Source organism: Bos javanicus, chromosome 2 (assembly GCF_032452875.1).
Source record: "Bos javanicus breed banteng chromosome 2, ARS-OSU_banteng_1.0, whole genome shotgun sequence".
NCBI classification, from domain to species: Eukaryota; Metazoa; Chordata; class Mammalia; order Artiodactyla; family Bovidae; genus Bos; species Bos javanicus.
This window is the reverse complement of record NC_083869.1, coordinates 23,298,716-24,452,148: the sequence shown is the minus strand read 5'-3', so window position 1 is coordinate 24,452,148 and position 1,153,433 is coordinate 23,298,716. Positions and strand designations below refer to the sequence as shown.

At 41.8% G+C, this 1,153,433-nt stretch overlaps 7 protein-coding genes, 2 long non-coding RNA genes, 6 other non-coding genes and 1 pseudogene across 27 annotated transcripts; 11 read left to right on the top strand and 5 right to left on the bottom strand.

Moving 5' to 3' along the window:
• Positions 1-40,521: 40,521 nt before the first annotated feature.
• Positions 40,522-49,397, top strand: LOC133235502 (uncharacterized). Its single transcript, XR_009732566.1, has 2 exons — positions 40,522-41,123; positions 49,098-49,397. It is a non-coding gene; the product is annotated as an uncharacterized LOC133235502 (long non-coding RNA).
• A 164,190-nt stretch (positions 49,398-213,587) lies between these two features.
• Positions 213,588-301,535, top strand: ITGA6 (integrin subunit alpha 6). Of its 2 annotated transcripts, none has more exons than XM_061435270.1 (25): positions 213,588-213,973; positions 254,860-254,984; positions 256,351-256,430; positions 258,286-258,541; positions 260,161-260,292; positions 263,375-263,585; positions 264,287-264,480; positions 264,623-264,711; positions 265,416-265,534; positions 270,968-271,066; positions 271,320-271,381; positions 277,099-277,259; positions 277,433-277,576; positions 279,943-280,058; positions 280,187-280,376; positions 280,471-280,554; positions 280,651-280,730; positions 280,885-280,962; positions 281,050-281,152; positions 282,546-282,719; positions 284,333-284,431; positions 284,529-284,639; positions 284,739-284,837; positions 294,508-294,633; positions 299,371-301,535. In XM_061435270.1, the coding sequence occupies exons 1-25, from the start codon at positions 213,792-213,794 to the stop codon at positions 299,530-299,532; spliced, it is 3,276 nt and encodes a 1,091-aa protein (XP_061291254.1). In that variant the 5' UTR covers positions 213,588-213,791; the 3' UTR covers positions 299,533-301,535. The 2 variants fall into 2 exon arrangements, with proteins under 2 accessions (XP_061291254.1, XP_061291263.1); XM_061435279.1 differs by lacking the exon at positions 299,371-301,535 and adding an exon at positions 297,052-297,181 and having other exon boundaries at positions 213,662-213,973.
• A 10,749-nt stretch (positions 301,536-312,284) lies between these two features.
• Positions 312,285-312,391, bottom strand: LOC133236423 (U6 spliceosomal RNA). The gene has a single exon (XR_009732886.1). It is a non-coding gene; the product is annotated as a U6 spliceosomal RNA (small nuclear RNA).
• Positions 312,392-324,153: 11,762 nt separating this feature from the next.
• PDK1 (pyruvate dehydrogenase kinase 1) lies at positions 324,154-366,549 on the top strand. 3 transcript variants are annotated; one of them, XM_061435242.1, is made up of 11 exons: positions 324,159-324,539; positions 326,291-326,432; positions 329,760-329,831; positions 334,277-334,461; positions 334,763-334,858; positions 335,892-335,969; positions 337,689-337,765; positions 339,582-339,680; positions 357,961-358,071; positions 361,192-361,305; positions 363,870-366,549. In XM_061435242.1, the coding sequence occupies exons 1-11, from the start codon at positions 324,338-324,340 to the stop codon at positions 364,008-364,010; spliced, it is 1,317 nt and encodes a 438-aa protein (XP_061291226.1). In that variant the 5' UTR covers positions 324,159-324,337; the 3' UTR covers positions 364,011-366,549. The 3 variants fall into 3 exon arrangements, 2 of the variants coding, with proteins under 2 accessions (XP_061291234.1, XP_061291226.1); XR_009740077.1 differs by lacking the exons at positions 361,192-361,305; positions 363,870-366,549 and adding an exon at positions 353,055-353,260 and having other exon boundaries at positions 324,154-324,539; positions 357,961-358,048; XM_061435250.1 differs by lacking the exon at positions 335,892-335,969 and having other exon boundaries at positions 324,158-324,539.
• A 15,118-nt stretch (positions 366,550-381,667) lies between these two features.
• Positions 381,668-381,740, bottom strand: TRNAG-UCC (transfer RNA glycine (anticodon UCC)). Its single transcript has one exon. It is a non-coding gene; the product is annotated as a tRNA-Gly (tRNA).
• A 23,748-nt stretch (positions 381,741-405,488) lies between these two features.
• Positions 405,489-405,595, top strand: LOC133236441 (U6 spliceosomal RNA). The gene has a single exon (XR_009732892.1). It is a non-coding gene; the product is annotated as a U6 spliceosomal RNA (small nuclear RNA).
• A 47,936-nt stretch (positions 405,596-453,531) lies between these two features.
• Positions 453,532-787,576, top strand: RAPGEF4 (Rap guanine nucleotide exchange factor 4). 3 transcript variants are annotated; one of them, XM_061435208.1, is made up of 31 exons: positions 453,532-453,695; positions 515,127-515,269; positions 518,115-518,203; positions 535,470-535,616; positions 633,606-633,678; positions 637,719-637,738; positions 689,526-689,579; positions 689,895-690,001; positions 694,069-694,190; positions 695,692-695,875; positions 715,892-715,976; positions 718,679-718,739; positions 721,113-721,189; positions 721,608-721,754; positions 723,516-723,631; positions 729,169-729,257; positions 732,712-732,790; positions 748,889-749,039; positions 750,770-750,858; positions 751,570-751,600; positions 751,818-751,896; positions 753,050-753,196; positions 755,261-755,358; positions 761,457-761,582; positions 761,998-762,176; positions 765,371-765,461; positions 769,554-769,604; positions 770,387-770,474; positions 770,892-770,956; positions 783,278-783,332; positions 786,198-787,576. In XM_061435208.1, exons 1-31 carry the CDS (start codon positions 453,631-453,633, stop codon positions 786,323-786,325), a joined length of 3,036 nt encoding a protein of 1,011 aa, XP_061291192.1. In that variant the 5' UTR covers positions 453,532-453,630; the 3' UTR covers positions 786,326-787,576. The 3 variants fall into 3 exon arrangements, with proteins under 3 accessions (XP_061291192.1, XP_061291199.1, XP_061291207.1); XM_061435215.1 differs by lacking the exon at positions 689,526-689,579; XM_061435223.1 differs by lacking the exons at positions 453,532-453,695; positions 515,127-515,269; positions 518,115-518,203; positions 535,470-535,616 and adding an exon at positions 542,496-542,866.
• LOC133235492 (cytochrome c oxidase subunit 5B, mitochondrial) lies at positions 656,187-656,666 on the top strand. The gene has a single exon (XM_061397049.1). The coding sequence runs from the start codon at positions 656,192-656,194 to the stop codon at positions 656,579-656,581; it is 390 nt and encodes a 129-aa protein (XP_061253033.1). The 5' UTR covers positions 656,187-656,191; the 3' UTR covers positions 656,582-656,666.
• On the bottom strand, positions 675,673-675,745 carry TRNAW-CCA (transfer RNA tryptophan (anticodon CCA)). The gene has a single exon. It is a non-coding gene; the product is annotated as a tRNA-Trp (tRNA).
• Positions 764,315-773,068, bottom strand: LOC133258539 (uncharacterized). The gene is made up of 2 exons (XR_009740074.1): positions 772,823-773,068; positions 764,315-765,837 (listed from the first exon to the last, which is right to left on the bottom strand). It is a non-coding gene; the product is annotated as an uncharacterized LOC133258539 (long non-coding RNA).
• A 20,678-nt stretch (positions 787,577-808,254) lies between the features above and the next one.
• Positions 808,255-813,747, top strand: LOC133235984 (ferritin light chain-like; annotated as a pseudogene).
• LOC133236495 (U6 spliceosomal RNA) lies at positions 811,896-812,002 on the top strand. Its single transcript, XR_009732911.1, has one exon. It is a non-coding gene; the product is annotated as a U6 spliceosomal RNA (small nuclear RNA).
• A 9,981-nt stretch (positions 813,748-823,728) lies between the features above and the next one.
• Positions 823,729-989,642, top strand: MAP3K20 (mitogen-activated protein kinase kinase kinase 20). Of its 4 annotated transcripts, none has more exons than XM_061435194.1 (20): positions 823,729-823,802; positions 836,975-837,167; positions 899,806-899,893; positions 905,204-905,305; positions 909,290-909,355; positions 912,827-912,855; positions 912,972-913,109; positions 920,882-920,968; positions 927,025-927,099; positions 933,109-933,215; positions 940,988-941,123; positions 953,561-953,605; positions 955,355-955,385; positions 955,483-955,622; positions 959,243-959,305; positions 960,538-960,630; positions 977,797-977,913; positions 980,801-980,875; positions 983,650-983,800; positions 987,573-989,642. In XM_061435194.1, exons 2-20 carry the CDS (start codon positions 837,009-837,011, stop codon positions 988,271-988,273), a joined length of 2,403 nt encoding a protein of 800 aa, XP_061291178.1. In that variant the 5' UTR covers positions 823,729-823,802; positions 836,975-837,008; the 3' UTR covers positions 988,274-989,642. The 4 variants fall into 4 exon arrangements, with proteins under 4 accessions (XP_061291178.1, XP_061291170.1, XP_061291185.1 ...); XM_061435186.1 differs by lacking the exon at positions 823,729-823,802 and adding an exon at positions 823,904-823,988; XM_061435189.1 differs by lacking the exon at positions 823,729-823,802 and adding an exon at positions 836,334-836,804.
• A 27,017-nt stretch (positions 989,643-1,016,659) lies between these two features.
• On the top strand, positions 1,016,660-1,054,450 carry CDCA7 (cell division cycle associated 7). 5 transcript variants are annotated; one of them, XM_061435133.1, is made up of 11 exons: positions 1,041,279-1,041,395; positions 1,042,101-1,042,196; positions 1,044,607-1,044,732; positions 1,045,152-1,045,388; positions 1,048,066-1,048,302; positions 1,048,597-1,048,674; positions 1,049,541-1,049,747; positions 1,050,303-1,050,440; positions 1,051,368-1,051,517; positions 1,051,909-1,052,045; positions 1,053,167-1,054,450. In XM_061435133.1, the coding sequence occupies exons 1-11, from the start codon at positions 1,041,375-1,041,377 to the stop codon at positions 1,053,195-1,053,197; spliced, it is 1,458 nt and encodes a 485-aa protein (XP_061291117.1). In that variant the 5' UTR covers positions 1,041,279-1,041,374; the 3' UTR covers positions 1,053,198-1,054,450. The 5 variants fall into 5 exon arrangements, with proteins under 5 accessions (XP_061291136.1, XP_061291154.1, XP_061291117.1 ...); XM_061435152.1 differs by lacking the exons at positions 1,041,279-1,041,395; positions 1,042,101-1,042,196 and adding an exon at positions 1,016,660-1,016,850; XM_061435141.1 differs by lacking the exon at positions 1,042,101-1,042,196.
• On the bottom strand, positions 1,019,240-1,019,312 carry TRNAE-CUC (transfer RNA glutamic acid (anticodon CUC)). The gene has a single exon. It is a non-coding gene; the product is annotated as a tRNA-Glu (tRNA).
• A 76,937-nt stretch (positions 1,054,451-1,131,387) lies between the features above and the next one.
• On the top strand, positions 1,131,388-1,131,838 carry LOC133235484 (ubiquitin-like protein 5). Its single transcript, XM_061397037.1, has one exon. The coding sequence runs from the start codon at positions 1,131,492-1,131,494 to the stop codon at positions 1,131,711-1,131,713; it is 222 nt and encodes a 73-aa protein (XP_061253021.1). The 5' UTR covers positions 1,131,388-1,131,491; the 3' UTR covers positions 1,131,714-1,131,838.
• Positions 1,131,839-1,153,433: the final 21,595 nt, after the last annotated feature.

Below are 1,153,433 nucleotides of genomic sequence, written 5' to 3'. Positions count from 1 at the left end.
AAGTCCAACTGACTTCCAGTATAGGAACCAATAAATCAATTTTATTGTTTTTAATCAGTTTGAGTTTATTTTATTTTTACCATGAAATGGATTCTAAATGATATAGAGGAGTATTGGATACATACTAGTTACCGTTCTCTCCTCTTAACTCTGTGATCCAGCACGAGTGTCTCTTGACCTGCTTCCTTATTTCTGCACCTTTAAGGGATGCTTTATGGGGCTGATCTTCCTAAAGTATCCCACACTTTTGCTTCAAGTAAAAGCATAGCTCTCTCCTGGACCTTGTTCTATGCACACTGAAAAATTTCTCTCCCATCAATTACTTTTACATTTTAGAACCATTTGCTTTCTGTTTGCTCCATGCATTAAAGCTGCTGCTACTGCTGCTAAGTCACTTCAGTCGTGTCCGACTCTGTGCAACCCCATAGACGGCAGCCCACCAGGCTCCCCAGTCCCTGGGATTCTCCAGGCAAGAACACTGGAGTGGGTTGCCATTTCCTTCTCCAATGCAGGAAAGTGAAAAGTGAAAGTGAAGTCGCTCAGTCGTGTCCAACTCTTATCGACCCCATGGACTGCAGCCTACCAGGCTCCTCTGCCCATGGAATTTTCCGGCAAGAGAATGGAATGGGTTGCCGTTGCCTTCTCCATGAATTAAGGCTACTCTACCCTTAATTTGATATGTAACACTTGTTATAACATTTTCAAATGTCTACCTTTTTTTTCAATAATATCACTCTCACTAAAGAACCTCTGTATAGAGGAGGGGTGTCCTGATTGGAGCATGCAAGTGTCAAATCCTAAGAAAGGTTTTACTCAGTTTAATTCAGTAAATTACCTCTTAATTAAAAACCAGTGTTGACAGAGTTTGGATAAAATGAATAGCTCTCCTTGGGTCTAACTACCTATGGCTAAACCAACTTCCAGCTCTGGAACAATCCCCCGGTCTGTGAAATCCAGCCAAGATGGTAAAAGAGACCTTAGTCTTATTCAGGCTAAACTTCCTCCTTAACTTATGTGGCTTCCTGTCTCCAGGGATTTTGAAGGGGGCTTCCCAGGTGGCTCAGTGGTAAAGAATCCGCCTGCCAGTGCAGGAGACGCAGGAGGATCTCCTCCAGGGGATCTTCCCTGGGGTTGATTGGGAAAATCCCCTGAAGGAAGAAATGGCAACTTGCTCCAATATTCTTGCCTGGAGAGTCCCATGGACAGAGGCATCTGATGGGCTACAGTCCATGGGGTTGCAAAGAGTTGGACACAACTGAGCGACTGAGCATGACTGCACATCCTTCTGTTCTCAATCATAACTCAAATTGTGTAGCGGTCTGGGTCTCCTGAAATAAAATAAATATCAGGTCCAAACAAGTTGGAATTACTAACCTAGAATAGATATTGTCTTAGGGCTCTGAGAAGTATTGCAATTGTCATCCTTTTTAGCTCTACCTGGAGGGATAGAAGCCTTGAGTTTCTCATAGTCACTGGCTCTGTGAAGGTTTGGGATGTCAATGACATGGTTAGGAAGTTCTAGTTTAGAAACATAAACCTCACATGTGAGGATGTCAGCCTGCGGCATACACATTCATTCCCATCCTGCAGGAGTTCTTCTGTATTCTACCCTCACGTTAAGGGAGTCAGAATTACACCTTTGGCATTTGACTCCTGGTAATACATTCCAGCCCAGTCTCAGAGCATTCAGGAGCAGGAGACTTGAGTTCTAGGATGTCTTTGAATTTATTAGACCTTTGTCTTGGGAAAGTCATTAGAAGACACAGTTTGTATGCATGTAAAATAATTGCCACCTCAGGGCTAGGAGATGAGACTAACAAGGCTATGAAACAGCACTTTGAAAACTGTGAAGCCCTTGTCTGTGCATCTAGCCCTCTTTGTTCTCTGTATTCTCTCACAGGTAAGCATATTTCCGACGGAATGCTTGAAACTATCAGAAGTGAATACTGCTTACAGCAAAAGCCAGGGTTGGAACATTGTAAATAAATCCTGTAAATCATAGGCCTAGGTGGCCTCACTTCTTCTATTAGCCCAGGTAAGTTTGGGAGGGGAAAGGATGGAAGGGTAAATGGTGAGATATGGAAGAAAGAGACGGAGCAAATGGAGAAGCCCCAGTGGACGCTTTGCAGCTTGTCTGCACATCATGTTGGAGACTTGGCAATTATTTGGTTAATTTGATCGTTGTAGACAGACATCAGATAATTACAAGGAGAAACATTAGCTTTGGGACATGATTTGCCCAGATTGACTGTCTAGAATGATTTAATTATCGAGCTCACCAGCAAATCTTCATTTTACTTGAGGCTTTAGTGAGTTATAGCTAGTTTTATATCATTGGGAGCAATGCTTAGAAATATTATTTCTAGTTTAGTGCTGGTAGAGATTTTTTGAAGAGTTTTGCTTAGGGAGTTGTATTTAGAACAAACCCTTACATCAGATTTCCAGTCCCTCATCATGTTTCCATCTGACGTATATTTTCGATGTTGCCCATGCATTTAGTTATGGGTTATTTAACACTACCACATATTTTAAACTCCCCCTTCCCCTTATTTCATTAATGAAGAGAAGAAGATTACAGCCTACAAGCACAGACTTCATAAAATGGAAAAAGGAAATTGGTTGGTTCTTCTCTTATTTATTCATCTTCTCCAACTTCCTAAGTTCCCCAAATTACCTTCTGGGTTGTGAGCCACCAGGGTGGTTAGCGTGCTATTGATGTGGGAGTCCATTTCCTGCTCACTGGCCTTCTAACTGGAGTGCCACGTTGCTTTTTAAAAATTAAACCCCTTAGAGCAGTTCAGCTAAGAGTTGGGCTAATAGTGCTCACATGCCTGACTTACATTACACTTAGATTCTCAGCAGCCACAGTGTGGCCTCTGATGTTAAAATGGCAGACTATTATCCTCAGGGCTGAAGAAAGCACCGAGGAAGGCAGCGACGGAAAGTAACTCTGCAGTGTATTGTTCTCAGGGCAAAAGGGTTTCAAAACTAACAGCACAACAAAAGAGTGGAGAGAAAGTGCTTTTTGTCACCCTGGAGAATTCTTTGCCAAAATTCCCGTCTACTTGGAGAGGATGAAGAGCTTTTACAAGGTTGGGAACAAAGCAAGGAAACATGGCTCCATTCCCATATTGGGACCTGCTATTTCTTGGTAGGTACAGAAGGGCGCTTGTGCAAGTTCACTCAATTATAGCAAAGGAGCATTTATGAGCAAAAGTGTGGCATGCTTGGCAAAGGCTTATAGCCTTTCTTTCCCCACCAAACATAAAATGACTGTTTGATAGAGGGGGATTTTGTTCATTTTGACAGGACAATAGCAGCGGTGTTCTAATTTCCATTGTCTTCTTGCTTGAAATTACCCTCCCTTAATAGTAAAAGCCTTCCTAGTACAGTGAGTGCTGAATAAAATAGGTGTTAGAAAGACTGTAGATTTCAGACTGTGGGGCGACCTGGGATTTAAATTCAAATTCATGTTATTAGAAAAATGACCAATAATATGTGCTATGTTCCACTGGAATCAGTTGGTTTTTGCGTGTGTGTGTGTTTTTCTAGCACAGTGGTTTTCAGACATTACCTACATCAGAATCATCTGGAGGGCTTGTTAAGCACACATTGCTGAGCCCCACCCTCCTTGATTTCCGTCTTTTAGTAGGCTGGGTGAGACTTGAACATTTGTATTTCCAAGTTCATAGGTGATGCTGACGCTGATGCTGCTGGTTTGGGAAGCATAGTTTGAGAACCACAGGTAGAGCTGTGCTGTGCTTGGTCACTCAGTTGTGTTCGACTCTGTGCAACCCTATGGACTATCACCCACCAGGCTCCTCTGTCCATGGGGATTCTCCAGGCAAGAACACTGGAGTGGATTGCCCTCCTCCAGGGGATCTTCCAAACCCAGGGATCGAACCCAGGTCTCCCACATTGCAGGTGAATTCCTTACCATCTGAGCCACCAGGGAAGCCCACAGGTAGAATGGGTTAATTGTTAACCCATTAATTGTTAATTGTTAAATGGCTAAAATTGTGACCTGACTTGTATCAGTCTGGTACAAAGCAAATAGTTGAGTTTTTAACCAATTGCTTTCTAGTTGGACTTAACAAGTAGTCTGGTATGGGCTGGACAAGCTGATGGACTCAGTTCACATCTGGGTTTTAACTGTTAAAGGCAGTATCAGAGGAATAATTTTTTTTATACACCCTGGAGAAGGAATATGACGGAAAAATGTACAAGGGTTTTGAGGATGGTGAAGATATGAATTTGCAGAAAAGTCTCAGTATAGGCCTTGTGCCATAGAATCATTTTTATTGCCCTAAATTTCCCTTCTTAATTCTGAATTATTTTAATCTATAGATCTAAAATTTATTTATAAGGAAGGTTGGATTTGAGAATATTATGCTCTGTGCTGCTCCTGGGATAAGCCTTGGGGTCTTTTGTTCTTCAATGCCTGTCCTATAACAGGAAACCTTTCTTGGCACCAGGACCCAAGACTTTGGGGACTTTTACTTCTGGTGAAATGTAATACAGGCAGGTTGGGAAGGTGCCACAACCCAGCCTTACAAAATGGAAATCACTGTAGTGTCAAATGATAAAACTAAAACAATTTAGTGGTGAGTTTTCTGTCCTTCATACAAGGGGAATCAGTCAATGGACTGGGGGAGTCCAGTGCCTCATGGCGGAGAAGGCAGTGGCACCCCACTCCAGTACTCTTGCCTGGAGAATCCCAGGGACGGGGGAGCCTGGTGGGCTGCTGTCTATGGGGTCGTGAAGAGTCGGACAAGACTGAGCGACTTCACTTTCACTTTTCACTTTCATGCACTGGAGAGGAAAATGGCAACCCACTCCAGTGTTCTTGCCTGGAGAATCCCAGAGATGGGGGAGCCTGGTGGGCTGCTGTCTATGGGGTCGCACAGAGTCAGACACGACTGAAGTGACTTAGCAGCAGCAGTGCCTCATGGGCAGTGGAGCACTCTTCTGGAGGACTTCTGTGCAAGAGCGAGTCTTAGAGTGTATTAGAAGAGGCAACATGGAAACAGCACATGATTGGCTGGGAGGCTGGGAACTTTCCTATAGGGCTCAGTTCAGTTCATTTCAGTCACTCAGTCGTGTCCCGCCAGCAGGTCCTATTTTCTAGGTAAGGTGAGCTCACTAAAGCTGAGTTGAGGATTGTTATTGGGGTTAGACAAGGTTCCTTGACAGAGGTTTCCCCTAAGTGCATGCTGACTTAGGTTTATACTTGTCGTGTGTGCTGGGCTGTGGGGGTGACCTCCATTTTGTGAGGCCCCTTATAGGAGTTGTGGTAGTTGCTCAGTCGAGTTTGACTTTTGCAACCCTGTGGACTGTAGCCCACCAGGCTCCTCTGTCCATGGGATTCTCCAGGCAAGAAAACTGGAGTGGGTTGCCATTTCCTCCTCCAGGGGATTCCCAAACCAGGGAGTGAACCTGAGTTTCCCTCATTTTCGTTACCGTTTGAGCAACTAGGGAAGCCCTCAGATGATAAAGAATCTACCTGCAATGAGGGCCTTTTTTTAAAAAAATAGGAATTGACTTTATTAGGAATGTTGTAGGATGGGGTAGAAGGGGACTTTGAGGTCATCTCTTTCACTCTCCTGGTCAGCAGACCTCTCCAGGGTGTTTGAAGGAGATAACTCTGTGGCAAAGTGCACAAGCTTGCATGGCCCCTGGTGATGGGTCTGCCAAGGGAGATCTTCAGGATCAAAGGCCAGCACATTCTCTTGTCTTGCTTGTGTTGGCACCACGCTTGATGTGTGGCCATGCCTCTGTGAGCTGGTGTGTGGAGGCAGGGGACTCCAGCTCTGGGAAGAGGAGGACGTCATTGGCTTTGGCAGCCAAACTTGACACCACCATCCCTCGGATTTCATAGAGTCTGTAGTTTCATTGGGAGGCTAGCCAACTTGCTGTCTGCTGTTGAGTGTGGGTGAGGAAGTGGGAGGAAAGAACTGGGTGATGAGAAAGTAGGAGGACAAAGAGAAACCATAAGGAGTGGAAAATCTGTTGAAGGGAGTGAAGAAGAGGCGGGTGAGACACAACAGCCCCAATCTAAAATATACAACTTAAAGGACTCTGCCGCATAGAGCAGACCAGGGGACTTTATGAGTGGTGTCACTTAAGCCTTGCAGCCCTGTGCTGGCTCTGCAGCCCTGGGCCCTCAGATGGAGCCCCTGCTCTGCGCCTCAGGACAGCCAACTCTAGGGTGTGTTTGCCAGGTGGCATCTGGATGGTGTGTCCAGTGGAAGGCGTTGGTAGGACTGAAAGGTGGGGGGATGGGAGAAGCCAGGGAGGTCCCCTCTCCTACCCCACCTCTGCCTTGGGAGGCTGCTCCGGCTGCAGCTGCAGACGAGCACTCAGAGACCTAGCTTCCTCAGCTGACCCGGGACTTCCATAACTTCATCTCCTCTCTTTGTCTTCCACTCCAGGGTCAGCAGCAGCTTCCTGCCTTGTCTCAGCTTCCCCTTCATCGGTGGAAATAATTCCCTGCATTGAGCTCTTTCTATTGCAAATGCTTAGAAGTAGTTTCTATTTTATTGGTTAGATCCTGAGACAGGTTAGATTCTTATTCCTTGTGAACAAAAGAGCAAACGGAGGCGTACATATGATAAATAACGTGTCCAAGGTCATCACAACTAGCCAATGATGAGATTGGTATTCACAATGTAAGACTGCAGCACTCACACTCTTGATACAGTAACATGTGGCCTCTCAGAATGAGCTTGAAGGAATTAAGAAAAAGGAAGAAAAATCTCTTCATGTATGAAATGGTAATGGTGTGAAAACATTGCTTTGACCTTAAGAAATTCGGTAATCTCTGCAGTAGAGTGTGTGTGCCCAGTGTTTCATAGTCCTAAATCTTGGTGAATTAATTCTACTCAGGCACTGGTGCTCCTCTTTCATTATTCTTCGTTTTCTTGGTTGATCATAAGGGGTTGCTTATTTCCACTCATCTATTCCATTTCAATTTGTGGAAATGTGACCTGAGCCTTGCTTTGGAACTCAGGTTGCTATGGAAACCTTTGACTGGAGGTGGATGGATCATGGAAGTTTATTAATGAGAATTTCCTCCTTCTACCTCTGGCCTCTGTTTGTGTGAAAATCCATGAAAGGCTCATTAATTTTTGTGTTAGGGTTCTCCAGAGAAACAGGCCCAATAGGATGTATACAGATAGAGAAAGAAGTTTATTTTAAGGAATTGGCTCGTATGATGAGGGAGGCTGACATGTCAGCAAGCTGGAGACCCAGGAGAGAGATGTGGTTCCAGTCTGAATGCTGGCAGGCTTGAGGCCCAGAAAGACTGGATGTTTCTGCCTTTCTTCCAAAGGCAGGAAGAAAAAGGATGTCCCAGCAGAAGGCAGTCAGGCAGTTCTTTTTAACTCGTGGGAAGGTGAGCCTGTTTGTTCTCTTCAGGCCTTCAACTGATTGGATGAGGCCCACCCACGTTAGGAAGAGCAATCTGTTTTAATCAGTTTACTGATTTGAATGTTAATTAATATCATCCAAAAACACCCTCAAAGACACACCCAGAATAATGCTGGACCCTGTAATATGTGGGCATCCTGTGGCCCAGTTAAATTGCACATAAATTAACTCTCATGGTTCTCACTACTGAAGGCTGACTTTTCAGCCTCTTTGGTGATCAAAGCTGATGATTTTTCCAAGGATCCAAATGAAAAATGGTCACTTGAAAAAGTTTTAACATCTACCGCAAATTTGGGCCAAACTGTATTGTTTGTGATGTTACTTGGTGGCCTTTACATAAAGAAATGCATGGTAATTCTTTTCTTTAGAATTTAGTAACAGGAAGACATTTATTTCTAGATAAAGTTATGTGCTTCCTTTTTATTTTGGAGTAGAAAATATGTTTCTGTTTTCACTTGTTTTGCTAGGAAGCTCAGAGCTGAAATTCATGACCGTCTCATATCTTTCCCTTTCTTTTTCAAATAGTAAACTTTTTTCCTAAATGTCTATTTTATTAGCTGTCTTATAGCATGTTTTTTCCCCTAAACTACATATTTTGGCCAGGCAATTAGGAGATAAATTATAAATAAATGAAGATATTATCATCTTTTTCAAATGCAATTCTTACAGCAATGTTATAACTTATTTTCAAATTTTACAGATCATTCTACCATGTTCATGCATCATAACTACATCATGAACTTAAGAGATAAAATTGGTGCAACATGAGTAAGGGGTGAAGAAGTGGGTGGAGGCCTCTCTTACTTTAAGAATAGATGCTTTGGTAATTACATGATACTCTCAACTTACACTTTTGTGGGAGGGTAGTGTGGTAATCATATCACAAGTCTCAAAATTATGTACACTGTTAGACTCAAAATTGAACGTCTGGCTTTTTTTCTAAGAAAATAATTTAGGAAATGGGCAAAGATGAATAGTTATGTAATATCAAATGCATTTTAAACTCATGGTCAGTGCTTTATATGTATTATCTCATTTAAAAGACAGGCACCACTATTACCCTCACTTAACAGATGGGGAATCTGGGGCCTAGAGAGTTTACATGACTTGCCCACGGTCACTCTCAGCTAATGCAGGCCGTGTCTGGGACTCAAACCAAAGCAAGCCTACTCTAAAGCCCAGACTTTTAATTACTATTCCCAGGCCAGCCGTGACAGCAAAATCTGGAAACAATAAAAGTATTCAACAATAGGAATATATTAAATGAATTAAACCATACATTGTAATATCTTGCTATCACTTAAAGTATTATAAAATTGGTTTATTGACATGGGTATCTATTCACTAAATATTGCTGAGTGAAAAAAAGCATGCTAGGTATGATGTAAATGTGTGTGTTTGTGTGTATGGTTCTGTGTGTGTGAGGCGATTGACACTCTGAAAAGGGCCTAGAGCAGTGGTTCCCAGATTTTCTGGAGGCTCAGAATCTCTGGAGGTAACTTTGAAAAATAGTGATGCTGGGGACTTCACTGGTGGTCCAGCAGTTAAGACGCCACGCTCCCAATGCAGGGGGCCAGGGTTTGATCCCTCGTCAGGGAACCAGAGCCTGCATGTCCCAACTGAAGATCCCACATATCCTAACACATATGGCAACTAAGACCTGGCACTGCAGAAAAAAACCAAACTGATGCCAGACCCATAAAATCAGACGAGACCAATGAAGTCAGAATCTCTGGGGGCTATGTCCATGCTTCACTATTTAACAAAAGCTTCCCAGGTTACTTTAATATGTTGTCAAGGTTAAGGACCATGTATAGAGCAGAAAGTCCATCTAAGTGTGTAAGAGTGGTTATACTTGAATAGGGCTTCCCAGGTGGCGCTAATGGTAAAGAACCTGCCTACCGATGTAGGAGATACAAAAGGCATGAGTTCGATCCCTGGGTGGAGGAGGGCATGGCAACCCACTCCAGTATTCATGCTGGGAGAATCCCACAGACAGCCTGGCAGGCTACAGTCCATAGGGTCGCAAAGAGTTGGACATGACTGAAGCGACTTAGCACACACCACATACTTGAATAGAATGGGAGTCGGCTCTTTTATTTTTTTCTCTTTTCTGTATACTTTTTTATAATGAGGATATTACTTATAATTAGAAAAAATTTTTAATCAAAATAAGTATGATTCAGAGCCTAGGGAATGAAATGCTTTATTCCTTTCGTTTTCCCTTACTTTTATAAACATTGTAACTTACTCTTTTATTTTCTAGCATGTAAATATAAAATGCTTACAGCAGAGATATATAGTGTGTATATGTGTGTGTGTGTCTGTGCATCTTGAGTTCTCCATGGTACCTGCCAGGGAAGGAAGGGGTACTGGGTAGAGTGTACAGCTTCAGGGAGCCTCGCCATGGCATACATGCTTGGGGGACCAAGCCAGGAACAACAGTCCCAGTTCTCTGACAGCCTGGGGTGGTGCAGCCGTAACCTGCTCAGTCTCCACCAGGACCCACTCCTGCAGTTTCCTCTGTGCCTGCTAGGGTGACCTGTCTTCCCAGTTTCCCTGCAACTCTTCTGCCTTTAGCACTGAGGGTCTCGAGTATTGAGAAGAACCTCAGTCTTGGGCAAACAGGACAGTTGGTCACCCTGTCCCTGCTCTGCTGGGCACTGTCCTCATTTACTCCCAATCTCTCTTTGAGCCTCAGCACTGACACCCCTACAGGTGGCAGCTGTTCGTAACCACCTGATACAACATATGAAGGCAGGGATGAAGCAAGCTACATTGGCACTGGCTCCAGGGCTACAGTACAAATAAAAAAATGTATTTTCCTTTTCTCATTTTTTTTTTAAGGAAGATATATCTAAGCCTAACAGTACCAAGATTTGCTCTCTTTTATTTTGCTCTGGGCTGTCCTTAATGGCCTTGAACATGCTCAAATTTCTAATCTATAGGAGAGCTACGGTATTCTTGCTGAATAGTACATTTTAAAAATATTCCTGAATCATAATACATTTCTCTAGGGTATGTTAGAGGCTTGCCAGCCAGCCCTTCATTGTGACTTGCCTTAGGTAGGTTTTTGTAAAAAGCTGGCCTGGATTTTGCTTAGATGACTGTAGAAATGCAATCAAAACAATCTATTTCTCCCTCTTTCTCTTCCTATATTGCTGTTTGAGCTTGTCATTTTCTGCTAAATCTTAGCATCTGTTTCAAAATGCACATCACTCTTTACATGGTTTGACTGACATAACAAACCTTCCCTGAAATTCACACAGTATGTCAAACCTTTTTGATTACTTACAATATTTGCAGTATAACGGCACTGCATATATATCATTCTTTTTCTTGGTGCATCAAAAATTTCCGCATTTATTTGCACTATATCATTTTTACCCATCAATTCCCACTGAATAATGGCTCATAACTGACCCAAAGCAGTTAAATTGAAGTGTTTCTGATTTATTGAAAAGTTATAAGAACCAAAGCTCTATTCCCAAGCTGCAGTAAGGTCTAACTTGTCAGAACTAGATTTGAGGACAAGGTTGTATTAGGGGTGGTAAGGTTGTGTGATCTATTTACAAACATGGAGACCGAACTGGTTATTGGCCAGAAGTGGGTAAAGCATTTACCCCTCCTTTTGCTGTAGTTGCTCACTTAGGAAAAGCTGATTTCATTGGGCAAAATTTCCCCCAGACTCTTTACTTAATTTAGATACCTTTGCTGCTGCTGCTAAGTTGCTTCAGTCGTGTCCGACTCTGTGCAACCCCATAGACGGCAGCCCACCAGGCTCCCCGTCCCTGGGATTCTCCAGGCAAGAACACTGGAGTGGGTTGCCATTTCCTTCTCCAATGCATGAAAGTGAAAAGTGAAAGTGAAGTCGCTCAGTTGGGTCTGACTCTTCACGACCCCATGGACTGAAGCCCACCAGGCTCCTCTGTCCATAGGATTTTCCAGACAAGAGTACTGGAGTGGGGTGCCATTGCCTTCTCCAAGATACCTTTGGTACATTACAAAATTACTCTTTCTACAAGAGACAAAATAACCAATTCTTCTCTAACAATTATAACATTTCCTTCAAAATGTTAATGGAAGATAACCCTGCCATTTATTGAGCTAGCATATTGGTACGCATAGGGGAATGACTTTTCTCTGTTTCTGTAAACACCTGGCTGGTTATAGACAAATAGGAAGAAAGCTGAGTAAACAGGACTTTCCCCATCCATCTGGTCATGGCAGGGGTCCTTCTACTGTGAAGACACATTTTCCCGAAGGTTTGTGGGTAGAGGAGCTGGTATTGGTGGCTCTCTTTTAGGAACCTTTGGACTTTGGCTACTTTGCACATTTTTCTTCTGTGTCCTTAAGAAACACTTCTCTTCTGTCTCCATCTCTTTTTAGTGAAATGTCATGTTTTAATACTAATAATTCAGCAGATGCCAGTTTCCTTCCTAAGTTATGGGTGCTTTTATTCCTTTTAATTTTGAACATTGTCTTCCCCTAACCCCCCATGGCAGGGATGGATATATTTAGAGGAAACAGTGGGCTCTTTCTAAATATATAAGATAGATTGCACTTTTAAAACCCTCACTGGTGGAGGACCAGTTACTGAGACCGAGGCAATCTGACCTAACTCCCTCTTCCTAGCCATTTCAACATCTCTGTGTTTTCACCCATCCTTTCTTCCTTCCTCATATTGCAAAAGCAGAAGTGCCCATAGTTAATACTTTCCTGCTGCATCTTGTATCCCATCCCCTCCTGCCTTTTCTTCTCCTTTTCTTTTGTGTCATTTGTCTGGTTTTCATTCTGATCTTTCCACTGAACCCTTCTCAGCCTCCAAACATGTTCTAGCTTCCTCCTAAAAAAAGTAACCTGCTCTAGTTTCACTGCCCTACTCCCTTCCTCTTCACTGCTGAGCTTCTCCCTGCCTTATCTCAAAAATACAAAACTTCTCTTCATTCAGGACCCTGCTCAAACACTTGATAACCTCCAAGGTCCTCCAAGCAAGGACCTTATGCCCCTGCCCTCTGCTCCCCAGAGTTGCCTCCTTCCACAGGAAATACCCTCATTCTCAGGATAGCCTTCCTCTGTCCTCTGGCTTCCACCGCAGTGTGCTAAACCACAGGGCTGAGATTCAAGATCAAGTTTTCCCTTAGTATAAACCACCATTTGGAGCAGTATTTAGCTTGATCCCTGCATTAGTTGACCTGTTAAACTTAAGTATCCTCCAAGCAGACAATCAATGGGGAAGAAGGTGGTGAATAATTAAGTAGAAATCTCTTTAAGAAAAGAAATATTTCCTCCTTTAGCAAGAGGCCTAGTCCTGTTTTGGGAGGTTGCTACCTGCTATATGTTAGTTGCTCAGTCATGTCCAACTCTTTGAAACCCTATGGACTGTAGCCCGCCAGGCTTCTCTGTCCATGGAATTCTCCAGGCAAGAATACTGGAGTGGGTTGCCATTTCCTTCTGCAGGGGATCTTCCCAACCCAGGGATCGAACCCAAGTCTACCGCGTTGCAGGCAGATTCTTTACCATCTGAGCCACCAGGGATGTCCTTGGGAAGTTACTGGGCTTCTGTTATTATGTGACTTAGCATTACTTTCTATCCATTTAGTTTCTTTGCTTGATGGGTGGGAATCTATCACTGTAAAAGAGGAGCCATGTCAGTTTTTAATGGATCTTTTGTTATGCAAAGAAGGGCGCTAGCATTCCATCAAATTTTAATGCTCTTTCTGTTTCATTTAGTTTAGTATTTCTCAGCAAGGGTCCTTTGCATATTTCATCCAGGACATTTATTCTTTGACTACTATATGGTGTATATGAAGCAAGCATCCTTGCTTCCTCCCATGTTCTAATCTCCCCGAGGTGGGGCGGGGAACCACTGTCAACAATGGTTGAAAACACAGTATTTTTACATAAATGCATGCATACTGTGGCAGGTAGAATTCTAAGATGACCCCCAGTGACCCGCACAATTATCTAGTCTCCTCTCCTTGAATGTGAATCAAAGAGAACCTGTGACTAGGATGAGGTGCCATGGACTTGACCTAATCCAGTGGGCCCTTTAAAAGCACAGTGTTTTCTCTGACTGGTTCCCAGGAGAAAGTCAGAGATTCAAAGCAAAATGATTCTATTGATAGGTGCCATTGCTGGCTTGAAGGTGGAGGCCATGTGGCAAGAGAGGGAGGTGGTGTCTAGGAGCTGATAGCAGCCTGGCTGACAGTCATGGAGGAGATGGGGATCTCAGTCTTATAACTGCAAGGAAGAGAATTCTGCCTACAACTCGAATGAGTTTGGAAGAGGATACCGAGCCCCAGCTGAGAAGCTCTGACCATCTTGATTTCGACCCTGTGAGATCTGAACAGAGAACCCAGCCACTCTGTGCCTAGACCTCTAACCTACAAGACTGTGAGAGAATCAGCTTGTGGTAATTTGCTAACATAGCAATAGAAAAACAATACACATGTATTTGTCTTTAAAAAGTATATAGCTTTCCCCAATGAATTCTAATGCTCTCAATTACAGGATTGGCACCCGATACATCTTGGGTTTATCACCATGCCAGTGATGCCTCATCATTGCAGAGCTCAATTAATGCCTGTCTAGTGAATGAATGACCCCTTAAGAGTCATCCTAAGGAGGGGGATAGGGAGAAAGAAGCAATCATTGCTTATAAAGTTGTCCCACTTTCAGAACAACATCGCTTTAGAACTTGCTGTGTCAAGGCACAAATCAAGTGCTGTGACATACTGATTTCTTTCAGTGGCTGAAGATATTCAGCCAAACTTGATTTTTGCCTGGACTTCCCTAAAGATTTTCTTCCTTGGCAAGAATTTAAAAAGCAGGAGCCAGGTCTACATATGATTTTATTAGTTTTATCCTACAGACACTCTGCAGCATGTGTATGGTAGGCTGTTGGAAATGACACATATAACTGATTTTATAGTTGTTTTTCCTGATTCTCAGTGTAGTCTCAGGTCCCTGCAGCAGGAGAGAGAGCCAGTGGTGTCTGAGGCAATGGCTAAACATGAGCTGGTCCTTGAATATGGTATGGAGTGATGGTGAGGGTTTACTTTGACAAGGCGTGGGGATTCAGTCCCTCACTGGGACAGGTCTTTGTCTCTACTTGGCTGAGGAGCCAAGGGGCATGGGGGGATGATGATGGTACTGCCTTATGGGATGGCTGGGGAGTAAACCAAATAATGCCTGTAAAATGCTCAGCATGGTGCCTGGTGTTAGGCAGCTCTCAAATATTAGCTATTATTGTTACTACAAAATGTGAAACATTGATCCCTGTAAATGTTTGCCCTTTCTTTTCTATAGTTTGTGTTGCAAAAATAATCAAGTTTTCCAGTATAAAATGGCATGCTACTAATTTTGCTTTTTTGAATAAAATATCCTCCTGGAGATTCTTGTTCCTATCTTCCTGGATAGGCTCCTCCTTAGGGGCAGGCTTGCTGCCCCCTCAGGAACCACCAACCCTAGACCCAGAGAAAAATAACTGAAACTGCTTTAGGGTTGGTGAAGGTCACAGGTCACCCTGGTCTTGCCCCAGGCCTGGAGCTCAGATGCACTGAACCAGGCTATTAGGAAGCTGGAAGGGACTGCCTGGCACAGATGTGGGTAGCCTGGGGCGAGGGGGCTTGGGCTTGTCCAGAGGAAGACAGGTTTAGGTTGTTGGTCCTAAGTTCTTGCAAAGCCAGGTGTTGCCTTTTGTGGGTGTGTGGTCCAGATAATTTAGTGGTAAGAGCCAGGTTGGAGAGGCCATGCAGAAAACAGAATTTCAAAACCATGACAGGAACTTGGGGAAGCTGCTCTCCTGGTTGGTTGGGCGTTGGATTTCTCAGGGAGAATAGAACAGGCTTTCCATAGAAGGTGATGGAGACACTGAAGTTTGTTTTGCTGTAGAGCAGCAAAGAAGGAAAGAATTCCGGGCTACTGAAACCCCCTTGCTGCTCTTTCAGAATCTCATTTTGAAATGGCATCTAGATTTCAACAACATGCTTGCACTTGAAAATGAAAACATTGGACAGAACTGGTGGTTACGAGTGTGAACTTGCTCTGGCATCCAGGGTAATTTTTTTTGGCTGTGTAACTGCCATTCTTCCCATCTGTTCCTCCAAGCAGATCTTTGTGAAAGAGGAGTTTCAGCTGGTGAGATCTTAGCTGCTTTGTTAAAAATGTGCTAGTGTGGGAGATGGAAGGGGTTTTCCTGACTCTAGCAAAGGAGAATGTACATGGACACTTACCCTCAACAGGAAAGGAGAAAGGAACTGTGTATTTACATCCAAAGAGCTCAACGTAGTACTGACTCATCTGCTTCTTTTCGGGTGCTTAGGGGTTCCAACTGCTTAGCTTAGGCCTTTCCTGGTCGGAAGATACGCTCATCAGGCCCCAAGGGAGGGCTCTGTGTGTGGGTACGGTCAGGATGCTCTGGGACTTAATTCAGGGCCTACCTGCCTTGGTTATGTTCCAGTCACCATCTGTGTGATAGTTTTTGACCTTTATTAGCACCCTTATTTTTTTGAAGAGAGTAGTGCTGTGTGAAATACAAGGTAAAATACAAGACCTTGGTTACATTTGAATTTCAGATAAGCAACAAATAATTTTTTAAGAAAAAAGTATGCACAAATATGGCATGGGACATACACTAAAAAATACCTGAGCTGGAGTGAGGTAGCAAATACCAGGAAGATAGTGGGGTTCATTTCCTGGAGATTTTTCCGTGGTGGCTTGTGATGAGAAAGTGACACCAAAGAGTTCCCTCCCCAACAAGTCTGCTAAGTAACAGGAAGCTGTATGGAACCAGAAAGGCGCAGACCCCTGATTAAGGGTGCTTCTGCACCCTCTCCTCAGTGGGCAGTGAAAATCTTCCCTTCTCAAACTGGCCTCTCCTTCTCAGAGGACAGCCTCCACTGGCTGCGGCCAGCTCTCTGATGGCCTGGCACTGCATCATCTGTTGGTGCAGTGAGCTGTTATTCTCATTCCTAAGCTGGGAAATGATGCTCGCGCTTCCTGCGGAGGGATGGCACCGAAACATCTTGTTGTCGTTGTAACAAGCGGGGAGTGAAATCGGAAATTAGCATGAAGATAACGTACTTGGGAGATTCAGAAGGCGGCAGCAACAGGGGAAATTTACAGTCAGGTAGAACCGGGTTCAGAGCCTGGGACCACTGCTTGCTCATTGTTGGATCTTGGGACTGGGGCTCAGTTTCCTCACCTCTAAAATGGAGTGGGGAGTCATACTTAACTTCACAAGGTTGGGGTGTGGGTTCAATGAGACAGTATGCTGCTGCTGCTGCTGCTAAGTCACTTCAGTCGTGTCCTACTCTTCTCGACCCCATGGACTGCAGCCTACCAGGCTCCTCCATCCGTGGGATTTTCCGGGCAACAGTACTGGAGTGGGGTGCCATTGCCTTCTCCCATGAGACAGTATAGTCGAGGCTATCTAGATAGTGTGTACGATTTGGTAGATGCTAAGTTAATGGCAGGGCTTATTGCCACAGCCACACAATGGTTTAGTCTGCCCTGGGCCACCATGTTTGTCAGAATGATCTTCTTACTTAAATCTTGCCATGCGCCAGGGAAATGGGCTGTCTTTGTGATAGCAAAAAGCTGGTCGACTGGCCTCTGAAGCTACTTCTAGAAGGACTCTGGGGTATCTTGGCATCATAATCAATGGCTGTACTTGGGCTGTCAAGCTGCAGCTTCAAGGTGGGGATGGGGTTTTAGGGCTCCTCATGATTTCATGAGCTCTAACTCTAAACGTCTCCATTGTTGTTCAGTCACTAGGTCATGACTGACTCTTTGCGACCCCATGGACTGCAACACGCCAGGCTTCCCTGTCCTTCACTATCTTCTGGAGTTTGCTCAAACTCATGTCCATTGAGTCAATGATGCCATTCAGCCATCTTGTCCTCTGTCACCCCCTTCTCCTCTTGCTCTCAATCTTTCCCAGCATAATAGGGTCACAAAGAGTCAGACATGACTGAAGTGACTTAGCATACATGCATAGAGGAAACATGGGTAGATTAAAGGGAGGCTTTAGTGGGACGGACAGGCTTTTAGAAAGGGCCTTAAGAGAAAGTTCCTGTGGTGTTTTAGTTGATTACACATAACAATGGGAGAGGCTTTTATGGGGATCTGGAGCATAGATTGTGGGCTTGGAGGCTGAGGCTGCCTGGGGATTTGGGCTCCAGGAGAGGGCAGAACCAATGCAGTGGCTTATTCTCCTGGAACTGGCAGCTGGGGCCAGCCTTGCTGCTCGGCCCTCCAAGGCCCCCGGAGAGTCAGCTGGCTGGTGGGTTGGCTGACGGGGCTGGTGTGTGCTGAATCCTTTTCCAAGGAGGAGGAGGAGATGCCAGTTATTCCGTACATCATCCTCTCCACCTGCCAAGGAGGCGAGATACTGCTGTGGAGAAAACAGCTTTTACTCATTCCTTTGTATGTGGGGCTGAATAAGAGCCAGAAGCAGTAGGGTTTGTTCCATAAATCAGATGCAAGTCATGTAGATGGGAGTGCTATAGTCTGGAACATCAGGATGGGGAACGTGTGATTGAGTGTTGAGAATCTGAGGGTGTTATCCTCCCTAACGTTCCACTTTTGGAGCTGCAATCATGTCGTCGTGGCTGGTGTGAGCAGCCAGCTGTGACAGGGAGGGACAGGCAAGGGTCAGGGTGGCAGACGTCTATAATGTGATCACTATGGGGTTAGATGAGAGCAAGCTGTTGCCCTGCTTCCTGAGTAGTGAAGACGGAGGGTAGAGACATTTTGCTTTATGTCCAAAGAAAAAAGAGCAGACCCAGGTGCTACCCCCAAACACAATCAGATGTGTTTAGGTTGTGTTTCCTTTGGTGTTATCACTCATGATGGCCAAATTAGATACCATTTACAGAGAAAGGAGCCACCATGTTCAATGGAAATGCTTTTAGGGCTGAAGACACTGTGCTTTGGCACTGTTTTTTCTCCATCTGGCTGTGGTGTGTCTTGCTACTCAGCTCTCACTTTGGCTCAGGTCTGAGTTTCATGCTGTTGCTCTCAACCATCCCTTCCAGAGATCCTGTTATACTCCGCAAAGCTGCTCCCAGTTAGTAGTATGCAGTGCTACTGGGACTTGGTTTCATCAGTGAGTTCGGGGTTGTGGGGGAGGTTGGTGCTTTGCTGAACTCAGATCTCCCCATGGCAGAATGTTCATGAAGAAGTGTGCACAAGTTATCAGAATGTTATTTGCTAGTTTACATGAGTCACGTTCATGAAAATAGGGGCTATCACTTTTCCACTAACTATTGTCCACATGCCTTTCATCTCCCACCTTGGCCCAAAACACACCTGTACCCTTCATTGGCCCCCTTCTTCCCTCTTGTGATCACTAGTAAGTTTATGAGTAAATTATACTTGAAAAGGGCTTCCCTGGAGGCTCAGATGGTAAAGAATCTGCCTGCAATTCAGGAGACCCAGGTTTAATCCCTGGGTCAGGAAGATCCCCTGGAGAAGGAAATGGTAACCCACTCTAGTATTCTTGCCTGGAGAATCCTATGGACAGAGGAGCCTGGTGGACTATTGTCCATGGGGTCACAAAGAATCTGACATGACTGAGTGCCACTAAAACACATACTTGAAAAGGCCTCAGTATTTTTCTTAGGCCATGGTGGTGAGCTAGCTTCTCCCCACTGCCTGGCTTCCTGAGTCATTGCCCAGCCCAGCTGCCAGTGAGAGTTAGCAGGAGGAGGGAAGGGTGACTAATAACAGAGGAGAATCTGTAGCCTGGAGAGTGATTTCCCTGCTTTCTTTACATCAAGCCATTGTGTGAAAGGAGTGTGTGCGTGTGTGTGTGTGTGTGCATGCGTGTGTGTGTGGTCATGCCAGAGCCTTGTCCAAAACCAAGTGCCTTCTCAGCATTACCTGGGGCCTTGCTGTGGGAAGGTGGTCTGACGTCATGCTCCTTTTCTTCTTGCACTCAAACTTGCAGTCCAACATTAGCTTTGTTGTTCCCGCCAGATGAGGAAATAGGCCCTGTGGAACTCATTTTTAAAATCATGTTCAATGAATGTTCTTGAGTTTCCTTGGATAGATCAAGGGTGAGCAACCCTTACATTGTTTTTTTTTTTTATCTCCCCTTCTTTCAAATTTCTGTTTTTCCAAAACTGTGAAAATGAGCATATGCTCCTTCAAATGGAAGTCGCTCCATAAACAACTCTATCAAAAAAAGGAAATTAAATCCTTCAGCAAACTCTTTGCTTCCTGGGCCCCCAGCGAAGGGATTGGTTTGGGAGATGGGTATCATGTACTCAAACATTATGCCTCCATGCACCCTGAAAAGAGGGTCCGTGCCTTTATTTATAATGTATTTACCCAGTGCGGCAGCCATTGAAGAAGTCTGTTTAATGAAATGTTGGACTTGTATGTAGATGGGCCTGTTGGAAATCATTATGAGTAAACATGTGTAGAGATTTATTTTCCTCCCCCCAGAGGTCTCTTGGAGGTCCCCAAAGATAAATATTTGCCCAGTTTGTATTTCCACAGTCTTAATGTGGTGCTGAGCCAAGTGGATTGCCTTCTTCCACAGAGCTTGTTAACATGCACAGAACTGCTCTCCTCCCCGGGCGGCTGTGACATCTTAAGCCTGCCCTGGAGACAGTGTCTGGGTGCCAGCCACTTATCCAGCCTAGAACATTGGTGCAGGCACAGGCTTGCTGCTGTTTGAAGCAACCACTGCTCAGCGAGGACTGGACCACTTTGAATCACTTGAATTTCACCTTTGTTCAGCAGGTCCCACTCCCTACCCTGTGTGAATCTACTTTGTTGCCTCTGTTATGGAATTCAAGGGCAGTAGACAAAATTCTAGAGCCTTTCCAAATGGAAACCTCTCGAATTTTAATGTTCTCTCTGGGAAGCTGATTTCAACTTTCTTTCAAAAATTTTCCTTTTCCTTCAGACCCTTAAAAATCCAGAACAAACCAGGATATGTTATCTAAGATCAGGATTAAAAAATTTCTTTTTGATTGGCCTTTGTCTCTTGGGTAAAAGTGAAGGAAGAAGGAATTATATTTTATGCGTCTAACATACATTTAAAAAATTTAACTGCAAATTAGGTAACTAGGCTTAAGGTTACTCTGTAAAGGACATGACTGGTCATTTTAGAGTGCATTTCCATTAGCATAAAATGTGGTTAAGAAGAGGTCCAGGACTATTCAACTTATTTTATAGCTCTATTCTTGAGAATTACAGAGCTCTTAGAAATTGGTATCTGAAGAAATTTAGGAAATATTTTCAGCTCAGACTCAAAATATTCTTTACTATAAGATATCTATAGTACCATAACCTAAGAAATGCTATACGCTCATGGCTGAAATCTTGAAATGGGTACACAGATGTATGGACAGGCTTTCGGAACACTGGAGTCACCTGTCAGGGACTTGGAAAAGGCTAGTCAGTTTGAATTTAGCTTAGCTTGTAAAATATGTCAATCTAAGTATATATTGTCCAGCAAGCATGGCAGCTGCATCCTGCAAGAATCAGCAATTGATGTTTTTAAGACTGTTGTTGAAATTTCAGGACTGAAAGCTATTTACGAAATCCTGCTCCTTGTGGAGCCAGCCATGCAGTCCATGTGAATTGTCCTGTCATGAGAAAGCGGAGTGCTGGAGGCCAGTGAACTTTCTTGAGAAACTGGCAGCCCAGCAGACACGCTGACGCCAGCAGGACAGCAGCGGGAACTGAAGGTCTTTGTACCAGGAAGAAAACAGTGCTTCTTCCCTGAAGGAGAGGGAGCCCTGACACTGGAGGGCCCTTGGTAGAAACTGGGTAGTGAAGTCTGGGGGAAGGGCCTGGGGATGGAGAGTGACTGTGTATACAGTAGGGAGAGAGGAGTTTGGCGCTCTCAGAGTGGAAACATAAGGGATGTCGCCATGGGAAGAGGGTGGGGAGAATGGTTGAGAGTGTCCTTGGAGAAGTGACCCTTCTTCTTGTGGAAAGCCCCCTCCTTGTTTTCAGTGAAACCTCTCAGGAACTGCTTCACGCCAGCAGATTTATTTTGGGAACCAGTGGAAGGGCACTTGGCTTTAGGGTAGGTGGAGGAACTAAAGCATGGCCGCAGATTCCGGCAGCAGGAGGACCTCAGACCCCAGAGGAATTAGCAGGACTCTAGGGGAGAGGTCTTTGGACTGTCCTGGACTGTAGAATTGGTGGGTTCAAGACAATTTCGTCCAGATGTTACAGGGCAAAGGGACCTGCCCTAACTTTGGGTCACATCTTTAAAATCAATGCCCAAATAAAGATTTGTTCTTTAAACTCGTGTTCTATCAGGCTGGCTGAACAACTCCACCCATGGATTCGGTTTTCGTGCCCCCATGATGAGTACAGAATGGGAAAGGGAGGTCCCCAGGAGGGAGCTTTGGAAACTGGGCCAGCCCGGAGGAAGGCCGAGACCACGGCCAGGCTGCCGGGCGCGCATTGCCGGGCGGGTGGAGCGGCTCCGCGCCCCGGGCCTCCGGGCACCTCGCACCGGCGGCGGCGGTGGGCGGCCGGCGGCGGCGCGGGGAGGGCCGGGGGTGCTGTCAGCGGTGGGCGGCGCGGGGCGCAGCGCGCTCCGGGACAGCTGGAGGCTCCGCGGCAGCGCGGCGAACAGTGACAGGTTCCGCAAATAACAGCTGCGGCGCAGTCTTTCTGTTTGGACAACGTGGGAAGGGCCATTGTTCACAAATTGGTCTCTTCAACAACACCTGCACGCACAGATAATAATCCAACTGTCGGTCTCGGGGCTTTCAAAGACAAAAAGACAGCCGTGGAGGGAGGAGCGAACAGTTCCTGGAGGTAGCGGGACAACTTTTGAACCGCGGAGAGTGCAAACGAGGACTCCATGTTCTGTTCCCGCGTCCGGCGGGGCTTGTTATTCACGGTGGGGCTCGCTTTCCTTTGCCGGTAGTGAGCGCCAGAGCGTTTATCCCCCCAGGCCGCCGCCGCCGCGCCACCATCATTTCCTATGCAGAGCGCGCTCCCCTGCAAACCAGCGATCAATACTGGTAGAGTGGCCCTAGGAGAGGGAAGGTCACGCGTGTGTATGTAAATCGAAAGGTTATTGCGGCGCAGGTGGCTTGCATTCCTCGGAAATTGCAGTATTAGCATGTCAAAGCTAGGCCAGAATCAAGGTATACACGCAGTCTCTTCCTGTGGCTCCAGTAAGGCCTGAGCTTACCCTCTTGATCCTGCAGTTGAACATCCCTTGGTGGCCCCAGATGCGGCCACCATATTGTTAACGCACCCAGCACCTTCCGTTTGCACACTGCTCTGCAGCTTAAGGTTAGTCTTCCTACTTGTATTTCTCATTTTAGCCTCAAGGACAGTGCGAGGTCTAAAGTGAGTAAAAGCCAAATTTTAACAGAAGAGAAACCCTGAGGACCACGTCTGGTGTTCTGTCCACTCTGCCATTTGGCACAGCTACAGTGAACATTTGGTTATTTCCTTTTTTCCTTTTTCTATCTTTATTGAAGAGCTACTACCAGGTCTGAGATGAGTTAACAGGCACACAGAGACATAGGAAATTCACTCCTTACCCTGGATGTCCAATACGTGCCACTAACCACAGGTGGCTGTTAAAATGTATATCCTAATTAATTAAAATTAAATAAAATGTAAAATTCAGTTCCTCATTTGTACCACCCCATTTAAAGAGCTTAATAGCCATATACACCTAATGGCTACTGTATCAGACAGAGCAGAAAGTTCTACTGGTCCGCACTGTGTGCAGAGGTAACAATCAGTTTGGGAAAGAATTCCTCTTTTCTGTCCTATTTGCTATGTCCTTGAAGTTCATTTGTTTCTTGGTTCATACATGCTTCTTGCTTTCTGAAAGCCTGAGCAGTTTCAGTTTCTCAATAAAGAGGTATAATGTACATACAAGAGATGCATTCGTTTTGATGCTCAATTTAGTGAGTTTTGACTAATGTAAATAGCATTGTGTTGTTGTTCCATCTCTAACTCGTCTCCCACTCTTTGTGACCCCATGGATTGCATTACTTTAGGCTTCCCTGTCCTTTACTATCTCCCGGAGCTTGCGCAAATCCTTGTCCATGGAGTTGGTGATGCTATCTAGCCATCTCATCTTCTGCTGCCCTCTTCTTCTTTAGCCTTTAATCTTTCTCAGCATCAGGGTCTTTTCCAATGAGTTGGTTCTACATATCAGGTGGCTAAAGTACTGGAGCATCAACTTCAGCTTCAGTCCTTCCAATGAATATTCAGGGTTGATTTCCTTTAGGATTGACTGGTTTGATCTCCTTGCTGTCCAAGGGACTCTCAAGAGTCTTCTATAGTAAGAGTCTTCTCAAAAGCATCAACTCCGAGCATCTTGCTCAGCCTTCTTTATGGTCTGACTCTCACATCAATACATGACTACTGGAAAAACCATAGCTTTGACTATTGCTGATCTTTGTCAGCAAAGGGATGTCTCTGCTTTTTAATATGCTATCTAGGTTTGTCATAGCTTTCCTTCCATGGAGCAAATGTCTTTTAATTTCGTGGATGCAGTCACCGTCCACAGTGATTTTCGAGCCCAAGAGAATAAAATCTGTCACTTCTTCTCCTTGGACCTAACATTCCAGGTTCCTATGCAGTACTGTTCTTTACAGCATCGGACTTTACTTTCACCACCAGCCACAACTGAGTGTCATTTTTGCTTTGGCCCAGCAGTTCTGGAGCTATTAGTAAATGCCCTGTTGTCTTCCCCAGTAGCATATTGGACACCTTCCAACCTGGAGGGCTCATCTTTTGGAGTCATATCTTTTTACCTTTTCATACTGTTCATGGGGTTCTTGCAGCAAGAACACTGGAGTGGTCTCACATTCCCTCCTCCAGTGGGCCGAAATTTGTCAGAACTCTCCACTATGATCCCTCCGTCTTGGGTGGCCCTCCATGGCATGGCTCATAGCTTTGTTGAGTTACACAAGCCCCTTTGCCATGACAAAGCTGTGATCCACGAAGGGGAAGTAGCATTGTAGTCATCACCATTGAGACACAGAACTTTTGAATCTTTCCAAAATGTTCCCTTATGCCCCTTCCCAGTTATTCTTACTGTTAACCCTTGGTCTAGGCAAACACTGATCTACTTCCTGTCATTATATATTTGTAGTTCCCAGAGTTTTATATAAATGGAATCACATAATATTCTTTTGTCTGCCTCCTTTTGTGGACAATTTTCAAATTCATCCATGAGATTCATCCATGTTGCTGCGTGTATTGCTAGTTGATTCCTTTTTATCACTGCAGCAGCAGTGTTCTTTCGAGGAGAAGGCAATGGCGACCCACTCCAATGCTCTTGCCTGGAAAATCCCACGGACGGAGGAGCCTGGTAGGCTGCAGTCCATGGGGTCGCTAAGAGTCGGACACGACTGAGTGACTTCACTTTCACTTTTCACTTTCATGCATTGGAGAAGGCAATAGCAACCCACTCCAGTGTTCTTGCCTGGAGAATCCCAGGGACGGGGGAGCCTGATGGGCTGCTGTCTATGGGGTCACACAGAGTCAGACACGACTGAAGTGACTTAGCAGCTGCAGCAGCAGCAGTGTTCTTTCGTAGGGAAATATCACAATTTGTTTATCTACGCACCTGTTGATGGATATTTGGGTTGTTTCTAGTTTTGTTTGTTATGAACATTTGCATACCCATTTTTGTGAAGACATGTTTCCATTTCTTTAAAGTGAAACTTCTAGGTCATATGGTAAGTGTATGTTTAACTCTATAAGAAACTGCCAAACTGTTTCCAACATGACTATATCATTTTGCATCCTATTTAGCAAGGTTGCAGGGTACAAGCTCAACATATAAAAAACACCTGTATTTCTATATGATAGCTATATACAATTAGACTGAAACTTTAAACTGTAAATAACAGCATAAAGTATGAAATTCTTAGGGTTAAATTTAGCATATGGCCTGAGCATTGAAAATAACAAAATACTGCTGAAATTTTAAAAGACCTAAGTAAATGGAGAGAAATATCCTTTGTGCATGGATTAGAAACATGATTTTGTTAAGATGTCGTTTCTCCCCAGATTTATTTTGGTAGGAACTGACAAACGTAAAATGGAAATCTAAAGTGTCTAGAATAGTCAAAGCAATACTGAAAAGAAAAACAAAGTTGGAAGCTTTACATGACTTAATTTCAGGACTTATTTTAAAGTTAAAATAATTAGGATGGCATGGTTCTGTTATAAAGGGAGTCTGGATAGAAGATCCTGAAATACTGACTGGAGCAGGGAAGGATTTAGGAAAAGCTTTATGGGAAGGGGTCAAAATAAATTTGCAGTTTTGAGTTCATAAGGAGAGGCTTATAAAGAGGAGTTTGTGCAGAGAACAGAAAAATCAAATGGGGATTTTATTTTTACTGTCTGACATATGATATAATTCTTCCTCCGTGACAACCTTAAATCTTAAGTTAAGTTCTTAAGCTCCTAAGATGCTTGGTTTAAGGCAAATTTTTGTAGTGATCCACAGAGGGTGGAAGCAAGATGGCAGACTCAGATGCAGAAGAGGAGTTGAGGGGCATGAAATATCCAGGGGATGTAGTATGATCCAGAAGTAAGTAGGATACACTCTGTAAATGTCTGAAGTAAGATCAAGCATTTTTATAAAAGTATGGGGAAGGCTTTAGAATGTTCCCGAGCTGTAGAAGCCTAGAAGCCGGGTTCAGATCATAGTCAGTCATATTCTCTGTGTCCAGGTAAAGACTTTTCTTATGTAAAGAAAATTCCTGAATCCAGTGCTGATTTAATGTACAACTCCAGGGGGCACTGTTTTCATGTTATCTGAATTCTCAATGAAAGTTGGTCCTGGGGTTGTGCAAGCCAACTCAGCAGCCCTCATCAACTGAGTCTAAAAGTCAGCATTTTAAAAAAGGCCCTGGGAGTGTGAGGTTTGCAAAATACTTTTCAATATTATATATTACCCCCTTTTGTATTCCTCACCTGTGTGCCTAAAAAATTTTACTTTCCTAACTTCTCAGATAAAGACTCAGTAGCAAAGACAGGCAAGGGACACAGTGAAGCCACTGTTATCAAATGATACCAAAAGGAATTTTTGTTTTTTTCTACCTTTAATGTTCTCTGATTTAGGGAGTCAGAAAAAAGGAAGGAAATCTCTTATTCACACAGCCTGGACTAAACTTTGTATCAGTTCTATCTAGGTTTTAATTTCATACTTCATATCCTTTCTTTTTGGACATTCCAAATACTTAGGCGTGTCTGTAACAGAAAATAAAACACTTCTACTGCTTTTTAACATCAGACATCCATTTCCCTTTCTGTAGTAGTGGTATCCTGCTTTCCCTCTGGGGAATCTCCCTCACCCTTGCTCTGGGTAGAGTTGATCCTTTTCCAAGTACAGAGCCACTCTGCTCAAGACAAGGAGGGCTTTTATTATTGGTTCTCAGGTGGGGCACGTGACTTAAGTTGGACCAATCAAAGTGAGGCTCATAACTTGTGGAAAAGACTTCCTTCTAAGCTATACTGAAAGTTGAAAGTGTTATCAGTAACTCCTTTATCTCCCTTTAAAAGTTAGTTTAGCTCAGGTTTAATAGTATCTCAAAGCAAAAGAACCCTAAATGAAACATTGAATTTATTATCTCACCCTCTAAGCCCATCTTGACTTGCTGTATTTGTTGTTAAAATGGCATGACTGTTGTTTTCGTCTCAGGATAAGTTAATAGAGGTAACAAATGATGCCAGCATGTCAGTGGCTTACCACAATGAGCCATGTGAAACCCAGGTGGTGCTTCTGTTTGGCAGACAGACTTTCAAGTAGGCCTCCTTCAGTCTTGTGGATCTGACCTCCCCTTTAGCCTTAGAGCCCTCTCCATTTATCAGGAGGATGGGAAGGAGAGTGGAGAAACACAGGTGGGAGATTTTTATGGACCAGACCTGGCCGGGGGACACATTACATCTGTTCACAGTCTTTCCTCTGTGGTATACTCAGCTGCAAGGGAGGCTGGGAAAGAGGGCTACTGGTGGCTCCAAAAGAAGCAGCTACTCTCAAGGTTCAGGATTAAAAAGTGTGGTTAGTATTTATTCTTCTCTTTGAGTTACGTTAGGCCTTCCCTAGTGACTCTGACGCTTTTGAACTGTGGTGTTGGAGAAGACTCTTGAGAGTCCCTTGGACTGCAAGGAGATCCAACCAGTCCATTCTAAAGGAGATCAGTCCTGGGTGTTCATTGGAAGGACTGATGCTAAAGCTGAAATGCCAGTACTTTGGCCACCTCATGCGAAGAGTTGACTCATTGGAAAAGACTCTGATGCTGGGAGGGATTGGGGGCAGGAGGAGAAGGGGACGACAGAGGATGAGATGGCTGGATGGCATCACCGACTCGATGGATGTGAGTTTGAGTGAACTCTGGGAGTTGGTGATGGACAGGGAAGCCTGGCGTGCTGTGATTCATGGGGTCGCAAAGAGTCGGACACGACTGAGCGACTGAACTGAACTGAATTGAAGTGGCTCTGATGGTAAAGGACCTGCCTGCATTGCAGGAGGCCTGGGTTTGATCCCTGGGTTGGGAAGGTTTCCTGGAGAAGGAAATGGTATAACCCACTCCAATATTCTGGCCTGAAGAATTCCATGGACAGAGGAGCCTGAAAGGCTGCAGTCCATGGGATCACAGAGTTGGACACAACTGAGCAACTAACACTTTCACTTTCTTCAAGTCACATTATTCAGCCAGCCACCAAGTCCTGTTTATGTTTACTTTGCAGTGTCTCTCATCTCTTCCTCTTTCCCCCTTTCACTGCCCTAGTTTTTCTTCCTTAACCCAGCTCCAACTCTTGCTCTCCGCTGTTCAACCCATTCTGCATTCCCCTCTGCCAGGCTCCTCAAGGGCAGCCGCTGTCTTCTCCAGCTTTGTATTCTCAGTGTCCGCAGACGCCTCATAAGCATCAAGAAATGTTTGCCCCTTGAAACCTTGACAGACTAATCTTTCTTCTACCAATTTCAGCATGTCATTCCCTTGCTCAGAAATCTTCGGGAGATCTTACAAAGTAATCCAAAGTTGACTTTGTCAGCCTTGTATTTACTGCTTCCCTTCAAGCACGCATGCGCTTCTTTCTGTCCCACTCCATAGCCTTTTCCTCTGCTCCCAGGCCAAGCTCCAGCCCAAGTGCGCCTGTCTTTGGAGGACTTGAACATACCACTATGCCTTCCCTGAAACGCGCTCTTTGTTCACCTCTGTCCTCTGTCTTTCCAAGTATAGGTCTTCCTTGACTTTTGATGGGATCACATCCTGATAAGCCCATAGGATGTTGAAAATATTGTTAGTTGAAAATGCACTAAGAATACAAATACTTAACCTACCAAGCATCATAGCTTAGCGTAGCCTACGTTAAATGTGCTCAGAACACACACATTAGCCTACAATGGCAAAATCACCTAACACAAAGCCTATTTTATAATAAAGTGTTAAATATCTCATGTAACTTATTGAGTACTGTATTAACGGTGAAAAATAGAATGGTTGTCTGGGTACAGAGTGACCATAGATATATTGGTTGTTTACTCTTGTGACTGCATGGCTGACTGGGAGCTGTAGCTTGCTGCCACAAATTGCTACCCAGGAAAAGATAAAAATTCCACATTTGAAGTATGAGTTCTACTGAATGCATAGCACTTTTGCACCACTGTAAAGTCAAAATATTGTAAGCTGAACTGTTGTAGGTTGGAAACCCTCTGTACCATCTTCCTTCAAGGACCATCCAAACCCTGGCTCCTCCATGACCCTTTCCCATTCTTCTCCTGCCCTCCTTGAACTCCCCCTTTTCTGAACCCTGGCGGCTTATACTGTTGATAATCAGAGTGACCCTATGTCCTTGCTTTTCTGAGAGAACCCTGAATGCACATGATCTGTCTTGTTGTCTGACACATCGGCATAAAAAGTAGACAAAGATGGAGCTGCTCTGATTGCAGGAAGGTGGGTAGACATCACACCTCCTGTCCCAGCATATCCTTGCAGACTTTTGAGGAATAGAGCTTAAAACTATTGATCCAGTACAATCCCTTCATTTTGCAGGTGAGGAAAGTGAAGCAACCAGAGAGGTAGACTTGCCTAAGATCATAGCTGATTGAATAATCAGAACCCACAGCTCCTGACTCCTCATGCTGGCATTCTTTCCTAGTAGCTAGCTGTCTCCGTAGCCTGTCTTGCTTTTGTCTCTGGTACACCTATGTCAGAGATTCTAAACTCCATAGGGCAACAGTAGCCTGGTAGCCTTCCCATGGCTGAGATTTAAGTAATGATAAATGCTCAATTCATACTTATCTACTTGAATTTCATTTCATATTTGAAATCTGATGAAACTAGGCAGGATCTGTGACTAAAACTATGAACCCATTTTATATACATGTGACAAAGATTAGAGGGGAACTCATAAAAATAAGAATAATTTAATTTGTAGGATTATGGGTGAGTTTCTTCTATTTGTGCGAGATGTGAGGATGACAATTTAATAAAATTAACTGGTCTAGATAACTTCAATGTTCCTTTCAATGCAGCTGAAAACAGTCTTATTTTTCCTCTCTTTTTTTCTTATTTCAAAGCTTACTAATTCCAGTGTTCTCTCTTCTTTGAAGTTCTCTCTAATCTCTTTTTCATTCAAAACCACCCTAGGCATTTCAGAGTGTAATAAATAAAATTTACAGAAATTTATTATTAATAATATCAGTGAAATGAATCCTGTAATTATTTATACCATAATTTTAAACATGGAGGAGCACTTGCAGAGGCATGGACCTTGCCTGAAAGGTTCTACTGTGCACACTGCATGTCGATATGTGGCATGAATAAATCTGTTTAGATAAGATGACTATTGGATCTCAAGGATAGAGAATTCTCAATTCGGTTCAATAATAATATAAATCAATTGTTCCTAAGGAGACTATTCCCAAAGAACAGAGAACAAAGGCAGGAAGGAAGCTGCTTTGAAGAAAGTCTTGAAAGAGACATGGGTTGGGCATGGCGTGTGGCTGGGAGCTGGCCAGGTTACAGCCACAGAATGTGAAGTTACTGGTATCTCAGAGCTGCCATCCTTTGAAAGGCAAGATTCTGTGGCCTTTTTTCACTAGAATCAGGGACAAGGATCAAGAACTGCATGTGTATGAGCATGGTGTTTTTATTTCTCAGCTGTTAAGAGCTGGGGTCCAGTTTTGAAGGGCCATTATTAGCAAAATCTGTCAGACTACAATCTGGTACAAAGGGAAGAAATAAAATACTGCTTTAAAATACTTTAAATCACAAGTTGAAGAGTCATCTGTAAGTATCTCTTATGGGCCTTGTTAGGAATCTTATTATGAAGATCTTGCTGAATGGGGGCCGGGGCTGCCCCCCATAAGCTTGAGCAATGTTGGAGTACTGCACAAAGACCCAGGTTAAGGTGATGAATCGATATTGACTCTACTTATCGAGCTCTGACTGGTACAAAGCTGTCTTAACCCAAAGGAAGGGTACTTTTTTCTAACTTACCCAAAGCTGCTTGCCAAGCCAAGTGCTCAGAGGGTGTGCACTTTTCTAACTTGCACAAAGACACTGACTAGGTTCATAGTGGCCCGGGAAAGGATGTAAGGGAGGCTGAAAAGAGAGAGGGTGGGACTTCCCTGGGGTCCAGTGGTTAAGACTCCACACTTCCACAAACCAGGGGCACTTGGGGAACTAAGATTCCACATGCGACAGGCATGCTCCCCGCTCCCCCCCTCCCCCATAAAAGGAGCTGCTAAGTCGCTTCAGTCGTGTCCAACTCTGTGCGACCCCATGGACTGCAGCCTACCAGGCTTCTCTGTCCATGGGATTCTCCAGGCAAGAACACTGGAGTGGGTTGCCATTTCCTTCTCCAATGCATGAAAGTGGAAAGTGAAAGTGAAGTCACTCAGTCGTGTCTGACTCTTAGCGACCCCATGGACTGCAGCCCACCAGACTCCTCCATCCATGGGATTTTCCAGGCAACAGTACTGGAGTGGGGGGCTATTGCCTTCAGGGAGCAGTTAACAGTAGAGGAAGAAGATAACATGGAGAATTTAATTGAGTTGGGAAGAGAAATCTTCAGAAAATATTACAAGATCCCATATAATCTATTGTGCCATTCCTGCCAGGATTCCATTTTCCTGTTTCTTCTACTCTGCTCCCTGCCTTCTATCCTCATTGATTTTCTCCAGGCCCATGGTGTTACCATCCATGTAGATGCATAAGACTCCCAAATTCCTATCTCTGGCTCTGACTTCTCTCTTTAACTTTAGGACCATCTGTCCAAAAACTTCCCTGGTGGCTCAGTGGTAAAGAATCCGCTTGCAATGCAGAAGACAGGGGTTCCATCCCTGGGTTGGAAAGATCCCTTAGAGGAGGGCATGGAAACCCACTCCAGTATTCTTGCCTGGAGAATCCCATGGACAGAGGAGCTTGGCAGGGTACTGTCCATAGGGTCACAAACAGTCAGGCATGACTGAGTGACTAAACCATCACCAGTTCCAAAAACTTATATTGGAAATATCTACCTGGGTAGCCCTGCTGCATCTTACACTTAATATGTACCAAACTGTATTCATTATCTCCCCCTACCGTAAACTTGTTCTACATTCTTGACCTTGCAAATCCACGCTCTTCTCTTTATTTCCACTGCCAATGCCTCAGTTCAAGTCTAATAGCATCATAACTGATCTGCCTGCCTCTAACCTCTCCTCAGTTTACTATGCAAGCAGATTCTTTATTGTCTGAGCCACCAGGGAAGCCCACTGTGTCCTCCACATTTTGCCAAAGTAATTTTCTTAAAAGAAAATTCTTTTTTACCTCTCTCTTCCTTGAAACTCTACTGGTTCTTTTTTGAGATATAAGATCTCCATGATCTGATCTCTGTATACCTCTCTCCATTCTTAATTTCTACTTCTGCTGTCTTTACAACAGCTCTGACCTGGAGCATCCTACACTTCACCTCTTCATGCCTTTCTTCTTGAGGATCCCTCTGCCTGTGGTGTCTTGCCTTCCTTGTCTACCAGTTAAACGTGTTATTCACAACTTTCCTTCTACCAGGAAGCTTTCTCTTAGAGAATTACCCATTCTTTCTTCTGTGCTACCCAATGTCTTGTACTGTTTTAGAACACATTTTTTTTAAATGTCAGTCTTTCCTGCGAGATGGGGCTCTTGTTGTTCAGTCACTAAGTCATGTCTGACCCTTCGACTTCATGGACTGCAACAGGCCAGGTTTCCGTGTCCTTTACTATCTCCCGGTATTTTCTCAGATTCATGTCCATTGAGTTGACAGTGCCATTCAACTGTCTCATTCTCTGTCACCCCCTTCTCCTCCTGCCCTCAGTCTTCCCAGCATCAGGGTCTTTTTCAATGAATCAGCTCTTTGCATCAGGTGGCCAAAGTACTGGAGCGTCAGCTTTATCATCAATCCTGCCAATGAATATTCAGGGTTGATTTCCTTTGGGATTCACTGCTTTGATCTTCTTGCTGTCTAGGGGACTCTCAAGAGTCTTCTCCAGCATCACAATTCAAAAACATCAATTCTTCTACTCTCAGCCTTCTTTATGTTCCAACTCTCACATCCATACATGACTACTGGAAAAACAATAGCTTTGACTATATGGACTTTTGTTGGCAAAGTGGTGTCTCTGCTTTTTATTATGCTGCCTAGGTTTGTCACCGGAGAAGGCAATGGCACCCCACTCTAGTACTCTTGCCTGGAAAATCCCATGGACGGAGGAGCCTGGTAGGCTGCAGTCCATGGGGTCGCGAAGAGTTGGACATGACTGAGCGACTTCACTTTCACTTTTCACTTTCATGCATTGGAGAAGGAAATGGCAACCCACTCCAGTGTTCTTGCCTGGAGAATCCCAGGGACTGGGGAGCCTGGTGGGCTGCCGACTCTGGGGTCGCACAGAGTCGCACACGACTGAAGTGACTTAGCAGCAGCGGCAGCAAGTTTGTCACAGTTTCTCTTCCAAGGAGCAAGCGTCTTTTCATTTCATGGCTGCAGTCTCTATGATGGCTAATTTTATGTCACCTTGACTGGGCTAAGGGATGTCCACTTATCTTATAAAATATCATTTTTTGAATAGGTATCATTCTTGGAAGGTATTTTCTGAAGAGACTAGCATTAGCATTTGGATCAGCAAACTGGTAATGACAATCACTGTCACCAGTGTGGGTGGATATTGTCCAGTCCACTGAAGGCCTGGATGGAACAAAAAAGCAGAGAAAGGGCAAATCTACTCTGTTTGAACTGGGGCATCGCTCTTCTCCTGCCCTTGGACATTGGCACTTCTGCTTCTTGGGTCTTTAGATTCAGATTAGGCCTTACTCCCTTGGCTCCCCTAGTTCTCAGGCTTTTGTAGTAGGACTGAGTTACATCACAAGCTATCCTGGTTCTCCAGCTTGGAGATGCCAGTTCATGGGACTTCTTGGCCTCCATAATCCTGTGAACCAATTCCCCTAAATCTTCTCTTATATACATTTGTATCTATATATATCCTATTGGTTCTGTGTCCCTGGAGAACCCTGACTAATAGGCTCCATGACATCAAGAGTGAAGTCTTGGTCATCTATGTGTAACCCATGCCTGTAAGTTGCAGGCCTCATCAGCCTGTGCCTATTCCTGAAATTCATGAAATGTGTGTCATACCCAAATGGTAATGGCACAAGTCTTCTCCCATCTACTTGCTAGAAATGGGGCTTCTAGGTTATGCCCACTGTGGTTTTGGAATGAAGAGGACTCATGTAGACCCTAGCCTACAACTGCTACCAGAAATAACCATCTCTAGAACTTAAAGGTCACACATAAACTGGCTGTACCATGGCTCAGGATCAGATCCTGTGACATCCTTGTCTCTTCCCTTATCTCTCATTTCTTCTTCGTGTCCCCCTTCCCCCCAGCCCAGAGAATTAGGTTGAATAGTTCTCTGTTCTCTCCACCTCAACAGCAGGGACCTGATTAACACTTGTTGAATTATACCAGGTGAATTTAAAAAAGAGAAAGAGCATGTAAGTTGCTGTGGTCAAGCAAGGCTTCCTGGAAGAACTAGGGCTTTGGTTGGAGAAGGGTAGAGGGAGTGATATTCCAGGCCTGAGACAGAGCACAGTGCATAATCCCAGGTCGTGCCAAGGAAAAGGCTGGTTAGAAAGCAGTGACTTGTAGTTGTGTGGGGATGCTGAAGGCGGGAGAGTCCTCACATGGTTTTTCAGGCTGCCAACAGCCCTCCCTTCAATTTCTCCAAGTCATCATTTGAATTAGTCTGACCCCAAAAACTTGGGAAAGACAAAGAATGACTATTAAAGAAATCATACTATGCCGTGGAAGATGGAAAGGTAAAATTGTGCTGTAATAATCCCGTAGACAGAATAAATGTCGTAGTGGATTATTATGTTGTCTAAAGACAGTCTTTGTGGATGGTGAATGACACTTGTGAAATTTGCAGCTATTTGCTTTGCAGTGCTTCCATCTCCATTCCTTTTGGAGTGATGGTTTCTCTTTTCCCATGCCTCCCCCCTTCCCTTCATCCTGGCAGTGGGAGATAACCTGACAAGGTGCTTTCAGGAACTCTCTCAAGTGCTCCAAAATTCAGAAAAGTTCTTCTTTCAATATGTTAATATGTGTGTGTGTGTGTGTGTGTGTGTGTGTGAGAGAGAGAGAGAGAGAGAGAGAACTACAAAAAAAGAAGACGCAGCACTGGCCAGCTGCCGTGGAGACAGACATCTGTGAAGAGGTATCTGTGCAGAAACAGTCCAAGGGTTGGGGAAATCTTTCAAGATAAAGCAAAACCCTTTACCATGCTGGAGCTTTGTGCACAAACCTAAATGTGGTTTATGCACACTTCTAAACCTAAAATTTTCTAGCACTTTAATGTTTAATATTTAATTGGTCTTAGAAACTAGGCAGTACATTCATGTAGAATATTTAATATTTGCATGAAAATTTATAATGAAAATCAAATCTCTTCCCTTTCCTATGCCCCAGTCTAACAGGATCTTTGTTTGGAGACACTTTTTTTTTTTTTTTTTAAATATGACTTTCAAGACAGTCCATGCATCAACCAGCACAGGATATATATCATTTTCTTCTCCTTTTAAATGCAAATGACAGCAAACTATGCATACTGTTTTATACTTAAATTTTTCATTACTTAGTATGTATCTTAGGGCTTCCCTGGTGGGTCAGTGATAAAGAATTCACCTGCCAATACAGTAGATTCAGGCTCTATCCCTGGGTCAGGAAGATCCCCTGGAGAAGGGAATGGCAACCCACTCTAGTATTCTTGCCTGGAGAATTCCATGGATGGAGGAGCCTGGCAGGCTACAGTTTATGGGGTCACAAAAGAGTCAGACATGACTTAGCGACTAGACAACAACAACCACTGTATATATCTTGGGGACGATTCCAGGACATAGAATTTTAGGATTTAGGTGCTGCCTTATTTTTTAATGGCTCTATGGCATTTATTCTACTGTATAAATGTGCCATCACTTGTTTAACAGGCTTTCTCTTGTTAGCGGTATTGACTGAACTGTGTTCCCTCAAGATCCACAAGTTGCAGTCCTGACCCCCAGACATATGAAATGTGATTGCATGTAGAGAGAGGGTTTTTAAACAGGTGTGTGCGTGCCCAGTTGCTTCAGTCGTGTCTGACTGTTTGCGACTCCATGGACAGAGGAGCCTGGCGGGCTAGTAGCTAGAGCTCCTCTGTCCATGGGATTCTCCAGGCAAGAATACTGGAGTGGGCTGCCATGCCCTCCTTCAGGGGATCTTCCTGACCCAGTGATCGAGCCCGCGGCTCATGTGTCTCCTGCATTGACATGCAAATTCTTTACCACTGAACCACCGGGGAAGCCCTTTGATACATATATATATATGTGTGTGTGTGTGTGTGTGTGTGTATGCTGAAGCCCTATTTAGTTAAAAAAAAAAAAACCCAAAACCAGGGCATAAGGGAAAAAGAGATTATTTTAGATTATATAATGTTAAAATGGAGAGACCTGTAAAATGCCTCTGGCTTTAATCTCCTTGTTAGGCATATGAGGAAACTGCTCAGACAGGGTGAACATGAGCGGGGTGGACCACACCACAGCACACCATACCACACCACACCACACCATAACACAGCACACCATACCACAACACACCACACCACACCATAACACACCACACCACACCATACCACACCACACCATAACACACCACACCATAACACACCACACCACACCATAACACACCACACCACACCATAACACACCACACCATAACACACCACACCACACCATAACACCCCACACCACACCATAACACACCACACCACAATACAATACACCTGGGTCTCCAGGTATCCTGTTGACATCATTTTTCACTATAACCTGGCATTTATTTGGGGAAAATAAAGGGTGATTTTACTATGGGAAGATGGTTAAAGTATCGATATTACCATGGAGCCATTCTAAAATTAAGTAATGAAACCTCTCCCAAGAGGTTGTTTACAGATCTGAATTTCAAATATCAGTGTTTAAAATATGTAGTATTGTTCATCAAACTCCAAAGCCAAATTTCTAGGAGCAGCTATAACTGCTCATCACTTTGACAATAAGCATTAGAGCTACTACTTTTCACGTGCCTGCTCTGTCAAACAACACCAGGTCCTTAAATACACTTTTTCTTTATCTAATTATCACTTAAACTTTTGTCTTTGGTTGCTTCATCTGTAAGCAGAAGACAGAAAGAGTGCCTACCTCCTACACAAGTTGGCTGTTAGGATGAAATGAGGTAATCCATGCATAGTACTTAGCAATGTGCCTCACAGCATGTGATGCTTCATACGTGTTAGCTGTTATTGTTAGTATCTCATTTATTTCTCAAAAGAATACAGTGAGATACGTATTTTTGTCCTTATTATGGAGATGAGTAAACAAACTCATAAAGTTAAGTAACTTGCTGTTATATTGTTTATAATTTATTTTTATAACTTCATTGTAGACAGTGTGATGCATCTGTGCATGTGAGATACACTTAATTACCCCCAGTGGTGGTTCGTTAACATCTAAAGCTCTCCCTCAGAAACCCACTCTCTGAAAATGGACTTTAAATATCATTATCTATATTCTCATCAGAGCATCTGTTGATTAGCGTAAGAGATATTAGAAATAGGTTTTCATTGATGAAATGAGTGGCAGCAAGAGATATGTAGGCTAGGAAGACTGCTTAGCCATTTCTGCCCTTGTAGGAACAAAGTACAGAGCTGACTTGGCGAAGCCAGTGGCCCAGCACTTACTTCTGGGACCCTCACATTAACGGAAGGTTCTGTCCCTGGATCCATAAGAAGACTGGCTGATCCTGACTTCAGAACATGGTTGAGTTTGCCTTGATGCAAAAATCCTACAGGGGCACCAAGGGACCCCATCCACCTTCAGAAACACTCTGTGACTGTGTCTGTCCAGGTTGCTGGGAATGTCTGTGTGTCTGTCTGAGAGTTGCTTTCATTGAAGCATAACCTGAGTAGCAGGTTATTGTGGGAGGAAACATAAAGCTCCCACCCACCTGTAGGAGTGGAGCCACTGGTACCCAGGGTGATGTTGGGTTGAATGGCCCGATTGTTGTGGATCATTTTACATCACTTTCTTGAAGCCGCACAGCATGTGGCAGAATTGAAAGTTCAGCCTGCTTGACTCTCAAGTGTGTGTCCTTAGCCGTCTCATCTCACCACCTGTTAATAGAAATGACCCAGGATACTTCTAATTACTCAATTCAGGGTATTTCCATATAAAATGGTGAAAAAGTATTGTAAAATATTGATAGTTTCCCTGAGACAGCAGTTTCTCCACTTGGGCATCATGCATCTTGAAGGTTCTATGATGAGCTTCAGGGTTCCAAGAATCACTGCAAGTTGTATGAACATTTTCGAGATATGTGAATATGCAGAGTTATTTTTTCATGATCAGAGTCCTAAGTTTCCTGCAGACTCTCAAAAGGGTCTGTCTATGACTTCACCCCTAGAAACATTTAGTTCTGCTTAAGAAAACCAGTTATGAACCTATCATCTGCCCTCTGAAGACATTTTCCCAGACATCAGCCCATGAATTTTCCTGAACAGTTTACAGTTAGAGGTAAATGGAAGGTGTCATTGTCCTCATTTTGCTTGGCAGGGAACGGAAGTGCCAAGGTTAAGCTGACTCAGCCCCAGGAGTCCTGATGCCCGGGCAGGCTCCGAAGCTGCTTTGGAGGAAGTCCTTTGCTACGTCCCTTATCTCTCTCTTGCAGCTCCTTGGTTGTGTGACTATCTGCTGGCCAGGCCCCTAACTTTCCTGGAAGTGCCTCCCATCTTTCTGCCTTGGTGCTTTCCTCTCATGCTGCTGGCTTTGCCTGGAAGCTTTCTGGTTCTTCCCACCCTGCATGGCCCAGCCAGAGCTCACCTGCTCAAAGCAGCTTCCCTGGCCAGCTTGCTAAAAGGGGCTCTTCTCTTATTCTGTATGAACCAAGCTTAAGTCTATGGAAGTCAGCAAAGCATTAGCCGTGGACTGCGTGGGTGGTATCTCATATTGGCTCATCTTAAACCATTACCTGCATGGTGTGTTTGTTGTCTGCATTTGCCAGGCCACAGCCATTGGTAGCCATCAGTATTGTGTGTCCCAGGCTCTGTCCTCACCTCCTGAGGCAGGTCCTTCAGCCTTCCTTGAGGTCACCTTTGTTTCCGAGGGTCCCCAGGGTGGCCATGTATGGTCTGAATCCCCTCCCTCCTGCACTGACTCTGGCCAGTGGTGAGGGCTCCTGCTGTGGCCCTGATCTCACAGAGCTCCAAGAACTTGCTGCTGCTGCCCGCTAAAGCCGCATTGCCCCAGGCTGCCCTGAATGGATGCTGCTCTGCATCTCTGTTCACACGTGGGGGCCTCTCAGTGACCGACCTGAACTGGCCTCCCAGATGAGTTCCAGGGTATCCTTTATCTCACCTCCGAGTTGTTCTTCGCTGCGTGGATCTAGAGCAGTGGGGCTTTGCTCCCAATGACTTATGAATTTTAAGCTCAGTAGCTGTTTCCTGTTTTATTTGCTGTCCCTTTTTCCTAGAATTCATCTGGGAGTCCTTGGGGACTGTGCTTTCTGATTCTAGAGTCCCACCCCTGGTCTAAAGTATATTTGCTTCTGTCTTTCTCCTGGGGAGGGTTTTCCAGGAGACCATAGATAGCTACTGGATACAGTCTTTGCCTCATTCCTTCATAGAACCCTTGCAATGACCTTTTCTCCCTTTTTTTAAAAAATTACTTTTTAATTAAAATATAGTTGATTTACAATATTGTGTTGATTTATAATATTGTGTTAATTTCTGCTGTACAGAAAGTGACTCAGTCATACACATATATACATTCTTTTTTATATTATTCTCCATTATGGTTTATCTGTGGATATTGAATACAGTTAGTTTTCTGTGACAATAACCTTTGGAAGCCAATACTTTCCTGTGTCTGGGTGAAGTTAAAGCCCAGGGGGGATGAAATAACTTGCTAAGGTTGCCCAGAAAAGTAGTGGTAGAACCAGGCTCCCTGATTCTTAGCCTAGTGCTTCTTTCTCAGATGGCCTTCCAGCTCTCTCTCTCTTTTTAAACCCCAAATATCTCTTTTTTTCAAATGAAATTGTTCAAGAAGTGCAACATGTGAAACAAATATGGCTGGACCTTCCCTAGATGAAAACAGGATGAATGTGGGGCTTTCTACAGCTCAGCTGCCCCTTCCTCAAGGGCAGCTTGGCCCCAAGCTTTGTCTGAGGAAGTATTCCCAAAACACTGCTGCCAGGGTACCCAGTATTACCAAGAACACTGACGTGCTGTCTATTCCATCAAAAAAGGACATTTCCCACCCTGAAGGGACGCACAGTCATTTTCATACAGGCCAGTCAGGAACACAGTTTTATCTGGTGCTGATTTATTCTTTCTCTTCCCTGCCCCTCCCCACCCCCCACCTCTACTTCTCCTGAGTCACATCTCCAGCGCTCTGTGTTTAATCTCTCAGTTATCACTTCTACCCTGCTAGCTCCTTGAGCTGAGATGCTTTCATCCTGGCAGGTGATCACCACAAGCCTTAAGGAGTGGTAAAATGAGATGGACAAGTCATCGGAGGCCCTAAGGCTGCTTTAGGTGACATTCGTTCAATTTCACTGGCTCTCCTGCTGAGCTTTAGGCTTTCCATTCAGGCTCATGAATGCCACGCCTGGGGCATTCCAGCTGAGCTGTCTGAAGCTGAGCCAGGGTTTGTAGATGGCTGGAGAAACTATGTGCTGAAGCAGCAAGACCCCTGTGCTGTCATCCTGTTGGATGACACCCCAGGAGCCTCAGCCAGGCCTTGTATGACCAGGTGCTGCGATGGTCTGCCCTGGGTGGTGAAAAATGTGAGGGGAGTGAGCAGCAGCCCGAAGCCCTCTCCCTCCCCGCCTGAGCTGGGAGTGACTGCAGGATGAGCAGGCATCAAGGGTTCAGGGTAGACTTGCCAGAGTGAGAGAGGTATGTATGAGCCACTGAGAATGACTCATGGGCTTTCCACCTGATTCTGGAATGTTGGCCCTTCCTGGTTACGCTCTAGGAGATGTTCAATTCTAGTAAAACCTCCCCAGGAGCCACACGCTGCCAACTCCACACTGTTCCTGTTTTCCAGATAGGCAGAAATAAGGCTGTAGAAGGGAAGCTGGATTCCAAAGTGAAACTTAGGGACACTTCCGTGTTTCTGGTGAGGATTCTGGTTTAAAATGGCTATTGACACAGGGGATACTATGTCAAGAGTGTGAGTCTTCCTGAAACAGCACATTTTGTGACTGATGGCTATTCCCATGGCCCCTTTCCAGAAGGCAGCTCTGCTTTGTGATGAGTAACCATAACTCACATTTCCATAGCAGTTTATAGTTCCAGAAGCTCTTTCCAATATATATCAAACAGGGTCCAGGGCAGGTAACAATAACCACTTTAGAAGTTTAGGCAGAAAGAGATTTAGTATAGAGAATCCGGGGCTTAGAAGAAACAGTCTTCAGGCTGGTCTTCCACGAATGACTACCAGAGCTGGATCCCAGAAATGGCTCTACCCAGGGAGCGTCTACTTCCGCCACCATCAGGAAGCCAGTCCAAGAAATTTTGGCTCTAAGAATATAATTCATTGTAAGTTGGAGATCAGAACTCTTGGCTCTAGTTCCAGTTTTGCTCTGTGCTAGCAGAATGTGTACCTCATGCCTTCTTAAGTTTCTAAATCCAAGTCGTTTGAAAATGGAGTCTGGAAACTAGGTTTTTATCTTTCCAGCCTCTGTGATAGAGAAAGGCACACTAGAAAACTGGATTGATGCGTCGACTCTGTATCTGCCATCCCATACTACTTCTCAGTATTCACGGGAAATCTGAACGTGACAGAAGAAGTGATAGTCTCATTTATTTAGCACATAAAGAAAGAGGGTGTGGTGGTGAGGCTAGAAGGAGAAAAACAGGGAGATGCAAGGGTCAGGAACTGTTGAAGTGAGGTTTGTGTTGAGCAAATGAAGTTTGTGTTGAGCTCTAGAGAATGCAAGGGCTAGAATGCATCAACTAGATGAAGGGTTGAGCAGGAACTGCATTCCGGGCAGGAATAGCAGGCTTGTGTTCTGAGTCTAGAGGGAGTGTGAGACAAGTGCAGAATTGAAAGCACATACCTGTGGGGCAGGGAGAAGGACGCAGAATGAGGCTGGAGAAGCACCAGGGACAGGCAGGCAAGCCCCGTACGCCCCATTGAGAAATTTGCCTTTGTCCTGAGAGCAGCGGGAGGGAGATGTTGGAAGGGTGTGTGGGACCTGATTGTGTTTAATTTTGAAAAGGTGACTGACTGCAATGAGTGTCCTTATACCACACCCAGATTCACTTAACAATTTGCCGCCAAACTATCACTCTTACTTAGTACTAAAGGGGTTTATTTTCGTACCATCCTCATTCTTTCATTCCAAGCAACAGGAGAAAAACAAGAAGAGGTCTACAAATCTGGGATGGTATTTATAGGGGTTTTACATTTGTGTAAATAAAAGCCTCTGGGAGAAACCATTAATTTCCTTTGTAGCTGCTTTAGGATGTTGGGAGTGGGGGCAGGACTCGGTGTGTGCTGTTGACACGTTTCTACATATTGTTCTGTAGGTGGAGCTCGACAAGGTGTGGAAATGAATCAGCAGGCGAGGTCTCTGACGGTGCCTCTGATCCTGTAGAAATGGGCAGTGCTGGGCCGCCTCGGCTTCCCTCAGGGAGAGCTTGGTGGAGGGTGGGTCTCCTCTCACTGACCAGCCACTCATGGGCTTGGTAGCTAATGGTCAGGGCCTGTTTCAAAGAGATTAAAGATCAGAAATTTAAAAAACAGACTGATTGTACACCAAAAAGGCCACATGTTTTAACAGAATTGGCCCCTGAGAGTTCCAGGACTCAACTTCCTCCAGAACCCTTCCTTCCCAATGGAACTCAGCTCTGTTAGCACCTTCCTCCAAGGAGGGTTTGGCAGACTCACCTCCATGGAGACTGAGTCTCCTCACCAGGTTCGAGCTTCTTGAAGGAAGAGATTATACCTTTCACAAGTGTTTGTATTCCCTACAATGTTGGTTGTGGTTGGTTTATGGTCTGAGCTGAAAGTATTCACAGATCCTGAGATTCTTGACCTTCTTTGGGTCATGGGGCCATGGGATAGGATGCTCATGAACCCAAGTTGGAAACCTTTGCTTAGAGGAAACCTTCCGCAGAACATCTCGGTAGTGAACCACTTGCTGGTTCTCTCGAGCCTGTACACTGAGGGGTTGTCCACACTGGCCCAAGACCGATGGCGGGGTGCAGGAGATATGCTTGGTGAGGTTCCCCTGGAAGAAGCTGCAGTCCTTGTGGGCACCACCTCCCCTTCCTGCAGAGGCGTGCAGAGCCAGAGCTGGTCTGCAGATGCGTTACACGACAGAGTGTTAACAACCATTCAACTGTGTGAACCAAAGACACCGATGCTCATTGCTTGCTCTGCGTTTCTTTTATGGGTTTCCCAGAGAAATTGCTAAGGTGGGGAGCCCTGTGTGGCTCATGTGCTGATGTGGCTCACACATCAGCTGGCTGCCTTCCAAAGCCACGGTTGCCTACCCAGGGAAAGCACTGGATTGTGGCATTTGGGGGTCTCTGTATGAGCAGCTAGAGTGTGTTGGGCTTGGTGCTCTGAAGCTCACTTCCGTGTTCATTTGGAGCCCCCTCTGGCCTTCTCTACTTCTCCATCTATAGCTACCCAGTAGAAATAGAAACTCAGGAGAATCATTTCTGTTTATATTTAGGGAGTTCTTAAAGAAATAAATACCAAGAATTCAAAGCATTACCCATTTTTTCCATTAAAAATGATAATGATGAAGTGATAAATGATGCATGAAATAAAGCACAATGGGCAGATAGTGTCTTCAAATTCATAGAGACAGAAGGGAAATCGGTGGTTACTAGTGCTGGGTGGGAATGGAGAAAGGAGAGCTTTGTTTTTGAGTACAGAGGTCCACTTTGGGGAGATGAAAAGTTCTGGGGATGGGTGTGGATGCTCTTCATGCCACTGAACGATACACTTAAAAATGGTTAGAATGGTAAGTTTTATGTAATGTATATTTTGCCACAATAGAAAACAGCCACTGTGAACAGAATTGCCTCAGTAAGAGACCCGAAACTTGTCGAGTTTTAGCTTGGGGCTGTGTGTGTATTTATATTAAAAGTAACCAGTTTCCTGAAAACATACAACCTGCTCCTGGCCCCAAGGCTCTTTTCCTGTGCTTTTGTGCATCCTGAAGCTGTCTCCACCGTGTGTTGGTCAGGAAGTGGGTGACTCATGGGGTGTTTATGACAGATCTCTGAGTCACACACATACACACACACACTCACACTCTCTCTCACACACACAAACACACGCACAAGTCACCTCTCCCAGAGGCTTCAAAGACACGCAGGGATTTGGACGCTGCCGGAGAAATTGCCTGGGGCAGGCAGGAGGTGGCCAGCTGCCTGTTGCCAGGTGCATTCCTGAGCGACCTCTCCTGTGCCTTAGTAGTAAACGGAGGCTGTGGCCGCAGCTCCCAGCCCCAGGCCCAGTGTTGCTCCTCTTGGGGTCTCTCTCTTAAGGTCAGCCTGAATGGTGGCAGCAGTGAAAGCAGCTGGGACTGGAAGCGCCTGGCGCTGCTGGCTGCCATGGGCCGCGCCTGTTTTGTGGGCCTCTGCACATTGCAGTGAGTGATGCTGGGTGGAGACTCACAAGATGGCAGGTGTGGCATGGGTGCCATGGTCAGGGTAATCACAGGGCTGGTCCGACATCTTCCTGGTGCTCCTGAATTGGTTTGGGAGCTACTCAGCTTCATACAGAAGTGGAGGAGTGAGCGGGACATTAGCAGACCTGGGCTTAGACTAGACTCTTCCTAGCTCCTCTAGTTACCATGGTAAACCACTTAAGTGTTCCAGCCTCGGTTTCCTCCTAGATCGGGACTGCCTGGCACACATCTCCCAAGCCACCTATCCTCCTGCATCCACAGCAGACCCCACTCACTGCTCACACACTCTCCCCAAGCCTAGATGCCCTCTCATGGTCCTTCCCACACAGCCCTCTTGCACCTCTTTCAGTGAATTGGAGTTAGCATTTCAGATGACACCTTTTTGCTTCATGAGGTTGGCTCTCGATTCTGACTTAGAATCACTGAAGGGCATTTACAAAATACGGATGTCTGAACCCTACCTGTATGGGTTCTGATTTAATTGGTCTGGGACAATCCCCAGGCGTTAATGTATTTTAAAGCTCCCCACGTGATTCTGTTGTGTAGCCAGGATTGAGGGGCACTGGTTCGATGGTCACTGAGAGCTCATATCCAAGCCTCTATGTACAAATGTTGGCATTAAGATGGCAATGTAACTAGGCCAGTTAGGCCACACTCTGGTGGCAAGAATATAAGGTTGAGATCCAGGAGATTGGATTCTTGTTTATAGTGTTCACTCATCATTCACTGTGATCTTGACTGAATTACTTATTCTTTTTGAGCTTTAGATTCCACACGTATAAACTGGGAGTAATAATCTCTTGAGCTTCCTATGTCACCATATTTTAGGATGATGTTATGGTAAAAGACAAATGAGAAAAGTACGACATCAAGTGTTACATAAATTATTCCCTTCTAATAACCCCAAGTGCCCCCGATACTGTTTTACAATCTTGAAATAAAAAATTGAATCTATGTTTTAAGAGGATTTTGTGAAGATCGAGTGAGATAAAATACACAACAGCACCCAGTGTGACGCCTGGCAGGTGTGCAATAAACGCTCGTTTAGAAATTTTGGTGGAGATTAGTGCAACACTACATCACACATGGAGTTTTATGTGCCTTAGAAGAAGGATAAGCTCGTTTCTGTGGTTGCTTTGTTAGAACTGGTTCTCTGATTTTAAGATAACAAATTATGAACGTTAATTCCTGAAATAATTGCCTTGTAAAATATGCAAATGATACAGAAGTAAAAAGAGCAAAATCTGAAAGTTTTGCTTATCTTGCCCACTCTACTACTCCCTCCCTGTCCAGAAGTAATAGCCAACAGTGATTCAAGTGTATTTGTCCAGTTAGGCGTCTTTCTGTACATTTACATCACACATACCCACGAAGGCATATATTAAATTTTTTTCGACTCTATAGTGCAATGTGCTTAATTAACAATGTGTTTTAGGGATCATTCCCTACTTCTGATAAGTTATTTAACTCTTAATGCCTTAGTTTCCTTCTTTGTAAATGGGGACAATAATAAGGTCATTATAAGGTTTGAATTAGTTCATATTTGTGGAGTGCTGAAAATAGTGTCTAGCACTTTTCTATGGTTAAGCTCACAATCTTATAGAAATAGAGATTTCTCTAAATGTTTATTATATAACAGTCTAAAAATAAAAAAAAAAAATTATCTTCATTTGTGCTAAACTTTGGGCTAGTTGTAAAAGATACCCATCGCCCTGCAAGTTAAGAGGCTGTTTTGAAAGCATGTATATCCCTTACCAACTGTTCATGCTTCACACAGGGAGTGATGGGCACTGGGGCCCAAGCTTGGGGACTTCGATGATTTTATCCTAATGGATATCCTGATGTCAGCCTTTTCTTTCCAGTTTTGTATCTCAATTTCTGTACTGAAAAGCGAGGTACAGTATTATCCACAAGACAAGGGGTGCCCAGAAGAAATGGACTCAAAGTGGTTATAGCTCATGTTAGCTCACGACATTCCAAAGTGTTCACCAGCATGGCTGAGGAGCAGTGGGTCATGACCTTGCCTTTAACTTCTCTTTAGATTTTGTTAGGGAAGGTACGAGGCAGAAGGTATTGGCATTTTGCCCCAGGAAGAATTTTGATCAAGGATAAACATATTCCAAGATGCTGTGAAGTCGAAGTCTCATGAATGCTAAGTGATTTCTTGGCATCAGAAATCAATCTTTCATGTCAGTCCTAAAAAAAATAAACACTTTTACTTTCTTCAGTACCGGGAATAGCCAGGTTGGCTTCAGCTATTACAGCAAAAGCTTTTAAAATAATTACTTCTAGAATATGATAATATTAATGATTAGCTTTGTGTTAAAATTGAAGAGATAAGTAGTTAAATACTAGGAATAATAAACCTTGGAAGTGTCATTGTGTAATAAGTTTGCCCTTTACAAGTATCATTTTTCAATGATTTTGCTCATAGTAAATTGTTCAGGAAAAATTGAACCCCTCACTAAGTAACTCTCTTTCTACAATTTAGGTGACTGCTTAAAAAATGATCTTTGATTTTCATACCTTAGAGTCAGACCCTTCAAAACAACAGATTTTTAAAGAAGCAATTACACTCTCATTTAAGGAGTATTTTCTATGTGCTGGGCACATGCATGCACAATCTAATTAGCTCTGCAAAATAGCCCCATAGAGTGATAGTGATTATTATCATCCCATTTTAGAGATGGAAAAATCGAGGCTTGGAGAGGTTAAGTAACTGGTCAAATGAACACAGCATGTGAATAGCACGTGCACTGCATTTGTTGTAAGGTCTCTTTAGCTTCCTTTCATCTGGAACAGTTCCTCAACATCCCCCTACCCTGGCCCCGGCTTCTTTATGTCACTGACATTTTTGAAATGCTCAAAAAATGCAAAAGTTGTTTTGCGGAATATCTCTCAGTTTGGATTCAACTATTTTCTAATGGTTAAATTTATAAGACCCAGTTTATAGAGTCAAGTGACTCAGCTGATATTTTTAATATTATATTTATATGTTACCTATATTTATATGCAGATATAAATATAGATGCATTTCTGTTACAGAAGTTACATAATGACACGATTGGAGAATTTAAATGGCTTTAGAAAATACACAATAACAAATGAAGTTTTCCTGGCCCAGGCCCTTTCCCTAACCTGATTCTGTTGACAAGTTTCTGTTTCTATCCTGAAAAGACATTTGTGTGTCCACTGCTAGATACATGTCCATGCTTACAGATGCCATTTTGTTTACCCAGAAGGTATCACTTAAGCAAAGACTCAGATCCTTGAACTACCTTCGTGTTGCAGAGAAGGAAAATTGCCGGGGTGAAACGAATCTCTGGGCCTTTCTCTGGTTTGAAGGAAAGCTCCATGTGCTGCTCTGCATCTCACCTGTGTGAGAGTCGGGAGGGCAGGGGGCAGGAGGGCTTGCACTGAGACAGCAGCATTCTGATGACTAGGACAGACCAAGGTCAGTGTGCACCGAAGCTCTGTGGCGTTGGCTTTCCTAATCAAATCGTTTCCTTATGGGGCTGGTTGGGAAAAACTGGTGGTTGGTTAACCCAGGAAAACTTTTAACAAGGCTGAACTCAAGGGTATGAAGGCCTCCACTAAAGATGATGGTTCTATACATTTTTTCATTGTTTTTCCAGTATGGTTTATTATAGGATATTGAATGTAGTTCCCTCTGCTATACAGTAGGATCTTGTTGTTTATCCATTCTCTATATAGAACAGTTTGCATCTGCTAATCCCAAACTCCCAGTCCATCCCTCCCTACTCAATCTCCACACCCCGCCCCCCCCCAATCACAAGTCTGTTCTCTGAGTCTGTTTTTGTTTCATGAAAATTCATTCATGCCATATTTTAGATTCCACATATAAATGATATCATATGATATGTGTCTTCCTCTGTCTGATTTGCTTCACTTAGTGTGATAATCTCTAGGTCCATTCATGTTATTGCAAATGGTATTATGTCATTCTTTTTTATGACTGAGTAATATTCCACATTACTTTATCCATCTTCTTTGGCTAAAGTAATCTTCTTTATCCATTCCTCTGTCAGTGGACATTTAGGTTGCTTCCATATCTTGGTTATAGTAAATACTGCTGCTGTGAATGTAGGGGTGCATGTATCTTTTTCAATTACAGTTTTGTCCAGATATATTGATGGCCAATTTTTAAATGTCACTGCAAAAGTTGGATTGAAGAGGCCCTTCTTGCATGGGACTTTTAAAAATTGTAAAAACCATACAATTTTTTGTATGGTTTAATATGCCAAACAAATTGAGTTTAATATGCCAAATAAATTGTTTTAAAATGATCAGGTTCCAGCCAACTAACGGCTGATAATCTCTGAAAGGTAAAAGCTAGAAGGATTTCTTGACTGGAAATAGAGCCTCTAAGGTTTGTGACACAGTACTTGCTTTTTTCCCTACCAACCCTTTTCTTGCAGCTCCTCCTAGATGACAGGCCACAGGCCCTCCAAACTACTCAAATAATTGCCCCGTTCATGAGTCAGATGGAACAGAACAGTCGTTCCTCACAGGGTGGTTTAATGATGCGGCGGCCACAGTACCAGTTGATGCCAGCTCCCTAGTCACCATCAGCAACTGCTTCCCTTGCTTCTTGTCTGCTCAACACAAGAAAAATCCCAGGAAACATCCTTGCCTTTGAACAAAAGATTTTAGAATTTCTACTGTCAATAATTTCTACTGTCAATACAGCCTGCTGGTTGCTCCAACCAGAATCTATACTGATTTTGTCTGTGTGTGTTTGTCTAGTATCACCTAGGCAGGGATTAGCAAGAAACTCCGTAGGAATTCATTTGATGGCTAATATGGAAAATCCCAGAATTTTAAAAGTCCAGAAAAAAAAAAAAGCCTGATGTGCTTTCCAGACAGTTGTAAAAGTTCTACCTTCCCTATAATTACAATCTTGAGACTCACAGAGGGCAGGGAGAGAAGGAAGCACAGGCCTTGAAAGCAGGAAGAAAACATTCAGCTGCTGACCCCTTGGTGGCACTGAGCATTGTTTTAAGAGGTGAGATCTGCTGAGGAATAGCCGATTTCCCCTGTCCCCCTCCAACTTCTCTTAGTCTTTTTCATACTTAACATTTTAAAGGCTTCAGCGACAAAGGGCATCCTGCAAGGAGCACACGCACATCCTGAGGGTAGGCTCCAAGGTCTGCCTTCCGTATTTCCTGTGGCGTAGGTCCTGCCACTCCACAGAGGTTGTTTCTCTGCCCCCGAGCCAGCTGAGGCCTCCTCAGGTACTCCAGTTTCTCTTTTCCATCAATCCTCCCTTATTTTCTCTTTGAGTCCCTCTCAGAATGCTGCCAGTCACACCCTCCCTGGCCAAGGTGTTGCATCAGAAGGGCAGGCTTGCTTTCTCCGTGGACCATGGCTGCCCACGGCCCACCGAAATACCACGTCCCACAACTGACATCCTTCCAGGGCCTCTGTGCGTGGTCAGCTAGTGCAGCAGGAGGGGTTTATTTTTTTGATCATGTAACTTCGGCTTGGAACTTCAAAACAAACAGAACAGGCTTTCCGACAGCATGTTTTTGAGATCCACTTGGGAATTTGGGTGGGGCTGGAAGAAACCAAGTGTCTGGCCTATCCCAGGGGATATTAGTCACCCAAATTATGTTTTAGGACTTTAAAAATGTTAGACAAGTTCGTACATGGTAGTAACTGTCAGACTGGCCCCTCCTTCTTGAAGCTTGAGGTTTTGGAATTCTCATCTGCCTTCTTGAAGAATGTGTTTTTCAAAAGTGAAAAAAAAAGCCAATGGAGAAGGATTCTGGGTACTTCTGGAATATAATTTCCTTACAAGGTGTATTAACAGTTAAAAAAATAAAGAAGGAAGAGGGACACAAAAAAGGTAGGCATGATTGAAACAGGTGCCAACCCCCAAGGTGGTCTGTGCACTACACATGTGCCATGTGCAGTGGTACTTCAGGGCCGCCCTGGGCCCTGCCCAGCAGGAGAGAGGCTGAGGACAGCTGCAGAGGGAGGCAGACCCCGAGACCGAGGGGCTTCAGGGTGCACAAGCAGCTGCCCTGTTGCCACCTGTGGTTCTCGGAAGAGTGGGCTCTTCACGGAACAGCCGAAAGGCCCCATCAGAGGGCTGTGGAGCGAGTCAGAGATAACCCAGTGGCCCAGGAAGGGCTGACAGGCTCTTATTTACCAAATTCCAAAGACTCCAACAAGGAAGCCCTCATGGGACTAGCTTCAGCCAGGGACGATTGAAAAATAGTTTCTGCATAAGAGACTCCTAAAATGTAAAGGAATTATCCCCAACAATTTTCAGGTTGAAAATGGAAGACATCCAAACCATGGAGGATGGATTTCCATCCTCTGAAGATGAGAATGTAAGGAAAAGTGGCTGTTATTTAAAAATCAAAAGAAAGCTTGCATCCTCTGAAGTTAGCAGTGAGAGGTGATTTTGAGTATTGACACTCCCTGCAGCTAACCTTTATATTCCTCTAGAGACATCCAGTATGGAAGCCACTGGCCACATGTGGCTACTGAGCACTTGAAATTTATATTTATCAATTATTCGTCAAGGGAGTTTAACAAAAAGATGCAGGTAGTTCAGATTAAGATGTATGTAAAATATATGCTGGAATTCAAAGACAGCATGAAAAAAGAATTTAAAATAACTCATCAATAATTTTTTCATATGGATACTTTAAGGTGATAATGTTTTAGGTGTATTGGGCTAAATGAAATATATTAACATTAACTTCACCTCTTATTTATTTTTAACATGGCTACTAGAAAATGTAAACATTATGTATGTGGCTTATACCTGTGGCTCACATTCTGTTTTTGTTGGGGAGTGTTGCTTTTGAGGGCTTTACTAGTAATCATGGCTGTGATCAAGCTTAATAGGGATGCTCCTTCTTTGTTCACACTGGCCTGTGGCATGGCTGGAATGTCCAAAAGTCAGTGTACCGAAGGTCAGGGGCATGCCACCAGGGCAGGAACACAGAGAGTCTTGTCGATGAAAGGAGGTTTTTAAACTTGCCCTTCTGAAGCTGCTTTAATTGGGACCTGACCTGAGGGCTTCTGATAATCATAGGTATCTAATAGTAGTGTTTGGTTCATTTGCTTAAGGCACTTAGAATAGTTTCCATAGAAAATGCTTGAAAACATTTGTTATTACTCACCCTTTTCTTGAGTGAAAATGAACCTCTTTAAATGAATGGGTTTCCCTGACATTAATAACATTCCTCTGTTTTCCTCCCAGTTTTTAGTGTGGGGAATCGTGGCCCCTGTTTGCCCATGTACCAGTTATTATGGGATGCCATTAATTGGGCCTGTCCAAATGGAGCTTGAACCAGCGGTGGACTGCAGACTGTCTTTCTAGTTCCTAAGTTTTGGACGTGGTCTGTGGTTCCCTAAGCCACTCTCTTGGTGTCTGGGGTGGATTTTATTTCTGGGGCATTTACTTAAGTACTCAATGTCGTTTTCCTGCCTTCCTTCCCTCGTGACCTGCCTGGACTCCATGTCCTTTTTTGCTTTGGTCATAGTGTCATTAGCTGAAAGTGGCCCCACCCCGCCATATGGTCCCTACTCAATTAGTGTGGTTACAGTTAATGATGATTACTTACAAATGATAAGGAAATTTGGTTTTGAGCTAGCTACTAGTAACAGATAATGTGGATCTCAAGTTGGTCAGCTACTGTTAAGATCATCCGGATCAGTGGCTCTGAACAAGGAGGAAACATCAAGATTTCTTGAGAGCATTTTCAAAGGACACATTTTTGGGGCCCATTCTCAGAAATCCTGATTTAGTGGGTTTGAGGTGTGACCTTGACATTCGTGCTTCTAAAAAGTTCCCAAAGCGATTCAGTTGAATACACTTAATTGAGACCTAATAGCCAGACAGTAATCATTTAAAACATTTTCCTACTATCAGTTTGGTTGTTAAGCAACTAATTTATTTGATATCAAGGTTAGATGGTTAATGTTTTAGTTCAAATTTCATAGCTATCTGTTTATAGACAGACACATGTGTGAGTGCGTGGGTTTGCCTTTTGCACTGAACATTCTCAGCATAACTGTCTGGCACATAGCAAGCTCTGACTAAATGATTACTGAATTGATGACTATGTATATTGACTGCACATATTTGATGTACGTATATACATAATTGATGACTATACATATTTGTAGTGAAAGTACCATTAAAATGCATTTCATGAAATTTTTTGAGATACCTTTAAAATATCTTTTAAAAAGTCTTGAAGGTTCCTATCGAATTTCATGTGTTTTAAATAAATGAGAAATGTCCTTTGGAAGAGTCTGGCAGGTGGCCATTTGGGGAAGGCCGGCTTCAGGGCTATCTCCGCACAGAAGTGGAAGGAGTAGCTTGTTTGTTTCTGAACATGCAGGAGGGGTGCAGCCGCAGGAGTGGCCTTTGTAGACGCCCAGCTCTGCTCTGCGGCAGTTACTGCTTCCTCTCTGAATGGAGGAAGATTGTCTGCTGTTTGCACCCCCATGGGCAGCGTTGAAGGTGGTGGAGATTTAAGCAAGGAAAGCCAGGGACCAGTTGGCCAGTGGCAGCCTGGTATGTGCTGTTAGCTCCAGGAATGATGCTTACAGGTCAGCTGATCCCACAGGGCTGCCCTGGGTAGGGCCGCACCTGTGGCTGCAAATACAGCTGTTGGCCTCTTCCCCCGCTTACCTCCCCTGCCCTGAGGACCTCCAAGCCCAGATGTTCCTTGGTGGTTAGGTCTGATGTTTCCACAGGCCTCTCTGTGCTACTCCTGCACCCCACCCAGCCTTCCATCTCTTAGAGAAGAAGCAACCCACAAACCTATCTAGAAACAACTCAACCGGTGCGGAATTCTAAAAATGACTGAAGAATAACATTTACGGGGTCTGAGCCTGTATCCAAAGCAGGACTTCCAAGGGCCCTGTGGGAAATCCACGCCCACATGGCTTGGCTAGTTTCATCTTTTCACCCACATTAGATGGTGATTTTAGTTTGGTTTTAATTTAACAAGAATTTGTCCAGTGACATTCCACTTTCACCAGCCCTTTGTCAGAGGAGGAGGAAGGGTTCTGTCCTCACATTGTCAGGCCCTTTCACTCTTTGATAAAATTCCTGTTGTCCTGCTCCTTCTTCCCAGCCCAGGTGTGATCCCCACCTCTGACTCCCCAATCCCCTAGGAGCCTTTGTAACAGTGCAGAAAGGAAGAACTCAAATTAGTTTGAGTGCAAGGGCGGCACAGGCAGAAGACAGAGGAACTGGAGTGCACAGGCTTTCCACAGGAGACGCTGCAAGATCTGAGCTGCACCTCGCACGCCAGCCCCCCAGCCCCACCCCGCCCAGGCCTCACTGTCCACGAGGGCAGGTCAGGCAAACAATCCAAGAAACCACGGGCTGCCCCAGGGGCTGTTGACACCTCTGGCGCAACAGAAGTGTGTCTCTGCTGGGAATGGACCATCCCTAAGCGTGGGTGAACACAGCTGGTCTGAGATTCGGAATTTGAGGAGCAACAAGCAAGGAAATCTTCACAGATACAAAACATTGGGAACCTGAACGTATGGTTGGGATATCGGGGCTTTCTTCCTAGTTAGTGCTGGGAGTTTTCACTTTGTAGGGACAAGTGTTCAGTCAACACGTATTAATTGGCATCTTCTATGTGTCGGGCATGATGCTGGCTGCTGGGGATACAGTGGTGAGCAAGAGTCCTACTTTCACAGAGCTGAGAGGAGCGGTCTCCAAATTTTAGTCATTGCAAGTCCCTGTAGGAAAAAAGGGGTAAAGAACCTGCCTGCCAATACAGGAGACATAAGAGACACAGGTTTGATCCCTGGGTTAGGAAGATTCCCTGGAGGAGGGCATGGTAACCCACTCCAGTATTCTTGCCTGGAGAATCCCCATGGGCAGAGGATCCTGGTGGGCTGCAGTCCAAGGGGTCTGCACATTCAGTCACGACAAGTGACTGAACATGCACGCAGGAAAATAATTGAGCCTATCTATGCTGTTTTTATTTAGTTATAGATTATGTAATGTATTACTTATTATGTACATCATAAAATATATGCATTATAAAATCAACATACAAAATAAAATAATTAGGATGAAATAAATAAATATATACATATATATAGAGAGAGATACATTCTAATATATTTTTCCCACCCTCCAATGGCTTACCTTGTACAACTTCTGGGGAGGCAGACACCCACATGTGGAGCCCACAGATGGGATTAAGAGTGTTATCTGGAGTCAGACTTTGCGGCCTCAGATTCTCCATTTCTAAATTGGGTGTTATAATAATACCTTCCCCAGAGTTGCAGTAAGATTAAATGAGATAATCCATGTGAAGTGCTTAAAAGACTTCCCAATATGTGGAGAGCGCTCAATAAATGTTTGTTATTGTAATTTATACAGTCTGTTTTGGAAGAAAAACACTAATTAACCAACTAAGTACTTAATTTCAATTGTGATAGGTACCATGAAGGGCAAGTACAGGATGTTGGGAGGCCGTTTGTGAGGGGGATGTAAACTTGTCACTTACGAGCTGTGTTTTGCGTTTCGGGGGAATCAGGGTCAGAGCAGAGTGAAGCATTCTTGGCTGAGGGGACGGCTGGCCTGGAGGCCTGAGGCAGGAAAGAACGTGGCCCACTGGAGGAAGGGACGGAGGCCCTGTGAGGAGGGGAGCTCTGCCAGATGCCATGGGAGAAGCAGGCTACCTGGAGAGCATGTAGAGCTCCACGGGCATTATATCTCTCAAGATCTTCGTTACTAACAACAGAACCCACTCACCATAGTTGAAGCAGAAAAGGTCTTTACTGAAAGATATTAAGACACTGAAAATCCCTACAGCTGAGTCAGAGAGTCAGGCTTGGAGGTCAGGAAGTCAAAACAGTGCTTAGAACAGCCACACCTTTGGTTGAATCAGCAGAGGGCCTCTGCTGCTGCCTCCAGGTCTAGACTCCACAGCACAGCTCACGCCACTGTTGCCTGTGAGTGCTGGACACCCACCACCACCTTTTTCTAGGAAATGGATTTGGCACAGTTGACTTCCTCCTGTGGCTACTTCTGAATGGAGCTTTGTGTAAGAACATTTGACTGGCGGAGTTTAAATCATGTGGATGAGGCCTTAGCTGCAAGAGAAGCATGCAAAGTGAGTTTTTCGGTATCTGCTGAGAGGAGGTGAGCACTGCTAAGGTGGAACATTCCCCAGGTATAAGAACAATGTCAAGGATTTGGGGTTTACCCGCTCTCACGATGGGCTTCCCAGGTGGCTCAGTGGTAAAGAATCTGCCTGCCAATGCAGGAGATGCAGAAGATGCGTCTAGATGACCTAGATCTTTAGGTCAGGAAGATCCCCTGGAGGAGGAAATGGCGACCCACTCCAGTATTCTTGCCTGGGAAATCCTGTGGTGAGAGGAGCCTGGTGGGCTTCAGTCCATGAGGTCACAAAGAGTCAGACATGACTTAGGAACTAAGCATGTATGCACACTCTCACAACACCAGATGTTTTCTTTGCTGTGGTTAGTAGGATTGGAGAGGAACAGAGAGATTCAGTGTTCTTCTTTGCAGAAATGGAAGAGAAAAAACAAGCCCCAAACAACCAAACTTCAAAACCAAGATTTAAGAAATGAAAAAAGTGCTAGCCCCTGAAAATGTTGTCCCTTTATTTGCAGTAAGTTTAGCAAACCGTTTTCAGGGGGTGGTGGTAAAGGAGATAATGTGTGAGTTTGGATGTATGGGCAACCAACGCTGAACAAGCATCCATGTTTGAAGGGTATGTCATTCCAGATTACAGTTTTTCTCAAACCAGTTGTAGATCTTTTCTCTCAAAGTAACAAACTAGAAAGTCCTGATTCAGAATCCAAAATTAGGTTTTCCTGTGATGTGATGGGACAAGGATTGGAAGGCCCTGCAGGGACAGAAATATGAGATGACAGCATTTTGTATGTCAGAGAAAGATGGTTGTCTTATTCAAAGGTTGAACAAGAAAAGCTACTTTCTTAAGAAAAGCAGCTTTCTTTTTTCAAAGTAACCTTAATGATACCATGATTTTTGTTGATTCAGAAAGCTGGTTGAGTTGGCAGAGCTTTTTTGTATTAACAGAAACAAATTACTGCTTTAGTTCAAGTAATAAATGATGCATTTCTAAACATGGAACAAATATATTTAAAAGATAGCTGCAGAGAATAAGGTCAAAATGAAACTGTGGTAGGGTGATTTCTATGCAGCCTGATATTTTCTGTTTAGTAGTCTGACTTATGGCCCAAAATAGAATCCTTGCTAAGTTGTATTATTCAAAATAAAATGGTCCAGTACTTTAAAGGGCTTCCCTGGTGGCTCAGCTGGTAAAGAATCTGCCTGCAATGCAGGAGACCTGGGTTCAATCCCTGGGTTGGGAAGATCCCCTGCAGAAGGGAAAGGCTACCCACTCCAATGTTCTGGCCTGGAGAATTCCATGGACTGTGGTCGCAAAGAGTCGGACAGTCTGATCGACTTTCACTTTCACAACATTTGTATTTGTGTTGTACTTTAAAAGTGGAAAGTTTATAGCTCCTCTAGTATTATAATGCAAACCCTTTTAGAGAAGTAAATCTTAAGTTTTCATTCTAATGCTTAAATAATATGACAAGTTCTTAACTGATTATTTAAAAGTTTAAAAAATTTGCAAACCAGTGTAACATAATAAACCTTTTCTTCATCACATAGCATACACATACTTCTTCTTTTTTTTAAAAAAGAGTGTTGTGGTTTAAAAAACAGTTTGACTAAGTTTTTGGTGGAGAATCTCCCTGAGACCTGTACTATCTGTTGTTTTGTGCCTTTTCTCCTAAAACAGCAGTTCTTAATTTTTTGGCAGGTGGGATCCTAGATCCCTTTAGTCTCTGATGAAAGCTATGGGCTATTTCCCTGAAGAAATGTAGTCTCGCCTTACTCCTGCAGCAGCTTGCTGTGTGATTTCAAGAAGGCTCACTGCTGCTCCTGCTAAGTCGATTCAGTCGTGTCTGACTCTGTGTGACCCCATAGACCGCAGCCCACCAGGCTCCATCCCTGGGATTCTCCAGGCAAGAACACTGGAGTGGGTTGCCATTTCCTTCTCCAATGCATGAAAGTGAAAAGTGAAAGTGAAGTCACTCAGTCATGTCCGACTCTTCATGATCCCATGGACTGCAGCCTACCAGGCTCCTCCATCCATGGGATTTTCCAGGCAAGAGTACTGGAGTGGGGTGCCATTGCCTTCTCCCAAGGAGGCTCAAGGACCCCACGTTAAATTCCTGCTTTAAACCTTCGCTTTCTTCCCATACATCATGGGGAAGGGAGACAGGAAGCTCAGGCTGGTGGTCCTTGACGGTGGACAGTCCCAAATGTGACAGTGTCAGTAGGGCTTCTTGTATGTTGTCCTCTGAAGTCCTGGGCTTGGTGCTGCGGCTTAATGACCAAGAGGCGCTTTGCACCAGAAACTAATCAATCGGTTTTATTAACTGCAACAGGCTAGGTAGAATGGAAATGAAAATGCCCACAGCACTGATGCCCCTGGCTATTCAGGACTTCACCTTCATAAACAAAGTCTGCCAGGATCAACACTCTGTCTTCCTCTCAGGAATCCTGAGGTGTTAGTGTTTTGAATCATATGTTCTTGTTAAAGAGAATAGCTTGCTGGTTGAGTTTCTACTTCTGGGTAGACATGTGCATTTTGAAAGGAAGGGGATTTTAATGTTTTAGCCCAAAGGTGGTGTCTTCTCTGGAAGGTCAGGTTATGGGAACAGAGGTTAGGAGTGGAATTTGGGACAAGTCCTCTGTTGATTTTCTAAAACTTCTGAACAGAAGATAAAGACTTTTAATTGCATGATTACACATAAGGGTGAAATGAAATATGTCTTTGGATGGGTAGCAGGAAATATAAATTTCTATGAGGAAGTGACTGATAGCAGTTCTTTTCCAAAGAGGCTGTGGTGCAGTGTGGTGTCAAGACTTTGGGATTTAGAGTGAAAAATCTTCTTCTAATCCTGCCTCTGCCTCTTACTGACTCCGTGGGGATAGGTGAGCTTTGAGGCTCCTCAAAAAGTGACATAGGCCTCACTTTGTGGCTTCAAGGTTTGAACATCGCTGGTGAAACTATGACAACAGAATTAACCCTGCTTGCTGCTGCTGCTGCCAAGTCGCTTTAGTCACGTCCGACTCTGTGTGACCCCATAGACAGCAGCCCACCAGGCTCCGCCATCCCTAGGATTCTCCAGGCAAGAACACTGGAGTGGGTTGCCATTTCCTTCTCCAAAGCATGAAAGTGAAAAGTGAAAGTGAAGTCACTCAGTCGTGTCTGACTCTTAGCGACCCCATGGACTGCAGCCTACCAGGCTCCTCCGTCCATGGGATTTTCCAGGCAAGAGTCCTGGAGTGGGGTGCCATTGCCTTCTCCATAACCCTGCTTAGTTTTATGCAAATTTCTCGACTTTGTGAGCCCAGTTTCCACATTTGTGAAGTGAATGTGGTAATACCTACCTCACAGTTTTGTTATGTGGAGTTAAATGAAATAATACACATTTATTTCATCAGTTCTAAGACATATTTCTCCCCTTCTCAAATTAAAAGCTTCTCTGAAATTGGGATAGTATCTAGGAGTAGAACCAGGTTTTATTGGGCTGAAACTTATTTGGGGAACTTAGAAAAAGGAGAATGTAGGGACTTCCCTCATGGTCCAGTGGCTAAGACTCCAAGCTGCCATTGCAAAGGGCCTATGTTTGATCCCTGGTCAGGGAACTAGATCCCATATACTGCAGCTAAAGATCCCACATGAGGCAACAGAGATCGAAGATCTTGCATGCCACAACTAAGACTCAGAACAGCCACATAAATAAATCAATAAATAATTTAAAAGAGAATGTAAAATGATGACTGCAAAATTAGCTAAAAATGTGAATATTTGGTTTAGATGAGAAAGGAATCACAACAAATTATAAGTTTTTAAAAGCTGTCATAAATCAGAAACACCATAAAATCGATAAAACACCATAACATTTATTAATTAACTGTCTGGCACACCTCTGTAATACCTCTTTGTCCTAATTTTTTGTCATGTCATTTTCTATAGAGAGAATAGGCAGGCAATTCAGTATTCCTTCTCTGTGGTTGATGGAGAATTGTTTTTTACTTCAGATAATTTAGAGAGGTATTTTCCAGTTTCACTACTTATTTTAGGTAATGTCAAGTAAATTTTTAGGATTGTCAAATCTGGGGAAACCTTTAAGAAGTTTCTTTCATATGGGAGTCATAAGATTTGGAAGAATTTTCCATGGGATAATTTTTGGCTTCGTATACTTCAGACCTTGTTTTTTTTCCACTACTCACACTGTATACCTCTGGTCAGCATAGTGGGACATGTAGATATTCGATATAATCTGAAGCCCTGCACCAGAGGGTCTCACTCAGGAGAGCTGGCGGAGTGGAGGGTGGAAGAGGTGGATGCCATCACTGTGCCAAAATGACTAACCATCACTTGACTGCACGAATGTGACTGTGACCCACTGAACCCAGACTAAATGTAGCCCCAATTCAGCTTCCCCTTTAAGAAGATCCCCAAATTGCCCATGACCACTCCAGTGCCACCCAACATAGGGGGAAGTGGGACAGACTGGAAGTCAGAGTGCAAAGAGACAGTGGTCTGATTGCAACTAAAATATCTTTTGCAAATTTTACAGAAAATATGGGCATGTGAACACACTGCTGGGGCCCCTCTGGGAACCTTGGGAGGATCTGTGGAAGTGCAGGGCCTTGAGGCTTATTGTTTACCTAGCTTCACAATGAATACCCCTTGGGTGTCATCCTTCAATTCATTGATAGTGGTTTTGCTTTTCTGGTGGTGCATAAAATAAGGGATATGTTACAGTTGGTGGCAATTTAGATTCCATGATACATGTAAAGCATTTCACACAGTGCCTAGCACATACCAGGGGCTCAGTAAGTATTCCTTTCTTCCTCCTCTTAGCGAAAGCCCCCCAAACAGGGCTCCATCAATGGAGGGGACTATGCCCTTCAAGTGCGTTATTGAAGAATCAGCTTTGTATACGTTGATATACCATTTGCCTATAAAATTTTAAATTGCAGTTTTTAAATTCATGGATCTTAGTATAGAGTCAATAAAAAGTGATTGATGGGTAACCAGTGCGTGCCCAGGGACAGAAGATGTCCTGTTGCGTTGTCAATGGTCGATAATAGTGTACTCACCTCCAGCCAATCACTTACGAGGAAAGCCCATTGCTAAGAAACAGGAAAAAAAATGGCTACAGTGTGTTAAAGACACCTGACTTGAGCGGAGTAAAGCAGAAAGTGCTGCACTCAATATGCCAGCAAATTTGGAAAACTCATTCTGAGGCTGCCTACACGTTTCGCGTGCGACTGTGTGTTAATACACCCAGCTTGCCCCACAGCATGGGCCAAGCGATGTTTCAGAGTTGGTATAATTATGATGGCGTTATTTCATGAACTATAACGACTGTGCATAATCAAGATTCCTTCTAGAAAGAGCAAGGAATTTACCGGAATAAAGGGATGTAATAAAAAAGCAAGACTCTTTCCATTTCTAACAAGGAGCTTGGTGTGTCTGTAATCTGATTTTGTAACAATTGTTTCCCTTTGGATGCTACATTAGTTCTAATTATTATGATTTCCTGTTTAGAACCCAGATACCTTCTTGATACATCCCCCACAGTGTATTTCTGGAAATGACTTCAACCAATTACATTAGTTCTTATTCCCTTGGTTTCAGTGTGGTTCACCAGACAGGAACCAGGCTGCTTGAGTGTGCAGCCCAGATAGTGCGAGGCAGTGGGTAGAAATTTAAAATTACCCGAAGGTACTGTGAGGTCTGAAGGGAGCCTAAGTGGAGGAATGAACACAGCTGATGGGTGGGGCTGGGGCTGTTTTGATATCTGAAATGTCTGACCAGCTGTTATTTTAGGGATGATGTTGGTGACTGTTTCATCTGGTACCAAGTCTACTTTCAGTGTTTGATTAAGGAGGGTGACAGTGATGACAGCAATAATGAAATTTACCTTCAAAAAATTTCCCTTTAAATGTTGTAGAGGTAGCAGCTTAGGACAAATCAGAGAAAAGTCCTTACAGTCTTCTTAATGTTACTGCTTTTATGAATAATAATTCTTTGTCATTTACAAAGACCTTTCCATATCACATGGCAGATAACATTGCCCCCACTTTACAGGTGTTTAAACCGAGGTGCAGAGAGGTCCAGGCATGTGTTCAATGTTGCTTAGAGTAAGCAGCAGAGATGGGACCTGAACCCCAGTTGCCTGTTCTCACTGCTCCCCTAGCGATGTCTTCCCCATGCCCAGTGGTGGCAGAGGTTCACTGAAGCTGACAGGGGTCTTCAGCCCCCTCTGGATACCCTATGCACTCTGTAAACCTGCCAGGGGAACAAAACACTCCAAGACTGTCCTTATGGGATATGTGCCTTCTCCCTGTACATGTACTGGCTGTCAGAGGACTAAGGAATTCTACGTAAGAGGGATTTTTATAGGATCTGCATTGACCTGATCAAACGTCCAGAAGCATCATCCAGCTGCACAGGACTAGCTAGGATTTAAGGCATTTAGCTATTATCCAGAAAAAGAGGGCAGACTTACCTTGGGCCAAACGAAGGTGTTTGTGTATGCATGGGTTTCTCCTTTTCCCCTGTGAAGTCACATTTCATGGCACATTTGGCAGGTTCCCACTGAAGAGCTAAAGGCAAAGACAGAAACTGAAAACAGTTGATGGTATTCTGTGCTGTCCTGTCCTCCTAATACTCTGAAAAAATACACAGAAGAAAGGCTCAGTGGGGTTCTTGCAAAAACATTCAACCTACCGGAGCGACTGAGAAGGAGACACTCAGAAAGCAGAGACCTCCAAACCTCATTTGGTAAAACCAGTGCTTCAGCCACTCCTCTACCGTCACTCAGGAGCACAAGACCTGGGAGAAACAGACAAGGGGCCGACAGGCTTCATTTCCCCTCAGGTTTATAAGAGCATGTAACTTGAGACTGGTTTAATGAAATAACTCTTGGATTTCAGTGGCTGATGACTCTGGGCCAGAAAGCCCAGAACCGCCATAGTTACTAAGGATGTGGTGGACAGGGGGCTGTGAGCCCACAGGCTGCGGTAATTATGGGTCAAAGCAGGCCTTTAAAAATGATCCCCCAGTCGTGCTGTTAGGCTTGAGAGTGTGGAGGCCTTTGAGAAGGTCAGTGGGGGCCCCCCTGGGTCACAGGTGTGTCTGAGGCTGTGCTCTGCTCTGAATCCCGTCTACCTGGACTGTGGGTGGCTTGCCATGAATTGTGCAGTGGTGTTGCCCTGTGCCAGGGCTGCTGGGGAAGCAGGCGGAGTCCTTTGGAATTTGAACAGTTTGGGGTTAGGTGTGCCTGAACGGTCTCTGGACACAGTCAAGTCCGAGGTGTCCATGTGTGGGGGAGAAGTTGGCACTCCTGATGAGCAGAACTCGTGCTGTGTCCCTCTCTTGCTTTTCCTGGCAGGCACGAAGGGTCGTTGACACAATGCGCCGATGGTGGAGGGTAAGGCCACGGAGTTTGGAGTCGGATCTACCCATTTTCAAATCCTGCCACCACCTCTGCCCCTTATTCTGTGACCTCAGCAAATTAACTGTTTTTGAACTATCATTTCTTCAGCTAGAAAATGGCAATAATAATAACAAACCTTGTAGAATGGATGGGAAGATGAAATGAAATAGGTATACCACGTTCCCATCTCCTACATGGCCAAAGGTAGGCACTTGGCCATTTTGGCCATGGGAAAGTACTACTAGCTCAGCTAGCTGAAGTTTCCCAGAAAACACCTGGTATATTAACCTTTGTGAGAGAAAATCAGGGCACAGAGTGTCAATTTCAAATTTTTCATCAATTCAGTTCATCAGAGCAGAGACATTACTTTGCCAACAAAGGTCTGTCTAGTCAAGGCTATGGTTTTTCCTGTGGTCATGTATGGATGAGAGAGTTGGACTGTGAAGAAAGCTGAGTGCCCAAGAATTGATGCTTTTGAACTGTGGTGTTGGAGAAGACTCTTGAGAGTCCCTTGGACTGCAAGGAGATCCAACCAGTCCATCCTAAAGGAGATCAGTCCTGGGATTTCTTTGGAATGAATGATGCTAAAGCTGATACTCCAGTACTTTGGCCACCTCATGCGAAGAGTTGACTCATTAGAAAAGACTCTGATGCTGGGAGGGATTGGGGGCAGGAGGAGAAGGGGACGACAGTGGATGAGATGGCTGGATGGCATCACTGACTTGATGGACGTGAGTCTGAGTGAACTCCGGGAGTTGGTGATGGACAGGGAGGCCTGGTGTGCTGTGATTCATGGGGTCGCAAAGAGTCGGACACAACTGAGTGACTGAACTGAACTGAACTGAACTAAACATATACTTAAAGTGTCTTATATACCAGGCACTGAGGACCCAGAAATGAACAGAGCAGAGCTCTGCCCTTAGAAAAAGTACCTTCTGGTGCAGTGGGTTTCAAGCCTTTTGACTATGACCCGTGGTAGGAAGTAATCACCACGCAGCACACACTCACAGCACAGTATTTATACAAAAATTGGAACGAAAGTTTCTTGAAATAATACTTGCCTTTGCATGCAAGGCACTCTATTTTAATGCTATTTTATTTCATTTAAAAAATGCTGATGGTGACTCACTAAATTGATTTTACCTTGCTAATGGATCACAACCTTCACTTTGAAAAATACTAACTCTGACCTTCAGCATGACCAAGGCTGACACGAGCCTTTGTGAAAACTGTGTGGGAGCCTAGGGAGATAGGCTCACATGGGGCAGGAATGGGTCTGGGTCTTGATTATTCTAAGCCAGTCCTGAATTCTGTCCCCTTTACCTTGGGTTACTAGTTTAGAGATAGACACGTGACGCAATTCTTGTCACAGTGTGACAAGGGAGACAATGAGACAAGGGAGGACGTCTTCAGTGGGGCTCCTGGGACTGGTTCTCTCTGTTCTAAGAAAGGGGCCAGGGGAAGGGACGTTTCTTTTCCTGCCCTGGACACAGTGTCTGCCTGTGCTGCCTGGGCCTGGGGCAGGACCGTAGTTAAACAACAGTGTTATAATACACGAGCCCCAAACCTGGTCATTACAGAGTATGATGGAAAGGAAGAGCCTGGGTTCCTGGTAACATTTTGGAGCCACTGAATTAATCAACTTTGGAACTGCCCTACTTCTGGACTAGTTATGTGAGATAATACATGTTTCTTATTGTTTAAGCTTCTTTTAGTTGGAGAGTTGTGTTAGTCACTCACTTGTGTCCAACTCTTTGCGACCCCATGGACTATAACCCACCAGGCTCCTCTGTCCATGGAATTCTCCAGGCAAGAATACTGGACTGCATTGCCATGCCCTTCTCCAGGGGATCTTCCCGACTCAGGGATCGAACCCAAGTCTCCCTCATTGCAGGCAGATTCTTTATTGTTTAAACTACCTAGAAAGCCTGCTTTAGTTGGGGCTTCTCTGTTATTTGTGGGCTTCCCAGGTGGGCTCAGTGGTGAAGAATTCACCTGCCAGACAACAGATGTAGGTTCAATCCCTGATTCAGAAAGATCCCCCAGAGAAGGACATGGGAACCCACTTCAGTGTTCAGTGTTCTTGCCTGGAAAATCCCATGGACAGCGGAACCTGGGGAGTTACAGTCCATGGGAGTGCAAAGAGTCAGACATTACTTAGCGACTAAATAGCAAACAGCAGCTATTATTTATATCCCAAATAATTGACTGGTTTACCTCTCTTTTTTTTTAATTGAGGTATAGTTGCTTTACAATATTATATAAGTTTCAGGTGTACAACATAGTAATTCACAATCTTTAAAGTTTATACTCCATTTATAATTATTATAAAATATTGGCTGTAGTCTCTGTGCTGTGCAATATGTCCTTGTAGCTTATTTATTTTCTACATCATAGTTTATATCTCTTAATCTCCTATCCCTGTCTTGCCCTTCCCCCTTCTCTCTCCCCGCTGGTAGCCACTCGTTTGTTCTTTATAGCTGTGAGTCTGTTTCTTTTTAGAATTATATTCAATAGTTAGTCTTATGTTTTAGATTCTACATCATGCAGTATTTGTATGATTTATTTCACTAAGCATAATACCCTCTAAGTCCATCCACGTTGTTGCAAATGGCAAAATTTCACTCTTTTTCATGACTGAGTAGTATTCCATTGCAAGTATACTCCACATCTTCTTTATCCGTTCATCTATTGATGGACACTTAGGTTACTTCTATACCTATGTATCTTTTCCAGTTAGTGTTTTTATTTTATTCAGATGTATACCCAGGGGTAAAATTGCTGGATCATATGGTAGTTGTTTTTCCTGTTTCTTGAGGAATTTCCATACTGTTTTCCACAGTGGCCACACCAATTCGCATTCCCACCAAGACTGTAGGAGGGGTCCCTTTTCTCTACGTCCTTGACAACACTTGTTTATGTGTGGTCTTTTTGATGATAACCATTCTGACAGGTGTGAGGTGATATCTCATTGTGGTTTGGATTTGCATTTTTCTGATGATTAATGACGTCAAGCATTTTTTCACGTACCTGTTGGCCATCTGTGTGTCTTCTTTGAAAAAGAAATCTGTTTGGGTCTTCCTGTCATTTTTTAATTGGGTTGTTTGTTTTTTGATATTGAGTTGTGTGAGCTGTTTATATATTTTGGATATTAAGCCCTTATCAGTCATATCATTTGCAGATAGTTTCTCTCACTCAGTAAATTGTTGATGGTTTCATTTACTAAGCAAAAGCAGGCAATGGCACCCCACTCCAGTATTCCTGGAAAATCCCATGGACAGAGGAGCCTGGTAGGCTGCAGTCCATGGGGTCGCTGAGGGTCGGACACAACTGAGCGACTTCACTTTCACTTTTCACTTTCATGCATTGGAGAAGGAAATGGCAACCCACTCCAGTGTTCTTGCCTGGAGAATCCCAGGGATGGGGGAGCCTGGTGGGCTGCCATCTATGGGGTCGCACAGAGTTGGACACGACTGAAGCGACTTAGCAGCAGGTCTCATTTGTTCATTTTTGCTTTTGTTTACATTGCCTTAGGAGACAGGTCCAAAAAAAATACTGCTATGATTTATGTCAAAGAATTTTCCACCTATGTTTTCTTCTAGGAGTTTTATGGTTTCCAGTCTTATATTTTGTTTTTGGACAGGGAGTTGGGCATGCTGCAGGCCATGGAGTCACAAAGAGTCGGACATGACTGAGCGACTGAACTGAACTGAGTCTTATATTTAGGTCTGCCATTTAAAATTTTATTTTTGTATATGGTGTTAGAAAATGCTCTAATTTTATTCTTTTACATGTAACTATCCAGTTTTTCCCAGCTACCTGTCTTTGGCATCTGGAGCATGTGCTATGAATCTTTAACTTTGAATCACTTGAGAACCAGTAGAATCAGATTAAGGCCACCTAATTGCCCACTTAAATATGGTGTTTAATTAAGGTCACATTATGTAAATGGACACTTTCTAATTATAACCTGTGGAATGAGTGAATTGATTTTAAAATTTTAACCAGTACAAATCATTCAGCTGTGTGATTTGGGGCAAATTACCTAAAATCTCTGTGCCTTAATTTCTTCATCTGTTTATAAAAAAAGAACACTGGACTGGGGAGTATTTTCATATCTAAGATTTTGTGATGCTCTAGAATAATGCTAAATGAGTAATAGATTTAAGGGCCTAGATCTGATAGATAGAGTGCCTGATGAACTATGGAATGAGGTTTGTGACATTGTACAGGAGACAGGGATCAAGACCATTCCCATAGAAAAGAAATGCAAAAAAGCAAAATGGCTGTCTGGGGAGGCCTTACAAATAGCTGTGAAAAGAAGAGAAGCGAAAAGCAAAGGAGAAAAGGAAAGATATAAACATCTGAATGCAGAGTTCCAAAGAATAGCAAGAAGAGATAAGAAAGCCTTCTTCAGCGATCAATGCAAAGAAATAGAGGAAAACAACAGAATGGGAAAGACTAGAGATCTCTTCAAGAAAATCAGAGATACCAAAGGAACATTTCATGCAAAGATGAGCTCGATAAAGGACAGAAATGGTATGGACCTAACAGAAGCAGAAGATATTAAGAAGAGATGGCAAGAATACACAGAAGAACTGTACAAAAAAGAGCTTCACGACCCAGATAATCACGATGGTGTGATCATGGACCTAGAGCCAGACATCCTGGAATGTGAAGTCAAACGGGCCTTAGAAAGCATCACTACGAACAAAGCTAGTGGAGGTGATGGAATTCCAGTTGAGCTATTCCAAATCCTGAAAGATGATGCTGTGAAAGTGCTGCTCTCAATATGCCAGCAAATTTGGAAAACTCAGCAGTGGCCACAGGACTGGAAAAGGTCAGTTTTCATTCCAATCCCAAAGAAAGGCAATGCCAAAGAATGCTCAAACTACCGCACAATTGCACTCATCTCACACGCTAGTAAAGTAATGCTCAAAAATTCTCCAAGCCAGGCTTCAGCAATATGTGAACCGTGAACTTCCTGATGTTCAAGCTGGCTTTAGAAAAGGCAGAGGAACCAGAGATCAAATTGCCAACATCCACTGGATCATGGAAAAAGCAAGAGAGTTCCAGAAAAACATCTATTTCTGCTTTATTGACTATGCCAAAGCCTTTGACTGTGTGGATCACAATAAACTGTGGAAAATTCTTCAAGAGATGGGAATACCAGACAACCTGATCTGCCTCTTGAGAAATCTGTATGCAGGTCAGGAAGCAACAGTTAGAACTGGACATGGAACAACAGACTGGTTCCAAATAGGAAAAGGAGTACGTCAAGGCTGTATATTGTCACCCTGTTTATTTAACTTATATGCAGAGTACATCATAAGAAACACTGGACTGGAAGAAACACAAACTGGAATCAAGATTGCTGGGATAAATATCAATAACCTCAGATATGCAGATGACACCACCCTTATGGCAGAAAGTGAAGAGAAACTCAAAAGCCTCTTGATGAAAGTGAAAGTGGAGAGTGAAAAAGTTGGCTTAAAGCTCAACATTCAGAAAACGAAGATCATGGCATCCGGTCCCACCACTTCATGGGAAATAGATGGGGAAACAGTGGAAACAGTGTCAGACTTTATTTTTCTGGGCTCCAAAATCACTATAGATGGTGACTGCAGCCATGGAATTAAAAGACACTTACTCCTTGGAAGGAAGGTTATGACCAACCTAGACAGCATATTGAAAAGCAGAGACATTACTTTGCCAACAAAGGTTCGTCTAGTCAAGGCTATGGTTTTTCCTGTGGTCATGTATGGATGTGAGAGTTGGACTGTGAAGAAGGCTGAGCACTGAAAAATTGATGCTTTTGAACTGTGGTGTTGGAGAAGACTCTTGAGAGTCCCTTGGACTGCAAGGAGATCTAACCAGTCCATTCTGAAGGAGATCAGCCCTGGGATTTCTTTGGAAGGAATGATGCTAAAGCTGAAACTCCAATACTCATGCGAAGAGTTGACTCATTGGAAAAGACTCTGATGCTGGGAGGGATTGGGGGCAGGAGGAGAAGGGGACGACAGAGGATGAGATGGCAGGATGGCATCACTGACTCAATGGACGTGAGTCTGAGTGAACTCCGGGAGTTGGTGATGGACAGGGAGGGCTGGTGTGCTGCGATTCATGGGGTCGCAAAGAGTCAGACACGACTGAGTGACTGATCTGATCTGATCTGAGAATAATGTTCAGTGAAATTCCACAGAGAAAGGAGTCTGCTTTATGTGGATGTCATGACTACTCGTAGGGCCTTTATGTTTGAACAGAAAGTTTCATTTTGGAAGTTGGGGATGGTGGTCGTGATGTCTTGAGGTTTTTATAGGACAGGGTTAGCAATCTGAGGCTCTAGATTTAGATCCTGGCTCTATTGTTTGGTGGCTGTAAAAACCTCATAGGTTACATCATTCCCTGTTTACAAAGCTGCCTTGGATACTCTACGGGCATCTGTTGCCCCTTCCATAAAATAGAGATAGCAGTCCGTACCTTATCTGTTGACTTTTCAAAGGGGTGTGAGAATCAAATGAATGAATATAGATAAAAGCAAAGCACTTGGCCAACCAGTAATGTGTCACGCAGAATATGTTGCTGTCTTGGTGATGTCTGTTCATTTAGCTTGTGAGATTCTGTGCTGTGTCTGTAACAAACACTCAGAAAACACTTAGATCCCAGTTTTATATCAGAGAAATAACCATGCTCCTTGGCTGTGCCCTCAGGCTCTGCCTTTATTCCCTTCCTAGTTTCTAAAGAACTAACTGTTCATGGCTTAATAGTGGGCACAGTCCCCTGGTTTTATTCCGTGACTTTTCGCACTTGCTAATAAATAACTTCCACTGTTTATAAAATAAGAGAACTGAGTAAATGACTTGAAGGGTGCAGAGGTGAGTTTTGAGTTGAATATAGATCTGCCTGGAGTTGACTTTCTCTTAGAAAAAAACCACATTTTTATTCAAATACAGAATTGGCTTAGAAATTAGAACACCTAATAGTCCTTGGTAGGCAAGTCGATGAGTTAAGCATAAATAAACAAACATGTTGATCTGTTGTCCCCTGACAATGTGTTCTGGTTTTAAAAAAGAAAAGGAATAGTTAATATTCCAAACTAAATGTGAGGAGTCAGGCTTTTCCTGCCTTTTTCTCTCCAATCTGAAATTGTATGGGTCTTACTCATTTTCATTGGTGATCTAATCTGAGTACCAGGAGGTTAAATGATTTCCCTAACTAGTGAGTGTCTCTTGCAAAATCCGGCATTGGAGCTGGGGCCCAGTGCCTGGGCTCTGTGCTGCTGATGACCATCCCATATGTCTCTATAAATAGACCGTTATCAAATGCTTTTTTATCAGGCTTGGATTGGACAACAACCATGACTTTTAATGTCCCTTCCTTCCCTCGCATCTGATTTTAAATTATCTCTGACAGTCAGGATGTGATAAGTCTGCTGTGTTCAGAGTTCAGAGTTCTGAACAAAATTTTCCAACATAAGGCAGGCTCGAAATACATATTTTAGACAAAACATGGAAATCCTACCAATTGGTGGTAAATTCCCTCTGAGTTGCTCTCTTCCCTCTCAGGAAATGTGGCTTGGGTCTCCTGTCCTTGTTAACACCAGCTCCTCCTGTCTAGCGCTAAATCATCACCTTGGCAACACCACTTCCCACAATCTGCAAAGCTTTGGATAGCCAGTCTTTGTTTTGCCTTTGTCTCCCATTCTTTGGCCAGTAGGGTATAGGAGCTCATGACCTTGCTCATCCCAGCTTTGTTTTGTCCGAACTCTTTTGTGCAAAGGGGAAAACCAGGATTTTGAAGCATGGTCTGGACTGGCACGGTGCACTGCAGAATAAATCACAGCTCCTGTATTTCACAGCAGCTGGATATTAGCACTTTTGATGGACAGGAGAGTCTGGCCAAAACAGGACTGGGATGAACAGGGTCATCCTTTCAGAATGCTGATTCTGGGCGGAGAATGCCTCTTCCCTGTTTTCATATGTCATGAGCCTCCTTCCCTTCCAGGCAGCTACTGAGATGAAAGAGTTCCTGCAGCAAGCGTAGTACTCACAAGCACATGCTGACCGTACAGGCTGGGCACAGTCCGTATCTTTCACATCCGCCTGCACACAAGTCACTAGCCCTGCAAAAGTCAGGAGAGGAGGTTCAGTTTAATAAAATGAGTTAAAATGTAAACACGGCACAAGTTTATAGCCAACAGTTTCATCTTTAGCCTTTACAAGGCTATACCAAGTTGTTGCAATGGGAAAAAGGACTAACATTTACTGAGAGCTCACTATCTACTAAAATTAAATTAAATTCTCACAACGACCTGATGAAGCAGATACTATTTTGGCTTCATCCACCCCCTTTGGAGGTTATGCCAAGTGGTGCTGGTGGTGGTGGTGGCTGTTGACACTGGCAAGCAGCAGGAAAGGGGTTTCAAAGGCAGTGCCTAAGCTGCATGCCTTTAATTGTCCTGGGAGCATCCCTGGATAAGTAAATAGATCCGACAGGACTTTAATTGGCAAAGGTTCCAGCATGATCCATAAGCACTTGGGGAAGCATACTATATCACCCCATCAGATTATGTTGAACTGAACCGCATGCCTCGATTGTGGAATAAGGTTGATTCAGTCTCCCATGTCTTATCCCCAGTAATTTTTAAGACTGTGTCTCAGTTTGGGCTGCTATAACAGAGTATCATAAACTGGTGGCTTAAGCCACAGACATTTATTTCTCCTGGTTCTGTAGGCTGGGAAGTCCGAGAATAAGGTGGTAGCAAATCCAGTATCCATGAGGACACTCTTCTTGGTTTGCAGAGGAGCATCTTCTTATTATACCCTCACATGGCCAAGAGAAAAATCATCTCTCGTGTTTTTTTTCTTATAATGGTATAAGCCCATTCAGGAGGGCTTCATCTCTCAAGGCCCCGCCTCATAATACCCTCACATGGGGGTTAGAATTTCAACATATGAATTTGGGGGAACTCAAAATTTAATTCATGACAGTGTGGTTTCAATGTCTCTGAGGGTATCAGATTCATCATAGGGGCTTAAAATTTAAAATATATGTTTATTTTTTTACTTGGTTGCACTGGGTCTTAATTGCAGCATGCAGGATCTTTAGTTGCAGAACATGGCCTCTTTTTAGTTGCAGCATTTGAACTCTTAGTTGTGGCATGCAAACCCTTAGTTGCAGCGTGTGAGATCTTGTTCCCTGACCAGGGAGCAAGGTTCCCAGAGACCAGGTTCAAACCAGGGCCCCCTGCATTGGGAGTGTGGAGTCCTGGCCACTGGACAGCAGGGAGTCCCCATCAAAGGGGCTTGAGCACTTGAGTATGGATGCGCCTGTATGGTCTGACTTTTCATGCGGTCTAGCTAGTAGCAGCTTAGGGGTAGGGGTAGGAGAGGGAATCTTGAAGTTCTGCACCCAAGAGGCGGTAGGGTATAGAGTCTGAATTTAGAGTGACTTTTATCATCCAAATTCTTCTATTTGTTTCATGTGTGACATTAGACAAGTGACTGAACCTCTCCATGCCTCAGTTTCCTCATCTATCACATAGAAATGATAAACATGATCTTACCTCCAGAAGCTGTGAAGATTGAATGAGTCAACGTGCGTCACGTTGAAAGCAGTGCCTGGCATTTAACAACCCCTGTGCAAGTGTTTGCTGGTATTGCTGTTATGGTGCTTGTATTTGTTTGTCAGGGTGCCATAACAAGATACCACAGGCTGGTTGGCTCAAACAATAGAAATCTATTTTCTCACAGTTCTGGAGGCTAGAAGGCCAAGATCAAATTTGGATATCTTCTAAGGGCCTTGAGGGCAGGATCTGTTCCCGGCCTCTCTCCTTGGCTTGTAGATGGCCATCTTCTCTGTGTTTGCAGACAGTCTTCCTTCTGTGTGTGTCTGTATCCAGATTTCCTTTTCTCATAAGAACTTCAGCCATACTGGATTTGGGCCCACCCTAATGACCTTATTTTAACTTGCTTCCTTAAATACTCTATTTTCAAATAAGGTCATATTCTGAGGGATTTGTAATTCAACATACTAATTTTCATTTTACCATATGATTTTTTTTTTCAAATGCACAAGTCCACAAGAGTGCCTAAACAAAGTTCTTGTTGAAAATCACTTGCAGAGTAAATTTTATTTATACAAAGTTGACTGTTTTTTCTTTTCTTTTCTTTTTTTTTGTTTTTTTGAGTAATTAGTGCAAATTTTCTTCCTTTCTCATTTCCTACTTTCAGACTATTTAAAAAAATTCACATTAAGTATCTTGGTCCAAGTTCTGTGAGTGCTAGACAGGATGGATTCCATCATCCCCTCTCCCAAGGGAAAAATCCTTAGAATTGTAAATCAAGTAATAACTCAGTATCTAAACTTAGGATAGAATATACATTATTGTATATGTAATTCATTATAACACACTTGAGTTTTGGGGGATGCACTCAGCTTTATCATTTTCTTATTGATAACTAACTATGAACAATCACTTTTTTCAACAGATTATTATTTAGGAAATACCAGATCAGTCAATCCCAAAATGCTGGTGGCTGGCATGAAGAGACAGCTCTGAGTGTGAGCTGGGGCTGCTCTGGTGTGGCTGAGCACGAGTGGAATTCACTGGGGTTTTACTGTCTACATATGGTCGTTCTCACACAGGCTGGGCATGATAATAAGATTCTTTGGGTGACAAATGTCAGAAACCAAGTCTAGCTAGCTTAAGCAGAAAAAATGCTCTACTGGGAGGAAACTGGAAAAATTCAGCAAGTCCCAGAAATCACCGATTTCCCAGATCTCAAGGGGAAGGGAGACCAGGGCAGGAGTTCTCTAGACCTGTGCTAGGTCATTCCCATTTGCCTCTCCAGTTGGCTTTCTACCCTTCCCACTCTGTCCTCTGCTTCTGTGAACTATGATGGGCTTTAGCGACTGTATAAATGGGTTCCTGTTCTCTTGATTTCCGGTTGGGTTTGGTCCATGGTGTATCCTACCAGGAAATCAGAGGAAGAAAGGAGAATGAGATCAGTATGCTTCTTCCCCGGGCTCCTAACTTGGGAAATGCCTTGGGTTGGCCAGTCTCTTGGCCAGCAATCACAGGTTATCTTAAGTTTACCTTCTCAGCATGACTCTCTGCTTCCAAGTTCTAGCAGCCCCTCTTGCCTTTCATCTCTTCGAACTCCGCTGTGGTAACAACTCTATTTTGACCATCCCCAGGGAACTGCAGCCCCTTGTGGTTTCCCTGCTCCGTGACTCTTGCTGTGGACAAGATGATGTGGCTGAGCACCTGCCAGGGGCCCATCCCCCAAAATGGAGATTGGGGATTTCCAGAGAAGAGAACGTGCGCCCAGAGTGATATTCTGTATTTTACTTATGCTTTAGTTGTTCAGAGTAAACACCCAACCATATCCCGTTCAGTGAATTCTGCTGATTAAGTGCTTTCAAAGGCAAAAATGGCAAAAATGAGGGCAACTTGGAATGATTCTTTATGTAAGCTGTGTGTGAGAAGGGAGTCAGGATGTGTTTACGAGCCGCAGGCTGGTGCTCCACAGTTCCTCTAAGACACAGATCTGTGATGAACTAGTTTGAGGTTGATGGTCTAACACACCTCTTGCTCATCTGAAATCTAGGCTGAGGATGGCAAACGTAGGAACCCATGATTTTTCTCTTGCCAGACCCATGGCAATGCTAGTACACTGCAGAATTTCTTACTGCTGAGCTTCAGAATCCTTCTCGACACAGCTCTCCAGGAAACTGGTACTAAGTAAGCAGGTGGCACATGAAGAACAACCGTTTGTCATTCCTGCCCAGGAAGCTTTCTGGGTAACTTATTGTGGAGCTTCCTTGAGCGACTGGAGCCAGCGTTTTGGTGGCATGTGTGACTGTTTGGATGGAGATTGCTATTCTGAGCAGATTAGGGGCAGGGGGCTCTCAAGTCATCACGGTCACGCCATCCTCTGTGGTCTTGCTACAGACCCAAGGAAACCAGACTGAGTCCTGTCTCTGAGGAGCATCAAACAGACCAAGATTGCCTTGTTAAGTTTAAGGCAGGCAAGGGATTCTGTGGGTCAGAGTTGGGAAGATGAGTGAGTGAGCATTCATAGGCCTCTGGCATCAGACAGCCCAGAAGGGGACTCTTTAGAGCACCTGGGGAGTATTTCTTCCTGGGTCCAGGGCAGGGGCCAGCCGAGGAAGAGATATCAAAAAAGCCCACTTCCTTCATGACCTGTATCTCAGGCCTCTGTCCACAGCAGCAGTTGATGGACCTGGCAGGCTTCCAGACACAAACACCGCACAGTCCATTATGAAGCCAACCCTGATCTCCTTATTCATCCTCTCCTCCCGCAACCCCCTGTTTCCTGGTAGTTAAGTAAATAATCAAATGTAGAGTGATTTTGTTTGAATGAAAGCCTCAGAATTAAATGTTTAGCTCCCCTCAGGACATTCATGTTTCCTATTATTTAGGGATCACCTTGTGACTTGATTCATCCTGTCTCAGCCACTCCTTAGCTTTGAGAAAGGCTTTGCAGCACATGGACGTGAGGAGGCTTGGGCTGCCTCTTTCAGGCTGGGTGTTCTGTTCAATAGCCTCTGCCTCTCTGGGTCTCAGTCATCCCATTTTTATTTATTTATTTATTTTCATCCCATTTTTAAACTTTGGGGCCTGGTTGGTGACTGAGTTCCTTGTCAAGTTAGCTCTGAGCTATCATTCTAAGCTCTGTCTCTCTCAATCAGTAAATAATAATAACAAACAATTATTGAGACTTATACATGCTTGGAATTGTGCTAATAATTTTATGCACATTCTCTCATTTAGTTCTCACACACACGGGGTGAGGTAGTTGCTAATCTTATCCTTGTATCAGTTAATATTAAGTTCAGCTGCTTATGCAGAAATATCCTAAACAGTAATGGCTTAAATAAGATAGAAGTTAATTTTTCTCCCATTTAAAAAAAATAATAAAATACTTAGAAGTAGGCCGGGCTGCTACTGATATGGTGGCTCCATGGTCTCATGAGAGAGCTCGATCTTTCTGTTCCACCATATGGAGCTTATAGTTACATGTTTTCCTCAGTAGCTCCAATCATCACATCTCTGTTTCAGGCAGCAAGAAGCAGGAGAGGAGGGTGAAGGGGCCACCTTTTCTTATTCTTAGAAATCCAAACAATACTTTTGCTTACATTTCATTGGTTAGAATTTAGTTACATGTTTATATCTAGCTGCAAAGGAGGCTGAGAAATCTAATCTTAATGTTTCACAGTCAGCAATGTAAATACTTGAGTTCTAAGGAAGAAATGGCAGCCCACCAGGCTTCCCCGTCCCTGGGATTCTCCAGGCAAGAACACTGGAGTGGGTTGCCATTTCCTTCTCCAGTGCATGAAAGTGAAAAGTGAAAGTGAAGTCACTCAGTCATGTCTGACTCTTAGCGACCCCATGGACTGCAGCCCACCAGGCTCCTCCATCCATGGGATTTTCCAGGCAAGAGTACTGGAGTGAGGTGCCATTGCCTTCTCCGAAGGAAGAAGATGGGAGTGGATATTGGAGTAAATTCTTAATTTCTTCCCATCTTGTTTGACCAGCAAGGAAGCAAAGCCCTAAGACAGATAGTTGGTGGGTGACTGGGGCAGGATTTGAACCCAGCCCACCTGGATCCAGGGCCTGTGTTCTTAAGTGCACAGATCCTTCCTCCCCCTGAAGTCCCCTGCTGCTTCTTTCTCCTTCTTAGAAGCTTCGTGCAGGCTCCAGCTCTAAGCTTTGGTTCTCTTTCTGTATCAGGAAAACCCCTTATTGAAGCTACATGTGCAGGAAAGTTGGGCAGGACTGTAAGCCCAAGGCCAACCTGCCTTTCATCAGGATCCTCCGTCACTGGTGGAAGGCACGGTACACCTGTGGCATCTCCTCTGGTCCCCAGGTCCAGCCTTCCTTCCATCATTCCTGGTCCCTCCCCATTTCTGCATCCCTTAGCTCCCCTCCTGGTGTCCCCAGCACCCCATAGTACCCTTAGTGCCTGTCCTCACCAAAACCTGGAATAAATTGATATCTCTCTTCATCTATATTAAGAAGATGAAGGAAGAACTTACTTGGGGTGGTTTTTCCCCCTCTTCTGGAGATGGAAGGTCATTACCAAGCAGAGCCCTTGAAATATGCTACAAAGGCACCACCTCTGATGACTCCTAGTCAGATTGGTTTGTCACCAAAGCCGCTGCTCTTATCCATTCACTGAGGTATAAGAGGTAGATTCTCAATCTGAGCAGGGGACCAGCAGTAGGAATTATTAGAGGTGTAGGACCTCAGCCCCACCCCAGACCTACAGAGTCAGAATCAGATTTAACAAAGCCCAGAGACTCCTTCCAGTATTCTTGCTTGGAGAATCCCCATGGACAGAGGAGCCTGGCGGGCTATAGTCTATGCAGTCGCAAAGAGTCGGACATGACTGAGAGACTAAGCACAGCACAGCACAGAGAATCCCTGTATACCCCACAGGCTTCTGACTCAATGACCTAGGACAGCTAAAACCTAGGCTTTCTAATGAGTGACTATAAATGCAAGAAATTCACCTAAGAGTTTGCTTATTAAATGTACTGCTTGTTTTAGAAGAAACTGGACTGAGAAAAAGAGAGCAAATAAAAGTCAGGTACTGACATAAATAATTGCTGTTTTGGGGCACAACCATAGACCTCATATCTACCCAGTGCACCATGCGAATATCAACCGTTCATTAACTAATTGATGTATTAGAATAGGGAGCCAGACAAGAGCAGATAAAAAGTCTCGTGCTTAGATTTCTTCTTCAGATTCCCTTGAAAAGCTACTCATATCAGTGCACTTAAGTCTCCAAATGGCTTTTGCAAACCAGATAAGCTTAGTGTTTTGGGTTCACATAATTGGCCAGCTTTGCTAAGAGACTGCCAAAAACATCGATGTCGTCTAAACAACTGTTATTTTAGTTTAAGGATACAATCTAGGTTTAAAAGCCAACATGTAACTCACTTTAATACCGTTAAAAGCTCAGAGGAGAGAGCTGCTGTACTCCCAATCTCCTTTTTAAATGCTACAGTAGTTCAGACACCTGGAAGAATAACAGCGCTGTTTCTTTCTGTGAGTTTAGGCTTAAATTGTGGAGAGCCTCCAAGAGTTTCATGTTTGGTACTTTTAGAATGTTTTCCCCTCACTCTGGGTTCTTTGTGAACAGAGAAATTCATGAAGAGATTTTTCCTTAAGGAGGCAGCATGGGGATTTCCCTGGTGGTCCAGTGGCTAAGACTCTGCATTCCCAACGCAGGGAGCCTGGGTTCAATCCCTGGTCAGGGAACTAGAGCCCACATGCCACAGCTAAGACCCGGCACAACCAAATAAATACATGAATATTTGTAAGAAAGGAGGCAGCATGATGTAATAGTTTAAAATGTGGGTTGTAGCTCCTGGGCATATACCTGGAGAAAAACATGGTCTGAAAGGATGCAAGCATCCCAGTGTTCATTGTAGCACTGTTTCCAAGAGTCAAGACACAGAAATAACCTCGATGTCCTCTGACAGAAGAATGGATAAAGAAGATGTGATGTCTATGTACAATGGAATAGTAGTCATTAAAAAGAATGAGATAATGCCATTTGCAGCAACATGCTATTATTGAGCGAAGTGTCAGATAAAGAAAGAGAAATATCAAATGTGGAATCTAAAAAAAATAATACAAATGAACTTATTTACAAAATAGAAACAAATTCGCAGTCTTAAAGAAAGAACTTATGGTTACCAGAGGGGAAGGGTTGGGGGAAAGGTTAGGAGTTTGGGATTGACATGTATACACTGCTGTATTTAAAATAGATAATCAACAAGGACCTACTGTACAGCACAGGGAACTCTGCCCGATATTCTGTAACAACATAGTTGGGAAAAGAATTTAAAAATGAATCAGTTCAGTTCAGTTGCTCAGTCATGTCCGACTCTTTACGACACCATGGACTGCAGCATGGCAGGCTTCCCTGTCCATTACCAACTCCCGGAGCTTGCTCAAACTCATGTCCATCAAGTTGGTGAAGCCATCCAACCATCTCACTTCTGCCATCCCCTTCTCCTCCTGCCTTCAATCTTTCCCAGCATTAGGGTCTTTTCCAGTGAATCAGTTCTCCGCATCAGGTGGCCAAAGTATTGGCGCTTCAGTTTCAGCATCAGTCCTTCCAATGAATGTTCAGGACTGATTTCCTTTAGGAATAGATACACGTATACGTATAACTGAATCACTCCGTCTACAGTTGAAATTAACACAACGTCGTTCGTCAGCTTTACTCCAATATACAAAAAAAGTTTCTTAAAAAAGTGTGGGCTGTAGGACCTGACCACCTGGCTTCAGACATAACCATTACCACCTCTGAAAGGTGGGGAAAATAACCTCTTACCTTTATGGGCTGCCATGATCGTGGAGTTAATAGGAGTGAAGGCGTAGAAGAATGGCTGGCATGCCCTAAGTGCTGGATGGGCACAGGTGATTGCTGTGCACATGTGGCGCTGTCTACAGTACCTAGACATTGGGCTCACCTTCTTAATCTTACAAATGAGAACATGGGGCCCTAGAGAGGTTCAGGATCTGTCTGCTGCATGTCCTGAGCTGGGGAGCCTTCCTTGTCCTCCTGGGGGCAGCTCTGTGCTGGGTCAGGCCCCACATGCTCCATTTCACACAGATACGCTCCGGGGCTCAGGTGGGGGTCAATGGTGAGAAGAGAATCAGAGAGTGATTCAGGTCTCTGTACATTAGTGTCTCCCCTCACTCCTGCTCCCAAAGTTATTTTCACCTTTTCACCCCTGACCAGGCACATATAGTCTAGAGTGTTGCTGAAAAGTGAGACAGTCTGTGACATCTGAGAGACCAGAGCCCCTGCCTCAGCTGCTGTTCTCAGCAGAACAGTTTGAAGTGACTGCAGTTGCAGCTACTCCTTCCCCAGGGTTTTGGTAATTCCTCCTGCCAATTATAGCACTTTGCTAAGATTAACTAATTAATCCTCACCATATACCCGAGAGACAAAATTAAAGCTCATTCTTTCACACGTGTAAAGTACCTTTCATCTGAGGATTACTAACACTGATGCATTTGTCTCCCATGGCGACATTGCAAGTTTCAGGGATGAAAAGGAAAATCATTACCATTTTAAGGACTGGGAACAAAGAAAATTCCCCCGCCAGGACCCAGAGGAGGAGGGAGGGTCACTGAACAGGTCTGTGGTAGCAGGGTAAGCATTGGAGGACACCTGTGTTCCTGGGGGGTCCGAAAGGGAACTCCTAGGTGGGGCTATGACCCCATCTGGTCACCGCTCTTCACGGTTCTTTATTGTTCTCAGTTCCCCAGGGATCATGTCTGAGATGAGGGATGAGAGAAGATTCCACGAGGCTGTTCAAGGCTGCGTTTGGCTTTCTAAGCAACCTCCCACTTCTCCCCATCCTGTCTGCAAAACGCTGGTTCCTCCTCACCTCTATTTGCCAACATTCTGTTTGTGATTGAGAAGAAATGGAGCCAGTGAGGAGAGAACCAGAAAAAAAAATTTACAAATCGAGGACCTCAAAGGGGACGGGGGAGTTAGGCGAGTGGGAGAGAGAGGTCCGTCAGTTTGCCAGGGCTCTGGAAACAGCATTTGGAGTAAAAGGGAAAAAGCAGTCTGCACCACGTGACCTGATGAAAGGTTTGCTACCATTTCTTTGTAACTCCTTTGGCAGTTTTTTCACTTGCCTTGGCGGCACAGCCTGAGCTGCAGGCAGAGCTGGAAACCGTATCATCCTGCCCAACACTGCAGGTACTCCCTGCAGGGGAGGGTCTCAGAGATGATGAGGGAGACACAAGTGGTCACTTTAGAGACACCCTGCCCATAAAGGCCGAGCAGTTGCATTTCTTCTAAACCTCAGATTATTGGTTCAGACAACTCTTCTGGAAGCCATTGACTGGTTTCCCTGCCTGATGACAGCTGTGACTGGGGCTCATAGCTCTGGGCCTGCAGGATCTAGTGCCCCCGAGGTTGCTGTAGCTCCTTTCAGGCCTCTGAGGGGCATGGGTATCAGAAGGAAAGGCTCTTGCTTCTACATCCAAGAAGAGGCGATGAACAAGAACTTACGATTTGCAGAGATTTAAAGGCAACTCTGATAGGTGCATGACCTGTGAGCATATAAGGCTATACAGTGAGTGGATAGCTCTTGCTGGCCAGCCCAGCATCCCTTTCTCTAGGAAACTGACTTTTCCTTAATCATTGCATTCTGGTGGGGCTGTCAGTCACAACACTGCCCCATCTTTCCAATCCCTTTCATCCCTCACCGCCAGGGGTTGGGCATATAGCCTCTAGCTAGCCTCTGGACTCTTTATGCTGGACGGTTGAATCTCTTGGGGAGACTCCCTGGGGGAGGAAGATGTTGAAACCATGTAAAGAGAAGGGTGGTGGCTTCTTGTTACCTGATCCCCAGGATGGCTCAAAGCTTGGCTGTTCAGCTCTTCTTTCCATCCTGTGAGCTATTTTGGGTTCCTTTCAGTAAAGTTGTCTTTATGTTAGCTGGAGTCTACAAAAGAAGCCTAAATTATAGCCTCCCCCTGCTCAGGTCTTCTCACTCCAGGTCAGCGACTTTTCATCATACCAAGTAAATGCAAAATTGCAAAGCACCTTTAAGGAGAGACAGTGAACTGAGAAGGAGCATTGCTGGCAGTTAAGCATTTCTGTAAGCCCAGCAGGCTGTGCTTCTTTCCCCATAGTGTCCCATCAGGATCCATCCATGGGGATGCACTTCACATTTAACTGCAGTCACGGAGCTGGCACATACCTGCTTTCGCCCACAACCAGCCTCTTTCAAATTTTGTTCTTGTTCTGTTTTTGTGGGATGTGTCTTTGCTGGTAGGCTGATTCTTAAGTGTATTTGGCGATGGGTCAGTCTTTGTGTGTTTTCTAAACCCTACTGATCTGCCTAATGATCAGAAGTGGCTGATGTGGTTCAGACAGAGAAGTAAAAATGTAGTAGCTAGTAAATTTGTGGCAAGTGGAAGAAATCTTTTCAGGGGAATATGTATGCTAAAACATATAATCCAGCATTTTACTACTTCATAGAAACTACAATCCCAGAATCTATACTTATGGAAACATATGTGCTATGCTGTGCCAAGTCGCTTCAGTAGTGTCTAACTCTTTTCGACCCTATGGACTATAGCCTGCCAGGCTCCTATGTCCATGGGATTCTCCAGGCAAGGATACTGGAGTGGGTAGCCATTTCCTTCTTTAGGAGATCTTCCTGACCCAGGGATTGAACCTGCATCTCTTAAGTCTCCTGCACTGGCAGGCAGATTCTTTACCACTGAGCCTCCTGGGATGCCCCTTGGAAACATATAACCCCATGTTAAAGCACAAGACCCTCTCCCTCTGGAGACTCTTCTTGTGCTTTCTACAATGGCATTAAAGTAAGGGTTGGGGATCTCTTTCATGCACTGAATCTCTTCTAGGTAAAACTAAAAATTACTAAATCTGAATTATTAACTCTTTGGAATGTTTCTAGCCCAGGACTGGATCCCCACAGGAGTTAGAAGTGATCCTAAGGCTTTTGAAGTTTCTTCTACACAGTAGTTGAGTGATTGAGTGATTGGATGAATGGAGTTAGGGGTGGGAGGAATCCAAGAAGCCTAGATCTGAAGGAACCTGGTGCTCACTCAATACAACCCCGCAGTAGTTATCTATGACTGCATAACAGATCACCCCAAACCATAGTGCTTGAATACAAGAATCATTTATTTCTTCCCATAGTTTCTGTGAGTATGGAGTGCAGAGCAGCCTGGCTGGGTGCTCCTGGCTCCAGGTTTCTCATACAGCTGCAGTCAGATGTCACCTGGGCTGCAGTCCTTGACTGAGGCCGGAAGATCGGACTCCCAGGTGGCTCAAACACGTGGCTGGCAAGTTGGTGCAAGTTGCTGGTGGGAAGTTCTTCTCCCTGTGTGCCTCTTCACAGAGCTACATGGGTATCTTCTAACGTGGCAGATGGCTTACCTAGAGTAGGTGATGCAAGAGAACAAGGCAGGAGCTCCAACGTCTGTTACAACCTAGTATCAGAAGACACACATCATCACTTAAAGGAGGTCACTGCACCAGACGTGAACACCAGGAGGCCAGGGCCATGGGACTGTCTTGTGTCCTGATGCTACTAATCCCTTCTCTTAAAACACGATGTAAAAATTTATTGTGAAATATTTTTAGACATACAAAAAGGATTAAAAAAAGGATTAAACGTAAAAAAAAGGATTAAAATATACTTGTGTACCTACCTACCTCCCTTTTCAAGAAATAAACTACAATCAATTCAACTGATACCCCCCAAGCACTTTCCTTGCCTGCCTCTTCCTCCTTCCCTGCCCCACTGTCTTTTGCTGTTGTTTCCTCACTCAGTTTTTGCAACTTCATGGACTGTAGCCCACCAGGCTCCTCTGTCCATGGATTTTCCAGGCAAGAATACTGGAGTGGGTTGCCATTTCCTCCTCCAGGGGATCTTCCCAAGCCAGGGATCGAACCCACATCTCCTGCATTAGCAGGCGGATTCTTGGCCAATGAGCCACCAAGAAAAGAAAGCCCTTTCCCACTGCCCTTAGGAAACTAGCATTCTGAATTTTGTGTTCATCCTTCTGGGCATTCTTTTCTGTTTCCACCACAAATTTATGTATCCCTAAACAAAATATCAGGAGAAGGCAATGGCAACCCACTCCAGTACTCTTGCCTGGAAAATCCCATGGACGGAGGAGCCTGGTAGGCTGCAGTCCATGGGGTCGCAAAGAGTCGGACATGAATGAGCGACTTCCCTTTCACTTTTCACTTTCATGCATTGGAGAAGGAAATGGCAACCCACTCCAGTGTTCTTGCCTGGAGAATCCCAGGGACGGCGGAGCCTGGTGGGCTGCCGTCTCTGGGGTCGCACAGTTCGGACACGACTGAAGTGACTTAGCAGCAGCAGCAAACAAAATATGGAGTTGTTGGAGGTATTCTCAAGCTTTATGTGTAGCATCGTCCTGTGTGATTCTTTTGCAACCTTCTCTTTTTGTTCAGAGTTATATTCGTGAGATCCATCTATATTAATCTGCATGGCTCTAATTATTTTTAGTGACTATAAAGCGTTCCACTGTGTTAACACATCACAGTTTGTTTATTCTTTTTCCAGTTTATGAACATTCAGGTTGCTTGTAATATTTTTGTTTGCTACTGCACACAGTGTTGTTAGAATGTCCTTGCACAGCGTCCTTGTGCCCAGGTGCAAGAGTTTTTCCAGGAAACCAGTCTAAAGGTGGAATGGTTAGGTCATATGATATGTACACTTTGACTTTTCTCAAGAGCATCAAATTCTCTAAAACAGCTGCACTAATTTATACAACTTCCAACGGTGATTGAGTTCCCTTGCTCTGTATTCTAGTGTTGCAGATTAAAAATTTCATGCAAAGCTGATGGATGTGAAATGGTGTCTATGGTTTTAATTTGCCTTTCCCTAATTACTGATGCTCTCGAATTGTGCTGGAGAAGACTCTTGAGAGTCCCTTGGACAGCAAGGAGATCAAATCAGTCAGTCCTAAAGGAAATCAACCCTAAATATTCATTGGAGGAACTGATGCTGAAGCTGAAGCTCCAATATTTTGGCCACCTATTGTGAATAGCTGACTCACTGGAAAAGACCCTAATGCTGGGAAAGATGAAGGCAGGAGGAGAAGTGAAGTGAAGTGAAGTGAAGTGAAGCCGCTCAGTCGTGTCTGACTCTGCGATCCCATGGACTGTAGCCCACCATGCTCCTCCGTCCCTGGGATTCTCCAGGCAGGACTACTGGAGTGGGTTGCCATTTCCTTCTCCAGGAGATCTTCCCAACCCAGGGATGGAAACTGGGTCTCCTGTATTGCAGGCAGACGCTTTACCATCTGAGCCACCAGGGAAGTTCCAAGGGTGTGACAAAGGATAAGATGGTTGGATGGCATCATCAATTCAATGGACATGAGTTTGAACAAACTCCAAGAGATAGTGAAGGACAGGGAAGCCTGGTGTGCTGCCGTTGATGGAGTCACAAAGAGTTGGATAGGACTTAGTGAATAAACAACAACGATAATTATTCACAAGGCTGATTATTTTTTCTCACATGTGTATTGGTCACTTGGGTTTCCTCTGAGGACTGCTTGTTTACATCTTTTGCCTACTTTTCTGTTGTTTTTTCTCTTTTTCTTATTGATTTGAAAGAATTCATAGATTCTAGATACTAATTTTTGTCAACTATATATGTTGCTAACATTTTCCTCCTGTCTGATGCTTACCTTTTTAACCTTTTTGTTGTCTTTGTTGAATAGAATTTTTAAGTTAATGTAGTTAAATGTTATCATTCATTTCCTTTATAGTTTGTTTATGTGGCAGAGACTGCTAGCTGTCCACTAGCATCTGCATCTTTCTTTTCTAGCAAGAGAGCTGTGGATGGCTGTGCTGTGGAGTGTGTCTAGAAGGGATATACGCAACATTGACTTCACTCACTTCAAAGGAAATCTTTGTCTCCAGATGTCCACTCTTCCCCCCTGCAGCAGACTGGGGTATTGTTATTATCCCATTTTTACCTACGAGGAAACCAGTGTTACACTGCCAAGGTGAGCCCATTGTCTCCATGCCCCGGCTCCTCCTTTTGTGCCCTTTTGCTCTGTTTTCATGCCCCGAGAGAGATAATTCAGTCTAATAAAATCCAACGGATGTGTATTAAGCCCCTCCCACATGCTAAGCTTTGCACTAAGAGCACTAGGATGAATTAGACACAGAGACACAGCCTCTGGTCTGAGGAGCTTACAGTCTGGTTGGGAACAAAGAGACTCTCTTAAGCGTCCAGGTGTATGTACGTGAATACTTTCTACTCAGGGGATCAAAAAATCCTCATGATATTTGAAATTCCATCAGACAACCTGGGGAAGGGCTTTCTAGGGGCAGGGACAATTTGAACAAAAGCCCACAGTCTGAAAATCAAAAGATGTGTTTAGGACACAACCAGAAGTTGAGTTTGATTGGAGCAGGGTCAGGTGAGAGGCTGTGGGAGATGAGGCTGATCCACAGCCCAGCTGTTTGAATGAAAGAACAGCAGCGGCCACCAGAGGTGTGGGGGGAGGGACTGCTGGGGGACGGGAGGGGGGTACTCTTGGAGGTCAGTTAAAATCATTCTTGTTTTGTGTGTGTGTGTTCAGTCACTCAGTCGCGTCTGACTCTTTGTGACCTCGTGGACTGTAGCTCACCAGGTTCCTCGGTCCAAGGGATTTCCCAGGCAAGAATACTGGAGTATCCTGCTCTAGGGGATCTTCCTGACCCAGGGATCAAACCCGCATCTCTGGCATCTCCTGCTTAGCCGGTGGATTCTTTACCATTGCACCACCTGGGCAGCCAGCTTTAAACTGTTAGAGCAGAGTCTGTATCACTGCATTCTGGTAGGTCTCTAAACTTTGTAGACCCTCATATGAAAGGCAAGAAAGGAGGGTATAGAAACAAGTTATCGTCCTAGGGTTTCTTTTCCAGAGCCACCTCTACGCTTGTGGAGTTGGCATAGGGTGCACCTGTTTACAGACCCTGAGAGGGCTGGGTATGGGTCTCTGACTTGATATCAACTACTCAGAGCAGAATTTCTTCACTCTCTCTGAGTTTCTTCACCAGCTCACGCTTATATACTACTTAATGTGACCAGTCTTCTCCAAACAAACTTCAGGGATGGAACCCCTGCCTTGTTCATTGTTATGTCTCTAAAGCCTGGCCCCATGCTGGGCTCAGGGCAGGTGCTCTACACACATTTGGGAGCTAAGTAAGCAAATGCTGGGAGGGAATGAGAGAATGAATTCCCCAAACCTGTGCACAGGGGCTGTTGCAGCATCACTGTGCCCCGGACAGCCACGACACGCGACTTCACAGGTGGCCAGAAAGTGTTCCTGAAATTCTATAGTAATTAAGATACAATTCCAGTTGCTGTCACAGGGAGCCAGCTTAGACACAATAGAGGAGTATTTCTTTTCCATGTAAAAGCCGTAGGCAGCATGTGCTTAGTGCTATAGAGACCCAGTCAGAGACCCAGGGTTTTTCTGCTCTTTGCTCTCCCATCCCCAGAGTGCTGCCTTACCCACACATCCACATTCTAAGCAGGAGGAAGGGAAGAGGAGGAAAAGAAGGCATGCTCCTTCTGTTTAAGTGCGTGATTGGGAAGCTGCACGTTCCCCTCTGCTCACATCCCTTTAGCCAGAACCTAGTACCTTGGTCATCAGATCAGATCAGATCAGATCAGTCACTCAGTCGTGTCCGACTCTTTGCGACCCCATGAATTGCAGCACGCCAGGCCTCCCTGTCCATCACCAACTCCTGGAGTTCACTGAGACTCACGTCCATCGAGTCAGTGATGCCATCCAGCCATCTCATCCTCTGTCGTCCCCTTCTCCTCCTGCCCTCAATCCCTCCCAGCATCAGTCTTTTCCAATGAGTCAACTCTTCGCATGAGGTGGCCAAAGTACTGGAGTTTCAGCTTCAGCATCATTCCTTCCAAAGAAATCCGAGGGCTGATCTCCTTTAGAATACGTAGCTGCAAAGGAAGATGGGAAGTGTGCAGTCTTGTTCTGATGGCCAGTACCAGGTTAATTATCATCTGATAATTAGGAAGGGAGACTAGATATTGGTGAACAACAGGCCATTCCTGCCACAAGCCATTTTCCCATTGGGTGGCGTAGATGGGAGGCACAGTGGCAGACAGACGAACCTGGTTGTCCACCAAGAGAAAGATTTATCTTGAATAAACGTGTCAGTGTTGATGTTAAAAGCTATAGCCTGCAATTATGTGAGTACAGGACCAAAGGTGGCCATGTCTTCAAATGCAGAGAACAGTGGCATGTTCTCATGAGTTTGGTTTGGTCATTATAAATCTTCCATCTGCCTCTGAGTGGAGAGGAAGTAGTCAAATATGCCACTGCATTGCAATTGTAAAAGTGACAGTGATGTGTCGGATGGGATGGAGGCTGGGGACAAAGTGCACCAGACCTGCTCATTGTGCAGTTGGACACATCCCTTTTAATTAATCAGCCTCTTTTGTCCCAACTTCTTCTTGAGGGGGCACATCATGGCTGGTATTGGTAGCTGTCCATCATATCTGTCTTCCCCTTCTTCCTGGGTATGTGAAGTGAAGTGAAAGTTTCTCAGTCGTGTCCAACTCTTTGCAACCCCATGGGCTGTAGCACATCAGGCTCTTCTGTCCATGGAATTCTCCAGGCCAGAATACTGGAGTGGGTAGCCATTTCCTTCTCCAGGGGATCTTCCCAACCCAGGGATTGAACTCAGGTCTTCTGCATTGCAAGCAGCTTCTTTACCATCTGAGCCACCACAGAAGCCAAGAATACTGGAGTTGGTAGCCTATTCCTTCTCCAGGGGATCTTCCTGACCCAAGAATCAAACCAGGGTCTCCTGTATTGCAGGTGGATTCTTTAGCCGCTGAGCTACCAGGGAAGTCCCATGCTTTTCCTACCAAACATCAAAATTACCAAAATGCTACAATATATAAATCAATCTGATATTATTTCAAGAGAAGACTTACACATTAATGGATATAAGATAGAAAATCTGATATTTGTGTAAGCTTTCACACACATATATATGAATTTTGTACATTATAAATGTATGCTTTATATTTATGAGGAAAGGGTTACACTGCTCAATTCATAGTCATAGGATGATAATTGGTTGGCTAAGATCAAATTGCTAACATCCACTGGATCATCAAAAAAGTGAGAGAGTTCCAGAAAAACATCTATTTCTGCTTTATTGACTATGCCAAAGCCTTTGACTGTGTGGATCACAATAAACTGGAAAATTCTAAAAGAGATGGAAATACCAGACCACCTGACCTGCCTCTTGAGAAACCTATATGCAGGTCAGGAGGCAACAGTTAGAACTGGACACGGAACAACAGACTGGTTCCAAATAGGAAAAGGAGGACGTCAAGGCTGTATATTATCACCCTGCTTATTTAACTTCTATGCAGAGTACATCGTGAGAAATGTTGGGCTGGAAGAAGCACAAGCTGGAATCAAGATTGCCGGGAGAAATATCAATCACCTCAGATATGCAGATGACACCACCCTTATGGCAGAAAGTGAAGAGGAACTAAAAAGCCTCTTGATGAAAGTGAAAGTGGAGAGTGAAAAAGTTGGCTTAAAGCTCAACATTCAGAAAACAAAGATCATGGCATCTGGTCCCATCACTTCATGGGAAATAGATGGGGAAACAGTGGAAACAGTGTCAGACTTTATTTTTGGGGGCTCTAAAATCACTGCAGATGGTGATTGCAGCCATGAAATTAAAAGACGCTTACTCCTTGGAAGGAAAGTTATGACCAACCTAGATAGCATACTGAAAAGCAGAGACGTTGCTTTGCCAACAAAGGTCCATCTAGTCAAGGCTATGGTTTTTCCAGTGGTCATGTATGGATGTGAGAGTTGGACTGTGAAGAAAGCTGAGCGCCGAAGAATTGATGCTTTTTAACTGTGGTGTTGGAGAAGACTCTTGAGAGTCCCTTGGACTGCAAGGAGATCCAACCAGTCCATTCTAAAGGAGATCAGTTCTGAGTGTTCATTGGAAGGACTGATGCTGAAGCTGAAACTCCAGTACTTTGGCCACCTCATGCGAAGAGTTGACTCATTGGAAAAAACTCTGATGCTGAGAGGGATTGGGGGCAGGAGGAGAAGGGGATGACAGAGGATGAGATGGCTGGATGGCATCACAGACTCGATGGACTTGAGTCTGAGTGAACTCCGGGAGTTGGTGATGGACAGGGAGGCCTGGCGTGCTGCAATTCATGGGGTCGCAAAGAGTCGGACATGACTGAGCGACTGAACTGAACTGAAGTAGAAAAAAGTTATGTATTTATCACATAAACAATAGGATTGATAGGATTGAATTTTTTAAAGGAAATTATTTTGAAGATAACGAAAATATAGGTAAACACTTAGCAGTCTTGCAGTGAGAAAGCAAAAGATGAAATTATAAAAGAAGCACTGATAGATTAGATTCCCTAAGAATTTTTAAATTTAAGTAAAAAGACCATTCATGTGTGTGTGTTAAGTCGCTACAGTCGTGTCCAACTCTTTGTGACCCTATGAACTATAACCTGCCAGGTTTCTCTGTCCATGGGATTCTTCAGGCAAGAATACTGGAATAGGTTACTGTGCCCTCCTCCAGGGGACCTTCCAGACCCAGGAATTGAACCTGCATCTCTTAGGTTTGTCTCCTGCATTGGTAGCAGGTTCTTTACCACCAGTGCCACCTGGGAAGCCCCGAAAGACCATAAGCAAATATAAAAGATAATTAAGAACTGAGAAAGACACTCCAACAAATAAGAACCTTTATATACAAGAACTTTTCAAATCAATAAAAAAAAAACAGTAAAAAATACATTAAAGACCTGATCAGACAACTTGAGATAAACATGTGAAAACTTCAACTTCAGTAATGATCAAGTAAATGATCATTAAAGTAACAATGTCATACAGGTCTTCATTTATCAAATTGCCAAAGATTTTAAAAAGGTATCATATGCAGCAGTGAAATGGAAATTCTTACACATAGAATTATAGCTTATCAGACCCTTTCTGGGAAAATTTGGAAATGCGTACACAAAATCTTTTACATATTTGTATTCTTTAACTAATTACACTTCCAGGAATTTATCGTATGAACTTGATCAAAGGTCTCCCAGGTTTACGTGTTAATCGTCATACTATTAGTAAGAGATAAAAATAATCAAAATAACCACAAAATATGTCATTTGAATACATTATGGTTGTCCACATGGTGTGATTTTATTGTCATTACAGAGTTATGTTTTTGAAGGAAATCTGAAGTTGGGGAATTCACCTACTATCACAATTCATGTGTGCTTTGTCACTCCGCTGTGTCTGACTCTTTGCGACAACATGGACTGTGGCCTGCCAGGCTCCTCTGTCCATGGAATTCCCCAGGCGAGAACACTGGAGAGGGTTGCCAAGCCCTCCTCCAGGGGATCACCAACCCAGGGATTGAACCCAGGTCTTCTGCATTGCAGGCGGATTCTTTACTGTATGAGCCACTAGGGAAGCCCACTATCACAATAAGTGAGACAAAATGGGATATACAGTGACCTGTAGGCTTTCCATACGCTGACTCCCCCCAACTCCACTCCTGTTCTGACCCTGTCCGCTCCACCTGCCCCGACTCTGCCCCACTACCCCGGCTCATGCCTGTTATCCCAGCGTGTCCAGTGTTTGTGGCCCTAGGACTTTGCACTTGCTCTTCGCTCTGCCTGAAACACTGGCACAGCTGCTTCTTCACTTTCTTCAGCCTCTGGTTGACGCTCACCTTGTCAGCCACATCATCCCTGGCTACTCCATATAAAATAGTACCCACTTTTCAGCCCACCCGTTGCCACCCCATCCTTTCTATCCCCTCTCCTGACTTATGTTTCTCTGTGGCACTTACTGCTTCCTGGTACCTGGAGTATTTTCATATTTATTTATTGTCTGTTTTTCCATGAGAAGTGTCAGCACAATGAGGATCAGGAACTTGTCTATTTGCTCATCATTGAATCCCTTAGCACACAATAAACCATCAATAAGTATTTGTGAGAGAAAAATATATGTATACCAATGATATTTTATGACTTTTATACAAAAATCTTAGGTGATAGGCAGATATAGTTCAAAAGGATAAGGAGGTGGTACATCAAATGTTAGCCATGGTTATTCTTGGGTGGCCAGCTTTCTGATGGTTTTGATAATTTCTTTATGCTTTTCTGTGTTTTTGCAGCTTTTGCCGTAAGCATATATCATAATAAGAGAGAAGCCAATGTATTATTATTTTAAATTCCTGTGATTTGCAAAAATCACCCAATACCTGAACTGACCAAATATTTCAAAGTGTAAATGATTCTGTTTTATAGATTTTCTCACTTTTTCCATTTTATACATGTGGTGGCTCTGCCACAAGGCTCTCTCCTGTCAGCTGTAGGTTGACAGGATGCCCTACCTCCTGGTAGGGCCTTACTCTGCCTTTCCCACTTCAACAAGCACTCCATGGTGCGGAATTTCTTTGAGGGCACTTCTCAGTAAGCGAAAGGGATGACTACTCTCTACAGCCACTGTCCTCAGCCCAGAGCCAGCTCAGGAGGTGCCAAGACTTCCTCCTCCTCCTTCTCTTCTTCTGCCTCCTGCTTTTCCTCCTCCTCCCAGCCCAGCCTCTTCCTTGAGTTCCTTCCTGGGACCGGCTTTGCCAGGTGCTTGGAGGCCTGGGAGAGAGGCCTTTCACAGGCTCCTAGCCTCCAAGGGGAGAGGAAGGTCACTTGAAGGTAATTACTGAAAACTGAGGAGCCTGACTGGGATGATTGACTTGTGATCCTCTTAAGAGACCTCCAGCCAGCATCTGCCTTCAGAGTCCCGCCTGTAGGGGTGGGCAGTCCCCTCTGAGAAGGCCGTGCCCAGCAGCCATGCTGACTAGCTGCAGCCTGCGCTGTAAGATTCTTTCCTTAGAAGGAGGGCGACTCAGTCCCAAACCTGAGAGCTCTCTTGATCTGTACTCTGCTGCATCTTTCTGGCCTGGAGAATCTAGCTGCATAATCTAGGTGAATGAGAGGCTCTCACCTACCATGAGCAGGCACTATTGTCTCACTTCTCACTGCTCCTCACTTACTTAAAAATAATTATCCAAGTGCAAGGTGTGGCCACCCCTCGAAAACTGGGCGCACACCCAGGATGACTAGTGGGCTCACGGGCCTGGGCTTGAGGAAGGGAGTCATCAGAGCATGACAGGACGGAGCTTCTCCCCAGGACCCTGGAGGTGGTGCGCATTTTTAAGGTGACTTGGATGACGTTCAGGTATAATTTGCAGACTCCAGGCGGGGAGGGCTTGTGGGCTGCAGAGAAGCCGTCAGCAGTAGGACAGCGTGGGCTTTGTTTGAGCAAAGATGACTATGCTGGTGGTGGGAGGGAGCGCCCCACCCTGGGGCTCCATGCTGGCCGTGGAGCCCAGGCCCCTGTCCGGGGGGAGGGCCGTTTCTTGCTGGCACCTTAAATGTGGGTTATAAGCATGGTAGTGTCACCTTCTTAGAATGTGCAGCAATGTGCTTAGCAGTCTTTGGTATTTCTGAACCACAGCTGCCCTGGAAAGAACCTAAAAATGCATCCATTTTCCAAGGTCAGTCTCTACGGTCATTTAAAAAATCCCCAGCGCCTCCAATTGGTCCCCTCCTCTGTACTTTCTGAGCATGCTAGGCTTGCCTCCGCATAGCACTTCTATACATAAATTCTCTATTCATGTGTTTGTTCCCCCTTCTAGACACCATGTCTTCTTGTACGTGTTGTTCCAGTATCTGGCACAAGGGAGGTGCTCGGTCAGTATTTCACGGATCTATTTTTGGAATCTCTTTGAAAATTCATTTAAAAATATTCCACAAAATGCTGATTCCTTGGAAATTTTTTTTATTTGTGGCAAGACACATGGGGTTACTCCTTGGATTGCCTATTTCTGAATCATCAAATGCTGAATAGGGAGAGGTCTTTAGGGCATCAGGGGCACAGTGCTTTAAATGGGATTTGTTTCTTTGATTTGATAGAACGATTGTAACAGTAAAAATGTCTTATGTGTGTCTGACATGCCACCCTGGAAAGCCCTTTCAATTTTCTTACCTTATTATGATGTTCTGATTTCTAAGGCATGATCTAAGGCATATGTTAAAATCTTATGAAAATCAGATACCCTTTGTGATTTATCTGAAAGTTATTTTTAGAATCAAGCACCATTTTTCGTTCATCTGACACATGTTTACTGCATATCCATTATGTTCCAGACACTGTAGAAGGCTCTGAAGATACAGAGATGGAAAGTCAAAATTCCTGCTCAGATTAGAGGCATTGATACAAAGTGATGAGGACTGTCATCAAGGTGTCAGTAAAGACTGTGGGAGTAATGGGCAGGAGTGCTTGATTCTGCCTGGAGAGAAGTTGGGGGAGGTATCAGACCAAGATGATGGTGATGCTGATGGTGATGAAGAGGAGTATGATGACAATGATACTATCAGTAATATCCAGTGTTTGCCATGTGCCAGGCATTGTTCTAGGCGCTTTGCACACGTTAAGTCTCTTAATCCTCACAACCACCATATGAGGTCGGGGCTCTTATTATTCCCATTTTACAGATGAGAAAATTGAGGCACACAGAGATTGGATAAATTGCTCAAGATTGGACCAGTAAGTAAGTGGTGGAGATTATCTGCTGTTTCTTGAGTTTCTGGACCAAATAGCAACGATAATACTGGCCAAGGACAGTCTTCTGCTACTGCCAAAACCCGCTTTCATTGGCCCCCCTCCTGAGGTCAGCCCACGTATTTCTTGAGCCAGCCTTTGAGCTTGGCAGTACATCGAGGGCTTTCCTGTCCAGATGGTGAGCCTGCTTTGTGGCCATGGCCCCAGGCAGTACCAGCCCATGATGGATAAAGAGTTCTGGTTAAGATGTGGGATTTCCAACTGGACAGCCTTGGACTAGACCTCTGATCTTGTTAGTCCTCAGCTATTGACCTCTGAGCCTCAGGCTTCCACCTCTAAAATGGGGAGAACTACTGTATCCATGCCTCTGTGGTCTCACATTGGCTACTTCTGACTCATCTCCACCCCTAGACACAAGATGAGGCCCCCAAACCACACAGATGCTGAAAACCAGCCAACTTGGAAGCCTGTGGAGTTCCCTGGCTTAACTGGAGCCATTGTTCTGCTGCCGTGGGTGGGGTGAGGGTGGGCCCTCTGGCAGGGAGGGGCCTAGGGCTTCAGGGCCTTCAGCAGACGTCTGCCTCGAGATTTCCCCCCGCCTTGCTGTAAGCTTTCCCTTCAGACTCTGAAGCAAATGGAGTTGAAAGCAACAACTTTATGGGACAACAGTTGTGATGGGCTGAGGGCCGGCAGGAAGATTGAAAGTGGGCTTCGCCTGGGGCTGCGTCCCTGGAGAAACCTTGGGGCCAGCGGCGTGCTCTCTGTTTACTCAGGGGTTTCCTCCCTGAACCCGCTGAGGAAACAGCTTTGTAAGGAAAGGGAAAACATGATTTCGGCAAGGGGCTCATTGGCCCTGATGGAGTTCAAGTGGCTGTCTACAAATTGGCTCCCACTGCAGTGCCAAGGAGGGCACAGGCTATACCCACGTTCCTGCCCTGCCTGGACTCGGGGCCAGCTGTGGGCTCCACCTCTCGGAGGGCCGCCTCCTGGTACACCTGGTGCCATTAGGGAATGCCATTAACTCTTTCAGGCATCGAAAGTAATTTCTCAGAGGAAGAAATTTGCTTTTTTACGGCAAAACCGTCTGTTTCTTCACTCACTTTATTGCACCTCACCCCATCCTTGGTGGAAGGGGTTTTTAAAGCAAAAAATACATCAGAATTATACTATGCAAGGTTTTTAATAGTAGCAAGAGGGAAGTTTACCTAAGGAAGGCTCCATTTGGAAAAAGAATTCATGCTTTGTTTTTTTTTCAGAATGAAGGGCAGGGTCCAGAGGCTTCATAGCTCCAGGCTCTGGGGAGGCTAGTGGTGGGGGCAGAGGGGCGGGCGGGCAGAGGCAGGGGTGGAAGGAAGGAGGGAGGGACCCTGAGGAAGCAGGAACTTACTCACCATCAGAGCGCAACTCCGTGGGCCTGCGAGGTGAAACTTAGTCACAGTCAGAGTAGGACTCTTTGGGGCCTGCAAGGTGACTCGATTGACGGTAAATAGAGGATTTTATCACCCTTTAGACTCTCAGCTGCAAGAAACCTCAGATTCTTTCCAGAATTGGATGGTGGGGAGATGAAATAGCATGGCCTGATTCCATGGCCGAGTGTCTCCGGTGCGTCCCTGCACCACACTGCCTGCTGCGGGGAGACCTGTGGGTGTCCAGTGGGGACTCTTGCTGAGCAGACAGTTCCTGCAGTGATGATTATGGACAGCAGGGATTGACTGGAGATTGAGTGAGATCCTCTTGTGGGTGGGGGTCAAGCGGGAGCATCACGGAGGAGGCAGGGCTTCCCATCCTTGCATCCTTGAGAAAGTGCCGGACAGGAATAGGGGATGGGACTGGGAGTGGGGCCAGGGACATGGCATTCCAGACCTGGCTTTTCAACCTGGCTGCAGTAAGGGCTTTGAGGGAAAAACCTTTCCCTGCCTAGAGATCTTCCTTCCTACCAGGGGCCTACTGGCTCCTGCTTAGTCAGTACCCAGGGCTCCAGGCTACACTGAAGGGCCTGGCCAGTGTGGGTTTGAGGGCTCAGGGAATTCTCTGGACTCTGGGCTCCTTGGCATCCTGGCAAAGATGCACCAATTATATGCCTACACTGGGAAATAAGAGAAACCAAGGTAGACTCAGACTTTTTTGCTGGAGAGAGTTCCCACTGAGCGGAGAGCAGGTGGCTGTAGAGCATACAAGTGCTGGGCAGGGTTCAAGCATGTGGCCCTGCTCCGAGGGGCGCAGTGGGTGCTCATGTGGCTTCGAAGCACCTGGTGAACCGCTTTAGCTGTGATGTTCAGGTCCGCAAACTTCCTGGTTCCTCCTCCAGGGACTTTCACCAGATACAGCACTATATGACCTGGACTGTTCTACCCAGGACTAACCCCTCACCACACCCTACCTTGTCTATCTGACCCTCTTTCCCATGGGCACGTTCAACCTCCAAAAAATATGTTTGCTTTCTTCTCCCCCACCTTTGCAACTATTTCAAAAATGTTCTCCTTTTTGTTTTCTCCTTCAGGAATTTTGTAGGGAAGAAAGATCGCAGGACGGTTGGTTCAGACAGTGAGAAAAGCAGGACTGGGTGGGTAGCTACAGTGTCAGGGGATTTGGACTAAGAAATACTTCTTTTCCCTTGTCACTGCACCCAGTGGAGAAATAATTTTAGCCATTCTGAGACATGTGAGCAACACAGAGGGTTTTATGGGCCTTGGTTGCAAAGTGCATTCATATGCAGTTATATTCATGAGAAGATTTTAAACATAATCAAGAATTTTTTAACAGTCATTCTGAAGCCGGGGAAAGATGTCAGGGGTTGACCTGAGACCACTGCCAGCGTTTGCTGCAGGGCCTACGGTGTACAAAGGATCTGGGTGTCAGCTGAGTGCTCTCCTGTCTACCACCTCCAAGGGGCGGACCCAGAGAGGAGAGGTTTTTCTAGAGTGGAACAGCAGTCCTTAGGATTCAGCGCTTTATTCTGCTTGAATGAGACCAGTATTGTCATATTGTCTCACACTGCAGACTGTTAAACATTTACAGAATGTGCTTTTCGAGCGTTATTTAACGTGTGCTCTGATGACACATTATTCCGTCTCTAGGTTTGTTTGTTTTTGAGATCTGAGTGTGTTTGACCCAAATTCTCAATGTAGAGTCTGTGTTAAGGTGTTTGGTTGTTGTTGGCTAGTCACTAAGTCATGTCAAACTCTTTGTGAGCCCATGAACTGTAGCCTGCCAGGCTCCTCTGTTCATGGATTTTCTATGCAAGAATACTGGAATGGGTTCCCATGCCCTCCTCCAGGGGATCTTCCCAACCCAGGGATCAAACCCACGTCTCCGGCATTAACAGGAAAGTCCTTTACCAGTGAGTCGCCAGGGAAGCACATAAGGTCTTTGGTACTTAGCTTATTTATTATTTCCAACTGGAAAAGTTTTAATAATAGAATCTTTTCCTTTCCTTCCCTTCCCATTCTTTCCCTTACTCCTTCCTCCCTCTTTCCCTCCCTTACTTCTTTTTTCCTTCTTTTCTATATTCTTTTTGTCAAAACAAAGTCTTCTCCGTGTGAAATTTTCAGCACAATGTTACATTTTCCACTGCCACATTGTCCTGGAAGACACATACCTTAATCCTGCTCCTATTTTCAAACACCCTTGGCAGTTCTCATGGCTCAAGTCCTTATCATCTCTTCTTTTTATTACTGTAATTATGTAACTGCTTTTCTTATCTCACTCTTATTCCCCTTCCTATCCATTAACCACACGGTTGTCAAACTGAACTTTGTTAAGTACAGATCTAAGAAAGCGGACAACACACAGGCCAGTATATGTGGAAATGAGCCATCTCAGAGATGCTGTGGGTGTGAATGGGTGCCCCTTTGAGGGGCAATATGGTCATGTCTATCAGAGTTATAAGAACAGACACCCTTCGATTCAATTCTTCCAGGAATTTATTCTATAGATACCCTTGTACATGCAAAGATATATGTGTGAGGATGTCAATTGTGGCATTGCTTACAATGGCAAGATACTAGAAACAAGTTGAAGAACCATTGGTAAGAGCTATCGAAATGAATGATGGTAACTGGATGATGGACTTTGTGAGGACCATTTGCTGGTTTATTCTAAAATCCATTCCCTTTTGTCCCTTCTAATGATTGCTTGATGTTGATCCCTGTCCCATCTCTAGGGGTAGACCCAGTTGGTGGAAGCCAGTCAGTCCATCATGTTTCCCTGGCCTCAGAACTGTTTCATGGAAAACAAAATCTTATCCAATCAGGATGAATATGAGGCTTGGAGCAGCTGCAGTTGGGGGAAAGCCTGGAGCTCCCACAAGACCTGAAGCCAGACCCTGAGGCAGGAGCTAAGCCAAGGAAGTGTGGCTGGAGAATGGAGCCTACTGAAGTCCAGCTGGTGATGTGCTGAAGCTGGGTGAGTGCCCTTTGCCTTCTGGTTCTTATTTCAGCTGCTTTGAGGTAAGCATTCATTTGCTACCATAAGGATGCTAGGCACTAAAGAATGCTCAGAGCCTACTTTTGTCCAGGTGGATTTCTCTCTGTGGTGCTCTGTAAATGACGGTGTTGTTGTTCAGTGGCCCAGTCATGTCCGACTCTTTGCGACCACATGGACTGCAGCACACCAGGCCTCTCTGTCCCTCACCATCTCCCGGAGTTTGCCCAAGTTCATGTCCGTTGCACTGGTGATGCCATCCAGCCATCTCATCCTCTGACACCCTCTTCTCCTGCCCTCAATCTTTCCCAGCATCAGGGACTTTTCCAGTGAGTCAGCTGTTAGCATCAGGTGGCCAAAATACCAAAAGGAAGATATTACACAATGAATATAGAATACGGTTCCTTCTACATAAATAAAAGATGTAAGAATGAGTGAGTGCCTATGTGTGTGTGTGTGTTTATCACATGTATAAACAGTCTTGGTCAGCCCATGCAACCTTTAACAAGTTAGGAATAGATGCCCCCTCTGGTATATCCAGCCCATGCAAGGCAGCAACTTGGCAGGCAAGTGTGTAGTGGACTCGTCCCCTGGGCTGAGTGGATTGGTGCCAACAATACCCTCTAATCCTTTATGAATATACTTGTGTATGATATTTCTATATAAGATATACACAGAACTAGAGAGAGAGGTTGCTCATGGGTTATGAAGACTCAGAGTTTGGTGGTAGTGGGTAGAAAGGAGGTTTGCCTTCTGTACGGCTCTTGGAAGAGTTTGAATTTTGCTGACATGTGCACAAATTACTTTTTAAAACTAGTTCATTTAAATGAGCAAGTAAGAAAGCAAAGAACATTGGTTTGATCTTAGTTACTTCCTTGCTTAAAAAGCAAAAATGAAAACCTTCAAGGAATCCTCCCGGAGAAATTCCAGATCCTTTAGCACATAATGCAGAGGCACGACCAGCCTCAGTGGCCTGCTCGTCTTGTCCCCAGCCACTCCCTTCCTTCACCCTGCACTTCAGCAGGCAGGCATGGCCATGCGTTGTCTTACCTGGCGATGTGAGCTCAGTGCACCTTGGCCTTTGCACGTGCTCCTCTCTTGGCTCTTCCCCATGCTCCACTCAGGGCACTGTTGACACCCTCTGGCGCCTTCTTTCTTGGGCGCCCACAGTGCTTGGTGGTGCCTCTCTCTTTCTTGCTATCCACCACATTTTCTTGTAAGTATGTGTTTATACCTACACCACTCTCTCTTCTGTGAGTGAGCTCTTTGAGGGACCTGGGTCTCCCTGGACCTTGGACAATCAATGCTTGTGACATGATGGGAAGAGGCACCTCATAACTGTCCCCTGAACAAAAAGAGGTAGGTTCAGATTCCAGCTGTCTTTTTACTAAACTCTTCAGTCATTTTCAGATGTCTTTTCTCTCTAGGCTGCAAATGCTTACCTGTCCTTTGCCCAGTAGCGATTAGCCAGGTGGTAGCAGAGCTAGAGTTCCCAGCCCAGCCCAGATTGCATTTCTTCACTGTTAGCAGCTGGAGGGAGTCCTCTTTCACTTCACCCAAGGTTGCATCTGAGATTCACAGCACGTCCAGTGACCTGCTCTTTGTCTGCCTTGATAGGCATAGGGTGTCATAAAGTATTCATCCAGTTCAGAAAATTTTAAAAGTTGGGGGAGAATTGAAGAGTGAAAAGAGAATTTGTAGAAATATAGTCGGTCACTTGGGCGTCCATCCCATTCAGCAGCCCGCTCCCTTGGAAAGCCAGGTAACCTGGATATGTGTACAGGAGCCATTCCCACGGAGCCGTCATTCCTATTTAGTAACCACCAAGCCCAGGAGAAATCTGTCATCTGCAGATGAAATCAGTGAGGCAGAGCCCTTCCAGGAGAGAGACACAGTGAGGTGATAGTGCAGTCCTCATTCATGCAGAGACGCTGGTGGGGATCGCTCAGGGAGGTGCTGACCCACTGCCCGGCCTGACACTGCTGCAGCATCCTCAGGGCCCAGGAAGGACCTCGCTGCTGTTGGCTGGCTAGTGATGCACAAGGAAAGTGATGAGCTGTCAATCCCACTTCTGGTTTCCACCTTCAAGAGCAATGACAGGTTGAGGTTGTTAGCTGTTGGGGTCTGAGGAAGATGCAGTGTCCAAGACATTGGACAACAGATTTGGAGCTGCCACTAGCCTATATTGTATTTTTGCCACAAATCAGGAGAAAATATACCCACTCTGGGCTGACCCAGCTGCACTCTAGGGCAGAGGGCTTGCATTTGGAGATGCCTCTATCCAAAGAGGACTTCCCTGGTGGCTCAGACAGTAAAACATCTGTCTACAATGTGAGAGACCTGGGTTCGATCCCTGGGTTGGGAAGATTTCCTGGAGAAGGAAATGGCAACCCACTCCAGTACTCTTGCCTTGAAAATCCCATGGATGAAGGAGCTTGGTGCAGGCTACTATTCATGGGGTTGCAAAGAGTCAGGCACGACTGAGCGACTTCACTTCACTTCACTCTGTCCAAAGAAGGGCTTCTCAGGTGGCACTAGTGGTAAAGAACCTGCCTGCCAGTGCAGGAGATATGAGAAGTGGTTTTGATCCCTGGGTCAGGAAGATTCCCTGAAGAAGGAAATACTCCACTCCAGTATTCTTGCTTGGAGAATCCCACGTACAGAGGAGCCTGGCGGGCTACAGTTCTTGGGGTCGCAAAGAATCAGATGCGACTGAAGTAACTTGGCATGCACGCTATCCAAAGAAAGAGTGCTTGTTCCTTTGGGTGGGCACAGCCCCATGCCAGGCACCTGGATCTCAATGCCCTCTTGCCTTCTCAGCTGGGAGCTGTTAGGTAGTGTGGGAACCACATGGCTATTCTTGTCTCCTAGAAGGTACAACTTTCAGGGTGTTTAGAAAAGAGAGGTGAGAGAAAAGTGAATTGATTATTCAGGGTTGTTTTTCTCAAAGTGTGGAACTCCCAATCAGAATTTCCTAAGGTACTTGGTAAGAATGCGTATTTCCTGGGACCCAATACAGAACAACTGAATGAAACTCTCTGAAGGGTGACAGCCAGCAATCTGGTTATTTAACCAGTCCCCTAAAGGATTCCAAAGAATAACAAGAAGAGATAAGAAAGCCTTCCTCAGCGATCAATGCAAATAAATAGAGGAAAACAACAGAATGGGAAAGACTAGAGATCTCTTCAAGAAAATTAGAGATAACAAGGGAACATTTCATGCAAAGATATCTTTCACTCTTTCTTTGGGCTTGATGGACCTAACAGAAATGGTATGGACCTAACAGAAGCAGAAGATATTAAGAAGAGATGGCAAGAATACACAGAAGAACTGTACAAAAAAGATCTTCACGACCCAGATAATCATGATGGTGTGATCACTGACCTAGAGCCAGACATCCTGGAATGTGAAGTCAAGTGGGCCTTAGAAAGAATCACTATGAACACAGCTAGTGGAGGTGATGGAATTCCAGTTGAGCTATTTCAAATCCTGAAAGATGATGCTGTGAAAGTGCTGCACTCAATATGCCAGCAAATTTGGAAAACTCAGCAGTGGCCACAGCACTGGAAAAGGTCAGTTTTCATTCCAATCCCAAAGAAAGGCAATGCCAAAGAATGCTCAAACTACCACACAATTGCACTCATCTCACACACTAGTAAAGTAATGCTCAAAATTCTCCAAGCCAGGCTTCAGCAATACGTGAACCGTGAAATTCCAGTTGTTCAAGCTGGTTTTAGAAAAGGCAGAGGAACCAGAGATCAAATTGCCAACATCTGCTGGATCATGGAAAAACAAGAGAGTTCCAGAAAAACATCTATTTCTGCTTTATTGACTATGCCAAAGCCTTTGACTGTGTGGATCACAATAAACTGTGGAAAATTCTGAAAGAGATGGGAATCCCAGATCACCTGATCTGCCTCTTGAGAAATTTGTATGCAGGTCAGGAAGCAACAGTTAGAACTGGACATGGAACAACAGACTGGTTCCAAATAGGAAAAGGAGTATGTCAAGGCTGTATATTGTCACCCTGCTTATTTAACTTCTATGCAGAGTACATCATGAGAAACGCTGGGCTGAAAGAAGCACAAGCTGGCATCAAGATTGCCGGGAGAAATATCAATAATGCCGGATATGCAGATGACACCACCCTTATGGCAGAAAGTGAAGAGGAACTCAAAAGCCTCTTGATGAAAGTGAAAGTGGAGAGTGAAAAAGTTGGCTTAAAGCTCAACATTCAGAAAACAAAGATCATGGCATCCGGTCCCATCACTTCATGGGAAATAGATGGGGAAACAGTGGAAACAGTGTCAGACTTTATTTTTTTGGGCTCCAAAATCACTGCAGATGGTGACTGCAGCCATGAAATTAAAAGATGCTTACTCCTTGGAAGGAAAGTTATGACCAACCTAGATAGCATACTGAAAAGCAGAGACGTTGCTTTGCCAACAAAGGTCCATCTAGTCAAGGCTATGGTTTTTCCTGTGGTCATGTATGGATGTGCGAGTTGGACTGTGAAGAAGGCTGAGCGCTGAAGAATTGATGCTTTTGAACTGTGGTGTTGGAGAAGACTCTTGAGAGTCCCTTGGACTGGAAGGAGATCCAACCAGTCCATCCTAAAGGAGATCAGTTCTGGGTGTTCATTGGAAGGACTGATGCTAAAGCTGAAACTCCAATACTTTGGCCACCTCATGCGAAGAGCTGACTCACTGGAAAAGACCCTGATGCTGGGAGGGATTGGGGGCAGGAGAAGGGGACGACAGAGGATGAGATGGCTGGATGGCATCACTGACTCGATGGATGTGAGTCTGAGTGAACTCCAGGAGTTGGTGATGGACAGGGAGGCCTGGTGTGCTGCGATTCATGGGGTCGCAGAGTCAGACACGACTGAGCGACTGAACTGAACCAAACTGAACTGAAAGGATTCTAATCTTGCCCGCCCAATTTAAGAACTGCGGGTTTAGCAGCTGTTGTGTCAGGAGTCCTGAGCTAAGTCTAGTCATGTCTGACTCCTTGTGACCCCATGGACTGTAGTCCGCCAGGCTTCTCTGTCCATGGGATTTTCCAGGCAAGAATGCTGGAGTGGGTTGCCATTTCCTCCTCCAGGGGGGATCTTCCCAACCCAGGGACTGAACCAGAGTCTCTTAGTTCTCCCGCATTGGCAGGCGGGTTCTTTACCAGTAGCGCCACCTGGGAAGCCCCTGGCATGCGTGTATTCAGGAATCTAGAACTATCTGTGTGGGCAGAGCAGAGACAGACCACACATCCTCAGCTGGGCAGTGTCACCTCCTCACGCGTCCTTGAGGTCTTCCTAAAGGCTGCTTCTCTAGGGTTTGGGGCTGATGTCATTGTTTTTCCTGGCACCAGTGCTTTGCTGTTTCCAAAAAGCACTTTTAAAAGTATCAGCTTTTAGAATAAAAACTCTAGGAATCTGGAAACAAAGAGTGGGTAGGACCCAGATGATTTCACACTTGTCCGTCCTCCTCAGCCTCGGGCTTCTTTCCTGTCTCCTGCTCCCATGGCAGACAATGTTTCTGGCTGAGCCATTTCAAGGAAGTCTCCTGGAGATGCTGTGTTTCCATTTTGGTTTCAATCCTACAGGAAGGTTAAATTATATTGCCCTAAATTCCAAGGGGCTGATTAGTTTGCTTTGTTGAACCTGTATTTCTGTCATTTGAGTAAGGCTTGAAACTTGATGTGATCAGCCCATAATCTGGCCGCTTTTCTTTTATTAGGGGAGTTTCACCAGAACAGAATTTTGACTAAGCCCCCATGTGCTAGGGCTTCCCTTGTGGCTGAGCTGGTAAAGAATCTTCCTGCAATGCAGGAGACCTGGGTTTGATTCCTGGATTGGGAAGATCCCCTGGAGAAGGAACTGGCAACCCACTCCAGTATTCTAGCCTGGAGAATCCCATTGACAGAGAAGCCTGGTAGGTTCCCAGTCCATGGGGTCGCAAGAGTCAGACACGACTTAGCAACTAAACCAACCACGTGCTAACTTGCACCTTATATTATAGACACCTGTTGCTCTGGGCCACAGGGAGGCACTCATACAACCAGCCTCCCTTCTTGGGGGATGAAGTCATTCACAGACACTGTTCACTGTGATCAATGGAATGTTTGTGTCCCTGAGAATTCATATGTTAAACCCTATCCCCCAATGTGATGGTATCAGGAGGTGGGACTTTTGGGGAGGTAATTAGGTCATGAGGGTAGAGCCCTCCTGAATTGGATAAAAGATACCCCAGAGAACTTCTTTATCCCTTCTGCCGTGTGAGGATACAGTAAAAAGATGGCCAACTTTGAATCAGGAATGGCCAGCTATGAACCAGGAATCAGGTTGTCACCAGACACTGAATCTGCCGGTGTCTTGATCTTAGACTTCTCAGCTTCCAGAAGTCTGAGAAATAAATATTTGTTGTTTAAACCACCAGTCTGTGGAATTTCTATTGGAGCAGACCGAATGGATGAGGACATCACATTGCTGACCGTGTGCTGAGCACGGTGCAAGACATTAAGAGTGTAAGGGGTTGAGACTCTGGCCTGCCTCCCAGGAGTTTAAGTTAGACCCCCACTGTCCCGTGTGGTAGCCACCAGCCTCAGGTGGCTATCGAGCACTTGAAATGCCCAAATGGAGATGTGCTGTAAAATACACACCAGTCAGCAAAGCTTTGTAAGAAAAGAAGTGCCTATAAAATATCTCAACTATTGTTTTATACTTGCTACATGTGAAAAATCATATTATTTTTGATATATTAGGTTAAATAAAATGTGTTATTAAATTATTTTCACCTATTTTAATTTTTTTAATGAGGCTGCTAGAAAATTTTCATTACGTGTATAGCTGGCATTATGACTATTGGACAATGTTCTCTAGAGGACGAGAAAAACAAGTAATTGATGATCATAAGGTAATATGATTAGTGTTGGGATAAGGAGAGGGACAGGGTGAGCTAGGAACAGACTGAAAGAGCCCTTATTCAGCCTTGGGAGCTAGCAGAAGGCTTCCAGGAGGAGGTGCTATCTAATTAAGACTCAGAAGCTGAGTAGGAGTGAGGTGTGGAGATGGTGAGGGCTGTGGGAGGTGATGGGTGTGGTGCATTCCTGGAACTGTGAGTGGTTCAGCAAGGCTGAGTGTGGGTGGGGAATGGAGAGAGACAGGCTGAAGAGAGAGGGTGGATCAGGATGTGGGGAGGGGGCACTCTGCTTCTTTCTGTACTGTAGAGCTATGACTTCCTTGTCCTGGAAATGGGACTGGAGGTGTTAGAGATGAAAAGGTATTTGATTTCCTTTCCAGCTGTGGTGAGCACTGGAGTGAGGGGAGACCCTCAGCAATATTGGTGGTTAGGAGAAAGTACTTAAATTTTTGCCCATTTGCCAAGCGTGGGACTGATGAGTTAAAATAACTCTTATCAATGAGATTACATATATGAAAAGGCTTTGTCTGTGTAATGCCCAGTACATACATTAGCTTATTTGTTCTGTTTAATTAGACCTTGATCAGAATATTGAAATTATAAATTTTATCTTTGGTAAAGTTGGAATATTTGCTTCAGATTTTAGACTGTTTTGTTTTTAGAGGAGGTGAGTCTCAACAACTATCTTAATAAGAATAATAATAATGATAATCCTTTTTAAAGCAAAAGAATCTTAAGAGACTGACAGTTCTGACACAGAGAGTTCAGAATTTTGTAAGAATGAAACAGCTCAGCTCATAAACCAAGGACACTGTACCATTTCCCCTTCTGTCAGGATGCCATGCCTGCAGAAGTGAAAGGCAGAAGATTTATACCTAAAAGCATCGTCAGAATCCCCTGTTCTTGCACAGTGCGCCTTTACCCAGATGCCTAGTATTGTCATCAAAATTCCAGCAGGGCAGTCAACTAATGCTTGGTGGGGGATGTTCAGGAAGTTTCACTTCTGTGTGTGGCTTGGCTTTGCTCTTCAGTTCAGTTCAGTCGCTCAGTCCTGTCCGACCCTTTGCAACCCCATGGACTGCAGCACGCCAGGCTTCCCTGTCCATCACCAACTCCAGGAGCTTGCTCAAACTCATGTCCCTCAAGTTGGTGATGCCATCCAACCACCTCATCCTCTGCTTTGCTTTTAACAGGCAGTAAAATTGTTAGCATCTGAGAGTACACTTATCATGAAGTGGTTAGTTTGCACGTTGCTTTCTTTGCCTTGGGCTTTCTCTAGGCTTGGAGGAAAGGCAGAATTTGTCCAGTTTTCCACACATAAATGTCCCTTGGCCCCTAGATGGTTCAGAATTGGATTATATCCTCCTAAGCAAAAAGATTCTCCAAGGAAAAAGGATGATTTTGGACATCTGCTCATTCATTCTTTCCACTTACTGGCACCTACTATGTGCCAGGAGCTGTACTAATCACTCACAGAGAAAAGATGAATGCAAAAGGAGCCCTTACTTGGATTGAGCTCATAATCAGAGGGGTGGACTTGTAATCAGTGAATCAGCTCCAATGTGGTTCACTGTTACGCTAGGGGTAGGTACATACAGCTATGAAGGACTATGAAGGGAGGCAGGCAGTCGAGTTCTGTGTGGATGTGGGTAGAAAATGTAGGAGAGCCCCCACCTAGGAGATGACATTGGAGCTGGCCTGAACATGAGCAGCAAGTTAAAGGCTATTTGGGGGGCTATGAAAGTGCATGGGCTGCTCACGGAGTGGGGGCTGGTGAGTGAGGCATCTGAAGGAGAGAATGTTGAGAAGGGACAGGTGGGTCCAGGAAGAACCAGGTATGGCACAGAGGGTGTGCACTTCTTCCAGGAGAGTGTCCAGTTGGAGAGAGAGAAACTCTAGTCTGTGGTGGAAAGATCACCAGCAGTGGTAAAACCTGGATTGGCGGAGTCTGGACCGGGCAGCAGCCTGGAGGCCGGCACATTGGAGAACTGCAGCTGTCTGCAGTTCCTTTCTTTCTCTCTGGACGATGTCCAGGTGGCCTGACGGCCCCCCAGCTAAAGGCAACCTTGTCTTAAAGCAGAAGAAGCCTCGGGCTTCTTACACAGGGTGCTCACACACGTATGTCGTGGGGATCCAGACAGACCGCCCCTTGCCTGCTCCTGGTGGATTTCCCCCTTGGCCCACACTCCTGGCTTAGAAAGAACCTTAGTCACCAGGTGGGGATGGCTGAGTCTCAGGGCTCGGCCTCCAGTGGCAGGGGTTGGCTGGCTGGCAGTTTGAGGGCCTGGCTCTGGCCTGGTGCCTGTGTCTCCAGGGCTGGCTGGGAGGCTGGACTCTCTCCACTGGGTGATGCTGGGTCTGCAGGACCACTGCAGAGTGGCAGGAACCTTGGTGAAATGCGAAATTTCCGCTGGCCGCCTGCCACTGTTCCCACTGCATACTGACACTCCACCCAGAGGCAGGATGCCCTGCCCTGTGGAGCGGTTGGGAGTGATAAATACATTTGTTTTTGAATTAGAACCTTTCCTGGCACTGGGGGGAAATGCAGCTGCAGCCGCCTGGACTCGCTGCTCCCCAAGACTCGATGCAGTCTGGCCCCCCGGCACAATCTGGAGCTGAAGGTGATTACCCTGGTTTGCCTGAGTCCAAACTTCCAAGGACAGGCGCTGAGATGAAGGGCCGTGGGCGGATTATCAACATCAAAGGTACCGTAATCACACCACTGCAGGTAATCAAAGCCCAGCACAGCCTTTCCTGTCATTTCCCTTGTTATGGCAATGCACTCTGCTTGCCTCACCCCTGAGAGTGGAGGTCAGATTGCCCGGGTTACCTTAAGGAAGGAGTTGGCACTTACCCAGGTGGTGAAGCAGTCTTTATTTCACTCTTCACCCGCTCAGCAAAGTTGAGCAATTTTAAATTTTAAAAAATGCTCCAGAGGCTTCTGTCAACTCCAAATCCCAGAGGCAGCCCTGATAGTAGAAGTGCCCTTGGCAGGAGCACGCTGGCCAGCAGAGACGTGCCAGGAGAAATAGGGGTGGGGCTCCCTGGGCTGCTCCCCGGACAGCTGGCCCCTGCATTGTGAACATCCCTGTGCAACACACCCATAGGTGGATTTTCCCTGCTGGGCGCCTGTGTGTGCCAAGTGCTGTGCTGTTCATGTGAGCCCAAAAGGGCAATTTTCATTTAAGCTGCAGTGTGTAATAATAACCAGGAATTCATCTGGATAGCCAATTCTCCTTGGTTAATATGTTTTGGCTAATTTATTAGGAGAGAGAAGTTAAGGCATTGGAAATCATTTTGCTCTTCATTGTCCCAAGCTGGTTAAAATATCTCTTGATAAAAAACAAAACTCAGAAGTCAACACTTCATTTTCTAAGTCAGGGCTCTTCTGTTTAAGTATAACTTCAGGAGGGCCTGAGGGCCATAGACTTGCTGAATTAACAAACAGTACAACATTGTGAGGCACAGCTACTTGGTCAGATTCTCCCAGAGCTGTGTGCTGCTGCTGCTACTGCTGCTAAGTCGCTTCAGTCGTGTCAGACTCTGTGCGACCCCATAGACGGCAGCCCACCAGGCTCCCCCATCCCTGGGATTGTCCAGGCAAGAACACTGGAGTGTGTTGCCATTTCCTTCTCCAATGCATGAAAGTGAAAAGTGAAAGTGAAGTTGCTCAGTCGTGTCCGACTCTTAGCGACCTCATGGACTTCAGCCTATCAGGCTCCTCCGTCCATGGGATTTTCCAGGCAAGAGTACTGGAGTGGGTTGCCATTGCCTTCTCTGCAAAGCTGTGTAATCCCAGGCAATTACAGTTACCCTGTCTAAGTTCAATTTCTTCACGCATAAAAGGGAGACAAATATTACCTACTTCATAAGGTCATTGTGAAGATTAAAAGGACACCCAGGTAAAGGTACTGAATAAGTATTCAGTAAATTGGAATCAAGATTGCTGGGAGAAATATAAATAATCTCAGAAATGCAGATGATACCACCCTTATGGCAGAAAGTAAAGAGGAACTAAAGAGCCTCTTGATGAAGGTGAAAGAGGAGAGTGAAAAAGCTGGCTTAAAACTCAACATTCAAAATACCAAGATCATGGCATCTGGTCCCATCACTTCTTGACAAATAGATGGGGAAACAATGGAAACAGTGAAGACTTTATTTTCTTGGGCTCCAAAATCACTGCAGATGGTGACTGCAACCATGAAATTAAAAGACGCTTACTCCTTGGAAGAAAAGTTATGACCAACCTAGACAGAATATTAAAAAGCAGAGATTACTTTGCCAACAAAGGCCCATCTAATCAAGGCTATGGTTTTTCCAGTAGTCATGTATGGATGTGAGCATTGGACCGTAAAGAAGGCTGAGCACCAAAGAATTGATGCTTTTGATCTGTGGTGTTGGAGAAGACTCTTGAGAATCGCTTGGATTGCAGGGAGATCAAACTAGTCAATCCTAAAGGAAATCAGTCTTTCATTGGAGGAACTGGTGCTGAAGCTGAAGCTCAAGCTCCAATACTTGGGCCACCTGATATGAAAAGCTGACTCATTAGAAAAGACCCTGATGCTGGGAAAGATTGAAGGCAAGAGGAGAAGGGGATGACAGAAGATGAGATAGTTGGATGGCATTACTGACTTGATGGACATGAGTTTGAGCAAGCTCTGGGAGATGATGAAGGATGGGGAAGCCTGGCATGCTGCAGTCCATGGGGTCGCAAAGAGTCGGACATGACTGAGTGACTGAACAACAATAAAATATTGTCAAGTGCCTACTCTGTCCCAGGAGAGTGGAGCATAAATACTCATATTCTAGATGAGTGGAATATGGTCCTTATCCATAGGAATTTCAGAACTAGTATGGAAAGCAGATATTGGCACATATACCAAACTTGGAAATATAGGCAGGTACAAAGTACCACTGAACTCAGGAGTATCCACTGGGTAACCAGGAAAGACTTCACAGAAGAGGCAACCTTTAGCTGAGTATTGAAGGATGACTAGGAGTTCACCAGGTAGACAAAGCTGGGGAAAAGTATTCTGAACAGTGTCAGCAGTTTGTACAAAGGGAGGCAGGAAAGAGTGTGGCCCAATCAGAGAACCCTAGGAGTTCTTAAAAGATAAAAAATTTAAAAGGATAAAATTTGACTCATAGATTTATAAATTGAGCACCTGTCAAAGGTTTAATTGAACTCATTAATTAATGAGAAAATCAATATGATGTTATAAATGGTTCAAAGGAGAATTCAAGCAACATTCATCTATAAATGATCAGGAATGATGAAAAGATGTTAAGAATAGATGCAAAACGGTTCAATACCATGGGGTGATAATCTATTGCATCTCCAGGGATACAATTTGCACTTCCATGGCCAAGAATCATTTACATCACTTTCACTAGCGTACAACTTACAGAAATAAAACATAAAATAGTCTACAACTCAACAGAAATAAAATAGCTCAAAACCAGAAAAGATAATGATAACCCAGTAGGCTGCACCAGACAGAACATCCAGTAATCTATTTTTGACCTGTTTCAAAATTTTTCACATTTTTCCTGGCAGAGTGGGTTAGTTTTATTGGAGAGCCATAGGGGAGGGTGGGGCATGGATAAGGGGGAGATGAGGCCTGAAGTGCAGACAGGGACCAGATTGCAAAGAGCCTAGACCATCATGCAAGGAAGTCTGAATTTTACTGCTCAGCCTGCAGGGTGCAGGATGGACTGTGGGAGACCAAGCCTGGAAGACTGAATCTGATGGGGTGGCTGCAGGGAGAAGCAAGGAGGTCCCGAAACAAGGTGACGAGAAGAGAAATGGAGATACGGGATTGACAGAGTACAGGACGAAGGGACATCCGGTGACTCAGGTGTCAGGAGGACAGAGGGACGGGACAAGATGATCAGAGGAGGCTTTGAGGGAAGTCTTCTGCATGTGCACCCAGGGAGATGTTTTCTCTGGGGGCCTTTATTTTTCCTGTTGAAATGTGAACCTTCGACTCTGATCTGCCTTTTCAGTTAAAGAGAAGACACTTTCAAATGGGGATCTTTCTTGGGAGAGAATGCACACCTTAATTTTCTCTGGATTTTCTAAATGCACAGATTCCTAAGTTATAGTTTGGAGAATTCTTATAAATCAACTTCTTTCTGTAACCCATTTGGATCCCTTGATTCTGTCAGGTACATGGGTGTTCATTTTGCTGGTTTCCCTCTGTTCGCCTCGGTATCTGCTGGCCTACCCCTTCTTCTTTCTCCCACTTTCTCGGCCCTGTCCTGAGGAATGGCTGATTTCCCCAAACTGTATCACCTGGGCCCCCGTCCTCTGCCTTCTGATTGGCTTTGGTGCCTGGAGGGTGGGATGAGAGAGGAGGCAGAACATTTCCTTCTCAGGCCCCTTCCTGCTGTGGCAGTTTCAGGCCCTGTTGTGTCACTTGTGACAGCAGCATTCCTGAGCTTCAGCTTTCGACCAGGGTCTCCCACATCTCTCCTTCTCTGCCTCTCCGGGCCTAGGACGGTGTTAGGGGTGGACTTGTGTCCCTCCAAAATTTCTGTTGACATCCTAATCCCCAGAAGCTCAGAAAGTGACCTTACTCGGAGTGGGGATTATTGGCAAATGTAATGAGTTAAGATGAAGTCATCCTAATCCAATATGGCCAGTGTCCTTATAAAAAGGAGAAATTTGGATACACACATGCACACGTGGAGAATGCCATGTGAAGACTAAACCTCCGCTGCCACACACCAAGGAACAACCCAATCTAGGTGAGGCGCTTGAACAGATTTTTTGCTAGAATCTTCAAAGGGAGCAACTCTGTTAACACCTTGATGTTAGTCATCTGGACTCCAGAGCTGTGAGATGATAAATTGCAGTTGTTTAAACCACCCAGTTTGAGGTAACCTGTGCTAGCAGCTCTAGCAAGTGAGTACAGGGTGGTGACAGTTTTCTTCTGTGGCTTGTTCCTTATCCCCACTCTTCATTGGGCTTCCCTGGTGGCTCAGTGGTAAAGAATCTGCTGCTAATGCAAAAGAAACTGACTCTATCCCTGGGTCCAGAGGATCCCCTGAAGAAGGAAATGGCGACCCACTCCAGTACCCTTGCCTGGAAAATCCCATGGACGGAGGAGCCTGGAAGGCTGCAGTCCATGGGGTCGTGAAGAGTCGGACATGACTGAGCAACTTCACTTTCACTTTTCACTTTCATGCATTGGAGAAGGAAATGGCAACCCACTCCAGTGTTCTCGCCTGGAGAATCCCAGGGACAGGGGAACCTGGTGGGCTGCCGTCTATGGGGTCACACAGAGTCGGACACGACTGAAGTGACTTAGCAGCAGCAGCAGCTAGTACTCTTGCCTGGAGAATCCCATGGACAGAGGAGCCTGGTGGGCTACAGTCCATGGGGTCGCAAAGAGTCGGACACGACTAAGCGACTAAACAGCAACAATATCCCTCGGTTAAAAAGTCTCTTCAGGAGTTCCTGGTTGAGTGAACCGTCTATTTCTGGCCACCACATCACTGTCACTATAGATTCACTATTATGTGACAGTGTTACTCGTCTTTCCCTTATAAGAAATGTTATATTCCCCATCTTTTGTACTCTTCTGAGTTGCTATGCACTGGAGTCATGGTTTGCAGTTAACCTGAGGTTATTACTGTGGAGAGCAGCCTGCATTTGCTTGGCCCGCTATCCCTGCAAAGGGCAGCATGCAGAGGAAAAGCTGGTAGCAGGAGACACGCACAGCTCTCATGGTTTTTCTCACGATGGCCGAACTCTTAAAAGTTCATGCCAAGCTGGGTGACTGGCTTGGCAGTCTAGGCCCTCATACCTCCATTTCCATATTGGGATCGCATCCATGGAGGGGTCTTCACCTTCAACTTCAGGAAAGGCAATATTAGACCCAAATAGACACACTTGTTTGCATCAAGCCTCAGCGCCGTAGAGGCTCGCTCTGTGCTGGGGAGTGCGGCTCCCCGCCTGCCCCCGCATGCTGCAAACACAAGTGTCTCTTTATCCCAGCAGCCCTTTCCCCTCTTCTTCATGCGAGTCTCTGAACAAAGGTTAGCCTGTGTTCTTTGGCTGGGTGTCCAGATTTCTCCTCTTACCAGCACAATGAAAAGATCTCTTCTTGGCCCAGTCGTCTTATTTATTTTCTCCAGTCAAGACAAGATACATCACCAGTTATTATCAGGGGTGATAAAGTGACACTTAAGCAAGGTCATACAGATGGCAGATGTCCGCACTGTTAATTTTCTCAGACTTGAAATGCCAGCATCTGTTCTTTTAAACGTGAGTGGCACTTAAGTATTTAAAAGCTAATTCGATTTATCCCATTCTGGAATTTTCTGTCCACAGAATGTTGTGCCAAACAGGTGGTTCTGTGGTGGTCTGAGAATCCTCACAGCAGTGCAGTAATAAAGTTTATAATAATAAACTTCTTTCGTATTGTTATTTAATATTTTCCAGGTGCTTTCAAAGCAGTTCTATTCACAAAAGTTATCTGAGTAGAGTTGATCTGAGTATCTGAGTATCTATCAGAATAGTGTTGATTCTGCTTCAATTTACCAATCACCTTCTCCCTGAAATGTAGACAGTAAACAGGTAAATATTTACATTTTAGTACTTTTACTTTTTATTCTTGGCAGGTGATTCTAGCTTTTCATTTTAGGGAGTGTTATAAAACTGCTTTTCAAAAAACAAGTGATATGTAGATTTGGCAAACATTTTTGAAGGTGGAATGAGCCAAAATATAGGAAATGCTGGTTCTTGGAAATGCAAGATTCCTCACCCAGCAAATAGATCTAGTTCCCCACAGACTAGAAGGAGAATAGAAAGAAAAGTCAGAGGCTTCTCCCCTCGCCCAGCCCTAATGGATCTTGTGACCTGAACATGTGGCCCAGTCCTCATGGTTGCGGCTGAGCCGCTCAGGCTGAGCCCCGCATCTCACAGGTGCCTTCAGAGATGCCCCTCGGCCCCAGGGTGGCCTCTGCAGACCCAGGAGCATGCCTGGGGAGGATCTTGCTCCGTCTGTAAAGACGGTACCTCCATGGGAAGCTGAGGCTGTGCCCCCGACCTCACTTGTGCGGGGATGCAGAGAGCACCAGCTCACACCGGGCTCCCTGTAGGGCCTCACGTATTCACATGAGGCGTTAGGCCCCCAGAGCTGCTGTAACAAATCACCACACTCTTGGTGCCTCAAAAATGACAGATATTGATTCTCTCACCATTCTGGAGGCCACAAGTCTGAAATCCAGGTGTTGGCAGGGCTGGTTCCTTCCGGGAGTTGTGAGGGAAAAACCTCCCTGGGCATCTCTCATGGCCTCTGGTGTTGCTGGCAGTCCTTGGCTTCCTTGGCTTGTAGATGTATTGCTCCAGTCTCTGCCTCTGCCTTCACATGGCCTTTAACCCTGTGTGTTCATCCAAATTTCCCTCTTCTTATAAGGACAGCAGTCATTGGATTAGGACCTACTCTAATCTGGTGTGACCTCACCTTAACTTGATTTCATCTGCCAAGACCTTGTTTCCAGATGAGGTCACACACACCAGTACTGAGGTTAAGACTCCAGCATGTATTTTTCAGGGGATGAGGGGGAGAGGGGAACACAGCTCTACCCCTACACGTGGTGCCTGGAAGCTACGACATTTTAGAATTGGAGGATGATGCTCAGGCATTGCCGATGTGGCTGAGACTGAAATCCTGGCTCTCCACTGACCCGTGTTAGGTGCTGAGGGTGTTCAGTCTTCATTTCCTTATCTGCAGGCTGGGAGGAGAACAGCACTGCCCACCCCTGGAGCCTGTGTGAGGATTAAGTGGGATAATTCATGTGCAACACAGCGCCCGGCACAGAGAAAGCCCCAATAAATCTACAACACTTTGTGTAGCCTCCACGTATGTCCAGTCAGCCTCCCATAAACTAGCAAGCATCAGAAAGGATCCTTGACAATAAATAATGACAGTTTCTGGTCTGGAAAGTACAAATAAGCTTTGGGGAATCAGGCATCAGTGCTTATGTGTGGTTACATTTTGATTTGAAAGAATGACCCTTTTGATGGTTATACAACACTGTGGTTTCTTATATAAACTGTCAGCATAATGTCTTCTGTTTGAACAAGGCTTCTAAGTTTTCAAAGTGTTTTCATTTGATTTTCACACAAACCCTAAGAAACGGGAAGGGTAGATATTGATAATCCTGTTTTATAGATAAGGAAACTGAGACAGTGAAAGTGAAGTTGTGTCCGACTCTCTGCGACCCTGTGGACTGTAGCCTACCAGGCTCCTCTGTCCATGTGATTCTCTAGGCAAGAATACAGGAGTGGGTTGCCATTTCCTCCTCCAGTTTGCTTTAGATCAGTGAGTGCAGCAGAGGGGGCTGCCTGCCCAGCCAATTTGTCTTCCCTCCTTTTCCTTGGTAATGAGACCCCTGTATTGTTCAGATAGGGATGTGCTAAGTCGCTTCAGTCGTGTCTAACTCTTTGCGACACTACCGACTATCACCCCCTAGGTTCCTCTGTCCATGGGATTCTCCAGGTATGGAGTGGGTTGCCATGCCCTCCTCCGGGAGATCTTCCTGACCCAGGGATCGAACGTGTGTCTGCCTCTTATGTCTCTTGCATTGGCAGGAGGGTTCTTTACTGCCAGTGCCACATGGGAAGCCCTATGGATGGCGATATGTCCAGTTAACCAAGAGCATTTCCAGACTCTTTGGCTAACAGGACTGGCCAGTGACATGTAAGAAGCAGTGGGGCATGGGGGAGCTTCCAAGACAACCGTTTAGAGGAGGCCAGTTCATCTGGCAGGGGCCCTTACTGCAAACACTGCAGTGTGTGTATTCATTGATTTTCATCTAAATCCAGGGTTGGCTGGTTCACATTTGATGTCCCTAGTCAGGAATCCACACTCCAGAGCATGCTAGGCACATTTGGAGGGTCCTGGTCAGAAGTCTATTCTCCAAAGGTGGCAGAAGACAACCCCCTGGAACTTGAGGGTCTGTTAATGAGCAGGAGGACTCGCATGGGTGAACAGTGGGTTGGCCAGAAAGAGTATAAAGGCCCCTGTGCCCTGGCATTAGCGTGGTGTTAGAGTGAGTCCGCCTGACGATGCCCCTCCCCCAGCTCGGAGAAGCGCTGGGAAGGGGGTTTCGTGGAGTTCTGCGCACTGCTGTGTCCCCGAGGCTTCAGCCACTGATGCAGCTGGGAGCTGAGCTGGTGCTGCCGTTGGAGTGCTGTCACCTCTCCCTGCCTTGAGTGAGTCCCCATGTGAGCTGTTGTCTGTTGCTCTCAGTACTTCTCTGAGTGTCCAGGAACCACTGGTCTGCTGTTCTGTGCTTGCTTCCGGGCATGTACACAAATAGTGTGGTGGTATTCTGCCTGAGACCTGCCTTCATTCTGACACCCTCTGCACAGGCAGGTGGTTGGGGAGGAGAACTACAGCACTCACACACCTCTAACCAGCGGGGTCGGGGTTACCACTGGCTACTGAAAAGAACCCCATGAATGTGATTTAGGACAAACCGCCTGAGGTCACAGTAAACGCCCGGGCAGCTGTTTGAACAAGTGGTTGTCTCACTGGTTGTGGTTGCTTAGAGTCGACGGAGACACTGGCCAGAGCAGTGCCGATCTTTCCTGCAACGTTGGAATTGAGATTGGTCCCCGGCTCTATTTATTGCTGAAACTGAGGTAATGTAAATCCAGGCATGCTGGGGAGGCCGTGTGGAGGATGGGGAAGGAGGTCTGCTAAGAGAAGAGGAGGGGTACACACACAGAGACAGGGCTGGAAGACCACGTGGCAGTGTGGCGTGAGCGTGGGAGACGGCAGGACCCCGGGGAGCCTCCTGGGTTCCCACTGACCTGCTAGTTCTAGATTTTGGCTCCTTGAGGATGTCTGACAGATTTCTTGCCCTGAGGTTCCAGGAGCTACCTCTGTAGCTTTGTAATAAATTACTCTGCTTAAGTGTTTGAAGTGCTTTCTGTTACTTCAACCAAAAAAGCCTGATGCAATTCAATATCACACTGGAATGTATATAAATACCTTCTTAAAAGGTTTGTATATCTGTAGGCTCTATTAATACCCATTCCTCCCACCCCATTAACATCATCTTGATAAAAGACACACACATATGCACTATACTCCCGTTTAGTTCAACCGCCAGGTTACAGCTTCCCCTCATGCCTCGATGTCTTAGCCACACATGCATTTTTCAGACTCCATAATTCATTTGACTGGGTTTTAAGCAGACCGAATAAACCGATGAATAGAAAAAAATATCGCTAAACTTTTCTTTGAGGTGCATCCCCCTTCTTAGAAATAAATTCAAGGACAAATTTGCCGCAGACCGCACAGCACAGCTCTCGGGTTGACTCCAGTCCTTCCCCACACATAGCGCAAGAAGGGCCGTGTGCCAGTCGTCCCTGCGCTCTGCAGGCGGGTTGCCTTTCCTGCGCTGCCCCGGATGACGGGAATGCAAAGGAGTGTGAGGTTCAGCCCCGAGGGGAATCATCCTGGCAGCAATTTCCCAACTCTGAAGTGCTGCCTTCTCGCCTCAGTTATCTTTTCTGGCTACCCAGTTTTCCCAGTCTCACGCCACTGTTACAGATTCTGTACCTCAGGTTCTCAGCCTTTCTTTCTAGAAGCTTCCTTTTCTTGTTTCTTTCTGGAATCAGGGAATGACAACTCTCTTTTCCTTAGGAGTCTTTTACCAAATATGTCACCCATTCTCAAATGGATTGGACGAACTCTCTCCTGGGGACCTTCATACTGACTGTTCCCTCTGCTGGGAATCACCCCCCTCCCCTCCCGCCACCCCTCTCTCTCCCCGCCACCACCCCCACCCCAGACATCTCCTGGGCACATTCCCTCACCACCATCAAGTCTTTGTGCCAGCGTCACCTTGCCCGACCACCTGCCTCAGGACTCCCACCCCCCTTTACCCCACATCACTTCCCACAATCCAACATGGCACTTCTCACAATCCACCATACTGTATAATTTACTTTTTTTGTTTTTAATGCTTATCGTTGTTAGACTGTAAGCACCTCAGATGCAGAGGCTTTGTTTTGCCCATGTTGTGTCCCAAGGGCCTGGCATTTGGTAGGCCTGCAGTGAACCTCTGCTGAGGGCTGGAGTGTCCACTGCCCTCCTCTTGTTTGTAGAAAAGCCTGCCTTGAGTCACAAAAGCCTGACTCCAGAATTGATGATTAAGAGGAAATGAACATGTGACAAGGATGGCAGTCAGGCCTGGAGAGCTGGTGACAGTTTGAACAGTGAATCAGCCATGTGGCAGCCACAGAATCTTTAGTTCCCTCCCTGGGGGACATAGATAACAGTGTCTGAGGCACTTTTGTGAGTTGTTTTGTACTCAAATCACCTCCAGAAAGAAAAAGCTAACTGCATGATGAGCAAACTGTAGCTATGACATAAGCTGCTCCATCTTGCAGTCACAAGAACTGGCTTCAGTGAAATGGGAACACACCTACCCTGGAACTGAAGATTAGCTGCTTAAAGTAATCTATCCAAGGTGATGCTGAGCAGACCACCGCATGACCCATTTCAAGATGACTGTTGGAGCTGACTGTACTGCTCCTCATGTAGCCCTCCACCTGAAACTCCCCTTTAAAGCCTTTTGTCCTCTAACTGACACCTGGGAGATGGTTTTGGAATGCTAGTCTGCCATCTTCCCAGGTTGGTGACTTCCTGAATAAAACATTTTCCTTTTTCCACCAACCCTTGGCTCTCGAACATTGATTTTTCAGAGATGAGCAGTTGAACCTGAGTTTGGTTCTCGCTCCAGCCAGTAACAGTCATACGGGGCAAGTCCATTTGGGTGAGACTCAAAAGCAAACGATCAGAATCTCCTGCAGTCAGGTGTTCGAATCTAAACTCACTCAGGTGACCCTAGCGAAGGCAGCACTCAACGAGCATAGAGGTTAGTTGGGGCTAGTTTTGTCAAGTTAAAAAAAGACTCTGTTAGGTGCACAAAGCTGTCTGCCTCCAGGGGCATAAAATGTGCAGACCTGTGACACCCTTTATGACAGCATCAGTCACTCAGTTCAGATCAGTCACTCAGTCGTGTCTGACTCTTTGCGACCCCATGAATCGCAGCACACCAGGCCTCCCTGTCCATCACCAACTCCCGGAGTTCACTCAAACTCACGTCCATCGAGTCGGTGATGCCATCCAGCCATCTCATCCTCTGTCGTCCCGTTTTCCTCCTGCCCCAATCCCTCCCAGCATCAGGGTCTTTTCCAATGATAGAAATATTGATGGAGAGTCTTGTTGATTGTGTGTTATATGTGGGTAGGTGGTTATTCATCCAATATCTTATGTCCTAGCTTTCTTTCCTTTAGATGTAATTAACTGTTCAGTTTATGTTAAGTATTATTGTTGTTAAAACAATTGCATTTAAAAAGAAAAGAGAAAGTTGGGCTATGATGGGGAGGACACGGATGAATAGGTCATGATGTAGACATGAGATACTTCTGAACACCTGTTCTGGGCTGCATGGAAGAATGGAGGGTGCCAATTCTGAGTTGAAAGGTACAGGTCAAGTTTTTGCTTAACCTCTTCCTCAGAATCTTGGGTAAATAATTTCATCTTGTTTGGGCTTACTTAGATCATCTGTAAAAGAAGATTAGACCAAATAAACTTAAGATCTTTTGCAGCTCCTAAGGGTTGTGATATGGAATGTGCTGGGCATTGTGTTATCTTCTGTGGCCCTTAGAACAGTGGAGACGATCCTAAGCCCTTATGGGGGGGGTCAATGTTCAGCAGGTGAAATATGCATCAAATCTTAGTTTACAAAGGGGCAAAATATTATAGGAAAACATTGCACTTTTTTTGTGGGGAGTGATTATTGACTTTAGAATGCATCAGGAAGCATAAGTCTATTTTAAGTTGGGAAGTGAGAAGTTGATCATCTAAGAATGACCATCTAAAGTAAAGGTAGGGTAAGGACACAAAGGGAACTAGAATGTCTCTTCCTGCCATGGACTGAATGGTTGTGTCCCCCAGAATCATATGTTAAATTCTAACCCCCAATATAATGGTATTTGGAGGTGGGGCCTTGGGAAGGTGCTTGGGTTGTAAGAGTGGAGCCCTCATAAATGGAATTAGTATCCTTATAAAAGAGACCCCAGAGAACCGAGTGGCTGCAGAGAAAAGACCTGCAAAGAATGCCATTTGGGATCCCACCCTGAAAAGGGCTCAGGAATCCCACCACCTGGTCCCCATCAGTGAAATCTGCCATCCGACAAGCCCTGCTCACACACCTCAGAGTAAACCCATGAATCAGATTTTTGGATCTTCAATGTAGATGGACATGGAGAATTCACCTGATTCTGGAGGAAAGCCTCCAAGATGAAAGAGTCCAGAATGATTCCAGCAGGGAAAAGATTTAGGAGGAAACCCAAACAATGCAGGGGAGAAGGATAAAACTTCGCCAACATGCACAACATATATTTACTATTTTGGGGGAGATAAGAAGTGGTGTGGCACCCACTAATCAGAAGCAGGATCTTTAATCCAGGAATGAGCAAAGCATAAGGAAGAGAATCTCTCAGAAATTAAAAATAGAAGAGCTAAAAAAAAGGAACACTTAGCAGATACAGTGGAATGATCTCCCAGAAAGATGAATCAAAAGACAAAAATGCCCAGGAAGGAAAAAATGATAAGAATAAATAAAGGAATTGGTCTCAGAAAGCCAACTGTAATCCAATAGGAATTCCAGAAAAAGAGGAGGAAAAGAACAAGGTGAAAGAATTGGCAAAGAAACGATACCAGAAAATTTCCCTGTGAATTTGAAAAGATCCATGCCGTGTTACACCACTTTGAAATCTCAGAAACTGTGGATAAACACCCTAGAGGTATAAAAACAGGTTCTGTTCAGAAGAACAGGAATTGCAATGGCCCAGGACTTCTCAATGCCAGAAAACCAAGGAAATCAAACTTCAGTTCATTTCTCTCCTCAATGGCAACAATCTCTAATAATGTACATGTGAACTGTTGATAAAAATCAGAATTTATCTATATTGGAAGAATAGGGGAAGGCAAAATAGGGAGACTGATGTAATTCTTCTAACACAGCAGGAAGCCAATATGTCATGTCCCAAATGGATAAATCAATAGCAGTATAAGCTTATATCCAGGGGAAAATATAAGAAATAGCTGAAAAGGACAGGTGGGGGAAGGGAGAAGGAGACTGTCTTTTTCATTGTTAAGACTTGTGTTATTAAACTTTGTAAACTACTTGTATGCACGAGATGCTAAAATCCATGGGAGGACCTTGAAAAAACAGATCCTTTCCTCTTTTTCATGCCCTGATATGGTTGCTTTGCTTTCTCTGAGGTGGTACTCAACCCTGGCCATCTTGTAAGCCCTTCAGTGTTAGGAGATCTGGGTCTCCTTTTTTTGAGGTACAGAGGCTTATCTCAAGGACCAGTCCTAAATAATGTAGGAAAAAAGAAACTTCCAATATGGCTTTATGCCATGGACATAAAATACATGAACATTGTTCTTCATCTTCCTGGCAATATTTTGTGAAGTTGTTTTCCCTTTTGGTGTTTAGGGAGCTTGTCAGGCCCGGAATGGACTCAGGTGGTGAAGAAAGCCTGAGTCCCCTTGTTCCTCCTGGCGACCCCACCCTCAGTGGCTTCCTGAGCCTGTCTGTTGACTAATGGGATAAAGTCAGCCCTGGTTTTAGGTATCCTACAGGTTGGAAGAGTTTTTTTTTTTCCTGGCATTAATATAAATTTGGGTTTACCAAAATCATCACAGAACAAATATGTCAAATATGTCATAAAACCTTGAAAAAAGTTGGGGTAAGGAAGAGATTGAGATTAGGCAACACCCCTCACCGTTCTGTCCTTTTGGATTTTAATAAATCTTTTAGAAGTACTACAGATCAGGGGGGGAAAGGAGCTAAAATATATGCTGTAGGTCCTTATCTCTTTGGGGTTTGTGTTTTTACACCTAGGGGTGTCTTCTTCCTATAAACCACAAATTCCTTACAAATTTTGTAAGCGCCTTACAAAAGGGGCCACGTCCCTGGACCTTTTGTTGGAGGGAGGGGAAGGTTGGACCAGCAGTAGCAGGCACCACTTGGGGGAGGAAAGGAGGATGCTGCCAGAGCTCAGTGATCCTCAGGAATACGCAGTGAGGCACAGACCTCCTAGTGGCAGAGCAGGGGGCGGGGCCTGGGCCAGCACACAGTGCTTCCTGCCCCGAAGGGTCTCCTTTGCCCTTCAGGGTCTTCCGGTTCATTTTCCCGTTACTGCTCAAAGGAGCCCACACAGGTGAACCCCAGGAAGGCACTGTCTGGAAATGGTCCATCTCCACTCACTGTTCTCCTTTTTCCATTCTCTTTCCATCTTTCTCTGATTTCCTTTTTCTTAAAGGATCTGATAATTTTTCAGCTAACTGCTGAATCTTTTGGGCCAAGTAGACACATGCATGCTACTCTGAGTTTGTTGAGATTAAGGGAGGTGGGGGAATTTATATTTCCTAAATTCGGTTATTTACAATTCTCCTGGTGATTTAAAAGATGAAACACCAGGCCTGCCCTTGGATGAGATCCGGGCTGAGTTTAATCCAGCACATGCCAGTCTAGCTCAGCCCCAAACTAGGGTGTATGGGAGTGGAAGGCTTGATGAGACCCACGTTATCTGATTAAGAGCACTCATTAACATTTGAAAAGCAGGTCTTGCCTCTGCTCTGTTTCTTCTTGCCTGATTTCTAGAAGCTTGTCCAGGCTCTGATTTTCTCCTCCAGAAGATTCCTCCCATGATTCAGCTTCTGTACCAGCCGATGAAATCAGTCATCCTCATCTCTATAAGACCAATTGTTTAGACGATTCTAGAAGTTGTTGGTATTTTTTGCCATGTATACCAGAAACAAAAGGCAGATGCTTTCAGTGGCTCTCCAGCTAGAGACGGTTAGGCAGTAGGTTGCAACATTTCCATCCTGAATTACTCACCACCCTCCCTCCCTGGGGCTTGCAAGTCTTCCAGGAGTAGTCTCAGTTCCCCAAGTCAAGGATAGCACTTTACTGGCCCTTCCGGTGGAATAAGTTTGCTTCCTTAAGAGAAAAGGGAAAGGGAGGCCCTACTTTCTTATCTAAAGGGAAAAGAATCAGTTTACAGTTCGTGTAAAACTATAAACTGGTGTGGTATTTAAAAGAAATCTTACACAGGTTTATATTTCTACAGTATTTTCCACAGAATGCAAACATTCCTTTGTTCTTTATTTTATGCAATGAAACCAAAAGTATGAGAAGTTTAATTTCATTCTGTTCGTATGATAATGTTTCTGAAACATAATTGGCATTGGGATAACCTGGGGAACAGATATAATACAGATTAGCAGGTACCCAGGCATCCTGACTCTATGGGACTTCATTTTGAGAAGCCCTGACCTTTAGACTTAAAGGATGAGTAGGAGTTCATCAGATAGAGAAGAGGTCTGGTGGATCACTGCAGTGTCACAGGACTTGGCAGTGGACTGTATATAAGGGTGGTGAGGAAGGCAGGGGTAGGATAAAATCAGAGAGAAGGAAGGACTTAAGGGTATTGGTTAGAATGAGGACTGGGAGGAAGCAGAGAATGGGGAGGCTCAGAGAGGTTGCCATTTCCTCCTTGGGGAGATCTTCCCGACGCAGGAATCAAACCCTTGTCTCCTGGATCGGCAGGCAGATTGCTTACCACTAGCCCCACAAAATTGGACAGGGCCTTAAAGCTCCTAAATTTCAACCCTTCCATTGACAGAGACATTCTCCCAGGCTCCTAAAGCTCACAATGCTCCCATGTCAGAGGCAGAATCAGGCATGGATCTTGGTTCTGCACTCTCTGACGACCCCATCCTACGCAGTAACTTCAGTGATCCTGTGGCCTCATATATTTCCTGCTCTCTCCCTCTCTGAGCCTCCCCATTTCCTGCTTCCTCCCAGTCCTCATTCTAACCAACATCTTTAAGTCCTTCCTTCTCTCTGATTTTATCCTACCCCTGCCTTCCTCACCACCCTGATTTACAGTCTACTGCCAAGTTCTGTCAGAGAAGGCAATGGCACCCACTCCAGTACTCTTGCCTGGAAAATCCCATGGACGGAGGAGCCTGGTAGGCTGCAGTCCATGGGGTCACTAAGAGTCGGACATGACTGAGCTGCTTCACTTTCACTTTTCACTTTCATGCATTGGAGAAGGAGATGGCAATCCACTCTGGTGTTCTTGCCTGGAGAATCCCAGGGATGGGAGCCTGGTGGGCTGCCGTCTATGGGGTCACACAGAGTCGGACACGACTGAAGCGACTTAGCAGCAGCAGCAGCAGCCAAGTTCTGTAACACTGCAGTGATCCACCAGACCTCTTGCTCTATCTGATGAACTCCTATTCATCCTTTAAGACCTAAGCCAGCTTTTGTTTTCTTCAAGTCCTTCTGAGTCTCCATTATACTCAGATAATGTTTCCCATCTCTTAAAATTTTATATAGGAATGGTATTTATATAGAAAGTCCTCATTATATGGTATTTAACTAGTTTTTGTTGACTTGCTTACCTTCTCCACTAGTGTATGAGGTTCTTGAAAGCAAGTACCCTACGTGATAGATCTCTTCCTTTGCATCCTCTGTACCCAGCTATTCTGGTTAACTATTGGAAAAATACTCCAAAACTTAGAAGGCTAAAACAACACAAAAGATTTCATTTGCTCACACATTCACAGCATGGACATGATTCAGGAGACAGCTTGTCCTTGCTCATGCAGTTCAGCTAGGGTAGCTCCACTGGGTCTCCACTGAAGTGGTGACTTCCACTGGAGTGTCCTCTTCCAGTGCAGCTCACTCACGTGGCTGACAAGTTGGTGAAAACTGTCAGTTCCTTTCCCTATGGGCTTCTTCACAGGGCAGCTGGGGCTTCCTCACATAATGATATCTAGATTCCAAAAATGAGCATCCCAAGAGAGCCTGATGGAAGAAGTTGTATTACCTTTTATGACCTGGCCCTTGGGAAGTCACATAAATGATGTCACTTCTGCTGTGGTCACAAGTCGGGCAGGGAACATAGATGCACCTCCCTATGGAAGGGTTGTCAGAATCATACCGTGAAAAGAGCTGTGGGATGGACAAGGTTGGAAATACAATATGTCACCCTAGCACAGGGCCTGGGACTCAGTAAAGGATTGGTAGATGAATGAATGAATGTATGAATAAGTAAATGGCTAAGTAAAGCCAAAAGTCTCAAACCTTTGCAGCACCAGAAAGAGCAGTGGCTTCTGAGGGGTTCTGATAGGTATTAGGTTTCTTGGATTTTTTCTTTTGGGAAGATATAATTTTCACAATTGTTTTGGATATATGAAAGTTTTCCTGTAACTGAGAAAGAAAATGAATTCGGAGAATCTCAAGATACATTCCTTTTTGAACTTTAAGTTCTCATTCTGAGACTTAGGGTGTCTAGGGCATAGTGATGGGAGAAAGACCTATTTTTAGCTCTATCCTTTTTTTTACACTTTGGATTTTGAACCATATACAAGTATTTATTTTTATAGTGTTTAAATTCTAAAACAAAATTTAAAATTAAAACATATTATAATGGGAAAGGGGCTTCCCAGGTGGCTCAGCAGTAAAGGATCCGCCTGCCAGTGCAGGAGACACAAGAGCCATAGGTTCGATCTCTGGGTTGGGAAGATCCCCTGGAGAAGTAAATGGCAACCCACTCTGGCATTCTTGCCTGGAAGAGTCCATGGACAGAGGAGCCTGGCAGGCTATAGTCCATAGAGTCCAAAGAGTTGGACCCAACTGAACAACTGAGCACATAACAGAAAACATTGTAGGAATCATCACCAACTTACCCTCAAATGATTCAGAAAAAAAAAAAAAATGTATATGAAGATGGAGAGAGATTTCGAGAGAGAGAAACAATGATAAAGCAAATGGGCAAAATGTTGACAATAGGTGAGTCTGGGTAAAGAGTATATGAGTGTTCTTAGTATTATTATTCTTTGTGCTTACAACTTTCCTATAAATTTAACATTTTCTAAGTGCAAAATTTTTGAAAATTATGATGGAGTGAACATGGGTTGCAGCGACTGGACTACCAGCAAAATGGCTTAGTATTTGAGAGGAAGAGTCCCCCTCCTCTCCTCCTCCTCCTAATTGAAGTATAGTTGATGTATAATATTATATAAATCACAGGGGTACAATCAAGGTTTACTCTACTTACAGTTGCTGTAAAATGTTGCCTACGTTTCCCATGTTGTACAATATATCCTTTAAGCTTATTGTACACTAGCAGTTTGTAACTCCTCATTCCCTCCATTATATTACCCCTCATCACTTCCCTGGGAGGAACACTCTTTTCAGCTGTTTTCTTTGTTGCTTGCCTAGTGCAAATTTAGGTTTTCATTCATACCCCTTCTTCTGTTTCCTGGACTAAATCCTTTGGTGAGTTTAACAGTAACACAAATTAGAGAGAAAATCAGTGAAAGTTACTGTAAAAATGAGTTCTCTCAAAATAGGTGGCATCGAGTTTAGCAGGTGACATAACAGAATGACACGTCTGTAAGCTTCCAGTGTGTTGAACCTTGTGTCTCTAATATTTACATTGAAAATTCCACAAGAGAGAAAGGGAAACGAGAAGAGGAAGGGAACTCACAGTTATTTAGCACTTCCTGAGACAGATCCTGTGCAAGAAGTGGTAAATGCATTATCTCATTTACTGCCCTCAAAACCCGAGAAGGCAGATTGTACTCTTCTTCTTCTGGAGCTGAGGAAACTGAGACTCAGCTCAGTGGTTGTGTCCATAATGATGCCCTTGACTTCAAGTAAGGAAACTTCTACTTCACTGGCTGGAACAACAGGGACATTTATTATCTCACATGCTGAGAGCCAGGAAGCAAGAAGAAAAGACTGATAATATGTCAGTGACTCTGCTAGCTCTGACAATACGAAGATGAGAAAGCTTAGCTGCTGCCCGTGGGGAACTCACAGTAGGAGTAACACTGAAAAGGCAGACCCAAAGGCTGTGGACTTGTTCAGTGTTTGCCATCAGCGAGTAATCTGTCTTTATCTTTGTAGGCACATGTGATTATTATTAAATGAACACATGGCTTACAGATAGCTTTTAAATAATCATTGCTTTTAAAGAGGAATACTTGTGCCCCAAATTAATGATGTATTTTCTCATCAGGACTAGTATCATTTCTGTGTATTTACATATAATTTTATTGGCTTACATTTTCTGTACTCTTACATCATTTTGCTTCTTGGCCTTATTTGCAAAGAGGATAGTTATCAGGTCTTAAGAATCACTTTCATGGTAAGTCAAAAAGAGTTTGAGTCATTGTAACATTTCATTATTAAAAATATAAAAATAAGAATTACATTAATTTTCTTGTGGGCACATCTTTCCTTTGCATGAAAATATTATTAGTGTTATGAAAAATAGATCTATTTTGAATCAGCACTACAACACTTCACTGACATTCTTCAAAAGGTTGCATCCCATTAAAATCTTTGATTTTTTTTACCTCACAGTCTTCTGCAAGTCTCTCTTTATTAGACTGTGGTTTCAGTTTCTCCCTAGTCCAGTTTTCTGAAACTTACGTTGTGAAAAGCACATTGCACTAGCACCACAGAGACATCAATACTAGTTTCAGTTTAGTTACTAATTGTTCTGCACTTGGGCCTCAGTTTTATAAAATAAGGTGGCTAACTTGGGTCAGACATGCAAGATAGAGATTATCTTAAGGCCTGACTCTGTTAGCGGCTGTCTGAATCACCGTGAAATCGATTGGCCATGTCTGCCGTGGCTGAGAGGATGGTGGTAACTCTACCATGTATCTTTTTTCAGGCTAGATAATATGTGTGTATTTTATTGGTTCTCTTGATTTAAAAAAAAAAAGCTTTATTGAAGTATAAATGATATGCACTAAACTAAAAATTAAAGTATAATTTGATGTTTTCCTTATGTATTGTATTAGTCATATTCTCCAGCAACAGAACCAATTATATATTTTCTCATTATCTTTTCTTTTTCTTTCTTCCTTCCTTTCTTTTTAGAAATTGATGTGGAGGCTGAGAAGTCCCATGATCTGTCATCTGCAAGCTGGAGACCGAGGAAACCCAGTGGTGTAATTCAATCTGAAGACTTGAAAACAAGGGAAACCGATGGTACTGAGTCCCCTGATTCAAATGCTAATCTTACCTAGAAATGTCCTCAGAGATACCCAGAAATAATGTTTAATCTAGGAACCCTGTGACCTAGTCAAGTTGACACATAAAATTAGCCATTAAGAGTATATACGTATGAAATCATCACAACATTAAGACAAATATGCATCCCCCCCATATTTCTTCATGCCCCTTGGCAATCCCTCCCTTCAGCCCATCCTGATGGGGATGTTAGCATTGAATCTGTAGATCAGTTTGGGGGAAACTGGCATATTAATAATTTTGAGACTTCTGATCCATGAACATGTTATCTTTCCATTTATTTTGGTCTTTCATAATTACTGTCAGCAACATTTTGTAACTTTTAAAAATAAATAACTTACACTAATTTTGTCATACTTATCTCTAAGTATTAATTTTAATGCTATTATAAATGACATTTTATAATATAATTTAAAAGCACTAGAATGCTTTTAAAATTTCAGTTTCCAGTTTTTCTTGCTAGGATGTGGAAGTACAAATGATCACTTTTAGTTCTAATAGCTCTTTTGTAGAGTCCACAGGATTTTCTACATAGATGACCATGTCATCTGGGGATAAAGTTTTACTTCTTCCTTTCCAATATGGATAAGTTTAAATTCTTTGTCTTGCCTTATTGCACTAGCTAGAACCTCTGATACGATGTTCAATTGAAATGGTCAGAGCAGGCATCCTTGCTGTTTTCTTGATCTTAGAGGAAAAGCACTTGGTCTTTGCTGTTAACTGTGATGATAGTGGTAGGTTTTATTTGTTAGTTTTGGGTTTTTTGAGATGCCCTTTCACACCACTTCCTAGTTTTTGAGAGTATTTATCAGGAACGGAAACTGGATTTTATCAGTGTTTTTTCTGTATCTGTTGAGATGGTCACATGGTTTTCCTTTCTTAGTCTATTAATACGGTGAGTTACACAGACTGATTTTTGAATGCTGGAACCAGGTTTGCTTCCCTAGGACAAAACCTATTCAGTCAGAATGTATTATCCATCTTATACATTGTTGGATCAATTTGCTAAAATTTTGTTGAGAATTCTTGCATCTTTGTATAAAGACTATAGGTCCACAGTTGTTTTTTTTTATATATATAATATCTTTGTCTGAGTTTTGTTATCAGACTAATACTGGCTGTATAGAATCTTGGAAAGTATTTTCCCTTTAATTTTCTGCAAGAGTTTGTATACCACTGGTATTATTTCTTCTTTAAATATTTGGTAAAATTCTCATATGAAGGCATTTGAACCTGGTGTTGACTTTGTGGGAAGGTTTTAAACTACAAATCCAATTTCTTTAATTGGCTATTCAGGTTATCTGTCTCTTTCTGAGTAAGCTTTGTTAAACTGAGGCAGTGTTTAGTCTAGGGTTAATTTTTCCTACTACCAAGTTAAGACCTGTCTGAGTCATCTGCCTCACGCCCTGTGAGCTGTCAGGCTTTTCACTCTGGCTGGTGGGAACGGCACTATCCCCAGCCGGCTGTGAGCTCTCTGCTCCTGTCCTCTCTAACCCCTTCAGGTAGTCTTTTCTCCGCCCCCAGCCAGTTTACTCTCAGGCAGGCACTGAAAGATACACAGCTGAGTGAGTAGTCAGGAGGATCCTCCGCCTGTCTCGGAGTCCTCTCTCTGTGCATCCCTTCCTTTTCCACTCTGGATTCGAGCCACCAAGCCCTTCCCTGTTTCCTCTTTTCAGGGAGACAACCAGACTCCATCTGGGTTCCCCCTTCTTGTGTTGTGTGCTGGAAATTCTCTCAATGCCAAAAGCCGGGGCAGTCTTAGGGCTCAGCTCATTCATGTCTTGTCTCTCAGGGATCACTGCCTTTCATTGTCTGGTGTCCATTGTGTTGAGAACTATCTTCATATATTTTGTCTGGCTTTTTAGTTGTTTTGGGTGGGAAAATAAATCCAGTTTTTGTTTTCCGTCTAGGGCCATGGTCGAAGTTGCCAGGTTTACAGATTTATTTAATGTAATTCTAGATCTCCAACATCACCTTCTTAAGGTGTGCTTTGGAACAGAGTTTGACTGCTTAAATTCATATTTTTAAAAAAAAATGTACTTGGCTGCACTAGATGTTAGTTGCAGCACTTGGGATCTTTAGTTGAGGGATATGAACTCTTCATTATATGTGGGCTCTAGTTCCCTGACCAGGGATGGAACCCAGGCCCCCTGCTTTGGGAGCACAGAGTCTTAGCCACTGAACTACCAGGGAAGCCCTGCTTAAATTCATATTATGTTTGACAGTTTCTTCATTCTAATATACTGCATCTTATAGACAGGTTTTACCATTCTGCTTGGGCAGAATAAGTATACTTCTGAAGGAATAATAGGAAGTTTCCGACCCACTGATTCCTAAAATTTCACCATTAGCCAGCCATTTCTTTGGGTAAAGCAATTCTCTTCTAAGCTTCTCTTTCACAATCCACATATCTAGGAGAAAAATAATATCTTAACTCCTTAACATTCTGATATTAATTAATGCTATTTTTTCCTCTGATGAATAATATAAAGAGATGAGATCCCTAATGTCAGAAAATATGGCATGAAAGGTGAGGGAAAGGGTACAGAAATGGAGTTTCCTGTGGTTCAGCTTAATTTGCAGACTGAATGCCAGGAGATTAAGATGTCATGAATACTCCAAAAGATAATTTCATGTGAAGAGTGTAGCTCAGTTATCTGACCCAAGGATCAGTCACCTTAATTAATTACTAGAATTCTGCTTTTACTTAAGTGCTCTACCTTGGACAAATCACACATTCCTTTGGCCACAGAAGGATTATTTATGAAGCAGGGTGGATAACTGCCTTCCTCCATGACAAAGCACACACAGAAGTGGTTTGCTTCTTTAGAAGCAAGATGCAAACACAAAATACGTGTAGATGCGCTGTCAGCTTTTTGCTCCTGGTTGTAAGAAGGCCGCAGACCTACTGTTGTCACCTCTCCGACAACAGACGAACAGCCATCTTCGGCACAAGAATAAGATCTCATTTAGTTATCTTGGTATTTTAGCCAGCAGTAGGGAGTGGTGCCTTCTGTACTCCTGCAGGCTTTTTAAAAAATAAAGCTGAAATGAGTTCTCAGAATCGTCATGTTATATTGTTTTCTAAACAGGTAGAATAGAAGTCAGTGGCTCCAGGCAACTTTGCTACACAAAAAAGAAATACCGTAGATTTGTGCCCCCAAATGGCCATCAAACTTTGAAATGGATCTCGGGGATTGGGGGTGGGGACTAAATGTTCTATGTGGAGCGAGGGATGGAAGGTGGTTAAGGTATCCTCCGTGGGCGATTATCCGACCATAGGGGCTTGATAAGGTGAAGTCCAAGAGAAATAGACATCTGCCTCCAAGAAATCATAATCTTAGTCATTAGTTCACATTTTCAAAGCTCTTTATACATTTTTTTCCCCCCACAGAAAAGACCTGTGGAAAGAAAAGACTTGGAGAACTTAGGGAAGGAAGCGACCCAATACTGCTAGAGGTAACGAGTCAGACCCAGTGGGTCAAGCAGGTCTTATCACTTTAGTGCACATCACATTCACTGGGGAGATGGTTAAGCAACCTGATTTCCAGCTCCTGCCCTGAGAGATTCTAAGTCAGAAAGCCTAGGATGGGGCGCGATGGCCTTCATTTTTAACAAGCAATGGCACCCCACTCCAGTACTCTTACCTGGAAAATCCCATGGATGGAGGAGCCTGGTAGGCTGCAGTCCATGGGGTTGCTAAGAGTCGGACACGACTGAGCGACTTGACTTTCACTTTTCACTTTCATGCATTGGAGAAGGAAATGGCAACCCACTGCAGTGTTCTTGCCTGGAGAATCCCAGGGATGGGGGAGCCTGGTGGGCTGCCGTCTATGGGGTCACACAGAGTTGGACACGACTGAAGCGACTTAGCAGCAGCAGCAGCAGCAGCGTTTCTGCCTCAAACCTCACTTAGAAACATTGGCCTAGATTTCTTAAGCTAGTCAGTAATTTTACTGGCTGCTTCAAGTGTTTCCCAGGACAGAAGCTTTTCAGGATATGGGAGAACTATAACAATGGTGGCACAAGAGAATAATTTAAAAGAGCCAACTGGCAGGGAAATGCAGAGGGTGATTGTGGAAAGAGGAGCCTGGCGCTGTGACTCTGGACCCAGCCTCTCCCTCTACCTTGTGCCCAAGCCTCAGGCCTGGGCCACCCTAGGCACTGGGTGACTACGTGTCAAGGCAGTGCAGGTTTCACAGTCGGAGCAGGGATGCCTGTGTGGCAGCTGTGGGATCTGGAACTTGACCGTGCTTATCAACCAAACAAAGGCAGGACCTGTGACTGAACACACCAGCAGCCAAGCTGGTACAGTTGGCCCACAAAGAGAGGTGGCAGCGGGGCCAGCCAGAAAGTCATGGGAGAACCCTGCAGGCAGATAATGAGCCAGAGTGGGGCCTGAGCTTGGCAACCTCTCTGCTGGACATTTATGAGGCCTGTTGGCAAAAACTCACGTGCGAGGCCTGGGAGTGGGGCCAGGTTGGCCTGTCCTAGGAGATTGGGAAGCAAAGAATAGCCTGGCCAAGCCTAGGGGGTCTTTGGACTAAGGCCATTTTTGTGATAACCACACCCAGCCTTTGTATCATCTGGAAATTGAAGGAGCTGTATTGGAAGGGGGCTCCCTGAGGTCTGTTCAGGTCACCTCGTTTTGTGATTGAATGAAGTCATCTCCATGACCAAGTCCATGTAAACTGGAAGCTGTTCCTCATGGACATGTCTCTAAGGTCTCAGACATGATCCTTGGTCTCTGTGGTATTTAATGGGACCATAAACTACTTAAGATGTACGTGTTGAGTAGTGATGAAGGGAACTCTGGGAACATGTGGTAGAATATGCGATGCTGTGTGTGTGTATGTGAAAAAGAGTGTGTACATGAGTGTTTATAACCTAATATTACTCGTCAGGGAGCTGCCAAGATGAAGAGGAAAGGACTATTTTGCCATGAGGAAAGCTTGGGTTAAACAAAGAAATCTCTCTTAATGCAATTGGTGGACTCTCTTTCTTGGGATAGGGGGCCTAGCAGGCTTTGTAACCACAAGGCCAGTGTTCCTGCCACCCCTACATGCTGCTGCACCTGTTCTCCTGGGCCAAATGAACATTCAGGCTGTCTGAAATAGTCTTCCTTCCTGCGATGGTTTTTGTTCCTATGGATCCTTCTTCAGGTTCCTTTGTACTTGGCTCTTCCATCAAAGTTTCTGAGCCACACTGGAAACCCTCACTGGCCAGGAAGTCAGCCACAAGGGTCTTCTTTTGCATGTCTTTTAGGCATTATTTGTTTTATAAATTATCTGAGATGTGATGGTAAACTTTTTCTAAAACGAATCCAGTGGTTTTCCTTGCCTCCTCCCTCATTTTTTTCAGGCAGCCATCTGTTCCGCTTGATACTTTCAGAAAGGGCCTTTCGAGGTACCTCCCAACATGTGAGGTCCTCGGCTGGTCATAATGGTGGCAGCTATGGGTCTGTGGGTCAGATGGGTAGGAGGGGCGGGGAAGGGGTGATGCCTCCTCGTCCTGTGAGGGCCAGAAAGCAGAGGAGAGCAGAGCCCAGAGCAGGACAAAGGAAATGCACAGGCTTTGCTGGACTCTGCCAAGCAGGTTTGCATTGCTGTGGGCTTGTATTTTGATTCAAGGTGTTATGAATTTCAGCAGTTTAAACATACTCATTCCATAATGTCCTGCAGGGCTGAAATGGCTTTTGGACTTTTGGCTGTTATGGATTATCTGTGTCTCTTTTATATGAGGAGGGGTATGTTAGTGATCAAGGTCTAGTCAAGGTAGCTTTGAATGTAAGCAACAGCAGCCAGCTCAAGGAGAAAGGGGAAAGTTTGATAGGAAATATGCAAGTTTCAGGAAGATAGGCATGCCAGTGAGGCCCTATGGGGGCCGGGTACCAGAAAAGACAAAGCTATTAGCGACCAAGGCAGCCAGCTGTCTTCTCAGTCTCTGCGTCTGGGAGCACACAGGGGCTTGGGCTGCTCCTCTCTGCTCTCTTTTGTCTTCCTTCCTCTTCTGAGGTATAGCTACCCTAAAATGTCCGGGTTTACAGGTGCTCCGAATCACGATTTCAACTCCCCAGGTCAGAGAATTTGGTTCAGCTTGGTCAGGTGTCCGCCAGCCATGGACAGCTGGTCCAATCAGCCATGGCTGAGACAGTGGTGAGTGATGGTGTATGAACATGGCTATGGACGAGGTTTCTGGGGGAGGAGGCCCTTCTCAGGAAACGCTGGGTCACTGTGTACTGGAAGGATGTCCCGATGTGTCCACTGTGGCTACTTATATTTTGTGTGTAAGCTATGCATCCTTTTCCTTTCTCTCTTAATATCTATTGTAGTTATTGTTTCTCCTCTATGTTGTAAGTTCTTGGAGCCTTGGAGACTAGGGAAATAGTCTTCCCAGTTCTATAAATCAGCAGGTTGCCTTATACAATGTCCTGCATCTTATGAGGGTTGCAATCGAGAATGTAAATGGGATATTTAACACTTTCTCAAACTTTTCCTTTGCCAAGTTTGGGTACACTTTGTTCTGTTTGAGGGCTTAGAATAAATAAGATTTTAAGAGGCTTGTGATGAACAGAATGAGACTTGTCCCTAATCCAAAGGTAAAAAATATTAAGAAAGTTATTTTATTAATTTAATACACTAAAGAGGATTCCTTTGATATTAACTGGGGGTGGGAAGGGGCAGCTATTACTAGAAAGGACTTCTCAAGATTCCTTCTGGTGGCCAGATTCATGGACCCAAATAAGAACTTATACGTGAAGAAATTAAGTCCTGGAGTAGTTAAGAGACATGCTTTGGGGGCAGTCCTTGGCAGAGCTGAGATAAAAAAGACTCCTCTGTTCAGATCCCTGGCTTCAGCCTTTGGTCTGCCCCTAGTGAGCTGAGCTGATGGTGGACATGTGAGTGTGTTCCTGGTAGACACAGTGCCCTCATAGGTAAGAAAATGACCTTTAGGGCTGCTGACCCTTGCACATTTTGTGACCTTTCCAATTCCATACAGCCAGCAAGTAAGTAGAACTCCATTTTTTAAAAAATGAGACAATGCAAATTCTTGCAGCTTTTTTTACTGGGCTGTTTTGTGCTTGGTGATAGCAATATTATATCACTAAGATTTACAGAAATTATTTGACCTTTCAATATGTGTTCCCTAAACCCACTTAAAAGAGCAAGATCCTGAAGGGATGAGCTAATAAGGTATGTAATTGAGAATAAACTGGTGATGTTGCTAAAGGCTATTTGTGTGTGTGTGTGTGTGTGTGTGTGTGTGTCATTGAGTGGTCTTCTTGTAAGTTGGTTGCATCTTAAAAAACTTGGTTTTGAATCATAGGCTTGGCATATTGACCCTGTTGAAGAGTATGAATACTTCCATGATTCCATGGGAAGTAAATTTAGACTCATTTAGTCTTAGGTCACAGAGAAGGCGATGACACCCCACTCCAGTACTCTTGCCTGGAAAATCCCATGGGTGGAGGAGCCTGGTAGGCTGCAGTCCATGGGGTCGCTGAGGGTCGGACACGACTGAGCGACTTCACTTTCACTTTTCACTTTCACACATTGGAGAAGGAAATGGCAACCCACTCCAGTGTTCTTGCCTGGAGAATCCCAGGGACAGGGGGGCCTGGTGGGCTGCCGTCTATTGAGTGGCACAGAGTTGGACATGACTGAAGCGACTTAGCAGCAGCAGCAGTCTTAGGTCAAATCACATCTCCTGAAGCATAACTATATATAGCAAAGGCTGACATCGAATCCTTTGCTGATAAGGCAGGTGTCTGTCCTGTCCCCCAACACCACTCCCATGTCTGTGACCCTTTGCACAAAACGCTTGGGAACTGACACTTCTCACTCCTTGCATTACCCAGATCACCTGCATGACCCTGGTGGTGTTTGCTGAGCAGTCACCATGAAGATACCTGCCCCTGCCTGTCCCTGTGGCAGGCCAGGAAGCCACAGATAGGCTTCAAAGCAGCAAGAGACAGCAGAGGAGCATCACTGCAAGGCTGTCATCAGCTCTTAGTGATTTAGGCTCTCTCCATCCTTGCTCCACTGGTCCAGGCTTAGGTCGCTCACACCAATTATCATATTTGGCCCCATTGATAAGAGCCAGAGGTGTTGCTGTCTTCTGGTAATTTTAAAGCCTGTAAAGAGTGATTCAGGCTATTCTCCTTGACAGGAGATAGTGAGAGAGATGGTATGGCCTTGGGTGGGGTGTTGTGTGGGGTGCTGACCTTGGGGATATCCAGAGTAGGAATGTTGCACAGCCTGTGGTCTCGGGCAGCAGAATGGGAAGGTGGAACAGAGACAGGCACAGGGGTTCTCCCTGGCCACATCTGCTTCTCTTTTATACTCTATTATGTGCATCTCAAGGAGTTGAGAAAGGGTCTGAAATGTCAAAAAGTCTAGTGACCACCCACCCCCATGCTGTGTCTTATCTCTTTCATCCCTGTGATGGAATATTTCAAGAAATGGGTACGTCATTGCTTTCCAAGCCTCACCCTTCTGTTTCTGGAGATGACGGCTAAAATTTTCTATTAATATTAAAGGAGATAACCCCCATGTCCAAGAGTAGAGAAATGGTTGAATGTGGACTAGCATAAGGATATTATACAACTGCTGAAAATTACATTTTCAGAGAATTTCAAAATATTATAGAAAAGTTCTCAAAATGTTAAGTAATAAACTGGAAACAAAACTGTTTGCAGTACACCTATGTGAGTATAGGGGTTTCCTTGGTGACTTAGACGGTAAAGAATCTGCCTGCAATGCAGCAGACCCAGGTTCAATCCCTGGGTATTCTTGTCTGGAGAATTCTATGGACAGAGGCTACAGTCCATGGGATCACAAAGAGTCGGACACGACTGAGCAACTAACATTTTCACCTTTCACTTTCATTTTCTATGTGAGTATATGTGTTTATTTAGACATATTTGCATTAAAAACACTAAGATAACCTACAGGTAGTTGATTTACACTTGAGGTTTATCGTGGCAGATACTACTGAGGGCTACTAAACGTCATTCCCTTCCCCCTTGCCAGCCTCCCACTATATAGGCGGGAAAAGCTGCTGCTGCTGCTGCTAAGTCGCTTCAGTCGTGTGCGACTCTGTGCGACTCCATAGACGGCAGCCCACCAGGCTCCCCCGTCCCTGGGATTCTCCAGGCAAGAACACTGGAGTGGGTTGCCATTTCCTTCTCCAATGCCTGAAAGTGAAAAGTCAAAGTGGAGTCACTCAGTCGTGTCCGACTCTTCGAGACCCCATGGATTGCAGCCTACCAGGCTCCTGTGTCCACGGGATTTTCCAGGCAAGAGTACTGGAGTGGGTTGCCACTGCCTTCTCCCCTGGAAAAGCTAGGTATTCCTTTTCCAATTTTCCTTGTGGATAGAGTTGACTGTATAACCCAGTATGGCCAATGAGATACATATATGAGAAATTGTTTCCCTTTCTGAAAAAGGGCAGCACCATTAAAGAAAAGATCCTCTGTGCTACATTGGTTGCCCCCTTATTATCGAACCCCTCCATTGCTTTGAATGCTGATTTGTGTTGTTAGAGCTTCAGCAGCCATCCTGGGACCTTGAGGCAACAGTTGGAGGATGAAACCAGAACTCTGAAGTTGGTGGCAGAAAAGATTAGAAAAATCTTGAGGCTTTAACCACGGTCTACTTCTAGGCCTTTTTTATTTTAAAAATGAATAAAATTGTTATTTATTTTCGGCGGTGCTGGGTCTTCACTGCTGCTTGTGGGCTCTCCCCAGGTGCAGAGAGTGGAGGCCACTCGAGTTGTGGTACACTGGCTTCTCACTGCAGTGGCCTCTCCTGTCATGGAGCGTGGGTTCTAGGGCATGCAGTCTTCAGGGGTTGCTGCACCTGGGCTCAATAGCTTCTCCAGCTACACAGCTCTGTTCCTGCCTTATGTGGTTTGGGGTTCTCTGATCACTCTGGTTTTCATTTTTTGTGCATTCTTCAGTTTGCTTCCTTCTTAATGTACGGCAGGCAGACCTGAAATTGACATTCCAGGGGTCCAACCAGAAAGGAACTGATAGCCTGCGCCCTCCTCTGTGTACTTCTTTTCTCCTTGAGGTTTCTTCTTTTCTGCCTGCTTTTGGGGTACCCTCATCTAAGTCAAACCCCTGACTCTTTTCCAAGTGCTTTGTACCAATAGGTTTTCATCTTCTATCTATCATCTCAAGTGTAGGACATTCCCTTCATTCTTATTAAGTTTCCTCTTATTAAGTTCAGGGTGGTATTCCAGCTTGTTGAGACTTGTGGGTTCTAATTATGTATTTGCTGTTCCTTTCAGCTTCCTGTCCTCTACAAATTTGATAAGCATGACTCCCGTGTCTTCATTTCAACTCCTTGATAACAAGTGTAACCCAGATGTCAGTTGACGTCACCACGTCCTCTGAGATAGAAATAAAATTAGCTCAAGCCCTCATCACACATCCTGTGGGAAGTCGGACACCCTCCCAAAGATCTTTGCAGACTCCCAGCACTTTGATGGCCATTTGCGGTTCCACTTTCCTCCTCCTGCTGACCTCGGGTTCACCCACATCCCACCCCTGTGGCTGCTCTGTCCTCTCGGGTTCATACGGACCAGGTCCTTTCTGTGATTTCTTTAAAGAAACAAGATATTTAGAGGTGTGGTGGATTCTGCTCAAGACTTGCAGCGATGGTGTGTGTGTGCACGCACATGTGTGTAGAGGGTGGTCCATGTATGGAACAGGTAGTCAAACAGATTTAATAGAGCTCTTCTTTCTGTTCTTGAGAGTCCCTTGGCAACACTACCACTGGGACCTTCTTCCTGGTCTCCTTTCACCATGTGCTTCTCAAACTACTGAGAGAATCAAGAGTCTAGAATTTCATTGACAGCCCTTGTTCTGGCCAGGGTTGATGGAGGACAGTATGGCATGGGGAGACAAAGGCAGACCCTGGGCAAATCTGTGAGGAGTCGAAGTTTGTCCTAGTTGTTCCCCACACTTCCTCTTAAATTAAATTTTTGGACTATATTTTATTTAACCCAAAGCAACCAAAATATTATTTCATCATATATTATGGGCTGAATTGTGTTCCCCCAAATTCATGTTGAAACCCTAACCTCAGAATTGACTGTATTTGGAGATAGGGTCTTTATAGAGGTAATCAAGGTAAAATGAGGTCATCAAAGTGGGCCTAATTATCAAGGTGGGTGATCAAGGACACCTGACTGTTGTCCTTATGAAAAGAAGGGATTTGCACACCCAACAGAGATGTCAGGAGTTGTATGTGCACAGAGAAAAGATCATGTGTAGAGTTGGCAAGAGGGCAGCCATCTGTGAACCAAAGCGAGAAGCCTCAGAGGAAACAAACTCTCTGTTGGAACTTTGATCCTCAACCTCTAGCCTCCAGAACTATAAGAAAATAAATCTCTGTTGTTTAAGCCACCTGCTGCTGCTGCTGCTACTAAGTCGCCTCAGTCGTGTCTGACTCTGTACTACCCCAGAGATGGCAGCCCACCAGGCTCCCCCATCCCTGGGATTCTCCAGGCAAGAACGCTGGAGTGGGTTGCCTGCCATTTCCTTCTCCAATGCATGAAAGTGAAAAGTGAAAGTGAAGTTGCTCAGTTGTGACTCTTAGCGACCCCATGGACTGCAGCCTACCAGGCTCCTCTGTCCATGGGATTTTCCAGGCAAGAGTACTGGAGTGGGTTGCCATTGCCTTCTCTGTTAAGCCACCTAGTCTGTGATATTTTCTTGTGGCAGCCCTAGCAAATTAATGCACCATGTTACTAATGTAAAAATGAAGGAGTGTAGTGGGTTGTAAGGTGGTTACCCAAAAGTTCGGTTCACATCCTAATCCTTGGGACCCGTGGATGTGACCTTATCTGGAAAAAGGATCTTTGCAGATGTAATTAAATCAAGGATCTTGAAATAGCATCATTTAAAATGTCTGGGTGGGCCCTTAATCTAATGACAAATGTCCTACAGAGGAGGAGAAAACACAGCCACAGAGGAGAAAGCTGTGGACTCCAGAAGCAGAGATCAGGGGTGGAGCCACAAGCCAAGGAATGCTTGAGCCTTCTAAGGGAGTGTGGCTCTGTGAATACCTAGATTTCAGATTTCTGGCTCCAGAGCTGTGAGAGAGTAAGTTTATGTTGTTTTAATCCACCAAATCTGTGGTAATTTGTTACAGTGGTACTAGGAAACAAATATGAGAAGGTACTTTATGTTCTTTTTTCAAACTTTGAAATGTGGTGCTGTTTTTATATGTATAACACAGCTCAACTAAGAGCAGCTAAGTTCATGCTAGCTTATTTGGAAAGTGACTCCAGATAGAGTGAGGGATGGGGGGAAGCACAAGGAAGGGGGCAAGACGCATCCTCATGCTGGCCACCCCTACCAGTACCCTTCTTTCTGTATCTGGTATCTGTATTCTAGTGCCCATAATGTTCAGCATTTTCCTGGTAGAAGCTGACTTCCAGGGCCGCTTATACTGGAGTCTGCTTCCAGGGCAGTGACTCTTTCATTTACCTGGAAACTCCAAACTCTCAATGAGCTAATGCTCAAAGCTGGATGGAGTGACTGGTATACTGTGAAGTTTCTTTAGTGATGTTCTCATTAGCCAGGAGCCCACATCCACACTTCCCCATAATTCCTTCCCTCATGTGTTGGCTTGTTTCCATAACAAATTACCACAGACTGAGTGGTTTAAACAACAGAAATTTTATTGTCTCAAATCTGAAATCATGGTGTTCACAGGGTCAGTTTCTCCCATGGGCTGTGAAAGAAGGATTAGTTCCAGGTTTCTTTCTTTGCCTTTTAGATGGTTGTCATTTTATATGTCTACTCTCTATGAGTATTTGTCTCTGACCAGTTTTTTCCTTTTCATAAGGACACCAGTCATATTGGGTTAGGGCTACCTTAATGATCTCGCTTTAACTTGATTACCTTTGTAAAGACCCTATCTCCGAAATAAGGTACTTGAGGTTAAGACTTCCACGTATCTCTTTTTGGTGGGGACACGAATCAGTTCATAACACCTCCTTTGATGTTTCACCTCATTATCAAACCCAGTGTCCCTTGATTTTACCTAACATGTATGGGTTGTTTTATTTCTATAAATCTAAATTTATTTTCCTCATTTCTAAAATGAGAATAATTTTTATGTATAAATTGGTAATTGGTTTATTTTTTGCTATGAGTTTTAGTCGGGGTTGTATTGGAAACTACAATCTGGGAAACAGCCTCTGCATAGCTCTGAGAGAACTATTCAAAAGAGGGAGGTGAGAAGCCAGTTTATATGTGGATTTTTTTTTTTGGCTAGGGAGTATGTGCAGTCAAGCATAGCTCATGGTTAAAGATTACTGCTAGTCACAAGGATATCTCAAGTTAATGATTTTAGTTTCTTTCTATGTATGGGAAGAGGCAAGAATCTAGGTTCACTAAAATTCTTCCTGAAGTATACATCTAACTATCTGAGAGGCCTGCTTGCCCAAAGCACAGAGCATACTATTAATGTCTTCTTCTTCTTGTTTCCTATTTTTTAAGTTACTTGTTTTTCTTCCATGTATATCTTTATACAGTTTTTAAAGGTTACATTCCATTTCAGTTATTACAAAATATTGGCAATATTCCTTGTGTTGTATAATACATCCTTATAGTCAAACTTAATAGTTTGAACATTTCACTCCCCCACCTTTATATTGCTTCCATCCTGCCACTGGTAATTACTAGTTTATTCTCTGTATCTATGAATCTGTTTCTTTTTGTTATATTCACCAGTTTGTTGCATTTTTTAGGATTCTACATATCCAGGATATCATAGAATATTTGTCTTTGTCTGACTTATTTCACTTAGCATTCAGTTCAGTTCAGTTCAGTCACTCAGTCGTGTCCGACTCTTTGTGACCCCATGAATCGTAGCACGCCAGGACTCCCTGTCCATCACCAACTCCTGGAGTTCACTCAGACTCATGTCCATTGAGTCAGTGATACCATCCAGCCATCTCATCCTCTATCATCCCCTTCTCCTCCTGCCCCCAATCCCTCCCAGCATTAGAGTCTTTTCCAATGAGTCAACTCTTCACATGAGGTGGCCAAAGTACTGGAGTTTCAGCTTTAGCATCATTCCTTTTAAAGAAATCCCAGGGCTGATCTCCTTCAGCATAGCCTTCAAATCCATTCATGTTGCTGCAGATGGCAAAATTTTGTTCTTTTCTATGACTGAGTAGTATTCCATTGCATATGTGTGTGTATTTAATATATCTTCTTTATCCATTCATCTGTTGATGGACACTTAGTTTGGTTGCTTCCATACCTTGGCAATTGTAAATAATGCTGCTATGAATGTTGGGGTGCATATATCTTTTTGAATTAGTGTTTATGGTTTTTTTTGGTATATAACGTAGAGTAGAATTACTGGGTCATGTGGCACCCCACTCCAGTACTCTTGCCTGGAAAATCCCATGGATGGAGGAGCATGGTAGGCTACAGTCCACGGGGTCGCAAAGAGTCGGACACGACTGAGTGACTTCACTTCACATGGTAGTTCTATTTTTAGTTTTCTAAGAAACCTCTATTCTGTTTTCCTTAGTGGCTGTACCAATGTACATTCCCACCAACAGTGTGCAAGGGTTCCCTTTTCTCCACATCCTTGGCAACATTTGTTATTTGTGTTCTTTCTGATAATAGCCATTCTGAAGGTGTGAGGTGATGTCTCATGTGGTTTTGATTTCAATTTTCCTGATAATTAGTGATGTTGAGCATCTTTTCATGCACCTGTTGACCATCTGCCTCTTTGGAAAAATATCTGTTCAGCTCTTCTTCCCATTTTTAAATTGGATTGTTTGACTTTTTGATGTTGAGTTGTATGAGCTGTTTATATATGTTGGATAAGAAAACAATAATATTTGTTTTAAAGTGTTGTAGGGTTAAATGTGATAACATATGGGAACGTGCTATACAATCTGAGCTGGTGTTATTAGCACTTTTCACTACCACCTGTGCCCTTCATACATTCCGATCAAGGAATGGAACAGTGCCAGCTGCTCTGTGGAATCTGTCACCAGCAGTAAAATAGCCAAAGGTAGGCAGTATGACATAAATCTGAGACAAACATTAAAAATTTTCAGAAGAAACTTTTTAAGGAGCAAAATAAGATAAAGCAAAACACAAAATCATAGAAACAGATGAGTGTGTAGAATACCTATTGTGATTTTAATATAGGAAGGCTGCCCCTAAACTGGTTTGGCTGAGGTGTGGCTTAGTGGCCCATTCCAGACCTTTCTCTCACTACCTCACCCATCATGGTGGGAGCCCTTGGCTGAGCTGATGGCTCAAGATAAGCCCAGTTCTCCAATCCTGAGGCTCGATTCATGGCTTCTTCACAGAAGGGACTTATCCTAGTGTGGACTGGCTCATTCCTCACTTCCTTTCCTAGATCTGGGCAAATCCCTTAGAGCCTCATGGTCCAGCCCAAGGGGGTTTCAATAGAGCCTACTCTGTGTAGACATCCTCTGTCTAGGATACTTTCTTGGGTGAATGGGAGAAACAAAATCTTATTTTCTTAGTCACTGGGAAGTCTCAGCTCACCAGTTTTGTTGAGACTATGGTTTCATAAATTAAAATCTTGAGTGGGGAGACAAGAGACAGGGTTGAGTACTAGAGATGTTTGGTGAACAAGTATTGGGGAACTGACTGCCATGATTTTATTTAGTTATTTTTATTGAGATGCAGTTCATATAACATAAAATTAACCATATTAAATTGAACAATTCAAGAGTACTTAGTGCATTCACAGTGTTGTACAGCTACCACCTCTATCTAGTTCCAACACACTTTCACCTTAAAAGGAGGACTCCTATTTATTAAGTGATCATTCCCCTCTTCCCTCAGCTGCTGGCAACCACCAATCCTCTTTCTGTCTCTATGGATCTACCTATTCTGTATATTCTATATTAGTGGAACCATACCATTGGTGGACTTTCATGTCTGTTTGTTTTTTTTTTTTTCCACTCAGCATAATGTTTTCAAGATTTATCCATGTTGTAGTATGTATCAGTATTTCATTCTTTTTTTAATGACTGAGTAATATTTCATCATATGACTATATCACTGTGAGTTTATTTTGCTAAGTGGAATATGCAAACAGAGTATCAGAACTGATTTCCTCTGGAGAAGCTATATTGGGAAAGAGAAAGTGAAAGGAAAGTGAACTGATGACTTATTGAGAGAATTTTTGAGAAAAATTATAATTGTTTAAAAAAGACTTTCATGAAGGTTTCAGTGTGTGGTATAAGATGGAAATCTTTTTTTGTCTTCTTGTGAAATCTTCATTGAAATATTGATGTCACTAATGTTTGTGGCCTTGGATCTATTTTTTCTGACATGACAAATTGCTGAGTGCAACCTCAAGGTATGATCAGGGCAAGAGTTGAAGCTACTTAAGCCAGTCCCAGGTGATCTGGTTACCTGAATTCAACAGTTTGGAGTTAGAATCTGACTTTCCTCTGGAAGGTGACTAAAGGTTTAGCATCTCAGTAGAGTCAATGGCACCCCACTCCAGTACTCTTGCCTGGAAAATCCCATGGACGGAGGAGCCTGGTAGGCTGCAGTCCATGGGGTCGCTAAGAGTCAGACACGACTGAGTGACTTCACTTTCACTTTTCACTTTCATGCATTGGAGAAGGAAATGGTAATCCACTCCAGTGTTCTTGCCTGGAGAATCCCAAGGACGGCAGAGCCTGGTGGGCTGCCGTCTATGGGGTTGCACAGAGTCGGACATGACTGAAGCAACTTAGCAGCCGCAGAGTCAGTATAGATGGTGATTCTGCTGCAGTCTGCATCCAGCCTGCTTGAGAACTGAGCCCAGCTTTGGCTTAACAAAATATAATTTTGCTGCTAAACAGCAACAACAACAAAATTTGACCATGAGTCAGCTGATCTCTAAAGTGGATTTTCATTTTAAGCCTCTGTAATTTCCCCTTTTCTCCCTACTCTCAGCCCCAGTATAAAAGACATCTGATAAGACCTCATATGAGGAAGGACCTTCCTGAAAGCCTTGGGCTGCTTCACCTCATTCCCTGAGATAAGTTAGACAAGAAAGAATGGACTTTCTCATTTAGATTCGATCATGGGTAAATTCAGCATATCAGAAAAGCACAAACTTTTGGCCAGCATGAAGGTTTTCTTAAGCTGATTAGGTGCTTGGCATTCAGAGTCATTTAGTGCCTATTGTACAAAATGAATAAGAACGTGCTGAACTTCAGCTGCTTACTAGAACAAATAAAATTATAAATTACTAGGTAAATAGCATCACAAGAAATAAGGCTATTTCCCTAGGGGAACCTAGAAATCTGTGATTCACAGTGCTGAGCCCAGAGACTCATTCAAATCTGAAGAACCCGTAACAACAGATTACAAACAGGTCAGAATCCAGAAAATAGAGCCGCCCATCCCTAGCTTCTCCCTCTTGTCTACCACATCTGGAACACACCAGTTCTGACAGTGTGTTTTCTTAGGACTGACTTGAAAGGCAATAACCTTACAGCATTTGACTTTTACTAGCCAAGCTAGTCCATCTAGAACATATAAAAAGACATGGGACACTGCATCCAACTCCACCTTCCCAACCCTAATTTCCTTCTGTCTATTCAGTTAATAGATCTCAAGAGATTACTTGAAGACAGTATGTTCAGAAGCTCTCAACTTTGTGCATTCTGTTTAAAACTTTTCCCTTCCCTAATCCAAAGTATCACTTTTCCACCCAAAAGCAACAATTAAAGGTTGGCTGTGGCTTTTCTTTAAAAAGAAAGAGGGATTATATCTCAACAGAAAAGAAAAAAAAGCCCAGTCACTTCTGCAGTTGTTCGGCTCAGTTCACATGGGACTCTTTTTCCTGTTGTGATAGTATATTAGTAATTAAAATCTGTCCTTGATGCTTAAAACAAAAAAAGAGGAATGAGATGGAAGCAAGAGTGGGGCAGAGAGGGGCACACGGGGTTGGAACTTGGTGAAGACACGTGTGGCCAGTATGAACCTAGAGACAGCAGGGTGAGATCTACCCCACACATTCCAGTCTCTGCCTTCCAGGACTATCTGCCTCTGAGCATGGAGAAGAGACATGAATGTCTGTCACAGAGTTTGTGAGGGTGCTGTGGTGGTTTAGTCGCTAAGTCGTGTCCAACTCTTGTGACCCCGTCAACTGTAGCCTGCCAAGCTCCTCTGTCCGTGGGATTTCCCAGACAAGAATACTGGAGTGGGTTGTCATTTCCTTCTCCAGGGGATCTTTCTGACCCAGGGACCGAGCCCGCATCTCCTGCATTGCATGTGGATCCTTTACTGCTGAACCACCAGGGAAGTTTGTGAGATTCACACCTAAAGGGTCATCTTGGACTTGATTAAATATTGATGTTGATTTTCCAGACTCTTTCTTTGAGATGCTCTCTCCCAGCTGCTATATGTTTGTTCCATCATGTTCTTAGGTCTTTGTTCAAATGTCATTGCCACAGAGAGTTCCATACTTCCTAACTCCCTGGCACCTCCATTTCAAAAAAAAATTGTAGTTGATTTACAATATTAGTTTCAGGTGTACAGCATTGTGATTTAGTATTTTTACGTTATACTCCACTGAAAGTTACTATAAGATAATGGCTATAATTCCTTGTGCTCTACAGTATTTCCTTGTTGCTTGTATTTTACACATAGTAGACTGTATCTCTTAATCCTATACTCGTAATTTTGCTTCTCCTCCATTCCCTCTTCCTTTGATAACCAGATATCTGAATCTGTGTGTTTTGCATATACATTCATTTGTATTGTTTTTTAGATTCCACAAATAACTGACACTATTCAGAATTTGTCTTTATCTGACTTATTTCACTAAGCACAATATTCTCTAGTTGCAGAGACTTTAACAGCACCACCTAGATGGTGGCATTTAAAAAAAAATGATTCTTAAAATTCTATAGGACTTTATAATTTTCAACAGTTTCATACAACATGATTTCATTTAACTCCATAATAACCTGTTTTCCCTCTACTCCTATATTGCCCCAACCACCCCTCTCCCCACTGGTAAGCTCTGATCTGTTCTCTATATCTGTGAATCTGTTTTTTTGTTGTTGTTATATTCACTAGTTTGCTGTATTTTTTAGATTCTACATATCAGAGACATCATATCTTATTTGTCTTTCTCTGACTTGTTTCACTTAGCATAATCTCTTCCAAGTCCATCTACGATGCCACAAATGGCAAAATTGCATTTTCAATGGCTAAATATAGTATTCTGTTGTTTATATGTACCTCATCTTCTTTATCCATTCATCTGTTGATGGACACTTACATTTCTTCTGTGTCTTGGCTATTGTAAATAATGCCACTATGAACATTGGGGTGCACGTACCTTTTTGAGTTAGTAGGGGCTTTTGGGATGTATACCCAGGAGTGGATTTATTGGGTCATGTGGTAGTTCTAGAGACCCAGGTTCAATCCCTGGGTCAGGAAGAGCCCCTAGAGAAGGGATTGGCTACCCACTCCAGAATTCTTGCCTGGGGAATTCCATGGACAGAGAGCCTGGCAGGCTATAGTCCATGGGGCTACAAAAAGTCGGACATGACTGAGCGACTAACACTTTCGCTTCACTTTCATGGTAGTTCTGTCTTTAGTTTTCTGAGAAACCTCTGTGCTGTTTTCCACAGTGGATGCACCGATTATCCCCCTCCCAGTGTATGAGGGTTCCCTCTTCTCCACATTGTCACCAACATTTGTTATTTGTTGGCACCTTCATTTTCTCTGCACTTTTACTTATTTGTTTATTATCTCTTTCTCCCCTAGAATATAGGCTCCCTGAGGGCAGAGGTTTTTGTCTTTTTTGTTCACTGCTGTATTCTCCTCACTTAATTGGTCCCTGAAACACAGTACATACTAAATAATCATTTGTACAATGACTGAATGAAGGAATGTCCTCCTAAAGCTACTTTCCTTGGAAGGAAGGACATATCTTCATTTCATCAGCATGTTTTAAGGAGTTTCTCATCTAGGGCCTGTAAGTTACTTTTGTTATTTTTTATAACGATCTCAGGCAATGTTTTTAAGACATATTTATTTTCTGGATGAAACTAACAGGACTATGGGAGACTCACTTGATCATTTAGCACTCTTTCACTGAACAATTACTTGATTTTGTTTTCTATCCTGACAGATCTTTATGATTCTCTATCATCGTGCTTAGTCATGTCTGACTCTTTGTGACCCCACAGACTGTAGCCCACCACGTTTCTCTGTCCATGGAATTTTTCTGACAAGGATACTGGAGTGGGTTGCCATTCCCTTCTTCAGGGGATCTTCCCAACCCAGGGGTCAAACCAGGGTCTCCTACATTGCAGGCAGATTCTTTAGCACTGAGCCACCAGGGAAGCCCTCTTTATGATTCTAACAGAAAATTAGAACTGAGGCTTCAGTTTTACAAGTCATAAGAGTTAATGGTGGGCACTTTCTCCATTCTGATGTTCCCCCTAGGAACCTGGAAGTGGATATGTGCTTCCACTCTGGGAAGCATGTAGATATTTCTCCCCAGCTCTGTAGCTCCTGTTGTGATGCAGAAACTAGATGATACTGAAAGAATATCCCTAAACTAAGAAATGGGGGTTATAATTTTCAACACCTTAATTCTTGGGCAGTAGAAACATATTACACCCTGTTGAAAAGGGACTCGTTGTATGGGAATCATGTCCCAAATAGCTGGATGGACTGACGCTCTATTCCATTGCCCAGGTAAACAGTCCCGTCTCCTGGTAAGTCTAATAGTATGGGCTTTCTCTGTTTTGGACTCTCTCTGCTTGCTCTCTCTCCCAGGCCTGGCTAGTGGAAGCTGGAGTCCCTATTTTAGGTGGCTTCCTGATCTTTATTCCTTTTAAGTGTTCTCCAGGGGAGAGAGTTTTATAGGGAGATGAAATCTATGTGGCGTCAGCAGAATCCAGTCCCAGATGACCCTACACTGAAAGAATTGGATCAGGCAGGTGTTGGATGTGTCTGCTTCACTTAATGTCTGGTAAATCAGGTGTCTCACATCTGAAACCATCAGCAGGAAGTCCAGATGCGATCTTCACTTGGGATTCCTGAACTCATCTTCTCGAAATCTTATAAAACTACCCAACCTTCAGTACACTAAGCCAGCCAAAGTAAGTAAACAGGGAAAATCTCCTTATATAGCACTTATAAGGAAAAGCTCCTTATAAGTGCTTTGGGCTTCCCTGGTAGCTCCGCTGGTAAAGAATCCACCTGCAGTGCAGGAGACCCCGGTTTGATTCCTGGGTCAGGAGGATCCCCTGGAGAAGGGATAGGTGACCCACTCCAGTATGCTTGGGCTTCCCTGGTGGCTCAGACAGTAAAGAATCTGCCTGCAATGTGGGAGACCTGGGTTCTATCCCTGAGTTGGGAAGATCCCCTGGAGAAGGAAACGGCAACCCACTCAAGTATACTTGTCTGGAGAATTCCATGGACAGAGGAACCTGGCGGGCTACAGTCCATGTGGTCACAGAGTTGGACATGGCTGAGCGACCTTCACACTCACACTTCACATAAGCACATTATTTTCTACGTAAAAGTTCACACTTCATGTGAATTTTCTGTAAAGCTTCCCCCGTGACATAATATGCTTGGCAGCTAAGCCAGGAAGATAGGTAGAAAAACATGCTCTCTCTCAATGCATCCTCTAAGCATTTGGAAGAAATTCTCAGAACCCAGCTTTCAGACAGCGCTACCAGCTGGTTCCCCTCTGACAGCTCTGCAGCTCCTGAGGGAACAGAACAAAGCGGGCGGGCTTCTTGGGGGCTGATGTTGCTGTACTTCTGTTCTTGCAAGTCCCAGGGAGGGAGGCCCACTGGTCTAGTCTAAGTCCTACACTCCCTGGAAGGAGAACAGATGCTGCATAGGTAAAATCAAAGCATGTCCGCCACAGGATGCTCTGTAGTAGTGAAGAAGTTTAAAATTAAGGCTATGAAAATTCTTTGAAATACTACCATGTAGATACTACCAGCTTGTAACATTTTTGTTGGTCTGTATTTTTACAATTTCTTAACCCTCATGTGAAATTTTACACAAATGGTCATCCCTTGCGCCCACCTCGCTCTCTTAATCTCAACCTCTCTCTTATCCAGAATTTCACAAATGCTGCTTACGTCTCTGAAGTCTTTTCTCATCGCTTCCTTGAACACAGTGTTCCTCCAAGATCCATAAGGAAAAGCCAGGTGGTTTTTAGCTTTGTTTCTTTAAATTTCCAATCTGTCCTGACTGATATTTTAAATAAAATACAATAAAATTAATTACCAGGAAAACAAATTTTTAGAACAAAGTACACTCCCCAATTTTTAATAATTAGATTCAACAGACATAAAATGACTTTTCCCAAATGTTATAAAAGTTTCTAAATGTTTACTTCTCAATTTCTGTAACTACTCAGGGAAGACTGTTAACATATAGACTTAGCAGATACTTTGAGTAGCTTTGTTCTAGATGACTCTGACCCTCTCTTTCATTCTCAGCAAAGATATCACTTCTCCCACAAAGTCTTCCTGACAGCTTTCCTCCAACCCCCATTCAGCTAGATGGTCTCACAGAGTTCTGTGTGTCTTCTTCTTAAAGCACCCACCAGTCAAACTCTGTCCTAAATGAATCTGTGCTAGTGGATAAGGGGTGCTTCTGGTTATCTCTGAATGTCAACCTCTTACAGAAGTTCAAGGTTCCAAAGCCAGCAGGGCCACCACAATCCCTTCAGCAAGCCATTCACTGGAAGGAGTTAAGTCTATGTAGATCTATCTGTATAAGCAAAAAAAGAAATGCTGTGTCAGTAAATTTAAGATGCCATGAATTATAAGATGCATACCTACTTCAGTGATGTGAAAATAAGAATTGTAAGACACATCCAGATTTCAGAAATGTTAAAATGTGGATGAATAAGTGTCTGAACCAATGAAATGAAGTTGTTAAAATCTCAGCCTTCTGTCTTTTGAGTAATGAAAATCTTAATTGTCTCTGTGGAGAGAAAGGTTTGTAGAAAGGGTGAATACTCATATGAGGCATATTTACATTTCTGATTGTGTATAACCCTGACGGAAGAGGTTACTGTGGCTTCTTTTAATCTTTTGTCATAGTGTCACTAGTCTCTCCTTCATTCTTTCAAATTATGTATGTACTTGGTATTCTCATTTCCCCAACCTCATTCTGTATCTCAGGTAAGTGGAGCCCAGGGTGGTTGAGTAAGTTACTCAAGATGCTGTGCTAAGTGACTCAGTGGGAAATGGAATTTCTGTTCTCCTTACCTCCAGGTTATATTGCCTAGAGCTCTGCTGGGAAGGTTACCCTGTGAGGCAATTCAGGACTTACTTAACTGGGCAGGCCTGGTCCTGACTTCATTGCTTTCTTTTTTATAGGGATGACTGATGAGTAAGGACTGTGACTGAGGTATTGCTTGGTCTGGGAAAAAATTTATTATAAAACCTCATAAATTGACCTATGACTATTATCAATATTCCAGGACTGAAATAAAGCTGTAGCTATAGACTCTAGTGATGCATAAACATGAGTCTATGTTCATTTGAATATCAAAGGATCCAGAAATCTCCCTGTGGCCAAATTTTATGTATTTTTGCTCACTTATGACAACTGATCTTATAACTTCTTTTACCTACTGGAGATCATTGTGAGGTAATTAAAGTGTATTTTTTGGATATTAAAATGTCTGTTAACTAGAATGATTTGAGATTTATCCAACTTGATCCAAAATCAAGTTTGGCCGGGGCATGGGTAATCCATTCATACTGGGGATATATACATGTGTATACTCAGTCGCTTAGTCATGTCTGACTCTTTTGCAACCCCATGGAGCCCGCCAGGCTCCTCTGTCCATGAGATTCTCCAGGCAGGAATACTGGAGTGGGTTGCCATTTTCTTCTCTGAATCTAAAGGTATACATATTTCCATAGTGTATCAACTCTGTTTTTTATTTGTCAAGCAAGAGAAACAAATTTGGACTAAGAAACAGAAAAGGCATTTATGTGATGACTGTGGAGTAACTCCCAGAACAGAAAGGAAAGTTAAAAAAGTAGACTTGGAACATGCAGAAATTATGAAGTTAGAGCAGAAGCGTGCCCCAAGCAGCAGAACTGATGGCTGCTATCTTAGTAGGAGAAAGCAACTCTAGCGTCATTTTGTCACTTTGTTCAAAAGTCAGATTCCGGAGAGAAAACATATAAATAACCCAGCTTGAGTGAGAGACCTGTCCGTGGCTGGGGGTGAGCAAGGCACCTTGATTGACCGAGGACAGACGGTAGTTCACTAGGGTAAAAACAGGGTACTGTTTCCAGAAGGATGCATGGACACTGGCCAGGAGTCTCACTCCCTGTACTCCGAATACCAGCCTCCTTGAGCAGCCAGGCCGGGGTGTGCCCTTGGGCTCAGTCCCTTACTCTCTACTTTTCACAGCCTCTACCCCTTCTGTGTTAGACCCCACGCTTCCTAAGAGATCTAAATCAGTTCACACCACAGCTCCTGCAGTAATAGCAGCTCATTAAAGGGCCTGGTCAGCCAGCCCTGCCCAGTGTCCTCAGTTCTCAGCATGTTCAGGTCATCAAAGTCTGCCGCGGTCCTGGGAGCACAGGGTGATGGGCCCATGCGGTTGGCAGGTGCGGCGCTCTTCACTTAGGTCCTCTGGCCAGTGTTCCAGTTAAAATAAGAAAACTGGGACTAAGTCCAGTGACATCCCCGCTGCCCCTTAAAACCTTTTTGTGTTCTTCATTTGTGACTGTCAAGTGTCTGGCTTCTTAGAATATAGAGAAACCCTTGCTTTACCCAAGGTGGCCTTCCTGGCAGGTGACTCTCAGAATTATTCATTTAAACAATGTCTAATTAACGCCGAACGGCAGGAACAGCACCACAGGTTAATATTTAACCAGTTGGAATGGTAACTGTGTGTACGAGGTTTAGTAACAGATCTGCTGAGCGGCTTGACTAGGTCTCCGCCTCGTCAGGGTCCCTGGAGTCTCCCTGTCTCCTAGGCTGCATTCTCTGCTTTCCTCCCCACCCCCACTCTCAAACGAAGAACCTGAGGGGAATCATGGGAGGCAAAGTCTCAAGCCCTGACCTGCTAACCAAAGGCGTAGCTGAATTTAAGTTTAATATTTACTCAGCCAGGAAATGCTCTAATTAAGACTAGCTCTCTAAATCTTAAAGCCCCACCCTGAAAGGGCAGAAAAAGATTACTCATCCCTCAGGGCAGAGCCCTCTGGGAAAGCACTTTTCTGCCCTACACCCAGATGTCTCAGAGACGGACTTAGGCCGACCTTCCTGTCAAGCTCAAGCAAGAGCATAACAGGGTTGGTGGACTGAATTTTCGTGGAATGTCCATTGGCTTTCAGAATAAAAGCTGGCTGTGTAGATCTCTGATACCAGATAACAAAAAAGGGAATGGCCAAATATCTGGAGCAGAAAGGAGATTTTCCATCTAGGTGAGCAGTTTAGTAAGAGCAGGAGTCTGATGGCCTGGGTCAAATCCTGGTTTCACCATCCTTTCTTGGGTAAACTTTCTTGGGTGACTCAATCCTCTAAGTTTTCATTTCCTCAGGGTTAAATTGTAATAGTAGCATCTACTTCATGGGATTGGTGCTTAGAGAATGTCTGATTTGATCATTAATTTGATCATTTATGCAATAATTCATTCAAATAATATGCCAAACATCCAAAATGTACCAAATAAAGTGCAATGTAATGATGATAAAGGAAACTGTTCCCTTCCTGAAGGAGCACACAACTTAGTAGGGAAATGTATAAATTATTCCTCTTTGTTGTAATAATTGCAATCATAAACATGTGAACTCAAGTATTATTAATGTGCAGAAAGGAAGCTCTTTCCATGGAAAATTTTAGGAAAGTTTCATGATGACACCTAAACTGAGTATTTTTTTTTCAAGAAGAGAAAAGAGGAAAAGTTATCCCGGAAACTTTTGAACATTATGAACAGGAGAACATCAATGAGAAAAAGCCTGGTGTGTTTGGAAAACAACAGAAAATTTGGCTAGAGTATGGGGTCGGCATGATAGGTAATGAGGCAAGGATGTCATGGGCCATATCAAGACATTTAGATTTATATGTTGCATGGTTAAATTTCCATTTAGGATGATAGTTCCTATAGTAATACAAAAGGGAATGAATAAAGAAGACATCAGAACCCAGAAGAACAGAGAGAAGACTATGACTACAGTCTGGGCAGGAAATAAAGAGGAGTCAACTCAAGGTCATGGCAAATGATGGGAAGGAGATGAAGGCAGAATTAAGAGATATTTAGATGGGTACTCTTATCTAGTCTCTGCATAAAATCACTATGAACAAGTCACTTCTTCTGCTCCTGCTTCCTTACATGCAAAACTTGCGTTAAGAAAGGATTTATGAAAAAATATCTGGAAAGGTTGAGTGTTTCAGAAGAATATTTCTAATGATTTTTGGAGGGGTAAGGATTCATAAAGATTTAGTCGCAAATATATTGCCAAGAGGGCTTCCTCGGTGACTCAGCAGTAAAGAATCCGCCTGCAATGCAGGAGCCACAGGAACTGCAGGTTTGATCCCTGAATTGGGAAGATTCCCCTGGAGGAGCGCATGGCAACCCACTCCAGTATTCTTGCTTGGAGAATCCCATGGACAGAGGAGCCTGGTGGACCACAGTCCAGGGTCGAAAAGAGTTGAACACGACTGAAAAACTTAGAATGCAAGCAGCACATACTACTGAGAATCTGTTAGGCAGATCTTCCAACTACCTCCCACACATGAATATTTTATTTAAATTTGATTCTCCCTTATTTATCTTTTTGTTGTTTTCCCCCTTCTTTCCTCTTTCCTTTCCTTCCTTTCTCCTTTCCTTCCTTCCTTCTATCCATCCTCAATCTCAGTAATTTTAAATAGAGGGTTTCTTGGCCTGTTCCAGTCTCTTTATTAGTTGCAACTTCCTGGTTGCAAGTGACAGAAACCAACCAGCATAAGTAAGAAGGATGAGGAAGAGGCAGGAAAGAAATTGACTAGCTTGTGTAGCTGGGACTGAGAAGACCAGGGACTAAGCTAGTCTCAGCTAGATTCAGAAAGTCAAACACAGATGCCATGGACCAACTATTGTTCCCAAAGTGATGGAATACTCTAACATGGCAGACCGGGGTCATAAACCCATGTCTGTGGTCAGGAGAACTGGATCAGTTGCCAAAGCAAGGGTGTATGTGAAGGTTTTACAACAACAACAAAAATATGTGACTGTAGTCCACGACATGAAAGAACCAGCCAATGAGAGTGACAGCAGCCCTTGTTCTGTGCTCTTTGATACACAAAAGGATATTTACAGAAATACATTTTCTTTGCTAAAAATCCAGATACTGTAAAGATAAACAGTGTTCTATGAGTAATTAGTTGAAAAGTTTGTACTAAAATCCTGTGCTGTGAGGTGACATCAGCCGAAGTGAACCCATATTTTCATTTTTGGCTTGCCATTAATGTCACCCAAACTCTTGGGGAGTCTACAGTTCACACTCTGGCTAATAAATACTCAAAAGTCTGTTACTTCCTGATTATATATTATATCTGTGTCAAGTGACAGTGAAGTTCTGGGGACCTACAGAGTGAGCCATCTCCACATGGAATTATCCAGACAAGAACACTAGAGTGGGTTGCCATTTCCTCTTCCAGAGAATCTTCCTGATCCAGGGATCGAACTCTCATCTCCAGACCCCCATTCTTGCCAGGAAAATCCCATGGACAGAGGAGCTTGGCAGGGTACAGTCCTTAGGGCCACAAAGAGTCGGACATGACTGAGCACACACACACACACACACACACACACACACACGGTATCTGAGTGCTGGGAATATTATATAACAGTGTGCTACTGTGCTCTTCCCTACCATGTTCAGTGAAGTCTTACTGGGACCTTGAAATCAGCTGTGGTGGGAGTATTTACATCATAGAAATTGGCAAATGCTACACACTAGGGCTTTTTATTTTTATTTCAGAGGGTTGGTTGTTAAACATTTACCAGCATACTAGTGTGCACATGCGTGCACACACATACATACACACACACCCTCCCCAGTGTGGACTTTTCGTATGCTTTTTAGCACAGATAACATCTCCTGTGTCTCAGCATCAAGTGTCAAGAAAAACTTTGTCATGCATCAAGATATTGTGGCATATGCATCATTCACAATTGAAGTTTCTTATCAAGATACTTACCAGCTTACTGAGGCAAGTAGAGAAAATACTAGACATCAGTGTGTAGATTTCTCCCTCAACTCCCTTTTAGGGATTCCATTGAGAGGTTTAGTAGCTCAGCCATTTCTGACTCTTTGTGACCCCATGGACTGTAGCCCGCCAGGCTTCTCTGTCCATGGAATCCTCCAGGCAAGAATACTGAAGTGGGTTGCCATGCTCTCCTCCAGGGGATCTTCCTAACCCAGTGATCGAACCCAGGTCTTCCACATTGCAGGCGGATTCTTTACCATCTGAGCCACTAGGGAAGCCCTCCATTGAGAGAGACCTCACCCAAATAAGATTCCTGCATCTACTCTCTTAAGTGTAGCATTTTTTTTTCTGTTATAAAACCACATTTAAGAACATTGCTGGCACAGAACCAGAAGTCTTGCCAATTTCCCAAGTCCTTGAAAGAGCAATCACTCAGTAGCCGAGGGTAAATTTACATTGGATGACTTTTTTGGCCTTTCTTGCTAACAGAAATGTATTTATGAATTCAGTACCTTCACTGTCCTATTATTTCCTTGCTTTGTAAAATTAAGCCAAGCATCAGCTCAAAATAGAACCAAATCCTGAATAAGTACTGTTTTAAGGCTGACGTAATTTCTTGCTTTTTTTGCAAGCTGCAGTTGAACGTACATATCTAACAAGCCAGCTCTATACAGGAGGCTAGCCAATGCTTTAGACTTTTAATCTACTTAATGGGATAAAGGTTAGGCATAATTAAATATCTTTGCCATTGAATCTCTCAATGCAATAAGCAAATGACTGAATTAAATCCATCAAGGGGATAAAATAAAAATATTTATCAAAGTAGTGATTTTGAGGGAATAGCTCTCCTTCCAGTCAAACTCAAAATGGCTTGGTGCTTTGGCCAAATGCCTGAAAAATACATAACAATTTTAGTGTATTCTTAGTAACAGCAGTCACAAAGAGTAAATGGAAAGATGAATTCCCTCATCTCAGTCTTCTGTGAGCCCCAGGATTTTCCTTTTTTGCAAAATTTCCATATTGTCCTGTGAGCTTTCTGGAAGAATGATGGGAGCCCTGAAGCAGTACGTATCTTAGAACAGCAAGGGTCAAGCACTCTAACTTTGACACACTGAAGATTTTCCTACATCTGATAAACTAAAAGCAGCACCGAGAACAAAGATTATTTGCTCCCAGAAGAAGAAAGTGCTCAGCTCCAGATGACAGGGGTCCCCGTGGTCAGTGAAAGAGTTCTGCTGCCTTAAATCCTATCCAGAGCCTCTACTCCGATGTCCTGGTTCCAGTTCAACACAGGATTTTCAGTGTTGGTGATGGCTTACATCCCCTTTTGCTCTTTACCTGGAAAGACAGGTGGGAACAGCTGCTTGGGCAAACATACCTTTGCATCCGGGCTCACTGCTGTTCTCTTCTGCCTGTTGACCAGAAAATAATTCATCTACCTGCTATCCAGTACAATAAACCAGACTGACAGGATTCCATGCAGATAATTCCCTAAGATAGTCCGTACTACGTCTGAGATCAGGGACATGAAACCGAAAGGAAGGGAGTGAGTGAAGGCACAGGAGCGGAAAGGGGCTGGTAACCAGAGCCCTGTGTAAGGTGAATCACATGGTGTCATGAGATATGAAAAGCAATTCCCATTAGCTGCTCTGATGCCCTGATTCCAATGTCCCAGAGATTTCCTCTAACCTAAAACTTTAGTCCTAAGGGCAAATTTGTTTGCTGCTTAGAAATAGGAAATGGAAGTAAGAATGGTGGTCAAGAGATCTTTCCTCATGTCCACCACTCTCTCTTTATACATATAAATGTATGTGTGTGTGTTCACATGTATGTGTGTACCTATAAACACACATGCATGTATACAAATACACATGTACACACAAACCTACACTTGTATGTCTATATGTGTAAGTCCTGATATCAGCGTGTTTCTAACCATGTTTTGCTTTTAACAGACATTTTTCTGGATCTCTGCTTTCAGAACATTGTATTGTGTGTTTCAGTTGTGACCTATGTTTTGTGATCTTTCACCTCCATGTCTATTTTGAAGCATTAATCCTTGGCATTAAGTTTTAGATATTCTACATGTTAAATTCCATCAGTATGTTCCATGTAACAGAACTTGTTTGGGTCCAATATCCATAAAGACAGCGTTTGCTTAAGAATGGATTCTGTCTCTTTGTTGACTCACTTTGAGGCCTGGAAAGTGGAATGTCTTGCTCTCAGAAGCTCCCTGATAAGCATCAGAGTTGCCCTGTTTGACTAGGAGGATGGGGAGTAGACACAGGAAGATTCCAGTACTTAAGCTGTGATGACCAAGTCAAGCCCTTTCCTTGGCTCAAACTAAGAGACAGTCCTCTGTGAGAAAATGCAAGCGAAGAAATTTTCCCTGAGACCAAGAGGAAGAGGAGGCAAGTCCGTGAACCATAAATGCTAGGGAAGGCCAGGCAGAACTGCAGTTTGAAGGAGCTGGGCCTGAGACCACGGGCTTCTTGGGTGGGAGCCAGTGGAAGTCTGTGTGGCTGACACGGGCCCGGAGGGTCTCCTTGGCTATGAGCTCCTTTGTCTAGACCAGTGGACATCGCTGCACCTTTCCTGAGTCCTGAGATGCTCATGAACTCCAAATGGGTGGGCCTGTAAGAGACAGATCTGGGGGCTGAGCTGCTTAGGAGAATACAGACACCACAATGAGCACAGACCCTGAGTCTGTTAAGAGCCTGTGAGGTAAAAGCTACTCATTCCCAGCTACAACTTTCCCATATCCACTGACCTTGAAAAAATAGCAGATGGAACACGAACAGCTGGGCTCTTTCATGCCACAGCCCCCAAAACCCGTGAAAGCCTTCCGTGCAGTTTTCTCCACTGGCGGGTTTTGTGCCTAGAGGTGATGCCCCTGAGCTTGCATCATCTGTGATTTCTATTTAAAGGCAAATCCCAGACAGAGAAATGTTTGTCGTAAATTATTACAGCAATGTGACACACGGCTTTTCGGACACTGAGGTCACTCTGCCATAGGCCTCTAGCTTCCTCCTCAATTGCTCTTCATTCCAGGAGGCTTCCTCAATTTCAGCAATTCCTGTGCACAACTGCCCGCCCAGCCATTTATCACTGGTAACAGCCCAGAGAGCTGTGATCTTTTACATCTCCACACAATGGTCTGAGTCTTGGAAGCCTTCCTAAACTCCCCGACCCCCTCTGCCTGGCCAGGGCCTCTCTTCCTTTCCGAGTGCCACAGATCCCTCTGCTAGAATCCTGAGGTTGACCATCCAACAGATTCATTAACATAGCAATCGCAGGAAAGAAAAGAAGGCTGAGTCGTCCTGGTGAATGCTGAGCCTTGTTCCAAATCCTCACAGAGAATCTTTTTTTGTTTGTCTGTTTTTACCATTGCAATTTATTTATTTACTTATTTTGAAATATAGTTGATTTACATGTTGTGTTCGTTTCCGGTGTACAGTGAAGTATATGTAAGTAAAATGCATATACTTCTTCAGATTCTTTTCCCATTTGGGTTATTATAACATATTGAGAATAGTTGCCTATGCTATACTGTAGGTCCTTGTCGATTATCTATTTTGTTTATGATAATGTATATATGTTACTCTCAAATTCCTAATTTATCCCTCTCCCCCTCCTTTCCCCTTTGGGACCATAGGTTTGTTTTCTATGTTTGTGAGTCCGTTTCTGTTTTGTAAATAAGTTCATTTGTATTATTTTTTAAGATTCCACATGTAAGTGATATCATATCATATTGGTCTTTCTCTGTCTGACTTATTCCACTTAGTATGATCGTCTCACATAGAACCTTGATAGACCCATGAGCAAGAGATTTGAGATACTGTTTTGCAAAAGAATTTCAGAAAGTCAGAAGCACGGAAGGGAACCATCTGGACAGCAAGGCATGCATTGCAAAGCTCTACTAGAATAAGCTCCGCTCTGGGGAGAGGTCTTAACTGAAAAAAATAGCACACAGCTGTCAGTCATTCCAGCTCCATTCCAGCTGGTGAAAGCATTTGAAGATTTTGAATGGGACGTCCCTGGTGGTCCAGTGGCTAAGACTGTGCTCCCAATGCAAGGTGCTGGGGTTCGATCCCCAGTCAGGGAACTAGATCCCACATGCCACAACTAAGACCTAGGGCATCCAAATAAATAAATAAAAGTAAATATTTAAAAAATAAATAAAAAATAAAAATTTTGAATGAAGGCAAGAAATCTTTTTCTCCCTGTCTGTGGCACCCATTACTTATTCTCTTAGGACTCAAAACTTTTCTTTAGATCTAACTTTCGGAGCCAGAGGATCCTCTTGCATCTTGTAGACATTTCCCTAGTTTTTGATGGACCCACCCTGGATTTGAGGGTGGGAAGCAGGGTGTGTTAGTTAAATACAAAGTCTCAGGGGATGCATTTCTTGAGGAAACAGGCCTGCATGTGCCTGCCTCTATCCCAGTTTTTTCCATGGATGCGTCCCGCCTGTGAGTGGCCCTCCAGGCCGGCACCCCCGCCAGCTTGCACGATGGCCTGTGAGGTGTTGCTGGCCAGAGCCAGGACTCTACGGGAGTCCACAGCAAACAGAAAGATCTGAGCATGTGGGATCTGGACAATGGACCGTCCTGAACTTAAAATTATGTGTTGGGAACAAAAACTATATTATATAGAGATTTAAGGAATTCAGTATTAAGATAAAAGACTATGAGGGGAAAGCTGATTTTTGCCCCACCTACTTTTTTGGGCCACAAATTCCAGAAAACTTCTGGAATTGCTTATTCTAAAAATCTAAATCAGAAAAAAATCTAAAACACATTTCCCTTTCCCAACTACTTACAAGTACTGGATTTGGAACATAAAACCCAATAAACCAATTGCCTCTTCCTCCTTTGCGACTACACAAATCAAACACACTAATAAGGTGCATTTTTGCTTCACACAGTGCAGTCATAAGAGTTTCTTTCTCTTTACAATTTATTTTGGTAATGAGTTGCTGCAGAGAAATTTAGTGATAGATGTGCTTGCTCTGCACTGATCTTCCTCCTTTAGCACCCCAGTTTCTTCTGATCAGAGAGCAAAACAGGTGCCTACATAGGAGAGGAGCACCTGAGTAGCTGCCCCTGCCCCCTCCTGAGATCACAGGCTCCTTACTCAGAGGGAGGAAGAGTTGCCATTTCTTAGCGGTCAAAAGTCATGGTCAACTCATGCTATTGGTCTGGGTCCCTCACATCACAGTAACAGGGGTTGTCATGGGAGCAGACTCACTGGAAAAGACCCTGATGCTGGTTAAGATAGAGGGCAGGAGGAGAAGGGGGCGACAGAGAATGAGATGGATGGATGGCATCACCAACTCAATGGATATGAGTTCAAGCAAACTCCAGGAGAGAGTGAAGGACAGGAAAACTTGGTGTGCTGCAATCCATGGGGTCTTGAAGAGTCAACATGACTTAGTGGCTGAAAAACAACCACAATGTGGGAGCAGGGAAAGGGGGACTGAGCCAGGTGACTTTGGGGTTTGAAAGTTGGAGGCACAATGAGATAGCACATGTTGGAGGGTCAGGGATGGGGAGGGGTGGGCTCAGGGTCTGCAGATGCCGAGGGAACCAGCTTTCCTACTTCTGGCCCCTAAAGTGCTACCAGGCGGGGCTGACCTGTACAATTCTGGGGGCCCCATTCACCCTGGCTCCTGGGTCTGTGTCTTCCCAGCCTTGCTGCCTGAGGGGAAGAGGTGCTGAGGACTGGGCAGATCTATGACTCTGCCCCGACTCCACCTGCTGTTCCAGTGTGCTTCCATTCAGAGTTGTGTGGCAGATTGTGCCAGAGTCCATCTCTGAATGCCCCATGTGGGCGAGAGTCTCTTTCTGGTTTGGAGATGCTCTCAGGCTGCCCCAAGTAATGGGGGATTTTGTAAGGACACACCAGCGATGCAGAGATGGGGGTCCTGCAGGAGCCCAGGCTAGAGGACAGAGGGTCCTCATGGAAGAGGGAGTAGAGTTCGGGAACTGGAAACAGCTAAGATTTCTCTGGGGTCTGTCTTGTTGCTCCCTCAGGATGACATTTCGAATCCACAAGGAATCGCAGTGGTGGCGCTCTTCCCGTCTTTCCTTGGATTTTCCCAGCGTCTACCTACCTCCTGTATCATCTTCCATCCTCTACATCTTTTTTCTACCTTAGGGACTTCAGTTCAGTTCAGTTGCTCAGTCATGTCTGACTCTTTGCGACCCCATGAATCGCAGCACGCCAGGCCTCCCTGTCCATCACCAACTCCCGGAGTTTACTCAGACTCACGTCCATCGAGTTGGTGATGCCATCCAGCCATCTCATCCTCTGTCGTTCCCTTCTCCTCCTGCTCCCAATCCCTCCCAGCGTGAGTCTTTTCCAATGAGTCACCTCTTAGGGATTTCTGCTAGTCCCAATTCAGGGGTACTCGTGACTTCAGTTAACCCCTAACTTTGCTTAGCTTGTGGACTCTCACTGCCCACTGCCAATCAGCGCTCTTACGTCTCATTGTCAAGATGCTCCAAGAGACAGACTCTAACTGGCCCCGGGTGTGTCACCAACAATCCTTTGGGCAGAAGCTTTGATGCTGGGCCATGCAATGAACCTTCTGTGACTTGCCTGTTCCTTAGCAAGGAGGGGTGGGGGTGAGGAGGGGATGTCAGTGAGGGATTCCCAGTGAAAGACTGGCTTGCAGTACTTGACAGTTCCCTCCAGAATGTAGGACAAAATGTGAAAAGGCTGAAAATGAGATTTTCTCTGATTCCAAAACAACTCGAAAGTCCCCCTGATACTGAGGCATTGTGGGAGCCTGCTCTTAGCAGAGAGGTTCCCAGAACATCTCTGGCATTTCTGCCAACAGCAGAGCCTGTAGATTGCTGGCCTGAAAGCAGCTCTCCGTTTTCTAAAAGCAAAAGAAAAAAAACCCAAAAACCAAACAAAAACGCCCTCCCAAACCTTTGCTCAAGGCTATGAATACTAAAATTTGCCAAAGGAAGTGGTGGCAACTGCATTACTTAAATCCTTTCAAAATTGCCTGAATAAAGCACTTCACTCAGACATAAGGAGAATAGACTGGCACTAACCCTGCAGGGCATCCATAAGATGACCTCAGAGGGTTTTTCTTTTTCTTTTTTTCCTGTGTCTGGTTTCTATGAAGGAGAAAGAGTGGAGCTGAACCAATGAAACAAAGAAGTAAGTTCATACCCCATCCCGCCCCCAAGCCCTTTAATCTTCAGTTGGGTTCTGATTCCAGATTGTCTTCACCAAAGAAGTTTTAAAAGCGTCCACACATCATGTCATCCTAAAATATTGTAAGATCATCCTTTCCACTTTGAAGAGAGAATTCATTTCCAAAAGCTGTTCGTGTTTCCATTGCTCCTTCCATAATTACTTCAAATGTAATGGTGAGTGGACTCTGAATAATGCTTCAGATTCCCTCTGGTGCCTCAACAGGCCCTCCAGCTTACAGCCGCCAAATGGAGCAAAATGCGCCTTGCACGGCTTTACTTCATCTGTTATGAAATAATGGTGGTTTGCTCTTTGAGATCCAAATGATCACAGGGCAGCATCTCAGGCAACAGCTAGAATTCTGAAAAGGAAAAGTAGAAGGAAATAGGCATATTTTGCAGAAAATGTGGCTTTGCTTTCTTTTCTTCTTCTTTCATTCATTCTTCAGTTAGAAAGCAGATAAGGAGGTATTGTTTATTGAGAAGGAAGTGTATGTATTTGCTACCATGGTAACTTATGTTACTGTTGGCACTATCCAGGCCAATTAAGAGCCTTTTATAATGCTCATTTTCTTTCTAGGGGCTGGAAAGCCACTCAAGTCAAGATAGATAAGTATCTTACAAGCCCTGAACATCAGGCTTCGAATGTCCCTCTGGTGACTTTGCTGAAAATCTTACTGTGCACATGGGAGTCCAGTTTACTCCCAGCCTGTGCCCTGGATGGCACCCAGCTCTGGGGCTGGGCAGGGAGACAGCATTTAGCAGGGGTCAGTCTTACCATCATACCCTTCTGCAGCTGCTGCCCAGCACTCTGCAGTTAGATTTTAAGCCTCACTTTTTTGATTCTGTGAGATTTTCCTTTCCTGGCTCTTTGCCCTCGGTCCCTGGGTCAGACTTCTTTGGTGCTAAAACTGCTGGTCTGATGAAAACTGAGTTTATCCATCTGCTCATCTACACAGTCACCTACCCATCCATCTGTCCATTTATTGCCTTCCTACTACACACCACATGCTATATTTGGTGCCACAGATACGGAGGTGAATAGGACATAGTTTCTGCCTTCAAGGGACTCATCGTTTCATGGACCTGGCAGACAAATGAAAAGGCCAGTGATTTTATATGTGGAGGTCTGCCCTGGTGGCTCAGAGGTTAAAGCGTCTGCCTGCAATGCAGGAGACCTGGGTTCGATCCCTGGGTCCGGAAGATCCCCTGGAGAAGGAAATGGCAACCCACTCCAGTACTCTTGCCTGGAGAATCCCATGGATGGATGAGCCTGGTGGGCTACAGTCCACAGGGTCACAAAGAGTTGGACACGACTGAGCAACTTCATTTCACATCACTTTTATATGTGGACATACAAAAGTCACATTATATGAAGGATTTACAGTGAAACATTTCATGCCCACTCCTGCAGTGCAGAGCCTCAGTTCCCTTCCCCACTAACTTCAACCAATTTGTTAACATGCTTCCAGGGATACTGTGCACACCCAGGTGTCATGGTGAGGCGGGCATATGGTGGATGCCTTCTGGACTTGGGGCCTCTGGCTGAAGCAGTTAGTGTACAGTCACATTAGCAGGGCCCACGGGGCTCTATCCCACTCCTGGCACACTGGCAAACACACTCATTCTTTCAACTCTCATTCTTACAGCTGTGGGTTATTCCTCCCAGGCTACTATATTGTGTGTGATGTTCGCCAGTCCCTAACTATCTGCTCATCTGGATACTTCCTTGTTTCCACAACCACTTCTTTGGAGGTGACATGAGGCGCCCTGAAACTTGCATTTCAGATCCTATGTGCATCATTCCCGTTGCCTCTTGGGAGGCCCAACTCCTTCATTTCATACTTCATTATCCATGAGGGGTGTTCACCATCATGCAAAATGATGGGCAGGAAGGAAGGTCACACAATCAGGTTAAAAAGTGATTGTTTAGCTCAGGGGAGTATAGCTGAGTGCTCGTGATTCATAGTCTGGAGAGCAGACACACTAATGGAGGATTTCTAGTGGAAGGATTTTATAAGTGTTCAGTGCTTACATTCATCTAGTATGCAGTGGGACAGCTATATGTTGGCTAATAGCTGGTATATTTCTGATTAGCTGGTGTCCATGCCATACAAATTGGAACCATTTCAGTGATTAATAGTGTTAATATAAATAAGTACTTCACTGGATAGTTTTAAATGAATAATGCATGTATTTTATGTATAATCAATGGTATAAATTAGTTCTGGGATTTGAAAAGCATTTTCTGAATCCCTTTAGCTTTCCCTTGGAAATTTCTCAGGGTGACCTCCTTGAGTAAGCAGTGGGGCCAGGCAGGCAGGCCTTGGGTCTCCCTCCTTCTCCTGCCTCCACTTCCTCAGACATCTGCTCTGAGGTTTTGCCTTCGGTTCTGAGTTAAGATTTCTTTTGAAGAAATTAGAAATAAGTTTGAAACCCTTTGAGACATACAATCCCTATCCTCTGGTGGTATTTCTAAGAGGGCCATAGGAGTGCATGGGGAAGGACTCCTAATCCAGTCTTAGGGTATGACATGGATCAGGGAAGGCTTTCCATGAAAAGTGATTCCTGAGTGTGTGTAGGGTGTGATCAGGTGATTATGTATCTTCTGGGCAGAGGTAGCAACACATGTGAAGTCCCAGAGTGAGGCAAAGAAAGTTCAGGTTCTTCAGAAAAGTTGCAAGGTGTTCAGTGTGGCTGGAGCATTTGGTTTAAGATGAGAGTGAAGGGCTGCCTCCTGCCTACTCCTCCTTGACAGTTTCACATCCTCAACCAGTGCTCTGGCCATGGGCAGTGCCTCCCAAACTCTGAACTTCAAGCCTGTGAGAGCACCAACTATCCCCACCTGTCTTCTCAGCACTGCTGAACTTTGACCCAACCACATTCTCAGAACCTGCATCCGACCTGACTCAGTCTGAAAGACCAGACATTGAATCCAGTTAGCTCACCTGTGCATTTGCTTTTTTTGGAAGTCTGTGTACACTCATCAACTTTGCCGATTCCTGAGCCCTGGCACTTGATTTGTTTAAATTGAGTGCTGAACATCCACTGGCCATGACCTAATTTTCTGACTCTCATTTGGTTTCTTAGTTGAGTCTTTGGACAAGAATGTTGCAATGGACTAATGCAGCAATCTTTTAAATGCTCAGCACCTTACAGCAAGAAGGGGCAGCCTGCTTAGGAAGATAGCTTTCGGTTTCAGTCTGAAGTGAAGTGAAGTGAAGTGAAGTGAAGTTGCTCAGTCATGTCCGACTCTTTGCAACCCCGTGAACTGTAGCCTGTCAGGCTCCTCTGTCCATGGGATTTTCCAGGCAAGAATACTGAAGTGGGTTGCCATTTCCTTCTCCAGGGGATCTTCCCAACCCAGGGATCAAACCTGGGTCTCCCGCATTGCAGGCAGACTCCTTACTGGCTGAGCTACAAGAGAAGTCTAGCCAACCCTTAACAATTATGGTGCTTACTTTTGAATAACCAACAATTCAAATAAGAAATAAAAAAAGAAATAAAAATATGCATAGAAATGAATGAAAATGAAAACACAACAACCCAAAACCTATGGGATTCAGTAAAAGCAGTGCTAAGGGGAAGGTTCATAGCAATTCAAGCTTACCTCAAGAAACAAGAGAAAAATCAAATAAATAAACTAACCTTACACTTAAAGCAACTAGAAAAAGAAGAAGAACCCCAGGGTTAGAAGGAAAAGGTTAGAAGGAAAGAAATCATAAAAATTAGGGCAGAAATAAGTGAAAAAGAAACAAAGGAGACCATAGCAAAAATCAACAAAGCTAAAAGCTGGTTCTTTGAGAAGATAAATAAAATAGATAAACCATTAGCCAGACTCATCAAGAAAAAAAGGGAGAAGAATCAAATCAACAAAATTAGAAATGAAAATGGAGAAATCACAACAGACAACACAGAAATACAAAGGATCATAAGAGACTACTATCAGCAATTATATGCCAATAAAATGGACAACTTGGAAAAAATGGACAAATTCTTAGAAAAGTATAACTTTCCAAAACTGTACCAGGAAGAAATAGAAAATCTTAACAGACCCCTCACAAGATGGAAATCAAAACTGTAATCAGAAATCTTCTAGCAAACAAAAGCCCAGGACCAGATGGCTTCACAGCTGAATTCTACCAAAAATTTAGAGAAGAGCTAACACCTATCCTACTCAAACTCTTCCAGAAAATTGCAGAGGAAGGTAAACTTCCAAACTCATTCTATGAGGCCACCATCACCCTAATACCAAAAACAGACAAAGATGCCACAAAAAAAGAAATCTACAGGCCAATATCACTGATGAACATAGATGCAAAAATCCTTAACAAAATTCTAGCAAACAGAATCCAACAACATATTAAAAAGATCATATATAATGACCAAATGGGCTTTATCCCAGGGATGCAAGGATTCTTCAATATTCGCAAATCAATCAATGTGATACACCACATTAACAAATTGAAAGATAAAAACCATATGCTTATCTCAATAGATGCAGAGTAAGCCTTTGACAAAATTCAACATCCATTTATGATAAAAACCCTCCAGAAAGTAGGCACAGAAGGAACATACCTCAACATAATAAAAGCCATATATGATAAACCCACAGCAAACATTATCCTCAATGGTGAAAAATTGAAAGCATTTCCCCTAAAGTCAGGAACAAGACAAGGGTGCCCACTCTCACCACTACTATTCAACATAGTTTTGGAAGTTTTAGCCACAGCAATCAGAGAAGAAAAAGAAATAAAAGGAATCCAGATTGGAAAAGAGGAAGTAAAACTCTCACTGTTTGCAGATGACATGATCCTCTACATAGAAAACCCTAAAGACTCCACCAGAAAATTACTAGAGCTGTCAATGACTATAGTAAAGTTGCAGGATATAAAATTAACACACAGAAATTCCTTGAATTCCTATACACTAACAATTCAGACTTAAACTGAAGGAAGTAGGAAAAACCACTAGACCATTCAGGTATGACCTAAATCAAATCCCTTATGATTATACAGTGGAAGTGAAAAATAGATTTAAGGGCCTAGATCTGATAGATAGAGTGCCTGATGAACTATGGAATGAGGTTCGTGACATTGTACAGGAGACAGGGATCAAGACCATCCCCATGGAAAAGAAATGCAAAAAGCAAAATGGCTGTCTGGGGAGGCCTTACAAATAGCTGTGAAAAGAAGAAAAGTGAAAAGCAAAGGAGAAAAGGAAAGATATAAACATCTGAATGCAGAGTTCCAAAGAATAGCAAGAAGAGATAAGAAAGCCTTCCTCAGCAATCAATGCAAAGAAATAGAGGAAAACAACAGAATGGGAAAGACTAGAGACCTCTTCAAGAAAATCAGAGATACCAAAGGAAACTTTCATGCAAAGATGAGCTCGATAAAGGACAGAAATGGTATGGACCTAACAGAAGCAGAAGGTATCAAGAAGAGGTGGCAAGAACACACAGAAGAACTGTACAAAAAAGATCATCACGACCCAGATAATCATGATGGTGTGATCACTGACCTAGAGCCAGACATCCTGGAATGTGAAGTCAAGTGGGCCTTAGAAAGCATCACTACGAACAAAGCTAGAAGAGGTGATGGAATTCCAGTTGAGCTATTCCAAATCCTGAAAGATGATGCTGTGAAAGTGCTGCACTCAATATGCCAGCAAATTTGGAAAACTCAGCAGTGGCCACAGGACTGGAAAAGGTCAGTTTTCATTCCAATCCCAAAGAAAGGCAATGCCAAAGAATGCTCAAACTACCGCACAATTGCACTCATCTCACACGCTAGTAAAGTAATGCTCAAAATTCTCCAAGCCAGGCTTCAGCAATATGTGAACCGTGAACTTCCTGATGTTCAAGCTGGTTTTAGAAAAGACAGAGGAACCAGAGATCAAATTGCCAACATCCGCTGGATCACGGAAAAAGCAAGAGGGTTCCAGAAAAGCATCTATTTCTGCTTTATTGACTATGCCAAAGCCTTTGTGTGGATCACAATAAACTGTGGGAAATTCTGAAAGAGATGGGAATACTAGACCACCTGATCTGCCTCTTGAGAAATTTGTATGCAGGTCAGGAAGCAACCGTTAAAACTGGAAATGGAACAACAGACTGGTTCCAAATAGGAAAAGGAGTTCGTCAAGGCTGTATATTGTCACCCTGTTTATTTAACTTATATGCAGAGTACATCATAAGAAACGCTGGACTGGAAGAAACACAAGCTGGCATCAAGATTGCCGGGAGAAATATCAATCACCTCAGATATGCAGATGACACCACCCTTATGGCAGAAAGTGAAGAGGAACTAAAAAGCCTCTTGATGAAAGTGAGAGTGGAGAGTGCAAAAGTTGACTTAAAGCTCAACATTCAGAAAACGAAGATCATGCCATCCGGTCCCATCACTTCATGGGAACAGTGTCAGACTTTATTTTTCTGGGCTCCAAAATCACTACAGATGGTGACTGCAGCCATGAAATTAAAAGACGCTTACTCCTTGGAAGGAAAGTTATGACCAACCTAGATAGCATATTGAAAAGCACAGACATTACCTTGCCAACAAAGTTTCGTCTAGTCAAGGCTGTGGTTTTTCCTGTGGTCATGTATGCATGTGAGAGTTGGACTGTGAAGAAGGTTGAGCGCCGAAGAATTAATGCTTTTGAACTGTGGTGTTGGAGAAGACTCTTGAGAGTCCCTTGGACTGCAAGGAGATCCAACCAGTCCATTCTAAAAGAGATCAGCCCTGAGATTTCTTTGGAAGGAATGATGCTAAAGCTGAAACTCCAGTACTTTGGCCACCTCATGCGAAGAGTTGGCTCATTGGAAAAGACTCTGATGCTGGGAGGGATTGGGGGCAGGAGGAGAAGGGGACGACTGAGGATGAGATGGCTGGATGGCATCACTGACTCGATGGACGTGAGTCTCAGTGAACTCCAGGATTTGGTGATGGACAGGGAGGCCTGGCGTGCTGTGATTCATGGGGTTGCAAAGAGTCGGACATGACTGAGCAACTGATCTGATCTGAACAATGAGAAAACAGAAAGAGAAATTAAAGAAACAATTCTATTCACCATTGCAGTGAAAAGAATAAAATACTTAGGAGTAAATCTATCTAAAGAAACAAAAGACCTATATATATAGAAAACTATAAAACACTGATGAAAGAAATCAAAGATGACACAAATAGGATGAAATATACCACGTTCATGGATCAGAAGAATCAATACAGTGAAAATGAGTATACTACTCAAAGCAATCTATAGATTCAATGCAATCCCTATCAAGCTACCAATGGTATTTTTCAGAGAACTAGAACAAATAATTTCACAATTTGTTTGGAAATACAAAAAACCTCGAATAGCCAAAGCAATCTTAAGAAGAATGAAACTGGAGGAATCAACCTGCCTGACTTCAGACTAAACTACAAAGCTACAGTCATTCAGACAGTATGGTACGGGCACAAAGACAGAAATATAGATCAATGGAACAAAATAGAAAGCCCAGAGATAAATCCACGCACCTATGGACACCTTATCTTTTACAAAGGAGGTAATAATATACAGTGGAGAAAAGACAATCTCTTCGACAAGTGGTGCTGGGAAAACTGGTCAACCACTTGTAAAAGAATGAAACTAGAACACTTTCTAACACCACACACAAAAATAAACTCAAAATGGATTAAAGATCTAAATATAAGACCAGAAACTATAAAACTCCTAGAGGAAAACATAGGCAAAACATTCTCTGACATAAATCACGGCAGGATCCTCTGTGACCCACCTCCCAGAGTGGGACCTAATTAAACTTAGAAGCTTTTGCACAACAAAGGAAACTATAAGCAAGGTGAAAAGACAGCCTTCAGAATGGGAGAAAATAATAGAAAACTAAGCAACTGACAAAGAATTAATCTCAAAAATATACAAGCAGCTCATGCAGCTTAATTCCAGAAAAATAAACAACCCAATCAAAAAATGGGCCAAAGAACTAGACAGACATTTCTCCAAAGAAGACATACAGATGGCTAACAAACACATGAAAAGATGCTCAATATCACTCATGATAAGAGAAATGCAAATCAAAACCACAATGAGGTACCATGTCATGCTGGTCAGAATGGCTGCTATCAAAAAATCTACAAACAATAAATGCTGGAGAGGCTGCGGAGAAAAGGGAACCCTCTTACACTGTTGGTGGGAATGCAAACTAGTACAGCCACTATGGAGAACAGTGTGGAGATTCCTTAAAAAAACTGGAAATACAACTGCCATGCAACCCAGCAATCCCACTGCTGTGCATACACATCGAGGAAACCAGAATTGAAAGAGACATGTGTACCCCAATGTTCATTGCAGCACTGTTTGTAATAGCCAGGACATGGAAGCAACCTAGATGTACATCGGCAGATGAATGGATAAGAAAGCCTGGGTACAGATACACAATGCAATATTACTCAGCTATTAAAAAGAGTGCATTTGAATCTGTTCTAATGAGGTGGATGAAACTGGAGCCTATTACACAGAGTGAAGTAAGTCAGAAAGAAAAACACCAATACAGTATATTAACGCATATATATGGAATTTAGAAAGATGGTAAAGATGATCCTATATGCAAGACAGCAAAAGAGACACAGATGTAAAGAACGGTTTTTTGGACTCTGTGGGAGAAGGCTAGGGTGAGATGATTTGAGAGAATAGCATTGAAACATGTATATTATCATATGTGAAATAGATCGCCAGTCCAGGTTCGATGCATGAGACAGGGTGTTCAGGGCTGGTGCACTGGGATGACCCTGAGGGATGGGATGGGGAGGGAGGTGGGAGGGGGGTTCAGGATGGGGAACACATGAACACATGTACACCCATGGCTGATTTATGTCAATGTATGGCAAAAACCACCACAATATCATAAAGTAATTAGCCTCCAATTAAAATAAATAAGTAAATTAAAAAAAAAAAAAACCAGTTATGGTGCTCTCTCTCCAGTTTGCTAAGATGTCTTTGGTAAAATTGTAGTCCAGCCTATGACATTTTAGGTTAAAGTCTAGTCTTTCATTTGTAGGAAACGTTCTATTCTTTTTTCTTCACATCGAACATAGTCAAAGGGGATCTCCAGGTTATGAGAATTCACAAATGCCAGCAATGTCTTCCCTTTGTGCGGTGTTGAGCATCATGGTGGGTGCCAGGAAGGGAACTTTGGGCTTGTCAAGATCAGAGAGCTCAGTTCAGAGTCTTTCAGGAGCACTTTCTAATGAAGAAACCATCAGGTCCTACACTGCTTATTATGGTCTCCAAATTGTTGATTGTGACAAAGCAAGTTTTGTGTACCGGAAACAACCGCTTCCCTTCTCCCTTAGGAGAACCTAAAAAAATTTGATCTTAGATAAGAAGCCATAAATAATTAGATAAACAATTACTCAGCCTTTGCCTTTTTTCTTTTAATCCTATAATGGTACTTTAGCAAAAACATCAAATACCGCTCTTCCTCTTCAGTTTTCACAGTGGATAAAAATAGGAAGAGAATTCAAATATTGTAAGTCCTTGGTCTTTAAGACTTCATTAATTGTGAGAAGACGCTGTTACGGATGCATTGCTGACTCCTGACATGCTAACCCTGCATGACTGCACAACTGAATGCAAATTTTCCCTAAGCAGAGAATAAGACCATTTTTACAGTATGCCATTGGGAACATAAATTTCCAAATATATGAAGTGCTTAGATCAAAATGATGCTTTTTGATCTAAACCCTAGCTCTGATATTTAGTGTTAATTATCTAAACTTTAACTTCTCCCAAGCCATGAAGAAGTTAAAAGCCAGGTCACTCTCTAAACAGAGGTTGGGCTTTCTAATATACTGTAATCTTTAATGGGAAGAAAAGTATTGGCAAGGCTCCATACATGTTAAGCTGAATTATCCTATATAGCTTTCTAGGGGAAGTCAGGAATAAAAATATGACCTGTCAATGTGGACAATAAATATTTGCCATGTACTTAGTGATAGATTAGGCATTTACTATTTGGAAACATTCTTGAAAAGAAAGTAGAAGTCATTTGACCATGGAGAATATGACTATCCATTAACAAGTGAAAAGAATTTCCAGGATTTGAAGTTACTTGAAACAATTGACTTAATATTTAACATTGTATTGTATATACAATGTATTGTATATATTTTAATATTTTATAGCCATGAGAATACCTGCTTGTGATTTGAATGGTTAAATACTGGATAATGTGCTGTGCCTAGTAAAGCCTATTTCATGAAAAGTATCAAGTGGGAAGCTTCATTTAATGCCCTAAAGTAGTTGTGTAACTGTCCCTTTTATTTTATTAAGCCTGCTGGTGGTAGTAGAGTTGATTGCACAAACACCCTCCTCTGTGCCTTCCTGTGGTGCTTTTGTCATTCATTTATTCACTCTATTTAAGTCATTCATTATTCATTCATTCTACTTAACACCTGTTGAGCACCTAGAGCTGCCAAGCTACTCAGTAGGTGCAAGGACACAAAGTGAGGAGGCCTGCGTCTTCACTCTCCAGGAATAAAAAACAACTGGAACCAGAGTGTTTGACCTGCTCTGACTCAAGTGTGAACAGAGTGCAGAGGAACAGTGGGTCTTGGGTCTTGACAGGGGCCTGGTCTACATAGTCCTACTTGATGCAGGATTTACCACGAAATGCAGACGAGAGGGTATCATGAAAAAGTCCTGCCCTGGGCATTAGGAAACTTAGGTCTGCTGGCTCCATGTCCAGCTACTTAACTAGATTTGTGACCTTGAGCAATTCATTTCAACTCCCAGAGTTTTCCAACCTGCAAAACAGAAACAATAATAGTGCTTCACTCATCACACAGAATGGTGGTTTAAAGGCTCAAATGAGCTAATGCATATAATTGTATTATATAATATTATTTGCATTATATATACATATATAATATTATTTACATTGCATAATTATATATACTTACCGAGGGCCGAAGAATTGATGCTTTTGAACTGTGGTGTTGGAGAAGACTCTTGAGAGTCCCTTGGACTGCAAGGAGATCCAACCAGTCCATCCTAAAGGAGATCAGTCCTGGGTGTTCATTGGAAGGACTGATGTTGAAGCTGAACCTCCAATACTTGGGCCACCTGATGCGAAGAGCTGACTCATTTGAAAAGACCCTGATGCTGGGAAAAATTGAGGGCAGGAGGAGAAGGGGACAACAGAGGATGAGATGATTGGATGGCATCACCAACTCAATGAACGTGGGTTTGGGTGGACTCCGGGAGTTGGTGATGGACAGGGAGGCCTGGTGTGCTGCGATTCATGGGGTCGCAGAGTCAGACATGACTGAGCGACTGAACTGAACTGAACACACACATATATATATACACACACATATCTTTCCTACATGGGGACTACATATTATTATAACCACTTCTCTTCCATAATAAAAAAGGGGGATAAAGAATTTGAAGAGGACTCAGAAGAGGTGGATAAGAAGGTAAAAAGAGAATAAAATGGGAAACTTGAGACAATTGTGCAGTAAACACAGGAGGGGCTCCAGGTGTTTCCTATATTTACCAAGGCCAAACAAGAAGAAATGGATTTAAACTCAGCGTGAGGGGTTTAGGTTAGGAATAAGGATGATTTGATTTTCTCTAAAGAGCTGTTAAAATACTAAAATGGCCGGTGAAAGAAGGTTCTGCTGCTTCTCCTCTGGGAGTTTTTAGAAATAGAAAGAAGAGAGCCATCTTACATTGGGTCAGTAGTCAGTGCAGAGGATCCAAGCAGAGTTCAGGTGCAAGGAATGTCCAGGTGATGCTTGGAACATGTGCAGCTTTATAGTATTCCTCTGGAGGAGAACCAGAACGTGGAGAAGTGCATCAGGGCCCAGTTACCTTCTGGACGAAGTGGATGGAAAAGAGACACTTTCTCTTCTGCAGACCTGTTTCTGTTATTCTTTTTTCCTTACTTGGTGTAATTTCAGATGTTTCACACCTATACAGCCTGAGGGCCATGAAAGATTTGCTTTAGGACCAACCAAACACACAGCTGGTTTCTCTGAAGCACTTGAGTGGATCCTCACTTTTTGGTGGGATTCTCTATTTTCATCCTAATGCTGCGTGGAGTGCTGCACAGGCCTAGCGGACACTGGGTTAAGCTAAGTCACCAAATTATAGCTCTCACCTTACTGGAGTGTATTTCAGGGACTCCTGGTATGTGGCTGGCAGGAAACCAGGTACACTGGGACCTAAAGACCCTACTTAACTTGGCTATTTTCCAGGCTCTATAAAGTGACTAAAATGAAACAGAACCTTTAAAACAGCTAGGTACAGACCTAGACCAGGCAGAAAGCAAAAGACAGTCCGTATAACCAGCCCCAATGTACTTCAGAGAAGCCAACTGTCCTGTTGGAGATCTTCTGAAATGTTCTTGAACCCAAACTTGGCTTTCATCCCCCAAAGAAATGAGAGCCTGCAAACGAGCTGTGGCCTATGTTAGGTTTGTCCTCCGGCTGTGGGTTTGTCTTGCCGTTCCTTCCTTGGCTATGGGAGGGAGGGTTCAGCACCAGATGATGACCCAGTGGGCCCTCTATTCTCCAGGTATGTTATTTGTCATTCCTGAAATGGCACTGTTCTTTCTAAAACTTATTTTCACTCAGATTATACCATAGCTTAGAGCTATAGTGATACTTTTTTCTACCTCTCATGGCTAGAGTCTGCCTCCGTATTTGTGTAGCCAACAGGGAAGATGGCAGAAGTCAGAGGGAGTTTCTGTTGTAACTGTCTATTTTTAGTGGCTCATAAACTTCCCAATATTCCTTTGGCCTGAAGCTGCACATGCTTGGTGTCAGCCCAAAGGGAAGTTATCTTGGAAAGTTTGAGCAAAGTTCTCTCCATTGCTGCTTAGGCTGGGTAAGGGAGAGAGAGAGAGAAAAAAAAAAAAAAAGAGCTTTTGCAACATCAGATCAGTAACTTTGGGGCTGGTGTGGAACTAGCCACTGGAATTCTGCATGGTCCATCCTCCCCCAGCCCCCCATTAGAGGTGAAGCTGCTGGACTGAACACTTGGGGGGCCCGTTCATAGGCTGCTTCTTGTCAGAGGAAAGTGGCCACACCATTGCCCCTGAGTTAAGGGCAAATACTAGGGCAGTCAATAGGCTGCACTGTGGAATTAAAGAAAAAACTAGATCAGAACTCAGGAGACTCCCAGTTTGCCTTTTACTGTGAATAGCTGTGGGATCTTGGACACATCCAGTCCCTCCCTGAAGTTCAGTTGCCTCCTCTATAAGATGAAGTAGTTAGGCCATCTCTCAGCTCTCAGCGCTAAGTGTGCTCTGGAATAAGTGGATAGAAATGTATTTCTGCTTGGGATGAAAGTACTCAAATAATTGTGGGGAAATTATCTTCATCCTTTAGGGGCATTGCTTGTAAGAAACCATTGAGACCAAAGGTAGGCTTTTCCTGTAAGGAGAATAAACATTTGAGGCTCCAGAATACAAATATATAGAGGATTTCTTGTTTTTGGAGGGTGGAGATGTAGGAAAGATATTAACAAAAGTGAAGTGAAGATATTTTTATATGGTCATTCTATGTAGTTTCCCAGAAGTAAAGCTATTTATCCGTCAAAGCAGATGAAAGCCGAGGTCAACTTTCTTTGCTCAAAAAATATGAAAACGTTCTTTTGTTTATTTATTCATCTATTTATTTCTTCAACTAATATTTATTGAATGCCCACTAATTTTTACCCTTTCCTCTTGGTAGTGGGAAAGGAAATGGATAGGGGGGAAAATCTGGCTGAGCTTCAAGTCACAGAAGGTGGGCTTGAGGCCTCTGGAGTGCCCTGAACATGAGAATGGTGTCCTCCAGGGGGGCTTAAAGCATCACTGAGCAAACAGAGTGACCAAGTGCCTGAACTGTATGTTTGTGCTTCCTACGGGCTTCCGGGTTTCAGAGGCAAATCCCCCTTGCTGACTGGCCGAGACGATGCTGAGGCTTTGCACTCAGAAGCAATGGGCAGGATGCCATCACACCTACATCAACCTTCTCGCTTCCTTGCTCTGTCATCCATTCCCATGGGAAGCTCTGAGTTCCCACGTGTCCTCGGCCAGGAAGGTCAGCGTGGACACATCTGTGTGTGTCGTGGGGTGGGACTGATAAGCGCCAGCTGCTGGATCCTATTTGGCCCAGAGTGCCACATCCTCTTCCATATCAGCTATGGCAACAAAACCAGAGATCCCAGTCTGCTGATCAGAGCTGGCTTTTAAGAAGGAGAAAGAGGCATAGTGCCAGGAGCTTGATTGATTTTCTTACCAACTGGGTAGGACCAGGTGTTGGGACTGCTGCTGGCAGGAGCCACAGAGGGGAAATGGTGACATCTTTTTTCTGAGGCTTTGACATAAAACCAAGAGAAAGGAATACCTATACTCTCACTAATCTGAGAAACTGATAGCAGAGCATAGAGAAGTCCTTCTCAAGCTTTAACGTGCATACAAGTCACCTGGGGATCTTGCTAGAAGGTAGGTTCCAAGTCAGCAGGTCTGAGATGGGGCCTGAGAATTTGCATGAGTAAATTTGGCTGGTCCATGGACTACACTTTGAGCAGCAAGGCTTTATTTTAGTCTCCCCAGTACTCCTCCTCAGAGGAAGCTACATGAACATGAACCAAGCTAGACCAATGATAATATCTCAACACAGGTCAAGGGGTAGCACATGAGCCAGAGTTTTGCCTTTTTTAAAAAAATCGAAGTTTGGGGATTCAATATAGACCCAAGGAAAGGAAGCCCTATCCTATTTGCTAAAGCATGAGCTGGAGCTACTACTGGCGATGAGTCCCACCTCGCAGAGGCAGTGCCCTGAGAAGATGCAGCAGACAGGTGGGAAAGTGAGCAGGGAGCAGAAATCTGTGTTCAGTGTCCTGGTTCCAATTGTGCCTATGGGCAGCTCCTCTGGGCCTTTCCTTCGGTTTCCTCAGTGAGCCTGCAAATTACCCTCTGTCTCTTAAACCAGCAGTTCTCCAGCTGGCTGCACGTTGGAATCTGATGTTGGGTCCCTCACCTGGGATGGAACTTGGGCAAAGGTCGTTTCTAAAGGTCCCCACGGAGAAGGCAATGGCACCCCACTCCAGTGTTCTTGCCTGGAAAATCCATGGACAGAGGAGCCTGGTGGGCTGCAGTCCATGGGGTTGCTAAGAGTCGGACATGACTGAGCGACTTCACTTTCACTTTTTACTTTCATGCATTGGAGAAGGAAGTGGCAACCCGCTCCAGTGTTCTTGCCTGGAGAATCCCAGGGACGGCGGAGCCTGGTGGGTGGCCGTCTATGGGGTCGCACAGAGTCGGAGATGACTGAAGCGACTTAGCAAAGGTCCCCAAGTGATTCTGATGTGCAGCCAGGATGGAGACCCAGTGTTTTTTTTTTAAATTTTTTAAAGTTAAAGTGTAGTTGATTTATATTATTGTGTTAATTTATGCTGTACAACAAAGTGATTCAGTGATACATATACATTCTTCATGTATGTTTGTATACACATCAGTTTAGTCGCTCAGTCGTGTCCGACTCTTTGTGACCCCATGAACCGCAGCATGCCAGGCCTCCCTGTCCATCACCAACTCCCAGAGTTTACCCAAACTCATGTCCATTGAGTCGGTGATGCCATCCAACCATCTCATCCTCTGTACACACACACACACACATATACGTATATATTCTTTTCCATTATGGTTTATCACATATTGAGTATAGTTCTCTGTGTTGTACAATAGGACCTCATTGTTATCCACTCTGGATATAATAGTTTGCATCTGTTAGCCCCAAACTCCCACTCCCTCCTTCTGCTTTCCCCACATCTCCCTTGACAGCCACAAATATGTTCTCTATGACCCACTCTCTTAATACTCTTTCAAGTTGTGTACGTGTCAGTAGCACCTGAGAGAGTCCTAAACTGGGTTCTGAGGAATCACTGAAGCCAGAGAGTCAGACTGAGCAAGAGGGTTGGCATAGACTCCTGGGAGAACAGCATCTACAGAGGGCCTGAAGAAAGGGAGACTTAGGACCGCTTTCCATCCTCCGGTGATTTCTCTGCTTCCTAAGCTCTCTGAGTGCCATGGGATACCATCTCTGAATTATGTGTACTACTGAGTCTTATTTTGGTCTTTAAATCCAAGGGGTTAGCCCTCATTCCAGATTGTATGCTCCTCTAGGGCAAGGGTTGCATCTTATGCCTCCTTCGTTTCTTTCAAGACACCAGTCACTGTACATGTACTTGCTAACATTCCCAGATACAAGGTGATAAACGGATATCCAAGCACGTGCCATAAATGGCTGGCCACATCTTTCAAACCCAAGTCTCACTGACTTCCTCCTTGATTGTGAAGAATTCCTAAGGCAGTTCACCATGTTCTCAGCATGTGTTTTGGAGGCGGGCAGGGGAAGTGCTTATTTTATAGTCCAGACCCACATCTTAGCCCAGAGTGGCTGGAACGTGCCAGAAGTGGGAGATCAAGGGGTTGGCGAACTCTCTTGCCACTTCAGATTCAACAACTTGTTCTCTTGAAATAGAAAGAGCCGCTCGTTTTGTGGGTTGTTGTTTTTTTTCCCCCCTAAGTCCATATACTTTTCTCAGAAATGCAGTTGCCTGTGGAAAACTGACACTCCCTAATGAGCCCTTAACAGCTGTTAGCCCCACAGCAATAGTAATTATTCTGCAGGCTTCTTGCTAAACTCCAGCGATGGTCTCTGCCAGAACCGGGGTGCACATGCGCACTGGAGGTGGCGGGAGATCCCTGAGCTCTTCAGGAGGGATCCTCTCCCTTCCCTGGGGAGGATTTGGCCTGGGCGGCTTCCAGGCAAACCTTCTGTAATGGAGGTGAGGAGACCAGGGAGTGCATGCAAGATTCTCAGGCTGCGCCTTAAGGCTGTTCTCCCAGAGTCAAAGAACCTGAGGCACAGTCAGAGACTGAGCAGATGACCCCAGCCTTGCCAAGAAAAAAAAAAAAAAAAGGTACATGAAACCTGTCAATATATAGAAAACCTTTCACAAATTAAACTCTATGATTCTTTCTCCTTCAGTATTTTGTACCTTTTGACCGAAGCCCTCGGTGAGGAGTCCAGCTCTAGGCTGTGGTCTTCTAGGCCTTCTACCACCAACTTCCTGTGTGACAATTCAGCTGGTTGGCCCAGGCCTCCGATTTCTTACATCTGGATACCCACCTGTTCTAGCAACAAGAGTTTTACAATTAGGCAGAGTGTTCACTGGAGAAGGCATGGACGGTCAACAGTCCTCAAATCATGTGTGGGAAAATAATTACAATTATTGGCAAGAATCAGTTCCGTTCAGTCGTTCAGTCGTGTCTGACTCTTTGCGACCCCATGAATCGCAGCACACCAGACCTCCCTGTCCATCACCAGCTCCCAGAGTTCACTCAAACTCACATCCATCGAGTCAGTGATGCCATCCAGCCATCTCATCCTCTGTCGTCCCCTTCTCCTCCTGCCCCCAAATCCCTCCCAGCATCAGAGTCTTTTCCAATGAGTCAACTCTTCACATGAAGTGGCCAAAAGATTGGAATTTCAGCTTTAGCATCAGTCCTTCCAATGAACACCCAGGACTGATCTCCTTTAGAATGGACTGGTTGGATCTCCTTGCAGTCCAAGGGACTCTCAAGAGTCTTCTCCAGCACCACAGTTCAAAAACATCACTTGTTCGGTGCTCAGCTTTCTTCACAGTCCAACTCTCACGGAAGGGGCTATTTCCAAGTGACTTGAATTGTTTGGGTGTCAGTTATTTATTTTGAGGAGCCAAGGCCAAAATAAAGGGCTAAATGGGGAGGACTTGTAGCTCCCTGGTTGTTGCCTTAGTGTTTTAAATGGATGCTCTGTGGCTTAGTGAGCTAGAGAGTTCATTTTTCTAACTCATCTGAGAGTTTCCTCTGGGCTCTGTTTCTGTCTCCCTTCTCCTTTCCCCAGTTTTTACCAGAACACCTGGGAAAGGCACGGGGGCGGGGATGTCCTGGATGGGTCAGCTGCTGCCCACAGCACATGCCGTAAGGGCTTTAAGCAACAGGGCAGGATGCCTATCCAGGGGGCTGCCCCTCCCAGGCCATTCCATAGAGCTGGAGTCCAGCCAGTTCTTTTCAGCTGGCTCCGAAATCCGATGCTTCAGTGATTGATCTCACCATCTGACTCCAAAAGCCCTGCATGCTGGGGTGAGAGGGACATCTCTCAAGAGTGTGTTAATCCACACTTCCTGAGGAGGTTTCCAAACACCAACTTCAGTTTTTTTCTCATTTGGTTGTAGATCTTTCTCTTGATCATCTGAAAACATCATTCGGTGTTACAAAGTGAATTTTGTACTCTTTTCCCCTAGAATGTGAAGAATTCAGAATCTGTGGTTTTCATGCCCATTCCTCTCTGTTGCCACATATCAGAAGGAGTTGTAATTGTGGTGGTGGTGTTTAGTTCTAAGATGTGTCCGACTCTTTTGCCACCTGCCAGGCTCCTCTGTTCATGGGATTTCCCAGGCAAGAATACTGGAGCAGGTTGCCATTTCCTTCTCCAGGGGATCTTCCTGACTCAGGGATCCAACCTGCGTCTCCTGCATTGGCAGACGGATTCTTTACCACTGAGCCACCTGGGAAGCCCAGTTGTTGTGTGTGTCTTCATTTAACAATGATCTCTTCCTAGACGACGGAGAAGGCAATGGCGCCCCACTCCAGTACTCTTGCCTAGAAAATCCCGTGGACGGAGGAGCCTGGTAGGCTGCAGTCCATGGGGTCTCTAGAGTGGACACGACTGAGCGACTTCACTTTCACTTTTCACCTTCATGCATTGGAGAAGGAAATGGCAACCCACTCCAGTGTTCTTGCCTGGAGAATCCCAGGGACGGGGGAGCCTGGTGGGCTGCCGTCTATGGGGTCACACAGAGTCGGACACGACTGAAGCAACTTAGCAGCAGCAGCAGTAGCTTCATAGACAAAAGCTGGGCTATATTTATTCTCGTTGATTCAGCACCTAGCAACAGTTGGTGTTAACAGTAGGTGTTAACCAAATGTTTTTGAATGGCTGCTTTGCACAAACTACAAGAGGGCATTATGATGATTTCCAGGAAGAGTGGAGACCATCAAAAGTCAAAAGTCAAAATGTAAAAAAACTGCATGGGGTTTTAAGGTATCAGTAGGGGAAAGAACATTTGACTCCAATTCAGAACCTGAGATAACTTTTGATGTCAGTATAATCCAACTATTGGTTAAATTGTTTTTTTCATAAATGACTCCAAAATCTTTTAAGATAACATGAAATCCCATGAGGCCTTAAACATGTAGATGTAAAGAGACTATCTTCATTTACCCATTCATAAGTTTTTGTCAAATGAATGAATCTCTTAATAAACAGAAGATACATAAATTCCCTTTAATTTTCTTTGAACTCCATTATTAAAAAAAAACCCTACCTTTAAATGAGGTAATATACACAAACCTACTATGATGTGTGGCACATAAATGTTATCTATTTTGGTTATTTTATTGTGGATAATGAAGTGTCATTCTTCCCCATTCAGTACAAATCACAGCTAATGCCAAGAACTTCCCCACCCTTATGTTTTATTAAAAGCAAGTTAAAAATAACTTTTGGAAAATTCTGTAGCTAAATATACAGAATAATTTCTTATATCTGAAGCACTTTCTGTTTTGTAGCCCTTTTTTCTTTAGAAACACTTTGATATAGCAAGGCAACAAATATCACCTTCAATTTGTAGATGAAAACAAAAATGGATAGTTTAGGAGAAGAATTTGGCTAGATCTCAGGTCCCCGTCTCTCTCCAGGGACCTCTGAGTTGGTAGCTTATTGTTGTTATTCAGCCGCTAAGTCACATCTGACTCTTTGTGATCCCATGAACTGTAGCACACCAGGCTTCACTATATCACAAAGTTTGCTCAAATTCATGTTCATTGAGTCAGTGATGCCATCCAACCATCTCATCCTCTGTTCTGTGTCATTCCCTTTGCTTTGCATGGAACCAGGTGAGGACAATTCTGTTCATGGCGTTCTTGGCCCCAAAGGCTCCTAGAGAATGGGGCTGGAGTAAAGGACTGAGGAGAGAGGAGAAATGGAGGGAATTGGGGAATTTCATTACTTACTGGTGTCTTCAAAACTCCTGAGAGGTTTTGGCTAATCCCATCAGGGAACTAGAGAGGGTCATCACTGCTCAAGAGGGTCTAGTGTTGTTTTTTACTTATTTAAAAAAAAAAATTTATTTATTTATTTGGCTGCATCAGGCCTTAGTTGCAGCGCACTGGGTCTTTATTGGGTCATGCAGGAATCCTTCATTGTGGCACCAGGGCTTACTTATCCCAAGGCATGTGAGAGTCCCTGGTGGCTCAGATGGTAAAGACTCTGCCTGCAATGCAGGAGACCTGGGTTCAATTCTTGGGTCAGAAAGATCCCCTGGAGAAGGAAATAGCAAACCAGTCCAGTACTCTTGCCTGGAGAATTCCATGGAGAGGGGAGCCTGGCAGGCTACAGTCCACAGGGTCGCAAAGAGTTGGACCTGACTGAGAGACTCACACACACACACACACACACACACACACGGGATCCCAGGTTCCTGACCAGGTATGGAACCCATGTCCCCTGCATTGCAAGGCAGATTCCCAACCACTGGACCACCAGGGAAGTCCCTGGTGTTGTTTTTAATAATCCTGGTGAGCGAGGTCTTCTCACAGGACACACAGTCTCCTCACCCTCCACCCAAGCCTTCTCCATATCTCAGTAGTGAGACTGGGCTCCACCCCTGTGCCAGCCCCCATGGATGCAGGGGGGATCTCCCTTCTTTCCTCCCTCTCTCCATAGGAGGCACGGGAGGCAGTTTCTGACTTCACACGATCCTGTTGTCCCCAAATATGGGCACATGAGTCACACCCATTTTAAGGACAATTTTGCTATTTGGGACAGGAAGACAGACAGGAGATGACGAAGCTTACAAGATCCACAGAACCCCCATCTCCGGAGCAAGGCTGGAGTTAAGAGGGAGGTGAGCGAGGGTGAGTCATTCAAGTGCAGGGTCTGATCTCATCTTTATTTAAAAATGTGGATATTTTGTTTATTCTGGATTTTTTTTTTTGCATTAAAATTGCCTTGATTACTGGCTTCTTTACCCCCCACCCTCCTTACATTTTGACTGAGTCAGTAGTATTTAAATCACCAGGACTGTCAGACTGGTTAGCTGTTTTTTCTTGAAGATCTCAGAGCATGTCAAGGCCCTGGTACTTCCATCATGTCACAGAGCACCTTGTCACCTGAGTTAACACAGAGGCGTAACCATGCCCGGCGCGGGGTGGGAACTTGACAGGTACAGCTTCCCCTTCTTCCACTTGAGTGTGGAAGCGTCTCAAAGCCTGAGCCATAACTAACACGCTTCAAGTGAATGTGGTGGTTGAGCATGTCTGGGATCTATTCTCCACTGAAACGGAAGGGCTGTCCTTACTTCGGAGGGAAGGAAGCTGTTTGCTTCTTCCTTTGAGCTCCCACAGCACTTTGTTTTCCCTAAATGACAGCTCTGACTGCTCGTGTTCACATGTCTGTCTCTCTAGACTGTGCTTCTCTCTGTGTGTGGATGCTGTTTCCTCCCAGGACCCAGCACAGTGCTGGCCCTGGACCTGCTCAGTAAGTGTTTGTGGACTGAAGGCATCAGCTGGCCGTGTTTCTGTATTTGTATTATTGTTCTCCAGTTTGCAGGTCACCTACCCGACAGGTATAGGATTTTATTTTATCATGATTGTGTCCCTCCTACTGTCCCTCTGCAGCTTCTTTGCCTTTGGACGTGTGATACCTTTTTTTGGTGGGTTCCAGTGTTCATGGCACCCCACTCCAGTGTTCTTGCCTGGAGAATCCCAGGGACGGGGGAGCCTGGTGGGCTGCCGTCTATGGGGTCGCACAGAGTCGGACCCGACTGAAGCGACTTAGCAGCAGCAGCAGCAGTGTTCTCCTGTTAATGGTCGTTCAACAGCTAGTTGCAATTTTGGTGCTCTTGCAGGAGGAGATGAGTGCACATCCTTCTACTCTGCCATCCTGAACTGGAAAAAAAAAATTTAGGCCATGTTTCTGACTCAGAAGTTTTTAAGTAAATTTTGTATAAATTTTTGGTTCCAGAAATTCTATAATAAATCAGAACTTAGTGCTTTCTGTGAATGTTCTCTCTGGCTCTCACTTTCAGTATTGCCATTTGGGAGAGTTCAGTATATGCAGGATCTAGCCATTTAGGGATGTTATTAGGAACTGTCCACAATGCCTGTCACTGAGGATCATTATTTTAGCGACTAAAAATTTTTTTGAGTTAATCAGGAACTTTTCAGTTGCAAGCAACAGACTCCAGTTGAAATTAGCTAAAATGGGAATTAGTACAAATAACAGCGGTGCAGGGTCTGAAATGATGTAATTAAAACCCCATCTCTCACTGATGAAGATGGTTTTCAGCATCTCAAGGTTCACATGCAACCTGCTTTCAACTTCCAATGAGGAAGAGCTCCTTCCCTTGAGCTCCACCAGGAAAGTGCTGGCAGAGACTCAGCCAGGCAGTCTCTGCCATGCTGAGATCACATGCTCACGATCACATGCTCACCAGAGAACCGATCCCTGGAGCCCGAGGGATGGGCTACCCTGGACAGACTTGGGTCATATTCCCACACCTGTGGCTAAGGGCGGGCCAGGCAATCGGGTCCACTTGAACTGCATGGCCTGGGAGGCAATGGGGATGGGTTTGAGCTGGCAGAAGCAACAGATGCTTGCTACACTTGTTACACTGGGTATACTCATTTTCCATGTTTGCATTCAGTCTTATTATCTTATCTTTATTTAAGTTGTGAATTCAATTATAATTGGATCCTTTTTATGGTTCGGTTTTTACCTTTTTTTTTCCCCCTTTGGTAAACGTTTTCAGGCCTTTCCTGAGGTAGCCTGCTTTCTTGTTTCCCACTCTCCATCCTTGGTCTGCTTCCCTTTATTTACCAATATCTCCCTCATTTTAGTCCTCAGCTCAGGGTTGGTCTTCGTTATCCAGGGTGTATCTTGGGCTTCTGGTTGTAAACAGCAGTACCGTGTGTGTGTATTTTGTTTCCAGTCCTGATTATCTTCAGATGTCAGTTCTGATGTCTTATAGACGGCTTCTGTCTCATTTCACAGAGCCTGCTTCTGATAAGCCCCTCGGGATGCTCCCCGAGCCTGTGTGGTGAAGTTACGCCCCTTTGCCTGGATGTGCAGCGTGCACTCACTCTACCAAGCATTGGTGCTGTCATCTCTGTCTGAAATGACCTTGCCTGGCTAATTTCTACTTGTCCTTCAAGTGTCTAAGCAGGCATCACTTCCTTCGGGGAGCCCCCTGTCCATCCAGACTGGGCTAGAGACAAAGTTCTCTCCTCATCAGCTGGTATAGTCATTGACGGAGCCAATAGTTTATGGTTGGAGTCAGTTTGGATTGGTCAGTTATATATCTTGAATCCCCCTATTATGTTGTGTATTATGCTGTTCTGTATTCATCTGTTTATCTTGCTCTCCTGGTAGACAGTGTGCAACTTGAAAACCAGGACTATCTTTTAACTCTATTCCTAGTGTTGGGAACAACTAGGCCCTTGGATAAATTTCTGGAGAATGACCTAACCCCTCCACCTAAGCTCTGCCTTAGGTCCCCACTGTCCTCAGGGCTCACACTTGTTATAGCATTACTGCTATTTGTTTACGCATCTCATTTCCGCTGAGACATTGTAAAGTTCCTGGGCTAACCAACTATGTCTTCATTCAAATTTGTTATCTGCCACTGAGTCAGCCACCTGCCATGTATATAATAGGTGCTGAAAAAGTGTAGCAAAAATATTTTAAACTCTAAAAAGTTTCCAAGTGGCAGTTTATTACATATCCTTTCCTTTTTATATCTACTGAAGTGCTTGGCTAGTTTCACATGAGGTGAACCATGTGCTTTTTGTCAGCACTTGGTTTGGATGTTCCTTAGATGCTCTCAGATGCCAGACTGTGGAGTAGCATGACTAGACTTCGGTTCCTCTTGATATTATGATGACAACAAACTCTGAGAGACAGTGAGCACAGACTGGACATTCTGTGCATCCCATGTCCTGAAATGTGTCTTTATCAGGCATCTTGCAGATGGGACTTCAGTCTTTGAACTGGATTCCAAGACCTCAGGCTGGTACTGGATGTAAACGGACTGGAATTTGTATCCAAAGCTGAAGGTGGGGTGGGATCAAGTACACGTGGGTAGAAGGAGAACAAGAACTGGTTTGCAAGTAGAAGATCCAACGGGAGCCGAAGCTAGAGAGACCCCGAAAGGAAGTACTGGAAAGACTTCAGAGGCAATGAAATGCAGCAAGGACCTTCTCTCTGCAAACCTACAGTTGGGTCTCTGGGTGGAGAGGGATTGTTTGGGGGCCATGGGTGAGCTCTGAAAGAGCCAGAAGAAGTTGACCTCTTGGCTTTATGCAGCAGCACGCTTGAGGGCCACCACAAACATACCATGTATGTCAAAGGACATGGTACAGACGGAATGATGAGTTTCCCTGAATTGGTCTTAGCCTGGGGGCCTTTGGGGCGCGATGCAGTAGAGGAAAGATGGGTTTGTTGTTCTCTTCGGTGTTCTGAGCAGCCCAGTCTCTGACAGCCAAAAACTCTTCCTTGTCCCAGAATGAGGCTGAACTAGCTTACATAAATATGATAAATAATGTGTCAGAAGGGTCCAGATAAAGGAGCTCAGACCCAGCACTGGTTACCCAGCCTGTGATTCACACTGGCTCAGTAGCTGTGGGCTCACAGTCTGTGCTGGATAAATGAAGGGAGACTGGGATGAAACTCCAGGGAAGTGAAGATGGGAAACCTTGATTCCGCATTTTTATAATACCCATCATGGGGAGCAGGATTAGATATGGAGAAAACAGACTCGATCCACTTTCCTCTCGGGAAGGAGACACTTTATTTCTTAGCCAGCTTACGTCAGAGTAAAAGAAGAGAATTTGATAAAAACAATGTCTTTATTTCCTATGTATATTTCTTTGTTCCAAAAAGAGCTCTAACGTGTTTTCATGTTAGGTTCAAAGAAGAGATTGTCCTGGAAAATCTCAGCTTTTTTGGAAGGGCAACTGGGATGTGAAAGCCCTGCTGCTAAATCTTCACCCTGTTAAGCTGAGTTCTCTGGCTCAGGTGGTTTTTAATTAAAGCAATTTATATTCAAAGAATGTGCACGCATGCAAGCTCACACAAAATCAATGAAGTCAAGAGAGGAAAAACAACTGATGTAACCAAGAAGTACTTACAAAGAAGGGCAAAAGAAATTTTTTTTGGTTTAATTTCTGTTTAAAGTATTTGTACACATTGCTTTATTTCAGCCAAAATCCCAAGTGTGTTGCACACTGTTTACTATTCTCCCCCTCCCTCACTGTTCTCCTTACAATGTAAGGCTGAGTTCATCCTGGATTCTGCATGGCTTCTTGTTTTTCTTACATTTAAGAAAGCACACAGTGTGGGTGCTTAGCACATGGAATCATTTGCTGCCGCTCTCCTTCCACCAGCTCAATGGCAGTGAGGTATTAATGAGTGTCCCCTTAAACAAGCTGCACAGTTTTGTCATTTCCATGAGGTTTGCTGGCATATGAATATATCCCCACATTCTTTTATGAAATACATAAGTGTAATCAAATAGTTGCTTTGGTTCTTTTCTGGAGGCAGAAGGAGAAAAATGTCAAACTCTCATTGTTCAGTGTTTCTAACAGACCCCTTTTGTATAACTGCTGACTTTGCAGCACAAAGTTCCAAACTGCAGATAATAGCTTAAAAGGCTATCTGAACCCATTCTGTTATGTAGATGAAAGGAAGTCTTTACAATTAATCTATGGCATCTCTGAATAAAAAAGAAGGGCACTCATCCAAGTCATTTCCTTGGGCCAAGGCAGTGAGTGAACAGAACGAAAATGCCAAATTTTGCTGCTTGAAACCAGAGTTTGACATCGCACAGGGGCAGCCGATAGCAACCAGATTTTTGCTTCTGACCTGTCACTGTTTGGAAATCTGAAACAATGTGTTATTATTCAATGTTATCGGTAAATTTAATATAAGGCATCTGACTAAAGAAAGTGTAGCATAAATATTTAGAACCTGTTACACTGCCGGTTTACAATAAAATATCTTACGAGACTTACATATTTAAAAGGAGATGAAATAATTCTAATTAAAAAATTAGAAGATTATCTTAGAAGTTCCCTGGTGGGCCAGTGGTTAGGACTCAGCACTTCACTTCTATGGCTCAGGTTCAGTCCCTGGTCAGGGAACTAAGATCCTGTAAGCTGCATGGCATGGCCAATATAAATAATTCAGAAGACTGTCTAAAAAGCAAGGGAAGCAACTGAAAACCTATGTTTGTCAAATTGGAATGAACATACTGGGAAATATGAAGGACATGTCATCCTAGAAGATAAATCTTATAATAAAATTGTGTCTCCAAATTGTATATTACAACAAATACAATATCAAGGAATCAAATGAAAGTGATGATAGAATAAGAAATTAAAAAAAAATTTCAGTTAATAACATCAGTTAAAATGGTATCTGCCATTCAGGGCATTTGGGTGAAATGATTTAGGATTACTCAATTATCAGAACTAATAAGCATTTAGGGGGATCAGCTATAAATAATTATGCAGATCAATACTGTTCTGTATGCAGGCAATTAATGGAAAATGTAATAAAAAAACAGATCCCATTCACAATAAGACAGACATACACAAAATATATAATACATGAGAATAGAAATATTCTAGCCCTATATTTAGGAAAAAAACCTATTTCCTTTTGATATACAGGAAGGAGGATTTGAATACATGGAGAAACATGTTCTAGATTTCTACCACTAAAGACACAATATTATTAATAAGTCAGTCTCCTCAGTTAAGCTTTGATTACTGCTGCTGCTGCTCCTGCTAAGTCGCTTCAGTTGTGTCCGACTCTGTGACCCCATAGACGGCAGCCCACCAGGCTCCCCTGTCCCTGGGATTCTCCAGGCAAGAACACTGGAGTAGGTTGCCATTTCCTTCTCCAATGCATGAAAGTGAAAAGTGAAAGTGAAGTCGCTCAGTCGTGCCCAACTCTTAGCGACCCCATGGACTGCAGCCTACCAGCCTCCTCCATCCATGGGATTTTCCAGGCAAGAGTACTGGAGTGGGGTGCCATTGCCTTCTCTGTAAGCTTTGATTACTAACACATTCCTAATGAAAAATGCCAATGAAATTTTAGGGAGAACTTGACAAAAAATGTTCTTTTTAGTTTTTACGATTGGGATCCCATCCATTGGTCCTTATATTGGCTGTCCAATCAGTGTGGCACATTGCCTTGTATACAATGTGTGCACAGTGTTGTATATAGCTCTGTTCAGTGCTGGGTCTCTTGGAGGCACAAATGCAGGTGTTGAACTCTAGACAGTATTTGGTTACAAGGTGGTCATCCCAATAGTGCAGAACATTCTTATATTATTTTTCTTAGATCATAATCTTAAGAAAAACCCCAAATCAAAAAATTCTTTCAGAACTTGTGAATCTCAGTTTGAGAAATATTGCCCAAACGTATTTCAAGTTGTAACTGATTTTTTTTTTTTAATTCAGGATAACAGAAGGCATTGGGCAATCTTTTGTGATTGCCGAAATGAGATTCTGTGACCATTGATCCATATTTTCGACACCCATCTTGGGCTTGAACCAGCTGTTCCTCCTTTGGAGATGGGCACTGAGAACCCTCTTCTGCAGATGAAGAAAGTCAGGCAGCGAACAGCACTGCAAGGCCACAGAGACCATCGTGGGGAAATTTAGATTAGAGGTCAGAGTTGTGTCCAACTGAGAGGAAAAATGAAGGGTAATCACACAAATTGCTCAACCTTGGTAGGCGCTGATAGTCACTTAAGCTGTACCCATCTCCTTCTGCCTAGAAAGGACTCATTGGTATCTTAAACCACAGTGCACAGAGCCTCATCTAGTGCTTGTGCTAAATACACACTCCCTGGGTCTCGTGCCCTTGTGTCCTATTCAGTTACAAGGGACTGAATGAAAGCTAATTGCTTTCTGAGACCTAGTTACAGGTCCCGAGTTTAACAGGAGCTACTAGTCCTTCCCAAGTACAGACGTTCCTTCTTGAGCAGCTGCCAGGAGCTCAGCGGCTTGGGAGCCCTTCAGATAAATAGCACCTGAGGTTATGTTGCGTCAATCACAGCGTGTATGGGCACAACCCTCAGGTATTTGGGCTTGGACTTGCCTTACAGTCAGACTGGAGAGAATGTTTCTTCAAATCAGACCAAGTTATAACCACCTCTCCAGATATCAGGGTAACATCACCCTAGCCATGCGTGCTAAAATTTTGCCCATTTGCTTTAGCATTGCTTCTCTCTCTCGAAATCTCTCTCTCCATCTTTGTATATATATATATATTTTTTTTTTCTGAATCATTTGAGGGTAAGTTGGTGATGATTCCCATAATGTTTATTGTGTGTCCTTGGTTACTCAGTCATGTCCGACTCTTTGCAACCCCATGAACTGTAGCCTGCCAGGTTCCTCTGTTCATGGGATTCTCCAGGCAAGAATCCTGGAGGGGGTTGCCCTCCTCCAGGGGATTTTCCCGACCCAGGGATTGAGCCCACGTCTCTTACATCTCCTGCATTGGCAGGTGGGTTCTTCTTGACCATTCTCGCCACTTGGGAAGTCACCCTAGCCATAGATACTCTTTTAACCAAAAGAAATCAGCAGAGAACATAGAACATCAGAGAGACTGTGCCAAGTAGATTCCCAATGAGTGTTAAAGAAGATACCATTTAGTATAAAATAGAGCTTTCTTCTGTAGAAACCTATCTGTAATTCAGCAGAATAGTATTAGAAAATAATTTCAGTTCCACAGTTCTTATTCTTAATTCTAATAAGAGCTGGAGTCCTATTTTTCAATTACCAGATTTGACTTATTTTTATGTTTGGGGTATCCTTCTGAAGCTTGTCACAGCGAGGCAAGAAGGTTACCCTCTTCCATATTATGTTATTTTGTTTGTGTTTAGTATCCCCACAGTAGGCTTAATACATTAATTAGAGGGATTTGACCTATGGTCTTTAATAGGGAGCTTCTTAAGTTAGTCAAAGCTTGAAAGACAAATATTTATAAACATGTTCCTACATGTTTAAAAGGGAGGATGTAAACCAAACTGCTAACAATGAATGTCTCAGGGGAGTGGTATTGGACAGGGTGGAAAATGTCACTTTCTGTTTCTTACATTTCTATTGTCCAAATGTCTTTGTTTGATAATGACTCATATTTTAACTTTTTAAAAACATTGTTTTTATTTAGCATAACTTCTTCATTCAGTTGTGAAAAATTAAACTGGCTTCACACTCATGCCAGGAACAAGTATGATTCGAGGCGTATTGGAGTAAGTTGATCTGAATCGACTGACTTTAGGAGGAACTGATGTATCCCAGGGTAGAGTCTCTGCTGTGAACAGGAGGGTTGCTGTCACTCAGTGTTTTTCTCATCTAAACCTCTGGATTAGAAGTATATGAAACCAGAAAGACTGCAAGCCTGTGTGTGGATCCTGGTGGCAGTGACTGGTGGGCACCATGTTGGGTTGAAAGTAGACAGGACCCAGCCCCAGTGGAACATGATGTCAGGACACAGTCACAGAATCTCCTCAGCCTCTACCACTTTAGGATTTCTGGGCAAACAGAACCTCCATGGTTGTGTTCTACTACACAGCCCTCTGAATTCTAGTATGTTGGGTTGTTTTTGAGAAAAAGAACGTGTCACTGATCTGGTCTGCTGGGAAAAATACTTGGTGAGATTTGGGGGGCTCTTGATCCCATCCTCTGCTGCCCCTAATCCTTTATGGGCCTCAGTTTTCTCAGCTCCACACACATGAGAAGATTGAATTTTACATGCTGCCCAAGGTCTATTTTTGCATAAAAACTTTATGGCCTCCATAGTGGCCCATAAACCAAGAATTCTGAGTAGTGAGTACCACATAGTTCCTCTCTCATCCTTTTTTATTTTAAGCCCATCTTTTTTTTTTTTTTTATTTGCTGTGTTGGGTCTTTGTTGCCGTGCAGGCTTTTCTCTAGTTGTAGCAAGCAGGGGCTTCTCTTCATTGTTGTGTGGATTCTCATTATGGTGGCTTCTGTTGTTGCAGAGTACAGGTTTTAGGCACATGGGCTCAGTAGTTGTGGCTCGTGGGCTCTAGGGCATGAGGGCTCAGCAGTTGTACTGCATTGGCTTAGTTGCTCCACAGCATGTGTGATCGTCTGGGATTAGGAGTTGAACCCGTGTCTCCTGCATTGGCAGGCGCATTCCTAACCACTGGACCACCAGGGAAGTCCCTAAACCCAACTTTGACAAAACACAGAAACTCAGTCAGATATGTCTGTTATGTGTCCTGTGTAGGATGTCATGTCAGTCAGAGGAAAGTCAGTCTAATCTGCTTTGTAGGAATGGCAGTGGGAGAACCGAGAGTAGTAGTGTGCTCAAGGTTTCTCATGCAATACACACGGATTTGAGATTAGGATGTAGCCCTTCATACTCCAGCCTGAAGACAAGGCTGCCTTCAAGTCTGTCTTCAACAGCACAGTTTCTTAGAAATAGGGACCACATCTCCCATTTTCCTTCAAGCTCCAAGAATAGGGATGTATGTAGCACAGTCAGGGCAAGGTGGCGCCATAATTGATATTCTTCTGGCCAAGGCATTCCCACCCTGGTGGGGGCCACTCTCAGATGGGTTCCTGAAGTGAGTTGGTGAATCAGTCTTGGCCGGTCCCTTGTGGTGTTTGAGCTGTCCCCAAGGAGCTCTTGTGGAGAGTAGGGGAGCGATACTGCATTCAGAGTGAGTGCCTGAAACTCTTGGCTATTCTGTTTGTCATGCTCAACTTGGGTCACTTCTAAACAAGCATGGCATTTGATGATGACAACTCTATTACACTCTATATTGTACAAAATAACAGAGGTCACAGTGACCTTCAGAAGTATCTGATAGGTGAATGCTAACTTGACCACTTCCTCAGATGTACATTCATATTTATTTCTTCTTCTTCCTCTGTTTTTCTTCTATAGTCTTTATATTTCTTCCTTCTTATCTGACTCACGGCTTCCCATGGTACTCATGGATAGGCATTGTGTGTTTCTGTTGGCAGCTCAGATTCAAAGATGCTACTGAGCTCTATTTGTCAACCATCCATGACTTCCAGGTATTTTCTAAATTTCTTATTGAACATCTCTAGGACTAGACAGTCCTTGGCTTTCTTCTGTAACTGGCCAACAGACTCTTCTCTTGTGTTCATTACAAAAGCTTTGACTGAAGGTCATTTCTGTTTCTATGAGTACAAGACATAACTGACTGAAAACCTTCCATATTCCTTACAACAATAAAAAGTCACTCTTAGCTCTCTTTTCTCTAAGCCAAATATCCCCAATTTATTGCTACTTCTCTTGTAAGTCTTACTTTAATAATTTTAATTATTTTTGGAACCCATGCTAGGATCTCTGTATCTCTTTTCTTAAAGGGTGCTAAAATGACCATGTATATGAAGAAAAATTTGATTAAAATAAAGCAAAAAGTTTTTTTTTAAACCTACCTCTTTAAAAATCACAATTTATATAATACATTCCTTTTCATTTACACCTAATCATTGGATTTTTAAACAATGGTTCCACAGAGGTAAATTATACTTAATTATGCATAATTTTTCTTATCAATATTTCCATAATCTAGTTTAAAGTAGAAGGATTTTGTCTAAAAGCAAACTACTTTTCACCTGTATGCTTTTCAGATTAGGTTCCTTCTGTTTGCAAGGAACAAAGACTGTCTTGAAGAACTGTACAAAAAAGATCTTCACGACCCAGATAATCACAATGGTGTGATCACTGACCTAGAGCCAGACATCCTGGAATGTGAAGTCAAGTGGGCTTTAGAAAGCATCACTATGAACAAAGCTAGTGGAGGTGATGAGAATTCCAGTTGAGCTATTCCAAATCCTGAAAGATGATGCTGTGAAAGTGCTGCACTCAATATGCCAGCAAATTTGGAAAACTCAGCAGTGGCCACAGGACTGGAAAAGGTCAGCTTTCATTCCAATCCCAAAGAAAGGCAATGCCAAAGAATGCTCAAACTACCGCACAATTGCACTCAGCTCACACGCTAGTAAAGTAATGCTCAAAATTCTCCAAGCCAGGCTTCAGCAATACATGAACCGTGAACTTCCTGATGTTCAAGCTGGTTTTAGAAAAGGCAGAAGAACCAGAGATCAGATTGCCAACATCCGCTGGATCATGGAAAAACCAAGAGAGTTCCAGAAAAACATCTATTTCTGCTTTATTGACTATGCCAAAGCCTTTGACTGTGTGGATCACAAGAAACTGTGGGAAATTCTGAAAGAGATGGGAATACCAGACCACCTGATCTGCCTCTTGAGAAATTTGTATGCAGGTCAGGAAACAACAGTTAGAACTGGACATGGAACAACAGACTGGTTCCAAATAGGAAAAGGAGTTCGTCAAGGCTGATTATTGTCATCCTGTTTATTTAACTTCTATGCAGAGTACATCATGAGAAACGCTGGACTGGAAGAAACACAAACTGGAATCAAGATTTCTGGGAGAAATATCAATAACCTCAGATATGCAGATGACACCACCCTTATGGCAGAAAGTGAAGAGAAACTCAAAAGCCTCTTGATGAAAGTGAAAGTGGAGAGTGAAAAAGTTGGCTTAAAGCTCAACATTCAGAAAACTAAGATCATGGCATCTGGTCCCACCACTTCATGGGAAATAGATGGGGAAACAGTGGAAACAGTGTTAGACTTTATTTTTCTGGTCTCCAAAATCACTACAGATGGTGACTGCAGCCATGAAATTAAAAGATGCTTACTCCTCACAAGGAAAGTTATGACCAACCTAGATAGCATATTCAAAAGCAGAGACATTATTTTGCCAACAAAGGTCCGTCTAGTCAAGGCTATGGTTTTTCCTGTGGTCATGTATGCATGTGAGAGTTGGACTGTGAAGAAGGCTGAGTGCTGAAGAATTGATGCTTTTGAACTGTGGTGTTGGAGAAGACTCTTGAGAGTCCCTTGGACTGCAAGGAGATCCAACCAGTCCATTCTGAAGGAGATCAGCCCTGGGATTTCTTTGGAAGGAATGATGCTGAAGCTGAAACTCCAGTACTTTGGCCACCTCATGCGAAGAGTTGACTCATTGCAAAAGATTCTGATGCTGGGAAGGATTGGGGGCAGGAGGAGAAGGGGACGACAGAGGATGAGATGGCTGGATGGCATCATTGACTCGATGGACGTGTCTCAGTGAACTGAGTTGGTGATGGACAGGGAGGCCTGGCGTGCTGCAATTCATGGGGTTGCAAAGAGTCGGACATGACTGAGGGACTGATCTGATCTGATCTGAGTTATGTAAGTCTGTGGTGTGTGTCCAAGTCCCTGCAGACCACAATGGAGCCTGAGAGCCACCAGCCAGCACAGCCACTGTCTTGTTTGCTTCTCATGTTCACCCATGTACACATCCGCTCTCCCTTTTATTTCTGCCTCATTCTCCCCTCTAAACTGACTGCCTTGCCGTGCTCACTCAGAGTCTGCTTCCATGTGCAAGTAGCTGTGACTTGCCCATGACACGGCCACAGTGGTCCTTTCTTTCCCTACATCACAACTTTTCACCTTGACTTACTGTTGCCACTGGGTCATTCTGTATTCCAAAGCAAATTCCCAGGAGTGGGAATCTGATAAGCCCAGCTCATCTTTTCACTCCAGCCTGTGGACTCACTGTGACCCAAGGGTGACCTGACACCCTGGATCAGGTACCCACCCATGTCTAGTCATCTGTGCTGGGTGTGGGAGCTGGTAATTCAAGGAGCACAGTGGGGAGCAGATGATTTGGCAATGTGATTGATAAACATCTGGCACATCTAAACTGAATGATTCTTATAGAACTACTTCCCCCATTTTCTGAGAGTTAGTTTGAATTTCTTTTGTTTTCCCTGATATTAATTTCACTAAAGTCATTATCATATAAAAATTGAGGGCATATATTCTAACTTTTTTCTACCAAATACTGATATCCAATGAAATAGATTCTAAGAATGAACCCCGTGAGACTTTCTCCACACCACCACAGATGGACACTGTTCCGCTGAACACTACTACCTTCTGAGTTCAATCTGTAAGCCCCTACTCTAACTCAGACCAAAATAAAATCAGAAGATAGCACTTTTTCTTGATTGATAAATAGTCATGTTACTGGTCGAGCATGTAGGTCATGCATGCTGGCTTTGGAGCCAGCCCACCTGGGATCTAAATCTGGCTCCAACTCTTCTGATTTATGTAACCTGGGGGACTTATGTGACCCTGCTGCTCATGACTTTTCTCATGTATTAAACGGGATTACTGAGGATATTAATGATACATGTTTTTGCAAAGATTAAATGAATGAATCAATGAAAATGTTTGCTGGAAATGGTACCTACTACAGGGCAAACATCCCATGAAGGTTAGTTATTATTGTCACAACTAGTTCCATAAACTTTGTTGAATACTAATTGTGTAGCTTAAGCTAGTTTCAGGTGGGAGTTTGTGAATTTTACAACTCTGATGGTCTTAAGAAAATGTACATAGACTTCTTGTCACTTTCTACTAGTTTATGAGCCTGCAATTTTATTATAGAAAGAAATTAGACTGATCGGTTATGCAAAGCTTTTTACAGAATCATCTGTCATCTTCATACATATTATTTCATGAATTTTCTGTTATGAATCTTTTCAAATGCCTGGGATCAAATTGAGAGCAACTGCATGATTTTTTGTTGCCTTCAAGAATAGTAGGTATGTAATTTATTCCAATTTAAATTTCCTTATTTTAATATGAAGTGTGTTTTACAAAACTAATTCTTTGAATCCTATAGAGACACTGCTTTTTGCATCACCTCCCCCCAGCCCCCCGACCCCCGCTGCCCCGCCCCGCCTCGTATTACCTCTGGGTATAGTAACTTGAAGCTGAGAGTATATTGGTGTGAAAGTCTACACAGAAACAGACACAAGAGTCACTCTTGAATCAAAGTTCATGAACTGTGAGAAGCCTAATAAGCAAAGAAATGCCGTATTGCGCGTGTTAATCTTGAGCTAAGCTGCACAAGTTCTGCTCCAAGGTTCTGTCACAGTGAATACACTCATCTTGTTAAATACACATCCCAGGTTCCCTGCCTCTAAACAGGGAGGCTCTTCTAACCTCATGGTAAACATTTTGATTAGTGAGAAGTGTTTTCACATCTGCTTGTTTCAAGCATAAGTGTTTTTCTCCTTCTCACAGAAAAATGGGGATAAGGCAATTTCCCCCATTCATTTCCATTGCAGTTTCAGCTAGTATGTAAATACAAGGCTTGGAGGATCAGAAAATGTCTTAAATTAACACAGTGCTTCAACTGCATTGCCCAGCGCTGGGGAGTGATGGGAAATTGGCATTCCTGATGGAGCTGTGGTGAATATTCATTTTTCCATCTGGAAACGAAGCACATGCCATTTAGCAGATTGAAAACTGGTGTGACTTCGGCCCTGTAACTACATAAACTTTACAATCGTGAGAATGTAATGCACATTACAAAACGAATGTGTTGCTGTAAAAGTATACAGACGAGAAATAGAACTGAATTGGTTGCTGACACTAATTAAGTCCATTTTTCAGAGGTAACCACCGCATTAAGAACACTCATGGATGGGGATTCAGGACTCCACTTTGATCACTATTCTGAGGGGCCAGAGGAACTTGGAAACTTTCTCTGCTCATTTCTCCACAGGATTCCAGTTTCTATAAGAATTGCCAGGATCTTCTTAGAAATATAGAATATTGAGGAAATGGAAAGAAATTCAGTCAGTCAAAGACATACCTTATGCCATAAATAAAATCCTGTAGTTAGACCTTGGATTGAAAACCTCCTGGGGACTGACAGCTCGTTCCTCTGTTAGAACTGCTCTCTGGAAATTAATGGGCTTGGCTTTGTATCTCCAACTGTTCTGCACAAATGAACCAAACTGGGAATCAGTTGGAGTCACTGAAGCTTAACACAACTCCAGCTATTGTTTACATGCTCCCATGAAACCCCCGATGCCAAACTGATTAGATTTACAGTCCATTCGATAAGCTTGTCTGCTCATGGCACATAAGGCAGTGAACCTTTTCACAAAATGAAACTAGAGCTGGAGAGAGAGAAAAAACAAAGCCTTTAATGAAGAGGGAGGCTGAGAGACTTTGGTGGGAGAACTTCTAAGTTTCTAGGAGGCCTCTGTGCTGAGACTGTTCTACTTGGTGTTGGAATGACACTCTGCAATTTGCCCTCCTGCTTAACAGATAGTCTCTGCTGCCATTTGCAAATTCATTGCGATGATGGATATGTATAATGCTTATGGGAACTGTAAAAGACTCTTTAAGATGAAGTGGGTCAGGGAGCATCATGTGGATCAGTGGAAGCCATCTCCAACCACACAATGGCAGACAGAGCTGCTTTTTGTTCTTCGCTTCTCCCCATACTAGAGGCTGTGAGAACCATAGAAAGCCCACTGTATTTGCAAATGCTTTGGACCTATTATTGAGTGATTGGGAATTAGTCATGGAGCCATGAAATCATCACTCCCAAATTCTTTCTAATCACCTTTTCAGCAAGTATTACTGATCTCATTTCTTTAAGCGCATGACTCAATAGGTTAGTCAACCACATCCTGGCACTGTGGACTTGCTTCCACTGAGAAAGATGGCAGAGGACGGGTCAGCTGAGTGGAAGTTAACTCCCACCCTCAGAGGAATCCCACAGAGGAACTTTATACTACATCTCTTTAGATTATCTATTGCTTTGTCACAAACCACCCTGAAACATAGTGGTCTGAAACAATCATCACTTTATTAATATCTATGGGTCTGGAACTCAGGTAGGGCTTAGATGGGTGATTCTTCTGTTTCATATGGTCACAGTAGGGATTACTTGGTTTCTAGCTGGTGGCTGGATAGGTTTGTAGGGCCAAAGATAGTTGTAGGGCCCACTCCCATACCTGGCACTTTGGCACAGATGGGTAAAAAGCTGAGCTCAATCAGCCACCCCTCCTCTGCCCTGCTCCATGTTCTCTTGTGGCTGTCCCATCATAGAAGGTGGATTTCTTACATGGTAGTTCAGGGTCCAAGAATGAGTGTTTCAAGAATCCCAGGAATGAATGAGCTATATGGTTCATTATGCTTTAGCCTGGAAAGTCCCAGAATGTCATATCTTCTTTCTTGACCAATTTTTATTGGTCAAAAAAGTAACCGAGGCCAATTCAGATTCAAATGTAAGTGAAGTAGACCCCACCTGTCAATGAGAGGAATGTAAAAAATTTCTATGGTCATCTCAAATTTGCCTCAAACACTTTCTTGTGATGGTATAGAAAGAATTCAGTATTATAAGTCATTTCTCAAATCTTTTACTCAAAAAGGGGGAAAAAGTAAAGGAAAATTCTTAAGAAACTCTTACACACATACTGAGTGTGCACTGAGTGCTTACTATTTAGTCAACCCTCATATTCACTGAGTGCTTAATAATATTCAGTAACAATGGAGAGATCTGTACGGTGAAATATATGACTGAGAGCAACTGCATGGATTTCAAGCAGATAGCACTTGGCTGACAATTTTACTATCAACCTTGAATAAATCACAGAGAACTGATAAAACAGTATAGTCTGTATGTATTAAACTGGGACTTACACACTGGATGCCTTTTCCTCTTGTTTGCCTTGTAGTCTTTTATCTTATTGCTATAACCGTATTCCCTCAGGCACTGCCCATGTCTCCAGAGTTCTACGTAAGCTATAATTGTGCCTTGAAACCATATCATATCACCTCTACAGATGCAAACAGAAATCCATTTCCTTCAGTGTTTTAATTTTCATCACAGTAAAAAGTATCACATCTGTAGCATTGCTTCAAGTTCAGAAACCTCAGCTCTGTCTGCTAGGATACTCCATGCACGCTTGTCTCAGAAACCTTTCCCTGAGAAGGCCTAGCTGGGATTAAGCATCCTCCCATGTAGGCATGTACAGGTGTCATGGGCAGAGGGCAGGGGGCAGAGCTGGCCCAGTTATGTACTGTTGTATACTATTGGGGGGTCAGGTGGTGGAGAGGGAGGTTACAGAAAGCTGCCACCTGAATTTTTCCTACTTCGTGCCGCCATGTCCTTCCTTTGTTTGGTGACTAAAGGACAAGGTAGACTGAAGGCGATAACATTGGTAGCATTTGGGGACAGTAAACCAAGGAGTGAAACAAACGGAGTTTCCAGTTTGGGGAACCTAGCCTTTTTAGAACCTGGCTGCTTTCTTTGTTCAAAGGAGTTCTGGATTTGCAGCCATCATGCTCTCCTCTCTAATCCACCCTCCTCCCCTCCCCACTCCCTCCAGCCTCCCCCAAATCTTTTGCTCAGAATGTTCACTCCAGATTAGGCAATCCACTTTCACTTTTTCTAGCTATCTTCGAATTGTTGGCAGGATTATAGTATTAAAGAGCTTGAGTCTAAAATGGCACCTTGTTAAGTGGCTGACTTGATGCAGGGGTTTTCTATTTCCATGAGAATTACTGATCTTTAGAGGAATCTGGGTGGAAAGGATATGCCCTTTGAATAATGTGCATTATTGGCTATGCTCTTTTCTAAGTTCCTAATACAAGTATGACACACTTTCTTTAAAACCTCTCCAACTTTAAAGAAGTCTTCTGGCATAAAGGTTATGATTGGTAAAAACCCTTAGGTACCCTGGTGGTGGTTTAGTCGCTAAGTCATTTCCGATTTTTGCGACCCCATGGACTGTAGCCTGCCTGGCTCCATTGTCCATGGGATTCTCCAGGCAAGAATACTGGACTGGGTTGCCATTTTCTTCTCCAGGGGATCTTGAATTGAACCCAGGTCTCCTGCATTGTAGGCAGATTCTTTACCACTGAGTTATAAGTCAGTCATTTTTTAGTAGCTTCCATGTTCCAGGCTTAGTTATTGGTACTGAGGATACAAAGATGAATAAAGCATGGAACCTACTGTGAAGGAACTAACAGTTTAACAGATAGTTGTATAAGCAGATAAATCATAATATTACTCAATATGAAGTAGAAGAGAGGTATATGCTGAGTGTTGACAGAGTCTGAAAAGGGAATGCCTGGGCCGATGGATAGGTTATCCACTTAATGCAACTATTCTCTTTGAATATTTATCCTAAGTGGCTGATGACTGGAGTGTGTGTGTGTGTGTATATATATATATATGTAATTTTCAATTAACATTTGAAAATATTTCAATTTTGGAATATATTTTAAAAATACACATAACCCTGAAACTATTTTTCCTGCATTTGAATCATTAAAAAAATACAGATTGAAAACTGTTTATAACCCCTAAAGACATTGCTAGATGACTACGGTCAACACATAAAGAAAGTCTCAGAGAAATAGATGTATGAATTTTGGTTATTTACAGAGTGTAAATTAGGAAATTCTAATAGGCCTTCAAAATCAAAGAGCTGACTGTCTCCCATACTCTCTTAGCTCCTTCTCAACCAATGTGGCATTTACCTGAAGGTTTCTGTAACCAACAGCAACTAGGGTTGGGTTGGCTACTTGGGGAAAGTAAACTCTTTCTGGAGCAATGGGGTGGAGACTATTTCCTACTAGGATCCAAGGCTGAAAAATTCACTGTGGCTCATTGCACTTGGTAGAGCATGAATCCCCCTGGTTAGCCTTTCTATACTTCCGTCCTCCTATGAGCAACAGGAATAAGAAGCATGTGTTCATGTATGGACACCCCAACCTATCTGATAAAGTGTGACTGCTAGTCTTTTCCTGCCAGAGAACAGCTTAGATTGAGATTATGTTTCATGAGCTGCTACAATTCCTTGTTTGGGAGGCAGGAAATTTGGTCTCGGTGGACTATTCGTCAGCCAAGGCTGAAAAAAGGTATGAAGGTGTGGTCTCAGTTATGAAGTCAGAAGTCGGGATATCCTGAATTTGGTGGAGATCCTGACATTCTCTCTTACGAAAAGTTCCTGCTTAGATGCCTCCAGACGTGAAATAGAACAATGCCTTTTGTTTTGTGGAGATGCATTGATCTTCTACAGGTTTTGAAAGTGAAATGTGGTGTAAATATCAGTGAGTCCACTTTTCTGTCTTTCACCAGGGAGTATCTGGAAATAGCTCGTATAATGCAGGACTGGTTAGCCTCTTAGTTTGGATCATGTGATCTGGGACAGCAAAGTTATTATAGAAACATTCTTGGCTGTTAGGTGGTCCGAATTTCTGCATGCTTTTTTCTCATTTCCTTGTTATGTGCTCTTTATAGTAATTATTTTTTTGTATTTGTTCTTTATTCTTAGGGCAGAATGTATTACATTGCCTTCATATGTGTTGTTGAATGTAGTAAGTACTAAATTATTTGTGTGCAAATGGCTTGCTTTCCAGATTTAAACATTTTGAAGAAATTTTGAAGTTCAGGATCTGATTTCCCTATGAAGTGTCTGATGATTCATTTTAAGTGGTAGAAGCTGCTTTAATATAAGCAGCAAGATATGTTTGATAAGATAAAGCTAAAACAAAATAACAATGATTTTTATGTTGGCTATGACTTTTGATAATCCTTAGTACTAACTTCCCCTGGTCAATCAGATTGTAGAAATAAGAAGATAAGGATATGTTTGGAAATGTCCAGCTTTCATCTCTTTGTACTACCGGGATTCCTGGCTGGCTAGAGAAAAAGTCCTCTGAACTTTTTCTCTTTCAAACTTATGATATTAAGTTTAGAACCCACTGTTGCTCCTGCGAAGACTGGTAGGAAATGGAAGTGGTCCAGAGTCAGGGTTAAGCACAAATTTGCTTCCATCCAAACCTCAGGCACTGAGAAACTATGATATGACAGAGATTATTTGCCAAACTATAAGAAGGAATGGCTTATCCTGACCATTTACATCAAGTGAATGTGGGGTGCAGGTGACCTCATTCACATGCCTCCTCTTCCTATTTCTCTCTGACCTGGAGCCCTCTCTTTTTTTATATTCTAGTATATTTTCTTCTTCATTTTCACAGCTACTATTCTGTTCAGCCCATATTTAATAGCAGACATTGTGTTCTCACAATGTCTCACACAAGTAATCTCATTTAATTCTTACCACAATCTAGTGAAATAATATTTCTGGCCATTTTACAGATTAGAAAATTGAGTCCTAGTGAAGTAGAGGGACCTGCTCCAGGCCCTCTCCTGGGAAGTGGGTGAGGCTAAGCTGCTTCTCTTGAGTGCTTGCTTTGACCTGAATTAATACACTCCAGAGAACACTGGGTTAAGTTCTAATTCAGAATCAGCTTGTCTTTTTTTTTTCCGTCCCCCCGCCCCTGTGAAGATATTTTTATAGAAAGCAAGAAAAAAATTTTAAAAATGTCTCCTCTAAGTTCAGCCTGTCAAGACTGCATTTGTGTGGCATGAGATACACACAGCTTCATGCTTGTTTCTGAAGATGGTAGGGATGGAAAGCCAAATTTTCCAGTGGGGGTTTCACCTCAGCTTTGGGAGCTCAATTTTAAATTTAACTTGATTCATTTAAAGTCTGAGTTTATTTCTGGCTGGCTAGCAAAATGTGGCTTCTTGGCTTAGAAAAATTCCCTCAAAACAAATTTCAAAAAAGAATCCCACCTAAAGTGGCAATGTGAAATACTGTATAACATTTAATGAGTTAATAATAAGGGAATGAGAAGCATTCAACTTAAATTTACTTTAAAATAGATCTGGTGAACTTAAGGGTCTATTGATGGACGAATGGGTAAAGAAAATGTGATATATATTCTATCTATCTATCTATATATATATAGATATCACAATGGAATATTAACCAGTTATAAAAAAGAAAGAAATGCTGCTGTTTGAGACAACATGGATGGACTTTGAAGGCATTGTGCTAAGTGAAATAAATCAAAGACAAATATTGTAGGATGTCACTTATACATGGAACCTGAAAAAAAAAAAAAAACACAAAAAACCTCAGAGAAACCAAGAACAGATTGAAGATTACCAGAGGTGGGTGATGAGGGAAACAGGTGAAAGCGGTCAAAAGAAACAAACTTTCAGTTCATAAGATAAATATGTTGTGAGGTTGTAATGCACAGCCTGGTGACAATAGTTAACTATACTGTACTGGATATCTGAAAGTTGCTAAGATAATAAATCTTTAAGCTCTCCTCACAAGGAAAAAAACTGTAACTCTGTAAGGTGATGCATGTTAACTAAACCTATTGTGATCATTTCATAATATATACATATACTAAGTCATTATATTGTATACCTTAAATGTATACAATGTTCTATGCCAATTGATGCAAAGAAATAGAGGAAAACAACAGAATGGGAAAGACTAGAGATCTCTTCAAGAAAATTAGAGATAACAAGAGAACATTTCATGCAAAGATGGGCACAATAAAGGACAGAAATGGTATGGACCTAACAGAAGCAGAAGATATTAAGAGATGGCAAGAATACACAGAAGAACTGTACAATAAAGATCTTCATGACCCAGATAATCACGATGATGTGATCACTCACCTAGAGCCAGACATCCTGGAGTGTGAAGTCAAGTGGGCTTTAGAAAGCATCACTACGAACAAAGCTAGTGGGGTGATGGAATTCTAGTTGAGCTATTTTAAATCCTGAAAGATGATGCTGTGAAAGTGCTGCACTCAATATGCCACAAAATTTGGAAAACTCAGGAGGACTGGAAAAGGTCAGTTTTTTCATTCCAATCCCAAAGAAAGGCAATGCTAAAGAATGCTCAAACTACTGCACAATTGCACTCATCTCACATGCTAGCAAAGTAATGCTCAAAATTCTCCAAGCCAGGCTCAGCAATATGTGAACCGTGAACTTCCAGATGTTCAAGCTGGTTTTAGAAAAGGCAGAAGAACCAGAGATCAAATTGCCAACATCCACTGGATCATCAAAAAGGCAAGAGTTCAGAAAAATATCTATTTCTGCTTTATTGACTATGCCAAAGCCTTTGACTGTGTGGATCACAATAAACTGTAGAAAATTCTGAAAGAGATGGGAATACCAGACCACCTGACCTGCCTCTTGAGAAACCTATATGCAGGTCAGGAAGCAACCATTAGAACTGGAAATGGAACAACAGACTGGTCCCAAATAGGAAAAGGAGTACATCAAGGCTGTATACCGTCACCCTGTTTATTTAACTTCTATGCAGAGTACATCATGAGAAACGCTGGGCTGGAAGAAGCACAAGCTGGAATCAAGATTGCCGGGAGAAATATCAATAACCTCAGATATGCAGATGACACCACCCTTATGGCAGAAAGTGAAGAGGAACTAAAAAGCCTCTTGATGAAAGTGAAAGAGGAAAGTGAAAAAGTTGGCTTAAAGCTCAACATTCAGAAAACTAAGATCATGGCATCTGGTCCCATCACTTCATGGGAAATAGATGGGGAAACAGTGGAAACAGTGTCTGACTTTATTTTTCTGGGCTCCAAAATCACTGCAGATGGTGACTGCAGCCATGAAATTGAAAGATGCTTACTCCTTGGAAGGAAAGTTATGACCAAACTAGATAGCATATTGAAAAGCAGAGATATTACTTTGCCAACAAAGGTTTGTCTAGTCAAGGCTATGGTTTTTCCTGTGGTCATGTATGGATGTGCGAGTTGGACTGTGAAGAAAGCTGACCACCGAAGAATGGATGCTTTTGAACTGTGGTGTTGGAGAAGACTCTTGAGAGTCCCTTGGGCTGTAAGGAGATCCAACCAGTCCATTCTAAAGGAGATCAGTCCTGGGTGTTCATTGGAAGGACTGATGTTAAAGCTGAAACTCCAGTACTTTGGCCACCTTATGTGAAGAGTTGACTCATTGGAAAAGACTCTGATGCTGAGAGGGATTGGGGGCAGGAGGAGAAGGGGACGACAGAGGATGAGATGGCTGGATGGCATCACCGACTTGATGGACGTGAGTCTGAGTGAACTCCAGGAGTTGGTGATGGACAGGGAGGCCTGGCGTGCTGCGATTCACGGGGTCACAAAGAGTCAGACACGACTCAGCGACTGAACTGAACAGAAAACTGGAAAAATGAATAAAATGGATCTGGGTGTTAAAATAAAGTAGAGCTGGCAATTTGGATTCTCTTTATCCCAACCAAAGGCAGATTGGTTCCTATAAAATGTGCTGTGACTTAGAACAACAAAAAAAAAAGAAGCGAAAATGAAAAGCATTAAGGTTCAGTGTAGAAGGAAAACCCCTAAACACAAATATAGAGACAAAGCAACCGAGGAAAAACTTTTTTTTTTTTCTGAAACAAAAAATAATCTACCACTGAACAGTTTAAATCCAAGTTTGGAACAGTTCACAATATATATATATTTATATTTATAAATATAATTTATATTTTAAATAAATATAAAGTATATATTTATATAAAATGAATAATATATAAACACATTTATTTTCATATATAATATACAAAATATATTACTATGTTTATAAATATATAATAAATGCACATTTATTATATTTATATATAAATAAATATAAGTTATATATTAAATATAAACTAGTTTTCAAAAGTAAAGGTATATCACGGGTCAGCGCCTAACTTGTAAAAGCCAAATTTTTAAAGCTCGTACACAGGTGCAAGTTCTGGTTTGGACACAACACTCTTTTTCTAATATTTATTTTTATTTATTTATTTGGCTGCACTGGATCTTGTGGCATGCTAACTTTATTCATCCCCAAGGCAAGGCAGTACTTTACCAACAAAAGTCTGTCTAGTCAAAGCTATGGTTTTTCCAGTAGTCAGGTACAGATGTGAGAGTTGGACTATAAAGAAAGCTGAACGCTGAAGAATTGATGCTTTTGAACTGTGGTGTTGGAGGAGACTCTTGAGAGTTCCTTGGACTGCAAGGAGATCCAACCAGTCCATCCTAAAGGAGATCAGTCCCTGAATAAATATTCATTGGAAGGACTGATGCTGAAGCTGAAACTCCAATACTTTGACCACCTGATGCGAAGAACTGACTCATTTGAAAAGATCCTGATGCTGGGAAAGATTGAGGGCAGGAGGAGAAGGGGACGGCAGAGGATGAGATGGTTGGATGGCATCACCAACGTGATGGACATGAGTTTGAGTGAACTCTGGGAGTTGGTGATGGACAGGGAGGCCTGGCGTGCTGCGATTCATGGGGTCACAAAGAGTCGGACACAACTGAGCAACTAATCTGAACTGAAGGCGAGGTGACTGTGTCGGGGGAGGGATGCTATCATCTCTACTTCGTAGCTGGGGAAGCTGAAGTGGAGAGAGATTCAGTGATTTGTTTAAGGTCACCTGACTGGTGTGGAGCAGAGATGGGATTTGAAGGGCTTGGGTTCTACAGGCCACGTGCTAATCACTCTGACAAATGGCCTTCAATAAAGGGCTGCAGGGAATATGTGAAGCTGTTGATATAGAACATAACCACAGAAGAAAAAAGAGATATTTTAATAGTTTCCATGTTGCCTAAATGCAGCAAATATGATATCCTTGCTGTTGGTAATGATGAAGTCAATAGACCAGGGAACCTGAGAGCAAAACTGATTAAAGTAGGTCCCAGGAAATTGAAAATATATCAGGCATGATGCGAGTTCCTCAGAATCTACAAGGTAACCCATAGTTTAAAATTATTGCAAGCTCCTCTACCAAAAGTGGGATATAGAACAACAAAATTTATTTTGTAAAGTGTATTGGTAAAATACAAGAATTCAAAAGCTGTCAGCTGAGCAAATGCCTCTGTTCATTGCTTTCACTGTTTTTTTATTTAAAGTTTTCAGTTTGTAAAATTTCTTCCATGGTATCATCACAAAAGGCCTATGACACAATTTTGTCATAACTGGATTTGTGCCCTTTAGATTTCTTATCCATAAGTGTGTGTGTGTGTGTGTGTGTGCACGCGTACACACACACATATACACATGCCATCTGATGGTCAGCATACCTTTATTATCAAGCTATCTTTCTCCCTTTGGTCCCAGACAAGTTTCCTCTTTTTCCAGATTCTTTTTCCTTATAACTATGTACCTCCCTCCTCAGATCTTCCCTTCATAGTTTCTAGATTTCTTGATTCTTTCATTTCTTTGGCCCTATAGGCTGACAGTGTCCTCAGCAGATCCTGAAGGACTTCTAAGTCTCCCTTTTCTAAGACACTTATTTCACTCTTACATCTGTTTACCACAGAATTGACAACTAATTCACAAAACACGATTGTTAATCAAGAAGAGGGGACAATCTTCAAAGGGATTATTATTTAGAGCCCAAGTTTGACTCAACTTCAAGTATGTTTGGCATCACAGCCCGAGGTAGGTGGAAGGCAGGAGCAAAAGTCACATGTGACGGGCATGTGGCACACTCCAGAACAAGACTCTCATCCGTGTTTTCCTTTATCCCTCACTTCTCCTACACAAGTGTTATTCATTAGTAGCACTATATTTTTGGCTTCCCAGGTGGCTCAGTGGTAAAGAATCGCCTGCAGTGCAGGAGATGCAGGAGATGTGGGTTTGATCTCTAGGTCAAGAAGATCCTCTGGAGAAGGGAAGGGCAACCCACTCCAGTATTCTTGCCTGGAACACTCCATGGACAGAGGAGCCTGGAGGGCTGCAATCCATGGATCACAGAATCAGACATGACTGAGCAACCGAGCACACAGCACTATATTTAAATTTAACATTATATAAAATTTCAGTTGGTGCTCAGTTGATATTTGCAATCAACTAGCTAACTCTGGCTATTCAAACATCATCCACTAAATGTATCTTGGGGAGGAAGCAAGATTACTCTTGGAAGCAGGGTGTGATATTTGGTATAGTTAACAGCTGTTATGACATGGGCACACCCAATTAGAAGATGCCCTTGCAGTGCCAGGCAGGGCTTAAGGGCTCAAACCTATTAGTTGCTGAATTGTGGGAAAGTTGGCAGGTCACAGCAAAGTGGCCAGGGTGGGGCCGATTGAATTTGGGGAGCTCAGGGCATAGCTTTTATCTACCATTTTAGGAGTATTTCAGTAACCATTACAGCCCCATCAGTGCTCCTGCTGAGTACCAGCCTACACTGAGGTTGTGCTCTAGCTATAATAGCTGGGCCCTGTCCCTCTGGAATAGTATGTGTTTAACATGAAAAAGAAAGGTTAATTTGAATGAAAAATCACATTGCAGGTGTTTCTTAGCTTGCTAAATTATAATCTACAATAGTTTCTCAATCTTATCACGATTACCACATACAAGTTAAAACAGTATGACCTTCAAGACTGTCTACTGAACTTGACTATACTTGACTGAAGGTATTGATTGGAAGAATTGATGCTTTTGAATCGTGGTGCTGGAGAAGACTCTTGAGAGTCCCTTGGACTGCAAGGAGATCAAACTGGTCGATCCTAAAGGAAATCAACCATAAATATTCATTAGAAGGATTGTAGCTGAAGCTCCAATGCTTTGGCCATCTGATGCAAAGAGCTGACTCATTGGAAAAGACCCTAATGCTGGGAAAGATTGAGGGCAGGAGAAGAAGTGGGCAGAACAGGATGGGATGGTTAGATAGCATCACTGACTCAATGAACATGAATCTGAGCAAACTCTGGGAAATAGTGGAGGACAGAGGAGCCTGGTGTGCTCTTGTCCATGGGGTCCCAAAGAGTTGGACACAACTTACCAACCAAACAACAACAAGTGATGGGGAGAGAAGTGGGACATACCCCACTTCTAGCAGCTGTTACCACCTGTGAACCCTTGTCATGTTCAGGTGCCTTCTCTGTGTGGTACAGGCTGCTCCCTTGGTACAAATACCCCTTGAGGCCACATGGCACGTGACTCTGCCTCCTTCTCCCCACACGCATATTCAGAGCTCCAGCTTTTCCCTGGTACTCACTCAGCTTCTATTTCCAAAATAGGGATGTAAGATCAAGGCAGGCATTCCAAGGAATCTTTGAGCTAACACTTTGCGCAGACTGCTGAAGGCCATGGACCCCTTTACAGATCAAGGCTTTTAAATAAAACAGGAATATAAAGGAAACCAATGCTAAATATTAGGAAGGAAATACTAAATATTAGTTAAAGGATTAGGGAAAATAAAAATGTAAATTTTGTTGTCATCCAAATTCAGAGTAACCTGAATTCTCTCTCTTCCTAGGTTAAGAACCCCTGCAGGATAAAGTCACCCCAGGGGTCAACACCTCACTAGAGGCCCCACCCCTTGTGCTGGAGGCTGGAGCCTTTAGGCCACCCACGCTGATCTCGGAGTAGTCTCTAGGCAGGGAAATTCTCCTCCCAACTAATTCTGGGAATTTGGGGCAGGAAGGAAGGTCTCCTGAACGCCTGGGTGCCACTTTAAATAACTCTTCCTTCACTAATGAGGACCTTCACAGCCTGGGAATACCTGGAAATCAAGTTTTAAGTTGCCTACACTAGCGTGACTTTTCCCACAAACTCTCCTTTCCACCTGGACGCAGTTCCCTGGAGACACTGGGGCAAGGCTGAGCTTCAGTTTTCTCATCTGCAAAAAGAAAATACCCACCTCATAGGATTGTTAGGAGCATGAAATGAGATAATAGCTGTGCGTTTGCAATTGCACAGCCCTCTTAAAATCTGTGCTGTTATCGTTTTTGACGTTAGGTCTTGAGGACCGAGGACAATTTTTACAACTCCAGTCCCCAAGTACCGGGCCCGCGTTAAGCGCTCCCTAAACACTTGTGGAATGAATGAACGCAGCCTTTGCACGTGGGTCGGCGAGCACCAGGGGCTCCCGGCCATTAGGGCCGGCGCATCACCACCACTTGTTTTTAGAACAGGTAGTAAACGCTTTTCCGGCTCTGTGCGGAACGGCAACCACAATTCAAGCGCTTTGCTCCAGGAGGACTCGCAGGCTGGGACTGCCCGGCCCGCAACTCGCCTGCGGGTCTCCCCAGCGGCTTCCCCACCAGGTGTGGGGGTGGCGGGGGAGGCGCAGAGGGGCAGCGCTGGGTCGCACCGCAGCCGGGCGGCCGCAAAGGTGCCGGCGGCGGGCGCGCGAGGAGGGGCCAAGGGGTGGGGAGGGCCGGGGCGGGGCCGGCGTCCTCGTCACTTGATAAAACGCCTGCGAGTCTCCAGAGAACAACGGGCTCATTCAGTGGTCGGGAGCTGCCCGCGAGGGGGAGCGGCCGGGCGGAGAGCGCGACTCGTCCCGGGGGTGGGGCCGGGCGCGGCGGCGAGAGGAGACCGAGGTGGCCGCGGCGGCAGCGGCGCTGTAGCCCGGAATCCGGCCCGAAGCGCGGGGCGGCCGCGCAGTTTCCCGCTCCCCTCCCGGTGCGCCGGCCCATGGCGGCCGCGGGGCGGCTGTGGCTGCTTTACCTGTCAGTGGGGCTCCTGCCGCGGCTCGGCACCGCCTTCAACTTGGACACCCGCGAGGACAATGTGATCGAGAAAACTGGGGACTCCGGGAGCCTCTTCGGCTTCTCGCTGGCGATGCACTGGCAGCTGCAGCCTGAGGACAAGCGGCTGTGAGTTCCCGACTTTGTCCACCCCACCCGGGCCCCGGCCCACGCGCGAACCAGGTCGAAGGCTCTCCGCGTTCCCGCCGGCCGGCCCTGCCGGTCCGGCACTCCGCAGGCTCCGGGGGGAGCGGGGCCCGGCGCTCCGCGCGCTCCCCTCCGGCCCCGCCTGGCGCGGCGCCTTCCCCAGTTCAGCCCCGGAAAGAGAACCCGGGGGCCGACTCTGCACACCGCGGCCCCGGTGCCAGGCGGGGCTGTCCTCGGACCCGGGAGAGTTTACTTTTTTTTTTTTTTTTAAACAAAGTGCTTTCCGGCGATCCTTCCCTCCGGGCATGTTTGCTGGGAACCCGGCAGGTGGCACGCTTTGCTGAGCTTCACGTGTGTATTGAGCTGGCCGGGTAGGGGTGACTTGGGGTGGAGGAGGGTCGCTGTTTTCGCTGCGGTGAGATGACTGAGAGGGTCGTTAGGGAGATCCAGGCCTTTCCCAAACTCACAGAGAACACCCGGCTCCCCAGCAGACTCGCGCGCCTCGCAGAAGTTGGAAAGCCACCTTTCATCATGTCCTGGGGGGCTTTCCTCGAAGGGCGGCTTCCCCGGTAGGCGAGACTTTTACACGCCTCCCCCGCTTTTAAAAAGATAGAACCAACCAAGCACCTGTTCCGCAGAACTAGATCAGCTGAGAAAACAAGACCCTGTTAGTGGTGTGGCCGACCCCCCACCCCCACCCCGCACAAGCCACAAAGCGTCCGGCGCCACCCGAGACCCGGTGGGCCCCAGCCCTGGGAGGCCCTGCCCGAGGGGTTAAAACAAAATGTCCGATCTAAGTTGGGGGCTTTGCAAATGAAGTCTGGAAGTGTCAACCCCCGACCCCCCTAACACCATGGCTCAGCGGTGCTCCTCCAGGGAGAAAGTGGAGACCGGCACTGGTAGCTTCTTTTCTTTCTTAGACAGTGTTTGGTTCCCACATGATCAAACTGTTTAGGCAGGAGAGGGTATTTGGGAGCTTAGTGGCTTTAATCGCTGTGGGGCTGCATTCTTGATCTGGGCTACCGAAAAATAAACTCACAAAAGGTCCCGCACCCCCCACCCCCAGCCCTTTGGTTGAGCTGAGGTCCTTCCAGGACCAACAGACCGAAGAATGCAAAGTACAGCTACAGAGGAGAGGACTTTATGAGAGGGGAATGGGGTTTTAGGGCCACAGGGAAAATCTTGATTTCAGTAATTAAGAACTTCGGAATTGGTGAAGGTTGTAGGTGCCTGAATCTTAAAGTCAGATTTTTCTAATAACACCTACCAGTGAAGCAAAGAAATTAGTATGGGGCGGGAAGGCGGGGGGGTGGTCTGCAGGCCTGAGCAGCTGCTTATACTCTATTTTTTCTCAGCAGAAATAATTGTGATGCTATAAATTTGAAATGAAAGGTGGTTTCTGTTAACTCAGTTAATGGATGATGTATGGTGTCTCTGAGTACTTGAATGTGTAGATGAGCATTCACCCACATGGAGAATGAACTTGTTAGTGCAGAAATGACCACGGGCCAGCAGAGGGAATATATTCTCCTTGGCATTCTCTGCACCAGTCCTCTACTGAAGCTGGTGGTTTCCTTGAAATACTTGTTCAAGCGAACATTGTGAAGGGGAAGTAGTAGGGCGGAAAGTTATCTGTGGGGGTGGAGACTTGCAAAAGGTAGTTTCAGCCAGGATCTCTGTTGTCACCAAGGTTAGCGGTGTGCTTGCTCAAACTTGTTCTTGCTGGTGGGCTTCTCTGCTGTTAGACCTGCTGCAGGTATGTAAGAAGGAGCCTGTGTTTGGGGGCTGATACCTTCTAGAAATGCTCTTCTTAGGGACTGATAGAGAGGAGTGGCCCACTTTAAGGGAACTGTATCTTTCTCTGGACCTGGGAGTGTGGCAATAGCCCACTCTAGGGGGCTGTGATTTATGTCAGGTGCCACGCCCCCACCTTCTTTTGGTAAAGTAATCTGGCAGCACTGGCCTCACCCAGGAGAACCCGTACACACAGGCCATACCCATGGTAGTTATCACCTTTGTCAGTAAAGGATGTGGGTGTAAAGCAACAGCCAGTGAGGTTGAGACCCCACAGTTTATGGGCCAGCTTCCTAAACTCTGCACTTATTGGGAGTTTTTCAGGGCACTGGTGAGAGAGACCTAAGCTCAAAATTCTTTCTTGGTATTTTGCAGCTGTTACTTTGAGCCTTGGTGTTTTTATCTGTAAAATGGAGCTATTACTGCTCAGTAGGCTTGTGAGGATTAAGAGATAACATGCAAAGTGCCTAATTCCTGACTGGCATGGGTATTTGCTGACTAAATGGTAGTTGTTAATGGTGATGCATTTAGAAGCAGTAACTGAACTCCTCCTGTGTGCCTGTGACTCTGCAGGTGTTAAACATCCTGTGAGTCTCACTCTGCCAGAGTAGAGTCGAAGGTTTATTGGCATTGGGTAAGTTAAACTTAATCACTTTTATGAACCCCATTTTCAAAGCATTTTAACTTTAATCAATCTTAGATTTACAGCAAAAGTAAATGTCTCAAGAGACTTCATTGAGGCAGAAGAAGTAAAATATCAAAGATGTGTGAGCATATCAGATGAATGCAGTGTTGTGGGAACAAACCATAGAATTTTGTGGGTTAAACTTTCTACAATGCTATTTAAATATTTCATATCTTAAACTCTAAGATTTTATAACAGAATAATATTGTATCTGAGAGCCTTAAAACAGTAACTAAAAGAGCCTTAAAACAGTTTGTTGTTTAGTTACTAAGTCGTATCTGACTCTTTCTCTTTCCTTAAGATTTTCTAGGCAAGAATACTGGAGTGGGTTGCCATTTCCTTCTCCAGGGGATCTTCCTCACCCAGGGATCAAACCCATGTCTCCTGCTTGGCAGGCAGATTCTTTATGTCTGAGCCACTGGCTATTCCTAAAACTTTGGGGACTGTAAAACTGAAATAGTGATCATAAAACTTCACTGGGCTTTTTAGGCTAGATATTAAAGAAGTTTGGCTGAGTTACTGAGGTCAGGATCTAAGGTTGAGTCACCCCCAATGAGGTAGAAAGTATGGGATGGTATCTGTGGGTATGTCCATCCTGTGAGTCAGCCCTTTTTACTCTTCTGGGAGGAGCTGAGTCTGTGTGATTGCAGGACAGAATCCAGAAGGAACAGATCTTTAAGTTATATCTGCGATGCTGGGAGTGATGCTGGGCTTATCCCAATTGACACTTTCTTTTTGGGAACTTCCTGATCTCCAGCCCCACTGGCGCTTCTGTTTTGACTCTATAATGTTTACTCTTGGTTTTTCTCACACTTGTGATGCTCTTGCTCTTAAAATCAATTTTACTGAACTAGAGATCGTCTAGTCCAGCTAGATGAAGAAACTTTATAGATGAAGAAACTAAATCTGAAAGTTAAAGAAATGTCTATAGTCTCATGAGTGCTTAAGCAGAATCTTAACAGAATCTGGATTTGAACTTGGCATTTCTGACTCATGCTCATTTCACCTCTAAAAGGAAAAGTCAAACGTGTCCTTCAGACCTGGAGAAAATGAGTTTTGGAAATGTACTATGTTAGGTTGATTTATTAAACCACTCCCCACGTGGGTCAGGGCTGTCTATTTAAATATCTGTGCCTGGACTCTCCTCCTATGGACACTTATTCCACCTGGCCTTGGATCAGCTTCTGGGTCCTTCCTTCTTTGCCTGTCATTCCTTCCCCTTCTGAAAAAGCCCAGTGAGGAGCCAGCTGGGGATCAGAACTACGTCCAGGATGTGTACCTAAGCACTCACTTCCTTGCATTCATTCAGAGTGCCCTGTGGCCCAGGGCCATCATCCAGGGACTGACTCGGTCACCTTGAGTCCTGAGAGTGGAGAAAGAGCCAAAATGGGCTGGGAGACTTAGAGGAGATCTTAGGACTCTGCAAGAAAGCAGAAATAGACAAGTTTAATTTTAACACAGGCTGGTCTCGTGAGTCCATCCAAGTCATGACTTAGGGTTTACAAAAAAAAGTCAGTATTTTTGTGATACGAATAATAATATCAGGAAAGTCAGGTGAAATGCTCATGTAAAAAAGCTTTACATTATTTTAAAGAATCAGTTACTATGTTCTTAGTTGTATAATTCCCTATTTTAGCATAACAATATTGTTGTTGTTGTTCAATGGCTCTAAGTCTTATCAACTCTGTGACTCTATGCACTACAGCACGCCAGGCTCCTCTGTTCTAAACTATTGGAATTTGCTCAAATTCATGTCCATTGAGTTGGTGGTGCTATCAGTAATATCAGGATTTAAGCTTTGTCACCAAGTAGTACTGGAACTGTGATGCATGGATTCCCTTAGACCTTGACTCAGCCTAAGGACAGAGTGACAGGTGAATGCAATGCCCTGGCACTTTCAAGATAGATACTGGAGGCATAATAGAACATACTATCCTGTGCTTAGATGACAGGGTCAGTTTTCCCTGGAACGCTGGTTAATTCCAAGTCAGTCCATCCTGAAGAACATCATCATGTTGTAAGAACCAGTTTGCCTTTCTCCATGAAAGCCTTTTGAGCCCAATCCATACTACGTCACGTCCTCTTCCTTTGAGTGTCTGTAGTCCTTACTGTCGTGTGCCTGACAGCTCTGATGGTTTTGTATTATTTAATTATGTAATATGTAACTGTTGTCTGCCATTTTCAGAGTATGGTCTAATCCCGCCTAGGTGGATAATAGGTTATGTGAGGGCAGGGGTCTTATGTTCATTTCTTTGCCTGATAGCACCTTGAATATGCCTTGCAAATAAAATGGAGTTAGAGCTATCTGCTCTGTTTAACTTGTGCAATCAACTTCTCTGGCTCAGGGTAGAGAGGGAGAAATCCCTTTATTTAATGGTCTGCGCTTCTGGAACTTAGCGTATACATTGCTCTCTGCTGCCTCCAGGGAAAGGGGAGCTATAGTGGTAATGCAAAGAGACATCAAAGAGGTTCAGTTCAGTTTAGTCGCTCAGTCGTATCTGACCCTTTGCTCAAAAAGGTTAACTCTTGGTTTTTTGAGTTCTCAAGGGCCCAAGGCCCTGCTAAGGGCTTTTTATGAGTGATTTTTAATTACACTTGACTTTTGCCTTAAAGGCACACTTTATAACTTAACCCCAGAAATACAGGCTGACCTATACTGCACTGGGTACGGAGATCTGCTAGTTGTTAAATCAAGACTACATAGAGAAGGGTGGCTGTAGACTAAGGTCCTGAAGCTACTTGACAAGGGTGTGGGGCTCAAATGGAAGTAAGCATGTGAGGGCACGTGTGAATTGATGGCTAAGTATTGGTTACTCATGGTCAGTAAGGGAGTCTTGGATACATTTAGCTCTTTAAGTGCAGTGGTGGGGTAGCTGCCAACCTCCTCCAGTGAGAGCTTTATGTAGAATGGTGATCCAGGTGGCCCACGGGTCAGAATCAGAGTTCTAACGGCCTTTTGAGAGAGTGGTCAAGGTTGAGCCCCCACAGTAATGGGCCCTGGGAGCAGGGCCAGCCCCCTCCTGTGTTTGGGTACAAGTTTAGAATCAAATGATTTTGTCTACAAGGAACTTTCTGGGTTCTCAAACCTGGCTGGTCATCAAGGTAACTTGGAGAATCTCTTTGTAAAAATATAATTCGAGGCTTACTAAGTCGTGTCCAACTCTTGTGACCCCATGGACTGAGCCTTTCAGGCTCCTCTGTCCATGGGATTCTCCAGGCAAGAATACTGGAGTGGGAAAAAAAAAAAAAAAGAATACTGGAGTGGGTTGCCATTTTCCTTCTCCAAGTTTGAGCTCAGGCCAGATCTATTATACCAGTTTCTATAGGTGTGATCTGAGAATCTGTTCATAACATTCTCTAAGTTTGAGCTAGATGAGCTTTCCATTTTTACCCAGAAGGAACATAATATAATGCATCAGAACAGATTCTAGAGCTGGAGTCTGGATCCCAGTGGATGAGATCAAGTCCTTCTCTACCATTTCCTGCTGTACATTATGCAGAATACTTAACATTCTGCTCCCCATGCCACTGTGTAGGGGTTTTCCCCACACACCATCGAACCATCCTCAGATACCAGTCAGCTCAGTTCTGTCAGTCTCCCTGGAGATAGCAACAGATCCCGCAGATTAAGGGCTCAGTGCTACATGACTGCCTCCCCCACTTCAGATGCCCACGCCAAGTCCAAGTTGTCCCCTGGGCTTCTGACAGACTGGCTATACATTGGAATTTCCCACGATCCCTGCCTTACTGCTACTGCCAAGTCGCTTCAGTCGTGTCTGACTCTGTGCGACCCCATAGACGGCAGCCCACCAGGCTCCCCTGTCCCTGGGATTCTCCAGGCAAGAACACTGGAGTGTGTTGCCATTTCCTTCTCCAATGCTTGAAAATGAAAAGTCAAAGTGAAGTCACTCAGTCGTGTCCGACTCAGCGACCCCATGGACCGAAGCCTACCAGCCTCCTCCGTCCATGGGATTTTCCAGGCAAGAGTACTGGAGTGGGTTGCCATTGCCTTTTCCTACCTTGGGTTTGATTAATTTGCTGTAGTGGCTCACAGAACTTGGAGAAGCTTTTTTTTTTTTTTTTTTTACTAGATTACCAGTGTATTATACAACGATATAACTCAGGAACAGCCAGGTGGAAGAGATGCTTAGGGCAAGGAATGGAGGAAGGGTTTAGAGTTTGCATGCTCTGTTCCAGCATGCCCCGCCCCCCCAAATCTCCATGTGGTTTCCAACCCCAAAGTTCTCCAAACTCCATCCTTTTGAGTTTTTATGGAGGCTTTGATAAATCAATTAGGCACAATTGATTAAAACATTAGCCATTGCGGAGTGAACTCAACCTCCAGCCCTTCCTCCTCCCTGGAGGTCAGGAGGGGGTGGCTGAAAGTTCCAACCCCCTAATAAAGTGCCCCCGCTCCTTAGGTGCAGGCGGAGCCACCTCATTAACATAACAAAGACACCTTTGTCGCTCTCCTTGCTTGGCAAATTCCAAGGGTTTTAGGAGCTCTGTGACGGGAACAGTAGATGAAAACCAAACGTGTATTATTATAAATCACAATACCTCATCCCCCTAGGTCTCTTTCCTCAGCTGTAAAATGAGGATAATTGTACCTTAGACTAGTCCTGACTCAGAGTAAGCACTTTGTGCATGTTAAATAAATGTGGAAAGCAAGACAGTCAGAGGTGAAGTGCCCATGACATGTTGGGCGAGTTGGTTCTCAGTCCACAGCCTCCACGCTGCCTGGTTTGTGTGGGTGTACTGTCTCTTTGGGGCATCGATTGTGATGATATTCAAGTGTCCATCCTCTGCCTCCATTCTACAGGGACCATGTTGGGAAAGTACATCTCAGGAGAACCATCGCTTGTGGTCTTTTGGTAGCCGTGGCGTTAGATGAACACCAGCAGAGTTTCCACAAGCAGTGGAGGCGAATGGGCAGACTGGTGCAGGAATGACGGGCAGGGACTTTGGGCGTAGAGAACCTACAGAGGGTGGCTTGTGCACATTCAGGCTGGAGTTATTCATAAGGAATACCAAATGTCTGGTTTCCAGATCTTCTCAGACCTCTTGACTTGGAAAGTCACACCCCTCTACTCCCATTCCTGGCAGGCCGGGTAGTGTACACTCCGCCCAGGGCTGGGCTGGTGATGATTTATTTTTCTTAGTCCTTTTTTTGGCATTAATGTATGATAGGAAGGAGCCTGTGCAAAGCTGGATCTGATTTGTCAATAATGAAGCTGCCTAAAGTTGAGAGATGCATGGACAACGTGTGGAAGTCATGTTTTAGCAAATTTTTGTTTATTAAGCTGGTATTTAGAATTGCACACAGATTTCTTGGAACTAAATTAAGAGGCTAATTGTTAACTAGTTGCGAACTTCACCAGTGCTGGTCCCTGTTAGTCTAGTAACAGGGTGGAATGATCACCATCTAAATGGATGCTGTCTGGCTTATCTATTTCACTCAACAGGGCGAGACAATTCTGAATCAGCTCACCTGTTGCATGGTTGGTGTGTTGGCAGAATGATGCCTTCCTTAGGCCACAGTGTAGCCGCTGCCCTTCCCCACACCACACACCCACGTCTACATGTGCTGGATTCTACTGTTGGGTACTGCTGTCACTTCATCTAATCCCAAATTGGCGAAAAAACTGTAGGAAACTTTTAAGTCTAGAAAACCAATTAAGTGGTAAGGACAACTGTTCTGAATTAGCTGGAATGGGGAAAGTACCATGAAAGAAAGTGCAGAAGGCAAAAACAAGGGACATGAAGCCATGGTTGTCTGCTCGTATGTTTATTTGCCAACCAGCTGGATATGTTTTGCATGTCATACAATCCGAAGATTACTGTTTTTGAAAAGCCTTTCAGATATGAGAAAAACCTTTTAGAGAAACAGGCTTTATAAGCTTGGGAGTATAGAAATAAAAATAAACCTTGGTATAATTTGCAAGGGGCATACTGGTGATACATAGAATAAACAGACCAAGGGTGATGCCTCTTTACCCTTGGTCTGCGCTTGCTCTGCTTGGGGATATCAGTGTTGCTCCAGTTTCTACATTTTGAAAAGGACATTCATTTGTATGGAGGTTATTTTAATCATGTGTGTGTGTCTAAAAGAGAGAGAGATATACACATGATAATAAATGTTTCAGACCCAGAGAGTAGAATGTCACTGAACTGTACGTCGTCTCCTGAACGAAATAACCTCTTCTGTTTGCAGAATCAGAGTCCTTGTCTTCAGGGTATACTGCCATTGATCAAGGGGTCAGTCTTCTGTGGTCTTGATAAAGCAACATGATGTAAAGTTAACTGGAGGATCCCATCCATGGGAGCTGTGGTATATGTGTGGAATGATAGTTCCTTAGTGTGAATGGCCCACTGGGTAGCACAGGGAATTTGAAGTTTTGTATTCCCTCTCTGCTGAGGAAAGTGAAAAAAAAATTTTTTTTCTTGGGTTCCCTTCCCACTGATATGACCCCTCCCTTCCATCCCACTTCCTGACAATGTAGTTCCATCTGTCCCTCGAGTACAAAGGGAAATGGAAATGTTTAGAATTCTACAAGGCCCAGAGAGATTGGAGATAGAGAGGAGAAGATATTTAAAATACTTGGAGGAGATGTGCAGTGTTGAAAACCTGTTGTTTGGGCTTCAGGAATCCAGAGGCCTTGGGGTGCCTAGTGAGAGTAGGCCCACAGGCCAACTTAGAACAGTACTCAGGAAAGTTGAGAGCTGGCTTTCACTGGTGATAAAGAGTCTTATGGAAACCCGCAAGTGCAAAAGGAGGTGGATATGGACTCTGTTGGATCTTCTAGAGCCTCAAGGATAGAGTCCTGGGGAGAACTGAAGGAGAAGCCCCTGAATTAGATGGTCCAAACCTCAAGGGAGGACTTCGGGGGCCAGCTGGAGAAGTGTTTGACTGCCCAGCACATAGTAAAGTCTTTTCAGATTCCATATCAGATCAGCCAGTTGAGAAAGAAAAGTACTTTCTAAGCCTTGTATCAGAAAGGGCCCAAGGCTGTAATAGGGCCCAAGGCTGAGAAAGGGTTTGGGGAGTGTGGAGGGGCATCCGTGGGACCCTTGCTCACAGGATAACCCTATGAGATGAGCCCTGAGACACGAGGATCCCCTCAGCTTAGCTGGAGTAGGAAATGGTTGGCTGTCAGGTAGCCAGGAAGACTTCATGGAGCAGGCACAAGCCATGTCAGTACTGGGGGAAAAGTATTTCTGGCAGTGAGAACAGCAGGTGCAAAGGCCCTGGGCAGAAGCATGTTCAGGAGCAGCAAAGAAGCCTGTAGTCTCCTTGGAGCCAGATTATGGAGAGCCTTATAGGTCATTGGAAGGCTAGTTTTTACTCTTGAATGAGATGGGAAGCCATTGGAGGATGCTGAGAAGAGTGTGACATGTTCTGACTTAGATTGTGCATGGATTTGCTAGCTACTGTTGCTAAGTCACTTCAGTCCTGTCTGACTCTTTGTGACCCCATGGACTATGCCCCACCAGGCTCGTCTGTCCATGGCATTTTCCAGGCAAGAATACTGGAGTGGGTTGTCCTGCCCTTCTCTAGCTACTACATTATTGGGAACACTCAAGTACAGATGTAGTGATCTTAATGATGAAAGTCCTTTTAAATAATAGGTAAGAGATGATAGTGGTTTGGCCCAAGGTAGTAGGAAGATAGTGAGAAGTGGATGCATTCTGGATATGTTTTGAAAGTAGAGTGAATAGGATTTCCTATGGACCAGTTAAAGAGAGAAAAGCTAGAAGGATAAAGTTATCATACAGTGGTTTAGAGTGGACTATAAAAATAGAGTTGAGGAGGAGAGCATGAGTTTAATTTTGGAGATCATAGTTTTGAGATGTCCAGATATCAAGTGGAGTTGTTGAGTAGGCAGTTGAATGAGTGTGAAGTTTGGATGGAAAGGTTTGGATTGGAGATACAGACGGTGGAGCCATAGTTCTAGGTTGTATTCGGAGCTGTGGACCAAATGAATGAGATCACCAAGGAGGAGAGGCTAGAGACTAAGGACAGACCTGCAGGGTATTCTCTCATAGAGAGTGGAGATGTGGGACCCAGTACCAGGCATGAAGAGGAATGGCCAGCAAAGTAGGGAACTAGGCAACGTGCTGTCCTGGAAGCCACATGATGAAGGTGGTTTAGAGAGGGAGTGATCAATCAGTTGTGTCAAATAGCACTGAGATTTGATCCCTGGCACAGCAATATGGAGGCCATGGGTGACCTGATCAGAGCTCTTGTGGAGTGGAGCAGGAGCCGTGCCTGGTGTGGGCTGGTGAGAGACTCAGTTCAGTTCAGTTGCTCAGTCGTGTCCGATTCTTTGTGACGCCATGGACTGCAGCATGCCGGGCCTCCCTGTCCATCACCAACTCCCAGAGTTTACTCAAACTCATGTCCATCACGTTGGTGATACCATCCAACCATCTCATCCTCTGTCATCCCCTTCTCCTCCTGCCCCCAATCTTTCCCAGCATCAAAGTCTTTTCCGATGAGTCCGTTCTTCACATCAGGTTGCCAAAGTATTTGAGTTTCAGCTTCAGCATCAGTCCTTCCAGTGAATATTCAGGACTAATTTCCTTTAGGATGGACTGGTTGGATCCCCTTGCAGTCCAAGGGACTCTCAAGAGTCTTCTCCAACACCAGGTGAGAGACTAGAAGATGAATTGGAGGTCCTGGAGAGGGGAGCAGAGCAAGAGCTGGAGGAATCAAGAGGGAATTTTATTTTATAATTGGAGGAAGTGACAGTGAGGGGGTTTGTTGATAAGGAGAGTTCAACAGAAAGGGAGAGGTGAACACAGGAGTCGGGAGACTTGATGGTGTGATGTCTGTGCGTGGGTGAGAGGGACACATTGTGGGGAAGGTTACCTGGTTACTGGAGAACCGGAAACTCATCAACCGCAGAGTAAAGGGGTGCACATGCAGGTCGGTGGGTAGTTATCATGGTGGGAGACTGTGAGTGTTTTTTTGGTTGCTTTTAATTTCTCAGTAAATAATAATATATCATTACAGTGGCTCAATGATTAAGAATCCACCTGCAATGTGGGAGACTTGAATTCGATCCCTGGGTTGGGAAGATCCCCTGGAGGAGGGCACGGCAACCTACTCTAGTATTCTTGCCTAGAAAATCCCATGGACAGAGGAGTCTGGCAGGCTACAGTCCGTGGGGTTGCAGAAGAGTCGGAGATGACTTAGTGACTCAACAACAAACATAAGTTACTCAGCATCTGTAGAGACATTTGCCTTATAGGAGTAAGAACTTTGTTCTACAGGCAAAGGAATGTAGGGTTTGAATCTCAGCTGCTTCACACTCTGTTGATTTGATCTTGGGCGAGTTGCTTGTCCTCATCAGTGAAATTGAGGCAGTAATGAAAACTGCCTCATAGAATTGTCAAGATGAAACGTAGTTAGTAGGAAGCCCTGAGCATCATGCCCATTACTTCCAATAAACACCAGCCTTTACTGTCGCAGGTGCCTTAAAGTAAAGTAGTAGTCAGGATCCCCTCACATGGGGGAGTTCTATAGCTGTTTTTACAGTCTGGCAGACAGCGGAATTTACCCTTTAGGGGTCAGATCAAAGGTTAAGTTGCCCCCAGAGGTGGGGGAAGTTCACAGATGGATGGGGACTATCACATTGCCTTAAAGAGGGGCGCTTGGAAGAAGTAAGAGGACATGACAACAAAGGTAAACTCTGTAAGGATTTCCAGTTTCTTAGGCCATATTTGAGCTCCAGAGAACCACAGCTGCTTATTGGGTTGGCCAAAAATTTCATTTGGGTTTTTTGTCAGATGTTATAGGAAAACCTAAGCAAACTTTCTGGCCAACTGGATATTTTGTTAGCCTCTTACAAAACTCACTTTATGTGTTGGATGGAGGTCTCTCATATGGGAGTATCTGCAGCTCCCACACCTAGTTCCGTCTCAGACAGCATGGCATCCATGTGTCCTGCGTGCCAGGTGGACACACAGGGCGCCAGGGCGTGGCTTCCGGTTCCCTACTCCCTGCCCGATCAATGGTCTTCCTGATCATCCTCAATAAGCACAGCGTTCACCGTGTGCGTTGAACAAGGATGATGTGTGGCCTTGTTGAGTTGTAAGGGAGAAAACTGAATGGCACCGGGGATTCTAAAGTACTGGCAATTTTCAGTCTTCTTTCAAGATTAGTGGTATTGGCTAAAAAGGTGACGAGGTAATTCTGAATCTGAAAGGAAAGACAGTATCTCTGCAGTTACACAAGAGTGTGACTCACAGGACCTTCGAACCCTTGTCCTGGTGTGTGCCACAGATTCATTAGGGAACATCTTCTGGAGGTGGTGTGGTGGTGAGTTACTTAAAATAAAAAAGTTGTCTCAGTGTAGTGCAGGTTGAAATATGAGTAAGTTTTTAAATATAAAGCATAAGACTTTTAATGACAGTTCAAGCTTTTGGTGGTCACCTTGGGCTGTGCTCCCAAACTCGGTCATCTCCTCCCTCATTCAGGACTTCCGTGAAAATGATTGACGGGCTGACTGGCTCAACGCTTTATCTACAGAGGTGCAACTGATCCCCAGGAAAGTTGAGTGACAGCTGGGTAGTGGCAGTGTGAGTCCTGAAACCTACCTGCTCCATGCCCAGTCCACTCAGTGCTATGCCATACACGTGAACATCTTGGTAGCCAATTCCTGGAACTAAATCTGTACTGGCTGATCTTGCTCTTAACGGAACAGTATCTGACAGTTTGAAATGTTCTTCTCCCATAGTGGCCTGGTATAGCGATAGCAAATACACAGCCACTGTTGCCCTTCCACCTGCTAACTGGGGACACTCCACACAACCACAGCACTTCTTCCAGCTGAGTCTCCGAATTCTCCAGGCCAGCGTTAGTTAGCTGATGTAGATGTGGGTGTTTGCACGTAAGACAGCATAGCATCTTAGTTGCTCTCATGGCCTGGCCAAATTCTGTACGTGTGGAAGATACTCTCTTCATGTCTGTTGGAGGGACATTATCCCTCCTGGTTTGTGAGCTTATGAGGAAGGCCGATGGCTTGTCCATTTCTGGTTCCAATCTAATAGAAATGGCACCCAAAAGGCATTTGTTAAGTTCTTTGAAAGTACATGGAAGTACATGGAAGCCTTGTGGAAAATAGTAAGATGACAGTTTCTTTAGAATGATCCTTTATATCCTGGTACTAGTACTAATACTACTACTACTTAAAAAAATAAAAAAACTGGTGAAATACACATGAGATCTATCATCTTAACCATTTTAAAGTGTCCAGTAGTTAAATATATCCACATGGTTGCGAAATCCTAGCACCCCATAGACTACTAGAGTACTCAGAAATCAGGATGGCCCTGTTATGAGACCATCAAATATTGATAAACCAAACTTACTTAAACATAGAATTGTGCTTAATTATATCATCTGATGTGATATTCTAACAAAGGTTAGTGGCAATGGAATTAAAAGTTTAACAAATTTATGGTGTTAAAAATTCCATCTCCTAGCTTAGTATGTGTTTTCCAATCTGGTAAAGGATGCCTCCTGATTGATTTCAACCATTGTGCCCCTTGCTCCATTTGTGGAGCAAGCAATCTGATCTGATCTGATTTAAAAAAAACAAAAAAAACCCCAAACCTGGCTGTTCCTTTTGTCTTGCTACTTTTCCTAACTACCTCTTCAATTCAGTTCAGTTCAGTTGCTCAGTCGTGTCCGACTCTTTGCGACCCCATGAATTGCAGCACGCCAGGCCTCCCTGTCCATCACCAACTCCCGGAGTTCACTCAAACTCACGTCCATCGAGTCAGTGATGCCATCCAGCCATCTCATCCTCTGTCGTCCCCTTTTCCTCCTGCCCCCAATCCCTCCCAGCATCAGAATCTTTTCCAATGAGTCAACTCTTCACATGAGGTGGCCAAAGTACTGGAGTTTCAGCTTTAGCATCTTTCCTTCCAAAGAACACCCAGGACTGATCTCCTTTAGAATGGACTGGTTGGATCTCCTTGCAGTTCAAAGGACTCTCAAGAGTCTCCAACACCACAGTTCAAAAGCATCAATTCTTTGGTGCTCAGCTTTCTTCACAGTCCAGCTCTCTCGCATCCATGCGTGACCATTGGAAAAACCATAGCCTTGACTAGACAGACCTTTGTTGGCAAAGTAATGTCTCTGCTTTTGAATGTGCTATCTAGGTTTGTCATAACTTTCCTTCCAAGGAGTAAGCGTCTTTTAATTTCATGGCTGCAGTCACCATCTGCAGTGATTTTGGAGCCCAAAGAAATAAAGTCTGACACTGTTTCCACTGTTTCCCCATCTATTTCACATGAAGTGATGGCACCAGATGCCATGATCTTAGTTTTCTGAATGCTGAGCTTTAAGCCAACTTTTTCACGCTTCTCTTTCACTTTCATCAAGAGGCTTTTGAGTTCCTCTTCACTTTCTGCCATAAGGGTGGTGTCATCTGCGTATCTGAGGTTATTGCTATTTCTCCCGGCAATCTTGATTCCAGCTCTTGCTTCTTCCAGTCCAGTATTTCTCATGATGTACTCTGCATAAAAGTTAAATAAGCAGGGTGACAGTATACAGCCTTGACGTACTCCTTTTCCTATTTGGGACCAGTCTGTTGTTCTATGTCCAGTTCTAACTGTTGCTTCCTGACCTGCATATAGGTTTCTCAAGAGGCAAGTCAGGTGGTCTGGTATTCCCATCTCTTTCAGAATTTCCCACAGTTTATTGTGATCCACACAGTCAAAGGCTTTGGCATAGTCAATAAAGCAGAAATAGATGTTTTTCTGGAGCTCTCTTGGCTTTTCAATGATCCAGTGGATGTTGGCAATTTGATCTCTGGTTCCTCTGCCTTTTCTAAAACCAGCTTGAACATCTGGATGTTCATGGTTCACGTATTGCTGAAGCCTGGCTTGGAGAATTTTGAGCATTACTTTACTAGCAAGTGAAATGAGTGCAATCTTGCTGCTGCTGCTGCTGCTAAGTCGCTTCAGTCGTGTCTGACTCTGTGCGACCCCATAGATGACAGCCACCAGGCTCCCCCGTCCCTGGGATTCTCCAGGGAAGAACACTGGAATGGGTTGCCATTTCCTTCTCCAATGCATGAAAGGAAAAGTGAAAGTGAAGTCGCTCAGTCATGTCTACTCTTAGCGACCCCATGGACTACAGCCTACCAGGCTCCTTTGTCCATGGGATTTTCCAGGCGAGAGTACTGGAGTGGATTGCCATTGCCTTCTCCAAGTGCAATCTTAGTAGCTTTAAAATGAATCCAATTTTAGTGGCACACCAACTTCAGATGGAGCAGAGGTTTGGTGTGTCAGTAGCACATTTGTGGTTGATGCTCAGGAGGAAGTGTGTGTTCAGGATGTCAGAGTAGACTGACAACTGACCCTGTTGGTCGGGCCAACTTTGGCTTGTCCTGCACTTTTCATTATTCATACCACCCTCCCACCTCCACCCACTTCCTCTGTTGCTGCTGCTGCTGCTAAGTCATTTCAGTCATGTCCGACTCTGTGGGACCCCATAGACCGCAGCCCACCAGGCTCCCCCGTCCCTGGGCTTCTCCAGGCAAGAACTCTGGAGTGGGTTGCCATTTCCTTCTCCAATGCATGAAAGTGAAAAGTGAAAGTGAAGTCGCTCAGTCATGTCCAACTCTTCGAGATCCCATGGATTCCAGCCTAGCAGGCTCCTCTGTTCATGGGATTTTCCAGGCAAGAGTACTGGAGTGGGGTGCCATCGCCTTCTCTGACCCACTTCCTCTAGAGCCCTGTTATCTAATACCTGGGAACAGCTTTATCTTTTTTCTCTTTGGTTTTATAATGATTAATTTCTCTATTGCCTGTTGAATTTAATAGGCTTTCTTTGTTCTTAATGATATTTTCATTATGAAATTTCTGGTAAGCTCTTTGGGAGCTGTCAAAATAGGAGTTTACTGACTGTTCTGAATTGTGGGCCCTCTGAAGGTGGCTTGGGTCTGATTTATCTGTTTGCTTAGAGCTTTAATGTGGAGCCTGACGTGTCATTTGTCAAAAATAAAACAAGAATGTGCTTTAAAAAGAAATCTGACCTCCACACGCAAACCCATAGGTGTTTTCAGCTGTACAGAGAGTAGTCACATAACCCAGCAATGCTTTTGCGGATTTCTTTACCACTGAAATGACTTACCACCTGCAGAAGTTAGAAAGGAACCCAGGGAGTGATCTAGAAAGGTAGCCCACGTCTTTTTTTTTTATAGATGGAGAATTGGAGGCCTAGGATTTGTCATCGGTCACACAGCCAGCTCCTAAGAGAGCTGCCCCTCCACCCCTCTTCTGCCTGTGTCCAGAGGTCTCTCCTGACTTGAACCCCTGTCTTCTGCTTCTCCTGCCCAGCCCAGCAGGGATCCATCTAGCCAGTATGTCTGTTTTTATAAAACTGTCACTGGAAAGAAGCTTCAGCTGTTCAAGTTCTACCAAATTTCTTTGAGAATCTGTACTTATCAAAAAGAGTTGCCACCCTGAGTTCCTGAGATGGCCCTGTCTCTGTGAGGAGCCCAGCCTGGGCTTGCGGCTGAACATGCAGAAGTGATTGTGTGTTCTCCCAGTGGATCCCCACCCCCTCGCTTTAAATGAAAGGTGAGGTGCTGACTCAGGCTGTGACTCACCCCCGCTCCTCCCTGAGACAGGTGACTGCTGCGGGCGGGGTCGGGCAGTGTCCACAGCATCTAAGACAAAGCCTTTTACTGGACCCTGCAGCTATTTATAAAAGGTGCTCACCGCACTTAAGCCTTGTGTATGAGATGCCCCTGAATGGGGCACATTCATTCCGTTCTAACCAAAGATGTGAGGGGTTAGCGTTTTGTATTGTTGCTTCATAGCTGAGACTTCTCCCTGAATGTGTCAGTTTCCTGGACTTTTACAGCCAAGGCGGGAGTTCCCCTCTCTGATGTCATTGCATTTTATTCTGTACCTCACTTGACCGCGGTGGAAAGCTTATCCAGCCTCTCAGCTGGTTGGATTTCTTCTCTTCAGTATTATTTCTTTTTCTTCTTTTTTTGGAGGAGTAGAAAGGGGTAGCTTTATTACTTTGCTCGGCAGAAAGGGAGACACTGTGGGCTCCTGCCTCGAAAAACTGTGTGTCCCTCCTCGGTATATTTCCACCTCTGTCCATTACAATAAATTTGCACTGTATTGAAACGCCCAGATGGCCGCACGGTGCCTGGTACACAGTAGGTCTGGGTCTATATGCTTCTCTATTGATGTGTTGTCATGCCTCTGGAATGGGCCGTGAAAGTCAGTCTCTGACTCTTGCTTGCCTGCAGCTGCCTACAGAAAGACAGCACGTGTGAGCTTGTCTTATGCAATTATGAGGTTTGCCTTTTCGTGATTTCTGGGCACTGATTTTTGACTTCCATGATCATCTATCTCTGTCATTTTCTCTGCAAGACTTTTAATGACCCATTGTCCATCAACCAACATCATTTTTAAAATTACATTTTAAATTGATCTTTGAATAGTAATACAGTCACGTGGTACAAAGATAAGAAAACTAAAACAATCACCCTTGCACTTCTGGTTTCTAGTCGTCCTGCTCTTCTTGGAGGCAACTGTTGTTTTGCCAGCTTATTGTATATGTTTGTATTTGTTTATAAATTTGCAGACAGCTGTGAAAGGATTTATATTTTTTTACATGTGATAGCATGCCACATGTATTTTTCTGAATCTTCTTTTTTTCTTGGCGTGTTTTAGAGCTTGTTTGATGTAAGTAAAGAATTTCTTCAGTAGTTTTAATGTCTACATGGTGTTCATTTTTAAGGATGAGCCATGAGTCACTGAACCAATCTGGATATTCCAGTATATTCTAATCTTTTGCTCTTAAAAGCAGTGCTGCTGTTAAGAATTTTATACCTTCCTCTTTTCACCTAGGTAGCGGATCAGTTCCTACGGCAGTGGCTTACCCAGCCCTGTTTCAGTGATCAGGGCTAATTCTGGAGGTGTGACTGCTCTCCATGACTTTCTATCACAAACTATATCCTACCATCTGATATTATAGGCTTCTCAGCTGGTTGGTTTGCTGGAATCTTTTCAACAGCTAGAGCTGACCCTCTTAAGCCCGAGCTGTTGGATTCCTGATGGCTTCAGCATTTGTGCCCCACCTGGACCTATGCTTGTTAAAAAGTGCTTGTTAAAATTAGAATGGCTTGTTGGAATGTGTGTTGACCGGATACTGATAAGAGCACATGCAGTGCTTCATCACTGCATTAGAGTTTAAAAGGTTATGTAACATTTCATTTGATCCTTGCAACACCGTATGAGAAATCTTAAGAGCATTTCACAGATAACCCATACGGATGACACCCAGCTAATAGGCGATACAGCCAGGACTTGAACCCACTAGGTCTTCTTGGAACTCCCTCACATTTCCGATTATGGTTTTGACTTAACAGTGTGTTACCGGGCAGGCAAGGCCTGGGCTAGCTGGAGGTATCTGCTATAAGCATGTACTATATTTTCCTGATAATAACAGGTCAAGCAGGACGGATGTTCAGCTAGTGGATGTGGTGCTGGTGGTTTAGTTGCTAAGTCGTGTCTGATTCTTGCAACCCCATGGACTGTAGCCCACTAGGCTCCTCTGTCCATGGGATTCTCCAGGCAGGGATACCGGAGTGGGTTGCCATTTCCCTCTTCAGGGGATCTTCTCCACCCAGGGATCAAACCCAGCTCTGCTGCATTGCAGCAGATTCTTTACCGACTGAGCTGTCATGAAGTAGGGCTAGTTGTTAAACTATCAAAACACTTCTGGTTGGTTAAAAAAAAAGCTTCCCCGCCGTCCCCTGAGTGTCCCTTGGCACTGCCTTGGCCAGTCTTCCCATAGGACACCCTTCTCCCGTGTTTCACCACAATTCAGCAACTAATGGGGAAATGCCCTAATATGATAGGCAGTCTGGGATGTTGCTCCAGGGCTACAGTACCATCTGTGCTGCTAATTGGTTTCCACACCATACTGATTGCTAAATATTTTTAAATGCCATGTTTAAATGCAGGAGTAGGTGGCAAACAATGTAAATGTTTTAGCAGTGTAACTTGTCTTCTATAAATATATGTGTACACTTTTTTTTGCCTTTTACAACTTTATTTCAGCATAACTGTGCTCACAGAAATACACTCATATGGGTTAATAGAATGCAGTTTAACTCATCTTAACACAATTTGTACCAAAAACCTGGTACATGGTTTGCTTAAAAAGAATAAAGAATTTGCAGTCTGGTTTTCCATCTATTAAAAGTGTATGTAAAAGATCCTCCATAAAATGCCGCTAAAATGAACAGCAAGAACCTTGAGAAATAAACCTTTTGTTTGTCTCTGAAAAACAATGTGTATTGCACTGTAAAAGTTTGTAAAACTGGCACAACAGAACATTGTTGTAATGTTTCAATGCCATTTTACCAAGTTTAATAACTAATGGATGTTGACAAGGGTGGAGAAAGCCTGTGTATACACGTGAAAATATAGAAGCTATCTGATCTAGTTAATATTACATGTAGATCCCAAATCTACTCAAACCAAGATTCAGATGATTTCTTAAATCTGAATTAACACTTATCAGTCCAATTCATCTGCTGAAGTCAACAAGGAAAAACTCTGCACAATAGCTTGTGTTTTTTTTTTTTGTACAAAAAAGAAAATGGAGTCTCTTCCCCAACTTTTTAGTCTAAAACTACAGCAAAGTATTTCTTCCATTATCATGGGGTGAGAAGCAATGAGGTTACTCAAGCTTTAATCTGAATTAGCACTCAGACACCAGAGTCCCCAGGGTTAAAGACCCTGTGATTTTAGAAGTGACTCTGAAAATAAAATGGCCCTTCTTGGAGGACTAGAGCAAAACATCCGGCAATAGTTAAAAGAAGTCTTACCAAAAAAAATATAGCCCTTTATGAATTACACCTCAGTTTTTTTGAAAAGCCTCAAAGAAGCAGCTCTGAAAAGAGGAAAAAAACATAACTTAAAATATCTTGAAAAGCAATGTGAACGTAGGTTCAGAAGATAGAGATGTATTTTACAAAGTTGCCTAGGATTAGGCTTATAATGTGTTCGAAGTATTTCAACTTTCACTCTAATACTAAACATCAATTTATAAACAATGTATTTACTTTTTATTCCTTTATGAAAAGGGGAAAGTCTAGCTTCAGTCCTATCCAGTGGAAGGGAAACTGAGGGGGGCAGAAAAAAGATTCCAATAGCCCCATGCAAATAGCACATTTTTAAATGGAAGAACTCCCAACTAGACCAGAAGTTCATATCACTAATGCACTTTTCAATGAAATGATTTTTTAATAAGAACAAATACATAGCATTAGCCTGACAATCAAGTCCTTGTTTTCTGGAGGAAAGGCCTCAAGTTCTTTCAATGTCCAGTAACAATGTTTTCATAGATCACTTTAATAAGGAGTTTTAATTTCTTTCGTATTTTTGTTTTTGGCATTCTAGTCTTAAAATCTAGATAAGAAAATTAGTCCAATTCTCCTGAAGTCAATTTTTTTTCTTTTGAAGTATCAAAGAATCTTGACTGATTCCCAGTCTCCAGTTGTACTTAATATGAATATTTTCATATGTAATATGGAAAAGGTAGCGTTTTAATATAAGATGTCTTCATGAACATTAAATCTAGTTGTTAGAAAGGTTTAACTAGCTTTATAATTTCATTTTAAAACATATTTACAGCTTGATCTGTTTGTCAGATTGTCAGAACTGAGGATTCACCTAGAATTCAACGTCATTTACAAATACCCGCTATGTATAAAAAATGCACTGCAATAATATACAACCTATTCATGTCTTGAGAGAAATATGCTTTTTTTTTTTAATCTGCTTTAAATCTTTGGCCACCTAGTCAATTCCAGGTTCAAATATCTTTTACCTTAAATTTCACTCTTCAGATTAACTAGCTTTCCACCCACGCTTTAATACTTTTTCCTAATCTTTCTTGTTGCATTGCCAAACCCTGAAACCTGCCTTAGAGATCACCAGAAAAAACAAATAAACAAATATAAAGCGATTACTTCAGAATAGAACATGGGGGATAAGAATCAAGATTCCCTTATGGAATCATACTTTATTGTGCTGTAATGAATAACTTACCGGCATATGTGTACACTTTAAATGGTGTTTTTGTTGTGGTTCCCAGCATCTTGTTTCTAAATCCTCTTGTCACCTGAAAAATTTATTTTGGTTTTGCTTTTGTGTAGTTTTTGTTGTTGCTCCTGGATATGAAAGTCTGGGTGGCTGGTCTGAGGTGTCAGGGACCCCAGGACTCATTCTCCTTGCTGCCCCACCAGGCCTCAAGCTCATAGTCCACGATGGTAGCCTCTGCACTCTAGGCAGGATGGACCGAGGGACAAAGAAGAGAGCTGAGGCCCATATGTCCGCACTTTCAGAGACGGCTCCTGGAGGCAGTGGTGTGCCACTAGGTCAGAGTCCTGGTCAGCAGCACCGAATTACACGGCACGGCCAGCAGGGAAGGGAGGCTGGGCTGAGTAGTCTTTCTTCAGGGTGGCCTTATGCCCAGCTACAAATTCTTTTACTATGGAAAAAGGCGAAAACCGGCCCTGGGTACCAGCCAATGGTCTCTGGCACAGCAACTAAGCCTGTTGCTTTAGTTATCTCATTTAAAAAATAAACTATGTGATCATACTCGTTTCCTTTTCAAAACATTGAAAAATCTGGATTTCCTAAGCTATTGAAACATTCAAATGGATATGCTGACCTACCAGGTGTGTGCTTGTTAAATGTACCTTTTCTTGGTTTTTATTAAAAGTATTTGACTGAAACTTGGTAGAAATGGAAATGTCGCTTTTTCCTTCACAAATGAGCTATTTGGTAACAGCCTTTAAGAAATGAATCTTTTTTTTTTTGAGTTAGCACTGACTATACACTTAGTCTACTGGCATAGAAAAACTGTATAGTAACAACATACTTGCATTTAAAATCATGAAATGCAATGATAATGATAAAATTTCATTTACCAGAAATTCACTAAATGCCTATGTACCGAGTACTGTGTGAAGGTCAAGGATAGAAGGGTGCGCTCACGGTCCAGTTCAGACAGGTCCTTGGACTTGGTTTCTTGAAAGGACAATTCACTAGAAGGACAAACGTGATTTGATTTGGCAACTGGAAAGTCAGGTATCTGACAATTCAGAAGCACAGAAAGTGAGCAAGTGGCACTTTGGACAAGCAGCTGCTTTGTGAAACTGAAAGAACAGGATTGCTGGGAGATTTTCGTTCTTCCTGTTCTTACTACAGCAGATAAAAGCATTTTATCAAAAGCATTTTTATCATAACTTCTTGAGTGATGTCTTACTGGTAATGAGTTGCTTGGTCAGCTTAAAAAACTGCTTTGCATCTGATGATTTAATTTTTAAAAATAACCTGGTTATATGTTTATACTTTTATCATTTTCTGTTGAAGTGGAATTCTTGGCCATTCTCCATATAGGCTAGTATCTGTTATGATTTTGTCTTATTGAGTGCTAATTATATTCTTTTTCCTTGAGATTATTTCAATCTTTGTTGTTGGGAGAGTAGAAGCAAGTGTTGAACCAAGGTTGTTCCAAAAATTGATGCCAGGGCTGGAACCAGAATTCCTTCCCCATCCCCTTCTCCATGTTGCTATCTGACTGCTGTTGTTGGCATTCCAGTTAAATAGTTGAAATTGGTGCTAGGATTTCACATTTTCCACCCCTGGTTGATAGTGGAGGTTTCTGAGCCAGAAGAGGAGTTGCATGTTGTGGGTGATAAAAACATGTTCTGCTTTGGGTGTTTCTTTATTGCATGAGTGCTCTTGTTCTTGGTCAGTGACACACCTGTTTAAAACCTACCAAGTCAGGTAAGAACTAGACCCTCAGGCTCAGGCGTTGCAGGAGTTTCATAGTCACTGGAGACTGAATTTAGTAACAGCATGTTTCTCCAAGGAGACAGGAAGAAAGTCTCAAGAAATGTTGGGAAGGCCAAGAAAGGATGACTGGTTTCAAGATCCACATAATGGCTGCAGTATTCTTTGGGCCCCTGTGGCGTGGATCTCAAAGCACTTTCTAGACTTTAATTATAACTCTTGTAAAATACTTTAAAAAAAAAAAAAAAAGATGGATCGATCAAAGTGCTTTTGTGAGGTTAGCCAATGAAGCAGAAAGGAGATTTTCGGTGTAGTGGTGTAGAGCAAGTTTAGGGAGTGTGGGACACAACCCCAGTTTGATCATGTACCAGCTGTGTGGCATCGGACAAGTTACTTGTCCTCTCTGAACCTGCATCCGCATTTGTAAAAGGGGTGGTAGTCACAGTGTCTACTTAAAGAACTCGGGGTGCCTAATGCATTGTAAACAGCATGAGAGATAATAGCTCCAGTGTATAATAGTGTGTGTGTGCGTGCTCAGTCATGTCAGAATCTTTGTGGCCCTGTGGACTGTAGCCCACCAGGCTGCTCTGTCCATGGGATTTCCCAGGCAAGAATCCTGGAGTGGATTGCCATTTCCTTCTCCAGGGGATCTTCCTGATCTAGGGATCAAACCCACGTCATCTGCATTGGCAGGTGGATTCTTTACCCACTGAGCCACCAGAGAAGCCCCCAGTATATTATTAATAATCGCTTATTTGCCCTGATTTGTAGTAGAGTATGTATTTCTCATGAGATTTCTTAGCAGGTTATTAGAAATCTAAGTCTTTTGAAAGTGAGATTGTAGATCATAGAGAAAAAGGAGCCTTGGCCTTTAAATCACCTTTCTGTGTAAATGTGAAAACCCAAAACTAGGAGGTGAACAGATTTGTTCTGTGAATTTTGGCTCATGCTTGCCCTACTGGATCAGCCAGATAATATAGTTAAATAGGGTTTTGGTGTTTCTTGGTCAAACATCCCTCGAGGTTATGATTATGATTATGATTATGACTATTTTAATGGCACCAGATTCTTGCCCTCAAGGAATAGTCTACTTGAATGACGTTGGGAGAAATCCTTGTCCAGGCAAGTTTACTTTGGAGAGGTGAAACTTGAGGCAGTCTTGATGCATAAAGCCTAGAGCTGGAATTGGAAGTAGTTGTTGAGGATGATTTGGTGAATTGGGGGCGGGATGGTGTGAGCCAAGCCACCAAGACTTGTGTGTGCTGGGCAAGTGAGGGGCACAGGGGCAGCTGGGGCAGGCGGCTGGTGTGGGGCCAGACGGCAGGGGCTGGCTGCCACTGCAGTGAGAAGGTAACTGGGCTTGAAGCCTCAGCCGTGTCAGGTTGCATCTGAGCCTCAGTGTCTTCACCTCCGCGATGCAGACACCTACCTCCCAATTGCTGAGACGTAGTTGAATCAAGGGAACTTCCTTGGTGGTCCAGGGGTTAAGACTCTGCACTCCCAGTACAGGGAGCACGGATTTGAGCCCTGATCGGGGAGTTAAGATCCCACATGCTACACGGTGTGACCTAAAATAAATAAATAAGACCATAGATATTTCATTAAAAAAAAATGCTTATGTTAAGGACTTTGTAATTAGAGAGTTCGTACAAAGGTGAGTAGTTTGCTCCCTACTCAGACGTGCGGTCTCTTTGCTAAGACAAATCTTGGGATGTGTGAGCAGTATCGACCTGCCAGGTACTGCTCTAGGTGCGAGTTCGGGGAGTGAGAGAAGAGCCCCTGCATCCTTGGAGCCAATAGCATTCCAGTGCGAGGAAGACAAGCAGTTGACACAAAGCGCCGAACATCTTTTTCGGTACTGCTGAGGGCTGCGACAGTCTTTACACAGGGCGAATCTGTAGAGAGTGACTTAGGGGAGAGCTCTTGCTAGTAAGGAGGGTGAGTTGAGAAGGTGACTTTTCAGTTGAGCCCTAAGGGATATAAAGGGTGCAATCCGCAAAGGTCTGCGGCAAGAGTGTTCTCAGCTGAAGGAAGCGGCTGCAGAGACCCTGAGATGGAAACCAGGTGGGTGTGTTCAAATGACAGGAGCCAGGCCAGTGTGGCAGGAGTATTCACCTGGCTGAAGCCGCAGGTAAAGGGCGGTTCTGTAGGGCCTTGTGGAACATGGTGGGTGGTTGAATTCCATGCCAGTGGCCATGGGAACCAAGAGAGGGCTAAGAAGAGGGGTGATGTGATGTGACTTAAGACGTAGAAAGAGCAGAGATTGCTTTGTGGAGATGGGCTTGGGTAGGACGAGAGTGGAAGCAGGTGGACCAGTCAGAAGGGTACTACTCTTGTCCAGGTGCAACCAGATGGAGGCTCATGTCCTGATAGCAAAGTAGCCACTGAGAAGTGGGTGAGGGTAGAATAGAGTCGGAAGGGAGAGCATGCCCTGATGCCTTGGATGTGAGAGGTGAGGGAAAGTGAGGAGTCCAGGGTGACACCTGGGTTTCTGGCCAGAGCAGAAACTTGGGTGGACAGTATTTATTTATCAAGAGAGGAAAGACTTGTGGGGAGCGTAGTTGGGCGGAAGGAAGCTGAGTTCAGTGTTAAACAGTAATTGTGAGGTGCTAGGTGTAGACACCCAGTAGACAGCTGGGTGTTGGGGTGTGGTTCTTAGTGGAGAGGCCTGGACAGAAAACAGATGTTCTGAGAGTCACCTGTTAATTGAAGGTGTTTCTAGCCCCAGGACAAGAGTATAGCCAGAGACGTGGAAAGACTCCCAAGATCTGTTGGAGCTCCTGGCGAGGCAGGAAGATAAACCTGGCAAGTATCAGCAGGCTCACACAGGCCTCCTGCCCTCTCCTCCAGCTGCCCTGTCTAGTTCCTGGTTAGACAAGACAGAGGGTCAGCATGAAACTAGACATGGGGTCTCTGAGACTTTGGGGTCCCTCTGTTTCTCCATAAGGGAAGTGAGCCCACAGTTCAAAGCTCTGCATGTGGTGCCCCCCCTCCCCTAGAATTATCACATAAAGTCTAACAGTGAAGCTCCAATACTTTGGCCACCTGATGCGAAGAGCTGCCTTGTTAGAAAAGACGCTTATGCTCAGAAAGATTGAAGGCAGGAGGAGAAGGGGACAACAGAGGGTGAGATGGTTGGATGGCATCACCGACTCAGTGGCATGAGTTTGAGCAAGCTAAGGGAGACGGTGAAGGACAGGGAAGCCTGGCATGCTGCAGTCTATGGGGTCACAAAGAATCGGACATGACTGAGCAACTGAACAATGACAAAGTCTTAACAGAGAAGAGGAGCCCCTAGCGCTCAATCTTAGATTGAGGTAAGATTGTGGAGGAATTTGATATTCTGGGGATTCCTCTCAGTGAAAGAAATACGGTTTCAGAATTTGATTAAGAAAGAGGTGGAATGTAGTCCGTTTCCTTGTCCAGTTTCCCTTGATCTTCTAGTTCCTTTTTCCAGGTGATTACTTGTCTTGACTATTAAGGTCTGAAATATAGGCTGCATAATTGACCAGGGGACCTGGACAGGTCCTCTTTGACCCTTGATTCCTGTTCCCCTAAAATTAGGAGCTCAGATGAGACCAAGCTGGGATCTGTGAGCTCCTCCAGGAACCCGGGGCCTGGTAGGGTTGGTAGGCAGGGGATCTGCCCAAAGGGATACCAGCGCTCAGCTTTGGTCCACCTGTGGCCACCAGCACCTGAGGAGGCAGAGAGGGCTGGATGTCACCAATGGAGATGATGCTGGAGTCAAGTGGGAGTGTAGGGAGGAGTTGGGAATGGGACATATGTTCTGCAGGGAGTGGACAGTGTGGAAGCATGAGCCAAGAGCCTGGCGGAAAGGATGCTTTCCGATGGTAGGTCTGGTTGGAGTCTTGGTGGGGCGTGGAGGGGAAGTGATGTGGTAACACTGTGGCAATGTCACAGGACTAGACATGGTGACTCCCTGTATAGGAACAGGGCAGTTCTGTATTTTCTCAACTGTAAGTAATCCTGCTGAGAATCCAGTGTGGGTCAAGTAAAGGCATTCACAAACGTTAGGTCTATAGATTCTATGTGTTTAAAACCAGGAGCAAAATTCAAGCTTCATTTGATAAGTGATGTTTCTAACACTTTCTCTCATAACCCACTGAATGGGCTCATTTTGGTGTGTGTTGTTGCAGCTGAGTCATGGGTAAGAGCATGGATATAAAGCTACCTTTGAAACCCCCCAGCCCCTCTTTTGGTTCCCAGATGCAGTGTGGGCCGTGGAGGCCAAGTGCTGTCTATGTAAGGTGTTGCTGAGCATTCCATGAGGGGAGACTAGTTTCCTTTAAGTCTCCTGGGAATGTGTTCATTGGTAGGAATCCTGGAAATTGGAACCACTGATGCCTCCCAATAGGTAACTGCGGTAGGGAGTTGTGTAGGCAGAGTGGTCCTGAAGTTGGGGCGTGGAGATACTTCCTGAAAATGAACAGGTGGATGACTGAAAGGTCGTGTCCTCAAACTGGCTGCCTGCATTTCACCATCATTTATTCAAATTCGTTGGCAAAAATGTTTTAAAACAACGGTACATTATGCTTTATAATTCTAGCTGTGACATACAGTTTAGACATCACCGTACAAAACAAAATACAGACTTTTTTTGAAAACCAACTTGAGCCCTCTAGGAATGTCTGACTTGCTGGAATTTGGCCAAGGGGTGGGGAGTGTGGTGATGGTAGGCAGTGCTGTTTCCCCATTTTCCTCTCCTTTCCCAGGGCCGCTTATATGCCGGTGCCAGCCGGCAAGGTCGATCAGATCCAGAGAATGTGCACGGCGCGGCTGAGAAGGAAAACTACAGCAAAAGAATTCTACAACAAAGATGGGGTCGAGAGGTTCAGACACGTCTCCACAGAGGGAAGCGGTCTGACCACGACTTTATTCAGCATCTTATATTTATACAGGAGAGTGTGAGAAAGACAAGACAGTTAACTTTTTCTTGGTTGACCTATACATCTTACAAAAAGTCACAAGAAATCTTGAGAGCATGGGAATGGCACCCTGTTATTATTTCTTACACCAGATAACATTTCCCTGTGTGTGAGAAGTTTGTCCAGAACTCCAGGTGTCTGTGGTAAATAATCGCCTAATCTTTGGGGTGGCGGGACAGAGAGCTATGTTTGCAAGCAAACCCTTAAGGACTGAGGCAGCTCCCAGAGCTGTGTCTTTTAGACAAAGGACCCCGTTCTCACGGGCAGCTCCCCGCACTTACAGAAACAATGGTGGGGTTCTCTGCTGCTGCTTCTGCTAAGTCGCTTCAGTCGTGTCCAACTCTGTGCGACCCCATAGACGGCAGCCCACCAGGCTCCCCCGTCCCTGGGATTCTCCAGGCAAGAACACTGGAGTGGGTTGCCATTTCCTTCTCCAGTGCATGAAAGTGAAAAGTGAAAGTGAAGTCACTCAGTCGTATCCAACTCTTTGCAACCCCATGGACTGCAGCCTACCAGACTCCTCCGTCCATGGGATTTTTACAGGCAGGAGTACTGGAGTGGGGTGCCATTGCCTTTCCGGGTGGGGTTCTCAGTTTAGTTTAAATCTGCTGTGTTGAAATTATTAAAAGTGAACTTTGCTTTTGCGTGTATTACTGAGATGAACTCGGTTCATTTGAAATACTTGTTGAGTGTCCTTTAAGTGCTGTGCCCTAAGCTGGACACTAGGGGGGGCCCAGCATGAGCTGAGCAGATGTGCCACCGGCCCCATGGGGCCGACCTTCTGGTGGGGCAGGTGGTTGGTGCGCCTCTCACGTTAGGATTGCTGACGTGGTCGTGCTGTGGAGGGCAAGTAAAGGAGGACTTCCAAGAGGTGGGACCTGACCTAGACTGGAAGGTGCAGTAAGGTTTTTAAGCAGTGACCTGAAGAGAGTGGGAGGATTCCAGGGGGTGGGAGAGGAGCGTGCTGAGCCAGGAGAGCATAGTAGTTGAGGGGTTTGTAAGAAGCCTAGTGTAAACGGGTTGAAAGTGAGGGAGAAGGTGACCCCCGAGTGTGCTCTTCGCATAGATGTAGCCTCAGCAAAAGCATTTTAGGATGCTGTTCCAAAGTCAAGTTCTTGGTGTGTGTGTACAATTCAGTATGAAAGAGACTGTTTAGATTTCCTGCTCTGATAGGCAGAATAATGCCTACAGAGTCTGTGTCCTCAACACCACCCCCCGCCACCACCACCACCCCAACCTGTGACTGCGTTAAATGGCAAAGGGGAATTCAAGTTGCAGATGGATTAAAGTTGCTAATCAGCTGATTTAAGATCAGCGAGATTGTTCTGGATTATCCAGGCGGGCCCAGTGTGATCACAGGGATCCTTACAGATGTGGAAGAGGGAGGGAGGCAGGAAAGGGATCTGAAGGTGCTTTGCTGCTAACCTCCCAGATGGAAGAAGGAGCTGCGAGCCAAGGAGTACAGGCAACCTTAGAAGCTGGCGGGGCAAGGAAATCTCATCTTCAGAAAGTTGTCAACACCTTGATTTTTTTTTTTTTTTTAAGTCCAATGACACCCATTCTAGACTCCTAAACTATGGGAACTGTAAGATAAGAAATCTGTTTCAAGCCACTTAAGTTGGTGGTAACTTGTTATAGCAGCCACAGAAAACTAACAAACCTCAACTCAAGGTCTTGTGATAGATGGCTGTTGCCACCAGGTTGCTTAGTAGTAATGACCTCTGATACTTTCTTTGCCATCAGGGCAGTGGAGAGTGGCTCTTACACTTTCACCTGGAGGGGGTTGGACTGTGGTCCTTCTTCAGTGAGTACTTGTGCACCCCCCATGTGCCAGCACCTGCTCCAGGAGCTTGGGATGGGTCTCTGGGTCAAAAACAGCAAGATTTGTGCCCTCATCGAGATGCATTCTAGGTGCCTCATGCCCCTGACCTATGTGAGGGCAGAGACTTCGTGTCCAGACACTCAGCCAGGCAGAGGGTCACTGCTACATGATTGTGAATAGCAGTGACTTCCCTGGAAAAAGACCGGTTTGTTTCCTATTTGACTACTTCTTGGAAGGCTAGAGTTTTAGCCAACATACTTATACTTAGTTTTCAGGTTGTTTGGAAATGATTCTTTAGGACTAATAGTACATGTTTAATACAATAATATTTGCTAGTGCACAGCTGACTGCTGCTGGATGTCAATTCTTGTGAGTGCAGAGTTCTCGCATATATTTTTAGATCTCCAAATAACCAGTCATCACAAAAAGAATAGTTTGTTTTATGACTTTAATAACATATATGATATACACTTTGTTTGGAAAGCCTAACAAGGGGGTTAGTCTGATGATTGACTGATTCTCTAGTTGAGACTGATTGATTCCAAAAGAGAGAGAAGCAGGCCCTCTCTCCTCTGAAGGAATTCGTTTCAGAGGCAGAGTTTAGATTAAAGCACAAGTAAGACTCAGTGCTTCCTGTTCTCTTCACCTGGTGGAGAAGGAAGGAGGGGAGGAACGGATAAAACTCTAGCAGTCTGGGCAGATTACCAGGTTTGATCATGGTGGCCAGGGATGATGAGTGGGGTGTGGACATTCCCTGTTTATCACCGGTCCTTGGCAGAGGAGGGACAGTGCTTCTGTTGGGGGACACCTGGAGATTGAGTCTGGCCAGAAGAGGGGCTCTCAGAAGGCCAGTGGAGCTTTGGTGACCAGACAAGCTGTTCTCGGGTAGCCTGGTCACGTGGGGATTGACTGTAGGGCCTCCCAGGCCAAAATAAACTCCCCGGTAGCTGTGTGACTGTGGCCAAACCCAGCCACACAGTTAGACTGTCAGGGATAGCATTATTAAATTCAGGCTGTTGCATCAGTCAGGTTCCATTGCTCTCCTTGTATCTGAGGCTGGGAGGACTGTATAATTTGTCTACCAAACTGGGACATTTTTGAGAATAAAAGGGGCCCAGGTCCCCAGGTGTGAGTCAGGCGTGTGCTGGGGAAACCTGCACCTTGTCAGCCCAGCTAAGGGCAGGAAGCTTTAACCACTTTGTGGACACGCTGACCAAAAATGACTCACTACAGTGTGGCCTCTGTGTGGAAGGGCCTAGACCTTTCAGAGGAGGAGAAGGTATGACCTGGGGCCTTTTGTAAGATGCCTGTCTGCCACAGAGAGCTCTCCAACTTGGGGGTTTTAGAGCTGTTCTCTGTATATCCTTAAATATAAGGCAAAATCTATTTTTTATCCCCAAATTATGCCACCTTATATTTGAGCCCTTATAAAATCATTCTCTTATGAGAGCTGCACTCTTGATTACTTTACTTGAGCGACAAATTTTTGTTTGCCGAAAACACAGTAGCCCAAAGGGACCGCAATCAGTTATAATTGTGGGTGCTGATAGAGGTTAATTTTTTTTAATATTTAAGTAAAATATGTTGATTTCAAAAGGCAAAGAAGTTTAGCTCACATTTAGTAATAATTCTCAGGATTTGACACCATAATTGCAAGTCTTAGATGTGGTTATAAACTTGAAAATGTCCTAGAAATGCTTTGAAAAAACTGGTTAGACAGTGCCTTCAGAAAGTAATGTCAAAGCAGCTTTTGGAGTTTGAATACAATTAATTGCTTCATGAAATAAAACTATTAAATGAATATTAAATAAAATGTTATTCAAAACCTTTGTATAAATGATCAGATGTCAGTGGACTGTTTCATCTACATTCATAAAGACATAAATATACAAACTGATTAAAAAAGGATTCCCCCCCCCCCATGCATGGAGTCTTATGAGGCATCCTTGGTATTTGAGGTGTGGCGGTTATAATAGAGATGGTGTGGTAATAGCTGGGAGAAGGACATTCATCTTCTAATTGCAAGGACTCTAGGCTGGGTGAAAAATCTGATTCCTTCAGATCCCTTCAAAAATGATTGGATTTTGATTTATGGTTTCAGATGGCTGACTAGGTGTGCAGGTTCCCCTGCAGGCTCCTCAAGGCTCCGTGATGGCTGCAAGATTATTACTAAAGGCAGAAAGCAGATTGGGATCTGACTTATGACTTCACAAGGGAGGGAGCCACACTCACGGGTGTATCCTGCAGGGGCCACCCTGTGTCCACCCTGAGACCCCTCAGCTGCGGCAGGGACTGGGAGTGAGGGGTGGATCTGGAGGTGAAGGTCTGAAGGCTGGACCGCAGGTGCCAGGTAACACCTTCATTCCCGTCTCTCTTGAGTGTGGAATGCTGGCAGTTAACACTCTGGCAAAACAAAACATAGTACTTTTTTTGAGGGGGAAAGGGGATGGAAATGCTGACAGGTACATGTTTTACAAAGCTTAAATGATTATGTCTCAGAGATAAGAATGGACTCTTGTAAACATAAGTGACACAGTTATGGTATTTGAAAAACAGCTAAGGAAAGCTAGGTTTCCTTAGTGTGAATGCTGGCACCCTAGGAATTCAGCCTTCTTCCTCTGGCTTTGGGGCTTCCCAGGTGGCACTAGTGGTAAAGAACTTGCCTGCCAATGCAGGAGACACGTGCTCCATCCCTGGGTTGGGAAGACCCCATGGAGGAGGGCATGGCAACCCACTCCAGTACTCTTGCCTGGAGAATCCCATGAACAGAGGAGCCTAGCAGGCTACAGTCCATAGGGGTGCAAAGAGTCGGACACAACTTAAGCGACTTAGCACACCTCTAGCATTGAAGATGGGTTTTCAGTCATGACAGCAGGTCCCTACTCACTCAGCCTAAAGTGACTCCTCTGTCAGCAGGCCCCACCCAGAACTCCCTTTCAGAATTCCTGATCGAGGTGAGACGGAGCCAAAAACTGACCTTTTTTAGACAAGAGCAGAGCAAGGGAAACAAGGATTATCAGACATGTGATGAGAGCTGGCAGCATAAAAGGGAATGCCTGAAGTAAACCAGAAGGAAAATTGGAAGAAAATCCAGAAGCAGAAAGAACAGAGGGGGAAAAACCCTTCTAGGTAAAATGTTTAGAATTTTGAGGATATGTTAATTCACAAAATAAGAATAGGGTGCATTGTTATGTGAAAGGCACAATCCATCAAAGAGCTTTTGGACACTACAAATTTAATTGCTGAAACTTAAAAATTAGAAATACTAGAAAATTAAATCTCAGAACTATAAAGAGGGAAGGAAAAGGTAAAGATTAATCCAGGAGGTCCGACACCTGACTAGCTAACAGAGGTTCCAGAGAGAATAGAAAATGGAATGAGTGACATGATGGATGCACCATGAGAATTCTCTGGAACTTGACGTCCTAGCTCTGTAGATTGAAAGAAGCCACACAGCACATGGTGAGTAAGTAATGGTTCAACATAGGTACTGTTGTTGTGCTGTTTGGAATGCCTCGGATAAAATGCAGAGCCTAAAAGTCGCCTTTAAGAAATGAAAATAGGACTTAACGTCAGAATTTTCATTGACAACACTGGATTCTAGAATAAATTAGAGCACTAATGTCAAGGTTCTGAAGAATGTGTTGTCCAACCTAGATCCTACACCCAAGCTCTCAGTCAAGAGCAGAGCAAAATAACATTTCTGAATATGCAGCGACTCAGTTTACCCATCATGTACTGTTCTTTAGGATGACATTTAAGAAAATCAAATAAGAGGAAAACATGAGCTCCTAGGTCAAAGGAGACCAACTTGAGAGGGCAATGAAAGGAAGGGCTAGGATGACCCCGTATAATAGCCAGAGATGACTCTGACCTTGCTTCTAGAAGAACACTCAGGAGCTCCAAGGGCCCTGAGGAGGACATCTGAGCAAAGACAGCTCCTGACTTCCACCCAAGGTATGACTGGGAGCTTAGAAACCATAGAGGTTGGAATGGAAGCAAACAACGGAAGGGGAAATAAAGGTCATGAGAACGCCAAGGAAAGCAGAAGTCGGGGTCCAAATGTCAGGCACACCAAACAATTGATAGAATGTAAGGAAAGCAAGTCTGCGTGACCTTGATGCTAGGAACAATACCCTTGGGGGCCAAGAGCTTTTCTCAAATTTTATTTATATTTTCCTTTGGCTGCACAGACACTTTGTTGCAGCAGCACAGGCTTCTCTGGTTGTGTGTGTTCTAGGGCGTAGGTTCAAGAGCTGTGGAGTCTTATCCACTGGACCGCCAGGGACATCCCCAAGAGCTTCTGATAGTCGTGCCTGATAGAGAGTAATTTCAACGCTGTTTGGTTCAGCACTGAATAACATTTACCTGGCTATAGAAAAGAACAGGTGACCAAACTGGTTACAACACAAAATGTAAATGGGAATGGTTCTGATAATAGTGTAAAAATAGGATTTAGAGAAACCAAGAGGAAAGTTGGGGAAACAGTGCAGATAGCATCATATTCTTAACTGGGGAATGGAAAATTTTTTTTTGTCAAAAGTTGATGAAGGGTAAACAAAAGTTAAAATACATTACTTGAAACATAAAGGGTAGCAAATAGAAGAAATAATGTAGTTATTAAACATAGGAGGGAAAGTAGCTCATAGTTTAAGCTCTCTCTTTTTCCTATTGTGGCATCAACAGTTAATTGCCTAAAACTGATAAATTGAGAAATAAATGTATCAGCATAATATCTAGAGTTACAGAGTTTTTTAAAAAATCCAGAATTAAAAAGGAGTTTGCCCGGAGAGTAGGGTCTTGGGATGAATGTGGAATCTGTTGCTCTCTACTGTAAATTCTTTCATTTTTATTTCTTGCCATTTGTCATTATTACTGTTAAAAATTAAGGACTGAACTCGAAGATGGGCTAAATGTAGAGGTGACAGTTGAATTCTTAATGTCATCTTCTAATTTAAGGCTTAATTTAGACAAACTAAGAAGGCTGTGTTTTAAGTTAAGCAATACAATAATAGTGTCCTTGTTCTAATGAAGCAGTATTTCACATTTCCTGGGACAAAGTTGCATAGCTAGAGACAGAATCTTTAATCCTTGAGGAAATGAATTAGTGCCAAAAACAATGAAGCAAAGCTGCTATTGTCCTTAGAGTTTTAAAAGTACCCCAGTGTTGAGAACTTTTGATTGCTTTATTAATAGTTATGCAAAAGTATACTGACTCTATTTGGGAGAGAACTTGACTATAGGAAACAGGAGTAAGGCTTATTTGAAGTTTGAAATAATTTTGTGATTAGCATGATAGGGTCCTGGATCTTTGTGCCAAGAATTTTGATCTAGACTCCAAAGACCTGAATTTATGTTACTGCCACAGTTGTGTAGTTTGACATTGTATTTCAGTATTTCAAATTTTATTTCTCATCTTTAAAGATGATGTGGCTTTGCACATTTTGAGTTTTGTATCTTACAGGTAGGTTTCCAATATGTTAGAATCCCAAGGCGGTTTTTATGTCAGTACAGCTTGAAAATAGTGGAGGTGATCATCTACTGGCCCTGTGGAAAGCAATTTGGGAAGTAATTTTTCTTGTTCATTTTGGTGTCTAAAACAATCTAAGTTCAAACTCAGACTCTTGCCCTTCCTTGATTACAGTTTTTCTTTTGACCTGATAAGGGAATAGGTTTCTTGGACCGTGTTCTGTTAATTTCCACCATTTCCCTTTGAAGGCCATAACTTTTAGGTCCCTTGATCCCTGTCACTCTGAATGTGAGTTGCTACCGTACTTCTGAATTCTTCTACTCATCCTGGGTGGGTCAGTAAGAAGAGCAGCCACTGCTGCTGCTGCTGCTGCTTAAAGGAAAATGAACGGCCTGGCAGCTGCTGCCTGGGTCCTAGGAGTTGCTGTGGGGCATCCAGGCAATGCCCAGACTGCCTGCTGCTCACTAAAACCAGCTTCACAGGGGGCAAAAAAGTAGGATTTGAGCAGAAAGTGGATTTGGATGCGGCCCGAGTCTTCCCCCCAGATTCAAGCTGCCCCTCCTAGAGCTGCACTTGCTGTGCTATCCCAGGAGCTGGCTGGTTCTGATTGGCTTAGGCCAGTGCCCAGGTCCTAAAAGACTTAATTAGGAAGTAGAGGGGTCGCACCAGGCCAATGTCATTGACTGGGTACATACAGCTCTGTTTTCATTTCTTTGTCCTTGCCAGGCATAGCCTTAGCGAATGGGTTGTGATCTTTTGTGACGAAGGCTGGTTCTAAGCAGAAATCAGAATTTGCTTAGTTCCTGAACAAACAAGGGCAACTTTACCTTGAGGATTAAGACACCTGTCTGTTGTTGACTTTGATGCGGGGGAGGGGGGGTACCAGGTTCTTCCATCAAAGTGCTTCCTTACCTTTTCTAGGACTCTGATATTATCTGACTGAGCTCCACCTGCCCTCCCCTTTGTTTTCCTGATTTTCCTCTAAGTGTGGGTTTCACGGAATGGGGTGCAGTTAGAGCAGGGACCTGGGAGAAAGGACAGGGCTGGGAACACAGGAGACAATGTGACAACTGTTTTCCAGAGGCACGTTTCTCTTGTTGTGTCAAGTTCTCTTTTCCTTCCGTGTTGTCCCCCCACCCCAAAATCTTCTATAGGAGCTTGGCATTTATAGCACAAGGGAAATTTTTGCTGCCACAGCTCCTATAACCAGCCAGCAAACTGGAGTTGAAGGGCCAGTCTGTCATGCTTGTGTGTTAGAGGGTCAGGGAAACTGGAAATCTGCAGGTACCTAGAGGCAGAAGTCCTCCCAGGTAGCTGGGGGGTGGGGGTGGGGTCGTGGCCGGAAGGAGCTGGAGGGAGCAGCTTGATCTGAAGGATTGTCTGTGTAAATGGAACAATCTCCGCAGCATTGTCAACAACAGGAAACCCGGAAGCACCTGTTGGGCTAAAGGGTTGGCGGAAGCCAGCCTGCTCGGCAGGTGCGCCTCTGTGGCCCTTTGCACCAGAACCTGGAGCTCTACAGACCAGGATGCCCATCCCCTTCTTGTTGCATTGCCGATTCTTATGCCTCCATTAACTCTGGCTCCTTCCCTGTCAGCCTTTGCACGTGCTATGCCCCTCACCGGGCCACCTCCAGCTCCTGACATCTCTAGGTGACACTTCCTTGGGGCAGATTTAGCACCCTCTGGACCAGGCACAGCACTCTGCCCCACCGTGGCATGGCTTCTACCTCCCTGCAATTTAAAGATAATGGATCTGGCTTCCGCAGGGCCAGGGTTGGGCAAGGACAGGGGGCAATTCTTACTCATCCTAGGAGGCTCTTAAATGTTTGTGGAATGAATAAACGAAGGAATGAGCAAGGCCGGTCAACTGGAAATAACAAGCCCAATACCTGCCTTTGGGGTAGCTTGCCAGGCTCTTTGGGCGGGGATGAGGAGAGGAAGTGGTCAGAGAAGATACACTGTAATAACCTTGGAACTCCTGGCCTGCTCTTTCCCGCCTTTCCCTTGGAGTCATCATTACCTTTATAGGAAATCTCCTCCGGACCTTCACCCCACCCAGCTGCAAAAATGTTCCGCCTTCCCTCACACTTTCTGAATTGGTCTTAAATCTGTCAGGAAAGGAAACCGGTTTTGTTTCAGTGTTTCACTTGTGTAGGTTTTGCCCCTCCAGCTGGACTGTAAACACCTGAAAAATCCTGGGTTTTATTTCCTAGGAAGCAATTTAAAGGAATGGAGAGAACATGGCTCCAAAGTAGTTTTTTCCCTGACTCTCAGCTACCTAGGAGACCTTAGGGGAGAGTACTTGCCCTCCTCCCAAAAGCCTCTGTTCTCATCTGTAGAGTTAGAGGGCTGAACACATTCTCCAGTGCTTCCAGTGCCCACATGCTGTGCTTCTGACCCCAGCAGTTTGCTTATCCCTCCCAGTACCTGGACAGGGTTCCGTCTTCACCCTTGCTGAGTCACTGAACTTGTTCACTCACAGGGTCTAGGCTAGTTGACCTTGCAGCTCTTGGTCTCAATCCCTGGGATCAAGCAAGGATGATGTTAACGAAATAGGTGTGGGATAGCAGCCCTTGGCCTTGCTCTGCCCAGAAGTCCTGCCCAGTGTCTCTTCCAGTTCTGTACCTTGGAGTGTGCCACTTCATCCTGTAAATGCTGGACAGATTGGAGGTAGAGGCTGATGGTGCTGCCATCCGAGGGGCTGGGGGGGAGGATGGTGCTAGGGCTCCGGGTTCACATGTGAGTGAGTCTGCCAGTGTTCTGTAAGGTCTGCTTCACTGGCTCTCCCTGGCAGAGTTTGGCAGCCCTCTCTGTTTTCTCAGTGCATTTTTATTCCTTGTACCTACTGCACTGCATTGGTTTTAAAAGAAAGTATGTTAAATCCTTTATTGGGATCATAGCAAAGACAAAAGCAATAAGGCCTGTCTGTCATTGAGCTGGGAGAGGGTGGTATAATTATTTGTCTCAGTTTTTGTTATTTGCATCTGAGAGTTACGAGTTTCTTGAAGGCCAGGATTGGCTTTTCTGTTTTGGGAGTTGGCTGTTGGTTTACATTTGTGTTCCCAGCTGTTTTTCCCAGATCTAGCCTGGTTGCTCTTTCAGCTCTGTTTCTCTCTGTCCAGTGTCTGGTGTATATCCTTTTCTCTTTATTTCTTTTCCTTGTTGTCAGTTAGCCAGACCCCAAAGACTGTAAAACTGATGGTAATTAAGATATTAGCAACCGAAAGACCTAAACAGATGTTTCTACAAAGAAGACATATAGATGGCCAATCTCAACATTGGTCATTACTAGAGAAATGCAAATCAAAACCACAATGAGATGTCACCTCACACTTGTCGGAATGGCCATCATTAAAAAGTCTACAAACAATAAATGCTAGAGAGGGTGTGGAGAAAAGGAAACCACTCTTGCACTGTTGGTGGGAATGTAAATTGATATAGTCCCTATGGAAAATGGTATGGAGATTCCTTAAAAAACTAGGAATAAAACCAGCATATGACCCAGCAATCCCACTTCTAGGCATAAACCCTGCGGAAACCAGGGCTGAAAAAGGCACATGTATCCCATTGTTCATTTGTTCATTGTAGCACTATTTACAAAAGCTAGAACATGGAAGCAACCTAGATGCCCATTGACACGTGAATGGATAAAGAAGTTGTGGTACATATACACAATGGAATATTACTTAGCTATAAAAAGGAACACATTTGAGTCAGTTCTGATGAGGTGGATGAACCTAGAACCTATCATACAAAGTGAAGTGAGTCAGAAAGAGAAAGATAAACATCGTATTCTAATGCACATATACGAAATCTAGAAAAATGGTACTGAAGAATTTATTTACAGGACAGCAGTGGAGAAACAGACACAGAGAATAGACTATGGACATGGGGAGAGGGGAGGAGAGAGTGAGATGTATGGAAAGAGTAACATGGAAACTTACGTTACCATATGTAAAATAGGTAGCCAACAGAATTTGCTGTATGGCTCAGGAAACTCAAAAGCAGCTCTCTATCAACCTAGAGGGGTGGGATGGGGAGGGAGATGGGAGGGGGGTTCAACAGGGAGGGGATATATGTATACCCATGGCTGATTCATGTTGAGGTTTGACAGAAAACAACAAAATTCTGTAAAGCAATTATCCTTCAATTAAAAAAATAAAGGCATTAGCAAAAGAACACAGCAGAAAGATAGTGGATCTTTAAAGATCCCATTGGCTGAGAAGCAGTCAGCTTTTAAGGATTGTGGGTTTAGCTTAGAATCCTGTCTTACTGGAGGTGGCAAGAACCGTGAGGTGGGAGGGGAGAGGGAACATTGTGGTGCCTACTGCATAGAAGGTACTCTCAGACCATCCCTGAATCCTTGGTGGAGACTGATTGGATGATAGAAGAGCTTGTCAAGATGACCAAGTACCAGAAAGTGAGAATTGATGCAGAAAGAGGCTACAAAACAGTAATTCAGTCGAGTTGTGTCTCGGGCAAAGATTTGGTTCCAAATCTAAATTGTTAAAAGGTAAACTGAGGCATATTAAAAACTTGACAAGTTTATTTGAGCAGAAATCAGTGCAAACCTAGCAGTGTCGAACCAGCAGGAGCAGGGAAAGACACAGAAAGTAAGGACAGTAAGGAAGCAAAGCGAGGAAATGATTCGATTGGCTTACCGTCTGGGTGCGCCTGTTTGTGATCGGTTGCCCTTGGGTTTGGTTTTGTAACCTTGAGACATTTACAGGCTGGGATTTCAGTTTGCATCCATAGGCTGCCATAGCCTTAGACCCACCTCAGTCCAGTGGCCACCTGGTTTAATCAACTAAACAGTATATAAACTGGAAACCTGGGGGATATTCAAAAATTACCTTTGAACCCCGCGCCCCCACCCTAAGAAGACACTGTTAGAAACAGACGTATTATCATTTCAGTTTAATGTGACCATTTTTCTCCCCCAGTGAGGGAGTGTTTGTTTTGTCTGAGTTCCTTGTGATGTCCTTGGCTTAGGTGTAGGGGGCAAGCTCTGTGGAAAGTGTCTTCTAAAACACCAGACTCGTGCCCGGCAGCGAGCTGCTGACACTGTGAGAGACGGGCGTATCTTTCACCTGTTTCAACAACCCCTCTTCTTGTGCTTTACTTGCATCTTTGTTTGTGTGCCACGGGCTCTGCCTTTGTTCTCTCTCACCACCTAAACTGGCAGAGAATTAGGCGGCTTTTTGACAAGAGAATAATTCCAGTATCTCTTGGCTCTGTCTCTAAATGTTAAATGCATATTCAGCTCAAATCTCCAAATTCTCTGTTTCGTCAACAGATTGCTCGTGGGGGCTCCCCGTGCAGTGGCCCTTCCACTGCAGAAGGCCAACAGAACAGGAGGCTTGTACAGCTGCGACATCACCTCCCGGGGGCCGTGCACGCGAATTGAATTTGATAACGACGGTGTGTTCTGTGCTTGCTCAGTGTTCCTTTGGCCAACCCACTTGGCCTTTCCAAGAGGAAGGAAAGAGGGGGACAAGCATTTATTCTTGGAGAGGAGGCCTCTCTTAATTGCATGGGCCTTGACTGTTTCTTGCTTGCCCTGAAAACATTTACTTTTTAAGTCACTTTGGCTGCCCTGTTTTTGCTGTCTCCCCAACCCTGGTTTCCAAACTGGTATGGTGTATTGATATTGCCACCTAGTGATGTGTTGAGGTTCTACAGGAGACTGTTGAAAAATGGTTCAGAAAATTGAATGTGTATCCTGTACTCAGCAGCCAAAAGTTCTCATTTGCTGTTAAAATATTAGGGAGAAAGGCTGTTAAATATAAGATCTCTCTAAAATGAGAGCTGGACGACATGGATAAAATTTCCCTACTGTCTCAGATAGAGGCTTGTTTTGTATAGACTGTGTGGTAGGCAGAGCAATTGGTGTCCTGAGAAGCTGCAGCCAAGCCTAACTTGGCATTCTTGGTCGACGCAGATTTGCAGCTTCATGTTTATGTTCTTCTCTTGTTTGTTTTTTTTTTTTTTTTAATCTTTTTAGCAACAATTTTTTTAACTGATTGGAAAATAATATATGTTAATTGTGAGAAATCTGTAAATAACATTGAACTATAAAGAAAGAAACCCAAACCCACAGATAATGTAGAGATAATCCCTATTTATTTAACATTTTGGCATTTTTCCTTCTGCCTACCTAAAGTTGTTTAATTTTGATCTTTTCGTAATGATTCAAAATTGAAAATCATGCCTGCCTTCTCATTAAGGAAGGCAAAATTTTGGATGTAGGGTTATACAGTAGGCTCAAACTGATGCTGAAGAGCACATGATGAGATTTTTGGTTTCCCTCTCTCCTTTTTGGAAGGAGGAGGTAAAAATAAATATATCACTTTACTTTTTTTCATCAATAGATAGAAAGTGGATCTGAGGCCTTGTTTTCCCATCTCCAGTAAAGAAAAGCAAAGTTCATGCTATTAGGTAACACATTTGAGGGTATGTAGAGAAGTAACTCCCTTTTTGTTAGTTTGGAGGGTCTTTTCTGTACTTGGGACTCTGGATGTCAGAAGGTGAGGGGCCACCAGGTAGAATTATATATTTTATGTAAAGAATTTGGTGAAACATTCATACCAATAACCACTCACCTGTTTTCTTAAGATGGAAAGTAATTTTTATGGATTGAGTAACTGCACTTACTAAGTACTTAGACTTAGAATCAAGGCAGTTTAGAAGCTGTTTCTTACATTTTTGCTCATTAATTGGTTCATGGCCTGTTGCAGTAGCTTTGAAGTCCTAGCTGTGTGTGTGACCTATGTTGCTTTCTCCACAGCTGACCCTTCATCGGAAAGCAAGGAAGATCAGTGGATGGGAGTCACTGTCCAAAGCCAGGGTCCAGGCGGCAAAGTTGTGGTAAGTATAGAGAGATGTGTCCATTCCGCGCTGAGTGCCTGTTGTGTGCTAGTGCTGGGCTTATAGCAGTGAACAGAGCAGACAGCTTCCGCCTGCCTAGAGTGTACATTCTAGAAAACTGACTGCTATACAGCAGGAATTGATGTCAAGACGAAATCAAACCATTACTTTTTCTGGGATTCCTGATTTACTTTGAAATGGCTCTACAAGCTGCTTTTCCTTATAACGTTTAGATCCAAAAACCTTACTTAAAAGCCTTTACTGAATGTCCCTGCAACTTTAGGTGGTCTTGAAAAAGCAAAGCAAAACCGTACATGGTTTTTGTCCTAGGAACTATGCAGCTATTATAGATGAGTTACAAAAATATGGGACTGGCCATGCAAAGTAAGGATCAGATCATCCGTACATGGTTTTTGTCCTAGGAACTATGCAGCTATTATAGATGAGTTACAAAAATATGGGACTGGCCATGCAAAGTAAGGATCAGATCATCCGTACATGGTTTTTGTCCTAGGAACTATGCAGCTATTATAGATGAGTTACAAAAATATGGGACTGGCCATGCAAAGTAAGGATCAGATCATTTTAAACTCTTTATTTTCTGGGCTACTTCAGATAGAAGTGGTAGCCGAGAAAAAAGGGTTGTTCGATGGAATGTGTTAGGTGGCCTTGGAGGTGCCAGACTGGATCACGATGAAATTTCTGTCTCTTTCAAAATCTGGTTGCTGTAACAAATTTGTGTAGAATTTTGAGAAAAATGAGAATTTTACCAAGTATTGAATTTTTACATCTGAGAAGATGCATTATAGGATATTGACTTGGACATTGTAAAGTATTTTCAGCCTGTGTTATATGGAGGGTGGCCATGAATACCCATATGTGAAAATTAGAGTTTATTTAGTCTCTCCCGGCAGTATGATTTTTCTCTGCCTTTTTAAAAGGCTTCTCTCTGCCTTTGAAAATAAACTTAATCTCAGAGTTTAAAGAATAAGTTAAGATAGGATTGATTATGAGGAAATAGTATGGATAAAAGGAAAATGCCTTTGTTTTAGCCCAATTCCTGTGAAAATATGTCCATAATTTCTCTCCCCTGGAACATGTTCCTTCTTTTCATGAATACACACAAGGTTTATGTAGCCACTAAAAGCCAATTAAATTGAGAAGATGAAATAAGGTGTTTCCCATTGTTTATGTGACAAGTAAATTTACACATAAATTGCCTGTGAATTGCAGACTGTTGTCGTTTAAACACTGAGTCGTATGTGTGCATGTGTGCTAAGTTGCTTCAGTCGTGTGCGACTCTGTGGACTGTAGCCCGCCAGGCTCCTCTGTCCATGGGATTCTCCAGGCAAGAATACTAGACTGGGTTGCCATGCCCTCCAGGGAATCCTCCTGACCCAGGGATCAAACCTGCGTCTCTCATGTTTCCTGCATTAGCAGGCAGGTTCTTTACCACTAGCGCCACCTGGGAAGTCCCACGAAGTCATATCCAACTCTTTTGCGTCCGCGTGGACTGTGTAGCCTGCTAGGCTCCTCTGTCCATGGCATTTCCCAGGCAAGAGTACTGGAGTGGGTTACCATTTCCTTCTCCAGGGGATTACAGATTGGCCTTCAGTATTTAGATTGCAGCATTATTCTCTGGGTGACGGTAAGACAGAAGTCCTGTGCTAGATAATGGTCTCCTTCTGGCAACTTTGGGGAATATTTGCTGGTTTTCTGACCTGGTCTCAGGATGAGGGCACATTTAACATCCCATTTAGAATTAACCTCTTGATTGTTGACAATTTCATTGGTTTGTAGTGAAAAACGTCAGGTTTGCCAACACATGTGAGCTACTTTATTCATCTGCTTGCAGACATGTGCTCATCGATATGAAAAAAGACAACATGTTAATACGAAGCAGGAATCCCGAGACATCTTTGGAAGGTGCTACGTCCTAAGTCAGAATCTCAGGATTGAAGATGATATGGATGGAGGAGACTGGAGTTTTTGTGATGGCCGGTTGAGAGGTCATGAAAAATTTGGTTCTTGCCAGCAAGGTGTAGCAGCTACTTTTACTAAAGACTTCCATTACATTGCGTTTGGAGCCCCAGGCACTTACAACTGGAAAGGTATGCTGGATATTTATAGAAATGGAGATGAGAATGACTGCGTAATTTCTGCCTATGCACCATGATTTAGTACATTTAAAATTAAAACAGAATATATCATAAGGCATTTTTTATATTATAGAAGTAGAGTAGGATTACTAACATATCTTAATTCTGATTTTTAAAAACAATCGTCACATGTATGTTCTAAGATTTTTTTCCTTCTGCCAGCAATTTACATTCATATAACTAATTAACTTCCTTTGGTAAAAATATAGTTAGCATTAGGTTTTGCTGTTTTGTATTTGCTTATCTCATGAAAGTTTTAATTTTCACGTAGGGATCTGAAAACAGAAGAATTGAGTGGTGTTGTATACAAATAATATTGTATTGATACAGACATTTCTTTAGTCATGTGTTACTTGGGCTACGTTTTGCTAATAAAGCAGGGTAGTTAGAAAGACAGATGAGAAATTAGGAAAATTTGAGATGATCGCAGATAACTTGTGGAAAGGTTATTGAATGGTATTGTTTAAATAATCTCGAGATGTAGGTGAAGGGCGCAACATTACATTTTTTGCCTGGAGGAACATGGTCAGTGCCCCTGTAATAAAAGTTCAACTTCTGAAGAAATTAAGCAGGTTTAGAAAACCGCTCTATTATAAAGGACAATTTACCTAATTCTAATTCATAGCGAAGAGAAATACATCTGATTCAGAAATAAGATTTTTGGGGGAGAAATTTATTATAATAAATTCTGTGTTCTAACATTTTCTATAGTCAGAAAAATCTTGGGAAAAATTTTCATTGCTCATTCAAAAATTTCGGAGTTTTGATTTCTATTAGGAATGGTCCTTGTACACCTTCCTGGGTATGTTCATTCATAGCAACCTGTGGGAATAATTTCCTTAGGCTACCACCCTCAGCTGAATCTTCCACATAGCAGCATTTGTTGGGTTATCTTGACCTAATAACACACTGAATTTAGAAACAGTTTTATTTTGGCAAGAGATGCCATACATAGTAAAACAAAATAAAAACACCCACCAATTATGTATGTTTTAATTTATGGGAAATACCTCTTGCCTGCTTTGTAAATGCTGACTTTAAAACGTTACCACTTAAAAAAATGATATAGTGGACTTATTATGTGAGATCTTCTCTTTTCAATGATTAGGTCTGAAAAATTTTTGAAAATTTAAAATCTCTGGTTAAAAATGATTGGAAGAAAATATCAAAATACTAATCTCGCTTTCACACCATAGTAAAGAAGGTAAATTGATTTAGGATTACAGAAAATGTAAAATATATCAGGTTCATATAATTAAAGAGTTTTCTGTAGGTTTAGTTAATTAAACATTCCAGTTTCCATCTATAATTCCATTTTCATGGCATTATAAAGATAATTCATGAAAACACGTGGGCATTTTTTTATTACTAGAACAATTTTGTTTGATGTAAAAATCTACACAAACAGGATTTTTTAACTTTAATAACCTCAAAAATCATCTTCTGCCTTTTGTTCCTCCAAACTTTTCTTTCTGAACTTAATGATAACATCAGGAATGTTTATTAGAACCATCTATTTTATTTTGTTTCATCTTCATTTTTTTTTCTTTTTTACCATTTCATTCTTTTAGGGATTGTTCGTGTAGAGCAAAAGAATAACACTTTTTTTGACATGAACATCTTTGAAGATGGGCCTTATGAAGTTGGTGGAGAGACTGACCATGATGAAAGTCTAGTTCCTGTTCCTGCTAACAGTTATTTAGGTAGGAACGAGAGTAGATGACATGCCTATCTCCTCAGATGCCTCTGTGTGACACTGCTGTCACAGGACCCTGGACTGTGAGGCTGAGAAAAGGCCAGATTGGGGCTGGGGGCCTGTGGCTGCATTTAGTGGAATTTAAAGCTTGGTGATCCCTGAGGTATTCTGACTGATTCTTGGGGTATCTGACCTGAGCTGCCTCAAAGCAGGAGGAAACCTACCGTCTCCTAAAGTCTTCTGTCCTGCGTGGAGGTCTGTTTCCCGAGCTAATGTCCGCTTCTGTAACCCGCACCAGGCGGTCCATGCAGCCATGACACCACGCGTGGTTGTAAGCAAGAGGCCGAGTTGTCTTCCCTCTCCGTTCAGAGTCTCTTTTTGGAGAGCTACTCTTGAAGAGCTACATTTATGAAGTTACTCGTAAGTGGCAGGTCAAGACCTCCAGGTCCATCCTTTGTGACTGCCCTTCTCCAGGGGTTGGCCTCGCTTCTGGATTGTCAGAAGGCCCCTGGCAGGTGGCATGGGGGCTTTCCAGCCGAGCCAGAGCCGCACTGCTAAAGCAGCTCTGAGGACACCCAGATTGTGGTCTAAGTGCCAATTCCTTAACTCCTAACGCTTGTTTGCGTTACTAATGGGTGTCCTAAATTATTCATGTGCATTATGGTAATTACACAAAGGCTTTTAAAAGCTTTAATTCTTGGTATGAGTTGACATAAAGAATAATTACTGTGTAATTCTTGGAAAAAAATGTAAAAAATCTACTAAATCTAAATAGTATCCTGTTCTTTTTAAAAAATAGATAAGTACCATATGCTGGAGATCTTACTAGAACAATGGAAGGTTAAAAAGGGGAAAAAAATGGGTGTAGATCTAAAAATAATTCTAAATAAGGTATTAATAAACATATTCTTTAAAAATGGTTCTAATTATATAGATATGTATAAACATACTGTTAATTAAAAAAAACTTTTCAGAAACTCCCCCACCCCTAAATTAAGAATTTGATGTGAAGACATAGAATGGAGAAAACTTATACTTACCACTTGTTAAGCACCTACTGTATGCTATAAATCACACACTATTACTACTTTATAGGTCTTATTTGTTCTTTCCAACTATATTATAAAATAAATATTATTTTCCTTTTGCTGATGGGGGAAAAAGTGCCTGTCACTGAGGGAAATGAATTTCCTAGTCCAAGGTCACACAATTAATACTCCCCCAGCCAAGGGAAGACATGCTCATGAAAATGATTGGGACAGGATGGGAAGCAGCTGGGTATGTGAATGCTTTCAGTGGCTTTGCAGGACAGGAGGGGAACACAGGGCTGAGTGGTTTGCAGTCTCAATTATTAAATAGGATTTTCCAGGGCAAAATTCTTTTCAAGGTAAATATTAATACTCTCAGTAAACCAATATTTTAATTGAATAAATTTTAACAGTCTCTTCAAATGAGTTACTTAATTTATGCCATTTCAATTTAATGGCTCTGGTCAAGAAGCCAACACTTTGGTTCATAAGATAGATGCCCATGGATTTTATCTTAGTGTCTACTGGAACATGTGAAACTATTAAACTTTTTTTTATTAAACACATTTGCCACTTTCAGAATGGATTTCCTCAAAAGCGGGTACTGGGTCGGGGTGGGGAGAATAGTGTCACATTTGTACTGTTACATTTTGGCTGTCTGTGCATCTGTCATTTCGAAAAAATCAGCAGGTTTTAGGAGGAAAATGATCTGCATGAGGTTTAGAAGCTGGCAAAGAGGGTGGCTTGCCGGATGCAGCAGTGGCCTCAACATTGCGAGCACGGCAGTAGCCGGTGTGCCTCTTACCAAGCATAATTGCTTTTTCTTCAATCTCTTCCGTCCCGTGCATGTGTACAGGCCTGCTGTTTTTGACCAGCGTTTCCTATACAGATCCCGATCAGTTTGTTTATAAAACACAGCCTCCCAGGGAGCAGCCCGACACATCCCCTGATGTGATGATGAATAGCTACCTAGGTTTGTGACCTCTGAGATGACAAATAAATGGTCTTGGTCATGGTCATTTAAGAATTTTTTTTTTTGATCCATACAGAGCATAAATCTTTTTATTTTCTATTTCATTTCAAGTGAAGCACACACAAAAAGCATGCTGCAGTTGAGGCTCTGCAGCCAGAATGGCTTCCAGAGCTGGGTTCAATTGTGTCTCCTTTATAAACTTGTATCCTGTTTTTCAACACGCTTCACAATTTGAGAACTGCAACAGTAGCGGTGATGCTTTTCATAAATAAAACCCAATTAAAAGGGTGAGCTTATAGTATTCTGCATCTGCCTCGTCTTCACATAGGAAGATTTGCTTTATTTGGACAATTTTGATGCGTGGACATTTGTGTCTGCTTGCCATTTAACCTCAGCTGGTAATCTGACATCCTACCTGATGCTTTATAATGAGGTTTCTAATGTTTTTCTGCCCTCTGCACAAGTGTGTAATTGATACAGATGACAACTTGCTCACCTCTATTGTTTACGCTAGGTTCTCAAATCTCATCAGTCATGGTTTTGTTTGCATGTTTGTGTCTGAGAACTAAGTTGGCCCTAAGGAGTAAAATGCTGGCTGTGGTATATTAATGTTGTTAGCATTCTTTTATTGCCTGATGACCAAAGAGATTGATGAATATACAAGTTACTAATCACTGCATTATAGCAAGACCCATAGGCACTCAGTTATGCTGTGTCAGGTTGCATCTTGGTGTACAGGATGTAACTTTCCCTGGATAATTTAGTATCTAGCTTGATCTCCTTTTACAGCAGTTTCAGTATTGGAATGGAGTTTGAACTGATTCTTAAGTAGCATGTATGCTTCATGATTGAAGTTACACAAATGCTAACTAGCACAGGTGCTTTTTTAAAAGGCCTTAACAGGGAAATACCTACTATTTTGTGCTTGAGTCAAATCTCTTGGTTCTGTAATTCTTATCATAGATGTGATAGCTGGTGGGGAGGGTCAGAAGGAGAGTGGTGGGAAACGACAGGTAGTGATGAAGTAACCAGTGTTAGATACCTCCTGAAAAACAAGAGTTGATAAGTACCATGTTTTGTTTTTCTAGGCTTTTCTTTGGACTCGGGGAAAGGTATTGTTTCCAAAGATGAGATCACTTTCGTGTCTGGTGCTCCTAGAGCCAATCATAGTGGAGCGGTGGTTTTGCTTAAAAGAGACCTGAAGTCTGCGCACCTTCTCCCTGAGCACATATTTGATGGGGAAGGGCTGGCTTCTTCGTTTGGCTATGACGTGGCAGTGGTGGACCTCAACAAAGACGGGTAAGAGCCGCTGAGGTTATTTTACATTTGCAAAGAGCTCATCGCTGCTCTGGCTGCTATAGGTGTTGAGAGGGAATACCCTTCCAGGTTAGTTGATGGAAAGGATATTTCCGCTGCCAAATTTTTACCATCCCATCAGTCTTCCTCACTTATATTTTGGTAGCAGACATTCGTTACCCTCCCTAGGATGTAGGATTACATTTTCAGTCTTCAGTTTTTACTATGTCCTAGGATCATGGGTCTGTGAGAGTTAAAATTTAACTAAAAAAAAAAAAATGACACCTACGTGGTTCTGTTCTGTGGTGTCTTAAGGGGATTTTGGAGCAGCCAGAATGTCCTGTTGAAAGTAGGGATTGGTGACAAAGTCGATAAAAAGGTCTGTGGTGGGTGGTGCCAATCTGGGTCTTGGGTAGAAGGTCAAAGGTGGAAGGGAGTGCAATCTTCACTGGGAGTCTCTCTGCACTATAGTTGTAACTTGGAAACTGGCTTCAAGTTCTTACTGTTGATGTTCTCCTTTGGGTGTTATTAGAGGCTACCTAGTTTTTTAAAAAAATACTTCAATTGATGAGATATAAATTCCAGATTTGAGGTCCTTTTTATCGTATCTCTGTGTCCTTAGTACCCGTTCATGTGGGATTCTCCCTAAGCTTGCTGGTATTTTGGCCAGTGGTTCACAGTTCTTCCCCTCATTATGTTTTCAGGTGGCAAGATATAGTTATTGGAGCCCCACAGTATTTTGATAGAAGTGGAGAAGTTGGAGGTGCAGCGTATGTCTACATTAACCAGCAAGGCAGATGGAATAACGTCAAGCCGATTCGTCTTAATGGAACCAAAGATTCTATGTTTGGCATTGCAGTCAAAAATATTGGTGATATTAATCAAGATGGCTACCCAGGTAGAGAAATAGATTGTGAAATGGTCATGATTTATAGATTATGTGATTGTCTAAAATAGTGTGTGCTCATGACATATTTTAAAACATTGTATTGGAATGCTTTTAAAATGTGACGTTTGTTAAAACATGGTGTTGTTAACAGATATTGCGGTTGGAGCACCCTATGATGGTAAGGGGAAGGTTTTTATCTACCATGGATCTGCGAATGGAATAAATACCAAACCAACACAGGTAACCAGATAACTTGGATTTCTATAGTTAAGGTCTCAGTAGTTTTCTTTCCAATGGATTGTTTAGATTTACGTGAATTTTCACACTAATCATGTGTTACTTACAAATCTAAAATTGTATGAACTTTGGTTTTATAAAAATATGTATTAGAAAATAGCTTGTAAATAGATTTAAATGCAATGAGCTGCTTGTTTTAAACTGTAAAATTTCTTTGGTAAATTAAAAATCCAACTAAGCCAAAGGAAAAGACTGTTCTACCCTGGCAGCATAAGGAGATGGAATGTGATATATTTCCTTTAGTAGCATATTAAGAAGGGATGAAACTGGACAAACATAAGAGATGATTGTAATTGCATAGAGAATCAGATACCAAAATCTAAAAATTGCTTTAGAGGAAAATAAGACATTTGGAGGGCAGGAAGAGAAGTTTGGTTTGAAATACACTGATTGACTTAATATGGTACATAAGGTTATCAAAAATTCTCTTTGTCTTTTGAGATACAACATAAATCAGGTAACTTCTGTGAAAATAAAATGCATGAAATGTTTGATCATGTGTATGCTTATTTATAATTCAGTTGTGATTTAATATAATTTGTAAGTAAACTCTTTAACTTCAGTTCAAAAGAGACTTATCTTCAAAGCATAAATAAAAGGCTTATTTTAGTAGCCAGGTGTCCGTTCTGATGCCCTATTCATTTCAGGTTCTTGAGGGTAAATCACCCTTTTTTGGATATTCAATTGCTGGAAACATGGACCTTGATAGAAATTCCTACCCTGATGTTGCTGTTGGTTCCCTCTCAGATTCGGTGACTATTTTCAGGTGTGTAATCTCTTGCTTTAAGCTTGTTTGGTAAATCTGCTTATACTAGAGTTGTTGGTTTTTTTTGACATTTTGAATTGAAATTTGTAACAACTGTACTTCAAAGGCAAAGTCTTGTATGAGTTTTGAATATTTTTTTCTCTTGAGAGTAGTACAACAATGTAATAAAAACCTATTTTGTAAAGTCTTTGTATAATTTTGAACTAATTTTTTTAAAAGGTCAGAACTGGTGGAAATTTTTTACCTTTACATTTATAAAAACTGAAACAAAGAATTTGATCGTATAAAGAATTTAAAGAAGGAAATGAATGTACTGTATTTTACCATCTATTAAGAAACTCCAAAATTTTGGTTTATATCCTTCTAGGTTTTTTCCTGTGAATATACACCTATGTTTAACAAAATTGAGATTGTAATATACATATAGTTTTGTAACCTGCTTTTGCTGGTTTGAAATGAATAGTGGCCTTTTTCTGTGAGTGAGTATAACGCATAGTGGGTTATTTCCCTGTCATTGAGTACTTTTCTGAAATGAAGTTAACGGTTGCCTGAGACATCATATGGGTCATGTGTTTATTTAACAAATTTTGGGTTGTTTATTTTGGGTCATAGTTTATTTAACAACTGCCATACTGTCATACTGGAGAAGGCGATGGCACCCCACTCCAGTACTCTTGCCTGGAAAATCCCATGGATGGAGGAGCCTGGTAGGCTGCAGTCCATGGAGTCGCGAAGAGTTGGACATGACTGAGCGACTTCACTTTCACTTTTCACTTTCATGCATTGGAGAAGGAAATGGCAACCCACTCCAGTGTTCTTGCCTGGAGAATCCCAGGGACGGGGGAGCCTAGTGGGCTGCCGTCTATGGGGTCACACAGAGTCGGACACGACTGAAGCGACTTAGCAGCAGCAGCAGCAGCAGCATACCGTCATTGGACAGTTAGATTGCTTTCCAGGTTTGGTGGTTTACTTCCTTGATACACAAAGCTGGTAAGCATCCTTACTTTTCTTCATGTCCTAGATTATTTCCTTAAGATAACTTCCTGAAAGTGAGTTGCAAAGTTGAAGCACATGTGTGTTTTAAGACTTGTGATTCCTTCAACCAAAATGATCTCCAGAAAGGCTGCAGCGGTTTGCCCATCAGCTGTGTCTCAGTGGCCTTATCCCAACAATTCCATCACTGCTGGAAATTGCCAGGAAAAATTGTGCAAAACATTTTTTTTTTAATTTAAAAAGTAGCACATTCTTTTTTTTGTTTTTTTTTATAAAATGTTAATACAGAATTGCAGTTAAGTGCAAGTTTTCCAATATTCTTTCCTTCCATCAAACAACTTTTAATAGTTTTGAGTCTCTCTGCACTTCTAGGGTATCATCAAACAGCCGTACTGTAACTGCTCTCCTCTATTCTGGTTTGTAAAAATCAACCTCTTCCATTTTCTCTCCTTGTTAATACAGATATATCAATCTTATTCTTTTTAAAAGCTCAATGTTATTCCATAATACGCATTTAATGAGTCTTTGGTTGATGGAATTTTTAGATAGTCTGTGACTTTTAGCTATTATAAACAGTGTGTTAGATGGTGTATTGTATATATATCTCCATGTAATGGATTTTTTTTAAAGAAAAATTCCTAGAAATAGAATTGCTGGGATCAAGGTTAGCACATTTTTGTATTCATCATGTGTGTATATGCATACTCAGTCAGTCTCCAACTCCAACCACATGGACTGAAGCCTGCCAGGCTCCTCTGTCCATGGGATTTCCAAGGCAAGAATACTGGAGTGAGTAGCCATTTCCTCCTCCAGGGGATTTTCCTGACCCAGGGATTGAACTCTCACCTCCTGCATTGGCAGCTAGATGGATTCTTTACCACTGAGCCACCTGGGAAACCCTTACATATACCCACAGAAATGTTGTAGCAATTTATGTTCACAGCAGCAACCTACCAGAGGGCCCATTTTCTCACACCTTTACTGACACCCAACAGGATGAATCTAATTTTTGCCACTGTGGTGTGATCTCATCTTTTGATTGAATTTGCAGTTCTTTGATCATTGGTGAAAATGAACCATTTGGGTTCATTGGTTTTGTTTGTTTGTTTTTTAAAAAAACTATTTGGCTTTACAGTCATTTTTATCTGAAGAATTTTTTCAAAGAAATGGGCAGCGATGTTCAGTGAAACCCTAAACGAAAAATAATCTGTATGTCATGTGTACACTTGGTACTGTCGTTGCTCTGTATTCTTCTGGAAGGATGCCAAGCGTAGATGTAGCCTCTATATCTAAAAGAGTATACTAACCAAAACCCCTGCGGATAATAAAATGACACCAGGATACTTTTGAGGATAATACTACTTTAAAAAAGACAGAATATACTGTGCATTTATATAATGTGGTATAAAATACTATAGAAAAATAGTCTTCTAGTTAAATGGCAAGATCTATGAAAGTCATTTTATGAGAAAGCTAAGAACCAGAAGAGACATTACAGATGGCAAAAGTGGGACATGTGAAAGTAAGTGGAGAAAAATGTATCTGGAATATTAGGCCAAAGGAAGAAGATAAAAAAATAGTTTGAATGTATGTCTGTTACTGCCTTTATATGCCTGTTTCTCTCTGTTCATGTGTTAGGTATTAACCTTAAAATAGTCAACATTTTTAAAAGGTAGAAGAGTATAGTATAACATTTGATTACTTCAGCAGTTTCCATCAAAAAGCAATTTGAACTTCTAGTTTGAGATACATACCTCTGGTGTCAAGAAGACTTGAATTCCTGTAACAAAAGTTGGTTACCAAGACTTTCCCAGAAGATAACGTCTTTAGCCAGTTAAATATTTGTATCTGTATGTAATTGATATTTTAATACCTTTACTTTCCTGTCCCCATAAGTAGGTTGACTGTGAATCCTCTATACATGTTCCTTCTTTCCTCATAGATAGTATGAAAATGAATTTCAAAAGCCTTTGCTAATAAGATAACTTTCCTATTTTACAAATAAAAACAGAAGCCCAGGACTTTCCTGTGCTTTTGAGCCTGGATCCTGTGAGAGCAGGGCATGGTACCTAAATCTTCCCAATGTCAGTCTCCACTAAATCATGCTAGTACTATGATACTTAATAAGTAAATGCCAATTAAACACAAGACAGCTGAGCAGTAAGATTTGCTTTATGTGTTAAAAGGCATTTTTACGATTCCATATATAATGTGCTCTGAAAATTGTGTATATTGTATGTTTAAAAACAGGATTTAGGCAGAAGTGTGTGTTAAAATATTTATTTTGAAATGTATGCCGTACCAAAGCCTTAGTACTATTATATGTAAAACACTCTAGCATCTGTAGCAACTGGTATTAAAACATTTATGAACTTTTTGCCTTCTAAATATGCTCTCAAAACTTTAGAAACATACCTACAGGCATACCTCATTTCATTGCACATTGTTTTACTGTACTTCATAGATACTGTGGCAGTTTTTTGTTTTTTAAAAAATTGAAGGCTGTGGCAAGGTGTCATTTTCCCAACATGTGTTTACTTCATATCTCTCTGTCACATTTTGGTAATTCTTGTAACACTTTTCATTTATTATTATTATAACTTTTTCATTTATTATTACTTTAATTATGGTGATCTTGGATATTACTGCTATGAATTCCTGAAGGCCCAGATGCTGATTAGCACTTTTTTTTTAGCAATAACATATTTTTTAATTAAGGCAGGTACATTGTTTAGACATAATTCCCTTGCAACTTAATAGACTACAGTATACTGAAAACATAACTTATAGAAAACCAAAAAATTCAAGTGACTCCTTTATTGCAGTCTTTGCTTTATTGCTGTGGTCTGCAACCAAACCTGCAGTATCTCCAGTGTAAAATAACAATAGAAAGAGAAACAATTAAGATAAAGGGAAATGAAAAAAATGTGAGCATCATTTGCCCTTTTATTGGCTCCTGCCTTCCCCATGAAGGTACTCACGCTCTGTCTGGCCTACAGACAGATTGGTTCCAGAAGTTCAGACTAGCCCTTAGGAATTTGGAATACATTTTCCTGTGGAACACTATTCTCCAGGATGGCTGGGTTTACCACAAACCCACCGAAGTCAGTGTGACTGAATCCCTGTGGCAATGGAACCATAGAAGCCACTCTGAGTTCATGTGGGGAGTGCCAGAGGCGGGAGGTGTACCGCCTGCCCAGCCCTTTCACACCCCAACCGCCACACCCTAGCGTTCCTGTGCCAGTGGTGCAGGGATCAAGCCATAGGCCCTTGGTGACCCGCTGTGGCGGGTAGGGAAGAATATATAAGGGAGAAAGATGATGATTTTACATGGTGAGAAGGACTAAAGGTGTAGGATTCTGCTGCTTGTGTGTCTGTGAGGTTGGGTTAAGGCAGAGATAGGAAAGGATAAAGGATTCCAGGCTTTGCTTATAGAGATATTGTGGCGGTAGGAAAGTTGTGGTCAGTACTAGCAAGCACGTGAGGTTGGAGATAGCAGAGTCCCAGGGAGGATAGGAAGCTCAGATATTGTAAGATGGGGACCTGTAAGGTCAGGACTTGCCTAGAGTACTAAAATGCACATATGTGTAGAAATCCTGGTAGTGAGCACCCCAGAATGTTAGATGTATGTTGGTATAACCTTTTTGGAGCTTTTTTTGAGGGGGAGGCAAGATTACCCAGAATTAAAAATGCATATATTGTTTGACTCAGAAATTCTGCTTAAGAATTTATCCTACAGATAAACAGATGAATAAACTTAGGACACATACATGTACATAGATGTATATGCAAGGATGTTTGTCAGCTGAAAGCCTTACAGAATTATAAATGTCCACCGATTAAGGGACTGGTTGAATAAATGATGTTCCATTGGTATATGCAACACCACCAGCTGTGAGAAACAACTAGATTTGTGTGTAGAGATATGAGAAGACCTCTGAAATGTGAATGAGAAAAAGCAACATGCAGACCAATAAGCATGAAAAACTCCCACTTAAAAAGAAATGCTTGTTTTATATTTAATTTTAAATAGTATTTTTAACTGAACCAGACTGATATGTCTGGAAGGACATGCAAAGCTCCTTGAGAATTTGGGTGGGGATGAGACATATTCACCTGAAAACTATGGAACTTTTTACATATTGCCCATATTATTCTTTCAGTTTAAAAACTCCATTAATATTAAAATTATTAATATAAAACAATTGATAATTTTGAATGTGTCATGTTTAAACAGTTTTATAAGTATCACGTCATCATGTTTTAAATTATGTCTGTTAACAGCTATTTTCTTTAGCAACGGGGGAGCAGGAATATCATCGGGAAACAGTTTTTCCTGTGGTTTTTAAGATGCAGCATCTGAGGATGCCTGTGTAGTGCGTGAGCTCATCTTACATCCAGATAGCAAAAGGCTGAGCTTGTCTTCTCCTTTGTCTTCAGATCCCGGCCTGTGATTAATATTCAGCAAACCATCACAGTAACACCCAACAGAATTGATCTCCGTCAGAAAACGCTCTGTGGGGCGCCTAGTGGGATATGGTGAGCATTTGCGCCGTATCCACTCTTCCCCCACAGTTTCATATCTCTGCTTTATGGTGACCCCGTTGCCCCGAGGAGCCATGGGGAAGATTAAGAGAAATGGGGAAAGGGAAGAGGAATCTTGTCAAGTGGGTATATAACATTTTACTCATCAGTCATCCCTGGGGGGATATGAGGATGAGGAATGTGTTGAGATTTTTTTTTCCAGGGCAGTAAGGCATTTCTTAATGACTATGTTTTTGATTTTGTACAGCCTCAAGGTTAAGGCCTGTTTTGAATATACTGCTAAACCCACCGGTTACAATCCTTCAATAAGTAAGTACCTAGTACTTTTTGTTTGTTTGCTTATCTGAACATCTTTATTTTGCTTAATTTTCTTTAATTGGAGTATGATTGCTTTACAATGTTGTGTTAGGTTCTGCTGTACAACACAGTGAATCAACTGAAATTAGATCTTTTCTGTCTGCCAGGTTGAAAAGTTCTGAATAAATAACTAGACGAACAAAACTGTAATGGCCAACATGAGTCCATAAATTCTGATTTAAAGAACTAAGTCTGTCTGTCATCTTTTTAATCAGGAGGGTAAAGCACAAGAGGAAAAAAATGCATTTGGTCCCGATTTGAATTTTCCAGAGCAGATGGTTTAGGGCAGAATGAATGCCTTGGATAAGTACTCATTTGCTGCCACAACCGTTTCCTCCATGTCTGTCTTTGGAAAGCAGGGTGGTTTTGTGGTTGTAAGGTGGCGGGTGGTGGTTGTAGAAGAGTGACCGCGGGAGCCCGAGTCCTACTTGAATAAATTGTCAGTTTCTAGTCTCTTCGCTGCTGGGTCCCCTCCCAGAGGCCTCTGTGGTCCAGAACACCCATGCTGTGTCCCTGAGGGTGGGCCCGGGGGGACCTGAAGACTGGGCTTGAACTCAGAGACTTGGGCTCTTCTCCTGGATCCCGTGCTTCAACACAGAGCTAATCCCATAATGTTTGAGTTTTTATTTTCCTATCAGTTAAAAGTAAATGCCTCTGGTGGGAATTAACTACATAGGATTGTGGCAGAGTTCAGATGAGATAAGGTGGTGAAAGGGCTTCCTTGATGGTTGAGACAGTAAAGAATCTGCCTACAATGCAGGAGACCCAGGTTTGATCCCTGGGTTGGGAAGATCCCCTGGAGAAGGGAATCACTACCCACTGCAGTATTCTTACCTGGAGAATTCCATGGACATAGGGGCCTGGCAGGGTACAGTCCATGGAGTCGCAAAGAGTTGGACATGACTGAGTTTCTCTTTTTCAAGGTGGTGAAAGCAGGTTGTCATTCATAAGGTCTTATTCTACTTCGCTTTTTTTTTTTTTTTTTTAATAAGAAAGACAGGAGTTTTGCCACAGGGTTTGACAAATTTTTTTTGTTTGTTTTTTTAAATTTTATTTTATTTTTAAACTTTACATAATTGTATTAGTTTTGCCAAATATCAGAATGAATCCATCACAGGTATACATGTGCTCCCCATCGTGAACCTTCCTCCCTCCTCCCTCCCCATAACATCCCTCTGGGTTGTCCCAGTGCACTAACCCCAAGCATCCAGTATCGTGCATTGAACCTGGACTGATACTCTCACAATAGTGATGATCACTGAGGCCTTCTCTGGTGTGTTTTAGTAGCAGCTGTACCTCTTCAGGAGTAAGCCAGAGTAAAGTTGGGGGGCCTAGGAATCTAAAGACATCTTTTCCCCAAAGAGGAAGTACAGAGCAAAGGTGATTTCCTTCCTGGGTCAGCCGTGGTCCCAGCGGCTAGGTATACCAGTGCAGCAGAGCCACCAAGGAAACCTTTCTGGAAAGACAGGGTGGTTCTCAAGGTTTTCAGTTTTTACTCCTCTTTGAGATGGAATGAGTTTTCTCAAGGCTTCTCCATGTTACCTTGAGTATTTCTTTTCTTTATGAAAAAAAGGTATCCCTCTATAATATCCCAGAACTTCATATATAGTCTGCCTTCACCCAATCCATGCTGTCATAAACCCACTTGGCCTTCCTCTTCCCAGATTTTAAACTGTCCTCAGGAGATTTCTTCATCTCCTTCACCTTTTTAGGCCCCTTCTTCTGGGCCACCTCCCACTCTGTGGTCGCTCCATGAGCTCTGCAGACCTTGCAGTATGGTGTGCATGTATTAGGACTTTCCACCCCCAGGGGAGCTGTGGCCTTTCGCTTTGCTCTTGAAGTAGCCGGTATTTTACTGAGTATAGAAAATACTGTTCTTTGTGTGGCTTTCAGCAATAGAACATATTTTATGATTTCTCCCAATCTCTCACCCTCTCAGATTTTGTATTGTTTTTACCCAACTGTGGTCCCTTCCACTTGCTGGCTTGGATCGTGGGGCCTTTTACCATTGTGTCTGGAAGCAGTCTAGAGAGACCAGGAAAGACAGAGACTAGGCAGGGAGAGGGAAGGGAAACATGTTTTTATTCTATTGGTCATCTTCTCAAACCACACTGTTTGCCAAAGATGTGAAATCTCATCAGAACATTTCTTACCTTCCCTCAGATCAATCATTTATACAAAATAAATTACAAACTTCCTTTTAGCATAAATGCTGCCCTTGATGCCATGTATATTAATTTTCTATAACTACCCCTACATTAACCAAGTATTTATGAATAGCCCACTATAGATTGGGCTTCCTTTGTGGCTCAGCTGGTAAAGAATCCACCCACAATGCAGGAGACCTGGGTTCCATCCCTGGGTTGGGAAGATCCCTGGAGAAGGGAAAGGCTACCCACTACTGTATTCTGGCCTGGAGAATTCCATGGACTGTTTAGTCCCTGGGTTGCAAAGAGTCGGACACAACTGAGTGACTTTCACTTCACTCTAGAAAGAACTTTTTTTCTCTGAAGAAATTGAAAGAGAAATTATTGCCATTGCTTCCACGGTATTGGGAAATTCTAAGTCAAATAAAGCAGAACTTGCACAAAGCTGCAAGAGTTAATACATCTAAAATCTGTTCCCCACGTCCGAGTGTGTGAGCTTATTGTTCGGCTAGGCTGTTTTAACTCAGCAGTCCTTGGATATAGTGTTCCATACTTACAGATATTTATAATTGAGCCTTAATGACTATTCTACTTGGCTTGCCCCTGCAAAGGTCAGCAAAGGTGGCCAGCAAGGATTTTAAGATGATGTGAACTGTCTGGAGGGTCAGAAAAGGTTGGAGAGGGTTTGGTAGATAAATGGTTTTAATGCCCCCACGCACTCCCCTGCTTTTGGCATGAGGGGCACTCAGCATGTGAGCCTTCGTCTGGTTCATTGTGAAGTTAGCAGGTCACTGATAAATGGATGATGTCAAGGCTCACAGAGGGCCTAAAATGGAGGCGCATTCCATTTGGCAGCCATGACATTTAAGAATTCTTCAGATGGACACAGAAATTACTATTGAAACAGTTGTTTCTAAATTTTGGTTTTACATATGGGAACAGCCATTGTTTCAGCACAAGGATGATGACTGTATGTGTGTGCGTGCAAATGCGCGTTGGGTGTGTGCTGATGTATTTGTTCATATGGTCTACTATCCTGTTTGTGTCAGATGTTGTGCTGTTGCTGGGGAATACAATGGTGAAGAGCTGGAGGTGGTCTCTGGAGCGGCTTTTCCTGAGAAAGTGATTGGGCATTCACAGCACAGCAGACTTAAGTGTAGCGCTGCTGCTGCTGAGTCACTGCAGTCGTGTCCGACTCTCTGCGACCCCATACATGGCAGCCCACCAGGCTCCTCCATCCCTGGGATTCTCCAGGCAAGAATACTGGAGTGGGTTGCCATTGCCTTTTCCAGTGCGTGAAAGTGAAGTCGCTCAGTCGTGCCCGACTATTCGAGACCCCATGGACTTGTAGCTACCAGGCTCCTCCATCCATGGGATTCTCCAGGCAAGAGTACTGGAGTGGGGTGCCACTGCCTTCTCCAGTGTAGTGATAAGAGAAATAGAATACGGTCGGACCCTCCAGGAGGGACTGGGAGAGCTTCCTGGAGGAAGTAGCATCCACATTGACATCTGAAGGAGGAGTAGAGGTAGCCCGGCAATGAAGGAGAGGTAAAATGAAAAAGAGCGGGGTGGTCCAGCTGGCAGAAGCCTAGGGAAGTGGGAACCTGCACATCTAAGAGGCTTTATAAGGCAGTTATCTTTTGTGTTTGTTACACAAAAGGAGCTGACTCCGTTTCTTGCTATAGGACTCTGGGCCGGTCACCTAGTTCTGTGGGTCTCCAGTTCTTCATGTGTAAGTAGAGGGTATTAGGTGCTTGCAAAAAGGTCCCTTCCAAACTCTAATGTGATTATTAGAACATGGATTCATTTTCTGGAGCAGGTTTTTTCCCTGAGGCTGGCTTCTCTGACCCTGGACACACTGGTTTGCTTTCCCTTCTGATGATTTTGTTGTTTAGTTGCTAAGTCATAACCTTCTCTTTTGTGACCCCATGGACTGTAGCCACCAGGCCAGGCTCCTTTTGTCCATGGGATTTCCCAGGCAAGAATATTAGAGTGGATCTCCATTTCCTTTTCCATGGGATCTTCCCAACACAGGGATCGAACCTGTGTCACCTGCATTGCAGGTGGGTTCTTTACCACTGAGCCACCAGGGAAGCCCCTTCTGATGGTTTTTTGTTGTTGTTCAGTTACTAAGTCAAGTCCAAATCTTTGCAACCCCGTGGACTGTAGCATGCCCGGATCCTCTGTCCTCCACTGTCTCCAGCTTTTGCTCAAATTCATGTCCGTTGATTCAGTGTTGGCATTTAACTGTCTCATTATCTGTTGCCCCTTCTCCTACTGCCCTCAGTCTTTCCCAGCATCAGGGTCTTTTGCAGTGAGTTGGCTCTTGGCATCAGGTGGCCAAAGTATTGGAGCTTCAGCTTCAGCATCAGTCCTTCAAGTGGATATTCAGTGTTGATTTCCTTTAGTGTAGACTGGTTTGATATCCTTGTAGTTGAAGGATGGTTGAAAGTGAAAGTGAAGTTGCTCAGTCGTGTCTGACTCTTTGAGACCCCATGGACTGTAGCCTATCAGGCTCCTCCATCCATGGGATTTTCCAGGGAAGAGTGCTGGAGTGGACTGCCATTTCCTTCTACAGGGGATCTTCCCGACCCAGGGATCAAACCCGGGTCTCCTGCATTGCAGGTAGATGCTTTACCATCTGAGCCACCAGGGATGGTTAGTGAGTGATTAATAAATGTAAGTCATTTAAGTATTAAAACATAGCAGCTATATCCAGTGAATTGGCAAAGAATTCCTTCTGAAGTTAAGAAATGAGATTTTGATCATCCAAATCATAGCTTATCTCTGAGCTCTGTTAGTGTAGGTAATCACAAGTAGGATGTGCCCTCTGGGGCTTTGGAAGTGGAAACCTTGATTCTGGGAGTTTTATTAATGGGCAAAGGGGCCCTCTAACCACTGAAAGGAAGTATGTTTTACCTTTAAATTCTTCATCAAGACATCTCCATCTCTAATATGTTTTTCCTTTTTTAGACAATTATTCTTTATGAGCGCTTTAATGTGTATAAGAACCACCTGATGATCTTACTAAATGCAGCCTCGGGTTCAGTAGTCTGGCTGGGCCTGAGGATCTGCGTTCCTGACACCACACAGGAGAAGCTGCTGTTGATCTAGAGGCCTTTTTGGAATTTAAGCAGCAGACTGTTGAAGAGGGAGTCAGTTTAGGTCCTTCTGCAGGGTTGGCTGCCCTCCTGTGTCGTAGTCTTGTGAGTTCTTGAAATGCAGTGAAACTGATTCTTAACGCTTCTCTGAGGTTTTGACTTATTCTCGAGCTCCCCCACGTGGCCCAAAGGAAATGTAGCTTTAAAAATTGTTCACAGTAATGGGCAGGAAAGGACAGCTAGATTTGAAACTTCATAAGTCAGAATGTACATTGCCAGGAAATATGAAGGAAAACCATGGCAATGAGAAAAAAATGTTCTAAGAGGAATTAAAATATATAAAAAACAAACTCAGTGTACTTATAGCTGTGTTGTGTATGAGTACGTTTTAAGTTCCTGTGATTTTGTTGATTTCATCTAGCCATTGTGGGCACTCTGGAGGCTGAAAAGGAAAGAAGAAAATCTGGGCTGTCGTCAAGAGTTCAGTTTCGAAACCAAGGTTCTGAGCCCAAGTATTCGCAAGAGCTCACTCTGAACAGACAGAAACAGAAGGCGTGCATGGAGGAAACCCTCTGGCTCCAGGTGAGGGCCGCAGGCAGATCAGTTCTGTCATGCAGGTACATGGTCACAAGTGTAGATGTGACCTTTTATATAAATACTAGCAACACATTATCCAGGACAAAGGAAAGCATTGTTTTGGAGTTCTCTGGTAGTGTTTATAGCATGCTTCAACTGTGTCTCTGCATTCTTTTCAGGAAAACATCAGAGATAAACTGCGTCCCATTCCCATAACTGCTTCAGTGGAGATCCAGGAGCCAAGCACTCGGAGGCGAGTGAATTCGCTTCCAGAAGTTCTCCCAATTCTAAATTCAAATGAACCCAAGTTTGTTCATACAGATGTAAGTATTTCTGATTTTCATTTTACTAACTGTTTTCCATTTTATTATGCTAAATCAAACATCTCCGAAGGCAATAGACTAGTGACTGATTTGCCCTAAAGGCCATTCCTTTGTATATTAAATAAGCTTTTTAATATATGTATAGTTTGGAGAAAATTTGCATCCCAAGTAAACAATGGATATAGAAACCTACAGAATACAATTTGGAGATGAGAGTTGTTTTTCTTAATAATTTCTGGTCATTGAGACTTACTGAGACTATAATTGACAAAACTTATTATTCTCATGAGCTTCCCTGGTGGCTGAGATGGTAAAGAATCCACCTGCAATGCGGGAGACCTGGGTTTGATCCCTGGGTTGGGAAGATCCCCTGGAGGAGGGCATGGCAACCTACTCCACTATTCTTGTCTGGAGAATCCCCATGGACAGAGGAGCCTGGTGGGCTATAGTCCGTGGGATTGCAAAGAGTCAGACACAACTGAAATATATGAGAATGAAATAGTCAAAATTTAGTGTCTAATGTAGCCTATGTAATCTTAGCAAGTAAAATTTATATGGTGTGCCTTTCTGTATACCTCTTATTGAAGTGGTGGGTGTTTGTTTGCTAGGGTTTAGGATGCCTGCATCTGCAGGATTAGGCTGGGGACCGGTGACATCTTGATTTAATGTTTTATACTTGTCAAAATATAGTTGGTAGTGGAGTGTCCGCTCTGAGGCACTGGTTCTGGTGGCCCACTGACGAAGCTTTTCATGAATGAGTTAGGCTCATGCCTACACGTGCACATCGCAGTATTTGTTGCCATCAAGTGTAGTTCCTTATGTGCTTTTCAGTACACTTTCAATGTCACTTGCGCAGTCACTAAGTCATGTCCATGGGCTGCAGCCCGTCAGGCTCCTCTGTCTGCCACTGTCTCCCAGAGTTTGTTCAAATTCGTGTCCATTGAGTTAGTGATGCTATCTAGCCATCTAGTCCTATGGTGCCCCCTTCTTCTGTTGCCTTCAGTCTTTCCCAGCATCAGGGTTTTTTCTAATGAGTCAGCTCTTTGCATCTTCGCATCAGGTGGCCAAAGTATTGGAGCTTCAGCATCAGTCCTTCCAGTGAATATTCAGGATTGATTTCCTTTAGGATTGGCTGGTTTGATCTCCTTGCTGTCCAAGGGACTCTCAAGAGTCTTCTCCAGCACCACAGTTTAAAAGCATGAGTTATTCAGTGCTCAGCCTTCTTTATGATCCAGCTGTCACATCAGTACATGACTACTGGAAAAACCATAGCTTTGATTCTGTGTACCTTTGTTGGTGGAGTGATGTTTCTGCTTTCTAATACACTGACTAGGTTTGTCATAGCTTTTCTTCCAAGAAGCAAGTGTCTTTTAATTTCATGGCTGCAGTCTCCATCCACAGTGATTTTGGAACCCAAGAAAATAAAATGTGTCAGTGCTTCCACTTTTCCCCCTTCTATTTGCCACGAAGTGATGGGACCAGATGCCATGATCTTAGATTTTTTAAAGTTGAGTTTCAAGCCAACTTTTTCACTCTCCTCTTTCACCCTCATCAAGAGACTTTTTAGTTCCTCTTCACTTGCTATTATTAGAGCAGTATCATCTGCATATCTGAGATTGTTGATATTTCTCCTGACAATCTTGATTCTAGCTTCTAATTCATCCAGCCCGGCATTTCACATGATGCATTCTGCATATAAGTTAAATAAGCAAGGTCACAATATACAGTCTTGTTGTACTTGTCAATGTCACTTATTGTTACATTAATATTTCTTCTGTGTATTCCCATATACACAGGCTCCATAGTCATGTTAAACATAAAAAGCAAGAAGACCATTTTCCTAATTATTGATTAGTGTGATTATCAAGCATCCCTTAGCATAGTACAAGATACTCTGCCCTTTGCTTTCCTAACCTTGAACTCTGTTTCCCCATCTGTGCAATGGGTCTCTGAACAGTATATGCGTCATAGTCCCTTGTGAGGATTGCATGAGTTTAAATACGTAGTCACGTGTTAGGTAGTACTGTCATTATTGTTGTTAATTCTTATAGTAACCCTGTGTAGCAGGGTGGTGGTATCCCCATGTCTCCTGTGTTGAAACCTAGACTATGAAAGATTAAGTGACTGGCCCAAAGCCACACAGCTGAGCCAGGCTTACTCTTTATTGTCCTATAGCATCTCACTGCCTTGGTCAAAGTGTTCTGAAAACACAGTTTCATTAAAGGACAGAGTGGGCGTTCGATGCAAAGTATGTTTGTAGTTTGAATTCTGCTATGGTAATTGTCACAATGGGAGATGAACTGTATGGAAACAGTCACCTATTTAGAGTCCTACATGGTGTAAATTACAATTTTGTTTTCCTACAGGTGCACTTCTTAAAAGAGGGATGTGGAGACGACAACATATGTAACAGCAACCTTAAGCTAGAGTATAAATTTTGTACCCGAGAAGGAAATCAGGACAAGTTTTCTTATTTACCAATGTAAGAATTGCGCTGTAGTACTAGCAAAAATGGAAAATGTCCCTGGGTTTGCAGTGGCTTTTTGTGAAGGGTTATTGCAAATCCATTGAGAACTTTGTTGTTTTCCTTTTTTTTTTTTATTGTAATAGTCACAAAGGTGTACCAGAACTAGTTCTAAAAGATCAGAAGGACATTGCTTTAGAAATAACAGTGACGAACAGCCCTTCTAACCCAAAGAATCCCACCAAAGATGGTGACGACGCTCACGAAGCTAAACTCATTGCCACTTTTCCAGACACTCTGACTTACTCTGCATATAGAGAACTGAGGGCTTTCCCTGTAAGTATTTTAAGAGACCAGCTCGGAGGGGGAAAAAAAACAACATTGCCTGATAAGTGAATTTTTTGTGATCTGGTCTGTTTTTCTACTACAGGAGAAGCAGTTGAGTTGTGTTGCCAACCAGAATGGCTCACAAGCAGACTGTGAGCTTGGGAATCCTTTTAAAAGAAATTCCAGTGTAGGTGATGCCTTTACATACTGTATTTTAATTTTTAAAATACCATTGCAGTGTCAATATGTTCAGCCTATGGTAACAGCTATTTCTGTTTCTTAGGTTACTTTTTATTTGATTTTAAGTACAACTGAGGTCACCTTTGACACCACAGATCTGGATATTAATCTGAAGTTGGAAACGTAAGAGATTCTTTCAACCTTCCATTCAGAATCATTTCGTGAAAACACAGCCAGTCAATGAATTGGCCTTTATCTAACTCATAAAAGGAGTGTAATTTAATGAGAAAACTGACTGTTACAATAAAACCCTATTGTTTCCCTTTCATTTTTTCAGAACAAGCAATCAAGATAATTTGGCTTCAATTACAGCTACAGCAAAAGTGGTTATTGAACTGCTTTTATCGGTCTCCGGGTAAGTGTTTGTGTTTAGCATAACAAATCAGTGTCTGAAAGAACCATTTACAATTCTCACTAAAACTGGTGTTTTTTAATTTAACAGGGTTGCTAAACCTTCCCAGGTGTATTTTGGAGGTACAGTAGTTGGTGAGCAAGCGATGAAATCTGAAGAGGACGTGGGAAGTTTAATTGAGTACGAGTTCAGGGTAAGTGGTTGCAGTTGGCCCTTCCAGTCTGTGTATCAGAAGCTAACGTATGCTGTGTATGATCTTGAATATGTAGTTTTAATAAGTAACAATAAATAAGCATGATAAAGAGAGCTTGCCAGTTTTTAAACAGCATACTGGCTTAGTGTAAAAGTTGTCTTTCAGAATGGAGAACCACAACTTCATTCAACATAGGACTTTGTTCAGAATCAAATTCAGTTTGGTCTTTTTCTTCTTAGGGAGTTTTAATGTATTAATAATAATTGTGGTGTTGAGACAAAGAAATACTCGCTTTTTTTCTCCCCAGAGTCTGTCTATAAAACAAAAATCTCAAAATGCTATTTGGCTTTAGAATGTGTGAATGATTTATTTCTTCCTCTGTTATAAGGTCATCTCTCTTATTGCTTATGGTTAATGTTCACTGACCTTTCCCAAGCACAGTTTTGTGATGGTGAATGTGGGTTTGACGTGTACCCATAAGGAAGACTAATGATTGCTCTGACCCATTCCAAAGTAGGTGGTCACAGTGGCTCTTAAGTCCAGTCAAATGAACATAAGTGCAAGGTACAGAGGTGACTCATAACGCATATGCAGGTTCAGGTCTGTGGCTCAAATCACACTCCTGAAAGCATAGGGACTGTTGTTGAGGTGAAAGTCTGAAATAGCAAAAATGGGTCCACCCTTGACTCTAGGAGGATGAAGAGGTGGAATTCTCCTCTGAAAGCATCTCTTAGCTTTAGACAGAACTGTGACAGCTAGTGGGTGGTGGTGATTATGGCACCTATGCAGATGTGGCTGCAAAGAGGTCTGTGGGTTCTGGAGCAGTCTTTCATACAAACTCTTTTGATTTCTGTTGCACGGAGTTGCTCCCTGCCCCGTCCCCAGCTTGGACTCATGGGTTCATGGCTGCCAGAAGGGCCCTCCTCTGGGTCTCTCAGGTGTTATCCCAAGCCCCCGCCCTGTGGTCAGGACAGAGGCAGCTTCATTTGCAGTACGTGGGGCTCCCCAGAAGCAGGTTATGACTGCACTGTCACCACAGTGGCTTTGTCACCTGCCAGGCAGAGTGGTTATAGAGCGAAACAAGAACACACGTGACTTCTCCCTGGGCGTTTTGAGAGCCTGGCAGATTCTGTTGCACACAAAAGTTGATCCCGGATTGAGGGAACAATTATTTCTCTTTGATCTTTTTTTCCCCCCTATTTTTATTGACAAGAATCTTTAAACACAAATCTCTATTTTGGATGCCCTATCCAAAGTCCACTTTTGGAGCCTGTGCTTTTATTGTTGGATTATGCCAGATATTTTGGCTTTTTTTTCTTGGCAATAGGAACTGCTTAACTTAATTTTATGTTGAGAGAATTACACTGAGATAATACATATTATTTTCTAACAGGTAATTAACTTGGGCAAACCTCTTAAAAACCTCGGCACAGCAACCTTGAATATCCAGTGGCCAAAAGAAATTAGCAATGGCAAATGGTTGCTTTATTTGGTGAAAGTAGAATCAAAAGGATTGGAAAAAATAACTTGTGAGCCACAGGGTGAAATAAACTTCCTGAAGCTAACGGTATGTTGATGCATCTGTCTCATGTCTCCATAGATGTTAATATAAGAGAAAGGGGAAATCATTGCTTGCCTTGGGAAACTGACATTCTGGCATGTTGAATTTTTTTTTCCTTTGGTGTCATAGTTTCTGTTTTCTTGTGAGTAACCAAGTCAGGCTGAGGATTTCTGCTGATTAGGGACCACTGTGGCATATAAGTCAGGGTCATTTTGTGCATGTTGAAGCAAATGACATTTTCTGAAGTTTGAAGGCCCAGTGTGACGTATAAGGACATGCCCTGGGGATGGGCCAGCCAATGTTAACTCCCAGTGGAATCAAGCATTACAGAACATACTGGCACCTTAGCAAGTGACCTTGAAGACTTTTCATTCTTTTTAAAATAGAAAATATTTATTGAGTACTTGTTATGTCTCAAGCACCATGCTAAGCATTAGGTTTGCATTTTCTCATTTCATTCTCTTGATCGTCTGATGAGGTATTTTTCTCATCCCCACCATTTCAGAGATGAGGACATTGAAAATCAGAGAGATTAACCTTCTCAGAGTCACTCAGCAGTTATGAGGGCAGTGCATTCATGCACAGCCCTGCTTGTTTTCAAAGCCTGCACTGTTAACCTCTCTCTGTACTGCTCCACACTTAAGTAACTATCTAGTCTATCATTTTTGCTCCATTTTGATAAAGACTTGCTTTGTTATTGCAAGTCTGCTTCTTTTAAATTCTAAGGTGACTGGGTATGACCAGTGTTCATAGTTGGTGGTTTATATTCATCAACTTGGAGAAACAAGATGGTCCATTATTCCTAATCTTTAAGAGAAATGGCAGTTGATTTATTTATTTTTGCTTTTGCTGGGTCTTTGTTGCTGCTCATGGCTTTCTTCTGGTTGTGGTGAGCGGGGGCTACTCTTCCTTGCGCGTGGCTTCTCTTTGCAGCGGCTTCTCTTACTGTGGAGCACAGGCACATGGGCTCTCTGGTTGCAGTTTGCAGGCTCTAGAGCGTGGGCTCAGTGGTTGTGGCACATGCGCTTTAGTTGCTCTGAGGCATGTGAGATCTTCCCGGACCAGGGATTGGACCTGTGTCCCCTGCATTGGCAGGTGGATTCTTATCCATTGTACCACTGGGGAGGTCTGAAAAATGAAATTTTAAAGCATCTTCCTTGGCTTAGTTTTCAGTATTCTCCTTTGAATAAACCATGCTTGATCTTCTTCTACTTTCCCTTTTCCTCATTCCGTGTCACTCATTCAGGATGTGCTTACTTTTTACAGTTACGTTAGGTACCGATCTGAGTGCTTAGGGGTAGAGGAATGAGACTGGTTCCTGATCTCAGGATGCTCACAGTTTGGTGAGGAGACAGCAGAACAAAGGAAGCCTTTGTCTCACTCTGAGTTTTAAGGTTGGAATGAAAGAAAATTACCTTGAAAAATAAAGTTGAAGTGAGGTTGGTAATTAACACTTTGTGATCTTACACTTAAATTATTTATGCACCTTGGTGCTGGCAGAAAGGTGAGGATTATCAGTCGTGAATTTGGCACAATCTGGAAGGGTGTGCTCTGGAGATTTGTACAGTAATGCCACAAATTACACTTGGTGGAAGTATTTCAGATGTAATTCTTTTCAGGAGGCTCACAACTCAAGAAGGAAACGAGAAATTGCCGAAAGACAGACAGATGATGGCAGAAAATTTTCTTTATTTTCTGAAAGAAAATATCAGACCCTTGTGAGTATTTTTCAAGAGCTGGGAGTTTTCCAGGGGGTGGCGGGAAGGCCTTCCCCAGACCGTGGTGCTGTAAGTCCTGTTCTTCTTTTCTCCCCAGAACTGCAGCGTGAACGTGAACTGTGTGAACATCAAGTGCCCGCTGCGAGGGCTGGACAGCAAGGCCTCCGTGGTCCTGCGCTCGAGGTTATGGAACAGCACGTTTCTGGAGGTGTGACCCCCACTGCAGGCTGTGTCCCCCAAGCCGTCTGCCACCTGCTAGACCATTTCTCTTTTCACTCACGCTTTCACTCACTTTGTCTCCAAACAGGAATACTCCAAGATGAACTACTTGGACATTCTCGTGCGGGCTTCCATTGATGTCATTGCCGCCACCGAGAATATCAAGCTGCCCAACGCAGGCACTCAGGTTAGGATTCCATGGGCTTCACTTAGTTGCTCTCTCTCCTCCACCCCACGCCCATGGCCTGAGGACACGCTGTTCTGGACTCATGTCTCTCACGGCACTGATACTCCCTTTAAAGAGAAAGTAGGTCATGTCTTAAGGTGGTACCCACCCCAAGTTGTATTTCAGTAGAATCATGGAAGAAAGACGTGACTCGGGTCATCTCATTCTGCTGTGGATGGGACAGACTTGAGAGCTGTTGGCTCAAGGAGAGGAGGGGTGCACCTCCTAAGTCTAAAGATCCCACATCTTGTACCGCCTCTCATGCCAAGGCCAATGTTGGCATACTCCTACTGATGGTAACCTCCTGCGCTATGGGGGAGCTCTTGGCGTGTATGGCCAGTGGCAGTTATTAGAAACCATCTCTATATACGGACTGAGACTTGAATCTTCTAAGATCAGTTCCTGATTATGCCCCCTGGAACAAGTCCCAACATAAGTCCTCCTTCTCGGCCATGTAGCAGCCTTTGAAATAATTGAAGGAAATTGTCATGCTTTCTTGGACGTATCTCTCTTACTGTCTTCAAAGCTGACCACCCAGCTCTTCAATTATCTGTCCTGCCCGATGCAGCTGCACAGGTTCCAGATCTCTTCTCTTCCTGGGCCAGCTCCAGGAAGGAGAGCTGACGTGTGGTCTGCCTAGTTCAGCTTAACTTTACCTTCAACAGCCTCCCAGCTTCTGTTAGTTCAGCCTAAAATGTGGTCTCTAAATGGTTGCTGAAGATGGTTTGCATTTCTGGCAGCTACTATTTTTCTGTTTGTGTTCTACTGAAACTTCCAGGTGTTTTCATCTGAATGTGCTGTCAAACTATATTTCCCACATCACACCCTTGAGCAGTTTTTTAAAATGTAAATACACGCCTTTAAGTGCATCCTCACATCTTGTGTGGTTTACTTTTGATCTGTTGTTTGGGCTTACAGCGTAATTTTGAGTCTTGATCATTTATTCTCTGATAACTTTCTTTCCTTGCAAGCTTTATCTTTTTAAAACCAAGAAGCATGGGTGTTTTCATGCAGGTAATTAAGAAAACTGTTGACCAGGACTAGCAGCAGAAGCTTGTGTATAGTAAAGGGTTCCTAGTTGGGGGTGGGGGGGTCTGGCCCCATAGGGACTTGTATCAGGCTCTCAAAGTAAATGACTGCAGGTCACATGTGGGAGTGTTTTGCAAAAGAGCGTGAATGGAGAAGAATGACTGTCCTAAAGCTGATCTACTGATGTACTTAAGGCAAATGTCTAGGCTTCAGTCCTTTGACCAGCTGAAATCCAGTGTGTCTCCCTGATGACCTTGGTTTCTGGAATATAGTGACCCTTAATTAAAATTTACCACCTCAACTAGAATACAAACATTTGTCTGGGCAAGTGCTAAATGGGGCAGGATGCTTGGGCATGTGGTGTAAACCGGGACTGTCCCATACTTAACCAGGATGTTCCCTCACCTTGACCTTATGTTGTCTTTGCAGGTTACTCCTACCTTTCTACATCTTTTTAAAATTTTTAAATTTAATTTAATTTTTAGGGGGCACTGAGTCTTCCTTGTGCGCAGGCTTGTTGTGGCATGTGGGCTCAGTTGCCCCTTGGCATGTGGGATCTTAGTTCCCCAACCAGGGATTGAACCCATATCCTGTGCTTTGGAAAGCAAATTCTTAACCACTGGACCACCAGGGAAGTTCCTCTACCCTTACTAATAAGGCATCATAAGGACTGTCAAACCACACCCTTCCTGAGAATCCTTTCTCTGCCTCTCTGACTAAAGGCAGTTGCTATAACTTTATGTAGCTTTAATCAGCAATCCTGAGATTCACTGAGCTTCAAAGAGAAGAAAACTTTAGAGGGAAGAAACTAATATTAATAAAGCACTAATTAAATGTCTGCCATCTACTAGATGCTTTACCCATACACTATCATTTAAACTGCAGGAGAATGCCAAGGTAGACATTGTACCCACTTTACACAAAAGGAAGCAGGCATAGACAGGGGATGTCATTTGGGGTCCTGGATTGAAATCTATGCCATTCTGGCTTCTGGGCCGCTATTCTTTGACTCTGTAATACTTGCTCCCCATTAAGTCCCCAAATCTCAAGTTCAGATGAGAAAACTTGAGTCCAGGGAAGGTTGTCTGTCCCCCAGGGTCACAGGACCAGCATGTGGGGTAGAGGTAAGACCAGACCTTGGGCTTATGACTTCTCATCAAGTGCTCTTGTTTTCTTGAAGATGATGGAACTGAAGGCCATGCTGTCTAGACAATGAGGTTCTCTTGGGCATTTCATGTTCTCAGGGCTTTCAGAGCCCATGCCTACTAATGGGAATTGGAATCTTTGCTATACTACTACTTTGTTTATTTAATAATTGGTAGATTTGAAAATGAATTAGTCTTATATCTGGAACCCATTTCTTTTTAAAACAGAGACTTTTTAATTTCTAGTCTTCTGTTACCTTTTCTATTAACTGATTTCTGAGATATAATAGCTCAGCTGTCATATCTGCATGTTTCTTTAGAATTTTAAGGTGCAGTTTGGGGGTGTGGTCTAAAGTTTTCAAACTTAATTCAAGTGTCAAAATGCCTTCATTTTTTATTTCCTCACTTACTGAGGGTTTCAATTTCATTTTTATCTTGATTCTCTGTCTTTTCCAGTGTCTAGACTATTTTTCTTTGGACATGAAGCAAAGGAGGTTGAATAATTCAGCCTTGTCTTTTGGTCTTAATGTTGATATGTTTTCCCATTGCTTTTACTCTAATCCTGGCTTTAAAAAGATAAAAAAATCTTTGTTTCCTTATAACCCAACCAATTTTAAGAGTTTTGTGTTCAATTCTTTTTTAAAATATTTATTTTTTTATTGAAGGATAATTGCTTTACATAATTGTGTTGGTTTCTGCCAAACATTAACATGAATCAGTCATAGGTATACATATGTTCTCTCCCTCTTGAACCTCCCTCCCACCTGTGTTCATTTCTTAATAAAACATATTTAAGATATTGTTATAAGAAAAGTCAGGGAGAGCTGGTCACCCAACTGAACCAGATAAGATGGTTACTAAAATTTTAGCAGCAATTAAATTGATCCAGTTAACAAGCCAATTAACCATGGATGTACTGCAGCAGTGCCAGAGAAGCCTTCCTCACAAAAGTGCTAGAGAAGCAAAATTGAATAAGATAGTGTCAATTGTTAAGAATTTCATGGTCTAGGAGACAGTGAGTGGGGCTTGCCACATGGTGCAGTGGTAAAGAATCCACCTGCCAATGTAGGAGACACAAGAGATTCAGGTTCAACCCCTGGGTCAGGAAGATCCCCTGGAGTTGGAAATGGCAACCCACTCCAGTATTCTTGCCTGGAAAACTCCATGGACAGAGAAGCCTGTGGGCCACAGTCCATGGGGTCCCAAAGAGTCAGACATGACTGAATGAACACAGGAGAGAGTGAACCAGGAGAGATTTGTTGAATTCAGCCAAGGAAGGAGGAAGTTTCTTACTGGTTGTACTTACATATCCCCACTTCATTCCTTCCCAAAGAAAGGCAATGCCAAAGAATGTTCAAACTACTGCACAATTGCACTAATCTCACACACTAGTAAAGTAATGCTCAAAATTCTCCAAGCCAGGCTTCAGCAATATGAACTTCTAGATGTTCAAGCTGGTTTTAGAAAAGGCAGAGGAACCAGAGATCAAATTGCCAACATCCGCTGGATCTTCAAAAAAGCAAGAGTTCCAGAAAAAACATCTATTTTTGCTTTATTGACTGTGCCAAAGCCTTTGACTGTGTGGATCACAATAAACTGTGGAAAATTCTGAAAGAGATGGGAATACCAGACCACCTGACCTGCCTCTTGAGAAACCTGTATGCAGGTCAGGAAGCAACATGGAACAACAGACTGGTTCCAAATAGGAAAAGGAGTTTGTCAAGGCTGTATATTGTCACCCTGCTTATTTAACTTCTATGCAGAGTACATCATGAGAAACGCTGGACTGGAAGAAGCACAAGCTGGAATCAAGATTGCCGGGAGAAATACCAATAATTTCAGATATGCAGATGACACCACCCTTATGGCAGAAAGTGAAGAGGAACTAAAGAGCCTCTTGATGAAAGTGAAAGAGGAGAGTGAAGAAGTTGGCCTAAAGCTCAGCATTCAGAAAACAAAGATTATGGCATCCAGTCCTATCACTTCACGGCAAATAGATGGGGAAACAGTGGGAGCAGTGGCTGACTTTATTTTTGGGGGCTCCAGAATTACTGCAGATGGTGATTGCAGCCATAAAATTAAAAGACGCTTACTTCTTGGAAGGAAAGTTATGACCAACCTAGACAGCATATTCAAAAGCAGAGACATTACTTTGTCAACAAAGGTCCGTCTAGTCAAGGGTATGGTTTTTCCAGTGGTCATGTATTGATGTGAGAGTTGGAATATAAAGAAAGCTGAGCACCGAAAAATTGATGCTTTTGAACTGTGGTGCTGGAGAAGACTCTTGGACTGCAAGGAGATGCAACCAGTCCATCCTAAAGGAGATCAGTCCTGGGTGTTCATTGGAAGGACTGATGTTGAAGCTGAAACTCCAATACTTTGGCCACCTGACGTGAAGAGCTGACTCATCTGAAAAGACCCTGATGCTGGGAAAGATTGAGGGCAGGAGGAGAAGGGGATGACAGAGGATGAGATGGTTGGATGGCATCACCGACTCAATGGACATGGGTTTTGGTAGACTCCGGGAGTTGGTAATGGACAGGGAGGCCTGGCATGCAGCAGTTCATGGGATCACAAAGAGTTGGACACGACTGAGCGACTAAACTGAACTTCATTCCTAAGGAATAGGAAGAGAGTGGGTAAACTTCCTGCCTGCCAAAAATGAGAAAGAGTGTGATAAGTGGAAGTAGGCATGTTATTCTTCAGGGTGGAGGAGATTTTCATTTTTTGGTTCTAAATTCAGAGAAGGACTTGAGATGTGGATTCTTCTATAAGATGAATTTCTAATATGAAGAATACTCACTAAGGGGATGGTTTCCTTAATAGTTTTGTAAAAGATAACAAAAATACTTTCACTGGGTGAGTATCTTATACTAAAGTTCAATGAGAGTGGAGTGTATTACATTAAAGAGTGATTTAGGGAAACAGCTTTGGCTGGGGGAAAGCTCATGTGGTCTCAGCACTCCTCACTGGTGATGGAATTTAATGCATCAGCAGAATTAAACCCTTTTCCTCTGGACACATGATGGATGAGGTTCACATGCACAGGTCATCCCTGTGGAAATGCCTAGATTTTAATGCAAGCAAAACAATTTTTTTGTTTGTTTGTTTTTGAAGTTGGAGTAGTTTCTACTGGCCTGAACTTGTCATTGTTCATCAGTAATAGTTGCTGTGACGAGATGAGACAAGATGTCCAGAGCTCTGGGAATCTCAGCTCATAGTTTGTCTGCCCCCTCCTGATTCTAAGGCCAGCTCCACTCCCCTCCTATTCTCAGTCCCAGCTGGAGAATGACTGTCAAAATGCACACGCACACACCACACAGAGTTGACAGTTTAAGGAAACAAACAATAAAGTCTTGCTGACCGGCCTCTTTCGCCTTCCTGCGGCGTGGCCTTACACACACACACACTGAGTTTGCAGAGCACATCCGAACCTTAAATGTGTGGCCCAGAGCCTAGCATTCGTCCTCAGTCTGATGCACAGTGACTTGTTTTAGTTTCTAAAAGGCTCCAAGATCTGATTTGAATGGTAGCCAGACCTGGGGCTTAGAGCTCTCGGCTGAGTTCCTGCTTACACTGCACCCGACTCCTAACCCCACAAAATAAAAAACTACCTTGTTCAGTCCTTATGGCTGTCGGATTGCAGCAGTTTTGGGGTGTGGTTTCCCTCTAAGAGCATCCATTTGAAAGACTGCTACCGTGGTGATAGGGCTGATTCCTCTGTCTGTGGACCAGTGTCTACTCTCCACTTCAAAAGGCTTCATCAGGGCTTATTGGTAAAAATGAGAATGGCCCTTCCAAGTCATCACCTTGCCCATGGATACTGTGTGGCTTGCCTGTGCTACATACTAGGGAAGCAGAGTTAAACGAGATAAAGCGTGTGTGTGTGCATGCTGCTAAGTCGTGCCCGACTTTGTGCAACCCCATGGACTGTAGCCCGCCGGGCTCCTCTGTCCTTGGAATTCTCCAGGCAAGAATACTGGAGTGGGACCTGTTCCCTTCTACAGGGGGTCTTCTGGACCCAAGGATTGAACCTGCATCTTTTGTGTTTCCTGTACTGGCAGAGGATTCTTGACCACTGTACACTTTGGAAGCCAAGATAAAGCACAGGCTGGTGGAAGTAATCTTTTTAGTTTAGGATTGTCTGACTTAGCACTCATATCAACTATGTTATTTCTTTACTGGTCTCTCACCATTCTCTCTCCCCTACTTCATGGGTACCTCTCTGCTTCAACCAGTAATCTCAAGAAAGAGTTGTTTTAGCTTAAAGCTAGGACACCTGTGGAGGTGATGGTATTCCAGTTGAGCTATTTCAAATCCTGAAAGATGATGCTGTGAAAGTATTGCAGTCAATATGCCAGCAAATGTGGAAAACTCAGCAGTGGCCACAGGACTGGAAAAGGTCAGTTTTCATTCCAATCCCAAAGAAAGGCAATGCCAAAGAATGCTCAAACTACTGCACAATTGCACTCAGCTCACACACTAGTAAAGTAATGCTCAAAATTCTCCAAGCCAGGCTTTAGCAATACATGAACCGTGAACTTCCTGATGTTCAAGCTAGTTTCAGAAAAAGCAGAAGAACCAGAGATCAAATTGCCAACATCCGCTGGATCATGGAAAAAGCAAGAGAGTTCCAGAAAAACATCTATTTCTGCTTTATTGACTATGCCAAAGCCTTTGACTGTGTGGATCACAATAAACTGTGGAAAATTCTGAAAGAGATGGGAATACCAGACCACCTGACCTGCCTCTTGAGAAACCTGTATGCAGGTCAGGAAGCAACAGTTAGAACTGGACATGGAACAACAGACTGGTTCCAAATAGGAAAAGGAGTACATCAAGGCTGTATATTATCACCCTGCTTATTTAACTTCTACACAGAGTACATCATGAGAAACGCTGGACTGGAAGAAACACAAGCTGGAATCAAGATTGCCGGGAGAAATACCGATAACCTCAGATATGCAGATGACACCACCCTTATGACAGAAAGTGAAGAGGAACTCAAAAGCCTCTTGATGAAGGTGAAAGTGGAGAGTGAAAAAGTTGGCTTAAAGCTCAACATTCAGAAAACAAAGATCATGGCATTCGGTCCCATCACTTCACGGGAAATAGTTGGGGAAACAGTGGAAAGTGTCAGACTTTATTTTTCTGGGCTCCAAAATCACTGTAGATGGTGACTGCAGCCATGAAATTAAAAGACGCTTACTCCTTGGAAGGAAAATTATGACCAACCTAGATAGCATATTCAAAAGCAGAGACATTTGCCAACAAAGGTCCGTCTAGTCAAGGCTATGGTTTTTCCTGTGGTCATGTATGGATGTGAGAGTTGGACTGTGAAGAAGGCTGAGCGCCGAAAAATTGATGCTTTTGAACTGTGGTGTTGAAGACTCTTGAGAGTCCCTTGGACTGCAAGGAGATCCCAACTGGTCCATTCTGAAAGAGATCAGCCCTGGGATTTCTTTGGAGGGAATGATGCTGAAGCTGAAACTCCAGTACTTGGGCCACCTCATGCGAAGAGTTGACTCATTGGAAAAGACTCTGATGCTGGGAGGGACTGGGGGCAGGAGGAGAAGGGGACGACAGAGGATGAGATGGCTGGATGGCATCACTGACTCGATGGATGTGGGTCCTGGTGAACTCTGGGAGTTGGTGATGGACAGGGAGGCCTGGCGTGCTTCGATTCATGGGGTCACAAAGAGTCGGACACAATTGAGCGACTGAACTGAGGACACCTGTTGGGGAAAGGGGAGGCAAGAGGAAGTGAGTCAGGAGGCCCTCCCCTGGGCTGAGAGCTTAAGTGAAACTTCATTGAGACCATAACAGGAAACATAGTAGCTGATAAAGGTTGTTTATGCGGTTAGAGTTTAGAAAACTCTTAATGTGAATTCTGTTCCTGTTAAAGATGTTTAAAGAAAAGCAGTTCCTGCTTTTAAGTATATTCTGTAAGAGCAGGTTGAAAACTTGTTTTCTAGTATAGATAGAAGTACTTTAAGAGTTGTTTTTTTTTTTTTTAAGTGTTCTAGTATAGTAGTATTGGATCACAGTGTAGACATGGAAGCATTTTAGGCAGCATCCAGAATTCAACACTAATGTAGAATACTTATCTAGAAACACTTCTGAGGAGTTAAATTGTTCTCTCTTAAGTTTTCTTTACCCTTCACTTTATATTCTTTAAATTCAAAAATAGCAGAAACTTCAAAGTGATAGATGAATAATCAGTATAGTTTACAAAATCATATTTATAGCTTTCACCAGGTCTTTTATAAGCTTTGAAGATTAGTTTCCTGAAAAAAACCTTCTGGCATCACAGAAATCCACTTGAATTCTAAACTCACATAACCAAATTGTTGCAAATTACCATAAGCAACTTTTTAGATTTCTGAATAAACACTTCTATTCAATTGGTATTTGCCAGCTATCAAGTATTTAGAGCTTAAACTTCTCATCAGCTGCTGCTTAAAGCTGTAAGCTGCCTCTGAATGAATCCAGAGTCTTGTTTGTATGTACACATTGTTGTAATAAATGACTGCAAGCCATTTCAGAAAATTTTATTCTTTACGAGCGTCTTTAGTTTGCTATCCAAACTCAGGTTTGGCTTCTCATAACCCAAGAATCCAATACTGAGAGACAAGTGTTAGGTAAAAGAAAAGAAAGCTTTATTGAGGAATCTAGCAATCCTGGGGAGAAGGTAAACTCATGTCCCAAAGAACCAACTGCCCAGGTTTTGTTCTGAGATTACTTAGGGAAGAGAGGAAGGGGCTATGTGCTGGGGAAGAGGTAATCTTCTGTTTTCAAAGATGACCATCACAATCCTGTGGTTCCAAGTAACTGTCAGGTTTGAACCATAAAGCTTTGGTCTGCTGAGAGGGCCCCACTGGGTCCTGCTTGCTTTTAACCTTAAGGGAAAATTAGAATGGTGTCAGTAATGCAGCTCCATTCCTCTTTTATATTTCATAACATCTTTAAAATATGAGTGAGGAATGTAGGCTAATTGTGCATAAATGGACCGTTTTGTTGCCATTGTTGAATGCTTGATTAAGAGAGGGTGATTGTTCTCAAAAAGATACCAGGTTATATTCACGTAGATATAACAAGATTGGTTGTATCCCTCTGGGTAATTATTGAAACTTGCTGTTGATTAAATGATGGTTCATTATACAATTTTCTCTACTTTTATTGGTTATAAAAATTTATAAAAGATAAGTTAGCACAGAAGCAATTATTTCATCAAAACATAATTCAGCATTTTCCAGGTTCTGGCAAAAGAGCTCCAAGAAATGCCTCTTGAAGCAATATTCCATTACTAAAGGAAAGGAACTCAGACCAAAAAGACACGTCATCCATCTGTAGGCTACATTGACCAAGTGTATCTAGAAGCAGAATTAGTGATCCAAACTCAGGGTTTAATTCTCACCCGAGTTTGTAATGGTCTTGCTTTCCTTTACGCCCCATAGGTTCGTGTGACTGTGTTTCCCTCAAAGACTGTAGCTCAACATTCAGGAGTACCTTGGTGGATCATCCTAGTGGCCATTCTTGCTGGGATTTTGATGCTTGGTCTATTAGTATTTTTACTGTGGAAGGTAAGTCATATCTGGGACTTGAGTTTTGTGATATAAACTTTATTTCAGGTTTTCTTTTTAAAGTAAATTAACACTGATAGTACATACATTTTTCATTGCTTCTTTTTCCCAACATTTTATTCTATGAAATGTTTCCAAAATACAGCAAACTCAAGAATTATATAATGAAGATCTGAATACCTATCTAATATTTTGTAAAGGAATACTATTTATATAAGAGGTTTCTTAAGTGTGTAAATTTCAGTGTTTTCACATATAATATAGCATGTTTGGCAGATAATAATTTTTTAAATTTTACCACTATGACCATTTCTTTATTGCTGATCAAATTCTGAATCTAAGCCAAATTGGTTATCACCCTGATCAGAATCTGTATCCCTATTAATTTCAACTTTTGTAAAGAAATGTTCATGGCAGCAATGGGGGCTTGTTACAGTTGCAGCTAGATTAGGAAATAGGAAAGCATGAAATCAATGAATCCCAAAGTGGTCACCATAGCCTATGTCAAGCATAAGGAAGATCTGTGTTTAATATGATGTACTTCATTATAGTCTGGTCCTGTAAATATAATGTAGTATCTTCCCTCTGCTTTCTACCAGTAAATAGTCGACATTACAAAAAATGCATGAGATGTCACGTACTTTTCTTGGCAAAAGTTATCATCTATAGATCTTGGGTTATTCTCAGGTAGTAATGGAGATTCACAGACTTTTATCAACAGTCCCCAAAAACTCAAAACAAAGTTTGTAATGACTTATTTGGCAACTCAACTTGACATGATGTGAAGAGAGGATATTTATAGTCTCTATCCTTTACTCAGTTCTAAAACATTAGGATAATTACTGTGACATTATGTATGCAGTGTATTACTTTTCTAAAAGGCCGGAAATTTGGGGTTTCCAAACATGTCTGGTCTAGAGGCAAAGGATGATGAAACTCAACTACTAGTCCCTAGGATCAAACTATCTTTATCTTTTCTTTGGATCCAAGTATAATGGACAAGGACTTAAGATATTCTCACTTTCAAATATTGGGCATCTCTTTTTGCTTTATTTTTCCAAGTAACTTCCTTTTTGCCAAGATAATTTTGAGATAGTTTTTGGGCATCCTCCAGTCGTGTGATTGAAGTTTGGTATCTGCTCATGCCAAGACCCATCCTCCCAGGGGAAGTCAGCCAGCCCTACCTGATATTTACTTTAGACAGTAGGTTTGTCTGAGTGCAGCCAGCTGATATAGGAGATGCTCTGGAAATTATTTGGATATCAAAAGCTGAATGTGAGGTTTGATATTTGAGGATGGCCCTCTATTGCTCTCCAGAAGAGGTCCTATAAGGACAGTCTTTTCCTGTATCTCTATATTTAGAGTGACCTAATCTGAGGAGCACAGATTACTATCACTTAAACGTTATGTGATGGCTCAGAATTTGGGAAAGTGAGAGCAATCATTATTTCATGATGGTATGTTCAAATTTATATTGTGATTTACCCCACAAAGGCCTCAAGTAGATGGCACTTATCCCTTCAAATTCACTGAAAAGGACAGGAATATATTCAGTATCTCTTTATTTGGATTTGTGCTAAGTCTTAGAGAATTTATTCTTACACTTTGAATCAGTAATCTACAGATGTCAATCTTGCATAGTTAGACTCCATATCCCCTGCAAGAAGAAAGTGTGTGCTGAGTTGTGTCCAACTTTTTGCAGCCCCGTGGACTATAGCCCATCAGGCTCCCCTGTCTGTGAAATTTCCCAGGCAAGAATGCTAGAGTGGATTACCATTTTCTCCTCCAGGGGATATTCCTGACCCAGGGATCGAACCCCTGTCTCCTGCATTGGCAGGCAGATTCTTTACCACTGAGCTACCTGGGAAGCCCCGCAAGAAGAAACTACCCCAAACTATGATCAGATGTGTAAATATTTTCCCTTTTAGAATGATTTTGGCCCTTAGGATTTGTTACAAATAGAAAAATCAATTTCCTAGTGTCATCCATATAAATATTTGACCAGAGACCCATGGTAATAGAGTTGGGTTAATTGACGTCACTGGGGCTTCCCAGGGGGTGCCATGGTAAAGAATCTGCCTGCCAAGCAGATCCCTGGATCAGGAAGAGTCCCTGGAGAAGGAAATGGCAATCCAGTCCAATGTTCTCGGCTGGAAAATTCCATGGACCGAGAAGCCTGGTGGGCTATAGTCCATGCAGTCTTTATAAAGAATCAGACAGGACTTAGCAACTGAGTATACAGCACACTTGATGTCACTGTGTCATATGGTATGGGGTCCGTTCCCTTTTGGTTGATCCATAGTGGTCTCTTTGTAAGCAAGCTGTAAGTAGGAAACAGGTTAAACTTTGAGATTTTTCTTTTGTTTAGCTTTTATACACAGAACTGTAACACTGACTAAATACCTTGCTTCCTTGTAGTGTGGTTTCTTCAAGAGAAATAAGAAAGATCACTATGATGCCACATATCACAAGGCTGAGATCCATGCTCAGCCATCTGATAAAGAGAGGCTTACTTCTGATGCGTAGTATTGATCTACTTCTGTAATTGGTAATTGATCAATGTTTTTTAATTGCTAGCTGTGGAACCTGCTATGGTTGTGGTGGCTAACTTTAAAAGCAACAGCTTGCTGTGTGTGTCCCATTAACAGACGTTTTCCAAATGTCCACACTGGCTTGCCTTGCTTGAATTTATTTCATTTATTTCACTTGAAAGCTTAGTGTTGTTTTTTTTTTAAGTGCACAAAGAATCTTTCGTTGCAGGTGAGCTACTTTTTGTTGTTAATAGACATCACCCACAGCAATGAAGAAAACTGCTATCTACGTACACATAGGAGGTGTTAGACCTCTACAGTAGACCAGTTTCCCACGTGTTGTTAATCTAGTATGTAGCTTACCACTTGGAATTTCAAAGATGCATAAGAAATCATCCCAGATTTCTTGTCCATTTTGGAATTTCCCACAGAAGTTTGTGTTGACTGCCTAATTAACCTGTTGCATGTTGGAAACATTGTGTTTCTCTTTAAGAGAGGGCTTTCTCACTGTCATCTTTTTGATTTTCGTGCTATAAAATGATGGGGCAAGGCTTCGGAATGCTTTTATTGTTGCTCAGAAATTGTTTTATGCTGGCTAAGCATGCAACTTCCTTTCCCTGCATATCTACTACAAGTCAAAGACCATTACAACAAACTCTTCACTACTGGCGTGACAGACATTATGGTTGACTTCAGAAGATGATTCTTTGCCAACATGGCCTTCAGTTTACAAAAGTTTAATATAAAAATGCTGTGGACAGTTTATTCAAAATGTTGTAATGGAGTTTGACCTTGTTCCATGTTCCTAGAAATTTTTTTCAGCCCTGGGTCTCAGCTGATTTTAAGTTCATGTTTGGCTTCTCTTATTTGTAACTCCATGGAAACAGGAATTGGCAGCAATTCCTTTTTCCATTTCTGTGGGCACCAGAGGGTAGAATTACCCCTGTAATCCCTTTCCATGGCCCTGTCATGACGAATCCCAGCATTTCCATTTCAGTTTATGTATCACCCCGATTTCTTCTTTGTTTAAATGGGGCAGTAGTCACACTATGTGACAGATAGGTGTTTTGGCTTTTTTGCAGAAAATAGAAAAGACCTTAGAACAAAAATTCTTGTCCCATTTTCCTCACCGATTTAGTGATAAATTTGTGATAAATAGTGATAAATTTGTACATAATTTTATTTTGCCCCATGCCATTTTTATAGCTTAACATCATTCAAAACAAATGTTCTATGCCTATTGATGTCGCATAGTAAACACATTAATCAACTATTCTAAGTATCTTCCTCATCCATCTTTTATCTGCATTTAAAAATTAAAGACATATTTTTAAAAAATACATATATATTTTATTAAAAAAATTCCGTCTGACTTAAGAATTTCCAGGTATGTTCCCAATAAAAACCTACTTTGGATAAGATTGAATATGTTTTTACAGATTAATAAAATATATATTCATTAATAATCTAAGTGTAAGTGCTGTATTTTTGCCAAAAAGAAAAGAAATTAGAGGATGCTCTGAAATTCAATCTAGTGATAGTTTCTCAAATTCTTTGTGGTACATGAATGATTTTATTGCAGGACACAGTCACTGCATGATTTATTAATGAAACAGCTTAGTTTGGAAGCTTCATTTGGAAATCCAGGCAGTATAAATTACATCTTAGCTATTAAGAAAGATGTACTGGAGCCTAGAAGGAGAGGAGATTAAATCACCCATTTCAAGTAGTAATTTGTAAAATATTTGTGACCTGATTTCCATTTTGTTAGTGGAAGAGGGGCATGGCATAATCTTTGGTTTATGACCTTGAAAAAAAGTTGTTCTTGAAATTAACATGATGTTCTAGTAATCTGAAAGTTAGATCTTTTACATATAATATGGTGATTATAAAAAAATGGAAGCACTGTTTCATAAACTCTTCAACTCTTAGAGGTAACTAACATTGCTATAATAAGACGGAAAGACAAGATGGGAAAAGGGACTTTTCTTCCAGTTTTACAGCTGTTCTCTTCTGTTTATCCTCACCGGCTATTACTATTTTTGACCTATTAGTTCCTTCTTAAAAGAAAACCATGTCTTTTATTCTTTGTCCCAGTCTAAATTTAGGCATAGCTGAACAGAAAGCTTAGATATTACCATCTAGTGGACTTGCCCTTCTTGGAATTACTTAATTTGTGTCTGTTTCTTTCTCCCCCCGTCTCCAGTGTGGATTCTTTAAACGCTCTAGGTACGATGATAGCGTTCCCCGATACCACGCTGTAAGGATCCGGAAAGAAGAGCGAGAGATCCCAGATGAAAAATATAATGATAACCCTGAAAAAAAACAGTGGATCACAAAGTGGAATGAAAATGAAAGCTACTCCTAGGGAGGCCAGAAAAGCTTCACAGTATCCAAACTGCTTTATTTTTTCCCCAACCCAGACACTCAGATGGATTGAAAAACCTGTTCAATATCTGAATACTGATTTCAGACAGACTGCACAACAGTACGGGCCTACAGTTTTAACTGTGGACATTGTTACGTGGCCCGAGGCTCCTGTTTTGCACAGCCAAATTGAAGGCTGTTGGAATGGATTTTTCTTTAACTGCCTTAATTTAACGTTCCGGGTTGCCTTTGTTTTTGACTTACTTGTGCTGGGGAAGGGCCTGCCCGGTTACTCTTACGCAACATCCTTCCAAAGGTGTAGCTGGAAGAAGGCACCGTGACCCCTGCGCCAGAGTGACCGTCCCAGCCTTGGCACCACCTCTGCCAGCGTTCTTCTCAAAGGATGGGAGAACATGCCAGTTAACTGTCCTGCATCACAACCCTATACCATCAGAGTAACTGTGTTCAAACTAAAGTGCTCCCATAAATTAAATGTGCAATAGAAGGTAATGTTGCCATCCTGCCATCTTTTTCCATTTCCTAGACGTGTGAATACCTGCTCACGCCAAATACACACAGGTTTCATTTCCCTTTCTCTAAAACACACAGGCATAACAGATTTGAATGCTAGTTATACTTATTTGTATATGGTATTTATTTTTCTTTTTCACAAACCATTTTGTTATTGACTAACAGGCCAAAGATTCTCCAGTTTGCCCTTCAGGTTGGATTAAGCAATCAGAATCAGAACATAAGAGGTCACTGGTTGGACCTCAATTACTGACTGCCTAAAGAACATAGTAAGTCTTTATAGATATAGCAGAGAGTTGTTATACTTTACAGATAAAGTATAAGTTTAAGTTATTAACTCCCTTCATGACAGCACTATCCTCTCCCTCCAAACCCAAAACATTTAAGAAATAGAATTTAACTGTGAGATGTGTAATTCTTAAAGACAGAAGATATTTTTTAGTTTAGCCCTGTGTGATATTTCTGATTTTCCTGCTGTAACCACCAGGAACTCTTGGAAATAATGGGATTGTTTGCTGGACTTGAGTGCAGTCTAGTCACTGCTGAAAATGTTGTATATTCAGGACTTGAAAGAAACGGTGAGTGCCGATGGTGGACCCAGACCCATCCAGTGTAAGACTACTGAATACCTGATACCAAGAGTCTGAACATCGTGGCTTCGAAGTTTTACAATATTATTGGAATCATTTAATCAATGAGTCCATGTTCTGTTTTTTGCTTTGTTTCCTCCCCTGTCTGCATCCCCCAAAATAACTACTCTGAAAAGAACTTTAAATTGTTTAATTTTAAAGATGAAGGGGAGGGAGGAGGAAGTTATTATTATATACATTCAATAGAGATTGAATAGCTGGAAAGCTAAATTTTTAAAAATTACTGTACTTCAAAATGTTACATTACGGGGGTACAGCAACAAACAGGTGCTAATTTGTTTGGCTGTAGTATAAGTAGCATCTCAAAATCTTTTAAAAGAACAAAATACAGCTATATGTGACATTGATGCTTTTGCGTTTTGTTTTTTTTTTTTTCCAGAAATCTTATGCCCTTAAGATATTAGTTGTGCTTTGGAATTTTCAAAACAAAAATAGTTTTACAGATGATATTTTGTTTACAGAAATTTCTCTAAAATAGGTCATAACAATGTTTAAAATCTCAGTTTCTTGCTTAGATAACTTGGAACCCAGTGCGCTGGCTTATAGGTTGCTGAGAAGCTGATATTTTGAAAGTGTTTATAGACCTTTGTTATAAAAATGAATGTCCTAAAAAGGGGGGCGGGGTGCAAGGGTGGTTCACCAACAAAAGAAACACGAATGTAGTGGTGTTTATAGTTGTTAAAAATGTCATCTCAAGTCAAGTCACTGGTCTGTTTGCATTTGATACATTTGTATACTAACTAGCATTGTAAAATTATTTCATGATTAGAAGATACCTGTGGATATTTGTATAAAAGTGTGAAATAAAAATTTTTTTATGAAAGTGTTTGTGGCTTAGAAACACAGCATTGTACATGTGAAATTATAAATAACCTGACTTGCCTTTCTTTTTATTGCATCAAGCTGAACGATAAAGGTTTTGGTGTTTTTATTTATGGGACACTAAGAATAATCTCAGATCAGCCAAAGATATTAATGCTCCACAGAATGCAATGTAAATGTGATTTTTTTTCCTCTCTTGGCTTTACTGTTTGTTGAGAATATTTTCAAAAGAAAATGATCTGAAAGGTGGCTTGTTCAAGATATCTGCAAATTGGGAGTTGTGTGTAAGCACTGATTGATCTGCTTCAAAGGCTTATTATGCCTCTGAAGGATAGGGTGTCAGCTAGCAGTGACGCATGGCTCAAAGGAAAAAGTTCTTACGGCTAAGTTGCTTTCTTCTTAGAACACACTTTCACTGTGACAGCAGTCCACCTGTGACCTGCCTCATTATACTGATTACCAAGCACTGACTAGGCAGAATTGACAGGTCAGAAAATATTTTCTTCATCAGTGGATTTCATTTAAATTTAAGCAGCTTTTTGAAACTTCTCTAGCCGGATTGTCACAATTTAATAAATGGAAGGCATGTATATAGTGTGCAGACAATATAGCATGCCCTGGCCTGAATACATTTTCCATCATAAAATGTCCAGTCTATTAGGGAATAGTTTTCCATTGTACTTGGTATTATACATTATGTCTTAGCCTTGTTAGTTCTTTGAAGGTCAGACCAGTGATGTTAACCATATAAAGAAATGAGTGATAGGTACTTTTTAGACAGGCCAGTGGCTGGGACTCTATTAACCACAGTCCCATGGGTATACCCAGTGTAAGTCACTGCAGTGATGTGTAGTCAGTGGTTAGGAGCATCAGTAACTGGTTTGGCTAGGGCTGTGGCATAAATGCCCTTGGCAGAGGTCATGGTAGTGCGTTATGGGACTCCTGGGACTCTGCTTCCTTCTCTTCCTCACAAAAATCAGAGATGCCTCAGAGTGTGATAGTGGTATTCATACAGGGGACCCTTGGACCTGTCTGTGAACACTGACATGTAATTGTTGGTTGCAGATTACTTGCTACAACCTCGCAGCATATCATGCAGAGTTATGGCTTATGCCATGCCCCTGTGGTTGAGAATATTCTAGAATGTGGGGTAGATGTTGGTGGGAAATGCCTTACATTGTCCGGACCAGGAAAGTAAGGATAAGCTCCAGCCTTCTATCCTGGATGAAAACATCTTAGTAAGAAACTCAGCCCTAGTACAATGACATTGTGGGAAAACAGGCTTGGACTGATGGGCTGTTTTGTTTTAAAGGAGAAAAATGGTAAAATGTTGTAGGTGACTGGCTTCCACATAAATAACATTCCCAGAGCTAAGAAAGCAGGAAGGGTTATTTGATGAGCTTGAAGCCGAAGTAAATGATTAAAGGCAGTTCCTCGAGCTCAAAGGATGAGTGGTCCGTCCTTTGGACTTCTGTAGTCCACCCTCTTGCATTGAGCCTCAAGGAGAGAAAATGAACTTCAGGATGATTTCAAGAGTGGCTACTGCAATGAAGCCAGGGGGCATCTGTTCCACCACTCGTTCTGATTGTGATCAAGTGGCAAGTAACTTTTCTTTCTCTTAAAAATAGGTTTTGCCTTCTCTGGCCCAGCTCTCTGAGAGTGCTGTGAGCCAGTGGCTGAGGCCACGTCTGCAGAGGTGTTACCAACAGACCCATTTAGGAGGGAAATGTTACAAAGGGATTCCTGGTTAAATCCTGGACAGGTAGGTGAACTCTAAAACAAGTCAGGGAGAGAAAATGGGTCTAACACAGTTCAAAGTGGACCACAAAGGGAAAGGTAACCGGGTGACGGTTGATGACTACACTGGAGTGAAGGAAAAGTGTGACTTTCATCAGATCAGATCAGTCGCTCAGTCGTGTCCCACTCTTTGCGACCCCATGAATCGCAGCACGCCAGAACTCCCTGTCCATCACCAACTCCCAGAGTTCACTCAGACTCACGTCCATCAAGTCAGTGATGCCATCCAGCCATCTCATCCTCTGTCGTCCCCTTCTCCTCCTGCCCCCAATCTCTCCCCCTCCTGCCCCCAATCTCTCCCAGCATCAGAGTCTTTTCCAATGAGTCAACTCTTCGCATGAGGTGGCCAAAGTACTGGAGTTTCAGCTTTAGCATCATTCCTTCCAAAGAAATCCCAGGGCTGATCTCTTTCAGAATGGACTGGTTGGATCTCCTTGCAGTCCAAGGGACTCTCAAGAGTCTTCTCCAACACCACAGTTCAAAAGCATCAATTCTTCGGTGCTCAGCCTCCTTCACAGTCCAACTCTCATATCCATACATGACCACAGGAAAAACCATAGCCTTGACTAGACGAACCTTTGTTGGCAAAGTAATGTCTCTGCTTTTGAACATGCTATCTAGGTTGGTCATAACTTTCCTTCCAAGGAGTAAGCGTCTTTTCATTTCATGGCTGCAGTCACCATCTGTAGTGATTTTGGAGCCCAGAAAAATAAAGTCTGACACTGTTTCCTCTGTTTCCCCATTTATTTCCCATGAAGTGGTGGGACCGGATGCCATGATCTTCGTTTTTGAATGTTGAGCTTTAAGCCAACTTTTTCACTCTCCACTTTCACTTTCACCAAGAGGCTTTTGAGTTCCTCTTCACTTTCTGCCATAAGGGTGGTGTCATCTGCATACCTGAGGTTACTGATATTTCTCCCAGCAATCTTGATTCCAGCTTGTGTTTCTTCCAGTCCAGCGTTTCTCATGATGTACTCTGTGTAGAAGTTAAATAAACAGGGTGACAATATACAGCCTTGATGAACTCCTTTTCCTATATGGAACCAGTCTGTTGTTCCATGTCCAGTTCTAACTGTTGCTTCCTGACCTGCATACAGGTTTCTCAAGAGGCAGGTCAGGTGGTCTGGTATTCCCATCTCTTTCAGAATTTTCCACAGTTTATTGTGATCCACACAGTCAAAGGCTTTGGCATAGTCAATAAAGCAGAAATAGATGTTTTTCTGGAACTCTCTTGCTTTTTCCATGATCCAGCGGATGTTGGCAATTTGATCTCTGGTTCCTTTGCCTTTTCTAAAACCAGCTTGAACATCAGGAAATTCACGGTTCACATATTGCTGAAGCCTGGCTTGGAGAATTTTGAGCATTACTTCACTAGCGTGTGAGATGAGTGCAATTGTGTGGTAGTTTGAGCATTCTTTGGCATTGCCTTTCTTTGGGATTGGAATGAAAACTGACCTTTTCCAGTCCTGTGGCCACTGCTCAGTTTTCCACATTTGCTGGCATATTGAGTGACTTTCATCGTAGTCAGCAAAGCTTAAATGCCCTGACCCTGGAGTATCTCTTTATCAGGCTGCTTGTGCTGGGGTCATGGAAGTGGGCAGAGACATATCCATGTTAGCGGGGGTCAGATAAAATTTCTCACATGCTATTGACACACTGTCCTTCTAGAACATCTCCAAGAAATCTCAAACTCTAGGAAAAGAGTATGCTTCTTTCCCTATCTCAAAGCCTAGCAGATAAGTATTCAGTTCAACAGTAACCAGCAGATTTAAGTGGGTGTTCTGTCAAGATCTTGTTATATGGAGATAGTTAGATGTGGTTTCATTATTTCCTTCCCAATTGGAAATAAAATTTATAGATATGTTCCCAGGCTCTGGGGACACACATACAAATAAGACACTGGCTCTGCCCTTTTACAGGAAGCTTATCCAAAACAACAGGTGGTACTGACAAACAGGTAATCTACTTTACATAAATGTGCTCAGTCAGTCAGTCATCTGACTCTGCAACTCCACGCACTGTAGCCCACCAGGCTCCTCTGTCATGGGATTTTCCAGGCAACAATACTGGAGTGGGTTGCCATTTCCTTCTCCATTACATAACTAGCAGAATTAAAAATCTTGTGTCAGGGTATCAATGGTTGACACATCAGGTTAGTACCTGGTCCTACATGGGTAGAACTTGCCTCTAGAACCAACCCCATTCCTATAAAGTTGGGAGTAGTCTACTCTCAATCTGGGCTCCCTATTTATTTATTTATTTATTTTTTTCACTTAACGCCGCCTCCTCCAGGAGCGGCGTGCCGGCCGTCGGCCCGAGCGGAGCCGCCGCCGAGGAGCCGAGCGGGCTGCCCCGCGCCCACCTCCTGGGCTCCCTATTTAAATTCCTAAAAAACATTAAAAAAAAACACAAAAAAAACAACAACAAAACCCAGTGCCGAGAATTCATGTCAGACTGACTCCATCAGAAACTCTTCAGTGTGGAATCCAGGCATCCGTACTATTTGAGCCTTCCCTGGTGACTCTTAACGTATAGCTAAGGTTGAGAGCTGCTTCTAAAGCACTGGACGGCTTCTTCAATATTTATGGCAAGGGCTCTGCCCTCTGTGTGTAAATGCCTTATTGCTGCGTGTGAGGTTTCCAGTGCACCAGTAACAAGAGCTTGGAAGTTAGAGACATATTTGCCATAAAGTAGGAGGCAATGAATAGGATGTGTAAGAGTGAGGCTGCAGTTAGACTGCCAGGGTGTGAAACAGTTTCCCCTCTTATAACTCCCATGAGTGACTGACATGTCTGTGCCCCAGTTTCTCTATTTGTAAAGTAAGATTGATATTAGTACCAATCTCATGGGTTCTTAAAAGGAATGATGAGAGGATCAGAAAATGTTCACTAAATGTTAGTTTAATAATTACACTTGTTATGTAGAACCATAAAATGTTAAAATAGGAAGGAAACATGGAAATCTAGTTCTACTTTCTCATTTCACAGATGAGGAAATATAGTTTACCTGTTGCTGACCTGTCTCCTCATCTAGGTTTTTCATACCCCTGGGTTTACCTGCTATAGCTACAGTCTGCAAGTGCGAGTAACCTTCACTAAAAAGTGCTGTGAGCCTAACTCTTAACGTTTAAACTGCTCGTCAACATAGGTCATTTTGTACAAGACTGACTTATGTCAAACTGTTTCAAACCCTTAATACAATGACCATAAGGCAGGCTTGGCGCATGCACACAAAGTCCATATGTAGGTATCTTGAAATTGCTATGTACTGACTCACTGACTTTTTTCCCCCAGAAATGGAAGAGTGTAAAAAGAGAGGATTCTTTTTTGAACCACTCCTCAGTTCTTCACCCACACGATAGATTCTTTGGTTTCCTGCAGTGGGAAGGCATGTTGTAGTTTTGTTGCTTACGTACCTTTACTGCTGTGCAGAAGAGGAAGTGCTCGTAGGCCCATTCATGCTCAAGTTACATGACGTATATTAGACCAGATTTGTCAGTGCAAGAACAGTTGAAAAACTCCCTTTTCTTCTTTCCACGTGTCACACTGCACTGACCCAAAGACTCTAAAGTCCATAAAAGGGGAACCTTTCCCTAGAAAGATTGGGCGTCTGTTTGATTCCAAGGTGTCATCAAATTGCTGATGGAACTCAAGTTCTAGGGTGCTTACAGCCATAGCCACTTTGTTGTTGCTGCTGCTGCTAAGTCGCTTCAGTCGTGTCCGACTCTGTGTGACCCCACAGACGGCTTCCCACCAGGCTCCCCCGTCCCTGGGATTCTCCAGGCAAGAACACTGGAGTGGGTGGCCATTTCCTTCTCCAATGCATGAAAGTGAAAGTGAAGTCACTCAGTCGTGTCGGACTCTTAGCAACCTCATGAACTGCAGCCTACCAGGCTTCTCCGTCCATGGGATTCTCCAAGCAAGAACACTGGAGTGGGTTGCCATTTCCTTCTCCAGCCACTTTGTTCAGTTCAGTTCAGTTCAGTCGCTCAGTTGTGTCCGACTCTTTGTGACCCCATGAATCGCAGCACGCCAGGCCTCCCTGTCCATCACCAACTCCCAGAGTTCACCCAGGCTCAGTCCATCGAGTCAGTGCTGCCATCCAGCCATCTCATCCTCTATCATCCCCTTGTCCTCCTGCCCCCAATCCCTCCCAGCATCAGAGTCTTTTCCAATGAGTCAACTCTTCACATGAGGTGGCCAAAGTACTGGAGTTTCAGCTTTAGCATCATTCCTTCCAAAGAAATCCCAGGGCTGATCTCCTTCAGAATGGACTGGTTGGATCTCCTTGCAGTCCAAGGGACTTTCAAGAGTCTTCTCCAACACCACAGTTCAAAAGCATCAATTTTTCGGTGCTCAGCCTTCTTCACAGTCCAACTCTCACATCCATACATGACCACTGGAAAAACCATAGCCTTGACTAGACGGACCTTTGTTGGCAAAGTGATGTCTCTGCTTTTGCATATGCTGTCAAGGTTGGTCATAACTTTCCTTCCAAGGAGTAAGCGTCTTTTCATTTCATGGCTGCAGTCACCATCTGTAGTGATTTTGGAGCCCAGAAAAATAAAGTCTGACACTGTTTCCCCATCTATTTGCCATGAAGTGATGAGACCAGATGCCATGATCTTCGTTTTCTGAATGTTGAGCTTTAAGCCAACTTTTTCACTCTCCACGTTCACTTTCATCAAGAGGCTTTTTAGTTCCTCTTCACTTTCTGCCATAAGGGTGGTGTCATCTGCATATCTGAGGTTATGAATATTTCTCCCAGCAATCTTGATTCCAGCTTGTGTTTCTTCCAGTCCAGCGTTTCTCATGATGTACTCTGCATATAAGTTAAATAAGCAGGGTGACAATATACAGCCTTGACAAACTCCTTTTCCTATTTGGAACCAGTCTGTTGTTCCATGTCCAGTTCTAACTGTTGCTTCCTGACCTGCACACAAATTTCTCAAGAGGCAGATCAGGTGGTCTGGTATTCCCATTTCTTTCAGAATTTTCCACAGTTTATTGTGATCCACACAGTCAAAGGCTTTGGCATAGTCAATAAAGCAGAAATAGATGTTTTTCTGGAACTCTCTTGCTTTTTCTATGATCCAGCAGATGTTGGCAATTTGATCTCTGGTTCCTCTGCCTTTTCTAAAACCAGCTTGAACATCAGGAAGTTCACGGTTCACATATTGCTGAAGCCTGGCTTGGAGAATTTTGAGCATTACTTTACTAGCATGTGAGATGAGTGCAATTGTGCGGTAGTTTGAGCATTCTTTGGCATTGCCTTTCTTTGGGATTGGAATGAAAACTGACCTTTTCCAGTCCTGTGGCCACTGCTGAGTTTTCCACATTTGCTGGCATATTGAGTGCAGCACTTTCACAGCATCATCTTTCAGGATTGGAAATAGCTCAACTGGAATTCCATCACCTCCACTAGCTTTGTTCGTAGTGATGCTTTCTAAAGCCCACTTGACTTCACGTTCCAGGATGTCTGGCTCTAGGTCCATGATCACACCATCGTGATTATCTGGGTTGTGAAGATCTTTTTAGTACAGTTCTTCTGTGTATTCTTGCCACCTCTTCTTGATACCTTCTCCTTCTGTTAGGTCCATACCATTTCTGTCCTTTATCGAGCCCATCTTTGCATGAACTGTTCCTTTGGTATCTCTAATTTTCTTGAAGAGATCTCTAGTCTTTCCCATTTTGTTGTTTTCCTCTATTTCTTTGCATTGATCGCTGAGGAAGGCTTTCTTATCTCTTCTTGCTATTCTTTGGAACTCTGCATTCAGATGCTTATATCTTTCCTTTTCTCCTTTGCTTTTCGCTTCTCTTAATTTCACAGCGATTTGTAAGGCCTCCCCAGAAAGCCATTTTGCTGTTTTACATTTCTTTTCCATGGGGATGTTCTTGATTCCGGTCTCCTGTACAATGTCACGAACCTCATTCCATAGTTCATCAGGCACTCTATCTATCAGATCTAGGCCCTTAAATCTATTTCTCACTTCCACTGTATAATCATAAGGGATTTGATTTAGGTCATACCCAACACGGGCACATCATGGTTGAGAGATCTGACAGAATGTGGTCTGCTGGAAAAGGGAATGGCAAACCACTTCAGTATTCTTGCCTTGAGAACCCCATGAACAGTATGAAAAGGCAAAATGATAGGATACTGAATGAGGAACTCCCCAGGTCAGTAGGTGCCCAATATGCTACTGGAGATCAGTGGAGAAATAACTCCAGAAAGAATGAAGGCATGGAGCCAAAGCAAAAACAATATCCAGCTGTGGATGTGACTGGTGATAGAAGCAAGGTCTGATGCTGTAAAGAGCAATATTGCATAGGAACCTGGAATGTCAGGTCCATGAATCAAGGCAAATTGGAAGTGGTCAAACAAGAGATGGCAAGAGTGAATGTTGACATTCTAGGAATCAGCGAACTGAAATGGACTGGAATGGGTGAATTTAACTCAGATGACCATTATATCTACTACTGCGGGCAGGAATCCCTCAGAAGAAATGGAGTAGCCATCATGGTCAACAAAAGAGTCCAAAATACAGTACTTGGATGCAATCTCAAAAACGACAGAATGATCTCTGTTTGTTTCCAAGGCATACCATTCAATATCACAGTAATCCAAGTCTATACCCCAACCAGTAACGCTGAAGAAGCTGAAGTTGAATGGTTCTATGAAGACCTACAAGACCTTTTAGAACTAACACCCAAAAAAGATGTCCTTTTCATTATAGGGGACTGGAATGCAAAAGTAGGAAGTCAAGAAACACCTGGAATAACAGGCAAATTTGGCCTTGGAATACGTAACGAAGCAGGGCAAAGACTAATAGAGTTTTGCCAAGAAAATGCACTGGTCATAGCAAACACCCTCTTCCAACAACATAAGAGAAGACGCTACACATGGACATCACCAGATGGTCAACGCCGAAATCAGATTGATTATATTCTTTGTCACTTTGTTAGGAAGTCTTAAATCAACAAAGTGGTTAAAAGCCATCCTCCTCACACTTTAACATGCCTGAGAATCACCTGCAGACATTAAGCTTCAGGTGCTGCTTCAGAGAGATTGGGAAAGAGCCTGAGAGTCAACTTTTCTAATGAGCTCCAGACGCTGCAGTCCACAGATTATACAGTGGGTAGCAAGAGTCTGTGGAATCGATCTTCATTCAAGGTTCAAGTCACTTATCTGCCACTTTCTGTTTACCCCTACTGGTTTAATTTCTGCGTCTGTAAAACAGTATATGGAAGGATTATAACCTAGGCTTCTAGAAAGGAGACACCTGTCTACTCACCTTTAACAACTTCCAATCCCTAACATCCTCAAATTTGCGCATAAAGAACAATCAGGGCACATTTTAGTCTTTGTTTTATGTGAGGATGACAGGATAGATAACATTCCTTTTAGGCTACTCTATGGGCCATGCCTTTAAGACCTGCTAGTAGCAAAATTCCATTTACAACTGAATGGGGAAGAATCTGCCAGTTCTAGTAGCTGACCCACAGAAGCAACGATATGTTGGTCTGGTTACAATAACTTCTCTAAGTCAGTAACAAAACAGAAAGACTGCAGTAAAAGTCAGCCAAACTCTTAAGCTTCTGCAATCTGACAATTTCTTTCTTAAGCAGTAACAGTTCTTCAGTTTCCCTTTGCCTGTTGCCACCGCAAAAAACCCAGCTACTCCTCCTAGGAAACAAATGAATAATGCCTAAGCCCACTGAGATAGATATCTGTGGATTGGCTTGCCAACTTCTATTCCACCCTTTTATTAGAAGGGCTGGAAAGCTAAAACTTCTCTTCCAGAGTCCCCTTGCAGCTAGGGGCTTTGCACATGAGCTGGATTCTGTGAATTATGTACCTTCATTTGCGATCTGCAAGGTGGACTCAGTGAGTGTTTCTACTAGCAAGCATGGCTGTGGAGACCTAAGGTTCAGTGTTGAGGGTCTTCTAGCTTTCTGAGTATTAGAAAGGGTTAACTGGTGGTGGTCTCATTCCCTGTTTTTGACTATGGATTGTAGCTCCAAGTATTTTTCATCACCTAAATTTCCAGAAACCCCTAGATGAGTCATTGTTCTAGATACTATCCCCAGAGGCCCTGTCTAGAGCCTACTTTAGTCTGTGTTGTATACATGTAATTTCCTGAATTAAATCCCTTCATGGCAGTAATACCTAGAGTGGTTTTTACTTTATGCCCTGAACCCCAACTGATACGGCCACTCACCCAAAGAAAATGTTAAAAGATTTAGGAAATTAAAAGAGAAAATGCATGGTATGTAACTGCCTTCTAGCTAATGCTGGATTTAGAATATTTTTATTGCTTTTGACATCAACTTGATTCTCCAAGATATTAAATATATGTCATGTTAGGGTGAATCTTTTTTCTTTTTTAATTAATTTATTTATTTTAATTGGAGGCTAATTACTTTACAATATTGTAGTGTTTTTTGCCATACATTGATATGAATCAGCCATGGGGGTACATGTGTCCCCCATTCTGAACCCTGCTCCTATCTCCCTCTTCCCCATCCCATCCCTCAGGGTCATCTCAGTGCAACCGGTCCTGAATACCCTGTCTCATGCATTGAACCTGGACTGGCAATCTATTTCACATATAGTAATATACATGTTTCAATGCTATTCTCTCAAATCATCCTACCCTTGCCTTCTCCCACAGAGTCCAAAAGTCTGTTCATTACATCTGTGTCTCTTTTGCTGTCTCGCATATAGGGTCATTGTTTCCATCTTCTAAATTCCATATATATGTGTTAATATACTGTATTGGTGTTTTTCTTTATGACTTACTTCACTCTGTATAATAGGCTCCAGTTTCATCCACCTCATTAGAACTGATTCAAATATATTCTTTTTAATAGCTGAGTAACATTCCACTGTGTATGTGTACCACAGCTTTCTTATCCATTCGTCTGCTGATGGACATCTAGGTTGCTTCCATAAAAATATGGAACACTTCATAAATTTGCATGTCATTCTTGTGCAGGGGCCATGCTAATCTTCTCTGTATCGTTCCAATTTTAGTATATGTGCTGCCGAAGTGAGCGCTTGTTTCTTTTTTCTAAATCTCCTCTAAAAGAGAGTGGAAATGGATATGTACATGATCTGACTTAATCAGGAAACGAAGGGAATAAAAACATAAAAATGTGAAGAATCATTATTCTGTGAGAGAATGTCATATTTCATGGACTGTCTTCATTAAATATTACTGATTAATAGGAAAACATGCTACCAGTCTATAGAACATGGAAATAATGTGTTGTTTTTACCTCCAAGCATCCCTTTTTCAGGTGAAAGAAACTGCTGTTTCCTTGGGGATCCTTTCTTCTAATTCAGTCCCTGATGTTAGGTGTGTGTGTACCACCTCTCCACACCTACTCCCATTTTCTCGGCCTGGAAACATGGCCCCTGCCTGGCCAATCAGGGACAATCCCCTAGTGTTTTTCTGAAGCAATGAGAGGTGCTCATTAGAGATTTTTCCCATTGTAAACTAAAGCCTGCTGCTATTCTGTCCATTTCTGAAATAGGAAAGGAGCCAGCTTTGTGAAGTATATAAAGTGTCACAAGAAACCCCAACACAAAGAAAAGCAGAGCTGAAACATGGGGAGGAAGGGAGAGGGAGAGGAGAGCAGGACACACTGATGTTTTGGGTTTACGACTTGAAAAGTTTTTCAGTGACTTCAGAAAACAATGGTCTTTTACTTAAGGAAGTTTGAACTGGGTTTTCTGTACTTGAGTTGGCAAGAGTACTGCTTTGAGGCATAGAAGGAACATACCTCAACATAATAAAAGCCATATATGATAAACCCACAGCAAACATTATCCTCAATGGTGAAAAATTGAAAGCATTTCCCCTAAAGTCAGGAACAAGACAAGGGTGCCCACTCTCACCACTACTATTCAACACAGTTTTGGAAGTTTTAGCCACAGCAATCAGAGAAGAAAAATAAATAAAAGGAATCCAGATTGGAAAAGAAGAAGTAGAACTCTCACTGTTTGCAGATGACATGATCCTCTACATAGAAAACCCTAAAGACACCACCAGAAAATTACTAGAGCCAATCAATGAATATGTAAAGTTGCAGGATATAAAATTAATACACAGAAATCCCTTGCATTCCTATACACTAACAATGAGAAAACAGAGAAATTAAGGAAACAATCCCATTTACCATTGTGATGAAAAGAATAAAATAAAAAATAAAATTGTGATGAAAATGTAGGAATAAATCTACCTAAAGAAACAAAAGACCTATATGTAGAAAATTATAAAACAATGATGAAAGAAATCAAAGATGACACAAATAGATGGAGAAATATACCATGTTCATGGATCGGAAGAATCAACATAGTGAAACTGAGTATACTACGCAAAGCAATCTATAGATTCAATGCAATCCCTATCAAGCTACCAACAGTATTTTTCGGAGAACTCAAAGAAATAATTTCACAATTTGTATGGAAATGCAAAAAAACTCAAATAGCCAAAGCAATCTTGAGAAAGAAGACTAGAACTGGAGGAATCAACCTGCCTGACTTCAGACTATACTACAAAGCTACAGTCATCAAGACAGTATGGTCCTGGCACAAAAACAGAAATATAGACCAATGGAACAAAATAGAAAGCCCAGAGATAAATCCATGCACCTATGGACACCTTGTCTTTGACAAAGGAGGCAAAAATATACAATGGAGAAAAGATGATCTCTTTAACAAGTGGTGCTGGGAAAACTGGTCAACCACTTGTAAAAGAATGAAACTAGAACACTTTCTAACACCATACACAAAAATAAACTCAAAATGGATTAAAGATCTAAATATAAGACCAGAAACTATAAAACTCCTAGAGGAAAACATAGGCAAAACACACTCTGACATAAATCACAGCAGGATCCTCTATGACCCACCTCCCAGAGTGGGACCTAATTAAACTTAGAAGCTTTTGCACAACAAAGGAAACTATAAGCAAGGTGAAAAGACAGCCTTCAGAATGGGAGAAAATAATAGCAAATGAAGCAACTGACAAAGAATTAATCTCAAAAATATACAAGCAGCTCATGCAGCTCAATTCCAGAAAAATAAACAACCCAATCAAAAAATGGGCCAAAGAACTAGACAGACATTTCTCCAAAGACATAACAGATGGCTAACAAACACATGAAAAGATGCTCAACATCACTCATTATCAGAGAAATGCACATCAAAACCACAATGAGGTACCATCTCACGCTGGTCAGAATGGCTGCTATCAGAAAGTCTACAAACAATAAATGCTGGAGAGGGTGTGGAGAAAAGGGAACCCTCTTTACACTGTTGGTGGGAATGCAAACTAGTACAGCCACTATGGAGAACAGTGTGGAGATTCCTTAAAAAACTGGAAATAGAACTGCCATGCGACCCAGCAATCCCACTGCTGGGCATACACACCGAGGGAACCAGAACTGAGACACATACCCCAATGTTCATCACAGCACTGTTTACAATAGCCAGGACATGGAAGCAACCTAGATGTCCACTGGCAGATGAATGGATAAGAAAGCTGTGGTACATATCCACAATGGAATATTACTCAGCTATTAAAAAGAATGCATTTGAATCAGTTCTAATGAGGTGGATGAAACTGGAACCTATTATAGAGAGTGAAGTAAGTCAGAAAGAAAAACACCAATACAGTATATTAATGCACATATATGGAATTTAGAAGATGGTAATGATGACCCTATATGCGAGACAGCAAAAGAGACACAGATTTAAGAAGAGACTTTTGGACTCTGGGAGAAGGCAAGGATGGGACGATCGGAGAGAATAGCATTGAAATATGTATATTACCATATGTGAAACAGATCGCCAGTCCTGGTTCAATGCATGAGACGGCGCTCAGGGCTGGTGCACTGGGACAACCCAGAGAGATGGGATGGGGTGGGGGGAAGTAGGAGGGGGTTTCAGGATGGGGGACACATACCCCCATGGCTGATTCATGTCAATGTATGGCAAAAGCCACCACAATATTGTAATCAGCCTCCAATTAAAATAAATTGATTAAAAAAAAAAACAAAAATAGCCTTAGCCAACTTACAAAAAAAAAGAGTCCTGTTTTGTTGTTCTTCAGTCACTTAGTCATGTCCAACTCCTTGTGACCCTAAGGACTGCAGCAAGCCAGGTTTCCCTGTCCTTCACCATCTCCCGGAGCTTGCTCAAACTCATGTCCATTGAATCAGTGATGCTATCTAACTATCTCATCCTGTGCAGACCCCTTATCCTTTTGCCTTCAATCTTTCCCAGCCTCAGGGTCTTTTTCAGAGAGTCGGCTCTTTGCATCAGGTGGCCAAAGTATTGGAGTTTAAGCTTCAGCACTGATCCTTCCATTGAATATTCACAGTTGATTTCCTTTAGGAGCGACTGGTTTGATCTCCTTGCTGTCCAAGAGACTCTCAAGAGTCTTCTCCAGCACTACACCTTGAAAGCATCAATTCAGCCTTCTTTACAATCCAGTTCTCATATCTGTACATAACTACTGGAAAAACCATCACTTTGACCATATGGACCTTTGTCGGCAAAGTGATGACTCTGCTTTTTAATACACTGTCTAGGTTTGTTATAGCTTTTCTTCCAAGGAGCAAGCATCTCCTAATTTCATGGCTGCAGTCACCGTCTGCAGTGATTTTTGGAGCCCAAGAAGATAAAGTCTGTCACTGTTTGAATAAGTAAAATCCGTCAACCCTAACACATCTCTAGAAGGATTATCAAAAGACATGTGGCTATTCAGATTTCCTTTCCTTAGATGGTTTATCCAATGAATTTCTCCCAACTTTTCCTTTAATTTCAAGCACACTTTACCTCCTACTTCACACACACAAATATGCAAATTATTACTGAAGAATTTTCTCAATTTCCTGCCTAGATTTGAGGCCTAATTTAACACATGTTCTCTTCATTAGGCTAACAGCTTCAGCATTGTCTATAAAAATAACCATTTCGTTGGTTAGTGCCTATCCCATAGAAAGTGCTCAGTACGATCATCAGTAAGAGTGAGCAACTTAGCCGAGGTGACGCATCTAGAAAGTGACGGAGCCTTGATTCCAGCCCAGGTCTGCCCGCATCAATTGCACACATTTCTTTAACACACTGATAACACATCCCGGTCAGAGGAGTGTCCTTCCTCCCATTTGTGGGAGGAGAACTCTTCCAGTCCTCCAGGACCCTATTCTGGCACTTAACCTCTCCCTCTTCTTTACATCCAGCTTGCCTCGTAAGTTCTTCACCCCCAGCATTTAGACATACTCAAGACTTTCCCACTGTAAAACCTATAAATAAACCAGCTCCACTGTCGTCCTTTCCAACAACTGTATTCATAGTTGTCATCTCTACTTCGTCATCACTGTGCTCATGAAGCCCCTTGTTTCAAAGTCACGACCCACCTTTTGGCTATTAAGTCTAAAGCATACTTCTCAGTTCTCATTTTACTTGACTGCTGGAGGATATTTAATGATAGCCAATGCCCCTTCAATTTTGAAAGTGCTTTTTTCTTGGCTTCTACTATTGTCATCTCAAATATTTCTGCTGTGAGGGATTCTCTCTGGCCTCCAACACCCTTCCCAGGTGATCTCAACAATCCCAATTACCAGTAGAATTAGAGACAGTGGATTATCTCCCAACAGTCCTTCTAGTAAGAATTTTAAAAGATTGCCAATGACAGTGTCTTCTTATTCTTTGAAAATTTTATCTTAAGAGCTTGTCGATACCTTTAGATGGATGTTAATCATCTTATTCCTTGTGCATATAATAGGAAAATGTAAGTGAAATAAATTGGTTAAGATTCTCCAAGAACTTTTTCTTTATATTTTGAATCTTTCAAATTAACATTTAATTCAGAATAATATGCTTGCCCAAAAGTATTGTGGTGCAGCATTTCTGAAGAGAGTGCTCCACTGTTCAGAATTTTCTTCCAGACAGTGGATACCCAGTCTGCAAGTTCTGATGATCAAACATCAGCAGTGTCAATACCCGTACTGATAGGAATTGAGGACCCTGACGATTTATGAAGTGTTAAAATGTGAAAGAAACAAAAAGCTATCAATGAAATATGGCAACTCACATTGCTCTGAAGAGGACATGAGCTTTTTATGCAATTTCAGTTACAGGTTCCTGACAGACAGTGGGGGCACCCCCTCAGGCAGAACAAATGGAGAAGGACCTTTCCATGAAAACTTTCAGTTGGTCTCCTGACAGTGGTGGAGGCGGCTGGATGGACTGGACAGCGGCCAGGAAGCCAAAGACAAGCACTTCAGGCTTAACGCTATGCATGCATGGCCTGTGGTTATTTGCAACTTGAGGTGATGACTGCAGTCAGCTCTCTGCTTTGAGGGAATCTTTAACAATCATAATCCAAAGTCCCACCTAAAGACTTTCTTGATGAGTTATGAATGAATGAAGGCCAACAAGCTTAGGGGCTTTGTGTCTTGCAGTAGGGAGGATAGGGTTTTTTGAGGCTCATGGTGGGAGGAGTCACATCTTTTTTCATTTTAGGGCCTCTGAAGGTCCTAATCTCAGAGTGACCTTTGTTGACCTCCGTAAAGTAGCCTCCATGCAACACACACACACACACACACCCCGAGTGGTCTGTTTTATTATTGTTACAGCCTGTAGCACTCTCTGAAATAATTGTATACATTTATTCTGTCTTTAGCCGTTAGAATGGACGCCCTGTAAGAGCTGCAACCTGGATGCCTTGTTCAGTGCTGTACGCCCAGAACCTAAAATCCTGCCTGCCCAGCACACAGCATGTTCAAGGAAACATTTACGGAATGAGTGAACCCCAGAAGTAGGTACCTAGAAAACTCAGAAGAAATGAAATGAAATAAATAAAGGGAAATTGATGGTGAAACTAGAAATTTGGACTTCCCACTCCAACAAAATTTTAAAGAGAACAACTTGAACTGTGCTGATGGCATATATAATTCAGACATCTGCAGACTTCTTGCCCCCAGAATTAGCTGAAATGGCAAATTCCAGCGTGTCCAGATGCAGAGACAGTGGACAGCGGACAATTCTCACCGTCCAGGTCTGTAAATTCTTAGGGGTTTTTGACCTCAGAGCCCCTTCAACCTAACCACTGCTTAGGCTCCTCAAGTGCAAATATTGCTCCAATTCTTATGCAAAATTCACCCTTTTTACCAGTTTGCACAAAGGCACAAAAGACCCAGTCTCAACAATCTTTTTTTTTTTTTTTTAAGTGAACTTTACTGAGGGTTCATGAAGCTCCCTCTTTTGAAACAGCCTTTGCAATCACCACCTCCCCTCTCCCTAAGCTCTGCAAAGTGGGTTCCTCTTCTAGATTCCTGCAAGTCTGTTCTAAAAGCGGTCCCTGGGGATCTCCCTCTCAACTCCAGCAGCTTATCAAATACCTCGCCCAGATAAATACAGGGTTTTCCTTGAAACAAGTCCTGGTAAGCAGGATGGCCTCCATGTCAAGGCACAGGTAATTACTTGAACAACGGTCTTCTTTAAACACAAAAGGCAAATGTAGGTAGAATACAATGCACTGTTCAGAGCACAAGTTTCTAGGGTGTTTGTTTCTGATTCACTGTGTTTGAGCTATTTACAATGGTAAATTGTAGGTAATTCTTGCCTTATTCAGTTGCTAAGCTGTATCTGACTCTTTGCTGCAACCTCATGGACTGTAGCATGCCAGGCTCCTCTTCCCTCCACTATCTCTCGGAGTTTGCTCAAACTCATGTCCATTGAGTCAGTGATGCTATCCAACCATCTCATCCTCTGTCACCCCCTCCTCCTCTTGCCCTCAATCTTTCCCAGCATCAGGGTCTTTTCCAATGAGTTGACTCTTCACATCAGGTGGCCAAAGTATTGGAGCTTCAGCATCAGTCCTTCCAATGAATATTCAGGGTTGATTTCCTTTAGGATTGACTGGTTTGAGTTCCCTGCTGTCCAAGAGATTCTTAAGAGTCTTCTCCAGCACCACAATTCAAAAGCAATAATATTTTGACACTCAGCCTTCTTTATGGAGAAGGCACTGGTGACCCACTCCAGTACTCTTGCCTGGAAACTCCCATGGATGGAGAAGCCTGGTAGGCTGCAGTCCATGGGATCGCTAAGAGTCGGACATGACTGAGCGACTTCACTTTCACTTTTCACTTTCATGCATTGGAGAAGGAAATGGCAACCCACTCCAGTGTTCTTGCCTGGAGAAGCCCAGGGACGGGGGAGCCTGGTGGGCTGCTGTCTATGGGGTCACACAGAGTCGGACACGACTGACATGACTTAGCAGCAGCAGCAGCAGCCTTCTTTATGGTTCAACTCTCACACCTGTACATGATTACTGGAAAAACCTATATTCTTGCCTATATCCATGCAAATATGTTCTATCAGTTAGAGGTGGAGGGTTCCTGACTCCTAAGGGGAAAAGCCAGTTTTATAGCCCTTTACAAATTCATTTCTGTAATCCTGTTTTTTTGCCTTCCCCTTTGAACTGGTTGTAGTATCTTCTCTGAGTCTCTCATTTAATGAATTAAAATTTCAGTGTGTTCATTTTATTTTTTTCAGCTTCTTCTGCTGCTGCTAAGTCACTTCAGTCGTGTCTGACTTTGTGTGACCCCACGGATGGCAGCCCACCAGGCTCCCCTGTCCCTGGGATTCTCCAGGCAAGAACACTGGAGTGGGTTGCCATTTCCTTCTCCAAAGCTTCAATGAGATACAACTGATAAAATCATAAGATATTAAAAGTAGTACACACCGTGATAGAGATGTGTTCATTTTGTAGTTGCATGAAAGTCATGATTTTATCTCTTTTGAAAGTTACCTTTGTAAAGCAGCAGTTAGGGGTCTGGGGCAGGAAATGGTAGCACACTCAAAGGGGAAACGGAAGAGTGTTTTCAGGGACTAATTACAGAGGTGTGGGCAGAACAGAGATGGAGACAGTGAAGCACCCCAATCAACAGGAGAGGGAACCTGGTACCACCTCTAGGGCTCCCTGGGCACAGGAAGGGAGCTATGGCCATACTTAAAAGGGACACAAGTCATGGCCCAGCAGGAAGGAGCAGGAGAATGAATAATCACTTTTCTCTCCTCTTGTCCGCTGAGCCCCATGAAGCCACAGGATAAAGGAGACAGGGTGGCATAGTTCAGCTTGTTTTCTATTGCTTTCTACATGATTTTCAGTCAAATCAATCCGACAATAATCACAAAATCTCAGGGAATTTAGAGAATCCAGCCCAAGGCTGCTATAAAGAATTTTTTAGAGAGCCTTAAATTACAATTATACTTTATATGTACATAGTTAAATAATATAGCCCTTTGGTAAAAATTCATGAAAGATATACCACCCTTTGATCACTTTCTACCTTTGAATACATATCTTATGTATTCATATCACTTCATTCATCTCTTATTCATTCATATTGCTTTCTCTAAAATATTTTTACCATAGTCTTAATAACCATCAAGTTAACAGATACCTGAAAAATATCTAACATTCTCTCCAGTTTCTGAATCCTCAGCCTTTGACCAAGAAGTGAAAAGCTGATGCAATTTTGTATCTGTTTTTATATACTCTTTCACTATAAGTTGGGTGGAAGTTTGGTGAATATACTTTGAAGAAAAGAAAACTTGGATCGGTTTCTGGGTGAACGAACCTTGACACAATAAACCCCAAGCTTCTGCCTGGCCTTTGCACTTTCACACAAGTTAATGTTCAGTTGAGCACCTCAACATGCTCTGGTGGAAAGCAGCAGAGTTGCAAAACGAGGCTGAGGAAGCCGATTATACTGTGCATGATAGTGTGAGGAGAATTCAGAGCTCAGGGAGTAATCTGGAAGGAAGGGGAGAAGGAGGAAGGCCACATGACTGGAGGCTGCAGGAGAGCTGAAGAACAGTTGACTATTTTAAGGACGGCTAATGTTCAGTTGTAAATTGTCTTCTACCAAACCTTTGGTAAAGTTGGCTTCATGAAAAATGTGTGTGAGCGGTTCTGATTAAACCTTAATAAGGAAATAATGTTTTTAAAAAACAGCAATAATGGTTTTAAAAAAAAAAGACGGAATCTGAGTGTTTAGTATATCCTGGGCATTGTGCTAACAGATGGCTACACTATCTATTCACAGTCACACCCAATGAGACAGCCAGTATCCCCCCTTTCTAGGAAAGGAAGCTGATGCTCAGAAAGGTAATTCACTTGAGGTAACATATCCAGTAAATTAAAGAGGATCTGATACCAGAAACCAGGCTGTGTTCATAGCACCACACGGCTTTGCAATCACCCTCCCCAGCCTCCTTAAAAAGCTGTCCTTTCGTCTCTGTCATTGACAAGAACCCCCTCCTCCTCTAAGGTCGCCCATTTCACAGTCAAAGGGCTGTAACCAAAGTTTTTCCACATGTGGGTGAGATCTGTCTCCCTACAGTTTCCATCCCCAAGTCTTCCATCTGCTGTCTGGGTCACTCAGAGCAAACATAATCCTTCTTTTATGGAGCAGGCTGTCTAATATTTGAAGATATGTGTAAAACTTCGATGATGGTGGACTTTACATAATGTGCTTTCAACAAATATTCATAGAATAGATGAAGGAAGGCCACATTTGGAAGGTACAGAGTATGGCTGGTAGGACAGCAAATATATGAAAAAGATTTGATCACTTTCTCTGCTGCTGCTGCTAAGTTGCTTCAATCGTGTCCAACTCTGTGTGACCCCATAGACGGCAGCCCACCAGGCTCCCCTGTCCCTGGGATTCTCCAGGCAAGAACACTGGAGTGGGTTGCCATTTCCTTCTCCAATGCATGAAAGTGAAAAGTGAAAGTGAAGTCGCTCAGTCACGTCCGACTCTTAGTGACCCCATGCTGCAGCCTACCCGGCTCCTCCGTCCATGGGATTTTCCAGGCAAGAGTACTGGAGTGGGGTGTCATTGTCTTCTCCGACTTTCTCTACCTATCTCATAGTCTTATGTTCATACTGCTTCCTCTAAGAAATTTTTACCAAAATGGTAACAACAACCAGGTTAACAGATATCTGAAAGAACTCTTAGAGGCACCACTTTTGGAAAATATGTTTAAGTGCTGCTTCTACCCCAACCCTCAACTACCTACACCTGTAAAGGTGGTCAGTGTTTTTCTTCGAGCTAAACCTGTGGGACTAATGAAACTGAGGGCAGTCATCAGTTTGATCCCTTAAACTATAACTTTTGCTTAATCAGTAATATCAGTAACTTCACTGATGAAACTTGCCTTAACTGTTCCTGCACACTGCACACCCTTCATCAGGTAGCTTAGACAATCATAAGACTCCTTTAGCTGTCCTCTAGAGGCAGTACCTCTGATGGGTGGATCCTATAGTAATGGTTTCAAAAGTTGTTTTTCAGGAACATGGAGCTAGTCTTGCCCAGTTCAGATCAGTTGAGACCACCAACCATTCAGCTGGGCCTGCTGAAGTGCTGGATGGAGAACCTCTTGACATCAGAAGGCCAAACACTCCACCCTTAGATGATACCACCCTGCCATTTTCTTCACCTTTTTCTTATCTCCAATCACCTTTCCCCAGGCCTCAGGTCACCCAACTTCTTTGTCCCATAAATATCCCAAGCTTTTTCTCTTAGGGAAGGTGAATTTAAGATTTGGTCTTCCTTCTCCTCTCTTGGCTGCCTCATGACTTATAAACCTTTCCCCTGCAAACCTTGGCATCTCAGAGTGTGGCGTGCTGCATGCTGGGCAAATGAATGCAGTTTAGTAACACTGCTACTGCCGCTAAGTCATTTCAGTCGTGTGCGACTCTGTGCGACCCCATGGACTGCAGCCTATCAGGCTCCTCTGCCCGTGGGATTTTCCAGGCAAGAGTACTGGAGTGGGTTGCCATTGCCTTCTCTGTTAGTAACACTAATACACCCTAAAAAGACATTCATCTCATTCTTTACACATACATTTTTATACAATCCAAGATCCGAATATGGAGAATAGAACTGTTCTTCTAGACCAATAACTGCTGTAAATATTTATGTATATACATACACATATATATAAAATCTTAAAATTGTATAATATATAAAATATATATTTTAAATTAAACTACACACCCAAGGAAAAGTAATTTTGTTGGCATCTAAGACATAACAAACCACTGGGATTAGATATATGTAGAAGGAGCAGTGGCGAGAAGGGACAGTGGTGACTTTCACTGTAGACACCCTTTGCAGCTCTGAAAGATTAAATCGAAATTAGAAATTCTCTAGTCTTATATTCACTATTTGGAAACTACAAAGGTTGGAGCAATCAAACTGTGACACTAAGACAGTTAAAGAGAAGGGCAGTCGGAGTTGTGTTATATACAGTGCTGTCTAGGCCAAGAATGACAGTAGACAAAGCTTCAAGTTGAGCCGTCAATTCTCTTCTCTTGGGATGGGAGTCGTTGCGGTATTATTTAGGGCCACACTCTATAGTGCTCACCATGTGTACTTATGTATCACTGTTTGGCAAGGGTCTGCTCTGAAAATTTTGAGGGTCTCAGTTTGCTCCTCCGTAAAATATGGGCTTGTTTTTTGGAGCGTTTCTGGAACACGCTCTAAGCAAGACACTGTGGTGCCTGGAAGCGGATGTCGATCCTGTGCTAGAGGTTTTCGGCGGAGGACAGGAGACCTGAGGAAGCAGGAAAGTGGGCTTTGTTTCCAAAGGGCTGTGACTGCGCGCCACACCAGGAGAGGCTCGTAGCTGCCCGGCCTCCACGCGAAACCCCGCCCTCCCGCTCTTTCGGCCCCGCCCCGGGGCGCGGGGGGCGGGACTTTGACTCGGGGGCGGTCCGCACGCGATCCCCGCCTCCTTCTCCTCCCCAGGCCCCGCCCAGCGGCGCGGAGGGCCGGGCTCCGGCAAGGGGGGCGGTGGCCGCGGCGGTGACAGCCGCTCCCCGCCCCCGAGGCCGCCACGTCCCTCACGTACCACCCGGCCGAGCGGCGGAGCGGCGACCTGGCGCCCGGGGCTCCGGCTCCTCCGGCGCGGCTCGACATGAGGCTAGCGCGGCTGCTTCGCGTAGCCACCTCGGCCGGCCCGGGCCCCGGGCTGCGCGCCGCCGGCCCTAGCGTCAGCCGCAGCCTCACCTCGGACTCGGGCTCCGGCCCGGCGCCCGAACGCGGCGTTCCCGGCCAAGTGGACTTCTACGCGCGCTTCTCGCCATCCCCGCTCTCCATGAAGCAGTTCCTGGACTTCGGTGAGTAGGGCCCGGGCTTTGGGCCTTCCTGCGCAACCCTAGCCGGGATCTGCGGCCGCTAACCCGGGCGGGGCCCGGCCCGCGCGGGTGCCCTTTCGTCTCCGGCGCGCCCCCTTCCTCAACGTCTCTACTCCGGCGTTTCGGGCTCCTCCTCCGTCCCTCGCTCAGGTGCAGGCGTCTGCGCCCCCGAGAGATAACTGGGAGAGTGTGCCTTTTTCCCGTGTATTGTTGAAAAACAAGCCCGGGCCCCGAGCTCTTTTCAGCGCACGTGTGCACCTCCGCGCTCGCAGCCAGGCCCTTTCGGAAGAGGCCAGCCCGAGTGAGAGGCGAGTGTGCTGACACCTCCGGGAGTCGCGTTCAGATTCTGCAGAGTGCTGATAAATGCTTAGTTTTGCATATGATGATTACATAAAAGTGGCGTGCTGATAGGGGAAGCAGGTTCTGACTGGCCCCGTGTTTCATAGAATGTTTTCCTTGCCACTGGCTTAAGAGTTTCCACCAACCGTACAATTCATTTCATCAACAAGAGTCCGCAGCACGTGTAAAGTGCATGGGTACAGTATGCTGTGGGGTTTGTTTACCGAAGTGACTCTCCACTTTCCTCTTTCTCAAATGAGTGCTTCCTGGTTTTCTCTAGAAAAGATGCAGAGGAATTGCAAAGTCAGGCATTTAACTTTAACTTATCATAGCAGGGCGCTAAGATGAAATGGGAAAACTAGTCAAGTCAAAATTTCAAATAGACAAGAGTTATCTTCTGCATTGTGAGTGCGGTTTGGTCACCAACGGATCACTAGTGGCTTGAAAGATAGCAGCGTAGTTAGCCACTTAATCTTAAACTTGTGGTTTACAGTGTCGATTTTGTTTGGCTCAAAGCTCTTGGTTTTTGTTTTTACCTTAAAATGACTGTAGTGTTATTAAGAGGTTGAATTTGACCTCTTTCCCAACTATGCCATTAAACTTCCACAAGAAAATGTTTTCTTTTAATACGATTATTCCTATTGACAATCTCGTTTTTGCTATGGTTGTCTCTTGCTAAAAGAGCAAATCAGTGAGTTTAAAATGCATCACTGAAATAACATGACTTTTTAGTTTGACTTTAAATGGAACTGCTTGCCAAACGCGATTCTACAGCTGTTCTGCTTAGCATCTTGAGTAGGAGTGGAGGAAGGAGCAGATTGCTTTCCAGGAATCAGACAATTAAATAGAACCTACTGGGGGAGAAGCTTGAAGATGATCGCAGAGCAGGCATTGGCAGCTTTTGCTTTCTGTTGCCGGAAAGACTACTCTTCATTTACTCTTTGCGTATGGCAGTTAGTATAGTGGTTCTACCTGGACTCAGTGAATCTTCTCGTGAACATGTCAGAATTTCCACTGCTTCTTAGACAGGTTTTTCTTATAAACCTAAAGTTAGGAAACAAGTTTTTAAAACGATAGCAACAGGTTATATAGGATAGGCTTTTTACAGGTCCTACGTTAATCAGACTGCGCCTTGCTCAGACTTGCCTAGGTTGTCTTAGTTCTAAGATGGGAGATGTGAATAATGGAGACAGGAAAATAACCTCACTGATGCTCTACAGTGTGGTTGGAAGGTGGTTCAGAATGTCGCACAGCCCTAGAGACTGGACTGTCTTGTCCCTTGCTCCTCTTCTTGCCTTGTCGTTATGGTGATGATATCACTTGACAAATAACTCTGTGTTTCTCTCTGCCTTATGGCTTCCACTTACTGCTGTTCACACTGTATTTGGTTTCAGGATCTGTGAATGCTTGTGAAAAGACCTCATTTATGTTTCTACGGCAAGAGTTGCCTGTGAGATTGGCAAATATAATGAAAGAAATAAGTCTTCTTCCAGATAATCTTCTCAGGACACCGTCAGTTCAGTTGGTACAGAGCTGGTAAGATTCACTGTTCTTGTGTTTGCAATTTGAGTAGTGTTGTAGACTTTACCCAGAGTTAAAGCAAGTACTTTTTTACTCGGCAGTGGTGTCTCAAGGTAGTAGCAGCATTCCTCCTCCTTTGTTGGGGTGTATCTGGGCTTCAACCTGAATCCTGGACTGTACTACCTTTTGGTTTTGAAAAAACAATCAAATGCACAGAAATACAGACACTATATTTAAGATTTGTGTTATTAAATCTCCAAGGATGTTATTTTATAATGTAATAAAAATATCTACCATAAGTTGATAGTTACCTTTAATCCCTTCAATAACCTTGCCCAGTAGGCATCCGTTTTACAGATGAAGAAATGGAGGTACCTACAGATTAAGTCCTTTGCCTAAGGCAAAAACATTCATGGTAAAGCTGGGATTCAAACTCAGATTTGTTTGTCAGAGAAGGCAATGGCACCCCACTCCAGTGCATTGGAGAAGGAAATGGTAACCCACTCCAATGTGCTTGCCTGTAGAGTCCCAGGGACGGGAGAGCCTGGTGGGCTGCCGTCTATGGGTCACACAGAGTCGGACACAACTGAAGTGACTTAGCAGCAGCAGCAGCCAGTACTCTTGCCTGGGAAGTCCCATGGACGGAGGAGCCTGGTGGGCTACAGTCCATGGGGTCGCTAAGAGTCAGACAGGACTGAGCGACTTCACTTTCACTTTTCACTTTCATGCATTGGAGAAGGAAATGGCAACCCACTGCAGTGTTCTTGCCTGGAGAATCCCAGGGACGGCAGAGCCTCGTGGGCTGCCATCTACGGGGTCGCACAGAGTCGGACACGACTGAAGCGACTTAGCAGCAGCTTAGCAGCAACTGCTTTATGTTGAAGTCAGATTAATAAAATGTGTTAAAGGGTATACATTTTTTTATAAACTAAATTTATCTTATTGAAGTATATCTTTATAAGTCACAGAAGTTAAAATATTTATTCTATCATTTAAAAACAATTAGAAGTTATTAGTGGCAAGCCACTCCAGTACTCTTGCCTAGAAAATCCCATGGATGGGGGAGCCTGGTAGGCTGCAGTACATGGGGTTGCTACAAGTTGGACGCGACTGAGGGACTTCACTTTTACTTTTCACTTTCACACAATGGAGAAGGCAATGACGACCCACTCCAGTGTTCTTGCCTGGAGAATCCCAGGGACGGCAGAGCCTGGTGGGCTCCCGTCTATGGGGTCGCACAGAGTCGGACACGACTGAAGCGACTTAGCAGCAGCAGCAGCAGAAGTTATTAGAATTGTGTAGAAACTATGATCTCTCTTCTAAAAATGACAGTGGAGCTATTAAGGGTGTGCATGCATATGTGGCCACCTGTTTACAGCCTTTCTTGTTAATGTTATTAAAAGTGTTACTCTGTTAACCACTATACATTTCAAACAAAAGAGTTTGCCAGAGTTCAGTCTTAAATGGAAAGAGTCTTAAATGTTGCAAGGCATTTCCCAATTATGATTTATGGAGATCCTAGCTTTCCTGTTGTAACCAATATAATTATGGGAGAAGCTGATATAATGTCAACTTTTTAAAATAAGTGAAAGAAATATGACTGCTCCATAATTGATAATCCGATACTCTCCAGTCCAAAAATGAAATAGCTAGAAATGTGGTTTAAGTAAGAGACATTTGTTTAGGAACTCTGATGCAGGGAGAACAGATAATTTTCTATGGAGGTTTATTCCTTTTTTTAAAAAAACATCATTAAAAGTAGAATATGTTATATTTTTTAAATATCGGTGCCTAACACATTGTAGATGTTGACAATTTAATGCCAAAAACTCTGCCTCTGTTCACTGGTGCTGAATTGAACCTTGAAGCCAGTTTTAGGTGAAGTAGAAAAGAATAGCTTTATTGCTTTGCCAGGCAAAGGAGGACACAGCAGGATCTTGCCCTGAAAAACTGTGTGTCCCAACCCAGGGATGTTTGGTGAAGAGTTTTATAGCAGTGGTTCAAGGAAGAGGTTGCTGATAATGATCAGGGTACATGCAGGCCTTTAATCTGGCCTCAGGTGGTCTCCTGATGAGCTTCTTGAGATTATCAAACCTTCTGGAATGAAAAACGCTAATATCTTTCCTTTGTTGTGCATGTTAATGCTGTAAAAGAATTCAGAGATGTGTATCTCTTGAGGGGAAACCAGACTGACTCCAGGTTTGCACTGTTGTCTCTTGGCCGCTTCTCCCTTGTCTCTGCATCATCTCTCTTCCCTGATTAGCTCCTGTTTGAACCTGCCCTTTGGACCTCAAGGAAGGTCATGGAAACTGGAATCCTATTCCCTACAAATATGAAATGGGAGACATGGAAAGGCTTCTGTGCCCAGGAGCCCCACAAGGTCCTGCTTGGTTTCAGTATCTTCTGAATAAAAGCATAATTGTTCTTGCCAGTGAAGAGTAAGGGTTAAGTCATGACAGTAGACTCAGAATCACTAGACTTTGGAATGCCTTGGCATGCTGTAGGGCATATTGTTTGTCAGAAACAACTTTCCAAACCAACATGGGGATTTGCAGATTTTTAAAACACTTTCACTGCCCCTGGATGCCTACTAAAATATGGCAGCTGAAGGTCCGGCCAAAGCAGACCCTACGCTAAAGAAGGTCATTGAATGATAGGTGTTTTGGCTCTGGCCCTCCACTGCCATTGTGCTCTGCTGCATGACCTTCAGAGAGGATTTGACTTTCCTCATTTTGCTCCTTTACCAGGTGATTTGCTCCATCGTATTTTTAGGTAAATTAAAAATGTGCATTTTCATACTTTTGTGTTTTCAGTTGTTTAGAAGAACCATGTGTTAGATTGTAGACTTTCAATAAGCATCTGCTGACTGGACGTAACATCTAAAATTAAGGTTTTAAAACAAAGACATTTAAGTTAGATTCTTAGACCAGGGTAAGCTGGCCTCTGCATTTTACTGAGACTAAGACAAGTTAAAGTCATTTGCCCAAGATCACATAATTGTTGGTGACAGACTCAGTTCCCATGACCATCAGTATATTTATACTGTGATGTACAGTGGTAATTTTAAGAAATATAAAAACTACTTTGAGTAGAGAACTTTAAAAAAAGTAGGAAATTCTTAAATCAAATTTAACCTAAGCTTTTAGGAGAAAATGTACCTTCTAATTACTGGCAGGGACTTTGCTTGAATGTGAATGGGTATACAAATCCCACTTCAACCATAATTTGCTAAAAATTAATTAACAGTAAAGAAATGTTTAAAATGCCTCTTGATCATTTTCACAATATTAGACTTTCAAAATGTAAAAGAACAGTCTTACAAGGGGTTGATTTACATTTTAGGTATATCCAGAGTCTTCAAGAGCTTCTTGAGTTTAAGGACAAAAGTGCTGAAGATGCTAAAACTATTTATGAGTAAGTACAGTTGTTTTGCCTTATTTGAACATCATATAAAACATCATCATATACTCTTTGAACATCATATAAAAATGTAAATGTATTGCTATTGGATCATTTTAGGGAAATTGATTAACTTTTGGTTTTTCACTGCTTTAGAACATATGATGGTATATGTTTCTTGTCACAGTCCATACAGGCCAGCCAGGTAACATAAATTCAGAAATTGGACTGGGCATAAGAAGAACTTCATGTTTCTCTTCACTCTAGTGTAAAGAAAGATGCAGTTCAAATCTGGTGATCTGATGTTGATGTGGTCTCAGGGCCACTTGGATGGTAGGAGACTGGTAAAGACTTGGTAATGAGCACTTGCTTCTAAAGGACAGCCTTTCAGCTCTACTGACCATTGCCGAGCAGAAACACTGCCCAGATCATATGATATGTGTGTGTGTGTTGGGGGGCGGGTATAAGAAAAGCTGCAAGTCTAGTTATTTTTGTTTTTTAAGTTAGATTTCCTAATTTTGAAAGATTGGAAACTAAACCTTCAACAAACACTGAAGGCCTGCAAGACAGAAACTTGTCTCTAGTTTATGAACTGTGGTCTGCGAGACAATGTAAGTAATGTGACCTATTAATAATCAACATACCAGGACTAATAAACCTCGTAATCCCCTAAGGCAAGTTACCTGCTTATTCCAGTGAATGTTACTCAGAACTTAAAGACTGTTTCTGTTGTTGTCCTCCAAGTCCATTACACATATTTTTTTACTGTCTTTAAAGGTGGTAGCAACATTTCACTTTTTAAACATGATTTTGGTTTGAAAATAACACCAAGAATTTGCGTAGGTATGCAGCAAAATTTACACAGATGATGTCACTTACTCTTTAAAATGACTCTACTGAAATAATACTATCTGTGCAAAAAGAGATGCTATCTGTGGACAAAAAGTCTTAGAATAGCATTAGGCTCACATGGACAGCAAATGGATTTAGACCCATCCAGTCTAACTTAAAAGTAAACCTTATGCTGAAAAACCTTCGGAAAATAGTCATTCAGACCTGAATTTTAAAAAAATATCGTGAGCAGCCAGGCAAAATAATACTACTTTGGTTTTGACAAAAAAAGAGATGTGAAATAAATGATTAAGAAGTAACTAGAAATGATGAATTGTTTTCAAGGAGTTTGTTGTTTGTATTTTGGATTAACAGTTTGGTTTTGAAACTAATCATAAACTAGGAATTCCAAAAATATTTTGAGCAATGAGAGCATCATTGGAATAGGTTAATAGTAGTCAAGATGATGTCTCTGAAGACTTTGAATGAGGAAGCAGTCATTTGGAAGTGTGAGTTCTGATGGCTGTATTACAAGGTAGATTTTGTTACTTCACAACTAAGACTTCTTTCCTCTTTTATTTACTTCTTTAAATTAGCCATGCAGTTCAGTGCACTTTAGTCACTGGGTTGTGTCCGACTCTTTGTGACTCCATGGACTGCAGCACACCAGGCTTCTCTGTTTATCACCAACTCCCAGAGCTTGCTCAAACTCATGTCCATTGAGTCAGTGATGCCATCCAACCATCTTATCCTCTGTCATCCCCTTCTCTTCCTGTCTTCAGTCTTTCCCAGCATCAGGGTCTTTTCCAGTGAGTTATTTCTTTGCATCAGGTGGCCAAAGTATTGGAGCTTCAGCTTTAGCATCAGTCCTTCCAAAGAATAGTCAGGACTGATTTCCTTTAGGATGGACTGGCCAGGTATCCTTGCAGTCCAAGGGACTCTCTCAAGAGTCTTCTCCAACACCACAGTTCAAAAGCATCAGTTCTTCAGCGCTCAGCTTTCTTTATGGTCCAGGTCTCACATCCATACATGACTACTGGAAAAACATAGTTTTGACTAGACGGATGTCTGTTGGCAAAGCCATGCAGTAGTGTCTTCAAATGACAGAAATAGAAAAGCTGGATGGCTTGAAGATTTTTCTATGAACACACATTCACCTTTTTTTCTCCCATTTTTTAAAACTCATAGAATGGAATTAGAATTCCTTTCTACTTTTCTTAGTGGCCCTTTCTCTCTTGAACCTGGGAAATGGTTCCAAAACACACAGCCTTTATTGGCTCATTCATCTTCATTCCTTACAGAGCATGTGTTCTCTAGAAGCAAGTGCTCTGTCTTCTCTTATGCTGGCTGTGCCTGGATCCCATCCTCATAGCAGGTGTTGAAATAATCTTAGTTGATGATAGTTAAAGAAAACCCTTCACATTTGTAGGATTGTGTTTTGTGGCAGCCTTACTTTTAGGAGTTCCAAGAAAATAATTACATTTTACAAGGTTTTTTTTTTGTTTTGGAGTTTCTTAACATCCCCATGGAAAAGAAATGCAAAAAAGCAAAATGACTGTCTGAGGAGGCCTTACAAATAGCTGTGAAAAGAAGAGAAGCGAAAAGCAAAGGAGAAAAAGAAAGATATAAGCATCAGAATGCACAGTTCCAAAAAATAGCAAGGAGAGATAAGAAAGCCTTCCTCAGAGATCAATGCAAAGAAATAGAGGAAAACAACAGAATGGGAAAGACTAGAGATCTTTTCAAGAAAATTAGAGATACTGAGGGAACATTTCATGCAAAGATGGGCTCGATAAAAGACAGAAATGGTATGGACCTAACAGAAGCAGAAGATATTAAGAAGAGGTGGCAAGAATACACAGAAGAACTGTACAAGAAAGATCTTCATGACCCAGATAATCACAATGGTGTGATCACTGACCTAGAGCCAGACATCCTGGAATGTGAAGTCAAGTGGGCCTTAGAAAGCATCACTACGAACAAAGCTAGTGGAGGTGATGGAATTCCAGTTGAGCTATTCCAAATCCTGAAAGATGATGCTATGAAAGTGCATACTCAATATGCCAGCAAATTTGGAAAACTCAGCAGTGACCACAGGACTGGGAAAGGTCAGTTTTCATTTCAATCCCAAAGAAAGGCAATGCCAAAGAATGCTCAAACTACCACACAATTGCACTCATCTCACATGCTAGTAAAGTAATGCTCAAAATTCTCCAGGCCAGGCTTCAGCAATATGTGAACCGTGAACTTCCAGATGTTCAAGCTGGTTTTAGAAAAGGCAGAGGAACCAGAGATCAAATTGCCAATATCTGCTGGATCATGGAAAAAGCAAGAGAGTTCCAGAAAAACATCTATTTCTGCTTTATTGACTATGCCAAAGCCTTTGACTGTGTGGATCACAATAAACTATGGAAAATTCTGAAAGAAATGGGAATACCAGACCACCTGACCTGCCTCTTGAGAAACCTATATGCAGGTCAGGAAGCAACAGTTAGAACTGGACATGGAACAACAGATTGGTTCCAAATAGGAAAAGGAGTTTGTCAAGGCTGTATATTGTCACCCTGCTTATTTAACTTCTATGCAGAGTACATCATGAGAAACGCTGGACTGGAGGAAGCACAAGCTGGAATCAAGATTGCCTGGAGAAATATCAATAACCTCAGATATGCAGATGACACCACCCTTATGGCAGAAAATGAAGAGGAACTCAAAAGCCTCTTGATGAAAGTGAAAGTGGAGAGTGAAAAAGTTGGCTTAAAGCTCAACATTCAGAAAACGAAGATCATGGCATCTGGTCCCATCACTTCATGGGAAATAGATGGAGAAACAGTGGAAACAGTGTCAGACTTTATTTTTTGGACTCCAAAATCACTGTAGATGGTGACTGCAGCCATGAAATGAAAAGACGCTTACTCCTTGGAAGGAAAGTTACAACCAACCTAGATAGCATATTCAAAAGCAGAGATATTACTTTGCCAACAAAGGTCTGTCTGGTCAAGGCTATGGTTTTTCCTGTGGTCATGTATGGATGTGAGAGTTGGACTGTGAAGAAAGCTGAGTGCCAAAGAATTGATGCTTTTGAACTGTGGTGTTGGAGAAGACTCTTGAGAGTCCCTTGGACTGCAAGGAGATCCAACCAGTCCATCCTCAAGGAGATCAGTCCCGGGTGTTCATTGGAAGGACTGATGCTGAAGCTGAAACTCCAGTACTTTGGCCACCTCATGCGAAGAGTTGATTCATTGGAAAAGACCCTGATGCTGGGAGGGATTGGGGGCAGGAGAAGGGGACGACAGAGGATGAGATGGCTGGATGGCATCACCGACTCGATAGACATGAATTTTCTTGAGCTCTGGGAGGTGGTGATGGACAGGGAGGCCTGGCGTGCTGTAATTCACGGGGTCACAAAGAGTCGGACACGACTGAGCAACTGAACTGAACTAACATCTCTATAGAGATGGTATATTTTATTATCTGAAATATGCTTAAATAAGTGTAAGAAAACATGCCTTGATGCTTCTTTTACTGAATTAGGCATTTCTTGTCTAGTATAATTGGCTAAATTTAGATTTTAGTATCACATTCACTTGCCAAAATATTTGGCTGTTTTGACAGACAGGTTTGTTTAGCTTTACAGACACTGTGATACGGATCAGGAACCGACACAATGACGTGATACCCACAATGGCTGAAGGTGTGGTTGAATACAAGGAGAGCTTCGGGGTGGATCCTGTCACCAGCCAGAATGTTCAGTATTTTTTGGATCGTTTCTACATGAGTCGAATTTCAATTAGAATGTTACTTAATCAGCACTGTAAGTGTCTGGAAGTCAAGAGAAGAAGCTAAATAATCTGTGTTGGTACATTTTACATTTATTTAGAAAACTTCCTTTTAGGGAGAATATTTACTTTTACTTTTTTTTTGTATTAAGGAAAGCAAATAGACTGCCATTGAAAGGAGGTTTTTAAATTTATGTTTAACGTTATGTAGAATGTTTATGTTTTAAGGAAAATACTTGTTCTATTGTTTGATACCAATTAGAGAAACAGTATTCAAATCCAGACAGCGGCATTATGTATTTTAGCGTATTTTATTTGTTTTTTAATTTTTTATAGCTTTATTATTTGGTGGAAAAGGCAAAGGAAGCCTATCTCATCGGAAACACGTCGGAAGTATAAATCCCAACTGCAGTGTGGTTGAAGTTATTAAAGGTAAATGCGTTTCTCCTTTCAGGAAGAATGCCAATTCAGAACTGTTGAGTGCTATTAAAACAGTTATTTGAATCATGAGATAAAATGATATAACCCATGCATAGGTTTGAAAATGCCTTTATAATGCTAATTGTGCACTATGTATAGGATGAATGTTTTGTTGATGCCGTGCTTTATTAGGCAAAAGGTGAAGATATTATAAAAGTATCTATTTGACTTCAAAATATTTCCTTATTCCCTCCTTTCTAATTCCCTATATTGAAGCCATAATTCATAATAGTTTGGCTTGTATCTTGCCACAGCTTTTTCTGTTTGAACCATATATGCTTGTGCACGCACATAATTGTTGGTCTTACATTGCTGTTTTTGGAACATGGGGTAGTTTGTGTATTTGGAACATGGGGTAGTTTGTGTATGTTTTTCTATAAATTTACAAACATCGTGCCGTGTGTAGTATACACGTGGGTATACACCAGGTCTTTGAATGACTGTTAGGGATGTATCAGACTGTATTAATCCGTACTCCTATTGATGCATATTTCTGTTGTTTCTATCACCAACAATATTGCAGTAGACATCCTTATATATGTGCTGACTTTTGCTAGTATTTTAGAAGGCAGGGTTTCTAGAATTAAAAATATTTTAAATGTATTTAAAATTTTATAACTCCAGAAATGTATCAAACAATGAATGAAAGTGAGTATTCCCTAAACCCTTACCAACTCTAAATTTTATTTACATGTATTGTAAATATTTTCTTCAATCTGCTGGTTTTCTTTTTACTTTGTTTATGGTTTCTTTTTCCATACAGATATTTGAAAATTTTTTGGTAATCATATTTGTCACTTTTTGCTTTATACGGCCTTAGGCTTTGTCATGTCATACTTTAAAAAGACCGTCCCCAAACTAAGATTATTAAAGTATATTTTTTTCTGTAGAAAGCTTTAAAATTTCATTTGTCTATATATTATTGCCATCTTCATGAAGCAGAAGTAAATTTATTTAATGACTTTTTTGTTTTGATTCACACTAGATGGCTATGAAAATGCTAGGCGTCTGTGTGATTTGTATTATATTAACTCTCCCGAACTAGAACTTGAAGAACTAAATGGTAAGCCTGATGCCTTTTCCTAAATGATTAGTGTTATGATTACCTGAGAAGGAATGATAAGTTAGATTTGTTTTAATATAAAACAACTTGTTTATTGGATATGAAAGCTGAGGGAGAGAAATCATGTTAAAAATATTTGTATTTATGTGTGTGTACGTATATATGTATATTTTTTAATTTAGTTGGATTTTTTCTGAAAGACATTTTGCCTTTTTCTTTCCCATTTTCATTATTTTAATTGATAATATTGATTCTCTGCATATTTTTTATTTCCTGGTTAGTCACAGAAAAAAGTGATCCTCCTCTGGTGGCTCAGATGGTAAAGAATCTGCCTGCAATGCAGGAGACCTGGGTTTGATCCCTGGGTCGGGAAGACCCCTTGGAGAAGGGAATGGCTTACCCACTCCAATAGTCTTGCCTGGAGAATTCCATGGACAGAGGAGCCTGAGCCTGGTGGGCTACAGTCCATGGGGTCGCAAAGAGTCAGACACGACTGAGCGACTAATGCTTTCAAGAAAATTACATCTGACTTTTATATGTACTTCATGGGGTCGCGAAGAGTCGGACACGACTGAGCGACTGAACTGAACTGAACTGAATGTAAGGTTTACCCTTTAAGATTTCTACTTCCTGAGTTTCAAACCAATTTTTTATTGTCGAGGAAGTAAAGACTGGAGATGTGAAAGAAGAAAGAAAGATGTCCATCTGTTGGAGACTCTGATTATCTCTGATGGTCTTCTTTTGGACACAAAAGGTTTAGATGCCTCGGAAGGAGATTGATGAGTCTCTGTCTTCCCTGGAGGTAGGGTAGTTTGACAGAGGGAGACATTACCTCAGTTAGAATGACTCTGTAAGAAGCATAAAATTAAATAGGCTTCTGCTGAGTTGTATTCTGGACCTTAGAGTGGGAGGGCAGTGGAAGAAGTTGCCCCATTGAAAATAGAGTTGCCTGGTTTTTCTAAAGCCATAATAGTACATTCAGTGAATAAGAACCACAAGGCACAAGTGACAGTTTGGGAACCTGAACTGCTGTGGGCAGTTTCCAGATGTACCATCTGTGTTTCCCAGAGCCAGTTTATTCATTGGAGAGTCCAGCTTATTGGCTGAATGAGAATTCTGAGGTATGGCGACTCTTACTCCTTTACTGAAAGTTCTGGTTTGCTTATTATCTATTCTCTACCCCCAGCTAGGCTCCTCTTACATGTTTGAATGTAGAATTAGTGGCCCTTGATAAGTCAATGCTAGCTCAAAGTTTTTATTTGAATCTATATGCACAGAAATGCCCAGAATAAAACAAAGCATCCCACCTGGGTGAAACAATTAAAAAATGGCTTTTTAAAGAAAGAATGTATTTATGTGAGTTGGACCATGGAATTTAAAGACTTTAACACTTCTTTTTGGAAGGAAAAAATTCTGACCGTAAGACTGAGTGTCTTAAACAGACTCAACCATCATAGACAAGAATGGGAAGATGGGTTGGTAGATGGTTATGCAGGATTGCACGAGTGACTGCAGGACTCATGTTGTCACAGGCAGGTATAAATTGTGTGAGCCTGGCATTCAAACACAGATACAGTAAAAAACTGGTGTAGCCCTTCTCCCCCCAGTAGTACTATCCTCCATAGTAAATGTTTTCTTTTCAGCACTACACAATATATTCTTTAAAATGCTTTAAGCACATCTCTCTGTACTTTCATATTTTTCTCTTCTGCTCTGTAGCAAAATCACCAGGACAGCCAATACAAGTGGTTTATGTACCATCCCACCTCTATCACATGGTGTTTGAACTTTTCAAGGTTTGTAACATAGTATTACATCACCTTTATCAGTCCTTTCCTAAGGTTAGGAATCTGCTTTGAAAGCTTAAATACTCTACCAGGTTTTCCTCAGTTTCATTAAAAGATGCCCTTTGGTGTTTCATGGCACATCAGTGCAGATAAGCTGTTGGTCAACACTGATGCCCTCAGTGTAGTGGTAAGCTCAGACCTGGGGCTCAGAAAGACCTGGATTTGAATTCCAGTTCTGCCACCTAAGATGTGTGTGACCTTGTGCAAGTCTCTCAACCCCAAGCCTCAGTTTCCTCCTCTGTCAAACAAGGATATTATTATTATCCAGGTTGTTACGAAGATTGAGAATAATATCCTAAATGTCTTAAACAATGGCAGCACGTTATACGTGTTTGATACAATTTTATTTGTATTTTTACAAAGCAAAATGTTTAGAAGAATGATTCTCCACCCCTAAAGGACCACAGTCCCACTGTCATACACATTGTTGTATGCATTTTTTTGGAGAAAGTCACTTACATTGACTTATGTGACTTCTGCTGTTATATTTGCTCTTTACAACAAAATTTGAAAACTAAATACAATTGTGCTCGTAATGTTGAGAGTACATTTTTTTCTCAGCACCATACCAAAGACAGTTGCTGGTAGACAGGAAAGTGTGTGATGAGGAATATGGGTCCATGGGGCTGAAAATATTACCCCACATCAAGCCTGTAGTCTCTCTCAGTGTGGTTACCATGTCTTCAGCCAGGAGCAGGTGGAAGAGAGACGAGGTGGCTTTCAGCCTGATCATGAAAAAAGAAAAATACACTGAAACATAGAAAAACTGGCTGACTGTCTTAGAATAACAAAGATTGAAAAATGTTCTTGGTTCTAAGACAGCAAGAATGTATCTAATATTTTACAAAAATCTTTCTACCAAAGTGGTTAAATGAATAAATGATTTGCACTTAAAGGATTAAAAGTAATTTTGTCCTTGAAATTTCAGTCACCTAAAGATCTCATTCCCTATGATGCTTAATAAAAGAAACATTACCATATTATGTAACAGACTTTATATCATATCAGTAATAATGGCTTCCATCTGAAACCTGATCTTAAACGGCCTTCGGTAGAGATGACAGAATCTCTTCCTCGGGAGACTCTGTCCTGATTGGTGTTCCAGGGCTACACACTCCAAGTGCAGTCCAGCCTTTTGCCTTTTAAACTGTATCTAGTCTTGGCAGTTCCTGCTTCAACGCTACATGTCGTGTTATTGCTTAGTGCTTATGCTCTGTTGACATCGTGTACCCTGTGTCCTTTAGAAATTGGTCAAAACTGTTTTACTGTGTAAATAAATATTCTGGTTTCCAATTAGTAGAAATTAGATTTATTTCTACATCATAATAAGACTTGCTATTAGTACTAAATGAAAAAATCGCTTTTTCTTAATTTATGCAATTATGACAGCAGTTTATGACAATTAAAATGGTTCTTTAAAATAGAGATGAGACTGTTTTCAAAAATAAGATTTGCCCATTGTCTCCCAAATTATAAAAATATTTGGGTAGAATTTTCTGCTTTCATATAAAGCTAGTTAAAAATGTTGAGATTCTGATTTTAGAAAATATTCAGAATTTAGTTGGGATTTTTACCTACCAAGTCCTCCAAAACTGACTTATTTTTTAGAAGTAGTTCTTTAAATTTAGTTATGAATTACAATTCTTAGGCATGTTTTCATTAAAATTTTTAAAAATATCAAGGAGTGCATATATACTTGAAAATTGTACTTAATTTCTCTCCTTCTTTAAAGTTGTATCTTTAACATAACCCTTATGTATTTCAGAATGCAATGAGAGCAACGATGGAGCATCATGCTGACAAAGGTGTTTATCCGCCTATTCAGGTCCATGTCACACTGGGTAAAGAGGATTTGACTGTGAAGGTAAGTGCTGTTTTTTTAAATTTTTAAAAACTAATGTACAGACATGTACATGTTTTCCAGAATACATAATTTATTCTTAGAAAGAAAGAAATCCTGTTCCTTCTAGATAATAAGCACATCGTTTCATTTATCTGGCAGGTTATGAAATTTTCCCGTGAATCTGTTTCTGTTCTGACCCTTCATCCAGATGATTCAGGTTTAAGTAAACCCTGGAGACAGACAGTTTTGTAGAATCATGTCTGTCTAGTTTGATATCTACTTTGATAAGTAAAATCTAAAATATTTGGGTATTTATAGTATTATGTAGATAGTACATAATTTCTCCTTTTTAAATCATGTTTTAAAATCTGCTTTTAAGTGTTTCATTTGATTTTCCTAACAGCTCTTCAGTAAGGGGCAAAGGTAATTTTATTCTCAATTTTACAGAAACTAGACACAGTGATTAGCTCATTATTAAATAGCCAATAAATGACACAGGACAGGATGTCAGTCCTTTGACCCCTGTTAAGTTTCTGAGTCGTCCAACTCTTTGTGATGCCATGGACTCCTGCACGCCAGGCTCCTTTATCCTCCATAATCTCCCTGAGTTTGTTCAAATTCATGTTCATTGACTCTAGTCCCAAGCCTTTTCTACTACATTTTTCTTAGATAGCTCAGTTTCTTAGAGTATGATGATGTTTCTCTTTTTTAAATAATCATTTAAAATTTTGTATTGAATTAATAAATGCAGAGAGATAAAAATGAAATATGTCAGTTCCTTGCCACTTGTAGGTCACTACTCAGAGACAGTCTTTTTGTTATTTCTTTTCATATTGCTGTAGTTGAAAGACATTGTCTAATATTGCTGTTTATGAAATTAAAATTTTTTTAACAGCAAATATTGGCTTTTGGTTTTGGTAGCTTAGGAGTTAGCTCTCTTAGAGCATCTCCCCTCTGAGTTGCCTAGCCTCAGTTGCCATTTTCCCAGTATTTAAGTCCATACGTGGAATTCCAGACTAGAAATAATCATCTTTCAGAGACTTTGAAGATATCTAGTGTTTTTTTTTAAATACACAATTCAGTGGTTTTTAGTGTGTTCACAAGGTTGTGTAACCATACCACTGTTTAATTTCAGAACATTTTTCTCAATCCCAAGAAAAAAACCAGTGCTCTTTAACAGTCACTCCTCATTACTCCCTCTCCCCACCCTTTGGCAACCACTAATCCACTTTCTGTGTATGGACTTCCCTATTTTGGACACTTCATAAAAATTCAGTCATACAATATGTAGTCTTTTGTGACTGACTTCTTTCACTCAATATAATGTTATAGCATGTAGCCATTCATTTTTTGTTGTTGTTGTTATTATAAATAATGCTGCCATTTGTGTATAAGTGAACATTGGTTTTCGGGTCTCTTATGTATATACCTAAAAGCTGAATTGTCTATAGGTAACTCTGTTTAACTTCTGAGGAATACCAAACTCATTTTAAAAGTGACTGTACCATTTTACATTTCCATCAGTAATGAGTGAAGGTAGCAATATTTCCACATCCTTACCAACATTTGTTATTGTCAGTCTTTTTGATTATAGCCATTCTATTAGATGATAGCCATTCTAATTCTAATATTTCATGGTATTTTTTTTTAAGTGTCAATTAAGATCCTTTGCTCAGTTTTTAAGTAGGTTGTCTTTTTATTGTTGAATTGTAAGAGTTTTCTCCATTTGTTTATTTTCTATTCTTGATACTAGTCCCTGATGAGATATATGATTTGCCAGTGTTCTCCCATTCTGTGGCTTACCTTTTCACTTTCTTGAGTGTTCTTTGAAACACAAAGATTTTAATTTTGAAGAATTTTAATTATTCTGTTTTTTTTCATTTATTGCTTGTGCTTTTAGTGTCACATGCAGGAAGCCATTGCCTAATTCAAAAGTCACAATAATATATGCCTTTGTTTCTAAGAGTTTTAAAGTTTCAGTTCTTACATTTAGGTCTTTGATCCATTTTGAGTTAATTTTTGTAAATGATTTGAAGTAGGGAATCCAGTTTCATTCTTTTGCCTGTAGATAATCTGGTTGTCCCAGTACCATTTGTAAAAAGACTATTTTTTCGCATTTGAATTTTCTTGTCATCATTGTCAAAATTTAATTGCTTATAAATGTATAGATTTATTTCTGGATTCTCAATTCTATTCCATTGGTCTGCATATCTCTCCTTAGGAATATTTTGATTATTATTTCTTGGTTGTAAATTTTGAAATTGGCAAATGTGCTTCCTCAAACTTTGTTGTTCTCTTTCAACGTTTTTTGGCTATTGTGGGTTCCACGCATTTTCATAAGAATTTTAGGTATCAGTGTGTTAGTTTCTGCAAAGAAACATCAGCTTGAGTTTTTATGGGGATCAAGTTCATTGTTTAAATCAAGTAAGTCTTCCAGTTTGTGAACAACAGGATTTCTTTACACTTATTTAAATCTTTTTTCCAGCAATGTTTTCTGACTTTCAGTGCACAAGTCTTACACTTCATCTATTAAGTTTGTACTTAGATATTTCATTCTTTTCGGGGCTTTTTAAGTGGAATTGTTTTCTTAATTTAATTTTTGAATTATATATTGCCAGTATATAAGAATATAAGTGATTTTTGTGTATTGATCTTGTATCTTGCAACCTTGCCAAAGTCATTTATAAGTTCTTATAATATTTTTTGTGACCGCTTTAGGATTTTCTCTACACAAGATCATGTCATCTACAAATGGAGATAATTTTACTTCTTCCTTTCCAATCTGATTTTTTTTTCTTTGCCTAATTGGTGTGTCTAGAACCTCTAGTACAGTGCTGAATAGAACTGGTATCTTTTTCTTTTGCTGATCTTAGGAGAACTTTTAGTCTTTTTTTTCTTCTTCCATGTTTATTTTTGTTGTTCAGTCACTAAATCATGTCCAACTCTTCGATATAATGAGCTATTTTTTTATTATGCTATTAAGAACAAACATTTATTTACTTATTCAACTGAATTCATTAAGTATTTGATCTGGGCTTAATAACCCTCTCAATTCCCTGGCTTTTGGCACATTTTAGACACCACCCTTATAGCAGAAAACAAAGAATAACTAAAGAACCTCTTAGTGAATGTGAAAGAGGAGAGTGATAAAGAGGAGAGTGATAAAGTTGGCTTAAAATTCAATGTTCAGAAAACTAAGATCATGGGCATCTGGTCCCATCACTTGAACACAAATGGGAAAACAATGGAAACAGTGAGATACTTTATTTTTTGGGGCTCCAAAATCACTGCAGATGGTGACTGCAACCATGAAATCAAGATACTTGCTCCTTGAAAGAAAAGCTATGACCAACCTAGACAGCATATTGAAAAGCAGAGACATTACTTTGCCAACAAAAGTCTGTCTAGTCAAAGCTATGGTTTTTCCAGTAGTCATGTATAGATGTGAGAATTGGGACCATAAAGAAAGCTGAGTGCTAAAGAATTGATGCTTTTGAACGGTTGGAGAAGACTGTTGAGAGTCCCTTGGACAGCAAGGAGATCCAACCAGTCCATCCTAAAGGAAATCAGTCCTGAATATTCATTGGAAGGACTGATGCTGAAGCGGAAACTCCAATACTTTGGCCATCTGATGCGAAGAACTGACTCATTGGAAAAGACCCTGATGCTAGAAAAGATTGAAGGCAGGAGGAGAGGAGAATGATAGAGGATGAGATGGCTGGATGGCATCACCAACTTGATGGACATGAGTTTGAGTAAACTCCGGGAGTTGGTGATGGACAGGAAAGCCTGGTGTGCTGCAGTCCATGGGGTCTCAAAGAGTAGCACGTGACTGAGTGACTGAACTGAACTGATGCACACAGCTGGGGCTTCCCAGGCGGCACTAGTACAGAGAACTTGCCTGCCAGTGCAGGAGACTGAGAGACTCGCATCTGATCCCTGGGCAGGGAGGACCCCCTGGAGGAGGAAATGGCAATCCGCTCCTGTATTCTTGCCTGCAAAATTCCATGGACAGAGGAGCCTGGATGGCTGTAGTCCATGAGGTCGCAAAGAGTTGGATGCGACTGAAGGACTGAACATACAGCACATACATACAAGTTAGGTTTCCTTTAAAGTGAAAGCTTTCAGTCTTCATCACTAAGCGTGATATCAGCTGTGGGTTTTTTGTAAATACTGTTCATGAGGTTGAGAAAGCTTACTTTCATTCCTAGTTTGTTAAGTATATATCATGAAACTGGCTTCCCTGACTCAGTGGTTAAAGAATCCGCCTGCCAGTGCAGGAGACATGAGTTTGATCCCTGGGCTGGGAAGATCTCCTGGACGAGGAAATGGCAACCCACTCCAGTATTCTCGCTGGGAAATACCATGGACGGAGGAGCCTGGTGGGCTACAATTCATGGGGTCACAAAAGAGTCAGGCAGGACTTAGTGACTAAACAACAACTACAACAGTATCATGAGAGGATGTTGGATTTTATCAGATGCCTTCTCTGGGTAGATTGGGATGATTATGTGGTGTTTGTTCTGAAGTCTACCAGTTGGTGTATTAGAATGATTGATTTTTGTGTGTTGAACCAACCATGCATTTTGGGGATAGGCCTCACTTTCTACATTTTTTTTGAGGATTTTCGCATTGATATTCATAAGAGATATTTATCAGTATGTAGTTTCTTGTGATATCTTTGTCTGCTTTTGATATCAGGTAATACTGGCCTTCTTGAATAAGTTGAGAAGTTCTCCTTCCTTGTCTGTATTTTAGAAGGTTTTGAAGGATTTGTATTCATTCTTTAAATGTTTGGTAGAATCCACCAGTGAAGCCATTTGGGCCTGTTCTTTTCTTTGTGAGAAGAGTTTTGATTACCAATTCAATCTCTTCATTTGTTATACATCTATTCGGATTTTCTATTTCTTTCTGAGTTACTTTCTGTAGTTTGTCTAAGAATTTGTCAATTTCACCTAGGTTTTCTTATTTATTGGTACACAGTTGTTCATGGTTTCCCGTCATAATCCCTTTTATTTTCTGTAATTTTGGTAGTTGTTGTTGTTGTTGTTGAGTTGCCAAATCATGTCCGACTCTTCATGACCCCATGGACTGCAGCACACCAGGCTTCCTTGTCCCTCATCATCCCTGGAGGACACCCAAGTTCATGTCCATTCAGTCAATGATGCCATCCAACCATCTCATCCTCTATTACCCTCTTCTCCTCCTGCCTTCAATCTTTTCCAGCATCAGGGTCTTTTCCAAGTCAGCTGTTCACATCAGGTGGCCAAAGAATTGGAGCTTCAACTTCAGCATCAGTCCTTCCAATGAATATTCAGGATTGATTTCCTTTAAGATTGACTGGTTTGATCTCCATGCTTTCCAAGGGACTCTTAATAAGAGTCTTCTCTAGCACCACAATTCAAAAGCATCAATTCGTCAGTGCTCTACCTTCTTTATTGTCCAGCTTTCAAATCCATACATGACTACTGGAAAGACCATAGCCTTGACTCTGCGGACCTTTGTCAGCAAAGTGATATCTTTGCTTTTTAACACAGTCTAGGTTTCTCATAGCTTTCCTGTTTGGAAGGAATCATCTTTTAATTTCATGGCTACAGTCACCATCCACAGTGAATTTAGAGCCCAGTAAGAGGAAATCAGTCACTGCTTCCACCATTTCCCCTTCTGTTTGCCATGAAGTGATGGGACCAGATGCCATGATCTTCAATTCGGTTCAATTCAGTTGCTCAGTCATGTCCGACTCTTTGCAACCCCATGGACTGTAGCACGCCATGCCTCTCTATCACCAACTCCCAGAGTTTACACAAACTCATGCCCATTGAGTCGGTGATGCCACCCAACCATCTCATCCTCTGTCATCCCCTTCTCCTCCCACCTTCAATCTTTCCCAGCATTAGGATCTTTTCAAATGAGTCAGCTCTTCGCATCAGGTGGCCAAAGTATTGGAGTTTCAGCTTCAACACCAGTCCTTCCAGTGAATATTCAGGACTGATTTCCTTTAGGGTGGACTGATTGGATCTCCTTGGAGTCCAAGGGACTCTCAAGAGTCTTCTCTAATACCATCGTCACATGCATGGGGAGGCCATGATCTTAGATTTTTTTAATATTGAGTTTTAAGCTGGCTTTTTCACAATCCTCCTTCACCCTCATCTAGAGACTTTAGTTCTTCTTTGCTTTCTGCTGTTAGAGTGGTATCATCTGTATATCTGAGGTTGTTGATATTTCTCTTGGCAATCTTGATTCCAGCTTGTAACTCATCCAGCCCAGGGTTTTGCATAATATGCTCTGTGTATAAGTTAAGCAAACAGAGTGACAGTAAACAGCTTTGTGATACTCCTTTCTCAATCCTGAACCAGTCAGTTGTCCCATGTCCAGTTTTAACTTACGCTTTTTGACCTGTATACAGGTTTCTCAAGAGACAGGTAAGGTTGTCTGGTGTTCTCATCTCTTTAAGAGTTTTCCACAGTTTGTTATGATCCACACAGTCAATGAAACATAGGTAGATGTTTTTCTGCAATTCCCTTGCTTTTTCTATGATCCAGCGAATGTTTGATCTCTGGTTCCTCTGCCTTTTCTAAACCCAGCTTGAACATCTGGAAGTGCTCGTTTCGTGTAATGCCGAAGCCTAGCTTGGTGGATTTTGAGCATAACCTTACTAGTATGGGGGTGCTTCTTTGGTGGCTCAGATGGTAAAGAATCTGCCTGCAATGCAGGAGACCCAGGTTTGCTCCCTAGGTCAAGAAGATCCCCTGGAGAAGGGCATGGCAACCCACTCCAATATTCTTGCCTGGAGAATTCCATGGACAGAGGAGCCTGTCCATGGAATCAAGAAAATCAGAGATACCAAAGGAACATTTCATGCAAAGATGAGCTCGATAAAGGACAGAAGTGTTATGGACCTAACAGAAGCAGAAGATATTAAGAAGAGATGGCAAGAATACACAGAAGAACTGTACAAAAATGATCTTCACGACCCAGAGAATCATGATGGTGTGATCACTGACCTAGAGCGAGACATCCTGGAATGTGAAGTCAAGTGGGCCTTAGAAAGCATCACTACGAACAAAGCTAGTGGAGGTGATGGAATTCCAGTTGAGCTATTCCAAATCCTGAAAGATGATGCTGTGAAAGTGCTGCACTCAATATGCCAGCAAATGTGGAAAACTCAGCAGTGACCACAGGACTGGAAAAGGTCAGTTTTCATTCCAATCCCAAAGAAAGGCAATGCCAAAGAATGCTCAAACTACCGCACAATTGCACTCATCTCACATGCTAGTAAAGTAATGCTCAAAATTCTCCAAGCCAGGCTTCAGCAATATGTGAACCGTGAACTTCCTGATGTTCAAGCTGGTTTTGGAAAAGGCAGAGGAACCAGAGATCAAATTGCCAACATCCGCTGGATCATAGAAAAAGCAAGAGAGTTCCAGAAAAACATCTATTTCTGCTTTATTGACTCTGCCAAAGCCTTTGACTGTGTGGATCACAAGAAACTGTGGAAAATTCTGAAAGAGATGGAAATACCAGAACCACCTGACCTGCTCTTGAGAAACCTGAAGCAACAGTTAGAACTGGACATGGAATAACAGATTGGTTCCAAATAGGAAAAGGAGTTTGTCAAGGCTGTATATTGTCACCCTGCTTATTTAACTTCTATGCAGAGTACATCATGAGAAATGCTGGACTGGAAGAAACGCAAGCTGGAATCAAGATTGCCGGGAGAAATATCAATAACCTCAGATATGCAGATGACACCACCCTTATGGCAGAAAGTGAAGAGGAACTCTAAAAGCCTCTTGATGAAAGTGAAAGTGGAGACTGAAAAAATTGGCTTAAAGCTCAACATTCAGAAAACGAAGATCATGGCATCCGGTCCCACCACTTCATGGGAAATAGATGGATAAACAGTGGAAAGTGTCAGACTTTATTTTTCTGGGCTCCAAAATCACTACAGATGGTGACTGCAGCCATGAAATTAAAAGATGCTTACTCCTTGGAAGGAAAGTTATGACCAACCTAGATAGCATATTCAAAAGCAGAGACACTACTTTGCCAACAAAGGTTCGTTTAGTCAAGGCTATGGTTTTTCCTATGGTCATGTATGGATGTGAGAGTTGGACTGTGAAGAAGGCTGAGCGCCCAAGAATTGATGCTTTTGATCTGTGGTGTTGGAGAAGACTCTTGAGAGTCCCTTGGACTGCAAGGAGATCCAACCAGTCCATTCTGAAGGAGATCAGTCCTGGGATTTCTTTGGAAGGAATGATGCTAAAGCTGAAACTCTGGTCCTTTGGCCACCTCATGTGAAGAGTTGATTCATTGGAAAAGACCCTGATGCTGGGAGGGATTGGGGGCAGGAGGAGAAGGGGATGACAGAGGATGAGATGGCTGGATGGCATCACTGACTCGATGGACGTGAGTCTGAGTGAACTCTGGGTGTTGGTGATGGACAGGGAGGCCTGGTGTGCTGCGATTCATGGGGTCGCAAAGAGTCAGACATGACTGAACAACTGATCTGATCTGATCTGATCTGAGGAGCCTGACGGGCTACAATCCATGGGGTCTCAAAGAGTCGGACGTGACTGAGCAACTAACACACACTTACTAGCATGGGAGATGAGTGCAGTTTTCTGGTGTTTGAACATTTTTTTAGTACTTCGCTTCTTGAGGATTGGGATGAGCATTGACCTTTTCCAGCCCTGTGGCCACTGCTGGGTTTTCCAAATTTGCTGACATACTGAGTACAGCAGTTTAATAGCATCATCATTTAGGATTTTAAATAGCTGTGCTGGAATTCCATCACGTCCACTAACTTTATTGGCAGCAGTGTCTCCCTAAGGCCCACTTGACTTCACGTTCCAACATGTCTGACTCTGAGTGAGAGACTGCACTGTCGTGGTTATCCGGATCATTAAGAACTTTTTTGTACAGTTGTTTTGTGTATTCTTTCATGGTTCACTTATTGCTGAAGCCTGGCCTGGAGAATTTGAGCATTACTTTACTAGCGTGTGCGATGAGTGGAGTTGTGCGGTAGTTTGAGCATTCTTTGGCATTGCCTTTCTTTGGGATTGGAATGAAAACTGACCTTTTCCAGTCCTTTGGCCTCTGCTGAGTTTTCCAAATTTGCTGGCATATTGAGTGCAGCACTTTCACAGCATCATCTTTTAGGATTGGAAATAGCTCAACTGGAATTCCATCACCTCCACTAGCTTTGTTCGTAGTGATGCTTCGTAAGGACCACTTGACTTTGCATTCCAGGATGTCTTGCTCTGAGTTGGTGATCACACCATTGTGATTATCTGGGTTGTGAAGATCTTTTTGTATAGTTCTTCTGTGTATTCTTGCCACCTCTTCTTAATATCTTCTGCTTCTGTTAGGTCCATACCATTTCTGTCCTTTATTGTGCCCATCTTTGCATGAAAAATTCCCTTGGTATCTCTGATTATCTTGAAGATATCTCTAGTCTTTCCCATTATATTGTTTTCCTCTATTTCTTTGCACTCATCACTGAGGAAGGCTTTCTTATCTCTCCTTGCTATTCTTCGGAACTCTGCATTCAAATGGGTATATCTTTCCTTTTCTCCTTTGCCTTTCACTTCTCTTCTTTTCTCAGCTATTTGTAAGGCCTCCTCAGACAACCATTTTGCCTTTTGGCATTGCTTTTCCTTGGGGATGGTCTTGATCCCTGCCTCCTGTATAATGTCTCCAACCTCTGTTCATAGTTCTTCAGGCACTCTATCAGAAATAATCCCTTGAATCTATTTGTCACTTCCACTGTATAATCGTAAGGGATTTGATTTAGGTCATACCTGAATGGTCTAGTGGTTTTCCCTACTTTCTTCAATTTAAGTCTGAATGTGGCAATCAGGAGTTCATGGTCTGTGCCACAGTCAGCTCCCAGTCTTGTTTTTGCTGACTCTATGTAACTTCTCCATCTTTGGCTGCAAAGAATATAATCAGTATGATTTTGGTATTGACCATCTGATGATGTCCATGTGTAGAGTCTTCTCTTGTGTTGTTGGAATAGGGTGTTTGCTATGACAAGTGCGTTCTCTTGGCAAAACTCTATTAGCCTTTGCCCTGCTTCATTCTGTACTGCAAGGCCAAATTTGCCTTTTACTCCAGGTGTTTCTTGACTTCCTACTTTTGCATTCCAGTCCCTTATAATGAAAAGGACATCTTTTTTGGGTGTTAGTTCTAGAAGGTCTTGTAGGTCTTTATAGAACCATTCATCTTCAGCTTCTTCAGTGTTACTGGTTGGGGCATAGACTTGGATTACTGTGATATTGAATGGTTTGCCTTGGAAACAAACAGAGATCATTCTGTTATTTTTGCGATTGCGTCCAAGTACTACCTTTCAGACTCTCTTGTTGACTATGATGGCCACTCCATTTCTTGTAAGTGTTTCTTGCCCACAGTAGTAAATGTAATGGTCATCTGAGTTAAATTCACCTATTGCAATCCATTTTAGTTTGCTGATTCCTAAAATGTTGATGTTCACTGTTGCCATTTCCTCTTTGTCCACTTCCAATTTGCCTTGATTCATGGACCTAACATTCCAGGTTCCTATGCATTATTGCTTTTTACAGCATTGGACTTCACTTCCATCACCAGTCACATCCACAACTGGGTGGTGTTTTTGCTTTGAGTCCATCTCTTCATTCTTTCTGGAGTTACTTCTCCAGTGATCTCCAGTAGCATATTGGATACTGAATGATCTGGGGAGTTCATCTTTCACTGTTGTATCTTTTTGCCTTTTCATACTGTTCATGGGGTTCTCAAGGCAAGAATACTGAAGTGGTTTGCCATTCCCTTCTCCATTGGACCATATTTTGTCAGAACTCTCCACCATGACCCGTCCGTCTTGGGTGGCCCTACACGGCATGACTCATAGTTTCATCGAGTTAGACAAGGCTGTGGTCCATGTGATCAGATTGGTTAGTTTCCTGTGATTGTGGTTTTCAGTCTGTCTGCCCTCTGATGGAGAAGGGTAAGAGACTTATGGAAGCTTCCTGATGGGAGAGATTGACTGAGGGGAAAGTTGGGTCTTGTTCTAATGTGCAGGGCCATGTTCAATCTTTAATCCAATTTTCTGTTGATGGGTGGGGCTGTGTTCCCTCCCTGTTATTTACCTGGGCCAAACTATGGTGAAGGTAGTGAAGATACGACCTTCTTTAAAAGGTCCCATGCATGCACTGCTACATTCATTGCCCCCAGCCCTGCATCAGGCCACTGCCAACCCACGCCTCTGCCAGAGACTCCTGAACACTTACAAGCAAATCTGGGTCAGTCTCTTGTGGAGTCACTGCCCCTTTCTCCTGGGTCCTGGTACGCAGAAAGTTCTGTTTATGCCCTCCAAGAGTTTGTTTCCCAGTTCTGTGTAAGTTCTGGCAGCTCTATGGTGGGGTTAATGGCAACCTCCTCCAAGAGGGGTTAAGTCATACCGAAGTCTGCTGCACCCAGAGCCCCTGCCCCTGCGGTAGCCCACTGCTGACCCACACCTCCACGGGAGCCATTCAAACAGTTCTGTCTCATCTCTGTGGGATCTCTGGGTCCTGGTGTACGCAAGGTTTGTTTGAGCCCTCTGAGCGTTTCTGGCAGGTATGGGGTTTGATTCTAGATGCACTTTAGCCCCTCCTGCCGTCTTGCTGGAGCTTCTCCTTTGTTCTTAGACATTGTTTGTTTAGTAACTTTTTGAAACTAATTCTGTGAAGTCTATATTCTTTGTTGTGTGTGCTTTCTGGTTAGTGGTCAACTAATGATTGAACTGAAGTTTCCTTAAATGCCTTCGCCCAGTCTTTGTCAAGGGATTCTGTGTGCAGTTTGGAACACACCTTCAATGTTGAATCAGGTTGTTGACAATTCTTGACTTAACCTTTACATTCCGCTTGTACAGAGCTTCAAGGTCAGGTGGAGGTGAATGCTTAGACTCTCTCAGGTCCTTACTAAACATGGCCGTGAGCATGAGCATGACCATCTAGGTTCCCCGATATCCTTGAGTTTTTCTAAGCACCTATGGACATCTCATTCCTTAGCTTTTCCGACTAAGTTTTTTGGGTAGCCTGTTATTTGCCTTAACTGTTGTAGACTGCCTCAGGCAGCCATCAAATTAATCAGTTACCTCTAATTGTCTTTGATAGGTGTTTCTGAGGATGGGGAGTAGGAGCATGCAAGACTTTTTGCATTAAGGAGCTCAGAATCAGGTCAAAGGTCAAAGAACGAGTGTTTCCAGTGGCTGTCAGGCTGCTGGTTTCACTCTGATTGCAAGTTGTTGGTAGTGGGGATGGGAGGTCGGGAAAAGCCAAGTTAAAATACCGCAAAGCTCATTGTTGTTTTTCTTGAGTACATACTCCCCTTATTGCTACAAGCCTGTGGTTAATTTCCAGAGTTCTAACGATTTGTGCCTTTTTGCTTTGGTGCTTTGATGGGAGACTTTTTGGAGCTCCTTTCTCCACTGTTTCTGCTGACATTACTTCTGCTCTTCCTTTTGAGAAGACTTAACGCATTGGAGAAGGAAATGGCAACCCACTCCAGTGTTCTTGCTAGGAGGATCCCAGGGACGGGGGAGCCTGCTGGGCTGCCATCTGTGGGGTCGCACAGAGTCGGACACGACTGAAGTGACTTAGCAGCAGCAGCAATGCTTATTCAAATTCCTGTTTCTTTGTGTCTGACCAGTTTTAAGTGAAGTTTAAGTTCTTCAGCTCTGTTGTGAAATTCCATAATGATGTGACCTGAAGTGGCCTTTTTGTACCCATTGAGCTGGGACTTTTAGAATTTCCACTGTTTCCTTGGTACTTTCTTCTTTTCTGTTTATCTTTCTGATAGTTATATTTCAAAAATTCTGGGCTTCATGAAATGGCCCTCTAATTTATTCTTATCTTTTCCTCTTATTTTTATGTCTTTAACTTTTCATTCTACTCTGAGATTTCTTGACTTTGAATTCCCAACTCTTATTGAATTTTTATTTCTATTATTATAAATTTCCCAGGAACTATTATTTTTATTATCTTTTCATAGCATTCTGTCCTGGTTTCTTCTTTTATCACTCTGAGGATAGTAATACTAGTTGCTTTTTAAAAAATTAATATGCCTCAGCTCTCTCGACTAGTTCCTCTGAACTTTTTTCTATTTATCCCTCTTGGCTATTCATATAAAAGAATGGATCACAAATAAATATATGGCAGTATCATCTGTTAGCTAAAAAACTAATATGAATATGTCACTTTTTTCCAGTCCAGATGTTAATATGTGTATATTTTTTGGTTAGTTATGTGTCAGCTACTTGCCCATTAAGGTTTATTTGATTCAAAATAAGCTGCCTGTCTTCTGCTTTGGGACAACAGCTATGCTACAGCATGGTCTTTCTCATACCTTTTTCTGCTTCTGTTTCATGTGCTTTAGCATGCTGGTCTGCAGTTGCGTTCCATTACTTGTGGTCATCCATCACTGCATGGATCAGTATTCACTGAGCTCTTAGGCTCTCAGAGACTCGTTCTGTGCTGGTAGACAGGCTTTGCTAAGGGAGTCTGCCTGTTTGCTGTAAAGAAATGTTCATGATAACCCAGCAGTGACACTCCTAGATATATACCCGCAAAGCTTGAAAACAGGTATTTAAGCAGTGAGTATTCATAGTAACATTATTCACAACAGCCAAGAGCTAAAAACAACCCAGATGTTCATCAGCTGAATAATAAATCAACAAAAATGTGGTATATAGTGGAATATTATTTGCCCATAAAAGGAGTGAGGTATTGGTGCATGCTACAACGTGAATGCTGCAACATTAAAAATATGTCGAGTAAAAAAAACTAAACACAAAAGGCCGCACATTATATATGATTTCATTTATATGAAATGTCCAGAACAGACAAATATATAAGGACAAGAAATACATTAGTGGTTACTTAGTGTAACCAATAACGAGTCCCGGGTTTCTTTTTGAGGTAATGAAAATATTCTAAAATTGACTGGAGAAATGGTTGCACATACGTATGAATGCAGGCATACCTTGCCTTGTTTTACTTGATTGTGCTTTGCAGATACTGCATTTTTTACAAATGGAAGGTTGTGGCAACCCTGCGTTGACCAAGTCTGTCAGTGTCGTTTTAACCAGCAGCATCTGCTCATTTCATTTCTCTGTGTCACATTTTGGCGATTCTTGCAATATTTCAAACTTTCTCATTATTATGTTTGTTATAGTGATCAATGATCTTTGATATTATTCTAATTGGTTTTTTGTTTTTTATTTTTAAATTAATGGATATGTACATTTTTTAGGCCTAATGCTTTGCACACTTAATAGACTACAGTATAAATGTAAACATAACTTTTATAGGTACTGGGAAACCAAAAAATTCAAATGAATAGCTTTATTGCAATATTTGCTTTTTTGTGGTGTCTGGAACTGAACTTGCACTATCTCAGAAGTATGCCTGTTTGTTAAAAAGCCACGGAGTTGTACACTGTTTTGAAAATTTCATTGTTTATGTATATTTGGCTGTGCTGAGTCTTAATTGCAGCACATGGCATGCAAACTGTTAGCTGCGGCATTTGGGATCTAGTTCCCTGGCCAGGAATTGAACCCAGGCCCCCTGCATTGGGAGCGTAGACTCTTAGCCACTGGCCCACCAGGGAAGCCCCTGAGTAGTACACTTTAAACAGGTGGATAGTATGGTATGTGAATTATATTTTCATCAAGCTGTTTTAAAAAAGCAAAGCTCATAAGGGTCTTAAACAGACTGTTCCAGAAGTGTTTGTAAATGGTCTTAGCTGCATTAGGCTCTACCTCTTCAAATCCAGTTTGCATGACTCATCTACCCTTGTTAGCTCTTTATATAGAGCTTTGAACCCCATCACTTACTGTAGACTTTCAGGATCAAAGCCTGGAATTTTTTTCCCCATTCTTTTCGCTGTTCAAATTACTGACATTTTTAACTTATTATGCCTCTGCTAAGTTAGAATTTTTTTTTCTAACTTACAAGTCTAACTGCTCTTTCAGACTTGGTGTTTGGTCCATTTGCAGTAAGTGGCATAAGTATTAGCACCACATATCTGATAAATTAAAACTTACACATCTTGGTTCATTCACTGTTGGCAATTTTTTTTTTACACACCTGACCTTGAAAAAGCTGTTGTATAAGAAACTTCGGGAGCTATGGGTGAGTTCAAGGTTAGTAAATTTCCTGCCTTCAGAACTGTCATCAGGTTAGTAATGATTCATTTCCCTTGGACCTGAAAATCCACATACATTAGCCAGGGAGCCTAGTGTTATGAGAAACAGGACATTAGGGATGGCAGGTCTCGGTTGGATGACATTGAGAAGTGGTGGTTTCATGCACCAAGGAGAAAACTTTAAAAGTAATTGGCAAACTTCTCTTCCTCCGCCTTCCTGTTGACATGACTCCACACCACCCTCCACTTTCACAATCTCTTCCCTTTCGCTTGGCATAGTCTTGTGTTTCTATGATTCTCACATTTTTCTTCAAATAGTCTTCAGAGGTTTTTAAATTTCCACATCTCTTTTACAATATATTTGTCATCAGAGTGCCGTTCTTGTCTTGAAGATACACAGACCAAATGTCTGTCTCTCTATTACTCCCTCCTTCCCTTTTCCCCAAAGAACTCAGGTTCTCTGGTATAAGATCTGTTAACAAGTTTCGTGGAAACACCTTTGACCACTTTAAAAACTGGCCCCAGGTTTGGTTGCAATGTATTATTACATTTTTGGCTACAGAGCAAAAGCAGTTACCTTTATCATTCTTTAACTATGCTCCTATGGCTTAGATGACCCCTTTACTTCTAATGAGATGACACTTTTCAAAGGCCCCTTTGGCCTTTCTGTTCCACTCTGCTTTTGTCCTACCGTCCCATGGCTAGAAATCACTTCTTGTGTCGTATCTGCTGGATTGCTGTACTGCTTCTGGCCAGAAGGTTAAGGAAAATCACTAAGTATTTATTGAACTGTACCTTCTTATCTTAGTATCTATTCTAATTTGTTTTTTATTTAATATTTGTAGAACCACGCTTCTGATTCATGTTACCAATAAATATGTAGCGGAGCATTAAATTGAAGGATGAATAATTAACAAATTGATGCATTTCAGAAAATACCCAGAGCCCTTTATTCACCTTACTAAAATAAAGCTCTTCACATGGCTTTGAATTGATAGCCAAGAACAATTTCAAATATAATGCTACATACAAGTTCCTAATAATGTTCTTGTGTATTTTTATACTGTAATTATCTAATTATAGACATATCAGAGGCAAGTCTTCAAATGGCATTTCAAAGCAGATTTTTATTTTAAAAATTAAAATATCTGTGAATTTCTGTTGTGAGAGTAATATATATGTGTGTGTGTATGTACACACACACACAGTTTTTTGACTCAACTGACATGAGTTTGAGCAAGCTCCGGGAGTTGGTAATGGACAGGGAAGCCTGGTGTGCTGCAGTTAATGGGGTTGCAAAGAGTTGGACACAACTGAGCAAGTGACTGAGCTGAACTGAAAGTTTTTGAGACTAAAAAAACTCAACTATATGTTGTTAGTGAGCAACTAACACTATAAGCCATTCAAATTGACTTTTTATTACATATAATTCAGTATGGTTTTTATCTATATGTCAATACGTTAAAAGCAGGTTTGTTTGAATATCACAACCATGTTAATATTATAGATAGTAGAATCAATTTAGATTTTGTGACTAGAAAATGGCTATAGTAGATTAGAAGATAAAGCTATACAATGTGTTGTTGCTGTGTGGTTGCGAAGTCGTGTCCAGCACTTTGTGATCCCATGGACTGCAGCACACCAGGTTCCTCTGTCCTCCACTGTCTCCTGGAGTTTGCTCAAGTTCATGTCCATTGAGTTGGTGATGCCATCCAATCATCTCATCATCTGCCGCCCCCTTCTCCTGTCCTCAGTCTTTCTGAGCACCCATGTCTTTTTCTGAGTTGACTCTTCGCCTTAGGTGGCCAAAGTATTGGAGCTTCAGCACCAGTCCTTCCAGTGAATATTCAGGGTTGATTTCCTTTAGGAATGATTGGCTTGATCTCCTTGCAGTCCAAAAGACTCTCAAGACAAGCTAGGAAAATACGTTCCATGTTAATTGAAGAAAAACCTAATGAAGACAATCTGTAAATAAATTACCAAATTCAGTATAGCATATGATTTGAGTTGGAAAAGAACATAAGAACAATACAAAGAACTATGTCCTTTATAACTCACCAGAAAGTTGTCTGGGAGACTATGCTGTGAAATTACTTGTAGATGAGACTCATAAAACACAATGAAATGGTCCTATTTTTTCCTCCCTGAAAATGAAAATTGTATTTTTTTTTACCATAATAGAAATAATTGTGGAAAAAAATTAAGAAACTAAAGCCCCCAAAGAAGAAAATCACTTATAATTCCATTGAAATAGAGTTATATTTCAATATAGACTTCTGTAATTTTTATGGAATTAGAATGTTATAAATGCTTCTCCATCTTTTTGCTACTTAACAATATTTTATGACCATCCCATGCCAATACATACTAATATTTAATGGCAAAATAGTATTCTATTTTAGAATGTATATTAGTTTGCTTAAATAGCCCGTTTAGGTGGTAATCCAGTTTTAGCTGTTCTACACAGTGCTATGATGGATATTCTCATACATACTTTGCATGCTTTTCTCATAATTTTAAGATAAGCATTAAGGGTCAAAGGGTACACGCATGTTTAATCAGATTGCCAAACTGCCTGCCAGAGAGGAATTACAAATTTGTTGTTATCCAAGATAAGCTAAACCTCTTCCCCATTGTGTGCTGCATCATTAGTGTACTGCAGGAATTACACAAAACCACTGCATTGAAAGCAGGCTTCACGGGGGTCTCGGTGGTAGAGCATCCGCCTGCCAACCCAGGAGTCAAAAGAGATGCGGGTTTGATCCCTGGGCTGGGAAGATCCCCTGGAGAAGGAAATGGTAACCCACTCCAGTATTCTTACCCAGAGAAGCCCATGGACAGGGAAGCCTGGCAAGCTACAGTCCATGGGGTTGCAAAAGAGTCAAACATGATTTAGTCACTAAACAACAGCATTGAAAATCTATATCGCAGTGGAGTTCTTTATATCTTAAAGTTCCATGTATTAGAGGGATTAAGTCCAGCAGTGGGGGAAATGTTTATGTTTGTAACTTGGATCGCATGGTATTCATTTTGAAAAGCAGGGCTCGTCAGCCACAGTTAAATGGTGACACAGCATGAATGGGTATTTTGCTGTTTCTGGGACTTGGTCCGAGGGCATAATCCTCTCTCTCCCTAGATGAGTGACCGAGGAGGTGGTGTTCCTCTGAGGAAAATCGACCGACTCTTTAACTACATGTACTCCACTGCACCCCGGCCTCGTGTCGAGACGTCCCGAGCAGTGCCCCTGGTATGTGATCAAAAAGCCGTGAAGTGGGTTTGTGTGACTTGCCAAAAAAGAGGTTACCACATAAATCAGTTAAGCCATTGTGTGGGGTTCACAAACAGGATGAAGGAAAGCTATTAGAGAAAAACAGCAACAACACCTTCCCCTAAATTTATAGTTTTTGAAATGCTTTTTTTAAAAATGATGAGTTTTAGAGTTCTTATTGCCAAGCTTGATAGTGGTGTGTCAGTAGTTTCCATGTGGTAAACCACATTTTGATAAACTGTTATTAATGTGAAGTCTAAATTACTAGCTGTACTAGTATCTGGTCAACGCTGATTGAATCTCTGGTAATTTTTTTTTCCCCTCAAGTACTTGTAATTAGAAAGACTACATATTTGAGGCTCAGAAGTGATACTAGAGTTCTAATCAATTTAACCACCTGTGGCTCAAATAACAGTTGTGTTGATGGCTTAAAAAAAAAAATCAGTCACCTCTTTTCAGGTTAATAAGATTAGCTTTTGAATGGACTCAGTCCTGGTCCTCCAGCCCCAGAAAAGTGCTTTGCCAAATCTCTCACCCAAATCTCTCGTTGCTTGAGGCTTTGAAGGTTCTCTGGCGCATACCCTGGGCTTATTTTGTAGCGTGGTGAAAAACAGTCTAAGATGGGTTTATTTTAGACTCTTTCCTAGGAAGTCACTGCAAGGACTTCATTCAAACTGCACAGCACATTCTAGTTAAACAGCACAGATTCTGTAGCTATAGCTGCAATACGGTTCATGTCTTACCAAACCTTTTAAATGATTGCTCTAGTTGAGATATGGGTAGGCATCCATGTGCCCGAGGACAGAAAAGGTCAAATAAACTTGAGTATCTTCTTAGATTCCAATTTTACTGTAAGTGGAGAAAAGGGATATGCTCCTTTTGTAATAAACAAATTTTGTAGAATTTTTGTGGAGAGCAGCATAGCGTACTCATCCAGACTCTAAACTGTTCCATTCTCAGCTCTACCACACCCTAGCTGTTCAGCCTTGGGAATAGTATTGACCCTTCAGTACCACAATTTCCCCAGCCTTGAAGATTGAATTATTGTGAAGATTGAGTTAATATATGTAAACACATTTTTTAATAGTACCTGGCGCATAGTAAATGCTGTGTAAGAGTTGTTTAGGATGCAAGATTTATGTGAATTTTTAAGAAAAACAGGAGGGTTGACATGACACAGGCTGCCCACACACCTACACAGCCTTCCCGAGGGTAAGCCTGTGGTGGTTGAGCTTTCACAGAGCTATTATGACCCCTGCTATTATGACCCCTTTGTAAGGGGACCAGTAAGCAAGCACTGGGGCAGCCATCCGGTCATGCTGATTACTGAGAGCTGCCTTCATGTGGGTGCCTTCAGGTGCGCATCTGCAGGGACGGAATGTCTTCATGCCGTAAGCTGTTCAAAGAGGACTATCCACATTTCCCTCTTCCTCGTCAGTTATCCAGTTTTGTTCTTTCCAAGTCTCTGACCAGCCAGCCCATTTGCTGCTGCCCATGGGCCATGTAGGTGTTCCAGTTCGATTTCCACCCACTGGTAGGATTTGCTTTCAGTCCTGTCTTTTGGGCTTGGTCCCGAGAGAGGCTGTGGTGACAGGGCAGTCCATGTTTGGCTGGTGGGGGACACTGTGCAGACCCAGCAGTGGGCCAAGCCCACGATGTTAGTTAGCATTAGTTAAAGAAAGTTAGTTTCTTCTAACTACTTACAGGGAAGCCTGAGGGCTCCACAGGCGTGTAGCTGAGGGAGAGGCAGTGATGAAGTAGATTGGGTACTACGGGATCCTGAGCCACCTGCTCGTGCAGAAGTGGAACCAGTTAATGTACCCGTCAGAGTCTCACTTGGAAAGAGATAGTTCAAATTATGATAATTCATGAAAGGCTTATCTATAAAGAGACAAATTACAGAAAGAGGGATGGGATAGTACAGGAATCCAGGCTAGCAGCAGCAGAGCTGTCACCACCTGACTCAGGGAAGACAAGTCAGCAGAACCCGGAAGGGAGTGTTAGAGAGCAGCTGCTTACTCCCCAGGGCCTAGCCTGCCCAGGAGCAGGGGATGATGATCCTGAATGGCTCCCTGCAAGACTCCTGCTGGGCTCCCCATCGGCTAGACACATAAGCAGAGGCCACAGAAGTCTGCTCCCGTCAACTCAGGCCAGCCTCCCAGGACAAGGGGAAATGTGGAGAATGGGTAGTTTATTTGGAGGGGCAAACTGAAACTCTGGTTTAAAAAGTCAAGTAAAAAATGATGGCAGTAGGTAAGGCCAGAGCCTGGATTTGTTACTAGCACCGATTCCTGAATCAACATACACTCTTCACTAAACTATTATATGAAATATCATTAAACAACTAAGTTGGTGATAAAAAAAATTTTTTTTTTTTTACACTTATCCAAATGTTCTGCTTCATATTAAAGAACTGATAGGATTTATCCAGGTAAAGGCTATTCCGGATACAGGGAACAGAATGAGCAAAGACACAGCTTCAGCTGGACCGGAAAGTGGGAGGCACACACCTGATCTTGTTACATCTTTCGAGCTCTCTTTTAGAAGCTTGGATTTTTATCTCAAGGCAATGGGTTGGAGATGGTGAGGGTTGGTGGGTGTTGGGGTGCTTTGAAGATTTCTAAGTGGGGGAGATGACCTGTCAGTGAGTATTAAGAGAGTCGACCTATTAGGGATCTCTCCAGGTTCAGGACTCAGGCTGAGTATGGTATTCATGGTATGAAGTCGTGAGATGCATCTGTGAGGTTGCCACCAAGTCTTTCTACTCTTGCTCCTGAAAGAGAGAACATGTTTTAAATGATATTGCCGAAAGCAGTATAGGGATACTCTGGAGCAGGCCAGTAAAGAAGAGAGAAGCATCCTCTTTCTAGACCCCCACAGGTTGTTTTACAGGAAAAAGGAATTTCAAATGACCAGAGGGAAGCCATCTAATACAGTGCTCAGCTAGGCTGCAGCTTGATCACTTTCACTACTTAAGTATTAACAGGTCTTTTAGATGCAGGCCCCGATAGCCCTGGGATACTCCAGTAGCATTATTTTAATTAGAGAAGTATTTCAGTGTGTGGCTTTCTGAATAAAATTTCATTTTTTCTCAAACAGGCTGGTTTTGGTTATGGATTGCCCATATCACGCCTTTATGCGCAGTATTTCCAAGGAGATCTAAAGCTCTATTCCCTAGAGGGCTATGGGACAGATGCAGTCATTTACATTAAGGTAAAGACAATAGTCTTCTGGACTTAATGGTACTTCTGGGACTTTTTGATTGTAAGATACCAGTATTTAACTGTAATGAGACTTTCTTCTACCTCATGCTATTAAAATACAAACATCTGTGTTTTCTCTTTTTTTTAAACAAGGATCTCATCTGTTTTGACAAATGATCTCTTTGTGGGAAAGAAATGCCCTTACCCATAGTGATCAGGACTATGATTGTTAGTAGAAGAAAAACTGGGTTAAAGTGGGCAGTCAAAAAGTTATGTTAAAATTAAATTTGTAGTTTAAGATACATGAATGGACGTTGATTGACCAGTCTTTGATATACTTGCTAAGGCCCTTCATTTGCATATGGGTCTTCAGATTGAAGTTTTAATTGTCTTTCTTACAGAAGCTATACCTACAGTACATTGTTTTGGTTTCTTTAATCAAAGAAACAGCCAAGTGCATAATCATTACTGATTTTTATGCAGTTCTTACAGTTGTCTTCTCTTTTTTGACAGCAGTTTTTATATAACTTTCCTTCACAAGTCTTTATGAAACGTCATCTTAGTTTTCAGAGAACCTTCCCCCCACACCACCCCTACATTTTTGTGTGCTTTGTTAAAAGCAATATTTAGATTAAATTACAGGGACAGATTTAAATATACTAACAAATTTAGGAACAGTTACAGGGGACCCTTGGTAGGCATATAGCTCACCTGGTGGAAGCAGACTTACCTGGGATGTTCCATGTGTTTATCTGACACATCAGTGTCTATTACAGGGACAGAAGGCCCTTAGCCCCACCAGCGTGCTGCATTGGTTCAGCTGTGGACTGGTGGAGGTGCCTCCGTTTTTAGTGACTCTAGTTACTCTTATTCTGGCCACTAGATGGCACCTATTTGATAGGAAATGCTGAAGACTACATTAGAAAAAGTAAATTTGTCTGAGAATGTTGTTCTTTGAAGATAAAAGTTTTCTTTCTCAACCATCTCAGTTGTGAGGAACTTAAAAATATTGCCTTCATGTTGCCTTTTTTATCATCAAATATAATGTTTTTATTTGTTTTGTTATAGATCAAGGGGTTATGGCAGTTGTGGCATAAAAAAAATATAAGTATAGGTGAAAGATTTTTAGCTCCATTTTGGAAAAAAATAGAATACAGGAGGTCTTACAGAATAATTAAAAATATTCTGTGTAATATTTTTATTATTTCCTCGGGTAAGAAAGGAGGATTTTGAGGCTGCGGGTGTATGGGGTTTGCCCGCAGCTGATTAGCTAATGTGACAGAACTTGGGAAAAGATCTTTGACCTATTACTCCTTAATTATGCATTTTATGAGAAACAATAGGATATGCCAGTGGATGATTTGTATTAGTTCAGTGTGTTACAATTTTTTAGCTTACAATTATACTTTTCTTGTAGTGATGAAATATTTTAAAATCCTCTGAATCAAAGTGTTTGCTTTCTTTCCTAAATGAAACATTTGTACAACTGACATAAATTTGATATTTTTATATATGAAACAACCCCCCCCAACACACAGAATTAAATATTAAATTAAAATATCCTTCCTTACCATTACTGGAATTAAACTTCTAGTTTAATATTTTCTGCATCTTAGGGAATACCTTTTGCTTAAAGTTGAAATCTTAACAGCATATCCTAATTTGAAGATAATGAGGAACATAGTTTATCTCAGTGATACACAGGAAGCCAAAATAGAACAGTGACTTAATGGCGATAATGTTGGAAACATGAAATTACAGTCTGCCCTCTATATCCCCGAGTTCTGCATCCATAGATCCAAGCATGAATCAAAAATATTTGAAGAAAAAAAATACCAGAACGTTGCAAAAAGCAAAACTTGCTTTTCTTGCACATCAGCAACTGTTTACATATTTATTGTATTTGTATAGCATTTACATTGTATTAGCTATTGTAGTTAATCTTGAGGTGATTTAAAGTCTGCAGGAGGGTGTGTGTAGATGATATGCAGATACTGCAGCATTTTATATACGGGACTTGAGCATCGGCAGATTTTGGTATCCAGTGGGGTTGGGAGTGATGCCGAGGGTCAGCTGTGCATGATGTGGAAATCACATATGCTATAACTAAAATTGGTGACTTTAATGGTAGGAAAAGACACAGGCTCAAGCCCAGATTTCATTAAGTGCTTTTACATTACATATATTAAGGTACCTGTGTGAATTTTTGTGCTTTTACACTTAACTGACTTTTTAAACTTCTGTTGAAAATGAACTTCTGTTGATCAGATTTTATAAGAATGTCTATGACACTGTGTAAAACTCAAAACCAGCAACTTCTAGGCTGGTTAGAGAATACTGCATGCAATAAACTCAACATGCACGCTAAGCAGTTGCCATAAGCTTTTAGTAAGTAACACGTTTCAGATGTGTGCTCTAGTTTAAAATGTATGTAGATAGTTTTATGATTGATAAAATACAAATCCAATATAGAGTATGGTTTAATTTGTAGTAAAACTTTTTGCCATTGTAGATTTTTCTCAAATAATAGATTCCCCAAAAAGTGCCTGACTTAGTTCCTGCTTTTCCTCCCAGGCTCTGTCAACAGAATCGATAGAAAGACTCCCGGTGTATAACAAAGCGGCCTGGAAGCATTACAACACCAACCACGAGGCTGACGACTGGTGCGTCCCCAGCAGAGAGCCAAAAGACATGACGACATTCCGCAGTGCCTAGACGCACTGGGACCCCTGGGAAAATCCGGATGTGGCTTTTTATTAAATTTGGAAGGGGTGGTATCAGAACTACGTTATACCAAATACTTCATGCGTCGTGTTCGCAGTTAACTATTTGGATAGGTAGCATAGGTGGAAGATTAATTTCATTTACACTTGTTGAATCTCGTAAAGGACGAAGTTGTACCTATTTTACACCTATATTTTCACAGTTAACTGAACATATTTTTAAGCAACAGTAGTTTTGGTCAACTTTCTCTTTACGATAGACTTCAGAAGCGTGAAAGTCTGCATTTCTACAGGAAGCTGTGTGGTTGTTTTTTTAAAAATACTTTTATGTCTGCTAGAAACAGTTCCTTAATACTGAGTAGCCGGTTAGCCATCTTTCTGTTTTAGAGGAGTTCTGCCAGATTTTATTTAGTAACGACAAATGCGATACGAATGATCCTCAGACTGCGATTAAGGCAGCAAAAAGGCACCCTGTAAGTGTACAGCCAGCCACCTTTCAGCATCTACATGCATTGTCTTCACTCTGAAGTTAATTCATCATTTTTTAATTTTATTGCAAAGGATTGTAATGACTAGTTTCCTACGGAGTTAAGCCAAGATCATGGGCAGCCTACTTTGAATGTGCTTATGATTAATGCAGTGGGAAATTTTTGTACTAAAAACAACCAGCTGCTAAAATTCTAGATTGAATTTAAGAAATTGAGGGCAGAACATTGAGTCCTAGAAACTATACTAATGATTGTTGAGATTACCTGGGGGAGCTTTTGAGAAGGTTTTTCTGGGTCTTACTCTAGACATACAGAATCAGACTATAGCCGTAGCCCAGAAATCTCAATTTTTACAACACTTCCTAGATGCGTCTGTTGCCTTGCCTAGTTAGAAAATCACACTTTTAAAGTGAGTAATGAAGATACCACATTTGCTAAAGCAACAGATCTGTAGGTTTTGGTTTTCATCTATGGAAAGGTCAGACTTCTGGACTCTAAGAGACACAAAATGTTGCAATTAGAAGCATAATTAGAAGCAGGAGACAGGTTGACAACAGGAGGAGAGTCACGGAACCAAAGGTTTAAAACCATAAATGCACAAGTATTGACGAAAAACATGTTATAAAACTTATCTATCTATACTTCCTCAGGATATCTATACTTCCTCAGGAAAGAAAGTCACCTTGGGCTTATCACAAAAATCATTTGCATTCATATGGTAATTTGTAATATACAAATTTTTGGTATATCTGTATATAATGATAACTCTGTCAGGCTTAAGAAATACCAAACAGGTGGTATCACCTTCGTTTTGAGACTCAGAGTATGGCTCAAAGCTGCCCTGATAGAGTCAGGTCTCAAGCAGTATCTGCCAATCACTGTCAGCCACCTAGCCGAGGAGACCAGGATGCCGCGAGACTTAAGTTGTTAGTCTTCCCTCATCTTTTAAGCTGACAGGGAAATATATTGAGAATAAATTTTAAAGTAAGATTTTAAATGTTTAGAGAACAGCTATAATACTTAAATGGGGAAATTTATCTGGAAAATACAAGTTGAGACACCTCATTCTCCAAAGGGTTATGTAAGCTTAACAATTCTACACAAATTTGTAAATGGGAAGGGACGTTAAAGGGCTGTTAGCCCTGGACCCTCAGGTAAGAAGGAGGATCTTGAGGCTGCAGGTGTATGGGGTTTGCCCGGGGCTGATTAGCTAATGTGACCTATTACTCCTTAATTATGCATTTTATGAGAAACAATAGGATATGCCAGTGGATATTAGTTCAATGTGTTACAATTTTTTAGCTTAAAATTACACTTTTCTTGTAGTGATGAAATATTTTAAAATCCTCTGAATCAAAGTGTTTGCTTTGTTTCCTAAATGAAACATTTGTACAACTGACATAAATTTGATATTTTTATTTATGAAACAACCCCCCAACATACCCAAAGTGAAAATTTCTCTCTTTAAGAGGTAAGAAGTGGTGTTTTCAAAGGAGAAGTGAAATCTTTTCCTTTTTAGCTTCTTTTAAAGGTATAATGGTTTTTTACTTTGTTACTGTGGTTAAGGGACAGAAGATTACATACAGAAGTATTTGGGGAGGGGGTGCTTTCTCCTAGTTGGTTTTAAATTACTGTGCTAGTTTTTTAGAGTCTTACACTCTCTTTCCCACCAGCATTTAATATGATGCTTTGTAGATTTTTAAAATATACCGGAGGGTAAGAAGTGATACTAAGTGATTTTTGTAACCTGGGCATTTAATGAGTGTGCCAACATTTTTTAGGAAGAATCACAAAAAAATATTCTGCCCTATAATTAAAATATTAGCTGGCTTTAGATGTCTTCATACTTAATCACTTTCTTGCACTGTGAAGTTTTTACATGAAGATGTTGAAGTGGCAGTCTACCCTATTTTTTTTAATAAAATGTTTTGTGTATGGTAATAAATTGAAAACATGGATCAACTCTTATCCTGAAAATAAAGTGACCCAATTTAGGTTTTTAAAAATATAATTGTTTTAAAAATAAAGGTCTCTTCTCATCAAGAGTCAGCATTTTGTAAATATACAAGAAGTAGCAGGTAGGTGGCTCATACTGCCCCTCACTACGCTTGGTAGAGGAAGTGTTTTGAATTGAGATTTCCAAATTCTGATGGCAAGAGCAAGTGGTAGAGTTTGTATCGTTTGAGTTATGTTAGATTTCCATTATCCACACATCTGCAGATGACTGACTTACTACATAAATGAACATCTTCTGCCATGTGATTTTTTGAGAGGTTAAGTGAGTGTACACTTTGAATAAGTTTTCACAGCATAAGTATACAGGAAAAGGCTTAATTTAACCAGCATTGCCCTCTGTTTGTACCAGCTGTATGTGAGTCAGAATTAAACTCCTTTAATCCAAGATAGGTCCCTGTCCTGTTCCTGATTGATGGGATGAGACCATCAATCTTCCCTTCATTGTTGAAACCAACAAGTTCCATAATAGGACTGTGTACGTAAAGACCAGGGAGAAGACTTCTAGCATTATGGGCCCGTTGTGGCCTTGTGAGCAGCCAATTGGAGAGGAAGCCAAAAAACAAATCAACCAACTTCAACTTGTACCTCCAATTACTGTGCTGTAACTGTGAAGTTCTAACAGATGAGTAATGAGAGTTGTGTTAGGCTGGTTTGCCCACAGCTTTTCTTGAAGAAACTTTTTTTCAGCATACTGTATGTGATTAATTTCTGGCCCCCAAATGAATTTTCTTATAGCTAAACCCAGTGCACTTGAAAAAATGTGGTGTGAAGAACTTTATATATATCAGAAAAGAACACACCACTGGTTGGTTGGTTCTGGCATTCTTAAACTACTGCACCTTTTCTTCTACTTTGTTGTTGTTGTTGTTCTACATTTGGAGAGAATTAGGCATATCATACCACACACTCTGCACATTCCTTCAGCAGTCATTAACCATAGGCTTCTAACAGTAAGAGACAAGCATGCCAGTTTTTGAAAATTGTGTAACATGAGATTTAGTCTGTATTCATATATGCATGTGCTTGTCAAATAGTAAATAATATATTATCATCATTATTATTACTATTAACACTTTTCCTCACTGGTGCCAATATTATAATTAGTCCAACTATATTACGTTCAGAACAGAGGTTCCATTTTAGTGGAGTTTGGAATGTGTTTCTAAGTCCTTTCATCCTGGAGCAAGATTGCCAGTTTTTGCTGCAGAACTTGTCTTGGAAAAGCTGTTATTTATACTGAGGAATAGTGGCAGCTATGTTTTACTTTGTTAGGAGATTTTTAAGCAGAACTATACAATGTTCATCCCAGTAAGGTCAACCAGAGAACTTCCATCTGAATGTTACATTCACTCAGTTAATTTTCTGCAAGTCTATGAGTCAAGACAAATCAAGACAATGTGCTACAGTTGTCACATAGAATATTGTCAGCACTTCAAAACTATAAAATTCCTATACCACAAAAAGTTTCAGGCCAATATCACCGATGAACATAGACACAAAAAGAATCAAAATACTAGCCAGTAAAAGCCAACAATGTGTTAAAAGGGTCATACACCATGATCACGTGGGCTTTATCCCAGGGGGCAGGAATTCTTCAGTACCCACAAATGAATCAGTATGGTACACCACATCAACAAACTAGAAGAATTAAAACCATATGATCATCTCAGTAGATGCAGGAAAATTTCCCAAAATTCAACACCCATCTATGATAAAACTCCAGAACATGGACATAGAGGGAACATACATCAACATGATTAAGACCATATATGACAAACCCACAGCTAACATCATTCTCAGTGGTGTGAAGCTAAAAGCATATCCTCTGAGATCAGGAACAAGACAAGAAGGTCTGCTGTTGCCACTTTTATTCAATATAGTTTTGGAAGTCCTAGCCACAGAAATTAGGAAAAGAAAGAAAGGGACTCCAAAGTGGAAAAGAAGTAAAACTCAATTTTCATAGATGACATGATGGTATACATAGAAAATTCTAAAGGTGCTAACAGGAAGCTATTAGAGCTCATCAATGAATCTGTTTGATAAAGCCAACCCTCTCTAGCTGTGGAGTGGCAAATTAAATTCTGGAGAAAAAGTTCCCTTTCATCTCAAAAAGGACCCTCAGTGACCAACCAAATAACCAGTAGGAACAATCATTAGATTGGTGATGGTTCATTTTCTGTGGTGCACAGCTGACCTTGATTATTGTTACTGGGTCCCAGTGTGTCTTCACAAGGACTTAGTTAACCAATGGGAAGGTAGAGCTAAGTCCTTGTAAGCAATGCCTGTCGAACTTTAATGTACACGTGAATCACCTGGAAATCTTGGTAAAACAGATTCTCATTCAGCAGGTCTGCAATGAAGTCTGAGATTCTACATTTCTAACAAGCTTCTAGGTGATACTGGTGCTGCTGACCCATAGACCACACTTTGAATAGCAAGAGTTTTAAAGCCTGTGGGATAAACTGCTCAGCATCGAAAGGACCAACTGGAGAGGTTAAACTGGTTAAGTATGAGTAGGGAGTCAGATATAGCTAGTAATTTGATTATCTTAGAGTGTTAAGGGGTAGGAGTGATCCATTCCTGATATTTGGAGTACTTAGTGGGGTATACCCATGAGCTTGAAGTCCTATTTCTATTTGTTAACTTATTTTTGGTGAAATCTCAGTTTTAAGGATCTTACCCAGTGGAACATGTAAGTAATAAAAGTCCCAGTTAATACAAGGAAGTGATACGCGTGTGTAGTGTTTATCTTCATATCCACTTCACAGGAGGATCATGGGAGATAACAGCAAGTAATAGCAGCTCCACTAACATCCCATTATCTTCTGGTGGTGGGAAGCATGGACCCAATCCTGGGAGCTGTGGCACTTTTCAGCAATGATGGGGCAAAGAGAACTTGGGATGGCCCCTTAAGCAAGGTCCACGGGATACTTTCTCTGGTGATCCTAGATGGTGAACCAGTCTCCAGGATGTGTGTCCTGGAATAACACATCAAAGTCAGCTAGTAATAACCTCATATCAGTGACTGGAGCACTTCATTAGTGTTTTGCAATAATGCAGCAGATGATTGCAATGATTTAGCATAATACATGACTATCCTGTAAGTAGGGAACTGCTAAGGGTATAGTAAAGGAAATTTTGTTTATAATTTGGTTAGAAAACTGATGCCCTTATCACTATTAATGGAAAAAGATATTAAAATCAGTATCTGGGAAATTCCTACTGAGATTTTGGTTGTGATAAATTTGTAGATCAATATGGGGAAATTTTACATCTTCACACTTTCAGTCTATGAACATAATATATCTCAATTTATTTAGATTGATTTTGGTTCCTTTCAGTTCCTACTACTGAAAGGAATAGTAGTTTTCAGCATACAGATTCTGAACATATTCGAATTAAACATAAGTATTTGATTTTTGGAGCTACTATCAGTTCATTTCAGTCACTCAGTCACGTCCGACTCTTTGTGACCCCATGAATTGCAGCACACCAGGCCTCCCTGTCCATCACCAACTCCTGGAGTCTATCAGTGATGCCATCCAGCCATCTCATCCTCTGTCGTCCCCTTCTCCTCCTGCCCCCAATCCCTCCCAGCATCAGAGTCTTTTCCAATGAGTCAACTCTTCACATGAGGTGGCCAAAGTATTGGAATTTCAGCTTTAGCATCAGTCCGTCCAATGAACACCCAGGGCTGATCTCCTTCAGAATGGACTGGTTGGATCTCCTTGCAGTCCAAGGGACTCTCAAGAGTCTTCTCCAACACCATAGTTCCAAAGCATCAAGTCTTCAGCACTCAGCTTTCTTCACAGTCCAACTCTCACATCCATACATGACCACTGGAAAAACCATAGCCTTGACTAGACAGACATTTGTTGGCAAAGTAATGTCTCTGCTTTTCAATATGCTATCTAGGTTGATCATAACTTTCCTTCCAAGGAGTAAGCGTCTTTTAATTTCATGGCTGTAATCACCATCTGCAGTGATTTTGGATCCCCCCAAAATAAAGTCTGACACTGTTTCCACTGTTTCCACATCTATTTCCCATGAAGTGATGGGCCCAGATGCCATGATCTTCGTTTTCTGAATGTTGAGTTTTAAGCCAACTTTTTCACCCTCCTCTTTCACCTTCATCAAGAGGCTTTTGAGTTCCTCTTCACTTTCTGCCATAAGGGTGGTGTCATCTGCATATCTGAGGTTATTGCTATTTCTCCCGGCAATCTTGATTCCAGATTGTGCTTTTTCCAGCCCAGCATTTCTCATGATGTACTTTGTATATAAGTTAAATTAGCAGGGTGACAGTGTACAGCCTTGACGTACTCCTTTTCCTATTTGGAACCAGTCTGTTGTTCCATGTCCAGTTCTAACTGTTGCTTCCTGACCTGCATATAAGTTTCTCAAGAGACAGGTCAGGTGGTCTAGTATTCCCATCTCTAAATATCCTTAAAAAATCTTTTTTTCCCAGTTGTTCATTGCTCATACATTTCACCCTTCAAATCTCAAGTATGTCTCCTCAAAACAAATCGTGGCTTCTGGGGTTTTACTGAGGACTGGACATAGCAGAATAAGATAGTTCCATCTGTGTTGACTTGGTCCTTGATGTGGTTCATAATTGAGTAAATGTCCAGGCTAATGCTGGGCTGCCATGAACTTGACCATGCCTTTCCTTCTGGCCCTCTCCACCTAGACTACCCGTTGTTTACTTCACTTGGGAGGGATCAACAGTATCATTCTGCTGTCTCACCCCAGGGCTGTTTGAATTTTCTTGTCTTGTGCCACAATTTGGTGTGATCAGACTACTTTTCTAGTTCTGCTTTAACTGAGAATCTGGAGGTTTATCTTGATTATGTCCTTATCCAAGCATCATTTGGGGCACTCATCTCTGATACCCTCTGCCACTCATCTCCAAAATGACAGACAGGAGATGACATTATTAAGCAATTATAAGAGGTTCAAGATCAGCCCAGACCCTCTGAGCCAGATTATACTCTGTGTGAGCATAAAATTCTGTTATTACAGATATAAAACCACTTAGGGGAGGGAGCATCAAGATGGTGCAGTGGGAAGACCTAGAACTCACCTACCCCCATGAACCCATCAAAAATACACCTCCATGTAGAACAATTCTCCCATAAAACCAATTGAAAACCAGCAAAAGACCACTTACACAACCAAAGCTGAAAAAAGATTTTCGTGTAACTGGATAGGACCAAAAAATAAAAGGCATCAGGTTGGGATCTGCACCCCTGGAAGGGATCTGTGAAGCAGGGAAGGTCCACATGGGCAGGCTCTTGCCCTGGGGAGCCCCCTTGCCTGCTGGGAGGTCTGTGAGTCAGAGAAGCTGGAGTGGCCCGGACTCTGCTTGCAAGGCGTGTGTACATGTTGCCTTGCTAGCAATCCGAGTGGAGAGAGACCAGTGCTGACAGCTGCCACCTCACCACCCTTCTCAGTCCCAAAGGTGTGTGGAGCAGGGCAGCTAGAATGTAGAGCAGGTAGACATTAAATCTCCAGCATAGACGCCCTGGGATAGGACTCTGTCTAATTATGTGGAGACAGCCTAGAGGGCCTGGGGTGTGGTTCAGGCTGAACCTCAGAGCCCCGTGTCAGCACAGGCAGAGGGGGACAGGTCCAGCATAGGAACCCACTGTCAGCACACGTGGTGGGGGATTTTGTCAGCCCACACACAGGGCAGTGCCATGCATATCTCGGGGCAGACAGTCCCTGGAGAGGAATACATAGTGGTTTGTTTCCCAGTGGGAGCTCTCTAGGGCCACCCACCCCACACTGTAACTTGAGGCCAGATCTGGGGTGGACAGGTCTTGGGAGAGGCCTGTGTGCAGGCAGCTTAAGTCCCAAGTGGTAGCACAGTCACCTCCATTCCTGCAGCCACAGCAGCCAGGCCCTAGCACCAGCCCACTCCACACCATAGCTGACAGGTTTTCAGCTTTTCTCTGTTGAGTATCATGTTGGCTATGTGTCTGAGGCCATATGACACCAAAGGAAACCATCAACAAAAAGACAACCTATGTAATGGGAGAGAATACTTGCAAATGATGCAACCAACAAGTGGTTAATATCCAAATAGCTCAAATGATTCAATATCAAAAAACCCAACCTATTCACAAAATGAGCAGAAGACCCAAACAGCCATTTCTCCAAAGAAGACAGCCAACAGGCACGTGAAGACACTTGATATCACAAATTATTAGAGAAATGGAAGTCGAATCCACAATGATGCATCACATAACACTGACCTGAATGGCTATCAAAAAATCTACAAACAATTAGATGCTGGAGAGGGTATGTGGAAAAGGAACCCTTGTACATTGTTGGTTGGAATGTAAATCGGTGCAGCCATTGTGGAAAACAGCATGGACGTTCCTTAAAAAACTAAAAATAGAGCTACCATATTATCTAGCAATCCCAATCCCAGGCATACATCCAGAGAAAACTCTAATTCTCTAATTTGAAAAGATACATGCACCCCAATGTTCATAGCAGCACCATTTACAGTATCCAAGATATGAAAAAAACCCAAGTACCCATCGACAGATGATTGGTTTAAGATGTGGTATACACGCAATGGAATATCACTCAGCCGTAAGAAAGAATGAAGTAATGCTATTTGCTGCAACATGAATGGACCTAGAGATTATCATACTAAGGGAAGAAAGTCAGAGAAAAATATAACACATGTAGGATATAAAAATAATACTTTTTAATTTTTAAAATTATTTTAATTAGAGGCTAATTGCTTTACAATATTGTGGTGATTTTTGCCATACATCAACATGAATCTGATGAATCTATATACAAAACCCAAAGAAACTAGAAACTAAACTTATGGTTACTGAAGGGCAAAAGGAAGTATGGATAAATTGTGAGTATGAGATTAACAGATATGATCTACTACACATAAAATAGATAAGCAACAAGGATTTACTGTATAGCACAGGGAACTCTATTCAATATCTTGTAATAACCTATCATGGAAAATAATCTGAAAATATATATAACAAATTACTTTGTTGTATGCCTAAAACTAATATTTTCAATCAGCTATATTTTCATTTAAAATACATAAAACATTTAATTTTGTGAATATCTTCATGGGTGGCATCTCTGGTGCCCCCTCTAAGGTAGGGCAATGGCTAAGCATACTTCCTGGGAAGTGATGCCGGGAAGAAGAACGCAGGCCAATTTAACAAGTGATGGAGTATATACTCCAAATAATATTGACTGTAGTATAATGACCCCCCAAAGAAATGGTGTTGTTGTGAAACCAAGCTTTTGCTTGGTCTTCTGATAAAATGTGCCAAGGTCTCCTCTCTCTTAGGCTTAAATTCTCAGTCAGTATCCATGACATCCACATGGCAAGGAGGATGTAGTAAGTCATACAGTCATACCATCTCTTGAATGGCCTTCTATAGTTTACTAAATCTCCATATTATGAGTTGTGCTTCCTCAAGTCCTCTTTGCTGCTAGAAGACAGACCTGTGTGTTAGCAATTAGAAAACCTGCACTAAGAAACATGAAGAAACAAGTCCTACACAATGTCCCATATGCTGCTGTGAATCATGGCAAGTCTGTCTGCCTTGCAGAGGGCGTCATGGTTGCAAGGAGCGTGTTTGTGAAATGGCATTGGTGTTCATGTGACAGGAAAGTCAATTTCCTAGATTTTAGTGCTCAGAGGTGGCAGAACACGGTGGTGATTTTTCCCTCTTTCCCTTTGTTGTTGTTGTTTTTACTTCTTTTTCTTGAGATGAAAGTCATGTAACCTAAAACTAACCATTTTAAAGTAATTCAGTGGCATCCAGTACAGCTGTACAAACACCACTTCTCTCTAGTTTCAAAACATTTTCATCACCCTTAAGGAAGCCCTGCACTATTAAGCAGTGGTGGTTTCTTTCTCATGTCAGTTTTGTAGTAAGATTTGGGATATTATTCCTGGGAGCTTATCCTAGAGTCATTTTCTGCAGTGGTAAATCACGTAAGATTGAAAGTATACAAGGGTAATCCTATAGAACAGTTTGGGTCTAGTTTTGTTTGTGGATGTTTTATCCCCCAGAGGAACATTTTAAATCAGCCAAAGACTAAACCAATATGCTTACATTTTGGGTCCAATTTAAATTCAAAATCCAACATAATGCATTTTTTTTTAAAATTTTGTGTGTTTGGAAATACAATCAAACAATTGTGAAAATGTAATTGTGAAGAAAGCTAAGCGCTGAAGAATTGATGCTTTTGAACTGTGGTGTTGGAGAAGACTCTTGAGAGTCCCTTGGACTGCAAGGAGATCCAACCAGTCCATTCTAGAGATCAGTCCTGGGTGTTCTTTAGAGGGAATGATGCTGAAGCTGAAACTCCAGTACTTTGGCCACCTCATGTGAAGAGTTGACTCATTGGAAAAGACCCTGATGCTGGGAGGGATTGGGGGCAGGAGGAGAAGGGGACGACAGAGGATGAGATGGCTGGATGGCATCACCGACTTGATGGACATGAGTTTGAATAAACTCCGGGAGTTGGTGATTGACAGGAGGCCTGGCGTGCTGTAATGGGTCACAAAGAGTCGGACACGACTGAGCGACTGAACTGAACTGAATTGGGTAAGTTGTGTTTATAGATCTTTCTCAAATCCCTGCTGTTCATACTTTTCTCCAAGATGTAGTTTGACCCAGTCAAGAATGATGGCTTCAACACACCCCTGGTTATCTTGGCATTCCTGGGTTTGCCTCAAACAAACATAAGATGCAGAGTTAGCCTGAGGCAAGCCAGCTCTCACTGCATTGGCAGTGTCATCACTGCGGCTACAGTCTGCCCCCCGGGTCCAGGCTCTATGTTCTTTCTGACTACTGGAATGAAGAGAAGTGCTCTTCCCCAGCAGTCATGTGACGGTGAACCTAGGAGTATGGCACTTGGAATGAGGTTGGCCACACTCCAAGTAGAGGCTGATCCCACGTCTAGCCATAGCAGGGCTAGCCCTAAATGAGCAGGTTGGGCAGCAGTCAACTTTAAGGACCTTGCAGGCAACAGGTGAGGGATAGGGAGCAGAAAGAAGGGGATCTCCCAGAAAGAGAATAAGAATTGGCAACTGACATTTGGAATCTGCAACTTTCAGTTCAGGACAGCTTCCTCTCCAGTATGTTTCTTGGACAATTATCTAGAAAAAATTACTTTTGAAGGGAGCTATGTTCATAGTTGTCCAAGTCCTATGAGATGGTATGTAGTTTTCATAGTGTAAAGCAAAAATCTCAGTAATTATCTAAGGATTACTAATAGTAGCCTAGCTAATACTTGACTCACCTGAGGGTAAGATGCCTAATGCAAAAAGGTCAATTCAAAAACTCCATAATACTTAATTGCATGTTTATGAATCACTGTATTTTTAGTCTGTCCATGTGAAACCAAATCCATATGTTTATCAAAGGCTGTTTTACCACCTCCAAACTTGTTTTTTTATTTATTTTGAATTTGTTTCTTTGCTTGTTCCATTTCCTTCTGTTTGATTAAAGTCATTAGTATTCTTTTGTATTATATAATTCATCTGTATGTGAGGCACCTAGGCCTTTTGGGAAAAAATAAGAAGCTATTTGAATATGAAAGTGAAAGTGTTAATCGTGTTGGACTCTTTGTGACCCCCATGGGTTTTAGCTTGCCAGGCTCCTCTGTCCATGGAATCCTCCAGGCAGGAATACTAGAGTGGGTTACCATTTCCTTCTCCAGGAGATTTTCCCAACCCAGGGATCAAACCTGTGTCTCCCACATGTGTCGGCAGATTTTTTACTGTCTGAGCCACCACGGAAGCCAGGTGAATATGATTTGCTGTTTAATGAACATGTATTTTTTTGAGTGTCTGCTGTAGAGAAGCCTTAATGAAAGGCACTAGGCCTAAAAAGACAAGAAAAGTACCCTCCTCAGGCTTTTCTGCTGCTAAGTCGCTTCAGTTGTGTCCGACTCTGTGCAACCCCATAGACTGGCAGCCCACCAGGCTCCCCCGTCCCTGGGATTCTCCAGGCAAGAACACTGGAGTGGGTTGCCATTTCCTTCTCCAATGCATGAAAGTGAAAAGTGAAAGTGAAGTCGCTCAGTCGTGTCCGACTCTTAGCGACCCCATGGATTGCAGCCTACCAGGCTCCTCTGTCCATGGGATTTTCCAGGCAAGAGTACTGGAGTGGGGTGCCATTGCCTTCTCTGAGGCTTTCCTAGGTCATGGAATTAAATTTCTCTTTCCCAGTATCATTGAATTGCCACTCAGTTGATTTGGTTCCTTTTTTAGTAGAACATTTGGAGGCTCATGGATAATTGGATATTTTCATAAACCACATTAAAGTGTATACTTTTAAATTTCTATAATGAAAAAAAAATATAAGTCCCAAATCATGGATTACTGTGAGTTATTATAAAAGCTGAAAATATTCTTGCCTCAGACCTATGTTTCTTCAAGTTAATAGTGGGAGCCTTTGAAAGCACCCTAAATGCACTTTTAATTTCCAATCAGCAGATAGCAGCAGTTGAATTCAAAACAAAGTTACAATAGTGTTCTGTTTAACACGATGATAAGTACACTCAGAATTTTTAGAAAATGATTCTTAAGTGAAAACAACACATTCAAACTGAAGATTCTCCTATTTGTCTCAGAAGGGGGAACGCTGCAATTCTTTGATCAAGTATCTTTAATTGAACAGAGTAAAAGACTGATTTTACCACTCCTCAATGTACTCAAACAACTGGCCTTTTCCCTATTAAGTATCATATTAAACAATCCAAGATTTTCTTTTCAATAAAGAAAATAAAATTTACATTTTTCTCTGATTAACTTTTATCAGGAGCATTGTCATGAAGTTAATTTGATTTACTGCAATTTATAGTGTTACTGGAGAAGGCAATGGCAACCCACTCCAGTACTCTTGCCTGGAAAATCCCATGGACAGAGGAGCCTGGTAGGCTGCAGTCCATGGGGTTGCTTAGAGTTGGACACGACTGAATGACTTCACTTTCACTTTTCACTTTCATGCATTGGAGAAGGAAATGGCAACCCACTCCAGTGTTCTTGCCTGGAGAATCCCAGGGATGGCGGAGCCTGGTGGGCTGCCATCTATGGGATTGCACAGAGTCGGACACAACTGAAGCGACTTAGCAGCAGCATAGTGTTACTGCTGCCAGCATTACACTAGCCAATGCACCCTATAATATCAAGACCACACAGAAGAAATACTCCCAAATGATTCAGAGATGTAAAAAAGGAAACATTCTTGAATACTAGGTTTATAAAATGAATATATGCATTTTCTTAAACGTTCATCATCATTGGAAGGTGTGTTTATCTTGCTATTTGTATTTGTATATGAGACCAATACAACTGTAAAAATACAAACACGTATTATCTAGAGTGTTGGGGCTGCCCTGGTGGCTCAGTGGTAAAGAATCCACCTACCAACGCAGGAGACACAAGTTCGATCCCTGGGTTGGGAAAATCCCCTGGAGAAGGAAATGGCAACCCACTCTAGTATTCTCGCCTGGGAAGCCCATGGACAGAGGAGCCTGGGGGGGCTACAGTCCATGAAGTTGCAAAGAGTCGGACATGACTTAGTGACAAAACAACAACAACCTGGAGTATTATTTCAATAGCAGAAGATATTTCTATTTTCCAGACTCCATGTATGAAAGGACCTTGGGGTTTGAGTTGCATAAAAATTGAATCATTTACTCTCAATAATCTGAAAAGAGAACCAATAAAATCAGAAATTTGGGATGAAAGAAAGAAAAACAAGGCCCTCAATGTTACATTTAGCAATGGTTTAGATTCATGATTAACAAGTCCATAATAGTTAAATCCTGAGTAGAAGATACTTCATACTCTGCAAATGTCTCAAATTACTAGTAAAATCTGCATATTATACGTGACTCTCTTGTTTAATGTTTTCCTCTTTCCTTTAAAAACAGCCAGAGAAAAACTACAAAATATCAAAACTCGACTAGCATGAATTAATCTACATGATTCTTTAAACATGAAATTTGTAGCCTGAAAGCCAAAAAAGAATCTCCAGGCCCAGATTGTTCCACAGGAAAATTCTATCAAATGTTTAAGAAATTAATGTATGTTTTACATAAACAAATTAATGTTTTATATACTCTTCCAGAAAATAGAAGGAAAGGGGACACTTCCCAAATCATTTTATAAAGCCAGTATTATTCTGATACCAAAACCAGACAAAAACAGTACAAAAAGCAATCTACACACCAATTTCTCTCAAGAACTTAGATGCGGAACTTCCCTGGTGGGCCAGGGGTTGAAAGCCCACCTGCCAATACAGGGGAAACAGGTTTCACCGGTCCAGGAAGATCTTGTATGGCACAGGCAGGGCAACTAAGCCCATGTGCCACAACTGCTGAAGCCCAAGCACCCCAGAGCCTGTGCTGAACAATAAAAGAAGACACTGTAATGAGAAGCCTGTGTACTCCAACTGGAGTGTAGCCCCTGCTTGCCACAGCTGGAGGAAGCCCATGTGCAGCAATGAAGAAACAAAAGACAATTTAGATGCAAAATCCTCGATAAAATATTAGCAAAGCAAATCCAACGATTTGTTAAAAAAAAAAAAGCATATACCATTACCAAGTGGCATTTATTCCACATAGGCAAGGATAGTTCAACATTAAAAAAACAAAAATCAACATAATCCACCATATAAAAAGGCTAAAGAAGAAAAATCAATGATAGGAAAAGCATTTGAGTAAATCCAACCTCATTCCAAATAGTCAGGGATCCACACCTTGGGAGCTGGTAGTGTTGACTCCACTCTCAGGCAACTTTTCCTGTTCTTGATATACTCCCTATTGTGCTGCATCGCGAAGGCCTGCAAGCCTTGTAGTTGCCCAGCCTCAAGACCAAAGAAAGAGCCCAGAGATGGCAACCAAGACATCAATGGTTTATTGGATAGGGGATCTCACACCCACGTCTGAAGCAAAAGGTCCTGGAGCAACATCCCACTGTAGATGGCAGACAGGACATGGCATCTTCACTAGTGGGTGTGGGGGATAAGGAAGCTATCATTTACAGGCAGAATTGATGTCAGGTTGGCTCATCAGTTACCAGGGAAATCACCAGCTAGGGCATGTCCCTAAAATCTCCTCAGATTAACAACCCTCACAACCATCCCGAGGGCAGACATATCCCTTTAATAAACTAGCAGGTGGAGTCATTCTAGAACGATCGATAGGTGGCACAGTGGGAGGGGAAATCATGTTCACCAGGCACTGGTCAAGCAGGGAATGTACAGAGAGCAAGAGAATAGCCATTCTGAGTATTCTACATATATAGAATACATTTCTTATGTAGTACACTACATAAGAAAAATTTATTTCATATCCATTGACTCAGATTTCAAAAGAAATACATGAATGGAAATGGTATAAATCAAACACAGATTTATCATAATTTTCCAAGTCACATGTTAGAAATGTGATTCTTTTCACCTAGAGAAAATAGTACTTTCTGTAAATAAATAAAGTAGTTACAAAGTTCATAATTACTCCTATGGTATACACTTTACTGGACTAAGCTAATGAGCACTGTAACATTTCTGTTCCCAAGATCCACCGTTGTACATTAACATTTGAATGAACACATTCATTATATAGCCAGGATAGCAATTTCCAGATCTAGTACTAATGTACTTCCTGGCTAAAGCTGAAACTCTTAAGAGCAATTAACTAATTCATGAGTTAATATTGTTTAGACATCAGCCTTTAGAGCTAAATGGGATAATGTATGTAAAATGCTTAGCACATTTCCTGCCATAGAGTCAGTACTCAATAAATGATAGCCACTAATAATATTACCACTTGTAAAAAAGTTTTTTTTTTTTAATGTAAAGCATTTTCAAGCTATGGATACATTTCTCAAATCCATGGTCTTATATGATGGAAACATCTGCTTGCTTTCAAAAGCCCAATCACTAATCTATCAATCCAAAGTCAATTAAAATAGTTACTAATAATTTTTCCCTGTAGTGGACTTCAGTCATCTACATACTATATATGCATGTCACTAAAAACAAATGCCACTATCCAGCATTTTACTTAAAGATGTGTCAGTGGGTAGTAGGGGAAGCTGACATCAAGACAGAGTTAGGAGGGCAAAAGGCTGATTGAGGGGTAGCCAGAACAAAATTTAGAGATGAACTGGGGAGGAAACAGCACTGGGGAGAGAGCCTCAGACTATGACAGTGGGACTGACGGTCTTGGCTTAGAGCATAATGGGGAGCTCAAGAGCAGAGCTTGCCCGTGAGGATCCCCACTAATGGCAGAGATGGCCAGCACCTTCACCATGCCGAACCAGAGACCGAGGTCTATCCTGGGTGAGTGGCCTTGGTTTGAAGGCTGAAGCAGAGTCTGAAGGCACCCACAGACGGAGCTTGTTGACTAACTGCACTTTTTACAGCTGATGAGAGATTCTTACATAATGAGGTATGGTGAAGTCATCCTGAGTTACACACAAGTTAACTTGAATTTTATGCTAACACATTCTGTTTGCAGCCTATCAAACATACATTGAACATCTGCTTTAATTATTAAAGAAAAAGGTGACTGATCAGCAGAGAAGAATGTCCATGTTGAAGACAAAGATTAAATGCCTCCTTTCCTGGCACGCCCATGCTGATTTTCGTTCAGTGATAAAACTCCCTTTCCAGGTGTCAAGGCCACACTGACTTGCTGTGTTTGTGCTGATCGGCTTTTGTTTTTTTTTTTTTTTTTTAACATTTAAGGAACGTACCACTGACTCCTTTGATGTTCTTTGTTCTGACAAGATATACAACGGTACTGAAAAAAACATGTTTCTCCAGAGTAGTTCTTCAGAGTTATCTAAGAGGCTGTCTCCTGGGCTATATGCTCTGTGTGGTTCAAATAAAACTCTTTCTTATTTCTGTTATAGATGGTTTGTTGATTATTTCTGTCGATCCAGCTAAGTGGTTAAGTTTTTTCTCTGGAGGGAGACCTGAGCAGAACATTCCCGTAACATCCTTAGGAGACATACTGGAGAAGACATGTAGAAGTAAATCTCCTATTTGACTTTTTTTTTTTTTTTGGCTGTGCCAGGTCCCAGCTGCCAAATGCAGGATATTTAGTTGTGGCATGTGGAATCTAGCTCCCTGACCAGGTATCGAACCCGGGTCCCCTGCATTGGAAGCACAGAGTCCTAGCCACTGGACCACCAAGGAAATCCCAACTTTTTCTTATTTTTGCTGTCAAATGCCTTCCTTACTTAATTGGTTTCCCTAGAGAAAGGTAGTTTTTTCATCATGCTTCTGTGGAACACCTGTCAGACAGAATTATGTAATAATCGCCTGTTTCTAATTTGGAAATATTTAGGAAAAAATCATAAAAATAAAGGTAATTGATAGAATTTTGTCAATATTGTTTTCTTCTAATGACATATCTGTTCACAAGAATTAGTACACAACAGTGACAGGAATAGCTATTTACACTTTTTCTTGAACATAGAATAAAATCACATCCACAAAACTATTTACTTAGAGTATTCATTTTATGTTAGAAAAAATCCTGCTAATTTGTTTGTTGGAATTAGATCCAATATTCATGTTTTTCTGAAAAAATGTTTAATTCTGAGAACAGAAGCACAATTTGCATTGTTTAGCTACTAGAACAAAATTTAGAACTCCTCTGTTGCTATTAAAAGTAAATAATAGAACTTTCCCAAAGATAATATGCAAAAATCATCTTTAACATAATCATATAAAGACTTTTAAAAATAAAAAATCCATCATGCAAAAGAATAACCTCAGTTATCAATCAGTCATATAACATTGACTATACAATGAAAGTAAAATACAATGTCATTGGAAAAGACTCTGATGCTGGGAGGGATTGGGGGCAGGAGGAGAAGGGGACGCCAGAGGATGAGATGGCTGGATGGCATCACTGACTCGATGGACGTGAGTCTGAGTGAACTCCAGGAGTTGGTGATGGACAGGGAGGCCTGGCATGCTGCAATTCATGGGGTCGCAAAGAGTTGGACACGACCGAGCGACTGAACTAAGCTGAACTGAAGGGAGTAGGGCCCATAGTTCTTTGTGATTAAACATCATTCTTAAATTAACAAGTACATCTCCTAAGTCTTATTTTGCTGTATGAGAATTCATCCATTTAGTCAACAAACATTTATGAAGTGCTTACAACGTAAGGGCATTGTAAGTAGACAACTATGAACAGGTGCTTTACAAAAGAAAAATGCAGGTAGCCAAATCACATACAAAAAAGTGAGCAATTTCTTTAGTAAATAAAATAGAAATTAAGACCCCATTTGAAATACTGTTGATATGTGGCTCAGATGGTAAAGAATCTGCCTGCAATGCAGGAGACCCTGGTTCGATCCCTCAGTCAAGAAGATCCCCTGGAGAAGGAAATGGCAATCCACTCCAGTACTCTTTCCTGGAGAATTCCATGGACAGAGGAGCCTGGCGGGCTACAGTCCCTAGGGTTGCACAGAGCTGGGCACTACTGAGCGATTAACATTACTACTAGATTAAACACTTGTCAAAGCCAAGGATGAGAATGGAAAAACATGAATTTTCAGTGTATATTATGATGTATAGTATGTGTAAATTTATAAGTCACTTTTAAAACTAATTTGGCAATTCCTTGTAAATCTACCTAGATTCCAAAATTCCACTCCTACATATACATCCTCAAGAAATTTGCACATATTTTGGAATGTTCGTAGCAGCACTTTCTGTAGCAGCAGAAACAATTGGAAATATCCCCCAAATCCAATGACAGGAAATAAATGTTGATAGTCTATTTACTCAGTGAAGTAATACGCAGCAGTGAAAATCAGTGAACTACAGCTACCCATAAGGATGAGCCTTAGAAACATAATTTTGAGTGAAAAGCAATTCCCAGGAGATTCATACTATAATGAGACCACCACTCAAAAACAAACAAGACAAAATGTGTTCCTAAGGCATGTGTAAAACTATGTGTTTTCAAAAGTGAGAGGCTGATAAATGCAAAACTCAGGCAGATGGTTACATGGGCAGGATAGCAAGGGAGGAGAATGTGGGTTAATGTCAAATTTGAAGATTTTGTGCTGGATAACAAATTCATGGAGAGGCATAATATCATGCCACATAATTTACATATGTTACATATATGTTCTTTAATAACTTACAAATATTTTAAAATTATTTGGATACTTAAAAATATTTCTTTATCAAAGTATAGTTGATTTACAAGGTTGTTTTCATTTCAGGGGTACAATAAAGGACTCAGTTATACATATAAAAATTTGGAAAAAATTTAAAGCAATGAAATAATGCTACCTCTTGGATAGCCTATTTCTATATCTAAATTGGTTTATAGCAGAACTGACAGTGAAACCCAGATTTGTCTCCCAGGCTAGTTATCTTGAAAAGCCCACTTTAAACAGATTAGAACAGAATAGTTACACTACATGTTCTCACTGAAGTGCTCTTTTTAAAATTTATTAAAATAATGATTTGTTATTATAAAAATTCAAATACTTAAGAATATTAAATGAGAATAAATTCTTCTGTGCACTTCTCAAATCACACAATTCCATTCCCCAGATATGATTGCTGTTAATACACTAATGTTTTCCATGCATATATGAACATATGTGGATATATATATATATATATATATATACACACACCAAACACATATCCTTTTAAAAATAAAAACACAAAACCTCTTTGCCTATAAATACTCTTCAATAACTTATTCTTTTATTTGACAATGGCATTTTTCATGTCATGATTTTACCCATAAATCACCCTGAATATTTTTAAAGATTTTATGGTTTTCCTTTGTATTGGATACATTGGTTGAATTTAAACACTGACTTGATGACAGGTATGCCCCAACCAGTAACGCTGAAGAAGCTGAAGTTGAACGGTTCTATGAAGACCTACAAGACCTTTTAGAACTAACACCCAAAAAAGATGTCCTTTTCATTATAGGGGACTGGAATGCAAAAGTAGGAAGTCAAGAAACACCTGGAGTAACAGGCAAATTTGGTCTTGGAATACGGAATGAAGCAGGGCAAAGACTAATAGAGTTTTGCCAAGACAATGCACTGGTCACAACAAACACCCTCTTCCAACAACACAAGAGAAGACTCTATACATAGACATCACCAGATAGTCAACACCGAAATCAGATTGATTATATTCTTTGCAGCCAAAGATGGAGAAGCTCTATACAGTCAGCAAAAACAAGACCAGGAGCTGACTGTGGCTCAGACCATGAACTCCTTATTGCCAAATTCAGACTTAAATTGAAGAAAGTAGGGAAAACCACTAGACCATTCAGGTATGACCTAAATCAAATCCCTTATGATTATACAGTGGAAGCGAGAAATAGATTTAAGGGCCTAGATCTGATAGATAGAGTGCCTGATGAACTATGGAATGAGGTTCGTGAGATTGTACAGGAGACAGGGATCAAGACCATCCCCATGGAAAAGAAATGCAAAAAAGCAAAATGGCTGTCTGGGGAGGCCTTACAAATAGCTGTGAAGAGAAGAGAAGCGAAAAGCAAAGGAGAAAAGGAAAGATATAAACATCTGAATGCAGAGTTCCAAAGAATAGCAAGAAGAGATAAGAAAGCCTTCTTCAGCGATCAATGCAAAGAAATAGAGGAAAACAACAGAATGGGAAAGACTAGGGATCTCTTCAAGAAAATTAGAGATACCAAAGGAACATTTCATGCAAAGATGAGCTCGATAAAGGACAGAAATGGTATGGACCTAACAGAAGCAGAAGATATTAAGAAGAGATGGCAAGAATACACAGAAGAACTGTACAAAAAAGATCTTCACGACCCAGATAATCATGATGGTGTGATTACTGACCTAGAGCCAGACATCCTGGAATGTGAAGTCAAGTGGGCCTTAGAAAGCATCACTACGAACAAAGCTAGTGGAGGTGATGGAATTCCAGTTGAGCTATTCCAAATCCTGAAAGATGATGCTGTGAAAGTGCTGCACTCAATATGACAGCAAATTTGGAAAACTCAGCAGTGGCCACAGCACTGGAAAAGGTCAGTTTTCATTCCAACCCCAAAGAAAGGCAATTCCAAAGAATGCTCAAACTACCGCACAATTGCACTCATCTCACACGCTAGTAAAGTAATGCTCAAAATCTCCAAGCCAGGCTTCAGCAATATGTGAACCGTGAACTTCCTGATGTTCAAGCTAGTTTTGGAAAAGGCAGAGGAACCAGAGATCAAATTGCCAACATCCGCTGGATCATTGAAAAAGCAAGAGAGTTCCAGAAAAACATCTATTTCTGCTTTATTGACTATGCCAAAGCCTTTGACTGTGTGGATCACAAGAAACTGTGGAAAATTCTGAAAGAGATGGGGATACCAGACCACCTGATCTGCCTCTTGAGAAACCTGTGTGCAGGTCAGGAAGCAACAGTTAGAACTGGACATGGAACAACAGACTGGTTCCAAATAGGAAACGGAGTACGTCAAGGCTGTATATTGTCACCCTGCTTATTTAACTTATATGCAGAGTACATCATGAGAAACGCTGGACTGGAAGAAACACAAGCTGGAATCAAGATTGCCGGGAGAAATATCAATAACCTCAGATATGCAGATGACACCACCCTTATGGCAGAAAGTGAAGAGGAACTCTAAAAGCCTCTTGATGAAGGTGAAAGTGGAGAGTGAAAAAGTTGGCTTAAAGCTCAACATTCAGAAAACGAAGATCATGGCATCTGGGCCCATCACTTCATTGGCAAATAGATGGGGAAACAGTGGAAACAGTGTCAGACTTTATTTTTTGGGGCTCCAAAATCACTGTAGATGGTGACTGCAGCCATGAAATTAAAAGACGCTTACTCCTTGGAAGGAAAGTTATGACCAACCTAGATAGCATATTCAAAAGCAGAGACATTACTTTGCCAACAAAGGTTCGTCTAGTCAAGGCTATGGTTTTTCCTGTGGTCATGTATGGATGTGAGAGTTGGACTGTGAAGAAGGCTGAGTGCCCAAGAATTGATGCTTTTGAACTGTGGTGTTGCAGAAGACTCTTGAGAGTCCCTTGGACTACAAGGAGATCCAACCAGTCCATCCTAAAGGAGATCAGCGCTGGGATTTCTTTGGAAGGAATGATGCTAAAGCTGAAACTCCAGTACTTTGGCCATCTCATGCGAAGAGTTGACTCATTGGAAAAGACTCTGATGCTGGGAGGGATTGGGGGCAGGAGGAGAAGGGGACGACAGAGGATGAGATGGCTGGATAGCATCACTGACTCGATGGACGTGAGTCTGAGTGAACTCTGGGAGTTGGTGATGGACAGGGAGGCCTGGCGTGCTGCGATTCATGGGCTCACAAAGAGTCGGACACGACTGAGCGACTGATCTGATCTAATCTAAGTTATCGCCTATTAGGGCATTAAATGAAACTTTTTTATGTCAGTTTCAGCTGAGGCTTTCAAGTCTGCAAATAAAACAGAAGGTGCCAACTACCCCTACAATCTGAAGTGATCTCCTAGAACTCTTAGGTGGGACTTGCAGAGGAGATCTCTATAAACTGGTTGGGGACCTGAAGTCATCATCCATCTTAAGATATAAAATTAGTGAAGTTTATATGATTGAAAAATAAAAGCTAAAACCTTAGTAGGAGATGACATTTTGAAAAACTATGAAGCAAGGAGTTGTTTTACTTTACTGAAAAGAAGATGGCCAAAAGGTACAAACTTCCAGCTAAAAAATAAATAAGACATGAGGATGCAATGCACAGCATGGTGACCCTAGTTAATACGGGATTGCATATGTGAAAACTGCCAAGAGAATAGATCTTAAAAAGAAAAATTGATGGCCAAGGAGACACTGGTCTAATATTTGGACAATGATGGTAACAAGCTATACAGTAAAGGTTAAAACACTCCATTCCTATTTTGCTTCAGTTTCATAATCATTATCAGACAGGAGAGAGTAGAAGTAAAATTGCTTCAAGAGAACTGAAGCCAAAAATGAGCAGAGTTAAAAAAGTGTATGCACCAGGAATCTCTAAAATAATGTATCTCCAAACCTGGAAAAATTATGTTTGATGCAGAATTATGAGTTCTCAAATTACAAGCTCAGTTATGTGGATGTCTTAGATTGGGTTTCCTGGAAACAGAATGAAATGGAGAACTGAGTTAGAAATTTTACTGGGGAGAGTTCATAGGAGATAAACTGGGAAGGAAGTGAGGGAGGGAGGAATGGGCAGAGCAGGAAGCTTTCCTGCAAAGTGGTTGCATTCAGCTGACTGGTTCTCAGAAAATCCTTCTGAGAATTCTAGAATTAGGCTGGCTCTTCAGAACTGTCTCAAACTGAGGTGAGATGGTGGGGCCATTTTATTCTTGCATCAGTTAGTACTGGACAGAGGTCACTTCCTGGAGTGGGGATGAGGGGCATAGGTTCTGAAGATGGTATTCCCAGCCGCTGGAGATTTGATGAACTGACACTAGGAAGGGAATCTGGGTGAAGTAACACAGTATCTACTTGTACTCACTAATTTCTGTTTAAGCCTCTATTTTAGCATCACTTTCAACTTCTGTGCTATGCTCAGGCTCAAGGGAAATCATTGTGCCATGTCCCAAGTTGCACTGGAAAGAGCAGGGCTTTGTGAGGCTATCTTTGGTTGCCGGGATACATCATTCAGATACTTCCACCCATTCTGCTCCTTCTGGGTAGGAGAAAACCCTCACGTCTTGCATCTTTCTCAGGGGCACCCATGTTTTCTTCTGGTCTTGGATTTCCAAACATACAGAGGGTTTCTCCTTTCTCTTTCTAATCTGAACAAATTCATGTAGCTCAACAGACCACAGGTAGAGATGAAAAGAAGCAGGGGCTGTGACAGCAAGAAAAGCAGACTCTGACTACAGATAACACAACTTTCCCCATCTAATTTTTATGACCTGAGTTCCCTCTGGGCTGAGGGTTTTTTTTTTTTTTTTTGAATGTCTAAAAGCATAAGCTTCAGAGATTTAAAAAGCTTTTTCTTTGCTTTTCTGCTGTAACAACCTGTTCTGGAGGCAATGAATGCATTGACTAAATGAATAAAGTCAAAAAGTAAAAGAAATTCAGGAAAGAAAATTTTAGGTAACATCTCAGAATATTATCCTGCCACAATTACATCCAAGGATCCTACCAGGACCTGTGGATGAGATCAATGAAACCTTGTAATAGTCTTTGATGGTTCAGGGAGAAAGAAAAAACGACCCAATGATCAAAGTCAGAGAAGAGTCTCCCTTAAAGTAGGAAGAAAGAGGATGCTGCAAACCGTAGACTGATATTAATGTTCCACATAGAGAAAATGCCAGACAAACTCATCTTGTTTTTTTTTTTTTATTCTTTGTTTTGGTCCAGTGAAGGCCTTGAAATAAGGTATCTGGACTCCAGCAAATAACTGACTTGTCTCCTGAGATATCACTGTGAATAAGATGCATAAATGGGGACCAGAAAACAAAGGGCCTGACGAATTTATAACACAATGAACAACTATCCCCAGTGAAAACGGGAACATGGCCAAAGTCAAGTAGTCAAGATACAGTTGGTTAAGGCAACTATGACACACGCAGAGAGTTGGACAGAACAGAGGACATGATGCTTGAGGAAGTGGAACCCCAGGAAGCCAGGTCATCTGGAAGTGAGAAGCGTAGTATCTGCCACGTGGAGGCTAATTGATTATCCAGGCAAGAACACTGGAGTGGGTGGCTGTGCCCTCCTCCAGGGGCCCTTCCTGACCCAGGGATCAAAGTGTGTTTCTTACATCTCTTGCATTGACAGGTGGGTTCTTCATCACTAGCGCCACCAGGGAAGCCCCAAAAGAAAAACAATCAGGGCAGATTTCTGACGGATAGAACTCTTCTTAAAAGCAAGCAAACAACAAAAGAAACCTAGGATGTTGTGAGGTGGTATGTTTACCAGCAGCATGGTGTCACGGAGATTCATTCATTCTACTAACAGTATCGATTGCCTGCGCTCCCCTTGGAAGAAATGGATAGGACCTGATGACTTCTAAGCGCCCCCTCAGCTGTGAGCAGCTCTGATTCGACTCTCAGAAAATGTGAATGCTAAACCAAAACCATCTGGGTTTTCACTCTTTTACAAAGATGTTTTACATGATTTACAGAAAAACTAGTGATTCAGAAAGAGTTTCATAAAAGCCTGTGGATACACTCAGAGTTGATTTTATGGCTCATGACTGGCAATATTAATGGAAGCACTAATAAAAGTTATGATATGTAGTCATAAAACACCTAAGCATGAATTCATAACTCATGTTCCAACAGGGTAAGGCAGGTCATTTCTCCTTTATGATTTAATGCCAAGTAGATTTTAAACTTAGCTTTCCACAGGAGACCTATAAACCTCAGTGTAGGTTAAGATTGAAGTCCAACTATGCTATTTCAAAGATAAAAGAGTAATGAACATATGGTTATGAGAAAAATCTGACATTCTAAACTTACAAAGTGGGAACGGTTTAGTCACCCTGTTCGATAGCATAAGTGTGCGGGAGGTTGCTCATTGGGTTCTCCTAACTTTGATAAGTTGACTTTCCTTCAGCTCTACCAAGGGTCTAGACCAAAATTTGATGAGGAATTAAAACTTATACTAGCTTTGGTTACAGCTGTTAAATTTGGAGCTCACCTCCTTACACCGGTCATCTGGTATCAGGAGCTACTGATACCAGAAACTGTTTCACTCAGGAGCTACTCCTGTGACACCTGTTGGGGAGGCGAATGCTAAGATCCTGGATCTTATGACTGAGGGTCCCTGCCAGAGGGCCACTCTGGCTGGCCAGAGTTCCCTTCCACCTTGCGACTGTTAAATTTGTATGCCAACCTGACTGGGCTAAGAGATGCCCAGATCGCTGGTGAAACACTATTTCTAGGTAAGTCTGTGAGCATCTTCAGAAGAGATTAGCATTTAAATTGGGAGACTAAGTGAAGAAGACCACCCTCACCAGTGCAGGTGGGCAGCTTCCGATCAGTTAGGAATGGAGTAGATCAAAGAGGCAGAGGAAGGGCAAATTAGCTCACCCTGAGCTGAGACATCCATCTTCTCCTGCCCATGGACTTCGGTGCTTCTGGTTTTCAGGCTATTGGACTCATATTGGGATTTACATCATCACCCCAATCCTCAGATCTTTGGACTCAGAGGTAATAATAATACCTGGTTTAGTTAAACACCTGAGTTAATTAAAACACCTAGTTTTCCTGGTTTGTAGATGGCAGATGATGGGACTTCTGGGCCTCCATAACACATGAGCCAGTTCCTATATAAATCACTTTTTATGTCTCTATGTATATTACTGATTCTGTTTATCTGGAGAATCCTAATACATACCAGAACAGTGACTTCCCCCATCTGACCAAACAGGTCCAGAATCCTTTTCCAGGCATTATTAAGGATGCTAAGAGGAGGGTTGGGCTTCCCTGGTGGCTCAGTGGTAAAGAATCCACTTGACAATGCAGGAGATGGGATTTCAATCCCTGGGTGGGGAAGATCCCCTGGAGAAGGAAATGGTAACCCACTCCAGTACTCTTGCCTGGGAAATCCTATGGACAGAGGAGCCTGCTGGGTTACAGTTCATGGGGGCACAATAGAGTCAGACATGACCTAGTGACTAACAACAATAACAAAGAGGAGGTGTAGAGGAAGCTTATCTCCTGAGATCATACAAGCACTCAAGTCAGTTTGAGTCTGGAGATGCTGGCAACCCATCTGTGTCACCACAAGGAAAGAACCTCCTTGGGAGTAAAGCAGGGGAGAGGAATCAAGAACTGAGAAATGGAAAGAGACAGGACTGAGAAGATCCTCTGAGTCTCTGAGTCCAGCTATGACTGAGTCCATCTGAGCCACTGGACTTTTCAGATTCATGAAATAATGAATCTTTACCTATTTAAAATAGCTTGAATTCAATTCTGTCACTTTGCCACTCAAAGGGTCCAATTAGCCGTATCAGAGTTACTTTTATGTTACTGGCTTATCCCTAGTACAATTTCTGGTAATTATCTTCAAAGAGTAACTTTGAGTAAGAGAAGAGATCTTTTCATTGACAACTTAGAGAGGACTGAAGATGTAGTCACTCATTTCATTTACCTATTTTAGAAGAGAGACCCAGACACACTAGTTTAAAAAGGATTAATGGTGAGCACCAAAACTGTCCTGAGATTTGTGCTTCTCTTTCAAATTAAAATGAATTGATCATTGTAGCATATTTTCCAAAAATGGCTGCACCAATATATTGGTCCCATCTCACATGTTCTTTGTGAGCTGTGGCTAACACCCCTCCCCACAAGAGAGGGCATGTAGGTACTCTTCTTTGCGTCTAGACAGGGCTTGCGACAGCCCTGGTCAGTGGGGAATGATGAAAGTGGTGATATGTGGCTTTGTAAGCTGAGCCACAAAAATGATGCAGCTTCAGGGACTTCCTTCGTAGTCTGGTGGTTAAGATTCCACATTTCCATGCAGGGAGGCTCGGGTTTGATCCCTGGTCAGGGAACTAGATCTCTCATGCTGCAACTGAAGATCCTGCATGCTGCAAGGAAGATCCCACACACAGCAAGAAAGATCCTGCATGCTGCAACTAATACTCAGTGCAGCCAAATTTAAAAAAAAAAAAAAAAAGATCCAGCTTCTGCCTGGCGCTCTCAGGACACTTGCCTTGGAACCCGGGTTCTATGCTGTGTGGGAAGTCAAACCAGATGTGGAGGCTCAAGTAAAGAGGACTGGAAAGCCTCAGCTGAAAGCCAGCATCAACTTCCAGATGCATGAATGAGCAAGCTTTTATATGGCTCCACTCCCAAGGCCTGGACTTCCAGCTGAAGTCCCAGACACAGTCACCATGCTTCCCACTGTGCCCTGTTTGAATTCATGACCAATCCCCACACCCCCAAACTACAAGAGATAATAATAGGTGATTATTTAAGCCACTAAATTTTGGAGCAATTTTTAAAATAGTAATAGATAACTAATATGGTCATCTTGGTTGAGATGATATTTTGCTGAAAGAGAAAACATAGAAGTATCTAAGCATGGAAGTTAAAAATCTATTTTCTCAGAAAACGAAAGTGAAATGGAGCAGGACCCTGTGGTATTTGCCCCTCCCCACCCCCAAAGTCCTCTGCCTGCCTTAGTCTATGGGAAAAACTTAGCCAAAGAATAAGTTTAATCAGAGAAGTGAGAACATGCAGCAACAAAGGAAAACAGTCAAAGAGGATGAAATGATAATAATATAGTCATTAAGAATAGTCAAGGACTTTTAGTTCCTTCTCAAGGGCTATAGTTAATTTTCTGAGTCACATTCTATGAGCTGCCTTATAGATACTAAAACCCCCACCAGGTGGAGAAGTTAATTACATGATGACCAGACAGTAACCATGATGTAAGATGCCACAATTCTGAGAACTGGCCTCAAGAAATGGAAACAAACTGACTCTGGAACTGAAGACTAACTGTACTTATAACAAGATGACACTGATCAGACCACCAATGACCAACTTCAAGATGACTGTCAGATTTGATTGCAGTTTCTGCAGGTAGCCCTACTCTGCCTACAAAGGCTCTAAAACCTCTTGCCCACTGATTGTCAGGAGGGGAGTCAGCCTCTGGACAGGCACCCCAGGCATCCCTACTTCTTACCCCTACTCCCACTGGTTGCTGGCATCCAAAATAAATCAAACTTTCCTTTCTACCAATCTGGCCTCTTTAATGGCTTTTGAGCGGCAAGCAGCTGGACCCTGCTTTCAGTAACAAAAGTAGGGGAAGAACTATTTGGGAAGCTGAACTAGACATTGTCAGGTAGAACAGAAAACATGGTATCTCCAAGTGATTGTTCAACCTTTAAATACTCTTCCACCTAGAAAAATGGTGAAAACAAATGTATTAGTATTCAATTGCACCTAAGGATCTGGAGCTCAGCTTGGGAAGTTGAATCAATTTTGGCTGACACTAAAGCACAGATGATGCAATGTGCTCCTCAGCCCACTTCATTCTACTTATGGGCACATAGCCAACCCTCATTTCCCAACCTCCCCTGCATCTGGGTGGAGGTAACTGAGTGATTAATTGCTCACCACTGTGGCTAAAATTCAAGTAAGCCTTGGGGTCAAGTGGTCTCTCCCCACCCCACCCCCGACAGCTAATCAATCAGCCATCTTGGGGATTTACCTTTTCCATAAATCCTTTTTCTCTATCTTTGTGCTTTTATTTGGATTCCTGACAGATTTAATCGCTCTCCACACTTACCCTGCAGGCAGAATGTTGTTTGTGAAATGTTCATCTAATCATCCCATGCTTCTGTTTGTAACTTACTCCATCCAGTTTCATCTCCTGCTAGTCCCTGCTATAGCTCCCTGTGCCTGGAATGCATTCCTTTCACATTCTTTTTTCCACAGGATAGGGTCTGGCTCATCTTCCAGGGCTCTGCTTAACTATCCCTTTATTCAGTAAGCCTGACTTGAATCGCTAGTCTAGCCTACTCTGGTTGCCTCTGCTATGAGCTCTCACAGTGTTCTTTATCTTAGAGGAGCATTTAATGACATCTTATTTAAATTCCTTAATTGTTTGTTTCCCCTCTCTGGATTATAAATGCAATAAGGGCTCAAGGGTATTGCATTCCCAGGGCCTAAAACAACTTATGGCATGTAGTAGGAGACATATACATACATATACATATATGTATACATATACATGTCCTATAAAGTGAAAGTGAAGCCACTCAGTCGTGTCGACTCATTGCAACCCCATGGACCATAGCCTACCAGGCTCCTCCGGCCATGGGATTTTCCAGGCAAGAATACTGGAGTAGGTTGCCATTTCCTTCTCCATATATATATATATATATCATACACATGTGCTTAAATGACATGAATAAATCAGCAACAACAACAAAAAAACAAGACAAAGAACAAATACAAAACCCACAAAGATCTTCCTCCCTACAAGCTGTAGTAATTGACGTCAACTAGTTAGCAAGGCTGAAGCAGGTAAAAAATTTTCCTAAAATCTCTCAAATCTCAGTCATGTACTGAATTTGCTCCAACATTTTTTTCTTTTCCTGGCTTGGGAGAAGCAAAAGAATTATTTCAGTTAAGAAACCGGTTTTTTGTTTTTTTTTTCTTTAATTCTGAATTTGATTAATTGCTCAGGCTCTCTTGCCTGAAATGGAAATACTTAAAATTTTCAATAGCCAGATATATGCTGAAGTCCAGTTTGATTTTTATTTGGAAGTAGACTGATAACTGGGGCTTCCCTGGTGGCTCAGACAGTAAAGAATCTGCCTCCAATGCAAGAGACCTGGTTCAATCCCTGGGTCAGGAAGATCCCCTGGGGAAGGGAATAGCTACCCATGCCAGTATTCTTACCTGGAAAATTCCAGAGGAAGCTGATGGGCTACAGTGCATACGGTAGCAAAGAGTCAGATACAACTGAGCGACTAACACTTTCACTTTCAGACTGATAACTGGTAATAACGGTGGTGATGAATGAAATAAATTTGTATATCTAAAATTTCTACTAGCACATGATTGCCAGTATTCAAGGGGCATGCCTATTTTGAATAAGAGGAAAATAGTGAAAGAATGTTTAGAAATCCACAAAAACATTAATTTCCATTATTTTAAAGATCCAGTTTTAAAATTGAAGTGTCACTTCTGATTTCTGAGGTCATTAATTTATCAATATTTACACAATTTAAAAAATATTAGAAAGTAAGTTTACAAAGAGATCATGACAGTGCCTTAGGAAAGGTGCAGTAAAATATGAATGTCCAATTATTTTCTTTTGCAGCTCTGAATATTCTTTAGTTTATGAAAGATTTACAAGATCAGCTTCCATAAAAAGCAAAAGAAATTTCCACAAACCCATTCCTACAAAGTTCTAAAGGAGGAAAAGGGAAAGAAAGAGGAGAGAATCTTAAAAGCTTCATAATGCGGTAGGAATCAAATCCCAGGCCTGGCCACATGATTAGGTAAATTATTTCAGGTGCAGAGGATTAACGGACACATTCGAGAAGCTTGTCTGAAAGTATCTACACCTGTACCCAGAGCAGCTTCCTGGAATACCTGTGAAGTGCCACCAGCTCTCTTCTTCTTGACCCTTTCTTCTCTCTGTTCTTACAGACTTAATTCAATATTCAGATATTTTTTGCAATACAGGTCTCATAAAGCATTATGTTCTTTAGGGAAATATTGAACTGAAACACAAATCTGTTGTGTCAAAGTAATAGCAGAAATCAGCAGAGCCCAATATAATGAGTGATAAGCATGCCTCTGTTTAATTTGCATTTCTCTAATTGTGATTTTGGATCTTTTCATATAGTTGCTAGCTGTTTAGGCTTCCTGATCTATTTATATGTTTCTATTGGACTGTCTTGTATTTTTCTTATTAATTTTCTAGAATTCTTTGAACACTCTAGTTCTGCACTGTCCAATAAGGTAGACATGAGCCATGTATGACTAAATTAAAATTAATTAAAAATTTAAACTGAGTTCTCAATTATACTAGCCCCATTTTGAGTGTTCAATAACTCGAGGTGGGTGGTGGCTACCATATCAGAGAGTACAGATACAGAATATTTTCATCATCACAGAAAGTTCTATTTGACAGCACTGTTAAATATTAATCCCTGGTCAATTTTTAACATAGTATATATGTTCTTCCAAATGGTCATCAGGTGTGAATATTATCTATTGTGTCCTTCACTGAATAGAACTTAATATTCATGTAGTCACATCTATTATGACTTAACTTTGTATATGCAGGTCTCTTATCCATTTGAAAGTCATCTTTATACGTGAGTAACAAAGTTTCAACTTTATTTTTCTCTATCCAATGGACTAAATAGCATCTTTTAAATAATCCATCCCTTTCAGACTGACTTGTGGAGTTACCTCTATCAAATAAGTTCCCATATATACCTGAGTCTATTTGGAGTATTCTGTTCTGTACATTCTGTTCCATTCCATTCCATCTAATCGTATCCTCCTCTCTTATCCTGATCCATTCCTTGGTCAATTTGTCTGACTTGTGCCAGAAATACACTGATGATTTGTTTGGTTGTTTATCATTAGAAGAATATGTTCTCCTTAATACAGACTCTATGTATTCAATATCCATTCTCCCTTTCTTTTTTATAAATAGAATTCCAACTTTGTTTGGGATAGCAATATTCCCAGCAAAAATTATTTGTTTTCTCAGCCTCTCTTGCAGCAAGGATTAGCCACATGGTATAGTTACAAATAATAAGGTGGAAGCAAAATTCCCTTACGAATTTACTTTTCCAAGATAAAAGGACTACCATTTAAAAGAGAAAACCATTAATCTCTTTCCCCCCTTTTCTTTTCTAGAATGTAGATATGAGGCCTGGAGGTACAATACTCTGAGGTGATAAGGGTAGGGAGAAATGTCTACACATTACAAACAGCAGGTCAGGAAAATGTAGAGTGACTTAGGGTCATTAATAGCATTGTTCAGTTTCAGTATCAACCCTTGCTGCCTCTGGATTCGATGCATGAGTCGAATCTTCCTCTGTGTAAGCCCCTTAAGAAGGGTGTTCTGATATTTGTAAATATAGTCATGAATCTATTTCTTACTGAATCTATTTTTACTGATGGTCTTCATTTCTCCTTCTTTTCCAAATTTCACTTAGACTTTTATGTTTTCATATAAATTTTAGAATACATTTTTCAAGTTCCCTTGGATTTTGATTGGAATTGCATTAAACTTATAGATTAATAGAGGGAAAAATGGAACATTTACAATATTAAGTCATACCAACCACAAAAATGGTGCTGCTCTCCATTTATTTAAGTCTTCTTTCATAAAAAACTTATAACGAGTTTTCCCAGTAAAACTCCTGTGCATTCTTTGCTGGGTTAATTTATGATGAATTTCTAGAACACCTGCTTATTGAGTGTTGTCAATTTGAAGATGTACTTTGTTTGGTTTTGCTCTATATTTAAATATCTTTGCAATCTGGTTTAATTTTCTTGGGCTCCAAAATCACTGCAGATGGTGACGGTAGCCATGTAATTAAAAGATATCTACTCCTTAGAAGAAAAGCTATGACCAACCTAGACAGCATATTAAAAAGCAGAGACATTACTTTGCCAACAAAGGTCCGTCTAGTCAGAGCTATGGTTTTTCCAGTGGTCATGTATGGATGTGAGAGTTGGACTATAAAGAAAGCTGAGTGCCAAAGAATTGATGCCTTTGAACTGTGGTGTTGGAGAAAACTCTTGAGAGTCCCTTGGACTGCAAGGAGATCCAACCAGTCCATTCTAAAGGAGATCAGCCCTGGGTGTTCATTGGAAGAACTGAAGCTGAAGCTGAAACTCCAATCCTTTGGCCACCTGATGTGAAGAACTGACTCGTTTGTAAAGACCTTGGTGCTGGGAAAGATTGAAGGCAGGAGGAGAAGGGGAAGAAAGAAGATAAGATGGTTGGATGGCATCACTGACTTAATGGACATGAGTTTGAGCAATCTCCGGGAGTTGGTGATGGACAGGGAAGCCTGGTGTGCTGCACTCCATGAGGTCACAAAGAATAGCACACGACTGAGCAACTGAACTGAACAACCAAAACTGAAAATGTTCCCATCCACCTTGTCCCTTATTGGTGCATAAAAAATTGCTACATCAGACCATAGATTGTTTATCATTCAGAGAAATATAGTATATATTTTAATTTAATATTTTCTATTTGTTGCTTTCTTTCCCTTTGGTTTCTTTAGCCCATTCCCTTGAAACTTTTAATTGGTCAAAATAAAAGTAAAAATGGACTGCTGTTTGGAAATACTCATTAACTTTCCAAATTATTACATGCATTACTTATTCTAACAATTCATAACATGAAGGACATATCTACATTTTTTGCAGATAGAACCAATCTATTTTCTTGTTTCACTTGTAGTTTTGTTAATCAAAAACATTTCAAAATAACAATAGATTAAAAAAAGCTTCCATAAGCCAGCTTCCTAAGTTAACAAATACTGACATTTTATAATTGCTTTAATTAAATTTATTTTCCGTTTAATAATAAAATTTGTTACTTAATTTATTTTGTTTAACAAAAAAATTATTATCACAAAGTTAAAGTTCCCTGTTTTTCCCTTACCATGCTCATTTCTCACCTTTCTCTGAGAAAACAAGTCTTGAATTGGAGTATAGCCAGGCCACATCTTGTTTGTCTGCTTCTGTTACATACAACTGGATTCACAAGCAATGTAAAGCATTGTTTTATAGATTTAAAACTTTTACCTATATGACATTTATGGTACATGGTCTAATTTTCATCCAATATTGTTTTTTAGTTCTTACTGTGTTCATACATGTAGATTTAATCCATTTATTTAACCTCTGGATACTGTTTCATTTTATAAATCCTTTTGCTGAGAAACATTTGGGTTGCTTCCATTAACTCATTACAATGAATGCTGCAATGAACTTTAAACATATTTTCTTATTCATGTTCAGGTACAAAGAATTCCTTAACTACATCTGTTTCCTCAATAAAGGCAATCTGTTATTTAAGAGAAAAAAATAGATGTTACTTCATTCTTTTCAAAAAGTAAATATAATTGATAAAATCTTCAACAATATCTTTCCCTCTCCTTGTGTAAAATAACTGCTATGTGTTAGCATGTTATAATGAAAAGATGGTGATTGTTATTACATTCCATGAAAAAGCTCTTATCAGAATGTCAACTTTCTTTATTCTATTGGAAATAATAATAATAAAAGAAATTTCCCCTAGCCCCAAAGAAAGCACAACCTATCATTTTTATATATACTTCCTCTGGCAAATATAGAGTCGGATAACTGTTCCATCAGGAATATTGAAATTCTTTATATATACTTACTGATGCTGCTGTTTAGTCACTTCAGTTGAGTCCAACTCTGTGTGACCCCATGGACAGTAGCCCGCCAGGCTCCTCTGTCCATGGAATTCTCCAGGCAAGAATACTGGAGTGGGTTGCCATGCCCTTCTCCAGGGGCTCTTTCCAATCAAGGGATAGAACCTGAGCCACCAGGGAAGCCCTTATATGTGCTTGCTGCTGCTGCTGCTAAGTCGCTTCAGTCGTGTTCGACTCTGTGCGACTCCATACACGGCAGCCCACCAGGCTCCCCGTCCCTGGGATTCTCCAGGCAAGAACACTGGAGTGGGTTGGCATTTCCTTCTCCAATGCATGAAAGTGAAAAGTGAAAGTGAAAGTGAAGTCGTGTCCGACTCTTAGCCACCCCATGGACTGCAGCCCACCAGGCTCCTCCATCCATGGGATTTTCCAGGCAAGAGTACTGGAGTGGGGTGCCATAGGTACACAATATTACTACATTGTTCAATATATAAACCTATTATGTATCTGAGTATTTCTATTATACCCATTTCTGTAGCAACAGGATAGATTTGCAAACTGTACATACACTTCATAGTAATGTTAAGTTGTACAAAAGTTATTACATTTCTAATCATCTGCAGAAGCTGCACTATAATATCTCCCCAACCATATATTTAAAAAAAATTTTTTTTAATGCAGCTCCTATCGTTTCCTCCTAGTTGGCTGTTAAATTCTCGAAATTTTTACAAGTCAGTTATTACCTACTGAATGGCATGAAATTAGCCATGGTGGGAGGATTTCTCCCACTGAGATCAGCAAACACTACCAATCAGGCTGTCTTCCCCCTAGAGAGGTATTTATCAGCACAACACTGATTACACGCAATAAACATTTGGAAGATGTAGCACTCTACGCAGCACAAAATAAGATGAAAATGAAGTTAAATATTTTAAATTGTTTACTGAGCTCTTAATATGTGTCTGTCTCTTTTAGGTACTATATACTGTGCTACTAGAAGAAGACAGATTGGTACCTATGCTAAAAGATAGAAGAGCTTAGACAACGTCCAGAAGACCACGTAGGGTAAGCGTTTGTCACACCACTGGTTAGTGTGACCATCTGTCTCTATCAGACTTATATTTATCTATAAGTACCTAGATTTTGCACAATACATGGCAGAATGGATGTTTATTGGCTATATGATTGACTAGCTGTGTTTGATCATGCAATAATAAAATAAAATGTATAATTGGTTATATATCACATCAAAAAGTGATTTTTTAAAGGATTCATCCGACTGGTTGATTGAATCAGGCTACTGTGGATAAACTAGGCCAAAATACTCATTATTATCTTTTCTTTGTCTCTAAGCATGTACCTTTAATAATGAAGCAAATAATACCTAATTTAAAAATACTAAATAAAGTAGTGTGGCTGGAGGAAGCACAAGCTGGAATCAAGATTGCTGGGAGAAATCTCAATAACCTCAGATATGCAGATGACACCACCCTTATGGCAGAAAGTGAAGAGGAACTAAAAAGCCTCTTGATGAAAGTGAAAGAGGAAAGTGAAAAAGTTGGCTTAAAGCTCAACATTCAGAAAACGAAGATCATGGCATCTGGTCCCATCACTTCATGGCAAATAGATGGGGAAACAGTGGAAACAGTGTCAGACTTTATTTTTTTGAGCTCCAAAATCACTGCAGATGGTGACTGCAGCCATGAAATTAAAAGATGTTTACTCCTTGGAAGGAAAGTTATGACCAACCTAGACAGCATATTAAAAAACAGAGACATTACTTTGCCAACAAAGGTCCATCTAATCAAGGCTATGGTTTTTCCAGTAGTCATGTATGGATGTGAGAGTTGGACTATAAAGAAAGCTGAGCACCGAAGAATGGATGCTTTTGAACTGTGGTGTTGGAGAAGACTCTTGAGAGTCCCTTGGACTGCAAGGAGATCCAACCTCCATTCTGAAGGAGATCAGTCCTGGGATTTCTTTGGAAGGAAGGATGCTAAAGCTGCAACTCCAATCCTTTGGCCACCTGATGCAAAAAGCTGACCTATTGAAAAGACTCTGATGCTGGAAAGATTGAGGGCAGGAGGAGAAGGGGACGACAGAGGATGAGATGGCTGGATGGCATCACCGACTCAATGGACATGGGTTTGGGTGCACTCAGGGAGTTGGTGATGGACAGGGAGGCTTGGCGTGCTGTGGTTCACGCGGTTGCAGAGTCGAACACGACTGAGCAACTGAACTGAACTGAACTGAATCACACAATGAGTACTGCTTCAACTGGATTATTATAATTTATTGTGGGGTTTGCCATGGATAGATAATGTACTCAATTGATAAATTAAAACACAACAGGAAAGAACACTTCTTGTATATATCTATTGGAGAGTGATTATCATTGTACAAATACAGCTTAAATTACATGACAACTTAATTCCCACATACTCTATGTTTTTGTTTTTTGGCACTGTTTCTACTGTGAGGACACTGGGAATCAAAAGAAAAGGAAGTGGTGCTCTGTGTTGGAATATCTCTATCACTCTTTGTAAATAATAATCCACTTTTCCCCTCTAATTTGACAGCTTTATATGTGCACAGAATCACACGTTTGGAACAATTTGGATGATTCCCAAGAAGAAGATAGTAGTGGATGTGGGAATCTTTAGGTAAATACATCCCAGATGAAAAGCTTAGTCAACTTGGAGCAGCTGCTTCAGGCAGTATTTAGACCAAAGAATTGAATTGTGATGGCCTGTCTGTGATTTTTACCAACTATAGTATACTGTGCTTCTCACATTTTAATGCCTAAGAATCCCCTGAAGACCTCATTAAAACGCTGATGCCTAAGTCCCAACCCAGAGGGTCTGCTTCCTTAAGTCTGAGGCCCAAGAATCTGCATTTCTAACATGCTCCCAGGTAATGCTGATGCTGCCAGCCTCAGATCTGACTTGGAGAAGCAGTTAGAGGCCAATAAAACATGATATTCCCTTAATCCATGGAATAGAAGTGATTTCTGTGCTCTAGGCTGCCATCTAGCAGGAATATCAAGGAGTGAGGACACTGTGATGCTGTGAGAAAGTTCCGCTGATTGTGGAGTCTGGTAACCATCCTGGGCAACCAGGGAAAATAATGGAAACTGGGGCTGGGGGTGAGGGGAGGGGTTCCATGGGCTCAAGAGATGCCAGCACTGTTTAGCAGTGCTTTAATAGATTAACATGTGTGATCGGTGACTAACGGGTATCAATGCACCCATCTCAGTAAAATTGCTTTCTCTTGTATTGCTTATTTCTGAAAGCAATTGTGACCTTCTTAATCATGGCTCTTTCAAGTAGGCCAATGTCTCCTTTGAAATCTTATTTACACTGTTCATTTGTCACTGCCTCAGAGACACTCCTGACTCTGGCTCCAAACCGATGCCCCTGCTTAATGCGGCTGGCCCTGGTGGGAGCAGATACTTAGCTTCAGACCCAGGGACACCTTGGCCCTTTTTCTTGATGTCTGCCCAGCCTGCCTTTGCCCAGACACCCTCTTCAGTTCCTCTTTATTTCATACCCTGCAGTTGTGGGGGCTCTGCCCTGCTTCCCTAAACCCTTCCAAGCGAGGGTTTCAGCCTCACACTCATCCATGTGGAATGGGAGATAGAATAGGAATGAGTGGACTTTGCTTTCAAGGGCTCTAGAAAACGGTGATGTTAATAGACTTGATAATGGCATATGCGTGCCTGCGTGCTCAGTCACTTCAGCTTATCCGACTCTTTGCGACCCTATGGACTGTAGCCTGCCAAGCTCCTCTGTCCATGGAATTCTCCAGGTAAGAACACTGGAGTGGGTTGCCATGCCCTTCTCCAGGGGATCTTCCCAACCCAGGGATCGAATCCAGGTCTCCTGCGTCTTCTGTATTGCAGGCAGATTCTTTGAAGAAAGACAAAAATGCGATTCAAACTGACCTTGGGGAAACAGTTGCAGAGATGATGGCTGTGCTCCTACAGGACGAGCAACGACAAGGGCAGGAACGGAAACTGACGTGTCATCAGGAACGTTCCACCGTTTTGACCAGCAGCTATGACTGGGCCTTATGGCGCTCAGCTTGATGCAGCTGTGCTCTTGCGGGTTCAACCCTCTTCCAACAGACCTCCAGGTGGCAGTGTGTTGGGGTCAGGCAACTGTTGCATTTTCAAGGATTCTTCAGTTTGGTTGTTCAACACAGCCACTATTCAAACTTTAACTATATACAATCTTACATAAATTATATAAAATTCTTATATTATATACAAGTTATACTATATTGTAATACATTAGATACAAATATCTAATACATAGCTGCAGTTAAATGAATTATATTAAAAACAAAGGTAATAAATAAAGTCAATCCCTTCCTGATTACCTTACCACATTGTATTACCACTCTTGAGGTTATTAAGTACCTGCAGGGAGAAAATACCATAGTATAGTGTGTGCTGCACACCTCTGCCCGGTACCACATGTAGTGGCATCACATTGGCAACTTGAAATTGGCCATGGTTGGAGTATCTACACCATGGAAATCAGGAAGTTCTACGAATCAGGATTTGACTTGTTTTCTTTTTTGATTGTCTAGACTTAAGAACATGTCAGAGAAAATGATAATAAAGCAGATTAAACTAAAAGTGTATCCTGTCTATATCCATTACAATGCGAATGGCACAAAAAATTAAGAAAATATTCTTCCTATTATTTGATTCTGCAAAGAAGTCAATCACTTCACTGGTAAATGAGTGAAGTTCCAAAGTATGTCTCCATTGTCCATCTTTTGCCTTACTCATTGTGCTGTGCTGTATTTAATAGCTCAGTCATGTCCGACTCTTTGCAACCCCATGGACTGTAGCCCACCAGCCTCCTCTGTCTAATGGGATTCTCCAGGCAAGAATATTGGAGTGGGTTGCCATGCCCTCCTCCAGGGGATCTTCCTAACCCAGGGATTGAACCCAGGGATCGAACCCAGATCTCCCGCATTGCAGGAGGATTCTTTACCATCTGAGACATCAAGGAAGCCCTTCTTACTCATTAAAGTGCAAGAAAACATCAACTAACATTCATGGTAGAACTATTCTCAGAGCTGTAGTATTAAACATTTGCCAACACACCCCCAATAGGAGGCCACAACTCACTCTAAAAGTTCAATGTTAATCAACCAGTGGCACCTTCTGTGGATAGGTGGGAGCTTTTGTTCATTGTAGAAAATCTTAAAAATGTATAGATAAGCAGCAGATACACATTGAATGTGTACCCAGGTCAGGCACTGGGCCAGGGGTTGAGGCTATAAGGATGAACATGAGACACAGTTCTACCCACATGGAGTTTCCAGTTTATCAGGGGAGCTCTTTTAAAAGCTTACTAGTATGCATTCATTTCCTCTAGAAACTTCTCCTAGGAAGAACAAAAGGCATATTGCTGCTGTTGCTGCTGCTAAGTCGCTTCAGTCGTGTCCGACCCTGTGCGACCCCATAGACGGCAGCCCATGAGGCTCCCCTGTCCCTGGGATTCTCCAGGCAAGAACACTGGAGTGGGTTGCCATTGCCTTCTCCAATGCAGGAAAGTGAAAAGTGAAAGTGAAGTTGCTGCGTCCTGCATGGACTGCAGCCCACCAGGCTCCTCCATCCATGGGACTCTCCAGGCAAGAGTATTACTGAGCTATAAAGAAGTACTTTGTAGAGTTATATTTGTGTTTTATTATTTTTCTTTTTTGTTTCTTTTTCTTTTTAGTGGGGGTATTGTGTTTTTCATTGCAACAAATTGGGAACAAACCAAATAATTAACCATTGAAGACAGATAAAATAAACTATGATAATCTGTACAATGGCTTTATATGAAATCATTACAATTGAGATTTTAAAAGAATACTTAATGACAGTGGGATGATGCTCTCCAAGTGCTATTTTCCACACACATCTGTAAAAGATTGTGAAACAGCATTCCCTTATAACTTTACTCAATATGTATTTTATATATATATATATATATATCCCAGCATTATTTCTGGGTGGGGAAATTATACAGTTTCTATAAATCAGAATAAAATAATTGACATGAGTGCTCGCTTTGGCAGCACATACACTAAAATTGGAACGATACAGAGAAGATTAGCATGGCACCTGCGCAAGGATGACACGCAAATTCATAAAGTGTTCCATATTTTTATACAAGCAACTCCTACAGCTCAATTCCAGAAAAATAAATGAGCCAATCAAAAAATGGGCCAAAGAACTAAATAGACATTTCTCCAAAGAAGACATACAGATGGCTAACAAACACATGAAAAGATGCTCAACATCACTCATTATCAGAGAAATGCAAATCAAAACCACAGTGAGGTGCCATTTCATGCCAGTCAGAATGGCTGCGATCCAAAGTCTACAAGCAATAAATGCTGGAGAGGGTGTGGAGAAAAGGGAACCCTCTTACACTGTTGGTGGGAATGCAAACTAGTACAGCCACTATGGAGAACAGTGTGGAGATTCCTTAAAAAACTGGAAATAGAACTGCCTTATGACCCAGCAATCCCACTGCTGGGCATACACACCAAGGAAACCAGAATTGAAAGAGACACATGTACCCCAATGTTCATCGCAGCACTGTTTATAATAGCCAGGACATGGAAGCAACCTAGATGTCCATTAGCAGATGAATGGATAAGAAAGCTGTGGTACAAATACACAATGGAGTATTACTCAGCCATTAAAAAGAATACATTTGAATCAGTTCTAATGAGGTGGATAAAACTGGAGCTTATTATACAGAGTGAAGTAAGCCAGAAAGAAAAACACCAATACAGTATACTAACGCATATATATGGACTTTAGAAAGATGGTAACAATAACCCTGTATATGAGACAGCAAAAGAGACACTGATGTATAGAACAGTCTTTTGGACTCTGTGGGAGAGGGAGAGGGTGGGATGATTTGGGAGGATGGCATTGAAACATGTATAATATCATATATGAAATGAGTCACCAGTCCAGGTTTGATGCACGATACTGGATGCTTGGGGCTGGTGCATTGGGACGACCCAGAGGGATGGTATGGGGAGGGAGGAGGGAGGAGGGTTCAGGATGGGGAACATGTGTATACCTGTGGCGGATTCATGTTGATATATGGCAAAACCAATATAATATTGTAAAGTTAAAAAAATAATAATAAATAAATAAAATAATTGACATGAATGTGCTTATAATATGCCACAAAGTATCACAGTTTTATAGATTTTGATAAATGCTTTGTTTTATTATTAACATGAGTCTTTCTTTTAAGAGCAAAGCACAATGAACTAAAACAACGCCCATGCCATATAGAATTATTCCTCTAAGAGAAAGCCACTTACTATGGTTCTGAGAAAGAAGAATGGACTACATACCATTAACACTTATTTTATTCATGCTTTTGCTTGGTTTTATATTCATAGAAATCAATGCAATATCTTGCTAGTTACACATAATATGATGCTAGTTACACTTGTTTAAATGGTTTGTAACTGTAATAGTGTTTTGCTATTTAAGTCATGGGGAAGAAGCTATCTATATTGAGGTTATAAACCAAGAATTCTCCTGGTATAGAAGTAGCAATTTAAAATAAAATTTCTTTCTTCTTCTGGCAACACAAATGACACAAGCCTGACTGGTTGCCAACAATGAAACTCTTTACCAAGGTTGGTTAACATCTAGTTGCAGCCTGTAGCGCAAACATCCAATGAGACCATAATTTCCGCCAAGGTGAGAGTAAGATGAGAGGTTAAAATAATTATTAAAGCAACATTAAGAAAACGTTAATACCTAAACTTCCGTCTCTAGCTAAGCAGCCAGAGTTGGCCACTTGAGTTCAAAATCAAATTGTGAAGGGTATATACAGTTTATTTAATTGGAGAAAATAATAATCACAGAGCTGAATCACAAGGTTTATGACTAACAGATAATTACTGTTTTGTTGTTCTAGGAAGTAGAGAAAGAAAAAGTGGCACATCTGGGAAGTAATAAAGATATGACCTTGACGATTTCTCTGGGTCTCTTATGCTTTGTTTTATTGCCAAAAAGTGACGAGACCATCAGCTCAGGGTGTTGGAATTTTCCTAATTGCCTTAGCAGCAGCTGGCTTGCCGTGATTACTGATGCTTTGGAGACGACCAAATGTTGAGATTTCAGTCAGGCTTGCCATGATTCATCTTTGGGAAGGAAATTCAATAGGACTTTGAAAGTCCAGAAAGCAGAAGTGGGGAAAACTCTTCCTGGAACTTTCCTCAAATTCTCCAGAGTCAGTTGTTTTGAACAGGTTCCTGATTTCTGACTAGAAGTGAGATGCTTTACCTGAAGTTTATTATTTAGACTTTCTCAGGAGCAGCTGCACAGGCCTTTGCAGTGGTCAAAGCATGGTCTTACTGGATAACACAAAGCATTAGGAAACATGATGCCTATGGTCAAGTCCCAGTTTCATGACGGGTTATCTGTGCTGCCATTGGTTGCCTTTAATATTTTATTGAAAATCTCTATAGGATTCATTAGACCTTTCTTACTGAGGGCTTACAAGCCCAACACCAGGAGCTGTATTAGGATCTGTTGGTCTGTAGATTTTAGCATACGTACTAAGTGAAGAGCACTACAGAATATAGAATTACTTTATGAATTAGCTTGTATTTACCACGAACACTTTATTAGATATTATTCACGGATGTCCCTGGTGGTCCAGTGGTTAAGAATCTGCCTGCCAATGCAGGAAACACAGGTTCGATTCCTAGTCTGGGAAGATTCCACATGCCACAGGGCAACCAAGCCCACTCACCACAACTACTGAACCTGCGCCCTAGAGTCTGTGCTCCACAGTAAGAGAATCTGCCACAATAAGAATCCCGTGCAACAAAGAGGAGCCCCTGCTTGCTGCAACTAGAGAAAGCCTGAGTGCAACAAGAAAGACCCAGCACACCCCAAAATAAATAAATAAATATGGAGAGGGTGTGGAGAAAAGGGAACCCTCTTACACTGTTGGTGGGATTGCAAACTAGTACAGCCACTATGGAGAACAGTGTGGAGATTCCTTAAAAAACTGGAAATAGAACTGCCTTATGATCCAGCAATCCCACTGCTGGGCATACAGACTGAGGAAACCAGAATTGAAAGAGACACGTGTACCCCAATGTTCATCTCAGCACTGTTTATAATAGCCAGGACATGGAAGCAACCTAGATGTCCATCAGCAGACGAATGGATGAGAAAGCTGTGGTACATATACACAATGGAGTATTACTCAGCCATTAAAAAGAATACATTTGAAGCAGTTCTAATGAGGTGGATGAAACTGGAGCCTATTATACAGAGTGAAGTAAGCCAGAAAGAAAAACACCAATACAGTATACTAACGCATATATATGGACTTTAGAAAGATGGTAACAATAACCCTGTGTACGAGACAGCAAAAGAGACACTGAGGTATAGAACAGTCTTATGGACTCCGTGGGAGAGGGAGAGGGTGGGAAGATTTAGGAGAATGGCATTGAAACATGTAAAATATCATGTATGAAACGAGATGCCAGTCCAGGTTCGATGCACGATACTGGATGCTTGGGGCTAGTGCACTGGGACGACCCAGAGGGATGGTATGGGGAGGGAGGAGGGAGGAGGGTTCAGGATGGGGAACACATGTATACCTATGGTGGATTCATTTTGATATTTGGCACAACTAATACAATTATGTAAAGTTTAAAAACAAAATAAAATAAATAAATAAAATTTAAAAAGATGTTATTCACAGGAAACTAAAGTAAATGCAAAAATGTATATAATACCATTTTCTACTTTCTGGATTTGCTGCTTTGATGTCTGAGGCCTTGCTAACCCTGGAAGTATTGCTTCTCCCAGGATTAGCTAACTCCTAGAGATAGCAGATAATTCACCTTTCATATGTAAACCACCCAATCCAGCCTGTACCCCAGCCTTCATTGGGCTCATAATTCTAGGCCACTAGTTCCCTGCCCTAATCACTCCAGCACGTGGTACCTGACAACAAGGTACAGCCCCTATGCCCCAGCACCTGCTAACATTATTCAAATTTGCCAGTCCTAATCCTGTTTACCCTGTCTCTCCCATTCCTCCCCACAGAAACCACAGTAAATACTCTTGCCCACATTTCTCCCTCGTTCTCTCTGTCTCCTGACCAAGCCTGGTACTTCCCTATGCAGCCTTGCATGATGAGCTGTACCTCTATTTCTAGGGCTATGTGGGTATAAAAAGTCTTCCTGCCTGACAGTCATTTCTGTGTCTGCATCTCTTACCACACCCAATGAAAACAAATCCTGGGTACCTTTTTATAACAAAGGATTACTCAGAAATGAAGAAATCAAGCATAAACATCTAGACAGTCCAAGATCATAAATTTCATTAGAAAAAGAACTACACCCTACCTCAAAGTTTATCAAATTAATCCTTCATTCTGAGCACTCCCTATGTGTAAGGAATTCTGCTAGGGAATATAAACCCACATTGGGATAACAGAAGAAAAAGAGATTAAGCATAATACACCCCAAGCATTGTTCTATTTAACTTAGGCGTGACATTTTCTTTGAGGTTTCCTGTTTGGAGCCCTCTCATGGACCTCCTGTAACCTTCTTTCTGCTCCCCTGCCTTCTGTCTTCCCAAATTAGCACTGCCCTGTTCACCTCCCTCCGTCTGGAGCAGGTGTATGTCATACCATGGTGCGCCTGCTCCCACAGCTGGCATGCTCATGCCACGCACCCCTCACTGGTAGCATCACATGTCACCTAACGCCTGGATAAGCAAGCTTTGTAGTTCACATGCACGCATGCGTGCTCAGGTGCTTCAGTCATGTCTGACTCTTTGTGACCTCATGGACTATAGCCTGCCAGGCTTCTGTGTTCACGGGATTCTCCAGGCAAGAATACAGGAGTGGGTTGCCATTTCCTCTCCTGACCCAGGGTTCAAACTCTTGTCTCCCGCAGTGCAGGTGAATTCTTTACTGCTGAACCACTGGGGAAGTTCCTTGTAGTTCACCTAGTGAACTATGAATAAATAAGTGAATGGTAAACTTGGCTAGTGACTTGTTTTATGGGCGTAGCTTCCCTGGTGGATCAGATGGTAAAGCGTCTGTCTACAATGCGGGAGACCAGGGTTCGAGCCCTGGGTTGGGAAGATCCCCTGGAGAAAGAAATGGCAATCCACTCCAGGACTATTGCCTGGAAAATCCCATGGACAGAGGAGCCTGGTAGGCTATAGTCCCTGGGGTCGCAAAGAGTCGGACACGACTGAGCAACTTCACTTTCAAGCCTGGCTTATTTATAAATTATAGGTGAGATTATTATCAGGAGGAAGTACAAAATGAAGAAAAGTTCAGAGGCTATGAAAGAAAGCTATCTATGGGAATATTTATCATCTTCTCTGCATTCTTCTATGATGAAAACCTTGAGTCTCATTATATATAACTGATATACAAGGAATAGCAATATGCAACAAATTAGTGGATCTCTAGACAAGCTGAGCTGTGAAAATGACCATCTCCATAGCACAAAGGAGGAAATGCCTTAGTAAATCAAGATATTGGTCAACACATGTATCTCTGAACAGAGACTTGACAAATAGGGACTTAATCAAGAAAGACTTACATATCTTACATAAGCAGAAAGCTGAGAGTAAGCAATCCAGGGCTGATGCAGGCCCTCAAACTATCATCCTTAGCTTTTGACTTTTATCCTGTGGTCACAAGATAGCTATTCCCCTTTCAGGTATCATATCTAAATTCATGGAAGAAAAAAAGGAAAAGAATAGAAGGTACTTCCAGCTGAATCTGACCATTTTTACAAGGTTGAGACTTTCCTGCAAACCCTACCCAGTAAATGTCTCCTTATAGCTCTTTGAATAAACCATGTCACCTTACCACAAGATTCTGGAAATCAAAAAATTTTTAATGTGTTTATTTACTTCCTCCACTGCAAACTGAACTTTTGTTAGCATGGAAGAATGAAAGATGGAAACTAGTAGTCAAAATCTCAGTGTTTGCCAAAGTCAATAAAAATGTAGTGGATGGACCTCCAGGTAGGTTCAGACAATGGCAGTAGTGTATCTATCTACTTTTTTCCTCATGGATTCTCCCCAAACAATACAAATAGCAAAAGAAAAAGAGTGAATTTATACTCAAATCACATCTTCAGCACAACCAGAAGACAGAGAATGTCCTAACTTCAAAATAACTGTGGATAAAAAGAGAAAGATAAAACCCAGAGCCCAATTTCTCACCCCCCCACCACCACCTTGCCCTTTCCTGAGGCTCTCGAGCAAGTGAAAGGAGAACCAGAAATGCAGGGAAGCAACATACAGGAGGTAATGGGAAGCCTAAACTGGATTTTAATCCACAACCAGAAACACCACGTCTGCCCTTAGTCTGAAAATACTAAAAAAGTGTCCAGGCACAAGCATGGGCTTCAGGGAAGGAACTTTTGAAGTAAAAGTGATTTCAAGGGACAAGCGAGAATTAAAGGGGCAATTATTGAAACTCATAGCTCTGGAGAAGGAAAAAAGTACAAAAAAAAAGGGGGGGGGTAAAAAATACCCTTTGGCAATTGGGTGGGGAGATGAAAAGAAGAAAAAGGGGAAGAAGAAAAAGGGGGAAAAAGAAAAAGGAGAAGCTTTAGGTTCCTGCAAGAGAAAAGAGAAACATAAGAGGACTCAGAGCCCTCCTTGCCCCAAGAAAACACCCCCTAAACCTAACAAAGTACCTTGACTTTGCTGTACTAACACGAGATGACGCCATTACGTCAAGAATCTTGAAAACACGCCAATACCGTAGAAATGAACACACGGAAAGTGAAACCCACATACAGCAAAAACAAGGAAATGGAATTTCATGCATATCAAACAGAGGAAAATTGTCCTCTGATAAAACAACCCATAAATACAAAGGAAACTATAAGGAAAGAAAATATAAAGAAACTGTAAGTTCACACATCAAGCAGAATGAAATATTCTCATATAAGCATTTGAAGATATGAACAACTATCTTAAATCAGAAATGTTGTTCAGTGGCCAAGTTGTGTCTGACTCTTTAGGACCCAGTGGACTGCAGCATGGCAGGCCTCCCTGTCCATCACCAACTCCTGGAGTCTACTCAAACTCATGTCCATTGAGTTGGTGATGCCATCCAACCATCTCATCCTCTGTCATCCCCTTCTCCTCCCACCTTCAATCTTTCCCAGCATCAGGGTCTTTTCAAATGAGTCAGTTCTTTGCAACAGGTGGCCAAAGGATTGGAGTTTCAGCTTCAACATTAGTCCTTCCAATGAATATTCAGGACTCATTTCCTTTAGGATGGACTGGTTGGATCTCCTTGCAATCCAAGGGACTCTCAAGAGTCTTCTCCAACACCACTGCTAAGCTGCTAAGTCACTTCAGTTGTGTCCGACTCTGTGCGACCCCATAGACAGCAGCCCACCAGGCTCCCCCATCCCTGGGATTCTCCAGGCAAGAACACTGGAGTGGGTTGCCGTTTCCTTCTCCAATGCATAAAAGTGAAAAGTGAAAGGGAAGTTGCTCAGTCGTGTCCAACTCTTAGCGACCCCATGGACTGCAGCCTACCAGGGTCCTCCATCGATGGGATTTTCCAGGCAAGAGTACTGGAGTGGGGTGCCATTGCCTTCTCTGCTCCAACACCACAGTTAGCATCAATTCTTTGGCACTCAGCTTTCTTTATAGTCCAACTCTCACATCCATACATGACTACTGGAAAAACCATAACTTTGGCTAGACGACCTTTGTTGGCAAAGTAATGTGTCTGTTTTTTAATATGCTGTCTAGGTTGGTCATAACTTTTCTTCCAAGGAACAAGCGTCTTTTAATTTCATGGCTGCAGTCACCATCTGCAGTGATTTTGAAGCCCCCCAAAATAAAATCTGTCATTGTTTCCATTGTTTCTCCATCTATTTGCCATGAAGTGATGGGACCAGATGCCATGATCTTAGTTTTCTGAATGTTGAGTTTTAAGCCAACTTTTTCACTCTCCTCTTTCACTTTCATCAAGAGGCTCTTTAGTTCTTCTTCACTTTCTGCCATAAGGGTGGCGTCATCTGCATATCTGAGGTTATTGATATTTTTTCCGGAAATCTTGATTCCAGCTTGTGCTTCATCCAGTCCAGCATTTCTCATGATGTACTCTGCATGTAAGTTAAATAAGCAGGGTGACAATATATAGCCTTGATGTACTCCTTTCCCGATTTGGAACCAGTCTGTGGTTCCATGTCCACTTCTAACTGTTGCTTCTTACCTGCATTCTCTGTTGCTCTCTTACAAAAACTAAATTTATTAAGCTAAATTTCTGTATATAAATATTGATGCTAAACAACATTTTTTTCATTCAACTGAAGCCACACATCTAGTATATTAGATTTTCTTAAATGTTTTAAACACATTTTTTAAAAAGAGAGAAAGAAACAATATTGCAGTGATTGCAACACTGATCAGTATATTTTTTTAAAAAGTGCATATACAGTATATTTAGATTTTTAAGTTGTCTTTATTTCTGTTCTTATTATTTTTCAGATTTACATCTCTAAGGTTATGGCAGGGATTGATAACCCTTTATTCGGGGCTTGAAGTGTTTGTGCCAAGGTGACTTACCTGAGTCCATCATCCAATTGGATACTCTTTGTGTAGCTGAACTTTATCCTTTGCCGTAGGAGTACAAATTGCTGAAATGATTGACTTTGATCCATCTTATGCACTTTGAATTTTTTTGTGTGACCTAATCTTTCCTTCCAAAAGGCTTATTTTCATAGTACAGGTAATAAAAACATACCTTTCTACCTTGTTTTGGGTATCATTTTTAAAAAACATAGATTTATATGTCTTCTTTCCAACTGTTGTTCTAAGTATCTTTCTTTTAAAATCATACAATGTAGGAGAAGTCTATTTTGTAACAATTTAGTTGTCCTAATCTTCATCAATTAAATCTAAAACTTTTGGACAAATTTGTTTTCTTTTTCACTAGTCATTATAATATTGAAGATTTTTTTCCAACTTTAGATAGCAATATATAAATAATTTTAAATTATAAATATTTGATATTTGATCACTGACTTTAATAGATAGTAGATATAATTGCAATTTTAGTTAGTTTCTGATCTTTAGGAATTTTCAAATCAAAATAGCCAAAAAAGATTGGATTACACTCCTAAGACAAGACCTTTTGAGTTTTTTCAAACTCAATATTTTTAGACCTCAGAGGATAATAATATTTCCTCCATCTGTTCTAGGGGGTCATTATAAATATTTATAACTTAAATTAGTGGCTGTAAAAAGGCTTTTTTAGACTAGGGTCTACATTATTATATTTGATATAAAAGCTATCCTTGATATAGTACATACTGATGATGTAATCAGACCAGTAAATCTGGACACAAATGAATAGCAAGGGGTAATTACATCTCTCCATGTCTGTGTGTCTATGATAAAAAAACAACAGCAGAAGAGAAAGGGAAGAATCAATGTTTCTGTCTTAGAAGAAAATTACGATAGCAGGAGTGGGCAAACTCTTTCTGTAAAAGTCCAGAAAAGAAATGTTTTAGGCTTTAAAAAAGAAAAAGAAAGAAAAGAAAAATTCCATTGTCATCCTCAGGAGATCCCCAGAAAATTAAAAGGAAAGTGAGGACAAATGACAGTTATTTGTAAAAAGTTAAATATATTTAAGAGGTGGAGATAAATGTAAACTTGAAGAAAGATGGATTCTCAAGAATTTTTATTCCTTGAATGAACAAATTAATTGAACAGAGTAGCAGAAAGTCAGGAGCATTTTTTTTTTCTTTTACTATTTCTATGGAAAACCTTGGGACTAAGATAAATACAATGAATTGGTTGAGGTTGGAGTATTGATAAAGAGAGTTTACCTGATTCTGAAAGAGATGGAAATTATTCTGTAGAGAGGAAGACAAATGTGGATCTTTTCTATAACTATTGATTTTACATTATTTATCTTTGAATCAGCTGAGACTTTCATACATTCCCCTGCCTTTTCAAGACGTTTAAAGTTTAAAACTAGCACCATTACATCAGAACAAAACCTCTTGCTAAGTTACCTTATGTGTTCAAGTTGTATTCTTAATCATAAATCACCAAATAACTCCTCTAGATGACATACCTTCTTTCCTCCACTCCTTACAAACTAAATTGGTTTTAGGTTTAAATGTTTGTTCTCTTCATAAATATAAATTTCAAGCATATTTCTATAATGCCACAACTATTAAGGCTTTGCAGTTTTAGATCATAACCCAGAAGGCTGCTTAAATCTCCTGATATTTTGCTTTTGTTTCCAAGTAATAAATGTTTTTCATTTTTGGAGACCGTATAGCATTTATATTTCCTCAGGCAAGAAGAAAAAATTCAGAGATTTTATTAGTTTGGGGTATCAATATGCTATGCTTCTATCTTTCTATGCATTCTCCCTCTGTTTTCTGAAACCCATGACTCAGTGGTAAAGATTCAGTGAAAGAGACACAGGAGACATGGATTCAATCTCTGGGTCAGGAAGATCCCCTGGAGAGGGAAATGGCAACCCATTCCAGTGGTTTTTCTGGAAAGCCCATGGACAGAGGAGCTTGGCGGGCTGCAGTCCATGGGGTAGCAAAAGAGCCGGACATGGCTTATCGACTAAACAACAGTTCTGTCCTTACATTTCAACTGCTTGACTGGGTTTTGAATTCTATGGAAAAACTATCTTTTTAGGATTTGAAGAGAAGTCTCAGGATAACATCGTGCAAAATATCCAGAGCAAATGGGTCTGAAATGGAACAGAAGGACAGAGGGCTCTAGGAACAATGTTGCTATGGGGAAAGTCATTGGAAGAGTCTGAACATTTGGAAAAACTGTTGCTTATGCATTTCATAGCTCTGTTAAAGCACCTGGGGAAAAAAAGTAAGGTACCCCCAAAATTAATTTTAAAGAGGCAATTATTTCAGAGAAAACAAAAAGTTATATAAGACAGTTAACAATGTCACAGTGAAGTACTTGGCTTAGTAATGCATGGTCAAAACAGGGTAAATATTGATTCTGAATTTAACCCCAAATTATATAACTGAGGAGAATGATTTTTTTCTTTAAGTAGCAGATTCAGTTACCATAAGTCTAAAGATAAGGAGCATAAGTCTAAATGCAGGAGCATTTAGGCAACAAATCATAACGATTCACTGTAAATATGGCAGTTAGATAATTTATCAGTAGAGATGCTTTTGACAGTGAAGAAAGCCACTGGTAATAATTATGCCAGGACAGCAGATGTAAACTGTAACCTATGAGGAAACTGGGGATGTGGTCACCCTTATAGGCATATTATTTTAGGTGTAGTGGTAAATGCCAGATGAGACAGCTAATCAAGTTAAAAGCGGCTGTCTCTAGGGAGTAGATTGGTGCTGAGGAGAGAGTAGGATAGGAGATTGCTCACTTGTATTATGTTTTTAGTATTATTTAAAACAATGATTATGCATAATATTGACAAATTTAAATATTAAATTTTAGAGCAGATTAGTCTTGCTCTAAATGATAGGAATTAAAATGTATTTTTATATGAATTAATATGTTCCTTACTGTCAGCAAGAGGCCATATCCGAGTTCTCCTGTAATACTTATTACCTATACTATTAATTTAATAGTATAGCTTCCCCCACCCACCACTACCCAAGAAAGACATGATTGGATAGTAGATAATAGATTCTACTTGTCTCTAAAATAAGGCCTCGGGCAGAAAGTAGGTGTTTAGTAAACACTTGTTAGTGAATAAAAGCAAGATTCTTCAATATTTTGAAAAGCAGAAGAACCTTCTAGAAACTAGGTTCATTAGATGATATTTTCAAGTACATGTGTATTGGCTAACGGGTGTAATTCCAGGCTTATTCTGAGTGTCTGGGATTCATCAGAAGGTAACCTGGAGGAGGGAGACCTTTTAATAAAACACAGCTCTACAGCACAGAAAACAAAAATTTGACACTCTTGCAGAGATCCCCTTAAGACAATAGTACCTAAAATGTTAGTTAATAATAATATTATTAATTAATTACAAGTAAAAAATAATTAAACTTTCAGAAATCATAGGCTGTATTGTGTGCCTTTACAGATGAAAGTTTTTGGTTTGTTTGTTGTTTTTTTACTGAAGAATTGATGCCTGTTAGTTTGTAACTTGCCAAAATTTTCATACCCCAAGAGTCTTTTCTTTCTTGCCATTTAAATGACAAGATGAAATCTTGGAGAAAGAGGGGACTAAAAGCATTTTTAGAACCTAATGTACGATATTTACCAGGAGGGCTTGGATCAGTGACGACCACTAGAGGGTGAACAGCAGAGCGTTTGCAGTAGAAATATAACAGGTTGTGAAACTGCAGCTCATTGTTTCTCTACATATGAAATTATTATGGAAAAAATGGGGCAGGAGGCAAAAAGAAACAACAAAGAAGGCAGTAACACAGATACATGTGTTGGAAGCCAAATCTAATCTGATCTTAATTTTTAATTTGTTTAAAATTAATTTTTATTGAAGTATAGTTTCTTTACAATACTGTTAGTTTCTATTGTGTAGCAAAGTGAATCAGCTATATGCATACATATATCCCCATTTTTAAAAAAAATTTCTTTCCCATTCAGTTTACCACAGAGCAATAGGTAGAGTTCCCTGAGTTATACAGTAGGTTCTCATTAGTTATTTATTTTACACATAGTATCAATAGTGTATATATGTAGATTCCAATCTCTCCATCTGTCCCATTCAGCCCCCAATCTTCTTAATTTTTTAAAAGCAAAATTCTCTGCCAGACACAAAAGTTACCAAGAAGCACTCTCCTTAATCTGAACACATTTTTCCCCTCAGTGCTTAAGGAAGCATTTACATCAGGTCCATTCTCCCTGGTGGAATCTTCCTTGATGCCTCATGTCTACCCCAACATACAACAATCTGGCCAGGTGCCTCTCACATAGCACCCTCAGCCACAGCCTTTATCAGCCTCATATGTAATTGTCTGTTTACTTGTTAGCATCTTTCACTAAATTGCAGGCTCTGAGAAAAGGACCGTTCTATTTTGTTCATCATTGAATGCCCTAGGCAGTGCTTGGCACATACTGGATGCTCAATCAATATTTGCTGAATAAATTTAATTATGCTATTCTTTTTTACTTTATATCTGCAGGAGCCACTGTCTGTGGCAACAACGTGGACTCACTGAAGTCTTGACTCAGACAATAAATCTGTGAATTTGGCAACAGTCCAAGCTCTCCAGCCAGAGCGAACAAGACAGTCGGTATTATAACAGCCTGAAGGCATTTCTCCTGGCTTAGGAAGGCTTAAGGTAGGTCTCAGGAGCAACTGCAGAGGGCTCAGGGCCACTTAGCCAAAGAAAAAACCTTGGATTAACCTCAGGCGTTGACATTTCTCTTCCTTCGCTGACTGTTAGCTCACTGCCTAAACCATGAGCAACTCAGAGAAATATAAATTACGGCAAGAAACTGCACTCGATTCTTCTCCTGGCCACAGGCTTAGTCAGTCTGGCTTATTTCTGAGCTGGTATATGGTCCCTGGATATTGTGAGCTCTGTTGTTCCAGACTGTAATAACCATGAGAGTTTCTCCTTCTCTTTGGTAAGAGTTCTATAGCAGTCATTTAAATTAGCTACCATACTTAATTTATTGAGAGAGGAGGTGGGGACCACAGGGGAAAGGAACAATAGCCTTGAGTATTATGTAACGTGCCTCATTCCAATGAAAATGACACTTCTGCTGCTGTACACCAGCAGACATTTACATTATGGGGTTTTACCTTATTAATTAATTTTGATTTTGTGTTGTAATGGGAATAGAATTGTACCAACTTGTTCTTTAAGCCAGCAGTCCCCAACATTTCTGGCACCAGGAACGAGGGCTTGGGGGATAGTTTTGGGATGATTCAAGCACATTATATTTCTTGGGCACTTTATTTCTATTGTTATTACATCGGCTCCATCTCAGATCATCAGACATTAGATTCCAGAGGTTGGGGACCTCTGCTTTAAGCCACTGAGTTTGGTGGGGTGCGGGTGGAATATATCTGTTATGGCAAACTAGCTTATTCTAACTAAGACAAAGTGTTAGTTGCTCAGTCGTGTCTGACGGTTTGTGACCCTATGAACTATAACCCCCAGGCTCCTCTGTCCGTGGAAGTCTCCAGGAAAGAATACTGGAGTGGGTTGCCATTCCATTCTCCAGGAGATCTTCCCAACCCAGGGATAAAACCTGGGTCTCCTGCATTGCAGGCAGATTCTTTACTGTCTGAGCCACTAAGGAAGCCCCAACTAAGACAAAGGTTAAGGATAACAGCAGGAAGATCTATTAGGTAGCTACCGCACTAGTCCAGCTAAGAGACTGTGGTGGCCTGGAACAATGCAGTAGGAGTGAAGGGAACACAAAATGAAATCTTATTTTTGAAGGCAGAGCCCAGAGAATTTTATGACAGCTTGGCTGTGCAGTATAAGAGATAAGGGGGAAGCAAGTCTAACTTCATGGATTTGAGGCTGATTCACTGTAAGGTTAGAAGACAGCAGATGGAATCAATTTTAAGGGGTAAATTGGAGTGGAGTTACACATGTGTAAATTTGAGATGTTTACTGGCCTCTCAGTGAAGATATTGAATAGAAATGTGGATATATGAATTTGAGGCTCCAGGAAGATGTCTGGCCAGGGATATTAATTTGGATCATCAGTGTAGAGATTATACTTAAATCATGGAATTGGATGAGATCAGTGTGGGAGTGAATATAGCTGCAGAGGAGGTCAAAGGATTGAGCCCTGTGGTACTTTATCTGTAAGGTGAAGTTTAAGAGGTGGGAAAATGGGAAGAAACCAGCAAATGTGACTGAGTAGAAGCAACCAGTGAGCAAGAAAGAGTGGAGAGTACAGTGTGCTGGAAATACTCACCTACTATGTGTGGAAGTGCAGAGCTCCATGCTAAAGATCAGGGCCCAGAAAATGGATCCTTGCCTCTCAGGAGCAAGAGAAAGACAAGTTAACCAGTGAGATTATTATGAGAGCAACTCTGGGAGGCCCATCAGAGGGCAGAAAAGTGCTCACAGGGCATAGAGTACGCTGAGGGCAGCCGTGGTAGGTTGGGAAACATTTGGATTCTATTCCTTGAAATGGAGGAGGGAGATAAAAATATTTTTTTGAGCAACAATGATAAGCAATTAATCCTATGTTTTAAGAGACAACTGATGCCAGGGAGAAGAGTGTATTCTGGGGGGAAGATGAAAATTTTGTAGGTATTTCTGAGACCAGTAAACTAAGCTGAAGATGAACCCATCACTTCAAGTGGCCTTGGGAGTGACTCCCCAGTGATAGTAATCAAGCCGGAATTAAGGGGTTCACTGTGAATGCCACCTTCCCCTTCAGACCTAGTCCTTCACCTGTGTCCTTGATCTCAGCAAGTGGCATCATCATGTACTCACTGGTAGTTATTTTTCATGCCTCCCGCTCCCTCACCCCAGGTCCAATCACTCACCTATCGCTGCAGATTTTGACTTCCTAAATATCTCTCAGCCTCATCTACTCCCCCACTGACTGCCACCTCTTCTTTCACCTGAACCACTCCAACAGCCTCCTCTTCAAAACGGTCCTGAGGGTTTCCTCTGTTCGCAGAGCCCATTAGGGGCAGAGGGGGGCCCTGGAAACCTTTTCACGACACTTCCCTGCGTAGCCCTTCCTGGGTTAAAATCCTGAGGCTGACCTTCAGGACGCTATGTGGTCTAATTTCGGCCAGCTGTGCCCAAAGAAACATTCGCTAAGTGAATGAATGCACTATGCCTTGCTGTCAATAAGTTACTTAAATATCCTCTCAATTTCCTCGTCTGTAAAATGAGAATAATAATATTTTCCTTACTGCAATGATGCTAATTTAAACAACAAGGTACCACATGAATCACATGTGAGCATTTAGCTTTGCAGGATGCCTTTAATTATTGTGAATGAGTCAAACCAGCACTCAGTACAGAACCTAATGTGACACCCAACACATATTTGTTTGATAAGTCAGCGCTGTAGGGTTGTAATTATGTTGGGTGATTTTTATTTCCATACAAGTACCTATAAAGCTCCACACCCTTCATTTGATGCTGAACAGACAGCCGTATGTGGTTACTTGCAGCGTCTTACTGTTGCTCAGAAAATCTTCGTTGTCTCCAGTGACTATGAAGTCAAGTACAAATTCCTACCCTAGGTATTCACATTTCCAGGATGTAAATCTACGCTCCTGAGAAATTTGTCTCACAAAAAAAAAAAAGGTATTGGTTTTTTATACTATTTCTAGAGTTGTTAAGTACTAGATGCTGAAATTTAACTATGGAAGCCTTGTATGATGTAGAATACACAAATGCTGTTGCATTTAAAGAAGCAGGGTCCAAATTGGCCAAAATATCCTTCAAAAGGGATTTTGTTCTTTACACAAGTCTCTCGAAAGGTGTTGACAGGAATCCTGACCTTGGAATCACATCCCATCACGTATGGCAGCCACAGAGGCACATTGCTCAGATCTCCCTTTAACAGAGTGGGCTTCCCTGGTGGCTCAGTCAGTAAAGCATCTGCCTGCAGTGCAGGAGACTTGGGTTTGATCCCTTGGTTGGGAAGATCCCCTGGAGAATGAAATGGCAACCTACTCCAGTACTCTTGCTTGGAAAATTCCATGGACTGAGGAGCCTGGTAGGCTACAGTCCATGGGGTTGCAAAGAGTTGGACATGACTGAGCGACTTCATGTTCACTTTCACTTTTCCCTTTAACAGAACCTATGTCAGGGAGCAGAGTTGACCTACAGCCCTCAGCTGAAATAGCTCTGGAGTCTACACAGCTTTCTTGCAGAGGCGGTGCAGACAATGAACGGCCAGGTCAGTGCCCTGAGGGCGAAGACTCTTCCTCCCAATCTTTGCTTTCTCAGGTGTCAGATTTGCATCACCATCATGGTCTGAAGACTCTCTGCCTCCTCTACTCTCTCCTCCTTTGTCCTTCACTGGCACTTCCCCCAACAAACCTTTGGCATATCTGATCCCATCTTAGCATCTGCCTTCTAGAGAACCCAACCTAACACAGGCTGTACCAAGAGTGGTCCAAGACAACAATCTGTAACGTCTGAGGCAGGAATCCAACCAAGATCATGAACAGCTCCATCAAACATCGCCCATGGGTGTGGAAGAGTGAGCCGGAGGACAGGGTGACAATTATAGATGCTTTTGCAGCAGCATCAGTCTGGGATTTCTGAACCAACTTTGGGTAAGGGGATTCATCTCATCTCTGCAGGGTAACCACAGCAGAGAACTGTGAGGCCAGGAGACAGGGGAGGGCAGGGGATCTAGCTAACTGTTCTTTCTCTCTGCTTAGCTCTGTTTACCCTCAACTATAGGAAATGAGTTCTCCAGTCTCCAGAGTCAAAACTGTTCTTGATCCACAGTACTAATTTAAGAAAAATAGGGACTTCCTGGGCGGTCTAGTGGCTAAGACTCCACACTTCCAGTGCAGGGGACTTAAGTTTAATCTCCAGTCAGGGAATTAGATCCCACATGCCACAGCTAAAGATTCCACATGCCTTAACTAAGACCTAGCACAGCCAAAATAAAATAAATGAATAAATAAAGGTTTTTTTAAAAGAAAAGTATACTCTGCACTACCTTTAGGTAAGTATCCTTCATCATCCCAAAGCAATATTCTCAGAGTAGTAAGACCGAAAGAGACACCTGCCCTTGCCACCCTCCACACCCCACCCCACCCCCAACCAAGTAGTCAAGAATTTAGCATCCTGATTTTGTGTTTTGGACAGGCATTATTAGGATCCTATTTCATCAAGGAACAAAACAAAAAGTGCAAAGATAGAAAACAAAAGAAGAATTACTCTATCCCACTGTGGAGGAAGGGGACAGAGAGCAGGACAGAGGTGTTAACTGTTGTGTGTTGAGGGCCATTATTTGTCAGGCTCTGCCTTATATTTATTTAAATGCACAGAACAACGCATTGTAGGGCTTAGGGGCTCATGGGCTCCTGCTTCATAGTTGGGGGAAATGAAATGCTGGCAGATTTTGTAGGTTACCTGTGTTGGACAGTCTCTACAGTATCTCTCTTCCCCCCACCCCTCTGCCTCCACGATCCTGCTTCTGGTGTTCAAGCTTTTGTGTAACCCCCCTCTCCTTGAATGTGGATGGGATCTAGGATTTTCTTCTAACCAACAGAATATGGCAAAAGTGATGGATGCTGCTCCTCCTCCTATGTGATGTTATGTGAGACTTCATTTTGTAGTTGACCTGTTCAAGAGACTCTCTTTGCTGGCTCAAGGAGTAAGCAGCCATATTGGGAATTAGTTAACTAAGAAATAACTAATATATTACCCATCACAAATAGGTTTTTAGCATGTTCTAATTTTCATTTTTTAGTGATATAAAATTCAACATAATAGCCTAAACTGTTGATAAAAGGCATTATTATAGAATATCCCTGGGACTTTGCTGGTGGTCCAGTTGTTAAGACTCTGTGGGGCTCCCCAGTTCAGGGGGCCAGGGGTTGATCCCTGGTCAGGGAACTAGATCCCACATGCCACAGCTAAAGATTCCACATGTCTTAGGGAAGATCGAAGTTCCTGTGTGCTACAACTAAGACCCGGTGAGCCAAAAAAATAAAAAGAATATCATTGACTGTGATCCATTTTGACTTAGCTGCTCTAATTATCTGCTTGAGAGGTTATTGTCGAGGAAAGCATGTGATGATCATAATATGCTTTAATATGATCACATAGGATGATTGACATATTAGGATTTAATATATTACTGATCTATTTCTTCCCATTTATACATTCCAACTATGTATAACATTCTTCACATTTCTATATAAAGAGTAGATTTAATTCTATTATTTTCTTTTATTTTTTTGTAGTCTTAAAATTCTTCCAGTCAGTGACTTTCATAAGGAGTCCTGTGGAGTTTCTCAATATCTACAAGATGATATATTCATGACATTTAAATATCCTTGTATGTATGAAACTTTTCTAGAATATTACATACCTTCAAATATAAATAATATATAAAGGAGAGGAAAAAGTGGTGATGTTTGTAGCAACCAATAAAAAATTCATGTTATGTAATATATCCTAATTTATTCCAATATCTCTACCCCAGTTAGCATTTTTCTGAGTTTCTCTACTAAAAGTACTTACTTAGAATTAAATATGTAGGCATAAATTTACCTAAGGAAAAAAAAGAATTGTACACAGAAAATTATAAGACACTAATGAAAGAACTCAAAGACAACATAAACAGATGGAGAGACAGTCCATGTTCCTGGGTAGGAAGAATTGATATTGTGAAAATGACTATACTACCAAATGCAATCTACAAATTCAATGTGATCCCTATCAAATTACCAATGACATTTTTCACAGAACTAGAACAAAAAATTTCACAATTCATATGGAAACACAAAAGACCCCGAACAGTCAAAGCAGTCTTGAAAAAGAAGAATGGAGCTGGAGGAATCAACTTTCCTGACTTCAGATTATACTACAAAGCTATAGTCATCAAGACAATATGGTACTGGCACAAAAACAGTAACATAGACCAATGGAACAAGACAGAAAGCCCAGAAAGAAACCCATGCACCTATGGGTACCTTATATTTGACAAAGGAGGCAAGAATATACAATGTGGCAAAGACAGCCTCTTCAATAAATGGTGCTGGGAAAACTGGACAGCTACATGTAAAAGAATGAAATTAGAACACTTCCTAAGACCATACACAAAGATAAACTCAAAATGGATTAAAGAACTAAATGTAAGACCAGAAACTATAAAACTCTTAGAGGAAAACTTAGGCAGAACACTTGAAGACGTAAATCAAAGCAAGATCCTCTATGACCCACCTCCTGCTGCTGCTGCTAAGTCACTTCAGTCGTGTCCCACTCTGTGCGACCCCATAGACAGCAGCCCACCAGGCTCCTCCATCCCTGGGATTCTCCAGGCAAGAACACTGGAGTGGGTTGCCGTTTACTTCAGAGTAACGAAAATTAAAAACGAAAGTAAACAAGTGGGACCTGATTAAACTTAAAAGCTCTTGCACAGCAAAGGAAACTGTAAGCAAAGTGAAAAGACACCCCTCAGAATGGGAGAAAATAATAGAAAATGAAACAACTGACAAAGGATTAATTTCCAAAATATACAAGCAGCTCATACAACTCAATACCAGAAAAACAAAGAACTCAATCAAAAAGTGGGATAAAGACCTGAACAGACATTTCTCCAAAGAAGACATACATATGGCTAACAAACACATGAAAAGATGATCAACATTGCTCATTATTAGAGAAATGCAAATCAAAACTACAGTGAGTTATCACCTCACACCGGTCAGAATGGCTGTCATCAAAAAGTCTACAAACAATAAATGCTGGAGACTCTTGGAGGAAAGGGAATGCTCTTGCACTGTTGGTGTGAATGTAAATTGATATAGCCACTATGGAAGATGGTACGGAGATTCCTTTTAAAACTAGGGATAAAACCACTATCCCAGCATGACCCAGCAATCCCACTCCTAGGCATATACCCTGAGGAAACCAGGATTGAAAAAGACACATGTATCCCATTGTTCATTGTAGCACTATTTACAATAGCTAGAACTTGGAAGCAACCTAGATGCCCATCAACAGATGAATGGATAAAGAAGTTGTGGTACATATATACCGTGCAATATTACTCAGCCATAAAAAGGAACACCTTTGAGTCAGTTTTAATGAACTGAATGAACCTAGAATGTATTATACAGAGTTAAGTAAGTCAGAAAGAGAGAGATAAATATCTTATTCTAATGCATATATACAGAATCTAGAAAAATGGTTCTGAAAAATTTACTTACAGGGCAGCAGTGGAGAAACAGACATAGAGAATAGACTATGGACATGGGGAGAGGGGAGGAGAGGGTGAGATGTATGGAAAGAGTAACATGGAAACTTACATTACCATATGTAAAATAGATAGCCAACGGGAATTTGCTGTATGGCTAATAAATTCAAATAGGGGCTCTGTATCAACCTGGGCGGGTGGGATGGGGAGGGAGGTTCAACAGGGAGGGGATATATGTATACCTATTGCTGATTCATGTTGAGGTTTGACAGAAAACAACAAAATTCTGTAAAGCAATTATCCTTCAATAAAAAAATTAAGTAAAAAAGCACTTATTTATTAAATAAGTAAATAATGGTCTATGTAAATTTGATAAACTTGTTACAGAAGATGTTTAAGAGCATATTTCCCAATTTATCATGACAATGATATTACCCTAAATAGGGAGGCTTCCTTGTGTTAAATGTTACTCATTCCTGCCTTAAGGAAATCTAGTTCTCTTGCTTGCCAGCTCCAGCTGGGAAAACCTACTGGGCTAAAATCATTAAAGCAACAAATAATTCTGTGGCCAGTTCCCCAGACCTATGATTGGCCGGCCCTATCTGTACAGTCCCAGAAGGACACAACAGGATTAAATATTGCATTTAGTTTAAAATTTGCTGGCAAACTATCCAGGTAGAGTCCTGCCCTTACTTTCTCCTGCTCATAACCAGCTTTAATGAGCCTCTGACATTTCCAGAAGAATATTTCCTCTGTAGATTTTGATTATAATGAGTATAGCACTCACCATATTAATCATGATGGATGGATTGAGCAGCTGTCTTCCCTATCTTTAGAATACGCTGCGCACTGATGCTCTAGATTCTAAACTCAACTCCAAATGTCCCTGCTAATACAATCTTCTAAGATGGTTAGAGATGTTAATTAACCCCAACAACTAAATTAGGTCCTCTCCAACATTGGAGATCCACTTAAAAATAATTAGTGTGACCTTACTCTTCCGATAAATATGTGTAATCCTCATCTTGAGACCACATGAAGGAAGAAATCTTCCCATTTCCAAGGTACTGGGTCCACTCAGCAGGAGTCGAACTACCTGCTTTCATTTATATTGTGTTACCACAGTTATTATTTTAGCAAAAACTGCATGGTGGAACCTCACCATATGCTCCTTGATAATGAGAAGAATCTAAAATACTGTTCAAAAAGGACTTATCATGGCAGCTCTTGGAGCACCTCATTGGAAAGTTGGAAACCTTATACAATGATCAGAAACTCAGCATTTGTTTATTCTGCAAGTACAATCCAGGGATGAGACGAATGGCCTTATCTTTGCCTCAGAAGACTTCCAGTTCAGTTCAGTCGCTCAGTCTTGTCCAACTCTTTGTGACCCCATGGACTGCAGCACGCCAGGCTTCCCTGTCTATCACCAATTCCTGAAGCTTGCTCAAACCCATGTCCATTGAGTCAGTGATGCCATCCAACCTCTGTCGTCCCCTCTCCTTCTGCCTTTGATGTTTCCTAGCATCAGGGTCTTTTCCAGTGAGTCAGTTCTTCACACCAGGTGGCCAAAGTTTTGGAGTTTCAGCTTCAGCATCAGTCCTTCCAATGAACATTCCTTTCCTCTCCCCAAGAATCTCCCTCATCTGATACAAAAAAGTATAACAGGTTCAGGCTAGTTTGCTAGTGTGACTCACTTCACCAAGGTGTGATCAGTACTGGGTCAGCTTATTATTAAGAAAAGCATCTTCATCAGCAAGGCCGGCACTTGTACCCACACTACAACAGAGCTTCCTACCCCCCAGGAAGAGAGCCCATCTAGCTCTATGCTCTCTCATTCCTAACTCCATTCTCCTGGCATTCTGGTTTTTAATATTCTTTTGAGTCTAATGGATCAAACTTGACTGTGCGAAAGTCACCTGGAGGGCTTGTTAAAATGCAGATTACTGGGCTCCACCCCAGAATTTGGATTCACTGGGGTGGAATGGGCCTGAGAATTTGCATTCGTAACTATTTCCTAGATGGTGCTGATGCTGCTGGCCCAGGGACCACACTTCGAGAGCCACTCGAAGTGATAGGTGATAGTGCTCAACCCTAATTACAAATTAGAACCATCTCTGGACATATTAAACAGATGCACATGACCAGGCTCCTCCCACAACTGAGTAAATCAGAATCTCACTGGGGTGTGTCCACGGTGCTGGGTTTTTAGAAGCTCCCAGGTGATGCTAATGTGGGGCCACATGAGAAGGGCTGCAAAAAAGAGGGGCTGATAAATACATAAAAGTTGAAGTGAGATTTGACTCAAAACTCCTCTAGAGATTCTGTCTTTTCTCTTATGTGAGAAACATATTTTAATATTTTAGAACTGTTTAAAATATTTAAAAAGCCATTACACATCAGTATATGTCTCAAGTTCTCAGAATTTGTTGGTATTAAATACTAAAGAATTATAGTATGTAGTCATAATAACATAAGCCTTTCCTTTCTGTTTGCTGCAATGGGCAGGCATATATTCAATTAAGCATGATTTTGGCAAGATAAATGTTCCATTTTCTATGAGAGAATTAAAACTAGCAGGATATGAGCACAGCAAGAACTTAATAAATGCCAAGGAAAACTTACTCATCATCAAGAGAGTAATTGTCAGGAGACTCTACTGAGTAACACTAGAACTTCTCAGTGAATCTGAGCTATAAATAAATTTGGGCTTGGAAACACATCCCTTAGTTCTTGGATATCGTCAACGGAATCTTTCACGTTTTTTCCTGAGACACTGACTTTGCATACATACCTTGCCCGAATTGTTATTCTGACTATAAGAGTTAGAAGCAGTACATTGGATTTCATTCCACGAGGCCACTAAGAGGCCACTTGAAGGATTCAGGTCACTGCGGCCTGTTTCCAGGCAGGTTCATTCTGTTCCGATTTGTTTTCCTCATGCCCAGCACAACACTTGGCATATAATAAGTGCTCCACAATTACTGATCTAATTTAATCAAATATTGTTACCCTATTTCAGAGGAAATAAACCTGCCTTTTTATTTCCCTTTTGACTTTTGTTTGTAGCAAAGTAATAGATGTACATAATTAAAAAGTCATGGCTCATAACAAAAAAAAACATCTCCTGCCTGTTCTATCCCCTTATCCCCACCCCCAAATTCTGCTCTACAGACACAGGCATTTTCTGGTTGGCCAGCTATTTCTTCTGATATTTCTATCCAAATTTGTATGTCAAAGTCCCCACAAAAAAATGTCTTGAGAGGAAACTTTATTTTGATTTAAAAAAAGGAAAAAAGCTGAGTTCAATAGAAACTTGACAGGCAGGTGGCAGCTACCGAAATGAGTTCAGTCCAGTGAGTTTCCCAAGGGTTTGAGCCCTTGGGGTGTGAAGGGTTAGTTGCAGAGGAGTTAGTCTTGGGTGGTTGGGCTGGGAGTCAGCAGGTGGCGTCTGGGCAGGGCTGGGTGGAGACTTGTAAATCCAAACACTTTCAAGGCAATTGGTTTGGTACCTGAGGTGAGGCTAGTGGTTGAAACAGTGTGTAACCTATCTTTCCAGAGTTGCTGTTCAAGGAACTCTTGATGATACTGATACTGAAAGTGCAAAGGATGCCATGCTGCAGGCTGATTCGAATTTAGAGATGAGCCAAAACAGAAAAGATGCTTGTTTCTTATGGTCAGTTCTACAACAAGCAGGTAAGCGCTGTGTTCTTGATAATCTTTTTTTTACATAGAAATGAAACACTTTAACTCTCAATGTATCAAATGTTTCACATTATAATATACTAAATAAATACTGCCTTTACTATTATTTCATTTCCCCACACATTTATAACTGATGGTGAGAAAGTTTAAATGTTCTGACAAAAATGTTGAAGGTCATGGAACAGTCATATTGTGAATATTAACGTATAGACAGTGAAGGTGGCTTTGCAGTTTCAGTTCTCACATTCATTTTTATGGTCTCACCCTCCTGCTCAAGGCTAGGACACCAGTAAATGAAACCGAGAAAGGTCTGTTTCTTCTCTTTTCCCTATACCTGCCTGCCCTCTGCTGGAGGTGCCAAAGATTAATGAACTTGTCCAAAGACTGTCAAGTTATGCCTAGATGGTTAGCAACCTTTTTTTCTGCCCTGTCCTACCCTTCACTGTCACCCTTGAAAGATGGAAAGTGTTTCCCATCAGAAGCAAGGACATTCTAATTCTTGGCTGGATTAGTGGTTTTATCTACTGGTGGGGAAAGACTCTGACGCCAGTAAACAATCAGCAGTTACGTAACTGAATTCTCTTAATTCTGTGCTCAGAGTGTAGCCTTCCCATGCAAGCCTGTTGGAAGCAATGCCAGAAGTTTTTCAATCCAAGGCTGGCTTATGCCAGCATCAACTAACATTTTTACTTTTACTGCATAACTGAGATACTGTGTTGTGTTGCAAATGTGAGCTCAAACACCATCATCATTAAGCAGAGATTGGATTTTTGACTTAGGCCAGATTTCACGTGACATTTTTTTCTCTTTGTTCTATTTCTGCGGTTGTCTTCACCACCTGGATAATTACTCCCAGAAATGTTTAGTGTTAATAGTCACTTAAAGACGTCTAGTGACTGATATAAATAGCTATACAGCCGTTCAATTTCTTTCCAGAATGTCCAGATGTGCTTCCAGACTATATAAGTTCCAAGATATTGTATTAATCTCCTCTTTCACCCCCAATCCTCCACAGTTTATATTCCCATAGCAGCAATATCACTGCCCTACTCAGTGATTTAGCACAGGCTAAATCCGTGAGAAATCCTGAATAAAATTTTTTGTTAAATGTATGAATAAAATAATATTCCTTTTCTTTAGTGAAGGAACCAAGGTTAGTATCACTCAGTAATGAGAACAGAAACTGAAGTATGGGCAAATTGTATATCTATAAACTTACAGAAGACTATTAAAAACTCTCATCAAAAGAGGAGATTTAGGAATATAAACTTTAAAAAATTCTTATATCTGCTTGTCTCATATTTTTGTTGTTTTCAAAAGATGTGTTTATTTATGTAAAATATAGTCATGTTAAGACAACAAAGGGAATAGGCTTTTTAAAAGATAAAGTTAGAAAGTGTTGTCTTAAAGCTCTGAGATTCTTTTTTTTTAATTAATTAATTTTTGGCTGTGCTGGGTCTTTGCTGTTGCCTGGGCTTTCTCCAGTTGCAGGGAGTGGGCTCTACTCTTCCTTGTAGAGCTCAGGCTATTCATTGCGGTGGCTTCTCTAGGCTTCAGTAGTTGTGGCACACGATCTTGGTGGTTGCAACTCACCGGCTGTAGAGCATGGCTCAGTAGTTGTGGCACACAGGCTGAGTTGCCCTGAGGCATGTGGAATCTTCCTGGACCAGGGATCGAAACCGTGTCCCCTGCATTGGCAGGTAGATGCTTATCCACTGCGCTATGAGGGAAGTCCCGCTCTGAGAATCTGAATTATCTTTCTTATTAGAACTCTTGGATAGTGGGTGGTCATTTATTTTCAGATTCTTCTGCAATAACTTCTAACAAATATTAAAAAAGAACAAGGTAGTAAATGATTTTATTTCTAATCTGTCAGTAGTTTGCAAGTAAATTAACAATCAACGTGACTTTCTATTACACAGGGGATTTTTTTTTGGCAAGAATTCTGCAGACATCTCTGACCATAAGGAGAGTTATTATTTCCATTTTATATTTAGAGAAATAAAGACAAATGAAGAAATTGAAAGAAATGCTTAGTTTTACAATAGATCTGGGAACAGAACACTGGGGCCATTGATTTTATTTCGTTAGAGTAGTGAATTTTTTGGCTTATATACTCCCTAAAATAGTTTTCAAAAACAATGTGCCTTCTCAAACATTTTATGTTAACATCTGAAAGTTTTCCTCATAAATTTATATAGTAGCAAAGGCTGTAGTCCTATTATAATACTGAGGCTTTTAACAAAAACCTATTTATTGCTCTACTCTGTTGTAAAGAGGGGAATTTCCTTGCTACTCTTCTTGATTTTTTTTTGTTTTGACTAATCTAGTAACTAAATTGACATAAGACAGATTAACAGGAGAATTTTTAAAAAAAACAGATATCACTCATACAAATGGAATCTTACAGAAACAGGACCTAAAAAGTGACCAAAGCAGACAGCTTTGATACTTTTTAGACAAAGAAACAACAAATTTGTAAGGAATGGACAGAACAAAGGAATTTAGGCTTGGATTCTTAATCAGTGAAGAATCTAAACAGAGTTTGGGTTTGGGGTAATAAATTAGCAAAAAAGCAACAAGGTTTGTTTGTAGAGGGTTCTCATCTCTGAATTCCCTATCTCTAGCCATAAGGCTATGTCTCTACCTCCAGAGGCAGGGAGGGCACATTTCACAGGAGAGATTTATTTCCTGCTTCCAGGGAGACAGAGAGAACGAAGGTCAGAGTGTTCTTGCACCAACTGTTTCTCAAACAATATAATTCAAAATAATCAATGTGCCATCATGGCGTATTTTGGGATGGCCTGCACTGAGACTTAACAACTCTTTTTAATGTAGACAATATAATCTAAATACCAAAGCAATTTTATATGCACTGTCAGTACTCCTAAAACCACATGAACATGCCATTTATGACACATGGATGGACCTTGAGGGCGTTATGCTAAGTGATAAAAGTCAGAGAAAAGGACAAACACTATGAAATCTCACTTTTATGTGGAATCTCTAAAAAACCTGAACTCATAGATACAGAGAACAGATTGGTGGCTGCCAGAGATGTGGAGCCAGGGTAAGACAAAATGTATGAGGTTGATCACAAGGTACAAACTTCCAGTTATGAAATAAGTCATGAGAATATAATGTATTGGAAGGACTGATGCTAAAGCTGAAACTCCAGTACTTTGGCCACCTCATGCAAAGAGTTGACTCATTGGAAAAGACTCTGATGCTGGGAGGGATTGGGGGCAAGAGGAGAAGGGGACGACAGAGGATGAGATGGCTGGATGGCATCACCAACTTGATGGATGTGAGTCTGGGTGAACTCCGGAAGTTGGTGATGGACAGGGAGGCCTGGCGTGCTGCGATTCATGGGGCCGCAAAGAGTCGGACACGACTGAGCGACTGAACTGAACTGAACTGATGGTGACTCTATTTAATAGTACTGTGCTGCATATTTGGAAGTTGCTAAAAGAGTAGATCTTAAAAGTTCTGAACAAAAGAAAACATTTCTAACTATGTATGGTGATGTTAGCTAGATTTGTTGTGGTGATCAGCTCACAAAATATGCAAATATCAAATTATGTTGTACACTTCAACCTAATATGTTATATGTCAATTATATCTCAATAAAAATATGAAGTCTCTTTTTCAACATTAGGAAAATTTACATTTCCTGTTCCCCCTTGAACTTGTATGTCTACTTTACTCATTGAATTTTTTGATATTTGAAAGTTTAAAAAGTGAATCATTTTATCATAATTTCCTGCAACAAAAATTATGTATATGCTGAAATTTAAAATATTTGCTTCCTGAAATGGTAAAGCCGAGTGTTAACTCTTTCTTCTGGATTAAATTATCATCACCATTATTGTAAGCAACTAAATATAATGACATAAATGCATTATTAAAATTGATACTGGTTATCATAATAAGTAAAATGTTACTGGAACTATATCTCTTAATGAGATGGATGGAGACTTTTTCCTTTTTAATTAGTCCATATATTAATAGATATGTATCACTTATTGCTAAAACATGACAAGATTCTGTGGAAATTGACAGCAAATCAAATGATTGGGTATTTTTACATGTTGAATTTATGAAAATCATATTAATGACTGTTTACAGTAGAATCCACAAATATTCTTGTTAAGCTGATATCTAACAAGTACATCATAGGGTAGAATAAACTGGTAGAAAGTGGCTAAGCAAGAAGAACCAGCAGGAAATGCATCCAAGTAAGAAATGAATATGCAGTGTCAAATTATGTTTATGCAGTAGCTTATCACAAATTTTCTCTTATGAGTCTGGATGACTGTACAAGAAGATATAAAACACTAATGCACTTCTGATACATGTTCTAGAGACTTGCAAATGTAATACTGATCAGCAGATAATCATGGAATGTTTATCTCTTCTTTCTTGAAATCACACAGCTGGGACACAAACCAGTGCTTTGATCAAGGCAGTGTCCCTGTAGGCACTCACAGCCTGAAATCAGGCCTGCTGGCAGGACTCCAGATGGGTGAGAGGTCTGCCTTATTTTAGGAAGTAGGATGGAAGTGACTGGGAGTGACGAGCTTGGAAAGACTAGGCACAATGCCTTGATCAAGCGTAAGTGCTCAGGCAGATCAGATTTAAGCAGAAGTAATACAGACTCTGAGCGGCTGGAAATCACTCCCCTTGAAACTGTCTAACATACTCTATTCCCGCAATTCCTGCACAAGCTCTAGTTTGAAGACCGCAGTAGAGACCTCTGAAATCCACAGTGTATTGTAAGTTTTAACTTTTTAGAGAGCCCAGAGACACAAAGTCTGGCTAGGAAGCTCACCAAGCTGCCCTGTGAGAGACCGTCACATAACCTTGAGTCATTGTATGACAATGGCCTTCCTCAGGGAACTGTGATCTTTCTGACTAAATACTGAGCTAGGATGGTAGGACATGGGGCAGATAAAGTCTGATGGATGACTATCCAGTGCTTTTAATAACTTTCTGTCTTTGGGTGATTGTTTATTTCCATAAGAAAAAAAAAAAAACTCGTTACATGTGAACTGGCTGCTCAAGTAGTATAATAAAAACCATAATGTAATGGATAAATTCAGACAAGGTCATAATCATGTTAAATATACATTTATTTTAAGATCCCTTGAAGGGCTGGAGTTTAACTGTTAAATGAACATTCTTTTAGTGTTCTAGAAATAAAACTATGATGCTATTTTTCTGTTATTAAATAAATGTGTATTTTACAATCTAGAGTATCATAATTGTGATTAATAATAGGTCATTAGAGAATATTTCATCACATTATAATGATTTTTAGCCTCTATTTTTAAATTGGCATAATTTATAAGGCATTCATAAAATTTTTGGAAAAAATTCAATCTGGTAGCAAAGGAACACAATGGACAACCTGCCCCTGAGATTTAGGAAATGAAGACAGATGGATGTGTAGATGGCACACTCATTAAGAAGAAGGTGGAATTATGTTGGAAACAAGACTTTGGTGAGTTCCCAAGATGGTGATATAGAAAGATCCTGAGCTCACCTCCTCTCATGGGCACATCAGAATTACAACTATTAACAGAAAAACTCCTGATTAAGAAGACTGGAACCTACCAGAAAAGATCTTCTACAACTAAAGGTGTACAGAGAGAACCACAGTGAGACGGGTAGGTGGGACGGAGCTGTGGCACAGTTGACTCATAGCTCCAGGTGGACCGCCCATAATTACAATTACAGAGAATAGTTATAATTGCAGAGGTTCTTCCTAAGGAGTTAGGGTCTGAGTCCCACTTCGCCCCTCTCTCCGCCAGCCGCCCCCCTCCCCCGCCCATTAGAGCTTGCTTTTGGGAAACCCAGAAGGCTATGGGAAATAGAGACTCCATTCTTAAAAGATAGAGACCACATGGACACTGGGGCAGGCAGCCATCACTTTGGAGCCCTCCCTCTAGCTTACTAGCCTCACTGCTCACCAACCTGGGGACACCAGCATTGAGAGACACCTCAGGCCAAGCAATCAGATGATGAGACAGCCCCCTCTACCAACAGACAGGCTGAGCCCACAGCCGCACCTGGACATGGCCCTGCCCACCAGAGGGCACAAGACACAGCCCCACACACCAGCATGCAGGCACTAAACCCAGGACCCCCAGAACCCTGCAGCCAGAGACCCTGGGAACCAGTTCCACCCTCCAGCTGGCAGATGTCAGCCCCCATGTTCCCTGGGTCCTGGCCCTGCCCACCAGCAAGCCTGCTTGAAACCAGCCTCGACTACCAGCACTCAGACCCCAGTCCCAGGACAACCACAGCCCCACAGCCTGCCAGAAGTCCAGCACCAGCTCTGGGTCTGGCTGGGCCCTGGCCCCTCTACCAGCAGGCCAACACCAGCCTTGAGACACTCTGGGCCCTTTAGATAGCTGCCGTGGGATCTGGCCCCACTCACCAGTAGACCAATGCAAGCTTTGGGGCGCCCCAGACCCTGAAGGCAGCTATGTCAGGAACCAGCCTGTCACCAGCTGTGGGACCACTGGGCCCTGCAGCCAGACCCCAGGACCCAGCTGTGCCTGCCAGTGGGCCAGCACTGCCCCAGCCTATATAAAATTTGAAAAACTATGTAATACATCTGAAACTAATATAATGTTGTAAATATTGTACATTAACTATGCCTCAATAAAAATTTTTTAAAAAAGAAGCAAGTCTTTGTGTTTTTTTAAGTGTTTACTTTGCCCGTATATTCACCTTCATTTTCCTCAGTTTACACCATTTGCATACGCTTGGCTCAAATATACACTTATTACTCAAATAGCTGCTAGGTTGGCCAAAGTTGATTCAGTAAACAATTTTTTTCCCTATTTTCTAGAATTAATACAAAGTTGACCAGTTAACAATGCAGTGGTTGGGACACCCATGCCTGCACAATCAAAGTCTAGAAACAGGGACTTCCCCGGTGGTCCAGTGGTTAAGTCTATGTGCTTCCAATGCAAGGGACTTGGGTTAGATTCCTGGGCAGGGAATTAAGATTCCACATGCTGTGTGACAAGGCCAAGTATATGTTTGTATACAATTTTAAAATCATCTTTTTTAATGCACAGTTTTTAGTGTTCAGTTCATACAACATAAAGTTGTATGACTACTATCATACTCAAGATATAGAATAGGATCGTTATCTCAAACATTTCTTTTGTAGTCAAGGAATCCCCAGTTATACTCAGCTCTTAGCAATCTTGGATCTGTTTTCTGTCTTCCTAGTTTAACCTTTTCCAGAATGTCCTATAAATGGAATCATACCATAGAATGAAGCTCACACACTCCCATCCCCCCAACCTGGAACCAATCTGGATTATTTCATGAGCAAGAAATAAACTTCTATTGTGATTCAGCTATTATACAGTTTGAGGCCAATATGTCACAGCAAATAGTCAACCCTAACTAATACACTCTCCTTTCCTTCCCTTGTTAGATCACCATGTCAACATGCTCTGATTACAAGTTTGTCAGTTATCTGTAGGTCATTCATAAGAAACATTGTTCCAGGTTCTTGCCATTCATGTGCAGATGAAGTTGAGAAGCCAAAAACTAGCTGGGATTTCAAAAGAATTCTTCTTAAGTGTTGTAACGATTTATCTTATGTACTGACTTCAAATTATTACTAATTTGCTTGTAGTGCTGTGCTGGGAAGTTTTCTGGGGTAGTGTCCAGGCTAATAGGAAAGAATACTGTGATTAATTATCAGTAGCCGTTACAAGCAAATGAGGTAAGAGTGATGGCACGGGTTCAAAAAATTTTGTCATCCCTGGGGTTAAGCCAATGCCTTGGATGCATTCAGAAGGCCTTTTCTAACAGTAGGTCCCAGACTTGTAAGTCTCAAGTAAGAGGAACTTATCATGAACTCAACATCTTTGCTATGACCCTTATGTATATGAATTTGTGTGATTTATTGGCAGCTGTAACACGCGAACTTATAAAGAAAATTTAGTCTTTTCTCTGCCTAGATTCTGGTACCTTAGTTCAGAAGTCAGGTATTTTCAGGACTTGAAAGTTCTAAAAACACTGTTGAAGGCACACGTACTGTTACCATTTGAACAGTGGCTAAGCAAATGATTTTATCCTCTAGGACTGTGCCCTAGTATCTTTAAATCTATGACCAACTGACTCCCTGTTTAGTTTACAGACCAACCTGGCAAATATAAGGAAATAAAGAATAGGAAACATTCCTTTTATATAGATCAGCCATGGGTGGTTAAGGGGCTTCCCAAGTGATGCTAGTGGTAAAGAACCTGCCTGCCAATGCTGGAGACATGAGACACAAGTTTGATCCCCGGGTAGGGAAGATCCCTTGGAGGAGGGCATGGCAACCTACTCCAGTATTCTTGCCTGGAGAATCCCATGGACAGAGAAGCCTGGTGGGCTATAGTCCATGGGGTTGCAAAGAGTTGGACACAACTGAAGTGACTTAGCACATGGGTGGTTAAAAAGCAGACGGACCCCTTCTTTCTGCTGCGGGACTTAGAGTTTACTTATAGTGGCTCTCAAGTGCTCGGATTTCTTAAGCTGCTTGTTCTTAGTTACTATTTTCTGGAGGACAAAGTTATGAAATTCAGATATACATACCTGAGTGCAACAAATACTGCACCCAAACAAAATCTCAGCTTGATCTCTTTAACAAACACATTAAAGATTTTCCTATTTTCACAGGACATGAGAAAGAGTAAAATTTCTCTATGTAAAAGAAGATTGCTGAGTATAGCCAAGAAATTCAAGTCATTTCTAATCACGAGGAAAGAGTCAGACACATCTAAATTGAAGGATGTTATGCAAAATAACTGGCTTAGAGTCTTTAAAGTGGCCAATGCCATGAAAGAATTAAAAAAAAAAAATCACTGTTGAGGGGGTTGTTTTAGATCAAAAAAAACTAAAGATGCGTAACAACTAAATGCAATTTGTGACCCTTATTTGAATCTTGTAAAAATCAGAGACAAACAAGCAAAAGACAAAAATGACTCTTGCCTGGAGAATCTCAGGGACAGAGAGCCTGGTGGGCTGCTGTCTAAGGGGTCGCACAGAGTCGGACATGACTGAAGCGACTAAGCAGCAGCAGCAGGGAAATTTGAATATAAACTTTCCATTGGATAATAGGATGTAACAATGTTACATTTCTCAAATGTAGTAATTGTAGAAGGTAGAAGAATGTCATTGCTCTGAGATGATCCTTGTGATAGTATTTAGGACCATGGTGTTAAAGTGTCTGCCACTTACTCTCAAATGGTTGAAAATATGTGTGCATATTCTACAAAGAGAGAAAAAAACAAATGGGGTGACAGTTGGTAAATCCAGGTGAAGAATATACAGGCATTTCTGTTCTAGTCCCCCAACTTTTCTGTAGGTTTGAACGTTTTCAAATGAGAAAGCTGAGGAAAATAAATAAATCAAGGAAAAATAAGGTAATTTGCTTTTATTTCATCAAATTCAATGTTTAAAATAGGGATGGCAATTGTTATTTTTAGATGTCTGAAATTTTAAAAATAAACAGAAAATTTGGGAAGTGGGGGGAATTACCCTATTATTTCTAACTCATGTACTATACTTTTCCTTTCCAATCTGTTCCTCTGTGCATAAATAAATAACATCACATTGTAATAATTTTCATCATTTTCCACCTAACATTACAATTTCAGCATTTCCTATAACATTACTACTTAAGCGCTTACAATGACTACTTTTAATTTGAGGGAATTCTTTTGAGGGAATAGGTATTTTCTTTAGTAGTTCCACAATTTAGACTTCTAATAAACGTGCTTCAGTGGCATTTTTGTACACAATTTTTTCTACATTGTGGATTCTAATTTTGATATAAATTTCCACAGGTGAAATTTCTGGATCAAATGACCATGTATAGAAGACTAGAAACACTTTGCTGTTATTCTTTTAAACTGCTAGTGAGAGTGGGAGCTTGATAAAAGTGACTCATTTCAAACAGTTACATTTCTTTGAGCCTGAGTATTTTTAGATTACTAACCCTCTTTCCTTGCCCCCATCCCACAACTAATTGGGGGAGCTTGAGTCTTTCTTCCCCACTATCTACTCCTTTAGATGTGCTGTTTCAACCTAAGATCCTGGGCACCAAGAGGTCAGTGAGAGTGGTGGGGTGTCTTTAAGCTTTTCAATATTTTACCAGCCTAACAAAAATCATACATAAACTCACAATGAGGCTCAAGCGAGTGAGTTTAGAAGTGCAGTCTCGGGACTTCCCTTGCGGTCCAGTGGTTAAGACATTGGGCATTCAAGGCGGGGGTCATGGGCTCGATCTCTGCTTGAGGAAGTAAGATCCCACATGCCACACAGCATGGCCTAAAAAAAAAAAAGTGTAATATTTGGCCCCAGTCAATCCTGGTGATGACTACAACCCAGTTAACAGTTCATTGGCCATCTGAGGCCCTGAAGCAGAGCTCAACCGAGCTGCTGTCAGGTTCCTCACAGATTATGCGAGATAATAAGTGTTTTTTGTTTTAGCTGTTGAGTTTTAGAGTAATTTGTTATGCTTCAATAGATAACCAATACAGACTTTGGAAATGGGATACGGCCTTAACAGAAACATAAAATATGGACAAAAGGATGTGAACAAGTACTTCAAGAAAGAAGATGTCTAAGTGATCAATGAGCAGATGAAAAGAAGCTTATCCTTTGTTGTCAGGACATAGCATGCTAAAACCATGATTAAATAACTTTACACACACACCAGACAAGGCTGAAATGAGATTGACAATCTAAGTGTTGGTGAGGATATGGAGTAACGGGGACTATCACGCATCACTGGCAGGAGTGTGAAGTTGGGGCAGTCACTTTGTAAAATTAATAAAGTTCATATCAACCTACCCCTATTAACCCAGAAAGTACACTCTTGGGTTTAGACCAAGAGAAATGATTGGATACGTTAAAAAAAAAAAAAAGTATATAAATATCCTTAGCAGCTTCATTCGATACAGACCTAAACTGCAAATAACCCAAATATTTATCAGCAGGAGAATATGTAACAAATTGTGATATATCCAGGAAATGAAATATTACCCAGCAATAAAATGTGAAATATATATATATCTCAATTTGGATGAATCTCAAAAGCATCATTTCAAGCAAAAGTAGTTCACACTGTATGTTTCCATTTATTTAATATTCAAAAGCAGGGCAAACAAGTCTGCAGCGATAAAAATGAGAATAGCCATTGCCTCAGGATGGGTAAGTTGTATTGACTGGAAGACAGAAGGGAATTCTCTGGGGTGATAGAAATATTCCACATTTTGATATGGATGGTCACACAAAGCTAAACACATGTATCTTAGCCCATCTGGGGCTAACAAGGCACCAGAGACTGGGTAGCTTATACTGGGTTGGCCAAAATGTTCATTTGGGTTTTTGGTACACTACTGCAGACAACCCAAATGAATGTTTTGGCCAACCCGATTATTAATGGGAATTTATTTCTCACAGTTCTGGAGGCTGGATGTCTGCGATCAGAGTACAAACATGGCGAGTACCCTCTTCTGGATTACAGACTTCTTGGTGTATCCTCAAAAGGAAGAAGGTGACAAGGGAACTGTTCTGGACCTCGTGTGTGTGTGTGTGTGTGTGTGTGCGCGCTCAGTTGCTCAGTGGTGCCCAGTTCTTTGTGATTCCATGGACTGTAGCCCACCAGGCTATCCTGTCCATGGAATTTCCCAGGCAAGAATACTGGGTTGTCATTTCTTCCACCAGGGGATCTTTTTGACCCAGGGATTGAACCCACGTTTCTTGTGTCTCCTGCACTGGCAGGCAGATTCTTGGACCTTATTTATAAATTAAATATCTGCCTTCATGGCCTAAGCACTTCCGAAAGGCTCCACCTCCTAGTACTATCACCTTGGGAGTTATTTTAACATATGTGTTCTGTGGGGTCGGGGGAGATATATTCAGACCATAGCAGTACATAAAAAAATTCATGAAATTATACTCTTATGATTTGTTAATTTTACTACCTAAATGTAAATTACAGTTCAATTATATATTGTGTTTTTTTTTTTTTTTAAAGCCTAAGTCCTTTCTATGGCCTATAAATTTCCAGGGAGGGTGTCTTTGGCTCCCTCTTTGAGTTTATCCCTTGATACCCTTCCCCTATTCACTCCCCAAACCCACTGGCTTTCTTCTTGTTCCTCTAACACATCAAGTACATTACCACCTCAGGGCATTTGCATCAACTCTTCTCTCTACTATAATCTCTGTCCTCAAATAACCTCTCAAATATCACCCTTCACTTTGTTCAGGTCTCTGATTGTCATAGTCATGTTTCTCTGGAAAACAGAGTCACAGGCAAGGACTGTTAGTGCTTTATTTGGGAGATACAACCCAACACAGCTGGTCACTCCGTGTATTAGTTTCCTAGAGCTGCTGTAACAAAATACCACAAACTGGACCCTGTAAAACAGCAGAAATAGATTATTTCACAGTTCTAAAGGCTAGTCATCAAAAATCAAGGATGTTGGCAGGGCCACCAGCCATCTGAAACCTGTAAGGGAGATCCTTTCTTGCCTCTTCTAGTTTCTGGTGTTGGCTGGCAATCCTTGATGTTCTTGTCTTATAGATGCATCGTTCCAATTTCTGATGCCACCAGCATATGACCATATTCTGTGCATCTCTGTCTTTTCTTCTTCTCACAAAGACATCAGTTGCATTGGAATGGGATCCACCCTAATAACCTCAGCTTGACCATTGACTACATCTGCAAAGACCCTATTTCCAAATAAGGTCGCATTCATGGGAGACTTCCACTTATCTTTTTGGAGAACATGATCCAGTCCATAGCACCCAGTAAGCGGGCTTAATCACACAGATTGACTCTAGATTGGCTGTATGGCAAAACCGTGCAGCCAAATAGTGCATCAGAGGGAGCAAGGGAGAGGGCTTATCTGCCTGGTATCCTCCAGTTTCCTGTCTACCACTGGTCAAAGTTCATTCAGGGGAATTAAAGACTCTGCTTTTCTGGATGGCATCATTTGGCCCCACTGGCAGATGCTCAAGAAACAAGGCCCTGCAGTTTGGCTTTTCAGCTGAGTTTGGGGAGAGGAGCCATGTTCTAGGCCTGTGGCTGGGAATCCATGGGCTGTGGGGAACCACAGGGCTCCTCACCTGCTGTGGCAGTGAGGAGTAGCAGCTGGCTGAGGATGAGACAGGTGGTGTGTAGACGGGTCCCATGCTCCGCTCAGATGCCACCTTGCCAGGGAGTTCTTCTTTGACTGCTTTATACTAAAGAGAAGTCCCATCTCCATCTCAGTATTCCTTTATTTTACTTAATTATTCTTCATAGCACTTCTTTCCGCTGGTCATATGATACATTTATGTGCTCGTTTACTCTCTTTCATGTTACCCACTGTAATTGCATTCATGAGAGCATTTGTTCCTTCAGTGCCCAGCACAGTGTGTGGCACATGGCAGGGACTCAACATATAGTTGCTGAATTGAATGACTAGGTGAATTGATGGGTGTAAAAAATGAAAAAGCCTCCACCTATCTCTCCAGTCTGTTGCAGGGTTACTGAGTGGGTGGGCATGGGGGCGATCTTGGCATAGTCAGGCCTGTTGTAAGCAGGTCAGGGCCTAAGTTCATGTGAAGGGAAGGCTCCATTTCCCGTGTTTAAATAGTGCAGCTCCTGGTGGAGGTGAGGAGTTGAGGGAACAAGGGCAGGGAGGCCTCTGGGTCATCAGGCAGGAAAGCAGACAGAGCTGGCACCTCCCTGGTGTGAATGTGGAGAGGGGAAGGTGTGTGGTGCCCTTGCCCTGCAGGTCATGCTGGGTAAAGAACCATGTCTTCACTTCTTGACCTCTTTCTCAACCTTCTGAGATATTTTCTGTTTCTGGAAGTGACTGATACTTTTAATCCAGAATTGCTGGTAAAAATCTTCTTGACTTGTATAGCACTACCAATTTTTGATGTGAATATTGGTGCCACCTAAGCAGAAGAGCTCAACTCATCATCAGGCTGTTGCCCAGTTAAGATGTGATGTGTACTGCTTTTAATGATAATGACAATTCTCTGTTTTATTTCTGTCAAGTTCCAGTGCTCTTGGTTTAATGTAACCAATAAGATGTTTAGTCACATTCTCTCTTTTCTATTCTTATTTTCTCTGTGGAATCTACAATATAAGTAATCTGGTTTTGAAATCTAAAGGAGCCCATACTGGATTACAGATGAAGAAGAAATTACAACAAAAGCTAGGTGACTGTAATTCATTCAAAATTGCTTTTAATGGTAATTTTCTCTATTAATATGAAAATGTGTATAATAACACAGGTAGAAAATTTCCAAGCTGAACAATGTACCACACTTCTCTCACACAATATCAAGAGAGTAATATCAGCTCGTTAATTCACCAAAATTGTTATATTCCACTAGAAAATAGGCCTAAGATGAATGCAGTGATAATGTGACATTTTCCTCACCCCAAATTATTTATCCAAGTTCCTTAGTGTTACTTCACCACTCACCTTGAGGAAGTGGCACACAAAACACTTTCACATATAAAGGGGCCTTCCTTTGGCCCACGTGGAATGTTGCACAGGTTGTAAGGTTATTCCTTACACCTAGTTTGGATCTGAGTGATGTGCATAACAGTGATTTTTGCTGGTCTTGGTTCCAGAGGAATAGTCTATTCTGGAAAGGTGGCCAGTTGGAGCATTCATGGTTTTTCACAGCTCTCTCCCACTAGGCAGGAAGTTCTGTTGAATGAAATAACACAACAATGCCAGTCTTCTACATAGAAGTAAGTATGTTTCTCTAGTAGACAATTTTACTTCTGGAGCAAGAGATTTTTCTTCTTTTAGGACTTGCTTCCATAACTAAGTCACAAATTTTAACTGAATAATTTTTGAGACAGATGGTTCTTTTTAACTATACCTCTTGACTGTATACTTTATCTTTCTGTGAAGTGTGCGTTGTGTTAGACACTCAGTCGTGTCCGACTCTTTGCAACCCCATGGACTGCAGCCTGTCAGGCTCCTCAGTTCATGGAATTTTCCAGGCAAGAATACTGGAGTGGGTAGCCATTCCCTTCTCCAGGGGATCTTCCCAACCCAGGGATCAAACCTAGGTCTCCTGCATTACAGGCAGATTTTTTTTTTTTTTACTATCTGAGCCATCAGGGAAGCTTGAAAAGCAGATCCACTTGTAGCAGAAGTGGGGTTCAAACCCACAATGATATAAATCCATTGGATCTTAAGGCCAATGCCTTAACCACTCTGCCTGGTACCTGCATCCTTCTGTGAAACAAGGGCCTAGAACCATATATAGACTCTTTACAGGGAGTGTAACCACTTCCAACTTAAACTTTTACATTGATCCTTTATGAATCTGGAAATTGAAGGCATATAATCCCAAGCTTATTTTTTCTTGATTTCATAATATTTTAATGTTTGCTTTAATTCCAGTGCCCCCCAAATTCACAAAGAAATGTAGTAGTACATAGTTTAGTAATGTAAATATTTGGGTCATTTGTGGTTTTGCCTTATGGATAAAATTTTTTAAAAATAATATTTGTTACTGTAGAAATTTTAGTCACTTTCCTATTCCCACTTATTGCTGTTTTGAGACTTTAATCCAAATATACTCCCCACCAAATTCACAAATCTTCAAAGTTTTAAATCAAAACCACAAAGTTCTTTATTATAACCCACAAATTGGGGCTTTCCTGATCAGATATTTTAAATCACACATTTCTTCTTTAGAAAACTCAGGGGACCAGTGAGCTGCACTTCCCTAATGAGTATGGTATTCCTTACAACTCCCACATGGACAGCCTTGCCTGGAAAAGGCAATTGTCTTGGTTGAGTAGGCATTAATGTTGAAGGTATGAAAAAAGGAAGTTGACTCGATTCAGTTTTCACTGGCCTATCCAGATGCTAAATTCAAGTTTCATTCGAGGCACCAAAATATAACAGATGTGAAATTCCAAAGTAAGGTGCCAAGAGGCAGAATTTCAATCAAATAACAAAGATCAGTTTCATGAGGCTAAACACCTCACCCAAAGGAGTAAATGAAAGTGTCTAGAAGTGGAAACGGAGGGAGGATTCCATGAGGAGTATTTTCTTGGTGAGAGCTGTGCTGTGATTCCCATCAAAGGATCAAGGGTAGGGAAGGGAGGGCTTCAATAGGCCACACATGAACAGTTCCCTACAGCTGAGGGTTGGTGGCAGTGGGGACAGGGGGCTGATGTCTGACTTGACTCTAGCCCTGGAAGTCTTAAAGATCAGGAGAGAGGGACTGGTGAGCATCTTTGGCAACGGTGAAGAGTGCTGTAATTAGGATTGGTCTGCATTCAATTTATTGGAGCCAAGTGGGCACGAGTGTTTCTATTGACCAGCTGGGGCCACACAAGAGAGAACCATCCTATAGCCACTTTAAGTCCTGCTCAGAGGACGCCTGGGATGTGAGTAGAGGATAAACTGGGACTCCTAGGGAGAAAGGGAGTTTGGAGGGGGCCTCAGGAGAGCCAGATCTGAATGGGGAGTTAGGTCTGTCACCAAATGAGTGACACCTGCTCATGTTCCAAGAGCCAGCAAGGAGGCTGCCCAAGAATACATGAAAGCATCTGAAAGACACCTTTGTCAGTCCCAGAAAATGTGATGACATCTTACAACTATCCCAGCCAAGTAACTGTTCCTTTCTTCACCTCCTCTCTTTACTCCTCTGTTCCTAGAAGAGTAAAAGCCAGCAGGTATTAAGTACGAACAGAGATGAGCAAGGAAAGAAGAAGCTGACCACATCCTCCTTCCTGAAGGCTGGACACCTGCTTGTGACCAGCTCTAGATGGTGGAGGAGGATAGAATTCTTATCTTTGAATAAAGACTGAGTGATAGTTGGTGAGTCATGCCTGACTCTTTGCAACCCCATGGACTGTAGCCTGCCAGGTTAGTAATACATTGGTTTGGATAGTCTCATAAAAGAATAATGCTTTATATTACCTATAAGGGAGAGAAAAAACTATATCCAGTGGTAAGGACAGAATTACCCTCATTGAGCAAGTTTAAAGGGACAGTGTCCCATGTCTGATTCTAACTGTTGCTTCTTGACCTGCATACAGATTTCTCAGGAGGCAGGTAAGGTGGTCTGGTATTCCCATCTCTTTCAGAATTTTCCACAGTTTATTGTGATCCACAAAGTTAAAGGCTTTGGCATAGTCAATAAAGCAGAAGTAGATCTTTTTCTGGAGCTCTTGCTTTTTTTATGATCCAGTGGATGTTGGCAATTTGATCTCTGGTTCCTCTGCCTTTTCTAAATCCAGCTTGAACAACTGGAAGTTCTTGGTTCACGTACTGTAGAAGTCTCACTTGGAGAATTTTAAACATTACTTTGCTAGCATGTGAGATGAGTGCAATTGTGTGGTAGTTTGAGCATTCTTTGGCATTGCCTTTCTTTGGGTTCAGGATGAAAACTGACCTTTTCCAGTGCTGTGGCCACTGCTGAGTTTTCCAAATTTGCTGACATAATGAGTGCAGCACTTTCACAGCATCATCTTTTAGGATCTGAAATAGTTCAACTGGAATTCCATCACCTCCACTAGCTTTGTTCATAGTGATGCTTTCTAAGGACCACTTGACTTCACATTCCAGGATGTCTGGCTCTAGGTAAGTGATCACATCATTGTGATTATCTGGGCCATTAAGATCTTTTTTGTACAGTTCTTCTGTGTATTCTTGCCACCTCTTTATATCTTCTGCTTCTGTTATGTTATACCATTTATGTCATTTATTGTGCCCATCTTTGCATGAAATTTTTCCTTGGTATCTCTGATTCTTGAAGAGAAATTTGGTTCCAAATTGGAAAGGAGTACATCAAGGCTGTATATTGTCACCCTGCTTATTTAACTTCTATGCAGGGTATATCAGGTGAAATGCTGGACTGGATGAAGCACAAGCTGGAATCAAGATTGCTGGGAGAAATATCAATAACCCCAGATATGCAGATGACACCACCCTTGTGGCAGAAAGTGAAGAAGAACTGAAGAGCCTCTTGATGAAAGTGAAGAAGAGAATGAAAAAGCTGGCTTAAAACTCAACATTCAAAAACTAAGATCATGGTATCTGATCCCATCACTTTATGGCAAATAGATGGGGAAAGAATGGAAACAGTGAGATACTTTATTTTCTTGGGCTCTAAAATCACTGCAGATGGTGACTATAGCCATGAAATTAAAAGATGTTTGTTCCTTTGAAGAAAAGCTATGACAAGCCTAGACAGTATATTAAAAAGCAGAGATATTACTTTGCCAACAAAGGTCCACCTAGTCAAAGCTGTGGTTTTTCCAGTAGTCACATATGGATGTGAGAGTTGAACTATAAAGAAAGCTGAGTGCCGAAGAATTGATGCTTTTGAACTGTGGTGTTGGAGAAGACTCTTGAGAGTCCCTTGGACTGCAAGGAGATCCAACCAGTCCATCCTAAAGGAAATGAGTCCTGGGTGTTCATTGGAAGGACTGATGTTGAATTGAAACTCCAATCCTTTGGCCACCTGATGCAAAGAGCTGACTCATTTGAAAATATCCTGATGCTGGGAAAGATTGGAGGCAGGAGGAGAAGGGGATGACAGAGGATGAGATGGTTGGATGGCATCACCGACTCAATGCACATGAGTTTGAGTAAACTCCGGGAGTTATTGATGGACAGGGAAGCTTGGCATGCTACAGTCCATGGGGTCGCAGAGTCAGACATGACTGAGTAACTAAACTGAAATGAACTGAACTGAAAGGGACAGTAAGAGAAAACATTAAAACTGCTATTATAACTTCATCTGGAAAATACAGTTTCTTCCATGAATAGGTTATATCAACAGCCGGAGTGATGGTTAGATGTTTTTTAAATAACCCACCATCTATGAAGTACCTAAAACACGGTGAATCAGATTCTCCCCTTACATGGATAGGAGTGAATGTTCAATCTTCAATAGAATTCCCAGAATGGAATTGGCGGCTCAGATGGTAAAGAATCTGCTCACAATGCAGGAGACCCGGGTCGAACCCTGGATCAGGAAGATCTCCTGGAGAAGCGAATGGCAGCCCACTCCAGTATTCTTGCCTGGAGAATTCCACGGACAGAGGAACCTGTCAGGCTACAGTCCATGGGGTCACAAAACGTTGGACACCACTGAGCGACTAACACTTTCACTTTCTTTTTTTCAATTACTGCGCTGTTGATCTATTAATACACATTGCAATAACCTATAGCTGTCCTATGGAAATGGTAGAGCTAGGCTTAGACTGAATGCAGGAAAGATTGTGAGATTAAGTTTAAAGAAGTCCTTGGAAAGCTTTGCTGTTTCTCTAGGAGGCACATTTATCCCTTGTTCTCTACACAGTGATCACTTGCAATTTACAAAGGTCAAGGCCCTTCAGTATAAGTGATCGCAATTGATAGTCACCAAATCCCTGTAAAATGCAGCAGGCAGATTCTATTTATCTTCATTGTACAGAGAATAATAATAATAATAGCTAAGAGTTATTGAGTGCATACCACATGGTTGGCACTTATGTTAAATGTTTTACAAGCAACATATTCATGTATAACATCATTAATTTCTCCACTTTACAGGTGATGAAATAGGGTCTTAGGCTAAGCAATTCATTTTAAGTGTTTACTTAGTAGAAGATGTGGAGAAGGCAAGGGCACCCCACTCCAGTATTCTTGCCTAGAAAATCCCATGGACGGAGGAGCCTGGTAGACTGCAGTCCATGGGATCTCGAAGAGCTGGACACGACTGAGCAACTTCACTTTCACTTTTCACTTTCATGCATTAGAGAAGGAAATGGCAACCCACTCCAGTGTTCTTGCCTGGAGAATCCCAGGGATGGTGGAACCTGGTGGGCTGCTGTCTATGGGGTCGCACAGAGTCGGACACGACTGAAGCGACTTAGCAGCAGCAGCAGCAGCAGCAGCAGTAGAAGATGAAGCTGGAATTTGAACTCAGTTGTCTGTCCTCAAATTCCTAACTTTGAACCTCTTCTCAGATGAACAAAATGGAACTCAAACATTAAGGAACCCATTCAATGTTCTACAACTAGTAAAACAGCATTAACACCCCTGGGTCTTACCATTTCTTGGCTCATCTCCTTAGAGATCAACAGTGGAGATGTTTAGCTCTCTAATTGAAGGCTAAGCTATAGGAAGGAGATTAAGCAGATTTTTGCCAATCAAAATAATAGGCCTCAAAAGAAAGTGTTACTAAGGGAGTAAATTTTAAAAGTTTTCATCAAAAAAACCACAAAACTATAGCTGTGTGTGGTACTGTATGTTACTAGACACTGTGGTGATCATTTGCAATGAATACAGATATCAAATCATTATGTTGTATACTTGAAACTAATATGTCAATTATATCTCAGTTTTTAAAAAGTTTAATTACATCAATATGTTGGAATATTTCATAGCCAGTAAAAATTTTTAATGAAAATTTCATTTAAACACACAAAGCATTTTTCCATTCCAAGTAGAAAAAGTAGCCTATAAAATAATGCTTTCAAGTCTGTATGAATACATGTATTGATACACATGTATGGGCTTCCTAAGTGGCAGTAATAGTAAATAACCCACCTGCTAATGCAGGAGCTAGTAGAGACACTGGTTCGATTCCTGGGTGGGGAAGATCCCCTGGAGAAAGAAATGGCAACCCACTCCACTATTCTTGTCTGGAGAATCCCATGGACAGAGAAGCCTGGCAGGATGCAGTCCATAGGGTCACAAAAAGTTGGACATGACTGAAGAGACTTAGCATGCAGGCATACACTTATGTACATACTTTTTTTCATATATACATGCTTGAATGTAAGCAGCAAGTTATATGTATGTGTTTATGGGTGTATGTGTGATTTTATCTTTTAAAAATAGAAAATATAGAATGAAATGTGCTAAAACATTAGCAGTGTTATCTCTAGATGGTGACATTCTCAGTAATATTTACTTTTTATCTACACTTTTATTTATTTTCCGCCTACAGATCAATACATGTTCTTTTTTCCTTTCCCCTACTGGACAGGTTTATTATTTTTAAAATTATCATGAAAAACAATTTATAATCATTTTACTCTTATCCCCTGAGCAGTCATTTTTGACAAGTCTTCTACCCTTATGCTATAGACAAAACCAGTTACACCACTGCCCAGTGCAATGGGGGTGGAATCAGACAGACCCAAATCCGATTCAAGGCCTCCTGCTCCAGTAGCTAGGGTCTCACCAGCAAGGTATGAACCCCTCTCAAGGCTCAGTGTCTCAGTGAGTATATTGCAGTGACTGGAGCCTACATCCAGGGCTGGATAGGGACATGTGCCTGTTTAGGGAAGTCAGTGATTCTTGGTGCTCCTTCGAAAGGATCCTTTGAATGATCGTTTAATATCTATTTAGAGGAAAGGCAGGGTCCCTGAAGGGCAAAACAAAGGCCTTGTAGTTCATCAGACCACAGTCCCTAACAAGCATAAAAGGGGCCTTGGGCTTTCCCTCCCACTCCAAGTAGCTCATCAACATCTTCTTTCCAAGCCAGTCAACACTCTCCCTGGAAGTACTGATAAACAATTTTCTCCAGTTCGTTACATTTTCAAAGACGTTTGTCTCTCCTTGTAGAGTAATCCTGACATCTGTCCTTCTGACTGCTTCATAGAATGTTCCGAAGATTAAACAAGGTAACACATGTAGAGAACTCTGCACAGCACCTGACACTCAGCGGATGTTCAATAAACGATGACTATTATTAGTATCATAGCTAAAAATGATAGCAATTCCAAGCCTCCAATAATGACAGGTCATGCGCAGTCCTTTTTTCCTCTAGCTCCTTACCTTTAAATATTCTCTGAGTAAAGGCATTTTGAGAAAGCATTTGGTGACCTTGGAATGTTCTCAAGAGCTCTCTGATGCCTTTATAAGTGAATCTTAATAAATACAGGAGACTCATCTCCTTCTTCATACCTCTGTCATGAAAAAAAGCAACAACAAAAATACCTTTGGCATACTATAACATTGTATAGTATAACATTTTAAATGTTATTTACCTTCAACACAGTAGAAATCCACAGGATGGAGGTCACCTGAGGGATAAGCACTGAACCAGGCGATGTTGCTGAGGGAACAGAGGTAGGTCTGAGACCAGATCCTGGCTAGGGAGCAGAGGGGAAATGGTGATTCTTTGGAGGAGTTGTATTGGGATAAAATGCACCTGCTTTTATTAGGATGCCAGAATGCACCTGCTGTTTCATTCTCTCCAGTCCCCTTGAACATCCTTTGAGCAGAGAAGAGGAGAGTAGGAGAGAAAAAAAATAACAGTGAGGTTAGCAACGCTCTGTCTCCTTCCTCATTGTCTGTTTCCAAATGCACCATCAGTATCAAAACACTGCTTGGTAGTAGTCTAAAAGATTTAACTTGTCCCCAAATTCCTAAGCAACCACTGGTGTGTAATTTGATTTTTGACGGAGTGCAACTGAACTTCTAAGCATATCATTAGTTTTGTACACCTACCAGAGACAGGTGTAGTGACCACCCCTTCCACACTCCAGACACGGAGTGAAGGACACGTGGGGCCAACCACTCAGGTTACCCCAAGGGTGGTGGGAACTTGGTCCCCGATCCGAACCACAGTTCTGCCCTGGCCCCACTGCTCGCCATTCTTAATTGTGTGCTTGTGTGTGTTTCATTGAGTAGGTGATGGGAGCCCCAGCAACTGCAAGGTTCAAGGCCTCAAACTTCAGTTTGTCAACCCTTCAGTCATGACTTGAAGGAAGGAAAGGACAACCCACTCCGGTATTCTTGCCTAGAAAATCCCACGGCCAGAGGAGCCTAGCGGGCAGCAGTCAATGGTGTCCGAAAGAGTCGGACACAACTTAGTGATTAAACAACCGTCACCGCTGGTCACCATTCTGGGCCCTGGCCTACCCTCTGGGCTTCCGGCCGTGCCTGCACTGCCTCTCCGTTCCATCCCAGGCCTCCCTCAGCTCCCAGGGGAGACTGGGACCCCTGACGGTGTCTCCAGGCCAAGTCAGATAGTCCTCCTCTCCATCCCTTTTTGAAGGAGAAACAGCAAAGGTGAGCAGGAAACCGCCAGCAAGTTTTGACAGCTGCTGAGGGAGACTAATGGGTTTCTAAGGAAACCGAGAGGCAGCAGCCATTTTAGTGGCATTTGCTGTATGAAAAATATATAGACATTGACATCCGTCCCCGTCCCCCAACCCCCACCCGCGGCGCCTTCCTTCCCTCCCCGCTCCGGAGGCCCCGAGGTGAGGGGTGCGGCTCAGGTCTCCCGGAGACGCAGCAGCCACCTGTCGCAGGTGCCTGCCACCCGGCGTCGCCCCCCAGCCCCCTCCCCGCAGCGGGCGGGACCGCGGGACTCCCCACCCCCGGGCGCCGCAGTGCAGCGCGGTCCCCGCGGCCCGCCCCTCGGGTCCCCTCCCTTGCTGGCCCCCCGCCCGGCGGGCCGCGGGGAGGGCGGGCGCGTGGCCGCGGCGCTGGGCGCGAGGCGGGCGGGGAGGAGCGGGTCCGCGCGGCTGGCGAGGCGCGGGCGAGGCGCAGGCAGAGCGAGCGCGGGAGGTCGCCGCAGCCTGGGGACACCGCGCGCCGCTGCCCATCATGGTCGCTGCGCACGCTGCCCATTCTTCCTCCTCGGCCGAGTGGATCGCCTGTCTGGATAAAAGGTACCCGGGGAAGGGCCCCCGCCGGCCGGGGCTCCGCGCGCTGTCTCTGCCCGGAGACCGCCGCGGGGACGCCCGCCGGGGCCGCCGGAGGAGGGTCCCTGAGCGGGGAGGGAGCGGAGGATCCGCGCCTGGGACCAGGGGACGCAGACCCCGGTCTCTCTTGGGGCACCAGGTGCGCGAGATTTTCACACGTGGTGGAGAAATTGAGGCGCAGTGAGGGGAGCCCCAGCCCCTCCAGGTCCCCCTCGCCCCTCCTTCAAGGTCTCCTCGCCTCCTGCCCCTCTCGACTCCCGGCTCGGCGCTCGGGTCGGGGGTTTATTTTCCTAGGCATCACCGGAGAGACTAGATTCCTACCTCTTCTGGCTGTTTAGATCCTTAGGGGTAAATAAGTTTCAAGGAGGGTGGGTGGAGAGGCAGGTGCAGAGTAACGTGCTTTTTTTTTTGTTCCTGAAAGCCAAGTGTGAAGGACCCAGTTGAGCTGTCAAGTGCCTTCTGAAATTCTCAGCTTCTGCCCCCGCAGTCGCTCGCTCAAGGTCTGTGTTAGGAAGGTCACGCGGGAGACTGCTTTCGTCTTAATACCCTACCTCTCGGGAAGAGACCCTTACTCTAACAAAATTAAACCCGTAAAGCACTGTAACTCCCGACGACAGCCCTGTGTAAGGAGGGTGCAGTGTAACAGCGGACTGCAGTTGTTTGCAGGCTCTGACAGCATAATTTTCTGTTTGTCCAGATTGTGGGTTTAGCAGTAAACATTACCCAGGATGTTAGCAATTAGTTTATTACCCTGATTAAAAGGTGATGCATCTGAACTTTTAAGAACTGGGTGAGAGATCTTGCAGAGTGAACTGCCTCTGATTTTTCCAGTTTGATGCAGCAGGGCAGTGATTCATGTCTTGCAGTTATCTGCATGACATCTCTATTTGCATTTGGGGGAAATATTTTGCACTCTGCCATATTGAAATTTTTACAATTAGCAGATTCGTAACCAGATCAAACTTGAAAATCTTAAGTGTGACGTGCTTTGCATACTTTACTATATAGGCCTTTGTTGAAAAAATTAAATAATTTGAAAAAAACTAAATGTGGCTCATTTGAATAACTTAATATATCTGAGAAATAATTTTGCCTTTCAATTACCACACAGTAGCAAGATTTTTTGGCAGGCACTGCCCTATTTACGTCTAAGATGATATGTGCTAATATTAAAAGAGTTGTGTGCAATAAATAGTAAGAGAATTGAAGTGACGTTTAAATCATAGAGAATTATGTAGAGAAGCTAAGTGAAGAGACTGCTAATGTGATAAGTAATCTAAATTTAATAGTTTAGGAAAGACAAATTATCAAAGAAGAGAAAATCAAGCTCTTGTCCTTATAAATAATGGTACTTCCTCATGAGTGAATTGTTTAGATAATAGACTGCATATTTCCATTTGCAGAAATTCATGGCATGCCATTTTTTGAACAGTCAGTAATTCACTGGCAGCCCTCTAGTCAGTAAGTACTTGTGGCAAAAATCATAGAACAGTACTAACACAAGTGGGGCATATTTGACTCTGTCTTTTCATAATGTGTATTTGCCCAAATGATTTTTGTTTGGAATGGATTTTTAGAACATAGTGTCACAATTTATTCTGATACTACAGAATGTTCAAGGGTAGAGTTGGGGGTAGAATCCTCCATAGATACCAAGCCTAATTTTCCTGGAGTGCTGGAGAGTAGACAGATCAATTTAAGATTTAACCCTTAATCAAATTAAGTATTTTAGGCCTAGAGCTGTCACCAGCCACAAGCTCTGATCTTGGACATGTCACTTTTATTTCCTTGAGTGACTGAAAAATGAGGCTAATGCTATCTGTCTTACCAAGGATTAGTGGGCCAAATGGGAAAAAAAAAATCGTGAAAGTAATGTGAAAACTGTGAGGTGCCATGTGGCATATTATTTTGTAGTGTTAAGAGAACCTTGCATTTTCCACGGTGTTGTTGCTAGAATTTCTTTGAAGAAGAGTTTAAGAGTGGCAGTCTCTTGATAAGAGGGCCTTGAGATACTTGTTTTGAAGTGTTTGTTTTTGTTTTTCCAATTTTTAAAAATCTAAGCATTTTTACTTAGATTGTCTGCTGACTTTTTAGGGGAGGAGGGAGATTAAGGATGCTGATGGAAGTTGGCTGGGGAAGCCCCCTGAGTCCTTCCTTTTGGGACACTGCCCTCAATATTTCTGAGAAATGCAATCTTGATGCTCTATTCCAGGCACTGTGTTGGGCATGGGGGAGGCAGGGGAAAACAAGAAAAGATGAAAGTTGTTTATTGACTTAGTGGGGTGGGCAGGTGGGGGTGGGACAGTTACATAAACAAGCAAGCGCAATGCAGTCGTAAGTGCTTTAATGGAGATGTAGGAAATGCTTTGGGGATGCAGAGGAGAGCCTCGGCAGATCTGCCACAGATGCTTCCCACAGGTTCCTGTCCTTGGAGGTTGAGGGGAATTTTCTCAGGCAGAAAATTCTGGGAGCAGTGTGAACAAGGACACTTAGGTGTGGCAGATAAATATGCTCATTTCATCTCAACCTCAAATTCCTCTTGTGACCAAATCAAGAGTATAAAAACATATGCTCTGCTTTTCTAAAACTCTCGATTATGGACTTCTGCAAGCACACACAGAAGCAAAGAGGAAATGGTACAGTGATCCTTGATGTCCTGTCTGGGGAAATGATGCTGGGACCTTTTCCACAGCTGGGAAATATAGTTTAGATATATGTATCATTCAAGCATCAACTGTTGTGGACAGCTAGAAAAAGAGCAATGGAGGGTTGGAAATAAAAAGGGGAGTTAAAGTAGAAAGTCTGCAGGAGTAAAGGATGTGTAATGAAACAAATAAACAAAAACAAGGAAAATAATCCAGTAGAAATATTTGTTAAGTGTGCCTAGGAAGTTGTCATAGATAGGCAATGCTCTATAAGCTTATGTATGGGGAGGGAGGTTAAAAATATGTAGATATGTGGATTAGGTTGAAGAAACAAAATCTAAAGCTTTTTATGTATCACGCATCCAAGTTCTTGGACTACGGTACAACTCAGAAGGTGAGAGTGTATGAATACTAATTGTAAAAATCAGAAAGCCATTGAACATTTGGATGAATAAAAATACATTGAAAAAAGTCTCAAGAGAAAACATTGTCAAAGCAAAACAAGCTTAGTGTTGCCTCATTTATCTTACAAATTTTTTTTGAGCAGGGATGGTAACTAGAAATGTATTACACAGTACCCCACTATTTGGGATTTAAGATATGTAAAATATATTTTTATAAAAGATATTTTATATGCAAAATACCTTTTAAAAATGTGTTGACCATTTTTAAAAATATTAGTGAAAATATTTTTCCCACAAGCTTGTAAGTTTTGCCACTTGAGAATTTAAGAACTGTTATATATCATAATTCTCATGGTTGGTAAGGGCGTGTTATGAAGGGACCACACACATTCACAGTATGTATAGTGAACTGTTGCCAGTATTCATCACTGTGGAGCAGGAATTGGCAAACTATGGCCCATGGGCCAGATCCGGCAGCTGCTCATGTGTCTCCTGAGCTAAGAAGGTTTTTCACATTTCTGAGTGGTTGGAAATAAACCACAAGATTAATCTTTTGTGACCCATGAAATTTATATGAAATTCAAATGTCAATGTCCACAAGCAAAGTTTTGCTGAAACACAGCCATGCTCATTTGGCTACATATTGTCCATGGCTGCTTTCACAGCACAATAGCAGGACACTGTGGCTCACAGCTTTTGAAGTATTTGCTCTGTGGATATTTGAAGAAAAAGTTTGCCATCCCCTGTTACAGGTCAAAGAATCTACCTAAGTGATCAACAGAGAAATCACTGGAGATGAAAGTTGTTCTTTGTCTGGGAAGGAGTTGACGATGTTTGGTTTCTTGTTCTTCAGTTAAAAGTATAGTGTGGAGGGAGGTCCTTGGTTGATTAAATTGTTTGTGGACCACCTAAGCAGAAAAGGAAGTTAATATAGTATGACTATGTGAAAAATGTTGTCATCTTTCAAAACAGCCAAAGAGTTTTAAAATTATTAATTTTTCATTAAAAAATGCCCCTTACATAGTTCTTGCATTTGACTTGATTCCTGAATAGATGTTGAGTTAGCTATTTTTGATGGGGTTGAATGAGAGTGAAAGAAATCAAGAAACAAATTTGTTAAAAACGAGCATGCTTTTTAGCAGACATGGTGAAAGAGGATGACTCAGCTATCCAAGAAGCATCAGACACAGTCCCAGCCTTAAGGAATCTAGAAGATCAAAGAAGCATGCACAGCAGAAGGGAGGGGAACGCTGATGTCTACCTAGGCAGGTTCCAAGGGATGACATTACCCAGGATTCTGGGCTGGTCTTATAGTCTTGAAATTCTGATTTGTTGGCACATCAAGAATTAATGCATTTTTTCCAGGGATAGATATATAGGCACCAAACTCTCAGAACCTATAAAAACCAGAAAGTTTATTAATTTGATAATTCCAGTAGTCATGTACAGATGTGAGAGTTGGACTATAAAGAAAGCTGAGCACCAAAGAATTGATGCTTTTGAACTGTTGTGTTGGAGAAGAATTTCTTGGACTGCAAGGAGATCCAACCAGTCCATTCTAAAGGAGATCAGTCCTGAATATTCATTGGAAGAACTGATGCTGAAACTGAAACTCCAATACTTTGGCCACCTGATGCGAAGAACTGACTCACTTGAAAAGACCCTGATGCTGGGAAGGATTAAGGCAGGAGGAGAAGGCGACAACGGAGGATGAGATGGTTGGATGGCATCACCGACTCGATGGACGTGAGTTTGAGTAAGCTCCGGGAGTTGGTGATGGACAGGGAGGCCTGGTGTGCTGCAGTCCATGGGGTCATAAAGAGTCAGACATGACTGAGCAACTGAACTGAGCTGAACTGCACTGAACTGAGCATCAGAGAAGTGGATACTGCCATCCTTGGGCTAATATGTTCCTTCTCTAGGCAAGCTGTATGGAAATCCAATTGTTATTAGAAGGCCATGTTGTACATTTACGATGAGAGGCAAAGCTGCCAGGAGATCAGGACACTTACAACTTCTGGCCAGCTCATCCTCTTCCTAGAGCAACAGAGCTTGGGAATTGAATTATAATCAGAAGATAGTTCTGGGAATTCTTCAGGGCAGTTTGGTCATCACCTCTTCCAGTTAGAGGATCTTCTGAGTGCTCCCATAGGACTCTTTGTTACACTTTGTCCAACAATGTAATAGCACGACTCAGGCTTCATCACAATTGCCTATCTACTCCTTTCTGTGCATCTCTTGATGTTGTATTGTATTGCTAGGTTGTATTGTAGTAATCATTTTACCTTCAGCTTCGGGGCAGCTCCCTAATTGTAGAAAGTACTTTTGGGACCAGGGTGAGATGTCCAGAGGCATCCTCTTCCTCAGGGATGAAATAGCCTCTGCAACTTTTAGGGCAAGTCTTCACACTGGGCCCCTCTGCCATAGAAAGGGCTTGACTGGGCACCAGCATCTGCCTCTGATTTTCCCTTATTTTCTTGGCTGATGTGAATACTTTAAAAAAATGATATGACATGGCATAGCTCTATTCTAATTTTTATTTTTTGAAGTTTATTATGGAAAATTTCAACATATGTAAAAGAAGAGAGAATAGTATAATAATTCTGTTGTTCCACCCCCTTTGCCTCCAACAGTCATCAACTCACATTCAATGTTGTTTTATTTATACCCACTTGTCCCCCAGACCTGTGGCCACTGCTGAGTTTTCCAAGTTTGCTGACATATTGAGTGCAGCACTTTCACAGCATCATCTTTTAGAATTTGAAATAGCTCAACTGGCATTCCATCACCTCCACTAGCTTTGTTCATAGTGATGCTTTCTAAGGCCTTGACTTCACATTCCAGGATGTCTGGCTCTAAATGAGTGATCACAAAATCGTGATTATCTGGGTCATGAAGATCTTTTTTGTACAGTTCTTCTGTGTATTATTGCCACCTCTTCTTAATATCTTCTGCTTCTGTTAGGTCCATACCATTTCTGTCCTTTATTGAGCCCATCTTTGCATGAAATGTTGCCTTGATATCTCTAGTTTTCTTGAAGAGATCTCTAGTCTTTCCCATTCTATTGTTTTCCTCTATTTCTTTGCCTTGAATGCTGAGGAAGGCTTTCTTATCTCTCCTTGCTATTCTTTGGAACTCTGCATTCAAATGGGTATATCTTTCCTTTTCTCCTTTGCTTTTCGCTTCTCTTCTTTTCACAGCTATTTGTAAGGCCTCCTCAGACAGCGATTTTGCTTTTTTGCATTTCTTTTTCTTGGGGATGATCTTGATCCCTGTCTCCTGTACAATGTCACGAACCTCTGTCCATAGTTCATTAGGCACTCTGTCAGATCTAGTCCCTTAAGTCTACTTCTCACTTCCACTGCATAATCATAAGGGATTTGATTTAGACCATACCTGAATGGTCTAGTGGTTTTCCCCACTTTCTTCAATTTAAGTCTGAATTTGGCAATAAGGAGTTCATGATCTGAGCCACAGTCAGCTCCTGGTCTTGTTTTTGCTGACTGTATGGAGCTTCTCCATCTTTGCTGCAAAGAATATAATCAATCTGATTTTGGTATTGGCCATCTAGTGATGTCCATGTGTAGAGTGTTCTCTTGTGTTGTTGGAAGAGGGTGTTTGCTATGACCAGTGCGTTCCCTTGGCGAAACTCTATTAGCCTTTGCCCTGCTTCATTCTGTACTCCAAGGCCAAATTTGCCTGTTACTCCAGGTGTTTCTTGACTTCCTACTTTTGCATTCTAGTTCCCTATAATGAAAAGGACATCTTTTTTCGGTGTTAGTTCTAAAAGGTCTTGTAGGTCTTGATAGAACCATTCAACATCAGCTTCTTCAACATTACTGGTCAGATATAGACTTCAATTACTGTGATATTGAATGGTTTGCCTTGAAAACGAACAGAGATCATTCTGTCGTTTTTGAGATAACATCCAAGTACTGCATTTCGGACTCTTTTGTTGACTATGATGGCTACTTCATCTCTTCTAAGGAATTCTTGCCCACAGTAGTAGATATAATGGTCATCTGAGTTAAATTCACCCATTCCAGTCCATTTTAGTTCGCTGATTGCTAGAATGTCGATGTTCACTCTTGCCATCTCCTGTTTGACCACTTCCAATTTGCTTCGATTCATGGACCTAACATTCCAGTGTCCTAACAATTCCTAACATTCCTGCAATATTGCTCTATACTTGTCAGACCTTGCTTCTATCACCAGTCACATCCATAAGTGGGTGTTGTTTTTGCTTTGGCTCCATCCTTTCATTCTTTCTGGAGTTATTTCTGCACTGATCTACAGTAGCATACTGGGTACCTACTGACCTGGGGAGTTCATCTTTCAGTGTTCTGTCTTTTTGCCTTTTCATAATGTTCATGGGGTTCTCAAGGCAAGAATACTGAAGTGGTTTGCTGTTCCCTTCTCCAGTGGACCGCATTCTGTTAGACCTCTTCACCATGAACCGCCCGTCTTGGGTGGCCCCACACAGCATGACTTAGTTTCATTGAGTTAGACAAGGCTGTGGTCCATGTGATCAGATTGGCTAGTTGTCTGTGATTATGGTTTCAGTGTGTCTGCCCTCTGATGCCCTCTCTCAGCGCCTATGGTCTTACTTGCATTTCTCTTACCTTGGACGTGGGATATCTCTTCATGGCTGCTCCAACAAAGTGCAGCCCCTGCTCCTTATCTTGGACGTGGGGTATATCCTTATGGTCGCCGCTCCTGACCTTGGACATGGGGTAACTCCTCTCAGCCGCTGCTTCTGACCTTGAATGTGGAGTATCTCCTTTCAGCCACTCCCTCCTGCACTGTGCACCTGCTGCTCTGTGCTCCAGATGTTCAAGCTGGTTTTAGAAAAGGCAGAGGAACCAGAGATCAAATTGCCAACATCCGCTGGATCATCGAAAAAGCAAGATAGTTCCAGAAAAACATCTATTTCTGCATTGTTGACTATGCCAAAGCCTTTGACTGTGTGGATCACAATAAACTGTGGAAAATTCTGAAAGAGATGGGAATACCAGACCACCTGACCTGCCTCTTGAGAAACCTGTATGCAGGTCAGGAAGCAACAGTTAGAACTGGACATGGAACAACAGACTGGTTCCAAATAGGAAAAGGAGTACGTCAAGGCTGTATATTATCACCCTGCTTATTTAACTTCTATGCAGGGTACATCATGAGAAACGCTGGGCTGGAAGAAGCACAAGCTGGGATCAAGATTGCCGGGAGAAATATCAATAACCTCACATATGCAGATGACACCACCCTTATGGCAGAAAGTGAAGAACTCAAAAGCCTCTTGATGAAAGTGAAAGAGGAGAGTGAAAAAGTTGGCTTAAAGCTCAACATTCAGAAAACTAAGATCATGGCATCTGGTCCCATCATCACTTCATGAGAAATAGACAGGGAAACAGTGGCTGACTTTATTTTTGGGGTTCCAAAATCACTGCAGATGGTGATTGCAGCCATGAAATTAAAAGACACTTACTCCTTGGAAGGAAAGTTATAACCAACCTAGACAGCATATTAAAAAGCAGAGACCTTACTTTGTCAACAAAGGTCCATCTAGTCAAGGCTCTGTTTTTTCCAGTAGTCATGTATGGATGTGAGAGTCGGACTATAAAGAAAGCTGAGCGCCGAAGAATTGATGCTTTTGAACTATGGTGTTGGAGAAGACTCTTGAGAGTCTCTTGGACTGCAAGGAGATCCAACCAGTCCATCCTAAAGCAGATCAGTCCTGGGTGTTCATTGGAAGGACTGATGTTGAAGCTGAAACTCCACTACTTTGGCCACCTGATGTGAAGAGCTGACTCATTTGAAAAGACCCTGATGCTAGGAAAGATTGAGGGCAGGAGGAGAAGGGGATGACCGAGGATGAGATGGTTGGATGGCATCACCTATTCAATGGACATGAGTTTGAGTAAATTCCAGGCGCTGGTGATGGACAGGAAGGCCTGGTGTGCTGCGGTTCATGGGGTCTCAAAGAGTGGACACGACTGAGTGACTGAACTGAACTGAACTGTCCCCCACCACTGCCAGGATTATTTTATCACAAGTCCCATATAGTATCATTTTATCTGTAAATATTTACATATATATCTCTAGTACCTAAGGACTCTAAGTATATTGTCACATATTTTAAAATTAACACTAATTTCCTAATATGATCAAATATCCAGTCACAGTGCAGACTTTCCCATTTCATCATGACTTTTTCTTTTTTGCAGTTTGTTTTTATTTGGATCCAAACAAGTTGTATTTAGTTGATATGTATCTAGGTCTTTTTTAATCTCTGGATTTTCCCTATAGCTCTCTCTTTTTCTTCCTTGTAATACATTTGTTGAAGAAGCAGGTAGATTTTTACAGTCTGAATTTTAATTATACCTTCATGGTGTCTTTTAATATGTGCCTTTGGCCCCTGTATTTCCTGTAAATTGGTATTTGGCTCTAGGGCTTGATCAGTTTTATTAATTGATTTGATTTTTTTTTTTTGACAACAGTCTTTCACAGAAGGGTTATATACTTGCATTATGAGTGCATGTCAAGTGATCTCTTTTTGTGATGTTAGAAAATATACTGTTCTTGAAATTTAAGTACTTGGCCACTATCTTATCTACAACTTCTTGAGGGACATCTCATGGTAGCTCCAAAACATGGGAGCGTATGTGTGGAGCATTTAGAGAACATCACATCCTCATGTGTAATCAGGATTAAGTTCTGTGGTGCTTATTTTACCTGTGCTTTTAGGATTTAGGCAAGGAAAGGTTCAATAGGAACTGGACTCCCTCAGATCAGAGGCACATGGGGAATGGTGTGCTTGCAAAGCAGTAGGCCTGAGAAAAAGGTACCTGGTTCATCTCACCCTGGTCCTACAGTCTGGTCTCCTGAACACAGACTGGAAACCTAAAGAGTCATCAGGGAGAGTCATACTCAGCAAAGCAAATTTGTCTTGTCTTAGTTTGGCTTCCCCTAAATGGACTTCATGCTCCTCCAGTGAGGCTAGGATGGGCAGATGCTCTTTAGTTTGAATTTTCTATGGGCTTATAAGATTTCATAGCCCTTCTGGAGTAGCTGCTTCTTATCTTTTTTCATCTCCCTAAACCCAAGGCAGCTACTTTCTCTTTAGATAGATTTAGATCCATTTTTATGTATTTGAATGGTGGCAGTGAAGAGTGAGATTTTCTTCCAGTACTTTAATTCATGGGCTTCTCAGGTTGCTCAGTGGTAAAGAATCTGCCTGCCAATGCAGGAGACGTGGGCTCGATCCCTGACTTGGGGAGACCCCCTGGAGAAGGAAATGGCAACCCACTCCAGTATTCTTTCCTGGGAAATTCCATGGACAGAGGAGCCTGGTGGGCTACAGTCCATGGGGTGACAAAAGAATCAGACATGACTTAGCAACTAAACAACAACAACCTTTAATTGAAAATTGAAGGAAAGAGAAAGGAGAGACCGTCTTGGGAAAACTGAGAGACTGAGGAAAGAGAAAGAGGATGGAACTAACTGGGTGTAGAGGAGGACAGGGAAAGACCCAGTCACACATAGGAAAGCAAACAATCTGACTGGCTGGAGTAGAGGCGCTGGGTGCCGTGTTTACTCCTCCGCATCCATGTGCGTTACTTGCTTTCCCTGCATGGACAGAAAAACAAAGCACCGTCGCTACCCCGTGTTCTCTTCATGCACATTCTTCTTAGAGCACCAATGCATTCCTGTGTTTTAACTGTGCACATTGCTTACATCCTGTATCCATGGTCTATCTTCTAGACTAGATGCCCTTTTGTTTCCCTGTCGGATATTCCCATATCAAATATCCCATTAATAATCTGGGGCAGATATTGTTTTCCTTCACCTACTTCTGCTAGAGAGGTTAGAAAAAGACAAAATACTTATCTTTCCAGCCTCTCTAGAGGCTTGGTGCCCATGGGATACACTTCTGGCCAATAAGACATAGTAAAACCCTGTTAGAGGCTTCTAGGATAGCTTTTGCCTTACTGATGAAAGATACAGATGTGTTTGACACTACTTTGTTCTCTTCCTTCTGCCTGAAATTACTACCTTAGGCCTATGGTAACCATATTATAATGCCAGAAGGAAGGGCCAGGAGAAGCACAGACTTCAGTTCTGACTTTGTACAGCTGCTGAATTTAAATCAATAGTTGCCTACCTTCAGCTCTCTTGTTTTGTGAAGAAAAACATACTGTATTTCTGGAAACCACTCTGTTAGGTTTTCTATCATTTGCTGTCAAAACTATCCTTGGCCTAACAAGTTGATTTTCAGCTTGTCTAAAACTGATTTCATCTTTCTTAACTCTCTTCTCCATCAGTTTTTCCTCCTTGCTTTTCTGTTTTATTAATTAATCATTCTCAAAACTTTGCATTACCTCTGTCTTGCATTTCCTATGTCCCTAACCAGTCACCAGTTCTTCTCTTGGTCTTTGAATTCTACTGCTTTGTTTTAGGACCTTACCATCTAGATCTGGATCTTCTCGTTTCCTTATCCAATCTGGAAAATATGGTATTTTCAGTTCAACCTTGTTTTAAGGTCTGCCAGACCTGGATTCAAATTTTGCCACTTCCAACCCTTTAGCCCTGTGATCTTGGTGACATTATTAATTCTTCTGAACCTCTTGTTTCCATAGCATCAGATGAGGCTACAAATACATACTGTAGTGGTTGTGTTGAGGTTTGTGGCTAATAAAAATGTAGCTGCATGCTCTTCTCTAAGTAGAAAGTTTAATGTAGGGGTTAAGAGTTTGGGAGCCATACTGTTTGTGCTCAAATCCAGTTTTGATTTTATTAATGGTGCAACTTTAGGACAGTTATTCAGTTTTAGTAGTTGTTTTGTAGATTCCTCAGTATTTTTATCTGGACAATCTTATTGTCTGTGAATACTGGTACTTTTACTTATTCTTTCTGATCTTTATGTTTTTTATTATGTATTTTTCTTGCTTTGTTGCATTGGCTAGGATTGCCAGGACAAAGTTGAACACAAGGGGTAAGCATGGGTTTCCTTGAACCAGGAAACATTTCCTTTTTCTCTATTTCCTTTATTTTTAAAAGGGTGGTATAATATTGATGTTGTACTTCCCAGGTGGCACTAGTGGTAAAATAAACTGCCTGCCAATGGAGGAGATATAAGAGACATGGGTTTGATCCTTGAGTAGCAAAGATCCCTGGAGAAGGAAATGGCAACCTGCTCCAGGATTCTTGCCTGGAGAATCCCATGGACAGAGGAGCCTGGTGGGCTACAGTCACACAGAGTCAGACAAGACTGAAGCAACTTAGCATGCGTGCATATTGATGTTACTTCCTCTTAAAATGTTTTATAGATGTCTTCTGACTGGGAGTAGTCTTTGTGGGAAGCTTTTTGATGACATTCAATCTGTTTAATAGATAGAAGACTACTCATGTTTTCTGTTTCTTTTGTGTCCATTTTGAAAAGTTGTTTCAAGCAGTATGTCCATTTCATCGAAGTTATCAGACTCATGGGCATAGCATTGTTCCTAGTATTCTCTTATTATCCTTTCAGTGTCCTTAGGATATATAGTGATGTTTCTTCCTTCATATCTCATACTAGTATTTTTTGTCTGCTCTCTCTTTTTCTTGACTGACTTTGCTAGGAGCTTCTCAATTTGTTAATCTTTTAAAGGAACCAATTTTTAGTTGATTTTCTCTATTATTTGAGAAATTCAGTGATTTGTGCTTTTTTCCTCCTTTTAGCCTACTTGGTTTTGGTTTAACTTGCTCTCTTTTTCTGGCTTTTTAAAAAGGAAACTTAGATAATTAATTTTAAGCTTTTCTTCTTTTCTAATATGAGCATTAAAACTGTGATTTCTCATGGTCAGCACAAAAAAGGAAGCACAGTTATTTCATTATTCAGTATTTACAAATGAAAATTATTTCTGCCAGAGAAGAACAACTAAGTATATTACAACAATATAATAAGTAAGTATGGCTTCCTCGGTGGCTCAGATGGTAAAGAATCTGCCTGCAATGCAGAGATGTGGGTTCAATCCCTGGGTTGGAAAGATCCCCTAGAGAAGGAAATGGCAACCCACTCTAGTATTCTTGCCTGGAAAATCCCATGGATGGTGGAGCCTGGCATGCTGTAGTCGATGGGGTCACAAAGAATTGGACATGACTGAGCAACTAACACTTTCACTTTCATATTAAGTAGGATGATACTGGAACCTGTTGAGCTCCTCAACCTCATGGAGAAGATACTGTGCCGTGTGATGAACAATATCCCCCACAACATCCCAGTAGTGAATTCAGTAATGCGTTTCATAGGGCTCTCAATATATCTTGATAGCATAATGCCAAAGGGACATTAAAGGACAGTATTTCTCTGAGGGAGCCAATATACAGCTTTTTGATTGTTTAAAACTTCCCAGGTGACACTAGTGGTAAATAATCCGCCTGCAATACAGGAGATATGAGAAATGGGTTCAGTCCCTGGGTTGGGAAGATCCCCTGGAGAAGGGCATGGCAATCCACTCTAATATTCTTACCTGGAAAATCCCAGGGACAGAGGAACCTGGCAGGCTACAGTCCATAGGGTTGCAAAGAGTTGGACACAACTAAAGTAAGCACACACAATTTAATACCAGGATAGATTTTAGGCTGTTTTAAAAATAGGTGGAGTGCATCTCTTTCAGAAAATTTTCCATAAGTATTGTTTTTCACATCTAATGATAATTAATAACATTGGATACCAACGACTTTGAAGTAATATTTTTCAGTAGATACCTAGAGTACTGCTGTTATGTATTGTTGGTTAAATGGAGAGTTTTATGACTTTGAACTTAGCCAAACATGGAAGATAATTACATCCTCATTTGATAGCCAAACAAGACTGTATGTATTAATGGTGGTCCTGCCCTTCTCTGTGAAGTGGTAGGGGCAATGGTGTATTCTCAAGGAGGAATGTTGGTGCCTCTCTAACACACAAATGGTGGTCAAGAGCCTGGCCCGGTCATTGTTACCATGGAAACTAAGGAGCATGTGTTAATCATGCTGAAGCATTCTTAAAATGAGTAATATATCAAAAAAAGTGGGGTTATGTGTATATGTGGGCTTCCCTGATAGCTCAGTTCATAAAGAACACATCTGCAATGCAGGCGACCCCATGGACTGTATAGGGTCTATGGGGTTGCAAAGAGTCAGACATGTCTGAGTGACTTTCACTTTCACTTTCATATGTGTATGTATGACTGATTCACTTTGCTGTATAGCAAAAATTGGCATAGTAATGTAAAGCAACTATATGTCAAAAAATAATTTTAAAATGAGTAATATAATTTTCTGAAAATATTTTATGGGATACAATTATAAAACGTAAGCATATTAATTATGATCAGTTGCTCAATAGGATTATTACCTATAAATTGGCTGAAAGTTCAAGAGCCTCTCTCCTATTTAATTAAATGGAGAAGTACTGTTAAAAGCCCTTGTTGTTGTTCAGTCCCGAAGTCATGTCTGACTCTTTGTGACCCCGTGGACTGCAGCACGCCAGGCTTCCCTCTCCATCACCATTTCCCAGAGTTTGTTCAAACTCATATCCATTGAGTCGGTGATGCCATCCAACCATCTCATCCTCTGTTGCCCTCTTCTCCTGCCCTCAATCTTTCCCAGCATCAGAGTCTTTTACAATGTGTTGACTCACTGCCTCAGGTGGCCAAAGTATTGAAGCTTCAGCTTCAGCATCAGTCCTTCCAATGAATATTCAGGGTTGATTTCTTTTAGGATTAACTGGTTTGATCTGCTTGCTGTCCAAGGGCCTCTCAAGAGTCCTCTCTAGCTCCACAGTTCAAAAGCATCAATTCTTCAGTGCTCAGCCTTATTTATGGTCCAACTCTCACATCCATGCATGACTACTGGAAAAGTCTCTCCATAGCTTTGATATGGGCCTTTGTTGGCAAAGTGACGTCTCTGCTTTTTAATAATCTGTCTAGGTTTGTCATAGCTTTTCTTCCAAGGAGCAAGCATCTCTTAACTCTGTGGCTGTAGTCCCTGTCTGCAGTGATTTTGGAGCCCAAGAAAATAAAATCTGCCACTGTTTCCACTTTTTCCCCATCTATTTGCCATGAAGTGAGGGACTGGATGCCATGATATTAGTTTTTTGAATGTTGACTTTTATGCCATCTTTTTCATTCTCCTCTTTCACCCTCATCAAGCGTCTCTTTAATTTCCTTCACTTTCTGCCATTAGAGTTGTATCATCTGTGTATCTGAGGTTGTTGATATTTTTCTTGGCAATCTTGATCCCAGCTTGTGATTCATCCAGCCCAGCATTTCACATGATGTACTCTGCATATAAGTTAAATAAGCAGGGTGACAATATACAACCTTGATGTACTCTGTTCCCAGTTTGGAACCAGTCCATTGTTCCATGTCTGGTTCTAGCTGTTGCTTCTTGATCTGCATACAGGTTTCTCAGGAGGCAGGTGAGAAATATCTTTTGGAATTTTATTGTCTGTTGTGATCCACAGTCAAAGGCTTTAGTGTAGTCAATGAAGCAGAAGTAGATGTTTTTCTGAAATTCCCTTGCTTTTTCTATGATTCAGCGGGTGCTGGCAATTTGACCTCTGGTTGCTCTGCCTTTTCTAAATCCAGCTTGTACATTTGGAATTTCTTGGTTCACATACTGTTGAAGCCTTAGCTTGAAGGATTTTGAGCATTACTTTGCTGGCACGTGAAATGAGTGCAAAGGCCCTTAGAAAAGGGTTAATTGTTAGACATGTTAAAAACAAATAAAAGACCTTTGATGGGAAGTTGACATTGCTTGGAACTTGATAATTTGATTCTTGATGTTGTATGTGGCATTTCAATTCTGTTTAAACCTCAAGTGAAGACATTAATGTCTTCCCTGGTGTTCAGGCTCTGACAGCCTTTTTCTTCTAGTCATTGATTGCTTACTTATTGAACATGTTACAGAAACAAGTTAAGTTCTTAAACTCTAGATGTTCTCTTTATACACTCTTTAAACAGCCATGCGATATAGGACAGTTCTATCTCTAGTGTCCCTTGCCACTCTCGTCCCTCTAGCTTTCTCTTTTTCCCTGTTAATGCTCCTTTCCATCTTCCTCAGCCCAAATGTGTTCCTTAGGAAAAAGATACGATTTTAGTCCTCTCCTTTCCTACTATTCATTCATTCAGGGATTTTACTCTCCACTTTCCATGTGACATTCTTACTGGGGATAGGTTAGTAAGAAAATCTGACGTGGACTCTGACCTTATGAATTTAAATATTCATTGGGAAGACATTATTTAATTCAACCAGTCCTTCAAAAAGCTGTTGATATCTGTTGAGTACTTGCTATGTGCTGGATACTGTTCTAGGCAGTAAGGAATACAGTGGTGAACAAAACAGGAAAAGTTAGGTGGTAAAAAAAAGGTTGTTAGGCCAAAGGTAAAAGGATAAGGAGTGGTGCAGTAGGGCGACAGACAAATCTGTATCACAGTGTCAGAAAGTGATTAGACTAATGCAGGAAGACAAAGTAGAGAACAGGACAAGAAACTGAGGGTGCTCGTATTTTAGGGAGGGTGGGCAGGTTTTTGTAAAAGTCAGATATGATCAAAGGTCTTTAATGAACTGAGAGACCATGTAGTATGAATTTAAATCAGTATAATCCATTCTTTACTAAACAGGTGGTTGGTGGCTGAGGTATTGTAGAGAACATGGGTTAGGCTAGTGCCTGTGATGGGGGCTGAATACACGTGATAGTGCTCTTTTGTTTGGTTATGAGGCATTATTTTGTGAAAGTCACTGTAAGATTTATATACACTATCATCCCTGGCCCTGTTCCTGGCACTGAGCTCCTAAAACTCTTGTCAGTTCCTGAGTGATAAAAACATTGTCCTATTATTTGTCTTTGACCCTGTGTCGGACATGGGGCTCCTGAAACCCTTGTAAATTCCTAAGTGATAAAAGTACTAAGATCATCTTCTGTCCTAAAGAGGCAACTCTGGGTGGGCTCCTAGATGGGGTCTGGTCACCAGAAAGACCAAGCCATGATTAGAAGCTTAGAATTTTCAGTCCCACCCCCTCCATCCTCCAGGGAAGGGAGAGGCTCTGAAAATGGATTTAATAATTGACCATGGCACAAATAGCTGTGAAAAGAAGAGAAGCAAAAAGCAAAGGAGAAAAGGAAAGATATAAGCATCTGAACACAGAGTTCCAAAGAATAGCAAGCAGAGATAAGAAAGCCTTCCTCAGCGATCAATGCAAAGAAATAGAGGAAAACAACAGAATGGGAAAGACTAGAGATCTCTTCAAGAAAATTAGAGATACCAAGGGAACATTTCATGCAAAGATGGGCTCGATAAAGGACAGGAATGGTATGGGCCTAACAGAAGCAGAAGATATTAAGAAGAGGTGGCAAGAATACACAGAAGAACTGTACAAAAAAGATCTTCATGACCCAGATAATCACGATGGTGTGATCACTGACCTAGAGCCAGACATCCTGGAATGTGAAGTCAAGTGGGCCTTAGAAAGCATCACTATGAAACAGAGCTAGTGGAGGTGATGGAATTCCAGTTGAACTATTTCAAATCCTAAAAGATGATGCTGTGAAATTGCTGCACTCAATATGCCAACAAATTGGGAAAACTCAGCAGTGGCCACAGGACTGGAAAAGATCAGTTTTCATTCCAATCCCAGAAAAAGACAATGCCAAAGAATGCTCAAACTACCGCACAATTGTACTCATCTCACATGCTAGTAAAGTAATGCTCAAAATTCTCCAAGCCAGGCTTCAGCAATAAGTGAACCGTGAACTTCCAGATGTTCAAGCTGGTTTTAGAAAAGGCAGAGGAACCAGAGATCAAATTGCCAACATCCGCTGGATCATGGAAAAAGCAAGAGAGTTCCAGAAAAACATCTATTTCTGCTTTATTGACTATGCCAAAGCCTTTGACTGTGTGGATCACAATAAACTGTGGAAAATTCTGAAAGAGATGGGAATACCAGACCACCTGAACTGCCTCTTGAGAAACCTGTATGCAGGTCAGGAAGCAACAGTTAGAACTGGACATGGAACAACAGACCGGTTCCAAATAGGAAAAGGAGTTTGTCAAGGCTGTATATTATCACCCTGCTTATTTAACTTCTATGCAGAGTACATCATGAGAAATGCTGGACTGGAAGAAACACAAGCTGGGATCAAGATTGCCGGGAGAAATATCAATCACCTCAGATATGCAGATGACACCACGCTTATGGCAGAAAGTGAAGAGGAACTCAAAAGCCTCTTGATGAAAGTGAAAGAGGAGAGTGAAAAAGTTGGCTTAAAGCTCAACATTCAGGAAACTAAGATCATGGCATCTGGTCCCTTCACTTCATGGGAAATAGATGGGGAAACAGTGTCAGACTTTATATTTTTTGGCTCCAAAATCACTGCAGATGATGATTGCAGCCATGAAATTAAAAGACGCTTACTCCTTGGAAGGAAAGTTATGACCAACCTAGATAGCATATTAAAAAGCAGAGACATTACTTTGCCAACAAAGGTCTGTCTCGTCAAGACTGTGGTTTTTCCAGTGGTCATGAATGGATGTGAGAGTTGGACTGTGAAGAAAGCTGAACACCAAAGAATTGATGCTTTTGAACTTTGGTATTGGAGAAGACTCTTGAGAGTCGCTTGGACTCCAAGGAGATCCAACCAGTCCATTCTGAAGAGATCAGCCCTGGGATTTCTTTGGAAGGAATGATGCTAAAGCTAAAAGTCCAGTACTTTGGCCACCTCATGCGAAGAATTGACTCATTGGAAAAGACTCTGGTGCTGGGAGGGACTGGGGACAGGAGGAGAAGGGGACGACAGAGGATGAGATGGCTGGATGACATCACCGACTCAATGGACGTGAGTCTGAGTGAACTCAGGGAGTTGGTGATGGACAGGGAGGCCCGGCGTGCTGCGATTCATGGGGTTGCAAAGAGTCGGACACAACTGAGCAACTGAACTGAACTGAATGTTAGGAAGCGTCATAAAATTCCGGTAGTGGGGGATTCAAACATATCTACACAGGAGCATGACACACCTCACCTCAATGGGGACCTTCCAGACTGTGCTGTATGTATCTCTTTATCTGGCTGTTCATCTATATCCTGCATCATATTCTTTAATAAGCTGGTAAATGTAAGTAAGTGTTTCCCTGAGTTCTGTGAGTTCCTTTAACTAATTAATCGAACCCAAGGAGAAGGTAGTTGGCACCTCTGACCTATAGCTTGATTGGTCAAAAGCAAAAGTGATAACCTGAGTTTGCCACTGGCATCTGGAGGAGGGGTGGGGGAGCACAGTCTTAAGGGACTGAACCCTGATCTGTGAGATCTGACCCTATCTCCAGGTAGATAGTGCCAGAATTGAGTTACATTGTAGGACATCCAGCTGTTATTGGAGACTTGCTTGTTGTTTTGGTGAAACCCACCCCACCACACAGGGTGACCAGAAATGTCAGAGTGAAGCATTCCACGTGAGTGTTAAAGGAAAACCACAGGAGAGAGAAACATGGCAGTGAAGAAGGACAAAAGCTGAGTTTTTCATTTATAGAACCTGCCTGGAAAATCCCATGGATGGAGGAACCTGGTAGGCTGCGGTCGCTAAGAGTCGGAGATGACTGAGCGGCTTCCCTTTCACTTTTCACTTTCATGCATTGGAGAAGGAAATGGCAGCCCACTCCAGTGTTCGTGCCTGGAGAATCCCAAGGATGGGGGAGCCTGGTGGGCTGCCGTCTATGGGGTTGCACAGAATCGGACACGACTGAAGCGACTTAGCAGCAGTTAGCAGCATAGCATATTATTGCTTTTGTGGATGTAATAGACAAAGGTTATTTCAGACAATGGTGGAAGGAATAAATCCTGAAATTTTGGTTTATCCTTCAAATATTACTACTTAAAGATATTTAAAGTGCTGTTCACTTTCATTCTTCATTATAATAATTGTTGAGAAAAAACAGAAAGCTGTCCCTAGAGAATTGACGAGCTGCATACAAATCAGGAAAAGTACTCTCATTTAAATGAGTTTCTAGAGAAACGGTGGGTGTACTTTTGACCATGGATGTTGATGGCTGACTCACGGTGTATCAGCATCCCATCCTACTCATGAACTTTTGAGTTTCATATTTAGCCAGTTTCGTTTTATCAGTGGTGAATTCACTTGGTACCTCTGTGGGGTCTGTGTTCTCTGACAGCAGGCCTTTCAGAAAAATGCACCTCTCAGAGCAAGATAATGTCCTGAGTACCTATAAACTCCAGTGCTTTTTCATGTTGAGGATTTGTTCACTATCCTAAGGAACTTTTCTATCATTAGTCTATCAGTTGCCTTTTGATAATGTTTTTGTATTGATTCTTAAATTTTCCTCAGCTCATTAGATGATATAGCAAAATGCTTATACATTTTGTCATGTCAAAAATTAAAGCCAACTTGAGAGTCGTTAAGTGTCTGCTGATGTTAAGGTACCATGCATGCAGCAGCCTCATTGTAAAATCTTCCTTGTTGGTATTTGAAGATCTGATTTGTGAGAGTTAGAGCCGTCTAATCAGTAACAAAGTTTTACATTTTATTTGTGGAAAATACTTAGACCAGGAGTCCCTGTTTAATTATCCAGGTAATCAGAGCATAATTGGGGAGCCCCCTATTGATACAAAAATGTGTGATTACAGAGAATACCAACAGGATCATATAAAAAGGCAGCTTTACTCTGAGGCAGATCTCCAAAGCATAGCCAAACGTAGAGACCAACTGGTTGACTGGGAAGAGAATACAATTTTATTGTGCTCTTTCATCTTTGGTACGTTATCGTCTCGTGAATGCACCTTATCTTTTCCTCAATTGAGTTTTACATTATCTCTATTGCTTTGCTTCTACCTTTTCAGCACTTCATAGGATATTTATCTTAACAACCTTAGAGGTTCATTTTAGAATTCAACATTCAACAGATTATGGATATTAAAGTAAATCTCATTTTAAAAACACCCTTTGTATTTAGATGGTTAAGTTTTTTCTTCTTTGGTCTCTATCATTAGAAGTCCTAATCCAGAATATTCACAGGAGAAACAAGCAATGTCACTGCCCCTCATAGAAGCTTACATAAATCAAAAGTGGGTGTTACTTAAGCTTGGTGTTATTTGGGTTTACCTGAAAGAGAACTGTAAAGCAGTCAAATTGCAAAATTGAAATAATTAAAAAATTTGTATACTTTATTCATCACTTTTAGGGAAGGAGTATAGGTATTAGGGAGAGTGAACAGTAATAAAGTAAAACAAGAGGATGGAATAATTTTTTCAATGCTGGAAAATTATCTAAAAGGGAGCTTCTCTTCTTTCCATTTTAGTTTGGCTAACCTTGATTTTCTTTGATTTGTTTACCTACTATTGATTTTTACCTGCCTGTAAAGAATTTTGCAGTCAGATTCTGCAAGAAGAATGCCTGTACAAATAGAATAGCTTTGAATTTCTTTCCTTTGAATGAAAACAAGCAACACAGGCATAAAATTGTTTTGTGTGCTGAATTCTACTTATAAATATACAGTAGAAACTTAAACAATGGGAGTTTTATCTTACAGAATGAATTAAAAAGGGATTTTAAAAAGTGAGTAATAAAGGAAATTACAGGAGAAAAGAAAACAGACAACCGAAAGCCCCACTGATGCTTAGATGCTGAAGCAGGTATTTGAGACAGCAGCACGACTCCTCCGTGTGACACGTGAGCGGTGGCTCCCACTACATCCTTTTCTCTCTTGGTTTGCGAGAGCTGTTGCTGGCTTGCAGCTGAGCGCTGACAATAGGCGCACACACCCTGCTTCTCTGTGAGAATGTTACAAGTTGACATATACTGACACATCTTTCTCCTTCCCAGAGGGAATGACAGGAGCTTATGAAAGGTAATGAACTGTGTTGAAGTACATTTTAATTGGGGCCAAATCAAAGCATTTCTGGCTTATAATTATTAATTTATTTCTACAAATCCTATCACCAGGAATACATGGTCATAAAATTTTAGTGTGTTTTCCTACAGGATTTTTGGCATGGGTATTTTTTAACCTGTTTGAGTTCGTACTTTAAGATTTCATGCCTCTTAAAATTAACCTTATAGGATGATCATTTTCCTAGATTATTAAAATTTCTTTGTAAATATAATTTTTATTGGCAGAAATCAAGTGGATCCTGTGGCATTGTTTTTTTCTTGTTGTTGAACGATTAAGACATTTAAGATGATTATTGCTGTTATCAGTGATGCCATCATCATTTATATGCAGTTGTTCCTTTGTTTGAGATTACTTCCTTAGGAATGAGATACCCATAGAACTAAGGTATGTGTGTGAAGAGGTTTAAGAGCTTTGATACATATCTTCAAATTAGTTTTCATAAAGACTGTAGTATAGCTGGTATTATTTGTATCTTACAGATAAGGAAACTGTGGTTTAGAAAAGTTAAATTATTCATCCGGGGCCACAAGGCTGGTATGTGCCATGGACCAAGATGGGATGAAATACCATTCCCTCTTCACTATACTGGTGTTTCAAATATGTTCCTTCTAATATTAGTAGCAAACTCAAGGGGAAAAGGCTTATGATAGAAAATGTGGGAAATGTTATTTGTGTCTTCTAACCTAGCCTATGGAGAAGGCAATGGCACCCCACTCCAGTACTCTTGCCTGGAGAATCCCATGGACGGAGGAGCCTGGTGGGCTGCAGTCCATGGAGTCTCGAAGGGTCAGACACGACTGAGCAGTTTCACTTTCACTTTTCACTTTCATGCATTGGAGAAGGAAATGGCAACCCACTCCAGTGTTCTTGCCTGGAGAATCCCAGGGATGGGGGAGCCTGGTGGGCTGCCGTCTATGGGGTCGCACAGAGTCGGACACGACTGAAGCGACTTAGCAGCAGCAGCAACCTAGCCTACCTACCTAACCTAACCTAATCCTAGCATACCTCCCCAGGACTTATCATTCCCCAGATATTTTGGCCAATTAAGGATTTTCTGTCCATGTTTTGTAAATTGTGATAACCTCAAATTACCCAGAGTTCTACAAACCTGCTGAAATCTTTATGTTGATCAGACTGCTCTGCTTTAGAACCCAAGATTTATTTCTGGATACCCAGCAATAAACAAATGGCCAAAAGCCAAATGGGATAGCTATGAACAGTGAGTCTTCAGTTATTCAGCATCACACAGAAGTTAATTTCAACTTTAATTGGGATGAATATCAAGTTTATCCCAATTAATCTTCCAAACTTGGCATAATTTAGTAATTCTGATAGAAATGGCATTTAATGGTATTTATAAGTGCTATTTAATGACTGCTTTCCTAAAGTACGCTGGGTATCATTTTCCTTTTAGTTAATGATTGAGGCTCAGTGCATTGAATGTGTTAGTATCCTGTATTGTAATATGATGATTTTGAAGTATGTGTATTATCTGTTTCAACATCAAGTGCCTCAGTTTTGCTTTTGTGTTTAAGTTCTGCCTCTTTTTATTTGCCCGACTCTTCTCGACCACCCGGAAGTGGTCACTCCTTGCTTGCTGCTCTCTAGGTGTCTGTCCTATCTTCATACATCCTTCTTCTGCCCCTTTGGACTTAGAATCCAAGTTAACCAAGTTTACTGGAGCTGTGTGTATGTATGATATGGACTTCCCTGCTGGCTCACTGGTAAAGGATCCACCTGCTGAGGCAGTAGATGCAGGTTCAATCCCTGGGTCGGGAAGATCCCCGGGAGAAGGAAATTGCAACCCATTCCAGTTTTCTTGCCTGGGGAATCCCACCGACAGAGGAGACTGGTGGGCTGCAGTCCATGGGGTCACAAAGACTAGACATGACTTAGCAACTAAGCAACAGTATGTATAATGTGAACGAATGCACATTGCCCCTGAGGATTTCCCTTTTCTGAGTAAAGTGTATGAATTTCAGGGACTTCCCTGGTGATCTAGTCATTAAGACTCCATTTTTCCAATGCAGAGAATGCTGGTTTGATCCCTGGTCAGGGAACTAATTAGATTCCAGGTGCTGGTTTGTGGGGCCAAAATTAAAAATTTAAGTAAAAAAAAATAATTAAAAAATAAAATAGTCTACTTTTCATATAAATCAAATCCTATTAATTTTGGAAGTTGGCTTCTCTCCCCTAGTCCCACTAAAATGTATATGAATCTCAGAGTTTTTGTATATTTTAGGCCTCAATTTTGGTTATACACAGCCTTTTAAACTTAGGTACTAATGACTATGCCACAAAGACAGAAATATAGATCAATGGAACAAAATAGAAAGCCCAGAGATAAATCCACGCACATATGGACACCTTATCTTTGACAAAGGAGGCAAGAATATACAATGGATTAAAGACAATCTCTTTAACAAGTGGTGCTGGGAAAACTGGTCAACCACTTGTAAATGAATGAAACTAGAACACTTTCTAACACCATACACAAAAATAAACTCAAAATGGATTAAAGATCTAAACATAAGACCAGAAACTATAAAACTCCTAGAGGAGAACATAGGCAAAACACTCTCTGACATACATCACAGCAGGATCCTCTATGACCCACCTCCCAGAATATCGGAAATAAAAGCAAAAATAAACAAATGGGACCTAATTAACCTTAAAAGCTTCTGCACATCAAAGGAAACTATCAGCAAGGTGAAAAGACAGCCTTCAGAATGGGAGAAAATAATAGCAAATGAAGCAACTGACAAACAATTAATCTCAAAAATATACAAGCAACTCCTACAGCTCAACTCCAAAAAATAAATGACCCAATCAAAAAATGGGCCAAAGAACTAAATAGACATTTCTCCAAAGAAGACATACAGATGGCCAACAAACACATGAAAAGATGCTCAACATCACTCATTATCAGAGAAATGCAAATCAAGACCACTATGAGGTACCATTTCACACCAGTCAGAATGGCTGCGATCCAAAAGTCTACAAATAATAAATGCTGGAGAGGGTGTGGAGAAAAGGGAACCCTCTTACACTGTTGGTGGGAATGCAAACTAGTACAGCCACTATGCAGAACAGTGTGGAGATTCCTTAAAAAACTGGAAATAGAACTGCCTTATGATCCAGCAATCCCACTGCTGGGCATACACACTGAGGAAACCAGAAGGGAAAGAGACACGTGTACCCCAATGTTCATCACAGCACTGTTTATAATAGCCAGGACATGGAAGCAACCTAGATGTCCATCAGCAGATGAATGGATAAGAAAGCTGTGGTACATATACACAATGGAGTATTACTCAGCCATTAAAAAGAATACATTTGAATCAGTTCTAATGAGGTGGATGAAACTGAAGCCTATTATACAGAGTGAAGTAAGCCAGAAGGAAAAACACCAATACAGTATACTAACGCATATATATGGAATTTAGAAAGATGGTAACGATAACCCTGTATACGAGACAGCAAAAGAGACACTGATGTATGGAACAGTCTTATGGACTCTGTGGGAGAGGGAGAGGGTGGGAAGATTTGGGAGAATGGCATTGAAACATGTAAAATATCATGTATGAAACGAGATGCCAGTCCAGGTTCAATGCACGATACTGGATGCTTGGGGCTAGTGCACTGGGACGACCCAGAGGGATGGTATGGAGAGGGAGGAGGGAGGAGGGTTCAGGATGGGGAGCACATGTATACCTGTGATGGATTCATTTTGATATTTGGCAAAACTAATACAATTATGTAAAGTTTAAAAATAAAATAAAATTTAAAAAAATAATGACTATGCCAAATCCTTTGACTGTGTGGATCACAAGAAACTGTGGAAAATTCTGAAAGAGATGGGAATACCAGAGCACCTGACCTGCCTCTTGAGAAACCTGTATGCAGGTCAGGAAGCAACAGTTAGAACTGGACATGGAACAACAGACTGGTTACAAATAGGAAAAGGAGTATGTCAAGGCTGTATATTGTCACCCTGCTTATTTAACTTCTATGCAGAGTACATCATGAGAAACTCTGGGCTGGAAAAAGCACAATCTGGAATCAAGATTGCCGGGAGAAATATCAATAACCTCAGATATGCAGATGACACCACCCTTATGGCAGAAAGTGAAGAGGAACTAAAAAGCCTCTTGATGAAAGTGAAAGAGGAGAGTGAAAAAGTTGGCTTAAAGCTCAACATTCAGAAAACGAAGATCATGGCATCCAGTCCCATTACTTCATGGGAAATAGATGGGGAAACAGTGGAAACAGTGGCAGACTTTATTTTTTGGGCTCCAAAACCACTGCAGATGGTGACTGCAGCCATGAAATTAAAAGACGCTTACTCCCTTGGAAGGAAAGTTATGAGCAACCTAGATAGCATGTTCAAAAGCAGAGACATTACTTTGCCAACAAAGGTCTGTCTAGTCAAGGCTATGGTTTTTCCTGTGGTCATGTATGGATGTGAGAGTTGGACTGTGAAGAACGCTGAGCACCGAAGAATTGATGCTTCTGAAGTGTGGTGTTGGAGAAGACTCTTGAGAGTCCCTTGGACTGCAAGGAGATCCAGCCAGTCCATTCTGAAGGAGATCAGCCCTGGGATTTCTCTGAAGTGAATGATGCTGAAGCTGAAACTCCAGTACTTTGGCCACCTCATGCGAAGAGTTGACTCATTGGAAAAGACTCTGATGCTGAGAGGGATTGGGGGCAGGAGGAGAAGGGGACGACAGAGGGTGAGATGGCTGGATGTCATCACTGACTCAATGGACGTGAGTCTGAGTGAACTCTGGGAGTTGGTGATGGACAGGGAGGCCTGGCGTGCTGTGATTCTTGGGGTTACAAAGAGTCAGTCACAACTGAGCAACTGAACTGAACTGAACTGAACCAAATACACAGTTGGTACTCAAAGCTGAGAAATTGAAGAATATCAAGAAAATGACTGTTAAATAGAAGAGGACCAATTATTAAGTACTACTATCTTCCTACAAGGGTGCAGGGGAAAAGGTGTAACCAGCAAAAGAAACTGTGTAAGAACGACTAACCAGGTGGTAGAAAAACAAGAGAATATGGACTGTGTCTCAAAAGGCAAGTGGAGATGTTTCCAAAATGTTCATCATGTAGATCATATCAATTTGACAGAACACTGGAAAAAAGAAAGACCACAGTCTGGGTTTGCATTTGATGTTTTATATTTTACAAATGACATGGCTAATAGGCCTACTTTTCCAGCCTGGTTAACAGTTGGGTGAGTTGCATTCAGTGCTGGTTCTTGGAATGTTGTTGTTAGGAAGACAGCAGGACCGAAAACAAAAATAAAATATCTCACACACAAGGTGCAGGGCAAATGCTTAGCCTGCGGCTTAAACTCGAGTGAGATCATCCACCTAAAATGTAGGCAAATGGCAGTGTCCAAGGAAGGAAAGATGAAAAATCCAGGCACAGAGGTGCAGAGGACAAGTGGTAGGATAACACGAGTACAATTAGGAAAACCTAGGGCGTTATTTCTCTATAACAGATGGAGAGAAGAGCAGGGAGTCAATATCACTACGATAAATACTAAACAGCAAGGAAGCAAAGTCTCACAGCTGAGGCATGCAGGCTGCTGCGAAACCCAGAAGTGATATTATCAATAAAGCCAGAGTTGGCAAGTGATTAACAAATAAACAACATATGGCTCGTTGGTTGCCATGTCCCTGGAAACATCTTGTCTCTGGAGATAGTGTGCCTCTGTAAATGAGTTCCTGGTTGGTGCACATTTGCTTTTGGTACAAAAGACAGTTGTGAAATTGTAACTACCTGGTTACAAATGCTGCTAAGTAGACAGCTATAAAGTTCTGGTTTTGGACAAATGGACTCAATTCTCCTCTTTTCTCCCACTAAGTGCAACTCTAAACCCTGGACATTATATGTGAAACAAACAGAGAAAAGACTCTGTGTGGTGGAGAGAAGGCAGACTGACACAGGACCTTTTTGTCTGAAGGTCTGAGCTGAAGTGGTGAGTTCCTTGAGTTTTCTTTTTTGCCTCATGTATCCCAGACTGGGTGCTGGAGGAGACAGTATTCCAGAAATACCACTTAATACAGACAAAAATAATTCCTCAAGAAAAGCCTGCTGTCTCCAGGACGAGGAAAGGGGGAGCCCAGTAAGGCAGAAAACGTTTAGATAATAACTTCTCACTTTAAACAAACACTCCAGAAAAACCTGCAGGCTTAGTCCCGTTCCTCTCAAGATCAAGTGTGCAACCTACACTTTCGCTCTTGTCTGACTGTGATGAAGCAGTCCTTCCCACCTAGATTTTAAAGTAGCGATCATAAAAATGCTTCAGTAAGCAATTATGAACATACAGGAGAAAAGAGAATGTCTAAGCAAAGAAATAGAAAGCCTTAGCAAAGAAATAAATACAGGAGACCCAAGTGGAAATTTGAGAACTGAAAGATATACTAACTGAAATTAAAAACTCAATGGATGGCTCAATAACAGAGTGACATGGCAACCAATGAGCTCAAAGACAGAGGGAAGCATTAGTGAACTTGGAGACAGAACAATAGAAATTACCCAATTTGAACAACAGAGAGAAAATAGACTGAAAAAAAGGAACAGAGACTCAGAGGTCTGTGGCAGAAGATCTAACATTTATGACCCTTAGACTGGAAGGAGAGAAAGAAAGATGGTGCTGAAAAATTGCTAGAAGAAATAATGGCTGAATGTTTACTAAATTTGGCAAAAAAAAAAATAACCCTACTAATTTCAGAAACTGAGTGAACCTCAACCAGGGTAAACCCAAAGAAATCCATGCCAAGTTAATCAAAATTCTGAAAACTAAAGACAAAGTGGGGAAGAAAAAGCATCAATACAGAAAGGATACCTTATAGGGCAAAAACAATTAGAACGACAGTAGATTGCTCGTGGAGCCCAGAATGAAGTAGAATAACATTTTTCAGGTGCTGAAAGGAAAGAACTGTCAACCCAGATTGCTATACCCTGTGAAAATAACCTTCAGGGATAGAGGGGAAATCAAGACAGTAGGATTGTCATTGTAGACCTATTCTGAAAAAGTGGCTAAAGGAAGCTGAGAAAGAAAGGAATCTTGGAATATGAGGAAGGAAGAAGGAAAAAATGGAAAGAGTAAAAATATGAGGCCCAGGAGAAAAGTGTTTGAGTTGAAGTTGAATGACCCGAAAACAGAAATGCATGAGATTGGTGGATACTAGGAAGATAACTCGGAGAAGGCAATGGCACCCCACTCCAGTACTCTTGCCTGGAAAATCCTATGGGCGGAGGAGCCTGGTAGGCTGCAGTCCATGGGGTCGCTAAGAGTCGGACACGACTGAGCGACTTCACTTTTCACTTTCATGCATTAGAGAAGGAAATGGCAACCCACTCCAGTGTTCTTGCCTGGAGAATCCCAGGGACGGATGAGCCTGGTGGGCTGCCGTCTATGGGGTCACACAGAGTCGGACACAACTGAAGTGACTTAGCAGCAGCAGGAAGATAATTCTCAATGCAAGTGCCCTCCTGCTGCCACTGTTTTTTTTTTTTTTTTTTTTTAAGAACATGTAGAAGATAGGAATCTCATCTTTTAAAGAAGCCATCCAAAGATGCTCTTGCACTACCACTTAGGGTATATGAGTGATGTTAATGATAGATGTGTACAGCCTCTTCTGTTCCTTATCTTATATCCATCAATCTTCCCTCTTTAGCAGTCCAGCCTCTCCACATGCAAGCTCACATGCTGAGACCACCCTTACCTTGGCTTCCCTTTTTCTTCTTCCAGACTGTCAGGATGGTTACACCTTCACTAGCAACCACACACTTACAGAGTCCCAAAAGTGATTTAAAAAATGTTCTTTGGTCAAGGGGCCTCCTTCCAGTCAACCTTCATTCTCACTCAGCCACTTCAGGTGATAATTATTAATTACCTGGGGTTTTTGGAATCCCAGAGTCTGAATTTTTCTGTAGAAAGAGGCCTTCTGTCTGGGACTGGGGCTCCACTTGTCCCACGTTAGAGACAGTGGACAGAAGAAGACAGGTGGCCAATAATAGATACTCCCAGCTGGCAAGTGACAACTCCAGCTACCCCATGGCTTCAGGCTTCCATTGTCCCCACCTGGTATATGCACCGTGTCAGTGTCTAACACAAGATTGTAGATGCGAATCTCATGGTGTAAATTGGGCAGTGGACATCTTTGCCTGTGTGTAGACCCACTGTCTTAGTTGATGCGCAGACAGAGAAAGAGCAAGTGGACCAGTGACAGAACCTTGGCTCTGAACCTGGGAAGCCTCTGCTCTGAGTGACCGTGGGCTATACAGGGAGGTAACTGCGTGCCTGGGAGCCAGGGGGGCCAGGGCACTGAGTGTTGGTATTGCCTTCTAGTTAGTAAAGAAAGAAAGGCTTTAACTTGTTTTTTCTTTTTTTTTTGAAATTGAGATCTCCCAGAGGAGAGCCTGGTATGAGTGTGTGGATGGCAAGGTAAACTGTATTCTAACTGGATGACCCCATCTGTAGGAGAAGTCCTGGGAGAAGAAGGAGGCCTTCTATCCCAGAACTGCTCTTGGCCCCATGTCTTCCTCAGTGCACATCCTCTGCCATCCCATCCATTCACCATAAAAACCACTTGATCCTTATCTTGACTCACACAAGAAGGAAATAAATTTTGCAAGAACCCTTTGTAAAAACCATTGTGCTATGCATATGAATCCATTGATCTTAGGAGCAATGCACTATGTGTGACCCTAATGCTTGGGGCTCATTCATGCAAAGGGAACAGAAAACATCAGGACCCAGACACCAAATGCGTAGCCAGAGGAGTATACAACGTATTTTCATACATGGTGTGAAGTACTCATCAGGCTCTGAGAACATGAACACAGGTCCTGAGTCTGAGAGATCAGACCAGATTTCCCCAGAGTGGGTGGTGTGAAAACAGTAAACATAAGCAGGAATAGACGAGAAAACAAAAGAGGGTCACATATATTCAACATGTTTGAGTATCATCTCATGCAGGTGATACATTCCCTGCTCCTGAGACCAGGTATACATAAATTGTGAATTGACTGGACTCAGTGAGATGTGGATTAAGAGAAAGTGACCCATTAATTTTTAGGGCTAGATGATACAGGCAGGTTGACTTGCAGGATCTGAGTTTCCTAGCCAGGAACTGAACCTGCACCCTTGGCAGTGAAAGCACAGAGTCCTACTCATTGGGCCGCCAGGGAATCCCCAAGCAGATATTTTGAAGGAATTTGTTTATAAATAATTAATGTCTACTTCTCCAGTTTTAATTTCCCTGGTGGCTCAGACGGTAAAGTGTCTGCCTACAATGCAGGAGACCCGGGTTCAATCCCTGCGTCAGGAAGATCTCCTGGAGAAGGAAATGGCAACCCACTCCAGTATTCTTGCCTGGAAAATCCCATGGACGGAGGATCCTGGCAGGCTACAGTCCATGGGGTCACAAAGAGTTGGACACGACTGAGCGACTTCACTTTCACTTTTCTCCAGTTTTAATGAATGAAACTCTAGTAACACATATATTATCTAGTTTGTCCTTTTCAAAAAATCTTTGTTTGATGATATATGTTACAAAATTTTAAGTGTATACAATCACATTTCCTTTTGGGGGATGTGTTTTGATCATGCTAAGAAGGAAACTCTGTACATAATGTAAATACTACTCAACAATAGTAACTACCATTACATGATTCAAGTCTTTCTAATTCTCCATTAACGTCACTTTCTTTCCTTACATACTTATTCCACAAAGTAGGTGCCAAGTAAAACTTTACTTGATGGTTGAATAAACATGGAACCTGCAGAAATACCACCCCCCAAGTCCTACAGGACTACATAGGTTGTTGAATTCCCTACTTTTATTTTGTTTTGTATTTCACTGGGAACTCAAAGAGCAGACGTGATCTCATTTGTCCAATAAAAGGACAAGAGGGAGTGCTGCTGCTGAGTCACTTCAGTCGTGTCCAACTCTTCGCGACCCCATGGACTGCAGCCTACCAGGCTCCTCTGTCCTTGGGATTTTCCAGGCAAGAGTACTACAGGAGTGGGCAGATCCTGTGAAATACAGCAGGAAGTCTTCGTTTTGGCTGCCTATGGAGAGGACCTAATTTATGACTTTGCTGAACTTGGGCTTCCCTGGTGGCTCAATAGTAAAGAATCTGCTGCAATGCAGGGGACACGGGTTTAATCCCTCAGTGGGGGAGAGCCCCTGGAGGAGGGCATGGCAACTCACTCCAGTATTCTTGCCTGGAGAATCCCATGGACAGAGAAGCCTGGCAGGCTACAGTCCATGAGATTGCAGAGAGTTGGACATGACTGAAGTGACTGAATTTAGGAATACACTGACCTGCCTTTTTTGTGGGAAGTCTTGGAGAATTATGCTGGACATAGCATCTGTCTAAGGTACTTCCTCCTTGGTCATGAAGGCTGACAAAAGGCTTATTACTTGTCCAGAGTGTTTTAAGTTTCATAAATAAATTGGCACCAGGCAGAGTTGGAGCCAGCCCTGGATGATGGCCCGTGAATTGAATTTGTGCTGAAATGGAGAATTTCTGTGTGACCATGTGTTAGTTTCCTCCAGTTGCTGTAGCAGATTACCAAAAACTGAGTAGCTTAAAACAGTAGGCGTTTGTCTTTTCACAATTCTGAAGGTTAGTAGTCCAAAATCAGGTGTCAGCATGGCCACGCCCCTTCTAAAGCAGCAGTCCCGAACCTTTTAGGCACCGGAGACTGATTTTGTGGAAGACAGTTTTTCCACAAATGGGGTTGGCAAGGATGGTTTTGGGATGATTCGAGTGCATTTTTTGTGCACTTTATTTCTAATCTAATGCTGCTGCTGATCTTATGGGAGGGGAGGTACCAGTCCATAGCCTGGAGGTGGGGGACCCCTGTAAAATTTCTGGGGGAGGTTTGTTCCTTGCTTCTTTCTGACGGTTGCCAGCAGTCTTCTGCTTCCATCAGAAAATGGCCTTCTTTCCTCTGTGTCTGTCTCTATGTGTCTTTTCCTCTTATAAGGACAGCAATCATATTGGGTTTAGGGCTCACCCTAGTTCAGTACCACCTCATCCTAACTGATTGTATCTCCAAGGATACTATTTCCAAAAAAAGTCACATTCTGAGTTCTGGTGGACATGAATTTTTGAGAGACACTATTCAACCTGGTATAGATAGTAATAGAAAAATTCAGAAAAGAATTTACCTGTTTTTGAAGACCTCTGTTTAATATTCTGCAAACCTAACTTCTATTCCACTCATGTAAGGAGAGGGAGAACCGAGATGATCTTTTTGTGCCCAGTGCCTTGCCATCTCTCAGAAACAGAGGATCCAGATCAAAGGATCAACATGGCACTGGGGAGGCTGGTTGTGAGATGAAAATGTTCAGCCCATTTGAGTATTCAGTGCTGGATGCTGAAGTTCTATGTGTGTGAGTCTGGGTCTAGCCACAGCCAATGACTTCCTCATATCTTTTCTTGATTTGAGGAGCATCAGATGTGGGCACGTCCAGCAGAGTTGACCAGAGAATCCGGAGATATTCCGTATTCCATGAACAGATATCCCTACTGTTCATGGGCCAGGTTCCCGTCTCTGTGTCTGGCTGCCACTGTTAGGAGGTAGGAGTGGAAGAGCCAGCTGAACAAGCTGTGGGTGTTTGTAGGGAATCTGCACGTTGTTAAGGAACTTTCCCTGTTTCTTCAGACCTTGGGTTCAGGTTGTGAGCCTAAGGGGAGGACGTGAAGTAGCTGTCAGTTCTGAACCCTGGCACAGCCAGCCTTGTGGAAGGTATTTTCCTGGACTGGGATCTGAAGGCTGTTTTATTTTCCAGTGCTCCATGTGAATTAGAGTTCTTATCCCTTTGCAGTGGGCTTATCATTTTAATGAAACAAGTTATTTTACAAATTTATTATATCCTAGAATATTTTTTAGTTCAGTTGAAGAACTGAATTCTTCACTTTCGTTTTATTACATGTTTATCAAAAGCAGATTTGTTGAGGTAGAAGTTCATAAAATAAAGTACACATATCTAAATTATACAACTTGTACATTGTGGCTTATGTATACACTCATGAAACCATCACTACCTTCAATATAAACCCATCACCCTAAATCCTCCCATGCCCCTTTATATTCTCTGCCTCCAACCCCTCCCCAGACCCCTCACCCCAAGCAACAGCTAATTTGCTTTTGTCACTACAGATTAGTTTGCATTTTCTAGAGATTTATTTAAGTGGAATTATTCAATCAGTAGTCTTTTGTGGATGGCTTTTTTCACTCAGCATAATTGTTTTGAGATTTACCAGTGTTGCAGTATGTATCAATAACTCATATCTTTTCATTTTTGAGTAGTACGCCATTGTGTGGATATACAGAATTGATTTCTCCAAACATCTGTTGGTGGACATTTGGATTATTTCCAGTTTAGGGGCTGATACAAGTTAAACTACTATGAACATTCATGTAAAAAAATACAACAGAGAGGTGTAAAAATAAAATATGTACATCAAAGAACCCATATAACTCTTATTTTCCCAGAGAAGCTACTCTGGCAAAGGTTCCCTATGAGCTTGTTACTGCTAAAACCAGGTAACATTTTTAGGTCCTTATGTTAATATTACTGCTGTAGCATAAAACCGCTTGACCGTTCCTTCCTGCTGACTCCTCCACCCACAGCTTCCGTCACTCTCTTTCTTCTGACTCTTCCCTAGCCAATGTTAACTCATTCTCTGTCTTCATTATAGTTCCTACATGTGCTTGTTCCTCTTCTTTTTTTTTTTAATTTCCTTCTTTAGTGTTTCAGACTTCTTTTCACTGATTATTGTATTCCTTTTCTCTTTTTCTCAGTTTGTGTTTGAAATTCATTGATAGCTGACTTTGAGACAAAATTTTAAAAATTCATGTCTATAGACACTTATTTCCAAGATGTTGAAAAAAAATTTTTAAGACATTTAGTTTTGGTTGCACTGGGTCTTCCTTGCTGGGTGTGGGCCTTCTGTAGGTGGAGTCAGCCGGGGCTGCTCTCTAGCTGCAGTGCACTGGCTTCTCATCGCAGCGGCTTCTCTTGTGGAGCGCGGGCACCAGGTGCAGGGGCTTCAGCAGCTGCAGCTCATGGGCCCGAGAGCGCGGCTCAGTAGTTGTGCTGCACCGGCTTAGCTGTCCCATGGCATGTGGTTCTTCCTGGACTAGGGATAAAACCCATGTCGCCTGCACTGGCAGGCAAATTCTTCACCACTGAGCCTCCAGGGAAGCCTCTAAGGTGTTAAAATTTTTCTGAAAAAAACAAGTTGGCAACCTGATCTTTGTTTTCTAAGAAAGCAAAAAAAAAAAAAAAAGTGTTTCATGGAGTTCCATTTTCAGCTTGTTTATCTCATTAGACAATTTTCTCTCTCTAAACAATCTCATCTTCCTCACGGATTTGGCTGACATGTGCCTGCTGATGACTCCCAAGTCTGAACCTCCAGCCCAGCTCTGCAGCTCTTCAGACTTCCTGGTAGTTCTGTTGTCTCTCGTTAAGATGTATGTTGTTGAAAATTCATAGCCAACTTTTTTTTTTTTTGTATTTCTTTTTTAATTTAATTTTATTTTTAAACTTTACAATATTGTATTGGTTCTGCCGTATATCGAAATGAATCCGCCACAGGCATACATGTGTTCCCCATCCTGAACCCTCCTCCCTCCTCCCTCCCCATACCATCCCTCTGGGTCGTCCCAGTGCACCAGCCCCAAGCATCCAGTATCGTGCATCAAACCTGGACTGGCGACTCGTTTCATATATGATATTATACATGTTTCAATGCCATTCTCCCAAATCATCCCACCCTCTCCCTCTCCCACAGAGTCCAAAAGACTGTTCTGGACTCTGATGCAGAGCCAACTTTTATGTGTTTGTTCATGTGTTTGTTTTTAACCCTCAGTCAGTGTCCATGTGAATATATGTTTCGTTTACACATGGATTTAGTTTATATACGGATTTGGGAAAAATCACTTATGTTCCTGTTTTTATCCAGCTGCTTTATCTTGTTAACCTCTGTCTTTCAGCCAAGGTTTTTTGAGCACAATTTGTTGTTTGATGGAATTGCTTGATAGGAACATCTTTTCACCTTGTCTGTCTCTTTTTCGGCCAAAAAGAGATTTGGGCAAAGCTGTTATGCAGTGTTTTTACCACATTTTCTTCTATCCTGTGAATTTTACCTTTCAAGATAATCCTGAAACCATTCACAAAGAAAGCTACAAGCAATTTCTACATTCTCTTGTTTGGTTTTGGTTTTGATTGTACTGCTTTTAGCCAAATCTGCTGTCACGAGCTGCAACAATTCTGGCAACTTTCCTTCAAAATGTGCCTCATTGGCTTTTGGATTTTATTATGAGAGTCATAGTTTTGTACAGTTATAGCTCAGGATTTTTCCCACCTAAGATATAAAAAGGTTTGAGCTCGTTTGTATCTCCACAAAGATAAACCTTTTCTCTGAAACAAACATATAAATATATCCTCTGCTTTTTGGGTCTAGTTTTGTGTGTAGCACAAAATAACCGTGGTCCGGCTCTGCCGGCATCTTCACTGTTGAGTTCATTATGGAAAGTTATGGGGTGACGTGAGGTGGCACGGTCTTCAGTGATTCCTAGTTTTTTGATGCATGTGTTTTTTAATGGACTAGGACAAAATGTTTACACTCTGTGTACATAGACAGGTCCAGTTCTCTCCCGGGTAAAACTCTGGGAGCTCTTCAAGTCAGGGAGCTCAAGGTCATTGAAGGAATGAAATACACCAGCAGGCAGTCGTTCCTATCAAAATATGTAACGGCATTTTAAAATGTAAAGAAAAAATATCATTTTAAAAACTCTTGATTGGAGTTATCTTATTGGGACACTCACTAAACAGAAAATGGAGCTATTGTAGTCTTGTGTTTATAAACAAAATATTTGACTTACCACATTTTTGAGGAATTCTGGTAGGAAGCTGCATTGATTTGAGAGAACCAGTAGGTTATTTTTTTTTGCAGCCAAAAGGGAAAAAAAATAAAAAGCTTCTATGGATTCATCAAGAAATCACACTTCCTGGCGTGAACACTCAGGCGGAAGAATGCCAGCTGTACGAGCTGGTGACGTTAGCATAATCAGGTCCTGCCAGAGATGCTGCTTACTGTTCCTGCACCGCGGTGCTGATGCTGGGGATTCCCATCTAAATCTAAAGTACCAAATGTGCAGTATTTTTGCCGCACATAGAAATATTTATGGCCTACTGGTTTTCAAGAAAAAGCTTGACATTGGCCAGGACAAAAAGCCAGAAATCTACTACATATTCATGTGATAAGTCCTTTAAAAAATTTCAAAAATGCAACTTTTCTTCTCAGAAATCTTTCAGTAAAACTGATGCTCAGGGTAGAAGCATCCTCTTTGTCCTGCAGCTTTGTCTGTGCATCCTCACTTAGCATTGAAGGCCACCTGGGCTGATGAGCGCTGTCCAGAGAAGCACAAACAGCAGTGAGGGACACAGGCTTGGGTCACTATTTCCATTTCCTGTGTGTAATGTAGATGAATCTTTGCGTAAAATTTTATTGAAGCATGGTTGATTTACAAGTTGTGTTAATTTCTGCTGTACAGCAAAGTGGTTCAGTTATACATATATATTCTTTTTCATATTCTTTTCCATTATGGTTTATTACAAGATGAGTATCCTTCCCTGTGCTATACAGCTGAACCTTGTTTATTTGTGCTATATATAATAGTTTGTGTCTGCTGATCACTACTTCTCAATTCATCCCAATCCCACCCCCACCCCCTTGGCAACCACAAATCACAACACTTTCCTGATAAAATGCAAGATACCCAGTTAAACTTGAATTTCACATAACGGACAACATGTTTTAAAATGTTTTGATCATCGCAATAAGACATACTAAAAATGTATTCATTGTTTATTTGAAATTCAAATGTAAGTGGGTGTCCTGTATTTTTATTTGCAGAATCTGGTAACTCTAGGCTTACCAAACTCCACACAAAGAATGTTGTTCAGTGGTGGGAAATTCACTTTAACAGGGTGCTCATGACTGACCACGGACGGTTTTACTCCCTTCTAAAGAAAGTGGCACTGATTAAATGTAAGCGTAATTTCTGTTGGTGTTGTTCTTGGCGGGGTGTGTGTGCCCGGCTACTTCTGTTTGTTGAGCAGGTGTGCAAATACGGGCCATTGCCGAATTGCCTGAGGGAGCAGCGGTGAAGCTGAAGGCTGCTACCGGCTTGTCCTCCTCCTCTGCCCTCCTCAAAGCCATGCTAGGCCTTTCTGCTAAGCACACAGTTGACTCAACAGTCAGAGAAAGCACGTAGTGTTATCAGTTATCGAGCAGCCTGGAGCAGTCACACGCCTCTGCGTGGCCCTGGTTGAAAATTTGGGGAAGAGTTTAGTCAATGGACCAAGTTCCAGGTCTCAGCTACCCCTACAGGCTGAGGTTTGGGGGGTTACTGAACACTTCCAAGCTCAGTCTCCCCATCTGCAGGATAATAATACCTACCTTATAAGGCTAATGGGAGGGTTACATGAGTTAATATATATAAAGCAAGTAAATTGATTGAATATGCTTGCACATACCCTTCGTGGATCAGAGCCTTGTTGTGGCAAAGGAGCTTGCATAATTCAGTGAAGCTATGAGCCATGCCATGCAGGGCCCCCCAAGACGGGTGGGTCATAGTGAAGAGTTTGACAAAATGTGATCCACCGGAGAAGGAAATGGCAACCCATTCCAGTATTCTTGCCTGGAGAACCCCATGAACATTATGAAAAGGCAAAAAAGATTTGACATTGGAAGATGGGTCCCCCAGGTCAAAAGGTGTCCAACATGCTACTAGGGAAGAGTGGAGGGCAATTACTAACAGCCCCAGACAGAATAAAGCAGAAATGATGCTCAGCTGTGGATATGTCTGCTGGTGAAAGTAAAATCTGATGCTGTAAAGAACAGTGTTGCAAAGGAACCTGGAATGTTAGGTCCATACATCAAGGTAAATTGTAGCTGGTCAAGCAGGAGATGGCAGATTGAACATTGACATTGTAGGAATCAGTGAACTAAAATGGACGGGAATGGGTGAATTTAATTCAGATTACCATTATATCTACTGTTGTGGGCAAGAAAGGGAGAAGAAATGGAGTAGCCCTCATAGTCAACAGGAGTCTGAAATGCAGTACTTCTGTGCAATCTCAAAAACAACAGAATGATCTTGGTTCATTTCCAAGGTAGACCATTCAACATCATAGTAATCTAAGTCTGGGCCCTAACCACTGATGTTGAAGTTGAAACTGATTAGTTCTATGAAGACCTACAACACTTTCTAGAACTAAAACCAAAAAAGATGTCCTTTTCATCATAGGGGATTGGAATGCAAAAGTAGGAAGTCAAGAGATACCCAGAATCACAGGCAAGTTTGACCTTGGAGTACACAGTGAAGCAGGGCAAAGGCCAGCAGAGTTTTGACAAGAGAACACCCATAGCAAACACTCTCTTTCAACAATACAAGAGACAGCTGTACACATAGACATCACCAGGTGGTCAATACTGAAATCAGATTATTATATTCTTTGCAGCTAGAGATGAAGCAGCTCTGTGTGGGTGCTGTTGTGTCCAACTCTTTGTGACCCCATGGACTGTCGCCTGCAGTCCCCTCTGTCTAAGATATTCTCCCAGCAAGAATACTGCAGTAGGGTGCCTTTTCCTCATCCAGGGGTATCTTCCCAATATGGGGATCAAACCTGTGTCTTTTTAGTCTACTGCTTTGGCGGGTGGATTCTATACCACTAGGATGACCTGGGAAGCCCACAGTCAGTAAAAACAAGACCTGGAAATAACTGTGGTTCAGACCATCAGCTCCTCATTGCAAAATTCAGGCTTAAATTGACGAAAGTAGGGAAAACCACTAGGCCATTCAGGTATGACCTAAATCAAATCCCTTATGGTTATACAGTGGAAATGACAAATAGATACAAGGGATTAGATCTGATAGACAGAGTGCCTGAAGAACTATGGATGGAGATTTGTAACATTGTATAGGAGGCAGTGACCAAAACCATTCAAAGAAAAAGAAATGCAAGAAGGCAAAGTGATTGTCTGAGGAGACTTTACAACTGACTGAGAAAAGAAGAGAAGTGAAAGGCAAGGGAGAAAGGGAAAGCTATACCCAGCTGAATGCAGAGTTCCAGAGAATAGCAAAGAGAGATAAGAAGGTCTTCTTAAATGAACGGTGCAAAGAAGTAGAGGAAAACAATAGAATGGGAAAGACTAGAGAACTCTTCAAGAAAATTGGAGATATCAAGGGAACATTCCATGCAAGGATGGGCACGGTGAAGGACAGAAATGGTAAGGACATAACAGAAGCAAGAGATTAAGAAGTGACAGGAATATACAGAACTATACAAAAAAGGTTTTAATCAGATAACCACGATGGTGTGGTCACTCACCTAGAACAAGACATCCTGGAGTGGGAAGGCAAGTGAGCCTTAGAAAGAATTACTATGAACAAAGCTAGTGGAGATGACAAAATTCCAGCTAAGCTACTTAAAATCCTAAAAGATGATGCTGTGAAAGTGCTGCACTCAATATGCCAGCAAATTTGGAAAACTCAGCAGTGGTCACAGGACTGAAAAAGGTCAGTTTTCATTTCAGTCTCACAGACGGGCAATGCCAAAGAATGTTCAAACTGTACAATTTACTCATTTCACATGCCTGTAAGGTTATGCTCAAAATCATTCAAGCTAGGCTTCAGCAGTATGGTGAACCAAAATTCAGAGGTACAAGCTGAGTTTTGAAGAGGTGAAGTAACCAGAGATCAAATTGCTAACATTTGTTGGATCATGGAGAAAACAAGGGAGTTCCAGAAAAACATCTATTAATACTTCTGCTTTATTAACTACACTAAAGCCTTTAACTGTGTGGATCACAACAAACTGCATTAAATCCTTACTGAGATGGGAGTACCAGACCACCTTACCTGTCTCTTAAAAAACCTGTATGCAGGTCAAGAAGCAGCATTAAGAACTGGACATGAAACAACTGACTGGTTCCAAACTGGGAAAGGAGTATGTCAAGGTTATATGTTGTCACCCTACTTATTTACCTTCTATGCAGACTATGTCATGCAAAATGGCAGTCTGGATTAATCATAAGCTGGAATCAAGATAGTCAGGAGAAATATCAACAACCTCAGGTTTGTAGATGATAACACTCTAATGGCAGAAAGCAAAGAGGAACTAAAGAGCCTTGTGATGAATGTGAGAGAGGAGAGTGAAAAAGCTGGCTTAAAACACAACATTAAATAAAAAACTAATATCATAGCATCTGGCCCAAATAGAAGGAGAAAAGTGGAAGCAATGACAATTTTATTTTCTTGGGCTCCAAAATCACTGTGGATGGGACTGCAGCTATGAAATTAAAAGCCACTTGCTGCTTAGAAGGAAAGCTATGACAAACCTAGACAACCTATTAAAAAACAGACACTCTTGCTGAGAGAAATCTGTATAGTCAGTGTTATGGTTTCTCCAATAGTCATGTACTGTGGATGTGAGCTTTGGTCCATAAAGAATGCTGAGCACCAAAGAATTGATGCTTTCCGATTGTGGTGCTAGAGAAGACTCTTGAGAGTCCTTTGGACTGCAAGGAGATCAAACCAGTCAATCCCAAAGGAGATCAACCCTGAATATTCATTGGAAGGACTCTTGCTGAAGCTGAAACTCCAATACTTTGGCCACCCAATGTGAAGAGCCAACTCATTAGAAGAGACCTTGATTCTGGGAAAGATTGAAGGCAAAAGGAGAAGCAGGCAGGAGAGATGAGATGATTAGATATGGTCTCCAAATCAATGGAAATGATTTTGAGCAAACTTGTAGAGATAGTGGTGAACAGAGGATTCTGGTGTGCTACAGTCCATGAGGTCGCAAAGAATTAGACACAACTTAGCGACTGAAGAACAACAGCAATATTGATTGGGCCATAATAAAAACACTAAATGCCAATTTTATTTAGGTGTTGTGAGAGGGCATCAGAGGGCAGACACACTGAAACCATAATCACAGAAAACTAGCCAATCTGATCACACGGACCACAGCCTTGTTTAACTCAATGAAACTAAGCCATGCCATGTGGGGCCACCCAAGACGGGAGGGTCATGGTGGAGAGGTCTGACAGAATGTGGTCCTCTGGAGAAGGGAATGGCATTCCACTTCAGTTTTCTTGCCTTGAGAACCCCATGAACAGTATGAAAAGGCAAAATACTAGGATACTGAAAGGGGAACTCCCCAGGTCGGTAGGTGCCCAATATTGCTACTGGAGATCAGTGGAGAAATAACTTCAGAAAGAATGAAGGATGGAGCCAAAACAAAAACAATACACAGTTGTGGATGTGACTGGTGATAGAGGCAAGGTCTGATGCTGTAAAGAGCAATATTGCATAGGAACCTGGAATGTCAGGTCCATGAATCAAGGCAAATTGGAAGTGATCAAACAGGAGATGGCAAGAGTGAATGTAGACATTCTAGGAATCAGCAAACTAAAATGGACTGGAAAGGGTGAATTTAACTCAGATGACCATTATATCTACTACTGTGGGCAGGGATCCCTTAGAAGAAAAGGAGTAGCCATCATGGTCAACAAAAGAGTCCGAAATGCAGTACTTGGATGCAATCTCAAAAACAACAGAATGATCTCTGTTCGTTTCCAAGGCAAACCATTCAATATCACGGTAATCCAAGCCTATGCCCCAACCAGTAATGCTGAAGAAGCTGAAGTTGAACGGTTCTATGAAGATCTACAAGACCTTTTAGAACTAACACCCAAAAAAGATATCCTTTTCATTATAGGGAACTGGAATGCAAAAGTAGGAAGTCAAGAAACACCTGGAGTAACAGGCAAATTTGGCCTTGGAGTATGGAATGAAGCAGAACAAAGGCTAATAGAGTTCTGCCAAGAGAATGCACTGGTCATAGCAAACACCCTCTTCCAACAACACAAGAGAAGACTGTACACATGGACATCACCAGATGGTCAACACCGAAATCAGATTGATTATATTCTTTGCAGCCAAAGATGGAGAAGCTCTATACAATCAGCAAAAACAAGACCGGGAGCTGACTGTGGCTCAGATCATGAACTCCTTATTGCCAAATTCAGATTTAAATTGAAGAAAGTGGGGAAAACCACTAGACCATTCAGGTATGGTCTAAATCAAATCCCTTATGATTATACAGTGGAAGTGAGAAATAGACTTAAGGGACTAGATCTGATAGACAGAGTGCCTGATGAACTATGGATGGAGGTTTGTGACATTGTACAGGAGACAGGGATCAAGATCATCCCCAAGAAAAAGAAATGCAAAAAAGCAAAATGGCTGTCTGAGGAGGCCTTACAAATAGCTGTGAAAAGAAGAGAAGCAAAAAAGCTAGTAAAAAAGCAAAGGAGAAAAGGAAAGATATAAGCATCTGAATGCAGATTCCAAAGAATAGCAAGGAGAGATAAGAAAACCTTCCTCAGTGATCAATGCAAAGAAATAGAGGAAAACAACAGAATGGGAAAGACTAGAGATCTCTTCAAGAAAATTAGAGATACCAAGGGAACATTTCATGCAAAGATGGGCTCGATAAAGGACAGGAATGGTATGGACCTAACAGAAGCAGAAGATATTAAGAAGAGGTGGCAAGAATACACAGAACTATACAAAAAAGAGCTTCACGACCCAGATAATCACAATGGTGTGATCACTCACCTAGAGCCAGACATCCTGGAATGTGAAGTCAAGTGGGCCTTAGAAAGCATCACTACGAACAAAGCTAGTGGAGGTGATGGAATTCCAGTTGAACTATTTCAAATCCTGAAAGATGATGCTGTGAAAGTGCTGCACTCAATATGCCAGCAAATTTGGAAAACTCAGCAGTGGCCACAGGACTGGAAAAGGTCAGTTTTCATTCCAATCCCAAAGAAAGACAATGCCAAAGAGTGCTCAAACTACCGCACAATTGCACTCGTCTCACACGCTAGTAAATAATGCTCAAAATTCTGCAAGCCAGGCTTCAACAGTACGTGGATCGTGAACTTCCACATGTTCAAGCTGGATTTCAAAAAGGCAGAGGAACCAGAGATCAAATTGCCAACATCCGCTGGATCATGGAAAAAAGAAGAGAGTTCCAGAAAAACATCTATTTCTGCTTTATTGACTATGCCAAAGCCTTTGACTGTGTAGATCACAATAAACTGTGGGAAAATCTGAAAGAGATGGGAATACCAGACCACCTGACCTGCCTCTTGAGAGATCTGTATGCAGGCCAGGAAGCAACAGTTAGAGCTGGACATGGAACAACAGACTGGTTCCAAATAGGAAAAGGAGTACATCAAGGCTGTATATTGTCACCCTGCTTATTTAACTTCTATGCAGAGTACATCATAAGAAACGCTTGGCTGGAAGAAGCACAAGCTGGAATCAAGATTGCTGGGAGAAATATCAATCACCTCAGATATGCAGATGACACCACCCTTATGGCAGAAAGTGAAGAGGAACTAAAAAGCCTCTTGAAGAAAGTGAAAGAGGAGAGTGAAAAAGTTGGCTTAAAGATCAGTATTCAGAAAACGAAGATCATGGCATCTGGTCCCATCACCTCATGGCAGATAGATGGGGAAACAGTGGGAGCAGTGTCTGACTTTATTTTTGGGTGGTCCAAAATCACTGCAGATGGTGATTTCAGCCATGAAATTAAAAGACGCTTACTCCTTGGAAGGAAAGTTATGACCAACCTAGATAGCATATTCAAAAGCAGAGACATTACTTTGCCAACAAAGGTCTGTCTAGTCAAGGCTATGGTTTTTCCAGTGGTCATGTATGGATGTGAGAGTTGGACTGTGAAGAAAGCTGAGCGCCAAAGAATTGATGCTTTTGAACTGTGGTGTTGGAGAAGACTCTTGAGAGTCCCTTGGACTGCAAGGAGATCCAACCAGTCCATTCTGAAGGAGATCAGCCCTGGGATTTCTTTGGAAGGAATGATGCTAAAGCTGAAACTCCAGTCCTTTGGCCACCTCATGTGAAGAGTTGACTCATTGGAAAAGACTCTGATGCTGGGAGGGATTGGGGGCAGGAGGAGAAGGGGACGACAGAGGATGAGATGGCTGGATGGCATCACTGACTCAATGGATGTGAGTCTGAGTGAACTCCAGGAGTTGGTGATGGACAGGGAGGCCTGGCATGCTGCGATTCATGGGGTCACAACTGAGCGACTGAACTGAACTGAAGAATTTATTTTAAAATTCATTGCAAAGTGAATTTAATGAACCAATAATTCATTAACTATTTAGCATGTTTGCTGACTGAATAAGTGATAAGCAAGCACCTGTGATGTGTTAGGCACTGTGCATGTCATTTGTGGCCCCGCTGCTAAAGTTGCCCAGGGTGGGGGGAAGAGTTGTTTATTTTCTTATCATTTTGTGTTCTTTATTCACTTGTACTGGTTGAGTTCTAAACCCAGGATTGCTAGTAGTGAATTGCAAGGAACTGCTTTCTGAATCTGCTCAGCAACCAGGTTTCCTAGGAAATGTCAGCAAGCACCCTTTCGTCTCTTGGTTTAAACTCACTAGGTTGGCTTCCACTGGAATGGCTGGATTGTTCTTCCTTTCATTTAGTAATCTTGGCCCTCCCAGAAATGTAATGCCACATTTTGAACATTTACATTGGGTTCTTTTCAAATGCAGAAGTGAATTTATTCCTGATGTGATAATGTTACGCAGCCAGACCTGGACCCACTCACACACTTGCAGCAAAGTGTTCCTGCTGACACTGGGTTGCGGTGAAGGAAAGTTCAGTGTTCACCGCAGGGTACCAAGCAAGGAGAACGGACAGCTCATGCTCAAAAGACCTGAACTCCCTGATGGTTTTCAGGGGAGGGGTTTTAAAGGCAGTGTGAGGGAGGGGGCCGCAGAGTGTGTGATCAGCTTATGCACAGTTCTTGGATTGGTTGGCATGAAGGTGAAATTTAGAGCATCATCAACCTTCTGCTTTCAGCCAGTCTAGGATCTTTGTTCTTGTGGTCAGCAGTTTTTATCTGGTGGGGGTCTGCTTCCTGTAGAAACAACTCAGAAATGTGTGTCAGGCCTTCATCCATATCTTTCAGGGAACTGGGAGTTTGGTGTTTCTATGTGGTGGATTTTTAGTCTAAACTCTTACCAGCTTCCCTGCCCAACAGCTGTTCTTTATTTCTGCATTTTCATGTTTCCTAGTCATTAACTCTGAGTCAGCCTTTTACTTCAAAGGACTAGGACACAGGGGCTTGTACATGGTTTCAATAATTAGCCATCTTCTCTCTTATCCAGGTAGCAATTACTCTTTTAATATATAATACAGTATATGTAGTGTTTAAAAGGTGTAAGTTCATCTAAGTATTGTCAGAACTTTTAAGAAAAACAAATATTTCTTTTGAAAAAATGGAAGAATTAAAATGACAAGGATAAACCAAATTACTAATGTACTCTAGGAAAGAGGCTACATTTGCATCCTGAACTGCTTACAGATCTGCACAAGGAGGACAACCATGTAAAACTCTGATAAAGACTAGTCCTAAAGGACAAGCAGAGGACCAAATTATGAAAAGAACTGAAGATTTCTTGATGAGAAGTCTGCCAACCGAAAAATTCATTTAAAATTCATTTAATCCTCACTTATTAATAACAGTGTTCTCTTACCTGTAAATACCTCCTTTATTCCTGCTTAGAAATGACCATAGCATTTCTAAGGGGAGGGAACCATATCCTTAGATTTATTTTAAGCTATATTAAATTTACTAAGCTATATTAAATAAATGTATTAAATTTATTTAAGATCCATGAAGATGCAGGATCTTGGAAACACAAAAAAATCTGGACAAGTTAATAACTCTATTAGAAAGCCTGCAGTCGGTCTTAATGGAGATAGAACTGAAAGGTGATTATAAACAGAACTGTCCCAGCCACTAGGATTTCTCTGCTTTATGAGTCCATCACGCCTTGTCAGAGCACATGGCTCAGTGAAAGCAAGACCACAGGAAGCACAGAAGTGTGGTTTCTCTCCAGTACGAACCTGCTAAGAGGCTTGCAGGGGTTCCAGCCCGGTGAAGGTCCCTTCACATTCAACACAGGAGAAGGGGCGCCCAGCACAGCATGTTTGTCCGTCTCTCTGTCAGGTGGACAGAGGCCATACCCCATTCTTGGCACTTGGATGGCGTGTCCTGTGGATAGATCACCTTATATTGGGGTAGAAGGTTTGGTATGCAGAAGCCTTTACAACAAACAGGGTAGATGTGTGGTTTGGATCCTTCCTTTTCTGGGTTTCCGTCATCTTAACTGTGATGATTCAGACATGCAGAGGACCAGGGAGAGCACTCTGAGATACCTTTTGAATTTTTCCCCAAAAGTTCACAGGTATCTGAAAAATCCAGATTTTTTACTGCATACAATGGCATATTAGTATTAGAAGGAATTAATATTGTAAGCAAGTGATCATGCCACATGAATAACAAACCATAATTACATTATAAACACATACTGTAGAGAACTTACTATTTTAATTAAATAAAACTACAATAAAAATGATCTGACACCTTTCATGATTTACATATTTGTTCCTGAACAGCATTGTAATTATGAGCAAATGGTTCATATGATGTTCAAATAAATGACTGTAATTAGGATGACTTTCATGCGGTCAAGCTACATTTTTAGTTTTCCTTATTCAGTGTACCCTTTCATCATCTTTGCACACCCACTGACGCTTGCAGATGAGAAAAGTCATTCCGGAACCTTACTCATCAACAGCTGGAAGGGCCCTTGTTTTCCATGGCTCCCTGCCCCAGCCTTGAGGATCCCCATGTCGTCTTCCTGCACCTCCTCTGCCATTCCGCCTCCACTCTCCAACACCAGCATCTTTTCAGTCAGAGCTACCTCCTGCTCTGGCCCCTCCCTGCTGTCCAAGAGCTGGCGCACAAGACTGCAGAAGCTCTAAACCCAGAAGAATGAGGCTTCAGTGTCAGAACAGCCTTAAAAGCCAACTGTGTGTGTTTTGTCACTAAGTCACGTCCAAATCTTTAGACATGCCATGGACTATGGTCCGTTAGGCTCCTCTGTCCACGGGAGGGAGACAAACATCACGTGATTGCTGATCAGTGAGTGTAGGAATTGGCTCTGCATCCCTGATATCTAGCAGAGCACCTGCTGAGAGGTGGAATGAGAAAGGCAATCCAAGAAAGGGGCGTGTATAATAACTTGTCCAAACTAGGACACTTGTGAGAGTGAATGGGGACACTGTTAATAGTTTCACTGGGCCTGTAGGTATATCTGTGACTGTCCCAGGAAAACCTGGACTTAGTGTCACCTTACTTCTAGATGGGCATTACAGGGAGAAGGAGAAGAGAGTTATGGCTATTACACCTGAATGAAGGTGACAAGTGGAACCCTAAAGCTCTGTTTAATTAGTCCCCTTAACTTTTATCCCTTTCTCCTCCAGTTCATTCCTTGCTTGCAGACTGATTTTTCAAAATGATAGCTCTGATTTTTTCAGTGTCCTTAAAATCTCTGCTGGTCCCTCTGGTTAGCAGAATAAAGTCTGTACGCTCACTGGCTGGCATTTCAGCCCTGCCCTTAGTAGGGATCCAGTCCTGTTTCTTAGTTTTCCTCTTTGAGAGGCCATTGGAACTTCAGACCATTGAATCTGCTGGATACTCTTGGCTTATAATTTCTTACCTCCATGCCTTTGCTCATGCTTTATCATCTTGTTAGAATCTGTTAGATAAAGAATCTGCCTGCAACGTGGGAGAATCTGCCTAATGGGGAGACACAAGTTCAATCCCTGGGTCAGGAAGATCCCCTGGAGAAGGGAATGGCAACCCACTCCAGTATTCTTGCCTGAAGAATTCCATGGAGGGCTACAGTCCATGGGGTGGCAAAGAGTCAGACATGACTGAATGACTAACACTTTCAGTTTATCATCTTATTGCTTGGAAACCTTCTACCCTGTGTTTGTGCTTATACAATTTCTGTCCACTCTCCATGACCCAGCTCAAATTTCAGCTTAAATGCTGTGGGAAGCTGAAAGTTGGAAGGAAAAAGTTCTCTGTGAAGCCTTATCCACTCATTCCTGTTTCATCTAGCTCTGAACTCCTAGGAGTCGCTATATAGATCTCTGTGGATCTTTATATGGACCCATATGACTGCTTTCATCCTTGCATTTTCATCATTTATATAGAGATTTTAGATCCTCTTGGAGATCAGAAGTGGTTTTAGGGCAGAATGAAAGTCTTATTCTTCCTGTAATTCTCAGAAAACTTTTCATTGTACTTTGCACTTGGTTAACATGCAATAGATTTGTTGGATGAGAGATTAGAGTCTGAAATTCAGAATTCTCATGCCTTTTATCTCTGCTTGGGTGAAGAAAAGCTATAGAACAAAGGTACTTCGTGTTTTGCTTGTGTGGAGACTTGGGGCTGGGACGGTGTTAGCATCTGATTCTTGTTGGTTCTGAGGACTGGCTCCCTACCCTCCAAGGAGGACTAGATGAGGTAGACCAGCTTCTGGCATTTAGGAAATCTGTTATGATCTCTCCAGCTAGATCTGTCTTTGGCATAGATGGGGAGTCACAATATCCTATTACTAAATGGACCACACACAACTGTGACAAGATCCCTTTCTGATATTGGCCTTGTCCAGCTACTGGTTCTTTGGGAATTCAGTCTCCAGGCATCTTATTGCCTGAGTAGTCATAATGCTGGATGCAATAATTCAAATCTTGCCTGAAATGATATGCAAGGCCGGCTTTCTTTTTATTAAATCAGCGTTCTAGATACCCGCCTACCTGGCCTGGACTATTAATTCTGATCACTTTGAAAACTGAAATGACTAACAACAAAAAGAAAACCTGTCAAATTGAATCTTCATCCCTAACTAATCATAATACCTGCCATATGCCCTTGGCACGAATCATGTTGCTGCCTGGGGCGTTTCATTTTCTGCAGTGAAGCGTGCTGGAAATGTGTGTTTGTGTGGACTGCTCTGGCCATTTTACACTCTGAAGGGGGACCCAAAGCTGTTTCCCAAAAGAATGAAATTTAAGGCATCTGTTTTCCCTGGCATTTGTTGTGTTGAAACTATGGAAATATGCTGTCTTAGACTTAGTGAGTATGACGAAAGGCTTTAGTCTAACAAAAACTTATTGTGAAATTTTATTCAGTATTTTCTCTACTATCCAACCCTAGATTTATTAAACAGTCTTCTCACTATTAAAGCCTGAGTACTGTGAAAGGAGTGTTTGACTCTATCTGTAAAAGCTATATCCTACCATGCCTTAGGGAATCTTTGGTTTACTAAGAACTTTAGCTAATGGTACCCTCTACCCTTGTGTAGGCCATGGCCAACTAAACCATACAGAGAACATTATTCCAACCAAACTCCTGAGTGCATGGTGCCTTAGCCATAGATCTGGAAGGCCCAGTCTCATTTTGGTTAAGATATTTGGAGTCTGAGCCACAAAGTAATTATAGGGCAACACTTTTCATTTTACCCTGATTTATTTTTATGTATTTATTATTTGGGTTTTTCTGGTGGCTCAGTGGTAAAGAATCTGCCTGCAATGCAGGAGGCTTGGGTTCGATCCCTGGGTCAGGAAGATCCCCTGGAGGAGGAAATGGTAACCCACTCCAGTATTTTTGCCTGGGAAATCCCATGGACAGAAGAGCCTGGCGGGCTACAGTTTGTGGGGCTGCAAAAGTCAGACACGACTTAGTGACTAAACGACAGCAATTTATTTATTGTCTCAGTATATTACTCCTCTTAGAACATAGGCCTTTCTAAAGATGGACAGAATTTCCAAGATAATTTAGGCTTACAGCTCCCTTTTGGTTATGAAGAAGCCAAGGCCCAGAGAGGTTAAGCAACTTGCTGAAGGTAATGCAACTTGATAATATAAGTGACATAGTATCATTTCTACCACATTCTATTGGTCACAGGGTTAGCCTGGATTCATTAGGAAGGGAAATAAGTCCCACTTCTTCTTTTAAAAAATGATTTTATTTATTTATTTGACTGAGCTGGGTCTTCATTGCTGCGTGGGCTTTTCTCTGGTTGTGGCGAGTGGGGGCTACTCTCTAGCTGCAGCGCACAGGCCTCATCGTGGTGGCTTCTCTCGTTGCATTCGTGCTTTGGTTCTTGCGGTACATAGGCTTAGTTGTCCCGTGGTGCATGGGATCTTTCCAGATCAGGAACCCGTGTATCCTGCATTGGCAGGCAGATTCTTTACCACTGAGCCACCAGGGAAGCCTGGTCCCACTTCTTGATGGAGATCATGACAAAGCTTTTGTGACCATCTTTACTACACTATCCTCATAAAGTAGAAATTTTGTTTCATAACAGTTTAGGCTCTCTGGAGGTATATGCTGTCACTTTAATTGGAAAAATTTCAGCCATTCTTTCTTAAAAAATATTTTTTTTATTTCCTATCTTCTCTCTGTTTTTCTTCTGAGACTTCAGTTGTCGTTCAGTCACCCAGGTGTGTCTGACTCTTTGCGACCCCATGGGCTGCAGTAAGCCAGGCCTCCCTGTCCCTCACCATCTCCCATAGTTTTCCCACGTTCATGTCCATTGCATCAGTAATGCCATCCAGCCATCTCATCCTCTGACACCCTCTTCTCCTTCTGCCCTCAATCTTTCCCAGCATCGGGGACTTTTCCAGTGAGTCAGCTGTTCGCATCAGGTGACCAAAATGCTGGAGCTTCAGCTTCAACATCAGTCCTTCCAAAGAGTATTCAGACATATATATTAAACTTTTGTTATTATCCCCCCATGTCATCAAGTCTCTGTTTAATTTTTATCCTTTTTTCTCGCCATGTTTCAGTTTTGGTCACTTTCTACTCTTTGCCTTAAGGTTTACTGATTTGTTTTCCCACAGGGCCCAACTTCCTCTTAAGCCCATCCAGTGAATATTTCTCTTTTTCATATTTTGTATCTTTCAGTTTTAGAATCTTCATCTGCTTCTTTTTAGATAGTGTCTGTTTCCTCTACTGATATTCTTCATCTCTTCACTCACGCTAATCTTTTCTTGTAAGTCCTTAAACATAATAGCTGTTTTAAAGTCCTTGTTTGGTATATTTGCCATCCCTATCATCTCTGGGTCTGTTTCTATTGACTTTTTTCCCCATTATGAGTCACATTTCCCTGTTTCCTCATATATGTGGTAATTTCTGATTGTATGCTAGACAGTATGATCCTCTCATATTAAAGAGTCTGGAGTTTGTTACTTTCTTTAAGTCATGTTACCTTCTGTTTCCATAGGCAGGTAACTTATTTACTGATCAGTAAGTTTCTATTGAGGCTTGTTTCTGCTGAGGCTTATTTTTCAGTCTTGTTAGGGTAATTCTAGGTTTGGGGCTAGAATGGTCTTTTTGAGTCTCAGTTGAATGTCCAGGGTGATCAGTGAGGTCTGACTCCTCTGGCTGGTCAGGGCTGCTATATCTCTCAGCACTGTGTGACCTCCAGAATCTCTGTTCAGCTTTTACTTCCCAGAAGCTGTTGCCTGCTGGGCTTCTGCATGAGTATTGGACTGCACATTGGCAGCTAATGAGTCAAGAAGACCCCTCCGCTAAATTTTGGAGCCCTTTTTATAAACAACTTCCCTCTTTCGGGGTCACTTCACTGCAGATTTCAGCTACTTCAGCATCCCTGAATGCCAATAACTGCCCCACTAGCCCCATGATACTGCTGTGCTCTACTTGGTCTCCCTCCATGTCTGTGTTCCAGAAAGTATTTCCAGGCAAAGCGTCAAAGTTATTGTGTGGATCACCTCTTGCATTTCCATCCGTCCTAGGATCGTAGTCCTGCATTACCTGTTATCTAATGCCTGAGAACAGTTGCTTCCTGTATTTTGTTCAACTTTTAAATTGTTTACTGTGGCACCAGTTACTCCATCATAGCAGGAGTGGATGTTCTCTTCTCTTTGTATTGAAACAATAGATTTTTTAATAAATAGAAAATTCCATATATTTAAAAAAAATTACCGTTCTACATGTTGCTCAACTGATCAATCTGTGGCATCAGATATAGAGATGGTTTTGTTAGTGAACTAAAACCACCAATAAGGCTTTTGTTGACTGTTGTCTAAGTCTTTCTTTGACTGGGTGTTCTTCAGTAACAAGTTGATAAATTGATGAAATAAATTCTGGTTGAAAATTTTTGGTTCTAGGTCAAAATGTTGCCCACCTTGACATACTAAGTCCTTTTTCTGTCTCTTTTGAGCTCTTCACAGGAATTCTTATTATTTAGTCCTCCTGCCTGCATTCTAGTTCTTTATGAGAACTGAACACTCAAGCTTCCATGATCCCATCACTAATCTGGAGATGTGTCTTCACTCAGTGTGCCTAGAAACTTAATTTTCTACTCCTATCTGTTGTTTATCAATTAAAGTAAAATTCAGGCCTGCCCCCTCCAATTTAAATATCCTTATATCCATTACAAGTATTGTGGGGCAGGACAGATTAGTTACCACACGAGCAGCCTAATTACCTCCGCACAAGGATGATAAACTCTCTTGTAGTTGCTGGTGCTGTTCTATATACTTCACTTTAGAGCTATTTTCTGTTTGTGCCTACTTGAATGCATTTGAGTATATATCTCAAAAAATGGTACCAATCTCTGTTTCAGGGCTACAGCTTTAAACTACATTATTTCCATTCTCCATATGGTTTTTACATTCAGGAAAGGCTGAGTAATATCCCATTTTTTAATATTTAGATGTACTAAATTAGTCATGAAAATTAGCATGGGTTCACATGAAAAAAATATAAATGGATCCCACAAGAAACTTGGTCAATAATTAAGCTGCTGTTAATATAAAAAATGAAATGATTCTTTCTGTATTCTTTCACTGGGAACATTGGAAGTGTGAGGATTTATTATTACTCTAATTTGGTAAGTGTGATCAAGAAGAACAAATATTTTACTGATAGTTTCTTAACCAAAGTTAAAGTGAAAGTGTTAGTCACTCGGTTGTGTCTGATTCTTTGTGACCCCATGGACTATAACCCACCAGGCTCCTCTGTCCGTGAAATTCTCCAGGCAAGATACTGGAGTGGGTAACTATTTCCTACTCCAGGGGAATCTTCCCCACCTGGGGATTGAACCCTGGTCTCCCGCATTGCAGACAGATTCTTTACCAACTGAGCCACCAGGGAAGATACTTCTTAACCAAAAAGTAATATAATTTTCTCTGAAATGTTCTTCATTTTCAATAATAAATAATAATACATTTACAAGTACAAATACAAAAGGCACAAAAGTGTATTTGTTCTTTCAACAGTGTTCCAGACACTGTTCAGGGTGCTGGAGATATGTCAGTAGCTCAGCATGTCTGACTCTTTGCGACCCCATGGACTGTAGCAGGCTCCTCTGTCCATGGGATTCTCCAGGCAAGAATACTGGAATGGGTTGCCATTTCCTCCTCCAGGGAATCTTTATGACCCAGGGATCCAACCCACATTTCTTATGTCCCCTGCATTGGCAGGTGGGTTTTTTACCCCTAGAGCCACCTGGGAAGCCATCCTTGGCAGGAGTAATAGTTGTTGCGAGGCTCTCAGGTGGGGCAGAGGCTTTTAAGGGGCAACAAAGACACCTGTATGTCTGGAGGAGACTAGAAGAGGCAGTGTTGCAGAAACCAGTACTCGAGAAACCAAGAACCACACTCGGAGGGCTGGAGAACTCAGGTCTATTACGCCACTGGGCCCAGAGAAGTTAACACTCCAAGTTCTGAGCCCCGAACAAAGGAGTTACAGAGTTTTTATAGACAGACTATAGTGGGCAACACTGGCTGCTAATAGGCTGGTTTAAACTAAGGGGTTTGGGGCACGTGGGAACCGCAGTCAAGATGGGAAGGGGGATGCTTGACCTTTACACAGACAGGCATGATTAATCAGGTTTGCAGGGGCTGGGCAGTTGCAAAGAGCAGGACAAGCGTGAGTGAGATAAGCTCCAGTTCCTAGCATTGTAAGTCCCTACTTTCTGAGACAACGTGACCTACGTGATCCAGACTTTGCAAGGAGCAAGCTGAGTTACAGAGGCAGAAGGAGCAGGAGGTTATGTAAAATTTTAACTTTTCCTCTTCAGAAGGGCCAAGGGAAATAGGTAGCTGGAGTGGGGCATGGGGACCAGATTATCCACCATCATGGTAGCATACCCAATACCCTTTTTAAAGCCAGAGATTTTCAACCAGCTGATCCATAGAGGGGAAGGCATTTTCAAACTGCCTGCTCAAAATGCATTTCCCTCTGCTGCTGCCCATAGGTTGGAATGCATAAAAGCTTAAAAATAATGTCCTCCCCACTCCCCCATCCTCAGCCTTCCTTTTTTTTCCACTTTGTTTCTCCTTCAAGAGTCTCCTTCTTGTTGCCCAGGAATAAAGAGCACTAAGAAAAGACTTATCAGAAAGATCTCAAGAGATTCCCATTTCCTTTTTTCTAATCCTCACAACCTAAGGGTCTTAGGTCTCTTCAGGTGGTTAGTTGTTGCAGTGGCAATTTTTTAAACAGCGTCATCTCAAAGGTGAATGTAGCACTAAGTATTGTGGAATGATTTTTGAGAGCATCTGTATGCTATGGTGCAAATTGCATGAGAAAAAATAAAAGCTGTCATTTCAGACTTCTCTACAAAGCATTTTTAAGGAGGCATCAGTTATGAGTCATCCCAGAAGCCATTTTAAAAGGTTAAGGAGCCAAAAGAAATTATTTTTAACATAAGGCTAATGGAGCAAGTGTATCATCTGAGGAAAATTAGGAAATCATTCTACTTGATGTGATGCTTGGAGTCCAGTAAGCATCCGGTTTGGCTGGGATCCCCTGACTGCAGTGTGTAGTGGAGAGGTGTGTGCTCAGCTTGATTATTCCATCCTGAGGTCAGACACTCATGCAGTCAGAGAAGGTTTTTGAAAAGGGTCTGTTAAAATTGGGCCAGGCTGTACTTTGATTTTGTATTTGTCATGAGAGGACCTGTAGCACACTGAGCCTGGTCAAAAGGTTTCCCTTTCTCTTTTCACTAATAATTGCAGGGTTAGCCTTGTTTAGATATTAGCAAGACTGATCCTGCCCTCAGCCAGATGACAGGCTTTTTCAACTGTCCAAGCAGCCCTGGGCCCCAGAGCTGGCATCTCTCTCTCGTGAGACTGATGACACACTGGTTGGCAGTAAAGGAAGGTGGAGGCATTCTGCCCCCTCTATTGTTTGCTCAGGGCCACAGTGGTGCTCCTGGTGACCTCCAGTCCCAACTCTCTTATTTGGGACCCTTGGGGGGCCATTTGTTCTTCACTCTTTTATGGAGACACAGAAGCCAGGGGCATGATTTCTAAATAGAGAGGCATTAGACAAGGAATTTGCAGACTGCTCCCCGGCGGCCGATGCGCAGGCCATATTTTGGGAGGGTCACAGAGGTCATGGTGTGCACTGTGACAGTCAGTCTCAGCTGTGGACATAAAAAGCTGCAGCTGCACCTGGGTCTTCGGAGCCATCAAGCGGTTTTTTCTCAGAGTCACCCTGAACACAGGCAGACTCAAGAGACGAGAGAATTTTGGCCATTGGTTGAGCTGAGGGATGTGCTCAAGTGTGTGTGTGTGTGTGTGTGTGTTGTTAATGAAAAAGGTGTTCACGCTTATTAAAGGCAGTAAGCAGAGTTTATTTAGGACTGTTGAGGTAGCTATGAGGACCCCTGCCATAGGATTTTACAGTGGGGCAGAGGGATTGGGTTCAACTCTGAATGCAGCATGGACAAGTGGGAACCTATAGTCAAGGAGTAAGGTGTGTGTGTGTTAGGGAGCTGGTCAGTGGATGGAAAATTACCAAGAGAAAACATCAAGGGTAAGAGAGATTCTGGGTAAAGTGACCTGACTGGATTTTTACTGAAGACAAGGGTGGTTAGGTATCATCTGGGGGATGGTGGAGGATGTGAAACCCAATCAGATATGGAGGGTGGTCAGATATCAAGAACAGAGGGCTCTGGTTAAACTGACTTTTTAAGCAAGGTTCTTGCTAAAACTGCCTTTTACAAAGAAGTACACAGATGGGTCTAGGAAAAGATTCAGGAGTCCAACTCCAGTTTGGTCAACAAAGAATCTTTATCATTGTGTATGTGTGTGCTTGTGTGTATGTGTTTGTACATATGTATATCTGTGTGTATACATATCTGTATCTGTATATATTATCTGTGTGTGTGTGTGTGTGTGTGTGTGTGTGTGGTAGGGGGCTGGTGGGTAAGAAATTCACAGAGAGCAGTCGGTAGAGCGGGTCTCTAGGGAGAGGAGCCCTAGTGACTCACCACATTTTTAGGAATAAATGATGGAACAGTGGTGGTACAATAGAAATTAAAAGAGAAACAGGGAAGAACTGACTCTAGGAAGAGTTTGCAGCTGTGCCTTCAGGAAGTCTTTGTAGAATTTGCATTCACCAGTGATACCTGTTCTTCTGAATTCATATTTCCTTCTTTCCTATGTTAATTGCCCTTCTTACCAGATATCACCTTGATAATTGCTGGACATGTACAACTCCCGCTAACTCAGCTTGAACTTCCTCTGTGCAGGAGCCATGCTCTTTGTGTCACCGAGTCCTTTCTTCTCTTGTACAGACACTCAGTAAATGTTTGCAGATCAAATGAATGCGTTTCAACACCTTCTTTCTGAATTTTGTTGATGTTGTTGGGAAAACTTGTAATTAGTAAAGAGTCAACATTTCACTTTCTAAGTGGTTAATAATCATATAATTAAAATGCTAACATGATAAGTGGTAAACATCTTGAGTTTCAAAGACTTTTGAAATATCCATGTCATCACTGGCTCTATAAACACATGATTTTAGTATACTAATACTTACCTAGTCTCTGTTATAATGTTTTTGCTGGAAAAATAGATTTCATAATACTTGCTTCATCTAACAAGGCTGTGATGATGAATATTTCAAAGCCCTTTAAGGAGTCAGTAGTGAAAGGCTGATGTTATCAAGTACATTTGTTTGAGATTTTACTGTTGTTATAATAGAGAAAAATATCCATGTACACCTATCTATAAACCCTTCCAAAAACACAGGAGAATTTCAGTATATGTTTTTAAGCACCTTATTCATTCTTTTAAAAGGTCTTTGTGGCAATGATGACAATGAATCTGAAGGTACTCATAATAAGAATAGCTTCTGTAGCCCTTTATATAAAGCTCCATGTATTATCTCGGACTCAACAGTTCAGTAGGAATGGGGACAAGCTCTTTATAACCCTAAGTTACTGTTAAAGCACAAAGAATCAAAACAAACTGCAAAGTCATTTTAATGCAAATGTATTCATTTAGCTTTATCCCCAATGTTCTGAAATACGTTTATTTGATCTTCAGAAGGCATCTGGAAATTTAGAAAAAATATAAAGGAAGTAGTTATTAAGCATTCCATACGTTCCCACGAGATGACGGTCCTATTACAGCCTGTTATTGTCCGTTTCTTGGACGAGCCTTCTGTTCACGACTCTGGGAAGGCACCTTGGCAGAGAGCAGCCTTGCCTTCCCCTCCGTCCTTTCCTTTCCCTCTTCATCTACTTCCTGCACCCCTGCCCCAGGTCTGACTGCTGGGTGTTGGCACCCCCTGTCCTGGAAGGTCCCCCTGAGCTTCTATGGGATGTAGCCCAGGGTGGGGGTGTGCTTACTTAGCAGATTGGTGAAGAGGGGGGCCCTCCTCGAGGCAGAGGATTCACAAATGTCTATTATCATATAGTCAAACAACAGAAGTCATCTGAGAGGAGATGTTTTGCTGATTTTAAGGTTATTGTACATTTTCCCATGAAGATGCCTATGTGTTATTATCTTATGATCTGACTAATCCAGAAACTGGTTCATTGGTCCCTGCTGCTGCTGCTGCTGCTAAGTCGCTTCAGTTGTATCCACCCTAGATGATCCCAAATTGACTGCATTAAGATTTAAGACCATATTAAAATTTCACATTGCATAATGAGTGTGGCCAGCAGGTGGAATCCAGAACCTTTGCTCTCCCTCATATACCTGACTTTGGTATTTTCCATGTTTGTATTCTTTGTAGTAAAAGAAGGTCCAGCCCAGAACCTTGTGGGCACCATGTTCCCATGCTTACCATACAGTGTTCTAATTCTGGTTTTGGAGCGCCCTTCCCCACTGGAGTATGAGCTCCTTGTGGGTAGGGTTGGCTTCTTGTTCATCTCTGTTATTCCAGGGGAAGATATCTTATATAAGTAGGAAAGCAATATAGTTTAGTGAATGGATAATTAAAATGAGTGTGCACTCATGAAAGCATGTGTTTGGCAGAGAGTCATTTAAAATTTCACATGCTAAGTTGCTTCAGTCATGTCTGACTCTGTGCAACTGTATGGACCATCGCCTGCCAGGCTCCTCTGTCCATGAGGATTCTCCAGGCAAGAATACTGGAATAGGTCGCCATGCCCTCCTCCAGGGGATCTTCCTGACCCAGGGATCAAACCCAGGTCTCTTATGTCTCCAGATTTTGATAACTCATATTGCAAAGTTAAGTCTTGTTTATTTGAATGCCATTAATTTGAAAGGTAGATATGGTAAAAAGTTATAAGTATTAAAACCACTCCTTTCAAGATCATAAACATATTCTAATAAAATATTCTTTTGTGGTACTGCCAATAGGCATTATTTGCCATTATAATTTATGTAGTACTCAAAAGAATTTTATTTTATTGAAAACGTTTTTGGTTTGTGTCTTTAACTTTAGAGGAATTAACCTCTGTCTGACCTTGCTGTCTGATTTAGAAAGTTTTTAATAATGGACAGTGAAATTCATCTTGTAGAGCTGAAGAACCACAAGAAGAGGAAAAAGCAGGAAAACAGTGACTCGGGAGATAATAAAGGGCTTTCCTGGTGGCTCAGCTGGTAAAGAATCTGCCCGCAGTGTGGGAAACCTGAGTTCGATCCCTGGGTTGGGAAGATCCCCTGGAGAAGGGAAAGGCTACCCAACCCAGCATTCTTGCCTGGAGAATTCCATGGACTATATAGTCCATGGGGTCGCAAAGAGTCGGACACAGCTGAGCGACTTGCACTCACACTCACCTGTAGACAGTCCCACCTCTGCAGTTTGCAATTTGTCTTTGTTCTTACCGTTGTACTTCTGACTGACCAGCTGTAAACTGGAGATTCCCACGAGCCCCTCTTTGTGTGATGAACTTGATAGAGCTGTTCACAGAACTCAGGAAAACACTTACTTACTAGACTTCTTATAAAAGGGTATATAGTTCAGGAGCAGCCAGGTAGAAGAGAAGCACAGGCAAAGTATGAGAAGGGGCACAGAGAGGTCATGCCCTCTCCTGGTGCCACTCCCCACATTTCCAAGTGTTCACCAACCTCAGTCCCACCGTTGAGGGGTTTTTATGGAGGGTTCAGTACTTAGGCGTGCTTGATGAAACTGATTGGTCATTGGTGACTGAACTCAACCTCCCGCCCCCACAGTGCTGCTGAAATTTCCAACCCTCTAAGTCACATGACTGGTTCTCCAGGCAACCAGTCCCCATCCTTAGGTTACCTAGGAGTTTTCCAAAAGTTGCTTTGTTAATATAAACTCAGTTGTGATGGAAAGGAGCTTGACACCCATTTCACCTTTATGACTGTTAAGCATTTCAGCATCTGAGGACAAAAGGCCAAATATAGCCAAAGATACACCTGTGACGCTTATATATGAAATAGCAAGAGTTTTAGCTCTGTGCAAGGAACAGGGAACAATTTCTTACAATTTTGTGTTTTTTATTATAAGTCACTATATCATACCATCTGCAGTCGTTGTGACTTTTCACCTGCAGTCGTTTAGGGTGAGTAGTAGACAAAGGTCTGGAAATATTTTCTTTTTTTATTGGGGTTTTACAGTGTTGTGTTAGTTTCTGCTGTGCAGCAAAGTGAATCAGCTGTGTGTATACACCCGTGCCCTCCCTCTTGGACCTCAGTCAACCCTGCCACCCATCTCATCTGTCTGTCAGAGCACCAAGCTGAGCTCCCTGTGCTATACAGCACGTTCCCACTAGCTCTCTGTTTTATACATGGCTTGCACATATGTCAATCTGTTTCCCAGTTCATCCTCCCCTTCTGTGTCCACAAGTCTGCTCACTACATCTCTGTCTCTATTCCTGTCTTCCAAATAGGTTCATCTGTACTATTTTTCTAGATCCCACATGTATATGTTAATATATATTTGTTTTTCTCTTTCTGACTTATTTCACTCTATATGACAGACTCTAGGCCTGGAAATATTTATAATGGTTGTAGAGGAATCAATATTTGCAGTAAAATACTTGCAATTCGTGTATTTCCATTACTTTGTTTGTATTTAGAATAATAATGCATGTGGACTCAAGTAAGTTCTTTCTGATACAGCTTTGTGCCTTTTCTCCCCTTTATAGACCACTGGAACGATCCAGTGAAGATGTGGATATAATCTTCACACGGCTGAAAGAAGTTAAAGCTTTTGAGAAATTTCACCCAAATCTCCTTCATCAGATTTGTTTATGTGGTTATTATGAGAATCTGGAAAAAGGAATAACATGTAAGAAATGCAACTCCAGTGATGTGTTTTCATATATAAGTTTGTGATCATCTGTGGTTATGCTGTGGGGATGGATAGCAAATGGGGTATCTTTGTGCCAAACAGTTGAGCTCAATCAAAGGTATGAGGTTGACATTTCTCTCTCCTTGTTTATTCAGTTCTACACCAGCATTTCCTTAACTCCTTTGTCCATAGCATGTAAATGGTTCTTCCAGGGCAGCCTCCTTTTCAGATGGAGCCGGAAGGATTTATATATTCAGCAAGATCCTTGGAAGTTCCAATATACAATTATTTTCTGTAACCCTAGAAATATGGGAGCCAATAGGATATTAAATGGGCTTCCCTTGTGGCTCAGTGGTAAAGAATCCTCCTGCCAATGCAGGAGACACAGAAGTCTTAGGTTCAGTCCCTGGGTTGGGAAGACCCCCTGGAGAAGGAAATGGCAACCCCCTCCAGTATTCTTGCCTGGAGAATCCCATGGACAGAGGAGCCTGGTGTGCTATAGTCTATGGGGTCATAAAGAGTCGGACACGACTTAATAACTAAACAGCAACAGCAAAAGGATGTTAAATAAGATAAAAGGTCTCAAATAATGATAATAGTCATTTTAAAAATTAAAGCACAGCTGGTTTACAATAGCAATGTTTTGAATTAACCTCACTGATAACATCTATTCCAGATGTGACTAAGGGGTGGGGGGAGTAAAATGATAGGTTGACAGCTGCATTTAAAAAATATACAAGTACATTTTCATTAAAAAAGTAATGCTATTACCATCTGTTGGGATGCTTTATACTTCGGTAACAGAAAACTCCCATCCAACTGGTTTGACTATGTTTCCTATAAGGAGGGAACATCAGTTATCCACGTATAAGCAGTCCTGAGGTAGGATGGCTTCAGGACTGATTAAGTGGCTCAATGACATTATTAAGGTCTCAAGTTTCTCTCATATTTTTGTTGGTTTGTTTTTGCTGTTCAGCTTGAGGTGTCGGCTTTTGTACTCAGATTTGTCCCAAGTGGTTCTGAGGCAACTAGCTGCAGCCGTTGGAGGCATTGCATGCTGATACAAAACATTCCTGCTGAAGGACCATTTCTTACCTCTTTTTCAGAAGTCCCCCAGCAGACTTTCTGTATTGTTTCAATGAGGAGAACTGCATCATGTGCCTCTGATTAAACCAATCACTAGCACAGAGTATGGGACCACATGATTGATTTAGACCAATCATGGTTACCCCGGTGGAGCTAGGGAAGAAACTCATACGCTCTGAGTATTTGGCCTTGTGGAGGAGAGTGGGAACTTGTATATAATCCCTGTTCAGGGCATGATTTCAAGTGGGGAACTAGCAGGGTTTGTCACAACAGCATTGTAGAAAATTTAGAAGACAAAACAAATATCACCTACAATCCCCAAATCCAGAGATTGCTGTTTATGTTTTGTGTGCATCCTTCAAGATATCTGCCTATGTGCACACAAAGCACAGTCACACTTCTGTTTAAAAAATCATCCGTACATATTGTTTTCAAACCAATATTTTTTATTCTTACTTGGTGGGAACATTATTTTTTTAAGAGATAAGACTCTGTCTTCTATTTCTTACAGCCATTTTCAAAATGAGTCTTCTATGATGTGTAATGTGAATTTGATTGGCAAGTGATAATGTCTCTGGGGGCCAAGAAGTTCATGGAAGGCAAAGCCCTAAATCTAAAATAAGTCACTTACAAAGGCTAGGAATAGCAGAGTCACTGGCGAGGCCAGCTATAAACTCATCAGTCCCCCATCTTAAGCTTGTCATCGCACCTGGTGGGACACCATTGTTGTCCTTACCTTTCCCCAGCATGCTTTAGTCAGAGAGTTTAGAACAGCTTGTCATCATTAATTATGGCTCCCAGAAGCTTCCTCTTATGCAGTGAGCCCTAGCCTTGCCAGAACTCAACTTTCCCACTGAGTTGTCATGTGATTTTTCATTGAGCCACTTGACTTCTGAAGTAGGATTCTGTGAAAAGAATTTTAAAATATCAAATCATTCCATCTAGTTATTTAGCTAGAATATTTAAAAGGATAGTTGGGTTTGCATGAGATTTTTGAACCAGTGTTTCAAAATGACTTTCCAAACTGTTGGTCTTAACTAGGACATGGGAACTAAGATTCTCACTAAATAACTAAATGCTTTGTCTCTGAGATAACAAAAGTAAAACTGAGTTCAGAAATTTCTGATGAGAATCATTTCCAAAGAGTGGTTACCTCTTGATGCCTAAAAGCAGTGAATTTATACAAGAAACTAGCAAGTGGACAATGACAATATGGTAGTTAAAACTTTTTTAACCGATTTTATTTTTCTTAATCAGTCATTGCTTAGCTTGAAATGAGACATTCTATTCTGGAAAACATGTTGTTTTTTAATATAAATAGATTTGTGAAATTGAGGGTGGTGATCTGGTTTTGTTGAGTCACATAGTTTTTTAAACACATACCCCATCTAGAGTAATGATTTTCCAAGTATCACAACACAATGAAGTGCATTTAAGACAAATTACAGAGAATACCAGACAATTCTTCTTACATTCAAAGAATCTTATAGGCTTTAGGATTAACATCCCTTATTGCTACTGTATAAATATAAAAGTGTTCTGTTTAATAGAGTTCTGCTTCATGGAATGTTAAATAAATAGGATATTGCTTTGTTGATAGAAGAGGGAAAGAAAATTAAGGTATGCTCTGGTGGGAATACATAGAGGAATCTCATTTAGGTCCAAGTTAGGCTCAGAACAGTCAGTGAGAAATTATCAGATTACGTGGTAAAACCAACTTACATTTGGCCTGCTTACCTGCCTGTTTCTTTTCCAGTATTTCGCCAAGGTGATATTGGAACCAACTGGTATGCTGTCCTGGCAGGGTCTTTGGATGTTAAAGTTTCTGAGACCAGCAGTCACCAGGTAAGATACCATATTCTTTTTATTTTCTTAAAGTAAGATTTAGTATTGTTATTTTTAATGATACATTATCCCTCTGTCTTGAATGCTATCAAAATTACATTTTCAAACCCATTTATCTTTCCCATAGTTCAGAGTTCCATAGGTATGTGTTGAATTCTCAAGAAACATACATAGTGAGTGTTTTCCACGATTTAAGTATGGTGCCAGGTGTGGAAATATGAAATGCAGAATGCCCTCCAGGAGCCTGCTGTCTGTTAGAAAAATGCAAACAAGTCCGCAGCAGTGGGAAACTGCCATCGTGCGAGGTGAAACGTGAGCAAAGGGGAAAGAGAAGCAAGTCTTCCGAGGTTCCTCCTTAGATCCTCCTGAATCTGGTTTCCTGACTTTTCTCTGTCCTAAAAGTGACCCCCTTGTCAGCTTCAAAAATTTTTTATTTATTTTTGGCTGTGCTGGGTCTTCGTTGCAGCGTGGGCTTGTCTCTAGTTGGGGCGAGCAGGGGCTGCTCTCTGCTGTGGTTTCAGGCTTCTCATGGCAGTGGCTTCTCCTGTTGCAGAGCACAGGCTCCAGGGCACATGGGCTCAGTAGTTGCGGTTGCTGGGCTCCAGCGCACAGGCTCAATATCCGTGATGCATGCCATGGGCTTCATTGCTCTGTGGCGTGAGGGGTCTTTCCGGATCAGGGATTAAACTTGTGTCTACTTCATTGGCAGGCATACTCTTTACCACTGAGCCACCAGGGAAGCCCCTCTTATCAGCCTTTCGTGAGCTCCAGCAATGCGGGAAACGTGGTCAAGGCAGTCTCCCGAATACCGCTCACTATTTAAGACAAATTACATCTCGTTGAATGTGGAGGGCCAAGAAACATGGGCTTACTTTATCTTCTTTAGTCACCTCTGAGGAGCATGGTGTCCTAGTAGATAAAACTCATATTCTTGCTGCCTCCTCCATCATATTTGTGAGTTTGAAATGGGTCCTAGATTCTCCTTTCACATCTGCAGTGACCCTTTCGCCATCATTATTCCACATGGCCTATATGTACAGAACCTTCCTATGTAGAGCCAAGAACCTCTGGTCTCAAAAGGACACCCCTCTAGAGGCTGCCGTCCAGCTTCAGTATGAAAATGTTCTGAGTCTTATATTCACATGTATCAGAATTCATATAAAAACTGAAGGAAGAGAATCGGCTAAGTACAAAATTGGAAAGAAATATCAAGAAAGGTCAAGGAATTAAAGGGACAAATAATCTCCAGCCAAATACCATGTTTAAGATAGTGCTTCTAAGCCTTTTCCACATGTGGCACACTTCAACTGTGAGAAACATCTATGACATACTCCATTTGCGGTTTAACTTTGTAGGAATTTGTGTGTATATTGGAGTTGTGGGCAGTTACCATCTAACAAGTGGATTGTTGGTTAGTGGACATTTGGAGTTTGGAGTACAGTAGCCTGTGTTCTGCCCATTGTCATGGAGGGTTAGGGTCTCAGGCCAGTACCCAAGTCCTCCTCACCTGACAGTATACCTTTGCAGTGCATCCGTGCATCAAAAGTTCCATGAGGAACTGCCTGGAATCTGTGCCTGCTGGCCTCGATGGTACTGTCCTCCTGCCCTCTCTTGCAGGGCCAGTTCCCTCTTGAATTTCAGAGTGGCCCAAAGAGGGAGGTGAGTTTTGATTCTTATAAGTTGCCTCAGTTTTCCAGTGGGACTGAGAACAGCTAGCAGTTCTTGGATATTTGTTATGTGCTAGGCAATGTTCTCAGAGAAGGCAATGGCAACCTACTCCAGTACTCTTGCCTGGAAAATCCCATGGATGGAGGAGCCCTGTGGGCTGCAGTCCATGGGATCACTGAGTCGGACACGACTGAGCGCCTTCATTTTCACTTTTCACTTTCATGCATTGGAGAAGCAAATGGCAACCCACTCCAGTGTTCTTGCCTGGAGAATCCCAGGGACGGGAAGCCTGGTGGGCTGCCGTCTATGGGGTTGCACAGAGTTGGACACGACTGAGGTGACTTAGCAGCAGCAGCAGCAGGCAGTGTTCAAGCACTTAACTGTATTTACTTGCTCCTTTAACCCTGTGAGGTGGGTCACATTACTGTTTCATTTTACAAATGAGGAAACCAAGTCTTTGTGTGGCGAACTAACTAGTTTCAACTAACATATCTAGAAATTAGGGGGACCAAGATGAATAAGCAGTTAGGCATTTGAACATATGCTCTTAGCCAGCACTCTGTACTGTTTGACTCAGAAGAAATATGATGAAGCAATTCCCTCTCTCTTGGCTGTTTCTCATCCTTTCAGATCTTCTCATGCCCTGTACCTCCGCATACCTTCTGCCTGCAGACTGCTGTCCAGGTGGGTCCCCTCCAGACCTTTTTGCTCAGAGTTGCTTCTGACGCTAACCTTCACCTGCTCTTACCTGCATGGATTTGCGGAGGAGACAGGGCCTAGAAAAGGATGATCTTCCTTCCTCCTCTGTCTGGTTGTTAATGAGTAATGAAGGTGATTCAGAAAAGCTGAATAAAGAAAGGTGAGGAAAGAGGAAAAGGAAGGAAGATGAAGATTAGGAAGGAGAAAAGTGAGAAGGGAAGAAAACCAGGGAAGAGAGATGAGGAAAGAATTTGAAAAGGCAGAGGAAGTGTTCTTAAGGGAAGATAAAGATCAGCAGCAGCAATGTGCTGACACCTCAGATGCTAAGCTGGCATGAGATTTTGATGGTATTAATATAGTATTTGGCCAGGGGCTGCCAGAGTATTGCCCTTGACCAGTTATTTCTCAGTGTGGGGTGCTCCCCAAGAATAGCTGAGCAACAGTTGTGGATTTAAAAAAAAAATTAGTAAACTTTAACTTTAGATTCTAGCTATGGCTTTGACCTCAGCCCCAATGAAGAGAACTTTCCTAAGTTGAGCTTTGTTGTTGTTTGGTCACTAAGTTGTGTCCAACTCTTTGTGAGCCCATGGACTGCAGCACACCAGGCTTCCTTGTTCTTCATTATCTCCCAGAGTTCGCTCAAACTCACGTCCATTGAGTTGGTGATGCTATCTAATTATCTCATCCTCTGTTGCTCACTTCTCCTTTTGCCTTCAATTTTTCCCAGCATCAGGGTCTTTTCCAGTGAGTTGCATCAGGTGGGCAAAGAATTGGAGCTTCAGCATCAGTCCTTCCTATGAATATTCAGGGTTGATTTCCTTTAGGACTGACTGGTTTGATCCCAGTTTGATCTGTAGTCCAAGGGACTCTTAAGAACCTTCTCTAGCACCACGATTCGGTAGCATCAGTTCTTTGGCATTCAGCCTTCTTTATGGTCCAAGTCTCACATCTGTACATGACTACTGAAAAAAACCATAGCTTTGACTACACAAACCTTTGTCAGCAAAGTGATATCTTTGCTTTTTAATATTCTGTCTAAGGTTTGTCATAGATTTTCTTCTAAGGAGCAATAGTCTTTAAATTTTGTGGCTTCAATCACTGTCTTCAGTGATTTTGGAGCCCAAGAAAATAAAATCTGTCACTGGTTCCACTTTTTTCTCTTCTGTTTGGCATGAAGCTGGGCTTAGTCTTCTCATATTCTCATATTAGCTTTATACCAAAGCTGGCTTATCGCTTCTTCTTCTGTGTACTTCACAGAATCCAACCACAGTCCCAGCCAGAGTTTTCTGAATTGATTTGTAGAGTCCCCAAGAAATAAGGAAGAGAAGACACATTGACCTCTATAGCCTCCAAACTTCCAGAGAAATAGACAGAAGACCAGCCTTCCAGCTAGCTCTGATGGACAAGATAGAATTCCAACCACATGAGAGGAAGGAGCTAAGGAGAATGAGTGAGATGGCTGACACTTCTCTCATGGCAAGTGACTCAAAAGACAAAAACAAAAAGGTCATTGCTATCTGCTCTGGCCTTGTAATGGACCCTGGGTCTCTTCCCAGTAGTGATGTGGCCAAATCAGGGCAGTGGGTTAGCCAATCAGAGTGGTACCCTGTATAAGTCAGGGTTCTCCAGATAACCAGTGTCAACAGGTGATAGATAGATATATAGATGGTAGACATTTCCTTTAAGAAATTGGCTTATGTGATTGTGGGCACTGCCACGTTGGAAATCCTCAGGGCAAGCTGGCAGGCTGAAATTCAGGTGAAAGCAGATGATGCAGACTTTACAGACTTTAATCTTAAAGTTGGAAATTCAGAGAGAATTTCTATGTTGCATTCTGGAAGCAGAATTCCATCTTTGGGAAACCTCAAGGGAGACATTGGCTTTTAAGACCTTCAACTGATTGGGTGAGGCCCACCCATGTTATGGAGAGTAATCTGTTTTAAAGTGCTGCTTGTAAATGTTCAGTTCAGTTCAGTTCAGTCGCTCAGTCATGTCCAACTCTTTGCAACCCCATGAATCGCAGCACACCAAGCCTCCCTGTCCATCACCAACTCCCAGAGTTCACCCAAACCCACGTCCATCGAGTCAGTGATGCCATCCAGCCATCTCATCCTCTGGCGTCCCCTTCTCCTCCTGCCCCCAATCCCTCCCAGCATCAGAGTCTTTTCCAATGAGTCAGCTCTTCACATGAGGTGGCCCAAGTACTGGAGTTTCAGCTTTAGCATCATTCCTTCCAAAGAAATCCCAGGGCTGATCTCTTTCAGAATGGACTGGTTGGATCTCCTTGCAGTCCAAGGGACTCTCAAGAGTCTTCTCCAACACCACAGTTCAAAAGCATCAACTCTTCGGCGCTCAGCCTTCTTCACTGTCCAACTCTCACATCCATACATGACCACAGGAAAAACCACAGTCTTGACTAGACAGACCTTTGTTGGCAAAGTAACGTCTGTGCTTTTGAATATGCTATCTAGGTTGGTCATAACTTTCCTTCCAAGGAAATGTTAATCACACCTAAAAAATACTTTTACCTCAGAATCTAGGCTGTTTGACTAAACAACTGGATACCATAGTCTAGCTAAGTTGACACATAAAATTAATTATCATATGCCCCTATCGTGGGGGGCAAAATGGGTTTGGGCAATGGGCCATGGGAGGAGAAGCCAGAAAAGACCTGGAATTCCCAGAGACCAGCACTGGCACTGCCCATTGCCTTCATATGCCACACTGTGCTGGGGTCCCCTGGGTACTCATTGACTTCATCTTTTATGCCCTGTTTTACAGGAGCTTGAAAACAAGGCTCAGTGACCTTAGGTATAACATTCCCAAACGTGTGGTCGCTCAGTTGTGTCCAACTCTTTGTGACCCCATGGACTGTACCCTACAAGGCTCCTCTGTCCATGGGATTTTCCAGGCAAGAGTACTGGAGTGGGTTGCCATTTCCTTCTCCAGGGGATCTTCCCGACCCAGGGATGAACCCGGGTCTCCTGCATTGCAGGAAGACACTTTACCCTCTAAGTCACCAGGGAAGCCGCAGGGCCACACAAATGTACATGGCTAAATTAAGATTTGAATTTCTATCAGACACACTCCCAATTTCACATTCTTCTTGCTTCTCATACACAAATGAAAGGTGGGTGGGGGCCGAAAAAGAAGAAAAATTTAAAGAGACTAAGAGAGAATTAAGGAAATAGAAGTGAATTCTATTTAATTCCTTGAATTCCTTAATTAATAGAATTAAAGAAATAGAATTAAGCAAAGACTCAAATCTTTAAAAGTGGATAGAGCAGCGTTTCTTGCTAGCCTGCCCTCCACTTACTTGCCTCAAGTCTCACCCTGCCCTGCACGCCTCTCTTCTCATCTGAGAGTCAGGAGTCAGAGGAGATGGTGGAGATAAACTTCCAAACTTAAGCTCTGAGTTTCGGCTCCTCAGTGGGGTTTTAGCTGAGCCAGAATGGTGAGATGAGGGCTGGAATGGCTAACGGTGGCAGAGCGCTCACTATGAGCGGCTTTATGCAAAGCACTTTACAAGCTTTATTTCACTGGCTACACCCTACATCGCCCTCCCCCATTCAGTACTATGATTAGTCTCATTTCACAGATGCTCAATAACTTGCCCCAGGGCACACAGCCATTCAGTTTAGTTCAGTTGCTCAGTCGTGTCTGACTCTTTGCAACCCCATGGACTGCAGCACGCCAGGCTTTCCTATTCATCACCAACTCCCAGAGCATGCTCAAATTCATGTCCATCAAGTCGGTGATGCCGTCCAACCATCTCATCCTCTGTCGTCCCCTTCTCCTCCTGCCATCAATTTTTCCCAGCATCAGGGTCTTTTCCTATGAGTCTGTTCTTTGCATCAGCTGGCCAAAGTATTGGAATTTCAGCTTCAGCATCAGTCCTTCCAATGAATATTCAGGACTGATCTCCTTTAGGATGGACTGGTTGGGTCTCCTTGCAGTCCAAGGGGCTCTCAAGAGTCTTCTCCAACACCACAGTTCAAAAGCATCAGTTCTTCAGCGCTCAGCTTTATAGTCCAACTCTCATGACTACTGGAAAAACCATAGCTTTGACTATATTGACCTTTGTCGGCAAAGTAATATTCCTCCTTTTAAATATGCTGTCTAGGTTTGTCGTAGCTTTTCTTCCATTAGGTTGTTGTGATTCTAGGACTCAAGTTCTCGACCATTGTGCTTGTACAGGTGCCATCCAGAGGATGTGAGAGGGAAGGGATGGAGTGAGGGCTGAGCCGTTTAGGAATGATGTGGGGAGGAGCAGCTTTTCCCCTGAAGCTCCTGCAGCCACCATCCTGCATTTCGGATTCCAGCTCAGAGCTCCATGCCTCACCTCCAAGCTCCTCCTTTCAAGTGTTTGCACTCCCACGCCCCCGCCCCTCTACCCACCAAGGCCTACTGTTGGGGAACACCTGCTTTAGACCCGAAGACAAACAGTGAAATGAGCATGGCCCATCCCTTTAAAGGGTTTCTAAGTTGGAAGGTGGGATTGAGAAGTAGGGGTGATCAGGGAGGGAGATTTAGGTGTGGTATATACACAGTAGAGGTGAAACGGGTATAATTGGTGTTGATGGGATGGGGGGGGGGATTGAGAGAAAGGGAGGAGCCTGACTTGGATGAAGAGGTGGGTGGTGATGCCACTGCTTGAAATAAGGAACATGGAAGAAAACGCATCACAGATTCTGGTACAGTATTTTCATATTATACATTTATTAGGTATTATTCATTGAATTTTTCTGAAAAAAAAATCACTCTTTTTCTTCTACATGATACGAAGATATAACTTTCAAGAACACACAGAGCAGAAATATATTATCTTTGGCTCATAAATTCATATTACCTTCCTGCCTGTCTCAATATATTACTTTTTCTCCCCATCACCCTTTATATTAAACTTTTTTGCTCCCTAGGGTAAGAAAACATACTTCTCACTCTCCGTATGATTGGTTTGACAGATCCTCCTTGAATTTTTTGGACCCCACATGGAGGGTCATACTTATGTCTCATTGGCGATACCCTCTGAGCAGAGTAGTATTAAATCTCATCCTTTGCAAAGCATTTCACTTGCCCTCTTTCATTTGAGCTGCCCTGTTAGGTTGACCCAGCTGTGCTGCATCTTGCTAAGACACAGGTGAGTGAGTTGCCCACCCAGGATGACACAGTAGTAACCCGTAGCGCTGGAAATCACCTGACTTCCTTGCCCAATCCAGTGCTCTGCTGGTACCTCACTTAACATTAATCACATGTGCGGTGCATCCAGCTACCTGGGCGTAGGGGAGGGGCTACAGATACAAAGGGCGCATGCTCCCGGATACTGCCAGGATGCGTGGTGGTCACAGGGTGGTGGATCTTTCTGCACCCCCTTGGATCACACTGATGGCCAGCATTATAACAAAGAAAGCCACTGATTCCTCATTTGGGAGAACGATGAAAACACAAATGTTCAGTGAGTAGTAAGGTAAACTTCAGGCCCTTTCCAAGCAGGGGAAGGGGGAGGGGAAAAGCTACTGGGCTCGCCTCCCAGTTTTGCTTGGGGTCAGCCCAGCAAAACACTTGCCAGTCAGTTTAGAAACAGTCTTTGCTAGCTGGGGAGGCAGGACCTTGTCTACTGACCACAGCCTCACCCTGTGGGTCCGTTCCTAGCTCAGGACCGGCAGATGAGGGTACAGAATCCTGCTGAGAATTGGTTGGAACCAGCTTCTCTGCTCTCATGCAGTAAGGCCAGTGCTCAATTCTGCTTCCTTGCCTTCTCCCAGTCCAAGGCCTCAAGCGTGGACTGGAGGGGAAAAACCCCAAGCTCTGGATATAGAGAGGGATGTGGCCCGACCTCCCTGAGACCCTCCCTGAGGAACTGGTCTCATGGTGCTCTCATTTCTTGTGCTACAGCCGTGAAGCTGTGTGCAGGTAAGAACTTTGGGAAATACATGGATTATCCTGTTCCTATAACTGTGGTGAACTTTTTAGAGTCTACCATCCTTGGAAATGCCTTCCTATCAACTATATCAATTGATATCATTTATATTGACTCCACTGCTCCATAAAACAAAACCTACCTTGGAAGTACTTCTACCCTGTGTCCCTGAGCAGTTGTCGGAGGCATCTCTCCCAGCTTCACAGACATTCTCCTGCCTGCTCACTCTGTCTTACCCCATCAAACTGAGAACACCCAGCAAGAGGCCCTACCCGCAGACCACTTCCCCATCCCAGACCAGAGTGTCCCAGCTTGGCTCGTGTGCTCATGTAGATTTCTACTCGGCATCCCAGATTCTGTCAAGGATGAACCCTTCAGTTTCCAGCAAGACCTGCCCCCGCTCTTGGTCTCTTACCTAAGTCTAAGCAGGACCTGCAGGCCTTTGGATATCCACAGCTGAACTCATGTGCTCAATAGCCTGCCTGTCTCCAGTGCCTATTTAACTTAATGGGCTAAAAGCCAGAGATTTACATTCCTATTAGAATGAATAATACTGTGGGTGGACTATTCCTCATTAATATTTAGGTAGATTTCAGGTTAGAAGTGAGCATTAGAACAGGTTATAAACAAATATCAAGCTTTAAAACAATAGTTTTATAAAGCTCATTATCTCAGACAGTATCCACTTCGTGTGAGTGGGAGAGGAGAGACAAGGTCCTGCTTTTTTCTGCAGATTTTGTAAGCGGTATGGTAACTATTTTAATCTTGCTTTGGTAAGTATTTAAAATCTAAACATAAAGAAGGTTAAACTAATCTTTACACCAAAAAAGTATAACATTTCCCCAGTCACATGAAACGATTTCTGATGGCTGCAGAGCAAATAGAAGTATATACTGAAAAATAGGGAATAGGATGGTTTAGTAATTAATATAACTCCTATCTATATTTCTGTAACAGGTGTTTATTTAAAATGTTAATATTTACCTAATGCAATGCACGATCATGTAAATCTTTTGAAATTCTCAGAGCCACTTAATTACTATGTGACCACAAGCAAGTTAGAGTATGTGTAAATTGGAGATACTAGTTCCTATCTTAAATAAGTTAATGTGTATAGAGCACTCAGTATGAAGCTTGACCAAGAGCAGGGGTTCCATGATTTTTTTCTTACTATTTTTAAGGAAAAGGTGATTGGCTAAAGTGGAGTGCTGTAGGTTGCAATGTTGCCATTTTACCACAGGAGGGCAGTGCTAGAATAGAAAAAGCAGGAAATGCACATTGTATTCGAAATAGCAAGAAGTTTAACAGTGGTGTTCAGCCATTTCATGGGATCAGAGAATGGGGCAGTGTTTTGCCTTGGTCCTCACTTTATTCATCCTCTCCTCCATCTATAAAGTTCTGTGGCAAGTTTTGGAAAATGATCTCTTACTGATTTCCCCCCTAAAGTAAAATGTGGGGTTTTTTTGGTTTGGTTTTTTTTTTTTTTTAAACCCTTTTTGTTTTAAAGATGTTTTTAAGTGTTGCATATTTGTAAAATTTGAAGGACAGGCATGTTTCTCTGTGTTGTTGCTTTATCTTTCCCCTTCTTTCTGTTTTTGCCAGATTCCTTAATACATTCTTTTGATCCATTATTTTCAGACATCGCTATCATCAGGAAACATTCTCTGAACCCATGTCTCAAGCCAGTAAAACCTGAAAGGTGCCTTGTCCACAGTGGTTGCTTGTAATCTTAATATTTGTCTATGCTCAGGTCACTGTCTTTGTTGAGACCTGATTAGAGTTTGTTTAGCATCCAGCCTGGGACCTTGGCATACTGGGCTGAGTTTTGTTGCCGTGTAATTCTTGGTGTAGGCAGAGGCAAGAGAGAGCCCTGGTGCAGGACAGACTGGCTGCCCCTGAGACAAGGCTGGCCTCCCTGATTCGGTTATCAGATGCTGATACTGGGCCGTCTCATCAAACCTTCCTGCAGCCAGCTTGCCTGATCTTGTTAAGCTGTGTCTAATGCTGATTCCAGGGAAGAACTTGTCTTTGCTGTTTGTCAGGAAGAAAAGCACATTTGTCTTAGAAGTATTTTGCCTTCCTGCTCGGTAGTAAATCCTTTAGACTGCACATATACTCTAATGTCTTGACAAATTTAGAGATTAGGTTCCATTAAATTTTTATTTTCTAAAAGGACTTGGAACACTCCTTAAATTCAAGACTAAATTCAAGCTCATGAAACAAACCCTGCACAACAAAACTTAATGGAAAGTATTGCCTATAGGTCTAAAATATGTAAAAGTATTTGCTTTGTAAAAATTTACTTCAGGGTCTACAAAGTTTAAGGACCAGTTTGTTCCTTGGCATGAACCCAACAAGTATCCAAAGCAATAAATATGTGGTAAGACAATTAACTCTTCTTGAGCCATTAATAAGGAATTGGGTTAAATACACAAAATAAAATGGGCTTCCTAGGTGGCTCAGTGGTAAAGAATTTGCCTGCTGATGTAGGAGACTTGGTTCAAGCCCTGCATTGGTAAGATCCCCTGAAGGAGGAAATGGCAACCTGCACCAGTATTCTTGCCTGGAAAATTTCATGGACAGAGGAACCTGGTGAGCTACAGTCCGTGGGGTTGCAGAGAGTCAGACACAACTGAGTAACTGAGCATGTATGCAATGCATACATAATAAAATAACTGATACTCCTTAAAATTACAGGAGAGTCAAAAATCGATGTAATTACCACAGAAAATCCTTCTATTTTATTTTAAATTTCATCAGAATGTCTAACTTGTGTAAATTGAATTTCTGTGGCTGCTTATAAATATCATTTGCAAGGTCCATGTGTATTAGCTTGAATTCCAGTGACACATAATCATGGCGTTTCTTAACACCATTCCTATGTTCATACTGTAGCTATGTAGCTATGTTTGTAATGAAACAAACAAAATGCTTCATACGAGAATGCCTACTTTAAGAAAACCTAGTATACCATCTTCCAGACATACAAAGCAGATAAATACAGGGGTGATTAGTTGCAATACAAAAGGATTCTCTGATTTACAGCAGGATTCGTCAGAAGGGTTCCTTTGAATACATGCTCCCCCAGAGAGCTGAAGTGTTTTGCAGATCATTCAAACCACTTGACATCCAGATTGGGGGACAGAGAAACTTGGAATTTAAGCATTGAAAAAGCCATCATTAATTGGAGATTAACACAAAATGAATAAGAGATTCTCTGTTACTTCAGTAGTAGAAAAACATAACTTGCTTTAGAAATGTAGATAGCCATATGTATATACATGCATAGGTTAAGTTAGAAATAATATTTTCCTTTTTTTTTTTTTTTGTGGAGCACCTGCGTGCCAGGAACCATGTAGGACTATCTATTATGTATATTGAATTCTACTACTAATCTTGTGAGAAAGATTGCACCATTTTGCAAATAAAAATACTGAGGCTCCTGGGAGCATTCTGCCCGAAGCCGGGGACTAGTAACTGACAGAAGTGAGTTTTGAATCTAGGTCTGCAAGGTGCACCGTCTTCTCCCTTTGCTGCCTCCAAGGGATTCCTACCCTCACTCTGCCCAACCCTTCCTATGCCTGATGCTCCCTGCCTTCCCCTCTACCCCGCCCCGGACCAGATTGTTGACATCTTTGATAACTCACCTAACACCAACTTTTATGAGTGAAGATAACCAGACTCCACCTATTCTGCTGAAACACATGCTGCTGCTGCTAAGTCGCTTCAGTCGTGTCCGACTCTGTGCGACCCTATGGACGGCAGCCCACCGGGCTCCTCTGTCCACGGGATTCTCTAGGCAAGAACACTGGAGTGGGTCGCGATTTTCCTCTCCGGCTGAAACACAGCAGTCCAAGACACTGTTCATGACTTCAGTTGGTGCCTTGCTGGGCAGGAGTGGGTAGAACCTCCTCTTCTAGATGACGGTGGGCGCCATCTAGAGGCGTATGCAGGCAGTGCTGGTCAGGAGGTAGGAAGCCAGCGATTGAAGCAGCACAGCCCAGCTTGTGACCCAAGCACAGGTCAGCTTGGTGAAGGATTGAGGCAGGCCGTTTAACGCGATGATAGGGCTGGGTGCTGGACAGGGAGGCAGGAAACAGGCTCCGTGATGGAGGTGGGTGGCCAGGCAGGCTGATGAACAGGCCGGGTGTCGGAAGGATGCCAGGAAGTGCTGTCAACAAGGCAGTCTGCCACTTTGAGAAGAATTAGGATACCAGATGCAGAAAGACAGAAACCCAGTTTCTCCAACTGAAATAGGAACTCCGTTAGAATGGGGCACCTGGTGCTCAGAGTGGGAAAAGCAGTAATGCAGACACGCTTCTCAGTTCTGGCTTTGATTGCCTCCCTTTCTCCTGATGAGGAAGAGAAGAGCTAAATGGATTGCATCCTCTAGGAGAGGGTCAAGTGAGCCCCAGTATTGGGGCCAGAAGGTGAGAGGGGGAGCACTGCCAAATGTTTTGTATTTTCCTGGTGATTTGGAATGATTAGGTAGTCAATAAATCTATCAATTGGCTGGTTGAAAAAAGAACCTGTATGGCTAAAATTAATACTTAATCAAAATTAATCAATTTTCCTACTGAGCCTTGGAAAGAGGTTCTTTTTTATTTTTAATTGATTGATTGCTTTACAGTTTTGAGAAGTATTTAAAACTATCATCAGTAAGAATAGCTTTATTCAGCGTTTCTTTTGAATCACCCATTGTGTAGAGCACTTAAATTATGTCCTTTAATTGTTGTGAAGAATTAATGAGACATCATAGTCAAGACGCCTGGGGCGGTGCATGGTGCATAGTGTTCCAGCCACACACGTGGAGATCCACATGCCTACAGGATGCACAGGAGATTAGTACTGTTCAGGGTGAGTGGGTCATTAAGTGTTTAGAAGGTAGGAGAAGGACTGATTTAGTGGAGTGATAGATGAGAGAGAGCTAGGTCAGATAGGAGGGAGAAACCCTCCGATCGTCTCAGTATCATGCCACAGTTAATTCTTTTTCTGAGAGCCCATCACCACTAGTTACATCGTAGGACTGGGCTCAGAGACCCTGTATCCTCTACAGGAAACACAATGAGGTCTTCCCAGGTGACACGCAAGGGATATTGCTCTTCGGGTGTGTCTGATGCAAAGTAATCAGTGATAAGCTGGCCTCTGCTGCTATTACAGAATCTCTTTGGGGATGCAGCTTTGGCCCAGTACCTCTCCAGAGGTCTCAGTGTAACTTGGGACTCACAGGTCAAGATTGGTTTAGCTAATCCAATCTCGTGTTTATCCAGAAGCCTATCTGGAGACAAGGATTTGGCTGCAGTGGTTTTTATGGAGGACACCCCAGGAAGTGTTGTAAGGAAGTAGGGGAATTGAGACACGGAATGAGGAATGCCAATAAAAATGTGTAGATGAGGAGTTCAGCTGTGGGCAGCTGGGCTCACTCCTTCCAGGAACCCTCTAACAAATTGTGTCAGGTAGAAGCCAGGGTATTTATCTTCTACTGTCATGCCTCTTTGGAAGATGTACCCGGCAAGCTTTAACTTGTCCGGTGTCCAGCACTCTGCCCTTAAGCAGAGCAATGCAGATGAAGAGGGAAACTGCAAGTATGTGCCGGAACTGTCCAGAAACCTATGGATGCTTCTGAGGGTAAGGCTAGGGTGGGAGAAATGGGTGGGGAGGATCTGGTAGGACTCCAGCAGCATCTGCTAAACCCACCTTCATCCCTGAAAACACGCCAGTTTTTAAATCGTTTCATGTTTGAAAATCCTCAAAATAAATGGCCATCTTAATATAAAATGGGACATTTCTTCACTGTTGATGTTTCATAGTTTGTGCTGATTGCTTTCTTCAGTCTTTGTCACTGTATATATTTCCTTTCAGTAGCCTTTCTGAACATTAATTTGCAAATGAGCAGAAAATAAAAGTCTCAACAGTCCCTATTTAATAAGTAGAGAGACATGAACAGATCTCCAGTGGATGTGTGAGTTTAAAGGAATGGTAGTATCCTGCCTTTGAGTGTACATACTGAGCAATGCATATTGATTCTGCTGCATTGAGAACATTGGAATGGGAGAACATTGGAATGTAAATGTCTTTATTTGAGATTTATTTCCTAAGCACATTGCAGGTCCCGGCCTGGAATTCAGATATAAACAAGGCCTGAACCTCAGGGACTACAGAGACAGTGATTCATCTTTAGGGTGAAAATGTTCTTCTCAAGACTTCTTCCCTGTGCCCAGTTATCCCAGTGCCCAACCCACACTTCCCCAGTCCATTCAGACTTCTGAGTAAATTGGTCCTGAGTATACTTAGTCTGCTGAAAGTCGAGTTTGAATTTGCAAGCTGCCCTTGTTTCAGGTGAGGTTTTACAGTCCTACTTTCAAGACCGAATCTTGTATCTGTGACTCCCTGTCCTTACATGTGAGAGGATGGAGGATGAAGGAGGAGATGAAGGCGGGTTGGCTCCCACCCTCAGCCCTGGTGGGAGAGCCGGGGACACTGGGAATGAGCAAAGGTGCTGGATGGAATGACGGGGGCCGGTGCCCCTCTGTACAGAGGTCCTGACGCACAAGGCTTTGCTGAGGAGAGCGCTTGGCAACACTAACATGACTAAACGTGTTATGTTTAGGAGGAGGCAGGGGTCACGTTAAACTCTCTGGGGAAGACCAAGAAAATGTTCAGTCTTTTGTCTTTCTCACAAGAGCTGCTTGCTAGCAAGAAGACGGACTCATGTGAGTGATTTTCACAGTTGGACTTTCAAAGCCTGTGTCTTTGTATTTGTTTTGGTGACACACGATGACAGGTGTCAGGGATAGGAGGTGAGAAATGAAGGAAACAACTTAGTCTGTAAAAATCTATAGCTGGCTCACAAATAACAGATCTTCAGATCTTCAGAGTTCTTTCGCATTATACTTTGTAGATAATCATAGATAATTAAGCTACAGGGATAGTGGCAGGAGTAATAGGTATGGTTCATCCCTGACAGGTTTTTAAATAGATATTTACACTGGAGAGTGTAAATTAGGCTAAAAGAGTTCTTTCTGAAAGATTCAGATGATTTTTTAAAAATGAAGTAGGCTAGTGGGATCTTTGAGAAAACCTAATAATCCAGAGAATTTGTGAAAGTCTGTGATTCATCATAATCCATCTTGTGTTTTTACTAGAATTTGAAAATTACTCAGAAGTATCTGACTTGCTGGGTATTAATATTTCAGTTCTGGGGATATTTTTCTGACTGAGTTTGTTTGTAGCTGCCTTTCTGGAAAATTTATTAGCAGGCCATTTTTGTTTCCCCTTGATCTCTCTTTCTCTTCTGAGGTATTATTTTATTTTCCTGAACACAGTTTTATATGATAATATCTGTGCAGAAGCAGTTTGCTATGGTTCAAGGAACTGGATTCATAGGGGCATTTGTCCTACTAATGTGGTTAGAAGGTCACTAACTTGATCTTAATAACTTTCCTGTTATCATGTATTAGATGCATGAAAGGAAAACTACGCCTTCTAGCTCAGGATTGCCTATATGTACGGACCTTAGTTGATAATTCCTTGCAAAATGAATAGCCAGGTGATTTCAAGGGTTTGCATTGCTTGAGACTAGTTAGGATTAACCCAAGTATTATCACATATGGTGCATGCAGAGAGGAAATTACTTGTGTAGCACACCTTAAACTTTAAAATCATTGATTCAGAACATTTTATAAGCTTCCTGCACTGTACTTCGTTGGATGCTGTTTTTACTATGTTGTGGCTGCGGGAGGCAGCATAATACAAAAAGCTTGGAATCTGTAGTCAGAGAGTCACAACTAGAATCTGGCTGTGCATTATTTGCTATCTGTGTACCAGGGCCTCACGAACCAACCATGGTCACCTTCATTTTCCTCGTCTCTTTAAGACAGAATGACATAACAGTATCCCTATTTTGGCTTTTTATTTAAATACCGTAATTGAACTCTCTCACTTGGGGAAAAAAGCAAGTTCATCTTCAAAAAATGTCCCACATTTTCTTAGAGATAGTAATGCTCGGTCACTCTGTCATGTCGGACTCTTTGCAACACCATGGACGGTAGCCCGCCAGGTTCCTCTGCCCATGAAATTTTCCAGGCAAGAATACAGAGTGGAGGGCCATTTCCTACTCCAGGGGATCTTCCCAAACCAAGGATCGAATCCATGTCTCTTGTGCCTCCAGTATTGGCAGGCAGATTCTTTACTACCGATGCCACGTGGGACACCTTGAGATAGTAGTCATATAGAAAGATAACCACGCACACAAAAAGGACATGTGCAAGATTGGCAGCAGCCTTATTCATAATATGCCCAAACCAGAAATAACCCAAATGTCCACCAGGAGGAGAATGGATAAGCAGACTGGGGCATATCCATGCAGTGGTCCACAGGTCAAGGGAAAAACAGCTGCTCCACATGACAACATGGATGAATCTTATAGACATTATGTTGAGCAAAAGAAGCCAGACACTAAAGAGGGCATATTGTCTGATTCCTTTTAGGTAAAATCTAAAACTGGCAAAATTCCTTTATGGTGATAGAAATCAGAAGATCAATTGCCTCTGAAAGGACGGTCTTGACTTGAAAGGGGCATGAGGGAAGTCACAGTGGTGACAGAAATGTTCTGTCTTGATTTGGGTGATGATTACAGGGTGTATATATTTGTCAAAGCTTGTTAAACTGTGCAATTGAACCGAGTGTTTTACTGTATAGAAATGAGTTGACCTATGAACAGGGCGAGTTTGTACTGTGGGGGTCCACTCATAGCAGAGTTTTTTCAGTAGTAAATACGACAGTATAAGAGAGTGTGTGGCTGGCTGAATCTGTTGATGTGTAGGAACCACGATATACTCCCGATTTTCTACTACATGAGGGGGTTGGCACCTCTAACTCCCACGTTGTTCAAGGGTCAGCTGTCCACTTCTGAGAAAACACAACTCATCCACTGATAAGATGTCGACTTTTCTAACAACTGGTTTTTGGGGTTCTCAGGACGCAGTGACCATCTGCACTCTGGGAATTGGGACGGCCTTTGGAGAGTCCATTCTGGACAACACCCCGCGCCATGCGACCATCGTTACCAGGGAGAGCAGTGAGCTGCTCCGCATCGAGCAGAAGGACTTCAAGGCACTATGGGAGGTGAGCCTCAGGGCGGCTTTGTCAATTAACGTGGTTGCAGAGAAGAAAGGGAGTACCACGTGGATAATGGCATTTAGTCAAGCCTTAATGTGTTCTGTTCTCAGCCAGTGGATGGAATTTAATTTTCAAAACTTGTTTTTGAAATGAGTGAGTGAAAAAGGCATTTTGACACAAGACATCCTTCTTTTTTTTATTTTTTAATTTAGCGCTTGCTCAATTTCCTGTGGTTTGACATACATGATAATTATTTCTTGAATGACCATAGAGTGTTTTATGTATTTCCTCCCTCCCATTCCACAAATGTATTCTTAACCATAGAACAAAATACTTTGACATTTTCTTTGGCATTTTCAAAATCATCATTGACATGATCCCTGGAAAAGTGGGATGAATGGGGTTAACATCTGCTTCATTTAAATGCTTTTAAAAATGAAGTGCCCTGTAATAAGGTATGGGAAACGAGGGACATAAAGATGGCTGGTTACCTGCCAGCCTAAAATGCACGGGTGTCACAGCAGTGGCTGGAGCAGCCAGTCCTGGCGGCTGGTGCATTTCCTGCTGCTGACCAGCATCCCTTAGGGTACCACGCTCATTTACAAAAAAGGACGGGGAATAAATCTTATATGCAGTCATGGCAAATGGAGCACTTAGGCCCTCTCATCTTTTATGCTTATTCCTTTTCAGTTCTTGAAGCTTCTGATTTTTACCTGTGGGTTGTTCCCTATCTTTGTCCTGGGCTCAGTATGTCCAAGTGTTAACCCATCGAGCTGGCAGGCTTTACCACTTGTCCCAGTGTGGCTAAGATTTTAAACTTGATCTAAAAAGAATTTTGTGTAATCAAATTGCTTCCTCCAGAGCCAAACAAATGCCAGATGCATTAAGGGAGCAAGCCTGCAGGTGAGTGAGTGATGCTTTGCCTTGAAAGTCCTGCAAGCCTTGGAAGGCCCCGGTGGTGAAACCTGGTACTTTTATTCTTGGTAGTAGTGAATAAATTGCAGGGTTACTTGTTTGAAATGTTCCTCTTAGAAAATATTAAAGAGCTCCAACTGCTCTGTAAAGTTCAGAGACAAAAGCGAGTTTTAGGAAGGCAAAGCCAAAGTAGGTTTGCGTGAGGTTTGTGCGGAGAGGTTTTCTGTCAATTAAAAGGGCCCAGGCTTGAGGCAAATAAGCTGCTTTTTGGATCTTTAAAAGGTAAACCAAAAAGTCTTTTCCAAAAGAAAATTTGGAAGACTGGTTTAAGAACAAAAAATGACTCCTGCTTGCGGTATGTGTCATTATAACTGCTTTCATCTGTGATGACTTATTCAAGTTGTTGGTCGAGGATGGTTTGCGGGCAATAATTAAAAATTTATTTTAATTAGGAGGTCCTAGTGCTGTGAAAAGTTCCTGAGAAGTTGCTACCTGTGAACATTCTACAACATTTATTTAAAACATTTTCGAACATACAGGAAATCAAAAAGGATAATACAATGAAAGACTGCAATCTCACTTGGTCCAGCAGTTACTAGCATTTAGCCATATTTGCTTCATCTTTTTCTGCTGAACCACTTTAATATAAATGTCAGGCATCATGACATTTCATCCTAAACATCAGCATATATCTCCAGACAATCAGAATATCCTGCTGCATATCCATAATACTGTTATTTCACCTACAAAACTAAAGATAATATCCTAATCTGATACCCAGTGCACAGCTGAAATTTCCCCATAAATACCCATAAATTTATCCCATGGGTATTTTTATATCTGTTTTATTTCAAACGAGGCTCAAATCAAGAACTGTGCATTACATTTGATTGTTATATCTAAGTCAGTCTCTCTCCTCCTCACGGCTTCCCTGTCTCTGTCTCGCTATGGCATTGACTTGTTAAAAAGGCCAGATTAGTTTCCTCCAAATTCGAGGTTTGTCTGATTGTTTTCTCATGGTATCTTTTTTGTACCTCTACTCCAGGGTTTCCTGAAAATGAAAGTTGGTGCTGAGGGTTTGATTAGGTCAAGTCAAACCGTTTTGGCAAGGAGAAGCCAAAGGTGATGCTGAGTACATTAAGGTGCTGCTAATGTCTGGATGCCTCACTGTTAGTGATGTGTTGATTTGACTCATTTGATCCCTCGGTTGGATTGTATTTGAGTATATTTTAGGGTGGGCTGTTTTTTGCAGAGATTTCCCTTAGAGGAAGATTGTTAAATGGGGGTATTGATGTAGAAGGTGGTCCTTGGTTTCCCAAACCTTGCCACGTGATTTTGTAGTGCAGTGGGTCCAGCCCTTCACCTGTAACCTCACAGCATGATTCTGGTCTCCCCTGTCAGTGAGCAGAAAAGGATGGAGGGAGTATATAGTCTGACCTCTTATTTTACAGGTCAGGATGTGGAACCTCATAGTGAGCAAGAAGTTAATAAGATACTTTACTTACCTGTTCATGCAACCAAGTGCAAAGTACAAATTAGGTGCCTCTCCAGCATTTTAACTGACTGAAGTGAGAGTACAGGGAACTCCATTATCTAGCTGCCTGTGTGAATCAGAACTTTATTCATGGGCACACTTGTGCATTTACAGTGCATGATCATCCTAAGAAATTGTGAAACTCTAGATTACCTTCTGAGGAATAAAGATCAACTTCTGTTTATTCTACTGTTCGCTTATTCAGCAAACACTTAAGGAAGATCTCCTGTGTGTCAGGCCTGGCAAGAGCAGTGAGCAAGATTGACAGAACTTCTTTTTGCTGGGCCAGGGCTTCTGTTCTGCTTGGAGGAGACAGAAAATAAACTAGCAAGTCAATAATATTATTTCAGGGTATAATATATCATTATCGTTAAGTAAAATCTATTTCTATTATTTGAATTTGGGTGATCTATTAATGGCATATGTAACACTAATCTGCTAGCAAAATATTGGATAACCAGAACACCTTTTCCTTGATTATGTCAGATAACAGAGTTGGTAATTCAGCCATTCATTACACTGGTACATAGTATCTGTAAGCAACATTAAAACTGAAGCTCATAGTGCCAGCTGAAGTCTGAGTTCGATCTGATAGCCAAATATCAAAAGTGAAGGAGGACATAGCTTCAGGATTCAGGGAGAAGCCTCACTGAACCATGAAATGGCAGGAAGAAGGCAGTAGAATGGCCAGCTGGATGCTGCTGCTCCTGTCAGTGTGGCAAGAAGCTCACTGTTAGGCTCTAGTTCCCACACAGTAAAAATTAGTTTGTCTGAATCATGGGTCTAAAGTCACGTGTTCATCTCATCTGCCTGCTCACTTTTGAGGACTGGCATGGTGGGTCCATTGTGTGGCAGGCACTCTCGGAGACTTCCCTCCTTATCTATGGCTTTGATGCCGTTTAAAGCAGTGAGGGTTGGATGGTATCACTGACTCAACGGACATGAGTTTGAGCAAACTCCGGGCGATGATGAGGGACAGGGAAGCCTGGCGTATTGCAGTCCATGGGTCACAAAGAGACACGACTGAGAGACTGAGCAACAAAGTAATTGACAAGGACCAGGAGTCTGAGGTCCTTCTAACTAGGAAATTATGGTGTCTAACCAGTAACAGGTAGCCCAGTCTAAAGAAGCTGTTTAACAGGCTGAGTGAATTATCTGTTTTAAATCTTACAGTTGGGACTTTAATGCCGACAGAGAGCTTGGTAATCCTGCTTCCTTTCCTAATCAGAGGCAAGTGTTCTCAGTTCTCAGCAAATGCACACTCAGAGACCTACGTGTGAGATACTGAAATTCTACTTAATTTCATCAAATACTCTTGCTTTATATTGTCATTAATGTTGTAGGTCAAACTGATAGCACCCAGAGTATTTTAAAAAATTATTATCATACTTTCAGAACAAACTTATGGTTGCCAGGCAGAGGGGAGAATGTTGTGGGGGAGCAATAGTTAGGGAATTTGGGATGGACGTGTACACGCTGCTGTTTTTAAGATGGATAATCAACAGGGTCCTACTGTACAGCACATGGAACTCTACTCAGTGTTACATGGCAGCCTGGATGTGAGGGGAGTTTGTGGGAGAATGGATACATATTTATGTGTGGCTGAGTCCCTTCACTGTTAGCCTGAAACTATCACACCATTGTTAATTGTCTATACCCCAACACAAAATAAAAAGTTTTAAAAAGTAAAAAATTTAAAAATCAGAAAATTCACATCAAAAAATTGTCATAAATGTGACCAGAGCATTCTCTCAGTCATTTATCAGTTCAGTTCAGTCACAGGGTTGTGTTCGACTCTTTGCCACCTCTTGGTCTGCAGCACGCCAGGCTTCCCTGTCCATCATCATCTCCCTGTCAATCATCTATACAAATATATAAAATCAAAAAAATATTCCCCAAGATATAACTGAGGTAGCAGCTTGATGCTTCTTTTGTACCCTATATCTTTCCTGATAGCTACTTTCCTAATGAAATCTTTAAATCTTTCAATCTTCCCTAATGAAAGCTACTTTCTTTCCTCTTTCCGTGCTTCAGTTGCCAATTTATGGTCATATATCCGAGGGTGCTAGGTTGCTCCATCTCAAAGTCAGGTCATATTTTCTTAGCTTAGGTGAATTACAGTAGCTTTATTCAGAGTTGGTCAATAACACGTCCCTCTTTTTTCATGCTTCTTTGATATTAGAACTTAATACAAATATTAACTAGGTTATAAAACATCTCATTTTTAATAGCATCTTGGAGGGGGGAGGGCAAAAGTAAGAGTGAAAAGAGAAAGTTATGTTTTTGAATTTCAGAATAAAATTTAAAAAGTTGAAGTACCATTTTTTAGTTCTTGAGAATTGTGATTTAAACTCTGACTCTAGAGGCATTGTATATCCTCGGTAAGGCAGTTAAATGGCAAAGCAGTTTAAGTGTTGGTTTGGGAGTTCTAAGCCATTATTAATACTTGATCCAAGATTATGAGTATTTATGACTGCTGGTGGCTCTTGAAATAAATAAATACCAATTTACTGTCCAACTCCATGAATTCCTTCTGAGCACACACAGTCTAAGGTTGTCAGCGATTAGACCAATAACAAAGGGTTTTTTTTTATTTTCTTCCTGACTTTCCAGCTGATGTTTTGGATGAAGATGCTTTCAGGTTTACAGCGCATTTTGACATCTTTACAGGGAATATTCCAAATACATGGACTTGAATGAGGATATGAGCCCAATATGTTCAGAGAAGTAGACTGGGGAGTCACTCTCCATCAGACTCATAAACGATGCCGCTGAGAGGTACTTGCACTGGTCATCTGCCAGCTGTGTTCCAGCTGCACGAACATCATTCTGGGCGAAAGCTCTCCTTCATTGCAAGCTATGTTTGAACATGTTCAGAGTAGTACAGACTGGTGAATAAATTACTTGACCTTTAAAGACAGCAATGAAACTAATTTTTATTTTATGTAAAATTTTTATTTTGATTTTTTAATTTTATTTAAAAATAAAGCAGTATTTTAAATTTGTAGTCTGAGCCATGCCACCGTAAAAGTGGCTTTTTGGCTGTAATAGTTACCCAGGAGCTCTGTGATTTTATTCTAACCAAGACCTGCTGCTACTGCTGCTAAGTCGCTTCAGTCGTGTCCGACTCTGTGTGACCCCATAGACGGCAGCCCACCAGGCTCCTCTGTCCCTGGGGTTCTCCAGGCAAGAATACTGGAGTGGGTTGCCATTTCCGTCTCCAGGGCATGAAAGTGAAAGTTAAGTCTCTCAGTCGTGTCCGACTCCTAGCCACCCCATGGACTGCAGCCCAGCAGGCTGCTCCGTCCATGGGATTTTCCGTGCAAGAGTACTGGAGTGGGTGCCGTTGCCTTCTCCCAACCAAGACCTACAGTATCACAGAGAACTGTTGCTCAGATGCAGTGATTGATCCAGTAGAGTTTATTCGCCATACATGTCTGTGGCCTCAGTAAATATTGTTGGCTGATGATTTTTTATGCTTTCTGAGATATAAAATGGAATGGTGAAAATGAGAGAGATGTGCATGTTTCTTTCTTAGGAAGAGAATACAGCTTGTAAACAATATTTCTAAGAGTAATGAATATTGCCAAAGAAATATTTCTGCATCTGTCTCTATTCCCTAATTTTCAGTGTTTTATTTCTCGATTCTACCAGATATATTGGCAGTTGTTGGACTGAAAAGCTTTTTAGCCATTTCTGTTTACTGCCTCTTTTGGACTACGCAGAGAGAAAAAGCCCTTTTCCATTAGTAATCTTTCAAGCCACTATGAGAATAGGAATTATGGAAATAACAGCAGCTTAGTCTTTGCTGATGCACTTTAAAAACCATATTGGAATAATATACCTCTCAGAGGCATCCGCTCCAGCTTGAATAGATTTGATGTTCCTATCTGTCTTGGGCTGTCAGAAAAATTAAAGCCCAATACTTAAAACATAGTATCTTAGAACATAAAAATCTCAGAAGCCCTTTGTGTGGGTTTTAATACTTTATTTAGCATGCAAAAAAAATTCAGGTTGTTTTACTTTTGCATTAATGGTAGCCTTTCAAGGTAGACTGATATTTCAAATAAATGCATAGATGTTGAACTCTGGGTATAGCTGTTGAATTCTGTGACCCACCCTCAGGTAGGCCGCCCCTGACCTGCCTGTTAATATGCAGGGTCTCCCCCACCCCCAGCTGAGGATTAACCAGAGCCTAAAAGCCAAGTGACCTGCTTTCTCCCAAGTCAGAGGCCTGTACTGACTTTTTGGCAACTTTGGAGCTTGTACTGTAGGGTTACTTCCCAGGCCAGAAATTTGCATCAAAGGACTAAGAAAAATACATCCAAAAATAAACATGAAAGCCAAGACTTCGTGCCAGGAACTCCAGCCACACACATCCTGTTGGTTCTCCCGCCTCTCTGCTCACAGTTCTGCTGCTTTTAAACTGAGCGGAAGCCTGCTCGGCTGACTAGGGCTTCATGTCTGCCCCAGGCTCTCACTCCTCTGTCCGCCAGCCTTTCCACGGGGTGGCAGAATGATTCAGATCCAGAGGGGAAGGGAGTGAAGTTACTAGGAGGTAACTAAAGTTAAAAAGATCTATATACACATAGGCAGTCAGAGGCAATCAGAAAAGACTTCCTGAGCTTTCCTAGAGAGGCACCAGCCCTGCTTCTCTCTCGGGACTAAGATCCTCTTAACAGTAACAGATCCTAACAGGAAATTATCGGCGATGAAGGTGCATTTTGCTGTCCAGATACAGGACAGCTCTTCACTGGATGTCTGAGAACACTGAGAAAAAGGAAAAGAAGGACGCATGCCCTGCAAGGTCAGGATGGATTCTTATCTATTCTTTAGTGGGGAAATAATTACATGTCGCAGCTTGCAGTTTGGTTTTATACTCTAAGACATCTCTGGCTTTTCTAATGAAGTTCCACCAGACCTAAATATGTACCATGGCACTGACATAATTTGATTTCATCTTTATTTGTGGGGAGAGAGTGGTAGGGGGGAGTAGTGACTTGTGTTTCTGATGGTGAAGGATTTGTTTATTTAGCCGGATGATCTTAAATGTTTCTAGAAGATAAAAATATTTGTTCTTAATTAGGCAGAGTTACATTTAACACATTAATATTAAATACATGTATTTAGTGAATGGCATCTATTAAAAATGAATTTGGGGCAAGGAAACAGATTGAAAGTGATGGTATTTCACCCTCTGAATGCCTGCAGCTCTCAGACTGTATGAAGTCCTTAGTGTTTATGGGAAACTCTGCTACATTATTGATGACTTGCAGTCCCACCAGCTCTGAAAGCTGTGATCTCACTGTTTCTCAGATGATGACCAGGGGATCTGAACAGATCAAGGCTTGGCTGTCAGGTGCCAGAAGTGCCCAGATGTTGCTGGTAGGGCTGTTGGCAGGGTGCCGTAAGCAGTGTCATTCCTTCTTAGCCAGTGTTCCTTTGGGTGTTCATTTCAGGACTGTGCAGTGGACGTTCATGTCTTCTAGGAGTTGCTGTTGGTAGAAGCTTTGGAGTCCTTCCTCTGGTTGTGCCTGTGCCAGCATGCCGTTGACAACTCCCCACCCTCTCCCTACACTTTAACCTAGCAGTATCCCTCTTCTCTCTCTCACCTGTCAGGCTGCATACTTGCTAAAGAGATGCTCAGCTCAATGTTAATTGATGCTTCTTGGGAATTTCTCTAGAAACTTCTGTCATACTTAGCAAGCAGACTTGGCTCGCACCATGGGGAGATACAAAATGCACCGTATCTGTCTTTCTGGCTTAGGATCTAGCATAGAAGACAGACAAACATGAACACAAATCACCCTGATACAAACTGAAAGGTACTACAGGAAAGATAGAGGGTTCTGAAGGGTGTATGGGGGCGGGCGGGGAGAGATTCATTTCCATGCAGGCTATCATTTCATCCAAAGACAAAGAGATCTGGTGAATTCTTGTGTGGCTAACAAGGCCGTTTTTCAGCTTCCCTGAAGGACTGGGGTCAGTTAACCAAATTATAGTGTTTGAGGCAGCCTTGTCCCAAGGGACTGACCACACAGAAGAGGTTGGACTTCCTCGCTTGTGTCGTGCTGGCCGGCCTTCTCCCGTCCTGGGCTGCTTGTGCCAGCTTGTTTAGGGGTCTGCCTGCTCTCTTGAGGGTGTCATGCGTTATACTTCCAAATGTCTGGCTTTGTGTTTTGTTCGTTGTTCAGTTATCACTGGAGAAATCTGTTCTGAAGTTTAATGGGTCCCCCAGGCAAAGGCAGTGTGAGTTGGGAGAACTTTTAAGAGCTTGAGATTTTCAGAAGGAACTCGTGGTGTGGGCTGGGGATATTGTTAAGCTCTTTATGTGTCAGGAGCCCTGTGGTCATGGGACTTTCCTACTCTCATCAGACCGAATTCCACTCCTGTGTAGTCTGCAGGCCCCCGTGGAGAGGTTAGGGCCCAGTCACCAGGGCAGGGTGTCTGACACTGAGGAAGGAGCAGCAGGAAATCCTGCCCCAAAGTCGGTAGCTCCAAATTCCTGCAGTCTTGCTTCAGTTGCTCTCACTGACCTCAGTGTTTTGAGCTGTCTAGCTCAAACCAATAAATGCAAGACAGACCTTCTGAAGGCTCTTGATGTGGTTGAGTGTTCTGGCCTGAAATTCTGAACTATTCCTGGTTTCACCCAAGTTTGCTGAATGCCTTTTTGGAAGGCTTCCTGGGCCACCTATTTGTAAGATAAATATACCTTTACTGAAATCCTGCCTTGCTGACAGCAATGGTCCAAGTTAATGTTGAATGTTAGGTGCCTTATAAGTTGAACAATTTAGCACCTTCCACTCATCTTTTGGTTTGCAAATTCAAGGTGGCACAGCCACAGATTATGTGAATGGAAAGAATAACGTATAGGCAGCAGTTGATATAGTATCAGAATATGTGACTTGAAAGGCAAGAACTTTTTGGTTTCTTTCATCATTTATAATTGTAATTCATAAAACTAGTTCCATGTTAGAATTTCCTGGGAGTTGTTAGAAAATTCCCATGATGGGCCATCTCTAGACCAATGAAACTAGGGCCTCTAGATGGTAGGGGCTAGGCATCAGAGCTCCTTAAAACTCCCCAGCTGGATTTACCGAGAACCCCTGTCTTCTGGCACCGGGCTCAGGTATCCACTCTGCGCTCACTGCTCCTGTGTGACCCTGCCCTGTGCTAAGGCTCTACGACTGAATGATATGTTGGTTCCTTACTAGTCTGTGCTAACTTTTCCAAGTGCTGTTATTCCTTCCCTTTTTCAGACATTCTGCTTCCAAATTGGGATTTCTGCCAGATTTAAGTGATAATGGCTATCAAAACTTTAGAGACCGAGTGAGTGGCATTTGTTTGAGGCTTTTTGATTAGATGTTGCCTATGTGGTCTGGTTATTAAAAGTGCAAGAATTAGGTGCAAAATCACCACCAAATTCCAGTCCTACAAGTACATGTTCACTTAGTTGTCAGAATAATGATATCTTCATATATCACGTAGCTCCTGGAAAATTTCACTGTGACCTTGTACGAGATAAGAGTGAAAAGGGCAAGTTGTATCTTAGTGTTATTATGAAAAGAGTTTTGAACTCATGAACCCCTAGATCCCTGATCTGTCCCTGGACTATACATTGAGAATCACTTAAGATAAAGTCCCAGAAAAAGAAATACTAGTTGAAGGGTATGAAAACTTTTATGGCTCTCGATAAATATGATCACATTTATTTTCAGTGGTTTTTATTCTGCCACCAAGAGTATTTGAGCATTCCTATTACATCCGGCCTTGGTCAGGATGACCATTTTATATATGTTTATTTATATATATGTGTATATACTTATACACACACACACTCTCTTAGCTCAGCTGGTAAAGAATCTGCCTGCAGTGTAGGAGGCCCCAGTTCAACTCCCGGGTCAGGAAGAGCCCCTGGAGAAGGGATAGGCTACCCACTCTAGTATTCTTGGGTTTCCCTGGTGGCTCAGATGGTAGAGAATCCACCTACAATGCAGGAGACCTGAGTTCGATCCCTGGGTTGGGAAGGTCCCTTGGAGGAGGGCATGGCAACCCACTCCCATATTCTTGCCTGGAGAATCCCCATGGACAGAGAAGTGTGGTGGGCTACAGTCTTTGTCATCTCAGAGTCAGACACAACTGAGCGACTAAGCACAGCACATGTGTGTTTTTATTTCCATCATATTGTTATTGTGTTTGATTACTGCTGAGATGGTGGAGATTTTCTTCAGTATTTCTTTACTGATTATGCATACACCCTCTTTCAGGACATGTTACTCATACATAGATTGGCATTTATTTATCCATTTATGTGAATGCTGTATTTTATCAAGACATTGACCCTTTCTGGTATTTCCTTCAAATATTTTTTTCTTGGTCTGTTTTCATTTTTCATAATATTTAATGTATATAACTTCTAAATCCATTAAATCTACCACAGTTTCCCATAAATACCAAAGGTTTTGTCATAGGAGATGGAATATTAAGCAAGAGGACCATTAATAATTGAAAATTAATAAAGTAAAATCCTTACATGAATTCCTAATAATAATTGCACTACCTGGTGAGTCCTGGTATTGTTAATAATTTTTTGGAGATGTTTTAGCACAGCTGGGAATTAATCTCCTTCATATTCACTTTCTTGCTTTCTGCTTTTGCTTTATATTTTTCTATTCCTCATCCTGGCCTCTTTTACACACTTCTTTTAGGTCTGAAATGTCAAACTTGTCTCTTTCCTCTTCTCACTATTTATTCAAACTTTCAAACATTCAGAAAAACTGAGAGTTCACTGGGTCATGATGAAAGTCTTGGTCTTGCTTCCAACCAATTCTGTGTCTTCAGGAATGTCACAATCTTCCTAAACCTCCTTCATAAAAATAATTTTTAAAAAAGGGTGAGGAAGACAATAATCCTATCACAAATGGTTGGGAGGAAGAAATGATGTGATGTAATCTATCTCTTAGCCCCAGAGAAGCATCCAGTAAATGGCCTGGGAAGCAGTGAAGGCTGAACACACAGATGGAGGAGCAGTTCAGACACGCGGGCCTGCTCAGTCACATGGTGCTGCTCTCACTGCTGCCTGGGGAGAGGTTCAAGCTATCTACCTTGGCATTCAAAGTTCTCTAAATTTGAAGGATGAGAATTCATCCTTTTCCAGCCATATTGCCTCTACTAATTTATACACATGCTCATATCAGCCTGAATCATGCCAGCAAGCATTAGCTGTGCATCCACTAAATGCCAGGGCCTGTGCTAGGCATGGGGACAAAGATCTGAACAGGCTGTGGCCCTCAAGGAGCTTGCAGTCTAATGAAGAGAAATATATGAAAATAAATCTTACAGTATGAATAGACATGAGCTCCAGCAGAGGCTCATGCAGGGGCTGGAGCTGGGAGGAGAACAGAGTATCTGCCAGGGACAGTTGGAGAGTTGCCAGAGTAAAACCTCCTCTGTGAGCTGCCATCGTGAGGCTGATACCAGTGTGATTGACAGAAAGATGCTGCCAGACACAGGCAAAGGATCCAGGTGCCACAGATGAAACACACCTGTGTTCTGATGGGACACAAGGGGGTCATAGCCGGTCTCTCGGTGAGAGGGCAAGCTTCTCTCATCCTCAAGTTCTTCATGGAGACAAGAGCCCATCAGAACCTCCTGGCCTTTCCTGAGAAGAGAACAGGGTTGTTTTGTTTTTTTTTCATTTAAGTATAGTTGATTTACAATGCTTCATTGATTTCTGCTGTACAGCAAAGTGATTTAGTTGTACATATATATACACTGTTTTTCATATTTTTGCATTATGGTTTATTATAAGATATTGAATATAGTTCTCTGTGCTATGCAGTAGGACTGCATTGTTTATCCATATGGCAGAAAGTGAAGAGGAACTCAAAAGCCTTTTGATGAAAGTGAAAGTGGAGAGTGAAAAAGTTGGCTTAAAGCTCAACATTCAGAAAACGAAGATCATGGCATCCGGTCCCATCACTTCATGGCAAATAGATGGGGAAACAGTGGAAACAGTGTCAGACTTTATTTTTCTGGGCTCCAAAATCACTTCAGATGGTGACTGCAGCCATGAAATTAAAAGACGCTTACTCCTTGGAAGGAAAGTTATGACAACCTAGATAGCGTATTCAAAAGCAGAGACATTACTTTGCCAACGAAGGTTTGTCTAGTCAAGGCTATGGTTTTTCCTGTGGTCATGTATGGATGTGAGAGTTGGACTGTGAAGAAGGCTGAGCGCCAAAGAATTGATGCTTTTGAACTGTGGTGTTGGAGAAGACTCTTGAGAGTCCCTTAGATTGCAAGGAGATCCAACCAGTCCATTCTGAAGGAGATCAGCCCTGGGATTTCTTTGGAAGGAATGATGCTAAAGCTGAAACTCCAGTACTTTGGCCACCTCATGCGAAGAGTTGACTCATTGGAAAAGACTCTGATGCTGGGAGGGATTGAGGGCAAGAGGAAAAGGGGACGCCAGAGGATGAGATGGCTGGATGGCATCACTGACTCAATGGATGTGAGTCTTGGTGAACTCGGGGAGTTGGTGATGGACAGGGAGGCCTGGCGTGCTGCGATTCATGGGGTCGCAAAGAGTCAGACACGACTGAGTGACTGATCTGATCTGATATATAATAGTTTGCATGTACTAATCAAACTCCCAATTCATCACTCCCCAACTCTTCCTCCTATTGACAGCCACAAGTCTGTTCTATACCTGTGAGTCTGATTCCTAGATAAATTCATTTGTGCCATATTTTAGATTCCACATATAAGTGATATCACAGGGTATTTGTCTTTCTCTTTCCGATTTATTTCATGTAGTATGACAATCTCTGGGTCCATCCTTGTTGCTGCAAATGGCATTATTTCATTCTTTTTTATGGCTGAGTAGTATTCCATTGATTATATGCACCACATCTGCCTTGTCCATCCACCTGTTGATGGACATTTAGATTGTTTCCATGTCTTAGCTGTTGTGAATAGTGTTGCTATGAACATAATGGTGCATATCAGAACACAGTTTTTTATTTCTTTCTTCACCTTCCTGAAGTCCTTCTCTAGCTTTTCCAGAGACTAGCTGTGTAACTGTTTGCTCCCTGGAGCAAAAACACATAACAAACCCAGAGACTGAAGGTAACATCTTCAGTGTAACAGCCCCTAACAGACCCCAACTTCAGGTTTACTAACTACTTCTCCAATCCTGCCTTCCCAGTCTCTTTGCTGAATGTTCCCTTTGCTTCCAACCACCTGTTTCTCCCGCTGTCCCATGATCCAGCCTGGACGATGTCTCCTCTGACATTTCCCAGCCCCCTCCCCTAGATCAAGTGAACAGCATCAAGAAGGAATGACAGCAGCCCCTTCACATAGGTGTTGTTTCTTGGCAGTTCATTTTCTAAATCAGATCTGTCTGTGACTGGATGGCTGGGAGCAGTCTGAGTGTCCTCCTGAGGAGCTGGGGATCCAGGTGATCAAAAAAACAAGGATGCTGAGAAGGACAGGTTGAGATCAGATCAGGGGCTGGGCATCAGGACAGCCAGCATCTGGGCTTGCTGAAGTTCATGGGAAATGAAGGCCCAGAGCATTGCCATTCTTCAAGCAGACCGAGAAACCTGGGAGCCGAGAGGCGCTGGGACCAAGAGACCCCTGAGCAAGAGGCCAAATGTGGCTTCAAGACTGACCCAGAGTGAACTAAGGACTATTATTGACACACTTAGGGGGTCCACTTGGCTTCTTCTGGGTTTGGAGGCCTGCAGGGCTTCATGAGTTAGGGCTTCCAGTGGGGGCTCTGCAGAACGGTGCAGCCAGGGTTCCTAGTGGCTATCAGGCCTGGGTTCTTGGGTCACAGAAGGTGGCAGTGAAGATAATAAACAATCAGTAATAAGAATAGAAGAGTTTTATTTGAACCAAACTGAAGACCAGCCCAGAAGCCAGCTCCTAGGTTACTCTGAGATGCTGCTCTGGAGATGCAGGGTTTTCAGCACAGTTTTATGTCTTGTCAGAACAAAGAACATTAAACAAGTCAGGGATATATTTCTTGTTCAAGGTTTCAAAATAAGCAAACCAGACTAGCACATGTACATCCAGTCAGTGTGGGCTTGGCACCTGGGAAGGGAGTCTTATCACTGAAGGAGAATCAGCATTAGCGTCCCAGGAAGGGATGCATTTAATCTTTATCTATAACATGGACATTCTCTTCTAGTTAATGCACCTTTTTATTTAATAATTAGAGCAGATATACGATGTTTGATAGTCTGCAAACAGGCGATTTTAATTAGCATAAAATTCAACTTAAGTCGTGTGTAAACCAGAATGACTCCCCTATATCTCAACATGTGAAAACGTCTTTTATCAGAGGCATAGAATGCTCCACATCACTCCATGTGTTCTCTCTGGGGCTTGGGGGAGTCTTCTCCCATCTCATGTAGGAGGAAGGTGAGCCCCCTAGAGCATCCTATTTGAAGGGCCCATGGCATCTGTCAAAGGGGCAGATCTGCATGAAAAACATCGTGGTTATTAGTATTTTGCATTTGCGTGGTGGGTCTCTCTGTGTGAATAGTAACTAATGATAAAGGGTGAATTTTATTGACCATCAACTGAGTGCCAGCACTCAGTCTCATCTTTTTTACATATTAATTATTTAGCATTAAATTAGTGCCAGCTTAGTCTCAAGAATATAGTTTAAGTATCCTGAATTCAGTTGTGGGGAATTCTGGCCTAAAAAGAGCTTTTCGTTTGCTTAGGAAAAATTTAGGGTTACACCCAAATGTTTGTGTTTTGTCCTGAAGTAGTAGAATACCTTTATTTAGTCCATTGGCACAGAGGTCTGTGGGTAGAGTCAGGAAAGAGGAATCGTCCAGAGCAGGTGCTTCTTCTCTGAAATTTGTGAGCCCCGGGAGTTTATGGAGCAGTTCCTGAGAAATCTGCAAACCTGATATTTTTTTGTGCGTACATTTTTCTGAAAAGGCCATCCTAACCTGAAAGAGTTCTGTTACTTCTAAAGAAATTAAGGACCAATTTCCACAGAATCAAAATGATCCAGACCAGATTAGATAGCATGTTTATGTGGGAGAATGCAATGAACCTTTACTCTTAATTTAATGCATCTTTATAGACTTAGTGATGGTGCACTTGGAGATAGAAAAATAATTTTCACTGTGGCTCTAGGGTTTTGCCATTGTTATCTAGAAACTTTTTGTAATGAAAAAGAAATAATTAGAAAAAATGCCAAGTTCTGTGGTCAAAACGAAAATGCTAACTTATGGATCCATTGTCCCTCTAAGTAGAGCATATTTGAATATTTTGTATTCAGTTCCAAAATGATTTAACTTTAATAATTTTTCATGTAAGTGTGGTTTTGAATTCTCAGTTCCATACAGCACCACCCCCCCGCCCCCGCCCAATCCACATTTAATGATGCCCATAAAACTAACAGGACAAATTTAGACAATGGTACTTATATTTTTTTCTTTTCCTCATTCTTTTTAAAAAAAATTTTTTTGGGGGTATAGTTGATTTACAATGTGTAAGTTTCAGGTATACAACAAATTAAATCAGTTATGCATATATCCGCTCTTTTTTTTTCCCTTAAGATTCTGTCACATATAGGCCATATAGGTTATTCCCTGGTAACCACAAGCTTGTTTTCTATATCTGTACTTGTATTTTGTAAGTTAATTTGTACCCCCTTTTCTTAGATACAACATATAAGCGATATCATATGATATTTAACTTTCTGTGTCTGACTTACTTCGCTTCGTATGACGGTCTCTAGGCCCACCCATGTTGCTGCAAACAGCAATTCGTTCTTTTTTGTGGCTGAGTGATATTCTTTATCCTTTCCTCTGTTGATGGACATTTAGATTGCTTCCATGTCCTGGCTATTTTACATAGTGCTGCAGTGAACACTGGTGTGTCTTTTCCAGTTATGGTTTTCTCCAGGTACACGCCAAGGAATCGGATTGCAGGTCATATGGTAGTTCTAGTTTCAGGTTTTTAGGAACCTCCATGCTGTTCTCCATAGTGGCTGTATACCGATTGACATTCCCATCAACAGTGTCAGAGTCTTCCCTTTTCTTCTCTCCAGCATTTATTGTTTGTAGATCTTTTGATGGCCATTCTGATGGATGTGAGGTGGTATGTCATTCGAGTCTTGATTTTCAGTTCTTTAATTAGTGATGTTGAGCCTCATTTCATGTGCTTTTTGGCCCTGTGTATGTCTTCTTTGGAGAAACGTCTATGTAGATCTCTTGCCCATTTTTTAATTGGGTGGGTTTTTTTTTCCTTTGATATTAAGCTGCATATGCAGTTTGTATATTTTGGAGAGTAATGCCTTGTCAGTTGCTTCATTTGCAAATATTTTCTCCTATTCTGATGGTCAGGCCGTGATACTTTTAAAAATTAGCTAAAGCATGGCCCATTATGCAAAGTAAAAAGACTATCTTATTTTTTTTATTTTAGAGAAATTTAATTTATTGAGACTAGGGAACACATGCATTTGGTAAAAAAAATAATAATAATAATTCTAAAATTAGGGTAGGGTATCTATAATGAAAGTATAGTTTTCTCTCACCCCTGCCCCCAGCCACAGCTATCTTCTGCAGTAGCAACCTCCTGTTTTGGGGCATCTTCTATAGAATATTTTATGCAGAATATTCTTTGATTGATTACTGGGCAAGACTTACAAAGCTGATAATTGACTTTTTTCTCAACCCCTTAAAGAAAGAAAAAAAATTTTTTTAGTTCTAAAATTTCAGGATATTTTGTATCACATTCGTTACACAAATTGACCCTAGCATACCTGCCAGGGTTTTAGTTTACTGTCTCTGTTTGCTTTACTATTTCATTAAATTCCAACAACTTGAATCCCCTATCAGCATCATCTAATCTTTTAAATTTGAGAACTTAATTGCAAAGTGTAACCATGGTTCAATTCGAAAAATTCTAGCCAAGCATGTAATAGGCTTTGTGGTAGAATATTAGTTTTTCATTATTGAGAACTGAAAGTTTGAAAATTCAAACTAATACACATGTTTAGCAATATTAAACATATGAAAAGGGTAAAAATGATACTTCCTTCAATAGAGAGGTTTAATTATGATGACTCTAGGATATCAACATTGATATCTTGCTAGTAAACAAAACATGGGGAATTCTTTTGGTATTAATTTTATAAGAAGTTATTTCTGTTAATAACCTCTATTTTTGCATTTCCTGAGTTGTTGTATGCGTACCAATGAAGGCAAGCGTCCCCTGTGCTGTATATGACCTTGTATCCAGGGCCCTTGAGAGAGTAAATATTTATGTTGATAGTGCAGCTGTCATGAATTGAGTTCATAAAATTGGGCTTGGGTTTTTTAATCTGACATATTATTCTTGCTTAATTTCTTTGTGCTGACTATGATTCAAGTGCTATAAATCAGTGAGTGTTTTGCCCACAAAAGAAAAAGAGAGTAGGAATAATATGAAATATGGCCTTTGTTTTTACTAAAAACGTTTCTTCATTTGGGTACCTGTTTTTTTTTCTCCAGCTGCTAGCCCCCAGATCTTGTCATGTTTTTTTAAAACAGGTCTATGATGATGATTTGAAGTAAGGGGTAGCATAAAGCTCATAAAACTAAAATGTGAAAGAAGAGAGTGGTATGGTTTAAAAAAAAAAAAAAAACTATTCTTTTAAAATGCAGAAGTAGGACATATGTATACAAAGTCAAAGAGTATAAACAAGGCTGACTACATAATTTGTGGGGCCCAGTGCAAAATAAATATGTAAGGTCTCTTTCCCCAGAGGAAAAAGAAGGGTACTAAAATATAAAGCTTTTTCCTTTCTTCTTTCTTCTTAATCTGAACTCATCATTTTTCTTGTTTACTCTATAATGTTGTTCTAAGTAAAGACAAATTTTGAATTTAAATTATTAGCACAGATTTACTCTTTATCTTCCTGCAGTGCAGTGCTAGAAAAGCAACACTAAGAATATTTAACTTGTATGTGGACTTAGTGAAATTACACAGTTAGTGTTTCCTAGTTCATACATGCATAGGTTCATTTTTTAACCAGAAGAGTGGAAACCATGCACAAAGCTGACTCAGCCGTTTTCATTTCTTCAGTTGATGCACACACCTTCTGCCCACATTTGCCCCCTTTAGCTTACGGATAAGTAAGGGAAGACTGAAAGGAAAAGGACTGAGTTGTCCTAGCTTTCCTTTCTCCTCCTCATTATTTTCAGTGTAAGTGGCTGGCTAATCTAGGGAAGTAACACGAATAAGGAAGGCTAAGATAGCATTCCTTTGTCAGTGCTTTGGCATTCTTACTTGTTCAGAGCAAGTCTGGTTATCCCAGAAAACTGGGACTCTGGCTGTAGCACCAGGATTTGCTCATTGGAAGATGTAACATGCTTACCTTGTACTTAGACTTATGTTGAACTCCCGGGCAGCAAGAGTCCACCTCAATTCTGTCCTCGGGAGGCGTGTGAATGCTATATGTAACAGGGCATCAGGGAACAGTAGGCATGCATACTGCACTGTCTCCTTCATCCACACACATGCCCCGCTGTCCCATTGGACTTCACTTACAAAGCACATGTTCAAAGACAAAATTATCAAGAACTTCAAGATGGTGACAGCAGAGCATTAAACTTTCCAGAGCCTGAGTGTGGGGCTCTGTGCCAGCTCCCTCACAGTTCTCATGCTCATGGAGCCAGCCCTGAGTATAGAAAGTCATGAAATAGAAAATAAGTTTCTTCCTTTTCCTTTCCCACGCACATTCCCAGCTCTTCTTACCAAAGGAAATCATCTTGTTTCTTTCTTTTTTTTTTTTTGTTTGTAAAATTAAATCACTGTCACCCTTTAAGCACTGCATTAAAAAATTCCAGCTTTTCTATAATCATGACATAATGCCCACTATGATATTCAGTGAAAATAAAATAAAGATGCTAACTCCTTGAAACCTACAGGAATGTGCCACATTCACTTTTGCCTGACTTTTTTTTAAATTTATTTTTTTATTGAAGAATAATTGCCTTACGAATTTCGTTGTTTTCTGTTAAACCTCAACATGAATCAGCTATGGGTTTACATATACCCCCTCCCTTTTGAACGTCCCTTCCATCTCCCGCCCCATTCCACCCCTCTAGATTGATACAGAGCCCCTGTTTGAGTTTCCTGAGCCATACAGCAAATTCCTGTTGGCTATCTATTTTACATATGGTAATGTAATTTTCCATGTTACTCTTTCCATACATCTTACCCTCTCCTCCCGTCTCCCCATGTCCATAAATCTGTTCTCTATATCTGTTTCTTCATTGCTGCCCTGTAAATAAATTCTTCAGTACCATTTTTCTAGATTCCATATATATGCATTAGAATATAATATTTATCTTTTTCTTTCTGATTCACTTCACTCTGTATAATAGGTTCTAGGTTTATCCACCTCATCAGAACGGACTCAAATTTATTCCTTTTTATGGGTGAGTAATATTCCACTGTGAATATGTACCACAACTTCTTTATCCATTCATCTGTCAATGGGCATCTAGGTTGCTTCCATGTTCTAGCTTTTGTAAATAGGGCTGCAATGAACAATGGGATACATGTGTCTTTTTCAATTTTGGTTTCCTCAGGGTATATGCCTCGGATTGGGAATGCTGGGTCATATGGTGGTTTTATTCCTAGTTTTTTAAGAAATCTCCATACCATCTTCCATAGTGGCTGTATCAAGTTACACTCCCACTAACAGTGCAGTACTCTTGTCCAGCGAATCCCATGGACGGAGGAGCCTGGTAGGCTGCACTCCATGGGGTCACTAGGAGTCGGACACGACTGAGCGACTTCACTTTCACTTTTCACTTTCATGTATTGGAGAAGGGAAATGGCAACCCACTCCAGTGTTCTTGCCTGGAGAATCCCAGGGATGGAGGAGCCTGGTGGGCTGCTGTCTATGGGGTCGCACAGAGTTGGACACGACTGAAGCAACTTAGCAGCAGCAGCAACAGTTCAGGAGCGTTCCCTTTTCTCCACACTGTCTCCAGCATTTATTGTTTGTAGACTTTTTGATGATGGCCATCCTGACTAGTGTGAGGTGATATCTCATTGTAGTTTTGAGGAAATCATCTTGTTTCTTCATGAACGTTTCAGATACTTAAAGCTGAACATAGCTATAGATAGGTAGATGCATACATGTGAAGTGGTAGATTAAATATGACCACAGATTCTTTGCAGCTTTTCCAATCTAGAGATAGAGTTTGCTTTTCTCCTTTTGAATCCAGACTGGGACTGAGATGTGCTCTGACCAATAGAATGCTAGGGGAGTGGTTTGACTTTGCATGTTGGCCTGTACAGACCCTATAGTTTCAGGCTTGTGCTCTGGGAGTGTTTCCTCCCTTGTGCAGAGATGCCCAAAATGAAGAACCACGTAGTCCAGTCTAGTCATTTCAGCCCCACCAGCTGAGGCCCCGGAGAAGTGAGTCCATTTTACCTCCTCCCTTCACCCCCACCCCAGCTGACTCCAACTACCTGAGTAAGCTCCAGTGATACCAACAGAAGAACCACCCAGAGAGCCCAACACAATTATAAGAAGTAAGTCATTGTTTTAAGCCATTAAATTTTGCAGTGGTTTGTAATGAGCAATAATGATATAATGATATATACATTAAAAACATTTAAATTTGCATACTTCCATAAACGGGATTACATCATTCACAGTGTCTATAGCTTGCTTTTTTCCACCGAGAGACCCTTCTGTCTCAGGCCATTCAGATTAACCACGTTATGCTTCAGAGTTTTCTACTGGCTGGATTATTCTAGTTATTTAACCTATCACCCTGTTGACAGACAGTTATGTTGGTTTGTGTTCTTATAAACAGTGCTGCAATGTCCGTGTGTATGGACATTCTTATACATATATCTGGATGTACTTTTGTGGGGTAAATACTTACCTGTGGAATTATATGGGCATTATGTGAAATTTAAAATCTGGTGAGTATTTTCTGATTACACTGCAGAAAATCTACACTAGTTTATACTCTTCTCAGTGTATAAGCATACTGTTTTACCATTTCTTCAACACTAATTTCAAAGTTTGAGAAATTTGCCAGGGAAAAAGGTGGAATCTTAATATTATTTTGTTTCCTTAATCATGGGTGAGGGAAAGCATCTTCTTTTTTAGCATTTTATTTATTTTTAATTGAAGGATAATTGCTTTACATTATTGTGTTGGTTTCTGCCATACATCAACGTGAATCAGCCAGAGGTGTACATATGTCCCCTCCCTCTTGAGCTTCCCTCCCACCCCACCCTTCTAGGTCACCCAGGTTTGAGCTCCCTGAGTCATTCAGCAAATTCCCACTGGCTATCTGTTTTACGTATGCATTTGGTACAAGGTCTCTCGTTCTCTTTAAAGATCTGATACTTTTTGTGGAGTTGTAGAGTTGGAGTTAAAAATCTTGGATAAAGGGTTGAAGTAATTCTACTTTTGTTCCAGGATCTGATCATTCACAGGTGCTCAGTGCATTGCCCATTAGTCATTCCATTCTAGAAAAACAGGATCAAACCAAGTGTGGAAGACAGCAGAGGCAGCTTCAGAAACCTCAGAGGAAGGAGCATCTAAGACAGGGTGTATGGGGACTTCCCTGGTGCTCCAGCGGTTAAGACTCCATGCTTCCACTACAGGAGGTGCAGGTCAAATCCCTGGTTGAGGAATGGAGATCCTGCATGCTGCATAGTGCAGCCAAAAAGAAAAAGTGATTTATAGAATATCATTTCTACATTGTTCCTCAAGCTGCAATCACATTCTGTCCTAATATGCAAGTTCATAAATGAATAGAGGGGACAGTTTTTCAGGTGGAAAGCACATGGCCTGGGTGTCAGACAGACTTGGGTCAAATGAGATTTTATCACTCGCTGGCTGTGTGATATTGAGCCAGAAATTTGCACCCCAGTTTTCTCACCTATTAATGAGATAAAACATAGCTTGTATTGTTGAGAGAGTCTGAGTGTCTAGTGCATAGGTAAACACTGAACAAAAGAATTTCATTAACTTTAGATATATAATTTGATTTACTATGTTTTATGAGCATAAATCATTAGAGTACATTCTCAGTGTCTGTGAGAAATTAAACATTGATAAATTGCTTTTTAAAAAACACACAATTCTATAATAATAAGATCTCTTAGCCATTGTCCATTTCTTCTTCTAAAGTCAGAGTCTCAGTGGCAGTGGAAGATTGGGGTCATGAAAGAGTTAAGGCTAGAGAGGTTTTCATTGTTCTAAGGTTTCCATTTTCAGACTGGAGTGTGGGTTGGGTCTACAGCTGGAAAGCGAATGAGATTGAACATCTTTCTTCCAGCTTTCTCTGACCTTGAATGAGGGTGATCTTTCTGGCCATTCTAGACCTTCTGAACAGCAGTGAAAAATGGGGTAACTCCTGACTTATATTATGGAAATATACTCTCTGTGCAATTAAAGATGTCACACCTGGGTGTAGACTTGACTTATTTGAAAAACGAGAATTGATAAAGAGCAAACAATCTTGGCAACAAAACTTTTCCTAGTAGCTTTCTTCAGGTGCCCAAAACTGCTCATGTTTGGACATGTACGTCTGCATAAATAGGTGCAAAATATACTCACTTCTGCCTCCCGGCACTGAGTTCTGCACCAGAATAACTGTTACTTCCAAGAGATATGCCAGAATAAGCTGAACCTCTGTGCTTTGAGGTTGGAGGTTTGGTGCTTTGAAACCACCAGACATCACCTGGACAAGGGGTCAGTGGAACGGGCCCTTGGTTGTATTAATAGCTCTTTGTCACATGATGCCTGAAATGTGACACCAGGGTAAACTCACAGCCCGTCTTCCTTTCTGATGGGGTGATTAGACATGCTGTGTTTGGGTGTTGCCGGGTAGTTGAGAATAACAACACTGCTTTGGTAGGAAGGGTATTGTCCCGAGGTGTGGCATCCTTCTGACTTCCTCCCCCACCCCCACCCCCAGGGGAGTGCTTCCTGCTTCCCATCTGAATGATGAGTCATGCGAAGAGCTTGAGGACGTGACACACGAGATCACTCAGGCCATAATTAGTTGAGTGGCATGTATGACAAATTGCTTTTGTGTGCACATATCTCATCCAGGTAGAGCCAGGAAATGCATGAAGGGCTGAAAATAGCTCATGGCTACATGGGAGTGTCTTTGATGCTCGTGCTTTCAACATCCACAAGTGTTGCATCAAAGCAGTCATGTTTCCTAGCATTCTCATTGCAGATCCAAAGATGCTGATGCTTTCTATTTCTTATGATTTCTGACAACCAGGAAACATTTTTAGAGTTAACACTGAGTGAGAGACTCATCAGGTGTTTGATGTATGCCTGAGATAGACCTAGGCATGAACTCCCGTGGCACAAAAAACCATGTGGCCAGGAGAACTGTCATGTGAGAGAACTCCATGGGTTATGTAAGGAAGATGGCTCATGTGTATTAAACTGTGTCCTTCTAGAACTTGAGCATTAGCATTAATTATATGCCAAGAACGATGGTAAGTGCCTCTATGTATTATTTTGTCTAATCCTAACTCTGACAACAAGTCCATTCTGAAGGAGATCAGCCCTGGGATTTCTTGGGAAGGAATGATGCTAAAGCTGAAACTCCAGTACTTTGGCCACCTCATGCGAAGAGTTGACTCATTGGAAAAGACTCTGATGCTGGGAGGGATTGGGGGCAGGAGGAGAAGGGGACGACAGAGGATGAGATGGCTGGATGGCATCACTGACTCGATGGACGTGAGTCTGGGTGAACTCTGGGAGATGGTGATGAACAGGGAGGCCTGGCGTGCTGCGATTCATGGGGTCGCAAAAAGTCGGACACGACTGAGCAACCGAACTGAACTGAACTGAACTCTGACTTAATGAGGTAATAATAAACATAAGATTAGCTACATGCCTAATGTTTACTGTGAGTTTGTCAATATGCTAAGTAGGCATCATATATATTGTTGTCTCATTTAATCCTCCTAATAACCCTGGCCAGTAGGGATTATTAATCCATTTTATAAGTAAGAAGTCTGAGACTTGAAGAGATTAAGGAACTTGCCCAAGCTAGTACAGTGAAGAGGTAGTAGTTAAGCTAGTCTTCTCTGACTTCACACCTCATGATTTGGGCTGTACTGTTTCTCTCTTACTGTCCTGTGATCAAACAATGTCAGCAACAAACCAACCAACCAGACAGACAAGCCAATAAACAAATAAACCAACCCCCAAAAAAACACCCCAATTTCAACCCTGTTGCATGCAATATATGTAAGAAAAATACTTATATTTACTCAGCAGCGGCCTAAATATGGTGTAGTGTTTCATTCTCACTGACATTTATGAAGAAACTGGAATCTATAACATCAAGTTAAATTCAACAAATACGAAGTGGCTACTGTGCTGGTCATGCTTCTTAAAAGACCCTGAGGTGAAAAATCAAGAGATACTTCAGAAAAACCTAGAGATACTTTGTATAAGATATCTGTTTTTATTTTAGCCCTTCCTGTTATTTCCTACATACATATCATTGGAAGGTCTTCATTCTGTTTTCCTGAGAGATGAGATATGTTTATGTCTCTGTAAAAATCATCATGTGAAAGACCATCCACCTCAGAAATGTCTTCCTCATTTCAACCTCAGCCTACTTTGTAGGGATCTCAAAGTCCTGGTTGGTCCATCGTACCAAGATGATCAAATAATCCAACCTCTAAATACACTGGGAAATTAGAGTGAAAGATAATCTACCATTTTCCACCTTTGTTTTGCCTGAAATGTGTTTTCATTCTAAAATGATCAATTTAGAGAAAATGAAGTAATATACCATTATATATCAGCTTTTGATTATTTGATTTACGACCAAAAGGAAGAATCCTGAGGCAGCTTTGTCTAAGGAATCTAATGCATAGTATAAAGCAAGTATTTAAACTTAAGGTCTTTCTGAACATGCTGGCGATGAGTACCATATTTAGTTTTTACTGCATGAAGTGAAGTGAAGTCGTTCAGTCGTGTCTGACTCTTTGCGACCCCGTAGACTGTAGCCCGCCAGGCTCCTCTGTCCATGGGATTCTCCAGGCAATAATACTGGAGTGGGTTACCATTTCCTTCTCCAGGGGATCTTCCCGACCCAGGGATCGAACCTGGGTCTCCCGCATTGGAGGCAGACACTTTAACCTCTGAGCCACCAGGGAAGATGTGCCTTTTTTAATTTTATCATAGGGTTGGCTTTGTCTGGAGGTGATTCCAGAAGACTTTATATACACATTTTTAATATAATTTGGAGATACGGGACACCCCAAATACTTTCTCTGCCCTAGGCGTTTTGTTCACACTTGTACAAATTTATCTCAAGTCTAGAAAGGTATGTCACATTTACCAAACACCCAGTCATGGGGGAGAACCAGGGGAAAGAATTGCATGAAACACGCACGTATTGGAGAAAACCAAACCCAATTTACTTGTACCTAATGTTGTTCTTTACTGCACTTATTTTTTCTTAAGCACAAATTAACCACAGCTCTTGAATGTGGGCAATCAAGAAGACTGTCTCTTAACCCCTACCCTGATCCCCACACACCAAGCAGAGAAAAGCCCCTTCCTTGTGTAGAGCTCCATGCCCCAACCTCAACTTAGCAGCAACAAACTGAGAATCTCCATTTATACTTTTACTTTTAATGAAAGAAATATACTGAGGATATTATTTGTGATAATTTAGAAAAATGGTTCAGCTTCCTTATAAAGCCAGGTCCTTGATTTACTGACATTTTGGGCTTTAGTAGGAAACTTTATTTACTCATTCATAGAATATTACTGAATATTTAGTAGGGTCACATCATCGTTCAAATGACATCCAGAAAATATGACATATTAAGTCTTATATATACACACACACATATATATTTAAAAGTTTAAAAATACTAACATTAAAGGAGACAATGGATGGACCAAGAAATGATGAATAATGTCATATTTTCATCCTCGTAAGTGCTTAGAACCTACTTTTTGGGGGGTTTTGTTTTATCTGTAACTCAAAGTTTTTGTAAAGTCATACTTCCCCTATTGAAATCATTGAGCATGAGAAGAATTCTGTTCAGATTATCCTTGGGTCCAAATTACTCATTATATGTCTTCCGTTCCATTAAGCCTCTGTGTTTGCTTGCTTTTTGTTTCTGACTCTCTATTCCTATGAGAGCTGGTTCAGAGGTTCTGGGAAGGAGAGTATCTTCTTCTGTATCTCTAAAGAGTTTCCTCTAGGGAGGAAAGCTGTTCTCTTAACCGAGCGTGCAAGTCTGGAAGGCAGAGGAGCAAGTGGGCCCTCACCTTGTAGTGCAGATTAGCCTAATCAGCCTGGTTCATGCGTAGTAAGTACCCTGTGTCTACTTGATCTTTTGCACGATCCCTATTCTACCCATTTAATGATGAATCCTTTGGTTTTGGGGTCTTTTGTGCTGTTAGTTTTTGATATTTTTATTGTCCACTTTATCTTCTAGAATTCTGTGCAGTGTTGGAGTGGTCTATTTAGTAATTTACAAGTCTCAAAGACTGAGTGGGAAATTCATAACCAGTGATTGTCACATCATAGGCACTTAAAGTTTATTAAATAAACAGTTGTAAACACAGATACATATTTTAATCAAAATAGTATTGTTCTTTTATAGGAAAGAAAATACAATGGAAAAACACCAAGTGAGGTAGCCCTCTCCTTCCACCTTAGGGCCTTTCTTGGAGAAACTGCCTTGAGATGTCCTGATGGCTCTAGTGCATCCCCCCATCTTTACAGTAGAGTGGATCCAGAAGCAGGTCCAAGGAGCTTATCAGGGTTTCCCCAAGGCCACCATGCTAGGCAGTGGCCCAGCCAAACCTGCTTTGGTATTTCCCCATTGCTTGCCTTAGAATACAAATATATACACAATTTTGTATGTAATTTTAGGCATGAACTTCATGAAGCCCATCCAGTGACAACCATGGAGGGTACATGATCCCCAATTTAAGAAGTCCTGATAACAGATCGTATTTGACAGGAAACATTCTGCCCATCTCTAAACCCTCCCGTATTCTAATTACGCTTGAGTAATTACACGACCATAGAACATGGATAGTTACTGCCACTTCTCAAAATTCCTGTATACAGTTTAATTATTAACAAAGGAACAGTTCCCAAAGAGACATATAAATCTACATACAAATCTACACCAACTTGGCTGAAAACACATGCACATACTCCTGAACTTAAACAGTTAATTTAAAAAGCATCTACTTTACTCAGTAGAAAAGCAGTTTAAAGTCTTGAAAAGTTTGAATTTCCTACTGCTACCTGATCCTCCATTTAAAGATAATTTTTATTGTCTTTTTTCCTATTTTTTAATATTAAACATGTGTCATGATATCATGTAAATACCTACTATGCGCATTTTACTCTGGAGACTAGAAAATTATCCATTGATATATAGAGAGAGAGAGAAAGAGAGAGAGAGAGAGAGAGACCTCCTATTATGTGTAAGGTATTCTGATAAGTGATAGGGAAGTGTTCTCAATAAACAGAGGCATGATCTTCTCTTTCAAGGAGAGTATGGTCCATTATGGTAGGTCTTTATTGAGTGCTGTTAAAGCTTCAAGCAAGAGAGAGACAGAGATCATTTGGGGTGAGCTTAAGATCATGAACAAGGTGAGATCTGTACTGGGCTTTTGAAAGCCAGGTAGGATTTGAGAAAGCCAAAAAGAAGGGGAGGGCATTTTAGTATATTCCGGTTACCTATTGCTACATAACAAACCACCCCAACATAGTCACTTAAAACAATCATACTCTCTTCTTTTGCTCATGAATCTGCAACTTGGATCAAGCATAGTGGGTAGCTGGGCAGGGAGATGGGAGAGAACAGTTTGTTTCTGCTCCATGTAGGATCATCCAGGGCAGTTCAGAGGATGGTTGGGGGCTGGAATCAACTGAAGACTGCATGTCTATGAGCTGATGCTGGTTTGTCATCTGGGATGAACTGGCACTTATGACCAGAGCGCCTACACATGGCCTTTCCACATGTCTGCTTGGCTCCCTCTTAGCATGAAGGCTGGGTAACAAGAGCTAGTATCCCAAGAGAGCCAGGCAGAAGTGCTTTCAGTTTGATGACCTACCTTAAGTCATCCATTGCCACTTTGGTCATAGTTACAAATGCACCCAGATTCAAGTGGAGGGAATGTAGATTCAGCCTTTGACACATTATAGTCGCAGTATGGGAAGAGTAAATGGTATGGAGATACTGTGGTGACTGTTTTGTGGAACAGTCTGCACCCAGCTCATGGCAATATATAGAGCTAAAGTTGCAGAGGTGGTTAAGTTAAAGGCATTTGAGGGTTAATTTGGGTGGAAGCAGAGAATTTGTGGATAGGAATGTGGGCAAGACTCTAAGCCAGTCTGGAATCTGGACTTGATCCCTTGGACACTGATGAGTCTTTAGAGTTTTGATGTCAACACAGTGATTATAAATGAGAAAGATCTGACAGAAAAAAAGTGCAGGATAGTTTGAGAGGGAGGCTGGAGGTTGTATGTGAACTGGGAATTTACGACAGTGGTCTCCCATGCCAGGATAAGCCTTACAAGGGTGACTGAAGACTAGAAAAAGGTGACAGGTATGAGAGGCATGGCCATGGAATATAGGATGGAAAATATAATTAGATAAGAGGAGTAAGGGCAAAGAATAAGATGGGTCATGTCACTCTTTTGAGCTAAGTAAAAATGTAGACTCAACTCTCAAGGACAGGAGGTCACTTTTTGTCTCTATTTATCCCACTTAGCATGATTGCATTGCTGGCTTTTCATGTGTTTGAGATTGTGGCTCTGAATACCCATTTTATAGATGATAGTACTGATGCTCAGAAAGTTACACAAGGCTCCCACAGCAGGATCTATTTCCTGGCCAAAACATTGAGACCTTCTCTGTGACCACCAGATGGATCTCAAAATAGATACACATGAAATGTTTGCAGAAACAGACCTTGCTCTGACACCAACTGGTTGGTTAGCTTATCTCTGATGGCTGCTAGTATTTTTGCCATTAGCTTGTAAATCCTTTTCAGTCAGGGTCAGTGTGGCATCTTTAGATTTAATGCAGTTGGTATAAATGTAAGGCAGAAGCTTTCATGCACACTCCTCAAGGTAGGCTGTATCTTACGGTTGGTCATTGTGCACTGCCAGGACCGTCAGGTGCCCTGGGAGCCTCGGAGCAGGCACAGTCTACCAAGGCCTGAGTGCCGGTGGCCTCGCTCTGTCCTCTCCGGGAAACCTCATGCTAATGACCTGACCTGGAGCAGAGTCTGGGTTAAATCTCTTACACCTGTAGATGGTTTTCAGGTGCCACCTGGGAGTGTGGGTCCTAGTGGGAATGGACACTCAGGCAGTAAGGACAGGCTTCCATTGCTGGTTTGTCCACTGTGTGGGCAAGCTCTGCTCAACATAGGAGGGAAAATTACTCCTGGGTTTCTGACCTCCTCTCATGCGCTTCCTTCGTCTCCTCCTCCTCACCGTGAATCAGCTGTGTGCTTCTCAAGCATGAGATTCAATTACTTTTATTGTTGGGTTTGGCTGTGATTATCTTTAATGGTCAGAAAATTATCCAGTGTCTAAAAAACACAATTTAAACATTCAGCCACAGTGTGTTCCTGTGATTTTGGGCTGGCAGTAAGGATTTCTTCTGAGGAGGTCTTTTAGACATTTGGCATTTAGTACTTGCTCTCCAAACACTGTTTCACAACTGGAAACCTGAAAGGTTTTTTTTTCTAGTTCATTCAATACCAGGCATATTTTAAGCAATTCTAAAATGAGAGTATCAGTTTAATGTCATCTTTGAGGTAGAAAATATTTTACAGCTCAACATTCTTACTTCCTATGCACAGCAATCAAATACATGAATCCTGAGCATGTTCAGACCCTGGTTTAGCTCTAAATCAGTGGGCATCTATGGGCAACTGACTAAATTCTTTAGCAACTGTCGTCCCATTGGGGAAAAAGGAAAGAATGTTTTAATACACCCTTCAGATTGTCTGATAGAAATCCTGCTGCTGCTGCTGCTAAGTGGCTTCAGTTGTGTCTGACTCTGTGCGACCCCATAGACAGCAGCCCACCAGGCTCCCCTGTCCCTGGGATTCTCCAGGCAAGAACACTGGAGTGGGTTGCCATTTCCTTCTCCAATGCATGAAAGTGAAGCGTGAAAGTGAAGTTGCTCAGTCGTGGCCAACTCTTAGCGGCCCCATGGACTGCAGCCTACCAGGCTTCTGCGTCCATGGGATTTTCCAGGCAAGAGTACTGGAGTGAGGTGCCATTGCCTTCTCCGGATAGAAATCCTAAGGCCAATGATATTGGTGAAAGAAGTAATCCAGGAATTATCATTGATCCCAGCGACCTAGGACATTTTCCATAGGAACCACATGGAAGTGATTCCAGGAGAGGCAGGCTTTTGGGTTCTGTGGAAACAGGCAGCCCTAGAGCCTTGTGGACCTGCAGAATTTTTGACTGAGCAGCAGGTATTTCATAATACGGTATGGTTAAATTCATGCCAGGAGGAGTCACTGCCTCCTACACTTTCAGGGAGTCAGGAAGCCTCAGGAGCAACACTTAATGACATGGTCTGACAGCTTGGGAACGTCCCTTCCTGTGTTGTTTTGAATGATGCCAGCCAGTTTCAACTGGGCAGGATTAAAATGCAAACCAAGCCCAGGTTTTTTTTTTTTTTAATTAATATCTGATGTTTGCCAACCAGGAAAAAATGAGAGCATGCAGCAAACAAATTGCTGAGAGCTATGTTGTCACCTGGACTAAGACATCCTGACACGAGGCGGCTGGGGACAGCAGCTGGCCCCTCTGTGGCTACTGGGGAATGCATTTGGCAGATGGAAAGGAAATGTGAAAATGTTCCTCAAACATGGCCTTTAAAAAAAAGGAGATGTATACCTGTGGCGGATCCATTTCGATATATGGCAAAACTAATACAATATTGTAAAGTTTAAAAATTAAATTAAAAAAAATTGAGGTAAAATACACATAACATGAAACTTACCGCTTTAGCCATTTGAAGGTGCAATTCAGTGGCATTAAGTACATTTATAATATTTTGCAACCATCACCACTATGTAGTTCCAGAACTGATTCAACACCTCATAAGGAAAGCATTCCCATTAAGCAGTCACTTCCCATCCCACTCCCTCCAGTCCTGGAACCACTAATCTGCTTTGTGTCTGCAAGCAGACTTTTTAGGAAGGGGGATGGAAGGCCCTGAAGGTGGGAATAAGCAGATGGGGTGGGGGTTCTTTCAAATCTGGGCTTTTTTGTTTTCGCAAACATGTAGCAGCCCCTTCATACCAGCATGAATATAAATGTATAACTTATGACTCCTCTTATAAAACTTTTAAACAACTTTGAGGTATATTTTAAATATCATAAAATCCACCCATTTCAAGTATACAATTCAGTTTGTGTCCAGGGTGGTACAGCTGTCACCGTAGTCCAGTTTTAGAACAGTTTTATCCTTCTGGTAAGAACCCTCATACCTAGTTATAGTTCGTCTCATTCTACCCCCAGCCCCAGGCACCACTGGTCTACTTTCTCTCTCTCAAATTGCCTTTTCTGGATGTTTCTTATCAGGGGTACCAGATACCATGTGGTCTCTGTGTCTGGCTACTTGCCCTGAGAGTGAAGCTTTTGAAATTCATCCAAGGTGTAGTATGTGTCAGGAGTTCTTTTTTCTTGCCAAATAATATTTCATTGACTGGATATACACATCATATCTATCCATTCCACCTGCACACATTGCATGGGCCCAGCACACTTCCTCTGTGCAGATATTTTAAAATAAGTCTTTTATCTATACATTCTAGAGGGGCGGATTATCAGATGACCTCTGAGATCCTCACTAGCCAAGATTCTGTCCCCAGATGTCCCAGGGGCAGGTCCAGATTCTTAAATCATTCATTTATTCAGCAAACACTTCTTGAGCCCTCACAGCACACCAAGCCCCCAGCACTCTTGGAATTTCTGCTCTAACTCGAGAGACAAAGCTCTTTCACGTCAGGCACTGCTCCCCTTCTGGTGGGTTGGAGGGGTGGACACGTTCCAATGGGACTGAGGTTCAGTCACAGGCGGTTCCCTCTGTCCCCTCCCCTGACTGTCTTGCTCCTCAGATGCGAGCATTCCATCCTCTTTCCAGCACACTATTTTGTAATTCTTGTTTGTGTGTGTTGCCTGTCTGTGGAATATGGGCAGCTTGAGAACAGCGACGATGTCTTGCTCTGTGCTCTGAGCACAGTGTAGGGCCCGACATGTTGACAGTGAAAGAAAGAAAGTGAAGTCGCTCAGTCGTGTCCAACTCTTTGAGACCCCATGGACTGTAGCCTACCAGGCTCCTCTGTCCATGGAATTTTCCAGGCAAGAGTGGGTTGCCATTTCCTTCTCCAGGGGATCTTCCCCACCCAGGGATCGAACCCGTGTCTCCCGCATTGCAGGCAGACACTTTACCATCTGCGCCACCAGGGAAGCCATGTTGACAGTGCCTGGTGGTTATTGGATGAATGAATCCCGCTTTGGCCAGGGGTGGGATCAGACAGGAGGAGAGGCCTCAGGTCAGTTCATGGCTGCCTCTCCAGAGAGAAGGCACAAGTCCAGAAGAGAAAATGGAGTCATCTGGAGTTCTCTCTGCTCCTTGGAACACAGGGTTGACACCAACTCCTTCCCACGGTCGTGAGTATTATAATAGTATACTTAGGGTCCCCCTGAGGGCAGACTCTTTAGCGAGACCGTGTGAAAATGGCCTTGTGTGGCAGGTGACTGGATCCAGGTGCCAGAGGCGGTGACTTAGAATGACTTCTCCAGGGCCCTCCCTGCTGTGCCTGGCCACCACCCGCTCCTACTCGTAGCTTCTTCCTTGACGATTGCCCTGGGTCACCCGGCCTGACCGGAAAGCCAGGAGCGGAGAGGACGGGACTCAGCTTGTGTGTTCCTGAGGAGCACTGGGCTGGAAGAGTGAAGACCCAGGAGGCTAAACCAGGAGAGGTGCTCCATGTGGAGAAGAAAACAGGTGGTTCTGTGAGGGCTTTTCTGCTTGCCAGTGCTGGTGGCTGGGGTCTAATCAGAGTCCCATTACAGATACTGGGACAAAGCATTAAAGAGAGAAGTGATGTACTTATGTCTAGTCTCAGAGAAGACTTGAAGCTTTCAAAATAGTCTGTAATTATTATATTGTTCTGTAGGAGCAAATACACAAGTATAATCTACTTTAATAGGATCATGCTTTAGCCTTGTCCATCTCAGGATAGTTCTGGAGATTTTCCTCCCTCTCTGGGCACCATTATTTCCATATTTATCGACTGGGGCCCATTGGTTTGCTCCATCGTACACATGTATGTTTGGTTGGTGGCTAGCATAGCTGTGGAGGCTCTCCTATGGGTCACCATGTTCCCCTAACCCCTAGGAAGAACTCTTAATCCATGTGGGCTACAGTCTGCTGGTTTCCCTTTCTTAATGGTAGAAAAAATTTGAGATGCTAGTTGGAGAGAAATTACCTTTGGTTTGGGTTGGTTCTAATTTTGCTTAGCATCCTTACCATTTAAAATACATTAGTGCTTGAGGCACCCCAAATGCATTATATCAATACTAAATTCATGCACAGAAATATTTCTCTTTGAGCTTGTTCCAATGAGAATACAGTTATACCTGGTCCTAATCTGGTGAATCAAAAAGCAGAGCGTACGTTAGTTTTTTTCCCTTCTTGGCACTTTGCCTTTTAATTCACACAGGATGCCTTCTGTTGGGTTAGTAGTTTCATTTTAGTATAGAAATCAAGTTTAATTAAAGCTTACTTGCCATTTAAAGTAATAATTTGTTTGACTTAGCATTCTTAATTACCCCAAGTAAATTGCCTATAGAGGCTCACCTAATTCATTTGTTTGCTCAAATTATTACTGTCATTTGCATATTTTGAACGACACCACTTTAATGAAACACCAGGGTGGAGTCAGGGCAGATGATACTTTCTGTGGCAAATGCTAAGGAGATGATCTTTCTGCCCTAGTCTGTTTGTTCAGCTGGAAGGTTTTTATTATCCTACTGAATTTTCACAAAAGATCAAAGTTTTTAAAAGCTTTTGTGTTGGAAAATCATTAGTAATGAAGTGTCTAGGAGGGGGCAAGTAGCAGTATAATAAATGTGAGTAGCATTCGTGTCTAGCCAGGGACTGCTACTTATGTATCCTCATTTAGCTTCTTACAATGCACATAGGTATTCATCTCCTTAATCCCAAGATGTATTCTTGCAGATGTGAGGGTACACGTAAAGGAATCATATTTCTAATGTATTTGAGGAACTTACAATAATTTGTTGGAAAGCTTCTCTGCTATTAGTGGAAAAAATGTGATGTTGAATCCAGGCAACAGTTTTATTATTCTGTGATTATTGTAGCCAGAAATCAATGTTAATAAATAACCACCTCTAGGAGAGGTTTTAGAGAACTTGTCTTGATAAATAGTAAGGAATATTTCTTATAGCCTATCCATTATTTTAGATCTTACATACGGATTTTTATGTATGTAAAAGCCATGAGTGCTCTCGTGACTGTTCTTTGGGAGTTTTTCTTTTTTTTTTTTTAGTGGAGAGGAATGAGGGATACCTTTATGATTCTGGACAGGTTTGCAAGGCAATTTGATTAAATCAGTCTCAGATTTATTGATTCTAAGTAATTCCAGAACCTAATCATTGGTTTACCTATTAAACTTTAGAAATTGATTTATAACTCCCACTATAGAGGGGAAAAAAAACAATATGATAGATCATAGTAGTACACATTGCATTAATTTAAATTTCTCCAGGTTTCCTATTGCCTGACCAAAATGTGGAAAACATTCTAACAAGAGACCTTCATTAGTGTGAGTTATATACTAAAAGCATCTCTGAGTGATGTGGCCAGAAAGCACATCTCGAATAGGAAACCTTCCCTCTTCTGTACTAATGGATTATTTGTAGAGAAAGTGTATCTGCATCTTATGGAACACTAGTAATGAGAGTAAATGAATAACAGAGTCACTTTTTGGTGTTTGCAGTCCAGGTTGAAGGTCTGTGATAAAGGCAGGAAGATGACTCTCTTCCGCTCCTTGTCAAACCTACATCCTAGTATATACTCTGTTTATGAAGGCATATCCCCTGGTCCAGCAGCAATAGGACCTTTTAGACCCTTTCTCCATCATCGTAAAAAGGATGCTACCCGGGGGCTCAAGAGACCTGCTGTGTTCACTTAGTAACCCTGCAATCTTGAGCAAAAAAGTTATGTCTGTAGACTTCTGTTTCCTTACCTGGAGAGTGGTTGGTTGTCTGTGGATGAATTAAACATTTTCTAAGGTCATTCTGCTTACAATTCTGTACCTCTTGAGATGATGGGTTGTCTCTGATCTGGATTCGTCTCCATGATCTCCATGCATGCAGGGGTAGGAGTAGGGGAAACCAGTTCCTGGATTGGTTCAGAAGTCAGAAAGCGTGAATTAGGGTGAAGTGGGCTCGCAGGGGCATCAGGACCTTCACTGTCTCAGTGCTGTCTATTCTAATGAGCCTACCTGAGAAGACAGACTGGAACTTTGACCTGACCAGGGTTTTTAATTCATCCCCATCAAGTGCGATGCTGGGAGGGATTTTAGGGGCAAAAACATCTGGAATATGCTCTTGATGTCTAAAATAAAACTACCTTTGTTTAAAGAACACAAAGGAAGGGTCCTTTTCATCTTACTTGACTTAGGAAACAAATACTCTAGTGTTGATGCATTTTTTGCTTCTGTAAGGAATTTATTTTTTTAATTACAAAGTAAAAATATCAATATTTTTAAAAATTCAAACTATGCCAAAGATATTAAGTAAAAAATTAAAGTCCTTTCTGCTCCCACTATCTAGGGCTCTCTACTACTAATTAACACTTTTATTTGGGTATTTCCAGAAATTTTTCTATGTACATCGCAATGCAGTTATCATATTTGCATATCTTTTTTGCATTGAAAATTATGTTATAGTGTAAATATACTATTATACAAACTGCCTTTTTTTCACTTCAAGTCTTTCATGGATATTCTGCCAGGAGAGTACTTACATAGGTCACAGCAAGTTATTTTCTCATTAGACACAACTGGATTAGTTTATATAATTTTATACACATAATAGATCACATATAAAATTGTAACTCTGTAGACAGTAACAAACTGTAACAAACAGTCTGACCTCCATAACAAACTTCATCTTCCTATTTTAGGAATGCCAGGACTGATCATTCTCTAGGCCTCCCAAGTATTATTTGCCCTGAACCCTTTCATAACCTTGGAGAAGGAAATGGCAACCCACTCCAGTATTCTTGCCTGGAGAATTCTATGGACGAGGAGCCTGGTGGGCTACAGTCCACGAGGTCGCAAACAGTCAGACACAACTGAGTGACTAACATTTTCATAACCTGGACCACCAACCAAAGATAATCTTATTCCTTAAAGTAGCCTCTCTTTTAGCTATTCTGACAAATTAATCTGTACTTGTTGTCAATAAGCTAATATGTAACACTCCCAGATTTTATATTTAGATGTATTTTTTTAAATTTTTAATGCATATATAGTGCTTACTAGGTGTCAGGCACAGTTCTGAATTTAAAATTTAAATTCATTTGATTCTGATAACAACTTTATGAGATAGGTACTGTTCACCAATTTTAGATTTCTTAACGATTTTTCTATGAGGGCTTCCCTGGTGGCTCAGCAGGTAAAGAATCTGCCTGTAGTGCAGGAGATGCAGGAGACTTGGGTTCTATTCCTGGGTCAGGAAGAACCCTGGGTCGGGAAGATCCCCTGAGGAGGAAATAGCAACCTACTCCAGTATTCTTGCCCGGGAAATCCCGTGGACAGAGGAGCCTGATGGGCTACAAAGGGTCATAATCAATTAGACACGACTAGAAACAATTGTGTTATCTGCAAACAGTGGAAGCCTTCGTTGTCTAAGAATTTTTTTGCCTGATATAGACTTCTAGCTTGACAGTTTTTTCCTGTTGGTGCTTTAAAGTTTTCACTATGTTATCTTCTAGCTTCCATTACTTGTGATGAGAAATTAGTATTGTTTTCTCCTGTTTATGGCATTTTTCCCGGCTTGCTTTCAAGATTTTCTCTTTATCTTTGAATTTAAGCAGTTTGAATATGATGTCCCTTGGCATGATTTTTTACTTTGTTTTGTTCTTTATTTATTCTATTTGAAGTTTACAAGAATTTTTGAATTTGCAAACTTATGCTGTGTTTTAAACCAAATTTTGGAAAAATTGGATTATTTCTCCAAATTTTTTTTTCTTGCCCATTCTTTCCTCTCCAATTTTTCTGGAATTTCAGTTAGAACATGAGGTTTTTTTTCATTTTTAAAGTTTTTTTTCCACTTCAGATTGGATAATCTATATTTTTTTGTCTTCAAGTTCACTGATACTTATTACTTTCCTCTGTTTGTTAGGACTAGCCAGTGAAATTTTTTTCAGATATTGTATCTTTTAGTTATCAAATTTCCAATTGGTTCTTTTGTTTTTTGTAATTTACTTTTCTCTGCTGTGAATTTAAAAATATCCTTTAGCACGGTTATAATAACAGATTTAAACTCTGTTTGCTAATTCTAATATCTTCAACATCTCAGAGTTGGTCTCTATGAATTACCATTTCCTTTGAGGACAAGTTACATTTTTCTGATTCTTTGCATAACTAGTAATTTTGGAATGTACTGTGGATACTATGAGTGGAATGTTATAGAGCTTCTGAATTTGGTTATATACCCATCAAGAATACTAAATTTTTTATTTTAACAGGTAATTAACTTGATGGAACTTGAATTCCAAATTCCAAATATGTCTTCCCTGTGACAGAGAGTAGCAGAATCTGGTTGGTTCTTTTCACCTTAGCTGGACTGCTTGAAATCTGTTCCACATATATCTAGTATTGGCATCAGCTGTAAATTTTATCAGATTTTATATATTGAGTTTGGAGCTTCCTTTTCTCTCTGTATTTCCTCCTTCATTTTGTCAGCTTCTGTCTTCTCTCTGAACTCTATCCTCTGATTCTCCAACCAGTAAGATGGCAAGTTCTACCTGAGATATAGCGACTCTGCAGAACTGACCAACTGGGCCCGCCCTTAGCTGTAAACCAGTTTTTAAAAATGGGTAATTTATGGAGAACTGTTCTTCCAAGTGTCAGCCTCCCATGAGTTTCTGCCTGCTCGTGGTCACTCTCCAGTGCCTTCAAATAGTAGTTGTTTTTAATATTTTATTTGGAGTTTATAATTGTTATAAACTGAGGTGTTACATACATGACCAGAAGCAGAACTCTCATTATCCCACTTTACAGATAAATTTAACACACCCATGCTACAATAAGTTTAAGTATCTTACCTAAGATCATACAGCTGGTAAATGGCAGAGTTGTGAGTTGAACACAGTAATTTGGTTTCAGAGTCTTAGAATTTCTTCCAAGGGAGGTTTTAATGGTATACATTATTTGAACAGTGGCGAGAAGAATAGCACATATTGTGGGATTCATGGGCCTTGTGGTGTCAATTCCTAACACACTGGACTATGTCAAGGCTTCATTAGTGGATGCTTCATATGTCTTTGGGACTTTACATTATTTTATGTATGAACATACATACAAGTTGCATGAAAGGATCATGTTGCTCTTGGTTAACTGCAAAGTAGATCTTCAAGTTATGAAAAAGCCCATATTTTCATGGTTCTGTGTTGTTGGGCTCCTTGGCCATCTTATTTAGAAACTGATGAAGTTTATAGTTGTTTTGTGATGAAAATAAAGAGAACTTTTGAAAGAAAGTAATATCAACAGTAATATAATGAAAATCTAGGAATTATTTAGGAAGAATCCCATAAACACAGTCATGGAATAGCTGATTTTAAAAAACGTAAGTCTAATTTAGCTCATGTGAGCCACAGACCTTGGAAGCCTAAGAATACCAAGCTTGAGCAATACTTATTTTGGAGTTTCTTCTTAATTGTTTCTCCTTTTCTCCTGTAGCCTGTCAGTTTCAGTTAACATTCATCCAATGTTTAATTTCATCTTATTGTTTTTACTCTTGATTTTATCTTCACTTTGCATGTTTGAGTCTGACTTGCTTCATATTGATTTTGTCATAGTTTATAAGCTGATATGGAACTAATAAGATCTTATTCATGTATGTTACTTTCAAACTAAAAGAAAAGGTCCATATGTTTGCTTTTGGAATTCTCTCAGCATCCCGTACTGGTGCTCGGATACCATGCTCAGAGCTGACTGGCCAGTAAAGAGCAGGGGTTCAATACTTGATTGATTCATGGTTCTGAATCCCAGCCAGTCAGTTCTGGGAAGGTGGGCTTATCTTCCGAGTGAAGTAAAACTGAGTCCTTGAAGGCTGTGATAAAGATTTTGGCTTTCATCCTAAGAATAACGGGAAGCTATGCAGAGTTTTAAATGACTGAGTGACAAGCCCAAATTTAAAATTTTAAATAATTACCCTGGATGTTTGTGGAGAAGTTCAATATAAACCAGTTCTAGAGTGTAGAAATTCATATAAATGTGAAAATTTTAACCCAGAGATACAATCTAGAATTGATACTCTGGATAGTCTTCAAGGAACCCTCCTGAGTGTGCTGTCTTGACTGCAACTCTGAAAAGAGCTGGGAAGCAGAAAGTTCGAGATTAAAAAATTTTTTGAAGGGGTTGGAGGGGACAAAAGGGCCCAGAATATGAGTATTTTGCGTTTCTGACAACAGACATAGTTTTAATAATGAAAAATTGAAGCAATGCAATTACCAAGGAACCTGAGAATTTAATATTCTAAATCTATGAAAAGTGGCAAGTCTATATGATATGTCTGTGTCATAGTTTATTAATTTTCAAAAGCAAAATTAAAGATGCAGTATACATGTTTAAAATTATTAAAACAATGTTTTAACAAAATACCCCAAAATAAAGATGAAACTTACTATAGTTACCCACAAATGCTGCTGCCTAACAGCTGTTGAAGAAGTTTTGTTGCTTCAAATGTGAAAACAAGCCTGGTAGTATTCCAGTAGTTGTTGGAAACCTGAGTTAAAAGCACTGAGGTGCTGCTGAGATGTCAGCATTTTCAAGAGATCAAAAACCTTCCTATGAAAATTTATTGATATGTTTCCTCTTCCCAAACATTTGTGGAGCTGGAGAAAATTTTAAATGTATCTTACAGGAACTGACAACTCGTGAATTACATAGAGCATTGTGCTCCTGCTTCAGCTAGTTTGTTGATAGAAAGTTATAACAAGGTTAATAATTTGTTTGATTTTTTTCCCTTCCATTTTTTATAGGACTTCATGCTTCTTGTGTTCAACTTGCTAAATCATAGCACCCATATTCCACATTAAATTGAACGTTGAAGCATGTATAAAATAAACATTAGTGGGGAAAGGAAGAGATTTCTCAGGGGCAAAAAAAGGCACCGAAAGGTGTGCTGCACCCTGGGCAGTAAGTGGGGGATCAAGTTACTCTGTTGTGGTAAATAGTGTCGATTCTGTATTCTAGACTGAAAAACCAGCAAATGACAGCTTTCTCTAGTAAGTCCTGAGGCCATCGGCCCCGTTTTAGAGAATAAGTCATAAGTAAGCCTCTGAACTAAGACAGTCTCGCTGGTCCTCTCCTTTTGCAATTGTCTTCCAGTCTCAATGGGATACTGAAGAGAAGGCTCCATAGAATAAACAGTGGAATCCTTGTCCGGGAATGACTGCCTGGCAGTTGTTTCATGGAAAACAGGGAGGGGTGGGGGACAACAACCCTTTTCTGTTCACTGGCTCTTTAATTTAGATTACCAATGATAAAGCCCGGGCTACGGCTCAAGAAAGGTAGGATGCAGACGCAGGAACATTAGTGCTAATATGCTGCAGAAAGACGAGATAAATCAGCCCAGCTCTCATACATCACTGAGGGAGAAGCTGATTGCAACTTGACCATGTGCCTGAGTAGTCCCCTCAGTGAGAAGAGCAGAGCATGGATTAAAAAAATCTAGAATGTACCTTTAGGGGCTCCTGCTGAGCTGGACCTGGGAGGAGAGTCTGTTGTAAGTTTCAGCTTGTTTTATCCACGTATTTGCCAGTGTGTTCCCACGCAGGGAGCTTGTTTCTCTTTCTCTGTTTTCATGGAAGCCTCAAGCATGTTTATTTACAGTCCTAGACTTCATTTTGTATAAATGGAATACCAACCTAATAAAGTTCTTAACAGAGAACAGTTAAGCCCAGGGTTTATCCAGAAGAGAAATGTGAAAAAGTGATGTGATCATTACTGTCTATAGCAAGCCTGTGGGTGAGTTTTTGGGGTTTTGCTTTTGGTTTTGTGGGGAGGTGAGGGCTAGAGGGATAGATTTTAAACTGAAAACTCAGTTCTTTTGCCATTCATTTGAAAAGACGGATTGGTAACCCAGCTTTTTACTCCTCCTGTGGTCTTTTGTTTTGAATAACTGTTTGAATATGTAAACCAGACTGCTTGAAACGCATTATATTTTTATGACTGGGATGTTTGTATTGTTTCATATCTGTTATTAGACAAAATAATCATAAAGGGTGTTTTCTATGGACCTTTTTATATTCCAAAATTAAGTACAGATGGTAATTTCCAGCAGTTTTAAAAATTTGTCAATTATTTAATTTAGCATCACTTAAGCATCTGCACAGGGAGAAAGCTGAGATAGTACAGAAACTGAATAAGCATTGATTGCTCGTCTGAATTGCATCTTTAAAGTTTTTGCTTCAAATCTCTGATTTCACAGTTTATTTTTACCAAATTAGATTATCATATTTCATTATCAAGACTGTGAATGGGTGGAACTCTCTCAGATAGCCTACATTTCCCGTTAGAACAGCGCGGAAGGCACTCACTGATTGTTACTCAGAGGGAAATTCTCATGCCGGCTTCACCGAGGAGATTGCTTAAATAATGCATGGGCAAGAGCGAGGCAAGATGGAATTTATGGCCCAGACACTGAGTTCAGGCTTTTGTTCAGAGGAGAGACCACATAAGTGTGAGCTTATAGCATCCACCAAAGCTCCAGGGAAAGGGCGTAACTGAGTGAACTTAGTGGCCACATGGTGCTGTCCACGTTATTTTCAAAACAAGCCTTGAAACAGTCCATTCAAGCCTCCGGTGTGGTTTGAAGGAGGGAGGAAGGGGAAACTGGAAACGTCAGTTGCAAACAGAATCCCCTGCCTGAAAATTCTATGGGACAGACCCAGTGCATGTCATGCAGGGAATGGGGTGGCCCTGGGACTGAGGGGCTGTTGGAGTGATGGGAGACAACATGGCAGTCTTGTTAGGAAAGAATAAACCTTGACCAAACTGCAGCATTCTGTATGCTGTATCTTCCATCTTGTCCTAATTAGAGGAATATGTCTGCTGAATCCTAATCTCTTTAATTGTTGATAGAGCAGGCACGCGATTTGCTATAAATACACACGAGCATTCATTTCTGAAATAATGGCTGTTGCCAAATATATTAGACCAACAGGAGTCCTGGACTGGGGCAGGCTGTGCTGAATAGTTGAGTTTTGGAGGTAATGGACCAGTTGAGAATCATTGCACAGCTGGGCCAGCAGCTGCACCCAGTGCTCTGTCGAGTTCGGCCTCCAATTTCCTTGAACTTGTCCTTGTTTGCCAAAATGTGGAACGTAGCAAGAACTTGTTTCAAAGGAGCCCACCGCAAGTGAAAAAGACCCTTTCCAAGGGGTCTTTGTCGAGGTGTGTAGTCCACAGCAGCAGTGGTCAAATGAGGAACTGGTGAGGCAATGGGAAGTTTGAATAATCATAAAAATAAAAACCAAAGATAAAATTGTAGAGTGAGGTAAGCTGGCAGAAGCCCAGTGCACTTTAAAAGGCTGCAATGGGTCGTCACTGTCCTAACTAAATGATATATGGAAAAATCCCATAATAATATCCAGCAATAGTTATCTTGTTGTTAGGGAAAAATAAATAGGTCTGTGGCTGGAAGGCAGCCCAGTAATCTCCACGTCTTTTTTTTTCCCAACAGTGTATTGTTCTGATATTCTTTGGGACTGGGTTAGGAGGAAGTGCCAGAGCCCTTTATATTAAGAAGCATCCTACGACAAGCCAGAAAGAGACTAGCAAACTCCTTCCATTCCTTGGTCCTGGCTTGAGCAAGCATTTATTTAGCGTGTGCTGTATATCCAGCATGTACTAGATGCATACTCTGACCAATTAGATTATAAATTCTTAGAGAGCAGGCTCTGATTTCTACTTGTCTGGTGTAAATCCCATCTCTTGCCAGTCATTGCCCTTGATGCGATAATAATTGTACATATGTCTAATTCTTCGACTTTAAAGAGAGTAAATACCAAATCTCCGTTCTGTTAATGCTTTATTTTTCTGTTACGACACAGACAACTCTTCCCTCTTCGAATTTAAGGGCCAGTGACTGGAACACTTACAAGTTGGGTGATTTGGGACAAGCTGCTTAACCTTTGGGCAAGTCAGCTTCCTCATTTATGACATGAGGAAAGTCACATTTATCATGCAGGACTGTGAGAATTAAGAGGTGTGCCTAAATGCATAGGAGATGCTTTCCCGCCCTCACAGGATATTTTAAGCAGGATAATGGACCATATGGACTGAGTGTGTGGCGGGGCATGGGGATGGGTGTGGAGAGGGGAGGAGGGTGCAGGAAAGCTGGCTGGGAGAGTGTAAAAGAACCTTCGATGGCCTGTGACAGGATAGTGCCAGTGGGAAGTCAGAGAAAAAGATGGACCTAAAATAGATTTTAAAGGGAAAATTGACAGAATGTGGCAGCTGATTATATTAAAGTAGGGTAAAGAGAAAGAAGGAAGATTATAAAGAAGAAATAGTCATGGTGCTGAAGGGGAAAAGATTATGGGTTTGTGATAATGGCAAGGTATCATGTGTGTGTGTTCTCTAAAACTCAAAAAGCTAAAACAGTGTAGTCCTTCAGGGACTTAAAAACTAAGAAAACAGAAGCGAGAAGAGAAAATTGGAGTGCCTAGTTAACTTATGTAAATGGAAGTGAAAAAAAATCAATAATAAACCAATAATACTGAACTATTGCTGATAATAGAGTGAGAATTCAAAGGAATTGCTTAAAATGGCAAATCTCTGTTTGGAGTTTTTCCCAGACAAGACCCACAATCATCAAATAATAAGGCTCTTCTGCAGTCTTGGAACTTATTTAAGTTTTCCTGAGTCAAAAAAAAAAAAAAATGCCACTGAGGGGATACAAATAGTGTCAGGGTTGGGAAGAAAAAGAGCATGAGGAATGGAAATTCTCAAAATAGCTTGGTTTTAAAGAGGAGATGGGAGCCAAAAGATGGCTGGTTGATCTTTCAGAATTTAACCATTCATTGTGACTTTTCAGAAAGTTTGGCAACTGTTTTTCCTGAAATAACTTATTGTGATTTTTCAGGAAATTCAAGCAGGAATTGAGACTATGCCAAACCCCAGCAAATAGTTGTAGTCCAAAAGTTCCTTTTCAAATCCTTCATCAGAACAGTACTGTAAACATCTTTGGGCTACTTTTCAAAAGTCGACCCAACTCATCCTGCTGTAGAAATCGTGTACCTTTGTAATAAAATATTAATAGCAGAAAGACATGTTAATAATTAAAATATAACCAATAGTCTAAGAATGGAAAATGTGTAGAATGCAAGTACTTGGGAAAATGCAGTTTGATTATAAGAAGGTATGGGCTGTGACTATTTTTAAATGTATCCATTTTCACTGACTGTAAGAGACTTTGACTTCTTTAGTTTTGAAATGTAAGGATTTCCTTGTCTTCGTTGCAGACATATCATGAATTTCATCTTTAGTGATATCTGCTATGGCCAGGATTATTTTCACCAATTGAAAATGGAAAGTGAATGAGGATGAGAGATAAAGGAGAAAGAAAGAAACCTATGGTAGCTAGGGCAAAAGTTTATAAACAAAGAGGAACAGCAGGTTTAAAGAGTGAATGAGAAAGATATTACATGCAGGGAACTTTTTTCTTTTTAAATTAGCTTTTATTGGCATATAGTTGCTGTACAGTGTTGTGTTCTCTATTAAGGGAGTTTTGAACATTGAAAAGAGGAATATGTGCAGCCCTCCAGGTTCCTTATCTGCAGATTTGGAAGGCTGACTCTACTTCACCGTTTTATATAAGGTATTTAAAGCATCTGCACATTTTGGAATCTGCAGAAAGTTGGGAGTGTCCTGGAACCAATCCCCCATGGATACTAAGGGATGAGAGTATATAAGGATGTGCTTGTTGCTCTTGGTAAGAACTAAAGGCCAATACTGGGCTTAATAGCTTCTTGGATCAGCTGCTGGGGGGTGCTTTAAGACTCAAAGTTTCTTGAGTGGTGATACTGCTCATGTGACTGGTAGACCTGAGAAATCTCCTAGGAACCTTTGGTCCCCTTGACTTTTCCCCTTTCAGCCCCCTCTTGTCTCCACTTCCTTCCCTATTAATTGTGGACACCATGGCCTGTTATTTCAACACCTTCTTACCAGTATTTTCAGTTTTCCTGTTCATCCAGTCAATAAAGGTCTATTGAGCAATTCCTATTTGTCAGGCATTATAGTATTGGATACTTAGATATGAACCTTTCTAGTACTGGGAAGTTAAAATCTTAACACTTACACGGCAGGATACCAATGCTTAATCCAGTTGAGTGCTTTCTCCTGCTTCCAACCATACTGCTAAGCACTTTCAGAGAAAAACCACTGTCCAGATGGTTGCTATGGTAAAGTTTTGACCTCCAGTCTCAACTGGACCCCTCAGTATAGCTCAGTGATTCTTCAAGTGAAGTGATGTCCCTCAGTCGTGTCCAACTCTTTGCGACCCCATGGACTGTAGCCTACAAGGCTTCTCTGTCCATGGAATTTTCCAGGCAAGAGTACTGGAGTAGGTTGCCATTTCCTTCTCCAGGGGATCTTCTCCACCCAGGGATCAAACCCGGGTCTCCCGCATTGCAGGCAGATGCTTTACCGTCTGAGCCACCAGGGAAGCCCCCAAAGTGATTCTTAGGTTTCCCTAAGACACTCCTGCCATTCTCCCCAACACTCATGTGAAAACTTCTCTACTTTCTCCCAATCTTTGACCAAACCACTTCCTTACCTCGCATTCAGCAGACAGTCTCACCTCTTACTATGCAAGATCTAAATTTCCTACCACCAAATCTTATTACCTACATAACCTGGAGTAAGGCCAGTTGCTTTGAGGACAGTTCAACATGGTGAAAGTGTAGCATGACCCAGAAAGCCTTGGAAGACAATGAAGGTCTTTACTGAAAGGTTCTTAAGGAGTTAACCAAGATGAAGAGGAGAACTAACCTCAGAACACATAGCTGGATTTTCTAACAATTGTTTTTACCACTCTTTCCCCCCAGAGTCGGCCCCTCACGGCAGCTGTCAGTTTTTTCTCTTCCTCTGTTCTCCCCAGCTTCACACAAATTCACCCCATCTTCTTACTCCTCTCTTCTCTCGTCCCTTCATAGGTGGAGCAGCTAGTCTCTGTGGTGTGGGTCATCTTCCTCCCACCTCTCACCACAGTCAGCACAAATCAGAGAGTTCAGCAGACCAGTTATCCTTTTATCCTTATGTATTCTAATATATATTAATTAAAACTGCCCATTTGTATTCATACATCCTACCTTTCCTCCAGTTAGAAGAGGTTTTCCTCTTCTCTTCCCTCCACATGTGTACAATTTCCTCTATTTCCTATATATCTTCCAGATTTTCATGTCTAGGGGGTCCTTCTTATCAGAGTGTAGAGGCCAGTCCCATCTTAAAAAAAAAAAAATAGGACAAAACCTTTATCTTTGCCACATACTCTTTTATCTCTTCTCATCTTTTCTCCCCCTTTATAGCCAAACGTCTTAAAAAGATTGTCTACATTTTTTGGGTCTGTTTCTTCCCTTTCTTAACACTCCCGAACCCACTGTGATTTAAATTCTACTCCAGCCACTTCATGGAAATCCCTCTAGGTAAAGCCATCTAGAGCCTACTTGTTCTGAATGTGCTGTCCTGTTTCTTGGTCTCTGTGGGCTTATCTTTCTTTATGTGCTATTAAAATATAGGTGATGTTTGGGATCGCTGTTTCTTTCTGACTTTGGAAGGAATAGCGAGGGGTTTCTATCCATTCATGAGCCTTCTGTTAGTGTTTGCATGCTCTCACATGCCTCCATTCTTGGGTTACACTAACCCTCAACTCAGGATGCAAGATGGAGATTTGATGCCCCCTCACTCATCTGGGATTTGACCCCATAATGCAGTGGTCAGGGGCTGGGCCTCTTTCTTTCCCTGACCCATACCAATAATTTGCTGAATTGTTCTTCTCTCCCCAAACACCTCCCTCAGACATGCCTTGCCACCACCATCAATTCTGTTGTATTGATCTCCTTTGGGGATGAAACACTAACTCTGAAATCATACATTCTTCCCTACTTTACTGTTTATAGTGTAAACCTCATAGAATTTGTCCTTCAAATTAAACCAAAGTTTGGGAACTCAAAAGCCTTTTCTGTCCCCAAAATGGTTAGTAAAACAAAAACTGCTTTGACTTTCTGTGCTTTGGATTTAAAAATTTTTTTATTTAGACACTCAGTTGGCTTTTTTGTTTCCCTCAGGTCTTCCTGTGTCCTTGGGGAAACACTGACTGATTCTGAGGCAGTTCAGCAAGGGAAGGGGGCAGAATGTCACAGCAGCAATAAGATACACACTCTTTAATATTTTAACCTACAACTGGAGTAAAAGTAAAACAAGTTGATTTTACTTGTAGCCCGAGGAATCACCAAGAGAAAAGACTCTTGAACCTAAACACAGAGATCCAAGAACATACCCCTTTGCTTCATCTCAACAGATTGCTCACCACCCACATGTACGTATATTACTTTAAAACCAGAAATGATTGGAAAATTCTGACTTTTCAGCACTTTGTGAGTAAAATGGATTTATGGCTGAGAATATAGCTATGTGTTGGGTCTTTACAATAAATTGTGGTGAGACAGGGAACTCAATCCATTGTCCTTTTCCGGTTTTGTCTTGATTAAATCGGCACAGACTAATGTCCATCCCTGCCAATCTATAAAGGTAAAGGGGGTAACGTTTAAGAAATTGTATTGAACCTTTTAAGCTCTGACTACATTGGGGAAAGGTTTATGTGACATGGAATAACTTGGCTCAGAAAATTTTTTACATTTTTATTAAATATCTTGAAAGCCATTTTTGGCTTGAAGAATCTAGAATATATTTGAACTTCATAAGAAAGAAGATAGTGGAATATGTTTCATAAATTTGTATCATGTCATACCTAAGTTAATCCAAATTTTAAGTGGCAGTCAGTGACAGAGAAACCGGGGTGGGTATGCCGTGCTTCAGTGGCTGGGCTCTTGTCCTGCAGCTTTGCAATTGCCTTGTGAACACATGAACAGATTATTGGACCACCTAACAAAACAAGCATCCCAGGAATCAATCCCTGAAATAATAAAAGCATGAATTAAATATTCTTTGATCAATATTACTCACAAAACTCATATCCTTAATGATAACACTTAACTGAAAGAAAGACCTGTGTTTCAAGGTTCATTTGCAATCTACAGAAAACTCTACATTTCTTTTGACATCCCAGTGCTTCTGGAAAATACGAATCTTGTATTTCATTTTGCAAAATTAGAGCAGACTGCCTAATAATATATGCCTACAGAGGGGAAGGAACCTTTGGGTGGGAGTAGGAGTCATGTGTATAATTCCCCCCCATTAACTGTGCTCCTGCTTTCTTTAAAGGTGTGCCACTTATGCAGAGATCCAAACCATGGAGGCAGCTATTAATTTGAAGCTGACCCTTCCTGTTAATTCTGAGGACTAAGTTTATAGTTCCAGTTTCATCTTGACTAAGCGGGGTTCTATAGTTTTCCTGTTCCAGAAGGGGAACATAGGAAGAGCTTTGAACTCTTAAAAGCAAAAAATATAAATTTTAAAAATCAATGGTGGTCAAAACTGTGCGTGTCTGTTGAGCCACATTTGGAGCCCTGCAGAAGGAAAGATTTTCCCAGAATACTAGTGTCAGGACAAATCTATCAGCAGCCTCAGCTCTCTTTGCAGCCAAGTGGTGTGTTGAGCTACAAAGACAGGCAACTCTTCTCCAGTACTTACTGTTTCCAGCTAAATTTAGCAGGGTTGCAAAATGAGTCCTGTGGTCTTCAGACCATCCTATGAATGGGAGTTCTGCCAAAGACTTGAGCAATGCTATAATCATTCACAGGGCTTCCCTGGTGGCTCAGTGATAAAGAACCTGCCTACTGATGCAGGAGATAAGAGATATAAGAAACATGATTTTGAGCCCTGGATGGGGAAGATCCTCTGGAGAGGGAAATGGTAGCCCACTCCAGTATGCTTGCATGGGAAATCCCATGGACAGAGGAGCCTGGCAAAAGACCATGGGATCTTTTGGACCATGGGGTCACAAAGACATGACTTAATGACTAAACAACAACAATAAATTATTGTTGTGAATTATTATTATTATTGTGAATAAATTATTCACACGTGTCATTCTGTCTTTAGACCTGTGTTCATCCACAGGAGTTTTTGATATGTTCAGAAATTGGATGGTAGCTGATTGGAGAAGCATTTCTCCAAATCCATACAACAGTTGAGAGCTGGTCCTAAGTTTGAATAAGACAGCGGCCACATTATCAACCACAGTTCATGGCATAAAGCAAAGATCTTTACTTTTCGAGCATAACAAGCACAGCGTTCCTCAGCTAATTAGCATTAGCCAACTAACTTCTTTCAGGTGTGAGGAGAGGCTATGGCATCTTTGTTCTTTGAGATATTCCTCAGTCTTGGAGGGACTGGCCTTGGTTACCCCGTGTCTCTGTAAGCTACTCCTTTGCTTGTTTCCATTCATCCATTAACTCCTGTTTGGCTTATCCTAGGCATATCTTTTGGAGAAGGCAATGGCACCCCACTCCAGGACTCTTGCCTGGAAAATCCCATGGACGCAGGAGCCTGGTGGGCTGCAGTCCATGGGATCGCTAAGAATCAGACACAACTGAGCAACTTCACTTTCACTTTTCACTTTCATGCATTGGAGAAGGAAATGGCAACCCACTCCAGTCTTCTTGCCTGGAGAATCCCAGGGACGGGGGAGCCTGGTGGGCTGCCGTCTATGGGGTCGCACAGAGTCGGACACAACTGAAGCGACTTAGCAGCAGCAGTAGCAGGCATATCTTTAGAGCAGTGGGTGAGACAGATTTGTGATGATGGTGAACTGTCCACCTGGAAAAGCCTCTTCAAAAGGCACTTTTACTAACAAATAACTCGATATCACCACTTTATATTGTCCTTAGCTTTTGTGGACAAGGAAATTTTTCTTCATCTGAGTCACATAGCATAGAGGGAACCAGGAGGTTTAACCTTTGTTTAAAAAAAATCCCAGAAATGTTTCTTCAACTTGAGGCTACACAAGGACACTTAAGTGACACAGCCCAGGTCTCATTCTTGTTTCTCCTTCTTTAATATGAACAACAATTGAAGGAGCCTACATGGAGAAGAGCTTCTCTCCAGAGACTGTTTTCTAAAAGCTGAGCTATATTCTTTTGATGCAACTGAATATCGTGACTCCTGAGTTTTTGCACACTTAAAGAAAGGCTTGACTTCCTGGTCAAGTGTTTGCCAGAAGATGAACAGTACCACAAGGAAAACCCCCTAATCAAGGGCCTGGCATCTTGTACATGCTTAATTAGCTGCTTGCACGTCAGAATCTGAAGCCAATCAGAGTCTCTATCAGAAGCCAAAGGTTAGGTTGAAAAACAGAAACGGGTTTCCTCCCCTCTAAGCAAGCCTCTAGAACAATTCATTTCCTTTTCGGTCAAGTATGAATGCTAATTCTCACCTCATGATGTTTTTAGAAGCCTAAATAAGATAACGCAGGAAAGTTCTTCAGAAACAGTCACATTCTCTTCACATAGAAAGTTTATCATGAAAAATAAGATGAGCTGGAGGCCTCGATAAATTCTTCTATGTTGTGTTCTTGTTGAAAAGTGATGAGTTTAAAAATAAACACTAGTAGGTACTATTTTGAACCCCTCAAAGTCACCATATTGAAAACCTTTTTGTTAAAATTTCTTTCCCTCTGGCTAATTTTATACTTGATTATTTTGAGGAAAATAGTAGAAAGCAAAGGAAGTCCAAACTCTTGAACAAACTTAATGTTGGATTTTGTGTTGAAAATCATGAAAAATTGATTTCTAACGTTTAGATATCTTCACCCATCTTTACTAGGTGACGTTAGTGGTGGAGAAGCTGCCTGCTGATGCAGGAGACATAAGAGATTCAGGTTCGATCCCTGGGTCAGGAAGATCCCCTGGAGGAGGGCATGGCAACCCACTCCAGTATTCTTGCCTGGAAAACCCCATGGACAGAGGAGCCTGGTGGGCTGCAGTCTATGGGGTTGCAAAGAGTCAGACACGACTGAAGCAACTTAGCTCCCATGTTGTTGTGGGTGGAATATGGGGTTAGGGAATGTACTTGAAACAGTTTGCCTCAATCTTCAGGTTCTCAGCCCTGTCTCTAAGCTATTTGGCCCCTCACTGCATTTTGGTGATTTATATTAAGTTAAACATACAAAATGGCTGATGTTCAACCACTTCTGATTTCCAAACATGGTAATTTCGCATGTCCAGCCTAATATAATTTTATTGCTGTTATTGAATGGGTGCTCACTTGTTTATCCACTCAGTCTGATGTAGGCATCTGGAGGGCAGAGGTTGTATCTGATACCTAAAGGGAAGTCTAAGCTCAGATAGTGTATGATATGAAATGTACAAGTGAGGTGTCTTTACATGTGAGCTGCATATGCCATCACTGACACTGTTCATGGAGAAAATACAGAGGAAATCATAGGTGCTTAATAGTTGGGGATTCCCAAGGGTGAACTCTTCACTCCCGGGAAGGTGTTCAGCTCAAATCAAGAGGAGTCCCAGGAACTGCAGTGCCCTGGCTGTGCTGCATCGCCCTCAGGTCACCTCCTTCCTCACTCCACTTCCTTCCCTATGGCCTCACTTCCCTCTGCTGTTGTTACCACTGTGCAGTAGCTGATGATTTTGCCTGCAGCTTACTTAATTTGCCTGTATATTGTCACCCTGCTTATTTAACTTCTATGCAGAGTACATCATGAGAAATGCTGGGCTGGAAGAAGCACAAGCTGGAATCAAGATTTCTGGGAGAAATATTAATAACCTCAGATATGCAGATGACACCACATTTATGTCAAAAAGTGAAGAGAAACTAAAGAGCTTCTTGATGAAAGTGAAAGAGGAGAGTGGACAAAGCTGGCTTAAAACATTCAAAAAACTAAGATCATGGCATCCTGTCCCATCACTTCATGGCAAATAGATGGGGAAATAATGGAAACAGTGACAGACTGTATTTTCTTGGGCTCCAAAATCACTGCAGATGGTGACTGCAGCCATGAAATTAAACGATACTTGCTTCTTGGAAGGAAAGCTATGACAAACCTAGATGGCATATTAAAAAGCAGAGACATTACTTTGCTGACAAAAGTCCATCTAGTCAAAGCTATGGTTTTTCCAGTAGTCATGTATGGATGTGAGAGTTGGACCATAAAAAAAGCTGAGCACCAAAAATTGATGCTTTTTAAGTGTGGTGTTGGAGAAGACTCTTGAGAGTCCCTTGGACTGCCAGGAGATCAAACCAGTCAATCCTAAAGGAAATCAATCCTTAATATTCATTGGAAGGACTGATGCTGAAGCTCCAGTATTTTGGCCACCTGATGCAAAGAACTGACTCATTGGAAAAGACCCTGATGCTGGGAAAGATTGAGGGCAGGAGGAGAAGGGGACGACAGAGGATGAGATGGTTGCATAGTATTACCAACTCGATGGAGATGAGTTTGAGCAAGCTCCAGGAGCTGGTGATGGATAGGGACCAGAGAAGCCTGGTGTGCTGCAGTCCAGGGGGTTGCAAAGAGTTAGACACAACTGAGCCACTGAACTGAGCTACTTAATTAGAGGAATTTAGGGTATCTTCCTGCACTGCTTTTCCAGACTTTTAAAAATCATATTCCATGATATGATAACCCATAATAGGAATGTAGTTCATATCATGACACTGTATGCTATAATCTATTATATATTCTGTATCTATCTATATAGATATATCTGTATCATATACATATACAGCCAAGCCAGTTCCCAGCTTTGAGAAGCTCCCCATCATGTCCTTTTTGAAATGAGGATCCAGTTAAACTTGTGAAGACTTTTGTGCCTCATGGGAGAGAAGAGAAAAAATGCCAGCTCAATCTTTAAGCTTTTTATCCGTCTTAAGCAGCTGTGTGGTCTGTATTAGTTTATGTCAGGATTTGTTTTCTTATTCCTGTTCTGGAATGACTACATCCTAGCAAATGAGCCCCAAGATGGGGCTATGGCTTCAGTAACGAAATTCTGAAACCATATAATTAATTCTAGGTGGTAATGGCTCATTTCAGTTGCTATGGAATGTTTTAGAATAACCACAGATATCACCAGCAATCTGCTGCTGCATTCATGGATATAGCTGGGTGAGGTTATTTCTCTTTATGCCTGTTTCTTATTCCTAAAATAACTTTATGGGTTTTGTCTTCTCTATAAGCTGAGATTTAAGTTTATCAAAAATCCTATGGAAAACCATCTAATTGAATGTAGCCTAGGGATTGTGCTAGCAGAATCAGCAGCTTGGAAATACTTAGGGTTTGATCAAAACTTTTGAAATGTTTTGAAAAGAGCTATAGCACCATTAACTCAATTTTAAAATTTGGTATAAAACTTGTGTATTATTCAAATTAAGAAAAATTCTATTAGAATTAAGGAAAGTATATATTACTTGCTGACTTAAGATTCAGGTAACCTACTTATATGTGACTTTACTAGTGGCTCACTGCTTTTAATTCACAGAGAATCACATATTTCCTATGAGAAAAAAAGAGACAGTTACTGCTCTCTGTAGGGCTTTATCATGTTCAAACCAGCCTGTATGCTATCTGAAAACCTGCTAATCAGAAAGGAATGAGAGGCATGAATAAGACTTTCTTACTTCGGTGACTTCTGAATGGATTCAGAATTTTGCTCAAAAGAGAGACCTGTGAATTAGCCTGCCTTCCCCTGATTTTTGAGGTGTCAAGGCTGTCAGCAGAGTATTTTGATGGGTATTGGCATCCTGTCTGCTGGGGAGAGAGCTGACTCAAGGGAGATGTGGCAGTCACAGGAAATTTCTTTTCAAAACTTGGAGAAATGCCTCACAGAGTCCGGAGTAAGGTGGGGTGTAGTGGAGGGCAGGGCAAAACATCTAGGTGATTTATCTCAGCTTCTGACCTGTTTCATACCCTTCACCCAATCATTTAATTCCTCTGCGCCTCTGGTTTCAATTGTAAAATGGCAATAATTTTCCCATTTCAAAGACCACAAAAATGGATATTATACATTTTGACAAAAGGAAGAAACTAACTGCTTTTGGCACTGAAAGCAATTGTAACAGAGAGCTGCAACAAAATTTTGAAATAACCATATTACTGAAATCAGAAAATGGATATCCAAGGCAAGTATGTATTAAAACTAGGATAAATCCTTCAGATCCAAAAAGCTTTCATTGAGAAACTTCTGTCTTCCAGACACTTTGCGGTTTACTCTTACATGGTTGCTTAATCCTCCCAATAGTGCTGGATGGCAGCTGGTTATTGTCCTGTTTGCGATTTTTATGAATAAAGAAGCTGAGGCTCAGAGATGTGAATCTATTTGTTCTGAGTCACACAACTGGAAAGTAGCAGAACCCAAGTTCAAGTTCTCCAGTGTTGGGTCCAGCATCCTTCTCCTGTACATACCCTGTCTTTGATGAAGTATTAAAAGATGATAGAATTTCTCTATCTAAAATAAATCCCATTTCTGGGAAAAAACATAACTGAAGTACCTGTATTTAGTTTCTAAATGGTATCTGCTTCCAAATTCGCTTCATTCTCTGCTGAAGGCAGCTATTCTTCAATGTGTAGATTATTCTCTTGTTTCAACCTTATTGTTTCTATCAAATGCATTTGTTAATTGTTAAGAGTTTTTACTGGCACTTTTAAGCATCTGTTAACAAAACTCTTCAGGGACTTATGTGGACAATATTTTTATTCTTTTTTAAAATATGTGACTGCCTGACTTCTAGTGAATAATCTTTGTTATGCCTATTTTAATAATTTACAACTTTTAGGTTAAGGAGTGTTTCAAGCCAGCTGGATGGCCTTCTAGTTGCCAAGCCCTGATTGCATATACTTATGATATATTATTTAATACTTAATGGGGTTCTGTTGCAGTTATATTGTCCCCCACAAATTATTATATCACCAAATATGCCCTCCCGTTGTTGTGAGTTAGATGTCACATTTTTGAAATCTTGTTTGAGGGCATGAAGTACTAAGGCTGTTGTTGCTTTTCCTTCCAGCTTCACAAGCAGCAGTGATGTAAACCCTCTCACCCAGGCTCTCTTTGTCTAACAACAGTTCAGACTGACTGGAGCACATTTATTGAATGGCCATTACTTGGGTGCATTAGTCAAATGCAATTGATTGTTCTAATACACCACCAGCTCAGGCGAGGTAATTGGGCTCTTTAATTGAAGATGCTACTTTAGAGGACAGAGTGTAAATCATTGAATACAAAGTCCAATAATTTTTTCACGGTAAATACAATGTGTCTATGATTGAATCCTCAGTGCAGCCAGACAACAGAGAGATAGATGGCTGATATTCATGAGCAGGCTTTGGGAGATTCCTCAGAACTCTAAGAATGATCCTATTTTTCATATTGCCTTGAAATAGTCTCATGTTTTCTGCTAGAATTTTGAATTCAGAGGGATGTTGCTATGTGTGTGCATACAAGTATATTTAAAATTACATTTAAGATTGCAAGTAAAATATGAGAGAATTTATTTGAGGATACTTAGGAAGCCAAGACGTTTCTACTGTCATCCATTTGTTACAACCTTGGCAGAATTTTGAGACTGTACTTAGTAGAAACTATCAGAGTGCCTACAAGTCTTTCTCCTTGGCCCTTGAGCTGCTATCTTCTCTTTCCTAATCCACCCATAACATGCAGTGATTCAGCACGGAGTAAAGATATGTACAGATGCAATGGTTTAAAGTCTTCCTTATCATCACCATTGAGTTTAAAGAAAAGAACTCAAGACCTGGACTATGCGCTGCTCTTTGCTCCAGCTGAGCCTTGCTCTTCCAGGCTTCGTTGTTCACCCTGATGGGCTATAGCAAATCCAGACACAACCTGCTCACCCACCTGGGACGGACCTCTCAGGTCAAAGACTTCTCCCTCTTTCCTGGCTACCTGCCCCCTGGGAAACACCCCGCCAAGCGCTGGTCTGCAGCCTTGTCTTCGTTGCTACTTTTCAGCCCTGGAGAGCATTAGCTCTGAGGGACCTTACACCTTGATTTGAGAGCAGTGAATCTTTGACCCGTTCCAAAGTTGGTGCTATGTGATTCCAAACATGCTAGAGGTCTGAGATATGAATAGATTCTTGTTATTTATTGTTCTCTCACTCTAAGATGATTACTAAGAATAGAGGCAGATAGACTTGAAGAAACGTTGTTTGTGACCCCTCCGTGACTCAGCCAGCATTACTAATTTGCTGTGGGAGTTAGGCTTTGAATCTGTTAGAACAAATTACTGAAGTTGGTACTCTTTGCATTAGAATCTGCACTTCCAGTGAATTTATTATGCACCACCTCATGTGAAAAGCAAAGTGTAAGGTTAGAGAGGTGGTCACACAACTAGAGGCAGAAAAGTGACTGTGGTGATTTTGCCTCCATCATATTTGTCTGGGTCCTTTTTGCCCAACCTCTTAGTGCCAGAGTGGTAAAGAATCCACCTGCCAATGCAGGAGACACAGGAGATGCAGGTTCGATCCTGGGGTCGGGAAGATCCCCTGGAGGAGGAAATGGCAACCCACTCCAGTATTCTTGCCTGGAGAATTCCATGGACAGAGGAGCCTGGCGGGCTTTAGTTCATGGGTTAGCGAAGAGTTGGACAGGACCGAGCACAAGCACAAAGTTTATCAGCAACCTTTTCTCCCCCAATCATTTTCTTTTCCCTGGTCCCACTCACTCACAAAGTGATGCTGAGTGGTGCTGACAGACCCATTCACGTTCTCACCTGTTCCCTTACTTCAGGGCATTCTAATGTCCACGTGAGGTTGTATCCAGAAGGATTCTGTGTGTGCTGACTGCAGGGAATCTATTTTTAGTCTGTTCATTTCTAGGAAGGACTAAAATTACAGCTGGTGTATATGGTAACTTTCCAGATTGCAGTTTGATTATTTCTGTGGTTGACATTCAAGTTTGCATCACCTGGATGAGAAGGCTTACAAATTACATTCCCCTCTAAAATAAAGAAATCAAGTATCTTGTCAGTCAACAAGGAAAGGCCACTAGCTAGAAAAATAGGTAACCAAAATGTACAGGCAGTTCAAAAAAAAGAAGAAATGTAAATGGCCAATAAATATGTAAAGGGTTTCCCAGATGGCCCAGAAGTAAAAGAATCTACCTGCCATTGCAGGAGCCACAGGAGATGTGTGTTCGATCCCTGGGTCAGGAAGATCTCCTGGAGGAGGAAATAGCAACTGACTCTAGTATTCTTGCTTGGAAGATCCCATGGACAGAGCAGCCTGATGGGCTAAGTTCATAAGGTTGCAAAGAGTTGCACATGACTCAGCACACATGTATGCAAATATGTAAATACCGCTAGTAGTCAGGTAGCGCTAGAGGTAAAGAACCCGCCTGCCGATGCAGGAGATATATGTCACAGGGGTTTGATCTTTGGGTTGGAAAGATCCCCTGGAGAAGGGAATGGCAACCTGCTCCAGTATTCTTGCCTAGAGAATCCCCAGGGACAGAGAGGCCTGGTGGGCTATAGTCCATGGGGTTGCAAACAGTCAGACACGACTGAAGCCACTTAGCAGAGCACACAGCAGAGCACAATTAGAAAAACATAAAACAGCAATTAAATATGCTTTCTTTTCCCGACAGATTTGTAAAAAGAAACCGGAAATAACTGATAGATATTGAGGGTTGAGGAGGTTGTGGGAAAGCAGGTATTCTCACACTCTGTTGGCAGGGTTACAAGTATGAATCAAAATTTGTGGCTGAGTTGGCAGTATCTATAAAATTTGAAATAAAACCATTTGGGAGAACTGTTTCCAGATCTAGATACTTTCCTCCAAAAATACTTTAACATGATGGATACTCAGCCATTAAAAAAAAAATGAAATTTTGCCATTTACAACAACAGGGATGGACTTGGAGGGTATTATGATTAGTCAAGTAAGTCAGAGAAAGACAAATACTGTATGTTTTCACTTACATGTGGAATCTAAAAATAAAAGATGAATGAATATAACATAACAGAAACAGACCCACAGATACAGAGAACAAACCAGTGGTTACAAGTGAAGAGGTGTGAGACAAAGGTAGGGGATTAAGAAGTTCAAGCTACTAGGTATAAAATAGGATATAAGGATATAATGTACAGTACAGGGAATATAGCCACTATTTTACAGTAACTTTCTATCAAGTGTATAGAAATAAAAATAAAATATTGAATCACTGTGTCCTAAACATGAAGCTAAAATAGTATTGGATGTTAACTATAATTCAGGAAAAGAAAAACAAAAACAAAAAAACACACATATTCACAAAGATATTTATTTGAGTCTTTTTTTCAGTATTGTTTGTAATAGTGCATCACTGGGAAAGCCCTAAGTGTCCAGCAGTGGAGGACTGGTTAACTAAATTAAAATTATCCATAACTTGAAATACTGTGGAGCAGTTTCAGAAGCTAAAGATCTGTATGTAGTGATATAGAAGGGTCTTCAGGCCATATTGTTAATTTAAAAACAGGGAGCTGCAGGACAGTGCGTGCTGATGTGATTCCATGTACTTTAAAAATGAGCCTGAAGCCATGGATTGGTATGGATACTTAGATATGTAAGCAAATGCACAAAGTTCTGGAATGATATATACTAGACTATTAACAGTGGAGCTGGCCAGAGGGGTTGGGGTGAGGAGGTAAAGTGATACTATTACTTTTTACTCAGCATACTTCTGATCATTTGATTTTTTAAATAATGAGAATGTATTATTTGTATAACTCATCAAACATACATAAAAATAGGGAGGTTGCAACTAGGTTTTCTGGGAAAAGTACACTGAATTGCTTCCCAAAGAGGCTATTCAGGAAACCAAAGGTGGGTGTAATGGAAGTTTTTCCCTTTTTATTTTGGTAGTGGTTGGTTTATTTATATAACGAAGCGAGAGAGGTTGTTTTTTTTTTTCCATATACTTTTTTGGAAAACATACCTGCATAGCCTGAAGATGGGGGAAGGGCATTATACACAGCTGGTCAAGGCAGCTACATACCAGTATATTGAAGAGAGTGTGCGAAACTCATATTCCCTTGCTGACCAGAACCAGAGACTCCCATCATTAAATATGGGAAACCTAAGCGTTACTCACACTGTACTGTCTACCTCCCTGCCTGCCGCCCCCGGAGCTTTGCTGGACTTAGGGCTCAGGGAAGCTTAGGGAGGCTCAGGGGTCAGGGCTATTGTTAGTTTCACTAGTGCTCACACTCTTTAAAAAGTACGGGTCTAGGCTGCTAACTACCAGGCATAACACTGCATCTTCCTTGACACCAGACTTTCCTTCCATAAGTGCACATTGTGCAGTAATTCACTGTTTATAAGTCTGTCTTCCTCCTTCCCCGTTAGCTTCTTTGGTGCAGGAGTTGTGTTTGTTCATCTTTGTGTCCTCAGCACCCTGTACAGTGTCTTGACACACAGCTGATGCTCAAGAAATGTTGGTGGAATGAATGATGGAAAGCCTGAATTCCAAATGACTAATTGATAAGTAAACTTTGGAAAAGTGAGGTTTCCTCTGGTTGGCTGTACGAGGCCAACAGTTAGAAACCGGCACAGTGGACTCTTAGCCAAATGGCCCCTTGGCTCCACGGTTGACTTTGGACTGAATAGCCTATGTTCGAATCCTGAAACTACCCCTAACAAGCTGGTGACTTGGGCAAATTTCTTAAACTCCCCGTGTCTCAGTTTTCTCATCGGTGAAATCAAGAGACCAAAATAATCTACCTTGTGCTCTGGTTGTTAGGATTCAGTGAGACAATTAATGCAGAACTTCAACAGCAAAGCCTGGGCACACAGACAGATTCATGCATTGTTCATCTGTAGCAATTGATATTGTCCAGAACCTTTGAGACATGAGTCATTCTAGTTGGTCACATTGTCCAAATACCCCTTCTAAACACTCAGGTGTTTCTTATGTTGCTGCTGCTGCCGCTGCTAAGTCGCTTCAGTCGTGTCCAACTCTGTGCAACCCCATAGACGGCAGCCCACCAGGCTCCCCCGTCCCTGGGATTCTCCAGGCAAGAACACTGGAGTGGGTTGCCATTTCCTTCTCCAATGCATGAAAGTGAAAAGTGAAAGTGAAGTCACTCAGTCGTGTCTGACTCTTCGAGACCCCATGGACTGCAGCCTACCAGGCTCCTCCATCCATGGGATTTTCCAGGCAAGAGTACTGGAGTGGGGTGCCATTGCCTTCTCCATTCCTTATGTTACTAATTTTTAAATATATATTTTAAAAGTGGATTCTATTCCCGAAACACAGTGATGAGCATCTTGATGTTTACCTGGAGAGCGTGATCCTTGGCAGGCATTATTGTCCGGTGTGGAGCACAGAAGTACTGGGAGCTTGTGGATGGGTGTGTGGGTGTCATGGCTCCCAGCGGCTCTGCTCTTTGCTTCTGCTTCCTAAATGGTCAGCTGTCAATTCTTACTACTCACAATGGCCCGCTTTTAGCCTTTTCTCTCACCTTTATAATTTTCTTCTCTAATATGATGTGTTCTTGGGAATCAGACAACCAAGCATGTTTTAATTGTATAGGAGTGACTCCATGAGGCTTATTGAGCTCTTTAATGACTAAATCGAGTGACTTTTGTAACTTGTGTTATCTGGTTATCTCCTATTTGACATCAATAATCAGTAGATTTAAGACAGATGAAGTCCTTGCCATCCATGAAAACATTTCATTCTCTATCCTATTCTACAGTTTTAGCTGGAAAGCAACATAATGCCCTTGCACTGGACTAGAGCTTGTAGCACTTCTCCAAACAGAAGGAAGCAGCCTGTGCTGCTGGGTTCATGTCCTGAACCAGCCACTCAGTTTCTCCTTTTCTAACAAGGAGCGTAAGACTTGCTCTCAGTTGTCAGTGGGGTTTACATATGATACTATGTGTTAATATAAGTGAAAAGTGAAAGGGAAGTCACTCAGTCGTGTCTGACTCTTAGCAACCCCATGGACTGCAGCCTTACCAGGCTCCTCCATCCATGGGATTTTCCAGGCAAGAGTACTGGAGTGGGTTGCCATTGCCTTCTTCCAATATAAGTGAAAGGGCTTTGTTATTCTAAAGTGCTGAAATTTTATAGCTAGCATTGCTATTACTCCAGCACATTTGCAGTTTATTTTTTTTAATTGTACTTCTGTGGATCTGGATTGAGAGAGAATACTGTGTGTGCCTTATCAGAGAAATTCATCAGTGGCCTCTCAATAAAGTACCTTCATTTAAAATATTTTATGAAACTTTGTGAAGCTGCTGTCTAATGGATCACGGAAAACGGTGGGCAAAAGGTAATGAAAATAGCCACCCTGTGGTGGTCAATGAACCGAGAAGAGGGGGAGAGATTCCTTATTCCAGTAGATTTTGCTGATAAGCTCTTTGGTATATACAGATGGGAAAGTGTTAAAAATATGTTTGTGGTGTGTTCATGGGTTTCAATAAGGGGCTGTTGATAATTAAGTAGATCTAGTATTTTTCTTCTAAATGTATATTAAATTTCTCAAATTAGATTTATTAGATTGATTTCTGCCATGGTGTGCACAGTGTGAAATGCTTAGAGAATATTTAGCTAATATTCTTTTTCCCTCTATTTCAGACTTGTTTTAGCTGACACTTTTCTCCTCTCTCTCATATTTACTTCTTAATCTCTTTCAACCTTTATGGGTATCCACCTGAAATGAATTCCTCTTTGCATTCCTGTGTCCTCTGCATGTGTGCTAAGTCACTTCAGTCATGTCCAATGCTTTTCAACCTTATAACCTGTATCCTGCCAGGCTCCTCTGCCCACGGCATTCTCCAGGCCAGAATACTAAAGTGGGTTGCCATGCCCTCCTCCAGGGGATCTTCCCAACCCAGGGATTGAACCTGCATCTCTTATGTCTCCTGAGTTGGCAGGTGTGTTCTTTACCACAGGTGCCACCTGGGAAGCCCCCTGTGTCCTCTGGGGCTAGCTAAACCCATGGATGCCTTGAATATAGACCCAGTTTTGCCTTCTTTATATAGTTAATGAGCCTGGCTCAGGGCCTCTTTAACTGCTGTTTAATGGCGTGCAGGACTTTGGAGTGATTCTAAGGCTAAAATTCATGTATCTGAAAGATAAGGTTTAATTTCAACCACAAGGAAATTAATAAGTGCACTGCAAGAAGTTGCCAGAGGAGGAGGAAGTAGGAGGCCACGTGATATGAGGGAAGAATCTAGAATCTCAAGGTCTGCGCTTATATCTTCATCCTCTGGTTTATAACCGTGTGAGTCACTTAACAATGTGCAGGTCCCTTCTTCTCTGAGATGCATTTTTCATCGGCAAAAATAAGGATATCTGTGCTGTTAATAACTGTATTGTAAGGTTGAGTAAAGTTTAAATGAGGTAACATGTGAAGGTGCTTTACAGATTATAAGGTTCTAGCAAATATTATCCTCATTATCATCACCACTATCACCAGCTCCATCATCGTCATGGTAACTGTTGTTAGGAGCCATAAACTAGATCCGAGAGTTCTGAAGTGCTGCCTACTTGGAGCACCAGACTGTTTTCCTGCCTTTAGTTGCTCTGTGTCAAATTGTTGTACTTACTCATATTATATCATTAAATCTTGACTTTATTAACTGCTAATTATTTGATAACTTGGAAGGATGGAGTTGGGGCAGGGTAGCAGATGACCAAGCACATGGAGGAGGCCAGTTTTAAAAGCAGTGTGTTTAATATATCTAAATAATATGTTCAATATGTATATAAAGAAGTTAACCCAACCTTAAGATATATTTCCTCTGCCAAGAGGCCCAAAACATTCATATCAGAGATGGATGAAGACTCTTGAAAGACCAGCTCATTGGTCAAACATATAATAGAAGGAAAACAGGACTAGACATTAAGAAAAAAGTCTGCCAAGAAAACAGCAAACTTCTGTAAAGCAATTATCCTTCAATTAAAAAATAAATACATTTTTAAAAAAGAAAAAGTCTACCAGGTAAATACCTGGTGAAACTTTTAACCAAAAGATATTTGAATCCTCCTTAAGAAAAGGTGGGGTTGATTGGAAGCCTGCTCCCATTAGCAATGTCTGAATCAACTCACAGTTGGTTCTCAGGACCGTGGAAAACCTAACCCAGCTCTTACTTCAGGTGGTGTGAAATGAGATGCAAAATATGGTGTGGAAGAAGGCAGGAGTATTGAGTGCTTCCTTAACTTGTATTTAGGTTAGTAAAAAAGAACACACCATGTATGAGAGTCATTTTTGAGTCTAGAAGGGGAATGATATATATATAGTCCGTGAAATAATTGGACTCATGGAGTCAGACAGGAGCTGTGGCACCAGACCAATTTTTGTCTTCATCGATTAGGCTTCTTCTAGTAACTAAACTGCCACCACAGCAATTTTGCTTCAACAGTGACCTGTGATCACAGTGTTTAAATTCTCCTCTACCCGTGTAACTCTACCCCAGGACCAGGGAGCCAGCAGTGAGCTGTTAAAATGTATGAGGCCGTTCCTTGCTGGGATGACACTCCGAGAGCACTGTTTCCGAGTTGGAAGCCGTGAAAACGGTTTGAAATATTTTACCTTCAGATACAAGACCTTAATCTCAGGTTGACCTTGGACTGTAATTTGGATAACCAGTACTTTTATTCCCCATTTACAGTGGGGAGGTAGATTGGTTAGAAAACCTGTGTTTGCAGTCAGTAGATGGTGTTCAGATGCAGAATCCACATACCTGTCTGGGGTTCACATGTGCAATGTCAGTGCTCATCAGATACACTTTTTCTTTAAGGAGTTCACCCAAGATCACCTCTGACTTCCTCATGCCACTCTGTTGGGCAGCATTTTCTTATTCATACATTTCTTATCCATTATCTAACTGGAGACCCAGAAGCTTTCCCCCTTACATGGAAATTCTGTGCTTGCCTTTGAGCCGTGCCCACTCTGTTCCTACCAACAGAAGCGTCTTTAGGAAATGTGGCGGGACTGGTATTCAGCTAGTCCACGCCTGTGTGTGTTTTTAAGGTCAAGGTCCGTTCTAAACGGTCAGAGCCTTTGCTCTTCAGTTGTTAAATATTCCGAACATGGACCCTGCGTCATGAAGGTAAAATATATATGAAACACATTTCAGTTTAGCATCCTTCAGTCTTTGATAGAAAGGGAGAGATTTATTTAAGAAATGTTGACAGAATTTGAAAATCATTTGTATTTTTCTTACCTACTCTGATGAAACGGAAAACTTACTTGTAGCAAAGGTAATTGACAGCTCACTCCATATACCCTTGGCCCATTTCTAAATTCATCTGCAGCTGCGGTGGCCTGTCTCCCGCGCTCCCTAACCGCCCCCACCCTCAACTCCCACCCAGACTGTTGAGGAATCTTCACAGCTGATGAGCCAGCTCAAAAGTGTCAGGAATCTCATGCTCCCAGGGGCAAGTACCAGTGACAAATACCCCAGCTTCTACAGTCCTCCATGGGACAGTGTTGACCTGTGTTCAGCTCACTTTCTCAATGGGCCCCCAGCAGTAATTCACTCACCAGTACACCCACTATTGGCTTTTCTGCCCCACCCCCGTCCCTGGCTCACTTTTCCCACTCTCAGACATGTGCTTCCTGAGATCACCTCCCAAATACATTCCTGGAAGCGAAGACCTTTCTCAGGGTCTGTTTTTGGTGGAAGCCAAACTAAGCCTGACCTAGTGATTTAGGCTCCCAGCTGGTCTCCAGGCGTGGCCTCTTGCCACCAACACCTCTGAATCTGTTAGAAATGCAGACTGTTCAAGTTCTGCCTGAGTTCCAAACCTTTGGTGGTTTCCTCTTGCCTTAGAATAGAATCCAAGATCCCTGACAGCCTGGATGCTTTTGCACTTCAGCTGCATCTGAGATGTACCTTGTAAAGCATTTTCCAGATGTTCCCCACCCGTGACCCGGGGCTTCCCTGTATCGGTCATTCCCCACTCATCCCTGCTTCCCTGCACTGCTGTTCCTCTGTCTGGGTTGTTCTTCCCTGCTCTCTTGTTTGGGCTTCCCAGGTGGCGCTAGCAGTAAAGAAACTTCCTGCCAATGCAGGAGACATAAGAGACAGGAGTTCAATCCCTGGATGGGGAGAAAAGATCTTCTGGAGGAGGAAATGGCAACCCACTCCAGTATTCTTGTCTGGAGAATCCCGTGGACAGAGGAACCTGGTGTGCTACAGTCCACAGGGTCGCAGAGAGTCGGATACCACTGAAGCATGCGTTCTCTTGTTTACCCACTCCTCCTCACTGGAGCCTTCTTGGACCTGTCCATCTAACCTGCGTTTCTAGAGAACCCTGTGCCTTTGAATATAGGGCTTTGCATATTTGCAACAATGTAATATATTTTCAATGATGCCTCTTTTTCTAAACTAGGGATGTGTAAACAATTACAGCTTTATTGGAACAGCCACACCCACTTGTTTGCCTGTTATCTGTGGCTTCTTTCCTGGTACAACCATATAGTTAAGTGTTTGCCACAGAGACCCCAAGGCTCACAGTCTAATATATTTACTATCTCAGTTCAGTTCAGTTCAGTCGCTCAGTTGTGTCCGACTCTTTGTGACCCCATGAATCGCAGCACTCCAGGCCTCCCTGTTCATCACCAACTCCCGGAGTTCACTCAAACTCACGTCTATTGAGTTGGTGATGCCATCCAGCCATCTCATCCTCTGTCGTCCCCTTCTCCTCCTGCCCCCAATCCCTCCCAGCATCAGAGTCTTTTCCAAGGAGTCAGCTCTTCGCATGAGGTGGCCAAAGTACTGGAGTTTCAGCTTCAGCATCATTCCTTCCAAAGAAATCCCAGGGCTGATCTCCTTCAGAATGGACTGGTTGGATCTCCTTGCAGTCCAAGGGACTTTCAAGAGTCTTCTCCAGCACCACAGTTCAAAAGCATCAATTCTTTGGTGCTCAGCTTTCTTCACAGTCCAACTCTCACATCCATACATGACCACAGGAAAAACCATAGCCTTGACTAGACGGACTATCTAGACCTTTACCAAACGTTTGCTGACCTCTCTTCTAGACTGTGGACTCTCTGACAGCAGTCTCTCTTTCACTTCTGTGACTTGGCGCCCAGCAGTCTCTGACAGAAAAAAGCCACAGTAATAGATGTGTACTTTTTAAAAAAACTGTATGACTTGAAACAAAGTTTCTGCAAATGTTGCATTTCTTACTTCCTTATTATTTGCCCTTGTGAATTTTTTTGGGGGGGAGGGGCAGTGCTTTGCCTACTAAATAAAACATTTCCTATGGAGGTATATAGTACCATTTTCCTATAACTCTTTATCAGACAGAAGTCAGATTCCTCTCCACTGTAATGGTTACTAGTTTTATAGGCAATGCTTTTACTGAAGAGGTAAAGCTGTTACTATTTTTTTGGCCAGGTGTTTCAGACCAAGTGGGACATGTGCTATGTAAGTGTTTTCCAGATGCTTACTTGGTTGAAAAGAATCCCATTTCTATATATTCTTGGGAAAGCATGTCCCAGCTAGATTTAGGGCTTCCCTCGTAGCTCAGTCAGTCGAGTCTGCCTGCAATGCAGAGGACCTGGGTTCAATTCCTGGGGTGGGAAGATCCCCTGAAGAAGGAAATGGCGACCCACTCCAGTACTCTTGCGTGGAGAATCCCATGGACAGAGGAGCCTGGCAGGGCTACAGTCTATTGGGTGGCAAGAGTCAGACACAACTGAGCAACTAAGCACACAGCTAGATTTAATTTGAGGATGTCAAAGTACAGTGAAGTAAAGAAAGCTAATAGGTTTTATTTTAATAATACAAGATATGAAAACGTCCATATACGATGATGCTATTATTGTTTTTAGCATACAAATGTTGTCATCTCATTCTTTTACTAAAAATAAAAGTAAAAATGCTATTTCTCAAGCATCTCTGTAATGCCCATTGGAACTTCTTCAGTCTGGTTTCCAACTTGCCTTTGTATTCATATCTCCTGTTATGCTCTATGATAGGAGTTATAAAGCTATGGCCTCTGGGCCAAAGCCATACTGCTGCCAGTTTTTATAAAGTTTTATTGGAACATAGCCACATTCATTTATTCACATATTGTTTATGGCCGATTTTGTGTTATAGTGGTAGAGGAGTAATTGCAAAGGACACCGTATGGACTGCAGAGCCTAAGACATTTTTTCTCTGTCTCTTCATGGAAAAAATTTTTTTCTGCTGATCTTTGTTCTTGAAAACTCTTATATTAACCATGGCCATCTGCTCTCATCATTTCTTCTGCTTACCAGATTTTGTCACGCCTCTGAGCCTTTGCACATGCCTTTCCTTCTGCCTGTGAGACCACTCTCCTCTTTCCTGCTTAGAAAACTCATACAAGCTATTAAGCCCCACCTGGTTTTTAATCTCTTTTGTAAAGCTTCTAAATTTTCCCCCATTTTTTGCTTTTCTGAGCTCCCAGGGCACTTTGTAGAAATATTCCTTAAAGCACTTATTATTGCTACATGTATCATAATTCCTGCTGCTAAGTCACTTCAGTCGTGTCCGACTCTGTGCGACCCCATAGACAGCAGCCCACCAGGTTCCTCTGTCCCTGGGATTCTCCAGGCAAGAACACTGGAGTGGGTTGCCATTTCCTTCTCCAATGCATGAAAGTGAAAAGTAAAAGTGAAGTCATTCAGTCGTGTCCGACTCTTAGCGACCCCATGGACTGCAGCCTACCAGGCTCCTCCGCCCATGGGATTTTCCAGGCAAGAGCTTCATGTTAATCTCCTACTAGAGTATGAGGTGTAGAGGATGGGACTCTGTATCTTTGTTCAGTTCATCACCCAGGTGCCTGACCCTAAGTAGTTGCTCAAGAAGTGACTGGCTAATATTGAAGTGTTGTGTGTTAAAACCCATGCACAGGAAAGGTGTGGGGTTAATCAGAAACATGTTCAGCAGTTGGAAGAATTATAGACTTTTATCTGTAAAGTTGTTCGGTCACTCAGTTTTGTCCAACTCTTTACGACCGCGTGGACTACAGCACGCCAGGTTTCCCTGTCTTTCACTATCTCCTGGAGTTTGCTCAAAGTCATGTCTAGTGAGTCAGTGATGCCATCCAACCATCTCATCTTCTGTCACCCCATTCTCTTCCGGCCCTCAATATTTCCTAGCATCAGGGTTTTTTCCAATGAGTCAGTTCTTTGCATCAGGTGGCCAAAGTATTGGAGCTTCAGCTTCAGTATCAGTCCATCCAATGAATATTCAGGGTTGATTTCCTTTAGGATTGACTGGTTTGATCTCCTTGCAGTCCAAGGGACTCTCAAGAGTCTTCTCCAGCACCACAATTCAAAAGCATCAATTCTTTAGTAATAAGCCTTATTTATGGTCCAACTCTCACATCTGTACAACCGGGAATTACTTTGTCCCACTTTTCCCCAGTCATGCCCTTACAAATGGGCAAAAACCTAGGCTCAAAGAGGGGATGTTTCGAAGTTAACTGAGTTCTCCTACATCTCAGTGCACTGATTCTTCAACTGGGCAGCACCACCTTAGAGACCCTCCAGGGTAGGCTGACTAGACACCATGTGTAAATTGGAGAGTTAAATGCTTAGTAAAAATCATTAACATTTATTTCCATGGTGAAACAAGGAGGGTGTTTGGTGAACTGGCATCCAGCAGGAGGGAGCAGAATAGAGAATTTTAATATTAGCTCCACCTTTCACTTGCACACAAATAAGTTGATTCTCTCTTCAATTTTTCCTTTTGGAAAATAAGGATAATTCTCAGTCTTTGATGTTGCCTCTATCTTATCTATAAAATGTGAATGTTGTTACAGCTATTCTGAATCCATAATGGCCTTTGCAATATCAATTTAATGATCTTACTTGTTATGATCAGCCTGATATTTTCCCCCTTTTCTACGAAAGAGCGAATTAAAAATGGAAAACAGCCTTTTTCAAGAGTTTCCCATATTTATCTGAGTGATAGCGATTTCATGTTGCTAGAGCAGCTAACTGCTAGCTGCTTCATATTCTCCAGCTGCCTGATAGGGGAAATTTGATCTGGCAAAGAGCCTAGCTGTCCATCTTCCTGGGGCTGGTAACCACTTATGGGGTAATAAGCATGAGCATTTATCCACTTCCTAGATGCCTCCTCACTGAGGGGAAGGAGAGAGGAGGAAAAGAAAGAGTCAGTGCTGATGAGCAGTTTCTGAGATTGATAGGCAATTTGGACCTAGTTTTAAATACCAGGAAAATCATATGTATCATGTCAAAAGTCTATTTGAGAACTCACAAACTAGAATTTCTCCTTTAATATTTATAAAGTTAACGTTTTAAGGGTTGTGGCACTCCTTTTTTTTGCCTTACTACTTAGCTGGAAGAGATCATGTAACACTGTCTACTTTCAAGTTAATGGGCTTTTAACATCTTTGAGCATGTTTTATAACGAAAGAAGTCCATTTGTACTGGACTTCCATTGTTCAGGCTTTGGCAATAATACTTATGCATAGTAATAATGTCAGTAAAGAGGTCTTGTTTGCTTACAAACAGATTTCAATTGGTGAGAGACCAAATTGTGTCCTGTTGCTAGAAACATGGGCAGTATTTGGTCTCTGTTCATCCAGCTACTTTGTAATTAGGATCGCGTCCAAATACCAAGTGCCTCTTCTCCCATGGACGTCATTTCCACTTGCAATTTCCACTGACAGAACAAGGTTTCACAAGAGGACATGTCTATACACAAGGATGAGCTTTAATCAAATGGACGTGAATATACATATATTCAGGCTAACCAGTGTATCTCTGTTTCTATCTGCCTTACTTTTAGATGTTAATCAGCAAGGAAAAATTTAAAAGTATGGATAGACATTTTGTAAGATTCAGAGCCAAGCCATTTATTTAAACTTGTAGATAATGTGTCTTCTCTTAGCCAGTTTTGAGAAGGAAAACATCCTACCGTGTGCAAAACCATTTCAGTTGGACTGTGCATCTGTGCAGTCTGGGGGGAATGCCCCCCAAGGGGCACTTGATATTTTTCTTTAGCCCTAGGAGAAAAAAAGGAATGCTGTCTTAGTGGTTTACAGCTGTCAAGTTAAAAAGCCACCAGGGTGAACTCCTGAGGACTGAAAGCAAGACTGGAAGACGCATCCTGGTGGCAAACAGTGACTTGAGAACCGCAGGAGGAAGGAAGGTCCAGTCATCTAGAGAGTTTTTATTTTGGCAGCTGGAGTTCTGACGCCAGACTCCTGGATTTATCCGAGGAAAGCTGGTGGTGACATTTGCAGTGGCTCTATTTAAGGAGAGGAAGTTTGATGACTGATAAGAGTCAAGGCTCAGAGTCAGGAATTGGAAGCCTGGCGACAGCATTTCCACAGTGGTCCCTGGGGACCAGTGGGAGCTTGTTGCCTCTTGTGCTTTTTTTTTTTTTTTTAAGGAAAGTAGATTTTTAATCAGGCGGTATTACAGATGACTTTTAAGGCATTTTCCTCAAGGTGAAGTTAGGCTGTAGATGAGTAAATCTCATTTTGAAGGGTAATCATCAGTTATTTGGGGGAGTATTATTTTCCCACTTCTGCCAATAAGGAAGCCAGGGAAGGGGGTTTAGAATCTCACCCATTTAGAATCTCATTCATTTAGAACTCTGTCCATTGAGACTTCCTGCGCTCAGCAAGAATCAACCAGCGTACCAATTCTCTCCTGCATCTCTGCACCAATCCACTGGATGCGTGTGACAAGGAACACGGAGGTCTGAAATTCCTCCTGTCTTTAAACCAAGACAGGTTAATGTGGATCCATAAGAAGGGAGGGAATGCTTTGAGAATGTTCCTGCAAATATTTTTGTGCTGGGCTTTAGCCTACAAAGGAAAGATTTTGAAATCTCACAGTTCCTATTATTTTACTCAGGACTAGATACAAAATTTGTGGGGATCCAGTGCAAAGAGAAAACGTGGGGCCTTTGTTTAAAAACTAAGAATTCCAGGATGGAAGCAGCAGAGAATCAAACCAAGGACAGAGCCTTTCTCAACACTGCGCCGTGTGTGACAGCGCTTGGTAGGACTTCCAAGAAATCAGCCCTGATTCTCTGTCCTCTGTTACCTTCTTTACTAACGTCTTCCCTGACCTCAACAAATAGTGCCCTGTGACATCTGACAGATATTAAATTTCAGGCATGTGTCCCTGGTCTTTTCTGATTTCTCTCATTCTTGATTTATATTTTTCTCCTTTTTTTTTTCTCCTATTTCCTCCCTTCCTCTTTTTTTCTATTTATTTTTGTAAAATAGATTTTTTTTAAAGAACAGTTTTAGTAGCTCTAGAGCAAAATTGAACAGAATGTGCAGAGATTTTCTGTATACCCCCTGCCCTCCCCACACGCATGAAAGTTAAAGTTAGCTGCACAGTCGTGTCCAACTCTTTGCAATTCCACGGACTGCAGCCTATCCGGCTTCTCTGTCCATGGAATTATCCAGGCAAGAGAACTGGAGTGGGCTGCCATTTCCTTCTCCAGGGGATCTTCCTGACCTGAGGATCAAACCCGGGTCTCCTGCACTGTAGGCAGATTCTTTACCAACTGAGCCATTAGGAAAGCCCCCACACGCATGGCTTCCCTATTATCAACATCTACACCAGAATGTTACGTTTGTTTCAGCTGATGAACCTTCAGGGACATATCATAATCACTCAGAGTCCATAGCTCAACACATTATTATGGTTCTCTCTTGGTGTTGTCCATTCCATAAACTTGGACAAATGTATCAACATGTATACATTATGATAAAGTATTTTGCACTGCCCCAAGCCCTCTCTGTGCTGCTGCTGCTTAGAAGACATTTTCTTTAGAAGCCAACTTCAGTTTCTGGTTTTATATCCCTTTTCCTCATCTCACTGCCATGACATCTGTTTATCTCAAAATTCTGGGCCAGTATTAAGCTAAGAGGCTCATGTTGGAAAAGTGAGACTGATTGCAAGAAACAAAAGGGCCAAATTCATTGACAGTTGTTCTGCATGGTGCTAGCAGAAGCAGATGGGCTGCATCAATGGAGGGTGCACGTGCGCTGGGGAGGGCTGGGTGGATGCCTGACGTCACCTGCACCAAATAAAGAAACAGTGTGCTCAGAGGTTCAGGTAAAAAAGAACAAAGGCACTGCAGTTGGTCTGTCCTTTTTCTAACTGGCATAGAAAATTCTGATGACAGTGCCTACAAGGAGCTTTATCAGACATACTTGCAGAAAGCTAAGCAGTATGTGTTTACTGTCGTTTGCACATAGAAGGCAGTATATAAGGTAGATGGGAATTCTTTCTAATCAATTATCAGAGCCCAAGAGAGGAAAGGGGAAGCGATCTTTAAATGATTGAATTTAGTCCGATCAGCAAGCCCCTCCTCCTCTCTCCTTTGCTGCTACCTTCACTGCAAGGAGGTCCAACCAGTCCATTCTGAAGGAGATCAGCCCTGGGATTTCTTTGGAAGGAATGATGCTGAAGCTGAAACTCCAGTACTTTGGCCACCTCATGCGTAGAGTTGACTCATTGGAAAAGACTCTGATGCTGGGAGGGATTGGGGGCAGGAGGAGAAGGGGACGACAGAGGATGAGATGGCTGGATGGCATCACTGACTCGATGGATGTGAGTCTGAGTGAACTCCGGGAGTTGGTGATGGACAGGGAGGCCTGGCATGCTGCGGTTCACGGGGTCACAAAGAGTCAGACACGACTAAGTGACTGATCTGATCTGATCACTTATTTTTATAAAATAGTCATGGAGATCAATTTACAAGGTGAAAAGAAGTCACAATGAGTGAGAGGAATGTTGGGCAATTCTCAGCCCTTGGCCCCGTGAATGACTGGGGATGAAAAGAAATGTGGAAGGTAAGAGTCAGGGCTGGTTGGGGTGGGGGGAGATTAGAAATCTTGGATATTACTAAGCATCAGCTGGAAGATTATCAGTTTTTTTGGGAACTCTGTCCCCAAGGCCCAGCTGGGACATCTTCATAGCCTCATTAAGCATTTTCTTTTTATCAGTTAAAGTTGCTCAGTCGTGTAGAACTCTTTGCACCCCCATGGACTGTATGTAGCCCACCAGGCTCCTCTGTCCATGGAATTCTCCAGGCCAGAATACAGGAGTGGGTAGCCATCCCTTCTCCAGGTGATCTTCCCAATCCAGGGATCGAACCCAGGTCTCTCACATTGCTGGAGGATTCTTTACCAGCTGAGACACCAGAGAGGTAATGAATTGTATTTTGGAATCAAGTTTTTAATTTAGCTTCATCATCCAGAAGTACATGATATAAGACCCTAATTATTTACTTATGCTGCCCTTCCCCTAGCCATGGTTAACTGTGAGCTGTGGCCCACCTTCTATGTCAGCTGCAGCTGGATGGACAGTTCCTGTACACATCCGTGCCCCACCTCAACTATGCCCTGCCTCACCGCTTCTTTCTAAACCACAAGAGTTTGTACAACCTAACCTCTGGATAGTTCGGAAGTTTGGGGGCACAGAGTGCCTCTGGAAGTAGCCTTCAATTAATGGGGATGGGAATCTGCAGATAAATTCCCCAGACCGGTCTTTTGGAGGCAGAATTCTGAGATGCATTCTACATGGGTCCCCAGGGGGCTAACCAACCCAGTTACACAGCCTGTATTGTCTTTTCCTCCTTCCTGGTCTGTTTTCCTGCTCTTTCCTCCTGCTTCCTGGGATCACTTCCCAAATGAGCGGCATCCAAGTCCTCATTTCAGGCTCCGCTTTCAAAGGAATACAAATTAAAGAGGTGCATAGAATGAATGAGTAGGATGTGGTGTTGGCCAGGCTAGCATGCATGTATGCCAACATTCCATATGGCTTGGTTCAGCTGTGGCATTCTTTGGAGTACAACTGTGAACTGATAACTAAAAGAGAAAATTGGAAAATTAAAAATATTCTCATGATGAACATTCTCCCATGTATAGATGGCAATTCATTATAGATTCATCTATGCAATTGGTGACTCAGATGGTAAAGATCTGCCTGCGATGCAAGAGATCCCTGGAGGAAGATTCGATCCCTGGTTCAGGAAGATTCCCTGGAGAAGGGAATGGCAACCCATTCCAGTACTCTTGCCTGGAAAACCCCATGGAAAAAGGAACCTGGTTGGTTACAGTCCATGGGGTCACAAAGAGTCGGACAGGACTGAGCTGACTAACACTTAACGTAATCAGCTTTACTGAGGTCCCAGCTTTTGTCAGTTACCATGCTGCAGGGTGGTGTCAGAGAAATAAGGTACTTTGCTGCTTAATGGGAATGTATGACCTCTCAGAGATGATGCTAGAAGTCTGCCCAGAGTATAATAGGACCCAATGGTGATGGTTGATCATACTTCTGTGATTAGAAGCTGTGACAGATAAATGGGTGAGACCCAGCAGGAGAGACCAAGCAAGGGCATGGCCCGGCAGGAGAAAGCCAGAGCACAGACACCAACAGCTCAGCCCTAGGGAAGAACGGCAAGGATTTTTTTCCTGTGGTCATGTATGGATGTGAGAGTTGGACTGTGAAGAAGGCTGAGCGCCGAAGAATTGATGCTTTTGAACTGTGGTGTTGGAGAAGACTCTTGAGAGTCCCTTGGACTGCAAGGAGATCCAACCAGTCCATTCTGAAGGAGATCAGCCCTGGGATTTCTTTGGAAGGAATGATGCTAAGGCTGAAACTCCAGTACTTTGGCTACCTCATTCGAAGAGTTGACTCTTTGGAAAAGACTCTGATGCTGGGAGGGATTGGGGGCAGGAGGAGAAGGGGACGACAGATGGCTGGATGGCATCACTGACTCGGTGGACGTGAGTCTGAGTGAACTCCGGGAGTTGGTGATGGACAGGGAGGCCTGGTGTGCTGCAATTCATGGGGTCCCAAAGAGTCGGACATGACTGAGCGACTGATCTGATCTGATCTGATCTGATTAGAAGATGAGAGCACTTCCCTGATGCCCCTTTTAAAGACAGTGGAAGCTGGTGGGGGACTAAGAAAACACTCCTGAAACCTTGTAACAAGAGCACCTGCATTCCTGCTGCCCTCTGCATCTTACAAAGCAGACCCACAGATTGCTGCCCCAAACCATGGGAGGTGAGCACAAGACTTTTGACTCAAGATTCTAGACTCTTTTTAACGTTAAGACAACTTTATTTCTATTTTTAAAAAATGTCTTTTTATTTAGCTAGTGTCTCAGGGCCATATTAGCCACTGTCATATTCAATATAATGCATTTCTTTGAGGCAAATCTTAACATCCTTGTCTTCTTCAGAAGAAAGTGTTCCAAGAATGCCTCAAAGACTTGAAGAAATATGCCTCTAAAGTACCTTTATTGAAACCTGATTCCTTTCATCATGGCCAGATTCCCTGCTACCACCAGTATGGTTTTCACTTCCAAGTGCTCCTCCAATCTTCACCTTCCTCATTGGCACACTGCATTCACAATGCTACAGTCCGATCTTTGAGGTCCAAGGCAGAGAAAAGTTTGCTCAAATGCTTGGTAACAGTGCTGCTTATCTGTGTATCCATAGGACACATCATGGATAAGACTCATCACAATTGTCAGTTGTACATCGTTTCTAGGGTGATCCATAGCCTTGTCCCCATAAACGACTATGCTACCTTCTTGCTGCTGCTTCCACCGTTCAGGGAACATGCTTACTGCCTGTTTGGTGTAGAGTGATCTACAGAGAACATTAGAGTCTGATGAATTCTATATATGGGTCTGTGGAGAGACCTTTTAAGTTCATTCATAACTTCCTCATGGATGAAAAATAGACACTTGACAATAGTTCACCTCTGATCAGCGATTTTAGGCATTTTGCACTATGTAATATTGCTTTCCTATTAAACTGACTTCCAGATTCTTTATGTAATTGTGATATAATTGACATACAACCATATGTATACAAGTGTGCACACTCACACCACATTTTCATTATCCATTCACTCATTGATGGACACATTGTTTCCACGACTTGGCTAATGTAAATAATGCTGCAATGAACATGGGCATGCAGGTAACTTTTTGAGTTAGAATTTTTATCTCTTTTGGATAAATACAAAAGGTAGAATTGCTGGATCATACCATAATTCTACTTTTAATTTTTTTGAGGAAACTCTGTGCTGTTTTCCATAGTGACTGCCTCAACTTAACATTCCCACCAAGAGTGGGAGTGCACAGGGGTTCCCTTTCCCCCACATCCTCAGTGATGTTGAGCACTTTTTCATGTACCTGTTGGCATCCAGATGTCTTCTTTGGAAAAATGTCCAAACCCTCTGCCCATGATTTAATTGAGTTATTTGGTTGTTTTGTATTGAGTTGCATGAGTTCTTTATAAATTTTGGGCGTTAACTCCTTATCAGATATAGTATTTGTGGATATTTTCTCCCAATCTGCAGGTTGCCTTTTCATTTTGCTGATGATTTCTTTTCCTGTGCAGAAGCTTTTCAGTTTGCTGTAGTACCACGTGTTGATTTTTGCTTTGCCTTTGCTTTGACTTTTGCTTTTGATATTAATTCCAAAAATTATCACCATGACCATGTCAAGGAGCTTGCTGCTTATATTTTCTTCTAAGAGTTCTGTGGTTTCATGTCTTACATTCAAGTCTTTAATCCATTTTGAGTTAATTTTTGTGAATGGTATAAGATAGTGATATAGTTTCATTCTTTTGCATGAGGCTGCCCAATTTTCCCAACACCATTTTTCTGAGAAGACTATCCTTTCTCCATTGTATAATAGTCTTGGTTCCTGTGTCATAAATTAATTGACCATATACATGTGGGTTTATTTCTAAGTTCTCTGTTTTGTTCCATTGATCATTGTGTCTGTTTTTATGCCAATACCATACTGTTTAAATTATCATAGCTTTTTAATATAGTTTGAAGGAGTATGATACCTACAGCTTTGTTCTTTCACAAGATTGCTTTGGCTATTCAGAGTCTCTATGATTTCAGATATATTTTAGGTTTGTTCTATTTCTGTGAAAAATGCCATTGGAATTTTGGTGGGGATTGCATTGAATCTGTATATTACTTACAGTAGTATGAACATTTTAACAATATTAATTCTTCTAATCCATGAGCTTGGACTGTCTTTCCATTTATTTCTGTCTTCTTCAATTTCTTTCATTATTTTCTAGTAGTTTTCAATATACAGATCTTTCAACTCTTTGGTTAAATTTATTCCTAGGTATTTTAGCTGCAATTGTAAATATGATTGTTTTCTTAGTTTTTCTGATACTTCATTATTAGTGTATAGAAATGCCACAAATTTCTGTGTATTGATTTTGTATCCTGCAACTTTACTGAATGTGTTTATTCTAACAGTTTTTTGGTGGCATTGTTAAGGTTATCAGTTCAGTTCAGTTCAGTTGCTCAGTCGCGTCTGACTCTTTGCAACCCCATGAATCGCAGCACACCAGGCCTCCCTGTCCATCACCAACTCCCAGAGTTCACTCAAACTCACGTCCATTGAGTTGGTGATGCCATCCAGCCATCTCATCCTCTGTTGTCCCCTTCTCCTCCTGCCCCTAATCCCTCCCAGCATCAGAGTCTTTTCCAATGAGTCAACTCTTCGCATGAGGTGGCCAAAGTACTGGAGTTCAGCTTTAGCATCATTCCTTCCAAAGAACACCCAGGGCTGATCTCCTTTAGAATGGACTGGTTGGATCTCCTTGCAGTCCAAAGGACTCTCAAGAGTCTTCTCCAACACCACACTTCAGAAGCATCAATTCTTCAGTGCTCAGCTTTCACAGTTCAACTCTCACATCCATACGTGACCACTGGAAAAACCATAGCCTTGACTAGATGGACCTTTGTTGGCAAAGTAATGTCTCTGCTTTTCAATATGCTATCTAGGTTGGTCATAACTTTTCTTCCGAGGAGTAAGTGTCTTTTAATTTCATGACTGAAGTAACCATCTGCAGTGATTTTGGAGCCCAAAAATATAAAGTCTGACACTGTTTCCACTGTTTCCCCATCTATTTCCCATGAAGTGGTGGGACCGGATGCCATGATCTTTGTTTTCTGAATGTTGAACTTTAAGCCAACTTTTTCACTCTCCTCTTTCACTTTCACCAAGAGGCTTTTTAGTTCCTCTTCACTTTCTGCCATAAGGGTGGTGTCATCTGCATATCTGAGGTTATTGATATTTCTCCCAGCATCTTGATTCCAGCTTGTGCTTCTTCCAGCCCAGCGTTTCTCATGATGTACTCTGCATAGAAGTTAAATAAGCAGGGTGACAATATACAGCCTTGACGTCCTCCTTTTCCTATTTGGAACCAGTCTGTTGTTCCATGTCCAGTTCTAACTGTTGCTTCCTGACCTGCATATAGGTTTCTCAAGAGGCAGGTCAGGTGCTCTGGTATTCCCATCTCTTTCAGAATTTTCCACAGTTTATTGTGATCCACACAGTCAAAGGCTTTGGCATAGTCAATAAAGCAGAAGTAGGTGTTTTTCTGGAACTCTCTTGCTTTTTCAATGATCCAGCATTATATATGTATATAAATGTATATCATATGTAAATAATAACAGTTTTACTTCTCTTTTAGGGTATGAATGCTTCTTTTATTTTTTTTCTTGCGTAATTGCTTTGACTAGGACTTCCAATACCATGTTTAATAAAAGTGGTGAGAATGGGCATTCTGATCATAGAGGAAAAGATTTCAGCTTTTTATGTTGAATATGATATTAGCTGTGGGCTTGTCATGTATGGCCTTTATATTGAGGTGTGTTTCCTCTATACCCACTTTGTTGAGAGTTTTTTATTTTGAAAGGATGATGAGTTTTTTCAAATGCTCTTTCTATATTTGTTGAGATAATATGATTTTTACCCTTCATTTTGTTAATGTGGTGTATTACATCAATTAACTTGCTAGTATTGAATCCGAATTTTAAACTACCTTTTACTATAAGGCTTACAGTAGAAAATCAGGGCTAAACTTTATCCTGGTTATAATTCTGGTTCTTATGTTTTTCTTCCTTGCCTTCCTTTCCTTCTGCACCCCTTCCCACTTCCCTTCCTTCTAGGGAAAAGGATTCAGTGAGACAGAGTAGAAGAGTCACTTTGTAAAAAGCCAAAGATTTATTTTGGAAGTGCACGTAAGTGACTCTGGAAAAGTAGGGGAAAAAATGATTCATTCATTTCAGTCTGAATAGGAATTTAGTCTGCCATGAGCTTTGAGACTGGCTGCAAGAATAAAATTTTAATGAGAAGAGAAAGCTCATCTGTGACATTGTGAGAGGTGGGTGCTGAAATCTTTGCTCCAAGGGGGCATTTCAGAGAAGCCCAAAATAATGGCATAGATGTCTTGCCATCTGTTTTCTTATACCAGTGTGTGCCAACCTTTTGAAAAAAGCTCCTACTTACTTAGGCATTTGCACACACTATTTTGGCCTCTAAAGTGGGCAATGAACATTATATAATAATTATCACAAAATTGGACTTGAACTGTCTTAAACTTTCTGTGTGTTCATTGACTGATTGATGCTTTGTCCTCTGAGCATCTTCAAAGTATACCAAACAGAAGAAGTGTGTTTTGAATTTTCTTTCGAGCTCTCCCTATGGCTTCTGGTATGTGAGGGAAGGTGGCAGAGAGGGGAGCGATTTGTTGTTACTTTCTGCGTCTGTTTTAAATGCTCCCTTGGCAGCATCCCTGCGACCATTTTGCTTTAATGTTTTCAATTCTTTTTTGTTTTTAATCTTTTTGAGACAACAGCTGGATTCTGCTTTTAGCACTTACTCTTGATTCCCTGTCCTGTTGTGAGCCACTCTGATTTTTTTTTAAGGGATGTGGCATCCTACTTTTCCACAGTATTTAATTAAAACTTCGGCTCTTTGGAACTTGTCACAGGCAACTGCTAGAAAACAGAGCCAGGGAATATTTTTTAAGGCATCTAAGACCCTTTTTCCACCTTTGCAGCCTCCCCTACCCAAGAGTTGAGTGTTCACTTACTCCTGGCTTTTGGTGAAACTTTACAATGCCTGCTCTACCTGAGATTAAACTGTATATATTGATTTGTGACCTATATGAACTTGCCAAAAAAGGTGTATTTCCTGAGTTCCATTCATAATTTTCTGTGATTTTAATTATCACTAAAATGGTTTAATTCTCTGAATAGCAAACCTACATCTGACTCTGTTCTCTGAGACTGCCAATTCTGAACTTTATGCTGATGTAATTTGTCCCCAAGATATATATGCTTAGGTTACCAAGGGCATTCAGAGATGAATATCTTGTTTTGTATAGGGAAGGAGGGAGTTAGAAAGGCAAAGGATAAAAGTAACACTTTCTCCAAAAAAAACAAACAAACAGAATTTGCCCCAAAGCCATCTAGAATGATTGACTTGTCCAGATTTTGAATTTATAGAATGAGCTGTATATTTATGACAATTAAAAAAAATTAAGCCACTGTTGATCAGATTTCTCATGCTCCCCAAGGTCATGGTATTCCCTTCTATCATAGCTCTGTTTAGAAAAAATTACAGTGAAGTGGAGCCCTTTCTTGGAAATATCCCAGTAGTGAGGAATAGATACCATTAAAACATTTTTTGAATAGCCAAGTTCTAAACTTTTTTTTTAAAACCCTCCATTTCATGCCAGATTATATGAACTGCTGAACTTCACACAGAATTTAACATACAATAAGAAAACAGCCTATTGAAGCCGTCAAGATTTATTAACCTTCCGTCTGAGGTCTTTGATTTGAAATGTCCTTATTGAGGCAGGACAGAATGAAATTACTCAGGGAATGAAGTGTTTTAGGATTTGTGAGAAAAGTTATCTTAATCAGTTTTTTAATCTTTCTTTTTGAGATAACATAATTTTCAGGATAAATTATTACGGCACACTGAATTATAATCTACAAATTAGAATATAATTGTGCAATTTGGGTATCATTCTCTTGCTCACATTTTATATTAGGCTTATTTCTTTGCAGACTTACAGTATTGTGAGTTTTTCATAAACAGCTATTTAAAGCCATTCACATAATCAAAATAATATTTATAGATATTCAGAAAATGATTAATCTTAAAACTGTGGCAAAGCAGAAAACCTCACTGTGTGGGTTTGCCACCTCCCCCAACAAAAATGCAAGTTTTGGTTAAGTTCCCTGAATGAGTGTAGTGAAAATTAGTTTCTTTTGGAACGATCATACAATTGAAAGACTGATTTAAATTAGGAGGGCACACCGGGCTTGGCAGAGGGCATTGTGTGAAAGCAAAGCATAATTTTCCTCTAAACAAAGACAAGCTTGTTGGAGAGCATGCTTTATTGCCTGGAAATTCTATATATATGCAAAGTTGCTCATCAATTCACTGTTGGGTTTTATGTGCTTGGTTTCTCCTTTTGTTTGGAAAAATCAAATGCTGAAAAAAGTGGGCGTAGCTCTGCATGCTATAGGCATCAAGAAACCTACACATGCCAATCCTCTTGGTGTGCAGTGTTCCTGCGTGGGGAGCTGCCTGCAGGAGGGACGGTCAGCCTGGGGCTTCATGCAGGTAAAATCAGGGTATATGCTTCAGCAGAGCCCACCCAGGATTTCTGGAAAATGACATCTTTGTCTGATCCCTCCCTCCGACAGCCAGGTGGACATAGTGGGTAAGTTAGGGTCACACCCTGTAGACCATTTAGGGTTTTCTTTCTTTTAAGCAGCATTACTGTGACACAATACACAGACATACCATTTGTCCACTTACAGTGTACGACTCAATAGCTTTTAGTATGTTGTAGTACCATTACCACAATCAATTTTAGAACATTTTTGTCACCCCAAAAAGACAAACCACACCGCAGTTAGTGTTCTCTGCAGACTCAGCTTTGGGTAAACTAATGAAATGAAGGTGGACATTCTCTAGGATGCTTTTAAATAGAAATTCTCATCTTTGGAGTTGCCTTCTCCAGTTTGTATCTTAGCTTCATGGCATAGCAACTGTATTTAATACTCAGAAATAGCATCTGTATGGCACTTTACAGTGTGCAGAGAACTCTCTTGTCAACTGCAGCTGAGAAGCATAAATGGCAGCGTGACAAGTTTGGGGCTGAGATGTTCGGAGGAACCATGTTATTTGGCAGCATCAGAGGAGTGGGCCTGCAGGCTGGAAGCTGGGCATTGGAGCAACCTGAGCCCAACTGTGTGGAGTCTGGTGTGGGATGGGGATAGCAGGAGAACCAGTGGCCAGAGGTGGATCCAAGCTGAGAATAGGGATGTAGGTACCAAGAGGATTTCCATATAGGAGATTGGGGGTTTAGAGGTCAAACATCAGGATGGAATATTGTCAAAACAAGATCATGACAAGGATCTGAAAGGGAGGTGGAGATCACCATAGATAACCAGATGGCAAGGAGGGCCACACTTGAGAAGGGAGGAGCTGGGGTCAGCATAGAAAAGCCAGGAAATCCAGCATGGTTGCCGAGTCCTGTACCTCTGAGTGCACCCCACCAGCCACCCAGCACCCCCCCACACACACTCCCCATCACCTGGCTCTGAGTCACTCTGTTGGTGCTTTCTTCTCTCCACCCTCCCCCACAACTCCATACCTTTCTCCAGGCCCCCATCGCTCTGTGGGCCCATTTGGACAGGCCCCCTCCAGTCAGCATTTTCTTTTAGATTAATTTCCTTCCCTTTGACGGGCTCCCTACACCCATATGTGCAATGAAGAGGCACTTGGGCAGGAGTCCCAGCTCTTTGGGATGTAGACAGGCTGGACTGACCCATCTCTGCTTGGAGGAAAGAGCAAAGATGAACCAGAATGTCGTCATTTGGTAGGGGGTTGAGGGTGGGCAGAGAAGGTTCAGACAAGACTCTTTATGGGTCCCGGGGTCCAGATTCAAGGTCCCTCACTTGAGTGCCCTCCTCATGGGCTGTCCCCACATCTCTCCTTAAAGGTGCCATTTTCAGCTTGACATTTTCACTACAGGAAGAATCCTTTTTTGTCCACATCAGCTGTGTGCTGTGTGGAAATGTAGTTGGCAGGATCTCCTCTCCCAGTGAGGCTTATAAGGAATATTTAATAAGGTGCCCCTCTACCCCCTGAAGTTTTCTTTCCAAATCGTTCTACATCTCTGATGCAATGTGCTTTAGTTTTTTTCTCCCAGCCTAAATATACCTCAGTGTATTCAATGAAAGTAGTGTGAAAGTTATTAGTTACTCAGTCATGTCTGACTCTTTGTAGCCCCATTGACTGTAGCCTGCCAGACTCCTCTGTCCATGGAATTCTCCAGGCAAGAATACTGGAGTGGGTAGACATTCCCTTCTCCAAGGGATCTACCTGACCCAGGAATCAGACCTGGGGTTTCCTGCATTGCATGCAGAGTCTTTACTGTTTGAGCCAAAAACCATGTCCGTATGTGCTATGCTTAGTGGCTCAGTCGTGCCTGACTCTTTGCGACCCCGTGGACTGTAGCCCACCAGGCTCCTCTGTCCATGGGGATTCTCCAAGCAAGAATAGTGGAGTGGATTGCCATGCTCCCCTCCAGGGGATATTCCTGACCCAGGGATCAAACCCAGGTCTCCCACATTACAGGCAGATTCTTTACTTATCTGAGCCACTAGGGAAACCCCATATAGATTGGGGCAAAATATGATATTGTTAAATCATCAAGAATTTTATTTAAACCTGTAATAAAATCAAGAATATTTACATGTTACAAGTGTTGGAAAACACAAATTCGTGTTTTATACTTTGGGTTTTCATAAGCACAGCACGCTTGTATCATTGTTTAGATTTTGTGTTGATTGGTGGAAAGGTGGTTTCTTTCCTTGCAGTGCTAGAGAGAGAATTTATAGGAAAGTCCAGTGTAGCTATTTTCTGAGAGTTGACATTTGAAGTTGAGTTTCTAGATTGCAGCAGAAATCAGCCTGTGTTTGTGTGTGATCAGAGGTTACTCTGTGTGGGACAGCTGGACTCCTCAGCTCTGCCTGCACTGGAGAGGGAACAGCTGGTGTCCTCAGGCCCCAAGACAGCCCGGAGTGGAGAATACAAGGAAAACAGAAGGCACTTCCCGGAAAACCTGGGCACAGAAGCTGGAAGGCTGACCCCTGAGGGCTGTGGCCAGCAATCAAAATGACTACTCGAAGAGCCCAGAAAAGACCCCTTGATCCAGGATGGCATTGAGTCTGGTGGCTGGGGCCTAGAGGAAAGTTTGCCAGCAGAGAACAAACGAAAACTGGGCCAAGTGATTGCATTGCAGTTTAGGGTCGTCGGTCAAGGTTGGGCAGTATTCCAGCCTAGAATTAGAGATACAGGGGACAAGAAATACCTTCCAGGGAAGGGGCAGGCGAGGACAAGCAGGCTGCGGACTTCACTGAGGGGCGGACTTGAGTCCCAGCGAAGGAGTGAACACGTACGAAGTCAGGGTCAAAGCCCAGCAACGGGGCCAAGCACACCCGGTGGGATTCTGGGGAGGCTGTGACTCTGTAGTCCTTTCCACCTCCTCACCCCTCCGCCCCACAGGCTACATACCTAGACACCCAGGGGCCGCTCCGGATCTTCCCCGCTGGTAGGGACAGGGCTTCCACTTCAGTAACCATCCGCGGGAGAGGCAGAGGCCGCTGGACCTACAAACTGGGGGCGGAGCCTGTAACTGAGCTGAGTTGGGGGAGGCTGATGTTGACAGAATAAAGGCACCAAGTGTGTCCGCTCGGGAGTGTCCGACTCTGTGGCCCCAGGGACTGCAGCCCGGCAGATTCCTCTGTCCATGGCATTCTCCAGACAAGAACAGTGGAGTGGGTAGCCATTCCCTGTTCCAGGAGATCTTCCAGACCCAGAGGTCGAACCCAGGTCTCCCGCATTGCAGGCAGATTCTTTACCATCTGAGTCACCAGGGATGCCCCCAAATGCCCTGAGAGTAATCATCTAGAGTTTCAACTCTGATTTCTTGTCATTTCTTGGAAACTTTTAATTTTATTATTATTTTAAATATACTCAGAATAATATGAAGTATTCCCCTAAGCCTTTTGTTTCAATTCTGCCAATTATTTACATTTTGCCCCATTTGCTTTATCATTCTTTGCCTCTTTACTTTTTTCTGAATCATTTGTAAGTTGAGACATTGTACTCCCTTTATTCCTAAATATTTCAGGGTATGTTCCAGTAGAACAAGGACATTTTCTTATATAACCCATAACACTGTTATCAAAATCAGTAAATCTGGTTCCTTTTAACACTAATAATATTCAGCCACCATCCATAAGGTTTTATAATTTCTGTTCTATTATTTTAAACTGTCAGAGATTGAAATTTAATTAAATTTCTTTTTTTCTTCTGACAGTCTTGGGGGAGAGAGCACAGGCAATGCTTTTTCTTCAAATGTATGACATGGGAAGCCTTTGCCAAATTTACAAAAAAATGCAGTTGGCAGTCAATGGAGTTACAACATAATGACACCAATTAGATAAAGCCATCAGAAAGATCAAAGACATTTTCTGAGTGATATGCTTGCATATTTGTTGGCCTTGGAATTAAATTTTTACAGTTCTATCTCATTGTCAAGAATACAACTGAAATCACCATGTGATAAGACCTGTGTATATGATCTTTATCTTTTTGCCTGAAGCTCAGAGAAGATCTGTTGCCAATGCAGACTCAATATATTTTCCAGATTTCCCCCAATTGGGCTAAATGGGAGTGTAGCCAAAAAAAATGAGGTGTCTAACAAGAAAGCAATAATAGTAAAATGTGTTCTGATAGCAAAAGCTATCCAAAATATATTATTGGAGAGGGGAAAAAAGGACTAACTGTAATGTACCATATGATCCACAGAAGAAGTGAGTGTCAGCAGTGGTTAACTCAGCGGTAGCGGGGTAGGTCGGAGAAGGCAATGGCACCCCACTCCAGTACTCTTGCCTGGAAAATCCCATGGACGGAGGAGCCTGGTAGGCTGCAGTCCATGGGGTCTCGAAGAGTGGGACACGACTGAGGACTTCACTTTCACTTCTCACTTTCATGCATTGGAGAAGGAAATGGCAACCCACTCCAGCATTCTTGCCTGGAGAATCCCAGGGACAGGGGAGCCTGGTGGGCTGCCGTCTATGGGGTGGCACAGAGTCGGGCATGACTGAAGCGACTTAGCAGCAGCAGCAGCTGGGTAGGTCTGTAGGTGGAGGGGAGTGAAAGGGGAGAATCGTTTCTTTCATTTTACAAACTATGTAATTTAAATTTTTTAGCACGGGCTTCCCTGGTGGCTCAGAGGTTAAAGCGTCTGCCCAAAATGCGGGAGACCTGGGTTTGATCCCTGGGTTGGGAAGATCCCCTGGAGAGGGAAATGGCAACCCACTCCAGTGTTCTTGCCTGGAGAATCCCATGGGCGGAGGAGCCTGATGGGCTACAGCCCACGGGGTCGTAAAGAGTCAGACACGACTGAGCGACTTCACTTCACTTCATTTCACTTTGTAAATTTTATAGTAATAACAATTTTTATACTAGAGAGGAAGAATGGGAGATAGAGATGGTAGTTAGAACGAAATCAAAAGGCAAACTTATTTAAAAATGTGGTTTAGAAAGCAACAGCAATAGGCAGAAATATGAAAAAAAAAATGTTGGATATATAAAATGAATCATTTTCTACCATCATCTATTTATATATGGCTGCCAGTTTTTTCCAGCTAGATTCATACATGGGTCTCTTAAAACTAAATTTTCACTAACGAGTGCATTTTGGTGCTAATTCTGGTAGAGCAGACTGGCTGCTCTATCCCACTGTATGTTCTTTTAAATAACAAAATTGATTAGTATTTAGAGATTTTTGATGAGTTGAGTTTAGGTCTTGTTTTATCAGCATCAACTGATCTTCATGCTTCTCCTGTCCCTTCTTTAAAAGCAAAAAGTTCAGGACGATCTAACATGGAGAGATGACAGGAACCAGGAACCACTCAAGGGATTCAAGGGGTACAGTATTCCATAAGAGACAGAAGCTTCCAGAACTACCAGGGCTGTATTACCATGATTCCCCAGAGATAGGCAGTCAGAGTGTGTTGGATTAACAAGGATGTCTCAAGGTTGTGTACTACAACTTGGAGCAGAATAGAAATGTTACCTGTGAAGGGAGATGGAGAAAGTAAGGCACCGTGTGAGCAGAACGTTGCAGGAGTTAGGAGTAAGTTCAAATACAAAGGCTCCAAAGGTCTAGCGTATGTGAAGCTGGGAAGTGGCCGACTCCAGGCTGTGGAGCTCCGTCAACATCCGAAAGAGGAAAAAGGTACTGCTGTTGTCCATTCGTGAATGCGGCAAAAGCTGGAATCCTGTATGCCCCCTGGGCTTTCAGGGTAGGATTGGGATTAAGGAGATAGGACAGCTGGGAAGCTGGTGGATGCTTCAAGAGGAAATAAGCACAGAAATGCATAGTACCTGTGACCCAGTGGTTTCAAGTTTTGAGGGACAAAGTCAAAAACTAAAGAAGTGCCGCTCAATTGGGAAGTTAGGTATCTGTTTGGGCCAGGAAAAGTCCTCCTACCCCAATGTCTTAGTCTGTTCGGGCTGCAATAGCAAAATGGCACAGACGGGGTGGCTTTTAAACAACAGAAAATTATTCTTCCCAGTTGTGGAGGCTGGCAGTCTGAGGTCAGGGTGCCAGCCCTCTGCTGAGGGCCCTCTCGGGATGCACACTCCTCCTTGTGTCCCCATCTGGCGGGAGGGGCTAGGGAGCTTTCAGAAGAGCGCTGATCCTTCATTCTCACACTTAAACACCTCCCACAGGTCCTACCTCCTAACAGCATTACGTTGGGTGTTAGAATTTCAACATATGAATTTGAGGGGACGCATCCAGACCATAGCACCTTCTGAATCACTCCTCACCATCCGCCTCCTGCTCTGCCTGCTGCCCTTTATAAAGTACATTGTAGAGCAAGAAAGCAAAACCAAAATGTTGGTAGCTTCTTCTGTGTTCTTATGACAGTCTCAGGCTATTACTTTCTGTGAAATGATCCTTTATTTTAGGTTTTTAAATGACTGATGCATCCTAATTCTGTGTCAACATTTAAACACTTACTTGAAATTTGCCTGTTCCCATGATATGTTTTACAATATTCTTGTTAGTTTCATAAGCACTGGGCTTGATCATTTTAATTGAGAATGACTATATATCCATCACTTTGAAGACAAATATGGTTAAATAAAATGTCAATCAGTAGGTTTTTCTATAAACAAGGAGGCAGCAGCTATGTAGAGACAGTGCTCATAATCTCATTTATACAGTAGATGGACTGTGGTAAGTTCGGGCTTAGCAAAAAGAGGTGAGGAGGATTTCCTGTGCCGTAACAGCTCCAGCAGAGAAGGCAATGGCACCCCACTCCAGTACTCTCGCCTGGAAAATCCCATGGACGGAGCAGCCCTGGTAGGCTGTGGTCCATGGGGTTGCTAAGAGTCGGGCACGACTGAGCGACTTCACTTTCACTTTCCACTTTCATGCATTGGAGAAGGAAATGGCAACCCACTCCAGTGTTCTTGCCTGGAGAATCCCAGGGACAGAGGAGTCTAGTGGGGTGCCGTTTATGGGGTTGCACAGAGTCGGACATGACTGAAGCGACTTAGCAGTAGCAGCAGCAGTAACAGCCCCAGAGCCATTATTTTATGACTAAATTAAGTAGTATTGACCTACTGTGTGTGTCTGCCTCTCAGTTTGAATGTTTCTAAGAGAAGCTCGTGGCTAACTGAATCACATGGCTAACTAAATCATACTCAAAGATGCAGGGTGTGCACTAACTTAGAATTATTAATATAATCATTCCAGTGAGCCCCCTGAAATCCCCCAATCTTTTAGTCATATTAAAAGTGCACGTGTGTTGAGCATGCTTCAACAAGAAATCTGAGTCTTTGTTATCAGTAAGTCTAAGTGGTTGGAGATTGTTTGGCCTTGAGGAACAAAGCGTCTTTACCACCCTCTGTCCACGTTCCTCTCTCTTCCTTCTCCCCCAGACTCAGGCCCCTTTGAGGGGCCATATACAGGCCTGTCCTCCCTTTAAGGGCTTAATGCCTTTCTTGTTTTCCCATCAAAACCGTTCTCCACACAGCAGCCAGAATGATCTTTTAAAAACACATACCTGCCCTTGTCAGTTCTCCACTTAAACTGCTTCCAGTTGTATGAGGATAATGTTCCAAACCTCCATCATGGCCTCCCAGCCTCGCCGTTTGGCCCGAGCACTGCTCTATCCACAGCGACTTCCCCTCTCTTGCCAGACACACTTCTCTGTCTCCACAGCACCCCTGTTCCCTCTACCTGGAAGGCCCCCTGGTTCTGACCTCCAAGCCTCCTCAGTCTCATATTCCATGTCCTTGCCCGGAGCCCCATATCTGAACTTGCCCCACGCTCCACCACCCAGCCACATTTTCAGTGTATTTTTTTCCTTCTAGCTCCTGCACTGAGATGACTGTATGATCAGATGAGAATGGCTGTCCCCTCACTAGATGCAAAGCCCATGAGGACCCCTCTATGAGGACCCCACTGTGCCTCTCTTGTCCCCTTGACTAAGTGAATGCATTTTCCCTTCCTTTCCTTCAGGGCTAATCTGACTTCATCTCTGTGATTGAGCGAGGGCTGCCTAACTGTATTCTTTGCAGCCCTGATCTCACCTGAGAGTACTCGAGGGTCCCTCCACCTTTTGGTTGGGATCTCTGCACCTTCACAGGCCAGTAGGAGAGAGAATTTCAAACAGATTTTGGAGGGAGACTGTATTTGCTCACTTGCAGTGTCATCTTACTCAGGCTTTACTCTAGGATTCCTAAGTGATTCAGGTTTGGAAAACTTCCTCCATTAGAGCTATTGTTGTCATTATCACCTCCAAACTATAGCTCTTGCAGGCTGCTTATGAATTTAAAATGGCCATGAGTTGGCAAGCAGAATTCTGCCTCCGTTTAGAAATAGCTGTACTAGAGCCAAAGGATGAATTAAACATCACTGAAGAAGAGGCAATGAAAGTTCTTTGTGCCCTGTGGGGTCAATGCCATAGAAATCAAGAAACAAGGAAACAAAAGAAGTTGGCATAAGAGGTGACCTGGTCCAGCCAGTGACCTGCTGTGAGAGCAGCAGTCCATACGGCTCTAAAGGGTAAACGGGGAATTCTCCTGGGAGATTTCCCTTTACAACCGCTTTCTGTTTCTCCCCTCTCATCTGTGCTTCACACATTTAAACATTCTCCAGACTCTGGGACTTTAGAGCAGTGTGCTATGTCCATTTCCCCACCATATCTTACATAGCATATGGAAGTTGTAAAGAAATAATCATTGCCAAGAAACAGACAAAAAGGGGGGAGCCTAAATTTTATATCCCTGTTCCAAGTTATTCTACCACATACTCAGGGCGTTTTCAGAGAAAGTCCAGGTGACCTGTTTGTCATTACATTTCATGAACTCAGCTTTAATACTTTGGGGGAACCTAGTACAGATGTAATGACTGGTACATGATGGCAGGACATATCCCCACACCACCGATGCAGTGCCCTCTATCCTTCCCCAAGCCTGGACACTGCCCACCACAGGCTGTCAGGAGCGTGTCCCTGTTCTGAGCACACGCGCATCCCTCCTACCCTCAGGTGTTTACAGCCGGGCCTGTCCATAGTCCTCGTGACTTCCTGTTTGTCGTGTTTTTCTAGTGCTGATATCCCAACCTATGGATGGTATTTATGCTTTTCCTACAACTTGATGATCTCCTAGGTAGATGGAGTTGGTGGTGAAAGGGGACAGTTGCTGGGAAGGCCTGTATTGGAAGCCGAGGTCTCTGCCTGGCTGCTGGGAATGTGGTGACCGTGGCACACCGGCAGCCTAGATGCCTTGGCAGCGGGCAGCAGCTCAGAGAACATCTAGGAAAGGCCTCAGTGTGTTAGGAAGGTCTCGACCTCCAGGGTGGGGAGTTCCGCCCTACAGGGATCCCTTCTTCTCTTGTCACAGAGGATTCAGCCAGGGTTCAAGCTGCCTGCCTTCCTTTATTCTCTGTGAGTCCGGTTTGGCAAATTTTTAAGTTGTTTTTTTTTTTAACGTGAACCATTTTTAAAGGCTTTATAGAATTTGTGACAATATTGCTTCTGTTTTATGTTTTTGTTCTTTTGGCCACGAGGCCTGTAGGATCTTAACTCCCTGACCTGGGTTGCAACCTGCACCCCTTGCATTGGAAGGTGAAGTCTTAACCACTGATCTCCAGGGAGGTCCCCTGCTTGGCAAATTGAGACTGGCCTTTAGAATGTGACGTATCTCTACTATGCCTGCTCCTCCAGCACATGCCGCCCGACTTTTGTATCTGGCTGCTGGACTACAGCTGGGCCATGTGGAGCCACTGTGTGGAGAAGTGTTCCCTGTTCGGGGATGGAGTGGCCCAGGCTGGGGCTCCAGACTCTGGAGCAGAGTTAGGTTACCCCCAGCCGCCCTTGGCCTGGTGGCTGCTCTGACAGCCTTCCAGCCAGCGTAGCTCAGTGGCCTTGACGGGGTAGTGAAGGAGCTGAGAGATGGACCAGGTTTTAACTTTCCTAAGACTGTCATACTTTGTCTTTTCTCAGCTTTCTCAGAAAACATTAAGATAGCCAGTGGCACATCTCTCCCCTCCATCTAGGACAGCCTTCTAGCCTCTCTAGCCTGAGAACTTCTTCCATGCACTGACTTTGCCTTATAAACTGGCCAATTGTAATTTAGAGAATTTTTTTTAAAGATTTGGTAAACCAAAAACTGTTCTGATGGCTACAAGGTTTCACTGATTTTTGTTCAGTTATTTCTGGGTTTACTCTCTTGTGCTCTTCCTTTCTCCTGGGACTATTTTACCATGTAGGTATGAAAACAGGCTGCTGCTGCTGCTAAGTCGTTTCAGTCGTGTCCGACTCTGTGCGACCCCATAGACAGCAGCCCATTAGGCTCCTCTGTCCCTGGGATTCTCCAGGCAAGAACACTGGAGTGGGTTGCCATTTCCTTCTCCAATGCGTGAAAGGAAAAAGTGAAAGTGAAGTCACTCAGTCGTGTCTGACTCTTAGTGACCCCATGGACTGCAGCCTACCAGGCTCCTCCGTCCATGGATTTTCCAGGCAAGAGTACTGGAGTGGGGTGCCACTGTCGTCTCCAATGAAAATAGGCAGTATATTGTAAAACGACTTAAGAGCATCTACTCTTTAAGATGTTGTTTTTACAACTCCTTTTAGTAGACCGGTCAGTGGATGTATTGTGGGTCTTTATGTTGTGTGTTTATCAGCGGCCTCAGTAATAAGAAGTCACCCACAGAGTATTTTTCCCTAAAGCTGGAGACTCTGTCTGGGATATATCATCAAATATATTGGGATTTGTTTGATCAATTCTTGATTGTTGTTTTTTCTTCTCCTCCTCCTCATCATTATCATTATTATTTTTATTATCATCAGCAATCATTTAGTAAGTCCCTAATATATGCTGGGCACTTCTTTAGAGTTTTTTCTCATCCCCCCACTGGCCCTGAAAGATAGATGATATTATCCCAAGTTCCTTACCCAGGAAACTGAGGTAACTTACTTAAGTTCACATAGGTAGCATGTGGCAGAATCAGAATTGCCTCCATTCTTGTGTGATTCCAGCATCTGCATGCTTTCCATTACATTAGAGGCACTTGAGTTTTTCCACTGAAGTTCTCTGAATGCAGAGGAAATCAATACATAATGCCCGGGGTCTAGACCCTTTGTAGCTAGAAGCAGCCAGCAGCAAGCTCAAATTTCTTTGAAGTTGCATGCTTTAATCTTTAAAATGTATGCAAATTTAGTTTTCTGCTCCATAATATAAAAGTATAAAGTAGTCCTTTCAACTACTTGACATAGAATAAAATTTAAGCTCTAGGGAGAGCTTCTGTTAACCCCTGTCACACCTCCTCTTGTCCTGCTGGGTGCTACACTGGGGGTCTGTACACCTCACTTGGAGAAGGTCAGCATTGCACTATGATGCATCTTAGTTAAATTCTTAGTTCTTCCGATTCTGTTGGTAACTTGTCATTTGGCCAGTCTACAACCATAGATGTCTAACCCTTTTTTTTTCTTTTTTTAAATTTGGAGTATAGTTGATTTACAATGTTGTATTAGTTTATGCTGTGCAGAAAAGTGAATCCATTATACGTATACATATATCCACTCTTTTAAAAATTCTTATCCCATGTAGCCCATTACAGAGTATTGAGTAGCATTCCCTGTGCTCTACAGTAAGTCCTTATTAGTGATCTATTTTATATATAGTGGTACGTATGTGTCAGTCCCAAATCTCCCAAATTATTCCTCTCCCCCCCAGCACTTCATAGGCAAATCCTAATTTGGTCTTTGCTGATTTCTTCATGGAAGAAGAAATGCCTTCTCTGAATAGCATCTTTCTGGCTGGGAGTTTAAAGATTATTTATTCTTGTTGTTTGTAGACTTTTAGTTTTCAGAAGCGAAAGTCATCTTTCAAATGAAATTACTCTTGGAACTCTAAATTCTATATCAGCTAAAAGTGAAGACACTCAAATTGCCATAGGAGCTGAAGGCTCTGCTTATGTGTTACCTTGCCTGAGGGTCCTCTAGGAGCTCCGGGTTCTGCAGAAATAGGTTTTAAACCCCATTTCACCTATGCTTCACCCTCCACCTCTGGCAGTCACCAGTCTATTCTCTGTATCTATGAGTTTGGATTTTTTATATTCATTTATTTTGGATATTAACCCCTTATCAGATATATGATTTGTAAACATTTTCTGCCATTTAATACCTTGCCTTTTCATTTGTTGATTGTTTCCTTTGCTGTGCAAATACTTTTCAGTTTAATGTAGTCCCACTTACTGATTTTTGGTCTGGTTGCCTTTGCATTTGGTATTAAAAAAAAAAAAAAAAAAAAACCGTTGCCAAGACCAATGTCAAGGAGCCTACAGCCTATGATTTCTTCCAGGGGTTTTATGGCTTCAGGTCTTTGAGACTTTCATCCACTTTGAGTTAATTTTTGTGTAAGATTGTGGTCCAGTTGATGAAAGTGAAAGAAAAGAGTGAAAAAGTTGGTTTAAAGCTCAACATTCAGAAAACTAAGATTATGGCATCTGGTCCCATCACTTCATGACAAATAGATGGGGAAACAATGGAAACAGTAGCTGACTTTATTTTTCTGGGCTCCAAAATCACTGTAGATGGGGATTGCAGCCATGAAATTAAAAGATACTTACTCCTTGGAAGGAAAGTTATGACCAACCTAGACAGCATACTGAAAAGCAGAGACATTCCTTTGTCAACAAAGGTCCTTCTAGACAAGGCTACGGTTTTTCCACTGGTCACGTATGGATGTGAGAGTTGGACTACAAAGAAAGCTGAGTGCCGAAGAATTGATGCTTTTGAACTGTGGTGTTGGAGAAGACTCTTGAGAGTCCCTTGGCCTGCAAGGAGATCCAACCAGTCCATGCTAAAGGAAATCAGTCCTGAATATTCATTGGTAGAACTGATGCTGAAGCTGAAACTTCAATACTTTGGCCACCTGATGCGAAGAGCTGACTCATTTGAAAAGACCCTGATGCTGGGAAAGATTGAAGGCAGGAGGAGAAGGGGACGACAGAGGATGAGATGATTGGATGGCATCACCAACTCAATGGAGATAGGTTTGGGTGGACTCCAGGAGTTAGTGATGGACAGGGAGGCCTGGCGTGCTGCTGTTCATGGGGTCGCAAAGAGTCGGACATGACTGAGCATTCTTTTGCAAGTGGCTGTCCAGTTTGCCCAACACCTCACATTTATTGAGGAGTCTGTCCTTTCCCCACTGTATATTCTTGGCTCCTTTTTTGTAAATTAAGTGGCCATGTATGTAGGCCTGGGTTTATTTTGGGGCAGTCTTTTCCGTTCCATTCATCTATGTATCTAATAAGTTATTTATAAATTCAATTCAGCAATGACATATATAAAGCAATTAGACATTTGAACCTGACTGAATATTATGGAGATGTTACATTTCTTAGTTGAGATAATGGTATTATGGTTTTGTTTTGGGAGAAAAAAAGAATCCTTACCTTTTAGAGATTCCTATTGAAATATATGTGGATTAAATGATATGATATCTGGAATTGCTTCAAAATAACTCTGGAAGGGGCAAGTGGATAGGATTGTAGATGAAATAACATTAGTCATGAGTTAACAGTTATTGAGGCTGTATGTTAAGTATGTGGTGTGATACTCTATTTTTATATATGTATGAAAATTTCCATTCACATTCCAAAAGCCAACAGATATATATTAACTTTCTATTATGTGCAAGACAGAGTACCCTGTACTGAGTACAACAGTACTGCTGTCCTTAGGAGATTGATGCTTTCGAAGTGCAAAGGGCCCTGCCCATTCTCTGCAGGGAGCCCAGTGTCGAGGGCACAGTGAGGGCACAGTGGGTGCTCAGTGCATCTACATGCTGAAACGCAGCCCGTACTCTGCTCCCTGAATGGCTGCTCTGTCTTCCCTTCCCAGGAGTGACTGCTCTGGTATCACGCTCCATGAGCAAACCCTAGACCCCATGCTATGGAGCTGAAGGGAGGCAAAGTCCTGTTCACTTAGGAGTCAGGAATGTGCTTCCGTGGAGTTCATGGAACTTGATTTCGAGGTGCCCAAGACAAATGCATTCGCTGCATCCAAAACAGCATTTCTAAGCCAAGCAAAATTGCTCCTTTAATTTAACATGAATTATTTCTTTCAGGAGCCTGTTAATGGAGTTGCTAACAGTGAGAGGAATACCTCAAAAGATTGTGCGGGGTCATAGAACCTTCTTAGAACATAACCTAGCCCCCATCTGCTCTCTCTGAGCCTGTTTTTTCAGAGTCCAGCATAATATTATGCACAGAAGTGTGCTTTGCCCGGTGCTTTCTCATGAGGAAGAAGAGTAGATGGTATCATAAGAAAAAGGAAAAGCAGAACGAAGAAATTATCAAAGGGAAATGTCAGGAATTCAGGGTGATGGATTGGTCCCATGGGTATGTTTGAGTGATTAGTTAACTCAGAGGCAGAGAGAAATCATGATTTTGAAAGTCTGCATGCAGGTGTTAGTATAGTTGCCTCAGAAGGAGAAGAAAAAAGGATTAAAAAAAAAAAGCTAGTCACATCTTGACTAGAAGAAGGCTCTTATGAGAGCTCATCAATGTTACATTACAAACACCATTCAAATCTACCAAATGGGCCAGATGGCTGCTCAAATACTGCATGCTGCCAGCTGCCCATTGCTACAGATGAAGTCTTTTCTGCTGACGTTTGTGTAACCCACAAGCACATTATGAAGTGTTGATTCTTTTGATGCTGTTTAACATTTATGTGCCATCATAATTATAAACCATAAATATACATGACACCACGCAACAAATAAAATTGCCCAGCTTTCATTCTGCAAGGGGAGGAGGCTGTATTTATTACCTGAGAAGAGAGAATGTCTCACACTCATATTCCATTCTTCATAAATGTCACTTCTGTCTCACTGGGAGCTTGATCTGCTTGCTGTATGCTCACCAAGCCTTATTCCTTCAAAACAGCACAGACTCCCGGCGCTAATATGTATCACTGAGCCTCAGGTTTTAAAGCACGTCTGGACCAAAAGTCAGAGGGAGAAAATTCAGAAGGATCTAAATAGTTCTAAATGAAGCCAAACTATTCTATTTGACAACATCCCACAGGTTCTTTGGAGGTCACATAACGGGCAGGTGTACAGTGTAAAAGGAAGCTGGCAAATAGTAATGAATCAGCTTCTTTCACATCAGACACTTTCCAGAGATGCATTTCTTTTTGCTTTGAAAGACGGCCGATTGAGTGCCATTCACCTGTTAGGAAGGTGGCACTTTTATTTGTATCTGCATCTATAAAAACCAAATGTCTTTTTCCTCCACAAAAACCTGAGCACGTGTTTGAGAGAATGAGAAGCCAGGCAGGAGGTGGAGGGGAGGGCAAAAGCCCACACTGTTTGGTTAATCAATCACAAACCATGAAGGAGTGGGTTGCAGTAGAAACCCCTCCCGAGGCAGGGGCACTTTCAGTCTCATCCGGGAAGACCTCTTTAGAACACAGCATTTTTATTTTAGGCCACAGAGCCCAGACAGCACGCTTCATGGCTCTATAAATACAAGACTCAGATGCTTACTGACATCCAGCTTTTCTTCTTTTTAACATGTAAACACATGAATGCTCCAAGTGAGTAAATATCTGTGCACTGAGTTTACAATCTTGTCTTTCAGAAATATCGACAGTACATGGCAGGACTTCTGGCTCCTCCTTATGGTGTTATGGAAACGGGCTCTAACAATGACAGTAAGTGAAAAATGTGAACACTTGTATCTAAAAATTTGTCATGCGGTATGTGTTTTCATGTGACAAAGAAAAATCTGTCCAACACCAGCTTGACAGAATAAGTCTCCAGACTCTTTTATGGATAAACAGACCCTCCAGTCCATTCTTGGGTTATTTTAAAAAATTGTTCCTACAATATAATTATGTGGCCTTAGCTGATAGAGGGAGGTATGCTCTGGTGCTAGTTGGAACTTCAGCATGCTTTCTCAAAGGACCTTCATCTTAAAGTATGGTTTGAAGGTTCTTTTAAAATGGGATTCATGAACTGTGCTTATCTCAGTCACATGTAGACACCTGAGTGCTCCACCTCTTGCTTATTTTGATGCTCTTAAGGAAAGAAGCAGCACGAATCATTCTTTATTCTTCTTAAATCGTGCTCTCTTCAAATTCCGAGCCTTTTGTAGGAGACCGGTCTCTGGCTGCTCATAAAAGAAAGGAAGTTTTTCTCTGTGATACTCTTTCCTAATGGGTGCCCACTAGACTCAAAGTAATTTTGTGTCCTGAGTCTATCTGTTCACGCATGTTGGAAACACCTTTTTAGCACTCAGTACTATCCCTGAGAGTTGCTTGTTGAGGCTCTGGGTCCCTTGACTTGGCTCTTGTCCATGTATGTGTGATAACGCAGCAAGCCCTGGGGTTTCTGATGCTGTAGCACTTCAATGCTGACACACTGATGGATCAAGCAGTGCTTCCACTCCAAGCATCTCAGAGCCAGAGTCACCCTCATGTCTTCTTGAATACCTCCTTGAATTCCCACTCTCACTCAAACAGATCGCTCTCCACAGGTGACCCTTCTCGCTTGATCAGGATCTGAAGTGAGCTCCCTTTCCCTCTGTTTCATGTTTCTGGGCAGCCTGTGCATTCTCCTTCTCAGTTTCTTTTCTGTCCTTGGAGAGGTGGATGTTGGAGGACGGATCTTTCTTTTAGTTTCTTCTCCTGTTCTTGATTTTTCTCTTCTGGCTGATCTGGGGATGATCAGTAACCAAGTTGGAAATCCCAGTTGTGCTGTTTCCTAGCTGTGTGGCTTCTGGCAAGGCACTTAATGTCTCTGCGCCTCAGTTTCCTCATAGTTTTGTTTTGGAGACTGAAAGAAGAGCACGTGTCCCATGTTTAGAAGGGTGCATGCGTGTATGCTCAGTCACCTCCAAGTCTTTGCAACCCCATGGTTTGTAGCCCACCAGGCTCCGCTATCCGTGGGATTTTCCCAGCAAGAATACAGGAGTGGGTTGCTCTTTCCTCCTCCTGGGGATCTTCCTCACCCAGGGACCAAACCCACATCTCCTGTTTCAGCAGGCAGATTTTTAACACCGCCCCACCTCGGAATCTCCATTTAGAAGGGCACTGGGCGTATAATAAGAACCCAAATGATGTGAACTACTATTTTCTCAACACCAGTGAATCTTTAACCCTTCAAAGTCTGACTTCCAACTCGAACCATCTAAATTCTCCAGTGACCAACCAATAACCAGACTCAGTCATTACTATTCTCCATTCTCTGACTGAGTAAGAGTTTCCATGTTCAGTCTCCATTCTCCCTTGGGTCCCATGCTCCACTGAATTATCCTGGTTTTCTCATGGCCACTTGTATTCTTGTCTCTTTCATGGGTACTTTTTCCCCTCATCTGGAAATTCAGTCACTACTCAAGTCCAGCCTTGGCTGTTTTTCTTTTTTTTCTCTATACTCTCCCCTCGATCGTTGCATCCTTTCTTGCAACTGATACAGATCCTTCCTGAAACCAGTAGCTCCATTTGAGTCTTACAAAAGGCAGCCTAACTTTCCAAATGACTGCTGGTTTTCTTCCCACCAGGTCGTCCTGCTGGTCTCATGCACTCACAGTGTTGATAATGGAGCACATGGTGATTCCCACAAACCGTCCTTCTGCTGAAAGCCTATTTCCATTCATAACTTCACTGTCCTCCCGTACAAGGTGCTAGGCCTCCACTGTTTGGAGCCCTCTCTTCTCTCACCGCCACCCACTGAGGTTAATCACTCTGTCCCTTGCTCCTTCCTCTCTAGTGCTCATACTCTTTGCTTTCTCTCCCTGCTGCAGCCGCCTGGCTGAGGGCCTCATCACCCTTGACCTGAGAGCAAAGATGGCTCAATGGCTGTGAGTCTTCATTATTTCACCCAAGGTTTACCCTACACCTGACTTACACAGAACTTCTTCAATTTATGTTTTATTATGACAAATTTCAAACATACAAGATGATACAGTTAACACCTGTATTTTCATTGCTTTGATTTAATTAATATTTAATACTTGAATGTGATTTTTATTAACTTGATAGGTATTTTCACATAATCATTTTGCCATATTTTCTTCTTCTAGTCATATATATACATTTCAGCAGACGTTTTTGAAAATGTCGACTTTTCCATGCAAAAACCACACCATTACCACACCCAATTGCTAGGATGATTTTCCTTAATAACAGCCCCCACCGAATCCAAGTCCAAATTTCCTCAACTGAAGGTCTTTGGACTTCAATCACGGACCCATGTCATTGTCTCCAGTTTCTGTATCTTAAATGTTTTTTAATTTTGAAAGTCCCTTCCTTTCCTTTTCTTGTTCATATCACTCTGTTGCTCTGAACCTTTAATGATAGTCCACTGCCCGTCATAGAAAGTGAAATTCCAAGACCGCTAATGCCTTAGCCCAACTTTCAGGTTCCTACGTGTCCTGAGATCACCTTTTCAATATTGTTTCTCTTCAGATACCCTAATTTCTATCCACTCCAATATGAGGATTTGTATAACTGCATTTGTCTTATTAAACCTCCTAGAAAGTAAGCTTCTGTTACAACCTCATTCTGTTACAACCTGTATCTCCTCATTCTGTCAAATCTAGTTTTTTCAAGTGGTTGTTGGATGGGTGGAGGGATAAATGGCTAGATGGATTCAAGATGAATTTCTGAATGCTGACCTTGGGATACCCTTACTGTTTCTGAGAGATCTGGGAAGTGATGGCAAACATGTTCATTAATATTCTCTGCTTGAGAGAACAACCCTCTCCATCCACTTGTTTTCTGTCAGAACTTTAATGTCCTGATACTATGGTGGTCAAAGTTTAATTAGGGTGTGTTTCCTAGTAATCTATTCCTTTCTTCCCTCTCCTGCTTACTGCTGCCTATTAGGATGGGCGCTTGGTGCTTTTAATGCCAATATTTTACGTGCTGTGTGGCTCCTTATTAAAAATATTGGGTGATTGAGTATTAGTTGCTCAGTTCTGTCCGACTCTTTGTGACCCCATGGACTGTAGCCCGCCAGCCTCCTCTGTCCATGGATTCTCCAGGCCAGAATACTGGAATGGGTAGCTGTTCCCTTCTGCAGGGGATCTTCCCAACTCAGAGATCGAACCCAGGTCTCCCACATTGCGGGCAGATTCTTCACCATCTGAGCCAATGTTTGTAAATGAGTGAATGGATGAATGATTAACTTATTTGCTAAGAAGACTGAGACATCTCTGGAAATAGCCATTGCTGTGCTCACACCTGACTTGAAAGAAGCAAGCGTTGGCTGTGCCCAAGATAAAAATTGTGTGCTGGTGGTTTTTATGTGCAACTTGCCCCCAAGTTCAGATCCCTGAATGGTGTGAGGTGGTTTGCCTTGTAAAAATATAACAATTGCAACTTAAGAGTGTGATGTGTTTTTCTAAAATTCTGAGTGTTCTTGTGCTCAAGACAGAGGAATTAGTTGCTCACATGGTATAAAATAAGCAAGGATGACTTTTTACCTCTAGGAGAGTAAAGCATATGGTAGAAAAGCAAAATAAGCGTGATATTTTGTTGTCTGGCACATAGCCCTGCTCTGATTCATTGATTTGTTTATGTTACAGATTTTGGTAGGTGCTGCTTTTTTTCCAAGCAGCAGTATGTACATTTTTATGGAAAGACAAATTGAAAACATCAAATTTTTACTTGGTTTGATTCAGCAAGGGATTTAATTTCCATTTTCCAAGCTGATCTTCTAACTGATGTTCTTTCTCTCTTTCCTCTTCTAGGGATTCCTGACAAGGAGAACGTGAGTAACTACTCTCTTTCTCTGCCTAATTTCTAAAAACTGTCATAAGGTAAAAAAAATAATTGTGGTAACTTTATCAACAAGAGAGCTCTTTATCCATATTCAACAGAGTCATAAATATTTTTCTAATCTTATTCTGGCATCTTTGGGTGAGTCACTGTGAAATATGAAGGGGAGAAGGCCAATGGCTTTGACATGGTCATCACATGTCCTTGATATTAACTCGTACGAAGAAAGGTTATCCTAGAGGCAGACATTGCTAAGTGTTTCTTTCTCCCCTGATGCACACATGGCAGTAGAGCAAATCATTAGTTTAATGGCACATAGAAAATAAACTGTTTTTCCTTAATAGGAATATAAAATATGAAATTTGAGGCCAGTTGATTTTATAAATGCACCCAAATACATTAACGTTTCTCTTTGGAAGTTGAAAATAATGAATTATCTAATTGGTTAGGGCAAACAGGTAAGAGCCTAGGTGGTTTAGGATAAACCTTTTACCAAGAACCAGTGCCAAGTACTCCTTCTAAGGCTGGTAGTGGTATAGTGGCGTTGTCTTTGCATGCAAATAATAACATTAATAATATGAACTGGCATCTAAATTGAGACAACAGCATGGGAGGGTTAATGTGGAAGTGTGTAAGGATTAACCTGAAGTGGTGCTTGGTGGCTCCGGGATGTATCAACTTCCTGTGTACCTCAGTTGCTGTAGCCGGTGGCAGTGTTACAGAACCATCACCCTTTCCTATTTTTTCCCTGCTTTTGGTCCTGTGTCTGTGGTAATTTCAGACTGTTTCTGTATTGCTTTTCGAAGGTCTGACTCTAGCTTTCTTTAGGTCTTCCTGTTTTCATAATGCCGGTTTTAAAGGGCTGGTGGGGAATTCTGACCCACTGCTGTACCACCACAAACTTGGGTTCAAGACCTAGCAATATCACTTCAAATGTCACATCAAATCCTCATTGGTTGGGTTCAGCAGAGGACTTCAGTTCCTAGTTGTGGGGCTTTGTGCAAGCCTCTTGACTTCTATAAGTATCCTTGCCTCATCTTTAAAATGTGGATGTTGGTTGTAACTATCTTAAGAGGCCATCATGAATATTAAATATGATCTGTGGCAAGAATAGAGATTCATACAGTAGAGCTCAGTAAATGTGAAGACTATTATAATAATTATTTTATCAAGTCTTATATCATTTACTACCTATTTTTTCTCCTCTGAAAAATATCCTACCTTTTATAAAGTAATTATGCTTTTACATCTTATGGCTCTCCTTAACCTTGAAAGACATTTGGTCCTGTTGAAAGCATCCATGGAGACATTTGGTCCATGCCAAAAAGACTTTGTTATTTGTCCTTTCCATAATCACTTGTCATGGACCAAATATGCTTATGTGCTTTTTTTGATATAACCAAATTTCAAGGACCTTTTGATGTGGACCAAGTGTCCAGAGGACATTTTTGACATAAACAAATGTCTCCTACCCCTTCTTAAAATACCTTTGATCAGTAAACCTTTGTAATGATATTTTGGTATTAAAAGTACATCTTTGTGTGTTGAGTAAAGCTCTAGGTTCATGGACAGTCTAAAAAATAGCCTTTAGACTCTAAAGTGATCGAACTTGGCATCATTTTGGACATGGATATTCCAAAGCACACTGTGACAAATAATATGTGGATCATGAGCTAAATAAAGATTCTAAAAGGGCCTGGTGCCTCCCCATCAAGGAACGTTCAGTGGTGTGGAGAGTACACCCAGAATGGCCAGCCCCTAGGAGGTCTCAAATATTCTAAACTTCAAAGGGAAGCTCGGTCTCTCTTAGACACCCGGTGACCTTTAGGTTGGACCTCCCTGCAGTGGATCAACAGACACAGCGTTCTAAGTAGAGAGCCTACCAGCTGTCACGTAGCTCACTTCATGACGAAAGAAGAATTTGAAGTTCACAGAAAGTCAGATACAAGGATTTTAACAGCATCTTGCCCTCAAAGATTTAAGGGGCTGGCCAGGTTATCTGCCCAGTAACTAGTCATCATACATGCTTATTTGTATTTGTTTGGGTCATTCTATGTCAAATTCTCTAGTAAAAGGAAGCATACTTTTCTCTATCAGTAAGTAGAGTGGATAGAATGTCACTGCTTGTTATTCAGAAAGCTCTCCAATGCCATCAGTCAAAATAAAGCAAATAAGATGAAAAACATTCATGAGTAGGGTTGAAGCTCTAGAAAGATAAAAGGAAGCCTAAGAGCCTTAAAGTGGTGTTAATTGAATTATTTCCTTTAAAAGAGACAAGTTGTGTTCGCATGATTTCTTTTATCCTTTACCTTCTTTACATGTGGGGCAATATTATAGACCCTTTATGTTTCTCTAATAGCAACAATATGCCTGTGGACTGAAACAAAAGCACTTAGGCTATTTTCTCAGGGTCCAAACAGACTCTTTGTATAAAGAATATATTCTCTTTTCTAGCTCCTGCTCTTGATTTTGTTAATCACCATGTTTAACTTTTAATCCAATATCAGACATCAGTAAGTGGTGTTTTTAGCTGCCTTGCCAGCTGTATTTTATTTTCAGACCCAGGCTTACCTTTCATAAAAAGAACTTTCTTTTCACAAGTTGCACTTTTCATAGAAACAAATAGGCTGACAGCTAACTTGCTGGATTCCTTTGCTTACTGCTTACTATAATTAGTAGGAACATCATTCAGCTTTAGATCACACCAGATACTGGAACCTGTAAAACAATTGATAACAGTATTAGAAAAATGACCATTGAACTAATAAAGCAAGGAAACTATTTTGGCGTGGGTGCAGTTGTTTGAGGCCTTTGGTTTTATAGATTCTTCTCTTTGATCTGTTTAAGTTTTCTTTTTGTCTGTCGCCTGTAAGTGCCATACCTGGCTGACGATGTTTAACACAGAAGATAAAAATAACCACAATGAAAAGAAAGCTTTCTAGTTGAATGTTAGGATTGCCCTTTGAAGAAATGAGCTTGTCTATAATATTTTCTGCTTAGATAGACTTTGTTGCTTATTGTGCTCCATTCTTTTGAGAGGCAACTGCTAAGGAGTTTTGTAATTTTAGAAAGTTATACATTTCTTCCTCAGTATGGAAGGAACCAGAAAATAGACTCAGGAGGATATTAAGAAAAAAATCCCATTTTCTGATTTACAAACATCTTGTTTCTAAAAGGATCATTTGAGATCTTCATGTTTTAGGCACTGACAGTGTGATTAGCAAGCTTCTTGTGAAGTATGCAAGGATACTTTCCCAATACAAAGCACTGTCAACTCAGAGCTCAAGGATTTCCCAAGGCCTGAAAGAAATGATGCCAGCAGTTAATAACAAGCAAGCCTGGGGGTCTTGCAAAACTATTTGGTAGGTCTCTTTTTAAGTAGATTACTTAAGCTTCCCAAACTTAAAAAAAGATCATGGGTTATTTATATGAAGAATACTTTTGGAAATTATTATAAAGACGTAAGCTTTTAAATGGCAAATGGTAAGGACATAGTTTATGTGCTTTGTGAAAATTCTCATTAAGGAGAGGGCAGTAGAAGAATAAATAGCAAGTAACTATTAGGGTCAATAGGTTAGCAAGTTTAGGAATTTTTAGGAACTATAATAACATCTCTACTGTTGCTTTTCTTCAAGGTTAGAGAAAGCAAATCAGAGTGTTTTCCACCAATTAAATGACAGCATCTTATTTTAACATTATAGATTGGCTGTGATTCTAGGCCAGATGAAGAGAAAGGAAATTGTGTATTCTTATACAAACTTAAAACATATTTAAAAAAAAAATTTTAATTCCATAGAGAATTCCCTGGTGGTCCAGTGGTTAAGACCTCATGTTCCAATGCAGCGGTATAGGTTAGGTCCCTGTTCAGGGAACTAAGATCCCACATGCCTTACAGCCAAAAATCAAAACATAAAATGAACAATATTGTAACAAATTCAATAAAGACTTTTAAAATGGTTCACATTTTAAAAAAAAACCTTTAAAAAATAAAAAAGATCTCATGTTGTTGTTATTCAGTTGCTAAGTCATGTCTGACTCTCTGTGAACCCATGGACTGCAGCACGCCAGGCTTCCCTGCCCTTCACCATCTCCCAGAGCTTGCTCAAACTCATGTCCATTGAGTCGGTGATGCCATCCAACCATCTCATCTTCAGTCCCCTTCTCCTCCTGCCTTCAGTCTTTCCCAGCATCAGGGTCTTTTCCAATGAGTCAGTTCTTCACATCAGGGGACCAAAGTATTGGAGTTTCAGCTTCAGCACCAGTCCTTCCAATGAATATTCAGGGTTGATTTTTTTTAGGATGGACTGGTTTGATCTCCTTGTTGTCCAAGACCTTTCAACTCCAGCTTTCAAACTGAATTCAAACCAATGGTATATGGTGGAACACAATTTTAAAATCCTACTTTAAAACATGACTAGTAGGCTATGGTTTTTCCAGTGGTCATGTATGGATATGAGAGTTGGACTGTGAAGAAAGCTGAGTGCTGAAGAATTGATGCTTTTGAACTGTGGTGTTGGAGAAGACTCTTGAGAGTCCCTTGGACTGCAAGGATGTCCAACCAGTCCATTCTGAAGGAGATCAGCCCTGGGTTTTCTTTGGAAGGAATGATGCTAAAGCTGAAACTCCAGTACTTTGGCCACCTCATGCAAAGAGTTGACTCATTGGAAAAGACTCTGACGCTGGGAGGGATTGGGGGCAGGAAGAGAAGGGGACAACAGAGGATGAGATGGCTGGATGGCATCACCAACTCCATGGCATGAGTCTGAGTGAACTCCGGGAGTTGGTGATGGACAGGGAGGCCTGGCGTGCTGCGATTCATGGGGTCTCAAAGAGTCGGACACGACTGAGTGACTGAACTGAGCTGAACTGAGTAAGCATCCAGAACTTATCAGGACACCTTGGCCAGAGTTCACAGCTTTGCCCTAGGAGCCATGTCTCTCTGTTCTAAGGTGAGAATGGTTTAACCAGCACTGTCACACACTGAAGCAATACACATATGACTAGCTGAGGGTGCGACGCTCTACACAGGAGAGCAAACCAACCAAATGCTGAAAACAGGAAATCCCAAGCTGCTCGTTTTCATTCTGAGGGACAAGTTGCTTATCACCAAAGTGAAAACTAGATTTAGCAGTATCGCTGGCCCCAAACTATGAATTGTGCAGTGTGTAAATACTCATTCCTTAGCTAGCCTATTAGAAAGCAGAGCTCAGTGAGCAAAGACTGACTTTGCACCACCTCTGGGGAAAAACAGCCTCTTAATGTCCAAGGTGCCAAGGACAACTTCAGTTCTTGGTCTCTGAAGAAATGTTTGTGTTTGTGAGTTATGTATTTTATGGGGCAGGAGGCCATTGCTCAATTTCTTTCTGCTGCTTATTCCATCTCTTCCTCTCCTCACATAAAAGCTGGTCCATGCTTCTCTCTCTCTCTCTCTGTCTAGCTTCTGCAGTGGTATCCTAATTGAATTTTTTTTTCTCTTTTTAAATTTTATTGGAATAGAGTTGATTTACAATGCTGTGTTAGTTTCAGGTGTGCATCAAAGTGATTCAGTTATACATATATTCCTTCTTCTCAGATTCTTTTCTATTAGAGATTATCACAGAATATAGAGTTCCCTATATACAGGGAACGATGCAGTGTGCAGTAGAGTAGGTCCTTGTTGGTTACCTATCTTATTTCCAGTAGCTGTGTGTGTGTTCATGCCTAGCTCCTGGTTTATCCCTCTCCCACCATGTTTGTCTCCCTATGTGTAAACATAAGTTTGTTTTTGATATCTATAAGTCTGTTTCTATTTCTGATTGAGTTTTTAAGATGATGTATTGTTGTCCTTCCTCTGCAGAGTAAATGGTTAATGCAGGGAACTCTCTGATGATCTGATCTTCTGCTGTCAGTTAAGCCATGTGTTTGTAACCTCTGAATGTTCTCCCCAGTGCTCACAGGACTGGCTTGCTGTGAGTTTGCTTGATCAAAGGGTATCTTTTAGGAGGTATTGAGGTGATGGTTCCTTATATATTTTAGACTTACTTTTGTAGTATTATGAATGATATTTGGTGACTGATTCAGTGCTCTCATGTTAGTGTGTCTACATTTTTATGGAGCAGAGCTTTTGAATGCTGCAGTCATGCTAATGGTTCCCTAGGGCTGCCACTGAGTTATACCATGTAACCCTGCTTTGAATATGTTCTCAGTCTTTTCTGTAATCAGAATTTGACCTGAGCAAGATATCACAGAGAACCTGAGACGTGTTTAATGGTTGAAAGTAATAATCATTAAAGAATAAATAAATATCATAAAAGAAATGATATTCGCCAGTCTCTCCAGCTGCTAGCCCCTGCCTGCTCTCCCTTTAACAAATGGCACGGCCTTGAGGGGAGGCTGCTCGGTGTTGGCTGTGCTGCTGAGAATTAGTTCCACTCTCTGCCGGGCAAGGAACATGATGTCATGTTGATAGTTAAGACACTACACTGCTGATTCCAGAGTTATGGGTGAGTACATCGCTGTCTTCAGAAATATTTTATCCTGTGCTGCAGGCAATTATATTCATCACCAGTGAAGTGAAGTGAAATCCATCAGTTGTATCCAACTCTTTGTGACCCCATGGACTGGAGCCTACCAGGCTCCTCCGTCCATAGGATTTTCCAGGCAAGAGTACTGGAGTGGGCTGCCATTTCCTTCTCCAGGGGATCTTCCTGACCCAGGGATCGGACCCCGGGATCGAACCCGGGTCTCCCACATTGTAGGCAGACGCTTTACCCTAGTAACTGGGTGCTAATAGCGTGTTATCTCAATTGACTGTGAGACTAAAATACACGTAGTGTCATTTGTTTGGTGTCCTTGAATTGTTATTGTCCTTGTTTTGACAAACTGAAGTCAAATTATTTGCAAAATATGTCTTAGGTTTAGGAGAGAAAATTGTAGTATTATCAGATTGGATAAACTAATCTAATGATTACTGATCATTTAGAATTTGGATTCTTTTCTAATAGTTATTTGGTGTCAAACATGTTCCCCTGAGTTGATAATATTAAAATACTCTATAGTTCTCTTTCAGTTATTTTAGTTCAGTCACTCAGTCATGTCTGACTCTTTGCGACCCCATGGACTGCAGCATGCCAGGCTTCCTTGTCCATCACAAACTCCCAGAGCTTACTCAGACTTATGTCCATCGAGTTGGTGATGCCATCCTCTGTCATTCCCTTCTCCTCCTGCCCTCAATCTTTCCCAGCATCAGGATCTTTTCAAATGAGTCAGTTCTTCGCATCAGGTGGCCAAAGTATTGGAGTTTCAGCATCAGCGTCAGTCCTTCCAATGAATATTCAGGACTGATTTCCTTTAGCATGGACTGGTTGGATCTCCCTGCAGTCCAAGGGACTCTCAAGAGTCTTCTCCAGCACCACAGTTCAAAAGCAGCAATTCTTCAGTGCTTAGCTCTCTTCACAGTCCAACTCTCACATCCATACATGACCACTGGAAAAACCATAGCCTTGACTAGACGGACCTTTCTTGGCAAAGTAGTGTCTCTGCTTTTTTATATGCTATCTAGGTTGGTCATAACTTTCCTTCGAAGAAGTAAGCGTCTTTTAATTTCATGGCTGCAGTCACCGTCTGCAGTGATTTTGGAGTCCAAGAAAATAAAGTCTGTTACTGTTTCCATTGTTTCTCCATCTATTTGCCTTGGAGTGATGGGGCCGGATGCCATGATCTTAGTTTTTTGAATGTTGAGTTTTAAGCCAACTTTTTCATTCTCCTCTTTCACTTTCATCAAGAGGCTCTTTAGTTCTTCTTTGCTTTCTGGCATGAGGGTGGTGTCATCTGCATATCTGAGATTATTGATATTTCTCCTGGCAATCTTGATTCCAGCTTGTGCTTCATCCAGCCCAGCATTTCTCATGATGTACTCTGCATAGAAGTTAAATAAGCAGGGTGACAATATACAGCCTTGACGTACTCCTTTCCCAATTTGGAACCAGTCTGTTGTTCCATGTCCAGTTCTGTTGTTTCTTGACCTGCATACAAATTTCTCAAGAGGCAGATCCGGTGGGCTGGTATTCCCATCTCTTTCAGAATTTTCCACAGTTTATTGTGATCCACATAATCAAAGGCTTTGGCATAGTCAATAAAGCAGAAGTAGGTATTTTCTGGAACTCTCTTGCATTTTCCATGATCCAGTGGATGTTGGCAATTTGATCTCTGTTTCCTCTGCCTTTTCTAAATCCATCTTGAACGTCTGGAAGTTCACGGTTCATGTACTGTTGAAGCCTGGATTGGAGAAGTTTGAGCACTACTTTGCTGTCATGTGAGATGAGTGCAATCGTGTGGTAGTTTGAACATTCTTTGGCATTGCCTTTCTTTGGGATTGGAATGAAAACTGACCTTTTCCAGTCCTGTGGCCACTGCTGAGTTTTCCAGGTTCGCTGGCATATTGAGTGCAACACTTTCACAGCATCACCTTTTAGGATTTGAAATAGCTCAACTGAAATTCCATCACCTCCACTAGCTTTGTTCATAATAATGCTTCCTAGACCCCACTTGACTTCACATTCCAGGATGTATGGCTCTAGGTGAGTGATCACACCATCATGGTTATCTGGGTCATGAAGATCTTTTTGTGTAGTTCTTCTGTGTATTCTTGCCACCTCTTCTTAATATCTTCTGCTTCTGTTCGGTCCGTACTGTTTCTGTCCTTTATTGAGCCCATCTTTGCATGAAATGTTCCCTTGGTATCTCTAATTTTCTTCAAGAGATCTCTAGTCTTTCCCATTGTGTTGTTTTCCTCTATTTCTTTGGTCTCCCAACAATCCTTTTGCTCTGGGTATCTGGGAATCACCATTTTATCTATGAGGAAACTGAGGGTCATGTTCTGAGGGTCATAGTTCTCCTTACCTTTAGATAAAATTACACTACAGATGTACATATATACACATGTGTACACTTACAGACATGTACAGAGGTATTACAAACTTATGTTTAACAATTTGCATTCTTTAGAATTCCTTGAAAAGAAAATTGTAACACCACTTTAGTAATATGATCTGGCTTTGTTCAGAATTCTGATTTCCAGTTTCTATAAATGTGTAGATTCTCTTCGACTTTGTTTTATTTTCTGTTTTCCTTCAGTCAAAGAATGATTCAGAAATTCCCACAGAATGCCATCTAATTGTTTGAAAACCTTTCATTGAATGCATATGGATTGATCCATCCCAAGCCCCACATGGGGCTCTGAAAATAAAGTGTGGCACCTCAGTGAGCTGCAGATGGATGGAGGCGGCATGTGAACACAGCAAGCACAGGGCCGTGCTGTGGGCACACGTGGTTGGGCAGGTGTGGCGTGAGGGCATGGCCTCAGAGGCTTGAGTCAAGTCCAGCTCTGCTGCTCACTAATCAAGTGAAGGTGGCTATGGCAGTTCATAAGCTTTTACTCCTCGGTTTCCCCATTTACAGAGTAGGAGTTATAGCAATGTAGGAGTAGTAGGTGCAAGGCAGGGGGGCTTCCTGGAAGACTAGTGAAATGACACAAGCGAAGCCCTCCACCGCTAAGTTCTCTCAGGAGACACGAGGGGTCAGTGGGGTTCCCAGAAGGGGAGGGCTCAGGGCAGGCCTCCTGGAGGAGGAGGAAAAGCCTTCATGCCCTCTTGATGGAAAGTAGATGTTGCCCCTGTAGAAGGGAAAGAAGAACATTGCATGAACAAAGGAAGAGAGTACCAGAACTTTTCAGAATCTTTTAAAATAAAAAAATTTTTCATTATCTCAGACTCTCATTTGCTAGGAGACCTTGCAAAGTTGTCAGTATCTGGCTTCTAAGCTTCAGGCATTTCAGGGTTCCAACAAAGCACCATATTTTTTCCCATAAAGGTTGGTCTCTTTTAAATGTAGTTGGGGAATCAGCTTGAATTCCCCCCTATTTGTCCCTCCCAATATCATGCCTTCCTTTTAGAAATGACAGATCTAGAGCTGGTGCCTTTGAAGCCTATTGTTCACTCTGATCTCCAGCTCCGTTTTTGCTATAATTGCCCAGTCAGTGCTCTCTGATTTCTGTGGTTCTCCTTTGTTTTTTTTTTCCCCCCTCTTCTCTTGAATGAATCACTCTACAAAGCTTTCTATTGAATTTTGACCTCTTTTTCCTTTTCCGGTTGTCAAGGTCACTTTAAATTTCATTCCAGTTCTCCTAAGTGCCAGCCACCCCCACCCAATTGGGTATCATTGTCAAGTTTAATAAGAATGCTTTTGATTCCATATTCAAGGCATTAATCAACATGTTAAATCTAGCAGCATTCAGCAGAGGACCTAACCTTGTGAAATTTAATTTGGTTTCTGCTAATTTATTTGCATACATTATAAAATTACCCCATCCGAACATGAAAAAGAAACTTAGGAAAGCATACCATGAAAATAACTAATAAAACAGGTGCAAAGTCATTAAATTTGCTTGCGTCTTGCTTTCTACTTACTTATAGTTTGACAGAAAAGGAAGGGGAGAATTTTATTTGTCTCAGAAGACACTAGTATGACTGGATTCAATACTTGTTCATTGTTATAATCTGTGCCCTCAGAGGTATACTGACTTCTGTCCCTGACACTTAATAACCAGCAAGACTGAACAAGTCTTAGGTATATGACCCTCAGTTTCCTCATCGATAAAATGGTGATTCCCTGACACCCACAGCAAAAGGATTGTTGGGAGATCAAAAAAGATAACTCAGGGGGAGAATTCCCAAACTTGACCACTGCCTGCAAATATAAAACATTACATCAAGCTTTCCTGAAACTTCATTCTAAATGAGATGAGACCCTTGTTCGTAACCTCAGCCTGGGGACATTATCCTCGCGTGGGGATCACTGAGGTTGTCCAGTGGTTTCTAGTTTGGGAGGAGACTGGGTCTGAGAAGCCTTATGAAGGTGCTCTTGCATCCTGGTAGGACTTGGTCCAGTGCTTAATTCTGGGAAGACAGCAGGATGCCAAACGAAAAGTCGTTCATCTTAATGTCCTTATAACTTGGCTCAGCCAGGAGAAGGAACAATTCCCAAGTCACACCAAGCACTGATTTAGTGCTGTAATTTGATAGCCCAATCCCAAACAAAGTGAGGAAACCACACCCGAAGTTGACTGCAAAGATGAATAGGGTAGAGAGTAAGCGCTATAAGAGAGTAGAGAGTAAGACGATAAGCTGAAGAAGGCGCCTGGATTGTTTTGGGGCCCAGAGAGAATTATGGATGTCATCATGGCAGTCTACCCAGCACCTTCCAGTTTTAGGGTATGTGAGCTTTTTAATATTATGTTTAGCCAGGTCTTCTATTTAAATTGTCAAAAGATAACAATGTACAACCACCTAGAAAAAGAATTTGTAACATATTGCAAAAATGGCACTATCATTCAACAAGATATTCTTTTTACTGAAACAGGTATTGATCCCTCCCCCCATATGCACCTGTCCCGGCTCCCCAGGTTCATATTTTGTGTGTTTTCTGTCTTTTTCTCTCTGTGCTCTCTGGTACATTCAGAAAAACACTTGGGCTCCCTCTGGTGGCCATTCCAATGTTTCTGCCTGTTTAACTTAACAGCTGAAGTTTTAGTTAACATGGCACAAAATGTGTGGATGAAAATGGAAATATTGACAGTAAATGTTATTTTCTTTTGTAAGATGACTTGGAACTTGGGAACCTCCAATTAGCCAAAATATCCAACTCATTCATTCATCCATTCATTCACACATGTCTTCCAGTCTAATATGTTGTCCATAGTTTCACTTTTCTAAATGAAGGGGTATCTGGTCTGCAAGTCCTTAGAAAGACATTGAGTTCCAATTCTGTAAGTCAAACAGAGTTTCCGAAGAAGTGATTGTATTGACTAGCATGCTTTTATAGAATGATGGCTGTATTTTAACTCAGAGTTGAGAAAGATTTTGTTGCTTACTTTAAAAATATATGAATAAACTCTTCTTTAACAGTTGTCAGTGTTGTACTATTTCTTTTTCTCTTTTCAATCATATACCCGTTCTATTTACCCCATAGATTTTTATCCTATTGTAATGAATCTTTGTCCAGGCCTGTTTACTTTTTAATAATGCCCATATTAGTCAATAAACAGATTTAGCTACACTAACAAAGACCCAAACATAAGTAAGTGAAGTGAGTGAAGTCGCTCAGTCGTGTCCGACTCTTTGCAACCCTGTGGACTGTAGCCCACCAGGCTCCTCCGTCCATGGGGCCGAAACGTAACAGTGTCTAAAACAGAAGGTAATTTTCCCTCTTGTTAAGTGTCAAAATGTGAGCTGTCCAGGATTCACGTTGCGCCTGCATGTTGTAATGTACTTTTGTGACTGAAAGTCTCTGTTGATCGTCCTCTATACTTTGATGTATCAAAAATAAGTATATAAGTTTAAATCTTGGTGTTTTAAAATTTCTAATGACCGTAAGTCTCCTTTAAAATGTTTCTTTTCAATGTAGTAATAATAGTAGTAGACAATTGCTGAAACAAAATAAATATTTTATATATTTTTAGAAATCATTATTAAATATTAAAGTAAATTATAACTGGAAATGCATTAATGAATGATGGGTGCTTCCTAAAAATGAATTTGTTATCTATAGGCAGCAAGGGGTTAACATCAATTCTACTCCACTTCTTGGTTTTTAGATATGTAAACATAAATAAGCAGAGGAAATGGAAATAGTTTTAAATAGCAATGTCACTAAATTCTTTGACTCCTAGGCAGCTAGCGTGGTACCTCATGGAGAAAGAGAGATATTGTGGTTGGTGTGGCATTCTGGGTAGATTTTGAAAATGGAGTCAGATTTTCTAATGAGTTAAAAGTGAAGTGAGAGAGGAGGGGAGAAGTCAGGGATGACTTCAGGGTTCTTGGCCCCACCTCGCAGAAGGATGCAGCTCAAACAACTAAGAAAGGAAAGACTGAAGATGAAGTGAATTTGGAGACCTAGTTTGAAGGTCACTATATTAGACAGTATGCAGGAATGAGGTGTGATTAGGCTTTTGTACTATACCCCTATCCAGTCAACAGTTAATGATAATAAATATTAGAGAGTGATAATCAGATTTGATTTGGGGTATTTATACTGAGTAGCATATGCCTAGGGCATGAATAAAGTTAGAATGTATCTGAAGAATGAAAAATAAGACAAAAATAAGCAAGAATTGTATTAGGGTTGGCTCTCCCCACCCCTGTTGTATTTTGTAGATTTTTAAGAGAATTTGTGTTTGTGAGCAAATTTTGTATATAACTGCAGGTATTACCTTTCAAACAGAAGGTTAATAACAGATTGATTTATGGAATATTTTCAAGTAGAAATAGTAAATGAATCAAGCTAACAAAGTGTGACTTAATTGACATCCTCAGGGACCCACTTTAATGAATAGGTAGAGGGATATTATTTGTAACTTAGCTCACAAATTATTTCTATATGATTTAAATGGCTGTGACCTGCTTGAAACAATTTGTTAATTAGTTTAATCATTCTCTTTATAGTTTCTTATATTACTAAATGGGCTAACAGCCCCCTTTTTCTTAACTAAATTAATTTTTCTAGCCTAGCCACAAATTTCCAATTAAGTTTGAGGGAATGAAGTAATTCCATAATAGGGGCAAAATGATCATATTTAATTCTTTTAAAATCAACACTTATTAAGTGCCTACTCTGTGCCACGCAGATACATACTTTGATTCTGGAGATAAAGTCCAATAAAACCAATTCTTGACCTCGAAGAGCAAACAGCCTAACAGTTTAAACTGCCTAGGACACAGATGAGTAAAGGAATAATTATATCAGAATGTAGTACTGAAAGAGATTGGAGTTAAGTGCCAAAATAATGCACAGGTTGTAAGAACCGTGTCACTTGAACCCAAAGGATTTCTGTGAAAGTTTCATTATTTACCACTGTGAATGTTTTCCTTCCTAATAGAATACAGTTACTAAGTTACTGTATAACTTGAGACTGTGGAGGATACAGGCGGTAGGAACCCATTTTAAGCCACTTTAAAAGTAAAGTCCACAGGAATAGCAGGTATGGCACTGACCTCAGGATAACAGAAACCAGAGACTGCTTCCACTTCTCCTCAAGCCTGAAAACATGGCCACCAAGAATTCCTGGGGTTTCCCCAGCAGTTGCTGTTAGAAAACCTTGGGGAAGGACACGGACATGTGATCCCTCTACCCCAATATTGAGTCAGTGTGGGTGAGATACCACTGTGGGCTCAGCTCTGACCATGGGGATGTCTGTGCGTGGAAGAACGGGGGACAGGAAATAGTAGCTGTTCACTATCCCACCCAAGTGAGTACATTCAGCTGACTGCTAGAAAAAAAATCAGCCCCCTTCCTCTGGTGTACTCAGATAACATCATAATGCAATCAATACCTCATTTGAGGGTTAGTCTTCATCCCTTGTTTATGAAGAAATAGGACAGAAGCAGTTATGAGAATAATGTTGACATTACATTTTGCAATAGCTTTGATTGCAGGAAGCGTTGTGCTTTAGAAATTCCATGCATTCCATTCAGTCAGAGTCGTAATTTCTTTTTCACTGTCTTCTTAACATGTATGATGTGGGAATTAACAGGATTTGATCTTGTTAAGTCTTTTGAGATACTTCGGTGTGGGTTCTGAGCCAGTAGATGATAGTGGCAATCCTATTTGTCCTAGGATATTACAGGAATTCTTCTTTTTTATCTATTTCATTCTAAGTCTTTAGAGTCTGTGAGCCAAATTTACATTCAGATGAGTCATTGAAGCTTATATTGTGTGCCTAAAAGGAAATGTTTATGCCGAGAGTCTAAGATGAAGTCTAGCAAGACAGTGAATTTTTAAAATCATGGTTATCTTTCCCTGATCATGAATGTAATAGTGCTTATTTTGAATATTTGGAAACATAAAACTGGTTTTTAAAATCTCCTATAAATGCCACCACCCAGAGCTCCAAGTGTTTCTATATTTAATACATAGTAACAAAATTTTGTTTACACTGTATATATAGTTTCATGTCTTTTTTCAGTGAAGTTTTTTAAAGGACTTTAATATTGTCTTAACAATATTACAGAATGAATTTCCTCTGAAATATTGTTTTTTCAAACAGCTATCTATATCTTGTAAAAGTTAGTATTCACGTCATCCCCTTCCCATTTTTTGGAATTATTTTTGGTTACATTGCTGTTCTTCATTTCTGATGTTCTAAGTTTCTGACTGGTATCATTTCCTTTCTGACTGAAGAACTTCCTCTAGAAATTCTTGTAAGACACATCTGCTGGCTACAAATCTGCTAACATTTTTCTTCATTTGAAATGTCTTTCCATTACCTTCATTCCTACAGGATATTTTAAAGGATAGAGAATTATGACTTGACAGCTTTTTTTAGCATTTTTTATGAACCAGTATTCATTCATTCACAAAAGAGTCCGAAATGCAGTACTTGGATGCAATCTCAAAAACGACAGAATGATCTCTGTTCGTTTCCAAGGCAAACCATTCAATATCACAGTAATCCAAGTCTATGCCCCAACCAACGCTGAAGAAGCTGAAGTTGAACCATTCTATGAAGATCTACAAGACCTTTTAGAACTAACACCCCAAAAAGATGTCCTTTTCATTATAGGGGACTGGAATGCAAAGGTAGGAAGTCAAGAAACACCTGGAATAACAGGCAAATTTGGCCTTGGAATATGGAATGAAGCAGGGCAAAGGTTACTAGAGTTTTGCCAAGAGAACGCACTGGTCATAGCAAACACCCTGTTCCAACAACACAAGACTCTACACATGGACATCACCAGATGGTCAACACCGAAATCAGATTGATTATGTTCTTTGCAGCCAAAGATGAAGAAGCTCTATACAGTCAGCAAAAACAAGACCGGGAGCTGACTGTGGCTCAGATCATGAACCTCTTATTGCCAAATTCAGACTGAAATTGAAGAAAGTAGGGAAAACCACTAGACCATTCAGGTTTGACCTAAATCAAATCCCTTATGATTATACAGTGGAAGTGAGAAATAGATTCAAGGGACTAGATCTGATAGATAGAGTGCCTGATGAACTATGGACGGAGGTTCATGACATTGTACAGGAGACAGGGATCAAGACCATCCCCATGGAAAAGAAATGCAAAAAAGCAAAATGGCTGTCTGGGGAGGCCTTACAATAGCTGTGAAAAGAAGAGAAGCAAAAAGCAAAGGAGAAAAGGAAAGATATAAGCATCTGAATGCAGAGTTCCAAAGAATAGCAAGAAGAGATAAAAAAGCCTTCTTCAGCGATCATTGCAAAGAAATAGAGGAAAACAATAGAATGGGAAAGACTAGAGATCTCTTCAAGAAAATTAGAGATACCAAAGGAACATATCATGCAAAGATGGGCTCGATAAAGGACAGAAATGGTATGGACCTAACAGAAGCAGAAGATATTAAGAAAAGGTGGCAAGAATACACAGAAGAACTGTACAAAAATGATCTTCATGACCAAGATAATCACGATGGTGTGATCACTCACCTAGAGCCAGACATCCTGGAATGTGAAGTCAAGTGGGCCTTTGAAAGCATCACTACGAACAAAGCTAGTGGAGGTGATGGAATTCCAGTTGAGCTATTTCAAATCCTGAAAGATGATGCTGTGAAATTGCTGCACTCAATATGCCAGCAAATTTGGAAAACTCGGCAGTGGCCACAGGACTGGAAAAGGTCAGTTTTCATTCCAATCCCAAAGGAAGGCAATGCCAAAGAATGCTCAAACTACTACACAATTGCACTCATCTCACACGCTAGTAAAGTAATGCTCAAAATTCTCCAAGCCAGGCTTCAGCAATACATGAACCGTGAACTCCCAGATGTTCAAGCTGGATTTAGAAAAGGCAGAGGAACCAGAGATCAAATTGCCAACATCTGCTGGATCATGGAAAAAGCAAGAGAGTTTCAGAAAAACATCTATTTCTGCTTTATTGACTATGCCAAAGCCTTTGTGTAGATCACAATAAACTGTGGAAAATTCTTCAAAAGATGGGAATACCAGCCCACCTGACCTGCCTCTTGAGAAACCTATATGCAGGTCAGGAAGCAACAGTTAGAACTGGACATGGAACAACAGACTGGTTCCAAATAGGAAAAGGAGTACGTCAAGGCTGTATACTGTCACCTGCCGGGGACCAACCCCGGCTGATCCAGGGTATTCGAAGGAGAGACGGCGTAGGCGAAGATCAGGAAACAATTGCTTAATTAAATGTTAATTAAGGATATAAAGAGTAATAGAATGAGGATAGCTCAGTGAAGAAATTCAGTGGAGAAAAGAGGCTGAAATAAGGATAGCTCAGTGAGGAAATTCAGTGGAGAAAAGAGGCTGAATAATTCAGCCAGAAGGTAAGAGAAAGAACGACATGGGGAGACCAAGTTTAGGTGAACAAGGCCCGCACTTTATTTTCCAAAGTCGTTTTTATACCTTAAGTTATGCATAGAGGATAATGGGGGAAGGGGTAGAGTCATGCAGCAAGCCAGGCTTTCTTCCTGCAAACTTATCATATGCAAAAGTTTAGGTGATTTGCATCATCTTCTGGCCCGGAGGCCTTTTCCTCTAAAGGTGATTATTCTAAAGTCAGGCGCCAGCCTCCAAAAAGCATTAGATAAAGTTGCATTCCTACAGAGCAAAGGTGTGGTGGGCTATAACAAGAAAAAGAATTAATTCAAGGGTCCCAGGTTACAAACATTAAAGCTACTATTTACACCAATTATATTAATCAATACACTGCCAGGGACACAGCAGGTAAGGGATATGGAAACTTAGCAGCAAACATTGGCCCAACAAGTGAAAATCCCTTCACCAATACAATTTCTAATCAATCTTTTAACTACTCAAAAGAATCTGTGTTTAGACAGTTTAGAACATCTCCTGCCTCTCACAGTTGGGAGGCTCTGAACAATCACATGTGGCCGGAAAAACCTATTCAGGCAGGCTAGAGGATTTCCAAAGGAGTTTGTAGGTTAAACACTGTCACACCCAGGAATTATTAACTGGAGCTGTAAGCTAACTTTTTTCAGAGAGGTAGTGGGGGACAGCCCCCCGTAAAGTCAGAGGTGTAGGTGAAAGCACAAAGCAGAAAGTAGGCAGACTCTGGTTTTGGGGGTAGATTGCTCGAGAATTTCCAGGGAGACTCCTGAGGCTTGATCCCGCCTTTGCGTATGCCAAGCCTCCTTCCTCATGACCTTTGCCACGGGCGGAGCTCGCTCCCCACAGTCACCCTGCTTATTTAACTTATATGCAGAGTACATCATGAGAAACGCTGGGCTGGAAGAAGCATAAGCTGGAATCAAGATTGCCGGGAGAAATATCAAGAACCTCAGATATGCAGATGACACCACCCTTATGGCAGAAAGTGAAGAGGAACTCAAAAGCCTCTTGATGAAAGTGAAAGAGGAGAGTGAAAAAGTTGGCTTAAAGCTCAACATTCAGAAAACGAAGATCGGTGATGGCGTCAAGGTTACTCCGTGGAGCTGGAGCTTTGGCCTCCCAGGCCCTGAGGGCCCGGGGTCCAAATGGAGTCTCTGTGGTGCGCTCTATGGCGTCTGGAGGTGGTGTTCCTACTGATGAAGAGCAGGCGACTGGGCTAGAGAGGGAGGTCATGCTGGCTGCTCGCAAGGGACAGGACCCATACAATATACTTGCCCCAAAGGCAACCTCAGGTACCAAGGACGACCCTAATTTAGTGCTCTCCATCACCAACAAGTGGATAGTGGGCTGCATCTGTGAAGAAGACAACAGTACTGTCATCTGGTTCTGGCTGCACAAAAGCGAGGCCCAGCGATGCCCCAGCTGTGGAACCCATTACAAGCTGGTGCCACACCAGCTGGCCCACTGAACCATTGCACTAATGCACTCAGAATATGATGTGGAATTTATTCTTTCCAGTAAAGACTAGCTATTACATTGACTTCTCAAAAAAAAAAAAAAAAGAAAACAAAAATCATGGCATTCGGTCCCATCACTTCATGGGAAGTAGATAGAGAAACAGTGGAAACAGTGTCAGACTTTATTTTGGGGGGCTCTAATACATCTGCAGATGGTGATTGCAGCCATGAAATTAAAAGACGCTTACTCCTTGGAAGAAAAGTTATGACCAACCTAGATAGCATATTCAAAAGCAGAGATATTACTTTGCCAGCAAAGGTCCGTCTAATCAAGGCTATGGTTTTTCCAGTGGTCACGTATGAGTGCGAGAGTTGGACTGTGAACAAAGCTGAGCGCCGAAGAATCGATGCTTTTGAATTGTGCTGTTGGAGAAGACTCTTGAGAGTTCCATGGACTGCAAGGAGGTCCAACCAGTCCATTCTGAAGGAGATCAGTCCTGGGTGTTCATTGGAAGGAATGATGCTGAAGCTGAAACTCCAGTACTTTGGCCACCTCATGCGAAGAGTTGACTCATTGGAAAAGACTCTGATGCTGAGAGGGATTGGGGGCAGGAGGAGAAGGGGACGACAGAGGATGAGATGGCTGGATGGCATCACTGACTCGATGGACATGAATTTGAGTGAACTCTGGGTGTTGGCGGTGGACAGGGAGGCCTGGCGTGCTGCTATTTATGGGGTCGCAAAGAGTCGGACAGGACTGAGCAACTGAACTGAACTGATTGATTCATTATAATTAATGAAAGTCCATTGTTTATTCAAACTCCCTTTGTTTTTACATAGTACCCTTTTCTGTTCCTACATCCATCCCTTCTAGGATATCACTTCATCTTTAGTGGTCCTGCTTCCTTAGGCTCCTTGGCTGTTCCAGTTTCTCAGAAAAGTCTTTGAAGTGCTGGCAGGTTTAAAGCATACTGGTCAATTATTTAGACAGATATTCCTCAATTGTGATTTGTCTGATTATTTTTTTCAAAATCAAGCTCAGATTATAGGTTTTCAGGGAAAAAACCAGAGATAGATCATTTTTATCACTCTATATCAAGAATACATACTATTAAGGCAATTTACCGTTGTTAATGTTGACTTTGATTATCCGGTTAAGGTAGTATTTAACATTTCTCCACTATAAAGTCATCCCTTTTCCATACTGAACTCTTTGGGGGAAAGTCACTATGCACAGACCACACTTGAAAAGGGAGTTATGCTCTACCTCCTTGATAGCAGGTATCAACATACATCATTTGGAATTTTTCCATATGAAGTATTCTCTCTTCTACTACATTTATGTATTTATTCAATTATTTTTCAGATCAGCATGAACTCATGGGTATGTATATTTTGGGTTATAACCCACTATCACTATATTTATTTTATTGGTCACATTTTCCAGCATTGACCACTAGAGCTCTTTAAGTTGGCCCCTGTGTTTCTTTGACATATTCTATCATTGTATTTTGTTTTATGTTTTTGGACACTTTCTGACACAACTAGATGCTTTTATACTCCCTGTCCCCATCTTAGCAAGAGCTGTTTTGCCAAGGATTCTTGGTTCCTTTTATTGAAGACTAGTATTAGAAACCAAGATTTGGTGGTAGATGTCCTTGTTACTACTGGGATTATCGGGATGTTACTGTTTCTAAGGCGGGCTTCCCAAGTGACACAGGGGTAAAGAATCCGCCTGCCAGTGCATGAGACTCAAGAGACTAAGGTTTGATCCTTGGATCAGGAAGATCTCCTGGAGGAGGAAATGGCAACCCACTCCAGTGTTCTTGCCTGGAAGATTCCATGGACAGAGGAACCTGGCAGGCTACAGTCCATGGCGTCACAAAGAGTTGGACACAGCTGAGCTCCTGAGCACACACACATTTTTTCTAAGCCTTCTCAGCTGAAAGAGCAAGGAAATATATGTGAGTGTTCCAGCCATGCATAATCTATATCTATAAATATACATATATATACACACACACACCCCTATCTGTATCTATACTTAGCTAAGTATGAATTCATACTGATTTATCTAATTGTTAATCCATTACTAAATGGGTCATTTTAGCCTTTCTCCTTGCTTTTCTGAAAGATCCCACTCTAATAGTGATAAATTTGACTTGTACCATCTGAAAGTGAAAGTCGTTCAGTTATATCCAACTATGGGCTTCAGCAGTATGTGAACCGTGAACTTCCTGATGTTCAAGCTGGTTTTAGAAAAGGCAGAGGAACCAGAGATCAAATTGCCAACATCCGCTGGATCATGGAAAAAGCAAGAGAGTTCCAGAAAAACATCTATTTCTGCTTTATTGACTATGCCAAAGCTTTTGACTGTGTGGATCACAATAAACCGTGGAAAATTCTTCAAGAGATGGGGATACCAGACCACCTGACCTGCCTCTTGAGAAATTTGTATGCAAGTCAGGAAGCAACAGTTAGAACTGAACATGGAACAACAGACTGGTTCCAAATAGGAAAAGGAGTTCGTCAAGGCTGTATATTGTCACCCTGTTTATTTAACTTATATGCAGAGTACATCATGAGAAATGTTGGACTGGAAGAAACACAAGCTGGAATCAAGATTGCCGGGAGAAATATCAATAACCTCAGATATGCAGATGACACCACCCTTATGGCAGAAAGTGAAGAGGAACTCAAAAGCCTCTTGATGAAAGTGAAAGAGGAGAGTGAAAAAGTTGGCTTAAAGCTCAACATTCAGAAAACAAAGATCATGGCATCCGGTCCCACCACTTCATGGGAAATAGATGGGGAAACAGTGGAAACAGTGTCAGACTTTATTTTTCTGGGCTCCAGAATCACTGCGGATGGTTACTTCAGTCATGAAATTAAAAGACGCTTACTCCTTGGAAGGAAAGTTATGACCAACCTAGATAGCATATTCAAAAGCAAAGATATTACTTTGCCAACAAAGGTCCGGCTAGTCAAGGCTATGGTTTTTCCTGTGGTCATGTGTGGATGTGAGAGTTGGACTGTGAAGAAGGCTGAGCGCCAAAGAATTGATGCTTTTGAACTGTGGTGTTGGAGAAGACTCTTGAGAGTCCCTTGGACTGCAAGGAGATCCAACCAGTCCATTCTGAAGGAGATCAGCCCTGGGATTTCTTTGGAAGGAATGATGCTAAAGCTGAAACTCCAGTACTTTGGCCACCTCATACAAAGAGTTGATTCATTGGAAAAGACCCTGATGCTGGGAGGGATTGGGGGCAGGAGAAGAAGGGGACGACAGAGGATGAGATGGCTGGATGGCATCACTGACTCGATGGATGTGAGTCTGAGTGAACTCCGGGAGTTGGTGATGGACAGGGAGGCCTGGCATGCTGTGATTCATGGGGTCACAAAGAGTCGGACACGACTGAGCAAGTGATCTGATCTGATCTGATTTGTGACCCCATGGACTATAGTCCATGGAATTCTCCAGGCCATAATACTAGAGTGGGTAGAAATTCCCTTCTCCAGCGGATCTTCCCAACCCAGTGATTGAACCCAGATTTACCCACATTGCAGGCAGATTCTTTACCAGCTGAGCCACAAAGGAAGCCCAAGAATACTGGAATGGATAGTCTATCCCTTTTCCAGTGGGTCTTCCTGACCCAGGAATCGAACCGGGGTCTCCTACATTGTAGGCAGATTCTTTACTAACTGAGCTGTCAGGAAAGCCCTGTACCATTTGCCATCTATTTAATTTTCTAATTCCAGCATACCTGTGTAGTGGTTTTGATTACCTGTACCCATATGTTATAAGAGGAAGGAATAGATGCAGCAAAACCTATAAAACAAAAGATTTTGACATTTTTGAGGGGAGGGCATTCTGAGCAATTGGAACAAGAAGGAGAATGGAAAATGAGGCTGGAGAGGTAGGCAGGGGAAAATTATGAAGAGCCTTTAGAATAATGTTAAGAAGTTTGGCTTCATTCCAGGAATAATGGGAAATTATTGAAGGGTTTTACGTAGAAAAGCAATATGATCAGATTGACTTTGTAAAAAAAAAATCAGTCTTACTTCAGAGAGAAAAAGGACAAGGACATTACCCATAGAAGGCAGGATAGAATGGTGGTTAACTAGAGGATTCCTATACCAAAGCTGCCACCTGCCAGCCATGTGACCCAAGATAAGAGGCTTAACCTTCTGTAAGCCTCAATTTCCTCACCTGTGAAATGGAAATAATCAGTTCAGTTCAGTTCAGTCGCTCAGTTGTGTTCGACTCTTTGCAACCCCATGGACTGCAGCACGCCAGGTCTCCCTGTCCATCACCAACCCCAAGAGTACTCAAACTCATGTCCATTGAGTCGGTGATGCCATCCAACCATCTCATCCTCTGTCGTCCCCTTCTCCTCCCACCTTCGATCTTTCCCAGCATCAAGGTCTTTTCCAATGAGTCCATTCTTCACATCAGGTGGCCAAAGTATTGGAGTTTCAGCTTCAACATCAGTCCTTCCAATGAATATTCAGGACTGATTTCCTTTAGGATGGACTGGTTGCATCTCCTTGCAGTCCAAGGGACTCTCAAGAGTCTTCTCCAACACCACAGTTCAATAGCATCAATTCTTTGACACTGAGTTTTCTTTATGGTCCAACTGTCACACCCATACATGACTACTGGAAAAATCATAGCTTTGACTAGACAACCTTTGTTGGCAATGTAATGTCTCTGCTTTTGAATATGCTATCTAGGTTGGTCATAACTTTCCTTCCAAGGAGTAAGCATCTTTTAATTTCATGGTTGCAGTCACCATCTGCAGTGATTTTGGTGCCCCCAAAAATAAAGTCTGCCACTGTTTCCACTGTTTCCCCATCTATTTGCCATGAAGTGATGGGACCAGATGCCATGATCTTAGTTTTCTGAATGCTGAGTTTTAAGCCAACTTTTTCACTCTCCTCTTTCACTTTCATCAAGAGACTCTTTAGTTCCTATTCGCTTTCTGCCATAAGGGTGGTGTCATCTGCATATCTGAAGTTATTGATATTTCTCCCAGCAATCTTGATTCCAGCTTGTGCTTCATCCAGCCCAGCATTTCTCATGATGTACTCTGCATATAAGTTAAATAAGCAAGGTGACAATATAATAATGGGAATAATACAAGTACCTCATCAAAGCAGTAACATCCTATCCTCATCAAATACAACTTTGGTAAGATAATCCATGTGAGTGAGTGAGTGTTCACTCAGTCGTGTCCAACTGTTTGTGACGCCATGCACAGTAGCCCACCAGGCTCCTCTGTCCATGGGATTCTCCAGGCAAAAATACTGGAGTGGGTTGCCATTTCCACCACTTAGCATATGTGTTAGTTGCTCAGTCATGTCCAACTTTTTACGACCCCATGGACTGTAGCCCACCCAGCTCCTCTGTCCGTGGAACTTTTCAGGCAAGAATACTGAAGGGGGTTGCCATTTCCTTCTCCACGGAATCTTTCCAATCCAGGGATTGACCCTTGGTCTCCTGCATTGCAAGCAGATTCTTTACCATCTGAGCCACCAAGGAAGTCATATCATACTTAATAAATATTTGTTCTTATCTTCTCCTGAGCCCAAAATAGTCCCTTATAGGGTGAATCTGCAAAGCTTCCTTCCTCCTCTTCTTTTCTGGAATCCTATTCTGAAACACCTTTAACCTATGAGATGAGGAAAGAAGCGAACAACTTCTCCCATCCAGCAACCCAAGACAGGGAAACCACTTTCACCGCCTTGTCCTTCACTCCAGTATGTGTGTGCCTGTATATCCTGAGAACAGTTTTTATATGAACTATGTAGTCTCAAGGTTTTCTGTGCTCTTTATCTTCATAAAGATTCCCATGTGCTCCTTCTTTAAAAACACGCTAAGATTTCTGAGGTTTAAACTCCTAATGATAAAATAGTTCTCAAAGTGGCTACTTAAATCAGAAAAAGCAATGATGTTACCAGTTGGTAACAGACCATTTATTTATGGTGTTTTCAGGCATAGTGAATCATTCAGAGCATTTTACTTGCAAAGTTTTGAAATAAGATAATTTAATACAAAGAATAAATCACATGGAGAAGTATTTCCCTCACTTTTGGCCCAAACATATGAATATCTGAAGCTGTCCCCTTCCTCCTCTTCTCTGTTTCTGGTACTTCACCCACATCTGGGGCTTCACAGGTGGTGCTGGTGAGAAAGAATCCACTTGCCAATGCAGGAAACATAAGAGATGTGGATTTGATCTCTGGGTTGGGAAGATCCCCTGGAGGAGGAAATGGCAATCCACTCCAGTATTCTTGCCTGAAGAATCCCATGGACAGAGGAGCCTGGTGGGCTACTGTGCATGGCGTCACAAAGAGTCTGAAACCCTCATCTGCATCCTGCAGGGAACCCCGTTGTGTAAAAAGAATAAAACTTTTGGTTCTTAAAATCTCTTTCGGATTTTAAACTGTAAGACACTAGCATATTAAAGTTTACTCTATTTGGAAAGGCGATTTACTTTAAAATGCAGCTTATTGTTTCTTTAGTTTTTAAGCTGCACAAGACAGAGGGTTGTAGCGTTTCCAATGCCAGATAGATGTAGAGACAAGAAAAGAGGGAAGCGGTGGAGTTTGTCTTGGGTGGGTGCCCAAAGCAGTCTGTGTCACCACTATATCAGGTCATGACTACCTGCCCACCCTTAGGCTATTTCATGGCTGCAAACCCAACCCTTCTAGAATCTGGAACCTCATGTAATTGAAGCAGATGGGAACAAGATACTTGGTGCTTTCTCTCAAAACAGCCAGTTAATCACTAAATCTTATAATGATTAACCCCAGTCCAGCTGAAAGCTTTAATCAAGGGGCTGTTGGAGCTTTGTGATACACAGCCAAACATTTCTGCTTTCTTGAAGAGATATTGTGAAAATCTGTCCTGAGGGTGAGCAGTAATCCTCATCTTATACCTCCCCCCAAAAATTATGTCCACAGTTTAAGTTTCTAGTCAATAAAAGAACACAATAACATTTGATTCCTTCTCCTTGTATTTGCAGATGTTTCAAGTATTTCTAAAGCCTTTCAAATTACTTTGAATAAAAAACCATAACCCTGAGGTAGAAATGCCAGGTTTCTAAAGTATGCTTAAGCCTCCATCAGCTTATTATACCTCCAGTAATAGTAAGGTTTTAAATTTGAGGTTTTTCTTTCTCTTCTTATGCACACTCTAGAAAATTAGAAAAATACAGAGAGGGGAAGAAAGAAAAATGTAAGTGCAATCAAATTTTTTAAAGTTTAATATATCACGCTATTTATTTCTTTGACCTTTTAAGATACACTGTTTGCATATCTAATTAAAAACATCATCTGCATTAGAGCAATTTGATTTTAAAAAAAGGCCGTGTTTGGGGAACCTGGTTTATGAGCCAGATGTGAGACGAGCTGGGTATCTTATATAGTATGTTACTTTTCTGCCTGGTTTTCATATTTTATATGATATGCCTTTTAGGCCTTTGATTATTTTTGTTTTGATGAACTTTGTAAAGGCTTAACGGGCTTGTTGAAAACATTAATAGGTGTTTGCTGTTATAGGAGTTTTGCATAACAAAGACTAACCATATTGCCACTCTATGCTCTTGCCCTGTACTGGTGCCAAGATTGTGTATTTTGTAGCTTTAGTGTACTAGGTTGTTTGAGGTTTAAAAAAAAAAAAACAACTTTTAAAATTTCCAATCAATATAGATAAATACACCTACACACAGAAGACTGTATAAAAGTCAATTGAGTGCACAATTTCCATTTCAAGGAGTAGGACAAAGAACTCTTTTTCTCAAGGTAATTATCTTACCTTTCCCAACTGGGAGTTGCTATGTTATTAAAATAATGGCTTAAGGCATTTTGCAAAGCATGTATTTTGAACCTGGCTAAATGTATTTGTGTTTTCCTGTTGGAAATTCTTTGTCTTAACTGATTAATTTGTTCTACATTAATATTTATTAGTCTTAAGACAGAAGCCAACAGCTACATTCAAGAGGCCAAAGATAGATCATTTTTCTAAAGTTTATCCAGAAGAAATGTCCTATCCAAAGTTACCTTCAATGCAGGCTTCATAATTTATCAGTTTGTGGCAGGAACCAGAATCTGTGACTTAGGTATTCTACTTCTGGGAGTTGATTCTGAGAAAATAAATATGAGTAAGGGGAACTTTTTACCTAAATTCATAGCATATTTATATTAGAATCTTACTAAAAACAATATAAAGATGAAATGACAGGAGAACCATTAAATTATGCTATGTGCATTTAATGGAATGTTTCCATAATAGTTACAAAGAGTTTGCAGTAAGATGTGAAGTTGTTTATGGTTTAATATTATGTTAGAAGATACAGAATTTTATCTAGGGTATGATTGAGTTAAAAATAAAAGCAAACCCACACTTAAACAAAAGAGATTAATATGAATATTCTAAAATGCTACTCATAGTTATCTTTGAGTAGTGGTTTGTATGATTAACATTTTTCTACAGTCCAGTGAACTTGTGTTATTTTGTAATTTAAAAAAAGATGAAAAAGGTAAAAACCATTAACTCGGTGTATGATTTTACTGCAGTTGATAATCTGACATTTCAATGTCTTTACCTAAGTCTATAGTATCTTCACATGTAGCATCTTGCTGCACTTTCTTCCAACTTCTCCAGCTCCAGTTTTCTGCTGCAGCCTGGTTAGGGCACTCAAGCATTCAAGAATACCTTGAATTCTGCTCTATGATTTTTGGCTTCAGCCTACAGTGCCATTCTGCTCCCTGTCCATCCATCAAATCCTCCTAAAAACTTCATTCAAATCCTGCTGCCTTTGGAGAGGCTTCCCTGAGTCACCCAGGGCAGCTGTGGCCCTCTGTCTCTATAAAATACCTATGCAAATGGGGTTCAGCTAACTCTGACTTTCATCCATTTGTGCCCCTTGAGGATTGCACCAGGCATGCCTCTGACTTTGTGAATCCCACCTGCTAATTTCTTCGTGCTGACACTGGCCGGTGACACGTGCGTAAGGATGACCTGGAAAAGTATATGTGTTTCCTGACTGTTACCTTAAGGAAAATCCTTTGCACAAATGGGACCTAGTTAAACTTAGAAGCTTTTGCACAGCAAAGGTTTCCTTGACAAAACAAAAAGACAACCTACTGATTCGGAGAAAATATGATATAACCAATAATGGGTTAATATGCAGTATGTATGGATAACTCATATAACTCAATATCAAAAAGGAAACAACCCAATTAAAAAATGAGCAGAAGACCTGAATAGATGTTTTTTTGCAAAGAAGACATGCAGACGGTCAAGTTCAGTTCAGTTAGTTCAGTTCAGTTACTCAGTTGCATCCGACTCTTTGTGACCCCATGGACTGCAGCACACCAGGTTTCCCTGTCCATCACCAACTCCCGGAGCTTACTCAAACTCATGTCGATCAAGTCGGTGATGCCATCCAACCATCTCATCTTCTGTCGTCCCCTTCTCCTTCCACCTCCAATCTTTCCCAGCATCAGGGTCTGTTCCAGTGAGTCCATTCTTCGCATCAGGTGGCCAAAGTATTGGAGTTTCAGCTTCAACATCAGTCCTTCCAATGAATACTCAGGACTGATTTCCTTTAGGATGGACTGGTTGGATCTCCTTGCAGTCCAAGGGATTCTCAAGAGTCTTCTCCAACACCACAGTTCAAAAGCATCAATTCTTCAACACTCAAGCTTTCTTTATGGTCCAACTGTCACACCCATACATGACTACTGGAAAAATCATAGCTTTGACTAGACAACCTTTGTTGGCAACGTAATGTCTGTGCTTTTTAGTATGCTGTCTAGGTTGGTCATAACTTTTCCTTCCAAGGAGCAAGCATCTTTTAATTTCATGGTTGCAGTCACCATCTGCAGTGATTTTGGTGCCCCCAAAAATAAAGTCTGCCACTGTTTCCCCATCTATTTGCCATGAAGTGATGGGACCAGATGCCATGATCTTAGTTTTCTGAATGTTGAGTTTTAAGCCAACTTTTTCATTCTCCCCTTTCACTTTCATCAAGAGACTCTTTAGTTCCTATTCGCTTTCTGCCATAAGGGTGGTGTCATCTGCATATCTGAGGTTATTGATATTTCTCCCAGCAATCTTGATTCTAGCTTGTGCTTCTTCCAGCGCATGCTTCATCCAGCCCAGCGTTTCTCATGATGTACTCTGCATAGAAGTTAAATAAGCAGGGTGACAATATACAGCCTTGACGTGCTCCTTTCCCTATTTGGAGCCAGTCTGTTGTTCCATGTCCAGTTCTAACTGTTGCTTCTTGACCCGCGTACAGGTTTCTCAGATACAGATGGCCAGGAGGCACATGGAAAGATACTCAACATCACTAACCATCCGAAAAATGCAAACCAAAACCACTATGAAATATAACCTCACACCTGTCAAAATGGCTATCATCAAAAAGAACACAAATAACATGTTGGTAAGGGTGTAGAGAAAAGGGAACCCTTGTGTACCCTGCTGGTAGGAATGTAAATTTATGTGACAACTGTGGAAAACACTACGGAGGTATCTCAAAAAGCTAAAAATAGAACCACCATATGACCCAGCAACTCCATCCCTGCATATATATCCAAAAAAGCAAAATACTAATTCCAAAAGATACATGTACACTTATGTTCATAGCATCATTATTTACAATTACCAAGAGTGATCTCCCAGAAAAAGGTATGCTTTGCCTGATATAGCTAGTATTTAAATCAAATAGCTGTGAAAACATTACTTTTATGCTGACTTGCTGTAATACTCTCTTTGTTTTGATTTTTCATGTATTTACATACCTTTGAGGCAATAATGGTGTCTTAAGTGGTGGAGACTTGACATTTGCAGTCAGTATTCCAGACTGTTCCAGAATCACTAAATGAACGAATCTGTCTAAAGGTGCTAGGTGGTATAGGCTCACTCTTTAGCCAAGTCTTGAAGGCCGCCCTCGCTAGAGGTTGCTGGTGCTAACATTTTTGCCAGGTGCTTTCCATGCGTACAAACGTATTATGCATTCTCTTTTTTCCTTTGAGTCAGCCTTACAGGAGATTTAAGGGTTACAGACTGCTCTGTGTCAGGATCATAAAGGACTAGATGCCACTGAAATGCTGTTTCAGAATTCCGAGGTCTCCTTTACTTCTTTTCTATGTATAATGGAAGGTTGGTAAATATTTTCCTGATTTTTTTATAACTTTATTTTTATTTCTCTTTTGGCTGTGCTGGGTTTCTGTTGCTGTGCGGGCTTTTCTCCAGTTGTGATGAGCAGGGGCTCTTCTCTGGTTGTGGTGTGCGGGCTTCTCACTGTGGTGGCTTCTCCTGTTGCGGACCATGGGCTCTGGAGTGAGTGGGATTCAGTAGTTGCGGTCTATGGACACTGCAGCACAGGTTCAGTAGTTGTGGCACATGGCTCAGTTGCCCCACAGCATGTGGGGTCTTCCCGGACTGTGGATCGAACCTGTGTCTTCTGTATTGGCAGGTGGATTCTTTACCAGTGAGCCACCAGGGAAGCCCCTATTTTTTTTTTAATGAAATTAAGTTATTTTCTTACTCTAAAACAGGTGTTTTCTTCTAACTTTTTTTTGAAAGTTAGCATATACATTTTTTTTAAATGCATGTCATTTAATTCAATACATTTTCACAAACACACCCAGGTAAGCAGTACTCAAATCAAGAAACAGAACATCACCACCACCCCAGAAGGAAGCTCCTGTTTCCTTCTAGCCACTCCTCCAACTAAAGATAATCTGTCTTTATACTTTAAGTAGATGAAATCACCTGGTAATACCTTCCATATCCAGCTTCTTTCCTTTAATATTGTGTTTGTGAGGTTTGTCCACCTGCAGTGCCAGACACCCAGGTTCAGTCCCTGCATTGGGAAGATCCCCTGGAGGAGGAAGTGACAACCCACTGCAGTACTCTTGCCTGGAAAATCCCATGGATGGAGGAGCCTGGCAGGCTACAGTCCATGGGGTCGCAAAGAGTCAGACACAACTGAGCGACTCCACTTTCTTTTCTTTGTGAGGTTTATACACATTATTGTATGCAGTTGTAAATTGTTTCTTTTCATTCCATTATGGGAATGTGCTACAATCTATTGTCTATTCTGTGGTTGGTAAGCTATTGTGAACGGCTGTGCTCTGAACATTTAGTGTATGCCTCTTGGTGAATATATGTACATATGTCTTTTGGGCTTTTGTCTCGAAGTGGATTTCTGGAGTATTAGGAATATACATTTTTATATTTAGGATATGTGAGTGGACTTCTGAAAGTCTGTTAACTATATGTAGAATTTTGGATGTATGTATGTGGATCTTGGAGGTTCCATCACTTGTATGAAATTTTCATAAGTGCCTAAAAACATTCAGAAATACTTAACAATACAGGGAAAACTCAAAACTGATCTTGCGTCTATCAAGAGCAAAATGAGGAAGCCAAGATGACAAAGAAGGATGGTTTCATGTGTCTAGAACAATCTGCTTTCAAGAACTTCCTTGATCTAAAGGAAATACAAAAATGTCAACTTTAAATTAATGTTTCTCCCTTCCGATCTTAAAATACAGTTTTACAGATATGAACTGAAAAGAATTGTTATTCTTGGGAAGGAAGAAGAAAAAGTAAAATAGTCCACAAATTATCAGCTAACATCCAATAAACTTAGCCTTTCTGTATCTAACCATGAAGAGTAAAACTGAAATTTCAGAAATGAAAAGGGGAAAATTCTTCCCATTCTTTTAATATCACAGCCAAGTAAAAGCACCTCAGAGATTTCTCCACATAATAAATAAATATGTAATGCATAATTTCTGTAAACAAAGCACTATGGGGATTCTGAGATAACAACACAATTTTTTATTTTAAGGAGCTTGTCTTGCACTTGGGGAAAAATAATGTAAATGACTGTGGTACAGCCATTGAAAAATTTGCAATAATGGGAATTTAGGAGATGCAGAGGGCCCCAAAGGTCAACTCAGGACATAATTGATGTCTGTAGGGAATGTGATCCATAGATCTCTCAAATCAAGAAATTCAGAAATACCCTTACCTGATCACTGATCTTCCCAAATGGTTCTTTTTTACTTATTTATTTTGGCTGTACTGGGTCTTCGTTGCTGCTCGCAGTCTAGTTGTGGGGAATGGGGAAGGGGGGCTTCTCTTGTTGCAGAGCACGGGCTCAGTAGTTGTAGCACACAAGCTTAGTTACTCCACGGCATGTGGAATCGTCCCAGATCAGGGGTCGAACCCATGTCACCTGCATTGGAAGGCAGATTCTTATCCACTGCACAACCAGGAAAGTGCCCTAATGGTTCTTTGAATCATTTAATTTAATGTTCTGATTATGAATCTTTAAAGCACCCAGATGAGAAAAATCACCTCTAGTGGACTGATTCAAGTAGTCTTTATAACTTCCCAGATTGTATCAGAGGTGTCTCTCTAATTGGGTCAATCTCATTTTTAAACATTTTGTAGCCCAAACCTAACACACTTATCCACACTGAGCATCATTCAGCAGACTAATCCCCTTTGAATTCTAATGAATCAGCTTAGCACAGCACAGAGGACATTCTCAAATGTCTGTGGAATAAGTTGATATTTACTCATGTTTTTATTCAAACTAGAATTATATAACATGATAGTTCATTATATTATAGGTTGCTGTGTATATGTATGTTATTATAAGTGTATGATTATGTTACATAATTTTGAGGATTAATCTCTACCAAATGGGCTTGCAAAGAGTTATTTTTAAAAATACTTCCAAATTTTAAGAGATGGGAACTTTGCCTTTCTTTCAGAATATATAAGATAGCTGTAATCTTGATTATAGGTTACATAAGTGTGCATGTTTATATTTACAAATCTGTTCCCTACACTTAGATTCTAACAACCCTGGTTGGTAGCCATTTCTCCCTTTTTTGGGGTAGGGTGGGAATGTGAACTTCAGTGTTTTTCAAAGTCTGGGTTTTAGAAGTCCAGTCCTACAATTAAAACCCAAGTATGTGACCCACACTGCCTCTCTGCAGAATCCATCTTTTGGTGAGGGTAGCAGGGGAGAGGCTGGATTTGGGGTGAGCGGTGGCAGAGTTTCTGGCATCCACCCTGTGTACTCTGTGAGCAGCAGTGATGCACCGTGGCAGAGGCCATGAGGCTTGGCTTGAGGGAAACTGCGGTGTGGTTTGAGCCTTGTCCCCAGCTGAGTCACCCCTTCCCCTGTCCCTATGGCTCTTCCAGAGTTTTTTCTTTATTAAGAAATCCCTATTCTGCCTCCATTAGCTAGAATAAGAATGCAGATTGAGATACCCAGCAAATTCTGAAAATACTTTATGCTACTGATATTCAGATTCTCATTTTAAACACTCCTTCATTTTCGAATACTAATTTCATAAATATTGAATGTGACTTTTTCACCTTATTCCCTGAGGAAAGTAATAAAAGGATTATGTTGTGTTATACCTATGCTTGAGAGGCTTTATTAAATATTTATATAATGAATTTGGTTGAGATAAGTTATTTGTAATTTAGAAATTGTGAAGTATGTTATTTGTGAATATTAAGTATAGCATTCAAATAACTCTTACAGGCCAAATTAATTTTCTTTAATAAATCATAAATATTTCATTTTCCTGTAAAATACTTGAGTATTCAGAAAATAAAAGTGGTTGGAAAATGATTCATTTAACCAGAAGACATACTGGTTTATTTGGGTAATATTAATCTTGTTAGGTGATGACCTTATCATTGTATCAACTAGACTCAATTTTTAGGAAACACTGACATTTTTCTTTCACTTTTCTTCCATTAGGAAGGAAGGAGTTATGAAATTACAGATCCAAAGGATGCTACTCATAGTTATCTAATTCCATGATGCTTAAAGTGTGGTTCACAGACCAGCAGCATCAACATTACTAGACAGGAATGGAGAATCTCAGGTCACACTCTAGACCGATGGAGTAAGAATCTGCATTTTAATGACATTCCCATGTCATTCATACAGATATTAAAATTTGAGAAGCACTCATTATATTCCTCATTTTATCAAACACAAACGCCAGTACTTTTTTTAAAAGAAGGCAGGAAGCGAGGCATTATTTAATGGTCCTCTCTCTTAAAAAGCTTATACTCAGTTGCAAGCCCTTGGAATCATTTCTTCATGGCAGTGGAAACCAGCAGTCATTTCCTTCTCAATATCCCTTCATATTAGTTGTCCCTCACCAGCTCTCATAGAGAGTTCTCTCTTCACTGAAACACTGATGGCCTGCTAGAGCAAATGAACCCATGAAGAAATTCCTTCATTCATTCAGTAAGCACTTGAGTAGCAGCTGCATGTCATGAGAGGGGGTAGAACAGTGAGCAAAACCAAGTTCTTGCCTTCATAGAGCTAACATTTCAGTGGAGAAAACAGATAAGAAACAAATACGTAAAATGTCAAGTATGATAAGCAGTAATAGAGAATGCCAGATTTGGGGCAGTGATCCTTTATACTCTAGGATGGGCAGGACAGGCCTCCCTAAGAAGGTGTAGAGACCTGGAGGAGGTGAGAGTGTGCGCCATGGGGGTACAGGGAAGAACGTATCCAAGCAGGAAGTAGAGTGGGGAGTGGACTGAGCAGAGGAAGAGAGAGTGGCGTAACATCAGAGAGGTGACAAAAAGCCAAACTGCTTGTATATTGTATGGAATTTAGCTTTCACTCTGAGTGGGAGGAGAAGTCATTGCAGGGGTTTAGGCAGAGTGACATCTGACCCATATTAGGGGTAGGGTCATACTGGACCAGGATGGAAGCTTATAGACCTCTTAGGAAACTCTCATGGTCCTAGACAGGAGCAGACCATGGCTGAGACAAGACATGTATGCTGTTGAGTACTTGAAACATTGCTAATGAGACTGAGAAATAAATATTTTTTATTTTAATTAATTGAAATGGCAGTGACTGCATGTGAGTAGTGACTAATATATTGGACAGCACAGGCAGAGAAATAATAGATAATACAGTCGTGTCTTTTATTTCTACAGCAAAATTAGTGCTGTGTTGGACAGATCAGTTCAGTTCAGTTCAGTTCAGTTGCTCAGTCGTGTCCTACTCTTTGCAACCCCATGAATCGCAGCACACCAGGCCTCCCTGTCCATCACCGACCCCCAGAGTTCACCCCAACTCATGTCCATCGAGTCGGTGATGCCATCCAGCCATCTCATCCTCTGTCGTCCCCTTCTCCTCCTGCCCCCAATCCCTCCCAGCATCAGGGTCTTTTCCAATGAGTCAACTCTCCACATGAGGTGGCCAAAGTATTGGAGTTTCAACTTTAGCATCAGTCCTTCCAAAGAAATCCCAGGGCTGATCTCCTTTAGAATGGACTGGTTGAATCTCCTTGCAGTCCAAGGGACTCTCAAGAGTCTTCTCCAACACCACAGTTGAAAAGCATCAATTCTTCAGCACTCAGCTTTCTTCACAGTCCAACTCTCACATCCATACATGACCACTGGAAAAACCATAGCCTTGACTAAACAGACCTTTGTTGGTAAAGTAATGTCTCTGCTTTTGAATATGCTATCTAGGTTGGTCATAACTTTCCTTCCGAGGAGTAAATGTCTTTTAATTTCATGGCTGCAATCACCATCTACAGATATATTAGAGCCCCCCAAAATAAAGTCTGACACTGTTTCCACTGTTTCCCCATCTATTTCCCATGAAGTGATGGGACTGGATGCCATGATCTTAGTTTTCTGAATGTTGAGCTTTAAGCCAACTTTTTCACTCTCCTCTTTGACTTTCATCAAGAGGCTTTTTAGTTCCTCTTCATTTTCTGCCATAAGGGTGGTGTCATCTGTATATCTGAGGTTATTGATATTTCTCCTGGCAATCTTGATTCCAGCTTATGCTTCTTCCAGCCCAGTGTTTCTCATGATATTCTCTGCATAGAAGTTAAATAAGAAGGGTGACAATATACAGCCTTGACGTACTCCTTTTCCTATTTGGAACCAGTCTGTTGTTCCATGTCCAGTTCTAACTGTTGCTTCCTGACCTGCATATAGGTTTCTCAACAGGCAGGTCAGGTGGGCTGGTATTCCCATCTCTTTCAGAATTTTCCACAGTTTATTGTGATCCACATAATCAAAGGCTTTGGCATAGTCAATAAAGCAGAAATAGATGTTTTTCTGGAACTCTCTTGCTTTTTCCATGATCCAGTGGATGTTGGCAATTTGATCTCTGGTTCCTCTGCCTTTTCTAAATCCAGCTTGAACATCTGGAAGTTCACGGTTCACGTATTGCTGAAGCCTGGCTTGGAGAATTTTGAGCATTACTTTACTAGCGTGTGAGATGAGTGCAATTGTGCGGTAGTTTGAGCATTCTTTGGCATTGCCTTTCTTTGGGATTAGAATGAAAACTGACCTTTTCCAGTCCTGTGGCCACTGCTGAGTTTTCCAAATTTGCTGGCATATTGAGTGCAGCACTTTCACAGCATCATCTTTCAGGATTTAAAATAGCTCAACTGGAATTCCATCACCTCCACTAGCTTTGTTTATAGTGATGCTTTCTAAGGCCCACTTGACTTCACATTCCAGGATGTCTGGCTCTAGGTGAGTGATCACACCATCATGATTATCTTGGTTGTGAAGATCTTTTTTGTACAGTTGGACAGATAGGCAGTGCTTAATAGGTGGATTAATGATGAGATCATTTCTCTGCTCTTTTTGCCTTAAAATATCTATGATTCTGTGTACCCAAGGTAGCTTTGGGTCATTTTTGACATAATGCTTGTAATTTTTGATAGCTTTCTTCCTAGCTTTCATGAAAAGATAGTCCAGGCTCATGTTATGCATTTCTTATCCCTGGAATCAGCCATTTCTCTTAAGAAGACTTGATTTCAAAATTCAAGATATTCATTGCTACTGGTTGGTCATTATTTCAAAGCTGTGTCTTTTTTTCTTCCACAATGAGCATCCTGGGTTTTTAAGAACACAGAGATGATAGAAATAGGGTATCCCATAATTTCTCATCTGGGCTTCCCAGGTGGCGCTAGTGGTAAATAATCCCCCTCCAATGCAGGTAGATGTAAGAGACATGGGTTCCATCCGTGGGTTGGGAAGATCCCCTGGAGGAGGAAATGGCAACCTACTCCAGTATTTTTGCCTGGAGAATCCCATGGACAGAGATGCTGGGCGGGCCACAGTCCACGGGGTCACAGTCAGACACAACTGAAGACTTAGCATGCACACACGTACAGTAGACTCATGCACTGTGCTACATATTTATCAATAAATTACTGTGAAGCAAATTATAGCATAACCATACAATAGCGTACCATGCAGTTACGCAAAAGTGCATGTAGCAACAAAAAAAAGGATGAGGTAGTTTTTTATGTTCTAATATGAAAAGCTTTCTAAGAGATATTAAGTAAGAGAAGCATGGTCAAGCCAATGTACGTACATACCATTTTGAAGTGGGGGGGGAGTAATGGACAGAATATGTGTTGGTATTGGCTTGTATATGCCAATTAGCTTCTTCAGTACAAAAGCTTTTTCGGAAGCACGTTATGTAAACCACTTATCTGCCTTTGGAGTGGACCCAGCAGGAGCCCTGTTCCCTGGCTTCCAGGAAAGTGGAGTTTGAACCATAGCTTTTCTGTATTCATCCTATTTTTAAATATTAAATAAATGTTATCTTCCAGAATCCACCATGCCCAAATTGAAATTGGAGATTCTAAAAGGAAATGTGATGGTTTTTATTAGATTTGTATATTAATAAGCACCAATTCACTGAAGTTTCAAGACCTGAACCATGTCTCTGAATCTTGTATTCACTGTTTCCCAAAAGTGCTCAACACACTGTTCCCAAATTTGGAATGGGAAAAGAGGCAGTGCTTAATTCTGGACTTTGCTTTTTTATTCAAGTATGGTTGATTTACAATGGTGTGCCAATCTCTGCTGCACAGCAGAGTGACTCAGTTTTACACACATATGAGTGAGTGAGTGAAGTCGCTTAGTTGTGTCCGACTCTTTGTGACCCCGTGGACTGTAGCCTACCAGGCTTCTCTGTCCACAGGATTCTCCAGGCATGAATACTGGAGTGGGTTACCATTTCCTTCTCCAGGGGATCTTCCTGACCCAGGGATCGAACCTAGGTCTCCTGCATTGGAGGCAGAAGCTTTAACCTCTGAGCCACCAGGGAAGCCCTCTTTTTTGATATTCTTTTCCAATATGGTTTATCCCAGGAGATTGGATATTGTTCCCTGTGCCATCAGTAGGACCTTACTGTTTATCCATTCTAAATGTAATAGTTTGCATCTATCAACCCCAAATTCCCAGTCCATCCCTCACCCTACTGCCTGGCAGCCACAAATCTGATCTCTGTTTCTGTTCAGATAGGTTCACTTGTGCCGTGTTTTAAATTCCACATATAAGTTACATGATACTTGTCTTTCTCTTCCTGACTTACTTCACTTAGTATGATAATCTCTAGTTTGATCATGTTGCTGCAAATGGCATTATTTTGTTCTTTTCTGTGGCTGAGAAGTATTCCATTGTGTGTATGTGTGTATGCACATATACACAGCACCTTCTTCATCCATTCATCAATCTATGCCCATCCATTCATCTGTGGGCGCGTAGGTTGCTTCCGTGTTTTGGCTATTATGAACAGTGCTGCTATGGGCATACAGGTGCACGTATCTTTTTAAATTATGGTTTCATCAGGTATATTCCCAGGAGTAGGATTGCTGGATCGTATGGTAATTCTATTTTTAGTTTTTTGAGGAACCACCATACTGTTTTCCATAGTCACTGCATCAACTTACATTCTCACCAGCAGTGTAGGAGGGCTCCCTTTTCTCTATACCCTCACCAACATTCATTATTTGTAGACTTTTTAATGATGGCCATTCTGACTGGTATGAGGTGATACCTCAATGTAGTTTTAATTTGCATTTCTCTAGTAATTAGTGATGTTGGGCCTCTTTTCATGTGCTTACCAGCCATCTGTATATCTTCTTTGAAGAATGTCTATATAGAACTTCTGCTCATTTTTCGATTGGGTTCATTTTTTTTGGTGTTAAGTTATACGAGCTGCTGGTCCAACTCCGGACTTTGTGGACAGAATTTCTTGTAATGGGAGAAGGGATGAATGATGAGGCCAAGCTTAGATTTCTAAGCAGAGGAGGGAAAGGGGGCTTACTAATCTATCACACAGTTTATAGTTCCATGAAAATTATGCTTGCTGAGGGTAGATATACCACAGTGGACAGTGGCCTCTGTGGAATAATATGGTTGGCTTATTTTGCATCTCTTAGCTCCTATAGCTGAAATGAAAGTTTAATAGTAATATGTTGGTATGACCATGAAGAGAAAATCTGTGCCTAATCAGGCCAATTTATAAGGAAAAAATGAACCACTTTGTGTAAGAACTTTAAGAGAATACTCCAACTGTTAAGAATGGGTCCCTCTCCAAAAAATTAACGTTTGGTTTTGCCACCAAATATCTGGCTTAGGCATGTCTAGTAGATATGTAGGCATGCCTCCTAGGAAGTGAACGCTCAGAAGATCTCATATATTGAAAGAAAGATTAGTATCTAACAGAGGATTTTACCCACCACCAGATGAAATCAGAAGCAATCTTTACTATAGAATAAAGCTTGCTCATCCTACAAACATACCATCTTCCAGCATCGCATTAGGAAGTGCTGGGGAGGAACTTGAACCATTTGCTAGCACCTGCTAGAGAATAGTCCTCCCGGCCCACTCAGCAGAAGCATCTGGGCAGCACTTTTCTTGTCGTGACCTCTTTGTTCCAGTTTTATGGACTCCCCAAGCAGCCTTTAGTACACTTAAATTTCTTCTGCTCTGTAAGCCTGGCCAAATAGTCAGACTCGGAGACTAAACTATAGTGAGACTAAACTGTAGACTTCAGTTCAGTTCAGTCGCTCAGTCGTGTCCGACTCTTTGCGACCCCATGAATTGCAGCACGCCAGGCCTCCCTGTCCATCACCAACTCCCGGAGTTCACCCAAACTCATGTCCATCGAGTCGGTGATGCCATCCAGCCATCTCATCCTCTGTCATCCCCTTCTCCTCCTGCCCCCAATCCCTCCCAGCATCAGGGTTTTTTCCAAAGAGTCAACTCTTCGCATGAGGTGGCCAAAGTATTGGAGTTTCAGCTTTAGCATCAGTCCTTCCAAAGAAATCCCAGGGCTGATCTGCTTTATAATGGACTGGTTGGATCTCCTTGCAGTCCAAGGGGCTCTCAAGAGACTTCAGTTACCACAATTTAAAAAAAATATGAACGTGTTTATTTATTTGGCTGGATTGAGGAGTCTCAACTCAGTGATATATACACATGAAAATTATAGTTGAAATAATCCCGTCTCCTAAGTAATCACTCTTAACTGTGTTGAGTTAAATATGTTCTTTCCCACTGGTACTTAGCAACCATAACAACATTCAGTCTTACTCCATAATTTTTTTGTCACTTTAGGCCCTAAAAAATATTACTTCAGTTATTAAGGATTAGTCATGTCCATTTTTAAATTAAGACTTTTTTTTTTAGAGAAGCTTGAGAGTCACAGCAAAATCGAGGGGAAGGCACGGAGGTGTCCCTATACCCTCTGCCCCTGCACGTGCATATCATCCTCTATTAGCATTTCCCACCAGAGGACACTTTTGTTACAACTGATGAACCTACACTGACACATCATGTCACCCAAAGTCCGTAGCTTACATTAGTGTTCACCCTGGCTTTGGACGAATGTATAATGACATACATTCATCACTGTGACATCATACGGAGTATTTTCACTGCTCTAAATATCCTCTGTGCTCTGCCTGTTCATCCGTGCACCCAACCCCCAACAGCTACTCATCTTTTCATTGCTTCCTGAGTTTTGCCTAAGTTTTTCCTTAGTTTTGTCCAATCTAATGGACTCATATAGTTTGTAGCCTTTTCAGATTGACCTCTTTCACTTAGAAATATGCATTCCCCCTGTCTTTTCATGGCTGGATAACTTATTTCCTTTTGTGTTGAATAAAGATATACCACAGTTTACTGATACATTCACCTACTGAAGGACATCTTGGTTGCTTCTAAGTTTTGGCAGTTATGAATAAAACTGCTGTACATACTGCATGCAGGGTTTTATGTGGACATACACTTTCAACTTATTTAGGTGAACACCAAGGAGTTTGATAGCTAAATCGTATGTGATAAGAGCATGTTTAGTTTTGTAAGGAACTGCCAATCTGTCTTCCAACGTGGCTACAGAATTTTCATTCCCATCAACAATGAATGAGGGTCCCTGTTGCTGTACAAACTTGTCAGCATTTGGGCTTGTCAGTGTTCCAGATTTTGGCCATTCTAATAGGTGTGTGGTGGTATCTTTTTGTTTTAATTTGCATTTCCCTGGTAACATGTGATGGGGAGCATCTTTTCATTTGCTCATTTGCCATCCGTATACCTTCTTTTGGAGAAGGCAATGGCAACCCACTCCAGTACTCTTGCCTGGAAAATCCCATGGACAGAGGAGCCTAGTAGGCTGCAGTCCATGGGGTCGCTAAGAGTCAGACACGACTGAACGACTTCACTTTGACTTTTCACTTTCATGCATTGGAGAAGGAAATGGCAACCCACTCCAGTGTTCTTGCCTGGAGAACCCCAGGGACGGCGGAGCCTGGTGGGCTGCTGTCTATGAGGTTGCACAGAGTCAGACACGACTGAAGTGACGCAGCAGCAGCAGCAGCAGCAGCAGCATCATACCTTCTTTGGTGAGGTGTGTGTTAAGGTCTCTGGTCCACTTTTTTAAACAGCTTGTTTTCTTTTTCAGTGTTGAGAGTTCTTTATATAATTTGGGTGACAGTCTTTTATTATAGGTGTTTTTGGCAAATATTTTCTCCCAGTCTGTGGCTTGTTTTCTCATTCTCTTAACATTGTCTTTCACAGAGCAGATTTGTGTCTTAATGAAAGTTCAGTTTATCAGTTATTTCTTTCATGGCTTATGTGCGTTTGGTATTGTATCTTAAAAAGTCATTGCCAGACTTCCAGGTTAGTGAACACATAGAGATTCCAGGACAGTGGTGCACCCGGAGAGGGTATGGAAACTCTTCACCACTTCCCTCATACCTTGCTCTATGTATCTTTCTTGCCTGGCTATTCCTGAGGTATCTCCTTTCATAATAAACTGGTAACCTAGAGATCCCAGGGCATGGTGGGAAGGCAGGCGCTCTGAGACTGGACAGTCTTGGGCTTCAATCCTGTCCCCCTGTTCACAGCACTGAGGCTGTGGGCACCCTCCTACTCTCTCACTTTCCTCCATTGTAGGATCTTTGGGTGATCTGTCTAGTATATAAAAATAGTCAATAGATGATAGGCACTCTAGATTGGCTGACCCAACCTCAAAAAAAAAGGGTCATTGCCATATCCAAGGCCATGTAGGTATTCTCCTATATTACCTTCTAGGAGTTTTATTTTAGGTTTGTATTTTATGTTAATTTATGTTTATTTGAGTTAATTTTTGTGAAAAATATAATATCTGTGTCTAGATTCATTTCTTTTTACATGTGGACATCAGTTGTCCTGGCACCATTATTGAAAAGACTATCTTTGCTCCATTGTTTTGTCTTTGCTCCTTTGTCAAAGATCAATTGACTATATTTACGTAGGTGTATATTTCTGGGCTTTCTGTTCTGTTGATCTATAGGGTTGGCAAAAAAGTTTGGGTTTTTCCATGACATTGTACAGAAAAACCTGAATGAACTTTTTGGCCAACTCAACATTTGTCTTCAGCTAATACCACAGTGTGGTTCCAGTAGCTTTATAGTAAGTCTTACAGCGGAGTAGCATCAGTTCACCTTTGTTCTTCTCCTTCAAAAATGTGTTGGCTATTCTGAGTGTTTTGCTTGTCTACATAAACTGTAGAATAAGTTTGTTAATCTCCACAGTACCTTGCTAGGTCCATTTTTTTGAACTCTTAGCTTTTGGTGGGGTTGACTCTCTGAAGAGGCTGGGCTGGTGGCTCCAGCACTGTTAAGGGGGATGGCCTGCCTTCTCCAATTCCCATCCGCCTTCTGCTCTTCCTTCTCTGAGGTTGGTCTATGGAGGAAGGAGAAGGAAGGAAGATGTCTCTTTAAGTTTTTCTTCCTCTGCTTATGTTACACAATGTATTTTTGCATATTGCCTACTTTTTATTAGTATTATTAATGGAATACTACTCCATAGTTAACATATTAATCACAGTTCATTTGAATTTCCCATCTTACAATCCCAGAATTTGTGTCACATCTGAGCCTGGCTCTGATGCTTGTTTTGTCTCTTCAGACTCTGTTTTTCCTTGACTTCTAGCATGCCTTGTAATTTTTGGTTGAAAGCCAGGCATGATGTATTGGGTAATAGAAACTGAGATAAATAAGCCTTCAGAGTGAGGTTTTATGTTACTCTGGCTAGGAGTTGGGCTGTGTTTAATATTTGCTATAGCTATATAGATTCCAGAATCTTCTGATTCCTTTTTGTCTTCTCTGCTGTGTTAGGGCTTCCCTAAGATCTCCTCCTTAGATAGAGTCTGAATAGAAATGTCTGTCAGCTGTAATCCACTATGTTTATATTGGCATGGTGAGGGGCATTTGTGGGAAGAGCAGTCCTATAATCTTATGGTTAAATCTCAGTCATTTGGTAGGCCTGTGTCCCTGCAATGGGACTTTCACAACTATTTCTTAGCTGCTTTTTCTTCCCTTAGGTGAGACAGGAAGGCTGGAGGAGGCTAGAGACAAAGAAATGCCCTTCCCCCAGGTAGGATAAAACTCTCAAAGTCCTTGGAGAGTAGGCTTGGTTATGTTATATTTATTTGGATATATATCATAATGCTCACTCTTCTCCTCCCCCTGCCAGAGCCATGAGAATTGTCACCATAAGACTCTTGTGGCGTTCCCACGGGTAAAACCCACGAACTTGTGGGGCCCACCTAAGATCACCCCCCAGAAGTTTCTCAGTCTCAAGCTACTCCACATTCAACTCCAGCAAGTTTCACTAAAATTACCATAATTAAAAGATAAACTGAGGCATAATAAAAATGTTGAGTTTATTTGAGCAAAAATTGATTCAAATCTGGCATCACCAAACTGGAAGTGGTTAGGAGCACTCCAGCAGTGGGAGCTTGAGGCGTAATTTTATAGAGAAAAGGAAGGCAAAATTAGGAAATTACGGATCGGCCATAGTGTAAAGCCTGCTTGGCTATGGTTGGTTGTCCTTGAGTTTCAACCTTAGAACCCGGAAGCAGTTACAGGCTGAGATTTTGATTTGCTTACACAGGCCTCCAGGCATTAGAACCACCTCAATCTAGTAGCCTCCTGGTTTAGTTTAACCCTGTTTAAGTATTCCTACCTATATGTGGCTCCCAATCCAGGCAGACAAATGTCAGCCATGACTGGATTCTCCTATTTTGCCAGATTTCAGGGTGACAGTTTTCTTGACATAGTCAGTTCTCTGATGAGCCTGAGAGAAGTTGTTATTTTCACTTGTTCAGCTTTTTCTTGTAACAGCAGAAGTGACAGTTTTTACAAGTTGAAGTTGGAAATCTACAAGTCAATTTTGAATTAGGAAAAACTTAAAAACAACAACAACCAAAAAACAACAAAACCTGTTGATAGACGCCAAAGAGGTCTATAGATGAATTTTCTGTTGCTTAACAAATGGGAAACTTACAGAGTTATTTCAGAGTGATGACATTGGTATGAGTCTGATTTAGTTCTTTTATTTGTTTTTTAAATTAAATTTATTTATTTTAATAGAGGCTAATTACTTTACAATATTGTATTGGGTTTGCCATACATCAACATGAATCCACCACGGGTGTACACGTGTTCCCAATCCTGATTTAGTTCTTTTAATTTCATCTGCTTAACCAAAAAATGGTACTCATCAATTATTGTGAGACATACATTTCTTTTTTATTTATTTTTAATTGGTCAAAAATTGCTTTACAATTTTGTGTTGGTTTCTGCCGTACGACAATTATATTTAGTCATAATTATATATATATCCCTTCCTTCCTGAGCCTCCTTCTCCTCCCCACATCCCCCAGCTCTAGGCTCTAGGTCATCAGAGAGCACCAGGCTGGGCTGCTGTGTTATTTAGCATCTTCCCACTAACTATTTCACACATGTGAAAGTGTTCATCGCTCAGTTGTACCCAACTCTTTGTGACCCTATAGACTGTAGCCTGCATGGCTCCTTTGTCCATAGGATTCTCCAGGCAAGAATACTGGAGTGGGTAGCTCTTCCCTTCTCCAGGGGATCTTCTTCACCCAGGGATCAAAGTCAGATCTCCTGCATTGCAGGCAGACTCTTTACCATCTGAGCCACCAGGGAAGCCTGATTTTACACATGAGAGTGTATCCGTGTCAGTGCAGCTTTCTCAGTCTGTCCCATCCTCACCTTCCCCTATTCTGTCTACAAGTCCATTCTTTACTGGGCTCATGAGTACTGCTTTTCTAGATTCCATATATATGTATTAATGTATGATACTTGTTTTTCTCTTTCTGACTTACTTTACTCTGTACAAGAGGCTGTAGGTTCATCTGCCTCACTACAACTGACTCAAATTTGTTCCTTTTTATGCCTGAGTAATATTCCATTGTATAAATGTACCACAGCTTTTCTATCCATTCATCTGTCAATGGATATCTAGGTTACTTCCATGTCTTGGCCATTGTAAATATTACTGCAATGAATATTATGGTACATGTCCCTTTTAGAGTTGTGATTTTCTCAGGGTATATGCCCAGTAATGGGATTGCTGGCTCATGTGATATATTTATTCCTAGGTTTGTAAGGAATCTCCATACTGTTTTCCATAATGGCTATTACCATTTACATTCCCACCAACAGAGCAGGAGGGTTTCTTTTTCTCTATGTCCCCTCCAGCTTTTATTATTGTGTGTAGATTTTTTGATGATGGTCGTTCTGATTGGTGTGAGGTGATACCTCATTGTAGTTTTGATTTCCATTTCTCTAATAGTGAATGTGTTGAGCATCTTTTCATATGTTTATTGGCCATCTGTATGTTTTCTTTGAAGAAAAGTCTGTTTAGGTCTTCTGCCTATTTTTTGATTAGATTGTTTTTCTGATATGAGCTTCTTATATATTTTTGAGATTAACCCTTTGTCAGTTGCTTCATTTGCAATTATTTTCTCCCATTCTGAGGGCTGTCTTTTCATCTTGTTTATAATTTCCTTTGCTGTGGAAAAACTTTTAAGTTTTATTAGGTCCCACTTGTTTATTTTTGTTTTTACTTCCATTAATCTAGGAGGTGGATCATAGAGTATCTTGCTGCGATTTAGAGACACAAATTTCTAAGACTTCAGTTGTATTTTTCCACAATGCCAAAATAAAGGAATGTAACTCTTAAAAAGCATATCATTTTCACTAAAAAAAATTAAATATGTTTCTTCTTACTTCCTAAAGATTTTCTCACCTGAACTGAGAAAAGATGAATTTAAAATCCATTTATTCATTGACTCAGATTCTCGATAATTGTTTAACTCATAAAAAGTTCTACTTTCCCCCAAAGATCTAGGGCACATTTAGACCAGGTACTTTATCAGAGTCTGTCCTTTAGCCGAGCACATTGCTCTGCACACAATATGCCTTCATTAAATACGTGAATTGGATGTGGGCTTATATGACTTTTTATTACGCTGGGTTGCCAGAGTTCTGCCATGAGCTTTGTGTCCCAATCTACCTTGTTATTCTTATCTCTTGGCTTAAAATGCTGTGCCTTGCAAAAGGCTTCTATGAGCAAATACTGGAGTAAAAAGAATTACACCCTTTGAAAAGGGCCTGAATATGGTTTTTCATGAGGCCTATTACAGTGCCTTATACCTCATTATGATCTACTGGGGAGTTATTGTGCATCTTGTAATAGAGGCTAAATTCGTATTTTCATCACCTGATTAGTATTTCTGAATTGGCTCTGGTGCCAAAAGGAATATTTTCCCTTACTGCCTCTCCTTTTCAGTAGTAATATAAACATAATAAAAAGCACTAGAATGCATCTCCTCTCCAGAAACAAACAAAAACCAATTACGGTCACTCCTAAGGGAAGTCTTCAGGGGAGAAAGCCAAGAAAAGCAGAGAGAAAGCTGAATACCCCTGCCTTTATCTGTCCTCTCTGCCTAGCTTTTGAGGATCATGTTTTCACAGCCCAATTCAGATTCTTTCATACCCAGGTAGGGAGGAAGAATTTTTGTCCTCAGAACATGATTGATGTATTAAAACGTATGACATTTAATGGGAGAGGGGGTCTGTTTCTTCTAGGGTTCATTTGTGATATACATTTTCTGGCTTTAAATCAAACTATAGAGCAGTCCTGGGAACCAGCCCAGGAAGCATCAGCGAAGGTCCACTCTGTGCTACGCACTGTCCACCTTCCTTGCCTGAGCCCAGCAGGAAGTGTGGCTGGGAAGACATGGAAGAAGAGAGGGTGAGAGAGCTGGAGTGGAACAGGGGGCGGCCCTACGCCCACTCTGTGGTCACAGCAAACACCCTCTGTGGGGGTCCTGGGCTGTTTGTCCTCTAAGCAATACTTTGCCCTCTCTGTGCTCCACTGTGCATCACAAGGAGGCTGAACTCCGCAGGTCCTTGGTTTTGCCTTTAGAGTTGGTTTTCTAGCTTTTATCATCTCAACAGGCTCCTTCTTTCTCTCTTCTGTTTAATCATTTATAAAATGAAAATTTTCCCTTATTTCTCTGGTTTATGGTTAAAGGGAGATTGAATGCGGGACAGTCTTGCGCTCGTATGCCTGGTCCTCTAGGAAGGGATGACCCTCGGAGATCCAGCTCCCACCAGACATCTGACTTTGGCTCTAGTAATGCTTCCTCCTCCTTCTGTCCCCAGTCCTGAGGGCTACCTGCTTGGCTAGCATCTCTTCCACCACGTGTGAAGCTAGTTCCTAGGGTTAAATTCCCTCCACGGGAATAGACTGCTCTCCGTTTACCTGCTTGGACTTTGACTGCTACCTGTGTTCCTTATATATTTGTCTCAGACCTAGAAGGGCAGTTCCTAGATGCCAAATGTTTCATTTTCACAAAATTGCTTTTTAAAAAGTCAGTTCAGAGCAAGCACGGTACATGATGCTAACGTGTCATTTCAGTAGGACATTGTGAACACTTATTTCTGGAAATACATAAGATTGAGTCTGGTTCCTGACAACCAAGAAGGGCGTAGAAGCATTTTTCTCAGTGAACTTTAATTCAGCAGAATATTATCTCTCCCACAGTGTGAGCCATGATGTCTGTAGGAGGAAAGAGCAGGTGGCATGGGTTCCTACAGCGTAGACACTGCGATAAAACTGACATGGATTCACCTCCCAGCTCTTCCAGGTGTTAGCTGTTTGAGCTCAGGTCCATTTTGTTGCTGGCCTTCGTTCTGTCAATAAAACATTGGTGTAATAAGAAGATAACCCGTGTAAAAGGCTGACACAGGAAGTCCTTGATCTTGCTTTTGGGGCTGCTTTTCTTGTTTGGATTCTCACTAATCTCCATATTCCTGCTTCTTTCCCTCTCCTGTTGTTCTTCATCATTTATAAACTGAAATTCCTGTCCTCATTTTGCTAAAGCTCAGCTAAAGTGAGGGCTTCCCAGTGCTATAGAACCCGCCTGCCAATTCAAGTAGATGTAAGAGATTCCAGGTTCCATCCCTGGGTTGGGAATATCCCCTGGAGGAGGGCATGGCAGCCCACTCCAGTATTCATGCCTGGAGAATCCCACGGACAGAGGAGCCTGGCAGGCTACAGTCCACAGGGTCACAAAGTCGGACACTACTGAAGAGACTGAGCGTGAACACAAAAGTGAAATTCTCAAAAATAAAAACTTTACTTGAAAGTGAAGGGAAACTAACAAGGAAACAAGTAAGCAGATACAAAAGCAGAAAAGTCACAGTCACTGTGTAAGGGGCCCCTGAACAGGCATTGGCAATGACTTTGTGCCCCAGGGACCCAGCCTACCTGTCACAAATGCCCCCTACCTCACAGCACACAGCTGCTAGGCACCAACACAGCTCTTAGGACCTAGAGGCTTGCCTAACTGAATACAGAGTCCCTTTCAAAAATGAGTTTTTATCTCCCTCCACCACCCAAATAAAACTTTCTCTGCTTTCATGCTGCATTTGTTCCTTGGAGGCTTCATTCAAATAAAGAGACTGTTCCCCTTCTCAAAGCGTCTATTCATTATGTTGCCTCCAAACCTGAAACTTCTGAGCCAGGGAAGGCTCTGAGAATGCTGCCTTTCAACAGATTAAACAGCCTCTTGGTCCTGGAACTGGCACTAAGATTAGCGTGCTAAAAGGAAATCTTGTGTATATTTTGCCCTGCTAGAAGTTGCAAATCAAAGGAACAATATTGGTTGAAGTCCGATGTTTCCCCAGCTTTGGTAGTAGTTTCTTTTCAGAGTTCCAGGAAAGCAAAAAGGGAACTGTCCAACCAAATAGATTACCTAGGGACTACTTGCTAGCATTTTAAGTGTAGTCATTGCTATAGAAACAAAAAGATGCAGTCTTCGAATAATGTTTCATAGTGCCTACCAAAGAATAAACACTCATCATTAACTCTCGAGCATGGGCATCTTCTTGACCTCTGGCTCAGCCAGCCTCTCAAAGACCACTGCAAAGGAAAAATAGATATTTTTTTCCCCCATAGAAAAGAAGCTTATCCTCTTCCTGTCTACTCTAGACCACATGTACCTGCACTTCTCTTTCAAGACAGGAAGAAGAAATGGGTTTCTGCTGTTATTTTCAAGAAAAACCAGAGGCTTCTACAGTTTGGGTTTATAACCAGGCACATATAACCTAGACAGAAGCCAACCTATGTAATGTAAAGAGACAAGATACATGAATACTGGAAACTCATGGCTCAGAAATAATCAAGAGTTTTGATTGCACACATTGCCAGGGCCCTCATACATGCTGGTCTCCCTCTTTTGAACATGTTTCCAGGTGATTTGGCATCACAGAATTCTCTCCTGTCTTTTTTGAGGACATGGTACAAACACAGGACTCAGAGCTCATGGTCCCTTTCCTATGAAAGGTCTTCCATAAAAGACTGTGGGCTATGTCAGAACAAAGTCGGGCTCTGTTCAAAACTGCTGTTGAATTGGACCAGATTTACATTCCTTGGTCTATGCTGGTTGCAAACAGAATGCTGCTAAAATCCTATAACATTGTTTGACATTTGTGCTCTAGTGATTTCAAGAGGGAAAAGATGTCTACTAGATGCCAGCAAGGTGATGAAAATGTTTAAATTCACTGCAATTTCATTCTAAACAAATCTTTCTCATCTATGGTTTTCTTAAAACATAGGATTCTTTTCCCTTTTTTTCTTAATTCTATTATAATATTAAAAGCAGCAACTCATCTGAAATTTACTGTTGATAAAAAAGGTATATGTTTATACATGCATGATGTGAATACATTTATGTACATATTTTAAATTAATATTGATTTTTATTTTCCCCATTGATTATATTTTTTAATTGGGACAAAAGAAAACCCTACTAATTTATTTTCAGTGTAATGGCTTCTATTTGCAAAAAGTAAGGGTTATTAGTGTAAAGTATAATAATCTGTTATTTTTCTGTGGCTGCTGTAACAAATTGCCACAAGCTTAAAAAAACAGAAATGAATAACGTTATGGCGCTATAGTTTAGAAGTCTGAAATTAGTCTCTGGGCTAAAATCAGGCCCATTCCTTCTGAAGCCTCCAGAGGAGCTCATGATTATATGTTGTTGTTTTGCTTTTTCCATGTTCCAGAGGCTGCCCTCGTTCCTTGGCCCTTGGCCCATGTCCACCTCCACCATCAGAGCCAGCAAAATCAGGCAGAGTCTACTCCCACTGTTATCTCTCTGGTTCTAACTTTTCTGCCTCCCTTGTCCATCTTTTAAGGACCTTACAATTACATTGAACCTACCTAGAACCATCAGGATAATCTTCTTATTTTGAGCCTTAACTTAATTACATCCACAGAGTCCCTTTTGCCATGTAATCGAATATATTCATAGGTTCTGAGGATAAGGACATGAACATCTGTGAGGGCTATTATTCTGCCCACAACAATCTCGTATGTAAATCTGCTGTCTTCTCTTACCTTTTGGAAGTAGCATAAACAGCATTGTATTGATGGTTCTACCAGTCTTTGATGGAATGTGTCTTTCTCCTCTGTTTGGAAACGCCATTACCAGATATTTCAGAAAAACAGAGCAAAGAAGATTAAGTAGGACTAGGGGACTCAGCTGTGTAGCTGTATAGCAAGTCATTTCCCTGGAATTTCAATTCAGCACCTTCAGCTGAAGAATGGATAATTATAAGTGCTTTCTCTAAATCCTAGAGCAGTTCTGACAGTCACAGAACCTGAAAACTTTGTATACCACTTTGTAAATGGAAGAGATGGTAGCCTAGCTGCCCCAGTGGGTTCAGGGAATGTGAGTGTGTTAAACCATCAAGAAGCATCATTTAAAAAATTAAAACTTGCTAAAAATACAGATTTCAGGAAAAGAATCTTAACTGCATGAGAGAGGATGAAATCACTCATTTCCATTCTTAAACAATCCTTTCTCTCTATCCTCTGAGATAGATCATTTTAATCTCTTTTCATGTTTACCTTGTTTTGCTTTTTCTTCTGCCCTGATGTTTGTTATGCTTTGAGTAGATATTGATTCCCTTCTCATTAAGCCTACAAACATCTAATCATTCCTGTTTAGTTTTTTCATTTTTAATAATTTATATTTAAATTTTGGCAAATAGAGTGGTCTAACTTTGCCCTTTGAATGCCTGTGCATTCAAGTTCTTTAGGCAGGTTTTATCTCTTGTTTTTTTAATTCTATTTTGAGTTTTATAAAAATAGATGTTTCTTATTATCCCCAACCCATAATTTTCTTTAGTGAACTTTTGTTTAATTTTCTTTTGCTTTAACATTTTATTTTTCAGACACCTCTCATTGAACCTCACGTTCCTCTTCGTCCTGCTAACACCATTACCAAGGTAATGGGATGTAGGTGGGTTGATGAGCCGTCAGAGCTAGTTTCTTAAGTAACTATGAGAAGTGGTCCATATGTCAGAGCAGCACATCAGGAAACTGCAAATACACTTTCTAGAAACAATACATATCAGTGTGTCTTGGTTCTCAGTATAAAACAGTGACATGTCACACAAGTGAACAATGCATATGTATGAATGAACTGTATTTTTTAAGCACAGAGTCAGATTGAAAAGTGATTTAAAGATTTATCTGGTTTGTTTTCCATCTATAATCTCTCCTCCTTATTTTCCCCCTCCTCTCACTTGATGAAAATTCAGGTTCCTTCAGAGAAGATCCTCAGGGCTGGAAAAATTTTACGAAACGCCATTCTCTCTCGAGCACCTCACATGATAAGAGATAGAAAATACCACCTAAAGACATACAGGTATGTGTGATATAAATAGTGAAATTACAACAAACTTGTGTTTCCCTGTTTTCCATCTACAGGCAGCATGTTTTATAATCCTCCAGGGTCTAGAATTTCTGAGCTTGCCTTGGATCCTCACTTAACTCTAATTAGCCTTAATATTCCCAGGAATTACTCCTGAACTAATTTGCTTAGACACTGGTTTAAGTGTGATGAACAAGGAAACGAAAACCTTTATTTCTGTTTGCCAGTATATTTTAGGAAAACTACTAGATTTAGATGAGATTCAACTAACATTTACTGAGTGTTCATTTATACTTGAAGCCCTGAACAAGAAAGACCACTCTCCATACATTATCTCATTTCATCCTCATCACAACCTATAGGGGAGATACAGGGCCACTTTTCAGATGATAAATCTGAGACTCAGAGAGATTAAATAGTTCTCCTTGATCAAGTCGCAAATCTAGTGAGTGGCAGAGCCAGGATTTAAACCAAGGTTAATTGACTTCTAAGTTTCTTTCATTCATTCTACACATTTGTTAAGTACCTACTGGGCATCAAGCATTATTGTGTTTCAAACTCTAAGGATACAGGAGGGAAAAAAATATAAAATACCCTTTACATAATTTACTTTCTAATGTAGGATTTCATTGTAGTATGAATATAGTAAGATATTCAACTCTTTCACACCTCTGATCGTACAGAATAAAGACTCATTATGGCTGCCACTGGAGTTAAGAAATGATTAAGACTGGGGCCATGTGATTTAGCTGACCTTCTGAGATGATTGAACCATAGTGGGTCAATGAAGGATTCATGTCTCACCTTTAACTTTTGATTTTATCAATTCAAAAAGGATTCAGGAACTAGAATGGCCTGTTTATGGCACATAAGCCTTCACTCTCTCTCCCTGCACCTATGATTCAGACTCACAGTCCTCTTTCAGCAATTGTAGGGGCCTCTTTCTCATTTAGCCTAGACATGATCTCAGAACCCATTAGACTTAGCATGAGTCAAAACCAATTTGATTCACATGAACCAAATTCATAAAACAGTGAAAAGTTAGAATACAAATTTTAAAGTTATCACAAAGGATATATATCTTTCTAGCTATTGTCAACCATGATAGAACCTATAAAATTATTCCTGACTCACCCTACAGTGAATATTTGAATATATTGCCTCAAAATCCAGTCTCTTCCCAAGGAAAGCTGGAAATGCATGGCAAATTCTTCCTCTTAGGATCACTTTTTCTGCTTTCTATGCAAACAGTCTTCTGCTTGCATTTGTCATGAATATGTTTATAAGACCAAAATGATTTGTTACTTTTTTTTTTTTTAATTTGTTGGCCACGTTGCAGGGCATGTAGCATCTTAGTTCCCCAACCAGGGATTGAACCCACATCCACTGCATTGGAAGCACAGAGTCTTCCCCACTGGACCACCATGGAAAGCCCTATTTGTTACATTTAGAATGGCCTCTTCTTGATAGAATTCTGGAATTCTATTTGGTGGGATCTGAGAAACATTTTAATCAGTAGCATGTTCTTCTTGGGACGTGTTCCATCTCTAAGGACAGATTGCTGCTCTTGCCCTTATAATATGGATATTTACCAGCTACCATTTTGGATGATTACATTTGGAAGCCTTTCCTTCAACTCTGGAAGTTCATCCTTTTTTTTTTAAGTCTATAGTTCCTACACACTGCTATAATTTGGAGGGAAGTAGAGGTTCAAACACCTGTCTGTGGCCTCAGGGAGAGCGCTCAACCTCTTTAACTAATCAAGTGACTCTCAAAGTCTCATACAGCTGAAGGACCTTTTACTTTTTAATTTCTTTTCCTTAATTTAAAGTGTGATTATGCTTTCGCAAGTGTTGACTTGCACTAGGGAAATTCCATTAAAGATGTCATCTTTGGTGACAAATATTGGAAACTAGAAGTCAGAAACCATAATCTCTTTCTTGCTCCATAGCAGTAAGATTTTAAACCCCTGAAACATAGGTGTTAACTCTCTTCCACACCCTATGACACAAATTAATGATCTGTTGATAATGACCCATGAGGCATGATTTCCTTTTCCTGCAGGACATTTTGAGTGCCTGGTCCCAGATCTTGGTTCCCATTTCATCCCCTCCCCTACTCATGCTTCTCCCCACTTCTATCATGACAGCAGCATTAGGGGTCAAAGTCTGCCCAGATGCAGTGTCATCCCCAGTGATTACCACACCAGAGGTCAGCTGTGAATCTTAAAATAACTAAATGTCATTAATCGAGAGGAAACCCATGATTCCATCAGCTACAAGTCGCACCACCATGTGTCTTTGTTCTGAATACAAGATCCTTATTCCCTGTCCCAGGGCCCCAGAGCCCTGGGATCATCTCAATTCCATGTGCTTTTTTTCGTAAAAGCAATCATTGACTTAAAAGCCACATTAAATTGATTTTTTATACTTTTACATGACTTTTCCCATTAATAAATTCTCAAATTAGAAGAGGAACACGACAGATCATACATTTGGTTCAGGACAAAGAGTAACTAGGTACCTCTTTGCCCATTGAGGCTCTAATGTGTAATAGTCTGTAATCAGAGCAGTCCTGGAAATCTAATAGTCTTCTCAGGACATCTTCCTTGTGTGGTGGGTCAGATCCAAATTAGAACATCCCAGGATCTCTGATAGATTTCAGAGTTCCTAGAATCTTAGAAACGGACGTGGCCTTCGAGGCTATCTTTCCCTCTTCTTTTATTTTATAGATAAAAAAAAAATTAAGAACCAGAAATTTGAAATGATATAGACAGAGTCATGCAGCTAATATGTAGCAGACCTGGTGCTGGAGCTCATGACTCCTCCCGGGCTACGCTCTTCCTAGAATGGACCAGCACCAGGAATCCCCTCCAGTTCAACTAGAGAGGAACTCCCTGGGCTGGAACCAGCCTCAGTGCCTCAAAGATGGTGGCATCCTCAGCACAGGAGGTGAGGCCACCAGTGACCTAGACCCAGCTGTAGGCAGCCAGCTGCTTGTAACTCTCTGCTTGTCCTTCTGTCCCTTAGGGTTCCTCCCTCAGACTACATCATCCCATTTCCTCAACTGAATGGTCATGCCACAAACACTTCTCTCCCCACAGAAGCTTTCCTAACATGTGTGTATGTGTGTGGTTCTGTGCTTCCTAACTAATGTACATATTAATAGTTTGCCCATCCTGAGCATCTTACCCCCGAGGGGCATCATAGTGATGAGTATGTGCCTATACAGAAAGCATTTGGAGCTCTTCAGATGACAGGCTCTGTCAAAGTGTTGATGTTCATTACATTGAACTTTTTTTTCAAAGAGATTTGCATCACTAATTGCTTGTTTCTCCCAACACCCCTCTGAGGAAGCTCAGTAGTATTACTTGAAAATAGAAAGTGGTATATAATTTTGCACTTATCCAGAGCCTGTCACAGAGCACCTCCTAGGGCCTCACAAACCTTAACTCATTCCTCACAAAGCTCAGGGGAAAGAAGTCAGAATTATGCTTTGCCTTCACTTGACTTCCCTGGTAGCTCAGTTGGTAAAGAATCTGCCTGCAATGCAGGAGACCCAAGTTCAATCCCTGGGTCGGGCTATCCCCTGAAGGAGGGAATGACTGACTACCCACTCCAGTATTCTTCCCTGGGGAATTCTATCCTCAGAGGAGGCTGGCAAGGTACAGCTCATAGGGTCAAAGAGTTAGACACGACAGAGAGACTAACACTTCATTTGACCCTGAAATTTTCTGGGACCAGCTTTAGAATTTCTGGCCCTGGGATTCACCTGCCAGATGATGCTTCTTGCCTAGCAACCCTTCTGTCTCCCCTGGGGCTGCAACTTATGATGCTCTTTCGAAGTTTAGCCAGCCTTGCCTAGAAGGTTGCCTGTGAGTTGAGTGGTCTTGTTGATTTGTACAACAGTTTGAGAACCTGTGCCCATATTGTGTGGTGCTTTGTTTGCCAAAGGGTAGAAGGGCACCAAGCCCTTCAGGAGGGGCTCCTCTCAGAAGCCGTCTCCCATCCTTCATCTGCAAGTGGGTGACCTCCCCTCCTTTGTGTCCCGCCACTCTTCAGACAGTGCTGTGTGGGGACCGAGCTGGTGGACTGGATGCTGCAGCAGACTCCATGTGTTCACTCCCGAACGCAAGCTGTGGGCATGTGGCAAGTCCTGGTAGAAGACAGCGTTCTCAACCATGGTAAGATGACACGCGGTCCCTGGAAAGCCCTCAAGAAATGCCAAGCGTGTTTCCCTGGGTTGGTTGTGGCTGAACTCCCACACGGGCCAGAAAGAATTATGATCTCTTTAGGGACCCGCAGAGCTGGCGTCTTCATTTAGCAATACAAATGCAGCAAATGGATGCCGTTGATTGCAGTGTTCCACCATTGTACCTTCCTAACTTGGGAGAACGTATGAAGGGAAAATGAAATTGCAACCCGAGTGCATCAGTTCCAATTATGTTTATTAGTTTGCATTCATGGTTCATTGATAGCGTGATTATACTCTGAGCATCGCACAGCAATCCTGATGCAGCGGCCAAATGAGAGCAATGAAGTGTGTGGCCAGGCTGATGACATGAAAGAGTAATGAATTCAGAACCTGCGTTTTCTGGGAGAGCCAATTTGTGTACCCACGCAATGACCGTATGTAAAATCATGCGTGCTCTATGGTTGTAGCCCCTGATATCTAAGCAGAGTAACAATTCAGGACAGGAGTGGGACTGTGGTTTAACTCTTCATGCCATTTGTTTAAGGATCACTTTTCCAAACAGACAAACTACTAAAATCTTTCCTTTAGTACCTGGGAATGTAATGATGGTCTTGCCAGTGTTTCACAGACTTTACTGTGTATCCAGAACACCTGGAACTCTTGTTAAAATGCAGACTCTGATTCAGAGAGTCTGCATTTCCAACAAGCTCCCAGATGATGCTGATTCATATTTTTGAGCAGCAAGGATTTATCAGTCCTTATCTTTGGACAGTGTTGATGCTCCCTCCTGAAAAGGAGCTTAAAACTTTAAGACACATAGATGACAGATTATAAACCAAGTTCATGACTTTGTCTTTCAGAGATCTAAATCTTCTGGTTTAAAGGCAATATGATTAAAAACAAAAAAACTTTTTAAAACTTGAACTAGAAGGAAATTATTATTAGATACTAGGGGTATATGACCTAGATGGTTGGTCTTGTCAGCTTTGCTCAGACAATTTTATTTTAATTTTTAAAGTGCAGACAGACATGGTTATAAACAGTAGATATAAAAAGAAAAAAAATCAATTCTGATGCTGATAAAGTCAGGTTTTTTTCAGTCTGTACTTTGACAAAACCACTATAGAGCATGATCTGGCAGTTGGTCATTTTCCTCTTTGGGATGTGTAACCCACACACTAGAAAATGTCATCAAGGCAATTTCACTGGTCAGAGGGCTCATCTCAGGGAAGTTGGCCGGTTCTCATAGGAGAGTCCTAGGGCAGCTCAGGAGATGGGCGGGTCAGAGAGAGCTGTGAGGTGCATGCCTGCAACCCGGAGGTCCCGTCTTCCAGCTGCAGGGCCCTGGGCGAGGCCACGGGAAAAGGGTGAGGAGTCCCACCGCCTCGCTGCCACTTGGCTGTCTTGCCCGACACCATCATTCGTTTCTGGCAAACGGGCTGTGAGGCAGAGGTGCCCACGGCTGACGCTTGCCCCCATGTTTCCCGTAGTGGATCAGGAGCATCACTTCCAAGACAAATATTTATTTTATCGGTTTCTGGATGATGAGCATGAGGACGCCCCTTTGCCTACGGAGGAGGAAAAAAAGGAGTGTGATGAGGAGCTGCAGGACACCATGCTGCTGCTGTCGCAGATGGGCCCGGATGCCCACATGAGGATGGTCCTTCGCAAACCGTGAGTGAGAGCCCTTAGCTGGTCGCTGGGGCCACCCTGTGCGAGGCTTGCCCCTGCGCGGAGGGAAACGTGGCTGACTTCAAAAGTCCTGGCCTGACTTCACCCAGGGCCAAAGGAGAGGCTGCAAAGGGGCAATGCAGCAGTGTTTACCTCCTGTTATGTTCTTCTATGTTTGAGCCAGATAGTTCCATTTCCCTTATTGCATGAGTTAAAACTCTGGAGACTGTTAGCAGTCGGCTCAGGATGTCAAAACGGAGTCCACATATTAAACAACCTTTGGTCCATGACAAACAGAAACTGCTCTGCTTCTGTGCCAGCCTGGGGCAGCCCCCTTCTTTCTAATGCAGCAGGACAGAGGATGTCAGGACTGTGGACTTCATGCCTGTTCTCCTATGCCACATTCATTCATTCAGCACATTCTTTTGCCCCATGCAGAGCCTTCTCTCCTTAGCTTGAAGACACATTCTTTTTAAAAAAATTGAAGTACAGTTGATTTACAATATTGTGTTAGTTTCTGACACACAACAAAGTGATCCAGTTCCATATATTTTTTCAGATTATTTTCGTTATAGGTTATTGCAAGACACTGGCTATAGTTCCCTGTGCTATATATTTAATCTGTTGTTTATCTATTTTATGTATAGCAGTTTCCATCTATTAATCCCAAACTCCTAACTTATCCTCCCCCTCCCTTTTCCCTTGGTAATCATAAATTTGCTTTCTATGTCTGTGAGTCTTTCTGTTCTATATATAGATTCATTTGTATTACTTTTTAGATTCAACATATAAGTGACACCATATAACATTTGTCTTTGCCTGCCTTACTTCACTTAGTATGAAAATCTCTAGGTTCATATATGTTGCTGCAAAGGGCATTATTTCATTCTTTTTTATGGCTGAGTAATAGTCCATGGTATCAATATATATGTACCACCTCTATCCATTTATCTGTTGATGGGCATTTAGGTTGCCTGCATGTCTTGGCTATTGTAGATAGTGCTGTGATGCACATAGGGGTATACGTATCTTTTAGAATCAGGGCTTTCATCTTAAAGACACAAGAGGACACCACTGCTCTGTTAACTCTTCAGGGCCTCCATTCGTCCAGTGAGGTGCTCCTTCCCATCCAGCTCAGTGGAAACCTACCTGAGCATCAGTAGCAACCTGCTCGCTAAAGTTGAGGACCCTCAAGTGTTTAATCAGATCAATGCAGAAAGACTCTGTTGCTCCCTTCCTCTGTTTCAGTCAGTCAGGTCAGTTGCTCAGTCATATCTGACTGTTTGTGACCCTACGGGCTGTAGCACATCAGGCTTCCCTGTCCGTCACCAACTCCTGGAGCTTGCTCAATTTTGGGTCCATCGAGTCAGTGATGCCATCCAACCATCTCATCCTCTGTCACCCGCTTCTCCTCCTGCCCTCAATCTTTCCCAGCATCAGGGTCTTTTCCAATGAGTCAGTTCTTCATATCAGGTGGCCAAAGTATTGGAGCTTCGGCATCAGTCCTTCTAATGAATATTCAGGACTGATTTCCTTTAGGATGGACTGGTTGGATCTCCTTGCAGGGCAAGGGACTCTCCAGAGTCTTCTCCAGCACCGCAGTTCAAAAGCGTCAGCTCTTCAAGGCTCAGCTGTTTAGGACACTCCACGACCCCCGTGGGGCACACAAAGAAGCAAGTGCCTCAGGGAAACCTTCTCACTAAAGGCTGACTTGGCACACGGTCCTGCAGCCACTGCACACAGGGCTTATGTTTTTCTGCTGGAAATGAAATCCCACTCCACCCAGCAACTGGTGCCAGCCAGCTGTGGGTGTCGACTCTGAGTCACTGGCTTGGCCAACCTCCATTTACCAGTGGCTCTCGACAGAAGCACTGCCCTTTAACACATCTCCATGTCCCTCAGACCAGCTTCCTGGTGTGGGCCCCACCTCCCAGCAGCCTCTCACTGCACCCTCCTCCCCTTTCCCCAGGATTCTTCCCTCTCCCTTGCCCTTACTCTGAGCTGCAAGGAGGCTCTTCAGCATAGCTCATTTTTGGTCACAACTTTCTCTTAATTGCACACCATGTGTTTCAGAGGCCTTCCCTCTACCCAATCAGCATCATCATCCTTAACTCCACAACCATGATTCTCAGTTCCTTTAGCTTCAAAACCCTCTCTTCAAACAAAAATTTTGCGGGAAAGTCCAAAATTACCAAAGAGAAAAGCCAGAGCTTCACTGATCTCATCATGAGTTGTACTCAAGAAACCTGCCCAGCAATTGATGTTCTCTAAGCCCTGAAGGACCATGAGGTGGGGCAGTGGGGGTGGTGGGTGGACAGACGGGAGAATCCCCTGGATTTGGGGAACTCAGACGACGGCCCTCACGCTGCACTATGCTCTTGCCCTTAGACTGCTTCTCTCCGCTCTTCCCTGTGGCCCGTGTCTCACTGTCCCTTGTTTACCTCCGCTTCATGTCCTGGCTCCATCCCTTCTTGCTGCCACGTTCATTCAAGCCCATATCACACTGGTTCTGAAACAGCTGCAGGCCAGCCCCGAGGGGCAGGCATCAGAAATTGTGGGTTTTGGTTGCCACACTGCTGGCATTTGCTGGGCCGTGGCAGGACCTAGGGATGTTGAACACACTCCACTACCTCAGTTCAGTTCAGTTCAGTTGCTCAGTCATGTCTGACTCTTTGCGACCCCATGAATCGCAGCACGCCGGGCCTCCCTGTCCATCACCATCTCCCGGAGTTCACTCAGACTCACGTCCATCAAGTCAGTGATGCCATCCAGCCATCTCATCCTCTGTCGTCCCCTTCTCCTCCTGCCCCCAATCCCTCCCAGCATCAGAGTCTTTTCCAATGAGTCAACTCTTCACATGAGGTGGCCAAAGTACTGGAGTTTCAGCTTTAGCATCATTCCTTCCAAAGAAATCCCAGGGCTGATCTCCTTCAGAATGGACTGGTTGGATCTCCTTGCAGTCCAAGGGACTCTCAAGAGTCTTCTCCAACACCACAGTTCAAACGCATCAATTCTTCAGTGCTCAGCTTTCTTCCTAGAACCCTACAAAATAAGAAGCTGCCCTGAACAGAAAGCCTCTGTTGAGAAACATTATTGTAAAAAAAAAAAAAAAAAGGAGAGAGAAACATTATTGTAAACTGAGTTTCTTAAAGGCAAAGGCATAGCTCATTTTATTTCATTCATTTAGTCATTTAACCATATTTATTGAACATTTATTTTGTCCTAGATACTATGTTAGTTGCAAAGGCTGCAGCATTAAACTAGAGGGTCACACCCCCAGCCTGAAGCTTTCTGTCTAGGGCAGGAGCCAGACCATTAACAACTAGTTATGCAAATAATCATTTAATAACAGCTGCATTGCATGCTACAAAGGAAAATGTAGTACATATCGATAGAACATGATCTGAAGAGGGAAACTGAACTTGATGTGGAAGTTAGAAAAGGGCATATCCCAAGCTCTGTGCCTTACGCCAAGCCGGCTATCAGCAAACCTTTGCTGAGTGATTGAATGAACAAATGAACATAAAGCCCCAGCTCTGATGTCCCTCAGCTCTCAGTTGCTTCAAGGGAGACAGAAATGCCATTCAATTCACATGTATTTTTGAGCATCTGCCAAAGAGGTTTTTTGAAAGTAGTGAAATAGTTCCTGCCTTTGGAGAGTTTGTAATCCAGTGGAATGTGCATGCTAACAGCATGTTAAGTCGCTTCAGTTGTGTCTGATTCTGCGACCCCATGGACTGTAGCCCCCCAGGCTCCTCTATCCATGGGATTCTCCAGACAAGAATACTGGAGTAGGTTGCCATACACCTCTCCAAGGGATCTTCCTGACCTAGGGATGGAACCCATGTTTCTTCTGTCTCCAGTATTGGCAGACGGGGCGGGGTGGGGGGGGAGGGGGGTGGGTTGGTCTTTGCCACTAGCGCCACCTGGTGGGGATTTAGTTCAGTTCAGTCGCTCAGTCATGTCCGACTCTGCAACCCATGAATCGCAGCACGCCAAAACTCCCTGTCCATCACCATCTCAAACTCACATCCATTGAGTAGGTGATGCCATCCAGCCATCCCATCCTCTGTCATCCCCTTCTCCTCCTGCCCCCAATCCCTCCCAGCATCAGAGTCTTGTCCAGTGAGTCAACTCTTCGCATGAGGTGGCCAAAGTACTGGAGTTTCAGCTTTAGCATCCTTCCTTCCAAAGGACACCCAGGGCTGATCTCCTTTAGAATGGACTGGTTGGATCTCCTTGCAGTCTAAGGGACTCTCAAGAGTCTTCTCCAACACCACAGTTCAAAAGCATCAATTCTTCAGCACTCAGCTTTCTTCACAATCCAACTGTCACATCCATACATGACCTCTGGAAAAACCATAGCCTTGACTAGACGGACCTTTGTTGGCAAAATAATGTCTCTGCTTTTCAATATGCTATCTAGGTTGGTCATAACTTTTCTTCCAAGGGGTAATTTCATGGCTGCAGTCACCATCTGCAGTGATTTTGGAGCCTAAAAAGATAAAGTCTGACACTGTTTCCACTGTTTCCCCATCTATTTCCCATGAAGTGATGGGACCAGATGCCATCATCTTCGTTTTCTGAATGTTGAGCTTTAAGCCAACTTTTTCACTCTCCTCTTTCATTTTCTTCAAGAGGCTTTTTAGTTCCTCTTCACTTTCTGCCATAAGGGTGGTGTCATCTGCATATCTGAGGTTATTGCTATTTCTCCTGGCAGTCTTGATTCCAGCTTGTGCTTCTTCCAGCCCAGCGTTTCTCATGATGTACTCTGCATATAAGTTAAATAAACAGGATGACAATATACAGCCTTGACATACTCCTTTTCCTATTTCAAACCAGTCTGTTGTTCCATGTCCAGCTCTAACTGTTGCTTCCTGACCTGCATACAGGTTTCTCAAGAGGCATGTCAGGATGATCACACCATCATGATTATCTTGGTCGTGAAGATCTTTTTTGTACAGTTGGTGGGGATTAGGCACTCCCAAATTAGATTTGGATGCCACAAACATATTGAGCGTTGGCTATGTGGAAGGAAGACAGCATGCTAGGGATATTCATGCTAATTGTTTGATTCACCCTTGCAAGAGCCTGAGAGCTGATGTCATGAGTCTCCCTTAGAAAGAGTAGCCTGTATTTCTTTTCCTTCCATACAGCACTAACTCAGAGATCCTTCAGAGAAAGTTACATTACAAAGTTTGGACTTTTCCAGCCCATCTCTGGCTGTAGAGTACAGGTTTCATGAGTATCCCAAGATACATCATCTTGGGTGCCCTTAGGATTGTCCCATCTTTTCAGGCTTTATGAAACCTCAAACATTGAAATTAAACTGCTAGTTCTTCTTGTGACTCAGTACTCTTAGCTTTTATTTCTATGTGAATGACCATCCCTAATAGATGGAAAAGTGAAAAAGAAGGAATCTAATTTTATGAGACAGACTTCCGACTCTACACACACACACACCCCATTTTTTTATCAGATAATAACCTTTGAAACTTCTACTGTACTTTAAGTGGAAAGAAAATGAGCTGAGTTCATCAAGAATTACTGGTGTCTCTGCTGTCCTTGCAGAGAACAGCTGAGCCCTTTGCTCCTGGGAACTTGATGGTATATTCACTGGTCCTGGAAATGTTGACTTTTGACTGCCCAAACTGCCAAGTCACTAGGAAATGTGGAGGCATGAGCTGCACTGGTTCCATATTGACCGGGGCAGGACCGCCCAATATTGTAACTCAGCACAGCTGCATTTTATAATAGTCACCACTGCCAGGGAGGTTGCAGAACTCTGATAATTACTGGGAAAGAAATAACACAATATTCTTTGATGAGAAGATTACTTTGAGAATTTGATTGTATAATGAAGATGTTGCTTTGAAAGGTACTTCCTATTGTTCTGAATCTGAGACTCGCTAGCAAAAAAAAAAAAAAAAAAGTGTCACTTGTTTTGACAGGCTACTTAGAAAAATTCTCTGTTTATTACATTAACTGCGGCATTTTAACTGTCAAACTATGAAAGAATGTTCTGTAGTTTAAAAAACAGAATAGAGCTTCAGGGGAAATTTTTTGGCACACTCTTGTTGCTATTGGTATTGAAAAAAAAACATATATTCTGAATGCGAAATTAGCTTTTTATGTGGTGGCAGGCAGAGTGGCTCACAATGCCCACCCAGCCTCACAGGTGCAGACCTGGGCGGCTTTTGGGGGTAAGTGCTGTACAACAGTGAGAGTTTGATGACGCTGTTGTTGCAGCTTCCAGACAGGGCCAGCAAACCTAAAATGAGCTTCTGCAGCTTACTGTTTTGATTTTGCTTTGTTTATAAGTCTAAAAACAAGAGGCTACCCTACAGCAAATAGATACAGTAGAGACCCTTACCAGCAGAAACATACATTCTGGCTGCCTTTGAGCAAGTACTTCGGAGAGGGACTAGACAAAGAGATGTGGACTGAGCAGGTAAACAGAATGTTGTAAGCTTGAGGCCGGCTGGACCAAAAGAGGCTTCAAGGAGACAAAGAAGGCTCTTGCCATACAAGGCTCCCAAATTCCTCTTTCGAGTAAAGTGAGACCTAGCTCTCCACTGGAAGCTGTCGATCAGAAAACAGCCTCAGGCAGGAGGGAAATGAGTGGATGCCATTTCCCGAATCTAATTCTGGTCTGTCTGAAATTTTGAAACTCCCTAAAAGCCTAGAAGCTTGTCAATTGGGCCTGAGCAGAAGGGGGGGAAATGAAATTTTATATATGTATATATATTTGAGTTTTATATGTATTTTATAAATTATATATAAATTTATGTGTAGTCAGTCACTTCAGTCATGTCCAACTCTTTGTGATCCTAGGGACTGTGGCCCGCCAGGCTCCTCTGTCCACGGGATTCTCCAGGCAAGAATACTGGAGTGGGTTGCCATGCCCTCCTCCAGGGGATCTTCCTGACCCAGGGATCAAACCTGTGTCTCTTAAGTCTCCTGCATTTCCAGGCAGATTCTTTACCGCTGAGCCACTGGGGAAGCCCACATAAATTTATATTTGTTATTGTTGTTCAGTTGCTCAGTTGTGTCTGACTCTTTGCAATCCCATTGACTGCAGCACACCAGGCTTCCCTGTCGTTCACCATCTCCTGGAGCTCGCCCAAACCTATGTTCATTGAGTCAGTGATGCCATATCGTCTTGTCCTCTGTCATCTCCATCTCCTCCTACCTTCAATCTTTCCCAGCATTGGGGTCTTTTCTAATGAGTTGGCTCTTCATATCAGGTGACCGAAGTATTGGAGCTTCAACTTCAACATTAGTCCTTCCAGTGAATATTCAGGATTTGTTTCCTTTATGATTGACTGGTTTGATCTCCTTGCAGTCCAAGGGACTCTCAAGAGTCTTCTCCAACACCACAGTTCAAAAACATCAGTTCTTTGGCCCTCACCCTTCTTCATGATCCAACTCTCACATCCATACATGACTACTGGGAAAACTGTAGCTTTGTCTATATGGACCTTTGTTGGCAGAGTAATGTCTCTGCTTTATAATATGCCATCTAGGTTTGTCATAACTTTTCTTCCAAGGAGCAAGCATCTTTTAATTTCATGGCTGCAATCACCAGGAAATATATACAAATATATATATATATTTATATAAATTATACATGTATATTTGAAATGCTGGCAGGTTCAGGTCTACCAAATGGTCAGAAACTCATAATCTTAAATTCATTTATTTCATGTGCTTGAGTAATATTTTCTAACATATACTGTGGGACATAAGATTGAAAGGAAACAATTTAAGATAATCAAGTGATACGAGAAAATACCAGAAGGAAGAGTTGTTTAGACAGCCACCACCTGCTGTTCCACACATGTGCTCTAGAGGGCACGTGAGAGGTTGTGTGTTTTCTCTTCATTAGCAGAGCCTGTTTTTAATAGTCCTTACCTGCCCAAGCTATTTTTGGAGGGTGTGATATTTGAAATCCTGATAGTTATAGGAAAATTTGTTTCTTCAGTGGAACCCAGATTAGCAAGCCTAAAACCATTAGTGCTTGGGCTTGTGATTTCTGCTGGGGTATGCCAAGAGAATGTTCAGAGTGAAAAAAAGTCCATCCTCAGATGCAAATCAAATGAAAACAGAAGCATGACTAAAAGAGCTGATCCTGAGGAAATAAAAAAAATTCACTATGGAGTTTTTTCCTTCAGCGCATGATGAACTTTGCCTTTGTTTTTCCTGAAAAGACAGCTGTGCCCTAAGTGTAAGTTTCTGGAATTTACCAGAAGAAATGACTGCATTAAGTGGGCTGTTTCTAGAGTTTAGATTTGCCTTCACCCTATGAAAGCAGTTTACTCCTTGTTTCTCATATTTACATGCCCAAGAACCAACCTATGGATTGATGCTCTTAGGACCCAGATTTGGGATAGAAAAAGATGGATATAGCTGCCGTTTACAGTTTCAGTTCAGTTCAGTCGCTCAGTCGTGTCTGACTCTTTGCGACCCCATGAATCGCAGCATGCCAGGCCTCCCTGTCCATCACCAACTCCCGGAGTTCACTCAGACTCACGTCCCTCGAGTCAGTGATGCCATCCAGCCATCTCATCCTCTGTCGTCCCCTTCTCCTCCTGCCCCCAATCCCTCCCAGCATCAGAGTCTTTTCCAATGAGTCAACTCTTCGCATGAGGTGGCCAAAGTACTGGAGTTTCAGCCTTAGCATCAGTCCTTCCAAAGTACATCCAGGACTGATCTTCAGAATGGACTGGTTGGATCTCCTTGCAGTCCAAGGGGCTCTCAAGAGTCTTCTCCAACACCACAGTTTACAGTTTAGGCATCATTATTAGATTGCCTCAAGATTGTTATGCCTTTTTAATGTTCAAGTTGATCTGTTCATTGCATAGAAAATTTGGAAAGTACTAAAAAGAGTCAAAGAAGAATAAATAACACCTGCCAATCACATCTTCCAGAGATTATTATCATTAACATTTTGGTACCTATCCCTTGATTATTCTTCAGTTCCTAACTTTTTACAGTTAATAATATAGCATGGCATTCTCCCTTAACTATAAGTATTTTTTAAAAGGTGGGACTTTTAATAGGTGCATAGTAGTCTATCCTTTGAAAACTCCTTAGTGCGATCAGTTTGTCACCATTGGGTGTTTAGGTTGATTCTCAAACCCTTTCTTTTTAACCACAGAAGAAAATAAGAAGTGCCCTTCTTCCTAGAACGAAGAAAGAATTCCTAGCCTAGCAGGAGTGCAGGGGTGTGTGGGGCCAGAAAAATGTCAAGAAAGTTCCAGTAAGGAGCCAAAGGAGTGCCCCCAGAGCAGGCATGTGGGTAAATGTGGCTGGAGAGTTAGGCTGAGGCCAGGTTGAAGGGGGTCTGCTTCTCTGTGTGTCTGTGTATTATTTTATAGCCATTTGGAGCACCGTTGACTAGTGGCATGGCCAGCTTTGCAGTAGGTAGGTTTCTCTGCTATCTATAGAGAATGGATTGGAGGGCCCGAGACTAAAGACAGAATGCCGGATACTGAGTTTTTTTGAGAGGAGAATTAATGGTATTTTGAGAAACTAATGACAGCTTTTGAGATACATGCATTTGACCTAAGAGTCTGCTAAATAAAGTGAAAGCCATACTAAGCACAAGAGCCCTGGATTCTGGTCTTACCAAGTTACCAGTAAGTCCCCCAACATCGTCAGATTACAAGTCTCTTAAACTATAACATGAGTTTAATACCTGCTTACTCTCATCCCCTGGAGAAGGAAATGGCAACCCACTCCAGTATTCTTGCCTGGAGAATCCCATGGACAGAGGAGCCTGGCGGGCTACAGTTTGTGGGATCGTAAGAGTCGGACACGACTTAGCGTTATCTTTGGAGAGGGCAATGGCACCCCACTCCAGTACTCTTGCCTGGAAAATCCCATGGATGGAGGAGCCTGGAAGGCTGCAGTCCATGGGGTCGCTGAGGGTCAGACACGACTGAGTGACTTCACTTTGACTTTTCACTTTCATGCATTGGAGAAGGAAATGGCAACCCACTCCAGTGTTCTTGCCTGGAGAATCCCAGGGACGGCGGAGCCTGGTGGGCTGCCAGCTATGGGGTCGCACAGAGTTGGACACGACTGAAGTGACTTAGCAGCAGCAGCAGCAGCGCTATCTTTCTTACTCTCTCCCAGTTTCACAAGGGATTGTAAACGGAAAAACAACTACAATAGTATTTAATTACAGCCAACGTTTACCGAGCACATGTGTGCTAGGCACTGTGCTCAACAGCTGTCTGATTCTATTCTTTCAACAGATCTTTGAGGTAGTGATTAATATTATCCCCATTTTATGAATAAGGAAGATGAGGCTTATGTTAAATCACTTGTTGTTTATCCTGAAAGAGGGGGACTCGGGATTTGGTCCAGGTCTTTCTGACTTGAGCCTGTGTTCTGTTCTGCGGTCTACCACCTGTCCCAGGCCAAAAAGGCTTCAAAACGGTCTCTTGGCTTTGTTCTTTGAGCATTGTTGAGGAAACATGTCATGGAAATCTGATTTTAAAATAGTTACTACAGACTAGTCTCAGTTCATTAAATGATGACTATATCGACCTATGCTGTGCTGTGCTCAGTTGCTCAGCCCAACTCTTTGTGAACCCATGGACTGTAATCCACCAGGCTCCTCTGTCCATGGGTTTCTCCAGGCCAGAATACTGGAGTGGGTTGCCACGCCCTCCTCCAGGGAATCTATCGAACCCAGGTCTCTTGCACTGCAGGCAGATTCTTTACCGTCTAAGCCACCAGGGAAGCCCATATAGACCTGAATGAAGTTCAAATATATCATCTACTGTAGAAAAAATTCATATCAACACACAAGTCAGGATCACAGACAAACGTAATAATTAAATATGCTTTGCACTATACCTTTTATATATAGTGACCTCATTTACATCCCCTCTTTGAACCTCAGCCTAACTGTGCAAACTGAGTAGTGCTAATGTTATTATCCACAATTTACAGATGGAGAAACTGAGCTTAGTGGATTCTAAGTGTCTTCTTCATCACGCAGTAGTATATGTAGCTGAACCAGAGACAGAACCCAAGTCTGCTTACTCCAAATCCAATTTCATTCTTTTTTTTTCATGAATAATAATATTTCATCTCTAACAGATAGCTTCAAGTTCTCTGGTGGATTTACTGAACAAGCAGTGGAATGCAAAGAAATATCTTTCTGTCCCTGATTCATGAAGAATTAATTTTTATAAAGGAAAAATAATGTACCCACATAGCATCTCCTCAAAAAATGTTTGCATTTTCTATCTGATATATATGTCTCATACACAAATACAGGTAGCTATAACTATCTGCTTCCATCCAAATTTGCTTTTCTCAACTTGCTGCTTAGGTATTTTAAAGGAAAATATTTGTGGCTGTACCTTTGAAAAGGTTTAATGGTACACTTCTATTGTGCTCTGATAGTAAACACTTTTGCTGGAAGAATTTCTGGCATATTTAGCTTCTGAACTTGAAAAACCTCAAATCACAATGTCCCCAAACACTTAGGCCTCAGAGGCACTGAATTATGGAATCTTTACCCCATGTCCTGATGATGAGGACATGAGGTAAAGAAATGAGGATGACCTCATTTCTCCCAAATTTGTCTCCAAAGGCTTTTACCCTTAACAGCAGGCTAAATCACATTCATTTCTGACTTCACAAAGAAGGGAAGAATCCTCATGTACACAGGGTTTGCAGTCAGAACTAGACAATGTCTAATTGTATCTGATAAGCTTAAAAGGGAAAAACAAGATGGCAGAGGAGTAGGTGGATGTGGAGTACGTCTCTTTCCACGGATGTGTCAGGAATACACCTTCAGATACAGAAATGCTTGCAGAACTCCAGCTGAGAGCAGACCAGAGTACCTGACCACTGGAAAAGAATATACAGAACCACGGAAAACTCGAGAACAAGCCCTGAGCCTTTGGAGCAGGAGCACTGACTCCAAGACTCTAGACTACCAGAGAACTAACCCTGCTGCTGCTGCTAAGTCGCTTCAGTCATGTCCGACTCTGTGCGACCCCATAGATGGCAGCCCACCAAGCTCCCCCTTCCCTGGGATTCTCCAGGCAAGACTACTGGAGTGGGGTGCCATTGCCTTCTCCGCTTGGCTTCCTAAGTATCCTCTAATAAATTCTCTCATACCTGAAAAAGAATTCAGAATAATGATAGTAAAGATGACCAAAAACCTTGAAAACAGAATGGAGAAAATGTATCTGATAAGCTTAAAATGTCCTTTTCTGGGTTGAGAGTAAGGTGAGAGGGTTGTGGTGTAGCAGGGTAATGAGCCAACAGAGTGGGGGAGGATACCTTAAATGGCCCATCACCAGGCTCTGGGAATGTCTCAAATACTTAAGAGCTAACTCTTAAGAAGCAAGTGTCCTGGGAGGTGAAGAAAAGAAGCAAACACGTTGTGCTGGTTTGTTAGACAAGGGGGTGGGAAACCACACCAAACTTTAAGGGAAGTGGAAGAGCTGAATCTCAAGAAAATCTTTTAAGAGCATTGGAAAGTGACCCATGCTTGAGAAATGACTTGAAAGCAGGAGAATCAGGTGGACTGAGGTGGAGTGTTACCACCAAAATAAAGCATTCCAGCCCCAAGAAAAATATAGTAAAGCATTTCCTTTATTTTGGTGCTTGACCAGGTCTTACATATTTATAACACTGACTTTTCGGGGTATTTTTCCCATGCGCCAGGGAATAGGTCTACTGGATGACAAATCTAGAAGAACTGGGTTATTTGTCTTTCACCTGCCCAGGTTACCACTGGCCATGCCAGCATGCCTGCTTGGTGCCGGGCGAATCCCTCATTTTATCCACGTTCCAATAACCAAAGAGCTGTGTCTCTGACCTTGATAAATTCCTTGATAAAACTGTATTTACCAGCAGCTTCCAATATCACCTGAGCCCTTCCATCCTTTAATGTAGAAAATGCCTCTCCTTCTATCCCCGTTTATTATCTTGTCTGTAACTAGACATTGCCGCCAGAATGCGTCCCCTGCAGAAACTAGGCCTTTCCCCAGCAGGATCCTACAAATCCCCATCAATGTGGCACCACGCAGGTTTATAAAGAAGCAGGGATGCCTAATGCCTCTCCCTGTGACATCTGGAGAAGGACAAGTAAAGACCAGGTACATTCACGTGCTGCCACTCAGAGCAGCCAGAGAGCCGATTCACTTCCCTGGCCTCACAGGTCCTCTGTGAAGGTAACATGTGAGGTCCCTCCTCCTGCTCGATCGGGGCACAGTGTTCCCTTGGCTCTTGAAAGCCAGATTGCCTTCAGCCCTGGGGACCCTTTCATGACTCTTTGAACAGGCTGGGAGCTGATTTGTGGGATCCCTTTTCCATTTTTCTTTCCTGTCTGCCCCTACAAAGACCAAAGCATGAGAGGTACCCAATGCCACTGTCTGCCACAAGAAACCTGCTTGTAAAACGCGACTTTGTTCAGTGGTGATGGTGGGGAAGTAGGTGGCGCACACGGAGGGGAGAAGCTTCGTCTGAGGCCAGAGCAGAGAGGTCTTTTCTGAGGCACCAGATGGCACAGCAGCTCTGAGCCGGCGTCCCCGCCAAGGCTCGGCCTGTTCTGTTGCTGCAGCCACAAGCTCTAGGGCCGCTGGGCTGGGGGAGGGGCTCCCATCTGACTCCCACTCATGGACACAGGATGGTCACACCGACCTCGGCTCCATCTGGCCTCCTCCCCGGGACCTGCCTCAACCTTCAACCCTAACAACATGTTGATGGAAACCCCTCACGGCACACCTCCAATGAATGCTTTTGTTGCTTTTTCAGCTGTAAAGGTATTCATTTTCTAAAGCCAGTCTCTGCTCACCTTGCCGTCCTGACTTCTCTCACCTCGTTAAAACATGTGCTGTAAACGACCAAAAGGACGGTTGCTGTCTGGGTGGATCACCCAGCGACAGTGGCCTGCCCTGTGATGACACTGACCACTGTAGACCACAGGCTTGTTGTTGTTGTTGTTCGTTTTTCTCCCCTTTCATTCAGAGTGGTATTTAGGACTCAGAGACTAAACTGTTTCTAGGCTTTGTTCCATTTGGTTTCACATGGCTGTCATGGGTTTCTCCGGGGCATCCAGCAAGCCCCATGGAAGTCTTTATTTCTTGGTTTTGTTACCGATGAATGGAGGACCAGGGGTAGAATGAGTTCCACGTGGGTCTCTGCAGATTGGCCAACAGCACCCCAACCCCTGCAGGCAGTGGGGGCTGTGCTTCAGGACAGGCCTTGCTTCCTATGAGAGACACATGGGGAGCAGGCAGGCTGAACCCCTCCCTCCTGTCCTCCCACCAGCTGCCAAACTCAGGAGGCTCTCCCAGGAACGGAGCCCTTCCCAGGAAGTCCCTCCTGGGAGAGCTCCCACTTCTCCCCCTCCTCTGTGTCTGGCAGGAGGGCCCAGGGCTCTGCTTCCTTCTCAGGCCCTTCCTGGACATTTGTCTTGGCAGGTCTCAAGTTGGAGCCTGGGCAGCCTGCTGCTCGCCAGCCCCTGCCCTGCACGGGGCAGTGATGCGATGAACCCCTGGGACCTTCTCCTGCCCTTGTCTTATCAGCAGCGCTGTCTTCCTCCTGTGTGGGTTTCCTTCTGTGAGTGCAGAGCTGTGTCTGCCTCCAGGCCTCTCTCAGCCATTCTGTCCCCATCTGCTTCCCATCACCCAAGAATTCCCGAAACACTCTGATCTTGCTGATAGCACTATTTTAGGGTTTGTCACGGTGGTGTGACTTATTTTCAGTGCTGTTTTGGATTTTAAAACATCTTTCCTATTATATGTTTAGCATGGCAGACAAAATTCTGACCAAAACAAGGATCCAGTCCAACAGGTGTTGCTTGGTTTTTGACGGTCATCTCTGTTTAGGCCCCCATTGAACTTGATTTAGACGGGGTAGCTTTAGCTGATAATTTCTTAAAACTGGATGAGTATGTTGGTGGGAATGCAAACTAGTACAGCCACTATGGAGAACAGTGTGGAGATTCCTTAAAAAACTGGAAATAGAACTGCCTTATGACCCAGCAATCCCACTGCTGGGCATACACACTGAGGAAACCAGAAGGGAAAGAGACACGTGTACCCCAAGGTTCATCACAGCACTGTTTATAATAGCCAGGACATGGAAGCAACCTAGATGTCCATCAGCAGATGAATGGATAAGAAAGCTGTGGTACATATACACAATGGAGTATTACTCAGCCATTAAAAAGAATACATTTGAATCAGTTCTAATGAGGTGGATGAAACTGGAGCCTATTATACAGAGTGAAGTAAGCCAGAAAGAAAAACACCAATATAGTATACTAATGCATATATATGGAATTTAGAAAGATGGTAACAATAACCCTGTATACGAGACAGCAAAAGAGACACAGATGTATAGAACAGTCTTTTGGACTCTGTGGGAGAGGGAGAGGGTGGGATGATTTGGGAGAATGGCATTGAAACATGTATAATATCATATATGAAACGAGTCACCAGTCCAGGTTCGAAGCATGATACTGGATGCTTGGGGCTGGTGCACTCGGATGACCCAGAGGGATGGTATGGGGAGGGAGGAGGGAGGAGGGTTCAGGATGGGGAACACATGTATACCTGTGGCAGATTCATTTTGATATATGGCAAAACCAATACAATATTGTAAAGTTAAAAAATAAAATTAAATTAAAAAAAAAACTGGATGAGTAAATTTATAATCCTACCAAAAAAATAAAAAAAATTTCTATCTTTGAATGGGATTTGGAGTAAGAGGTCAGGTCCAACATTTTCATCCTGTCTCCTCCCTCCATTAATAATTAACTGCTTACCATGTCACATATGTGTACTATAGTCAAAGAGAATGGGGTCATGGGCATCTTGTCTTACTGGACCTTCAGTGGGGAGGATAACAGAGCGTAAGGCCTTCAGGATACAGAACAAGAACTGGTCCTTGGTACTGCTGCCACCTCCCCCGGGCAAACCCTGAGTTCAGCAGAAATCGCGAGAACTTGTGCATTCATCCAATGAGACGTATTGAACACCTCCCACTTTATCATGTCATCCTGCATGGGCACCATATTTCCAGTGTATCAGTGCTTTGTGTATATTAGCTCATTCGATCTTTACAACAATCCTATTTATTATCCCCATTTTTACAGATGTAGGAACCAAGTATTAGACCAATTGGGTACCTAGGAAGTTCCTATTTTAGATCTCAAATCCTGTTTCTGATATTAACACAGTTCCCTTTGTACTACCAGATGCTGCTTCTCTTGAGAAGAGCAGTGTAGAGTCATGGATTTCTAAGCAAATAACATTCTGCATAGTATGTTTCAATTGCGACAGCAGTTTGACCATGTGCCTTGGAAGAGTAAATTTTGGAGAACCAGTTTTGCCTCAGAGAGGGGACATCTGAGCTGGGCTTGTAGCAGAAAACACATATCCCAGGCAAAGAGAAGAACATGTGAAGAGTCTTAGAGGTGTGAAAGAGCACTGCATGTTTTAGAACTGGAGACATGTCCGGTTATGCCTCGAGCACAGAGCACGTTAGCCAGGAGGAAAGGTGTGAAGAGAGGAGAGATGAGTCTAGAAAGGTCCACTGGGACCAGCTGAAAAAGTTTTGTGTGATGATGAGGGAGGACTTCTGGACAGACTGAGTTTATGGGTTGTCTGGGAATCGATGGTCAGAAAGCTATTGGAGCTCAAGAAAGAAATCTGTTTGAAGATTAAAATTTAGGTCTCAGCATCACATAGATGAAAGCTGGGGACTTTTCCCGGGGAGACAAGGTAGAAGGAAGTGAGAACAGAGCTGATGACAGCCTTGGGGCACAGCACAATTCATGAGGTGAACAGAGAAACAACAGACCATGAAAGACATGAGGAGAGATGCCTGGCAGACAGGAAGCGAGCCAGCAGGGCACATTGTTCATCATATTTTAACTCTTGGATGAAATTCAGTGATTTTTAACATAATGGGATTTGTTGATCTTAAAGGCAGCACTTAATTTTTTAATCTGTAAGACTTGATCAGTGTGGATTTCATGTTGATACTATGTGAACCCTCTTCCTAAACTTGTAGACATCTGCTCCCCAAATTTCAACTCTGAATCTAAATTCAGATGTAGATTTTAGAGCTAAATTCTGACCTTTCTTTTCCCAGATAGGTTTTTCTTCTCCCTCCGTAATAGCCCCCCACTCCCGCCCCCCATGGAGGTGAGAATGAGACTTGGTGACTGTTTTCTCCTTTAGCCAAGCTTCTAGGAGGGTCCATGCTATTTGCAGCTGATGTCAAGAAGCAGGAACAGCAGCGCTGCTCCTCATGCTGAAGAGCCATAATCCTATTACGCCCACCTTGAGGCTTTCGCGTTGGCTGCCTCTACAGCAGTAGATGGACTGAGGTGACTCAATTGACTTTTAAATCTCCAAGGGTCCCAGTTTCAAAATCCCCATGTCTAAGTCAAGTAGTAGATTAGGCCCCTTACTAAGAAGGCCTGGCTCCTTCAGAATCCCTGTGGCCATAGCTTTTCCTTCAGTGTCTGTGGGTCCCCCTACTTTCTGCGTTCCACATGTGTCCTTAAGTGATAATCCTTGGCAGGAGGTGAACTTGGCTGGCATCTCCCTGGTTCATGGATTTAGTACCTGTCTTTGTACAGGCAGGATTAGGAAATATAGAAACAGTCCTCTTTGTTTCTGTAAGAGAAGGCTATCGTATTCTTTGGTTCATGTTAAAGCTGTCCTTGAGAACGTAATGCCCAAGGTATAAAAAGAGTTTTCTTCCAATTAGCCCCCTTTTGATCCACGATATGGTTACAAATTATCTAACGCAACTATTTTAGAATATTTATAATTCACTTTCAATAGCTCAAAGTACTTATCTAACAATTGACTAAGTTCTAGATATAATTTGTTGAACCAAATGTCATACTTAATTTTTAAGTTCATTTTTCTTATGCAAGGGCTTGAGTTTTAGATATCAGGCTGCTGCTTTTTTTTCACTTACACAAATGAATATGCAGATACCTTCCTATTTGCTGCTTCCTTTAGCTCTCACATTACTCTCACAAAGATATTGTCCCCAGTTTACAGAAGAAACTGAGTCTCTGATGTCACATGACGGGTCAGGGGTTGCACGAGGGTTAAAACCTGATCTTCAGACTCTAAATTCAGTGCTCTGCTCAGTACAGCAGCAAGACTTTCTGAATTTACTTGATCAAGGAAAGATTTACTTTTTTTTTTTTTAATTGCCATGCCACATAGCTTGTGGATCTTAGTTACCTGACCTGGGACTAAGCCCAGGCCACGTCAATGAAAGGAAAGCATGGAGTCTCAACCACTGGACTACCAGGGAATTCCCAAAGAACATTCTTTATAGTAGTGTAATGATGGAACACCACTGGTAGCTCACTGAGGTTTATAAGTTTTGTATATTGTAACATTGAATAATACTATAAGTTACTGAAATTTTGGGAGAGTGTATAACACAGGTGATGATTATGTAATAAGTAACACTCATGACTACAATAGTCAGCTGAGAGTAAATGCCACCTGATCACCAATGTGGAGAGTGACTTCCTAGAGCTCTCAGAATTAATAACACATTTGTTTGTTTGTTTAGTTTCAAAAACATTAGGGTTCCTTATATTGCAGAGAGCAATAGAAGGTCCAAATTACTAACCAATCATCCCTTTTCCCATTGATGTAAAATTAAATACGAGTCGTGATTTCAGACAAAGGTCTGTCTAGTCAAGGCTATGGTTTTTCCAGTGGTCATGTATGGATGTGAGAGTTGGACTATAAAGAAAGCTGAGCGCCAAGGAATTTATGCTTTTGAACTGTGGTGTTGGAGAAGACTCTTGCGAGTCCCTTGGACTGTAAGGAGATCCAACCGGTCCATCCTAAAGGAGATCAGTCCTGGGTGTTCATTGGAAGGTCTGATGTTGAAGCTGAAACTCCAATACTTTGGCCACCTGATGCGAAGAGCTGACTCATTTGAAAAGACCCTGATGGTGGGAAAGATTGAGGGCAGGAGAAGAAGGGGATGACAGAGGATGGAGATGGTTGGATGGCATCACCGACTCAATGGACATGGGTTTGGGTGGACTCCAGGAGTTGGTGATGGACAGGGAGGCCTGGCGTGCTGTGGTTCATGGGATCACAGAGTTGGACACGACTGAGTGACTGAACTGAACTGATTTCAGAATAACTACTGACATGAAAGATGATCAGAAATCCTCTCAGTCCTCCCATGCCAAGATGTCCATAATGTGTCCAAACCTCATTCTTAAAGGCAAGGTATATGACAGTAGTTTTAGACTAAATTATAGGGAAAAAAAAAAACTGTGCCTAGTATACTGATTAACATCTCATGGAAGAGTGGTAGACCATGGTACAGAGTTTGGGGAATGTGAGGTATTCTTCCCTACTTTCCCTTTCTTAATAATTTCACACACTATTTGCCTTCTGCTCATCTCATGTCCTCACCTCCAGAGGGAGGTGAGAAAACATTGTTTATATAAATCCTTTAAGTCCTGTGGTAGAAGCACATTACACAACCCAGAACAATAGTGATAGCAACATTATTCTTCTAGGCTAAGATACCACATAGGATCCCAAGAAATTTGTGTCAGTTATCAAGTTGATTGAACCAGCAGTTCCTGGTGATGTTAAAAGATAACTTTGTTGATCTTGATTAAGGTAGTAATGAAAGGTAATTTTGCAGAATCATCATCTACAAAGTAAGAGATCTAAGTTAGCCAACTACGATGTGAGCAGAGATGTTCCTCCCTCTGAGGTTGGAAGGGAAGGGGATTAGGTGCAGTTTTGATTTCTTCCGTGTCCTTCCATCAAGGAACAGGTTCATGTCAAAATTCCCTTTAGGAATTATCATAGCATCATCTCTCCTCCTGCCAGGGTCTTTTCATCAGGATTTCTCCTAAGAATTCCCTGAACATGTTTTACTGGCCCCTGAAGCCCCTTCTGTATTTCAAACTCTAGTAATGACTTTTAGCTCATTATTTCCTTGTTACTTTTTTCTTTGTAGACCTGGACAGAGGACCATGGATGACCTAGAAATTATCTATGAAGAACTCCTTCACATTAAAGCCTTATCCCATCTTTCTACCACAGTAAGTTGTCTCTTAGCTGAGCATGGTTGGGGGCACTTGGAATTAAATGCACTGTTAGGACTGGGGGGAGAGGACTGTAGTCTGAGGGAGGAACAGGGATGCCTAAATTCTACCTCATAAATCACCCCTTCTCACTCTCCTGAGATGCTAAGGAAGTTATACCTACATACAATCACCAAAGAAGGATCAAGTATTACTACGTTATTAGGAGTTGCCCTAAACATTAGAGCAGCCTGATGTGAGTGGAATTGGAGCATATACTTCAAACTTCCCGAGCCTTGGAACCTGCCATAATTCAGCACAGAGCCAGGCCTTAAGATAGGTTTTCAGTCCCTTGCATGAAATAAAGAGCCATATGGGGCAGCAGCGAGAGAAATCAAGATGACCTGGCCTGGCCCAGGGGGCCACTCCACCCAGGTTTGCTGCCAAATTGAGAAAAGAAGCATAAGGTGCCAAAGCGCATTGGTTCAGGTATTTTAGGGCATAAGAGCAACACTTGCTGGTAGAAAATGGCCCAATGCCCGTATCTGACTCTGAACGTTTACATGATTAGGATATTATAGAAAAGCAGCAGACAGAAATGCCTCCTGCCATAGGAGGAACACAGAAACATGAGTTTCAGGCAACGTACGTCTCCTATATGGTAATAATTAATAATAATGAGGATGATGATAATAAAAAGTTGTTTCAACACCTACAGATTATATGCCATGTTTGCAAATGGCATGCCAGGCTCGTCAGCGGTGTCTGCCTGCCTCGCTGGTCTTTCATTCCCAGCTCACGAGGTGATACCACGCTGTGAGGGTCACTCAGTGGCAGCATCTGCAGTCCCCGCTGTGGGCTGTAAAGCCCGGGTCTCTGCTGAGAGCAGAGAGGCACTCCCCACAACCCCAGGGGGAGTGCTGCAGACCTTCCCCTTTAACCCAGCCAGGGCTGCCTTCACATGCTCCCCCTGCCTGCATTCCTTGGGTCGGGAAGCTTGCTCACCTACCCGGGGTATCCAAGGGTCTGGTCCAGCCCACCCTCCCACCACCACCCTGTCACCATCACTCTCTCCATGGTGGGATACATCCAGCACCCAGGGGCCTCACCCAGGGAACTCCCACATCTGTAGGGGAAGCAGCGGGGGCCCCACAAGCTCATGCTGGAGAGGGGAGTGCAGGAGACCCCTGTGCCCTACCTGCTGTCTGGGTCTCCACCCTGCATGTGTTCTGACTTCCGCCGCCTTGGAAGAACCATGGGTAGTAGAGAGGAGGGGGAGGCTTCTACCTCAAACTCCAGGTCCCCAGGCACTATGGAAGTTCTCAGGTTATTTGGTTCTTAGGGAGACAGAGCCATAATTTGGGACCATAATTTGGAATTTAAAAAGAAACAGCTATCAAAATCTCCACACAGGGACTTCCCCCTTGGGGTCTAAGACTCTTTGCTCCCGACGCAGGGGGCATGGGTTCGACTCCTGGTCAGGCAACTAAATCTCATAGGCCACAACTGAAGATGCCATGTGCCACGACTAAGACCCAGCAGAGCCAAGTAAATAAATATTTTTTAAAAAATCTCTTCCCACATTAAGCTTAATCATTCAACTTCAAGACACTGAGTTTTTCAACATGTTTGCACTTAAGCATGATGTGTGATGCAAGGAAGAACCTCCCGGAGCAAGAGTTACATGATACTGTGGATGCTCTCACCCTCTCACCAAGACCAAAGATAGGCAGAGAAGCTGCCTAGGTCTCATGCACGTGCGACCACGTTGTAAACAGTCTCTGGGAAGCTGAGCTTGTATGAATGAGCATATAAAATAGCTTTTGTAAAAGTGTCAAGAATCTAGTGGCACAAGACACAGAAGCAGCCAAACTGTTCATGGACAAGTGTGTGACTAAAGAAGAGGTGGTATGCATATGCGATGGAGTACTGCTCAGCCACAAAGAAGAACAAAATCTTGCCATTTGCAGCAACATGGATGAACCTAGGGATTATCATGCCAAGTGAAGTAAGTCAGACAGAGAAAGGCTAATGTATCATATGTTACTTATATGTGAAACCTAAAAGAAGTGATACAGAGGAACTCACTTATAAAACAGACACACAGATGTAGAAAATAAACTTATGGTTACAAATGGGGAAGGGAAGGAGGGATATGATTGGAATTTGAGATTGACAGATACAGTCGTGTCCGACTCTTTGCGACCCCATGGACTGTAGCCTATCAGGCTCCTCCATCCATGGGATTTTCCAGGCAAGAGTGCTGGAATGGATTGCCACTTCCTTCTCCTGGGGATCTTCCTGACCCAGGAATCGAACCCAGGTCTCCCGCATTGCAGGCAGACACTTTACCGTCTGAGCCACCAGGGAAGCCCAACAGATACAACTACTACCTATAAAATAGATAAATAACAAGGTCCTACTGTATAGCATGGGGAATTGTATTCAGTATTTTATAATAAAATAAAAATGGAAAATCAGAAAAAGAATAGATATGTGTATAACTGAATCACTTTGGTGAAATATTGTAAATCAACTATATTTCAGTTAAAAAACAAATCTAGTGGCACATGTCGTGGAAGTGGTTCTAGGTGGGAGGAGTAGCCAGGCAGAGTGGGAGGCGGCTGGGTGGAAGTTAGCGCTGTTCAGAAAGAGAGCAAGTCCCTTCCCCACACCCCGCAATCTGCCTTTTCCCTGCACTCTTTCTCTTTTTCTTCTAGGTGAAACGGGAGTTGGCAGCGGTTCTCATTTTTGAGTCTCATGCCAAAGGAGGGACTGTGTGTAAGTGAAGGCTGTAATGGTGCACGGCGCCTGGCTTGCCCCGTCCCGAGCATGTGCCCCTGGAGCCTGACTGTAAATGCTCCCCTTTCTTAGGCCTGAGACAGACTTGCCAGGATGTCACATGGCATGTTTTTGTTTTTCTGGACCCGTGATTATTCCCAGCATGGCTGTGGCTTTGCAGCCTGGTGGGTGTCAGGTACCAGCCTGGGAGCGTTTACCAGCCAGCATCTCTACTTGCTCCCTCCCCTGCTGGCTCAAGGTCGTGTTTAAAGAGGGTGGGATGAAGTCATACTGTCTTCAGGGAAAACCTTCACACAGTGACCTCACTTCAATTTTGTGGCTTGGGAAGACCTAATCTGTCTCTTGAGAGGCTAGTTAGAATAGCGTACTCTCCTGCTTGCTTCTCACGCTTCCACTATCAGCTGCAAGCCTGAGAGAATTTCTTTGCCCAGATATTTATGCAGTACTACTATGTAGTGGAGAAGGAAAATGGCAGCCCACTCCAGTACTCTTGCCTGGAAAATTCCATGGACTGAGCAGCCTGGTAGGCTACAGTCCATGGGGTCGCAAAGAGTCGGACACGACTGAGCAACTTCACTTCACGTTCACTATGTAGTATCTCTCCAGTAAGTACGTCGTAGTTTAGTTCTATGACCATATATGGGAGCAAGAAATTGAAAGTGAAAGTCTTAAGTCGTTCAGTTGTGTCTGACTCCTTGCGACATGGACTGTAGCCTGCCAGGCTCCTCTGTCCATGGGATGCTCCATGCAAGAATACTGGAGTGGGTTGTCATTTCCTTCTCCAGGGGATCTTCCTGACCCAGGAGTCGAACCCAGGTCTCCCACATTGCAGGTGGATTCTTTACTGTGTGAGCCCACTGGGGAAGCCAGAAGGCCTCTTAAGAAATTGAAATTTCATATTATAAATGTGAGCCGAATTATTTTGACTAGCATTTCCCACTCATCCTACAAAACCATTCTTGGAAAACATGGTGAGTGGGGTATTCAGGACACGAAATGCCTCCTCTAATTTCTCTTGGAGAATTGTAAGACACAAGCATGCTCTGTTTCTCAGGAGTTCTACAATAAGGAAAAATTTCACACCACTTAAACTGATACCGCCTTAACCTAATGAAACATAGAAAACATTTTTAATGGATACCTATTAACTTTTCAAGAGACCATCTTTGGAAAATCTTGCTCTTTCTTCAGATTGAGCTGTGTTAGTCAAATAAACAGAGACCATGAATTGTAAAAGCAAAAAGAGTTAACATCGATGTTTCAAATATTTTACTTTTAGTCCTCAAAAGTGTATATCTAATATTGCTAGTTACTTTAAAAAGAATGTTTTTTCTTGACTTTTTAAAGGTTCACATTAACATTTAAAAAATGTTTATATTACTGGTGACTTACAACTTCTTTTGTGCTTTTCCTTCGATCTTTCTGACAGTTTTCATTTTATTATGAAATATTTAAGTATTTCAGACAAATCACTAGAGATTGTTACAAACCCCTTTTTATTTATTTATTTATTTTTACAAACCCCTTCTTAAAAAACACTTTTATCAAGTACTAACCTGACACTCTATTTTTTAATATTTTCATTTTTTATATTTTCTAAAAAATGAAATCCTACATTTGAAGAGTCTCTGTTTCCTTTTTTATCTCATTCTTCTCTTTTCCTCTCCAAGGTAACTCATACCCTATATCATGTGATTATCATTCCAACCCATTTTTAAAAAATATATGTAGATATGTATCCATCAACAATATGTAGTGCTGATTTGCATGTTTTCAGACTTCACATTGGGCTTCCTGGTGGCTCAGTGGTAAAGAATCCGCCTGCTGATGTAGAAGATGTGGGTTTGACACCTGGGTCAGGAAGATCCCCTGGAGAAGGAAATGGCAACCCACTCTAGTATTCTTGCCTGGAGAATTCCATGGACAGAGGAGCCTGTCGGGCTACAGTCCATGGGGCCGGAAAAGAATAAAACACGACTGAGCAACTAAACGACAACAAATTTCATGTTATTGGTCAGATTACTTTTAAAAACGATGTTCTATAGCTTAGTAAGTTTTGATGAGTTGTGGGGGGAAGTGGATTGCTTTAAGGAATGGATTGCTGGAGAATTAATAGTAAATATATATCTGTAGGACACAGCAAGGAGTGCAGTGTTCCTGTTTCTTTCATGTTCTAAAGAAAAGAAGTAATATTCCACCTGAATAAGTTAGCATTTGCTAGTTTTTTTTTTTTTTCCCTCCTGGAATTAAATGCATAATTCTGAGGCCTTTAAAATGATGATTTGATAAGCTGTAATTTATATTGATGTGCTTCTATTCTTGTCATAAGTCTTTTTTTCTTTTTGTATCTAGTATTTAACCAAGGGGAAGAAGGCACCTCCTGGTACATTATTCTAAAAGGATCAGTGAATGTAGTCATTTATGGCAAGGTATATATTTTTTTTCTTTTGAAACTTTATTATGCTGCATTTACTACTGGCTCTAAGTATTAAGAATGTAATGCTACAGTTAAACTTGCTACAATATTGGTACTCAATGTAGAAAAGACATTATAGCCTCTCTAATCATATACTATCTAAATTTTTATACTCAGAGTAGCACTGAACTTTCTGGGACTCATGGATTATAATGTATGTATGTAAGTTAGGTCCTAGCACACGTTACTCAATGAAAGAAAAATGAAACACTATAATTTAATTTTGTGATCCCCTCCCCCGTGACTTCTCTGGGTACAGCCTGTTGATATATATTCAGTGTTTTCGGGGCAGAGGGGCTTGTGGTGTGAGGCGGGTGGGTGTGTGCCCTGTTCCAGGGATCACCTTCATCTGCATGATTTTTTCTCTCCAGGGTGTGGTCTGTACCCTGCATGAGGGCGATGACTTTGGCAAGTTAGCCCTAGTGAATGATGCCCCAAGAGCTGCCTCCATCGTCTTGAGAGAAGATAACTGCCATTTCTTAAGAGTAGACAAGGAGGATTTCAACCGGATCCTGAGGGTGAGTCTGAGGTGCAGTGTGGCTGAGGGGCTCCCTGTTTCCACTTTTGCCTGATAAGTGAAGGGTTGATGGTAGTGTTATTCGAGCAGCGCAGTGACTAATGAATGCTCTAGGGCCAAAGAGCCTTGCTTACAGACCTGGTATGTTCAGTGTGCTGGTGTGGGTTCTGGGGTTCAGAGGTGATAGTCTAGTAAAGCTGTAAATATGTCACACTGTTCCGGACCAAATAACCTGCACACCCCTGAACCAGTTCATGAGCATTAAAACACAGAGATGCCTTGGCAAAATATCACAATCTGAGACATTTCTCTTTGCTATCCTAGGCTCCCCCTTCTGCGTCTGTCCTCTCCTCCTTCTCCATATGTTTCTCTATCCTAAACCTCCTATCTCTTCCCAGATCTGAACCTTATATCCTCTCCCACCCTCTGAATTTATTTAGTGACTACATGTTAGCGGCAATTAATATCCACCATGGTTATTCCACGAAGCGTTTTCCTTTCAAGTGAATCAAATTGATTCACCCTCAAGGAATTTCAGACTTCAACAAGTAGATGAAGAATAGTTCTGTGGTAGATGGAAGCTTGTGACAGTATTAGTGAGAGCGGGTGACATTTAGAATAGATGATCCCTGGGTTCTCGCTATCAGCCAGCTCCTGGTCCCTTGGGAGGGCCAATCCAACTTAAGTGGTGGAGGCCTGACTGTGGATTGCTGGGCATCTGAGAGCGTGCCAGTGGTCCTGGCCTTTCAGGTGGCCTGTGGTCTCTCCCCCTCACCCAGAGAGACTGTTCCCTCCAGGATCACTTTGCTCTCATCCCTGCCAGCTCACAGAGCAGGCTTCCTCCTCTGCCCCTCCCAGCCTGAGCATCCTTCTGTATCCTCCGCTAAAATCCTCAATGCACCTTCTATGCTTTCTGGTACCTTTGGTGTTATTTAATGATGACTTATAATCTCATTCCCATTCTTTATGTGTGGACACCTATCCCTACTCTTTCATGGCAAGATTCCTGACAACAAAATTTGTCTTAGGAATATATTCTCTTAATGTGAACAAAATTAAGTTAAAAATTAAATAATATAGGGAAAAAAAATCCACCATATGGAATTTGACTTGGTTGTTATCCTGTCTCTTCAAATAGCCAAAGGATGAGAAAAAGCATACTAAATTTTTTTAATAAATTATTTTAAATGAATTTGAAATTTGAACTTTACACTTTTCAAAGTTTACATACATGGAATTTACACTCAGCCACAAAATTCTTTGAAAGAATCAGATTAGGACCATTATCATGGATGTACTTGAAAAATATTTTTAACAAGCTTCAAACTGGTATTTTTAAAAGTCTTTTGATTTTTAAAAACATGCCACTCCTAAGAAAACTATATGCCCTCAGAAGATAATCAGAATGCAAGAACTCTGTGAAGTGGAGGGCTATTTGCCACATAGCTTTATAGAGACTAAGCGGCTTGGCTCCTGTCTCTCCGCTGTACCGCCCTCTCCCAGAGGTTCCTCTCAGCACAGCCACTCCTCTCTCCTTGGCTGATTTTCTGAATCGTGGGTAAAAGTAGCATTTTAAAACCACGTGCCTCCAACCTCATCTGGTCCTCTCTGACCGTTCCAGCCCTTGACTTTGAAAATGACTTAATTTGTAGACGCAACAATTAGCATCACAAGCAGAAAATGAGTTTCTGAAGCATTTGAAATTTTTGTCATTGTCTGAGAAAACGGCAGCATCTGTATGTGGTGTAATTTGTATTTGCAGGACGTTGAGGCGAATACAGTCAGACTTAAAGAACATGACCAAGATGTCTTGGTGCTGGAGAAGGTCCCAGCAGGGAACAGGGCTTCTAATCAAGGAAACTCACAGCCTCAGCAAAAGTAGGTTTGCCTCCAACACTGCAATTGCCAGACTATGATTAACCTTTTCACATGGTATCATCATCTCTACAATAGCACGTTCTCCTTTTTTTGTGGAAGACGGCAGCCTGTGTGACTGTTTTTTTTCCTCTCTATTGACTAATCACACATCTTGTGGAGGATAATGTATCCGTTTATGGCACTGCATCGAGCTTGGTGCTGCCTAGAGTAATTCCGGAGAGAATATTCCCCTACTCTAAGAATGCTTCCTCTATACTATGTTCAACTGTGGTAGCTTTGGAGCAGAAGGCATCGGTAAGAACAATAGGAACAGGAATGCCAGGCAGCTTGAGGGATACACAGGCCCCTGGGTATGGAGAACCTTTGGCATTTGAATTTCATATGTAGGATTTCTCAAGAAGTGTTTTCATCTTGTTATCTGCATAACTATCTTTGATGGAAACCCAGACTTCAGATATAAAACAGTCTATTGACTGTGACCTGGAACCATACATTAGACTTCATCCATAGTTATTCCTGCAAATTTCAGAAGGGTATTTGCTTCCCATTTAACATCAGATCACCCATTTAACTGATTCTTTTTCAGTATATGTGTACTCAGTTCCATCTTTTGCTGCAGCTTCTTTTTTTTTTTTTTTTTTGCTACAACTTCTTACATGAGATTTAATCAAATGTATCAACATTTGAATAGTAAGACAGAGGAATTAGGAAATGTGGCTCTAAGAAATGGAAGAAAACTACAGAATCTCATTTTAAAAATAAAGATTAATTTTTAATCTTAGAGTAATAAAAACACCAATTCTGTAGCTAAAGACATGTGGCCAAAGACTGTGTTGGAAAAGAATGCATCCCAAGTATTTTTCTTTGTTTGCCAAGTAAATGGGCTGTTCCCATTAATCAGTCCACTCACCATAAATGATGAGTTTTTATTGTTTAGACTGAAAGCCTAAGGCTCAGACATTTCATCTAGATGAGTCAACATATCTGCAAAGAAGAGAGGAAGGAACAGAATGTTATTGAAGAGCCATAGTGTATCTTGCATATTTTATCTAATCCTTATTACAACCCCTTTTAATGAATGGTGGAAAATTTTAGGCTCAGAGAAGTAAGTTACTTGCCCAGGATTACAACACTGGTAATGGTAGAGCTTGCATTCAAGTCCAGCTTGACCAGCTTCTGAGTCTGTGCTCCTTTAGCCTCACAAATTACTCTAACAAAATATACTATTAATATATAAATATATCTTTAACACTATCTAGTAAATGTTGCAAAGCAGTATATTTCAAAAGGGCTGACATAAAATAGACAATATTACAAACTTTTCACTTACAAACCTATAAAATTACTGTCCAGAATTCTTTATTTTTCTACTTTTCACTAACTATAAATTCTTGAAAAATGTTCTTGCGCAAATGTTTTTCAACAGTTGTCCTTCCAGCTGACAAAGGAGGATAAGAATGAAAACATTTTTTTTTAATGTGAAGGCTGGGACTACCCCCAGTGATTTTCTTTGTTGCTCTTAAATATAACAGTCCATTTTATGTGATCATCTACATCTTTGATAATGCCTCAGATGTCTCAGGAAAATTTTGTTACCTGCAAAAGTAAGCCTTGAAAATTCCCTGTAACCTTAAAGATGTCCTTGGAAGGCCCCCTTCCCTCACCTCTTCATGGTGTGGTGGGAGCAGTGATCAAAAGGGTTTGCAAATTACAACAGCACTATATTCAAAGTGCTCTCCAAATATAGATTTTTTATTAACTCAAACTAAAAGGAAAAAGAGAGCCCACATATATTGATTTTATTTTTGGCCTGGATCTGATTTCTATTATAATTGGATTGGCCCAAAATTTCATTCGGATTTTAAACCCAAATGAACTTTTTGGTCAATCGAATACCTCCTTATTTGTGTCTGATAGACCAATTTGTATACATTTCTTATATAATTCAAAGACATGTGCATATTCACAGTACACCGTTTGGAAATAACAGGCATACAAAACAGTGCACCATGCCAATCCAGAAAAGTAAAAAGCCTCTCTTTCAAGGGGTCATTTTCCAGGTTGAATTTTCCCAAGCCAAACCAGAGTTGAAAAGTGGGGGCCACGTAAGTGAATTTTGACTGATGTTCTGGACAACTTGGAAAACATGGGAACAACCATGTCTGTGGGTGGACTTAAAGTTTAGGATCCGTTGGGACCTCTGTATCCTCAGAAATTAACTTTTTTCAGCTCAAAGAGAGTCACCATGTTGGTGCTGATAACATTATTTTTCTGATTCACTTTTACCCTGAGAAATCCAGAGCAGTTTATGCATACAGTTGGCCCTCTGTATCTTTGGTTTCCACATCCACAGATTCAACCAAGCGCAGATGGAAAATACTGGGGGGAAAAATTTCCTAAAAGTTCCCAAAAGCAAGACTTGAATTTGTCATATGCTGGTAACTATTTCAATAGCACTTATATTGTGTCTACTACTATTTACATAGCATTTACATTATATTAGGTCTAAAAGCAATATAGAGATGATTTAAAGTGTACAAGAATATGTATAGATTATATGCAAATACTACCCCATTTTATATAGGGAACTTGAGCATCCATGGATTTTGGTATCTGTGGAGGTCCTGGAACCCACTCCCTGCATTTTAAACTTTGAAAGCCGCCTGACTCTCCTCAAACCACTCAACTCTGAGTGTGATATTAAAATGTCAATAGCGAGACAGTACTTCTCATGATAAATAAACTATATGAAGCCCTCAAACATCTTCCACTGTGTGGTTATGTGGTTGTAATAAGAGGGAATTTGAAATGACTACTCCTGTTTCTGTTAACGTGTTACATTTTCCTTAGACTATCAACCACCCAGACATTCAGCTCCATCCTATTTGCAGAAAGACGGCCTCTTTCAGGCACCCTCCTCCCACCTCTTTTTTTGTTCTAGGCACAGGCAGAAGTGTCCGCATTTCCAGACTTGGTATCAGAAGATTTTCTGTCACAGGTTTAAAACCTCACAGCTTGGATAGCCTAACCAGTCAGGGTTCTCTCTAACTTGTACTAGAGTAACTTCTTCATGCAGTAAACTGAAAAGAGCTGTACCATCTGGTCTTCAAGTCCTCCATTTAAACAAAGGTCAAGCAATAGGCATCTGGCAGCATCCAGCCTGAAACAAAGCAGTAACATGTTTCAGCTAAGCCCGGACCTGCCAGATCACAAGCCAGAAGCTCCCTGCCCCCTTCCCAACGTCAGAGTCCCCTGCTCTGAGAGAATGTCAGCCCCTTCTGCGGAGCTGCAGAGAGGGAAAGGATAAGATCAGGCAGCTGTACCACTAGAGAGAGCCTTTGGCAGAAACAGATGGATGCCCTAATGTCTCTGACTGACAGCTGGGCAGAGTAGAGACACCATTTTTCTCTCACTAGTGGGATGGTAGCATGAAGGACTGCCACCCAGGTAAACCTTTATTCTTTTTGACCAGACAATACACTCTAGCTAAGGGATGTCCTAACCAAGAATACAAGGATGGGAAACCAACATTCTATCAGAGTTAAACTTTTGACAAGGGAACCCATTTCAAACTGATCTGTGAGTCACATGGCCAGCTATAGAGCTGGAAGCTTAGTAGCAACAGCTGCCCAAAGCCATGTGGAATAGAAAGTAACTGGTTTATGTAATGTAGCCCTTGAAGTATTGAAAGTCATTTATAGATATGCCCTCTCCTTCCCTCAAATGAAAGTGAAAGTGTTAGTTGCTCAGTCATGTCCCATTCTTTGCAACCCCACGGACTATAGCCCCCCAGTCTCCTCTGTCCATGGGCTTCTCTAGGCAAGAATACCGGAGTGGATAGCCATTCTCTTTTCCAGGGGATCTTCCTGACCCAGGGATTGAACCCAGGTCTCCTGCATTGCAGGCAGATTCTTTACAGTCTGAGCCACCAGGGAAGCCCTCAATTAGTCATTGCCTATAAGAGGAAAAAACCTTTGTCTTCTACCCTGTTTACTTTGAGAAAAGGGTCAGCCGTTTGAAGGAGACTTTTTTATTCCCGGCTCCTCCCGTAGGCTGCAAAGCCAGATTCTTTTCAAAGATTGAACTCTTCGGCTTCCTTTTGGCCCTGAGTGCAGGCACACATACGTGTGGGCACACACAGCACACGTGCATGCACATACTCAACAAGTGTAAGTAACAGTGACCTCCCAGATGGGGCTTCCCTGGTAGCTCAGACGGTAAAGCATCATGCAGGAGACCTGGGTTCAATCCCTGGGTCGGGAAGATCCCCTGGAGAAGGAAATGGCAACCCACTCCAGTATTCTTGCCTGGAAAATCCCATGGACTGAGGAGCCTGGTAGGCTACAGTCCATGGGGTCGCACAACTGAGCGACTTCAGTTTTTACTTTATCTCCCAGATAGACTGAGTTTGCTACCTCATTCAAAACCAGGGTGGTTTCACTCACTGCATGTTCATATGCACAGAGCCGTATGTTGGATTGCCTCTTCTTCCCTTCCTCAGGCAAGAGGATAAGACCCTGAGATTTCATACATTAGAAGAATTCTTGGGCTCTCAACACCCTTCCTCCAGGGTCTCAAGCAGGCAGGGAAGGGATATTGGTGAGGAGAAGAAAATGGAGTTCTCCTGGAACTGAATCCCACCACTGCTTTCTAAACATGAGAGAATTTTATTTTCAGTGTTGTTTTCCTTTCTTGTCATTTTGCTGTAAGTGTAAATGCTGAGCAGAGAAGCAAAGTCTGAACTTTGGAACAGGACCACCCAGATCACCTCAAAGTATTTTGCCTATGACCGTCTTGAATATGACTTTGAAATAACCCACACTCAGTTAAAAAAAATACATCCTCCCTTGTTGATTAAATGGTTTCATGGCTGGATCTCCTGATATAATGCCTAATACCCCCCACCCTGCCAAATAATTTATCTTTGACATTGAAACTATATGGACGTTCTACTGCAGATTTATTTCCTGTTATGGGAGGTTGTTTGCTTGTTGGTGTTTTAGGGGTTTGTTTTCTCTCATTTTTATCTGCATTTCCAAAGTACATTCCAGTGTACAGTTGGGAGATATGCAGCATTCCAGAAATAGGCAGGGGAATCCAGTACCGGGCTGAAATTTTGCAACAAGTAACCCATATATGGATAACCTAGTTTATTGTCGCTTCCCCTTGCCCTGAGCTGCCCTGGGATTTACATGTTCCCTTTCATTCCCCGTGGAGCAAGGCTGACGTTCCCAGCCTGCTGGAGCCACTCTCCAAGAAGTTTAGTCTCATGTATGGAAAAAAAGAAGAATGTTTTAGTAACTACTTCAATTGTGATTTTTCTGTTGCCTTCCTGTGTGATTTTGATGAGGTACATGATCTTGTTTTTTTTACCATATGGGTCATGAGTTGAGTCAGTATGGTTCTCTGGGATCTCAAAAAATCTTTAGATATGTAAAAAGTTATATATCAATGATTTGCCCACTTTTGAAAAATTGAAATTAAATTAAAAATTGAAATTAATTGAAAAATTAATGATGGTTTTATTTCTCGTCCAGGTATACTGTGATGTCAGGAACACCTGAAAAAATTTTAGAGCATTTTCTAGAAACGATACGCCTTGAGCCAGCTTTAAATGAAGCAACAGGTAAACACGTAGAAGATTTACGGCCATTAAATCTGGGCAGAGCACTGTGAAAAAAAAAAAAAACATTCTGAATTCATTCTCAGTAGTGTATCAACAGCAGTTTTAGAAATGGGTCATGTGTGAGATCATCAGAAGAGCATCCTGCCAACCCTACTTTGCCTGCTCATCCTGGCTGTGCTTTGTAGATGGCCCAGTCTCATTCATACATGTTAGGAGTAGCCTTCCAATGGCATTTCTTAAGTTATCATTTAAATCCCATCTTCCATAGGTAACTATTTGGTTATAATTTAAATTCTGTCTACTCCCACGAAGGATTAGAAGCTGCCTTCATAAAAGTCACAACCTTGCTCCAACTGGGAGTAAAGTGGTTTTTCCTGAGATTCTTGGACTGCCACAGAGTGGACCTGTACACATGTTAGTTTCCTAGGACCGCTGTGACAAAGTAACACCATCCGGGGTGGCTTGAATGCCTCTCAGTCCAAGAGGCTAGAAGTCCAAGATTAGGTGCCGGCAGTGTTGGTTCCTTCCACGGGCTGTGGGGGAGAGTCTGAGATCTCTCGCCTGACGTCCGGTTGAGGGGTGGGTTGATGGCACTCTTTGGCATCCCTGGGCTTGTAGAGGCATCGCTTATCTTCATCTTCACACGGTATTTTCCCTGTGTCACTTCACATCATCTTCTCTCCATGCATTTGTCTCTCTGTCCAAATTTCCTCTTTTTATATCATATTGGATTAGGTTCCATATTCATTATCTTAACCAATTACAAATAAGGTCACATTCTGAGGTCCTGGGGATTTGGACTTCAGCATATCTTATGGGGAGGAAAAAAAAATCAACTAATAATACCACTGTTCAATGAACTAGCCATGTTAACTATTACACAGAGATTTGATGGTGAATGAGATAAATCTCATCAGTGAACTGTTACTATTAGAGCTTGATATCCTTCTCTACTTTGGTCACCATCTTATGTGTGACTTTGGAACAGCCCACATTCAGCTCTTTTTTTAAAAAATAATTTGCTACTGTCCTGTCTCTCAGAATAATAGGCTAATATTTTAAGTGCATTGAGCTCCATAGAAGATTTCTCACTAAAAGACGTTCAAATATTTGTCCAAAAATCTTAGTGGTGGTTCAAAATCTGTTTCTGTCATCTTTGCAGTATATTCAAGGTAAAGTTAGCATTATTGTTGTTATTATTATGCCTTCTAAAAGTATTTTACCACTGGCTACCTTCTTATTTTATCTTCTCATTCTAGTTTCTTATTTTGTGTAAATAGACTATCTGAGGTTTTTAATGTAGTGAATTAATTGGGGAGTAGTAGAAAAGTCAGGATCTGTTTCCAGAGCACTTGTTTTCAGTTCAATATTTGTTGAGGATCTTCTTGGGCTGGCGCTAAGCTGGATGCTATGGACAAAGCAGTGTGAATAAGAAACCACCCTCCTGTCCTCAGAAAGCTTATAACCTCCTAAAGGACAAAAAGGAATATGCAAACAACTTGATCAAAAGTCTGAGAGGACCAGGCAGAGTGTCACAGAGGAAATAGCTTTGAAATGTCCCTGAAGGAAGGCTGGTAATCAATGACTACAGACTGGAGGTGGAAGCCTTCATGCTAAGGGGCAACATGAGTGCTGACCCAGAAACAGACAAGAAGGACCAGATGCTCTGGCTTTGCTAGACTGTCATATACACCAAGCTGTCAGAGAGAAGATGGGGCCTAGGAATTAGGGTCCAGATCTTCAAGTATGTTAGATGTGAAGCTAAGCATGAGGAAGTGGCTGAAGATGTCTGAGCAAAGAGAATGTGGTTAACATCTTTTCTTGAAAAAGGAAATCCTTAAGGGATCAGTTACAAGGGGATAGCTTACTTCCAAGAAGCAAACATAACCTCAAATAAATCATATTTCTAGGACCCGAGGTCAGGAAAAATACGGCAGATTTTTCCCCTCTGATTAACTGTTGCCCAGAATGTGTGATTGCATAATACAAAAAACCAGCATCTTCTCTAAAGTGATTTTGACCAAAAAGGAACATTCTAGTACATTAGAGATGATGGTATCTAAGAAAAGATCTGTAAGACTTACTACCCATGAAGAACAAACATATTCTTCCTTTTAAAGTCACTTCTGAAAGAGGAGGGGACTAGATGATTGCTTCTTAAAAACTTGAAGCCCAGAAATCAGTGCATGGTATGGCTGTCACATAGGCTGTGACTCCTGACCATTCCATTTTTGATATTAGAACTAAGTTCTCATCATATTTTAATGCTGAACTTCATTTCCTGTAGTTTTTTTCTCATTTTGTTTCTAAGTATAATGGTATTGTGTGGCATGACAGAGATATTAACTAAAGCTAAGGCGGTAATCAGATTGCAATATATATGTGTATGAAATCAATACATTGTGTGCTTTAAACTTACATAATGTTGTATGACAATTATCAGTTTTTTTAATGAGTGTAATGATTAAACCTTTAGTCACTGATTCCAACTTTGATAATATTAGTTAATTTAAAACACAGACATTGGAAATTCAGTATATATAGTTAAAATTTTTGCATTTCTCACCATTTTCTATTTGAAAACTTATGTGAGTTTCACAGATCTCAGCCATGGTGGTTCATTTTTTAATTGAAAACCCCTGTAGCATCTTGGATTCCAAAACTTTAACACGTGTACTCTTAAGGCTTTTAGATCTGCCTTTACGTGCTTTCCCCTTGAGGTTGCTTGGATAATATTGTCTTTGCAATGAAGAACCAGCATCAGATTCAAAATGACGCATATCTGGGCGGACTTGCCTTATTTCTTTTGCCATCTCCCTGCTTACCTATCTACAAAACGGCTTCAAATATAAGACATATACCACTTTAATCTCCCAGAGAGCTTTTGTTTTGCTTCAGTTATTGCTCACAGTTTTTCTTTTCTTTTCAACTGCTTTTGTTTCCCTCACCAGTTCTCTGCTCTTATCATGTCCTTTTTCCATAATCCTATCACCCTTTCGTCTTTTATTGCTCCTTCTAGAAATAGAAAGTAGAAAAGAAATAAAGAAAATAGACATTGACAAAAGACAGATGGTGTAAAATAGACAAAGAAATGACCATATCTTAACTCTGCATACATGGTACTGCCCGTGTGTGGTTTCTTAAATTATATATATATATATATATATATATTTTCATTTATTGTGGCTAAGGTGACCAGTACCATTATTACAAGTCTGTCTCCTTTTAAACTTACTGTACTTTTTGTCCACTGTCCTAAGGAAATTGAGTTTTGATCTCAAGCTCTGTTAATCTTTTTATTTTCATATGCCATGCTTCTTCATATAGTAAAACCACAATACCCCAAGCCAACATATAACCATTGGCCAAGAACAAACGAATAGATACTCTTGCTTTCCTCAACATTTCTACACGAATGTAATTTCTTTTTCTGCTTTGTTTTCCTCCCCTGCAGATTCTGTTTTAAATGACTTTGTTATGATGCACTGTGTTTTTATGCCAAATACCCAGCTTTGCCCAGCTCTGGTGGCCCAATATCCTTTTGTTGTGAAAACTCTATTCCCTTGACGACACCCCCCATGTCTAAGGCCATTATTTCATCCCATGCTCTCAAGGTAAGTCATGACTGGGGCAGAATTATGCTTTCTGCCCTTGTCAAACTCTGAAACATCAGCAGTTTCCCTGCCTCACCACCCCCTACACACACAGATTTCTGATCTCTCCTTGGCATGGTTTTCATGCGCCGTGTTTTAAGGATTTTCTCCTTATTACCTGTGTAGAGAAACATGAGCCAATTTACCTAAGGAAGGTGATGCTGATGAGAAATATACATGCCTGGGAAGTAGACTACAGAAGGTGATGGCGGAAAATATTATTAGGGAGTATTATTATGGATCGCGTCCTAGGCTTGGAGACAGACTTTGCACCTCTGTCAGGATGCCTGGCAGGATGGACCATGATCTGTTCATGTCCCTCTAAGCTGTAGTTTAATCAGACCACAGACCTGCTGAGATATATACAGGGTATAATTGTGGGGCCACTTTTCTTTCACATTCATCCTAGTCAACCTTATCCTCTAGATACTGATATTTATCCCTTTGTGGCTGTTTTTATTATTATCCCATTGACTTATGTCAAGGACACAAAACTTGAAATTCTAATGGCGTTTCCTCTAGGTAACTTGACCCTGAGCTTTTTTGGGGGGCAGCATTTCAGTGGTCTCTTGAGTTGACCAGCTGGTGCACAGTGTCTGGCAGAGGGAACATTCAGAAGACAGAAGCTGAATAAAAGAAGTGAATATTGTTAATGAGTGGAACCCTCAACTTTGGGGGAATGTGAAAGTGTATTTTCCAATTCTGCTTTATTTTTAAAGCAGCAAAAATACAGGCCCCCAAACACTTTGGCCTTTTTGAGCAGCTAGATATATGGAAGGAGAATAACTTTCTTTTTTTTCTAAGCAATCCAATCAATGTTGGCATGTTTTCCTTTTTCAGAATTATAATTGCCCTACCTGATTCTCATTTCCTTGTTCATAATTCTCTTTGAAGTCAACAGAAGGTGTGAGAATAGGAGATTGGAGTTGAATATGCTATTCAGAGAATGCTGCAAGAGTGAGATTTGGGTGTTTATTTGCCTGGAAACTATCTTTCCAAGTAATGACAGTTTAATGAGACTTAAATATATTATATATTCTTTCTGGCTCATATTCAGTTTTTCTCAAGTAAAATTAACACATTCAGGATCTCTCTGTGCTCTTTTACCTCCATACATGGTAATCATTATTAGACCTTTGAGATTTTTGGAAGGAAAAATGAAAACCACCATTGAGTGTAGACTTTTTTCTCCCCAACAGTTAGCATGTTGATAAGCTTAAGGCAAACGAAACCAAACGAAGAGTGAGGGAAGGTCATGGGCCAAGTTATATCATCTTGACAGCTCAGAGCCCCAAATACTAAGCTGATAGTCTTTTTGCAGATTTTTATTTCTTCACTTGTTAGTTTGTTCTCCTTCAGAATTGATTGAGAACATTCACAGCGTTGACCTCTGTATTGAAAGTAGAAGATCCCAGAGGGAAAGTTTGCGCCATGCCTTGGTGTAGAGGTGGGGGGTAACGACGTGGAGGGGAGGCGAAGGCAGGAGAAGTGGACAGTAGGGTCAAGGGAGGCCTGTGGTGTCCAGTCCTAACTTTTCTCAGAGATGGAGGGAGTCAGGATGGTTGGGTACCATCCACACTACCTAAGTCCTCAGGCCACCCCCCTCACACCCTGCCCCATGAGAACTCAGATTCTCTTAACCGTTCTGTTTTGAAACAACCCTTTACATGCCAGGCACCACTGACCCATATTATACCTCTTTATCCATATAGGAGTTTATTGGGTTAGTGTCAGTTTTATTTAAAAGTGAGAATTCTGAGCCTCAAAAACAAACATGTCCAAGGCAAGTAGCAGAACTAGGATTTATCCAGGTGTTAGGATTCCAAGCCTGGGGTGTGGCACTTTTTTCCTTCACAACTTACTCTTCCAGAAGCTTATCCTTTAGAGTTTCGAAACATTTCTTGGAAATTTATTGCATGATACATGTTTATTTGTGCTTCAGTTGGCTAAAATAAAAGTGGGCCTGATTTGTTGAAACCAAATAAAGTGTCTGATAGAACTTTTTTTGTTTTATAGTGATGGATATGTTCTGTATCTGTGCAGCCCAGTAGCCACTAGCCTTGAAATTGGGTTCTATGCCTGAGGAACTGTATTGTTAATTTTATTTAATTTCAGTTAATTTAAATGTAAATAGCCACGTGTAACTAGCTGCGGCTATAGAGGACAGCTTAAGTCCAGTCCTTCAATTCAGTTCAGTTCAGTTGCTCAGTCGTGTCCAACTCTTTGCGACCCCATGAATTACAGCACCCCAGGCCTCCCTGTCCATCACCAACTCCCAGAGTTCACTCAGACTCACGTCCATCGAGTCAGTGATGCCATCCAGCCATCTCATCCTCTGTCGTCCCCTTCTCCTTCTGCCCCCAATCCCTCCCAGCATCAGGGTCTTTTCCAATGAGTCAACTTTTCGCATGAGGTGGCCAAAGTACTGGAGTTTCAGCTTATAGATACTGGGAATAAAACAAGAATTACTGTCCTGTAATGCCTGCGAGGCCAGGAAGACATCCTGCTGCAGGCAAGCAAATGGAAAGGGCTGTAACTTTGAAGGTCATGTGTGTGTAAGTGTGTTTAAACCATGCTAAGGACTCAATTTCTAGTGTGTTTGGCTCCGGAGAGATGCTATATAGCTTCCTTACATAAGCTTCTTTTTCAATCATAAGTAACATTAACAAACCGTAACTGACTTAAGCAATAAGGGAATTCATCAAAAGGATGGAGTAACTCAGAGAATGGAAGGAATCCTTAGAGCCCAGGCCTTAGAAAGGAACCTTGGGGGCAGCAACGAAGGAACAGCTGCTAGACTAAAGTGAAAGTGAAAGTTGCTCAGTCAAGTCCAACTCTTTGCAACCCCATGGACAGAGGAATCTGGTGGGCTAAAGTCCGTGGAATTCTCCAGGCAAGAATACTGAAGTGGGTAGCTGTTCTCTCCTCTGGGGGATCTTCCCAACCCAGGGATTGAACCCAAGTCTCACACATTACAGGTGGATGCTTTACCAGCTGAGCTACCAGGGAAGCCCAACAATACTGGAGTGAGTAGCCTATCCCTTCTCTAGGGGATCTTCCCGACCCAGGAGTCAAACGGGGTCTCCTGCACTGCAGGTGGATTCTTACCAGCTGAGCTTCCTGGGCCCTTGCCTCATTCCCACATCCCTGGGAGTAGCCCGGGTGACTGGTGACGTCTTGGTCAAAGGAAGGCAAAGCACTTTATTGAATAGTTTTTCAGAGACTGCCTATAAAGAAAAATGGAGAAAGTGGAGAAATAGAAGATGAACAGTCAGGAAAAAAAAAAAAACAACACATAAACTGTTTAGCATCATGTCCTCATGTGACAGGGAGCTAGAATGTAAAACTGAACAAGTAGGCTAATACCCATGTTGTTATGGGATTTAGGGATAGTAAAATACTTAACTGCGTTCCATTAAAGCACTTAAATTAAGTGCGTTGATTTGGCTGTGTGTTTTTAAAGTACTTATTAATATATGTGACTTTTCATAGCAGCCCTGTGAAGAAGTCAGTATTTTCACTGCTCTTTTTCCAAATCAATAAACTAGGATAATGAAAAATTATGATTTGCTCAGAGAAAGGTAATTACTAGTACAGAAAAGACTTGAGCTCTGAGCCACTGGCGTCTGTTCTGTCCTTAATCCACATTGTGCGTCTCCTCCAATTTTGCTTTTAGCATAGGAGATGATGGTAGAACTCTGTTTAACATTAATATTTCAGGCCTTTTATGTGCTAATGAGAGAGACTCTATTCATTAGATATGCTTGGGACATGATTTGGCCTGATGAATACAAGTGCTTTATAATGAGTTTCTTAAATTATATTTGTTCAATTTCTGTACTTTTCATCTCTAGTTTCTTTAATCTTTTAAAAATCTGCACTTAAAATACAGTTCAATTTTCTGTTCGTCTTTAAAAAGAAAATTAACCCCTGCCCTTTATAACCTTACCAGGTATTACTGTGGTTAACATTTTGATATGTAGCCTTTCAGTCTTTTTCCTATACATTTAGATATATGCTTTGAAACATAAGGATGGGTCATACTCTAAATAATTATGTATGTTTTGTTACTAAACAAACAGAGCCATTTTTCTGCCATTAATTTTTTCATATCATTTCTCTGAATATAGATGGCTTGGTCATCGTTAAAAATAGAACATTCTCACTGTGAAAAATTCAATTTACAGAAAAAGAGAACAAAGTTCACCTGATATCTCACCGTTGAATTATGAAAAATCTTTCAGAACTTATATACATGTATAATCTTATGTATGTGAGATCATGTTATACATGCTTTGTAAAAATATGTGTTCTTTCATCTACCAGTATATGCTGTAGATCTTTTGAAATCAATATATGCAAATAAAACGCCATCATTTTGTTCAGATAATTCCACAAATGCTTACTGAACACTAAGTCTTAGCTAAAACTGCCTTATACGGAGTAAATACAATAGGTTTCCTTATTGAAAAGGCAGGGTATCCATCTCTTATTTCTTTGTGAATATGATCTGGGGATGTTCTCTTTATAAGCTGACTTGGATTCTCTAAGAGGAACACTAACCAAAATTTGTAAACCAAGATTTACAAAAGGGTATCAGATTCTTAAAGCCATGTTTTTAGGGATATTCTTTGCATTTCTAAGGAAAATTGTCAGCTTCAATTCTGTTGAAGCCAAATTTTATCATTCTAGTCCCTTACTTGGTTTCTGAAAAAATGTTCGATCTCTGTGTCACTATGAGAGCAATTTAGTCCTGCAGATATACAATTTGAGAATTTATTTCAAATAAGAAGGCTTAGTTTGATGATGCTATGAACGTAGTATCCTCTTTCAAAGAAAATGACTATATTATCAGATGTTCTACAAAATATTTTATATGTATCTTTCTCAGCCTCATATTAACACTGGGAGATGTGTACTCTTTTTGCATTAAGGAAGTGAGACTGAGCAGATGAATAATGTGCTCCAAGTTACCTACTAGTAAGGGTTGTAGATCATGACAGACTGTGCAAAACTCTGAGAGAGATGGGAATACCAGACCATCTTACCCGTCTCCTGAGAAACCCATATGTGCATCAAGAAGCAACAGTTAGAACCCTGTATGGAACAACTGACTGGTTCATGGTCAGGAAGGAAGTACAACAGGGCTCTCTGCTGTTACTCTTTTGGTTTAAAGTGTATGCTGAGCACACCATGAGAAATGCCGGGCTGGATGAAGTATAAGCCGGAATCAAGATTGGCAGGAGAAACATCAATAACCTCAGATATGTGGATGACACCACTCTAATGACAGAAAGTGTAGAGGAACTAAAGAGTCTTTTGATGAGGGTGAAGGAGGAGAGTGAAACAGCCGGCTTAAGACTAAAAAAAAAAAAAAAAAAAAAACTAGGATCATGGCATCCAGCCCTATTACTGCATGGCAAATAGAAGGGATAAGGTGGAAGCAGTGGTAGATTTTCTCTTCTCAGGCTCCAAAATCACTGCGAATGGTGACTGCAACCATGAAATCAAAAGACAATTGCTTCTTGGCAAGAAAGCAATGACAAATCTAGACAGTGTGTTGAAAGGCAGAGACATCATTCTGCCGACAAAGGTCCATATAGTCAAGGCTATGGTCTTCCCAGTGGTTGCTTACGATTGTGAGAGCTGGACTATAAAGAAGACAGAACACCAAAGAATTCATGCCTTCAAACTGTGGTGCTGGAGAAGACTCCTGAAAGTCCCTTAAGACAGCAAGGAGATCAAACCAGTCAATCTTAAGGGAAATCAACCCTGAATACTCCCTGGAAGGACTGATGCTGAAGTTGAAACTCCAGTATTTTGGTCATCTGACCTGAACAGATGACTCAACGGAAAAGTCCCTCTTGCTGGGAAAGATGGAGGGCAGAAGAAGAAGAGGGCGTCAGAGGATGAGAGGGCTGGACAGCATCACCGATGCAACAAACATGAACTTGGGCAAACTCCAGGAGGTGATGAGGGACAGGGAGGCCTGGCATGCTGCAGTCCATGGGGTTGCAAAGAGTAGGATACGACTGGGTGACTGAACACCAACAAAAACAAGGGTTGGGACAGTATTTGAACCTAAGCAATGTGTTGCGTTAGACCAAGTCCTAGCTGCTCTGCTATGAGTACAAGCCCCTGCCTAAAACTAAAAATAGCCAAGAACTAAAGACTTCTAGAAACAGAGAATTCTGAAAATCAGTGAGAAAAAAAAAAATTCTGAGCAAGAAAATAAGAAGTAGGAAGAGCTTCTGTGAGCTCCAAGTTAACAGGTACACACAAACAGAGATCAACCCAGGAATGCCAGGTCTTGTGAAGAATTCCAAAACCATCCATTTCCAGATTCTGAATTATTTCCAGAGGTAGAGCAGTAATAATATTGATGATCAGTAACCTTTAACTGAGCAGCTGGTATGTCTGAGATATATTCTGCATGGTTCACCAGTATTGCCTCATCTCCTCCTCGACAGCTATCCTAGGAAGTTTACTGATGGAGAGACTGGTCTCACAGAAAAGTGGGGAAGCCACAAGATGAACCCAGGTGGTCTAATTCCAGAACTTGAGTTCCCAAGCACACGTTGCATCAAGGAAGGAACAGACTTAGTGCTCAGGATGGGGGAGGGGAGGCGCTTCAAAAGGCAAGCTGGGTAGTAAAGAGGCCCATAATACAGTGGGAAGAACAAGAGCTCTGAAGTCAGGAGACCCGTGTTTAAAACCTACATCCTTTAAGCTATATGACTTGCAATTATCTTTAACCTCTCTGAACCCTGCCTGTATAATAGGGGTAATTACACCTGCCCTACCCTCCTCACCAGGTTGTTGTGAAGATCAAATAAGGCTATGTGTGTGAAAGTACATTATAAACCTTAAAGCCCCTTATAAATATTGCCCCTCTATAAACAAATGATTGTACACCACGAGACGGACATAGCATAAGGTAAAGACTATAGTAAAGCTTTGTTGAGTCAGTGGGCAGATGACCCCCAAAGTTTGTTTTCAGCTTCAAGCAGAGATCTTGCATGCAAAGCAGGGTTTTAAAAAACAACAACATTGAAGAGTATCAGTTTGAATGTTGATAAGTGTTTTATAAATAGCTGCATAATTAGCATGTACTTACTGCAAAAAGTATACATAATATTTTATTCCCTGTTGTAGGCTGTAATGAATCTGCTGCCTCTACATCCTAGGAGGTTTTCACTTACTTTCCCCATGATAATTTTAATACGTGGAACCATTATTAGCTGAATTAAGAATAAGTAAATGAGCAGTAAAAAAAAAAATACAGAAAAATTACAGGTGCCTGTGGTGAGTAAGATAATAACTAGGTAAAAATATATGAAATAATTATAGTGTTTGAACAGCAGAGCCGGCATGAGGAAAATGACTCAATGGAATATTAAACCTGCTGTTGGCGGGGTAGAAAGGCTCTGTGGCCTTCACCTCTTCTGAGTCCCAGCCCAAATACCTCGCTGAAAACAGATCCAGTTTGTCCTCATCCATGATTTTGTGATGTCAAAGGAGTTGGTCTGATTCAATGAAGATTTAGTCATTCTAAAAGCCTGTGGGCCTGTAGACTAAGTACCCAATAACTGAAATATTCTATTTTAAAAATATACCAGAAGTTGGTATTTATTGTAGACCTAACCTGGTGACATTGAATATGAAGTTATTTAGAATATATCTATGATTTGTATTGAATATCTCAACAAAATGGAATTAAAGGTAATTTAGATAGTTTTAAAGAGCTTCCCTTTAAAGAGCTTCCCCTGTGGCTCAGCTGGTAAAGAATCTGCCTGCAGTGCAGGATACCTGGGTTCAATTCCTGGGTTGGGAAGATCCCCTGGAGAAGGTATTCTGGCCTGGAGAATTCCATGAACTGTATAGTGCATGGGGTCGCAAAGAATCAGACACAACTGAGCGACTTTCACTTTAAAGAGCTGTGGATTGGGGTTAGGGGGGAGAAGTATAAGAAAATACTATTATATGTAGCACTCCAAACAGTGTCATTGAATAGTTTAAGGTAAACATTCAAGGCTTTTTATGTTTCATGTGCCCAATCCTTTATTAGGAAATGCAGAGATTCACGAAGAGTTTAAGACATGGTTCCTGCTCTTAAGGATTCCATTTTTTGTATTTTTCATTTTTTTCTTCTTGAAGAATAGTTAATTAAAGTATTGTTTTAGTTTCAAGTGTAGAGCAAAGTGATTCATATATACACACACACACACACACACACACACACACACACATATATATACAGGCTTCCCTGGTAGTTCAGCTGGTAATGAATCTGCCTGCAGTGCAAGAGACTGCTACTCAATTCCTGGGTCAGGAAGATCCCCTGGAGAAGGGATAGGCTACCCACTCCATTATTCTTGGGCTTCCCTGGTGGCTCAGATGGTAAAGAATACGGGTTCAATGTGGCATGGCAGAACTCCATGGGCAGAGGAGCCTGATGGGCTACAGTCCATAGAATCACAGAGTCAGACATGACTGAAGTGACTAAGCACAGCATGTTTTATATATATATATATATATATATATATATATATATTCTTTTTCATATACTTTTCCATTATAGGTTATTAATAGATGTTGAATATGCTTCCCTGTGTTACATGCTGCTGCTGCTAAGTCGCTTCAGTCGTGTCTGACTCTGTGCGACCCCATAGACGGCAGCCCACCAGGCTCCCCCGTCCCTGGGATTCTCCAGGCAAGAACACTGGAATGGGTTGCCATTTCCTTCTCCAATGCATGAAAGTGAAAAGTGAAAGTGAAGTCATTCAGTCATGTCCGACTCCTAGCGACCCCATGGACTGCAGCCCACCAGGCTCCTCCGTCCATGGGATTTTCCAGGCAAGAGTGCTGGAGTGGGGTGCCATTGCCTTCTCCACTGTACTACATAGTAGGTCTTATTTATTATATATGTATATCTATCTATCTATCTATATATATATGTTGGGCTTTACCATCTGAGCCACCAGGGAATATGTTGGGCTTCCCTGGTGGCTCAGATGGTAAAGAATCTGTCTGCAATGTGGGAGACCGCGGTTTGATCCCTGGGTCAGGAAGGTCCCCTTGAGAAGGAATGGCAACCCACTCCAGGATTCTTGCCTGGAGAATTCCATGGACAGAGGAGCCTGGTGAACTACAGTCCATGGGGTCACAGAGAGTCGGACATGACTCAGCAACCAAAACACACACACACACACACACACACACACACACATATATATTAATCCCAAACTCCTAATTTATCTCTCCCCATTCCTCTATCCCCTTTGGTAACCATAAGATTGTTTGCTATTTCTGTGGGTCTGTTTCAATTTTGTATGTAAATCATTTGTATCGTTTTTTTTTTTTTTTAGATTCCACATGTAAGTGATATATTTGTCTTCCTCTGTCTGACTTACTTCACTTAATATAATAATCTGTAGGTCCATCGTGTTGCTGAAGGATTCTGATTTAATGCTCTTGGAGGTGAAAGGTCTTATTACCATAATGAGAAACCTCAAGTTAGGATCTGAATCATCAGTAATTTTAACACTGCTTTCTAAAGCAACAGGCATTGGACAAGAGAAGTGGTTAAAACTATAGCAGAGAGGGTCTAGTTCAGACCCTAGGGATCCTGCCTTCCTGGCTCTCAGATCGCAAAGGCTGCAACCATTAAATCTTAATCTTCTATATGTGCTTTGTCTTCTTTGAGGGCTTTGGGGGATAGGTTCTATATCTCAGATGGGTTTTTCCATTATCCAACAAAATGCTAAGTCACCTAATTCTGCTGCATAATGTATGTTTGGATAAAGAAACAATAATATTAGACACACAATAACATAGAGAAGTCAACAGAGTACTGGAAAGGGAGGTAAGAGAACTGAGTTCTAGTTCTAAGAATTCCATTGATAAATTTCAGAAAAATCACTTCACCTCACTCTACATGTTTCTTTGCCTCTAAAATGGTGGAGTTGCAACATCACTCATTATCAGAGAAATGCAAATCAAAACCACAATGAGGTACCATTTCACGCCAGTCAGAATGGCTGCTATCCAAAAGTCTACAAATAATAAATGCTGGAGAGGCTGTGGAGAAAAGGGAACCCTCTTACACTGTTGGTGGGAATGCAAACTAGTACAGCCACTATGGAGAACAGTGTGGAGATTCCTTAAAAAACTGGAAATAGAACTGCCTTATGATCCAGCAATCCCACTGCTGGGCATACACACTGAGGAAACCAGAAGGGAAAGAGACACGTGTACCCCAAGGTTCATCGCAGCACTGTTTATAATAGCCAGGACATGGAAGCAACCTAGATGTCCATCAGCAGATGAATGGATAAGAAAGCTGTGGTACATATACACAATGGAATATTACTCAGCCATTAAAAAGAATACATTTGAATCAGTTCTAATGAGGTGGATGAAACTGGAGCCTATTATACAGAATGAAGTAAGCCAGAAAGAAAAGCACCAATACAGTACACTAATGCATATATATGGAATTTAGAAAGATGGAAACGATAACCCTGTATGCGAGACAGCAAAAGAGACACAGATGTATAGAACAGTTTTTTGGACTCTGTGGGAGAGGCAAGGGTGGGATGATTTTGGAGAAAGGCATTGAAACATGTATAATATCATATGTGAAATGAATCACCAGTCCAGGTTCGATGCATGATACAGGATGCTTGGGGCTGGTGCACTGGGATGACCCAGAGGGATGGTATAGGGAGGGAGGAGGGAGGGGAGAGGGGGGTTCAGGATGGGGAACACATGTACACCCATGGCTGATTCATGTTGATGTATGGAAAAACCAATACAATACTGTAAAGTAATTAGCCTCCAATTACAATAAATAAATTTATATTTAAAAATGATAAAATGATAGAGTTAAAGGAGACAAAAATCAAAGGACTTTTACAACTCAGATTCTTTGATTCTGTGAATCATCTGAAATCACCTTAGTATATGAGGTGGCCAATTTGACTATTCTGGCTTTTTCTTAATTGTGTTGAAAATAACAATTCAAGGAATAATTCCAGAATCTCTTACAGACTTTAACCTAGCACTTTATGAGGTACGAGAATCAGATACCAGAACCATATTATCTTTCTGTGACTCTTTTCCCCATGAATTCGAGTAGCCATATTGCTTCTTAACAGAACCCAGCTGTCATGATATTATGAGCCATGACCTTATTCTTATTCTATACATGTATTTCTTGATAATAAATCATTAGATTATCATATATTTTATATTCCTTACTAATCCACTGTTAGCATCACTATGAACAAAGCTAGTGGAGGTGATGGAATTCCAGTTGAGACATTTCAAATCCTGAAAGATGATGCTGTGAAAGTGCTAGACTCAATATGCGAGCAAATTTGGAAAACTCAGCAGTGGCCACAGGACTGGAAAAGGTCAGTTTTCATTCCAATCCCAAAGAAAGGCAATGCCAAAGAATGCTCAAACTACCGCACAATTGCACTCATCTCACATGCTAGGAAAGCAATGCTCAAAGTTCTCCAAGCCAGGCTTCAGCAATATGTGAACTGTAAACTTCCTGATGTTCAAGCTCGTTTTAGAAAAGGCAGAGGAACCAGAGATCAAATTGCCAACATCCGCTGGATCATGGATAAAGCAAGAGAGTTCCAGAAAAACATCTATTTCTGCTTTATTGACTATGCCAAAGCCTTTGACTGTGTGGATCACAATAAACTGTGGAAAATTCTGAAAGAGATGGGAATACCAGCCCACCTGACCTGCCTCTTGAGAAATTTGTATGCAGGTCAGGAAGCAACAGTTAGAACTGGACATGGAACAACAGACTGGTTCCAAATAGGAAAAGGAGTACGTCAAGGCTGTATATTGTCACCCTGCTTATTTAACTTCTATGCAGAGTACATCATGAGAAACGCTGGACTGGAAGAAGCACAAGCTGGAATCAAAATTGCCGGGAGAAATATCAATAACCTCAGATATGCAGATGACACCACCCTTATGGCAGAAAGTGAAGAGGAACTCAAAAGCCTCTTGATGAAAGTGAAAGTGGAGAGTGAAAAAGTTGGCTTAAAGCTCAACATTCAGAAAACGAAGATCATGGCATCAGGTCCCATCACTTCATGGGAAATAGATGGGGAAACAGTGGAAACAGTGTCAGACTTTATTTTTTTGGGCTCCAAAATCACTGCAGGTGGTGACTGCAGCCATGAAATTAAAAGACGCTTACTCCTTGGAAGGAAAGTTATGACCAACCTAGATAGCATATTGAAAAGCAGAGACATTTCTTTGCCAACAAAGGTCTGTCTAGTCAAGTCTGTGGTTTTTCCTGTGGTCATGTATGGATGTGAGAGTTGGACTGTGAAGAACGCTGAGCGCCGAAGAATTGATGCTTTTGAACTGTGGTGTTGGAGAAGACTCTTGAGAGTCCCTTGGACTGCAAGGAGATCCAACCAGTCCATTCTGAAGGAGATCAGCCCTGGGATTTCTTTGGAAGGAATGATGCTAAAGCTGAAACTCCAGTACTTTGGCCACCTCATGCGAAGAGTTGCCTCATTGGAAAAGACTCTGATGCTGGGAGGCATTGGGGGCAGGAGAAGAAGGGGACAACAGAGGATGAGATAGCTGGATGGCATCACTGATTTGATGGACGTGAGTCTGAGTGAACTCTGGGAGTTGGTGATGGACAGGGAGGCCTGGCGTGCTGCGATTCATGGAGACGCAAAGAGTCAGACACGACTGAGTGACTGAACTGAACTGAACTGAATCCACTCTTGAAATAGACGTTAACTAAGTATGTATCTTCAGTAGTGTCCTTCATATGTTAAAAATGTGTGTGGTATGCATTAATAATCCTTTTAAGCTACTATTTGTGCTGGAGAAGACTCAGATTTTTATTCTACATTGGACTTTCTCCATCAAATGGTTAACACATTATTACTCCAACTTTAGCCACAAAAATAATGGTTTCTGGACCCTTTCAGATGTATGTGAATTTATGAACATATTATTTGAAATGTTACTCGTTAGGGTGCATTTCTGACATCATATTGAGACAAGGGCCCTGGTGAGATGTTCTTTATTCTTCTGATTACTGTCTGAAGGGAATATAGTTTTTTCTCTCTCCACTTGTTTTTTGTAGGAGTTAAATAAAATCTAAAAATCACATTAATGTTCTAAACATCTGGATAGATTGTTATGGGGATAAACAGAAGCCCTAGTACCTCACCTGTAACCATCTAATCAATTACATGTAAAGTCCTGTCTGTGTCCCCTGAGAATCTGGTTCAGCAGACTGTTGATGAATAGAAGGGTATGTTGTCTGTGGAGGGGCCGAATCCTTGAGCACATACTTGGATTCAGCTATGAAAGTGCTATTAACTCCCATCCCATCTTAGTTAAATATATACCTGAAAGAGGAAAGGTAAGACTTGGTGAAACAAATCAGTGCTTCCTTTTGTTTATTTCCAGAGGCAAACATATGTAACTTTCACAAGAAAAAAGGGAAAGCCTCTTCCTGGTCCCACTGGATTCAGTCAATTCTAGCTCCAGGAGGCTATGGAGTATACGTGAAGAGAGGCAGGCAGTCAGCCCTTGGTTTCAGGATTGGATCGGCTGAGTCATCTCTAGAAACCTAGGAGCTTCAACAAAAAATTAAGGAAGGGAGAGAGAAGGAAAAGAGAGAGGAGGAGAAATCTCTCCTATTAGGATTTTTGCTTCCCAGATGCAATTACTCCTAATAATTTCATGAACCTGAGCACTAGTGTGTAGTCACTAGAGCCACTGTTTGGGCCATGAGGGTGGTGATAATGGAAAGAGCCCCTGTCTGGATTTGTAAGCCCTGCCATTTACTCACTGAGCAACCTTGGGCAGAAGTCCTCTCTGACCCTCAGTCTCCTCATCTGTAAATATTTACCCTTCCGGTTTGTGGAGAGCATTACATGACCATGTAAGCACACAACATATTTCTTATAAACTGTAATGCTCTACACACATTTGCGGTGTTAAACATGTTAATCCTTCCAGTTGTGTTCTTCTATCTTTTACTGTAGACAAAAGACAGATTTCCCCAGCAAGAGAGAAGACAAGAAGAATCTTTGCCTGACCCACAGAGACAATGACAATTTAGGCATTCTACACTAAAGCCCTCTAGGTTAGCCACAGGTGTGCAGCTGATGTTTCTGGATCCAGTACACAGGGGTTTGTGTTGCTTTCTTGATCCAAGTCAAGGTAACCTAGAAAGTTAGAATTATATCATCTTGCTATCATTTTGATATTTCAAACATTTCAGCCTCATACAAGTAGAAAAGAGTCTCTCTCTCTCTTACTGATTTGTAGATGAACGAATACATGGTTTTCAATCAGCCAATTACCCATTTGGTACCCACCACGTGCCTGACTATACTGCAAGGTTCTCTAAAAAGTCTTAGTAATGGCCAGCATTAAAATTCTTTGGAAAGAAAAACTGAGTTATGTGTGCCTACAAGCAAGAGATCAAAGGGTTAATCAGAAACGAAACAATTTTCACATAAAGTGATCTTTCTTCCCTGTTTTATTGTAAGCTCAAAGAGAATTGTAGCAATACAGGTTGAGCAATTTTCTTTTTTTGTGAATCCCGTGCTCAATTTATGAAAGCCATTTTGCAAGCCATTTACATGCAGTAAACCTTTGCTTTAAGATTCTGTCATTTACCTTGATCATTATTTATAGTCCCTTTAGAAAAGGCCCTTGACTGGTTTAGCTCCCAAGTATAGCACTGCCATGGGACAGTTTTCTTTTAAGTCATGGTTGTAAGCTAGGACATGCTCAGTCTTGTAGCCAGGTATGAGGCATGGCGATATTGTGTAATGGGGACTAAGCTAGTTGGAATGAGGAGTCTTGGATTTAAAACCAGTCTTGGACTTAAAATTCACAATGTAATCTTGGTCGTTTACACTCCTTTACTGTCAAGTTTGCTAACTTGTAGAAAAAGCACAATGTCTTTCATCACAAGACTATAAAGTAGGGCTTAACTGAGGTACTCTGTGTGCAAGTGTCAGTTAAAAAGAGGAGATTGTTTTATGAATGAATTGTCTATAATATGAACTACTATAAATCACTGAAAAGGGAATGGTATGTCTAATCTAAACTCTTTCTGGATCACATATTCTGTTCTCTCTACTGTAATCCACAGAAGAATGTAAACAGAGCAGGGACCTTCACAAGACACAGAGAGTAGACATTCTATCAAGTATCTGTTGTATTAATGGGTAAAATTTCCATGTAAGCATCAGTGTGCTGGGCATGGTTTAGAATATAAGAAGAATAATGTATTAACCTAGCCTCAAAGAGTTTATAGTTAGGATGACTAGCCATTCATGCATGAAAAGCCAATGTGAATTAAATTATGGCTCTAAACAAGAGAAGAAAGCATGCATAAAAAGTGTGTCTGAGTCCCTCACCGGAAGACAGATATAGCAGGAAGGTTTCCTCATCTTAACCCTCAGTGAGTTTATCTATCTTCAGCCTCACTTCTGTCCCGTGTACTTTTTAAATCAGTCACAGTTCCAGAAGGACCAGATACCCACTTGTAAGGGTTTGACTGAAGTGCATATAATATAGAGATGTGTCCAGAATTGTGGGAGCCAAAGAGAGTTGGTGAGGCCCAACAGCAGGAAGCGTTACCACCCACAGAGGTGAAAGCAGTGCAAGGGGCAGGCACGGAATGTGATGGGAGCCAAAGCTAGGCGCAACGAGAATCCTTACCAACACACAAGTCCAGTAGAGCCGTGCAAGTCTAATTCTTTGGGCTACTATCAAGGCAAAGTCTGCTGGGTTTGTATGCATTTGGTCCAGAACTTTTAGGCAGGTGGGGCTTTTCTTGAGGGCCTAAGGAAGAAATTCCATCAGTCCAAAAGGCCTTCCTGGAGCTGGGATCTGTCATTCTACCTTTGCTTGTAGCACAGTGAAATGGCTAAATGTTCTTCCTTGACTCCTTGGTACTTACCATGCACAGCCTTCGCAAGGTACAGAACAAGAGAAAATGGATTATGCCCTCAACAACAAGAGGCGAGTCATCCGCCTGGTTTTGCAGTGGGCTGCCATGTATGGAGACATCCTACAAGAGGATGACGTGGCCATGGCTTTCCTGGAGGTAGGTGGGGATCATCCCTTCCAAGAGTGTGTCTTTGTCCTACAATACAGGGACACCCACAGGCATGGCAGCTTCCCTAGAGACAGAGTAAGCGCAAATTCTAGACTTTGTTAACATGTTCATTCATCAGAAAGGTACTATCAGAAAAGTATAAAGAAAAGCATCATCCATTATCCTGCCAGTCTAATTCAGTAACTGGTAGTAGCATTCCGATGTATTTTCATTTATTTGCTTTCTTTGTTATATTTTCTGTAGTTATAATCAACATAGTACCCATCATTTCACAGGATGCCTTTTCTACTTTATGTAAGGATTTTTCTATGTCAGTAGAGTCTAATAAAATTTTCTGATGGCCTTTGAGTAGCTATGCCACAGATATATTTATTTCTTCCCATATTGTTGAATATATCATTTCCATTTTTACTTTCCTAGAAGAGCATAATGAACATTTTTGTACAAATAGGTCTATTTTTGGTTCTATTCCTAGAAGTGGGATTACTAGATCAAATGGTGATGCTTTTGAGTACAGTGGAGCAGATAACTTTATTAAAGAATTCTTAGGTCCACGAAGTGGTTCTGAAGGGCCATGATTTACTTTGTAAACACTGATTTAAGCTGAACTTCCTTTTCCTTCCCATGACTCCAGCCCACGTTACAACAGTGACCTGAGCATTTAATCCTTAATGATTCACTCTGTCCTCAGAAACTGAGATGAGGACCTTACTTCTGTGCAGGCGAAAGGCAACATGATTTCTGTTTCAAGCTTTATCAGTCTGTCTGTCTAAGAATGAATTATCCAAAAGAAACATCCCCACTCACTCCTTCTTAGTCATATCATTTGGCAGGCAGAGAAATGAGGCTGGGAGGAAAGGTGGATAATGAGAGTCCCTCAAGACTATGGAATGAAAGATTTTGAAGATGTAGAGGAATAATAGTCACTTGGGTCATTGGGTTATGGCTTCTACCCATTGCTTCGAGTAAAGGACCACTTTGCAGATGAGTCAGAATGATGGTGATGCTGCTGCTGCCAGAGCTCTCGGCTTCTGCTGGGGAGCCCACTGCCCCTGCACAAAGCAGGGCAGGGACTCTGCTGCTCAGTGGGTGGAACCATCGCAGGACATCAGTGAAGAGTCCTGAGTTAGTGACATAAACTCCACAAAACTTCAGTGCAGTGCTGAAAACCATGGCTGTACTTTTACCACCAACAGTTAACCACGACTAGTAGTAAATATTAAATAAACAACAAATACTAAAATAATATTCAAAATAAATATTAAAATTCCCCTGAAAAAAAGATTAAGGTGAAAGAAGTGCTCTTAAAGACCATAAAATAACCCATTCCAGAATACTGCGTTGCTTTGCCTTCTGTATAAATATCATATAAACACTTCATTTGCGATTTAAATTTTTTAAATTTGTTTATTGTGGTAGAACACAGCAATCATAAAACTTGCTATTTTAATCATTCTTAAGTGTACAATTCAGTGGCATTAATTATACTCACAATGGAACGCATGCATCACTACCATCAGTTTCCACAATTTTTTTCTCACTTGCCATGTTGAATTTAGACATGCTGTAACATTTTCTTATTTGTCCCTAGTCCATGAAACCATGGTCTGGAGATGCTAGTGAGGCAGATGACATAGGGACATGTCTTTGTTGCTCTTTGCAGAATTACATACCTTTTGCAGTTCTTGTTAAAAGCCTGTGACCTTTGCCAATTACAGGAGTTTTATGTGTCTGTATCAGATGATGCCCGGATGCTTGCTGCCCTCAAGGAGCAACTGCCTGAGCTGGAGAAGATTGTCAAGCAAATGTAAGGAAGGGCTTGGCTTTGGGGTGAGCTTTCACCAAGTAAGTGTCTGCTGACTCTCAATCACATCATCATCCAAAAAGTCCTTTGTCCCCACAAAGGGTGAAAGCTGATTTGAGTGGTGTGGGCCTCAGGCGAGGGGGTGCAGTCAGGCCAGATGAACAAAAGGGTGGAGATTCTGCTCAGCTGCCTTCTGCACCAGACAGCTGCCCAGAGAAAGCCTGGGGAGCCAGAGATCCTCCTTGGACGTCTGACTCAATAAACCTGGGTCCCTTTGGTTCAAGGCAGGGAATCCAACACCACAGTGGTCAGTGGAATTTAAGCAAAGTTTGAAGAGAATTACTTACCTGGGAAATTCGCGTGACGCTGCCAAAGCTGTTAATGGTGAATACTTGTGTCCTCTAAGTGGAAACACGGGTTTGCACATGCTGTCCTTTGAGCCACTGATTAAATACTGGCTCCTAGATAGACTTTGAGAGTGAGTAATCCAGGCTTTTAACCTCACTTAGACCAGGGATCTGCCTGGGACAAAAGCTGATCTCTTAGCTGTCCCCTCTGTGCTTTGGCCTCTTGGTGTTAAAATAAGGAGGCTCAAATTGCCCCCTGAAGGGATGCTGTGATTTCATTTCTAACACAAGATTAAAGTTATATACAAATGAAACCATTTAATAGTACCAACAGTATTAAATAATGTGCTTTCTCTGTTTCTCGTAGTTCAGAAGATGCAAAGGCTCCACAAAAGAAGGTCAGTGGCAATGGATCAGAATTCTCTAATTATGCCCTGTAGACTGACAGTTCTCCAGAAATACAATATCGCAATATGTGACAGTGATGTCTTTGTAAATACAAAATATGTTTTCTTTATTTCTTGACTCTGCTTCTCAGGCATGTGTCCTCTGAGTTGCAGATATTCATCTGTCATCCTCCCCTTATGGCAGCTACTATTGTTATTATTTTTACAGCACAAAGTTCTTTTGCAACAGTTCAACACAGGCGATGAGAGAGCCCAGAAGCGCCAGCCTATCCGTGGCTCTGATGAAGGTGAGATTTCTTTTCCAGCGTGTGTAGATTATTTAAAGTCAGAATGAAATCTTCCCTCTGGGCGTCACCCCTTGGGCCCACAGAATAGCTTTTCTTGGCTCTCTGTGCACTCCAGATGGTTTGCTTGGAGGTGCCCTTTGGCATTCCAATTATTTTTGTCCTTGAACTTGGTACCTGGAGCCAAGGTGCTTGTTCACACTTCTCTGATTCTGCCTCTACCCCACTGCCACCTTTCCTTGAAGGAGAGAAAGATTATCTCAGGGGCCACTTGTCAAGGTGGCTGGAAGGTGGTTGGTGTTTTGCAGATGCCTCTCAGAGGTGGAGCACCAGGGTCGGCTGCTCACCTGCCGAGCAGGGCTCCTGCCCAGGAAGAGTGCCCCCAGCCCTGAGCACTACCTCGTTAGCACCCATCGGGGAGGCCCAAATACCAGCTGCTATTGTTTGCTTGGTTAAGATTTCTTCGAAGAGTCACAGGCAAAATAAAATGATCATGATGAAATTTTCATCTTCAGCCACAGATGAATGTTGTAATTTAGGGGTGCCCCAAACTCAAGAATTACAGGAGGTGGAATTACTTCCAGGACTTGTGTGTTCAGAGCTGAACATGTGGATAACCACATGCAGATTTACTGAACTGAACACCACCCAAGCCATGTGCCCAGGCCTCAGAGTACATACACCAGTGGACAAGTGAGCAGGAATCTTAGCGAATGTTCATGACCCCAGGCAGAAGCATTCCTGTTTGCAAGAGTGTTCATGCTGACTCCCTACCACTGAACTAGGCAGTGGGAAACTAGTGATCTGCCTGCCACATAACACTCCTGTATTGTGAAAAAGAAACACTCACAGACAAGGGCAGACCCTGAAAACTTGCCTAAACATGCCTCTCATTCTTTCCCCATGACCTGTGTGTGGGCTTTCCACAACTATCTGTTGTGGTTTTTGTAACTGGGATTGGCAGTCATGGACTGTTCTAAGGTAAGTTTTAGAGGAGGACAAGTGTAGGCATCCATGAGCACAAATCAATACAAGTCATAAGAATGGCAAGGCGATGCACATTTTGGAGGGTGCGTCCAAACATTTTGCATAGCTTATGTTTTTTTTTAAGAACTCCCAAGATCAATTCATCTTATTGTTGCTCTCTTCCCAATAGTTCTGTTTAAAGTCTATTGCGTGGACCACACCTACACAACCATCCGGGTACCGGTGGCCGCCTCGGTGAAGGAAGTCCTCAGCGCCGTTGCCGACAAACTGGGCTCCGGGGAAGGCCTGATCATAGTCAAGATGAGTTCCGGGGGAGGTGAGAGCCTTCTGTAGAGGGGATATGCCAGCAAACAGAACCCTGGCAGGCAGTTAGTGGGGCCTTTCAAGCTGATCCAAAGGGACGAGTGGGTGCCGTGTGTGTTCCCACAAATAACAGAAATGAAGGTGGTTAGAAGTGGGCTGGGCTAGTGTCTTAATATCCCCTATCCAGTAGGTGCCCACTCTGAAGCAGAAAGAGACGAAGAGGAAGCTGGAATGAGGTCTCTGGTGTGGATGTCAGCCTGGAGTTTTCCTATAAACCCTAAACAGAAAAGCTTAATGCTGTAATAACCTATAATAGGAAAGAATTGAAAAAATATATATGTGTGTGTGTGTGTGTATAAATACCTATATACATGTAACTGAATTACTTTGCTATATACCTGAAATAACACAACATGCTTAGTTGTTCATTCATGTCTGACTCTTTGCAACCCCATGGGCTGTAGCCCACCAGGCTCCTCTGTCCATGGGATTTCCCGGGCAAGAATACTGGAGTGGGTTGCCATTCCCTTCTCCAGGGGATCTTCCCGACCCAGGGATCGAACCCTGGTCTCCTGCTTTGCAGGCAGATTCTTTACTATCTGAGCTACAAAGGAAGCCCCAAAATAACACAACACTATAAATCAAATATACTTTAATTAAGACCAAAAAAAAAAGAAGTTTAAGGCCTTGGAGCTCTGAGACATGTGGACCCCAAGAGGACACCTGGCTTTTCTGGCTAAAGGCTACAGGTTTTCATGAGTCTGAAGTTAGCAGTGGTCACAGACTGGTTCTTTTTGGCTGATGATGTCTCCCTCCTTTCCCAGTAGAAAGGGCAGGAACTCAGCTCATCGACAAAGTGAGGAGTATTTTCCCCCACAGGATTACTTGACTACTGCCTGCTTTCATCCATCATGTATTTTTGGCCACTCAGTGTGGCTGTGACACGAGGGGAGGTGTATGCAGAGCCTGTGCCTCCACGTGGCTCAGAGGCTGGCGAGGAGGGAGACAATAAACAGTCACCGTCCAGGTGACGAGAAGGGTCTGCACGCGTTGCAGCGAGAGGCTGTGGGAGGGAGCCATGAGGCTTGCTTATCCAGCAATGATTTGATACTCATTGGAGCATCCTTCAGGATCCGAGGGAGGCCATTTCTACCGCATTTAAAGACAAATTATTCCACTGAGGCAGAATTTTTAAATATATCTTGGCTCCCTAAAATATCCCCCTCCATTTCTGTTCCTGGTGCACATGACCCAGGACGTCTGTCTGTCCACCATGAGCCCTCTGGCACACTCTCGCCGTAGTTTTCCCAGGTGCCTCCTTCACTGCCTTCAGGTTCTCCTGTCATCGTCTCATGGAGGCCCCCCTCCTTCCTCTCTTTGATTCCCCCTTATCCATCCTTCCCAGCCTCCCTCCCTGCTCTATTGTTGTCTCCTCCTCACTGCTTACTCTCTGATGCATTGTCACTGTCTGCATCCCTCACTATGATGTAAGCTCTTTGGGGACTATTTTGTTGTTGTTGTTGTTATCATTCCCTTCTGTATCCTCAGTGTCCAGAGCAGTGTCCAGCATATAGTAAATGCTAAATAAATATCTTTTGTATGAACCATTTTAAATATAAGAGACTTCATCTAATAATGCAGTTGCCCTCCAAATTAGGGAATGAGTGAAAAAAATAGTGATAAATTTTACCTCGAAAGTCATGTGGGATCTCAGAAAGCCCCCTAAGTTTTCTAAAAGTGATACTGTCATCTCCAAAGGGCTGGGCGTTAATCACCATCTAGAAGCAGAACTTGTTTTTTAAGTAGCAGGTGCGGTTTTTGTATGCAGAACTGGGTAAATTACCCTCGGGTATTTCATCCCTGTTTTGGGGTCATTTCTGATGGCATCCTGAGTGTTGTGTGCCTGCGTGATTGCTGTGTCTTTTTTATTCAGTGGATCCCTTCAGTACAGTATTTTGTGCAGTCACTCCGCATGTTCCAGTAATTCACCAAGCTGGCAATTTGTTGGTGTGATTAGGGCAGTACAGCAAATCTCAGATGCATTTAATAGGCAATCTCATGCTTTTTATGTTCACAGAAAAGGTGGTGCTCAAACCTAATGATGTTTCAGTATTTACAACGCTCACCATTAATGGACGTCTGTTTGCTTGCCCGCGAGAGCAATTCGATTCACTGGTAGGTGTGGATGGCCGCCTTGGAGCAGCGTGTGCAATCAGAAAAACTTGTCTGGAGCTTAATTTTGCAGTCACATTGAACTCAGTTGCTAAAAAAATTCTTGAATGCTACTTGTCTTTTTCTTTTCTCCGGTCTATTAGGTAAGCCTCAGGTGTTCATTTGAGACTCTCTGAGCTTCAGATTTACCTTTGTGGAAATTCACCAAGTTGCACTATGATTGGGGCATAATTCAGCTTTCAGAACTCTTTGTAGTAATTCACCTCCTTGAAATGTCCCTGATTTAAATACTGATATTAAAAAACATGAACACTTAGAGACCAGGATAGAAATAATTTTTTTAAGGCAAGACATTGCGATTTATCCTGCTCCTTAGGGGGATGTAGAAATGCATTATGAAAGAGCCACTCTACGGTCCAGGGAAAATGCCATTCCCTGAAAGGGCTCTCTCCATCTTGTGCGGGAAATATCAGAGGCCAGCTGTCTTCCCTAAGTCTCCAAAACACTGCTCACAGCCCCACACAGCTCTCTGAGTAAAGGCTTAATCAACTGTGTTAACAAGTGTGGCCCTCTCTCCTTTATGCTCTGGTGGGGTTCAAATAGTTAGGCATGGAAATGAGTAGCTACTGGAGTATCTTCGAGAGCCCGTGGGGCCAGCTCAGAGGACTAGTTTCTTCCATCTGTTAGACACACAGGGCTTCTTTACTAAGAAAAGTGCGACACAAGCACTATGGTGTGTTGCATTTTGTTGCTGTTGTTTAGTTTCCAAGTCATGTCTTACTCTCTTGTGACCCTCTGGACCTGCCAGGATCCTCTGTCCATGGGATTTCCCAGGCAAGGATATTGGAGTGGGTTGCCATTTCCTTCTCTGGGGATCTTCCCAACCCAGGGATCAAACCTGCGACTCCTGCACTGGCAGATGGATTCTTTACCACTGAGCCACCAAGGAAGCATTTTAGAGGGGAGAATTTAACTACATGAGTGATGCATGAATACGTTCAGTGTAATCAGATCAGATGTTGTAGGTAAATCAAGATTCCCCTCCTTGGACTTTCTAGAGCTTGCTTAGCCTCATTGTGATTCTGACCTTCTGACCTGGGGAGAGCTAGTTTGTGCAGCTGCACAGGTTAAGCAGATTTTGTGACTTCTTGAATTCACCTGGAGAGGAACTTTGCAAAGGGGGCATGAGTTCTCCTGACCTCCCTCACCCACCAGCACTGTCTGATCTGAGTCTGTTCATAGTCCTTTAAATGGATTTTTCATTATCTACATCCACTGCTTTCTGAAAATAAATACTTCCCAGTATTGAGAGACTGGGGAGAGAAATGGCATGAATGAGTCATACTACCCTCTCCTGGTAGCAAAACCCAGCAAAAGCCCGTTTAGTTGCAGACCTGCTGAAGGTGCTGTGTGATGCGTTTGCCACTCGGGGCTTGGGCCTCTCCTGCCAGCTGGTTCTTGGCCGCAGTATCTGGTGACATGGTGTGCAGATGCAGAATGTGGACCATCTCCAGCTCTCTGTGGGAAGATACTAACTTTTTAAGCCTCTGTTTATTTGCACACAATCCTGCAGCCTCACAAGTTCTCAGTCCTTCCTAGTCTTCCATTTTAAGTCATGCGTAATTGCAAGGAGCTTGCTTTGCAGCAAGTATCTGGACGTGAACATGCTTAACTTCTTCCCTGTTGGTGTTCTGCCACTCCCTGGCCTACCAGTTATGCCATCCTTTCTAAGGAGTGGTCACAAAACTCTAGGCATGAAGCTCTTTTTCCGGCTTTCTAAAGATTTGAGGACAGTCCATCCAGGAAGAGTCATACACAGAATGACTCTGCAGGACAGAATGCTGGCCAGACCTTTGATCCATCAACACATACTTAGTATGAAGTGCCAGCATCTGCGTGACACTGCACCAGTGTCCCAGAGCCTCTGTCCTGACAATAATCATGGTCAAATTGGGAGATGAAACTAACACAAACAGCCTGGAACAGAACAAACCATAGTGCCGAAGTGCTGTCTAGAATTAGCAGTGCCAGCAGTTTGTCCTTGTCGCTTAAGGGCTCAGATTCTAGAGCTTTACTTTCTGGACATTTTAAGCATAAATGTTAGTACAGAGCAACTTACAATAAAACGCCACTGTACTGTAATTGGCTTCTACTTTTATCCATTCACTAGCTCCTTAGGTTTTTCTTTGGGGCCTAACCTATATCATTCCTGGTGTCGTGGATGATTCTGGCTCTAACATGGTCTTGAAAATAGATCCATCACGGTCCTTGCACCTCAGGGAACTCATAGTGTAGTGTGGGACACCAGAGTGTGATGGCATCCAGTATGACAAATGCCATTGCAGAGCTGGGTACAGCATGTGGGAGCCCGAGGAAAGAGGACGCTGAGGTGGCAGCTTGCGTTAGCCATCTGTCACTGACAATCAGCACATCCTTTTAATATCTTAGTTTCCTCATCAGGACAGTGGGAGCATAAGAGTGCTATTCTCCTAATCACTCCGTCCAAGCTTAACAGAGCAATCAGCTCTCAAAAAGAGCACAGTCAAGTCTATAGGAGTTCTTTGCCTCTGTGTGGGACTTTTCAGATCTGTATGTGTAATGCAGACCCTGCATAGGTTCTTCTGTGCTTCACCTGTAGGAAATTTCCACAGAGATATCTAGGAGAAAATGGTCCAGGAATCTGCTTCCTGCGGGGCCAGCATGTAATTCCCCCTTCAGATGCAGGAGCCCTCTGCACTGCTCAGATTGCTCCCTGGTGGTTCACGGAGGGAAGCAGTCAGCCTGCCCTTTGCTTGGTGAGCCCTGTTCACTCATAAAAAGTAGAGCTTCAACAGAGGTTTCTATTTCTCTCAGAAGAGATTCAGGATGATATACTAGCATCCACGACTAAAAGTATTCTATGGCATCTTCCCTGTTGTTGTTCAGTCACTCAGTCATGACCGACTCTTTGCGACCCCTTGGACTGCAGCACACCAGGCTTCCCTGTCCTTCACCATCTCCCAGAGTTTGCTCAAATTCATGTCCATTTAGTTGATCCTTCCATCCAACCATCTCATCCTCTGTCGTCCCCTTCTCCTCCTGCCCTCAATCTTTCCCAGCATCAGGGTCTTTTCCAATTAAGTCAGTTCTTTGCATCAGGTGGCCAAAGTATTGGAGCTTCAGCATCAGTCCTTCCAATGAATATTCAGGATTGATTTCCTTTAGGATTGACTGGTTTGATCTCCTTTCAGTCCAAGGGACTCTCAAGAATCTTCTCCAGCACCACAGTTTGAAGGCATCAATTCTTTGACGCTCAGCCATCTTCCCCGTAGTTGGGCTAATTTATCCCCTCTGTGAAAGCTGTAAGACCTCAAGGGAAAGAGATGAGGACTCAGACTGAGGAAAGAGCAAACCCAAGGAATAGAGGACAGGTCCACAGCAGAGCAAACAGGCAAGAGGGAAGGCAGGATGTGGACAGTCAGCCAGAGCCTTAGACAGAGTCCTCCTGCTGAGCGTGTAAGAGCTTCCTGACATTCCTACCTGAGACCTACCCTGCTTGAAACCATACTGCTTGTTTCCATAAACGACCTGCCCATTAGCTTCAAGTCAGTTCCCTAAGTTTTAAACCTTTGGAATAATGATTTTTCTTCCATGTTCTGTGTGCCCTGCTCTTCCTGCCCTAGAGTGAATCAGCAACAACCGTGTTTGGCTCATACATACAGGTGCTGCGCTCCTCACTCTTCCTGTGCCTCTGCATTGGCACAGCACAGCTGGGAAGGTGGGGCCACCTCTGTGCTGGGCACTTGCTCACATGCCACACTTAAATTATTCCCATCCTGTTCTCCTAACAAGCCCAGGTACTAGGTGGTGGTGGTTGTTAAGTCACTAAGTCGTGTCTGACTCTTAACGACCCCATGGACTGCAGCACGCCAGGCCTCCCTGTCCTTCACTATCATCTGGACTTTGCTCAGACTCATGTCCATGGAGTCAGTGATACATTCAACCATCTCATCTTCCATCATCTCTTTCTCCTCCTGCCCTCAATCTTTCCCAGATCAGGGTCTTTTCCAATGAATTAGCTCTTAGCATTAGGTGGCCAAAGTATTGACGCTTTAGCTTCACCAGTCCTTACAATGAATATTCAGGGTTGATTTCCTTGCTACCCAGGGGACTCTCAGGAGTCTTCTCCAGCACCACAGTTTAAAAGCTCCAGCACCAATTATTTGCACTCAACCTTCTTTCTGGTCCAGCTCTCACATGCATGCATGACTACTGGAAAAGCTTTAACTAAATGGACCTTTGTCAGAAAAGTGATGTCTGTGCTTTTGTCTAGGTTTGTCATAGCTTTTCTTCCAAGTAGTAAGCATCTTTTTGTTTTATGACGGCAGTCACCGACCATCCACAGTGATTTTGGAGCCCAAGAAAATAAAATCTGTCACTGTTTCTACTCTTTCCCCATCTGTTTGCCATGAAGTGATGAGACCAGATGCCATGATCTAGTTATTTGAATGTTGAGTTTTAAACCAGCTTTTTCACTCTCCTCTTTTACCCTCATCAAGAGACTTTAGTTCCTCTTCACTTTCTGCCATTAGAGTGGTATCTAGGTACTAGGTAATGGGTCCCCAACTCATAAGAGCTAAAAACAGTCAACAGATTAGGGGATCATCCAAGTCTATGTAATTAGAGTGGGTCTGCTGCTCTCTGAAACGGGCACTAACCTGGTCTGTTACAAAACCCTAATTCCCATGGAGCACTCCAAGGCTTTCTAACATGGTCCATTCTGTTCCCCTGAACTCTCTGTTCCTGCCAAGCAAGTCTGATGATACATCCCCACCTTCATGCCTCTGCTGCCATCCTCCAACCTAAGACCCACCATCCTGGATACTCAGGGAAAACTTTGCCCTTCTAAACCTGCCCAGTTTCATCTTTTAAAGCCCAGCTTCTTTTTCCAAGAACCTCTTAAGGCTACATATTCATTCCAAATGCCCACTACCCCTCAAAAGCCCGTTCACATTTCCTCACCTGTTTTTCCATATATCTGGGAGTCAGGTGTTTGTTGATGCTTCTGTCTGTCCCTTTATACATACATGCAAACAAATGCCAACAGCTGATTGTTTATTGACGTGCAGTGCTGTACTCACAGGTCAGAGCTGATTCCTCTGTTAAACTGCAAACTTTCAAATGCCCAGAAAGCAGCAGGATTTAGAGAATGTCAAGGTTATGGGTGATGATGACAATGATGCATAATGATAGAGTGTGAACAATATTAGAACTTCCAACCTAAATACTGGATATCCAAATATGTTTTGTATCATGCTGGGGAAACTATCTTTTAATTCATGTGACTTTTATAACTTTAAACTGTTATCATAGATCAATGGGTTTATAAGTAAAGTTTCTAGTATATACAAATCATTCATTTTATTAAGGAAAAGCACCCTAATTCATTTCTCATAAAGTAAAAATCAAGTACGTAAATTGGATGGAAAATTTTGACCAAGGGTCTTCCAGAAAGTAGCAGAATTTAGTTTTCTGATGCCTAGGTCCAAACACCATGACCACATGACTATCATTCCTGGCTCTACATCTCTCAGAAAGTGGAGGAATTGAACATCACACATAATCCCATGTAATCACAGATCCTTCTTTCACCGAGTAGTCCAGGCAGTGTATTATGAGAGATGGAGATGCAGAGCTTTACCACTGTCACCAGCCCCTGCCATAGTAAGTAGCTAAACGCCCAAACCACAACACTAGTACCTGCTTTGGAGCAGCCTCAGTGGGAACCACAACTTCTTCTATGTTTGCCGGGGAAATGGAATTGTTTCCAGGGAGCTCCCAGGCCCAAGCAGAAGAGAACCTCCATAGGTCAGTTGTCACTGAATCTTATTTGCCATGGTCCATGTTTTTCAGTCAGTGGAATTGATTAGAGGGATAATGGTTACTATAAAAATGCATGGAGGCAAGTGAGCATTAAGAGCAAAGACTTTTCTCTCCTCTGGGTAAAATCAAAGTTTCAAGGTATTCCTTAAAGCATCTTCAGAATCCTCTCCCCTCCAAGTCCCAAGCATTCAGCTTGTCTGTTTTGAGATTCTGATATATTTCCATATTATTATTCACAGACTCCCTTGCCAGAACAGGAGGGCCCAACTGTTGGAACAATGGGAACTTTCGAACTGATGAGCTCCAAAGATTTGGCCTACCAGATGACAATTTATGATTGGGAGCTCTTCAACTGTGTGCATGAGGTAAGGTGCTCCATTGAGAGCATGCATTCATAGGTATCATGGCAGTTCTGGTGTTGCCTGCAAATGTGAATACGTGCTGCAATGTTAAAGCCACATAAGAGGTGTTTTTTTTTTGCACAAAATATTGAGTATATTAATAAAGCCTGTTATGAAGCCTTTGAGAGTAAAGACAAATCTTTACGATTTGCAATAAGCTCTGTCTTCCTGAGTATATTAATAGCACCTAGTTTATAGTTACAGTATTCAGCAAGCCTCATTGAGCCCTTGGGGTCTTCAAGTTGAAGTTCAAGTTGAATGCCAGTCAGTGATTGTATTCATGTTTGCTGACCAGTGTCAATTTGCCACGTCAAATGGAGGAGCAAGCTGGTGTTTTGATTTAAAAACAAAGATGTGACACTGTTTTCCTTTCTTCTAGCTGGAGCTAATCTATCACACATTTGGAAGGCATCATTTTAAAAAGACCACAGCAAACTTGGATTTGTTCCTGAGGAGGTTTAATGAAATTCAGTTTTGGGTTGTCACTGAGATCTGCCTTTGTTCCCAGCCTAGCAAGCGTGTTCAGCTCTTAAAAAAATTTATTAAGATCGCAGCCCAGTAAGTATTCACTCGGGGAGAGAAAAACATTTGAGCTGTGGTTTCATTTTGTCCCCTTAGATTACACCTTAAAAAGCAAAGTGAGATATTAAATCTGTTTATGCACCAGATGACTCAGATGGTAAAGAATATGTCTGCAATGCAAGAGAGCCAGGTTCGATCTCTGGGTCAGGAAGATCCTCTGGAGAAGGAAATGGCAGACCACTCCAGTATTCTTGCCTAGAGAATTCCATGGACAGAGGAGTCTGGTGGGCTACAGTCCATGGGGTCACAAAGAGTCTGGGGACATGACTGAGCAACTAACACACCAACCACAGGGGCTTAAGAATTACTGAACTCTTGTGAGAGCTGTGCTTTGTCTAGCTTTTGTAATACTGACACCAATATATAAATTAACATCCTACAGGACTGATGCTCAAGTTAAAATCATGACCTCTTTTTGCTCTGAACTACTGAGACTGTGTGCCTCCTTCAGTTTAAGGGCTCTGTCAGCAAAGTTCTGCTGCAAAAGTTCTGTTTGAAAGGCTGGGCAAGTCGAGGTCTAACTTGACACCTTCTTGCCAGTAGAGGGCAGTGGGAACATGCATGTAAAACCGTGCTTCCAACTCAGCCAGGATAAAATCCATAAAATGCATAAAGACGAGCTAACCTGGCCCATGAAAATCATCTCCACAAACATCAGAAAAAGCGAGCGTCTTATAAATATTCTATTTAACAGCACTTCGTGGGAAACAATTTATTACTGCAGGGGCCAGTTAGATTTCTCCCTGACATGAATTTAATCTTCTCCTGCTATTTAGATATGCCTGACAACCTCCTGTTTACTTCCATGTTTTTGGTATCACCACAGTGCTAAAAATAAAATGCTAAATGCAGCTTGTGGCTGGGAGATGTCTTTCCTTTCTAAAAGCAGGGAGCTCTAGCCTAGGAAGGTGGGGAGCACAAGTGACCCCAGCTGGGCAGTTTGCTTGAGCCAAAAACTTTAGATCCCATACAGAGTCTAATTTCCAGAGCTAAACAAAGAAGCAACCACTGCTTGACATTTCGCACATGCCAGCTTGCCAAATGCCTTGAATTATTTTGCCAAAAATTTGGGAGTTCAGCAGGATATCCAAAGCCCTTGGATTCAAATGCTGGTATCTCTTAATTTGGAAAAAAATATGCCTTTTGAAAGAAAGATTTGGTAAAATGTTGCTTATGCATTTCTGGTTCGGAGTGCAGCCACTTTCCCAGGAGCCTTGAATCGGCTGATTGTAGGGGCAGATGTCTCTATCTGGAAGGAGATGACTGTGGAAGCTGTGAGAGTATGTGCTTCCCTGTTCTCTAGGGCACCTCCTCTCCTCACCTTAGCCTGGCAGGGCCACGTGCACCAAGGGAGGAGAGAGGAAGTCTGCACACAGACATGGAGATGGAAAACCTGTAGGGGCCTGACGCTGCTGTTCTACACAGCAGCATAGGAGAGTCTTTCAGGAACTCAGGAATTTTTTTTTTTTTTTTTAATGTTTTTGCCTTTCTTATCTCTCTCTTCCTTCTGATTATGGGTGAATTTAGCCTTCAGGATAAATTGACTTCTGTTATTTAAATGTTATTTAAGCTGCACTATCCCACACAGTAGAACTCTTCACACAATCCAGCTGGAGAAGACTGTAGACTCAGAAACCAAGATCTTCACGCATTAGATGTAAACCTCGTGGCAGGAAGTATGTTTCGCGTGCTATTTTTGGAGAACTTCCATATATTCTATTGAAGCTCTTCGGCCTACCCAGAGCTTTGTGAAGTTGGGGGTCCAAATGTTATCCTTGCCTTTTGCAGGGGAGGGAGACTGAGGCAGAGAGAAATTTCGTGACTTACCTAGGGTGATCAAGTGACCAGAGCAGTGAGCACAAAAGCAGGTCTGGGGTCCTGCATGTCCTCTCATGGGCACACACGCAGGACGAAGGCAAGCCGTGTCCATGACCCTCCTCGCCACCTTCAGCCTGGGGTCTCTGAAGTTGCTCTCAGCCCCTGACCAGCCCTGCACAGATAAAGCCCCACCGCTTCCCCCAGCACTGCGAGAGACAAGCCATAGCTTCTCTAAATCTGTTTTCCCATTTCCACACAGACCATTTATGAAGCACTCTGCAAGGAGAACACAGGGAGCAAATGCAGCAATTTAATTAGCCTCTTGCAAAAATGCTAATCCAAACAAGATTTAATTATGATGTAGTCAACTTAGATAACCATATTGATTTGTGGTAAAGGATTTGTGTTCATTGCAAAATGAATTCTTCTTTCCCTTTGCAAGGAGTGGGTATGAAGAAGTTGAAGATTCCTTTTTTTCTTTCTTCTTAAGTTAAACCAAGCACCTAGACTAAATGTTGCAATTTGGAAAGAACCCTTGGTCTTGTCCCAAAATATTCTTATTCCCAAATATATATTCATAAAAGCTAATAATGGCATAAGTACAGATTCAAAATGATCGGCTTCATCAACATTGAAAAATTACAGGAAAAATAAGGTTATTTTTTGGTCATTTGTTTAGGTTATTAGCTGTGTGTGCGTGTGTTCAGTCATGTCCAACTCTTTGCAATCTCAGGCTTTCAGGCTCCTCTGTTCATGGAATTTTCCAGGCAAGAATACTGGAGTGGGTTGCCATTTCCTTCTCCAGGGTATCGTTTGACTCAGGGATTGAACCCCGGTCTCCTGCACTGGAGGGATCATGATTTGTAAATTGATATTTTTCAACGAATCAGAAGCATTACATGGCAGCCGGAAGCCCTGGCGGCTGCAGCAGCGTCATTTCCTTATTTCCCTCTCTTGCTACCAGAGCCTGAGGTGTCCAGCATTGACCTGGAATTCTCCAAGGACATTTTGCTGTGTCTCTTCCTAGCCCATGAGATGTTTTCCTCCAGGTCCACAGGGCTTTTAGCAAGCTTTGGGATTATAACAGCAATGCCTAGTGTAGGTGTCTTGAAATTCCTTCTCAAAACCTGAACCTAGATGGCTAATATCATCACCTTTCTAATATTACAGCAAGAAAAATCAAACAGCAGATCATGGTCACCCAAGTGGAACCTAAAGCATTAAATCTATCAGTGCCTGTTCTTGTAAAGGAGTCCTGACGACTATTAATGACCATCAGAAAATAGAACTCTAATTTGTTTATCTCTCTCCAAAGTGGCATTTTACTACAACATGTGCCTCTTGTGTTTCAGCTGTAAGGAGTACAAAAATCTGAATTCCTTTTTTGCCATCATCATGGGACTAAGTAATGTAGCTGTGAGCCGCCTGGCACTGACGTGGGAGGTAAGCACCAGCAGAGACCCAGCTGTGACTTTTGCCTTAAGAACAAAAGCACAAGCTCACCAGTGAGCTCTTTTTAACAGAAGTATCGCTCACACTTATGTAACAGTGGAAAAGGTGGGACACTTTGAGGGAGGTGATCTGTCTCCTTTTGCATCTGAGAGTGAATTTTAAATAAATAAATAAAAGGCATTGTCCGATGCAGTGGGGAGAGAAAGAGGGGGGTCTGAGTTTCTTGCTGTATACAATATAAATAATAATAAGTCTAGTTCCTAGGTGTAACCGGAATCAACAGCATTGCTTGCTTAACTTCAGAGGTCTTGCTCACAGATCCTGTTCTTCTCTGGTGTCTGCCTCTTGCTTTTGAAATAAGCTGTATCTGTAATTAAGAGAGGACAGAAGATCCATTTTTATCCAAGTAGTCATCTTGCTCCTGGGCGAATTAGCCAGAAGGCCAACTGTTTGGCCCAGCTTTGACCAAGTATCTCCTAACTACCTGGCAGACCTCTGTGGGTAGGAAGGAACAACAGTTGGCTAGAATTCAGTTTGGTGCCAAAGTTAAGCAGGTGTGTGGTGAATTTCTATGGCGAATACAATGAAAGTTTTGTTGACAGTTGGTTATTCGTGCTAGAGAACAGCTTCGTTTTTAATTAGCCAAGTACTCAAAATATGCCTGACCCCTTACATGTGGTATATAGTCAAAGAAATACTAATCTCTTATAGAACACAGACACAAAAATAGGCTCTTACTAAAAATAGAAAATGTGTCTGTAAGTGGGACACAAAAAGAGGGCAAGGAGTATACGAGAGAGACTTAATTCGCAAGGATGCTTTAAAAAAGTCCTGAAGTCAGCTGTTTGCATCTCTAAATGTTTTCCTTGAAACATTTTCCTCCCCACTTCCCTCTTGAATCTGTTTTTCTCCCTCTGTCCCGCCTCTGCATTCCCACTGTTTATAGAACAGGTCCTTACAGGTCCTTCTGTCTTGGGTTTCTCTGAAAATTCCAGGCAGATGCAGCACCCAGCAGCTCATCCCCCGAATATAGGAATGAGGGAATTGGTGAGGCCCGTGTGCCACACATCCCGGGCATCTTCCAGCTAGTGAAAGTTAATGCTGTCAAGAAATCTGAGCCGTGAAGCCAGGGTGCAAGCCTCTCCTTCTTGTAGCCCACGGCTCTTGGAATCTTTGGAAATCTAGGGTAACCTCTCAGAGAGTCTGCTTTCCTTTACCTGTTTCCAGCATTTAATCCTCTTGCAGAGTCCAAATGATTTGGTTGGGAAAATCAAAGAAGGTATGAAGGCTCATGGGGGTCGGGGAAGGCCAGGTCTAGGTATTCATAATAGGAGCTAGACCTTAAGGCTGTAGCATGGAGGAACACCCTCAGAGTTCCCTTTCCTGTGGTCTAAAGAGAAAAACAGGAGGCTGCTTGGGGCGGGGGGTGGGGGTGGAGGGAATGGGGTGCAGGCAGCCAAGACAGGGAGTTGCATCATCTAGTCCTTCATTCCACAAGGAGAGGCAGAAACACATCAGTCTGTGAGCTTGTGTTCCCATCCTTGCATGCTGCTGCAAAGAGGAGAGCCCCCTCGCATCGTGTATAAGCCTTTATCTGTTAAAGTGAAATGGAACTGGGTCATTCTGCAGGGAGAGCTTTCATTCTCAAGCATCTCTGATTTGGGTTCATCTTCCTGGACTTGCCGACCCCCTCCCACGCACTTCCCACACCACAGCAGTGAGCAGCAGCGGCAGCCTGAGGGACAGTGCCTGCCTTCCAGGAACTAGAGAGCAGGTGGGAGGCAGTCCAACAAAACAGAAAATGGAGTGAGACCATGTGGCATAGGGGATGCTTCCACATAGAGGAGAAGACTCATCTGAGATAAAGCCAGTGGGAGTGAGGACCCAGAGCCGAGGTTCTCGGCCCCAGTGGTAATGACTTTGGGTAGCATCATTCTTTGTTGTATGCATGAGGGTGGAGGGGCCTGTCCTGTGCCATGGAGGGGGCTAAGCAGCATGCACGGCGTCAACCTACTATATAACCAGTAGCACCTCCACCCACCCCACTATTGACATCAGGAAAGGTCTGCAGATATTACCAAATGAGGGTTAGTAAAAATTGACTCCACTTGAGAACCCCTGCTCTGGAAGCATGGGGTGTGGATTTTGTTATCGTTGCTGTTGTTCAGTCACTAAGCCGTGTCCAACTCTGCAATCCTGTGGACTGTAGCCCACCAGGCTTCTCTGTCCGTGGAATCCTCCAGGCAAGAATACGGAGTGAGTAACCATTTCCTTCTCCAGGGATCTTCCCAACCCAGGGATTGAACCTATGTCTCCTGCACTGGCAGGCAGACTCTTTACTACCGAGTCACCAGGGAAGCCCATGGGGTGTGCACAGATAATAGTACAGAGAGACACAAGTTTTATTCGCATGTGCACTCCTGCCTTTGACCCAAAAGCCAGCTAAGTAAAGAAAGAACTAGAGTGACTGACGTAACCAGAAGTCCCGTCAACTCCTCATTTTATAAGTTGTCTGTGTTCACGGAAAGTTATCACTGAGCACGGTGATTTGAATGCTCCATGGGGCATGAGACTCTTGTATCCCTTGATGTCCATGCCAGCCTTCGTCCCTTTGAACTTCCCCACTAAACAAGGATATCAAGTTTCCCTGAAACCCAGCTTGAAAAGAGGCACTAGAACAATGAGTTTATTATGAGGGTACTAGTTCCTAGAAACAAAAGAAGATGTTCTACAGTGTTTAAGGGCTTCCCCAGTGGCTCATCAGCAAAGAATCTGCCTGCCCAGCAGGAGAAGTGGGTTTGGTCCCTGGATCAGGAAGATCCCCTGGAGAAGGAAATGGCAACCCACTCTAGTATTCTTGCCTGGGAAATCCCATGGACAGAGAAGCCTGCCAGGCTACAGTCCATGGGGTTACAGAGAGTCAGACATGACTCAGCAACTAAACAAGAACAGTGTTTAAATGGGAATAGGTCAAACCCATTCACAGAAGAGAGAGAAAAGAGAGAGGAGCTTTGAGGGGATTGCAGAGGCCTGACAGGTGAGTCACTTGTTGCCAGTGGACGTCACTGGGAAGCAGAACTGAGCGGGGCATCCGAGGCTGCCGACCTGGTCAGCACCTTCGTGGTCTTGGAACAGGGAGCATCACACTGCTCTTTGGGTGGCCCTGTCAGAAAAGTTCAGCTTCACTATGGGCTCAGGACCTAGCAAAGTGAGAACCAACAGATTGAAAAATGATTCCTCACTGACCTACTGGTGTAAATGTATGGCTACAGTCAGTGGTTTCGAATCATCTGCCAAGATAAAACCATGAGAAATTACTAAATTGAGAGAACTATCAATTTTTGTATTAGAGCAGGGCTGAGAAATCCTGTGGGAGAAATGCTTGTGTAGGAAAGCATAGCGCAGAGAAGAGAAACAAGAGAAAAGGAGGCAGGAGAATTACAGAGGCTCTGACCATCACTAGCTGTGTGACTTTGGCATGTCATTTAATCTGATGGTTAATTTCTTCTGTCTATAAAACACAGTTTTAATCTAGCCAAATAAATATGTATTGAGCATTTACTATGTACCTGACATAGTGCTGCTACTCTTTTAGGCCCTGAGAATACAGCTGTAAAAAAAACTGATAAAAATCCCTGTTCTCTTGTAGGTTACATAGTAAAGGAAGAGGAGGGTTGAACTAGGTAGTTTCTAAAACTTTTAATTGTAATAATCTCTAAATTCTTCATCGTGGGAATCTGAGAGTTTAAAACAGTGCGGGGGGCAGGGGGGCGGTTAATGCCAAACCACTTGTAGTCCGGAAATACAGCCCTCTTTATGAATAATCCATTTCAGAAAACATTATAGAAAGCAGTAAGACCAAAAGCATCCATAGTTAATTTAGGTTCAACTAGGTTAAGACTTTTAAAAGATGAGATCCCTAAGATTATCCTCAAATGACAAGACAGATTACAGTCTAGCCTGTCTTAGAGATGTTTGATTAAGAGCCAAAAGAAGTACATTTCCCCTCGAAATGGTAACACACGATACATATCTAGATATTGAATCTGACATATGAGTGTGGCATTTTCATTTCATTAACAGAAACTGCCAAGCAAGTTCAAGAAGTTCTATGCAGAGTTTGAAAGTTTAATGGTAAGTGACAGTGGCTGCTTTATTCCATTCACTGTCTGCATTAATCCAATTTCTGATTAGCTGAAGTTCTCATTTCAGAAATTTTATCTGTCCTTGTATGACTTTAAGAAGTTTATGATCCCATTTTAGTGCTGCTAAAACAAGCATGTCTGACTAATGAATGGCACTCTCAGGTACTAACTTAAAGAGGACTTATGTCCCACATAAGGTCAATTTGTATAACTAAGAAAAGCAGTGTAATGGGATCCTTTCCATCCAGCACAGGTTGGCCAGGGTCTGGAAGCTGCATTTTCCTTGGCTTGCCAAATTATTTTTCCCCATCGGCAGGGAGGTGTTCACAGAAAAGGAGTGAGTGGGACTTGGCAGGAGTCATAGGAGAGTTTCAGAGAAGGCAAGTCGAGACTGGCAGCGCAAGGCAGCTAGGAGGGTGAGCTGGACTCCCCGGAAGGAGGCCGTGCTCCCAGGAGAAGGGGACTCTTGTGGTTGGGGGTTGTTTAACATTTTGTGTTGGCTCTCAAAGGGGATCTCTTCCCTAGATCCCTGGAGGCGTGTCTTCCTTTCAACAAAGAAAGGAAACAAAAAAATCTATTTATTTTCCTGTCATACGGGAAGTTGTTTTAAAACAAAAATCCATTTGTTTAACTAAATTTACCTTTCTTTTGTAGCTACACTTGATTCAGAACTACCTGATTGGGAGATAACAAGGCTGGGTTGGGTCAGGAGGTAGAAGGGGCTGGTGTATATTTCATTCGTCCTTAACCAGCATCTCTGTTTCTCTAAAGGATCCTTCAAGAAACCACAGGGCCTACAGGCTGACAGTAGCCAAACTGGACCCTCCTCTCATCCCCTTCATGCCTTTGCTCATTAAAGGTAATTCCAAGGAAATGCACAGGACGAGCCAGTGATGAGTGTATGGGGAAGAAAAGGAACAGGTGCCTAATCAGATTGACCTCCTTGGGAAGAATGATCCGAGTTTCCCACCTTCCTTGGTGTCTCCCCTCTGCCCTGACTTTTCTGAAAGGGTTGGCAAGATTATTGCAGGAGCGGGAGTCTGTGTGTGGTTTGGAAGACTTGAGAGTGAAACAGAGGGTTAGTTTGGAAATTTTAACTAAGCTCAGGTAAAATGCTTTTAGAAAGTTAAACACCTAACATAAAAGGAACTATTATCGGCTTTTTTCAGCTGCAGTGTTATGCAAATCCTTCAGCATAATCTAATGGTGCTATTGTGGTTTCTTTGTATGACATATTTCTGTTAGTGATTAGAATGTGACTTTTATTTCTTTGCAGATATGACATTTACTCATGAGGGGAACAAGACGTTCATTGACAATCTCGTAAACTTTGAAAAAATGGTACGTGTACAGTATTGTTAACCTTAACGACGATGTTTTTTTCAAATAAAAATTTGCATTTGTACTAATAAAGGAAATAATTTCCATATATGCTGCCGCCTTGAAAAGCTAGTTACACATAAAGGAGTTTTGAAATACTCGGTTCAAATTGGCTACGTCGTTTAGTCTGTCAGTCTCCTCTGTGACACTGAATGGTGTTTGTGCTGCGGCCTCAGCGGCAGCTAGCTTTTTTGCCGTGTGCCTCGTCCTCCGCTGCCTGTTGCTAAAATGCACGAATGTTCCAGAGCGACTTCCCTGTTGTTTTGTTGTTTGTGGAGCTAGACCGCCGCAGGATGCCTTTGAAATGTTGATATGCTGAGGCTGACTTCAGTGCATGTAGGTAAAAGGCAGCTCTACAGAAGCTCTTTGTTACAGAGCAGTCAGTCACCTGAATGTGTGCTCCTTAGTCCAGTAAAGTTCACCCAAGTTCAGGGCGGGAACTTGAACATCTTCCTTAACCGAAAACAAAATTTTTTTAGAAGGGAACAGTTGTGTGGAAGTGGTGCACATTCACTGTTTTCCAGCCCCTCCCACACCACCCCCCAGCCCCCCAAAAAAGCATTCATTACTTTGCAGTTAATTTTCTCATCTTCTGTGAAGCAATAAGGCAGGTCTTGCCAAAGCCTTTCTTTAGCGACATAGTGCATGCTCATGGCATGCTCCATTGTCTTCTAAATCCTTTGGCCGCAGCCCGCATGGATGGGGAGGTGCGATATTATCTCTGTGTGGATGAGCATGTGCCCGGGGTATACTTTGCAGCGGTGAATGTGGCACCACAGGAAAAGCCCAGGGCTGAGAGTTCAGGAGACATGAGAGTCAGCTTCATCACTTTGCAGCTGTCCCTTAAGTTCTCCATGGGTCAGTTTCCCCTACAGAAAATGGGGTGGTGCCCCCCACCCCCCAGCTACCCCTGGGGAAATCACTGGTGGGGCCAGGGTATTTAACTATTCCTGGAAGTCATAGAGTGTTATAAGCATTCTTACCAGAAAAATTGTTCTAACTGTTTCCTGAAATCCAGCTAATATGTGGGACTCTGGGAGAATTCAAAACATCCCACAGTCATCCTGTAAAGATCATACTATTCAGCCTTGAGAATGAGCTTATCGCAAAGCTCAGCCTGGTAAAGAACAGCAGCAAGTGCTGGGCACCAGGTCCTGCATCTTAAGCTTCTTAGGAAATGGCACCTGAGTCCACACTCCTCAAGGACAGTCTGTGGGGTGGTTTAGTCACTAAGTCATGTCTGAATCTTGTGACCCCACGGACTATAGCCCACCAGCTCCTTGTTCAGGGGATTCTCCAGGCAAGAATACTGGAGTGGGTTGCCATTTCCTTCTCCAGGGGAATCTTTCCAACCCAGGGACTGAACTCAGGTCTCCTGCATTGCAGACAGATTCTTACCAACTGAATTCGCCCTCTGGTACAGATTCTTTAAAGTCTGTGCTAGAGGGCAAATATTTCTTAGCAGTCTCCCCCTCCACCCATACCAAGGGTAGGGTATGAACATCTCTATTGTTGTGTCAGTTGAATAATTCTATGATCAAAGTAAAAACATTTGTTCACTTATTAGTATGGAGAATTAAACATAGTTCCCTAATTTCTCAAGAGAAAACTTGTTTTCCAGAAATGAAAGATATAGCAAATAGGTAAAGAACCTTCCAGATCACTTAGGCAGAAATACAGACCAAAGGGTGGTTAAGCCAACCATTTGACTATAAAAATACATGTGCACAGAGGCGTAGAAGTCAGCCTCCTAAAGAGTTGATTGAGCTTTAGAACTTTTGATTATTAATGTTAACTGAACAGAACAAACAAGAAAAGCAAAAATACCTGTCAAGGAGGATGAAATTTGTCTCATCTGGATCTTTAGATCTTGCTGTCGCATCTGTAACCTGGGAAGGAGAAGTCAAGACCGTATTTAATGGACATTAAGGGAGTTCCCCTGCCCCATCTCTGTACTTCATGCCCACAGCAGTGTGTTCTTACATGCCTGGCAGTGAGGAGAGAGGTCCTTCACAGCCTGCTCTGACAGAGTCCACTTTTGCTTGAAAGCAACTGAAGAGCTAAGATAGCAGTTCAGCTGCAATAACAGAAGCCCGAATTAATGATGGGTTACGCAAGATAAGTCTGTTCCTTTCCCACTTACATGTCTAAGTGTGGCAGCTCTGCTCCAGGAAGCAGTCACAATTCCAGCCTTCTTCTCTTGTGCCATTTCACCATCCACATGGTCCAAGATGGTGGACCAGCACCACCCCCATTCCAGCTAGAGGGAGGGGGAAAGGAAAAAGGTGAAGACCTGCTTCTTCCCTGTAGGGATGTGACCCAGAATTGCACGTAACCACTTGGCTCACCTTTTATCAGACAGAAGAAACATAGTCGCATGAAAAGAAAGAACGTGTAGCCCTTATTTTGGGTATCCAATGCCCCACTCAAAATTAAGGGGTTGTAATTACTATGAAAGAAAAGGGGAGAAAGAATACTGCAAGAGCACTATTATAATGGTTCTCTGCTCCAGCAGTGATATATTTTATTTCATTTGCTAAATCACAGTGTGAGAAAGCTGAATTTTATAACTGCCCTTCCATGAGTTAGGTGTTACTGAAAAATGAACTGGAATTTCAAAAAAGGATTTATGTTTTTTAAACCTGGCTTTGACCAGCCTGGCCCTTGGTGCCAACTTTTCTAACCTTTTCTCCCCATAAGCTAGCCCACCCTGCTCTCATACCACCACCACCGCCACTTAACTCCCACTAGTGACTGCTGTTAGTACTGTATTCCTGGGGAAGGACGTATCTGTTTCCCTTTCCAGGTTGATATGTGCGCAGCTTGCCCCTCATTCATCAGCGAGGCCACGGTGGTGAGCAAAGCTGGCAGCCTTCATGGGGCTGGTAGGCTGTATCCCTTGAGGGAGTCCCTGCCCGGGGCAGAAGTCACCTGGGTAGTTGGGGACACAGATGCTTTTTTTGGTGGCAGCATTGCACAGTCACAGTGAGCTGCTGTGCCAATCCTAAGTATTTTTATTTTGAACCTCTTCACCCTTGGGGTATGAAATGAGGATTAGAGAATTTGTTGCATATTGGTTTTCAGGATTTATGAGTATGAACAAAAGAGAATTCACACTCTGATCCTATGCAAAAAAAAAAAAAACAGACATTCTTTCATTTGGGGGAAACATAAAGGAGTATTCAAAAAAATGTTTGAATAAAGCCCTTTGTAGCTTTCTATGGCATACATGAATATTTATAACATTTAGGAGGTAGACTAGCAATGGATCAGAGGATAATATGCTGGCCGGCTGCCACTACCCCAGGCTGCATGAAGCATGCTGATAGCCACAGTTGCTGCTGTATTAGGAGGTTGGTTCTATTTCAGACATACCCATATCTAGGTGAATTTATTTATTAATATTATTTTAAGATAGTCATTTTATTTGGAATGAGAAGCCTGAGGAAAACCTCTGTTCTTCTGGAAACATTAACAGAAGCTAATTTATAAAGGAAGAAAAATGTTTTGAATCATTATATTTGGGTATTGCTAATCATGCCGTTACATTATTAGCAACAATTTTCTATCATCAATAACATTATTACAAGATTCATGGTGAGAGCACTGGACTTATATCAAGCTATGGAAAAAATAATCTCCACGTAAAACTCTATAAGTGTTCAAATCTACCCATTTCCCAGACCTTTTCAACACAATAGAAATCTTTCAAAGGACTTTGAAAGTTTACTTCTTTATACAGAATACATGATCTGGGCTAAATGTAGATTTTCCAAAGGGTATGTTTCAAAGCAATTAAATATGTGTTGAGTGTCTAAGCAAAAAATTTTGCTAGGAAATATAAAGAAAGTCCTTGGCTTTTAGATTATATGCAGTTGAAAATAAAACATAACACATAAAAATCAATAAAAGATGTAAAACTAGTTCAAAACAGTAATAAAAGAGATGTCAGAATGGAGAAAAGACAGTTTCTTCAGCAAGTTGTATTGGAAAGTCTGGGCATCCACATATAAGTCAATGAACTTCGAACAATCCCTCACACTATACACAAAAACAAATTCAGAATGGCTTAAAGACTTAAATATAAGATATGACACCATAAAAATTCCTAGAAGAGAACAGAGGGAAAGCATTCTCTGACATAAATTGTAGCAATGTTTTCTTAGGTCAGCCTCCCAAGGCAATAGAAAAAGCTAAAATAAACAAACAAGACATAATCAAACTTACAAGCTTTTGCATAGCAAAAGAAACTATAAACAAAATGAAACCTAAGGAATAGAAAATACTTGCAAATGATGCAACTAACAAGGGCTTAATTTCCAAAATATTCAAACCGCTCCAACAACTCAAAAACAACCAACCAACCTGATTTTAAAAAATGGGCAAAAGACCTAAATAGACATTTCTCCAAAGAAGACATACAGATGGCCGACAGATACATGAAAAGATGTTTAGCATCACTGATTATTTGAGAAATGCAAATCAAAGCTACAATGAGGTACCACCTCATACCAATCAGAATGGTCATCATCCCAAGATCTACAAATAACAAATGCTAGAGAGGGTATGGAGGAAAGGGAACCCTTACACACTGTTGATGGGAATGTAAATTGGTACAGTCACTATGGAAAACAGTATAGAGGTTCCTTAAAAAACTAAAAATAGAACTACCATATGATCTTCCCTGGTGGCTCAGAGGTTAAAGCATCTGCCTCCAATGCAGGAGACCAGGGTTCGATCCCTGGGTCGAGAAGGAAATGGTAACCCACTCCAGTATTCTTGCCTGGAGAATCCCATGGACGGAGAAGCCTGGTGGGCTACAGTCCACGGGGTCACAAAGAGTTGGACACAACTGAGCGACTTCACTTCACTTCACCATATGGTCTAGCAATCCCACTTCTGGGCATATATCCAGAAAAGATGAAAGCTCTAATTAGAAAAGATAACACACACTCCAATGTTCATGGCAACACTATTTACAATAGCCAAGACATGGAGACAACCTAAATGTCCATTGACAGATGAATGGAGAAAACAGATGTGATATATATGTGTGTGTGTGTTAACAGACTACTGCTGCTGCTACTGCTAAGTCACTTCAGTCGTGTCCGACTCTGTGTCACCCCAGAGATGGCAGCCCACCAGGCTCCCCCATCCCTGGGATTCTTCAGGCAAGAACAGTGGAGTGGGTTGCCATTTCCGTCTCCAATGCATGAAAGTGAAAAGTGAAAGTGAAGTCGCTCAGTCGTGTCTGACTCTTAGCGACCCCATGAACTGCAGCCTACCAGGCTCCTCCTACTCAGGCATAAAACAGACTACTACTCAGGCTTAAAAAAAGAATACCATTTGCACCAACACAGATGCACCTAGAGATCATACTACATGAAGTCAGTCAGATAAAGACAAATATCATATGATATCACTTACATGTGGAATCTAAAAGTGATACAAATGAACTTATTTACAAAACAGAGACAGACTCAAAGACATAGCAAACAAACATGGCTACCAATGGGGAACCAGGGTTGAAGGGATACACTGGGAGTTTGGGATTAACAGATGCACACTAATATACATAAAATAGATAAACAACAAAGACTGTATAGCACAGGGAACTATATTCAATATCTTGGTAACAGACTATAATGGAAAAGAAAAAATATAGACTTATACATGTATATGCATAACTGAATCATTTTGTGTACACCTGAAACTAATACTGTAAATCAACTATACCTCTATTTTTAAAAAGGTGTGAAAAAGCAAAATGCAAAGGAGGTAGTAACTTCTTATATCAGAGAAAAATAAAACCATGTTAAATACAATATAATATAATCAAATCCAGACTTGTTACTCTGAGCACCCATTCAGCCTCATCTCACACTTCATCTTCTCTGTACTCAGTCCAAGTTAGTGAGACCAACCTGCTTTCCTTCCTTTCTGCCTCAGGGCTTCTGCACTAGCTGTTACCTTTGCCTGAAACTGTCTTCCTCCAGCCTTCACCAGCCTGACTTTCACATCATTCAGGTCTCAGTTCATGCGTCCCTCCCTCCAAGCAGGCCTCCCTGACCACTCTTCAAATGTTCTTCTATGCTCCACACCTCGCCAGCCAGCTGATTCTCAACAGATAACCTTGCTTCAACAACTGGCTTCACGTTTTAAAATGATCTTTTTTATTGTCTCTTCATTGCTTATCTTCTCCACTAGAATGTAAATGTCCTAGACCAGGTATCTGATCTATTCCGTTCACTGATATTTCTCTAGCACCAAGAAAGGTGTCTGGCATGTCATAAGTATGAAAGAAATATTTGTTGCATAAAAGAATAATCCTATTCCGGTGTTAGATTTAGCGAGATAGGACAACACACTAAAGCATTTATAAAGGAATTTATGTAACGATTTAACCCAAATGCATTTTTCTGTCTTATTAGAAAACCTGATAAAGCAGAATGTCCCAAGCATCTTCTATTACCAATACGTTACCTCAGTGGACACTATTCTGTCCACCCTCCTCCCTGTGGTGCTCTGTCGGTCCTTGAGTGCCCTTCCCTGCACACAGAGATGCACAATACTCTGCAAGAGCCCACAGAGACACCTGCGCTGCCATGGCCATGGCCATCGTATGTACAGTATACCATGAGCATCATGCTTATTACATGCTTGTATCTGTATGCCACTCACCTCTTAGATATTAAAGATCTGTAGGATGAGACAGGAGCCAGGATTCTTCCTCAGGGAAACATATAGTGAAGACTGGCTCAGCTCCTGGGCCATTTTATCTTTTATCTCTGGTCCTCACCATGCATTTATTTCCACTTGGTTGCTGTCATGGGCACAATCTTGGCAGGTGAGAGGCAGATATACTTCTACATATATACGTGGGAAAAAATTATTGTCCCAGTATATGAGGATCTGAGTGAAATAATCAGAATGGTGTGAATGTGGTTTTACACATGGTAAGCTGGGAGTAATTGACTGAGGTCCTGTATCTGACAGGATGGGGGCAGAGTCAAGTCAGAAGGGGCAGAAAGAAGAAAGGAGAGAGCAGTCTGGCCAACCTTTAAGAACAAGGTGGGCAAAGGTCTCAAGGGGCAATAGAAGGAAAGACATAAACTGTTGAGGGCAGGAGTGCCTACTTAAGGGAGCAGGGAGGGAGCTTGGCCTGAGGGAGGAAGGCTGTTTCCACAACTGCTATGAAGGGGAGGAGGTCAGGAGAGGAACAGTGCCAGGTGCTACTGCCCGGAGGGCCTGCTGGCCTGAACCTGAAAAGCAGACAAAGGAGTCTGCTCCCCTCCAGGGACAGGAGAGTGAAGGGAAAGCTCAGACCCGGCACAGGAGTCAGTACAGAGCTGGCCAGAAGAGCAAGATGGCTGGGGAGAGCTGGTGGGCTGTTGGCCATCTGGATAGGAGTGATGGTGTAAGGTGGCCAGCCCATCCCTGAGGGGAGGGTGCCACAGAAGGTAAACAGGGAAGCCCAGACCCCAAGGACCCATCTGAGAAGAGCCCTCTCTGACACCTCCTTGGATTCAAGGGAAAGGAATTACTTGCCTCCTAGTCGGAGAAGGTGATGGCATCCCACTCCAGTACTCTTGCCTGGAAAATCCCATGGGCGGAGGATCCTGGTAGGCTGCAGTCCATGGGGTCACTAAGAGTCAGACACGACTGAGCGACTTCACTTTCACTTCTCACTTTCATGCATTGGAGAAGGCAATGGCAGGCAACCCACTCCAGTGTTCTTGCCTGGAGAATCCCAGGGACGGGGGAGCCTGGTGGGCTGCCATCTCTGGGGTAGCACAGAGTTGGACACGACTGAAGTGACTTAGCAGCAGCAGTAGTTTGAGGGAGATCTGCACTGGGGAAGGAAACGGCAACCCACTCCAGTATTCATGCCTGGAAAATCCCATGGACTGAGAAGCCTGGTGGGCTACAATCCATGGGGTCACAAAGAGTCGGACACGACTGAATGACTGAACGACTTTGTGTGTGTGTGTGTGTGTGTGTGTGTGTGTGTGTGTGTGTGCGCGCGCGCGCACTGGGGACCACAGCCTCAGAGCCTCTCACATGGGCCAGGCGTGACTGCCCACAGCTGTTCACTCCCTTGCTAGATGGCATCTTTGTGCTGGTCACTCTGCAACTCAGACCCTAGAAGGACATCTGCCTCTGGGTCGCTCTGTTTACAGCTTGATACAGAAATACTACTAATGTTACTATATTTTATATATATAATGTATATAAATAACATTTAATACAATCAATAAATACCTGACACAGGGTCACTGGGTATGCACTGTCTACACCTTTATCCAGACCAGACTCTCATATTGGTCAGCTGTCCCACTGACCTGCCCAATAGGACAGGCCCAAAGCCTGGGAGGTGCCCTTAAAAGGGTTGGTCTTGTTAAGACACATTACCAGGTTATATGTGAGTTCTTTGGACTACTCTTGCAAATTTTCTTAAAATTTGAAATTACTTCAAAATAAACACTGAGGAGAAAAAAAAAAAAACCTGAGGGTAGTTACAGAAACCTTGGCTTGCTACCTCATTTTTCCTTCCTGAGCTTCCCCGTGTGAGTTGACATCCTGAGGGAGATTCATCAGCTTTCAGTTGGGTCCTTGTCTCATCCCTGTAGGTGAGGAACTGTATAAACATAATTCTTGCAAATAAGTTCTGAAGACCTGTACTTAGAATTAGTCTCAAGGAAAGTGGTGGTCCTGGGAAATTTGGAATGTGGATTCCCAAGGGGAAGCCTGGCATTCTTGGTTTGCATCCACCAGCGTAGGCTGATGAGTGAACCCTAAGTGGGGCCTTCCCAGGGCAGGGGCTGCGGGGGGGGGGGTGCTGTATCAGAGTCAGGGCAGGTGTAGAGAAGGACTTGCTCTGCCCACCTGCTCTGATCCAGGTGCCTTCTAAAGCAGCATGTTCTCCTCACTTCGTCCCTGAATTACAAATCATTGTTTTAACAAGCCAGTTGCTAATAGGAATGTGTCATAACCCTGGGTTTGCTGGGATGGGAAAAACAAAAAAAGATGAGAAGCTCTGCTTTGGAGTGATCAGGTATTTTCCCACTGGCTAGCATTGTAGGAAAGTTGCCTGGCCTGCTCCAGGCAGGCCAACCTGCTCCAGCAGGGCCCCAAAGCCTAGGGTATAATTTTTGGCTTCATCCCTGCTGTGGCAGTTGGATAATACAGCCTATATCTTTTAACCTTAGTTTTTGCCAACTTTCACTGAGAATAGCAATGAATAAACAGTCACCCGCTGTCAAAAATGACACACAAGACTTAAGTCTGCAGAAGAACAGAAAGACTAACTGGATGGCTTTTGGTGATGATAAATGCAAAATTCTCCACATTGGCCCATGAAACCACCTGCACATCTACAGAGAAGGAAGTTCAGTGAAGAGGGCTGAGAGGTTTAATTAATTCACTAGAAGTTCAAGTATCAGCAATGTGGCTTTTTTTTAAATTGTGGACTTCAATCTAGAGAGCTGTCTAGAAGAGACCTGAGAAATTGTTGAAGAAAATGGGGATATTTAGGCTGAACCAGAATAGATGTGGGGGTGAAGAGAGGGCCATGATAGTATCTTCAAGTATTTGAAGAACTGTCCTAAAAGAACTAAACGTGTTTGTTGTGGCTTCAGAGCTCAGAGATAGGATGCTAGGATAAACGGGGTGAAAAACAGAGGGGCAAACACTTGGGCTCAAAATGATAAGGAAATGTCTAGTAGTCATAAATGTTGAAAAATGCAAGGGGTTGACCTTGGAGGTAATGAGTTCCTTATTGCTGGATGCATTCAAACAATGAGGGGCCAGTATCTGTAGGCAAGCTTTGATGGCATTATGCCCCTGGAGATAGTTAAGGGAACTTCTGAACTCTCCTGCAAACCCAGGAAAGCACCTATAGCATATTAAATATTGCATTCCATGGGTCAGTTGGTACAGACGAGGGTAGGGTTATCAAGTTAACTCTTCTTTGGCTTTGAGAAAGCATTCTGTAGCTGCAGTGACCAGCAGAGCTAATGGAGTCCGGGCTCTGCTACTGCTAATGTTACATCTTCTAACATTATTGTGCAGCCATCTCAGAGAGAAAGAATGGGCCTCGTTGCAAAGCCAGATTTGGATTGCAAAGTTAAACTGAAGTTATCTTTGAGTACAATTAAAAGGGATACGTCAAAATTAAAACCATTGTTAAAATTAATCAAAGATTTAGAAAGGGAGAATGAACTCCAGAGCTGGAAATTACTGATTTAAACAATTGTTCTCACATTTTAAACTACATAATGAGCTAAAAATTATGAAGCCTCAGAGTATAGCTGTAAAGAGTAGTCTTAAAACCAAAGTCAGAATGAAATGTTTTAGCTTTCAAAACTAAAAAGCAGAACAATTACTCCCTACAAAATGGTATAGGAAGAGGTTTCTGACCCCTGCTAATTATTTTATTATTCTTCAGAGGGGCATACTGGCAGCATTTCCCAGGCTTCCTAGTAATTACATTCCATTCAATATCTGAAGAATTACAATAATTCTACATGGAATATACTTGTGCCCTTCGGATGCAAAGCCTTTGGAGAAGTGAAAAAACAACTTAAAGTAAATTAGCAGGAAAATTATCGTAGTTACTGTTTATTTCAGGGCTCCATATATCAGAGGCTAATTATACATTGTATGTTACGTTTTCTTGGAGGTATTTGTAATATATTTCTCGTGCTGATCAACGGATGTGCTGGTTTTCAGGATCCTTTATGAAAGTGAAGTTCAAACTTTTCCGATTACTTCTTTGTGTATGAGAAATTACCCACTGCAGACACATGTCCCTTCATGCTTGCCAGAGTCCTCAAAGCAGTAATATTCAGCGAGGCATTATGAACGTTCACCTGTGTGTACTTGTAAAACTTCAACTCTTCTATGAGAAAAATTCCCTCCCAAAAAAGTTTATTTTTTTAACACTGTGTCAGTTTTCTCAGAGTCATCTTCTAATTTTGGCAAGCCGAGGTTTCAGTGAGAGAAGAAAGTAAGGACTGGAGTTAAATAGCCACTCAGAGATTAGAAAGTCTCTTTTCCTGGCCAGAACCTTATCAATTTTCTGCTCGTATTAGAATTAATCCACCATCTCTGAGGGACAACCTTGAGAAAAGTATCCCTGAGATGTTACACAGAGACTGAGGGTCCCAGTTACCCTCAGAATGGCAGGAGCAAGAAACAGTGGCTCAGAAACAGTGCTTTAGCCTCGTGTCTTTCCTCAGGTTTCTGTCCATTTCTTTCCTCCTTTCTTTGTTTTTAACTCAGTTGAGTGCAGTTCAATAGGTTTCCTTATAAGTTTTTATGGTAGCCAAAATTTAGGCATTAAGATTACTTAATGACAAAATTAACAAAGGTTAAATAAATTATGATCCATCCACATGACTGAATACCTGGTTATTTTTTAAAAAGATTTTAAAGTGCAGATGGCATGGAAAAGTTATAATGCCATATGAAACAATTCAAATCAAAACAAAAATATATGACTTCCATTTTTTAAAAACTGCTTATATATATTTATTTTTAAAATATTAGAAGGGAATGTACCAAAATATAGCTGAAATTACTCTGTGAAGCAATATTCTGTGTGATTTTTTTACTTAGTTCTCAACATTTTCTAGATTTTGTGATTTTTCTAAAATGTGCATGTGTTACTGTTATAATCAGAAAGGATGAAGGAGGTGAAGAGGGAGGGAATCACATAATTAAGGTTAATGTTAAAATACACACTTTTGCTGGAAGATGGAAAAGGCTAATAATGCTTAATGTATAGAAAACTGTGGAGATAGAGTATCTATGACTATTCTGTCAAGATCATCAAATATCTCATTACTGTTTACAGTGAGGAACTTGACAAGCTAAACCCTCTCCAAACAGCTACAAATTCTCTTGCAAATTCACAGTGACCTCAGGAGAGGATGGTAAGAACTGGTCCTGAAGAGTAAGGTTCAGTCTCAGGAACAACGGCCTGCTTTTTACATCCTAAGGAATAAGCAATTAGACTAAAGATATGCCAGTAGTATTCCTCACTTGACAAATACCTTGTATGTGTATGTGGGTGGTAGGGGGTGCCTCTGTCAAGTAATTAAACAGGTTATATATCAACCAGTTGCCTCCAGATGATCAACAGATCAGAACCTGCTATTTTTCATGGTCCCAGGTATCACTAAAGTAAATAATGGTGTGGGTTTTTTTTTGTTTTTTGTTTTTGGATTCTACACTAAGCTTACCTGCATTTCAGTTTTTTTCTTTTTTTTTTTTTTTTAGCGAATGATTGCAAATACTGCCAGAACAGTGAGATACTGCAGGAGCCAACCCTTCAGTAAGTTAAATGCTGCCACAATATGGATCTTGGTGATTAAGTCCTTTTTAATGGGCTACAGAGACATTCTGGAAGCCGGGACAATATTTGATTGTGTCAGAGACGCTTTGAATCGTGAATCTCATTGGACAAGGGCCTTGTGTTTAAAGATTTTCTAGCTGTAAAACTAGAAAATAACCGTAAGAATATTATTTTATGAATGAACTCAGAAAGTTCATTTGCTCTTTTCAGAATGGATAGAGACAGCTAAGGCACGAATGCCAACAAACCCTGCCTCTAACCAACTCTCTTTATGACTCACTGCTTCATGTTAAGAAACTTACATCAACTCATGATGACTCATTCCATCGTTTATAAACTGGGAAGGATAATATTTATTGTCTCTTGGAGTGTTGAGAGACCGCCTGAATGTGTATAAGCACACTTGTAAAAGGTCCCTTAGCAGGAATTCATATTATATTTCTAGTATTTCGAGGTGAATTAAGGTGCTTTTCTTAAATCTGCACATTTAGTACAACAGCTGGTATGATAAATGCTTTAATATGAAACTGTCACTGATAATAAATAGCAAGTTTAAACTGTTGGGAGTTAAGTGGCATCATCGCACCAGATCATCGTGCTGGGCCAGTGCTACTGTTTCCTCAGGGCTGGGACTTTGGGTGGAGCTTGGAGCCTTGGCTCCCTCCAGCTGGTCTGGGAGTGAGAAGGTGGCCCCTGTAAAGTTTTGTGCCAGCTTCATTGTATGAGTCACTTGAAGCCATTGGGCTCATTAATTTAACACGATAGTCTGACATAGACATGACTGCGAGGCTACCAGTACCATCCCCTCCAATAAACCTAGTGCCCAGGGACTAAAGTTTCTCATTCTATTCATCAGAGCCATCTTTGCTCTTCTTAGCACAGGGCTGGCCCAAACGAAGGGTTTGCTAACACAGGATACCAGAATTGCTAAACATTTATTTTGTAATGCCTGGGGGTTGGGGGGTCTAGGAAAAATAGTCTTGTCTTAAGGAGCAAGATCCTTAAGAAAAAATTTTGTTCAAGTGATTATGTCTCCTCTTTCTCCCAAAACGAGAACAGTTTGCACATCATCACTTGTTCTTATGTGGATTCTGCCAAAATTAAAGTGTCTCGTATCTCTTCATCTAGAAATGTACTATATGTATAAATACATGGTCATAAAGCAGTTATACAAACAAGTATGAAAATATATAGGTGATGACTACAACAAGGGTTCATAACCTAGAATCCACCGCCCTTCAGGGGGGTCTAGGAAATTCCTGAAATTAAACACAAAATGTCTAAGAGGGTTCAAAGCCTTGAGAAGGTTCTCCATGAGGTCCAAGAACCAAGATAGAATATATTTTGTTCTATAAGCTCCTTTGGAAGTATAATCCTACATTCTCCTACATCTCCTAGAGACATGGTGGGGGGATATATATATATTTCCACTGCATTTGTTGAAGTTATCAGTAACCGCTAGTAAACAACAGCTGCTCGGCTCTGAAGTCAACAATCTATAGATACAGCTATAGGAATAGATTCATAAACATTGTGGGAATATGTACAATGTAATTATAGTATATTGTACATGTAGAGTACACTGCCAGTGACAAGCAAGGAAATTAAGCACTGTGGTATTATTTATATGTGATAATTATACTGATGAGTTTCTTCTTAGAGCAAGTGGGGCCTTTGTATCTTCTCTCTGCTTTTCTGTGTTCAGACCTGCAACACTCCCCTTCACCCCCCCATGCAGATGGCATTCTAATTGTCTTTGGGAGTGGTGTGTGGATCTAAGGAGAACAGATGGACGGCAGAAGGCAACGTGCTATGGGAAAAAGGACGCTGGTCCAGAGTCCAGGCTGGCTCGGCCGCCCCTGGTGTCCCACACTGGCATCCGTGGGTCAGAGGCCACCCAGGGACCATGGCTGAGATGTTGGATCTAAATGGAGCTTTTTCCCCCTTTTATTCCGAAATAATGTAATCATTCAAAAATGGAAGAATTCCCAGGGAAGAAATCCAGATTTCTCATTTCTCTAGAAAAATAGGAAGATCCGCCAACTCAGGATACAGGAGCCAGATAGTCACTTCTGAAGGAAACTATCTTTCCCATTCACCAGAGGTCAAATGACCTTCCTCATTCACATCTATTCCCTGTATAGGCATCTGATTGGGCATTTTATTCTTCTTTCAGCCTGGTTTTAGGGAAATTGGTTGACTTCTGATCGCTCTGGTGCTCAAATGCTTTGGGGAGTGGATGAAACTAGAATGGTAACTGGGATTTCAGAACAAATAGCATCAGAGAATTGAAAGTCTAGTAGAAGTCATGACTTCAGCCTGAGATTTTTTTTTTTTTTCCCTGAGTATGGACAGTCATACAATCTACGGAGTAATGCTGTATGTTGTCTGCAAGTATTAAGGGCAAGAGTCGCACTGGCTTGCTTCAGGTCAGCTCAGGTGTTAAGTGCTTTTGTTAGAAGCTAATGAGAACTATGTCTTTTTGCCATTAGTCCTCCTCTGGGTCAAAGGGAGTAGAGATCAGTGATATACTCTGGGGGATGGCAAGGGGAAACAATTTTAATATATAACCAGGGTTGTCAGGTGACGCTTTCATTTTTATTTGGTGTTTTTAAAACAATATCTGATGCAAAGGAAAATGATCAAAATAGGCAATAGGGAAGAAAAGGGTGGGAGGGAAGAGATGGAACATCCAAGTAGAAACAGTTCAATGAATACAGTGTGTTGAAAGGTCTTGATGGAAACCAGGAATCCATGATAAATGTAATAGGCTGAAGAAAATAAAGCTGTATCTTATATGCATATATTATGCAATGCCAATCCTACTCTTTGCTCTTTTGATAGATCCTGATGCAGCTCAAGCTAATAAGAACCACCAGGATGTCCGGAGTTACGTTCGGCAATTAAATGTGATCGACAACCAGAGAACTTTATCACAGATGTCACACAGACTAGAGCCTCGTCGACCATAGACATTTCAAGTGCCCAGAACAACGTTTGCCTCCATTCACAATCTTTAAAAAATGCCATTTATGCTACTACTGACCATACTGTCACTAGAGAATTCTATAAAACAAGCAAAAACCCATCCTGAGACATCTCAGGGCTGCATTCAGCTTACCAGCATCATGACAAAGAGAAGAAATTCTTTGACTTGCATACAGCTTGCACACTCTAACTTAGAAATCCCCTGTTCATAGTCACCTTATTTTATTTCCAGTCGTGCCATCTTCTTTGCTGAAACATAAAATAAGAGCAACATGAAGAGTATGGTAGAAATATCATTGTCAAGAGAAGTATCAAGCTCCTGATATTTTTTCTAGGAGTATTTACAGGATGAGATGTGCTACAAATGGTATTTATTTGGCTACATCAGTGGTGGTATAGTTTCATAATTTCTAACTCAACATCTTGATTTGAGCATGGGGTTTTTGGAAGGTGTTGAGGAATCCATGTAACTCCAAACTAGAGGCTGTATTCTTCCATCTTCATAGTCTTACCTCTGAAGGAATTGTACCTGACCACATTACTATAAAACATTCTGGCTATTTATGTAATTTTAGGGAAGACTGGTCTGTAATTTCTGAATGACTTACAGAATAATATTTATGTTTACAATATAACTTTTTAAAATTTACAAATCAGGATTGCATATATAAGAATTCCACTAAGAAACTCTAAGGTTCTTAAAATTGCCAGCGTTAAGATTAAAAAAAAAAAAGAACATTTCAGAAGAGCACAATATGCACAAAACATTTTTCAAAATTATTTTCCTGGGCATTAAAAAACCTTTACTATTGGCTAATTATTGTTACTGATTTAAAAAACCCACATATTTTCTGGACTTAAATGTTATTACAGATACCTTAATTTTCAGCAATTGTTTTGCACTTTCAAATAGATTGTAAATAGTTCATTCAATCAATGGTATAGAGTTATTTATTTGCTACATAATAGATATTGTGCCAAATAATTACTTTTTATTTATTTAGTATGTAATTTTGGAGTACATTTTTTCCTGTTTCCACAATTAGGCTACATTATGTGCAGGAATTGTATGTATGTATATCTTCTGTAAATAACAATTAGTATCTTCATTAAATATAATTGTGACAAGAAGTATTGTTCTCAGTTCCTATAATATAGGAGAGATAACCACTTGGCATGGTGGAGTCCTGTATATTTTTTTTAATTGAAATAAAATTCACATACTCTAAAAGTCACCTTTTTAAAGTATACAGTTCATTGGTTTTTAGTATATTCATAAGGTTGTTCAACATCATCACTATATAATTCAAGAACATTCTCCTTATCCCTTAAATGAACCCCATACCCTCTAGCAGCTGGTCCTCACTTTCCTCTCTCACCAGTCCCTGGAAACCACTACAGTCAGCCCTCTATATACAAATGAGTTCTGGTCTGAGAGTGCATTTATAAGCCTAATTTTTTATAAGTCCAACAAAATTAGCCTAGCTACCCAACTAACAATCAACTACATAGCTTTATAATAGGTACTATACATATACTGTACATATAATAGGTACTGTACATATATTAGATATATAGGTACTGTAATAGGTTTATACTATTTTTCACACAAATATGTAAAACAAGCACAAAAAATAAAGACAACATTTTTAATCTTATAGTACAGCACCTTGAAAAGTACAGTAGTAGTACAGTAAAACTAGCATACAGGGGCTGGCATCAGATGAACAGGCAAGAAGAGTTACTGACTGGAGGAGGGCAAGGGGGTGGGAGATGGTAGAGCTGAACAACACTCAGCAGAAGGAGACTAAGGGCAAGTTGCAATTTCACTCACGCCTGATGCTGATGAAACACATGTTCACATCTTTGAAAGTTCTCAAAGATTCATATATAGGGGACTTACTGAGTCTGCCGTGTCTATGAATTTACCTATTCTAGACATTTTGTATAAACAGAATCATATAATGCAGAGTCTTTTGTGTCTGGTTTGTTTCACTTAGTATAATGTTTCAGGGTTCATCCACATTGCAGCAGGTATCAGGACTCCATTCCTTTTTATGGCTGTATAATATTCCATGATATGGATATGTCACATGTTGTTTGCTTATTTATCAATTAATTGTTGATTAATTGAAAACTAGGTTGTTGCCACTTTTTAGCTGTTAGGAATACTGCTGCTATGAAGAGGCACTGGATTTTAGAGCTATTATGGGTCCTACACCACTTTTTTAGTGATTTGAGCAATTGGTATACTGCTGCTGCTGCTGCTAAGTCGCTTCAGTCGTGTCCGACTCTGTGCGACCCCATAGACGGCAGCCCACCAGGCTCCCCTGTCCCTGGTATTCTCCAGGCAAGAACACTGGAGTGGGTTGCCATTTCCTTCTCCAATGCATGAAAGTGAAAAGTCAAAGTGAAGTCGCTCAGTCGTGTCCAACTCTTAGCGACCCCATGGACTGCAACCCACCAGGCTCCTCTGTCCATGGAATTTTCCAGGCAAGAGTCCTGGAGTGGGGTGCCATTGCCTTCTCCAAATTGGCATACTACTTGATGAAAAAATTTCCAAGACAATTTAATTCCCCAACCCATGTCTGTTTTTTAATGTCAGCATTTTCAGGCTATAATCTCACAAGTTCACAAACTGTTCCTTCCAAAACACACACAATTGCAGAGCGAGACACAAAACCAAGATGACATCTTCAAAAAATTGGGAAACCATAATATACCCCCTTCTTAGAAATGATTCCCAGTGTTCATTAACATAGTCAGGGCTCTGAGAAGTCCTGCTGTAATCCCTTTTCACATTCACAGTCAAAGGCCTCTGAGAAATGCCACAGCAGCCAAATGCCTTTCTGTGTTCATTCATGTAATAATTCAAGGTCCCCAGGCACAGGGGTGATGTTTTATGTAACATTATGCCTTCTATCCAGAGTCGAGCTGAAAGCCTAGAATTTACCAGAGAATTTTAAGTCACCAAATAAATTTTATTGAAGTTATTATTCTTCAGCATTATACCATCTCATAGACCTTAGTATCAGCTGCAGTTTCCCTTATATAATGTGTAATGCTTTCCCACTATTATATAGTTTTCTTTCCTAGATAATTTTAAAAGCTGACAAAATGAAGCTGATAGCCTATCCCTTGGGCATCTTTGCTCTTGTTTACTCTTCCTTACTCCTATCTTACTTAAAAGCTGGTATCCTACATGACATCCTTCCTTTCTTCCAATTCCATGGTGACTGACCCCTTTTGACCTTATTTTAATTTGGATCCCACATTATTCAAAACTAATACATACTCTCCCATTATATTCCCCTTGGTCTTCCAAACGAGAATAACTATTGCTATACTTAATAAAGATAAGGGATGTTTAATTATGTCTGGCTTCTTTGAAAATGCATTAAATGCCATTATTCAAGGTAGAGATGGTGAAGTAAAAGAATTCACCCAGCAAAAAGAGTAGTAGCCAAGCAACCCTCCCTGAAGCAGGAGATGCAGTTAATACTTTAAAACTTGCAAACAAGCCAAGAGAAAATGAGAAGCCTACAGGGTCACAAGAAGGATAATGAGGTTTTCTAGAAGATGTGAGAAAGAAGAAAGAATGTTTTTACCAAAAGCGCCTGCAGAAAATTATACATTTAAGTGTTTAACATACCTGCTTAGCACAGTGTACAGAAACTAAGCTTTTCCAGCAATTTTTGAATGCCATGCAGGTTAAATAAATTTCTCCTGAATTCAATGGCATTTCCTCTGAAATATGAATGCAAATCAATGACTACCAGTGTGGGGAAATTAAAAGAAGTGTCATTCTGATTTCACATTGGGCTTCTAATTTTTTTGAAAAATAAGCACAGAAAATGCAGTGTTGTAAAAATGAACCCCTACCTCAAATAGTTTTCCTTTACCTGTTAATCTAAAATGTACTGCCTTTCTTGCTGTGGAATAATCTTCATTTCCTCCACTTGTCTTACATAGAGAAGAATGTGGTATTAGATGATCAGAGCATAGCATCAATGACTTAAAAACTGGAGAAGAATCTTTAACTTATTAATAGTTCGATATTGTTAGTTATCTTTCTATTCATTCATTCATTAGCCAGTAATGATTGAAGGGCTTATAAGTGAGTGCCAGGCCCTCAATGATCTCAGGATTCAATGTAAGGAAAAACTAGAGGGTCTCTGTTCTCCTAGAGCTTATCATCTACTGATGAAAACTAAAGAGTAACCAAATAAACAAGAAAACATAAAGACACTTCCAAGGAAGGATATAGAGTTGCTGGAACATGTAGTAACAGGACTTAACCTGATCTGAGGTGAGGAAATGTTTTCTGTGGAGGAACAGTTGATCTGAACGCTGAAGGATGAAAATGCTAACTCAGCAGAGAGAGAGGAGAGAATGTGTTCTAAGGAGGAAACAACCTCAGCAGCATGAAGAACAGAAGGTGAAAACCTCACTGTGGAAGAGCAGAGACAGCAAGGGTGAGCAGGTGCAAGGTGTGCTGGAGACGTGAGACAGGCTCTGAGCGGGCAGAGCCTTGCACGGCCTTTTTAAGGACCTTTGTCTTTTATCCCAGAGCAGTAGGAAGCCTGAAGTGCTCAAGGCAGGGGGTTGCATTTCTAATAGCAGCTCTTACAGGCCAGGGCCATTGCTTTATGATATCTCACTGTGGATGACACACATTGTACCTAATTCCTTAATTACTTATTATACAGGCTTAAACGTAAGGCAGAGAGAATTGTGCATAATGGTAAATACTAGAGTAGTGGCGGGCCTAGATACCCACACAGAGTCAAATACCCTTCTTCCTCCTGACTTGGTCCATACTGGGCTACTTTTAAATTTTTGGTTGTGGTAAAATATAGATATTATAAAATTTACCATTCTGACCATTTTTGAGTATACAGTGCAGTGGCATGAAGTACATTCACATTGTGCAACCATCACCACTATCCACCTCCAAAACTTTTCATCAGTCTAAACTGAAAACCCCTATTATGTAACTCCCCACTTCCCCCTACCCCCAGCCCCCAGAAGCTACAATAGCAAGTCCCATACACATGAATAAGTTTCGGTCCAACAGTGCGTTCTTAAGTCCAATTTCTTCATGTAAGTACAACAAAGTTAGCCTAGGCACCAGCTAACACAATATAGTACTGCACTGCAATAGGTTTATAGTACTTTTCACACAAATTACACCAAAAAAGACAAAAGACAAAGAGAATATTTTTATTCTTATAGTGCAGTATGCTGAAAATCACAGCAGTACAGTACAACAGTACAAACCTAGACAGCATATTAAAAAAGACAGACCTTACTTTACCTACAAACGTCCATATAGTCAAAGCTATGGTTTTTCCAGTAGTCAGGTACAGATGTGAGAGCTGGACAATAAAAAAGGCTGAGCACCAAAGAAATGATGCCTTTGAACTGTGGTGCTAGAGACTCTTGACAGTCCCTTGGACAGCAAGATCAAACCAGTCAATCCTATAGGAAGTCAACCCTGAATATTCACTGCAAGGACGGATACTGAAGCTAAAGCTCCAATACCTTGGCCCCTGGTGCAAAGAGCTGACTCATTGGAAAAGACCCTGATGCTGGGAAAGATTGAAAGCAGAAGAAAAAGGACGGAGCATGAGATGGTTGGATGGAATCACCGACTCATTGGACATGAGTTTGCGCAAACTCCAGGAGACAGTGAAGGACAGGGAAGCCTGGTGTGCTGCAGTCCATGGGATCACAAAGAGTGGGACACAACTGAGCGACTGAACAACAGTACAACTAGCATACAGGACATGTTCATACCTTTCAAAGTGTCAACTTGAAGGTTCATATGTAGAGGACTTACTGTACCCCCCTTCTATGGATTTAGAAGTTACCTTATCTAAGTGGAACCATACAATAGCTGTCCTCTTGCAGATCCGAGGAGAGGACTGGGGTTGGGTGCACGGAGATGGGCCAAAGGGACTGGAGTGTGGTCCAGGCCACAACCAGGGATGTGCACAGGATGGAGCCCAGGTTTGCCATAAAAGCCCCACTGTTGATCTGCATACCAAGGGAGGGGTGGGGCCCCACCATATCAGCCTCTTAGCACACTCACAGTGGGCATGGCTCTGCCTCTGTGAGCTCTGGGAGCGTGCAAGCAGCCATGAAACTAAAAGGAGCTCCCAGTAGGAGCACTCCAGTAATATCTACCTCACACTGCAGCTCAGAAATGCATCTGAGGGCTTCTGTTTCAACTTGGAAGCAGACCCTGACCCTAACAGACAACCCCAAAGCAAAGAGGAAGCCCTGCTCAGTGTCCAGAGTAGTCTCTGTTCAACACAACACCAGTTGCACCCCCTAACAAGGGGATAATGGCCAGCACACACAGAGAAAAGAGGTGACAGGCATCCATACCAAAAACAGCCCTCACGGTAAAATTATTACACTCACACAGGCTACACTGGGATGCTCCCACATAAAATTGCCCTTTAAGATCAAAGTAGATAACTGTTTCTCCTACGTCCAGAGAAACAAAGAAAGTTAAGTAAAATGAAAAAGCAGAGGAATTACTCCCAACTAAAAGAACAAGAGAATTTCCTTGAAAGAATAATGAAACAGATGTCTCCTGTCTACTAAACACTGAGTTCAAAATGGACGTAATATAAATACTGAAGGAAAGAAAGGGCTATCAATAGAAACAGGGAGTTCCCTGGTGGTCTAGTGGTTATGACTTTTTACTGCTGTGGCACAGGTTCAAACCCTGGTCAGAGAACTGATATCCCACACATCTCATGGCATGGCAAGGGAAAAAAGAAATATAGATCATTGTAACAAGGAAGTAGAAACTATAAAGAGAAGCCAATGAAAATTTTAAAACTCATTTGCCAAAACAAAAACTGAGCTAAAGGCAGTAAGTAGCAAACTAAATAATACAGAAGAATGAACAAGTGATCCGAAAGCTAGAACAATGGAAATTATCCAATCACAACCGGAGACATAAAGATAAGTGAAAAAAAAAATGAAAGCAATAAGCAAGACCTCTGGGATAATTAGAGTGAGCCAACCTATGCATAACTGGAATCCAGAATAAGAAGAAACAGGGGAATATAAAATATATTTGAAGCAATTATGGCTGAAAATTTCCCAAACCTAAAGAAGGAAAAAGATATCCAGGTACAGGAAGCATAGAGAGTCCCAAACAAGATGAACCCAAACAGACCCACACCAAGAACAGTATAATTAAAATGACTATTAGTTAAAGTTAAAGATAGAAAGAGTCTAAAGGCAGCAAGAGAAAAACAGAGTTAGTCACAAGGGAACCCCCATAAGGGTATCAGCTGATTTCTCTACAGAAACATCACAGGCCAGGAGGCAATGGCAAGTATATTCAAAATCCTAAAAGGGAAAAACTACCAAATGAGGATACTCTATCAGCAAGATTATCATATAGAATTGAGGAAGAGGGAATTTCTTAGACAAGCTAAAAAATTAAAGAATACAGTGAGATTAAGCTTATCCTTAAAAAAACTACTGAAAGGTATTCTCTAAATAGAAAAGAAGCAATAACACACAGGAAAGAGAAAATCATAATAGGAAAGTGAATCATTTAAATAAGCCAGTATGTAGATTTCTAAAGTTTTTTAAATTGTGAAAGCAATTGTACGCATAATGAACAGCAAAAGGATAAACATGAAGATGTAAAAGAGGACATCAAAAGGTGGAAACAAGACGCCAGAGTAGAAGGATGTGACCTCACTGCTTCAGACGAAAACACCAAATCACAGCTGACTGCTAAGCAACCATCAACGGAAAAACACCGGAGCCTATCAGAAAGGATACCCTACACCCAAAGACAAAGCAGCAGCCACAACCAGGTGGCAGGAGGAACACAGGCACAGTAAAATTGAATCCCATATCCTACAGATGGGCAACCCACAAACTAGAAAATAGTTATATCAAAGAAGCACTCCCACAGGGGTGAAAGTTCTGAGCACCAGGTTAGACTCCTCACTCTGGGGGTCCGGCAATGGGAAGAGGAGGCCCACAGAAAATCTGGCTTTGAGGGTCAGTGGGGTTTGACGGCAGGAATTCCAGAGGACTGGGGGAAACAGAAACTCTACTCTTGGGGGTGAACACAAGGTCTCTTGCACACCAGGACCCAGGGGAAAAAAGCAGGGACTTCTTAGGATTCAGGGCCAGGTTACCTGCTGGTATTGGAGGGTCTCCTGTGGAAGTGGAGTGAGAGGAGGTAGCTGCAGCTCACTGCAGGAACAAACACAGGGACAGTGGTAGTTCTGGAGAGCATTCATTAGCGTTAGCTCTCCTGGAGGCTGCCAAGATCTGGAACCACTCAATAGCCTATAGGGTTCACTACTGAAACACCACAGGTCAAACAACCAACAGGGCAAGAATACAGCTCCACCCATCAGTAGACAGGCTGCTTAAAGTCTTTCTGAGGACACAGCTGCCCACTAAACATACCCTTTGACATGTCCCTTTCCAGAGGAACAAGACCCAGCTCTACCCACCAGTGGATAGGAAGCAGTACCTCCCACCAGGGAGCCTATACAAGCCTCTTAGACAATTTCATCCACCAGGAAGCAGACTGTAGAAGCAAGAAGAATTACAGCCAACCCTGCAGCTTGCAGAAGAGAAACCTCAATCACAGCAAGTTAGACAAAATGAGACAGCAGAGAAACATGACCCAGAAGAAGGAAGAAGATAAAATAAAACCCCAAATAACAACTAAATGAACTGGAGATTAGGCAATCTACCCAAAAAAGAATTCAAAGTAATGATAGTAAAGATGATCCAAGATCTCGGAAAAAGAACTGAGGCACAGATTGAGATACAAGAAATGTTTAACAAAGACTGAGAAGAACTAAAGAATAAACAGAGATGAACAATGCTATGCTATGTTATGCTAAGTCACTTCAGTCGTGTCCAACTCTGTGCGACCCCATAGACGGCCTCCCACCAGGCTCCTCTGTCCCTGGGATTCTCCAGGCAAGAACACTGGAGTGGGTTGCTATTTCCTTCTCCAATGCATGAAAGTGAAAAGTGAAAGTGAAGTCGCTCAGTCGTGTCCAACTCTTAGCGACCCCATGGACTGCACCCCACCAGGCTCCTCTGTCCATGGGATTTTCCAGGCAAGAGTACTGGAGTGGGGTGCCATTGCCTTCTCTGAGATGAACAATACAATAACTGAAATGAAAAATACACTGAAGTAGTCAATAGCAGAATAACTGAGGCAGAAGAATGGATAAGTGAACTGGAAGACAGAATGGTGGAAATCACTTTCATGGGATAAAGAAAAAAAAATGAAAAGAAATGAAGACACTCTAAGAGACCTCTGGGACAACACTAAATATGTCAATATTTGCATTATAGGGGTTCCAGAAGGAGAGAAGAGAGAAGGAAAGGACCTGGGGGAATATTTGAATATTCAAAAATATTTGAATATTCAAAAATATTCAAAAATATTTGAATAGCGGAAATATTCAAAAATATTTGCAATATTCAAAAATATTTGAATAGCTGAAAACTTCCATAACATGGGAAATGAAACAGTCACCCGAGTTCAGGAAGTGCAGAGAATCCCAGGCAAGATAAACCCAAGGAGATACACGTCAAGATACAAAATAATCAACTGACAAAAAATTAAAAACAAAGAATAAATATTAAAAGCAAAAAGATGAAAGCAACAAACAACATACGAGGGAATTCCTACAAGGTTAGGAATTCCTACAGCTTTTGGTTTCTAGGCAGAAACTGCAGGCTAGAAGGGAGGGACACCATGTATTTAAAGTGATGGAAGAGAATAACCTACAACAAGAATACTCTATCCAGCGAGGCTCTCATTCAAATTTGATGAAGCAATCAAAAGATTTACAGACTAAAGCTAGACTAACACCACCAGACTGGCTTTGCAACAAATGTTAAAGCAACTTCTCTAGGCAAAAAAGAAAACATCACAACTAGAAACGAGAAAATTATTAATGGAAAAGCTCACTGGTAAAGGCAAACGTACATTAAAGGTAGGAAATCATCTGCACACAAATAATATATCAAAACTAGCAATTGTGAGGAGAGGAGAGCAAAAATGCAGGATATTGGAAATGCATTTGAAATTAAAAGACCAGCAACTTAGAACAATCTTGTTTTTATAGGCTGCTATATAAAAACTTCATAGAAATCACAGCCAGAAAAATACAATAGATACACACAAAAAAAGAAAAAGGAATCAAACGTAACACTAAAATTAAATCAGCAAGTCATGAACAAGGAGGAAGGGAAGAAAAAACATCTACAAAAACAAATAGAAAACAATTAACAAAAGGACAACAACTGGAACATCGCTGTTGTTGTTTAGTCACTAAGTCATGTCTGACTCTTTTGCCACCCCATGGACTGTAGAGCACCAGACTCCTCTACCCATGGGATTTCCCAGGCAAAAACACTGGAGCAGATTGCCATTTCCTTCTCTAGGGGAGCTTCCCAACCCAGGGATTGAACCTGGGTGTCCTGCATCGGTAGGCTGATTCTTTAACACTAAGCCCCCAGGGAAATAAATAATTACCATAAACATAAACAAATTAAATGCTCCAACCAAAAGACATAGACTGGCTGAATGGATACAACAAGAGCTGTATATATGTTGTCTACGGCTCAGAGGTTAAGGCGTCTGCCTGCAAGGCGGGAGACCTGGGTTCGATCCCTGGGTTGGGAAGATCCCCTGGAGAAGGAAATGACAACCCACTCCCGTATTCTTGCCTGAAGAATCCCATGGACAGAGGAGCCTGGTGGGCTACAGTCCACAGGGTCGCAAAGAGTCGGACACGACTGAGCGAGTAGGAAAAAAAAAACGAGAAACCCATTTCAGATGTAGGGACACACAGAGACTGAAAGTGAGGAATGAAAATCAAAAGAAAGCTGGAGCAGCAATACTCATATCAGACAAAATAGACTTTAAAATAAAGAGCATTATAAGAAACAAAGAAGGACACTATATAAAGATCAGGGGATCAATCCAAGAAGAAGATATACCATTGTAAATATGTATGCACCCAACATAGAAGCCCCTAAATTAAAAGGAAAAACTAACAACCATAAATGGAGAAATCAACAGTAACACAGTAATAGTAGGAGACTTTAAACCCCACTTTCATCGATGGACAAATCATCCAGACATATAGTGGATAAGGAAACATAGGCCTTAAGTGACACATTAGACCAGACAGACTTAACTGATATTCATAGAGCACTCCGTCAAAAGTCAGCAGAACACACATTATTCAAGTGCACGTGGGACATTCTCAGAATTGATCACATGCTGGGTGACAAAACAAGCCTCAGTAAATTTAAGAAAACGGAATCAATCATCTTTTTTGACCACAATGCTATAAGATTAGAAATCAACTACAAGTTAAAAACTGTAAGAGAAAAACAAAACCCAGAACATGGAGTCTAAACAATAATGCTACTAAACAACCAATGGATCACTAAATAAACCAAAGAGGAAATAAAAAAATTACTGACAGACAAATGAAAATGAAAGCACAGCAATCCAAAACCTATAGGAACCAGCAAAGGAAGTTCTAAGTGGGAAGTTATAGCAATAAAATCTTACGTCAGGAAACAAGAAAAAGCTCCATAAGCAACCTAAGCTTACACCTAAAGCAACTAGAAAAAGAACAAACAAAACACAGTTAATAGAAGAAATCATAAAAAGAAGAAGAAATAAATGAAATAGAGACTTAAACAATAGGAAAAAATCAATGAAACTAAAAGTGGTTTTTCTGAAAAGACAAAAAATTGGACAAACCTTCTGCCAGACTCATCAAGAAAAAAAAGAGAGGGGGCTCAAATCAATAAAATCAGAAATAAGAAAGGGGAAGTTATACTGGACACAAAAGAAATACAAAGGATCATAAGAGACTACTACAAGCATCTATATGCCAATAAAATGGACATCCTAGAAGAAATGGAAAAATTCTTAGAAAGGTACAGTCTCCCAAGGCTGAACCAGGAAGAAACAGAATATAAACATAAACAGACCAATCACAAGTACTGAAATTGAAACTGAGGTTTAAAAACTCCTGACAAACCAAAGTCCAGGACCAGAAAGCTTCACAGGCAAATTCCATCAAATGTTTAGAGAAAAGTTAAAACCTATCCTTCTGAACAGAGAAGGCAATGGCACCCCACTCCAGTACTCTTGCCTGGAAAATCCCATGGATGGAGGAGCCTGGAAGGCTGCAGTCCATGGGGTCGCTGATTGTCTGACACAACTGAGCGACTTCACTTTCACTTTTCACTTTCACGCACTGGAGAAGGAAATGGCAAGAACACTCCAGTGTTCTTGCCTGGAGAATCCCAGGGACGGGAGCCTGGTGGACTGCCGTCTATGGAGTCGCACAGAGTCGGACATGACTGAAGTGACTTAGCAGCAGCAGCATCCCTCTGAAATTACGGAGGAAGGAACACTCCCAAACCACCATCAACCTAATACCAAAATCAGACAAAGATACCAAAAAAAAAAAAAAAAAAAAGGAAGAAAATTACAGGCCAACATCACTGATGAATATACATGCAAAAATCTTCAACAAGATACCAGCAAACTGAATCCAACAATACATTAAAAGGATCATACACCATGATCAATTTATGGTGTGGAATTTATCCCAGGGATGCAAGGATTTTTCAGTATCCACAAATCAATCAGTGTGATACATCACATCAAGCCACATGATCCATCGCAATAGATGCCAAAAAAAAAAAAAAATCTTTTGACACAATTCCACACCAATTTATAATAAAAACTCTCCAGAAAGGAAGACATCTCAACATAATAAAGGCCATATGTGACAAACCTAGAGCAGACATCATACTCAATGATGAAAACCTGAAAACATTTCCTCAGGAACAACAAAAGGGTATCCACTCTCACCACTTTTATTCAACATAGATTTGGAAGTCCTAGCCATGGCAATAAGAGAAAAAAATCAAAAGGAATCCAAATTGAAAAAGAAATAAATTTGTTACTGTTTGCAAATGACATCGTATCACAGGTAAAAAATCCTAAAGATGCTACCAGAAACCTAAATACTAGAGTTCATTAATGAATTCAGTAAAACCACAGGATACAAAATATATAGAAATCTTAGCATTTCTATACACTGACAATGAAAGATCAAAAAGAGATATTAAATAAACAATCCCACTTACACTGCATCAAAAAGAATATATAGAAATAAATCTACCTAAGGAGGAAAAAGACCTGTACTCTGAAAACTATGATTCTGATAAAAGAAATTGAAGATGATGCAAATAGACATGCTAACAAGGTAATGCTCAAAATCCTTCAAGCTAGACTTCAGCAGTACATGGACCAAGAACATCCATATACACAAGCTGGATTTTAAAAAGGCAGAGGAACCAAATTGCCAATACCCATTGGATCACAGAGAAAGTGAGGGAATTCCAGAAAAACATCTACTTCTGCTTTGTTGACTACACTAAGGTCTTTGACTGTGTGGATCACAACGAACTGTGGAAAATTCTTAAAGAGATTTTACCTATTTTAGGAAAAACCTGTATGCAGGTCAAGAAGGAACAGTCAGAATCAGACGTGGAACAACAGACTGGTTCAAAATTGGTAAAGGAGTACATCAAGGCTGTATATTGTCACTCTGCTTATTTAACATACATGCAGAGTACATCATGTGAAATGCCAGGCTGGATGACTCACAAGCTGGAATCAAGATCGCCTGGAAAAATATCAACAACCTCAGATATGCAGATGATACCACTCTAAAGGCACAGAGCAAAGAGGAATTAAAGGGCCTCTTGAAAGGGGTGAAAGGGGAGAGTGAAAAAGCTGGCTTAGATTAAAAAAACCAAGATCATGTCATCCGGTCCCATCACTTTATGGCAAATAGATGTGGAAAATGTGAAAACAGTAACAGATTTTATTTTCTTGGGCTCCAAAATCACTGTGGACAGTGACTAAAGCCATGAAATTAAAAGACACTTGCTCCTTGGAAGGGAAGCTATGACAAAACGTTTTTTTTTTAAGTCACTCAGTCATGTCTGACTCTTTATGACCCCATGGACTATATAATATGAAGTCCATGGAATTCTCCAAGTCAGAATACTGGAATGGTTTCCCTTCTCCAGGAGACCTTCCCAACCCAGAGATTGAACCCAGGTCTCCCACACTGAAGGCAGATTCTTTACCAGTTGAGCCACAAGGGAAGCCCAAGAATACTGGAATGGATAGCCTATCCCTTCTCCAGCTGATCTTCCCAAGCCAGGAATCAAACCAGGGTCTCCTGCATCGCAGGCAGATTCTTTACCAACTGAGCTATTAGGGAAGTCCAATGACAAACCTAGATAGCATATGAAAAAGTGGAGACATCACTTTGCCAACAAAGGTTTGTCTAGTGAAAGGTATGGTTTTTCCAGTAGTCATGTACGAATATGAGAGTTGGACCATAAAGAAGGTTGAACAGCAAAGAATTGATGCTTTCAAACTGTGGTGCTAGAGAAGTCTCTTGAGAGTTCCCTGGACAGCAAGGAGATCAAACCAGTCAATCTGAAAGGAAATCAACCTTGAATTTTCATTGGAAGGACTGATGCTGAAGCTCTAATACTTTGGAGCTTGGCTACCTGATGCAAAGAGCTAATTCACTGGAAAGACCCTGATGCTGGGAAAGACTGAGGGCAGGAGGAGAAGGGGGCAACAGAGGATGAGATGATTGGATGGCATTATTGACTCAACGGACATGAGTTTGAGCAAGCCTGGGGAGATAGTGAGGGACAGGGAAGCCTGGCATGCTGCAGTCCATAGCATCGCAAAGAGTCAGACATGACTTAGTGACTGAAAAACAACAATAATAAACAGATGGAAAGATATACCACATTCTTGGATTGGAAGGATCAATATTGTTAAAACGACCATTCTATCCAGGTGCTATGCAATCCGTATCAAATTACAATGGCATTTTTCACAAAACTGGACCAAAATATGGAAACACAAAAACCCTGAATACCCAAAACAATCTTGAGACAGAACGGAGGTAGAGGAACTATGCTCCCTGACTTCAGTCTATACTATACACAAAACTACAGTAATCAAAACCACAGTACCATCACAAAAACAAACACAATGATTAATGGAATCAGGATAGAAAACCCAGAAATAAATCCATACACTTACAGTCAATTAATCTACAAAAAAGGAAGCAAGACTACTTAATGGAGAAAAGACAGGCCTTTCAATAAGTGGTGCTGGGAAACCTGAACAGCTACATGTAAGAGGATGAAATTATTAACAGCACATCCTTTAACACTGCATACAAAACTCAAAATGGATCAAACACCTAAATATAACACTGAATACTATAAAACTTCTAGAGGAAAACATAGGCAGAACACTCTTTGACATAAATCACAGTAATATTTTTTTTGGATCCATCATGGAAGCAAAATCAGTAGTAAACAAACAGGACCTAATTAAACTTAAATGCTTTTGCACACTAAAAGGAAACCATAAATAAAACAAAAAGACACCCTATAGACTGGCAGAAAATATTTGTAAACAATGTGAATGGTAAGGGCTTAATTTCCAAAATACAAAAACAGTTTATACAGGTATACATATATACACATATGATTTATACACCCAATCAAAAAATGGGCAGAAGACTTGTTCCATGTTTTTGCTCCAGGGAGCAAACAGATACAAAGCTCGTCTCCGGAAGAGCTTGGGAAGGGGTTTGGAGAGGGCAGGAAGGAGATCAAAACGCTCTTCTGACGTGTAGCCCAGTGTTCACAGCAGCACTGTGTACACCAGTCAAGATACGGCAGCAACCGAAACGTCCACTGACAGATGAATGGATAAAGAAGACATGGTATTTAAATGTATACAATGCAATATTATTCAGCCATAAAAGATGAATGAAATAATACTGTTTGCAGCAACATGGGTGGGCCTAGAGATGATCATACTAAGGGAAGTGACTCACAGAAAGACAAATATCATATGCTGTCACTTATATGCAGCATTTAAAAAGATGACACGATTGAAGTTATTTACAAAACAGAAACAGACTCCGACAGAAAACAAACTTATGGATACCAAAGGGATAAATTAAGCGTTTGGGGTTAGCAGACACCAACTGCTATAGAGGAAATAAACAAGGTCCTACTGTGTTACACAGGCAACTACATTCAGGATCTTGTAATAAACTATAATGAGAGAAACATGTATACGTAGCACATCAAGGTAAATCAACTATACTGCAATAATTGTCCTTTTGTGTCTGCCTCGTTTCACTTAGGGCAATGTTTCCAAGGTTTATCCACGTATCAGAATTTCCTTCCTTTTTAAGACTAAAAAATATTGTATTTCATGTATACACTATATTTTGTTTATCCACTCACCCATCAATGGACTTTGATTTGTTTCCATCTTTTGGCATTGTGACTAATGCTGCTGTGTACATGGGGGCACAAATATCAACTTTCAGCTTTTAATTCTTTTGACACCTACTTAGAAATGGAATTGCTGAACTTGTAATTCTGGGCTTAATTTTTTGAGAAGCTGTCATACCGTCTTCCACAGTGGCTTCCCCATTTTATGGGCTGTATCTGGCATAGTCCACGGTTTTCCATGTTGTCTTAGAGATGGAGGCTGACAGTGCATGGCATGGCTGCTAGGAAAAGCAATGACTAGAGGACCCAGGGCTCAGTGTGCGGGTGTCCAGGCATGGACAGGAAGCCTCCACTTGCCACTGTGCCCTCCTTCAAGCCATGATAGCCCAGAGGCAGTCACAGCTCCAGAACCGTGGTCTGCCTTGCTGCTCTGTTGGCTAAGTTATCAGACTACCGTCGCCTTTTGCTTGACACTAAATGATGGGAGATCTGGAGGAAATGTTACTAACCCCAGAGAATAAGAGCGTGGGAATGGGAAAAGTGCCTGCCTTACTTTAGCTCCTTTTGCACGTGCTTTCCCAGCAGCTAGGGAAGGTCAAGGTTACAGGAAGCTAGGATCTTTGTTCTTGAGGCAATTTAAATGTGGAAAAATTGGGTCCAAAGACCTGCTCTAAAGGGAAGTGAGCACAAAGCACAGTGAGTTTGTGGGCACTGACTGATACGGGAGAACCTCCAGACTTAGAGAGAGAGAGGCTGGGGCCAGGGCATGTAAGCACAGCTGGTTTCTGAAATAGTATCCTCCACTTGGCACCGGTGGGGAGGGTTCAGACTCTTCCTCGGCAGGGAGAGTTGAGAAGAGTGGACCCCTACAACAGGAGGACAAACGTAAGAAAATAACGGGAGCAAAGGTTTGCATAAAATTTTTCAGAATAGGTTCTAGTCCTCTTCTACTGTCAGGTACTGCAAGAAGACCCTCCTGAGGCCTCCATCCCCTCCTTTAGCCATAGGCAGGGGCAAGAGTTTCTAGTGTGTTAACAACAGGGACCTGGAAGGAATGGAAATGCATTGATGGTTTAGTCTTCTTGGCAGGATAAAAGGCTGAATGTAAGAAGACGCAGCAACTCTGGGGGGAGACAGGTTCTGGACCGGCCAAGATGCAGCAGTTCTAGTAGGATGAAGAAAGAAGTGGTTCAGTGGAAAGATAAACTACATCAGCAGGTGTATCAGTTATTGTATGTATTAAACAAGTTTCTTCCAAGAAGTAGGACCAATAAAATGTGTATATACATAGGAGATCTATTATGAGGAATTGGCTCACACAATATGGAAGCTGCAATGGGGCCAGCATGTTGCAGACACAGGAGAGTTGATAGAGCAGATAAAGTCCAAATCAGTGTGCTGGGGAACTCCCTCCTCCTTTGAGGAGGCCAGCCTCTTTGTTCTATTCAGATCTTCAACTAATGGGATGAGGCCCACCCAATTATGAAGGACAATCTGCTTACTTGAAGTTTACCAACTTACAATTTGCCCATAACATTTTTCACAGAACTAGAACAAATAATTCTAAAATTCATATGGAACCATAAAAGGCCCAGAATTGGGTCTGAAGAAAAAGACCAAAGCAGGAGGCATAATCTTCCCAGACTTCAGACAATACCACAAAGCTCCAGTAATCAAAACACCATGGTATTGGCACAAAAACAAACAGATCAATGGAACCAAACCAAGAATCCAGAAATAAACCCACACACCTCCAGTCAATTAATCTTCAACAAAGGAGGCAAGAATATCCAATGGGAAAAAGACAGTCTCTTCAGCAAGTAGTGTTGGAAAAGTTGGACAGCTGCATGTACATCAATGAAGTTGGAACACACCCTCTTACCACACCAAAAATAAACTCAAAATGGCTTAAAAACTTAAGCATAAGACATGATACCATAAAATTCCTAGAAGAGAACATAGGCAAAGCACTCTCTGACATAAACCATACCTATATTTTCTTAGGTCAGTCTCCCAAGGCAGTAGAAATAAAAGCAAAAATAAACAAATGGGACCTAATCGAACTTACAAACTTTTGCACAGCAAAGGAAACAGAAACAAAATGAAAACACAACCTACAGAATGGGAGAAAATATTTGTTAACAATGCAACCAACAAGGAATAAGTTTCCAAAATACATAAACAGCTCATGCAACTCAACAACAACAAAATAACCCAATCAAAAAATGGTCAGAAGACCTAAATAGACATTTCTCCAAACAAGACAGAAGGCCAAGAGGCACATGAAAAGATGCTCAACATGGCTAATTATTAGAGAAATGCAAATCAAAAACCACAGTGAGGTAGCACCTCACACCATTCAGAACAACTGTTATTAAAAAGTCTACAAATAACAAAGGCTGGAGAGGATGTGGAGAAAAGGGAATCCTCCTATATTGCTGGAGGGAGTTTATATTGTATACTATCTTGTAAGCTGGTGCAGCCACTGTGGAAAACAGTATAGCGGTTCCTCGGAAAACTAAAACTAAAATTACCCTATGATCCAGCAATCTCACTGCTGGGCGTATATCCTGAAAAAATTATAATTCAAAAAGATACATGCATCCCTATGTTCACAGCAGCACTGTTCACAACAGTCAAGATGTGGAAACCACCCAAATGTCCACTGACAGATGAATGGCAGTCCAGTGGTTAGGATTCAGCCCTTTCACTACTGGGGCCCAGGTTCAATCCCTGGTCAGGGACCTAAGATCCTGAAAGCTACATGGTGTTGCCAGAACAAAAACAATAAAAACAGATGAATGGATAAAGAAGATGCGGTACATACGTACCATGGAATACAACTCAGCCATAAAAGCGAACAGTATAATGCCACTTGCAGTAACATGGGTGCAAGGAAAGATAATCATACTAAATAAAGTAAATCAGAAAGGAAAACAAACACCGTATAACATCACTTGTACATGACATCTAAAATATGGCACTAATGAACCTATCTGTGAAAGAGAAACAGAATCATGGACATCGAGAACACACTGGTGGTTGCCAGAGGGGAAGGGTTTGGGGGAGGGATGGAGTAGGAGGTTGTGGTTAGCAACTGTAAGCTTTTGTATATAGAATGGATACACAACAAGCACAGAGGACTGTGTTCAATATTCTATAATAAACCATAATGGAAGTAAAGAATGTATATATGTGTAGAATTGAATTACTTTTCTGTACAGCAGTAATTAACACAACGTTGTAAATAGACTAGTCATCAATTTAAAAAACAATTCACCAATTGGAAGGTTAATCTCATCTGAAAACATCCTCCAATGAGACATGTAGTTAACTAACACTGTGTATCAACCACTCCAAAATTAGTGGTTTAAAGCAATGAGTCCATGGGTCAACAGGGCAATTCTGCCACCTGAGCCAGACATAGTAGGCTGGGTTCCATCAGGCACCTGCAGTCAGCTGGTACAGGACAACCTCAGATGGACTGCTTCATCTCTGCTCCGTGCAGTCTCTCATCCTCCAGCAGGCTAGCCTGGGCTTATTCACTTGCTGACTAGGAAGGATTCCCAAGGAACAAGTAGATGAACAGGAGCTGTTGAGGCCTGGGCTCAGAATGGATGTGCCATCACTTCCATAGCACTCCACTGGCCAACGTGGGTGAAGAGGCCAGACAAGATTCAAAGGGTGGAGAAGTAACTCTGTCTTTGTGCAGACTGTGCAGAGCTGCAAAGTCACAGCGCCAAGGCTGTGGATACAGGAAAGGGAAAATTGCTACCATTTTTGCTGACCGTCTGCTAAAGTGAAGGCAGCACACTCTGTGAGTGTCTGGAAGTGTTGCTGCTCTTGTTTAGGGAGAGTTTTCAGGGCCTGGTGCTGTCAGATGTTTAAAATGCTTCTCTTGGGTGAAGTTAGTAGATTTTGGGGAAGGAACACACAAGAGCAGAAATACACTGGGCTTTAAAATCAGGGTTTGACTCAGTCAGAGCCCTCTCCAGTCCATACAACACCTTCACTTGTGTTAGGACAAGAAGCAACCCTTCTCTCCGACTGGCACTGCCCCACTAGAGAACCCCCATTGTATGCAGTAGCCCTCGCATTTGAACACTGGCCAGTGTATCTCCTCGGAGCTTCAATTTCCACATCTGCTGATGAGAATTATAACACCACCCTCACACAGGCTGTGGTGAGGATTAAATGGGTTTAGGTATATAAAGTGTCTGGCATACTGAGTACTGGATTCTCAAAAACTATGAATGCCTTTTCTGCCTCTCTGCCATAAGAAGCCACAGTGAAGAGAACTTTAGAACATTCTAGGATGCCTGAGAGTCTCCAGTCAAACCAATCACGAAAGGAGGGGAAAGAAGAGAAACTTACACGAGGGCATTGAGTTCTTGAACTTGACCTGGGTGGGGGAGCAGTTCAAGAGGCCTGTGCGTTGCTCATCCTTTGCACCCCAAACTTGGGTTACTTGAGTTTTACTAAAGGAGTACTGCAATAATTGAAACAGAGGATAACTATCTTGTCTATATCCAACCTAAAAGTTATTTTCAGAGGAATAGAAAACATTTCAAACTACTGAATGAAAGAGTGGGGAGGTGAAAATAGAAGAAAAGCCTCATGCTTCTTACCAGCAGAGAAAATGGTCATATATGTAAGAATACATGGGGGCTTCCCTGGTGGCTCAGGTGGTAAAGAATCTGCCCGCAACGCAGGAGACCCAAATTTAATCCCTGGGTTGGGAAGATCCCCTGAAGAAGGAAATGGCAACCCACTTCCAGTATTCTTGCCTGGGAGATTCCATGTATGGAGGAGCCTGGCAGGCTACAATCCATAGGGTCGCAAGAGTCTATGACTTAGCAACTTAGTGACTAAACCAGCACCATGAAAGAATAGATGAGGAACCAAACCAAAGTGTTAACACAAGTCATACATACATAATTCACTCAAGAAGTTCGATTTTAGCCTGACCTCGGTGTTCAATTACAGGTTCAGTTCATGTAACCTAGAAACAATCATGCAATGTTAATCCTCCCAAGAAAGTGGCTCTTCATTAGTGATTCTAATCTGTCACCTGATGCTCACAGGCCATTATGAAATCCATTTATATTCCTAGTTTCAAAAACTAAATTGGAGGTATGAGCCAAAGGGTACATTAAATTAGGGATTACTGCTTGTGGCACTCTATGTGAGCCAGGTGATGCTGGCCATTTTAATTAAGAGTTTGTTTTCAGTAACAACACAAGCAAATGAATAACATTAAGTCAACACTGAGACAGTTGTGGGGGGAGGGGTTATGGGGATAACTGAAATATGCAGCTGTGTTATAGGTCTATTGTGCAGAGTTCTCTTAGTCATTAGAAAAAACTGCTTTGGAGCAAGTGAATCAAATCTGTACACGGGGCATGGAAATTGAGCACCAAGAAAAGATGATGGCTAGAGAAATAAGAGGCTTCCCTGGTTGCTCATCGGTAAAGAATCCACCTGCAATACAGGAGACATGCTTCGATTAAGGTAGAGGTGGGGTTTCAAATGAGGTGTATCTGATTCCAAAGCATACTGTTAAAACAGACTAACAGGCTTAGAGAATGAGCTCATGGTTATGCGGCGGGAGGAGAAGGGGAGGACAGTTAGGGAACCTGGGACTAGTATGTACACACTGCTGTATTTAAAATAGATAACCAACAAGGACTAGCCCAGGGAACTCTGCTCGATGATAAGTAACAAATCTAAATGGGAAAAGAGTGAAAAAAGATACATGTATATGAATAACAGAGTCAGTTTGCTGTACATCTGAAACTATCAACTATAGTCCAATATAAAATAAAAAGTAAACAAAAAAAATTACAAAGCCTACGTTATTAACTGTGAGACTTCACTATCAGCCTATCCTATTGTCCCCAAGGAGGAAAAAGCTAAAAATAACCGAAAAAAGTTTGGGAACCAAAGCATGAGATTAATTTTGCCCAAATATTGTGAAGTTTAGGGAAGAGATTTGGGAGTATTTTTCTCTGAAGTTTTCTCTTTAGAACAAAAATATATGTGTGCATCCCTGCATCAATAAACCATATATATGTTACTGGAAGCCTTTAAGCCTTCACCATAAATTATCCACTCATATTCAGGGAGGGACTTCCACTGTATCTGATATGATTTTATCCCTGAAGCTGAATGTCTGGTTAGCCTGTGTGTGTTTTCACATTGCTTGCTATGTTTTATTTTATTAAAAACTAAATCTACTGAAATCAGAGCATTATTGAACCATGCAAATTTACCTTTTTTTTTTTTTTTTGGCAGATAAGATGGGAGAAGTGGGTTTCATTACAGAACTGCACAGTATTTCATTTTAAAAGATCTTCCTTGAAAAAAAAAAATCCTCATTGAACATAATTTGTCTTCCAAAGCTTTCTTCTTTGCTGTGTATCCTAGGCTCTGCTCTTTCTAGTCCAGGTTCTCCCCACCCCTCCAGTTTGCAGATAATCCTTAGGAACCCTAAGTCACACTTTCTTCTTTATGCAGATCAACTTAATTTTATCCTACTTCTTAGCTCCAAACTTAAAACTCTCCATTCTGACTGGGAATGAAGATATTGTTTGTACTGGGCAACAGAAGACCCTCCTATCACTAGGGTCATTCTCTTTGAAAGGAAACTATAAATGACAAAAAAAAAAAAAAAAGCCTGTTATACTAGATAACAGCAAATGGTCTTAATTAAAACCCAAACTAGCCACCTCTCCTTCTGCCTCATAAGGGTAGGTGTCATAATTTATATCAGGGAAAGTAAACCTCTCTTCTCTAACTCTTCATTTCAGAGACTAGTGAGGAGAGAAAGAAAGACTGAAACTTCAAGCCTTCCCCAGTTTTGTGCTAAGGCATCGTTCAGCATGGGATGCATTCTCAGACATAGGAGCCTAACCAAGCCATTACCTTTCCACGTAAAGATAAATCCCCAGAATACACATTGACATCATTCTTCCTTTCTCTTAAAATCCCATAAGTTATAATAAGCTTAGGGGACAGTTTTTTCCCTGCTATTTTTGACAACTACTCAGAGACTGCAGTGATACTTTAGATGCCCTTCATCAATTTTTAATTTTTCCTGATTTTGGCCTTCTTGATAACTGGCCTCACCAGCTGTAGCAAAACTTTCATTTAAATATCCAATGGGATACTCTTTCTGAGTACCTTTTTGGTCACCTCCTGCATACTTTTTCATTAGCTATCTTAAGTTATAACTTCACAAAATGAGAAAGAAAAAAATCCAAGGCAAGATTTCTACTTATGCTGTTCTGGCTGAGTCCACCGTGAAAATATGTGTACAAGTTAACTGCATCTGAAGCAAGACAGCTTGCCAACTAGTCCTTCCATGTACTCGAGGTTACCATAGAGTCTTCCTATTCAGGGAAGTGTCTTATAGGAAAAAAATCTATTTCTCAACAATAAAGAAAATCCATGACCGCTAACTAAAATAGTCAAATCTAATTCTTCATTCTTACATATAAACAACTAATGATCAGGCTTCCCTCGTGGCTCAGTGGTAAAGAATCTGCCTGCCAATGCAGGACACACACGGATTTGATCCCTGATCAAGGAAGATCCCACATACCACTGAGCAATAAAGCCCACGTGCTGCAACTGCTGACGCTCTCGAGCCCTAGAGCCGGTGCGCTGCAACAAGAGAAGCCAGCACGATGAGAAGCCTGCGCTCCGCAACTGCAGGGTAGCCCTCGCTCACAACTAGAGAAAAAGTCCGCATAGCAATGAAGACCCAGCACAGTCTAAAATAAACAAATTATTTTTTTTAATGACTAATTTGATCAGAGATGCCTAGGAAAACTAGTACCATAAAAGAGAAAAACTAATTCCAGAGAAAACAATTCATATAACTGAATAATGATAATAAAGAATATTTAGCATGTGAAACATGACCAATAATAACAGCAACACTAACTCAAAGCCCTGTTTTAAACACTGTACATATGTTGACTTACTCAATCCAAACAAAAATCCTGTTTTTATAGGTGAAGAAAATGAGGCTTAGAAAAGCTGAGTAAAACACTCAAGGTCACACAGCTCATAAGCAGCAGACCTCAGTCAAGGTCTATCCAACTCCAAAGCCCATGTTCTTAGTCCCTATGCTGTATTGCAGCCAGAGCCTTAATCTTCAAGTCTGACACGTCAAAGTCCTCATTAACATTTGTCCCAAAGGATCCACCAATCTCCCAACTTTTCATGGAATAAGACCATTCAAGGTCCACTGGGACTTGTCTAAGAAAGAGTCTGGGGAAAGGTAAGAACTTGAATTTGGCCTCCACTTACATACATTTGGGAAATAAAACTACTAAAATCAGCCTATGACTTCAAGAATATCCATGAGCTGTATTTCATAACAGGATGTCAACACTAAAACTTGTGTATCTGGATCTTTCAGAACCAGAAATAATCTGAACCATTTAGAGGTGCGTCTAAAGCATATTCCTCCAGAGGCTAGGGATGTTAGTCACAGATCTTAAGCTACGTAACTGAAACACTGAAACTTGTTAGAGAGCTCTCTGAAATGATCCAGATAAACTGGTTGTCTACACTGACCAAGGCCAGCTTGTGCTTAGTCGCTAAGTCGTGTCTGACTCTTTGCAACCCCATGGACTGTAGCCCGCCAGACCACTCTGTCCATGAGATTCTCCAGACAGGAATACTGGAGTGGGTTGCCATTTCCTTCTCCAAAGGCTGGCTTAGTGAGGTTGAATTTTGATTACTCAACTGAAATAATTCAGTAGGATTTTGCACATCTGACTTACAATTATTTTGAAATGTCCACCACAAAAGTTTGGTAAGGTTTGCTTTGCATTAATGAAGTAAAAAACTACTATCCAGGGAACTTCCCTGGTGGTCTGGTGGCTAAGTCTCTGTGCTCCCAATGCAGGAGGGGGCCTGCGTTTGATCCCTGGTCAGGGAACTAGATCCCACATGCTGCAAACAAAGATCCTACATAGTCCAACTAAAAGATCTTCTAAAGAAAGAACTGTAAGTGGGGAAAATTATACAGAGATTTATCATTCAACCTGATTTGTAGTGAATAGACTGGAACGTGTCAGAAGGATGAATTTGTGAGAGATGTGAATAGTGAAGAATCAACTCTGAGTGCTCACTTCGGCAGCACATATACTAAAATCGGATGCATACAGATTAGATTAGCATGGCCCCTGTGCAAGGATGACACGAAAATTTGTGAACCATTCCATATTTTTAGGGAACTCAAACCGGGGCTCTGTAACAACCTAGAGGGGTAGGAGGCAGACGGGAGGTACAAGAGGGAGGGAACATGTGTATACCTCTGGCTGATTCATGTTGATGTGTGGCAGAAACCAACACAATACTGTAAGGCAATTATCTTTCAATTAAAAATAAATAAATTTTTTAAGAAGAATACACATATATAAATGTATCCCAATGCTCCTGCACTGGGAGCACATAAAAGAATACATTTATACATAAAAAGAAAAGAATCAACTCTCAGCAGTGTGCTTGGCAGTCCCTTGGATCTGTCTCTTGCTTAACAGTGTTTGGACGAAACAGACCTGGGAAACCCATTCTGCCAGCCTCTGATAAAAGAAATTTTCACATATCGAGATACAGGGAAGTCATTCTGGTTTATACATGAGTTAATATGAATTTTATGCTAAATACAATAGCCTGCTTATGGCCTATCAAACATACATTGTACAACTGCTTTAATTATTAAAGAAAAGGGCCTACTGAGCAGAAGTAAATAATGTCCATGTTAAAAAATTAAGGTTAAACACCACTCTTCCTTGGACACTGACACTGGTTCTCCTTTGATGATAAGACTCCCTTCCCAGGTGCCAAGACCATACTGACTCACTGGGTACCTACTGCTCTGTTCTGTTTTTGTTTTTTTGTCTTTTTTCTGTTTGTTTTTTTAACCACACCACACGGCTTGTGGGATCTTAGCTCCCTGACTAGGGATTGAATCTGGGTCCTTGGCATGGAGTCCTAACCGCTGGACTGCCAGGGAATGCCCTGTTTCTGTTTTGGTTTTTTTTTTGAAACACTGAAGAAATGTAACCCTGACTTGTTCATTGTTCTTTGTTTTCACAAGATATAAAACTATGTTGAAAACCCTGCTTCTCCAGATCAGTTTCTCAGAGTAATCTTGGAAGCAGGATTCTGGGCTAGTCCTCATCTGGGCTCAAATTAAACTTTTCTAGTCTTATTACAGATTGTCTATTATTTTCATCGACACCTCAACCACCCTCCAACCTCTTTCTGGTCACAACTTTCAGAACCAACCACTCAGCTATTCTTAGCCACCAGGACCAGCCACACCATTTTTTCAGCTTCTCTCCTTATTACCAATTACTCAAGAGCTCGCAGATGCTTGAGAACTATTCCACAGAGGTGGAGGCCGCAGTCCACGGCCCCGTCAACCTGCCTCCACAGTCCTCTAACACCTACCTCTCTCTGGGCTTCTATTTCCACTGGGACGATGTGGCTCTGGAGGGCAGGGGCCACTTTTTCCATGAATCAGCCGAAGAGAAGCGTGAGGGCAACCAGCGGTCCCTTGAAAATACAAAACCAGCGGGGCAGACAGCCGTGCTCTCTTCCAGGACGTGTGGAAGCTGCCCCAAGAAGAGTGGGGTAAAACCCAGGACGCTATGGGAGTTGCCAGTCTCAGGAAGAAGAACCGGAACCACGCCTTGTTGGCTCTGCAGGCCCTGGGCTCTGCCCTGGGGGAGAGCCACGTCCTGGGGGAACAGGTGAAACACACCAAGAAGATGGCGACCACGTGACTCCCCTCCGGAGGCTGGCCCCCAGGCTGGGCGGGACGAGTTCTCCTCCAAACACTCACCCTCTAGCAGGATCAGGGGCTTCTGGAGCCCAGCCCTGGGGCCTTGGACTCTTTAATCAACAGAAATTGATTATAGGCCAGACGGGAAACTTGGGCAAGGCTTTGCTGGGATCCGTGCTATAGCAAGAGGGAACGAAAACAAGTAACATGTGCCTTTGCTCACTCCTCGGGAGGGAGGGTGAGCTATTCCCTCAAATGGCGAGAGGTTAGGGGTAGATTGGAGGGTCGGGCTGGAGGGGTGGCTCAGGTGGTCTGCCTACCCCCTTGATGCTGTTTGCAGAGACCATGCATGGTACTCTGCTTTTGCTCCCTGAACCTCAGAAGTGGCAGTTGCGTTTTGGCCTTTTTGTATCTTCTTGTTCATAATTTGCCCCCAACTGTGCATGGGTACAGTTATTTTAATGCCTTATAGTTACTTTGTATTCTGTTGCTAGAGGAGCCTAGTGGGCTGCTGTCTATGGGGCCGCACAGAGTCGAACACGACTGAAGGGACTTAGCAGCAGCAGCAGCAGCAGAGAGAGAGAGACTGACAGTGAGGGAAGAGAAAATATTTCCTGGAACTATTATGTAGAAACATGAAGGCTAACCTCCTGAAAAAATGATTTAAAATTGCAATATGTGAACTGCTGCTGCTGCTGCTGCTGCTAAGTCGATTCAGTCGTGTCCGACTCTGTGCGAACGCATTGAACGGCAGCCCACCAGGCTCCCCCGTCCCTGGGATTCTCCAGGCAAGAACACTGGAGTCGGTTGCCATTTCCTTTTCCAATGCATGAAAGTGAAAAGCGAAAGCGAAGCCGCTCAGTCGTGTCAGACTTGCAGCGACCACAGGGACTGCAGCCCACCAGGCTCCTCCGTCCATGGGATTTTCCAGGCGAGAGTACTGGAGTGGGGTGCCATTGCCTTCTCTGAATATGTGAACATTAAGTAGAAATAAGTGGCATGTGAGAAGCCTCATCTCATTGAAAATGAAAACTGGCTCCAATAAGGAGGATAATGTGTGACACAAAGTGGAAAAAAAGCTTAATGAATCTCATTCTCTAATTTGAAGGTGGCATGTCTGAGTCCATTATAATGAACAAAGTCACCCCATAGCCTATAAGAGTCAGGGAGTCAGTGAACTGATTTATTATAAAAGAAAATGTATAGCACACACTTCTAATGTATCTTTATCTCTCTCTATATAGAGTATATTATTTATATAAAATATCTGTTGTATGTATATATAAATGTAATATACATTTACTTGCTTTAAAATTCTAGAATCTCTTTCTTTTTAGAAAATTGATACTGTGCTTAATAAAATATGGTCATAAAATAATTTTTCATGTTAGAATATTTCTTTAACAGTGGAAAAATATCCACTGAGAATAAAAGACTTAATTTGCTCTTATAAATAGTGGTGGATTACAACTACACAATAGTGCTAACTCTGCTATTGCTGTGTATTTAAAGCCAAGATGATGACTGTATTGAAAAAGAAGGAAGAGAAAATCAATAGATTATTGCTTCAATGGAGCTCACAACAGTGCTGATTAGAGAACACAAATGAATTGCGTAATAGTAAAATAGCTATAAACTAGGTATGGATTTAAGCCTATGTTAAGACCATTCTTAACGGCATTGTATCTTTGGAAAACATGCACTGAAATTACAACAGCAAATTAAATCTATTTGACCGCAAAATTTAATACATAAGAAAATAGCATTTATTAATGATCTGGAAGAGGGAGTAAATAGCATGTTAATGAAATTTGCAGATGATACTAAATTGGAAGGCATTACAACAAGGACAGGGACTTAATACAAGTGGACATTGAAAAGTTAGAAAAAATGGTGACAAAAAAAAACCAAGTAGAACTTATATAAGTATTTGGTAGAAGAATTTTAACTTCAAAATAATAATATAAAAAATGTGACTTTGACATTTGATCAGGATTTTCTGATTATGATAAACTAATTAATCCACTCTTGAGAGGTCCAGCTACTGGAAAGTTTCCAGCTACTAGAAAGTAGTCATTCCTTTATTCCTTCCTCTAGCCTCTTTCTACGGAGAAGGCAATGGCACCCCACTCCAGTACTCTTGCCTGGGAAATCCCATGGACGGAGGAGCCTGGTAGGCTACAGTCCCTGGGGTCGCAAAGAGTTGGACACGACTGAGCGACTTCACTCTCACTTTTCACTTTCATGCATTGGAGAAGGAAATGGCAACCCACTCCAGTGTTCTTGCCTGGAGAATCCCAGGGACAGAGGAGCCTGGTGGACTGCCGTCTATGGGGTTGCACAGAGTTGGACACAACTGACGAGACTTAGCAGCAGCAGCAGCAGCAGCAGCAGCCTCTTTCTAGGTAGACCAGAAAAACTATATCACCTGGTTGTAGACATTTCGTAGGCAGGCAAAATGAAGAAAATAGAGACTAGACATATCAGTTATTTAAAAATTGCATATTGAAGAGAAAAAAACTGGCTAGTGAAAACACTAGATTATTGGCATCATCTACTGCTGTTTACAATTAAGAAGGGCCATGAAAAATCTGTAATCAGATATCTGGACTTCCCTGGAGGTCCAGTGGTTGAGAATCTGTCCACCAATGCAGGGTGCACGGGTTCTACCCCTGCTTCGGAAAGAGTCCACATGCTGCAGGGCAACCGAGCTGGTGCACCACAACTGCTGAAGCCTGCACTCTAGACTCTGCTCCGCAGAAGCCGCTGCAGTGAGCAGCCCACGCACCATAACTAGAGAGCAGGCCTTGATTGCCACAACTAGAGAAAGCCCTCACACAAAGACCCACCACCGCCATAAATAAATAAGTAAAAACAAAAGTTTAAAAATCTATAGATAACCGAACATTTTATATAAAAAATTGTTGCTGTCACTTGATTGAGCAATTATTAACAGCAACTAATAATTATCTTATGAAATACAATTCTAGCTTTTCCAGATAGCAAAAATAAAACAGCCCTCCTTCCTGATCACATGTGCCTAAATCCAAGAAATTGGTGATATTCTGAATATCACATGGGATACTACTGGCCTTCCTAGAATGTCTGGGTGCTTTGGTCTGAGAATTTGGTTTATCCAGAAAAACAGCACCATATGTCTCCTGGAAGCTCTGGGGACTAAGAAACCAAATAATGTATAATGTTTTACCAACTCATCTGGCTCTAAGACAGTTATCTGGGGATGAAAACCTATCTCTATTGGATCTGTTAAGACAGAAATCTCAGTTTCAGAAATCAGACTATTGTAACATTTTATGTTTCCTTTCAATTTCAGTAACATAATATTTGAATAGAAACTGCCAGTGCCACATCTGTGGTGGAGGAAGAACAGTTTGCTTGGTGGACAGATGTGATGATGAGAGTGAGAGCTGATGGAGAAAAGTTTCAAGGAGGAAGGGAAGGTGCTGGTGGGAGAGGAGCAACATGAAGCCCTTGGAGCTAGGAGATAATGTTGGGGAGGAAAATTTGGGTGAGCTAATAGAGGGTTTTAAAGATGCCTTAAGGATCTTGGACTTTATTTAGTAGGCAGTGAGGTGTCAATAAAGATTTGTGAGTGAAGTTTTTGAGTTTTGATATTCTTTTACATAATATGCTAATTATTCCTTCAAAATGCATGTTATTCTCTAGATAGGCATGCCACCTACATCTTCATCCAAGTTGTAGAAATGTTGAACTGGGCAGGCTAGAGAGAACCCAGCAACATCTCTTCTTCTTTTTTAAAATTAATTAATTAATTTTTGATTGCTCTGGGTCTTTGTTGCTGTGATCAGGCTTTCTATAGTTGTGGTGAGCAAGCGCTGCTCTTGGTTGCGGTGCACGGGCTTCTCATCGCAGTGCCTTCTCTTATTGCAGAGCACAGATTCTGGGCACACAGGCTTCAGCAGTTGCAGCACATGGGCTCCATAGTTGTGCCACACAAGCTTAGTTGCTCCATAGCATGACCAGTTGCTCCTGGTCTGGAATCTTTCCAGACCAGGGATTGAACCCGTGTCCCCTGCATTGGTGAATTCTTATCCACCATACCACCAGGGAAGTCTAACAAGCCTTCTTAAGAGAACGCTGCTGCCTCAGTGACATCAGCACTTTTGGGGTATAGTTTCTAACAGCAATTTATTATATTATACTGTCATCAGTTAAAATCCTCTTCTGACTTATAAAGTCATCATGAGAAATTTTGACATGTTTCACTGGCAGAAGTCCTCACAGTCCTTGATGATCCTAATAGAGGAAACTAGATTTGTCTCATATATATCTTAACGTCAATGAGTCCATGCTGGTTCCTAATGTTCACTTTCAAAGTGACTACCAGCCTTTCATTTAATAGTGCCATTTAATAATAACTCTAGAATCTTGCCAGAAAATAAAACCAACTGTTATTTCTTTGGGGAAGGAACACATGAGTTTCTTGCAATAAAGTAGGGCTAAGGGCAAAGAGATGGGAATGGATACCAGACCACCTGACCTGCCTCCTGAGAAACCTGTATGCAGGTCAGGAAGCAACAGTTAGAGCTGGACATGAAACAGCAGACTGGTTCCAAATAGGAAAAGGAGTACGTCAAGGCTGTATATTGTCACCCTGCTTATTTAACTTATGTGCAGAGTACATCATGAGAAACGCTGGGCTGGAAGAAGCACAAGCTGGAATCAAGATTGCCAGGAGAAATATCAATAACCTCAGATATGCAGATGACACCACCCTTATGGCAGAAAGTGAAGAGGAACTAAAAAGCCTCTTGATGAAGGTGAAAGTGGAGACTGAAAAGGTTGGCTTAAAGCTCAACATTCAGAAAACAAAGATCATGGCATCTGGTCCCATCACCTCATGGCAGATAGATGGGGAAACAGTGGAAACAGTGTCAGACTTTTTGGGGGGCTCCAAAATAACTGCAGATGGTGATTGCAGCCATGAAATTAAAAGACGCTTACTCCTTGGAAGAAAAGTTATGAACAACCTAGATAGCATATTAAAAAGCAGAGACCTTACTTTGCCAACAAAGGTCCGTCTAGTCAAGGCTATGGTTTTTCCTGTGGTCATGTACAGATGTGAGAGTTGGACTGTGAAGAAAGCTGAGCACCCAAGAATTGATGGTTTTGAAGTGTGGTGTTGGAGAAGACTCTTGAGAGTCCCTTGGACTGCAAGGAGATCCAACCAGTCCATTCTGAAGGAGATCAGCCCTGGGATTTCTTTGGAAGGAATGATGCTAAAGCTGAAACTCCAGTACTTTGGCCACCTCATGCGAAGAGTTGACTCATTGGAAAAGACTCTGATGCTGGGAGGGATTAGGGGCAGGAGGAGAAGGGGATGACAGAGGATGAGATGGCTGGATGGCATCACTGACTCTATGGATGTAGTCTGAGTGAACTCAGGGGGTTGGTGATAGACAGGGAGGCCTGGCGTGCTGCAATTCATGGGGTCGCAAAGAATCGGACACGACTGACCGACTCAACTGAACTGAAGGACAAACAAGAATAATGGCAGGCTCAATGCCTTAGATCTAGGATTTTTAAAGACAAGCACAGGAAACAATAGCAAGAGTGAGCAGTGAATAGGACCCAAGATTCAGTACATAGGCCTTTATCATCCCACATAACTGTCAAGCAGCATTATCTCAGCTAAGTCACAGCTGCTTAGGGACAGGACTGGCACCACATTCCAGAACTTCTAATGTCTAGCATCCTGCTCGATGGAGCTGACCCATGATGCTGCATCTTGAGGCAAAGCACAGAGCAATGAACTCTCCCAGAGAGTATCTTTAAATTCCTAGATAGCAATTCTCAAAAAGCAGCCCAGAAACCCTTTGTCTGAAAGGTCAAAGCTTTTCTCATAAGAATACTAAGACGTTATTTTCACTGTCCTCCTTTCAAGTGTACAGTAGAATCTTCCACAGGGTAAATGTAATGTGATCCTGGAATAGATTTAATGCAGAAGCAGATATGAGAATCCAGCTGTTCTATTAGGCCAGATATTAAAGGGATTTGCAAAAATATAAAACAATGACACTTCTCTCACTAGCTTTTTTATTTTGGATAATAGCTATTTTTCACTAAAATATGTTATTCACATTAATCTATGGCTTTATTGTTTTAAAATGAAATTAACAGATTTCAGTTTTAATTTCTTATATGATAAATATTGACAGGTATAAAAGGTATAACTCACATAAACAAAAGTTATTTGACATCCTCAAGGACTTATTTACTTATATAAATGTGTTTTAAAATTTAATTATTTTGAAATACAGTTGATGTGCAATGTTATGTTAGTTTCACATAATAAAGTGATTTGACATGTGCATACAGTATGAAATGATCATTGCAATAAGTCTGTCCCCACACAAAGTTACACTATTACTGACCATACACTATTACTATTACTAGTGTATTACCCATACACTATTATTGACCAATATACCTTATGCTATATATTACATCTCATGGCTTATTTATTTTATCTCAAGGATTTTTAAGAATGTAAAGAAATCCTGAGACCAAAAAGTTGGAGAACTCCTTCATCTAAAAGAACAAGCTCTAAAGTTTATGTCTTGCTCCCTGAGGGAAGATAAGTGGCTTAAGATTTCCAAGATTTCTTCCTGCCCTACAGCATAGGATGATGATTTAAACTGCCTTGTCGGGTTATTTTGAAGATTAGGTGGAGTGAGCTTGTGTAAAACTCTTAGCTCGGTGCAGGGCACATGAGGTCTCAGAAAATATTAGCCATCACTGTTATTATTATTGCTATGGCTACTACTATTACAGCCACTATGAGGATTATTATTCCCTCTTGGCAATGTCTTTTACTCAGCTACTAGGGGATTTAGTCTTTGAACTTGTTAAATGTTCTTGGGCCTTTGTACTTGCCATTTCCTTCACCTAGAATAGCTTTCCTACCTTTCTGTCCAGCAAATTCTCAACATCATTCTCATATGGACTTAGGGCTTCTTTTTCTTGGAAGCCTTTATTGACTCCCAGAAACTGTGTCAGGTGCCCTGCTGTAGGTCCGGGTATTTGCCCACTTAGCACACTGCTTGCATCTTTACTGGCTTTTCCATGGCACTCTGAAAACTCTGTGAAAGTAGGGACCATATTTGGGTCACTGCTACAATCAAAAAGCTCAGCACAGTGCCTGCCATTCAGTAAATGCTTATTGAATTAATTTTGTAAAAGTCTCCAATTTCTACTCTTGACCTACCACTCCTTTCATGTCCTGGAAAACCTAAGCAAATTTGGTACCCGAAATACTCTTGTGAATCCTTTAGTCCTCAAATTTGATGTGAAATCTAAGCTTGAAAAATGACCTGGGGTTCATCTGTGAGTTTAAGGTAAAGGCTACTTATCTTAAAAGATGTTTGATTGTATGCCTTTTTTCCTAGGGACCCAAAATTGCACAGGAGGTAAAACATCAACTTTTGTGTAAAAGTTGGTCAATTCTTAGTTATGATTCAAACACAAATCAGTCACAATCTAAGACGGAGACCTGAGGTGGCTAGAAAAAAATGCTCCAATGTACAAGCATGACAGCTCTTATCGATACAAGAAGAGTGAAGAATACTCAGAATTCTTTCTGCCTTTCAAGTTGCCTTTCCTTCCATTCTTAGTGGGAGGTCTGCCTGCACTTCTCTGATCCACTGATAGCAGCTCTGGAATTTCTATTTTAGAGGAACTTAGTGGCAATCTGATTGAATAAAGGGCTAGGAGACTTTTAAGCTATATTTGCATAGCAAATACTGATTTTTTTACTGACATTGCATGTTTATTTTGGAGGGTATTCTTGGATATAAGAGGGTGCTAAGGACTTCTAACTCACCCCACTGCTGAAAGTACATCTATTTTTAGTGCAGAGACATGTGAAATAAAGGAATAGGAAAGCCTGATAAGAGGGTTTGACTAGCTCTCTTTTGTTATTGCTATTTACATTTGTAAACTTATACTCTGCTTGGTGAGAATTAACCAATCTGCTTTCAAAAAGATTTTAAAGTCTGAAAAAGCAGAGTTGATCTTGGGAATAAAAATTGACCATAGGAATAAACACTAGAGTATATTTATTAAGTTTGGGACCTAAAGAGATCAGTATAGCCATAAGGAAACAGGCAAGTTGACCTAAGAAAAATCAGACTTGAAGAAATCAGTTTATTACACAATTATTATATATTTCTTTCAGCTATAAACAGATACAATAGAATATATGACTTCAAGGACCTTGCAACCTAGTTGGGAAGACAAGAGAATGCCTTACAGGGTTATCCTTTCAGCATATCTATGAGACTACCCTTTAGTATTCACTGTTCCTGCTGGTTATTCTCTTAGCCTAATTATCTGAAGAAAAATAAAATGAAGAAAAGAACAGGTGGAAAGGAAAGGGATTGTGGCTAAAAATATTGTGACATATGCTCCAAATTTAAAGCCGTATTATTCAGAAATTGAAAGCTGGAAACTTCAGCTAACATTTGATGGGCGATATTGTTTTGCAGGGAAGAAAACTGAGGCCTGTCTAGCAAAATACCCCAGCTGATAATTGGCAGGCCTAAAACCAGAAGTCAGGTTCCCAACCCAGTGTCCTTTCCATTACAATCTAGTGCCTTTGAAGGTGGGGTGCAATAACTGGAGTCACTCTATACCTACTGCTGCTGCTAAGTTGCTTCAGCCGTGTCCAACTCTGTGCGACCCCATAGACGGCAGCCCACCAGGCTCCGGTCCCTGGGATTCTCCAGGCAAGAACACTGGAGTGGGTTGCCATTTCCTTCTCCACACTCTATACCTAGGTCTGTGTTAAAGAGCCTTAGTTTTCCCTTTAATGGTTAGATGGTTTATGGAATTCTTTGATTACCTATACCAGAGTTTTGTTTTTCATTTTTAGTATGACAGTTTTCACTAATCCTAATTTTCAGTTCCCCAAATAGATTATCAATGCTGAAATTTCCAGTTTTTAATCAAAGGGAAAATTCAAATAATTAATCTGAATCACAGACTAGAAAGTGGGGTTTTTTTTTTCACTCATTTCTCCACTTTGATATTTTTAACTATATGAATGGTTTAGAAATTTTATATTTCCCTCCCGACCACTTTTCTGAATCAGTTTCACGTTTCAACTGGGGCATCTCTACCGGTTTTTCCTCCCATGACCTCAAACTCAACAGAAAGCCAGCTCTTAGTCTGCTTATCTCTATTTTTGTCAATGACACCATCATTCTTCCAGTCACCCAGGTCTGAAATCTTGGCATCATCTCTGACTTTTTCTTCTTTCTTTTCACTTCTAGTGGATCACCAGTTCCTGTGGCTTCTTCCTGAAACATGCCTCTCAAGTCCGTTTCTTCTTTCCTAATTCTATTTTGTATGCGCCAAGTCCTGATAACCACATAACCAGGTGGTCACCATATGCTGCTTCCCGGTTTTGCCCTAGCAACCCATCCTGCATCTACTGTGGACTGCTCTCTCTCGAAATCACCATTAAAAACAAAACCCACAAAAGCTATTTCATTCCTTTGAGTCTAACTTTCCCCAGTTCCCCTGTGTCCATAGATGATAAAATTCAAACTCAGTAAGCCCTGGATTGTGCTGCCCGTATCTTTCGAACCTCGTCTCCCGTTTGCTTCATAGAACCATCCTCCTCACTGATCGTAACTTCTCTCCCCGGTGCTGGCTTCCACCCTTTGCTCACCCCTGGAATGCATTCTAGTTTCATCTGAAATCGGCTTCGCTAACGTCAGCAACCAGGAGAACAGACCAGGACCCCTCCTCAAAATCACGCAGGTATCTACTGATAATTTCACTGAAGCAGCTTTCAGCCCTATCTCCCTAGAAATATCTGTACACGTCGGTCCTCTTCCCAAGTGGATAATTAACTTCTGTCCCACACGAAGCAACCTCCCTTGTCTTTGTATCCCAGCGCTTTTTTCATAGTCAATGTTTATGGATAAGGATGAGTTGAGTGCAAAGATGTGAAGGCACAAAGGGGCACAGAGACATACTCCCTCTCCCCGCGCCCCCACAGTATGGGGTACCGTGTGACGCCTGCGGCGGCCTGGCAGGGTTCCGGGACGCGGGGCGCAAGGTGCCCCAGGGGTGCAGCCCGGGAGCCGGAGCGCCCTCCCCCGTCTGGCTGGCTGGCGCGTCTGCGCTGCGGCCAGCCGGGCGGGCGTGCGGGACGCCTGCAGGGAGGCCCGGCGGTTCCGCGCTCGGAGGTAGGTGGTGCTGTTGCCGTGACTGTGTTCCTCATTGGCGCGGGGCAGAGAGGCGGAATGTTCAACTCCTGACTCGGGCGGAAGCGTGGGAGCCGCGCCGCGGGCAGCCGTCCCCTCGAACCCCGGTAGCCGTCCCTGCCCTCGCCGCGCGCCGGGCCTCTTGCTCGCGCCCGGCCTGGGAGCCAGGTAAGGGGCCAGGCCGGAGGCCGCAGGGGAGAGGGTGGGGGGCAGGCCTATCGCGATCGCGACTCGTCCCGGCGTCGCGGGCCCAGGCCCTGCCGCGGTCCGGACCCCACTGCAGGCACCCCCGCCCGACCCGGGGCCGGCGTCCCGGGCTCCCGCGGCCTTGCGCGGCCGGGAGCGGCTCGGGAAGTTCGCGCGGATCCGATGCAGAAGTTGGCGCCCGGAAGAGTGGGAAGCAGCCCGGGCGTCTCCGGCCGTCTCGGCCAGGCGTGCGGCGCCTCCGGGTTTCCCTCCCCGGACGCCGGAACGCCGGCCTCGCCGGGCGTGACCCGGGCGTCTCTCGCAAGGCGAGTCGCGAGTCTCCCAAATCAGCGCAGGGTGCAGGCCGCTTCCCGGGAGAGATGTTCGCGGGCGAGGAGAGCCCACTAACTTTTGCTTTCCTGCCAGCGGGCCCAGGAGCTCGCCTTCCGCCAAGGGCGACCGCGCCAGCCCTGCTCCGTGAGCCTGGAGCCCGCGCCCTCCCGCACTTCGAGGGGCCCCCGGGCCTTCCGCGGGCCCCGGGGTGGCCCCTTTGCCGACCCGCTGGCGTCCCGGACTCCTGGGCTCGGAGAAGTGCACCAGGCCTGGGGGTAAAGGCTGAGGCGGCCGCCAAGCCGCGTTGGCTCCTGACAGCTTGCAGACAAACTTTAACACAAAACTGACCAGTGGACATCGAGTTACTTACTGAACGGGGCAGTCGTTGTTAGAGTGCTGAAAATGTTCGTTTCTGATGCGCCTCTGGTCTTGCATAAGCACTGTTTATGGGGAAACTTAATTACTATTTTTGTTACTTTCTTAATAATGAAAGCAACACCATTTAGTGTCCTATTCCAGTGATACTACAATAAGCAGCTTCTCGTGAATGATAGTGAATTAGAATCGACTTACAGAATTAATTCGATAATTTTTGAGCTAAAGTGGTTGTTAAAGCATATTCATATTTTAACCTTAAAGCTGTTTTAGGAGAAACCTTGCTCTCCTGACTTCCGTTGAGATGAACAGCTAGGATTCCGTGGAACCAAACCGACAGACACATTTAGACAAAATGTAAACAAGAGATCCAAGACAGTTAATGTCTTCTTTGTAGTAGGCCCATCTCCACAATGAAATATCATGTCGTTTTTTGACTTTCAAAAAATATAGAATGGTTTCATTTTAATTATAGTTTTAGTCATTTGTGGAGCCTTTGTTTTCTGTTCCTCTACAATAGTGAAAGATTTGGGAGATTGTAAATGAATGCGAATTTAGTTTGTTTGGAAAGAGGGAATTAAGATAAAGAAACATGGTCTTTTAGAGCAATATGTACTGTTTAATCTTTCACAATTTAATTTTTATTATAACTTTTTGGAGGTTATTTTGGGAGTTTTTTTAAACTGGAAAATATTTTTGTTTATATCAAAAGTTTTAGTGGTAATAATTCCAGAGTAAATGACCATAATGGCAAGGACATTTTTTTCTTGTCTAGGAAAGCAAACAGATGATTGATCTCTTTTCCTTATTCTTTCAGGGAACACATAAGGACAAATTAAAAAGAGAGAGATATCCAAATATTAAGCACTGAGGATTTGGATCTAAAAATGGATGGTCAAAGATCTTGGGAACTAAGGGACCTTCTTGCCAAATAAGGATACTTGGCAGGCTACACTGTGTATTTTAAGTTAGCGCAAGAGTGAGTGTTATTGGCAATATATTGGCTGAGTGCCTATCTGGAAAGAACAGTGAAACTGACTTTGATAGGGCTTCAAAATTATAAACAGGAGTTAAGAGGGGCGTAGAGTGAATAATCTAGTCATCAGAGAAAACACTGGAGAAACTACAGTGATGTTTCATGAAAAGGGGTCAGACATGGAGTGAAACTATTAGCGTGGAGTGAAAGAGAAAAGTGGATAGTTGATTTTAGAAATTGTTAGATTCAAAGAAAAGAAAGAGAATCAGTGATTTTTAAAAAAAAACAGAGAAGAGTGTTTGTGGTGATATAATCCTTCTTGGAATAAGATAGCCTTATATCTGTATCCAGAGATGTTGGAAATCAAAATTAATTTGCATCATTTGCTTTCCATTTTATTTGACCCAGGACAGATTGACAGAGAAGGTGTCCTGTCTATCTGAATGCAATAGAAACAGCTCAGGCACCTTTTGGTATACTGCAGGGATCATTTAGGCTACTTCTTGTGTGGCTACTAACCTTAAGCAGAGTTCCAGCTGTGACCAGAAAACTGTACCTGGTAAGGAAAGAGAGCTATAATGCTCGAGCTTAGATTGGTTTGACTGATAGTGGGTGCTTTTGTGTCAGACCGTCCTATGGACAGCTGAACCTTTGATTATGCCCTAATAGCAGTTAAATAATCCCACCACAGTAGAAGATGCTGTGAGAACAAAGCAGCCAGGCATTTGACATCGTAATCCCAACGTCATGATGGCTTCTAGGAAATTAAAGCCTCATGTTGAACTTTAGGTAAATGGTAAGCAATCTAATAATTACTAGAGTAAGAAAAGGGTTTGTTTAAAGGGAGGGAGAGAAAAACACAAGTTAGAAGGAGAAGGCAGAATGACAGCATGGGGAAAATATGGTGGAAAAAATGCTGTGACTTTGAAGTCAGACCTGAATTTGAATCTCAGTTGTGTCACTTTTAAGTTAGGTAGCTTTTACATGCTTGATCCTCAATTTCCTCACATGCAAATTGGGGACAGTAATCCCTGCTTCATAAGGATATGAGACAGCACAAAGAAATGCTTTAACCAGTGCCCGAAACTTTAGCTGCCATCACTGAGTGGTAGAGAAGGGGTTTTCCACATTCCCAAGTTATACTCAGAGAATGCTGCCTGTCTCACCTGTTCCCAGCTAAGGCTTGCCCTTGGTAGCCTGCCCTGTTTCCAGATTATACTTATGTGTACATGGAGGGCTAGCAGATTTTCAGAACTATTTTCTTGCTTTGCATATAAGGATTTCTAAAGCAGCTTTGTGCATACCTCTGGTTTTATACCCGAGTTATACATTGCTTTATAATATTCTTGGGGAAGGGAAGGAGAATCTGAAAATTAGTGCATTTAAGTTTGAAGAATTTCGGAGCTATAGGAACAGTGGTTGATTATGACCTAGAAGACCAATATTGGAACCGTTCTTACAGCTAATTTTGAGCACAGATTACCTTCAGGGACCAACACTCTTTATGGACTCATCTCTGGACCTCCAAAGAAGAAAATTGAAAACAGAAGGCAAGGGTTGCTGCCTGAAGATCATGGAGTAAATCTTTGCTGATTGAACTTTTCTACCAAAATGTCCTATTTAGGGGAAGAATGTATTCCTTCAGGGATCTGTAGGTATAACCATAAATACTTCCGGTGTAAGCAAGCACTTTCTCTCAGATCCTGCATTTAATCTTAAAAATTTATGTGACCTTGGCATTCTTTTCTGTACTGTTTGATTTATTGAACAAACCAATACAAATGCCAAGCATGTTTCTTCCCCCAAATCTTAAAGAAAAATCAGTGCTGTAAGATGTGTGTTTGTTCATATACCTTCTTCACAGAGCTGGGTACTCCCCCTGAGGGAGCACCCACATTTGAGGAGCTTGGGCCTGGTTCTGGTAAATGGTACTGCACCATTGAGCTTCACAGCCCAGCCCGCCGCATGGGGTAATGCAATTCCATTATGCTGAGAAAAGAATAGTGTAGATCGTCATCCAAAGAGTTTTTATTTTCTGTGGTCACCCTGGGGCTTTCAAGGTCAGAAAAGCTCTTTGCTTTGGAAGTCAAGAAGAGGGGGAGATAGTTGTGGGATAGAAATGTGAAATACAGTTTCACCTTCTCAGCCAGTTTCAGATCAGATCAGTCGCTCAGTCGTGTCCGACTCTTTGCGACCCCATGAATCGCAGCACGCCAGGCCTCCCTGTCCAACACCAACTCCCGGAGTTCACTGAGACTCATGTCCATCGAGTCAGTGATGCCATCCAGCCATCTCATCCTCTCTCGTCCCCTTCTCCTCCTGCCCCCAATCCCTCCCAGCATCAGAGTCTTTTCCAATGAGTCAACTCTTCGCATGAGGTGGCCAAAGTACAGTTATTCCCATCATTGACATTGATCACCGTGTTCCTCCACGAGGGAGGGGGCTCTCTGTGTCAGGTTCATGACTATATCCCTAAGAAGGGAAGGGAGAGGTCAGTTAGTCATGGTGTACTCACGGGGTTGGAGTGGATCTTTACGAAACTCTTCATTCCTCTCCTAGTCTCCTCCCCAACTCCCCTTGAACACTCTCAGTGATAAGGAACTCACTACTAAACAGGGTGGCATATTTTCTTGTTAGGCAGCTCTGATAACCCTGAATTCCATCTGTAACTTGTCTACAGATAGTGTGGCCACTGGCTCTGTGATACATACTGTAGAGTCTTCCTTTGGTCTTATCTACTTTTAATGCCCCTGGTTTTGTTTGTTTTCATGTTACTTCAAGATTAGCAAGTTTTAACTCTCATACTTCCCCTTCTCGGGGAACCTTCACTATAGGTTTGTCCAAAATTGTACTCAGCCAGGAAGGTGAGATACTTTCTATTTGACAAGAGAAGAAATAAGAACAGAAACAAGAGCTGAGTAGAAGCAGAATCGTGAATGGGTGGGCTTATTGACTGAGTAGATCTTTCTTACTTATTAGCAACTGCTTTCTCCTCCACCCCAACCTGCACCCCCAACACCTGTGAATTCCTCTTCTAGCCAACTCAGAAATATGCCCACTCGACGCTTTTTTGCTGTACTCAGACTCTGACCTCCTTCTCTTCCTCAGGCCTCCAATCACTCAACGCTCAAAACTTGTAATCGTTTGACTCAAGGAACACCTGCACCGGCCCGTGTCCTGGGGTTGTACCTACTCATAGTTTCCTAGCTAGGCCTCTGTTTGAGCATGGACGCATTTCCACAGGGCATTTCTGGGCATCAGTACCCCTTCTCCCTACATTTCTGTTCCTCATGTATTTTGCTTCTAGTAACAACATTTCTGGCAAAAAGTATGTCATGGAAGTCTCTTCTTTAACTGAAGTGTTTAACCTGTGCTTCAAGTAGAGGTTTATGCTCAGTTCACTCGCCCAGTCATGTCCTACTCTTTACGACCCCATGAATCGCAGCACGCCAGGCCTCCCTGTTCATCACCAACTCCCGGAGTTCACTCAAACTCATATTCATTGAGTTGGTGATGTCATCCAACCACCTCATCCTCTGTCGTCCCCTTCTCCTCCTGCCCTCAATCTTTCCCACCATCAGGGTCTTTTCAAATGAGTCAGCTCTTTGCATCAGGTGGCCAATGTATTGGAGTTTCAGCTTCAACATCAGTCCTTCCAATGAACACCCAGGACTGAGTTTCTTTAGATGAACTGGTTGGATCTCCTTGCAGTCCAAGGGACTCTCAAGAGTCTTCTCCAACACTACAGTTAAAAAGCATCAATTCTTCTGCGGTCAGCTTTCTTTATAGTCCAACTCTCACATCCATGCATGACTACTGGAAAAACCATAGCCTTGACTAGATGGACCTTTGTTGGCAACGTAACGCCTCTGCTTTTGAATATGCTATCTAGGTTGGTCATAACTTTTCTCCCAAGGAGCAAGCGTCTTTTAATTTCATGGCTGCAATCACCATCTGCAGTGATTTTGGAGCCCCCAAAAATAACGTCTGCCACTGTTTCCACTGTTCTGCATCTATTTGCCACGAAGTGATGGGACCGGATGCCATGATCTTTTATTTACGTTTATATTTATGTTTATGTTATTTATGAGATTTATGTTATTTATGTGATAAAGGAGAGAGGGGAAAAGAAGTGGAACAATAGCTGCTCTAGGTTTTAGACTTTTAAAGTTGGCTTCTCTTAGATACCCAGATCCTCTTCATGGTGCCCTGCAACCTGTTCTAGATAAGATAGTCTGCTTTCCAGTGGCAGCCTTGGAGGAGGGAAGGCAACGGCTAGGGTAGACTCAGTACTGGTGAGTTCCATTCATACCTAGTCTCCAGCTGGTCTTACAGAACTTATCTATCATAGCAGAATAGCAGTCCTGTTCAGGAACAGAAGCTCTGCATCTTTGATCTTGATGTTATAAACAAATATATCAACCTCAGAGCTTTCCTCCTTTGTGAAAAAGACTTACAGGAAAAAAAAAAAAAAGAATTGCAGAACTGTAATCCAAGTGGTATTGTTTTTATATACGTGATGATAAAGCACATCTTTATTAGTTTATTCACTAATCTTCATTAAGGAGGCTGAAATAATGCTAGCATAAATAAATACTAGGGTAGCAAGCTTGGCAAAGGAATTTGTTGAGGTTAGGAGGGTGTTTTTTGTCATATTCAGGTCATGACAAAACAAATGATTTTTTTTTCTATATTGTATCAGAAAATAAACTTTTAACTTTACTTTTGTGAAGAGAGGAAATAGAGTAGTACAAGTAAAGGATAGAGAAAGGATCTGAATTGAGAAATAATAGGCCTGTATAAACCTAAAAGATAAAAAAATCCAGAAAAAGTCCAAGAGTCTATTTTCTAATAAAGTTAATCCTTTTATAAGTAGATTTAATTTTTTTAAATTAACCAGTCCATCCTAAAGGAAATCAGTCCTGATATTCATTGGAAGGACTGATGCTGAAGCTGAAACTCCAATACTTTGGCCACCTGATGTGAAGAACTGACTCATTTGAAAAGACCCTGATGCTGGGAAAGATTGAAGGCGGGAGGAGAAGGGAATGACAGAGGATGAGATGGTTGGATGGTATAACTGACTCAATGGATATGAGTTTGAGGAAACTCTGGGAGTTGGTGATGGACAGGGAGGCCTGGCGGGCTGCAGCCCACGGGGTTGCAAAGAGAGGATTGAGAAAAAATATAAAACATACACAAAGAAACTTAGATACTGTAATAAGGATTTAGGGAATCAGTGATACAGTAATCTATTTTTGCTCTGCAAAACTAATGGAGATATAATATAGAACAATTCTGAAAACAAGGAGAGGAAAACTATTGAGGAAAGGAATCCTAACTTCAAAGGCTGAAAAGTAGATGGTTAAATGTGATATCAAGCTTTCTTAAAATAATTGGGTGACCACAGTTTCCATTTATTGAGTATTATGTACCGTGTGCAGGGCCCTGTGCAAGGCCTTTCACAGCATCTCCCACTTCGCAACAACCGCATGGGATGGGCTTTACTGCCAGGGAGAAACTGCTCAGAGAGGCTCGGCGTCCTGCCCAGGGCCTAATAGCTGGTCAGTGCAGATTTGCTACTAGAGCTAACTGGGTCTTTCTCTGGGATCAAAGCTATGTTGTGTTCAAATATCTGTTACTTGGAAATAAGACTTAAGAGGTCAAATAATACTATGCAAACATGTTAACTTTTGGACTATCAATTTTTAAATGTTTGGTAACAGAAGGAATATTTCATTTATTGGGTCTGGAAATACCATGGTCTTGAGAAAAGTGATTGATTCAAGGTTACTGAGAGGTAGAGGCAGAGTTTTTATTTTTGGGGGCTGTGCTGGGCAGTTTGTGGGATCTTAGTTCCCTGAATCCATGCCCTCTGCAGCGGAAGTGCAGAGTCCTAACCATTGGACTGCCACGGAATTCCCTAGAGGCAGAATTCTAACTCACATCTATCTACTTCTAAACTTCACGGGTTTCTTTTTTTCCTCTTTTTCAAAAATCCAGGACAAAAGTCCATTTTTTTTTTTTTTGGACTGGAAGGCTAAAAACTTTGAAAAGTAAAATAACCTTCCCTTTAAGGTTTTCTTCCTATAGTTCCACTTTTGATAATAAGCTGATGGTACTATTTATGCTTTCAGCAATTAATAGTTTTAAAATATATTTAAGTTTTAATTTAAGGAAAACAAAAAAATTTTTTGGTTGCACCCTGTGGCTTGCAAGATCTTAGTTCGCTAGCCAGGGATTGACCCTGGGCTTCAGACAGTGAAAGTACAGAGTCCTAACCGCTGGATGACCAGGGAATTCCCTAAGGAAATTTTTAAACATTAAAAAAATGTTACCACTACTAAAGTAGTAGTTACTACTACTAAAGTAGTTACTAAAGTCTTACTACTTGAGGACTCTAGTGATTTGATTCAACCACTGAGGTAGTGATTTTCAATATTTTCAGAGTTGTGACACTCTCTTAGGCTTTCATTTTTGTCATATCCCTGTTCTAACTTACTCTTCAGTGCTCTGTGGTAGATACTTATCAGTAGCATTTAAAACAGCTTTGAGAGTTTATGAAACCAAAGTTAGGATGCTATAGAATTAGGACTGGGAATTATTGCATGGAGGAAAGTTGTCTTTCTTGTGTAAAAGCAATTATTTTAACATCGTAGAATGACAGCATCATTTGATTGGGTGTACTATGTAAATACATTTATATGGATGACTTTTATTAAATTCTAGTGTCTTCACTGGAGAATACACCTAAATCTTTAGAACATAATTTGATCAGGTAGCAATCTTCCCCAAGATGCTCTAAGTATAATTAATCTGCAACTCTGATTATCCTTTCTTCTGGTCATAAATTGATCCTCTTAGAATAATGATTTTCAAGGAGGGAAAGCACAAAGGGAAGAGTAAATATATGTGGTCAGACAGTCATGTAGATGGCAGTGGGAATCTCAGTCAGGCTCTTTAGCTAAGTCCATGACGCTTTGCCAAGCTTACCGGAGTGAAAACCTGTATTCATACACCCCAGAATTGTTAGTCTCTTTGGTAATCAGATGGTTCTTAATTTTTAATGGTCCCAATAAAACACTCAAGTAATTATATAGTTCCATTCATACACAGCCAGTTTCCAAAAGGCAGGATGTATCACAAAGTGAGTAACAGTGATTCTGGGAAGAGCTGACTGGTTGCCTCATCTCAGAGTGAAGATCCTGAGAACTATGCTTCTCAGAAGTCTGCCTCTCTTTGAAACCTCTGGGTCAGTTTCAAATGGGACTGATCCTGCCTCAGGTTACCCTGGACTTGCTCTGTACCAGAGGGTTCGGATTTATGAATATCGATCTCATCCTGGTTCAGATCTCTGTTCTGGAAGGATTTCCTCCCTCCTCCTCTGCCTTCCTCCTCTTCTCTCCACCCTTCTCCTTTTCCTCCAGTCTCAGAGACACCTAACCCTAGAGATCCCAAATATACTCTTCTTAGTCTCCCAAAAAGCCTAGGCAGCTGTTTTCAGATCAGGATTTGCTTCAGAATCCTTTGGAGGGCACTTATAAAAACTACAGTTCTCAGATTTTACTTAATCTGATTGTAATCTTTCCAGCTGCCAATGGTATAACAGGAATAACCAGAAGTTATTTGATTGGTTTTTGATTCATTCATTCAACACATATTTTTGAATGGAATAGGTTTAATATGCTGGCTGCATAGTAGCTACTGAAGATTCATATGAAAATAGAAATGTGTTTCACTTTTAAAGAATTTATAGTCTGGTGGGAAGTAAGTGGGAAAGATGAAAGGATAAAGAAAGGGGCTCTGGCACAGAAAAAGGAGAGTTAACTGTGCTCAGGGGGCTCAGAGGAGATGGTCAGGGACGTCCCTGGGCAGGGAAAGGCATTCAAAACAGAAACCCTAGCCTGGGCAGAGGTGTGAAGATGGGAAAGCATGTCCTGGGAACTGCAGATCTGTCCTCCTGTGTGTCTAGGGGGCTGGAGGAGGAAATAAGAAGTAAGAATGGCTGTAAGTGGTAAAGAAAGATCACAAGGAAATTTTCTGGAATTAAAAGACATCAGTCACAGATGGAGAGTATACTGAATATGCCACCAATGAATGAAAAAGACTCACTCCTAAGCATATCCTATTAATTTCAGGATTCTAGGGTTGAATACCAGGTCCTAAATGATTTCAGAAAGGAAAGAATAATGTAAGCAGAATTGGTAAGCAGAGTAACTTCAGACTTGCTCTACAGACACATTAGAAACTAGATGAGTATGTGGTAATACTTTTTAAATTATCAGGAAATAACTTCCTACCTGAAAACATACTACCAATCAAGACATTTGAAGACATACAGATTCTCCCCCAAAAACTGCGTCCTGGGCACTCTACTCAGGTCGCTAATGGGAGATGTGTTCTGTCAAAGTAAGAGACTAAACCAAGAAAGGGAAGCCAGGAGTTCCCACAGAGGAAAAGATGAAGGATGCTGAGGATGATGGACAAGCCAGTGCAATCAAACCTGGAAAGCCACTGCTTCAGCCAGACTGCTCAAGGTGAAAGGTATAGGAGACGTGTCTCCTAGAAGAAAATAGACCCTCCTCCCCCGTTACCTGATGTTTTTACTTTACTGAGAGGAGTTTTGCAGTTCAGAGAGTTTGATGAGGTGAATACGTTTTAGATGTATACAAAGCTAAGTGAAGTGAAAGTCACTCAGTCGTGTCTGACTCTTTGTGACCCCATGTACTATACAGTCCATGGAATTCTCCAGGCCAGAATACTGGAGTGGGTAGCCTTTCCCTTCTCCAGGGGATCTTCCCAACCCAGGGATTGAACCCAGGTCTCCCGCACTGCAGGCGGATTCTTTACCAGCGGCTAAACAAACAGCAAAAACCAAACCGAACCACTAATAACTCAGGGAGAAATGATCAATTATCCAAGAAAGAAAAAGTCATTGAGTCCTGCTCAGCACTCTTGGGAATAACGTTTACCTCGCCAGACTGCTGTAAACAGTGAATATTGACTTAACCAAATGTTACAGTAGAGCGGGATGCTGGGAGGATAGGGCACGTGTGACATGTTTGATGTAAGGAGGTAAAGGATGGGGGGTGAGAACTAATCTTTCTTCCACAGGGAAAAGTGAATACGTAATAACTAAAATGGAACAATCAGGAACTAGCTATAAAACACACTTTTAGAAATGTGCTAATAGATATAAAAATATCATATGAAATATAAATATCAGAATAAAATCCTAAGTGAGTTGAAATTAGTTCCCCCTGAAGAGAGAATTGGGTGTGAGGAGGGGTAGGACAGGGGAGTCCTAGTTTTCATTTTTTTTTATAAAAGTAAAAATAGTAAAAATATAGATATAGTATTTATAACACCGAGGGACTCTTACAAGCAGTGTTTTGCATTTTGTTGAACAAACATTTTGCAGATAAGAAGAAACTTGCATGTTCTATGTACCTATCTTTGGCATGGTCTTAAATTTTGTGTTTTGGGGGGTCCTTTTTTTTTTCTCTAATTAACAAAATATGAATCGAAGCAAAAGTTAGGTAACATTTTTGCCTCAAAAATGTACTGACTGTATTTTGATACTGTGTTTACTTATGTAGATTCTAAAGCTATCGTTTAAACTTCAGAGGGTAAACAGTCTTCTCTCTTGCCTTCATCCCAAAGTAGAGTCAAGTTTGACTTCACTTAAGAAATCAGCATTCTTCAGTGACCTGATGCTCCTAAAATGGATTGGCTAGTCAGCAGCACAATCAGATCTATAATAGATACAAATTTGTACTAACATGTGTAATAGATATAAGTTGCCCCTCCTCCTCTTTCTTTTGAAAATAATTAGATTCCATAGAAAAGTAATAAAACGCCCACATACTTGTCACCTAGATTCACCAGTTCTTAACACTGTGCTGGATTTGCCTCCTTCCTTTGTATACCCGTTGACTTTTTTTTGGAGGGTGAAGGGGAGTCGAACTATTTTAAATTAAATTGGAGATATCATACTTTGATACAGCACCCAGTATATCTTCCAAGAACAAGGACATCCTTCTACAAAACCAAAATACCATTATTTGCCATGCAGAAAATAGTATTATCTAATGTATAACTAATATTCAAATTTCCCTAAAATCCTCATAATTGACTTCTGCAGTTTTGCGGGATCCAAAATCTAGTCAGTGATCATGCATTGCATTTAGTCATATTTCTTTGAAGTCCTCCATGTACTAGAAACTTCTCTGCCTTTTCAATCATGACTTTGACAGTTATGAAGAGACCAGGGGAGTTGTTTTGTAGAATGTCCTGTACATATGGATTCATCTTTTTGCTCCCTCAGTATAAGATTCTGATTTACAATTTGAGAAGAACATGCCTAAAAGCTTCTTTATCCATCTGCTTTTTTTGCGGGTTCAAAATTTTAGACCTTCTTGTTCTTGGTTGTAGGTTTTTGTTTTGTTTTTCCTGCTAATTTGTGGTTAGGTATAGAGTGTGAAGAATTACCCCTTACCTGGAGAATAGTGAAATTCCTTAGACTGCAGAAAATATCACTGTAATCTCTGTGAGAGGTAATCTGTTCCTCTGGAAACAGGCATAATATTTTTTTTTTTAAACATTCTTGGCAGAGATTACTGGATGACTTAATATATTGTAATCAAGGGCAAATTTTCTGCTCTTTAATTAAGTTCTGCTACAGGACACAGTCCAGGGAGCCACTTCTGGAAAGCACTTGGCCAGTTCTTCTCTCATCCCAGAGCTGACCACTTGCTTTTGGAATCCCAGCCCCAAGCGTGCGTTCTGTTTGCAGTGTTTGGGCCCTCCCGTGCCAGCATGCTCAGATGCTTAGGTTATGTATATTTTATGTTAAGTGAGTACAACGCAGGGAGATGGCATGCCTCAGATGCCAGAAGAGCTGTGCAAGCCTCCTGCTGAGAGCACACTTCCCGTTTGTCTTTGCGGTGGGAGAGAGACCTGGTTTCACGGTAGCCTTTAGGCAGAGCTGCTGGGGATGTGCAGGAAGTGCTGTTGCAGGCTTTGTCGGGGGGGAAATCTGAGCCATTTCTCTGGGGACAGCTGTATTTCAGAGTCTGGACAGGTTGCTGTTGAGTTTTGCTCGGGCTACCAGGGTAAGTGTTTTCATGTTGATTTGTTTATACTTCTGCGTTTCTTCCTCCTAAGTCATCAAGGCTTTTTGTGGAAGCACCACAGGACTTGGTATGCATTAGCTAAAGTGGAATTCAGGGGTTTCATTCTAATATGTTTCTAATCCAGCTTTTTTTTCCCCTTCCCTCTGCAGATTTTGTGGAAGTATAATACTTTGTCATTATGAGATGTCGTCTCTCGGTACCTCCTTTGTGCAAATTAAATTTGATGACTTGCAGTTTTTTGAAAACTGCGGTGGAGGGAGTTTTGGGAGTGTCTATCGAGCCAAATGGATATCACAGGACAAGGAGGTGGCTGTAAAGAAGCTACTCAAGATAGAGAAAGAGGTAAGGTCTTTTCCTGCTATCAGAAGTGGTCGTGATAGCATTTATGTAAGCTTTTCAACCTAGAGTCAGAGGTCACAGGCTGCCAGGGACCTAGCAGAGCCTTCGGGGCTGATCCATGAGGCTGTTTCCCAAATTTCCATTCTGGGAGCCCCATAAATAGCAATCGGTGCCACGTGTGCTGTAGGGTTGAGTTTTACTAGGGGTCATCTGAACTGAGAGGATTTCCTTCCATGGCGTGCAAGACTGAATGTTCTCTGATCTCTTGTCCTGGGGAGGTGAGCGCTCAGGTCTTCCCAGACTTTAGGCTTTGCCCTGGGTCAGCCAAAAGGGGTCAGTAAAGAGAAGTGTGTAAAGTTTTCATCCCCTTTCCACTTTTCTGGTGAATTTGTGGTCCCCAGGACGTCTTTTTGAAAAAGAAAAAGCATTATTTCTCTACTGAAATAGAAGCAATACCAGCTTCTTGGATTTCACCTCTACTTGAAGTGCAGAGTGATGGACTTTGTTTAATAAAAGTGCTACACAGAGAGCTGCTCTACTTGTAAAATTGGAAAAAACATTTTGACTTTCAGAGTCTGGAATTGGTGCTGGTCCTAGTGGAGCTCAGAACTTGTACACAGGCCCTTCATCTTTCTTAGGAAAGTGACACAGCATCGTCCCCACGTTCAGTTTGGTACCCAAACCCCACAGTAAAGCTAGCTGCAGAGATGACTTGCAGGAGCTCAGGGTGTCAGTAACTTTAAATAGCTACCCTCTGGAGTTTGCTTTGGTCGGTTCTATTTATGCCGTGTTTTGGCTAATTATTGTTCTTCTCAGTATGTTTTTAAAGTGAACTTTTCCATAAATATCCTTTAATCTCCCTGAATGATTTCCTTTTTTTCATTAACTGCTGCCAGGGAACCACAGCAGTTGGTTCAGAAAGGAAACCGAAATGGCCAAAATAGAAAGCGCTTTGTGTTGTTCCCTCCAGCACTGCTTTGTGACTGTGTGACCAGCAGTGGTGTGCGTGATTTGTGAACCCAACCCAGAGGACTAAGATACCTCTGTAGGTTGTAGAAAGCATTAAGAAGTGACAGCTTTTAAAGCTAATGTGTGCTCCAAACCAAAAGGCTACTATGTAGAAAAAGGTTTCTCCCAGTCATGTGTTGATCAATTTTAAATAGTAGCCAAATGATAAAATTATTTCTTTTTTTGGAGTTGAACCTATCTTTTTTTTTTTTAATCTGGTGAACTCTTGAGCCCTTTATAGGCAGGCATTGTTGTACTCATTCTGTAGGTTGGGAAATAGAGCTTTGCAAAATATGTACAGCTGCCCCAGTAGGGGTGGATGAAATCCAGACCGGACCCCCTATTCTCTAGTTTTTAATTCTGAAACCTCTAGTTTGACCAGGTAAGAACAGATAATAAACTGGTTCCATCAAATTTATATTCAAGAAGTATATAAGTATGCTAATATGTTTAAGCATCATACGACTTCAGTACAGTGAACGTGTTCTTACGTGACTGTTGGATATGAGAAAGACTTTGAGACGTGAAACAAATTTTAATAGGAAGACAGTAATTGCAGCCCATTGACTCCACCGCCATCCATAGCCAGTACCATTTTTTACTGTCTGAGAGAGAACCAGGAACATGACACAGGGAAGCACAGGAGTGAAAGCAGGAACTGGAAACTGCCAGATCCTGCTCTTGTGTAGATATTTAACTCGAGTGCATATCATTCAGAATTGGAGCTGACTACAGTAAACCACAGGAGCACGCCTCATAAACTTCTAAGTAGGAAAAACAGAAACTCAGTTTCAGCTCTGGGGCTCGGTTTAGGCAGTGACTGTGAGTGATAAAGACGCACGCTAAGTTACTGCAAAGTGTCTCCACACTTTCTGACTTAATGTGTGTTCAAGATGTAAATAATTTTGACTAGGGATTGGCAGTTATTGGAAAGGAAATATGCATTTCTTATGTAAATGTTTGTTATATTTTATGAACTATGTGTTGGCTTGGTGGCTAGATGTTTTCTCAGTGATAAGATAAAGGTTATACACTCTGGATTTTCTCTAATTTATAGATTCAGTCCTGTGTCACTTAGTCATTTTTGCGAATGAATCTTAGAAACAATGGAACATTTAATAATATATTTGTAGCTCAACTCATGGAACTCTTTAAGAATGACCTAATGTCTGGTTAAATATATATATGTTTTATGAAAGGTAGAAAAAGTTTATATATAACTCTTTAATTCTGCTTATGTGGGCACATAGAGGGACTTTTATTTGTAGACCTCTAGCGATTCATGGGGTCGCAAAGAGTCGGACACGACTGAGCGACTGAACTGAAGTGAGTTCAGTGAGTATATATTACTTTTCTGATTTAGAAAACAAAGAAAAATGGCATTTACTTAAAATTTTGGTAGTTCTTTACAACTTAGTTTTTTAAAATATTCATCCATTTGTTTTGTTTTTTAGATTCTACCTGTAAGTGATAGCAATAGTATTTGACCGTGTAACTCATTTCACTAAGCTCTAGATCCATCCATGTTGCTGCAGATGGAAAAATTTCATTCTTTTCTATGACTGAGTAGTGTTCCATTGTACATATAATATATACCACATCTTCTTTATCTATCCATCTGTTGGTGGGCACTTAGGTTGCTTCCATATCTTGTAAAACTTCATTGTTAAAAAATCCTTTACACCTAGTGAAAACCTACAAGGAGGTACCATGAGCTGTAGCATATCATTCCCCTAGAATCACAGCAATTAACACTGGCAACATTTGCTTTCTCTCTCTATATTATTGATTTATATATTTTATATATATATATGTATTGATTCTCTCTATATATTATTGGTTATATATTTTCTAGTGAACATAAGGGTAAATTGCAGATGCTATGTACCTTTATCTCTAAATACTTTAGCTTCTCTGAAGAACACAACTATAATGCAACTATTGGAAATTTAACATTGATTCAGTAGTACCAATTATACAAGTCTATTTTCAGATTTTTTCTATTGTCCCAATAATGGCTTTTTATGGCATTTTTTTTTCCTAATCCAGAATCACATACTGCATTTAGTGATATATCTATTTAGTCTGTTTTAATCTGCAACAATTTCTCTGCCTTTCTTTGTTTTTTAAACCTTGACATTTTTGAAGTGTGCTGGGAAGTTTTTGTAGAATATCCATCATTTGGGGTTAATCTGATTTCCTTTCCCTCTCACCTAGTTTAAGGTTATGTAGTTTTGGTAGGAATGCTATATAACAACACAAGTCCTTGGCTTATCTTAATGGAAGACCTATTATGTCAGTTTGTCCCATTATTGGTGACATTAATTATGAATCTTTGACTAAGAGAGGCTCACCCAATTTATCCCCAGTAAAAATACCTGTTTTCTCTTCATAATTAATAATTAAGATATTGATAGATACTTTGAGGTTATGTAAATACCTTCCCTCAACAAATATTACCCAATGTCTTTAGCATCCATTGCTGACTCTTGTTTGAATCAAATATTATTATGACAGTTACAGTGTAGAAAGCAAAAGGTTCTAGCATAAATGAGAGCCTTTCTTCCTTCCTTTCTTCAGTTGTTTATTGATTCATTTATTTATTTATTGTTTATTGATCCATTTTTTTATTGTCTCATTGTAGACTTAAGGATTCTTTTTCGAATTTGGAATGTTACAGTTCACTACTGTTGTTATTCACTTTCATGCTTAAATTGTTCCCGATTTAGCAAGTAAGAGTCCCTTCAGTTTGGCTCCTATGTCCTTTTGCTGTGTCTCCATCATTGGCATGAAAAGACGCTCCAGGCTCAGTTAGTTCCATTCCTGGAGTCAGCCATTTCTTCAGGAAGCCCTGATTCATGGTACCTGATGTGGGAGTATGATATTCAGAAACCTAGATTTGGCTAACAGGTTTGCTTATTGTAGACTGTTTAAAAAGGAGCCTTTGTCCTTTTGGGAGAACAGATGGTCATAGATAACTTTTATTTATGGAAGCATTTAATTACAATTTAAATATCATATATCTGGATAGTTATGAGCTGTGATACACTCCTATTAGAAATGTAAATTGATATATGTTTTGGGGAAAAGTTTAGCAAATATATAAAAAATCTTAAAATGTTTCCTTCCTTTGAGCCAGAAATTTTACTTTGAGGAATTTACCCTGAGGAAATAATTTGAGATATGCAGGAAGAAGGGTCTAATAAGTTGCTTATCTCAAATAAATAAGAATTGGAAATACTTCAAGTGTCCCACAACAAATTATCTTTTAAATTATGCTACATTCTTACCCTTCCTCCCCCCAAAATGTGAAAGGTGATGATTGTGTCAATTAACATGATCATAGGAATCATATCACACTGTATAGTACCTACCTATATTGAAATCATCATGTTGTATGCTTTAAATATATTACAGTTCTACTTGTCAATTATACATAAATGAATATGAAGAAAATTATGCTACATTCGTATAATGGAATTCCATTGCATTTGGAAGACTACTTAAAAAGCTAAGAAAATACTCATATTGCTAAGTGGTAAAAACAAGTTACAAAATAACATGTACTATCATCCAGGTGTCTTCTTGCTGTCTGTGTGGTATTTTTATTATACTTTCCTTTGTTTTTCATATTTTTATATGCTGATTTCATATTTCTTTTCCCCCCAACATTTTATTATGAAAATTTACAAATGTAAAGAAAAGTTGAAAGGGTGAAATTGAACATCTATATGTCTACCCTGTAGGATCTGTTATTAGCATAAACTCTTGCTTTATCATATGTGTGTCTGTGTATTCTTCCATCCATCAGTCCATTTTGATGCAGTTCAAGATGAGTTGCAGGTGTCAATAGTTTGCTTTTAAATATTTTAGTGTGTGTATTATTACCAGAGTTATTATGTGTTTGCAGGCTTGTTATCTTTTGAGATAAAATTTGCATGAAGTGAAACACACATATCACTATGTTTTGACAAATGTAAGCACAGTGTAACCCATATATTTACAGAAAAAAAAACACCTCAAGAAAAGTCATAGTTCTGACAACCTTTGTCACTTTCTAAGGATGTTCAAGTGAATTCAGTTTTTTATAAGCCACTTTAGTAGGTCACAACTCACAAATTTTCCAGTCTCCGTATGTGCTTTTCAAATGTTTAATGTTCACTTCTCCTTGCTTTCTCATAGCAGTGTATAGGATTTTCAGTGGTAATTTAGTTTGTTTTTATTAGTTGCAGATTTACTTATAGAGTGCTACTTATTTTTGTCTAAGTTTTCAATAGGAAAAAACGGTTTGATCTTAAGCTTATATGCCAAAGGTAAGAAAAGAAGTCATTATTGTATCTTTTTGGTAAATTCCCAATGAGCTGAGATCAAACCAAACTGCTTAGGCAGAAATTGAAGCAAGGAGTGGAGAAGGCAGAGGAAGACACCATGGATCCCAGTGTCCTCTTTCCAACCCCCGACCCAGAGGAGAGCAGCCTCTGCACTAGTGGTTCATCATCTTCACAGTGTGAACCAGACAAGTCTGTACTTGGCACTTTTTTCCTGTCTGAGAGATGGAAGCCTGCAAGCATTTGTAATCTATTGATATTTAACCAAAGTAGGAAACCAGATTTAAGTATAAGATTTGAAGGAAACATTCTTCCCCAAAAGAATAAAAAGGAAGCAGAATCCTCAAAAGCTGAAATATGAGACCCTTTCTTCAATTGCCTTCCTTTTATAAAACCCCACTTCCTTTATTAAAAACTTTTTTTCCTACCAAATTTAACTCTTCTGTGTGCATGCGTGCTCGCTAAGTCACTTGAGTCACGTCCAACTCTTTGCAACTTCATGGACAGTAGCCTGCCAGTATTCTCTGACCATGGGATTATCTCCACAAGAATACTGGAGTAGTTTGCTATTTCCTCCTCCAGGGGATCTTCCCAACTCAGAGATGGAACCTGCTTCTCCTGTATTGGCAGGCAGATTCTTTACCACTGAGCCACCTGGGAAGCCCCTTTACTGTTGTAGAAATATTGAAAGCCAGATAGAAGATTCAAAACTTTCCCACAGTGTAAATATTTATAGGTAGAGAGAAAAGATAAAAATATCAAAACTGGTCATAGGAACAGGAACTCTCAGTAACTTTTTATATAAAGGGGGAAATACTGGTGTGAGATAGAAAATGCAGTAGAAATTGAAACAGAACTCAGAAGGAACTTTAGTAAAAATAAGAGCTTTGATTATATAGATTTTATCAACATGACAGCATTTAGTGATTCATAGATGTCTAGCTAATGTTGTTGCCATCTTATTAACTCTCGAGAGACCCTTTTTCTTCTTCTTTGCTGTTCTGTAGATGACTTTTGGGGCTTCCCTCATAGCTCAGTCAGTAAAGAATCTGCCTGCAATGCAGGAGACTCGGGTTTGATTCCTGGGTCAGGAAGACCCCCTGGAGAAGGAAATGGCAACCCACTCCAGTATTCTTGCCTGGAGAATCCCATGGATGGAGGAGCCTGGGGGGCTACAGTCCATGGTGTCGCAAAGAGTCGGACACGACTGAGTGACTTTCATTTCATTCATTTCAGCTGACATTTTAGTGAATGAATTATTTGCATTCACTTAATTGTAGGAATGCTGTTTTACTATTTTCCCCATCCCTGAGCACAATAAAGAAGAATAACACTATTTACTTTCTTTGTAAATCCTCTCAGCATGTCAATGTATCGGTGGGACCAATACAAACAAAAATTAAACATCTTGGATACTTGATAAACTGCCATTGAGTTATGTATCGTTTCTGTGATTATTTGTCCAAAATGGTGCTCAAGAATTGCCACTTGGTATTTTTAAACATCAATTGGGTGGACTTAAGGATGCCAGAGTTACCATTTTAAGTTGCTGTTTTCAGATGCCCCAGTTCTTAGTGCCTTACTTATCTGTTACAGTATCTTCACATAACTAGTCTCTTCCTTTTCACTCAGAAGTCCCTTCATGAGTTATTATTTAAGATAACCCCACGCAGGATTTTTCTGTCTCCAATCAGAATTTACCCATTCTGCGGTCTATTCTTTTAGGTCAGTGGTTCTCAAAGTGTGGCCCCTGGACCAGTAGCATCAAGCATCACTTGGAAATTTGTTACAAATGCAAATTCTTGGACCGCACTCCACACCTACCTAGTCACGGGGACCTGGGGCCTGGCAATCTGGGCTCTAATAGGCTTCCCATGTGTTTCTGATGCCACTGGAACTTTAGGCTGTACCTAGCCAATCATGCCAGGTGCAGGCCATCCGTATGTTAACTCCAGTTTGCGATTTTAGGCACCTTGTGCAACTCGTGGTGGAGGGATTGTTGCTGTTGGAGGCTTTTGAGACCCTTAATTCATGCTCAGGTTAACCTCCTGTGCACAGGCCCTGCTCGGCAATGTCATTGGACATAATGAACTCAAGGCAGTCCTAGGAACATCAAACCATGCTGTAAAGTCAGAATAGCAGACATGTGTCATGCTTTGTAAAAACTTCAACTTGTTGGTTCCTAGAACTTCTGTTGAGAAAGGGTCAGAGGCCAAATTTACACTCTGCAGGAAAGAGCCATGCCAAGGTTTAGCATGGGTGCGGAACGGCAAGAGTGTATATGCTGTGTATTCAGCATCTCTGGTGGGAACTCTCTGCGGGCAAGAAAAGCCATTGCCTTAGTCACTGGTGCTGTCACCATCCTGCTCGTCATCGCTGTACCAAGTACAGCTACCACTGTGAGTGGTGACTTGGTTAGGGGCTTTCCATCACTCCCTCTTCCTCTTCACAGTCGCGTTACAAGATTATAACCTCCATTTGGAAGATCAGAAATCAAGACAGTCTTGGCTGATATAAACCTGGCTAATATAAACAGCACCCTTCTTGCTGGTCTCACAGCACCTGGCACTGTGCCTTGCTCAGAGTCAAGTATCTGTTCCTTGGTACTTGGGATCAAATCATATCACTGTAGACATCCCTCTTGTTCATCCTGTATGGATATGTCTACATTTTCTTCCTTTACTCCTTGAGCTGTGGAGAAGATAGAGCACATCTGTTTTCCCTGTATCAACTGTACCACTCTCATTTAGCTACATAGTAACAGTACTCTTAGCTATTACTTTGTCTTTATAAATGCCTTTGCTTTGGTACCTTTTTTAGACTGGTATGCATGCCATTTTCTCTTAGGGAATTTTAAACATTTCACTGTGCCATGCTTTGATTTTGTACTACATACCTAAATCACTTTGAATTAAAAGAATAAGCAATTTTAAATGATGGAATAATGAATCACTTTATTTGATCATTATGCAGTCACCCCTCCAGAGGTATATATAAAAAACTATCTATCACTCAGCTGTTTCTATGAGATGTTTCTGTTACTGGGAGCTTATAAGACATCCCAAAGTGAACTGCTATAAAGAGAAACAGAAAATTGGATACATGTTGAACAAATATGTAAATTAAATGAGTAAGCATGGTACTACTGGTATGTCAGAACCTAACACAAACCTTTCGGAGAGGTAAACTTATAGTGAGGAAAACTACAAGGATGGCTTCTCCTGGGACCAAGAGGACTTTAGAAAGTTACCTGAATTACAAATGACTTTTTACTATGTGATGTGAAATGCAGTTACATTAAGACAAACATCACTCTATGATGTTTCAGATCATTGATTTGATATAAAAGTCTTTTCTTTTTGCAATCAAAAGCCCCCATTCTTCTTATTTTTGCTTCTCAGTCATTTAAATTTTTAAAAATTCTTTCAGAATTTTGTCAGATTACGTATTTACTTGCCCGCGGAGGTTATTTTTGATTTGCCATATGTAACATTGTTACAACAGTTATTTTGGCTTTTCATTAAAGTTATTATTGATCTCAGTATACTAGGCAATAAACATTTCAGTTAATAACTTTTTTCTAGCCGTGTTCTAAGTATTGAACTGAAATCAAGCCAATGAATGCGTTCCAGTAAAGCTGTTATATCCTAACTGGTGCTATACAAACCTTGGCCTTTGCTGCTAGAAGAAAAATAGTATGAAGAACAAATTTAATTTTTGAGAAACACAAAGCCTAATATAGAGAGAACATTTGAAAAACTGAAAAATTGGAGGAGATTTTAAAACTATCTGAAATATTCACAAGTGAATATTCACAAATATTCACAAAACTATCTGAAATAGTTGTGAATATTTCAGATAGCTTTTAAATCGATATGATTGGATCTCAGTCTTCAGAATAGAATTGTGTCACTTGGGTATTAGATGCCTAGAATTTTCTTCTCTGCTTTCTAGTGAAGGCGAGAAGTCACTCACATGAAAGTCCCTAAGATAGAAGTCATCGTATCAATTTTTTTTCACTCATGCTTGATTCCTGCTCCTGGTTAGGACAACCAGTTTCTGTTTGATTGCTGCCACTGATGACGTGTGTGATGCAGGCTTTTCAATTTTGGAACAGTTTAATTCTTAGAATTAAGAATGAATTCTTAGAAAGTTCTTTATAATGTAACTTCCAGCCATACATAGTGGTCTCTTTCTCTGGGGCCATACAGAGAAAGTTCTTAGAAAGTTCTTTATAGTGTAACTTCCAGCCATACATAGTGGTCTCTTTCTCTGGGGCCATACAGAACAAATCTTACTCTCTTCCTCTCATGTGTCTGCTTCTTGAGCACACGATCTGTATTTGATTGATTTTTTTTTTTTTAATCTCTGCATTGTACCCAGCCCACCATAAATAATTAAGAAATGCTTAGGGAATAAAGAAAGAAAGAAACCTTGTGATCACATCTCAGCTTTCTCTTCTTTTGCAAGATTTTCGGAAAAGTTTTGCTCTTCCTGAATCTACAGTAAAGAACAGCCTGCATCTCTAGCCTACTTCATTCTTCGCCTCTTCTTCTCCATGTTTGGCTGATTTTTTGAGTTCTTAATAAATTAGTTTGTCTTTGAATGAAAGGTTCTGCTCTATGGCAGTTAGGCAGGATTTTCTTGACCATGGTTCTTATCTGGTTTGTTGTTTTTAACATGTTTCCAAGAAAGGAATCCAAGATGCTTTTTCTTAGCTGTGTTAATATCAGATGTTCATGGTTCGTGACCTGAGGAAAATTAAGGTGTCCTAAATGAAATGAGACCATCGGAATCTTAATGACTTGACAATATGACTCCTATCCCTGATACTATTCTTCAGGAAAATAGCGCTTGGTAAAATTAGCTACATTGCAACAGTTACACTGATAAGGATGGAAATGTCTACTGAGTGTTCTTGTAGGCTCTGCTCAAGAAGGGGACCACACAGCCGGTCTGCTTTTGAAGACAGATTATATTAAGCAATTAATGAATAAAATCAGTTTAACTCGCTATGTTTTTAAAACGTATAGAACAGTGCTTCCTTTAGTGGAAAACAATTGCTTTTGTTATTCTAACTATAGTTGTAGAGTCTGTCTTAAGATGTATGTGCGTGCTTAGTCGCTTCATTGTGCCCAACTGTTTGTGACCCCGTGGACTGTAGCCCACCAGTCTCTTCTGTCTATCGGATTCTCCAGGGAAGAATACTGGAGTGGGTTGCCATGCCCTCCTCCAGGGGATCTTCCTGACCCAGGGATCGAACCTGTCTGTGTGTCTTTCGTCTCCCGCCTTGGCAGGCAGGTTCTTTACCACTAGCACCACCTGAGAAGCCCCAACTAAAGAGTATGTTAAAACACTATAAAGACCTTTACCCTTCTTAAACACAGGCTGAACTTAGTGACTCACTTCCAAAGACTAGAGTATAGAGAAAGAAAAATTGGTAATTTTATAATGGACAAATCTTGCAAACATCACCTTAACCCCGTGATCGGGGTTAATAGCACTAGTGTTGAGTCGCATGGTAACCTGTCTCCAAAAAGATACGATGAGAAAACCACTTCATCTCTCTGGTCCTCTTCCCTTCAAACCCATAACCCCAGTCTAGTCATGAGGAAAATCAGATAAACCCAAATTGATGGACATTCTATAAAGTACCTGGCCATTACCCTTCAGCGTTATTAAGATCTTGAGAAACAAAGACCGAGAAACTGTCACAGTCCAAAGGAGACTGAGGCATGATGACCAAACATAATGTTATATCCTGAAATGGATTCTAGAACAGGAAAGAAAAAAGACATCAGTGTAAAAAATGGTGAAATCCAGATGAAGTCTGGAGTTTAGTTAATAGTAACATACCAGTAATGGTTTCTTAGTTCTCATTAATGTTCCCTGGTCATGCAGCATGTTGAAATTAGGGGAGACAGGGTGAGAAGAATGATCTGCCTTATCTTCTTAACTTTCCTATAAATCTAAAATTGTTCCAAAGTAAAAAAATTATATCTAAAAAGTAAAGAAAAACATTGAGCAGAGTAAGGGGAATCAGGAGCGCCAGCAGGGCGCTAATGTTGCCAGTTTATAGGGGCTGCTCTGGGTAGGCCTACTTGGGAAGGTGGTCTTTGAGTAAACGCTTGAAGTAAGAAAGGGAGCCATATACTTACATGGAAATAAAATAGTCCAGGCGTAGGGAACATGCAGATGCCAGGTGGGACCGTGCCGGGTAGTTGGGTAATAGCAGGGAGGCCGTGCTGCCTGGAGTGGAGTGAATAAGAGGAAGAAACAGGAAATGGGGCCGGAGAGGTAAAAAGGCCAAACAAGATAGGGCCTGTAGGCAATTGTAAGAGCTTCTGATTCCAATTAGGAGGAATTGGTGAGCAACCAGTGCTTTGGAGTACAGAAGTGAAATGACTAATATTTTGATATGGCCACTCTGGATACTTTGTTGAGTTAAGACTATATGGGGCAGAGGCAGGGACAGAAAGACCAGTTGGGGTTATAATGCAGACAAAGAGATGTTTGTGGCTGTTTTGGGCACAGGGAGGTTGCATTGGAAGCAGAAAGAAGTTGCATTTGAGGGATATTTTAGAGGTAGTTCTAGCCAGATTTGCTCACTCATTGGACATGCTATGTGAAAGCAGAGTCAAGAAGTCTCACAGGTTTTGCACCGAGGCGATGGAAAGATTTATTTGCCATCTTGGGAGATGGGCAAGATCATGGGTGGAGCAGGTTTGTGAGTGCAGATAAAGAGTTCCTTTTTGACACTGGCAGTGAACTAGGGAAGGAATTTACCGTCTAAACAATACCATATACAATGCAATAAAAATATGAAACAGTTGGAAATAACCCAAATGTCCATTGACAGGTGAATGGGTAAACAAAATATGGTGCATGATTAATTGAAATTACACTCCTCATTCCTTTAAAAGGAGTGTGATTCTGATACATGCTACAACATGGATGAATCGTGTGAAATAAGCCAAACACAAAAGGACAAATGTTGTGTGATTTTTACTTACATGGGATGCTTAAACTAGGCAAACTCATACAGAAAGTAGAGTAGTGCTTACCTTTAATAGCAACTGTGGAGAATTGGGAAGTCTTTAATTGATACAGAGTTTCTATTCAGGATGATAAATTCTGGAGATTGATTAATGGTGATGATTGCACAACAGTGTGACTGCACTTAATGCATTGTACACTTAAAATGATTAAAATAGTAAGTTTTATATATGTACCCCAACTAAAATATAAAGTTTTTATAAAAAAATAAATGAAATGCTAAGGGATACATTTAACAAAAGAATTGTGCAGTGTCTTTATGCTGAAAACTATAAAACATTGCTGAGAGGAATGAGAGAAGATGTAATAAATGGAGAGATATGCTATGTTTATAGGTTAGAATATATGTTATCAAGATGTCAGTTCTCCTGAAATTGATTTGTATATTCAGTACAATCCCAATCATAACACCAGCCAGCTTTTTGTAGAAATTGATAAGCAGATGGTAAAACATATATGGAAATGTGAAGGGCCTGGAAGAGCCAGAACAATTTTGGAAAAGAGGACAATGTTAGAGGACTTATACTACTTCTTTATATCAGTACTTACTATAAGGCTACACTTACCACATTATATGGTATCAAGATGTATGGATGGATCATCAAGGCAGAACAGAGAGTCTAGACATAGACCCATACATATTTGGTCAGTAGCTTTTTGACAGTGGTCCCGCGGCAATTCAGATGAGGATGAGAAGATGAAAGGATCATATTTTCAACAGATGGTGCTGTTGAACAGTTAGTGTCTATATGCCAAAAATTTGAGAACAACTGAACTGGAGAAATATTGTTGGTTACTGAGCAGCGATAAGGGTGTGTATTTTCTGCAGCCATATTCAGCTCTACAGGTTCAGGAGTGGAGTAGATAAAGCATGGAATTTATTCAGGGCTGCAGTTTTCCTGAGTACAGTGAAGCAAAAACCGAATAGAGGAGTTGAGGATGGATCTAAGGGAAGGATTCTATGAATTGTCTTGGAATTTAAGTGAGGGGAAGAGGGAAAGGAAGACCTCTGGGAAGGGCATGCATGCTAAGTCGCTTCAGTCATATCTGACTCTTTGCAACCCTATGGACTGCAGCCCACCAGGCTCCTCTGTCCACAGGATTTTCCAGGCAAGAGTACTGGTGTGGGTTGCCATGCCCTCCTCCAGGGGATCTTCCCGACCCAGGGATTGAACCCACATCTCTTATGTCTCCTGCATTGGGAGGTGGGTCCTTTACCACTCGTGCCACCTGGGAAGCCCCTCTGGGAAGGGAGTGGCATGAAAAGGCCAGGAGATTGTTGGAGTCCAGGTACTGGAAGGAAGGAGAGGGAAATCTAAGAGTGGGATGGGTGGATATCGGATTACAGAGGATGAAGTTACTGGTCATGCAGGGTCTAGGGTGTGACCAAAGGAATGCACCACTGAGGTGTGATGAAGGATTAGATTGTTGCAGCTGAGTTCAAGGACTTGAGAGGACAAGTGTCCGAGACTCGTTTATGTGCACGTAAGCATTCCTACCCTATGAGGCAGGAATTGTAATTGGAGAAAATGGCAGTGAGCTGGGAGCTGAAATCATCAGGCAATGAAGGGCCGCTGTCTGGAGTTAGTGTATGCTGACAACTGTAAAGGATAGTGGATGATGCTATCTAATGACAGATTCAGCTTTTAGAGATGGGAGGGAGCGCTGTCTGGAAGCAGTCATGAGGAGCTGGGAGGACGCCTTGCTCCCCTCCTGCCCCAAGGAACAAATGCTGAAAGAGACAGTAGCTACCATGGGGAGGGGTGCAGAAGACAGCCAGCTCCCGTCAGAAGGTGAGAGAGAGTTTAGGGAAGCTTCAACTTTCCATGGAAGTCTGAGACGACATCACCTGCTGGAGGGCAGTTTAGGAGACTGCCAAAAGTCTTTAAATGAAATGCTGTTTGATCTATCTCTTTTAAGAATTTGTTCTAAGGAAATGGTTGGAAAAGGGCACACGCATATGTGTTAAAGGCTTCGAATGCCATTTGATCCATCACTTTTAAGAGTTTGTTCTAAGGAAATGATTGGGAAAGGGCACATGTGTGTGTTAAGGGCTTTGGTAAAGAATTGGCCTGCGATGCAAGAGACCACCTGCAGAGCAGGAGACCGGAGTTAGACCCCTAGGTCGGGAAGATCCCCTGGAGAAGAAAATGGCAACCACTCCAGTATTCTTGCCTGGAGAATTGCATGGACAGAGGAGCCTGGTGAGCTTCAGTCCACAGGGCAAGAGTCAGACATGACTTAGCAGCTAAACTATGACCATATGTGTTAAGAGTTGTATATGGCCACAAAAAATGGGAAACAGTGAGCATATGCTACTTGTATAATCAGAAAAAAAAAAAAAAACAAACAGAACTAATAGCATGGAGACAGGGAAAACATCTCTGTGATTTGTAAGATTTGTATATGTGGGTGATTCACCCCTGTTTAGTTTTAGATCACGCGGAGTACCTTGAAAGTATACTCATATGCTTTTGATGTTTTCCGCTTCAGCTCCCCTAGAGTATCACTGATGGCACACGGACGGTTGTTTTTTTCCCTATGCTGCATGGTTTGTGGGATCTTAGTTCCCAGTGTTGTCCTGTGCTGTGCTCAGTTGCCCAGTTGTGTCCAACTCTTTATGACCCCATGAACTGTAACCTGCCAAGCTTCCCTGTCCATAGGATTGGTCAGGCAAGAATTCTAGAGCAGGTTGCCATTCCCTTCTCCAGGGGATCTTCCCGAGCCAGGGATTGAACCTTTGTATCTTGCTTCTCCTGCAGTGGCAGGCAGGTTCTTTAACATTGTGCCACCTGGGAAGCCCCCTTAGTTCCCAGACCAGGGATCAAACTAGGCCCTTGGCAGTGAAACCACAGAGTCTTAATCCCTGGACTGCCAGGGAGTTCCCAATGGTCCCCAGTTTTAATCTTTCTGTTTATATTAACTTTTTTCCCTTGATTTCTTTGCTGTCATGAAGTTCTGCATACACGTGGTATAAAGTAAACATGAATTCTACTTAGGAGTCTCTCCAGCTCTTAGTTGATAGACAAAGAAACACTGCAGACATTTTAAGTTAAATGCACATTTATCTGGACTTGCCATCTTAATCTTTTAGTATTCTTTAGGAAGACAAATAGAACATGTGGTTACTAACCAATAGAGCTTTAGAATTTTTCCTTTGTTTCTAGCTTGCTCCAGAGTTGGTAATTATAAGGGGAAGAAATCTGTATGAGTTCTGTAGGTGAAAGCGTGTAAAGAACACAGAACCAGAACTTGGGTGGCATCTGAAATGTGTCTTTTCCTTTATGATGGTGGATTTTTTTTTTAAATCTTTTTGTTTTAGCAAATGCATAAAGGTTCTGGAATGTTTACCCACAGCCATTTGTCAGAATGAGTGAGGACGAAATTTTCCTTTTTAAGAACTGTATATAAACAGAGAAAAACATTTCACACCTGTTTATCTTAGCAGGGCCTGCAAGGAAGGGAGGCTGATTCTCCATTAACTCTTCCATTCAGAGAAGACTTTAGAAAAGAGACAGACTCTCCTGTGACCCTGTCAGCCTCAGATAAGAGCCCTCAGAGCCAGACGTGTGGGGAGGGTGCCACCCTTGGTGTCTACAGACAAAAACCTGTCCTCCATTTCTCTTTTCAGGCCCATCCGTACGTTCTTTCAACTCACCTAGGGATAGTCTGTGTTCATAAGATGCTTCTTGGTACATTTTCAGAAGCACACTTTAGAGTTTTTTTCCTTAATGAAAACTACCTTTCAGTTTTAGTCGTTTGATCCGGCAAATCTCTCTCTTATCCTCTTGTATTAGGAAATCTAGTCGAGGAGACAGGTGAGGTGGGGTGTGATGTGATGTATTTGTCTCCTCTAAAGGAATGTTTGGTAATCTGCTTCCTTTTAAGATATTAATTTGATTCAGTAATAAGTAAGGCATGAGAAGGGAAATTAATAACCTTTTAACTTTAAAAAGAAACAAAGTCCTTTCTTTATACAACGTATAAATCAAAGAAGGTGGTGTCCTCTCTGACTGAATCGGTCTCTAAGCCATGTAAGAAAATCAGCCTGCTTTTGCTTTTTTCAGCCCCGTCACTGACTCACTCTCCATACAACCTGCTTAAGCCACTTCCATCTCGCACACAGCCCTGTCTTCCTTGATTTCAGTGCCTGCCTCACTTACTGTTTTCTGACCTGACCTCGCCCATCAACCCTCTGAGTGAATTTGGCATCCACTTTAAGGACCCCTGAGCCAGCTGCAGACTTCTGTCACGACCACGTACATGACTTGTAGCTCCACTTCCTTCAGCCACTTATGGGTAAAACCTCATAGCTTAGAACTTCTCTACCTTCAAAACAGCAAGCCTGAGTTTCGCTTCTCTGCCCGTAATTTACTTAACCCAGTCTTCCAGCTGCTCTGCTTTTCTTCATCCTTATCACGCATCTAGCCTTTATTCTCCAAACGCAGCACTCCATTCTGGATTCATTTGCCTCCTGGCCTGCAGGTTTCCCACTGCATTTATTTCAGTGTTCACCTCTTTGTTCTCATCTCCTTGACCTATTCCTCAAAGACAATGGCTTTGTGCATCTGTGCATCACCTTGCTCTGTGCTCACTATTTCCTTAATGGGCAAATGATATTAACATATGTATTCGCAGGTTTAGTTTTAATAATTTGACTGTGTCAAAAATTAAACCTTCCATCAGAAGACAAATGTTTACAACACTGAGGAACCCAAGTAATGAGAATTGCAAGGAAGGCCTGTAGTTTTAAATCAGGGCTGCAAACTGCAGCGTCTGCAGATGGTAATCTAATTTAAAGGAGTGAAGTGAGCCAGGCATCACACGGTAGGAAGTGGAGGGAGCTGGGGAGGTGGAGACGGTGGCTTCACTGTGTACAGCTGTGTGCTAGTCCATCAAGGTTATTTATTAAATGTGTTACCAACTGGTAGTTCATGGCTGTTTCTGTGCTGCAGATATTCTGTGTTTGATACACAGAGTACTTTAATTTTAAAAAGTTTATTGTCAACATTTAAAACTTAGATGATTTTATGTGAAAATCCAGATTTGTAGCTTCCTTGAAAAAGAAGCAAGCTGAGTCCCTGTTGTTGAGTCGTGACACTGATGACTTCCTTGATGATGGCAAGGCTCATATGGGAGTGCTAATTCTAGAAGATTTAGTAAAGATCAGTATTATAATTTTATAATTATGTCTCATTCACTAAGGTGCAATTTTCAATAGTATTTAACAATGCAATCAATAAAGAAAAGAATTGGTCTTCTAAAAAATTTATCTGTGAAGTGTATCTTGAAGGACTAAGAAATGTTAAGCTGAATCTCTTAAGAATGCAAAGAGTTCCTGTTATGGAGAAGGGATGTGTTCTCATAAATTTTTAAACTTCCTCATTTATTTTTTTCCTAATAAACCATACTGAACTCTGTTCTTGGAATGGACTTTTAACACAAAAATGGAAAGCACCGATACAGAAACGCAAAATGTAGGAACTTCCCTGGTGGTCCAGCAACTGAGACTCTGCGCTCCTAGTGAAGGGGGCTTAGATTCAATCCCTGGTCAGGAATCTAGATTCCACATCCTGCAACTAAAGATCCCACATACCCCAAAGAAGTGTCTGAAGTTTCCACATCCTGCAGCTGAGACCAGGTGCAGCCAAATAAATAAGTAAAAATAAATACTTTTTTTAAGAACCACAAAAAGTAAAAGACATGCGCTAAAATGTATGTTTAAGCAAGAAGTAGCTTTGCAAAGTGGATTAGGCAATGGAACCCCACTCCAGTGTTCTTGCCTGGAGAATCCCAGGGACGGGGGAGCCTGGTGGGCTGCTGTCGCACAGAGTTGGACACAACTAAACCAACAAAGAAATAGAGGAAAACAACAGAATGGGAAAGACTAGAGATCTCTTCAAGAAAATTAGAGATACCAAGGGAACATTTCATGCAAAGATGGGCACAATAAAGGACAGAAATGCTATGGACCTAACAGAAGCAGAAGATATGGAGAAGGCAATGGCACCCCACTCCAGTACTCCTGCCTGGAAAATCCCATGGACGGAGGAGCCTGGTAGGCTGCAGTCCATGGGGTCGCTAAGAGTCGGACATGACTGCACGACTTGACTTTCACTTTTCACTTTCATGCATTGGAGAAGGAAATGGCAACCCACTCCAGTGTTCTTACCTGGAGAATCACAGGGACGGGTGGGCTGCCGTCTCTGGGGTCGCACAGAGTCAGATATTAAGAAGAGATGGCAAGAATACACAGAAGAACTGTACAAAAAGATCTTCACAACCCAGATAATCACGATGGTGTGATCACTGACCTAGAGCCAGACAGCCTGGAATGTGAAGTCAAGTGGGCCTTAGAAAGCATCACTACGAACAAAGCTAGTGGAGGTGATAGAATTCCAGTTGAGCTATTTCAAATCCTGAAAGATGATGCTATGAAAGTGCTGCACTCAATATGCCAGCAAATTTGGAAAACTCAGCAGTGGCCACAGGACTGGAAAAGGTCAGTTTTCATTCCAATCCCAAAGAAAGGCAATGCCAAAGAATGCTCAAACTACCGTACAATTGCACTCATCTCACACGCTAGTAAAGTAATGCTCAAAATTCTCCAAGCCAGGCTTCAGCGATATGTGAACTGTGAACTTCCTGATGTTCAAGCTGGTTTTAGAAAAGGCAGAGGAACCAGAGATCAAATTGCCAACATTAAGAAGATGTTGGATCTTGGAAAAAGCAAGAGAGTTCCAGAAAAGCATCTATTTCTGCTTTATTGACTATGCCAAAGCCTTTGACTGGATCACAATAAACTGTGGAAAATTCTGAAAGAGATGGGAATACCAGCCCACCTGACCTGCCTCTTGAGAAATTTGTATGCAGGTCAGGAAGCAACAGTTAGAACTGGACATGGAACAACAGACTGGTTCCAAATAGGAAAAGGAGTACGTCAAGGCTGTATATTGTCACCCTGCTTATTTAACTTCTATGCAGAGTACATCATGAGAAACGCTGGGCTGGAAGAAGCACAAGCTGGAATCAAGATTGCCGGGAGAAACATCAATAACCTCAGATATGCAGATGACACCACCCTTATGGCAGAAAGTGAAGAGGCACTAAAAAGCCTCTTGATGAAAGTGAAAGAGGAGAGTGAAAAAGTTGGCTTAAAGCTCAACATTCAGAAAACGAAGATCATGGCATCCGGTCCCATCACTTCATGGGAAATAGATGGGAAAACAGTGGAAACAGTGTCAGACTTTATTTTTTGGGCTCCAAAATCACTGCAGATGGTGATTGCAGCCATGAAATTAAAAGACGCTTACTCCTTGGAAGGAAAGTTTTGACTAACCTAGATAGCATATTGAAAAGCAGAGACATTACTTTGCCAACAAAGGTCTGTCTAGTCAAGGCTATGGTTTTTCCTGTGGTCATGTACGGATGTGAGAGTTGGACTGTGAAGAAGGCTGAGCGCCGAAGAATTAATGCCTTTGAACTGTGGTGTTGGAGAAGACTCTTAAGAGTCCCTTGGACTGCAAGGAGATCCAACCAGTCCATTCTGAAGGAGATCAGCCCTAGGATTTCTTTGGAGGGAATGATGCTAAAGCTGAAACTCCAGTACTTTGGCCACCTCATGCGAAGAGTTGACTCATTGGAAAAGACTCTGATGCTGGGAGGGATTGGGGGCAAGAGGAGAAGGGGACGACAGAGGATGAGATGACTGAATGGCATCACTGACTCGATGGACGTGAGTCTGGGTGAGCTCCGGGAGTTGGTGATGGACAGGGAGGCCTGGCGTGCTGTGATTCATGGGGTCGCAAAGAGTCGGACACGACTGAGAGACTGAACTGAAACGGACTTAGCAGCAGCAGCAGCAGCTTTGCAAAGTACAAATATCATATTTCCTGAATCATTTCTGATTTGATAGCAATGTCTTCCTTATCTCCACTCATTTCCCTGAACTATAGACATGGATGCTTATTTTAATGTGACGAAGTGTTAACGGAGCAGCTCTTGTTTCTGTCCTATGTGGCAATAGAAGAATGAGACAAAACCCAAGAACAGTGATAATGAAAAGATCACTCGCTAACTCTTTTCCATTTTCTTTTTCCACATGAAGTTCTCTCTCTTGTCCTCATTGTCTCTATGTCTCTAAGACTACTCTGGAAAAAAAAATTTTTTTTCCTTTGGAGATTCTGGAACAATCAGGTTGTGCATATTCCTCTTGTTTTTACTTCTTTGCTTTTATGATAACAAAATAAATAAAACATGTAACATTTCATGCATAGTAGAATATTATATTTGCAGACATTTCCATTTCATTTAAAGGCTTCTCCCACTCCTACTTCTTTTGGAAGTTTCCCCCAAAATATAAGAGTGTTGAATGCATTGATATATTTAATTTTTTGTTTTATTGATAAGAAAGTTTTTAAAAAATGATGGTTTGTGACAATAAAAAGATAAAATTTTATATGAATTGGCTCCTTGATGATTTACCCATAAATGAAAATAATACCAGGGTTCTTATATGCTTCAACTATTTTGCTATTTATTTTCTTAATAAAGTTTTTACTTAACAAAATTTTATTTTTTACAATAAAATTATAACTTCAACATCCTCTTCTTTATTGGAGTATAATTGCTTTACCATGTTGTGTTAATTTCTGCTGTGCAGCAGAGTGAATCAGCTATACATGCATACTCACATCCCCTCCCTCTTGAGCCTCCCTGCATCCCACCTCACCCCTGTCCCACCCTCTAGGTCATCACAGAGCACCTAGCTGAGGTCTGTGTGTTACCCAGCAGCTTCCCACTAGCTGTCTATTTTACACATGGTAGTGTAGCCTCACTATCCTTATTTGCACAAGAACTGATTAATAATTTCCAAGGTTACACAATACAGGATAGAACAGATGTTAGGATAGCGTAAAGGAGTGCTCATCTGGAAAATGCCTCTGAATGAAGAAAAACAGACGTAAGTCACTTTTGGCTATGGAAATTTTTGTTAATCTCCTTTATCGTCTAATACCAGAGACCCTCTCCCCTGAGGTATATTAGAAAAACATTTACGTTATATATAAAGGCCTTCTCTGTTCAGTTAGAGCAAAATACCTGCATTTGTCAAGGGTAAGAGGGTGAGAAGGGGGTGGCGGGTGCTTGGGGAGTGGTCAGTGGAAAGATGGGACTAGAGTATGCCATCTAAATCTCTGCCTCGGCAGGAGACCCACCCCAAGGGGTTTTCTCTGCTTTCTACAGTTAGACTCAGAAACGTTGGGACCTGAAAGCATATTATCTGAAGCCAACTATTTTTGTTCCTGTTGTTTTACAAATGGAGGAATCTAGCCATGTATTTTACCTTAAGATTAATTATATTTCATCTCTTTTTTCTTATAACTCCATTTTTTCTAATCAAGTCAGAATATTTCTTAGTCACTTGTATTGTTTACGTTTAAGGAGATAAAAATCTTTGTTTAAATAGATGTGCCCAAAAGAGTGAGATCTGTTATTAGTAAGTAACATTAACAAATCTGGTTGGGGGAAACCACAGAGTTTTATGGACTTGTTAATTTTTTGAAATTATTTCCAGATTCTTGGTTCCATGTTATGAGTTTGTGGCAGGGAAGCACATTAGAAAAGCAGCAAGAAAGTAACCTATAAATATGGTATGTGTTGGTTCCTTGGCTTGACTGTATTATTTTGATCTCTGTGAATACGCAGGAGCTGTAAACATATACACATACACACAAATACACCCACACGCTTTCCCCCTTAGTTTTCACAAGACCTTGTTCTTGTGAAATCAGTGATTTTACAGTATAACGCAAGGAGTGAAGATTGGGTTTGACAGAGACCAGACTCTTTAAAGGGGAGGAAGTCCTGAATGGCAGGGCTTGACTTAGAAGTTGGTAGTCGTTGTGTCCGTTCAGCATCATTTTTTGCATCTACATCGTCGTGTATATAGGGCTCGATTTCAAACTCTTCTTCTTTAATTCAAGAAATCGCAATTGCTTCCTGTTATTTACTTAAAATATTATCGAAATAATGGTAATTAAGTTTGAAAAGCATTCCATTGGTAAGGTTAGTAAGTCCTGCCCAATGAGTAATACCATGATATAAGAGATGCCTTAGTACAAAACAGTAGATTATCAGTCAGGGTCCAATCAGGAAACAAAAACCACACCAGTAATTTGAACAGTGAAGACTCAACATTAAAATTACTAACCAGCATGGTCAACACTATTAACTAGTAAAAGTCTCTAAAGAATATGGGAGTGGCAAAGGTAGGGAGCAGCTATCCCCTCTGAACCTAAGGAGAACACCAAAGGAAGGAACAGACTTGGGAGAGAAATTTAGACTCAGTGGAGAGCACGTAGCTGCACCTGGCTGGTGGAGGGGTTTGCTAGGGTGTCACAGTCTGGAGCGGGTTCCCAGGAAGCCCTTTGCTGGGGTTCCAGTGAGGTTCTCAGGAGTCCCATGGCTAGCATGTAAGAAGCCACCTGCTGGGGAGCTGGCAGGTTGAAGCTGGGCCACTGAGGTGCCAGTAGTGCACTTGAGGGTGAGTGACATCGGGTGTCCCATACACTGCTGGCGACTGCAGCCACTGGGGCGGGGATCACACAGTGCAGAGGAAGGGGCGTCCTGTCCTCTACCGTGTCTTAAAGTGACCCTCTAGTGCCCGTGACTGACCGCCTAGCACTCTGCCAGCTGGCAAGATAGAAATGTTTACAGGGTCTGTCTCCAGCATCCTAGGCAGGACAAAGCAACAGATGTGGTTCTGAGAGGCACCTGATCAGTAACTGGCACAGTTTGCCCCTTTGGCTACTCAGCTTTTATGTACAACCTCCCTATATAATTCAGTTGGTAAAGAATCCACCTGCAATGCAGGAGACCCCGGTTCTATCCCTGGGTGGGGAAGATCCACTGGAGAAGCAATACGCTACCCACTTCAGGATTCTTGGGCTTCCCTTGTGGCTCAGCTGGTAAAGAATCCACCTGCACTGGGAGACCTGGGTTCGATCCCTGGGTTGGGAAGATCCCCTGGAGAAGGAAATAGCTACCTACTCCAGTATTCTGGCCTGGAGAATTCCATGGACTGTATAGTCCATGGGGTTGCAAAGAGTTGGACACGACTGAGCAACTTTCACTTTTTTCATAATAATGAAACAGCTATGCTTTTACCATTAAAGAACATGTGTCCTTTTTACAAATGAAGACGTTTTCTCCCTTTCCCCAAAATAAGGAGACATATCGTCCCAAAAGTCATCCATTGCTGACTATTAATTTCTCCTCACATTCCATTGTAATCTCTCCGAATACTCTTTTACCAAAAGACAAAATCATAAGCTTAACCCCTAACAACTTGTATGTAAAACATGGGGGAAGTAGATATTATTTCCGAGAAGACATAAAAATACCCAGCAGGTATATTAAAAGATGCTCACCATCACTAATCCTCAGGGAAATGCAAATCAAAACCACAATGAGATATCATCTCACCCCTGTTAGGGTGGCTGAAATCAAAAAGTCAAAAGATAACAAGTGCTGACAAGGATATGGAGAAAAGAGAACCCTTGTACACTGTTGGTGAGAAGGCAAATGAGTGCAGCCTCTATGGAAAACAGTTATGGGGGAGGGATCCTCAAAAAATTAAAACTGGAACTACCATATGATCCAGCAATCCACCTCTGGATATATATCCAAAAGAAATAAAATCACTGTCTTGATATATGCACTCACATGTTCATTGCAGCTTTGTTTATAGTAGCTAAGATATAGAAGCAACCCAAGTGTCCATTGATGGATGAGTCAATAAAGAAGTTGTGTGTAAAGTACAACCTTTAGTCAAGATCAGTTAAGTCCTGGAGACCTAAAGTAATGCATGGTGACATTAATAATAGTGTAGAATTTGCTAGGAGAGTAGATCTCAAGTGTTCTCATCAAACAACACAAAAAGGTAACTACATGATTTGTTTAATGTATTAATTAGCATGATTGTGGTAATCATTTTATAATGTATACATAAATCAAAACATGTTCAGTTAAGTCACTCAGTTGTGTCCAACTCTTTGTGACCCAATGAATCACAGCACGCCAGGCCTCCCTGTACATCACCAACTCCTGGAGTTCACCCAAACTCTTGTCCATCAAGTCAGCGATGCCATCCAGCCATCTCATCCTCTGTCGTCCCCTTCTCCTCCTGCCCCCAATCCCTCCCAGCATCAGAGTCTTTTCCAATGAGTCAACTCTTCGCATGAGGTGGCCAAAGTACTGGAGTTTCAGCTTCAGCATCATTCCTTCCAAAGAACACCCAGGACTGATCTCCTTTAGGATGGACTGGTTGGATCTCCTTGCAGTCCAAGGGACTCTCAAGAGTCTTCTCCAACACCACAGTTCAAAAGCATCAATTCTTCGGCACTCAGCTTGTACACATTAAATATGTGCAATTTTTATTTGTCAATCACACCTCCATAAAGCTAGGGAAAAATAAAGAAAAGAAAAAGAGATAAAAAGAAATGGTTAATATATACAAGTAAGTGTATATATATTATACAGATATAAATATACAGATATCAAACAAAGGGAAAAATACACAAAACTCCTATCCTCATTTACAATCCTCATTTCTATAACTAGTCATGATTTCTGTCTTCCTTCTTCCACTGCTCATTCCATATTTCCTTTTTCCCTCAGCCAAAACCTCAGCTGGTCAGAGGTCTTTGCTTGGTGGGGTGACCTGAACCTTCATTTCTGAAGGTTCTGAGTCGTCAGTAGTCCTGCCTGTTATTGGTTGTCATGGTATTTCGTTAACTTTTGTTGAGCATGGAAGAAACCCCTGAGTTTCAGACAGAGTTCTTTGCTCCTCCTGTTTAGCAACAACCTAAATCTTTTTTTGGTAATTGGGATCAATTACTCCCATCAGCAGAGGAACCTCTTTGTATACTTGTTGATTCAGTGGCATTAAAAAACCCTCAAATAGCCAAGTGGCAAATAGCCAATTTAGTAGAATATTTATTATGTGTCCCCTAGTGGGAAAATTTCATCCTTCTGGGACTAAGACTTCCAAACCAGTGGAGCTCAAATTTTGGAGTGGGGACTTCCCTGGTAGTCCAGTGGTTAAGACTCTGCACTTACAATGTAGGAGGTGCCCGTTGCTCCCTGGTCAGGGAACTAAGATGCCACATGCTGCTGGGCATGGAGAAAAATAAATAAATAAATAAAAACATGTAAAAAAAATCCTCTGAGGGGATTATTAGGTATAATAGTGACAGGAGTCGCTCCGACTTCTCTATTCCAGATCCGTGTATTCTGTTATATGGGAGACAGTGGTCTCTGATTTAAAACATATATTTCATCCTCTAAGTCAGAAATGCTTTTAGGATATTGTCTGTCAACTGGTGACACTGCTGAGACTTCAGTAAGTCATTCCACCTTCTGGTTGGAACCTCTGCTTCTGAGAGAAGGGGTATGTGGTGAAACTAGTTAATTCCATGGGGATGAGCCCATTGCTGCACTTCCTTTGCTGTGAAATGGTGAGGTGTAGTAAAGGGAATGAAATAGTGGTGAATAAGGCATGCCGTGAGGCAGCTGATGGAGATGCTGGCAGAAACATTATAGTCATTACTGTTCCTTGCAGCAGCAACAGACTGCTCCGCCTTGATAAGCAGAAGTCCGTGTTGCTAAGTCTCCATGCCCACCACCATCGTCACTTGGTTCATGGACCCATCGAGCTAGCATTGCAGTGGCTGGGAAAGAGGCTGAATGATGTCTACAGAATATATAATCTGTTCATCTGATTATTGAGCACCTCATCTGTGGTGGATGCTCTTTGGTGAGCATTCATATGGGACACAGTCTGTGCCCGATCTTAGATGTTTATCTACATACCTCTTCCCCCAGATTCTTTGTCATCTGTCTTCTAATCCTGTTACTTTCAAGTCCTTGATCATTCAGACAAATTGTAATAACCCATGAGTTAGTATAAATGCATACTACCTCAGGCCATCTCTCATTCCAGACAAAGTAGGTCACTAGATGTACTACCCAGGTTCTGCCCACTGGGAGGATTTTCCCTAAAAGCTGTTTCTGGGGCTTCCTTGGTAGTTCAGTGGTTGAGAATCTACCTTCCAATGCCAGGGACGTGGGTTCAATCCTTGGTCAGGGAACTAAGATCCTATATACCACAGGGCAGCCAAGCCCACGTGCCACAGCTATGGAGTCCACTCTCTCTGGAGCCTGTGCTCTGCAACAAGAGAACCCCTCATGCTGCAACGAAGACCCAGAGCAACCAATAAATAATTTTTTTTCTTAAAAGGCTGTTCCTTGGGTGTGATCCCTGCTTGGGGCTGCAGATGTCTACTTTTAGTTGGTACTAACATCACACAGAACCATTTATAAATTGAGTTCATGTATTTTCTTTCTCTTGGAAACTTTCGTGGACAGAGGAGCCTGGCAGGCTAATGGTCCATGGGGTTGCAAAGAGTTGGACAGAACTGAATGAGCATGCACCCATGTACACACACATTTTCTTTCTCATGAGTCTGTTACAGGGAACTTAGTATCGATTCAGAGCTAGTGTTTCGTAACTCCTGAAACTACTGGGCATTTCCTTCTCCCCGATACCCTATCCATCCAGTAATTAACAGCAGGTCCTTTGGCGAATGCTCAGAGGAGGATTTTCTATGCCTGTGACAATACAGCAGGGCCCTTTCTCAAAGATACCTGGCCTTCCCTCCAATCAAAGGACTTTGGTCTGTAAACTGGCCTGGATCTAGAAAATGAGTGTGATGTTTGACTCCCTGCTAGTGACTTAGTGGCTGCCAGAATTAGAGATTTTTCTGTTTAAGAGATGATGTCATATTCTAATAGATTCCACACTGATTTCATTCCTAAGGACACCCAATATCCCTTAGCATTTTGGTTATCAGTACATCTCTGCTGTCTTTTATGGTAAATGCACCAATGTCTTGTCTTTGGCATTAAGTGCTGCTGCTCAGGGACTCTTCTGGTGGTCCAGTGGTTAAGAATCTGCCTTCTAATACAGGGGATATGGATTTGACCCCCGAGTCAGGGAACTAAGAGTATACATGCAGCAGGGCTACTGAGCCTGTTCTGTCTAGAGCCCGCATGCCACAGCTAGAGAGAAGCCCGCACACTGCATCGAAGATCCCACATGCTGCAACCAAGACATGGCACAAATAAACAGAATGTTTTTTTTTAAATAAATACATAAATAATTCCCAGGTGGACAAGGCCCTCCCTAGTCAGAATAATTCTCACCTTAAAAAAAAAAAATGCTGCTGCTTGGCCTCTGCTACTCCTGTATTTCTTCATCCCCAGGGAAATCAGAAAGCCTGTCCCAATGGTGGCATCCTCTTTGGTGATACCTGGTCTATAAAGGAAAAGAGCCACAGAGCTTTTCAGAGATACAGTGCTATTCTCTCTAATGCCTTTGGCCATGTATTAGTGAAGGGAGTGTCTCTGGTCCTTCTTAGAAGATGTAGTTGGGTGGCTATATTTAGACTTTGCCCATCATAACTCCACTCCAATATTCTTTTCTCCTGAGCCTTTCGTTCCTTCCTCCACATCATACCAGGGAACTTCTAGCATCTCAACCTCATTCATTACATGTAGGCTGCCATTCATGTTTTAGTCAGCCAATCAGATAAACTATTAGAGACACTTCCGGCTTCATGGGCTAACACATTAAATCTGGAATCCCTGGTAAGTGCATCCGTATCTCTGTAATCAGCCTGATCTATATATCGCCACCCTCCTTGGTTAACCTTTGATATTTATTCCTACACATATTGCCTGAGTTTTTTTCCAATGTGAGCAAAATCTTGTATTTTTCTTTTTAATCTTTTTGGCCTTTAACATATATTTACTTCAGGATTATACCATGTACCTGACCCCCTGAAGCTTTTTGAATTTGGGGACAGTGAGTGGTTATGGCCAATCTTGAGAACAATGAACATCCCCTTTGCAAGGCATGTATGTAGATGAGGCTCTCCAGGAGAAGTTTTCCAGCAAAAGAAGGCGTGTCTCTTAAGACATAGGAGGGCAAGATACTTCCATAGGCAGGGGAGCCTCCGAGAGACTTTGGGGTTTGAGCCATCTTAGATCGAATCCAGTACCCCTTTCCAAGCTTCAGGTCCCATTCTTTCCCAGTCAGTGCACTAACTGCAAAGGGGAACTTGGTGAGGTTATGAAATCAACTGATGTTGCAATTCAACAACACACACAGTAAACTTAGGTTTTAATTTCTGAAGAAGTCCTGTGGCTACTGCGGGGGAAAAGAAAGAATCCTTTTAGAGCTGCTGTTGAAGCTCTTTTGTTCTTAGAGCTTGGACTGGGGTTTAAAGGACCTGACTCATCATTTTCTCTCGGTAACTACCTCACTGCACTGAGAAGAACCCATCCTGCCCTTCTGTCCTTATATTCATCATCTCTGCCATGATGGTCAAGGACAGCAGCCGCTTTAGCTTCCAGGCCTTGTCTCAGTTGGGGCTTCACCTCAATTAACCACAGACGACGAAATGATTCATGTTGCTGCCTCTTTATTGCCATGGGTTATAATATCCTCTTTCCCCTTACGGGGGAATTTACCACTGTACTGTAGTTCACGACCAAACTAACCCTAAAATCTTATTAGGTGGTTAACCTCCAAACTAAGTAAAAGAGACTCAGGAGTACAGAAATGCAGGGAGCGGCCACTAGCCCTGGAGCTGAGGGAGCATACTCAAGGAAGGAACAAACCTGGAAGTGGGCCCATTGCCCACACTGTAGTTGAGACCCGTTGTAGAGGCTGTAGCTGTGAATGGGTAGTAGAGTTCGGTGCCATTTCAGCCCAGGGTTGGTTCACAAGAAGCCACTTTTGAGGGTGCTGGTAATGTTGCATGTAGTGCCCTAGGTTGGAGTGGTTCCACACACATCCCTGCTGTGGGTTACATGTGGGCAAGAGCTGGGGAACATAAAGCCACCTACTTGGGTACCAGTGGGCCAGAACTGGCAGGTAGAAAGCTGCCCATTAAGGTGTGGAATCCAGAACTTGTTACAAGCCAGCTCCTGGGGCGCCAGAGAGACCTGCTGAAGGGTAAGCGCCCTGGAGTCATGCTGGAAGAGGGAGACACCAAGGAGCAAGGGAGAGACACCCCTTCCTCTGCTATGCCTGTGGTGACCCTCCAGTGTCTCCATTCACAAAGCCTGAAGCCACACCCACTAACTAAGAAGTGGTTATAGGAGCCAGCTCAAGTATTAATATTACAAAGGAGAGCAAAGTGTGGGTGCAGAACTTGAGAGGTAATTAACTGGTAACTGGCACCTATTTTTAAAGTACTGAGGCGGGACTTCCTTGGTGCTCCAGTGGCTAAGACTCTCTCCCAGTGCAGAGGGTCCAGGTTTGATCCCCGGTTAGGGAACTAGATTCCACATGCCACAACTAAGAGCTCGCATGCTACAACTAAGACCCAGTGTACCCAAATAAATATTTTAAAAAATAAGTAAAGTACTAGGTGATAATGAGAAGAAATGAATATACCATTTTTTTCTTCCTATACTGAACATCAACTGCCTAGTCATTAGTTGACATGTTTTGTGGAAGATGTGCCTTTTAATCCACATTTAATTATATCCCCTGCAAAATCATATGCATGCGTGCTGAGTCACTGCAGTCGTGTCCAACTTTGCGACCATATGGACTGTAGCGCTCCAGGCTTCTCTGTCCATGGGATGCTCTAGGCAAGAATACTGGAGTGGGCTGCCGTTCCTTCCTGCAGGAGATCTTCCCCACCCAGGGATTGAACTTGCATCTCCCGCATTGGCATGCGGGTTCTTTACCACTAGCACCATCTGGGAAGCCCCAGAATCTCTCATTTATTACCTCCTAACTGACTCTTTGGCAAAGACCCTGATGCTCTGAAAGACTGAGGGCAGGAGGAGAAGGGAGTGACAGAGGATGAGATGGTTTGATGGCATTACTGATTCAATGGACATGAGTTTGAGCAAACTCAGAGAGAGAGTGAAGGACAGGGAAGCCTGGCATGCTGCAGTTCATGGGGTCGCAAGAGTCTCACACAACTTAGTGACTAAACAACAGAAAGAATGTTCTCAGTGCAATAATTTATTGCCCGTGTAAGTCAGCTTTCCATCCATGAGTCCTGAGACCACAACTAAAGAACATATATTGTTTTGTGGCTTTTTAGCTTGATGAGAGCTCTCATCACAGCAATACAAGAATCTCAGATTGTCTTTATAGCAACCTCACTTACATGGCTTCCCCGGTGGTGCGGTGGTAAAGAACTTGCCTGCCAATGCAGGAGACAAGAGACACGGGAAGATCCCCTAGAGGAGGGCATGGCAACCCACTCCAGTATTCTTGGCTGGAGAATCCCCACGGACAGAGGAACCTGACGGGCTACAGTCCATGGGGTCACAGAGTCGGGCACGACTGAATTGACTTACACACGCAGCCTCACTTACTTGCTTTTTTCTGCTTAGAAGCCTTTACCTTATTGTTTGAAAATAGAGAACAAAGTTAAATTTCAGATATGGTCTTTGGAAACAGAGCTTTATCTTACATACTAGTATTTCTTGCTATGCTAAGTCACTTCAGTCGTGTCCAACTCTGTGCGACCCCATAGATGGCAGTCCACCAGGCTCCACCGTCCCTAGGATTCTCCAGGCAAGAACACTGGAGTGGGTTGCCATTTCCTTCTCCAATGCCTGAAAGTGAAAAGTGAAAGCGAAGTCGCTCAGTCGTGTCTGACTCTTAGCAACCCCATGGACTGCAGCCTACCAGGCTCCTCCATCCATGGGATTTTCCAGGCAAGAGTATTGGAATGGGGTGCCATTGCCTTCTCCTTCTTGCCTAACAATAAAAATGTCAGTCCACTGGGGAGTGGGAGAGAAGATGCATTTCATTCCAGAGAGGAGTTTTCTCAGAAAGCTTTCTTTTCTTTATTTCCTTTTAATTTTCTAGATTGAGGGATGTATGCTTGCCTCTGTTTTGCAGTCATCTGTATGTTATAAATGAACAGAAAATTATACATTGAAGAATAATTAAAATAAGTGCTTGGGAAACAATATAATTACATTTCCTTATGGAACTTTAATATGTTTAATCCAAAGAATGAGCCATTGTCTCTAAATATATATTCTTCAAAAGTGTTTTGTGTGATGCTCTTGCCTGTGGCACTTACATAGGGTATCAAATTCAGGGTTTCATACTTTATAGTTGGGGCAAGGGAAAGAATGATCATCATGGGCAAAAAAGAGATGATGTTGTATTATTCCAGTAGTGATATGGAGGAGAGGGTGGTGTCCAAAGTAACAAAGCAAGCTTCTTTACAAAGAGAGTATTCATTTCCTGTTCTCATTGTCAGTCCAGAAGGAAGGAGAGTGAGAAATGCTCCAACTGCAGAAACTCACAGACTATTTTGGGCAGTAAGGTTTGCTTAGAAAAATATGATAACTATTCAGATAGGCAGCACCCACATGTTCAGTTCTGTGGTGGCCACTGCAACAGGCAGGAGGTTTGTGTTTTCTGGATTTTAGAAAATGAAATAGAGCCTGCAAGTTTTGTTCGCTTATGTGACAGCCCTGTGGTTTTGGAATGGACGTTTGTTTTCTCATCAAACCGCAATCCTACTTGGGCTGGTTTTGTGGTTTTCTTGGGACATGCAACAGGAAGTAGGGATTAACAGTCAGACCACTCAGTAAACATCAGTATTTTGATCACAAAATGAATGAAACAAGAAACAAGAGCGCAGATTTCCACTGCAGAGGACCACCCAGTGGTCATATCCTTCTAATTACCTCAGCCAGCCTAAGAAAGAAAGAAAAGATGGATGGATGGATCTAGATTGATGGTAAACTCTGCCAAAGTTGGATTCCCTTTCCCTCATTTCAGTTTCTGCCTCATTTAAACAATTTGTTCCTATTTAAACAAGTCTAATAATGACTTTCTACTCTCACTCCTTTTCTTTAGACTTGCTCTGCTCTTCACAATGCTGGAAAGATACTTTGATAACTGATTTATTTAGAAACAGAATTTTTGCTTTTCTGAGGATCCTGTTAAAAATATCACCTGTAAAAAAGAATTAGCAGCATCTTTCAAATCAAGAATCTCTGCCAAAAAAAAAAAAAGAGCATGTTTATATTTTAGAGACTAGTAAGGAAGAAAGATGTACTTCATCTTTAGTAAACAAACCAAACCTTCTTTCTTGGGAAAGCTTTAAGAAACAATTGCCTAATTTCTAAATGAGATGAGTATGGACACAGGGATCAGATCAGATCAGATCAGATCATTCGCTCAGTCGTGTCCGACTCTTTGCGACCCCATGAATCACAGCACGCCAGGCCTCCCTGTCCATCACCAACTCCCGGAGTTCACTCAGACTCACGTCCATCGAGTCAGTGATGCCATCCAGCCATCTCATCCTCTGTCGTCCCCTCCTCCTCCTGCCCCCAATCCCTCCCAGCATCAGAGTCTTTTCCAATGAGTCAACTCTTCGCATGAGGTGGCCAAAGTACTGGAGTTTCAGCTTTAGCATCATTCCTTCCAAAGAAATCCCAGGACTGATCGCCTTCAGAATGGACTAGTTGGATCTCCTTGCAGTCCAAGGGACTCTCAAGAGTCTTCTCCAACACCACAGTTCAAAAGCATCAATTCTTCGGCGCTCAGCCTTCTTCACAGTTCAACTCTCACATCCATACATGACCACAGGAAAAACCATAGCCTTGACTAGATGAACCTTTGTTGGCAAAGTAATGTCTCTGCTTTTGAATATGCTATCTAGGTTGGTCATAACTTTCCTTCCAAGGAGTAAGCGTCTTTTAATTTCATGAAGACAGGAACACAGAAATGTATATGTTAGTTTGGAATATAATGTTAGTAAAATTTATCTGAGATTAGGGCAAAGTCATTAAGAGATGAAGTCAGAAGCCCCATAATTTACACAGATCAACTAAACATAACATGTGCAATCCCTTATTGAACTCTTCCCTTATATATGCACTCTGTGTGCATAAGTAACAGCCCTATGAATTAGGAGTTACTACCAATACACAGGCGAAGCAATAGAGAGAAGTGGATTTATATGCCCAAAGACACATAGTAAGGGGTAGAACTAGAATTTGAATCCAGACCTTCCTGGCTCCCACCATACACATTCTTTCAACTATACCTCTTTTAACTAAAGCATACCTAGTTGGAAACCTCTCACACCTAGTTATAAATTTCTTTTTGACTCTAGCAAGAGAAATACAATGAATTAATTTAGAGGCAAAAAATTTATGAAAGCTATTGAAATAACAAGAGAAAGAGAAGTTTTATTTTTTTTCTCTAACACTGGATTTGTCTCACGTGCCTCCTTGATGGCCTCACCAGTGTTTCTCATGGTAGCTTTCTAACTGCAACTCCCAAGAAGCAGCTTGGTTTGGGTTTATGCATCTGCTAACGATCTTTTGACAGAGTAGCAGATGGAAAACATTATGGCTACATTGACTTTAATTAAAAGTTTCTGTGCTATTCTTTGCAGTTATTTCTCCTACAGCTATTTGGAGACTTTAAGATCATGACTTTAGGATGTTAGTGAGCTGATTCTTTCCTGAAAGTGCAAAATGATAGATCATTTCCTGCTCAAATAGAATTTCCTTTAAATTCCATTAAACAAGAGCCTGTTTTATCTGTGATAATTTTAAAATGAAAGATTTTCAACTGTTTTGCAATAAAATATGCTTCAGGGAACTATAAACATTCTTCAACTCAATTTTATAAGTCTTAAACATTGCAAACAAGGTTATAGAAATATGTAACACTATCAATAATTAGTAACATTCCTACAGTGTTTGCAAGGGAGGGTAAGCTCATTTCATTCTCACCACAACTCTGTAAGGTAGGTACTACCATATCTCATCAAATCTAAGATGCCTTCAGTTTAAAAGAAGTCATTGTTTTATGCACCACTCGATCCCTGGGTTGGGAGGGAAGATCCCCTGGAGAAGGAAATGGCAACCCACTCCAGTATTCTTGCCTGGAAAATCCAACAGACAGAGGAGCCTAGGAGGCTACAGCCCATGGGATCGCAAAAGAATCAGACTAAACAACAACAACGACGAAAGACAGAAATGGCTACTGATGAAAATCCTAAAATGACACCAGTTGTGATACAACCTCGATTGCAGTGATATTGAAGAAATAAACGTGCATCTTAGAAACCATGAAATACAAGGTTATCAGTTTTGCATATGAGGAAACTAAGAGAATCAAATAACTTGTTAAGACCAGATAGTCTGCTGAGATCAGCCCAGGGCTCTGACTTAGTTTTGTGTTCAAACTGTTAACACTTACGCTCTCACAAATGCTTTGGATCTGGGAGTATTTAGAAGAGAAACTTAACTGCATGATTTATCTATATTTGACTTATTAAAATTAAGTTGAAACTGCCTTTTCAAAATTTTACATATTGAGATATTAGAATTGGAACCCACTTACCTAACATGGTAAAGAACTAAAGCAGGACCAAACACAGACACAAAAAGGACACCAAGAGGCATTTCACCAAAAACAGGCTATTGTGGATACTGATAAAAATGTATGCAAATTTTCACTACTGTGAAGGCTGGGTAAATGGATACTCGCTTAAATTATTGGAGGGAGCTGAAGCTGACGTACTTCTAAAGTGCATCTGTGTATTCTGTATCAAAACAGGCATACTTTTTGACCCAGGCATTTCCCAACTAAGAATATAAGCGGAGTTCATGGGCAAAGAAGTGTATCTGAGGACTTCCCTGTGGTCCAGTGGCTAAGACTCCATGTTCCCAATGCAGGGGGTCCTGGTTCGATCCCTGGTCAGGGAACTAGATCCCAGATGCTGCAACTAAGAGTTCTCATGCTGCTGTGAAGATTCAATATGCCAAGTACTGCAACTGTGACCTGGTGCTGCCAAATGAACATATAAAATAATTAAAAAAGAAGATAAAAGAAGTGCATCTGATGAGTATACAGTGATTTTTTTTTTTTATAATCATGAAAAATTAGAAACAACTTGAATGTTCAACAATAGAGAACCAGGTAAACGAATTCTGGTATTCCCATTCAATGAAAATTAAACTGCTTTGGAAAGCAATGATCTTGATCCATAATTACTGACATGGAAAAATAAAGCAGCTTGTAGACAATATATATTTGCTTAAGGAGGTTGATATCCGCTGAATTTCCATCACTATTACCAAAAGAGGGGAGGAGGCGGTTATAAGACTATATCAGTATTTTTATGCTGTCAAGGAGAGAGTGGAATTCACATTTTTATCCTTGACTCTGAAATGAGCCCCTCACCTTTCTGATTCCCTCCTCTGTAAAAGAGGAGGTTAAAAAAAATAGAAGGATTAGAATCTTTCTAGTTCTAAAACTTAAATGCACGTTGACTAAAGAGCAGATTTAAATATGACACAAGCATGTGCTGGACTTCATCCAGAGCATGCTAGTTAACTGAGTTACCAAGTTCAGTGGTTCAGCAAGGTACCAGGCGCCTTGCTAGGCAAGTGCCCTTGTGGAATGGGCTTTGCGTTTCTTTTCACTGCCGCTATTTAGGAGATATAATGAAATCATCAATAAGAGAGAAGGAAAGTCAGGCTGGTGATTGTTACTGCTACTGGAGGATCATCATATCAGCGTTAAACAGAAGCTTAAGTGCCCTAGGATTCAGTTTGACAAGATTTTGGAACCTATCAAAACTCTGCTGAAACATGTGGCTGTGACTAAAATAACTAAGATACTGTCAGAGACAGAATTTGACTTGTCTGTGAGCACCTTCAAAAACAAAAAGCAATTTCTTAGGGATGATAGTTATTTACATGTAGTGGCCTTTGTGCAGAGTTTTTGTCTGCCTCAATCAAACCATTGGCTGTGTATCCTAAGTTGCTGGAAACAGCAGAACCAGCAGCAGCCCCGAGGTCTTAAATATTCTTTGTGCATACACTCATTTTGTTTTTCTAGCTTGGCTTTTACCCACTAGAGGGGATAATGCATTTTCTCCAGGGAATTCAGAGACTATCTTATATGTCTTACATAGTCTAAAGGAGATTGAATAATGCATACACATATAAAGTTGCATGTATGGTAATTGACATTAGGTGCTCCATTAAACAATGAAATGTCACAGTGTACCAGTTCTTCCGGACATGTTGCCATGGATACCCAGTGTGATGGAGGTGGGGAAAGAGTTGCTTAGGAATTCAGTGATTTCATTTTGAGGTGAAGTGAAAAAATAAACTGTTTAGAAATAGGAACCATTAAAGTAGTTGTTGTTATATATACAAATAGCTGTTTTCAAAATCATCAGTCTTTCAAAATGAGTATCAATTAATGACTGTTAATTTATATTGTCTGTTGTTTTGTGAGCCAAAAGCCTGGGCACACTTCTTCATTTCAGCTAGGAACCTGTGTGGCATATAGATAAGAGAAAATATTTTAATCAAAGATGAATAAAACAAACAACAAAAAAATCAAGAGTAGAATTACAGAAATGGCAGGAGGCTAGTAGGAGGTAAGTTCTCCAAGGGTTTGCTCAGATGTACTCAGTACTGTGAACCCTCAGGTAATCTTTGGATTGATTACAAAGCAAAGATTTGGAAAAGGAACAAGTTTTAAGAATTAATAAGATACAACAGAAGCAGTAGTAAGGATGGCAGCTAACTAGTGTGATATGATATCTAAGAGCAGTTTGCAACCAGGACTGATTCCAGTTCTTGGATTTCCTGGAGGTACCCCGTGGAATTCTCATCTCTAATCAAACAGATTCCCAAACAAGTTCCCTGGAGTAGAAAGACAGGGCTCCAGTGTTCATCTAGGTGTATTCTCAACCGTGTACATTTTGTTGAAAACAGGAAGATTTTTTTGGAATTGCTGCTAAGTCGCTTCAGTCGTGTCCAACTCTGTGCGACCCCATAGATGGCAGCCCACCAGGCTCCCCTGTCCCTGGGATTCTCCAGGCAAGAACACTGGAGTGGGTTGCCATTTCCTTCTCCAATGCATGAAAGTGAAAAGTGAAAGTGAAGTCGCTCAGTCGTGTCCGACCCTCAGCAACCCCATGGACTGCAGCCTTCCAGACTCCTCCGTCCATGGGATTTTCCAGGCAAAAGTACTAGAGTGGGGTGCCATTGTCTTCTTGGAGTTTCCTTATTCCATCTCTGCTTCCCTTAATACAAATCATTCTTCTCTCGCCTTCCAATATCTGTTTTCCCTTTCTGATACATCGGCCATGTGGATACCAAAGCAAACAAACAAAAACCCCTCCAGATCAGATCATGTCTTTTCTGCTCCAGACACTTTTGATGGTTCCTCTTGCATGGAAAATCCCATGGATGGAGGAGAATGGTGGGCTGCAGTCCATGGGGTCGCTAAGAGTCAGACATGACGCTCAGACATGACGCTCAGACATGAGCGACTTCACTTTCACTTTTCACTTTCATGCATTGGAGAAGGAAATGGCAACCCACTCCAGTGTTCTTGCCTGGAGAATCCCAGGGACGGGGGAGCCTGGTGGGCTGCCATCTATGGGGTCGCACAGAGTCGGACACGACTGAAGCAACTTAGCAGCAGCAGCAGCAGCTTACTTATAGAGTAAATGCTAACTCCTTAATATGACAGCAGAGAATTCCCTGATGGGTGGTCTAGTGATAAGAACTCTGCACTTCCACTGCAGGGGGCCCAGGTTCCATCCCTGGTGGGAAACTCAGCCCTCACAAGCCCGTCTGTCTAAATAAATAGGTAAGTTTACAAAAAGTAAATAATACAAGAAATAAGGGTTTTTTTTAGTACACATTAAAAAAAAAATGACATTAGCCCTAAGAAAGTTTACTGTCAATAAAGCTCTTTAACGTCTTCTGCTTTCCATTCACGCAAGCTGTGTGTCAGCTTCATGAGAGGACAGGATGTTCTCCAAATGGGCAATGTGCTTTCCTGCCTCCAGCTGAAATGCATTTCTACCTGCTCCCAGCCTGTCAGAAGCCTGTTGTCCTTAAAATACCCCTCCGTAAAAGCTCTTCTTCCCCTCCTCCACTCCTCCCAGGGGGGTTAAAATGTCCCTCTGTTTTCATAGAAGACTGTTTACACCTCTATGGAGCCCTTGAGCTGTGCTATGCTTAATCATGTCATAAAATTAAGAGACAGTTGAGAGCATACCTTCATAAAATTACAGAAATTTAAAAGTTGACAAAGATTTCACAAGCCCAATTTTCTTAATTTTGGCTGCACATCAGAATGACCTGGTGGGCATTATTGACTGGGGGATTTTTGTGAAAACTAATGCCTGTGGCCAGCAATTTGTTATGTAAGTGAATATTAAAACATCTGCAGTCAATAACATTCAGGTAACAGAAGATGCAGCAGCAACAGAACATGTATTAATACATCTCCAGTAAATATATATATATATATATATATATATATATATATATATGGCTTGACCCTACTTCCAAGGATTCTGATTTAGTAGTTCCAGATTAGAATCTAGGCATCTGTGTGTGTGTTCAAATATTTATCCCCTGATGTAGCACATCAGTAGACTGACACTGGCATTTAGGGAGCCTTGATCTCCCCTAATCAGAGATTCTCATTACGAGATGATTTTCTTCATCCTCTGGTTATCTGGATACTTTAAATACCTATGGTGATTGGAATTTATAAAAGACACCCTTTCTTCTTTTGCATGGCTCTCTTTTATAAGCCTTCATTGGTTTTAGTTAGAATTTGCTACCTTTTGATTCTGCCCATTGGTTCTAGTATTGTCTGCTGGAGCCATATAAATCGTTTAGTATTGCCTACACTGCAGCCTCCAGATATTTGGAGACAGTTATGATGCCCTTTTAAAACCTTCTTTTATTTAGGATGTAGAACCCTGTCTATCCTTAGTGTTGCAACTTAATTCAGAAGCCATGTCACCATATATAAAGGGCTTAGTAGATGCCAGAACTGTGCTGCAAATTGAAGAACCCATGGGGATCTTACAGGTGAACTGGGAGGAGATGAACTTGTAAATAAATGCCTTCGGTACAGAGGCAGTGGTTTAAAGTGTGGGCTCTGTAGTCAGACCTGTGTGGGATCCCTCGCTCAGCCACTTGACTAGCTTCCTCTTTCTTCAAGATCTTTGTACCCTGATTCCTCATTTCTATTAATGGGATGAGAATACTAATATGACCTACTGCAGAGTACCTTAGAGGGAATTAGAGGTTTTCAGTACAATGCTTGGCATACAGTAAGTGTTCACTACATTTTGGCTACAAAAATAAGCTAAGAGCTATAATAGTGATAGGAACAAAGAAGATGTGTTACGACTTGGAAGGCAAAGTTTATCTGGTACTGAAATATATATTTCTAAATATTTTATTTATTTAGGTATTTATTTGGCTGTGCCAGGCTTAGTTTCAGCATGTGGGATCTAGTTCCCTGACCAGGGATTGAACCCAACATTGGGAGCATGGAATCTTAGCCCTGGACTACCTGGGAAGTCCCTGAAATAAAAATATTGAAATAAAGTTTCCATGTACAAATTAGGTGAATTTGTACATGCTTTTACAAGTACCTAAAACCCACTTAATCCTTATAGAATTAAATACATTTCCTCATGTCCTTCTTAACACTTACTTTAATAATTTAGGTGGCATCTAATTCAGTTAATATAATAATAGGAAAAGTAGTTGCTGTATTAAAAGACTTGGTAAGAATAAGAACCTGAAAAGATTTCAATCAATGAGCACATTGAGCCAGTAGATGGAAATGAAACATTTTATACATAAGACTCTGGAAAGCTAAGTGTCGGTAGAAGATGAGGAAAATACAGCTTAAGGGAAGGATGTTTTAGATTTGGTTTATTATGAGTTAGTATGTGATATATCTGCCAGAAAAGTTAATGTGATTTTTTTCAAGCCATGATAAGAAAAATTTAGGATCCTGAATGATTGAAGATCGTGCCCTGCTCTCTTTAAAGTTCTAGATCTGTTCTTACTTTTCTCTTACTAATTGGGAGATCGGGCAAGTCAGCTAACATCACTGGAACCAAGTTTCTTCACCTATAAAATAGGGATAATTCCTTCCTAGTCATATTTACTTTGAACTATAAAGATCAAATATAATGAATACAAGTGAGATTGTTGTCACTATAGAGAATTTTGTCACATTCTATTCATATGATTCAAAACCTTTTTTCCTTGATATGACTGATAATATGACTAGTTTTATTAACCATCTGGAATTTTAATTAACTAAAATTTAACTGAAATCTTAGAGATTGTGGCATAGACAGTATTGTTCATCTTGCTTTTACATTCAGTAGAAATATGGACATTAAAGTAGTTGGTGAATGGTGAATTTTTTTTTTTTTACCTCTTTTAGTTTGTATATTCACTGGCAAACCTAACTGTGCATTAAAGTGATGGAGGTATTTTAGAATAAGTGAAAAGCTCGTGAGCATCCAGGGCTAAGGTTAGCTATAGCAAAAGCAGTATGAACTACCTCGTTGAATAGCTTGTGTTTTACTTTTAGTGGAAAAGGATACTCCAGGAATATAGGGAAAGAACAGATTGGTAGTTTCTTTTACACTCTTTGCTGCTGGTGGTTTGTACTTTTTGGGGAGGCAGTAAGAGACTCCTTTTCTGCATCCTCTTTCTCTGTCTCTCAACTGTTATAACAACAAAAATTCATAAATGTGAAGATCAAGAACCTGCAGATTACAGTTCTATCTAATTATCTTTTAAACCCAAACATGAGCATTAGAATCCTTTTACATATGATAGGACAGTTTCCCGTCAGCCCTGACATTTTTCTTGTGTTCTCTGTAGCTACCGAAGAGCCTGGACAGGGAAGGAAAGAGACAGAGGGTGAGAAAGAGAGGGAGAGTCTAAATGACAGTCTTTTGAATAGTGTAAGTTCAATCCCTAAAACAAAAAGCACGATCTTTTTTTCCGCTAAATAATGTGCTCTCCAGCTTCACCTCTCATCCTGAGAGACATGAAAGAGAAAGTAAAAGAGGTGACCCAAATCACAGAGTGCCTTTGATAGGAGAAATTCAGCTGTTTTGAACACTTACAATCAAAGGAAGTGGTTTCCCTAATTACATGAACTATGTGAAATCTCTCAGAATAGCTCTTCCACCCCAGGATTCCTTGCACTTTAGAAGTTTGCATAAAAAGCTCACATGGAGAATGAGATGCAAAGTGTTTGATTCAGATTTTATTAGGCAGAAGAGTGCCCACATCCATCCTGCAGTTTGCCAGCTGTTCGGGTTGGGACCACTATACCTGGTTTTGATGTAGCTGTCTCTCAGACCTGCAACATTAAGACCTTTGTTCTATCCTTTTCTTGCAAGGAGCACCACTCTTCAGGAGCAGTAGCTATGAAAATATTCAGAAGATTCGTCTTCCCATTTTCTCTCTCCACCTGAAATGGATCCATAGCTATGTTTGTGAACTTTGCATGGGAAAACACGATTTCCTGGGTTGGTTGCTGGGTTGTGTTCAAGTGTTAGATTTTATTAAGCTCTTCATTCGATTTTAACATTTTAAATATAATCATTTACCATAAAATTTACATGCAGATTTCCCGCATGTACTCTCAGAATCTAGGCTAGGAATCTGCCAAAACACTTGGCCTAAAGAATAATAGCAATTATGGTGGTATTAAATCTTTTGTATTTTGCTAGTCACTTTGTTATCAAGGCATATAGGATGGTGCAGGTGTGTAGAGAAGAGAATTACAGATATCCTGAGTTCTCTTGTTTGAGGAGGTAGGTATCGGTATGAAGCCACCAGAAGACAGAAGCATCCATCTTAATTAAAATGTCAAGTTCTGAAGATTTTTTTTCCCCCTGGAGGAGTAATTTTATATATAAGGGAGATCGTCTAGTAAGCTTGCTGCTGCTGCTGCTGCTGCTAAGTCGCTTCAGTCATGTCCGACTCTGTGCGACCCCATAGACAGCAGCCCACCAGGCTCCATCCCTGGGATTCTCCAGGCAAGAACTCTGGAGTGGGTTGCCATTTCCTTCTCCAATGCATGAAAGTGAAAAGTGAAAGTCAAGTCGCTAGTAAGCTTAAGTAACAGTAAAAAAGGCATATGTGTGTTTCCTTTTGCCTTTCTTTTCTTTGTTTCAATGAATAAGTATGTTACTATTGTATCTTATATTCTGTTGAAAATTTGTGGGTCCGAAGAAAGAAATGGGAATCCAGGAACAGAAACAGCAGGAAATTTTATTTTGTCTAGTGTTTAAAGTACTGACTAAATTGTAATCCACATAAAATATCCTAAAACTAGGACTGTTGGCTCTTGGGCAGTGAGATTTAAGTAAAAGAAAATAAGAGTACCCTTCAACGAACCAACCTATAAAAATCTATTTAAACAATTACATAGCAATTTCTTTGTACTTTAACAATTCTCATTTATTTCAGAGAAATAGCTTATTTGAAAAGATACATGGGTTGATAAGGATTTGTCATTTTAGGATATTTAAAATCCAAAAGTGTGCATGACTATGACCTGTGGTGTGTTGTGAACTCCTAATTATGGGTGGATAAAATTATGAGACATAGTCTCATCAACATAATAAGAGGAGATTTGAAAGGTGATGAAGGATTGATACTGTGGGAGGTATTTTGCTTAATAGGTAGGTTTGCACATAATTGTGAAGAGGTCTGTTATCTGGGAAATCTACTATAATACTCAAACTGAAAGTTTAATAGCTATTTTAGTCCAACAGTCCTAAACCCCCATTTTAAAAATCAGTAATTTGAAGTTCAGAACTGTTACGTTGGGTAGCAGTAAATTGAGTTGTAGGGCCCAGGCCTTTGGTTTGCCAGTTTGGAGCTCTTGTCAGGAGCACACTGTCAAGTTCCTACTGCTTCTGTTATTTTTTTGAATGATATTCAATTGCCTGCCCTATGCTTGTTACAAGAGAGAAGGTTAAACACGCTTAAATGATAGGCATGTGGTAATACTTTAACATGAGCGGTAAAAGGTCATTTTGGTTTTCTCCTTCATAGTATTTCTATCAACTAAGAAGTAGTGCCACATAAATCACAATTCAACTCCTTGTTCATGATCAAGACTGTATCTATGCCGACCCAGAGACTGAGAATTGTAATCGTCATGTAAAATTCCACAACCTCTCTGGAAAATGGGTTCTGTAATCCTTACCATTCAGAAGTCAGCTTCACGGCTGGCTTAAATAACTTCTGTTAAGGTTTAACTTAGATCCCTTGCATTATCCTCAAATGATTATAAATAATATTATTCAGACGGTGCTTTTACCATTTACACAGCACTGTTAATTGTATCATTCCGTATACAAAATGATGAAACGGGTTCAGTATGATTCCCCAAGCTATACCTTAGAAACCAGAGCTGAATCTTAGGGTTTTTGGCTCTGGATCCAGTACTCTTTACCTGAGATAGAATCTCAGCTTTGGAAAAGACCTTAATTGACAATATTTTAGATGCCTAGATCTCCTCTGCAAAATTCCTGCCACAGATGGGCATTGAGCATCTGTTTGAATTCTGATTACCACTGCTAGAGAACTCACTGGAACATTCTCAATCCTCCTGGAACCTTCACCTTTGGAAGACTGTGACCATCACAGAATTCTTCTCTGAGTTTTTCTGAGTCTATACCACACGCTAACAGTACATCTTTGGTTAGTCATAAAAGGCATAAAATAACACTGTATAAGAATGTGACTTTTTAAAACATCATTAAAATTATACTCAGAAAACTCTTACCAAATGGCATTTATTAAGCATTTAATTGTCCCCTAATTTGTAATTATAAGTAATATAGTGTCATTTATTGTAGTTTTTTAGTTTTCTGTCAATTTTTTAAAGTTTTTTCTTGCTTTTTGGAATCTCTTTCTAGTTTTAAAGTGACTAGTTCTTACTTAAGTGAAGAACCCAATTGCATATAGAATACTAATAATAGAAAAATAGAGCCCTAAATATTATATTTTATACACCAGTATCATACCTCTTTTTAATGTTTATACTTTTGTCCACTTGCTCACTGTGACCCTGCTATACTTAAAACCAGACATTTCCATGTTATATTTATTTTCTATATTTTACTTTTTATATTAAAAAGGTGATAAATGTTTATTTTTTAAAAATCAAATATTATAGCAGTGTAAAAAGTAAAAAAGCAAAAAATTTCTCCTCCTTACAATCCTATTTTATAAAAATTCTCAGCTTATGAATGACTTAACAGATTGATTTTTATTTCCCTCTGCATTTATAACAGTACTAATACTGTCCCCACTTCCCAGGTGGCTCCGAGGTAAAGAATCCGCCTCCCAGTGCAGGAGACACGGATTCTATCCCTGGGTCAGGAAGATCCCCTGGAGAAGGAAATGGCAACCCACTCCAGTATTCTTGCCTCGGAAATCCCATGGACAGGGGAGCCTGGCAAGCTGCAGTCCATTGGAGTTGCAAAGAGTTGGACATGACTTAGTGACTAACAGCAATACTCTCTCCGTTCCATGAAAAAATGGATCATCCAAAGAAGAGTAGCATGAGGGAAATTTGTATCTGCCTTTATCTTGACTGTGGTGATGATCACTTGAATACATGTATTATAAAGTTGTGTAGAACTAAACACACACACGCATACAAGTGTGTATAAAACTGGTGAAATCTGAATAAGGTTTGTGGATTGTCCCAACCTCAGTTTTCTGGTTATGTTATTGTACTGTAGTTATGCAAGATGTTACCATTAGGGTACACTGTGTAAGAGTGTATGGGATCTCTCTATATTATTTTTTATAGCTGCCTGTGAATCCACAATTATCTTTTTAAAAAGAAGTTTAAAAATTAGATCATGCTGTTTTATATATATCACAAGTTGAATTTTTAACTGTATAAAATTGCCATGTGAGTATGTATAAAGCTACCTCATTCTTTTTAATAACTTTTATACTTTGTACTTAAATAGTATTTATTTGTTTACCTTTCCTTTGTTATACTAAATTATATCCTTGACCAGTGTACAATAAAAATTTACTAAACATGTGAAGAAACATGAAAAACTTCTGAACACTTCTTAGTAAAATGTTCGGCTATGAGAGGCAGGATGTTTAGTGGCTTTCAGTACACATTCAGCTCCAGAGCTTCTCCTTTGTTTTGTTCTTCTAAAGCAACTTGGAATGTATTCACTATTTCCTGATATTGTAGGGATGAGCTATATGAGTAGCATGGATTCTGATTGAGCTTTCTCCCAGGCAAGCTAGCAAGCTCAGAGCACTGAGGGATAAAGAAAGCTTCACTCTCCTGTCTCCCCCTCACCACAGGTCATTTTTTCTAACTTCCTAATGATGCTTGAAAACCCTGCACACATTGTTTAACAGGAAATATGTAAATGTTGGTTCCTTTGCTGATTTTTATGGAATGGTCCCTCTTGAATTTCAGGGCTTCTTTGTGTAGCTCCAGGACTAAGATTGATGTTTGACGACAAAGTGAAACCTCTGTGGCTTCTGAGGTTCCATTGGTGCCTCTGTCTTCACCCCATCTCTTGTCCTTTCTCCTCTGCTAGATTGAGCTGCTTTTGCTAACTCGGTTACAGCAAGATGTTTCTGAAGGTTTGATCAAGGGCTATCTCTTAAAGCTGTCTTCTTACAGAGGAAAATCTGTAGTTTTTGAGGATTTGTGAACCCCGAGCAACTGTTAAAGATGTGTAGAACTCATCATTTTGTAGGATGGTTATAAAAATTTATAATAATAATGCTAATAACCCATATTTGGGACTTAGTACAGTCCAGTTTTCTTGGTGCTTTATATGCCTGGACTCATTTAATGCCTAACAATAGTAAATCATATTCTAATATTCCTTTTCATTTTACAAAGTGTTTTCACATTTATTTGATTTGTATTAAAACCCTGTGATATGAGATAGAGAAGATTAGGGAGGTATGACAGCTAAATGTGCTGTGAACCCTCTGGAGAGGGTCCTAGGCCACAAAGAGGACATTCACGGAGCAACAGGTGAAATAAGTTTGGTTAATAGTGATGTACTACAGTAATATAAGGTATTAACTGGACTAGGGCTCTACAGGGCCTCTATTTTTTTCTGTGACTCTGAATACTCTAAACAGCTTTTCTCTGAATCTAAAAACTATTCCAAAATAAAAATTTTGAAAGTTTTTATTATCCCCAATTCCACAGATTCCTAGTGTTTGAAAGGCCAAGTAACTTGCTGAGTGGCACATAGGGGAGTTAGTGAAAAACCAGAACCTAAAACCCTAGTCCTTGCCTTTCTGGTGCTGCCCAGGCCTGTATTTGGCTCAACGCCACCATTCTCCCAACAGTCTCTAGAGCTGGGAGGTAATATCCTTACTTTACAGATGATAGGTCATTGTGATTGATGTTCACTCCTAGAAAAATAACTCAGAAATATTTTTCTGATTGACTTTGAGCCAGTAGTCCTTCCATATTTGAATGGAGGGTGGCATACATATATTGGGCTCATTTGATTACATTAACACAACAGAAACCTCATCATGATGAAGGACAGCCAGGGCCAGAGGCAACTGTTCTGAAAAAGAATAATGGTGCAGTGTGCTCCTCTGTGACCTCTGACACAGAGATCTGAGAATGGGCAGGAAACAGAAACACAAGAACAGCCCCACCAAATTCTCATTCTTTCTGCACACGTGGTAATTGTGAGGCTAATGAAGGTTAAGCTGGATTCCTTACCCTGAGTGTGGAAAAGAGAAGTAATGTTCACTTTCTTTCAGCTTGGCACTTTATTTTTCAAATAGTAGGGAACTGTAAGATTTGTTCAGAGATTAGAACAACCAGGCTTAACAACTTGTGGCCACCTTTGGTATATTTTGGTCTTTGGATTCAGAGTCTTCCAGCAGCTGTGGTGTTACCTGAGTTCGTAGAATGATAGATACCTTCACTCTCTTCCAATGCTGTATTCACTAGACTTTCCCTGGTCTTTTGTCGCTGTTCTGCCCAGACCTGTGTTTTGGCCTCTTGTCTCCTTTGTGAGTTTCACTGTGCCGTTGCTGTCAATCTTTGGATCTGTTTTCCAGAAGTTCATAGTTCTAGCTGGTGTTCTGTGTGTCTGAGATCAGTTCTGTGTATCTTCTAAACAATTTATCTTTGTTCACTCTAGGAATGATTTATTGAGGTAAACCAGGTGCCCAGCATGTACTTTCCAGGTATATTTGGCCCTCACAGCTGCTTAAGTAGACACTGATTTTCTTATTTTAGAGGTGACAGCAAGCTCAGTGATATTGAGGGACTTGCAAGGCCACACAGTTTAGACATGATAAAGTTGAAATTCAGCCCCAGCGTTTCCAGCTCCTAAGTAGTGAGGCCACAGTTTAGCTGCCACAGCACCGCTGTCTAGGCCAGTGCACATTAGGCTCACCTGGGAAGCTTCTAAGGCACACCTGTGCCTGGGTCCCACCCCATATCAGTTTAGTCCGATTTAAGTCAGGAAGTTAGAATTTAAGGGACTTGAGATCATTCATTTGGTCCTTTTTACCTCTAAATTTTGACATTTATCAGTAGGTGAGCTGAGGCCTCGAATCACATAGCCTTTGAGTGTCAGAACCAAGGCTAAATTAGGTCTCTTGATTCTGATTCTAGAGTTCTATCCATACTCATAAAATAAACATGTTAAAGTATTTACTCTGTTATGTATATGTGTAGTCACAGGTGAGTTTGTTTATACTTTGGTAACATACAGAAATGTGTGTGCATGTACATCTGTGTGCATGTATAGAACATGTACATCTATGTGATTTTGAAAATTGACATTCATTTGTGAGAGAGGCTGTACTATGTCATGGTGGAAATCATAGGCTTTACAACCAGACTACCTGGTTTGAATCTTGGCTTCACTGCTTCTTAGCTAGGCTTGTAATTCCTTTACCTATCTGTGTTCTCCTATGTATACTCCACATTCCAAGCTACTATCTCTCAAACATGCTGCCCCATGCTGTCTCTGCCAAAGTTCTTGCTATTCCCTTTGCTTGGAATGACAAGCCTTCTCTAGCTATAAATTAAAGCCTAATTCATTTTCCATTGTCTAATTGAAGCTTTCCATTACCCCTAGCTTCACCTAATCGCTATATGGGTCCTCCACGACACTTTCTACTTCTTATTATCATTGTGTTGCATTTTGTTATTATGCACTTTTATTTTTCCCCTGCTATTGTGTGAGCCTTGAAAGTAGGGGTTTATTTTATTTTTATATAACTTAGAATGCCCATGTCTCTTGTTTTCATTCATACCAGAAAATAGCACAGGTATAGATCTAAGGGACTTTATCAGAATGTTCAGGGGAGGTTATATTTAACTGAAAAAGTCAGAATATAACCTATAAAGGGTATTTAATAGAAAAGATCAGAATTCAGAATTAGTTAGGGAAACTTTAACAATAGAATAAAAATCTAGCCAAATATAATGGGATTAAGAAATGAATAAAAAGCAAAGAAACAGAACTTAGTAAAAAGTATTATTTCAAGACATTTTGATGTTTAGAAAAGTAGTTTGAGAAGAGGGTCAAGCAAAGTTGTTTGTTGTGAAACTCAAGCATTTTTTAGGCCTAGAGGGTAGAACTAGAAAGAGAGTGTTCCAGAAAGGATATAATTGATGGATTATACGTCTTGAGTGAAAAGGGGAGATATAAAAAGCACAGGTGGGGAAAAAAAAAAGAGCACAGGCGCCATTGTAAGATCTGGGAAGGAAGGATACCTTTTTCTTAGAGACAGAAAGTCAGAAAGTGTAAGGAAGGAATACTGAGGACAGTTATGCCCATTTCTCTGGTGTAGCGCATCCATAGTGATCTGAGACTGAAAAAGGCAAGAGCAGCTAAAGGCCATGAGTAGAGTCAAGGTTTATTGTAGGTAACTCATAAAGATTATCTTGTTTATTACTTAATATCATCATTGTCTGTCTTCCTCTCTAAATTGTAAGCTCTGTGAAGGCAATGGCTTTGCTATCTGGTCCATCACTCTCCTCAGCCCCGAAAAAATAGTGCCTGGCACATAAATACTCAGTAAATATTTGTTGAGTGAACAGAAAATGAAGAAGGGAGGAAATTGGAGATACTCGAAATTACTGCTACAGCCTTTTAGCGTTCAATAAATGGAGACGTAAACAGAACTCATTGGATAAGATTGCTGAGGGTGCTCTTTAAAGAAAGCTGACCTAAGAGAATGCCTTTATACACTTTCCTCTTTCCTGCCGCCTCAAGTGTGAATATAATGGCTTAGAACCTCAGGAGTTACCTTGAGGATGTAAACTGGTGCAAAGGACGGTGAGGCAGACTGTATTAATAATTGTGGAGCTTCCATATTGGGCTTCCTGCAGCCCTCATATTTTGAGACAATATGAACTACTTGTTTAACTACTGTTATTTTGGATCTCTCTTTCTTTCAATAGAAAGAAGCCACAATGGGGCTTCTCTTGTGGCTCAGCTTTAAAGAATCCACCTACAATGTAGGAGACCTGGGTTCGATCCCTGGGTTGGGAAGATCCCCTGGAGAAGGGAAAGGCTACCCACTCCAGTATTCTGGCCTGGAGAATCCCATGGACTATACAGTCCATGGACAAACAGTCAGACACAACTGAGCGACTTTCACTTTCTTTCAGTAGAACCAGTTGATTAGAGAGGGAAAACTGAAAGGAATTAAGGGACTAGAGACCTTGATAAGATAACTGAAGAGCAGGCTTAAGGTGAATAAGGCTAAAAGGTTAAGGTAAAAAAGGGCCTTCTGAGTTTGAGATGGGTGGGTAATAGAAAGATCTAAGGGATGGTCATGAACTGCTAAAGCAGAATGCTAGTGAAGGCTGCTGGAGGAGAAAAAGTGAAGGAGAGAGTATCTTTGTGCACAGAGAAGTAACCAAGAGATAACCCTTCGATTAGACCAGTGTTTCTTTGAGTTTTCTGATGGGCCACCAGGGACCATCTATGGACCCTGGACTCTTATCTTGAATAGTCCAGTTTGAGATACAATACAAAATACTATTTTATTGTATGGCTTCACTGTCAAAATGATTTAAGGCAGCTAATAAAAATACAAATTATGAGATTTAAAAATTAAAATAGGAAAATGGGGCAAAGGGAAAATCTGGTATAAAAAAAAAAAAAACCCAAAATGGAAACAAAAATGAAAATAGTATGATAAAAACACACTCATGAGGTTCTTTATTCTTTCTAGATATAGGCAACAAATTTGTGCCTAAGCTTTCTAGCAATCAACTTGAGAAATGTAACATGATAGGTTGTTGAGCAATGGGGATTAAAAACCAACCAGTTCAGGAAAATCACAAATATTCCTTTTACTAAGACCAGATAGATTCAAGGGATTACATCTGATAGAGGGCCTGAAGAACTATGGATGGAGGTTTGTAACATTGTACAGGAGGTGGTAATCAGAATTATCCCCAAGAAAAAGAAATGCAAAAAGGCAAAATGGTTGTCTGAGGAGGCCTTACAAATAGCTGAGAAAAGAAGAGACATAAAAGGCAAAGGAGAAAAGGAAAACATATATCCATCTGAATGCAGAGTTCCAAAGAATAGCAAGGAGAGATAAGAAAGCCTTCCTCAGTGATCAGTGAAAAGAAATAGAAGAAATCAATAGAATGGGAAAGACTAGAGATCTCTTGAAGAAAATTAGAAATACCAAGGGAACATTTCATGCAAAGATGGGCACAATAAAGGACAGAAACGGTATGGACCTAACAGAAGCAGAAGATATTAAGAAGAGGTGGCAAGAATACACAAAAGAACTATACAAAAAAGATCTTCATGACCCAGATAACCACAATGGTGTGATCACTGACCTAGAGCCAGACATCCTGGAATGCAAAGTCAAGGGGGCTTTAGGAAGCATCATTACAGACAAAGCTAGTGGAAGTGATGGAATCCCAGCTGAACTATTTCAAATCCTCAAAGATGATGCTGTGAAAGTGCTGCACTCAATATGCCAGCAAATATGGAGAACTCAGCAGTGGCCACAGGACTGGAAAAGGTCAGTTTTCATTCCAATCCCAAAGGAAGGCAATGCCAAAGAATGTTCAAACTATTGCATAATTGCACTCATCTCAGATGCTAGCAAAGTAATGCTCAAAGTTCTCCAAGTGAGGTTTCAACAGACTGGTACCAAATTGGGAAAGGAGTATGTCAAGGCTATATATTGTCACCCTGCTTATTTAACTTATATGCAGAGTACATCATGCAAAATGCTGGGCTGGATGAAGCATAAGCTGGAATCAAGATTGCCAGGAGAAATATCAATAACCTCAGATGTGGAGATGACACCACCCTTATGGCAGAAAGCAAAGAGGAACCAAAGAGCTTCCTGGTGAAAGTGAAAGAGGACAGTAAAAAAGCTGGCTTAAAACTCAATGTTCAAAAAACGAAGATCATGGCATCTGGTCCCATCACTTCATGGCAAATAGATGGGTGAACAATGGAAACAGTGAGAGACTTTATTTTCTTGGGCTCCAAAATCACTGCAGATGGTGACAGCAGCCATGAAATTAAAAGATGCTTGCTTCTTGGAAGGAAGGCTATGACCAACCTAGACAGCATATTAAAAAGCCGAGATGTTACTTTGCCAACAAAGGTCCGTCTAGTCAAAGCTATGGTTTTTCCAGTGGTCATGTATGGATGTGAGAGTTGGGCTATAAAGAAAACTGAGTGCTGAAGAATTGATGCTTTTGAACTGTGGTGTTGGAGAAGACTCTTGAGAGTCTCTTGGACAGCAAGGAGATCAAGCCAGTCAGTCCTAAAGGTGGAAGGACTGATGCTGAAGCTGAAGCTCCAATACTTTAGCCACCTGATGCTAAGGGCTGACTCATTAGAAAAGACCCTGATGCTGGGAAAGATTGAAGGTGGGAGAAGGGGAAGACAAAGGATGAGATAATTGGATGGCATCACCGACCTGATTGACATGAGTTTGAACAAGCTCTGGAAGTTGGAGATAGACAGGGAAGCCTGGCGTGCTGCAGTCCATGGAGTCGCAAAGAGTCAGACACAATTGAGTGACTTAACTGAACTGAAGATGATTATACTTAAATTATAGCTTTATATGATTGAACCTAAAAACATAAAAAATTGTCTTTTGGATCGGAGGAATATAAAGATGTTTTTGAAGAGAGCCATAGTAACCAAGTTTACACAGTACCTCAATACTGGGCTGAAAAGTGAATACATTCAGTCAGGTGGCTCTACCAGTTACTTGAGTATGTTTTTAGAATGATTGGTATTTTTGCATAAATTTAGGTAAAATAACTCCTAAAAATTGAAAAATAAGACATGTCAAGAAAATTGATAAGAATTAGAGTTTTTGACTTGTTTAGTCACTAAGTCATATCCAACTCTTTGCAACCCCATGGACTGCATGCAGCATGCCATCTCCTCTGTCCTCCACTGTCTCCCAAACTTTTCTCTAATTCATGTCCATTGAGTTGGTGATGCTATCTAACCATCTCATCCTCTGCCACCCCCTTCCCCTTTTGCCTTCAATCTTTCCCCAGCATCAGGGTCTTTTCCAATGAGTCAGCTCTTTGCATCAGGGCCACAGTATTGCAGCTTCAGCTTCAGCATGAGTCCTTTGAATGAATATTCAGGATTGATTTCCTTTAGGATTGATTGGTTTGATCTCCTTGCTGTCCAAGGAACTCTCCAGCTATTCAGAGTCTTCTCCACCAACACAGTTCAAAGGCATCAATTCTTCAGCATTCAGCCTTTTTGATGGTTCAACTCTTGCATCTGTACATGACTACTGGGAAAACCATTGCTTTGACTATAGGGACCCTTGTTGGCAAAGTGATGTCTCTGCTTTTTAATATGCTGTCTAGATTTGTCATTGCTTTCCTTCCAAGGAGCAAGGGTGTTTTAATTTCATGGCTGCAGTCACATCCGTGGTGATTTTGGAGCCCAAAAAAATAAAATCTGTCGCTTTTTCTACTTTTTCCCCTTCTGTTTACAATGAAGTGATGAGACCAGATGCCATGATCTTAGTTTTCTGAATGTTGAGTTTTAAGACAGCTTTTTCATTCTCCTCTTTCACCATCAAGAAGCTCTTTAGTTCTTCTTCACTTTTTGCCATTAGAATGGTATCATCTGCATGTCTGAGGATGTTGATATTTCTCCTGGCAGTCTTGATTCCAGCTTGTGATTCATCCAGCTTTAGGCTTCAGTTCACTTCAGTTCAGTTCAGTCGCTCGGTCGTGTCTGACTCTTTGCAACCCCATGAACCGCAGCACGCCAGGCCTCCCTGTCCGTCACTAACTGCCAGAGTCTAGGCTTAGGAAAACCTATAATGTAGTGTAATATGAAAATTAGCCTTCAGATGTTATCTTTTACTATCTCTAATGAACACAAAGAAGGACTTAGATTTCAGCATGAAGGTTAGTGACAAGAAAGATTGTGGTGGTGATGGTGGTGATGGTTATTAATATGGGAGAGTTTGCCTAAATGGAGGCTATCTCTTCTTTAAACCTTTAAGGGAGAAATCATCTTAAGAGTCTGTGATTCCAGGTTATTTTTTTTACCATATATTTGTTGGGGTTTGGTGCTTTTTTGTCACTCAATAGTCTGACAGATATCACACACATGCCTTTGTCATTAATTATTGTTTGAGTATGCTGACAGAACGCAGAAATAGTGAAATCATTAAATGGAAGAATCCAGGTATTCAAGATGCTGTCTAATTGGAGTCTACAAGATGTGAAAGGACTTTTCAGACTATTTAAAAATTAAGTTTGCCTGAATTCTTCTAAATGATTTTGCAGATTTCTATAATAAATGTAGCAAACATTTCTCTAATGGGATATAAATAATCAAACTCTGTTGCACTGTAGAGTAATATTATAAAGCACTTAACTAATCAGATTGTGAGAGTTGCTCAAAATTCCTAACCATGTAATTTTTGCATAGAGAGAGGGTGCTTCATGCTGTGCAATTAACTGGTTTTATTAACTATAAATTTGGTCGTTTCTTGCTGGCCTGATGGCCTAGTGAGAATTAGATCTTGGTTCTTGACTTGATCTTGCCCAGTTGAGTGTCAGGAAGGCTTGGAAATCTTACAGTGGAGGTAGTGGCTGAGGCCCTAAGGGGAGTTGATGAAGAGTTGTTTCTCACGTTTCTGTAACTAACTAGAGAGTTTTGGTATTTTTTTAGGTCTATTATAATTTTAAGATGTTCTATAAACTAATATCCCATTCTGTATTCAAATTAGGTTTGTAAAGTAAAGTGGGAGGGTTTAGTGATTATAAACAGAACTTTGACATAAGACAATCTGTGTTAAAAACATGGCTTTGCCATTTTTTGTGCTCTTAGGCAAGTTTTAAAATTTCTCTGCAATAGTAGAAGGCTCTGACTCATGATTTGCTTTGAGGCTTTAAAAGGTCAGTCTACCAATTGCATATATCATCACCAGACAGAATGATGTTTGCATTACTCACCTTTCTGAAATTTGATTATTTTCATCAGGTTCTTTAACTACCTGTTCCATTTCTTCCTTTAATTTCTTCATAGTACATATATTTAAAATACAGATAAATAAATACCTCTGCTCAAAAAAAGCATGCAAGTGTTTTAGAATTATATTTATATAATATTTTGGTTCTCTAAATTAATCTGGGCTTCCCTGGTAGCTCAGACAGTAAAGAATTCACCTACGATGTGGGAGACCTGGGTTTAATCCCTGGATTGGGAAGATCCTCTGGAGGAGGGCATGGCAACCCACCCCAGTATTCTGGCCTGGAGAACTCCATGGACAGAAGAGCCTGGTGGGCTTTGATTAATCTAAGCCATTAAATAACATTAGCAAATGTGTTCACAGCAAATATAAAATACTTCAGAATAAAAAAGCAAGATCACAAAATGAAATAAAAACAAATGGATGGTAACTACCATGTTGGTCCAGAGATTAGGAATTCTCCTGCCAGTGCAGGGGACATGGGTTCGATCCCTGGTCCAGGAAGAATCCCACATGCCGTGGAGCAACTAAGCCCGTGAGCCACAACTACTGACCCCACAAGCCTGGAGCCTGTGCTCCGCAGCAAGAGAAGCCACTGCAACGGAAAGTCCATGCACCACAGCTAAAGAGTAGCTGCTGTTCACTGCAATAGAGAAGCCCACACACAGCAATGAAGACCCAGTACAGCCAAAATACAAACAGAGGAGCTTCTGTAGTGGTTGAGTGGCTAAGATTCCCAACGCAGAAGGCCCAGTTTTGATCCCTGGTCAGGGAATGAGGTCCCCACATGCCGCAACTAAGACCGGGAGCAGCCAAATAAATAAAATATTTTGACAAAATATTAGAAGACTAATATAAAATATTATTTTTTAAAGCTGTCTATATGAATTGTTTGGCACAGTAGACACTCGGTGTGTACTAGCTGTTTTTGTATAGAAGTCTGCAAACTGGAATCTCTTTGAGCAAAGGCAGCTTTTGATAAAAAAAAGTATTTAGATGAAAGGACTCATATTTTTATTGTATTTTTTTAAAGGGGGTGGGTAAAGAATCCACCTGCAATACAGGGAATGCAGGAGATGTGGGTTCCATACCTGGGTGGGGAAGATCACCTGGAAAAGGGCATGGGAACCCACTCTAGCATTCTTGCCAGGAGAATCCCATGGACAGAAGAGCCTGGAGCGTAGAGTCCATCAGGTCACACAAAAAGTCAGACACAACTGAGCAACTGAGCACAACACAGCTCAGATAAACGTGGAAAGTCAAATATGATAAATACATGAAGCTAACTAAGACAATTATGAAAGTGGAATTATGAAAGTGGAATCCAACGTGGAAGAAATCTGATCTCTGCTCATAAGCTTGACTTGACTCTGAATGATAAACTGGTTAAAAAGGAAAAGGAAGACCTTCAGAGAAAGAAATTATCATTGGTTAAATACCTGGAATTTCTAGATACTAGGGTAGGATTTCTGTTCTCCCTTAAGGAGATTGGAGCCCAGAGAGTTTAAATCGCTTCCCCTAAGTCACTCAGCTTATAGGAGGCATAGCCAAGACTCCTGCCTCCAGCCTGTTTGACTCCAGAGGGTATCCTAATACACCACAGTTAATGACCTCAGTTCAGTTTATCACATATCTATTGCGGATCCACTCTGAGTAAAGCAACTGTTAGAAATACATCAAGTTAGGTGTATTTTTTTGTTTTGTTTGTTTGTTTTTTATAGAAATGGATAGAAATTTAAAGCATGAAGGAATCTGGAAGATAATTTTGTCCAGCAAAAAATAATTTTCTAGGAGGAAACAAGGTTCAGAGTAACCAGGTGGCTCCAGGGCCATCCATTTTGGAATTAGAATTTAAATTTCCACTGACCTAGTTTTGATTACATTATATTGTGTTTTATTATTTTTTTAAAAGCCTAGCCCTTCATTAATTCATACTTCAAGTCTTATTCAAGTGCTTTCTTTGGGGAGGTTTTCTGTGTAATTTTAGCCCCAAGTGATCTCTTTGACCAAGTTATATAAGTTGTTTAGTGGAAAATTGAGTGCTTGAATGTGCTTTTGTTATCCAAACTGAATACAGGTTTACAATATATCTGACTTTTTCATGTCATCACAGTGACCTTCTGTTGTTGAGCATGAAGAATCTAAAATCTCTCAGTCTTTTATACCTTGGGATATCTCTTACATCCCTGTCCTTAAATCTTCAGTATTTATTTCATTCAGTTTTAGCCAGCCTTCCATCCTGCCAGGTTAGTCTGTCCTTAGTTGGGTATATACTTAACTGGAGAGCAGCCTGATCCCTGGAACGGAGCCCAGGCAGCTGTCCTGGTAGCTGCACGTGGTAAGTCTCCTGCAACCCACCAGGAAAACCATTGAGCAATAAAGACTTCCCAGCACCAGTGACGTTTGTAATGCATCCTGCATGACTCCATCTCGGCTGTTCACGAAGACTGAGCAGAATGATTAGTTTATTTTTCCTTCTTAGTATTTCTAGCCATTTTTCTTCCAAGGAAACGTCTTCATGACATCATACGTCATGAGGAATATAGGCTGTATTATATTATGGAACCTGAATTCAGTTCATTTATCCTTCTTTATTTCCCTGAATACCTAAAGGGCAGCATTTGAAAGAAAACCTACAGAGCTGAGAGATTTGCTGCTTGTCGTATGCCTGTGTTATTGAATGGGTCTCATTAAGCCTAAAAGTGACTCAAAGAGCACGACCTGGGTAGGACTCTGGTGATTCAATACAGAATTGAAAATCATCCTCGCCTATTTTTAATGTTGTTCTATAGCACTGAGTTTTTAGAAGTGGGAGCTGGTTTTCCATCTTGTGAGAATTAAGTTTTTATTTTAGGAAAATGCCCCTAAAATAGTATTCTTGGAGTAAAAATGTAATGAAGTAAACAGCTTTTTTTTTTTTTTTGACACTGGTTCTTGTCATCTGACACGTGTAAATCTTCTGATTACTTAGAGAGTGCATTCTGCCTCAATTATCTTTATAATCAGAGCCTGAAACAGAAGAGAATGTCTACCTACTTCTTGCCTGAAAAAGCAAGATGTTTTGACCTTATACACTACTGTTTTAGGGTTTTGGGGGTTTTTTTTGGCTGCACTGAGTCTTCATTGTGCCATGGGCTTGCTCTTGTGGTGTAAGGGCTTCTCATTGTGGTGGTTTTTCTTGTTGCAGAGCACAGGCGCTAGAGCTCGGGTCAGTAATTATGGCTCACAGACTTAGTTGTTCCATGGCTTGTGGGATCTTCCCAGACCAGGGATCAAACCTGGGTCCCCTGCATTGGCTGGAGATTTCTTAACCACTGGTCCACCAGAGAAGTCCCTGTTTTTGGAGTTTTTAAATCAAGTATTTCCCCTTGTGCCTTACATTCTACTGCTGAGTACAATAGCTCTGAGCTCTGTGGGGATGATGGTAAGAGGTATGCTGTACTGAGAAGACCAAGGGCATTGTCTTTTCAAACCCATCCTGTTCTTTAGAAGCCTGGTTCAGTTGTAGAGTTTTGTGATGTTGGCCCAAGCCTAGGAAGAGGGCTGTCTTAGTCCATTCAGGATGCTGTAACAGAATACTGAAGATAGGATGACTTGTAAACAACCAACACACTCATAAGTTCTGGAGGTTGGGAAGTCTGAGATCAAGTTGTTAGCAGAGTCCATTTCTGGTGAGAACCTACTTCCTGATTCACAGTTGGCCATCTTTGTGTGGTGTCCTCATGTGGCAGAAGGAGGGGGCGAGGGAGCTCTTTTATAAGGGTGCTGATTCCATTCATGAGGCTCTACCCTCATCATCTTTTACCGGTCCCACCTCCTTATACCATCGCTTTCGGGATCAGGTTTCAACATATGGATTTTAGGGGAACACATTCAGCCTATGCAAAAAGCGTGTGTGAAATGTAGCCCCACTACTAAGAATCAGGGCTCCATTTTTCAGTGTGTGGTAGAGGAGTGTCTGCTACAGTGGGTATGGTGTGGGGAAGGTGTGGACTCGATAAGAAGCGGCTTACTTGCAGAGGTGATTTGGAAATATAAATGGTACAATGCCTTGGGTAGAAAGCTGGAAGCAGAAGGTTTAAGATTAAGCAAGCTTCTCCACTCTATATCTGAAAAAGTTGAATAAGGGCATGCTTGGAGAATAGACAAGCAAGGAAGGGCTCTCAAGAAATTTTGCCCATTTGATTGTCATGGACTGCAAGAGGCAACTTGTAGCTATCCAAGGCTTTATCCTGAAAGCTCACATCAACAAAGGGCTCGTGAACACAAATTTCAATGTGGCTTCTACTGTAGTTGTATAATTGATTGATTGGCATTCTTATGAAATAATAGCCTGAAGTAACCCTTATGCATGTAAAAGAACAGAATGAATATTGAAGCAAATCCACACCCACAGGCACTTTACTCTTCTCACTGCCCTGTTCAGAGTAAACATTTACCTTACATGAACTCTTACCACGGCAGTTATTTAAACACACTTAATATCATTATTGTCAAATACAATTTGTTCATCCACCCTTCAAATGCTGTTGAGCTTCTGCTGTATAAAGCATGTGATCTTTCGCCCTCGTGTGGTTTTATACTAGACAAGGTGCAAGTCAAGCAAGGCTTCTCTGAAGAGCTACGAGAACAAATGTCAGAAGGGAGAGGAAGACCATTTAATAAAACACTGAACCAGAGTCTGAGTAGGTATACTCAGTGTCCAGACTTTTGTCTCACGGCCTCTCAGAGTTTATGGACTTCTTCAGCAATAACCCAGGAGATGTTTGTTCTGGTTGCATGTCAGGAGAAACTCATAGCTCAGAGATTAACTAAACTAGTCCGTATATACCTAGGGTAGTTCTGGGGAGGTAAGTAAAGAATTTTACCTCTTTCTGATCCAATCCTAGGGAAAAATCAAAATTTCCATGCAAAACAATATTTTAAATGTTATATTTATATGCTCTAGTCATACATATTATGGATAACATGCATGTACTGTTTTTTCCAATTAAAAATTATAGAGGCTATTGTAAAGAATTTGGGAAATATGTGGAAATTTTAAATCAGTTATGATTCTTTTTACTACCTAGTGTGTGCTCAATTTCTTCTGTCATGTCTGATTCTTTGCAACCGTATGGACTGTAGCCCACTGGGCTCCTCTGTCCATGGAATTCTTTAGGCAAGAATACTGGAGTGGGTTGCCATGCCCTCCTGCAAGGGATCTTCCCCACCCAGGGACTGAACCCACGTCTCCTGCATTGCAGGCAGATTCTTTACCCACTGAGCCACCTGAGAAGCCCTTTGCTACCTAGAGATAAACACAAATAATATATTTTATTTCCTCCCCATCTCCTTCCTTTTATGTGTAATTTTAATTTTTTTTTTAAATGTGGGCTCTTATCTTCTTAAATTTGGGGGAATGGCTATTCCCCTTTAAATTATTGGGGAATGGCTACGCACTCCAGTATTCTTGCCTGGAGAATCCCATGGACAGAGGAGCCTGGCCGGCTACATAGTCCATGGGGTCGCAAAGAGTCAGACATGACTGAGTGACTTATACTTTCACTTTCTGTATTTTCTAAGTACATCCATGTTTCTGCAAATGACAATATTTTGTTCTTTTTATGGCTGAGTAATATTCCATTGTAGTTACGTACCAAATCTTCTTAGTTTTAATAGTATAAAAAATATTTAAATATTTTGGCACAATAGAGCATTATTTCAGCCTTCATTGTTAATATGTTTCCTTTTTAACATAAAACTGAACTTTTTCAAGCCATTAATCCATTATTTTGATGTGTAAGCCATTTGCTAGAGTATCCCAGAATTTAAATCTGGAAAACAATGGGAAAACAACAACTGAAGGAAAAATTATTTGCTGCATACTTACTTCAGCAATTTCCACTGATGAACTATTGACAAGCAGGTGCCTATAGAGGCGAATCTCTATAATACATCCACCTGCATTCAGATACCAGCTACTATAAGCACAGGCTTTAATAATTCAATCAGTCCCAGGTATTTCTGTTGGAGCTTGTTTGAATTGCTAACAGGTATCATGATTTCCATTTATTGCAAATATCACTTATTTATTTAATCTATCTCTACTTATTATTAGCCCCTTTCCATGAAGCTCGTACAACATTCTAAAGTAGCATGTTGTTTTCGAGATGTTAAATCAAATTCTTAGTTTATTAAATTGGAACCTAAAGCCTTATTCCATAAAAACATCTTTTGCTTGCAAATCATACTGCAAGAGTTTTTCATAACTGTAAAAAATTAAAACATGAGCACAACAAAGGAATACAAGATAATAGTTGTTCTGTTATTAGCATATACCTACTCAAGACCATTTAGACATGCTTACCAATACCTGAAAAGATAAATTCTCTCTCCAAGATATAATTTGTTAGTATCTTAAATGTAAGCATGAAAGCTAGCTGAAACACTGAAAATTCCATGTCATGCTGAATTATAAAATTATTGTCCAAGGATTCAGAATATTCTTGTATTTATTCTTATTGATGAAAACATTTTTAATGGCTTCGAGATTTAGATGTTCTGAAGAATATACCAAAATGTGCCAAAGGATAACACTCCCTGATTTTGACCGATACTGGTTCCAACATTAATGTGTCCTCACATTGAACTCTCATGCTTTACTCACAAAGAGTTGATCTGCCACTGAAAAACAGAGGGCTTATGATTTCCAAACTTCACATGAACTCTATTTTTACAACAAAGGTCATTTATGCTGACCTTTGAAATAGAGTTGCCATATGGATGAATAATTGTATTTATTGTCCAATTAGTGTATTTTCTTTCTACTTGGAAAACTAAATTATGAGAACGTTGTTTGATGAATACAGAATCTCTACACACAGTGAACACTCAGTAATTGTTAAGGAATTATTTCTATAGACCCCTTCAACACTTACTAAAACAAATTGTCAAATCAACCTTGATAAAATGAATGTCTCATCCAGTCACTGATAACGCTCCTTTCTCTTGTTCCCATATTGACCCTGTGTCAACCCATAACCTCTGTTTTCTGTCTACTCAAACTACCTTCAAAGCAAGTTTCACACATTTTTAATGAAAAATCATCTCCTCCTGGGTGTCCCAGGTGGTGCTAGTAGTAACGAACCTGCCTGCCAGTGCGGGAGACATAAAGACGTAGGTTCAATTCCTGGGTCGGGAAGATCCTCTGGAGGAGGGCATGGCAACCAAGTCCAGTATTCTTGCCTGAAGAATCCCATGGACAGAGGGGTAAGAATACTGGAATGGGTAGCCATTCCCTTTTCCAGGGGATCTTCCCAGGCTAGGGATCAAACCCAGGTCTCCTGAATTGCAGGCAGACTCTTTACTGTCTGAGCCAATTTTGTCATAACTGTTCTTCCAACCAATAGAAATTTAGTCGTGTTGCAGTCTGCCAGTGGGGATACTATGCAGAAAAAAAAAAATCTGTTTGACTTTAAGGAAGAAGGCCTTTACTTAAATATGGCATCTCCCCTCTTTAATCATCCCCCTCTGCCGTCAGTCATGTTGGCTTTCTAGTAAGCACTTCTGCTGCTGCCAGTTCAACCCCATTTCTTTAAAAAATTTTTAAGAAACTTTCAATATAAATTCTTAATCTATCAAGAAGACTGTCAAAGACACTGTTTTATTAGTATCACATGCTTGTTGAACACATACACATCTTTGTAAAGTATGTAAAAGAAAATTGAATATAAAATCTATTTTATGAGACTTTCATAAATGTGAAATTTTATGCAATTTTGTATTTGATTTTTGTATAGGCAGAAATACTCAGCGTCCTCAGTCACAGAAACATCATCCAGTTTTATGGAGTAATTCTCGAACCTCCCAACTATGGTATTGTCACAGGTAGGAACTCCATTTGACTTTTTTCTTTCCCCATTTACCTGGCTTTAAATTCTTTAATATGCTCAAATGCTAATATTACCTTCTGACATGAATTGTGTGCGACTGTCAGATGTCACTTTTGTTGCTATAAAGCATTAATAAAACTGATTATATCAATATAATTAAGAATGGTGTTTCCACTTCTACCCATGTTTAATTGTGCTAATTATATCTGTGTAAATGCTATTTAAATGCACTCACAGCTGCAATACCAATATTTAAAGGTGCCGTTTAACTAAAATTTCATTTAATTAGTTGAAATGAGCGATGTTTTTTGTAACTCTGTGACCTTTTACAAATTAAGATTTCTTGAGCTACTCACGTTGTAATTCTTCACAAGGCATTTTAATTCCATTAGAGCATTCTTTCTTCAAGGTCTCTGATGTGAGAATAATATTTTTCAGGTTTGGTCATCTGGGTTAGTAATGACCTTGATCTAAATTATCGCATAATATGGAACAGCCATTTATAACTGATGGAAATACCCTTTCCAAAATCGAGCACACAGAAAATTTTGCCATATAAAAATACAGAAAGGCACCTATTTATATTACTTTATACTTTGGCCACCTCATGCAAAGAGTTGACTCATTGGAAAAGACTCTGATGCTGGGAGGGATTGGGGGCAGGAGGAGAAGGGGATGACAGAGGATGAGATGGCTGGACGGCATCACTGACTCGATGGACGTGAGTTTGAGTGAACTCCGGGAGTTGGTGATGGACCGGGAGACCTGGCGTGCTGCGGTTCAGGGGTTCGCAAAGAGTCAGACACGACTGAGCAACTGAACTGAACTGAACTGATACTCATAGTTATATAATCCAATAAACAGCTTCAGGTCTATGATAAGTATAGTGTTCAATTTTACAGTACATAACTTTGACCCAAGTTCTTTATCATGGCAGTTCTTTGACCAAAATAAAACAAACATGAAAACCTTAAAAGATCAGCCAGCCCTCTTTTCTTCTACTGTAGTGGTAAGAACTTGGATTGTCTTTATATATTGTCTTAAAATAACAACAAAATACCCCCAATAAAAAGGAGTGGATTAGGTACTTCCTTATAAATTATGTTATCTAATACTTAGAATAACCTATTTCACATAAGAAACTGAAACTCTAACTTAGGTACTTTTCCAAGATTACCCAACTAAATGGTAGGACCACAGTGGTGTAAATTTCTCAATTGGTTTTATACAGAATCTCCTCTTCTTGTACGTAAGCTAGGTTCTGGAAGGCTATGAGCACACTTTAGATCCAATAGATGTGGAAGATTGAATGTATTGCTCCGTTTTACATAAGAGACTTGAGTATCCTCAACCAACCCCCCACAGATAACTGAAGGATGGTAGTACATATGCGACTGAGTCAAGTGTGGAAGGTCAAATGGGTTGAGAATGATAGCACTTGCCTTGCCTCTTGAAATGAACACTAGTGTGGCAGACTTGTAAGTAAGGCAGGCACGAAAACTTGATCACCCAGTCCAGCTAGCTCCCTCTTTTTAGAACCTCATTGTCTTTCTCAGATGTTGGAGTCCTGACGGGGAAACCTTGAATAGCTTGTACCTATTCAAATCATCTTGAGTGTACTTGTTAATAAAAAAGGTTGTTGCATCAGGCAGCTGTTGTCACTCATACTGAGGACTTAAAAGAATAATTTAGCAGAGTGATGGAATGGAATGGGCACCAGAATAGGAATTGAGAGATGAAGTCTTGTCTTGATTCTGCCAAAACTCCATAGATGGGTTCCTGATGATCTATGTCTCAATTTTCTCTTCGTGAGTGAAGGGACTAGAATTGATTATTTCTGGGTGAGACTGTGTATACGTGCACCCGTGCATGTGTGTTTGCCGAAACTTAACCATAGAGACGATTTTCTAAAACCTACTTGTAAGACTTAGCACAGAGTCCAAGAGGTAGCTGCCATTTTATTTCCCTTGGAAGGGAAGTGAACATCTTTTTCCCAGATCTACAAAATAATGGGATGACTAGAATCTCCAGAGTCAAAAGAAAAGGTACAATAGAGGATCATCTTTGATCATTCTTTGATTTTTGGAAACGTCTTAATTCTGTACTACTGATCAAGCAATAAGCATGAACTGGAGTAACTATAGTAATTTCAAACAAAATAAACTTAAGAAATATTACTAGAAATAAATTGAGTCATTCATAATGATAAAAAGAATCAATACATCAGGAAGATATAGCAATTGTAAATGTATACACAGTTAACAATAGGTCCTCAAAGTACATGAAGCAAAAACTGACTGTAAAAGAGAACCAGTCAGTTCAACAAAGGGGTTTCAGTATCCCCATTCTCAGTAATTGATAGAATAACTAGATAGAAAATCAGCAAGGATATAGAAGACTTGACAAACACTCTCAACCAGCTCTACACACCACCCAACAAAGAATGCATATTCTTCTCAAGGGCATATTCTTTAGCATGCATGATAAGTTAAATCATGAAATAAATCTTAATACATCAAAAAGAATTAAATAAAATGGAAGCCCAGTTCAAGTTCAATGCATGAAGCAGGGCACCCAATGCCAGTGCTCTGTGACAACCTGGGGGGATGGGGTGGGGAGGGAGGTGGGAGGCGGGTTCAGGATAGGGGGACACACGTATACCTATGGCCGATTCATGTTAATGCATGGCAAAAGCCATCACAATATTGTAAAGTAATTATCCTCCAATTATAATAAAGGATTGAAGAGTTCTTTAATCACAATAGAATTAAAAAATCAGTGCAAGAAAGAAACCTGGAAAATTCCCAAATGTTTGGAAATTACACAACACGTTTCTAAACAGTCAATGAGTCAAGAAACCACAATGGATTTTTAAATATTTTCAACAGAGAGGAAATGAAAATGCAGCATATCAATATTATAGGTGGAAGACAAAGTAATACTTAGGAGGGAATTTATAAGCATATTAAAAAGCAGAGACATCACTTTGCTGCCAAAGGTCTGTATAGTCAAAGCTATGGTTTTTCCAGCAGTCACATACGGATATGAGAGTTGGACCATAAAGAAGACTGAGCGCCGAAGAATTGATGCTTTTGAACTGTGGTGTTGAGAAGACTCTTGAGAGTCCCTTGGACAACAAGGAGATCAAACCAGTACCCTAAAGGAAATCAGCCCTGAATATTCATTGGAAAGACTGATGCTGAAGCTGGGTCTCCAGTACTTTGGCCGCCTGATGCGAAGAGCTGACTCACTGAAGACCGTGATGCTGAGGAAGATCGAGAGCAGGAGGAAAAGGGGACGACAGAGGATGAGATGGTTGGATGGCATCATTGACTCAATGGACATGAGTTTGAGCAAACTCCGGGCAATGATGAAGGCCAGGGAAGCCTGGCGTGCTGTAGTCCATGGAGTTGCAAAAGTTGGACACAACTGAGCGACTAAACAACAACACATCTATGTTTCATTTAAAAAGAAGGTCTGAAATTGATCATTAAGCTTTAACCTTAACAAACTACAAAAAGAACAAAATTAGCCCAAAGCAAGGCAATGAAAGGAAATAATAAGGATTAGAGCAGAATAGAACAACATAGAAAACAGAAAAATAATAGAGAGAGTCCATGAAACTAAAATCTTGGTCTTTGTAAAGCTCAGTAAAACTGACAAACCTTTAGCTGGACTGACCAACAAAAAAGAAAATACAAATTGGCAAACTCAGAAATGAAGATAGCATTATGGTCCCTACAGAAATTTAAAAGGATTATAAGGGAATATTATGACCAACTTTATGGCAACAAATTAGACAATTTAGATGCAATGAAAAAATCTTTAAAAATATAAAAATTTTCAAAACTGACTCAAGAAGAAACAAAAAATCTGACCAAAACTATAAGTAAAGAAATTTGAATTCATAATTTAAATATTTCCATAATGAATTTCCAAAACCAGGTGATTTCATTGATGAAGTCTATATGAAATGTAACACCAGTCCTTCCCATACTGTTTCTGAGAATAGAAGGAACACTTGCCAGTTCATTCTATACAGCCAGCATTATCCTAATAGCAAAGCCAGACAGAACCATAATAAGAAAACTACAGACCACCATCCCTCCTGAATATAGATGCAAAAATCCTTGACTAAAAAAAAAAAAAAATCCTTCACTGCATATTAGCAAACTGAATCCATCCGCCAATAAAAAGGATTATACATTACAACCAGATGGGATCTATCCCAGAAATGCAAGGTTGATTTAACATCTGAAATCAATTAATGTAAAACACCATAATAGAATAAAAGACAAAAACCAATTTGACATTCTACAATACCCATTTATAATAAGAAATCTCAGCAGGCTAAAAATAGAAGGGAATTTTCTCCACCTGATAAATAACATCTAGAAAAGGAACCATGCAAATATCTATCAACCCAGTGAATGAAAAAAGTGAATGTGATAGATCAATGCAATGAAATACTATTCAGGAATAAAAAGGAGTGAAGTACTGACACACGCTGCAACACAAGAGAGTCTTGCAAACATTATATGAAGAGAAAGAAGTCAGACATAAAGGCCATATATTGTTTCATTCCATTATGTGGAATGTCTAGAAAAGGCACATTTGAGAGTGAGAAAAGATAAATCACAGGGCTGGGGCTGACAGTGGTGAGTAACTAAGTGGGCGGAAGGGACTTGTTTGGGATGGTGAAAAGGTTAAAACTGGGTTGTGGTGGTTATTGCACAAATCTGTAAGTTTCCTAGAAATCAAATTGTACACATATGGTGGGTGAATTTTATGATATGTAATTTATATCTCAAAACCATTTTTAAAGGAATTTTCTCACTTTCTTGGTCTTTTGTAAAGCTTAAAATTTGAGGACTCATCTAAATCCTGATGCAACAAATACAGATTTTTTACATTGTCACATAAACCCTCTGACTTATGTGTTTAACCTTATTTATCTCCTAAGAATCACAATTTTTTGAAATACCTATATTCATGCCTGCCTTTGTTTCAAATGCATTCTTGCAACACCTTCGTGTTTCTGAATTCCATCCAAATGGCTTTAGATTTCATCACCAGCTGAAGATATTATCCATTCTATCCATTCTGTTAGTGGTCTTGTCTTTGACAGATTTCTTTCCAGGATGACATTAATTTTGAGAAACCACAGCATAGAACAGTTTTTTTCTTATAAGTTTTAATGTCTTTTGTTAAATTCTTTAACACATTTTCTCAATGAAACCATGCAGTCTTATTTGTGAATTGTGTCTTGGTTTTAATTCTATGCTTATCTTTCCTTTGAAAACAGAATATGCTTCTCTGGGATCACTCTATGATTACATTAACAGTAACAGAAGTGAAGAAATGGATATGGATCACATTATGACCTGGGCCACTGATGTAGCCAAAGGTAATGTTTCATGTATTCTACAGCATAGTTGGAGAGATCCTGACATGGTGACTTAAGTCGGAAGATTTCTTATTCTGTCTTAAGATTTTTTTTTTTTTCAGACAAAAGTAGCAAGAATTCTGCAGCTTACTGTACACATAATATTTTAGGCCATTGCCTTTCCACTGCTGCATTGCTTTTTTCTCTTTCCTTTCTTTACTTCTTTACCAAAAGCCAAGTTTCAACAAAATCAGTGGCTCCAAGGCAGATATTTTTGTCCCATTTTCTAACACTGTAATAGACCAGCTTGCTCAATACATTAAATGGAAAGATCATATTTCTGTTATTGTTCTTTAAGTCTCAGACTGCAGTATCCAGAAAACGTGACTTATTGTAGGATTAGTTCTACTTCTTTTGTATATATAATAATATGCTAAAAATAGTAACCACTTGCAAAAAGTTTTATTTGGCCTTCAGTGCAAAAGCAATTCAGATTTTATTTTATATTTAATGTAAACTTGAAAATCACCCTTGGAAATGGAATATTTTTTAATACACAAAATCCCTAAACAAGGTGCCTAGTTCTTTTTCCCTCATAAATTCCTTCATAGACAAATGCTCTCTAAAGCAATTTAAACTCCATTTATTTTTATCTTTTTTCCATTTTCCTAACTGAATGTTTCTGAGTTTTATTTATAACTGTCAAAGTTGCTTTGGAAACAACTTAATCTAAATAATGAATGCTGATGGTTACATTTGTATTCTAGCAACCCCTGGAAAGCAAGTGTGTCCAAATTTTACTGGGGCAATTAGCTCCTTTGCATTTTGCTAATCCAATCTCTACAAGTATCTCTTTACAAAGCAAATAAAAGGATATTTAGTACTCAATAAGGAAAGCAACTCATACTTTGCTTTCACTGGAAAGTCACACAGAGACTTCCAAAAATAATAGTCTTTCCTTTGGGGAATTATCCTATCTGTTTTAAGTTTCATCAACACCTGCCAAATTCTTCAAATAGAGAAAGTGGAAATTTAAAAAAAAAGTTTCATGCAAAATGCTGCAGCTTGAGTGATACTTCATTACCTTATAAGAATAATAAGCTCTATGTTTAGGATGGTGTACTTAAGGCTTTGGCTGTGTTAATTAACTTAATTGTGTATTCATGCATGAGACATCTCAAATCAGTCTTAAAATTTCTCATTCTTCAAGACATTTTCATGGAACATCATAGCCACTTCTCTGCATATCAGGGGCCACCTGTTTGTAAGCTGGGTAATGTGCTGTTATTGAAAACCGCCTGAAGCATTGTGGAAATACTCTTAGAGGAAAGTAAATACATATACAAGCAGCCCTTGACTTAAAGCACTTCACCTTACAGACATTTGCATTTAGGGTGCTCAGCCAATTACACCCGTCTTATTACTTAATGGCACTTAGGATGGATAGCAAACAAATCAACTGACACCATTGCTTGGCTTCTTGCTGTGCACACTGTTTAGCTTCCCTGGCCCCTAGCCTGTAAACCTCATCCCTCCTGATCCCTTCCCCTGCAACAGTCCCTGTCTGTGGGGCAAGTCCTTTGGCTCCAGATCAGCTCAGTCATTCCTGGGGTTTCTCAAGAGTCCCGGCTGTATCAGAAAGAAAAGGAAGAGAAGGAATAGGACTAAACAGCAAGCTGGAAATAGGGGTGAAAACCTGGGATGAAGAAGATGGGAGTGTCCAAAACTACACAGTAATAGAAATCACTTTTTGGTGGCTGTTGAATTAATTTGAAAGGCAAGTTCTAATGTGTTCAGCCTCAGGTGAGAAGTGTGAAGCAGAGAAGACAGTTGTTTACAACTATACAGGTAGTTCTTAATATTTAAAATGGCCTACAAAAAGAAGAAATTAATGCTTTCAGAATGACTTCAACCCTGTCTGATAAAGCTATGTGTGGAACTTGGAGAGGGAAGCCTTGATTTTTGTTGATTCAGTTTTGAATTCAGCTGTGCCCTTTAGTTTGACCATGATTGAAGCCACTGAAGCAACAAGATGTTGAGAAATCAGAGGATGAATAATTCATTTCAAATAAGAGTTGATTCATGCAGTTTTGAAATAGGCATTGCTTAACATCACTGGAAAGAGAAAACCTTCTCAAAGGCAAAACAGACTCTCTTCTTTCTGGGTGGGAAGAGGGAAGGAGGGCAGACCAGTATATCTAAAATTGCTGCAAGTCAGCGAGCAATGGGTAAAAGGAACAATTAAAGCTAACAAGCCTGGATCCAGTCTCCAAATGATCGTCATTGATTCCAAATCTTCCCAAAGTGACACCTGTGAAATCTTTTTTAGGAAACCCTGAATTTTAAAATTGATAGAGATATTTTTCAGGCCTCCTGTTTTCTTGCAATAAAAATATGGCAGAATTATAGATAGCACTATCAAAACACACTAAATAGAATTCTATATGATTGTGATTACAACTGTTCATGTACACTAAATATTCTATAAATGTATACTATATGTTATACACAGATAAGAGCTTGCTCAATACAATATGGTACTTCTTTTCACAATATCTACAGTGAGGAAGAAAAGTCCCTATATTCTAAGCCTTTGTGCTTGAGTGTTTTTTTAAGTTCTTTATTGTCAGCAAATGTAGAAATGATGTAGCTCTACCTCTAGTAGTAATTAAACAGTTTCTACCTGAAAAATTATTCAGGAATTGGATTCTTAAAGCAAGAGAGAAATAACTATGAAATTCTGTCATAAAAATTATTAAAAGTACCCAAGTTGTAGCTATTGAATTTTCACAGCTTGGAATATGTAGAACTTAATATTAGAAGAAAGATTTCCTTTATTCCAGTTACATTTTATTTAAGATATTTGAATTGCTAATACTTTTGTTGACTCTTCAGTAATAACTTTAAATGGCAAGAGTTTAAATTTTTTGAAATTTTTCTTTGTTCTTTCATGATTCTTCAATATATAATAACTAGAAAGTAGAAAATAACAGATTTTATATACTGAAAAAAGAACCAAGGCCTCATTATTAAACTGTGTTCAGCAGATAGTTCATTAGCCAAAGGAATGGTTTTGATTGAGGTGAGAGAGCTATTTCTTTGATTGTTTAGAAAAGACAAGAAATAGAGAGGAAATATTTCAGTAGAAAATGTTTTTGTTCTTTATTCTAGATAGACTATATATAAATACAGGGAAGGAACCAAATATTACTAAAGGAGTAACTGTGAAATATGTATCTTTTAAAATATAATGTTTTATTCAAAATAAGAAAACTGCTTAATTTATGTACATACAATTTACTGAAGTAACTTGATTTCCAATATGTTGTAAAGAATTTTAGAGTACATTGAAATATAGATTATCTCAAAGATTTGTCTTTGCAAGAAGAATAAAATATTTTATAACTACTGTGTATTTTTCTGTCTGAGGATTACAAAATTCTTTACCAACCATAACTAATGAATTCAAGCAGTCTCCTCATCCGCACCCCACCTCCACTCCCAGGGTCTTACCGGAGTGAATACTGAGAAAATGAATGAGGCTGCCCTGGGTAACTTCAGACATGCAAATGAAAACTGAAATTTGTGGTCAGAACTGTGGCTGATTTAGGAGGCAGCTGGTGGTGGAATACCTTATCACTTTCACCTTATCATTTCTTTCAGTGGGATCTGTTTTATTTTTGTGCAGACTCCAGAAAATCAAGGTGTCCTATTGGATACTGTGAGAAGCTAACTTTATTCACTAATTCCGACTTATATGACATTAAAGCACATACACTTTCCATACTATTTGAATTTTCCTAGTGTAGGCATGTCTTGTCCCTGTTTTATCTATCATGGAAGAATAGAGCACATGGATTAAGTTTTTGCTATTAAATCCCTTGTAAAAATATGGAAAGTAATACTGATATTTAAAATAGAGGTAATACTGATGTAATGTTGAAAATCATATTAACTATATTTCTATTATAATTATATTCATTATATTTCTTTTTGTATGAAAAGGAATGCACTATTTACATATGGAGGCTCCTGTCAAGGTGATTCACAGAGATCTCAAGTCAAGAAATGGTAAAGTAGTCATATCTTTTTATCTCACCTATTATAAAATAGCACCTTTGTATAGAAATAAGCATCATGCTTTCCATATCTTTTGTAACCTGCTTTTTGACTCACAGCTAATACCATGAAAATCTTTCCATTATTAATAAATTCAAAATCCTCCCCATTATTTCAAGGGGCTGCATAGAATTCCACTATATAAGTAGCACAGAATGTGGACATTTGGGTTTACATTTTTTTTCTATGATAAAAAAAAAAATGTTAAGCATAATAGTTTTCAGCAAAAATTTTCAACACATCCCTAATTATTTATCTAGAATATTCTCTAGAAGAGGTACTGCTGTATCCAAGCACATAGTGGTAGTGTATTTCTAACTTCTATTTTTAGATGACTCTGTACTAGCAGTTTTGAGTTTCGTTCTTGTTACTCTTGAATTATTTGGTGTAAATTTTTTATGTCACTCATATTACCTGGAGGAGTGCCCAAAAATGATCAGCAGGGCTTGGAAAGTAAAAGCTTTCTTTTTCTTCTTTCTCTTCTTCTCTGCTTCTTAAAGTTTATTTATGATCCTATATTTTATAATTTGTAGAGTGAGCACTTTTAAATTACTTTCAGGATTAGATGTTACCTTCAAGTAGGAGTGGTAATTGAATGCTTCTTCCATTGCGTCACTTGAAAATTAATGGAGAAAGGCAGTGGTGTTATTTAACTAGCCAGCACTGAAAGCTTGAATCAGAGTTTGCTACTTCAAAAAAAAAACCAAAAAACTTGGTATCGATTCATTTGCATGCTTTAATTATTTATTTGTTTTCTAAGCGATTTGTCGTGTTTTCTACGTGATTCTTCTAAAAACAATTTATTTTTAGAAAATCTTTAAATCATTGCAGTTAAAATGGGTAAATACTAATAGTGTGATCCTTGGAATGAGTAGTCATGGTCAGTAGAGAAAGAGAACTCAGGAGTTTGACCAGCTGCGCAGGACCGTGATGCTTGTGGGGGTGGAGGTGGGGAAGTTGTTGGCAGCTGCCAGTCCTCAGCAGTTCAGGTTGGACCACCACCCCAACCCTGAAGTTGACTCTGGCTCACTGTTCTTGCCCTTTTCTAGATTTCATCTCTTATCCTTTAGCTTTCCTTAGACGTAAGTTTCTTAGAGCTAAAAACTTTTAACATACATGGGTTAACAGGAAGTTGTTGGGCTTCCCAAGTGGCTCAGTGATTAAAAAAGCAAAAATCTGCCTGCCATTATGGGAGACACAAGAGACATGGGTTTGATCCCTGCATTGGGAATGTCCCCGGGAGGAGGAAATGGCAACCCACTCTAGTATTCTTGCCTGGATAATCCCATGGACTGAGGAGCCTGGTGGGCTACAGTCCATGGGATTGCAAAGAGTCAGATACAACTGAGTCACTGAGCATGCATCCACAACAGGAAGTCATTGGGAAAAAAATCTAGAATCTAGTAGGAGGTATCAGAGTTTATAACTTCGTATATTTTCAATTCTTGCTCAGAATTTCAATCTAAATAAGTGTTTGATGTCTCTCCTTTTAATATGGTTTATTAGTATATCTTAAACATCCCATGAGATAATGGTTAAATTATTCAAACTGTCTTTATGAAACTAACAATGGAGAATGTTTGCATTTTTTGAAATTATAGTGTGTAGTTACTTGATGGTAAAACACATACACATTGAAACAATATAGAGCTAACTTTTAACAATTTTGGGAGGCAAGAGAGAGCAGTAGGACTTTCATTTTCTAAGTTATATAGTTTTATGATGTTAGATTTTTAAATAAACGCTGATCTTATGAAAAGATAGAAGTATTTTTAAAATAACTGAATATAATACTAACAAATATTTGAAAAATGTATAGCTTATTATATATAGTATTAGATTTAACCTCAGGCTATTTCTGTGTATTGGATCATGAAGAGATTATTTTCCCTACTTGTCAAGGTCATTAGTAACACCTAATAAGTACTGATAATATACCGTGTTCAAGGCATTGTGTGGCTTACCAAGGAAATGCTAGAAACATTCCTTTAGGATTCTGTCCTTGACCTTCTCCCTTCTTACATTTGATTCACCCACTCCCATAAAAGCCCTAACTGATCTTCGCATTGTCAAATAGATCTCAACTTCAAAACTGTGCATCTGCTTATTGAACATACTCACATAGGTATTTTGTATGACCCTAAAATGTGCTGTGTCCAAGTTGATCTTTTCATCTTCTCCCTATCCCCTAACAAATTATTCCTGCATTCCCCTTCTCAGTGAGTGACAATACCAGTTGCCTAATCCATAATCAAATTTTAAAAAAGGAGTTACAGTTTGATTGCTGAGTTCCTGTTATAACCATTATGCCACATTGCCTCTATTTTATTTCCTCTTCGAGTCCTCTTCCTCCCCCATAGCCAATTCTCCAAGCCCAGTTGATTCTGCTTCCAGCCTGTTTCTTGACTTGGTCCGCTTCTCTCCTGTCCTTGTCATAGACCCAGTGCAGGCATCATCGTCTCTCTTGGACTTCACCCTGCCTGCACAGTGATCTCCTTCCTTGCGTTCTGTCCCCCTGGGCACATTTGACCATTTCATTCCTCTGCTTAACATTGTTCACTGGCTTTCCATTTCTCACAAAGGCTCTTCCGGACCTGGACCTTTCCAAAACTGCATACCTCTTCCTCTGCTCCTGACCTTTTTCACAAGCTCACTCTTCTGCTTGGAAAACAAGCATTCCTCCCCCACTTCTCTTTCTGGTTAGCTCTGATTTGTTCTTCAGGTCTCAGCATAGCATCATTTCTTCCAGGGAACTTTGACCTCCTTACAATTTGACTTCTTAGACTGCTGTTTGGTCCTATGGCAATCTCCATCCCTCTCATCACAGAACTTATCTCACTTTATTATAGGTGTTTGCTTAACTCTGTTTACCACTAGACTGTAAGCTCCACCAGAGCAGAGACAATGCCAGTCTTGCTCACCTTCCTCTGCTAGAACGTAGTAAATGGCTTTGCCCACAGCGTATGCTCAACAAATATTTGTTAAATGAATGAATGTATAATGCAAATAGATGAGCATTATCTCCGCCTTCAAGAAAATTACTCTTCAACCAGAGGGAAAAACCATATTTACCATAAAGCAATAATGCTAATGACTTGCTCAGTAGAATGTAGACAGTCTAGTGTCAGAATCCAAGTGAAAATTTGGTTCCCTTGACTGCAACTGATCTATGCCTTTTTTATTAGACAATGCTACACTTAATTTAAAACGGGGTCTTAAAGCCCTTTTAATCAGCACCTCATAGAATTAGTTTTGTATTTTTATTTTAATGTCAGCTCCTTTTTCTAAAATCTTCAATGTGGTAAATACTTTGATTTTACTGTTCAGAATGCCACATAGAAGATAAAAATAGAAGTTTATGATTTTTTTCAGGATAACTCACACTGGATGATTTTCATAATTTATCTTTTTTTTCCCTTTTAGTTGTTATAGCTGCTGATGGGGTATTGAAGGTAGGACTATTAATTTTTTAATTTTAAGAAATTTGGTTAATTTCAGATGTAGGTTTTATGACTGATGCTTGTTTTATTAGTAAAAAGAAAGTTGATACTCCTTTCTCTTTTCTCAGATCTGCGATTTTGGCGCCTCGCGGTTCCACAACCATACAACACATATGTCCTTGGTTGGAACTTTCCCGTGGATGGCTCCTGAAGTTATCCAGAGTCTCCCTGTGTCTGAAACTTGTGACACATATTCCTATGGTGTGGTGAGTTCATTTCTCATTTCTTGTTGCCAAAGGGCATTAAAAAGCAAACAATGTATCGAAGCAGGGTATAACAGTTTAACATGGTTTTAGAGCAATGATACTGTTCCTGGTAGAGCATCCACAGCAGTGGCAACAGAGAGAATATTTTCTATTAGAAAGTTTACTCTAATCATTTTTGAGTTATTTCATCCTGTGTTGAGAAGAAACCGGTGCCATTTGCAAGGAGCAAATTAGATGGATCCTCAAATAGTATTAGAACTGATGCCCTTCTGCTTTCCTGGGTGGACATATGACTGTAGAATATCCTTATAAGTCAGTGAGAATGTAGATCCTTTAGAATGGGACTTCACTGTAGTGTGCTGCTCAACAACCACCCATAGATATGCTAAATGAGTTAAGTAACAGGAGATTTTTGAGCGTCAGCCATTAAAGTGAGAGTGAGTTTCCGGAGAATGCAGAAGAAAATGCACTTTTTGGTATATGGCCTTGCCCATGTCTGCTGCAGGTCTCATAGAGTGGCTGGCTGAAACCTGAATCTAAGGTGTCACAGAAGAAGCCTGGCCGAGCAACTTAGTTATAAGAATAGAATACTGTGGGGGTTGGGGGTGGGAGGCTCAAGGAATAGAGACCACAGGAACCAATCAGTGAAGAAGCAGAAGGAGGAGTTGCTAGAGGAGGAGTCTTGAGACGGATCATTCTTGAGGAATAAGTTGTGTCTGAATTAGCAGAGAGGAAGAAGTGGGACAACAAGGGAGTGGAGGGGTGGGAGGGGAGAGTGGGCAGGGCAGCTCTTTGTGGAGGAAAGAATTCATTGGAGCCTTTTTTTGAGGATAAGTTTTTTATCCCTAAAAACGCTGTATATATATATCCTTTACAAAAAGCCCAAAATAGCATTTGGGGGGAATTCCCAGGGAGTTCAGTGGTTAAGATTCTGCACTCCCAATGCAAGGGGCACAGCTTCCATCCCTGGTCATGGAACTAAGATCCCACATGCCTGTCGCAGCCAGCAAGGCTTTAAAAAAAGAAAAAAAATTAGTATTTGGAAACCCAGTCTTCACCGCTCATCTCTCAATCATACTGCCTCTCTATATTGTTACTTCTTTGAAGGACATTTTCATAGTAATGGGGGAGAAAGCTGTCTAACTTTAGACCAGATCAACATGCTTCTTCCTCCTGACTTTCTGTGTTTTCAACTAAGGTGGTAGCTGATGGTACAGGAGGATACCAACATCAAACCCATCCCTGTTTCTGTAGAGTCAGTCAGGCTCTAGGTACTTCCTGCTGGCCTCAGTGAGTTCTGGGCTGGTTTCAGTTCACTAGCTTTTTCTGTCATACTACATCTTATGTATACCAAAAATATCAATTTGATTGGCTATTGAAAAAAATCATGTCATAAATGAAATACATGTTTTTGGTGAAAGGCTGGAATTATAAAGTTTGGAAGACAGTAGTAGCATCAGGCTAAATATCTAATTTTCCTTAATTCTGTATATCTCTAAGAATGAAGGCTATAACTTCTTTAAAAAATTAATATCCTTTTCTTTTAAAATTATTATTATTTTATATTGGGGTATAGTTATAACCTATTTTAGACAGTGATCAAATAGTTCTTATCAAAAGAAGAGGAAAAGCCCAGAAGTTCCTGAAGAAATATATTCTAAAGCTGGTCCTGTATGTCAAAAGTTACTACATTCTGGGCTTCCCTGGTGGATTGTTCAGAGGTTAAAAATCTGCTAGCCAAAGCAGGGGACACAGGTTCAATCCCGCTCTGGGAGGATTCCACGTACAACTAATTCTATGGGGACCTAAGCTCATACATCACAACTACTGAGCCCACACACAGCAACTACTGAAGCCTGAGCACCTAGAGTCCAGGCTCCACAACAAGGGAAGCCTGGGTTCAGCAAAAAAGACCCAGCTCGGCCAAAAATAAATAAATAAATATATTTTTTAAATTACTACATTCTAACCATCCTGCAAATCAACTGCTGGGGAGTATGAAAATGGAGAAATAATTTAAGACTTTTTGTGAGATTATTTCCTCCTAATGAAGTTATGTTCCTTCATTTTAAAGTAAAAACCTATTTATTGTGTCAGGCACTGTGCTAGACACCAACTTGCTGCTGCTTCTGCTGCTGCTGCTAAGTCGCTTCAGTCGTGTCCGACTCTGTGCGACCCTATAGACGGCAGCCCATGAGGCTCCCCGTCCCCGGGATTCTCCAGGCAAGAACGCTAGAGTGGGTTGCCATTTCCTTCTCCAGTGCATGAAAGTGAAAAGTGAAAGTGAAGTCGCCAACTTAGGGCAATTTAAATTTTACTTTGCCTGCTTCTTGGGCCCAGCATTTCATTTTATCCTGTGAAATCAGGAACCGTCAAACTTTTTCTATAAAGGACCAGATAGTAAGGGTCACTTACAGTGTCTCTGCTGCATATTCTTTTGTTTTATACAACCATTTAAAACTGTTAAAAGCACTCAGCTATCTGTAGGGACCATAGTTCTCACTCTTTCCCCTTGCCTATGGATGTAAACATGTATAAATATATTTAGATGGTTAGAGTTTTTAAGTTACATTGCACATTTATGTGAATTAGAAGACTTCTAAGGCTCATTTTAGCACTCTACAAGTTCTCATGCAGTGCTTTTACTTTTAAAAGTCTCCCCACGTCTTAGAATTTTCCTCCCTCTGAAATCTTTGACTGGAAAGACACAACTGTGAGTTCTGTATAGAGTGAACTTTGGGGTTCAGTATTATCTCATTTATGAAAGCACACTTCACACTGCCTTTTCCCAAAGCTGTACAGTTGCCCAGGCCTTTGTTTAAATGTACCCACCTGCTTTTCCTTAGCAGAAGTGGAGTTTTGGTTCCAGTGACCAGGAACAAATTCCCTTCCACACAGAAATTACAAAAGATGTGAAGAGATGACTTTGTGGAGCTTAGGATCTTCGCTGTATCTTTTTATAATCCATTTCACTCATTCCACATTAAATGCCCCCCCACCACCACCACATTAAATGTAGTTTAAATCAAGACTTCTGAACCTGCAAATGTACAGCTTATTTTATTAAAAAGCTTTCCTTTCAAGGAACTGCTCATCACTACTCAGTAGATGGGCCTTGAACCCTTCTCTTTATAAATTAGGTTTTCAGTCTACTTATTTACTGATTATACTTTTGTTTTGAGAGATTAAAAAGTGAAAGTGTTAGTTGCTCATTCGTATCCGACTCTTTGCAACCCCATGCACTGCAGCCCATCAGGCTCCTCTGTCCATGGGATTCTCCAGGCCAGAATACTGGAGTCGGTTGCCATTTCCTTGTCCAGGGGATCTTCCTGATCCAGGGATCAAACCCCGGTCTCTTGCATTGCAGGCTGATTCCTTACTGTCTGAGCTACCAGGGAAGCCTTGCTGCTGCTGCTAAGTCGCTTCAGTCGTGTCCGACTCTGTGTGACCCCATAGACGGCAGCCTACCAGGCTCCCCCGTCCCATCAAATGCTTAACAACTCTTTCTATCAAGTCATCAATCTTACAGCAAACCTTAGAGCCAGTCACTGAACCTTTCCGGGGTTGCTCTATATTCACAGATCTGGTGTTGCTCTTCAGAACTTGTTTGCTTCAGTCATGTGCTTTTGAATATCAATTCTATATTCCTGTTAGAGTCTTCTTTTAACTGGGTGGGGCGGGGGAGGGTAAGTCTTTTCAGTAAATCTGTTAGTTTTTAAATAGCGGCTGCTCTTTTACTCTCTGAAAGAGAGAGGTTTACTCAGAATGCTGGTTATTCTTACCCCGTGGCTGCATCAGCTGAATTCCATTCAGAAAAGTACACATGTGCTAATTTAGTTATAAACAACAAATCAGGATTTTATTTAATCATGACTCCTTCCCATTTTACTCTCGACAACATTAGTGAAAGGAAAAAGTACAGAGCGTGCTTTACGGATCCTGTTTGTTTAAACAATCACAAATTTTTTTAAAGTCAAGAAAGCATCACATGCCCAAGGTAGTAGTCCGGGAGAGGATAGTTGTTAAGGTAGGGACCATGTTAGTTTTAGAAGTTTATAGTCCATAAACTTTGAAAATGATATCTGTCTAAGGAAGCAATGCAGATATTAAGAGTTTTTCATGTCCTTTCAAAACAGGTGAGTAAGCAGGTCTTCTTTGTTAATAGGTATATTTGCTTGCATAAGACATCCCATAGTTCATTAGAAGTCTGTTCCATTCATTGAGCCCCCCTACTCACATAGCAGTCACATGCAGATGAATAAGACCATAAAAAACAGTTGTCGTTTTTGAAACCCACCCATAAAACCCCAGTGTATTTTTGCTTTTTATTTTTCTTTCTCAGACTTGCTGTAAGAATTTAGCCCTTCGTAGTCTTAAAGTCCCTGGCCCTCCGCAGCTTAATTAACCTTTGTCTCTTCTTAACACATTGTGAGTCTAGCCAGCCTTGTACAGCCTTAAAATAAACATGCTGGTGAAATGCCAGAAATAGATCTTGTGATCCTTGCTTCTACGCTGGTAAACTTCACTAGGCAGGCCATTGTTTGTATTTTATAAGGAAGTAGATTTTTTTCTGTCCTCTTCTGATGACTTCTCTTGAAGGAGTGTTTAGGATATTATCCACACACATGAAAAAAAAGAGTTCAGGAAAGCCAGAATCATTGAAGAATAAGCGTTCTGAGAACCCAAGGCCTAACCACTCTTTAAAAACAAAGCTCTCCTAATGGCAATGCAGAAAGGATTACCTGCTCCAAAGCTTCTCAGCCAAAACCAGTTTTGAAAATAGAGCAGCTTCAGAGTGAGCATCACTGCTTCGCTTGTCTGTGAGTCCTGTTCCAGAACCACCCAGCTCAGGTAATGGCTTTCCATTGTTTGTAAAAGAAAAGGCAGGAAAAGTACACAGCTTTGTCCAAGTTTCTTTTCTGTAAGCTGAAAATAGAAATTTTCCTTGCAAGCACAGTTTAAATGTAGGGATGTCTCAATATAACATGAGTTGGAAAATATTTTTAAGGTGAAAGATCATAATAATGTTTGGCCTGCATCCCCATAACTGATATTTTCAGGCATAGTTTAATATATTTTTAGACCTCCAAGTGACTTCCTCAACTAAGTTACTTTTTTTGTGCCAAATGTGATTTTGCTCAGTAGAAAAAGCAGTTGTCCTATCTCACATCACCTACTTTTTGATACATTTCTGAAGCTGGCAAATAAATAATAGGGAATCATGAGATGTGCTGACCCTGGAATTAAACTCAAGATCTCATCTGGGCTTCAGGATCCAACAGTTCAGGACGCCACTCTTGCCGGTTTCACATCTATCAGGTGGCTACTCCCTGTGGTAGGTCTTTAGAGACACAGGAGGAAATAGAACGAAACTATCTTATTTTTTCCAGGGTTGGAACCCTTAGAGAAATATAACTCTGATCCTATTAGATTTTTGGACACTTTCCAGTGGAATATTTTGGGATAAAGAATGGCATAAATCTTTTTCTGGTGTCATTCCCCAGGCTCTTAGTTCTGCATTTTACCCTACAAAAAACCCAAGCAGCTTGTGTGTGTGTGTGTGTGTGTGTGTGTGTGTGTGTGTGTGTGGTGTGTATTGTGCAGACAGGTCAGAAGGCCAGACTCTGAAAGGAGGGGCACAAGGCTGCTCATCTAAACATTCTGGTGTCCTGGGCATTTGAGGCAGAGTCATTCTTTCCAAAGAATGCCAAACCCCTTCATTTCCTTGCTCTTTATATCCCTTCCCCTCCCAACCCCAACACCAGGAAGTAGTGATTGCAGTAAATTGAGGGGCTTCACTTCCTGCTCAGCCCTCTTGCTGCCGCCATCTCTCCACGCCTCCTCCACCACCACCATCCCCGCCCACTGCCCAGTGTCAGGTGACCACGTACCTGTTCTGTTCCCACCCTCCCTGTACTTCCAGCACTTGATTGAATCAGCCCCTTCTGGGGTGCCCCTTACCTTTTCCTAATCACTTCTGTGACTAGAATAGAATTATTCAGTAGCTCTTCTAAAGAAGTACCTTACACACTTGATTAAAAGCCCAAAGAAGCTTCAGGGAATTATTTTTCTCCTGCTTGAGCAGCATCTGCCAGTTTCCCTGATTTTCCTGTAATTATCTTAGTATATTAGCCAGAACTCATTTAACATGTTACGGCTCAAGTAAGACTGAGCACTGGCTAAGGAAATAGTGGTTATCGGATTTGCTTGAATAGAGTGTATATTCTCAGTCTGCATTCTTATTTAGAAATGAGTTTTTGTTTTTAGAACAACAGAAATGTCAAGCAGAGGTGCTGCGTGTCTTTGCTTCTGCCTTGGCTCCAAACCTCCCTAAACTAGGGCCTGTTGAACTCTCTTTCTTCCATCTCTATAGTTACCTACTGTTGAGACCTTGACTTTCAGGGTGAGACAGCAAGTTCACATTCTAGCTCTGTCACCTGATAACTGAATGCCTTTGGGCAAGTTTATTTAACTTCCTTAAGCTTTAGTTTCCTCATCTATTCAATATCTATCTGATGGGACTGAGATTAATCATGATAGCATACCTAAAGGCTTAACAGAGTACCTGGAACATAATCACTCAGTAAATGATAGTGGCTGTTATTATTATGCTATTATTGATAAAATTGTAATTGTTTTTGCACTTCACAAAAGTATGGGTAGACTCAAATCTGGATACTCATTTGTATAAATAAAGTGACTGAATGTAAAACTCCCCATTGTGGTGGTTGTTTGCTTGCTAACTTGTGTCTGACTCTTTGACCCCATGGACTAGCTGGCCAGGCTTCTCTGTCCATGGGTTTTTCCAGGAAAGAATACTGGAATGGGTCGCCATTTTCTGCTGCTGGGGATCTTCCCAACCCAGGGATTGAACCCACTTCTTCTGCATTGACAGGCAGATTCTTTACCATTGACCTACCTTGGCAGCAAAAATCTCCAGGACTCAGAGTTTAAAGAGAATACAAAATCATTAGCTGTTTTCGGCATTTCCCACATCAGTTTGCTTTGTTTCAGCATTCCAGTGCAGATTTATTAATCATGCTAATCTCAAGGATTGCAGAGAGATAACATATACATACATTTGCACACATGTGCACATGCATATAGCCTATATGTGTACATAGGTGTTTATTACACTTTAGAATACAATATAATAAATTATATCATAGGTGGGTGAAAATAAGTCCCTTAGACTGACTCATTTTGAGAAAGATTTCTCCAAAACAGAAAATCTAAATGTTAGTTTTGCAAGTATCTACCATTTTGGAGTAAGTGGCTTAGCCAGTGGTTTGGATTTGGAGCTCAGTTTTTTTTTTATTTTGTGAGACTGTTATTGAAGCTTTGAAAATATGTTTGAATTCCCAATTATTTTCATATAGAGATATTTATCAGAGATTGAAGGTACAAAGAGTTTTGACTAACAAAGTGTAAAATCTAGTTTATGGTGATTCATAGGAATTCTGTTAATTTACAAAATACAGTAAAATCACTTAGGTGCATTGGTTTCATAAAATTTTAAGCCCAGATCTAGATATTGTACTTCCTAAAGTGGATTTTTTTAAATAAAAGAGAACAGCAGCAACAACAAAATATATGTATATGTATAAAATATATGGAAGAAGCCCTATGCATGAATATATATGTTTTGCCCAAGTTTCTACAGATGGGGTTGGTTGTGTCTGGTAATTGGATACAGTTAAATGTTAAAGTTTCAGTAATATACCAAAAATATAAAGTACAAGAATAAAAATTCCATTTCCTTTTTGTTCCAGGTTCTCTGGGAGATGCTAACAAGGGAGGTCCCCTTTAAAGGTTTGGAAGGATTACAAGTAGCTTGGCTCGTAGTGGAAAAAAACGAGGTAAGACTACGATCCCCCATTCAGGTACATAGATCAGAAAACAGTATTGGGGTTTTGCAAAAGACTTTTTCATCTTCTTCAAATTGAAAGTAAGTTCACGCTTATGGAAAGATTAGCAGTAGGAGCTAACACAAAGGGTCAAAGTGATGTTATTCCTCATGAATGGACCCTTTACATCTAATTGTTGCAGCTTCACGTCGTGATGCTGTAGATCAAAAATTGTACAAGTACTGTACTAGTTTCTCAGTCTCAATTGTAAAACCTAGGGGTTTGTTCTTAGTGATGAAAGAGGCCGTTGCGTCCAAGGTAGGGGAACAGTTTAACTCCATCTCCTGCGTTTAGGACATCTTTTTTACTGTCCGGGAGTTGATATATCTGTAAGAGACCTTCAGCTACTTCAACTTACCTCTCCCAGCAGGAGTCACTATAGTACAAGAAACTGTCGCTTAGATGAGAATTTCAAAAATAAAAGAAGAAAAAATAGTTTCAAAAAAGGGAAAAATTACAGTTTTGCCACCTACGTTGAACACTACATTGAAGATGAGCTCCTCGCTGGAATTGGCGAGGCAGTGGCGTAACTGCTCCCTTCTTCATGCAGAGCCTTTCCATTTCAAAAGAACTTCAGTGGCGTAAACAGCGTTTGTGCTGTGTCCCCAGCCTCGCTTTTCTTCTTCCCACAAATTGAGGCTTTCAGTTAGTTGGACCTATGAGCCTACATCAGAGAACATGGTACATTCATATCAAAGAGAGTAACTACATTTTGAAAGGTTTAAAATTGTGACTGAAACGCACAGCCATGGAGATTCTCAGCATAAAGATGAAGCATCCAATATCAAGGTATTATGAGAACTTAGATCAAGTGATGGAAGCACGCAGTTGTCTTTGCAACACTGCAGAACAACTTTATTTCACAAAACTTCTTCATTTCCACATCTTATCTGTGCCCTCCACAAAAGGGAAGGGTGCAGCCTTAGGATAAAATAATTTGCCAAAAGGCGAATATGTAGTAATATTCCCTTTTTAATGCCTTAAAAGAATTAGATTGATCTGCTCTCCATGGTGAGTGCAGAAACAAACTAGATCAATCAAAAAGCTGCTATTGACTGAGAGAAGCCAAGTTTTCATATTTAGATCACATAATCCACAGTTACCTTATTAATTTGTCCTCCTGAGCCATTGAGATTGGATGAAATGTTCATGATAGCTGAAGTTGATGGGAGAGAGCTGCCAATTTAAAGAAAAATGAAAAGGTGTAATATTTAAGAATGTGTCTTACTCATTGTTTCACAGAGGCTGTTCTGTTTTAATTAAATGTGGTAGTTCTTCCTGGTGTGCTATTCAATCAGACCTCACACACAGTATAACTGATTATTTTCATGGTATGAGAACCCACTTCTTTCTGTTCGGTTTCTTTTGCCAGTGAGATGATTAGACATTTAGTTCTGGGTTGACAAATAGAGTAAAGAAGGTTATTGACCTTCTGTTGACTTCGGAGCAGAATATTCAATGTCATTTTTTTTCTCTGTATCATTTCAAAATAAAGTAGGAGGAAATTTTATTTTATTTTATTTTATTTTATTTATTTTTTCTTTTCTCCAAATATGTATAAGACAGAGTAATTAATATTCTAAAATAATATTTCATTTAAAGGAGGGCAGAATAGCTGTGAATCTAAAGCCCTTTGAAAATATTGGAGTATCCATCAAGGATTTTTAAAGCTAATGAAAAAAATGAATTTAGAAGCTGCCTTTGAGTAGTTGACTTGAGGCTTGAGAATCCCCCATAAATAGCTTTCAGGACCTCCTCAATGGGTACAAGAGGAGGCCATCTCCCTGTTTGTCTCTAGGGAATCCCCTAGACTGTACTGTTTTATCCATGGGGTGATCTGATGATCAGCTAATAACAGATGGAGACTATTCAAATGCCTCCCCTATTGTATTTATTAAATATAATAGTCAGTTGAAAGAAACCCACATGGTGAAATATATTTTCTCAACTTTCTAGTGAACCAAATGCAGATTGGGTGCTACAGGGGTATTTATCCATTCTCATTCTGCACACTTCATTTATCAGAAATAGGGAAATTAAGTTCAAATGTAGTTTCCATTATCATCATTCAAGAAGATGTCTTCATTTCACCTCATAAATAGTGGCCCTTATTATCAAAACAAAATCTGTTGAGATAGCAATTAAAATAATTCCAAAGGATTTATTTTATAATAAAATTGAGGACTTTGACTTAAATATAATTTCTAAAAATCCCTTCAATTTCTAATTATTTTATTTATGTTTGCTCTGAAGTACCTTGGGTTATTGAGTTGAAAAGAGAAAGCTGTAATTGTTTTTCAAAGGCCTCATTTAAATAAAGAATGACACGTTTAAACTTTTAGGGAGATATTTTAAATGTGAGCTAGTCATTCTAGACTCATTGGAAGTTGCAAAAATATTACAAAGAATTCTGTGTACCCTTCACTCTGCTTCTCCCACTCGTGAGACATAGATATTATATATTCTGATATTATATATATATATATATCAGTATATATAATATCAGAACCAGAAACTTGACACTGATACATTACTCTTAACTAGACTCTAGAGCTTATTTGTTTTCACCATTTAGGATTGCTTTTTGCATCTATAGGAAGATCAATACTTTCTAAAAAATATATCTGAAGGCCTTTGATTCCAAACCCCTAATAATGAAATAAGGTCTTCAAACAATAACTTTTTCTATTATTAAATTCTACTGAAGCTATAATCCACAAAATGCTGTTAAACTTTACAAAGCAAACAATGAACCATTATAGAAGACATGAAGTTAAGAGAGTATTACTAATTTTTAAATCTTACAGATATGTCTGTATGCCATTGGACTTTCCATAAAACTCAATTAGTAGTCATTCAGAATGTCCTAGCAATATAACTCCATCTTTTCAAGTACATAAATGTGTTTTATTCTAAGTAGCAAAACAGCTATTCTTTATTAACATGGAAATCCTCAAAAACTTAATCCATTTTTCTTGACTACACTTTAGAAAAAGGTAATAAACTTGACTTAAAAAATAATTATTGTATCTTATGTAGAAAATAGTGCAAAAAAGAAGAATATAATCTTTAATAAAAATGTCATGCCTAATTTAGTGATTGGGAATTATTTTCATTTTCAGTTTGAAACTTTTATTTTTCAATATTTAAGTTTTAAGTAGTCTTGCAAACCTGGTGTTAATATCTGGTTGTTTCAGGATGTTTTAACAGAATACCCACAGTTATGTAATCACACTTAAATATTTTAGATTCTCTTTTAAAGTACTTTTTAGTGCACCAAAATAATCCCTTACATAGTGTCTAAGTCTCGATCTAACTGATATTTGACCATGTCAGATAATTTTAAATAATTATGTCTCCTTTTGTAATGTCTTACATATGGCATCTAAAAAGTTTGTCAGTGTGAGAAGATCAACACCTATATTCAGCCAGTTCACATTTCAGTTCTTGGAAAATGTGCTGAAGTTACGTTGAAAATGTTACCTGTTAGGAAAACTTGTTTTTCATTACACATGATGTGTGTTCAGTCACATAATTGCAGTCACTGTCTGTTTATATTAGTTGCTACCCCAACGATCTTACCTTTTTTTTTTAGTAAACTCTTGATTTTCTTTACTTTCATGAAAAGGTTTCCAGTTCTCATTACAGTAAAATAATAGTGTCGTTTACAACATCTTACTCTAGTCTATGAAAGCACAAAACCAGAGGTTTAAAAATGCTTAGTGTAGTCTCTAACTTGCAGAGTTCCTTTTTTTTTTTTTAGCTTTGCTTTAAAGTTTTATTTATTTTGGTTCTCTGATTTTAATTCCAGATTGTCTGTTTTCTTGGCAAGACAACTATTTTTCTAGTTTTATATGTAGCCTCCTCCAAATCTGATGAAATTGTTTTAAATTTTTTATCTGCAAAACTTCTTGGCAAACATTGCAGAAAAAATCTTCCTACTACAGAGGTTCTCAGCTCTGTCACACCCGTGAGTGCATGCTCAGTCACTCAGTTGTGTTCAACTCGTTGTGAGCCCATGACTGTAGCCCACCAGGCTCCTTCATCCATGGGATTCTCCAAGCAAGAATACTAGAGTGAGTTGCCATTTCCTCCTTCAGGAGTTCTTCCCGACCCAGGGATCGAACCCCAGTCTCATGTCTCCTGCATTGGCAGGCAGATTCTTTACCACTGAGTGATCTGAGAAGTCCCCTTCATACTCAATACTCTGTTTATAACAATTATTTAATGCTCCCTCTGTATCCCTGAAAGGAAATTCAGTGGTAATACAGCCTACTAAACACATTGTATTTTAAGTCAACATAATACTCTAAATGTAATATAAGGAAGAAATACATATGTATTGCAGTGTATAAATGCTCAGGCATGATGACAGTGGAGGTGATAACGGAACACTTTTAGATGCTTGCACCTACAAATAAATAGAATTCAGCAGCTACAAATGCAGAATAAAGATGGGTTATTGTGAGTATTAATGATGCCAGTACCATGAGCAGCACTATATTGTAGGCAAGATTTTCCCAATATTATGCTAAGGTTATAAATAATGCAAAAATCAATCTACCCTTGATTTATTTCATTTAGTAGTTGCATTCAAAGAAAGTTCAGAGTATTTTTAAAATATTCAAAAAATACTCTACTTAGAAATCAAAGGTAGAGTCTAAGCTCAGAAAAGTATAAAGCTCATCGTTTTCTTGTCTTACATGAATGCACATGGGGCATTTGAAGTTTGGTGGAATGCAGGAGAATTTTTAATCAGGCTTTATGATATATTGAAAGATGGTCAGCATTCTTGACCTGCTCTAGGTACAACCCTCCAGACTTTAAAACAAAAATGTCTCTGTAGATTTGTAAACTGCCTCTGGGAGAATTACATGTTCTATGAGAACCACTGCTCTAGAATGTTAGAAAAAGACTAGTCTTCACATTATATTCTTTGTTCTATCAAGTCCTTATATTTTATGAGTTTGGCCAAAACTAAGACATGATGAATCATCCATTCAGAGTGTCTCATTTGCCACTGAGAAAATACTTCTATAAAATTATCTCTGTGCTCACGTTTTCAGAAGTTGTACACCTATTGCCAAAGCTGAACTGGTTTCCTAGTTACCTGGCCTATTTGCAATTTTCATAGTCACCTATAAAAATACAGTGATAGGTTCATGGTTTAGGTTTATGTAAGTTAGCATATTGAAAAGCAGAGACATTACTTTGCCAACAAAGGTCCGTCTAGTCAAGGCTATGGTTTTTCCAGCGGTCATGTATGGACGCGAGAGTTGGACTGTGAAGAAGGCTGAGCGCTGAAGAATTGATGTTTTTGAACTGTGCTGTTGGAGAAGACTTGAGAATCCCTTGGACTGCAAGGAGATCCAACCAGTCCATTCTGAAGGAGATCAGCCCTGGGATTTCTTTGGAAGGAATGATGCTAAAGCTGAAACTCCAGTACTTTGGCCACCTCATGCGAAGAGTTGACTCATTGGAAAAGACTGATGCTGGGAGGGATTGAGGGCAGGAGGAAAAGGGGACGACAGAGGATGAGATGGCTGGATGGCATCACTGACTCGATGGACATGAGTCTGGGTGAACTCCAAGAGATGATGATGGACAGGGAGGCCTGGCGTGCTGCGATTCATGGAGTCACAAAGAGTCGGACACAACTGAGCGACTAAACTGAACTGAACTGAGGTTCCAACTTGCTCCTCTCTTACTGTAGTTTCTTTTGACCAGATTCTATATTTTACTGCATTTGTTGTTCTGAGCCTGATTTCTTCATCCACTATGATTCCTCTTTGGAGGAAAAGGTAAAGTGTCATTAGAGATTAGATACTATGAATCTAAACATAAGTTCTCTCCAGTCACATATTAATCAACGGACGTTTTAAATTTCATGTCTTGTTTATGCTATTAAATTAATTCTTTCATATCTTCCAATTAGTATTTCCTTCCTTTAATGAGCAAATGCCTGTATTTTGTTTTGTTTTGGCTTATTTTTTCTTTCTCTCTTATAGAGATTAACCATTCCAAGCAGTTGCCCCAGGAGTTTTGCTGAACTGTTACATCAGTGTTGGGAAGCTGATGCCAAGGTATATATATATATATTTGTTGTTATTGTTGTTCTGAAATCTCTCTTGTTTGTCTGGCTTTGAGCTTTTAAAACATGGGATAATCAAATTCATTACAGAGCAAAACAAGGTTGCTGCTCCTTTGAGCCCCAGATTGACTGTGAAGGCTATCTGCTGACATTTGCTTGGCATGAAACCTAAAATCTCATTACTGGCTCTTTCTTACAGCACTCCAGCATTCTTGAGTCAGTAAAAAAGAATTTTGTTCCTTGTTTTTAATCTTCAGTAATAAGTCTTGCACCTTCACATCATATAAATACTAGCACACCATGCTTATTATAAGCCAGGCACTGTTCTGAACACTCTATCAACTGCTTTATTTCTCAGAATATCTCTGTGAACTGGGTATTGTTATTGTCCTCATTTTACACATGAAGAACCAAGGCACGGTTAAGAGGTGAGGTCAAGGCCACCCAGCCTGTAAGTGCTGGAGCTGGAGGCTGCGCCCAAGCTGACTGACGCGAGTCCCTGCACTTAACCCCCCCACCACATTGCCTCTACTAGAAGTCCAATGCACCATCCATTGCGCTGCAGAGCCTGACCACCACACTGCTTTCTAACCAAAGACCAGGCAAAAGTAGCGCTTCTAGAGAAGCTCCATACACTCTCCCTGTGGAGTTTCAGTGATTTTTTTTAAGCTATCACAATAGAGTTGGAGAAATTCCAAAATTGAGGCTTTCATGTGGTTATCACATTCAAGCACAAATGGCCCATTTCCCTTCCCCGCAAAGACTGGTTTAAAAGACTGTCACATACATACGGAAGTGTTTATAGATAAAATGATAGGCGAGTCTTGGATTTGCTTCAAAATACAGGGAAGGGAAATGAATGATGGTATAGATTAAATAGGATGGGCCGTGATGATTTTTGGAGTGATAAGTATATGGAGGGTGTTCTTTCTACTTTGGTGTATGTTTGGAATTTGCTGTAATAAAAAATTCTAAAATAAAAAAAGATCCTCACAGATGAAATATCAGAATAAGAGAGAGAGACTCGAGATAAGAACTACAATTTTTAAGTTTAAATTTCTGCAGTCCTTCATGGAAATAAGTGTATCACAAACTGACCTTTTAAAGATAGATCTAGAAAGGAAAATAAAAAAGACTTGAGAATGGAATTTCTTCCTTAATTTAAACCCAGTCCCTATATGACTTTCAAGAAGAATGAATAATGTACACAGCCATTCCCTTCATCTCCTCAGGGGAGGTTTCAGGACCCCCCTAGAATCCATGGATGCTCAAGTCCCTTATATATCAGGGGTGATTCAGTCGCGACCCTTCCCTTCACCCCAACTGTGGTTACACTTCCTCACATTCAACAACCAACTTGAACTCTGGCTGATTGAATCCATGGATACGGAAAGCTGTGGTTTGCCTAGGCAAAATAACTCAGAAACACTTGGTGAGTATGGGAATCGTGTTAGTATCACACAATTCAGGGTGAACCATAAGTAAAGCACACTGTTCCATTCCACAAGTGAGAACAACTGAACTCCGAGCACATCAGTGAGGCCAGTAGCGCAGCAACGGACACAGAACCAAGACACCCCTTCTGCCCAGCCTTGTGCATTTCACCTTTGCCCTGATAAACCAGCTCCTGTTCATCAAACGACCTTCACCCTTTTTAGAGTCCTGTATTTACTTAGTATTTTTTTTTTTAAAAATTAAAAAAATTTTAAACTGTTTAGTACTTTTGTTTAGGATTACTATTGTTTTATGAATTTTTTTGACAAAGTTGATAGGTTTTGAATGGTCTGTCTTGCCCTCTGTGGGCCCTACTTTAGTGTATGATTTTGCAGAATGTGGGGCTTTTTAAGCATGAAGAGAAATGCCTGCACTTTGCAACTAATCTGGTGGAAATTATAATTGGCTATTTGCAAGATTTCTGTAGAATATTTATTTTATATGATTAAAATACAATCTTTTCATATGCTACCACTTATATATCCATTGTGGCATATTTAGTCATTTTGGTAGTATTTTTCTCTCTAATGCGAAAGTGGAAGTCGCTCAGTTGTACCTGACTCTTTGCAACCCCATGGACTATACTATACAGTCCATGGAATTCTCCAGGCCAGAATACTGGAGTGGGCAGCCTTTTCCTTCTCCAGGGGATCTTCCCAACCCAGGGATCAAACACAGGTCTCCCACATCGCAGGTGGATTCTTTACCAGCTGAGCCACAAGGAAAGCCCAAGAATACTGGAATAGGTAGCTTATCTCTTCTCCAGGGGATCTTCCTGACCCAGGAATCGATCTGGGGTCTCCTGCATTGCAGGTGGATTCTTTAGCAACTCAGCTATCAGGAAAGCCCTTTCTCTCTGATACTCAAATAGAAATTTCACTCGAAATTATTAGTGCTAAATTAGATGAATGCAACTAGATCACTGTAACTGTAATTATATTTCAGTATACAAAGCAGGTTTTTAATTTCTTAATCTGTGACTCTGTACTATATTAATTAAAATTCTAAGAATATTTATGGTATATTAATTAAATGATAGTGTAAACACCTACACAATAAGGACATTAGGTCCAGAGTTGATGCCATGAAGCTGGCATATCTTTTTAACAGGTAGTAAGCTGACACTTCAGAGAAGGCAGTGGCACCCCACTGCAGTACTCTTGATTGGAAAATCCCGTGGACGGAGGAGCCTGGTGGGCTGCCGTCCATGGGGTCGCTAAGAGTCGGACACGACTGAGCGACTTCACTTTCACTTTTCACTTTCATGCATTGGAGAAGGAAATGGCAACCCACTCCAGTGTTCTTGCCTGGAGAATCCCAGGGATGGGGGAACCTGGTGGGCTGCCGTCTATGGGGTTGCACAGAGTCGGACACGACTGAAGCGACTTAGCAGCAGCAGCAGCAGCAGCAAGCTGACACTTCTTTAATATCAGAGGAGTCTTGTCTTCTAGCACTGTGTAATAAGGTTTAGATCAGTTTTTTTTTGTTTCCTAAATTCATGGCATTTTATTCTAATACAACTAACATATATGCCCTCTATATTTGATTTGATTATGCCTCCAGCTCACATTTCTAAGTCATTGCTCTCTCCTCTAGACATACCTTACACACCTTCTTTATTCCTGAAACATGTTCTTTTCCTTCTTTTCTTTCCCCTCCTGATTACTTCATCATCAAGCCTTCCCCAGTTATTGTTTCCCCTGCCCATACTAAGTACTCCTTTTCCTGAACCACAGTCTGGGCTACTGCCTCATTTTGTGCTGTTGCATTTTAAAAAGCATCTTGTCTTCCTAAATGGATTGAAGGCTCCACGAGGAAATAGAGTTACTTTTTCTTTGTTTCCCTATAGCATCTCCTGTAAATTTAGCAAGTAGATGTACAATTTGTTGTTGACTAAAGCAGCCAGACCAAGGTTTATTTCCTGAGAGGCCATGTTTTAGTTTTCTGGCTAGAAGGAAGGAAGGATTAGTCGTTCAATCGTGTCTGACTCTTTGCGACCCTATGAACTGGGGCTTGCCAGGCTCTTCCGTCCATGAAATTCTCCAGGCAAGAATACTGGAGTGGGTTGCAATTTCCTTTTCCAGGAGATCTTCCCAACCCAGAGATTGAACTCAGGTCTCCTGCACTTCAGGCAGACTCTACCATCTGAGCCACCAGGGGAGCTCTTCTCTGGCTAGAAGTATATAGCAATTCAAACAGAAGTTGGTCCCAGTCCTATGCACATAGATACACCAGTAGTTGGTAAAAATATATTTTAATTATTTTTATTTTCAGTCCTTAGATTCTAGAGTATTAAGACAGATTAAAATGTTCAGCTCACCTGTAGAAATATGTTCTTTTGCAACAAGGAGGTAGACGTGTACAAGAGAAAAAACTGCTCCTGTATTAGATAAATGTTGGGTCATTCCAATGGCTTTGATCAGATGCTCAAAAAAACCTTTTTTTTTTTTTTTTAAGAAGGAAGTAAAGGTGGATATTAGTTCAAGTTCTAAAATGACATTTCTAAAAAAGGACAAAGCAATAGTTAAAGCTCCAAGTTTGATAGGAAGTAATATCTTACTCTCATGTGATAAAATATTTTGAAGGATTTAAGAGAATAGACCCTAGTTCTGTAACTTGCTACCTGTGTGATACTGGGAAATTCATATTTTTCTGAGACTGATCTTCCTTACCTATAATATGAAGATAACAAATAATGTATACAGATGCTTAATAAATGGTTCTGGTTGTGCCTTTTTAAGTAGGCAGAGCCTACATAATACATAAAAGGAAGCTAAGCCCCTTTGGAGGAAGATCCTAGACCACATGTTGTATTCTGTGATCAAAATACTCATGAAATATTAACATATGATTCTACATTGCTGCTATGTTCTGAATGTTCACTTTGATAATTTCCATCTGGGAGCATATTCTAAATATGAAATAAAGATTTTTCCAGGGTTACTTGCCATCCAATTACAAAAAATGTTTTACCTTGTCTCAAGAATGATTAAGTGTAGGGAAAAATATTATTCTTTGAAAATTTGTCAGCTCCTCCTGCTTCTTTTCCATGAAAAATGAAAATCCTATATGTATTATATAATTAGCTCCTGTACAAACAAAACATTTTTCCTGTTGCTACCTGACACATGGATGGAGAAATTAAAATGGAAACACATTCAAAGAAGACAAATGTAATTTTTTCAAATTTCCAACTTAAGGCACTTTTTGCTTATTACAAGGCTTAATGTACCATCAGTGACATTTAGCTACCTACACCCTTTTTTTAAACACACACACACACACACACCCTTGAAAGAGGACAATAACGGCAGAACTCAGAATAAATATTCCAGTTTTATAAAGAAAAAATTACCTTGCTTAATGTAGGAAACACTCAAGTCCTAAGAGCAAGCCACCTCAACATTCTTTCTTCTTGTTTTTGTGCTCCTAAATTAAAATGCATGTTTTAATTGCTGCAACTGTAATTTGTTCAGAAATGGTATAATTATGAGGCGTGATGAAGAGAGAATGTGCATCACCCTTTTATTATCTTTCCCCGCTTTTGCTTTAACCTTTTGTCTCCACCTTGGCTAGAGTCTAAAGAGATAGACTAGGGTAGTTTTTGCTAGCTAAAGAAATACACCTAACCACTGCTTTTTCAATTTCTGGTAAACAGTACCTGAGAGTTTCCCAGCACCAAAGCTAGTTATATTGTGGAATAACCATTGAGAACAGTGAAGTTATGATGGCTTTAAAATTGGGGAGTTTTTTCTCTGAGCAACTGGTTTAGGAAATTGTATAAGTTCTGCTAGATTGATAAGTAATTTTCCTCCAACAGTTTATTATAAAATTTTTCAAACATACGGAAAAGTTGAAAGAATTTTGCAGTGAGCACTGGTATACCCATCACCCCGTGTGCATGCGTGCATGCCAACTCGTTTCATTAGTGTCCGACTCTGCGACAGTATGGACTGTAGCCCACCAGGCTCCTCTGTCCATGGGATTCTCCAGGCAAGAATACTGGAGTGGGGTCCCATGCCCTCCTCCAGGGGATCTTCCTGACCCAGGGATCAAACCCATGTTTCTATGTCTCCTGCATTGGCATGTTCTTTACCACCAGCGCCACCTAGGAAGACCCCTATCACCCAGACCCTACCATTAACTTTTACTGTGCTTGCTTTATCACGTAGATGATTTTTTAAAAGACTTAACTGTTTCCTTTCAGGAGTCTTTAAACATACCCCAAAGAGAACTAATTCGTACTTTCCTTACCTGGAAAAATAATGTAATCATTCCAATCTTAGACAACACAATAGAAAAATGACATCTGAGCCTATTATGAATAATTGATTGAAAATAAGTATGGTTCCTATGCAGTCTGACAGTTGTGAAAGAACAAAATCAGGATATTACATCGTATCTTATTTTGTTATGGTGATTTGACCTTATTACTATGCTTGTAGATTTTTCTCTTAAAGATCTACTTTCCTAAGTCCCAACAAGTGATTATTTTTTTCTTCTTCAGAAACGGCCTTCTTTCAAGCAAATCATTTCAATCCTGGAGTCCATGTCACTCGATTCGAAGCTTTCTGACCAGTGTAATTCATTCCTGCACAACAAAGCAGAATGGAGGTAGGTGCCTCCCACCCCAGTTTACATCATCTGGCTTCAAGGGATTGTGGGTGACTAGCTTCGGACACGAAGAGAACCTGGGAACTTGATGACAGTCCCAATCTCTTAGAAATTGGGGCTTTTTTGTGTGTTTTTTTCTGTTAAAAAATTTTGGAGATTGAATAAGCTCTCCCTCTCATATGTAAGCAGTGTTCCTCTAAGCATGTTGCTTTATCATATATCTAAGTATTTAGGAAGAATATTGAAGCAGTATCTTCTGAGACAAAAGGCAGTTAGCAGACATTCCTTCTGTATACACTCCCTGTTAGGAAACTGTGGCCTCTGTCCAGTGAGAAATAAAAATACTGTCTGCTTGGAAATAGGCAGAGTACTTTTTCTGTTGATGGGAGAGGTAGGGAGACTGTAAAAACACTTACAAAATAAAACTTTCAATGTTATAAATGCTATTACATTTTGTCAAATGTAAACAAACTTAGTAATGGGAGAACTGTATTGTGTGAGGGGAAGAACTAAGCCAGAGATGAGACATTTGAGCCAGGTCACATGATGTACAAATATAAATAGCATGTTTGGGCTCTGACATTATTTCTCCCTGACTCAGCAGAGATTTCAGTAACTCACCCCTGCTCTTGATAGCTATGGGTAGTAACATGACGCCTCACGCCACCTGCCGGTAGCAAATGAATACTACAGGCACTTTAAAATGACGGAGTTGTTTAGTCCTGTGATCGCACATTTCTTTGGGCTTTCTGTTTGGTGTTTTACAATAACCTTCTTTATTTTTTATTCTTGAAGAATCTCTAGGATCGGTGAGTTAAAATGAATTTTTACTTAGTAGTACAAAAGTAATACTGTTTGCTAGAGTCTAGGTATGACGGACTTTGTTCTGGGCTCAAAAAATTAACAAAACATGTTAGTAATATTTGTTTCCTACAGTAAGAGATCAGCACACATCTAATCAGATCACTTTCCTTAAATCAGTATAAGGAGCTCCCATAACTCTAGGACAAAGGCCAAAAAACAAGATTCACGACACCCTCTGTGCTCTTGCTTTATCTTGAGTATCATTCTATCCTTTAATTTTTGGCTTTGGTCCTTCAACACGTGTCTATTTCTCCCTCATACAGAATCCTTTCAAATGCCGTTTCTTCTGTATAAAATTTATCCCATTTCAGCAGCATACCAGCCCTGATGCCCAAACCCAACTTGGCTCTGATTCATATTGCTTCAGATAGTAGATGAAAACAGCTGTCCTTCAAGCAAGTGTGTCCTGACCCCAGACCCACTGAGGTTCCACTTTGTGTGCCCTGAGAGTGTCTCCTTCATACCCTCTATTGAAATTAATAAGTAGTTCTGCAGTCTGTTGTTTAATAATGGCATGTCTTGCTGGCTAACATGTAAGAGGGTCAGATCATCTCTTCTGTTCATCTCTGTAACTGCAGTATCTAGAACATGTCTTGAACACTGCGGTTGCTCAACGAATACTTGGAGAAGGAAATACCATAGTTCAGTTCAGTTCAGTCGCTCAGTCGTGTCCGACTCTTTGCGACCCCATGAATCGCAGCACGCCAGGCCTCCCTGTCCATCACCAACTCCCGGAGTTCACTCAAACATTGTAGTAATAATATTAAAAGACATCGCCATATTACACAAGAGGATAGAAACATGTAAGTTGATTTGTTTGCTTTGATAGATGTGCTTCTTACATTCATTCATTCAGATACTCATTAAACCTTTGCTGGGAAAAGATGTTCTTTAGGTATGGGCTCTGGTGATGAGCAGAAGAGTAACAGTGCACTTGGAATTTAATATTAGATTACTAAATACGGATATACAAATAACTTTTTCATTACTATTTTGGTAAATATTATGACAGGACAGTGCTGGATGTCTGAGACTATAAAACCGTGAAATCTAATCTGGTCTGAGGGTTTAATAAAGGTATTCCCTGAGGAACTGCTGTTTGATCTGTTAGCCAAAGGATTAGTAGGATTTTAATACTACTATTAATATCCATGAGCTAGGGAGCCTTTAAAGTATGTCAACACAACCAGAAAATAGGGGAGAAGTTGGTAAGTTTTCTGTATTAAAATGCAAAACCTCCATAAGACCAAAAGCAATACCCACCATCAATAAATTTCCTAGACAAATGCCATACTGTTACAGCTTTTTTTCCTAGTTGATATATCAGTTGTTCTAAAAGTTTCTAGTCTCAGGACTCCATTACACTCTGAAAAAATCATTGAGGACTCCAAAGGGCTTTTGTTTGAATGAGTTACATCTGTCAGTATTTACCACATTCAAAATCAAAACTGAGAAAAAAAGCAATAATTAATCCTGCTTCTGCATTCAGCTTCTGGTGCTGCCCCATGTCAGGAAGCATGTGGAAAAGTCAATACACTTGTGAGAATGAGAGTGGAAGGGTAGATCATGCCTTAATGTTGTTCTGAAAATGAGTCTAACTTTTGAAAAGCTCTCATAAGTCCCCAGATTACACTTGGAAAACTACCACTTCTGTCTTTAAAATAACATTTTAATTAAAATATCACACTAAAGGACCTGAAATGGCATTTCACAAAAAAAGAAGTAAAAGGGTCGGTAAACATGTGAAAAGTATTCAACCTCATGTAGCAGCCAAATAAAAGGGAACACAATTTATTCATCAGATTGGCAAAAATTCATATCAAGGAAATACCTGGTGTTGTAAACTTCCTCACTCTTTGCTGGGGGAGAAATACCTTTCTGGAAGAGTTTGACTGCATAGATCAGACACCTCTCCTAAGAAAATAAGTGAGAATGTGTGGACATGGGTTTATCACAGCCTTTAGAACTGTAAAACTGGAAGTGAGCTTCGAGTGAAACAAGATTGATTTGGGTTTTTGTGTGTGTGGTTTTTATGACTTAAAAAATTATGATAGCTCCATACATAAAACAGTGTTGAGTTTTATATACAGGTCTGATAAATGATTTTTTTTTTTTTTTGCTAGGGAAGTGATTTTTATTTTTATTATTTTTTTTAAATTTTATTTTATTTTAAAACTTTACATAATTGTATTAGTTTTGCCAAATATCAAAATGAATCGGCCACAGGTATACATGTGTTCCCCATCCTGAACCCTCCTCCCTCCTGCCTCCCCACACCATCCCTCTGGGTCGTCCCAGTGCACTAGCCCCAAGCATCCAGTATCGTGCATCGAACCTGGACTGGCAACTCGTTTCTTACATGATATTTTACATGTTTCAATGTCATTCTCCCAAATCTTCCCACCCTCTCCCTCTCCCACAGAGTCCATAAGACTGTTCTGATAAATGATTTTAAAATCAATGCTATAGTCCAGTATGTTCAGAATGATTTCATTTATTCTAAAATAAAAAACATATTTACATGTACATATATGTGCACATGGAAAAAAGTAGAAAAAGTTCAATATTATCTTTTTTTCTACAATTACCCTAGATTAGTTGAATAAGAAATATTTTTTAATGCTTCAAGCTAAAAATATGAGAGAAATAAAATTGGTAATATATTAATGTATTTTAATAAAAGGCAAACAGTTGCCCAGAGGGCTTCCTCATTGACTCTCTTTCAGGAGCTCGTTAATCCTGAGAGCTGGAGAAGGGATATATATCTTTACCAGAAACACAAAACTACACTTTAAGAGGCAGCAGAGCTATTTTCATTGAATTTGGCAATTGATTAAAACCGTGGGGAATAATAATACTAATGAGTAACAATAATGAACACGGCTATTGTTATTACATTCTTAACCCGATGCTTGTACTTCATTTGGATTATCTTTTTAAATCCACACAGCAACCCTAACTTACATCACAGGTGCAAGAACCAAGACATGGACAGGTGGGGCAACCCGCCTGAGGTCACGCATGTGAGACAGGACCAGTGCTGGATACCAGGGGGCCGGGCCCCAGGGGCCTGCATGGTCACACTGTGTGGTGCTGGGGGGCCGGGCCCCAGGGGCCTTCATGGTCACACTGTGTGGTGCCGGGGGGCCGGGCCCCAGGGGCCTCCATGGTCACACTGTGTGGTGCTGTCCCCGCCCTTGTGGCCATTGTCAGGCCACCAGCTCGTTAGCGTGCAGCGTCCACTTGACTGATTCCCGTTTAACGACGAGAAGCATCACAGGGCATGATGGGCTTAGGTGATGACTAAGGGGAAACAACGACCCCACTCAGTGTGCCAAGGGTTGAAAAGAAGAAAATGTTTCTTCAGGTCACCTGGACATTTCAACGGACTGCTCCTCTCCTTCCTCTGACTTCTATTCGGTGCCTGAAACCGTGCGTCTGGGGTTCAAAGTATGTGTAGGAAGTTACGAGTCTCAGTGAAGTTGGACTCCTGTCCTGCTCTGGTGTTTCTGGCAAATTCTTGTTTGCTAATGGAGCTTCCTCTACGCCTAAACCAGTTGAAACATTGAGTCTTAGAAAATTAAATGATTATTCTGAAAATTCTTTTTAAGACTAGGTTATTAAAAACCACATCAACTATGCCCTTTCCTTTAACCTAATACATGATAGGAAAGAAATCTAGTGTCTAGTGAGCCTTTCCTGTTCATCACATGTTCCTCTTGTTTCTCCTCCTATGATTAGCAACAGTGGCCACCAACATAAGGACAGAAAGCGTGGTCCTCTTGGTCACGTTTTCAGTTCTCATTGCCCCGTGTGATTGTCTGCACGCCTGTGGTCACCTGCACTGAATGAGCTCCGTGGTGCTTGGTAGACAGTTCAGGTCCCTGTCTCTTAGCAAAACACTCTGGTGCCTGCACCCTTCCTCAGTGATCAAAATACTCACTCTAGCACACCTTCATAAAAACAAAATGCGGGGATTTCCTTGATGGTCCAATTGCTAAGATTCCGAGCTCCCAATGCAGGGGGCCTGGGTTCCATCCCTGGTGAGGGAACTAGATCCCACATGCCCCAACTAAGATCTGGCACAGCCAAATATTTTCTTAAAAAACACAAAGATTTTAATCATTTAATATATAACACTAAACGTAATTCAGTTCAGTTCAGTCGCTCAGTCATGTCCGACTCTTTGCGACCCCATGAATCGCAGCACGTATCTATTTATCTTGTAATGTATATAATATAGCTGCTTTTATAAATTGATCTTTTATTTCAAAGTAAGTTTCTATTAAAAGAAGATAATTATAGTTCATTGCCTGTTTCTGACAGAGGGAAAACTGATACTGGTTGAAGTCAACCTTAGTTGGATTCGGTTTAAGAGAAAAACCATAATTTCCATCAACTTGAAACATACAAACTTTATTTTCAGAACAGAGAGATTATATAAGTGCATCAACCAAAGCATTTGATGCAAAACAATACATCAAGAAAAACAGAGGGGACAGCCAGAGGAGCAGCTGTTTTGTGTTGCCCTCCGGATTGGGGTTACATCTCTTATGGCATAAGATCGTTGCTGTCAGGATCCTGGGGTTTCTGGGAAAGCCGTGTATGGGAGCTGACCCTGAAGACACAGACTGAGGAGGCCTACTTATTCGGTGTTTTTCTGCAGCAGCTGTCAGCTTACCTAGCTTACTTAACTGTTGATCTGTTTTCCAGAAGGGCTCAAAATCAGAGTGGGCTCCCAGAGCTGTAACTTGAGATGAATCCTAGGCTTAACTTACAAGTGAAATCAAATGTGCTGGCCATTTTACCCTCTTTAGAAAGGACATCAGTGAGCTCAGCCCTCCTGGCAGCAGCCAGGCCCCTGCCATCTCCCAGAGCCCCATGTGCCCAGCTCTGCGCCGCCTTTCTCATCCTCTCATTTACTGAAGATGGCTCATTCTTTCTTTCCTTTTTGTTGCTTAAGTTTAACCTAAGATCTTCTACACTGAGTTTGTTTTTTTTTTTTTTCTCAGTCCTCCATTTGAAAAATAAAAACATTTATGAATGGGCGTAATATTATGTCTGAAATACAAAATAAAATTTGGATTTTATGATACAGTCATAATTCTGAAAGACTGTCGATTTGCTGCCTTTCTTTAGGGACTCTAATGTGACTTACACGGTTTTATAACTTTCAGATGGCACCACTAAAAGGGACAGAGGGTTGACAACAGATGCTTTTACACTTACTTTCCCGGTGTCCCTTGCTCTGCAGACAGCCTGGAAAGTAAAATGTGTGACCCAAGTCCAGATCCACTTCAGCAGCTGTTCCCTGAGTTGGATTTGGTCAATTGATAGCCACACCTTTTTGTTTTCATGTATTTACTTCTCATCTATTCTGATTCTCCCTGGACATAAAAAGGCAGACTTGGGCTGCATACATCTTATTAACTTTGATCTGGGAGCTTCAGACTTCTGTAGTCAAGACCTCAATTGTCAGACCAAATCCCACAGTCTGACATAAAGGTGTGTCTCAGGGCACCTAGAAGCAGCTTTTGGCCCAGCAGCTCCCTCTTCCCAGTCCCTTCCTCATTCTGCGTCCCCCTCTCCCCTTTCCTCCCTCTCCCTGTCTCTCCTTGCTCTCAGTCTCTCATTACTGCTGCTTTTCTCACAAGGTCTGCAGAAACTCACGGGGAAGACCTTCCATAAGTTTAGACCTAAGCACGACAGTAGCCCTGAAGGAGAAAAAACTTACACTGAGCCATCTTACCAGCTTTAACTTGTGTCAAGGACAGGTTTCTATAACTGGACATATTGTTCCAGGTGGTGAGGCGGGTCAGCCCATAGAGTCTGGGAGGGAACTAACTTGCTTTTAAAATTATTAGAGTTAAAATGAACCTTAGAGTCATCTGATCCAGGATTTCTCACACTTGCCTGATTGTAAAAACACACTCATATCAAATAATGGCAATTCCTAGGCCCTACTCAGCCCTACTCAGTCATGAGCTCTGAGGAAGGGTCTTAGGAATCTATGTTACGTGGTATGTTTTGCTCAGACAATTATTAGGATCAGGCAGGTTGGGGAGTCCTGATAAAAGGTAACCACCACCCCATACAGCTGACGAAACTGAGTCAGGTTAATCTGTAGATTGCTGGCATTACTCAGCCAGTGAATAGGCTAAGGTGAATTTACTAGTGAGGTGACAGTGATCATCTAACCAGAGTGTCATTTTCCCATCTCCCTCTATGCAAAATTAATACCTGTTCCTTGAGGCTGTAATGAATATAAGATGAGCTGATATACAGTAGAGCCAGAGGACCATGAGCATTTATTAAATGGCCAAACCAGGACACCAGTTCCATGGCTCAGGCCCCAGACAGTGGTTCTTCACTGCTTTGAGAAAATATTCCAAACTTATATTTCCAAGGTAGTTTATATGTTGATTTTGAAGGATATGAAAGATGTCCTATTCTTTGCTAGTGTGTTGTTGTTTAGTCACTAAGTCGTGTTCAACTCTTTGTGACCCGTGAACTTCAGCGCTCTAGGCTTCCTTGTCCTTCACTGTTTCCCAAAGTTTGCTCAGACTCATGTCCATTGAGTCAGTCATGCCATCCAACCATCTCCTCCTCTGCCATCCCCTTCTCCTCTTGCTCCCAGTCTTTCCCAGCATCAGGGTCTTTTCCAATGAGTTGGCTTTTTGCATCAGCTGGCCCAAGTATTGGAACTCAGCTTCAGCATCAGTCCTTCCCATGAACATTCAGGGTTGATTTCCTTTAGGATGGACTGGTTGGATCTCCTCGCTGTTTACTGTTTGGTTTCACAGCACAGGTTTTAGCCTTTTCCTTTGATTAAGCATTGTGATGGACCCCTCAGCACATAACACCTCTTGAGCAAAGTTGAGATTTAAACCAGTCATGTCCTCCTGCAGGTGTGAAATTGAAGCAACTCTTGAGAGACTGAAGAAACTAGAACGTGACCTCAGCTTTAAAGAGCAGGAGCTCAAAGAACGAGAAAGACGGCTAAAGATGTGGGAGCAAAAGCTGACAGAGCAGTCCAACACCCCGGTGAGTGCTCCCTGCAGGGCTCGCTGACACCTCCCCCCCCTCCCCCGGCTCAGGAGATGGCTGAGCATGGCAGCATGGCGCCACCTCCCCTGCCGCCGCCTCACTTGCTGCCTCATGCCTGTAATGGAAGGACCTGCATTTATACTTGAGCGGTGCTTCTTGTCTCTTTTCCATTAACAAAATTCCAGACATTTAGAAGAAAAGCTTATCCTGTTTCTGGCTCTTTCCCTGAGAACTGTTACTCTGTCAGTGTGTTTGTATGTTAGAATTACAAAAATAAAATTCAGTGTATTTTGCACCATCAGGTCCCCAGAGCCTGGGCCTCGAGGCATTAACTCTTTAGAGTGAGTCTATCAGTAATTCATAAACATTACACCAAGGCAGTTAGCTGTCCGAGAAAGTCATTGATATGTCAGAACTTAACCAGTTTTCCTTCTAAAAGCTAACTTAATGATCTATAAATGACGAGTATTAATATTCCTTACTCAATGTAGGGTCATGATCATGGGCAGCAAAAAAGTGGGAAAATAGTTCTCTCAGGACAAGCTTCAAGTATTTACTCTGCCAAGAAATATCTTGGTTTTTTCCAAATCTTGTATTTGGATTAAGATAAAAATTCTTAAGAACTTCATTGTTTATACACTTAACTTGAGCTTATTTGTTGACATGATATATTAAAGTCTAGTCAAATTTCACCATTCTTTCCTGTTTTATTTTTTCATTACTAAAAAATAAAAATTCTGTATTGCAAAAATATGACATTCAAATAAAAACAAACTACAAATTCGTAAAATTAAATATTTAAGACAGAAATATAGAGAGCTCACAGAAATAACTTAAAAAAAAAAACCTAGGAGACCAACAGAAGCATGGGGAAAGACTGTAGGTACATAATTCACAAAAGAAGAGGTACATCTAGCTAATAAACATAAGAAAAGTCACTCTAGAAAACAAGGAGAACATGCATCCCTATTTTAAATAATTTATTATTTAAAGAATTAAGTATAAATTTATCATTGGCTTTTCCAAGGTTTTAAATGGGCGATATATGTCCACCTTAAGATCACAAGAAATAATGATTAAAAGTACACTTGTTATATATTTTAAATTCATGTTTGATAGTTACTTTGGCAATTATACCCCCCAAATACTTAAATGTCCTTCGATTTGCGATCTTCAAAAAACTTTCCTATTTTTAAAAGTCTTAATCTCCATTAAGCAGCCAGTGCCCAATTGCAAAGTATTTAACAGTGTCTAAAGAATAAAATAGTTTGCCTCTTTTTCCGATTTATGTGGAGAAAGAACCTGATATCCAAAAAAGGAAACTACAGTGAAATTAAATGTTTATTATCAGATTTAGCTTTTTAAAAAATGACTTTGGTTATCCAGGGAATCCCAAAGTAAGGAACTGTGTAACAAGTAAACTTGTCATGCGTAACTGTCTTGTGGTATTAAAACAGTACCACATTTTGTAAATTCAGTGAATTTTATCTTGGCTTTCAAGAAAGAAATTAAGGAAAGCTTCCTGTTAGGGTTGAACTGGCAGACTCAGAAAGCATTGTGCTAAGGATCTGCAAGGGAACATTACTTCTCCCAGAACTGATGAGAAGCAAAAATTATGGCCACCTTCTGAAGAGAGTTGTGGGGGCTTTTAAGTACATTGAAATCTTAAGCTATAAAGCGCTGCATGGCTTGACTCTTTCTAAATGTAGCATTGTAAGAAAAAAAAAAAACTTTAAAGGACCGCTTAAAGTATGCGTTAGAATCTCTCTTTGGTTTACGGGCATTAGTTTTGCTAAGAAATTATGGGCTGCCTTGCACACATTATTGCTATTAGTAATGCCGCTGTGTAATAAATCACGAAGCACTGAGTGCACAGTAGGCTGCATGCTTGTGTTTTACCTGCAGACAACTTTCCGTGAAGGAGCAGCTCTGAGGGCTGCGGTCTAACAATGGGCAGCGCGCAGCACAATCTCAATGAGAGTTCCTCCCTTTTTTTTTTTTTACCTATGAGGCTAAGTTTTCTTTCTGTACAACACTTGCTTTTAATGTCTCTTTTGCTTGGAGCTGGTATTTCTGAAGGAAAGAAGGTTTGTGCTCACGTATTTTATAAGTAGGTTTTTTCTTTTATCCTCACATCAGTTTCTAGTTGACTTTAAATGAGGTTTCTGAGAGATGGATAAAATAAACCTTTTTAAAAGGAAGTGGCTGGAGACTCAGTAGCTAAGACTGTGTAGCCTCATTTTATAACTTGATATTTAAGTAACATCATTAAAAATGTATTATTATATTTATTTCAAGGAAGAACAGTCTTTTCTTTCCTGAAATTAAAACATTAGTTAAAGATATTTGGGAAGATGGATTCTCCATACACAGATATAAACTGTTTATTTTTAGCAATTCTTGTAGCTTGGTATAGAAATTGTACTTCTTTTAAAAATAAAACTTATTTGAGAGGCATTTTTTGAGATCTTAACATAATGTGAGGAAGGACCTATGAAATAATAAAGTAGATAAGCAACAAAGAAATCCTGAGAGCATGTAACAATTGAAAAAAATTTGAGAGGCTGGGAAATTTGACTGCAAGGAAAGGAATAGCCTGTTTCTGGTCTTAAAGGATTTAAAACAATTTATTCTATGTAGCTGCTGATTTTTAGCTGAATTATGTGAAGTTCTTATTGAACTAATAACTATTGAGGTCTTTTCCTAATGATGTTAAGATAATTTTTTAATAGAATTCAATTCCAACTTTAATTTAAAAATTAGGAAATTGGCCCTAAAAAGTACCTTTACTTACAGCATGTTAAGATCATCCCAGAGTTAGATTATTTGTACTTTATCATAAATTTACCCTTATTTACACAGCATCAAAAATATGTCTTAATTTGCTTCTTTCTCAAAAGAAGAGGCAGTCACTCTTTCTGAGCCTAACAGTTCTACCCCTGGAATGTGTATGAATGACATTTATGGAAGTATGTTGGCTGTTTAAAATAATTATGTACGATTGAAAATGTCTGTGTCCATTATGAGAAGAATTCCTAGAAAAAAATTCTGCTAAAAGAAGGAAACTTGTAGAGACAGAGACCAAGGTGACAATCTCAATTAATACTAGTTTCCTGGCCTCCCAATTTTCAGATATTTACACACTTGTTTATACTTAGATGTCATAGATTATCTAAAATTTGTTTATAAGTGAATTATTTCATAAATTGGATAACTAGTATTATATATCTGCCTGTATTAAATAATAGAGAAAAGAGAATTCTAGACTGCTTTCTAGTACATAGACACTTAATTAAGCTAAAAAGATAGCTAATGACCCAAATCCCCCTAGAACTGTATTGACTACTGAACTGTTTTTATGCTTCCTCTAAGCTTTTCTTCTTTGGTACAGAGTTTCTTGTTTGTTTTATTTTTTATTACTCAAGATTAATCTCTACTTAATTTCTTCATTAATATAATAGTTAACTTTTTCCATATGAATTTGGGAAAAATTAAGAGAAATTCTAAAAACTACTTCGTTTTTGCAAAATGAGGGTTTAAAACTTACACGTTCCTCCCTATTTGAAAATTTGGCTTGCTGTAGTGCTTTGCAAACTTTGATGTGATCTACTCTGTCATTTATAAATCATGATAAACACGCCGCAGCCAAACCTGCCATTAATAAATCCTCAAATAATCCCCTACATTCATTTCACTAATCATTTACTTTCTGTGCAGCACCCATTAATTTTGTGGTATCTGTTCCCTTGATATAAATTGGTCCTAATTTCTCTTTTTACTTCTGTCCTTTCTTCCCTCGTGATAGCTTCTCTTGCCTCTTGCTGCAAGAATGTCTGAGGAGTCTTACTTTGAATCTAAGACAGAGGAGTCAAACAGTGCAGAGATGTCATGTCAGATCACAGCAGCAAGTAACGGGGAGGGCCATGGCATGAACCAAAGTCTGCAGGCCATGATGCTGATGGGCTTTGGGGATATCTTCTCAATGAACAAAGCAGGAGCTGTGCTGCATTCTGGGATGCAGATAAACATGCAAGCCAAGCAGAATTCTTCCAAAACCACATCTAAGAGAAGGGGGAAGAAGGTCAACATGGCCCTGGGGTTCAGTGATTTTGACTTGTCAGAAGGTGACGATGATGATGATGATGACGGTGATGAGGAGGATAATGACATGGATAATAATAGTGAATGAAAGCAGAAAGCAAAGTAATGAAACGGAAAATGTCGGGAAAACAAAAGAAACGTGTTATCTCAGTCTGTACAAAACCCAGTAAGGAGGTAGAAAACCAAACACTGCGTTTTTAGGCCAATCACATTTAGGTAACTGTCATTTCTTTACAATTTTACTTTTGACTTGTCTTTGCTTACAGGAAAAGGGGGTGGGGAATTAAGCCAAAAAGGTCTGTTCAATGAATCAGCATATGCGGTGCCTGATTATAGAAACTTGTGATTTTATATGCAATATAGCATTTTTTTAACTAATGACATTCTGGCTTTTTTTTTAATGAATACTTTATAATTTCATTTGATTTATTCAATTGCTTCAAAAAACTTACATTTTGGACAATCACTCTTAACTCCTAATCCTCCTCTGACACTTGATTTTCTTGTGGCATACTACATTTTTTTCCCTTATGGAAATACACAGTACTGTCAGAAATAATTGATAGTGACTGCAAAATCCAACAGTAAAAAAATTGAGATGAAAGGAAGTTGTAACAAGCACTTCTACAGAAATACCTAAGTGCTAAGAATACTGAGAGTGAAACCCAAGAGATGTTCTCAATAGTATGTTTGCAGGAGAAGTACTCTAATTTGAAACCAACATCAGATGTGGTACTTTCATACCGGTACTTGCCCTAGAAGCTTCTTAACAACACACTGTCATCTAAGGCTTAGCTTACACTTTATACAAAGAGAAAGAGAGGATAAGGGATACTTCCAGACAGTGTGAGTGTTACTATGGTGCCATAGGGGGTGTATACATGTGTCTGTTTTCCAGAGGGGTATGAGAATCCTGGATTCTAAATGCATGTAGAGATATTTTAAAGAGGGAACTAAATATTATAAAAAGCTCTCCTTACTTAGTCAAAAGTGCAGAATGAAGGATCCTTTTATAGCAGATATAACCTTCCGGATCTGTCTTTAAAAAAAAAACAAAAAAACAAAACCCTGACTCAGCTATGCTGGTTTTAAAGAGAAGTAAATGTTGATGCTCCTCTGAAAACCTAGCTAGCCAGAGAGATATTTTCAAAATGTTATCACAGATTTGTCAAAGCTTGTTTAAACTATGAAACACTTTTAAAAAAAAAACTAAAAAAAATGTGTAGTTATATATATATATATATACACACACACACACACACATATACAGAAAGGCAAAAGAACAAAGACTTTTCTTCAGTCTAAATTTGAAAGTAGTGCCATTCATTTGACTACCAAACCAAGGAACTTTGCATCGTTCTTTTTATAGGAGATTTAAGAAAGGATATTATCATAGATATTATCTAACACTATTTCTAAGTATATTTGATCATAAAAAGCCTCCTGGAATTTGAAGCATGACATGTTTCTAATCCCCATTAAGGGTAGGAAAATGTCATAAAATGATCAATATGCTAGGCTTGCTTTATTTGGAGAAGAATTACTAATACACTGTTCTGGGTATGAAATGTGGACCACTCAGTACAGAATAGTGATACAGAGAAGGATCTAGAATCAGCTTGTGATTCAAAAATTACAGTGCAATCTTGGGCAAATTATTTAACTTGTGTGTCCGTTTGCCCATCTTTAACATGAGAATGATAATAACACCTACTTCAAAGGATTGTTGTGAGGGTTAAATGAAATGGTAGACATAAAGCACTTACCAAGCCCGTGGTAAGTGGTCGGCTAATGTTAGCTACTGTTAGCTGTGTCAGTGAAGAGACACTGGAAAATAAGTGGTCTCTGTAACCTGGAAAATGAAACTATCAGTTTCAAGTAATGTTTGTTAAGTAGGATAAGATGAAAGTTAAAGTGAACAACTTTCAGGAAAGATAAAGCAAACAGCTTTAGAATGTAAGCTATGTGAGCGATCCACTCCGACGCCCTTTGAAGAACATGCACGTGGCAAGGTTTCCCTAGTCTGAGGTGTTTTTAGGCCCTGCTACCACCCATAGACCAGGCAAACACAGAAAGAAGCCATAAATGTTTTTCCTAGAAGATGGGGTCCCACACAGCCAATCTGATACACTTCCTGTGTCTATGCAAACTTAGACCCATATACCCACACAGCACAATATAGTGCTGGTGACGAACAGGTGCAAACATAAATAGACGTCCTGTCTGCACTCAGACATAGAGGAGTCCTCCCGGATTCAAGCCAAGCCACTCAAGCAGAAGATCCTGGAGTGGAGCAGAGGGGATGGTTTTCAGCTCTTGCCTTCCCAGCATGCCCTGGGGCTCTGTGACCATGTAATCTGAAGGACAGCCAGAGACCAGGTAGTTCAAAGCCTCTTGTTGCACATCTTCCAGGCCAAGGTAAAGTCATCCATCCCACCAATAGTCTTGAGCCCCTCCTCTGTGCCCTGTGCCATTCTAGGGAACGGCTTGATGAAAATCTTTGCCCTCATACAGCTTACATGCTGGTGAGTGCAGACTGACAACAAACAGAACAAATGCATCGTATAGTAAACATTTAAGTGGACACGGACATGCAGCAGACGAGGAGGAGCCGACTCATAGGGGAGTTTTCCGGACTTGCAAGTGGGTCAGGAAGGGCCTCACTGATTATGGAATCTCTGTGGGTGGATTTAGGGATCTCTGTACCTCTGTAGGAATGTAGATCTTGCCTCTCATTTGAGACTAACCAGCAACAAATGTAGAATGTATGAAATGAATGGGATGGACTTTTTAAATTTACACTTTTAAAAGGTATAGCAATTAGATCTATTGTGATTATACATAAGATTTTCTTGCATTAATAAAAGCAGCCAAATAGGGCCAAAAGAGAAGGATAATCACTCAGCCATAGGTTTACCATCAATCAGGAAATATTTCTCTAATCTCTCAACTGTGCCATTTCCCTCATCAATATTCCAGAGATGGTCATAGCTCAATAATCTACCATCAAGAAACTACAAAGATTCCAGATATAGAAGAATTGATACCCTCAGGGATAAGCTTGAAATCTTCTAACCTAACACTGAACTATAGATAATTACTGTATAGCACTGGCTACTTTACTTTTTGTTCCAAATCAGTGTCCTTTCTAGGGTTTTGAACATTCCTTCAATCTGTATCATATAAACAGAATCTTAAAGTGACCTCATTCAATCTATGAAGATGATTTAGAAGACTTTAAACTCTATTATTGGCCCTATTAATTTTAAAAAGAAATGTTTATTAGTCATTAGTCATCTTCATTTCGAATGAAGATGTTAATTATACAGCTTTTAATTTACCTTTCAGATCAGTTTTTTTAAATGGTAAATTATTGGTGTTAGAATTATTTCCAAATACTTGACTTACAAAAATGTACATTTATAAAGAGAATCTGAGTTAAAGAAACAGAATATAAAATAGGTAACTAATAAAAATCTACTGTATAGCACTGGGAACTCTGCTCAACACTCTATAATGACCTATATACAAGGAAAGACTCTAGAAAAAGAATGGATACATGTATAACTGATTCACTTTACTGTACAGCAGAAACTAACACAGCATTATAAATCAACTATACTCCAATAGAAATCAACTGGAAAAAAAAAAAGAGAGAAATATGAAGATTCACAATTAGAGTTGAAACTCCAAATTGTGATAGTAATTATCAGAGCCATACCACTGAAAAATGTAACTACTCTTTTATCTTTTTTTCTTTACTCATAAAGCTAATCATGTAGGATTTGATGACACCATCTCAGTGGTTCTCAACCACGACAGCACTGTCAGCAAACGGTGTTTGGTGATGCTGGGGTATATTTTTGGTTGTCTGGGAGTATATTTAGTGCCCAATGCCCCAATCCTATGTGCCAGGCCCACCCAATGAAACAATTAAATACAAAAAGCCCATGGCATTGTCCCTTCCTTCACCAAGAAACTTAGCTAAACCTGGCAGTTGTAGAGTTCCACATCTCATTTTTTTCCCCATAAACATAATTACCCAAGTCAAAAGATGCATTTTCAGAATTACAACTACTTATGCAATCTGAATTTTGTCAATTCATGTCATTTATCTTAAATCCTTACTTGTGGAAATTGTTTCTTTCCCCTGAAGAATGCTGGTAGAAAGTTTTTATGAAACAGCTAAATTTACTGAGAGAGGGGCAAGGTGTTAGTCTCCTGTTACACTGATTTCACAATAAATAAAAAAGAAAAATATCACAGTTCTGCGAAGTAGCCAGGTTAACTTAAAAGGACATGTTTCTTTAACGGTTTTTTTTTTTTTTTAAAGAAAAATCACATTTTAGTATTTTACATAAATACCCAATGGGAAGAGGTTGAAGACACACTTGTTTCTGATGCTCTGGAAATGTTGAGGGCCATTTTATAGCCAGTGATTTTTAATATGCAGTAGATTTGTTAGACTTAAACACCAGCTGGGGAAAATCAAGGAATTGGGGGCGGGGGGAAGGTTTGGGAAAGATCTAAAATGATTTCTCATGGCACTATGATGTACACGACGTTGTTTTTCGGAGGTTCCACTGGAGTGGGAAGAATTCCATGAAAGATCATTTTAAAACTTATTTTGAGTTAAACCTTGATCCTTTTTTTTTTTTCAATATACTAGACTTTGACACACTGCCTCTTGAGACTAGCAGAATCTACTATTCCATATACATAATAGAGCATACTTTTTCTATAATCAGGTACCTTTTGCTGCTTTGGGATAAGACTGTTTTCCTGTTTAGATTTTAAGCATTGCCAAAGAAGCTGTTCTGTTCTTTTGATCGTGGCACAGCCTGATAGCTCTAGCTGCAGCCCCTCTGATGAGGAATGAGTGCCTACCAGGACATCTGGGCAACTAGCTATGTTTCCTCGGACTCCAGCTTAGTTGGCACTCCATTGCCTGTGAGGAGCTTTCTGGCATGTGATTATTTACTTCAGAATTAGAGTTTCAGGCACCTACATTGACTGTTTTATATCGTGTGCAGAATAATAGATCTTTTAATGTCAGATACAATACACTGCACATATTGCTTTTGCACTGTTTTAAAATTTTTGTACTAAATGATAGAAAATATTTATATTCTTTGAGTGTGAGCTTTGAATAGATGGTATTATCACTTTATTGTTTTTTTTTTTTTTTAACAAAACGTTTTTCTCAAATATTCTATCGCAATGTTATTCTGAGCAAGTCGTATGCCAAAATCTTGTATCATGTTTGTATGGAAGATTAAATTTTACTCTTGTGTGGTAAGACTACTCAGTTATTGAGTTCATTGTTGGAATTTGATATTCCAACACAAAGCCCACTATGTATTCAGAAATCCAAGTTGGTGTCATACATTTCATTTTGATGTGAACTTTTCTTTGCTTTCCTTTGTTTCAAGACTCCATTTTGCAATAAACGTTTTGACAGTAAATCCCTTTGTTATGTGTGGCTGTGTATATCAGAGATTTGTTAGACTGGATTCCCAACATCCTTTGAACGAATCATTGTCACACACATGCCCATGAGTGTGAGCTCTTATCTCCTGAAATCAATTGGAGTGTAAATAATGAAACTGTAAAGTGATGGGGCAGTCACGAGGTAAATGTTTTTTGGGTTTTTTTTTTATCCCCAAAGAGAGACAGAAAGACTTAGAACTCACCCTACAGCAGAAACACTGATATGTTAACAAGGTACAGGAGACATAAAGGAAACGGGAAGCCACTCTGTGGCTGGACATCATTAACTCTTCTTCCCTATCCTGCCAAATTCAAACCATCTTGCAACTGTGCCTGGCTCCACAGCCTTCCTCTCACTGATCTTTGCAAGCAGCATGCAAGAATCCTACCAGAGCAAGGTCTCACCCTGCATCCAGTGTGTTTCCCTTGGCATCATTTTGATAAGCCTTTCTCAGAGCTCAAGAGAACTCTTCCCCTCTCCTTCTGACATGAAAACCAGAAATGTTGGTTTTGATTAGGTGTTTCACTTACAACCTTTATTCAAGAAATATTTATCAGTTTTGTTCAGCGCAACATTTGGGGATTGTATAAAATCAAAACATTGCATACACACCCACTCCCTGTAAAGCCAGCCTTGATGCAAGGACCATCTCTGAGACACAGTCCATTGTTTCTTGAACTGATCAAAGAATTTCCTTGTTTCCCATTTGATCCCGTGATGGGAACAGGGAATGACATGTTTCTGCAGCTATATACAGCTGCCCCGTGAAGAAATAAAACTTGTCATGTGTTTTCTTTGATCGAGTTCTGTTTTCGATCCTATTTCTCAAGTCACTCTCCTTCCTGCATTATTCAAGCAGATGAGCGCATGTGACTACAAACACGAAGTATTTCAGAGGAGGACGGGGCAGCCCTGTAGGAACTGCAGCACACAGGGGTAGTGGAATACATCCGGGGTGGTAGCGCTCTGTACCCTTGCAACTTATCTCTACATCTCTAACTCTATGCATTCAGATTCACTGTAACTAGTGGGCTTTTCAAGTAATTCTGCATAGCCCCCTAGAGTTGGCTGCATTTCCCCTTTATCTTGAGACGTGCACACACTGTGCCTGGAGCTCCAGTCAGGCAAATGTGACATGCCTATCCTTCCTTCCTTCTTCCGCCCCCACTGCAGTGTCCTGCCTCATTGCTTCTCCTGTCCAGGAGTCACCTCTCTTCTCCTCACCCTGCTGTGCCAGCTCAAGCCACTGTCCCTTCCATCCCCATGTTAGTCTATGAAACATCCTTTTTCCATGGTAGAGTCATAGACCTTGAAGTCTATACCAGAGAATTTAGCTTTGTCGTAAATGCAGCCTTCGATTTTACTCATTCAACAAATTGTTCAACAAAGATTTATCAGGTATTATGTGTCTGGCATTCTGCTGGGCACTGAGGAAACAAAAATGAAGGTGAATTCCTCCAAAAGTAAAATCCATACCTACTTCACCCCCTTAAATTAAAAGCTCCCTGAAAGCCAGGGTATGACTTCCCTAGCAAGGTTTTGAGCATGTGAGTTAAAAATACCTGCAGATTAGAAGCGTTAGTCACCCACCCTCTGATTTTTACATAATCATAAAAGTAACCAAGTCCAACTTTTTTTTTTCAACTCACCCACACACACAAAATATATTATTTGTAACAGGGGTTGAAAGACACTTTGCCACATTATCTCATGAGCAGTCCAACCCTTCTGACAAGTTAGAGTTAGTTACAAGTAATGGCTGTTGTTGTTCAGTTGCTAAGTTGTGTACAACTCTTTTGTGACCCCATGGACTATAGCCTGCCAGGCTCCTTTGTCCATGGGATTTACCAGGCAAGAATACTGGAGTGGGTTGCCATTTCCTTCTCCAAGGATCTTCCCAACCCAGAGATTGAATCCACATCTCCTCCACTGGCAGGCGAATTCTTTACCACTGAGCCTCCAGGGATGATAATGGTTAAAGCAAACTAATTCAGGTCACGAGACACAGATTTTTTTCCCCCATTATGTAGGTATTGGGTTAGTCAAAATGTTTATAAGAAGTTATGGAAAAACCCAAACAAACTTTTTGGCCACCTTAATATTTACTACTTAGTCTGTGGCCATGGAACATATATTGAAGCAAGTAGCCCTTTGCCTCTGAAAATGGCCAGGTGGGAGTCCTCCTGAAAAGTTGTCTTTTGTGTTTGTACACTTGCCAGGGAGGGTGGTTACTTTAATTTTAGTTAGAGCAACTCCACAACCTGAGTTCCTTCGGACAGCTCCGATTTCACATGTCCTAATATTTGGTTTTAAAAATATAGTGCAAGTAAGACATTTAGTTCAAACTTTGAAATTCCCCTCTAAAAATAAGCATCTACGACATCTAGTTACCAAGTGGTTGCTTTGGAATTTTCATTAATAAAATCAAATGATCTCCATGTTGACTGAGAATCCCGAAGAAGGCTCTGGTGTCTGACAAACATCAGAAATTCCTCGACTTCCAAGGCCTTCTTGTGGGAGGTAAAACTGCTCAGTGTGCCAACTACCAAGAGAGGAAAATCCCATGATGTGCAGTTCCCCTGTAACAGTTCACCAAGCGCAGTGAATTGTTACTGATAGGTTGATGCACTCGACTGGCTTCTGTGGGCACCATCCTTAGAACCCTGAGAAGTTCCTCTTAACAGGCAGGAAAATTGGTTTCCATTCAACATAACCTACAGAGAGAACCAAGCCAGAGCATCAGCCCATAGCTAAAATATTGAAAAGAGGGGATAAGCCAAAAAGACAATGATAATATTCCTTTTTTTTTTTTTTTCCCATTTCATTCGTATTTCCCATGCAGCTGCTGCCTTCCTTTGAGATTGGTGCTTGGACAGAAGATGACGTGGTAAGCTGCTTCTGTTAATGCCTCCTTCAACCTGTGCAGGGAGTTCATGACTAGGTCCGCAAGTTAAAAATGCAGGTAGAGGGGTCTGGGCCTTAGGAAAGTCTAAATAGGAGAAGTTGACAAATTCCATGTTTTTCTATTTTTAAGGCAGTAGTGATTTAAAGTAAGGCCTCGAGCAAAGCAAGTATCTCATCAAATCTTACAAGAGGATTCCACCTCCCTATTTGCTCTGAAAGGTATTCCAGAATGCAGTAATGAATCCCAGTTAAAGGGGCTTCCCAGGATACCAAAGGAACATACCAGGGAAAAAAGTGATCTTAAGTTTTCCCAGAAGATCAGGGTTGGACTTGATTTGGAAAGATTTGGTAAAGGCAGTGCCTTAGCCCTGTTCATTTTGCCATCTTTACTCTGACCTTCCCAAGAAGGAACAGACCTGAGTTCACAGATATTTCTCCACAGCTGGAGCCAGACAAGCCCCGTGTTTGGCAGAAGATGTGGAGAGACTGTTTAAATCCAAAGGAAATCCCTACACCCTACACTCTGAGTAGACACCCTGAGGATCAAGCCTCCTTAGCCTGTTGTATCTCTGCAGCTTGTTTCCTTGGTGAAAAACAGGGCTAAGAATTCTTGGTCAGAGACCTCAGGGGTTTATGTCTGTCCAGGTTCAACTTATAAGTTCAGGGTTTTGTTAAATGAAAAGTGGGGAAAAACCTTGTATGCCAACCTTAGCAGGCCCACACCCCAGGAAACAGACTTGGTACCCCAAGATTAACTTGTTACTGGAAACTCTTGGGAAGGTCTCTGGAAGGTTTACCAGACTCAGTCTGGTTTTGGGGCTGGGCACATCCCTTCCTGCCCTTGGTCTTCTGCTGAAGTGATGCTACTTTCAGATGAGCTCATCTCTGTGGCTTCCATGGGGAGAAGACGCTGGCACCCGCTGCCTCTACTTCCCGTTCCCTGAGCCCCCAGGGATTCTAAATTTCCTGCCAGCCCTGCTTAACGAGAGAGGACTTAGGATCTCCTCTGTTCACAGACCTGGATATAATGCCTTCATCCCCTGCTGCCAAGTTGGCCCGTCTCATTTGATAAGAAATGTTTTCAAAGGCACTGAACTCCAACAGCTATTTTTAGTCTTTGCTCTGAGGTCGAGTGGTTTTCAAACCATTTAAATAAAATTCCAGGGTCAAGGGCTCCCTAGAGAACTGGGTCTGGCCCCACCATTCTGTCTGCCTTTGCCCAGGTAGGGTGAGGGGCTACGCGTGCCAAGTGAACCTCATTCTGTGTAGAAAGCTCCATGCTTTAACGTGTCTTGGGCCACAAAGCTACTTCATGACCAGGCCTAGAACAGAGGATGCATATTATCCATTTTTCTGTCCACTGCCATGTGGTCCCTGTTTTTCTTATAATTCCTGGGTAAACCAGTGACCTTGAACACCCCAGTGGACCACTGGCACATGAATGGAAAAGGCATTATAAGTAAGAATCTTCTCAAAAGGATTTTTAAATGTGTTTCAAATAAGTAGTAAAACCAGTAATCCTCCAAGGGCCCAAGATCCCCAAAGGGAGGGATATCTCCAGTTTGAAAACGTGAAGCTTTAAAACAATGAAGAGCAAGTCTTCAGTTTTCCCTTTGTGGCTGAGCAAGAATTAAACATATTTTACCCATTGAACAACTGTGTGTCTTACTGTTAAGTCTGGCCACTGACCATGAATGAATCTGCAAAACCGTGTGTGTCTTCTCTTCCACAGTATTTTTGGGTTCAGCAGCTCGTCAGAAAAGGCAAGTGGAATAACTTACCTTCTTAATTCATGGAGTTAACTTTGCTGGGGACGTGATTGAGTCTAATTTTATTCTGCCTTCTAATCGCTCCCTTCAGGTGACTCTTCAGCAGAGATGAGTGTGTATGCAAGCTTGTTTAAGGAAAACAACATTACAGGAAAGCGACTGCTGCTTCTCGAGGAAGAAGACTTGAAAGACATGGGCATCATCTCCAAGGGGCACATCATCCATTTAAAGGTACCTCAGAAAGGAAGGCTGTTCCGTCAGCAAATGTCTACTGAGCGCTTACTATGGAGCGGGTCGTGTGTTGTGTTAGGGGCTGAGCTGATGCTCACAGCGCCGTACTTCATACTGTTGAGCATTAGCTGCTGCCCCCTGGGACCCCTACTTCCTCCACATAATCCCCACACGAAAGGGTTGGACTTTGGGTCCAGCAGAAGTCACCTGGATACACCTGCATAGCTCCCTGTGTCCTCAGGATGTCCTTGGTCTAGTGGAGAAGACAGGTATTGATCGTGCAAAAATGATTAACATTGACAGCTTTAAGAAAGGCCACAAAGGAGAGGTGAGGCTGGGCTGAGGAATGGCTTCTGTGAAGGAGTTACAAAGGAATTGAGAGCTGAAGAACCAGGAGGTGTTGAGCAGGTGAAGGACACGGGGAGGAGGTGTTCTGGGAACAAGGCACCGCCTGTGGAGAGACCTCGGTGGGGAGGAAGAGTCATGCACACTACGGCCGTGTGCGCAGGCAGAGCTGCCAGCCCCAGGCAGTAGTAGGAGGCGACTTCCTTCGAGGCCAGACTGGATATCCATTAGGGACCCCAACAATGCCAGAGCATGTCTGTAGACTGAGTGAAGCTTGAACCACCACAGCATCTAAAGCCATGGGAATTGTGTGTTCAGTCTGCAATCTCCCAAATTTTGACCAAACAGACACCACTATATGTATATTCTTATCCCTTATCTTCTCGGGAAATCCTAACATTTCCCCCAAAAACTTCAGTTTTGAACCCTTTCAAGCCTAAACCTCTGTTTTTGTTTTGCTTTTTTTTTTTTTTTTGTAGTTTAACAACCAGATCTGGTTTTTTGTTTCTTTGTTATGTTTTGCTTTTTAGTTACTCAAACCAAACCACACTTGCTTGCATCTGTGTGCACCTTGTTATTAATCAGAAGTGTGTTTCAAGAGAGATCTTATGAGGAAATCAAATTTGCTCTCCAGACCACCTCAACCCCAGTGTCAGTGGGTGGAGGGGTAGGCACGAGTTAGAAAGAAGAGAGATAGAATAAAGAAGGAAATGTTGAAAAAGCAACTTCTTATCCAAATCCACATAGTGACAAAGGCTCTACCAACATGCCAACAACCATTCCCTTTTCCTCAATTGGGGCTACTGATACCGGGCTTTCCAGGGAAATCTTCCCTGAGGTCCAAAGAGAACACATCCACTCCTATCCTATGGGCCCTGGATCCATATAAAGATATCCTTACAGCCCCTCAGCACCCTTTGGATGAGGGCTTAGCCTTAACCTATCATCTGCTCCCTCTGAGAAGATGGACAGGAAACCTCATACACACACATACACCTCAAATGCTGGTAAATAATTTAATCTCAACCTATGACTGTGGGCAAATCCATCCTGAAAAGCAACGCTGGCTTAGATGGCCCACAGTAGGAAATATTCTTTTCACTCATACAGAAAGAGGAGTTTCAGGGTTCAAAGAGAGAGATCTGGTCAATCTTGTCCTATTTAGCAGATGCCAAAAAGAAGCTCCCAACTCCCCTTTGCCTCTCTTGCAGCCACAGTGATTTCAATATTCCTAGACCCAGCCTAGGACAGTCTAAGTTTCTCTCCATGCTGGTTGGTATCATTAAAGCAAGCAATGTCCAGACTTACTAATTACTGTTCAACAAATACAGTGGATACCTGCTAATCAGAGTCCTGGGCCTGTGAATAAACAAAGAATCCTGCCCTTAAGAAATTTACATCCCAGAAAAGAGATAAAACATGTACATACAGCTTCTTTTAATTCGGAGTCTTGGCAGTTGGGAGTAGAGTGTCCTGAGTTTCAAAGGAAGGGTGTGACCAGCATCTGCGAGGACTGGAGACACCCCTCAAGCTCCTGGAAGAGTCTGCTTGTGCATAGAAAGACAGTCAGTCCCCAGAGGTGGGGGTCTCAAAAGTCAGGTTTGCAGACCCTCCACCTCTGCCAAAGCCAGGGCCATGTTAACAGTGGCTGTCCCAGGGGTGGGGAAGGGTTGGGGGTGCTCAGCCCACAGATGATACTCTCTTAATCTCAGCTGGGGTCTCAGGCACTTCTGACAAATAAGCTTATATGAGAGGGAAAGAATAAGGGGAAAGGATCATGGAAACAGACCTTTCCATGGGAGGTCTGGGAGCATCCTGCATATATTCTTTTTAAAAAAGAAAAAAAAAAGATTATTTTCCATTACGGTTTATCTTAGGATATTGAATACAGTTCTCTGTGCTATATAGTCAGACCTTGTTGTTTATCCATTCTACGTACAAGAGCTTACATCTGCTAACTCCAACCTCCCACCCAACCTCCACCCCCTTGGCAACCACCAGTCTGTTCCCTATGTCTGTGATTCTGCTTCTGTTTTCATAGAGAGGTTCATTGGTATCATATTTTAGATTCCATGTATATTGGGTTGACCAAAAATTTAGTTTGGTTAGCGAATACATTGTTCAATAAAGTCTTGGTGAAAATGAAAAATGTCTTTTATTTTTACTTAAAACTGAATGAACTTTTTGGCCAAGCCAATGCAGAAAGGGATATATTGCCTATACTCTTGAGGCAATGAAGATAAAGAAAGGATCCTTCAAGTTGGGCCATTCGGGATGGGATACCACAAAGGGACCTCCAGCCTGGAGGAGCCCACCTACTCCTTGTCAGAGCGCTCTACACACACACACACACACACACACACACACACACACCACCCCACGCCTCCGATCCTGAGGGTGAGAAAGTGCCCTCCATGCTCCGCTCTCCCACTGAGGCAGGCAGGGCATTTGGTAAACCTTCTAGGTGAGTGAGCCTCTCAGCCCACAGATGGTAGATCATAAAACTGGAAAGTGGACGGTCTGCCCACTACCCTTTCGCTATTTGATTGTCCTGTTCAGCATGTCTTGGCTCCCACCTCATTGAGCCTGGAAGCCTGTGTAGAAAGAATAAAGCCAAACATCCAATAAGTGCTGATTACATTGTCAGGTGTAAACGGCTTTCATTTCACTTTAAAAAATGCATCTCATTTTTCTCACATTGGTACTTTTTTTACTCTCTATGTGATATGTTTGGTTCACAGAAAAGCTGGATTATACCTGATGAGTATGAAAAAGAATCATAATTTAAATTGTCCTCCTTTCCTTTAAGAGTTCTTTGTGCTCCATTGGGGGACAGAGCTTTGGACACAAATCCATAGAAAAGCCCACACAGGGCAGTAAACCCTTCAGTGATGTTTTAGCCCTAAAGGGAGCCTCTGGTGATATATTCGTGTTCTTTGTTGTTTTTCCCACAGTTACTTGGGGTGATGACTGCATTCTGTACCCTAGAATATTAACTTGTTACTACTGTACTCTACCAGTGTTTGAAGAAAGCTTTTACTTATTTTTCTACTCTGAGATTTAACATCTTTAAAATATCTTCCTGTTCCATTCAATAATTATAAAACTACCTATAATACTTTGAACAATCAGGTTTATTCTCAATAGATGTTGGATATTAACATCCCAAGGCATTTTGTGGAATACATAAATAAAGAATGCCTTTATATGTGCACAATAATTTTAATCCTTTCTTGGCATTATCAGATCATTAATTATTTTTTTTTTTTTTACAGTCAGCCATTGAGAAATTAACCCACGATTACCTAAACTTGTTTCACTTCCCACCACTGATTAAGGTAAGTACGGTTTTTCTTACTGAGAATATGCAACTTTTATTGACATACGCACCTGCCACATCCACACCTAAATTTGCCAATGTCGGGAACTGCTGTTTGAAGTGAAATTTAATCATATCTGTCCAACAAAAGGCCCTTTGAGCAAAGCTTAGGATGTGCATATATTGAATACCCTTGTTCCCTGCAAGTTGAAATATTAACAATACAGTCATGATAAGAACAACACGTGTCACCTTAGTAGCTTGGGGACATAAGGGCTAACATTGCAGGTGAGGCCTTCTGGCCTCCCACCTGGCTCTGCAGAACTTTGTCCAACATGGAAGCTGCTGAAGGAATTCACATGCTAAGCTCTGGATGACTACTTGCATTGAGGGGTAGGAGTTTTATTGTTTGAATAACATATTAGTATTAATATATTTAACATTCATGCGTGCTAAGTCACTTCAGTTGTATCTGATTCTTTGTGACCCCATGGACTGTATCCCACCAGGCTCCTCTGTTCTTGGGATTCTCCAGACAAGAATACTGGAGTAGGTTGCCATGCCCTCTTCCAGGGGATCTTCCCAACCCAGGGATCGAAACTGCATCTCTTTTTTTTTTTTTTTTGAAACTGCATCTCTTATGTCTCCTTCCTTAGTAGGCGGGTTCTTTACCACTAGCATCACCTGGGAAGCCGCATATTTAACATATTATATTTTAAATATTGTCTAAAGGTATTGGCATAGTTTGTTATAAAATTAGTAGATACTTGCAGGAAGTACACAGAACTCTTCTCATTGACTAACCATTCCAGTTTTCCATCTCTGAGCCCTCAAATGTTCATTTTGTTCCTCTGCTTGCCCTCCATCTGCAGATACTCTAGGAACTGCATTCTTCTTTGGGAATAGGGTGTAAATATCTTGAGTGTTGTGAAACTTTCAAGGTGAAGGGACAAAGTACGTTTCTAGGCAAAAACTGCAAGATAGAAACAAGATGCATTATGAAAAATGTAAGATGCTGGCATTCAGTTTGTAGTACATGAGACAAATCATTTGACAAAGTTCTCAAAGGCTTAATATGTTGTTTCTCTTGCTTTAAGCAGTTGGAATGTGTGGCATAATCAAAAAAAAAAAAAAAGAAATTAAACAGTAGATTAGAATGGAAAAAGAAGTGCTGGGAAATCATCTCCTTTACATGAGAAGTAAAAGTAAAAACACTATACGAAATAAACAGTGCTTGGTTTTCTGTTTCAGGGCTCAGTAGGTGAACCAGAAGAAAATGAGGAAAAAATAGTGAATCTTGAACTTGTTTTTGGTTTTCACTTGAAACCAGGGACTGGCCTACAGGTAAATCACATTTTAAATCCTTTGGATAAATTTCAGTCTAATTTACTCTTTTTCTCTCCTGGAACTCAGTGGTTTTATATACCCCCTACCAGCTGGTAACATGATTCTGAGTAAATTTATAGACTTTATAAAATAGAATTTAGTTGAAAGGCTGCCAACTGCCTCTGTAAGCCAATCTAGGAATCTTTCTCATCTAGCTGAAGAGTCCTGGGTGAGCCACCCAAACCCTCAAGGAAACTCATTGCAAACCATGGAGGATGAAGGGAGGGGGTTAAGGTTGGGGGCACAGACAGTAGAGTAATTGTTTGTGCTTCCTGGTATCACAAAGAAATTGATTCCAGTTTCTTTGGGGTTTTGTTGTTGTTTAATTTTATTTTTTGGCCATGCCCCATGACATGTGAGGTCTTAGCTCCCTGACCGGGGTCAAACCCAGGGCCCCTACCTTTCAATCATGGAATCTTCACCACTGGACTGCCAGGAAAGTCCTGCCAGTTTCTTTGTTTTTTAAGGGAAATCACTTTTATCATATTGAGAGTAGAACACCACCGAGAATGGAACTATAGGCAAAATGGAAACCTAAATTATCAGCTCTAAATGGGGTGGCAGGACTTTTGACCAATTCTCATTCACTTGGAGTGCTACTCGATGTTATTTTTAGAATCTGGGCAAATGGTGTGGGCTAGATGGCATGTGAATTGCAATCATAATAGGTTTCTATTACTTTGGATTACTATGAATAGCTATAATAGTGATCACGTCTACTAATAGGGACCACTCATTGTGTTCCAGGCATGCAGGACTCAAGTGTAGTGCTACTTCTCCTCGTTTTACAAATAAGGAGAGTAAGGATCTGAAAAGCTAAATAATTTATCTGAGGGTTACATGGCTAGCAAGTAGCAGAAGAAGGATCTGAACGCAAGCCTCTCCGACCCCAGAACCAAGCTCTTAACTACTACACTATTGGTACCTTTCCTTTGATGCCACAAAGAGACCTTGTAAATACAACTCCTCACTACCTGAGCCCGTTGCTTTGGGAGAGCTGGTGGAGCTCAGCTGGCCCACTGGCCCTCACTAATTAAACCTTGCTTACCCCAGGCCATTCCTGGAACCAGCGCTTGGGAATGATAGGAAATTGTTGCAAGGGGTTAGTTTCACCTGGGGCTTCAAAAGATACTCTTTCTAGACTCCTGACAGAGTGTTTTACCTGCACCACTGCAGGTATATTGATGCTCTCGCTGAATGGAAATCTTAGGCTCCTTGTTTGGGCCACAGAACTTGGATGAGTGAAAGCTGCTCTGACTCCAGGTGTCTGGTGTAGGAACGCTTTTCTTCTTCCTCTGTGATCGGATCACTGTCTATTCATTCCTGTGGATAGAAACAGCTTTAGAAAGGGGCATAGGAGAGTAAGCTCCTCTCCAGCAATAACCAAGGGCCCTTCCAATCCTGAGAGTCTGCCTGTGGATACCCCAGGTCCATCTGGTGATAAATAAGTTGCACATTGTGATTTGCCTTCTTTAGCATCTCTAGCTCTATGGGACTTAATTTATGAGTATTCTATGTTTAAACATTTTTATGGCTTGTAAGAGGTAAAAGAAGGGGCAAGAATTTTCTTGAAAAAGACTTGTCAAGAGTAGTTTCAGCCAAGAAAATTATTTTCAATTCACAAAGAAATGACTTGTTAATACACACATAGTAAAAATCAGAAGCTATAAATAATATTGGAGACCAAATACAGTAGTCTGGTTTTGACCATGATAGTATAGACTTGTTGAGTCATTGCTTATTCACAAGGCCTCAGGTCACTGGAACTTTTGATTATTTGCTGATCCTTGGTCACCCATGCAGAATAATAATTTCATTCATCCACTCAGCAGAAATTTACCTACTGTGTGCCTGGCTCTCTGCTAGATGCTCAGAATGCAAAGTTTAAAAGTATAGCACTGCCTTGCAAGAAAGCCATAGTCTATGGGAAAAAATAGACAAGATCAATGAATGGTTTTAATACAGAATGATGCATTTTTACAATACCATGCACATCATTCAGTGAAAGCACAGTGGATGAGACTGAAAGGGGTGCAGAAAGGAGTCAAAGGAGGATCTTGACATCTTCATGGTAGAGTTTATGCTTGAACTAAAATTTGAAATCTATCAAGAACTGTTAGGTTAGGGAGAAGACATTGAAGGCAAAAGGGACAGCATGTACAAAAGTTCAGAAGCTAGGAGAACACAGGCAGCTCTTCTTTGGGCTAATTTCTATGAGAGCTCACAACTCAAACCTCGCTCTCTCTGGGGCAACTTAGCATAGTGTGGGTAGAATAGAATAGTGAGAGTTTAAGCCACAAGGGTGACTGGGGAACAGGAAAAGAACTGTCTCGTGTGCTAAGCTAAGGAGTTTGAAGAATGCTAAGCATGGCGTAGAGAATCTTCCCTGGTAGCTCAGTGGTAAAGAATCCTCCTGCAATGTAGGAGACGCAGGTTCAACCCTTGGGTCAGGAAAATCCCCTGGAGAAGTAAATGGCAACCCACTCCAGTAATTCTTGCTTGGGAAATCATCCATGGCGTCACAAAAGAGTCTGACATGACAGCGACTGAACAAAAGAGATTCTATTTATGTTTTAAATGATCCCTCAAAAGCACAGATGAGCTGGATGAATTAGAAAGCACTCAGGATAGAGTGAGAAAGGCCTGTGTGTAGCAGAGAGACAACCAGGTGAAAAGGGACAGGAGCTGAGGCTATGACAGTGCCATGGAAATGCGTGCATCCAAAGAACTGATCAGACTGGAGCTGAGGTCTGAGGGAGGAGCCAGGATGGTGCCCAGGTTTCTAGGGTGAGCAGCTGGCTAGATGACATTATAATGCAATAGATGAAAAGTGAAATATACAGTGCAAATGTAACACCAAGGCGCTAAAAGTATAAAGCAGTAACTGGAATGGGTGAGGTTAATTAAGAAAAGAAAAGCTTCCCCCTCCCCGCCGCCCCAGTTTTTGGCTGTACCTGTGGCTTGCAGGATCTTAGTTCCCCGACCAGGGGTTCAATCAGCAGTGAAAGCGTGGAGTCCTGACCTCCAGGGAATTTCCAGGAAAAGCTTTTTTGGAAGGGATGTTTTGAATATGAGCTCGAAGAGGCTCATGGTCCTTTGCAAATAACTTTCTGAATATAATGTTTAAAACTTAGGCTTAGAGAGTCCTTCTTTCTGAAGAGCTCAAGTTATTTCATCCTTGTCACCTCATTTACCCCCCTTGGCATTTCTGTGAGATGCATAGGCACATGGTATTGTCATTTTTGATTAGAGAAAGTGTGTTACCAGCTTAGGGTGAGGAGAGGATAGAGCTGAAACAAGAAATTACATCTTCATCATAACCTTTATATTAAACATGTACTTGCTCTCATTCCTGGCCCAAGATATTTAAGCCATCTGGAGACATTCACAAAATAATCCTCGAGTAAATTAGTGTCCAGATCTGAATTACCCAATTATGTGCTAGGCTATATCCTAACATTATGAAATATCTTCTCACAAATGTGCTTTAAATTGCTATTTCAATTCCCCACATGAAAACCTTGTTACATTGACCCTTCAAGGTGGAACCCAAGAGAAAAAGACATCCTCAAAATTCCAATTAACTGAGTTCCCATAAGCCCATCTTTATGGAAAAGGTGCAGCCTTTACCCCCATCTCCATGACTGGAATAAGTTAAATGAGAACATTGAGGCTTTGGAAGTTCTCTCCAAACAGTTAAAATGAAAGATGTGTTCTAAAGGCAGCTATTGGGAATAATGTATGACAATGACTTTATCATGAAAATAGTAGCTGTGTTTTCCCACTGCCTCTGAAAAGGACCACCAGCTAGCTACCACTTAAAATTGGTTTGTTGTGCAGTAACTGGCCTACTGAGAGGAAACAATGGAAATATGGCCTTATCCACCAATATACAAATATATGTAGGAAACAAAGGCTTTCCTTGTAAGACCTGTCAGTCTTTGCTGGTCAGAGCCCCTGACTGTGACCTCAGTCTTTGCTAGTCAGAGCCCCTGACTGTGACCCCACCTCTCGAGATGACCAGGCCCTCATCAGACTCCAGCACCGTAAGTGATTCAAGAATTTGTCCACCAATGAAACCAACATCCTTTTTCCTTTCCTTTTCTCCGACAGCCTGGCAGGGGAAATAATTGGACCAAAGGCTTTCCTGACAATTTAAATTAATAAGAAGTTGAGAATGAGTTTCACCCATTTACCCATTTCTACAGAGTAAAATTAATTATCAATTTAAATAACATTGTGCATTGAGGCAGCCTCGAAGTTGACAGTGGTATTGGCAGAAATTGGGTCTTTCTCAGCTCAGGTTTCCTGGGCGAGGTGCTTACAATGCTTATGATAATTATTATTATTTCATACCTCTCCCAGACACTGTGGCAAGTACTCTGCAAACATTTTTCTGGTGTAATCATTATAACTCACCCTCACAGGGAGCAGTATCCCTGTATTAGACCAGGAGGAAATGAAGGAGGGGAGAGGAAGAGCTCCTCCCCCAGAGCCCCTACCTAGTCAGGGGCAGGTCCAGCCCAAGGCCTCAGCCGCCATGTCATACTGCTTCTTTTTGAAAAGTATCATGCGTGCATGCATGCTAAGTCACTTTAGTCATGTCCAACTCTTTGGGACCCCCACCAGGGTCCTTTGTCCCTGGAATTCTCCAGGCAAGAATACTGGAGTGGGGTGCCATGCCTTCCTCCAGGGGATCTTCCCGACTAAGGGATTGAACCCAGGTCTCCTGCAGCTCCTGCACTGCAGGCAGATTCTTTACCACTGAGCCACCAGGAAAGCCCTTGAAAAGTATCAGATTCAGTCCCCAAAATAGGTGCATTGGCAGTAAAAAGGCAAACATTTTTTTGGTCATTTGATACTAAACCACCAGTACTTTTGTTTCATGTGGAAGGTGCCTTGTGTTTGTAACCTAAGGCCTTTGACTTGCTACAGAAGGAAAGCAGCTTACAGAATCTCAGGCAGCTTCATCCACTCCCCAGGGTGGCAACCACCCTTTTTATTGGAATATTCAGGTGCATAGAGTTTCTTATTATATCTCTTATCAACTTGCCAGTCAGGAGCATTGATTCTCAAATTGCCAAGGAATAAACTATCAAATTACCCAGCAGTTTTCTCACCGAGCTCCTTTTGAGACTCTGTGTCATAAAAATTCAAAAGCAGAGTTAGGAGGGGACTCTCCGAGGAGCCATCCATTCCTGTGAGTGCTGGACAGTCATAGACTTTGCTCCTGAGTCCTTAGTCCGTTTTCTCCCCCATGGGGCGAGGAAACTTGATTGAAGCTGGGATTCCATGAGTCTAAGTGGATCCCTGCGGTAGAGAAGAGATGGGCTTAGGGGAGAAGCCTGGGGAAGGACACCTTGACTCCAGCGGACCCTTAATTAAACAGGCTTCCAGCAGCATTTGAAGAGGCAAGCAAACCAGAAAGAGAAAACAAGAGGGACATTTGGAAAAGGTGGAAGCGGCACTAACGGCCCCTTCAGAGTAGAAGACATTCGCGTCCCCTCCCCCTCCCCCCTTCCACCCGTCCCTGTAAGCACCTGGCCCCTTTCTCCCACTCCCCAACCCAGGAAATTCAGTCAACGGTTTCGCTTCTCTGGTTGTTTCATCTGTAGGTTAAAAATGCTGCTTTTTACAAATACTTCCCACTCACTATTGTGCTTCTACATCTTTATTAGATTGCTTATAAAATGTGGCATTTAATAAACTTAATTGAATCTCCAGGCCCTTTCTCAAAGCACTATAAATATCAAAAACTGTGTCAAATAGGGCTTTCCTCCCCCCCCCATTATAGAGTTTTTATAAATGGATAGATAAACATGAATAAAATAGAGCACAAAGAAAAGGATTTTGTAAGGAAGTAAAAAGCCAACACCTTTTGTAATTTCAGAAGAACTGAAAGGCAGCGCTTTGCCTTCCTTTGATATGTCTAGCATTTATGAAAAATTCAGTGTATGAAAGTTGATTTTCCATGACCAACTGTTTTTGAGGATAAAATACATGTACACAAGTACGTGTCTGTACTCCTCAGTATATAAGCTTGCAGTGGTAAGGTTCTGTAAGAAATACAAGTTTTAATTGACAGCAAAGGAACAAGTACAGTTCAGAATTTGACCACATGACTTGCTGCTGATTTCTAATTAGCATTGGTTATATGCTTTGTCAAACAGGCCAGGCAGCCTCCTACAGAACTAAGACAAAACTGGAGAGGTATCCAGGACATCATGGCTGATGGATTGATAGTCATGTGTAGAAATGGCGTGCCAGAATATGTCTAGTAAATGGAGAAAACAGCCCTGACTTGTAGTGTTTGCAGTTTTCCATGGTGTCAATACTCCTACCATAGCCAAATTCAAATTGCCAATCTGACATCACCGAACTCAAAGTTGGAAAGAGATGAAAGTAATCAGCTCATGAGGCCTGGCCCCAGCACAGACTGGGTCACTCTTAGTCTTCTTGATCAAGATTATGTGGTCCTTTCAAAATCATGAGTAGCAAGGAAGCATGCATGATGAAACATAGGTTTAAATAAATCACAAACATATTACTGCTGGTTTCCAGCTATATTAAAACGTGTAGTTAGCTCAGAGAGCTCCAAGCTCCCCATGAACCCAACTGTTGGCTTAGATCCCCTTGGGTGGCTGTTGGCTCGTACAGCTACACTGACCATAGTGTATGAATCATACCTTAGGATTTGAGTTTGTAAAAAGTAAGAATATAATTATAGAAACAGAGAAACAAAACTTAAATTTGTGACTGCCTTTTATTTTTTTATTTTATTTTTTTTTGTGTGACTGCCTTTTAAAATGGCTCTAACAGCCACTATTGGCAACTCCATGATGACAGGCACAGTTGTTGATAATAACAGAGATCTTTGCTTTTAGAAGCAGGTTTGGAAAAGTCTCTGTGGATCTGCAGAGAGAAGGCCTCCATAACTCACAGTGACTTGTGTATCCTGAACCAAAATTCAGATCTTGGAAATAATCAACTGTAAAAGGACAGATTATTTGAAGTCAAATGAAAAGAACTATGTTGGAAAATCAAAGATCTATGACAACCACATCAACATTAAGATGTGAACTGAGAATAAGTAATGCCTACTAACTGGGACAATCTTGTTATTTCTTTTTTCAAAAAATTGTATTTCTAAAAGAAAAAAGAAAAAAAAATGTATTTCTTGGAGTCATCTCTGGAGACATGGGAGGAGGCAGGAGAAGTAAGTAGGTAAAAGAGCTGTTTTGGTATTTTGAGTAAAAGTTTCTTGTATTTTGAGTAAAATACTTTTGTATTTTGAGTAAAAGTCCTGGGTAAAAGTTTATTTGCAGCCCATTCTGTAGTATTAACAATTTAAGCAGTAATTAGGTAAGCCAGACCACTTTCTGTATTGGTTAAGAAACTCAGTTGGAGACAGAATAGATTCTTAATTATTAAAAAATCAATAAGAAGATTTACCATTCTTTTTTTCTGAGATGAATACTTAGTACCTTCCAATTTCAAATACAGTTTAAAAATAAGTAAATAAAAAAGCCTTTTCCAAATATGTCAACTAACATCTGAGCCATTTTAGGTAGTCAAGTATATAGTGCATCATACGAAAGTATACCTCACTTGACTTCTCACTTTATTTTAGCACCATCCCTAAAGTCTTTTTTCCACCCATAACTCAAATAAAAACCCCCCAAAAGGCAACAGAACAACCTTATCTCCAGTGGTGTCTAGTTGGCACCGGTCTGCCCTGACCTTAGACACAAGCCATTGTTAAGGGTATAACGCATTTACATATTTTGCAATAAAACATCAGTTATTTGCATTACTGTGTCAAGTTTTATTTGATTCTTTCACCTAAAAATGACTCATTTTCCTTTCTTGTATTTTAAAAACCAACTACTCTAAGCTTGTTTGAGAATAATCAAAAATTGCCCATTTAGCTAGAAGTCATTTTCTTTTCAAAAGGCAAATGTTATTTAATCTTTCAGCTGTTCATTGTGCCATCATAAATACTTTCTTTTCAGCACAGTTGTGGGGACTGAAATGAGCCCACTAATTGCCTCCCATTTCGACTGACATGTGGTGGTTTAGTGGAAAGAGAACACAGCAGGGAGAAGGAAATAGGAGGCTGAGAAAATGAGAGCTAATTATTTTCACTGCCTCATGTCAGGCTCTGTGTCAGCCTTGTTTTTACAAACTGGAAGGTTTAGCACTAAATAAAACAAACTGGCGTCATGTTTTTATATACTGGCAGTGTCATGGAAGCAGCTGCACATCTCAAAGACAATATAATGCCTGCGTTCGCATGGACACCATCTGACAGACACTGTGAGCCACGGCTAATGAGGACATCACAGTGGTGCCAAGTGAAAGGTGCTGAATTATGTATGATTCTTCATCAGTACAGCAATAGTCCTGTACATCATTATGAGACATTGTTTTGCTGGAGAGATTAAAACATTCTTAGTTCCAGACCCTGCAACCTATATGCGCTGAAAGAGGTTATTAATGGAATTTTTAGGGAGAGTTTCTTGTGGATTTCTTTGGGGTTGAAAAACAAATCTCATGGGACAAAGCTGTGATGGGTCACGACACTGTATAGATAAAGAAGAGAGGCAAATTAACCATACTTGCATTATCTTCCTTTTAAAGGCAGCATAATAAAATAGAGTGTAGCAGGGTTATACATAATGATAAATAACCCAGGTGCTATCATGGGATGTTCTTCTCTCCTGCCTTTAAAACAGCAGGTTCCAGCAGCTGAGCGAGATAATAGCAATGCATGTAAAGGAGCCTTTGGAGGCCTAACTCATCAACATCTTACTACTTTTAATACCAGCATGACCAACATTTCTATCGTGTTTTTATTTCATCTTGTATGACTTCTTACATTTCAAAATAGTCAGTCGCCTGCTATGAAACTCTTTCCCTTTTTCCCCCATCTTGAATCTTAAAAAGTTTATTTCGACCTCTGTATTTTAGATTCTAAAATATGTCGTCAGTAGAGGCTTTTTTTTTTTTTTTAAGGTGGAAGGGCCTCTTTGCTAGAATCTTGAGCATTCTCCAGTGGGATTTTACTTTTTCTCTGGTCATGGGGAAGGGGGCAGGGAGGACATGGGGATTTTAAAAACCTGTATCTCCTCCATTTGACTGGGCATGCCAAGTGTAGCTAAGTGAACTTGCTACAAATCTCCACGCTATAAAATCTCAATTTTGTGAAGTTCTATAGCAGGCAAAATTAATCTATGGTGGTAGAAATTGGGACAGTGAGTGCCTCTGGTTGTGGAGGAGATGTCAACTGGGAAAGGGCATGAGAGAATTTTCTATGGCAGCGGAATATCTTACCTGTTTAGATAATTTGTTGTCGTTTAGTCTCTAAGCCATGTCCGGCTCTTGCAACCCCATGGACTGTAGCCCGCCAGGCTCCTCTGTCCATGGGATTTCTGAGGCAAGAATACTGGAGTGAGTTGCCATTTCCTTCTCCAGGGGATCTTCCCAACCCAGGAATGGAATCCAAGTCTCCTGGATTGGCAGGCAGATTCTTTACCACTGAGTCACTTGGGAAGTCCATTTGCGTAATTACATGGGTGTATACAATTGTTAAAATTCATTGAACTGTACACTTAAAAACCTGTACACTTTACTGTATGCAAATTATGTTGTTCAGTCACCCAGCTGTGTCTGACTCTCTGCGACCCCATGGACTGCAGCACGCCAGGCCTCCCTGTCCCTCACCATCTCCCGAAGTTTGCCCAAGTTCATGTCCATTGCATCGGTGATGCCATCCAGCCATCTCATCCTCTGATACCTCAATAAAAAATACATAAAAAAAATTTTTTTTATGTCTGTAACCTTCAGATAAAGATCATTTTTGGAGCCTGAAAGCTCAATGTGGAGGTCTATTTCTTCCTCAAATGTCCTGAATAATCTTGCTCCTAGATTTTTAAAGATTTACCTATAATGTTCATGTTTGTGATAAGATTTTGGTAGGAAAAAAAAGAGAGATTGTTGTTTCTGAATTGCCCAGAACTTAATATAATATTTATGTATAACTTTTGTGCTAACTTCAATCACTTTTTCTATTTAGAAACTTTACCTCTATCCTGATGAGTTCTTTTTCTTTCCTTCCTTCTTTCTTTCCTTTTTTTTTTTTTTTTTGTGAGAGGGAGAAGGGATGTCTATGTTTAGAATCACATGTATTAGCCTAGGACTCCAAAGAATTTTAAACAGCTTGCAGAGAATGTAATAGTGATTTCTCACAAAGAGATACTTAATTTAGCATTAACTGAGTGTTGTTTAGAATGTTATCTTCACAGTGTAAGAGTTTCTGTTTTACTTGGCCAGTAATCTTAATTCAGAAAAATTTTTCATATAATTGGCAATGCAGAAGCAGTTCAAATGGAATGCTTTCTCATCCTCCATTAACCACATACTTGCTCCTAAAATTATCCAGGTATTTCAGCAGCTGCTGAGATAAATGGTACATATCCTGGGAGCTCAACAGAATTCTTTTTTTCATCAGTTTCCAATGCAAAACTCCCCTCTCCCCAACAGAATGTCACCCACGTCTTGTAGGTTTGCCCTGAGGGGCAGACTGTCTAGCTAGTAGAGAGGTTTTGCTCTTCAGCCCCCAGGGAGGAATTCGCAGGCTTTTGCTCCTGCTCCATTGCCTTCCCCCTATGGATTAGTAATTAGCACTCCCCAGAGATGTCCAGGGCACAAATTCGAACAGTGGGGATCTTCTTGGGTGGGAATCTAGTTGTGAAATGAAACTCTGTGGTAGTTAGGTCCTGCTTGTGCAAACAGAAGGGAGAAGGTTGTTCCTGCTTTGGAAAGTGGCAGTCCTCCCTAGTCATGAAGCCTAAGCCAGGGCTGGAGGGAAGTGTTTGTGATTCCGGATTCTGGCCCAATCAGTCAAGAAAAGGAGCTTACAGACAGTGAAATGGCACCATATTCACGTTTAACAATGGTCTTTTTCAACAAAGGAGAGGGAAACTGGCTCTGTTGGACTTATTGGAGACTCAGTATTTCTGTCTCTGCCAGGGAGTCCTACAAAAGAACCCACAAGATAATTTGGACTGCTTGTTGACTTTGGAAGGTAGAACTCCTCTGGACTGTAATTCTTACTTTTGTTAACCCATAACAAGGAAAGTTCAGGATTCAGACAAGTCTGAGGGGAAAGCTACTCTTCATAGCACAATAGGTCTACTTGGTTTAGTTCTGAACTCCACTTCTTGCTCTCTGTGTGATCTTGGTCGAGTTAATTTATCCTTCTGTACTTCAGCTTCCTCGTCCAAGATAAGGCTCTCTGGCTGTCCATCACATTTCATAGCCACTGTCCCTGCGGTAATCTGCTGGTTTCTATTAGGAGGGCCACATCAGATCTGTTGAAACTGGAAAGGGCAGAATTGGTGCTATCTAATCCATCTATGTAAGAAGATGTGAGGGTTTTTTTATTTCTATTTACTTCATAAAAGCAGTTGTGGTTATGTTGCCACTTGGCTACACCTTCTTTTTTCCAACAAAGTCCCTGGCACCAGAGTTAGTCAGTGTCCTCTGGGTCAAACTCCTGCCCAAGGAAGCTGCTTTGACACAGCCTGTCCACTCTGGCCAAGTCTCTATTCTAGACAATCTTTGGACCTTCCTGCCTCACTTACCTTCTGGCCCACTCCCTTAGATGGCTGCTAGATGACAGGTTGGCTAATGTAATAACAAATGGGAGCTCTGTTGGTGACCAATATTGGCAACAATAGTAATTATTTCTTTTTTTATATTAAATTTTTTTTATTGAAGTATAGTTGATTTATAATGTTGTATTAATTTCTACCATACAGGAAACACATATGTTTGTGTGTTCAGACACTTCAGTAGTGTCTGGCTCTGTGCAACCCTATGGACTGTAGCCTTCCAGGCTCCTCTGTCCCTGGGATTCTCCAGACAAGAATACTGAAGTGGGTTGCCATGCCCTCCTTCAGGAAGTCTTCCCAACCAGGGATCAAACCCGCAATCCACATCTCTTACGTCTCCTGCATTGGCAAGTGGGTTCTTTACCACTAGCACCACCTGTAAAGTCCTATATGTAGATATACATATATATGCATGTATATTCTTTTTCATATTTTTCCATTATGGTTTATTATAGGATATTGAATATAGTTCTCTGTGCTATATAGCCAACCCTGTTTATTCAATCTATACATAGTACTTTGCATCTGCTAATCCAAAATTCCCAAGCCATCCCTTCCCCAAGTAATTACGTCTTTGGGAACTCCTAATTTGGCTCTGGCACAGCGCTGAGTACTTTGTTTACATTATCTCATTTAGTCAAAATACAACAACCCACTCGTAAAGAACACTAAGATCCAGACGGGTTACATAATCTGGCTGAGGCTGGGGGCAAAGTGGCAGAACTGGGATTCCAGCTCAGGTAGATGGACTTTAAACTTGTGATCTTTCACCTCCCCTAGAAGGCAATGGCACCCCACTCCAGTACTTTGCCTGGAAAATCCCATGGATGGAGGAGCCTGGTAGGCTGCAGTCCGTGGGGTCTCGAAGAGTCGGACACGACTGAGCGACTTCACTTTCACTTTTCACTTTCATGCATTGGAGAAGGACATGGCAACCCACTCCAGTGTTCTTGCCTGGAGAATCCCAGGGACGGGGGAGGCTGGTGGCTGCCGTCTATGGGGTCGCACAGAGTCAGACACGACTGAAGTGACTTAGCAGCAGCAGCAGCAGTGATGGCTCAGTGTATGACCCTTTTCTATACTGTTTCCATTTTAATAGGATTCCTCAACACCTTAAACCAGATGAGTGAACAATAGAACAATTGCAGATGGCCAGAGGTGAAATGAGTTTCAAAAAGGAGTCCTTCGAGCCCCCATGGGCTCTCAGAGAATAGAGTTGTCTGCTTTTGATTTCTGCCTGTCAGGATGGAGAGTTGTTCACTGACATCCAAAATGACTCTTGAATGTTTCCGATTCAAATATCAATACCCACATTTCTGTCATTCACATCAAACCAAAATCAATAGCTCTCCCTAGCAAATTGAGTGGGTTTTAAACCAGAGCCAATATTCCCACTATCTGGTTCCTATCACTAGCAAGAAACTGAAAAGCTAGCAACTGTGCCTTTAAAATTCTATGTTAGGCTCATAAATATGTAGAATTTTTATTTTTAGTGATACTGTTGATGATTTAATTCACCTCATCCATATGAGGTCCTTTCCAGTGACCTATTGGTTAAGAATTTCTTCTCCAGCATCCCATCCATGGCTGGGTCCTGTGGAATTCAATAACTTGTTTAAATCCTGGGAGTCGTGGAGAATGCTCTTGGACACCTCTGGCTCACCAAATGACAAAAATGCCAGGAACACCTTCATTTTTAAAATTTAAAATGAGTAGATTTAAATTTTTAAAAATTAAAATGGGTAATTTAAAACAGTAAAATTTAAAGGATTTCATTACTTCATTTGTAGATTGCTATTCTTAACTAAGGAACAATGAAATCACTGATACCCTGAAGATACCTAGGAGTTATATCAGGTGGCTCGGTGGTAAAGAATCCTTCTGCCAGCGCAGGAGATGCAGGTTCTATCCCTGGGTTGGGAAGATCCCCTGGAGAAGGAAATGACAAGCCACTCCATTCTTGCCTGGGAAATCCCATGGGCAGAGGAGCCTTGTGGGCTACAGTCCATGGAGTCACAAGAATTGCACACGACTCAGCAACTAAACCACCACGGCCTTGACACATTAAGTTAATCATCTGGGTGAACACTTCATATTTCCTTTCTTTCTCTCCCAGCTTTGTAACCACGAGTACCTACTTTTTAATGAATGGATAATGCCCCTCTTGTCTTATAACTTCTCTGATTATAGTTTTATTACTTCTCTCGCTATCTTCTTTTATGGTTCAGGTAAAAGGCTTGCTTTAAGATAAGAGAAAAAGAAATTAAAAAATTAAAGGTCTATAACCCTACATGTAGATCCTGTTTCTCCACATTGGATTTTGGGGAACAAGCAGCTAGGGCTGCAGAGGAGGACCTGTGACCACTTGTTATTTTGGTTGTATTGGCAAAGTCTTCACTGGCCCTGCTCCTTCTGGCCTGTGGTCAGTAGCTGGTCCCACTCTGGAGCTCTGACAACCAGCCAGAGAGTCCGTTCTGTACCTCCCAGCTGCCCTTCCCTATTGCTTTCTCCTCCAACTTTGGAGCCAGGCAGCTCTGTGCTTTTCTAATCCCACCTGTATCACTTCTTGGCCAGGGAACCCTAGAAAAATTCCTTAATCTGTCCAAGCCTCATTTTTCTCACTTGCCTGACGGGAAAATAAAGCTAACTTGCAGGGTCATTATTGGTATCAAATAAAACAGCACAGTGTCAGTAGCCAGCAAGACCCAAGAGCATGGTAAGCACCCCCAGCCTGGGCTCCCTCTGAAGCCCCTTCTGTATGCAGAGCTCCCCTCAGTCTCTGATTGGCAGGGGCCTGCGGTCACAGAGGTGAAACAGAGAGTGTCAGGCATTTGCACCACAGTTCAAGGTCTTTTAACTGTGCTTTTGACTAACTTCATTCCAAAACTTGGAAGGCAGAAAAAACAGAACTAAGTAAACTCGTCTTTTCTAAGGCTTTTTATTCTAGCCATTGCCTTGAGGAGGCTCTTGCTATTTCAGAGAAGAGCAATCATGACTCCAAAGAGTCATTATCCTGCCCAGTTATCTCAGGGCTCACGTTGCCAGGGTAGCAGTGGCTCCAAAACAAAGAAATACTGAGAGATTTGTCAATTCTGAGTGACTAATTTGACTTGTGTTAGCCAAGAGCAAGGTTTTCATGTTATTGAATAGAACTTTTCCTTCACTAATTGGCTCTCCACCTTATGAACGTGGCTGGGCAAGGAGGGACAGTCGCCTCAGGCCTGGGCCCTTCTTGATTCTGCCATTCCCCTAGAAGCTTTCCTAAAATGTAGGCCCCTCCAGCTTCCTGCTGAAGCCAACAGGTTTTCAACAGTCTCTTTGTTCCTGTTCTTCCACTAATAATTGTGTCTGAGCTTGCTCAGGGACCATTCCAAGTCTGCTGGTGTGAAAGCATGTTTTGGTTTCAGGGTGTAAGGTACTTAGTGCATTATCCTTATCTCTCAGAATCCTTTGTTATCTAATAACATAAGAGAGAGGATGAATTTATGATCCAGGGGTCAAATTTGGTGCACAGACTGGTTTCTTTTTCCTTTTAATTGCATACACAGTGTTTATCCCCCAACATTTTTATTGCTGCATTTTTCTAAAAGCAAAGTTGAAAAAATGTTATAGAAATTCTTGCATACTCACCTCCTAGATGCAAACAGAAGCATTTTATCCCACTTGTTTTGTTACATCTCTCTATCCTTTTAGCCATCTATCAATCCTTATTTTTTGATGCATTTTAAAGTAATATGTAGATATCAGTATACTTTCTCCTAAGTACTTCAGTATGATAAGAAATGACCACATGTTAAGTATACACACTTAAGTTTTAACAAATACATATACCTTTATAACCCAGCTCAGATTCCCTGGTGGCTCAGTGGTAAAGAATTCACCTGCCAATGCAGGAGATGTGGGTTCTAAGCCTGGGTTCTGCAGATCCCCTGGAGAAGGAAATGGCAACCCACTCTAGTATTCTTGTCTGGGAAATCCCATGGACAGAGGAGCCTGATGGGCTACAGTCCATGGGGTCGCAAAGAGTCGGTCACAACTTAGTGACTAAGCAACAGCGACAATATAATGCAAACTTCTATCAGTAGAGCATTAGCATCCTTGGACATTCCCCTCATGTGTCAATTGCCATCTGCAGAAGCAACCACTTTTCTGAACATTTTCCACTGTAGGTTGGTTTTGTCTATTCTAGAAATTCATGTAAATTGAAGCCTTAGTTTGTTCTTTTTCTTGTACCAGATTTCACTCACTGTAATGCTTTTGCGATTTATCCATGTTGTTGCATGTATCGATAATTCATTCCTTTGTATTGCTAAGTAATATCCCACTCTATGAAAATATCACAGTCCATCCATTCTCCTGTTGATCAGCACTTGGCCTGTTTCCAGTTTTCTTTAGCTATTATGATGCAGCTGCTCAGAAGAATACCAAACAAGTCTTTTTTCATTTCACTTGGGTAAATACTTAGGAGTAGAATTTGTGGGTCATAGAGTACATATATGGTTAGTTTTGTAATAAATTGCCAAAACTTTTCCAACAGTGATTTTACCATTTACACTCCCACCAACAATCCAATAGCTCCAACTCACAACCAACATTTGATGTTCTCAGTCTTAGCCACCTGATAGGTGTATAGTGGGATTTCACTGTGATTTTAATTTACATTCCCCTGGTGATTAATGTTGTAGAGCACTTTTTCATTACATTATCGTTTTACTGAAAATTTAATTAACGTACTAACATTTAAAAAACCAAGAGGTTTCTTATAAGAATCAGATATCCAACTTTTTATGAAACGTTTAAGGACCTATCAAGACTAGGCTCATATTCCCACATGGGAACAATCAACAGAAGATGAGTGGTGGCTTTAGGGCAGTGATCCTTTAGATCCCAGAGAGCCGAACCCTTCCCCTGATGCCTGCCCCAATGGTTGGGCTAATTATCCATTGCCATAGAGCCTCACGTTTCCTGTTAAGAAGAAATGAAGCTATTTCTTGAATCTGTGTCATTATTAACACTGGGAAAGTGAAAGGTAGATCAGGAGAGTCTTATATTTCAAAATAGTGGGAAGACCACATTTCTTTGTGTCAATGGGGAAATATCCCTACAATATTTAGCATGTAAATTAAATGGGTCTATTTTGAAAGGTTACAATTTAAGGCTCTTAACTGCCTGCCTTTACTCATTTTTATCTGCCTGGCCCCTTTAAGGTGTGGAGTTTGCAACTCCTATTATAGAACACTTAGATTGATAAATGGTGTCTCAAGACTGCCCCGCCTGGGGGTTATTTAGATATAGAAAGAGATCTAATTTCATGTCCTTTTATTGATAAAGGAAAAAAAAAATTCCAATAATACTTCATTGAGAATACTTCATGTGTTATAAAACATTGAGACTAAAAAAAAAAATTGCTTTACTTTCTCAAATTCTATAATTTTTCTTTTAATTCCAGGACTGTAAGTGGAAAATGTATATGGAGATGGATGGGGATGAAATTGCAATAACCTACATCAAAGATGTGACATTCAACACTAACCTACCTGATGCAGAGATTTTAAAGATGACAAAGGTAGGGTTCTATTTACGGCTTAAAAGCTTTTTTGAATTCACAGATATCAAACAAAGACATTAAAATACCCCAGTGGTATGCTTTTGTGCTCATGATGTTCATACCAGCTCAGCTTCAAGCTGGCTGTTGAAAGGCACATTTTATTTAGCAGATTGAGATCATAATAGTTTTTTGTTAAAATTCCACTTATGCTGTGTGAACTAAAAAGTACTACAGAAAAGTGTCGTTTAATTTTTTTTTAACTTTCTTCTGCATTTCTTTAGGCATATTCTGTCATTTATTAAAGAAAAGAAAATGCTAATGATGAAAATATTTACCTTGAATTTTGGGTCATTTTAAACTTTAAAAAACTTGTCAGGAGAAAGATTTCTTGAATTTCTGGAAGGACTTGGATGAGAGTATCCAAAAGGCACATATTGCAGTCTTCATGGTTTCCTTGAATTCACCCCTGTGAATTCCTGTAGTGACCAGACAGGATCTTACTACTCTGGGTTCAATAGTAGAAGCACACCCATTAAAACGCTGAAGACAGACTTAGAGAAATGCTTAGCTTCTCTTCAAAATAATCATACTGAAAATATACATATAAGACTTCAATTGTAGAAGGTCAACCACTCAGTTAAATAACCACAATGTTAACAGGACAGTTACCCTAAACGTCATAAAAGGCATGAACTCTATCTACTACACGATCGACTGCTTATTCGGTTTCAGGGAAGAAAATGAGGCTGGCAGCAACAAGACAGGGTGCAGACACAAGTGGGGGAAGTGAAAAAAGCCTTCAAATCCCCAGCATTAGACTTGCAAATGTGTTCCCTTCCCAGGCACGAGATTGCTAACCACTCACGTGTGAAAAATCCACCTGCAATGAAGGAAACCAAGGTTCAATCCCCGGGTTGGGAAGATCCCCTGGAGAAGGAAATGGCAACCCACTCCAGTATTCTTGCCTGGAGAATTCCATGGACAGAGGAGCCTGGCGGGCTATAGTCCGTGGAGTGGCAAAGGAGTCAAACGTGACTGAGCAACTAACACTTTCACTTTTAATTTACAAGCATATGCATCAAGTAGATTGACTTGATATTCTTTGTTGGATTGCCCCTGTGTACTGGAAGTTATGTTATTTATCTGTAAAGGTTATGATCTGCTTTCACCTTTCCCTTATTCTGTTGGGACAGACTGTGTTTTGGTGTCTGGGAGCCTGGACACACCTACACTTTCTCTTTCCTCCCCACCTGTGCTGTCTCTGGTTGCTACCGGTTGTTTGTGGCTTCAGTGTCACTGAGAAGCAAGTCACTGCCTGCTAACGGAAGGAAGTCACTCAGAGCAAAAATAACAGGGTGGAGTTACAAAACTAAACATAGGTGTTTCTGCTCTAAGGCTATATATGCATTCCAGAGGAACTGTATCTTCTGCAAAATCATGCACCAACATTTACAAGGCTTCTGGGAGAAAATAGGACTGGGCTGGACCATTCAAAATCTGTAGGACTTTTCAACATCAACAGAAACAATAAAAAATCCTAATTAAGGAAAGAAAAAATACCAAGATTGATTCTTGTCCCAGAAGAGACTAGAAGTTGGCTCCACACCTAGACAAGCTTTGTCACTAACTCTCCTGCCTCCCATCTGTTCCTCTAAGGGCCCATAGTCTTTCCTAAAAGTCAATTTCTCTCCTCCAAGAGGCCTATGTCTCCCTCTTCCCTTTCCTCTATAAACATGGCATTTAATCCTAAATTCTTTGAATTACTCATTTTCCCTGGGTATCTCCCGTGTATACATGAGGTATAAATGTTAGTAAACTTCTCTTTGTTTTCTCATGTTTAAAAAAAAAAAAAAGCTCAGTTAAATCTCTACCAAATTTGCTTTGTACCCATTTCATGGTCAGCCAGTCATTTGCAACCTTAAATCTGGAATGACGAGCTGGGGGGTGGGAAGAGAGTGGAGATTCACCTCTAATAAAGACCACTTTCATCTCACTTAAAATAGGACCCAAAGCATAGGCTTCTTCATTACTCATTTATCTTAATGTAGTCAGGAAATGACCCACCCACCCCCAGTTTCATTTGTGCCCACAACGTTGCTGGGTATCCTGATATAACCAGATAGCAGAGTGGTTATGAAACCTCTAAACCAGACACTGCCTGCACTCAGAAAAAGGGAACACATGTATACCTGTGGCGGATTCATTTTGATATTTGGCAAAACTAATACAATTATGTAAAGTTTAAAAATAAAATAAAATTTAAAAAAAAAAAAGAAAAAGCACTTTAGGGTCTTCTTAGATTGTTAAGGATTTTTCTTAATTGTGAAAGAGCTTTCTGAGAAGTCTCCCAGATATTAGCATGAGTTAATGATCTAATGATACAACTGAGCAATGCATGAGAAAAGAGAAGATTGTGGGAGACAAAATTAGCTGTTTACAAACATATAAAAGGATGTCTTATGAAAACCAAACCCCCAAAGATCAGACATTAGCATGTTGTGAGTAATCACATGGGAACAAAGAGGGCTTTTCTAATAATCTGACATCATGGCGTTCATGATAGCCTGACATCACACCCTATTTGCCAATTGTGTACAGCATGACTGGCCTCCAAGAAACCTACGCTGTAGCAGGGCAGGCTGTATTAAGGCAGTTGTTGTTGCTGTTTAGTCTCTAAGTCATGTCTGACCTCTGTGACCCCACGGACTGTAGCCCGCCAGGCTCCTCTGTCCATGGGATTTCCTAGGCAAGAAGACTGGAGTGAGTAGCTGTTTCCTTCTCCAGGGGATCTTCCTGACCCAGGGATTGAACCTGTGTGTCCTGCATTGCAGGCTGCTGCTTTACTGCTGCGCCATCAGGGAAGCCCATACTGTAGCACTACACCTTTCTAACTTCTATTTTTCAGCCCCCATTTGTAATGGAGAAGTGGATTGTAGGCATCGTGGAAAATCAGACTGTAGAATGCACTGTCACATATGAGGTAAGCCTGGGTAAGGGGTAGGGGAGAGGGGGCAAGGCCGTTGGCTTCATCAGCAGTTTCTCCAAAGGGGTTTTTATTTGCTGCCTCAGGGTGTTTAGCGTTTATTGGAAGAGAAGCTATTTAACCACCATGAATATAGGAAGATCAATATAATTATTCTAACAAAGTAACGAAAGGAAGGAGAACAGGGTGCTTACCTAGAGATTGAAGTATAATTCATTCATCAGATAATGATTGAGCACCTTCTCAATACAAATGTATGCATGTGCGACACACTAGGGATATGGAACAGTGACCTAAACAAAGCTCTGCCTTCTTGGTGCTTCGAGTTTAACGGTGAGGGTAGATCAGTGAGTGATTCTTCACAAGGACAGGGTACAACCTCTATTACTACCATCAAAACCAGATTCCATATATTTAATATATGAAAAAAATTGAAAAATGTACAAACAAATATTTTAGAAATATTTGCTTTAGAAAAACAAATATTTTAGAAATAGGTGCTATTAAAACTAAAATTCATATATTTAGCAAGTGCCTACCAACAGGTACCATTCTGTGATTTGTTTGTTTAGTCGCTAAGTCATGTCTGACTCTTTGTGACCCCATGGACTGCAGCACACCAGGCTCCTCTGTCCTCTACTGTCTCACAGAGTTTGCTCAAATTCTTGTCCGTTGAATAGGTGATGCTATCATTCTGTGACCAGGGTGGACTAAATCTAAATCTATACTCTCTCAAGATTTATATATATTCCAGTGGAGGGCTATAGATAATAAATAAATAAATTAGTAATGTCAGAGTGATAAGTGAGAACCAGAAAATAGTGAGACTTGGGGCATTAGATTCAGTGGTCAGGAAAAACCCTTCTTCTCAGTGTGAGGCAGCAGGGAACAGCAGAGGAAGGGCAAGAACAAAGTTTGAAGGACAGAGGACATGACAAGGCTAGAGAGGTGGGCGGGGCCAAGCATAGAGCCTCCTGGGGCCGAGGTGAGGAGTTTGGACTCACTGTAAACGCCATGGTGGGTGTTTTAAGTATTCTGCTGCTTTAAATGATCTAATTATGTTTTTGAAAAGAGCAAGATCTTCATGGTGGTGGAACAATCTGCTTCACAAGGTAGTTTTCTCTACCTGGGAATGGGATGGAGGGAAATAGTTATAGCAGAGTCTTGGCACATGTGGAGATATGGTTAGTATGAATGTAGTTAGTATGTAGCTACCCTCACTAGTATATATGTAGTATGTAGTTAGTATGCATCTACCCTCAGTAGGACATGCCTTTCATTCATTCACTCCCTTATTCATCTAAGAAACATTTAGCAAGGATTTACCATGACCTAGACACTGTAAGCAGAGAAGGCAATGGCACCCCACTCCAGTACTCTTGCCTGGAGAATCCCAAGGATCAGGGAGCCTGGTGGGCTGCCGTCTATGGGGTCACACAGAGTCGGACACGACTGAAGCGACTTAGTAGCAGCAGCAGCAGCAGACACTGTAAGAGGAACTCACACTTGTGTTATTTCAGTAACCTTGTGCAAATACTCAAAGGTAAGGAGCACTATCGTCATGTGGCAGCTAGGGAAAAAACTGGCTCAGAGAGATGAAGGGTGGTCCCAAGGTCTGGGGTGGTCAATGAGTATCCGTGGGGTCACCAAGTTCCTCCGAGTGTGAATAGTTTCCAGCCTTCCTTGGCTATTCTAGCCATTCCCTTCCCAACAGTAAGATGAGGGAAGTCAGCCTCGAATGGACTTCATATGCTGTTGCATAGTGATGTCTTCTGAGCTGCCATGGATTAGCATTTTTAACATGAGAAGTCCAAAGCCTGGCCAGTCCACTTATTCAGGATGACCCAATATTGGAAGCCAGTTAGGATGACAGGCAATGATTTATCCTCCCCAGCCAGGGTACATGCCTGTAGGAAGGAGGCACTGAGAAATAGCCTTAATTGTCAAAGTGTGGCTCGCAGGGCACAGACCTAAATAAAAGAAGTCGACTGGTCTTGAGGAACTGGGAACCTGGGAATCTAGAGCCTGTTGACCACTCCCCAGTACCAAGGAAAAGCTCTCTTTTTAGTAAGTGGACAGTAATAACAGCCAGTTTTTATCTCTGCCTGCCTTAGCTCTGGAGACACGCCTCACCAAATTCTTCTCTTCTCTTTCTCTCTCCCCTGCCTCCTCCTCTTCTCCTCCTCAGACTGCGGGATGATGTGATAATTGTGTTGGTAACAGTCACTTCAGGGCTTTTTAAAAAATATGTATTTTCATAACCTTATCAAATCCTGAGAGGTTCTTCAGTCTTGTCTGATGTATGGCACCTGGTGATGAAGGGGTAACTGGGCCCACCAACCTACCACCAACCTACCCACAACCTACTTACCCAGTTACCCCGATGACCGCAGGCAGTCCTGAGCAAAATAGTGGTCAGATTTTATTTATTCAGCAAAATATCTGTTTTCAACTACTATAAACATAAGACATTGTATTTCATTACTCATTAAACAAAGAGGTAAGTTGAGATTTACCAACAAATTCTTAGAGAAGACAACCACCTTTTTAAACTACTGTAGTCCACTAAGGAATAAAGGGGTTAAATTTTTTAATTTTAACCATATTACCATATTGAGGCAAACAGTGCAAATATTTTACCTCATGCCTTATGACAGTGTTCTAAAGAGTTACCTTGAACAGATAATGATAACTTGATTTTCTTCCCTGTTTTATAAGCATGCATATATCCGGTTGTGGGTTTCTCTCCCTATTTTTTTTTTATTCCACAGAGCGATGTTAGAACTCCAAAAAGCACTAAACACATCCATTCGATTCAGTGGAGTAGAATGAAACCTCAGGATGAAGTGAAGGCCGTCCAGCTTGCCATTCAAACGTTATTCCCCAACTCAGAGGGCACCCCTGGGAGCAGGTCTGACTCAAGTAAGTTAGTTGTGCTCTAGACAGGTTCCAAAGTGGAAATGTCAAAAGTCTCACATCAGGAATAAGGACCAGTCTGTAAGTTTATATAGATTTCTTTTTTTTTTTTTTGCTGTGTGTACAGCTTGCAGGATCTTAGTTCCCCAACCAGGGATCGAACCTAGGTCCCCTACAGTGGAAGAGTAGAATCCTAACCACTGGGTTAGGGAATCCTTATTTACTTATTTAGCTGTGTTGGATCTTAGTTGCGGCATGCGGGATCTTTCAGTTCAGGCATTTGAACTCCTAGTTGCAGCGTGTGAGATCTAGCTTCCCGACCAGGGATCAAACCTGAGCACCCTGCACTGGGAGCAGAGTCTTAGCCACTGGACCACCAGGGAAGTTCCTCCCACAGAGATTTCTAATATCATGCATGCATGCGTGCTAAGTCCATTCAGTTGTGTCTGATTCTTTGTGACCTTATGGACTATATACAGCCCGCCAGGCTGCTCTGTCCATGCGATTCTCCAGGCAAGAGTACCGGAGTGGGTTGCCATGCCTTCCTCCAGGGGATCTCCTTGACCCAGGGGTTGAACCTGTGTCTCCTGCAGGTCCTGCATTACAGGCAGATTTTTTACCGCTGAGCCACTGGGGAAGCCCTCTAATATCATACTTCCTCCTATTTTTAGAATATGGGCTCAGTCGTGTCCGACTCTTTGCGACCCCATGGACTGTAGCCTACCAGGCTCCTCTGTCCATGGGATTTTCCAGGCAATAGTACTGGAGTGGATTGCCATTTCCTTCTCCAGGGGATCTTCCCGACCCAGGGATCAAACCCAGGTCTCCCACATTGTAGACAGACGCTTTACCGTCTGAGCCATCAGGGAAGTCCTTATTGGCTTTATACACAGATTATATGGAAAGTAGAAATTATGGGCTTGGAAATAAGAACATATTATAATACAGTTCCATATTCAAGTAACTATCAGAGAAGATAAAAATTAATGATTATGTCCTATTGAAAAATATGTATGTATATTTACATACATATATATTTAGTTTCCAAGACTGTAGATAAAGATAAGAATTGTCTTCCATGTCCAGCACACATTCCTAGGAAGTCACTGCTGTCACTGGGGCAACCTCTTGAGTCCTTAACACCACAGATCCATCAAAGCAAAAGAATGACAGGGCAAGCAAGAGAGAGGGCCGGGGGCCGGGGGTTGATAAAAGTAAGGGAGGAAGAAAGGAAAGGAGGAGAGAGAAAGAGAAACATGAAATGCATATGCGGGTAGTGGTGATAATAATTACAGATACTATAAAGAAGCCATTTAGACATGACAGAGTAAGACAGGCTGCCTTGTTGATGAACTGGTCGTTATTTGCTAGCCTCAGGGGAAAAGTTCTGACCTTCACCTTTGCAGACCCAGAAACTCTAACACAACCCAGACTCAGGCTAACAAACACTCTGGAGATGGATACATAAACCCCTGTGCAAATCACCTTTTGCCATGAGAAACATACCTTCCCAACAAACCAAAAACACATGTTTTCTGACCAACGCCTCTTTTTCCCAATAAGAAAATACCTTTGATGGAGAAGGAGATGGCAACCCACTCCAGTGTTCTTGTCTAGGAAATCCCATGAACAGAGGAGCCTGGTGGGCTATGGACCATGGGGTCGCAAAAGAGTCAGACTCGACTTAGCAATTAAACAACAATAATTAATCAGGGTTCAAGTGTGTGTCCTTCCATGATCTAACCAACACAGCAGTTTAAATCCCTCACTTGCTACATTGTAATAGAAATAAACTCTTTAAAAAAAAAAGAAAAGAAAATATCCCTGAGAAGTCATAACAGAAGGTTCTTCGGTGGCATGGCAACAAAGCGCCCTGATGGCTACTGTCGCCGAGTTATGAGAGCCCAACTTCTGTGTCCTCCGCCGTGCGGACCGGCTTCCCAGGCACACCAGGTGCTCTAAATGCCCACTGGCCAGGGGCCCCAGGATCCTGGGCAGTATTCTAAACCCAGCAACAAATTATTTGACAGCATGCTAGACCTGCCTTGCTCTGTCAGCATGGTTGATTGGGTTATTTTTCTTTCTCATTCTAAAGTTCTTAAACCATGGGTTTTAACTATACTAAAATTTACCATCTTCCATCACAAAAAGTCCAGAGGAAGGCCCGGCTCCAGGTACAGTAAGATAAGGCGCTCAACCATGTTAAGGATGAGAAATGAGCCTTGCCTGGTTTCTACTCTGCCATCCTTAACAGGTTGCCTTGGTCCTCGGCCTAACTCCTCTCACATTCACAGTCATCGTATAAAGATATGGTAACGCCCACAGGAAATAAGAGGTCAATCCCTTCCCTATTCTCATGCTTGGGAGGGAGAAAGACTTGCTTAGAGACCCCTTTGCAGACTGCCTTTCAGGTCGTTTTGGCCAGAGCTGAGCACCTTGTTCATTCTTAACCATGGTATCATATGTATGGCTTGGACTAATCGAAGTCTGCCTTAGGGCTGGATGTGATCGGCTTTCCCAGTGCACATGGCTCTGTGTAGGGGGTTGGACACTGAACAAAATTGGCATTCTGTTGGAAGCTAAGATTTCGGGGAGGTCCAAGTGAAGGGAAAGAAGCATGTGATGGTTGGCTGAAGCCTGTGAGCCTGAACACAGGAGGATGCCTATGTCTGGATGCACCCCTCACCTGAGAGGCACGAGGCATTGATGCTGGCAGAGGGAGTGGGCACTCTCTGTTCCTCTCCAGGAGCCTCGCTGGCACAAGCAGGGCTCAGGGAGGATGCCAGGGAACTTGGGATGTGGGCAATGCAGGCCCTAGGGAAGACAGAGAAGATCCAAGGTGGGAAGAACTTGCTTATTCATAAAGTATATAGTTTACTAAGTGGCTGTTAATTAAGCATTTTCTTTTACTGTAACTTCTTCCTGTTTGCCACAAAGCTTCATTTTTCAGGCAGAAAACTTCTTATTCCTGAACCTCAGGAATCTCTCCTCTGGAGATATAAATTGTCTTTCTTCCAATCTCTAGCTGTCTCAACCATTAGAACCCAATCTCTTTTATCTGCATTTAGTGTTCTTGAGTATTTAAAAGTTCTGGTTAGCAAAAAGCCTTTTGTTGACTAAACATGCCCCTGCCATCCAAAGACACTTAAACAGTAATTTCTAGAAGTGACAACATGGCTAAGTTGAGAAGAAGATAGAATTTAGATGCAGTATTAGCTGAGTGACCATGGGTCTGGTCACTTCACCTCTCAAGCATCAGTCTCCTCCATTATAGAATGATATTATTAGTATTGACCTGGCTCAGTGGTAAAGAATCTCCCTGCCAATGCAGGAGCCACAGGAGACGCAAGTTTGATCCCTGGATGGGGAAGATCCCTTGGAGGAGGAAATGGCAACCTTCTTCCAGTATTCTTGCCTGGAGAATCCCATGGACTGAGGAGTTTGGCAGGCCACAGTCCATGGGGTCACAAAGAGTCAGACATGATTGAGTGACTGAGCATGGTTTCTAAGAAGATGTCAGGGAAATTAAATGATATACTGTAAGAAAAGCCTTTGGAAGAGTGCCAGCATATAGCATACATTTGGTAAGTATAAATGCCCCTGTTTTTTTTTAATAAATATTTATAATAAAGGAAATGTTCTGATACCTAGCCTAGAATTATGAATGGTAACGCTTAGAGCTTCCCTAAGAGGTTTGAAATTTTGTGAGACAGTCTTATGAATTAGGCATGCAGCTTTACTGTGGCTTCAAAGATGCCCATTTCCATTTCTTCCACAGGCGCTGATTGCCAGTGGCTGGATACTCTGAGGATGCGGCAGATTGCATCCAACACTTCCCTACAGCGCTCCCAGAGCAACCCCATCCTGGCGTCCCAATTCTTCCCCTATTTCAATGACCAGGACTCCTATGCAGCTGCGGTGAGGCGGACCCAGGTGCCCATTAAGTATCAACAGATTACACCTATAAACCAGTCCAGAAGCTCCTCTCCTACTCAGTACGGACTGACCAAAAACTTCTCTTCTCTGCATCTTAACTCCAGGGATAGTGGCTTTTCCAGTGTTAATACTGACAGCTCTTTAGAGAGGGGGCAATACTCTGGTAGAAGCAGGAACAAATATGATCGAGCTAGTCACTCACTGAATTCTTCTCCAAGAGGAAGACACAGTGGGAAAAGTCAGCACTCCACTCCTTCAAGAGAAAGATATTCTGGAAAATTCTACAGGGTTTCTCGGTCAGCACTCAATGCTCACCAGTCACCTGACTTCAAGAGAAGCCCGGATGCCTCCCATCAACCCAGGACCATCCCAGGGATGCCTTTGTGCACTGACATGGACTCACGAGCCAATGAGGAGGAGAGCAAAGTCAGTGAAGGGGGATGGACAAAGGTGGAGTACCGCAAGAAACCCCACAGGCCCTCCCCTGCCAAGACCAGCAGGGAAAGACCCAGAGGAAACTTCCTCGGAAGGAGAAACTTTTGATGAATTGAACTAGTCAAGCTTTTCTTAGTATTTTGTTTTCAATGTAATGGATTTTGATAATGTGCTGCCTTCAGATAGAATTAACAAAAGACAATGTTTCCCTTCCAGGGGGTTAGAAAACACCTTCTAAGAGAGCCTATAGCCAAAACAAGGCCAAAATTGTGGATGTTGGTTGTCCATTGTAAGTAACTGGACTTAAAACATAACTATATATATTTTATTCCCCTGAATTACCATCTTTAGAGAAGGGAATATACCACTGTATTACCCTAGCCACTGCTTTTGTGATTAGCAGGGCCTGGACTAGGGTGAACTTAAATGCAGAAACTTAGCTTAAATAGGGCACTCATCTTGGGTGCAAAATTTAAGGGGGAATTGAAAAGCTCAATAATCAAGATTAATAATATTCTAGTGCAATACTTAAATAATATTCTAGTGAAATATTTAAATAAATGAAAATTAATGCAAAAAATTAATGATAAACAAAAAAAATCGAGATTCTGGAGAAAGACAGGATCAGTATTACTGGTTTTTCCTTTTGTCTAAGGCTCCAATATGGCTTGGCAAGACTCTGTTACTGGTCCTGTCTTTATTTAAAAATCTTATATTAATATTTTGTTCATCATGTATTCTTTGCATTAATTTTCTCTTTAAAAAATATTGCATTAAAATATCATTTATTTTGATTACTCAGGTGGGGCTTTTTTAATGCTTCCTTAAATTTTGTATCCAAGGCAAGTGCCTCACTTGCCTTACCCAATCTCCACACAGCCGGTTAGTATTTATTTTAGTAAGTCATTTGGGTTTTTATCTTAGTCAGAGCTGAATTGACTTGGCTTGCCATTTTTAGGCAATAAAAAAGGTTATTGGACTTGATCATAATGCCACATATCATTCCATGAGACTCATCAGAAACCAGAAATCTAAACTGCTTAGGAGATTTGTGGTTGTTTCTTTCCTAAAGCTCCCAGGGACTGCAATCAAATATTATTTTCTATATTTTGCCAAAGGAGGAGCCAAGAGGGGAAAACAAAGGTCTGTAAAGTCCTCTTGGGATGTCAGAACTCTAAAATCTAAAAGAAAACAGACACAGAACAGGATGATAACATCACAAGCTAAAAGTCAGAGAAATTTAAAATTACTATCGTCCTTGTTAGAGCAAGACAGTAAATACCATCCTTGTAGCAAGAAAGCTATAAGCAGCTCGGGGTAAAGAGGTGAATGGTATGGGTGGGAGGAAGCTGACCACAGTTTAGGACAGGCATTGTGGAATCTGGCTTGGGAAATCCTACATATTTTTACAAATCAAAAAAGCCTGGTGGCAACAAATGTACTATATGTCAAATGAATAAATGTTATTTTCAGTACATTCTGAGTTTCTGTTCAACATTCACTAGCTCTGAATATCAACTGTTCTTTGCCCTGCATAGAATTCTCAGTGCTCTGTAGAAATCTGATTCTGGGGAATTGCCAGTGTTGGGGGTGGTTCTCTTTTAATAGAAACCAGTCATCGAGTACATGCATATATTCCTGGAGTAACTGCCCTGCTCTAATACGGTCCTTGGGGCCTGGGGTTGGTTTGGGCAGCATTAAAGAATCCCATGGATAGAGGAGCCTGGCAGGTTACAGTCCATAGGGTTGCAAGAGTTGGACACAACTTAGAAACTAAACCACCACCACCACAAAATCTAAGTTATAGGAAACAACTTCACCTGTGTGGAAAGTTGTGACCTAACCATCAATCCAACAAATCAGTGGTATAACTCTTATTGTTTAACACCTGCATTTACAAGCAAAAGTGATGGGAAATAGTGACATTAGGCACTGAGGTCCTCTTTTCCACTGTGGATGACCAACTTCTCCAAGGATTTAAGTTCCACTGTGATCCTTTCTCATGAAGCTTATATCAACCACATCTGTTTTCAGTTATTTTCCCCTTTGTCCTTTGTTCATGTTTAATTTTTTTAAGAGGGCTAATACAAAGTATGTTATCTTCATAGCATGCTGCTTCTAAATAAGCAATAAAATACTTTCTTTGATTAGGATTTTTGGATAAGTAGCTCAATGCAATCTAAACTAGGTCACTCTGATGGAACATGGAGTATGGATTTAATTATTAAACAAAAGGTTCATTCTGGGGAATTATTTAAGACTCTAGTTTAAAAGGTGTTATGCCAATAATTGCTTGTTTCATGCTTTTTCCCTTGCTTTCCTGGGCTATTCATTGGAGAATCCAACCTGGTAGTAAAATGACTCAATGACCTCATTCCTAGTTAGTGCAGTAGCTAATCACAAAGAGGTCATTCCAACACTGTACAAAATTGACCACCTCAAAAGATCTCATGAAAAAATTCCTGTCACCTCAATGCTCCTAGTCAAAACCAAAATACGAACATCTGTGGTCTGCTTCTTGGTTGAAAGAAATTATTCTTATTATTAAAGAAATAATAAGAGTGGATGTTATTTTTTTTCCTAATGCTTATTCATCCAAAATTGCTTGCCATGTTGCAAGATGAATGTAAGTGAAGAACAGAACAAGGATTAAGAGGACTTTTTTCCCCATCAAGTTAAATCAGTTGCAAGAGGCTGACGTTAATAGCAACAACAATCAACAGCAAAAACACCAACAACAATGAAAAACCACCAGGGATACTTTAAGAGGAAAAATCATAGTAGGAACAAATTAAGAAACTCTACCTTGAGTTAGGCACCTGTAAGTGTGGGGGTGTGGCAAACCCTCAGTACGCTTCAGATCAAGTCTGAAACACCTGGATCTGTACTGGTTGCTACCAAAGAGGCAAGCATTACTCCAGGCACTGCCCAGGCAAAGCATGATGTTTTGCTCTCTGCATAGTCACTAGACAGCAATGCTACAGCACTGACCTGAATAACTGAATAATCCTACATATGTAAAGGAGAACTGGAGATTACTTACCAAAGATACTTGAGAAATACATATAACCTGGTCATTGTTTTCAACCAATTTCTGAATATTATTCATAAAAATTATAAAAATTAAACTGCAATGTTTAAAAATATTCACAGTAAAAAAAAAATTCACAGTAAAATTTAAAACAGTACAATCTGGGATAATTAGATGAAGACACAAAAGAAGACTCACAGTGGCAGAAGTGATAATGGTAAAACTTGGTATGAACAACAGAAAAAATGATATATAAAATCTTCATTGTAAAACTTTCATTGAAAAGAACTAATCCCATGGGGGAAAATCAGTACAATAAAAATTAATATGAAAATGGGAAATAGTTTTATTATGTTGGATAGAATGCATGTGTGTGTGCTCAGTGTGGATGCTCAGTCGTGTCCAGCTGTTTGTGACCCCATGGACTGTATGTAGCCCACCTGGCTCCTCTGTCCATGGGATTTTCCAAGCAAGAATACTGGAGTGGGTTTGCCATTTCCTTCTCAAGGGGGTCTTCCCAAACCAGGGATCAAACCTGAGTCACCTGCATTGGTAGGTGGATTCTTCACCAGGAAAGCCCGTTAGATGAAATATCAGGGAACTGAATTGGCATAATGACATGCAGAGCACATCATGAGAAACGCTGGGCTGGAAGAAGCACAAGCTGGAATCAAGATTGCCGGGAGAAATATCAATAACCTCAGATATGCAGATGACACCACCCTTATGGCAGAAAGTGAAGAGGAACTCAAAAGCCTCTTGATGAAAGTGAAAAAGGAGAGTAAAAAAGTTGGCTTAAAACTCAACATTCAGAAAACTAAGATCATGGCATGCGGTCCCATCACTTCATGGGAAATAGATGGGGAAACAGTGGAAACAGTGGCTGACTTTATTTTTGGGGCTCCAAAATCACTGCAGATGGTGACTGCAGCCATGAAATTAAATGACGCTTACTCCTTGGAAGGAAAGTTATGACCAACCTAGACAGCATATTCAAAAGCAGAGACATTACTTTGTCAACAAAGGTCCGTCTAGTCAGGGCTATGGTTTTTCCAGTAGTCATGTATGGATGTGAGAGTTGGACTATAAAGAAAGCTGAGCGCCCAAGAATTGATGCTTTTGAACCGTGGTGTTGGAGAAGACTCTTGAGAGTTCCTTGGACTGCAAGGAGATCCAACCAGTCCATGCTAAAGGAGATCAGTCCTTCAGTGTTCATTGGAAGGACTGATGTTGAAGCTGAAACTCCAATACTTTGGCCACCTGATGTGAAGAGCTGACTCATTTGAAAAGACCCTGATGCTGGGAAAGACTGACGGCAGGAGGAGAAGGGGATGACAGAGGATGAGATGGTTGGATGGCATCACTGACTCAATGGACATGGGCTTGGGTGGACTCCGGGAGTTGGTGATGGACAGGGAGGCCTGGCATGCTGCGGTTCATGGGGTCGCAAAGAGTCGGACATGACTGAGCAACCAAACTGAACTGAATGACATTCTTCCTTAACACAAACATTTCCCAGTAGTTATATATAGTTCTGATCACATTTTATCCATAAATAAGTGTTTAAAAGTCCAAGGGTCAACACATCAAGATCGGAATGTCCAGTGGTTCAAAACGGCAGGATCAAAACAGCCTGCACACAGCTCACAGCATTCTGACTCAATTGCAACTGTTCCAAGTTGAGAAATACCAAATATTTTATGTCTCCCAAGTCTCTTTATAACTTACCATTTCACCTCAACAGGTTGGTACAGATACGGCATGCTTCTGAAATGCTGGCTCAGCTACAAGATGCTGTGATTCGGTTGTGCCAACTTATCATGGAAACTCTAAATTAGAGACACTGTAGTATTGGAGAAGGAAACGGCAACCCACTCCAGTGTTGTTCTTGCCTGGAGAATCCCAGGGACAGGGGAGCCTGGTGGGCTGCCATCTCTGGGGTCGCACAGAGTCAGACACGACTGAAGCGACTTAGCAGCAGCAGCAGCAGCAGTGAGGAGGCTTATAAAATCTCTTGCCATCACTCGGGTTTGAGAAGCTGCAGTTAAGCCAGGATGGCCTGGGGAAGTCAGAGCATAAGACCTGGACCCAGCTCTATTTGCTGCTCCTGGAACTGGTATATGAGATTGTGGAGGTGGAAAAAAACACTAGATCCGTGGTCAACCTTGTCGAGGCTTTAGGGTAGCAGGCACCAGTGACTTTTCACTCTATTGCCCTTTCCCTTTGACTCGCTGGCTGGCCAAGCAATGCATGAGCAAATTAAGAGAGTGAAAGAATGAAGTGGACTTGTGTCTCAGTGAACTCCGGGAGTTGGTGTTGAACAGGGAGGCCTGGCATGCTGCAATTCATGGGGTCGCAAAGAGTCGGACACGAATGAGCGACTGATCTGATCTGATCTGTGATCTTGTAGCTCATTCAAAACTAAAAAAAAGTCTACCCTCCATAATCAATGTTCTATTTACATAACTGTCCCAAAGAAATTGCTTCCCTACCACCTAGGTGAGTCTCACTCAGCCCTCAAGTTCCAGCTGTCATCCTGGAAGCCCTCTGTCCACAGTTCCAGTCACTTTGCTCATTCTGAACTCCTCTTGGAGGCATCTTATCACTTAGTCCCTTGCACCATTGCTTAAGCCTTGTGTTCCCACTCCCCTGAAGGCGCCCTGGGAGGACAGTACAGTGGTGCCCAAGAACTTGGCAACGGGGAAATACAACTAACCACCAAGAATCCATTGATGGAATGGCCACAAACACCACAATACCTCCCAGGGCTGAAAAGCATGCATATATATCAGACCAGAGACATGAAACGAGGCATCTTCTAGAGGTGGTAGAAGAGTTAGGACATGGGTTTGGGGACAGACAGAGGTGGTCAGCCTTAGAAGCCCAGAATAAGGCAGTCCACAAAGGAAACGGTTAGCCATACTATCCACACCAAGCCTTCACACAGGGCATAATGTGCCCAATCACTCCTAGAGACCAGTAAGCATCACAACATTGTCCAGCAGAGCCTTTCCCAGACTGATGTGAGAGTCTACTTGGTTAGGGAAATATAAACTTTTTGTGGAGATTGTCATTCGATTGGGCTCCTGTTTACCTTTTCTGCATCACTGTCTGCCTCTCCTCACAGAAATCAAACTGAAACGCTGCTATATTCTCCCTTTTCTTCAAAACTCCCTCCACCCAGCTTCCTCTGCACTGTCTGGCTGAGTCAGCCTTTAGCTCTCTGCTAAGACCTTGCTTCCTCCAGGAAGCCCTCCCTGATCCCCAGGCCTAGGTCAGGGCTCATCCTCATGTGTTCACACAGGACCTTGTGGTTAATCAGATATATCTCCCTTTGTTGAAATCATCCCAAAATCTGCTCCTCTGTACTCTTTCATAGATCACCAGTGTTATTTCCAACACACAATTGGTACTCAATCTGTTTACTGAATGAATACATTAATTGGCAAATATATTGATCAAACTAATAAACCATCAAATCATTTAAATTCTTGTTCTAATCTCATGCTTATTAAGTGACCTTAACAGGATTCTCCAATTTGCTTTACAGTTACATTTCTAGTATTGAAAAAAAATTACCATTCTGATTTTATACATCAGTCTCTCATGAGTTTTGCCAATGTGAATTGGCCCCTGAGAACAACTCTGAGACACTGATTTGATTTGGGGGCTTATTGAGAATTCCTTGGTGATCCAGTGGTTAGGACTCAGCAGTTTCACTGCTGTGGCCCAGGTTCAGTCCCAGATTGGGGAACTAAGATCTTGCAAGCAGCATGGTGCTGCCAAAAAACAAAAGGGGGGATGGGGGCGCTTATCAGTGAGAGCAGATTCTGGGTGTGCCAAGGCCCCCAAGGAAAGGCCAGCCTGTTTTTCCCAAGAAGTAACCCCTTGTGTCATAGTAAACTATGCTCATTTTCCATTTTGAGTTTTTGTACCTAGTATAGCACAATAAATAGCAGATCTCAAGAAATGCTTGTCACAGGAATAGAAAAAGCATAAAAATATTATGTATGTTCAAGAAATTCACACAGAGACATTGTCCTTTCGGACGCTGATAGAATCTCATGATATAGCTTTTCTTTCCAGAGGCCCAAAGGGTGTTGTTGTATTTTTGTTTTGTTTTGCCTGTGCTTCGAGCCTTGTAAGATCTCAGTTCCCCAACCGGGGACTGAACCCCAGGCCAGGGCCATGAAAGTGCCAGATCCTAACCACTAGACCAGCAGGGAACTCCTCCCAAAGCTCTTCTTTTTTTTTTTAATGACTATTAGTTGTTCCCGATCCCGGTGCTCCTTCTAAAAGTACGTAAAGTTTTCCTGAAAGTCTGACCTGGCAGTTTCCCTTTCTCGTGGCCATGGGCACCAGGTGCACTCCTGATGCCTGATGGTGCCTGTTCTGGCTGAGACAGGGGATGGCTTAGCCTTGATGCAGGGACAATTCAAGATTTGTCAGCTGGTTGTGGCTGATTATCAAGATGTCCAAACTGGCTCCTTTGCTATGTGTAAGCAATTTAATTTTGTGCCTAATTTTAATCTGCAGTGTACTGTATGTCTACATCTGCTGTGTTAAAGGATTCATTAGCATTTAAAGGGGGAGCTGATGGTATTGATCACTCTTATTAAAACCAAAAACAATCACGCAGCAGTAACTGATGAGCATTCTCTTCGACCACTGAAGTCACAGCCAAAGTTTATGTACTCGAAACTCTGGCAGAAACAGAAAATGTGATAATAAAGCAGAGAAATCAAAGTGGCATCTGTTATACACATTTATGATTTGCCACTACCCCCAGCCACTCCAGCTTTTCAGATTATGAGCTTCTTGAAGATAGGAAACTTCATTTTTTCCTGAATTTCTACCACCTGGCACAGTGTCTGGCAGAGAGTAAGTTCTTGATAAATTTTCTGATAAGTGAATAAGTTAAGGAATAAAGATGAGATGTATATAACCAGTGTATGTTATACAAATACTCTATAAGAACAACTGTAATTTTCTTACAGATGTTCTAATAGTTGTGTATTGCTATTTAACAAATTGGGCTTCCCTGGTAGCTCAACTGGTTAAAGAATCTGCCTGCAATGTGGGACACCTGGGTTTGACCCCTGGGTCAGGAAGATCCCCTGGAGGAGGGCATGGGCAACCCACTCCAGTACCCTTGCCTGGAGAATTCCAAGGACTGAGAAGCCTGGCGTGCTGCAGTTCATGGAGTCGCAAAGAGTCAGATGCAACTAAGCACAGCACATAAAATAAATCACCCCAAAACTTAGTGGCTAAAAATAAGAATAAACATGTTATCTCACGTAATTCCTGTAGTTCAGAAATTTAGGAATAGCTTAGCTGACTGGTTCTGGCATGGGTTTCTGATGAAGTGTCCGTCAAGATGTTCACAGGAGCTGCATTTATCTGAAGGCTTGACTGTGGCTGGAGGTTCTGCTTCCAAGACAGTTCTCCCGTATGGAGCTGGTTGTTGGCATGGGACCTCAGTTGCTCCTCATGTAGACCTCTCTATATGCTTAGGTATCTTTATGACATGATGCTTGGATTCCCCCACAGAGAGAGATCCAAGACACTATGGCGAAAGCCATAGTGTCTTTTCTGAAGTCACATCCAAGACTTCCCTGGTGGTCCGGTGGCTAAGACTCCACACTCCCAATGCAACGGGTCCACATTCAATCCCTAGTCAGGGAGCTAATCCTGCATGCCACAACTAAGACCCTGCACAGCCAAATAAGGAAATAAATATTAAAAAATAAAAATGAAAAAGAAGTCTGGCACATCCCATAACATCCTGTTGTTTACACAGGTCAGCCCTATTCCATACGGGAGGGATGACTCAAGGGTGCGAATGCCAGAAGGTGGGACCACAGGGCTGCCTTGTAGGCTGGCTACCTCAGACATCACTAAAATCTCTGTACCCCCCTATTGTAAATAGATGTCTCTTCTGAGCTTTGCCTTTTCTGCCTGCTTTATATTTTCTCACAATCTAAAATTTGAACCTGAGCAGACTTCAACGGAATGTTACAGCCGGAAGGCATCTTGAAGACCATCTCCCGAAGTTCAGTGTCCTCACTTCACAGATGAAACACCCAAAGCTTGGAACTGAAGTACCTGCTCTGTCACTTAGCCAGTTATAGGCAGGGCAGCACACAGAGGCCCCAGCCAAGGCTTTTCCCTACCCTGTTCTCATGGAAGCCGTGCTTTGTGAAATGGTTCATCACGTGTGAAATTGGTGTTTGTGAGGTCCACCGGCTGTAAAGTTAACACATTTTATTTTGGTGTAGTTGAACCTCTTTGGTCTCTGTAGAGACAGGGAGAGTCATTGTGGTTTAGTAGGTGTGACTAAACGGTTCTAAAAACAAAACATTCAGGCAATTACATTTTCTCTTTCTTTCATCAGTCCTCTGTTGATTTCCTCTCGATTTTGTGGTGGTTTGGAGAGAGTATTTGTTTTATGGAATAAGTATGTCTAATAAGGTTGCAGAGTACATTTGAATGCTTAGTTCGGTCAGGCAAATGTTTGCTGGGGTCCTTGTGTGTTAGGCACTGGCCCTGCATTCTCACTCATTTTCAATGGCAATTCAGAAATAAGTCTCAAAGGCAGGGGCATTATTTCCCTATTGACTAAATTTAAAACTTGGAAAGAAGAGCTAGAAACATAAAGTAGAAAAAGAGAAAAATTCTTTTGTTAGACAGGAATAATTCTTTTCCCTCTCCTTGGTCAGTTCTTTTGGCTCCTACTGCATACCACACTTTCCTCTGACTGTATGCATTTCATCCCTGCCTGGGGAACCCATGACTCTGAACTTGAATTTCTCAGGACTCAGCCTACCCATTATTTATCTTTGTTTAAAAAGACTCTAAAAATTACTAGTTCCTCCACTTGATGTAACACACTCAACAATGACCATTCCTTAAATTCGAGCCATTATTGTAAATCACTGTCTTACTTTATCAAAGAATCAAAATGAGCTTACTGAAAATGAGAGAGCCAATGCTAGATGGTCAATTTTCAGAAATCCCCTACTTCTTACCCACACAGATGAAGTTCCAAGGAGACTCAAAGGATAACAACACCACCTGCTTGTTTTGCTGAGTTTTAACTATAAGGAAACAGTCCATGCTAGCCGATTCAAACACAAATTTGTTGTAATGTAATATAAAATACGTCACAGAAGAAGTAATTTTGATTAGGGTTAATTATGGACAGATCATGATGTACCAAGCCCAGTTGAAAGCCCTTCCCACTTCCTATGAGGTTGATTCTGTTGTTATGTCCATTTTACAGTTGAGAAAACTGGGACATAGAAGTTAGTTATTTGATCAAGGTAATTGAAGAAGTGGCACTGTGACGGAGTAGGACCCCACAAAGACTGGTGCTGAAGGGGCAGGGGCTCTAAGGGCCTGGGTGGGCTTGCTGGGTCCTTGCCTCACACTCCACCATCAGCCGCCCCCATACAATTGCTGCTGCCCTAGTCACCAGCATCTGATGTCTGATGTTCTTCCACATTTCAGACTGGACTCCCAGCCGCCATGCTGCTTCATGAACTTTTGCTGCAAATCCTACCTGGAATTGTTACTTATTTATTTATCTTTATTTTGGAGGGCGGGGGTCTGTCCTTGGTCTTCTTTGTGGTGCACGAGCTTTCTCTATTTGTGGCGTGTGAAGAGCTTCTCTAATTGTGGCACACGGGTTTAGCTGTCCCTCGGCAGGTGGGATTTAGTTCCCAGACCAGGGATAGAACCCACATCCCCGGCATTGGATGGTGAAGTCTTAACCACTGGACCACCAGGGAAGTCCCCCTACCTGTAACTGTTAAGTAAGTGTGTGTGCTCAGTCATGACCAACTCTTGTGACCCCCATGGACTGCAGCCCACCAAGCTGCTCTGTCCATTGAATTTTCCAGGCAAGAAGACTGGAGCAGGTTACCATTTCCTCCTCCAAAGGATCTTTCCAACCCTAAATCCTTCTCTATTCCTTGTCTCAAAGTCCCAAAAGATAGACAATTGACTTGGCCCAGCTCATATTTTTGAGACAGACTGGAGAAGGCCCAGGTGGCTCAGCTGACCCGAGGTTGGACAGGCACCCTCCCACCACCTGGGAAGAGAGAAATATGAGGATGGCAAGTAAGAGAAAGCACAGCCATCTAGGCTGCAAGGCCATGTAGCTGCCATCGCATGTCTCAGAACAAGGATAGGCACACTCTTCCAGCACATTTTTATCCTCTAATGTCCAGTCTACACTGTTTGCTAGAAGGGCATAGTCAAACAAATTGGCTGGATTTAATACATTTTTTAAATGTGTCATTTATAAGAACTGTACCAAGAAAATTATACAAATAAAAACGTCTGCTTTTTTAAAAGATTGGCTAGTGAGTAGGAAACCTACACTACTCCAGTGTTTCTCCTTGTTCTCACATTACCACCACATTCATAACACTTCTGACATGACATGGGTGGGCTTTTCCCCCTCCACCAAGCAATCCTGCCACACCAGCCGGGGTGCCCTACAATTTAACTCAGTCCAACACTCTCTACCTGATACTGTCGTATCAGACCCCAGGTGAAGGGTTCAGTCTCACAAGACTGCTACACACCCCTCAACTTTGAATGGCAATTTCAAGTCCAGGTTATCACCTGTGCTTCTGACCAATGGGCTGTGTATCAGAGGTTCCCATGACCCTCTCCCAGGCCTTGATTCATTTGCTAGAGTGGCTCACAGAACTCAGGAAAACAGTCTACTCGTTGTGTACCGGTTAATTACAAAAAGAATGATACGTGACACAGATGAACATCCAGGTGGGAGAGATGTTTGTGGGATGTGGGAAGGGGCTCTGAGCTTCCATGCCTTTTCTAGGAGTGCCACTCTCCCAGTACCTCCACGTGTTCACCAACCCAGAAGTTCTCCAAATTCCATACTATCATCAGGATTTTTATGGAGACTGCATCACACAGACATGATCAATTATTATATTAACTCCTTTTCCAGCCCCTCTCCCCTCTGGAGAACCTGTGGTGAGGCTGAAAATACCAAATCTTCTAATCTTGACTTTGTCTTTCTGCTCTGCCATTTGGCTCACAGTCTTGGATTTTATGGTAATGGGGTTATCCAGGCTCAGTTCAGTTCACTTCCGTTCAGTCATGTCCGACTCTTTGCGACCCCATGGACTGCAGCACACCAGGCTTCCCAGTCCATCACCAACTCCCAGAGCTTGCTCAAACTCATGTCCATCGAGTCGGTGATACCATCAAACCATCTCATCCTCTGTCATCCCCTTCTTCTCCTGCCTTCAATCTTTCTCAGCATCTGGGTCTTTTCCAATGAGTCAGTTCTTTGCATTAGGTGGCCAAAGTATTGGAGCTTCAGCATCAGTCCTTCCAATGAATATTCAGGACTGATTTCCTTTAGGATTGACTGGTTTGATCTCCTTGCAGTCCAAGGGACTCTCAAGAGTCTTCTCCAACACCACAGTTCAAAAGCATCAATTCTTCAACGCTAATCTTTCTTTATGGTCCAACTCTTCACATCTGTACATGACTACTGGAAAAACCATAGCTTTGACTAGACAGACCTTTGTTGGCAAAGTAATGTTTTTGCTTCCTAATAGGCTGTCTAGGCCCGTCATAGCCTTTCTTCCAAGGAGCAAGTGTCCTCCTTTGTAAGAGAACTCATGCAGTTGGCTACAATTAATATCTTTCCTGGCTAAGGCAGGCAGTTTCAGTCAGCGGTTCCCCTATCAGTTTGGTTTTCCAGTGGTTTGAGCAGAGGAGGAGAATGACAGAATTTGTGTAGCTGAGGGCACTGCACTTGTGAGGGAGACAGAAGCTTCACTTTAATAAAACATCATTCTTGGGAATTCACTGGTGGTCCAGTGGTTAGGACTTCATGCTTTCACTGCCAAGGGCACAGGTTTGATGCCCGGTTGGGGAACTAACATCCCATAAGCCACGTGGCCAAAAGCAAAAACCATTATTCTTCATATCTAACTAAATGTTCCCAAGTTTGATTTTGTTTATTTATTTTTATAGGATGTCATGTTTTTTTGTTGTTTACTGGCTGCTCTGTGTGGCTTGCAGGATGTTAGTTTCCCAACCAGGAATCAAACCTGTGTCCTTGGCAGTGAAAGTGCAGCATCCCAACTACTGGACTACCAGGGAATTCACCACAATGTCGTTTTTTTTTAAGTTTTTATTTTATATTGGAGTATAGTTGATTTACAATGTTGTATTAGTTTCAGGTGTACAGCAAAGTGACTCAATTATACACATCTGTATATCTGCTCTTTTTTAGGTTCTTTTCCCACATAGGTCATTACAGATTATTGAGTAGAGTTCCCTGTGCTCCACAGTAGGGCCTTAGTAGTTGTCTATTTCATATACAGTAGTGTGTATATGTTAATTGCAACCTCCTAATTTATCCCTTCCACTGACCTTTCCCCTTTGGTAACCCTAAGATTGTTTCCTAAGTCTGTGGATCTTGATTGTATTTATATTTAGTTTGTAAATTTGGGCTGTACAGTTAGTTGAATCACAACTATGAGGTAAGGAGTTTGTTTTTGGTACTGTTTATTTTTAAGTAACATTATAACCTAAATCGGAGAAGGCAATGGCACCCCACTCCAGTACTCTTGCCTGGAAAATCCCATGGATGGAGGAGCCTGGTAGGCTGCAGTCCATGGGGTCACTAAGAGTCGGACACGACTGAGCGACTTCACTTTGACTTTTCACTTTCATGCACTGGAGAAGGAAATGGCAACCCACTCCAGTGTTCTTGCCTGGAGAATCCCAGGGACGGGGGAGCCTGGTGGGCTGCCGTAAATAATTTAGTAATACTGGAAGAATTTAATAATTCTTTTTGTTTAAAAGGATACCATACATTACTCATGTTTAAGGAAAACTGACTTAGATCAACCTAATTTTCAGATGGTAGGTACAAGGTCCTGAAATATAAAGAAACCTGTGAGCTACTTAAGACAGGAAGTAACTTATTCATCCCAAGTGCACAGAACTTAGATCCCTAGTTACTTGTAACTGAATTTTAAACAAAAGGAAAAAAAAAAGACTACAGCAAGATGGTGACTGAGCCAGGACAAGCTTTTTACACTTGTCTTCTTTCCCATTCCCCACCCTTGGAGGCTTTTTAGTTCCTTGCTTACCTGGATCACCTAACTGTGACATTCTTTTTTTAACTGAAATATATTTGATACTTAACACTGTAAATGTAAGGTGTCTAACATGTTGATTTGATACATTTACATATTATAATATGATTGCCATTGTGATAATAATTAGTACCTTTATCATGCTACATAATTATCATTTCTCTTTAGTAGTTGAAATAATTGAGATCCAGTTTCTTAGTAAGCTAGAACAGAGTAGAATATTGTCTATATTCACGGTACTGTGCATTAGATCTGTTAAGACTTATTTACTACTTGTTACAAGTTTATACTCTTAAACAACATCTCTCCTATCTTCCCACCCCTCAGCCCATGATAACTACTATTTTATTTTTTGTTTTTACAAATTTGGCTCCTCAGAATCCACATATAAGGGATATACAACATTTGTTTTTCTCCGTCTGACTTAACCTCACTTAGCATGATGTCCTTAAGGTCCATCCAAGGTCATTGCAAATGGCAGCATTTCCTCCTTCCTCATCTGAATAATATTCCATTGTCTCTGTGTGTGTATGTCTATACACATATATATACCACATCATCTTTATCCTTTCATCTGTTGATGGACACTTGGGTTTTTTCCATAGCTGTGAAACGGAGTGTCATTTCTAGTGCTTTATGTCTCAGCACAGAAAAGAATTCACCAAGAGGCAAAGTGATACATGCTGCTGCTGCTGCTAAGTCACTTCAGTCATGTTCGACTCTGTGCGACCCCATAGACGGCAGCCCACCAGGCTTCCCCGTCCCTGGGATTCTCTAGGCAAGAATACTGGAGTGGGTTGTCATAAAGAAATGATTTATTAGAATAGGATGCTTGTGAGGCTTACAAGTCAGTGGGTGAGGGCTATGTTGCACCCTGAGAACTTACTGGGCTACAGACTTAGCATCACAGGAAAAGTGAGGAGAGGGAGAAGAACGTCGTTAGCTTTCTTAACTAGATGTTGTGCTTCCATCATCAGTTTCTCCTCCAGACTGAGCAGGGGAGTTTTCTTGTCCCTACATGGTCAAGTTATGTCCACAGATTATTGTTTTTTCATGTGTGCAGAGAGCATGTCCTAGGGATCATTAACTTGCTGACCTCACTGTGCAGGACGTGGGTCTCATTCCACCATTGTTTCATTGTTTGGGGACATGTGTCATGCTTCTGTTGCATGGTTTTGTTGCTAAGCAAGCCTGCTTGGTTTTGTAATTAGGTAAACCTGCTCTTTTAAGTAATCATTAACTTACAGGGGTCTCCCATATTTTTTCTACCTACAATCCCCTAGTGGGATTAACTATTTAATCACCTGCTTTGTCCCTTTACTCTGTCCCCAGCCATGTTATGAGAATAGTGCTGTGATAAACATGGGAGTGAGTATATCTCTTCAATAGCCTTTCCATTTCTTTTGGGTATATACTTAATAGATTATATAGGTTATTTGCTAGATTACATGATGGGGCTATTACTAATGTTTTGAGAAATCTCCATATTGTTTTCCAACTTCTTTTTCCTGTCTTTTTTCTCTCTCACATTCTCAGTAGTAGCAATAATTATAACCACAACTTAAATATAGCTCGCTATGTGCAGTGCTTAATAAACATTATCTTGTTCCATGTTTGATTAGACTCCTCAAATCTTGAATTGTCTTTAGTTTTGTTTCATTTACCATTTTGTTTTTCCATGTCTTTTTCTTGTGTAAGTTTCTTTAGCTGGGCAGCTTTTCAGGATGAAAGTCTGCTGAGGGTTCCTGAAGGGTGATTGCTTTCAACCTCAATCAGGCTACTGTACCTAGTAAGGGAATCATGAATTAATGACACTTATCCAGTAATTTTCTTGAGAGCTTTTTGTTGTCCTTAAAGAGGAACAGTTCATCTGGCTTGAGATACAATTTTGGTGATATGGTTCTCAATAAAAGACAGCTTCCGTGCTGCTGGAAACCTTTGTATTTTAGAGTATTCTTCCGTGAGCTGCCTTCCTTAGATTCTTTGAAAGAAAACACCCTTTCTCTTCTTCTCAATGCATCATTTTTACCTAGACAAGTTTCTCAAACACAGGCAGGAAAATTATCTAATGTAACAATGACTTTACTTTACGCAATGCTTCACAGCCAAACCACAAATAGCCGTCCCAGAGCTGCTGAAACCACTGTGCTAAACGCCCTTATCTCTGTCACACAAAGATGAAAAGATTTCCCTAGAAATCCAGAAATATCTAGAGTGCTGTCCAAATTAGAATGCAGAAGAGCTTAAGTTTAGTTTTTACTTCAGATCACTATGGTTCCTCCCATTCACAACACTGTCATTGTAAGACTGATTGCCATCATAACTGCAGAACACGCTGTAGGAGATGAAAAAACTTCCCTCGACCCTTGTAGGGTCGCTGGCTGGGTCTGAAAATTAAACCAATAAATACAAATTAACAGGAGAAAAGCAGTTTATAATAATGGAAAATCACTCACCTAGAGCCAGATATCCTGGAATGTGAAGTCAAGTGGGCCTTAGAAAGCATCACTACGAACAAAGCTAGTGGAGGTGATGGAATTCCAGTTGAGCTTTTTCAAATCCTGAAAGATGATGCTGTGAAAGTGCTGCACTCAATATGCCAGCAAATTTGGAAAACTCAGCAGTGGCCACAGGACTGGAAAAGGTCAGTTTTCATTCCAATCCCAAAGAAAGGCAATGCCAAAGAATGCTCAAACTACCACACAGTTGCACTCATCTCACACGCTAGTAAAGCAATGCTCAAAATTCTCCAAGCCAGGTTTCAGCAATATGTAAACCATGAACTTCCAGATGCTCAAGCTGGTTTTAGAAAAGGCAGAGGAACCAGAGACCAAATTGCCAACATCTGCTGGATCATCGAAAAAGCAAGAGTGTTCCAGAAAAACATCTATTTCTGCTTTATTGACTATGCCAAAGCCTTTGACTGTGTGGATCACAATAAACTGTGGAAAATTCTGAAAGAGATGGGAATACCAGACCACCTGACCTGCCTCTTGAGAAATTTGTATGCAGGTCAGGAAGCAACAGTTAGAACTGGACATGGAACAACAGACTGGTTCCAAATAGGAAAAGGAGTACGTCAAGGCTGTATATTGTCTCCCTGCTTATTTAACTTATATGCAGAGTACATCATGAGAAACCCTGGGCTGCAAGAAGCACAAGCTGGAATCAAGATTGCCGAGAGAAATATCCATAACCTCAGATATGCAGATGACACCACCCTTATGGCAGAAAGTGAAGAGGAACTCAAAAGCCTCTTGATGAAGGTGAAAGAGGAGAGTGAAAAAGTTGGCTTAAAACTCAACATTTAGAAAACGAAGATCATGGCATCTGGTCCCATCACTTCATGGGAAATAGATGGGGAAACAGTGGAAACAGTGTCAGACTTTATTTTCTTGGGCTCCAAAATCACTGCAGATGGTGATTGCAGCCATGAAATTAAAAGACACTTACTCCTTGGAAGAAAAGTTATGACCAACCTAGATAGCATATTCAAAAGCAGAGACATTACTTCGCCAACAAAGGTCCGTCTAGTCAGGGCTATGGTTTTTCCTGTGGTCATGTATGGATGTGAGAGTTGGACTGTGAAGAAAGCTGAGCACTGAAGAATTGATGCTTTTGAACTGTGGTGTTGGAGAAGACTCTTGAGAGTCCCTTGGACTGCAAGGAGATCCAACCAGTCCATTCTGAAGGAGATCAGCCCTGGGATTTCTTTGGAAGGACTGATGCTAAAGCTGAAACTCCAGAACTTTGGCCACCTCATGCGAAGAGTTGACTCATTGGAAAAGACTCTGATGCTGGGAGGGATTGGGGGCAGAAGGAGAAGGGGACGACAAAGGATGAGATGGCTGGATGTCATCACTGACTCGATGGATGTGAGTCTGAGTGAACTCCGGGAGTTGGTGATGGACAGGGAGGCCTGGTGTGCTGTGATTCATGGGGTCGTAAAGAGTCGGACACGACTGAGTGACTGAACTGAACTGAACTGAACTTGAGAGAATTTCTCAGAAGAGAGCTGTTTCTCCCACATCCACCTGTTGATCATGCATATAACAACATGGGATGGAGATCTCAAAATTTGTTAACAAGTTATTTTACTAAAAAAAAAAAAAAAGTCTATGCATATCCCCAAAATATATTTGTTCTGTAGCTCCCTAGCACTGATGTTACATCAAGACTGAAGAGTGACTTTACACTGATTCTAGTGAAAAAACAAATGATTAAGAACACAAATCATAAAAAATAAAGCAATGATTATCAGTACACTCTCTTTTCCAAATCATCATTCCTGAGTTTGCTAATTGCAACATCTGAAAACCAAAACTGGTAACCAAAACCATTACCATGAACAGAATAGATTCCATCACTTTTTGCACTTCCAGGATTTGACGTTTAACATTTGGGCAAACTTGTAAATTTGCCACAGTCAAGCTGGACTGAGGTTAAGGAGGAGCCCAATTTAGCTAGGGGTTTGCCTGGGTTCAATCCCTGGGTTGGGAAGATCCCTGGAGAAGGGAATGGCTACCCACTCCAGTATTCTTGCCTAGAGAATTCCATGAATAGAGGAGACTGGCAAGCTCCAGTCCATGGGGTCACAAAGAGTCAGACACTGAAACCATTTACCTCAGATTGGGACTTGAACCCACATGGCTGGGACTTGAACCCACATGGCTGGGATTTGAACCCAGCCTAAACCCTGCTTGGGACTTGAAGCCACATGGCTGGCACTTGAACCCAGCCAAAACCCCACTTGGGACTTGAACCCATGTAGCTGGGACTCAAACCTAGTCAAAACTCTGCATGGGACTCGAACCCACATGGCTGGGACTAGAATCCAGCCAAAACCTACCGAACCTGGTTTCAAGACCTAATGAAGCTCAGGTCTTGATGTCTCATCACAGAATTCAGTGAGAGACAAAGTGATAGGTAACTTGTGGATTTATTCGGATTCAGAGAGAGGCACATTCCACACACAGAGTATGGGCCACCGCAGAGGGTGAGTGCAGCGAGAAATGTGGTGTGGTTAGCGTTTATGGGCTGAGTAGTTTCATCTGCTAATGAGTGGGAAGATTATTCCATCTATTTTGGAGAAGGGGGTGGAGATTTCCAGGAACTGGGCCACTCCTTGGTCTTTTGACAGCCTTGGAACTGTCATGGCGCCTCTGGGGGTGTCATTTCACTTGCTGATTGAGGATCAAGGTCTAGTCTTGTCTGCCATCTTGGTCCCATTTGATTCTAATCCGTTTTTGTTGTGTCCTTGGGCTATGTCATTCTTTCAAAAGTTTTGCACTGACCCTTTCCCTCCTGTTACAACACGACTGAGACTTTCACATTCACATTTATTCACCTTAGCTCAGCTGGTTGTTGGATCACCACTGAAAGTACTGGCTCATTTAGGAAAGTACATTGAACTGCAGACTGAAACCAAACAAAATGAAGATCCCTGATTTCATCTGGAATATTTTTTCTTCTCCTTCCTGAAGGGTTGGTCAATGTGCCACCCTAAAATATGTCTCTTTGGTATAAGAATTATTTTGAGGGGATTCTTTTTAAGAAACTGCAAGTTCAAAAGAGGCTCTGAAAACAGCAGCAGTTACCCTTTGGTAAAGGAAATCTACATTTATAAAGAAGTTTACCTTAGAAAGGGGCCTGTACTGGAAACACATAACTGTTTCACTGGAGGAACTCATCTGCACTGGCCGGCAACCTTAGTTTACCAAACACTCCTCTTCTCACTACCTCTGAATGGCATCCCCCTCTGAAGTCCCAGCCCCCAGCTCTGTCCTTAGATTGGGGTGGTACTTAAGTCTCAACTGTCTGGCTGCCTTTTTTTTTTTTTTAATCACACTGCAAGGAATGTGGGATCTTAGTTCTCCCACCAGGGGTTGAACCCGCACACACTGCCTTGGAAGTGCACGAAAGTTAAAATGTAGCCATTCAGTCCGACTCTTTGTAACCCCATGGACTGTAGCCCACCAAGCTCCTCTGTCCATGGAATTCTCCAGACAAGAATACTGCAGTGGGTTGCCATGTCCTTCTCCAGGGGACCTTTCCAACGCAGGGATCGAACCTTGCTCTCCCACATTGCAGGCAAGTTCTTTATCATCTAAGCTACCAGGGAACCGCCAAGGAAGTCCATGTCTGGCTCCCTTTTGAGTCTCAAATCTTAGGCTCCAGTATGCTGCTGCAGCTGCTCAGTTGCTTCAGTCATGCCCAACTCTTTGCAACCCTATGGACTATGCCTGCCAGGTTCTTCTGTCCATGGGATTCTCCAGACAAGAAGACTGGAGTGGATTGCCATGCCCTCCTCCAGGGCATCTTCCTGACTCAGGAATTGAATCCACATCTCAATGTCTCCTGCATTGGCTTCCTGCTAGGTTCTTTACCACTAGTGCCACCTGGGAAAGCCCAGGCTCCAGTATGAATGTATGTAATTAAAATTGTTTTATTTTCTCCTGTTAACCTGTCCTTATTAAGAGGGTGAGGGGTCTTAGCCAAGAACTTGGAAAAATAGAGGTAAATTTATTTTATCTCCTCTACATTACTTCAGAAAGCAGAATGCTTAGGCCTTATTTCACTAAGATTACTCCACAATAAGAGTAAGATTTTAAAGGATAAAAGAGCCTGTATATAAGGTGCTCAGTTCATAGATGGCTCCTGCCATGGGCTCAATAGATTATAACTATTATCATTGTTGTTATTAGTATTGTATTATATCTTAATACTCAAATTAAAAAGGCCAGGTCTGAGAAAGAAGCACTAAAAGTAATAATATATTCCAGCTACTTCCCAGGTAAGTGCTTACATCCTTGGTTTACTCTTTTTTTTTTTTTTTTTAGCCTCCAGCATCTTTTATTTTTCCTAGAACTTGTATACAATTAACTCTAGCAGGGCAGTACTCAATACTATTAAGTCTCACATTTTATATTAACTACTTATTATAAATGTGAATGCACATCCTCATAACTGGCAAACTAAATGACATATTTATTCATTTATGTAACCGTACAAAATTTTATATGCAACAGGAGCTTCTATACTATAGAATCTGACCTTACAAACTAGCTTACATATAAAACATAGTTACTCTTTGTTCATCTGTCCTAATCTAGAAAAGAGTTGCACCAATGCTTAAGATGGTTTACTCTTTTTGTTAATTGTCTTTGTTTAAACCACTCTCCCTAGCCTTTTTCTGTGTTTCATTTTTACACTGCTTTAAGGAGACTGGGTTAATAGTGGAGCAATTTTTCAATTCCTTAAAATTTTATAATCTAGTCAGCTTCCCCCTCAAAATAAATATACTTACTGCCTCCAGGCCTTGGTTATTTTAAAAGGACTATATAGCTGTGATTGGGTTGCACAAGTTTTCATGTTTATAGATACTATATACCATGATGTCTTAGTACTGATAAATGGAATATTGCCTGCCATAACAGGAAACAAAGGATGTCTCCATTTTTCAGAGGTTGCAGCTACAGTCAATGGTGAACTGGTGAGTCCTGAGGGGACTCAGGAAGGAAAGAATACCTGCCAGCTAACAGCTAACAGCTATCATCCAGTCCCATCACTTGATGGCAAATAGATGGGGAAACAATGGAAACAGTGACAGACTTTATTTTCTTGGGCTCCAAAGTCACTGCAGATGGTGATTGCAGCCATGAAATTAAACGATACTTGCTCCTTGGAAGAAAAGCTGTGACCAACCCAGACAGCATATTTAAAAAGCAGAGACGTTACTTTGCCAACAAAGGTGTGTCTAGTCAAGGCTATGGTTTTTCTAGTAGTCATATATGGATGTGAGAGTTGGACTATAACGAAAGCTGCTGCTGCTGCTAAGTTGCTTCAGTCGTGTCTGACTCTGTGCAACGCCATAGACAGCAGCCCATCAGGCTCTGCTGTCCCTGGGATTCTCCAGGCAAGAATACTGGAGTGGGTTGCCAATTCCTTCTCCAGTGCATGCATGCATGCTAAAGCCGCTTCAGTTGTGTCCGACTCTGTGCAACCCTATGGACAGCAACCCACCAGGCTCCTCTGTCCACAGGATTCTCTAGGCAAGAATACTGGAGTGGGTTGCAATTTCCTTCTCCAAAAGAAAGCTGAGTGCCAAAGAATTGATGCTTTTGAACTATGGTGTTGGAAAAGACTCTTGAGAGTCCCTTGGACAGCAAGGAGATCAAACCAGTCAATCCTAAAGGAAATCAGTCCTGAATATTCATTGGAAGGACTGATGCTGAAGCTGAAACTCCAATACTTTGGTCACCTGATGTGAAGAGCTGACTCACTGGAAAAGAACCTTATGCTGGGAAAGATTGAGGGTGGAAGAAGGGGACAAAAGAGAATGAGATGGTTGGATGGCATCACTGACTCAATGGACATAAGTTTGAGTAAACTCTGGGAGTTGTTGATAGACAGGGAGGCCTCGTGTGTTGCAGTCCATGGATTCGCAAAGAGTCAGACACAACTGAGCAACTGAACTGAACTGAACAGCTATCAGACTCCAGCCACTCCAGCCACTGAGCCCTAAGGAAACTCAGGATATGAATACACAGCCTACTGGCCCCAGATAGCTAAGGTGCATATCAAAGGGATGACTTCACTGAGCCCAGACTTGCATCTTTCCATACATAGAAAAGCACTAAATTACTTAACTTCACATATCTGAGTTTTTTAAATTAACAATAATCTTTTGTTGTTCAGACTACTGCCCTTTGTTGCAGAACTTATATATATCCTGGCTTCTCCCTCACATCCTTGGAGCAATTATCTCAGGGTTATTTGACATGCTGCCTCCCAGGCTTAAAGTCTTAAAAATTCCTGCTAAATAAAACACAACTCTTAACTTTAAGGTTATGAATTTTTTTTTTTTAGTCTACAGTACATTGAACAAAACTGTGTAAATTTTTAATAGGTCCCCAATATTCCAAATTGATATAATTACCTAAAAAAAGTCAACTAAAAAAAAAAACAACACATAGGATTTGCCTGGTGGTGCAGTGGCTAAGACTCTGCTCTTCCATGCAGGGGGCCCTGATTTGATCCCTGGTCAGGGAGCCAGGTCCTACATGCAGCAACTAAGACCTGGTGCAAAACAAACGTGTGTGTGTGAGAGAGAGAAAAGAGAAACAGAAAAGACGTCTGGAATGATATATAATAAAATATTAACTTTGTCACTGGGTGATTAGATAGCAGGTGATTTTTTTATTTTAAATTAATTTATTTATTTTAATTAGAGGCTAATTACTTTACAGTATTGTAGTGGTTTTTGCCATACATTGACATGAATCAGCCATGGGTGTACCTGTGTTCCCCATCCTGAACCCCCCTCCCACTTCCCTCCCCAATAGCAGGTGCTTTATATTTTATCTTTGTTTTGCTTATTTGTACAATACCTCAAAAATTACTTGTACTTTTTTAGTTGAAAATGTACTTATTGTAATCTAGTATCTTTAGCATATACACATTACTAAATATAAAACATAAAGAAGGACTATTACTGTATAGCACAAGGAACTCTACTTAATATTTTGTAATAACCCATACAGAAAAAGAACCTGAAAAAGAAAACACACACACACACGGATCAGATCAGATCAGATCAGTCGCTCAGTCGTGTCCAACTCTTTGCGACCCCATGAATCGCAGCATGCCAGGCCTCCCTGTCCATCACCAACTCCCGGAGTTCACTCAGACTCACGTCCATTGAGTCAGTGATGCCATCCAGCCATCTCATCCTCTGTCGTCCCCTTCTCCTCCTGCCCCCAATCCCTCCCAGCATCAGAGTCTTTTCCAATGAGTCAACTCTTCGCATGAGGTGGCCAAAGGAGAAAAAGAAAGATATAAACATCTGAATGCAGAGTTCCAAAGAATAGCGAGAAGAGATAAGAAAGCCTTCTTCAGCGATCAATGCAAAGAAATAGAGGAAAACAACAGAATGGGAAAGACCAGAGATCTCTTCAAGAAAATCAGAGATACCAAAGGAACATTTCATGCAAGGATGGGCTCGATAAAGGACAGAAATGGTATGGATCTAACAGAAGCAGAAGATATTAAGAAGAGATGGCAAGAATACACAGAAGAACTGTACCAAAAAAAAAAAAAGATCTTTACACACACAGATACACACATACATGTGTATGTGCTAAGTCCCTTCAGTCATGTCCAACTCTGTTGGCCCCTATGAGCTGTAGCCTGCCAAGCTCCTCTGTCCATGGGATTCTCCAGGCAAGAATACTGGAGTGGGTTGCCATGCCCCCCTCCAGGGGTTCTTCCAGACGCAGGGATCAAACCCATGTCTCTTATGCTTCCTCCACGGGCAGGCAGGTTCTTTATCACTATACATACTACCTGGGACGTATATATATAACTAAATCACTTGGCCATACACCTGAAACTAACACAACATTGTAAATTAACTATACTTCAATTTTAAAAAATAATTGACCAAAAAAGGGAAGATATGGAGCTTCCCTGGTGGTCTAGTGGTTAAGAATCTGCCAGCTAGCGCAGGAGACATGAATTCAATCCCTGGTCGAGGAAGATCTTCAGGCTATGGAGCAACTAAGCCCGTGCACCACAGCTACTGAGCCTGAGCGCCTAGAGCCTGTGCTCTGCAACAAGAAAAGTGATCTCAGTGAGAGGCCTGAGCACCACAACTAGATAATAGCCCTCACTTGCCACAACTAGAGAAAGCCACATGCAGCAGCACAGCCAAAAATAAACAGAAATGAATAATAAAATCCTTTTTAAAAATGGAGACATGGGGTAAAAATAAATAAATAAACTAATATGTTTAGATAAGCCTACTAGGTAGAGTTTTCTATCTTCTCAGCCCAGTGGGGTCTGTCTGTATCCCACCGGGCTCTGAAGGAATCACACCAATTACCCATGACGAGGCCAGTTTGCTGTCTGCACCCCGAATTCCAGGTGAGCATTTTTAACAGGTAAGCAACAAAACAGCACCAGTTGATTCCACTGCTACCGAAGATGGTCTCTGGGCCCTTGTTCCATCAGATGTGAGCTGATGATTTCATCTTTGGAACAGAGACAGTCCTCAATTTTAGTTTAGGAGCTGTACCATGTTGGATACACATCCCCAATATATAAGATGGATACAAGGATCATGATTTCACAAGAATATAGTCCTTGTGAATCACTATATTCACAAGAATACACTGATGGTTAGGAATGAATGTAAAACTCCAAAGAGTGCCTCGCAAGAGCTAGCATTCAACACCTGGAAGCCGTTCTTATAATTCTCTGTACACAAAACAGCACACGGTCCCTGTCCTTTCCACTATCTCCTAAGTCTTGCACTTTCCTCAGTTTGAGTATCTCCAAAAGGCAGCTCCTTCTACACAGCCTCAGCAATGAAAGGGAACCAGCCTGCATTCCTTTGGTGTTGAAATGATAAAGATGCATGTATTAATACCTCTTAAGACTATACTATTTTATACATCTATATGATTTACATAAGATAGATATTTAGGTATCTAAAATCTGTATTTAATTCAGCTGCTTATAGTAACTGCTGAATCATAAATGTTACTGCTAATTCTTGAATAGCTTTTGCTCTGCTTACTCATATAATTTATTAGCCATCTAACCACCTAAAGATTTTCTCCCTCTCTAAATAATTAAGTTGATAAAATACTTCTTGGGTAGTTTTCATTTTCAGGTTCCTCAAGACTTCTAAGTCTTTTTTTTTTTTTTAAATAACAGTTATCTTCTAAGTCTGTATCTCTAAAAGTTTTAAGGCTAAAGCCAGAAGCCTCTCAAATTAGACTGTTTCAGCTCAAATTCCAACTCACTGTTTTCAAGCTGTGTGACAAGCTACTTAACCTCATTGTGTTTCAGTCTCCTCAACAGTTTAATAAGAGAATAATAATACCTATCCTAGCCCATAAGTTAAACAGTGAGAGCCTGGCATGCAGTAAGTAGCTATTAATATGTGATCAATATTGTAGAAGTGAAATACACTCCACGGGCATTTGCAACTCCATCAGTCCATCAGAATGGCAACTGCCTACATGCATGAGTCTGTTGTAAGTGACTGAGTGAAAAACACTGCCTGCCCTATCAGTAAACAGAGGATGTTGCCGCTGTCAAGCCGTGATATTACAGCTGCTGGGAAGGTAAGCTCTGAGGGAACTCAGAAGAGAGGCTGGATGCCCTCCTACCTAACAGTCAGCCACCGCAACCACCCTTCACAGTGTCTCAGGGTGAGAAAATATAGGATGCTGCCCCAGATAGCTGAGGTGCATATCAAAGGAAGAATTCCAAAGAACCCAGACTTTGCATTTCCCCATATACAGAAAAGCAGTAAATTCCTTAACTTGAGATATGTGGTTTTCCTTAATTAACAGTAATCTTTTGATGTGCTGACTACCTGGTCTGAGAGCCAAATTAGGATAGAAGTAGGGGGCTTTGATCTTCAACATGTGAATGGTTATTAATCACCAGTTTTCAGGGTAGAGTCCCTTACTTCAGTGGCCCTTTACATTAATCTCTGCAAATGATAAACATCTGTCTCAGGGGTGAGGTAGCCATTTGGGGGTACCAGTTGGGGATGAGCCTGGGGCTCCAACTGCTTCTTACACTGAATTTCAACCTTTCCTTTTGTTTGTAGCTCAGTTGTGCCCCTTTTCAGAAAGCTATTACAATGTTGCCAGTTTCTGAGTCTTTTGGGAATCCTTCCCTGTCAGAGGAATCCATTTTCTTAAGATGGTTATCATCCTACCCTTTCTTTACCAGCTCCTAAAATGTTGTTCCTTTTCTTTCCTCTCCTAATTTCTTTGATCTTGTGGTTTTCTGTTTTAATTAAAAAAGACATATATATCCCAATGTTCATTGCAGCACTATGTACAATAGCCAGTACATGGAAGCAACTTAGATGTCCACTGATAGATGAAAGGATAAAGCAGTTGTGGTACAAACGAACAATGGAATATTACTCAGTCATAAAAGGGAATGAATGTGAATCAGTTGAACTGAAGTGGATGAACCTAGAACCTGCTATGCAGAATGGGTAAGTTAGAGAAAAACAAGTATCATAGATTAACGCATATATATGGAATCTAGAAAAAATGGTACTGATGATCCTATTTGCAGGGCAGGAATACAGATGCAGATACAGAGAACAGACTTGTGGTCACAGCAGGGCAAGAAGTCGGGACAAAGTGAGAAAGTAGCACTGACATATATACACCACATGTGTGAAATATGCAGTGAGTGGGGAGCTGCTATCCAACACAGGGGGCCTAGCCAGCACTCTGTGATGACCCAGAGGGGTTGGATGAGGGTGGAGGGAGGCTCAATAGGGAGGGAATGTATATATACTTATGGCCGATTGCTGTATGGCAGAAACCAACACCACATTGTAAAGCAATTATCCTCCAATCAAAAAAACAAAAAACCAAACAGTTTAAACCCTTGTTACTGTGGAGTGGAGTGGGGGGAAGGGAAGTGGCTAATTGCTGGTATTGAAGTCAGGATGTAAACCAGCCTTTAAACAACTTCATATTTCCTTTAAAATTTTTAAATTTAATATTAGAACATAATCATTTCCCTGTATAATAAAAAATAACTTGATAAATATCATTTAGTTGTTGCTTATATGACATTGTCTTTCCTTAATATTTAACTATCCCATTTGGGCATGTTTCTAATGTTTCCCAATTATAAATAATACTGTAATGAACATCTCTGAGTATAAAATCATGACCTGATTTTAGATTATTTCCTTAGAACTGTTAAGAAACAAAATTCAACTGAGTAAATATAAAGATCTAAATTGGCTTTATTTCACAATTCATGAATCGGGCGCATACTGATAAGTAGAGAGGAGCTCTGAGGAGCTGTAAAGAATGGAAGACTGTACAAAAGGGTAGAAAAGGGAGAGAGATAAAGAAAGAGTTCATTGTTTCAGGCAAGGTTACCTTCTTAGAGGGGACGGAAGGGGTCTACTGGGTGGATTACATCATTAGTGCTGACCAGGTAATTCTAGACCGGTTAAAGATTACATTCTTGGGAGAGCTAAAACTTCTATCAGGCTAGGTGCTGAGTCTTGGTTTGCTCAAGTGACTCCATCTGGGGCCTGTCTTTTTTAACAGAATAAATTCCCAGAGGAAATATTAATACAAACAAGAGAATGCGGACAAAAGAAAGAGCAAATCCTTCAGTTGCCTCAGACTAGCCTGGAGGGCTAGTTAAAACATCCTGCTGGGCTCGTCCCTAGAGTGAATGATTCTGCAAGTCTGGGGTGGGGCCAACAATCATTTGCATTTTTAACTTGTTCCGAGACCTTGGCTAAAGCTAAGTGTTGGGAACCACACTCTGAGAACACTGATCAAAACCAGAGACAGGGAAAAATAGTCTTGAACAAGAAAAGGAGGTTAATTGAGAACAGATGAAATTGCAGAGGTGTTTGTTGGTGGGACCTAGGCAAGAAACTGCTCCTTTTTTCTGACTGAAGTAGGAGGTGGAATCCTCGGCCAAAAAAGGTAAGTGTAAAGCAAAAGGTGTGATAAGAAGAGTGAGTGATTCAGGTTTAAGCCATGGTGGGATTTAATGAAGGCACAGACTTGGAATCCTAAAAGAGCATTAACTAAGCGCATTGATAGTGGAGGACAGAGAAGCCTGGTGTGCTGCAGTCTATGGGGTCGCGAAGAGTCAGACACGACTTAGAGACTGAACAACAAGGGCATTGAAAACCCAGCTTAAACTAGACGTCATACATTTAAAATTATAGTCTTCATCGTCCTATAATCTTTCACAACATTGTTCAGCTGCCAGAGGAGGCCTAAAGAGTATAGGGCAGCTGCCCCAGGGGCTGAAGCAATGAACGCGAGACCTAGGCTAGAGATGAGATCTCTGTGTGACCAATTTGCCAGAGGACAGGTTTGATAAGGAAATGGCAACCCACTCCAGTGTTCTTGCCTGGAGAATCCTGGGGACAGAGGAACCTGGTGGGCTGCTGTCTATGGGTTCGCACAGAGTCGGACACGACTGATGCGACTCAGCAGCAGCAGCAGCAGGTTTGATCAAATATATGGCAGGCCTTGTGGAAATAAACGAGTGAGACAGCTGGAAAGATGGGGACAGGACAGCAAAGTGGTGAGTCAAATTATTAGAGCTGACCTTTCTGCAAATGGAGCTGTTCTGAAGTGTGAGAAGAGTTTCGAGATGGGGAGAATTTGATTGAGGAAATCTCTCATTTGCAAGGGCGTTAAAATTCCTGGGAATAATGACAAACCCTGGGTCACCTGGAGGTTGAAATAAGTAGCCCAGAGGGACAATAAAATAGAAGGCTGAGGTGGGGGGAGTCTCAAAGGCTTTTGTATCAAAGTTGGAGACAAATGAGCTGAAATCGGCCATGGAGAGGTAGGAAAATTCACACAACTCTCCTCATTTATGGTAGGTGGGGTGTGGGAAGCGGGTGCGTGTCATCTGCCAACACCGGAGTTGGCCAGGTGGTCGTGATGAGGGGCCAGGCCTGAGAGTCGAGAACTTCACTAAGTCATTCCTGTAGAGGCTGGAGGGAAGCGAGAGTTCCCCCAGAAAAGCCTGAGGTCTACAGAGTGATTGTTGGCCCCAAGAAACCCAGACATCTCCCCTCCAGGATGAAGGGTGTTAGTAGCAGCACTGTGACCATTAATTCATTTCATTCTGTGGAGAGGGGGAAACTTCCCCCTCTACTCCTCTTGGTTCTTATAACTGGGCTAATAATCAAATTAACACAAAACAGGTTAGGAGAAAAAGGAGCACATTTTAATCCAGGTGCATGAAGTTCTCGTGGAACCTAAGGAGTGGCCAAAGCGGGCAGCTTTTATACCTTTTAGAGAAAGAAACAATACACTTGTGAGGAACTGGCCGGACAAAGAAACTTAGGCGCCCAATTAGCAAAGAATCAACACAGAATTTGGGCTTGGGGTAGTAACTTAAAGAGGTAAAAAGGTTTGTGTAAATAGGCATCTCAGCCTGAATTTCCTATCTTTGGCAGTAAGGGTGTTTGACCTCCAGATGCAGGAAATCTACTTTTCACGGGAGAGATTTCCTGCTTTCAGGGAGAAAGAGAGGAGGGTCAGAGTGTCCCTCTTCTGTTGGCCATTTCTTAAGCAACTTTAATCCAAAATCATCAGTATGCCTTTGAGGGCAGCCTACCCCGGGCCCCGATAATTCCTAGGAGGCTCTAATGCTGGGGGGGCTGCCGTTCTCCATCTCCCCAGGATCATGGTCCTTCTCTGAGCTCCAGGCAACCACTACCAATCCCTTTAGAGTTTGTACAAAAAAATGAAGCTCCGTTCCATTCTCATGCTAGGCCTTGGCAACACTAAATCCCCATTCTCCAGGATCTTAATGACTGGGGGCAGGGGAATGGGAAATGAAACGAGTCTTGATGGGGGCTCAGAAAAAGTAACACCTAAGTCTAGAAAGCTGGATAGAAAACGACCTTTCCGAGGATCTTTCTTTCTAAGACAAAAGCTCTTTGAGACGGGTATTTTCTAGGAAGGAACCTTTTTCGAAATGCAAATAAACCGCTTAAGACCAAAGAGTACCTATTGTTTCCCGCTGTCTGCTATTTCTGGCACACTTTCTGAGAACAGGAATTAGCCTGGGGCCAAGTGCGAAAACGAGGGGCAGAGTGAGATGTTTGTAGCTGGGCTGCCCTGCAATGACGGAAGCCTTGGCCAATTCTAGGGTGTCCCAGCTTGTAGGGAGAAAGGGGATAAACAAATACATTGCTCCCAAGTGACATTTACCTTTACTCTGCCTCTGAAATTATTTGCCTTTAAAAAACCGCATTTCTTTCTTTGCGCTGTGTCTTAGTCGCAGCATATGGCATCTTTAGTTGCCGCAGGCGAATTGTTCTTTGCGGCATGTAGGATCTAGTTCCCTGACGAGGGATTGAACCTGGGCCCCCTGCATTGAGACTGCAGAGTCCTAACCACTGGACCACCAGGGAAGGCTTTCTTATAACTAAAGACTTGGCCCAAAGAGGGGTGAGTAGAGGAGGAAAGGAGAGAAAAGAGACAAGTCTGTTGGATGTGATCACAGAGAGCATGTGGGGCACCTCGAACGAGCCCCAGAACACTGGCATCTTTAGCATGGGCAGAGGAAGTGAGAAAGATTGCCTGTAAAGGGGGCTATGTAGCTTCCCTGGGAAATATTTACGCCCCATTCGGCAGCCAGTCTTGGGAAAGGGATTAAAGAAACCAAGAGATAAGAGTACATGGTGGATGCTGGAGTTTTCAGAAGTGAAAACCAGGCTGTCACATGAAAGGACAAGCAAATAACAACCAATCGGTAACTGAGCTGGGGTGAAATCCTTGAAGATTTATTCAGTGGTAGATTGAAAGCCATTAAAGAATTTCAAGTAGGGGAACGACACGGCTGTGTGTGTGTGTGTTCAGGTCGCCCGCTGACCAGGAAGCAGCTGTGTGGGTGGGGGATGGGGGGTTGGCGGCAGGGGGATAAGAGGCAGGGAGAGGATTCAGCCACTCCATAGTCTCCTTCATTCTGTACTCAGCACTGAGTTTCTTCTTCTCTCTTCTACCATGTCCGACTCTTTCCCACTCCACAGGCTGTAGCCCATCAGACTCCTCTGTCCATGGGATTCTCCAGGCAAGAATACTGGAGTGGATTGCCATTTCCTCCTCCCCGGGATCTCTTCCCAACCCAGGGATCGAAGCCATGGATGCATCTCCTGCACTGGCATTCTTTACCACTAAGCCACCTGGGAAGCCCACCTCCCTATCTATAGGAGCCTAAAAAATTTTAGCCTGAAAAATAGTCCAGAGACTTATTTTTTCTCCCAGGCTGTGTGGGGTGATTCTAACTTTTTACAATTGTCAGAAATGAAAGTGACAAATGTAGCCTCTTTCTCACTGAAAGAAAAGAAGCCTTGCTAGTTTTTAAGAAAAAGGAGACTGTCAGAACAGAGATGTTCTATGTATTTTAACCAAGAAACTTCTCAGTTGGCTGTCCCGGCATCCCCAGGTATTACCTTAATTTATTCAATATTCACTATATGTCACTGTAGAGGGGGAAAATAATTTTGCCTCTACCCTTCTAGGTTCTTGAATGAGTGCTGTGCTCAGTCGCTCAGTTGTGTCCAACTTTTGCAATCTCATGGACTGTAGCCCACCAGGCTCCTCTGTCCATAGGGGATTCTCTAGGCAAGAATACTGGGGTGGGTTGCCATGCCCTCACTCCAGGATCTTCCCAGCCCAAGGATCCAGGTCTTCCACATTGCAGGAGAATCCTTTACGGTCTCAGCCACCAGGGAAGCCCATGAATACTGGAGTGGATAGCCTATCCCTTCTCCAGGGGATCTTCCCAACCCCTGTAATGAAAAGATTAACAAGAGGAAAATTTAATTCCATTCCTGTACAAAAGCCCCGCAAAGATAAGAGACTGAAAGACATGACCAGAGCAGGATGCTTTTATAACTTACAGACAAAGAAACAATAGATTTGTGAAGAATTGACAAGACAAAGGGGTTTGGGCTGGAAGTAATAAATGGTGACGAAGTAACAAGATTTGTTTATCCAGCCTTTTTGGCCCTAAATTCCCTGTATCTGGTGGTGAGGATGCCTATTCCAGGTACACTGAGGGCACCTTTCACAGGGAGTACTTTTTTTTTTAATTTCTGCTGTACAGCAAAGTGACTCAGTTATATTTAGTCTTTTTCATATTCTCTTGCATTCCGGTTTATCACAGGATATTGAATATAGTTCCCTGTTCTGTACTGTAGGATCTTGTTTATCCATCCTCTGCTAGTTAGCATCTGCACATTTCAAGCTCCCAGTCCTGTCTCCCCCACCGCCTTCAGTAACCACAAGTCTGTTCTCCATGTCTGAGTCTGTTTCTGTTTTATAGATATGTTCATTTGTGTCTTATTTTAGATTCCACATATTAATGATATTTGGTATTTGTCTTTCTGACTTCACTTAGTATGATGATCTCTAGGTTTATCTATATTGTTGCAAATGGCATTATTTCATTCCTGTTTTTTATCACATGGGAGATTTATCTCCTGCTTAGTAAGGGGACAAAGGAAGGTGAGAGTGTCCTTCTTGTACTGGCTGTTTCTCCAGTGCCTTTAATTCAAAATAAATGCCAAAGTGGGAGATATGTTCTGAACCGCTGTACCAGCCATGGTACTAAGATGAGGACCATGAATAAGACAGATGGGATCTCTGTTCTAGACTTTACATTCCAGGTAGGTTTTGGATGCGGGTGTGCACATGTATGTGTACATGAGTGTGTGCTTGTGTATGTTGGGAGCAGTGAGTGAGACAGACTGTAAACAAGTAAACATGAAAACTTGAGATTTTGAGAGGGGCTGTGAAGACAAAGCGTCCTGAGATAGAATATAATAGGGTGGAGGACAGTCCTCTGAATGTAATACAGGCTCAAGGGAGGTGAGGTGACATTTGAATTTAGACTTGAAGGCAGAAAAGGAATTAGAGTACAAAGGTCCTTTCAAGCAGACCAGAGAGCCTGTGCAAAGACTTTGAGATGGTTATGAGCCTGAGGTTCTGATCACGTTTGAGCACTGGGGTCACTGGATTAGAATGAGATGGAGGAGGCAGGCAGGACTGGAGGAAGGGAAAGCTAATGAAGGATTTTTTTTTTTGGGCTAACGCCAGCTCCTAGTTTCAGCATTTGGGGTCTAGTTCCCCAAGACTCTGAGCTCCCAGTGCAGGAGGTCTGGGTTTGATCCTTGGTCAGGGAAAGTGTTAGTTGCTCAGTTGTGGTCTCAAAGAGTCAGACTGAGTGACTAACACTTTACTTTCCCTTACCAGGGATCAAGCGCAGACTCCCTATTTTGGGATCTCAGCGTCTTAGCCACTGATCCACCAGGCAAGCCCCCAGAAGGATTTTTAAACTGGAGAATGATCCAAGTTATTTTCTAAAAAACTGCTGTGGTTCTGTGTAGATATATAATTGAGGAAGTCATTGGAGTATCCAGAGGGATTTTAGACAAGAGTTTAGACAAGAACAGTGGTAGTGGAAATGCTTGTGACTTATGTGTGGAAGTAGAAGCAACAGTATTTGGTGACACATTGGATGTGAGAAATAAGGGATGCAGAGAAATCAGGAATAACACTTGATTTTTAGCTTGGGCAACGGAGTAGGTGATGATGCTGTTTACTGAGACGGAAAGATGTGGAGATAAGTGGCTTTTGAGGAGGGAATCGGAGATCTACAAGCTGGAATCAAGGTTGCCGGGAGAAATATCAATAACCTCAGATATGCAGATGACACACCACCCTTATTGCCATAAGTGAAGAGGAACTCAAAAGCCTCTTGATGAAAGTGAAAAAGGAGAGTAAAAAAGTTGGCTTAAAGCTCAACATTCAGAAAACGAAGATCATGGCATCTGGTCCCATCACTTCATGGGAAATAGATGGGGAAACAGTGGAAACAGTGTCAGACTTTATTTTTCTGGGCTCCAAAATCACTACAGATGGTGACTGCAGCCATGAAATTAAAAGACGCTTACTCCTTGGAAGGAAAGTTATGACCAACCTAGATAGCATATTCAAAAGCAGAGACATTACTTTGCCAACAAAGGTCTGTCTAGTCAATGCTATGGTTTTTCCAGTGGTTATGTATGGATGTGAGAGTTGGACTGTGAAGAAGGCTGAGCGCCGAAGAATTGATGCTTTTGAACTGTGATGTTGGAGAAGATTCTTGAGAGTCCCTTGGACTGCAAGGAGATCCAACCAGTCCATTCCGAAGGAGATCAGCCCTGGGATTTCTTTGGAGGGAATGATGCTAAAGCTGAAACTCCAGTACTTTGGCCACCTCATGCAAAGAGTTGACTCATTAGAAAAGACTCTGATGCTGGGAGGGATTGGGGGCAGGAGGAGAAGGGGACGACAGAGGATGAGATGGCTGGATGGCATCACCGACTCCATGGACGTGAGTCTCAGTGAACTCCGGGAGTTGGTGATGGACAGGGAGGCCTGGCGTGCTGCAATTCATGGGGTCGCAAAGAGTCGGACAAGACTGAGCGAGTCATCTGATCTGATATTCAAAATGACATTAAGTAGATGGTTTAATATACAAGTTTAGAGTTCAGAGGAAAAGTTTTGGCTGAAGATATAATACTGGGAGTCACAGGAGATGATGGCACTACTGCCCATGGGCTCAGATGATCTGTTCCTAAAAAAGTCGGATCAAGTCAAACGTTTCCTAACTTAAGAACGTGTCATGCCTGAGTGCCATGTTTCAGGTAATCCCCGCGTTTCACAGGCAATCACTGTTCATTCTAATTTCTGTTGCCATTGTTTCATTTCACCTGTTCTAACATAGGTTTTCCCTTCGCTGTCTGAAAGTAGAGCATTCCTCTGAAATGTTTCACAACCTGAAATGGTGTGAAGAAACAATCACCTTAGGACACACCTTGCTAACCAATGCACAAAATAAACTGAGATACAGCACAGACAGTTCAAATCTGGCGGTTTGTTGCTGAGATGCTGACTGTTGTTCCCGGCAAAGGCTGGTGGGGCCACTGTAGCTGCTTCCAGTTGCTCACCACCTTTATAATGGTGGTTGGTGGCTGGCTGCAAAGTAAGTGCTGAATGTTATTGTCATTTTTCATCTTCTTTTTTGGTAAAAGTGAAAATCCTCTTTGGCTTTCTTTCCACTGTGAAAAACAGGTAAAAGCGAAGTGGTTATAAAGCAAACTTTTGAAAAGCAGGGGATAACAATACAATAAGGGGATAAGTACAATAAGCATTGTACTTTCTTCATCATTGTCCAAAGTAATTTTTCCTTTGTGATTTCTTTGACTCAGGGATTATTTATATGTGCACAGTTCAATTTCCAAATATCTGAGACTTCTCTAGTTATCTTAATGTTGTTGATTTCTAGTTGAATTATTTGTGGTCAGGGAATAGATTAGGTAAAATGGCAATTTCTTTTAAAGTTCATTGAGAATTATGAATTCATGACATAAAACAACGTGTATCATGATTTTCCATTTTCACTTGAAAGAACATGTATTCCGCTACTCCACAGTTGCTGGATAACATGTTTTATAAATGTTAACTATGTAATTAGGTGAAGTTACTTAATGATGTTTTTTCATATTCTTCATATCCTAGTTTTTTGAGTGTGGTTGTGTGTTGGTCTAATTCTATTCATTTCTGAGATGGGATATTAAAATCTCCAACTATGATTGTGAGTTTCTCTATTTCTCTCTTTAGCTCTATCAGATTTTTCTTTAATGTTTTGAAGTTCTGCTATTAGGTTCATACATTTCAGAATTATATGTCTTCCTGGTGAAACAATCCCTTTATCATTAAAAAATATTCCTCTTTATCACTGGTAATACATGTTGTTTTGAAATTGAATTTGTCCTGTATTAAGGTCTTTTTTTTTTTTTAGTGCTTATTCATTTATTTTTGGCTGTGCTGGGTCTTCACTACTGCACTCGGGCTTTCTCCGCTGGGTCTTCACTGCTGCACTTGGGCTTTCTCCAGCCGTGGTGCGTGCGGTCCACTTTTCATTGTGGGGCATGGACCTCTCGCTGTGGTGGCCTCTCGTGCAGCACGGGCCCTCGGTGCATGGGCTTCAGCAGTTGAATCACTCAGGCTTGGCAGTTGTGGCTCTTTGGCTTAGCTGCTCCACAGCACATGGAATCCTCCCAGACCAGGGATCGAACCCATGTCCCCCGCATTGACAGGCGGACTTGCACCCACTGTGCCACCAGGGCAGTTTGTGTCTCTTGTTGACAGCACATAGTTAGGTCTTCCTTTTTTATTTAGTCAGATAATTCCAGTTTTTCAATTGGTTTGTTAGATTCATTTACATTTGATGTAATTCCTGGTGTGTTCAATTCAGTTCCACTGGTTTTGCTATTTTCTCTGTGTCTTGGCTCTTTTTTATTCCTTTATTTCTCCTTTCTATCCTTCTGTTGGGAGATCATATTTTTTACTATTCAGTTTTAGTTCCTCTATTAGCTTTTTAGCCCTGACACCACAAGCCAATAAAACTGCAGATATCTGCTGCAGGTCTAGCTGCCCCATGCAGCCTAGACACGGGAACATCCTGAGTGAGTGGATTTCATCTAGTGAGTGTAGTTCCCCTTTTTAAGGCTTGAAGGCCCCTCCAGTTTTCGCCTGCTGTGGCCCCTCTCCAGTATCTTCAAATAGTTGATTACATTTTGTCCACAGTTTATAACTGTTAGCAGTGTGAGAGTTATTCCGGTGGTGGTTACTCTGCCACTATCAACACTACATAAGTCTCAGTTCTCTTAATCCTTTAAAAGTCTTTCTTATTATCAATGAGAACACCTCAGTTAGATATTGTTATTTAACGTAACTCTTTTTTTTTTGTAATTTTTTATTTATTTTTTAAACGTCACTCTTTGTTCTGTCCAAGAGATCATGTCTCACACTTTAGAAGACAATAAAATCTAATTAGAACTTAATAATCATGTTTCATACTTTATCCATCTATCATTTTATTGACAGCCCATTATACTGCTTTTCCAATTGTAGCTATAATTTTAAGTTTTATACAAGTAAAATAAGTGTGAGTCCATATAAAGAAAACTAATTAGCACTAATAGTAGACGGGTTATACAGTTATGGCAAAACATGAAATAATAGTTCTGGGAATACTGAAGTTAGGAAGATTCTTTTCGGTAACATACTTCCTCTGACCCTGAGACAGTGGTGAATGGAAATCTAGAGTAAGGAAGAGAAGTCAGGACAGGGAATAGGGGTTAGAGAATTCAAAGGCTTAAGGCCTTCAGTCCAGTGCAATTGTTAGAACCAGTTTTTGTAACTTTAATGTAAAAGGTTGTTGAGAATACAGCCATTCTAAGAAGTTCTATCTTTGGTTCTCTAAGATGTTTTTATCCTAATACTTTATTAAATTTTGTAAGAATCAGTATAACCTTTTAAATTCCACTTCTGATAAATGTTATTTGATTTTTGCTTTCTATTTCCAACCATTTTGAAGGTAGTTTTAAAATACATCTATAAGTTGATTTGTTTGAATGTCTCTGATGAAACTTCAATTTCAGAAATGTCTATTATTTCCTTTTTTTTTTATTTTCGTATGTTGATCTTGATCCTGAGGAGAGTTACAAAATTTTCTTTTAAGTCGTCTAACTCAGGTCCTAGATCAGGTCCATAGCACCTGAAAAGTAACCCCTTTGATATCCAAAGAATATAAAGAAAATAAACCCCCAGGGAGGCAGCATTGACTAGAGATTAGAAAAAGGGGCTGTCAGGATGATAATCCAATTTAATCAGCTCTCCTTTTTCTAAACTCTCTGCTACCAGTTTTCTACCCTGGCTTTTTAAGGATTGGTATGACTACCTAGTGCTTATTTGTATTTATACAATGAAGGCAAAATTTTATTTTCTTAACTAGGTTTTTAGTCATTTCACTGTGGAGTAACTGGTTTCTTTGATCTTCTCTGAAGGATGGACTGAAGAAAAAATCCTTGATGATTCTGTTAAGGGCCTCGTGTCATGGACATCTTACCCTGTCTTTTCTAGTTGGTGCTGTGTTAAAATTGAATTATGCTAAAACACAATGATGCTGTGTTTGGAAACACAAATACTTTTGAAGAGAAGTCAGTGGTCATTTGTATTTTCTTGTATATGTTTTTAAACTGTTTTTCTCTTCATCTTTGGTTTTCAGAAAATTTACAAAGGATATCACAGGTGTGGTTTTCTTTGTATTTGTTTTGCTTAGGGTTTGCCGAGCTTCTTGAATCTATAAATTTGGGAAATTTTCAGCTATTATTCCTTCAACTATTTTTTTCCCTGCCTCATTCTCTCTGCCTTCCTTCTAGGACTCCAATTACTCATATATTAGAACTTTTTATATTGTTCCCATAAGTCACAAAGTCCCTTTTCTGTTCTGTTCTTTGTTTTCCCCCCCAGTCTTTTATCCTCTGTTCTTTAGACTGGATAATTTCTAATTATCTCTCTTTTTGTTCACTTATTATGACATCATAACCAGTATTCTTTTAAGTCTATCCATTAGATATTTTATTTATATTTCAAATCTAGAATTTCCATTTGGTTCTATTTTTATACTTTTGCTTTCTTTACTGATAGCTCTTATTTGTTTAAGGTCATAAAGGAAAAGTAAGCTTAGTCCTAATAACTTTTATAATCTTCCTTTGCTAACTTCAGTATCTGCAGAATCCTGAAGTTAGTCTGCATTGATTACGGATGAGTCACGCGAGTTTCCCCCTTTGTCTAGTGATTTGGGGTTTTATTCAAAACATAAATAATCACTGTAGAAACTCTGGATTCTGTTCTGTTTTTCCAAAGAGTCTTGATTATTTGTTTTGACGGGAGGTTAACTGGGCCTACTTCAAACTCCACACTCAGACTCCCCTGCAGTTGGTAGCAGCTGAAATCTCTATTTAGTTTTTAAAGCCATAGATGAACTTCTTGGATCTCTCACGTGCAGGTAGTTTAGGAATTAGCCAAAGATTTGGGCAGAACTTACGTGCAGAATTTGAGGCTACCCCTTTATGATTCTCTTTAAAAAAAAAAATTGTATTTATTTATTTTTGGCCGGGCCGGGTCTCTGTTGCTGCACGGGCTTCTCTTTAGGGGCTACTGTCTAGATGTGGTGCGCAGGCTTCTCATTGCAGCGGCTTCTCTTGTCGCACTGCACGGGCTCTAGGGCGTGTGTGTTTCAGCAGTTGCAGCACTTGGGCTCAGTAGTTGCAGCTAGAATCCGAGGCTCAGTAGTTGTGGTGTGTGGGCTTAGCTGCTGGCCACGTGGGATCTTCCCGGATCAGGGATGGAACCCACGTCTCCTGCATTGGCAGGCAGATTCTTTACCACCGAGCCACCACGGAAGCCCAGACTTCTGTTATTTATTTCTAGTTTGATTCCATCATGGTTATATAATACCCTTTCTATAAATCACATTCTTTTTAATTTCAAAGTTTGCTTTATGACCCAGGATATGGTTTGGTTTCTCTGGACACTTTAAAAGAATGTGTATCATGCTGTTGTTGGATGAAGCGTTATATGAATGTTGACTAGGTTCTGTTGGTCGGTGGTGTTGAGTTCTTCTATACCCTTGCTGATTTTCTGGTTAATTTTATCACTCACTGAGTGAGGAGTGCTGAAATCTCCCAACTATAATTCTGTCTTTTTCCTGATACCCAAGCCCTGTAAATGTTACCTTATTTGGAAATTACAGATGTAATTTAAGTTAAGGATCTTGAAATGAGACCATCATGGATAACCCAAATAGGCCCTGATCCCAATGGCAAGTGTCCTTATAAGAGACACAAGAGGAGGAGTCACAGCCACAGAGGAGAAGATCATGCAAAGATGGAGGCAGAGACTGGTGTGAGCAACCATAAGCCAAAGAATGAGGACAGCAACCCAAAACTGCAAGAGGCAAGGAACAGAGACTCATTCCTAGAACTTCTGGAGGGAGCACAGTCCTCTTGATACCTTGATTTCAGAATTCTGGCCTCCAAAGCTGAGAGAATACATTTCTATTGTTTTAAGCCACAGAGTTTGTGATCATTTTTAACAGCAGCCACAGGATACCCATACAGTAGCATACCTCGCCTTCCAGGCTCTAATCTGAAAAAGAGGAGTCCAAAGAGACACAGCTTGACCAAGCTCTCACCCTAGAGATTAGACTACCGTCACAACTCTGGTGACAAATTAGACTAGATCTTTCAGAGTCATCAAAGACAGTAACTAGAATAACCAGTCTTTACCAGTTTCCACTTAGGAACTTATAAAGCCAATGTTTGTGTCCCGTATGTTGGGACATTCATATGTTGGGAAATTCATGTGTTGATGTTCCATCTCCAGTGAAACAGTATGTGGAGGTGGGTCCTTCTGGAAGGAATGAGGTTATGGGAGTACAGCCCTCATGAATAGGATTAGTGCCCTTAGAAGAAGAGATATGAGAGAAATTGCTTCTCTATCTCTGCTCTCCCCTGTTAGGATAGCAAGAAGGCCGTCTCAAATCAGGAAGCACACTCTTGCCAGGCACCTTGATTGTGCATTTCCCAGTCTCCAGAACTAAAAGAAGTAAATGTTTGTTGTTAAAGTCATCCAGTCTATGGTATCTTTGTTGTAGCAGACTGAACTAATAGCAGCCAGTTTTTATAGTTTCTAAAATTTGGAATTTTGGATAATTCTTCTTGCTGCCCTAAGCAATCTTATTTTCTTGTCTTTAAATTTTATTTATTTATTTTTTTCTGGGTATAGTGGGTCTTCCTTGCTGCACAGGCTTTCTCTAGTTGTGGCAAGTGGGGTCTGCTCTGCAGTTGAGGTGCTCGGGCTTATTGTGCTGGCTTCTCTTCCTGCAGAGCACAAGCGGAGAAGTTGTGGCACACAGGCTCAGTTGCTCCACAGCATGTGAAATCCTCCCAGACCAGGGATCGAACCCATGCCCCTTGCAATGGCAGGTGGATTCTTAACCACTGGACCACGAGGGAAGTCTGCAACCCTGTTTTCTTACTGGCCATTTGGTCTCTTCTGCTTCTTTGTGACATTAGCTCACAGTAGTCCTCATTCTGCCCTGGACTCAGAGCATCATTTATTTGCTTTCTATTTCACCACTAGCCAGTGTTATCTTCTGGTATTAACAAGGATTAACTAAGAGAAAGAAAGTGACCATGGGACCACTAAGGTATTAATGGATCAGTGGCCCCTATCTCAAGTGTCTAATCTGATTGGGAGCAGGGGAACGTTATCACCTGGTATCAAATGTGGTGCTTAACCATGTGGGGCTGGCTATTCAGATGTTGTCTGGTACAGTACAGCAGTAAAGAGTGTGAACTCAGTCTAAGCTGAAATAGCTATGCCACTCGCCACGTGTTCTATGACCTTGGGCAAGTTAATCTCTCAGTTTTTGTATTTTGTCTATAAACTAGAGAAAATGAACCAAGCCTGCCTTACAGGATTGGTGTGAGGATTAAATGAGTACACGTCTGGCATATAGTCAGTGCACAATACATTTTATTTATTATTACTGAGCCTGCCAAGTGCGTAACTTTTCCCATTCGGTAGTTCCAAAGATGCCCAGACGAACATGATTAAGATAATACTTTTCTAGTCAAAAATACATATTCCCATTGTTAAAATAAAGCTCCTAAAATCATAACTAACTATTGTATCTAGAGACAACATCATGGGGCAGTATCAAAGCTGCTTCTCAGTCTTAAGAGTTCACAACCTCCTGGCACTAAGCATCCCATCTCTAGTTCTGCTGCAATCCCTTCCTGCCATTTTATTAAATACAGCCCCTCGTGTCTCAAAGGTAAAGAATCTGCCTGCAATGCATGAGGTGCAGGAGATGCAGGTTCAACCCTGGATTAGGAAGATACCCTGGAGGAGGGCATGGCAATCCACTCCAGTATTCTTGACTTAAATAATCTCATGGACAGAGGAGCCTGATGGGCTACAATCCACAGGATCACAAAGGATCAGACACCACTAAGTGACTGAGCACATAGCACATTAGCACATGGAATGAATAGTACCTTTTACCACCATCAGTGTCGCTGATACTATTTAGATATTACTTAACTACTTATTAAACTATCAGTTCAGTTCAATTGCTCAATTGTGTCCAATTCTTTGTGACCCCATGGACTGAAGCATGCCAGGCTTCCCTGTCCAATACCAACTCCCAGAGCTTGCTCAAACTCATATCCATTGAGTCGGTGATGCCATCCAACCATCTCATCCTCTGTTGTCCCCTTCTCCTCCTGTCTTCAATCTTTCCCAGCATCAGGGTATTTTCCTATGAGTCAGTTCTTCACATCAGGTGACCAAAATATCGGAGATCCAGCTTCAGCATTAGTCCTTCTAATGAATATTCAGGGCTGATTTCCTTTAGGATTGACTGGTTGGATCTCTTTGCTGTCCAAGGGACTCTCAAGAGTCTTCTCCAACACAACAGTTCAAAAGCATCAATTCTTCAGCTCTCTGCTTTCTTTATAGTCCAACTCTCACATCCATACATGACTACTGGAAAAACCAAAGTTTTGACTAGATGGACGTTTGTCAGCAATGTTATGCCTCTGCTTTTCAATATGCTGTCTAGGTTGGTCATAGCTTTTCTTCCAAGGAACAAGCATCTTTTAATTTCATGCCTGCAGTCACCATCTGCACTGATTTTGGAGCCCGAGAAAATAAAATCTTTCACTGTTTCCATTGTTTCCCCATCTATTTGCCACAAAGTGATGGGACTGGATTGGAGAAGGAAATGGCAACCCACTCCAGTGTTCTTTCCTAGAGAATCCTGTGGACAGAGGAGCCTAGTGGGCTGTTTCCATGGGGTTGCACAAAGTCAGACATGACTGAAATGACTTAGCATGCATGCACGCAATGGAGAAGGAAATGGCAACTCACTCCAGTATTCTTGCCTGGAGAATCCCAGGGATAGAGGAGCCTGGTGGGCTGCCATCTATGGGGTCGCACAGAGTTGGACACTCCTAAAGCGACTTTGCAGCAGCAGCAGCAGCAGATGGGACTGGATACCATGATCTTAGTTTTTGAATGTTGAGTTTTAAGCCAGCTTTTTCACGCTCCTCTTTCACCTTCATCAAGAGGCTCTTTAGTTCTTGTTTGCTCTCTGCCGTAATGGTGGTGTCATCTGCATATCTGAGGTTATTGATCTGTCTCCTGGCAATCTTGATTCCAGCTTGGGCTTCATCCAGTCCAGCATTTCTCATGATGTACTCTGCATATAAGTTAAATAAACAGGGTAATCAGTATACAGCCTTGATGTATTCCTTTCCCAATTTGGAAACAGTCTCTTGTTCCATGTCCATTTCTAACTGTTGCTTCTTGACCTGCATACAGATTTCTCAGGAGGTAGGTAAGGTGGTCTGGTATTCCCATCTCTTTAAGAATTTTCCACAGTTTGTTGTGATCCACACAGTCAAAGGCTTTAGTGTAGTCAAGGAAGCAGAAGTAGATGTTTTTCTGGAATTTTCTTGCTTTTTCTATGATCCAGTGGATGTTGGCAATCTGATCATACATATTAAAGTATATGAAAGTATTAATGCAATTATATTAGGTATATACATATCTATTAATTAATGAGGAAATTAAAAAAAATAAGATTTCTAAGAAATAAAGTATTTATACAGACAAGCTCAGTTAACCATGACCCTTGCTCCAAGAAAACCAGATCCCCTGTTTCCTGCCTTAAAGTTAATACTGATGAGTACAGCACTGGGTACATACTGGATACCTATGGACAGAGTGAGGACGCTAATGTGAGCTCTTATATTTTTTATGAGCCTAGGAACCATATCATTCCAATAATCCTACTATTTTATGCTTCTCTCCCACTGGTTACATTCTTGTTCCCTCTGACTTTCTAAATATCTCTTACATTCTGTTTTATACTCATCCCTCCCTCTGTCTTACCAGAACAATATTAATTTAGACCTCATTCTGTGTCCTGGATAGCTGGAACAGTTTCCTGTTTCCCCAGCATCCAGCTTCCTTGCCCCCTTCCTGTGCATTATTTTTTAATATATATATTTTAATTTATTTATTTGACTGTGCTGAGTCTTAGTTGTGGCATGTGGGATACAGTTCCCTAACCAGGGATCAAACCGGGGTCCCCTGCATTGGGAGTGTGGAGTCTTAGCCACTGGACCACCAGGAAGTCCTTCTTGTGCGTTCTTTATCCTGGAACCAGAGTGATTTTTCTATAGTGCAAATTTTACTGTATTGTTTGTTCTTTTGCTTAAAACTCTATTGCTTTCAGGATACATAAACTCCTTGCTGCTGCTGCTGCTGCTAAGTTGCTTCAGTCATGTCCGACTCTGTGCGACCCCCAGACGGCAGCCCACCAGGCTACCCCCTCCCTGGGATTCTCCACGCAAGAACACTGGAGTGGGTTGCCATTTCCTTCGCCAATGCGTGAAAGTGAAAAGTGAAAGTGAAGTCGCCCAGTCGTGTCCGACTCTTAGCGACCCCATGGACTGCAGCCCACCAGGCTCCTCCGTCCATGGGATTTTCCAGGCAAGAGTACTGGAGTGGGGTGCCATCACCTCCTTCGCCTAAACTCCTTAGGCCTTTCCAAATTCTAGCCCAGTGGGTTCCTGTGGTTGCTGTTAAATCATCTATATTGCACCTGTTGGTACCTGTTTTCTGCTGCATTGCCTGGTAGTCCTATGTAGCAAAGCTCCTTCCTAGTTCTCCTAACACCACCTCATCATCCCCTTAGTCATTAATGTGGATGTTTGATGGCACTTGTAGTTGCAGATGCTGGTCTTGTGGAAACAGGAAAAGACACCCCTTCCTCCCTTTAGAAAATTCTTTCATTAAACGTTAAAGGGAACAGTCCATTCTGAGTTACACCCTCAGGAGGCACAAGTTTCATCAGCCTGTTTAAAGACCATTAAGTGGAATTAATGTGTCCCACTCCCAAATGTCTCTTTGAACCAAAAATCTAAGGGGTCCAGGAGATTCCCAGCCTGGCTTGAGTATCTGTCAGTCATTTCCTTTGGCACTAAGTGATGCTCATCAAGGTCATGCTGGTTCTCCCAAGGCTGGATCTCTGTACACCTGAGCCAGACGGACAATGCTGACTGTTTTTTCCTTGTTTCCTCCTGGTGGCCCATGGAGAGAGGACGTGTCTGTGAGTTACGGATGAGTCATGATCATGAAAATTATTTTTATTTAAAAAAATGGCAACTCTTTTTCCCTGTCACACACGCTGTAGGATCTTAATTCCCCAACCAAGAATGGAACCTGTGCCCCGTGCAGTGTTAGCTGAGTCCTAACAACTGAACCACCTGGGAATTTCCCCCAAACGAATCTATTAATATTACAGCAAAAAAGAACTGTGAACTACAATGACTTTTGGACTATTAATAGTTCCCTCACATTTTCCACAGTAATTTCTTCTCTAGAAATCTGGGAGAGGATAGGGTGGGAATGTGGTTTTCCTCCTCACTTCCAACACCTTTAACCTGACCCCATGAGTCCTTATGGAATCCAGATTTTTGGTGAGCTGTCTGTTGTCGTTATTTTTTTTAAATGTGGTCATATGTACTTGAAATTTATCATTTTAATCATTTGAAAGTGTGCAATTCAGTGGCATTGAGTCGCTCGCTCAGTCGTGTCCGACTCTTTGCGACCCCATGGACTGTAGCCCACCAGGCTCCTCCGTCCATGGGATTCTCCAGGCAAGAATACTGGAGTGGGTTGCCGTTTCCTTCTCCAGGGGATCTTCCCGACCCAGGGATTGAACCCGGGTCTCCTGCATTGCGGGCAGATGCTTTAACCTCTGGGCCACCAGGTACACTGAAAACGTTGTGCAGCCATTAGCACTATCCATTTCCAGAACTTTTTCATTGTCCCAAACAGAAACTCTGTATGTGTTAAGGAGTCATTTCCCTCCTTCCGTTCAGTCCCTGGTAACCTCTATTATACTTTCTGAATTTTTCTATTCTACATACTTTATATTTGTCCTTTTGTGTGTCTGGCTTATTTCAATTAACACAGTGCTTTTTAGGTTCATCTATGTAACAGAATTTCATTCGTTTTAAGGCTAATTAACATTCCATTGTATGTAAATACCACATTTTTTTTCTATCCATTCATCTGTTGATGGACATTTGTGTGCTTAACACCTTCTGGCTATTGTTAATAACACTGCTGCAAGCATGGGAGTACAAGTTTATCTTTGAGTTCCTGCTTCAAGTGTTTGGGTGTATACCTAGGAATGGAATCGATGGATCATGTGGTAATTCTATGTTTAACTTTTTGAGGTCTGCTGGTGGACTGGTTTTGAGTTGTATAGATTAATGTGCAGATTAGGCTCTTCCCTAGGGTCCTGACCAGTATCTTGAGCTTTTAACCAATCTATAGTCAATCCTCAAGTCTCCTTTTAGCTAATAGTCAAACTTCCTCTCTCTACAATTCTCTTTGCACAGAGTTGCTTAAGAGGAACCGATCTGAAGAAGAAATCAATGCCCTGGAAAATTCACAAGTAGGACAGTTTACAATAAGCTGTCTATGCAGCGAACAGAGAAAAGAAACTTTTCACGCCTTTTTTTTGGGTACTCCCTAGTTGTTTCCGGTGGTGAGAAAGTGCTAAAGTGTTAGTCGCTCAGTTGTGTCTGACTCTTTGCAACCCAATGGACTGTAGCCCACGAGGCTCCTTTGTCCATTGAATTCTCCAGGCAAGAACACTGGAGTAGGTAGCCACTCCTTTCTCCAAGGGATCTTCCCAACCCAGGAATCCAACCCTGGTATCACACTGCATGCATGTTCCTTACCATCTGAGCAACAGGGAAGCCCCCCAGTGGTGGTGGTGGGATGATCAAATTAAAAACCAAAAACTCTTGAGTAAAAACAAAAAGAAACCTTGCTAAGTACAAAATTTTTAAAAAGTTCTGGAAGGAGAACAAGTTAGAATCGAGTATGGATCATAAAATTGTAGGCAGAGTTATAGTTATAATTCAGCTTCTGTAATGTTGAAACTGACTGATTCAGTAATTAAAACTTGACTTTATCTCATTCAGTGTTTAATGGTGCCTTAACATTAGCAATCAAGTATTTCACAATAGATAATGCTTATCCATGAAAAACCAAATATTTCCTCTTGTGAAAAATGGCGAGATTTGCATTCACGTTTCCATCTTCCATTCTCGCACCAGGCATCAGAGGTCAGTAAACTGACCTACTTAAAATGGTGTTGACATATGATTAAAAACAAACATACCAATACGGTTTGGAGGCGTAGGATTTATGAATTTGACTGAGCCAGGGTGGTCATGGGCTGGGCCCTCATGCAGAGGGACTTCTGGCAACAGAAGGGTAACTTTAGAGCTTTTTGATTTCTTGCCTTTGTGCATCCTGAAAGCAGGCACTGGGCAAGTAAATCAATAATTAGGGGGTTATTTAAAACAGAGATTTGTCACCTGACACAGTGCAACCTGTCTATATCCACGAACACAGTGACAACTCTCCCAGCCCTTTGTCCCCACGTGTGTGGTGGCTATTGAGGGTTTCTCATTTATAGAGCAGCTTGGGTTCAAGTTACCTTGCTAGAAAGAAGGAAAGGTGGGTGGGACCAGAGCAGCATACCGACTGGGACATTAGCTTTGTTCTGAAATCCATCTAAAAGGGATACCTCTTATTAATTTTTGCACTCTTTGTCCTAAAACCAAGCATCTCAAGGTTGAGATTGACTTAATTCACCTTGTTATTCTACAGGTGCTGAGTGCTCAGATCCTCAGGGTCAAGTACCAAACTTAATAGGAAATGAAATTCTTTGTGCAAAGTGAATAAAAGCGATGAGACAGCATACAACCATCCTGAAAGTTCATAATAGCCTGAGGGGTTCAAAGCTCTGTTACAGGAGATTGGTATTTTAGAATGTTTCACAGATTTAAAATTCCTCCCACAATCATTCTAGTTGGTAATAAGCAGTTACTGAGGCCCTGCTGTATTTACAACCCTTGGATCAGATACTGTCTGTAAATGTCAGGTATGTGCTTATGCAACATCAGCTATGTGCCTGCTACCTGTTGCTCTGGCCGGTGGCCTCGTCATCTCTGCTCATTGAATTTCCATTCTTACTCATTTGTGTCTTTCTTTCAAAATGAACATTTTACCAGTATATGATTAACATAGTGACTTAAAACCTTTATGAAATAGCTAAAATTACAAGACTAACTGGCATTCCCTTTTATAGGACCCTGTATGGAACTGCATATGTGTGTATATATATATTTTTTGGGGCGGGGGGCTGTGTTGGGTCTTTGCTGTGGGCAGGCTTCTCTAGTTGTGGTGCATGGGCTTAGTTGCCCTGTGGCATGTAGGATCTTTGTTCCCCCTACCCCACAAGGGGTCAAAACCACCCCTCCCCCAGGTCCCCTGCCTTGGAAGGTGGATTCTTAACCGCTGGACCATTCAAGGAAATCCCAGGACTGCATATTTAACACTACAATATATGTCTTGACAGGACAACTGTTACAAAATTTAAAAAAAATTTTTATCATAAAATGTTTCAGACACAAAAAAAGCCCACAAAAAGTGAAATTATAATACACTCATGTATCTACTACTCACATTGAACACTTTGCCATTTTTTCTTTGTACCCTTTATTATTATTTTTTTTAATGTTTATTTATTTATTTGGCTTTACCAGGTATTAGTTGTGGCACATGGGATCTTTACTTGTAGCACGTGGAATAGCTTCCTGACCAGGGATTGAACCCCTGACCTCCTACACTGAGCACACAGGGTCTTAGCCACTGGATCAACTGGGAAGTCCCCATACTGTTTATTTTTAAAGAAAGCATTAGTGATAGAGTGGAAAACCTCATCCTCCCCTGTGTCCTCCATCTTTCCCTCCTTAGAGTTAGCCTCTATCCTATTCTAATTGCTCATGTCTTTATATACTTTCACAGTTTATGTACGTTTTGTATTTTTAAAAATTTGCATAAGGGGTATGCTTTACCAAAATGTTTGCAATTTGCTTTTCCGTTCAACATTAAGATTTACCTACACTGATGCACGTAAGCTATGCCATTCCTTTGAACACTGTTCAAATTCTGTTGTATGACTATACCACTGTTCCTGTCTCCATTTCCTTTCTGAGGGCCATTTAGATTGTTTGCAATATCTTACTATGATACACAACACTACTATGAATGAACAATCCATTCCTCTGGTCCAGTTAGCTCTGCCTTCAAAATGATGTATCTTAAAATCTGACCACTTCTCCCTCATCCCAGAATCACCCTAGTCCAAAACATCATTTTCTCCTTTAGGAGCTCCGAAGTGTCTCACTCTTGCTCCCCCATCCCCATTTAGTTTATAGTTCATGCAGCTCATGGAGTCTGATTGGGTCTTTTCTTCATCAGAATCCTTCCTCTCATACCTGATATAAAGTTCAAGCTTCTTCCATGGCCAGGGAGCCTCCATGTGATCTCTCCCATGCTCTCTCTTTCTCTAGCTTTCTGTAGTCCAGTATGGTCTGCTGCTGCTGCTGCTGCTAAGTCGCTTCAGTCGTGTCCGAATCTGTGCGACCCCATAGACGGTAGCCCATCGGGCTCCCCCGTCCCTAGGATTCTCCAGACAAGAACACTGGAGTGGGTTGCCATTTCCTTCTCCAATGCATGAAAGTGAAAAGTGAAAGTGAATTTGCTCAGTCGTGTCTGACTCTTAGCGACCCCATGGACTGCAGCCCACCAGGCTCCTCCATCCATGGGATTTTCCAGGCAAGAGCTGGGTGTCATTGCCTTCTCCATATGGCCTGCTACTAAGCTTCTATTCACTGCCTTAGAGCCTTTTAACTAGCTGTTCACTCTGTCTTATGCCAGCACTTCCTTCATCTTCCTATGGATTCCTATTTTTTTTTAAATGTATTTGTTTATTTGGCTGCACTAAGTCTAAGTTGTGGCATATGGGATCTTTAGTTGTGGTATGTGTGATCTAGTTCCCTGAACAGGGATCAGATCCAGGTCCTCTGCTTTGCAAGCGTGGAGCCTCAGCCACTGAAGTTCCCCTCCCTTGTCTTTATTTGCGTTTTTGATCAGATAACACCTCCTTTCCTGTTTCTATTATCTGAATTGGTACCTCTTTTATTTCCTATCCCTTTATTCTGCTTTTTGCTTCCCTGATGGCTCAGACAGTAATGAATCTGCCAGCAATGCAAAAGACTTGGGTTCGATCCCTGGGTTGGGAAGATTCCCCTGGAGGAGGAAATGGCAACCCACTCCAGTATGTTTGCCTGGAGAATTCCATGGACAGAGGAACCTGGTGGGCTATAGTCCATGAGGTCACAAAGAGTCGGGCACCACTAAGCAACTAACAGCTTCTTCTCAGAAGTGATCACATCTGGAATTATCTTACTCTTACTTCTGCTCCTCCACTAGAATGTAAACTCCCTGGGCTTTATGTCCTAGTTCTCAGAATAGTGCCTAGTGTTACAGATGTTGGCAAGACTCAGCTGAACAAACAAGAGAGCACCAGTACAAGCCTCAATGCACCTTCTCCTGGACAGTGTCTTGGAAACTTTTTGATGGTGAAGCACAGTAAGAAGTACACATTTTATACAGCATACACACAGACAGGCGCAAGAGTTTCAGGAAACAACACACTACTCTTATTTTTAAAATTCTATTTCAGAAAGAAAGAAAATATGCTAGTTGCAACCCACTAAATTGATTTCAAAATTTGCCAATGGGTTCTAACTCACAGTGTGAAAAACTTTGTTTTAGAGTATATACCTGTAAGTGGTTTTGCTGAACATTCCTGAATTGCTCTCCAAAGTGAAACATTTACTCTAACAACATCCTTGCAGGGATTTCCTCATATCCTTACCAACACATGGTCTTAACAGGCTTTAAATTTTTTTGCCAGTCTGAGTGAAACTATCTGTTTTAATTTGCATTTTCCTATTACTAAAAAGAATAGCCCAGTGATCTTAACCTAAAAAAATAACGTAAACTATATTAGAGTGCCCCCAGAGGACTAAGCGGATTCTTTACCAACCAAGCCACAAGGAAAGCCCTCCTTATCAGAACCAGTAGGCAAAGTGACTTAATCTTTCCCTTCCTTAGTTTAGCAATTTCAAATTCTCATATGTTTGATTTTAGTGGCACAGATTGCATTTCCAAGGACACAGCACTAAGGACAATTTTAGTTCATTCATCATTCATGCAGTCATTTATTTACTCAACAAATATTTATTGAGGGCCCACTACTGCCAAGGAATTTCGAAGGACAGACCAACAACCTCTCTTGGCGCCTACCTTCCAGACGGGGAGTTCTTTGTCCCTGGCACTGTGGCAGAGTGACCATGGAGCCGGCGGGTATTAGAAAGGCTGGAAGACTCCGACCAAGTCGCCTCCAATTTTTCCAATCCACATTCTCTTGCGTCGCTTGTTCACAAGTTTTTGTCTTCAGTACACCCAGAGAGGAAGCAGTATGTTCAGGCATTCTCTTCCTGCAAAGAAGTATTCCCAAGAGAAGTGGGAAGGAGAAAACTGATGTTTCATTTCAAGCATTTGTTTTAAAATGTAAGATTATAATTAGCGTCTTTTAAAGCAATCCAATTTATTTAACTTTTTCTTCTAAAAGCAACTTTTTTTCCTACTCTCTACAAACATTTGTTTTAAAGCTTCACACTTGATCTCGTCGTAATGTCAGGTTCGATTCAAGGGGCAATGAAAAATCTCACGTTCTTTCTGACTTAAGTGATTACAAATTTTGACAGAAGAAAGGAGCCCCAAATCACATTATTACAGTCTTTAGCTTCTATTCTTCTATAATCTCTAGACTTTATTATCCCATAGTTAAGTCTTAACTAACATCAGACCTTTCTTATTTAAAAATCACAAGTCTTATGTAAAAGAACTTCCCGAGCTTTCTGGAAAGAAAGATAAGGGATTTAGCTCATTTTATTACATTAGATAATGTTGTGGTTACCAGATAAGAGGTGCTAGCTATATCGCGGGACAGTGCCTGGGCTGTTGGGAGTTCATGCTCCAGTCTTTGATTTTTATTTTAAATAACGTAAACCGCACGCCTCAGGGAAAGTGCTAAGCGCGGAGGCTGGCACCGCTCTCCATTACCCACTGTCTCCCGCTTTCCCCTCCCAGCCCCAGAATTCATGCAAATTAGGCTGCTATCCCCGGGGCAATACGACCCATTTTCGCGCCATTCTCTAGGGACCCTGCAGCTATGTAAAGAGAGAGGTCCCGGAGCTTCCAAGGCAGTACTTTTCCAAGGCGGATCTTAGGGGACTGCAAGACTATTACTGGACTTTAGCGTATCTGGAAGGGCTGCTTTTTTCTCGGGGCCGAGTGGGTCTTGCGCGGGTGGGCCGTTACCAAAGCTGGCAGGACCTGCGCCGCAACGCGGGAAAGTCGGCCGCGCCCCGCCCCTCCGGCCCCAGCTCTGCACACCCCGCCCGCCGGCCCGCGCGGCTAGGGCTCCGGCTCCTGCGCTGTGGGACGGCGGCGCGCGCGGCTGCTCAGCTCTCCCCGCTCCAGCGCCGGCCGCCAGCATGGACGCTCGCCGCGCGCGGGTGAGGCTGGACGGGCTAAGGCGAGGGATGGGCGCGGTGGGTGCTGGGGGCGGGCTGACCCCCTCCAACTTCGCCGGCGGAGTGCCCCTATCAACGGGTGGCAGTCCTGGGCGGCACCCGTTTAGGCAAGCCCCAGATTTTGTGCACTTGGGGGTATTTTAGAGACTAGGGACTGTATCCAGCGGGCGTGACACCCGGCGCGCGGGCGGTCAGAGAGTTGTGAGGTTTGAGGTTTGCAGGATGCTTGGCAGCCTGGAGGAGCTCAAGGCCACGTGCGTCCGAGGCACACGTGTGCTGCGGGCAGCAGGGGCGGACCGGTCCCCCATTGTGTCTGCTGGTCCGAACTCTGCCCGCGGGGCGCGGAGGGGAGCGGGACGTGGAGTAGGGTGCTGCCCTGCAGCCTCCCGGACCTTTCCCAGGCACAGCCCGGGGAGGATGAATGTCTAGTAACGCATTCTCCTGGGCGCACTTGGGACCCTTGCGCTAGCTTCCTGCTTATTTTCCTCTTGGCCGTGCTGGCAGGCGCATCTAACTGCTGAGAGTTGATGGGTTGGGAGTTTAAAGGTCTTGAAAACCGCTCTCTTTAGAACTTGGGTTGCGCACACTTGAGGGGGCACTTACGGTCACAGGAGGTGATTAGTGCAATGGTGGTCTTATCGGTTTGCCGACCATTTGCTCGTTTCCCATTCCCTTCCCCACCCCCAGCCTTTCTTGCAGCAACAGGACGGAGCCCTGAATGGAACATGGAACGTTACTGTTTACGCTAACGGAAACCGGAACGGAGGGTCTGCCCCAGGAGAGGTTAGAGGGTGGGGGGTTGGGTGAAGAGGAAGAAAATGACAAGCTTAAAATAAATAGCAGGGGTAAGGGGCCCACGTGAGGGGCTGGGGTACTCCGGGAGTGGGTTGGAGAGGGCGTGTTGGGGGCGTAGTTTCAGAGATACCTCTTCCCGAATGGACCTTGGCATTGGCTTTCAGGATGAAGAAAACCACATGTAGCAGGACCTGGAATCTGACATCCCTGGGTTCAAATTTGAGCCATCATGGGACTTGAATAATCTGTTTCACCACTCTACGCCTCAGTTTCCACCTTTGTTGCAAGGAATTGCTTAGTGCCTGGCACACACACACACAAAAAAAAAATCTGTTGAATGGCATTTGTTATTACCTACCTGCCAGGAAAATCCATGACCATTTGTATTGCTTCTTTCTGTCTTATTCTCCAAGCATACATTTGCCTGTTAACTAACTTCGCATGCGCTGACTTGTTAACGCCCAGCAAGTATTTCCCTGAGAGCTTCCAATAGAATACTTCCCTTGAGGCGGTCTTGTGCCTCTGACTGCAGGCAGGTAGATTGATGATTGCTGGCGGGCGTGCCTGCTAAGTCGCTTCAGTCCTGTCCGTCTCTTTGCGACCCTATGGACTGTAGCCCACCAGGCTCCTCTGTCCATGGATTCTCCAGGCAAGAATACTGGAGTGGGTTGCCATGGCCTCCTCTAGGGGATCTTTTTGCCCCAGGGATTGAACCCCCACCCGCAGCTCCACCAGAAATGGTGATAATTCCTGCAGCAGTGTGAGGAGCACAGCTGTTTTAGGAGACTGCGGATTCCTTCCAGCCCTGTGATCTTGGGCAATCTTATTTCACATACCTGGTACCTTTAATTTGTTCATCTGGAAAATAGGGAGTTTCTGAGACCTCCGTTAATAGGTAGTACCTCTACCTATTATCACATTTTCATGATTTTTAAAAGGACAAGACTAAAACTTCCTAAGATGATTGAATGGAGTCTGTTGAGAAGCACTGACTGGGTGGTTGGGTTCCACCATCATGAAAATAATTTTATTTGCAAGAGAAATGTGTAACGTTAGGTGTAGAAAGATCAGAAAGATATTCCCCCTACACCTCACGTCTTGGCATTATTTTGTGGGACCCGTAGCAGAACTTGCCTTCTTAAACTTTTCAGTGTATGGAGTCACTAATGTTATTCCATGGCCATATTTCAGATATTAAAAATATAGGAAGTAATACAACAGTAATGAATATTCATTGGAAAGACTGATAGTGAAGCTCCAGTACTTTGGCCACCTGGTGCAGAGCCAACTCACTGGAAAAGACTGATTGTGGGAAAGATTCCAGGCTAGAGGAGGAGAAGGGCGCGGTAGAGGATGAGACAGATTACATCACTAACTCAATGGACATGATGAGTTTGAGCAAAACTCTGGGAGGTAGTGAAGAACAGGGAAGCCTGGAGTGCTGCATTTGATGGGGTTGCAAAGAGTTGGACACGACTTAGCGACTGCACAACATTTAGGAAATCTCTTATGAAATATGAAGAAATGGTAGAAACTACTATCTTTTTTACATGAAGTAGATGTCAGTTGCATATTCTGATGATTGGTGCCAGGCAATTCATTGTTTATGAAGGAAAGAAGCATTTTCATATCCATAGGTCATATGTGTCTAATAAAAGGGCTTATAAAAACTCAAGACTTGTGTAGCAATGGAACTACAGAAAGAGCTGAGTGGCCAGCCTAATAGAGCCCTGAAGTGGAATTGGGCATTCTACCTGGGTTTGGAGGACTGTTTGACCTTTAACTTGGTTCTTGTACATTTGTTCACTGGGTTGATATATTTGATTTGTAAAGACTTGTGCAGAAATCACTGTTCCCCTCCTGATTGGCACAAGGCCTGTTTGAAAGCCTGCCCTCTTGAAGTAGAGGTGCTGCCCAGTGTTCGAGGTTTGAGAAATTAGCATCACAGTACAGAGCCCAAAGCTTACTTAGAAAGACCTCATTAGCTTGATTTTGGCTGAGGGAAAGAAATCACTCTACCATTTTGTATTTTTGAAGTACAGTCTAATTTCTTTCTTTTTTTTTTTTTAAGGGCAGATTTTAGCAGTTTAGCATTTAATGCCTTGGGAGCTCAGTATAATGTTAAGAGTTTGGGAGTTTTTAAGGTGGGTTAAAGGGTAATTCCACAGGTATTTGAATAAATTGATACCAATGTTCCCTCAAAGGGATCTCTTTTTAGGATTTTACCTGATTTTGGAAAATTTTGTAGCAATTGCAAAGCCTCCTTTTTCTTTGTAGGGTATAAGAAATGGACATACCTCCTCTGCGCTGTTTGAACCTACTCAACTCAAAAATGATACCTTTCTTTAGATTCTGCAGCAAGCATCCCATTTAATAGTATGGCCATTTCCGTTTGCAGCAAAAGGATTGCAGAGCAAAGAAGAACTTCAAGAAATTCAGATATGTGAAGTTGATTTCCATGGAAACCCCGTCATCCTCTGATGACAGTTGTGACAGCTTTGCTTCTGATAATTTTGCAAACACAGTAAGTGCTGCCTGAGAATAAACAGAATGGAGTCTGCAGTGCTCAAAATGCCCCAAATGCTTTGTGCGTGATTAAAACTGCTTGCTTTTTGCCTACATTTCTATACAGCTGTTACGAAAATACAGTATGCACTGTAATTTCATTTCACTTTTTGCTGTGGTTCTAGGTAGTAATTGTTGGAGGTAGATTAGCTACTTATTCTATCCTTTTGAAATGTCGCCTAACCTAACATGCCTGATGATTTGCCATAACAACTCAGAAATCATTTGTAAACCTCTGAACCATTTTTCTTTGTAACAAAAGCTATTCTCTTGTAGTGCACTTGTAAATGTGATTTGCTCTCTGCACGGTTTACGGAAAATTGGTTCTTCAAAAAGAAAAAAAAAATGCACAACCACATTTATTTATTTATTTTACAGAAACCTAAATTCAGGTCAGATATCAGTGAAGAACTGGCAAATGTTTTTTATGAGGACTCTGATAATGAATCTTTCTGCGGCTTTTCAGAAAGTGAGGTGCAAGATGTGTTAGACCATTGTGGATTTTTACAGAAACCAAGGCCAGATGTCACTAACGAACTGGCCAGTATTTTTCATGCCGACTCTGATGATGAATCGTTTTGCGGTTTCTCAGAGAGTGAGATACAGGATGGAATGGTGAGTTTGAGAATTTCACCAATATCAGGCAATAAGATACATTTAGAGGCATGACATACTTGCTTAAAAATCTTTTTTCCGTATGATTTTCATTTTAGTCATGCCAGAAGGTGTCGTTGATCTTTTAAGAAAAGTTTTAAGAGTATTTTCTTCATGTCTTAAAGCAGTTTTTTGCTAATGTAGTTCTAATAGTAAGGCTTGAGGATTTTTGTAGTCTCTGAAAATCTTAGAAACTTGTAAGAAACAATTGGCCAGCGTGCAGATTTCTGTGGCCACAGAAATCAAGCCCAATCAGAGGAAGCAGATATGTCCTCAAGATGAGCTCCAGTCACATTTAAGTGCCCAGCCCAGGGCCTGACATAGAGACTTCAGTAAAAGTTGATTCCCATAGTGGATCTATACCTGCATCTGGAAAGCCTGTGATAACTCGCATGCAGGAGCTTGAGTGCAGGTAATGACAATTAGGGCCCTGCTTGCTTCCGCTGTTGCTCTTTTGTTGGCTTTTCTTACGCCTGCTGTCTTACCTTTAACCTCTATTGTCCTGCTCAGGATGCTGCTGCCAGGGATGCGCCTCAGTCCCACTCTTATCAGAGCATGCTGTTTACTTCTGCACATGTTTTCCTCTTAGCAACACTTTCTCGATAAAGGAAATATGTTTCGGGTGCATGCTCTTCAGCTCATTGTGGTCTGACACGGGTCCACTGCCTGGGACCACAGTTGCACGGCGCTGACATAAGTGAGAACATTTGGCCAGGGAGTATTTTATCATGACCTAACTTCATGATAATGTAATATTTTCTCTTAAGAGGTGATGTTGATCTGAATCAGTGCGTATTGGAGTTATTGGCAGCACTGCTCTGTGAATCTGGGTATGACTCAAACATTGTCTACAGCCTGAATCATTTCTGGGCAGTGTTTCAGTTCTTTGTAGATGCTGTTTGTTGCGACTGAGAAAATGCCAATCGATTAAAAGGCTTAAGGATTTGTGAAAGTTTTTTTGTCATTTTATGTTCTCTCAGTCTGCACACTAAAAATAACATAAAGGTTATAAAAAGCAATGAGGTTGTTGAAATGTTAAAAAACGGGTCTTCCATTTTGGGATTTTATGGGTGGTATTTTTTACTTCTCTCTTTTTTGTTAGTTTGTTTTCAGCAATCACCACAGTCAATTTCAGAATGTTTTCATCACCCCCAAAAGAAACCCTGTTCCCATCAGCAGTCACTTTGCATCCTTTCCCAGCACCCTCAGTTCCTGGCAACCACCAATCTATTTTCTCTCCTAGGTTTGCCTGTTCTAGGCATTTCATATAAATGGAACCAAACAATACGTGGTCTTTTGTGACTGGCTTCTTTCACTTAGCATGATGTTCTTGAGGTTCTTTCATGTGCCATTACTTTGTATCTTTTTATTGCTGAATAATACTCAGCTGTAAATATTCAGACCCTATCACCTTTTATGTATCCATTCATCAGTTGATGGATGTTTGAGTTATTGGCACCTTTTGGCTATTATGAATGATGCTGCTGTGAACGTTCATGTGCAATATTTGTGTGGATATGCACACCTGAGTACATACCTAAGAGTAGAATTGTTGAGTCATACAGTCTCTATGTTTAACCTTTTGAGGAACTGCCAGACTGTTCCAAAGTGGCTGCTCCGTTTTACACTTCTCCCAGTGTTTGCAGATTCTGGTTTTTCCACATCCTTGCCATACTTGTTTATTTGGCTCTGCTAGTAGGTGGGAAGTGATATCTCATGATTCTGATTTGCCCCGGTGGCCAACTTTAATACATTTTAAATGATGCAAACATTACTTTTGGAATCTGAAATTTAAAAAATTTTATGCTTACACAAAATGTATTAGAGAGTTGTTAATGTTTAGTTGCTAAGTTATGTCTGACTCTTGGGACCCCATGGCCTGTAGCCTGCCAGGCTCTTCTGTCCTTGAGATTTCAAGAGGGGTAGTCAGATTCATAGAGACAGAAAGTAGAATGATGCTTGCCAGGAGTTCTGGGGGAGATGAATGGGGAGTAATTGTTTAATGAATATAGAGTTTTAAAAAATTTCTGGAGATGGATGGTGGTGATAGTTGCAAAACACGGAGTGTATTTAATGTCACTCAACTGTACACTTAAGAATGGTTGAAGAGTAACAACATTGTAAATTAACTATACTCCAATAAAAATTAAAACAAATGGTTAAAGGGGTAAATTTTATGTATATTTTGCTACAGTTTTTAAAAAAGTAGAGCATTGAGACATCTTTAATATAGTTTAATACTACCATAAGTATGGACATCATGAGAGAACATATATTTGTCTCTAGGGAAATTCTTTTAAAATACATAGAGATTCTATTTTTTAAAGAAGTGGAAAAAGAAGCTGGGATTTTTCACAGTTTAAAAAATGACTCAGAACCACTGTCCTAGAGGCTGTGACTGTGGCGTAGTACAGTGTGTCCCAGGAAAGCTCCTAGTTAATTGGCCCTCAGGTTGTTGCGTTTATTAGTAATTCCTGATTTTGTTACTCAGAGCCGTCAGTTAAACTTGACAATTAAAGTGTTCAATGCAAATGTATTTGCAAGTGTCTTTTGTTCCAAAGGCATTGTGTAGTCACACTCTTTCAGACTCTGTGACAGTCAGCAAGTCATTAACGCCTCGCTTGTTCTCATTGACCAGAGGCTGCAGGCCAACCGGGAGGGCTGTCGGACCCGCAGTCAATGCACGCGGTCTGGACCTCTCCGCGTGGCCATGAAGTTTCCCCCTCGAAGCACCAGGGGAGCAGCCAACAAAAGGACAGTGCCTCCTGAACCCCCAGAGAATTCTGTGACCGATTCCAATTCTGACTCGGAAGATGAAAGCGGCATGAATTTCTTGGAGAAAAGGGCTTTAAATATAAAGCAAAACAAAGCAATGGTAGGTATCTGACTTTGAAGGTGTCAGAACTGATGACCCTTCCCAGCATTTCTCTAAGCCACTTGTTGCTTATGTGTCCTAAGAACTATTTTCCACGTAGCTCTGAAAACGTCATCGCATATGATTTAACATGTATTTCTTTCCCTTTTCTAACTTTTCTTTCAATCTGTGAAAGTTTTGGGAAATGTACAGGAGAAACAAACTCTGAGTTGTGCTGTTGTGATTTCTAGAATTTGCTTGTTTACAGCAGTTACTGTAAACCAATAATTTCTGTTTAATTTCCTCCTTTTCTAGCTTGCAAAACTCATGTCAGAATTAGAAAGCTTCCCTGGCTCCTTCCCTGGAAGGCGTTCCCTGCCGGGCCCCAGTTCAGTAAGTACAAATATTTGTTTGTGGAATGGTGTTTGGGGTAGTCTGAGGTGTTGTGATAGTTTAAAGTCTGATTTTGTTATTTTGTGTGATCTTGTAGACAGAGGTGATACAGGAAGTCTTCTAAAAGATCTCTGGGATCTCTTCCTTGCACCCCAGGCCAAGTGTGGGCCCTCTACCCCATGCCAAGCACCTGCAGGGCTCAAATCACCCCCTTTTTTTTTTTGGCCACACTGCGTATCATGTGAGATCCTAGTTCTCCCACGAGAGATTGAACGCACACTTCCTGCAGTATGGAGTCTTAAGCATTGAATTGTCAGAGTAGTTCCTCAAATGCCTTTTGATTGGTTATTTCTCTCCCTCCCACCCAAATAAACTAAGCCCCTCAGAGATAGGGAAGAAAAATTGCAAGTTGTTTTTTCTGTAACTCCAGCCCTTGGAACATTTCTACCTGGCACGGTAATCTATCTTTTTAAAATCTGAGAATGAGAAAAAAAGAAAAAACAATTTCTTAACCAAGTCATGGCCTAATATATATGATTGTATTCTGAGGAGCTAAGCTTGTGCTACTTAAGAGATATTGTAGAAAAGGTTTTTTTTTTTTTTTTAAGAAAACAAGATTTTTTTCTTACATCTTTATCAAGTCAAGAATAAATAGGTCATCCCTGAGTTTGAGAGAAACTGGGCTTGGTGTTACAGAAGCTGAATTTCAATGGCTGTATTATTTCTGGGCTCATTTCCCATGCATTACAGAAAGGACGAAGGAAAATGGCAAGTGGAGCATTCCTTTTACTTATGGGAAAACCTGCCTCAGAAGAAGCTGCCACTTGTCATTTTGGAGTAAGTGGGTCCATCCTCTGTGTTTTCAGCGTCCAAAGACCCCCAGGAGGCGCACATTTCCAGGTGTTGCCTGCAGGAGAAACCCTGAGCGGAGAGCTCGTCCACTCACAAGGTCTAGATCCCGGGTCCTTGGGTCACTCAGCGCCCTGCCCACAGAGGAGGAGGAGGAGGAGGAGGAAGAGGAAGACAAGTACATGTTGGTGAGGAAGAGGAAGTCCATGGTCGGCTACATGAATGTGAGTTCTCTGCTTCTGTGTCTGCTCCTCTGTTTGCCATCTTCTGTGGGTCCAGGGATCATGGACACAGGATGGGAGCACATACAATTTCAACACCAACGATCCATGTATACTTTTAACTTAAAAAATTAATTAATTTGACTGTGGCAGGCAAACTCTGAGGTGCAGCATGTGGGATCTAGTTCCCTGACCCGGGACTGAACCTGGGCCCCCTGCACTGGGAATGTGGAGTCCCAGCCACTGGACCACCAGGGAAGTCCCCACGGATCTGTACTAAATGGCCTTCTCGAACCGTCCACAATGGTTAAGGTCACATCAGCTTGTTTTGATGGCTGTTGGTAGCAGGCAAGAGAATTAAAAAGTTTTCTTGGGCTTTTCTTAATTATTTTTCAGTGATGTTGTTCTGTGATCCTTAGTAAATCCCCTTTCTCCATAAGTTCCAAGACTGATTTCCAGGTTACGTTCTCTGTGAAGGAGTGACAAAGCGAGGATCTAAGAGGCAAAGCTGGGAAAGCGAGCCAGGAAGGACGCTGTTCCTTGATTCTCGTTATGCAGGAAGATGACATGCCCCGAAGTCGTCGCCCCGGACCCATGACCCTTCCCCATGTTGTTCGCCCGGTGGACGAAATCACGGAGGAAGAGTTGGAGAACATCTGCAACAACTCCCGAGAGAAGATCTATAACCGTTCATTGGTCAGAGCCTCTAAATAATGTCTGTAGATGTCCCCGTCTGTAAGAGACATTTTAGTGCATGGGATGTGTGCCTGGGTATTTTTCTCATGTAAGATAAGAGAATTTTGTAGCATCCTTGGGATTTAGCCTGGTTAGTTGCAGTAGCAGTAGTTGCTTAGGTAAATCTTCAGTAGCATTAAGTCTTTTCTCAATTTAGAAATTCATTTCATTCAACATAAGTAGCTGTTAATGTGTGCTACATAGATAGGTGCTGAGAATATGCTGCTGCTGCTAAGTCGCTTCAGTCATGTCTGACTCTGTGCGACCCCCATAGACGGCAGCCCACCAGGCTCCTCCGTCCCTGGGATCCCCCAGGCAAGAATACTGGAGGTTGTCATTTCCTTCTCCAGTGCATGAAAGTGAAAAGTGAAAGTGAAGTTGTTCAGTCATGTCGGACTCCTAGCGACCCCATGGACTGCAGCCTACCATGGGATTCACCAGGCAAGAGTACTGGAGTGGGGTGCCGTTGCCTTCTCTGCCGGGGATATGGTGGTGTGCTAAAGACAAACAAGATTTGGGCAAGCTTTCTTTTGCATATCTTTTCTTGAGATAGTTTTGATAGCATTAACTGTTGCATCTGCCAGTTGAATGGAATCACCATGCTCAATACTCTTCATGGCCTGGCGTATACGTGTGTATATAGATGTGAGGTAGGATTCAAAGAGAAAAGATCAGACTACCCACAAAAAAGGACATTCTTTTTTTTTTTTTTTAATATTTTTTGTAGTCAAATTTATCTTTCTTTTTTTTCTTGGTTGTGTGGCTTGTCCTCAGCAGTAAAAGCACAGAGTCCTAACCATCAGGCTGCCCGGGGATTCACAGAGAATGACATTCTTTTAAGATTTTCTCTACAAAGAGTAGTGTTTCTGTTTTTCTTCTTATTTGCAGGGGTCAACTTGTCATCAGTGCCGCCAGAAAACTATCGATACCAAGACAAACTGCAGAAACCCAGAGTGCTGGGGTGTTCGAGGCCAATTCTGTGGTCCCTGCCTTCGAAACCGTTATGGTGAAGAAGTCAAGGATGCTCTGCTTGACCCAGTAAGTGCCTTGAAGAGGTCGTCCTTTAGGCTCCAAGGTCAGCTGTGAGCTGATAGAGGCAGAAAGAGATTGAGCTCTTGGTGTTGAAAGGCAGATGAATTCATAGTGTAGGTACTGGATAATTGTGAGCGCTTGTGGAGTGCTCGGGACCTGGCCATTCAGGGGAAGTCTGTTCTGTAGTCCCCATACTAGTAATGGTTGTGTGACTTTTTCCTGTGGGATTTCCCAAGGGAATGTGATCCATTAACCACATTATGTTTTTGTTTTTTTAATAGTAATAAAAAAGATCTGAATGCAATTGATGACACCCACCTTAGAGGTTGAACAGGAGTAGATAAGTAAGGGGTGGTAAGGTTTGACTTAATGGTGCCTTTTCACGCTTCTCCTTCAGAACTGGCACTGCCCACCGTGTCGCGGGATCTGCAACTGCAGCTTCTGTCGGCAGCGAGATGGGCGATGTGCGACTGGGGTGCTCGTGTACTTAGCCAAGTACCATGGCTTTGGGAACGTGCATGCTTACTTGAAAAGGTAGGGCTGGTTTTTCTCTCTTCTGCACCCCAATCTTAATTTTTTTTTCCTTACATTTTTTTTTTCAAGTTATCTGAGAAACTTATTTTAAGCACTTTTCGTATTTTTTTTCCTCAAACTTTGAACTCTATTTTGTATTGGGGTATAGCTGATTAACAATGTTGTGGTTGTGTTAGGTGAACAGTGAAGGGACTAAGCCGTACATATACATGTGTCCATTCTCTCCCAAACACCCTGCCCCTGTTCATTTTTGTTACCTTCCTAAAGAGAAGGTGGCAGTCAGGATAGCAATTGCATGGAAAGCAGGAGAGGCACGTGGGGTGTCAGGGAGCAGTGCAAACCTTCCTCTGGGTGGTGGTGACCCTGTGGGCCCTCGTGTAAAATTTAAGCTGTGCACTTAAGATGCATGTTACAATTCAACAGAAACATTTTTAAAGGAGTGAATTAGGCTCTCAGAAGATTATTATTTGTAACTTTTTAAAAATAGAAGTATGGTTAATTTACAATGTTGTATTAGTTTCAGGTATCCAGCAAAGTGATTCAGTTACATGTTAATATATTCTTTTTTGTATTTTTTCCATTACAGTTTGTTACAAACCATTGACTATAGTTTCCTGTGCTATACAGTGGACCTTGTTGGTTATTTATTTTATATATAGTAGTTTGTAACTGCTAATCCCAAACTTCTGATTTATCCTTCCCCCAACTCCCTTCCCCTCTAGTAACCATGTTTGTTTTCTAGATCTGTGAGTCTGTTTCTTTTTTGTAAATAAGTTTTTATTTGTGTCATATTTTTGATTCCACATATAAGTGATATCATATGATACTCGTCTTTGTCTAATTTAGTATGGTAATCTCTAGGTCTGTCCAACTGGTCCATCCAAATCGCATTATTTCATTCATTCTTTCTTACGACTGAGTAGTATTTCACTGTATATATGCACCACATCTGCTTTATCCATTCATCTGTCAATGGACACTTAGGTTGTTTCTATGTCTTGGCTATTGTAAATAGTGCTTCTATGAGCATTGGGGTGCGTGTGTCTTTTGGAATTAGAGTTTTCATAAGAGAATTCTTAGGCCAAAAACCATATCCTGACGTGTTCCCTCTTCTCTTTCAGTCTAAAACAGGAGTTTGAAATGCAAGGATAATAATTGGAAGATCCACTACCTGCCTTCCACTTCGCAAATCTTCCTTGTTAAAGTCTTCAGTTTTGTCATGTGATTGAAACCCGGGTTAAGAATTCTGAGGCTCAATCTGTCTTAGAGGCAAATCAAGTTGTTCCCATTAAATGTGCACGTGTGTCTGGGCATCACAGAAGTGTAGTGCCAGCTGTACTCTGCCCTCCTGCAGTTTCTCCTTTGCTTTTCTGCCCACCCCTTGCCCCATGCCATCCTCTTATTTCCAGTGATTCTCCTCCATCATTTAGTTTGGGAATCCTTTTTGAATGAAGTTTTATGAAAGCATGTTGGATTTAATTGGCGTCGAAAATAGCCCTGGAATCCACGCATAAAACCAAGCACTTAGAAACACAGTAGTAGTATTAACTACCTCTATCCAATTTCAGAGACTATCCCTGTAACTTGCTCACATGTAAACACTGGGTCTGATATAGTGTTTGTCAACCTTTTTAGCAGAATCATGGCACAAAAGTTGTAAGACTGTGTGGAAAAATTAGGTGATTGTTGGCAAGCAGAGCATATGACTGTGGAGGCTTCTGAGGATAATATTTCATGTATTTTGCTTGTATTTCCTCTGCCATGTGCATCTGGCCCACACAGTCACAATATGAAGGTTCAAGGACAGTACTAAGCTTGAAATCATTGTAGAAAAGCCATCCTAGGAAATTGAGATGGGGAGGCTTCAGGAGTAGGCCAATCTTTGAATTCATGGAATAAAACCTCAGGATAATTGAGTTTGCCAAGTTTATGTCAGTTCATAACATCAGGTGTTTCAAATAAATTCTTGGTTATTTTGCATGGAAAATTGATACATAAACTCAGCTACAATCCTTTGCAGTTTTTGCTTTCTTGAAATTATAAGCCAGGCATAGAGGATTCATGTTCAGGTTTGAAGCACTTTTATAACTGAGAAGTGCCTTTTTTGGAGAAGGGTGACTGTCACCAGTTTGCGAACTTACCATCTCTGCCAGTTTAGTTTCTGGGCAGAGTCGTGTGTTGTCTCTCCCTGGCCCTGTTTCGGCATGAATCAAACCTTTCGTAGAGGTAGACTCAGAGTGTGTGTGTGTGCATTTTGCTTTGCATCTGCAGCCTGTAGCTCTGCCAGTTCGGTTCAGTGTTTGGTGCATAATTGGACCTTGAATCAATACATGTAAATAGAGCTTTTGATCTGTTACGCTTTTATACAAAGTTTTTTTATTTTAATAATAAAACATTTTGTTTTAGCTTGTCTACTTTTTTAAAATCTTTGATACTCAATCTTACTGCACCGAGTCCTAATGTTTCTTTCCTATTTAAACAAAAGACCATTTCTGCCTTTTCAAGACCCACCTCCTCCCTTTTGGCTTAAGTTTCTGATGACAAAGGGCTAGCTCTTTTGAACAGGACCTGATTTGGTGATGTGATTAATAGCTGTGAATCAGATATGATTAATAGCTGTGAATCAGAATCAGCTAAGATAGCTACATCGACGGATAGAAAGTAGGGACCCGTGAAGTTTTACAATGATGTTTTCTTTCCCTTGGCCCTTTGCCAACACAAGAACCAACAGCAATTTCACAATACCTGGATATTTATTTTAGACTCCCTGTACCTTGAGGCCTGTTCTAGGACTGAGAGAATCAAAAGACAGAAAAAGTATGGTTCAAAAGTTCTCATATCCCATTCTTTTATTTTTTAATTTAAAAATTAAAAAAAATTTGGGGGGCCATGCCGAGCAGCATATGGGATCTTAGTTCCCCGACCAGAGGGCAAACCCAGGTCCCCTGCATTGGAAGTGTGAAAGAAGTCTTAACCACTGGACTGCCAGGGAAGTCCTAGTACCTCATTCTTCACATTAGGGTTGGCATAGTACAGCCTCTTAGTTACAAAGACAAAGAAAGGTAGGAAACTGAGAATTTTGGAGAGTGTGGGGCTAGTCTGTAGACCTATATTGTAGCACACAGTTCTGGGTGAACTTGGGTGTGTCGCTCAAGGGTGAGGAGAGAAGAGGCAAGCTACTTTGTTAGATGCCAAAATGGGGAGGCGGCCTGAAGGATTGCAGATGGGCATAGCTAGCCACATAGGAAACTTTTTAAAACATAATTCTGTGCCTTGAAAGTTTGTTGGAAGTGCTTATTATCAGATGAAAGTACCTGCTGGTAACCCAGGATTGCAGCAGTGCTCAATCCAACATTATAAATATTTGACAAAGAAGGGATACTAGAGTTAGTTCAGCACCTCCTAAGTACCAGACACAGTGCTCAGTACAGGATGTATGTTAGGCATTTTGGAGATGAGACTCAGCAAGGTTAAGTAACTTAAGAAAACTGAAGAGCCGTGCCTGCTCTTGTAGCCTGAGAAGATTTTAGATAATCGAGCCAAACACTGTTCTGAGGGCTTCTGATAGACTGGGTTACATATGTGATAGATAAGGCTACATATGTTGATCTTAACAGGTAATACCAGCCACCCATAGTTACACGTTTATTTCATTTTCTCTGGTAAGAATGAAGTCATTGGGAGCAAGAACACTGATCCAAATACTCATGTAGTCTGGGTTCAGCAAGTGGTTACTAAGGGAGTTCCCTCGTGGTTAAGATTCTGGGTTTTTACTGCCATGGCCTAGGTACAATTCCTGGTCGGGGAACTGAGATCCCACAAGCCACACAGCCAAGAAAAAAGAAAAGCTTACTGAATATTTATCAAATGAGTTGAGGTTCCTGGATGGGAAAGTTCCTGAGATTTGAGCAGAAAGAACTAAAGTCATGGTGGAGGAGAAATAATGGATAGGTCCTAACATTTGTTAATCTCAGCATTAACCCCTATGAGGTGTAACCTTTCTTTGTGATACAATGCTTAGCTTTTTATGAAGCTGTAATGGTCAATTCATTAAAAATCATGTATTTCTAATAATGTGTTTTTCTGTGGGAAAATACAATTTAGTTCATTGTACTAACTTGAAAGAATACTGCTATTCAACTAAATAAAGAATTTGTATTGAGCTGTTAATGAGCTACAAAAAGATAATTTTACATATAGTAGCTCTAAATGGTATCCGTTTGGGGAAATTTTGGGGTGGCAAAAATTGAGTTCATGGACATTAAAAGCTTACTGTAAGAGAGAAGATACTGGCTTCAGCAGTGGTCCATCCTGTTTCATCTTACTCCCTCCAGTCCATTGAATTATTGTGAAGAAAAACCCAGGCATATGACATGCATACATACTTCAGTATTTCTAAAAGACTTGTAGAACCATAATAAAATATTATTACACCTAAATAAAGTTAGAGTTCCTTAATATCAAATATCCAATCATTTTTCAAATTTTCACTATCCTATGCCTCACCTTCCATTTATACAATTGACTTATTTGAATTCAGGACTCCTAATGCTTATTTAAAGTCTCTTAATTATTAGGTTTCCCCTCCCTTTATTCCCCTTGCTGTTTATTTGTTGATAAAAGTCATTTTTTCCTGAAGAGTTTCCACATTTTACTAACTGCAACCCCATAGTGTCATTTAGCATGTTCCTCTGTCTTCTCTGTTATGTCTAGAAGCTTGATCAGGATCGGATGCAGCAACAGTACTTTATTTTGTGAACTGACATCAGAAGACATACTGTCCTGTTGTCTCCCTTTTTGTACTGTTAATAGCCACTGACAAACATTTTCTGTAAATTCTCTCTTCATTAATCAACTGGGAATTTCCCCTCAACTATTTATTTATACTAGGTACAGTTTTTACATAACAGATGTATTAAGAACTTGATTTTTTTTTAACCAGTTTTCAGAACCAAAATTAGCTCTCAGGTATCTTCTAATGGTGCCTAACAAGGGTTTTCTTGTTTACTTGTTTAAGTATCATTTGAACTCTTGGAGTTTTCAGATATTTGAGTGTTTCAATTCATAGCAGTTGTTATTCTCATTGATGCCCAATTTGGGCCATTGAGAGAGCTGTCACGTAGGCCCCTGCATCCTTCTGATGTGACCCCAGGGGTCTTTATAATTCCCTTTGTTTTCTAGTAAGACAGAATGTTCCAGGCTCACCCTGTACACTTTCTACCTCAAACCTACAGTCAGCCATTCCTCCATTGTATTTTGTTTTCATAACACATTTCTTTTGTATCTATCTATATTACATATACACACAACTTATGTAAATGAGCTCATATATAAACAAATTATAGCAATTATATGTAAATATAATAGTGTCACTATACATAAACATGGTTTCAGAACAATAGTACCAATATTACTACTTAGATATTATTACTGAAAACAGTTAAAGATTTTTCTCTTTTCATCCTTATTGTAAGTTCTTTGGTACTGTTTTTAAAGTCATTTTAAACTCTATATGGTTATTAAGTTTACTTGTGTTATTTTGCTTTTGTTTTTAAAGACAGCTTTTTAAAAAATTAGGATTTAATTTTGTCTTCTAATGATGTAAAACAGTTAAATATTTCCAAAGTCAAGCTTACAAAATAAGGTGTTTTTAGTGAAGTCTAGATTTTATTTGTGTCCTTCCACCCTGATCCTTCTCTCCCTCTCTAAATTAACATCTTACACTTTTTTATGACTTACACTCAGATTTTTAGAACTATAAACAAATATGTATACATATCTACTCTTTTTGCCTTCTCAGATAAATTATAGTATCCAACTCACTATATACTTTTTAAAAATCTTTTTTACTTAATTATGTATGGGAGAGAGTCATAGAATTCTGAAATATGCTCACATACATGAACATGGAACTTAAGCCATGAAGTTTCAGAGAAAAAGATGTTGCAGAAAGTGGTTTCCTCTACTACTCCAACACTGAAGGACATACTGTTCTGTGAGCTTGTGCTAAAATACTCAAATTCTCTCTTCTCACATTGAGCTTGGTAGGCAAGTCATATCAGCAGGAACCAATATTTCTTTTTTTTTTTTTTTCAATATTTCATTTTTACTTTTATTTGATTATACATTCTTTAATAGACTAGTCCTCAAGTATGTCTTCTAAAATGAATAGCTGTAAATGTTTCTCAGGGGTTTCCCTGGTGGCTCAGATGGTAAAGAATCTGCCTGCCAATGTAGGAGGTGTGGGTTCAGTCCCTGGGTGGAAAAGATACCCTGGAGAAGGACATGGCAACTGACTCCAGTACTCTTGTCTGGGAAATCCCATGGACAGAGGAGCAAGGTGATTGCAAAAGAGTCAGACCCAACTTAGCACCTAAGCAACAAAAACTGTCACTTGTTGAAGACTACCCAGTATGGCTTTTTAAAAAGTAATAATTACCACAGGAGCTTGCCTAAATTTTAAGACATGACCATTTTGAGTAACCTAGTGCTTTAGGAGGAAAAATATGTAAATAAAATTCCTTTATGCAAATGATTCTTCCAATTCTCATTGCCAGTCAGATTTTTGTAAATCATGATAAAAAGATGCTACTGAACTAAATGACTAAGTAAAATTATGGAGATAGATTCTACTTATCTTCTTTTTCAGTGTTGGGGAGGGGGAGAAAAGGATGATCAGGGCAGGCACCAAGAACTCTATTAATTGATTTCAGCAAAGTGACATGTGGGATTTCTAAAGTATTGGAGAGAGCTGACAGGCCCTGGTAAGAGAGAGGTTTGATTTCAACTTAGTTTGCTTTACCAGAAAACTAGGTTTTAGAAACAACCTAATATCAAGCTTGCCTAGTGTTTAGCATTTTTGTTTTTTCAGTTTTTATGACTTTTATGAAATCCTTACAAAACAGAATACAAAATTCTGGCATTGACAGTTGGTATAAAGGAAAATTTCTGAGCTGTATCAGTTTGCCTAACACAGTGGAGTTAAAAGGCTTGAATGTTTTCTTCCCACTTCAAAAAAATTTTGAGGTTTTTTTTACATCTTTTTTACACATCTTAACACTGAAACTATGCTGTGACCCCTTTCCCTAGTGCAAGAACAGCCTGGAAGCAAGGCTGCTCATTCATAGTAATGGTTCTTACCATTCCTTCCTGGCTGCACCCTCTGACATGGGGGAGGAAGTACTGTCCCACCTTTGGAAAAAAAGAAACAACTCATAACAGCTTTCCCGAGTAAAATGGCCATGGCGCCTTGTAGCAGGTGAGAGTCCATTTGTTTCTTTTTTACAAAAAGGCAGAATCTCCAGTTTTAAAATGTGGAATCACTAATGGGAGAGAAATGGTGGTGGGAGTGGGTGGCCTCCCTACGCCCGGAGTCTTTGGAAAGGCCAGTCCGTGGATGGGCAGGTGGGGGTGGTGAGGGGCAATGGCCTCCCACCAGCCGCCACAAACTGTGACAACCTCCGGGACTTGGGGGAACCACAGAGCTGGCACCCGAGCCCCCGCCTCGAACCTCCCTCCAAGTCATTCTTCAAGAGCAGGGAAGGGAAGTCAGCTGACATTTTAGAAATCTAATGAAACCGGACAAATGGACTAGAAGCTGGAGGATGGTCTGGGCTGCATGCCCTCAAGGCTTAATATTTGCTTTTTTTCTAAATTTAAAAAGATTGAAAAATGTACAGTTCTGGATTTCCCTGCTGGTCCAGTGGTCAAGAATCCAGCTGCCAGTGCAGGGGACATGGGTTCCATCCCTGGTCTGCAGAGATGCCAAGGGACAGATAAGCCTTTGCACCACAACAAAGATAAGCCTTTGTTACCTCAGTGGTAACCACTGAGGCCTGTGTGCGCTAGAGCCTGTGCTCCGCAACAAGAGAAACCACCATGAGAAGTCCACGTATAGCAACGAGAGAGTAGCCCCCACTTGGCGGAAACTAGAAAAAAACCCACGAGCAGCAAGGAAGACACTGCATAGCCAAAAATAAAATTAATTTTAAAAAATGGACAATTCTGTGGCTTCCAGCACATTCATGGTGGTGTACAACCATTACCAGAACACTCATCAACTCCCACAAAAGAAACCAATCACCAAAACAGTCACTCCCCATTTTCTCTGTCCTCCTCAGTCCATCAGATCAGATCAGATCAGATCAGTCGCTCAGTCGTGTCCGACTCTTTGCGACCCCATGAATTGCAGCACGCCAGGCCTCCCTGTCCATCGCCAACTCCCAGAGTTCACTGAGACTCATGTCCATCGAGTCAGTGATGCCATCCAGCCATCTCATCCTCTGTCGTCCCCTTCTCCTCCTGCCCCCAATCCTTCCCAGCATCAGAGTCTTTTCCAGTGAGTCAACTCTTCACATGAGGTGGCCAAAGTACTGGAGTTTCAGCTTCAGCATCATTCCTTCCAAAGAAATCCCAGGGCTGATGTCCTTCAGAATGGACTGGTTGGATCTCCTTGCAGTCCAAGGACTCTCAAGAGTCTTCTCCAACACCACAGTTCAAAAGCATCAATTCTTCAGCGCTCAGCTTTCTTCACAGTCCAACTCTCACATCCATACATGACCACAGGAAAAACCGTAGTCTTGACTAGATGAACCTTTGTTGGCAAACTAATGTCTCTGCTTTTGAATATGCTATCTAGGTTGGTCATAACTTTCCTTCCAAGGAGTAAGCGTCTTTTAATTTCATGGCTGCAGTCACCATCTGTAGTGATAGGAACTGCTTTCTGTCTCCTGGATTTGCCTGTTTTGGATGTTTGGGAATATACAGTATGTGACTTTTTGTGTCTAATTTTTTTCACTTAGCATGTTTTCAAGGCTCATCCGTGCAGTAGTTATCAGTACTTTATTTCTTTTTGTGGCCTAATTATATTCCATTTTATGGTTATGCCACAATTTTCTCAATCAGTGGATGAGTATTTTGATTGTATTCACTTTTGTCTCTTGTGAGTAGTGATGCTATGAACATTCATTTGCAAGATTTTGTTTCAACATTCAGTTTCAACCTAGGACTGGAATTGCTAGGCCGTAGAGTAATAATTCTTTGATTGAGTAACTGCCAGACTATCTTTTTCACTTGCTTGATTGTACTCTTTGGTGCACTAAAGTTCTCCTTTTCAAGGGGTCCATTGTATTGATTTTTTCCTTTTGTTGCTTGTGTTTTTGATGTTATATCTAAGAATCCATTGCTGGGCTTTCCTGATGGCTCAGTGATAAAGAATCTGCCTGTCAATGCAGGAGACACGGGTTGTGTCCTTGATCCAGGAAGATCCCTGGATCATAGGAAGATCACTGTGCCACGGGAGCAGTGAAGCCCCCTGTGCCACGACTGTTGAGCTTGTGCTCTAGAGCCCGTGAACCACAGCTACTGAAGCCTGCGCTCTGCAACAAGAGAAACCACTGCAGCGGGAAGGCTGCACGCTGCATCCAGAGAGTAACCCCCTGTCTTCAACTAGAGAAAAGCGCGCATAGCAACAAAAAACCACCACTGCCAAAAATAAAATTAAAAAAAAAGGAATCCATTGCTAAATTCAGCATCATGAAGATCTATACCTATGTTTTTCTTCTAGGAGTTTGACATTTTTTAATTTTTACGTCTGTGATCCATTTTGAGTTAATTTTTGTATGTGTGTGAGGTAAGGGTCCAGTTTCAATCTGTTGCATGTGGATAGCCAGTTGTCCAAGCACCATTTGTCGAAAAGACATTTTTTCCCCACTGGATTTCAGCACCCTCGTTGAAAATCTGTTAACCAGATATGAATGGGTTTATTTCTGGGCTCTTATTTCTATTCCCTTCATCTTTATGTCTGTCCTTATACCACAACAACATTGTTCGATTACTACAGTTTTGCTGTAAGTTGTGAAATTGGAACATTTTCCTCCAACTTTCTTTTTCAAGATTGTTTTGATTACATTGGGCCCTTTGCAATTTCATGTGAGTTTTAGTATCAGTTTATCCATTTCTGCAAAATTGGAAGTTGGAATTTTTATAAGAATTACATTGAGTCTGTAAGCTGATTTAGGGAGTATTGCCATGTTAACAAAATTAAGTGTTCCAATCCATGAACATGGGATGTCTTTCCATTTATTTAGGTATACTTTAATTTCTTTCAACAATGTTTTATAGTTTCTAGTGTAGTTTCTGAGTTTTGCATCTCCCTGGTTCAATTTATTCCCAATTAATTTACTCTTTTTGATGCTATTGAAATTTAAATTATTTTCTTAATTTCATTTTCAGATTATCACTTATATATAGAAATACAACTCATTTTTGTATATGGAAGCTTACTATTGTTTTTAAGGGAACTTTTCTCACCCGTGCATCCTTGGAACTTATGCTTGTTCTTTGGGTTTAACAGTCAGACCTACAGTCTTTCTAAGAATAAAAAGACTTAGAGGATATTAATACCTCTAAGGATATTAATACCTGCTGAAGGATATTAATACCTCCTTAGTCTCATCCATTTTGATATAAGAATTTCAATACTATCTTGTTACCAAGAAGTTTTGCTCTTTAATTAACCATGGAGGGACTTCCCTTATGGCCTAGTGGCATGGATCACTGGTCAGGGAACTAAATCCCACATGCTGCCTCTAAAGATCCCGTGTGCCACAACTAAGACTCAGAGCAGCCAAATAAATAAATATTGTAAAAATGCTAACCATGGCTAATACTACATTTTAAAATGCTGACTGGTATGTTGAGATGGAGAAAAGAGGGAGATACGGGCAATAAGCTTATATTCATCATATTTTAAAATTTATTCTTATTTTTTAAATTACTTTTATATAAAACTGAAATTTCATAATTTAAATCATCCACATCCGGCCACTCACAGGTAACCACAGGTAAGAATTGGATTACATGGGTGTTGAACTTAAGTATTGTTAATGTTGCTAAGATCATACTCTGCATATAATTTTTGTCCTTCCGTTTTAAAAATGTCTAAATTCTGTAATAGCAACTCACTGTTAGGAAACATCAATTTAATCACTATAAAAAAGAATAATTTCTTTACATTTATTTATAATAGGGACAACCACTTTGGGCATGTCTTCATGGGCTGTTTTTTTTTTTGGCCATGCCAGAAGCCATGCAGGATCTTAGTTTCCTGACCGGGGATAGAACCTGTGACCCTTCCAATGGCAGCACAGGGTCTTAAGTACTGGACTGCCAGGGAAGTACCCACACACACACACACACACTGTTTTTTAAAAAAAATTAAAGCATTACACATGCATTTTTTTTAAAAAATCAAATATTTCTGAAGGATTCCTAATGAAAAGCAGCAATGTCTTTCTCCACTTCTCCAGAGCCCCAGTCCTACTTTAACTGCAATTTTTACAACTTTTGAAGGATAACCTCCATATCTCAATATTTTCCCGATATTTCTCTCTCTCTCTTTTTTTTTTTTTTTGGCTTAAACAATAGATTTATTTCTTGAAGTTCTGGAAACTGGAAGTACAAGGCTAGTGTGCTAGCAAGATCTGAGGCTTCTCTCCTTGGGTGGCAGATAGCTGCCTTCTCCCCATGTCCTCACCGGCCCTTTCCTCTGTGCTCTGTTACACTATCTGTTGATCTCTTGACTCCATTTTCCCCACATCCTCATCATCCCTCAAGACCTGACCAGAATAAGCATATTGGCCCCAGATGTTAGAAGCAACTAGAATTTTGTAAGCACTTACATGTGCCAGGCACTCTGCTGTAATGTTGCCATTTTAATCCTTACCACAGCCAAATGAGTTAGTTCACATAGTTCTAGTTTAAAGGTAGGGAAACGGATATTCAGAGAGGTAAGAAACTTGTCCCAGTGTGGCAGATTGCATTTTCCAAAACATGGTCACAGTAGTATTTCTGGTCCCACCTGCTTTTCCAGAACCCTGCTTTCCCAGAACTCCATTGCCTTGGAGTATTTCCTTACTCCTTAAGCCAGGGTAAGTCTCTGTGGCTGACTTAATGAGTAGAATGCTGTGGAAACACTGCTGCCGCGTGACTTACAAGCCTGTCTTTATAAAGGTAGAATGCTTCTTACTGTCTTTCTCCCCATGGATTCTTTTTTTTTTTCCTTTCATTTTTTTAATTGAAGGATAATTGCTTTACAGTATTTTGTGGTTTTCTGTCATACGTCAACAAGAATTAGCCATAGGTACACCCTTATCCTGCCCTTCCCAAACTTGCCTCCCATCTCCCTCCCCATCCCACCTGGAGCTCTTGTTTGACTTCCCTGAGTCAAACAAATTCCCATTGTTTAGCAAATTCCCATTGGCTATCTATTTTACTTACGGTATTGTAAGTTTCCTTGTTGCTCTCTATACATCTCACCCTCTCCTCCCCTCCCCACCTCCCGTGTCCAAAACGACTGTACTACAAATCATTTTGTAAATAATCTGTAAATGCAATCTACAGATCCCCGTGGATTCTTACCACAATGTCTTAAGGAAACCCATGCTCCATGAGGAAGCCACATGTAGGTTTTCTGGCTAACAGCGTCAACTGGAGGGCCCAACTAGTACAAGAGCTGGCATTATATCCAGACATGTGAGAAAACAAGCCCTCAGATGATGCTCGGCTCCAGCCCATGAGTCACTCTTAGCCAACCAGCTGGGGCTCTGGACAGTGTAGAACAGAGACAAATATCCCCTTAATGCCCTGTCTAAATTCCTGACCCACAAAGTTGATGAATGTGACAAAAAAACAGTTGTTTTATGCCACTAAGCTTTGAGGTCATTCGATACACAGCAATAGATAACCAGAACATCAAGACACTGTACATCCGGTAAGTGACGGACCTTGGGTTTGAGACTTGTTTCTCCTCCAGAGTCTTTGCTTGTAGTCACTAGGCTCCATGATCTGTGAAGGCTGCTGTATTAGTTGGCTAGGGCTGCCATAACAAAGCACCACAGACTGGGTGCTTTAAACAGTAGAAATGTATTTCTCACAATGTGGGAGGCTAGGAATCCAAGATCATGGTGTTGGCAGCGTGGGTTCCTTCTGAAGCCTCTTTCCTTGGCTTGTAGGTGCCATCTTCTCCCTTTATCTTCACATGGTCTTTGCCTTTGCTCACCTGTGTCCTAATCTCCCCTTCTTATAAGGGCAGAACCCACATGTATGACCTCATTTTACCTTAATTACCTCTTGAAAAGCCCTCTACTCAATTACAGTCATATTCTGAGGTACTGGGGGTTAGAATGTCAACATGTAAATTTGAGGAAGACACAGTTCCGCCTATGACAACTAGCCACGGGGCGGGAAGCTCTGGCTCCTAGCTCACTCTGCCCCCTGCCTTCATCTATTTACCTTCCAGGGCAGTGGTTTTAGAACCTGGCCCCGTGTTAGAATCATCCGGTGTGTTCAAACAAGAAGAGTTATAGCCAAGCCCTACCCCAGACCAATTCAGTCAGAATCTCTGGGGCAAGACCTGGGTACCAGCATGTTTTTAAAGTTCCTCCCCCTGATTCTAATGTGCAGCCAGGGTTGAGGATGACCGCCCTGGGGTGGAAGAGAGGTCTGGTGACATCTCTGAGTACTCAGGACAAGTGAGGGTCCCCTGGGGCAGCCAGCTGGTGCTTCAGCTACTGGAAGAGAAAGAAAACTGACAGAGAGTCCCAGTGCTTTCCAGTAGCTTAGGTACGAAGAGGCTGGGGTATCCAGTGGGATAAAAAGCAGAAGATGGAGGGGAATATCCATCCCACTAGTTAAGATGTGAAATTCCATCACCTGACATTGGAAACCAGAATAAAAGAGGGGGAGCACAAGATATTCAATGGCACTAAGGCAGCATAAGTGAACAGGGGGTTTGGTGTGAATCTTTCCTTGTTAGAGCCTGGTTTTCATGTCTTACTTTGGAAATATGTAACTGAGCAGAATTTATTGACTCGATCTTATAAAATATGAAAATCAGCTGCCAGCAATATTGTTCAGCCTGGGAGCTCCAGACTTACATGTCAGGAATTGATGACATGTGGGTTCCTTGATCTCGGTTCACAATCGGAAGTCAGCAGCATCAAACCGTTTCTACCTTGTCCTTCCCCAGCTAGCCACACTCAGCAGACCTCTATTCCATTCTTTTCTTCTGACTCTCAGCCTCCAGCTTTGGCTGTTTCTGGGACTGTTTGTTGCTTCTGAATTGACACAAGGGATGTTGCCTATTCTCAAAGTCATAAATTTATATTAGTATTACTACAGTAAATTCTTTATGAAATAAAAATCAATAGTCACCAACATCCTGAGTAGTGAGGAAAATAATTGTTTATGGCACTCAGCTTAAGCTGTTCTGGTAATCACGTTGAAAAATACAATATTTATTCATTAGATCAAATTTAATGAGGCCTCCTGGCAGTAATTATAAAAATTACTGTAGCAGTAAATTACTAATGAGTTGTGATGTGCTTCCTACCTGTGAAGGACTGGGGGTTGAAAAAGCCTGCTATCCAGATGAGGATGTGAGGTGGGGAGCCCCACAGGCTCCGCACTGCTCCCTCACCCAGGCAGGAGAGGAGCAGTGTGCCCAGACCACAAAAGCAAACAAGAAAAAAGGCCAAGGACATGCAACTCGGGCGGCAGGGGGAGAGGATTTCTTGCAGCCGTCGGAACACGCTCAAGATTAGAGCATTCTTTTCCCAAAGGTGAGCATCATCTCAGCGGCTTGGAGTTACTGGCGTGCTGGGGTCACAGAGGAGCACTAATCTGATGCCTGGGAAGGACAGCGTTTCCTATTAAGGCTGGGAAATGATTCCAGACACACGCCACCCCCTTTAAGTCTGGGGGCTCGACTCTGACCGTGGAGGTAAAGGTTCTGCCCGGTGCTTTCAAAACCAGCCGCTGAGCCTCTGCTCTAAGCAAACACAGTTGATAGTTTCTTACAAGCTCCTGGGGGCTTCTTTCCTCCTCGGAAGGCTCAGAACTGCCTAGAATTTTTGTTCTTCTATTTGGAGCCGATTTTTTTTTTCTTTAAAGATGCAAGTCATTAATTTTGATAGGAGATCTATACATGGAAAAGTCAGAAAACATTGATCTGAGGTCAGGTACAATTAAAAAAAAAATACAGCAACAGAATTAAATGGGCACATTAAACCTGAATGAGGTATGGTTCGATACAGCTTTGTACTGCAGTTCTCTGGATTAATATAAACAGTGGATACTGCTGTACCTCACAACAGGGCTACTGTGTTGGGGCCCTACGATAGCCTTTGTTCTCCAGACACAGAACCATGGCCTTCCCATGAGGGACAAGCCATACCAGGTGAGGACCTCCCACCACCAGCTGCTGGAGTCAGGTACCTGGTGGAAACGCCCGCAGAAGCCTCAGCACAGCATCCCCCTCCAAAGCAATGCCTCTGAATAGCAGGCAGGCTGTCGTCTGGAGTGACAGCTATCTATTCAGGTGGCGGCTGCTTTTGTCTTCTCACTTGTAACACCACGAGGATTTTTGTTTAACTTTCAAGATTCTGACAGCATCTCAGAATGTCATACTCCGAATGGGTCCAGCCCCTCCTCTCGTGGGGAGGATGCGGTGACATTAGAGTGTACATTTTTTTTCTTTAAATTGCAGATGCCTTAAAATGAGATTGTCAGGTTTGTTGGCTCGTCAGACGACAGTATCAAGATTGTCACAGTGTATTATACCACTATAATATGATCATGGTACATGAGACTAAGGAGTAATATTGTACTTAGTGGTGGGACTGAGTCATGTTAACACTAAAAATGGTGAGCAGCCTTGCATCTTACCAGAGAACCTAGGAAAGATGTTATCCTGCAGGACGTGAGGCCAGAATTTCATCATCCGGGGAAGGTCAAGAGCCCTCCTAGGACAGGGAGGAGTAGTGGAGTCAAGACGAGGGATATTTGGGGAGACCTGAGCAGAAGGGAGCTGGGGGCTCCTCAGGAAAGCTGACTGAAGCCACCAATACAAAGTGATTGTTGAAGGAAGGAGTCAGTGTCAACTGTGAGTTTTCCTCACAGTTAGAATCATGTGGCTAAACTAGAAGCAATTTAAAGAGGAGTGTTATCTGCCTTGCTTATACCCTTCTTTGCCATTCATTCCTTCATCAGATGTTCATAAGCCCTCCTGCGTGCCCAGCCCTGGGCATCAGGCACCCAGCGGTACAGGTACCAGGCACAGGCCTGCCTGGCAAGGTCTGCAGTGCAGACAGTGGACAAGTCTAAGTACAAACTAACATGCATTGTCTATGGGCTGTAAGTGCTGGGGAGGAAAAGGCCTAAATTCTTTAGGGAAAGCAATTCTGAAGCTGAGAACTCAAAAGATGAGGAATTAGGAGGGGAATAGTGGGGCAGGGAGCAGCATTCCTGTGCAGGAGATCACGTCGATCCTGTGTGAGCTGACGTAGGGTCAGAGGGATGGAGGGAAGAGGTGACCCCACAGTCACCATTTGAAGAACATGACCTCTGGGGTCAGACAGACCTGAGGTTGAATTTGGGTCCGTCAACCTCTCTGTGTTATTTGAAAGAGCCTAAATAACATCATCTGGAAAGCCCTTAGCCAGCACGGGTCCTGGCGTGTAGTAGAAATTCAGTACGTGGAAATAATCATTATCATTACTGAGGAGCAGGTTGGTGAGCTTATTGCCACGTGGTGTGCAGATAATCCAAGTGCTTGTTCTATGGTGGTTGGACAGTCAGTGTGCTGGACAGGCTAAGGCATGTGCACACACGGCACTGCCATCATCCCTGAGTCAGGGCATAGGGGAAAACACAAGAGAAGTATTTATGCTGATACAGGACAACAGTATCCCCAAGAAGACATTCATCTACTTGTTAGCATCAAGCAATGCCTCCACATATGGTAAAGGAGCTTGCACATCATAGTTTGAGATTATTTGTTCAGTGCACAAACTGCACAACTGTACTCCCAAACCCTGAGTCCCACATGCCGTTCTCTGAGTGCCTATAGAGTAGTCAATTTCAAGCATGTGTTTTTTTCTAAGGCAGACTGCTCTTGTGCCTACTAGTAGAGAAAGTCTGTTTCCTAAAACTGATAGGATTTTCAGGGTTTATCTTTTCTTTAAAATATGCACAGATTCCTCCCTGCACTAATGTTACTGCACACAACAGTCATATTTGAAGAAGGAAACTTACCTACAAGAACCACAAGAGAAATGAAAAATGTGTACCCAGAGCCCTCCCAGAAGTCAAGGATGTCAGTGTTTAGAGTATGTTGAATTGGATCTTTGCACTTCTGAATTCCATGTCCCCAGACTCAAGAGAAGCCTGGGAAAGATGAAGTGCTGGAGTTTCCCCATTGCTCCTATTCCAAGAGCCCATCAAAGGCTGGCTGAGATTCATTTTTTATGACTGGGTTATGAGCATATTTATAAAGGATTAACCTGGGCCCGACAGTCCTGGAAAATGATATGGTTAAAATATTTTATTCCACGTTGTCTTCTTCATCTATGTCTTCCCCTACTTCTTGATAACAGTCCTTGTCATTGATGGGATTATATGCATCCTAGTAGGCCTGCTAGGGAAGACGTAGCTTTTTCCAACCTGGACATCCAGAAGGTGAATAAGCTCTTATTTTCTGAGAATTTTTGTCTAGAGGAAAAGTGTTCACTGCTGGGTTGACTGAGCTTTATAACCCAAACGGCTGAACAAATGAGTCGTGGGCATCCTCAACTGGCTTATCCCTTCAAAATGCATAAAGCGGGGAGCTGTGGGGAGGGGGGGGACAGGAAAGAGGCAGGAGGAGAACAGACACAGGCTGGAGACTCACCAGTCCTGCCAGGGGTGGCTTTGTTTAGCCCGGCCTGTCTCTGGTACCCGGGGCACCCGCACATCCTCACGCAGCTCGGCTCTCCCTCGCCTGCAAGCCTGCTGCCCCGAACTCTTTTTAGAGCGCCAGGTCTGAGTGTGGCTTAAAGGGCCATCTGCTACAGGCACATGGTCAGCCCTTTGTGGAAGCTGCTTATTGGGGGTACTTTAGAACTCAGCCTCTTTGTCCCGAAAACAGCATACTTCTGTGGGCTTTTTTCCCCCTAAATTGAACCACTCCTGTCCCTAATTGTATCACTCCCGCTGTCACCTCCTAGCCATCAGAGCCTGTGGCATGGTTCTGATTGTGTTGCCGTGTGTCCTTGAAGCATCCTTTTTGTTGTGTTCAATGGCTCTCCTTCAGCTCACAACACAGTGGTCGCAATGGTCTCCTAGGGTCACCCATTCTCCACCGAGGACCAGCCCAGAAAAGCTCAGTCGTAATGAACGGGGCTTCAGACGGACAGACACACACGCGGGCTTGAGAGCCCTCCTGGCTTCGGCCACTCTAACAAGATTTTGTCATTTGTGGCTTTTGCACATTGGAAGAGAACTTTCATCTCTGAGTTTCTATGGGCTATAAATACTTGGTAGGTTAAAAAGGAATCATTCAGAACATGAAATAAACATAACCTGGCACGTACACAGCAACACACCTCAACGGAGCCCTTCAACTTGGAGGCCAGAGCTGCGGGAATCTGAGACGGGCCTTCCTTCATCTCCTCTCTCATTCACTTCCCTCCCGGGCTGGACACTGCTCTGCTTGCTGACCTCTTTTGGTTGGATATTTTCCTAATGAGGCAGGAGGATGAGGTCTCCATGTTACTTGCACCTTTTAACCATGAAGTGAAAACTCCATTTAGTTGGGATGGGGGGAAAATGTGTACAATGTATGGAAAACATGATATGGATAATATGTATCTTCCACAAATAAAGAAATGAGCTTTGACAGAGGCATGCTCTGCCTCGATTCTGAGAAATCCCTACTGTCCCTGCTCTCTGTGGCTTTTTTTTTAGATAGGTGCTTTATTATCATTTTCAGATTATAAAGAACTATGTGATTGTTGTAAAAAAATTAAGTAATATAAAGATACACTAAGAAAAATCAGCATCAAACATATTTTCCAAAGATCGTATCATTAATACCTTTGTCCTGTGTTCTTTTTTCATTGAGATGTAAAATACACATAGATAAAAAATAAAAAATCACAAATCATAAATGCGTGACTCAATACAAAAAAAAATTTTTAATAGTATACATCCATATCATGACCACCTACATCAAAACATTCCTTGCACCGTAGCAGACTATTGTGCCCCCTCGTAGTCCACATCCCTCCAGAAATCCCTTCCTGAGGACATACATATGTACATATCCCATTTTTAGATTTTGTTTTCTCTGTATTACACTTTTTAAGCTTTGCTTATGTATAGCAGGTGTTTTTACAAAAAGGAACCCACCACTTCATATGGTATTGCCATCAGATCTTCTCATTTTATATAATAAAAAATTTAAAATTCTGTATATAATAAAATATATAGCATTACTTTATATAATACCAATAAAATCTTACATTATGTAATATACAAATATATAATTTACATAATTATCACTTTCCTATCTTTGTCATTAAATCTAAAACTAAACCATCATTTGTCATGGCTGCATCCCGTTATTAGATGTAGCATAATTTGTAAACTAACGTTCCCACTGACGGACATATATCCTTGTTCCCTTTTGATTACATTTAAGAATTGCCGTTAGGTTAACATTTACGAGCAAGCTTATTCCAAAGGTTTTGTAATCCTATTTTACCGTGAAGTGTGACTATTTCTTAAATGCTTCTACATTTTTATGTTATCCATCTCTTGTTCTTTGTCTCGCGTGGACATGCTGAAGGAGCCTGTGTGCGTGTATATTCTGTTATTGTTCATGCAGTAGTCCCAGTCTAGCCCACTCTTGGAGCAGAGGACAAAAAGTGTGTTCGGATCCACACATCATGTCATGAGGTTTTAAAAGTCATTTAAAAATTCTCATCAAATTTCACTTCATTTCTTTACAGATTATTCTATTGACAGGGGCAAAAAAAAAAAAAAAAAAGGTATCTGACTCAAGTCCTCTGATCCCATCCTTAATGAAACATCACCCTTTCCCCTTGACTAGAAAGCACCTTCACGAATACGCACAGTCCGTTTCTTTCTGCTCTAATCCACGAGTATCACTGCCCTGGTCTCTCAGCTTCCACCTCAGGGTTTTTGTGTAATACTTCATGCTTTTTATTAGGAGTTACAGTCTTGTACAGAATTCCAGTGCTGTGGGTTGGCACACTCCCTGAATTTTCAAATCAGGGGTTCATTTTCCTGGTCAGTTATTTAATTTATTTTTGAAGACATCTTTTATTTTCAGTCAAAAGGACAAGGAAAAATAATTCGCAGAGATATGTGTTTAAAGTAAAAGGGGGTTTTATTAGGATGTTTGTTTATGTCAACGCTTCAGAATTCTTTTTAGTCTAGAAGCCACAGGGATTATTATTTCTTTGTCATGGAATCCCTAGATCTTTGTGGGAGGCCTAGAAGAACCAGTTTCTCTTCCTTTAAACAAATTCAATTCAATTCAGTTGCATTGGCAGAGCAAAATCTTATTTTTTTCTCAGCCAACGAGAGGAAAGTCTGCCTGGGTGTTTTCTAAACATGGATTTTTATCCTAATTTTTACCCCAGGGTGAAATATAAATATATAAATATTTACTATATAAATATTAGTTTATATATAATATACACATTTATACATAATACATATGTATAAAGTACACATATCCTTTTCTCCAAGGTAATGAGGGCACATGAAATTTCTCTCCTAAACCCCTTCGTGCCTTGGAGATTATGTATGAATGAAAGTAAAATTTTCTTATAGGCTTAAGAGAAATAGCCCAGCAAATGAACACTTGTTTGAAAAAAATTCAAGCAAACATCTGAAATGTAAAAAATAAAATATGGCCTCACAATCCCACTACCTCAGGATTAACCATTGTTAATTGTTGGCATTTGTATCAAGCTTTAGAAATAAAATATGGAATTGCACTACTCATATCATGATGCAAAATGCTGTTTTCACTCCTCACATACTGGATACATCTCTATAGCAGAACAAAAAGATCTACCTCATTAGAATGGCAGTAGAAGATTCCATAGTATGAATCCCTATAATTTGTTAATCATTTTTGATCAATGGACATTTAGGTTTCTACAGATTTTTATATTTAAAAGACTGTATATAATGAATCTAAATGTCTCACAGGTCCAGTTATAATTCTAGCCACAGATCTTAGCCAGTCCCAGTTGGCGGTCGGTTGGTGATGGTTTTTATCCATTTTTATTCCCAGAAAGGAAGGAATAGGGCCACCTACAGCCAGTGACCGACCTGCCTACCCAGTACACCAACGTAAATATAAAATCTACTTTTCCTTTTTCCATCGCAGCCTTGTCCCAACTCCTTCCTCCCACCATACCTTCTCTTTTGCCCCTCAACCCCACATCAGATGGGGAAAAAAAGTTTCCAAGAGAAAGTTTTGGGCTTCACCGAGGCTGATGTATCAGACTCCTTCAGAAAAATGACTACATTATATTTTTATAGTTCCATATTCCTAGCCTCCTCCTACAAGTTCTCTAAATTGCTCTACATTTACAAACTGACGACTATGGTCTCTGAGAGGGTTTCTGTTGACTGAAAGGTTTATGGTTGGTGATGCAATGCAATAGCAATTTCACACCAAGTCCCGCATTCCTGAGTCTAACAAGGTGCTCTTGAGCCCAACATATGGTATTTTGAGTGTTCATGTTCACGCTCCCGCTCCTTCGTCACGGAAAATAACAGTACACCAATAAGCTGAAAACTGCACCAAGAGGATGGCTTTCAGACTTGCATGTTAAAAGGGCAGAGTTCTGTGTGTTGTATTTATACTGTCAGCCAATGAAAAACAGACAAGATTTAGGAGAAAAGAAAGCCTATTTACTAGCGCAAAGTACACAGTGGTTCACTTTACATATTTTCTTGATGGACACAAACTGACACCCATACTGATTGACTGTCAGCATGCGCCTCTCCACGGAGCCAGGCTCTCTGTGATGGATCAGTCGGGCTCAGGCAAGTGTCAGGAAGATTATCAAAAGAAAGAGCTGCCTGTAGTTGTTCCCTTTCTGAAGAGATTGACAACTCACCCTCACAAAAGGAAACATTAGTGTGCTATTTGCGTCTCTGAGAAAGAGACTGTGATAAGATGACGTGATAAATGGTGGGGTGGGGGTGGGAGGGAGGTTGCCATAAAAACACACAAGGTAGCTAAATTGCAAAGAAAACCTCAACTGGCACAATTGATGAGGCTTGTTTATTTTAAGGTGAGCTCATCTGAACTCCAGAGGCATCTGAAAAATTTTTAGCATAAGTTCTCTAACCAGTGTTGCCAACAGCTTGAAGAGAACTCTTAAGAGAAATCTGAACTATTACGTGCCTTTCCTTTTGTGCGTTTTCTCTAGTTGCTTCACGAGGACCATTGATGACTCTTTGCTACCCCATGGACTATACAGTCTGTGGAATTCTCCAGGCCAGAATGCTGAAGTGGGTAGCCGTTCCCTTCTCCTTGGGATCTTCCTGACCCAGGGATCAAACCCAGGTTTCCCTCATTGCAGGTGGATTCTTTACCAGCTGAGCTATCAGGGAAGCCCTGGACCATTGATAGCCTGCATGAGAAGACACAGTGTCCCATGAAGCAAAAAGGAATTAGGTAGATCTCCCCTCTCCATGAAATCCAGAGTGGGATCTACATCAGGCATAGCCCCAGGAAGAGGGGTTTGTATATTGGATTCACTGAGGACCTTTATTACGATTCTGAAACAAACTGGATGAACTTGAGTGTATCCAAATAGGAAATTGACCCCTGGAGATATTCCACCCCTCATTAATTGCAGGGATGGCACCGATTTCAAGTGTTTTCAGGTCATTTTGGCAGACCTGCTTCCCAAGCTAATGTGTGGGAGTTGCTACTCAGTGAACAAGTTGCACTTGGAGATGAAAATGCCTTGACAGGCAGCTGAAGTCCACATGGCACCTGCAGGAAGCAGTTACTTTTCTCCTCACTGACCCAGCATTCTTACAACATTCCCAGCCCCTCAGGGTTCTCCTGGGGGAGTCCCCCTCCCATGGCAAACCAGGCAGGTGGGAGCAGAGGTGGTTCTGGATCTCATGGTCTTGCTGTAGGAGCTCAGCTTTGGGCCAGGCTTGTCCCTCTGCAAATCCTCAGGGTCTGGGACTGGAGTGGGTCCCTGAATAATACTTTATGCATGTGGTTGATCAAGAGTTGCTGAGAGCTCTGGGAAGTTTTCAAGTAGCATGAATCTCAAGAAGAGGGTTCTGACGAGCCTGGGTCTCTATATGCCCCAGCCAAGACAAGGATCTCTGCCACCGATTCTTCCCACTCAAGCTTCCTACATACATAAGCTCTGGCTTTTGGAGTTCATGATAGAGGCTACCCAGCGAATCAAGACAGGCTCTAAAAATGCCTCTGAAAGGCCAGGTGCCACCAGGGATGGAGAGGAAAGGCTGGGCTCTGCACACTGTCAGCCATGTATGCACTGACAGGGTAGAAAATAGCACTTTCTGTCCACATTTGGGTGTGAGTAGAAAACACGGTCAATATCGAATACCAGTAATAACAATGGGAGTGGAGAGCTTTCTGATTTTTTAGAAAATGCTTCTTCCTGCTCTGCGGGTACTGCTCTCTACTATTATATCCTTCCTTTGATGACCAAGGGAAAGGCTACCCACTCCCTTCTCCAGGGGATCTTCCCAACTCAGGGATCGAACCCAGGTCTCCCATATTGCAGGCGGATTCTTTACCAGCTGAGCCACAAGGGAAGCCCAAGAGTACTGGAGTGGGTAGCCTGCAGTGCAGGAGACCCTGGTTTGATTCCTGAGTTGGGAAGTTCCACTGGAGAAGGGATAGGCTACCCACTTCAGTACTCTGAGCAACTTTCACTTCACTTTGATGACCAACTTCACTATGTTTTTTAAATGCCATACTTTGTCCTGAGACTTAAAGCAACTTGAATCCTCGTGTGATTAGCCTTTGGTTTCTGAGTGGTTTACATTTCACTGAAAACTGTTCTTTTCAAGAATGACTGGGTGAGTGGCTGCGGTGGTGTGTTTTCTCACAGCAGTGGAGGGGCTACGATGAATGATAAGATTCATCTTTGTTGGTCAGTGAGAATGACGTGCTCAGGTTATGCCAGTCACTAATTTGGTGACTTCTTACCACTAATTTGGTGATAGCATTGGGAAAGTCCCTCACCTGCCCACAGAGGAGGCCAGATACAGGTCTGGGTCTTGCCACATTTAGGAGACTTCTGGGAGAGAGGGACTTCCCTGATATCTCAATTGGTAAAGAATCTGCCTGCAATGCAGGAGACCCTGCTTCAATTCCTGGGTCAGAAAGATCCACTGGAGAAGGGATAGGCTACCCACTCCAGTATTCTTGGGCTTCCCTTGTGGCTCAGCTGGTAAAGAATCTGCCTGCAATGTGGGAGACCTAGGTTCGATCCCTGGGTTGGGAAGATCCCCTGGAGAAGGGAAAGGCTAGAGAACTGAGTGCCAAAGAATTGATGCTTTTGAACTGTGGTGTTGGAGAAGATTCTTGAGAGTCCCTTGGACTGCAAGGAGATCAAACCAGTCAATCCTAAAGGAAATCAGTCCTGAATGTTCATTGGAAGGACTGATGCTGAAACTGAAGCTCCAATACTTTGGCCACCTGATAAGAAGAACTGCCTCATTGGAAAAGACCCTGATGCTGGGAAAGATTGAAGGCAGGAGGAGAAGGGGACAACAGAGGATGAGATGGTTGGATGGCATCATCAACTCAATGGACATGAGTTTGAACAAGCTCCGGGAGTTGGTAATGGACAGGAAAGCCTGGTGTGCTGCAGTCCATGGGGTTGCAAAGAGTCAGACCCTAGTCAGTAACTCAACTCAACTCAAGTGGGAGATAGAATGATTCCTTCTCCTTGGGCTCATCTTTATCTTGTGAAGGCCCCCTTGGCTCTGTCTGAGCCCCTAGAGAACCCACATCACCATTAAATCTTGTTGTCTATTCTTGATCTTCTTCCTCTTCCTTTTCACATTTTAAAAATAAAATCTAACTTTCCCTTTTCTACCCTAGGCAGCCTCCTGTTCCCATGACAGGTTGTGGGACCCTTTAACCCCAAGGAGTACCAAGGCAAACCTGGAAACTTTCAGGAGGCCCTGGATCTAAAGTGATTTAGAAACAATAGTTGAGAGAAATGGTGAATAAGCAGAAAGTCAGAAAAGGAAACTCTTGTGAGGACTGGGGAGAAGAAGGGAGGCAAGCAAACTAGAAAGGGGAATTGGGGAACTGGAAGGAAAGGAGAGGGAGACTGTGTGTTAGAGAAACAGAGAAAGAGAACTAAGTCCGAGGAAATACATCAAGTTACTTGAGTGAATCCCTCCCCCGCCGCCAAAAAAAAAGTCAACAACCAAAACCAAGCAACAACAACAACATCAAAACCCAGAGAATGGAGTCCTGCCCCCAAGTTTTCTAAGGTCAGCAATATACACCAGGTAATCTGACCATGACACCAGGTGGCTGATGAGACTGCACATGAATTAGCCTAAATGATTTTACCCTAAAAAGCCAAGCTTTGTTCTCTAAACCAGTCCCTAAGTTGAAACGGAATTTCAAGAAACCTAGATACCATGTAATCCAGTGTCCTCAGTTTACAGCCAAGGACACTGGGTCCTCAGATGATCTAGGATGACCAACCAACCAAACAAAAAATGCAATCCATGGTGGCAACATTTCATTTCGTTTAACCAGCTATGTGGCTTTAGCTTTTGTTGTTGCTCGCCTTTTAAAAAACAAAATCTACCTTAGATTTCATTGCCTTTGGTCAACAAGGGGAAACTAACATGAAAACATAAATTGTGATGGTCTGGGCATTATATTTGATCAATGCAGATGCACAGAGGAGATTGCTAAAGAAAGTTAATCGAGAGGAAGAATCATCACAAACACATGTGCAGTAACGTTTGACGTAAAACAGATTACTGAAGGGGGAGCATAATTTGACTAGTATTGTCTTTCCTTTATAGTCAATGCTCTGTACCCATGGGGGATCGTTTCCAGAACCCCTATGGATACCAAAACCCTTGGATGCACAAGTCTCATATAAAATGCTGTAGTATTTGCATATAACCCATGCACATCCTCCCATATACTTTAAATCATCTCTAGATTACTTGTAATAGCTAATGCAATGTAAATGCTATGTAAATACTTGTAAATACAGCGTAAATGCCATGTCAATAGTTGCTGGTATGTAGCAAACTCAAATTTTGCTTTTGGGAACTTTCTGGAATTTTTTCCCCAAAGTATTGTCAGTCTTCTGTTGCTTGGATCCCTGGATGTGGAACCCAAGGATACAGAGGACTGATTGTATCTTTAGAAAGTTACAGAGAGCAACTTGCTATTCTAGAAGTAATATCAGATGTAGCTTTTGAGTTTTTGGAAGTTTTTGAAGACTATCATACAGTAGACTCATCAAAGGTAATAAAAAACAGAGGAATTCTAAATATTTTTGGTGTCATGCTAACAGTCAGTTAGCATGCAGGGGTCTATTTGTCCTAGTTGTATCTGACTATGGTTTTATCTAAATTTTACACCCAGTGAAGCATTTGGATGAAAAGAAAAGTTTGATATTAGAACATGAATCAGCAAATATTGGGCATGTAGAATTACCCCGGACCATTAAAAAGCAATTTGTTTTTTGGGAAAAGAAGCTGAAAAAATATTCTTATAGGGAGGAAAATATAAAAAGGAAAATATTTGTGGATGGTTGCAACTGATATGGTATATTGAAATCTGTTTCTCTAAAACAAATTTCTTACATGGCTAGATCTTATCAATTATTGAAAATAGAAGATCTTTATGATTTCAAAGAGTGGCTTATGAAGTTTAATTAGTTTTATTGGCTATTTTTTTTAAGCTATAGAGCCATTTCCTGCTTTGCTTTGGTCAAATTAAAGGGAAAAGAAAAAAAATCAAACAAGAGAATAGCCATGTTAAGTGAAATCAATGACCATATAGAACACAAACACTTTGCCACTTTCATGAACAATTTCCCATCTCTGTGTGTTTATGGACCTCTTCCTCTGAGCATCTCTGTGTATTTACTAACTGCTGATGGTGTCCACTCACAATGATGGGCTCTCAGACTGTCGAATGGGCTGCCTAGTCACTCTCAGGAGCAACGTCTAGCTGAGGGAACAGGGCATGCAGGGTCAGTCCCCCCTGAGGCAGTCTTTGATCCGTGCATCTAGGTCAGCTCTGGAACTCTGGTGAGAAGCTGCTTCCAAACGGGGCGGGGCAGGCAAGAATTCACGACCTGTCCTGCTCGCCCAGGAAAACACTAGTTGTTGTCATCCTTGCTCCCAGTAGGTGCCCTGATCAGATGCACAAGCCAGTGATTCTGTCGTGGCAGTCATATTGATAATGACCCAAGATGTATAATGTGTCTGTGCACGCCTAAATGACTCTGTATCATTAAAACAATGTGCACAGAATACAGTTACAAATTCTTCATTCTAACTAGGCTGTTGCTGGTTCTTTTAGCTGAATTGTTATGAGATACTAACACGGCCTTTTTTTTTTTTTTTTAAAGTGGGGAGAGGCAAACGTTCCCTCTCTTTTTTGAAACTCTGTCTTGTAGCAAAACATTATTATTCCATTTGTCCCAAATTAAACAATTTAATATTATAGAAAATGACTTTTCTCTATTTAAAGGAAATCAAGTAATGTAGTTTGCAAAGTAAAAGGCAGGGTTTCATCTTTTAGACAAGAAAAATTAAAAGAGAGAGAAAGACATGTATTGTCTATTTAACAATCAAAACACTCCAATAAAATAAAATAAAATTGTGATATCATAATAATGAGTTCATAATTCTCTTTCAAATGGTTTGCTGTGAACTGAATTGTGTTCTTTATATAACCGAGTGACAAATGGTTTAATTCAGTATCAAATATTCATGAGCAGTAAATGTGCTACATTATCAGAACAGGCATAAAATCATAAACAAATACTGTAGCATGATGGAAGCTAACGAAGTGGACGTCTGCACTGGTTTTCAGTGTTATTGTGGTTTTGAGTCCAAGAGAGAGAAGAGAGAAAGAACATTCCCTTTCCTAACCATCCTAAAGTGCAGCTGTTGAGAGGAACTCGGATATTGATTCTCATGGCTCCTCAGATCAGAAGGCTAAAGCCAGATCAGGGATTGGACCACAGTGTGACAGAAATTCCTAGATACTTCACAATGGATCATGGTAGTATTTCTTTATCAGGAAAGAGAGTATGTGAATTGAATCTTGGTTTTCCTTTAAGGTTAGAATGGCCAGTTTTCCTGAATCTAAAAGTGATGTAGGTTCTGACCATCAGGAAACTAGATGAGAGCTTAGCCTGCACGTCACTATCTGGCCACACTGTGTGCCTGGTACATGGCTGAACTTCGTGGGAAGACAGGTCTTTGGAAATAATGGAAGTTGAAACTGGAAAATCCAGCTGTATTCTGCAGGCCCTGAGAGTCTTCTAGGACCTCCCTGGAACAAATCGATTCATTTAGAATAACACACTTCTTTTCGCTTCAGCCAAACGCTCTCAGTAACACATGGGGCTTCGGTCTGTTTCTCTGTGTCTCTCTTTCCTAACAGTGTTTTGCCTCACAGAGGGCCCCACACCACGATTTCTCACCTGCCATGCTCAGACTTTTCTAGAACACATGAGTTCAGAAAAGACTGAGCCCCACCGAGTGTGTGGGGCAGGCCAGTAGAGGAGCTCTATTCTCATCTCTGTAAGCAGTCATTCGGAGTTGCCTAAGAAATCTCTAAGAATGCCACGGAATTGAAATCAGCCCTCCCAAATGGCATGAAGAGTTTTTGGTCGTTAACTCTGCCATCTCCTGTTAGCTAAGCTCATTTGTTTTCCCTCCTGAGAGAAGAGCTCTTGCATCTAATCACACCTAATCTTTCCGCAAAGATGTTTTCCTAAAAAACTGTGTAAATCAAGTTTTGTAAATCTAATCATATGTTTTATGCATCAGGGGAACTTGAAATGTAAAGAAATCCCATGGTGCATCCTTCTGTAAAATGAAGATTTGCTCCCTTATTATTCATTTTTTATAAATCTGAATAATTATTCAGTGGGTTGAAGGAGCTATGCCTTTATTTCGATTTTTGCATTTGGTGTCTTTCCATTTCTTATTTTCAGTGAGCTTGCAAATGGGCGCCATTCTACTTTTAGAGGAAGGAAACAGCACATATCCTCTCTAATTCTTAGGTTGTAAGGAGCCTCCAAATTCTGTGCCAGTGGATCCTAATGAGCCATTGTCTGAGTGAAAAAAAAGAGCCAGCAGAAACCCTTACCCCTATCCTGCATCATAAAACCAGAGATCCATTTCAGACTGTCTCAGTTCTATTCCTTCCCTTCATCTTTCTATCTGAAAAATAAAAATAGTTCTCAACTTAAAATAGGATGGCATCGATGAAAGCTTTATCTAGGATGCATTCCCCAAACAGGGACAGCAAGTTTCTCAGCCACCAGGGATCCTGGAGAGCCTGATGTCTGAAGATGAAGTTAGAAATGAGGGAAGGTTTACTGTTCATTCTTCTACTCGACAGAAACCACGGGGTCGTATAGCAAGCGAAGGCTTAGCAATCAGAGCAGAGTGAAACCGGATTCCCAACGTTTGTACAGTAGACTTCACTCCTAAGGGCAACTTTCTTGAGGTATGTTTTCACCCTTCACCCCCCGGATCCCAATTAAGGGAAACATTTTTTTGAGACATGTCTTTTCCCCATGATAGTAAAGCAGGTCTGTTTTTTCTTTCTCGTCTTGCCTCCCTCCCTCCCTCCCTTTCTCTTTCCTTCTTCCGTCTAGATGGTCAATGCAAAGCGTCTGATATTTGAAAATGTAATCTTACTAGTGAGAAATGTGTCCTACAAGGACCTTGTTTCAATTCGAGAAATTCTCCAAACCTAAATTCCCAGTTCGGAAGAGTCCAGTTCGATCCGGGCTGGGCAAACTGGAGCATTTTCAGAAAAAGGGAGATAGCCGAGGGGAAGGAAGAATCACAAATGGCTGAACACCGACGTCAGCTCAAGTCCTTGGGAGAAGCCACTACAGGAGCAGAGAAGTGGCTGACTGAAAGCTCCCTCCTCAATCAGGGCTTCCGCACTCACAGGAAAGAAATAATTCCGAGCGGCGTTACGAAACGCCCTGACTGCCAGCAGGGGGAGCTCTAGCTCCGGAAACCCGTCGGTGTTCCGGGACTTCTCACCGAGTCTACCTAGATCTTTCCTAGGAGTTGAGCACTGTGTGACCGCAGAGGTCGGTATACAACACCCACGGTGACGTCCCTTAACCAGAAACAGGGGTCTACCCTCGCACGGCCCCTGGATGAGGAGAGCAGTTAATGCCTTTCTAGCAACAGAGCTAAAACAGGCATTTTAAGAGCAAGTGACCAAAGCCTTCCAAAGACAGCAGAGAAAAAGCCTCTTCCTCCTTCTTTCTCTTCCTCTGCCCCTGGGCACAACTCTGTTTCTCCGGGCCAGGACCGCGATGTGACAGGACACATTTTGCAGGTGTAGTCTTCCGGGTTGGGCAAACTGCCAGTGGTTGGGGTGAACTGGATTTCTGGAGGCCATCCATCAGCTCTGGGTCACTGCTGGGACCCTGCTGCTCTCGCTTTTTTTAGGCAGAAGGTACAAAGAAGCCTTCAGCTGTACAAAAGTCTCCAGGTATCATGTCTTTGGTGCTTGTTGTAGAAGGTTCTGCAGAGAGAGGACGGCAGCCCCACTAAACACAGACAGGTAATATAAAAACCATTCCAGCCCAGGAAATATCTGAGAAGCAGCCCGACTCCAGCACCTTGTTCCAAGCTGTGTCCTGTGGAACACTGCTGTCCCTAGGGAGTTTCTGGGTATTAGGGGGACAAAAATCTTCTGCCTGTATGAGTATGAGAAAGGCTGTACCACCATCCATGCGTTCCCCTCTCCACGACCTCTCCTGACAAGACAGTTTGTTCCAAGTTCAGATGAACAAGTGAAAAAATCCACTTAATTTTCTTTAGCCCAACTTAATTGATCTGACCATGAAATATTTTTTCCTTGCTCCAGAGAGTACCTATAACGCAGGCCCTTGTGTTCTGTGGAGCATACTTTGAGAAATGCTGAGTATGGATAAAAGAGCCACGTTCTAGGGGTGAAGAAACGTGTGTTTCTGCAGGTTGGCTTTGAACCTAACTGTTGTGATTTTCCATGAGTCATCTTAGCCTCTCTGGGTCTCAGTTTCCTCTTCTGTAAAGTGATGATTTCTTCATTTCTACACACGCATACGGTCCCAGAGGCGATGTGAATCCTGGACATTCAGATACATTCAGAGCTCCTAAAACCTGTGGAAACTGATCACATGTTTATGTGGAAAGAGTTATGCACTTTTGTCTGTGAACAGACAAGATTGACAAAAGCCATACAACAGTAAGAGGCAATATTCCTCTCTCTCTGTATTTGGTTTATAAACCACACTAGTCCTGTGGCTACTTCTGTGTGTTTATCTGCTTTGCTTAACCTGTGGAATAGCTTGCATGCATTGTTCTCTTTACTTTCCATGTGCAAAACTGCAAGGGTTATATTTTGATTTAATTCACATAATGAATGAATTTTATTTGTTTAGGACATTTATCTGGAACCTTAGCAGTGATTCGACAGGTCGCAAGGACATACAGGCTCCTCCGAGCAACAGCACAAACTAGAATGCCTGCTGCTGGTGGTTAGGGACTGGTGTTAATGAAACAGTGTAAGTTGGAAAACATACAGCGGAAAGTTTTGCTAAAAGAGCTGAAGGAACAGTGATTGGAGTATTAGGGTCTCTGGGCTAGAAATGCATTTCTGCTCTTTCCCCTGGTCTCCGCTTCTCCTTCACTTAGAAGTAGAAATGGTATTAGCTTGGATTCCTTTCCTTGGGAATGTAGATGAGGTGTATCAGAAGCCAGGTAGGGAAACATGGGGTTTGTGGTATGTTATTGGACATCCATCTTGCGCATGCCCATCTACAAATCCTTGATCAGCAGTGTTGAACAAGTCCAGCAGGTATTGATTAAGCACCTACTCTGGGCCAGGCGCTGATTCTTACCAAGTGGAAAGTCTTCTCTTCTAAGCTCTGGCTCGAGTTCAGGCTGGTCTCTGGAGACTTTGCTCATACGTGCATCCTTCACTGATAGCTGCCAGTTGCTAAACTGTTACAGTTGGATCACACAGCTTGGCGCTTATTACATCCTGCCTTGTTGCTGTGATTTTCTGTGAATTCCTAAGTAGGATGTAAGCCTCATGAGAGCAGGGGCTACACCCTAACACTCTTTTCCTTGCCTGTGGTACTTCTATAAACACCACTCAGCCAATCACAGCGCATCACAGCAGAATCTAGGGAATCCTTCAGACAACAGGTCTCTGCACCTCAGAGTATTAAACCATGTTTTAGAGCCAATGGTTATGTTGTGTGTTAAGTGCTCATAACTATCTGTTGTGTCTACTCTCGTTGTTTCAGTGGGTTTTTGTTAGTCTCAGAATTAGAGAGTCTGATTTGGGGTTTACTTCTCACCATTGGTTGTTGATAATGTTGTACACTAAGACTTGTTGAACTCCAAAGAATTAAGTGCCTTTCTGGGTGGTCTGAATTCACTCTCCTAAGGCAACTTCCACTGATGTGGTCTTTTCCCTGGCTTTCTGTTTTACTAGTTTGTGGCTAATTATGAGGGTTTCAGTCAGTTTGATGAAGCCACAGATGGCACCACCACCCCAGGTGGCCCAGAAGAGGATTTGTGGAGCTGTGGGGTCTGGGCCTCTTCAGAAAGCCCCTCAAGGAAATTAGTGACATGGTCGTGGGTGCCTGTCTCTGCCTTTCTCACGGCTCCCCTCCTGGCATCGTTGCCCACCTTCTGGAGCCGCTACCCCCCACTATTCTGGAACCCAACTTAGGTGTTCCCTGCTGCAAAGTTATTGCCTAATTACGGTGGGGGCTGATGAGCCTTTACAGTGGGGTCCCTTTCAAGTGTGTCCTTGCATGAAAAATAGATCTGGAATATCCAGCAGTCCTTCACAAAGCCTAACACGTCTGGTCTTTCCCATATATCCCAATTTGTAACCTTTGCACAAAAGTTTTATTTGTGTATTTTTATTTCATTTTATTTTCTTTATTTGGCGGCTCCAGGTCTTCATTGTGGGATGCAGGATCTTCCAGTCGTGTGATGAGAACTCTTAGTTGCAGCATGTGGGATCTAGTTCCCAGACCAGGAATCGAACCTGGGCCCCCTGCACTGAGAAGACAGCGTCTTAACTGCTGGATTGCCAGGAGAGTCCACGCACCACGGCTTTAGCGTCCACAGAATGTTTCCACGCACAGTGTCAGCTGAGCTGTGGAACATCCAGGTGATTGGCGCCAAGAGGGAGGAAGAGGTGGCAGGCCTGGAATCGTGTCCCTCTGACCCGCCCTTGCTGTGTTTCGCCTTGTACTGTGGTTATTGGCAGGTATGTCTCTTATCGCCAGAGCCTGTCATGAGATGTAGAGGGCAAGCGTTCAGTCTGGAAACCTGGGACTGAAAGTCAGTCTGCCCATCACATACAAGTGGACAGCGGTGATGATGGGGATTCAGTGCTCCCTGTGTGCGAGGAACTGTACATAATTTCCCTTGTTGTCTTAGTCCACTTGGGCTGCTCACGCCAGAGACTTGCTAATACCCTGCTAATACCAGCTTGGTGTGTCAACAACAAATGTTCATTCCTCATAGTTCTGGAGGCTGGGAAGTCCAAGATCAAGGCACTAGCAGATTCAGTGTCTGGTGAGAGGATGTTTCCTGGTTTGTAAAGGCTGCCTTCTCGCTGCGTGCTCACACGGTGCAAGGGGGAAGAGAGCTGTCTGGGGTCCCTTTTAAAGGGCACTAATCTGCTTTATGGGGCTTCCCTTGTGGCTCAGTGGTAAAGAATCCACCTGCCAATGCAGGAGACTTAGGTTCCATCCCTGTGTTGGTAAGATCCCCTAGGGAAGGAAATGGCAACCCACTCCAGCATTCTTGTCCATGGGAAATCCCATGGTCAGAGGAACCTGGTGGCTACAGTCCATGGGTTCGCAAAAGAGTCGGACACGACTTAGCATCTTAATGACAAGAAGAAGCCCGTTCATGAGGCTCCACCCTCATGACCTAATAGCATCAAAGGCCCCACTTCCAAATACCATCGTATTGGAAGTTAGGCTTTAACGTGTGAATTTAGAGGGGGAAACAAACTTTCAGTCTGGGCTTCCCTGGTGACGCAGATGGCAAAGAATCTTCCTGCAGTGCTGGAGACCTGGTTTCTTCACTGGGTTGGGAAATCCCCAGGAGAAGGGAATGGCAACCCACTTCAGTATTCTTGCCTGGAGAAGTCCATGGACAAAGAAGCCTGGCAGCTTCAGTCCATGGGGTCGCAAAGAGTCAGATATGACTGAGCGACTAATACTTTCACTAAACATTCAGTCTAGAGCATTCATTTAATACTTATGATAGCTGGAGAAGCATATATTCTTTTTTTGTTTGTTTTTTGGGCATGCCTGGGCCTGTGGCATCCTGACTATTGAACCTGGCCCCTTGGCAGTGAGAGCACGGAGTCCCAACCATTGGACCTCCAGGGAACTCCCGAGGCATACATTCTTACCCTGTTCTACAGTGGAGCTTAGAGCAAGGGTTCACAGTCACTAACTGATGCTGCTAGGATCGAAAGCCATGTTTTGTCTGTTTTTAGCCAATGATCAGTTTCTGCATTGGTTGCTGAGAGGTTTAAATCTGATAAACTGCACAGTGCCAGCCTGACCCACAGATAACTCACAATAAACCCTAGGTCTTTCTCTCCTTTCCCTTGAGTCTAGGGGCCTAATCACCCCCACCCCCACCCGTCATGTGCCTGGTCCCTACAGTATAGTCCTTTGTATAAGGTGATTCTCAGTAAAGGTTTATTGAGTTAAAAGGAAATCAAAGCTAAGAATGAGGAAGTCATTTTGCTTTTCTAAGCAGGTGGAGGAAATATATGCAGACCCAAGTAACCATATTGCAAAGGTTGCTGGCATCTGTGTTGGAGCATAATGACACCAGAGTTGTGACTTTGGTCCCTAAACACCATCTCTGATCCTTCACCCATCTCTCCAGCTGCCCCTTCTTATTTGCTTTTTAGGCTTCTCTTTCTCTGTTCACCTTCAGGATTCTGTATCTCAGAGTCCCCTCTACGTTGTTAACTCTCAGTTTCCTTTCATAGCCCTGACTCCCTTCCTGCAGGCAGTTATATCCGCAGCACCTACTCATCTTGGAGCCACACACCTCATACATCTTCTACTGAGTTAAGTATTCCCTCATCCCACTTAGCTGCTTTTTGTTTTAATCTTATTGGTATCATTTCAGGTAGTGAAGGTTTTACTGGGAAAAAAAAAAACACATATGTGAGAGAACCTGTTAAAGCTGAAAAAATCAAAGCCAAAACCAGGCTTTGGGGGAAGAGAAAGCACAGTGGATCAGGAAAAGCAGACTCCCAGAGCAGCTCTGGGAGGTAAACAGCGGGAGCTGGGATGCTTTTCGTCTGGGCCCCATTGCTAAGCTTACTCAGCTTTCCTTCAGGGTCTCCTGGACTTGGTACTTGTTAGTGAGTGGCTGGTCCACCCTACAGGCTGAGCATCTTTTTCTTTGTACTTCATCGCTTCAGTTTACTTTCCAGTTTATCACCCTGTGGTTTCCTTGGTGATTCAGAGGGTAAAGAATCTGCCTGCAATGCAGGAGACCCGGGTTTGATCCCTGGGTCAGGAAGATCGCCTGAAGAAGGGAATGGTTACCCACTCCAGTATTCTTGCCTGGAAAATCTCTTGGACAGAGGAGCCATGGGGTCCCAAAGAGTTGGATATGACTGAGCGATTAACAATGTTCACTTTCATTTTTCTCACCTTGCCTTGATCCCTCATGGCCCAGTTCTAGCTCATGGAATCACTGTGCATTCTGGCATCTTTAGCTCCCCTTGATTTAAAAAAAAATTTTTTTTTAGCTGCACGGAGTCTTCTTTGCAGTGCATGGTTTCCCAACCAGGAATCAAACCTGCATCTCCTGCATTGCTAGGCAGATTCTTAACCACTGGACCACCGGGGAAGTTCCTCCCCCTGAGTGTTGCCACCACTGAATCATTGTCTCAGTATTTTTACAGTTCAGGTTGGAGAGAATCTGATTGCCAAGCACATAAAGACTCCCAGCATATATGGATGGGGCTTCTTCGATTGCTTAGCTGGTTAAGAATCTGCCTGCAATGCAGGAGACCCCAGTTCGATTCCTGGGTTGGGACGGTCCGCTGGAGAAGGGATAGGCTACCCGCTCCAGTATTCTTGGGCTTCCCTTGTGGCTCAGCTGCCAAAGAATCCACTTGCAATGCAGGAGACACTTGGGTCAGATCTGATCCATCAGCTGTGGTCAAGGGTAGGACTCCTGGGTTGCCTTTCTTCATGTCTGTTTCTACAACCCAAATCTCTTATGCTAAGTGAAAAGGGCAGTCATAAAGAATCACCTGTTGTATGAATGCACTTATATGAAATGTCCAAAAACAGACAAATCTGTAGAGACAGAAAGCAGATGAGTGCTTGCCTAGCACTGGGGGTGGTTAGGGAATGGGAAGATGACAGCTAAGGGGTGTGGTGTTTCTTCTGAGGTGATAAAAATGTTTTAAAAGAGATTGTGGTGATGATTACAAAATTCTGTGAAAGCACTAAAAGCCATTGAAGTGTACACTTTATTTATATATATATTACTTCTTTTTAGCTCAAAGATTTCTTTTAACACCTTTATGGTAGTTGTTTATGGTCCTTTTTAAGCATTTTTTATTTACTTATTTTTGGCTGTGCTGGGTTGCGGCATGGGGGCTCCTCTCTAGTTGTGCTGTGGGGGGCTTCTCTTATTATGGAGCACGGGCTCTAGGTAGCCCCAGCTTCAGCAGTTGTGGCACATAACCTGTGGAATCTTCCTGGACCAGGGATTGAACCTGTGTCCCCTTCATTGGCAGGTGGATTCTTAACCAGTGGACCGCCAAGGAAGTCCATGTGTCCTTTTTCTTCCCCCCCCTCAATGAACATTCATCATCTCATATAGATATAAAATAAATAGAAAATAAATCTTTTTTCCTTATGATGAGAACTCATGATATACTCTTCAGTTCAGTTCAGTTCAGTTGCTCAGTCATGTCTGACTCTTTGCGACCCCATGAATCGCAGCATGCCAGGCCTCCCTGTCCATCACCAACTCCCAGAGTTCACTCAAACTCATGTTCATTGAGCCGGTGATGCCATCCAGCCATCTCATCCTCTGTCGTCCCCTTCTCCTCCTGCCCCCAATCCCTCTCAGCATCAGAGTCTTTTCCAATGAGTCAACTCTTCACATGAGGTGGCCAAAGTACTGGAGTTTCAGCTTTAGCATCAGTCCTGCCAAAGAACACCCAGGACTGATCTCCTTTAGAATGGACTGGTTGGATCTCCTTGCAGTCCAAGGGACTCTCAAGAGTCTTCTCTAACACTACAATTCAAAAGCATCAATTCTTCAGCACTCAGCTTTCTTCACAGTCCAACTCTCACATCCATACATGACCACTGGAAAAACCATAGCCTTGACTAGATGGACCTTTGTTGGCAAAGTAATGTCTCTGCTTTTGAATATGCTATCTAGGTTGGTCATAACTTTCCTTCCAAGGAGTAAGCATCTTTTAATTTCATGACTTAGTGACTTTTATATATAGCATACAGCAGTGTTAATTATATTTAGCATATTATATATTATATCCCTCATACTTATTACTTATTTATCTTATAACTGGAAGTTTGTACATTTTGACTGCCTTCATCCAATTCACCCTTCTCCTAACCTCTTCCTCTGGTAGCCAAATCTGATCTCTTTTTCTCAGAGTTTGTATTTTAATTTTAATTTACCTATAACACTATGTTAGTGTTCCTGGTACACAAAATAGTGATTCAATATTTCTGTACATTTCCAAATGATTATCATGATAAATCTAGCCACCGTTTGACATGCATTTAAATGGGTAAACTGCATAGTAAGCGAATTATATCTGAATAAAGGTGGTTTGAAATAGAGTGTTTGGTAGGACAGTTTTCCGTAGAGGAGCTGAAAACACAACAGACACCATATCCTCCTTAATTGTTTATCTTAATAAACACTGCCACTCTTTACATGCGTGGGTGGGTGTGTGCTCAGTCGCTTCAGTCATGTCTGACTCTTTGCGACCCTATGGCTTGTAACCTGCCAAACTCCTCTGTCCATGGGATTCTCCAGGCAAGAATACTGGAGTGGGTTGCCATGCCCTTCTCCAGGGGATCTTCCCCACCCAGGAATTGAACTTGGATCTCCTGCATCTTCTGCATCACAGGCAGATTCTTTACTGCTGAACCACCAGGGAAGCCCCACCATTCTTTACACATTTTGCCAAATCAAGCTCTGGAATTTATCCTGACATCTCCATCTCTTTCAGTTCAGGGGTTCCCTCCTTCTCTGATCCCAACTCTTAGGACAGGAGCTGGGCCTCATTTTGGGTCAAGTGCTCCTTCTCGGTGCTCCAGAGGCATCTCATAATTGGGCATCTTGTTTATTATCCCATATTCTACTTGGTACAAGTAGACTTGCTAGCGAGTCTGTGAGGGTCTTTCACCTCCATTCCTAGCATGCTGCCTGATGCACTGGGTACCTAAGAAGGTTTCTTGTGTGGATGGATGGATGGGATGGAATGAGGGCAAGTGCCAGTTCCTGTCTCTGCCCAGGATCACTGCCTTGCCAATCCTACCAATCACCTAAGATACGTGTGCCTTGGGAGAGTGGCAACGGGATGGGTAGGTGCGTGCTCTCCACCACTGTCGTCTACCGAAGAATCCAAACTACAGATAGTCTTGATGCAGCTTAGCTCATTACTGTCACAGCAGTTATCTGGGGCAACTGGGAAACTTGCAGGGACTCGGTTTCCACTCACTCTGATTTGTGCTGAGTTTCTGACATGTTCTGGGGCATGATTCGCTCCTTGTGGCTGAGGGCAGACCCAACACTAACAGCACATTATAGATCCGCTGTTTCCAGTCATTTCCTGTCTGTGCCAAGCCTGTTGGCTGGGGCAGGGGGGGAAAGCCAGGAGAGCGAGAGAAGGAGGAGGGGGGAGGAATGGCCTCCTCAGAAAACACCGATTGATTTGAAATATGAAACCTCTTATTGATAAAAGCAAAGCCTAGACGGAAGGAAGTGGTTTGATATAGCACACTATTTGAAAAAACCATGTGCATCTGTTTAGCACAATATACAACATAATGACAGCAATCTTCCCTGTTTGTATCTATTCATCTGATTATACAGAGTAACAATTCTTTTAGTTACACATTTATTTACCCAGGGATTTTTTTAATGGATAATAAGTTAGTAAATCAGATAGCATGTGTTCTGGATAATACTTTAGTAAACTGTCTACCACCCAAGACAGTTGCAATTCACATTTTATATTATATCCAAAGTTCCATTAATACACACAGCACGATGTGAGGCTATGAGCAGCTCTTCAAGAAGGACAAAGCAGATTTTAATGATTATTTAATACTGTTTGATCTAGACACATATTATGTTGAAAAGCTACAGATTTCAGTCCTGCAATGCACCACAGATGTAATGAGAAACACGGACTTATTTGAAATAGAATCCAGTGGTCTTCTTTTGATGCAGTTGCCATGACTGTGCTGAAGTTTCCTGTCTTTGCCTCAAGGATACATTCTGAGCTTTTTCTAACTGGTGAAAATCCAGACTTCAACCCCCAAACATATACTGTTTCATGGCAAAATAATGAACACTAAGGAAGAAATGGACTTCCCTGGTGGCTCAGTGGTAAAGAATCTGCCTGCAAGGCAAGAGATGCGGGTTCAGTCCTTGGGTTGGGAAGATGCCCTGGAGGAGGAAATAGCAGCCCACTCCAGTATTCTTGCCTGGAGAATTCCATGGACAGAGGAGCCTGGTGGGCTACAGTTCATGGGGCCCCAAAGAGTTGGACATGACGTGACATGATTAACACTTTCACTTTCAAGGAAGAGTATTTAATTTAGACCAATGAAATATGATAATAAAAGTGGAAATCATTCTTCCTCTCTCTCTGAGGTGAACACAGAAGTCAACATAATTCCTGGTCCTTTCTGGAGTGTTGAGTGGGCCAAAATCTGTTGAAGATGGAAAAAGAGCAGTGCTCAGGAGAAGGGCTCATCACTTCTTTCCTCCTCACACAGCCCTGGTTCAGGCTGCCAAGAGAATGAAGCTGCTTTTGCCACAGGCCCACAGCCTGTAAAGACAGCCACAGACTTATCCAGTAGCACCCTCTTGCAAAACCTTCACTCCCTCTGTGCCTCCCTACAGACCTCAAGGGGGCATTTCAAGGTCCTTAGGACGTGGTCTATTGTAGTCTGAAGACCACATTATGTATCTTACTTTATTCATTTAATTCTTTGGCTGCATTGCGTCTTAGTTGCAGCATGCAACACCTTTGTTGCGTCATGTGGATCTCTGTTGAAGTGCACGGCCTTCTCTAGTTGGGGCATGCTGGCTTCGTTGCCCCTCAGCATGTGAGATCTTGGCTCCCTGATCAGGGATCGAACCCATGTCGTCTGCATTGGAAGGCAGATCTTAACCACTGGAGCACCAGAGAAGTCCCTACGTATTTTGGTTTAAAGGAAATGCCTTGGGTCAGATTCCCTTTGCTTTGCATGTTTATAGGGTATCTCCAGAAATGGACACCAGAACCCTTACAATTCAACAAGTCATCCAACAGGGAGCCTCTAGGCTGCTTTGAGGAGTCAGTTCCTAAATGGGGGGAGAATCTGCACATTATATCCACTCAGATACAGATAATAGTAGCCCTTTCTGTTCCTCCTGTGGTGTAGCAGGGGACAGTCTTATTGGCTATGGACATGGCATTCACACTTGGCTTGTTCTTGAATAATCCCACCAGACAAGCTTCTGAGTGAGAGAAGACTCCACAGCTTCAAAAAGTCAGTTCCTTGGGACAGAATGAAAAGACATTGGCTATGTGAACTACTTTCTTGAAATAATTGAGCAAAATTGGATTTGTTTCAGAGTAGGACAAAATATGAAGATATATTGGGAAGAAACCTGGCATTAATGAGTATCTACTACTTACCAAGCATTTTCCACATAGCTTCTCATCTAATAGTTACAGTGGCTTTATAAAGTAGGTCTTATCATCCCCTTTTCCAGACAAGAAAACAAGATTCAAGTTTGCAGTTGATGAGGGGCAGATTCCATCTCTATGTCCACCCAGCACTAGCTGGCCCAAGAGAATCCTGTGGGGGTTCTCTGTCTCAGTGTACCTCAAACTGGGTGCTTCAATCCTATCCTCTGGGAGTTATAATATACCTACCTCTGCCCCTGTTCCACACCCAGAGATTCTGAAGAAATTGGACTGGGCTGGAGCCAGGTCATCAGTATTTTTAAGAAACCTACCCAGCTATTCTAAGAAGGAACCAGGGTTAGAAACCATTGGGTTACATCATATCGCTCATAGAATTGCAACCCCAAGCTGTCACATGCATTTATCTGAATCACATGGGTCACAGGTGACAAAGATCATGCCATCTATACCAGGAGACAGACAAGGAGAAGCAGATGCCCCAAACACAGTTAATTACCAATCTTTTCTATGAACGTCTCACACATTAGGCATTCCACAGGGAGATTTCAGACCACATTGACCTCTTTTTTTTTTTTTTTTCTATTCCAATTCAGCAAGTATCTTGAGATGCTTTAAATCTATGTTCTGGTAGTAGTTGTATTGTACCAAACCCATTCAAGAAAACTCAAGAAAGGAAATGATCAAATGAAAGTGAATCTTTGATTACAGGGTCAAAAACTGGGGTAAAAGTTTAAGACTTGGATTTTTCTAACGGTTAATTTCTTTCCTTCATTTTCATGGTCTCAAAACTCTTACTTGATTGGATTTTGTTTGTTTTAGAAACTAGAATCTAGCTATTTGCCTGGCAAATTGTTCTTGTGCTACAGATGTTCAGTCTGGATGAGAAACAGCGGAACCTAAATCATATTAAATGTGGACTTATTGTTGAATTAGAACTAATGTCTTGGTGGAATTTTTTGCCTTTTTGGTGTTATAGGTAGTTTCTTTTGACACATTAATACCATTGCTTTCCCCCCAAAACTTTGAGGGCTATTTATAAGGCACAAAAATCCTCCAATACTGTCCTCTGAAACAAAAACAACCCACTCATAATCTAGGAGCTAAATTATGTAAGCAATGTGGTTGTAATTAGAAATATTAATGCTTATTGGAGGAAATGCTCCTAAATGCTAATAACCATCCTTGTTGATTAAAGGTAGATGTGAAAAATATCCAAACTAAACCTCCAAACTTGAGATTTTAAAAACTGTTTATATCTGTGTTCCTAGTTATCATTTTCTTCCAAGACAATGGCTTTGGGTCATTTTTATGAGAGTCTTTCTTTCTTCTTTTTTAAAAAATTTGCATCTTAGTTGAATGACCTGCTTTAATAAAAGCCTTTTATTTTAAACATATGGGAGACTAAAAGCACCAGCTTTTTTTTTGCTGAAAGATATTTATAGTGAGCAAATATGTGCTCTCAAACTTTTCTGACTTGGATTTCTTTGAACTACTCGGTTTCTATACATAAATATTCTATGTACACACACACACACGCACGCACACCTGATTCCAGACTTCATTGAAGAAATGGAGCATTAGGTATGGTTTAATCCAGAAGGAAATAAGTGGAAATAGGAGGCTTAACTCCTGCAAAAAGCTTTCAACCTTGCAGTGTCAGGATGAAGAAAAGAGACACTGCGGCCAGAATGCCTATGGTTGATCCTGGTCATGTGACCCAGGCAAATCATTCAGCTCATTTACCTCAATTTCTCCACCTGCAAAATGGGACTAGTATTTGCTAACTTCCCAATGGAACTGTTATAATGGTTAAATAAATTAATATGTGTAAAGTACCTAGAACACTACCTGGCACATCGTAAGTGCTTAATACATGAGAGACACTATTATTATTTTAGATGGAATAGATACTCAGATCAATGGCAGAGCTAGTAAAATTATGCAGAAGCTCATGTGGATACCTTATGTTTTAAAAAAAAGATTTTCTCTTTTTGCTGAGCATTCTCTATGCAAGGAAGTGGAGGGTAGAGAGGAGCAGAGGACTTTTTCCTTGTCTTGCTTCAGTGACATCCAAAACTCAGTTGTTTTGTTTTTGTTTCTGGGTGATGCTCTGGGAACTTCAACAGATACTAAAGAACAAGTTCAGAATTATTTTCTGGTGATCTGCAGTTTACTCTCCAGACCAGGGCCACAGGCTAGGGTTTAACTGAGAAACCACATTCTGAGCCTGGACTTGGAAAACATGGAGATTTTAATTAACACAGGAGGATGGAAGGGTTGCGGTACATTTTTTTCTCTTTCTTCCTTCTTTCTTTTTCTTTCTCATTCTCTTTCTTTTAAAAAATTATCAATTCCAAAAAAAAAAAAATTCCCTTGTATAAACTATCTATTTGCCAGCTGGTCAATAAAAAGTGTCAAATTAAAAACAGAGTAAGTTAACTAAAAAATTAATTATATTGCTAATGTAGCAAATGGGCTTCCCTGATGGCTCAGTTGGTAAAGAATCCGCCTGCAATGCAGGAGACCCCAGTTCAATCCCTGGGTTGGGAAGATCCCCTGGAGAAGGGAAAGGATACCCACTCCAGTATTCTGGCCTGGAGAATTCCATGGAGTGTATAGTCCGTGAGGTCGCAAAGACTCAGACACAACTGAACGACTTCCACTTTCAATGTAGCCAGTAGCGTACACTACTCAATACTGGTGTGCCGCGGCATGTATACTGGTATGTGGGGGACCTCTCTGAGAGGTGCACAGACAGAGGGTTCTCTCTACCTTGCGGGAGGCAAGCGTGTGCTGAGGGGAGCACTTGCTGGTTCTTTTGTCTGGAGTTTCTCACCTTGCCCCAGCTTGGAGGGCCCCTCAGGGGCCCTGAACTCTGAAAGAATGCATTTTTTACATCTCTCCCAGCTTTTACTTAACTACTGCATTTGAATTACAACACTCTTTCTAGCAAAATTAAATATTAGAAGAAAAATGATTTTCAAAAATACCCCTCATGTCTTCCTTTTATAACGCTGAGCACATTTTGAGTGCATGCAGTTAACTACAAGGCATTCTTCCCTTGGCTACAAGTTCAGATGTCTTGTCTTTATTATAGAACAGTCCCATGCAAGCCCCCAATTGCTCATATTTCACTTTTATGTCTTTCGAGTCACTTAGTATATTATTCTTAAATCATCTATTCAAATCCTTGTCTAAGTTTCCTTTAATTTTTGCCTCTATACTTTGTATCGCCTCTGCCTTAAAGCTAATAGTTGTTTTCCGCTTAAAGAAACACAATAAGCCCAAATAATCTTGTTTCTGCATACTACCGCCCCTGCCCCCCATTACAGATTGTTCTTTTAGTGACTTCTAGTCTTGGGCTTGCCGCCTACAATAAAGAAACTTAAATGTCATTGCCTATGTTTGTGTAGAGGACTGGTAACTCTGATTAGTCACAATTAAGTCATCAGCCCAATAACCAAGAAGAAAAGCGCTTAAATATGTTGGATGAAGTCTTTTTAATTAGAATATAGATTTTTGAGTCTGGATGGATCTCAGAGATACATTAGGTTTGACTAGACATTTTTTAGATGAAGAAACCGAGAGCCAAGAGGTTACTTTTCTTGGACAACTGCTAACACGACTAGTTAAGCCTCCTGACTTTCATTTGTTCACTCATATCTTCCTTCCTTTCCATAATGTTTGTTCATGCCTACTATACAACTGTTTCATAATGAACAAGGGGCCAACAATGATCTATTTTAGGAATAAAAAACCTGGGCCACATATGGTCTGTCAAGTAGGAGAGCCCCAAACAGATGCACAGAGACAAAATATTCCAAATGGGAACTATCCTGGAAAATGTGATTTGTGTGGTCATTGTCACTCTGGAATAACACTTTCCCTATAACTCATACCACAGCACTTTCACTGCGATGCTATAGAATCCTGATCCAAAACAAGACAAAAAGAACCAAAGATAACAAGAAAGCCCGCACACATTTTCAGACCTATAATAGAGATGGAGCTGCCTCAGATGTAGTTCAACAGTTAGTGCAGAGATATTGTGGCAACATTTCCAGGCATTTCCATAAATCCTTTTGAGATTCTTCTTTCCTCCAACTCAGGCAAGACAAACAATAGCATCCAAATGATGTTTAAGAACAAGCCCCCAGCATGACCAGGGAGGCTCAAGCGGCCCGGGAGGAAGGAAGGGAGCATATGCCCGCTGTTTGCGCGCCGCCTCGCTCCCATCTTCCAGCTGCCTTGGTCTCTTTATTTCACTTTGGGAGACAGGAGCCCGACTGAAACGCACACACACAAAAAAGGTTTAGGATTAAGCAGCACCTTCTCTCTCTAACCTGTAACGGCTTTCATCCTAACAAAGGTAGGAGGAGCCGACGAGAAGGAGCGGGCTGCCGGAGGGGTCGAGGAGGAAGCCCGGCGACCGTGGGGGAGGCGGGCAGAGCCACCTTTTTAAACTCGCTGTCCCTCCGCTCTCAGTTTTTCTTCACCCAGAAGCGCCATCTGTTCACAGACTTGCTGCCCGTCCATTTGTTTTCCATTCAGTAACAGCTTATGTAGGAAGCAGATTATGAAGTGAGCAAAGATGCCGCTGGCTGGATCAGGGCTGTACTTTGTTCGCGCCCCTGAAAACTTTACAAAAACACGCAGCAGCGAAGCGAGTTCTTCGCGGTCCCGACCGGGCGCGGCCCTGGTGCTCGGGCATGGATGACACCAACTGCCTTCTATTAGCCACTTTATGCGACATCCTTTCAGTGTTGATGAGGTTCGTTTACACTGTGTTTTAAAGTATCCTGAAATGATTTTTTCTCCAGTGTTTTCCATTAAAAAAAAAAAAAATAGTTGACCGTGCTAGCCTAACAGGAACATAAACCATCTGAGAACAGGAAATTTATTATCTCTTCCTGTTACTCCCTCTGCTCTGGTTAGCTAGAGGCTCTATAATACACTGACATTTTGGCAAAATTTGCAGGCGTTCTCTTATATACGTAGACCTATTTGATTATACGTTCAAAAACAAGTGGAATCAATCACAGAGGTGGCTGTAGACATCAAAATATTACCTTTTGCTATCTCAGAAAAAGAAAACATACACTGTCTTTGACCTTTTTTTTGCCTTTACATATTTTTTAAATTAATTTATTTTAATTGGAGGCTAATTACTTTAAAATATTGTAGTGGTTTTTGCCATACATTGACCTTTCAAAGCATCCTTGGAAACAGGATCCAGATCCCTTGATCTTCACACTGGGCGGTGGTACATCCCGCTTATGTGACGCTGTCATGCAAAAACCTTTCATCATCAAAAACCACGTCATCATCCCATAGCGCTGGTATACTCAAGATTACATCCCCAAATAGCATTGGACATTTTAATCATTTAAGACATTTAAATAATAGATAATGATGGACCAACATGTTTGAGCATAAAGCATCTTCTGTTTTTAGAATTATTTTCTTAGACTACATCATGAGATGTGGAATTAGAGTCAAATTTGTGCCACTTTGAATTTAATCTTCAAACTCTACCACTTAAAGAAAAATTACCATTTGATTAGAAATATAAAGATGAGGACCACTAAGTCATCATTGCATTTAAACATTTTCCAAACTATTAAATAGCCTTATCATATTTCTTAATTAGGGCTTCCCTGGTGGCTCAGTGATAAAGAATCCACCTGCTAATGTAGGAGACGTGGGTTCAATTCCTGGGTTGGGAAGATCCCCTGGGGAAGGAAATGGCAACCCATTCCAGTTTTCTTGCCTGGAAAATCCCATGGACAGAAGAGCCTGGGGGTCTACAGTCCATAAAGTCACAGAGTCAGACAAAACTTAGTGCCTAAACAATAATAATCACAACTAGAGTTTTCATCTGTCAAACAAAAAATGTTTATTTACTTGAAATACTCTTAAAATCCAGAAATATGAATTGTTTTTCAACATATTCCTTATTTTCCTTAGGAATTCAGTGAACAGAACTCTCTGGTAGAGAATGTGAGTAGATTGGATTATGTTAACTTAAAACTTGAGTGTGTTATTTTGGCATTATAATACATTCTGTACATACCATAAATTGCTTAGGCATCAAATAACTGATGTGCAATCAAATTTTCAACTGTAAACATCATGGTTATTAATAATAACTATACACTGGTATTTTTAAACAGTCAACTTTAACTCTGGTATAATTTTTAAAATCTCATTTCATACTTTCCTTGGAAATATTTATTGCTTGTTTTTTCTTTTTATTATTTTTATTTTGCACTATAAAAAAATGATGACAACCAGTAACATACTGCTTTTCTTCACATTCATGTGGATTTTAGGAAATTATTGCCTTTTCCCCTAGAGAAATAGCCCACAGACAAAAAAGAAGTAGTACCACATTGAGAAATCTGCAAATCCGAGAAGTCAACAGCTTGAAGACAACCCCAAGGGGCAGGGAAGAACACATGTGTTGCCAGAGACGAGACAAGCACATATAAAGACAGCAAGCTGGGTTGACTACCATTTCAATGCCACTGACCCAGGAAGTGGGTACCCTTTCTCTCTCATGGCACCCACTTCCACCACATCAAAGGGGTGATTTTTGGTCTATGGCCTAAAGAACTCTTTTCAAATGATGCAAGAGTTGCTTGGAGGAGAGGTTCAACAAGAAAGGTTCAAGTATGAATAAGAATCATGCCCAAGTCCAAAGTCAGGGAAGAACCCACAGTGAGAAGGAAACCGGAAGTGTTCCTGTCTCACTACTTCACCTAACTGACACCACCTGACCCAAGATAGAGTCTCAAAAGCATCCAAGAGTTCAAATTGGCATATACATCATGTCCCTAACACCTTGAAGGGTTACTTTTCTGACTAGGTGGTGATCTTTATGCCCTGAAGCAACAGAGACAGCTATAGAGACTGTCAAAGTTAAAAAAAAAAATTAGGTGGAAATTGTGCTTCCTTCAAAATGAATTGGCTTCATGACTACCTTTTCTCCTGGTCTAGCAACTGCTTTCTCCCATGCTCAGGTATTTATTGCCCTATGCTTGAAGTGAAAAGGCGAATTTTGAGGTGCAAAGACTGGGCAGTCACAAGGGCAGGAAGTACAGAAGTCAGCACACACTGTACTGTCATAATGGCTTGGCCTTCCTTCCATCCTGAGGTCAGTCTGAAGTTTGTCTGCAAACCTAGTGACTCCTTCACCGTCCCACCAGGACAGCGGGATGGGGCAAGGTCTTCAGTATTGCACAGGTATGAAATGTCCGTGAGTCAAAATACAAGATCACAGTTGTTCTTGGGGCTGGGCTGGCGGTGCTAGCCTGGTTTTAGCAGGATGTAGCTGTGGTCAGGGGCCCCAGCTGAGCTCTGAGAGGGGTGGGCACTGGGGCCAGCACCAAGGTAGGGAACGTGCAGTAGGAAGCCTGCATGTCAGGGCTCAGTGTCAGAAAATGGGTGAGGAACGAAGGGCCTGCTGCCTCCCCTTGGCAGGAGGGAGCCTGGTGGGTGGGTGTGGAAGACAGGATCTTGGACTCAAACTGTAGGAGCTGGCCCATGAAGCTGAAGTTGGGTGAGACCTCGCTCCTCCTCTGCTTGATGTAATCAAAGGCATCCTTCAGATGGGACTGCTTAGTCTTCATGAGGTAAGCCATGCAGATGGTGGGCGAGCGGGAGATCCCAGCCTTACATGAACCAGGACTTTGCCTCCCTTTTCCCTAACACAGTCGATGAAATCTATTGCTTCTTGAAAGTGGGAGCTGACGTCAGCAGCATGGCTGTCTTCCATGGGAATCCATTTGTAATATAGGTGGGTCGTGCAGACCTTGGAGGTTCCCTAGGAGACGTTGAGCAGAGAATGAAAGGGGCAAGTCAACCAACTCATCTTTATATTGCTTTGTTGTTGTTCAGTCACTGAGTTGTGTCTGACTCTTTGCAACCCCATGGAATGCAGCATGCCAGGCTTCCTTGTCCTTCACTATCTCCCAGAGTTGGCTCAGACTCATGTCCATTGAGCCGGTGATGCCATCCAACCATCTCACCCTCTGTCATCTCCTTCTCCTCATGCCCTCAATCTTTCCCAGCATCAGGGTCTTTTCCAAGGAGTCAGCTCTTTGCATCAGGTGGCCAAAGTATTGGAGTTTCAGCTTCAGCCCTTCCAGTGAGTATTCAGGGCTTGCTCTTTAACAACCACCTCTCCAGAAAAAAGAAGCCCTGATATGTAACATTTGCCAATTACCATGGTGTAAATACTCCCACTGATGATGATTTTGAGCTAACAATGTGATTTCACTGACATGGAGTTAGGCAAAAACACAAAATCTATTCTTGGGTAGCTAGTGTAAGCTGGCTCCAGTGCAATTTCTTCTTCCTCTGGACCATGAGTCTTCTTTAATTCAGTGATGAGTCCCCTCTTGGACATCTCAGATTCTTTATCTAATCTTGACCCCATGGTCAGCCAGTTGCTCCTCCTTCAACTTTTCTCTGTCCTCAGACATTCATGACATACTTCCTATCTGCCAGATTTAGCACAAAGTATTATGGCTACCAGGTCAGTTAAGACAGGGTCCTTTTCTCAAGGAGCTTATCATCTAGTGGGGACCAAATAAATTACCAGTCTGCATGGCATGTGGGACCTTAGTTCCCCTACTAGGGATCAAAGCCGTGTCCCCTGTAGTGGAAACTCAGAGTCATAACCACTGAAACGGAAGTCCTGCTCACAGTCTTAGACGAAGAAGTGCTCTCTGTCTTGGGAGACTCAGATGTAAGCAAAATAGGCAGAAATCCCTGTCCTCGTGGAGGTTACAGTCCAGAAGGGCACACAGAGCATAAACAGCGGAAATAGGACAACACACAGTAGGAAGGATAGTTCTGAGGCATTGACAGAAAGCATGAAGTGGGGAAGGGCAGAGGGCTTGCGAGCAGTGGCTCCAGAGTGAACCTGCTGGGAGTCTCCCTTCTGCTTGGGTACCAGGGGCTAGGGAGTTCATATTTGCCCCAAGAACCATGCTGCTCATTCCAGCTCCCGTCACCTCTGACACTCCCCTCTCACATAGCCCCACTTCCATCCCCAGCCTCACAAGAGTCTTTTTGCTTCTGTGACCATGAACACTCACCACAGCTCTCTAACCCATCCTCTTCAAGGTCAGCTACAGCTGATGGCCCTGAAGGTACCAGCATTCTAGGTGTTTATCCCTGGCAGAAGCTCAACATGTCTTCGCTGCTGGCAGTTTTGCTCTCTACCCTGCTCCAGTGCTGATCAACTGGCTGTGCCTCAATCAGCCAGAGGGACTTTGACCACGTACATCCAGTTAGAAGCCAGCTCATGCAGCTAGCTTGTGATTTCAGCCTCGCTGCTGTCACAGTAACCCTGGAACGGGAACTCTGTCCCCACGTGGAAACTAAAACTGGTTTGGGGGAGTCCTGGCGGGTGAATATTCTTTTGTGTTCCTGATACGTTCTCTTCCTGCCTTCTGGGAATAGCACCCTCATCCTTTGGGGAAGCTCTTCTCTCTACCCCATCTGGATCCGATGGGGATTCATACGTTCACATAATCCCTCTTATGTGTACATAGTGACTGGTCAAAAAGTGGGCCCCTGGCCAAGCTGGGCTGATCACAGTAGTCACCTCTCTGGCCACAGTGACTCTTCCCCAGTGGGTGACTCAAGAAACCAATCAGAAACTCTGCTGGGATTTCAGTAACTAAACCTGGGAGCAGAGCACTTTTTTCTTTTGAGAAAAAGCTGGGAGATGTGAGCCCATCGCTGCGGCAACCATATCTGTTCTGGTGGAGAAAATCAAGCAGGGGGAGGTGAGAAAGAAGCTGATTTACAGAAGGAGGCAGAGATAAGAGAGTCTGGCTAGGCTGAGTCCCTGTAAGACTCTCCAGCCACACTTCTGCCCTTCAGGCACTCGAGCCAGTACACTCCTCTTCTCCTTCGCTGAGTTGGATTGGGTCTCAGTCACTGGGAATCGGTGGAATATGACTGTCACACTTGGGGGAAACCCAAAGGGTTCAGGAGCCTTCCAACTTACCTTTAGAGCATTAGTTCTTCCTTGGAGCTTTTTCTGACTGTTCCCAGTAGGACTTGTCTTCCTTTTGTGTGTCTATATAACTCTCCATTTCTTCATTCTCTTCTTCTCTTGTGGTGCTGGTAATCCTTAGTGTACTGACTGGTTTATCCACATGTCCCATTTGAAGAGTAGACATTGGGTCTTTCTCTTTTTTGTATTCCCAGAGTTGACACGTTGCTGCTTAGTATATGTTTGTTGATTGAATGAATAAATGGATAGATGGGTAAGTACCACTACCATTTAGTATGTACTAATACCTTTGAATGTCAATTCTTTAATCAAAATTTCAAAATCTAGAGATTCTCTGGGCACTAAATTAATTTTGGGATTTTGGAGAGGTTTTGAGATGGTTTGGGGAAATTGGTGTTCCCTTGGCAGTACTTTAGAGTCACCACAGAGTAGCTAGGAGTTAATTCAAGAATGCCCAGGACACTTGGTGATGGAGCTCCTTGGTTAGCTCAGGGCAGAGGGTAGCACCTCCTTTGGGGCTACAGAAGCCAGTTTGGGGAACTCCCACCTGGCACTACATGGTGCAAAGCCCTCTGGTCCACAGAGATACCCAGCCTTGCCATGGTGAGTTAGATAGAGCAGAGATTTGGCTTTCCCTGACGTGGTGTTGGTTTCATTTTCCTCCTCAAATGTTCTGGGAGGGACTGAGATTCCCATTCCCTGTACACTCGTGGTCATACTCCCTCTCCTTGAGCATTTTCTCTCAGCACAGTTGTTCTTACTGATATGAATTTGTTTTCCCCAAACTGCTTTCTTAATCACAGTGTCTTTTCTCTCTGTGTCTTTATCTCTTTCTCACACACAGATACACACAACACTTTTCATTTATGACATTATTTTCTTTCTGTCTGATATTTTTAGACTTTGGCATAGACCATGAGCTTTTTAAGAGCAAGGGCCATATTTTATTCATCTTTGAATTATCTGTTCTCACATTTAGGTTTTCTCTAGTTTCTTCAATTCAGATCATTTACACAGGTTTCTCCAAAGGGATTTATATAAAGTCATTGATTTCCTCAAATCTAGATACATTTTATATGTAGTAGCATTTATGAACATTGTGAAAAGCAAAAGGAATCTGCATAATACCACAGTATTATGCATAATGTATGCATCCCATTCCCTGTGGCTAGACACCCATCAAAAAACAGCACTTGTTGGGACAGGTCTTCCTCTTGTGTATGGTCCAGCATATTGATGCCTCTTTCTAAATGCCAACAGGTGCCTCAGTCATTGAGGCAAATAAAAAATGCCAGTATAGTTAAGTTCTAAAAATATTAACTGCAAGTGAATCTCCCAGATTAAAAAAAAAAAGAGCTTATTGAGGTGCTTATCATTATTATTATTTGCTGTTAAAAATGTTTACCCCTCATTATTATAAAAGTAATATATGCTCATTATGAAAAAGTTCAGAAAGAGAAATAAAAATATTCATTCTTCCACCCTCCCAGAGTTAACCACTTTAACACCTTGATTTATATACACTTTCAATCCACATATGTATATAAATAAAAATAGTATTGGGCTATTTATTCCACTTTGTAGCATGTGTTTTTCCCCAAGAATATATTGTAAACACTCAACTGCCAATAGAGACATTTCTACAACATTATTTTTAATGACTGGCAGATTATTTTATTGTTGAAATATACTATGGCTTCCCTGGTGGCTCAGTGGTAAAGAATCCGCTTGCTAATGAAGGAGACCCAGGTTCCATCCCTGGGTCGGGAAGATCCCCTGGAGAAGGAAATGGCAACCTACTCCAGTATTCTTGTCTGGGAAATCCCGTGGACAGAGGAGCCGGGTAGGCTACAGTCCATGGAGTTGGACATGACTTATCAACTAAACCGCTATCATCATCACCACATACTATGATTTATTCTCTCAGTACCCGATTGCTGGTACTTTTGGTTGCCTTCAATGTTGATAATTATTAACAGTGTGGCAAAGAACCTCCTTGTTATGTCTTTTTTGTAGTCCTTCATTGTTTTCTCATGATAAACTCCTAGAGTGGAAAGTATATTTTATGACCTTTTCACACATACTGACAAATGCCCTGCCCCATAGCCTGAGTTGCCCTCATAGCTTTCATTGCAGTCATTGTTCAGTCAATAGATACTGTTGATAGACTTCTGTGGATGAACTCTCCTAGTTCTTTACTGTGAGTCTTCCTCAGAATGACCTGTTTTGTCGTTTAAGGACCACCATGAAAAAACTGAGGTACATCTTGTACACAAGACATTTTTTAAAAGCCAGGAAAAGTAAAACAATCCATAGGGAGACTCATTGGCGTGCCATAAAGTCAGTGTGGTTGATGATCATGTCTCTTGATTTTATTTTTTTATTTATTTATTTTTTACATGTTTCAATGCCATTCTCCCAAATCTTCCCACCCTTTCCCTCTCCCACAGAGTCCATAAGACTGTTCTATACATCAGTGATTTTATTTTTGAAATTAATTTTTTATTAAAGTATGGTTGATTTACAACATTATGTTAGCTTCTGGGTGTACAGCAAAGCGAATAATTTTTATCTATCTATACTTATCTCTCTACATAGAGAGATATATATTCTTTTTCATGTTTTTTCCATTATGGTTTATTACGGGATATTGAATATAGTTCCCTGTGCTGTACAGCAGGCCCTTGTTTATCCGTTCTCTATATATGATTTGTGTCTGCTGAACCCAAACTCCCAGTCCATCCTTCCCCAACTTGCCCTGCCCCTCGCAACCACAAGTCTGTTCTCTATATCTGTGAGTGTTTCTATTTCATACATGAGTTCATTTGTGTAATATTTTAGATTTCCCATTTAAGTTATATCATATGATACCTGTCTTTGAGTTACTTTACTTAGTATGATAGTCTTTAGGTTGATCCAGGTTGCTGCAAGTGGCATTATTCCATCTTTTTTATGGCTGAGTGGTATTCTATTCTATACACCCCCCCCCCAATATCATCTTAATCCATTCATCTGTTGATGGACATTTATGTTGCTTCCATATCTTGGCTATTATAAAACATGCTTCTGTGAACATAAGGGTGTGTGTATCTTCTTTGAATTCTAGTTTTGTTCGGATGTATGCCCAGGAGTGATATTTCTGGATCATATGGCAAATCTATTTTTAGTTTTTAAGGAAACTCCATACTGTTTTCCACAGTGGCTGTACCAATTTGCATTCCCACCAACAGTGCAGGAGGTTTCCCTTTTCTCCACACCCTCTCCGGCATTTGTTATTTGTAGCATTGTCTCTTTAAATGCTATTTTGAATATGCTCATTATGGCTCTTTCACATGCTCTTCTGAAATGCTACTTATTACTACTTAAGATGTAAATAACTCATTCTATATTAACAACTGTGTGGTTAGTGAGCTTCAAACATAATGCCCTACATGCAGCTTTTGAAACTTGGGACACCAATGCTATTCACACAGGTCCCTTGCTGGTCAGCCTGAGGCAGCCAGTACAGTCAGAAGCTGATCGCACTGTGCCTTCCACGGAAGCTCCTAGAGCACAGTCGTGTAAGGCAAGCCTTGGACTCAAAGTCCTTCTGCCCACTGACTCACAGCCCTACTTATCTCTCCATGAGGTCAAACTGCAAGTGCCAAAATTTCACTTTACCCAATTTTCTATTTTTGCTAATTGCATTTACCTTGCTTTTAATCTTTTTTTCCCTATACACATTTGACATTTAAAAAAGGTGTTTTTAGCCTCTGAATTTAAGCAAATTGGTCCACAAAACTCCACAGTGAGTAGCAAACTCTGAGTTAATGTTCACAGTGTCCTGAATGTTAACATGACCATGAAATCTGCCTGGTTTTGCTGTAACTACAGCTAATTTTAAATTGGATATACAGAGTTACTTATTTTTCTTTAATGAGTCGGAATATCCAGTTCAATTTGTTCAGCTATTTCATTACTGTTCTTTACATATGATGGTAAAATTATAATGTTAATTTTAAAAGCAGAGAATCCATAGTAGATTTGTGTTTGGATAAGAGAATACTCTTATGTGAGGCTCTTCTGGGTCTGACATTCTAGAATGCCTTTTTAAATAAAGAAGAGTGAACAAGTGTCTGGGACTATTGGAGAATGTCCTTTGTCTTAGTTTTAAAAAATACTTTCATATTTAATACCCTGCAAGTGAGAAGGCGTAGAGATCTGCCAAGCGAAGCTGAGACGATTGATCACCAAGTCTGTAGCATACTACTGACTTTCAAGTGATTCTGAAAACCAATCCTGATAACTTGTCAACAGTGAGAAGACGAAGGGTGTTGTCCCCAGGTCCTTTTCACATTCACATTTCTTCTTGCCCTTAATTCCTTCTTTGGAATTCCCCTGGCACACTCAGAAATGCCCACTCATATTGTCCTCCTTGGTCATGAGGAATAATAACAGCCATTTCTATTAAGATGGTATTTTCATTAGCTGCTGCTTCTTTTAAGAAGCTTCAGTCATGTCCGACTCTTCACGACCCCATGGATTCTTTGCAACTCTGGCTCCTCTGCCCATGGGATTCTCCAGGCAAGAATATTGGAGTGCTTTGCCATGCCCTCCTCCAGTGGATCTTCCTGACCCAGGGATTGAACCCCCACCTCTTACTTTGGCAAGTGGGTTCTTTTCCACTAGCACCACCTGGGAATCCCCATTTTCATTAGAACCATTCTTATTTGTCAGAAAAATGTATGAACAGTGTTCTGTATTGAATGTGTATCCTTAATGTTCCAGAGTTAGCACTCTGATGTTTCTACAACAATTATCTGAGACTGTAGTCTCAGATGTAATCATCTGTAATTTCCAGGTATCGCTTCTGGTTCTTTGGTGCCTAATTCAGTCATCTGGCTCTGGATCACTGCTCTACTCTTCCCCCTCTTTGTGGCAAGTGTTCTGCTCTTTCATTTTTCTCTATCCTGTTCATCCTGAGTATGGACACAGACCCTTCCTGTAATCCCCCAGTAGAAGTTGAGGCCAGTCTATAATTTTTGAAGGTTTGGGAGTATGGGAAGTGAATTAAACCCCAACTCCAGGATAACAGATAGATGGTTCTCAAAATCCATCACCCCATCCCTCACAGGGATACCCACCTGTGCACCTTCTTCCTAGGCTCTGCCAACCACCATCTGCAGAGCCTGCTTATCTTCTGTGAATGGGAGGCAGGCACCCTTCCCATACGTGTTTCCCTCACTGGAGTCCAGACCCAACCTTGTACAGATCCAGAAAAAGGAAAAGGTTCTTCTTTTAACTCAGCTTATGTCTTCTTTCTTTCCATGAAAATTGTTCTCTTCCAAGGTTATGGTTACTTGAGTACATTTATGTCTTAGTGGCTGCCCCGTTCCTATGACCTTGCCCTTTAACATGTAAAAGACTTGAGAATTCAATAGTCTGATTTCTCAAAGTTTGGGTTAATTCCTCAGGTTTGGCAGAGGGCTTTGGCAGAGGGGTCAAACTTTGGCTGTGGCAATTCTAGTCTTCCAGCATGAAGGCCCTTCCTGTAGCCTGTCTGGAGTCTATGCTGCCTAAATTCATGTTTAGTAAGGAAATATTTTTCCTAAAGGAAACAATCTACAGAAGCATAAGTCTCATTAAAAGCCACATCCAGCTCTTCAGTCAAAATCCTGTGCATTTTGATCTTTCTCCAGGACAGCTAGAATACATGCTTTATATTTGCACCTTTCTGAGTGATGGGTCTAGAAGAGTGTGGAGACAGTAAGAGAAAAGAGGCCTTATTACCCATCACTCTATACCAATGATTCTCCAAACACAAACCAAAAAAGTTCCCGTGAATCAAATAAATGTGAGAAATACTGGCTAAAACAAAATTCTTTTTCAAATCAAAATCTGTTTTTAAGACTTACGATTTACTCTATCCATTATGCATCTTTTAAGGAAAGTAAAACGTGTTTCTCAAACTTTTTGACCATTGATTTTTTTTCCCCCTACACAGAGCTACTTTTCTAGAATTCTAGTCAAGATTGGATGGATAAAGATGAGACCTTTTGTCTTCCTTGATTAAGGACACACAATTAATTAAGGACACATACTAGGTTATGCTTAGAATTAAGTTTCTAACTTGCCCCAGGGAATAAAGAGAAAGCCCAGAAAGATAAAGCTGTGATCCAGCAGCTCTCACCGCCTGACCCAATCTGTTCCACTCCAGATGACTTCTCCAGTGAGCCCACAGGACACAGCAGACCCCAGCATCTGGGATCTCCAGTTTCCTTCCTTGTTCTCTCATTCTCCCTGTTCTTTCCTCATCCTAAAAAGTTCAGGTACATACACTTGAGAATTTCTTCCTCTCTTACCTGTCACCTCAGGCTTCCTAGGTCACACTCGTGGCAAAGAATCACCTGCCAATGCAGGAGATGCAAGAGAAACGGTTCAATCGCTGAATCAGGAAGATCCCCTGGAGAAGGACATGGCAACCCACTCCAGTATTCTTGCCCAGAAAATTCCATGGACAGAGGAGCCTGGTGGGCAGAGGAGCATGGTGGGCTATAGTCTGTGGGACCAGTGAAGAGTCAAACATGACTGAGCGGACACTCACCTATCACCTATCAAAACCCTTCTTGATGGCTCACTGTGTTAAAAAACTTTTTTTCCAGAAGACTTTTGAGGGACTGCTGTGCCACTACTTATCACTTGAGATTTCATCTTTGTGGATAAGGTAATGCTTGTGTAATATCTGGGTTCTGGTGATGATCACACAGTAGAGTATTAGCAGTCAATGTTCATTCACGCAAAGTATAAAAATATAGACATGGTCAATCTTTAAATGTTAATATTTAATACCTGCTTCAGGATTTCCTCAATCATCCTTTATCTTTAGATGATGAATCTCATGTAGTGACCATGACTCTCCCTTTCTGGGTGAAAGATAAACACTTGAGCCTATAAGTCAAGTTAATTTTATGTCAAGAAGGCATGAAGTACTCAAAGTGCGATTTCTAATCCTCACTGCTTTACTTTAGCTTTTTGGAGACCTGTAGACTTCACTTTCATGCACTGGAGAAGGAAATGGCAACCCACTCCAGTGTTCTTGCCTGGAGAATCCCAGGGATGGGAGCCTGGTGGGCTGCTGTCTATGGTGTCACGCAGAGTCGGACACGACTGATGTGACTTAGAAGCAGCAGCAGCAGACTGATATATCCTCAAGAAGTGTGAATGAAGGAGTAATGTAAGAGAACCAACCTATACTATTAATAATAAAACATTGAGGTGTAGTGTCCCAGGTTCCTCTAATAAATGTGTACTCGCACATGTACTCACATTAATCACAGTATTTTAAAGATGTCAGAAAACAAGATACCTACTAAGGGGGATGTATTTGTCTCAGTAGACCATATGGGACAAAAATGAAAGTCAAATGGAGGACTCATCCGTCAGGTGGTTGATTTTCTCTGTTGCCACGTTGAAGAGTTTCATCTACGGTCTTGTTCCGTGGTGGGATTAAGGAGGAGGAGCTGTGGGGAAGAAAGAGAGAGACAAGTTGCCGGAAAGTCAGTGAAGAGATTTGCCCTGGAGTAGATTATCTGTTCACACAAACACTTTGATCTGCTCTTATTGAGTTAGTTTGAGAGTATGAGTTAGTTAGTATGAGAAATGTTTTATTTTATTTTTTTGGTCTTGAATTTGTTAAAGGCCATCCATGAGGAAATAGAACAATAAAGACTTTATTTCACTTGTCACTTCCCTAGTGACATTATTTCTAAAACCTGCCCATGACAGAGACCTAGTGAGAGTAAGAGGGTTTGGCCTCTACTGTCAGAAGGAAATTAGAAGTGACAAAAAAAGCATGGGAGAGGGGCTTTCCTCATTGCTGAAAGTAAAGAATGCAACTCATTTACAATAGTTCAGTATTAGTAGCAATCTTTTTTTTTTTTTTTTGGTGCTTCATCAAAGTCTTCTATATAGCCCTTAACTCATTGCATTAAAATCTTATATGCAGTCCTCAGGCAGATTTGTGGACAATAGGTCACACCAAAAGACTTAATGTAGAGATTTATAGGTCTAGAAAAATCTCAAGTGTTCTCCTGCATGGACTGTGAAGTCTCTCAACACCATGGAGATGCACACATAGGAAGGTGTGGCTGAACACAGCAGATGGCAGAGAGGTAACATCGAAAAGAATATGATCCCTGAATCGGTTAGGATGTTTCGGGCTGCAAGTAACAAAGCAACTGACGAATGGTTACTTATATCAATAGGGATTTGTTCTTCTTACATAGCAACATGGATGGATGCTGGGTGTTGGTTCAGCAGCCCAATCGATATTTGGCATGCTCAGCACTTCCTTCACTGTGGCAAGATGGCTGCTGCAGCATCAGTCACCAAATCCACATTCAAAGTGATGCCTGGGCAAGACAGTGCAATTGGTGCGCCTGTTACTTATTCATTCAATCACTCATTCAACAAATATTTACTGAGCACCGGCTACGTGCTGATACTAAACTAGGCGTGGGGAATAGAAAGATGCTGAAGACAAGGAGTAGAAAGAGGAACATCAAACATTTTCTGCTCTATCAGGTCAGCAAACATCTTCGCCTTATGTTTCATGGTTGTGAAATGTATACATGCCCCTCCCCACCCACTGCAATCACTGGTAAAGAGTAGCTGGAAGATTGAAGTCTTATACCAGTCACAATTCATTTTCTGAGGCTAGGAGAGGAACTGTTCTTCCTAAGAACATGTAACATTCATAATTCCTGAATTTTATTCACAGATGTTGCCCCTAGGACTCATTCATTCACTCATTTATTCAACAAATACTTAAGAACACTTGCTATACACCAGGTACAACTTAGGTACTGGTGTTAGAGTGATGCATAAGACAAAAAGTTCCAATCGTCTATACAATAAAAACAGTGCAAAAAAATCTTGTAATACAATATGGTAAGATGAATTAAGGTGATACTTGGAGTGGAGAAGAGCCCAGAAGGAGTTATGAATTTTTCATGCCCAGTATAGAGGGGTGGATTGAGAGAAATGAAGACTTCCTAGAAGAGGGGATATTACAGCAGGCGCTTGGGGACAAATGTGATTCCACAGAACAGAGATGAAGGTGAAAGAGAGCAGTGAGGGACTCAGGACGCTCTGAGCTAGTTGCAGTGACCATGAGATTCTCTGTCTTTATTTCCACATGCAATTTCATCTTTTGCCCAAGTTTGTAGGTTGACTACTCATACCCCTTGTTCAAGGAGTGAGAAGTAAAGAGCAGAGGGTAAAGGGGAAGGCTGGTTTTACTTTGGAGTTGTCTTTCTCCAAAAATGTCTTCAATTAACAAAGTGTAATCTCTTTAACCTTTCTCTTGTCCTGCCAAACTAGGAGACAGGAGAGTTAAAGTTCTCCAGAGAAAGATCAAGCCTTTTAAAGAATTAAAAGCAGGGGGCACCATTCCTCTCCTTGTTCCTTTTCTTTCTTTCTATTTGTTAAAAAAATTTTTTTGGCCATCCCTTGGGGCAAGTGGGACCTTGGTTCTCTGACCAGGGATCGTACCTGCACCCCCTGTATTGGAAGTTCGGAGTCTTAACCACTGGACTGCCAGGGCAGTCCCTCCTCCTTGTTCCTGATACAGTTCTAACCTGTCACCCTCACTTCAGTAACTTTGTTGGCCTGACAAGGAGCACATGGAGTGCAGTCTGTCTATTCAAAGAGCTTTCCAGTTGCAAGCTCCACTGCTCACACAGTGGGAAGGCCTGAGGTTTTCCATTATATTCACAAGGGGGCTTCAGAGTAAGAAGAGGCCCAGCGTCTGTCTGCATTTTAGGGAAGTCTAAACACTGCCAGACGAAGACTTCCAAGTTCCCCCGACTGCTAATCCACAAAAAAACTGGTTGGTCTTCTTTATAAGCCTAATCCATCTGTCAATAGTGGTTAGCGGTCTGAGCACACACTGCTTCAGAAACACCAGCCCCTTTCTGAATTAGTCCATCAGCAAACACACAGCAAGCGCTTTAGAAAGCATGGGGTTAGGAGATCTGACCTTAGAGAAACCAAGTGACATAATCCTACTCTGCACAACTCTATTTTGGGTCTAATGAAAATCCTCTGTTGAGGGAGAAGAAGAATCTTCAGCTTTAGGATGTACCTGAGGGCATAGGAATAGATTAACTCCAAAATTTTACTTTTTTTAGCATTTTATTTTTTAAATTTTATTTATTTTTGGCTGAGTCTTCATTACTGCGTGGGCCTTTCTCTAGTTGCAGTGAGCGGGGGTTACTCTCTAGCTGCAGTGCTCAGGCTGCTCATTTCAGTGGCCTTTCTTGTTCCAGAGCATGAGCTCTAGGGCGCATGGGCTTCAGTAGTTGTGGCATGTGGGCTCAGTAGCTGCAGCTTCTGGGCTCTAGAACACAGGCTCAATAGTTGTGGCTCACAGGCTTAGCTGTTCTTCAGCAAGTGGGATCTTCCAAGATCCCACAGGGATGGAATCCATGTCTCCTGCCTTGGCATGTGGATTCTTTATCACTGAGCCACCAGGGAAGCCCTGAAAATTTTATTTTGACCTAAAAGTGTAACTTTAAAAATATTCTTTATTGCTTCAAAAGGTTAATTAAAGGTGGTTTTTGGAGGAGCACCTTGAATTGGAGCAAATTTTGGATACTGTGTCCTGGTAGGGTGATGCCAAAGCTCAAACCCCCACATACTTCCCTTGGGCAAAAGAGAGCAACTATACTCCCTTTGCATGGCTGAGTTATTGCATGAGTTACATTAGCAAGTATGATACACAAATATGAACAGAACTCTATACACCTTCAAATTCTGCAGATCTAGTTTCCAAATTTTAAATAGGAAAACTGAGAATTCTTCTAACAGTGAGTAAACATTAGTAGAAATCCAGTTTTATAAATCACAAACAATGAAGAGCAGTTCAGTTCAGTCACTCAGTTGTGTCCAACTCTGCGACCCCATGGACTGCAGCACAACCAGGCCTCCCTGTCCATCATTAATTCCCGGAGCTTGCTCAGACTCATGTCCATTGAGTCAGTGATGCTATCCAACCATCTCATCCTATGTCATCCCCTTCTCTGCCTTCAATCTTTCCCAGCATCAGGGTCTTTTCCAATGAGTCAGTTCTTCATATCAGGTGGTGAAAGTATTGGAGTTTCAGCTTCAGCATCAGTCCTTCCAATGAACACCCAGGACTGATCTTTAGGATGGACTAGTTGGATCTCCTTGCAGTCCGAGAGACTCTCAAGAGTCTTCTCCAACACCACAGTTCAAAAGCATCAATTCTTTGGCACTCAGCTTTCTTTATGTCCAACTCTCACATCCATACATGACTACTGGAAAAACCATAGCTTGGACTAGACGGATCTTTGTTGGCAAAGTAATATCTCTGCTTTTTGATTATGCTATCTAGTTTTGTCATAGCTTTTCTTCCAAGGAGCAAGTGTCTTTTAATTTCATGGCTGCAGTCACCATCTGCGCTGATTTTGGAGCCCAAGAAAATAAAGTCTGTCACTGTTTCCATTGTTTCCCCATCTATTTGCCATGAAGTGATGGGACCGGATGCCATGATCTTAGTTTTCTGAATGCTGAGTTTTAAGCCAACTTTTTCACTCTCCTCTTTCACTTTCATCAAGAGGCTCTTTAGTTCTTCTTCACTTTCTGCCATAAGGGTGGTGTCATCTGCATATCTGCGGCTATTGATATTTCTCCCGGGAATCTTGATTCCAGCTTGTGCTTCATCCAGCCCGGCATTTCACATGATGTACGCTGCATATAAGTTAAACAAGCAGGGTGACAATATACAGCCTTGACATACTCCTTTCCCAATTTTGAACCAGTCTGTTGTTTCATGTCTGGTTCTAACTGTTGCTTCTTGACCTGCATACAGATTTCTCAGGAGGCAGATAAGGTGGTCTGGTATTCCCATCTCTTTAAGAATTTTCCAGTTTGTTTTGAGAAAGCTTAGGTAGTTGGTGATGGACAAGGAAGCCTGGTGTGCTTCAGTCCACGGGGTGGCAGAGTTGGACATGACTGAGCAACTGAACTGAGCTGCTCTTCATTGTTTGTGATTTATAAAACTGGATTTCTACTAATGTTTATTCACTGTTAGAGGAATTCTCAGTTTTCTAATGAAGAGCATTCTCTATAATAAAAATATTTTTATACAAGTTAAACTCTTTCATACCATAAATAATTCCTTCCACTTTACTATTTGATTATATATATTTGTCATATTATTATTTTAAAATAAATTTTGAATTTCAGAATAATTTTATATTTGCACAATAGCTGTAGAGCTAGTACAGCGAGCTCCCATATGCCCCTCATCAATTTCCCCCATTATTCACATCTTACATTAGTGTGGTGTGTTTGTCATAGTTAATGAACCAATACTGATACATTATTATTATTATTATTAAAGTCTATACTTTACTCAGACTTACTTTTTGCTTAATGTCTTTGTTTCTCCTACAGTGTATCATTCAGGGTATCTCATTACATTTAATGATCATGTCTCCATAGGTTTCTCTGGGCTATGATAACATTTCAGGTAGTTTTCCCCCTTCTTTTTTTTTTTTTTTGATGACTTTGACAGTTTTAAGGAGTACTGGTCAGGTATTTTGTTGAATGCCCATCAATTTGGGTTTGTTTGATATCTTTCTCATGATTAGACTGGGGTTGTAGTTTTGGGGGGAAGGGGAGACACAGAAAAGTTCCATTCTCATCACACCACATCAAGGGCACATCATTTCAGCATGACTTAACCACTGTTGCTGTTGATCTTGATCACTGGACTGAGGATGTGTTTGTCAGGCTTCTCCACAGTCATATTGTACTTTCCACTTCTTTGCATACTATACTCTTCCAGAAGAACTGTTTCTTTTTGTAACTGTTTTCTTTTGTAATTGTAATTTTTCTCACTCCTGTCATTTTGTATCTTTTCTCTCTCTCAGTAGGAAGCTGGCATTCAGTGCAGGAATAGGAGAAATATCTGCCTTCTATAGGGTTTCCCTTCTATAGGTGCTTCAGATGGTAAAGAATCTGCCTGCAGTGCAGGAGACCTGGGTTCGATCCCTGGGTTGGGAAGATCCCCTGGTGGAGGGTATGGAAACCCACTCCAGTATTTTTGCCTGGAGAATCCCCATGGATGGAGGAACCTGGTGGGCTGCAGTCCATGGGGTCATAAAGAGTTGGACACAACTGAATGACTAAGCACAGCACATGCTCTTCTACTTAGAAGTTATAGAAAATAAAGAAAAACTTTTTGTCACTTGTAAAAGATAATAGAGGGGCTTCCCTGGTGGCTCAGTGTCCAAGCCTGATTGGGTTTGATCCCTGGATCGGGAAGATCCCTTGGAATAGGAAATGACAACTGACTCCAGTATTCTTGCCTGGGAAATCCCATGGACAGAGGAGCCTGGTGGGCTGCAGTCCACGGGGTCGCAAAGAGTTGGACACGACTTAGTGACTAAACAACAACAAAAGATAATAGAAACAATTAGTTTCTATTTAGAGAATTTCCTTTTTGGAGAAGTGTTTTAAAAATTTCCCTGTGTGTATAATAGGACATATGGAATTTATTATAAGATTGGTAATTGGATCACCATGAGGGTAGGTATTAATGGAAGTGGCAATGGACAAAGTGATGAGGTCATTACCTCTCTCTACGAGAGTGTGGACTCTGAGGACAGTGCTGGGGTGATGTTTCACTGTGCTTCATCCTTATACCAATGTTCCCACTTTCACAAGAACCAAACGGAAAACCTTGGGTCAAATCATGTTACCTTTCTCAACCTTCAGTTCCCCACTGTTTTACCTAGAAGCTATTACTTGTTTCACCAGTCTTACTGCATCTTTGAGAGATGATTGTTAAATCTGTCATGCTACACTGAAAAGGATAAAACAGGTGTACAATTCCTTAGCCACAATTCCAAAATTAAAATGTTTTTCTAAAAACTGGATGTTATTTCCTAACTTCCTTGGCAGCAAAACATGGCATGACCTGATCAAGGCTATTGACCATTTTTATTTATCTCATTTAGTACAAACATTTATACATTAAGTGGCAGAAATGTGACTGTGTTTGATTACAGAGTGCTGCCCAGACTTCAGCAGGAATGTTAGTTAGTTAATTCAGTTGCTCACCACTCTTTGTAACCCCACAGACTGCAGCACGCCAGGCCTCCCTGTCCATCACCAACTCCTGGAGCTTACCCAAACTCATGTCCATCTAGTTGGTAATGCCATCCAACCATCTCATCCTCTGTGGGAATGTTATAAATATTATATAATAGATGACATATGTCCTCAATTATAAGTCTACATTCTTAACATTTCTGAATTCTGAAATACATTTGAGGCAACAGGGTTCAGAGAAGAGACTGTAAATCTCTAAGCTGGGTATCATGATTATTTCCTTGTTATTAAATAGGACTTCTCTCAAACTTTTCCCAAAGTCAGCCACTGACCTTTTTTTCTTACATTGCAGAGAGAATCACAGCAAACTCACTTATCATATTTACACTTATAGTATAGTCTCATAATTCTTCAATGTCAAAGCTAAGAGGTGTATGAGAAATGTTCTACATTATCAGATGTGTAATTTCCCACTATGGGTAAACCAGGGCCCAAAGCCTGTATACAGCAGGTCACTCAGGTGGAGAGTTGTACAGATAAGACAAAAAGTCATCTGACCCCCTGCTCTCACATTCCATCTCCTAGATTGCACAGCCTCTATTGCTGGTTGTAGCGTCTCCTCTGTGATTAAATCCATTTGATGGTACCTTTTATTTTTTATCTTTTGGCCACACTGCATGGCATGTGGGATCTTAGTGCCGTTGACAATATGGAGTCCTAACCACTGGACCACCAGGAAGTCCCTGATGGTACATTTTAAGTTAAGCACTTGCTGTGCTTTAAAAATATTACTCTTCCTTATCTACTCTTTCTTTCCACTCTGTCACTTTATTTAAGCAGAGGGGTTTTTGTGCCTGTATATGTAAAAACAGTATGTAAATTTTGGGCTGGTCCATTACTATATGGAGGCAATTTTTTTTTTTTTTCCAGTTATTTGGTTAACTTCACCTATTGATAGCCAGGGAAACATTATATTTTTATTTATTTATTTTTATATTTTTAAACTTTATGTAAAGAACTATCATAGTTAAATGCAGTGCATCCCTTAGAACTTCAGTGAGCTCTGAAATCAGCTCTCTAACTTCAAATGCCCCATAGCTAATTTCACATGATGCATTAGCAACAGGCAGCTGGAAAGCTGAAACCTAAATAGAATCCTATAAACAGTTAGAGAAAAGTTGCTTTTTTAAATAAAAAACGTTTCCATCTTTAACTCTCAACTTTATATGGCACACTGGGTATGATTTGACCTTTGAATTTTATTCCTCTTGTTTGGTATTCCAGATGGCCTCGGGTACAAATAATAGAAGCATAAAAGAGGCTCCTCTGATTAATAATTTGTGCCTTCCAGTGAACGTATGCATGAAAATGTGGGTGGAAATCCAAAGGCCACAGTAGGCCTGTTAGCGCTGCGTATTCACAGAAGGATTGATTGGAACTAACTCTGTGAGTTATGTGTAGAACATTATCCTTGAGTCGAGTTATATATATGTCTTAAACATTATGCTTTGTTACAGTTTATTGGCTCAGATTCTACTTGTGAGACCAGAGTAAATTGCTGTCTTTTGGAGGTGGGTATTAACTATTTCAATCTGCCCTGATGAAGCAGGGAAATACAGAGCACTGTATTTTTCTGAAATTTTGCATACACATTAGTACCCATCGCTTGAGTCTCTAAGAGGCCTCTGAATATTCAGAAATTTCCAAATGACAAGGTAAAAATCACATAGGTGAGAACGGTCAGTTGGTTCCAGAAAATTCTCCAATCAACCACCTCCAGCTGGAGACAAAACTCCTTCCCAATCAAATACTTCTGGCCAATGTTTGAGTTAAGATGAGAATTTTACAAGATTTTTTCCCATTTTTCACAGATCACTTTTTTAAAAATACAAACTCAGGGGACAACAAAAGATAAGATGATTGGATGGTATCACCAACTCAATGGACATGAGTTTAAGCAAACTCTGGGAGATGGTGAAGGACAGGGAAGCCTGGCGTGCTACAGTCTGTGGGGCTGCAGAGTCGGACACGACTTAGCAACTAAACCACAACAGGTATTCTAGCCAGAGATGGTTTCAGGAGTATAATGTACTGTCTGTCACTTAAAAAGATGATGCTGGTGACACTCTGCCAGGAGGACATGCTGTTTGAATCGCTTTTGCTACGGTGAGGAGCGGCATTTTTCTGATGTATCATCATGTTCTCTCTCCAATGTCCTTGACCAAATGGACACTGGGGCATACAAAATGACACTGGGACTCCTTGGAGAGGTTCCTGGGGTGGAGGCATGCGTGGTTCTTGAGAAACCGCAGGAAGAAAAATTTAAAGGACACTGAAGCTCGTAAGGAGCTGCCAAATCATGTTTAAACCTTTAACACCTTTCCTCACCCAAGTACTAAAGATTTTCATCATAAACCTACTTCTTCCTTGATTTAAATTAGGAGTTTTTTCTTTGGTCACTACAAAGAGTTCCTTTTGCATTTTGCTAAAGGTGCCCTATTTTCCTTCATACATTTGTTACTCCTTCATACTGGAAACTGGAAGATGAGCCAAAATGAATTCAGGCAGGAGTCTGAGGAAGCTGAGAGTCCACAGAAGCACCAGATGTTTTCTGCTTCTGAGTCACTAATATTCCCCTCATTTTGAGCTTAGGAGACTGTTACCTGCAAAGCTAGGGTGTGCTTAGTCACTCAGTCGTGTCTGACTCTTTGCAACACTATGGACTGTAGCCCGCCAGGCTCCTCAGTCCATAGGGATTCTCCAGGCAAGAATACTGGACTGGGTGCCATGTCCTCCTCCAGGGGATCTTCCCAACCCAGGGATCAAACCCAGGTCTCCTGCATAGCTGGCGGATTCTTTCCCATCGGAGCCACCAGGGAAGCTCGCAAAGCTAGGGGCAGACTAATAATACAAGCTGAGTTGTATCTGTCTTTAAATCTTGTGTTAAAACCATCCATAGATCTGATGTTAAGGATAAAGAGGAAAGTTACACTCCAATTTGTACTTTCTACAGATGTGCTCCATTCTGAATTACAGAAGCTGTATCTTAAAATATAAGGGTAAGATCTTTGTAGATAAGATGGGGCATAACTTGCATATATGTTGTACATATTTGCTTAGAATCCATGCTCGATTAAGTGGGTTTAGCTCAATGTTCGTAAAATAAATTTAAACATTGATACTGCAGCCACCTGCAAGCTTCAATATCAGAAAAAATTAGTAAAAGACACGGCTGACTTTTAAATGAGTTAATTTGATGATATCACCACAAAAGACCTTCACACAGAAAGAAAAACAAATACAGCTAATTTGACAGGAGAGATTCAAAGTGGTGAGTTGCTAAAAAATAATATAGACTTCTCCCAAATGAGGAAGAAGAGTAAAATGTTCAAGCTATTTTAGGTAACCATTTGAAAAGTAGTTGTGAGGGTATTTTTTTAAATCCTGAAAAAAGACACTTTTAAGTGGAAAGAACTGGAAATCCTTAGTTTCCTGTGAATAGTCTCATCATTTTAAAAAAAAGACCACTTCCCATCCACTTTCAGCAGGAGAAGACATTACATAATAAGCATGAGCAGCAGCCCTTTGGTTCGGTCACCACAGTGTAATGCCAGTGGTAAAGGACATCACGGGGACTCGCATCTGAACTTCACTGAGATCAGTTTGGGGAGCAGCTCCCAGAGAGCTCTGGCTTGCTCCTAGGTCTGAAGCTTTGTGCAACCCTGAACATCTCTCTTGTTTCAAACCTTGTGTAATCTGGAAAACCCAAATTACATGAGGCCAATAATGATGTATGTTTGCCAAGGCTATGCAAAATTGAGAGAGAATCACTGTCTTCGTTGTATTAATATCAGTTTCCTAAGACTGTCTGGACAGAATTTACTGTCTTACAGTTCTGGAGGCCAGAAGTCCCAAATCAAAGTGTCAGCGGGGCTGTGCATCCTTGGAAGGTGCTGGAGAAGGGTCTGTTTTGGGGCTCTCTCCAAGCTTCTAGTCGTTCCTTGGCTTGTGGCCCCATAACTTCAGTCTTCACATGGCTTCCTTCTGTGTGTGTCCATGTGGCCAAATTTCCCCTTTTTGTAAGGGCACGGTCATATTGGATTACAGGCCTACACTGTTCCTACGCTGTGCTCGCGCTCAGTCACTCAGTATGTCCGACTCTTTGCAACCCCATGGACTGTAGCCCACCAGGTCCCTCTGTCCATGGGATTTTTCAGGTAAGACTACTGAGTCAGTTGCCATTTTCACTCCAGAGTATCTTCCTGATCCAGGGATTGAACCCATGTCTCTGTGTTTCCTACACTGGCAGGCAGATTCTTTGCCACTGTGCCACCTAGAAGCCCGTATTCCTATATGAGCTTATCTTAATTTTCTATTAAGAAAATGATCCTATTTCCAAATAAGGTCTGAGGTGCTTGGGCTTAAGACTTCAGCATATTTGGCATGAGGGGACACAGTTCAGTCCCTACCATTCACCAAGTAGATTTCCTATATGTTAAACTCCATTCCACCCCTGCTGCTGGATGGGGTTGTTTCTAACTTTTCCAGTGGAAAAAAGTCCCCAAAGAAATGACCCTGAGCAGAGGGAAGGCTGGTGAGAAACTCAGCTGCTAGTGAATTTTCAACTCGAGTTTGAAATCATTTTTCTTCTTGGTGAGTGCAGACTGAAACAGCGATGAAGACTCTCAAATCTATAATGTCAGTCTTGTCAACAAGGAAATCTGCATCACTGTCCTTCCAAGTGAATCTTTTCACAGGCTTTCACTCTGATTTCATGGCTTCTGCAGTTCAATTCCCATTTGACTATCCCAAAGAGGAATCAAGTGCTCTTTTGCTTATTCTTGATGTGGTTGTAGGAGACTAGAGAAATAACCATTCACAGAGAGAACATCCAGAATTAGTGGACCAGGATTAATACCTGTTGGGAAACGGGGATAAAAGGAACTCTCCTGGAAGGCAGAGAAAGTTCTGCTGGAGGGTGGAAGGTCCCATGCAGCTGCAGTCCATGGCAGCAATTTCTTTACTCTGGTGAAGTTCATCTAAGTTCAAAGTTACACAGACCAACCCCTTCTCTTCAGGACTTTGCAAATTCAATCTCCTTTTACCTTCTCCTTTTCTGATAACTGGCAAGATCATTTAAGTGATCTGAAACCAGATTTCAAATTCTAATTGAGGATTTGAAAGCTGATGGCCAAATCACTGGTCTTCTCGGGGAGCTCAGTGGATAAAGAATCTGCCTGCGATGCAGGAGACCCCACAGATTCAATCCCTGCATCGGGAAGATCCCCTGGAGGGCAGAGCAACCCACTCCAGTATTCTAGCCTTGGAGAATCCTATGGGCAGAGGAGCCTGGCAGACTACAGTCCACAGATTCACAGAGTCGGACATGACTGAAGCGACTGAATGCGCACGCACGGGCCAAATTATTCACGATTTCTGGTAAAATTTATGCCTCTTTTCTCTTACTCTTGGGTAAATGGCCAAAAATAAGAAGGAGATTGGGAAAAAATGGCTACAGAGAAAACCAAAAATAAAAGCAAAAAGTAATCAAATTCGAGAGATCATATTAGGAAAACAAGGGCTAAATGACAAGGGGGAGGGAGTTAATAGCAGGTGTAAAAAAGTGTTAGAAAACACAAACCTGTTGCTGAATAAGAGATTAGAACTTTTTTTTTCTAGACTTCATCTCCAAAAACTTCCTTCTAACTAATAATGCTGCAGATCTTGGGTTGCCTTGGTGTTGGCAGTAAAGGAGCCAATGAGATAATGTCACTGATTATCCCTCAGGGCTCCAGGAATAAGACAATACATCCAGTGTTTATCTTCAAAACAGTAACCAAGACAAAAAGTAGTCTCTTCCTAAGTCTTTGCCCACCAGGAAGTCCCTCATTCGGATCAAATCCCCACGGATTTTGAATAAAGAAGGGCAGATCCAGAGTCTCCAACAATGAACTCATGGCCTCTGATCCAGAATGTGTATCCATGATCAGACTCTGCTGATGTGGGGCGTGTGGACATGCCTTTCCACAAAGACAGCCACATGGATTTATCTCATAGTTTCAAGGACTCTAGTGGCTCGAAGGCATTTTTTCTTCTGTATTGTTGGATCCCTAAGAATAGGCATGGCCAGTGGGATCCTGCCAGTTTGCTTTCTTAGTTTCTTTCTCTTTTTTTAAAATTTATTTTTAATTGGAATATAATTGCTTTACAATGTTGTGTTGGTTTCTGCTGTACAACAACCTGAGTCAGTCATAAGTATACATATATCCCCTCCCTCTTAATGCTCCCTCCCACCTCCAACCCCATCCCACGCCTCTAGGTCAGCACAGAGCACTGGATTGAGCTTCCTGTATTATACAGCAACTTCCCACTAGCTATCTATTTCACTGATGGTAATATATATGTTTCCATTCCACTCCCTCAATTCATCCAGCTCTCTCCTTTCCCCTGCTGTGTTCACAAGTTTGTTCTCTATGTCTGAGTCATCTCTATTCCTGCCTTGCAAATAGGTTCATCAGCACCGTTTTTCTAAATTCCATATCTAGTTTCTCTATTTCATTTGGATGTTCTGTGGAAGAATGTGCTTCCTGGCTTGTCTAGGTTGTTGGCAGAATCCCGTTTTGGGGGGCTCTAGAATTGTGGACCTTGTTTCTTTTCCAGCCATCAGCTGGGAGCTGCCTTTAGCCCCTGGAGACCACCCTTACTCCCTGCTGCTTGGCCCCCTTCATCATCAAAATCAGCAGTGGAGAACGTTTCCATGTTGAGCCCCCCTTGTTCTTCCAATCTCTTACTTTCTTGTTTTTTGCAACTAGTCAGAGAAAATCCTCTTTCTTTAAAGGGCTCATATAATTAGGTCAGGCCCATTGGGATAATCTCCCTATTTTAAGGTCAACTAGGCTGGGACCTTAATTACATCTGCAAAATCCTGTTGTTGCAGTTTGACTGAATAACTGGGGAAAGGAGCATGCGTGTCAAGGGCTGGGAAACTTGGGAAACCATCTTAGAATTCTGCCAGCCACAGAACCCTTCCTGCACTGAATTTTAGTGGTGGTTCTGCAGAAACAGTAACAGGCCAATTTGCTATATGTATAGACATATATCTCTAAATAACAGAAGACTGCAGATATTGCATGATGTATTTTTCAAGATTGCTACAGTGTTTTTTAAAAAACCATCTTACCATTTACAAAAACAATTCTTAACACCTTTGCATCAGAGTGGCTTGAAAACCAGAGTGGTGGATCTCCAGAGTTGAGGGAGTCGATGGTAGTCACTATAGGGAGGCTGGTTCTTAGGAGAAATTGTAAGACCTTGTGTGGCCCCACTATCAGGCCAACTGCTTTCAGTCTGTTGATTTAATAAGCACTTAATATGATCATTTTGCTCTTAAGTCTGAATTTTGTAGCAAGAGCATAAACTTGTACTGAGGGCTCAATTTTGCTAGCATAATAATAAATCTTAGACATAGAATCTGAAATAAATAAAACAATATTGTGACTCGCAAAGACCAAAATAAAAAGACATAATCACACCACCCAGAGTCAACCACTGTTAAGTTTTTGACTTTTTGTCTCAGTCTTTTTTTCTCTTTCCCTATACATAAACATATGTGTTAGTCAGGACCACATAGTAATCTGAAAAGAGAACATTTACTATAAAGGACTACTAATTATGACATAGGCATAATTAGGAAAGTGAAAAGAAAAGTCTGAAGAATACCCTAGGGCTGAGAAAGAGCATCCCAGAGAGGCACAACTTGAAAGGGAGCCCTCTTGCCAAGACAGAGGGCCATCTGGCTGGAAAGGAGGACATGTCTGCAGCCTCCCTGGTTGGGGTCGTTCTCTGGGCTGCCTGAGCCAGGACTGGTCCACAGCCGCTGGGCAAGCAGAAGACACACCTCTGCAGGGCAGGCGCTCAGAGGCAGTCGGGGTAGTGAGAGTCACCTTCCTGGCGGGGTAGGGTGATGGTGGTCTCGCTGGGAGTGCCACTGCAAGTGGTTGCTGGCTGGGGAGGGGCCAGTACTTTCAGAGGGACTGCATACTCTGGGTGGGTGGCTGGTGCAGGGCCTCTGACTGTGGCGAAGGAGCAAGAATAGAAACAAAGAGAAGCTTCTGAACCAGGAGGGGAAGCTGCTTCTTCCTACATTGTCCCTCCCGCTCCCTCTAGTAACAAACCTAAGGTGGAGCTCACTGCAAAGGAAAAGTGTTCGAAGGGTACAGCCCATTAAGGCAGATGTAATGAAAGTGGGTTTGGAGCTGAGAGGCAATATATTGCCAAGCTGAGATCACAACATATACCTCATTTTGTAACTTGTTTGGCTTACTTAACATACTAGAAACATCTTCCCATGTGATAAAAATAGTCTTCTGCAACATAATTTTTAATGGATATGTGATATTTCGTATTATGGGTGACTCATAACTTATTTAGGCAATACCCATTTGGGGAATGAGGTTATTTCTAACCTATATTGATAATAAACAGTGTTGCAATAAATATTCTAGGAGTCAATTCCTTAGGATGAAGTCCTAGCAATGGGATTTCTGGGTCAAAGAGTATATCCATTCTTCATATTTTTGATGCACACTCTGAAATTTCCCTTCAGAAAGATAACAGTATGTCTTAAAGTATTAAGTACTGGTAAACTTACTGCATTTCATTTTTAATGTGTTCTAATTTTAAAAACATGCTAATTAAGTGAATTTCATGATGATAATGAAATAGTCTTAGATAAAACAATTTTTAGAGCAGCATTTAATAATGAGTGATACCAAAGACTTACTTAAAATGATAATGAAGTGGCTATTAGTACCAGTGCCAAAGAGAAGGAAATGCTCAGAACCTACAAATGAAGACTCTGATTATTCCAAACATAAATCTCAGGCTATAAACACAAAATCTATTGGAACCAATCATTTTTATGGTTTACAAAGGAAGAGACAGAAATTTAACAGGCTACTCCAAAAGGATTGCTTTAAAAAAAATCAGTAATAATTAGATTTCTGGTTTTCAGTCAGAAAAATACAATGGAAAAAAAAAAAACCTAGAAAGAAAAAAGAGGCTGTCAAGTGGCTCAAACTCTGTTCTTCCACTGCAGAGGGTATGGGTCTGACAATTAAGATTCTACATGCCTTGTGGCTCAGATGAAAAAAAAAAAAAGCAGAAATAAAAAACATATGAAATCAAGAAGGAAGGAAGAAAGGGAAAAAGGAAGGAAAGAAAGAGAACAAGAAATCAGGGAGATTTAATAAAAGAGGCAGGGTAAAGCCATTATGGAAAATGCTATGGAAGTTTCTCAAAAAAATTAAAAAGACTAAAACCATACATATGTGCATGCTGAGTCACTTCAGTCGTGTCCAACTCTTTGCGACCCTATGGATTGTAGACCTCCAGGCTCCTCTGTTCATGGACTTCTCCAAGCAAGAATACTGGAGTGGGTTGCCATGTACTCCTCCGAGAGATCTTCCTAACCCAGGAATTGAACCTGCGGCTCTTATAGCTAAGTAAAACCATATGACCTAGCAATCCCACTTCTCAGTGTATATCCAAAGGAAATGAAAACAGAATATTGAAAGTATATCTGTACTAGAATGTTCATTGCAGTATTATTCACAATAGCCAAGTGTCTATCAATGGAAATAGCCTAAGTGTCCATCAATCGTCGTCGTCATGAAGTCGCTCAGTCATGTCCGACTCTTTGCAATCCCAAGGACTGTAGTCTACCAGGCTTCTCTGTCCATGGGATTTTCCAGGCAAGAGTATTGGAGTGGGTTGCCATTTCCTTCTCCAAAGTGTCCATCAATGGAGGAATAGATAAAGAAGAGGTGAAATATATATAATATCTATAATGATATATTACCATATAATTATAATGTTAACAATTAGAATATAATATAATCATAATATTAATTTATAATTATAATATAACAATAATGTATTGTACATATGATATTATTCAGTCATTAGGAAGAAAGAAATCCTGCTATTTGTGACAAAATGGTTGGACCTTGAGAGTATTATGCTAAGGGAAATAAACCAAACAGAGGAAGACAAATACTGCATGGTATCACTTATATGTGGAATAAAAAAAAAAAAAAGACTTAAAACTCATAGAAACAGTGAGCAGAAAAGTGCTACCAGGGAAGAGGGGCGGGGGATATGGAGAGATTGGTAAAAGGATACAGACTTAGAGCCACAGGATAAATAAGGCTGAGGATATAATGGAAAACGTGGCAACCATAGTTGAAAACACTGTATCGCATAATTGAAATTTGCTAAGATATGAATAGAACGTAAATGTTCTCCAAAAACGCAAAGAAAAGATAATTGAAGTGATTGATGTGTTAATTAACTTGGGACAAATTCCTCACGATGTACATGTATATTAAATCACGGCTTTAAATATCTTACAGTTGAATTTATCAATTACACCTCCATAAAGCTGAAATTAAAAATTTTAAAAAAAGAGGCAGAAAGGAGAGAGTAATGAAGAAAAGAAGGAAAACTAGAAGGAAAGAAAATATAAAGAGTGCAAAAACAGAACACAGGCAAAGAAGAGAAAACAATTTTAAGCAAACTCCATCTCTGGGATGGTAATATTTAGTTGATTAATATCAAAACATTTTTAAGTGCTAGGAATACACAGCTTAAGAAAGACATGCTTTCGTAAAATAAGTCTTAATTGCTCAACGTGCCAGAGAAGTGGAGATGGCAGTGTTTTTGTGGCACTTATGTGGTGGTGCCCTGTCATCATGGAAGTCAGTACAGAAGGGCATGCATTTCTGCAGGACAGAGGAGCCTGACAGTTCATGGGGTTTCAAGAGTCAGACACGACTTCCCAACTAAAGAGAGAGAGAGAGAGAGAAAGAGAGGCAGTCTCCAGTGCTTTCATTTGCTATTAAATGCCTCAAAATAAGCGGCACGTGTATCTCAACAAAGAAGCTTTGGTGTCCACACAGGGAGTATTTCTACCAGGGGGTGGTAGAATTTACCTGCTGACTGGTTGGTCATGGCAAGCAGATTTCTCAACAGGTGGGATGCAGGCCTGGCTTGCAAAGGAGCCAGAACAATGTCAAGGCTGCTGAGGGGAGGTGGGTCTTCCTCCACGTGGCCTGCATTCCAGCCCTGGTACATGCTCTCTGGAGGCCACAGGGTCATCATGCCAGAAAGGGTGGTGCAAAAGACATGGAAAACACTGATCCATGTGCACAGAGATCCAGTGCTCTCTATGCTTAGGATGTAGTTATTTCTCTGAGCTTGTTCTGACAATTATTTTTGGCACAAAGAGCTCTATCAAACGGGGTGAAAGTAAGTCAGTAAGGCTGAGGCATGGATGGTCTTTCAGAATATGGGGTTCACCCTACTCTCTGGAAAGAAAGAAATTCATTGCTACTCCTCTGCTATTTCCCTGATCTGTTTGGGAGCTGGCAAACTGATTTGATAAAACAGTGATAGATTTGTCAGATTAAGATAGTAATTTACTTCCATTAATTTGAGAGACATCAGTGTCTCACAGTGAGAAGAAATATGGCTACCCTGGTGGGATACATTTAAATTCATTAGATTTCCTGGCTTTCATCTGAGACAGTGAGACTTTTTCTTCTCAGCTGATAAAGCCTTTCAATTTTTACTTCAAATGGTACTAAACAAGCACTCATCAATTTATACTTTAAATTCTCTTAACAATATCCGGATTGGATGAATCTGTTTAATTAGCAGTGGGTTGATGCTTTCTTGGCCCTCTGCAAGTCCAGTTACCAGAATAAAAGAAACGCACGGAAAGCTGCTGGTTGGAAAAACATGGCTTCTATGATGGCGGGGAACCAGAAGAGACATTCTCCCAACAAATGTTAACCCAGGGAAAAAAATTTGAATATATACAAAAGATTAAATTAACAATAGATGAATGGCAAATGAGAAAGCTGCCAGTGACCAGACTTTCTCAGGAGCCAACCTTTAACAATATGGATTATTTCGGATAATTCATGGTTTGCCACCCTTCATTCTTTGTCTCCTCTATAATATCCAGGGCACATCTTAGACAGATAATTAGGGCATTATCATATGCCTTAACTAAGTCGGACAAATTGCCTTGCACTTCTTGGTAAACCAACCTCAGGCTCTGTCATTAGCCTTGTCTAATTGCTCCAAATAAAGTCTTTGCCTTTTTACCGCATCAACTTTATTTGTCAATACTCAAGCAGGAGTGACTGTTTCCTTTCCTGTCGGGCTCCATGAATACGCTAGTCACTAGGTAACCTTACAGTTAATCCAGGCCACAGCGTGGTAAAATGTAAGAAAATGTAAAGGTCAAAAACATGTTTCTATTATGAAAAAAATGAATGATAATGACATAATTTTTTCAGCTCATCAGGCTCTTTGCTAAGTGCTGCTGTTATTGCCAGATCAGTAGTGTATAACAAAGAAGTGCTTTCTGTAGCCTGCTTCATTAGTCTGCCCTGTAGGACCTCACCTCCAGACCTTTCACTAATCTGTTGGCCAGCTCAATAGTCTTGTTAGTTCTATTCACTTCTTCCTGACAGCGGATTTTCTCAGCTGTAGCCCTTGCAGAGGCCATGGTTAAGGCAGCCAGGTTTGTGTCTAGTTCCTTTAAATAAAAACAGTGAGAGACAACTTTGGACATTGTCAGAACAAGGGAAAAGATCGCCACTGACTTATTTTATATTGCAGAAAGTTAAATTATACAGTGTGCCCCAGAAGTAAACACACCCTCAGATGAGAGGCAGTGCCAGTTCACGCAATGAGAAGGTGCAGTGGGGAAAATGGAAGAAAAGGATATTCGGCGGTTTATGTAATTTTTGTTGTTTGTTCAAAACAGCACCAAGGGGGGAAAATAGGAAACACACACACAAATTCAAAATCCTAGAGGGAAATGGAGAATGCCATTTTCCAGACAAATTACCTGAATTCATGAAGATTTAATGCACTTGATTCGCCTGTACCATTAGTGCCAATAACACACTTAATACAATGTGTCCCAAAACATTTTGCAATGAGAGCCTAAGGCAAGATAAAACCCAGGGGAAGCTTTTAAGGTGGGATTTGAAGAGCTGCGAGGAATCAACAGCTCAGGGGGAGGGAGCCCCAGCGCCGGGGAAGCTGGGGGAGTGTGGAGAAGAGCAGAATTTCCAGCTGAGGAAGTAATGGAGATGGGGAGATGGGGGTCCCAGGGAGCTGGCTGCTGGGGTAGGTGGAGCTCAGGGAGGAAAAGCAGGAAAACAAGGTTGTGAGCATAGTGTGTGCAAGAGACTTGACCGGTTCTTTGCAAGAGGCAGATTGCGAGAGGAGGGAGATTTGGAGAAGAAAAGGCAACCTCCAAAAAGAATCATGGCTCAGGTAGCAAAAGAACTACCTATTTGTGTGTGTGTGTGTGTGTGTGTGTGTGTGTGTGTTTGATTTGCGGATCTCTTTCAAGAAATCACCCACTCACTGAAAGAACCTCCATAAAGACAGGGAGACGGCTGATGCTCTCCACAGTACGTTGGGAAGGCATTTGTAGTGGCAAAGGATAAAGCTCATGACATTGCGTAGAATTTTGTTCACGATAGTTTTATGAAAAAAATGTTAGCACTGGAAATAACTGAATAGAACCACAAAAACTCTCTTCGAATATGTAACATATATAAGAATCTAATGATTCCTTTGATATGACTATGCGTTACTATTAGGAATCTGTTTTCTACTTAGTAAAAATGAGGCCAACAGCCTGACAGGAAATGGGAAAGTACAGTTTATAGAACCTTAGGGAAGAACCTCAGTTGGTACTTCTTGGGCTCATAGAATTCTTTCTCAGACTTGTCCTGATCTAGTCACCACTTAAAATTCCTCAAGCCAACGAAACAACCCCCCTCCAACCTTCTGAATTTTCTTCTTCCCTCCCTTCTTTCCAGACAGCTGGCTCATGGTTGTCCACCTGCAAAACCAGTGTAAACCATTAAACTGGATTAGGAGGAAAGACCAGATACTGCAGAGTCTTGTCTCATGTTTTACAATGTCCATTTGCATTAACGATAACCCAGATGGCAAGTGGCAAGCTTCCCTTAAGAAGACCATTAGAGTCGTGCGAGGAGGTTGTGGCGTCTGCTGCTTCCAGGCGATTTGAGGGAACCCCTGAAGTCTCGATTCAGTTGCCTCCCAGTCCCCGCTTTGTGTTGCTCCAGCCAGGATGATCGAGGTTGTTTGCAACGACCGTCTGGGGAAGAAGGTGCGTGTTAAGTGCAGTACGGATGACACCATCGGGGACCTTAAGAAGCTGATCGCAGCCCAAACTGGCACCCGTTGGAACAAGATCGTATTGAAGAAGTGGTACACGATTTTTAAGGACCATATATCTCTGGGGGACTATGAAATCCACGATGGGATGAACCTGGAGCTTTATTACCAATAGAGCAGAATTCCTTCTTCCTGCCCTTCCCCCTCCTCCCACCCTCACTCCCCACACTAATATGGATGCTTGGTTTTGGAAACTCATGTTAATAAAAACTTAGAGGCTGAAAAAAAAAAAAAAAAGAAGAAGAACATTAGCTTCTAGTTTCTAGAATCCTCTGATCAATCATTTATTAGACATAAATGGCTACTGGATTAGTTTTCTAGGGCTACTATAACAAAGTTCCAGAAACTGGGTGGCCTAAACAGCAGCCATTTATTGTCTGGCAGCTCTCCAGGTTAGATGTCCAAAATCAAGCTGCTGGCAGGTTGGTTTCTTCTGGAGGCGGGGAGAGGGGTCTCCATGCCATCTCCTAGCTTCAGGGATCTGTTGGCTATCTTTGGTGCTCCTTGGCTTATAGACGCCTCACCCCATGTCTGCTTTCGTCTTCATGTGCCATTCTGTGTGAATGTTTTCAAATCTCCCATTTTCATAAGGACAGCAGTATATTTGGTGTCCTCCTTTTAACCTGATTAACTCTGCAAAGACCCTATCTCCAAATTCAGTCACATTCTGAGGTGCTGAGTTAGCACCTCTACAGATGAATTTGGGGAGCACGCAACTCAGCCCGTAAGAGCTGCCAAGTGCCAAACACTGTGCTATGAACTTGAAGGGGAAGGGTGGTACCAAGATGAATACGGTATGGCCCCTGACCTCCCCGGCTGGCAATTTAGTGAGAGAGGCGGGTTGATATGCAAACGAAGGCAAATAAAAGAAGGGAATTTATAGCCAACTACAGCCACTGCTGGGCCTGAGGGAGCAGGAAGCCCAGGCCGATTGTTTCTGGGGAGGGAGGCGGGGAGAGCTTGGCCCAGGCTTTGACTCGAATTCCCTCTTTATTCGTGGACCTGTGGGCGTGTCGTCCCTCACTCCTCCTGGAAGTAGCTGCAGTGGGTACCCTGCTGAGGGGTGGGTAGGGAGGGCAGGGTCCTCGTGCCTCACTGTCAGGTGGGGAGTGAGCCCCTGGTTCTGTGACGGGTGGATGGGAGAGCAGAGCCCTGATGTTCCGGGTCAGGAGGAAGGGAGAGCACCCAGCGCAGACAGACACCTGCAGGGATGGGGTATGGGTGCTGTCTTTAGCCCACGTGCGTCAGGGACCCAGAGCTGGGGGCACGGGAGAGGGGTCCCCGCAGTGGCCTCACAGCTGCACAGCTCTTGGGAAAAAGCAGGCCCAGGATGTCTCTTCAGGTGCTTTCCTGTTCTCTAACCTAAATTCTTCCTCCTGAAGACCCTTCCCTGCGGCCCTCTCTTCAGTCACCCTGAGAAGGCCAGAGAAAATCCAATCAAAGCAACCACACGAGCTTGAGACTAGTATCCTTTATGGACTGTTAGCAAATTTCAAAGATTTATGGTTCAACTGTTCTTTGGAGGATCATTTGAGTTCCTGCTGGAGGGACTGGAACGGGTGGGAAATGGAAAAAAGAAAGGCAAGGAAAGAAAGAAGGCGGGGATACCGGAAGAGAGGGGAGGGGGGCAGGGAGAGAAGGGACTTCTATGACAGGAACCCAAACCAGACTCTGAGTTTTTTTTTTTCCTACTCAAATCCACCACTTCGCAGAGTTACATCTCTAAAACACTGAGTGATTCCCCACTAAAGGCAATTTGTTACTACTCCTATCACCTCTAAGACAAAATCCAGACCCCTTGGCACATCACACTGAACCTCCCAGCCAGGCTGCGGACTCCTGCCAGCTTCTCAAACTTCCCTCCTCTTCTTTCCTACCCCGACCTCTACCCTGCCTCACAGTGGTAATTCCCATTCCTACAACACACCTTGGAGCTGTGTCCTTGCTGTTCTCTCTGCCTAATCTTCCAAATTTGTTCCTCATTTGAATATGTCACCTTCTTTGCAAAAGCTTTCTCTGAACCCCAGGCAAAAGCAGTCACCAGTCACGCCTCCACCCTCCTCTTAGTTGGCACAGCCTTGTTGCTCATAGTACAATAGAAATAATATTGTATTATAATTATATATTTCTCATCCATCTCCCCAAGGAGACTGGGAACTCCTGCAGGAGGGGATTCTGGCCTGATTGATCTTGGAGGTCCCAGCACCAGCACAGGGCCCAGCCTGTAGCTGATACACAGTCAGCCTTTGCTGAATGAACGCCTATTTGCAAGGCTTAGGAAAGAGAGGGGAAGGCAGAAAGTAATGAGGAAGGTAGACTAGATGAAGGGAAGAAAAAGACAGCAGAGAAGCAGGAGCATTCTGATTCTTCACAGCTCCAAGTTCTCTCATTCATTGGATAATTATCATCTTACAGGGTTAGCCACTAGGTGCTGCGCCAGGAACTGGGGATGTGCAGATGAAAGATACAGTGTCTGTCTTCAAGAAGCCACGATTCAGGTGGTGTTGGGGAAGGGGATGCACAAGAAGGAGGTAACAGGTGAAGGGACGACCAATGAGCAGATCAATGTTAAACACACAGCGATGGGCAGGGACAGAGGGCCACCCATCAGGCCTGCAGGAGTGGAGGTGTTCTGACGATTGAATAGGTATGCTGAGCAAGAGTAATGGATGGAGAACAAAGGAACAATATTAAGAAAACTATTGATGGTGGATCTGTAGAGGAGATTTTCTTAAGTTTAGAACCTTTAAGAAATGTATTTATTTGTTTTAGGCAGTGCTCGGGCATGTTGCTGTGCGCAGCTAGTGAGGGCTCTGTCTACTTGCTCCTTGCCGGAGCAGGGGTAGAGCCCATATCCCCTGCATTGGCAGGCAGATTCTTAAGCACTGGACCACCAGGGAAGTCCAAATTTAGTGCTTTTAATGTTTATTTTTGTATTTGAAGGTAGCCGGACTTTGCACAGTGTTTCTTGAGGTATAGATCTTTTGATTCTCTCTAGAATATGTACAAAGGTAACTGAGATAATTGAGATTGGCCAAGGAATATAGGAGCTTGGCTTCCCAGGTGACGCTAGCGATAAAGAACCCGCCTGCCAATGCAGGAGACTGAGCACAAGGAATATTGAATTCAGCCGCCTGGGTGGTTTCTTCAGATTTGACGTTATTCATTTTATCAGTAGGAAAAGATTTGTCTTTTATTGTAGAAACTTTTTTGGGGGGATTCATTTGGGTTTTTGTTAGTGAAGCTGTGAATCACTCATTCCAGCCCAGGGTCTGTCTTCCCTAATGCGTGTTAGACTGGATGCGTGAGTGAAGCTGGGTGCCCATCTGCCCTAGAGCAGCACCAAGGGGTCATGTCATTGCATTTCCTTTAGAAGGGCTGGAGACTTCCAGCTGGCGTGATTTCCTTTTAGGTCCTCTTTTGTTTGACTATAGTCTTTCCCAACACTCTGAGAAGAAGTGCTAAACAGAGGAAAGATAGTATCATTCTTCCTGCATTTTTCCATATGGCTGATAATAAGACATATATCCCTCTCTTACAGGATGTGCATATCAATGTGGTTAATGTGAATTTTTTTTCTGTATCCAAATCCCTTTCTTTTCCAGCTTCCTTCTCGTTTTTTCCTTCCTTCCTTCTTTCTTTCTTTCTTTCTTTTATTTATTATTTTTTTTAAAGCATTGCCCTTTTCAAAACAAGGGGAGATTCAGCGTAGTTCCCGTGCCCCAGTGATCCAATGGTGTCACGTCACTATGGCAATTGCTGCCCAGGGCAGGAATGCAGAGCAGCTGTAATTGTGCAACGCCTTATTGCTGGTGCATGTCAATCAGAACCTATGAATTGAGAAAAATTTGCTCTGTTCATTCTGTTAAATGATGTATCCAATTAAACCTGTTAGAATTCATGATCTTCAGTCAAGGTTAAATGAAAGTAGTTACTCCTGTCAGCTAGGTGATTAAATGCTGCCTACATCAGGCACATTTATGTGCAAAATTAAAATTTTGGTATAAAGCATGAATCTTTATGCATGCCAGTTAATTATCTTGCGGTTCCTCCACTTATTAAATGCCCACTGCATTTCTTCTTAATCATCAGCTTCCTTTCAAAACTTATTTCATACTTCACATTACACCAGATTTCAATGTTTAAATGAAATGCTTTACCAATGAAAACTTCCTCTTTTTGAGGGCTTGGCTCTACTATGCTACTGAAAATAATCATTATTAACATTTTCTCATTATTATGTACAAGTGTTTCTAGAAGCCAGTTTGACTGACGCCAAGGCATTCTGAAAGTGATCCTTGTTCAGACTCCACCGAGGCTTGGGTCTAACCTGGGTTCAGCTTCCTGAATGCCTCCTCCCTCGACCACTCCAGGCTGCCACGTGCAGTGCCTCTTGCTGAATGTAGGGTCCTACTTCTTTTTCCTTTCTGATCTACTTTGAGTTCATACAAAATGAGCACAATCATGAATAATGAGTAATCATGAAATGAGTTACTACTCTACATCGAAGTACCTTAAAAATTGCTGGGGGTAGGGTGGGGAATACGGCTTCTTCCATTGATGGGGAACACAGGTATACCTGTGGCAGAATCATTTTGATATTTGGCAAAACTAATACAATATTGTAAAGTTTAAAAATAAAATAAAATTATAGAAAAAAAAATAAAAAGAGACCTAACCACTTAAGACCTGGAGAAGGGAATGGCAACCCACTCCAGTGCTCTTGCCTGGAGAATCCCATGGGCAAAGGAGCCCAGCAGGCTACATACAGTCCATGGGGTCGCAGAGAGTCAGACAGGACTGAGTGACTAACATCAACCACTTCATGTCTCAGGCATACACAAATGTTGCCTCTTCTGTTTGGTTTTAAAATGAATGAAAAGTACAAGGTAGAAATAACACAATTCCATAGTGCCTGTGGTTCCTAAATATAACATTACAGGAGCGGTAGGATGCCGCAGGAACACTCTAGCAAATACTTCTCTTAAAAGTGTTTCACACTATAAGTTAAGTGTTTCTACCTTTGGGGACTATTTGTTTACTTTTGCTAGGAAAGACTCGATAATAGTTGCATGGACTTAAAAATTTTGCAACGCACTTTCTTTTACTGATGTTATTAATTTCAGATGTTTATTTCTCTCTTTCTGAGGCAGATGATATCCTTATAAATTTTAAAACTTAAAAATAAACTCCTACTTTTTAATTGATTCACAGTAAATAATACTAATGAAGTCAGTGTTACTGAAATTGATTTCCATTGTATTTAATTCTCTGTGCCATAGTTTCTCAGTCTTTTTCTTTTTTTTTTAGTAGTCTGATGTTTTTATTGTGTTTTTGCGTAAGTTCTGGCTCACGAAGGATTGGAAATTTTTAAAAAGATTTAAGAAATCTTTTAAAAGGTTCTTCATCGCAGATCGTTTAAGCAGCAATGTTCTAGAATCATTACAAGTCAGCCATACATATACCATGTAACTGTAGGTAGAACCAGTGCAAAATAAAGAACACATTAAAATAAACATTCCAAGTGAAAGCTCAGAAATAAGGTATCTTTAACCTAACAATGCTCAAGTACTTAAATGTTCTTATGAGAAAAGCAGTGGTATGGTCTAAGCTTGGGAAGTAAAGTAAGTAAAGTCAAGTCGCTCAGTCGTGTCCGACTCTTTGCAATACCATGGACTATAGCCCACCAGGCTTCTCCATCCATGGGATTTTCCAGGCAAGAATACTGGAGTGGGTTGCCATTTCCTTCTCCATCTCAGTCTTTTCTAAACACAAAGCATTCAAGAATCATAAGAAAAATATCTTTAAAAATGAAAGATGTAAGTTCTCAGTTTAGTTGTTGCAAGTATTTAAATAAAAATACTTCCTCTTCTAGAAAGTTATGAAATGTTCTTCTTAAATGAACTTGAAAGGGGCCGATTTCCATGAGAATGAAAACAGATTTATTAACAAATGGAATGGAAGAAGTGTTTTTCACTGAATAATATTAATGAATTAACCAGTGGTTAGTGACGCTGAGCAGCTGCCTATGTGAGAATGTGTTAGAAACTCATTTTTACTGCAAATGTTCCCTCAGACACACTCCATGTCAATAACAATGCCCTGTTATCCTTCTTGAATTTATAGCTTTCCTTAACATACACCAATATCCAACGTCAACTTTTTTTTTTAAAGGAAATCTAGCATCAGTGTTTTGAAGAAATGATGAAACAGGAACTCAAACAAATGTCAGTCCTTCGTCTGTTGCAAAGACCAGCCTCATCTAGTGATGTGAGTGAATGGGCCAGGATCTTGGAAGGTAGGGAGTGGGCCATCTGTGTGGCAGAGGTGGTTACAGAGCCCAGGAGTGCTTGGTCACCTTGGAACCCTCTTAGTGGCTGCAAGGCTGATCCCAGCCTTCAGCAAGGGGCAGGTGTAGACAGTGGCTTTTTGTGCTGCTTCTCCCCTTACATTGGATCCTTATTTACTCTGCTCACCTGCTCTTCAGCAGCTGCTGCTCAGAGTCCTCAGTGTTTTGTCATGAAATCCATCTCTTGGGTCAAACCTCACTGAACTCAGAGATAAGATTGTGTAGATCCTGGGAATTGGAGTCAGGCTTGAGCCAGGCAGGGGTTGCTGGAGGTACCAGCTCATAAGGGCTTTTTACATGTAACGGAGACGGGTCCCGGGATAGAGAACATTGAATTTAGGATACATTTCTGGGAGAAGGAATCTGTTTCTGTTCTATCCCCTTCAAGTGAAGGAAAGGTTAGAGAGATCTCCCATGTGAGGAAGTGCTGGAGTAACAACAGGTGGTCACCACAGTGCCCCGAGGAGGGGAGCCTCAGGCTGTGGCTTTACTCAGGGGCTCTCAGTTGTGTTCTCTTAAGCACGTCACCTGCTTGGGGCTCATCTTCTTTCCCACTAAATGAATGCTGAAGATTTCTTAAAGGATACTTCTTTAAAGTCTTCCCAAATGATTGCCTGGATTTCCCAGCTGGCTCAGTGGTAAATAATCTGCCTACCACTGCAGGAGACCTGCAGGAGATGCAGGTTCGATATGGCAACCCACTCCAGTATTCTTGCCTAGAAGAATCCTATGGACAGAGGAGCCTGGCGGGCTACAGTCCATGGGGTTGTACTGAGCCGGGACACGACTGACAGCTGAGCTCCCATGCAGATGATTACCCCGGGTGCCCACAGATCTCATTCTGGCTCCCAGGAGGTTGTTATGTAGGAGCCAATAAGGGAAGGTGGGAGTGAGAGCTCTCCTGGGTCCTGTCTTGAAGGTTTACTGAGGGAAGACACACAGGTAGAGGAAAACAAAGCCTAAGGAGGAAACCAACAGCAGGTGAAGAGCAGAGTAAGCAAATACCTGTTTGAGTTAATTCTTACAAAAGGTCTCTTTTTGTGTGACCCTGTGTGTGTTTTATGGGTTAGATGTCAGAATAGCAGCGTCTTTCCTGGGACCTTTTTCTTTTCTTTCTTTCTTTAAAAAAATCGTTTAGAAACGTGAACAATTTTCTGTCCAAATGGTCGCTGTCCCTAAGTGGCTTAAAAACTCCCAGTGGGAAGGACAACAGCCCTCTCAGAGGCAGAGTGGCCTCTGTCTGTGAAAAATATTCACCTATGGCTATGCTTTTCTGGCTTGCTTGATGGCTCGCTTTGCAACTTGGAGATGTAACGTAGCTTGAAATCCACTATGCGTTTAGCCCTGCTTTGTCAGCCCACCTAGTGACAGATTGGGCTGTTTTGTAGCCCTGCTGCTTTCCCAGGTCACATAATACCATGGCAAGTAGAAGGACTGGGTCCGATTTAATCAAAGGCTTTTGATTGCACAAAGCCCGGAGCCTCATTCCTACAGGGAAGCCTCTTCTGGGACAAGGAAAGAAGGGGTTTGCTGTGTAGCAGACACACCCGTTTGAAGCTACATGCAGAGAGACTGATTCCCCTCAATCTGCCTGGCAGCAGCCTGGGCAGGCCACCACCGCCACAGATGCTGACACTGGGAAAGGTGGGAAACCAGAGGAAGGATCACTGCTTCCTCTCAGGGCACCGCTGTCCAGAGGTTGGGGGTAGAATCAGTGGTATCACACCTTGGGCTGGTTTGCAGGTTGGCAGGGACAGGCCGGCTCACCACTTCATTCTGTGTGTCAGAGAGGGGATAAATTCAAAGACATACTCTGGTATTAAAGAGATGGATGTTTTTACTTGTCACTTTGCTGACCTGAGGTTGGAAAGGTGATTCAACTAATAGTTGCCTCTCCTACTTAAAAGAGCAATGGAAATATTTTCTACTTTTCAGCTTCTCAGGGTATAAATAGGATATTTCCAAAATAAAAACACAAAGACTGCCTTTATTGATTTGCTGTGAATAATTTTCTAGTAAGAAATTTCCTTTGAACTCAACTGGGGAAGGAAAAGTAAAGTCCACATACAGCAAAGCAGACATTGTAAAATCTTGTACCTTTTCTCTGGTGGTCTTTGATTCATCTCATGAACTCATGGGAACCTGTGATTATATTGGTGTGTGGGATTATGTCGCTGCTGGGCAGATAAGACAGGCACGCGTCATCTTTATTCCAGTGTAGGAGTGTTCTTTGTGCTCTTGAGTTCACTGTATTTGAGAGTGCTAGATATGCGGAGACACAAAATAGCTAAATGTGAGTTTGTTTTGAAATATTTTATATCATAAAGAAATTTACTAAAAAAAAAAAGGCTCCCTTTATTTAAAATGCATATATACCACGACAGTGTGTATCAGTCTCTCAGTTGGGTTCGACTCTTTGCGACCACATGGACTGTAACCCATCAGTCTCCTCTGTCTACAGGATTTCTCAGGCAAATATGCTAGAGTGGGTTGCCATTTCCTCCTCCAGGGGATCTTCCCGACCCAGGGATCAGGTGGATTCTTTACTGCTGAACCACCTGGGAAGCCCGAGGGGAGGGATGGTGTGGCTCAAAGTCTTAGCCAAGATCAGGGTATGAGATGGGAAATATTTGGGAGAATACAGGGATGTTTGTGTGAGTGTGTGTGCACGTGCACACGTGTGACAGGCCCTCAGCTAGGTGACAGGTCTGAGAGTGGAGGAACACTGCCTCTCCTGCTCTCTGGGCCCACAGGGTGCAGCCCAGAGCTGCCCGTGGAGCCCCACAGACCATGGTTACATTTTTACTCCTGTGAAACGTGTGGGTAGCTGGGCCCAAGAGGACCCAGGAGCCGTGAGTACTTCCCTGCATGGTCCACCACAGCGTGGGCGTGATGCCAAGAGCAGGCTGACCTGGAGTCCCTGTGGCTGGTGTGAGGAGGCAGTCACAGATACAGACTGTATGGCTGGAAGCCCGGTAGGAGTATTACCACCCTGGGAGATACCAGCACGTGGAGATGAGAATAACTGGGAACCAGGCAGCATAATCCAGTTCTGAAGATGCCAAGGTAAGGTGAGCGGATGCAGGCTAAGGACCAAATGCCTCTCCTGATGCTGTGATGCTGCCTACTCCTGGGAACAGAGAGGACAGGCCTCCTCCAGGACAAATGGAGATACTAAAAGGACCTGATTTACCGTGAATCAATTAGACAAACCCTGGTTTGATTACAAAATTTGGAATTATTCTCCATTAGAGAGCAACATGAAGGTTTGAGGCTTTTATAGAGATGGAAATTTAGTCTAGTTGTAGGAAAATTAGCAGAGTTACTGTTTTTGAAAACCTGAGGCTGTGGATTAAGCAATAGAGAAATGGAAAGATTTCTCTTTCCATTTTCTGTTTCAATAAAATAACTAGATTCTGAGACACATACAAACTCTTGACTGAATTTTAAAGTTGGCTATTTGGAGTAAAGGAGACACAGCTAAATGCTTGAATCTTCTCTGAAAACCTTCGATAGACACTATTAATAGAGTCTCAAAACTGTATTCTGTACAAGGCCCAAGTTTATCTCATTGTTCTTTGAACCCTAAACTTAAAAATTCATTTATTTGCTAAAATACTTACTGAATACTTACTATGTGCAGGTATATGTCTAGTTATGGGGAGTTGTTTAATATGCCTTCGCTGACCTCCAAGGGGAGAAGGCAATGGCACCCCACTCCAGTACTCTTGCCTGGAAAATCCCATGGACAGAGGAGCCTGGAAGGCTGCAGTCCATGGGGTCGCAAATAGTCGGACACGACTGAGTGACTTCACTTTCACTTTTCACTTTCATGCATTGGAGAAGGAAATGGCAACCCACTCCAGTGTTCTTGCCTGGAGAATCCCAGGGATGGGGGAGCCTGGTGGGCTGCCGTCTATGGGGTCGCACAGAGTCGGACACGACTGAAGTGACTTAGCAGCAGACCTCCAAGAACTTAAAGTTTATAGTTTACAAACAATGTGTAGATATTTCACTCAGCACATGTATGTCATTAGAGTGATATTAAAGTGAAATGATAAAAGTGGTCTTTAAATATAACAAAATTTAGAACCTTAGCTTAGACATCATGTGTATTCAATGTACTATCATTAAATGAAGTTCATCAGGAATCACAGAGATGAGAGACAGCACAGTGGGAGTCTGGGCATGGATCCCTGGGCCGTCACTTACTAGTTGTGTGGTTTGGGACAAGTTGCTTAACTTAGCTATCTTTCCATTTCTCAGCAGCTCTGAAGTAAGAATATTAATAGTACCTCCCTCAGAAGGGTGGTTATGAGGGTTATGAGTTGTCGTATACACATACCACATTTTACAGGGTCTAGTGTAGAGAATGGTAAATATACATATGTGTTTGTGTGATACAGTATAATACATGTATTTTAAAAAATGCTATTGCCAAAACATATCAATTCTATTCAATTGATGCTATAGTGGAGATTATAAGAAAAATCTCTTTCTGAAGTTTAAACATTGAATTTAGCAAGTGAATGACATTAATCTTGTACATTAAAAAGTAGGAAAGCCTGAACAACTCCTGTAATATTGTTTTTGCCAACATGGAGTCTCCCCGTGTGGGAATTGCCACCAACCTTAAGAAACATACATGTATAAAATACTTGAAAAGTGAAGCATCAGATTTGGTTAAATATACACCATTTTGAACTGACTGTGTGATAAGAGGGAGCTGGTTGATAAAGGACAAGAGAAATGCTAAATATGTGTCGTGACAAACAGTGAAAAATTAAGGATTGTAACTAACATTAATTACGTTCTAGTAAGATGAATAGGCTGCTCATCATTAATGAGAACATACACCTTTGTCTAAGTTTCACATCCACCTGTGATGAATGTGCTAATGGGGATAAAATATATCATAGTAACATTTGAATTAACAGCACACTAATAGATTGACATATGAGTATGAACAAAGCATTTAATCATGTAAACTATACCACACCCAAGAGCAAATTTCTCTGTATTGCCTACATCACATCCAAGTGAATGTAGAAAGCATTCAAGTCTTATTTTAAATAATATATTTAGGATATTGTTGATATTGGATAATGTTCTAGAAAACAGGGTTGAGGGTCGCTAAGAGTCGGACACGACTGAATGACGTCACTTTCGCTTTTCACTTTCATGCATTGGAGAAGGAAATGGCAACCCACTCCAGTGTTCTTGCCTGGAGGATCCCAGGGACCAGGGAGCCTGGTGGGCTGCCGTCTATGGGGTCACACAGAGTCGGACACGACTGAAGTGACTTAGCAGCAGCAGCAGAGAACTTAACTAAGGTTAATAAGATTCTGTAACTCTGATGAGATAAAGGGAATTCAAATACTGTATGTATTTCTCAAGCTATAGCATATATTGAGTCTTTTAACTTAGATTCGTAGTGTATGGCCTGCTGATAAAATGTTATCAATTTAATACCAGACATAATATATACCGAGTAAAATTAGGCTTCTGTTTTGAGGAGAGGTCTATGAGAAGCTGAACATATCCTTCTTGTTGATACCTGGTATCATTTCTACAGCAGTTGAATACGATCTCATAAATAAAGCAGTGCCATGTTATTTTGATGGATGTCAGATTCCTAATATATTAAGTAATATTATTTAAAGCCTCACCCACTGTGATTAAGTATTCTTGGAGGAGAGCAATTATGCATATATCACAACAATGGGGATAACAACTGTATATTTATCATCTAAATCCATTCTGGTTAGAGAAATATATGTGCTATGTGATGTTTTCAAGAAATCCCAAGATCGTGTATAAACTTCTCTAGTTCTTATACTTACTTTAAAGTTGGGAGTTAGAAAACAATTTGATTATGTTATAATAATAATAGCTAGAAGCCTTTTGAAAGATTGAAAATCACAAACCATTTATTCAATCACTGAGCTCCTAGGTGCCAGGTGTGACAGCAGTGCTTAGATACTCTTGTGGACACCAAGAACAAGATTCTGGTTCTCCAGGACTAGTTGTGGGGAGACAGAGTACCAACAAGAGTGCCGAAGATCTCAGTCCCTAATTCCTAGCAGAAGTTGTGTATATCCTAGTATTGAGGAATGTGCAGGACTGGTGGGTGGGAAGTATTTGGGGCAGGGTAATCACTTACAAAAGGAGAGAAGGATAAGAAATACATCGTGAGAGAAAGGGAAACTCTAAGCCTGTCACTCAGCATTTCCTTCTTACCAGGTCCCACAGACATATGCCCACTGGGCTGAAAAAAGACCAATATTAAATGCAGTTCTTGGGAGACTTCCCTTGTGATCCAGTGGACAAGGCTCTGTGCTCCCAATGCAGGGGGCCCAGGTTCGATCCCTGGTCAGGGAACTAGATCCCACATGCCACAACTAAGAGTTCTCATGGCTCAATGAAAATCGAAGATCCTGTATGTCACTACTAACACCCAGCGTGGCCAAATGAATAAGTAAAATATTTTTAAAAAATTAGTTCTCTAAGATGTCTATAAGAGCACAACAGAGTAGCCTGTGAAACAGAGCAGATCCAAAGTGCTTTGGGGGAGCTCACTGGAATATGGAATGGATAAAGTGGAAAATTGAATATGATAATCAAGTTTACAGAAATAATTTCAATGAACATGTTGCCATAACAGAGGTAAATGTGAAGTGCTATACAGAGAGAAAAGAGAACAAAAAAATCCTGTCCTTAACATTTGTAGATGTCTTCAGGAAAGAGGTAATGTGAGTTGCTCCTGAAAAAAAAAATGTGAGTTTTTCAGGTAGAGCTGAGTTGAAGAATTCCTGAATTTGGAAGAAAAGGCACAGAGCCAAGGCACCAGAGTCAGAGGGCGGGGGGACATGGCTGGAGTACAGGCTTCAGGAGGGTGTGGAAAAGGAAATTCTTTTAGGAGCTGAGTCCAAGAGAAGAAGAAGCAAGAGGGGATCCAGGGCATAAACTGACCAAGGCATGTGACTACAGATATAGGTAAGTATGTGGAATGAAAGGTGGGATGCTGAAATGATTTTCATCTGGTTGCATCTATATTTCTCTGTGAAATATATGACAAGGTCTTCAGCAGAGAGTTGGGTGGGAGGGGCTGTTGGAGATTTGAGAATTGAAGAGAAAGTGCATAATAGTCATCTTGGGAGTAGGTTAATGAATGTACTAGGGAAGTTTAGTTGTCAGATAGTGTTGAGTGCTCATTGAAGATTTTTGGTCATAAATTTGCAATGGTTCCTAATAGCATGGGTTGTGGGCTCTCCTCCAGTAACATTCAGCTGCTTGGGTACAGGGATGTAGCAAGCACTTAGTTGAGTTTAAGAAGACTTGGGGTTTCACCAGGAAAGTACAATAGAGGAAGATGAGGCAAGGTAGTTAAGAATGTTTGAAAATGGAATGAAATGTGGAGTTGAGGATAAGTAATGGGATCTGTGAGGACTTGAGGAAGTAGAGGACAGTGAACATGTGGCTGGGTCAGTGGACTGGCAGTCTCAAAGGAGTGAGTCGGGAGGATGGGACGTGGTGATCAAGGGGTGCTTTTTTTGAGTTTTCAGAGTGTTTCTATCCTAGTATATGTCAGGCACTATTCTGGGGACAGAGGATGTCATGATGAATGGAACAGGTATCCATGACACATGTAAGCTATGGCAGAAAACTGACAGTAAGCAAATAGACAACTAAACCTCACTGTATAATGTGTCAGATGATGATGAATACTAGGGACACAAACAAAGCAGAGAAGGAAAATAGGGAGTATTTAGGGAAGTCCTTGCAGTACTCTTGCCTGGAAAATCCCATGGATGGAGGAGCTGGTGGGCTACAGTCCATGAGGTCGCTAAGAGTCAGACATGACTGAGCGACTTCACTTTCACTTTTCACCTTCATGCATTGGAGAAGGAAATTGCAACCCACTCCAGTACTCTTGCCTGGAAAATCCCATGGACGGAGGAGCCTGGTAGGCTACAGTCCATGGAATCGCTGAGAGTCGGACACGACTGAGCGACTTCACTTTCACTTTTCACTTTCATGCGTTGGAGAAGCAAATGGCAACCCACTCCAGTGTTCTTGCCTGGAGAATCCCAGGAATGGGGGGCCTGGTGGGCTGCCGTCTATGGGGTCACACAGAGTCGGACACAACTGAAGCAACTTAGCAGTAGCAGCAGCAGCTGGAGATGATAAGTTGTCAGAATCTGGATGCATTGTAGAAGTAGAACAAAGAGGGTTTGCCCATGGGTTGATGTGGGTTGTGTGTGTGAGAGAGAGAAGAATCAAAGGAGACTCTCAGAATTGTGGCCTGAGGCACTGAAAGATATTTACATAGGATATTATAGAATGGATATTTACACAGGTGGCCAAAACTGTGAAGGAATCCAGTGTGGTTGAAGATCAGATTTAATTTCGACTATGTCAAGGTTGAGATTCCTCTTAGATTTGTGAGCAGACATGTGGAACAAGCAGTTGGGTAGACAGGACTAGAGTTCAAAATCCTGAACTCTGATTCAGTTATCTTTTATCCAGAAGGTAAAAATTTGGAAGATATCCCAAGCCATGAGACTGTGTAAGATCTATGAGAAAATGTGTGTAGAGGAGAGAAGAGGCTGAAGGGGCCCTCCTGTTTTTAGAGGTCAGGGAGCTGAGGAAGAATCAGCAAAGGTTACTGAGAAGAAGTGTCCAGCACTGTAGGAGGAAAATGACAGAGTGGTGAGGGCCTGGGGGATAAGGGTGTAATTATTGGCAATGACGAGGTCTAGGGTATGATGATGTGAGGAGGAGGAGGGAAAGATCTCCTTAGGGAGGGCAGGGAGCCAAGTGTCAGGGTGTCGGGTGACTCTAGGGTTGGTGACAGGATTGTGATGGAGAGGTAGGCAGTAACCCATGTATTGACATTCACCTGTGACTCCACTGACCAAGCAGGACAAGGAGGACTTCAGCGGTAGTCAAGTTTGATGATTTGCTTCCAAAAAGCTAGGATTTTTGAATGAGGAAGGACCAACATCCGAGAAGTTGCAAAGGGGAGCCTGGTGGATGCTTGCTCCTCTCCCTGGCCTTGAGGTTCTTGGGGAATAGGAGATGCACAGTCTTTAGCTGAGAGGATGGCTGGAAGTAGGATCCCAGGGGTCAGCCTGGCTCCCTTCAGCAGGAAGAGACCTTTAGAAAAGGAAGAAGCTGTGGGCCAGGTTGCTAATGACAGTCAGTTCCTAGGAACAGCGTGGAAGGGTTTGGGAGAAGAGGAGGGTTTGGGTTTGGGGTTAGGATTGGGTAATACTTAGATGGTGAGGGATGATTTGTTGGTGACCAAGGTGAAAGTGAATGCTGTGGGGGAGAGTGGGGGGTGGGGATGCTGGCTGTGAGGCATTTGGGGTTGGTGCAGAGCAGCAAGGGAGGGAGGTCCAGCCTAAGGCTGAAGATGCTATGGCAGCCAGCAAAACAAGATGATTGAAGACCAGCCTGAGGCTGGTCACACCAGGATAGGTAAGGTGCTGGAGAGTAGAGTAAATCTCGCTAGGGTGGCTAATTATAATAATGCTATAGTCATCACCATTGAGGGAAATTTATCAACAACTAGGCCACAGACTTAGCGAAGTTTATCTGCAACTGGGCCAAAGAGTGATGAATTACTTTTCATCCCAACCCACTGACTATACTAGTAAGTGTTGACAGAGACCAAACTTTTGCTGATGAAATGAAGAGATGCTGGAGAAATCTGGAAAAGAGAGATGTGAGCCTTTTATAATTCCAGGAAGTGGCCAAATCATTCTTACATTTGGGAGTGTGGGGTAAAAAGTCAGAGTTCAAGGAGTCATTACCATAATTCCAGCTTGGGAAGTTTTGTCTGCCCCAAATCCACCCTTTCATTGAATACATGGATCTAAAGGCTGCAAATGATTTTTCTGTGCCATTAATTCATTATTATTTTTATGAAAGTGAAAATCACTGTGATTCATACTGAAACACAGACACATATATATCCACATACAAACCCACACTATAATCTGGTCAAATAATCACATGCGCAACTTCATTTGAGGCATAAAAGACTTGTTTTGAGGGTAGAATGAAATAATGCATTATCCCTAGGGCTGTCACCGAGTAAGACTGTAATGAACATTTCCACATTACTTTCTTTCTTGCATCTTCAAATAGAACAAATGGCTTAATGATTTGGAGTGAGTCAGTTTAAGAAATTAGGTGTCTTTGCCGCTAACCATGGATTTCTCAGGGACAAATGTTCATGTTCGTATCTTCAGTGCCTAGAATAGTGCCTGGCACACAGCAGTCACTCAGTGAGTGTTTCTTGGGATGAAGCAGAGTCTGCTCCCTGAATATTACTATAGCTATTTCCCATGTTCACTTTCCAGGTATGTTCCCAAGCAATTTACTAAGGGTTCCTACAGCCAATGAAACATACATTTTACCAATCCCATTCATGAAAGGAAATCATCTTGGACATATGTCTTCAATGAATTAGTGTTTATCAAATACTGATTATTATTATCCGACATCTGAGTCAAACTGCAGCCAGTAGCTCCAGTCTACACATAGTAATCTGAATTAAAACAACAGTATTTTGTTGTGCTGACGTCTGTGAGGTTAGGGACATAAATACATATGATGTGGCTCACGTGATACAGGGAGAGCAATGGTTAAAAGTCAAGGGACTTGGCTGCCTTAGTGAGATGGGGATGGGGAGTTTAGGTGGAAGGTGCTCATCATGGGAAGGGTAATAAGTTCTTCCAGACAAACTGTAGAACACACACATTCAGAGAGACTGCATAGAGAGAAAAGAAAGCTCCAAGCCCACAGCAAGAGAAAAAGAAGTCCTTCCTAGGGCAGTACCTGCAGCAATGTCTGGCAAAGAACATGCTATAGACTGAATATTTCATCTTCCCTAAATGCAAATGCTGAAACTTAATCCCTAATGTTATGGTATTTGGAAATGGGGCATATGGGAGGTGATTAGGTCAAGAGGGTGGAGCCTTCACACATGGAGTTAGTGCCCTTAAGAGGCCCCAGATAGCTCCCTTGCCCCTTGCTCCCTTGCTATTTAAGAACACAGTGAAAAGACAGCCAATTATGAGCCAGAAAGTGGTTCCTCATTAGGCATCAAATCTGCTGATGCCTTGATCTTGGACTTCTCAGCCTCCAGAACTGTGAAAAATAAATGTTTGCTGTTTATAAGCCACCCAGTCTACAGTATTCTGTTATAGCAGCCCAAACAGACTAAGACAGCACTAGAACAAATCTTATGTTTTAAGTGTAGTTGATAAATAGACATCCTTTACTCGGACTTGGAGCCACTAGAGTCAGAGACTGAGAATTTCCTTCAAATCCTAATAGAGCTGTAATGTAAAGAAAGCTCAGGGCTGAGAGCAGTGCTGGATGCATAAGAGCACTTCAAAGGAGCTTGATTCAACAGAGGCCTCAGGACAGGACCAGGCAAGAGAATTTCACAGATGCTAAGGATGTCCATTTGTCCCTGGTGAGGAGGAACTGGGAACAATGAGTAGAATCTCACCATTGAGTCTTGCTGATACACTTGGACAGGTGTGCGTGCATGCGTGCTAAGTTGCTTCAGTCGTGTCCAACTCTTCGCAATCCTATGGACTGTAGCCCGCCAGACTCTTCTTTCCATGGGGTACTCCAGGCGAGAATACTGGAGTGGGTTGCCATGCCTTCCTCCAGGGGATCTTCCCAACCCAGGGACCGAAAGTGCATCTCTGTGTCTCCTGCATTGACAGGCAGGTTCTTTACCACTAGCACCACCTGGAAAGCCCCACACCTAGGCACAAAAGTTAATTATTTACAGTTCTTATTTTAAAATTCTATCAGCCATTTCTTTCATTTTTTTCCCCTGAAAATTTCAGTTAAAGAACTTTATCAGATCATGTAGCAGAATGTACTTATGCTTAAGTGATAGATGCTGAACAATTTAGAGATGAAATGTCATGATTTTTGCAGATTACTTCCAAGTCATGCACATAAATAGAAAAAGCAAGTATGACACTACCTTTTGAATTGTAACTGTCTTCTTCAAGCTTTTTTTTTTTTTTTTTAATAGGTTTAAAAATCTTCTACTAACAAGTTAGAGGTTGGGAGAAAAAGTCCACTTCATATGGGTACAGACAGGTATCTGGACTAGCATTTCTCACTTGTCAGTTTTCATCAAGATTTGGCTTCCCATATGATCAAGCCAAATTCTTCCCCAGTGGCTTAGTGGTAAAGAATCTGTCTGCAATGAAGGAGACATGGGTTCAATCTCTGGATTAGGAAGATTCCCTGGACAAGGAAATGGCTACTCACCCCAGTATTCTTGCCTGGGAAATCCCATGGATGTGGGCTAAGTCTGTAGGGTCTCAAAAAGTTGGATACTGAACAACTTAACAACAACATGATGAAGCAAAATTGGCAACAACTATGACAGAACATTATCCTACAGGGCTATTGGTTTTGTTGTTGGTTTAGTTCATTCATTCATTCAGCAAGTGTCTGTTGAGTGACTATTATATGTAAGTCACAAGATTCTAGGTTCTGGCTAGATAACAGGACGAAAAATACATACTTTCTCCTATGCAAATATGTTAACTACTATTTAACAAAAATGCCCTTTAAGAAAACAAATCTTTTGCAATCTATAGATTTATCTTTAAGAATGTCCTTAAAACACAATTCTATTAAATGTCCTTCCCAAATTTATATATTATAAGAAAAATGATGAGTTTCTCTGGAAGAGCATAATAAAACACACTTTATGTCTCTCTTTTTGGTTTTCTGGCTCCTTTATTTTAGGATTTTGCCTCAGGGAGAAAGACTAGACTTTCAAGTCCTGAGAGTATCAGAGGCAGAAAAATAGGGAAAGTCTTCAGTTTATATTAAATGAGAAGGTGTACAGAGGCCTGGCATGCTGCAGTCCATGGGGTCGCAAAGAGTCAAATATGACTGAGCTACTGAACTGAACTGAACTGAACAGAGGTTGTGCTCGGTAATTATGATTATTTATTATTGCTATCTATTTATTTATGACTGCACTGAGTCTTTGGGTGGGGGCTACTCTTCATTATGGTACACAGGCTTCTCGTTCTGGTGGCTTCTCTTGTGGAGCACGGGCTCTGGGCATGTAGGCTTCCGTAGTTGCAGCCCGTGGACTCAATAGTTGGGGCACATGGGCTTAGTTGCTCTGCAGTATGTGAGATCTTCCCGGACCAAGAATCGAACCTGTGTCCCCTGCATTGGCAGGCAGATTTTAACCAGGGAAGTCCTTCGGTAATTATTTTAACAGAATAATGGGATAACCAGAATGAAATAAGTAATAACCTATTTACACTTCAGTTCAGTTCGGTCGCTCAGTCATGTCCGACTCTTCAAGACCCCATGAATTGCAGCATGCCAGGCCTCCCTGTCCATCATCAACTCCCGGAGTTCACTCAGACTCACGTCCATCGAGTCAGTGATGCCATCTAGCCATCTCATCCTCTGTCGTCCCCTTCTCCTCCTGCCCCCAATCCCTCCCAGCATCAGAGTCTTTTCCAGTGAGTCAACTCTTCGCATGAGGTGGCCAAAGTACTGGAGTTTCAGCTTCAGCATTACTCCCTCCAAAGAAATTCCAGGGCTGATCTCCTTCAGAATGGACTGGTTGGATCTCCTTGCAGTCCAAGGGACTCTCAAGAGTCTTCTCCAGCACCACAGTTCAAAAGCATCAATTCTTTGGCGCTCAGCTTTCTTCACAGTCCAACTCTCACATCTATATATGACCACAGGAAAAACCATAGCCTTGACTAGACGGACCTTTGTTGGTAAAGTAATGTCTCTGCTTTTGAATATGCTATCTAGGTTGGTCATAACTTTCCTTCCAAGGAGTAAGTGTCTTTTAATTTCATGGCTGCAATCACTATCTGCAGTGATTTTGGAGCCCCCAAAAATAAAGTCTGACACTGTTTCCACTGTTTCCCCATCTATTTCCCATGAAGCGATGGGATGCCATGATCTTCGTTTTCTGAATGTTGAGCTTTAAGCCAACTTTTTCACACTCCTCTTTCACTTTCAAGAGGCTTTTTAGCTCCTCTTGACTTTCTGCCATAAGGGTGGTGTCATCTGCATATCTGAGGTTATGGATATTTCTCCCGGCAATCTTGATTCCAGCTTGTGCTTCTTGCAGCCCAGCGTTTCTCATGATGTACTCTGCATATAAGTTAAATAAGTAGGGTGACAATATACAGCCTTGAAGTACTCCTTTTCCTATTTGGAAACAGTCTGTTGTTCCGTGTCCAGTTCTAACTGTTGTTTCCTGACCTGCATACAGGTTTCTCAAGAGGCAGGTCAGGTGGTCTGGGATTCCCATCTCTTGAAGAATTTTCCACAGTTTATTGTGATCCACACAGTCAAAGGCTTTGGCATAGTCAATAAAGCAGAAATAGATGCTTTTCTGGAACTCTCTTGCTTTTTCCATGATCCAGCGGATGTTGGCAATTTGATCTCTGGTTCCTCTGCCTTTTCTAAAACCAGCTTGAACATCAGGAAGTTCACAGTTCACGTATTGCTGAAGCCTGGCTTGGAGAATTTTGAGCATTACTTTCCTAGCGTGTGAGATGAGTGCAGTTGTGCAGTAGTTTGAACATTCTTTGGCATTGCCTTTCTTTGGGGTTGGAATGAAAACTGAGCTTTTCCAGTCCTGTGGCCACTGCTGAGTTTTCCAAATTTGCTGGCATATTGAGTGTAGCACTTTCACAGCATCATCTTTCAGGATTTGAAATAGCTCAACTGGAATTCCATCACCTCCACTAGCTGTGTTCGTAGTGATGCTTTCTAAGGCCCACTTGACTTTACATTCCAGGATGTCTGGCTCTAGGTCAGTGATCACACCATCGTGATTATCTGGGTCGTGAAGATCTTTTTTGTACAGTTCTTCTGTGTATTCTTGCCACCTCTTCTTAATATCGTCTGCTTCTGTTAGGTCCATACCATTTCTGTCCTTTATTGAGCCCATCTTTGCATGAAATGTCCCCTTTGTATCTCTAATTTTCTTGAAGAGATCTCTAGTCTTTCCCATTCTATTGTTTTCCTCTATTTCTTTGCATTGGTCACTGAGGAAGGCTTTCTTCTCTCTTGCTATTCTTTGGAACTCTGCATTCAGATGCTTATGTATTTCCTTTTCTCCTTTGCTTTTTGCTTCTCTTCTTTTCACAGCTATTTGTAAGGCCTCCCCAGACAGCCATTTTGCTTATTTGCATTTCTTTTCCATGGGGATGGTCTTGATCCCTGTCTCCTGTACAATGTCACAAACCTCATTCCATAGTTCATCAGGCACTCTATCTATCAGATCTAGGCCCTTAAATCTATTTCTCACTTCCACTGTATAATCATAAGGGATTTGATTTAGGTCATACCTGAATGCTAGTGTTTTTCCCTACTTTCTTCAATTAAATCTAAATTTGGTAATAAGGAGTTCATGATCTGAGCCACAGTCAGCTCCTGGTCTTG

Excerpts from the sequence above, each read along its gene's own strand:
- ITGA6 (XM_061435270.1), top strand. The coding sequence starts at position 213,792 with ATGGCGGCCGCGGGGCGGCTGTGGCTGCTTTACCTGTCAGTGGGGCTC. Across the intron at positions 280,555-280,650 it reads CTTTTAAAAGAAATTCCAGT|GTTACTTTTTATTTGATTTT; the intron begins GTAGGTGATGCC and ends TCTGTTTCTTAG. Across the intron at positions 280,731-280,884 it reads ATTAATCTGAAGTTGGAAAC|AACAAGCAATCAAGATAATT; the intron begins GTAAGAGATTCT and ends TCATTTTTTCAG.
- RAPGEF4 (XM_061435208.1), top strand. The coding sequence starts at position 453,631 with ATGGTCGCTGCGCACGCTGCCCATTCTTCCTCCTCGGCCGAGTGGATC. Across the intron at positions 729,258-732,711 it reads AGCTTTAAATGAAGCAACAG|ATTCTGTTTTAAATGACTTT; the intron begins GTAAACACGTAG and ends CCTCCCCTGCAG. Across the intron at positions 762,177-765,370 it reads TTTATTAAGATCGCAGCCCA|CTGTAAGGAGTACAAAAATC; the intron begins GTAAGTATTCAC and ends CTTGTGTTTCAG.
- MAP3K20 (XM_061435194.1), top strand. The coding sequence starts at position 837,009 with ATGTCGTCTCTCGGTACCTCCTTTGTGCAAATTAAATTTGATGACTTG. Across the intron at positions 909,356-912,826 it reads AGATCTCAAGTCAAGAAATG|TTGTTATAGCTGCTGATGGG; the intron begins GTAAAGTAGTCA and ends TTTCCCTTTTAG. Across the intron at positions 959,306-960,537 it reads ACTTCCCACCACTGATTAAG|GGCTCAGTAGGTGAACCAGA; the intron begins GTAAGTACGGTT and ends TTTCTGTTTCAG.
- LOC133235492 (XM_061397049.1), top strand. The coding sequence starts at position 656,192 with ATGGCGTCAAGGTTACTCCGTGGAGCTGGAGCTTTGGCCTCCCAGGCC.
- LOC133235484 (XM_061397037.1), top strand. The coding sequence starts at position 1,131,492 with ATGATCGAGGTTGTTTGCAACGACCGTCTGGGGAAGAAGGTGCGTGTT.
- CDCA7 (XM_061435133.1), top strand. The coding sequence starts at position 1,041,375 with ATGGACGCTCGCCGCGCGCGG. Across the intron at positions 1,044,733-1,045,151 it reads CTGATAATTTTGCAAACACA|AAACCTAAATTCAGGTCAGA; the intron begins GTAAGTGCTGCC and ends TTTATTTTACAG. Across the intron at positions 1,051,518-1,051,908 it reads AGGATGCTCTGCTTGACCCA|AACTGGCACTGCCCACCGTG; the intron begins GTAAGTGCCTTG and ends CTTCTCCTTCAG.
- PDK1 (XM_061435242.1), top strand. The coding sequence starts at position 324,338 with ATGAGGCTAGCGCGGCTGCTTCGCGTAGCCACCTCGGCCGGCCCGGGC. Across the intron at positions 329,832-334,276 it reads GATGCTAAAACTATTTATGA|CTTTACAGACACTGTGATAC; the intron begins GTAAGTACAGTT and ends AGGTTTGTTTAG. Across the intron at positions 334,859-335,891 it reads TGTGGTTGAAGTTATTAAAG|ATGGCTATGAAAATGCTAGG; the intron begins GTAAATGCGTTT and ends GATTCACACTAG.